The sequence below is a fragment of the Cinclus cinclus genome, chromosome 2 (genome assembly GCF_963662255.1).
Source record: "Cinclus cinclus chromosome 2, bCinCin1.1, whole genome shotgun sequence".
In the NCBI taxonomy this organism is placed as follows: domain Eukaryota; kingdom Metazoa; phylum Chordata; class Aves; order Passeriformes; family Cinclidae; genus Cinclus; species Cinclus cinclus.
The window spans coordinates 106,927,992-108,081,424 of record NC_085047.1 but is presented as its reverse complement, the minus strand read 5'-3'; the positions used below and the strand labels follow the sequence as shown (position 1 = coordinate 108,081,424).

Sequence of the window (1,153,433 nt, the reverse complement as noted above, 5' to 3'; positions counted from 1 at the left end):
GAGGTGGGATGGAATCTGTCCAGAGGTGTTCAGGAGCCACTTTGGAGCACCCAGTAGAAACCTTGTGTTGATGATATCTCAAGACAAACTTGTTTAAACTTTAAAACAAAAAAACAAACAAACAAAAAGAAAAGAAAAAAAAAAAGAAAAAATAAGAGAAAAGCAAAACAAAAAAAAAAGTATGCAAGGGGCATTGACTTGGGACCATCTTATTTTATTCATTACTAATTTAAACTCTGTGACTTAGAAATAAAGATCTTCAGACGCTGACAAACTGATAGCACCAAGCTTGTTTCTGCGTGAAAAACTGCAGCAGTCCCTCTTCCAAGATTTTACTAAAAATGGGAAAAGCCTTATTTTAATTATTGAAGTTGCAAGCCTCTGAAGGCCTAACATAACACAGAGGAAATGTAAACCACTTGGAAAATGTAAGGAGCCACAATTCTTTTGTTGGGGCCAAGACAGTTTTTAAAATGTATTTATAGGTTGGGTTTTGGATTGTACTGCAGCTCAGTAGCGTTTTTGACCCACTTGTCAAAATCTGTGAGGTGAATGTTATTTCTGGCTTCTTTATGGGTAAGTTAGAGGACAGGCTTAAACATCAAGGCAAATGTTAGGGTTCAGTGGAGGAGCCCAGGAAATCTGTTTTTTCTTGGATATATCTCCTACCTTCAGTGAAATGGACTTGGGCAGGAGGAAGTAAGCTGATTAGAAAGGGTCAGGTTCACATCTTCATCTGCTCCTTCTGGAGGTGATTCAAAGGGTATTTATGGAAGCCTGGCAGGACTTTCTCTCCTTGTAACCAAAGAAATGAAATTACCCCAACCCTTTATTGGAATGCAATGTTAATCTTCATTGCAGATGCATTTTTAGATTAGATCTGTGCTGTTTCTTTGCACATTTCTGGCATGTTGCTTTGCACCTGTAAGTAATTTGTCTTAGTGGTAGTTCTTGCAAGTAGTTTGGAGTAATCCAATTCCTTGTAGCAAGTAATGAGCTCCATTGCTCAAGAACAATGTAAGAGATATGTGGTGAGATACAACAGAACTTCAAATTGAGCAAGAGAAAGCTCATCTATACATGAAGCAGGATTAATTTCATTAATTACATTATTGCAGTTTCCTAAATTTTGGCTTTTTCTTTCAGATTTTTTGATCCTGTTTTGCCTACCAGGTTACAATATTGAACAGTTTGATTGCTAGTATTAATATTTCTACTATTTCAGGACTAGAGTAGGGTTTAAGGATCTTCTTGTTTGAGCCACAATAGATATGAAGCAGTGAGATTTTTTTTTTTCTTCCTGGCAGAAAAAATAAGGGTGTGGTAGGCACACCTAAAATAAAAGAATTTCTATTTGTTTCTGTAACCGTTGGTTGAAGGATGAGTCCCTTAAGGGTAAAGGAGGAGAGAAAAGTTACTTGGGTCTAAAGAACACACCAAAGAACACGTTTTTGAGTATATTTAGAAAATGTTTGTTTTTTCTCCATGCATTTCAAGCAACTTGCAGTATGGTTCTCTCATGCTGCGTGCAGTCAGCTCAGAGGAAAAAAATTACTATTTGAGCCCTCAAATATTTGCTCCTTTGTAACCTATCTACAGCCATTTAAGATCAAGCCTGAAGTTGACTATTAAAGTAAATGTTGCTAACACTGGCAAGTAAACAATGTGAGAGTGATTGAGTTTTTCCCTCTCAAGAGAGTGGATATACAGAAAGTGAAAAACTATGAATAAAATAATCAAGAGAATTAATTGTTTCCCTTTTACCTACTGGAGTATTTTATTCTGTTTTTCTGAACACTGAACATTACGTGTCCTCCAGGAGAAAAGTCCTTGTAATTCAGACTTTATACTGTTGAAAAAAAGTAGCATTTTATGTGGGGAATTGGCCTGAGAAAGGATATTGACAGAACCCTGTTCCCAGGCAGGGAGATGCTGTACCACACTGCAGCATGTGCCTGTGACTGCTGACGATGTCACAGCAGTGTATGAAGCAGACTTGCATCTCCTGCTTAGTGACTGAGGGTCACCAGGTTCATCACTGGGAATCTGCGCTCTCTGTTCAGGTCTGTTTGGAAACACAGGAAAGTTTGGGGTTTGCAAAGGAAGAGCCCCCATCCCAAGTTTAGCTATGACGTAACTTAGTGTTAGAACTACTAAGTTCACTTCCTACATCTTCTGTCTCAAAGGTTTGTAGCCATTAGTGGTGGAATACCTAGACTTTTCTCTGTGAAATAATGTTATATTGATTATTACAGGGCAAGTATGTTTCTTCTGCATTCAGTTCTCCATCCAGGGAACACGGAAAACAGTTCCCACAGAAAGGACAACCATTCTTAACCCTATGAATGGTCTCTTTCTAGAGTTTGTTTAACATACTTATTTAATGGTCCCATGTTCTTTATAAAATGTATAAATTAAATGTTTTATTTATTTTTGCATAATTATCTTATGTTTTCATTTTTTAAATCAATACTTTACATTTTTTAAAGAGATGCACTCTTGTCTTTCATGTTATTTTCTTTTCATCGCTTATTTTTACTTTTTAATTCTTGCTACATCTTCCATGCACTTTGACTCCATTTTTTTATTTGTTTTATATGCTGTATTTTATGAGGACTGTAGGTGATATTGAAGATTGAAGGTGCCAGTAGTTAATACTCATGTTGAATTTAATTCATATCGTTCTCCAGGGATGTAAAAGAAATTGTTTGGCTGTTGGAGCTCTCAGATAAAACCTAAAGTGACATAGCTATTTCATGCATCACATCAACCTGTTTTGCATGCCACTGTCATCCTACCTGAAGCTGTGCAGGATTAGATTCAAACCATGCAAAGCAAACAGGACAGGTATGTTGCTGCCACTTTGAACTGTGTGTACCACATTGACTCTTCTGTCAGATATGCTTAAACTGAAAAATAAGCAGTGGATGTGGTCTTGGTCATCTCCCAGCCACACTCAATAGCTGTGGCAGAATTTACTGCTCTGTAAAATTGACCAGTCTGCACAGCCTACCCACCTTGTTATTAATATAATTGTGGAAATTAGTCAATCCTTAGCTCTTGGATTGAGTTCAGATTTGTGTAATTTCTATTATGTTTGGAACCAACTTCTCCTCCTCATCAGCCCTCAGTACAGTTGCTGACAGCCTGCTAGAGTTACCCCCCTTGGAGGACTCTCTCCAGAAAAACAGCTCTAACTGAGCACAGTCCATGGCCCTTCATTAACACATGGCTTTATTGTGAGCTCTCCTGCATGTTGTCACACACAGACGTAGTGATTTGATTCTGAACTGTCAAGTTACCAAGAGCAGGTTTTAAAAAGAGAAAGAAGTTTTCTTTGGATTTAGGTTCCCGAAGACCTTCTATTTTGGATGGGTTTTTTTCCACATCTTGTCTACTTCTGTGTAGCTATTTTTAGTACATCTGGGGAATCTGTGGGTCATTGTGTCATATTCTCTCAGCTTAATCTGCTGTTAATTATGCTAATGAGGCTTGTGGCTCTGGGCTCTTGCTTCACTTTGCCATATTGTCACTTCTGCAGCAGAAGACAAAGGTGACTTTATCTGCTTCAATTGTGATGCTTTTTAAGGACATTTTGTTTTTCCTGTGATGTAGCCCCAGAACCCTGCAAGTCAGACTGTCTCAATCTCCTCATAACAGCATGGATTTATAGCCTCCAATTTACTCTCCCTACTGGCTGGTGAAGCTCTATGAAGCCTGTCTAAACTTGCTAGAAGAGTAGAATTTTTTTTTTTTTTTTGGTGGAATCATACTTTGGATTCAAATGGACCTTAAAGATCATCTAGTTCCAACTGCTCTGCCATGAACAGAGACATCTTCCACTGGATCATGTTGCTTAAAGCCCAATACAACCTGGCCTTGAACACTTCCAGGGATGTTAAGACTTACACGGAGATTTTGGAAGTCTGGAAAAAACAAAACAAGAGAAAACGGATATGTAAATAATTATGTATATACACATGTATTCCCTCTTCTTATGTGATAATTGTATTTCCCATTATGTCAGAATCTTAACTCTGAAAGACTCTGGTGATTTGTAATCATGGGTGTATTCAGACAAAGAGGAAGAGGAGCAAGATTTGGAAACTCTGACACTTGTGCCTACTCTGTATGGCTTTGCTGACCCTGCGAATACAAACTAGCCAGACCCTTACTAATTTGTTCAGCTTTTACTTGGGTTGCACTGACATCACAACATTCAGCTCATCTCTGCTAAGTTTAGGTAAAGTCTGTTCTATTCACCTTCATTTTTCTGAAGTGATGCAGTGAGAGGTGCCAATTTCCTACAAGCTAAATGCAAACAAAACCTAGGGGAGTTTGCAGTCTGGCTTTTGCTCCAACTTTTGCATCCTCTGAACTAAAGGATATGCTCAACCTTCTAAACCACACCTTTCAATCTTCTGCTAGAGCTCCACACATTGCACTCTGGCTTTTGACAAGGAGCTTTTCAAGGTTTTAATCTTGATTGGCCTTTTGACAAGTACACAGAAGCCTTCAGTGTCCCCAGGCAGAGCCATGTTCTTTTCTTGTTTTTTCTCTGCATCTCTCCAGTTTTTCTGAGCCTTGCCTTTTGCGTGGTTGCTGCCATTGAAAACAGGGACAAAGGTGCTATTTGTCTTCTCCTACTCAAAGCAGGAGGAGAGCAGATGCTCGTAGGAATGGTGCTAATAATCTGCAGTAAGAATGGCAGTCTAGCAGGAAAGATCTCTGGCTGACCATGTTTTCCACTGCTTTAGGGCACAACTACAGTGTGCAGAGAAGAGAGCCATGCCAACTCCAAATGAGCCAAATCTGGAACTGCAAACTCTTTAGCTGTGTTACACAGGAAGATGGTGATGCTGCCAGGTCTGAAGACTCAGGAAACATCCTTAAGATTTGTCATATAATCAAAGGAAATAGGATGTGTATGGGGAATCCCAAGAAAATGCTCCAGAAAATTCATCAAAATTTATGTGTGTGTGCACATCCCAGATTCACAGACAGACAGATACAGCCATCCAACTGTGTTCACAGTACTCTTGGGCCGTTTCCTGCCTGGAACACTGTAAATGTGGTAGCCTTGTAATGATTGCAGTTTAGTTTGAGGCTAAAAATATTAACTGGAAAGCTACCATTACATGTCTAGTAATAAATCTCCAATGCAATACACTTCTTAATTTCTGCTCTTGCCTTCAAGTTAAAAGTAAATAAAAGCAACTCCCTTTATGCTCAGCTTCCCCTCAAGTTGGCACCACTTGCAAGTGCAGAAACAGAACTGTGTTTACGGCAGTCATGATAACTATGGAACACAAGATTAACTTGGCCAGGAAAGATAAATATCTTGTTATTCACTGCAGTGATAAAATTATTATGGAATGCAGCCTGACAGAGTGGCAGATGAAATTTGATTTTTCTAGCTATACATAGTTCACAACTGGCCTCTGCAATATTTGCTGTGTCTAAATGTCCTGAGAACTTGATGTTGTCTTTGTAGCATGGGTAGTTATTCTTTTGCAATATTTTATGGAAAAGCCAATGCTTTTAATGCCAAAAATAGGTAAAAATCTTTGAAATAGGGTAGACAAGAAAAAAATAGTGAATTGAAACATTAAATATGTTTTTTATCTTAAGTGTGAATTAGAATTAATGTGAAAAGAATTAGAGCTTTCATAAAGATCATGTATTCAAGATCTGCCTTTCTAAATAATTGAGTTATATTGGTATAGCATAGCATTCTTGGCCTCAGGAAAAAAAGTAAGTATAGTCCTTCTAGCAGGGAAGAACAAATTTGTCTGAGCTGTGGTTAACTGCCAAAAAAAAATAGGCTAAATATATGTAATTTGTGAAGAAAAATACTGTTATCTTCTCTGTCTATTGTGGGTGCAAGTAAAATGATATGATGGTGGAGAAGTCAGAACAGTTACTAAATATTTTCTGGGTTTTCTCTGTCGTTACAGTACTATTGAAAAATATCTGCTCTCTGTTAGTTCCCAGTGATGTCCTCTATGTGTGGAGAGAAGTTTCACAGTTATGTTTATTCAGTTTCTTAAGCAAATAAAAGCCCTTTAACAGGCTCCTCTTGAAGGGAAATCTTCAGTAATTTCAATAAGTTCTACAATATTTGCCTGAAGTCTTCAGTGTCCCGCCACCAGCATTTGTAGTGGGTCCCTGGTGCTGAATTTGTGTTCTGTAAATAAACCCTTTCCTTCTGAGGAGAGGCACTCTGATCTGAACTGCACATGCAAGAAGGGAGCTCACGCAGCGCTGTGTTCTTTTCCTGTGCTCGGGCAGCCTCTTTCTGTGTGAGTCAGAAAATTTAAGACCAGGGAAGACCATTAGATCATTCCATCTGACCTTCTGTAAAAACCACATCATTACATTTTTCACAGGTACCCTTTGTTGATCCTGTAGCTTTTGTCTGGAGCGTAGCTCTCAGAAAGACACCCAGGAAGGCAGCAACAACTGCTCTGTGTGTTACTGCTCTTGGCAGTGTGGTTGTGCTGGTTAATCACCCTTCCCAAACAAATCCGCCTCCCAGAGCTGAAAACTTGCCTCAGCCTTTCAGCTCACTCAGCTGGCACGCTCTGCTACCTGTCACTACACAACTTCTCGTTCTTAATTTTTAGCTTGACTTTACTTGGCTTCATCCATTCATTGACTTTGTCAATCGACTTCTGCATATTCTGGGCCAACATTTTCTGTGATCTCTCAATGAGTATGTTTCTCAAATGCCTTCACTTTATAAATGTGTATTTCCCTGGTTCCCATTCCTTCACAGTGGATTGCTTCTCCTCCTCTGGCATTCACTGTGTGTTAGCTACACAGTGATCAGTGCCTTACACCTCCTCTTCAGCTGTGCATACAAACACTTCTAATTATAATAAAATTACAGACCTCATATTTGAGACACGCTTTTGTAACTGCTACTTGAAAACATTTTTTCATCAAGAAACTGTGATCTGTAACTAACTGATTGAAGTGATTAGAAACAATTCCATTTCATGGTTGTTTCTTCTTTTGAGGAGAGAATGGAAGGGTTTATGATGACAGAAAATCTGACTTATCATTTTTCTTAATGAAGGTTAGAATTCCTAAAAGGACAAATAGATGCTGTTTTCAGAAAGTCACACTTGAGGTATGGGTCTTGGATTAATAATCCAACAGTATACCTGGCCTCTTCCAGTGCCTATCTGCACATTAGCCCAAGGCTCCCTCCACCTTTTGAGGTGTATCCAAGTCATTATGCTTTTGAACTATGTTCGTGCACACACAGATAAATCTGTGATGTCTTTTATATTGGTATTTTTCATAATTCCGAGTATTACACATTTTTTTAATTATTATTTCTTACTGCTACAACTCATTGTAGAATAATGGCTTTAGGTTCAGAAGATAATCTGAAGTTCTGTACTCACTTACTACTGATGTCCACTGCATCCTGTTCATCTTTCTTTAAATTCATCTCCCACATCCCAATGGTAAGTGAAAGATGAGAGGGGTGTGGGGTGGTCAGTACTGGAAATAGACCTGGTTCATGAATCTTTAAGCTTGTTTTAGCATCCCAGCATCCATGTTTCAAGTGTTAATGGAATTTTATTAGTAATTAAAAATTACATTAAAAATATTTTATTATCAATTAAAAGCTCCCCTTCATGTTACTGTAATAAACAGCTTTGTTGGCTACTACTTATTCTGACTGGACACTTAATTTAAAAAAGACTGGCAAAGAATTTCAGTGATATCTGAGAGCTTAAGGACCAATAGTGTTAACAGCACTATTGTTTATTTTCCTTCTCCTAGAATTTGTGTTTCGATGCTGGATGCTGCCTTAAACAGACTTTGGAGACCAAAGTTTGCTTTCTGGGGCTCAGAGCTCATGTCAGTACTTGAATCAGCAAAACTTCTGAGTATATGAAAGCTCAGTCTGTGCTCTGAGCTTGGAGTAGAGTGCATACCTTTTTTTTGGAAGAAATCCTTGTGCTGAGACAGGCTCATGGAGTCTGTAAAACCTACCCAACAAAGGTGTTATTCTTACCTATAAGCTGTACAGCATCCAATTCAGCAATCACTTTTTATTCATGTGCTGAATTATCCAAATAATTTTCATGCCTTTTATGTTTAGAGTAGCATAATTCAGTATGATTCTTTGATACAATGGTCAAACTGTTCTCAAAAATTATTTAAGCATTCAAGATGTTTGAAAGTGCTAACAGAAACTTTTGTACATATTTTACAGTATGTATGTGGAAGAACTCCTTCTGTTTTAAAAATATTGTTCCAAATTTTGTTCTTGGTGATGAGGGTGTCACCTCATCAAGTTTTCAGCTGTGAAACTGTGCAGAGGTAGGCCACATGAATACAGAAATAGCTGACCAAGTTCCTAGAAGTGATTTAAATCTTAGTGTAGGTATTGTGCGATATTAAAGATGCCAGGTTATTCACTTTTAGCCAGACTAATCAAGTGGGATTTTTTTTTTTTTTTTTTTGAGAAAATATAGGAATGTTGTTACAAAGCAGTCTGTAAAAAGTCAGAAATTTCTCTGGACATAAATCTCTGCTGCTGAAGATGCTGTTGAAGACAAATACTGTTTGGGAGAAGCTTAGAAAAAAAAAAACTTTAATATGCCATCAAGCCTTGGACATCCCCATAGGCCTCTGTTGAGCTCCAGCATGGTTATTACCAATAACCTCGGCCTCTTCCTGTGTTGTCTTTTGCAGGCAGATTGTTGTCTTTTTCAGTACTATGAGTGAAGATTTGTTTACTCTGACCAAGCTCCAGATACACTAAAACCTGGACATGCTAACACAATGATAAATAGATCTTATTAGGAATAGTACTGTGGCTTTAACAACTTTTTTTTTTTCTTTTAACTGGCTTAGTACTTTGGTGGCTCAGCTACTCACCAGAGCCATACAAATTGCATTTGGCTGAGGGCATTGATAGACAAATTTGTGTGTAGCTGGAGAGCAGGCAGCAGGAGGTTCTGTTTGTTTTGGAAGACCTTGCTGATATACCTTAAGAAAGTGAATTTCCTTGAAGAGAGCCTGTCAGGACTATGGCAAAAGTAATTCATAAACAGATCCACTGCCCACAAAGGCCAGTGGAGTTCGTTCCTGAAAATTAGTTCTTGTTGGAGAAGAGAACTGGGAATGTCTCCTAATGATAAGTGAGTTAAAAAGGGAAAATGGGACAAAGGAGTTAGAAGATGGAGAGTTGCAGGCAGGTGAAGAAAAGTTAAAAGCCCAGCAAAGAAAAAGGTGAGAATGATAGAGACATGGACAGGGGTTATTTCTGAGTCATAGGCAGAATGTGCTTCTGGAAAATCTGCATCTGGGAATACTGAGATCCATGCAGAACCCTACACTTTTGTAAAGTCTGTGAATTTCAAGCTTGAAAGGCAGAGAGAAAAGTGTCATGTTTCAGATTACCTCAAAATCCCAGCCAAGTAAAATTATTTAGTGAATATTTCAGGTAATAGGAGTGTCTCAAAAGACTTCCACCTACAAAATACCAACAAATGGAGAGTTCCTCTTCAATAACTCATCTTTAACTGCAGCTGCTCCAGGGGCCAGATATAGAATGATTACATTATAAATATCAGGTTTCCGGGGCAGACCAGTGGTAAGCTAAAATGTTCGTTTGCCTAGTGCAAACACTTGACATATGTTGAATAGGGAGTAATGAGGTTGGAGACTGTCTCTTTGCTCCTGGTTATCTCTCTTTAGAATATTTTTCTGGGTACACACTTGAAAGGGACTAGATGGCTGTCACCTTTTCATCTCCTTTGTTCAGAAAACATTCACCAGCTTAATGTGCAGGGAGCTGACCTGCTAGCGCTCTGTATGAACTTGCTCATGGCTGGACTGTCAGAATGATTCTTCTGTGGCTTTAATGAACTAGCTGTGAGACCAATTACACCCTGTAAAAGATGTAATGGTTAATTAAACTACTGCAGTTGGTCAAACCTGAAGGCTACTGAAGTATAGGTGTGTATCTGGAAGTAAAGTGAGGTGGAAACACACAATAATTCTTTCTCTTCCTAGATTTTTTGCTTTAATATGTCCAGATGAGATGAGAAACTGAATAAATTCGAGAGCATTTCATTTTTAAGAGATGGGGAGTTTACTTAATGCTTCCAAACCTGCACCTTTCATTCCTGTTTTAATGCACCATCACTTTCACCTTTCTCACATCGAAGAAGAGATGAAAATGGGCCCCCACAGAGATCTTGAACACTGCTCTAATAGTGCTAGCAGTGTGAGGTTGATTTTTAGTTTAGTACTTGTCCTGTAAGCAGCAGCTGCTTGATTTCTGCCCTTTCCCACCATCTTCTCTCTCTGGGTGCAGGTGTCTGTGGCAGAGCTGCAGCCCCACGTTTGCCTGGCGTGTTTGGCCACTGCACCTGCTGTGGTGGCTGCGTGACCAGGGGAGAGAGTGGGGGGCTGCACTGCCTCTTTTTAGCTGGCTGGTATTTTGGTGGCTGAGCTGTCCTGCCACTATGAAAGAGGGCTTGTGCTAACATTTTGTCTCATGGGACAGTTGAGGTTCTCTCTGGTCATGAGTTCCTCTCAGCCTGGTGGCTTGGTTTCACAGGAGCTCATCACACCTTTTAAAATGGTGCTGGGCTCCAGAGGCATCCTCCTTCAGTGGAGCTCAGAGCATCCCTGCCCAGCTGGAGGAAGCTGCCACAGCAGCACAGAAAAGGCAGGGTTGTGTTAACACCAGAGGGAGAGACAGGCTCCAGTCCCAGTCCCAGGCTCCAGGGACTTCCATGAGGATGGTGCTCGGGAGCAAGAGGTGCCACGGGAACACCTCTGGGAGCAGCAGAAGGAGCACGGCCATGGCCTGACAGAAAACTGCCTGGCACAGGGTGAGTTTGGCCAAATGGCCAAAGTGCCAGAGAAGTTTATGTTTAGCTTCTAAACTCTGCTAAAACCATCCACTGTGTTATTTTGTGTCTCTCAAAACATCTCAACTGCATAAAAGAGGGAAAAACGAGAAACGAAGAGGGGGAGAGCAGGAGATGTGGCTGTGAGAATGGCAGCCGGAGAAAAATGGCTCTGTGTGTTCACACACACTGCCTGTGTGGAGAAAACAAAATATTTCACAAACACAAATTGTAGCCACAGATGAAGCACTTAAATGGCATACCATTTAATGCCTGTTTTCAGAGAGCTGCTTTGAAGCTCATGAGTGAAGAGCTGAGTATTTAACTGCAGGTTGAAAGTTATTCTAGTCAGGACGAGTACCCCTAAAAACAAACAAACAAAAGCCCCACCACAGAACAAAACCAAACACTATATCTAGTACCAGCTGGTTGTTTCCCAAGCACAATCTTTCAATAGCTGCTTGAGAAAAGAAAGAAAAAAAATCCAGCCTCAAAACAACAACTTGCAACTCTTGCATGTAACATCTACGCTCTACCTGCTAGGGCTGGTAGTTTTTGCTTTTCATTAGAATAAATGCCCTTCCCCTGTAACAGGGAATAAGTGGTAATGATTTCAATACAAGCTAGAATTAGTTTTATTTAGCATGTCAATGAATGTTGCTTTCAAAAAACCACCATAGAAACAGGTTTTTGTTGCTTTTTGTGTTTTTGTTTTTTTTTTTTTCAAATGCGAAACCGTTTAATTTTCTTTTTGCATAGTGTATATTTGAAGAAATTGAAATGTTTGGTCAAAAATGAATAAATAAATAAAATCTGGGAAGAAGTGCTGTTTAATAAGCTTTTATGTGTCTTCATAGCATTATCATTTCTTCATATCTTGGCTTTATTTGCATTTTTTTTTCTCTTCAGCAGTAGCATTAATTTTCAGCCACTTCTGCTCTGCATGGGTGTTGTCCAGTGACCTAAAAACTGACATGTGTTACAGATTCTGAACAATTACTGTTTATGCTTGGGGGGAACAAGGGGTTATTATTTGAGGAGTTGACATGATGTCATGCTTTTTTTTTACATGTGTGTGTATTTATATGTATATATATGTCACACTACATATATATGGTGTGCAGCTTGTTCTCTGTAAATAATTAGATATGAAGTTTGTATTTGGGAAAACTGTAGTCTGGTGAGTGAGAGCAGGAACTAAAGTGAACTGGAATTGTAGAAACTTGATTTTCTTTTTATCTGTCCTGCCTTTGTGAGATGAGGTTGTCCTCTGCTGGCAGTGAGGTTGGGGTATCCATTTCCCCTGAACATTTGTAATTGCTTGCATAGAAGAGAATTTGTGGCTTGTGCAGGATTTTATTGGCTGATGCAGTGTCCTGTGGTGAAGTCAGTATTTAAGATGCCTGTGATGCTAAGGAATTTTAGCAGTTTTGGCTCCAGCAGACAGCCTGTGGCTGAAGAATATAAGATCACTGGGAGCAGTTAGGGGCTTAGCCTCTGATAAATGAAACTACTTAGTCCTGTTTATTATGTAAAAACATGTCCCACACCACCTAAGCCCCCAAATCAACCAGTCAGTCACCATGTGTTTGAGGATGCTGCATCTGAGACCTTGTCACTGCCACTCATTGGAAGTTTGCCTTTGGAGGACCTGCAGAGCAGAGAGCCTGCCCAGAAGGACTTGTTTTTTCTAAGTTACAGTTATGATAGGACCAAAATACATAGCAAATGAAGCTATACAGTGTCAATTTATTTGTGTAAGAACTGTTAATATAAGCAGAAAAAAAGTAAAATATTTATCAAATCATGAATTATGTAGATCCCACAGATATTACTAATTTACAGGCAGAAGAATACTTTTTATAAAAGAATGAATAAATATTGAGAAGTCTCACTTTACTTTTATATGAGATTACAGAAGGCCTTTTGTGATGAACTACTGTTGTTTACTTGTGTTCCAATGGTATTCTCCCTCCTTTAGCCCAAATTTTCCAGATATAAGTATTCTACATACCAGATGCACACATTCTTTAATTTGTGATGATATGATTATTCATAATTTTTCGCTTTTATCCAGCTGATTTTGGATGCTTAAATATCAACCAAGAGGGTTTTTTAATTCCAATTTCTATTTTGTTGCCACATGAGCATCATTATAAATAATGCATTTTTTGTTTCCATATGTCAAAGATGTTTAGAAATAAACGTCTTCTTTGCAGTAGTAGCTGGGAACATAAACATGCAGGCACCACTTCATTAGATGTTCTTTTATCAGAAACCCAACTGTTTGATTAGTTCTATTTAGAAGATGCTGGAGGCTCTGATGCTCTGTGAACACCTCTCTGCTCCTTAATGAACACTTCTGAATCCTCCAGCAGCACAGAATCAAAGTCTTATTGTCTAAGCTGGGTAGCTCTGTCAAAGGGGCACTCATTTGCTGTGCTCAAGTTGACTTTAATTTGTCAGATGACACAGGTCCTTGTCTTCATGAGACTCCATCGCTATAGAATAAGCTTATTGCTCTGGCCTGAATTTCCTTTTTGGAGTTGTTCACTTGAATCACAAAGAAGGATGTGAGGATATTTAAGGGATCATTTGTCATGAACGTACTGTCAGCACGTGAATCCTGTAGCACCAGTGGCACCTCTGCTGTCACACTGGTAAGAGCAGAGGCAGGTACGCTCAGTGATAGGGGACTGTGACCATACAGTGGGAGCACCCACACTACACACGTGGCTTCAGTTTCATCTTGGTCTAGACTTTGCTTCTAGGTAAATAAACCCAGATGTTATCTCCAGTAGCCCAGATGCAGACAGAAGGCAAAGCCTTGCATTGATACACCTGACTCAATGCAGAACAGTTAATGAATTTTCCTGCATAAACGCAAGGCATGGATGGGCAATTAGGTGTGATGATCAAGTAATTTGGTAACCTTGCTAACCTTTTAAACAGCATGAAGAAAAAAGGTTGCATCAGAAAGCAGAATAGAAATTGGTCTGGTATACACAAAAGTTGATTTGTAAGGAGAGGGAAAAAAAATTTTGCCACTCAAACACTCTGCCTATTTTGAGAAAATGACATCAACAGAGGATCCAGAGAGTGACTTAAAGAGGCAACAATATTTAAAACAGTTAATTCATGAGTACTCAGTAGAACATATACAACTAACACACAGCTAATACAAATTTACAGAAGTTAATCAGAAAAGCTGCTCCTTTTTCTCTGTCTCTATCCAAAATACCTGCCAATGCTAGCATCAGATAGGTCTGTGTTTTGAGTTTGACATTACAGAAGGAACTGAAGTAGTTAATAAATCAAATGATACTGTTTAGTTCTGTAATGGATAAATCATGACAGCGAAGGAGTACATGTGAGTTAATGAATGCAGTATTTATACCAGCCCTGCAGGGCAAAAAGAAGAAAACATGCACATTAACAAACAGTTTAATACCCAGGAAGTGCAAAATAAACTGACTCCATAGAAACCCGAGGATGAGCAGGGGTAAATATAACTTTAATTCCTCATTTGGCTAATTCTACAATGCTTTATGAGATTAACCTGTTACTGTGTGTTTGGGTGATTAACCTGTTACCCATAGTAATTAGCCTTTTATTTATCATGTCTGTAAATCATTTTTTACTACATGCCCGCCTCTAGGCTTGTGGAAAGAAAAGCAAACTGGTCCTTCATGCCTATCCCCCAACTTGGCTCTCCTTGTAATTCTTTCTCTGTCCTCTGGTTCTGAAGCTACTCTCAATTTTGGCTCAATTTCCATCCCAATCTTTTGTGCTTTTGTCATTCTCTCGTATGACTCATGCAGCTCTTTGTTCACATGTGCAGATTATCTGAGATATTTTCTTCTTCCTCAGCTTAATTATTTTTAATAGTGCTTTCAGGTTGCATTGAGTGAAATTAGATATTAAGTTTCAATCTACTATTAAACAATTTTAATAATATTATGGGTATTAAAGACACTAATTTACAAATTAGCTAAAGGTAGACTCTTTCAATGAGACTTGACCTTTTTATTGAAAAAGTGTTTCATGATTTTTATGTGTCCTTTCCTCTGGATAGTTCTTTAGAGAGAGGCAGTGTTGTATGGTTTCTCTTTTCGTGTAACAGCTGTGTCCAGGATACTTAGCAAGATATTATATATCATCCACAGCTTTTTGTTATGTGCTGAAGTTCTGCTGTAAAGCTGGCATTTCCATTAGAGTAGACCAGCGTGTTTGAGTCATCAGATGCCTATTACAATTATTTTATAACTTTTTTTTTTTTTTTCCCCAGCAGAGTAATCGCTTTCTCATTGATCTGGACACGCAGCTGATAGATGGATATAGGGATGGGCTGCAAGCAGCAGGCTCCAACTGCATTAGATTGATGTACCAGGCAGCTTCCAGCTGGGTGTGATAGGAAGATTACAGGGCTCCAACTGTATCTCTGTACAACTCGAAGTAAACCATGTAAAATCTATCTGAAAGATTCAGCATTGAATCCTCCAGAACTTCCTGGTGCAGCAGATGCAGGAAGTACTGAACAGGAACCTTAATTTTCGAAGACACTAAGGTTCAGCACATCATCAGCTTATATACTGTGATTCTATCTGTAGGTACAAATCTTTGAGACAAAAATAATGAATTCAATTACCCAGAAAAACTTTCCCACTTTGTTTAGAGATGCACAAGTTATTTTCCTTAATAATAGTGACAACAGGTGATATTGATAACAAAAAAATTGCCCAAGGAAGCATGAAGTACCACAGTGTTCCCATCTTACTCGACTCTCCTTTGTTTGCCACCTGCAGCCTCTGTCCAGAAGTAATCACAAACACAAGTTTATCTTTAAAAAAAGCCAGATGGTTATAAGAAAGTGGTGACAAATCTTCTGGTCTTTTTTATACTCTTTATAAAATACTATTTTCATTGACTATATTTAATATAAACTCTATCTGCTTGTGTGACATGTAAAAATTACACTGTAAGAGACACCACCAGTATACAAATTGACTTATTTTCCTTCTGTACTTCCAGTCAAGTTTTAGGAAATATTTATGCAGCATAATTGAATGTTTGCAGGGACAAAAGTTTGTAATTGGATACCAGACACTGAAGATTGGTCAAAGAAAAAACAATACAAATATTGACTAGTTTGTAAGAGTTAGAGTGACTTAAAGATTTGCCTTTTTTTCCCAGACAAACTTGTATTTCATCTTGACTTTAGGACCTAGCTTCACTAATGACTTTGGCACAGTCTCATATAATTAATTTTATTTGAAATCAAATGGTAAAAGGTTCAGAATGAACCCACATGTCCACATAGTTGGTACAAAAATAGCAGCCTTAGCATAATATTGTTTTCTCTCTTTTTTTTCTTTTTTTACAGATCTCTTGTTTTTCAGTCTTTGCTTGAGATTGCACAGTTTACTGAGTCACTAACAAATACAGATTCCTGGTTTATTTGAGGCTCTGAGAAAGTCAAAGCAGTTTAATATAGGCAACAGAAAAACTGGTGTGGTTAATCTATTTGTAAAGGTTTGAGGTTTTTTATGATAAACAACATTTCTTAAAATTAGTACTTCACTGGATTAATGTAAAGAATTTTGTAAAATCCAATAAATAGTTGGAAGATCTAGGAAAACAGATCTGAGCTTGGCAGGATCCCATGGGATCTGTAAGACAGAGGGGCTCAGAGCACAAGGACAGCCCTTCCCAACATGTAGGAAATCCAGCAGTTGTGGCAGGAGGTGAGCACAACCAGAGCTCACATGTAAGAACAAGTGTACCAAAGGGGGTACAAGCTGTGGGCTACCCTGGAGGAACCCAGACTGATTGTCCAAGATTCCATGGATGGAGAAGGTGTGTAGGAAAGCCACAATTTAGCTGAAGCTGAAACTGGGAAGGATATGGGGACCACAGTACAAGTTTCTGTGCATGGTCTTCAGCAAAAGGGAAATGTGAGCCCACCCCACAGAGGAGCAGGGGATGTACTGATGGATTAGTTATCTCGGCTTTTTCTGTGCCTTCCTGTTTTTTCCTGTTACGTTCTGCCCTTAGCTCAGCCTCTGAGCCAAGTGGCAGAGCTTGAGGGAGTAAAGAGTTACTTTAAGTGGAGAAGGATCAAGACTGATGGCTTTTAGGCCAGCTGGACATCCCCAGGTCTGATGGACCAGGCAGGCTGCACCAGAGAGGCTGACAGGGTCACTGTGAGGCTGCTCACTGACAACTTCAAGGAGGCTCACAACAACAGGAAAGAGGCAAACACTGGACTCAGCCTCAAGTAGGACAAGGAAGAGGATCTAGGCAAAGTTATGCAGCAGATCCTTCTGGATGCCATTTCCAAACACAAAGTTCAAGTAGGTGATTTATAACAGACAGCGTGGAGTTACCATGGACAAGAGGATCCTGACCTGGGTTGCCTTCTCTCATGGGTTAGCTGGCTGTGTGGGAAAGGGGAGAGCAGGTGACGTTGCCTACCTGTGACTTTAACAAGGCCTCTGACCTTGTCTTCCATAGTTTCCAACCAGAGAGACTGGTGAAATATGAGCTGGATTAAAAGATGGGTGATAAATTGCTGAGAGAGATCAGGGACATTTGCTGCTGTGCCCGATGGGGAGGTGTAGAACAGGCTGAGCCAAGCTCGTGTCAAGAGTTATATGGCAAAAGGAGGAGAGGCACCAGAGATGAGCTACAGTGCAGGAGATCCAGATCTGTAGTAAGGAAAATGCTTTTGGCTCTGAAGGTACCCAAACAGAGGGGCAGAGGCCCCTGTGGGATCCCATCCCCTGCTCCTGTGCAGTTTACTGTAGCTGATGCTGCTTTGAAGAGGTGCCTTCCAGCCTGAGTCACTGTCCTCATCCATTCCAAGGAGTATTGCCCCTTTACTTCCCTGCAAATTTACAGTGGTGTAAAGGAACACAAAAGAGTGCAATATCATTTTAAGAATTATTTTTATGGAACGGGCAAAGATGCTGTCTGTGCTGTGAGGCAGCAGACCAGCCTCGAGTCCATGTGAGTAGGTATTACTTGACCTGCATATAAATCTGCCTGAGACAACAGCATCATTCCCTCTGTGCAAACACATGCAGTTTCTCTCTAGGTAATTAGGGTTGGGTTTGTTAAGGTGAAGGAAAAACTGAGAAGGGGATGATGAAAACTGAGGGCTGCAGCAGTGATGCCACCACCTTTCCTCCCAGTGGCATTCACAGCAGAGGTACTGAAATTCAGAACAAAGGCAGTTTATTGAGTCTTCTTATAAATTTTTAGAAAGTGAGATTGAAACAGAAGACTTCTGTGAAAACTGACCTAATTTAGTATGCTTTGAATGAATATCTGATGAGACTGTTGCACCAGATTATCATAATTGCAAAGAAAGAGGAAAATACTTGTAAATGCAGTAAAAAAGAGCAAGCTTCCAATATGTGCACCTAATTTTCTTATTCCTGGAATGCTCACTTAAGCCTTCCTAGAATAAAACAACCATTATTTATGAAGCTGTACCTAAAATGAAAGAATATTTTGCCAAGTAACTATTTTGAGAATTCAGTTCATTTAAATGAAAAAAACCCAAACAACCCAAAACCTAATAACTAAATAGCAGGTTTTGTGAAGTATCTAAAATTGATTTTCAGATATGTGTCTAGGGCCTAACAAGAAATTTGTATGTCTGAAACAATTAATGTATCTCAAACAGGAATGGAGGGCTATTTTCTTTTGCATAAATGGGAAACATTCACTCAGTGATAAAGGCCTTGCAACCCAGTTTTGCTGCCTTCTGTGAGTAAACATTTCCAAAACTTCACAGTCCTTAGAAGTGAACTCAAAAAAGTAAAACCTTTTGACACTTTTGCTCTGTTAGTTTTTCTCCCAGCCTTCAACTGAGTGCTTTATAAATTATCTGAGGACGATGTTATAGTGTGAAGGGAGCAAACAATAGAAAAGGCTAACTTAGAGCAAAACATTTAAAATAAATTTTAAATAAATGTCAGTTTAGGGAAGATGATTTAAATGTGATATTTAAAATGAATGGGCTAACAATAAACATTTGAAAAATAAAGTTTGCAACAATATTACAGCAGTACCCACACTGAGCTCTCTAAGAGGAAATTGAATTTCTATTTGTTTCACTGTAATTTCTGGCTAATTCCTAAGCACAAGAGAATGAGTTTCAGTGGAACAGTAGGAATGAAGAGTCTCATGGAGAGACTTAATTTGGCTTATGTTCCTAAGGTGCTGCTCCTGCCTTATTTATCATTTCAGTTAGTTCCATTAGGGCTGAATAGTATATTGCCTTTTCCTATTAGTAATTGCTGCAGTGCTGGTGTCCCACATCCTGAGAACAGGTCTCAGAAATACCCCTTCAAGGTTGAGTGGAATTTTTCATATACATAGCTATTTATGTGGAGAAGTGTTCAAACTTGAAGCCCAAGTATTTTCCAGGGAAATAATTGTGTCATACCTTGAAGCTGTTTAAGGTTTTTAATCATTCTGTGATAAACTGAGTGAAAGAAAATAATTTGCTTTCAATCATGAAATTTGGCTGCTCTACTAAGCACTAACTTAGCGAGTTTATTAGGTTGAAGACATAGGTATCTATTTGTATTTATGCTCTGAAAAAGCTCTTATTATGAAGAAATACCCTCTGCCATTCAGGAATTCTGTACCATCTCTGACAGGATTCCAGGCAAACTTGCAAAGTGCTTTTCAGACAAATATGATAGCAAACTAAAGCTGTCATATTAATTCATTTTAGTTCTGAGCAAACTAGTTCAGGCTCAATAAGGGTCTATGTTAGATCTATTCTGAATCTGGACCAATTCCTTATTTTTAGAACTGAAATTGAGTTCAGATCTTGAGGTCTTGAAATAATTTTCACTTCTGGTAGACCTGAAATTCCAGGTGGCCAAGTGCCACATAAGACTAGGCTTGTAGGATTTTTACCCTTGAAAGTAGTAAGGATTTTTAAAGGAAAGGTTTTGTTGATGTGGGCTTTTTTGTTGGTTCTTGAGGGGTAGGAGTGTTGTATGTTGAGTTTTTTCTTGTTTGGTTGGTTTGTTTGAGGTTTTTGAATGGAGGGGAGGGATTGGGTGCCTTTGATTTGCTTTGAGGTTTCATTTGGGTTTTTAAATAGTGTTGCATTTTGATTTTCTTGGTTTGTTTTTTTTTTTGATGTGTTTTTTAAATTTGTTTTTTGGGGGTTTGGTTTTGTTTGTTTGTGTGTTTGTTTTTATTTGTTTTTTTGTTTGGTTTTTTTGTTTTGGTTGGTTTTGGTTTTTGTTGTTTTTGTTTGTTTGTTTGTTTGTTTGTTTAGTTGTTTTTTTATCTTGGTAGTTAAAGCTAATAATTCAGGTAGAGCTTAGCCAGCATTCTGGTTAACTGCAAACATATGGCACTGCTCCTGCAGTTTATCTGAGATCAGATTGTTTTGTACCTGAAAGATTATCTTGTATAGATGCAAGAAGTGTTTATCTTTTCTATTTGTAGTACACAAATGAGTTGTTTAAAACTACTTCTGTGCAGAATAGATTCTACAAACCAATTATAAATCATCCAGAGAAATAATTTTAGCATATTTTTCCCCTACATGTTGTAGCTGAGAACCCCTCATAAACTCTGAACACATTGGCCTTGAGAGACTGTTATAATTGCCTATGACAAACATGCAAAAAAATGACAGATAATTCCCATATGTTTCAAACTGAAATAGGATTTGAGACCTTAGTATTTGTAAGTGATAGTTATGCAATAGTGTGCCTGCCACACGTGTTCGAGCATAGCAATGTGAATTCATCACATGATGGACATGGTTCTGTTTATTTTGCCATTTTGAATGAGTCTCTTGCTGGTTTTGGAGCCTTCCCTGGGCTAAGCAAGTCTGACTCCCCCAGCTGTTCCTCACAGGACTTCTGCTCCTGCCCTGACCATCCTGGAGCTGCACCTGGACCCACTCCTGTTTCTCCTTGTCTCTTGTATTGGTTTGTGTGGCAAAGCTGTGGCAGCAGGGAAGCTGAAGAGTTGCTGGCTTCTGTGAGAAGCTGCCAGAAGCTTCCATGGTGTCTGACAGAGCCCATGCCAGCTGGCTCCAGGGTGGGCCTGCCTCTGATCAAGGCTGAGAACATCAGGCACAGCAGGAGTGCCTTGGGGATAATGTAGTTAAAAGGGAAAGAAAAGTTACTGTGCTGAAGCAATTGCAACCAGAGGGGAGAGGAGGGAGAATACGTGAGAGCAGCACCCTGCAGACACCAAGGTCAGTGCAAAAGGAGAGGGAGAAGGTGCTCCAGGCGCCAGAGCTGTCCGTGTTGGAGACCATGGTGAGGCAGGTGTGGAGGTCCATGGTGGAGCAAGTATGTACCTGTGGCCTATGGAATACTGCACACCAAAGCAGGTGGCCGCCCAGAGGAGGCTGTGACCCCTTGGGAATCCTGTGCTGGAGCAGGGTCCTGGCAGGGTCTGTGGCCCCACGGAGGGAGGAGCCCATCCTGGAGCAGGTTGGCTGGCAGCACTTGTGAGCACTCTGGGGACCTGAGCTGGAACAATCTGCTCCTGGTGACTGCATCCTGCTGGAGAGACTCCTGGGGAGCAGCTTGTGAAGAGCTGCAGGCTGTGGGAAGGACTCACACGGGAGAATGCTGTGAGGAAAGGGTGAAAACTGCTATCTGCAGAACAGGGCTGGATGAAGCCTTATATTCTGTAATGTCCCCTAATGGCACAGCCTTTGCCTTAACAGAGCCATTGCTGTCTGGTTCTGCAGTTACAGAGGCCCTGTCTGTTCTGATATCCCAGCAGGAGAAGCAGATTGATTCATCAGTAGTTGATTTCTGGACCTGTAAATCTAAGTCTGTGGAAACCACTTTATTAAAAACTAGTGGCATAGCATTCCCATCCTCTGGAGCACAGAGTTATTGTATGTTCAATCTTCTTAATAGTTAAAGGACTTTGGTTTCTCTCTGTTTTTATAGATAATGACCATGAGACTAATTTTTGTCAGAATTGAAATAATAACTTCCTTTACCATTTGCTATTCAATAATAAATTGATCTGGGGAGGAGTGACTAAAACATGTAGATTATTTCAATGTAAGATATATAGATTTGTGTAAGTCCAATGCTTTGTGATCAGATGATGAAGGAAAAAGCACTCTGGCAGCTCTTGATTCTTAAAGTTCTGTTTCTATTTATAAATTCTCTTAGGAACGCACAGCCTAAGCAGAAAGACAAATTCAAATCACACTTTTTATGTAATAGTGCTCATTTCTCTAAGGATCTGAAATGTCCCATTCATCAGTTCTGTTATCTCTTGGCTTGATGAGCACTTAAAGCTGAAACATGCAGCTATCTTAATCTACTTTGAGATATAGCACTTTCTGATACGTAAATTAGAACCTGCATTAAGGCAACCACATAATTTCTTACACTAGCACAAAGCAGCCCTGATGAAGTTAGACATTTTTCTACCTCTTGTTAAACTAATTAATTTCTGAAACCTCATTTGTTGTAATTTTTTATTGTTTTTCCCTTTCCTCTCTGAAGATAGGGAGTCTGAAAGAAAAAGGAAAAAAAAAAAAAGCCTATGAAAGTATCCCAGAAGATTTTACCTGATTAATTGGACATTATAATCAATTTTGTGTGCTTATCGGGTGTTGCAAATGGATGAGAGAGGGATATTAATGGTAAGATAGTTGTGAAAATGAACAAATCACAAGTGCAATCAATCTCACTTGTGTCTTCAGGGAGGAGCCTGCAGCAGGGCTCAGCATGAACTCCACAACCTGACAACTCAAGGTTGTTTCATTTTGAGAAGTGAAGTCATGTGGTGGCAAGCATATGGTGGGAAGATCATGGCCCAGAAGGGTAACTAGGGTAATTTGTGCCTCACAGAGCAGGGGTCAGTGGCTGCACAGGGCTGAGTGCTCCATGAGTGGGGCTGCACCCCAGGAACCTTCAGCCTTGTGGGGCAGCCCCCAGGGATTCTCCACCTGAGATCCAGCCTGAGCCTCCTGTGTGTCTCTTTATGCCCCTTGTTCCTCACTGTCCCACCTTTACCAGTGGTTCAACATTCTTGACTTTGATCTTAAGGATAAGGCAGAGTATCGAGTGGAAATACTTGGAAAGATAAGTGGAAACATGCTTCTTGGTACGGAGAGGTAAAAAATTATCATACCTTCTATCAAAGTACTTACAGTTTGCACTGTTGCAGTGGGTTTATTCTGTGTGGTTATGCCTATGTTAAAATGTATTTGTCTTCATCAAAGATGGTGAGACCCAACAGATGTAGGGGGAAGATTAAATAGCTACAAAAAGCCTTGTCTTTAAGCATATTTTCATGTGAAGCAACAATTTTATTGGGAGGAAAAATAAATCCTCCAGTTCTGTTCCACTACTTGAAAATGTTAATCAGTGTTTTTTGTTTATAAATGTCGTGGGGTTTAAGAGCCTGTTAAGACTGATGTAAGTAAGATTTTCTGGTAAAGTGAAGCCGGGGTGAAAACTGACCTCTTTTCCAAGGCCCTCAAGAGGTGTGACTTAGGGATAAGAGGGTCAGTCCTCTCCCCTTGAGGTCCTGCTGTCCATCCTGCCTAGGAAGACCCAGCTGACCCATGGCTCTCCCTGGCACCCAGGGCAAAAATGGTTGGTGTCAGTCAGGAGTGAAGGCAATGTGGCCCCTAACATGGTAATTTTCAGATGTTTGAAGTGTTGGCATAAAATGTTGCATTGTGCAGATGTATGGTGCAAGGAGCTTCTTGTGAAGTAACTTTGGACAGCCAAGGAGGTCACTGCTGGAAGGGTTTCACCTCTGACTGATCTGACTAGAGTTGTTTGGGTCCTGGTCTTGTTAGTATTTCTTGACTCAATTCACAAAATTATACAGAATATTTGGATTTGGAAAGGATTCCACAGGGATCACTGAGTCTTAATTATGAAGTGAATGGCCCATATGGGAACCAAACCTATGACCCTGGAGTTATTAGCACCACACTATAACCAAAATAACTGTAAATTTCCTGAATTCAGGCCCCTTGTTGGTCAGGCAGAGAGTACAGCCTGCTGCTTCTTATTACAGTTTTACAGATGGCACATGGTAAGTATAGGCATGACACTGATTTTCCATGACTACATGAAAAATGGCTTGGGTTTTATAAAAAGCATCTCTATGGTTTATAAATTTATTACAAGAAACAGTAGCAACTTCCATTTACATTTTATAGAAAAATGATATAAAACCTGTTTTCTTTTCTTGAAACTCAGAAAAAATTAAGTAATATGCAGCAGTGACATGAGCATAACTTTGACTCTAAAATTTTAAGAGCACAAAGACAACAGTTTGCAAAGCATTAGCTGCATCTGAAAGCGGTTAATTAAATTAAATGGAACAATGAACTGCTTCTTGTAGCTGTACTCCCTGGTTTTGTGACAAATTGGTTAAGTCAGTTCTATTGAGGTCAGAGTATTCTGAGATATTTGATTCTACAATTAGTGAGGTGTAAAGTTCTCAAATTAGGAGTTGCCATCTTCAGCTCAGAGGTTTTAAAAGCTGCATGGAGGCACCTTTAATATGAAGGGCTGTAAGATTTTTTAGTACAACACTTCAGCTTTTGACAGCATGCCATAATGGGTATCCATGAAGTGAGCAAAATGCAGCAATAATAAATACCTGGGTTTCTGGCAAGAGTCAGAGGATTGAACTGGTTGCTATTGTAGGTGAAGGTTGATGCTTTTTGAGGCAATTGTGATTTTATGAACCTGTTCTTATCTGAAGCTCATGGTACTGAAAGTATGTGACCAGTCTGTGTGCAAAAGGAAAGGGATGAAGAATGTTATTTGTCCATAAGAAGCTCTAAAACAGTGTAAAAACTAATAGCACTTTTTAAAAAATATATTGTTTAATGTTTACCTTGACATTTAAAGTTGGAGTTTTTTTAGGATTAACTCAGGATCTAAAGGAACTTGGTCGGGTTATAGAAATATTACTTCTGTCTTCTCCAGAGAGGAAACAAAGCCAGAAAACATATTTGACACTAATTTGCTAGTGGCTAAGGAAGGGCTCTGCTTCTATATAATTTTCTGAATTTCCTTTTGCTCCTTTCACATGACCCAAATGAAATTTGAAGGTTGCATGTCCCTGAGCTTTAGGAAAAGGATCTACTAATTTTAGTAGTAGTAAACCTTTTTGAGAAGTACATTTTATACTGCCTGAGAAAAGCCAAAGTACATGAATATATCCTCCATGCCTATTAGCCTATTCTAATAAATACAGTAATGATGTATCTGCAGCCTCTTCCTAAAAGTTAAGCATTGAATAATTAAATTAGTCCGTTCCAAATCTCTGGTAGAAGACTCTTTATGTGCATTTTATGGCCAAAAGCACCCAATAAAACCACACCAAACTTGTGGTTTGGTTCATGGTTTTACTCACAAATGATATTGAGATAGCCATCTATTATTCTGTGATGGAAGGGATGTGTACATTCTTGTAATTATGATAGTCTGGAGCTTTGCAGTCTTTGCAGTTTGCATACAGGAATTTTGTGAGGGGGAGGGGAATGGAAGAAAGGGTAGTTGAATAAAGATGTGCAACTCGATTCTGTGTACATGTGATCTGTACACATCTAAGCAGAGGGAAATTAGATTTAATTTAACTTACATTAAAAAGTATGTTCTAATTAAGTTCCTGTAAATAAATGTGTCTTTACTGTCCGTGCCAATAATTATTTGACCTGAATCAGTTGACTAACAAAGCATCAAGTCTCAGCTTAGTGCTCTTCAGTTTTTGTTGTCCTTTTTAAAGATTGATGACATAATCCTTGGCTTTCATCTTTTATATGCTATGAATAAAAAGTGGGAAATAATGTAAACATTGTTTTCACATCCCTAGGCTCAGCTTAGGAAGCTAAACTGGACTATTTTGCTTTAAAACACCGAGTCTGAAGCTGCTGCACCAGGGGAATCTTGACAAAGCAGGAACGATGGACTTGACATTTGAAGAACTGGGCCATTGTGTCGCAAGTTAGGCCAATAGATGTCAATCTAAATCCTGCAGAGAAAAGCTAACTAATGAATCAGAAATGTACTGGTGCTGCATGCTCGCCCTCCAGACCTGAAACATTTGCTGGTCTCAGAAAAGGAATAACTTCAGGAAACTTGACTTGGAATATAACTTTAAGTATTTTTAAAGGTTGTGATGTTTTTAAAAAAAGAATGTGTTGTAAATATTGTTGTGCTTTAAGTAGTTCACTTCCCTCCTCTCACCCCTCCAGAATGCCCAAAGAGTGCATTAAAAGAGCGAAATTACAGGAAACTGCTTAGTACAGTCTGACCCAATAAAGTACTCCTGTTGCATTAGCTAGAGATACCTTTTGAGAAGGCACATTTGTGCAGTTTCTTTAATGATGATTTCTGTGTCGTGTATAAAACTGTCCTTTTCAGATGTCTGCCTCTGGGCATGGAGCTGGCAGTGTGAACAGTGAGGAAAGAGGCCGGGACTGGCAGCCTGGAAGACCAAATGTGAGGAATGGTTCCTTTCTCTGGCCATTATTGGCTTCTGTGTCCTGCCTCAGGCTGTCCACTGGAAGTCGTGACCATGTCTCCTCAAAAAAGGTGTATAGGTTTACCTGAGAACTGCCTTCCCTCCATAGATATGGAAAAAAATAGTGCAAAAACAAAATAATCAGAGTGCCGATCTTCATCATTGTATCCACTGTGGGAGCTAGAAAACTGGTTGGATACAAAGGTTGCTATTTTAGGAAAAGGGTGGTTTTGTGGTGTTATTTTTTTGTCGTTGTTGTTGTGATTTTTTAATTTTTTTTGCTTGTTTCTTTGTGGGGTGTTTTTTTTTGTTTTTTTTTTTTTTTTTTTTTTGTTGTTTTTTTGTTTTTTTTTCTTTTCATAGAAAGGCTTGGGTTGGAAGGGACCTTAAAGATCCTGTAATTCCAACCCCAATACCCCTGCCCTTGGTAGGGATGCCACTACCTGGATCAAGTTGCTCCGGGCTCCATCCAGCCTGGCCTTGGACTTTCCAGGGATGGGGCATCCAGAACTTCTCTGGACAAACTCCACTGCCTCACCACCATCTGAGTAAAGAAATTATTTCTAAAGTCAAATCTAAACCTGACACCCTCTTTCACTTTAAAACCATTGTCCCATGTCCTGTCACTCCCTGCCCATTAAAAAGTCCCTGTCCCTCCTTTCCATAGCCCCCTTTAGGCGCTGGAAGGTTGCAATGTTGTCTCCCTGGAGCCTTCTCTTCAGCCCTGGCTCTTTCCTTATGGGAAAATATGTGTTTTATGGCTCTGAAAGTGTTTTTTTGTTTTGTTGTTATAAGGAAAGCAATAACTCTGGGAAGTTTTCCTGACCTGACAGCCTTCTGCTTTACTCAATCTGAGGGTTCCACAAAGCAGGGATGATGTGCTTGAGGATTACCACTGCTACATAATTCTAAGGCAGCCCCCTCCAAGATATCCAGAGAGATATCCAAGATATGCAGTTCACTCCGGGTTTCTCAGCCAAATATTCCAGGCTGGTTTCAGTGATCGTCTTTTATTAATATTATATATTGGAGAAGGGGACAGTCTTCAGGCAGTTCCATTAAGGATCTAAGTTAATTTTGTTTCTGTAAAATGAAACGGTGATGCAAAATAAATGGCAGCAATGGTGCAGATACCAAAATGTAAGGTTGCTTTCTGAAAGTCATCATGTTAAAACTGGGACTTTTTATTACAGTATTTTAATATAAAGGAAAGGTCTGTCTTAACATCAGCATACCTATAATTCATGGCATTTTACTGCTTTTGTAGGAGTGGTCAGAGGCAATAAACGGTTTTTAAATCAGAAAATGTTTATTAAGTAGAAGATTTAAATTTATATGGTTTACAGAGATATTGAAAGCCTATGGCATTTCCAGGTATTTTTGCATGGACTTTGAATTCAGACTTCTGCTTTTCTGGCAGATTATGCTAGATCATTGTAATACCTACCAGGTGTTTTCAATGAACACTTTTAAGTAAAAGCTGTATCTGTGGTAAACCTCCAGCAATATGTGAACTTTTCATAATCAAATGGTAGGCAAATATAGCAGCAGGGAAAAAACATTGAAAGAGAAGTTCCGATGTTCTGTGATGAGATTCTTGGTAGAGTTTTGATGATACCTGTGTTTTTAAAGCTCTGTTAGAAATGCTACCAGAACTGTCTGGAGTTGACAGAAAATGTCACATTTTCTTTCAAGATGATGTGAATGTATAAGTATTTTGGATAAATGTACAAGATAAACTACTGTTATTGGAAATAGAAATCCCACTGTGTATGTAATGCTTTGTGTTGATTGTTTTTGATTTTTGAGTTGCTTTGGGGTTTTTTGATTCTGCAGGTCTAGATTTGAGTGCTCTTCTCAGGTGACCAGTAGCAAACATTTATGATCCACTTCAGAACTTGAAGACTTTATCTTCCTTATAGCTGTGAAATAAATGACATCATGTGCAACATGATCACAGATCTTATAGAAGTAGATGACAGGATGACAGTGCGTTTCTCACAGTTCAGATGGCTGCAACAGAGAATGTAATGAGCCATAATGGCATAATTTTTCATGTTAGAATTTTAATATTGTGTTTTCTACAGCTCTTAATATATCATGCATTAAACATGTTTCAGAAACCACAGTGAGTTTTGTATTCATAGTGTCAATAAAGGAAAATTGTCTGACAACCACAGGGAGTGATGAAAATCTGTCCTAAGTCCCCTCTCTATTCTTTTTCATTGAAGTTGTTGAAAGGAAAGATAACAACCTGGAAGGACCTCACATTTAAGAGATGTTATGGTCATAAGTCAGGGGTAATAGCTTGGTGTCCTGTGTTGCTGGCTTGGTTACAGACAGCCCAGAGTGTCTGGACTTCATACAAGAGGAGAGGTCACTGTACTCAACCACTGCCTCTGCCTAAAGGGGAAATGATAGCAGGGAGATGCTCTTTCTGAGTGTGGCTTTGGCTACTTTGTCAGAGCCCAGGTAGAAAAGGGCAATTATGTTTGCCTTCTGGAGGAAGATTAAAAATAGGATTTTGGAATGCTGGAACCAGTTTTTCTGACAGTAAGGTATTTTTGAGCCAGTAAATCTCTTGACTGTATATTTTTATCACAGATACCTCAAAGCTGTCATTCCAGAGAGTACAGTGAAAATACTGTCAACAAAAAAGTAAAATGAGAAATTACTCTTCCATCAGCCCATTGCCTGAAGTCATAGATGGTGTTGATTGTGTCTTGTCTTAGCACTATATACAAGGGAGGTAAATTGCATTGACAACAGGAGACAGCATATCTGATTTGACTGAGGAACACAGTTACAAAAACTACCATATCACATCTATTTGGATTATGTTTTTGAAAACTCTGAGCAACAAGGTGACATTTTAGTTGATTAATCCCAAACTGGTGATTATTTTTTGTGAAAGAAAAGTGGTGGACTGAGAAAAAAAATGAAAAAAATTGCCAGTCACTCAGAAGACAGTGGTGTTTTCTAGGAACTGGTCTTACTGACATGGGAAAGAGAAATAGAGAAATTGCTGAGAGACCCCACTTTACTGCTTTTTGCAGAGCCAGCTGCAGCCCTGATAGCAAGAGAAGATGGGTGGGCTGCATGGTGGCTTTTCACCCACTCTGGTAGAACAAAGGAAAACTCCTGTTTCCCAGTTGCTGCACCTTGGCACAGCTTCTCCTCCTCTGTTTTGTTCTCGTGAGACCCCACCTGAAGCACTGTGTCCAGCTCTGGGGCCCCCAACTTAAGAAGGATGGAAACCTGTTGGAGAGAGTCCAGAGGAAGGTCGTGAAGAGGGTCAGAAGGCTGGAGCACCTCTGCTGCAGCAGAGGTGGTTGGGGTTGTTCAGCCTGGAGAAGAAAAGACTCTGAGGAGGCTTAGAGCACCATCAGGTGCCTAAAGGGATCTGCAGGAGAGCTGAAGAGACATTTTACAAGAGTGTGTAGTGATAGGACAAGAGGGACTGGCATTAAATAGAAAGAAGGTGGATTTAGATTAGATATTAAGAAGAAATCCTTTACTTGAGCATGGTGAGACACTGAACAGGTTGCCCAGAGGAGCTGTGGATGACCCATCCCTGGAAGTGTTCAATGCCAGGCTGGATGGGTCCCTGAGCGTCTGATCTAGTGAGTAGCACTCCTGCCCATGGCAAGGGGGTTGGAAGTAGATGATCTTTTAGGTCCCTTCCAGTGCAACCCATTCTGTGATTTGTGATCCCCCTCGGGGTCCCTCCTCCAGCACTGGGGGCTGGAGCTGGTGCACTGCCAGCCCTGATTGAGAGTGGGAAGCCAGGTCTCAGGAGGGACAAACTTGTCACCCTGCAACAACTTGACAGGGCTGCACCTGCTTATTAATGCATGTCACAGTGGAACAGTTTGTTCTCTGTGTCTCTTCAGAGGATTTTCCTGTGTTACAGTGTCAAAATCCTGCATAATTTCTGCCTGATTTTCATGGAGGCATAATCAGACCTTTTACTTGGCTCCATCCCTTAAGACAGTTCTTTGCTGCTGTTCTCTTAAAATAAACCAGTTCTTTAATGAAACCTCCTGTAATGAACTGCACTGTCACTGTAATTTTGTTTATGAAAAAATATGAAAGACATCAAGGGAACTGCAGTATGCATATAATGTTATTATAAGAGTGCCTCCTGCCAATACTGCAAACCACAGTTCAGCTCTTTGAGAAGATGGAATATGTTCATGTGCAATGGAATTACAGTTCAGTTTATGTTTCTTGGAAACTTAGTACTTACTTTTATTTTATGATGTCTCAGATCTCCTCAAATGTTAATTGAAATAGATCTGCAAGGCTGAAATATTGGAAGATGCTTTCTCCAGAACATCTTATTCTGAACTGGGTTTCTTTATGGTCTTTTGGCTATTTAAATTGTATTAACCATTAGTACTGGTATTATTTTACAGACTGAGCATTAACCTGGTTCTACATAAAAAAAAAATATTTAGATTGGCAGAATTGTATTGTGATCTTACAGCTTCATAAGAACATTCTGGTATATATCAATGATAATAAAGCTTACACTGAGCAACTGTGAAACTAAGAATAAGGCAAAATGAAAACAAGGGATAAAAATTAGGAGTGGCTTGACAGAGGAAAAGCCATATATAGTTTATAGCCTCATTCTTCTGCCTTCTCTTGAGTAAAACTTGCATTTGATTTTACTTCTTCCCGAGTAATAATTAAGGGATTAGGTTCCTATTTTAGTGTTTTCTCAAAAGTTTTGATGTGTCATAGGTGAAGAGATGTCTTTCCATTTTTTTAACCAAATGACTGCGATGTAGTATATAAATATTTTACTTAAAATCATATGCTGGCTGCATCATGCAATAAAAAAAATGGAATGTGGAAAAAGGTAATTTTTTTCTCTTCCTGCAAAAATCAAGAATTGGCATCCTTTGAAAAGCTCCTTATGGAAAAGCTTTCCAGTGATATAATTCATTTAGCTTTGAAGTGTCATTTGGAAATTAAACATGAAGATGCTTTATTTAGAAAACATCAAAACAATCTCTTTCAGGGGGAAAAAAAAAAGTCCTGTGTTTGGAGGCATGAATCACAAAATTCAATGAAGTCCATGCATATTGACAAACTAGATTAGTATGTGAGCTATTTTCTTTGTTTTCTGTTATGCCTTTGAAGTTGCCAGCATGTCCTGGGTCTGAGCAATTCTGATTCAGCTGACACCAACCCTACCTGAGCAGGAAGCAGGCTGCACTTCTGCCTGTCTGTCTCTTTTCTCCAGGATGATGTGCTGGAGACAGCTCATGTCTGCTGAGAACTGTGATCTGAGTCTGTTAAAATTACTGAAAGATTTCCCATCGATTTCAGTTGGTTTCAGTCAGTACTTTAAGGAAGGATTAACAGCACTGCCTCTGCTCCTTCTCTCCTAGCCTTTGAGAAATGGGGAGAAAAAGGCATTGAGGAAGGGTCTGTCATAAAGGGCTCTGTGTTTTCCACAGTAGTTGGGAGGTTGTAGGAATAAGGTAGAAAGAAAAAAATCGGAGAATTCTGCTATTTTCGTTCATTGTTTCAGTGCTATATATAAGAGGGAACATCCCTGGAGCCAGATGATAACCTTACCTCTCCCTGCCACTACTGTGCAGTTGTTTGTAACCTGCCCCTAACCCAGAGCAGGCTGCTCTTCCCAGCATCAAGGTGCACCAGCCCTGAGAGCAAGGTAATAAATCTGCAAGGTGAAGGTCAAAAGGATGTACAGAGTTGTCAGAACTTCTTGCTATAAGCAGCACAGCCCATGAGCAGCTGAAAGGAGGTTAGCCAACAGAGCAGAGTTCCTCCCAGAAACGTCTGGAGAGAGGACAGCTGGGGCTGCTATTGGGAAATGCTCTGGAGGGGTCAAGACCCTATTTTTACACAGGGTCAGAGATGATGTAACTTCAATATAAAGCTTGTGCTGGACCCTGTAAGTCTTGGCAGTCACCCCAGTCAGTAGGACAAAACCCTTCTACAGTGCCTCTGTGTGCAAGAGTCAGGCTGAGGAGTCAGTAAAACCACTCACTGGAGTACTGATTACTCACATGAATAGAAGGTTACTGATTCAAGGCCATAATTGTCATGCAAATGGTCTACAATATGGACAGTGTTTTCCTCCTGGTTCTGGACACAGAATTTTGTGTCGTTTTTTGGCAGATGTTTCAATTTAGGAGCCAACGCTGGGGCTCTCTGAGGAGTAGGATAAGCATTGCCTGTTTATATTTGGCGGCACCTCTGCTCATTTGCTCCACATGAAATAATGCTTTGTGGTTTCCATATTCATCTAGTATTTACACCAGTGGCTTTCTTTGCCAATTATTAACAGTTTTTCTGGAGGAAAATGAAGAGAATTTTGTAAAGACCCATTAAAGGTGCCAAGTAGAGAAGGAAGCAGAAGATTGTATGTGATGCTTTGTTCTGGCTGATTAGCATTTAGCAAGAAATGAATTTGTACAGTTAAATGAGATTCAGATAATTTTTTATTGTGCACATAATCTTATGTCAGAGGAAATTTCTTAAATTTTCCACTGTTAAGTCCTTAAACTATATGCTAAGAAGTCCTTAAAGAACTGTTAATGTTCTAGCAGAGTCATAGAGGAGTACGAATGCACTGGTATTTTGCAATGTAGTGTCCAAAATACATTTCTGTACATGTGTTTACCTGGTATGAGGCAAAAAAACAATTGAAGATTTGAGTTATTGATATAAAGGCACACACTAAATATGTCTTTTCAGTAATGAAAACACCAAGAAGAAAATTAAAATTAAATGCAAGCACAACAAACTGGCACATTTTACTGTTAGTTTATTAATTTTGATCTCTGTAGCATATGGTAGTTTCATGCAGCTAGGGGCTATGGCCACCTGTTAATACTCCAGGGTACCAAAGAAAAAGTATTTGCTTGTTCAGTAATGAAAAACACAGTGACTTCCATATTCTGATTAAAGGAGTAGGTTGGTATTGTTAGTTTTTGAGGGTTTTGGTTTGATTTGGATTCATTTAATACCTAGTGTGCATTTTTTCCTGTATAAGTAACTTTCTGAAATGAAAACTATGATTCAGATATCACAGAGGCTTATTTAGATGAAATACAAGATGTTTTTCCCAAAAGCCCAATCAAGGCTTTAGAGAATTTACATTGAAAAACTAGCTGGCAGCAACACTTCCCTATTGGAAGACTCTGCACCTTGCTGCACTTCAAAAACCATTAATTTAGTACAAAAAGTATTGTTTGCCGTAGATCCCTTATTAAATACCAGGGCAGTGACGTGTGTAACGGCGCTGTTACTTTATGAGAAATGTCTGGGAGGTTCCAGGAGCAGGGCTGGTGCCTGTCCAGGGACAGGGCTGAGCCATCTCTCCCAGCTGGCCCGTGGGAGGCTGGCACGGGGCAGTGCCTGGCCGAGGCAGCCAGGGCCCTGCCAGTGGCACGGGCTGCTGGCACTGCTCTCACTGGCAACGAGGGGCTCTTCTGCTGTGGCTGGGATCAAAGTGCCTCCCTGCAGCAGCAGCAGCACTCCTCCACGTGCCCCCCTTGGCTTCCCCAAGAGATACAGACCCGGTTTTGCACCAGGCTGAGTACGTAAGCTCTGATGGCGTAGTAAAGGCATGGCTCTCACATATCTTCACACAGTAGGAAGGAATTTTCTGCTTGCTGAGTTTTCTCTTTCATTGCATCTTGGTGAAAATTTGAAAGACATATGGACCCACTGGAAGCATTTGGTGCTTAGCTGCTGGTCTGTCTCCACTTGGAAAAGAAGCATTTGCTGGAAGATCAGCGCATTTGGAACCAGTTGTAGTCTCAGATGGTGTGTTGTTGAAACTTCAGACACATAAAGTCAAGGAGTCTGGAAGGGTTGCTTTTTAGACTGGCACCCCAAACTCAGGTGCAAAAGGAGGCTTGGTGGGGCTCTAGGAGGAGGTGTAGGGAGGGTGTGTGAAAACAGGGTTGTTCTCAGTGCAGCCAGAGAAATAACTGCAGTGGTCATTTTTGGGCATCTCACTTGGTGGATGGAGATATCTAAAGGGCGCAGGGTCTTGGCAGACTGGTCAGCACCACTGGGGTTTACTGGTAACAGATGGCACTTGAAAACTTTACTGTTTCTAGTAAATTAAAACTTTGCAGCTGGAGCACTTTCAACCCAGAGCTTTGAGATATTCTTTTGTGGGGACCACAGGTTTGGCACTCAAACTAGACCTGAGCATGAATCAGAAGTGCTCCCTTGTAATCATTATACTTTTAAAACAGACTAGATAGCTTTATCTTTTATGGTGCCAGATGTGAAGCATGCTTTTATTTTGTGTGCTGAATTATTCAGATCACCATGGACATGTCTGTGTATCATTCATCTATTGTTGACACCCTCCTTTCTCTTTCCGTTATTGATTCCTTTTTTTAAAAGTAGACTTTCTCATGGACTATTTCCTGAACCATAGAATTGTAGGGCAGATTACTTTTCATTGCTTTTCAGCTTCCACCAATAAAAAGAAACAATGAGAATTCCATATAGCTCTAAGACAGTACTATCTCTTGTCCACCATAAATTAAATCACAACCATCAGCTCATTTTGCACAGGCAAATGAACAGCCATCCTGCATTGTTATATTAGCAGAAACACTATTTGCATGATACATTTGGCCATAAATAGTTATATATTGCTCAATATGTGCAGTTGGTTGATTGGAAAAGAGTTTGACTTGAGCATATGGAAGTCTGGTCTTTGACAAGTGCTAACTGAAATTTTACTCAAATTATGGGGAATTTTCATAAGATGCTGCTGTGAAGAAAGAATCAGCTAGATGTTGAATTTTGGAGTGCACTGATCATAACAGGTGAATAAGGTGATGGTGACATATTGGTCTAGAGTTATTGCAAGGATTTTAGAGGCAAACACCCTCAGGACCACTGTAGCAGAGTAAGGATGGACTGTGTGCCTATCCCTTCAAACAAAAGAGCCCGTCTCTTGGAATGAGTCCATCATAACAGGAGCACCTTTTCTTTCCTCTGACCTGTTTTTGTACTTGCAGGGGACAGAGGGTTGACAGGGGGAACGTATGGTTTGCATTTATAAAAAAGAAGGAATTTATACATCTCACTTCTCATTATGTGATCTAATATGTGCTCTGCCTACAGTCTGTTTTTTTAGGAGAGAATATGTCCAAGCGTGTCCAAGCTTTTGTAAAAAATGTTTCAATTTCCATCTAGAGGAAATATCTTTTAAGACATCTTATGGTGCTTCCATCAGTTAGTTCTGAGCTAGAAAAATACTGCAAAATGGTATCTGTAAGTCATAAATATATAGCATAAAAAGTTGTTACGAATTACCAAAGACTACAGACACTGCTTACTGAGTCAGACCAGAAGCTTTCTTGTCATAATGTGCTTCTGTTTAACAATAATCTATGAAAAATCTTTCATTTGAAAGTAATTTCCTTGGGTAGGAGGCACCATCCTGACATGAGGAGATTCCCCAGTGTATGCCTTAGCTGTGCTCACAGAGGGATGTCCTGGCATGGGTTGGGCTGGGAGCTGCACTGGGACTGAGCTGGAACACTCTCCTGCCTCCTGGTTATTATCAAGGACTAACCTAGATGTACTCTTTTGTGCCTTAAATGACATCTCTTCTTTGCTTTCTCAGGTAAAACGATCATGTTAAACAAGTCCCAAATTCCTCTTGTTATAGATCTGCTGTTCAATAGTTCCCCATTTCCACTCTTTCGGCTGATAAACCCTGTTCACTACTCTGAGTTCTTCATTGATTTTTCTCAACATCTGTGGCTGATCTTATGTAGTTGGTGTTTGCCAGGTCCCTTAGTGCAGGTGGCCAAGTGCAGGCTGTGTGAGCACCCCATGGGTGAAGTTTTTTCTGAGGACTGATACAGAAGAGTGGCGCAGGTCACTGGTGCAGGCCCAGGGGCTTGGGGTCCAGGGCTAAGGTGTGGTGGATAGGATATGTCTCCATTCTCTCTGCCACAAGAGTCCTACTTTCCTGCTTTCAAAAAACTTCTGTTTTTTTTTTTTTTCCCTTTTGCATGAAGACTCTCAGTCCTTTTTTTTCCTTTTAATGTGCAAATTCTTTCACACCTCTACTCATCTTTCCCTTTCATCTCTGTGGGTTTTTTTCACAGACTCACAGAATGGTTTGGGTTGGAAGGGGCCTTTATAAATCATCTAGTCCATTGGCAAAGACATCTTTTACTAGATAAAATCTCCATTCATCCTGGCCATGAACATTTCCATGGATGGAGCATCCACAACTTCTCCACTGCTCCAGTGTCTCACCACTCTCATTGTGAAAAATATTTAATCTAATCTAATCTAATCTAATCTAATCTAATCTAATCCAATCGCCTTTTTACATTTAAATGCATTGACCCTTGTCACTACAGATTCTAGTTAAAAGTCTCTCTGTCTTTGAATGAAGGATTTATTTCATAATCCAAAATGTCCTTTTCCATAGCCTGCAGATTTCCCTCACTCACTGCAGCAGGCACAGAGGGAAGACCACAACTGCAGTCGATCTTCTGAAATAAATCCTTTGGAGAAAAGAAGAAAAATATTTAAGACCAGAGATCTTGGAAGGAGTTCAGGGCAGCACAAGAAGCAAGGTAGCAAACTCTTGTTTTAGGTACTTTAGGTACTATGAATTTACCTGTATTGGAGTTGCACTGGGTGGACTGGGTTATTAAATGTTGACTGAGATTTATTAGCATCCTTACAAGTAGAGTTTTGAGTGAAGCATCCTCTTGTGAGTTCTCTTCCTATTGACAGGAATGTTATTAACTGGGAGCTTGTTGACAGCTTCGGTTCAAGAGCTGTGGTGTTTGAATTTGTGAAAAATCTTAGTGAAGTGTTTTCCATTTGTAACTTTTCCCCTGTATTTTCCTTCCCCTCAGAAACACTCACATGCATTACTTTTGCCTCAGTTATGTTCCTCTTCCAAAAGTGCTTAGTGAATAAGTGGACCAATGACAATTTATCCAACATTTATTCAGTGTTCAGAGTATAAAGCAGGGAAGTTATTGTAAAACTCAGTGCTGTAGGTAATTGCCCGGACACTCTGACTCTCAGCTTTACACCTTGAGCCATGTGATCTACTAAGATATTCAGAATTAATAAACTCATTTATAACATTCATGCTCCTGGTGAATGAGCAGTAGACTAAATATTATTTTAATAATATGGTGAATTAAATTTGAATAATTATAAGAATAATTTGTGCTAATCATAGAACGTTCATTAATAGAAAGAACTGAAGTTGACAATTTATTCGCTGCAAGTTAGTTGCATTCCTCTACTGCTAATTAAGTTCAAGGCTTTGAATAAGTAGTTCTAAGTTGCTTCATTACATGGCAAAGTGCAGTTCTGATCTGACAGGGATACCTGAGCCACAGCACATGACAGAGGTTCATCATCTTACAGTGCAAATTCCAGTGTGCTTCCTCCTCCTTGTATAAACTGCCTGAGTAATGTAATGCACAGCAGGTATTTTATAAAATATGCAAACAACCTTCCAATTATGTGATTGGAAGAAGAGGGAGGAGATTTACAGTGCGTGGCTCTTGGTGGTTTGGGGAAAAATAAATCTTACTTTTATTTCCCAGTTTGCATTTGGTTGGATAATAGAAATTAGTCCTGTCTTCTTTTTTACATAATTAAGAGGAATCAGGGGAACCTTTTTTTTTTCTTTCTGATGGTCTTATTTCTTGTTTCTTTTAATGTTGTTTGGCTTACTATTATTTTAAGGACGATCTTGCATATTCTTGACAAGCACTTACTGGTTTTAATTTTGGGGTATCTTTGACAAGCCTCTTCCATTCACTGGCAGGGAGACCAGTAGTTATTAATGCCATATCATCTTTCCCTGCAGTTAAATCCCTATTCTCTGCAGCTTGTCATTAGAGTCTTCTAGAGGTGACTTGTTTTACCAATCTAGCATTTTTTCAGAATACCAGAAAAATCACTAGGGCTTTTCAAGACATGTTTTCTGTGGCTCTTGTCCTGTCAACATTTATTGATAATGTAGATTTCTTTGCACAATGTCATAAGTGTGCTTAGACACACAATAAAATTCAAGTTCCCATTTATACAAGAAGCCAATTCAATCTTTGTGACAAAATATTGCCTCAAATCAGGCTGACTTCTGAGCCTAGATTTCTTTTTTTCTTTTTACGATGCATTATTCTTAAATGAACTTGTTTCTAGTTCACCTGTAGGATTTCTGACAATTTTGGTCTCTCAGAAGTCCATTCCAACTTTGTTGCATCCAAGCTGCCGACTGGATCCTCACCAGGTCTGATACACTCAAATTACAGACGTCATCAGTCTGACACACTCAAAATGTTTCTGTGGGTGGAAGGAGAAGAGCTGCTGGTCAAATCTACCAGCTGGTTTTCTTAATCAAATTAAACTTTAGTCTGCCTAATAAAATAATCCCAGGAACAGGGCTGTGGATACTTTATGGTCATATATGCAGTTGTTAAGTACACACCCACTTCCTGATAGCCATCCTTTTCTGTGATGTTAGCTCACTTCTTCCACCCCTATGCATTTAAGGTGGAAGGTTTCAGTCTGGAGAGGGTGAGTTCAGGGTATCATTGCACCCTCCCATCTCCCTCCCCAAATCATTTACTGCAAGGGAAGTGATATTGATGTTGATTGTTTCTTCCTCCATGCTCTGGAATGGAGCCCATGGGGTCACTTTGGCATGTGTACTGTCATGCTCTGAACCTTATTCTCTAATCCTGTGTCACACAGGAATTTGCTCTAAGTGTCATGGGTTTATAAATGTGCTGGCTGGTGGCTCATTATTGCACTTCAAACTGCTTTTGCCCAAGCTGCAAAAGTCTGATGAGAGGAGGGCTACTGCTTCCAAGGGGTTTATAGCCCAGGACTGTGGGGATCACCCTGCACCCAGGCTCTTGTGCCAGCAATGGTTCATTTTACATAGGTAACATCTTTGTTATGCAGGAGTGGATACAAGAGGCTTGGGCCCCAGAGGAATGTTAGGATACAACCCCCACCACCCACCACGCAGATTTTATTCCTATTCTTCCTTCAGAAAGCCTCTGAAGTCTTCCAGGAGTCAATTACAGAGAGACCAGTGGCAGGAGAGTGATCCAGAGTGTGGGATGAGGCTGGTGGGCAGCTGGGCAAACACCTCCACCTCTGCTGCAGGCAGTCCCTGCATGGTTAGACCCCTGTCCGAGGAGAGTTTCTGACAGCAGAACCTCCTATCATTATTCTCTCAGCCCCTGGGCATGGTTTTCAATATCTGTGGTTTTCTCCGTTGTGTTTTTACATGCTTTTTAAAGTTTCATTAACGTTGACCCTCCAGGATCTCACTGTATATTTTAAAACTGGTATTCCAGTGTATGTGTCTGTGTAAAGCATGTATGTATACAGGGCAGTGAGGAGGGAGGCAGAGGGGTCTCCCTTTTTTCAGTACCTCCACACATTATCAAAAATACATATGTAATAAAAAAAATTTTTTTGTTTGTCTGTGGCTTTGTTGTTTGTTTGTTTGTTTTTCTGGAGCCTGAAAGAATTTTAAAACCGTCAGTTAATAAAAGAAGACCTGGTGAAATGGAGGCATATTTGTTAAAAATTATCCCCAAAATAAGGTTTTTTTTCAGTTCTGGAATCTCATGTCTTGTTTGTCTCAAGGATCCATCTCTTCCATGGAAGTTCTTAAACTGCCTTTTAATGAACTGACTACTATTTGTACATAACAGGATGTATGTTTGGCAATGTTTTACGTTTTGAGGGGAATATTTTTAACAGATGCCTCTAAAACATTGAAGGCTTACAGCTGTTTTCTAAGAATTTTGCTATGAAAGGAAATTGTCAGGATAGACTTTTAGCAGACTGGATCAGGCAAGCTAAACCAAGCTTCATGCATCAAAACCTTGGCCTTTCTTGAACTTGAAACTTCAGATACTTTTGATGGTGTCAATAAATCTTTGCTTTACTATGGTAGGATATTTTCATTTTTAATAGTGGATGTGAGGCTGAAGGAAAACACAGTTTAAGAATATGGAAAGATAATCTATAACAGCATATCTGTAAGGGGAGAAAAACCACACAAAAAACACCAGTGAGATTTCAATTGTGAGAAAATATCTTAACCCTCATCTGACATTTTTATTTGAGCCCCAAAAGCACCCCTGTGCTACACCATTTTCTGAGTTAAGGCAGAAGAGCTTCCTCACACGAGGTTGTGAGCATGAGCAGTTGTCTGCAGTACCTGCTGAGCACTAAATTCAAATGCAGCATTACCTTGCACAAATTCCTCCATGCAGGCAACCTCCCTGGAAAGCACCATGGGATACACTTGAAAGTTGAGCACACCACTGTTGATGCAGACTGCCATGAGAATATTCTAATGATATCTCTGTGTATGAAAACAGCATTGAAGGGTTTTAATTTTGAGATTGCTGCCAGCAAGAACTTTGCAGAAGAGCATGCATAGCAATTTATATCTTTCAAGCAACTCTGTATGTTTATAACTTATCCTATTATCAAATCATGGGAGTAAACTGGTAATAATGCCCCAGAGGAGACCATCAGTGAGACTTCAGAACTATACTGAGCTCTGAGGCTATTAAGTCTAAGAATGAATAGGGAACAGGTGAAGCTTTCTCAGAGTAATGCCATCACTCCTCAATGCTTTCTTCTGTAACAAGAGATTAGCTACGGTGCAATAATTGATAAAGTTGATTATGTAAAGGCATATTTCCTGAATAGGGATTAGACACAGACAACTCAAAGACTGATCCATGAGGAGTTTCCCTAGAAATGAAGTTAAGAACTGTCACCACAAGGAGCACATGGAGTGTATTTCCCATCCCCAAACTGTGTCTGGGCTGATGGCTGTGCTTTAGGAAGCTCTGCACTGGGTTGTGCAGTCTGCAACCACAAAGGAGATGTGTGTACCCCTTAGAGAAATAAGCCCAGGACTACTCTTGTGTATTGTGGCTCCCTGGAAGACTGCAGTGGTCTTAAGATTTCCCTTATTTCAAGAAACATTTAAACTACGGTGCCTAGAAGCCCATTCTAGGAGTGGGTATAGCAATTGTCCTATTTCTGTCAAACTCTCTATTACAATGAATCCTGGACACTTACCTTTTCCTTCCACTCTCCCTGTTCATATATCTCCTCTAAAATACTACAGCTGTGTATGTTTGCTTCTTTGTATGTATTTGTCTTTGGGTATATGTATATACATACCCAAATGTATTTATTTTTTTTTTCTGTCCAATGTGAATTTTTTAATCTCTTGGGAAGATTATTCCCAATGTGTGGTAATTTCCTTCTGCTTTCTTACATTCTAATGAAAGTCTTGAGAGAAAGGAATGGCACACAAGCTTAAGTAAAATAGAATATTTTATTATTTCTTATTCCTGATGATGGATATTGGAAATGAATTAACCTCTTATTCACCCATGCCAGGAATTGAATTCCACAGAGATGTGTAAGTGTGTGATACATGTTCTGGGACAGCAGACAGCTCCAGTTCTCTGTGTATCAGCATGTAGGAAGAAAGGCGAAGAAATTAAAATGTTATGTTAATAAACAAGATGTTTTGATATAATGACTCCATAATCAGTAAATATTTCTGAAGTCATATCAGTGAAAACAGCCAAGAAAGCTTGAGAATTAGAAAAGCTGTTATCCTCTTTTAAACCATGAATTCTCTAAAGTAAAGAAATAAAGTAAAGAATGATAAATTAAGAATTCCTCTGTCTTAGACATGTCCCTACTGTTAGCATGTATCTTTTCTCCTGAATATAAAAGTATGAACCCAATGTTTAAAAACTTTTACAGTTTTTTCAGCCCTGCATGACAGTGATGACTGTGTAGTTATGCTTTTGTGTTTCTTGTAAAGCTGTAGAAAATATACACTGATTTTGTACCATCTTTTTTTAAAAAGACAGTTATCTTTTCTTGTTCATGCTGTGATCAATGATTGTCACTTATTAATACATCCAGTTGCTTAACCTGAAACAGGAAAATGTCTTAGAACAGGAAAAAAAAAATTCCAGAAAGTAAAAATCCCACAGAAGCCTTCTATTAATAGTTATAAAAATGACATACTGTTTTCCCTCTCACAACTGAAATGAAATGCTGTGTCCACACTGAGACTTTGAATGCTGATTTTCAGCTGTGACCATTTTCTCAGCTAAATTATAAGCCCTTGAAAGCAGGATACATGTTAAAAAGGTGGAAAGCTCTTTAATATTTTGTCATGCAAACACTGCTGTACTAAAACACGCAGCACTACCAAATTCAGTGGTGGTTGTAAATACAAAAGGTAAGAATAATACCAGTGATTTAACCTGTGTTGCACTGTTCCCATCAAAGCTTACCAGCAGCATTTTCCCTGAGAGGCACTGGGGCAGAGGAAATAAAGAAATGACTGCACTATGGGTGTGCAAAGAGCTGCTGTAATGCTGTCTGCAGTGTTGCTTGCTGCTTGAAGTGGGGCACAGGTAGGGCAATGTCCAGTTCTTTTTTGATTTAAGAAATGACTGTATGCCCGAGGGGACTTGTCTGAGGACACCTGACATCCACACCATTTCTGCTGGAGCCAGGGAGTAATTTCTGCTGGAACATGGCTCCCAGGGTAGCCAAGTGACATGAACCCTTGGCATCCACATCATCCAGCAGCAGAGCCCTGTCCCTTAGCTACTCACAGTGTGAAAAGGTATTTCTTGTTGCTTGTTTTAAACTAGTCACTTGCTGATTTTCTTTCTTTTTTTTTTTCCTCTCTTGTATCCAGCTCTTGTGCTAAAAGAGTGAAAAATTGTTCTCTGCACATCTCTAAAGAGTCATCAGCTTAGTACACCTCAGCTGTGTTCAGCTGTAGTCTACTTTTGCTGTAACTTAAGTTTGTACAAAATGTCCTGCTGGGTCAGAACAATGGTGCATCAAGCCAAGGATTATTTCTCCTGAAAATGGCAACAGGAGATGATAGGGAGAGCACATGAGCTTGGACAATTTCTGGGATCCATTTTTCCATCTCACTACAACATCTGCAAACACTATATTAAAAATCCTAGAGGTTGCATTTTGGCCCCATTGCTTTTTAGCATCTGTTTACAGACTTGTTTTCCATCAATTTGTCTAGCTCTCTTATAAACCAGCTGATAAACATCTGTTTCCATAAACTTGTGCAGCAAAATCCGGAAGTGGGTAGCCCACTAGCTGAAGAAATACTTTCTTTTAAACCAACTGTGCATCATATACCAAGTGGTTGTACTACAAGATTAGGTAAATTATTTCCTTATGCAGCTTGTTCACTCTTTCAGGCTTTTCAAGACTCAGTCCTATCTCCCTTCTCCTCTACAAAGTGAAGCATCCCAGCTCTCTGAGTGTGCTCCAGCCCCTTGATTGTTTCCAGTTGCTCTTCTGTAACCCCACAGCATTCTCCTGGAGACCAGCACTGCACACAGCCCTTCAGGCATGAACACACCACGGGCTCCTGTAGCAGCCGAGCCACCCCCTCTGATTTGTTCCCAGCACACATGGGGAAGCCCAGTATTGGGTAGGCTCTTTTTGTCCACTGTACATTGAGAGGATGATTTTGGAAAGCTGTCAGGGATGGTGCCAGGACCCTCTTCCTGGAGTTGTACCTGTCTGTTGGGCCTCAGCCTCTATCTAGCATGGTTTAATGATTAGTCTGTAATGTTGTGCTCTTTTTGTTGGTGTGCATCCCCTGGGCAATCTCTTCCTCTTTCTCAGGTTCAGAGGACTTGCATGCTCGTTCACCCTCCCCTCACCTTACCTTGAAGACTCTTCTGTAGTCATTATTTACATGGAAGCCATTTCTCCTTAGCTTTCAATGATTTCTGTTGTCCTTACTGTATTCCTGCTGTATCTTTTTAGTGATAAGGGAAGCAAAATAGCCCACAGTATTCAAATTGTGAACACCTGAAGACTTTAAATAATACCATAATGATATTTGGTATGCTGCTCTCCATTTCTGTCATAGTAATGGCCAGCATTTGATTTGCTTTTTGACAGCTTCTAAGATAGAGTTGATATTTTCACAGACCTTTTATAACTCAGGGATCTCTTTCCTGAGTGGCAATAACTAGTTTGGAGCTCACACTGAGTACGTAAATTTGAGATTTCTTTTCCTCCACGTATTCTTAATATTGAATTTCATCTGTCTTTTTTATTGCCCAGTTGACACTCTGAGGCTCTTCTGTATCTCTCTGCAGCCAACTTTCATTTTTATTGCCCTGAATACCTTAGCACTATTGGGAAACTTGAGAGTTTCCTTCCTCTTCTAGATCCATGTAATGATAATCAGTGTGCCTTATATGTTGACCAGTCCTGGCTCTGATCTGTGACACATCTGGTGACATACATATTTGAGAAAGTTGAATGCTTTTGGAGCATCTGTGTTTTAATGATTTGTTTGTGAAAGTGGATCTCTTATCCTATGTCATCTTTGTTTCTCTAAGTTCTTTAATGAGGCAGTATTCAGAATTCTTCAAACTGTGTAAACCAAGTTTCCCTTGACTGTTCACACTGACTCATTCAAAGAGCCCTACCAGACAGATGATGTGTGATTGCCCCTGTAAAATACATTTCTCCATTAACTCATATCTGCATCTCTTAATTCTATTCCTATTGCAATTTCTGAGAATTAGACTAGTACCATGATTAGACATACTGGGGTTTAGTTCCAGAAGAGGTTTTTAAAAAATGGGCATTGCATTTGGTAGTTTTTACCCAGCTATGTTGAAACAGCTTTACATAGTAGCTGAAGTACTTAGTGCATTTTGTGATTAATTTTATGCTTGAAACATGTATCACCATCACTAAATAATTTTAAGTCTATTTGTATATTTTGGCTTTAAAACATTTATATTAGTTGTAGTGGTAGTCATTGATGCATCTGCATTCTGGTCAAGTATAATTTTGAGAAGTTTTATATGGATATATTTATCAAAAAGAAAAAATAAGTAATTGGAGTGATTAAAGAGTGACAGAGTACTTTAATCTGAAATATATTTTTCTGTTTTTAGAAAGAATAAGTCATACATGTGCTGCGTTAGTAGGGAATAAATCAGGTGTTTATGCACAGGCCATTTAAAATGTTTCACAGTGACTGGAAATTCTGGCTGTGGCTGATGGTTCTAACCCAAGACTAATAGAAGAACTGTGCCTTTAAAAAGAAATTACTATATTCCAGGCAAATTAACACTTAAAAGAGTATTGAATACATTTAGTCATCTGCAGCTGTCATAAACCCTGCAGAGGCTGTGACCAGTACTTTGTTGTCTGAATCCTTGTGCTGATGTTCTCCTCCATACGGGATATTCTGCTCTGTCATCCATGGACTGATGAATTTTAGAAAATTTTAAATTTAGCCCCCTTTTTCTAATGTTAATATATCATCTAGTTGTACTTATGTAACAAGAATAATCCAAGATTTATTGCATAGAAATAGTTTGAGGTACATTTTACTCCTGTGGAAGTAGGTACTCAGGCTGTATGTCAGTGGATCTGTAACAGAGAAGACTGTAAAAATCTGTTATTTATATTAGTAACCAAGATGCTCCAGTTCTGATCTAAATTACATTTTTAAGCCTACATGAAGTGCTTTTAAGGAAGCTGCTGTTAACCTGCAGAACACAATCTCTTTAGACTTTTGTCAGTCCACAGGTCTAATGTGATAAATATTTGTATGCAAGCTGCATAAGTACCTAACAGGCTAAAAAAAACCTCTAAACGACCAACTTGTAATTGGTGCATTGAGGAGATTAAATATTTTTATGCAATTAAGATTTTAAATAATTCCTTAGAGACTAGACTTTTAGGTTTCAAACTCCTTAGCTGCACATTCTCTGTATTATTATAATAAAGTGACTTCGCTGTTGCTTATCATTAAAGATTAAAAAATTAGTAATTTTTCCCATCATCTGCTCTTTTCCTGCGTTATAAAATATCACTGAATTCAGTAAATTTTACCAACTTTATTGTCATCAGAATGTATATCTTCACTCAAATAAATGAGTGTATTTAGTAGGATTAAAATCATCAGGGAGCAAGGGAGCACTATATGGTTTATCTTTTATTACTTCAGTCTGTGATTTCTCTCCAGTTCTCAGTTCAGATTCACAGGTAACTTCAGCTGGCAGAGGTTCCATGCCAACAGACAGATCAGTGAGTATCTGGATGTAGTGATTTCCCAGTCTTCTAAAAAATCCATGCCTTCAGGTGGAATGTATGTGTGTCTCCAGAAAAGCTACATGAATTTTAATATAAAGTATGCTCTTACAAATTTCAGTCTGTAATCAGAGTGACTTGGGGCCCTGAACCATAATTTTTGATCTCCTTTTCTGCACTCCAAGTACTAATTTATTAGCTATGGAACTATTTAGAAAAATCTGAAAAAAAAAAGCAAGAGTCACTCCGTACTTATCTCTGAAATAAATTACCCCATTAAGATCTATTTATTTTTAGTGAGATTTTGCCATTCTATTATTTTGCTGAATAGGATGTGCAATTTGCCAAGTAAAAACTTATGCATTTTCAAGAATAGGAAGTTTTTCATTTTATTCTCTACTAGATAGGTTAAAATTATGCCTGCTTTGGACCTAGAGGTCAGACACTACCTAAACTACTTGACAAAGCCTGTTATTTAAATGAAGCACTTCAGTTCACCAGTGTAATTTATCAGGAACTGTGTTATCATATATTTTGGAGGATAATAAGATGGAAAACATTACAGATAGTCAGACAGATGGATAGATAACACTCGTCTTTTGGAAAGACACAGAGTACCTGCTATTGCCAAAATAGAAATTAAGTGTACCTCTTGTATTTACCAGTAGATAGAAATATTATAGCAAGGAGGAAAGACTTAAAATGCAGAAAGGAAAGCAAAGACTTTTTTCAGGTTTTGAATTAGTTTTCCTTCACATGTTAGAAGTAATAATCAAACATTGCTCTAAGGAAATATACTAGCAGATCTTTTCTGTTACTGATTTAATCACATTAGAATATTATGAGCACTGTGAATATTAAATATCTAATCTCCTTAATCTTATAGTGCTGTAGATCCTATGTACTTGAATGTACCTGAGTGGACAAATTTCTTTTGGGCCTAATGAATAATTTGGTTCTAGACATGTACTAGTAACCCTGCCAGAATACAAGAAAGAAAAACATCTATATAATTAAATTTAAGAAGGAATTTCCTGATCAAACCAGATTCTTTCACAGGACAATAATCTTGAGCACTTTTTCAAAAATTATTTATGTTTCTACAGAGTCAATTACCTTTTTTTAGTGGAAAAAAATGCCCTAGTGATACCATTACTCCGAATTTATTGGCAGTTACTTGTAAGGCATTCTCATCCTGGCTTTGTGCCCTCCTAATCAATGTTGGCCAGTTTGGCAGGGAATTGTTCTGCAGCACTAATTGTATCCAATATGTCTTTTGCTTTAAGTAAAATGTCTTTAATTTTATTTTCTGTAGGTTTATTTTTACATTCCCCTAGCACATTTTTGTGTTTAGAAACCTATTTTTTAATCACAGTTCACTTGCAGCAACATCATTTTGCAATCATCTTGCCATTTCTAATGTCATCTCTGCAGGCTTGCATTAACTTCAGTTTGCCATCAACTTGATGTACTAACCTGAATATAGACCCGCACAGAAATTAACATTCATCCTTGTGTGTGCAGTGATGTTTCATTAGACTTGAACTAACAGAATTTTGTCATCATAATTTGCTGTCATAATAGCCCAGTCTTCCCAGATTTAATGTGACAGTCTTTTGCCACTGCAACTAAGGCTTTGAGCAATTGTCATCCAGGGAGACTTGGGATGAAATCAGTGTAATTAAAACACAAACTTTTAACAGTACTGTACTTTAAACAGTTTGTCACCTCTCTTGAACAATAATTAAGCAGGCTAACAGCACTTGTTTAGCTTCTAAGTGTCGTTTTCTATATAGGAAACAAAAAAAAAAAAGGAAATTGAATAATGAGTGACTGGCAGAACTGTTAATAGAATTTAGGTGTCACTGTGTGTTCTTGTATCCATTGGACTGCTCTCCTTTCACAACACAATTACTTTGTATATGAGATGCATGCAAACTTGAACTGCGTGTGACTGGTTATAGTACCTAGTCTGTAAATCTAAGAGCTCCAGAAATACAGAGATGAAAGGCATCTAGATTTCTTCTGCTGCAAGGGTTGAGAGAGAGCACAGTTTGTTATCCTTGAAAAATTTGTTAAAGTTTTCCTTACAAGCCTCAACTTAAAAGGATTTGATGACCCTTGTGTGTAAAAGTTTTCATATGTGTAAGTAATTTTCTACTCCCAGTCTTCTCCTTATATCAAATCTGAGTTGATTTCACTCAAATTATGTCCCTTTCCTTGGCATACATGAAAAATAATGGGGTGCTGTAATGTCTAGATGCTGAAAGGCAGCAGCTATGTACTTCTTTGCCTTTTCCTTCCAGACTAAATATGTAAAGCTCCCTCCTTATTTCTCTGCACAGAAAACTGCCTGTTTGGATATTTATGATTCTAAGTGCTCTCCAATTTATCTGTGGCTTTCATAAAGTGTTGTGTCAAAACTGGACACAGCTGAAACATTGACTGGAGCAGAGTGAAGCCAGGGGAGTACGTGATGGGGTGACTGGGACAGTGTGGGCGGCTGGCGCTCCAGTTGTGCTTCCCTAAAGAAAACTGTGTTTATGTGAGCAGCCAGCACATTTACTCTGCAAAGTGACCTTGAGTTGTCTCTGGCAGAGCTGATGCAGCTTCCCTGCATACCTAGTTGAATTCTCTCTTGTACGTACGGATTGTTGACTCTGATTCATAATTACCTCCTATTGATATTCTTTGCAATCAGCTTGGCATTTTTTCCTCTGCTCCTTACATATTGTGTTTGCTTTGTTTTTTAAATACATGCTTCCCTTCTAGACTAAATTTGTTTTTGTTTGCAATTGTTTGTTTTCACCCAGAGAAACTTTTCTTAGCAGTGACATGCAGGCCTGAGCAGTGTTTTCAAACATTTTCCAATTATCATTCACATTTCTCTGTTTAACTTCTTTCTTTTCACTGATGAGGTTTTATAATTGTCTTCAACTTTGTGAAATTGGGTTCTCTTAAAATAAGTATTAAATATGCACATGCATACATCACTATGCTACTACTTGTCTGTGAGCGCACTTGCTCTCTCTGTGACTTACACGTATGCAAATGTGTGTGTTTATAAAAATTGGCTAATATTTCACCATTTAGATGTGATGCAAGTAATCAAGTTGTAATCAGTTGTATTTAAGCATTGTAGAGACTGGGATGACTTCTTTGGTGACTTGAAATTCAGGCTCCCCTTGAGTGAGTTGCAATGCAAATAAGAGTTGGGTGAATTTCACAGGTTTTGGACCCACCCTGAGAATATAACTGCACCAAGGAGTTTTCTGCCCAGCTGGGGGGGCCTCCTGTGCTGTGTCTCACTACTGGTCTGTGGGTTCAGAATTTCTTCCTGTGGACAGTGACAAGACAAGGACAAGAGGAACAATCTGACCTTGATTTTTCATGGTCTGGACACACAATCAATGGTGAGCCAACAAAACAAAGCCAGAGGAAGACACCTCCCTACTCCACCAAGGGCAGTTTGGGGCAGGGGACTATTTTAGATACTCAGACACTTTCCAGAACACTTTCAGGATTCTTTCTGTAGGTTATGTGGTATGCTTGTGGTGATTGGAGTCAGTTACATGACCAAATCTAGACAAAGAAATATTAGTTGGTATGATGTTCTCCCTTCTGGTCATATCAGCCTCTCTGGAGTGATTAAGACCAACATTTTATAGACATAAATGAGTAATTCTAATTCCTCTTTATTAGTTTGATTCCTACTTTGTATATATCAGTAATTAAAATCTTCTTCCTCTTCTCTTCTTTGTACTTTTAATATTTTTAATATAATTTGTTATCTTTTTTTACACTTTCCTTTGGATCGCTCAGTCTATCTTCTGAGTAGTTTGGTCCAACTGACTCCAGTGAAGACTGATTTAATTTCTGCTATGGTGAAAGTTTCTGAAAGCTGGAGAATTGACAGGGTTTGAGAATAAAGATTTACAAAGCATGGACATGCTGTCCTGCTAAATTTGCTTGGAACCTCACACCAAGGACAGATCCACTAGGTGAAAAGGGTTGGTTGTTCTTTAGCTGAAGCTTTCCAGAATGGATAGTGGTTGTTTTCTGAGAGATAATTTTATGTTGAACTAGCAAGAGGTAAGCCCACCCTTCTTTTTGCTAGATGCTCTGCAAAAAAGATTAACCCCTAATTCCCAGTGGCCACGACAGGAAGGAGAGAGCTTTCTGGGGGAGAGCACAAACAACAGTGAGCCAATATGTTGGTGCATATGCTAGAGTATGTTCTCAAGCAGAAGTGTTTCATGACATAGAAATAAAATATACTTTTTTATGCATATCATCTCTTAAATATGGGAGGCCATTGTCTTTATCATTGTATTGACTACTAATTTTCTGAGTATACATTTATATTAATATATTTTACCTTTGAAAAAGCTGCTTCTTCCTTCAGAGATAAGAGCAAGTTTTTTGTTTTGGTTTGAAGTTTTTTTGTCTTTTATATTCTGGTCTGCAGATCAAATAAATAAGAAAAAGAACCCCTTTGCAACATGTACGAAAATCCTCTATGATATATTCCTTTTTGAAGTAAAAATAGGCTAAGAAACAAAAGAGAGTTCTTCAATGGCTCACATTGGAAAGATTTTTTTCCTTTTTCCCTTGTCAGTTTCTCAGGAAAATCAGAAACTGCCTGTTTACTTCTGTTGTGATAAAGCTGTCGAAGATGTTTTTTTTCTTTTCCCTCTGATGCTGACGTGCAAGTGGTTTGTGTTTGTTTTGTTGGTTTATTTTTTTTTTTCATGACAGGAAGTGAATAATAAAAAGAATCAGAGCCAATATACCGCCAGGGCAAAAACCCACACTGCACATTAGTGCTTGAAAGAATCCCATTCCAGTTCTCCCTGCACATCAGCCCCATAGTCCCTGGAGCTCAGTACTTCTTCCCACACAGATAGCTGTGCTAGATTTGCAAATACTGGCAAGAGCACAGAGACATCTTGTTATGAGCTTAATGGCTGAGCCGAGCAACAGGCTTGGACTGCCTTTATTTTAGTATTTTTTTTAGGTCAGTATTGGCAGTGATTTAAAAACGGTGGAATAAAGGTTGAAATGTTTTCTGATATTATAATCAAAATATCATCTCTCTTAGGTTTATGCTGTAAGCACTCTGCCTGATGTTGAGTTGTATTGGCAAACAACATGCACCACAGGGATGTTTAAAAGTCATAAGAGGTTTGTAAATCAGTTCTGTGCAGCATGCTACCTATTTGTTATTTTCTTGTTTTATCTGTTAACGGGAAAGGAAATAGACAGTACAAATGGCAGTATGGTGTGCTTTGTTTTGTTGGGGGTTTCTTAGGTCTTGTGTCCCAGTAAATTACAATGAGATGGTAGATCTGTTACTCTGTGGATGTTGCTTGCATGAAGTTATTTGATTTATTTATGTTGAATTGGGGACCTCTCCTCCCATATCAATTGTGCAAAAAACATCATTTTCCAGTCATGTTCTTTAATTTTTCCCTTACAGAGAAGTCCTGAATCTTAATGTAGGCCTTTACTGTGGTACAGAAGAGTTAGAGAACTGAGAACTTGGTTCCCATGTCCAGTCCACAGTCTGACCATTATCCCCAAGTCCTAAGCTTCCTCTGGTTTAGCTTACTGAGACAATAAATGTGGCTGCCAAGTTTGGAAGTTGAAATCCATTTCTTTTCTACAGTCATGCTGACATACACTGACCCAATCCCCTGAATGGTTTCTGAACAGGCAGTTTATTGTTGTCCTTGTTTCCAGATAGCTGCTGGCCTCGTTGGCAATTTCTCCACCTCTGCATTACTGTCATGCTCATGCCTTTAGAAAGGAGGTATTTTCAACTTTATGAATGCTTGGGCTTTGAAAAGGCTTCTCAAGCAGGGAAATAAACCGCCTCTGTGTAAAACCTTTGTTAATGGGTGGCTGAAAGTCACCCAAACCATTTCTGTGTCGATGACAATTTTCTTTCATTTAAGCCATTACTGGCTGTGGAAGAGTAAGGCAACATTAAACTTAAGCTGACAGCAATCACTGAAAAAAACACACCCATCTTTATCATTCCAGATTTTCTACATTTTTCCAAATTCTCTGTGACTTTGAAGCTTGCCCCTTTCCTGTCTTGCTGCACAGGCACTGTAGTCTCTGAGCACTGAGGTCAGAACCTGCTACCTGCAGCATGTGGAAGGGACAATGAGGAAGTGGCCTCTGACCACCAGCATTTATTGAGTGTACAGTAATTACCTGACATAAAGCTACACAGAAGCTTTGCCTTGTTCTCTGTTGTTGAATATAAGGCAAAAAGACCCTCCAAATAACAAAACCTGATGTGTCAAAATCCTCCAGGCTATCCATGCAAAGTAAGTGCTGGCTAGTAGGCACTGAGAGATAAATTTTAAACATCTTCAGTAGCCTGGATGTTTCTCAGTGTTAGGCAGTCACAGCAATCATAGCTGCTGGAAATAGTATTAAGTTTTTAACAGCCTCTCAGTTTCTTTGCAGTCCCCCAAAGCCACCACCACCACCAAACCTGGAAATCCAAATCCAACCAAAATACCCAGTAGATTTGAACACTCACTTTTGTTATTTCTCTCTATGGCCCAACAAGTTATTACTCATTTCCAATTGACTGGAGGAGCATCAGTAGGAGGAAGGGAAAATGTAGGCTGAAGGGTTCTGCCCTCTTATGAATGAAGCAGGTGCTCTCTCAAGGCCACCAGAGTTCTGAACTCCCTCAGTAAAAAGAGAGGAAGCAAATATGGATTTCATGCATGTGGAAGATCATTAAATATATAAGTTATTGTAAGTTTTGCAGCTAGACACTTCTTTGGACTCTGTTTTAGAAGAAAATGCTGAGTAGCATTACATTTCTTGCAAAGCCTGATCCAAATACTCTCTGATGGTCCCAAAGCCATTTTCAGAGAGGATGAATAATCCACATGAATTTTTGTGAATTGTGACTAGAGCTGGGTGTAAAACAGACCACAGGTCTCCGTCGAGATGAAGGCCCTGTGATCAAATTTAGAAACAGATTTATGCACCTGAAAAGTTTTGGAGAAAAGGTTTGTCACCTTGGAATGAAGATAAGCCAGGAGGATCACAGTTCTACTATCATTTTCCTTCAAGGTAGTGTTCACTTGTAACCTTTAAATATGTTGCTGGGCCTCAGTTATTGACAGCCTGTGCTATTAAGGGTCACTTTAGGTATTTGAAAATGAAATATGTGCACAGTAAGCAGTTCCTTTCCTGGGTTTTCTCAGTCTCCTTCTCCCTCAAATAATCAAAATGCTGCTGCTGTAACAGTGTGCCTTGCTCTGCTTCAGATTATTTTCTACATCAGTTCATGACTTGCAGTTCCTGTGGGCTGCAAATTAATCCTTAGGAGTATCTTGGCATGTACTGTACATCCAGGTTCTTCAGTGTATTAATTTGACTATCAAGCGTAGAAAATGCCAGTGGCTGTAAGGTTATATTACACACTTCATTTTTTGTGTTTATTTTTCTGTATAATCCAGGAAATTACTTATAAACTTATAATCAGCATGACTAGACACATTAAGCTTTAAAACTGAAAAATACCACTTTTCAGGATTTTAAGGATAGATTAAAAAAAATGAACAGTATAAACGTATTTCTTCAAATGGCTTTTCAAATGAAACTATTTACATGATTTAATATGGCCTGTCTCTAAAGGCTGTACATTCTGTACAAAGTACATATTATAGAAAACAGCCTTATAAAATCTGAGTTCGGGTGAAGGATGCCGTAGTCCTTTTCCCAAGTATTGTGTGGACGTCTGTTTTTCCTTCTTGTGTAAATTAAAGAGGCCTGGCACTGAGTGCAGGGGGAGAGCATCAGCCCAGGTTCCACCTGTTTGGGATTTGGGAGTGAAAGGATGTTCCCACTGTTAGGAAGAGAAATAGGCAGGCAGCTTGTGCTGCCTCCTTCCTCTGCTTCTTCTGCAGCTCCTGTGTACAGCTTTAGTACTGCGTGGTTTTGTTGGGAGTGGAAAAGGTCAGTTGTAAGTCAATAGTATTTTTTTTCCCTTTTCTGTTTAAGCAGCTACTGACTCACCACAACTTGTGTTAGCATTTACATGTTTAATTTGGTCACAACACTATTTTAGGGTTTGTTTATTTTCCCTGCTTGGGAGTGAGGCTGAAATCCCAAAAGTCAGGGAGGGTTGCTGCTCCTCTCCCAAAAAAGGAGGAACCTGTCTGGGGATGAGCCAGGGGTAATTTGCTGGGAAGGAATCAAATTTGTTTCATGGGGAGCTGCGCAAAGGGAGCAGTAAATATCTTCACCCCGCTTTGTAGCCTGAATGTTCCTTGGGAGACTGCAACACATAATTTAAATCCGTTGCACATGCTACCCTGGAAGCAGAGCCTTATATGTCGAGTGCATGGGCTGTCCTATTATGGGAAATCAACTTTGTTTTGAGGGGGAAGCACAGAGAGCATTGCTTCTGCGCAGGTCCTGGAATCTGAAACATCCCGGGGCCTCCAAAGAGCACTGGCATTAGTTACCATGCCGGCTGGGTGGGAGTGAGGATCCATCCCTGCCTCTCGCTGCCCGGGACACTCAGACCCTGCGGGCAGCCAGCCCTGCTGGCATCCCACCCTGCCTTCATCCCACCCTGCCTTCATCCCACCCTGCCTTCATCCCACCCTGCCAGCATCCCACCCTGCCAGCATCCCACCCTGGGGACTTCTGCCCTCTCCTCCCAGAGCTGCTGGGGCTCCTGCGGGGACACGGCTGGAGCTATGCAGGGACAAGCCTAATTCAGCAAAAACTACTGCACCAGCAAAGTTGGGATATACTTTGCCAAGAAATATTTTGCTGTTGTTTTCTTTTTCCTCTGTTTTGTGGAGAGATTTCATGTCTGCTCACATGCTTTGGTATGAGGAAGTGGAAGATGATTGTAAGTATGAACAGAATGACAATTTATCACAATATTCACTTTGACAGAGCAGTGTAGTGCTGCACAGCCCACTAACAGCATGCATTTTTGAATGTTTATTTTCCAAGTCTAAAGGAGGAGAGAACCTGAGGGGGAAAATAAAGTGATTTTTTTTTTGTCTCTAATAGGGGACTAATATCCTTTACGTTATATATGAAAGAAGTCATCCTGAAACAGTACCCAGCTCTCCTTTGAAGAAAAATAACACATTTCTTTCTGAAGTTCAACAGTTATTAAAGCATGGGGTTTAAAAAAGAGAATTGAGGAGAAGCACCAATACACTTGAAAAAAAAATAGCGTCATTGTTGTAATAATTTGGCAACACATCAAAGTAGTAATCAGCTTCTTTGAACTTTAATGACATATGCAGTTTCACTGCCTAATATTAACTTACAGAGTAAGAGAGCTCTTCTCTGGTCACTGAACTGTCTGCTCTCAACTGGATGAGGGGTATCAGTTTAGTCTGAAGCGAGCAGCAGCTGAGCTCTCTCTCCCCTGCTCGTCCAGAAAAAAAAATCGAAAAACAACAGGCATATTTTCCAGTCTTGCACTTGTTTGTTGGTTTAAAACAAACCTTTATACGCAATGAGAAGAAAAACAGAGGATGCCAAGAGAAGGAGACTGAAGAGAGCCAAGAATGAAAGAATGACAGAAAGTTTTAAAATCCATCTACCATGCTCCCAGATGATCTTTCTTCCTCCCCCACCCAGGCTCTCAGAACAGATTGTGCCAGTGAAAAAAGAAGTGTCAGTGTTGTCTGGACATAATCTATGGTCTCTGCCCCCTGTTTTATAATCTGTTTTGGCTTTTCCACTTTCAGCATAGACCTGTATCTTTATAATAGAATTTCTGTTTTTCTCTATTTTCTCATCATAAAAAGGCAGTGATATACATGCAGGTTGTCATTTATCCCCATAGCATATAAGGAACCGCATGGTCCATATGACGAAGACAGTCTCAAAATAAGATTAATTTTTATATGTTTGACAGGAAGGAAGCTTAAAATATAAAATTTCAAGGTGCAGGTATGGTCTTATGCCATGTTACAGTTTGCTTTCCCTTTTTGCAAGATGAACTCAAATTTCATTTTTTGGTGCAATATATAAAACTTGGATCAGCTATCAATTTTCCAGACAAGTTTGTACTGCTGAGAGAGCTCCTTCAGTGATAACACCTTTTACTTATTGGATACTCTCTAGAAGTTCAAGTAAGGCAGAATAGGGAGATCATCTTTATCACATACTGGATAGCTATGAGAAGTTTTCTTGACTTCTGAAAATGTTGGGGGTGCAGTTGGGAAGAAGAAATGTCTTGTGCTTTTCCTGAGAGGCTGTAGTCCTGGTTAGCAAGAGATTCTTTGGAGAGAAATAAGAAGAATTTGTTTTCTTCATTTTTCTATATACTCCCTTTCCTAGGGAATCACAATATCAGCCCAGATTTCTTTTCTTCAGCCTTGAGGAAGTGATGGTGCTGCAAGGAAAGTTGGGCAGGTACTTGCTGAGTAGGGGGGAAAGATATTTGCTGCTTAGTTCAAAAGTTGTAATTTCACTCTGGAAACTTAGAAGATTAGTAGATGAAAGAATAAAAGAATAGCGTGATAGAGGTTTTCTAAAAAATGAATAGAAACCAGAGTTTCGTCTAGCAGATGAATAGCATTCATGATGTGAGCCATTAAATCACTTGCTAAATTATGTTATGTAACTGTGTCCATATATAAAATGAAAGGGTGATGTCCTAGCATTTCTTAGGAGTTATTTAGCTGAATGGATTTCCTCAGCTGTATCCCCACTCTTTTAAAGAGCATTACATTTTTCTTTATATAATTTTCTAAAATATTTTCAAGAGGGGTTTTACAGTTTTATTTCAATAAAAGTAGAAAAAACCTGTATCTACACTTTGTAACAAGGTGTGCCCAAATAAATACCTCCAAATTTGTCTACTGCCTTCATTCAGGATATCTCCTACTTGTTGCCTGTATTTTCTTTGCTTCTCCTTCTATACTGGATAAAAACCTTTTGCTCTTAGAGGTGACAGTGGTCACTTACACCTTTGTATTCTGTTTTTTAAAGCCATCCTTTCTCTTTTCTTGATGGCCCCTCTTCAACCCTTCATCCACCTCTGCACTCACCTCTTCCCTTTTGTATTCTCTTCTCCCCTGTGCCACAGCACTAAAGACAGGTTCTTCATTCCCTGATTTGTCTCACTTTAGCTGAGAATGACCTTTGTGAAAATACAAAATTCGTTGCCAAAGGCTTTACTTTCTTTCCTGAGCTGTTCAGTGTTTACTTCTTCCTGAGTCAGACTGGAAACTCCTTGGGGCAGCGGCTGTCTCTTCCTCAATTTCTGCAGAGTCTTTGACAATGACACCTAAATAATAAAGTGGCGGGGAAATGAGATATTATAAATTTCATTTTGTTTTAATTAAGATGAGATTACTGGGAACTTCATTTCAGAAGCCAGTCTCCCTAGGGGATTCAGTATCATGTGCTGTATTTCTTCCTTCTAGCAGATATAATCCTCTTTTGGTGTCCTTATTTTGACATGGAACCAAATTCTGCTTGCAGTCACACACAGGCATCCTCTTTCTCTGCTTGGATTTGCACAAAGTAGTGACTAAAAATAGAATTAATCATCCAGCATGGAAAAGAAATTAATCCTGCCTGAAAGTTGGTGGCCACAAGGGGTCTCTTACAGGATGCCATGAATGTACTGCAGCAGGGGTCCACCCAGGTTCACACATCAGCTCAAAGTAGGAATTTCTGAAGTGAATTCCCAGATGTCGGATTCCCTGCTTATGACTGTGCACCAGTGCCCAGCACAGAGAATGTGCCCTATATCCTTTTGGAGAAAGCTGAACTCAGAGCCATGCTCTGGGTTTGGCCGGTGGACACAGACTTGCAGTGGGTGTGTGGAAGCTCCTGGAAGCTCTTCCAGGAGCCCTGGGACACACACACACACACACACCTTGCAAGGGAATGCTGGCTTGGCAGGCTGCTCCTGCCGGGCCACATGATCCGCTGTGGCCCAAGGCAGCCAGGGACATAGGAGGAGCATGGCAGCAAATTTCTTTGGATCTTGGTTGTAAGGAGAGAACTTCTTGGAAAGTCACACCCTAGCTAGTGCAGGAGGGGCTTCATTCTGTCTGCTCCTGCATGGTGTCTCTTCCCTCATCCCCAGTCCTCTGGCTACCCAGGGACATCACAGCTGCCCATAGATCCTTCCAACACAGTTATTGGTCAGAGGAATGTATTCCAAGAATGGGAGTCTAAGAGCACGGTACATACGGTGAAAATGTAAACTTTTTTTAAAGGAAACAAGCCAATTATGCTACTAATAGAATAATTACTGATAAGATCATGTTATTTATTACAAAAAAGGAACAACATTTGTAGAAAAAGGTGAACCATTTGACTAATAATGTGAAATTATTCAAACCCAGTTGTCAAAGGGGTTAAGTGTTTTTAAATTATCTCCAGAGGAAACAGGATTAGACTCATATATTTTTGTCATGGATTACTGTGAGACAAAATCACATTGAATGGTATTTTGAACCAAGCAGCCTCAGTTTGAAAGAGCTGACTTGTTGATTGTCACAGTACATTTTCAATTAGATGTTACCCCAAAGCTTAATTATCATTTAGGAGGATAACCATTGTACTGTGTTATAGCTAACTGCTGGATAAAGACTTCTCAATAAATTCAGCAGAACTTCGTACCATCACATTGCTGTTGCAGGGAATGCAGTTATGGTAATACTGTATCACTGTCAGGGGAAGCAGAACAGCATTGGGTATTTTAAATAATTGTGCTTTATCAAAGACTGGGCTTTGTGGAAAGCAGGAATAATGGTTAGTGGAGTGTGGCTTTCCTGAACATCTTGCCAACTGTGCTGCATAAGGCAACAAGATCCTTCATCTTCCCAGAAAAACACGTGGAGCAAAGGAGTTGTTTGGGTTCAGAGCACTCACTGCAGAGACCACAGGGACTTCCCTTCTAGGTTACTTACCACATCTGCAACAACTCAGAACATTTTTAATTATGTGTTTTGAAGGACAGATAAGCTGCATTTTAAGAAAATCATAAACTTTCTTGGTTCTTCTTGCAAGTCATATTATGGGATATTATTTAGAGCATGAGACTGATACAATTTGAGAGGTTTTCTGGTCCTTTCTCTAATTCTGTGTTTTTTAAATATCCATATCTATCTCTTGGTTTGGTTTTTATTTTTTTTAATTGTATGCAGTTTTTTGTTCCGAAGAGCAAATATAGTTTTTAAATATTACGAGCATGCATAGGAGAAAGAAATAGTATTATGTGAGCAGAAGCATATGTTCTTGTAATTTTGGATATATTCATACAAGGTAGCAGTTAAGATGCCAGATTTATAATGAATTTCTTTATTGAAGAATTTTTAAGGGATTATCATCTTCAGCAGAAAGAAAGTTGCATAATTTCAATGATAATAAAATAAGAAGATAGTGTTTTAAAAGTTTCCTCAAAGGAACCATTACAGAAGTATGTTACTCCTAAGGGTATGTTTTTTTCCCCTAGAGTGGTTTTCTATGAAGTAACATAATGGTTTGAGGGTTCCTTAAAAAGTTTTTTAAAAAAGATTTAAAAACTTCAGTGTATAACATTTTTCTTAGCTTGCCTTTGCTAAAATCTTTTGAAAGAACTCTGGGGACCTAGAGGTGCTGCAGGCACCCCAGAATGAGAGAGAAAATGAGTTTTGGTCAGGTTAATCAAACCTTTTGTGCTTGTTTCTTTTAACCACTTCATGTGCATTTCATCCACATTCATGTGGATGCCAATAAAGTCTGAGAAAACTCTAGGTCTCTTGCCATCAGATGTGTCCCAATAAAAACAGAAATGCCAGCATCTGATATTTTTAATACAAACTTGGAAAGAAGAGGAGCAGATGATGTGCACTGGATGAGGTATACAGCACTGTTCAGCTGGACACTGAATAACCTGTCTTTTTTATAAAGTGTGAATGTTGCTATCCCATGTGAGAAATCAGCTGCACTGGGTTCAGGAGCATGGCCTTGAGCATGGGATGCCTGCAGGGGAGCCTCCCTGTCCCACCACCCCAGGGCTTGCCATGTTCTAAAATTGGTGCCTGCCTACGTGGCAGAGCATCTGTGTGCCTGCACGCTGGTTTGTGCAGGAAATTATTCCTGGGTAAGGTTTTAATTCTCTGTAGCACGGGAATTGAGGGAATTTAAAGGGTGACTGCAATTTAACATTTGTGCCTTTTTATTCTGAAAGATACTTTGATTAAAGTGTTGGAAGGCCCTGCTAATGGAGGTGTTGCTGCTATTTCAGATACACAGGGTATGAGGTTTGAAGGCAAGCCAAATCACAATGAAACATAATAATGATGTCCTTGGTTTATTTTTCACTTGGTACATTGAGATTTTGATTGGATTGTGAGTGAGGCAACAGTTTTCTCTCCCAGAAAGCACTGCTAGTCCTTGGAGGTTTGCAGCCTGTTGTCAAAGCAGAGGCACTTCCCTGTGAAGGTCATGGACTGCAGTGGCTGGAGAAAACCCAGGGGCAGGAGGGGAAGAAAGAGAAGATAAAGGATTTCTTTATAAGTCCTAACCAGGTACAGGCTTCTCATAAGAAACATTTCTGCAGTTAAATCTATTACTATTTTGACGCAGCTCTCACTCTGCTGATGGTGTGTATATCAAAGAAGATGTTTAGAAAGCTGAGGTCTCTGTTAATCTGTTCTCCTCTCCCCTAAGCTTCTCTGTGCTCATCACACACAAATGCTTCAATGCCTTTCACCTCATTCTCTCAGAGTTGGTTTTTCCTCCCCCCAGTATTTTAAAGTTTTTATTTGGAAAAGACTGTTCATGAAGTATTTAACTCTGAACAAACCTCAAAGCTACCTAGCTGTTACTAAGCTTTGGGAAAATTAATACAAGCACTTTATTTTCTAAAACATTAATAACATCAAATACTTAGCATTGCTGGAGGTGTTAAAGAGTACCTTGTGCAGTTACTGGATGGTGGATTGTCTGTGATATGTTCTGATGTAAATGTCTGATGCTGTTGATAGCAATAACTGGGAACATTTGTGCCCATTTCTTCAATACAGGGAAAAATGCTGTTAGACATAAAGCTATCCTGTCACATTCCTGGGCTTAGAAAGTATGAGACCCCAGCCCCTCCAGCTGTCTAACTCATTCCAAAGCTGATCAATTCATAAGAAAGGAAAACATAAGCAAGTCTGTTTGGGCCTGGAGGGACCGAAAGGGACAGAGGCTCTCCTCGCTGCAGAGAGATCCAGGTGGGACTACCCAGAGACAATCCTGCCCAGTGAATGAGGACACCTGCTCATCCAGATGAAGGGGAAGAGGACACTGAGAAGTTACAAACCTGTGGTGAACTTGTGGGCATTGTGCGTATGGCCTTATTAACACACAAAAAAAATCACTTTAGTGGCTTTTTGTGCTGCTTTTAATGAAGATTTAAAGAAACCCCAAATTATTTTGCACTGGATTTTGAGAATACAACAGTATTTCTTTTATTCATTTGGCTTTATTTGCTGTTGACCTTTTCTTATCATGTGATTTAGCACACGTTTTATTCCCTGCCCTACCCTTCCAAGCCCTGCCAACGATGCTGGAAATAGAGATCAGTATATTTTTACACCAAATTCTAAGATCACATTTATAAATGCTTAGTTGACTGATGGTAACTCATGCTCCAAAAATGTAGAAGATCCAGACTAAAGTGTTTGCTCTGCTTATACTTTGTTTACAGAGGAGAAAGTTTTGGTTGCATTGGATGTTGAATGGAAACCAAAGGTGAAGCCAAGTAACTTTTCACAAAAACGAATTCTTGTTTTCTCGCCAAAACATGAGAACAGTTCCTTTTATAGTAGTCTGTAAAGAGCAAGCATGTTGTAGGCTTCATTCTGACCTTTCTGTTCTTCCTAATAATTAAATAAATCAGTTTTGAGAGCTCCAACAACATGGAGGGAAATTAAAACTGTGAAATAAATGGTAGATTCTAGGACCAGATATCTAACAGCAGAATGTAGGACACTTACTGTAAATAAAAAACATACTGTAAGCAAATTTAAATTTAGAAATAAAATAAATCATCATAAAATCTGATTTTTTTTTTCTGTAACTCTTTGAAGTTCCATGATACCTGTATCCTTGCCTACAGGATGGCTCAGTGTTACTAGCAGAGATTTGGAAGAGGTTGCTTGCATCATATTGCTTTCTAGAGGGCATATAAGTAGAACCTGTACTTAGTATATCACATTCCTCTATTAGGAGTAAAAGTTATCCTCAGTGAAGTGGTGTTTCTGTGCTGATTACCTGATTGATGTAAAGCTTTAGAGAATGTAAGTTGGGGCACATTTTTGCCTTGGGAGAGGAAATCTATTGGATTATGTTGTCCATCTCTATTTCCTGTTCAAAACAAGGCATGTCTTTACAGAATCAATTCAGAATTACTGCTGGGTTTAGCACAGTTGCTAACTTAATAATGTTTTTCAACTGTTACAGCTAAAAAACATAATTGGAAACATTTTATGTTTCTTTTGAAAGAAACTGAATGACAGTGAACATTCACCCTTTCATCTTGTAAAGACAAACCTATTTTTCTTGGGGAATAGTAGCTGAATTGTGAGGCCCAAACTCTTTCTGCAAATACTGTTGTTAGCTCTCTTATTTTCTCTCTAGTCCTTTTGCCATTTTTCCATTTCTCTGAGTCATACACATCCATTGATGTACCACTTCAGCTACTTTAAATAAGCCTTTTCCTCCCCCAAAAAGGCTTGCTAATTTTTGCATGTTGTCTTAAGCTGATTTAACAGTTGTTTTCCCAACCCTTCCCAGCTGCTGCTAGTGCTGAATTGATTCATTTTGCACTTGACATGTTGCAGGCAAATGTGAAGCAAAGTTTATTTGACCAATAATCCTCCCCTTAACTGAAGGAAGGATGTGTTTTGAACAAGGACTTGCTCAAAATGTGGGCAGAGGTTTTTTTCCTAAATCTGCCTACTGTAGACACCAAGGTTATTTGCTTCTTATCTACTAAATTCTTATCTAGAAAGTGAAAAATGTCTTAGCCTTAAATAGTAACCAAGGAATTCATTTTTTTTCCTGGTGCAATAAGTCAATCTATAGAGGCTTTTTTGATGGATTATAAGCTCCTAAGAGGTGTTGTGTCTGTCTTGGAGTGCTTCCAGAAACTGTTGCTCAGCCTATAAACTGATGATATTTCACAGACTCACAGAGCAGCCGAGGCTGGAAGATGCCTCTGGAGATCATCTACTCTAATTACCTGCTACAGAGCAGGGTCAGTGAGAGCAGGTTGCTCAGGGTAATGTCAGCTTGGGTTTTAAATATCTCCAAGGATGGAAACTCCACAGCCTGTCCCAGCAACTGACTGTCCTCACAAAAATCCATTTTTCTTCTTAATAATTTATGGAATTTCCTCTATTTCAATTTATGCTTGTTGTCTCTTGTTCTGCCAGTGGGCACCAAGGAGAAGAGTCTGACTCTGTCTGCTCTGCTCTGCTCCCATGAAATATTTAGTTGCTGATAAAATCCCCCTGAACCTTCACAGCTCCTGGCTGAGCAGTCCCAGGTTGCTCAGCCTTTGCTCATCAGAAAGGCTGTCCAAACAAATTTCTTTGTGGCCTTTTGATGGACTCGCTCCAGTACGTCCATACTGGGGAGCCCAGCACTGGACTCAGTGTTGCAGTTTTGTCTGACAAAGGTTCAGCAGAGAGGAAGGGTCATCTCCCTTGACCTGCTGGAGACAGTCTGCCTGATGCAGCCCAGGATAACATTTGCTTTCCCTGCTGCAAGGGCACATTGCTGGCTCATGCCCAGCTTGGTGTCCACTAGAACCATTTTCGGAAAGCTGTTTTCCAGCTGTTTGGTCCACAGCTACTACTGGTTCCTCCCAATAGTGGTTCCTCCCTCTGTGCAGGACTTTTCCCCCTTCCTGAGCTGCACAAGGCTGCTGTCAGATTCTTGGATAGACTTTTTGCAACCCGTTCCAAACTTGAGCCCAGAAGTTCTGCTAGTTTTCAATACACCTGACTGGCCACCTATCACTAAACCCTCAAACCAGGGTTTTTAAATTAAAATGTTATAGGTGACCATGTTAAAAATCTTTCTAAAGTCAGGATACACAGCATCATTTGCTGTCCCCTCTCACTGAGCCAGTCACCTCTTCATTAAATGCTGTCAGGTTGGTTAGGCATCACATTCCTTTGTAAAACCATGCTATCTACACACCCAATCAGCTTCTTTTCTTTTCTTTCAAATATTAGGACATGGTTTCATGGGTGATTTGCAGGTTTTTCAGAGGATTTGCTTCATTGCTTTACCAGGTTACCCAGATATTCTTTGCTTTATTTGAAAATGGGTGCCATTTGCTTTCTTCCCCTTCCTCCAGAGCCTCCCACAGTCACAAAGGTCTCTCTCAAATAATCAATAGTCACCTTGCAGTGACTTCGACCAGCTCTTTCAATGCTTTTGTTTGCCAGCAGCCTGTCTGACTAGTGTGGAAGGTGGCTTTAAAGAGAGATTTGGGGTCTCTTGTGTTGATGCCAGGTTTTTGCAGGATAAACTAGCTGTAAATCAATTTAGAGCTAGTCTTTCAGGATGTATTCATCTGAATTCAAGCTTATCAGAACATCCCTTTACTGGAAAGCCCATTTAGTTAAATTAATATGCAGTATAGAATGTCCATCATTTTTTTAAAGTCTATCCAAGTTAAAAACCCCCTAAATATATGCAGCAAACACCTGCAGTACTATCAGCATATTTTTGAAAGTTTTTTAAAAATTAGAAGTTAGCAAAGTATCTGTGGTGGTACTTCAATTTGTATTCTGTGAAAATATGGTTATTATTTTGCAGACTTGTAAATTTACTCAGAGTGCAAAAATTTAAGAAAAGTCTGAGACCTTTAGTTTATATACATTTAAATATGTTGAGATTTTAATTTTGATAGTCTTTAATTCAAAATCAAAGAAATAAAATAAGCCCTTTAGAATATTTGTTGCCTTCCAAATGAATGCTGTCATTGAGTGTGCAGTTAGTGTGTCTCTCACAGAATTACCTGTAATTAACTTTGCACTTTAATCCTTTAGATGAAGATAAATTCTGTTTGCTCCATCTTTCTCTGTATCTGTCTTATGTTTGGGTAATTTTTTATCATCTTCTGTTACTATAGCAATTTCAGTATGATTCCTGATTATTTTCTAGTAACAAGAAATTATCTGTATTTTTAATAGCTAATAAGAGATGTTCATTATTTTTCCAGGCCATATTCATTTATGTCACCTGAGTTGTGAGCCCTATTTTAAGGTTATTTTCATTTCTTAAAGTGCAGCAAAGAAGGAATTAGCTGTTTTTTGAACAGTTAAGTAGCATGTCTTGTGATTACATGAATCCATAGCTCAGTTAAATGCTAAAATTTAGTATAAGGTATTTGAAGTGAGATATTGGAAATATTTACTTATAATCAGAAATAATTCTGTTCCATTCTAATGGGAAAGGCTCCCAATTGGAAATCTATTAGAAACCTGAGGACTCTTTTTGGAAACTTGTCAGGTGTACTTTTATATAACAGCTTTTCATAAAGACAGAATATTTTTGAGCCAGAAAGAAAATGTGTCACCACTTCCAGGATTCCTTAAGTCAATACCACTTCTTTGCAAGTTGTGTTCTGTTTCAGTTTTGCATCATACAAATTTTCATCCTCTCCATTTTGTTTTATTATACTGCACTGTATTGTAATTTGCATCCACAGAAGCCTGTTTTTAGGTCTATGGCTCAAAATGCAGCTGTGATCAGCCATGGGAAGTTGCTTTTAGAAATCCACTAATTCCTTTACTTTCTCACACAGAATCAGCACACCTCTCTGCAGTTGCCTGAGTCCTTTTCCAAATAAATACTAGGAATTACATGTTATTTATGATTATTTAATTCTGTGTTTTCAACACAGTTAAAAAATCCCTTGATTTTTTTTTCCTCAAGGATTTTTTGTTTTAGTTTTGTTTTGTTGTTGTGGGGTTGGTTTTTTGGTGTTTTTTGGTGGTTTTGGTTGTTTGGCTGGCTGTTTTTTGTGAGAATATGTTCCTGGGGAGTTGTTGTACCTGAGTCTGGAATACTCTAAGAGTTTTCAATGTACTCCCTGTACCATATAGCCTGCAGTGTGCTGTTTGAAATATAAATGAATGTGTCAGCAGTCTTCTTTGTAGATATGTAACACAATCAGTGGGTCTACAAGCATTAATTGGATATTAATTGCCAATATGCTGTGCAAAATTCTGAGGCCCAGATGGGATTATGAATTTGTAATCACTGTAAACAAAAGCCTGGTTAGTTTTTTAGTCGATGAATTTGAATACTGAAATTAGGTTGGCAGAAGAGAGCAAGAATGTCTCTTCTGTATGAAAAGGGAAGTTGTCATGGTGTAGCCAGGGCTGCAATCATAGCTAAAAATTATCAAAGATGCTGCAAGAAAGAATCCTAGAGGTGAATTTATGAAGCTTCAAGCACCTCATGTGATGGTTGTGGCAGTTATTAGCTATTACAGATGTTGTCAAAAGATCTTGTTATTCTGAAGCATATCACACATGATCTGAGTGGAATGAATGTATAAATCATTCTAATTAGTATTGATATGGTATAACAGCTGAAAGTAGTATTCGTGGGAAATCATATGCACACTTCAATTAAGCTATAATATAAATGCAATTTAAAATGTAACTGCAGATTAAGTGTAACACTCAAGCCTGACTTCACGCAGAGAAACCCTCTTATGGGGCCCTGACTGTTAACAATATCATCATTTTTAACAGACAAAAAATGGCAGTGCTGCAACCCAGACAGAATTGCACCAGAAAATCAGTGAATCCCTTTGTTTCTGGTACTAATGCAGACAGTATCCCAGGTTTCCTTAAGAACAGAGCCTTTCTGCCTTAAGATTTCTTTTTTTTTTTTTTCCTCCTTTTAGGTAGGGCAGGTGGACAGAGCTGGCTTTCAGTGTAATTCAAGCACTAGTGGGAAACTTGCACCTCCAGTTTGCGTGGTTATTTATTCATGCTTTCATGTCTTCTCATACTTCTGATAAAATAAATGCATTTATATATTTACAAAACATTTACAAGGTTTTGTTTTGATGACACAAATATTGTGGTAAGTGTAGCCTGCCTGAAGAGGAGGGGATGTTTGGGACAGTAGGAACTGATGAAAAAGCAGAATCAGGAAGTCTGTTTGAAGCTGCACCAGGATATGGGGCAAAGGGACAGAAGTCAGCCAGAACACAGCCAGAGACGTTTGAAGGAAAGATCTGAGGTGCGTGTCAGCCGCAGAGCTGTGCCATGATAATGCATGCCAGTGAAGGGCTTGCCTGAGAATGTAAGGTGAAGAAAGCCCTAAAGAAATACGAGCAGGAGTAGCCGATAGGGGAGTTCATTTTAACTGTCTTCACTTCTCTTTTCCATCTTTGTATCACTATGTCTTCTGAGGCTGGTTGGCAGGAAGATTTGCAAGACCTTTCTGCTGGAATTACATCTTTCACAAAAGGGAGTATGGTAACAAGGATGAGAAAGCACAGGTTTCTCACTCAGAGCCCTTTCTAGTTCTCCTCCCTTTCCCTCCCTGACAGGTCTGCTGTATGACTCTTCACCACGTCTCCTTATAATCTAAATCATCTTGTTCTGTGTGTACAATAAACCACATGTTTGCTTGATGCAGCGTGGTATAAATTACAGATTATGCATAAATTGTGATGGGTTCTATTAATCACAGACTAAGTTAATTCAGACCTCACTGGGATATCTGTATTACACATCTTTGACTTGAGCCTCATTTGTGGACAGGAAGGACTTGTTATGAACTTATTTGTTCTCACTGAAGCTCTGTCACCAGCTCTGGTGCTCTTCCAGGTGCTGCCTTCAGGTCTGTGTGAGGCTGGGCTTGACCACCTCGAGCACCAGAGGCTGAAAGCCACAGAGGGAAAGCTGCAGCTCAGGCTGGGGCTGAGGCCAAAGCCTGATGGGCCCACACACTTCTGGAACAGAGATGTATTCACTGGAGGCTTGAGGGAGGGAGAAGGAATGTCTCACTTGTGTGGGGACAGGGCTGCTGGAGGTGCTTCAGGGCTGCTCCCATTATCCATTGTTCAAATAGTATTGCCCATAAACTGCTTTGCCAGCTGCAGGGCACTGCCCCTCTTTTGCAAATTGATTTGTCATGACTGTCCTTTTACCCTCCTACTCCCACCTCCCTGTGGAAAGAAAAAATATATATATTCAATTTTTGCATATTTTGAGAGAAAATATTATGGGGACTAATATGGCTTGGCACAAAAAATGGGCAAATTGGACTAGGCTTCATTGTCCTTGCCCACAGGTAATGGGATTGCTGGTAAGTGTCCTGCTAAGCTTCTTTCTTCTCTCTTTTTATTGTCAGGAACTGAAGCTTTTGAAGTAGTAACATGGTTTACTGTGGCTACTGATACTGAATCCCTCTGTCCCTTTTCCAGACAGCTTCCTCATTACTGCTAAGAAATGTCCCAGTAGTTACAATGCCAGTTTTGATCCCAAATCACCAGCGTGATACACTAATCCCTTCACTCTGTCTGAAAGGATCTTATTCCCTTACTGCTTTTGAAAAACTAACACCACAAGAGAACACAACAGGAAAAGATCCTCTCTGATGGACTCTCAGTCATCAGGCAAAACAAACCAAGTTACTGTTGATTTTATTTCCATGGTATTGATAATATTGGTCTTGATCTGCTAAATGACTGTTGTCACCTGTATTACTTTACCATTTATCTCATAAAAACAAAAGTCTCATTGTATGGCACATATTTTGAGCCAAGAAAAATAAGCAAAGTGCTTCTCATAATGGGGTAGGAAAGTCCGATGGCTTCTCAGTATTAGCTTTGCAGACATTCCAGTGTCTTAAACTGTGAGCCAATTTTATTTTATAGTAAATCCCTACTCCCAGAATAATTCCTTAACTGACCATATATATTTAATCCGCTTTTGATCCTTGACAAAAACTCCTATCTCTTTTCCTTAGGGATCATCAATTTCTTTTACTGTGTTTTCAGTTTTTCTTTCTGCTATTTACTTGGATACTGAAAAAAACAGGAGATAGAGAAAAATAGAAATTTCTCCTGTGTACCTAATGCACATTCTCAAGTGGGAGAAGATATTAGGTTACTAGATATTTCAGAAACATTAGGAAAAAAAATGCTTGGGTTTCCCAGTGTTTTGAAAATATTATGTGGTGTATTTTCCTAGAGAAAGTGGGAAATTCAGTATGTCTTTCATATTTAATGTATGCTACCTTTAGTGTTAAAATTCTATGAAATATTTATAAGCTTGCAAGCCTTTTCACTCAGCCATTTACTGATAAACTTCATTGAGTGCAGCTTCTCTGGTTTGTTCATATGCCTAAGCTGAGTACAATAATCCTGTGTTCAGACTTTTAATAACAACTTTGAGTAAAATCATACTGTGGAGAGTGTCTGTGATGATTCTCTCTCCTTGTCTTGAAACTTGTGGAGAGAGTGATCTCATTGCCTGTTCAAAATTGTTATTATTTGCCTCCCATTAGGTCGTTGAAACTGCACTGTAGTTTCTTTAAACTCTTGAGATCCCACAAGTCTGCTGGGAACGAGATGCTGTGGGAGTCTGCAAATTCACCCTGGGCTGATAATTTTTCCATTCAATATCTCTGCTAGAGCATGAGGTTTACTGGCCTTTCCAGCCAATTTCAGGGTTGGCCATGCCTTGAAGGACTATTCACACTCAAGTATTTAAGGATGACTTTTGGAGGCATCTCAGCCAACACAGAAATTATTTTTTTGCTTTCTCCTTGTTCTGTGCAATTTGACTCTGCAGTATCCACGGTATATAATTTATTTTGCTTTTTTTCCTCTCATGAATTAATCCATTTTCTCTTAGGTGTTTTGGTAATATAGAGCATTCTGGATCTAAGATAAAAGCCTTTCCCCCTTCTTTCTAGATGCCCTACAAATGATTCTAAAAGTTAACAATCTTCCTGATTCAGAGCATCAAACTTGCAGAGGATTTGCACTGTTGTGTCTAACTCAATCAGGAACTGATGCAATTATGCATTTGATAATCATGGATTCAACCTTTTCCTCTTAGAAGCCTGTTAGGCTTCTTTCAAAGTTTGAGGAGTGGTTTAAGAACTATGTCACAAATATATTATTCTCAATATTGTATAAGCTGCTACTTAACTCAGTTTTCATATAAACATTCTACATAGCTCAGCTTAACTTTGCCTCTTATGGTTTCCCTGACCAATATTTGAGTTTGTTTCAGGCATCTTTAGAGAACTTAGGTGATTCCACACAGGTTTAAGACTTTAATATACTGTGGAGATAAATATATTTATAGCGTAGGAGAGAAATAATTTGAATATAAGATGCTCTCCTTTTGCTTAAAATTAGTCCATAGTTAATTGCAAATTGAGAAAGGCCTAAACCCCTACCATTAGAACACTGTAGGGAACTGTACTGACTGCAAAACTGTATTCTGCCTAGCAATGAAAGTTAAAACTACTGTACTAAATAGCCATGAAAAGGGTAGGAAGTGATCTAAATCCTGTCTAATGGGTAGTTGTGAAGAAAATTAAGTCAGACTCTTCTCAGGGGTGCACAGAGAAAGGATGAAACAAGTTTCCGAAATTAAAATGTTGACAAGATACTAAAATTATTGGTTTTTAACCATGGGTGTCATCAGTGAAGCAGAAGGGTTGTACAATCTCCTCTCTTGGCAGGGTTCCAAGCTCAGCTGGACACAGCCCTGAGCTTCTTAATCCAGCCCTGGAGGACGCCCTGCTTTGGGAAGAGTTGGGCTAGATGGCCTTCCTTGCAAGCCATGTTATTCTGTAATTATACGTTTGCTTTGCAAAGAATGTCCTAAGCATATTTAATTTAGAACAGAGCTATAGCACCACAAATTTTCTAAAAAAAATAAATTTATTGTAAACGCTAACATAGAAAGTATTTTTATTTTTATTTTATTTTATTTTGATTTGATTTGATTTTAATTTTGTTTCAGCAACCTGTGGGGCTTGCTCCTCGACATCTCCATTGGGACTACTCTGTTCATTCCATTTTGTGTTTAACTTTATTTTAGTGAGCCTCCATTCTAGCTGGGTATTTCTTCAGTGTAAGTGTTCCAAATTGTAGTCTCCCATAATCATTAGAACTGCTTTGCAATGATGGATAAAGATAATAATAATAATTTCTGAACACAACAATGTAATCAAAAATGAGCCTTGACAAGTTTAGATCTATTATTTCATGGCACATAGAGCAGAAAGTTCTTTATTCTTCTTGTTGCACAAAAATTGTGCTCAAAGCTCTGCATAGCTGTTTGTCTCAATCCGTGGGCCCTGCTCAGAACTTCTCAAAATAGTTTCCACTACATGGAAATAAAACAGCTTTGACCTGGATTAACTGGAGCATAGACTTCTAATGAGCCAGATGGATCAACATTCCTGTTGGGCAGAAATGATAGTTACAATGTTTTCCACAATAACCCTGCAGTTGCCTTGGTTGTCTCATTAAAAATAAAAGAAGCAATGTTAATTCTCAATAAGAGAAGCAATGTTAATTCTCAATAAGAGAAACAATGTTAATTGTGGCCATAATGGTTAAGCGGTGACTGCAGTGGCATTTCCTTTATGAAAATCTTATTTTACAGCATTACAAATTTCCCGGGGAGGATCCAAAACTGGAACGCTGAATGAGGTTTCTCCCTGTGACTCTGACTGGGGACAATACCTGCCAGCTAGCTCTAAACTGGATAAAGCATCGAAAGAAAAACACTGTCATAAACACTTTCGTTTAGCGAGTATAGAAGGTTTTATTTTGTTCACATCCCTTGTTCAGAAAGCAGGCAAAGATTGGAGAAACTGCTCTTGGGAGTGCATCAGGAGATGAGGTGTAGAATTCAATGCTGAAGATCCCTATTGTCCAATGTCCAAGTGTAGGGAAACTTTCTTTGTGGCTGTATCTGACCTTAGGCTCCTCTGTCTGGGAAGTGCAGCAGTCCCTGCCCAGCCAGGACAGTGAAACAGTATCTCAGTGATGTGCCTTAGACAGAATGTCCAGGCTTTGAGTGCAGCCTAAACTGATGACATTCTCAGCACGGCTCCTTCATCACTGCCCCTCCCACCATCTCATTCAGCTTCTGAGAGTTTTCCCATGGACTGACAGTGCTTCACAAAGCACAAAGGGATTGGGATGGCTACTACTCACCAGCTGCCCTAGCCCAGCTCTGCTGGGAGCCTGCACTTGTGCCAGCTCCTGTCTTGTAAGAGGAGCAGGGAAGTGCTTATGAAATTGGTTTGTTTTCATTTTGAATAGGTGCAGAAATGTAAAAGAGCTAGGAAAGATTGTGTGTGTTGGGGAGGGAGAGTTGTGCACCAAAGGAATTGGGTTCTCCTACTTAAATGCTAAAAGGGAACAAGCCCTATCTCTGTTCTTCAGCAAAGAATTTCCTGTAAATTCACTAACTATGAACGATACATAAAGACCATGTAACTTAATATCTGGTCTTCCATATTCTCTTTTGACCTTTCAGCTATAAAAGACAATTCCTTAGAGTTTTCAAAAGTATAGTTCATTGCTCTTTGGTTTAGTGTTACAGAGCAAGTATAGGAAGCAACAGACCTTATTACAGTGACTTTTTTTTTCTCTCTTTGCAAAACCATTGTACACCTCTTTGACCTTTGAAACACAGAGTGCAAATATAGTTCAGCAAATGTTTCCAGCATTAATTTCTGTTTTTTCAGAATTATAAATGTGTGGGTCTTGATCCATATGGACCTTATAAAGCCTGTTTTATTCCTTTTTGCTTTACTCTTCTTTTTGATATGCTTTCTCAGTTCCACTTCATCCAATATCTTTTAGTCCTTTTCCCACTTTTTCCTCTATTTGTGACCAAAGAGACCAGAAAATATATAAATATTTTTTATACTTCTTTTTTTTTTTTTAATAATTGCAGAATGAGGGATTATTTGTCAAGAAAACCCAGCCTTGTAAATTACAACAAGATAACCATGCAAAACTGATAAGGTATTTCTAAGTCTTCTACTGCCCTGGGCAATGTAGTATCTTTTCCTTTCACTCACAAACTTAAAACCTGAAGGGTTTTGGTTTTTTTTTTGTTAAGCCTTTTTCCAGTTTGATACTGTTCATTTAGAAAGGAACTTATTACTGTGCAGCATATGTATATGAAAACCAAAACATTGCCAAATTAGTAGTGTCAGCAGAAAGACATTTTTTTCATTGTTAAGGAAATGAAATCATTTTCTCCTCAGGGTTGTGATCTTAGTAAAACATAATTTAGCTATTTTCCATTTTTAGCTTTGAAAAAAAAAAAATCTCTTCCAAGATACTCAGATATCTTGTCTCAAAACCACAGGAATTGCTAACCACAAATGTTGCATTTGACTATACTCTCACTCACAGGTTTTTATGCTGCTTGTGAGTGAAGCTGCTTGTGGGGATAGTTTTCAAGGTGGCAGCAGGTTGCACATTGCTGTCATCACCTACTGTTTGTGAAGTTTCATTTTTTTTTTTCTGAATCCAAAAAGAGAATACATTTTATAAGCAAGTGAGATGACACAAAAAATCACCATGTCGTGGGTTGTTTTTTAGTGTTTTGTTCAACTCAGTTCTTGAATATTTGGGCAAGAACACTTAGAATTGCAGTTACACCAGAATATTTTTGTCATTTAACTCTTGCTGTGATACAGTCTTCTGCACTCTGTAAATTATCCTCTGCTGGCATGCATGAATATAATTCATTTGACTTTAATTGAGGATCTGGCCCATGCTTTGATCTCTATTTAGAACTTGTCCAACTTTTCCCTTTATGGCCAACAATGTAGTACCAGATTTCTGCTAGCTGAATACATGCACTATATATATATATATATAAAGTAACTAATGACCTTTAAATAGCTACCAGTGGACAATTTTAAACTTGTTATAATAGTTTGAAGCTATTTGGATGTGCTGTCCTCACTGCACTATGCAGCACATTAACATTCCAGAGCCCACAAGGACATTTACTATGAATTGTGGCAGTGTTTTCCTCTGCGTCAGCTTTCAAGCCTTTCACGTAGTAGCTGAGTCCTGGTCTGAGAAACTCCAATGCACAGGGACAATAAGGAGCGCTGGCAAAGCATTTTCGTGGGCAATATACCACCAGAAATAATATTTCAGCCCCCCTCCACAGGAAAAAAAAAGCCCAAAGCACCTTGGCATCCATGTAGTTTCCCATAGTCAGCTGGTGAAATATACTGTAAATGGCAACCGCTGCCTTAAATTTCACCACTTATACATCTACACATAAATACAAAATAAAGGTTACAGACGAACATTTGAGAGAATAGGAGGGGGAAACCCATTTTCTGGCATAATAGTGTTGAAAACAGCATCATGCAGAATGGAAATTTTGTTCTACAAATACAAAGTCGTTAAACCATTGTGTGGAATGGCAGGCTTGTTAAGTGGGAGTCTGAAAAAAAAAAAAGCAGTGTAGAAATTGAGTATGGTGGTGTATAGTTTTTGTATGTACACATTTTGCTGAGCCTGTGGAATGGCAGAGCAGTCAATATGTTGCTTCTTTCCAGTTTTAATTATGTCTCTATTTTCTGCATACATTAGAGCATAAATTGAGCCACATTCTAGAATACTACATAAAAGGACGTATCTTGAACAAGGAATAAAGGAATAAATAGTTACACCCCTCAAAATGTCCAATATCTAACCTAAACTTTCCAGAGAGTTAAAGATTTTCTAAAACTTGCTTGACTTCACTGAGAAAATATATCAGTAGGAGGCCATAATTCTAGAGTTTGATACTATCAAAAAAGCAACAAAAAACCAAGCCCCCCAACCCTGCCCCCCCCAAACCAACTAACTGCTAGTTAATGATTTTGTTAGACTTTTAAGAAGATTTGTTAAGAAGGAGAAGCGTTTATCTTGTGAAAGGAATTAATTTTGTTTTATTTGCTGAACAGTACATTTTAGATTTGGATTTCAAATACTCCTCAGCTCTGAAAAGAAGAGCTGGCTTTCAGCAGCCACGTGACTGCATGTTGGGGGACAAAAGAAAAATTTTACTAGAAGTGATGGTGTAAAAATAACATGTGAACTTGCAATGGAAACAAATAGTTCATATATCAGCTTCTCTAGCAAGATGAAGTGTTAAAGTCTTCAGGATTGATATTTCTGGTCAAAGAAAAGCTGTGGATACTTATGGACGTGTGTGACATGGCCTGGATTGATCAGGGAGATGACCTTTTCCTGTGAGCATCTGCAGGTATCAGGGCTATATTATTGCTGATTCCTTCTATCTAATATTTCTTTCTGTCTGGTTCTTGTACCTCAGAGATGGTTTTGACAGGTTCGGTGATGCTCAGTAAATGTGACAGAATTGAGAGGATTTCAATATGTCTCTTTAGACTCGGGGCCAGACACTTGGTGATGACTGAAGACCAGGAAATCTCCTTTCCCTTGTCAGGGGCAGTCTTTGCCTGGGAGGGGGTGCTGGCTCTGTGACAAAGTGCCAGCATGCATCATCTCTTCGTGTCATGTGCAGCACTGCGGCCACTGTATGTTTTTTGTTGAAACTTGTGATTGTTTGCAGGAAATGTGAAATGTCTGTAAACTATAGCAGGGCTTTTAAAAATCAGTCTAAGTCAGGAAGTGGCTTATTGTATTTTCTCCTGTGTGCTGACTGTGCAGGTGAAGCTGCTCTCAGTGCTGCTTAGTGCATATGCCAGGTTCTTGTTCACAAGGAAAGTGAAATTTGTGTGAGTTGCTCTGCCAGAGATGGGTCATGTCACTCTTCTGGTCCTGGGAGACACAGATCAGCAGTAGCTAAAACTGCAGCAGGGAAACCTGCTCACAGATATTATCTGAACAAATGCATGACTGTTTGAGGGTTAGTTTGAGCTTTAACATGTGCTTAAAACAGTGCTTCTCCAGAGAGTCCAAGCCAAAATTGAAGCTGATGGCCAAGTCTGGTGAATTCTGTCAAAGTGTTATTGCTGTTTTGCGATGTGTAAAAATAGACACAAGGATCAAAGAGCCTGGCTCCCTGTAGATGAAAGATTATCTCACTAAAAGAGTAATTTAATTCATAGAATCACAATCTTCCACGTGGCCCTTTTGTGTGGCTTTCATATTAGAGTGATTTCTTCCTTAAAATCTTTCTGTGCATCACCAAAAGAGAACAAAGTTTAGTAATTTTTTTGTATCCCTTTCTTGTCAAAAAGGGTGACTGGAGAAATGACCTTTTAACAGTGCAGAATAGAAGAACTGTATTTTGTATGACTTTTTTTGTTATTGCTAATAAAGGAGCCCTGTCCTGTAGGAGACACAAAAAAGCAAATGCTATTGAGAACATTGCAGCACAGCAGGAAATTCCACCAAAATAACGTTTTTCTATACACTCCTAGGAGTACATTGATTTGGGCTTTTTAAGTACTAAAGGTAGATTGTTCCTCTTCAGATTATTACTTAAAAGGCTTGTTATGAGGAGCTTGTGTATTTGACCTAATTGGGGGCTTCTTAATGGAGTAGAGAGCCACAGGTTTGTGGAAATGCTTGCAATGTATGTTTTGGTGGAAACTATGCAAAACTAGTATCAAGGAAAGCTTGGCTGCTTCCATTTAGGTCAGGTGAAATTTTTCACTTTTCACATAAGAACACTTATAAACACTCAAAACCCACCTGGCTCCAAATCCAAATCTGATGCCTGCTGCTCATGGAGTTAAGCAGTTAGGGAAGAGCAGTGGACCAAGCTGAATTCTTACATTTCTCTCAAGTTTAATTTCCCAGTCCCCAAAAAATTTAAGGAATCCCTCCTTTAGAGTTTTATTTATTTACTTTTTTCTTAAAACCTGAAAGCCTTAATGAACCCTCCTATTGAATTGCTTACAGTAGAGCTCAAGCCCTAAATGTGATTATTCTTTGGCATTATCTCATATGTCTAGTTCAATATACACAAAATTGATGAAAAATCCATAAGACCATGTAATAATTGTATCATGTATAAAATTGGCTTGAGCAATGACATTGCACTGGTGGCAACATGACATTGAAACCTAATAATTTGGTCTGTATTGCTGTAACATAACTTTAGTTTTTTAGAATTGAGATCAATATCTTAGCGGTTAACTATTTTTTTAATAATAAACACTTAAATTTTTTCACAAAGCAGTGATTGGTTGTTAGTAGTACTGTCATTTATATTTCACTATTCATATATTAGCTGTTTTAAGTCGTGTAAAAAATTAAGCCACGTTATTTCCTCTGAAAATGTATTATGAACCTAATATTTGAACTTTACTAAGAAAAAATAGTTTTAAAAATAAAGCTGATCAATGTGGTCTTGGAAATCCAAAATGCCAACAAAGACAACAACAGGTCATAGTAAAGCCTTGATCTTCATTGTTCTCATCTTTTTTTCATACCCCCAAAATTAACTTTGATCAATTTGAATGTTTCTGTGCAGCGTTGCTGTATAGCTTGGAAACTGTGTTAAGGATGAATAAAAAAGACTAATGAAAAACTAGCTTCTTAACAGTTTTTATTAGGGTTATTGCTGCTTTCTGTGTTGAAGTCAATAAGGATTTAAGCCACAGCAAAACTTAAATGAAAAGAAAATCTGCTGTAGAATAGAATACAAGGGAGGAAACTTAAATTAAATTGTAATCTTGAGTTATGATTGATAGCAAACTAGAATTAGAGTCTCTGCAGCTTTCAGGATGACAGTAGATGACTTTCCTTTTAATTAAGTCTGTTATGAAGTATTTTTGTTGACACTGCTCTGAGGCTTTCTGGTATCTGACATGCACCTAATAGATGATTTCTTTCTCTCCAAGAACTAATCTGCACCAGGGATAAAGTCCTAAGTAACAGAGCCCAAAAATGAACGGCATGTTTTTCTGGTGTGGATTCTGTCCTATCTGTTCTTCACAACTGTCATGTACAGCTGTGTGGAACAATGAGGTACAGGCTTCCAGATGTGAGCAAAAAATTAAAACACCATTAGCTTGACATAAAAGAGAGATAGAAAAGCATGAATAGAAACAAACAACAATGAGCTTTAGCTTGACATGTGCAAAAGTGATGTGTTTCAGAATACAAAGGTTGGCTATTCCAAGCCTTACAGGTGCTCAGAGAGGGGAGAAAATCTAACACAGCTGATAGATTTTTAAAACTCTACCCAAAAAAGTACATACAAATGAAAACCCTGAATATATCATCAAAAGCTATAGAGGTTTTTGGGGTTTTTCCCCCCCTCAAAATTAATGTTCAGTAAAATTTCAATGTATGCATGTGAGGTCTGGTTTGTGAACAACCAGTTAGGTTTGATTATTAAAATAATAGACTTGAGTGAGCTAATAAGTCTTGTTCATCTGTATGGTTTTTCATTCATTTTTAGCTGTTGCTGATAAGGAAAGCTTGGCCTAATCATGTTGCCTGTTAGACAAGTGCAAATCCACGACTCGAGTGTAAATGAGAACAGAACCTGTCTGCTCTCCTAACCTCTTTCTTCCTCCCTCACACTCAGATTCTCTGACTTGTTTTTATTTATTTATTTTTACCTTTTTTTTTCTTTCTGGTCATTCCCTTTGCCTTTTCTTTTGCTTTGGTTTGCAAGATAATTTATAGATAACCTGCCTCATTACCAGCTTCCACTTGCACAGACCTGTATTGCTCTATTTCCCTCAGAATCCTAAAAGTTAAGCAAATACACAGGAAGGGCAGAATAATATCTTAATCTGTTGGAAACTACTTGTCATCTTCTGAGACCACCTCTGTATACATGTACTTTCACACGTTCACAGTAATTTTTGACAGTTTCCCCTGACTGACAGTAACTGCAAGGAAAATGTGCCAGGAATTTTTCACGATAGTCAGTAGAAGTCTGTCGTGTCTGTCATGCTGTCTTGGAACTTTGACCTGTGGCAAGTGAGAGGGACTGGGAAGCAAAGATTGATCTCCTTCCCTGAGTATACTATGTTGTTGGGCATTTTCCACCTTTTTTTTTCAACATTTTTTCTTTTTTTTTTTTTTCCATAACATTCCTTGTTTGCTTTTTTCAGGTTTTCCTTTCTGTCCTTAAGTTACCTGCTCTTCCATCTTTCCTCTATGTGCACTGTTTTAGGAAAAAAATTCCTGCTCTCATAGATCTCATTTGCACTTTCTTTTCTTGTACTTGATTTTCCTTAGGCTATGGTTTTCTCTGCCTCCCCAGCCACAGCAGAGAAAGGTGCTTTGGAAAGTCACATACTGTCCCTTCATGACCCCTGTGTAGAACAGCAGTGAAAGCTTCTGCTTTGTCCTTCATTCTTCTGTTTCTGCACATCCCCTACATGCACATGGACAGGCTTTGGGGACCAGGACAGGGACAGGTGCTCCTGTCCAAGAACCTGACAGATCCTGGAGATCCCAGGTCAGTTCCCAGAGTAGTCAAGCACCAAAGGAAAGCTGACACCTCTGCTCTTGGTGAACTCAAGGTCCCAGCTCTAGTGCTATTTGAAGAGGGTGAATAAATGGTTTGCTGTGACTCAGAAACTTCATTAAATAGTTTAACTATTCTTTTAGCTTTTTGTAAATAGGTTAAAGAATGAAAATAAGACCATCAGTGCAAGTGCCTTGCACATTAATGAGATCTGCAAGGTAACAATAGATAGTACAGTAGTTCATCAGTACTTTGTAAAATACCCAAAGGTTCTACCTAAGAAATAAATTAAATTTATCTGTTAAGTCATAGTCTTTTTTAAAAATTAAATGCAAAGGACATTTTTAGTAGCTGTTTTATTATAGAGATATTTTTATAGCGCTCTGTGAATGAATTTTTTTTCTTTTTCTTCAATGTCACTGAAACTTCATTTGAGTCAAACTAGATTTGGTAAAATTTAATTCCTTTTCAGACAAACATACTGTAAGCTAGATATTTTGTATTAGTACAGTTAGATCAATTTCACGCAACTTTGTCTACCAAAAAAAAAAATAATCTGCATTTCTACTGTAGTCAGAGGAAAAAGAATAGCAAGGCTGAAGGGTGATCCTCATCACCTATATCTTAAATTCCAAGGAAGAGAGAAATCTTCCTCTAAATACACCTTTCCTCCTTGCCTGAATGTACAGGGGGCTTTAGCAACTATTTTAACATACAATTATAGTTTTGACTGGCTAATTAATCCCTAAGTGCTCAGGTATGGCACATTCTGTAAGGTGTGAGGAGAAGGGCAGGACCTCTGGTAGGTGCCCAAAGGGCAGGGTTGCACCAAAGCCCGGGGTCAGACTCAGTAACCTCAGGTGTGCTGACATTTGCTCATCTCTAAGACCATTTCTGTTGCACAGTTTTTAAGAACAATATGTCAAAAGATGGTGAAAATACCATGTGATTGATTTATGCTTTTTCTAAAGCTTTTTTCAGTGTTTTTATCTTATTTGGCTTCCATAATGTGTGTGGGAAAAAAATGCCAACTTATTTTTATTATTAATGCACAGAGTGTAGGTAGAGTGTAGCTATATTTTTGTGTGAGGCAGTTAGTCTCCATTACACATAATTGACCAATTACTGTGTCAACACACAAAGTAAAAACATGAGCCACACTGATATTTCCTATTGGTATGACACACATATATTACATGAACTAAATGAATTACTTATTTTCCATCAGGGCAGGAGACTAAAGAGAATGAAAGATTTTCTTTTAGCTCAGAAAATCTTGTGTATATGCTTATTTATAAAGGTGAAATGCAGCCACTTTGGTATATTTGTCTTATAGATTTTTAGCAAATTTAAAATTTTAATTTCTTAGGAATTTATTTCTTAACCTCAGACAACTATGGCTTTGCCACTTGTTTTACATTATCCAGGACCATAAATAGGAGGAGGGTTTATATAAGTATTTGGTTTTCCATAGTCCCATGAAAAATGTTATCTCAACACATTTTTTCAGGCTGACATTCCACTTTACCTAAGAACCCCATGTTCCAGATGATAATTTTATTTCAATGGACAGTTTTAAAATTACACCATTTTAGGGTATTGTTTCTCTGTAATTAAAACATTTTTTCATCTTTTATTTTGAAAGATCAGTAGGTGAATATAAACATGAATTCAGTCATAAGAATGGCTTTGATTTTTTTGATTGAAATTGAAAATGTGAATTCTGACAAAATTTTAGATAGTGCCTCAATAACTGTACTTGTATGAACATTTCTACTATTTTGGTTGGATGATTTTATTAGAATAAAACAAAGAAAACAAATATAAATTGATCTAGTTCATAAATTAGAAGATTCCTTATTTCACAGACAGAATATAATGTGTAAAAAGGAAATATAATTACTTAGCACTGAAGTAGATTGTAGATTATTTTTCTTATATTTATATATGAGAATAAACTTCACACTTATTATCCAAGATCCATCCTTTTATGTGACTATTCAAGTTCAGTTATTTGTTATTTTTCTATGGATCTAAATATGTAAATTCAGGTTTTGCTTATAAGAATGATATATTTGGCCAACTGCAGTTGGCCATAACAAAGATCTTGCTTTGAAGTTGGTTAGACTTACCCCTCTCTGGGATGTTTGTTGGCTTCAGGCAGTTCCATGGCATACCAAAGTTTTGAGGGAGCAAAGCATGGAATTAGAGTTGATTCTCAGTCTAGAGTGTACAAAAAATATCAATAACATTTCTAAAAATCCTCAATATTAGTGGAAAGAGAATGTTTCAACTATTTTTCTCCTTTAAATGATGTTCATAAATATTCTTATTTGAAGATAAAACTATGGCTTTTCCTGTTCTCATGTATGAGGAAGTAGTGACATTTTTTGTGTTTGGCAAGAGGGACAAAGAAATGTGTTGACTAAATTTTCCCATAAATTTTTTATTAAAAACAACATTTGTGATGTAAAATGTTTTAGAAATCTGTAGCACATACAGACAATGGCGCTCATTGTATCTGGGCTACAATTAGACACAGATGAGGAATTTGACTTTGTTTTTACCCTGTTAACTCTAAAAGCCAGAGTGGAGAAAAAGGCTTCGGAGTCCTGCACTCAGTGCTGGCATCTGAGAGTATAGCCAGCATCCGTGGCTGCTTCAGTTTCCTTCTTGACATGGCAGTGTAGGGCACTGAGCATTGAGACACGTTCTCCAGGAACATCACCAGTACTCTGGGGGTTTTTGAAGAGATGCTCCCAGAAAAGCCCTTCGTGCCATTATGGTGAGTGAACTGTAAACAGCAGGTTTTGTGACAGCCTGAAGCAATGGATCACCACGCTCTGCTTTCCACCTGCTATCCCAAGCCTCTCAGCAACTTTACCTGAAACAGGTCACCTGGGTTTAACAAGGGCTTGAAAACTTTCTGAAAGAGTTTGTTGTCTCTGTTCTTGTGTTTGCGTCTGATTTTCTTACAAACATCCCTGATGCTGAGTGGCTGTGGTACTCCGGTGGCCTCCCCTAATAGGAGCATATGCATTTTGCAGGTATTCTTCTTCCATTAAACACCACACAATTTACCTGGCACAGTATGACCTCATTATGCTTTTAATCTAAACTATTACTTTTCTTGACTTGAGGTTTATATGTAGTAAATATCTCCATTTTCCTGGTTTGTGTAACTAGACCTCTGTTTCCTACTGGCATTAACCAGGGTACTTTCTGACAGTGAGCAGCCCAGAAAGGGTAGCATGAGGATGGAGCCAGAGCTTTCCTTGTCCTCACGGGCGCCGTGCTGAAGTCAGGCTGGTCAGAAATTGGATACCAGTGCAGGGGGGAATCACATGGCCTCTGTATTTGGTTGCTGTCATCGGCCTGGTATTTCTTCTAAAGACAATTTTAACCTGACAAGATGCTGGCTTCCCTTCACATGATTCTGCAGAATATTTAGTAGCTGTGTTTGCATGAAGCAGATCTCACTCGTGTCTTTTCAAATCTAGTTCAGGCTGCACGTGACTACAGCGTCCTGGATCAGAGAAAGGATGGCAGCACTGAATCTATGAAGTACCAACAAAAACTAACAAATATAGACCTCCTTGAAGTCAGTTTCAAATATCAGGAAGTTAACAGTTAGGTAGTCACTAAATTGCCAAATTTTCATTATTTTTTAATAAGATAAAACAGCCAGACAAGCCTGAATTTAAATTCAAATTTATTATTTTATTAATCAATTACCAATTAAAAATTACCAGTTTTATTATCTGACACCAATTTTAACCATTTATCAAAATGAATATTTTGCCTAACTCCAAGTGGGGAATGAGAGGAAATATATGTACCGGAAGAATATTTTTTTTTACTTTAAAGAAGTTTACTGGAGTGCCTATTGCTTATAATCACTTCCTGTAGTTTAATTTCAGTTTCCACATTAACAACAAGTGTGCAGCTCTAAAGAATTGTATATAAGAAAATGTTTTAGAAATACCTAGTAAATAATTTAAATATATATTTTAAAGCAGAGCAGAACTCTCTACAACCTGTAAATGTCATGTTAAACTCATGCTTTATTCATACATTGGGAAGCATCAATTTCCATTGCTAAACAATGTGAAATACTTAGGCGTAAGCACTTGAAACAGTATGATATAATAAATTCCATAATAAGTATTTCTTTTAAGTAGTAAGTTCTTCAGGTAAGATCCTATTTCAATATTACACCTTTCTTTGGATTATTTTGAATTTTAATATGCAATTTAGGTAGCAGAAGGTCATAATAAGCACAAAGAAATTTTTAAGCATTGTGTTCATCTGACCTAGCCTTGCCTTCTGCTCTCTGCAGTAACAATGGCAAACAGATATTCTTTTTATTCTAAATAAAGCAAACCACGTCACTTAATAAATTTTTCATGCACAGACATTTAGGTAAAATGGGAACTCCCTCTTGAGAGAGAATTAGAGAATTGAACTTTCGTGGAGTGTATATTTTAATAAAGAAAAGTGGGATGAAAATCTCTTGCTTTTTTATTGCTTTTTAGATGATGATTGGGTGGTGTTTTTCTTTTTGCTTTGTACTTTTGGACTGTTACCTTGTTTGCCATAGTTATTGTGCATAACATTACTTGCTGTACACTTTGGGAACCAGAACACAAATTAAGGTAAATGGGAAATGATTTTTTTTTTAACGATCTCTTCTGTTGATTGCTTTTATCTAATGGATACTGAGCCTGTAGGTGATAACTATCCTTGCTTGCTGTATAAGATTTTTGTACACAAAACCGTGTTTAGGATGAAGATGCCCGTGCAGAATTCAGTGTGGCACCTGCCACAGTCTTCGTTACGATTCCGTAGGCAGGTGCTGCGGTCAATGAGGCTGATGCACAATAACTGAACATGCAAGTGTCCTGGGAACTGCAAAATGTCTGTGCAATTTGCACTCTCGTGCTCTCTTTGGAAACTCGACTCTCAATTTACAGCTAATGAGCAACAATGGGTGCATTTGTGGGGATGAATAAAGGGTTCAAAGAGGAATTTACATCAGTCAGCTTCAAACATTATTTGAATGCCTAGATCAGGATGCTGGGCTCCATGTGCAGTTAAATGGAGGGACTTTTCATCCCAAATTGGTATCTGAAAGTTGTAACAGATTCGTGAGATTGGTGACACAGTAAGATATGATCTTTGGAGTCCCAGTTGTTCAGGCCAGGGATCCAGCTGCTTTGTGTGCATGGTGGTCCCTACAAGGTCTGATGTCTTGGCTCTTTCCTCCTGGAAGGATGGATGTGCTGCAGGGAAGAGAAAGGTAAAATGCTCTTGGGTCTTACTCACAGATAAATTTGAGATCTACTCAAGACACTCAAAATTACTTCAGGCTTGGGAAATATTTCTTAATCCCCGTGGATGAGATACAGTTTCAATTATAGCCATTATACTGTATTTAGTATGAAGCTGAGTTCACCTTCTAATCTATGTGTCCATGCTGGACAACAGGATTATTCTCAGAAAGGTCAAATGTAGCAATCATAAACTGAAACTGACTAAAATCATAATATAGCATGGTGTGATATATTCTTGAAAATTATTTTTGATACTTTGTTTACCAAGCAGTGTGTATAAAAAGGCTTGTTGCTCACACCTCTCTGTAACCTCAGGGAAGGAAATCCTTGTACCAGTGTTTGACTACCTTCACACTGAAAAAAATCAGCTGAAATCTTATGGGTTTCAACATGTGCCTACTGGGTCTTAATTTCAGATTTTTTGGTATGCAAGTTTTTTCTCCTTTCTTCATCTTTTGGCCAAGTAAAACTTGTTGATCTATGCCTTACTGAGTAGTTTTCAAACAGAACAGTTACTAGGACTGAAGGGAAAGTGGTAGCCAGGAAAGTAAAATTTATATTTATATAAATATAATTTATATTTATATTATATTCATAAATTTGATGCATTTTTGCATCAAATTGATCTCCTAACAGTGTCTTCACACTGTTGTCTTTCAGGAAATTTTAACTGTAAATTTTGCACAGTGGCATAATTTTAAATCACAGACACGCAAATTTAACTTCCACACCCCAATGGCACTGTGTCTGTAAGCTTATGGAGGAACTAAGACAGCATGAGCCTGGCCAACCATCTCTGTTTTGCCATTCCTTAGGAAAAGGTTTTTCTGGGTGGGACAGACCCCAGCCAGCTTGGAGTCAGAGCTGGCAGAGGCCATGGTGTTTCTGCTGGACAGAGTCCCCCAGCTGAGGCCAAAGCACACATGTAACCACAGAGAAAAGTGAAAAAAATAGTTTTTGGCACATCCAGAAATGCCTGTATAGTCTCTACTTGATGGGGGTGTTGATAGGAAAGAAGGTGTGCCAGCATGTGCAGGTAGCCCAAGAACAGTCTCACTGGGCACACAGCAGAGACAAAAAGTCATGTATTGTAGTTGTGTTTGTTGGCTCCGTGCTACAAATAGGACTTTGGTTACTACATGGTGCTGTCTGATCAGACTTAGTTGATAAATGGGGCAGTGAAAATAACTACTTTTTAATAAATCCGAGCATTCATCACCAATTATAAAGATGTCTTCAGCTGTAAATCTGAAAAGACTGGACTGGTTCAGAGCAGATTTTGTAGACATCTGTTATTTCAATTTTAATTAGGTAAAAAAGGTCAAAAGGCCAGCTGACATAATATTGCTAGTTAAATATTACTGCTAATGAACTGAATAAAATAATAGCAATGATTTTGGGGCTTTTTAGTTTATATGTGTGTGTGTGTGTGTGTGTGTGTGGGCATAAAGAATGTTTATCTGTAATATATCTAATCACATTGACCACATAAATCCACGAGTGAGCAAATTACTTGAATTAGTGCTTTTGCTGTGCTCTTTCTTATGTACCTTTTTACAAAAGAGTTGGATTGTTTGTGTCAAGTCTCCAGAAGCATCAAGTTTTGAATGGACTCTAAATCATGTGCATTTGTTTCAACTGGTTAGGCTGTAAAATACCTCAAGCAGTGCTTGAAATGATACAGAAAAGTTTTAGACAAGGAGCAAGCATTTATGTGTAAAAAATAAAAAAATTGAAAAAACAACAAAAACAAAGCAAAAACACCCTCCCAACCCCCCAAAGAGTTGTATCAGAAATTCTCAGTATTAATTACACCTTCTTTCCTAATCTTCAGAACTAATTTGCAGAAAGAATCTGCTTTCATACTAGTGTTAGTTTTGTTAATTTTAAGGATTTGACATATGCTAGAATACTTCCAAGCATAAAAATGTCTTCAAAGAGATTAAAATGAGTCCTGTTATATGTGATGTTTAGCTTCTTCTCTGGCTTATGTGCTCAGGCACTTTCAAAACCAGGAGTTGTTTTGGAGAGACAAGTGGGAGGGAAGGGGAAATCATTCAGGGTGGACACCCTGAGACAGGCTGAACACTGGGCAGGCTCAAGACTTCACATTTGACACTGTTAGCTCAGGACTGCAAAGCTGACGTACAACCTTCAAGGCACAGATCTGTTTTGAGCTTTATACCTGGCTGTCAGGTGTATCACCCAGAACAAATTATGGCATGTTATTATATCTCTTTAAAAGTGATCTTGGAATCTCTGTAAGAGTCAATAACGTTATTTTTAATAGGAACCAAATTTATACTTGAACCCTAACAATGAGGAACCAAGCAATATAGCAAAGATGATTATTTTTCTGATAAAAGACTTACTACCACACTTTTGAACAATATGTCACTGAAGGCACATATCAGGGGAGGGGGTAAGGGGGAGCAAATATAGCAGGATGCACAAAATTGAAGAACCAAGGGTGACTATGATTTAGGTGTTTGTTTTGGTTTTGTTTTGATTTTTTAAAAATTATTTCTAAGCAGTCAAAACCTTGTCAATTCTAATATATTCTGGAGCCATGGAGCACTTTCTATCTTGTGAATGTTTAAGGCATTTTTTTAACAAGTCCCTTTCTCTGGGCTCTTCATCCTTTTGATGTTAAAACAGGAACACATCTTTTGGAAGCCAGTTCACAGTGTGTCTTGGTGGATGGAGATGAGCCTATGCTTCTCACCAGCAGATTTACACTGTGCTCATGTCACTGCACTTGACAGGAGCACACCTGGATACCTCATTTTTCTGGGATCATCTGTCTCCTGTGTGCTTCAGAAGCCATGAATTATTCATGTCCTCTTAGAATATTCCTCTGGATTTCCTGTGCTAGACCCTAAATATTGTGGCTTTTAAAGTCTGAAATGTAATTTTAGGAATTTTATCATGTCACATCTACAGATATTTTTCTGTGGTATACTTCAACCCTTTACACGTGTGAATCAATTTTTTGTTTCCCAAGGAATGTCTTCTTGGTCACTATAATTTCCATTTATTTTTTTTTTGAAGGATGTTGACTGATAATAGTGGGATCATTTAGAATTTAGTCTACATAAAACCATCTGCTTATAATTTGAGCAACATCTGTGCTGTATGAGTGCAATGGGGTTTTATGACGACTTTTGAAGAACTCTTACTTTTTATTTGTGCTTTTCTATTTTTCCACTGCTCATACATTTCCCAATAACTCCATTTTTAGATTATTCTGTGTGATAATATCTGTAATATTACAAAATCTCTCTGAAAGATAGCCCTTAATCCGCATGTCCCTTTATTCCAAAGCTATATGTATTGATGTAACCCAGCAGTAAGTACAATTCAGCTGGCCTAGTGTCCAGATACTGCTCTCAGTCTCAAATCCCCCTGCCTCATATGACACTAAGTTGTCATTTTAATCCCTGTTGTAATGAATCCCACACATGCAGGGTGAATTGCATGATATTGTAAAAGTGGTTTGAAATATTCCAGCATAACACTTTCCTGCTGAAAATGGCTAGGGTTCCTTGAAAGTTTCACTGGAACTTTTCTGTCTTTAATGAAGGATTTGCAACAATTTCTGTTAGGACGGAGTTTCTCTGGAGTACTTTGCTGGATATTGTATTAGGCTGGATACCTTCTGTCCATCCAAGCAACGCAAAAAGGCTGAATTTCATTTGACCACACAAACTCAGGGAAAGGGAGGAAGTCAAAACTTCTATATCTTGAGAAAAATTCACATGAAACAAGAGTATAGTCACTGGCTGTCTGTGCTGAAGGAATACATGTATCATACACATCATATTCTTACCCTCTTGACTGATTTGTGGGGACATGATCAGAATATTCATTTAATGCAGTGTGAGTAATGGAGGTAATTTTTATGATTTGGCAGTGGAAATTCTGTCTGGTTTACACTGTCTTTCATCCTATTTATTTCTACCTTTCACTTTTCATCCAATTTTATACACTTTCAGGTGCTGCTTCCTTTAGGACATAGTGACTCAATACTACAGATTAGGTGTTTAACAAGAGAATCTAATTGACAACGTAGAGCAGCATTTAATGGAGAATTCCCAAATTAAATTTCATTATCATTCTGAACCTGATGAAGTATTCTTACATCTGGGAATGGAAATCAGCAGAGTATGTGCACACAGAGATTTCTGGGAGAAGCCTTCCCTGCCTTTAGAGCACAAGGATTTGTAGAGTTTACTTTTCTCATCACACTAGAATGGCAAGACTCTTAAAACCAATAATTGAACTAAAGGTTGAGGTCAGTGGGAACTGAGTTTTTGCTTTTTTATCTCCTTGTCTCTCCCCCATACAACTAAAGCATGGGATTTATTGCCGTGGAAGGCTTCAGAATCAAAATTGTAGATGGAATTAAAAAGTAACTGAGAGGAATCACACAGACAATGCAAAGGTTATTGGTACACAGTGCCAAGAGCACAGGGAGTCCTTTCACTGCAGGCACTGGAAGCACTTGGATGGAAGGGGGAGGTTGTTTAAACATACTCTGCTCTTAAATAATTTTATAAATAATTATATTAAATAATTTATAAATAAATAATATCTCTTTTGATAATCTTTGCTGTTATCCAACAGATGAGGTTGAATGGACTTTGTCTAACTGTAGATGACTGTAATGCACATCTGCATCTCCAAGGTAGATGCATCAGGCTCCCATTTATTGGAGACAGATAAGTTTTTAATGACACTTCCAGGAAATGATTCATTTTATGTCTGGCCATTCACATAAGGGATGGACTCAATGATCCCTGTGGGTCCTTTCCAACTCAGAATGTGCTGCTATCCTGTGGTGTTCTGTGGTGCTAAGCTGAAATTGTGAAGGCTTGTTTGTGAAGGCAGCTCAGATGATTACATCAAACATAGTTACTAAGTGTGATTAGTCATGAGCTAGCTGTGCTTCTTCCTCTCCACTGGCTATAAATGGAGCCTTGAGTGACTAGTCAGAAATGGATGCTGGCTTGCATTTAGTCACATCACCCCCAGAGTTTGTGTGGCTCTGTATTTGAAAGAGTTTGGGTTGTGATTTATTTCCAAATAGACATTGTTTCCCATTATTAAAAGAGTTAGGAAAGAAAAACATGACAAAGTCTTTGGTCAAAAGAAGGTGAAGAGGTGGGGAAAAAAGACCCTGTTTATCGTTTGCTCTCACGAATGAGAGATGATATTTGAAGTTTAAAAGGAAGAGAAATTAAGTATACCAATCCCAGTATCCAAGTCTGCATCATACAAATTAATTTCTTATAGGTGTTGTTACCTAAATCCAAAGTTATTACTGGGGAAAAAAAATAGTGAGAGACTTCCTAGGTCCACAACAGATTAAGCCACTTATGACTGAATGATTTTATGCTTATTTCAACAGTCAAAATTCAACATGCAAAAAGGTTCAAGGACATACAGACTATGTGTGATGTTCCTTGGAGCATATTGTGTTCATAAATCAATAAATGGTTTGCATTCAAACTCAGAAATGTATACAATCCAGCCTTTTTTGTCTCTTTCATATGATGTATCTACGCATTGAAGAGAGGCTACTGAACATAAACAGTTCTTCCAATAGAAACTCTTAAATACAGCACAGTTCACTGCATCCAAAATAGGTGGAGGATCTTTAAAACATTGTGAGGGAAAGGACAGCAGCAAAAAGGAATGATTCAGATCATTCATTTCCAGCAACATTTGGAAGCATAACGTTCAACTTAAAACAGCAGATTAATTAAGCAAGAAATCTAGGATGGTGAAAGCAAACATTGTTAGCAGTTTATGTAGCAGTGAAGACAAACCTCATGAACTTCACTGTTAATGTCACCATACTGCAGTAAGGTAGGGAAAAAGTATTTAAGAACTTCATAATATGTGTTGACAAAATTTAAGCAATAAAGTAGTAATTCTGTCTTAGATTTAACATAGTAATACTTGACAAAAAAAGAGGGAAAAATAACAAAAAAATATAGAACCATATAGTATATATGGAAACAGTAAAAATATTTTCAATTTATACTTAAATTAAAATTACCACAAAGAATAGCAAGTTAATGCACTCATTCTGCAGAAATTGACAAAGATGGCAAAGCAACTTTAGAGCTTACCCAAATCTTTATGCATAAGGTGACTATCAACCTCAAGCAAGGAAATTCATTTTTTTTCAGGTCAGTCCACCCTAGTGTGTTCTTCAACCAGCAAAAAATGCCTTCCTAATTTTAATTCCTACTTTCCTAGAATTTCCAGCATAAATTTTGACCAAGCATAAACTATTTATTTTCCTTAAACCAAATTCTGAAGTTACCTGAAAGTAGCACTTAATGTTTACATATTTTTGCCAAATGAAAAAAAAAAAAAAAACAAAAAAACAACCCAGTGTATAATGGGAAAATAGACAAACATTGAATAGAAATCTAGCCATTTTCATAATACAAATAGTCTTGGAAGAAGTAGATAATAAATCACAGGAGAAAGTCAATGCAAGAAAGACAAATGTGCAAAAGCATACAGTATGTTTTAAAATAAATCCAGTTTTATGATATTTGTTATCTGGGGAAATGCTGCATTCTGAGGTACCAAAATATTAATTAGAAGTAATCCTTTCAGTTGTCTGTAAACTACAACATGACCTTTAGCAATGGCTATAACTGATCCACACCTGAGCTGTTTTAAGCCAAAGAAAAGAGTTTTGCTGACTTGAATAAGCTCTGGGCCAGACCTCAGCTGCTGCTGGTAGAGGGCAGCTCTGTGCCCCAGGTGGAGGCAAACATGGAAAAGAAAAGTTAGCTCCTGATGGAACTTTCTATAGCTGAAGCCCAGACTGAATTCCATGTTAAATTTTGCTTACAGATTTTATTTCTGAACCAGAGCTCAAGCTGCATAAATCAGTTTTCTATTCTGCGAATAAGAAACCTTGTTGCCAAAAATTAATTTGACTACAGAGTATTAGGTTTTACAACTGGATTGGACAGCTGACCAAGCATGGAGCTGGAGGAACTTCAAAATTTATTAATTATTTAGTTATTTCAAATTCCAATTGTTTACAAAATTGTATTCCTCCCAGTTCAGAGCTCCAGGATGGCAGTATAAAGTGGGATTTCTTCATAGGTTATTTTTGAAACAAATCTTTATTTTAAAAAGCTGAATGAATGCTGACTGTCTTGAGGAAGAATGACGTCAGCAGTGTGGAGATGGATTGCTTCACGAGCTTTTGTCAATTTTTACTGAATTTCATTCTCACTACCATACACAGTCTTTAACTAATGCTAGTTTTTGTTCTTGTAACAAGAAAAACAAAGGGTTTTGCTTAAAGTGATAAATAAATATTAGGATATCAAAGGGAATGTATGTCTTGCGATTGTAAATTATAATTTAAGAAATTATTTTATATTTTATTTATTTTTCATAGTTGTAATTGATTGTTAAATTTTTTTTTAGCAGTAAGGACCAAATTAAAATTAAATACTTATATAGAATTTTAAGGAAGAGAATGAAAGACTGAGAAAAAAAGAAAAACCCCTTATGATTAATTATTGGCTGTATAGTGGAAGAGAAAGCAGAAGGTGTAACTTTATGTATTTCAGTGGTACAGATTATATTGTAACAGATTGTTTTGCATAGGTAAAGGTTTGACAGCACTCTTCAGACAGCCTTTCTTATTTTTGTTCTGCAAGAAGCTGATCATGCAGCTTTTGTAAAGTGTCTCCCATAACATCAAGGAGTGTTGTGCCTGGATAAAGATGGAATGACCAGTTATTGTGGTGGGAGATGAGTGGTATATTTTAAACTGAGTTCATCCTCAACACTTTTTAAAGACAAAGTTTTAAATCTTTTGTGCTCAGTAGGTAAAATAACTGGTGTAAGACGTTGCTTAGCTGCCTTTCAAAGAGAGTCAATGTTACATGTGACTGTTTCATGCAAGTTTACTTTTTTATTTCATTACTAATAAAAATGCATTGCATAGATTAATTTCCAGGTGGATTTGAAAGGACTGGGTGAACTTAACAATTGCCACTAAAAAAAAAAAAAATGTCTGACTACTGAAAGAGGGGCTCATAGGTTTGGCTATAATTTAACCACATTTGTGGTGTAATACAGTTATCCAAGGCATCCAAGGTTAAACAAGGAAAAACAAATTGAAAAAATAAAAAAAACTAAGTTAAACTTTTTATGATCTCCTTACTCTCTTCATGTGACTATTTGACTGCAATGAATATCTCTGTGTCACTCCTGTGTGTATCTCACCCGTGGACGTGAAGGTTTTAATTAATGAAATTGCAGCAGGATGAAAAGTTCACTTTTGCTTTCCCAAAAAATTTTATAAACAGTTGTTTATGTAAAAAAGCCCAGTTAAATGAAATAGAATCCAACTTTTTACCAACTTTTTAATCTTTCATAAAATCAATTGAAGTAATTGGACTAAGTAATAATGACACATTTAATTTGGAATATTTTTAGATTACCCATAATTGATATCAAGACATTGACTGATTGCTATAAAAGCTTGGTTTTTAGCATCTGACAAGCTGATGACAAGCATTAGTGGATTTTGCAATAAAGAATTTGAATTGGAGAAGCAATTTTGTCAGAAGAAAATGCATGTTTCTATTATAAAAATGCATGACAGTGAAGATGGATGCTACATCACTGAAAACACCCTGAAAACTAAGTTTAAAACTTTTTGCTAGAAAGTATAAGAGCCTATAAATGCAACCATTTTTATTGGTGTATTTTTCTCAGGCTTGACTTCCATTAAACTTGCCTTTTTTTGTAGCTATCTTCAGCTGGTGAATTCCAGTTAGATGGGGCTTAGGTATTGAGTAACTATCAAACGCTGACATTCAGAGAGACTAAATGCATTCCACTTCTTTGTCTAGAAGTTCAGTTATCGTCTCAGAGGAGGATATTGGGTTAATCTAGTGCAATCTTCTTTTCACAAACTCATGATCCATTTTGTTCCTGCCTCTATATTTGAAAGCCTCTAACTGAGGCTATATAACAAAACTAAATCAATGAGAAAAATGAAGTGGAGAAATAATTTCAGATAGTACTGTATCTGCAACTGATATATAATCAGCTGTTGCAAATTCAGGCTTTTTTAGATGTATGTCACATCTGATATGCACTTTAATGTAATAGTTTAAGGTATAACTTTAATCTCATATTTGTTACAATTGCTGTGATATACAGAACAGCTAGACAAGCTGAATTCACAGAATCACAGAATTGTTAGACTTGCAAGGGACCTCTGGAGATTACCCAGTCCAACCCCCCTCCAAAGGCAGGGTGAACTAGAGCAAGCAACACAGGAACACATCCAGGTGGGTTTCGAATGTCTCCTGAGAGGGAGGCTCCATGACCTCCCAGGGCAGCCTGTTCCAGTGCTCTGCCAGCTTTGACATAAACTTCTTCCTCACGCTGAGGTAGAACTCCTTGTGTTTTATTTTTTGGTCATTTCTCATGTTCTGTCACTGGGCCACTATAAAGAGTCTGGCCCATCCTCTTGGCACTGCCTTTGTGTTACTTATACACAATTTTGAGATCTCCTCTCAAGTCTTCTCCTCCCCAGACTGAACGTTCCCAGTTCCCGCAGTCTCTCCTCACAAGAGAGATGCTCCAGACCCCTCCTCATCGTTGTGGCCTCTGCTGGACCATCTCCAACAGCTCCGTGTCTCTCCTGTACTGAGGAGCCCAGACCTGGGCACAGCACTCCAGGTGTGGCCTTTCTAGGGCAGAGCAGAAGGAAAAGATCCCCTCCCTGACCTGCTGCCCACACTCTTCCCAGTGCTCCCTGTGATCCCACTGGCTCTCCTGGCAGCAGGGACACACTGGCAGCTCATGGTCAATTTGTCACCCGCCAAGACTCCCCGGTCCTTCTCTGCAGAGCTGCTCTCCAGCAGGTGGTTCCCAGCTTGTACAGGTACTTGGGATTATTCCCCAGGTGTAGGACCCTACTCTTGTTGAACCTCATTGCGTTTCTCTCCACCCATCTCTGCAGCCTATGAAGATCCCACTAAACAGCAGGACAGTTAATGCTATTCTCATTCTCCTCTCGCTGGGTAGGATGTGAAGGCTTTTAAAGATTTTGCATTAGTGTCTGTCTCAAGCAGGTAAACCTGTTAGAGAGTAACTTGTCCATCTTTATTTTTATCACTCATACAGTGCTCATAAGAATTTTCTTATCAGTAAGTGTAGTTTTAGAATATTTGTGATACCAGTGATCAGTAAGTCACTCCTAATATGACTCTAATAAAGTGGATATCAAGCAAATATAATTAAATATGAAATATTAAGAATGTTTAGAAAGGTACAAATTAAGCAATCAAAAAATGATTCACAGGTTTTTAATAGCAATGCAAATCACAAAATCATTTAGGCTGGAAAACACCCTGTTCTGACTTTGGCTGGGGTAAAACCAATTTTCTTCACAGTGGCTTGTATGGGGCCATGGTTTGGATTTGTACTGAACACAGAGCTGACTATACAGAGGTGTTTTTATTATGGGCCTCTGATTTCAAGAAATACATTGACATGCTGGGTCATGTCTAGTGAATGACAATGAAGCTGGTGAAAGGTCTAGAGAATAAGTTGCATGAGGAGCAGCTGAGGAAATGGGGCGTTTTCAGCTAGAGAAAAAGATACCAGGAAGACCACTGGTGTCTGTCTGGCAGTGGAGGTAACTCCATTCCTGAGTCCTTCCAGGGCATCCTTACCCTCCAGGACTGCCTCCCACTCAGTCAACCAGGCTCCAAACAGCCAAAGTCTTCTCTCTCTAAGGTATCGCTTCTGCTGACCCTTTAATTTCCTGTTTGCTGTTTCCAAAACAATCACTAAATCACCCAGCAGTCCCTCTCTGTTCCCAAACATATCCAGCAGAGCATATTTCCTACCTGACTCCCTCACTGGCTGTACCAAGAAGCTCTCTTCCACACAGCCTGGGAAACTCCTAGACTGCTTCCTTTCTGCTGTATTTCTGTATTCAGGATAGGAAATTTAAGTCCCTTCCGAGAAAAAAGGTTAGGGATTCTGAGGCTTCTCTCAGCTGCTTATAGTACAATTCATCTGCCTATTCGTCCTATGTGGGTGGTCTATAACAGAATTGCACCAGGATATCTGCCTTGGTGGCCTTCCCCTGATTCTTACCCATAAACACTCAACCCTGTTGTCACCACCCTCAATCACTCGACAGGGACAACAATATCAGTTTTGTTTAAAAATACAGATGCTGAGATTTGCTGTTTAAGAAAAGGCACTACGGCAGCATTACCCCAAGGAAAGTGCTTTGTGGAAAAACAACAACAACAAAAAACAACACCAACATTTGTCAAAGTGCAACTGTTTCAATGAGGCTTGAGAGACAGGACAGCTTCCAAGTTCCAAGCGGATCCTGTCTCTACCCTCAAGGAGAAAGCAAACTATGTTTGAACTAACCAAACCTTTCATTTTGATACTTCTACGTATTGTTGTTTTACAAAAATCAGTTAGGTAGAGAATGACTTAATTCCAGGGAAAATGTAAATGCTACCCATCTGTTCTCTTCAGCATGAAGCAGTCAGGTTATACAGAGAGGAAGAGGAGGCTGTCCTGCTGTCTTGTTCTTTAAGGCAAGTTGTTGAAACTCAGTTAATTCTCAGAGTCTGTCAAAGGTACTTTAAAATCCTGTGTAATATATGTGTTTGTTTGATGAAGAAAGTGAGCTGTAAGTGCCTACTTTTTTATCTTTCTTGGGTTTTTTTTTGTCATTTTCTTCCCTGGTCAATACTTGATAGCTCTTGGGAAAAGAGAAGCTCTTAGATGGTAATATCCTTTAATGCCTGTGTATTTATTTCAGTAAGAGCTGTCTTGAAATGGGTGGGATTTTTGACAGCTACAGTACACTAAGCATTGATCTACTTAAAAGGGCATCATTTCGTATTCTTGAAGATCTTTGAGGAAGTTTTTTTCTTGCTAAAATGACATTCTCCTTTCCATTTGCCATTCAATGTAAGTGCAGCACAAGCACTGTGTACAGAGTACAGGTACATAGCTGAGCCTTTGTTTTATGGAGAGTGATAACCTGCAGTTCATGAACAAGTTGGAAGGCAAGGGATATACTGAAATGGGTAAGGGGGAACAAAAAAAAAATTACTATTTCTTTAACAAGGGGAAGCTGTGCAGTTATGTGATTCATTAGTTTGCCTGGGTGCTCTGATGCTGTTATAATTTAGGTAAGAAGAAAAGTCTGTGAGCGCATGAGTGCAGTAATGATCAATTCCTGTCTTCACTGAATTAGAACATTCCCTTGTTCCCCTGAAGTCACCAGTGTCCACACTGCCTGTGCCAGAACAGCACAGGCATGAAATAGGGAAACATGGAATGATTCACACCTGGCAGGGCCATGGACTCACCCTCTGCTCCAAGGTCACTCCCCCTCTCCCCAGCACCTGCCCGCTGAGTGGGCAGCCATGGGCAGCCAAATGCCATCCCTTCCCAGCAGGGGAAGAAAGAGCTGCTCAAGAGTGGAATGGAGAAGCGGAGAACAATAGGAAGAGAAGAGAAAGAACTCTATTTTACTAATTCTTAGTGCAGTTTTCAAGCAGAAAGTTCAACCCAATGGGCTGGTTGGAGCAGTCTGTCAGCATTGCAGCAGTTGTGATTGGAAACTTTCTTCACACCTTTTGACCTATTTACTAGTGAAGATTTATGTGTCCATCCACAGCTACAATCTTATCTTGCTTTTAAAGAATAAAATGCAAGGTTGCCCTCTTTACTTTTAAACATTCTTGTTATTGTCGATCAATGAAAAAGCTAAAAAAAGTTCTGAAATATTTGTGTATGATTACCAATTTATCAAGTTGTCATATATCTACCTCTGTTAGTTATCTACTTGCTTAAGGGTTTGCAGAACTGCCCGTAGGGCTGGAGAGAGAAGTACTAACAGTTCTTCAAAAAAACTCCACCAAACAAAAAGCCAGCTCTGGAGTACAATTATGTGCACATATATTCTAGTTTAGGCTCAAAATAGCTATGAAAATGAAGCCCCTTCTGTTAGTTGTTTATTTTGTTGTATCTTAATTGTACTACATGTGCAGAAGGTATCTCTTCAGTCACATTTGGTAAGTGTCTTGGTTTGAAAGACAGGTGTTTGCCAAGGAAAGCAGAAGCTTCCCCTTGGACTGAAAAAAAAATTGTGATTCTTCCGATTATTATAATTTTGGAATTAAGAGAGCTCTCAGGCAAAGATATGGGGGTAGGAATAACAGTTCTTTACTAGTATATCTAACACGACAAACAAGAACAACAACAGCTATGAAATTACCCACAAACAGAACAGTAACTCAGTCCCAGTGTTTTTTGGCTGCAGGCACCTTTTCCCTGAGCTGCAGTTCCCGGTGCTGGGGGCGGGCGGGTCCCGCAGAGCCGCAGGAGGGCTGGGGGTGATGGCAGCGCTGTCCCAGGGGGAGAGAGAGATGGAGAGAGAGCTCTCCGCTCACAGTGTGGGTCCTGGTGATCAGCAGAGTGCTGGATGGTGGTAGTTCACAGCGAGAAGACAGCCAGGCAGGGTCCGATGGTGGTTTCCCTACGCTGGGATGGCAGGGATGGGACACAGACGGCGATCGTCCTTCTCGTCCGAACTCCGCGGGGGAAATGGGCCGAGGCCCAGCCTTCCGCTTCCTCTTCTGGCTGTTTGAATCTCGCGGGGTTCCCTCTTCCCTCCCGTCCCCTCCCCCTTGTCACCAGGGCCCAGTCAACAGGTATCTTAGCATGACAATGGGGAAAATTCCACAGAGGGAAAAAAAAAGAAAGAACTAACCCTCAACAAAGTGAGACTTTGTTAATTAGAGTAAAATTCAATTTGAAGATGAAATAGACCTCTATCAATCTTAGGCTATTTAGAAATTATATAACAACTATTCTGTTAATTCATTGAATATGCAGAGCAGTAAAGATAAGAACCAAGGTCAAGTGAAAATTGCAATGGAGCTGATTCCTCAGGGTTCAAAGGGGCCATTATGATTAAACTGATTTTTCTCTAACATTTCCTGTAGCTCTGGTACCGCGCCCGGTTTTGACTTACAGCTTTTCTTTCAGGAATTACTTGGATCATGACTTAAAGGAGAGAACACCAGAAACAGAAATATTTATTTGGAATTATTCATTCTTGAAAATGCATAGTTGTTATCTTGAACAAGTCCAGCTTCCTCTTGCTATCATTATATATTTTCTTTTGCTGTATTGATGGCTGCCCATTATTACTGTTTTCTTTCAACCTGGATCTTTTCAGACAGTAATTTCCTGTTAATGCTGTCTTAGCCTAGATAAAATAGTAAGCAATCAGAAATGATCAAAATAAGCCACATTTCCAACCTTGTCTCTTGCTATTGAGGAGATCCAGTCAAACCAGAGGGGTCACAGCATAGGATCAAAGTCTCAATGACTGTGAAAGTGATAGAATTCATTACTACATGCAAAATTCCAGAGATTTAATTTATCTTTAAAGATAACTAGTATTCAACAAATTGGAAGTAATCATTCCTAGAATCATAAAATGGTTAAGGCTGGAAAAGATCTTCAAGATTACAGAATCCAATCCCCAAACTAGGACTACCACATTTACCATTAAACCATGTCCATAAGTGCCATATCCACACATTTTCTGAACAGTTCCATGGTAGGTGACTCTACCACTCCTCTGGACAGTCAAGTTCAATGCTTTACAAACCTTTCTATGGAGAAATTTTTCCTAACATCCAACCTAAATCCTCCCTGGCACAGGTTGAGGCTGTTTCCTCTTGTCTTGTCACTTGTTGCCTCAGAGAAAAGACCATTCCCTACCTCACTACAGCTCCCTGAGCCTCCTTTCCTCCAAGCTAAACCACCTCAACTACCTCTCATCAGACATGTGCTTCAGACCCTTGTCCAGCCCCATTGCCATTCTCTGGACAGGCTCCAGTGCCTCAATATCGGTCTTGTAGTGAGAGGATCAAAACTGGGCATAGTATTCAAGTTGCAGCCTCTGCAGTATAAAAATAACTGTTCCCATCCTTTGGATAGATAAAAAAAAAAAAAAACAACCAAAAAAACAACAACAACAAAAAGAACCCAAAACAAACAAACAAAAAAACCCAAACCCACAAACAAAAACAAAAGCAAGAAGAAAAAAAACCCCTTCATAATTCAGATGACCTTCTGGTTGTGTTCTTTCATGAGCTCTTCTGAGTGTGGACTCAGGTCCAGTGTCTGCATTACTTTTTATGTAATTGCAACTGAAGTGATGAATGTTGTGTGTGTTTTTCAGGCCATGTCTGAGATGTTATGTCAGTTTGTGTTATCACTCTGAACATTTGCTGCTTTCTTTCTACATGCAGACTAAGGAATGTTTAATTAATTGGGATCAAAACAACAGATCTCTGACAAACATTCTTGATCAAATTATTGTGTAATTCCTGTGACACTTTGAAGGTTGGGAGTAAGGGAGGGGGAGCAGTAAGTAGGGACAGAATTGAGTGCCATAACTCATTCTGTTTGGAAACCCCATATTTATTGATCTGTCAAGCAATTATCAGCAAGTCCAAGAGAGCAATTCAATTTACACTGATCTTAATGGTCAGTTTAAGTGAATTAGACCTTATCAGCAAGATGTATGTTAAGAAGGTTTTGGGTTACTGCAGACTAGAACTATTGCTGCAAATTTGACCATATAAGGTTTCACAAGATGAGCAGTGTGGGGCTTCATACCTGAGAGAAAAAACATGGAAAAAAATGGTGAAGACAGACTGTGATTTAGTACCAAATGAATGCTCAAGAACAGGTCAGTAATGTGCTGCTGGAGATGTCCTACACACTATTTTTTGTGTGTCTGTAATTTTGCACAGTTGTGGGACCAGTTATGGCACTAAGTCAAAAAAAGCCCCAGAATATATACTGAAGCAAATACATATCGGTGCAAATGTTATTCTCTGTTTCAGTAGTATCTTTTTCCTTCTTTCATAAGTGAGTTTGACTAAAAAAGCATTACTAAAAACTGAATATAAATGTTATCTCTAGTTGTCTTGTAGCCGTGATGATTTTTATCAAGATAAAAGCACACCATACCATTGGAATATAAAATAAACAGGATTTTCATTCAGATGATATAGGACTAGGAGAAGAAATCCAGATCAAAAATCAGGAAAGAAATTAAGGGCTCTATATTTCCAAAGAAAAAAAAAAAGTATATGATGAATTTTAGAGGGAAAATTGTGTGTTTTTCTTGATTCAATTGTACTGGATTTACAGCTTGCTTCTATTTCTTGAGAAATCTGGGGAGTTCTGGGAAAGGAGGCCCAGACATCAAGGCTTCCCAAGGATTTTTGCAGCACAAGCCTATCTTTGTGAGGTATCTGGATTAACTCTTACCATGCCAGAGCCATTCAGTTGACATCAAATCCTGACATGGACTGAGAGCACTCAAAAACCCTGTTCCTGACAGCTGCAACCAGACTCTGGGTAGACGAAGGCAGTGGAGGGGCAGCATGTGAAGGACGGAGCAGCGCAGATTCCTCGAGGTGTGCACGGGCCAAGGTGTTGGCTTCACTTGGAAGCTATCTGAGATGCTTCCCTATAGTGCTGACAGGGAAAAATAAATGTAACTGGATCAAAAGTTGAGGGAGGAAATAAGGTGAAGGAGATGAGAGTGACAGTAGGGACTGCCCTGCAGAAGTCAGGGGAATCTCTGCCAGATGATGGCATCACAGAAGCCTAACATGGTATCAGAAAAGCCTAAAAACAGAAAGCAGGGGCTGGAATACTTTGTGTAATTCTTACTGTATAGTTTGCCTAACTATGTTGTTATCCAAACTCCACAGGAACATCATTTTCCAGCAAATTGTAATTACAAATCTCAGTGAAACTGCAGTTTATAAAATTATCAGAAATCATTATATCCAGCAAAAAGCATTTGGATCACAAGATTTTCTGACAGTTTTTGTAGATAAGGTTAACTTCTGTGCTAGTTCACTACCCTGGGAAGTCTGTTTGGTCTTTGGGAGAGGGTTTGCATGAAGATAAGGATTTAATAATGCTTTTTTTATTTTCTCACAATGCTGGCTGAAAGTTGGACAAGCTTCAGTATGTTATGCTATACCTGGTAATATCTTCAGTACCTGTATGTACAGTTTAAATTCTGTATGTATAGTCTTTCAGGGCAGAAACTGCTTTTTATCTTCATTCAAGCAAGTAGTCATCATACTGCTACAGTAACAGCAGCCCTTGAATAATTCTGATAAACTGAGTCAGAATGCATGTAATTATAATGGTGAAGTAATTTTGGAAGGAATTAACACCTAACACATCTTTATTGCATCTTAAATTTTAGTTCTATTACTCGGGAAAACATCCCTGATTCCACAGATTTATTTATCATGCATGTGCACATTACTTTTCAGACAGATTACAGTGAGCAGCACAGTAATGGCTCACTGACACATAGCACCTGTCATCATCGAACTCAGGATGGATAAAAACCTTCCCAACAGATAGGTTATTTTCTTATGCTGTATTAAAACTGTATGGCAAAACTTACACCTTTGATTTTCTTACCTAATGAGGCAGTCCTTTACTATCTCAAGACATTAGACTGAATAGACACATTTTGGTTATTCTTACATAGAATATCATCAGGTAGTCCAAGCTGTGAATGTATAAAGGAATTGAAAATGGAAAAATTACAGCCAGTTGATGTAAGGAGATATATTTTGCCTCATTTGAGATGTTTTCAGGCCTGCAAGTATGATATGGCCATAATGATCATCTTTTTCTCCTCTCACACCTTCTTTTTTGGAAAAAAAATAAAGTCAAAATATCATTATAACCAGTAACTTTTAAGAAAACACTTTAAGAAAACTGTGTGATTACTTGGTAGGCTGTTATTACTTGATAACACTGGCCAGAAAAAGGGTGAGACAGAAGTACAAAAATTGGGGAGCAAGTTGATAAAAAATTTGTGGGTCAAAAATATATACACACCCACTCCAAACCTTGAAATATAAGAATACAATAAAATTCTGTATACCTATACATACACTTTATATATATATATATATTTAAAGCATATAAAAATGTGAGAAAATATAGGATAATACAGAATAGGTTTGTGTGTCTACATTTATAGGAAAAAAAACATACACTCAGAATGTTCTGTAAGGCCTCTTGAGCTCAGCACAAATGAACAGCTATGTCCCTCCATAATGTGACATCAAATAGAGAAGATGTTGACTTTAGGTCTTGAAGCAAAATCAATTTCTAATGAAGTTTTGCCTTTGACCTCAGCAAAATCAGGGTTTGGCCTGTTGTTTTATCCAATTATTATTTCTGAAAGCCTTTTTGGTTTTGTTTGGGGTTGTTTTTTTTTATTTTATTTTACTTTTGGTTATTTTACCCTCTAGCTATTGTTTTTCTAAACCCAGATTATCAAATATCATTCCAGTGAGGAAAACATGTATCCCTCTGCATAAAGCTCATTCAGTAGTAACAGCTCTGAGCTGCAGGTTTCCTCACAGAAAGAAGTCTCCTTCTCAATAAGCAGTTTGTGAGGACTACTTAGACTCTATGTATAAACTCTGGGATTTTATGGTCTTTCAAAAACATGGGAGTACCTCTCTCGTGTTCCAAATTATTTAGGCAGACAAAGATAAACAAGGTTTCTGCTCTGATACCAAACCACCCACATGTCATTTACTACTCATTGGCTGAATTCCCAGCTTCTGGTTGCTAAGTGGATATATAGCACAGCTGCTGCACGTAGCTCTCCTTCCCCACGTCAACCCCTTTTGGTAGTGGTGGACACAGAAGCTTCAGCAAAGTGGGAAGACAAAGAGACTGTGGTGGGCAAGATGAGAAGCTGGTGAAGGCATTTGGGAGGGATGGTCCTTGAGAACTCTGAATTGTTATTCCAGTCCCTGAGGTGGGTGGGTTTTGGAGAATGAGAGTTGGTGTCACTAAGATGTGATTTCATAGGGACCTGTCACTAGTGGGGTTCTGCAGGGCTCCATCCTCTGCCCTGTGCTCTTCAACATCTGCATAAAGGACTTGAACACAGGACTGGAAGGGATCCTGAGCAGGTCTGCAGGTGATACAGAACTGGGAGGAGCTGCTGACTCCCTGAAGGCAGGCAGGCCCCGCAGAGAGACCTCGACAAACGAGAGGCCTGGGCAGTCACAACCATGTGAAATTCAACAAGGGGAAGTGCTGGATTCTGCATCTGGGATGGGGCAACCCTGGATGTACGCACAGACTGGGGAAGGAAAGGCTGAAAGCAGCACCAGGTAAAGGCACCCGGGGGTCCTGGTGGATGGAAAGTTGAATCTGAGCCAGCAGTGCCCTGGCAGCCAGGAGGGCCAAGCGTGTCCTGGGGCATCAGGGACAGCACGGCCAGAGGGGCACGGGAGGGGATTGTCCTGCTCTGCTCTGGGCTGGGGCAGCCTCACCTCCAGTGATGGGGGCACTTTGGGGTGCCACGATACAAAAAAGACATTAAAGCTGGGAAAGAGCACCCAGAGGAGGGCGGTGAGGATGGTGGAGGGTCTGGAGGGCACAGAGATGGTGAAGCCGTGTGAGGAGGGGCTGAGGGCACTGGGTTTGTTCAGCCTGGAGGAGACTGAGGGGAGAGCTCAGTGCAGCCACAACTTCCTCGTGAGGGGCAGACAAAGGGCAGGCACTGATCTCTGCTCTGGGGTGACAGCGACAGGACCGAGGGAATGGCCTGGAGCTGTGTCAGGGGAGGTTTAGGTTGGGTATCAGGAGAAGTTTCTTGCCCCAGAGGGTGGCTGGGCACTGGCACAGCTCCACAGGGCAGTGATCACAGCAACAGCCTGACACATTTCAAAGAGCATTTGGACAATGCTCTCAGGCACATGGGGTGACCCTTGGGGCTTCCTCATTCAGGGCCAGGAGTTGGACTCAGTGAATCTTGTGGGTCTCTTGCAACTCAAAACATTCTGTGATTTTAGGAGCCCTATATCAGGGAGGAGTCTGAAGCTCAGCTGTGGGGTATGATTTTAGACTTGTTTGTCTCACCAGATGAGGAACATTTCACTCATGACATGAAGGGCTGTGTGTGACAGAGTAGTTTGTTACTCCTTTTAGATGTGATTAAAAATGAAGTTGTTGACTTTCTTGTCATTAGTCCAGGTAGAGTTACAATCTGTAAGCAATCTTTAAAAATAAATTGCCTCCTTTTACAAGTACAAAAAGTACTCAAATTTTAAATAGCAATAATTTTGTCTAGGTTTAAAGGTAACTAAGCAGTGGTGCTTGGACATTTAGGGGCATTTTTCCTCACATTACCCAATAATGCCCTTCCCGTGGAGCTTAGGGAAGAAAAAAAATAGCAGAAATTATTTTGATAAATGCCAAACAAACATAAAAGATGAAAAATAGCTGTTTCTATTGAATTAGTATATTGACAAAGTCTTTGCTATGAGGTCTGTCCTACTGCAGAGTGATGGAATACAATTAGGAAATCAAGCAATGTTCTCTGGCTCAGGCTAAACTCCTCTATACTCTCCAACCATTATTTTATTGTTACTTATTAATTTATGTAGCTGAGTATGTTTGCTGGTTTTTTTACAGTCTTTTTTTTTTCTCGATTTCTTTTCATGCTTATGCCACATTTGTGAAAGTTTTTAAGGCCTTGGGAGTAGATGCTGTGGTCCTGTCATTCTAGACAACCTGTTTCTCCAAGACATGGTTGCAACAGAGGCATCCCTGGTATCAGAATTACAATGAATAAATAGCTCTATTGTGGAAATGATTATAGCAACCCTATTTCTAATTCCTTATAAATTTTACAGTGTTATGCTAGTGCTTGCTATCATATACATGTTCAGTCATGCACAGTTTCTGCTGAATTTTGTTTGAGTAACAGGAGGAAAAGAAAGAAAACATGTGACCGATTTTGCTCATAAAGGAGGCTTGAAATAGCATTTCTGAGCCTTCCAGAAGTGTGGCAACTCCATGTTCTGGTGTGAGGTGTGCTCAGCTCTGCTGTAGGCATTGAGGCATTCCCCATGCTATAGATGGCAAGGAGAACACATCTAGATGTTCTATTATCCTGTGCATTCAATTAAATGAAGTTTTAGCTGTTGTCCTCTCATAACCAACTCAGTACTTCTAGAGGTTTAATCTAACAAGTTTAACTGAAAATTACTTTCAAGTAACCTTCTAGTCTGTTGTCATAGAAGGTAAGTCTTGATTCAATGTACAGCCCTGAATAGGACATGAAATGACCTTTGGTTTCAGTTGAATGGATTGTTACAGTGAATGAAGAGATGCTGTTTCTTTGGATGACAAATACAAAGCTTTAGCTTTTGTTAGGAGACTGCTGTATAGTTTGTGATAATTTGTTTTAAATTGGGTCTGATGTCAAAGGAATACTAATTCATATTATTATTTTTTTAATACAGATTCCAAAGTGTATCATAGCTCTATTTACACTGCCTACAAAAGACACTTTAGCTTAGCTATTAAATCACCAGACTTTAGGGATATTCACAGTGTTTAAATATGTACCACGCTGTCCTGGAATGGAGTGGTCCTCCTCATTTCCTATCTCCACATCTCCTGCCGCTTTGCTGTCATGCTTTTATGTGGCTGTCTCTGACAGACCACAGCCTAACCTGTGCTCTGCAACCCACTTAAAATTCTGGAGTAAATCATCCCTTGATCCATGCTTTTCCCATTGCTTTCTCTCCACAAATGTTTTTAGACTATCTTGTTAACTACTAAAGGAAAACTTTAATAAATTCCGATATAGTCTCTAAATTGGGATTAGAAGAGATTTACAGGAGAATAGCAGTCAATAATGTAACAATCAGGTTAGCTCAAATAATTGGGACAAAAAGAGGAAGATTTTTTTTTTTCTCTGTACCATCCTCCCTATGTATCAAATAACAAAAAAAATACAAACAAAACCCTAAGTACCCTTTCAGGCTTACAGCAAGCATGCTTGTTGAAAACCAGATTATGTTCAAGTTGGTTGTGGTAATATATGTTGTACTTATCCTTCTTGTCTTTTAGTTTACAAAAGAAGAAACAGGAAGGGAAGGGAAGGGAATCATACCTTTTCTACTTTATTTGCTGACTAGAGCTAGGGAATAATATACTGCAGATGCATATATACTGTCACATTTGAAAAGGATACAAGCTAGTTTAGGGTAAGGATACACAAAAAAAAGACTGCTTTGGAAAGTAGTTCCTGCTTGATGAAGTAGGTAGATTTTTTTTCTTTTCTTTTTTTTTTTTTTCTTAGGGGCTTTAAGCTTATTTGAATAGGATTGTAAAAGCAGGAAGCATAATCTCTCTCTCAGACAGGCTAAGGCTATACTCCAGTGTTCAAACAAAAAGCAGACAGAAACACAAGTGCTTCCAAAATCTTGCTGCCTTGCCCTGTGTCCCCGGAGTGCTGGTGCCCTGCTTCTGCAGCTCGCCTTGCAGAAACCCCGGGTGAACGAGGAGGGCCGCTACGGCTGGGGAAACTAAAATTACTGATTAGGAGAGAACATAATCAGGTAGATTGAGCCTGTGGAGGGAGAAACCATTCCAGCGAGGAGGGAGGGAGCGCAGCACACGATGCCTGCGAACCTTGGGAGAGCACCTCGCCGCTGTTTAAGAAAATAAAATTGGCTGTAATTCTCCCGTCGGCTTCTGAGGAGGGGGTGCTCTTTTTGAGCCCGTGAAACTGGAGGGCGATTGCGGGCGTGCCTTACCTGCACCTGGCAATGAGTCTCCCTCCAGGTTTCTCCTACTTTGGAGAATGTGTTAGAGAGAAGCGCCCACGGGGAAATCCACTGACCGCTTCCCCACGAAGATAGCGAGACACCGCAGTGCCGGCAATGCCTGGGGATGCCTCGGGTGAGTACCGGCCGTAAGTGAATACAAGGAGTTTTCAGAGAGTGAAGAGCAGCAGGAACGCAACCCTAGAGACGGCATTTAGGTCAGTCGGCTGCTCCCCGCGATCCTGGGGCTCGGGGAAGTTCCGCCGGCAGGCTCCGAGGCCAGGGGCAGGTGGGGCTCGAGGGAGCGGCTGACCCCGGCCCCGTCGGAGCATCCGCTCCGTTCTGTCAGATATCCGTGCCTTGCGTGACTTTTATTTTTAAATCCTCCAAACCTGGGTGGAGAGTATCAACACGGTGTTAGTAAAGGAAGGGAAACAAGCAAACTTTCGTATGTACTAAGTCTCTGATTAGGTTAAACAGATTATTTTTTTTCTCGCTGATGGGAGGGAAAAGTGCAATGTGCTCAATGACAGTATCAGAGGGTTGGCATAGTTATGGGTAATAGATGTTAGCTGATCAGAGAGGATTTAATGGCTTTGCTAAATGAGCTTCTTTTTTATATAATGAAAAGTTTGCTGCAAACAAATTTGTACTTGGTCAAATGAATTACTCAACTGATGATATAGAAATAGCTCGGAAACTGGGCCATCAGGCAGAAACAACCTTGCATTCAGTCTAGGATAATTGCATGGATGTCTACAGAGGATTGCTACGGAAAAGGAGCTAAAGTAACTTCGTAACTTTCAAGACTTTTGGAAATAGATCTTGAGAGAATATCTGGCTGTATATCTGTAATACAATACACCACTTGAGTGAAAAAAAAATAAAATCCTATTTTCTGTTATAAATAGGTACCTTGATCCATTCAAACAAATTCTATTCTATTCTTCCTCCTAAAACTGAAGGGCAAAATATGTATTTTCTCTGAATCAAACAATATTCTTTGCCTCATGCAGGAAAAAAAGCAGATTTTTTGCAATGGTTCAAATTTGAAATATCTTCAGGACATTTCAAAATTAATTTTGTTTTCTATTTCTATGTTTTGCATTCTTTCTTAACTTGAAGGCATAAAATAATGGTTTCTCCATTATAAGAATGTGCAACATTTTCATATTTTCTGTTTTTATAAATCTGTCTTTATTGGGGTGATCAAAATACCATTTCCAATTACTAAGTAACTTTAATTAATCTTGTCTCCTAAAGAAAAAAAAAAGCTTTGTTTTTATTTCTATTTCAATATTTGTGCTTTATTCATAACACACACTTCTGTGGAAACTACAGAGGCCAGTTAATGGTTTATGAGTTCAAGCTGAGCTGAATATAGCTAAGCTCTGTCTTGCTTGACATTTCATCAAAAGCTTTGTTGATTTGCAATGTTTACAGACCTATTTATTGAACCTTCACAGCTTGAACTATGCCACCGAGCTTGTTGACATTGTTGAGTTTATCTCCTGGTACTTTCACAATCTCAGAAGAAAAGTTTAGAGCAAATGAGTTATAACAAACTTGTCACAGTTCATAAAATATGCAGTTAGGACAATTAAGTTGATCTTCTTGCTCATTGATCATGATACATTAGAGAAATCCGAGTAGGAAAACACAATCTCATCTGGGTAGGTGAGTGTGTGTCCTTTTCCTCTATACTAAAGATTTGACTGTAACCTCTTAAGAGCTTGAAAAAATAACTCATAAAAGAACAAAAATTTTCTGCCCATGAGACTACCTGTATTTCAAAACAAATTCTGGCTGTTTTTCAGCATGTAATAACATGTTTATTGTTCTTCTGCATAGATCTTATTTTGTGAGGAGTGATATATCAAATGAGCAAACAGCAAATTGAATCAGGGCCTTAAAAGTAACATAAAAATCATTCAGCTTTTAACAGTGAGAGCATCCCAAGTACATGCTCTGTGCTACTCTTCAGGACATCCTGTCTGCACAACCTCTAATTTTAGCCAATAAAATATATCTTGCTATATAATCTACTACTGTTCCTGGATCAACAGTACACATTATCGTTGTTTCAGACACTTCTCTATGTAACTTGAACAGAAATAGATCAAAGGTAACATGACTGCCTGGCACCTCAGCAAAAGCAACAGAAAACTAGGCACTATTTATTCAACAAGAATGAAATGGGTGGCTTAAGAAGCTATGGATTGGGTTTTACTTTTCTTTTTTGACTGCATGGGAAGTATTTTTCCCATGTGAATATTTCCATATCTGTCATTAACTGGGTTGACATAGTTGTTTGTTCTCCTTTTAGAACTCTGGGTATGCAACCATTTATGAACATCCAGAAGGGAAACTGGATATTAAAGGAAAAAAAAAAAAAAAGATAAATTTTCCATGTAGTTGGATGGACTTTGATTGCCCTCTTGGTTCCTTCTTAACAATGAATGTTTAAAGACTTTGTTTTTTAAATAAATAGTAATTGCTTATTGAGTTTTGAATGCAAATTGTATTCTAAGGCTTCAATAAGTAAAAAAAAAAAAAAAAAAAGGAAACATAGAAATATGCTTGGGGGAATATTTGTTTTGCTTAACTATTGCTGTGCTATGCAGCCTGATATTACCTGGATAAACTTACTAGGCTCAAATATCCAGGCAATAGAGAGCAATAAGCTCTTTCAGCCAGCAAGTCCAAGCAAGAAATCAACATGGATATCTTGTTTCCTTGAACTGCAGGTACATTGGTAGATTAGCCTCCTAACTTAAGTAATTGAATTGGGAAGGTGAGAAGTCCCCATATATTTATTAGTATGTTTGTATTAATAAGTTCAAGGTGTTTCCATCTGATTGGAACTCACTCGTGTGCACACAGTTGATTGTGTGCTGTGTGTATGGAAGGGTCAGTTGGGAGAATCTGTAGAAACACGGAGCTGCATGAAATATCTAAAAGTATTTGAATGTATGTTTTTAGGAATGTGTCTTTTGTAATGTTATTTGTTATTTACTTTCTGTTTATCAGGCTGTTCTATTCTTATGCTATTTGTCAGCCTGAGTTGTGTCTTGTATTTATTTTGTGTTTTTTTAGAGTAGCAGCATCTTTTGGGCTATTTTCCTGTCCATGTAAGAATTCACCAAGCAGAAAGTCAAGCACATGCTCCGATTGTTGTCTGAGCTGGCTCTTGTACAGTACGTTGGCTGCTGTTATCTATGTTAAAGGTTCTTAGTTTAGGACTTGTTAGACTTCAGAACCAGTCTTTCCTACCTGAAGTTGTCTAATGATCACACTAGATAGTATGTGGATTAAGGGCAATATTAGATTCCCAATAAAATATCCAACAATGTTCTGTAAAAATATACTGTTAAGCACTCATGTATATCGAATGTGAAACACTGAACACTGTAAGTCTTAAATCTAGATAGGCTAGAGAGGTAATTTAAAAGGACAAAAAAAACAAAAGGAATTTCTAAATTATTACATTTAGGTTTTTTTTAAGCCAATCCTAAGCAATCAGTCATTAAATTATCATAAATTTATAATTCTCAAATGCGCTGTTCAGCTTTGCTCACAACTAAGCCCTGAATTTTTAAGGTACTTGATGTGTTAAACGACTACTTATTTTGTGGCAGGTGGAGAGTATCCCTTTGAATACTCGCCACAGGAATAACTGTTCCTACCAAATGAAATTTGCTGTAGGCCTTCCAAGATGTGCTTTACTCCAGTTTAATAGCTAAATATAGTAATGAGAGATGCAAGCAGAATTTCAGGAGAAAATATTGTGTGTTTTGAAGTCTAAACCTCATGTAAAGAGCAGTATGTCCATTCCAAGAAGAAAATTTTAAAGAAAAGATTATATGGCATGTTAGAAACCATCAGTTCAGATAGTCATGTCATAAAGTCAAGCACAGTCAGTGCAGAGCTTGGGTGAAAGGCTACTGTATCACTACTGAACTAGCTTCTTCAAGGTTGTGATGGAAAGGTCAAACTATAATTGAAAAGTAAGAGAAAGTCAAGGATATGCTTCAGTACTTGTTTTATTTACTTCCTCTTGAAATTTTTTATACGCACAGAAACATATTTGAGAAATTCACTTCCATTTTAAAAAAGAAGTGTACTTTCTTTATCTGTGTATTTAGGGGAAATATAGAGTAATGCTGAAAATGAATAATGACTTTAGTCTTAGTCAAGGGAAATAAAGGCACTTTCTGCAATCTTTTATTTGTTGCAGATACAACTTAACCAACCTAACAGGATCAGAGGAGTGTTGTCTGCAATTTTCAGAGGAAGTCATGGTATAAAGGAGAGTAAGCAAGATTCTTGAGGAAAATGCGCAATAAAATTAACAAAATAAATAACTAGCTTGATTTTTTTTTTCAACTTTCTCCATATTATAGAAAGCACAGAAAGGACAAGAAACCTCAAAACTAAACCAATAGTTTCTCTAACTTTTTTTGACAGAGATAACTATATTCAGGCAATTTACTATCATGCCAGTTTTATGCCATTGTAGTGCAAAAAGGTACAAGTTCTGTTTTCTGTGGTATCTAAAATATAAACACTTCAGGCAGAGGCTTTTCTTTCTGCTTGTTTTATGCTGTGTAGATCAGGAGACATCAAGTGCTAGTGGGAGTGAAAACATTATGAATAATACAACATACAATTTGAAAAAGAATAGCTTCTCGAAATCCTGCTTCAGGTAAACTGATAAGGATAGAATGGACTATGAAAGCTTGACTATAATAGTTAAAATGAGTATAAAATTTCCTAGGGTGCTAACAACACAACTTGGTTGTTAATCTGCTGCTGACTAGCCCAAGCATTTATTTGATATTAAGATTTATTTGCTTAACGAGAATTTTTCTGAAGCACTTTTTTTATCCAATTTCACCATTACCTTTTGATAACCTATGCCATGCCCTTAAGTAAAGAGTCTATTTTCCTTTAGAACGTTCCTTGTAGACTTTACATAACTTTTACATTAATGTCATGGGTTTGAGATGTTTATTTTTTTTCAGTGCTATGAACCATGGCTGGTAGAAGCCATGTAATTCAAATCTCTTGTACTTCAAGAAGAGACTTTATTCCAAGATACAGTCTAGAAGTATGCTATTAATTAAAAAAAAAAAGTATATATATATTTTTTCTTTTTTTTGTCAGGTCTGGAAAAACCTGTTGATTTTGAGTACACAAACATTAAGCCTCTCTGTTCATTCAGGATTTTGCTCTGACAAGGTAGTACTAGGTCACAGGATACTATGTTTAGAGGCAGGTTTCAGGGTTAATCTCGACATTTATAATATCAGGTACTTTTGTTTACCTTTTTCATACATGCTTCTGGACTGAACAGACTAACAGGAAAAGATCTGTGCATCAGTGATGAGATAAAAGAGATATATATATATATTTTTAAGAGATAAAATAAAAGATAAATTTTTTTTTCTCCCAATCTGGGAGTGTCAAAAGATATTCAGAAATGATGTAAAATGCTCCTTGGTAGAATTAATTGTGTGCTAAGACTGAATGTGCTCACATATTTCAGGGAGAGGGTCTGTTTGCTTGATGATGTGTTTGATTGATAAAGTGTTGCCTGTAGAAAAGAGTATTCGTAATTAGTGGAGGTAGAATACAGCCCCTTGGCCCTGATCACTGGTGACTTGTATCCATGGTTAGAATTCCTGTCTTTTTGAATTATTCAGATAATTCAGGTACTTTGTTTTTACCATTTGCCTGTGGACAACATACTGTGTATTCATTGGCTCCTCTAGACTCAAAACTTTTGCAAAAACATTAATCTGATTAATTCCTGGTTAAAATAGTCTGGTGTCCCTAATCAGACTGTGATCTCCCCTGACATGTTCTCCAGCCCAGGACTGAGACAGGCTCCAGCAGCTGCTCTGAACAGCTTTAAATTGGATCATAGTGTCAGTAGCTGGTCCAGCTTTTTCTCCTCTTCCTTGTCTTCCCCCTGTCTGTGTTCTCAACAAGGGTCTGCACTGACTGGGCAGTGATGTCTGAGGATGCTTCTCCATTGCTGGCCACTTACAGCTGCCTGCATCCCTCCAGTCTGTGATTTGGGACAGGCCTTTGCTGCCTGGCACAACTGAACTGGAGGGGTGAGAGTGGCTGTGGCAGACAAAGAACTTCTCAGAAGTTCCTTGGACTCATTTGACTACTCCCAACTTTTCCACTGTTGGCCACAAAGCTTGATGATTCTCTCATATTCTCCAGGAACAAAATCTAATTTTGTATTAGTATGGGGAGAAAATAATATACTTTATCATTTACCTTCTGAAAGGGGAAACTAAATCTTGATTGTAATTCTGAGAATCTTCTGTGTCAGCTTGCTCAGCTCTCAGAGCATTGAAGACTTTGAGGCCATATCTAGTTACTTTATTTCTTGTAGCTTGTCCTTTGCCTACAGGGTTGATTTTTCTGAGAAGTGAGTTCCCTAACTTAGTGGAGTCATATTTTATCATCTTGACGAAATTTCCACAATCTTAGAGAGCTTTGCTGCATACTTAATTCAAACCTTGTTAATGTGCTGCATTGCACTTAGATCTATGAGTGTCAGCAGAGGTCTGTGATGAAAGGAGATGCAAGGAACAGTGTTCTCAAAGATGTTGTTGAGATTGCTGTGGGGCATGTTTGCAGTAGAGTGACAATACAGTCCTTTCACATCTTAATTCTTAACTATTTATGAAGATCAGATGGCAAATTTTTGTAACATTTTGTACTGGAGCAATGTTATTACTTGAAATATAATCCTTTGAAATTCTGAGCAAACTCTTCAGGGTCAAACAACTGAAGTTGTTTAGATTTCCAGTTTGTTTTCTCTTTCAAATGGATTTACAGAATTGATTCTCACATTTTGCCTCACAGTAAAAGGAAACAGAGAGAGAAATGCCATTTGTGGCAAACGTCCTCTTGAGATAATTTGAATTATTAAAATACTTGTCAATACCAATCCTTCCGAAGTAGAAAGCTTGATCTCCCTTTAGTAGATGTTCTGGTGATCTGAAGTGAGAGCTGTCAAGTCATCAGATGTATTTTACGGAAGTAGATAGGAGTACTTTAACAAATGGTAAGATATTTTTTTGGCTATAAGTAATATTTTTCTATCGTTATTTGGAAATTAATGAAAATAATTTATTGAGAGAATTAAGAAGAAAAATGGATAAAATTTAATTTTAGTGGTGTGTCAGAATTGTTTTATGAATGTGGATACACAGCTTACCATCAGAAAGTGATAACCTCCTCTCAAATCATCTCTCCTGAGATCCCAACCAGGGATGCAGTCTCTAGATTTGGGTTTCTACTTAGACACAGATGTACTGGAGTAAGTCCAGAGCAGGGCTGCCTGAGGCTTGTGTGCTGGAGGACATGGCATGGAGGGGCTGGGTTTACTCACCCTTAGGAATAAAGATGAGAGGGATTGCCATCTACAACCTACCTGGCCAGAGGTTTATAGAGAAAAGAGAGGCTTCTCAGATGTGCACAGCAATAGGACAAGAGGCAAAGGATCTGGGTTGGAAAAGGGAGATTCAGGTCTGGTATAATGAAAGCTTGTCCTCAGTTGTTGGTCACCAGAATGGATTGTTCAGAGGCACTGTGGGATCTCCACAGTTGGAGATGGTCAAAACCCACTTGAACACAGCATTGAAAAATCTGCTCTTGCTGACCCTCCTGTGGTGATGGAACTTGGACTTTGGGAGGTTCCTGCCAGACTCTGCTGTTCTGTAGTTCTACCTACAGTGCTTATATTGGGACAAACATGGCACAGGACTCCTTAAATGACACTTGGTTTTGCTTTTTTTCTTTTATGAATGCAGAGTCTTAGAAGAATACTGTCTTTTTAGGAATTTGATCTACTCCTGGACTGAATGAAGAAAATTATGATGGAAAAATCACAGGAAATTAAATTTTAATATTCCTGACCAAATCTTCTTAAGATAGTGATTCTTATGACTGTTAATTGGCTTGTTTGCTTGCTTAATTTAAACAAGCCAACAACATTTACGTTAATGACTAATTTTGAAGGAAAACTTTTGGAACTGTTGAAAAGTGGAGCAATAGTTATGAATTATTTTTCAAATTCCATGGTTGCCTACTATGGCCACTTAGCACAGGTAGTGAATCTAAATTTCATCAGAGTTTATATAACTGAGGACTGAGCAAGTGGAGGTGTGTAGTAAATCTTTATGTGCAGGGTCAGATATCATTTATCTATTTTATGTTGAACCTTGGGTGCTAAACCCAGATCAGTATTCTGAGCAGAGCAAAATGTAAATTTTTTGGTAAGAAACATGCAGAAATTTGACAGAAATCTGTTACTAAGTTCTTCATCTTTTATTTTCCTTATCAGCTGCTCTTTAGTCAATCTAATTACAGTATAATGCCTTTATTCTGTACCAGATGCTAAAGGGATAGGATTTTTCTTTCTTGCATAGCAATGCAGTCTCTATATTTGGAATTCTGTTCTGTGATAATGTTGCTGTCAGGATACAGCACAAGCAGACCTCAGGTGCTGGTTTCTGATTTTGTATTAAATAAAACCTAATTAACCTAAACTTCCTCAAGAAATAAAAAGAAAAGATGTCTCTAATTGACAGAATTTTGTAAGCCACCTAATAAAGTGTTTTGGTCTTTGTTCTAAGAGCAGGAATAATGATTTACTTCCTGTTATTACCAGTGTTTGCTAAAACACAGAAGCTGGTTTCCTTTCCTGTTTATTAGTCTTTATTACACTGTTCTTTCTATGTGCTTGGATAGACCTGTGTAGTGGTCTAATTAGTTATGTTGTGTGGAACAAGGGCTTTATGAGAAAGAAGCAATCTGTCTTTATGCCTAATTGCAGAGGCACTCATCACTTATGGAGGCTACAATCCAATTGTGAGCTCCTTCAGTAATTTCTGCTAGGATTTTATTTAAAAGAAAAAAAAATAGAGTTTAGAGAGCTGTTGCACTTTGAAGCAATGCAGATTTACTGATGTTTAAGAAGGCTTCTTCTTTTCATGTATGATTGTTCTAAATACCCTGTTTGGGAGCAAAGTAATATCTATGCAGCTCACTTGAAAACTTGAAAGCAATCCTTAAATCTGTAAATGAAATGATAATTTTTACTGAATGGAATTCTTAGGTTAATAAGCACCTGCTATTAAAATAGTACCAGTAGATAGCATCTTGGCCATCTATTTATAACTTATTACATAGATCATGCAAAGTGCAATGTATTATTAGTTTTATTGCTTTCTTTGGTAAAGAAAGAATAAACTAAAATATTTTATAATTAATATATGACTGTATTACAAGGAAAAAAACATTATGAATGAAATATTTTTGTCTGTTCCTTTATAGGCTAATTTGGGGCTATCAGCCTCAATATTACATAAACTTTAAGTAATTCCTGTAACCCTAACCTTACACCCATTCAAATTTCTTTGAAATGTTTTCTTTTGAAATACTTGTTTACTAAAGTGAATGTAGGTTTTTGGGGGTTGTTTTTGAGACTAGTGGGTCCCAAAATCATATTGAATGTTTACAGAGTAAATTTTCTGGCAGTGGTGAAGAGGAGGTGGATAAAAGGCAAGGAATGAACAAGTGAACAAGATAGATATGTTAATCTGATAAATTTTTTTTTGGTGGAAAAAAATCTCCCTGAAAAGCTAGAAACTTTTCATGACCTGTAAATCAAATTTTCAATATGCCTCATGTCTTACCTTTTTTGTGATCTGTAAAATGGTTTAATTATAATTTCTCCCCATGAAGTGAGTAGCCTACAGTTAAATGCTATGAATAGTCCTCATCCTTCATGACTGAGAATTCCCACCTGCTATTAGTAACTGTCAGCACACATGATTGTTTCTGCTCTGAAAGTCTTGGTAGAGTTCCTCATTAATTAGTTTGTGTACAAACATGACTAGCTCTGCCAGTGGGAATAATGAGATGCCATTAAAGGTAAAGCCAGAGAAAATCTGACTAAAGTAGATGAATCTTCATTACAGTCTCACCATATGACCTTTATCAGCATCTCAAGCTTCATTACACACACAAGGTTGTTGCGTCAGATTGGTACTGATAGTTTCAAATTCTCATTTTTTAGTTCTATAGATATGCAGATCATTTTATTCCTCTTGGATTCTGCTTTTCACCAGAATTTATTCTATGTGTTTTAAAAGTTCTTGGCATAAACAAGGATTGAGACGTAACACTGATACATTAATGTGGGTGATAATGTGCACATAATATTTTTAAATTCCAAGTGGACAAAAATTGTTATAACTAATGGTTTTTTAATAATCAATTTTTAAATTTTAAAGGTACCATGCATTTTCTGTACATGGACTCTGAGAGACATTCTCCTTGGTGCAATACAAAAGAAAGAAAACTTTTTCCTTCAGGGAGTGTACATAGTTTAACCAAGGCAAGTGTCAATGTAATGTCATGGTTGTTATGTTGATATTTCCGTCAAGTAATGGGTGTCCATCGTTGCTATTTAGAAGCTTATCTTGATAACCCCAAGGAGAAGTTGTCTGGTAGGTTTTGGCAGACCTGTATTAAACTGTAAGGGTCACCAAGAAATTGGATTCCACTCAGACCTGGGAGTGCCTGTTCCTATGTGACTTTTCCAAAAGTAATTTTCCACCCAGATTGCAAAACGGGTGATTTCTGTACCCTGTCACATGAAAAGTCTTGGTTTCTGGACAGTTTTAGCTTAGCAGCATAGCATATGTTGTTTCACTGATGATAATTTTCAAGTAATATTTTTAACTGACTTCTTCGTTTATCTGAGGTGAAGACCTGAGTGTCAACATTCTTAATTTTACTTCTCTTTGGAACTGGACCTCTGTTTCCTGGTCCTATGAGATCCACTTTTTGGTCATGCAGAGAAGTTGGCAGTAAATTTGTCAGTGTCTTGTTGACCACAGAGTCACCTCCCCACTTCTCTGTCCTTGTGTGATAGCTGTTTGAAGCTGGATACCTGTGGCTTCTACTGACCAGCTCACGCACAGTGAGTTAATTCTTTTGTTTATCTCCATTGCAATAATACTTATATTACTCTGGGGTTTGCATGAGTGCTTGTCCTAATTAACCGCAGTGTTAGAATAAAGAAGTAGCACAGAAAAAAATCCCAGACAGACTGAGGCAGAGAAGCTGTGTGTGGGAATTTCCAGGTAGGTTCCAATTCCTAAATTCAGGTGCCCTTAGATCCTGCTCAGTTAGGGACTGGGTATGTGGCAATTTGCACCAAAGGAAAGGATCTATTAAGAAGAATGGATCATGCTGGGGTGGGAAAGATGTTCTTGTTTTGTTTTAGTTTAGTTTGTTTGGGTTTTCTTTTTGTTTTGGTTTGTTATTAAAGGGGAAGGGTGTGTCTTTTTGTGTGGTAGGTTTTTTGTGTATGCAACTGGAAGGGAAAGAGGAATGCTAGAATGTATAAGTTCTGTTGCAGGAGGACTCTACTCCTTTCTTCTGTGGGAGGGCTGGCAGATTGCTGCTTCTGAGTGGCAATGAAATTCTGAGCATTGCTGAGCTGACATCCCTGGTTCCTTGAGGCTGTGATTCAGACACCCCTGGACTGGTTAACTTCTGGAAGAAGCAGCCAAAATGTGTGGGCAAGGAGGCTCCTGGTAGTTCTGGAGAAGTAACTGCAAGACAGCGGTCACAGAATGGGTCATTTTGTCCTCTTAGGATTGCAGCAGTGCTGTGCATGCTGCACGATGAGATCCAGCAGTGCAGTCACCCACAGCTGCAGGGATGCCACACTCTGCTGAACGTGACGGTGCAAGTGTCAGGGCATGCAAAGAAGACTAGAGCCCCACAGAGTCTTGCCAGGATATTTGTGCTTGTGGTCAGGGAGAGCCCATTGATATGGGATCACAAACACTCTTTTTCTTTCATTTTAGAGCAAGGGTTTGTAATATACTAATTGTTCCTAGAAAGAGCTAATGGGCAATATTTAGTGGGAAACTCTTCTATTAAACTGAATAGCTGTACATAATTCATTTTGCTATTCCCTTCCAGGGTTTCTCTTCATTCCAATATTAGACAAGTTGGTATGATTGGTCCTCAGTCAACTCTCCTTGTAAGAGTTGTGTGTTTCAGAATATGCAGACTTGTTCCAAAATGCCATGAGAAGCTTAGTAAAAGCATCCTGCTCTTCACAGGGGAGTTATGCCATCGTGCTCTCGTCATGCGTTGAGCATCAGTTCTTTACTGGGGACAAGTAATTGCACTTGCTTTTATTTTGTATTGTTGTTAGGCTCTTTTGTTGCTGTTGTGTTTTTTTTTTTTTTTTTTTGGTTTTTTTTTTGCTTATGTGGACATTGTAAAGAAGAGCTGTGAAGAGCTGGTCTTTTGCTGGACTGGTTATTTCTTTAACAGAAGGCTTAGTTGCAATGTTTTAAAGCTTATAATTCCATTAATAACCAGCTATGTTATTTTAACATCTCAAATTATCATGATTTATCTATTGAATTGGATTGATTTATATTCAAATGCATTTCCATTCTACAGCTGTACTCATCTGCATTGTATTAGAAGCTTCACTCTGTCAAGGAACCCTTTTAGTGTTTGAAGAAATAACTATTAAAATGGGTCAACAACTTTTCAGTGATGTCTTCAGGACATGTTAACTCATAGATTATTTTTCTCAATTTATTTCATTGGGAAAAACTTTTTAGGGTTTCTTATCGTTTGTTATTTTCAAAATATCAATAGTGTCTGGGCTTTTCTCCCTTTGGGTTTTAGAACCATCTTAGTAAATAGTGTCTTAAATTCACAAATTAAAAATATCAATTAAAAACAAAAAGTTGCAGCCCACAGTGTGCCCTAATTTGGGAAGAAAAAAGAGCACTTACAAATTCCATAATATGGGAAACTAGATTTTCTTTCCTGTCTAACTGATAGTAATTTATATGTTCCTCTATTTATTTCCAGTTGTGCACACAAGTTTCCTTCCTCTTACTTTTCTGTCAAGTTATCCTTATTGCTTTTGTTTGTTTAGAAATGCCCCTACTCTAACAGTTTGATTCCTCAAAGTTGTCATGAAATAATATTTAAATATATGATATGAAGGCCTTCTAAGAAGTTGTAGTTAGTATTTCTTGATTAGATTCCTCAAGTGATATCTGGTTAATATGCAGAAGTTGATGCAAGAGCATTAGAGCTGCTGAACTTGACTATAAGGAGTTAAGAATGTGAAGTACTACTGTGCAGATTGCAAATTGGCTGTTGCTAATTCTCCTGTCTTCACCAGTTGATGTAGTATCAATTAGCAAATATAGGTTTTAATGCTGCCTTTAATATTCATGATTCTTAATTGTCTTTGTTAATTGAGAAGAAACACTCTGGTGCACAATGCTTGACAGGTAAGAATTATGATCTACTGCTTGTGTTGGCAGTTGTCCAGAGAAAAGTAGGTTACTGATACACAGGTATGTGCAAGCATCTTACCCATAGATTTGTTCTTTTGACAGTGAATTTCCCTGCTTTTGATAGACCATCTGAGAAAGGGAACAGCTGATGGTTACAGGTAGAACATCTGAATAACCTGTTCTGAGGAATCAGTTTGCAGGCTCATTTACAACAGAGGTCAGGAACAAAAGAGAGACGGTTTTAGGAACTGTTATCCTAAATACTTATAAGTATTGCAAAAATCATTGAGACTGTAACACTGGACTTTAATACACGATGAAATTATCTGGCCAAATTTTATTAATATTTTTTCCAAATATGTAAGGTTTTATTTGAATATGTTTGTCTTTGTATTTAATATGCTTTCTTTATTATGTTGTATAATTGGCTTTTTTGAATATTCTAACAAGTGAACTAAATTAATACATTTCCAAAGGACATTTTTTTCATTTTCAAACCATGAGAACTATTTCTTTAAGTAAGTACTATACATGACTCTAAAGACTATGAAAGAGGTAAACTAACATAAAAGCACACAGAAAAAGAAACAGCAGAAACACTTGAGGTTCAGCTGTAAAAGTGATTTAGAGACACTTGCTAATTTGATTTCTGTTTGTGTTTACTCTTGAGACTTAAGAGCCTGGATTATTTAAATGTTTTCCAAAATTTTGGCTCAGCTCAATAATGCTAAAAAATTCAAGGAAACGTATCATATATCAGGTATGGTAAAGTATGATTGATGCTTTCTATAAGAAATGCTTCTAAACGAGTCTTTGAGTCATTTATATTCAAAGGATGGATTCTTAACTGGAAAAGGTGGTCATTCTGTGTTCCATTAGGAACAGAAATGGCTTGATTTTTAAATGTTAATTAAAATTAATTTTTTTTTTTTTCACAAGAGCTGTAAAATATATTGAACTGGAAGTGGATTACACAGAAAATGAGACTTACCAGTTCATTTTACTGTTTAAAGTTTGGCATCTTGGCTGATACCAAAAGTGAGTCTCACTTAGAATTTCACTTTTGTTTTTTCAGAGTTAGCCTGTAGAAATTACAGCAGCATTGTGTGGCATGAGCTGCTCTGTACCAGATGGACTTCACAGAGATAATGGAAGCAATATTGCTCTCAGCTTGGCAAGTGGTGCATGGACTAAGCTGCCCAGCTGTACACCATGGGCTTCTGTGGAGGATGATGGAGTAGGAGTCTCATGCTTTGTAGGCTTCATGGATTGTTGCTGTGAGAGAAAGGGTTAAAGCTTCTTTCTCCACCCCAGCACAGCAACTTCTTGTAAGGTACAGATAGCAATGCTGCTGGCTGGGACTGCCTGTTTAGCTGATGTTTTGTTGTAATAGGACTTTATACTTTTGTGGTTGTGCAGTAATTCTATTGTATTCTCAAACCAGAAGAGTTAAAAGCATTCAGAATGAAGGGTTGTTTGGAAAATAAACTTAGAATAAGAGATGGTTAATAAAGATGAATAGGAGCAGGAAGTAATGCTTCCCCACAGGCTCTCCAAATGTAACTGTACGTTTGTTTACAAATGTAATTGTTGGTAACAGTAGCTCAGCTATTAAGGGGCTACATGTCCACCAGTTAGAAGGACATTTGGGAAGATTTGGGTTTGTTAGTTGCTCCTTCTGTCATATCCATGACTGCATCTGCACAGTAATGCAGCCAGGCTGGATATCCTATATGTGGAAAATGACTGGGGAGGAGAATGGTGGGGGGAAGAAAGTTTAAGGCATGACATTATGAATTTACTAGGGACAAAATACAGGAAGGTTGGAGGGCTGAACAACAGTTATAAGCCTGGAACTATATAAAAGTGTTATTTTCTTATGGTTAGAGTATTTTTTTATTTTTTGTTGCAGGACTGTATACATTTCTTTGTTGAAGCTCACCTGTTATGTGAGTGATCATGCAGTGTGAAGTGATGTACCAGCCTAGGGTGATCATGGTTGTATTTCCAGTGGAAGATTGCCCTGTGTATTTTGAAATATCAGACTGCCAGCTCTACACCATATGTATTCTCAGCTGGTTACAGTGTTTTGGATCATCAGTAATTGAAAATATGTGAGTGCTACAGAAATAGGATATCAAGGGTATCTCAGCATCTGACATACCTGCAAAGAATTCAGCCTTTGGAAATAGGCTTGGTCTTCAACACGTTGATAATTTCTGTGTATCCTGATATTTTTCAAAATCAGTATTGTATTGTCCATTTCCAGTGACAGAATATAATTAATTCATACATAACAAAATAGCCCCAGCACACCTCATGGACATGTCTGAAATCTGCTGTACTTTTCCTCTTTATTTAGGGAAGAGAGAAATTACTGTTGGGCTAATGTACTGAGATTTCAGATATTCTCGTTTGTAGATGTAACCTGATTGTGTCTGATGGAGGGATTTTGTGTGTGTGTGTGTGTGGTTTTTTTTTTTGTTTTGTTTTCTTTTGTGTATTTTTGGTGGGGTTTTTTTTTGTGTTTTTTTTTTTTTTTTTTTTGTATTGGCAAAGGTTTTTATATTTATTAACACTATTTTCTGGGAGATTACACATCAGACCATTATTTTACTGTTGCATCATTTATATTAAAGAAACAACCTAAAAACTGTTGAAATCAACTGCACATCAAAATTTATATTGGTGAGTCGAATAGGCTATGACTGATTCATCTAAACCTTTTCTTTAGGGTGCAGGTTTTTAACAATGCTTAGTGTTGCCTGTTTATTAATACACTGTAACAATGCATAGTACATTTGAAAGTAGCTTATTAGAGATACTTCTTCCCTGTATATTTATTGGAATTGAAAGGCAGCTATACCTGAAGTGAGATATTTTTTAATATGGTAATGAGTATATAGTTTAAATTGTGAGAGGTAAGTTTTACAGTACCATTTAAAAATTGCCCTTAACTTCTCAAAGGTTCTTTGAATCCCCTTAATACCTTCAATATGTTCAAATTTGTTTAATAATATTATGATTGGGCTGAAATTATAGTGTCTCTTTTAACACGTGCTGCTTCTGTGAGTTTTGAATTGATGTAAAAGAAATGTGAAGTCAGAAGTTACCTTAGCAGGAACCAAGAGGTGACATTTCTCCTAAACTGTGAAAGCAAAGTCTTACTAATCTGCTATCACTTTCATCATTGCAACTTTGTGTCTTGGCAAGATGTGATGACTCAGGGTTATTATAGCTGTCAGTTCAGTACTAGAGCAGAACAGCTTCAAAAATGTCCTATTAACCTATCTCATAACCCAGTGCCAAAACACTTCCATCATCTAGTCTATTCTAACACGTTAATACAGCTAAAGATTTATTGTTTTATTACTCAGTGCAGAAAAGTCAAATTACTTCCTTGGTGTCAAAATAAATTTCCCAGAAATCATGACCCAAATCAACTCTTCCTGTTTCTGCGCCTCCTACTAAATAGAGTTTCTAACCAGTCTGATTTTGGAAGGGTCCTGTGCCTTTTTAGTGACATATATACAATTTCCAGTAGCCTTTCTCTGGTCAGTAACATTTTTTTTTTTTTTTATTCTAGCTACATATTAACAGTTTAATGGTCTCTCATAGTTCTCTTCTGGGTAATTATTCTTATGTTTCTGTAATACTATATTATTAAAAAGAAGCAGAGCTAGTCCTTCTTTTTCTCTAGGTAAATGAATATAAAAGTTAGAAAATTTAGTTTAATGATCAGTTGTCACAAAAAAAAAATAGATTAAATAGTCATGTGGTGAAACATAAAGATATTCCTGTTTATAACTTGTGGTTCCTATTTCACCTGGAAGTAAAGACAGACCAGCTCATACTAGAACTACTAATTAAAAAACAGTCATAAATGTTGAACACATATAAATAATAAGATGTCACAGAAGGTGGTTTGATTTAAAGGTGACCTTAAATAGCCAGGTAAAATAGGCAGATTGTTTTATTTGGATACCAAATACTTTTGTCTTCTCACTCTGCCCCAAACACTGGGGCATACCTATAGAAGAAATTTCAATAATGATTTAATAAATTTAGCATTACTTTTATGCTACTGTGCCTCTAGTATGAGATGGAATTGCATTATTAAAATATTGTAGCATGAACAGATACTACAACATCTGTTACTGCAGTTCACAACACATCTAGAGTCAAGGTAGAAATTATTCTTTATTTTCTAAAAGCAGAAATAGTTAACCATTACTTTATAATGATTCATTTTCTTAAAAACATTCCATTTGGAATGCTGGTATTTTTCATATTTAAGTAGTAATGCTTCTGAATATATGTATTTTTTAATGGCATTGAATCCATAGGATGCATTAATTACTGTAAAGAGGAATTCTTTTCTTTATGGCGAATACTAATGGATTTTAATGAAATGTCATGAATTAAGAAATTCAGACTGGGGAAATCTTCTAAAAGAAAATGCATAAGAATTTGGATATAGCAATGGTCAGAAGGTAATTCCTTTATCTCACAAAAAAGTTATTACAATTTGTATTTTGTTCATTGCTCATAAGTACAGGGCTAAGGATTTCTGGAACAGTATTTGATAATTGAGAGGGAGCTCTACTTTGTGCAGACTTCCTGGTAGCTCACCCAGCCTCACTTCCCGGCTTTGCCTCATCTGAACCATGGTCTCATGCCTTAATGTTGTCTGGCCAATTGGGAACTTTATCTCCTTGGATAAAAAACCCAAATATTTTCTCAGTCAGAGTGAGAGGCAGACAGGCTCTCATGCCCAAATCTGAATAATCTCCTGAGAGACAGGGCTGGCTGAGGTTCAGGTGACTGCCCAGAAGAATTCAGAGTACAGTTTTGATGGCCCTGTCCTCAAGGACAGAATTACTTTCTTGTAATAGAAATGCTGTCAAAACCATCTAGCCCTAGAGCATTTCTGTAAGTAAGAAAATCGTTGTGTTCTGACATGCAAGCATCAAAACTGTGGGCTTAGGCTTCTAATTGGCTTCAGACAGGGATCACAGTGAATCAGCAATTAAACACAAACTGTCAGTGCAGTCCTGTAGGTTGAAAGTGTAATCCCTGTGTGTACAGACGGGGAAATTGTCAGAAGAGGCTGGGAGATGGCTGCTGCTGTGAATAACAGGGATGAAGGAAATCACCCATCATCTACTCTGCCAGTACATCTCTAACAGGAAAGAGGGAAATCACCCATCATCTGCTCTGTCAGTACATCTCTAACAGGAAAGAGGGAAATCACCCATCATCTGCTCTGCCAGTACATCTCGTCCTGGTCCTTGGTGAGGCTGGCATGGAGCATGCACTGCCTGTCAGTTTTCCAAGGGATGTTAGAGAAGGCAAGTGGTGAAATAATGAACTGTAAAAACTTCAGACGAGGTCCCTGGTTACTTTCATTTCAGTATAGGAGGTACTCCAGATAGTTCATACAACTCAGAGGGAGACGCTGAACAATAATTGGATTTTTCCCTTTAAAAAGTTAAGTGTAAAAGGAAGGACAGGAATTAACTTTAAACACTGGATATGTCACAGATTTTTATTTTATTACATACCAAAAAAAGATAATTAACCACTGAAAAAATAACGAAGAGCTGTTTTAAGTTTTTACCTTTATTAACTGTTAATTTATTAACAACTTTTTTCTTAATGTTAGATTTTAGCCAAGCACAAATTATTTTGTTCGCTTGGTGGGTAAGTTTTTGAAACCTAATGACCTGTTTGCAGATTGTAAATGATCAAATAGTCACATCTGGCTTAAAGATCTCAGTCCACTTAATGAGTGAGTTACATAATAATAGCAACAGTTGAATGTTGGTCCTTTTGAGAAGAGCTGTTAATGTTTTGGATGCAATGTGGCAACCCACCTTCTCACCTGTGTTTCACCCCTCTTTAATGTGACTTTATTGTCATATATTAACTTTAATACTGTTCATTGTGCCTTTGGTTGGACAATATTACCACATCTGTGTCAGATTCTATTTTCTTATATTGAAAGTACACTTTCAACTTGGTTGATTGTATGGATTTCCAGTTGTTATGTTGATGTTCGCAAAACAGTGAGGCAACATTTTCTAGACTGACTATTTCAGGCTGATTGCTTTTGTGTGCGTATTTTCAAGTGTCTGAAGTTCTTAATCTAAAACATCTGAGCCATTTCACAGAATATTGTGATGAAGAAAGATTTATTTATATTTTTATGCCCTCCCTTTCCCTTGATGACAAAAAGTCTTCCCAGTCAAGTTCCAGCACTCCCTGAGAAACAGTAGTGCTCTGGGGAATAAGTTTGATGTTGAAAGCTGGATCTGCTCAGTAAGGATTTGTTAGTATTCATCAATTATTTGGGCTGCAGGAGTCAGGCTGTGCTTTCCTTGTCACTTTTTTTGTAGCAGCAGGCACTGCTGTAGTGCTGTCTTTAGGTAGAAAATTAGGATTTCTCCTGCAAATCCCTCAGCTGCAGTCAATGTGCTGGAGGAGTGACATGTTTTGGTGAAAAAGACATGAGGTGGGATGCAAGTGGGAGCTGGTGACTGCTGAGAAAGGAAAAGTGTATTGGGCAAAGGAGCTCACCAAAGCACAGCCTTTCCTCTCCAGAAAAGCAGGATCCTGCAGTGAAAACATAGACACAGAAATTACTGATCACTTTTGATACAGCTTAGCTTTTTCATGTCTTAGTACTAAATCTTTCTTCTATGTGACCTTTATAACACATATCTATAAATGGTTTGAATTTCAATTAGCAGAAGAACTGCTGCTTTAAAATAGCAAATCGGAACAAGACTGTGTTAAAATAAATATCAGTCACTGTCAGAGGTTACCTGGAGTAGGTGACTATATCTTATTAGCCATACAGGGAGTGGCTGAGGTCACTGGGTTTGTTCAGCCTGGAGGAGACTGAGGGGAGAGCTCAGTGCAGCCACAACTTCCTCGTGAGGGGCAGACAAAGGGCAGGCACTGATCTCTGCTCTGGGGTGACAGCGACAGGACCGAGGGAATGGCCTGGAGCTGTGTCAGGGGAGGTTTAGGTTGGGTATCAGGAGAAAAGTGTCTTCCTCTGAAGGGTGGTTGGGCACTGGAGCAGGCTCCCCAGGACAGTGGTCACAGCACCAAGCCTGACAGAGTTTAGGAAGCATTTGGACAATGCTCTCAGGCACTTGGTGTAACTCTGGGGCTTGTATTTTTCAGGGCCAGGAGCCGAACTCCAGGATCTTTGTGGGCTCCTTCCAGTGCAGAATGCTCCATGATTCTGAGATTGCCATGTAATGTTGCTCTGCATGTTCAGGTTGTGACATGATTTGGTAGTGCCAGTGTAGGGAGGAGTGGTGGATCCTGTCAGTTCCCTGAAACAAGCTGTTTGTTAACTCTGACCCTGAGGTAGGCAAGGGAAGAAAGGAAACATAGGAGGAAATGATGTGAGACATGAGAAGACTTAATACATGTTGAAGTGGAGAAGGCTGGAGCTTTTTCATGTTATCTATTTTATTTCTTTATCAGGAAAGCCAGTGTATAGTCAGAGGGGTGAGGTGTGTGAATTGCCAGGTTGTACATTACCTCTGGTTGGGAAAATCACTTATACACCAGAAAATCAACTTTAAACATAGATCAATTAGATGTGTTCATTGACTCCTTTAGAAGAATGGATGACATTATTCAGCAGCATGTACTGAAAGAATAAATTACTTAGGAATAAATACTTCCTTTTATTTGGGTCTAGGTCTTGTAATTGCCTGTGAGGGAGGCAGGCAGTGTGACCAGGCCTAAGTCTTTTTGTATTTATTTGATTCACATCTAGTGTGACAACTTTTGCTTCCACGATACTCACTGCAAGCTGTTTTGTGGGAAGGAAACTGGTTTCCTAGTTTTCCAGCACTGCACAGCCACTTCAGCTCTCCCAAGTTACCTTAAGCAGTAGCTTTCATGCTCTTTAAAATAGAATTTATGTGCTAAGTTTGTTGCTTTTATAGCTTCCAAAATTCCATGTGCATTACCATATTTGTGCCATTTATCATCAAGAATATTGTGTGGATGTGCCAATTTTGCTGAGGTCAGATGAGTGGTTTCTTGTTGTGGGGTCTGCGTGTGTCCATCTGGGATTTTTTTGTTTCATCAAATGTATGAAGATGCTAATTGCATAAATATGGACTGATGCAGTTTCTGATCCCTTTACTATTGTCATATCTCTCTCTGAAAGTAAGAGTGTATGTAAAGTAGGATTTCTGGCTGATCTAGGAGTCTGAGGGTGAAAAATATGGAGGATCAATTAATAATGTGATTATTTCAGGGTAGCATAAAAACATCATGCTTAAATCCACCTTGATTGTAAAAAGCATGAGGATGTGTGTTATATTTCAGTGGTCTCTTCCCCTTCCCATCCTGGTTTTCCATCCTAAATTATAAGGGGAAAATGGTGTGATACCACTTTCCTCAATAATTTTTTTACGTACATTTCATATGAATTGATGCAGGTTAGCAATTTGACTGTAAAGATAATCCATCTACAAAGTTCTTCAGCTTTCTCTTTTTATTTCTGATAAAGCTGTAATTGGGAATAAAAGTCATTATTTTAGTGGCTTCTCAGTCGTTTACATACAGCATTGCAATCAAATTCTAGTATTTATATTATTCATACTATCTGTGCTCTTTCATCCTTGATGACACTGAACAGATTAAATGAACTTTAAGGATTTATTTTTAAAATGGAAGCAGACATAAAGTCACCGAGCACGTGTGTACGTGCAAATATTAATACTCTATAAAATCAGCAGTTTATATTTGTAAACGTTAGATGCATGCTGAATATCCTATGTTAAATTTTATTACATCATTTAGAATAAGAAATTGCTAGAATATAACAAAGATTGCCTCCTGCCTTCAAATATCTGTGGCTTTTTGGCAGGAGTTAGGGGTGTTAACATCAACTGCCTGGGAAAAAAATCCTGCCATGGTAACTGTACTGTCTGTTTAAATTTTCTTCATAGGATTTTACCCAAGTTTCTCTTATTTTTGTAAAATTATAAGATTATTGGCCCAGAATAAAGTTCAGTCCCAATGGGGTCTACATTGTTCTGGTGGACGAGAGATCTCTTCATAAGATTACGTTGAAGAATTTGTGATTGAGAAGGCTTTATAAATATAGGCTGTTGGCACCAAAAATAAATCAGCAATTAGAACTGACAGGAGTGAGGCAAAGCCATGTGAAATTCAAAATTTAATTTGATACATGAATATTTTAAGGCAAATTTGAACATTTGCTTACTTTGGACAACATTAGCTCTGGGCAGAAATTTGTTGTTGTGGTAGAGGAAAAGAAGAGTTTGTAAGGAGCAGTCAATACCATTTTTGCATAAAATATCCTTGCACTTTCCACTGTACACCATCGAAGAGTACAATATAGGTTACTTTATTCAAAGCTTTATATTGAAGTTGACCCAGTAATTTTTCTGGAACAAGATTAAGGAGAGGTGGTTTTTTTTTGTTTTTTTTTTTGTTTTGTTTTTTTAATTTTTGTTTAAAAGGTATATAGCAACTTAATAGGAAATTTGTCCTTTGTGCTGGATATTTAAAGCTGACAAGGATGCAGGGGAAGAACTGAGCTAGCCCCAACATAGCTGCAAAGGAGGCTTTGTGGGTTTCTGTTGGCGCGACAGCTTCTTAATCTTTGCCCTAAATACATCGACTGCTTCTGTGCCAGCCACACAGAATGCTACTTATTCATCTGATTTACTGTGGTGTATTTTGGTTACATTATCTAAAAATGTATTTAGCATGTGCCAAAACTCCATCGATTGCATTATAGAGTGTCTTGGGGTGGGGGAGTAAATTTAGCCACAAACTGAACGTACTTTTCTTTTCGCTTTAAATTCCATTATCTGTCCAAATTGGGTATTTTGTTTTTATTTTTAGCAGGCAATTGTGAATGGCAACTGTTTACTGTGAGAACATCAGGGTATTTCAGCAATCTTTAAAGAAAGAAAATTAGCTGTTTAATCATAGATCCTTTTATTTGCCAACAGTAACTATTAGCTTGAGGCACAGTTTTGTGTGGGGACAGGTAGGGGAAGCTAAGCTGGTTTCTTAAGTCGAGTAGTTTTTTAGTTTTTTCCTGGAATGAGTTCATAGAAACTTAAGTAGATGCATTTTGTTTGTAAGTGGCAAGCTGTTTACAATGACATTTTAAAATTATATGATTTGCATTATCTGTGCTTGATTTCATTAATGGCATGGTTTTGAGCAGGCAAAATCATACCTGTCAAAAATATAAATTTAATTTTGGAATTGATTTTAAAATTTTATTTAAAATTTATTTTAGAATTATTTTAAAATTTATTTAAAATTATTTTTTGTGGGTTCCTTTTTTGATAAAAACACTACTTTGTGGTGGATGCCCCATCCATAGAAACACTTGAGGTCAGATTGAATGGGGCTCTAAGCAACCTGATATACTTGGAGATGTCTTTTTTTTTTAATTGCCTGGGGATTGGATTAGATGAACTTTAAGTTTCTCTTCAACTCAAACTGTGCTGTGATTCCAGCGATGATTCCTAGCCAAGTAAGGAGCAACACTGTAGATTTCTACTGCAGACTGGATAACCTGTATTCTGCTTCACCCTTTGCAGTGCATTCATAGTACTTACAGAGATCTGGATTTGAGATCAGACTGAGGTTCAAAATGGAAACATTCCTATTCCGTCTTTAATACGGGTGATGCTTCTGCCTTCAGGTGGGACAGTTAATGCTTTTATGTCTCTATTCTTTTAACCAAACGTACATATTTTCATTCTGCTTTTTTCTGCTTTACGACAAGAATTCAGGCTCAGTACACACAATATAAACAGTATCCAACCCCGTGTGTGTGCAACCTGCCAAGTTGTTAATTGCAGGTGATCCTTTTGATGCACTGTAACACATTGTTATCTACAGTTAAGAGTTAGGACATATTACAGGTCTGTTCAACACAGCACTTCTGGTAAAACATTCAGATCTAGAAATGTGTTCTGTGAGCTGCAGGTAGGAAAAGCTCACTGTGAAGAGTGAGCCAGCTATGTTTAGAATGAGAAGAACAAGGACAAATAGATTGTTTCAACTTAATTATTACTGAAGTTCTTCAGTAATTTTGAAAACAAGCAGTGGATTGTAGCAATTTGGCCATCTGTAGGAATGGTTATACAAAAGGTGTTAAAATAAAAGGTACAGTATAGGAGCTCCCAAGACCCTAATTTTCATCCAGGAATTATATAGAATTAGATATTGTAGACATCTAGATAAAGGAATTATTTTGTTTCAGAAGAAAGAATTAGTAATCAAAATGTCCTGAAATATAGAGGCAGTAGCTAATAGTTGCTTCAGAACTGAAGACTCTTGGCTTAGCCTTAAAGTGATCTGGTGTCTGAACAGCTGAAGCATTTTAGGGCTTAAAGAAATTCATCAAGAGAATGCAAATATATTTTAAAAGCAGGTAAACACCTCTATTTGGGATTTCAGGCAAGCAAGACTCCCATATTACCCATCTTGAGATAGGTGGTTGCTTAGCTTAAAGTGAAAGCTTCAGCAGTGGGTCTTGCTCCTATTGTATCATGTACACAGCATTTTGTTTTGCATACCAGTGAGAGATATCCTTCTCCTGCACATCCTGCATATCCCATGGAGGTAGTATAGAAGGCCACAACACAAAAAAGTTGATTACAAAGATTTGACAAAAGGTTTTACTCTCAAGCTGATGCAAACCTGTTGCGCAGCTGAGTGATGTTGGGGCTCCTCTTGAGGTCTGTGGGAGCAGCCGCAGGCAGACTGATGTGGAGAGCAGATAGCTGCCATGCAGTGCCCAAGGGAGCTGACACCTGTACCAGATTGCTGGGAGACTGGCTTGACTTGCAGACCATGTAGTGAGGAAATCAAGATGTTGTAGGAATAATCCGTCTTGGAAGAAGCTGTTTCTGTCTCCCATGAAATTGCTGTGTGTGCAGCTGACCCTGATGTATTTCTCTGTGCAAGGGCTATCGGAGCCATCATTCACTTTTGTGCTGACACAACTGTATTTAGAAGTCTGAAATGTCTCAACTAACTTAGACTTAAACCATCATAGAATTGTCTAGCTTGAAATGATTTGGGTTTTTTTTTTTTTCACTTGCTTGTCTTTGCCCTTTCTCTTCCCTGTTTTTAGTGGGAATTCTTGTAAGGACAAGGGTGTAACACTTGAGCATAAGGCAAATGACCATTTTGAGCACTGGATTGGTGCTATGCCCTACTATTTTAACCAGCTTTTAATTGCAGACAAGGTAGTGTAAAGAAAACGTGTAGATGTGGTGTTTAGGTTTAGTGATGGACTTGTCTGTGTTAGGTTAGTGGTTGGGCTCAATGATCTTAAAAGTCCTTTCCAACCTGAATAGTTTTGTGATTCTGTAATATTATTAAAATACTTCTATCACTTCGTGTGAGAAGCATTCTGGGTTAGACCTCTGTCAAGTTAACCTTTTGGAAGAAAAGCTGTAGAGTAAATTAGACCCAAAAATAATACAAATATCCAAACATAATGGAACAAATCCCAAATGTTTGAATCCATCAAAAGAAATGGCAATGTCTGCAGTGACCTTATCCCTTGAAAATAATTTGCTTGTTAGGAGGAGCAATTTGTAATCTCCAAGAAGACAGTAAAATCCAAATTCTAAATCCAAAGAAAGCAAGTGCAAGGGTTCAGACACTGCTGCTTATGCTTGAAAATAGGCTTGACTTTATGTAGCTGGCTTTAATGAATCTCAGCATGCACCCTACCATTATGGCTTAAGAGCAAAGCAAATATGTCACCTTTGCTGCTGCAGTCTTTCATTTGTCACGGAAACCAACAGTTAGTTTAATGCAAGATAAGTATCTATTTCGTGGTAGTTTACATGCTGTGTAAATACTGTTTACAAAACTTTTTTTTCTGAAGGCTAACTGTACTGTAAAGTGTTGGCAGAATTGCCTTAGTCCCCTGACACAGGCAAGCATGTGTTTTGACCTACCGTTCTGTAAGCAGATTAAAAATGGTGCTTCACTTCTGGTGACAATCAGCATTTTCATTGCTGAAAGTTTGATAGTGAAAAAAATAGAAATAAAAATTTTTCATTGTTTATATACATATCACAAATATGGGATTTGAAACAATCCTGGGAATCAAGGCTGAACTATCTCCTGAAGCTGTCATAATTTCAGTTCCTTTTGCACCAGAAGCCAAAGCAAAAGTATCTGTGAACATCTTGATCAACAATTCCCTTTTTTTTTAATGTTAATTAAAAAAGGAATTAAGCTGCTTTTCTGCAGTGCTTCTTGTTAGTATCTTCACAGTTTGCAGTGCTAATTAGCATTAAATCCACCCCCATGTCACTGGAATGTGATTGGCAATCTTAAAGGTAAACATGTAATGGCCTTCTTAAATCCAAAAGGTGTTGTTACATACAGAAAAAAGTTGCTCCTAGAGGGAGTAATGGTATGTGTGAATGTCAGTTTGAGAAGAGAAGGCTACTTTACAACAAAAGCAACTTTTAGCAAAAATGCATTTACACAGAGCAATTGAAAGCTTTGACTTTCTTAAATGACATGGTAGTAGTTTACTGTCAAACAGATTTAATTGTAGGGAAAAATGTGTGGAAAATCATGTCCAGGAATTTTTATTTTTTAAATGAATAAATCTTTGACACTGTTCTTCTTTTAAAGTCCCCAGATAAATCAACACTAAGTAATTTACACACCTTCAGGTAAGGCATCAAGATTTCTGTTTATAAATCAAATACTTTCTCTCCAGAAATTAATCAGAATATTGAAAAATCAAAGGAAATTATATTTCCAAGCTATAACAGACATAGTTGTAAACTCCAGATGGAGTTTTTAATGTCATGATCTTTTTTCCCCACATGTATTTGCATGAGTAAATTTTTGTGGAAGCATACTGCTGGGTAGTTTAGTAGAGTGTCTTAGTCCATACCTGACCCTGTGAAATAACACCAAGTGTTTAAAAATGCTTATTCATCATGTTAATGCTTTTAAATTTTGGCTTTTCCAACTAACAAGCCCATAATTCTATGGGACCTTCAATATGCCTAATTGCAAGACAGGTCAGTATAGTACGATAGACAATCAATTATTTAGGACACCTTAGTACTTATGCTTTTAATGAGTTTCCTCAGGTGGACTCCTGAGGAAAAGACTATATTAACAATACACAAGGTTTCTGCAATTTATTTTAAATATACCTTAACAGGAATACATTTTCTTGAGGTTTTGGGTTAGATTTTAGCCTTTGCTCTTCCCCATCAGTTTAAAAAAATAACCAAATTTTGAAAATTAAAAACTACTTTTTTCCTTGAAGATACCCACTTAAAAGTGAGAGCTGTAATTACTTTGACACAGTCTTTTGTGTTTCCACCTTGCCGGTGGCTTTTCACATTTGAGTCTTTCAGTGCATGTTACTTGTTTAAATTTCATTGTTGGTTTTATGGATGATCTTCAAATTTTTTAGAGGTATTATTTGAAGTCACTGATAGAGCTATAAAGGTGAACATTTATGCTGCATATTATGGAATAAGGTCATAATTTTTGCTCACTGTTGAATTTTTTGGTATTATGACAGTCACAGTGAGAATAGACTAGCAAGTTGAGTTGACAAAAGGTGTTCAAATGGCAGTTGTTCACTGCCCAAATCTGCTGGTCATCCTGGCAATGCTTATTCTGGTTTCCTTGTGGATAGCAGTTTATGCATCTCCTGTATGTCTTCTCATTTTGCAAATTTTTGCTTACAGAAAAGGTTTGGGTACTGCAGTATGGCTTTTTTATTTTTTTTTAATTGTTGTTGGGGTTGTGGTTTTTTTTTTGTTTTGTTTGTTTTGTTTTGTTAAATGTTAGCCAAATAGAATTTTAAGCTACTGTATAAGATAGAGACTACACAGCCTCTTTTGAAGTTTTTTCATATTCAACAGATCAATTTAAACTCATTTGGAGAAGAGACCAAGCACCAGGATTTATGTGGGAATGTCACAAGTGACAAGCCTTCCCTAATGAATTGCTTCAAAAGAAAAGTACCACCTGTCTGACATTATTCCAGACTTAATTACCCTGTATCACTTCTGACAACTGCAGAAAAAACAGACTGATGTTTCTGACCTCTAATTTGAAGAGATCTTTCCATCTTTATGTTGTTTTAATCAAATAGCACAAGGTCTCATTATTACCAAGCCACAGCTGCCAGTCAAGAGGATCACATTCTACATGACAGCTCTGGATTCTCTTCCCCAGTATTTTGTTGCTTTCAATCACATTAAGAAGTGTTATAATATTAGTTTTCTATATATTATATATAGATAAGGCTTCTTTTAAATTATCTCTTAAAGAGAAATTAGTATTACCTTTCAATAAGCATGCATGTGAACCACCACAGGGTTTTGTTCCTTGTAGACGTGCAAAGTAAATGACAACTCATTTTCTTCCAAAACCTTCTGCATTTCTGGGAGTGATAAGGAAACAGTGGATTACCTAGAAAGGAGCCCTAAGTGCTTGATATTTTACCTAATTTTTGAACAGAATTATTTCTGTTCATGATTTTAAATTTCTTTTTCCTTTAGACCACTTAGTACTATTTGAAGTTCTTCTTTAGCAGATTTGAAAAATATGTCTCACTCTGGCATATTTAATATAAAATTATAAATGTTCTGTGCTGAACTGAATAATTAATTGTGTCTAACTGTATTTGAGATGATTGGAAAGGAGTGCATGCATCTCTATGGTAACTTTAATCTTTTTGTAAAGTCTCTCCTTAATGTGAAAATTCACCAAAATCTACACTTGAATAGTTGAGGGTAAATTAGGAAGATACTCCAAATGTAAAGTCTATTATGTATTGTGAGACATCTGGTATTTCTTGTAGAAATGAGCATGAAATTCTCTCTAACTTGCGGTGTCAACAACTAGGAAATGCTACATTTGATGATACTCATGAAACTGTTCATTTTCTCCATTGCTCTTGTTCCTCTCTACGTGGTTTTTAAATGCTCAGTGGCATCCTGGTCCTCATTCCCATGTAATCTCAGTGTTTCACAAATGCTGGGCAGCCTCTTTTTTTATGCTGCCTACAAGGCGTTAATATCTCCATTTGACAAACAAGAAGCTGCAGCACAGAACTACCAAAGTTAAAATTGCATGTTAAATTTGTGATCCATCTGAATGGCAGCTGTAATCAGTTTTTCAGAACAATTACTGCTGTGACTTTGAATGTTTTTAGGGCATAATTTTGTGGTAGATGGGGTGTGGGTATGTGTCTTCATGTGTTATCATTAGTGCATGTAATCTTTGCCGGTGGGGCTAAATTCATAGAAATTTGGCATTCCCTCAAAAGACTAATGGTCTCAAAATAGCCCTGAGGGTGATTTTTGCAGACATTTGACAATGCAGAAACAGTGAAGTTTGGGGCATAGGGAGATAGATCTGTGATCTGTGCCTGACCTTGCTTTGCTTCCCCATTCTACCCTGAAGCCCCTTCTGGTAGTCTCATTTCATGTCCAACTGCTCTCTAGTCTAGGTTCTTCTCTTCAGGTTCTTGCTCTAGGACATCTAGTTTCTCCTCCATGGATTTTTCATCAGATATTAATTTTCATGAAAACATGTGGTTGTTTTTTTTTTTTTTTTTTGGTTTGGTTTATTTGTGGGGGAGGGTGGCCTAGGCTTTGTGAGGAGCCATTTGTTCTTCAGTTCTTCATTGGTTTTCAAGGTATTTTATTTTTAGATCCACTTCCAGTACCATTCTTATTTCTTATTCCACACTTACTGAAGAAAGAGCTGGGTGAGGGATAGCAGTGTCCTTGTAGCACAAGGACAGGGGGTTCACTTTTTGTGCTCACTGCAATAGAAATCAGTAAAAGCTAAGAAAAAGGGAAAAGTTATTTTTTTGACCTCTACCTGGTGCACTGCCATGTGCATAGTACTGAAATACAGTTTCCAGCTTCTTCTAATGACTGCAGCTTCTCCTATTACAGATATTTTCTTTCTTTCACTCTTCTCACCGGGACTAGAATGGATATGCTCCAAACCAGGAGTACTGAATTTGCCTACAGATCCAAGGACACATTGAGATACCTCCCAGGAAAATAGCTATATGATTAATATTTCTGATAGGAGAAAATCTTTTCTCTAGCCTAACTCTCAAAGCTATTCTTCACTCTAATTTTTAACAGTAGAAGTAAAAACACAATTATAGAAATTTTAATCTGCCTGGACTGTGTTTGATAAAAGAGCAGAATGGAAGCCTCATGACAGAGTCACTGACTTCTAAATAGGTCTTGTATAATCAACCCTGTTCAAATCAGTCATAATTTGGATGCCTTTATGGCTTTACAAAGGAGATTCTTAATCTCCTTCATAATGACTAATAAATCAAAACTAAAACCATTGGCTTTGGGTTGGATACTGCAGCTGAAATTCAGAAATTAAATGGCTTCACTTGTACTCTATTGTGCCAGAAATAATTCAGATGTTAGGACCTTTTTTTTTTTTTCAGTTTTTATAATATAATAATATTCTGTTACAATTATTCTTATTTTCACACCACTTGGGAGGATTTTTGTGAGCCATCCTTTAGGCTGCCATTGGGTACAAATTATTAATTCCATACTTTTAGTCTTTTTAGTCTTTTGAATCACTCTTCATCACCTCATGATCATTTCCAGCATGAGGAGTTCATTGTCATGCAGGATTTTGAAGAGGGTGAGTGCAAAAAGATATTTGGAGACATCTGTTTTATCTCTTGAAGTGGGACAGGTAGATAGTATTTATATCTTCTGTAGTCAAGCTTGCTGATGTTAAAACATGAGCTGTAAACAGCTGCTCTCTCTGAAATATTGCAAGCACTTTCAGCCTTATCTTTCTTTATATTTCATGCACTCTTTGACAAAAAATACTTGTAAGTGGTGAATTTACTTTATTATTTATACAGCTAATACACCTGGAAGGTGTTAGTAAGGCATCATGCTGGTGATATTATCCTATGCTTTCCAGTGTTGTGGACTTGCTGTGCTGTCCCTTCCTGTTCCACAGTCTGTTGTTTCCAATGAAACAACTTTGTTCAGTCTGGTTTTATAGTTAGTGTTATTTTATTCTGAGCAAAACTTACTGCAAATAAAAGTTCATTAAATCAATAGCCTACAGAAATACTCTATTTACATTGGGTTTTCTCTTAATTTCTTTTTAAATGTGTCTATTAGCATGCTGAGAATAAGAATTTTGAGAGAGTCTTTAGGCTAGGCATATTCTAGATAACCAGACGGGAAAGATGCTGGAACTGCTGCTTCTGGTTTTGTGTAAAAATTACAAGAACTTGGATTTCAGGCATCTCTCCATAGATGGCAAAACAATCATTCTGATTTCCCTGAATTCTGTGGCTAGTCCTGGAAAAAGCTTCCTGTGGGTTGTCCGACTTGGTGAAGTGGCTACTCAGCTATTCCTTATTTTTCAGAAAACATTAAGGTGGCTGTTCTTCAAATTAAGTATTAACGAGGTCCTCCTCCCAACAGCAGGTGTGGAGCTATAATTGACCATTAGGATGTCATGTTTTGGTTGGAGACTTTGAGTGGATAACAAAGCCGATTTCTATCGCTACAAGTTGTCTTTTATTGCAAGGGAGAACTCCAAACCAGGTCAGGCTGGTCACAGAGTTAGTGGCCAGAGCTTATTTTCATCAGTGAAACCAATTAACTTTCTCAGCTTCAGAGCTCATATTTCAGTGTAAAATTCTCAGTTGTCTAAAGGCACTGGAAACTTGATTAGTACATAAATAAATTAAATTTGCCCTAACAATGGAAAAAAAAAAAAAAGGCATGCCAAAAAACCCTTTTGAGCTCTTTTTCTTTTTTCAGCAATTTGAAAAAATAGACAAACCAAGCAAATTTTTTTTCATTGTAAGTAATTTGGTGTTAGCCTTGAAATCTGATGTGTGCAGCTTTTTTATTTATGCAACTATATAGGAATACGTGACTTTACATGAATGCTTTTATGATGACACCATACTTGATGTTTTACTCCCTTAGCTTTTGGGGGCCGTCTTCCCCTTTCCCACAGAAATAAAGTAGATTGACTTGGCTTCCACCTGGTTGTTTAATTTTGTTATTTTAATTTTTAAGAAATATTTTTGAAAAGCTTCAAATATATTGTTGATATTTAACAATCAGTGGAAATTTTTACCCTGATATAAGCTGATGAAAAGCTGTAGCGCAACCTTTTTTCATAGAAAATTTCTAAATTCAACTAATTACATTGAATATCAGAACTAATTAGGCCTGGAAAAGGAAGCACTTTGGGAATGTTGTAAAAAAAGAGGCCATAATTATTTAGCGTGTTCTGATAGCACAGCAAAAGAAAGCTAAGAACCACAGAGAGGATGCTGCAGCAATGCACATGCTAAACATGCATAATTATAGCATGTATAGTCATGAATTGCTGGAAAAAGGGTTACAGAAGGCAACAGCAATGCTGGGTTTTCAATGCCTTTTTTCCTCTCCTTTTAAATATTATCCATTTCTTGACCTGTGAGATATGAGCATTTAAATTTTAGTATAATGACATCTGTAAAATCTTCCTGCTGGTTACTCTTAATTTTCAGGGTTTCTCTTTGTGTTGGGAGACAACACAAGGTGGACAACTGTGATATTGCAAATTACAGATATATGAAATTATGTTAAATTGTGTGTGGAAATGTTGCTACCCTTAATCTTGGTTATTCCCAAGCCATGGCTTTTGAAAAAAATCATGGTTTTGCCCTGGAAAAGACTTTAAGAAAAATTTTCTGAGCACATACAAAAACATCCTTGCAGAAATAAGGATGGTGTATGTGGGATTATGTTCTTCCAGAGCCAAACACGCGTCTTATTAGGGAGCAGCTCTTTAAAAACTGGCTTTTTTTTTGAGGAGTCAGCTGACTCGGGGTCATCTTCTGGGTCTGGAATGAGGTGCCTGTGCCACTGGTCCAGGTGAGCTCCAGCTTTCACTTTGGCCCCTCCAGTTTCCTCCTGTACAGGAGCATTATTGATTTGAAGTGAACAGAGAGCATTCACATGCTCCTGTAATGATCATCAGATCTGAGTGTCCTACATGTATTTGTATATAGTACAAGTAACACCAAGATGAGGCTGCAATAAATCTGGGTCTTTTCTGCTGTCAACCCCCCTTTTTTCTCTTGTGTCTGGATTCTGGCAGGCATCTAGAGCCTGAGAGCAGCTAAGAGCTCTTAGAATAGCTCTCCCTATGCACTTTCTAAGGAACCCCTAAAGTCCATACAATAAACTATTTTTACTGTCATTTTAAAACATTGACAAGAAAGGCATGCAATCTAGAGACTTGGTCTAACAGGTTGTCTAAATTACAATCATTAAGTGGGAAAGAAACTTTTTAGGAATTTAAATATTCCTGGAAATATGTCCAAAAAAGTATGATTTTCAAAGAGATGCCAGTGACATAAAAAACTTTATATTTTATATTTATTTCTATTTTTAATGCTCTAAATTATTAATTCAATTTTAACTGCAGTTTTCTATATGAAAAGTTATCTAAACCCTGACATTCTACAAAATAAACTGACTCATAAGTATTTATTGAAATTTTCTGAAGAAAGTTTAGCCCTAATTCTTACCTTTTTATGTTAATAATAATAGTTATAAAAATGGACTGAATAGATAGAAAAATTTAACTAACTTCAAATTTTTGAAACTGTAAGACATCACTCTGAGAGGCGTAAATAGATGCTGATGTGAAATACAAACCTGCTCAATAAATAAGAAGTTTCCAGAAATGCTCCAACCAACATTTTATTCTAAGCATTTTCCTTTCAGTGTTTATCTCATATGTGAACTTAGATTATTTTGGTAAAATGGTTTAATTTTGTATATGCAATTGAGTAGAATGGTTGTTTCTTGTGCAAAAACTTCTTTAATAAAATAACATACTTTAGTCAGAGACCCCCCAAGCATCACTTTACTTGTATTATATACAGGAATGTGTACTAGCTAGCCTGCTTTTAATATTGCTGAAAGCCTGCAGTCCTAACAGCACAGATGGCTGAGTAACTTCATAATTCTCAGCCTTTTTTTGTTGTTGTTGTCATTTTGTATATTGATGATGCCGTACCTAAGTGATACCGGTGGATTATATCTACATATTTGCTGTTGTAAATCAGTGTACCAAATTAATCACCATAATAGTTCTTAATTTTTGAAGGTATTGTGTGACAGGTTTTAACATGGGAAGCCAGATTCTGTTGTCCTTCTGTACAGGTATGAACTAAATCTCTTCACTTAGGTTCACTGAGATGGTTTCACATGTGTTGGAAATAAAATTAGACAAAATAAGGCCCCAGTAAACTCTGAAGTAATGGAATGGCTTTAAGTTTAGGAAAAGTAGCTATTTAGTATGAGATTAGTTAAAAGGTTACTGGTTTTGGTACTTTTGAGTTGTATATATCTGCTTAAAATGCTGTACTTAGCTTTTGGAGTCCTTTGTTTATGAACAGACTACAGAATTTTTCAACTAAGTCATCATCCACAATTACTGGAATTTCAGTGAATACTTATTAACATATTGAGGATTTACAAATATTTGTAGTTCTCAATTTGTATTTTGAAATTGTGAGTACTAATGCCTCACCTCAAAGTAAATTTTGAATTATCCAGCATTAATATGCATTTCCAATTATGTTTTCAGGGCTACATTTTAAGCTGTAGAATTCAACTGGAGCTTTACACACAAAGAATAAACAAAACTGAGGGGTTTGCCTTACTCTCCATCAGGAGCATTTGGAAAGCTAAAGCTTGACTGCCTAAATACTAGCAATACAAATATTTCATCAAACTGGAGTTTTGAAGTTGAATGAATAGTGACAGGACTTGTTTTCATATGACTGATACCTTGGCAATTAGCATTCAACTCTTGATTGATGTGTTATCTAGTGGCATTTCAGAGTAGTATTAGGCCGCTTACAGATCTTGGGCAGTTTTCTATTTGTTGATTAATTATCAAAGTTCCTGACTTAGTCTTTTTTTCCTCTGATGTTGCAAGCAAAACAAATGTTGTGAACCAAAGACATGGTTTCTCCTGGCTGCTTAGGGAATGGTGTCTTCCTTCCAGCCACCTCAAGGGAAGAATGAAATCTTTGGAAAGCAAGCAAGAGCTAAGTCACAGCCTTTGTCACCCTGCTCCTCTGCTTTCATTTTGGCTGTGCTGCAGGAAAATCCTTCTGGGAACAGAGTTTTGTCTCACCACACCCTTAATGCATGCAGGGATAAACTTGGCTAAGCTGGACTGAATTGAAGTCTGGCACACAGAACTTAGCGAGGGTCACACTGGTGATATGGATGTGGCAAACTGGATTGGACCACAAGCTACAAGCTCTGATTTCTATCTGTCCTGAGTCATACAGATACATATATACCAAATTAAAAAAAAAAAAAAATTGGTTTTCTTGCACATCTCACCAGTGAGAAAACTGGCATATTTTAAATAGGTGAAGTTTTCATAGCATTTCTTCATATATAATTTGAGAAAAGGGCTTTTGATGGTAATGATATGCAATTTTTCATTTTGTGATAGATAATGTATGTGTACATATGCTTAACATACAGAAATTATTGTTCTGTTGGGCAGTGACTCTTGAGTCTTGCCAGTTTGCATTTGCAGAGAAAGCAAGAGTGCTCAAACCTCATTAAAGTTTTTGTCCTGTTTCATGTGTTTATTAGTAGGGGAGACTAGTACAGTGATACTGGAAGTTTAGTTGTGGTTTTTTGATTGGCTCAAGAAATAATAATTGTTGTTTTTGCTAACTATCAGTATATGAAGTATATCAGAATTAACTATGTTGCTTCTTTGCTAGTTAAGAAGGGAAATATTACAGAAAAATGAAGTAATTAAAATAAATGAAAAGATGCTTTGTTTTGTAAAGAAATGTCACTACTGCTCAGTTTTCATTTTGAATTTTGTAAGGAGTTAAAGCACTTATTTAACTTAATTCTAACTTTATTTAAAAACTAGTAGAATAGACTGGAAAATTTCATTGTATTAATTAAATGTAACAGTGGTACTCTATCCAGACGAGAGATAACATTTGAATCAATATATGGTTTTCTTACTTGTTATAAAAGAACAAATTGTATTTTCAGCAATTCTTCTCCTTTATTGTACTTCTATAGATGGATTTGCCCTTTGACTTGGGGTATTTCCATCCATTTAATTATTGATGAACCATGGCCTTATACAGTCTTTCTAACAGCTCTGTTAATAACTCTTCCAGTAAATTAAGGATAAAATGTTCTTTCCTTACCTATTATTATAACTTATAAAAACAAAACCAAAAACGACAGCAAAAAGGGGCCACAAATAAAAAAAATAATTTATGTACCTGCCTCCCATCAATGCAAAAGCATTTTTCACTTCTTCAGGTGGGAATAAGAGGCTGTGATGAAGCTCTGGGGTTGATAACCAGGCTGCTCCTTGTTTCATCTGCAGTAGTAAGGGACAAGACCATGCTAATTTTAATTTGGGAGGAAAGGCATCATACCTAATCTAGAGTATAGGTCTTCCTCAAGCATTTCATTTACCTCAACTTGCATGTAAATGCATTCTGAAGAGTGCTTAGCATATTTCTGTCCATATTATCTTCATTTAATGGCTTGCTTATAAATCTCCATGCCACCATTGGTGCAATTTTGGAGCACTCTGTATTCTATTGCCATTTTTTCTGGATAGGTGTAGGTTTATGGGAGTAGGGCAGCAGAGAGGTCAGCCCACTTTGTAAAGGGAAAATTGGGTGGACTTGTTTTGGGTACTTGAGTATTAGCTGTGGTACAGAATGCATCTAGAACAACTTTTTGCTGGTGAGACTTTTCTTTCTACTGTATTTGCAGACAGAAATGATGGAGGTGGCAGTGCTTACCTGGCTTCTTGCAGGAGCAGTGAATTTTTTAGTAAGGTACAATATACAGAGCAAGAGGCACTGTCTTGAAGTGTGAAAGGTGGTAGAGGGTGAATACATAAAACATATTACAATATATACTCAACAAATTCAGGCATTTTCAGTCTTCAGATAAATGGTCAGGTTTTTCGAAGAATTTCTACTGTAATTACATTTGCGAAGTTGCCTAAAAGTTTGATTGGTTGGACTTGTTACTTGAAGTATTTGTTGGGAAATTACTATTTCATAACAGGTCTCTTTCACTTTGTGTAAACATCTTGCAGAGAAATGTAGCAGCAATCCTTAATCTCAATGGTTGAGGATAGTAGTTTGCCAAAAAATAGTCAGGGATCGGAAGAACACACACAGTCTATGGTCTTTGTTACATACAGCAGCTCTCAGAAATGTAGTTCATGTATTTTAATCACCAAGCCTAATTGCAATTTGTAAAGTGAAGATGACAGCTAGTAATAGCATTGAAAACAAAAACCCAGCTGCAGTCAAATACACACTATAGAAGTTAAAAAGAGCTGCTTACACATATAGGTTAAAGTTTATGTTCCTGGAATAAATAATGAATTAAGGAACAGGAACCAGATTTAATGCTCGCTTTAGTGCCATTAGAACTGAAAATAATCTCCAGGAATACTTAGAAGTGAGGTGAACACTTGCTTGAACAGTGCAATAAATGTCATCAAACATCACTGGATGTATATGACATCGTTCAGAATTATATGGAAAGCTGTGTTAATGTACCAATCTGTAGAGATGTGGCTGCTTTAACACTTGCACAAGTGTACATGATATGGGTGAATATTTTGCTTCTATCACAGCCAAACAGTTGCAAACCTCTGATTTATCTGAAGGTCAGAACCCACTGCAAAAACTTCAGCACTTTAACCATGTATTCTCTTGTGTGTATGTGTGTATGCTTGTGTGTTTGACTTGGTGCTTTGAGTAGTCTTAAGATACATTTCACTTCAAAACATTTTCTCCAAAATTTGAATATGGGTGCATTTGAAAAGTCATCATCACCTCATGGTTTTTATGGTTTTCAAACTGATTCTGAATCACCCCACTGATATCTTTGTTTTCATAGTCCTCTGAATGTGTATAGAAAGTCTACCAATCAGATTTCTAGCTAAATTTCAATGTTCTAGAATAAATATTAATTTATCTTTTTGTAAATGTATGGTGTAAGTAAGTGCACAGAATTTTAATACCTTAAATGTTTTTTTTTAGTATTAATTCTCCAAAGCAGCATTTAATATGAAAATAATTAATTCTGTAAAGTAATATTTAATCTCAACTCATAAATTTGTACAATGCTTTTCTGACAAGGATGGTAGGAAAAATCAAAGTCAACTTTTGAGGGTTTTAATCTGCTGCTTTCACTGCAATCATAGTAACTGTATATTCCTTAGAATAGAAACATTTTCAAAGATGAAGTTCTATGGAAAATATAAATTAAAATAAATAATAGCTTGGGAAAGCTATTAAGCTTTACAGGCTGATAAAGGACTATAATTCCCTAATTTACTTATTTCGTAGTGTTGGCATTATACTTGCAGTTATTTCAATCTACATTGCTTAGACTGCCAAGCATATAATACTCACTAATGAGAATAATCCAGTAGCATGCATCATTTCAAGCAACAACACTGATTTTTCACCTCCTTCCAGCCACGATGGAGACTTGTCCACCCACTGTCTGTGAAATAGGAAAGTACTTTTTTTCTTCTCATTTTTTTCTGTATGTGCACTATTATTTTATTTATATTTTTCAAAGTTGAAATATAAAGTAGGCTCCTCTATGTTCTAGCAGAGTCCTGCACTACAAGCAGTGCCATGGGGAAAGTCTTGACAGTGCAGTACATTGAGAAGTAGGTGTACATCTGTTCCATTTTAAAATAAAACCAGTGGAACCTTAAAGGCTTACCTTAAATTGAGTGCATTTAAATAAATCAACAACGAAAAGGAAGATGACTTAACTGTTTCTGTGTCTGAGACTATAACCTTTCTCAATTTTTAAAATATGTAAGTCTTGATGATGGGCTGTCTTACTGGTTGGTTGAATGTTACCTATTTTGTGTGAGGTTTATGTTGTACAAGCCAAAGATAACAGTGAAAAATATTCAAAAACTAAAGGAAAGAGTGTGTGTTTCTCTGACTAGTGTCCAGATAATACAATTGCCGCTCTCTTACAGTGCAAATGCACTTGTATAGAAACATTGTCCTATTTCCATTTACTAATGTAAATTTTTTTACTATGTAAATACTTGTTGCTTCTGGAAGATAAGTTAAGCCACATTATAGTCAGTTTTAAATTTTTGTCTTCATATTGTTTCTTTATCATGCTTCTTTACCTCTCTCACTGGGTAGTTCTTTCAATATATTTACTGTTAGCAATGAAAATTGTTTTCTCATGACCACACCTAGCTACATGGTAAAACAGAAAATGTTAGTTAAATTCTCTCTCTGTTTAAGTTTATAGTCAGGATAACTTTGCTTAGTCCAAAAAGTCAGCATCCAATCAGTCTGTGTTCTGGGTAGTTCCTTACCATGTGTAAAACCAAGCTGGAGGCAAATATCTGTATTATATTCTGTGAAATACTATCTGCATGCCTGATTATATGAACAAACAGGGTTTAGAAGCTATCTTAAGCTTTCTTCATGTGCTTGAGTATCATATTTGACTACAGTTGGAACAGAAGTAATTTAAAAATAATTATTTTTATTATGCATAGTGATCTCCTTAGCTAATAAACAATTTAATATGAAGAATTGTGTATTATTAAAGCTATTTTCTATTCAAGACCTGATTGCCAATAGAGGAAACATGTCAAAGAACTGAAATTTATTAAATTTTCTTATTACTGGGAAAGTAAAATAGAAGCGTGGAAAGTTTTAAGACTTCCATTTTCCTTGCTTGAAATGCCACAGTCATGCCAATTTGACCTTTGTAAGTTCTTTAGCGTTAATTGTAAACAGTTTCCATGTTACTTTTGTTAATGTAGCTGCCTGCTGCATGATTTTCTAATTCTTTCATTATAAGAATGGCAGTATTTTCAATTTCCAAAACTAGCATTTGGTTGCAAACCCTCTGAGTCCTGCTGTGAAGTTAGGTGGAGCCTGAATGTCATAGAATCATTGTTTCTGACATCTAATCAGATATCCAAATGATTCAACCTCTGTATGTCATTGTCATCAAGCTGATGATGCTGATGAAGAATGCCTGACAATTAGCAACGTAGAAATACCAAAATAACATAGACACTATTTATGTGGTTGCTAAGTTAGTTGTTAGGTGTTGCAAATATTAGAGGAGTAGCCAATTCATTCCTCACTTCTCACAATTCTCAGAAATAAAGTTCTTTTTGGTTCTTGTGTTGGGTAAAGCATATTTGTTTTGCGAGCTGAGGAAAAGGAGCAGAATATTATAGTCATTCTGGTTTTCTTGGACCTCATGTTCACTGAACTGACCTAAAGATCCATCCATAGATGGTAGATGCCAGCATGAGATCCACTCAATATTCTGAGTTGGAAGGGGCCCACAAGGATCATGGAGTCCAGCTCTTAAGGAAATGCTCCCCACAGAGACTGAACCCAGGATGTTGGGTGTTACAAGCACCATGCTCTGACCAACTGAGCTCACCTCAGCATCTGCATATCAGTAATTAATCATTAATGAAGCTAAACACTGCCTCAGGATATTTGTGCTCAGATCCATCTGAATACCTTCCCACCATTAATCTTTATAAATCCCCTTTTATCCTTTTACACATTAGTCCCAAGGATTTTATATGCTCAGGAATTCTACAATGTGACTGTTAGCCACAGTGAGTGGGTAACTGTGGGAATCGAGCTGGCTGACATCCAAAGCCAGACCAGTGTTTTTGGTGTGTTGCCCCTTGGCCCCAGACTTTGGAGGGCATGTGTTTAAGTTTATAACAGTTCCTAAGAAAGTTGTCAAAGGTTTTAAAACTGTTTATGGTAAAGCTTTATAACCCTCATTTCCCATTGGTTCCTCTGTTCCCAGTTATGTCATCCCTTTTCTCCTCCCAGTTCTGGAAAGTTCTTGTATCCTTGTACCCCCATTGGTTTATGTTCACCACATTGTTCCACCCATCCTACCTTACTGGTTACTGCCCCATATTACTCCTCCCTTGCACCACTTTTCCCTTTACCCATTGGATTCTCACCCTGGACCCACCTCTCATCATCCCTTATAAATACCCTGGATTTTCCCTCAGCGTTGTCTTCTACCCTTAACTCTTATAGCATGTGCACGTGTTTTGGGCCTCGTCCCACTTTTTCTTTTATGGTTATTAAAGTATTTAATTGCAGAGTTGTGGTGTGGACCCGTTCCTCATTTCACCACCTTAGCCCTGATATCAGGGGACCTTCAGAGGTTGGTCGGGGAGACTGCCCTCGAGTCTCGCGCCATAAGCATTAAAAAAACCAAAAACCCCGACAGGTAACCAGATTCAAATTTTGGAGTATGGAAATATTAAAGAAACTAAAGTGTGTGCAAATAAAATGTATTATTAATAAATTAAAAGAGGAGTATGGAGAAAATAGGAATTATAGCAGGGAATTTAAGCAGGGAAATAGGGCGTATGTTCTCTATTGTGTTTACATTAAACTGTTTTGTGTAGTGCTATCTAAACTTCCTGAGAATTAATAGGTATAACTTTTTTTTTTTATTCATTCTAAAACATCATGCTCGAATTTCAGTGAATTTTCCTTGGTTCAGGTACAGGTTTTTAGTAGCTGTCCAAGCTACAATGTAATACTTTCAACTTTTCTTTGGGTGAGATTTTATCAGTAGTCTTTTTAGCTGAATCCTCATTTCTTCTCTCTTTCCTCTAAACATTTTAACATTCATTTTATTGTATTTTTTTTCCTTCCCTTCCTTTGCTGGCTTATGAGTTTTCTACTGAATATTTTCTATTGCTCTTTGTACATCCTTCAAGATAGAAGCCCAAACTGAAATTCCAATATCTGTTCACTGTGTTTCTCTACTAGGATGAATGTGATCAAATATCTATGCAGATTGATTAAGGTGCCTCCAAAAAGCATTAGACTACAAAGAAAATTACTCTTCTTTACTGTTGCAGAAACATCAGAATAGAATGGCAGTATGTTTCTTCAGTGTAGTTTATGATCTTGTGAAATGTCACACTTGCCTTGAGTTGTCTAGACTGGAAAAGAACAGCTGTAAAAAGAATGACAAATAGATGTTGTTCTTCTTTTTCTGTACTGAATCTATATTAAGGAAGCACAGCTTCTCTCACTAGAGCTGATGAGTTGGCGCTGAATTGAAATAAAAATCGATATTTATAATAGGTAACTTTCCTAGCATCAATACTAATATTTCTTAATCTTCACTTAATGTTATAGATATGAAATGCTTCATTGCAAGCAGTTCTGAATGATGTATGCAATGAAAAAGAAAAAAAAAAGACACTGATCAATGCACAGAATACATACAGGCAGCAGATATGTTAGCTATCTAAAATGTTCATTTCTGGTACAGCCAGAAAATGCTGCTTTTAGTTGGGAGGGCATGAAATCTTCTAGGATTTAAATACAATTTGTTATTGAAAATATTCTTGTTACTTTCTCAGACAATGTCCGCTTAATGAGAAGATGAACAGTACTCACATTAAATCTAATTTTAATAGATATTTCACTAGTGCTTCAAATGATCTTAAGTAGAGTAAGAATTTCAGGGACATGTTACAAAAGGTAATTAAGTTATCATTCTAAAAATTGCTCCTCCTGTTACCTTCCCCCTACCCCAAAACAGAAAAAGTACCTCAAAATATGGCTAAGGGAATTATGCATATCCTCTTTCTTCCTTGCTATCTTAGTGTCCCTGTTCATTTCATTTTTACCAATTCTTTCTACTCCACTCTCCCAAGATAAATTATAGATGTTGAGCACTGTCTTCATGTGTGGATGAAAAATGTGTTCAGTCCCAAACTGAGTATTCCGTTTTAACAAATGCCACTGCACTAATGTCAGGCACATGAGTTTTGGATAAGATTTATACCTAATTTCAGTTAGTTCTGTAGACAATATAAAAATAATCTGAGAACCTTATGAAAAGTTGTAAACCTATGTTTAACAACACATAGCAAAGTATGTTGCTTTAGTGTTACTGCAGATAATAAAACGTTCATAAGCAGGACCTAAACCTCACTGCTGAAGAAGAAACACATCCTGTCCTTCCTCTGTGTCACAGCTGCCCCTCTCTGTGTGCTACTGGAGAAAGAGAGACTGGACCAGAAGACAATGCTGTTGTGTAATTTGATAGACAAGGGTGGTACCTCACCTTAAATGCTTACCTAGTCTTCAGCAATGTGATTTCTACAGCTTGTAATGCCTGTTCTCTATAATGGTAGCTTTTTCCCCAAGCTGGGTAAAAACACAGCTTGAACTAATGGTGACTCTGGACACATTGCTGGGTGTAACTTTAAAACATTTTGTCTTAAAAATTCTAAAAAATGGGTATTCTTTGTAACAGTTGTCACCATCTTTGTGATGAAGTCTATACCTCATTTCTACTGTGCTCTCATTTTTCACCATCATAGAGGAAAAAGAGACAAACACCTCTCCCATTCTTCCAATTTGAATGCTTTTTCTTTGTGCGAGAACTGAACGGTCACTTCTCAAAATAAAACTGTTAAACGAAAAACAAACCTCAGAAAGAAGCTGAAGTAAAGAACAGTCTGCAGTCAACATTGTGGCTGTTTGCAAGGTGTTGCTTATGAGCTGTCTAGAAATTCAACTTTATTTTTCTTTTCAGGAATGTTTGGCCTTATAGGATGTAGAGGATACACCTTTAACATGCTTTGTAATTAAGGTTTTCTGTGAAATTCTGGTATTTAGGCTTTTATCTAATTTGATTAGCCTTTGCCTGTACAGTTGGAGTTTTTCCAAACATGGGGTTGTACTGGACAATAATGTTTAATATACCAAAAACTCAGATCCTACCATACCTCTTTCTCAAACTTTACGATCCTTCAGTCACCTGTACAATTGAACCACGACAAACAGTACAAGGTAGCTGTGAAATGGGAAACTGTATAGGGGAGTCAAATTCTATTCTATTGACTTCCCCACACACACAACCGTCACTATCAACAAGGGCTTTATTCTTTGATTGTCCTTTCTTTTCTACCCTTGGAAAGTGGAGGATGCTTGGGAAAGTGAAGGGATGCCAAGAGAGCTGACAGCATGAAATCTGCAGTAGTTCTTTCTGAATAAAGTAAATCACAACTATAGTTTAAGTACATTCATCATTACTTCATCTACTTCAGGTGAGGTGAAACAGGAGTGGAAAACACAGTTCACTTATCTTTAATTTACACGGCTGTTCTTAGAGCCATGTGTTTTTTTTCTTTCAGTTTCTCAAATCTTGTATGCAAAGATGAATTCTAACTGTGGACCAGTTGATGCTGGCAGCTTTATAATGACAGTACCTTCACCCTAAGAACAGGGTGTATGCATTGTAAACAATTGTGTATTAACACCTTGGTCTCATTAACTGCAAACTTCTCTGATACATTCTCTGATGTCCCAGTGGCAGCTCCTCCTAATTAACTCAGACACTAATTGGGTCAGATGAAATAGACAGTCAAGCAGACTAGAACAGCCTGTTTTCTAACTGCTTTTGACAGAGGAACAAAAAAAGAACTTGAAATATTACAGAATAGTGCTAGCTACCACAGTGTACTTAGCCTGGTTGTTTGCAATGATAAACTGTAACAAATGTTGGTCCTTCACATATGGTTAACCTATCCTCTTCATGAATTTTGAGAATCTGTGACCATGCAAAACATTTGCCTGATATTTTATTTCCATAGGAGCAAGTCAGAAAATATGGGACAATACACATAAAAATCAAAGCAGTTTAAAGCTTTGCAACTATGCATCACTAGGTGGCATTTGCTGAAAACAGAACAGCAATTTCATTTTCACATCAGATGGTTGTGTGAAACTCTAGATACTAATGTCATGTTTTAGACTCTGATTGCCTATTTTAAATCCTGATGATTCTTTCAGCTTCATTTGTTATTAGCTGAAAATCTATAATTCAGAAATTTGTGGGATCCTATTTCCTATTTTTGGTGTGTTCTGCTCTGGCTGGCTCATGAATTAACGTTACTGTCCTTAGTCTCCTGTCCTCTATTGCTCGTATCTAAACAAAAATAGTAACATAGATGGTAAAAATCTCCAGCTAAGGAAGGACACAGTCTAATAGTAAACAATTATCTGGTGTTTTCTGAACAAAACAAAAATAACCGTGTAGTTTTCATAAAGGTTATAAATATGAAAATTGTGGGTAATTTTATCTAGCTACATAACCTTGACTTTTTTATCTCTAGTAATTAATTTCTCTTCTAGTAATACTTCCCATGGAGTGCCTCTATCACAGCTTACTCTGAGATGGCCTGCTGATCAGCTAAATGCTGGCCTCTCTTACAAGTTTTAAAAAACACAAACAAAAAACCCAAGCACCCACAACCTCTCTGTCCTGACAAGCCATCTTCTGTGTTGGCCATAGCTCCTTTATCACAGTTTTCCTCCTCCCAGTGCATGGAACTCTCCTGCTGAAAACAATTAAGCTTAGAGGTATTTTAAGTCTTTTTCTGAACAAGTTTCTTTTTTAGGAGGATTTTTTTTGTTGTTGTTGGGTCTTTTTTTTGTGTGTGGGGGTTTTTTTTTACTATTTTTTTATTGTTTTTGTTATATTGCTGGAATACAGGAGCTGCCAGTGCTGCTCATTTCTGGCCTATAACTTTTCCCACAGTGGCGACAGGGACATTTGTAGTGCTGGCTTCTCTTGGAGCTGGCTGGTTAAACAGCAGCTGAGGTGAGAGTGCTTGCTTTCACTTTGAGTTAGTTGGAGCAATTCTCTGATCCTTGGTGCAGAGGAGTAACAATGCTTTTTACAGATTGTCACCTAGGGTGCAGGGTACACAAACAAATTTTATTAGTGTCTAACCCAGGAGGATTTTCTGCTGCTGGCTGTTCAGTTGGGCTGTCCATCTGTCCTAGTGGCACTGTCCTCCCTGTGCAGAGTGTGGGAATCCCCATGAGCTCAGAGAGGAGGAAAGGGTTGATACTGATTCTTTCTCTCTTCAGTTAATAATTCCCATTTTCTCTGGGAAAGAACAAAAACCTGTTAAAAGTAAGAAACTGAAACCAGTCAAGATTTATTTAATCTGTTTTCTAGGTCTAGTAACTCTTTCAAAGAAGTTAGGTCTTGTTCTGTTTTTGTATTTTATTTTTTGTTTTTTTATTTGTTTTAATGTCTGTCAAGTTCTTTTGCTCCAGACAGCCCTACAACCAGCAAAGAGACTGAGCAGCAAGCATTGCCTCCTTGCTCTAAGGGCATTGTGATTTCTGCTAATCAACCTTACAAGCTATTAGTTGTATTTGTAAGATGAAAGGATCAAGGTATCTCTCAGCTGCTGTAGTAACTGCTGCAGGTTTGGGCTGTGGAGTTGTAATTGATTTCATCTATAACAATAATAATAGTAGTAGTAAATCTGTGTGGCAAAAAAAGTTTGTTACTTTTATATATTATCACATGATGTATTAGCAGCATTTAACTTGTGCTTCCCTAATCTGCAAACAAGAAAAAAATGTCCTGTACAGATGAATCCATCAAGAAATACCAAGGATTTTCCCCATATATACTCATTTGGCAAGATAAAGGTAGTACTGACCAACTCATACTTTTCTTTCCCCTTTTGGTAATACCAGTATCCTTCCCCATTAATTAAGTCCATTTTGTAGCACTAAGAAGTCTTACCCTACAAGTCTCTGCAAGAATTTTGTCTCTTTCAACAACAACAAAAAACAAACAAACAGAATCATGCAAAATCAACCAACCAAACAAAACCCAAAAAAACTCCAAAGCCAAACAAACACTAATGAACAAAACAAATAAACCACAAAACCAAAAAACTTTTAAATCGTTGTTGGTATTTTTTTTTTTTTTAGATACTTGGAAGTACTGGCAACATGATTTCATTGGTGTCTTACTGCAAAAATGTTGATAATACAATTAAATCAAACAATCTTCTGCAAGTTCCAGAAAACAGTAGTAGTTTCAGCTAGTACAGCCCTTCTAACTAGCATGGAGGTTTAAGTGAAGAAAAATATATTACCTCGTGTAAAGGTATAACATTGGTATGATGCTAAAATAGCATGGGCTTCTACTGAAATGTTAACAAGCATTCTTTTCATTTGTCAATATATGTATATGAAGTTGAAAAATAAATTAAAAAGGGTATTTTACCTACTTATACACAGGTAAATATCCAAAGGAGTAATTATATATCCCCATGATAAGGCTTAAATTGAACTGCTCCTGAAGCACCAGCTTCTCAGGCAGAGATAGGTTAGTTAAATTTGAGCAGTTATTTATCTTGTGCAGAGAAATCTGATGTAATGAAGCACTAGGGCTTTTTTGGTTGCATTTTACTAATGATTTCCCTTTGGGAAAAACTTACTGGATCGAAGGTAATTGCTGGTTAGAATATAATAAAAAAAACCCAATAGACAAAAACATTTAAGCTTGTGTTTGCAAAGCTGTTAATAACTAAAACAGGGTTTTTAAGTAGAATGTGCTTCAAAACTCTTACTAAAAGTCCTTATCCTTGAAAGGATAAGGCAGGGGTGAGTCACCAGCACTTGAGGCAGATGTTCTGACACTCAAGTATTATATTACAGGTCTTCAGGTCAAATCCATGGACACGGAGAAGGAGGATCAGTTCCCAAAGTGTATTTTTCTGTGGTGGACCAGAGGAGGACTAGATCAGCATCTGGGAACACAATTACCAGTGCATGAACTGGGGCTGAATACCCCACGTTGTGTATACTTAAAATGTTCTGGAAATGTGAGCTGATATTCTGTTTTTTTTTTTTTTTTTTTTTTTTTTTTTTTTTTTTTTTTTTTTTTTTGTTTTTGTGGTTTTTTTTGTTTTTAAATTTCATTTGAATTGTGATCCTGCTTTTGTCTTGCGCGTTCCATATGCTACAATTTATTTAGGGAAAAGGGTTGAGAACTAGTGGTGGGGAAGAAGGGCGGGGAGCGGTTAACAAACACAAACAAATTATATGAGTTTATTCAAACACAGATCTATGTGTACCTTTCACAGCTGCCCACTATTGTTTTAGGAATCACATGTAGCTTGTTTGCATTATTCTGGTACTTCTGGATGCTAGTCAAATCTTTTTGACTAAGCTGCACATGCTTCAGTAGTTCTTCTTTTCAAATTCACTACTTCCCTGAATATGATCTTCTAGCTACCAGATATCCCTTTTTTTTTTTTTTCTTTCCAGAAAGGAAGTGTTTACGTCTGCTTTTTCTCATCCTGTTCCTTCTTTTCCATATGTCTTTTTCCCTTTTATTTCCCCCCAAGCCAGGGTAAAGGTGTTTACTTCCCCTTCTGTGTTCCCCTCACCCCCCCTCCTCATTTTGCTCCTTTTTTCCCTTCTTCTTTTTGTTGTTGTTGTTGTTGATTTTGTTTTCTTTCATTTTTTTTTTATCCTTCCTTCTCTTCCAGGCTGACAGGCTGTCATGTTCTCTATCCTTTGTGCTGCTTCTGCTCCTTTTCTTACACGACATCCATACTGGTCCTCAAAAACCCTCAGTAGTATTTTTTTCTAAACTAATTTGTTAAAGTTAGATTAAAAGAGTGAGACCTTATATAAACACTTGCAGTGTCTTTAAAAAACAGAAAAAATCAGGAAGCAGTTTCCCTTAAACATTTGTAATAAGAGACTAATTCCAACTAACATAACAAAATAAATATAAATAAATAAAAATAAATAAAAGAAAAATAAAACATTTTCTCAGCCTGACATTCTGTCTAGGCAAGGCAGTTCAGTAGTTCAATCTGCTATACCAATCTGTGAGTAGAAATCTTCTAGGTTGGGTCTTACAGATATCCCCTTTGATCGTCCTCTGTTCAGTAAATGGCATCCCTCTCTCTGAGTTCCTCTATTTGAAAGCAACAGGTGGAGCAAAGTCTTTTTTGTTAGGAATACACCTGTTAATTTCCTAAATTTACCTTAAATCTTACCCAACCTTTCTCAGAAAACTTTAGTATTCTATTTTTCATGGTTTTAGTTGTACTTCTTTTTTCTTTAAATCTATAATAACAAGGGCTTTCAGTGTTCCATTTCTGCTGAGCATTTGAATAGGTTCATCAGAGTTTTGAAAAACCTGAGATGGTCTGATTATAGTGATTTGACTCTGGTTCGACAGTAAAGTCTCAAGAGGGTAGCACAGGGCACAGGGAGTTTTAACAATATTCAGATTAAGTCAACACACTGCTCATCAGTGTATTTATAGAAGATGGACAAAGAATTGCATGTTCTGTATTGCCTTACATGAGCAATAGACTTAAATTCCTTGTCTGTCTGTCAAAGCAGCCTATTGTATTTCCTGTCAGCTTGTGAATATCTTGGATAACCTCAATGACTAAAAATCAAATCTAGTCCACTCAAATATCATTCAGATATTGTATTGCATTGATTTCTTCTTCCCTCCTCAGCTAAGTAAGAATGGGAAGGGAACATTTCTCAGCAGCTGTAGTTGCTGGCAGAGTATTGTAATAATGTACTGAAAATCTCTAAGAATAGTGAGTCAATAGAGCTGGAGTATCAATAAAGTGACTATCTGTGGCCTCTTTTGTTCCTAGTGCTCCCACTATTGCTGGTACTCACTCTCACTCACTGAAGAAAATCCTGACCCTTTCTCAATCTGCATTGTTTGGCTACTAGAAAATCAAATAGCAATTTTGTTGGTTTTCTTCTCTGAAGTGCAGTGTTCCAATGAACCTGCAGTTGCCATGAATGAGGGAATTGACACCTGCCTTGACACCATTGTTTCAAAGTTTTCACCAGCGTATGGGAATTATTTTCTATTTTTATCTTCCTTTTTCTTTCTTCTTTTCTTTTTCTTTTTTCCCCTCCTTTCTTTGTTGTAGGTCAACCGGGTAGCAGAATAAGATCTCTCATTCTCCCCTGTTTGTGTTCTCACACTTGTGATGGAATTGCTTGCTGAAGGCTGCGTAAAATCTGTCACTAAGCTTCCTATCAGTCCCTGACTCTGAGTGATTCAAACACTCTACAAATGTCACATCTTCACTGGCATGGCAATGGATTTTTGTTTGTTTGTTTAGAATTAAAGTTTAGAATCTAAGGATATGCATCATTCCCCATACTCCTCATGCACCAATACTTTTTTGTTGAATGTCTTCTATTTTTAAGAGTTGGGCTGCACTTACTCTAAAAAGGAAATTTCTAAACCACTTGCACTGGAAACCACTACCCAGATCTGTGCAAGACAGAAGATGCAGTCTTCAAGTGGCAGTAGGAAGAGTCTCCATCCTTGGAAATAATAAAAACCTATACTCAACCTGGTCCTGGAAAATCTGCTCTAGGTGGCCATGCTTTATTGGGGCACTTAGACCAGATGATGTCTAGAGGTTTTTTACAGCCTCAGCCATTCTGTGAGTTAGTGAGAAACAAATTATTCAGGTGTGTCAAGAGTTGAGAGATTGAAGATCCTCTAGAAAAAAAAGGGAAGGATGCAACAAAGTGCAAATTTCCTTCTCTCTGGTATAGGTTTTCCATGGGAAGGTAGCTTTTACGATATAAATGGAATGATGTAGTGACATACATAACGTATGTTTCTGAACCTTGGTTCATTTTGCAATCTGCTTGGTATTTGTCAGCTGAAAGTGTTTAATATAAGAGTAGTAAAAGTGTTGTTTACTAAGAGATGACAACGATGTTGGAGGTTTTCTTGTAGAAATCAGATGGGAATTACATTGGAGTGGTAGGTTAAAACATGAGTTATTAAGTATCTAGGGAAGTTGTATGGTGACCACTTGCCATTATTAATAGCATCTTTCCTCTGTTGAATAGTGATTGTTCCTAAGTATCCTTCAGTGTGCCACTTGTCTCTATTAGCCTTGCAGCCTGATTAAGTGTCAGAACTGTCCGTTGTCAGATGATTAGCTTCATTAGTACTACACTGTCTCTCTGGGTCATAATTTATTATAAAGCCTAACCTGGAATGATACTTCAAAAGTCAAATGTGCAGTTAACTAATCTGAGAGGTTTGTGTTCACAGCTGCAAAGCTGGATGCTCATTTGAACACATTTGTGAATGCATTGCAGTTAAAACAAGATCTGTTTAGTGGTACTAGAAATTGTAGGGCATGGAAATCAGGTAAATCTTACTGCTCAGTATATCTTTTTTATGGAAGGCTTTTTGTACACCTCAGAACATTCATTTGCTGAGTTGATAACCTACAGAAAATGAGGTTAAGCCTATTCCACTCAATGTCCATCAATTTGAGAAAAACATTTTTTGCTGTGGGAAAAGATCCCGTTGTTATTGTGATAAAGGAATTCAGGATCCATGCAGTGTTTAAATCTAACCTGAAGAGAGACAGTACACTACTCTGCAATTCTTTCAGCTTGAAAGAAGAGAAATAAACATACCATATTACTCTTGAACAGGTGAAGGAATTATCCGCCTGGCCATTTGATTATTCTTGTGTCACAGTAAAAGCTCCTGCAAGGACATTCACTGGCTCACTGCTGAAGGATCTCTTAAAAACACAGCATTATGAAAGTGGCAGAAGAGTGTTCTTGGCACATTTCTGCTGCACCTACATAGATGTCATTCAGCTTCTACATCTAGCATTCAATCCATAAATCTAGGCTAAGAGAACATCTCTTTATAAAACATTGTGTTTACAGTGGGGAAATCATGCCATGCAAAACCAGAAGATTGATTCATTTTTAGGTTAGGAGGCTGTCACTAACAGATTGTTGTGGTATAAACTTGTCAGAGCAAGCACCTAGAGATAAAAGTGCTTGCAATGATCTCTGTATAAAAATAACTGCAGTAGAATAGATTTGTGTTTACAAAGTAGCAGAGCATTGCTTGGACTTTGAATAAGTTTCAGGCATTTAAATTGTGGGGTTGACTCTCATTTTTCTCAGGAGACCTTGGTTTTTATTAGCACAGTGGACATGAATTAATTGGTGACTAGCAGTTAAACTTGCACATGTATCTTTGTGGGGAAAAAAAAAAAAAACAACCCAAAACCCAGACAAGCAAACAAACAAAAAACCCTAAACCAAACAACCTACTCTGTTACTAAATATGCTATTACAGCTGCCTGAGGTGGAAAAGCAGAAGTTTGAACAGTTTAAAGAGGTATTTTTTTTGTCTCTTTCCTTTTCCCTGCTAAATATCACATAATATTATTTGAACAGTTTAAAAAGCTGATTTGTTCTCTTTTTCCTTTCCCTTGCTAAATGCCACATTATTCTTCAAACCCCTTTGCATTTGGCAGTTTTAGCAGAGATAATTAAACAGAAGCAGCTATTTATGTGTAATATTTTATATGAAGTTGCTGAAGAAGTTTGTAATATAACATCAGATTGAATATTTATATTCTACCTACAAAATGTCTTTCTTCTCTCATCTTCTGTGTACTGATTGTGGCTGGAATGAAACAAAACTCAAGTAATAAACAACCTACAGTCAACACAGAGTGAAGTGTTGCTTGTGGGTAAAATAAAATTTTTAACAGCTTTAGCATCATGTATTACCAAAAGCATGCAACTCCTTCACATGCTGTCACTTTTAGATGAGTCTCTTAACGATTCAAGTATTACTTTCAGCCAAAGGATGAAGCTGACAGTGTTATTTGGGATAGATAGCAACAGCATTCTAGTTACATTATTGTAACAAATGCTCATAAATATATTAGTGGCAGAGTGTATATAATTAATGTCTTCTCTGGCAAGTTTCCTGTTGTATTATTGTGTTGTCTTGTTTTTTCCCCTCAAGATCATCTGAACTCATTTAAAATATGCTCCTTCAAGTATGCAGGACTTCTTTATAATACAACAGTAACTCATTTATTCAGGTGTGTCAAGAGTTAAGAGGTATATTGTGGTATAGAGGTATATATGCAAATATTGTATTTTTTAATGAGTATATTGTATCTTTGAAACTGGAAAACCTTCTGGTGGGAAAGGTATGTTTAAAGTGATATTGAGTTGAGGTTTTAAGAACAGAAGATATATTTGAATCGAAAAGATTTGTCTTGGATCCTTGGACAGGTGGAGGAAGGGAAAGCAAAGTACATTATTAATGCCATGCATTTCTCTTCTAGCTTGTCTATACCTGCCTTTCAAATTTAGCTGAATCCATTAACATTATTAATTGCTATATATTTCAGAAGGGAATTTAATATCCCTTTTTATTTAGGAAGTGTAGAGAATTTTACTGCAAACCAAAAGGCTCTATTGAGTGAACTTTATTTTATTATGAGCATTCTACATATGCCCTTCAATTCTAGTTGGGGTTGATTTTATTTTGTCAAACAAAGAAATCTATCCTTTATATTTTAGGGATTATTCCTAATCAATCTTTTCAGTCATATGCTTACAAAGCTCTAGTTTGAAATATTTTTCTCTTTCAACCTATATAAAATACAGAAGAACTGTACCTTTGTTTGTCCAGGTCTATTCAGCATCAAGACTGCACTTATAACTTAGATACAGAAATCAAGGCCTAAGATAAATCATCGCCCTCTACAAAGATTTTTTTATTAAAGAATTGAAAAATAATTTCATGTATAGCTAACAAATATATGTGTTTTGTTTGGTTGGTTGGTTGGTTTTTTTTTTCCTTTTTTCTTTTTGCTCCAGAGGAAAAACAGATAACAATTTGTGACAGGTGAATAGTTGCAAGTTAAAAAAAGGCATAAGGTACATCAGGGGTTGCCATTGGAGAACTATTGTTGGGGTCCAGAAGGTTTCACTTCCTCAAGCAATTGGAGGAGGTGCATATGATGTTATTTCAAGTACTTTTCTACTGTAAATGAGTTCCCTGATGCCAGAATTATCTCATTATATGTTTGGGGTTTTTTATACCTACATGACATTAAAAATTAGAATGGGGTGTTTCAGATCCTATTCCAACATGTTCTCTTCCAGAAGAAAAAAACCCCACAGAATAGGTCAGTTGAATTAGGAATATAGATCATGACTATGAAGGGGACCTGTAGACCTTCAAAATGTGTCGACACAATTGTCAAAGAATAGATCCAAACAAATTTCCTGCCTGTGTTTGAAGACTATTAGTAGTTTATTATTATAAAGTATTATTAGTAGTTTACATTAAACTGAAATTGAAACATTTATCAATAACATTGCATTATTTTGTTACATAATTTTAATTAAATGATTTTCTTTTCTCTGGCAGATGAACGGGAAGATGTTCAAAAGAAAACTTTCACAAAATGGATAAATGCACAGTTTGCTAAGGTAATGTATTTATTTATTTATTTATTTGTTTGTTTGTTTATTTACCAAAATATATTTAATATATATTTTATATATATTAAAAATATATTTTATATATGTTAAAAATATATTTTTAACAAGAAAAAAACAAAGAAACAAAATAAAAGAAACTTGATATTCCGTCACTGAGGCTTAGTTTTCAAGACAACGGTTGCATGTCTCAGGTATTGCTGAAGGCAGTTGACTGATTTATTAGAGGAAAAATGTTCAAGCTTTATTTCTTTGATTTCAGCAGCGATTGAAATGTAAGAAGCCATCCTTCTCTTAAAATGTTCTCTGCCTCAATTTACTTTGCCTTTTCTCAAACTAGGGTTGCATCTCTATTACTCTTTTACTCTTTTTTTTATTTCTTTATTAAGTTTCTAATGAACGAAGGAGTTTTCTCTATTAGACTTGTCTTTTCTTGTTTCCAATTACAATTGCATCTTTAATAAAACTAGGTGAATTGGAGAAGAGCAAGGTCAAAGGGTATGAGCCAGTCAACAAATTATGAAAGCAAATTATATTATGTTTTGAAATAACTTTCTTTGAGAACAGTAGATCATAAATGGAGTGGGGGAAAAGAAGATCAAATAACTAATTTATTTAAAGCATGCCCCTCTGGCAGTATATAGCAATTTTACCTTTAATACACCAGAAGTACTCTGCTTGAGCTATTAATTTGCTGAAACTTTTTTTTCTTTTTTGGTTAAAATTCCTGGATGAATAAATCAAATTTATTTGCCAGTTGTCATAAAACAATCAACCCCACCATTTGTCATTTTACCAGGCAACAGACAACAATAAAGTAGGAGCTGTGATGTGTCTTCTGTTTAGTCTGGTTTTGGATTGCATCCCATCTGATTCTACTCATTATAAAAGGGGAGCAAGATAACCTGAATAAAACCACCATAATGTTGAAAAACATGCTCAGCAGTGGTTTAGTCCACCAGGGACTCCCACAGGGCTTTTCCATGGTCTAGAACATTTCCTAGTACTGATTCAAGTGATTTAGACAGCACAAATTTGTGCTCAGCATCTTTACAGCAGAGATGTCCAGCAATTTGGAGGACTGAATCAGGATGAAATGCTGTCTTGAAGAATGCTGAATTACAAGACAACTGTGGAATATTATGTTTAGGATGACAGTACAGTATATGCATACAGAAGGGGGGGATAGCTGGCCTGGCAATAATAAAGCAAAAGAAAGCTCTGGGAACTGTGTTGAATCACAAACAAAATGAATCCACAACATGGTACTATTGCAGAAAATAAAAAAAGATGCAACTATAATATGTTTCTGATAATGGAAGTGTTTCACAGAAGGTGAAAGATGTAATTATTTTCTTTTTTTTTTTCAATAAGGAGACTTTAGCTTGAGTAATTTGTAATCTTGCTTTTCCATGTATGAATAAGTAGCCACAGCAACAATCATCTGATACAGCCTAATTTGAAATGTATTACCTGTTAGCCCTTTTTATAGAAATAGTTGTGGAAAATGAAGAGTAACTGTTTTGCTTCTATATCTAAAGAAAATGCAACGCTCCTGGAGCATTGTTTTCTCAGAAATTGTTTTATGGAATTGCAAAGCTGCAATTTCTGAGGAAACTTTGATCAAGAAACTTGGGCAGAAGAATAACAAGAATTATGAAGAGTTTAGAAAATACCTATCAACACATGGTTTTAATGTTATGCTTGGCTTGTTCATCTGAATTATCTAGAACAATCTGAATGATCTAGCTCTAGTTCTGTTTTGTGTAGTTGAATTGTGTTTTAGCTACTTTTTACTTCGGTTTTATAACAGTATTTCTAGTGGCATGTGAAAATGCATTCGTAAACATGTATTTGTAAAAGTACTAATCTCCCTATACTTCATTTGGGCTCTGAGCAAAAAACTCCTAAACTTTATGATTCAAGTTTTTATTTGCCTGAAGCATGACATGTTTTTGGATAGGGTCTCCTTATTTCAGCTATCAAAAAATTATTGATCTTTAAATCTTGAAGAAATTACTTATTTCTGGGTTTTTAGGACAGAAATGCAGGAGGTTTAGCTGTGTAGTCCCAGGACAATGTTTCTCTCTCTTCTAACGGCTTGGAGAGGTGGTCTTCAAAACATGAAAGTGGATTTCCATGTGAAGTCTAAAATTTATCCCTCTTTTCCTGACTTGTTTGCAGTGGGTCAAATCCATCTCTGTTTCTAGCTGTGGAATCGATTTCAGTTAGCAGGCTACTCCTTGTTAGTGATTTCTCATCATTGTCAGCTTTGTAAAAGTGCTAAATTAATTACTTTCATTGCAGAATTGCTTTTTATTCAATCCTGTGTAGTTCTAGGGGTGCTGTCTTGAGTAGATTAGCTTACAGGGTTCAAATTAAGACAACACCATTCATTTCTCTTGTCTGTGAAAAGTGAAATCCAGGTAAGTAACTGTAAAATATTTAGGGTTAAATGAAATTTTTAGATAATTTGTTCCCATCCTCTACCTTCAATATACAACACCCCCCCCCCCCCCCATTTTTATATAGTCAAAATAAAAATTAATTCTAAATATTCTAAATATTTATTTCTGTTTGGTATATAGTGCATTTATCCCCAAAGAGCTGCATTACTTTCCTAAAAATTCAGTGTCTAGAGCACCTGTGTCTCAGTACATTTATTGGCCTAAGCTTTCAAAGCACTCAGATTTTCAAGTTGTTTCACATGTTTTGCGATGTAAATACAAATAATGCTTTTAAATGGAAGAAGCTGTAAAGAATTGAAAAATAATTTTCTAATATATGTGCCACCAGCATAACTTGAGAACCCACATATAATTTTCACCTGTGGGGGAAGAGAGTTGTTTTTCCTCTGGCCATGCCCACAGTGACATTTCAGTTGGATTCTGTGCAGCTCCTTCACTCAGATGCCTCAAATTTAGCAGTCAAGCCCCTAACATGAAAACCATAACAAACTTTCAGCCACACAATCTTGACAGTTTTCTGTCTGAGATGTGCAGAACCTAAAACCTCTGGAATGTTACCAAGAAGTCTATGAAAGGGTATCTAGGGAAAGACAGCAAAAATGTCAGCAATATTTCAATTGCTATGGGTGAGGCTGTGTCTCTCTTCAGACATTTATTAGCAAGTTGAGCAGGGTGCTCTAAATCAAAAAAAGTGAGGGAAATAAATTTTTTCAGGTCCGTCTTACAGTTGCTCAAAATAGCAGGCTTCTCTCTAATTCTTACTTCTTTTGCTAGCCAGAAAATAGATTATGCAGAAAATCCGGGCCTTGAAAATTTTACAGTATGTGACTCATCTATAAGGAAATCAAAGTTTCAGTAGGAAAGGCCAAAAGTTGCCTTTCAATTTTTGTGAGATAAAATAGTAAATTTAGGTGTAAGGGAAATGGGAGAAGATAATCCAAGAGACCTCTCTTTTCCCAGTTGCAATCATAGACCTGGGGTGAGACTTTCTTGAGTGACACCTTCTTGGTTTACCATCTAAATGACATGCAATAAGTTGAAACTTAAGGTAATTTTGAAAATGTGGAACATAATAATTTAATATAACTTTATTCAGAAAGAAGTTTTCTTTGACCTCAGATGAAGTTTATAAAATAATGAAGTTCTGCCGGGTGTACATAATGATATTAAAGGAAAGTATTCTAACCTAGTATTTAATAATAGAACTGTAATTAGAGCTCTCACTAGAGATATGCCTGGTCCTGGCTATGACAGTTTTTGTTCAGATACCAGCTTTTAAAATTTGATATCACTGAAATCCTGAACTATGTGTTTTGAGAGAATGCAAATCTGTCACAGTTCTGCAAGTGTAGCAGCTCCCAGCTTGGACTTGGAAACAGACACAACAATTACCTTAACAGTGCCTGCACCACGTTATAAGTGATTTTATGTTGCTTCACTGGTTAAACATTTTGCCTTGTTCATTGCATAGCAGTCTTTGAAGCAGAAAGTGTTACTGAAGATGGAAATACTCCTTACTTGCATATAGGAAAGATCTCGTATATGCCAATTAATTGTATAATGAAAACATGAAAATTCCAGCAGAATAAAAAACAGGTTAAAAAAGAAAAAAAGCAACACCCAACCCTAAGAGGAAAGAGTAAATTTATTTAACTAAAGAAATATGTTTTTTTCTTTTTTTTGGTTCCCTCATTATAGACTGTCTCAAATTGTTGACAATTTTTATGTCAGCAGTAGAAGTATGTGTTATTAGAGCAGAGGAGGGCATGAGATAATAATTGTAAACTTTGGAGCTTGAATTTTAGGGTACACCCTTATGGCTAGCCTGAAGTCAAAGCTTAACCTGTATAAGTGGGTTTCACAAAGGAAGGGTAGTTTTTGAAGGAGCTTTCAGTATTTTAATCCATGATAGCAAATAACAGATGTTCATGACATCACTTGCAAATTCAGAGGTTTAACGAGGTTTTCCACATTTCTGCTGCAGTAGAAAGTTCCCCTACACAGTCAAGGAAGACATATATGACAGAATTTTTCATGTAAACACTGTATTTAATAACCTCTAACTGTGTAAGAACAAGTGTCAGAAAATAAAGCATGCTATGTTTGGGCAGGAAAAAAAGTGGGTAATTTTTTATGGTTTCTTTACTTCATGCTTGGGTTTTTTTCTTTTTGCTATTGAAGAATCTTAATAAGAAAATAGATGAAAGGATACTAAATGTTACATTACTTAGCCTTATGGAAAAACAAGATCATTTGATAGTTCTCTTTTTTTTGTGGAGAATTTAAGTTCAGTTGTGAAAAATGACCCCTTTAATGGGCACATGGAAACATTAAGATGTAGTTATTCACATGGTGACTGTGGAATTAGATTCCATTCTTGTGTGATCAAGTGAAGAAACACAGTAATGATGCAACCTGTGCCATAGAAAGTAGGGTTGACAGTTTAGCTTAAAATATTTGTGACTAGTAGAATAATAGCCAGCAAAATTTAATACACCTTTTACTAATGAAATTGTTAAGAATAGCAACTAAATTGTTCAGTCAAGTTATATGTAGGGATAAAGGGAACACACAAGAGGGCATTGTTTACAGCATTAGTCAAACCACACAGCAATTACAATAATTTATTTGCTCAGGGTTTGTATGTGGCTTATATCATGGGAGGTGAGATGGCTTCAGATTTTTTCGCCTTCTTGAGCTCATGGACAAGCTGAAATTATTCAAGACTCTTTACTGGTGTCTTGTGATTGCAGATTAAGTGCCTTGTGCATATCAGCCAACAGGAATGACTGACACACATGAACAGTGTACTGGTCTTTTGAGGAAGTGTGCCAAATAGTTGAGGTCCAGAGAAAACAGCACTGCCATAAGTCTGGCATCCAGTAGAGAAATTTGCAGTGCTGCATTTGTTGATACATTTTCCCAGTTTCCCATTCTGTCACTCACAATGACTTCTAATTAAAATAAATTTTAAAAGCAACTCACAGAATAATGATTTCAGTGTTCAGACTCTGGGATAGGAGTAATTGGGTGAAGTTCTATGGAGAAGACAAGAACAGTCTCATTTGTCAACTTCCTTTAATATTCTGCTTCCATGGAAATGTTTTTACCCTTGTGAATATTCCATATCTTTTGCCATCTGCCTGAAAACAGTTAATAACCATGAAGAGGAGCTGAAGGGAGGGATGGAGTCTGGCAACAAATCACAAAAACACAAATTAAAATGTTTAATATTAGCTCTTTCCAAACTGCTTTCTTGACAGCTAACCTATATGTCAAATGAAGACAGCTGCTTAGATGAGTGGGTGACTGGTAGGAAAATTAGAATTAAATCCTATACTGTGAGATTCTCATCAGTGTGTTCAAGCTGCATTGATGTCTTATGGCATATTGTATTTTCTGAAATCACAGCAGTAGTTGTATGTGCACGTCAACGAGACCAGAAAAGATCCCTAGCTGTTTCAGGCAATAAAATCTATCAGTAGGGTGTGCTGATGTTGGGGGATTTCAGGTTTAGAATTGAGTTCTAGAGACTACATCAGTGCTGGCTTTGCAGAGCAAAACCTTAGTGTCATTGTAGACAAGTTGAGAGAAGTTCATTTGGATAACTGTGGTGGTCTGGCCATTTGCAGAGAACTTAGTGCCTGCACAAAAGCCTGTTGGAGAAACAAGATAAGAAAGAGTTTGCTGAGCTCCAGGCTGTCATTAGATTGTTGGAGTTCTGCTGAATTTCCCCAGAAAGAAACTTGTGCTCTGTTCATCTAAGGAGCGCTAATTTGGAGTTACATATAAAGGAGGATCAGGTATCATATGCAAGAACACTGATTCCAGGGCAAACAAAAGATGGACTGTTAGTAAAATTTTGAAATTGTGTCTGTGCTAAAATTTCTATCTTTAAAGTTCACATATTAAAGGTGAGAATTGTAGATGTTAGCTCAGTTCATTAATTAAACATGGATAATACCTTGTGAGCAGCCTCAGAATTTATTTTTCCTTTTGAAAGAAAACTCTCAGAAGACCTATAGACTTAAAATTGTATTGTTTATGATAAATCTAAAAAAAAATTGTTGGTATTATTTTTTGTTGGTTAGAGACAGTGATCAATATTTATTCATCCTAAATACGTAATTACTCTGTTTGATGTCTGTTGCCAGCCTTTCTAAGCGCTACAGTAAAAGTGATGAGGAAGAACAGCTTGATAATGTGGGAGCCCAATTATTTACTATAGTGTGGCAAATAACCAGAACTTTGATTGAAGATTAATAGTTCTTAACTTTGAGTTGCAGCTCTGTGTGATCAACACTACCCTTGGGACACATCCTGTTTAAAAACCCCAGGCTTTCTTGTGCCAGTAACCTTTTTAAAATACATCTTGCAAAAAACCACCAAAGGCACATCATGCCCATTCTGTATCATTAAAGGAAAAGCTTTTGGAACCAAATGATGTTTAAACCTGGTGCAGAAAACACATTTGCATTGCTAAACGTTAAGAGATTTTGGGTTTTTTTTTAATGATCTCTCCAGAATACATAAGGAAGTATCAGGCATGCTCAGAATTATTTGCATTGATATATTATAGCTATAGATATATACACACATCTAATGACCTATTAGTGCTCTATATTCTGCATCTTTTATTACAATGCAGTAAAATGGGATTCTTGCTGTGTAAATATTTAATATGCATCAATGAATTTTCCTTTGGTATGAAAAATAACTTCAAATTATTTTCACTGTTCTTTTTAAGGTAATATCAATGGCAATATGGAAATTTATTTTACTTAGAATTTTATTCTGGAACTTGTGCTATCTATTAATATATTTTTATAGATTTTTTTAATATGACCAAGTAAGTTATCATGAACAGAACATGGCTAAAAACAGAAAGAGGCACAGTTTAAAGACAACAAAGATCCTCATGCACTGAATTTTGCACATAGCATCATCACTCTATGCAAGCTTTCAATTTTAATAACGTTGATTTTTTTATATGTTTTTTTAAAAGCAATTTTTAAACTTACTCTTGGTGAAATACTTAGGCAGTATCTCCCTAAATAATCAATTTATTTTTTATAAATATTTAATTTTGCTCAGTGTAGAGGCCTGAGCACTGGAGATATTTTCTGCCATCACTTACTGTGAGAGCAAGGAGCACCAGAATCTGTGTGGTGTCACAATACAGCATGACAAAACCAAAGTAGTATTTAGGAGGGAAGGTTTCTTTTTTTTCCTGTTCTTGATAACAGCAGAAGCCTGAGCCTCATGACCCACTGTGACTGTCACACAGCTGGAGATGCTTTACAAATTGTCAGTACAGAAAAAGAACCCTTTCATTGCAAACCTAGAGAGGAGAAAAATTGTTTTTCTTTTGGCTTCAAAGGCATAAAGATGGACATTCGACATTAACAAAAAAGCAAATCAAAATGTCTCTCTATTGGTTGTGGTTGCATTCTAGGGGTTTTTTTTTAATTAATGTTCAGACAGGGACAATTTTTTTCTGTGTGCCTGAAGGGAAGGGATTTTCTAATATTTCTCCTCCAGAATATTCTCCCATTACTAGGAGACTTCATGACTTTGCCTGTTGCAGGGTTATTTTTTTTTCCTCCAAAAATGTCTAAATTATTGCAGTTTACAAGACAGGTTTTGGAGAGCAGATTAATTTTCACTTTGACAATAAGTGAAATTTCTCCTTCCACCTCATTATCTGCAAATCTTTTGGTGGAGCTGAGGCTGCTGGCTGTGTATCTCAAAAGACCATTTTCTTGCAGGTGAGGTTGGCTTCTGTCTGCTCCCATGACTGTACAAGCACTGACATGTTTCCTCTGCTTTGCCTAAGCAGGCATAAATTCAAAACTAGCTACAGTTCAGGAGCAGCTTTTCCATGGGGAAAATGGGCTCTTTCTCCAGCAGAACTGTACCCATCTCCAAGCCTGATCCCATTCCCTAGGTCTGGTGCCACAGACATCCTGCCCCTGAGTGCAAGATTTCCTTGGAGGAAATCCTCATTGGTTGCAGTGAATTAAATCTGTCACTGCTGCAGAAGGGCCACTGAAAGTTGTGAAGATATTCTCAGTGTCCTTTGGTTTTTTGCACGTGCAAAGGTTATGTTACTTCTCCAAATCAAATTTTAAGGCTTAAAATGTTCTCCACGAAAATGACTCCCCTTCTAACACCTGTGCAAGTGTATTGTGTGAAACAATGAGCATCTGCATGACAAAACATTTTCACCACTCAAAATGTCTGAGATAATACAAACTGAATTTTAGAGATTTCTAAGACAGTGCAGTATCACAGACTTTTAATACAAAATTTCTGTGTGAATTAAGGACTAAAATACATGCACTTTTATTATGTTAAAATTATTTGTCTTTGCATTCTTGTTTTTTTAGACTCTTGTAGAATAACAAGAGCTTCCCTGAAATGTGTCAGACGTGCCAAATAACCAAAGTAATCACTGATGCTGGCGATAGAGGGCACTGGACTTTCGTTTGTAATATGTTTTGCTAAGGAAAAAAAAAATAATCAAGTTGTACTTATTGAGAACTTTCACCTTTTCTTCCTCACACTTGGCCTTGCACCTCTAGATTTCCATTCAAACTGTCATCCCTTTTTTGTTGCAGTTTAAGTAAAAGAAGATTAATCCAAATAAAATTGTTCACTTGAAGTTATTCTTGTATATGTATCTTGAGAGGGGAATAGGAACAAGCTAAATATAGCACTACAATATTGGTCTCAGTAGTGCATATGTCTAGCTTGTGAATTTGTAAACATTTACAAATTTGCATGTGCTGGCAGTAGACATCATCATTTCCGTGCTCAGAATTCATTACTATTATATCTAATAATCTTCAGAATCTCCAAAGCAAAACTCTTCATGTAGACAAATAAGACTAGTGGATTTATATTATACTTTGGAAGTTCAAAAATAAAACCAGGAGAAAGAAAGAATTTTTGAGCTATTGTCCACATTTATCTGAATGTTATGGAAACCTAGTGATGCTCAAGCAAATATTCTCCGTACCTGGAAAAGATTAATCTCATCTCTCAGGATCAATGAGGAGAGTAGAAGAGCAGGTGCAAGCTTGTACTTTTAGGACTGGTAGATCTCTCTCTCGATCTTCCTGCATCACTTAAACAGATCCAGCATCTGTACTTGTGTCAGTGTCACATCCTGTTACTCAGTGAAGCTGAAAGCAAGGGAGGAACTTGTCTCCAGCCCAGATCCTCACCTTTTCCTCTTGGCTAGGATCTCCAGAGGGCTCCTGCCCTCCCCTGCTGCTCTGTAGCATCCCTAAGTTTCCTCTGCCTGAGATAGTGGATGCAAATTGTGCCTCTCACACTTATATCCTCTTTTTTTTTTTTTTTTTTTTTTACTGTCTATCTTTGACATCAGGAAGTTTGGCAATTTCTCCCATGTGTTTAAATGCATAAAACATTTTTTAAAAGTATGCCTTAAAGGTAGCAAAACCACCAGGAGACCCAAAACAAAGAAAACCCTTTAAAACACAAAGTATTTAGTTTTGAGTGGACCACGTCAGTGTTACAGTCTGGCATTTTGGGGTGTTGATGTATCAGTGTTGGTGATGGTGAGATGACCCACCCCAGTGCAGTAAGCACTTGTATTTTTGTGTATCACCTTATTTTATTATGCTTTGAGATATCTGTATTGTGTGCAAAGAGTTTCAGTTCCTTCAAAGGGTCTGCTGCTACTACAACTGGATCAAATCCAACTTCTAGTGATGTTAATTTCTTTAAACCATTGCCTGTATTTTAGGTCCTACTTGTCATGAGGAGGATATAACATTATGAAAGATGGACTTACTAAAAAGCAATTATCTTATTTTTAAATGGTTGTAAAAAACTGTATTTGCATATCTGCCTTTTACATAGGAAGTGGCTCCATCAGATTTTGGGGTGCTTCTGGACCAACACTTCAAGAATATCTGTGATTTTTATTGGTGCTGTCCTCCATTCTTTCTCTGATCTTACATTTGGGAGTTGTGAAGGGAAAAATTGTCACCCTGCACATGATAGCTGCAGTTATTTCTCAACAGCAGTGGAAAAATTGACATGGACACCCTATTAGGTTTTTGCTTAGAGAATTATTAAAGCAGCTTTATTATTATTAAAGTTATTTTTTTAAAAGCCCTTTTTTTTCTCACTCTGGTACGTATTTTCTTCCATGGTTTTGTATCCCAGTCTTATTAAATATTGATGCTCATATCACTGACTTTGTTAATACTTCCACTTTTTTCAGTGATCTACATGACAGGTGTTATTGCACAGAATAGGTATTTTTCTCTTCTATCTTCTTTTCACAGTGTTTTTGATTGATTTTCCAGTTTCAGCCCATCACATTTAATTCCTGCCAATATTAGTGTGACAGCATATATTGCTGACTTAACAACAGAATGCTTTTTGTGTGTCCAAGTACTTGGTGTTGGTTCTATTGAAATCAAGGTTTTAGGGGAAAAGGATGAAATAAGAAATTTCTTCTGTTCAGTCTGGTACAGTTTGAAATATATATAAAAATAAGTTCATATAAAATAAACATATATATAAGTTTACTCTATATGTGAAAATGCTGGTAACAATAAGATCCTTTACATTAAAAAAAAAAACAAAACAAAACAAACAAAACCTGACATAACTCCCTGAGAATCGTAATACTAAACTGTAATAAGTTGTGATTCCATTTGGAATTCTGTTGAAAGCTGTAAGTATTGATCAAGACACAGGCAAGAATTGTTCTTAAAAAACATGTTCAATGAGACTGTTCTCATTTTTATTTTACTTTTAGGTTAGTCTTTGGCTGCAGGATGAAACAATCTATGAGGCTCTGTCTGTACATTAAACATCTATGTATTTCTGTATATTCTAACTTGTAACAAGACCTACAGAGTCCTGTGCTGAAAAAAAAAAAAAGGCAGTTTTCAAATGTGTTAATTTATATTTTTCCTTTTCCCTGTAGTCAACAATAATATGAAAATTTTCATTTTAAGTCAAGAACTGGAATTCTTTGGGAAGAAGCATCTAAAGGCCCATTTGGCATTTGGTGCAAGGAAGTCAGGCATGAGACACATAGTGCAATCAGGTATAAGCAACACAGTTTATCACACAGGTAGAAGCAGGTTTCCATTAGAGGATTGTATTCAATTACTACCTGAAGCATTAAAAATCCTTAATTATAAAAATGAAGGGTTATCTTGCCACCCTGATAGCAATGACTCTAAAATATTAAGGAAGTTCAGGTAAAATGCACTTAAAAATCTGTCACATGCTCACAGGATTTTTAAATGCTGTGTTTGCATAAGATATAAAGCCTAAAGGGAGCCATTCTTAAGCAACTGGTCAGAATGCACAGAGGGAACAAAATCAAGTCTTGATTCAGCTATGGGCAATACACAGGGCTTGTAGACAGTAAGGTTTTCTATAATTCTGACAAATATGCATTCATCATGGTGTCCTCAGAGGACAAATCTAGACAAATGGAATTCAAATAACAATATTTAAGGTCAGAAACAGGAGCTATGCTGAAAAGAAGATGAGGAAGGAACTCAAAAGAGGAGAATGCACCTATCAAGGTGTATCACAATCTCCTTATGTAAGGTTATAAGATATGCTGTTTACCATCTCATCTCATGCTTTTGAATAGTGAAGCAGCATCTGAACAATTCCTTCTTGTATTTTTGCCCATGGGAAAGTCCCAGTACATCTTTCTTTTGACATTTTTTTAATTTTTTGATTTCTACTTGAATCAGCAAGGAATTGAGTTGCTCTGTACAGTCTGTACTGATTATTGAGTTGTTCATAGAGGATAAGTTAGTGTTTGTATTCTTACCTGACAATTTCTGTAAGAAATCATAGAATCAATACAGCTGGAAAAGCCCAAATTTTGACTGAACACCACCTTGTCAACGAAACCATAGCGCTTAGTGCCACGTCCAGTCATTTCCTGAACACTTCCAGGGATGGTGACTCCACCATGTCCTTGGGCAGCTTGTTACAATGCTTGACAACTCATTTAGTGAAAAAAGTTGCACAGAGCAATAAGGTCTTCCCTGAGCCTCCTTTTCTCCAGTATGAGCATCCCCAGCTCCCTCAGACCCTTCTTCAGCTCTATTGCCCTTTTCTGGGCTCCAGCACCTCAATGTCTTTCTCGTCGTGAGGGATCCAGAACTGGATGTGGAACTTGAGATGTGTCCTCACCAGTGTCAAGTAGAGGGACCATCACTGCCCTGCTCCTGCTGGCCACGCTATTTTTGATGCAGAAAATGTCAGATATTATTTTAGCATGCTATATTAAGAGAGTATACTATGTGCTATAGTATACCATACATATTTTTATTACGGTATACCATATTAGAGAGTAAAGTTTAAGTGATGACTCTCCTCCTAGCAGCAGTTAGAACTGAAAAATACGTTAATGAAATTAGAATTATATAAAAATGCAGAAAACAGGAAAAACTGTCTCTAGAAAGTGTCAATTAAAGCAATCAGTGAAGCATTTTTTCCCAGGTTACAAGCAGGAAATATGTCAGGGATCTAGATGATAGCTGGCTGCTAGATGATCAGGTTGTAAAGGGTGTGTGTTGCAGGGCAATGAAACACTGCACCTTTAACTACTTTGCAGAGAAGCTGATGGATTGATTGGATAATAACTAATAAAAGCCATCTGGAGTTACACTATTCCTTCTCACAGTGAACAATATTCCAGGGTTTTTCATATATCTTGCTACTAATGTCTTAATCATACAGAACATCCATCTTGCCTAGTATGATGACTGCCTTCATAGTCATGGAAACACAAATCACACTGGCATATTCATGTTACCACAGAGCTACAGTATGTTCAGCCATCAGGGACAGTGAGCAGTCAGGGTTCAAGGTCTCCCATGGGGCCCAGAAGAAAGGGATGAGGGTGCTGGTGCTTTTGGAGAATTGGTGATCCCAAGGTGCACGCTTACAAAGCCAGACCAGGCTCTGCACATGTAGCATTTCACTTTGGAGGCTGTCTGCACCCATAAACTCCTCTCAAAATTATATGGCACATCTAGCTCTTGTTGAGATAATCTCTGGTCTAGGGATGCTATGGATCTCTCTATCAAATATTTCTTCTTTCATCTTCTTTTATCAAGTTGTCATTGGTTTTCACCAGACAGTGTGTTTCCGAAATAAACAAATAACCTCAAAAGCCAATGGTAGTTTTTGTTTTTTCTCTTGCCATCAAGCTCTGTGTGTGTGATTGTCTGGGGCAAAGTGGAAGTGGAAAGGGAAAGCTGTGCATGCTTTCCACAGGAGCATTCATGGAAATTTAGGCAATGGCTTATTAGCTAAACATTCTTTCTTTCTTGTTTTGTTTACTGCCAGGGAACCTAGGAAGCCTTTTGCATTAATACCTTTCTTCATGCAGTGTGGTTCTGAGCATCTCTCTTGATTTCAGTGGCACTAGGAGTCAACTCTTATGATAGAAATAATATTGCAGTAAGCAATGGTTCAAGAGAGACTTAACGATAAAACTTATAACCATCAATTGTTTTGTAGTCTATGATTTCAACCTTGTATCCAGAGGAGGATGCTAATATTGGTAATATTTTGAACTGCTTTGTGTATTTCCCTTTCTGCCAGAAATGTTCAAATTAATAGACATGTGGATCCATCTGATATAATGGAGAAGAGTCAATATAGTCTTCAAAGAAGCCATGTCTCATAATTGTATTACTTCTTGAAAAGAATCTGTATGAATACATAAGTATGACTGACAAAAATGTAGATCTGTAAATATGAGTATTTTCTTCAAAAAAGATGAAATGAGAAAGATATCATGTTTCACAAAGCTACTATAAGAGAAGAAACAAAAGGACAGAAATGAGGTCATGTTACACCATAGAGGGGAGCTGGCAGTGGGGTTGCATGCAAATTTTTACTGAGCTGATGGTTATCAGGTAAAGGGATGTGGTAATGCTACTCATGGCTCAGAATCATTCAGGTCAGATAGAAACAAACAAAAGCTCGAAGAGGGATTTTATTACTGAATGGCAAGGTGACGGAATGACAGGTGATATTTAATATTTGTTTTCATAAAGAAAATTTACTTTTATAGAGAAAGCTTATATTACTTCTTCCTTTGTGCATACTGTATACCCTGAATGAGACTTCACCATACAGAGCTGTTTACAGCGACTCTTATATGAAGTTTAAAATATGCTGGCTCTGTTTTATGATTTGTATCATGTCAGCAAGAAATCTAAGTCCATCCTGAATTTTCTGAATATTAAGGAAGAGAGCCTTTCTTGGGAAATTCCTAGCCATAAATTCATAGAAATTAGAGCATTATTCAGAAGCGCGATGTGATTTTACACTTGTGCTATTCTTATACTCTTTTCTTAAGGAGAACAGACCGCTGTCGGGGTTGGATGAACCTAGAAGAGCCCTTGGTTTGCCCAGAATAGCAATTCTTATTTTACTCTTACAATAATTCAATGCTAATTATGCATTAGAATATTCAAGATTATTTTTCCAAGAAATGACAATCACTTCCCATAGTGAGATATTAATGGCACCACATTTAGCATAACATAAAAATGGCCCTCATAGGCACAGAAATAGTAATCCAAAAGCTGGAGGCTATGTTGAGACTCCATCTGTGATGGAGGAATGAACACACCCACCCAACACAGTTTTGGGCTGTGAGGGAATTCAGTGTGTTAGGAGGGAGGCGTGAATGCAGAGCCCAGAGGACAGAGACATTTATCTCTACAAAATGTCCAGCTACCATGTGGCTGGGCCAGGAACTGGTGTGTGGTGATTTATCTCCTTCAACTGGCCCAGCCCCAAAGCCATTTGCACACCACCTTGTTTCTGGCAATCTCCCCAGTCTTCCATATTCAACCCAAATATACATGAAACCCCTTGTCTCCTTGAGAGAACTGGAAGACAGGGACATACTGTACAAACTTGGACTAAATATACCCAAATTCTTGCTTAAAATCAATCAATGGAGGGGGACAAATAAAATAAAATAAAATAAAATAAAATAAAATAAAATAAAATAGTTGCAGGGAGTAAAGTTAAACCATTAAAGCGAAAATTGCTTTCTGCATGAACATGCGTCAAACTGTTCTTGAGAATCTGGGATGGTGAAGTTGTCTTTTTTGAATTAATTTTCTCATTTGCATGTAAAAATCCTATTTGAATGTGATGTAAAAGGAAAAAAAAAAGCTTCTCTATGAGACACTGTGACTGTTACATTTTGTTTGTTGTTACAGTAAATGTTTTCTATTAACACCTCATGAAATAATGAAAATACACTTGAAAACCTTAATACTTCAGAGCCCTAAGCTATATTGTGAGCCTCTATATCACACAAAGCTATTCAATTAGTTTTCCCAAATAACCAAAGCAAGGAAACTGGTGTTAAACAAGTTCTACTTTTAACATTATGGTTTTATAGTTGATTGAAGATGTATTCAGTTCATGCTTTGACAAGAAACAATATGTGTAGAAGTTCAAGCAGGTTACAAATACCTTTTAAATCTTATGTTTCCCAGTTCTATAAGACTATGAGCAAAAAATTAATTAATAGAAAAAAACCATTCTCTTTATGTCATTCCTTTACCTCTCAAGGAAAAAAAAACAACAAATATTTAATATTTCTCTACCCCCTTTCACTTAGCTGCAATATGCTCTTCAAATCATCTAGGTCACTTCAGCCCACTTGCATTTAGCTATTTTTAGCTTGCAGGTTGTTTCCTACTTCTGGAGAATTATCCTGTTGACAATTAAAGTTCTTGTTTTTTCTTTTTCCCCTCTGTAGACTAAGCATATATGGGACGTACCAGCATACAGTAACTTATATCACTGAAAGGTCCATATTTATAGCAACCTGCAATTTTATTGAGATTTTTTTTTTCTTTCATGAGGTTTTTCTGTTTGCTTGTTTATTTGTTTTCTGGAAGTCAAATTTCTGAGCACAGCATCTGATAAAGATAAGCAAGCCTGTCTTGATGGGACATGCAGGTACACAGGTCTCCCTTGGTGTACACTGATACAAATTATGATTAACCTGTATGTATGTATGTATGTATGTATGTATTTTCCTTTCCAAGAACTTCTGCTTCCTACATGAGTTGCAAAGACAACTTTGCTCTCTCCAAGTGAGGACTGATAAATTCATGAGTGGGACACAATTAACAAACCTCTGAGCTTGGGTTGGTCATAGTAAAGATGGAAATCAAAGCTGTATAGCTTCTTCATGTGCAATTGAGTCACGAGGCACTATATGGCTCAACAAAACTGTGCCCAGAGTTGCATTCCTGGAACCTGGCGTTGCTGGTTGTAACACCTTTTTCTAGTTGCACAGACAGAGCCAAACACAACTGGCACCGAGTTTTGGTTAGGATTTTTGGATATGGCTTTCATGTTTCTGTGGAGCCCCTGCATAACACCCAGCCCTAGGTAGGCAGAAGTGAGCAAGCTGGTGCTCCTCAGATTTCCACACAGAGGAAGAGAGGAGTTAGATGAATGTAATATTTTAGAGGGAATTGGTTAGTCTGAATTCTTATGATAACAACAGCAATATAAGAAAATTAAAGTTGGAATCTTCTCTTCTGCTACTAACTGCCAGTGAAGAATGCATTATTATGTAATTATCTAAATGTTTGTATTGCTAATGAATACAATGGTGGCAGAATACGATCTTGTGCATCCACTAATTTGCTTTTAATTATAAACAGAAGGAATGTATGAGCAATGTAATTTAACATTATTTTCTCTATAAAAATGTTTCATAAATGTTAATACTTTCATTAGCATTACATGCCTCATCTAAATGAAAAACTGTGATTTGTTGCTACATCTCTTACCTACAAGTTATATTGGGACAATTTATGAAAGTAATTGCAATTTTAACAATATACATGTATGCAATTTTATGTCATTTTAAAAGATATAACATAATCTGAAACCACATTTGGAAAATACCAGAAGAGAAAGAATGTATTGCATATATGGTTTGCTCTGCAACTGGTGCATGGGAGACCTATGTATCTAATTATAGATATAGATATATATAAATATATGTGTGTGTGGCTATATATATTAACTCCATATAAACCTCTCAAAATAAGTGGAAATCTGTGAAAAGTAGTCTCTGTATTTACTAGTTTCTCCCATAATAATGTTAAATAACTTTTTTCCCCTTTGTAGTATCAATAAATTTTGATGATCATAGCACAGTTCACATTTTGGAAAAGAAAAGAAGATGATTTAGTATTTTGTGATGCTACAATTTGCATTTAAGTTGACATATTCTGTTCCAAACAATTTTAAGATGCTTGATATACTTCAAGGTACAAAGCAACTCATGAATCTTAAAATATAGTCGGTCACTATTTCAAACAGTTGTTTCATATAACCTTATTATGTGAGCTATAATATGGTAGAGATAAATTTGGAATCTGATGCTTCATGAAAAGTAAACCCATCACAGAAAGAATCAGATTTTTTTTAAATCTTATTTTACTTTAGATATTCATAAATACATTAAATAACTTCAGCTAATGAAAGGAGGAAAGGGAAAGTTTTGTAGGAGAAAAGGGAAAAACCAAGAAGACTATAACCAGATATGAATTGATTATAATACTTATCCTGCAGGTGTTCTTGTTTTGTTACAGGTTTTCGCAGGTAGTAAAAGGCAGAATGTGTGGTTTAAGATTTTAGTGTATTACGATATTTATTTCTATTTTTCCCTTTAATTCCATTAATTAGATCTGTCAGGTTATATTCTCTTACATGTGCAAATGCTTCTCAGCTATATTGATAGTGACTTTTGCCTATGATGAGCCTGAATACACTGAGACATGCAGTTCATTGTGAAATTTAGTGGTAAGGTATTCTGAACTTCCCAAAGTAACAGTAGTTGATGAACTTAATTTCTCTTCAGGTTGTAAGAAAACAATTTAGATGTTCATCAGAAAGATGTGAAGAACTGTATATGCAAGTGTTCAGGAACTGGCACTAAAGAGGACAGCTTCAGTGGCCTGGAATACACAGAAGTACCTTCTAAAACAAAAATATGAACAATCACAAAGTGAAAATTTCTTGGCATATGCATTAAATGTGAAAACACATGCATATCACTAAACATGGTAGAAATACTGATTGAAGTACAGGAGAAGTCTTGGTGATAAATATAATATAAAAATATGGTTTAATATTTTGTCTGAAATTTTTGTATCCAGTTTATAAAAGATCTCAACTGAACCAACCGCTGTCCCTGTTTTCCTAGGACAGAACTTTAGTGGTGACTGAGTCACCACTAGACCTTGCAATGCCTCTAGACCTTGCAATGACAGGGCAACAGTGGGGATTGAGACCCCTAGAGAGCCATAACAGGTGTTCTGTTCTGGTTTTGTGGGGTTTTCTGTTTTGTTTGTTTGCTTGTTTGTTTGTTTGTTTGTTTGTTTTGTTTGTTTTGTTGTTGTTGTTGTTGTTGTTTTTTTTCTTTCCTTTTTTTGTTTGTTTGGTTTTTGTTGTGATGAGGAGGAACATGGGATTGGAATGTGAGATTAGCTGTTTTATGTTAAGAGGATGTGAGCAAAGTCAGGTGTATTTTACTGACAGTTGCAGAAGTAGTCGGTATTTGGGTCCCAACAGCATCGTAATTAGAACAAAACATGACATAGGATCAGAGTAAAAGAATGAAGTACTGAGAAATTATGTGAAGCACTTCAAAAAGACTAAAAGATTGAGGGACTGTCTAGTCTTGTGCAAAATTAGATGTTTCCTAAGTATTTGAAGGCTCTGTGTACGTTTATAGTGACTCCTCTTCCCAGCTGCACCAGATACAATATAAATGCACGTCTTTGCTTACAAGGTCCTTTTCACCTTCTGTCTGCTCTTTCTGGCCTCTAAATAATAAGAGTGAAATAGATTGAACCTCTTATAAAGAGGTTTTTCTAGCAATTTAATACATTTTTGTTCTCTACCTGTTTTGCCTCTTATACCAGGAAACTCCACACGTGTTTGTACAAATCTGTGTGTCTGTCATACATTAAATTCTTTCTTAAAAACATCTTCCAGCGTATGGGATTTCCAGCTCAGTTTATTCTGTGTGATTCTGTGGTTCTGTGTGTGCTTGACTGGGGTGTTTGGCCAACATCTTTGTGTTTGGCCAGAGGGTGCTTTGCTGGCAGCTACCCAAAGTGGCAGGAGTGCTCTGCCTGCTCAGCATGCATTAAGGAGCCCCCAGCATGGAAGCAGTGGATGTTCTTCTCTTGGCCTTCTCTCAGGAGTTCTTGGTGCATGTGAAAAATGTAATGTGTGCATGGTAAGTGATGCCTTTTTGATTTTTTTTTTTTTGCATCTTCAGAAATCTGTTTCCTTGGGAACCAAATTCTTACATATTTTCTTCAAAGAATTGACCTAAGTGAGGAAAGGTCATTCTAAATAAGCCTTGTCCAAACCAACTGTTGTGGATAGCTATTGGAAAGAGAAAGGACTGATATATAGAACAGCAGCATGGAATACTGCTGTGAAAAAATAGATTACATGTGCAGAAACTTAGCAACTTCAAAAAAAAAAAAATTAAATGAAACACAACGTATCAGTCTGTTTAAACTCCTTACAGGGCACTCAGTTAAGAGAGGATCATTTGAATTATTTTAAAGTTCTTTAAGTAAATTAGATACTATAGTGTTTTGCAGCAGAGATTTTTTCATTTTTGCAGAAACCTAAGTATTTGGTATTTACTATTTATCTGTCCTGACAGGAAAATGTCAAAAATAGGTAAATCTCTGTTCAAAATTCCAAATATCTTTCAGTTAGCATTTTTCTGTCAGTAGTGAAAGGTATGGGCTGGACCTGGGGTTTCCAGTGCTTGAGTCACACTTACTGTGTATATATTAAGGAATAAATTTGTAGTTATGTGTAAAGGTTCTTGGTTCTCTGTTTATTGGTTACCATTGTCTACATTCTCATGCTCCTGAATTGTAGTTTTAGAGTAGTTTCGTGCTTCCAGAGATTATCTTGATGTTTGCATTACAGGGGAAAGAAAAGAAAAAAAAAAAAAAAAGAGAAAGAAAGAAAGATGAGAGGCTAGAAAATAGGCTTTGAAAAAGTGGCCATGAAGAAACTACAGAAGTTGTGTTATTACTTAAAGTAAAGAAAAAAAAAATCACATTCTTCACAGAGGTAAAGGTTTAAGTATGTTACAGTTTTGACTAAAAATCAATGTTGTCACCCATAAACATGATGACATCTACTATCTTGTAAATGTGTGGATAGGATAGAAGTAATATATTTTACAGCTATTGACTTCCAGTGACAAGTACACCTATTTTGCCTTTATGGCAACCATCTGTCCTGCAGGCCAATCTCTCTCATTGTAAAAGTCTATCTCCACGGTATGTGCATCCTTGAGTCACCCAGGTGTTTTCCTGCTGTGTCATCCAACAGCACTCTGTGAAAGCTCTGAGAGTCTCCCTTTGTTTTAGTCCCGTGGCCATGGGCAGATGTCCAGTTTGTCAGTGACCAATACTTTTGCTAACAGATCTCCTGTTTCAGCTATTTTGCTTCAGATTAGTACCTTACCTAAGTTCAGTTATACTGCCATGAGTTCAGCATATCTTCTGCAAGTGTGTGGGGTATGTTTAGAGGGGGTCTCCAGGGGCAGATCTGCCTTGGGATGAGGTGTTGTTTTACAGAAGATGATGTGCAGAGGCCACATTTTCTGTTTCATTCAAGCATCTTCCGTTGGGGCTCTGCAAAGAAGAATATACATAGGTTTTAACACACTAAAAATTGTGTATTCCTTAGCACACAAGATTTGTTTGACTAAGCAGAAGCACCACTGAAAAATCCCCAAAGAGTCTGGCCTGATCTGGCAGACATATTTAGGTGAGAAAGAGTCCTCCCCAGTGACTCCCAGAGGTGGCTCCTCAAAGTGCCTGAGTGTGTGTCTTCCCCTGAGCATGGGTGACTGCGACAGCTGCTCTTGACCAGTTGTGACCATCCCTGGCCAGTGCCAGCCTGACTCCGGCAGGTGTTTTCCTGTGGGATTTTGTACCTTTCCCTGCTGAGTTTCTCCTTTTAAGTCCTTCAGCTACTAAATCCTCCATGAGCAGACTCTGTGTCTGTGGTGGGGCTGCAGAGAGCCTTAAGGTAGAGAGGGCACAGAAAGGGGGTGTGAAAGGGATTAATTGTTCATTGTTCTTTGGTTTGGTTTTGAGTGATTTCTAGAATCTTCTGTATCATGACAGGATCCTTCTGAAGCACAAGTATGCAAGTATGTCCTGAGACATTTCTGAATGTTCATAACAAAGCTCTGTGATGCTGTTCCTGACCAGTGTGCTTCCTGCTCTTACCCATAAGTTTCAGAGTCTTAAAGTAGACTTAAAGAATGTGCTGTACATAAAAGATCTTCTTCTTGGTTCTTACAATAAAAGTTTCTTCTAAATATGCTGCATGAAATGCTCAGGTCAGAGTTTGTTCCTGATTCTGATGAAAAAAATATTTGTGTAGCACAACTTGGTCTTGTCCCAGAGAGATGGTGAATCCCATTCTTTCATTTTCTTGCTTTCATATTTTAATTCAGAACTTCAGGCAGAGTTTAAAGGGTGTGAATTTCAGTAATGTAAATATCTATCTATTATTTTTGCCTTTTTATTTTCTATAGCTTGCTGCTACTCAGAAAGTTGGTACTCTGGTATTTTAATTTTTAATAATTGTTTGAGGTATTTTTCTGTTTGAGAAATGCAAATGCACTGACATGAAAGAAATTATTTTTAATTTTTAATTGCAAGAGACTCAGTCAGCATCACCATGAAATATATCCTGCCGTCTTCTCTCCTGTTGTAAGAGATACTGGAAAGAGAACCTAGCGTGGCCCTTTATGGTGGCAATGAATCATACAGTGCGAGAAAAAAATTGTTTTGTAAAATCAGTATGGTTATGGGTTATTTTCATATAACATTGCAACCTATTATTGTAAAGAAGGTACCAGCAAAATTTCCCAATTTGTTGGGTTTTGTCTTATGGTAATGTTATTTCGTTCTGCAGAAATTCCGAGGTAAATGAGTATGCAAATGCTGCTTTATGAGATTGATTCTCACTCTGCCATTGTAATAGCTGGTTTTAGTGAGTGTTGTTTTCATACTGGCTTAGAACACTTTCTCATCGTAATATTTGCATTAAAAGTGTTACCTATTCATTTTTTTAAATCATATGTAGCTTTAATATAATATTTAAAATGTGACTAACATTTTTTATTTACACTTAATGTTACCTTGGAATTGTTTAAATCAGTATTTTAAATTGAGCAAGGCCTTAGAGCCACTCTGGAGAGCTCTGTCATTAACCTATAATTGTATATTGCATGAAGTACTTTGTTTTCATTACTTTGGAAAAAGAAGTAATGACCTTGAAATTGACTCTTCTATTTAACATTTTCATCTGAGCTTTAACACCATTAGAAGTAACTGCTTGCATTCACCAGAGAAGGAGCCAAAGAAGCAATGTACTGCAGTCAACCTAATTCAGTTTGAGGCTAACAAAGTTGATATTAATTGGTGATTTACCAAGTCAAGGGCCTCAGTTAAATAAAAGTCAAGAATTTCAAATTGCCTTTTCTTTTTGTTGATTGCCAACCCAGAGTTTTAAAATACACCATGCAGAACTTAGTTTTCCCATCAGGATACCTACCAGTTGAGTAGCCAGTTGGTCTGTGCTGTCTGACACATTAACCTAAACTGTTTAATGTGAATAATGACTAAAGAAAGTTCTTGTTATGAAAAAGACCCATTTCACACAGAGGTTACCTGGGAAATATCATAAAAATATGTACTTTTTTTCATTATTTGTCTGGAGTTCATTTCTCTCCGAACCAAAACTGTCAGTACTAAATAATCATCAGGCCCTGTGGTGTTTGCTCATGTTGGTAGGCAGCTCTAACAGCCAGAGTGCCTCCCATTCATCTGCTCCCAGTATCATCAGACACGAGGAAGGCAGAGCAGACTGTCCAAACTGGCTGTCATTTCAAGAAGGCTGGACCACATAAAAGCAATAAGTAATAATGACTTAGCTGGGGGACTGAGCGTTCTGAACCACATGAAAAATGTGCTTTGCTTAAAACCACGAAATTTGGCAGCTAGGCTTAGGATTTGTTAAGGCGCAGAACAAAAGCAAATATGGTGCTTTCTGATTGCCTGCTGTAGAAAACTGAGCTCTTCAGCAGGAACTCTTTTGGTTCCAATTTTCCACAGGTTCTTAAACATGGTAGGAAGAAAGTTTTAGCAATGCTATACAGATGGCAAATATCAGCATTTGTGGTTTTTTTTTTTTGATTTGTTTTCCCTCTAAAAACTGAAGAAGGATCTATTTGTCCTAGTCTCAGTTTCTAGAAAATAAAATGGCTAAAGTGGTTATTTTTACATCTTATTGTTTTAGAAAGAAGAAAAAAAGATTAAAAAAAAAATGTGTAGATCAAGGAGCAAAAGGGCAGAGGTATTTTTGGTAGATACCTTCCAGGAAGACCAGCACCTGAAAAATCTATAAATTACTACTATGGTATGTACATGCTTTTAATCAAAATGATCAGGAGATTGGGTAGAAGTAACTTCAAATGCTGATTTTTCATTAAAAGTAAGATCAATTACCACTGGCCTTACAGTGAAAACTTTTGTAAACTCTTGGTTGCATTAGTGAAGTGAAGGACAACTTTCAGATCTTGATGGGAAATCTAAGCCAAGCTGCTTTTCTTTGAGGAGGCTCACGGCACAGCTTGCTTCCTCAGGTCTGATCTGGCTTTTCTCAGTCATCCTGAGAAACTGCAGGAAGGGAAGGCTGTCAGCTGGGCTTGGGTAGGCTCAGGAGGATAAGAACAAGCACTAGCTTCTGCCTTTTTGGTTTAGAAGAGAAAGTACATGAACATTTATTTGTATCCTTTCAGTGATTTGAAATAGACTTGTGCCTGTGCAGTGAGATAGATTGAATTTGGGCCATCGATATTCCAGGTACAAGGACAGGATACTTTCATTTTGCACATCTTTAGAAACAGCATGTTGCCTTGCTCCCTGTTGTTCATAGTTTTATCTGTTAATTAAATTCGCTGATATTGCAGCTGTTTAGATTATTAATAGTATCCCTTATTTTTGAAAATAATTAGATTGCTGATATTTTTATGATCTCACTAAATTCTTTTCAAAATGAACTGAAATATGTTCTATTTAAAAGGCAAGATGGCATAGTCAAGTAATGAATGCTTGCTGTAATTAAAACATGTCCATTATAGTTAAAATTTGGTTTGAATTTTCAAATAATGTAAGGTGTCAAGGATTTCAGACTCAGGGATTTTTGTTGTTGACGTTCCGCATAGTTCTATGATGACCAAGTCATAGAGATCCCCAAATGTCATTGACAGCCTGAGGGCAGGAGCTTTGAAAGTTTGTCTGGCTCAGTAATCATATACAAATATATAACCATGGAATTGAATGGAGGATATATTGAGGAAATCCTGTACTGCTTAAACATAAGAAGACAATTATACACTTAGGGAGTGTTTGGGAATTTCAGTCTTGATCTGACATATGATGAAACTGCTATTTTGAAAAGTCTTTTAAAAATACTTGTAGTGGTGCATGCAAATGCATAGTTTCTTTGAAGGGAATGGTTGTTTGTTTAATTTTTTTTCACTCTAAGTAACCGTCTTCTCCAGCACTGTCATACAGTCATTTCCTAATAAGCTGCTTCTGTGGTGCCTCAGCCTCATATTTAAGTTGTTCCATTTGAATAGCTAAGAAAGCTGGTATTGTCATAAGCATTATACATTAAGCAAGTGAATGAGATTGACATAGCTGCTATGTGTACAGAGTTTTCTTTCCTGTCTCTTCAGGTCTTTCCTAATAATAAGTCTGCTAATCTAGCACAGAATGCTTAAAAAAAATTAAAATAACTTAGTAATTTAATGCACTTATTCAAGATTTAAGAATGGAATTTTGCAGTTCTGAATATATTCTAATATTTGGCAAAGGCCAGGTTTTTGAATCAGTTAATATCAACATTATATGTCTACTTTTGGGTGAAGTAGTAGATAATTGTCATGTAAGTACAGAGATGAGAGCTCTCATACCTGTTTCACTTCACAAAGGCTGGCTCTTGTAATTCACATCATGCTTGGAACAAGGTTGTATCAGTCTGGCCAGCAGGATACCTCTAAAGCAAGACATCACCAGGATGTTGAGACTACTTTTAATGAGAGTTCTGACTACTTTGAAGGAGAGTTCCTCTGCTAAGCAATTGCATTGGTGCAAACAAGTACAGTACTCTCTGCTATTATGTGTGGTGTTTCTTGTTTCTCAGAGTTTTACACGGCACTTTAAGAGGAACCGACCTGAGTGCAAGTTCCTGTGCAGACTTTCATCTCTAAAAATACAGGAGGAATTGTTTGTAGCAACAGCTGTACATCTGTAGATTCTGTACTGGGAAACAAAGATGCTTTATCAGGATGCTATTTTTTTTTAATTGTTGTTTTGCATACCACCTCATCTCTGCAACTCAATAAATGCTACTAAGACTAAACTAAGAAAAGTTAGGCTGAAGCTAATAGTAGAATAAAGCATTCAGCTTGGGGCGGGGGGGGAGGCCTGGGATGTTATTCTAAGATGCTCATTTATTTGACTAACTTTATGTGAATAGCAATGAGCTTTCTGTTAGTATTCAAATACAGATGCTTTACTTGTAGCTGCTACTGGAAAAGATCCAAAGGAACAATCATAATGCAGGAAAAAAAAAAGTTACATGAGCCAACCATTATGACTATAGATAACTTTATGTAATGAATTTTCAACATATAGCACTACCAGCATTATATAAATGAGCATCATCTGATGTAAAGACCATAAACTCTGCAGAGCTAGCTATAGACTAACTTCTTCAATAATTTAATGAACCTTGTATAAACAAGCTGCAGTGAGCAAGGCCCTAATGGCTCTACAAACTTGAGGTTTTGAATAAAATTCTACAGAACCTGAAATTGCATTAATGAGCAGATTTAGAGAACTGCCTCATCTTTAATCTGAAATTTTAGGTAACACTGTGTTTCAGTTACTTTATATGAATGTTATTGTGTTTTTGTAATATGCTAAGATGTTACATAAAAGTAAATAAATGTAAAAAAAAAAGCCTTTTGGCATAAAGGAAAAAGACTCTGTAGTTTACCATACCTGCAGAATTATATGAATTACCTTTGTGATGAGAAGAACCAACTAATATTAATATAACAGGTTTCTCTTTAGCATCTTTATTTATTATTTATTTACTATTAAAATTTATTTTATTTATTATTTATTTATCTATTAATTTTTTTTTTTGTGCATGTACACTGATTCTGAAAGGTCTGAGAAAGAAAAAAAATATCTCAATTCTGGAGAGTAACAGGCAGTCTTCTCTAAACAAATGTACTTTTATATTTTAAACAGACAGTTCTAATAGAGAAAGATGTTCCTGTAATTTAGTATCCTTGCTCCTGTGCATTTTTGTTCCATCATTTTCTAGTTCACTATAGAGAGTAACAGAAGTCACAGTGCTGAAAATCCAATTTTCTGCTCTTTGCTTGGGAAGGTCAAACACCCATACCACCAAAACACAAATATGAAACTTGTCTTTCTACATCTCCTCCATTTCAGCACTGTAATACCAGTTTAGCACTTGTATTGTTTATAGTAAGAAAAATTTTGTTTTCTTAGATGTAACATTCACATAAACTCTGTCACAGGATTAACATGTTTTTAATTTCTGATTTTATTGTTTGGCTTATTTTGGGGGGCTGTTTTCCTGTACATGTTTCTAAATTACAACTGAAAAGCTTAAGAGCTCTGTTTAAGTAGAGAAATAAACTGCTTAAAAGTTTTGGAATTTAAGAATCAGAGCTGCTTGTATAATCTTAATTTTTTCTTCCCTATGCTTATACACAATGGAACAGTTTTTAATTAGAGAATCACATATTGGTTTTTTTTGTTTGTTTGTTTGTTTTTTTTGTTTTTTTTTTTTGTTTGTTTTTTGGTTTTTTTTTTTTTTTTTTTTTTTTTTTTTTTTTTTTTTTTTTTTTGTTTTGGGTTTTTTTTTTTCCCTCTCTTGGAGTTAAACTTCATTCCATGCACAGGAGGGATAATGCTTACTTGATGATTGCTGCCTTCATCATTTTCATACTCACTGTTCTTTGTGTAGCCATAGGTTATATTCACTGCAACCCAATCAAAGCATGCTCTGGATGACAATTTTTTTAAATTTCCCTTGTCATTTCCCATGGGTTTTATCCCTTTATATTGAGTAGTTCCCAAATATTATTAGTAATCATCTTTACAGTCCCCAGTTTTCATTGTGGAGGCAGTATTTCAAGTGAGAGACTGAAGTACTAAAAAGCAAATACAAAATGTGTGTACTGATTCTGGGTTCTATGGCTGTCATGCATTGTGCCTGATAGTTCAGAAGCTTTTTTATTACACAGCACTTTATCTGTTCCAGACAGAAATCCTGTTTGATTCCAACAGAAGCAATGATTTTTCAACACTTCTTCAAATTCAGTACCCAGAAGATCAAGAGCACGTAACAGTAATTCCCAGGGGGGTGGTTTCAATGATATAATGTGCAGGAAGTGAAGAGAGAGAAGCCAAACACTCATGGTAGCATTATCTGTAGAATTATTGTTTCATTTCACATTTTGCCACATGGTTTCCACTCTCAGCAACAGTTCAGTCAAGGGCACTATGGAAAACAGCTTTACTGTGTAACCTGAGTTTTGTGTTCAGCTGGATGCCAAGAGATCTGTTCTGCTCACTGATAGGGGAAATGGCATGGGGTAAAAAATAAATTCAGTTTAGGGTTGTATTATGATGCATGACTGCTCTGACAGCTTGCAGCAGTAAACATTCTTCTGTGAGTGCAGAGTAGGGAAAAAAGCACATAAGGAAGAGAGCTAAAGCATGACAAGTCTTACTATAGTCTCCTTATTTGAAAGAAGTGAGACTCTGTGAGGGAAAGCAGACTTGCAGTAATTAAGCAGAAGAGTTACATGAAACTGAAGATACTGGAGTGATTATTTGTCTGTACCCATCAGCAGCTCAGTCCCATCTTCCAAAGACTCCCTGGCCTACTGACTCTTTTCTGTTCTCTCTAAAGTAATAGCTCTTCCCTCTTGTTCCAAATTTTGTGTTTCACCATGTTCCTCAACAACATCTCATTTCCCCCGATAGCTACTCAGTCAGTTGAAATAGAACATCCTTCTAAGTTTGGCCTGGGTGTTGGAAGGTGGGTGGGAAGCACACTTTCTGCTCACAGCTTTCCACCTTGTTCTGGTCTGGCTCAGAGCTGCCAGGAAGGACACCAAAATGCCAAGAGAAGTCTTGTTAAGCTTATGTAGTCTTGAGCCAATAAGCAATTACTTTATGTTGCTGGATGGTAGGATGTTAATGAGGTTTTGAGAAGTTTACCTGTTTGTCTTGCCTTAAAAATGTGATAAGACTTTAAATTTCATAATTTTGAACCTTTGTTTTAGAAGTTTGAATTTCATAGGTATGTGAAAAGCCACATCTGCTATACAAAGGTGTGCAACTCCCTCCTGCCTAATCTCCCTGCTCCAGATCAGTGAAATAGCAGAGCAGTTTGCCAGACATTTTTTAACATGTGCCAGGTGTTTCTCAAGACCAGCAAAGCTGTTTGGCAGAATAATTACCCTTTCATTTTACCCTGTTCAAAGGAAGTCCTTTACTGTAAAAAAACCCCAAACAAATAAAAACATAAAACCTCACAGATTCTCCACCTTGGATGTCAAAGACAGGAGGAAAAATTGATTTAGCTGTAGTTAAAGGCAGTTAAAAATCAGTTAAGATGAAAAAAAAAAAGAAAAAAATTTAGAAAATAACCATTTCTCATTAGTACATATAGTACTAATAAGGTTTTTGTCTAAGATTATATTAAGCATATATGGTGCAATAACACATGGGATACAGAGGCATTACAAGATATGGACCATTATTTTTAGTAAAATATATACTTTCCTCCTTTAAAAAAGGAAAATCCCAAAAATACAGTTCCAATGGGTGCAGTAGTGCTTCCATGCAGCTTCATAGTAGTGCTTCTTCTTGCAATAAATTCACCATATCAGCGTGACTGGAGTTAGTAAAGGCTGAAGGGGAAAGGGAAAGTGTGTCCTTACACACCAAATCCAAGGAGTGCAGGAAATACAGGTATAAAGTTTGTCATTCTGTTCTAATTGGTCTCTTTCTGTGCTTTTAATGTTGCGGTGAGCAATGCAAATTATTTCAGGTTAGTGTTTTGGTTTGAGGGTGTTTTGGGGTTTTTTTTGTTGTTTTTTTTTTTTTTTTTTGTAAAGCATTTCAAACAAAATTGTAGAGTATACTTCAGGCCTCCTTCTCTGTCCCATTGTACATTGTAGTTAAAGTGATGCACAGGCATTTTAACAGGGTGGCAAAGCACATTGCTCCTTTTTTCTGCTTCTCTTTAAGATAAACAATTGACATTAGTTATTTCTCCTTAGTTTGCTTGCTTTGCTTTTAGTATTTGTAAATAATTTCCTGTATTATTTAAATGTGTTTAACTATACCTTGATATGCTTTCGAATATAAATATTGGTTTTATATAAACCAAAGCACATTTGGATTAAGATTTACCAGGGGTTCAGTAAACTCGCACTTTTGCTTTGAATTTATCAAAGTTTTAGGAGTTGACTGCTTTGCAATTAGAGAAAAAAGACAGAAGATTAGAACACAAACCCAAAGGGTTCAGCTAACCTGATGTCTGGGTTTCAGTTTTATGAAATCTTTATGTTCTGAAATTTGAACTTCAGCTGAACTAACTCAACTTTTAACTGCAGCCCTGAGATTCAGCCTGACTTGAATCCTTAACCCATAGCTACAGAATCCATTCTCCAATTATTGAAAGTTTTTCTGTAAAGTGTTAATATTCTCTCTAGTTAGGAAATGAAGAAAAAAGGTGAAAACAGTTGAGAGATCCATAGCAGCAGATTTTCTCTTGCAGCTGGCCAAAACACAATCTAACTAATGATCTGAGGAAAACAGTTTTTCACTTCTTTTTTGTTGTTGTTGTTGTTTTTTTCCCCCGTATAGTTCATTGGCAAGCTTCCTGCAGTAGCAGCTTTGACAGATATAAAATTGCCTCTGTCTTTATTGCATGGTCTGGCCACTGCCAGATTTCCTGGCCTTTCTTGTTCCAGTGGACACCACGGTACTTTACTGAGATCTGAGGAAGTAAAATTCAGTGAAGTGGACATACCTGAAGTTAAGTAAAAAATATTGCCAAATATTCACCAGGCAGTGAGCGGTAAACTGGGATTATTTTCAATTTATTCCTTTTAAATAGTTTGTACTTCTGTCTTGTCTATAATAATTATGGTTGGCAGGGAGTGATCTCTACCTGTCCTTTGCACATCGTGCTTTGCCATACATGAGCACTGGACTTTCAGTAGGATGCAGGAATCTACAAAGTTTTTGTTGATGTTCCTTATTAAAATGCAACTTGTATTGAGAATGTTATGAAAAAGGAGCAGGTTCCCAACTGAAAGCTAAAGCTGCTGTAACCTCTGGTATTAGGATAAGAGAGAGAAAAGCAGGTTGTGGTCTGTGTCAGGTACAGTGTGAAAGATGGGAATGCAGCTGATTTCTGCATGGGGTTCAAAATGAACGTAGGGCAGAGTTAAGAGCTCTGCTAGTTATGTGGTAACTTGACTGCTTGCTACTTGTACCCATCATTAAAATGCTTGCACATACAGTCATCTGGCTGGACTGCCTCCCTTAGCTAACCAACAGCTTGTTTATGAGGACAGAAAATGATAAGGGGAAATGGGAAACTGGAAAAAAAAACAAAAACAAAAAAAACAGGAAAGTTCTGTCTGTGGTTCAGTGCTGAAAAAAAAAAATAACAGAAAAAAGGACTCCATAGCCAGATAAACTATACGACTTATTCTTATGGAATTGATAGTTATGGAAATCAAAGAACAGGACGTTCTTCCAAATAGTGTTTTTACTCTTTTAGCACCTGGAATAATAGAGAATGGCTTTGCAAAAACTGTGGGGCAAACACTTTTTTTTCCAGATGCAAATGACATTTTCTTTTTCTGTTTTGTTGTTCTTTTTTCCTTGTTGTTGTTTTTGTTTTGTTGTTCATTTTGGTGTTTTGTTTTTTTTTTTCTTTTCCTTCGGTAGCTGTTTGCTTGTGATAACAGCTCTCTACTGCTGCAAACTGTTTCAGTGCGTGCATATATCTTTTCTGTGATTATGGTGAATCCAACCATCATCTTAAAAAATGACTGTTTGTTTCTGTTTGTAAAAAAAATTGGAGATGGACCAGAAGGTGCAGTAACAAAGGGAGTTGAAGGATTGGGATGCCAGCTGAAATAATATTGAGGAAGTCTGAGGCTGGGATTTAGGGAGGAATTATAAATTCATTGCCTCAGATATAGGAAATCTGAGCTTATAGCTCAGCAGGTTGTGGCACAAGGATGTGAAGTCATCTCTTACTAGCATAATGGAGAGACTGGGAAGATGGGTGGGGGAGAGGAGTCAAGGGAAAGTGTGTTGTGTGAGAAACTGATCCACAGAGAGGAGATAAACACAATAACTCTGCGCCACAGCACCCAAGGTAGCACCTACCTACGTCTGATGGGAAATCTGTGAAAGTAAGCTTTGCTTTCAAAGTTAATGAAGATGGGGAAATGCTTTGGAGTGATCAGCTGGGATCTAGAGGACATGCTGGAAGTTTGTTCCGTTGTCAACAGAGTACCTAAAATTCATGTCCTCTGCTGGTGCATCTTCTACAGCAGCATCTTTTTATGACTCCCTCCACTTCTCTTTCAAACTGAAGTCAGATTTTTAGGGATCTGTTCTTTTGTTATCAGTGGCTTAACTCACAACCCATAATAATAACAGCTGTAGCATGATTTTTTTGCCAGAAAACTTCCATTTCTCTGAAGACTGGTTTCCACTGCTGACATTCAAAATTTCTATATGTTCATACATATTTTACTGTTTCTATTTGCTAAATTATATATGGGTTTTTTTTAACATTTTAGTATCCATGAAACTGTTTTTTTTCCTTTGTAAGAGCTTTTTCTCTCCCTTCATCCTGCTGGTTTGCCTTCCAGACGTGATTTCCATGTTCCTCTCAGCTGTCAGCTGTCATCATCCCTTGTTGTTCCTTGCTTGAGGCCCATTCAAACACCTTCAGGTGAAATGGAAGTTACCAGCCATAGCAGTCATATTATGTTGCATTCTCAAGTTGAATTCTGCTCATGGTAAAGAATGAGTAAGTGGGCCAACAGAGCAGTTTCAAATTAATTCACTAACAGCTAACAGCTCTACATGAAAGGACTAAACTTCTCATTTCAGAATTCGAGATGTCCAGTGTTGTCCATTGGAACAAAAAGATTAAAGAAATGCAGAAATAAATAGATATAGAACACATTTAAACAAAAAAAAAAGTTTTTCAGGACATGATCACTCTTGAATAATATATTTTATTGCATCTTACTTAACATCAGCAAGAATAGTACAAAACAAATTAAATTATTCAATTGTAGTTAAAAGTTGAGATTCATTTGCAGCACTATAATGGTTTAAGATACTGCAGTTGAAACGGTTTTTATTTTTCTCTTTTAAGTGGGCCTATTGAAAAACTGACTCAATTTTTAAAAAGCTTGACATCACGAGAAATACCTGCTTTTCAGCTTGTGGACTAATTAATTAATCAATATTCAGTATCTTATGCTCTGCTGAGTTGCCCCTCTGTTCAAAACCTTATGAAGATATTATAGCAGATATTTGATCAGGTTGTGTTAAATAGCGATCAGCACGGGTTTCTGTTTTCGCTTCTGTGACCTTTATAGAATCTGTATATTGTCTCTGAGTGTTAAGCAGTTGTGGAGGGTTTTGCAGGTTTGTGGGTACAGTAAGATTTGTGGTCTTTCTGCCATTATCCCAGACATGACTTACTGACTGTGTCCAGATTTTTTTAAGACAGAAAAAATGATAGAAATACTGACTCATAATTCTAAGAAAAATACAATACTCAGGTTACTCACCATAATTCTGAATTGTGAGAACTCATAAAAATATCAGTGAGTGTAAGGCTATAATACACTTTAGAGACTGTGCTATAATCCTGAGATTGCAGAGTTGCTTTCTTCTGCAACCTTGGTATCTATTGGGTTTTTTCTGAAAACAACTCATTTAATTTAGCTGTTTACAAGGTACATTATATATTGTTAACCTTGAATGTTACCATATTGATTTATTATGTTAGTTTTCCCTTAAACAAAAATCAAACAGAAATAAATTGATAGTGTTCTCCCCATCATTTAACAATAGCCTTTTTTTTTATTAGACTCTTTTTAAACTGGGATTTGAAAATTTAGGGTTTTTTGGAGTTTACAGTATTAAACAGTGCAATAAACCTTTGAGATGCACAAAGGGGTTTTGTGTGTGGAAATTGGCTACTATGGAGTAGGTATGTAAAGTAATTTTAGTTTCATATTAACAAGTGTTTGTAAACTACATGCATAACGTAAGTCATCTGCAAACTGGAGACTTAGGTGAGATTTGAATGAGGAAGGGTGGTCAGCTTGGAGATAAATAAATGTGTTTTCTCTACTACAATGATGCCATGTAGCAGAGTGTGCATCTGGTACATAAACTGAATATCAAGTTTAGGAAGGTGTCAGACTGGTTTCACTGAATGACCTGGGAACCAGATCATACCTGACCTTACACAGTCATAGGGTTCTGAAAAACCCCTGCCATATTCTACTTGTAAGCTCTTGTTCTTATGGGAAGAAGTAGCTCTGGGTCTTAGGAGTATTTTGATGTGCTGATTAAAGCACTGTGGTAGCTGATAACAATAACACTGAAGTGATGCATCTGCAGATGTAGAAGCTGAGATCTGAAAAACCCTCTGGCATCTCATATTGGAAAAGTTTGAAACTGAACCCCTCCTATTCTTGATAATGTTCACAAGAACAAGAGAGAGTTGATATGAGTTTAGGGATCATACTTGCCCAATATACTTTTGGTAGAATAACATGAGATTTAAATGCTTACCAGAACGACCTCCAGAAGAGAAATAAAATACCTAGACAGAACACAAACCCTCATATGTGTTGTCAGAGTGACTATGAGATTACATATGTTGTTGTTTTGACCTATAATGAGTCCTGAGACTATGACAAACTCACTTATAACATGCCTCAAAATGCAATCACAATAAATATGACAGATTATTATTTATTACAGATCTTTTTTCCCCTGTACCTCACATGTAACCATAGAAGAGTATATGAACATGTCACTTTTAAGCACTGAAATGTAAGAACCCCAAGGAAAGCAAGCAGAAAATGTTTGTGTGTCAAAGCAATAATTGCTGTTTTTAAAGGTACACGAGGCCACAAGACAATATTTTATGTTTCATAGGTATAGAAGCAATTTCTTACTCTTCTACAAACAGGGCCTGTATCTGAGCTATGCTTCCACCAAAATATCTCCTGATAGCAGCAACTGATGAGAGTGAGATGTTCACTTCATGAGCATCATTAAAGGAGTGGTTTGTTATGAGTTTAAAACAACTCTATTAAGACTTCTAGATAGCCCTCCACATCTTTAAGTGAAACAGAATTCAGTGTCTTTTATATATATATTTATTATTATTATTCCAAATGGCTGTGCCAGTGGAACTGGCTTCCCATTTAAAAAAATGTGGTTTGCAAATGAAACTTAGCAAGTGGTAAACTAGTAAGAATCTTATTTAAAAAAAAATAAAAATCAGTCACCAAGGTGGGCAGCTCTGGTGCTGACAAAATCCATGGCAGAGCACCCTGGTGACTGCCCCACCTCCTGAGGTGCCCTAGCATAATCATTGCTCTGCAAAGGGAAGTGAGAGATTTCCAGGACAATGCTTCATCTAGCTTGGATGTGTCATCGAGTTTAAATCTGTGTCCTGTGTCCAAACTGCTTCCATAAAGGAAAAAAGCGGGGTACTTGTCATTGGAAACTCACTTCTCACAGGGAAGAAAAGCTTCAAAATGCAGCCACCATCTACTTTGCAGGGAAGTCTGTTGCCTCTCTAGGGCCTGGGTTAGAGATGTGAGGAGCAGTTCCTACCCTGGAACAACCCTCAGATTACTATCCACTATTGATATTTCGGGTAGGCAGTGATAGAACTGCAACAAAAGTCCAAGGGCAATGGAGATACTTAAGGTCTTTGAGACGACTAAGTAGAGGATCAGAGGCACAAGAAATGTTTTCCCTGTCCTTTCAGGCACAGGGAATGATGAAGAAACAGATCAATACCTGGCTTCAAGCTAGGTGTCACCAGCAGAATTTTGGATTTTGATCATGTGTCAGTTTACACAATACTCAGCCAGCCAGCAAAAGATAGGTACGCCTGTCTCAAATGGGATAAAGGATCTTTGTGGAGAAGTTAGCAGGATTCAATGAAAGAGCTTGCAATGGTTTTTGAATGGGGAAAAGAATAAATGGGGCTAAATAGAGAAAAGCCTGGGAGCAGCACAAAAATATTTGCAGTGTACAGGTGAGGTGCTTTGATGTGCCATATCTGTGGAGGTAGGGGATAGAGAGTCATCCAACAACAGAGATGGAACCCCTCATGTGTTAGAGACTCTGGAAAAGCCCAATGCCATCACATAGAAATTAATATTTGCCAGAGTCTGCTGTTCTAAGAGGAGGAACTAAGTTGGTTTAAATAATTTAAATTCAACCCAGCTGTAATGCCTGAGATTATGTTTCTAAGGTTTTTTAGGATACAAGATGGACAAAGCAGTGTGGTTATCACTCTGTAATGAGAGATAAAACAGCAGAAAGGGTTCTCTCACCGTGTATTATGGTCTGATAAACTGGAGAAGGGAGTATTATCTTTGTGGTACTGTTTTTGCACTACACTTAGGAGTCTTGTCTATATAAAGGACAGTTATAATCACTACAATGCTGACTAGCATTTTCATGAGCAGGAGATCACATATTTGAAAAGAAACCATTCTTATCCTTACTAAGATATTTCTGTGAATATTATGCAATAAAAACAGAGTACTTTATATTATTTCAGTAATATTTGGGACAAGCAATATGATTCTGAAGCCAAATAAACCTGAACACTAAAATAAACTGTCTTTATATAAAAGATACTGCAAAACCACTCCACTATTCCAGGTTTTTGGTGAATTTTTGCAACCCAAGTGCGGTTGGTGTCATGTTTAAAAACTTTTTGCAAACCATGCCTGAAGAGAACCAAAATTAAATGCATCAGTATTATGACCCTTTACAACACACAAGATTATCCTGAACATCCAGGCATTACTTTGTGATAGTCAACAACTTTCTCTACAATTGAAATAAATATCTTCTATTGTAACCAGTAGAGGTTTTTTTTCATGTTGACTAAAGCAGCTGAATTCAAAAATTGAATTACTTAATTGTAAAAGTTTTCCAATTTTATAACACTAAGGATTTATCCACTACATTAGACATTCTTGCAGGCTTTAAAATATTTTCATACCATTTGGATAATTTTTATTATGTAAATTTGCTGCAAGTTGTATAACTTTAAAATATTCTTTGTTTTCATCTGCATTTCAAGTTTTTATTGAATTTTTTCTTACTTTTTAATTGAATCTACAGTAAACTGCAGTGGCTGGATGTTAGAGCTCTCAGTCTGAGTTTTCTCCATTTTCATGATGCCAAAGTGATTTCCATTTCACAGGACTTTGTTTCCTCTCTCCACGTGTGAAAATTTTAAGATAACCATTTTGACAGAAATGCTCTGTCCATAAGTAAAAATGAAAATATGACCCAGGCAAGGACTCATGATCCAGTGATCTTTATCTAGCCTGGACAGAATTTTATCAATCATACATTGCAGAAAAGAGCTTGGTAATAGAAAATTATAAGTTTACTGCTAAGAAATTCCCATATTTAATGGGAAATATTGTTGAAAATTAATGTCTAACATCAATCTATTTAAGCCCGTGGTACAAAAACTTCTTTCCTATTTCCTGAAATTGATACAAATTCAAGGTTGTATTCTGATAGAAAGCTTAACAAGGATACACTTGCTTCTCTAATTTTCTAATTTAGATCTGATTTTTTTTTTCCACCCTTTGTAGTCTTTTTGAAGTCTAGAATCAGAATAATTTAGGTTGGAAACTTCCTCTGGAGGTCAGCCTGTCCAACCTCCTGCTCACAGTATGGCCTACCTTAAAGCTGGATCTAACTTCAAAGTTGCATCATGCTGCTTGGGTATAGCCATCAAAGTTTTGAATACACAAAATAATGTTAGTGGAATTTTCTTCTTTACTTTCCATGAATGAGTTTTGCTTTAGTGCACACTTTATTTTTCATTGTATTTCTTTTTTAATATTTTTGTGTGGATATTTTTGTGAGTTTTTGAATAGATATTTTCTTGGGACAGCCAAGTCTGCAAGAAAGTATAATTTTTTTATTCTATAGTTTTTAGTGAAATTCCTCTAGGCAAAGGCTTCATTAGATTTAATTTGGTGACTGCAAATGTAACAAAAAATGTGGAAGTAATGAGCTCCAGTTACTGTAATTGTGATCAGTTTTTATATAAAACCTAAAAGTGGAATTATCTCTGCTTCAACATGTTGGGCAGTATAATTTTTGTAGTCAGCTGAAATAGCAGCAAAAGCCCTTAACTTGTAGTTAAAGTTTAACAGAAAATGTATTTACTGAATCATAATTTGTTTAACTCCATGAACAATTAATAAAATGCTGAGACTGAATAAAATTAATGAATATCTGCTGATTATCAGTTTTAAAGCAGAGAATATGCTAATTTAATATCAAAACCAGTAATTAAAAAAGGTTTAATTTTGCCTTTCTATTTTTCTAAATCACAGCAATTGAGCAGAAGGTAGTCTAATGACAAATATAGATCTTAATTTAACCCAGTTATTACTATCCACTATTTATTAATTTATTGAAGAAAGTACATAAAAAATTTCAACATTTTAAATAAATTTCCCAATAAATGTCACTGGCCTCTTAAAAGATGATCCATTTTTGTCTAATTATCTTTTGAAATTTTTGTTTCTAATGGCAATGATACATGTTGTCTCCTACGCTTAGTTTTGTCAGTTAAAAAACTTAATATAAAATCATTTGATACTTGGCAAGAATGAGAAAGGATTTTTACATCTTCAGTATGTCATGACTGGCTTTGACACTAGGATTTCTGAGACATCAGCATGTTTTCCTGCCAAGAAGTCTTTTATTCAAAATGCACATAGCTCATGACCTTGCACTTTCTCTGCAGTGTCTGACCATGTATTTCCATTAAACCTCAGAACTGTATGCTAACCTTGTGGATTTAGTACAAATTCTAAAGTTTCTTTCTTGACATCTTCACAGCCTTGAATAGATTTATTCTATGTAGGTGATACACTTCCTCCTCCTGCGTTTTTGTTGCTACTCATCCTAAAACGTCTGGGTAAAAATACATTGTCCAAAACATTGAATGCTCTCAAATTTGTTTCTCTCTGTGTTGAAGTCTGAGATTATTGAATTGGTTTGTGAATCCATATGAAAATAACAAGATTATTGAAAACTAATGGAGACCCTTTGAACCAAAGGTAAATGTTGAAAGAGAGCTTTATTTCTTTTCTCAAGTTTTGATCCCTAATATTACATAATTTCTGATTAAAAGTATGAACTCTTACACTGAATACTTCAGTATGTTCATCGATTACAGAAGTTTTAACAAAGTCATTTTTGAAGGAATATTTGGGCAGGCAGAAAAATTGCAATGTAAGTTTTTGGTTGGGTTTGTTGAGGGCTTTTTATTTTCCTCACAAAAAACATTGTAAATTTGGCTTGGAATACTGAATATATGTGGAGTCATGTAAAAGTTCTAGTGGTGCTCAGTATATTTTTATTGTTTCACTTTTTCTAGGGAAGTAAAATTTTGATACTTGCTTTTAGCCAATTTCCTCCTCCTGAATAACTGAGGAGCTTCTTGATGAGTCAATAACTTGAAACCAAATCCTACCATTTATTGAGGAAAAACTTCAGCATTTACTTTAGTGTAATCATGTTTGAAAATTTTCTTGGGAGGCATAATACCTATACTTGAAAATTCTAAATAATTAATTCTTTCTACAACCTCCTTCATTGATTATTTATCCACAGTTTTCTGGAGAAATGTCTGAAAATCTGTGAGTGGCAGTAAATTAGAGCAAAACACCTGCCATTTCTGGTCTGTTGCAAAAGATAAAATACTTGAATATTTGAGATAATTATCCATGTAATAATCTTCTTTATCAAGGACAAAATAATTAATTTTCATATTTTTATTTTCATATAATTAGTTTACAAGCGTTATCATATTCTTGAACAGATTTTTATTTGAGAAGTCCAGCATTATTTGGAGTAGGATCTTAGGACACTATAATGTATTTCATAATTAAAATAAAGATTGTTGTGGTGATGTAGTTTGCTTAATGTTTTTATTCTCAGAAATTTGGTAAGCAACAGGTTGGGGTTTTCCTGAAACGTTTTTTCAACTTAACAAGAAACAAATGATCACATGAGGCATTAATATTTTTTGCTACATTTATTTCATATGTCTGTTTTGTCTCTGCACTGCAAAATGCATCCTGTAGTTTAATATTCTCTGATAAAATTCAGAAGGCATTGTAAGTCAATGTTCAAATGTGTTCAGTGCCAGATACAGGAACAGAGTGGTAAATTTGGGCAAAATTGAAAGGAGTCATTTAAAGGTTTACAATGAGTCATTGTTAAAATTGGCATTAGTTTTATTGGGAACCCTTGCTAGTTGCTAAGAAATCATAAGCAGTTGGGTAAACACATATCTACATTTGAAACAAGTAGTGAGAGTAAAGCATAAGCAATTAACCTATGCTTGGAAATATAAAACAATTCAAACAGCAAAATGTGCATGTTTGAGGTGTGAATGCACAAGGTTACTTGATAATTTAGGCACAAGCAGAAGTCTGGTCAGAAGTAACATCCAACTGGTGCTTTACAAAAGAAATGCATCTCCAGTTACATCAGTAGTAAGCAATGCCTTGAAGTGCAGTCAGAAGAACAGATTTTATTGTGTTGAATGCTGATACATCAAAGAGTACAGATGTGTGTCTCCTTGACTTTTTTTTTTTTAATTTCTATATCAAAGCTTGTAGTTTACACCAAATGACTGTAACTGCATAGATACACGTAGTTTGGGATGAGGTGGGGAGGACAGGATAACCAGGCACTACACAGAATCTGGGCCAGCACAGGATACAGAGATCCAAAATAAAATAACTAGATTTTAGCAAATATTGACTCAGGAGTAGCTGTATGTATATCTTAACTTTGACCCATTCATTACCTTTAGAGTGAAATAATTTCCATTGCATTCCCCTAAAACACATTTTCAGTGTCTGTGCAATGCTGCAACTAATAAATGTTTTATATTAAAAACGTGGTATATGCTATAAGACTTTTCACTAAAGAGGCAGACTAGGTTGATCTCCCTTGATTTTGTTTTCAGATTACTTTGAGATACAAACAAATTAGAGCAATTTGAAATTCACTGTTCCCCAGTCAGCAGTAAAGACAACAACACAAATTAAATTAACCTGGTGGTGGGGCTGAGTCTCGAGTTGAGATGGAATCTGTATTTCAGTCAGTTTGGTCCCAGATAGCTTTCTTAGCATCCACAGTCATTTTTGAAGACTTTTGAAGGGTGTTCTTCAACAGGAATATCTGACACTACAAGTAATATGGAGTTCAAAGGAACACACTGTCAATTAGTGCTCAGTCTCAGCAAATGAGACTTTATTATCAACATCGTTGTACATCACCATTAAGAGCAGATGTTGCATACACTTAATTGGCAACTTTCAATTACTTTGTTTTTGTGTAGCATGGAAATGTTACATCCGCTCAAAAGAATTTCAGCTTCTCTAAAGGTGCTCGAAGAAAATGATTCATGTGTGAGGATGATGAAAGAATACTCTTTGACTCAGACAGGTGTCAAAGTATGTATGATGACTTCTATGGTTCAGATTACTCTTTAAGTATTAATGACTCATAGGAAATCTATATGTTTAAAAATATATATAAACCCCATGTGTTTCATTTTTGCATGCCTCTGCATTCCAATGTGGAACGGTACAGTTTTCAGCGTCAGGGTGTGAGCTCCTAGTGGCTGTTGGCAAAAATAAGGGAAAACTCAATCCCTTACCCTCTCTCTCATCTTACTTTTTTATTTGTGGCATGAATGTAGTTTTTCATGTTTCTTTGCTTTCCAGGCATAATTTCTAGAATCTTTTTGAAGTAGAATTTGGATAGCTAAATGCTAGGGATGTAGGAGGTAAGCATTTCATAGGAAATTAACATAAGGTAGTCCATGATTATGCTGACAAAAATGGGAATAAATATCACTGAAATTATTTGTAGGGATTTTTTTTTGCTTGATTTGGTTTGGGTTTCTGGATTTTTTAATACCGTTTACCCAAGCAGGATTAATAGTGAAGTGTCAGCTTAAAATAAGTGATAATTTACTGATATACGTAAAGACCTAAGCAACCAATCTATAGATGTTGATTTCAAGAAGAGTCAGAGGTATGTATTTGAGTATTATCTATGTAATATTTTGTGTATAATTGAATAAGTGTGCAGGTTACCTTCTTTCCATTTCATACGTCTACCTTATCTGATTCTTTTAAGGTGTGCTCATTCGTAACCTGACCTGATTTTAATAGATTGTAAAATTGTATTTTCTTTGCAAAAATACACCATTAAGAAAAAAAAAAAATAAAAAAACAAATCCAACAACCCTGTCTTAGAGTACTGAGTTTTACATAGAATCTTTAGCTTATTGTAGTTTATTAGAATTAAATATTACTTTCTGAATTTTAATGAGAAGTCTCAGTAAAAATAAGATCTCTGATTTTTCTCTATTGAAGAAAAATTGGAGTAAGATTTACTTCTTATAGAAAGTCTAGATAGGTCCTTCTAGAAGTAGTAACATTAAGTAATTATGGAACATGACCTTGTGATCTGAAGCAAAGACAGCTTTGTACTCTGCTCTCATAAATTTGTACAATTTATCTTATGAGGTAGGAAATAATTGAAAATAATGTGAACGGGAAATTGCACAGAGACTGTCAGAACAAACTCCGTAAATTCTACCTAGCCACTTTTATCACCTCTCACTGTGCTAAACATGGAAATTATAGCTTGCAACCTTTTACAGTCTCAAAATAGCAGTTTTCAGAAGTGATGAGGTCTTCTGTAATCTGTAGGCAGATGTTACAGAGTCAATGGATTTTCCTGTTTCCCTGTACATGGAGTACACAGCTGATATACTCTGCTTCACTGCAGAGCGGTGTCATTTTTAGGAAAAAAAACATCAAAGGAGAACTTTTAGGGTATTTCAACATTTGTCAGTTATAGTTGACATGGTTATTCTGACTATATCTTTCAAAGAGTTTTTTATGCTGTTGTTATGAAAAGCCAAAATAAAAGTCTTTAAAATAAGTTTTCAGGCAGACAAGTTTTATTTTATTTTTTCCTTTTTGGAAACTAGTCATAAAGATTAAAGTATGACACTGTTACTCTTTCCATACCAGCACTGAATGAGGTGTTACAACAGATGTCTCCCTGCTGGAGGACTGAGATAGAAAGCGACAGAGGTGAAAAAAATGTAACTCATTAATAACTGTAGTACTATAAAGATATCACAAGTAAACTTCAAAGGCTTGATACCTCTTGTTAGAATTTAGTAAAATAGCTTACCAATGCAGCTGTCAGGATCCATTACTGACCAGGAACTGGCTTCTTGGTGGGATTGCAGGAGTCCCTTATCTCTTTTTCTTTATTTGCTAGCAGATATGTATATAGTTTTGGTGTCTTTGTCTATGGAGAATCTTTATGTTTCAGGGGTAAATATGAAAGATTTTCTTTTGGATTTTTCCGCTTGGGTTTTTCAGTTTTCACAACACTGGGTGTAACCTTGGTGCTTTTGAAGGGGCAAGGAAAGGCTATGCATAAACCAGAGGTACAGATATAAATTTGGATACGCATAATAAAGTAGCATAAAATTTGCAGTAACACTGAAATACTTCCCTGAAGCAATGAAATTCTCTGCTTCCTCCTGAGCACTTCTCTCATTACATTTTACCAATGCACACATGCATATACATATACTCACACATATTTATAGCAATTGCTGGTTTATTTGGTTTTATTAATTTGTTCTCTGCTTAATATGTGTATAACTAGCATGGGTCTGTTGAGCACTGGTTTGGCTCAGAGTAATGACCACAGGATTTGACCTCTGAGGTCATAAATCAAGCTCTACACTTTTGGCAACCACTGTATTCCTAATGCTGTGCATTCATCTCTATCCCAGGTACAGAAAAAGTTGGGGCAGAAAATCCCCAGGTGTACACAGACTTGTGTTTTGAAAATTTATTTCATTCATTGCAGTGTATAAATTTTAATACTGCATCATGTGATTGCTGAGAAATCTTTTGGATTTATTTTTGTATTGAAGTCTTCATTTAGCCTAAATCTTGGAAATGTGGCCATTTGCTCTGAGGTCATTATGCCACTGAGGTTCAGGTCAGGAGCTTCTCAAGTCCAACATGTTGCCAGGCTACAACCTCAGTTATTGCTCAAGTATTTTCAACATTTAATTTGCAGTACTGTTGCTAAGGAAACTAGCTTATAACAAATTTCTGTTTGCATTTTTAGATGGAAAGAGCTGATGAGTTACATTTCTTAGTGTCTCAGCACTGTTGCAGAACTGTCTTTAGGTTTCCTAAAACTCTTTTAAATGCTAAGTTTAACTGATATCTATAAGATTTTTTCACCATACCTGAAGTCTATTCTGACCTCTTTTGTGAGACCCCCATCAAGCTTTCTTTTTCATTCTTTTTTGATCATGCAGGAGGAATCTACACATTATATTTTATGAAATTTCTGGAAAAACTTCAAGATGTTTTGTGTGAATGCATTTTATCCAGTTATAAGTTTTCTGTCTCTGTTTTACAGTTCCAAACCTGAGTCATTTTTATTATGAACCTTGTGCAGCCTGGCCTGTTACAAATTCACTGATGTTATATTTTGTGTGAACTATCTCCAGGCATATACAGCAATGATTTTGATTGACTGTTCCTTACTGCAGTTTGTGATTACTTGCAGGGAGTCACCCTTGATAGAATTAGATACTTTATCTACTCATTCTTCCTCAGTTGTTCTCTGAGTTGCAATAACATCACAGCTGACAGCAAAATTAATATCTTTCCTTGTCAACAGAGATGCCTCTTTCCTCATGCTTTGTCTTCCAGAGTTCACACAACCTACTTTATGTTTTATGTTGGTTTTTATTTGTGCAATTTACTTTGTCACCATCCCAGAATTCTCAAGTTCCTCTTTCCTAGCACAAGGAAAACTTTGCCCTTTAAGAATGAATTCTCTCCATTTGTTGTCAAATATTGTACTGTTAGATTCTGGAAACTAGAGTAGTAATTAGCTCTACAGTTCCCTTCCACTTATATCAACATTAGACCAAACGGATAATAACATAATAAATGTATAATGACCTAAGAAAGGAATTTTTCATTAATTGTTTTATATTGGAATTGCAAACAGATGTCTAGTAATAATAGAGTCTTGTCATACTTTAATGGCAGTCCTAAGATATCACAAATGTTTCTGACCTGTTCTTCAGTATTTGTTAAATTATTTTTGTCTTTAAATAACATTGGTATTTACAGAGGAATAAGTGGAAGGCCTCTGCAGTCTTGCTACCTTCCTACTTAATATGACTTTTGTGTACAGTATTATTTATGAACCAGATAATCTAATTGAGTGACCCAGCCTTAATGATTCCTATTTTATGAAATTTTAAGACATTAATGAAATTTCATTTTCATTAATGCACAAAAATTACTAAATTTTATTAAAAGGATGAGAAAAATGATTTGCAATTCTTCAGGCATATAACTGAATGAATTTACTGCAAGTTCTGAAAACTACTGGAAGATGCAACAAGGCAGTTGTCAGATAAAGGTTGCAATAATGAATAATACAATTTTTCAAATTATCTGGAATCTTATTAATAAAACAGACTATCATAAAGTATTTAAGAGGTTCCCCTTAGGCTGAAAATTAAATGTCAGTTTTCTCTGAAGAATGTTAAAGGGAAAGCTAGCTTACTTTCAGTTTACTTTCAATTTAAGACCTCTGCCAGTATTTTAGGCAGGCTTAAAGACCTTTCTGGTGAAGCACGGAGTTAATGCACAAGATGCAACAGCTCCTACAGTGTATTTGTCCATTATTCCTTAATATGACCTGGAGGAGGCATGATTCAACTTTTATTTTCTCTTTGACACTTTTTACTCGTATATGTTACCAGTCTTTCCACTGTCATTGTTTGCATGAAAGCAGAGACAGAATTGTTGTGGTTTTACCTCAAGAAAATAAACACCACACAGCCACTGGCTCACTCCTGCTCACTGGTAGAATATGGGAAATTGAGAAGTCCTTGACTTAACAGAAATGCTACTTAGCAACTACTAAAACATCAGTATGCTCTCAAGATTATTCTCATCTTAAATCCAAAGCATTCTTGGTTAGAGAGGAACAGTGTTGTGGGTGCTTCATGTTTGCAGGATTGTTAGCTGTGTGTGTGCTGGAAAAGGCTCTGCTCTTTGTCAGATTTGTCAGATCTGGGTGCCAGCCACATGAAAACTCATGAGCATGTTTATCTGTTCATCCCCATGCCCATCAAGAATGTGTGTTCTAAAACTGGGACAGGAAAACAACCACTCCTGGGATTTGGCTAACTCTTATAGTCTTAGGTCTTTCTAGGCTTCCCAGGAGAAAGGGAAAAGTGACTTTGGATGGTGTAGAAAATAAGAGAGGAAATAAAGGGTATTTCATTTTTTGGTGCACTTTTCTTGTTTCTTCAGGAAAGTTTATCTGGCTTTGAAGCCCATTATTTGGTTGCAAAATGCCTGTGTAGCAGCTATGTCTTAATCTCTTGGCAGTGGATACTGTTTATCCCTTAAAATGCCCTATTAAAAACAAAAAAAAGTCTTTATTTAATGATCTACTATTCTGTAAGACATCACAGAAGTAAATAAATCTCCAATGATTCTTTAGAAATACAAGACAGCTGATGGGTGTAGGCTGGTAAGAACAAAAAAATTGTCCAAGTTAATGATATAAAATGATCAAAACATTTTCTAAATCTATCCAATTAGTTGTTCAGTAGCTCCTGTCCACCCACTCAATTGTTCTTTCAGTGGCAAGGTTTTTTTTCACTATTTCTGAAACACTGCAATAATATCAGAATTAAGACTTGGCAAAATCTAAGAAGCATATGTTTTAGTTTTAATTGACTTTTAGCCATGAAACACAAGTGGTATGATTTCTTAGAATAAATAATGATTTAAAGTACATTTTTTCCGTGGATCTGGGCCCTTCATAATTGGGATGATGGCCTTCAAATTATGTACTATCATCATAATATAAGTATCATAAGATACATTTAATTTTTTAGATTGTAGCTCTTCCTGGTATTCCATGTGGAAAGCTGTACTATTTATTAAAACAGAATTTGCTTTAGAAGATAAAGTAAATTAATTAGCAGTAGGACAACAAATACATATCTAAAAATGCTTATTAAATAGTTGTTCATATATTTGAACTTTTTAAAAAATAACATCTTTATTTCTGGAAATATATTTCAGCAATTTGATGTCAAAATAGTGGCTTGATACTGGCTAGTTTAAGGTGTTTTTATTTTTTTTTCAGTAATTCCACAGTAGTGTCTGTGGTTGACAAATAAGGTCAAAATGAATTCATCACTTACACTTTTAATTTTTTTTTTCTTAATTTTTCAACACAATTGAGGCAAAAGTGCCCTGGCAGCCAGGAGGGCCAAGCGTGTCCTGGGGCATCAGGGACAGCACGGCCAGAGGGGCACGGGAGGGGATTGTCCTGCTCTGCTCTGGGCTGGGGCAGCCTCACCTCCAGTGATGGGGGCACTTTGGGGTGCCACGATACAAAAAAGACATTAAAGCTGGGAAAGAGCACCCAGAGGAGGGCGGTGAGGATGGTGGAGGGTCTGGAGGGCACAGAGATGGTGAAGCCGTGTGAGGAGGGGCTGAGGGCACTGGGTTTGTTCAGCCTGGAGGAGACTGAGGGGAGACCTCAGTGCAGTCACAACTTCCCTGTGAGGGGAACAGGAGGGACAAGTGGTCAGTGACAGGACTCGAGGAAATGGCACAAAAGGGAGGTGTGGGTTGAATATAAGTAAAAGGTTCTTCACCCAGAGGGTGAAGCTGGGCACTGGAACAGCTCCACAGGGCAGTGGTCACCAAGCCTGACAGAGCTCAGGAAGTGTTTGGACAACACTCTCAGGCACATATTGTGACTCTTGGGGTGTCCTATGCATGTCCAGGAGTTGGAGATGTTGATCCTGATGGGTCCCTTCCAACTCAGCATATTCTATGACTCTATAACAGCTAAGCCTACAGCTAAGGTTATAATTTTTAACAAGTTCAGTAGAGGTTGTTCTCTCAACTGTCTCAGCTGTGAAGAAAGGACCAGAAATTACCTCCGTGCTATGGGAGATTCATTTAAGTAGTATCACAGTTGCTAGTGAAAATATACTGATATAAAAATGTAAAGGTAGAGAAGTAATAAGTAAATGCAGTTAGACAATACTAACTTACTTTCACTCTGTGAACAGATCACCTACATAAATCACCTTTTCAAATATTTAATCATTGGCTTAAAACAAACTTAAGGCAAATGCATAACATACCCAGTTCAGCCTAGAGCAATCTAAACATTGAGTACAAAATTATATTTCAAGTGTTCTACACCAATGATAAAACCAGACTGGGGTATGCTGCAGTAAAAGAGACATAAGGTTCTCTGGCATGGTGCTGACTGGTGAATAACTGAAGGACATAAGAAAAAACAAGACAAAACCCTCACCCTATTCCCATCACCCCCCCCCCCCCCCCACATAAAAAAAAAAAAAATACAAAACCAACTTTTAAAGTACATAGCTTTAAGCCCTGGGCAAACAGGACCTGAGAAGCACTTCTTTTTTTCTTTCTTGTTTGTTTGTTTGTTTGTTTGTTTGTTTTCCTTTTTTCTCTTCTTTGGCTTTAGTACAATGAAAACCACTTGCAAGTAAAATTGCTTTAATTTTGGTTACTTTTTCTTTTTTTTTTAATTTTTTCCCCAGAAATTCTAAAACTGGATTACTCACTTCCAGGATGCAACAGAGAGTTAACTCATTCAGGTCAAAGCTGTTTTATGACAAATTTATTTCTGTAAGAATATATAGGCTCCTATACTGAGCAAAAATATAAGTTAAATACAAAAATATAATTCTCAGTACTGACATGGAAGGAAAGATTCCTCTAGTGAAATATATAATTGGAAACTGCTGGCAAAATTTACAGGAAATTACTTCAGTGGAGCAAATAATTTTTTTTCAGAGTGTTTTATTAATTCATCTGTTGTACCATATTGTATCGATGGAAATGCTCATAGTAATACACATTTTGACATTTTGATTTACCAGTTGATGACAATCAGTATTTACCATAGAAAATAAAGGAGTTTTCAACATATTTTGCACATAAATGTATCTTTTAAGCTGTCATATTTTTTATATTTTTCTAAGCAAATGATTTTTAAAAATCTATATTTTTTATTTTACATCTTGCAGCTAGTGAATGATTTGAATGATTCTGGACCCATATCAATCATATTTTCTCTTGCTGAAACTCTAGCTTTCATGGGGATTCTCCTTATTTATCTTCCGCCTTGGGTTACTCTTCATTATGTAGCCACAAGAGATTGCTCATAAAAAAATACATAAATCTACAAAGTAATTATTCAATCCAATGTTGTCATCATTCCCAAGAAATTTCTGTGAATAACTACTCTTCCAATGCATTTCCATTGTGTCAGATTTGCACTCCTGAACACTAAGCGTTGACTTCCCTGTGCACACACATTTTAGATTCGTGATTTGTTTCCTAGACACTGCAAGGATTCAAAAAACGTTTGTAAATGTTCAGGTTTGTCCCATTTTAGTTCGTTTTAGTTTAGGAGAGCTAACGCCAGCCAGGGGTTTAAGCACAGAAGCACGAATGGGACGGGACTGCTGCAAAATGTGTCTTGAGCTGCTTAATTACTACTTTTTCCTCCCAGGCATCAGTCTCATTACATTGTTGGGACAGCAAGAAGATGCCAGCAGCTCACATCCTCAGCAGCAGCCACAGAACTCAGTGTTGCAACGCACTTTGAAAGGTTTTTGACCAATCACAAAAACCAAAAGCATATTGGCAGTAATTCTATCCAATCGCTATAAGTACACGTACCTCTGGTTGCTTATTTAGAGTACAATACCTACGTGTAAGCCTTAAAATACAATGTACAGAGCTCCATTATTAAACTTGGACTGTCCTAATATCTTGCTAGATATACTTTTCTGCATCTTAGAGAGCTATTCTAGCCAAGCATTAATATACACACCATTGTTCTATTTGTCCTTGCTTTCTACATCTCATAGAACTTCTCTGCTGACATGCCTTATGCTTTCTGCCTAGCTCTGATTTCAGATTGCTGTGTCTGAGGCCTGCTTTTTTACAGCTTCCCCCAAACCCTCTGATTTTAACAATTCCCATAGGGAGCTGGTGGGAATTACCAGCAATGGGTCACCTGCAGCCCTCAGTGTACTGCCCTTACTAAGCCTAATGTCAATACCTGTAAGGTGTGACCTAGGGGAGTAAATAATAAAATAAGTGAGATAATATAATGAAAGCCAGCCCTATCTATTTCCCAAGTCTGGAATAGGTTGCATCATTACTTACGTTCATATGGTGGGTTGGAATGAAATCATATTCAGATTTTTTCTGAAACCACATGACAGGAGATCTGAATACAATTTTGCAGAGAGTTGTCACGTCATGACCGTGTTGATGATAGAAATGGGAATCCTACACTTGCAATGCTCTCTAAAATAATTTTTGAAAGGGATGACAACAATGCAAGGATAAAAGGACAAACATCTAATGTGTGTCCTACTGTTCTTCTAGGCTGTGATTTGTACCAAAATCTTGCTTAAGGTATTTTCTTTTTTTTTGTTTTTTAAGAGTCATTATAATTTTGGAGATAATTGAGTGACGGTGATTGCATAGCCACTTCTGATGAGCTGTTTAAATGTTTACTTAATTATTTCACTATGCAATACTTTGCAAAAATTATAATAAGTGAAGCTACAAGACCAGGTATTTTCTCTTTATTTAGAAGGGGTACTTTTTATTCCTTCTTCTAAGGCATTTAAATCCTTATGAATACATGTCTGTTTTCTTGGAAGTGGAGCAAGAACAGAAGTGAACTCTGTGAAAGGTAAAAGCTTGGTTCAGGCTGGATAGCCAGCGTGGCTGGGGCTGGAATGGACTCCAGAGGGCCTCTTGATGCATGTGCAGAGTGTCAGTTCAGGGCTGTGCGTACTTGTGGAGAATGCTGATTGACTGGTTGACCTCATTAGCTACCAAACAAGAGTGTTAGTGTTAAAACCTGTTTTGATTTTGACACATACTTCACTGATTGCAATAAATAAAGAGTAATTATGAGAAGTTGAGGTGCTTGAAATATTTCTTTTTATGTTTTCACCGTTGCTTCACACATGAATTTGAAACATCTTTCTGCAGTGTAATTTAATGAGAAAGGCAAAAAAAAAAGTAGAGGGACACTCTTGGACTCCATGGATGTTTCATTTTTACTCTCAGTAGTTTATGCATTTGCTATTGTCATTGTCATTAAAAATCATTATTGCTTTCAAACTGGTATATCTCAAAGGCTAAATTAACTGCAATTAACTGTAGATGTAAAGTGATTTTTTACTTGCTAAAAATAGTTATACTGTAACATTGAGTTTGAACTTGGAGGCTAATTGCATCATTTTAGAAATAACAAACCACAGAACTTTAACACATTAACTGTAATTTACTCCACTAACATGTACAAATTGAAATCTTTTAAGTGTATTTAAATTGACTTTTAATTTTTCTTATTTCATCTTGTATGCTTTATTAAAAACCATTAAGGGATCTCGAGGCCAATATTGCTCTGAAGTATATCAACAGAAACACAAGGCTAATTAAAAAAACATTTCATTATATTTCCTATAAGAGGTTGAACTATTTATAAAACTCAGTAATTCACTTTCAGTGAGGACCATAAAGCTCTTTACTATTTCTGTGAAACACCTCTTGCATTTTGTTACTACCTTTCCCATTGCTTGTTTATAGAGGTGAGAGAACTTTTCATCTTGACTGGAGGCTTTGAATATAATTGTACAGTAACTCAAAAAAAACCCCAACAACAACAAAAAAAAAACCACAAACCCAAACTACTGAGCAACAGCAGGAGAGGAAAGACAGTGGGAAAACAGTAGTGTAGTGGCACAGAGACATAGGTTAAATTGATGTCTTAAGTTTTAGCTTTCATATTTTTCAGATTCTATACTGCATTAGTATATAATTCTGAACTTCATATAAGGTGATAGCAAGTTCTCTTCACAGTTTAGTTAGACAAAACAATCCTTTTCCAGCCTGAGAACCAAGGACACCGTTACAGCTTCAGGCCCTAAAAGTGTAGACAACAGTGAATCGAGGAAAGCAATCTGGGAGGATGGGACTTCATAACCTGAGGCTGTAATTGGACAATTAAGGATATGTAAATGGACCAAAGCTTATAAAAGTGTTAAAACTCGTGATCCATCATCCATCTTGGGTGTAGCCATGGCCGGGGTCTTGTACTGCCCAAGGTGCATCCTTTGAAGGCCTTTTAATAAATACCTACTTTATTCCTTGAACACTGCCTAGCCTCTGTTCTAGGTAGCCTCTCTAATACATCAAAGGTAGTAAGAAAATAAAAATGAGGAAAAATAGAGAATCATTAAATGCAGATTTTTTATGAATGAGAGAAGACATAAATTTCTTGTAATGCTGGAATTGATAGACTATCTTGTTTATTATTAGTACAAGTGACTTGCAGTAAAACAAGGAAATGTCTAAAATGTGAACATATTCTGACCCAGGAGAAATGTAGGAACGCATATTTTGCTGGAGCTTAGCCAGTTCCATTAACTCTCTTGAGTAGGTTCTCTGGATCAGACCTAGATGAAAAGATAGTTTTGAGGTGAGAAAGGCAGACTTCCCATGTCTCCTGCACTGTGCATAGGACGTGCCCCATCTGGCCCTCAACAAAAGCTCCTGTGCTTTGGAGCCATTGTCCACCAGAAAGTGGCACCCCTGGGTGTCACCTCAGGGTTCCTGAGCCTTGCATGAATTCCCAGTGTGGAAGAGAGATGTGAGGGATAAATTTAAACAAGGTCCATTGCTCTGGGAGAGAGTACAAGCAAACATGAGAGAGTGTACCCACTTTCCAACCCTGGTACTGTGACTCCTCTCCATGGACATCACCATCAACCTCAAAAAACATGACTTACATAATCACTTCATATAAATAAGTGTATGAGTATACTTATTAGTCAGCTGCCAGATTTTTCCTGACTTTCTCTTCAGCTAGTGACTCACCAGCACTCATTGGTGTTGTCACTGACTAGAGTTGGCTTCTTTCTGACACATGAGTAACAACTGATGTTTGTCAACAGAAAATATAAATTCTTATTTTTGTTTTTCTTTGCTGATATTGCTAAACATAATACTCCTCTTCATATTGTGGCATTAATTTATAAGACCTTTAATTATCTCAATTCTTCTTTGAAGATATAGTTCACCTGAAAAAACTGTAATGATCCTTCATATTTTGATGAATTAAGAATTAATGCATTTTTAAACCACTATGTAGTAAAGGAAACATGATTTTGTATACCAGAAATATTGGATCAGTTGTCTGCCTCTCTTTAACAATGAAAGTAGAATTTCCATGCTTGCCTTTGTGCTATTTAAAAGTTAGCTTGATGAAAATCTGGATTTCATAAACTTTGGTAAATGTTTTAGAAAGCAGTGAAGGAAAGCCTGAGAGGAGAAGCAGAGTGTACAGTGCTGGGCTGAGAAAGTGATTTTGTTTGTCGAGTTTGAATCTTAAAAGTTGATTAAGTTTAGTGAACCCTTCTGAATTTTTCCATGAAAAGCTCAGTAGCACCTTCTCTATAGGGTACCTCTGTGAGGATTTCTCTAGTAAGAAACACTAGGATATTTTATAGCAAAATTGATAAAATTAATAGTAATAAAACAGCAATGGTCCATCTAGTCTTCACAGTCCACATCATTGATATTCACCCCAAAATTCTCAAGGAGCTCAGTCATGAAATTACTGATGACTAGGTTTACAATATAATGTACAACTTAAATTGACCATGGGGTGGTAAATGAGATGTTAAGTTGTTTTTTTGAAATGGCTCCAAGAGTGAATCAAAAAGCATTACAGTACTTTTCAGACTGCTAAAAAATTATGAAAAACTGTATCAGAAGCTTGAGCTGGTAAATTAATGGAAATATATGATTATAGAAGAGAATAAAGTTTTAGCAGAAGGAAGCCATAGCTCATTACTCTGTTCAAATTCTTTGAAGGAATCATTGAACATTTGGATAGCAGAATTCCAACCAGGTGTGTCCACATCTTCATTGGTATTTTGCTTTGGAGCAGCAATATTATTTTTCAAAATTCCTTTGAACTTCATATTTACTGTTTATTGGTTGAGCTCAAATAGTGGGTTTGGTGAGCCTTTTCAGTCTGGGGGAACTAGTTTAATTTACTTTGGGTCATGCTTTAGTTTACCCCTCCACCCTTTTGCTTTTTGGGTCTCCCCAGATGCTAGGGGAAAGCTGTAACTTTATGGTGCTAAATACTGCACTGAATCTTTAGTGTCCTGTATCCCTCTGCTGATACAAGCAAATTGCTTCACACTACCTCTTTCAAAAATTGCAACACTTGTAATCAGCAAGAGGCATTGGAATGAAAAGTGGAGAGCTCTTTTCTCCACCTTAGTACGCGTAGCTGGAGATTTTGCAGGCATGTCTGCTTATGTTCAACCTTACATGAATTCAGTGAAATGTCCCATTATGAAAATTTTAGCTTTATGTTGCAAACTGTGAGCTGGTAAGTTATGTCTGGTGAGCCTGCATTATGAGGACTTAGGCATATGGGAACCACTTTCAAAGAAGTTACCAAAATAAAAGCATTGGGTATAAACCTGTATGAAAACAATTTTTTTCTAATTATTTTATTACTTTGCATCACCGAATTTCAGTACATTTTATATTTGCAGATGTGCACAAACAAGTAAATAACCACATTTTTTTTGTGGTGCAGTTTCAGGAACTTTATTTCTGTATTGTGTAAGAAACCCTTGTGTTTGAGCTCCTTCTCTTAATGATTTTGATGTCAAAGTACATTTCTGTAAGACATTCATTATTTTGAAATAATAATTCAGTTGATTGAGTGCAAGGTTTGTGTTCAGAAAAAACAAACTTAATGAAGTGATCCACTTCAGTCCAGAATATTGAATGCCGAAATTTAAATTCCCATGAAGGAGAAATAAAAAAAAAAAGGTGAGAGGATACTGTAACAAAAAAAAAAAAAAAAAAAAAAAAGAAAAAAAAAGAAAACACCACAATAGCATGGGTTGCTTTACTCAATTTTGTGGGTTATGTTTTGAGCTTTTATCAGGTTTGCGTGCTTGAAATATTGAATCTTATAATATTAAAATCTCCTTTGTAGAAGATTAGTTTCTTAAACTGTCAATGTAATCCCATCCGGGAAATTCTTACTTCAAAACAATTCAATGCATGCACTTTTAATCATACTTAAAATACTTCTGAAGGAGGGAGGGATCCAGACTCTCAACTCACACTATATGAGCCCTCAGCTGCATCATTTATTCAGATATAAAATATATATTCTATATAAAATACAGGAGTTTAAATTTCAGAAAGCACAGCCAGAAAGGTAACGCTGGCACCTTTTTAGAGATTTAACCACTTCCATTGTGCAAGAGGCTTTGTATCATATGATGCTGTATATTGCAATTTTCCTGTTCAGTTCATGTCATTGTCTGTGCTTTACATACCTTTGAGGTAGGAAGGTGATTCTCCTTCTCTGCTCTGTTCTTGTGAGATCCTACCTGGAACACAGTGTCTAGCTCTGTGGCCCTCAGCAGAAGAAAGGTGTTGACCTGTTGGAATCAAGTCTTGGGGAGAGGGAAGAAGGAAGATGGTCGCGTGGCTGGAACACCCATTATTTCTGTGGAGGCTGAGAGAGCTGGGTGGTTTAGCCTGGAAAGAAGGTTCCAGGGAGACCTGAGAGCCCCTTCTAGTGCCTAAAGAGGGCCTGCAAGAGAGCTGGAGAGGTATTCTCACATGGGCATGTATGGGTGGGACAGGAGGAAATGGCCTGGAGTAGTATAGGTGTAGTTTGTGTGTTAGGAAAAAATCCTCTGCTGTGAGGGTGGTGAGACATTGGAACTGCTTGATAGAGAGTTTGTGAATGCCCCATCCATGGAAATGCAAACAGGTTGGATGGGTTTTGAGCAATCTGCTCTGGTGGAAACTGTTCCTGCCCATAAAAGGGTTTTAAAACTAGATGATATTTAAAGTCCCTCCCAACCCAAGGCATGTTAATGCTTCCTTTATATCAGTGGCTGTGAATATGTTGCTTTCGCAATCCCAAATAATGTGATGCTGATCATATAATAAAGGCACTGTATACAGTGGCCCCTCTGCATTTTCCATGCTCTCTTTTTTTTTTGCAGAAAGAAGTAAAGTTGACAGAAATTTTGTGTCACTGGATCCCATTATGATCCTCTACTGCCACTTGCATGATATTTAGTCCTTCAGTTGCCTTTATTCCATTTTCTTAACTACTTGATTTGTCCTTTTCCTAGAAAAATAAACTAGTTGGTGCAAGGTGAGAAAGGGAATTAACAGGTTCCCCAGCTGAAGTTCTTATAAATTACTTACTTTCTGCTCCCTTTCCTTCCTCACATGAATAAATTGTAGGAAATGCAATGTGACAGCCCCCAAATTGATATATGGCATGATCTAATGGATAAGGTGTTTTTTTATTGGATGTCTGCACTGGACACATCTTCCACTTTCTCATGAGATCTCATTTTCTTAATGATTCTTATTCCTTTGGATGTTCTACAGAGTTCACTGCATTAGAATTGTTTTTGAGAGTTCCAAAATATGAAGGATATTGACATGGAGAATGTTGGAGTTTTTTGCCTCTGATACATATATCTATTTCCTAGCTGAGATTATAAATGCTGATACAAGTCACCTCAGAATAGATATCTACATTCTGATCCCAAGAGCAGTGCTGATTCAATATGTAGAGTAGATAAAGAAAGCTGCTGACACTGAATGAAACTAAGAGTAAGGAATTTTAAATTCACAATATAAAGTATGACAGAGAAAAGGAGGAAGGACCTCAAACTACAAATGTCCATGGACACCTGTAAAGTTACTAAATCACATGCTGTCTGTAACCAAATATATGTATATTCTGCCCTTGAGCTGTTTTTCTGAGTGCAGGCAAAAGAAAATTAAAGGGTCTTTATCATAAATACTTCATTTTCAGAGCAGTAGAGATACTTCAGGTATTGAAATACAGCTGTACAACTACAGCTGAACATGTTGATTCTCTCTCAGAAAACTTTTAAAAAAAAAAATCCTCAAGTGCTTTTTAGACTTGGAGACAGTTCTCTGTTGCTTTTTGATATTTTAGGCTTTGAATACAGAAAATAATACAAATAGCAGAGTCAAGGAATATCCGTGTTATATTAAATTAACGGAATAGATTTATTATCTCCATCTTTCATCAGGTGATTTTTCAAGGTGTATTGCTGTCATAAGACTTCCTCAAATCTTTTCCAATTTGACAGCATAATTTTTTCCAAAAACGTAACTGAATTTGGAGCCTTAAAGATGGATGCAACTGAAGACCAGATGTGATGTTTTAAAAGACTCTGTTCTTCTATTCATCCAGATGTGTGTGGCTGAAATAGAGAACAGACAATAGTGCCCTTAGCACTTAATGACAGATCTGTCTCTTTTGGTCTCACGTTAGTCTTACAATAACAAATGCAGATGTAATAGAATTTATTTATTCCTTGATATTGGCTCATGTACAGAGTCAGAGACCATATTTCATGTCTTAGCTGTAGCACCATGCAGGACCCACGTATGTGCTGTGAGTCGTAAGAACTTTTTTAAGTGTCCATGGATTTATCAGTTCTCTCTTCCATTTTATAGCTTTAGAACCTTGCTGACTATGTTAAAATACACTTTTGTCAAATGAGTCCATGACACTGGCAAACTAGACCTGGAGACCAAAATGAAGATCAAAATTTAATGGCTACTTTCAACTTTATTTTATGTTGTATTTTAACATCAGGTTTGAATTAACTTATTACTGGTTTTCACTAGGTAAATAATTTGATTATCAGTGAATTTCATTTGTAGTGATTTATACTCTGCTCAAAGTCAAAGTCAATTGATATTCTAAACCATAAATAATGCTCCAAAGGATCTTGTCTTTACAGGCATGGTATAATCTTGTCTTGTTTTCCTTACGTTCTAAATTTACTAGAAGAAAATTCCTGGCAAAGAAATCAAGGAGATTTCTATTTTCACTGTGCTTTACTTAAAAGTTCTAGCATATTGAGTAGAAATTGCTGTACATGGTTCAACTAAGATTCTCTTGTTGCTTGTGGAATCTGGTCCCCTAAAAAGCCACTTGCTGGCTTTTGTGTGAGTAATTCAGCCAGAGATTCAGCCACTGTGCATAGAGGTGAAAATGTATTTAGAAGTTAGTAATTCACAGAGAGGCTACTGTGTCTTAGGTTGCCAAGAACAAGAAAAATTCTTCATTGGCAGGAATCTGATCAGACCATGATCATATTAAGGTTAATACAGTTATTTTGCTGTATTTGGAGATTTAATCATTTAGTCACAAACATATCTTTTAATGTGTGAGTACATAAAAATATTTTATTGTTTGATACTGCCTTTTTTTTTTTTTTAATTTACCTACTTTTGCCCCTATGCAAAATTAAAGAAAATAATTTGCTGCAGATATGAAAAACCACAGGACGTGTTGATGGTGTACCTGAGGATATCACTAATGTTGATATTTCTAGTGTAATTCTAAATGGGGATGGATAAAGCATTTGAGCTTACTTACAGTACTGAGAAGTGATCTCAGAAAGCTCCGCAGTTTTTGCTTCAGCACTTGCTTATTGGAAAGTACACAAGTAATGCATCATATCTTTATTTTGTTCATTAAGCTCTGACAGAGGCACAAATTTTCTTTGTGAAATAGTTTCACAATTAATTGCCTTTTCAGAGAATCTAAAATAGAAGCTTATTATTTTATAATTTGACAAGACTAAATGCTGGCATTTTCTGTAATATGTTGTCACCTCTGCAACATTTTAGATCTCTTGTTTGAAGTATTAAATATGAATAGCTTTGATTGTATTTCAAAGTATTTTGAGTTTTCCCTACAGTGTTGTGCATTTTAAATGAAGAATGTTAGGTAAGTGTATTATCCTGCATACATTACTGCTTGTCATACTCCAGTTAAATTCACTGCCTCTGTTTCCAAACACAGTCTGCTCTGTAGTGCTGCAATCAGGAACAAATTGAAAAGCACAGTAGCTCCTAGCCTGAAATAATTAGCTTCCCAAACGTTAGGCCTCTTTCAGCTTCACTGAATTTTGAGATAGAATGTTTGTCTCAAATGTCAAAGAATAAGGAAAAAAAGAAGCTAAATATTACATCCTGTAAAAGTGTTGTGGGTTTCTTCTTCCATTTCCCAAAATGCAACTCAAATACTCAGATCCATCCCATCTGTGTGATGTTATGTTCCCACAAAGTTTTGGCCAGATTAAATTAAAAAAAACCGTGTTGTTTCTAATTCTATGTAATGGGTTAAATAAATTGCTGAGGTCACATGTAGGGATTTAATATTCTTCAGGTATTATTATTTCCCAGTGTTGGTGTGGAAAACTCTTCTTCCTGAGTTTTCCAAGCAATATCTGGAAAAGTACAGTTTTGTTGGAACAACTTCTTTACTTCTTTTGCTCTTGGTCCTTCTCTGGGCATATCTACAAAATAAGGGTTTGGTCTTTGCATCTGTGCTAGGCACAGTTTAAGCACCATAGAATATTTTTTTCTTACACCTATTATACCTTCATGCTGAAGGCATACTAGGACTTTTAATTAGTCTCTTAGTGATGAATATTCATTCTGTGTTTGGCAGAATTTTACTGTTATCAGCAGCATGAAGTAATTGGGTGCCAACAGTAGAATTCATATTCAAGATACAGTAATACAAGTAAAGAAACTTTATAATACATCTGTATAAAAATAATACAATTACATAGAACAATAAATGTAGTAGTATTGTAGAAGTATTCTACACAATTATCTGCTTTGCAGTACTTATTGCCAAGGCAGGACTCATTCCTAAGGAGCTTTTGGTATCTTAGCATTTGAGAAAACTGGTATAATGACAGCCCTGCCACTATATAGTATTCTGTCACTTGTTATTTTTTTCCAGAGAGATTGCATTATAATCCAGAAATCTGAAATTCTGTGGGTGGAAACTTGGCAGGTGGAATATTATTGCAGGACTCTTCCAATTTTTGAAAACATTAGTTTAAATACATTTTGTAAATTGTGGAAAAATTATCTTAATGTGGGTTATTTTAAATCAATTTTGTTCAAGACTCCTTAAAATTAAGGGACAGTTCTTAGAATGTGACCTGTGTGACTGAAACTGGTGTAAAGTAGTGAGGAAGAAAAGTTTGTTGGTTCTACATGTAGTGAGATTGTCCATTAGAAGCTGACTTTACTGTAAGACTTCAGAAAAGGGAATGCAAAGATTTGTTTCCATGTGTTCACCAAATCAATGATTAAGCCAAATTTGAAATTCTTACAATCTGGTGTCTTCAGTGCTTTAAGGTAAGGAAGATTTTTTTACCAGAAAAGTAATTTTTTTTTGTCTGGTTGTGTGAGGCAGAAGGTTCATTGCTAAAGTGAAATCACCAGCAATGAAGAAATGAAAGATCTTACTGACCTTTTGCTGACAGATCTTCCATGGGCTTCCCAGAAGTCTTTACCTGAATATTTATGTCCTGAACATTCAGTTTTATTCAGTATCCTGAATATTCAGTATTACAGTGCTTTCAGTAAGGATTTTAGATTGAGACTCCAACAGGTTTCCAATACAGTTTTTTGAGACATACCATTGCTGCTGTCTCTGGAAACAGGGTCAGTGGTGTGCCTGCTTGGTGATTATCTATGACCTCTACCAATACCAATGACGTGTCTTATTAAAAATAATCCTCTTGATTCCATTCTTTTGGAAGTGTTTCCACCGAGAGTTGCCGATTAAAATATGAAAGGACTTCAGCATTTGAATTAATGAAGCTAAGTCCTTGTATCCAGGCTACATAATTTCGCAAAAGCAGTTTCCAGAATCTTTGAATCATTAAGGACCTTTAAAATGTTACTTACTGCCACAGTTCAATCTGAATGTCTCAAGGGCACATGAATTTGTATCAAGATTCAGCTTAAACACTTCAGACAACTTTTCCTGCTTGCCTGTGGAAAGAAATCCAACACAGATTTTAACCTAGGAAACAAAAAACTTGTCGACAAAAGTTTTCAACTTTACTTCAGCTAAATTCTTTGCACTTCAGACTGAATCATGGCTAGGGGATGTTTAATCTGCTGCTGTTCTGTAGTGACTTAGTGTTTGGAAGATGTGAGGTTTCCCTGGTAGAGTCACAGTGCATTTCAAGGAAGAAGATTTAATGTTGTATATGGCAACAAAACCCACTCATAAACTATCTCACATGTATGTGTGCAAACTCCACTGTTTTATTTTTAATAAAATATTGAAGAGCCTTAAGTAAAAAAAAAAATAAATTAAGATTGACCTGAAAATTGTGTTTTCTAAAACCTTCTCACATCTCTTGGGTTTGTTCGCTAGGCCATGACACGCTGAGTAAATGAGAACTGCTTCTCATTCCATTCTCTAAAGATTTGCTGCTACTGAAACTTGTCTGTAGGGGGGAAGATGAGAGCTGTGCAAGTTAAGGGGAAAACAAAGCTCCTTCAGGCTGACACAAATACTTCATTCCTGCTGCAGACTTGGTACTACTGATCAACACCACCACCACCTTGCACTTAAAAAGAACACACTGTTGTGTACTCTATCATTTCTGGATCAACTGATTTTATAATTTTACTGTCCCTATTAAAAACCTAAGATGAGCCTAAAAATGACTTTTGTGGATGTTTACTGTTCAGTTAACTTTTTAGGCTAAGATGTTACAAACATCTTAACAATCTAACAATTTGACAGTAGCTGCACTGTATAGGAGAAGGCTGAAGGACATTCTTCATTTTTGTCTAAGAAACTTTATCACTATCACAAGCAGCATTTGATTCAGCCAAACAATAGGCAAAATGCCTTTCTCCTCACCTAGTCAAAAATATTCATAATTTTGGTTTGCAGAGTATTTTAAGGTCTGAATTTAAAGGCCTAATTACCTCCAGGATTTGCAAAGAGGGTGTTTTAAAGCGTCTTGAATTTCTCAGAAACAGAGTATTCATATAATGGATATTTGCTTCATAAACTGTAATGTATGGGAACAAAGGAAGAAAGACTATTCAGAGCATTAATATATATATTTTCTCATAAATTGGAAGAACTATTGGAAGAAAACAATATGGAAACACTTTTAATTTTAAAAGCCCTTGCAATACTCAGTTTTCAATTATTTTAAAATGCAATTCTTAGGTTTATTAATACACAATTCATTTCCTTCCCACTTTTCATGGTAACCTCTAAAATGTTTTCTCTTTTATCTGCAGATCCACTGGTATTTTTCAGTTCTTTATAAATTATATATTATTTATTTATTTATAGGGTTTTTCTGTTTGTTTGTTTGGTTTCTTTTTTGTTTTTTTTTTTTTAGTTATTCTGCTGTCTACAAAGAGGATTTCCATATTCAGAGTCTGAGCTGCCCAACTGCTGAGGCACCTCAGTTCAAGGTCCAGGGACCAGGTTATGTCAGGTGTCTGGTGGGAGAGGACATTAGTGTGGGGTTTTTTAATCACTTGAATTCCATGAAGGTGGGGATTCTATGACTCAAATGCATTCTCATTTTATCCACATGGTCCTCTGCTGGGGATCCAAACACACAACTTTTAAATTCTTCTAAGTGCAGAAAAATTGTTCTGATATACCCAGCCATATTAAGACTTTGCTATATAATTTACAGATAGATCCAGGTTATATGGGCATCACAATCTTGAACTAAAAAAATGTGAGTGTGAAATTGGTGTTATCTTCAGAAGAGCCCTCCATAGGGAAAAGGGTAGTTTTCACTTTCCATCTATAAAGTGAAAGTTGATCTGAAAAAATATGGTATTTTCAAGTTATATGGGAATTTGCCTTAGTAATAGAAGTCTAGTTTTGCGTGTGTTTAACCTACTTTTCCTCTAAGTAGATATATTTTAGTGCTATGAGGACTGTCTGGGATGTGTTTTAGTAGTCCTTTAATGTACACTGCAAATGTTGATGACCCAAGAAGGCTTTCTGTGCATGTGAGGTGCAGACATACATTCATCCAGAATATACCCTGGTGGATCCTAACACTGTAGTATAAGACATAAATGGGTATTATGTGCGTTTTAGTGTCTTACCATAAAAATGTGAATTTAAGGTAAAGAAACATCTGTGAAATTGGCCATTTTGAATTTTTATTTAATGATTGCTTTCTGAATCTACTCTCAGTAAATTTAACGATGGGACAAGGTTGTCTTCTTTTAGTAGCAGTACTTAGAAGTTGCCAAACATTTTGGGAAAAAAAAAAGACCAAAAATTCAGGCTGTATTTTGTATCTCTATTAATAATTTATGTCCCATAAAATAGTATGGACTTTTTTCAGTCAAAAGGAAGAAACAGATAAAGAAAAAAAAGCTGAATAAAAAAAGGACGAAGGTGAAAAATATTTATTATGTTTGTGTATTCAGTACAATTTCTATTACATCATTAAGGCACAATGAAGTAACTGTGGGATGTGGGATATATCAAAGAGAACTTCAGAGAGAAACAATGTACTGACAAAATAGAAGGTTATGATAAACCTTTACTATTAAAAATAGCATAAAACCTTGACGTAATTTTCCCTACCAAGCAGAAAAATAATGTTTGCTAGGATGTCTAGTTCTAAAGGCAGGTAAACCCTTCCCTCTGCAAGAAATTATATAGTTAAACAAGTGTAGCATGCTTTACAAAACATTTATAGGTTGTTAAGGTCCAGTTATTAAAATTATTAGGGAGATGCTTCAAATGCAAAGGAGACCATATGCCATGGATTGTATTTAGCAGCAAATGTGAGGTAGAGAGATAGATAGAAATAGAAAAAGAGGTGGTGAGGGGGAGAGAAAGAGAATGACAGAGACAGATCAAGGAGAAAATATCACCACTCCATGGATACTGTTGATGTCCTGTTGATCTTCTTTTGGTCTTCTCTGTGGTGAGATTCCCACAAAACATAGAGTTCAATGGATTAATATATATTCAGGCCAGGTGGGAATGCCTCCCCTGGAGGTGCAAGTTTGATAGAGTTTCTTGCAACAGGCTCTGGGTCTGTTGCATCACTTTGCATCGCATGCAGTGCTCTGGTGCAAGGCCTCAAGAATGAATCTGGGGGGTGCTTTGGGGCTCTTTGATGGTTTATGTCATCTCCTCAGCTGCTTCTTGTGTGAATGTTCCACATATGTGGCCTTCCTGGAGTGTTGAGTTTTACAACAGGGCCAGTTTGTATAAGGGAGGATGGGTGCTCACTGCCTCTGACCAGAGGTTATGCCACATCCCCAAAGCTCTCTGCCTCCCTCTTTGGCTGTGGGGGTCTGTGCAAGCCTGACCTCAGCAGATGAACCTGTGGATTCTGCCCTCCCCTACCATGAACCCAGCCACAGCTGGTTTTCTGGGCACCTTCCAGGTTTGGCTTTCTCGTGAATGCATTCTTCTCCCTCAGCCTTGTTTACTTCTCCCTAGACCTGAGATAAATGGGCAATAGCATCACTTTTTTTTTTTAATCTCAAGTTCCCACACAGTGGCTTAACTCACAGTCCAAAGTTCCAGTCAGGAGGCATATTCAGAGAGGGGTGGGCTTTGGTCATTGCAGCTTCTTTAAACAGTTTAACCATAATGGGCCAAAAGTCCTTCATAACAATGTTCAAGCCGTGAACCATAATCTTTCAGTCTCTCATTAAGGTTATGTGAGTTTCTACTGAAAATAAGAAAGATCAGTAAGACTCTCTTAGTTTCTTCAGGTTGTAAAGATATTGCTGTACATTAACTTGAAAAGTGACTCTCGTACAAATATTTTGTGCAAGCTTTGTACTTCAAACTGGAGTGAGTTCCTGTCCAAGAACAAACATCCTGATTTCTCGCAATTACTTGAGATAAGATCCTTAGTGCATATGGCTTGGAATCATCATTCTCATCCCAGTAGTCCTCTTACTTGCAAACAAAGTTCTCAGTACTGACAGGAGCATAAGGCCAAAAGCTGGCCTTCAGGAACATATGCTTCCATCAAAGAAAAGCAAGCCATGGGGAAACTCACGCTGTTTGAAATTAAATCCCGGATTTTTCAAGACAGTGATCATTGCTTCTTGTGCATATGTTCTGAGCATAGGAAAATATGGTTGTACTCTTTGAAGTCTTCAGATGCCAGAGGCTTACTAGAAAATGTTAATACTAATAAAGGCTGGTTAAACATCTGTATTACAATGTTGTAGCACCATGCATATAAGTATTGTAAATACGATACCCTTACACAGCTAGTGGATTACCTGTCGGAAAGGTATCACACAGTGCCCAGGAGAGCCTCATCTAGTCTCTAAGTCTGATTACATTTTTTTTTTGTTGTTGCTGTTAGTTTTTGTTAGTTTTTGGGTTTTTTAAATTTAGTTTTGTTTTGCTTTGTTTTGTTTTGTTTTGTTTGGCTGTTGCAGGTTGGTGGGCTGTTTCTTGTAGAAATTAATATGCTGGCTGGCACTGGAACAGGTTTCCCAGAGAAGTTGTAGGTGGTTCAACCCTACAAGTGCTCAAGACCTGGTCCAGTGGAAGGTATCCGTGTGCACAGCAGGGGGGATGGAACCAGAGGATCTTAAAGATCGTTTTTTCTTGTTGGAGGAAGACTGACCAGTCCCTTGTTCTGCTGGTTTCTGGATTCTACTCTTTTACAGTGCCAAGTTACCCACTATTCTATTTCCATGAAGTGAGACTGGCCATGCTTTCTGCATGGATGTGAAACCACATGGACATTAGGGAGGTCTTAAGATTGTACTTAGCTGTGTAGAGAAAGGTCCTTTAAGAGTCTGAAGAACTGTATAATCTCATAGGTGTCTAAATAGAATTATACTTCCCAAAATCTTTTAGACGAGTCAGCATATATGGAGCATATATTAAATTTTGAAATTTGTGAACTTTGATTATAAGCATTATAGTCATTTAAAGGGGGGCTTAATTAGGTAGATTAATGAGGTAGATTACTGCAAAATATTTGGTTCCCTTGCATTAAAATGTATGCGTTTTAAATTATTTACATTCTACTCAAAATCAAGTTACTTTGCACTGAAATTCTTGTGGTGCAGTTTTCCTGAAATTTCATTGAACGAAGAAATTTAGGAAGGAGAGCACATATTTGAATGAATAGCCAGCTATTAGAAAAAAAAATTCAAAATGCATAGTTGATTGCTGATATTTTTTCAATTAATTGTAGATTCAGTTGAGTGAATTAAAAGTAAATAAACATGATTTTAAAACAGGAAACAGTTGTGGTTCTGTTGTAGTGTTCTGTATATAATCTATTTATGCTCTTTTAATTATTGTACTTATGATCATTTTTATGCATTCTACAATTTTTTTCTGATTTGTTGTTGCACACATTTGTACTCTTTTGAGTGGAACTGAAAATTATGATGCATGAAATCTGTTTTAAATAGTTGTGTTCATGTTTCCACAAACTTTATTTGGAACAGCAGCACATGAAAGCCCAGTGAAGACTCCATCTTCCTGAAACCAAGTCAGCTACCCTTCTGAGTGACTCCCCCTGGTTTATACACTGGACATACCACAATCTGTGGTGTGGAATATCCCTTTGGCACCTCCCTTGACCTGTCCACACTGCTTGGGGTGCCACCCAGGACACTATTGACTTTCTGGGTCACCTCTCACAGCTGTACTCCCTCCCAGTTTCTTTTGCTGGCCTTCTCACTGTCAGAGCATGAGGTAAAAAGAAAAGCCTTCGACTTAGGACAAACATGACAGCAAAAACCAAAACATCAGTGTGTTATCAACATAATTCTCATTCCTAATCCAAAACACAGCACTGTAACAGCTACTGAAGAGAAATTAATTAACTCTACCCAGCAGAAACCAGGACACTGTCATAGCACAACTCCCTCTAGGATGAGACTCATGTTCAGGTTGTTCCAGCACTGTAGACTCAGAAGGATTTGGGTTGGAAAGGATCTTTCAAGGTCACCTAGTTCCCACCAGGGATATCTGCCAGTAAACAATTTGTGTCAGAGCCCTGCCCAGTCTGACCTTGAATGTTTCCAGAGATGGGACATCCATCACATAACCTGTTCCAGTGTTCTACCACCATAAATGTAAAAGAAAATCTTCCTTAAATCTAGGCTGAATGTTCTCTCTTTTAGTTACCCCTTATCCTATTGCTATATACCCTATTAAAATATCTGTCCTCATACAAAAGGGCTTTAAACTGGAAATACCACAGTACTCAATAAATTAATAAAACTGCTTTAAATAGTTCAGAATTTGCACAAAATTTGTTTCTGTTCCAGGAAAAATGGAAATCTCAAGGTGAAATCTGTCCCCTGATCATTATTTGTGTCTTTCTGTAGAGTTTAAATAATTTAGTAGGAGTAAACCAGCAACATTTCCTAGAACTTTCATGAAAAATTTCCTGACTTTGACAGTAACAGAAAATTTTGAAAGCAGTAATGAACTCCAGAAAACCAGTTGTTGATTTTATAAGTATCTTTGCATAAAGGCTCATTTAGTCCTCATTGATTTAATAGTGTGTGACACTAAACAAAACTGGCATTACTCATAAATTTTTTTGCATATTTTTGATTTAAATTCCAGCATTCAAGGGCTGATTAATGTCAGGCAGTTGCCTGAGCAAGCCTACACTCTACAGTAAATAACACTTTTTAATTAGTCCTGATGTGGATTGTAGACCGAATATCTGATTAACATTCATAGCAGCAGTTGAGTGAAGTTCATGAATTGTGTGAACCCATGCATTGTGTAACCCACAGTAACCCCTGTGTTACATACATCACGTCCACACACCGGCCATATATCGTGCTGAGATTTGCATAGCTGCTTCCTGAAGGCCCAGTAATTCTGAGAAGAGAGTGCTGAGTCAGACACAATGTCCCCTTATGCATTAGTCCTGGCAGGAATGATGTGTGGGCCTGCAGGCTGTTCAGGACCAGCCACTGGAAACTCACCGAGGCACATCAAAGAGGATTCCCATGGTGCAGGGGTTCCTCTTTGTGTACCCAGGGCACTTAAGGTGTGAGGATTTGCACGACTCAAAATGTCATTATTGATGCTGGGGATACTGTTCTATAGGCAGATGGCAATGACAGGGTGGCACCATCTGCAGTGAGGGTGTTGCCCAGAATATTTCTAAAAAAAGATGCATCTCCAAGTCTTTTCTTAAAACTCCTTCATGTCAAAGTTTTCTTTTAAAAAATGCTGAATGAAATTTTTGAAAGTAAAAATAGAATTGTCCCATGTCTATTCTCTTTTGCTGCCTTGATTTATTCATTCAGGGGTGTCTTTGGGGATAATATCTTCTCAGTTTCAGAAAATGGTTCTAATTTTGAAAGATGGAAAGATCTGTGGTGCATATGTGGAACTCCACTGGTCAAGTTCAACTCCACTGATACTGTGAGGTCCATATCACACTCTGAGCCCTGATGGCTGAGATTTGAGTCTCTGACACTGAGCTGTATGGGCTTAAATTCAGGAAATCAAAACCATGTTCCCCAAGCTCTGGTGTTACATGTGGTTTTCCATGTTCAGATGGGTGCTGGTTCATTCCACTGTCTTCAGGTTGTGTTTCTAGAATGGTTGGTGGTTGTCTGTTTCCTTTGTATAGTTTCAGGGTGAGGGTTACTTTTTTTTCCTGCATTACTTTTATAAGAATGACATGCAAACAATTAAGATTAAAATTAAACCCTACATTATCAGTTAAATGTGTGCATATATATGTATATATAGATGTACAGCTGACTGATGGGCACAATGTGGTATAATCCAACAAAAAGGTAAATAGATTTCTAGAGCCACTCATAAGTTATTAACACAGAAAATGCAACTAAAATGCAAGCTAAAATCTCATTATTTCTTCCTTATTCACTCTGCTATAGTCAATTTTTAATGATTGCTTTTAAAGAGAAATTCATCGTATGCTGATATTTTTATTAATTACAAAAAGGGATCCAGATTCACGAATGCAAGTTGCTACATAAATTCCCTTGAGATTCTATGTCATTTATTGCTAGATATTACAAAATAAGCATCTGCCAATCATTTTTGGTAGGCTACCATAATTTGTTGTGGTGATTTAAGGTGCATGTGCATACTACCTGCTGATGGCTTAAACACAGCAACTTGCTATATTATACATAAGGAATATGTTGAACCTGTTTACAAGGCAATGTTATGCAGAATTCATAGAAATATCAACACAGAATCTAATCATGTCTTCTAATATTGTGACCAGTTATAATTTCATTTATTTTCCACATAAACTTTGTTTGTGGTTTGATGACCTGTGGAGAGAGAAAAATGGAAATTTTATATTATTTTCAATACAAGAAAATTATGTAATATATTTGTTACCTGCATGCATTATTAACATTAGGAGTATTCCGAGGGAAAAATGAAAAAAAAAATATGGAGAAGAAACAAATATCCTTTTTTTCTTTCTTTTCCCCTTCTTCCCAACATCCTGAGTATATCATATCATGGTAATGGTACCAATGTGGGGGAATAGAACTTGAGGTTTTAAAGTGCTAGAGTAATGGGCATATATAATCAGATAATGTAAAACACAACTATAAAATGCTTTTGGCCATTCATAAAATCTGAAATTAGACCTCATGACTTCTGTGAGGTGTGAAGTAGAATAGTTGTGAAATGAGGAACAGACTGGTCTGTCTGGCAGTAAGAGGCTGGCTGTCACAGAGGTCAGGGTTGCTGCAGCCTTGAGCAATGGTGGTGCTGCACTCACAGCTCATCCTGTTGTCAGGCTAGCAGGCTGCCATACATGTACATTTGAATTAGAACTTTTCTACTTCTGTTCTTTTCCTGCTGTTTAATGGTGTTTAAAAATGTTCTGCTGTTCCAATGCAGATACCATCCTCTTGCTGCTTTTTCTTTCTAGGATTTCATTCTGAATGTCTTGAATGTTTACATATAGAAGCTTGCCCTATAGCAGACTACTGATTTTTTTTGTAGTAGTTCAAAAATTGTTGAGTTCATTCTTTTTGTTGGTTTTTAATAGAAACCTATTTCTCACATTTAGGTAATGAATGACATATCTTGATAAATAATAATAATAAAAAAATAAGCTGAGCAATGGTCTGCATTGGAAAACTGTATCCTTTCAGACATGTAGTTTTATAGGCAGATTTTCAGTCTCTTAAGTTATGCTTGACTTCCCCAGGTGGGAAAAAAAGTGGAATAATCTATTTTAAACTCCTTCCTGAGCTCAAGCAGAGGAGGTATACTCACTCTTTTAGGCATGTCATTTAAATTAATATCTCATTTACTGCAAACAAGCTTGTTGGGAATATGAAGAGTGGTTGTAGGGGAAGTGCCAGAACAGCTCTTGGTTGTAGTGCATGCAGTGAGTCCTCCTGCTCAGCTGGGTTTCAACACTGAACGGCAGTTAATAGAGCAAACTTCACTCTGAATAAATATATACTGGCCTTTCTTTTTCACTAAGTGAAAATGATCATCAGCCAGCAAAGATGTGGTGGTATAGATTTTACAATTGCTACAGATTTAAATGGTAATATTTAAAATAATAATTTACTTAATTTAACTATTCCATGTAACAAGGTGACAGGGAGTAACTGTGTGTGTGTGCCAGAAAATGCAGTAAGTTTGATTAAATATTTGTGACTCTTTAGGATGGAGGGTGAGTCATCCACTTACAGTCAGTACTAAAAGTTCAGCTGAGATAATGAAAATACATTTGGAAGAAAAAAACTATTTGCAAGCAGTCCTATCGCAGATATATTAAGAGTTTAGTTTTTGTTTGGCTACCAAATTGTGTTTGCTCTTCAGGATGACTGCTCACTGAAAAACACTAAATACATAATTTAATTACTTATTTATTTTCTGTTTGATGCCCCAATTCTCTCATTATTCCTTTGTGATTTTTGTTAAAATAATAGTCAGGTGTTTTGTGATCAAGACATGCTAATGAAAGACAAAAGAAAAAATCTAAACAATGATTAGTGGGAATAGAAGCATGACAGGAAGTGTCAGAACTCTTGCCTTTTGGACTTTCTCAGTGGGTGACATCAAATCAAACAAACTGGATGATGTGCTACAATGACTTAGTTTACCCAGTTGTCCAAGGTACTTTCTCTGTTTTGGGTGGCTGTGCCACCACTTTCCAAACACACAAATGGAGCTACCAAGTATCTGAGCCATTGTGTAGGGTCAAACTCAGTTTCATTCTAAAGCTTTTGTGCAAATAAGACATCACATTCGCCTGTTTCACATCCTAGTCAGAGGAGAAGTGATCAAGATTATATCTTGTTTATATAGCATTTATAATTCAAGTAATAACAGTGTTTTATAAATAGGGAATTTGCTCCTTTTATTTTCCTATTCATGAGAATTGCATTTGCTTTTTTTGATTACAATTGCACCTATTTAGAAGCTTGACTATTTGCCTATTGCAAGTATAGACAGTGGAAGGGGTTTGTCTGTTTTATTTATTCTCAAAGATGAGATTATGTACCTGAAGGGATTCCAAAATAAAATGTTGAAATTCTACTTATTCTTTATACACCTTCTGTATTCTGTGTAGACAAGATTCAAGCCCGAAACTGATGAAAAAAGTACTGCTAAAGCCTGTCTGTCAGTAAGAGGAGAATCCTAACTCCGAAAGGGCATCTTCATATGTGAGGAAACACAGTACATGCTATATATCCTGGATCTCTTAGCATAAAAATTAAGCTGTTCTCTAAGATGCAGAACACCAGTAAGACAAAAGGCAAAAAATTCAGAATCTTTCTCTGCTCTCTGAGGTTTTGCACTAAAGCTCATTATTTTCATCAAGATTGAAGATAATCCCTTTCATTCTGTTTTCTAAAAACAGAAAATAATAATGTGTAGGAAAAAAAAAAATTACTTGAACAACAAATATCCATGGAACATTCTGCTGTGAAACTTAAATGAGAATTTTAGCAACAGTTGTTACATTTGGCATCTGCCAGATACAGTTTGTGTTTCTCCACTTGTAAGTGGGCTGGTATTTCCTTTCCAAAACCCTGCATTTTAGTCTTTTCAGCTCCTAGTGTTAAAAAATGTTGCTAAAACTCTACCCACTAGAGCCCCAAAAACTACCTAAACACTGTAAATTAAAACAATACAGATATTCTCAAACATGTAAATACAATTAACATTCCATCCTCCACTGAAAGTTACATCTGAGATAAGACTGAAAATAAAATTAGTTTTTAGTTTATGGTAGTTTTCATCTTTATGCTCTTTTTGCATAGCGGATAACATAACTATATTTATACTTGAAAAGAATAGCAACTCCATTTAAGTCAATTATTAGATTGCATGAAACTGGCTGTCCTGTCAAAGGAGAGCTACTATCCTTGACTCTGAAGTGACAACTCACTCTTCAAACCTCGTAGGAACTTGCTGAATGCATGTTCATTCCCACTTCCAGCAGGTTTCTTTTTATGCCATTGCCAGTCATCCAGTTCTTAATGGCCTTGAACATCACATGCTGCAAAATAAGAAATGCTTCAAGGGCATTTTCTGGCTAGATTAAACTGGTGGAAAAGACAGCTGCCAGATTTGTTTTGTGTATCCCTGTAAGCTTTATATTGTTTAAAAGAAATGCAGTGAATGCCAACCAAGAGTTTCTACTGCTTGCCAAAGAGAAACTTTGTTTCCTTTAAAATATTAAAAATTACTTTTAATTTAGATGTGAGTCTCTGTGAGCTAAGGAAACAAGGGCAGATATACTAACATAATTGTATGTGTCAATGTTTCTCTGTTTCTCTTCTAGGAATATTTGGCACTTAAAATGAGATTTTCTGATTTATTTTAGAATGCAAACAACACAGTATTCCACAGAAACTCAGGTGTGTACAGGTGTCCTTGTTTGTAATGATACGAGAAAAATATAATTACTGTGCTGAGGGGAAAATACACTTTTACTAGAACTGAAGTCCCAGGAGGATCTGGTATCATTTCCTAACTTCAGGGTCTGTATATGAATCCAGCTTCTACTCTGGGAGTGCATGTCCTGTCCATGAACATGAGCTGCCTTCAGACAATTGGTAGGACCTGCCCCCAGATCCCTCTTTAAGAGTAAAGTTGGGTGTTCTGGGCCTGCTGCAGGCATTGTGATTGTTTCTCTGTTGAAAGGCACATTTCTCTGACATTAGTTTAGAGAGCAAAAATAGAGATGTCTACCATAAAGCCTGGGAAACATTGGATCCCTGCCAGTAAGGAAGCAAAGTGCTCATGCAGTGTTTGACCTCCAACTGACCAACACAGAGTTTCAGCTGCAGCAGAAAGGCTGCATCCATGTTTTAACAGGGAAAGGAATGCTGAAGGGAGGAAGGATGGTGTGGCTGATAAGTTATTGTTGGACGCTTCTCATGAGTCCATGAACCTAAAGCCTAATTAAACAATGCCTGTTGCATCTTTCTTCTCTCTGCAGTGGGACAATATTCTTTTCTGCTGTAATAGTAATCCAGCATCAATGAAACAAAATGTCAGTCACTTTGACAAACTTCCCAGCAGAATTGAAAAAAACAGAAGCAAGGATGTTGGGGAGAGAAATTGAACTTTTAATATTTTAGCAGAGCAAGAACAAGTATTTATAGTCCTTCTTTTATTAAAACTGACTTAAAAGATCTGTTGAGAGTAGTTCAATATCATTCCTTTACTGTTTCACAGAGTGAGACATCAAATATTTTGCTTGTTAGAAAAGACTTATTCTTTAAAGTCTTAATAAGGGTAACATCTGTGAGCCAACAAAGTTTATATTTCTTTTAAACTGACAGCTATTCAGCAAAATTTAGAGATGTACAAACTGAACTTGAGACAATGATTTGAAAAAGTTATATAAAAATTCATGTCTTATGTCCTTCTGCCCTTCTGTATTGTACCTTGTCTTTTAAGTATTTTAATTATCAATCAGCAATCTGAGGTCCTGACCAAACTGCAGGCACCTCTGCCTCTCTGTTCCATAGCCCTGCATGCTGGGGCACAGATGGAATGCACTGCAGCTCCCTTCCAACCTCTGCAGTCCAGGTTTCCTCTCCCTTGTGGAGTCGAAGGTCTTGTCCCAAGATCTGATCCCAGTTCTTTACCTGTCCCAAAAGTCTGAAAGGCTTCTGTGTCTGTTATTTTTGTTGTAAACTGATCTTTCCTATGTACACCAAATACATTAAACCTTTTGTTTAGTGTCATGATGAACCTTGAATTCTCTGCCTTTAAAGTGCCTTTTCTCTTTTAATTTATTCTCTGTCTCTCTCCATCTGTTTACAGTATCAGTTGCTAGATTTCCAATATGAACTGATAATAACAAGCCAATAATGCTGTAAAATGCATAAGAAATAACATCCAACTTGTCTTACTGTAATAATCTTTTTGCAGTCATCTACCTCAAACAAAAAGTGTAAGCTAAGAGCACATTTGTCTTCAAAAAGAAAAGTCAGGGATATCTTCTTCAGCCAAGTTTTTACCCTTTGCAATTTTTCTTTAAAAAATGTGAAAATGTATCTATTACATGACATTTTTAGGAAACAGTAAAAATATATGCTCATTAAAGAATTTTAAATAATAGTTGTGTTTCAATCTTCTTTCATCATATATTTTGCTGGAAATATTACTATAGAATCATTGCTTGAAATTTTAAGTGTTTATGAATCTTAGGAAATAGAAGTACATTTCTACCCTTCATGTTTATGGGAGAATATTTATGAGTTGTTTTGGTTTAATCCTATCTGGTAACTGAGCACCATGCAGCTGCTTCCTCACTCCACACTCCCTCCTCCTTCCAGTGGAATAGGGAAGAGAATCAAAAGAAAAATTTTGAAGCTTGAGATAAATTACTATTATTATTATTATTATTATTATTATTATTATTATTATTATTATTATTATTATTATAGTATTGTAGAAAAATACACATACATATAAACCCCAGGAAAAACAAATTATGCACAGTGCAGTTACCCACTACCCTTTAACAGATGCCAAACCCTTTCCCATGGGCTGTGAGTGGCCGGGGTGGGGGAAGTGGGTGAGCAGCAGTTTGGGCTTATGTGCAAACTGGGCTTAAAACAGAACAGATCCATCTGGTGCCCAGTGTGGGGCCGATGTACCAGGCTCTCAAATCCACACAGTCCAGTAATCCTGGTTATCCCTCTCCTCCACCTGACTGGGGGAAGGGCCCTCTGATCTTGATCCCAAGATTCCCCATTTCTTTCTCATAGAAGTGGACTAGGACTTCTTTCCATAGAATAATCTTCTTTCCAGTAATACAATCAGCCCTGCCATTCTGTCTGGGAAACTGTCCACTGGAAGTTGGAGCAACAACTTTCCTTAAAGAACCCCCATTTGTGATTGCTTTTGCCTGCCATTTCCACAGCCATGCCTCTAGGGTCGAGGTATACTTTCAATCCCACTTCCTCATGTCTTCTCCATGGTCCCACTTAAACCTAAACGTTTTTTCTTAATCACAGTCTCTTCCTTTGTTTTCCCCTCTTTTCCCAATTCTCCCCTTCCTATTTCCTTTTTCTTTGCTCCAATTTCATTTAATGAAGAATTTGCCTCTGCTAATTTATTCAAAAATATAACTGCTAACAGTTTTATGCTAATCAAATTTTTCTGTAAGCTTTAACTTATTTAACTGTTCATGAACAGATGTCTTTGTGCCTTCTCTAGGCAAGTTATTTTTAAATTATTTCATTATGTTATCTGTATTTCTTTAATAATTACCAACTTGCATGTAGCTCTGAATAGAGTGCTTTTCACAGAATACCAGCCTTTCATGTAATACTTCCCGCTATATTAGCTTCCTCCATAATGTATCTGATGAATAAGATGATTAAATAATTTAGTTGTTTGATAAAATTTATTTGGAAAATTTACATAGTGATAATGAAGTCTATTATAGAGTCCTTGGAAAGAACACAAGAATGACAATGAAAGTAGACAACAGTGAGATAAGTAGGAAGAAGCTTGATCTTTTGAGATACCTAAATGTATTCAAACCAAAAAAATTGCAACTGCAATTATCTATTAACACTTGATTTCAGTCTTATTTCCTGATTCTGCTTTTATTTTTTTTTCTTTTTCACCAGCTTTTGTTGGTTTTAGGTAATGTTCTTTGGCATATAATTGTTTCAACTGCTGTCTGAGTTTGGAACATGTCAGAGATAGCATTTTAATATTCTTGATACTGAAAGCATTCTAAAATATGTACATGCAGCTGAGTTACTACATGGAATACTCTAAATATGCTTCACTCCCTTACAACGCCTGGGGGAAGACTTTACTGCAAATTCCACATTTTCCTGACATATTACTTGTACAATACCATGTAGTTCTAAGACTACGGCTTATGTAGTTGGCCATACTGTAGTGCAGGTAGTTTTGGTTTTCCCATACCAGTGTAATATGTGAATTCATTTCCACAGTTTTTTATTTAAGTTGGAGGGTTAATTTAATCCAGAATAAAACAGGAGTCTTATCTTCCCATATGTATCTCTTTTTTTGTAATTTTCTATTAAAATAGATGCCTTGGATTTCCTTCAGGTCCCCTCATATTGTGCAACAATAAGCAGTTGCAGCCAACACCTCTATCAGTTAACAAAAAAGTTTGTTAGTTTGTGTTTTTTGAAAGTTTATGTTTTGAACTTTATTTCACTCTAAGATGGAAAATTAAAATTATATATAAAACTGCCACATACTTAAATCCCTAGTCTTTCTAGTAATTCAGATTTTAACGACGCCTTATCTTAGATTTTAATTTTGTTCTACTTCTAGAAAGGAATTTCTGTTTCTGGTGAAAAGTCACTTTGTGCTACACATCCAGTATCTTTAGCCGTTCCTGTGTCCTTTACTCTCTTGTTTCCCCCATCTCTCCCATCACTGTGATTTTGAAGAAAGACAATTAAGTGAGAAACAACAATTCAGACTGAAGCTATTCTGGGCATTTTAAAATTTATGTTTTAGATAAGTTTGTAATAGAGGGTGAGTAATAAATCAACATGCATAACAAATGGCAGATGAGAGTCTTCTGAACATTTTCCTTCTTCTTAGGTAGAGGACACTGGTTTTAGGTCACAACCTAAAAAAGTTTTTTAAAAATCTTATTTTCAGCATGACTGTGCAACAAATGCCTAGGCATTTGTTTGGCAAACAAGCCATTTGTTTGGCAACCAAGCCACGCTTGTTTTTTCACTGTTTTCAAAAGTTTGAGTTAACAGACACCTTCCAATGACACGATAAATTTACCTGATGCAACTTTGAGCCATTTGTGTCTCAAGACTTACTGCAACCTCAATCATGTGAAGGCATTCCATCTGTTTGAGGAAGAAGACATAATTACCCCATTGCCAGAAAAACAGCAGTCTTCCTCTGGTTTAGAATGTAGTGTAGGGTGTCATAGTGTATTTTTAGTTGTGATTAATGGAAGGTATACACCCAAGACCCTAAAAAAATCAATGGAAACTTTGGTTTAAGGTTTACTTGTAATACATTTCTAATTAATATGTCCTGCTAGGAATGCTACCGTGCTGTGTCTTTATTTTCTTTCTAAAAGTTTTACCAAAAAAAGCTCCCCCAAAACAACATATTATTTGTTAAGCAGAATTTTTGACTGCCCAGATTGATTTCAACATAAATGTTATGAATCGTTTAAATGCTGTAAAAGGAGGAAAGACAGTGATACAGGCAGTTATGAAGGCTGGTTCTATTTTTTTCTGTATTATACAAACTAATATAATTATATTCTATTGTGAAAATAAAATTCTGCTCATATTCCCAGAGAGATCCAGTAACATTATGGACATAATTCTTTCGCAGTGTTACAGAAGGGCCTATTGATCAATCCAACTTTCTAAAGAATGTGAAAGAGCTCACTTAAAATGCATAGAACTTCTGTTTCCCCACAGCAAAAAAATGACTTTTGTTCTGCAAGATTAGGGAAGAAAACAAGGTCTCTGATTTAGTTGTGTGTTTTAATTTTAAATTTGTTCTACAACTTCAGGAATTCTGTACATGGCTTGCATAATGGCACATGATTTTTCACCCCACAAGGTAAAATATTTTTATAAAACCATTTCACAGACTGAATGTGAGGCAGGAAATCCAGAGTTGCTGTGTATTATTACTTAAACAGATAATTCAAGGTGTTGATTAGTTCAAGTAAATCATACATATATCTGTTCAGTACTGGTTTTCAGATATTATATAAAGTGGCAACATTTGTGTTAAATAGAAATTAGCTTAGTTGGAATGTGTTGTGCACAGTGTGAAAACTGTCTAGAAAACAAGGATTCCCACTGCTGTAGAGAATTTGTGATGTGGATTTGTTTGTTCCATGAAACAGAAACAACGCCTTACCAATAAATGAAGGGATTGAAAGGAGCTTTTGTTTCAGAAGAGCAATCAGAGAGAAAGGTCATTGCAGAATAGCTAATAGCACTGAAGTCAGTGCTGTACCCATAAATATGTATTGATGAGAAAAAAATTACTTTAGCGCTGGATGCTGTCCTTAACTTTGTCTTCTGTTTAAGTAACCTTTCAAAGAGATTGGTACTTCCTAACAAAATATGCTTTTCATAAAATTCCCAGCTAGCTCTAATGAGGATTGTATGGAGTACCAGAACAGCATTGCTGACAGAAAAGCAAATATTTTGTCTATAATACGGATTCCCAATTTTACATTGCCCTGTGGTAAAAACAGAAGATGAGCAACGTAGGTCAGCATGGCATCAGTTCTAGAAAATTAAAATAGACACTTCCTCTCAAATCAATCAAAGCATCCATCAAACTGCATGAATTAGAAAAGATGTGGACATGTGAAATTATTGTGCATGGCACAAAGTAATCACTGCTTTTTATTGTGATTCTCAAGAGCTGTCGTATGTACAAAAATATCTGAAATTTCATAGGTGCACATAAAACTTTCTGAGTGACTAGACTGTAAAAGGTATGTCTATATTTTTAATATTTCATGCTTTAATCAAGGCATCAGATCAGAAACTTGGTTTGAATTTCAGAAAGAGTGATTTTTTTTTTTTTTAACAGTGTCATATGAGGGAAAATCAAAAGTATTTCCTTTCATCTTTCACTGATGCAAAGTACAAAATGTGAGTTTTCTGTCAGCCACTTAGAGATGTGAGGCCACAATCCACTACAATTCCATGCCCTATTAACATAGATCTGTTTCTATGATCCTTACTGGAATCAGGCTGGCTCATCTCTCTCTGTGTACTTCCAGGTTCTTTTCTGACCCATGGAGCACCTACTAGGCACTTAAAATTTATGTCACTTCCTGTGTGTTTGGGGTTTCTGTTCTTGTTTCTTTCCTTGTTTGTGGTTTTGTTTTGTTTTTTAAATTATTTTTCCTATTTTTTTTTTCTTCCTGATTAGCACCATAATTGCAGTCTTCTTTGTTTCCTAGATATATTAGTCTTTAGTTTTGGCCTATTTGTTTGAAATAATGACATGTATTTGAAATGAAGTAAGCATCATTGTCTCTTAAACAATAGAACTCTGTTTAAGACAGATATATGTGAAAGCATCCTGTGAGCTCAGATATATTTTCTTCTTTTACTTTGTGTCTTATGTTCCATATATATTTTGACACTGGCTTTTTTACAGCTTTCTGCTCTTTTTTTGAAAATAATTATTTTTTGGAATTCATTTCAGTATGGAAGACGTCACATTGAAGACCTTTTTAATGATTTTCGAGATGGACGAAGACTTTTGGAGCTCCTGGAATGCCTTACAGGCCAAAAACTTGTATGTGTCTTGTAACACATTTAATGCATATTGAAGTCTTAATATTGTGATAATTGTAGTAGGTGATATTTGCTAATCCCTGCCATTGATGAGGGCCTGTGGAAGTATTTTTAGTGCTCCGAATAGATTGAAATAGAGGAAATAGATTAAAATTGAGGAAATATTGTGACTGGGAACTGTATTAGACAGTAAGACTTTGCGAGGCATATATTTGAAATGAAATTCTACTTTATTGTATGCACTTACTAAGTGCAGCACAGAGAAACAAGTCTGAGGCAGGGTTTGTTTAGATATCTGGGGTTTAGGTGATATAGAATTTAATGTGCAGAATTAGAATGGTTTTATAATGTCATACATATGGTCCATCTTGTCTCATTATACTTATCTGAAAAGAGAACTGCTTGCTCTTATTAACCTGGAAATTCTAAAGTGACACAGTCACACATTTTTTTTAAAGTCTTCTCTTGTGTTACTGGTTAGACTGTGTAAGTACAGCATTTTCTCATCAGAAAGTTGGGAGATTGAGAATCAAAATCCAGAGATGTTATACTTGTACATAAATATTAAAGAAACTAATGTTTATTTGTTTAGTTTCCATAGCAATGTTCTTATATTGTGCCATGCAGAAGACAATGATGATTAAAATAACTGCAATTATCTAATTATATATGCATTACAATGATTCCTTCACTGAAAATTACCTTCCAACTGTGGATCCAGTTTGTTTCACAATTGACTTTATTTCATGTTGGGAAGCTGCATAAGCCCAGTTGATGTTAATATTCTGTTGTCATGAAGTTGTGAAATAGAAAACTAGAAGTGTATACAGGATTTGAGTTACATATAGTATATTCTACATTGTGATTTTGGACAGTCAAGTTTGATTTACTTTCTTTGTAGGCAAAAGAAAAGGGCTCCACAAGAGTTCATGCTCTGAACAATGTCAACAAAGCAATCCATGTTTTGCAGAGAAATAATGTAAGTATTATGCCTGTAGACAGCCTGTAGACAGCACACAAAATGTTTTTGAGGTGTTATATCAAATACCTTGGTCTATAGTACAAAAACACTGGAGCATTATTATCAATATGAATTGGATACTTTGTCAATCAGCATCAGGGTTGAATGTGTTTTAAGGAGTTTAAAAAACCCTCTTCCAGCAAATTTTGGCTAATATATCTATAATGGGTGCTGTCTGAAGACAGATCAACCTGCATGATTTTATTCTAATGAATGGTGTTTGAAATAAATTTTTTAAAGTTAAATACCAGAAGTCATCCATAGCTGATTGTAAGATGCTGCCTATAAAAATATAAAATATTTACTCACAATCTATGGCAATTATGAAGTCTGAAAACCCAAGGTTTTTCCTACAATTTTTTTTGTTAAGTTTCAAAGGCATCTGTCTGTCATGATTCAAAACACTAATCATATCAATATCACTTTCAATTCTACTCTGTAAAGATTGATCTTTCAAGCCAGTATCCTGTGAATCATTCTTGAGTAAATGTTGTCATATTATCTTTCTTATGCATGCATTTTAATGGACCCATAATTTTACCAGACATTTCTTCTGGCCAACTAATTTTATCATATCTCTCCTCAAGAATAAATTAACGAAAACAAAACTATAACACTTGCTTAAACTTCACAGTAAGAGGTGACAAAACAGAGATAATGTATTCTGTGCTGTATATTATATTGGATTTCTTGATAGCTGCAGGAGGTCACTAATGCTTGAGTTCAAATGTTGAAAAAGTTATTGATTTCATAAATCTAAGGTAATCCGCCTAAAGATTTGTACATAACTGAAAGTGACTTTAAAAGATTGACATAAGGACCTCAAGCTTGATTGTTCTTTTTATTTAAAGGACTTTTCTGTAAGCAAGTAGGAAAGGTTTCTAATTGTTCAAAATCTACAACATTTGACATTATTGGGGAAAAAAACTCATCAATACATTTTTTCACTGTAGACAAGAAGGTTTTGATTGCATAACTGGTTACAAACAATCATAGAAAATTATTTTTAAAGTATTCAGTGCCTATCAGCTGAATCCACTGGCGTGCTTTTCACTCATTTTCCAGAACACAATAATGGTCCCTTTCAAGTCTGGGAAGAAAACAGAGGGTATTCCAACTTTAGATGACAGAAGAAAAAATATTCTTCTAGAAAGTGAAGTGGTCATCCAGTAGCCATCATATTAATATAATGAAAACCTTGTAAACTATATAAAAAATTGTATAGTATATAAGAAGACATACTGTATCCTGTCAATATGAAGTTGAAAGACCTGCCTCTGAAATAGTTTCCTTAAGCTTCAATAATTTGACCGTTGAAGTCTCTGGGACTTCAGGAATGCAAAATCAATGATTTTAAAGTGAATTAAAGTTTGTGAGCAGCCTAGGTTTTTCTGCTGATATGTTCCACCTTTGCTCTGAGGTCCTGTAATCATGTGGGTGGTAACACTGAAAAATGCTGCTGCTTCCAGTCAGTCCTTCTCAGACTTTTTTTTGTTCCCATAGAAAAGTGGTAGGGGCGAGGGAGGAGCATGGGGGATGTGAGAGGTGGTGTAGGCTTAGACTTCCCTGTGGCAAACTGGGCAATGTTCCTCTGCTTCAGTAAAACAGATGTGGGCTCTATACGTTTTCAGGTTTCCACTTCCAAAAATGTAGAATATGCAGGCACTGCCCTAATAAATGTGTAGGATGTCACTTGCTGCAAGGGACTCCCATTTTAAATTTAGCATCTAAAGTCTAAGTTCCATTTGGGAAATATTCCAAGACATTGATGGTTAGAATAAATAGCCTTGTGTGCTTTTAGTACAAAATGTCAAATTCTTGAAGAAATGAAGAAAAGAGCTCTTTGAGAGTTTTAGAGTTCTTAATAAGATATATAATTCACGGCTTGAAAAAAAAAAAAAGAAAAAGCAGCCTGTTTTGAGAGTGAAAAACTTTAGTCAGTTTGCAGTTGTAACTTTAAATAACTTCAAAATTGCACTAGAGACTACAGAATGTAGTTTGTAGGAATGGGGTACTTTGCCATAAAAAGCATCAGTGCTGGCCATGAAAAATTGCATCTATAAAACAGCAAGGATACCAGTTTTAGAGTCACAATTCTATCCAAATGTTCAGGACAGCTTATAGTCCTCCATTTATAACCCTGAATTTGGCTTCCTTATTCAGAGAGTATAAAAAGTGAGGAAGGATCCTTTCCTGTGTGGAGGAAGGAAAATTCCATGGTGGTAAATAGTGATGCATTAGGAAATTGAAGATGCATGATAAAATTATGGAAAACAACATTACTGTATGAACTGTTGTGGAAAAGACTTGCTTAGATCACAATCACTGCTTTATCTGTATGCCAGAACACATCCTGTATACTTCTTTATATATTATAGAATTTAATTAAGGAAAATCAAGTTATGTTTTAATCTAAATATGTAATGTCTTGGGTTGGTAGGTTTTTACAATGCCTAGACATGTGCATGTGTTAACAGTCAAAAAATTATATTATGTAAGGTAGCATAAAGCAGAGTACAGTAGTTTTTCTGTCTGTGTGATTTGTAATTGTAAAAGCTTAATATAAAAGATATTTGAGTTATTATAACTATTTCTTTTCATTTTATGTTTCACAACATGCTGTAGCTGGAATAATAGGAACTCCAGATCACTGCTGGTTTTTTTTTGCAGAACATTAATTGTGCCATTTATAAAATTTGAGCTGTATGTTTATGGAACAACAGAAACCAAATGGCAGATTTTCCTTAGCCTGTCTCGTCATCTCCTTCCAAACTCTTATGCTTGTTATTAATCTTTTGCAATTATTTTTTTTGCTTTTATATAGGTTGATTTGGTAAATATAGGGAGCTCAGATATTGTGGATGGAAATCATAAACTGACCCTTGGTTTGATCTGGAATATAATCCTCCACTGGCAGGTGAGTGGCACTGCTCGTTACTTCCTGTGAAATACTTTTATTCCACTGATCTTTTCCCCATTATTATCCAGCAACAACTTACACAGGAAACATAAGCATTGCAATGTGCTAAATCAGTAAGAATTATGGCAGTCTGCTTACATATTATCAAGGATACTGACATTATTAAGAAGAAAAAATAGTTTTTACAGGATTAGTAGAAACTTTTTTGACTGTAATATCACAGTCAGCTATTACAAGATTATATATAGGAGTTACCTTAACAAAAATGGATAGACAAACCCAATGTGGATTTCTTTTAGTATCTTAGAAAGAGTGGCTTCTCTATTTTAATGAAATGATCACATCAATTGCTTTTTGCTGCTGACCCATCCTGCCAAGAATTATTTTTAGAGCTCTAAAAAGTTGCTAGACTGCTTATTTATTGAAGCAGATGTGGCTCATTTAGCTTCCTTTCTCTTCAGAGAGATGGGTTTTCTGTTATGGAACTCATAAAAAAAATCACAGTAGATGAGGACACTTAACTAAAAACATTCTGAGATGGCAGTAAAATCAAAATTCAAAAAGTTCTAGCATCTAGATTCTCTGAATCCATGTGTTGTATGAATCTGTGCTAAGAGACTATCCATTACTATTTACTATGTTCCCCAAACAATAATCTACTAGTTTTTTATAAAATAACCAGAAAAGATGGTGGGAAACAAAGTTTAAAACATTTTGAAACAGAAACACTCTTATCAAAAATCAGATATGCATCGTTAATCTAAGTAGTGAAAATTTTTATTCTAATTTTTCAAGACGACAACAAAGGGACAAGCTGCAGATAGTTAACTCACTTCTTTTGTCTCCTGTTTTAATATTCCTAGTTTAATTGAATAAATTGTTCTAAATTACTTATTAAGAACAGATGGAATATGATACTTAGCTATGCAAGTTTTACCAATAATCCTTGAATCCCTCTGGTTTAATTTATGTAAATTATGGACAGAGATGACTAAACCATGTTCACATTAATATTTTGTTTTCTCCATATTTTATCCTGAAGCAGACTATTGAAGGTGTGCTTTAGCATTAGCTTTGTACTTACTAATTTCTTTTCAGTTGTTCCCACCATTCCTCCGAACATGTGTTTGCAAAGACACACAGAAGAAAGACACAGGTAGCCTGGTGAGCTTTCTGACAGCAACCATGTCAAAACCAAAACCTTTTGTTTGCAATGTAAAACTGTTTCATTTAAAGCTTCTTCTTGAGCCTAGTGGTAACTGTGATGGCAGCTGTGATGGTACCCATGGCTTCAGCTTGAACTACCTGTGGATGAAAAGTCCAAGGATCATATTTACCAAGCAGTGATAAAAAAATGACTCTTTGTCAGCATAGTCATAATGATTCAGTCCAAGTTTAGTCTCTCCCTGGATGTCTGTGATGCCTTAAAGACTGAGAAATAAAACAACACACTTTTGAGCAATATTAGTATAGGAGGTAATTCACAAGCTGGTCTTTACTGGAGGCCTCGGCAGCAAGCATGGAAAAATGCCCACTCCACCTCCACATAGGACAAACACAGTTTTATATTAGTGAATTAGAATACCTGACAAGCATTCCCAATTAGAAGCACAGGTAATGAGGTAATTTCCCCCCTGGTTCCACCCTTTTCCAGTCCTTCCCTGCACACTCCCCCCCCAATCTTTAGATACTAACTATACTTTGTTTATAAGAAAATTACTCAAGATGCTATTTTAACTTTGGTTCTCAGAGGAATTAACTTTGCTCCCCAGATAGGACTGGATGCTTTAGGAATCTATTCTGTCTTTCTGTCTACTAGAGGAGGTGAAAATCTAGCTACAAATCTATGTTGTTATGCAATAATAGGCTACAGAGCTACAAATATATGAGAATATATAAAAGCAAAAAGGCAAAAATAAGTTTGGCATTGCTGTGTTTATTTTGTCATGAAGTAATGAGAGTGACCTGCACATTCTGGGCTTCTCTTTTTATTCAAATTTCTGTAAATAAGATTCTATTTTGGCTAGAATTTTAATTATTTTTCTGAAGAGTACCTAAAACCTGATTGGCAACAAGAAGCCATTATTAAATAATAACCCTGTTCCTTTTGCTTAATGATGAGTAATTTTAAAAAATAATTATAAAATGTCAGATTTATATTTTGGCTTTTCTCCTTAAAAAACAAAACAAAACAAAACACCCAGGAGCCATTCATTTGTTGCCTATTTCCCTCAAAGCGTTGGAAGAGCTCAAAGTAAACTTGCTGATTTACAGCTCTGTGGAGATAACCTGTTCTTTTTCAGACTTTCTTTCAAATTTTGAGGTTAATTTTATGATCTGGAATATGCTTGTGATTGTTCTGCCCTGTTTATAGGTAGATATGTAATATCTTACATACTGACAGAACTTATGGTGAAACACAGCTTTAAATTTCTTCAGAAATTTTATTTCCTATTGTTTTGCTTATCACAGATTGTCCCTGATAAGAAACAGCTTAAAACACAGTTAAGTTGTTCATACAGAGACAAGGCCACCAAACTTATCTACCACTTGTGTCAGCTTGGTAAAGTACCAAGATCACTATATTTGTTTGTAGACTGTGGAAGGCCTAAAGACAAATGGAAAGGGATACACAGGCTATTTGATTTAGTGGATACTTGTGTAATTTGTGTTTGGTGCAATCCTGATTTTGCAGATCCTGAGAAGAGTCACTTAGAGAAAATCCATCCGTCTACATCTAAAACAAAGAATAACAGACAAAAAAGATATGAGATAGTTTTTTTCTGTGAACACTTGTGGTGTTGTAGATGAACAGGCAAGAAGTTTTTACAGTTTCATGTCCTGCAGCCAGGACCACATTAAGGACACAACTGTACTTATGCATGACAACATGATGGTCTCTTACAGCAATCCTAATCTCTTTGTGTGAAAACAGTTTTTTTTAAAAAAATGGTAGAAGAAAGAATCATGAAAGGAATAATGGCAGTGCCAATCCAAATGGATACCAGCAGTCCCATCGAGGACAGGCAGGGGTAGAGGTGGCAGAGGCACTGCAGCAGACAGGATTTGATGCATTGTTGCCACTCTCATCTCTGTGCAGTGGAAATATCACGGCTTTTTTATCCCCTGTGGTGATTGTGTTCTTTCTTATATAGCCTGTTTTATTCAAATTATTATTAAAAGTTTCCCTAAAATGGAGCCATTGTTCTGAGTTGATGCCAAAGCTCTTTATAGTACTGAATCCATCAGACTCTATTTTCTTGAAGCTGCTGCTCTCCTTCTCACAGCTCTGTGATCCCAGCCTCACTGCAGCACTAGGATTAAGTAGCATTAAGTAAAAACGGAGGAAAACTATTAATTTCTGAACTGTTATATTTGATAAACTCTCCTAAGAGTGGAAAAACATCCTATATTGCAGTGTGTAATTGTTTTGTTATGTTTCTAGGAGTGAATTTATTTTCATATAAAACATGAAAGAAAACCCCTAGCAAAAAATATTTGGCTCAAATCTTGACTTTGTCTGGGAAAAATCATAAAAGATCTATACAAAAATAATTATAAGAGTGGAGCATTTCACCATCCTGTCAGCCTCATTTGAAGGCTTATTAAAAGCATCAGTGTTATTGTGCTCATTGGTATTTGAATATGAATTACCATTTTACTTAATTTCGATTTTGGATTATGGAAATGAAATACTTCTGTCAATCCACCTTGAATCAATGAACAAAGAATATCCTTTACTTTGATAGGTGTCTTGAATATCTATGAAAATGTTCTTAAAAGTGTTTTATCAAATGTACTTGGAAAGAGTTTAGTGGTTCTAGCTATAAAAATGTAATCTATGCAGTCAGAATATTTGAAATCTAGCAAGTAAAAAAACATGCTAAATAATTCTGTCAGGGAGATGTAGGTTTCCTATTTTATTAAGAAAAATGAAAAATTTTTGCTTTGAGAACTGTTTTCTTTTTGGATTATCTCTTCCCTCCCTCTTCTCTAGGGTCTGGCATACTGAAGCCAAGTGCCAGTCTTACAAAATGTTACGTGCCTGCGTGCTGGTTTTAGGTGAAAGAGATGCAGTGTGACCCTGAGATCATGCTGTGTTTCTTGTCCTCTTACACACTCTGCCACACATGCCCAGATTCCAGGACATGGCCCTACAGGGGGAAGATCAAAGTTCCATTGCTGCTGTGAGCCAGGGCTGGCTGTGCTGCTTTTGGCCACTGCCTTCACGTGGTGACAAGAGTAAGAGTGTTCTCCTGTCCACAGTTTTCCTTTTGGCAGCCTGGCATTTCAGAAACCATTTCAGGGATGTCTGTATTGTCCTTTCCTCCCTTTCTATCACATTTTAATATTTTCTTATTGCCTTAGCATATGTCTATTCCCCAGGAAGAGCAAGTATATCTGTTCTCTGGAAGTCAGAGTTTCCTACACCTGAAAGCTTTGTGTCCTGCCAGGATACACTGCATTAGAAAGGAGAGGTAACAAAGAAATGAATAGCAGAGGTCAACTCATCCCCTGACAGCATGAGGCAGAGGCACTTTGAAATAACTGTAGTATTTGAGCCTGGATTCTGAGGGAGTTTGTCTGAAAAGCTCTTCAGGCTGACATGAACACATCTCTATGTGCCACTTTTCCAGCAGTACATCTTAACTGAGAAACCTTCAAAAAATCTTCTTTTTTACCCATCCAGCACTCCTGTGTTCAGGCACAGATCTTGCTTCAGGACCCAGCCATCGTGCAGCCAGTGTGGTGCTGTGCCTGCAAAGGAGTGCCATGGTGCTGCCAAGGGGCCAGCTGGGCTGGGATGGCAATGCCCCCAGGGCACTCAGGTGGGCAAGGTGGCTCCACTTGTAGAATTGGAGTTATCCACCAATTCTCACTGAAGAGGAAGGGGCCTCAGAACTCCAAACGCATTTTAAATGTCTGACTTTCCCTAAGAGGTAGCAAAAAACATAAGTTTAACAGTTTTCACTGTTGCAAAGAAATGCAGGTAAAAGAGAACAAAAGTTTATCTATTGTAAGCATATTTAACTCAACAAAGTGAGTTGAAACTGTTGAAACTGTTTTGTATTCATTTGCTAAAAAGCAAAAGTGAATGCTGGGTTTGGAATCATCAGCTGAATTCATCTGAATAATTGCCTTTCTGGTGGCCCACTTTTTTACTAATTTTGTCTAATCATCTCTGTTCATAGACACAGCTCCCTTCCGCTTGATATCAGCTCAAACACATAATCAATTCTGTGTTGTGAACCCTTCTGTTTCTAAATATGGTATTCCTGCATTCATTCAGCTATCCTTAATGCTAATGTGTATTGTTCAGAAGTTAGAGTTTTCTTATAATATTCAGAAAACTCTGCCTTGGAAATGTAAGTATATGATAAAAGACAAAATGAGCAATGAACAAGGAAATCTTAGCTTGGACAAGTCTCCTTAACTGTAACTTCAGTATTTTCTAGTTTTTCATATTGTTTAACTTTGGTACAATAGATGCGATTTCCAAAAGTTTTCTTCTTTTTAAGCATCCAAATTAATGAAAAAAACCACCAGGATCCTGTATTTTTATAGTAGTCAAAGTGCATGGGAATATAGAGGCCAAGTCTCAGCTTCTTGCTGCATTATGTATATCTACTTTGGCATCTCTCAAAAATAAAGGCACTCAAAATATTGTCAATAAATTCAAAACATCTACTTAGCCATATGAAGCAAAATAAAGAGCATATTTCCTAATTTTCTTCTGCTTTTTTATTCTTTCTCCTGATGTAAAAATGGAGACAACTATAAAAAAACTTTTATTCTTATCTAACAGAATTGATATTAATTTCCCTTGGTGAAAAATAAGATTAAACTCAGGAACATATCCCATGAAATTTAGAGAGGATAAATTTCTCCTTCCATCTTAGAAAGTAATAACATATAAAGTGATATTTACTCCTAATTCTCAAAAGGAAAATTAAGGGGACTGATATCCTTTGGGTAATATGCATCTGACATACAAACCCAAGATATTATTTCAGTTATTCATATCTTCAGAAAATCAACTGTGCAACTAGTGAGCAACTTACCCTACTCAGCAATAAAAGGTTATCCCTGTTTTTTCTGTAATTAATTATTGTTGTTGACTGTTCTTTCATATTACAGCTTCTGCATATTATCTTTCAATTTTACAGTTTCAAAGTGGTCCACTCTTTATCATAAAGTAGATTCTGCCCTGAATGTTATTCTTTGACTGACTGATACTGGTGGCAGAGCAATTCAAGGGGAAAATGATAATGAAATGCAATATTCCCTAAGTGAAGAAGCAGCAATAAGCAACTTTATAGTTAAATTATATCTTAGGGAATATTTTAAAAGAACTGCTATTCTAAAAGATATATGGAGAAAGCAATGAGTTAAAAGTCATTACTTTGCGGAAAAATAATTCTTAATAGAAGTTTTATGTGCTCTTTTACTAAAGAAATTGATAGGAAATAAAAAATCTACTGCATTATGTCAAACTTCAGGATAACATTTATAAAAGCCTCTAGGGTTTTTGTAAAATAGTAATTGTAGATTGGTAAACTCTCTCTAGGGAAAAATAAAGAATATTAACTTCATTAAAATAATAAAATCGAAACATATACAATACTCTTTTTCATGCAATGAAATTGGCTTTTTGTCCAAGTGCATGTATGCAAATATAGTTTGCACCTTTAAGTCAAAAACATTATCTACTGTGCACTGAGGAAATTTATTTTGCCTCTGTTCTATTTCAACTCTGTCAATGAGAGAAGAATGCTATTCATCATTTTAGCAATTTTTGCTGTAATGTGTCATATTAACTAAGGATGTATTTCCAGATCAAAGAAAACCACAAGGAGAAATACTTAGTTTGAAAGAACTGTGTTACCACAAGTGATGCTAACAAATGTGACTTCTCTGTCCCTACTTCACCTGTGGCACAGGGAGGAATGCATTCAGTGCATGTCAGTAGCTGCTGTCTTTAAGCATTCAGAATTGATTGCTGTCATTACATTGTGAAAACAAATATATCCTTTAATTACTTAGGGTTTTTTTCTTTAAGGTTGAAATTTATTTAACTGAAGGTTTTTCATTTCAAGAAAAGAAATAGTCAGTTTTTAATAAGTTCAGTCATTGATCAAATTCTGTCTTTTATTGCAGGTCAAAGATGTAATGAAAAACATCATGGCTGGACTGCAGCAGACAAACAGCGAGATGATTCTGCTGAGCTGGGTCCGTCAGTCGACTCGCAGTTACCCACAGGTCAATGTTACCAATTTCACCACTAGCTGGTCTGATGGATTGGCTTTCAATGCACTCCTCCACAGCCACAGGTAGGAAAAACAGCTTTTCTCTGTTCCAGAAAGCTTGTGACAGGTGGTTGCAACAGGGCTTGGGGATAGTCTATCTGTTCTGTGGGGAGTTTAGCTGCTTCCTCTATGGGTGTTTCAGCATTCTTTTAAATGACCAGCTGTGTGCTTTGATCCGGGTGCTGCCTTTTGTGTTGTACTAAATCCTCTCATGGAGGGAAGGCTTTTCAAAGCACAACCAAATACAATCTGGGCACAACACAGCTCAGAGTCTTTCCTGGAGTTTCAGTGTGTGTACCAAGAAGATAGTATCAAGGAGTACAGGCTTGGAAACTTTTGAGAAGAGCAAGGAGTAGATCCCAAACTAAGCCCTTGAAGTTATGCCAGGGAGAGAAGGAGATTTTCCTGTGGGCACTTAAAGAGGGAAAATGTGGTGTCTGTTGAAAACCTTTCATAGCTGCTGAATTGAAAGTATGGATTTGACTCATAAGGACACAGCTGTAGAAGGCAGCTTTTGTTTTCAGAACCTTTCATGTCATCCCACCAGCTGATTTGAGTTCTTAGCCTCCCTCAGAATCTGTCTTCTACTAGTCTATGCTGTATAAAACTCCACCTTCTAGAGATTCAGAGTCCTCTGGAGGTTCTGTGTACATGGCTAAAGGAAGAGGTGCAAGTCAATCTATCTAAAAGATTCAGTTCTTGCCACTGCTGCTTCTAAAACAGGATTGTTTTGGGGTTTTTTTCCAATATGATAAACCTCCTAACTTCTACTACTATGGCTCTCTCTTATAGGAAACTGTCCTGCAAGGTTGTTGACTTCTCAAATCATTAGGAAGTTGAACTTTTTAACCGTGTAGTGGTTTAAACACCATCTAGAAAATAAGCTCCAAATAAACCACTCCCTTCCCTCTGCCCCCTCTGGCAAGGGAGAAACAAAAGCAGACTCTGAATTGGGATCACAATTTATTGAAAGCAAACAGCAACGGAATAAGAAATGCACAGCAACAACGGCAGTAGTAATAATAACAAGAGTATACAAAAAGAGAGGGTGTTTTTCTCTCAAAATATGGTCACCCCCTTGACTTAGTTCCTTGTGGCAGCCAGAACAAGAAGAAGATGACAGACATTCCGTGCAGGTCCTGTACATGTGGCTTCCCCAGACAAAGACAAGATGGTGACTGTTTCCTCATGCTGCTCCACGTGGCAGCTGAGAATAAGGGCAAGGTGGTGAGGAGGGCTCTCAAATCCCAAGACAAAGGGAAACACTGACAAACAGTCCCACCGTGTGGGGAATCATCCTTGAACAGGTTTCAAGCACACCAACCACATTCCATCCAGGGAGCCACAAGTGTATTTTTCCCTACATTTTCCATACCATTGCAACCTCTCCTAGGATCTGAATATAACTTCTCAGTTTCCTATGATTTTACCCCCAGTCTTCTTTCCACAACTTCTTTCCACCTAGAGATAGACTGCCTGTTTCCTGATTAGGGCATAGGATACTCAGATTGCATGCTCTGCAGGGCTATGTAATATCTGGTGTCTGAAATCAATAATCAGAAATTCCTCTTTGTCCTTCTCTGTAGGAATAGCTTCAGAAGTCCGAACAGAGGAACTTATTCAGGATCAGTCCCAGGCCGGGGAGTGCAGTTGCCAGTAAAACACACTGGGATTGTCTAGACAGATCTCTGTGTCCTGTGTCAGACTTTATGCACTGCTGTGCTCAGTTCAGTGCAAAATTCACCAGATGAACATTCGTTTCCCGCTTACTGGAATTTGTGCAATTTATTCAGGTTTTGTAATTCAGGGCTACAAAAGTTGAACTTCTTTTACTCTTCTTCTGTCTGCTGCCGTAAATCATGCATAGCTTTCTGCGCAGTGAGCCTATTTTCAATGGAAGTGAAGAATTACTCCACAGAAGTCTTGTATCTTGCCTAGTAGTTACTGCACTTATCTGGGAAATAGTGTGTGCTCAGTCAGATTCCCAGAGGCAAGTCTCCAAGACACACCAGTCATCTTCTGGACTTCAGTCACTGAGCTCTCTGCAAAAGTTTCATTTTCTCATTTCCTCCAAATCCCTGATGCAGTAATTTTTAAGATGAACCAATGATTGATTTTTGTAGACTTTGCATTTCATGTTTAGCGTGTGGGAGCACTGAACTGTCCTTCAAGATTCTAGATGGAATCTGTTTAAATAGGTACACTAGGACATTCAGTGCTCGGGAGCTCCTCACTCTATCCCATAATAATAAAAACACCTCTTCTCTAAGGAGCCTTATTCAATCACTCTAAGATGCAGGTACATTAGAGACTTATTGGGTGTCATAGTGTCTTGGATTTAGTGCCTAAGAAGACAGTTTGAATATACACCGAAGAAAAGTTGTCCAAGAGTGATTTACATGAATTCTCACAGAAACCTGGTGTCTCACACATCCTATGCTTTATAAATATTTTGTGATTTACTTACATAGAATGATAAATGCTCTGATGACACACACTTCTGAATATAGCTCCTCTGTTCGTCTCTGTTCAATTTTCCCAGTTTTTTTTTCAGAATTCCTTATTTCTCCAGTTCTCCTGTTCCATTTCTTTCTTGTCTATTTCCTTGTTCTCCATAACGTTTTGTCCAGATGCTCTCTTCTTTTTTTCCTTTCATCCTCTCACTTTATTCCTCTGCATTGACAGGAATGGAAGCAGAGTTAGTCATAAGAAAGGATAGCTATAGTTTGAAAATCAGGTATGATACTTTATTCATACAATGGACCTGGTGCCTGGTGTGTGCACTTTTCCCCAGTTTTAGCCTATTCATAGGCTTCTCCAAAAAAAAAAAAAAACCAAGAACAAAACAAAAAACCTCCAAAACCCAACAGAAAACCCCAAACACCAAAAATCTTTCCAACACTGAGAGAGTGATGTGACCCAAAGTTTCTCCATAATATTTGGACTCTCTGGAAGTGAGAATAGATTTTGTGGTAGCATTAAAGTTATTTATTTTTCAAACCAATCCCTTTCTTTTATGGATAGTAATATTTTCATTTATCTTATATAGTTTTCAGTGATGAACAGGTGGTTTTTTGTTTTGGTTTGTAGTTTAGTTTTGTTTTTTTTTTTTTTAAGAGGTTCAGACAGTAATGTGAAATTTGCATCTGGATGAATTTTCAAAGCATGTCCTTAAAGGGATTGAGATAAACTAAGAGAACATCATGAATTGCTGACCAGATAGTATCCTTTGAGGGTAGTTGGAAGTTTTATTTCTCATAGTCTTTTAACCCACCAATCCCTAGCTTTCAGCTTACTATTTTGATTGGATCAGATTTTTCTAATGCTCTGTACCTGTCATTTTATAAAAGGGTTACTTGAGATAGATTTTCCCATGTCTGTGATTACCATGGATAATTCCATGTCTGTCTCCATGGATATTTAGACTGTTTAGCAGCTGCTTTCAATACTGAGTGCAAGAAGCAGTGGAACACAGGTCACCCAGAAAATCTCCAAGGGCACATTAGTGAGCCCAGAGTGTGAGTTTTCAGGATATAAGCTTGGCACATGATCTCTTGAATGGTATGTTCTGCATTGAACTGAAAAAAACAAGGCAGCAGCTGTGGAGTGGCATCATCACCCTAGGAATATAAAGAAGTTAAAATATTTTGAGGTCAGTCTTTCTACAATTGAAATTCCCCCTTTTTCAAGCTCCAGATCACAAAGACCTTTCCCCATTTACTTCTTCTAATCTTTTTCTTCCAGGTGGATATCAGAGAGAGCCTTATCTCTTTCCCCTAACTTCGTCGGGGCTCTTTTTCTTTTCTCCCATGGCCCTGTAATCAGGATTTTGAAATGAGAACAGGTGGCATTCATTATCTTCCTCCTTGCTTCTTTAAGATACTTGAACTTAGGCGACGTGGCTGCTTTACAAATGGGCTCTTCACTGCAGCTGTTCCTGCTTCAGGGAGTTAGAGTGAGGAGGGAAGGAAAAGGACATTAAAAAAGAGGTCCTTGGATAACAGCAAAAAAAAAAAAAAAAAAAAAAAAAAAAATTCTTCAGTAGTTTACAGGAAAAGTAAAAGCAAAAATAGTGAGACGAAGAGGTATGAAAATAATCCCTTTTTTATCAAATTACTAGGTTATGGATAAGTTACTCTGTCCTGACATTTGTTAATTGTGAGAGTTCTAAAGACATGTACAAGATTTTCTTGTATAAAATGCTCAAGCAATAAGCACAGAGCTTTTCTGTTTAAGTGGAGATGGTAAATTTTATAAATTAATGGTGCCTATTTTCTGCATGCAATAATGGAAAACTGTTGCTTGTCTTATCCCCAACTTTCATTTCTATGTAGAGGTCTGTCAGGATTTGTTTGTCCATGTTGTACTCCAGATTAAATTTTCTTACTCTGGCTGAACTAGTTCTGTTTTAAGGTATGTAGCTGGGGTTCAGAGGGGATGTAGAGAGTCTTTTTTACTTTATTTTTCTTGAAAATGCATTTGGAAAAATTTCAGGGTTTTTTTCCCCCCTTTTTTTTATTGTTTAGGAACTGCTAATGATATGAAAGAGCTGTTGGTACAAAAATTACCTTCTGTTTAATAGAAATTTTGATTTTTACTATGTAAAGTTCTCTGCTGAAGCCAACAATTCTTTCAATTTTGGCTCTCCATGGCATTGTCATGAACTAATACAAGACCAGTGCTGTTTGACCTGATTGGTGAATAGCTAGATAAAGTTCAGCATGTTCTACTTAATTCTAATTCTTTGAAAATGCATATGGTTGTACTGTTCAAGAAGAGGAGTGAGACATGCTAGTTATTTTTCCTTTGGTTAGCTCCCTTTCAGACAAGACCCAAACTGCAGATACAAGAATAAATTTCGTTTCTATTGATATTATTTGAACAATATGGAGAGGACAAATGAAGGCAGAGAATCAGCATTCCATTTAATTTCTTTCCTTTACTGTTTCCTACCTTCTCACTCCTGTATTTAAAACTCCTTAGAAAGCTAATAAGAGTTGCAATTTGAAAATCAGTTTCAATGCTGTTTCAGGGATTTTCAAAAGCCATTTTCCACTTGCCACAATTATTAATCTTCTAGGCTATAATATTTCTCACAATCACACTTGGCAGTATTGCCACATAAATACACCTAATGAAACATCCTGACACATAGCACTGAGAAGCTGACGCTTCAAGCTGACATTATGTCACTGTTATTCTAGCAATAGAGCTACTGAAATGTGTGTAGCAACATAATTGTTCAACAAAGGGAAAATCTGGAAAGTTAAATTGCTGTTGGAGTAGAAAGAGCTTTTTAAATTTATTTTTACTTTAATTAAATAGGCACTTATCAGAGCTGATTTGCAGTAGGTGGCCATATACTTGTAAGTTGTCTTTGAATCTGTGTTGTCTTTATGTGCAATACTAAACAAATTGATAAGATATTTGGAAGTGATACACTAAAACTTACTAATTCTCTTCTGACTTTGTCTCAGAGGGTTCAGATTTTTGCCATCTGCAATGAGTGGAGAGAGATGCTGCATCTCCTCTACACTGGCATTATGCAAATTCAGCTGAGGTGTTAAGACCTATTGTTTGAAATTGAATTGTTTGGTTTTTAAAAGAAAAACAAACAAAAAACCACAAAACAAGCTACCACAAATGCTGTGTGTCTTATACTGGGTGTCTTACCTCTACGGACATCATGATAATAATTTTAGACTGCCTAGGTAGGTTAACTTGAAAATCTCCTCCTGGATTATAGACCTGAAAAGCTGGATGAAGTTGACTATCTAAGATATTATCAATGATGACAGAGGTTTTCTCAGGAGGGCTAAGACAATATTGTGACATTCCTCAAGGAACAATTTAAATATTCATGTTCTTGCCCGGTGGAATCCTGACTGATTAAAAGTATGTTCCGTATATAAAATATTGTATCACCAAACAAGAAATGAGTATGTGAAGATAGTGGGCTGCTCCAAGTATTGCAGTTGTGCTTAGACCTTTAAGCCAAATTAAAAGAGAAACACAAAAGGGAAAAAAGAAAAACTGAGGGGGAGGTAGCCCCTTGGATACAATTCTTTCCTCTCCTCATCCTGAAGGCTTTTCTTACCAAATAATCTTTCTACAGTCTAGTCTATGTAGTATGAATACAACACATCATTGCCAAATTTAAGACAGTCAAAATAGACAGTTTTGTGGTTACTGCAGTGTTCTCTTAGCTAAATTTTCTGTGTGAGCTTGTGCATCCTATGCCTAGTGTTAAATCTGTAGAGAAGGATGTGAATAATATCCGTGTGCTTGCAGAATAAGCTATAGGGGTGTGGTGTCTTGACCCCAGCCAGCAGCTGAGCACCCAACAGCCACTTGCTTGCTTCACCCCCTGTTCCCCCAGCACAGGGAAGAGAACAGGAACAATGAAAGCAAGAAAACTCTTGAGTCAAAATAAAAACTCCTTTAATGCATGGAGGAAAGACGAATAGAAAAACAAGCAATGCAAAGGCAGTAAGTGATGCCCAGCCACGCTTGAAGCAGGAGGCACCTTTCCAGACAAACAGCCCTGAACCTCACTCCCTTCCTTTACCCAGCTATTTATGGCTAAGCAAGTTATATGCCAGTATCCCTTTTACTGGTTTGGGTCACCTGTCCTGGTTATGTCCCCTCCCCTCCCCCCAGTTTGGGGAAGGTAGAGTGAAGGGAAAAAGAGAAGGTGTTGTTTTTGTGTAAGCACACATACACACCAGTCATGCTTGGTTTGCACTGAACACTATTTATCTGTACATTGAAAACACAGCATCCTGTAGACTGCAATGAACAATGGTAGCTCCATCCCCAGTTAAAGGAGAATGGCCAAAAATATTTTTACCAATTATGTACACATAGTGTGCATTTTGCATGTCTGTGTTTTAGTACACAAACCAGTCTATGGATCATAGACTTAATCCATCCATGAGTAAACCCAAAGATTACTACCTATGTTTCCTCCCACTTTTTTACCTTGTCCTCAGCCAGATTTAATATGAACATTCATTAGTATGTTGGAGTTATTCTGCATGTGGGAAGGAGAAAACTCTAATAGTTAAGCACCTATGCAGAGAGGAGCAAAATAACTTAGAATAACTTAGTTGCTACTATGTAAATCACTCCCCTCAGAAAACATAGGACAGAAAAGGTATATAACTGGAGAATAACTGGTAGGTAAAGGGCATTTTTAACTTTACTCTCTTGACAGTATTACAATATGATGTAGTGGACATTTTTTCCATTTATTATAACTAAGGTGACTATTTAAAACTAACTCCTAAAATTAATAAAAATATGAGAAAATCTGTCATTAATTACAAAATTTAAATGGTGTAAATAATGTGCTTGATTTATCTTTAATTGAAATTATACGTTTAAATGTCCTCTGATTTACAGCACTGTATTGAAGTCACAAATAGCGTAGTTGTTTTTCTTCATATTACATGCACAGTAATTACAAGGTATTTGATTAAACTTTATTTCTCCAGAGTGCCTGATAATAAATTCTGATTTCCTAATGGATAAGTCTCAGATGAAAAGCCAAAGATTGGTCTGTACTAACATTATTTAAACTGCGAATAGTGCAGCTGCTAATACAAGGTCTCAGACTGTGCATCTGAGCTATAATTCAGTTTTGGTCATTCTGTTTTTTTCCTGTAAGAACATGTAAATTGTGACTTGGCAGTGTTAGGATAAGAGTTTAACTCTATGTTCTTACAGGTGTTTCCCAACCCAAATGTTTCTATGATTCTATGAATTTTTTAACCCGTTGACCAATTTCAATCTGATGCAACAGTGAGCTGGTAATCTTGGAAACAGTTGCACTCATAGAAATACAAATTGAAGTGAAAGACTGGTAGCTGGGGAAAGGAGGAAGGTCCCCAGATGGCCTCAGCAGCTCTGTCCTGTACATGGCAGTCCTGATTGCATGGCCACAGCACCTGAACTTCCCTCTCAAGCGCTCCTGGGGACTGGAATGAAGGAGCCAGTGTGCTGGGGGCATTGTGGGCAGTGACAGGAGCCCAGGGCCGTGGGGGAGAGCAGCAGTGGTCCAGGGCTGTGAGGTTGTAGGTTGTTGGGACTTGGTGAAAAATAAGAAATATAGGCAATGTGATTTTAGTGGACATGGGTGAGAATAGAATACAAAACCATTAGAAACTGATCTTCGTTAGTCCCAGGGCCAATTAACACTATCTTTCATTACAAAAATAAAAAAGTTGATGCTGATGCTTAGTTTTAGAAATATATGAGTAAATGTTAAGACTAAAAAATAAGAAACTTATTCTTCTTATAATTTTTACTTTAGACCAGACCTATTTGATTGGAACACTGTTGCTTCTCAGCAGTCACCAGTACAACGATTAGACCACGCATTCAACATAGCCAGGCAACACCTGGGAATAGAGAAACTGCTTGATCCTGAAGGTTAGTAGAAATGATGCTGTTTGGTGTTTGTTTTTTGCTTTTTTCTTTTTTTTCTTTTAGTTGAAAAACAGTTTTGCTACGCTTTTGGTGATAAACTAATTTTAATATTTTTTTGGCACAAGAATTTAACGTTTTGTGATATAAATCATAAATTGATGCAAAATACTTTACTTTCAGTGCTATGTGTGCCCTATTGAAATAGCATAAAGCTGCCTATATGTACATGCTGTAATTTTTTTTTAGCTTTGGGACCAGAGTTTTAATGTGTGTGCACTGCATTGGAGGCATCGCAGAAAGCTGTTGATTTCTCTTTTGAAGATTTAGAGTATCTGCAGCTTTTATCTCTTCTGGGAAGACCTTGAGTTCAAATTACCTTATAATATATATCCAAAACATGTATTCAAACATTACATAGTCATATTTTTAAGTATGACCTGTTTCTCTATATATTGGAATTTTATCAGGATGACATCTCATATCACTGTCATTTAATGTTAGCTGTAATAAGATTGCCTATTTTACCTTGAATATCTTTTATACATCCTTAAACAGTCATATTTGAAAGGTTTCTCTTTTTTTTTCACGTGTTCCCTTGAATTTTGTACATTTCTATATATTCTGATGTAGTTTCTACAATGCTGACAGACTAGTAATTTTCCCTCCAAGGACATTCCTAAAACTTTCTTTGCTCCAAGGCATTTGGAACAGCTGTTGTATTATATATATGTGTGCTTGTGTATATATACCACATTTTTTCCCATGCAATTATACCTCTACTGTATTTTCATGAAATTTTCTATTAAGCCACTTATAGATGAAGTCTTCTATATGTTTTTGCTCTTCTCAGTGACTCATTCATGGTGAGTTTTCCATGGAAAGAACTAGTATTTAACAAAATGCAAAAAATACATTTCAAGATAGCATTTAGTCTCTTAATGTTTAAATATATTTGGACATGTCTCAGTTGTTGAGTAATAAGCTTGTAACCCATGTATTTTCCTAGGAGAAATATTGAAAATATATGTAGTTGAATGGCACAGCATTTCTTGCCTAGGACACTCTTTAATTTCTAGAACTCAGTTTTGGTGAACCACTGGACGAAAAGAGGTTTTCTACTTGCTAAAGCATGGGATTGAACTTGTAAACTCTGAATGAGATTGGAATTGAAAAGTGAGTTGTGCAACTGAATCGATGTAGTCACAGTGTTTTCTATAATTGGTTAATCTTTTTTCTTAAAATAGATTAGTGAATAAGTTATTTTCTCTATGCAAGAGTCACTTCTGATTACACATTTTATTCTGGTTTTGGCAAAGACACTTGCCATTGTTTAGCCAACAACTGAAAAAAACTCTTAAACATTGGTGTTCTTCCAAATGTCTGCTGTAATTATTTGTTATTCAGTGTTGTAAATCAGCCACCTATTTCTTTTTTCTCTTTATGAACATTTCCAAAGGAAAAGTACATTTTGCACCTATTTGAAAACATGAATATGAGGATCGATAACTGTTTTGTTTGTGATAGTAAATTTATTTCTAGATTAAAACCCAGAATTTCTGGCATGCATGCAAGGGAGGAATCTTGTTTGAAGGTTCGCGAGTATTCTTTCTGTAATTTTACATTATATATTTATCAGTTCTCCTAATTAGGTACTCAAATATCTCCGAACACCATATTGTGTAAAAGCACTCTCTTCTCTGGCTGCAAAATGCTAATGTTTTACAATAGAATGGAGTATGCAGTGGTGAAACATTATTTTCATGTAATTTAATACCTGTCAAAACAGTACCTGTGTAATTTGTGAACACTTTAAAATTTAGTTATCCTTAAATGTCTTGGGTCTTGATTTTGAAAATATGAAGTAGAAAGGAAACCAATATTCAGTAAAGGCCTACTTTTCTACAACCAATGTAGTAGTCAAGAAAGAAAAGGTTTGGGTTTTTGTGTCCTGAAATTACTGATGATTGATACATGTTGAAATAGAGATCTAGGAACTCTGTCTTAACAACTAGATTTTGAAAAGTAAATATTTGTACTCAGCCAAACTGGTTTTCTAGGTTATTTCTGAAGTTTGCTTGTTTCTGAAGTTGCTGATATCTAAAGTCTGTTCCATGAGAAATAGTCAGTTTATTACTAAAATTGTTGATATTTTAAGTCTATCCCATGAGCAGCTTTTAAAACGTTTTTCAGAATTTAATCTGTCTCAGTCATCAAAGTGATGAAGACAATTAACGTCTAGCTATTTCTTGTAAAAGCTATATTGTGTAAGTTAAAGTTTTGTATCTGGATTGGTTTTGGATTCACGCAGAGATTTATCATTCCTGCTGTTGTCCTTACTTAAACTGGCTACTAGGAATATTTTTTTTTGTGTCAGGGTTTAGGAAGTCCTGAAAGGAGCAGGTAATTGGGGTCAGTGATCTCACTAAGTCCCCTCCAACCCAATATATTTGTGGTCTTTTTGATTGAATCCTGTCATTGAGTGAAATGTAAGTAGGTTTAAATGTCTGTCTGGTGGTCATTACTTTAGTACTTTCCTCCTGTAGAGTAATAAAGGTAACAAGAGGAAAATGCAAGATCAGGTAGAGGAAATTGGTAGATGCTGTAAGGTTTTGTTTAGAAGAAAGTTGCTAAAGACCTATATATTAGTGGGCAATATTCAAAAGAAAAAAAATGTGTTTGCCAATTGAGTTTTTTATAGTGAAGTATCCCAATAAAATTCCTAGTGACCTTCTGTCATAAGGCATTTATGATTATGCAGGTAAAATATTTTAAATCTTAATAATGTTCTCTGTGATCCTTTCAAATAATACATATTTTGTTTTGCTTGCTCAAAACTAGTATTTGCTGCCAAACATTAGTTACCCAAACCAGATTGTTTATATATTGATTTCTGGTCAGATTTGAATGGCAAAGCTAGTATATGGAAAACTTCTACCACAGTTTTGTGTATTTTTATTTTTTTTATTATTATTATTATTAATAATAACTCCACTAGTTTTGATACAACTAAGGATAACTGTGGTTTTCTGGATGCAAATTTTACTTGCCCATTTTAGAAAATATTTAAGTTGATTATTTTCAGTGTAAATAGTTCAGGTTGTTATTCTTCGTTCTCTTGAATTTAGAGTATTTTTGTTATAAATAACGACCTCTGAACACTTTTCTAAATTTTTCCTTATGTTTCACACTCATTTTAAGCTATTGCTGCACCTCAGCATCAATTAGTGATGAAGATATTTCCTATCCTTGCTGGTATGAGCTGACTTAAGACAATTTTGGCAAGAGAATTAAACTGTCATAAGCAAATTAACTAAGTGATGATGATATCTGTAACTTCAATTTTCATTAAAGCTTAAATGGTTGATCAAGCTGTTAAGATTAGTTCTGCATCTTTTAAGAATGTCTATCAACCTGGGCATGTAATTTTAAGCAAATGGTTCTTTGTAAACTTATCTGTACTGAATTTGTGGAGGAACACAATTCCCATCTTCACAAACAAACTTCAGAAAATATACTAAAGGCTATTATGTTGCCTATTGTAGGTTCACTTTTTCTGGAACATCTTTAAAGATTTTAACCAAGCAAGGAATAGGACAAGAAAGCAGCTACATGTGCGGTGGTCATCAACACATAAGTTACATGTTATTAGTAATATTACAGTATTAATAAAATATTGTAAATATAGTGAAAATATTGAAATAAAGTTTACTAAAAGTAGTAAAAATATAGTAAAACTATAAAATATTACACTTATTAGTTAAATTACAGAAATGTTATTGCCATTACTGTATAATGGCATTTATATTTTACTTTGCCATAAAATACTCATGCCACACTGGAGCAGAAGGACCTTTTGAGGAAAAGTAGGGAGTGATCTCTCAGAAACTAGGAATAGATCTGAGCTGTCCTCTTTCCTCTTACAACAACTGAATGCTAGTGCTCTGAGTAGCAGAAGTGTTTGTGTGTTTTCTTCTAGTAGTGAACATCTGATTCTTGGTTTAATGAACTTTTCCCTGCTGTCACTTTCCTGGGCCTTGTGCTTGTTTGTACTAGCCCAATAATAAATAGCCTATGAAGTTATATAATTTCTGCTGTCTTATTTTAGGTAATTATCCAGTTTCTTATGCTTCCATGTAGCCTGATTAAAAATATATATATATATATCCCCAAAACCCCTCATTTACTCCATCCCAGTCATATTTTCCTTATTTTTCCTTAATTTGCACTGATGATGAGTTTTTGGCACCATTATTAAGTGATAATGAGATTCAGACAGGTTTGCATTTGATAACTGTTTTGTTTGATCTAAACTTCCTTCTGTATCTCAATAGTAATGGATTCTACCATAATACTGGGACACAGAGAAGAGGCAAGAAAACTTCTCAGCACTGTAGTTCACGATGTTGCTAACGGTGTCTTCACTCAGAAGTTGTATGCAGTTGTAATACTGATCTTTAGTTCATTTTAGTACCCTTGCTGATATGTCTTATTCCAAGGGATTATGAGAAGTTTGGGGTTTTTTTCTATTCTGTCCTAAAATTTAACCATGTTTTGCCCAGTACAGTGTCAAGGTGGGGGGATATATTTTTTAAGTGCAGGAGAAATACAAGTCATAAGAGCTACATTTGTTATCATGCTTTTAAGAGTAGTAAAAAAAAAAAAAATGTACTGTCTCAAGCCTAGAAATCATTATTAAATTGCAGAAAAATCTTATAATGGTTAGAAAATAAAACTTAAGTGTTGTTTTCTTAAGGCTCCTTTTGGTTTGCAAAGATGGGAAGGGTTTGGTTAAATAAGAAAATCTGCAGGATTCACAATAAAAAGTGCAGCGTTAACATCACAACCCTTTAACTATGGCTTTACTGTTTGTCAGCAAATTTCAGTTTTTAGTTGTAGTTCTGAATATGCCATCAAGTCACATCACAAGCTTTGTCTTTAGTTTGTAGCACAGATATGAACTGCAGGACCAGAGCAGGTCTATGGAAATACCTTCAGAACTAACAGTGGGAAGGGTGAACCTATATGAATAAATTTGTGATACATACGTTTTCCAAATGCTTGCTGTCTATTGTTGTAATATTTTACTCTGCACTTTATTTTGACAAATATTTGTCCTCAGGATTAAACTGCATTTCTTTTTTACCCAGTGTTAAGGTGAAAGTTCTGCTTTTTCTTTGCAGCCTTAAACAAATAGAAAGAGTCAACAAAAATAGTAAACTCACTAGACACTATCAAAGCCCAATCTTCCATATCTGTGAGTAGATTTATTACTGTTTCCTTAACCTGTGAGCAACTGAGTTAACAAGAGATGACTCAACAATCAGTAAATTTTACAGATTTCCATGAAAATAAATGGCTTGAAGGGTACAGTATCAAGAGACTTAAGGACAGAACAGGTCCTTCCTCTTATCAGGATGTGATTTACTTTGGAGTGGGGCACATATGACACAAAAGGAATTGTGAGACCTTCTATTACAAAGGGTGTGCAGCTTATAATATAATTTAAAGTACTGAACTTGGAATTATAAAGATCTCTATAGTAACCTTATATTGCAGTTGCAAATGTAAGTAATTCAGTGATGGTTAGCTAAGCATAAATGCATAGAAATGTGAACTATGTGGAGAATCTAACAGTGGTGCCACACATAAAAAATTTTGTGAATAAAAGTAGGGGTAGTATTCGTGTAACGAACAGAGAATAGGTATCCTTGTATTTCCAGACGATTGTCATATTCATCCTGAGTTTTTAGTGACAGTGTAATTCAGACGTACTATTACATTTCTGTAAAACCATATCTGAACTTGCAACAATGTTATTTAAATTGATAAGCATCACTGACCACAGCTGCACTTCACATGATGCTGAGGGAATTTTGGATGAGGTACTGAAATGTCTCCTGTCATTTCTGAGCTAGATCTCCTGTTCAGTCTCTTCCAAGGTGAGAAGCAGCAGACTGGGTGTTGCAGCTACTATAAAGAATGCAGAGGTATTCGTGCTGTGAGCCTATTTTTTTGACAATTTTTGCTTTTCAAAAGCTTTGGATTTAGCACATTGCCACCTTGCGTCCCCAAGCATAGATACATTAAAAAAAACCCAAAAAACAAGGCAGTATTCTAAATACTCCTTTGCTTTACATCTAAAACTGCTTCTAAAAGTAGCTTCCTGGTCTTGCTGAAGCAAACCATTTCCCACTTATTGCATGGTCTTTCAGCTACCTGGGAATTTGCAGTTCTCTACCTTGCTTTTTTTTTTAATGTTTTTATTTTTATCGAGGAGATTTGTTTGATTTGCTGTTATAAAGAACTTGGCAAAATAAAATATTTTTTTGTGTAAATATTCTACAGTTACAGTGCCTCAGGGCACTGGCAAATTGTAGTAGCTGGTCTGCTCTGACAATCACATAGGTCTCTTTGCCTCCACATCCCAATGTGTGTAGTTTTCTTTCTTTCACTAATAATACTGTGTTTTAGTTAGTTAGTTGGTTTGTTTTTATTTTCCTAGATAAATCTCTTCTGTAAGAATGTTAAAATATTAAAGTTTGAATGCTAACCAAGGTTCAATCTAGAGTTTTTCTTTGTCAAATTTCTCATGTATGTATTATTCTGGGACTTGATATGCCCATAATCCATGCTTTAGACTAGAATTAAGCATGCTTTTTCAACTCTGTAATTTAATGAATGAAGCTTTTTGGAACTGTGTACATAGTAGCTGGTTGCTCAAAATAATCACTGATGGAAGACAACTGAGAAGAAATCAGTTATAGCAGCATTATTTTCTCATGCATCCACACAGAGAATGAAATTAGTTTTGCCTGTCTTAAAATCACAGAGGAGGAAGGATGATTATCTAGGTAAATGTTCAGCATATAGTCTGATGAGTTTCTGCTGGTGCATAGCAACACACGTATCTTTATTGGATACTTTGTCTCCTGAAATGTAAAATTATGTAAAAACATTGTATTTGCCTAGGCAACAAAATTTCTGTATTAGATTTTAAATAAACTTCAGGTGAAGTGGAGAGATTTATCATTTGGAATAAGTTCTAGTCTACTTAATGTAAGTATGGGGTTTTTCAAACTAAGAATATGCCCAGATCAAAGTACAGTTCTTCAATCTAAAAATGCATTTTATTACTAAAATGTTCCATGATGAACACTTTCAGCACTGTAATAAATGTACAAATATATCTGTAATTTTTTAAAAAAAGGCTTTTTGAAAATGGAGATGTGCAAAGAGTTGTAGAGTATGGGAGACTGACACTTGGAAATTCTCTAAAAAAATCTAGAGGAGAATTTTGGTAAAAATTAACAAGTCCTTTCCCATATTTTGTACCTTAATATACTTCAATTTACTTTTTAATTTTTGTTAAGGTGAAAATTTTCCTTTATTTAGAGCATATAGCCCATATTCCACTGTGAAAATACTTTTATTTGTCTGTTACTGATTTGCTGCTAAAGGGTTTACTAATTTAAGGGAAGAACTTGTACAAGTATCTTAGGACTTCCACGTTTTTATTTTGGTCAAAAATGGAAGGATGATTAAGATATTTACCTGCTAGAATTGAACCATGTTAACTGGGGACATTTGTTTAAAATCTTGGATTTGCAGTAGAATAGGCAACAACAAGCATTGATGATTTATACTTGCTTTGAGGTAGGCTACTCCCACTAATCCCCTATTTTATGAAATGTTAGTTTTTGTGCCCCAGTTGGAAATGCTAGACTTTCTCCTTCTGGTTGTTATCTGAAGGCCATTTGAAATATGTTTATCCACCAGGTGATGGGAGAAACAACTTTGAGTTGAAGTCTGTAGAAAATGAATGGAAGGAAGAAGTTCATTTGAAACTTTGGGGTTTTGAATTAATGTAATTGAACTTTAATTTCTAGATCAGAATTTGATCTCTGAGCTGGCTTCTTAGGATCTATGTCATAGAAGATCCAAACTTTTTGAGTTTCTAAGGTTTTGTTTTTTTGTCTCTGACTGAGCAAGTGTGAACTAGTTTGTGTTCATAAATCTGACTTTGTGAGATGTATCCTAACCTTTAGCATGACTGTTCTTGAGATAAAAATTCTTATAAAGACCCTAAGAGAGATAATTCTCTCTGTAATGATTTTCATCTTCAGTTGACATTCTTCCATAACAAGGCAACATATCTAAAGCCTAAATTAATTTCCTTATCTCGGTGTGTCTGTGTTAATCCTGCAGACGAGACATTCTGGGCACTGTAATGGCTTTCTTGTAAAGAAATCTGATCAGAAAGAAAAAAAAAAATCTTGAGAAAATAATTTTCTCTTTTCAATACAGTGAGTATTATTTTCTACTGGTTCCAAATGAACACAAAGTAATGCTTGAAATGATTGAATCTGAAAAATAGAAGAAAGATTCACCTACCCTCAGGCAGTTCTTGCATACTTAATTTATTAAAATGAAAGTGTAAGGAGAGCAGGACTACAGAAACTTGAGAGAGACACTTGCTCACTTTTTCTCAGTTTTTTAAAAAATATTTTCAGCTTTGACATACACTATTAAAAGAGAAAGAAGCTGTATTATCATAATCTTCATAGACCATGGTGGGGTTATTCAGATTTTGGTCTTCTTGGGAATTATTTGCTTTGCAAATAAGGAAAAAAACGTGTTTCTAAATTACCATAAAACTCTAGTCTATTGTTGTGGGTGATTTTCAGTGGCTTTATTGAAACAATATAGTTTGAACAACCTGTATTCAGCCACAGATAATGAAGTTCAAACACAATTTATAGGAAGTTTGAATGGCAAAGAGCAGTCCCTGATGGAGCACTTATAAAAAAAGAAAGATAAAATTAAAGGAACAAGGCATTAGGGAATGACACTTTCTGTTTTCCTCTATTTTTATTTTTTTTCCCCCATTTCCATCTATTGGTTTTTAAACTGGTGCCTTCATGAGCAGTGGGTTTCATGGCAGTTACTTTCTGGAAGCTTGGTGTAAAGGAACAGGGGAAAATGAATGCCACAAGAGAATCTTGACATAAAAAATTAGAACATGTATTTCACTTTTGGTAGATGTAGGAAGTAACTGTTTGATAAAATGATTACAGGATAATTTCTGCCACAATTTCCATCTGGAATCCAACCAAGAGCGTGACATGCTTTGTTAAAGTGGTTATGAAATTACTTTCAAAGAGGGTGCATTCCATTTTCCTTTTAGTTTACTTCAATTTGTTGGGGGAATTTTCTTTTGTATAGCATCTTGCAGGAAGCAGGTTGCAGTTTCTCTTCTGCCTATTCTGATTCCTCTGCATATCACTAAATTCATTGATACATTATTATGTATGAGAGTATCAATATAGGGGGAAAATGCTTTGAATTAATGAGGTTTGTATCAGTAAAGTGTATTATATCTTGTGAGAGTGATATTTTTGAGATGAGATCCATGGAGATTGCTCTGCTCTTAAGTTCCAGAAAAAAATCAGCCTGAAATAAGTGGAAGCTATGTGAGCCATAACTAAAACAATCCTCTGAATGTGAGTGGAGGGAGGGCTTAAAGACCAAACTGAAGTGGTTTTTTAGTAACCCACAGTATGTTTTTTAAGGCATACAGTGATAAGCAGAGAGAAAATAGTGTGAATCACTTGTACTGCTTGAAATAAACTGACTTTGGAGGAAACGCACTGATGCTCTTGCAAATGTTTGTTAATCACCAAGCAGCAAGGGAATAAAGTTTGTGTGCCTTGGTAGTGGGCAAATATAATTACTCTCTGGGTTTTTTTCTGTCCATTTTTACCCTTCCATGAAAATAGTAATTTGTTTGCACTTTGGAAATGTGCTTGACTGTGCAATGCTATGACCGTGTATTTTTCATTAAATAAATAGAAAACTTTCAAGAATTTTCAAAAAAGTTATGAATATTTAATGTTTCTACTCTAATATTTGGAACATGATTAAGACTTTATCTTTGGAACCAATGATGTCTCTTGTTACAAATTAATTTAACTATAATAGTGGATTAAAAAAAAATAGTTGTATCAATGCCCAAAATGGCATATCATCAGTCATATTGAATTTGAATACATTAAGGCCATATGTTGTAGTTCTTGGTATTCTGTTATGCAAAAACACTTTTGCTATTAGTATTTCCTGAATGCCTGCTCCAAGAATCACTGTCAAATAATGTCTAAATAATAATCAAATTTCTCCATTACTTGTTGTTATAACACTTACACAATTAAAATGAGAGTAATTGAAATCCCTCATTATAATGTTTTGCTGTGACAACCTCCCTGACTTTCACACAGCCATGACTTGGGAGCTGCAATGGACAAACAGCACTCAGTGATCTGCCTTCCTACATGGCTGCATAGCAGTGCTTGTACTCAAGGCAAGACAATTAAAGCTACTGCAATCTGTCATTTCCTTCCTGTTTTCTTATCTTTTCCAGTCAGAAATCACCATGTGTCCTTTGTGCTTTCCATGGTCAGATTTCACATCTAAGTTCATACATGTAGTTAGAGTGTGCCCAGGGTATATTCTTGGACCCAGATGCTGAAAAGCACTGAGGGCATTAAAAATTTTGCAAGCAGCAATTGCTCAGTTCTGGAAAATACAGAATTGAAAATTGCATTAAGTACTGGAGAAGAAAAAACAAGCAGAACACAACAGGAAAATTGACCCTCTTTCATCAATCAGTGTGTGCGGGGAGCAAGCGTAGACAAGACGCACTGTGAATGCTTCTTTAAATAATGCTGTTTAAAGCTATTGCTCTACAAAAAGGGGTCCTAATTAGAAGAAATATTTGCATGAAGGATAATGTAGAAGATTACTAAAAGAGTTCTTCGATTGTTTGCATGCGAAATTGCATTTTAAGTGATGAAACATCCTAATTTATTGGGAAAGTCTTAAGAGTGACAGAAAACCTTCCAACTCTGAATACGCAAATGAGTGTAGAAGAAATATTTATCTTTGGCTAATATGCCCTTTATAATGTAAGTTCTATATAAGAGAGAAACCTAAAAAAATCTGCTGCCAGCTTATATTTCTCATAAAAATGATTGTATTGTTTGTCAGTTTCAGAACTCACAATAAATGTGAGGTTTAAATTTACTGTTTTAAAAAAAGAGTGGCTTCTATTCAAAGTTTCTGCTTGTATTTTAATTTACCTGAACTGAGAGATCACTAAGCACTGACACCATATGCTTTTGCCTGGCTGAAGGAGCTGGGTGGAACTTGTGGCAACAATGAGTAAGGAGGGGTGACTGGAATGAGCAAAGGAAAAAGAGGAACAGTAAGGAGGTAAAGCAAGGTGTTTAAAGTGAAGTGAGCCTGAAAGAGAAGTTGGACCTGACAAAGGTATTTTGAGGAGAAAGTTGTTTTTCTGTAAATATTTGCATGTCATTTTTTTTGTTTCTCCACGATTAAGTCAGTATTTGAATTCAGCTTTTGTTATTTAGCAATAAATGAACTCAAATGCCCTGAACTGAGTCTATTTTGCCTGTGGCAGTAAGTCAACAGTGATTTCACTGTCTATTTTAGCACAAGTTTTTTCACTCTTGTACTTTGAGTTTTCTCCCCTGTGTCATGGGGAGAGAACCTGCTTGTGGATGGGGCTTGTTTGCCAGCCATGTCAACCCACAACCCTCAAACATAATAAATGTAGCCAAATACAAATGTAATCCAAAACAAAATGGATGTTGGTTAGTGCTCTGTCCTTGACTCTTCTTTTTTTTAACTTTGAACTTTTGTTGTTCAGGTTATAATTCAGGACTTTTTTGGCCTCTAAAAGATCAGACAATCTTGTTTTCCCCCTCCCTGCAGGAAGTTGTCTTACAGGTGTGATGGCTGCTGGTGCCTGAGCTATTTGTAATTGACAATGGCCTCAAAGGTCAAGAAATATTAAACCAGCATTGTTGCACCTAGGACTAAAGTCAGAAGCACATTTATACTCAGTTTTGTAGAACTGTGAAGGTGTTTGCTTTTTCATGTCTGCATGACCTATGAGACCATAATAGTATAAGATCTATTTAAATGAATTAAACTAAATGCGATAAGGGAAGGGTGTGCATATGGCCTTTGTTTACCTCCTGTTCTAACTTCTGTAAGTTCTGCATTCCTCTGGTTCTCCTGGGTGACTCAAACACCATTAGATTGCCTCCAAGAAGATAATTGTCCTTTAGAAAAACAAGCATCAAGATTAATACTTATAAACTGATGTATTGGATAGTCCTGCTTGTGAAGAGTGAAAGGTGATTGCTGGCAGGAGAAAATTGTCTGAAAGTTCCCATATGAGCTAGTGGAATTCCATGAATTGTAGTCTGAGGACACCTGAAAAATCTTATAAAGCTCGGAAGCATTGCTGCTCTGTGGACTCTACAGTAATTGCATAGTCACTCTCCCAGTGTCACTGATTGATAGTGTTGCATTAATCAAGGGGGTTTCACATGTTTATCCAAAGAAAGGATTCTTTTGTGAAATGAGAACTAGGATTTGAAATGTTTCTAAGGAGAAATCATATGCAAATGAAGCACACCACATTAAAATATTAATAATATGCATTGAATTCTATGCAGTCATAGTTTTTATGTAGAATATATCCGGGATGACACAGTAGAGCTCCATCATGCCTTTTCCAGCTTACATGATCTACTTCTAGCACTATTTTTTGTCTGTAGCTTATTCTAAGAATATTTTTCATTGTATGCATAAATGCATGTTATACTTTTCCTATGCTTAATATTCTGTGGTTTTGAGTATTTTTTTCTATAAATTATACAGCTGTGCTTGTCTTAACAGAGTTTCTGGGAATTAAATGTTAGGAATGGAGAAAATATAAATAACATTTCCAATGTGTCTCTTGTCTGTTCTTATGTTCTTGTGCATTAACATTCAGAATTGCTACATAAAAAGTTAAAAATAAGTATTTGGCATATTTGACGTCTAAAATTCAGATTGATCTCTTTTGACCTTCAGTGTTATGTGGACTGTATATTCGTATAGGTGAAGCCTTATTGAACAATGGCTTTAGTTCAGTGAGCTGAGACAAGTATTTCTTCTGCATTAGGAATGCACAATTTGCCTTTAACTTTAGAAAACAACAGACTTTCAAAGAGTGCAAAGAACATAGGCAGTGCTTGCCTGAGTAACCTTTTATTTCTCTCTCTCTTGCATATGATGAGGCCAAATGCAAAGAGGTACTGTTCTATTTTTGAAATTGATAGCTAGAAAATTTCTCTTTCTAAACTGGAATAGTCTTGGATGCTAAGGGGGTTATTTGTGTGAAGAATTTTTTGATGAGAAGTTAATTACCAGGTGTGAATGTTTTGTTGTTTATTTTTTAAAATTCTTTGGCAGTGATCTTTTCAATTTAAAACTGGTAATTAAAATTAATTTTCTTTAAAATGTAATGCTAGGAAGCTGCAACTTTCAGAAAATTGTAGATGGCTAATAAAAAGTACTACTACTTACCGTAAAATAATACCCTGAAGTGAAAACCTCATGGAATTGCCTTCAGAAACATTTTTCAAGCAGAAAATCTTTTCTGAGCTGAATCTCTCCATGAAATTCATGCAGCAGAAGGGTGTTGTTTCCCAGGAGAATTCCTTGGGATCTACAAATACTCAGTATCAATCACATTCCCTTTCTTCCTCCCGCACTTCAACTTGACATTATTTGTCTTAACCAATCACTTAAGTCAAACAATTTAGGGAAGGATTCATATAGGTTAAAAAATTTACTATAGCACAACAGTAACTTGCAAACCTAACTTAAAAATCTGAAGTAGTACATGAGAACCCAGGAGAGCCAGCATTCCTAGCACATTTGATACAGCATATGAACACTTGCATGCACTCAGACAAGAAGACTGTACAACATACCTGTGGAAAGTTCTCCTCAACTTTAGTGAAAATCTCTTTGGATGCCTTTGCATCCTTTCAGTGGATGTTGGGGGTCATCAGCCCTGAATCCCTCATCATCTGGTGATCCTTCTTGAGTAGTCCTCTAGCTGTGAGAGGTGACACACTCAGAGGGAGATGCTGGTCACAACGATCTTCAAACGTTCATGATGTTTGGGAAAAGCTCCCTATGACTGGAAAAAATGTAGAGTGTCACAGCTCTCTTTGGAAAGGAGCAGGAAGATAATCCAGGAATTTACAGATTCCTCTGCCTTTATCTGTCATCAAGAAGTTTATGGTACCAGCTCTCTCAGAAACTGTCCAGATGCATGAAAAATCAAAAAGTGATTGAGAACACTATGCCTGAACATTCTGGATAGTGCTGGGTATAAGAGGAAATCAATGACTGTTTCTTACCTTGATTCTAGCAAGATCTTTCATAGTATCCTTAAAGCCAAGCAATGAGATGTGGGTAGAAAACTGGCTAGATTCCTGATTTAAAAAGGTTGTCATCAGTGCTACAACATCTGACAGGTGGGTGGTGTGGCTGTGATCCTCAGGGATGGAGAGGGGGGCCTGATAATATTTTAGTGTCACCTGGGTGATGGGAGGAACTGCACGGCAGCAAGTCTGCTGATAATTCCTGTCTGACCACGAGTCATGAGGTCTCACTTGCAACAATGAAGTCCAACATACTCAGCTATAGGACTGAGAATGTCTCCTGAAGTTTGAGGGAAGTGATTGCTCACTTCTGCTCATAGTTTGAGTCCCATTCTAGCGTACTGTAGCTGGTCACAGTCACCGATTATTTCAGTGTGGGAAACTGTACTGAATACAAATTCAAATAAATCATTTAGATTCTCGGTAACTGCCTTGTTGTCTTTACATGATCCTGCTGTGCTGATCCTTTCATTCTGCAAAGCCTCTAGGAGGGTTCATTCTCTGGAGATATTTGAGGGAAGATTTATTGGTAGTTTTCATATGTTTTGCTGGTTGTTCCTCCTGGGCCAGACTTTCTGGGTTTTTTTTATACTAAGCCTGCCAGAATTTATTATTCTTTCTGTTTTCTCCACTTGGACATGGTATGAGCTTCTTGAATTATACTTTGGGTAACTGCTCTTCGGCCCTCTTGACTTGCTTTTATTTAAGTCTCCATTGGTCCCTTTCATCTCCACTTTCCAAGGTGATGTTGCTGGCTCCCTTGTGATTAAACCCTGATCTGCTTTCGGATTCTTTCTCTTGAATCTCAATCTGGCAAGTGATAAATGGACGCTATGCTGCCTGTGTGACAGGAGTTATGAGCTGGAACAAAATTTCCTTTGTTTCTTTAGCAGTTCTTTTTAGTCCAGGCTACTGAATCTTCTAATTTCTCTTTCTTTCACTGAAATTTTTCTCTTGTCTCTCTTCTGCTTGCTAGCCTAATTAGATTCAGTAATTGATGTTTTATCCCATCTCAAATACTTTTAATCTTTTGCTTTTTGGGGGGTGGGGGGCAGGGTTTAAGCATTTTTAAAGAAGTCTAATAGAAATTAGTTACCTTAATGAAAAAAATTTATTTGTTTCTAAAAATTAAAAAAATACATTATAAGATATATAAAGACAGACTGATTTTTGCTGCCTGTCTTTTCTCTTCATTTGTCTTACCTTTAACAATCTCTGTAGAGTTAGTTTTTTCCTTTTTCCCTGAACCACTGAAAATATAGGGTAATTATCCCAAATTTATGTAATAGAACTAAACAGAATATCACCAGGATTAGAAAGAGCCCAGGCTCCAATTAATATGGTGAAGATATTCACCTTTTGCTGAGAGTTAAGGAATTGCCATGGGTTTAAGCTTCATTACTACAAGATTTCATGCTGCCATGTGCTGATTAAGAATTAGAGGGGGAAATCCTCTGTTTGACATCCAAAACAATTCTGGAAAACTCAGTGTCTCTCCCAGTGATAATTTTAACATCAGTGACAGGCTGAATCCAGTTTCAGCAAGCAGGATACAGCATTTCAAGTGGCACTAGCCTCATTCTTCCCTAGGGTACACCCTGCAGAGAAGGCAGCCATGAGTCCATGTTTATCAAGGTGAAATAAATCAGATGCATTATTAGGTGGTGCAAGCAGATTGGAGGATCTTGTTCCTGGCACTTTTGTGTCAAGTGTCTCTTACCAGCTTGGCAGGTAGAACTTCTCAGTGTCCAAGAATCATTCTTCCAAATCCAGCCTTCTCTTGAGTTTTATTCAGAAACCAAAAGCCTGATTTTTACCAACTTCACTGAAGGTAATTAGTACTTTTCTGAAATAGAAGGAATTGGGAAAGTGTTCTTGCTCTGAAGTCAAGAACACATTTAGTCAATAACATGACTTTTGCTGTTGAGAAGAAAGTTGGTGATTCCAGACTTTTGGAAAAATCCAGGACTAAGCTTGACTTCTAAATGATGCCTGAAAACTGAGGCAAAGATGCTTTCAAACATCCAAAGTACCAAAAATGTGGAAAACAGTGGGATTTTCATTAAAAGCTGCAATTTAACGATTACACAGGGTTAAAGTATATAATTTTACAATCTTATTCCTTCTATGTAATGATATTGCAATTATTGTTTCTTGGGTTTTTTGTTAGTTTGGAGTTTTTTTGTTTTGTTTTGTTTTAAGGAACTATTTTTCCTAAATTGAATGAATAGTTAACTGTGCTCTTATTTGATGTTTAATCTACAAAACACATTAAAATATTAATTAAACCTTGCAAAAATCCCTGTGAGGACTGTACACAAGCATTATCATTCTTTCACAGATGGTAAATGCAGTTAATATTTCTCCAGTAGTGCTAGAGAACATTTGTATCCAGGAGTCTGTCCAGTTCTGTTAATTTGTTTTTTTCAGCTAAAGCCTAACGTTACTAAGATAGCTGTGAAGGGGAAAAAAAAAAAAAAGTTCTGAATTGTAATAGGCAGTTATATCTACATACCTCCAACTTTGTACCACATTTGCCTAATGTGTTGTTCTGAATTCAAGATGATTTATTTCAAACTTCAGAGGAGTTTAGTTTTGGTCATGGGTGAACTATTTGCAATCCGATTGCTAGTTTTCTGAACATGGGCTGTTGTTTTGCTGTGCAAAATCAAACTGCTTGATACATGATTTAATAAAACAGTAGAGTGGTGGTTGATTCAGTCAGCCAACCTTTGAATTAAAATTGTAGCTTAAAATTGCTTAGAAATAACTATCAGAGGATGGACAACTTTTAGCATTTGAATTGGAAAATGTTATTTGATATGCATTCTTGAAATATCAAAATGATTTGAAAACTTATGTTAAATTATGAAATATTCACATGAAAGTTGGCAAGAAATCTATGATTAAGCTATTTATTCTTTAATGTTTTGTATTGCTTTAAATCAGGCTCTTCAGAATGTTTCTTAAATGCAGTCAGATTTAATTTGGAGATTTATTTATGCTGATTCTGATCCATTTGCGTATTATAGTAATGTGCAACTAATAGAGTGCATCTTACTTTATATGTTAATGATAAATATAGTAAAGTAGCCATCATAAGGCAACAGTGCATAAGCATATATTTCTTGCTGGGAATTTGAAGTTTTCATATTTTTTTCATTAAAGGACCTAGTCTTTTAATCTACTGTATGACTTTCTGTGAGTGTTAAATATTGATAATAGTCACTAGAACCTGAATTTCAACCAGAAAATTGTTCTGTACCTATTGGGAAGAAGGAAGGCATTTTATAACTAGAGCTTTGCATATTGTCTATAGGTGCTCAGCATCACTGAAAACCAAGATGTTTTATTTTATTTCCTACATTTTGGGTGTTTTAGCAGTATTTGAGTGGCGTGCAATAAGAGCTGCTCCACGTGAACTGCTGTTCATGGGTGGTGTCACATCTGTTCATCTCATGCTGTCCCTCTGCTGGCAGTCAGCTCGAGGAGAAGGGTGGGCTCTGGCTCTGTTACCTCTCCTTAGACACTTGTAGTGCCTCATCACATCTTGTGGTTCATTATCGTTGCTGCTGCAATGTGGAGCACAATAAAGCAAAGCACTCTGTCAAATGCATCCTGCTCTCAATGGGCAGAAGCTCACTCATTGTTATGAAAAGGTGTCCCTTTTTGGAAGATACTCTAGGTTGGTCTGGAATGTCAGGGGTAAGTGGAAAATCAATGGGTACAGGATGCTCCCTGAAGGCACTCATCTCTCTCAGTTGTACAGGCTGTGAGCATGGCGTGGAAGAGCATCCATCCTGTTAAATACAGACTGACAGTAGCAGCAAGGTTACTGTAGACAATTTGCTACTAGATACATCAAAGTTCATGTACATTTACTTGTGCCATGCTTTTGTATGGCAAGTATTCCACTGGGAAATGTTGGATAAAATTGGTATTGCATAGTTTGCTGTAATAAATTAAAACAAGAAGCTGCAGAATTACTCTGCCATGAGCTATAGTGATTTGTGTGATTTTTAAATCTTTCCTTCACAGTGTGTTCATCACCTTTCTCCAGTACCATTTTACTGTATAATCAGCTATCACTCCCCTGACAAGTATTAGTCTGTTAGAAACTTATCATAGGCTGACAAGTGCCAGAACTCACCCTCAAATTTCTGTTACTGAAACAATCAGACACTTGGTTTCAGTGACTGAAATATTGTATAACACATTATTCTGACCTACAGCTTGGCATGGAAATAGTTTTTAATTGTTCAGTTTCAAATCAACATGTAGTTGTAAATATGACTCTTAATGATGTTTCCTTACATAGGCTTTTTTGTTTAACAGTAATAACAGAATGATCAGATTCTGTGCTGCTCAAACCTAATGCTAAGGGAATGTACTCTATCTGTTTTGTTCCATTCCAGAAATCACCCTGGACAAAGTAAACTAAGTTAATTTAAAACATTAAAATCTTAACCAGTAGTGTAAGTATAATTCATTATACTAGTGTATGTTAGTATTTTAGGAAAATGTCAACCATTAACTGTATTAAACTTACTTTACATAACCTATTGTGTATGTAAGACATACTTAATGAAGGCTTTCCAGTCAAAACACACAGGGATGGTTTCCAAATTCACTACCTATTATTTGTGCCATTATGTGAGAGACTTCTACAGTTTCCTTTCTAATCCCTTTAGAGATAGTAAAGCAAAGATGTTATTCTCATTTAGTTATGGCTTAAGAAAAAAATCTAACACTTTTCTACTATTTGTTAAAACTTAAGGGTTTTTTTAAGTGGCTGTCAAACCTCGTTTTATGTACTTTTAGATCTTTCTACTTATGTCCTAAACTGTGCTATTTAAAAGAAACCAAAGCATTTTAGGATTTAATTGTATTTTGATTTCTGCCTTTGTAATGTATCCAATGGCATAGTACTTCACAGTTATGTTCTTGTTCTTTTTTTTTTTTTTTAATGATTATTGCAACTAATGAAGGTCTACATTCAAAATGGGAGAAAGAATTAAATTATTAATTTTTATTAGCATTTTACACAGCTTCATGATGTGAGACTTGGCTCCTTGGACTAAAATTAGAATATAAAACTAAAATAGATTAATTTCTTTAGGGTCATGGAGCAGTGTGTGTGCCAAGAGAGCCATAACACAGACCCCTGTAATGGCTTTTTGAGCAGAGCCTAATAAAGGAAGAAATTGCAGCAGGGTTCTCATGCCAAGACCCACCAGTTTGCTGAATATAAATAGGCATTTTACATAATAAACTACAGCAGCAGAAATGCTCAAGTTGGAGTTTGCTTTTTTGCAAACAAAGGCTTTTAGTCTGTGTGGAACCTGTTCCACAGAACAGAAGGCTGTTGCATAGTGGCTTTGAAAGACAGTGGATTTCCACGTCTGAGGCCTGCCTATAAAGGCAAGATGTAACTTCTTCCTGAAAAAGCTGCCACCAACCTCTTTAGGACTATATTGGCTTTATTTATTTATCAAGAGACTTGCATGTTGATTACAAGGGAATGGAGAAAAATGAAGCTACTTGCTCCAACAGAGCAGTTAATGTACTGCAGAGTTTCCTGTTTTCCACAAGGCTCTTTGCTCTTCTGATTTAGTTACTTTTCTTTAACTTCCTGTACTGCAAAATTAAAATAGAGCATTACTTCAATAGTCAGAAGTATTCTTATGGAATGGTTTATAATTCTGTAAGAGGGTATAAGCTCAGAGCGATGTTGATTTTGTTACCTGTTTAACTCAGGAAATCAGCTTCAGTGCATAAATCCATAGAGTTATATACCCCTTATCCCAAGCTGGATTTGGAGAAACAAATACCTAGTATGGTGATCTATTGAACATAACCATTTTTCTTAGAGCATGGGAAAGCTACAGGGCTGAAATCCCTTTAGAACAGTTCTTCCACATTCCTGTTCATTATAAATAATTACGAAACAGGTCCATCAGGCGCCATTTTAAAATATCAGCATCTGCCATCAAAAGTGTTTCCAGTAATTTTTACACCCCACTATGTTTAAATAATGGAATGTGCAACCGAAAGAGCTGCATACATACTCACTCACACAGAATTGCAATAGAAATAGCACACAATGAAATTGGGGTGGGGGGGAGGGGGGGATGACGCACTGAGGGAAGAAATAAAATCGTTGATACCCAAAAAATGAGATTATGCTCCTGTCTGGCAATTTCAGTCTGTTACAGCATTTCTATGCTATGTTTGGAGATAAGAAGAGCAAATAAACCTTTATTTGCATGCCAATAACTTTTATTAAATGCTTATTTTAGAGAAAATGCACTTTTTTGAAAAGGAATGTGCTGGCTTTGATCAGTAGCATAATGATAGCTCATTTTAATTTGGTTAATTGGCATTAGACAAGTGGAATAACAAACATAATTTTCTAGTTGTAATCTGACTTGATGTTATCCTTATTTCAGTCAGAAACTGGGCAGTGGTGGTGCAGCCATAGGGGAGCTTTCACAGCATTTAAGCCAATCAGCTCTGAAACAGTCTCTTCTTCCTCGGTCACTGCTCCTCTCCATTATTCCATGGTGAAATGGTTCAGAGTGTTTAACTGGTTGATAAATATTTGTTCTGACTTTGGTTTAATTTTTATTTTGCATTGGTTTTATTATGGCTTAACTTTAGAATCTCCTCTTTATGAACTGAGGTAGATGTGCTAGTGCATTCTCAAAGCAGAATTAGAATAGTGCAACAATTTGAAAAGTAGGAATTGCAAAAACTGTCCTGGCTTTGTTCTTTAAGCTGAGTTCTAAAGATAAAACTGTTGTGAAACTGCATGCTAAGTTTAAAAATTCTCAGCCTGACAGTTTACTTCCCTCAGAAAACTGTACAGAATATTTCTTACTCAGAATGAAAGCTGCAGATTAAGAGAATATTTTCTTGACTTTTCCTGTTGCAAGAGGTGCTTATTAATATCTGTTCTGAAGTCTAAGCATGACTTGTTTACTCTTAATTCCTTGGATCACAGGGACAAACTGTCCACATCAGTGTGCTTTATCAGTCTTTACTTTTCCTCTTCAGTATATTTTAGCAAATACTTGTTAGGATACAATCAGTACTGTTAGCCACTATATAGTGCACAGAATAATGATTTTTTTTTTTTAGCATATTAAGTGATTTTAATGATTTATGCGTGTTGGCAATATGCTGAAGACTTCATGTTTCTATCACTGCAGTTATTTTGTGTATTCACAGATTGTGTGGCCAAACTGAAATGTTATGTTAACATGGTCTAACTCTGTGTATACTGTGGATAAAAACTTTATTTAGTAACTTACTGGTGAACCCATCTTTGGCTGGGCCTATTGTTTGGGTTTAAAGAAGCATATACCTGTCACTTATATAGGTATGGGTACTTTGAAACCTTACTGAGAAACTGGATGGTGAATTTTTTCTGCTAAAGACCTATGGATTAAACTGCTTCTTGGAGGCTACTGTGATTTTATGTAATGCTTCATTTTCTTGAAACATTATTCAGAATTAAACCAGATGCCATCCAAGGTATGAATGAATTTTAATGTTTGTAAGGATCATTATCAATGTGCTCTCAGGTCCATAATATCTGTTCAGAAAATGTTTCATAGTGTTTGTCAGTATAAATTCAGATTGCTCATGTAAGAGGGAAATTACCATTCCCTAATTATTTTTTATTACTCTTACAATCTTCTGAAGTAATTTGGGTACTGCTGTGATTCTTTTGGCTGATTCTGTTTATTGTACTCTTGTCCTCTGGTTATATCAATCCTTTCTAAGCAGTTCAGCTGGCGCTTGATGCTCCCTTATCAGCAGCTCTAGATAAGATGTTTAGGGGAAGCTGATAGCAATCAACTTCTGTCTGCTCTTTTGGAGCTCACACAAGTACAGGCCTGCAGCAGAGGTTGGCACAAGCTAACCCACACCAGCTCTCAGAGGCTCTCTGGAAAAGTTATGGCCTGAAGTAGAGCCTGTGGAACAGGTGAGGAAGATAACTCTGTCACAGGAGGCATCAGAGGCAGGTACATGTCAGCCAGGGGGAAGAAAAGGAGGGTGATATTTACTGGACAGTGTCTCTCACAGGAGATGGAGGCATTCCTCTGCGAACCTGACCATGTCTTGAAGTTCTGGTGAGGATGAAGGGCATGGTGCCTACAGTCTCCTCTCCTCTCCTCTCCTCTCCTCTCCTCTCCTCTCCTCTCCTCTCCTCTCCTCTCCTCTCCTCTCCTCTCCTCTCCTCTCCTCTCCTCTCCTCTCCTCTCCTCTCCTCTCCTCTCCTCTCCTCTCCTCTCCTCTCCTCTCCTCTCCTCTCCTCTCCTCTCCTCTCCTCTCCCCTCCTCTCCCCGTAAAATAGAAATGCTCAAGGAGGGCTCAGCAAATTTTCAGACCAATTGACTGTGGATCTGGTATCACAGCTGGGGTTTTTAGCTTCTTTTCAGTGTAGGGATCTGTTAGAGGAACAATGCCTGTTTAACAGGACTATCTTTATCCTAATGGATAAAGGACATTCTTTGGCAGCAAGTGTCTAACATGGTGATGAGGCTTATAACCTAATTGTGTCAGGGAAGGGGTGCAATATATGAAGAGAAGGGCAGGAATATGGAACCATGAAGTTTTTTAAAAAACACTTTTGCGATGAGCTATCTCATCTTTTTGTAAACACCAGTACACAAATGCAGGTGAATTGGGAAGGATGGACTTGGAGGTCAATGAACAGTGGCAAAGCTGTTCTCACTGAGAGTCCAGCAGCCGGGACTGCTTGCATGCCTGTGGTGCTGAAGGAGACACGGACCCAGAAGGTGGGGAAGAGAGGTTGTGTCCTATGCAAAAGAGAGGCTGGAGAAAAAGAATGTGTCATGTCTGACTATTCTTAGAAATGTTGCTAAAGCATTAGACTAAAGATGCAAAAAAGCTTTTACATACATAGCATACGTATACATATTTAACAGCTACATCCACATAGCATATGAAAGAAAGCTGGAGATTAATCAGTGTAGTCAATACAATGTAAATAGGAGTTAAGAATGCATTAGAACAAACACCCGTGTTATTACATATTTATTATTCATTAGCAAAATGAAGAAAATGCAAACAGACTTAAAACAGGCTTAAATAGGACTATGAAACAACACGAAAAATAACCAGGTTAAATCTTAATAGTAGTTGGTGAATGCTTTAAAAGCTAAAGGATTTGTAAATACAGAGCAGGGGCTAAAGTTAAAAAAAAATCCAAAAACATGTAAAAGTTTAAGAAAATATATACTCCTTCCTGGAAAAAAGATGGCAGAACTTCTAATTCCATCATTATTTTGGACAGGTTATATCATGGATATACTTCCCCATAATTGAATAATAAAATAAAATTTAAAAAATGAGTGGAGTTACAGAAAAGCAGGAAACTAAGGCATGTATTAAAATAGTATAACTAAGAAATAGTTAATATGAGCTATAATGTAAAGAGGAGAGAAGGAACAGAACAACTAGGACCAGATTTTTCATTGATCTTCTGTTGCCTGCAATTTCAGGTAAACATTTCATAGTAAAGGTTTTATTGAATTCCTCAAGTTCTGTTGTAGTCAGTTGGATGCTTTGTGTCTATTCCTTTGCCTTTCTCTGAAACTCGCTTTTTGAAGGTGAGAAACTTTTCTGCATTTCTAAGCTATATTTCTTCAGGTTTGTTGTCTTTTGTCCTTGTGCTAACATTGTCCTTGAGCTTGATGGTTTTGCTCTGGTTGCTTTTACCCCATGATATATTTATAAGGAGCACTTAGGTAGCTGCTCTAAGCCTTTCTTTGACTAGGCTCTCAATAGGGTTTTGTTCCTCTCGACACTCTCTACTTAAGACTAACAACTTTTTCTGTTCCTCTTGTAGTTTATCATTCTTGAATATATCAGATCCAAAAACAGAATTCCAAATCAAATCTTGTTAATGCTTTGCCGAATAAAATCAATATTATGTTTCTTGAAAATGAATTTGGTTTATCTTTCAGAATTTATATTTGGATTAAAAAAAGTCAAGTCTTGCCTTTCAATGCTATGATCTCTCTGTTCCTTAAATGCTCAGATGTATGAAGTATTTTGAGGAGGTGCTGTTGTACATAACACTATACATATTTTACATACTTGCAGCTATTCTGTAAAGTTTGACAAGTGTATTTTTGCAATTTTTGGCAAATGTGAAAGGCTTTGATTTTTATTTTGAATGCTTTGTCTATGTTTGCTGAACAACAGCTAGACATGCACTACTAGAGCATTAAAATGAGCTGTGCTTTGTTTATAGTGGGATTCCTATGTAATCTGAAGGGTGATTACATTCAGAATGTCCCAAAATTTTTATCAGCTCTAGAAACTCTTGAGAAGATTAAATTAACATTTCTTAACCCTTCATCCTTGAGTCCAGGCAGCCTCAAAAAGTCTCTGCCATAGCATTAGTTCACAAACTACTACAATGCTTATTTAGGTTCTAAGTGTATTGCAGTGGACTAGAGATTATTGTATTTGAAGCATTAAAAACATAAAATTGTTTGAGTTATTTAAAAAAGCCATCCATTAAAATGTGCTCCTAAATTGCTCCTATAATGCATCATAAAGCATTCCTGGAATTAATTGTCTAAGTGCTGAAATGTTGCTCTCCATTTGCTTCCGTGAGTGAAGACCATGAAGACAATCAATAATTAATAATTCTAAACTGTCAAAAATGGGAGACAACCTTTTTAGAGTGAAGTCAGAATGACATCTAGTAGAGAAGGTGTTACTGTAATACTGATTTCAGGTATCCCATGTAAGCCCTTCTTTCACAATTTGCCCTTCTGATACAGTATTAAGGATTTCCTTTTTCAGAGCACAGAGTAAAGCATTATAGTGCTGCTATTATGCTGACCACTAAATTGTAATTGTTGTAATGTTTTAATACTTATGGTTTTCTATTTATATGCTAAATAAGTTTAATGTATTTTGTTTCACGTTTGACATTTTCTATATTTATTTTAATGTTGTTTGATACACACGTAATATACCATTCGGCACCCCAGTCACACCCGACTGCTGTTGTTGCATCTTTCAGCTATTTCATCTCTCAGGGGATTTTTGAAGTAAATATTATAGATATGATGTTCTCAAGTGCAGTTTGTACCATTTTGATTTCTCTTTGGGCTCTCACATGCTGCTCCACACCCACCAGTGTCACACACACTTGTTTTTACTCACTTACACTGAGGCTTGCATTGGCTAGAGAAGTCAAGTCACCTTCTTTCTGCTTGCTGCATGTTTAAATAGGAGTCATTAGAATGTTGATTTCTAAGTCTTTACATTATTGCCAGACATTCTGCTCTGCCCTTAACCTATTTCTCTGCTTCTCCAACATTAGCCATGTATAAAATTGTTGAAATGCAAATGGGAGCTTACCTTTAGACAAAACATGAGCTGATGTTTCCAGCCTCAGAGTATGGGCTTAAGAAGTACTGACTGTCAAGCATGAGCAGTTCTCTTCCTCAGATAATCACATTTAAGAGCTTTTTTGTTTGTTTGTTTGTTTTTTTTCCCCTTCAATTACATTACAGGTAGATATTAAGTAATTTCAAGGAAAATGGAAAGTGCATAGTAACCCTTCAGTCAGAGCATGCATTTTTAAAAACTATTGGTATGACATATTTTAGACTGCTTTTCCTCATGATCAGCCTAAGGAAAATAGATCAGCACATTAATCCATTTGCTACATTCTTGGTGAAATAATCCCTCAAATGTTGAAAGTCTGTCCCCTACAATATTTATAAGGTTTCTTCTAACCTGTTTCAAGAAAATTCAAGATGTGTAGTCACAAAACTCATCAAGAAACATCTTTGAATTAAAACTGACACTTCAAATCAATTCATACACCTGAATTTCTGTCAGTGAGGTTTTTTTTTGTTGTTGTTGGTTTTTTTTTTTTTTTTTTTTTTTTTTGTTAAATATCCTATATGTAACTGAAACTTCCATACGCTGTGGCATTATGGTCTATTGTATGTACCCAGTAGTGCATTGTAGCTGCTAAAAGTATTCTGGCCTAAATTAGTGGAAAACAAGAGTTATTGTTCGGGATGCTATTATACACAATAAATCTTGTATTTTTTTAAGGTATCTAGTATTAATTTTACACCTAATCTTGACCTATAATTTAGGAATTTTACTGCATGGAACTTTAGCTTTATTCCTTAAAACTTCTGCTTCACTTTTTTTTTTTTTTTTTTTAATAGCTCAAAATAAAACCAAGAACAACTTAGCTTAAATTTACAGCCAAATTAAAGTATCCATCTTGGATACTTTCTTGTTTAGGTTTCACACTTTTTTCCATTTTGCTTTTTTCAAATTTCATATAAAGCCAGTTGTCTATAACATTCTAGAGGGGAAAAGTGGAAGGCACCTCTAGTATCATTCAGCATTCTGTTTTGTTGGTTTGGATGGAATTAACCTCAGGTGATTTCAGCTTGCCTCGATGTCAGAAATAACACATTTCAGATGGGAATAAAAGGAAGGTAGAGACACTCTAGCAGCAGAATCCCTGTTTTTCCCAGTACTATTTCAAAAGAATGCTGTGTTTGCCAATGTGTTTTTTGGATTGCTCTTGCAGAAGTATTACCTTCTCGTGCTAAGTGTGGAATCACCCATCCAGTACGAACACGACTCTTTCTATTGTATGTTCAGAACTGGCTTTTTAGATTTCAATTGCCCTTTTCCATTTACCTTATATCATTTTTACCTTTGTGAAAGATTTTACAATGGAATAAAAGTAATGAATTTATCTCCATATGAGGTTATAAAATCTTTAGTTACTGGATTTCAGTCTCTATTTTTTTTTTTAATATAGTTACCTGTGCAGTTTCTCTAGACTAAATATTTATAAAAGCTAAGTGGAAAATGTAAAATATTTAGAAAAATTGTCCCATTTGCTCTCTCAAATATTACCTTGTTTGAAAATATCTCAAATACTCTTAGTAAAATTATGTTTTCGGTGACTGCTATATTACCATTTTTGAACACTATTCCTGATTCAGAATTCAGGAGTTACACTGTAACTCCCTTGGTCTGTCTTCATTTTCAGGACTCTTCAATAGGAACTGGAGGACAGGGTGTATTTTAGTTTCCTTTCCTCTGGTACTTCCTGCCCCACCCCTCACTGCATTTCCAGGCTTTCAAAAATCAAAATGCAGCTTTCAGTAGTGTATATCATTTTTGTGAGTATATTTACTAACTTTTATTTGTTATTTCAGCAAATTGATGAGACCCATGCTCACTCCTACTCAATGATAAAAAAATGTTAGTATAAAACATGATACGATAAAAATGTATCATACACCAAATTTTTAAAACTGGTGTTTTATTCCTTTGCTTTTTGACTTCACTTTTTTCTTCTTATCAGCAAAAATAGACACTTTAGCTATAGCTTAATGTGCAAAGGTTGTGGTCTAAATAAATCAGTATTTAATATTGTAAGGAACCTGAAAAAGAATAAGCAGCACCTTTACTGTTCAGCAAAGGTATTAAGTCTGAGTTTTCAGGTTAAAAATCAGAGATAGCATCAAGTTTACTTAACCAGGATACTGCTGGCATATTAGTCCAAGGCTCCTTCATACTCATGCAGCAAATCAGAACAGACATTCAGACAGTTTAAAGGTATGCTCTGCCATCAAATATTTTAATACCAGATACCCTTGAATTCTGTAGTGCTTTAATTCCACAAATACTGACCTGTCTCTAATGCTAAAAGGCAAACACAAATGTGGTAATCTTCTTAGGATATTTTCTTCATGCTTCTCTTGTGACCTTGTTTAATACAGCTTACAAAGGTCAACAAGTTGAATGTACTCTGTAGGTGTTAGCCATCAGGTTTAAAACACTTCCTTTTTTAAGGAAATGTCTATTTAAAAACTAACAACATTTTCCTCTGGGAGTTCCATAGTGGTTTAGGTTTGTAGCTATTCAAATATACAGAAAAGCAGAAAAAGCCAGTACCTATCTCTGTGCAAGTCTGCTGGACTTCTGCTATCACTTAATTGTCTTTTTGTAATTTCTGCCTTTCACTAGGAGTTAATTTTGTAAAATGTGAATTTTATTCAGCAAAGCAATAGATTGTGATCACTATGCTTATTCATGTAGGCCACTGAATAACCTTTGGAAAATGTTGACCTTCGTTTTAACTTTGTTTTTAAAATAAAGTTTTAAAATCATCAGGTTTAATTTCCCCATTTCAATATTTACGGTTCTGCTGTATTTCATGCATTGATTTTTGTCTATCTGCAAGTCCAGGGCTATTCCTTGAGATTACTTGCAAAGATTGCATGTTAAATTTAAAATGAAAGCAATCTACTGGTGGAGCAAAAAAATAAATAATAATTACAAGTTAAAAAAAAAAGAAGCAATAAAGGTCAATAATTGTGAGTAGACACTGCAGTTACTGGCTGACCTTTCAGAGACTGTCGAGTTATTGCTTCAAGGTCTTAGTGGCAGCAGTGAGTGTCAGAAGAGTAAGCCATTACAACTTCTGTTGTTCCTGCTTTTATCATACCATTAGTATTAACATGGACTGCAGGAAAATGCCTTTTTGAGACCAAGTGGAGACTGAGGAAGAAGTATGTGCACATTTAAGCAAAACACTTTATAATCTTTGCCTGATAATCTTTCTTGTTCCTTGGTGTTTGAATAAGAATGAGCTATTTATAGGCTCATGTTTTCACAGTCGGGGAGTTAAGTCACCAGTAAGAGCAAATATCAGAAAAGCCTCATGAATTTTGTCATAGGTTAATGTCTGTAAATAGCCTTGTTAAATGATCAAAAGTATGCATTTGGAGTGCAAATTACCAAGTTTAATTTTTCCACCCTTTTGCTTCCCCCCCCCCCCCCCCCCCCCTTAGTTATGGGGACAACATTTTCAAGATACTTTTTATTCCTAGGTTTCTAATGCATACTTTTGGGAATGAAATCTTACTTGTTTTCCTTGTTTTTTAAGAGCAAGCCATTTCATTTTTACTAGTACAGTCTCATTTACTTTCAGTTGCAAATTTAGGTTAATCCAAATAAAAACAAGATCAAAATGTATACCTTGGGTTTGATGAAAGCTCTTTCAAAATGTTTTGTTGTGGTAATCTTGTCAGGCACATTACCAAAGAATTTGAACATGCTTTGAAAAGTTCATCCTTGCCCTTGAGTCTAAAAGGTGAAATAAATAAAAGTTACATCTGAGTTGTGGCTGAACTTTTATAAATGCTCTTCTGTGCCCTCATCTTAGATTCTGTGGCTGAGGCTGGTGCCACAGTAGGAGTGGCCATATATGAATGTGGAAATATCTCCTGTAATGAGATTACATTGCAGAAAGTAATCATTTATATATCTCTTAAATTTCTATCCTATCTCAGGGAACTGGGAGCTTCTGCTTTTTAAACAGATGCATTTGGAAATAGCAGTAGAACATGTAAAAAGTATTAATGTTGTATTCATAAAATTAAGAAACCTTTTCAAAACCCCAAACTCCACTCTGATAGAAGAAATAATGACAGCCTTTATTTATTGGAAAAAATCCCTGTGTAATTTCTGAAAATTGAAATCAGCTTTGAGAATCTCAATTTTTTTGTGGAAGGGAAGGCAATATTTTTTGTTTAGCACAATTTTGAAAGCTCATTTGGCATAACAGCAGATAATATCAAAATACTGTGATTTTCTATTATTATTTTAATAGAAGAAAACAGTATTAGGTAATAGATTTAGAAATAAATAGGATTTAGACATTAATTTTCTGTTTTCTACTTTGCAATTCGGTGAAAATCCGAGCTGCTTCTGTTGAGGACAAAGGATTTCTTGCACTTTTAGGGCTCAAGTCTTATCTTGAGTCACTTCTCAGCACTATGTAAGGTAAAATATGCTTTAGAATTTGTCTCTCAATCTAAAGAAACCAGATCAGCAATTTATGTACAGAAATATAATCTGTCTGGCAGTGCAGCAGGCATGTAAGCTCTTCTCTTTGAAAGTTATTTTGCTATTGGTTTGATACAAAGAATAAACACAAAAAGTAAAACTACTTGTCACAAATAGCATCAGAACTGTTAGTTGGTCAGAGCTTGGAGAGATACTATTAATATTATTAAAATATTAATGATTAAAATTTATCATTAAAATGAAAATTGATATTAGTAGCTGTGAATTGGAGCATTTTAACGAACATAAGCACTTAAAATTTGTACACTGTGCATGGCTTTGTATATATAATGTAAGTCTTGTGTTGCTAGACTTGTATTTTTTGGTATGGAACTTATTTGCATGTTTTATATCATTGTCATTTCCACTCATTCCCTAATGTTAGCAGAGATTTGATCATTGACCAAACATATGGATGCAAGAACCAAACCACTTGTGAACTACAAGGCTTATAAAAATTTGCTGCTGGATCACTTTTTGAAGAGTTTGATATATTTAGAAAAGAATTAGTTTGAAAACACTTCAGGTTTGTTGTGGTCATCCTTAACAAACAGGCAGTCCTGCAGTTATGTTCATCAGAAAACAAATATTTGCTGATAAAAATCAAGCTGCAGTGAACTTTTATCAGATTACTTCCCAAATTAAACCTGTAATAACCCTGTAAAGGCAACTGCACTTAAACAGCAGTGGATTTGGGTTATCTTATATTATTTTAATGTTCTGGGGTGAACTCAGATTCTTTCTGCTTGTTTGGTACTTGGTACCAAGTTACTGCTTTTCTAGATGAACAGAATTTTATTTTAAATTAAAATGCATGGCCAAAATTAAGCTCTTGTGGTGTCTCCTTAGACTCAGACAGGCATTTTGGACCATATATCAAAAGAAGTGTTTTGTTTTATATGTCTGTATTTTGTGAATTTAACTGGAGACTTTAACTGGACAGACTAATCTCTCTAAATGATGGGGGTGAATATGTTTTCAGGGGGAGCACAAAAAGTTAGGGTCTTGCAAGGTAATTTCGTTTCTTGGATGATAAAGGATGCTCAAAGAGCCACGTGTCTTAATAAGTAATCCCATGGATTGCAAAAGGTATCAAGAAGAGTTGTCTGAACAATATGGTTCATGTGACACCTTTCAGTTTAAGTCACTGTTTTCTTTTGAAAAATATTAATCTGTCAGCATAAAGTTTAGTACTGAAAAAGTTTCCTTTCAATAACTGGAACTCATCTTGGAAACTTTTCTACTGCTTTTTTGTAACTGTATCTTATTAAAGAACTGGGGTAGTTTCCAGAGCTTTCCAAAGTATTTCAGATTCTTTATTGATAAACATGCTAATATAATTTCTGCTAAATTTATAATGTTTCCAATTTTAAACTCTCTTTTTGACTTGTAATCTATTTTTTTTCTCATTATTATTTTCAATCCTACTCTGGATAGTCTTTGTTAAGAAAACTGATTAAAGTTTTCTGAAAGAATTGCCTCTGAGTTGAATTTGAGAAGATGAATTGGTCTGGGAAAAAAAAAAAAAAAATCCTGGATAATTTTCTCAAAATTAGTGTTGGAAAATGGCATAGTCTACATATCTTGACTTAGTTTTGTTAAAAATCTTTTGTATTTTCCAAGAGTTTGATGTTGTTTTTTAAGAGCTGTATATTGGTTTGGCATACAGTTTTTGCCCCACAAATGAAAGTAGACATATTGACAAAGACATAATGAACTTCCTTGCAAGAAAATGCTTGAATTTCAGTTTATTTACTGTCTAGCTACTAGGATTTCAAATAGCCATCTGACTCAGCAGGTAGTAAAGGTACTACATCAGAGTAGGGTTCAAAAGAAGAAAATATGAAGGCTAAGTATAGCAGAAATCATTCCTGCTCTGATAATTCAGGAGCCCATAAAAAGACTTTTGAGAGATAGATTGATACTTCAGTCTTTGCAACTATGGTTGTTTAGCTATTTGTTGTGATTAAGTAACTAAATAATTTCCTATTTGCCAGTGGATTTTGACAGCTGCATATGCACTTTTTATTTGTCAGGCAGAATGAGTAAACAATTTCTGGCATGTATATAATTTGCTAAGTACTCATTTTATTTATTGTGTGAGATATTTTGCAGATAAATAAGGTATTTGCCCATTTGGTTAATGGGACATTTTGGAAAGGAAAATAATGAACAAACAATAGGAAAGTCAAAGCTGGTACTGATCATCCAGTGTGGATTCTTCCCTGTAGGAAGGCATGGATATTCATGTAAACATCAATTACTAGTGGACACTAAGTATATCAAAATGGTGTTAGAATATTCAAGAGAAGACCAGAAGATGCTTATAGTAAAAGACTTACATTATGGAAGTGGGAATGTTAGAGGAAATGTGCCATTTGTCCAGCCAATGATATGTAGAACTAAAACTTCAAATATCTCTCATAAAATACCAAACAAAAATATGGAGATGGGTTGGAAAGCCAAACCAAAATTATTGATATAATGTCTCTTCCTAATTTCCAAATATATGTGAAGTTTTTAATACCTTCCCTCTTGACCATTACACATTCCTGGCAGAGAATGAGATGCCACATTGTAGAAATATTGATTTTTTTTTTTCTGTGAACTCAAATCTTAGCTAAGACAGCATTGATTTAAGACAGTAAAAACTCAAAGTTCTTGGCTTTCTGCCAGCACTCATGTTAAAACATTCATGGAATTAATGATAAATTTCTTGAACAGCTGTCCTTTTACATCTTGATTCACTAGAAGGAGTGTAGGAAGTAAGGTCAATGGCAAGTAACAAAGTAACTATTTCAAAGAGCTGCCACATGCCTTGCATTTTTACAAATAGTTATTGACTTGAATTGTTGAGTCAGGGGAAGTGCTTTTTCTGCTGATGTATAACATGGCTAAGTGCAAAAGCTGAAATTGTCTTGACACAAAGTGTCTTACACTGACTGCTAAAGACCATAGAGGTTTTACAGGTTTGTGGGGTTTTTTTTTTGTTGTTTTTTTTTTTAATGAGTTTTTCTATTATGTATTTTAATGCCTGTGTATACCACGTTCCTTTGATGTTCCATAGATTTCATGAAGAATGCAAGACTGAGTAGAATATAAATGCTATGAAGCTTTATTGTAGTTTGACTTCAATTGTTTATTAACCCATTCACAACAAAAAATGGTAATTTTCTTTTCCCCCTACAACATTCTTGCTTTCAGTGGCTAAATGATGTGGGGAGAACATAAAAGGCATGACTTGGAAAATAAGGTTGTCCTTACATTTTTATCATTACAGTACTTATACAGCATAAGCAAATACACTTCTTCCTATGTCTGGTCCTTCTTAATGGGGATCACATTGTCAAATTGCATTTTGACACAAGAAATATGGATAGAAAGCTCATATTGGATGAGATAACATTATCTGTATAAAATTTGGCTCCTTCTCATTGATATGCAAGTTTGTTCTGGAATTTTGGAACTGATGGTAAAGCTCTAATTGGTCTCTAGAGTATTCATGTGTACAATAGGCTGCTCATTAGTCTATCAACTTTCCAGGAAACTAATGGGCTATTTCTCATGTCGAATGTGGGAAGTGAAATGACACATGTTAATTTGCCTTCCAGATGTTGCAACTGCCTGTCCAGATAAAAAGTCCATCTTAATGTATGTGACTTCACTCTTTCAAGTCCTGCCGCAGCAAGTCACCATGGAAGCCATCAGGGAGGTGGAGATGTTACCACGGCACTCAAGGGTCACTAGAGAAGAGCACATAGAAGTACATGAGCAGCATTTTTCACAAGAAGTGAGTTTCACTTTTCTGCTTTCATCTTGATGCTCTAAAGTGGTTGTTTCCCTGCTTACCCCGTGAATCTGATGTTAAATGGCCAGTGGAAGGCAAAAACCCCACGGGCATAATGGGCAAAGTCTCATCAACAGACAAGTCAAATGTACCTGTCTGCATGTACTTTGATACTGGTTTTCATCTTACATCAGCCTGTTTTAAAAATTACTATTTAGCAAGTAAGTGTTTGCACTTGAGTTGTACAGCATTGTGCATTTTGATGGTGGCAGGAAGCCTCAAGGAAAAACAAATCTGGGGAGGCTTACATTTAAAAGAAAATAGAAACATCTTTACCTTTTTAGAGAATAGCTGTTGACATTTCTCCATATTCATGATAGAAACATTTTTTATTTTTTTAGCATTTTATTTGCAGGGTTTTTTTTTAATTTTAAAATAATCTCAGTTTACTGTTATCCTCTCAAAAAACTCATGTAATATTTGGAATTAATTTAGGATTGCAATGTCTGTTGTCTTTTTTTTTTTTTTTCACTGAAACTATCAGACAGTCTCTGCTGAAGTGTACAGTGCATTGTAGGCTTAGTTTACTTGTCTGAATTTAATCTTTATGTTGGGTATGGGATGCTCACTCTCTTTTAGAGTGCTGAGCAGATAAGTATTGGCTCTGTTTATTCAAGATGTGACAGAAGTTCACTTGCTTTTTGAGCCTCTGCTTGTAAACTATAAAGAAGCTTCACTTTACATTGGTATTCTGCTGGTGTTGAGTCCTGACAGTTTGTTGCTTTTTGGTAAGGGTGTCAGATTAAATGAGAGGTTTCCTTAATGCCATCCCATTTTGCCTGCTGAATACCAACACTGTCCTTGAAAAATGACTTTTCTGCTTCTTTTTCTTCAGTTGCTCTTAAAATCAATATTTACTTCTACAATCCATGCTCCTACCCATATGTACATTCAAATTTATTTGTAGATCACAGTCAGTGTACCCCAGGGACCTTCGCCTTCTCCTAAACCGCGGTTCAAAAGTTACGCATATGCACAAGCTGTGTATGTCACATCCCCTGACCAAAAAAGGAGGCAGGTTCCTCCACAGGTCTGTCAATATTGTCATTTTTTGAGTGAGTTGTGTTAAGAGTGTGCTTGGAGTGAAAGAGCTTGTGCATTTTGCTTCCACCTGATCTTAATGACCTGCTTTTTCCATGACTTTTTTCTGCCGAGTGGTTACGTTTTGCTGTGTATTTCTGCATGGCTGGCAATAGCTGTTGCACTGATTGTAGGGGAAGATTAACATTCAAGCACTGCTGTTTCAGAATCATAAACTTCTTTCTTTGTTCAGTCATTTTTGAAAATAGTGCATACATTTCCTTAAAGTAGTAGAACGAATCTAACATAAGCGGTATTTGGCATCTATTATATTTCAGCCTCAGGTTTAGTCGTAGGAAAAAGAGCCATTGGCTTTCTCTTTCTAACCCTTCCTATTAAAGAAAATACTAAGTGATGGCATTTCTCAGAAGGTTAGTGTAGTTGGAAAAAAAAAAGGTGAAACAAACATTGCATTTTTTACCCTGGATTATTAATTACAACATTTGGTCATTTTTATCACAAATGGCATCTTGCTGGTACTGAGGTTAAGGGGTTATATTTGATTTTTACTTATTTATTTTATTTTTACTTTTAAATAGCTCTGGTGGTTTAATAAAATTTGCTTCAAGTAATCCTTATAATGAGGATTTCTACAGTTGAATTTTTATAACTTTTGACAAGTATGAGACCCAAAGGTCATATTGTGTACTGCAATGTACTTTCCTTTCTTTACTTCAGGGAGAAAAGATCTGTGTGTATGTGGCACTATACTTTGAGTTTGCCTCTGGGTACTTAATTCTGCCCAACATCTAAAAATCTACTGCAAAATTATCCTTCTATTCAACATTGTGAATTCAAATCTGCTGCTCAAGTGACAGGCATTTTATTGAATAATGACTTCCTTAAATACTCCAGGACAGAAACCCTGCACACATAGGCATGAGCCGTGCTATGTTATTCTAACATCAAATGTGTTGCAGTGATGAGTCACACAGCTTTGAAACAAGATGTTTAAAACTAGGGTAATTGTTTTGTTCTACTTAGACACTATACAGATATTTTAAAGTAATGAAAAGTTTTATATAGAATAGATTTTTTTTTTCTTTTGATACTTTTATTGTGATCAGTTGCAGGTTTTGTTAGCACCTCCACCATCAAAAGTAATTTCTACAAAGCATGGTTGCTGAAATTTACTAAGATATAATTTGTTTTTTCTGCATCTTGCCTTCCAGTTTTTTGGAACTCTTCTTCCTGAATTTTAAAACTTAATCTACTACACTTTTATGCCATAATATAATTCCACCAATTTGGCAGAAGCTGAAGACCTAACCAGAATCTGAGCCAAATTGTGCTCCCACCACAACAGATATTAACAAATGGAAAGCATTCACTTAAGAATCATTTGGGAAAACCACCAGGCAAATTCTCATTAAAATATAGATGAACTTGAATGACATATAGTAGCAATTAATATCCCAAATCAATATATGGAATTCTTAGTCAGTGGTTGTTTTTTACCTTTAGCTGTGTGTTTCTTAAAGAAGAACTGTTGTCTACCTATTAAAGCAAATTCATAATTCTGGTTAAATAGTGGACAATTTTTTTTCTCCAGATACATGGAGCTGGCATAGCTTAATAATCCCATCTATTTTAACTAAATAAAATAAATATTATTTCCTTTTCATTTCTTTGTAGCCTTTCAATTTCCTGACAGCTATATTATGATTTTTGGATACCATTATAAATAGTGCAACTGCCTTAAGATTTTCAGTAAAATCTACTTCTCTAGGGGACTGTAATAAAGATGTCAAGAGGAATTCAACTTTTTTTTTTCCTCTTGGATTTTGTAAAGTTTAAGGAACTGTCTCTCATTTCCATCTAGTTATCAAAGAAAATTTTATTAGATTTAGTTGGCTTTTGCCTGCTAATTTCCATGGTATTTTCAATGCTGTCATGGAGAAGAAATTCTCACAGAGTATTTTGATCTTCTGTTGAAATTTTGGAATCATTCTTTTCCATCTCTGCAAACTTTCAGCTTATAGGACTTGAATATTATAGTTTCCCCAAAATAATAATAATTTAATAGGACCTTTTTTCACATATTTTGATCATGATCCTGCAAATTTGACCAAATATGGCTTTTGATACATGTCATACATTTGCTTCATATGCCAGTTGTCAGAAATTTTAAGAGGTATGAACTGTGATTCTCTGAGCTCCATATTGGCAAGAAGGAATAACATTTCCTTTCACACCATCATTTGTCAAATTTCTTTCCCTTCTATCTCCTACTCTGGTCTACTATTTTATGTCACGTTTCATTTCATTTCACTTTCCATATCTTCACTCTTCCTAGTAGCTTCACAACGTGTGTGCCTTCAAATTCACCCTTCCTTTCCTTCACTCTGTCACTCAGGGGAGTACTTGCAATACCTATTATTTCCATTGTGTAAGCTGTGGCCAGAGAAGTTTTGTTTGTTTTTTTTTTTTTTGTTTTTTTTTTTAAGTGTGAAATGTCTCAAACCCAGTACAAATATTGTTCTGCAAACCTGTTCACTCAGTGCCATCTTGTTCAGTCAGTGCTCCACCACTTCTGGTTGAACCAGGGAAGCATTTTCAAATGCTGGAGGTAACATGAATAGAGTTTTTCTGCTAAAATTCAAGAACAATTTTCCTCCTTTGCCTTGTTTATTTAGATAGTGTTAATAAACTCATTAAAATCTTGGGACAGGAATCCACTTCACAAACCTGAATCCTTGAATTTCCTGAATGAACACTAAAAAAGTACAACAGATAATATTTATGTTGACAGTTTTTAGATTGCAGTTACCGCTTGGCAATTACAGAAGGCTTACCTGAAATTGCAGGTATTTTATCTTGTGTGCATTCCCTGTAATAAGGCTTCACTTACAAATATCCAGCTTAATGTACAAATAAAAGGATCCTCAGGTTAATTTTCTGAGACATTTCAAAATCCTCATTGAAAACCTCTCATTGTCTTCTGTTTATATTTATGAAAGCACTGGGGTTTGTGTTATTGATTTATCTCATTGAACACCTGACCAAGAATGCTGTGTTTTGGTTTATCAGAGCAATTTCTATTATTGATCCCACACAAAACTCCTATCTCACTGCTTTCATTTGTACTTGCTACCTCCACAGAAGATAAAATATACAGCCTTAAATGGGTTCAAGGTAAAAAAAAAGAAATTGTGGAACACTGAGGTACCTCGAAAAGAAACTTTTTATGATATGGAATCATAGAATCATTTGGTTTGGAAAAGCCACTTAAATATGAAGCTTACCCTAACGCTGACAAGTCCACCACAAAACCGTGTCTCTAAGCCTGACGTGAGCAGGTCTTTTAAAATCCTCTGGGGTGGTGACTCTACCACTTCCCCAGGCAAACTCTTCCAGTGCTTGATAGCCCTTACAGCAACAAATTTTTTCCCACTGTCCAATCTGAATCTCTCCTAGCACAACTCGAAACCATTTCCTCATCTCCTGTCTCCTGTTATGTGGGAGAAGAGGCCAACCTCTACCTCACTACAAACTCACTACGTCTCCCCTGAGCCTCCTTTTCTCCAGGCTGAACACCCCCAGCTCCCCCAGCTGCTCCTCATCACACTTGTGCTCCAACCCTTCCCCAGCTCCATTTCCCTTCTCTGGACTCACTCCAGCCCCTCAATGCCTTTCTTGTAGTGAGGTGCCCAAAACTGGACACAGGATTTGAGGTGTGGCCTCACCAGCGCCAAGTACAGGGTGACAATCCCAGCCCTGGTCCTGCTGCCACACCATTGCTGATCCTGGCCAGGTGCCATTGGCCTTCCTGGGCACACCTGGCTCATGTTCAGCTGCTGCTGATCAGCACCCCCAGGTCCTTCTCCTCTGGGCACCTTTCCAGCCACTCTGTCCAAAGCTTTAAGACTTTCCTGGTGGGGTTGTTGTGACCCAGGTGCAGAACTTGGCACTTTGCCTTGTTAAACTTTGGGCAACCGCCCATCAATAAGCCTGTCCAGAATCCTCTGCATGACCTTCCACTCTCCAGCAGGTCAATACTCCAACCCAACTTGGTGTCACCTACAAACTGAGTGAGGGCAGCTTCTCTTCCTGTTGAGAAAACAGTCCTGAAACTCTAAGCATTGAAAAAACAGGGATTAACAAAATCTGTATTTTGAGACTGGTACTTCTGTAAATAAGCTTCTGACAGGTCCTGTCAGAAAGGTGAGTCTGAGTGTGGCTGCCTTAAATTATCTATTCAAAATCAAGGCCATTGATCTCTATGATTGTAGATTTTTGTTCTTTTGGCAGGAGCTATGTTTTCTTTGCAATTCCACTTTGTATGAAATACAGTTTTTATGCAGAATTACTCTAACATTTCAATTGACAAGCTTCAGTATCCTTGAATTGAAATAATTTGGGATGAAGCAGTGGTAAATGGGGATAGCTGGCACATAGTGATTTGATTTGGATCCTAAAATTTAGGGCTTCACCTCATTATTAGTTTGTGAGAAATTCCTAACTATCCAGTCATTGCTTGTGTTTTACAGAAGTATTGTAATGCAGTTTGCTTGTGTTTTCTGGGTTTTTTTTTTTTTTTTTAAGTTGGATTTTGCCAAGTTTCTGTATGGGATTTTGTCAGTCAGTTCATAACTATAATTAATTACTTGAACAGTCACTAAAAGCTCCTGATAAAATCTAAAATCAAGTTGAATTTATTCCCACAGCACAGAACCCTTCTGGCAGTCTTGCCCTTGAGAATGGTGGTTTTCTAGACCCTTAATTTGCCACACTCTTGGTCTTCTGCCAGCAATTTAACTTCTTTAAAACTGCTCTGAGCCCTCCTTTCTGGGGCTCTTCAGGGTTCATCTGTGCCACAGAATTTAGTGCTATAGCATCACAGGATTGCTTTATTGCTCTCCTTTGTACTTAACCAGATCTTCCTTTTATTTAGAAGTTGTGATCTAAATACTGTTCTGTTAATCTTATGGTAAAGTCCTCATCTGGAGAAGCATCAGAAGACAGTTAAGTGCAGCCAAATAGAAGCTTAGTTCCAAAATGTTGTTAATTTTCCAAATGTAAGATAATTATCACAGAAAATATCCCATTGTGTCAGCACTGGGGGGATTTATGGCATAATTTAAAGTAGAACTTGGGAAACTTCAGACATACTGAATTATCTGCATATTTAGTCATTAGATCATGACAGATATAATTTAGGCAACAAGTATAATGATAGTTCCAGGTGTTAGCCTGGAACTAGGTAGTTTAATTTAAATAGAAACTCTCAGAAAACTAGGAACTGTTTCTGTAGAGCGAAGTAAAAACCCTAGGATTTAGGATAAGCATTAAAAAAAGAACAACATTTGCCACCAGAGTTCATATCAAGGAAATGCAGAGGTGGAAAATATCAAGCTAAGTGCAAATCTTCTGGATTTCCTAGGGAGTTCTCCTGGATGCCATGTGTTCAAGTAACCGTGTGAAAAATGATGAAGAAAGCATTTTCAAGTGTGTCAATATATTTTTGTATTTTCAATAACCATCTGGAAAATAGATGGCTTCTTGTCTGAGCCTGGAGGTCTGTCAAGATGACAATTGTTTCCTGTCACTGCTTTGCGTGTAGACACCAGCAGCAGTTCTAACTCTTGTGTGTGTGTGTCTGTTTTGTTGGTTTTTTAATGTTTATTGTAGATGCTTTTTCAAGAGTTTTTGTTGTGAAAAATGTTAGTACTCTCATGGGTAAGTGATAACTTGTAGTGGATCTAGTTTCCAATAGATCAGAGCTTTTAGTCTACTTTATTTCACACACTCATTCGTTTGGTTTCCCCTAGAGGTGAACTCATGAGTTCTCAACTTCCTTCCTGGGGCAGAGAGGTTGCTGCTGGTCCAGCCATCATGCTGAGCTCTGCCACTGCTTTGCATTTACAAATGTTTGGCATCATTGCCCAAAATTCTTAGGCATCACCTGCTCCTTGTCTTCACAATCTCTCTGTTGACCAGCAACAGGAGGAAATGCTATGAAGCTGCATCAGGGCAAGTTCAGAGTGGACATGAGGAAAGGGTTCTTGACTGAGAGGATGGTCAGTGAGTGGAACCAGCTCCCCAGTGAAGTGGTCGTAACACCAAGCCTGTAAGAGTTCAAGCAGAGTCTGGATGTTGCTCTTAGTCGTATGATTTAGTTTTATGTAGTCCTGTGAGGAGCTGGGAGATGGAACCAATTCATCCCAATTTGAGATATTCTATAATTCACTGATCCACAGGATCTTTTCTTACTTCCAGGATCTTTCTTCTAGTCACCATCTTTTCCACCTGTTTTTCCAAATCCATTCACTTCCCTGACACAAATTCTTTTCAGGATGCTTCTTTTCATCAGCAGGCGATCTTTAAATAACCGCGAGACTGCAGCTTTCCCAGTCTAAAGAGTCTTTGGGCAGAAGCACAACTCATGATCAGCCTCACCAGGAGACCTTCTGTCTTTTGCCTCTTCAATAATGGTGGGATTTAGAGCATGCTAAACCACATCTAGAACATTTGTTAACTAAGCTTACAACCGGTCCCAGCTGCTTGTAGCTGGAAAGCAGCAGGAATCAGCCCAGGAGCTCAGAAGTGAAATTTCAGGCTTTCAGCTGCCTCTGCTCCAAACATCTTGGCACAGTTAATCCCTGTACAAGTTCCTGTTTGCATTCACTAGTGAAAGTGGGGATTTTTTCCACCTCTAATAGGTAATGACAATTCTTTAGTTTGTAATAAAAAGTGATTGCTTACTGACTTTCCCATCCCTTTTTACCTTTTGCTTTTAATTGACCTTAAACATGAGAGAAACCTTTATTTTTTTTTTAATATAAGTCTTTATCAATGAATTTTATTCCTTAAAATAGCTGTAAACCTTGTTTAACAAGGGACACTGCAAATGTAACATGGATTTTCCCATGTGGTCTGTTAGTGTATTTCTTACTTACTAATAAGAAAGGGTGACATATTTTTAATAAAGTTAAAATTTCTAGGTAAAATATATCTGCTGTAGTTTCAGACTGAAACTAGTTACTGAATAAATTGATAAGGTCATAATCATGAGTGTACCTATAACAGGTTGGAAATATTTAAGAAAAAAATCCTGTTATCTAATAAGTTAAGTTGTTTTACATTACTTTTAAAGTGGAAGGTTTCTGTGTTTTTGGTTGTTTTTTATTTTTTTCCAATTAGAAACATGGAAATGTTATACCAGTCATTTTCTGATTACATTATTGGTACATGTATTTTTGGACAGACAACTGTACGTACTTTCAATAACATACTTTTACCTTGACTATTTCTTTTTTTCTTACGGGTTATTTTTAGGTGCCTTTAACTAGCTTCAGCACTATTTTAAGTTCCATCTGCCTCTTTTTTTTTTTTTCTTTCAAAGCACACTTAACAAGAGTTTCTTAATTTCAGACTTGAACAGTGATCAATGATACAACTGCTTCTTTTTTAGAAATGTCTTTTTTAAAAGTTATAACCTGTACTGAAAATCTGGTCTGGACAAATTTAAAACCTTGTTAACATGAGTGAGAGGATACACTTAATTTCACTGAATTTGCAGTTTCAAGTATTTTTGCCTATCTTACTTTGGAAAGAAGCCTCTTTTCTGTAGTTGCTAAGTAGCTTAATGCTCAAGGCCCACGGTAATTTATATAGGATGTATAATATTTAAAACTGTTCTTTTAAGTAATTTTGTTCCACTGAGTCTCTTGAACATAAAGTACATATTTGGTATTTTAAAGATAGATACAGCATGTAAGGACACATATTCATTTACTGTGAATTTTTTTTTATACATGTATAATATGTAAAATATTAAATTAGTACATTTGAATCCCCCTTCTGGCCTGTAGAGTTTAGGCAACAGTGCAACATTACTTGTATCAGCAGTGGATTTGATGCAAAGGGCTAGATAAAACATAGAACATGAAACATCATGAAAATGAAAAATGAAAAGCTTTACTGGTAAACAGACTGGTGCTCATTTTTTCCTAATCTGAGGACTGAAATTGAAGTAATTTGAGGATTTGTACAATTTTAAGTCATTTTGCATCCTCATTTCAAACAGTTAAGAAAGGCCTTTCACTTTATGCACGCATAAAACTGAATTTAGTTTGAGACTGAGAAAGCAAGCAATTCACTCTTTGCACTCTTTCATTACACGTATTAAAACTTTTGAAATGCAATAAAAAAATTGATATAGAACTCATGTTTTTTGAAAATATTCTCAAATCAACAGGTCACTTTAACATACAAAAACAGTTTAAAGTATTTTTCTAGAGATAAAATTATAGCATCATTATAAACAGTGTTATTGTTAAAATATTGTTCATCTCTGTATAGCACATGAAATTCTAAATACTGTAATTCAATCTTGTTTCATAATTTTAAGTAGAATCACTTTATTTTAAAACTTAGTTTATTAAGAATTTTTATTACCCATTAATTTATCTAGATTTGGCATTACTAAAATTAGACATCAAATTCAAGATTGTCTGATTATGTGCTATTCTAATCATATTTTTGTGTGTCCCATTGAGAATTATTATCAACATGAGGATAGAACCCAAACCCCTTATCCAAAGAAATGTTGTAGTATTGATGGAGCAACAGCAGCATGTTTTATTTATGAGCTCTGGATAGGAGAGAAAGTTTAGTTTAGAGCCTCCTTTGCTCTATGCCTTTGCTGGCCCTCATCAATGAGAGAAGCTTCCTTGGCCCTTGGAGTTTCATCCTGTCTTTCTCTGTCTGACTTTCTGTGCAGTGTGACAGAATATGTTCAATTTAACATGTAATGGTTTTCAGAGGAATACCTGCAGCGTTGGTTAAATGTAAATGAATATGATTAAAACATTAAAGATTGCATTTTCCAATTAAAACTCCTTGAGTTTTGAAATACAATACTTCTAATTAATTTGACTAAATTTCCTGCCTTGTCTTATACCATCACATGGTTAAATTCTATTTACCTAAAATAAAACCTGTGGGGGCTTTTAATTAAGATAGCTTCAAAAAATGTGTTCAGGAGATATGCCTTGTGCCCTTAAAATGCCTGTGTCCAAGTGTACCTGTAACTTTGAGGAAATAGCTTTGTGTTTTACTCCAGTAGAAAGTGTTAAGATTTCAGTGGAGAAAACTTTTGTGCCCCCAGGTGCATATAATACTCTTCATGAAAAAATCTAAAATATTTTTGGTGTGTTACAAATGGTTCTATTGATTTTGACAAGTGAGGGAACAATCAATTCCTCACTCCCATGCAGAGCCAAGGAGAGTTTCAGCCTCTGGAATGTCCTTTTTCCCAAATCATTACCCTGTGAGATAGTGGATAACCATTTTTATTTTTTTCCCCCTGTTGTATTCAACAGTACCATTAGAGTTGTGTGTTTTTAGGGTCTGTAGGAAGTGCTGTGGATTGTCTGTTAGTTCACATTTGTATGGCAGGCAGGTCTGCATGTTTGCCTGAAGCAGTGACCTTTGGAAAGGCTGGATTGCTGACCTCTACTGATCATTAGAGCCCTGATTTCTTTCTTTCCTTCTTTCTTTCCTTCTTTCTTTCCTTCTTTCTTTCTTTCTTTCTTTCTTTCTTTCTTTCTTTCTTTCTTTCTTTCTTTCTTGCTTCCTTTCTTGCTTCCTTCCTTCCTTCCTTTCTTTCTTTATTTCTTTCTTCCTTTCTTTTTCTTCCTTTCTTTCTTCCTTTCTTCCTTTCTTTCTTCCTTCCTTCCTTCTTTTCTTTTCTTTTCTTTTCTTTTCTTTTCTTTTCTTTTCTTTTCTTTTCTTTTCTTTTCTTTTCTTTTCTTTTCTTTTCTTTTCTTTTCTTTTCTTTTCTTTTCTTTTCTTTTCTTTTCTTTTCTTTTCCTTTTCCTTTTCCTTTTCCTTTTCCTTTTCCTTTCCTTTCTTTCTCTCAATGATCTTGGTGCAATAGCAGCTGTGATTTGTAACGCTTATGTAGGAGATTCTCCCTCTAATGTGTATGCTTTAGTTTTGGTCTTCATGTACAGACTTTAGATCCAAGTATAGAAAAGAAAACGTTCATAGATTTTCCAGGTTTATTTCCTACAACAAAGGCATCTGTGTATAGTAGCATTAAAGAATTTTGCTTTATAGTTTTCTAAGATTTATAAGTATTTTAAGTGCTATTATAAATGTATGTTAGTATGTTAGCCTGTGGTGATCAGTGAGCTAAGGGAAAAGGAGGAATAAATAATACCTTTTAAAAGAAAAATACACTTGGGGTGGAGGGTACCAAACCATTTCTTAGATGTCCAAAATTTATTCAGAAATCCAGTCCTGAAAGAATAATAACACATAGCAAAAATAAGAATTTAAAATATAAAATTTGTATGGAACATCATGGTATTTGGACAGAAGGCATTTGATTTATTAGAATTTAATTAAGGTGCAGCAAAGAAATTATAGCTATATTTTGGTGTAATAAATAATTCTTAAAAATTAAAAATGAAAATTTGTTTGATAAGTGATGTCATTAGAGCAGAAACAGTAGCTTAAATAAACTATGGATGATGTAGTGAGGCATCAAACTTTAAAAAACAGTTGCATGTTTTAAAAGAGTACAAAATGGAATTTTCAAAAAAAAAAAAAAACAAAAAACAAAAAAACAAAGTTATTACTTGAAAACAGTGGCAATCTCTTATGGAATATGTTCTGAGAACTTTTTTCAAGTAATTTGGAAAGTATTTTGAAAAAAAAAAAATTCCCTCCTAAGGATGAATAAGTAAATAATAAAGATCTGGTTTAAGTTGAAGCATAGCTTCTATTAATATATAAATATATGCATGTTTAGAGGATGTTAAAACCACAAAAAATACAGACAGTTAAAGGTATGATATGCAAGTTTTATGTTTGATGTTTATGTAGGCAGGCTTCCAAGTTTTTATTTTCCTATCTTCCTTATTTCTGATGTAATCTTTCCAGATTTCTCTCTTTGGTATTTGCATCCTATCTAATGTAACAATATTTGCAGCTTCTACCAAAAGTGCTTTTTATCCTCATTTGAGCAAAATGTCAATTGACTTATGAACTGCTGGTTCAGTTTATTGTTTGTATCAGCTTCTGAATTGCCAGTTCTTACATACTAAGCTTGATATTTCTTCACTCTAGAAAAAAACATTTTCCTAACTTTCCATTTGAGAGGTCTTTTGTCTAGTAGTTTGAAGTTGTTTGTACTTTGTTTGGTGGAAAACATATATAAATTTCAGTCCTGTGGGGTTGGGGGTTTTTTTGGTATTTTTTTTTTTTAATTAAGCAAGTCTAATATCAATTTTTTTACTCTATTTTGTATTCTAATGCATTGTTCCTGGAGTTCCAACAGATTAATTTTTAAAATTGATGTCTGTCAAAAGCAAAACACAAACCAGAAAAGGTGAAAGGAGAGGTGAGGGAGATGAAGGGAGAAATAAGAAGTTCTAAAGATTACTTTATAAAATAAAAAAAAACACCCATCATGCTTACACTGACTGTGCCAGGAATATCACATTCAGAGATCAGTAACTTCACATGTAAGTCAAAGACTATCAGTAAGATGAGAAGACTTCCTGACTTTGAATTTAACAGTTAGATCAAGGAAAAAAAAAAAAAAAATCTGTTGCATTTTGTCCATTCTGAAAAGTATTGAGGTATGATGACAGTAAATGACTAGATGTTTGCATAAGTTCTCCCACTTGAATTTCATTTTTTTAAATTAATTAGAAAGTACATTTCCACAGCACAGTATGTGCTGTACGTTATTCCAGACCCTCAACATAATTTTGTTCAGTATGATTACCTTTTTAAAAGTGCCCTCTAGTCCATTTATAATCGACTACTCCCTAACAGATTACAATCAGTTTCTGTCCAATATCTTTGGTCCTAAAAATTACCTGCCTTATTTCTCTGTTCTCGTTTGCTTCTACTCACACTCTTAACAGACTACTCTACTCACAGTGCTCGTGTCTTTTCTACGTCACCAAGGAAATGCTTTCTCTGTTATGCCAGGCCATCTTTTGCTGCTTCTTGTTTTTCATGGTTCTCCTGTCCCTTTTAAATTCAGTTTCAAAATCACTTCCTTCTGCAGTGATGGCTTAAACCGAGTTTTAAGTTGTTCATGTGCAGCCTCCAAATTTTCTGTTTTAACTCCACCTTCCATTCTTTAGCCTCATTCCTGGCTTTTGCCCCCTTTCTTTGAACATACTTGATGGCAACTGCAATAAATATGCTATTTAATACCTACAGCTTAGAGTCATGCATTATATTTTAGTAAATATAAATATATGTGTTATGGGGAAGGATAATGTTGCTTGGCAATATTTAACCTGTAAGGCACCTTCTTTTTCTGTCACATCAACAATACCAGGAAAAAGTATTTGATGAAATATTTGGAGATTCTGTTTCAACATTTTGGTAATTATTTGAAGAGCAAAAATAGCTAATTTATTCCTAGAAGGATGTACTATGAATAAATAAGTCTCAACAGGTGTGCAGATCCAGAAGTAAGAAATTGCTTTTAGCTAGATCTCAACTAGCAAAGAAAAGTGGAAAGGGGAAAATAAAAATGAGTATTGAGAAAGAAAGGAAGTGGAAAGTTAGGGAAGAATATGGTTTTGAAACAGCACATTTATAATGTATTTTTTTAACTGACAATTTCAGAATTAGTATTGTCTGTTAGGGATTTTGCAGCTACAAAGCTGCATATTAGTTGTACATTGTCTCTATAATGAGAATTTAAATGTTTGTAACTCACTGTCTCATGCCCACCTCTTTAGTAATTGTATCTGGCTACATCTGACTATTCTCACTTTTGCATTCTCCACTGATTTGTGGTTCAGAAATTTCTTGAACTGGAGATGACATATTTTTGTTTAAAAGTCCTCAGTGGATTTTTATCCTGTTCTTCTATCTAGTTGCTGCTCTCTGTAAGCATTTCAAAAGTTTTCTATATAGCTTTCAGTACTCTAGAAGGACTTCTTGGTAGTTCCTATTCTAATATTTTAGAAATATTTTAATATTTACTGTATTAATACCAAGTTTATAAACCTGAAGCTCTGCATTCAGAACAGGAGAAAAAACATACTGTGAGGTTATTGGTTATAATTTTGACTGATTCACAGCTTTTATTATTCAGAGCATGTAGCTACAAGCAAGGGAGTTACACTACAGAATTATAGGGAAAAAAAAAAGAAACAAATATTAAATCACTTGATCCTTTTCTGTAATGTGCTTTTGGTTGGCTTTTAATTTTAAATTGAAAATATATTCATTGCAGTGGTTTCCATTGAAGGAGGAGAGACTCTTTAATAGACACTAAAATACATTTTGGGAGAGTTTAAATACAAAATGGATAAACTACATAAGAGCCATGAATGGATATTCAGCTTATTTGAGCAAATTTCACTACTAAGATTGTAGATGACTTTGCAAAGCTATCTATTTGAATAATTCCTTCCAACTCTAATAGCATGATTCAACACATGTTGTTGAATACTCTGAAATCTCCAGGACTTCAGCTTCACAGAAAATGTGTATTATATCCTCTAATTGGCTGTTGCCTCAGGATCTTCTCAAAAGAAAAAAATTATCCTGGAGACGTGTCTTGTTGAAATTAATCGCTGAGGCTGTTGATGCTTTTGAAGGCATTTTGATATTACATTATGTGTAAATATAAAAAGAGTTTCAAAGTTAAATATTCTTATTGAGAAGACTGGAGGGTCTTTTATGCTATGAGTAGCACAGATTTTGCTGACAGCAGTAGCAGAAGAGAGAATAAGGGGAAAAAAAGAGGAAGAAATAACAACTGAATGGGATGCTGAAAAGAGAAGGCTACTTTTTCTTTCAGAATTATGGAGCCACATTTATACATTTGCAAAACGTTTTTAAGTATAAGGCTGTAGAATTCACTATGAAGTACATGTGAAAGTAGAAGGAAAAAAAAATCAAGCCCTAGATTTTTTTCCCCCCCTGTTTGCTTTTGGCCTGCATTTCTGTAATATTAATCTTGAAATCTCTGTTTGTATTTTAGCAGGATTCCTTTTGGTGATTGTTCCTTGATTTGTCTGTTGGCAGAGAGAAATGGGGTGCAGTCTATATTTCTATCTCAATCTCCTATATGACATGCTAAAGAAATAATTCAGTACTTTTTTGGATGATCTATTTGCATTTCTCTTGGCTGAGAAATAATTTGCCTCTTTACATTCCGGTTTTCTGTTTATATATTTAATAGTTTGTCTCTACATGGAGGTTTTGAGAATGCAATTTAGAACATGAAACATTTCACAGAATGGTTTAGATCAGAAGGGGTGTCTTTAAAATGGCTTTCTCAGAGCAGTCTCCTTCGAAGTGGATGTTACTTTAGTCATTACTACATTTAGAATATGCATTTTAAGAATTAAAATTAAATAAGCACATCTGTTGTCTATTCAGTCTTGAGTATTTTTCATGCCACTGAATTATACTGTGACCACAATTCAAATTTTAAGGAGATCTGACCCTCAGTGGATACATTTTCCTTTTTTGTTCATATGTATGTGACAGTACAAAACACTCTGGAAATTTCTCAGATAAGCTGAATCTGCTGATCTGGAGTTAGGTTGTTGGTAGCATTACTGGGAAAAGTCCCCAGGCCTCTTGACCTGTGATATACTTTCATCAGGACCCTGTTACCATTTACTGTTGAAGAGTTCTGAGAGGAGTTGTTAGTTAATACTGAAAATTTATCCTGGGGCGAAAATTCGCCTTTCTTTATGTAGAGTAGAATCTTATTTATGTATTATGTAGAGGCCAAATGATCTCACAGTCTACTGGTGACATGACAGCACCTGAAATACACATCCCCTTAAAATGTGCTCGGGTCTTTCATCAGAAAAGGGAAGGTTTGAAGAATGGTGGGTAGACCAGCCCATTCAACAGGAAGAAATCATAATTTAGTTGTAGGTTTATGGTGAAAGTAATTCATTCAGTCACAGTCAGTTGATTTACACCAAATCATATTCTGTCTGGAGCCATGATTCTTAATTGCTTGAATAGGAAATGCCTCCTTCAGAGAGGCAAATCCTGATGTCATCAGCAATGCTACAAACAGCAATGCATTTTATGAGCAGAAAAGCTCAACAAAATTAAAACCTTTAAATAAACAGAGACTGAAATTTCTCCCTGGAGACTTGATAAAAGCAGTATATTTTGATACACTTTGCTACAAGTAGCTACTAAGCAAAACATGATTTGATATTTTTCCAAGTACAGGCGTGCTGAAGAAAGCAAGCTAAGGAGAAAATCTTTTTGCAAAGCACTGACTAACTTGACCATGTATGCAAAATGAAACAGTTTTTCACTTTTCAGAAAGCTTGATCATTATGGGCAGTTGGCAGCCTTGATTGCTGTCTCTTAAGTCTTAGCACCATCTTACCTATCCTCAAAGTTCCCATCTTAGTCTCTTCCCCAAACCAGTTGATTGCAGTTTTTTCACTGTCTTTCAGTTGTCTTAAGCTTAATTCTAAACTTGAGAACCCAAGGTGCAAAGTTTTGCTTTAATGCCAATAAGGTATTTATTTGTCTCTTTCAGTCTTTATTTGTACCAGCTGTATTTGGTAGAGTAGCTGAAGAAATTAATGTTCTTTTACCACTTTCCTGTCAATAGTTCCAACATTTTCCTTCCTTTGTAATGAATGTGCTTTCATCAATACTGCCTGGCTCCAGCTTTTCTCCTCAACATATACATTGCCTAAGCTCCATTGATTTTTAATGACCTAATAATCTGCTGCATCTCAAAACTGCAGTTGCAAGGACAGGTCAATTCATCCAAGTGGAAACATATGCAGTAGAAATGGAACCACAGACAAAATCAAGTACTAAAAATCTAACATATCTCAACTGAGCAAGCAAAACCTGAAATTTTTCAGATTTATCATAAGGTCAAACCTGTGTGGGTTTTCAGACAAATAGCAAAACAAACAAACAAACAAACAAACAAAACAAATACAAAAACAAAACAAAACCAAAAAAACCCCAACAACAAAACCACCCCCCCCCCCAAAAATCAACAAAAAACCCAACAAACTTTCTTACCCAAGATTCATTTACAAAGATGGTTTTAAAATACTTAATAAGATGGAAGTGCTAGCCTCATTTAGAACAAGAAAATTGTTATCATTATAATAACAAGGGATCTGAATAAATTTATCTTATAAGTTTTATTACCAGAAATGCCTGAACTATTCTGTCTAGACTCATCTGTTGAGAAAACATAATCATGATTATTGAAAAGACCATATTAACATTCAACATTTTAACAGTCATAATTTTGAAATCAAAGACACATAAACTAGATTTTGTAATGAGGAAGTTGGAGGAACTGAAAGAATAAGCAATGATTTTATTCTTAGATGATAGGAGGCATAGTCAAAGACTGAATAATGTGAACTATTTTCTGAAGTTGTTATCCTGCAAAGGGGGTGTTCAAAATGAGAATTATACTCTGAACTTAAATTTGCCTTTAATAAAAAATGTTTCTTTAAAATTTTATGTCTTTGACTTGAAAAGCTCTAAATGTCCAGAGCCACATTCTTTATCTTTTACAGTGGGACAGGCAGTTTCTGAAGGAAGGAAATGCATAATATAAATAAGACTGCTGGAATGAACTCTAAATGTTTCCTGTAGAACTATTTTCTAAAGCTGCCCAACAAATTTCTAAAACTCAGAATCAGTCTTTATGTATTAATAGAAACATTATTGGAGAATTTGCTAATACTCAACTAATCCTTCTCCTCCCTTTAGGAATATAATGCAGTAGCAGGTGAGGAACACTTTGTTCCCTCACTTTCTCACCTTGGAGGGGCTCATGGTTTAAGTTCTTTCAATTAATTCATGAATCTACCAGAAATAGTTCATCTTTTTCCTGGCTTCTGAAAGTCAGAGGATTTTTACTTTCACTTAAATCTTCAGAGTCCTTGGGGTCTTTCAGCCCCCATACCCAAGCAGGAGATGGTGACGTGTACAGAGATTAAAATTCCCATCATTTCATCTAGGTATAATTTGTCTAAGTGCAATAGAAAGCAAAGGGGGTGTAAGGGGGAAGTCTAGAGGACAGCATATGGGTCAAGAGCAACTTTTTTTTTACATCAGTCCACAACAACAACCAGGATTGTTACACACAAAACTATCTGATCCTTTTTCAAAACAGACTGAGATGACTGATTTCCAGCTACACGTGATGCGGTGTTCATTAAACATCTAAATTTCTCACGTCCTTTCACTGGTGTTGGTCGGTGCTCTCCCAGGTATGGCAGACTTGAGAGTTCACTGGCTCTGAGAGGGCTCACACACAGTGGGAGGCTGCTGTCCACATCCTGCTGTGGTCCTGGGAAGCTCAACCAGTCTCAGTTTAGGACTGCTGCTCCCAGGGTCACAAGAGAATTGGCATTAGTGGTAATGTCTTTGTCATGGCCATAATTTGGGTCAGTAACTTTCTTTAAAGGTTGGATAACAAAACAGTTGTTCTGCTCAGGTCATTATTTCATTAGTTTAAGCAATGAAAACGAGTTTCCAAGACTGTTCATTAAGAAACAGTTGGCTTGTTAGCCAACATAAGTTAATGGGAGCAGACAATATTTGTGATGAGCTCAAGGCCCAAGCCCATGAGTATTTCTGAGCTGACTGTGCAGCCCAAGGAGGAGGGAGGCATGCACTTCCACAATGAGGTTTTGTTGAAGTTTTTTTTCAGTAAATTACTCTGTTTTTTTGCTCTAACTGCAGCCAATCAATTTTGCATTGCATGCTCATTAAACACTTTATTAAGAATAGGTTTTGATTTAAGAATGAAACTGTATTCATATTTAGGCAGCTATTTTTCCTAAGAATGTCCTTCCTAGCATTATATGGCTACACAAATTTGATTCACCCTGTCTTTATTGCTTTTCATTCTCTTAAAAAATATGATTAGAAACAGCCATCACAACTTATATCAGATATATATATTAATAACTGTGTTATCCATATAATATATGCAACACCTTAAAATGATATTTTTCTTACTTTTGAGGCATTTCTAAGAGATTTCATGTAAATTCATAAACAAGAGCATTCATAGGTTGAGCTGTTTTGTTGCCTACCAATATGATTTATAAGAATTAGAAATTATTCTTGTTTGTCTTATGTGAATTATTTAATTTTGAGAATATTCTTAGCGCTGTAGAATCTGTGCACTTAAATTTGGGATTTATTATGGGATGAATATTCAGTATAATAATCTTTGAAACAGTACTTTGGTTTTTGTTTTTAATACAATGAGTGTGCATAGGCATTAAGTCAGTAGTTGCCCACTTCTAAGTGTTTCATGTTCCGTTTGCAATTGATTCCACTGATTTAATAGCTGTTTTTTATTTGATGTGCAGGATAAGCAAGGGTGGCAGTTATCTTTTGGAAAGAAAACAGCACTGACAGAATTAGTAGACATGAAATATACCAGTGTTTATTTGAAAAATCAAAAAAACCTATTTTCCTCCAAGGAGTGTTTTTTATCCTTGTAGACATTTTACAGTGTTACAATTTTAGAATTCTATACTTACATATTTTTCCTCTAGTCTTGTCCTGTTTCCCTTATGTCAGAAAACAGCCTGTTTTTTCCTTTTTTTTCCCTTTCTTCTTTTTCTTTTTTTTTTTGATTGCGAACACCATTTGAAATACTTGTCAAGAAACTCCTTTGATTTCTATTTTTATTAGAATTTTTTGATTTTTATACTTCTTTGAGAGTTATTACAACAGATCTGAAATTAGTCTAGGCACCATTTTTTTCATTGAAGGTTGCAAGTCCGAGATTTTTTCAGTGTTCTTCTGTATAATATTCATTTAAGCATGAGAGAAAGCAGAGAAAATTTTCATTAGGAAAAATTATGCTAATTAGTTGTTCCTCAGAAAAACTGTTGTTGGGGGTCCTTAGTTAACACTTACCATACATGAGACAATACAATGTCTGATCTAGAGAAAGAAGAACTTTCAGATGAAGACATTTCAAACAAATGCAGACAACATAGATCATCACAGATCTCTACAAACATAATATCCTTAGCCTCACTCAACTCTTAAAGCAATTTTTTTCTTTACCCTCTAACAGATATGGATATATACCATGAAGTATTGCTGTAGAAAGAGAAAACAACATTACCTCGAAAAAGCACTGATCTAGATTTCCCTTTCCACCACAGTGGAAAAGATACATTTTGCTGCAGGAATGTGGTGTGCCTGGGTGCAATTTCTTATTGCATTTTATATTATTTGAAATCTAGAATTACACACAGTTCAAAAATTAATTTGGGCAGAAAGAATATATCCTGACCATTTTCTGTGCTTCGTCATTTATATATCTATAAGTTAGTACTTCTTTCAACAACAAAAACAAAAAAAACTCAACAACCCAAACTATGAAGTTCATCAGATTTCCAAGCCTGCTTTTTCTGATGAGGATTCAATTACTGACCATAGTGTTTCTCACACAAGAGGTGATAGAATCATGACTATCACCTCACCTAACACATATTTAGGGACCTGCATGAATTTCATGTGATTATTAAATATATGCAATTCTGAATGAATCTGTAGTCGTGAAGATGAAAATTTCATTTTTAGTGATGACAGTGCATGCATGGCACTTCCTGAAGTCAGTTCACTTGGATGAGCTCTAATCCTATAGGGGCTGTTCACAAAAGAGTTGGGCTGGATGATTCTCTGGGTCCCTTCCCACTCAGATTTCTGCTGTGTTCCTGCTTGTGGTCCTAGTGATAAACTTGAACTTTCACTTCTGAACTGCAATGAAAGGCTTTATTAGCTGCTTTGAGCATTTTGTCGGCACAAGTTTGTCAGTAGAAACAATTTTTGCCAACTATAAAAACATTAAGTGCCGAGGTATAATTTTGTATATGGAAGCATAAGCATATTTATATGTATAGCTTTTTTTTAGATTAAATTCCAAACAAAGTACCTAAACTTGTTCTGAACTCTTTCAAAAATGTATGGGATGGAATCTCCTGTAACAAATGCCTTTTTTGTTTCTCTTCTATCCTAGTTTTCTACTTTTATACTAATCAATAAAAGCTTGTTGATTTCTCTTGACTTTAAGCAGTAGACCAGAAATGGGATTTCTGTTCTCATGAGAAACACTTGGCTTCTAAAAAATAATTATAAGGTTGGCTTGTGCAGAAAAGAGAAATCAACATTTTTACTTGGTTTTAAAACATGATTTTGCATGAGTTTTTGAGCTTTTTTCGGCTTCCTAGAATGGTTTTCACAAAATATGTGTCTGTGGATTGCTCAAGCCTAGCATTGCATGTAGTGTGAAGGTTTGTTGGTTTGGGTTTTTAAAATGTCATGTTTTTCATAGATTCTCTGCCAAGTCAGCAAGTAACATGCTCCTTTTTTGTTTATATCATTTTATGAGCGGCTGTGGTAAATACCTCTCTAAATATGTGGTAAATATTATTTTCATTATTCACTATTCAGAACATTTGAATGGGATTTTGAATAACAGTGTGAAATATCTAACTAAATATGAAGGTTTTTTTTATTTATTTCCTTCCATCTTAACTGATTTTGGTCAGTTAACTGATTCTGTATTACAAAGTACTTTTATGTATAAGCCATATGATTAGTTATTTATGTATTTATTTATTTTTAAAGAATACAGTGGTGTTCCATTTATCCCTTTGTAGAACTGTCTGAGCAGATGTCATTTTTTATTGCTCTTAAAATTTTGTTTTTGTTCAGTTTTTAGAAAGAGCTGAAGAAAAGAAATTTAGCACCATCCGGATGGCGGCTGGAGATCTTGAAAACTACCAAACTGCTTTAGAAGAAGTACTCACGTGGCTTCTCTCTGCTGAAGATGCATTACAAGCACAAGGAGATATATCCAATGATGTAGAAGTTGTTAAAGAACAGTTTCACACCCATGAGGTAAATGTTTATACTGTTTTTTTTCAAAAAATATTTATTTTATTCTATTCTCTTTGCTTTTTTGGGGGCGATTTGTTTTGTTTTTTATTAATTTTGATTTAGAGGATGTAGACTGGAGACTCTGCCCTACAGTCATAGTATTGTTTATGTTGGAAAAGACCCTTAAGATCCTCAAGTCCAACCATTAACCTAACACTGCCAAATCCACCACTAAACTATGTTCCTAAATACTGCACCTACACAGAATGGTGACTCAACCCCTTCCCTGGGAAGCCCATTCCAATGTTGGATGGTTTTTTTTGGTTTTTTATTTGTTTGTTTGTTTTTTTCCCCCTAAAATCCCATTTTAACATCCTCTGGTGCAACTTGAGGCTATTTCCTCTTATCCTGTCATTTGTTGCTCTATCCAGCTCTTTGCAACCTTCTTTCAGTTAGTTGCAGAGATCAGCAGGGTTGCCCGGCAGCCTCTTCTCCAGAATAAACAACTTTTTGCCCTTTGAAGAAAATGAAAATATTCATTTCCAGTTTATATTACAAGGTTTGGTGAGGGGTTGAATAAATTAAAACCAAGGTTAAAAATCTTGTTGGCAAAATGGTGCAATTCTGATCTTTTATTTTAAAGAATGTAACTGAAAATGAGATTTTTTGTTTTTTAATTGTCAGGGGTTTATGATGGAATTAACGGCTCACCAAGGACGTGTAGGTAATGTTTTGCAAGTTGGAAGTCAACTTCTATCAACTGGAAAACTTTCAGATGAGGAAGAGAATGAAATCCAAGAACAAATGAATCTACTTAATTCTCGTTGGGAAAGCCTCAGGATAGCAAGTATGGAAAAACAAAGCAAGTAAGTAATATGTCACGTGAAATAAAATATATAGATTTTGACTGAAACACTCCTGAACTTGACTAGCTTTTGGGATTTTCCTTCACTGTGAACAAAACTCCATCTTGTATCTGTTTTAACCTGAAACTTGATGTGCAGTGATTTTGAACTTTGCATGGGTTTTGGAGCCTGGAAGCCACAAAAAGTAGCAACTATCAACAACTCGGACACAAATAACACTTTAACCACAATTTACATAACGTACTTCATCTTATTGCAATTGTTTCAACAGCTATTAGATTGCACTATATTGAGCTACAAAGGAGAGAATCATTGCAAAGATAAAAAAAGGAGAAGGGATACGAATCTTTTAAGGCCTGTAAAACTCAATCCCATTAAGAGAATAAATGAGAGTTTAGGTTTTCTGGAAATACTGCCATGCTTTTACTGGAGTGCAAATTACGCTATTATAAAAGGGCAAGTCCTAGAGTTTGAAGTTGAACTACAAGTAGAAGTAGAGAAATAATCTATTAAATAGTCATCATAATATTTGGAGATTTTTAATATTATTATATCTGTTTTTGAAATTTTGGTTTATGTAGTACCATCTTGGCTAGGAAATTCTATAAATGTAAGAGCTTGTGATTGTGCCACAGGAGAGTAATTTGGTTTACAGGATAAAGAGATAAAGAATATATTTTCTTATGTTCTTCATAAATATGCATTGAACATATTCAGTTATTCATCTTGCTCCTCTCTGAGCTTTTTCCAGTTCTACCTTACCTTTTGGAGTTGAGAGGTTTGCCCATTTCATTAAAAAGCAAACTGTGATTTCAAACAATTGCATGACATAACTCTCTCTCTTGCAATATTTTCTTAGCAATTCCATACACTTGTTTTCTGTTCAGCTTGCTACTGAGTATTGGGAATGTTTCCTTTATAATGTCTTCCTTTGACTGTAAAATTGTTTATGGGTTTCAGATGTTTCAATCTAACTTATTCCAGTTCTACTTTTCTTTTTTGTTTGTTTGGGTTTTTGTTTGTTTGTTTGTTTTTGTTTGTTTATTTGTGGTGTTTTTTGTTTTTTGTTTTGAGAGAGAAAAAAAAAATGATGATGCTTTACTGTAGGGAATTTTTATTTGCCATGGTTATTTTCATTTAAATCAACATGGGCAAGCAGCTATGTGTACAAGTGGTACTTTGTGTACTTAAAATGTCCTTTAACACCAGTTGTTAAACCTATCTCTCAGCTGCAGCTGTTGGTCATTTTTTGGGGAATTGAATGGCCTAGTAACTTCTAAAGCAGGTCATGTTTGGGTAATGTTAATTCAGTAGAAGACATAAAATGATAGGAGCTTCACAGAAAGTGTTGTGCTACTATTTAATTTCTTATACAAAAAAAAAATCTATGATAAATTCAATTATATTTGAGATAGGACAAAAGAAAATTTCCAGGAGTGATATACTTAGATAGAGTTAATTTTGGCCTTTTGGTAAAAACCCTGTATTTCAAGAAACTGACTGGAGGATAATAAAATCTTTCATATCACAATATAATATAATTCTGGGTTATTATACATAATTTAAACTCTCAGGATTTATCTTCTACTTCAGCTTAAAGCACAATCTTCTGAGCACATTGCTGTAATCTTGTCCCTAAGGCAGCAGTGCCACAGTTAGTGAAATAGAGATGGTTTTTGTGAAGATGAGAACAACAAGGCTGTCTGACCTCTGTGTGTAATGCTAATAGGTAATAGTAATGCTCATAGGTAATGGGAATGTAATGGTAATAGGAAATGTGAAAAAAGGTACCACACTTTACAACACAGGAAAAACAAAAGCAAGCAGTAAACAAGGACAGGAGGAAGAGAAACAGATAAAGATGCTATAAAAGTGAAAGGGTCTTAGAAAAAGTGATTTAGGAGGTCAGAATGTCAGAGGAAGAATGGAACACAACAATGCCTTTGTGTAAAAGCAGCCCAGATTGGATTTCTCATGTATTCACTGTGCATTGAAAGTATTTGACTCTTCTAATAAGCAGTGCACTAGCATGCTGAAGGAAAACTGTTAGTTTTTTAAAAATTTCTTCCTCCTGGCCTTTCCCAAACAGGAATCTCTCTAGTAAAGCATCTCAGTGATAAATATGCCACTGGAGAGATAAACAGTGCAATTTATCGCTTTATAGGAAGTTCTACAACTTTTAAAACACATTCAATTCAATGAGAAAGTTGGGATTTTTGGAAACCTGTAAGAGCCATACTATAAACAAAGGTTTTGATAATCTCCTGAGGTATATAAATAAATTCTAAAACGTCATATCATATGTTTATAAAAGTATTTTGAAAACAAAGAACTAGCTGGTGAATGGTGAGAAAGAAGCATTTTTTTGCTTAGCAATAATATGCGATTATTTTTTGTATTTAATTTTTAAATTTATGCTTCTTACTTCAGAATAATATCAATATTATGTTTTCATCATAATTTCTTAAATTCAGTTTACCTTAGCAGGTTTTCTGAACCGTATATTTAATTTATTGCTAAGAGAAGTACCTCCAGGATGAAGCATTGCACTTTATCTTTAAAATAGCTTAGTTCAGAATATCAAGACAATAAGATACACAGCTGAAGGGGAAGAACTGAGATCCCTAATCCCTTTTGAACTATGGGATTTATGGAATCAAGGTATCATCTTTCTGTACTCTATCTGCAATTAATAGAGAGATTAGGATAGAAACAGTACTGTATGAGTCATCTGATGGTGTTAATTGATATTTCATATATTAGTTTCAGTTAAAAAAAACCAAAACCAAAACAAACAAAACCAAACAAACAGAAAACAAAACAAAAACAAAAACAAAAAAAAAAAACCCTAAATAAATCTGAAATAATAGAATGCTGTTGATGAAGACTTTTTTTTTTTTTTTTTTTTTTTTTTTTAAGGAAAGTTTAGAGTGTTTCTGAAGTGGCAAATGTAAGTGGAAATCTGGAAGGGATTTTTGGCCAGATCATTTTTGACCTATCTATACAATTTGATTAGGCAAAATTGAAGTATTTCCTGGTTAATTTTTCAAGTATTCTTCACTGAATCACTGAAAAGATAACACTTTTTCTATTTAATAGCCTAAATTAGAGGAAACGTGGTATGGTAAGCTGTTTGAGCAGTTTGTAAAATACTTTAATGGATAAAACAAGCTTTAAAAAAAAGAGTGCAGAAATTTTTAACTCCAGATAGAAATGCAACTGGAAGACAAATCTTTAATAGAGGAAGACAAATCTTTAATAGACCAAATATTATATGGTACAGTCAGTTTCTGAAGAAAAAGCTTCAAACCAGTCTGTCTGAATGAAAACTATTTAAAAAAAAAAAAATCAATTACCTTCTTCATAGAACCATGGAATTTGCTGTTTTGGAAGGAACCGACTGAGGTCGTTGAGTCCAACTCCTGGCCCTGCACAGACACGCCAAGAGTCAGATCCTGTGCCTGAGAGCTTTACCCAAACACTTCTTGAGCTCTGGTGCTGTAACAACTGCCCTGGGAAGCCTGTTCCCCTTTTCAGAACTTATATTGCTGCCTTCAAACGTATCCCTGTGAAAATCTGTTAGCGTACGGGGCAGAGGTTTCTGCCTGTTGTTTTCTTCATTTATAAATTTTAACTATTTTTTCTTTGTTTTGCAGTTTGCATAAAATCCTAATGGAACTGCAGAATCAGCAGCTAGCCCAGCTGGCTGATTGGTTGACAAAAACAGAGGAAAGGACAAAGAAAACTGATTTGGAACCCTTAGGTCCAGATCTAGAGGACCTAAAGCGTCAAATAGAAGAACATAAGGTATGCTGTGGTGTGGTTCTAAAAGCATAAAAACCAAACTGAGCATTTGACATTTTAGAAGCTCTACTCCTGCCATTAGAACATAGCAAAGTAATATGAAATCTTGGTTTAATATTTGTTGTTTTGTATAGTTAACAAGCTTTTGTAGACTTACTTTATCACAACTGTGAGCTTTATTCCAGTATTTAAAAAATTGCTTTATTTGATATGTAAGCAATATGCTACAATATCTAAGGCAACTGTAACATCTTTTCATTATGTTACAGTGAAAATATATCAGTTTGTTTTTTTTTAATACCTGTGTATTCTTTCTTTTTAATCTTGTTTTTTTCTCTTACACATTGTAGCAGCAATGATGCAGTAGTCAGACCACATAATATTGTTAGGACTCCAGAGATTCTGAATGTATATTTTAACTGAATATATATTATGCACTGTAAAATATACTATTGTCTAACAGTAGAAAAACATTTTTGGTAATGCATTTAAATAACAGGAAAAGAAAAGAAAAATATTAAGAATTAAAAAGAGAGAGAGATGATAGTTTGTGTAATAGATTGATTCCATTTACTGGATTAGATTGACTTGCTTAATATTAATTTGGATTTTAAAAAATTATTTATGTGTCTATAGCAATGATTATGATAAGGAAATACAGGAAATTATAGAAAACAGATGATTTGTGAGGTGGTGATGATTTTGTATGATGACCTGTTAATGTCTCTACATCAATGGCACAAAGCAGTTCCTTGACATGGTATTTTGAGAGATTTTAACTTCATTGATGCTTCGTGGCCTGTGTCAGTGCTAATCCAGGTTTTAGAGGGCAGATCACCCTGAAAAACAATTCAAACAGAAATCAGCTTTTACAGTTCTTTTAAAAAGAGGTCAAAAGCTGCAAAAGACTTCATGATGCACTTGTGTGTTAAAGATTATTTCTTTGCATTCTGATTAAGGAGTGCTACTGAAGAAGAATACAAATTCTGCAGCTCCAGCTGCTGCTAGTGTTGTCTGTGCTTGCCCTGTGAGAACACAATGCACTTGTGGGCTTGCTAGCTAAGGACGTTTTCTGACATTAAATTTTCATTTTTAAAAAAGACAGCAGGTAATTATGTGATGGTAATTAGAGACAGAAACATGGAAGATTTTGAATACATCAGTACTGAGTGTTGAAGAACTTTATTCCTTTTTCTGTGCATTTTATGCTTGAATACTAACCTACAATGTAATCCTTTTTTTATGCAATCCCTTTATGCTGCTTCTTTCTAATGCTGAGAAAAATGGGTATTTCGCTTGCATTTGAAGATTCTGAGTGAAGACATGCAGAAATCTCTTTTCCACGTGCTAGTTCTTCATTTTGGTGTGTTGAATTAGTGAACATTTTTTATTTATGTGTATTATTTTTCAAATCAGTTTCATGTGCAACAGGCAATTTAACTAGAAATACTGGAAATAAAATTGTTGGAGTTTAATTTTAATAACATTTGTATTTATCACTTGTCTTATTCAGAATCCAAGGAATAGGATTTTCCATTCTTTCAGTTATTGAGTGTCCTATAATTCAATTGTATTTTACATACGGCAAAGCTGCCTCTTATAGCAAGGGTTAAAACAATGGAATTTTAATGGGACAGTTATTGCTTCATTATTAAACAAGCAAATAAAAAAGCGAAACCCAACACCCTTCATATTTTCTCTTAGTCTCACGTGAATCTGGTTATATCAGAAAACAATGTTTTGTGAATTCATAAGAACCAAGTTTGAAGATATAAAAAGCAATCATCATTTCAAATGAAACAGACTTCAGCAAACATGATAGATTTGGGTTGTTTCCATCTTGCCTCTATCTCCTCTTTGCCCTTAAAATTTTGCCTTCCTCTCTTGACCTGTTTATTAGTAGGTACTTTTCACTCTATTTCATTGTATGTATCCCCCCTTTGACTTATGAATTCCATACATGTGATTTCTTTATTCTATGTATTTTAAAATGACCTTGTAAAAGCATTTGTCTTGAATTTTTGAGATTGACACTTCAGTTTCTCTGCTGGGCCATATTAAAAACAAACAAACAAACAAACAACACCAACAAAAGCAAACAAACAAAAAACCAAACCAAAAAAAAAAACAAACCCACTGATGTATATTGGGAATGGTAAACAACAATCAGAGCAGAGAAAGAACACAGCATTCTTCCCAGCATGCTTCTTAGGTCCAAAATATATGAGGTTGTTGTCTTGATAGTACTGAAAATTTTCTGAGTGGTCTGCAGTGGTGAAATAGAAAATTTTATGTCATTAGGAAGGTACAGAGTTCTGGTAAGAAATTTGTCATAGCCAATATATTTTAGATGAATGTTTAAGCATTTCAGGTTTTTTTTTGTTTTTTTGTTTCTTTTTTTTTCCAGTATTGTTTTAGTGTTTTTTCTCCAGTTACAATTATCCCATCCTTATAATTTTGTAAAATAAGAAAACTACTTTTTAGCAAAAATCTAAGGACTATTGAGCAGTTGAAGTAGAATATTGTATTGAAAATGTTATAATTAATTTTAAAATTGTGTTTTTAATTGCACTGGTTTTATTATTACAAATTATTATACCATATATAGTTATTAGATATTTATAGTTTCATTAACTTTCAAAAATAAGCTTTTTAAGTGTTAGGATTTATAAAACTTCAAATTGATTTATAAGGTAGAATGAGACACTTCTTCAATGACCAAATATCAGGATGGATTTGTCTCTGGGTACTTAGATTACTTAAGTAGGTATTTTTACTCATTTTGAACTAGATTATGGTGGATTTGTGAAAGTTGTTGTCTGATATATAGGAATTAAAGTAATTGTGGAGTTTTATGAGTTTCTGTTGTTGCTATCTTTATTCATCAACATCTACATCCATCTCACATTTTAAGTACCTGAAAATTTGCTATTTCTCTAATAAGCTCTGGACAACTTGTTAGAAATTTCCATTTAAATTATTTGAACATTGTGCTCTTGCCTTGAAACTGTCCATCATAAATTCCTGTTCTAACAAGATCCTGTAAACAAACAATTCTCACCAATGAATTTCATGGTAAAAATAGACACTTGGGTTACAAAGAACAGTCTCTTACTTCAGAGTAAATTGAATCTGCCTCAGGATTATATAATGATTCAACTTTCTGGTTCATCTGTTCCATGACTTCTCAAGTCTTTCACAATGTGTCTGAGACTCCCACCTCCAAAGTGCCATCCACTCCCGCTAACTCTGGTTTTGTTTTGGGATGCCATCTGTCAGATTCCAGTTAATAAGGAAATAAAAGTCACCTTGTCCATGGCTGTAGGCTTACTGAGCAATTAGCTTGTTTTGTATGGCTTAAAGAAGGGGTTAAACGTGGGGGAAGTGAGCTGTGTTATACACTCTAATCCATGACCACTCTGCTTCTTCTTCACTTTCAAGTGCTGGGTCATAAAATGTTGAGAAGTCTAAATTCCAGGGATGACTCTAACAATTTAGTATACTTCACAGTCCTTGTGAATTGTTTTATAGTCTAGTTCTCTGAAGCAAATTGTACTCACAGGCATGAAAGTCAGAAAAAGGAGAATTCTTATATTGTCTCAATATGCCCATGAAAGAAATTTACTCTGAAATGGGAGGCAAGATATTTATACCTTAAAAACAAACTAGTCTGTAAATTCCTTTACTATTACTTATAATCACATTGATTTTTTTTTTTTTGTTCCAAATAAAAGTAAAATTGTCATATGGAAAAGAGTTTTGGAATGCATGAACTTATATTCAGCAAGGACACAATACACGAGTGAATTACTCTATTTGAAAAAGCAACAGAAAACCACAACATAGTGAAATTCAGCATAGTTGGTAACACAGTCAAGGTTTCTCTTGTGACAAGGCCATGTTATTTTTCAGACTGCAACTACCCCAATATATATGCATTAATCTCTAGAGCATACTAATCTGAAGTATTGAGAACATAATCCAGGATTTTGGTTCCCCCCATTCTTTTGTTGATTTGATACAAGTTAGAGACACCTAAAAAAGTGTGTCAGGCAAGATGGAGTCCTGAATACCTCAGGGCTTTTTTTCAGGGGAGTGGTATGAGGCCTTCTCTTTGGTTTCAATTTTCATTACCACCACTACTTTAGCTCCTTCCATTTTTGTTGTGCATCCTTTTTCTGCACCTGAGCAAAGGATGGAGAAAATAGGTCAGGCTGCTCCATTCCCTGGTGCCAGAACTGGGCTGGTTTTGATTTTTGTTAACTATTGCAAAGGAGGGATTCCATCTTTCGTGGCAAGAGAGGGACAAAAAAAAAAAAAAAAAACCACAAGCAAGTTTTTCATCAAACAGGCAGAAATAATGAAATGCCTCTGTTTCTTGCTTAATTTCCTGGTGTCTACAGTGACTGAAACTAGGGTGCTGCATGAGTTTCCTAACGGTGGGTCACCTCCTGAGCAGTTTTCTTCTATGTGAGTAATGTTGTAGGGGTGCCAAGCTGAAGTTAGTAAGTGGTTGTTTAATGAAATATATGTGAATTTTTATATTCTTACAATTTTGAAAAAAAAGTTAAATATTTCCATACATCAATATGAAGTGCAAAATTGAATCCAGCGGCTATTTAAAATCTCCTGGCTATTGGTATGTATGCATACTATATGAATATCTGTAAATCATCATCACATAAACTCAAATTATTTCTCAAGCAACATTTTCAATCTGGAATATTGTTTTAAGAGTTAGGATTTGTGAGTGAGTAACTTCAAGCACTGGAATCTCATATATAGTCTGTTATGCAAGTTTATCAGTTGATGGTGCGCTGTTTTTTTGTTTGTTTCCTTTTTACTTTGGAATACATTCTCTAACATCTCTACTGCTTTCATTATAGGCATTTCAAGAAGATCTGGAACAGGAACAAGTCAAGGTGAATTCCCTAACCCACATGGTAGTGGTGGTGGATGAAAACAGTGGTGACAGGGCTACCGCTGCACTGGAAGAGCAGCTTCAGGTAACGACTAAATGACAATGCTGGTTCCAAAAAATTGAAATAGGAAATTTTTTAAACAGGAAAACCAGACAGTGAATGTGTACAGGATAATAATTTGTAGGCAAATAATGGTTGCTAAGAAATATTAAGATTATTCTGCATCTTTCTATTGTGCTTTTGGGGGGAAAGTTGTAATTTATTTCCCTTTTTTTTTTTTTTGTCATAGCCATGTTTCTTAGGATCTGAAGGGAACTATCACTTAATTGTATTTTCTAAATACAAGTATTTGAGCATCGTTAAAAGAATGACGCGTTGTAGATACATTTGTGATAGAGCTACCAGCCAAGATATTCTAAATGCTTTTCAAATATTAACTTGCTCATAGTAAAAGTTCACTATTTCATTTGCATCTTTAAAAATATGCTACTGCTGTATTTTTTATATTCCAATGCTCTTACTGTAACTTCTGAATGAAATTGGATGAACAAAATTGATAATTAATGTTGAGATACATTGAAGGAGGGCTCTCTTGTGTTGGTCAGCTCTCCAGGGACAGAGCTCAAGAGGAATTGCAGTATTAACAACCAAGATTCCTTCTATTTTTCTCTTTCAGAAAGGAGAAAGTGTGTTTCTTTCATTTTGCTTTATTACCTAAGAAAATCAGAGTCTGTGGGTTCTAAATCATTAACAGCCAACGTTTCTCTAGAGAAGAGCTATCAATACATTCAGCCAGAAGGTATAGCTGCAGCACAGATACCTGTGTGTGGTCTTGAATGTAGCTAATTTGGGTAGCAGGAAATCAGTAATGGGTTTGGAATTTAAAGGAGGTTTGGCTAAGATGCTGAGCATTACCACTTCAAATGTAATTCTCAGTTTTCTCTACTGCAGCTAGTCACTCACGGAGCACAATCCAGCCAAGATAGCAATACAAGCTCTACTGATTGATAGTTATTAATTTATTTTGGCTTCATCTTAAGTGTCAGAACAGTGGTGGGCCTGCCCAAAATAGCCTTAACCTTCCAGAATTTCTTGCCAACCATCTCCTTAGTATGGTTCAGTGAAATAAAGCAGATCCCTAAAAAGAACATGGATCCAAAAGCTAAACTAACCTTGTAAAATATCTTGAATGGAAGAGAGAAAATAATTAACAGTATTTGATATTTATGGCACTTCATGAATTAGAAGATAGAAATGAGTTTTTTTAATAGTGTAAAAAACAAATGAAAGGTTAGTAGATTGTTAGACAATTGATCAAATTTCACATCTTCAGAAAGAGGAATTAAGGGACCATCAGGTGACACAGCTTCATCACATACTATTGCAATGGTTGGAAAGGTACCATTAGTGTCCTCTGCAATATCTGTGGCTGATATTGGAATAAAGTGTGAAATAGAACTCGGACATTACTTAAATACCTTAAAGAAACATCATGAATAATTAATGTAAATGAAACACAGTGGAAATGCACAATGTGTAATTATACTAGTACAGAAAGCACCAATTTTTATTGTCCTGGAAAAAGTACATTGCTTGAAAGATGCTAGAAGGACAATTCCTGAGTCCCCTCACCCTGCAGCACAGGCCACCTCTGAGCAGAGCATGGGGTGGTGTGGAACTGTTCTGTTATGCCTTTTAGTCACAGTTTCTTACAGAAGAATCTGTGAGAAAACATCATTCCATTGCTCTGGAATTCAAAGAATATGTTAGCAGTATTATAGATGTTAATAAAACCCGAGTGCAGATATGAAGCTATAGAGTTTAGAGTGTTGAGAGGTGTGGAAAGCTCCATACTTTAATGCCCAGGAGAACAGAGCTACCATAGTCCACCTGATCTCCTACTGAAACATCACACCTCTTTTTTGTGCACAAGAAATGTTTGGATTTTTTTTTTTTTTTTCTCATCAGTCTGAATATAAGCACAGGAGATAAAATGTGTTGACAGGCACAATCACTAGACCATTTGACAAAAAGCACAATGGAGAAAAGTTCTAAGCTTGATTATGCATCTGTCAGTCTGACTTCTAAAAGTAGAACAAAACAAGAGCATGAACTTTCAGACAAAAGAGCTTAATAAGACTGGCTCATTGAGGTGTTGGTCAGGATGAGATTAGGAAGAAAATGAGCAGATATTTCCATGTAATAGTCAAAGATGCATTTTTCAAGCAGCTGCAATTCAGTTATGCCTTTCTTTTTGAGGTGGTGATTCCTGAAATATTTTCATACATATAAATATCTATGTATGTATTGTGTATTTTTTTTTAATAAATGTTTGTATAAGACAATTTTTTTAAAGCCTAAAATGAAATTTTTGAGATTTTAGGTCTCAGGAGTGTTGACAAGTATCTATGATGATTTTAAATTAACTGCATAGTTCTTCGGTTTTATTGCCTATGCAAAAACATATTTATTTAAGACGCAATTAATGGTATAGAAGCCAAAAGTGCCTCCTGAAAAAAAATCAATTGAAAATTTGTCCTTGGAAAACTAAAACTAAACACAAGTTCGGGGCTTTTCTTAGAAACAGCTGTTCCCCTAAGGTACTTTGAGAGACTACAGCTAGATCGGGTGAGCGTGAATGTTAAAACTACTTTTATATTTGCATACTTGACATATCAATGTGTGACATATTGAGAGACTCTGTTTATGCTGCTATTTAGACTTAAAACTCCAAGACCCCAATTAAACTCAGTCCACAGATTTGCCAAGGCAGCTGCAGAATGAGGATCAAATCTATATTTAGTGCTGCAAAATCAAACCATTTTGGTAGCAAAGCTCTTGCCGTACTCTGACTCGTACCTACGGGAAAAATGGGGGAAGTGATCATCGGCTCACAGAAATGGCTGGGTAACATACAGAAGCCATGAGAGCCAAGAGATTTTTTTTTTTTTTCCTTAATTATACCCAGCAGACAACAGGTCTCTTAAGGACTCTTGTGGGTTAGCTCAAATTAGAGGCTTCCCCAGGCTTCAAGGGCCAGGATCTGTGCTAGAAAGAAATCTGTGTTAAGTGTATCAAATGTTACTTGATGGCTTATTCCCCTGCTGGGGGAAAGGAGCTGAGAGTATATAATTCAGAATTATATATTAATATATATATACATATGTCCTTTTGATGCCTGGAGGAGCTGGAACAGAGGCCAGACAGAGTAGAGGGGAATAAAATGGATATTTATTGAGAGGCTTTCAAAGGCCACACCCTGGCAGTACCAGTCGTGGCCCCTGTCCGGATGGCTCCAAGATGGAAGCAAAAGAGAGCTTGGTCATGAGAGCTCACATTTTTACAGGTTTTAGTCCATTTACATGCAGGAGCTGACTGTCCAGTAAATAGCCTCAGATAATGAAGTTTCATCCTCCTTGCTTGCTTGCCCTCCTCTTTTCATGTTGTCTGTACTTAGGGCCTGCAGTTTGAAGAAGTTGTCCTTGAGTCCTCAGCTGGAATAGCACTGTTTTGTCTTCACCACCCAAGCACAAGAGAAAAGCACACCCAAGCAGAATAGGAAAACTTGACATTGAAGATGATATATGGGTAGTTCTTGTAAAAAATATGTCAAAATAAGTGAGGAATCTTAAGGAATAAACAGACTATTTCAGTTGACTCACTGAGCACTTATGATAGAAGTTGCATCCTACAGACTTCAGGGATTTCCAAGACCTGCTCATCACAACAGTATGATATTTCTGGTTGATGCCTGGGAAGCTGAGATCTCCATATACAATTGTTTACATCCTGAGCAGCCTGGAGTTGTCCATCCCAGATTTCCAACTGTGGGACTCATTCCACCAAGTCTCATTAATATCATAGCTGTGGGATCTGGCCAGGGCTTCCAGTTCATGCTGTTTGTTTCTCCCACTCTCTGTTGGTGTATGAAGTGTTGGACATTTCAGAACTGCACACAGAACATAGTGCTATGAGGTAGAAATTATATGAATGGGGTAAATATTCAGTTGTAAAGATTTATTTTTGGATATAGGCAAAAAAAATTTTTCCACTTTTTCTCACTTTTTTAAGAAGTGGGGAGCTACACCTGATTAGAAAAGCATTTATCAAATAAGCAATTAGTTGCAGGCTCGCAGTAAATTATATTAGTCCAGTGTTCCCAAGAGTTATATTTTACTCATTTTCTTCTGTTCTAGCATCCTTAACTTTGACCTTTTAGCAGACTAAAATATTTCATTTTCTGCTTTTGATAGTAATAAGAAATATTCTTTCAGTGTCCTCTAAATAGAAAAAAAAATAATCTTTTGCATGCAGATTTCTCTAAAAGTCAAGTTACGCTGTAAGAAAAGACATTTTTTTACAGGAGGGCATTTTACTTGTTAGTGTGGATTCAGTCAATATTTCTGAAAAATTTGTTTTCCCAAGTGTCAGGAGCACTTGGAGCAGTCTGAACTTATGGGCATCGCACAGGCTACTGTTTGATGAGAGTAGAGGGTTAAAGTTTAGCACCATGTGATTTAGTAAAAAAACTACTTTGTAAATAAAAGTCCTGACATGGTATTTCAAACTTGAAACTTCATGTCTTAAATCCATTCAACCCAAGAGTGTATCTTGGTCTACAAAACTAGATTTAAGGTAGGTCACAGAATCAGCACTTTTGAAAGTGAAGTTACTTGGTCATTTTCCTTACTTCATTAAAATGAAAGATCTAGTCAAATTATTGAGAGAAAACAGACTTTTTGTGGCTCATATGCTGAAATCATATGCTGAAAATGTATTTTGTATTAACTTTTTTTTTGCTGTGCAAATAAATATATTTCTTAAAGTTATTGCAGGGCCAGATATTTGATCTTGTTCTTTTGAGGTTTCGGTGTTTTCTAGAGGACCAAACAAAACTTTTGATGGTGTACCACACTGATAATTGATGGAGATGTTATTGCAGTTGTTGAGAGATTATTATTTTATTTTTTTTAACATGTTAATCATTAAGAAAAGTCAACTGCTTGGATGTGAGCTATTTAAAAGTTACTTAGATATGAGGATTTTTATAAAATAGCTATGGAAAGCTGTGTTCGTGATTTTTGAACTAGCAATTAGCAAGGTATGGTTTTAGTGTCCACTAAATAGAAAATTGCATCTGCTGACTTTTTACTGTGACATAAAACTGCTAAAGCATCAAATTCAGATGACATTCTGAAATTTCATCTTCCATATCCTAGGAAGTGAAACTTAATTTTTTTTTTTTCCTGGCAGAAAATACAATTCTAATCTTACTCTTGGTTTCAAAAATAAATTATAGTCTATATGAGAAATATGTAAATATAAAAGATATAGCACCATATAATACTTCAAGTTATAAGAGACCCAGAAGAGTCATAAAGTAAATAACTAAATAGGGAAAAAGGAAGAAACTATTTTCTTTTTGTTAGGATATGCTTTTGAAGTGCATGAAAAATTAAGAATGCAGTGGTATAGAGTATATTTCAGATGTTTATAAAAGATTTTTGTTGTTTTTTGTTTTTCTGCTTGGGTTTTTTTGGGAGAAGCTGAATAATTTGAATTTGATGTCCAGGGGTAATTAAGTCACTATAAATCATTGCAATAAAAGTTTTCTACCATTAGCTAAAATACAGGAGAAGAGAGCAAGATAAGTTGGTGTTTTGTGTAATTTACATACATAATAACATATGCTACAAATGCCTGGGAAACCTCAGTGGGATTTGTACTGGTGTGGAAGACTATAAGGGTGTTTTCTTTATTTCTCCATTGAAGTATTTTAAAAGATGTAATAGCTTTGACCAACTATACTGAGGATGCCATCATGTTTATGTTTCAAATAGTTCTGTTTTGGGCATCTTAAAGTTTTGAAACAGAGTGGTTTCTTGAAATCGTAATACCGAGACTTGCTAGAAAACTGTCTGGAGATTAATATTAAAATATTCTGTGTTTAGATCCATTCCTTTTCCTGTTATCTCCATTTTTGTTTTATTACAAATGGTCTTAAAATCCATTGCAGTGTGGTCTGCAACATATATTAAGGTCATATGCTTGAAAAAAACAAGTGAATAAGGAAAATGTTTCCATTTAAAAAAGAGTAATGCCATAAAGAAAGCATCTTTCCTCACTTAGGAAGAAAAAAGTAAACAAATGCAAAATTCTCTTTTGTGTTTCTTTCTCTCCAGCACTTTGGAAAACGGTGGGCAGCCATCTGCAGATGGACAGAAGAACGATGGGTCCTTCTGCAAGATATTCTTCGTAAATGGCAGCATTTTGCAGAAGAGCAGGTAAGTGGCTTTTTAAGTTATAAATTGGAATGTTCTTCAAAACATTGTAGGAAATATAATGTATTTTGTACACACACATATATATATATATATGTAGGAAAGGCCCAACTGAAGGTTTTTCTCTCCGATTTTATTTCAGTGCCTTTTTGATGCATGGCTTACTGAGAAAGAGGATGCTGTGAGCAAAATTCATACAACTGGCTTTGAAGATCAGAATGAAATGCTGACCAATCTAAGCAAATTAGCTGTATGTATTTTTCATTCTTGTATTTTACATCCAGCTTCCTTAATCTGAGTATGCATGCACATGGCTTCACCTCACTCTCAGACAGTAGGGTTGAACAGAACATCTGTTTCATACTTTGGGACTGGGCTTTGCCTCCTGTGGATGGAATAGGTTGGTCCATTGCCTTGCTGATAAATAAACCACTAGATCGAGATGATTTTCTTGGTTTTATCTTTGGTCAGAAGTTCATGAAATAAAATAGCATTTGTGTGCCTTAAAAGTATGTATACTTATATAGTGAAAGTGTTGTTGTTGATACTGTTGGTGTGTATATTGTGTGAGAGACTACATATACATATGTGCAAAGGAATATGCATATGAGTAAGTACTTATACTTATGTACTTAAGTATTACATATATAGCAGTATACATTCCTTGAACTTGAAAAAGCTGAAGGCTCAGAAGTTATGAAATTAGCTTTACTTTGCAACTGTACCTCAGCATCAGAAAAGTAGTTACATGAACAAAATGCACCCTTTTCACCACATTCTCCACCTCAGTCTTCAGCAAATTCTCCACTGTGCATGGTCTTTATGGAGGGAATGCAAGTCTGGCTGTGCCTGTAGAGGAGAAAAACTTGTGGCAGCCGAGACTTCCAATGGCTTTACAGCAATATGACCTTTGTAAAGCACATGATATAGTATGTGCTATTTCTGTGTGTAATGATGACTGCCTAGCATTTAGGGGAAAGGAAACACTCATGTCCATGCTTTGGTTAAAATAGGTGAATTATTGCTTTGTTGGGAGCAAAACTTTTAAGACGTCAATATTTCTTTAATAATAATTAGCTATTATTAATTATTAAATAATAAGTATGAACTACTAATTATATATATAAATAAATATTAATATGTTGTTGATTTTTTTACTGGATGTACATATATTGTTTATATATATATATATATATATATATATATATATATATACACATAAGGCTCAAGCCTAAATTTTTAAAAATTAATTTAGGATTTATGTAATTCTCATCATTTTGTATTAAAAGTAGAAACATTCAGGCTCTGGGTTGATGAAAATACCATGATGTTTCTGAGGTTTGAGTAACTGCGATGTTTCTAAAATTTTCTCTATTAATCCTCACATATACAAATGTATAAAGCTTTAAAAAACCCCCAAACTTACAGACTGATTGTTTAATCCCATTGTAGCTGGTCCAGAACTCTTGATATATATTCCTTTGATTCATAAAATGAATCAGTAGTTAATTTAAGTAAACAAAAGATTGATTTTTAGCATGTTCTTGCGACCCTAATTATTACAGTGCCACATAAAGGGTTTTTTTCTCCTCTCCCTTCTTTTTCCCTCTGCATCTCTTTAGGGGTTAATAAAAATATGCATTTGGAAGTTCAGACTTAGATTTTGATTAAAGATTTTTTGGGAATAAGTAAACTCCTCTGTAAAGGGAGGAAAACCTGTACTTGCTTCAGTGTATATACTTCTTGGAAATTCTAGCAATCTTGAAGCTGACTTAGAACCAGGCTTTTAACACATAATGGATTAGAGACAACTCAGGATGCTTTAGAGTATCTTCAGTATGAAAAATGTGTTACATGAAATCCAAATGTATTAAAAAAATGTTAACTTTTTGGATTTCAAAATGTTCTTATAGGGCATATGTACAGAGGGTTGAAATGTTTGTCACAAATTATGAAGTAGCAGACCATTAAGGGCTTGCTGTTGATAGGGCCAGTTTGGGTACCTTTCAGAATTGCTTGAAAATAGGATGTTAAAAAGGAAACGCCTTTGTAGTGTTTTTGTGAGTATGAATTTAAAATTATGTTAAAATTATGCTGCTAGTTTCAATTGTTAAGCATTATTGTAATGAAATAATTGTAGTCTCTCAGGAAACTGACTGAACAATATAAAACAGTAAATAAAATTATTTTTCCATAGCCCTGAACCTCAACAAGGATCATGTCATCCTTGACAGAGCAGGTAGAGTTTATTAATTGCCACTTACTCCTTTTTACACATGAATAGCATTGATCTTTTTAGGGACATGATTCATAATGCATTAGTTCAGGTATTTAAATATTGGTGGTATAAGATAACTTTCTCTTCAGTGTCTTTGATTTGCAGCAGAAAAGTAGCTTTTACTTTTGGAATTCCTTCTATCAGGTTTCAAACCTAGTAGTAGTAGTTTCCAAATTCCAGTGAGTGTTTTTACATTTGCACAGTGCTAAATTGCTAGAAGTTTTGTGTATGAAGATTTACTATTTTAATCTTGTCTGAACCTTTGGGAATTTGTATTAATATATCAGCCAAATTATGCTTTCTTTTCTTTTCTGCAGGGAATAGATTCTGCTCTTGGACTGGCTTTTAGAGATAGGGAAAAATGGGATTATCCTGTCCTGACCCTGACATGCACGTTGTGCCTGTCTTCTGGTGTATTTTATTTTGACACATGTTTGAATGTAGTAGAGGAAAGCTGTCACCAAGGATCAACCTTATAATTAGGTCTGAACTGTAAAAGCAAGTCTGTGAGGGAATAAAAATTTATCTTTTCACTTAAAATAAAAAATATTTATATTCTTAACGATATGGTACCTCTATCCCTCAGTTTGCCAGTCATTTCCAGAAAGAAATTACAGCATTAGTTGTTCCTGTTAGGTTTGATATTATAATATGGCATAAGAATTTCCAGCCTATGTTTCCCGCCTCGCTTATATGCAGAACTTTGCCAGATATTCTGCTGTGTTCTTTAGCCAGTCTCTAACCAGAAGGAAATTTCTGAAGGCAATTTATTAAACCATTTAGCATTGTGAATTTTGATTTGAAATTATACAACCCTCCTACAAGGCCCTAAGCATTCTAAAGTGATTGGTGTGAAACAAATCTGTTGACATACTTTTCACAGTAGGGAAAAAATTTGACTTTTATATCACATTAATGTCCACAGACTGGAGCCTGCTCCAGTGTGGGCTCTCCCCAGATCACAGTTTCCTTCTGAGCACATCTGCCCCTTCTGGTGTGGGGTCCTCCACCGACTGCAGTTTATTTCAAAGGATTTATCCAGTATTTTATGTGAAAATTTATCTTCTTTGTCACCAGCTCTCTGCTGGGATCTTCCTAGTTTAAAGGCCAGAAAAACTTTTTAGCAGACAGCTGCTCCAGTTCTTAAAATAGTTCCTTAATACGACTGGATTTGTTTGTTTGTTTGTTTGTTTGTTTGTTTGTTTGTTTATTTTCCACCTACTATTTATTCACTGACTCTATTACATGGACTGAGCTGGAAGATGTCATGCACTGAGAATGTAGAACTGAGGTGAAATTTTGCTGCCATGTATGGCATAGGTTCAATTCTTTTCACGTCCTAGGCCTACATATTGGAGTCTTTAAAATGAAGTAATATTTGAGGGACTTTTTTGTTTGTTTGTTTGGGGTTTTTGTTGTTTTTTTGGGGGGGTGTTTTTTGTTTGTTTTTTTCAGTTGTTTCTTTGCAAAAAAATACTGAGAGCTATTGCAAAGGTATGCAAGATCTACCTCTAAATATTTGTAGTATATATTCCATTAGTATAGAGTTATATATCGTCTTGCTACACCTAATTTTTTTGCTTTTGTTTTTTTTCAAACATATAGAAAATAATAGACCTCACAGTATTTTTGACTGGAATAAATTTCTTTGCAGCTGAAAACTAATTTTACACTGGTTGTTGCTGGTTAGACTATTACAGTAAGCAAAGTAAGTTTTTGATCTTTAAGGAAAAGAAAAACGTAAGAACTAAAAACTTAAACCCACAAAAAATAGAACCACATTACCAAAAGCAAGGAAATAACTTCATAATGTTCAAATATCAGGGTTTACAATATGTACTTGACAGAAGTTATGACTGATATATTTGATAATTAATTTCATAAAGCAAAATACCATGTCTGGCCTTTCAAATTGGCAAATTATATGTTGTGCAGTTATTATTATTATTTTAGGTCTATTCTTGTACTGGAAAAAGCACAGAACACATTTTTTGTTATTGTGGGACATTGTCAGGTTTTCAGTGAAGAAATGTGAAAACAGAATCTCCCAGTATAGTTTTCCAGATTGACTATAGTTGTTACAAAAACATATTAAATTGCAGTGAACAGTATCTTTAAAAGAAGCTTTTAGCATCCTTCTTTTTGTAGTGTTTCACTTCCTGCTTATGCTCCAGGTATTTTGAATTGATGCTGAACTCAAGGTTGTGTTATACAGATGTTGTGGGCTGGAGTGATTGGAAATCAAGCATTGCTATTCAGAACTAACTAATGTTTCATAGGATACCAATCTTTATTATTCCAGTCAGGGTATGGTGGCTTCCACATGAGCTTTTTCTGATGCTGTAGGCGTAAAAAAAAGGTCAAATATAGCTGTGCTTGAAGTTTAACATGCTAAACTTGTTTGCATCTACTTTCCTCCATCTGTTAGATCTCCTACTACTCTGAAAAGAGATTCTTCCATATAAAGTTAACTTCTACTTCTCAGGGATAGATCAATTTAAATTTTTATATTAACTGTGCCTACCATTAGTAATTATGTTTCAAATCAAATCTGATTTGAAAGAGTGCTGATTACAAAGACAATGAATCTTTCTTTTGCTGAGTTGCATTTTTAATTACAATTTTGGATTATATAGCTGTAGGAAAGTACATGTAGACTAAATTCTGTTGTCTAACCACTTGTTTGATTACCCCTTTCATGCTTTGGGGATTAGAATGCAATCTACAACTGCATAGAGAGTTCAAAATTTGGCCATGGTTAGCAGGATTAGGGTGTAGAGAATGAATGTTTAAGAAAGGAAAATCAGTGGAGTAAAGCAATTAAGGCTTTAAAAAGTAAATCCAGGTAAGAACTGGAGCTATGGATGACCCTTGGGTCTGTGAACAGCCTGTTTCATAGTCATGTTTGCACCTATAGTTCTCAGGAGTTTCAAGGTCCTTTGCCATAGTGTGTTTAGATTTTTTGTTTATTTGGGTGCTTTGTTTGTGGTATTGTTTTTGTTGTTTTTGTTTGTTTTTGTTTTAATCCTGGTTTGGAATCAAATATTACTTTCCTAAGAAGCTTTTTTTTTTTTCAATATGCAGTATATAACAAAGTACATTGAAACTTTAAAGAAAGATTGTTTGACATGTGGATATAGTTGTTTCCATTAGTGCAGTTTTAAGATTATTCCTGTAACACAACTGTTAGCTTTTTGATTTGTGTCATCATCTGAAGCTTGCTGTGAACTTTGGAGTTTCTCCACCTGCCATGTTATGTTGCTACATAAGTTCTGCCAGCAATTTTTATGGAAACAACATCATGAAATTCTAGGACCCCCTAACCCATTTTCAGCTCCTTCTGATGTTCTCCTTACGATTTTTTTCTTCTAAGTTTGTTGGTTTTCTTTTTCGTGAGTGTTTTGGTTTGGATTTTTTTTTTTTGTATGAATGTGTGTTCTTCCTTCTGTTACTTTGTTTAACAGATCCTAAAAGGAGATCTAGAGATGAAAAGGCAAATGATGAGTAAGCTGAAGTTGCTCAGCCAAGATCTCCTTGTAGCTGTGAGAAATAAAGCAGTGGCTCAAAAGCTGGAAAGTCGTCTTGAAAATTTTGCCCAGCGCTGGGAAAGCCTTGTGCAGAAGGTGGAGAGCAATTCTAAACAGGTTTGTAAAAAAGAGTTTTATCCATTTGTGACAATCAGATCCTTAGACAGTGAAATGCTTGAAGTAGGTTTGGTGCTGTTTGTCATCTTGTTTTATTTTTTTTTTCTCCTGCGTGATTGTTTAAGATATATTTTATTTTTAGGACAGCGTAGTACAACTGTAATATAATTTTCCTGAATTTTATTTATCTCTTTTTTGTTTTTAATCTCTCTTTATAGTGTTGATTACTTTCTTGGGTTGTTAACTATGTTTTCAGGGATGATACAAACTACAATGAAAATACCTTTCCAGTTAATTTATTTTTAATCTATAATATTGCATGTGTTTATGGCTGTGTCTTTGAAGTAACTTGTAGTCTGAAATTAGTGCAAGGCCTGTCTGCTAGTTTAAGTGAAAATATTTTTTTTCAACATTATAGTTTATAATTGATTGCTATTTTATTTCTGCATATGATATGCTGATTTACAGATTAAAAAGAGAGGTTATAAAAAAGAGAAATTTCTTGGAAAAACAAAGAAATCAATCTGTACCTGTAACCAAAGTTGCGGTGAAAAAATACAACCTGCTATTATTTTGACCACTTTATGTTAACTACAATATATTAAAAAAAAAAAAAGAAAAAAAAAAAGAAAAAAAGAAATTGAGGTTTTAAACCAGGTAACAAAATTCAGCACTCTGATTTAGTACCCAAACCCATATACAATTATTTTGCATCGACATCTTGCTAGCATCTCTTTCTTACTGGATTTAAACCCAGACCAGGTCCCTTTTTACATTCCATTATCTCGCTAATACTGGGGTTTTTTGAGCTGTCATTGTATGACTGGTAAAAATGGAAATGGATATTAAGGCTTTTTAATTAGAAAACATGGAGCAGAATGTTACGGCAGGCACCTCTGTCCTGTCCATACAGGTCACTCACAGTTCTGGTCAGTTTGATTCTATTTCCTTGAGCATGCTGCCCTTTTTTGTTGCTCTCTACTAATACTTCTACCAAATTATGTATGGGTAATTAAAGAAAAGCTGCTATACTTTGTGTAGTGATCTGAATCCCTCTTAGTAACCTTGCTTTCAACTCATACCTTAATATTTTAGTTTACTGTGTGGTAGGAAAAGCAACTGGAGTTGGAAAAATCAGCTGGGGAGAATATAAGGGAAGAAAGTGGAGGAAGGACACAATTTCACTTCGGAAGCAAAACCATATTGTGGACACAGCACTTAGGGGTTGAAAATAATATTTAATTACAGTATATTTGCTGTAGAAAACCTTCTGTTTCAAAGCAGAGGAAAATTCCAGAGAGTAATTTTTGAATTTGGAATGGTTAGGGTCACATGATTTGAGGAAGTCACTCCAAATTGCTCAAGTCCTGTTCAGATTGGTGATGGCTCCTAAATGCAGTTTTGAAAATGGTATGTAGATTACAGAAAATGAAATGATCAGACCTGAGGCTGTAAACATAGATCAGCACAGCTGGGAGCTGCTTTGGATTCCCAAAAGAGTGTAGGTGTCCTGTCCCAGCAGAGCATTCCACTGGAGGGACTTTTCCTCCAAGGGGAAGCTGCTCAGCTTGGTCTAGAAGTGATCTGCTGTCCTGGGAACACTGCTTCACCTTCTGGGGACCTTGCACAGTTGGACCTGGCTGAGGGACCTGTTCCTAAGGCACTGTTACTCTGCTCAGACGTATCTTCTGTGAAATATGGACAGTGTGCTTGTCACCATGGGTTTCTGTCTAGGCAGGCTGGATGATTTTGGTGAGTTTTTTTCTCTATTCATTACAGTTCATTTCTGTGTTTACACTGTGAGAAAAAATGCAAGATCTCATTATGTTCTCTGTCATGAACTGAGGAGGAGGAGTCTTTGAAGAGGGTGAAAAATAGAATATTTTGCACTAAAATATATCAGAAAATGTATGTTTTATTCATCAAGCTTAGATATTGCATTCAAAATTGTCTTATTAGAATTATTTGTACGTGGTTTAGTGCTGGACTTGGCAGAGCTAGGTCAATAGTTAAACTCAATGATCTTATATGTCTCTTCCAACCTTCAGGATTCTATGATTAATAATTTTCGTAGGGCCCTCATAATTGCATTTTTGTCCTTAGTTATTTCCCCTCTTAATAAAGCGTTGCCAAATTATTAACTTGTTAACAAAATTAGAAATTAAATGGAAGAGACAACCTCAGGCTCAGTTCAAAGATGATTCTCCAACTAGACATTTAAAATAGTTATAAATCCCAAAGGAAAAGTGCAGAAAGTACAATGTGAGTTCTCCCACATTTGGCTGAAATAATTGCTCTTGGATTTAAGCATCTAATCAGAACACATGGCTGAAGTTCCTGCTACAAATGAGTGGATGGCAAGGGTGTGAGAGAGAGAGAAAACTAAAAAAAGCAGTTTGTCCTCATCATGAAAATGTCAGCTTTCCTTCACTGACCACACAGTGGAATCAAGGACAAGGACAGCTTGCTTAGGCTAGATGCAGAGCTTCCAGAAACTCTAAACCCAGCTTTGTTGAGTTCATTATGCTCCACTAAATTGTACTGAAAATCTTTCCAAACTAAAGAAAACACCATTCCTCATCCAAACTTCCCCACTCACAGAGATAAATTTCATCAAAAAACAGATGACAGCTCCAAAAGTGAGTGTAAAGGAAAATTATGAGTTTATCAGGACAGAGGGCACTTCCAAAGACAGTAATAAATGTTGGCATTAAAGGAAGGCTGCTGTATAAATGAGAAATAAAATGCCATAAAACTACTGAAGTGCTATACACATATTGTACATATGTTTGCCTATAGATGATGAAAAAGATTTGAATTTGTCTGCTTGGAAAAATGATGAGTTTTAACATGTTTCAAAGATGGGCTTGATATGAAACTGCTGGCAAGCATTTTAATGTGCAGACTTGTGAGTCACCTTAGCCCTTTCCTGATGATTTTCTAGCAGGGTAAAGCCATAGTCTGTATTGCCCCTTCTCAGAATCATGTTTGCTATTCAGGGACTGAGAAGGATGATGATAATAGGGTTGTTATTTGAATAATACATCTTTGAATAATACATGAAACACCCCACTTTGGTGATTAAAATTATTTGGATTGTTTTTTGCTTGTGGTTTTTTGTTAGTTTGTTTTTGAGGGGGGGGGGGTTGTTTGATTGGGTTTTTTTGGGAGGGTATTGTTTTTTGTTTTTTTCCCTTTTTTTTAATTCTTAATATTTTTAATGATTGTCCTTTGCATACTAAAGTGTATGCAGTTTACACATGAACCAGCTTCACGTTTCACAGTAAGGTTGCAATCTGCCTTTTATTCTTACCCGCTCTCTAACTAGAATAATTATGAACTTCAAATTCACATCTCCATTCTCCTTTTGAAGCACATAGTATTTAACCTCCACTCCTGTTGATTAAGCATGAAAAGTACTTTTTTTTTTTTTTTTTTTTTTTTTTGCTGTTTTCACATCCAAACCATTATTCCCCCCCCCCAGCATCGTGCCTTGACTGCTCTGAGCAGTGATTGCACAGCCAGCTCTGGAAGTGCAATTCTCCATCCCCAGTTGAAGCTGCTACTCCTGTAATTTGTATTATACTGCAATCATTCCTACAGTGCCCTAACTGTGCTTTATTCTGTGTTCTACCTTCTTCATTGGAAACTGCTCTGGTATTGATTAGCAAATGAAAACATGGCAGGATATGACCCTGGGTGTCCTAAACATCATCCTGTCATTGATTTTTGGATAAAACAGAGTGTAATAAGAATTTTATGAGAAGAGGCAAGAGAGACAGAGAGACTGTACCAAAAATTATATAATAGACAAGAAATTATTTCTGTTCTATGTGTAGTCTGCTCGGGGAGAGATGACATCAGGTTCTTTCCTAAAATGTCATGAAACCCTAGATATCAGAAGCTTTTCCTTCTGCCATCTAATGATTTAAAATAAAATGGGAATGAATGCTGTATAGAGTTTCAGTAAAAATATATGTGAATATTGACTTCATATTGTCATGATTTCTGTAGAAAAAAAAATAAAAATACAAAACCAATACATCTTGTTGAGAGAACTAAAACAGGAATGTTATTACATACAATTTTAGTGATTGAAAAGTCAACTGGATATTTTTCTTTTCCAAAGAATTTTATAGTTCATATGTTACCTAAATCTGCAGGTCACAAGCAGCTTATTCAATTGACATAATTAATTAATATCTTTTAAAAATCTGCTCTGGATCTAAACTTTTTAGTCTTCTTAGTAGTCCAGAGTCTCCTCTAAAACCAAAGCAACTGTCTGTTTCTAGAGGTGGAAACACAGCATTGAGTTAAGTGCTCTAGGTAAGAAATACTGACAATTTACAGTGGCAAATCACTTCCCTACTCATCACTTCCACTGTCAGCCTGGACAATGCACAGGAAGATCTTTTCATAGAAGGCAAAGGGAAGAATTCAGCAGAGTTGGCAGGAATTGGTTGGGGTATTTTTCCAGGTTTCTTGGCTTTACTGATATTACCTGCTGGGAAGAGGCTGCTTGCTAACAGTGTTTCCCTTTCCTTGTCGTTCTATTTTTCTTTTTCTATCCAAGAAAGCATTGTGGGAAAGGTCATAGACCTGGTTGCCTCTTCATTGCTTATAGAAACACTTATGTCTCAATAACTAAGCTGACTCAATTCTCTCACTGAGTTTCTGGTATAAGAAATAATAGATAATTTATGTACGTGTTTATAGTTTCATGGACTTTTAGGTACTGGCATTTCTGTTGTTGAATTGGAAACTCTAATTCTTCCATATTAGCAAAAGGAAAAAAGCAGGGCATTTCAGGTGTTCAACTTTTTCTACTCCTGGTATAATTTTTTTTATTTTATTTTTCATTTCACTGCCCTTAAACTGTGAGGAGGTCATTGGAGCTGTAACTAGAGCATTTTGACAAATGAGCCATCATCTGAAAGAATAAAAAAAAAAAGTGGCTTATTTCTCATGGGTTAAGGGATTTAAGAACAGCTGCCCACATTTGAGTTGGAAAAGTTATATGAAAAAGAGTATAGATGGGCAGTACATGCACAAGCAGTGTACAAACAAATATTATAAAAAAATACATTTCTCATAATTTTTTAAATGCAGCTTAACTATAAAAGGTTTCTTTTTTTTTTTTTTTTTTTTTCATATTACCAGAACAAAGCTAAATGCATTAGATTGGCAGTGTTTGCAGTGGTCCATACCATGGGTATTAGTATCTAGTGTGACCCCCTAATTATGGAATAAATTATGGAATAAAACTCATTAATTAAAACAAAATAATTTGCCTTTTAGTGCATGTGTTCTATTATTTAAGATTTCCAGGCAGAAAATTAGCTGCACTTTCATGCAAGTGTGTTATTGCAGATTACATTCTATTTGAAAATTTTTATAAATTGTAAAATTAATAACTGGTAATATAGTGACATTTTAGTATCTTTATCACCTCTCAAGAAGCAAATTTTCAGACTGGGGGCAGTCTCACATCAATATTTAGTATTAGTAACATTTTATTTATTTGCTATAGTTCAATTCTCTTATCAAATTCCATTCATTTCTTTCCTTCATTCAGCATGGGTTCCAGGAAGCTATAAGTTCATTAGAATCCGTTCTGATTTTGATATTGGCTTTTACAGGTATCTTATTCACACAGCATGAGTCAGATGAAACAATCTAGCTTGAGTTGCGTATAATGTTTTTTTTCTGAAGATCAGCCTGTGATCAGATGAGAGCAGTTTCTCATTATTTTCTATTGCTCCTCCAAACAATCTTTACTGAAGTCTTTGAAATAATGTATGACCTCTGTTTTTGTACTTCTCACAGATTTCGCAGGCTGTCACTACCACTCAGACATCACTAACACAGACAACTGTAATGGAAACTGTAACTATGGTGACCACAAGAGAGCAAATCCTGGTTAAGCATGCTAAAGAGGAACTCCCACCACCTCCACCCCACAAAAAAAGGCAACTCCTTGTGGATTCAGAAATTAGGAAGAGGTGAGAATCATCAAGAGACAGAAAGAGAATACTGATAGTCTGGACAAAAATGCATAAATAGTAATTTGATTGCAATATTTTTCTGTATGTTATTTTGAACTTCAAATTATATTTCTGTTCTCTACTAGGGTGCCAGTTGATTATTATCTTTCTTTACTCAGCATGAGTTATGGACTATGTTGTGCTTCTATTGCACCTATTTAGAGGTAGAGAACGTTAATGATTACATCAATACTATTGCATAGTAATTATAATCAGGTAAAATCTTTATGTATGGCATTGTGGGGACCCCACTTGGGATCTATCAAGACTAGGGTCCTGAAATGTGATGGGAAAGAAGCATTCTATTAATTCTAGGATTATTTAAGAAGCATTTTATAATACTAGTAATGAATTTTAAAGCACTAGTAATGAAGATACTGCATTCTTTCTAAAGTTCATTGTATTCTTCTGGGCTTGTGGGTCAGGAGTGAAAATAGCAGTTCTGGAGAGGCAGTTTTGTTTGGTGAAACATGCATTATTATTACTTTCAGAATTTTTTCATGTGTAACTCAAATACAAGTGACAGGGGATTTTAAACTGATGCTGAATACTAGTTAAAGTCAGGAGAGAAAATTCTGATGTGTTTAAGCAGAATTGGCTCAAGCACTATGTTCCTAAATGAGGTGCTAGGAAGGTAGATTTCAAACACTCATGGTAATGTTTGTTATGGAAATGCTTTTTGATATTCAGATAAACATGAATTTCAAGGTAATAAATTCAAGGACTGAAAGGGATGTCAAATTGCATTCAGTGTCTCTTTTCTATAGACAATACCTTTGTTTAGTTCAATGTGCTTACCAGGATAACTATTTTCTTGTAAAATAGTGTTTCACTTATTAAGAAGAAAGAACTATAGCAAGAATAGGAGTAATATGACTCATTTTTATTTGAAGTTTTATGTTATTGAAAAAGTAGGTACTTTTTATATGTAGGCATTGTACCTGCGTTTAACCATTCTAAAAGTAAGGTTTCTAGCTCACCATTATTATTTAGGAGTGCTGTATATGTTTTGTTAAATTGGGTAACTATTTCTATAGAAAGTTCTTGGTCTAAATAAGTTTGTGAGCTAAATTTGAATTAATTGAATCTATCTCCTAAGCCCTCATTTGGAATCTGTTTTTTCCCATATCCTAGGGTACAATTAAATAATGAGAACTATATTTTGCTAATATATTCCCAAGCATTCAAAGTGATGCAGAACAATGACTGTCAGCACACTTGTAATTTCTGAATTTGTTGAAGGAATTTTTAGATGGCAGTGTTGTTACTTATTAGGAATTATAAACCTTAGCATTCCTGTTAATGTTGCAGTAGTAATGTGCAAAGATGTGAAACAGGATCAAGGCCCTGTTAGCTTAGACAGTAAACCTTTAGTGTAGCATGGTCCCTATCATTAAAATAATGATCGTCTTCATTTTGAAATTGAAAAATTAAGAATTGAAATGTCCCTGCAATTTTGAAGTATTTAAGCAATCGGTATTTTATTTTTTTTTTGTTTTTTTTTAATGATCTTACTTCATAAGGAAGCAAAGTGCAAGACTACTGTTATAAAAGAAAACATTATCTTAATTGAAACTAAATGAAGTAGGATGATGTTTTTAAAACCTATTTTTTAATTCTTCAAGAAAAATGTTGCTATATGCACTATTATAAAACTGGAGACCAATTGGCATAGAAGTTCCTTTTTCAACTACTCTGTATTTGCTGTTAGCATATATTTTTCTTCTTGCTCACATTAATTAATTTGCCTTAATACTGAAAGTAAACTTGGCAGGGTACAGCAGACACAGACTTCATACTCATCATTCAAGGAGACTGCCTGAGGGCTAGAATTAGCTGGATTATGGGAGTTGTTTTTCTTCCAAACTACCTAGGTTTATAGAAACTCATAATTATGTGTTATTACAGTGCTTTAGCTGATGTCTGTCTAAAGCACTGCAACTAACAAGTTTATATATAAATCTGATTGATCCTTGTTCAAAAAATAGAATGTGTTATCAATGTTGAGACTAGGATTGCTTTGAGATATATTACCTGTAGATCTGCTACAAAAATTTACGGAGTGTTAATGATTTTTTTACCATGCATAGTAGGTTCCTAGGGTTTTTGCTTTGTTTTAATGCTATCTAAGATATGTGCACTCACCATATAATTTCTGTTTAACTTTTGGATAAGAGTCAAGATGGAACAATTTGTATTTCTTACTCTTAGCCTGGCATGACTTTAGGTAATTTAATAAGTTGTGCTTTCTTTTAGATATTTAAAATCAGAGTCCTTTTCCTTTCTGCACAGGTCGGACTTTTATTTTGATCTGCTATGAGAGAAATCTGACTTCTACAAGGAAAAAGGGAATTAATTGTTTAATATGCTCTAACTATGTTTTTTGTGCTGAAATTACTTGATCTGTTTTAACAGTTGTGCCAGCACATGAGAACTAGTCGTGTGTCCCTGTTGTACCTGTGAGTGGACCTAAAGTTTGGGAATGTGGAAAGTAAATGTTGGAAACATCCACAGCTATGCAGCAGGATGAAGGATGGTTATATTACCTGTAGGCAGTGTTTCTCCATTCAGATAATCTTTCTAACATTTCTAGCTGAACAGAGAAAGCACCAAAGCCCACCATTTATGTACCTTTAGTCTCTAGGAAGTGCAAGCAGGTGTCCTAGAGTGGGAGGACCAGTCAATAAATAACTTCAGAGAAAACACTTTGAAAGTAATCTTCAGGGAAGAAGTTTCAGCTTAGAATAACAGGTTTTTTGTTGGTTTTTAATGAACATGTAAAAATGAACACATTTTATAGTACTCTGTTGTCTTTCTCAAAGACAAAAAAATATAAATTTATACTAGATATAAACATAATAATGGAAGAAGAAAGCTCACCTAAAAATGTGGGTGCTCAGTTAAGATATCTTTGTTCACTGGTGCCTTGACCCCTTGATCAATCTTTTTTTTTTTTTTTTTTTTTTTTTAAATAGGAGAAAAAGTTTTGTAGTCCCAAACAGCCAGTCATTTATTTTCTGGGTGCATTGTTGGCCACAAGATCTCTCAGGGTTTTTTGTTTGTATTCAGTTGCAGCTGCACCAAAGGATAAATAAAGCCCATAGTGCTGCATGCTTTTTGATTTTTTAAAAAATAAATTAAAAGAACAGGAGTTCTCAGCCCACCTCTCCTACTTCATTCTCTATTGTGTGTGTTTACAACCAAAACTTTCCCTGAGCACTTAATGACTTAGAGTGAAGGTTATGCACTCTTTAGTTTTGGTTTGATAGAAAAGCCTTAGCAATTACTCAAGACTTGTCAGAACCTTCCAAAAGTGAATAACCAGATTGTATTGGCTGCTTTCTGCAGTCACAGTGCAACACACTGCATGCTGTTGCTTGGTATTTTTAGGCCTGGGAGGGAAAGAAAAATTGAGGGTTGAGGCTTTTTTGAGGTGGTGAATAATGCTCCCAGGTTTTGCAAGCTTCTTTCACCTGTTCTCAGACTTTAGTTGGTGGTGTTTCTGTAAAGGAGCAAGCTTGAAATAAATTCATCGGGCCCGATTACCACAGGTTTGGAAAGATTTGTGCTCCAGATTTGCTTCTCTATGAACTGAATATTTTAGAGATACAAGATACAAAAGGAAGGAATAATAGTTTGGCTCTTCAGCAAATATTGCATTAGTGTACTGTGTAAGACAGCCTTCAGTTACTAAGCCAAGGGAAAAAGAAAGAAAAAAGATGTCTAAGATTGAAACATCAAAGTTTCTAGAATGCCAAGTGTTTTATCAGGATTGAAAGTACAAAAAAACTCTCTTTAAACTGAAGAAATTAAGAAGTAGCATTTTGACTCATAGACCAAAAACATCCACAGGACTGAATGTCACATTTCCATTGCTCTTATTTACTGTGGCATGAATGCATGGGAAGGAAGCTGTTGATTTTTTCTTGCCTCTTAAACCGAGTTCTTTTGCCATATGTGAAAGAAAGCAGAGATAAGAGCCAGAGTAGTTTTTATAAAATTCCTTCCATTCTCACCCCCTGCAACCACCCCCCCCCCAAAAAAAAAAAATCTAAAACTCTTTCAGGACTAATGCTTTGAAATGTCAGAATAACTCAGGTGAGTTAAGTTCTATTACTAGTCAAAGAAAAGCCCCTTTTCCTGCAGGACTCAATTTGAAACTGAAAAAGATAAAATACTTGGAACTGTATAATAAGATCTTGAAAAGCATGTACTAGGCATTAGGGCTAGAGATAAATGTAACACAGCTGAGGTTATAGTATTTAAAAGTCCTGTGCATGGCAAAAAGGGATGAAAGATGACATATTTATGTTCATGGTATTTTCATATTCTGGGAAAAAACAGGTCAGTTACATATCATAGAAAAATCTGAAAACCACTTTGTTCAGACTAAGTTATTAAATAGCAGACAAATAAGATCTGGATAATATTTAATTTAAACATATTTGTAATAATATGTTTCAATAACCACCAAATCTACCTTTCTTTCAAATTTGGTAAATATCTTTTTACATGCTTCCTAAGGTTTCCAAGGAAAGTCTACTTGTCATAACATTATTATTGGTATAATGTTAATCTGAAGATTCGAAAGCAGCTTGATGCCCTTCGAAGAGCAAGGTGTGTCAAAACAGGATAGTTGCTCCATCTAGTGGTTTTGTTTTTCATTTAACAGCTGTTAAATGAACTTTTTGAAAAGAGTCAAGCCCTCGCTTCTTTGAAAATTATTATATTTGAGATTCAAATCCTTCATTACTTAGGAAAGTTTGTAGAAAAAATTATCAAAGGAAAAATTATAGGGACTTTATAATGATCTTTTGGTTAGCTATTGCTTCATATATCCCATTTTTCTGCAGTGAATTATGTTAGTCAAGACTAAATAGTGATTGCTTAGCACTTTTACAGCCCCTCCATTAGGTTGTTTTACCCTTATTCTTTTATGAAATGCAGCTTGTGCTCTGGTATTTTTATCTAATGATAGGTAGCAAATTCAAAAAGAAGAAAGTCATGTCTTCAAGTGTCCTGGTGTTGTTTGATTTCATTATGTCTGTAGCCAATTGCAGAGGAAAGGAAAATGTGACTGAGACACAACAGAATAGTTTTCTGTTACTTAGGGAATAATTAATAAACATTTTCATTTGGAGTGTAAGGTAGTATGGATATGTTGAGGTTTGTATACATGGGCACTTCTTAATACTTACTAACAATTTATCCTTTATCCTTTTTGTGAAGTGAGAAATGGATTAATGACAAATAAACAGAATTTATATTCTTCACACTTAGCCCCTGAAATTACCTGCAATATTATCAGGGTGGTACCAGTCAGCACCTGCTGCAGGCCGTGATGATTTGGTTTAACAGTACTCTGTACCTGATGGTTCCAGTGAAGTTTCTGTTAGAAATACACACTTGGGATTGATTTCATGATTCTTTTCATGCCTTGGTATGCATTACAGAAATGTACTGGTCATAATAATGATGAGGCTAAACTTAATAGTATCACAAATGTAGAGGGAGGGTCAAGATGTCCTTCTGAAAGGAAATAAAATTATTTGACAATTAAACCTAAAACAATAGGAAGGTAAAAGCATTTGTTTGGATAAATTGGAGGTTGAATTAGAAGATAAGAACAGCTCTATTTATCAACTGCTGGCTTATCAGCTAAAAATGTAGAGGAGGAAAAAGACAGCGGGGAATTAGATCAGAATAATTCTTCCAATGGGCACCGTGTGCTGTAAAGTTGTTCTTTGATATGTTCTAGGCAGTGAAGAGCTACAAGATGAGAAAGATCTCTGGTGAGCTGGGGGTTTCAGTCCAGACATGGAAATGAAATAATTCAATAAAGTGTTTCTTGGATCAAAGTCGTATCATTCCCTGCCAACTCAGTATGTAGGCAAATGGTTTTATGTCTGCTCAAGATTCACAGTGGTGACAGGCCCTGTGTGATTTTTATTTGGAGAAGGAAGGAGGCAAATGAGCAAAGGAAATTTTCATGTAATTTCTGTCTCTTAAAAGAGTAAAGTATTGAAACTACCGTCTGTCCGTGTTAGCAGTAGCATAGTAATGCAGTTTAAAGATGAAATTAATTCCGATTAGAGATAAGATTATGTACCATGATGGCCACATGACAGGAAGATACTCCACACATTGTGTTGCTATGTGAACTTGTTCAACGTTGAATTTGTTTGTCTATCTATTTATTCAAAGCATATTTAAAAACCAAGTTCATATTTTTAATCTATGCCGGTCACATTTTCATGGAAAATTCTTCCCAAATTGATTTTCTGGATCATCCTTAAACGTATGCTCACCTCAGATTCCCATTCCAGACTTTCTTACTAGATCACCAATTATTTGCTCAAAATTGGCTCCTTGTTCTGGCTTTCATTTTCTCTATTAAATACATGATAAACCTCACCTTTGAGACATTTCACAATTTAAATGCATCACATTTTTTCTCTTTCTCTGCATGGAATTTCCAACCCAAATACCCAGAGTAGGATATTCTTGTCCTACTAGAAATCCCTTATCTAATAAAAAACTTATGAAAATCACTAAGTAATAAGGGTTATTTTATTTATATTTTACAATAAAAACAAATCTCCATTTGAACTCCGCTGGCATGTGCTGGCCTGTAAAGAGAGGGCTAGGGGACCAGTAAAAATATTGTGGAATAGCAGAAGAAAAGACTAAGAGGGAAACAAAAGCATGACTGCTGCTTGAAGAATAAATCCCTTGCTTTAAATGGATTTTTTAGGTGGCAAGAATCCAAGGTACATGTTAATTTATGGTAGTTGTTTAGAATAATTTCTCACATGTTTTTTTGGTTTAGTATCTTCCATTGATCTATTTTTGCAAATTCTACCTGAAGTTTGTTGGGACAGAAAGGCAGTCTTGAACTATTTTATGTCTAAAATATTATTGTGCCTCAGAGATTTAAAGACTTTATTTATACTTCAATATCAATCGAGAGCTAATATAATTTCTAACTGCAGCTGTGCTCAGAAAGGAAGTATCCAGTCACTAAAGCAGAATGATTAAATGCCATTTCTACCAGTGTTTCCTCCTTTACCTAAGATAAACATGATAGTGATTTTTTTTTCCCCCTCACTAGGTAAGATGTCCTTATCTTAAAGATATTTGTATACTGCAAAAAGCTACTTAGACTTAACTTTTATATATTTTAATTCTTTTCTGCTCCTGTCTGCATCACCCTTTTTTGAACAAGAGTTTCTGTTTGTGAAATTATATTTATCTCCAGGAGAAACTGCAAGTGACAGAGCAATCTGTTATGTAGGATCAGCCTTTGTATATCAGAGAATCGTATCATATTATAGAATGCTTTCAGTTGGAAGAGACCTTAAAGATCTATGTCTAATACTTACCACCATCTGATGGCCATGAGATGTGTTCCTAATTATTTTGTTTTACTGTCAAAATTATCCCAAAAGCTCCCATTCCTCTTCCAGCTGTTGCAGCGGCAAGGCCTAAATATTTTTTTTTTTTTTCCTTTGAAGAACTGATCACTGAAAAAAATGTTTTTCTGTCAATTTCCATTCTTTACCAGGGTAAAACCACGTTATTTTTCAGAGTTGGTCTCACTAATTCTACTTGCCTGCAGCTTCAGAATGGAACAGATGTCAGAACTCATGCAATTTAACCTGCAGTCAAGGAACTCCAGTACTCAGGGACTGGTAAACTTCATTGCTATCAGATGTCTGGTGTTTTGAGATTATCAAATAGGCAGTTAATATTTGTAGAACAAAGGATAACATTTTATTTCAAGAATTGCAGTTGATGTAATTATCAGAAATAAAGATGAGGTAAGAAGCTCTCAACTGATTGGGGATTAACATCTGTGACCAGCACGCACATTCCTTGAACCATCTTCGAATTTTATTTTGATTTTTGCCTTGGAATTTGTAGTTCTTTATAAATCTGAAGGTTTCTCTACCTTCCATTACTTCAAAGTCACATCTTTTCTCCTTGAATGAGTGTTCAATTAGGATTATCAGGAAATTTTTATCAAAATTATTCCTAAGAGTTTATAATTTGAATGTAAAATATTGGACTGAGATTAAGGCAGTGTGTGCTTATTTTTCTTTTGCTTTCATTATTTATGAATTCAAAAAAATTGCAGTGGAGAACAAAAAAAAAAGGGGAAGCATAAATATTAGCCCAAGCATGGAACTCTTGCTTGTATTCATTTTTCATTTCTGTATATGTAGATTTATGTAGCACCTGGTTTTGCCTTACATCCTTGTATTTTAGAAGTATAAATCCTTGTATAAGTGAAGTGTGTTTTTATTAAATAATTAATTCCTCTAGGGGTATAATTGTTGTTCAAGTCACTGTTTTTAGTAGATTTTCAGATGTATGCAAATGATGCAACCTATAGTCACAAAACAAACTTGAAAGATACAGATTGTTATTTTTTCCCCTGGGTCTTTCCACTCTATTGTTTTTTCACTCTCTTGCTGCAGAAGGAAAGTCAGCTGCAAAAGGGATATGAATATTAGAACATACAGTGCAATAAAATAAATGCAATCATGCAGAGAATGTGGCACAAAATGAGAAAAAATAGTCTGAAGCTTCTTGTTTTTAAAAGTGCCGTAGATACTGAATCGCAATTTGAGATTTCTAGACATTAGTAATTTACATATCTGCATTTTGAGACATTACATGAAGAGTGGTTAACACAAATTAAGATCTGTTTTAAAGGGGTTGATGAAAGAATCCAGAGTATAGTAAAGAAGGCTGTAGAGTTAAAACTAGTTATAAATTAAGTGCAGAGATATGTGGACCTTAATTTTAATTTTTAAAGCTTTAACTGTAGATAATTATACTTTATTTGTTGATTAGTGATCACATTCTATAAAAAAAATTAGTTAATCAGAAAAAGCTTCTTTCATCAATTTTTCTGCTTGAATTTACTTCATAATATCATCATCAGAAGCTGGGACAGCTATCTCACAGGGTTGAAGGCTGCATTTGGTGAGTTGGATAGCCCTTACATCCTCAACTCAGCCAACAGGACTTGTGGTACACTTTCTTCACTGATAGACATTTGTTTCATATCTTCCAAAAGCATTAACTTGAAAACAGAATTCTTACTATGAAAATTATTACATTTGTTCAGCTGTCAAATTGTGTCTTAAAAATGAAAAAGTATTTCTATGTTTCTAAATTTTAGAGTGAATAGTTCTATGAAGTCTCTGATGAGACATAGGAATTTAAAACTGTCTTTTGCTGATAGAAATTGCTGTTTATTCACGTGTTTAAACATCATGCTTGCTGCCAATCTTGTTTTCAGAAACTGTGGAAGTTAAAAGTCTTGTTGCACTGTTCTGTGTCTCAGGTTTGACTCGGACACCACCGAGCTCCACAGCTGGATGACCCGCTCCGAGGCAGTGCTGCAAAGCCCTGAGTTTGCTGTTTTTCGGAAGGAAGGGAACCTCTCAGACCTCAGAGAAAGAGTCAATGTAGGAGAAACTACTTGTGTACATGTCTGTTAGTCTGTATGAGCTTGCCAAAATGCTTTAGAGCCCAAGTTTAAATAATTTAAAATATAGTCTGACAAGCATTGATTGTCCAACATAAACTTAGAAGTGTTCACTGTTTCTGTGAATTTCAGATTTTGGCACCAAAATGACTACACAGGCTGTCTGAGCACATAGATATTTGTTGATGTTTTTGTTCATACATATTCATATTGAATTAAGGTATTCTAGAGCCATGAAAGTCTTAGGTAAAGTTATACCAAAGGCTATATATAATTTCTTAAATATGCAACATCATTCTGTACTGAGAGCTTAATTTGGCATTATACATGCATAAACTGAAGAATATGAAAAGTGTCACTGGAGTGGATACTAAAGAAAATCTATATCTATTTCCTTTTACAGAGCTGTAAAATATATATGACAATCACCAGTTTCCACAGGGCTTTTATTGTTTTTGTTTTGTGTTGGTTTGGTTTGTTTTTTATTTTTTACTCTATTTTAGTACCATATCTGAATCAAAAACTGTTCTTTCCTGCCAAAGTGAATGGTTCTGCGCAGCTTAAGAAGTAGCTATATTTGTGTGTCTGTGTGCCACAGACTGAATTACTGAATTTAGCCCTTGAAAACTAAGTTGTTACAAATTTTCTTCCTTAATTTTTTCAATTATCTCAGATACTAGCATAGCATGTTATGGAGCATCATTAAAGCTCATGTTGATACATACTCCTAGAACACAAAGAAATTGAATTAAGTTACTGTATTGAATTTAGACTTGCTGCTATTTTTTTCTCATTTTCCACTTTTCCATTATAAATCAGGTATGATAACATTGAGTAACACGGAATTTAGTGACTGTAAGTGTACGTTTTTAAATTCCATGTTAAATTCTTATTTATATTGTCATGAGTGCTAGAAATTATGCATTCCAATAGAATATCTCTAATTCATACCACAACATCATGTTATGTGAAATATACATAAATATACATGTGTATGCAGACTGGATCAAATAACAGGGTAGATTTGATGGGTTCACATGCTTGCATACTGAGTTAATAGTATTCATCTAACACATTAATATATATGCAGTTAATTTTCTAAGTGCTCCAATCTAAATTTTAAAAGACATAAATAGAAAAAAAAAAAATCTTATCTCCCCTTCATATATTGACATTTTGAGGAACATATTTATTTCAAGGATGAATTAGTTCATCTCGACCTACAAATTAGTCAGATTACCCACACTGTCAGGTTTCCCATTGGTTCTACCTCATATTGTCTAAGACTTTATAAAAGCGTTGAAGGATCCAGGAGCCATGGTTCACCTTCCTCCTTCTTTCCTTTCTTAGCTTTTGAGGAGGTGGTGATTGCTGCAAGTGAAGGAGTGGAGGTGGGTGAACCACAGACCTCCTTTGGCCCCCTCGGGAATTCCACTAGCTCTTGCCTTGCCCTTGCTGGAGCTGAGGAAGCTCACTGGGGCTGGGATGCCTCTACCTACCACATTTATTCAGTTCTCATTTCATTGGTGAAAACACACATAATACTGGAGAAAGATGCATGCAATTTGACCAGTGCATGAGTATTTAAAGTTTGACTTCAAGACTCTAAAGAGAGCAGGAGATATTCCAGATGTTGCTTTGATCTCCTTGGAAATTTAATAAACGAATTGTTAACAAACAAATTTCCAGGATTATTTTTTTCAGTAAAGTAGTGAAGAAAAGTATCTGTTCTGTATCAAGACAGGTCTGAGACAAACCAATAATTCTGAATAGATATAAGAAAAATCAGTATGTATCCTTCATTAACATATTTTTAAGGACCAAGATCCATTTTAATTTCACAGTGTCACTGCTTTTAAAATTAACATTTTATAGAGAAAATTAAGTTACGTTTAGAGGTTTCTAGTTGCTATAAGGGAGGAAACATTCTATGACAACTCTGAAAGATGGCACCTGACAAATGCTACATAGATTGTGCGTTAAATGGTTTTCAGTTAGCATAAATCTTTGAACACGTTTTTTAAAACAGTAAAGAAAAATATCATTTTTTTAATGAATGCCAGGTCTTTAAACTTGTCCTGACCTGACTTTTCCTGGTCTTGTCTCTGTCTCCATCCAAAAAATGAGAGACAAAGGAGAAAGTACTCTTCAGTTCATTGATTTGAACAGTTTCATTGCTGCTTGCTAGCACTTTTAATTATTAGTTCTGTCAAAATGAACCTCAAATCAATGGAAAATAAGATGGTGTGTGTTTTAACACATTATATAATCTCTAGCAAAGTTGTGGAAGACATATAAAAAAAGAACAAAATGCAGAAAGGAAAACATATGTGAGAGATAATTGAAATAGATTTTATTGTACTGTTGTGCTTTAAGCCCAGCTGGCAACTAAGCACCACACCTGCTCACTTCCCCCCCACACACCCCAGTGGAATGGGGATAGCCAAGAGTAAAACCTGTAGGTTGAGATAAGAATAGTTGAATGAAATAAAGAAAAATATAATAATGATAGCAAATAATAATTCAGATAAAAGAAAGAAAACAACAAGCAGGGCATGCACAGTGCAATTGCTCACCACTTGCTGACCAAGGCCAGACCCCCTCCCTGAACACAAACAAGTCCTCTTCCAGGTAATTTCCCCCAGTTTATACACTGAGCATGTTGTTCTATGATGTGGAATATTCCCCTGGCCAGTTGGGGTCACCTGTCCTGGCTGCATTCCCTCCCTTCTGCTTCTTTTTTCTTTTTTCTTTTGTTTTTTTTTCTTGACTTAGGATAGACACAACTTAGAAAACCTTAAACATGTACATTATCAATATTATTCTCGTAATGAATCCAAAAGACAGCACTGTCCCAAATTCACTGTATCCCAGCCAAAACCAGGATGTTTGCTGGTATCCACAGTTATACCCCAGTGTTGTACTTGCACGTGCATGCATGTGACCATCTACACATGTGCAGAAATCCTATCTTGTCCTTACTTTATCATTTAGGAGTTTTTGCTTATATGTTATCATAAATTGGTACATCACAAAACACCTGTACTTGGCTGACGTCAAAACTGTCCTTTATTCCCTGCCATAGTCAGAGCTGAGTCCTAGAGCAGCACTGGGATGACTTTCTTATCTACTGTTCTTTTGGGAGCAGGTTACTAGCTTTAGGTTTCTTTATCTTGTGGCAACTTGCTCCTGCCCATCATTTTTCATGGATGAGGGGTCACTTCCATAAGTTTTAGTGGAAGTGCATCTGCTGCATGATAGACAGACAGAGACGTCAGAAATGAAATCCACAAGGAAATCTCTTTTGCCATCGTTGGTGATTCATAAAATGCAAAATCTTGCTCCTATCCCAGCTCAGAGGAGTCCTGAGGGACACAGAGCCAAGAGCAGGCTGTATGAAATGCAGTGATTCTGTTTGCTAAGCCAGCTGCTCTTCAGATCCTGGCAGGAAATTAGCCTTTGGCAGATGTATTATGTAGCTTGAATATGTTAGATATGTGCAAGAAGTCCATTCCTATGTCTGGGGAGAAGAAAAGTATTTATATCCTTTCCCTGATACAGAAGAAAGATATTTACCTTACTTGGCAAGGGAGACTGCAAAGGCATAAGAATTGAAGTTTCATTGTTGAACAGCCTTGCTCCTAAACAACGGAGACATCCAAACATTAACAAAGTAATATTTTTATACTGTATCCCACCATAAATATTCTACAGTTAGTGTGTGTATTTTACTAAAATCACACCTAAGAATGACTCAGAACTTCTATGATTTTCTTAAGCTGTAATGAGCTTTCAGTATTGCAAATTCAAATTTATTAAGGTTCAGGTGCATAAAACTTCCACAATTTCAGGTAGTAAATCTTACTTAGTAAGTTGGATTTGAGACTATCCAACAAGAAATTGGAAATAAAATTCCTTGAAAGGACTTTTGGTTAGCCAAGAAAAGAAGCACCTAGAAATTGAGAATCAAAGATAAACACAAGGAACAGATGTAAGGGAAAATGTCAGATATCCTAGACAATTAAATTTGTTCTCTTGGCATTCTCAGAAGCCCCATTCTCGTATGTTTGTTTTGTTTTAGTGACCTTTTCCAGGCATACTTTTTTGGGCATGGATATTTGAGAGCTGTCAGAGGTGGTGATGATGATGTTGCCCTCTCTGCCCCCAGGGGTGATGGGTCACCATCACAGGAGGTCAGGGAGTACTGCTACCCTGCATCCTTTCGCAGAGCTCTCAAAGGAGTATGTGGATTTGATATATGAATAACGCCCACATTTCTGCAGCCATCAGTATTTTCTAGGTTGTGAAGTTATGAACTGCCAACTAAAATCTCAAGGTTAAATAAAATGTTTAGATTTGTAAAAGCAGCCCCTTCGCCTTTGGCTAGCATTTAGCGAAAGATGAATTTATAATTTTTTCAGTCAATTAAAACTGGGCTATAATGCATTTGCATTGTCTGTTGCAAAGCAGTCCAAAAGAGAATTCATCTCTGCCTGAGCAAAAGCCTGTAAAGTTAACCTTTCCTTCTAATATAGGTGTATTTTTTTTTCTGAAAAATCTTTTACAGAAAGCGAAAAGAGGTAAAAACGGGGGGAGATTATATAGTTGGAGGTATTTTGAAGTAGCTTAGCCACTATTGACAAAAAGTGCCTATTACAATGTACAGAATTTAAGTTTCAAATCTTCACAAATCTCTTCAAAATTATAAATTAACCCATTCTACTTCTGCCTTAAATGAAACTGGATCTATAGTATTGTCCATTTCAGTAAAGGAAAACAATTAGAAAACAGAGCCAAAGAGATAAATGAGAGGTGTTTCCAGCACTACTCCATTCATTTCAAGTGGCACAGGGCTACAGAAATACTTCTGGGTATCTTAAAAACCCAAGAAACAATCTGCAGGTTTGGCAGGTGATGGCAGAGTGTACAGACTAATGGCAGGAACATGTGGTCAGTATTTTGAGTAACTGGAGTGAATTTCCTCCTTTCTCCCCATGTCACATCATTTTTCTTTGTATGAGGAACCAAGAATTCAGTCTCTTCTCCTTAGTGCTTCCTGTGTGTGTTTGTCCTCCTGTAACCAGTGTTAGACCTTCATTTGCATAATATACACCAGTTGCCTAAAATGAACGGAGAAAACTAGTTGACAGAAAGTTTGATATGTGCAAAACCTTTTATGTTTATTTAAGGCTTCCATGCATAGTGCTTGCATTTTCTACCAGGACCTGGAAACTTGAATCTTTCAGGAAAGAGGTGGACATTTCTCCATTTTCCTGCACACATAGTATATGCTGGGCAAGGAAGGGTTAAATTCCACAAGCTTCTATGTAATATCATTTTTATACTTTGGAAATATAAGTTTTAGCATATTTTATGAAGTTTTTTTTAAATATATTTTTCTGCTCACTACAGTTATGCACATGATAATTACACACCTGGCATTATAGACAGTAGAATTATTTTCATTATATTTTAGTGTTTCAGTGATTCCTTTGAGTTCTCTGTAGTTATTCTCATGTTAATTATACCTGGCATTATAGACAGAGTAGTATTAATTAAGATTCTGTAAGAGATTTTGGAACTCTGCAGGGAGTTAATTTACTTTTTTAATTTGGAAAATATTTAAATTGTTCTGTGAAATGGTACAAGATTTTATTGACCTCCAAAAATGAGAGATAATTCATACAGTCATCTGTAACTTATTTGGATTAAACTTCATAGTATATCAATGGTAATTTAGTTTTATATTAAAGATATGTTTCTAAAATACAAAAAATATTATTCTCTAAATGTATTTTCTTTATATATTTTATTTATACAAATTATTTTAGTACCAGTGTTAAAAATAGTCTTTGAGATATTGTTAGAAAGCCTGCTGTTTAACCTTTTCTGTATGCACAAATGAATAGCAGTGATAGGTAGGCTGAGGAAAAGCATGGATATATTGAAAACTTCTCTTTCAAATTTCTGTGTCTCTTTGCCTATAAAGTCTTCCAGGGAGCTGCTTCTTTTTATAATGAAGATGTTTTAAGCATCGCATTTTAAAAGTTATTTTAAGAGAGTTTATTCAAAAGTGTTTATATTCATTCCATATGGGTGCAACAATCTATTTTAAAAATAGTATTTCCAAATTAAACTACATAAGGTTATTTTTCTAAGCGCATTCTTAGACAACTACCTGAGCTTTCTTTTCAGTTTAAGGAACCTTTTTGAAGTCTTGCAGCATCTACCTTTGCTGTGGAAATAAACAAGTGATGGGGAAGCCTAGTGGGGTCAGCCAGCCTGGGAAACTGCAACCAGGGCCAAGTGTTTCCATCGACATCATGTAGGATTTGGGGGGACAAATCCTCTTGTATGTGTGTATCTGCTGCAGGAAAGTGAGAGACTTGATTTATGGGACACTGTCTTGGTCAGAATTTCTGGGAGATATATAGTCTGTTTGATTTTTTGGTATCAAACTTGACTGTGGGCCCTTGTTGCATCTTTGAGCTTCTAAATTGCACCTAAATTATGCAGCTAATTTAGCTTAAAATCGATGAAGTGATTTCATGGTGTTAATTACAAGACAACATTGATGGGCGATCAGATCTAAAATGACTTTACTTTCCACCATTATTTCTACTGACCCAAAATTATATTTAAATTTAGATTCCTATATATCTTGTAATTTTAGCAGCTGACTTTTACTAGGCCTTACTAGCTGGCCTGAGCATTGGTGAGCAATTTTTTTGTACGGAAAGGTGAATCAAGAGTATTAAGTACAATATATAATGAGAAGCCTTTATTAAATCTGCAGTTAACTCCTCTTCTTACTAGCCCACATATGGGTGTCTGCTGCATGTGGTCTTATATACACATTTTACGGTTGTTATTGTGTTTCCAAACAAAGTAGTAACATAAGCAATCACTTTTTATATGGGTTTTACACTGTTGAATTCCATTAATCCCTGTGATTACGTGAGAATGGTCATATTTTGCTTTTACCATTGAAATGAGCAAATCTGTTCTCCACAAGGCATTTTTGTTGAATGAATATTTTCTTTAGGAAACATCGTGCTTCAAATAACTCTTAATTCCTGTGTCTTTTATGTGACTGTAACTGATACGCGTCACTGGACAGCTCTGTTGTGTTCTGACTCCCAGTTTTTGTATTTGACTTTGACTGACTCCCTTCCTGGTGGTTTATGGTACCTGCCCTTTTCATTACAAATCAGGGAGCAGTCAGGGCAATACGGTGGGTTAAAAAGTTTCAAGAACTCAGGAGACATCCCTCAGATTAATTACTTTCTTGTTCAAAACCCCTCTGTTGAAATACTCACCTTTCCTGTCATGCTGCAGGCCATCCAGCGAGAAAAGCCTGAGAAGTACCGAAAACTGCAAGATGCCAGCAGATCAGCTGAGGCCCTGGTGGAACAGATGGTGAATGGTAATTACATGGGAGTTGCTTCAGATAATCTTCTTAGGGATTTGATAAACGAACAGGTTCATATTTATCACAAGAATTATATTAGCACATACCGTCTAAATGGAATGGTAAAGTCATATTGCCTTATATTTTTTTTTTTATTATTTCTGAATGTTAAATCTGTTAATTAGAAAAGAGGAAAGGAAGTACTACCAGTTCAGTACCATGCAAAGAAATGCGTTTAGAAACTCACAGTAATGAATTGTATATTAACAATCTGTTCTGTGCAGAGACTTAAGTTGTAATCTTATTTTCTGAATTCTCTAAGCTTTGAAGTACATTAACACATCTGAGTTAGACAGCTCCAAAGGCATTACTTTAACCAGTTGGAGAAAATAATGTTTCCTGACTTTTAATATGCAATGTATGTTTTGTAATATGCATGTTTCTGTAATGTTCTTTATCATAGAAAATAGAACATTTTATTGGGATTTGGAAGAAATTTTTGGCATTTGTTTTTTCGAAGATTATAGTTGTAAACATTTATACAACGCTTAAACAAAGAAAAATAGGTGCAAGGATTTTGTCTTTTTTTTTTTTTTCTTTTTTTCCCCCTGAAAAGTTAGGGCGTTATGCCATTCTTTTGAACTTTTAAATGAGGGAAAACCAAAACCTAAAGAAAGTTAAATGAAAGTAAAACTGTAACTCATGCCATTGTTCTTGTTATTAAAGAAGGTCTTGCCTTGGAATCAAATAATTAACATGGGCCAAAATATATCATACTGATATGATTACCAGCAATACAGATGCTGAATAAATTGATATTTGGAACATATATTTTCTTTTAAATTGTTACAATGAATAATTAATAATTAAATTCCTGAAAGTGAAATGCATTAAGTCTGAGGTATTAACTGGCCAAGCTAAAGAAATGTGATGGAATCCTACAATTATTTTGCTAAAGTATGAAGGTGTAATGTTTAAAAGAGACCATATTTAACGTGTGGGACATATTTAATTATTATTACTGTAACAATAGCTACAACGAGTCCCTTCCCTGACCCCATGAATAAACTAAAGGCAGCCTGGTAACATCTGCACCCTGTTTGAAATAATTTGAGCACTTTTCCATGGTTGATGATATAAAAAGTTCAGATTGGGTTTTTTTTGTTATTTTTTCTGCCTGGGAGGATTGATTGTATATGACTTTTAGGGAAACATCTGAAATTTGCATGCTGACACATTGAAGTTCCTATTTTGGGCAGAATCTATCTAGGGCATATTTAACCATGCCCCACTCTTCCACTGGACAAATGAAGAGCTGCACCTCAAGAATTCCAGTTTATTTTCTCTGGATTATCTAGTATTTTATGATGACTAATTTTGGTGTTAGTTGCAGAACTCACTGCCATCTTAAATAATGCTTACCCTACACTGTAGTGCCTACCAGGTTATGTATCAAGTAGACCCAAACTCTGTCTTAATTATTCTCATGGGGTTTTAAATCAAGACTGTTTTTCTCTCCCTCAATCTATGGGTCCATTCTTATTCATGGGCGACATGTGGCTAGATGTACATATAAATATTTCTAGTATTTCTCAAATCACACCTCTTTTTCTAGGAAGTACACCTTCCAGCTGGGAGGCAGGCAGGCACAGGGTAGACTAACTTAGCCAGCATGACTTTCTCAACTTCTTCAACTGTGTCATGCATTATATTGTGGTAGCCTTGGTAGCAAAAAATGTTCGAGCGTGGCTGACAGGTTAATTGGCTGTGAAAATGAAGATCTCTTACTGTCAAGGTTTTAGGGAGGGAACAATCCCTTTGAAAAGAGAAACAATTCCTCTGGACTTGAAACCTTGTGTATTTATGGGACTTTCAACTGGTCCACTAATGCAAAGGCAAGTTGAATAATAGTATTTGGAATGGTTAATTAAGGCAGTAATTACCAGCAGTAGAGAGTAGAATAAATAATTAACGTTAGTTGATGAGAACTATGAAGAAATGGCAAATGGAATATCCTGTGAAATGCTCAAAATTACCCCTTGAGGGTAGAGGAAGTTAACTGCTGTTGTAAAGCCATTGCACTTTTATATACAACATATTCTCTATTTGTCTTTTCTTCCAATCATTATGACCTAATTGCAGTTAATGGTTGCAGTTTAGTTCAACTGAAAGTGAAATAAAAGTTAAGTAAAAATATTAACTGTAAAACTTCATTTCAAACTGTAATAAAGTTATGCAGCCTTATATTTTCCACAGTAACTCAAATAAGTTTCTATAGTGTTTATGTCTTGTGTAATTTTTTTATTATTATTATTTTTTGGTTGTTGTATTCACTAAGAACAAGAAGAATGATTTGCTGAATCTTGGCATGTTTGGAGCAGCCTTACTATTCCTTCTTACATTCCTGTTCCAGTGCTGGAACTCTTTTCCATAAAATGGGAAGGAACTGGAATTAATTCATGTGCTTGTATAGATTTGTGGGAGATGTGTAATTTAGCATCTAGTGGAGGGAAGATGTACTATGTTGTTTTAATGTGAAACGTTTCTAAGTATCACAATTTACAGATCAAAAATGATGATACTCCCATTGTTATTCTTTAGGGAAACAAGGCAGTTATTGAATTGATTATTGTCATGCATTTGCAGTATAATCTGTAATTAAAAGACCACACAAGGCAAACAGATTAAGGCATAGATAAGGTCAGAAGTCAAATGATGACGATTTTAATTGTATTGTTAATTTTTACTTACTCTGTGTCAATTAGATCTGGACTAATAATGATTAGATTCCTAAAGATTCCAATTATGCTGGCACTGAATTCCTGCCTTTACTTAATATGCAAAATATTCTTTCTCTTTGCTTATAAACAAGATTCTGAATGTAACAGATGAAAAGCATAAAAAGATGAAACTTCTGTTTGATTATAACAGCAAGTACAGAATGATATACAGAATGATAGTGAACTCCTGCTGTATCATTTATATTTATATTCTTCCTGGTTGTTTTTTTTTTTTTTTTTTTGTTTTGTTTTTGCTTTCCTTTCCCTGTGATAGGTAAGAGAGGGAATAAGTTTAAAAGAAACCCAGGATTCTGGAGAGAGTTGGATTGGTATATTTAGGGTTTAATTTATTTGTTCCTGAGCAGAGGGAAATATTCAGAGGAAACACATTTAAACAGGACACTCTTCTAACCTTATGTAAATGTTGTCAGCCACTGTAAGCAAAAGTATTTTACACTGGAAAGAACTGCCCACTCCACTAGCATACCTGTTCCTGTGTTTGTAGGCAGGGTGTCTGGACATTGCCCTTTGAAGGACTTTCCCCATCACAAGGAAAATCATTGATGCTTTTGGTGGGTGCTTCTTTACCCAACCACCCACATGGGCTGTGCTCTGCCTCTCCTTGCAGGTGCTTAAAGCAGTTAGGCAGTTTGAGTGGACATTTGGCTGCTGTAGTAATTTAGAATAAAATAAGGACATAAAAATGAATAATCAGAGTATTTTGACAGGAAGCATTAAAGGGAATACAAAACAATTTGTTACAATGAAACATGTAATTTCCAATTGCCACCATTCTGTGGAAGTAATACATTATCTTGTAAGTTACACGAATCTTACATTCTTGTAAGTTACAAGAATCAAAAGCTACAAAGAACCAAATATCACATTATTCTCTCACAGAACTGTGCAAATGACTGATACATTTAGCAAGATATATTTCACATTAAGTGGCAATTCCAAAGCACTTGCATATAAGGTGCTGCACAATTAAAAATATTCAGGCACAATTTGTTATGTGCAGTATACAAGGTAATAAAATTAATGGATGCACTTCAGATAATGATCTGTTTCCTCTGGGTACAGTATATTTATACAATGATTATACCAGAAGCTTTTAGAATGTGAAACATGAAAATATTATGAACCAACCCCTCTTCATAAAATAATGTTTTACTGGAAAATGGGCTTTATATTGTTTCTTTGCATGCTTGTACTGTAAAGTTGCTAAAGTTAATGAAGAAATCAGTAGTTATCAGAGAGGAAAATTTCAAACAGGACAAGGATTAATGGAGTTTATTAAGGAGTAATAAAGTAAAACACAGGAAGTTCTACCTCAGCTGAGAGGAAGAATTTCATTACTTTGGGGGTGGCAGAGCACTATAATTCAGTGCTGCCCAGGGCAGTCATGGAGTCTGCCTCTGGAGGCATTCCAAGCCCCACCTGGGCATGTTCCTGTGTCACCTGCTCTGGGTAACCCTGCCTTGGCACAGGGGTTGGACAGGGTGATCTCCAGAAGTCCCTTCCAGCCCTAAGGATTCCATGATTCCGTGAAATTCTTGATATTCACCAATGGGTTAATCTTGCCCAAATGATCTCAGGTGCAAGTAACAGCCATTTTATTACATCCTTCTGGAAATGACATGCTGGCATCTGACGGACAATTTTGATTTACCTGAATGGACTGAGAAATAAGAGTTTTATAGACACCGTTATGGAGATTTTATCTTATTATCAGTAAGATATTCTGTCTTATAAGAAGCATCGCTGCAATATTTTACCAAACATGACTCTACATAAATCAGTTTTTGTACTGTCCACTTCAGGAACATGAAGAACAAAAGCATTTCTTTCTCTATGTATTTATGGAATCACATTTTGACTCAAAGGTTAGATGTTAAATAAAAGAATTAAAGAAAAATTGAATAATAGTGGCTATTTTCACATATTTAAGTATGCCATGTGAAGAGGGACCTGCGAGCAAAATAAGAAAGGAGGATCTGGTGAATCTAGATTTTCATCTGAAATACAGTCATCTCTGAATCCTAGAAGAAAATATTACAGTGACAAGTATTATTATGTGTGAAGAATCCATGACTGCACTTCTGGTAATCATAACCTTGCCTAAGGGTACTGTGGCAGCTGAAAATAAAGGAAAAGAGGAATAAATAAAGTGATCTTTTTATATCTAGTCTGCCAAACTTACAAGCGATGTCTTCCAGGTTGAGAGATAATAATTAACACAGTGACAAAGATAATCTGCTCACTGTTACAAATATACAGCATTTTTATACTCAACTCACAACAGAAACAATTGTTGAAATTCAGCATAGTTAAAGTCTTATTGTCTATATGTACGTTTGTTCTTGCTGTTGTTAAGATTTAGTACCTGTGTGCCTGGTTGTCTGTAAGTGTTATTCAGATGTGCTGTGCCATTCAGGTTTATTCTGCCTCTTCATGTGCTCACATTAGAAATTACACTTCTAGAAAATGTAGTTATGCTACCATATCTACAAATGCTCACACACACTCACAGAAGACATGATCACTTCTGGATTTTAATACAGTGTGTCAAAATCCTTTTTGACCTCTTCATGCCTCAAGGTTCATTTTATACCCTTGCTCAGTCCTTAAAATGTGCTCTTCAGTTTTTGAGTATAAGGTGGATGTGAAGCTGCTCCAACCACCACAGTTGCCAATATCTATGGCTTTCTATTCTTCTTACACTTTTCCTTTTTGAAATGCTGTACAATTTGTTTGGCTGGGGCACCATCCCAGAGAAATGGGATATCCAGAGAACTGCTATCAGGTACTGCACAGTCTGTTTCCAAGTGGGCTGTTTCCAAGCAACTCTGAATGAAATAGCCCTGAGCTGAATCCAGATCAGGATTTGCCAGAGCACTGGTGCTCAACAGCAGACATGATCCCTGATTATCATTTGGTGTGGATTGCCATGTACCATTCATTATAGCAGTTCCTTAGAATATTTTACTATTTAAAAATTCTAGTACTTTTTATTACTTTTTATTGCAATATTTAGCTGTAATTAGGACTGTATTTCTCATCCTACATTCCAAATTTGCTATGAACTTTACTATCTTTAATCCTGATAAAGATTTTCCTGTAGATTTGGAGTGCAGATTACAAACTAGAAAACCCATATTCAGTAATGTATCAAAGACTGCAGAAGCAGAGCATGGAAGGCTTTTGTCATATTTGCGTTTAAACTTGCTTTAGAGAAAAGTACTCTGATTTTTACTATTTTGATTAAAATATAGCTTCTGTTTAAATGGTTGGCTATTGTATGACTATGTGATGATATTATTAAAAGTGCTCTTAAGCCTATGGCATTGTTAAATGATTTGAGAATTTTATTCATTTGGAAATCAATGTTGGCCCTATTGCTATGTGTATCATTACATGTCATTACAATTTTAAAAATGTTAGGATCACATTTAGACTTCCATTGAAAGATAAATGAGATGGTTAAGTTAATATTATTTTGAAATCAACCTTAGGTCAAGTTACCAAGTGATTATGAAATATGTTATTTTAAGATACATTTTCTTATCTTACTTATGTATTGCTTTACTTTCTTCACAGAAAGTGAAGAAAATGCCTCTTACCATTTAATTGTTCTAAATAATTGCCTTGTCCACCATAACCAAAGTCAGTTTTATTTTATGAACTGTAATATAAACATGATTATTGAACAACAAATAGAAATAGGCAAACTACATCAGAGAAATCAATCACTTTGAAAATAACCATAGAGAAGCATCACCTATGATTTCTTGGTTTTCTTCTTACTGTCTCCTCATATTCATTGTTGGATTCTCAGGACTGGCTGAGATGGAGTTTTGAACTGGTACTTTGTTTATGCCTTATGCTATTTCTAAAATAATGTGTAATGCAAAATATAGGGGTTGGATTATCAGAAACTGTGGAATATAATTCCTATTAATTGTAGTCAGTTTTTTACAGAAGAAAAGCCAGCAACAGTCTTGTACATTAAAATCTAATTACAGTCCAGGCATAGTTTTCAAAATCCAGCTGTCAGGCATTTTGTGATTTCTTACAGCAATTTTAATTAGCTTTATGTATTGTGTCTCTACTTTCTTCTTTATTCCCATTCTTGTACTTTAATGTATTTTATAATTCATTCCCATAGCAACAAATGTACCCAGGCAGCAACTTTAAATATTTTTATATGCATTCCCTACTAATGTGTAACATCTGTAGATTCAGAACTGTTACTTGGTGATAAATCATTAACTGGTTTCATGAGCTCTCAAATAGAGAAATGGAATTGTTAAACTACCCTATTTTTTTCCTTTTCTTTGTAACTTGTTACCTTTAAGTATCTTCTTCTCTTGTTTTTCTAGAGGGTCTGAATCCTGACAACATTAGACAAGCCTCAGAGCAGCTGAAGAGCCGCTGGATTGAGTTCTGTCAGTTGCTGAGTGAAAGACTGGCATGGCTGGAGTACCAAAATAACATCATTGACTTCTACTCCCAGCTGCAGCAACTGGAGCAGACAGCAATTACTGCAGAAAACTGGCTGAAAGCACAACCCACACCAGCAACAGATCCTGCTACAGTAAAAACTCAGTTAGGAAGATGCAAGGTTAGAGATTCCTCTTCAAGTTTTTTATGTTATTGTACTTCATAGGTGTTCAAGGGACAGAGGACAGATTATGACCTAAAACATTTCAGTATAAAAATGGTAAATAGACTCCTCGGATTTACAAAGTCATTATTGAAAATATTCTTTTCAAGGCAAGGAAAGACTGGTAAAGAAATAAAGAGGAAATAGAATCCATGTAAAAGTCTGTGTCCTTGGTTCCTCACTAAGAAGATGTTGCTCATCACCTCTGTTAAGGATCTGTTCCTGAACACTGTCTTCAAGTCCAAAATTCTGCCATTGCAGTCCACTTCTTACATACCCTGTGTTCTGGTTCAGTGTGGGTTGTGTAGACAAATGGAGGAATATTCCTGTCACAATATGAGAGAATCACAGAAGTTGTACAAAAACTGTCACACCAATTCATTTATAATTATCCCTAATTGTTTTTATTTATGTGCTGAGCACCATAAAAATTTGCTTCTCTTTCTGACTGTAGACAGCTCTAGGGGTGGGGGGTTTACAAGCCAATATTGATTTACAGCAGTATATTGAGATGCACTATAAATTGTATGATATATTTGTAGAAGTTTGACTTTAGGAAATCTCTGATTTCAGAAGCTCTCAAATAGAAAATATTGAAATCCAAATTGAAATCTATGCTGTTACTTCATTTTGTAGGTATTTCCCAGCTGGCATTGTGCTGACATTGTACTCTGTTCTCATGCAGAAAACCTTACTTTGAATAGGCCTGCTATGAGTTGCACAATTGGCTTACTTTAATAATTTCTTTTCTGTTCTCTGGTTGCACAAGTCACAGTGAATACAAGGTATAATAGCACAACCTCACTGTATTCTACAGCTTCCTGAGAGGGGGAGTGAAGAGGAAGGTGCTGATCTCTTCTCCCTGGTATCCAGGCACAGGGTGCATGGGCACGGTTCAAAGCTGTGCCGGGGGAGGTTCAGACTGGAGTGGGAGGGTGTTCAAAGAGTGCAAAAAAGAGGATGATGTTTGTAACAAAAATGGAGAGGTGGTCGCTGCCCCAGCCTGACAGTCTTTAAGGAGCCATTTGGAAAACATCCTTATCAACAAGCTTTAACTTGTCAGCCCTGAAGGAATCAGGTCATTGGAATAGATGTTCCCTGAAAGTCCCTTCCAACTGCTCTGTGCTAGCCTAATCTTAACCTCAGCCTCTAATGTGTTACTGTGAGGCTGCTAGAAATCACTGGGCATCTTCATCTCTCCTTTTCTACTTTATTTAGTCTGCACATAATCTAACAGATATGGGTCCAGGTTTATGGTGTATGTGGTGTTTTTCTCTTCCCAGCTTCACAAGAAAAGGATGTTCCTTAGGCTTGAAATTTTAATGCACAATCTATCTTATTTTCTTTGAGCATAATGTCTTGTGAAAGTGACTTTAAGCAGTGGTATCAAAAAACAATTTTATTGGGACTAGAGATATTGATTTTTGAGGAAAGGTTTAAAGTTAATTGTTTTGTATTGCAACTGGTGTATTTGGAAGCAAAACAGTTGTGTAAAGTGCACTGAAACTGTAGTGATTTTGTGGCACTAGTGGCTTCATTTCTTGGGTAGTCATTTCTTTTTTTGTTTGTTTGTTTGTTTGAACATTCAGGATGAAATCATTCGAATGTCAACCCTGCAGCCTCAGATTGAACGGCTAAAGGCCCAAAGTCAAGCACTCAAAGAAAAGGAACAAGGACCAGTGTTTCTGGATGCTGACCTTGCTGCTTTTACCAGCCATTTCAAACAAATATTTGCTGACATGCATGCCAGAGAAAAGCAGCTACAGACCAGTAAGTGTTCTTGACAAGAGGTCAATTTGCCTGACTATCACATATAGGTGTTTATATTTTGGTTTCCCAGTCTTGCATTTGCTTTTGTGATACTAAAACAGTAGTGAAATTCAGGTGCTCTTATTTTACAATTAAATTAGACTTACAAAAATTATCAGTTCATTCCATATTTTATATTAAGAAATCAAGGGAAAGTACACTATTCAGAAGCAAATCTTCCACCCCATGTAGTTCTGCCATCAAACTTCCTCTTGTTAGTATGTTTATGGACAGATTTGGTGATATTTTTGGTACCGTAAAACTGTCTTTGTTTATTTGGATTATAAAACAAGGCAGTTCATCTCTGTCAGTCAATAGAGAGGAAAGACAGCTTAATTACAGGAATGAATCTGCTCTTGATTTTCACAGAATAGAAATGTAACTCCATAAATCTCATCAAAGACATTATCCACCTTAGTGTATCTAGATTTTCATCATGTGGCCAACTCTTTCTTATTTGCAACACAGAACACCTGACTGTCAGTTTTAACATTATGTGTGATATTTTTAGTAAAATGAATTTTTCGGAAGGGGCAAAGTAGAAAGTGAACTGTTCCTAATTAACAATATGTAGCACATCAGTAATTATTGTACACTTTCTGTAATAGCTTATGGAAATAATAAAGTATTAGGCAAAAAAAAAAAAAGGATTTGGCTTTTCTCAACAACAAAGATATTATTTGCCCCTTAAACCGTTGATATCTCTAAATTACTGTACTGATTTGAAATTTGACATAGTGCTAGCTCCTTCTAGTGGATTTTTCTTATATTCCTCTTAAGTTCTTTCAGAGAGAGTCTTAGGGTATTGTTTTTTTCTGTGCTACATTAATGTACTACTGTGGTTATTTTGCATGTGTCCATATGTACAAACTGTTGAGGTGATAATGCATGGGAGAAGAAATAAAATGAAAGTGTGCCATAGCAAGTGATGAAAGAAATAATTGTACAAATTTAACATTAAGGAATGTAAAGTTTTTTTCATTACCCCAAATTCAAGAAGAGCAAGATGTAAGAACCCTTAAGGTGACTATGATGTATGTGCTGAAATCAGTTACCATTCTCCCAACAGAAACATAGTAAATAGTAAATACTGGTTTCTTTATGATTTCTTCTCTATCTAAAATTCCATAATTGTTTGGTTTACCACATCAAATTTTGCTGTAGTGAGAGGTGATCAACTGACCAGTTGATTGGTCCAGTAAGGTAATTATTGTTCACTGCCTGAACTGTAATGCCATGAGCTTTAGAAAAGTCCTTCCTGGGTATTCCTTCCCCCTCTTGAGCTGCAAGGAGCTCCTCCAGTGCCCTGGCCAGCTGCAGGAACAGTTGTCCTGAGGTGGAAGCATTGAACAGGCTGGGGGAGTCTCCTATAGTGCAAGAGAACAAATATCTCTTAATCAATATTGCATGGAGCCATGGACAGTTGTTATTACTTTTCTTGTGTTGTATAGATGGGCCATATCCTGTGTCTTTATTCTGGCCTTACTTTTATGGAAAACACTGAAATTTTGTTAGAGTATTTTAGATCTTTCCATCTTTTATTTACATAAATTATTTGCAATTATTTATTTCCTACAGATGGAAAAGTCTCCCGAGGACAGAATGATGTATTGCAGATCAGTTATAGTATTTGATCCTTTTTTATTCTCTCCTGTACATACAACCTACATGTGCATAAAAAGAGTTTTTAAAAATTAATTATTAAGTTTTTTTCTTATGTTAAAAGTGTATTAATTTTTGACCATAATTAGAGGTGGGTTTATTTTGTGAGGGTTTTATTTTTTTTTTTTTTTTTTGTTATTTGTTAATGTTCCATTGCTTCCTTATCTTTTCTGATGGATAAGGGTATTTATCTGTTCTGTTTTTCAAGGGAATTTTTCTCTCATAAACAGTTTTCTCTAATTTTAGGGATTGTCTCCCTCAAATATTTTTGTTTGGTTAGGTTTTGATTGTAGTTTTTTGAAAGTGATGGCAGCTCAGTTTTGGAGGGTTTTTTTAAAACATTCTAGACTGTTTAGTAGTTTCTCTCTGCTGCACAGTAGATTTGTCAATAAAATAATACTGAAGATTAACTCAGATCTTCTTACATGTTTTTCCCCATGATTTGATTAACATTTCCAGTTACAAAACCTAATTTAAATTCTGAAACCTATTTGGTTGAGGATTTTTCATTATTTTGTGGTGCTGTTTATGAAAGAGATACAACCTCATAAAATGTTAAGAAATACGACCCCATTTTTCTCACTTTATAGAATGTCTGTATATCCATGTTATTTTGAATGTGATGTATCTAGCATTCCAGCTCTCTCTTCTCCCTAAACACATTTAGAGTAATGTCTAGAATATTGGTATGTAGAAAAAAATAAAGGTCAGACTGAGCTTAAACTGTTCAGTAATCTACACAAGGGAGTGAAATAGACAATGCTGGCAATGATTCAAATATGAATAACCTGATTTCCCAAGGAAGTTCTTAGATTTTTTAATACCCCGGTGAAAAAAGGTTTTGTGCTTTATATTTACTTGTCTTGAAATTAAGTGCTGCTATGTCAGAGAGATTTCTGGGGAGCAGCCTGGTCAGCCTCCCATTCCCCCTGAGCCCAGGGAGAGCTGACAGTCAGTGTCAGGTAAGTGAAAATTCCCTGGTTCAAACTTCCTCCTGGGTGGCAGCTGATTCATTCCAGCACTCCTCTAGCTTTGTGACTGAACTAAATTCCATTAAGATGCTCCTGCTTTTCAGTCTCGCTGCACTGAATTGTTATCCAGTCATGACCTTGATTGAGATCCATTTTCTCATTGAGATACATGTTCTTCTGAGGGAAATTGGAAAAATCATTAGATTTTTTAACAAGTTAAAAAAAAAAAAAGGCTTCTGTAGGTAAAATTGAGAGTATCAAGAAGGAGGTGGCAAAGAAAAAGTCATATTTATTTCCATTTTTCTCTGCTTCATAAATTTATGCATTGTGCTTTCCTTTCAAGATCTGATTCTTCCTTTGCAGGATCAGTAATTCCCAAAGGAGAAGTCATCATTGCCATCATTGCTGTTGTTATTATTAATGATGAATTATTCATCTGCATTCAAATGGTTTCTCCTGTTTATTTCAGGAAGTACTTTAGAAAGTTTTTGCATTCTGTATCACGTCAAGATTCTTTAGACTTTTTATTTACCCTTCCTATGCTTAAAATCGTTTTGTATGTGCATCATTATTCTCTCTAATCCATTAGTACAGTATCTTAAAGTGTTGGTTTGCATAAAGCTCATGCAATTCAAGCATGGCATAATTTTATAAGATAATGAACTACAATAACTGTAACAGTGTGATGACCATTTAGAGTTTTAGTCTGTAATTATTCTACTTTGGTTAAAACTTTGAACTGCTAACTTATCTTGATGATTTAAATTCATTGGAAATGGGTTGTAAGTGTCAGTGCAATTGCATGATACATAAAATAATCTTTCACAAATCATATACTTGAGGACAAAAAATTTTAAGCAAGTATCTTGAAAACTTCATAATTATAAGTTTTCTTTAAGATCTGAATTATTATTTACTAGTAAAATATTCATTGTGGTTTGATTTTAATGGATAGTTTGCTTAACCTTCTTTAAATGTGTCTTTCAAGCAGAAGATGCAATTCAGATGTGTATGAGAATTTATTGTTTTAATAAGCAGCATGGAAGCAATTTATTTTCCTTTATTCCCCCCATTCATTTCCCCTGGTAATTATTTTTCATTTAAATCAAGATCAAAAGGACAAAGCAGCCTCTGAAATGAATGTGTATGAGATAATGTCCTCTACTCTGTAGGTGATTTTGTCCTTTTCCTCGGTGGTAAAAATGGATATTTTTATGGATGAAAAATAAGCCTATCTAAAAAATAATTGTGTCATTATAGATATTTACTGATACAAAAGATCCTGTAGAACTGGGAAATGGCTTCCCCAAAAGTGATCAAGGCCAGGTTGTAAGGGGCTTGAGCAACCTGATCTAGTGGAAGGTGTCCCTGCCCATGATGGGAACTGGATGATCTTCAAGGTTTCTTCCAACAAAAACCACACTGTGATTCTGTTATTCTCTTCTGTTTCTTTCAAGAGCTTTATAACAAAGAGAATTAGAAGTCTTAAATCACTCACATAACGCTGATCAAGTATTACACAAGATTCTTTGAGACTTTCTGGTTAAAAATATAGAGGGGAATCACAGCTTTTATAAATAAATAACTTGATGAATTGGTTCACGTATTTGTATTACAAAATAAGTAAAACGAAGTTGTGAAAATATCAGCCTGGTTTTAAATTGCATTTACTACCAAAGAGATTTTTATTGGAAATACATGAAGTTCAATCTTGTTAATTTATTTCAGTCTTTACTGAAATGGTCCCATAGATTATATTTATTGCCTTTCATGATGGTTTGATGATCAGTGGGATTTGTAATGACTGCAGGAGAAACACATTGCAACCTATCCAGTGCGATTTGATAGTTTTTGAGATAATTGCTTTCTCATTTCATTTCTGATTCGGGAAAATATTTTTGACCAAAAAATCTGGTCACAAAAAACAAGGAAGTGGTGAGGCAAAGCAAGCAAAATATTTTACTTACTTGGAAAGCTATTTTCACATGTTTAGATAGTTCTATTTATTAGAAATAAATCCTAACTAACTGAACATTCTGTTTTCAAATGTATGGACTTTCTCTAAGAGAAATATGCAAGTGCAAATATATTTGCCTGTCAGTTCTCAGAGGTGACAGTGTCAGTCTTACCAAAATGCATTCCCTACAAGTGGGACAGATTGATACAAAAAACATTTTTCCCTTCTGGGATGGGAACTATATTTTGATATACAAAAACATTTTTCCCTTCTGGGATGGGAGCTATATTCTGATATTTCACAGTAACAGATCTGTAATTTCCCTCTGGGATATTTTGTTCAGTTCTGTCATGGACCTAGTTTTGCTATATCTAAACTAGGCCCATATTGAGGACATACTAGAGCTTTCTCATTGCCAATACATTTTCTTTTAGATAATATGGCAGAATCCATATAAATGAGTTTTGCTTATTGTGTGGACTTAAGTCCACAAATACTAGCATCGCAAAGCAAATTTTAAGGTAAAAAGAAACAGGTCTTGAGTGTGGGTTTTTGTTATTAGCATGGAGAATTTAGAGATTCATATTGCCCACAGAGAGGCCATAAATGGTTAGGTCATTTTGACAGTTATAACTGGGTAATGTGAATCCCACTATAGGAGTTTGACTGAAATCTCACCATTGCCATTATGTGCTGCTAAAGTAATAAAGGCTCTTAAGAGCCATCTTAAAAGTTAATCTACTTCCTTGTGGATGAAAATGCTGACACATTGTCTGTCTTTAGAAAAGAAACAAAAAGTATTTCATTATCACTAATCTGTAATAGTCTGGAAAAATGAAATGGAAAAACTATGGTTAGACTCAAATGTGCTTTCTGAAGTTAATATTTAATAACCAAAACTAAAAAAAAAAACTTGTTTTATTAAATCAACATCTGTCATCCCATTTGAAATCTTCATTAGTTCATCCAAAAGTAGAAAACATAATTTATTACAGCTCAGTGAAATGTCTGCAGTGGTTTGATGGTTTTAAAATTGCTATTATTATTGGCAAAGTTGGAGGGTAAGAGTTGGTGCAATTTGGTGGAGCTAGCTATGGCAGTCTTCACCTGTTCTGAGGCATTCTTCAGTACTATCAAAAATAGCTGTTCTTCTACTTAAATGTTGAAGTTATTCATTAGTCATGAGGTTTGCTTTGTTATTTTAAGGCAAAATTACTTACAGAATTCAAATATTACATCACAGTACTGAACTTCATATTTCTAAATAAAATTGCAGTTAAAAGTTGTATATTTTTTAATATGTCTGAGCCGCTGAAATTGTATCTCTTCATTTGGAGTGAAGTGTTTAAAAGCACGTTCTATTCAAAAGTAGGAATTATTGGACTAAATGAGTCAAAGACAATACAAGTTTCGCTAAGGAAGGGAAAGATTTAAAATGTTACTGGATGAGATTAGAATGTTTGGATCTGTATTTCCAAGAATATATTACTATTGATTTCTGTGATCAAAAATGCCTCACAAAGAAAGAAATTCTTGTCTTTCCTTGTACCAAGTCCTGTCTTTTGTAAATCCCCAGATATATGTGATAAATCACATCCACCAAGTCTTTCATGAGGAAACTTTGCCATACAATGTACATGCTTTACAAGAGAGATTGTTCTGATTTGGGGAAGTTGTTATGGTATCTGACTGGAAATATAAGTTTTCTTCACATGGCATTCTGTAGATTAACTAAAAAATGAAATTAAAATCTGAAGTGCATTCTGCCAAGCTCAACTATCTGATGTAAGCAAGATTGCACTTAAAAATTTTCATTGTATTGTTTGTCAAAACTACTTTTTGGACAGCTTTATTATTTTTCAGTATATTTCTTTGTGAAACACCAGAGAATATTGAGGAGGAGACAGGACAAACAAATGGTTGAAACATTTATTTTTTTGAGCTTTTACATTCTTCATTATTATGAACAAGTTGGAAATGTTTCAGTTCCAACCACCCAAGCTATTTGTCTGTACATTTTTCAGTGAGTATTGAGGCAACTGTTGTTGATGGCAGAGGGAATGTATCTGCTATTGAGTTGCTCATGTGTGTGCCAGATGTTGTCTATTTGCAGCAGCTGTAATGTTGGCACAATAAGCTCAGTTCAATAAAATTCAACTTTATTGTAGAAGGAAGATTAATTTCCTAAGCTTTTAACAGATGTCTTAAATGGAACATTTTACTCAAACAGAAACATTGAACACATAAACATGAGCCATAAAAGGGAAACCTAGTTTTTAATACATTTCTGAAATTAGATTTTAGGTGAAGTACAAAGGTTTGTCTGTTGATCTCTGAACACACATATTTAAAATAGTTGTCTTGGCTATATCATTTGTCTTCTGACCTATAATAACAAAGTGAAATGACACTGAACTTATGGAATGGTAGAGATATCTCAAGCATTAGAAAAGTGAGTTCTGTTTTCAAAATATTTTTGGTCCCAAAATTACTTTTTGTAGTTCTGATACACACTGGCCCGTTGCAATCTCTTGCCAGACAGCCATAGACTTCAATAAGGCTTGGTCTTTTATCAGGTGTCTTCTGTCAGCAAACCAAATAGTGAAGCAAAATATTGTTTTATCTCCTTCCTTCCTTTCTTTATTTCCTTCCCTTTTTTTCCCCATTGAATGTAGTTTTTGACAGTTTGCCTCCTGCACACTACAAGGAGACAATGAACACTATACTTGTGTGGATGCAGCAGTCAGAAACTAAACTCTCCATGCCTCAGGTTGCAATTGCTGAATATGAAATCATGGAGCAGAGACTCAGGGAGTTCAAGGTGAGTGATCATGCTGTGGACAGAAATGTCTCAACTGAGACGTTTAGAAGAGAGCTCTGGGTTGGTACATGAATCTGCTGAAGGCTATGGATCTTGAGTAAACGATGCTCAATTGAGTTCTAGGTCAGGTGTTCAGGAGATGGTGGTTGCTTGCTTGTATTGATTTCTGAAGTTAGAGAATTTAAAATGGTGTTCACCACTGAAAGCAATTTTATAAGATATTAAAAATGTTAAGAAAAAGCCCTTTTTTGTCTCCATGTTATATAAAATATTCCTCTGGTAGTAAATATAGATTTAGGTAATTTCATTTTCCAGTGCTGATGTGAAAATGATTCTGATTTGCAAAATGCAGCACAGTTTTTTGGCAGATTTCCTGTCAAATTCACAAGTAGACACGAATTGGAACAAATTTTGCCCATGGGTATAAACCTTCCTGTATCTCAATGTCTGATAAAGTTTCTGCTCTCAGATGGCTAATGAAGATATTGTTTGATGCATATTCAGAAATAAAATGCAGAATATAGGAGGGGAAAAAAAAGCTTAGATGAAGTAAATTTGGGCTGAGAATTGCAAAAGTTTTGAGATGTTATGAAAAATATTATATCACAGAATCAGTTCTCTAAGTTTATCCTTTTTCCCCATGTTCTGGTTCTTTTCTCTGGTTGTTTTGAAAGTGTCAGCATAAGTGTCATAGTAAATTCCTAGCTCAAATTAATGAAATATATGTAGATGACACCTATTAACTATGAATACCTCTGGTTATATTCTCAGTTCAACTTAAAAAAGCCATCTACATTGTATGAGAAAAACAATTCCAAATTTCTCAGTAAATTGTGCCATTGCATGTTTCAGCAAAGGTGACCTCTATGCCTTTCCTGTTTGTGAAATGAAGAGAATTGCCTAGCATTAAATCACTACTCCACTTGCTTCTTTTTCACAGGCTCTACAAAGTTCTTTGCAAGAGCAGCAGAAAGGCCTGACCTATCTCAGCAAAACTGTGGAAGACCTGTCCAGGAAAGCCCCTGCAGAAGTCAGTCAGAGTTACCAGTCAGAGGTCGAGGTGGTCCTTGGCCGCTGGAAGAAGCTCTCGGCACAGCTGGCGGAACACTGCCAGAAACTGGAGGAGCGCATGACCAAACTCCAGCGATTCCAGGTTAGTCAAACTTTTTCAGCCTCAGCTTATGCATGGTGGCTTGTTGCTGTGGGACTAAGGCAGAACACATCTAGGCGCTTCCAGAAATTAAGACCAAAGTGAGATATCAAAACATGACAGAAAATGTATTTAAATGTCTGCTTAATTTTGATGAGTACAAGATTTTACTTTGAATTCTGATTTTACTGTCTGTTTCTGTCTATGTTGTTTCATTAGCAAAAAGCTTTAATTCCATTAAAAATTACAAATAATGTTCCTCTACTTATTTTGCAATGTAGCTGGAGCACTTATTCATGCATCTGAAGTAGCTGTACCATATTGACTTTAATGAATTCACTTACATAATTAAAGTAATCTGTAATTTAGTAGTACCTTGTCAGCAGTTTCCAGAAATCAGAAGTGTATTTCAGGTATTTTGAATAGGAGCATTGGAACCTCATCTGGGTGTCTGTAGGGCTGCTTCTCACTTTTTTTCAGAGCAATATCTCATTTTTTTTACTCCCCTTCTCTGTCTGCCTGACATTTTTGCCCTTAACTACATTGCCACTGAGCACCACTAGCTCACCACAGCATCAGCCATGTCCCGTGGTGGTTCCACAGGAGGAAGATGGAGCTGTCCACATCCAGCACAGGACAGTACCTGCCCTCTCCTCACAGATGGCACCCTACTCCCAAAAACAGTGCCACATAAATTAATAATAATAACAATTAAAAAAAAAAAAAGGCACTTTAAAGCAGTGTGAGCTATTGATGCACACAAAATTTAGCCCTTATATTTATTGCTGAAATCCTTCTGGTACACATCTAATATAAAAGTCATTGTCTTTTGATCTTGTTGAATGACTTTTCATCCAGATTATTGTTTTATCTGTTGTAATTTATGGAATGCGTCAGTATGGGGTATGATGAAATCAGTGTTCATAAAGAAAATGCATTTACAATCTGATTGAAAATGCGAGTCATACATTTGCTCTTCATTGGTAGCAGGAGACTAATCTTTTCTTAAATAAATCCCACCAGATCTATATTCGACCACATTAATGAACTAAAAGTATTCTTGTAAAGGTATTAAAGTTTCATCATGAAATATGATTCTGAACTTTTTTTACTGTCGGTTAATGGAATGCACAGTAGATATTTCAACAGTGTTTTGGTAATTGCCATTCTGAAGTATACTGATAATTTCTATATGATTAATTTTATTAATTCAGTTCATTTTCCATGGGAGCCTGTTGTTTTTAAATATCTGCCACATTAGGGAAATGTTCCCCTTGTTTACCTATCTCATAGTAGTTATTGAGGAATATTTGTATGATTTTTAGGACAGAGTCTCTATTCTAACTTCCTTTTTTGTGCTTTAATTCAGCTTTGCATTCAACATGTGAGATCAACATCTATTTCATTGGTGATGAAAGAAATTTGATGAAAAAATACTTGATAATATACTTTTAGAATTTTTGCCATATATATTTCTATTGTAATGTGTGCATCTTTGTAGCTAAGATGGCATTTTAAGGTAATTTTAAGGGGTATTTTTTGAAATCTCATTCTACTTTTAAAGTTATTAGATTACCTATGTAATGTGTGGACTGACAGCATTCCCTCTTTTTAACTATTTGATGTTCAGACTTTTTATTAACTTTTTATTTTTATTATTTATTTTATTAAGTGTTAAATAAAGACTCTGGAAATATTTCTATTCTAGTGCTAGAAGCAGTAACTGAGAGACTGAAATGACTCATTGAGTCATTATATGATTTTAGTTTCTGAAATGAATCTCTTTCAGTTACATTGGCTTTTTTCATTCTGAATAGTAAGGATGTTTTTCTGTGTTGTGACCTAGTAGAAAAATAGGCACTGGAGCCTATAACTTCCAAAAGGAGTCTGAAGTTTAAATGAAAGCATGGAGCATTTGATGGGTGAGACTAAATTAAGTGCCAAGTATGAGTAATCTAAAGCCATAGAAAGAACCAATGAACAATCATGCAGTATCCAAACACAAATGATATCTAGAAGGGATAAATTTGAGAGCCATAAGGTTGTCTGCTCATACACACATTAAACTTAGTCAGAAATGGTCAAAGTGCAGGTTAAAGTGTCAATGACAGATCCAGGTAAAATTGGTTTTACTCATTTGCTGTGTTTGTATTTTCAGACAGTTCAATAATGTTGAAATTACATTGCAGTGAGTTTTAGTTGTAGTGTCAGGATGAATTACACTCTTGCCAGTCAGGTTTTGTGTGATGCAATGAAATATCTTTTTAATACCCAGAATGACATTAAAACACTGAAGAAGTGGATGGCTGAAGTGGATGCTTTTCTGAAGGAAGAGTGGCCTGCCCTTGGAGACTCAGAAGCACTGGAAAAGCAACTTGAGCAATGTACAGTGAGTATTTCCTGCCTGCTTGGCAGTTATTCAGTTCTTCTCTATGAGCTGAACTTATACAGAAGTTACACAAATGATTACAGTTCCTAAGAATAAATTAATGTAGAAAGAGGATTTCCTTCTGCAGTGTGTTTAAACCTTTTGCATATCCTGGGTTTGAAGGAAAATTCAGGTAAACCAAGGAAACTTAAATAGCAGCAGGAGGCACACAGTGACTTTTTAGTGTATTTATAGCAGGATCAAATACAGGAAATATATAAATACCATCAAATACAAGAAATAATATGTAACTAACCTCTAAAGTCAACTGTTTATTTACTTTGTTGAATTTATGAACATTGCATTATTACTTTTTTAAATCTGTATAAACTGTGCAAAAACATCTTTTTTTCTCTATCTGTTATTTGTGTGATTTACAAAATTTTCTGACTGTACAAAAAAGAACTTGCAGGTGTTATGATTTATATCCATTCTTTTTTTACTAAACTTACAAGTTCCAGCACATTATCCCAGCAGAGTTTTAAAGCATCATGAAGTATTGGTACTTCCATCACAGGATTTGCAAATTCTTCTTCCTGTCCCAACAGAGTGTGTATGTGCAGTGAATCTTGTAATCCATGTTGGCCCCTGTCTATATGCTTAGTAGAATTTCCAAGTTCTGTAAATGTTCTGGCAGGATGTGTAAATATAATGAAACACACACAGTGATCTTATGGAACTGCAAGTTCTCACAGACTTTCTCTTAGACATTGTTTACATAAGAATTATCATTATTCTTCACCATTATAACAGAATTTTTTTTCAGAAATGTGAAAAAAGAGATTAAGGTATTTCTCATGTTTTCAACCAACAGCAGGGAAGCATTTTAAAAGAAATAATATATATATATTAGCATTATATATGTATATATTCATAATGCATACAGCTTGCCACATTACAGCTGCATATTCCATTTTAATTTCTTTTTGTAGAACAATCTGTTGATTGCGATCTGGACCCCAGACAAGTCATATTCTCATGTAGAAACATTTTAATGGAAATACCGTATCTGAAAGTTGGTGTGAATGCTACTTGCCTAATCTTCTGTTCTTCCTTTAGGCTTTAGTAAATGATATCCAGACCATCCAACCCAGTTTGAACAGTGTTAATGAGACTGGGAAGAAAATGAAGAGTGAATCAGAGCCAGAATTTGCTTCCAGAATAGAGTCCGAGCTAAAAGATCTCAATGCCCAGTGGGACCACATTTGCCAACAGGTACCAAGTCTCCTGCTGTGACTGGTTTATTTTAAATTAATCATCAGGGTTCTCATTGGTAGAGTTTGCCCTTCTATACATATGCAGTAGATATGAAACTGAAATTAAATATGTCAATTCAACTAATATTTTACAGAGCGTAATTTAGCCTGTAGCAGTATATGCAAAATATGTTTATTTCTATTACAACACAATATCTTACTATTTTTTTAACAAATATATATACTAATGTATTACATCTAAAAGTAATATCATTTTTGGCTCCTGCAAAACTAGATTTCTGAAGGTGTTGGTTAGGCATTTGCCAAAATAACGAAGTTCTGTACTTAGTTTTGTGTTTTATTCTCCATGATTGAAATTGCATGTCATTACTCTGGTAGAAAAAAGCAGTGAAGGGTTCGTAATTCAACAACTCAGAATTAAGAGTGCATGCACATATGCATGTGTATAAATGAGTCTCCAGTAGTTACATGGGTTTCAGAGAATGGGACATAACAGGAAAGGATAGTTCTCTCATTTTAGTTAAAGGCATTATTAACAAATAATTTTACAGAGTAAGGAAGCTAAAACTACTATTATTTCACTGATGACATTTGGAATCTTACTCTTTATGGCAGTTCAAATAAAAGTTTTTGCATGTTGTATTACCTTTCAATTTTTCCTACTTTCTCTTGTCTGTCTTTTTAATGTATATTATCATAAAAGTGTTCCCTTTTAATGAGGTATAATATTTTCTAAATATTTTATTAATAACTTTACATGTGAAAAATAGTCTTTATATATTTTTTGATAAACACATTATAAAAAAAATTGCTCTTTGAAACCTGTAAAATATTTTATTGATCCAGTTTTGTAGTCTTTCCCCCTTCACTACCATGGAGTATTTAATTCTCTTTTTGTGTGTGTGTGCACGCGTGTGTGTGTGTGAGATATTAATAAACTGGATACCTTTGCACTTTTCTCAAAGAAATTTCAAGTATTGCCTTACAAGTATAGAAGTCTGTCACAATTTTCTTTCGACTTACCTGAAAATCTGCCTGTAATAATTTCATTCAATACTAGGCACAAATTATTCCCTCTCAGTGGGTGTTTCTAATGCAACTTCTTCAGTAATAGCTATTAAAACACATGAGTAGTAAATACAGAAATCAATTTAGTTTGTGGAAGTTTCTTGAAAAGATTTGGAAATGTCAGTTGGGTTACATACAGCTAATATGACTGTGAGAGCTGGCAACTGGGAATTGTCATTGGCAATTCAGATACTCTTTTCTGCTGCTGGGACTGAGAAAGAGACAACTTTGCAGAGCCACATACAATTCTGCTTTTATACTCACTGGTTGTTGCTCTATTTTGTTCTGTAAAACAACATTTATGTAGAACAGCGTTTATGTTTAACAGCTAGTCCTCAAGGATGAATAACAAACCAATAGATGTCAGAAATTAGGACCAAATACTAAGAAAATTTCTTCTGATATTACTGAAAATAATGTTTACTGAAGCAGCATCACACAGCAGAATATTGGAGCAATAAGCTCTGCCAGCCCAACTATGAGAAGTGGCACCACTACAATTTCCTTTTTTTGATGCAAAATTCTTAAAGCTCTTCAGAGACGGTAAATGGAATGATCAGGGACGGTTTTGATACATTAATGCACAATTTATAGAATCAGAAAATGTTTAGGGAAGAAATTATCTAAAATATTATCTAGTTGTAAACATGAGCTATATAACAGAATTATATGACCCCCCACTTAGTGATTGGTAAATCTTTTACCAGTAGTGTTTTTTCTCTTTACAATAGTTTCTTCCAGTAGGAGATTGTGGTTTGTTTTTTTTTCTTTAACTATTTTTAGGATATTCACCTTTCTGAGAGATTCACTAATGACTTAATCAACAGAAGAAAGATATGCATATTGCTTTGCTCTCTAGTGTTGCATTCGAACTAGTGAGAAGGTCATCTGACTTTATAGCTCAAAAGCATTTGGTTTCACCCTTGAATGAAATTTCAAAGTCTCCTGTGGTTATTCTTTTCACATCCTACAGAGCATAATCCCTGGGAGATGTTCTTTTCCAGATTTGTTTTCTGATGACACCAGCATATGGTGTACATTTTCATTCTAGAATAGTTACAAACTCATTCTGCACAGCCATGATTTGCTAAAAAAATGATGTAGTACTTTCTTGATTGTTATTAATATCTATCTAATTACTTCTTAACATCTGCCTAATTACAGAAATGTTATTAATATAGGATTTAACTTGATTCTTTTCAGGGTTAAAACATTGTCAAGTTTGTACAGTAGCTTTGCTTGAAGTAGTATGTAATCTTTTCTTTCTTAAAGGCCTATGCTAAGAAGGCTGCATTAAAAGGTGGTTTGGATAAGACTGTGAGTCTGAGAAAGGATTTGTCAGAGATGCATGAGTGGATAACACAAGCTGAGGAAGAATATCTGGAAAGAGATTTTGAATATAAGACACCTGATGAGTTGCAGAAAGCTGTTGAGGAACTGAAGGTAAAAGATTAACTAATTCCTTGAGCTGTGTTCAAACTTCTTTTTGAAAATCTTGCTGTAAAGAGAGTCTACTCTTTGTCTTAGGAACGAGCCTTTTCAGATCTACTTGCCTAAAGATAAGCATAATAGGTCATTTGAAGTAATTACTATTTGGAATATGCTACAAGATATTTGATATTCCTCAACACCACATGGCTATTTTTTCCAATTTGCTTTATTGGATAATGATTTGGATGTAGGTTCAACAATCTTTCGCTTAAGGAATAATACCTGAAAATTGGGTGTTAGCAGCAGTGGAGTGAAACTGGTTTTATGTCTTCTCTTTGCATTAGAATGATCAGGAAAAGAAACAGGATGTTAGGATACATCTTGGTGTGTGCCATGTATCAATGTTATGTCTTTAACATAGGAATATAGAAACAGAATATTTAGATCTCAATTTATTAATGAGATGTTTCCTTCATGTAGGATGAACATGGCTTTTGGACAAAACTACTAATTTCTGATATATGTTTAAATACACTCTTGCTAAGCCACTGGATGTGAGCTTAATTCTTATTTCAAAGGTGAATTTTTTGGCTTGTGCTATTCAGGAAACCAGATTATAACCTGTCTGTCATTATATATATATAGCTTTGACAATCTATCCAACGCTTTGTTTTCAAACTGTTCATTTTCCATGTTTTTTTCCCAGTTCTTGAGAGTTTCAGACATGCAACTGATAATCTATTTATTTACTGACAAATAATTTGCTTCCAGTCAGAATATAAGGAAATTTATGGAACAACTCAATCGTAAATGAGACAAATTTCAATATTAAATATCTGCTCTAAATATGCAGTTCTTTTTTAGTAAATAAATAGCAAAACTCAGTTTTATACATTGCACTGCATATTAAAACAGCTAAAATGTATAGTGTTATATTAAATCACCATTATGGATTCCTAGTAGATATTCTGTACCCAAATGAAGTACAGCCATGTTCAGACACCTTGTGACACCTTGACCTAGGAAATAACCATATCATTTGTCCTGATGTCACAGCAGAGAAAATCTGGACCAGAATTCTGTGTTCTTTCTGCAGCCCATTTCTTCCCCCAACTAGAGAAGAGGAAAGTCAAGAGCAACCTTGTAAACTTCCTCTTGCGATGGCAGCCTGATCACTCTTATTCTGGTTCATGAACTTCCTTAGACCCAGAGAGAGAGAGAAAAAAATAAATGAATATGGTTGATATTTCTTTGGGCAGGGAGTTCTCATTGTAAATTCCTGTGAAGGCCCATAGGCACTCATCACTATGTTTCCAGTTCTCATAAAATTCTAGTCATAGACACCAGAAAGCACTGTTTCAGAGGAGGCAGTACGTTTTCCACATTAAAATCTTTTTCATGGGACCACATGAAAAGAGAGAGAGTAGCAAAAGTGTGGAATATACAATAGAGTAAAATTATTTTCTGACTTTCTTTTTTAATGCAGGTTAATGATAGTGATGAGGAGTATTTTCTTTTTTCCCTTTTTATTTTTTTTTTTTTGGTGACTTTCTTGTGATTTTGCCTTTCAATCTGGGTACATGAATTTTGGAATTTTTAACACAACAAATTTTCCTTCTTTTTTTTTTTCTTTTCTTGGCTGGTTGTGGTCCATAAGTAATTATGTTTGAAGTATTACTTGCGGGGAAAAAGTACTGAAATGTTCTATTAGTGTGAGAGCTCCAGAACACTAGATAGTTGCGAGATGTTAAATTGTATTGAGTATTGTATATTGGCAACAAAATGAAATAAAAGGTTTTTTTGACTCATTCAAATTATGTCAGAAGGTCTTGCAATTAAATGTCTCCTACTGCATTTTCTTTTGTTGTGTTGTTTGGGCCTTTTTCTCCCTCTTGAATTCTGTCAGAAAATTCTGATAGTTACTAAAAATAACTTTCCTTCTTAAGCCAGGACTACAACTTCTTTTTTTCCTTTACAGAGAGCAAAGGAGGAAGCCCTGCAGAAAGAGGTGAAAGTGAAGCTTATTACAGATTCTGTGAATAACTTTATAGCAAAGGCTCCACCAGCAGCTCATGAAGCTTTGAAAAAGGAGCTCAGTGTTCTAATTACCAGCTACCAACAGCTCTGCAGCAGGCTGAATGGAAAGTGGAAGACTTTGGAGGTTTGATATCTTGCCAGTCTTGTATTTATGGCCCTTCTAACTGGAAGAAGGCGGAGAACATGGCTATTTTATCATGTAAGATTGTGGCTATCCTGGCTTTATGAGCCATATACCTAATACCCCATGTTATGAGCCACACACAAAGTTAATTTGAGAATCCTATCTGCTGGAAAGTCATGTTGCAAGAGAAGACTGAGACATGGTTCTTAGGTCAGAGAGAGCGACGGCTGCTCAAGGTTCTTATCGCTCCTCAGATCAAGCCAGAAATCTGGCTTTGCTGCAACCCTGTCATGTTCTCTTCATCCACTCCTCTAGGCTTCTCTCTTCCATGGCTAAGGATTTTGAAAGAATGTCCCTGAAGCTGGTCAGGTGGTGTTATCTCAGCATGGGAGCAGTATGTGATGTACTGGCAACCTGAATATTTCTCATGCATTTTGAGTTAACCCTACCATTTTGGCCAACTACATTGCATATTCTTGCCATGGGACTGCTTTTATGTTGTACAGTAGCCACAGTGAACGGGGTGTGTTTTTTTGTTGGGAATTTTGCAAGAGCTAAATTTTGTTTGTGGGTAATATGCAAGAGCTAACCCCATGCAGGACAATAATATACCAGAGTAAAGTTTATCTTGTCTAAAATTAACTGTGAAAAATAAGGTGTGTAGTTTAAACTGGTAATCTATATTTACCCTGATCATTGATGATGTATTTTGCAGGTTAATAACCCTCTATAACCCTCATTTGGTGTGAGCAAAGTTAGGTGAGATGAATCGCACTCTGGGAAGCTTTTTCTATCAAGAGTGTGATGCATTTCAACAACTTGACTTTAACTTCTACTAACATAAAGAAGGAATGAAGGAAAGTTTATTTATGGAGCATTTGAATGCTTTGTTTGCATATAAAGTGCCATTTTTATCTGCTTGTTTAAGTAACTTCAGGCACTGTATAAATAAAATATTAGGCAATAATTTAATTTCAGGAGAATAAGAATATTTCACAACATTATCTTTAGTACTCTAGCACTTAAAAGGTCTATAAATTGCTCTAAATGTAGTTTAGAGTTAATTTCCATAGAGATTTTAGTCTGAAATCTTAAAAGCTGACATTTTATAAACCTGTGATTTAAGCAATTAGCATATAGAATATATAGGGAATCTAAGTGCATTTTTATAGCAAAGACATAAATTTATAACATGGGTCTTTCAAAATTCTGCTCACTTCTAAAATTATATAAGAAAATTTGAAGAAATCATATAAAGAGGATAATACGTGAAAATGAAAATTCAAGTTGTGTTTTGTAGAAGAGCTCACTTTTTCATGTTATTTGCTGTGGTTTTGCTCTGTTTGATCAAAATGATGATTTTCTTGTGTTTTATATTAATTTGGATCATATGAGTACTGGGAAATAAAATCTACTATGTGTTCCCATAAGCCTCAGGTATCAACCATGTTGCTTTGGGGAAGAAGCATGAATGTTTTCAGTATTTTAATGAGTGAAAATTTTCTGTAAGACTTTCAATCTAACTAAACCTTTTCTTCATCAGGAGGTATGGGCATGTTGGCGTGAATTATTGTCGTATTTGGATGCAGAAAATAAGTGGTTGAATGAGATTGAACTGAAACTCAAAGCAACTGAAAACATCCAGGGAGGTGCTGAAGAGATTTCTGAGTCTTTAGATGTAAGTGTTGACTTAAATAATAACCAAAACATATGTATTGATTAATTTAATGTCATTCTAAACAAACTATGAGCTAACATTGCACATTAACAAAGTGTGAAATATTGTGGAAGTCCTAAATTCTTACTAGATTCAATAAATGAGGTTTTGAATTCAAACCCTCCTAAATCAAATTATAATTAAATATGTTGTGCTGGCTATCATAGAAAGCTTTGGTAATGATAAAATAATCATTCTTTAAAAAGAAATCTCACTTCAGTCAGTCAAAAAATGTTGAAAGCTTCAGAGAGAGCAAGTTTTCATCATAGCAGTGCAACTTTGTTTATTATTCTTTAATTTTTATTCATGGAGCCTTTAAAATTAGTAGACATTAAATAAATGCAATGCCTCAAAATACAAAATATTGCATTGCTAATCCATTTTTGCTGTTGAATTTCATCCATTTAGATACTCAAGCAAGTTTTTATATTAAGGTTCAAATACTGTCACCAAACTCACTGGGTATAGTCCACATCTTTAAAATTAAGCAGTAAATTTATTGCTTTATGAGAAATCTTTGTGCTTCATAATACATAGTACAGAACATTAGTTCTCAAAGCATGGAACATAGGTTTGTTTTTTTTTCTTCTCTATTTTAATTGTATATGAAATGTGACATTTCTTTCTTATCTTTTAAGGCAAATTTGGATTGTTCTGTAGAACCTTATTTACAAAAAGGAAAATAAACTACTTTTTTTGACTTTTTTTCAGTCTTTGGAACGTTTAATGAGACATCCAGAAGATAATCGCAACCAGATTCGGGAACTGGCTCAGACTTTGACTGATGGCGGGATCTTGGATGAATTGATCAATGAGAAGCTTGAGAAGTTCAATACTCGGTGGGAAGAACTACAACAGGAGGTATATTTAATGATCCTCCTACTAAGTAGAGGATAGTCTAACACCATTTAAAAAAAATAAAAGTTATTTTGTTGGTACAGTTCCTAAACAGGTCACAAACCATATTTTACATTAGAATTGGTTTCATGGGTGTGATGAGCTAACTCCAGTAGGCAGCAAAGCAGCACAAGACTCCATATCTCCTGGTACTTTGGTGGAGATTATAGAAGAGGCAAAAGTGAGAAAACTCATGCATTGAGATTAGGATGATTTTATAAGTGAAAGAAAAAAGGGATAAAAACAAGTGATGCAGAAGAAATTACCTCCAGGAGACTGATGTTCAACTAGTCCCTATGCAATGACAATTTTGGAAACACTTTTCCTCACCTCTTTTTGTTGTTGAGCATCACCCTGTGTGATGCTCACCCTCAGGTCAGCTGTCCTGGCAGTGTCCTTTCAAAGCCCAGCCTGGTCACTGGAAAGGACAGAGTGATAAAGAGAAGACCTGGGTGCTGTGTAAGCCCTTCTCAGCAATGGCTGAAACATCTCTGTGTTATCAACACTGTTTTGGCCACCAATACAAACCACTGAAGCACAAAGGCTACCGTGAAGAAAATTAACTCAGACCCAGCCAAAACCAGTAAAATAGGTGACCCCAATATTTCAAAATTGCACTGACCATCTAGCGGATTCAAACTTTAATTGCATATATAAGATACTTTCCCTGACAAAACACTTAGCAAGGAGCAAATTATTTTCAACATTAAATATGAGTAATATTTCTAATAGAGACATTTTTATTAAACAATAAATAAGTGTATTTTTATCATTAAAAGATTTAAAAGACACTTCAATATAGAAATGTGTAGCACAAGGAGAACCAAACCTAGCAATATGCTACAAATATGAGAAAGATATGAACTCAGTACTTAGTGAAAGAATTATTAGGGAAAGACCTAGCAAAGGATGTAGAAAGCACCTTTATGACTTTAACCAGAACATGCTTGAAGAGAAGCTACAAATACTGTCAAAAATTACTCTGTTGCAAAGATATAAATGATGCACCAGTGAAGATTTCTAGAAAGCAGCTGTATTAGAAGGATTGCAATGTACCGTGACAATTTTCCTTCTTTCATGGTACTAGAAATACACTTGTTTTTTAATACAGTGGAAGTACAAACAGTACAATAAAAATTATAGAAGGGTCCTCAGCTGTTCTGATAATAAACTTGAAGGATGGGGAGGGAAAGAGCCTGGTGATAGTTCTGGTGCAGTGCAGGCATCCACATATTTTTATGTCTGTAGCCAGACATAAAAGTAACTATACATTTCTGTACATCTATACATCTTCTCTTTTTGTAGCTTTTTTTTTTTTTTTAGATAATCTCACTTCAGTTTGAAAGCATATAGACTATCTGGAATTCTTATTCTTCTTATTTGTTATTTTTTTACTGACTGAAAAACTAGGAATATGCAGAAGGCTTCCAGGGTGTGAGAACAACAATTTCAAAGAGCCTTTTTGAATGATAGTTGAATACTATTCAGTCATCACTAATAGATAGAAAATCAAAATTCATAAAAGCTGCAGAGATTTAGTGTCAAAAACACATAATGAAGATGTGTGAAATTCTGGAAATAATTTGGATGAGTATTTAGGCAAAATATATTAGAAATTTATTCACTGCTCTGCAATTTCATTCAATGATAGAAAAAAATTGGGGTGGAGGGCTTCTTTAAAAGCTTCTTTGAAAGCTTGATCAGATATTAAATAGTTTAATTATAATGGTGAGATCTAACTCTGAAGTGGAAAAAAATGTGGGTTTTTTTCATCAATTCCTGATACTGAATTTTCTGTGCTGTTTGTGTAGTCTCTTGAAATTCAAGCAGTGTTCTCCTTATATAAAAATATATTACAGGCTCATAACACAAATCAGCTCGTGTTCAAGGTCACTTCTTCAGACAGGCTAATTGACAGTCCTAAAGTGGTGAAGTTATTTGTTTTTATTTGAATAATTGTGGGGGTAATTACGAAGACAATAAGCTCATGTGGGCAGAAGCTGATATGTGAAATATTTATTCACTACTAATAGAGCAACCAAACCAACCAACTTCTATGTGAATGATGCTGCAAGACAGCGCAGCTCTGCTACTGAGCTGGAGATTCATTTTTAAATGCAGATAATGGCTTTATGTTTGTGTGCCTTATCTTCTTTGGTTAACAAAGACTGAGTGTGTTTAGTTTGTTTTTGAACATTTGGGGCTGACTGATAAGCAAGGTATACCCTATTCTTACTTTTCAAGGACTGATTCACTTACAACTCTATATATGGGATTTAAGAAACACTGAAGAATTTGAAGCTAATATTGCAAGCAACTATCAATGGTGAAAGGGACTTACATCCTGTCCAGCAAACTTCAGAAATGTCAATCAGATATGTTTGAGACTATGCTTACAGTAAACTGTACAAAACATTATTGCTCACATGGGCTTTACACTAGACTCAATTATTATTATTGGGTTCTGTCTTTTAATTCATTGCAGGATTCCCCTGAAGATTACCTTTGGTTTCCTTCAAAGAGCACACATTCATCATTTGACACAATTTTTCTGTTTTGCTCTGCTCTTCAGAGGAGAAATATTTCATGCCCCATGTACAAATGACTGCTTTGAAGGTTGCTAAGAGGGCTGCTTTTGCAAGTTCTGAGGCATTATCTGCCTGCAGTGAAAACCTAAAGAGATAGAAAATCTTCTTTGGTATAGTTTGCAGTTTTGGAATTCAGTTGATCCAAGTTGAATATCCCTTAATGGCTGGGAGGTCAAATATTTGTAGCCATCTTCCCAATAAACACACTGGGTAGTATTCCTAGAACTTGCAGAAGAATTAATTCTGGGTTGGAGGATAATGAAAATTAACATGTCCAATGATAAAAATTTAAATTAAAAAAATCCCCGGTGTTTCTAATTAAAGTCTAAGCACAAACATTAATCCACTCTGAGATTAAGTGGAGATTAACATGTTTGGAATTTGATATGAGGGGTACAGAAATGTAGTGATATATCTCAGTCGCAACCAAGAGTCACGCAAAATTTTAAAATAATTTAAAAACAAGTTAGGAAGGAATTTTAAAATTTCTTAACCTTCCAACTTTGCCTGTGGCAACATTTTTCAATAACACAAGAGTATAACTGAGTAAAAAAAAAAAAAAAATCAGGTACAATTTGCTGCCTTTCTTAACAAACCCTTTTCCATTAGTTGTGACTTGTAAGCTAAGTAATTAATTTTATTCTGCATTTTAAATAAATATACCCTGTAGTAAATGTGCTATCATTTTCTAAAGGCTTTGTTCTATTATTCTCTCAAAGCCCAAACACTGACAACTACTACAATAACATTATTTGGTTTTAAATTCCTTAAAACTCTAACCAACATCTTAGTAACTGCATGTGTGACTGATGTCACTAAATAGACAAAATTTGCTTAATTGTATTATAAATTATAAATTTGCTTAAATGTATTATTTAAGCAAAAAGTGGCGATATCTATAAATATAACATTATAACATTCAGCATCAAGCAATTAACTATGGTCCTTTCCCCTAATACTGTATTTTATATGGATAATATGTAATGTTGCTATTTCCTGCATTTTCAATTGACATTTGGTAAATTGTAAACATGTTTATGCAGGATATTATATCATAAAAAGTGTTATGTTTTTCATAAAACCACTAAAAATCTATAAAATCCATGTAGAGACTTAAATAAAAAAAAAAATCCGTTTTTTTTTTTTTTTATTTTTTGTTTCTCTTTCATTCTGATAGTGCCTAGCAGCAGATTTTTTTCTTTTTTTCATTAGTTTTCCTTGATAGCTGTCAACATTTTTTGCTGGCTCAGAAATAATTAAGCCGTTGTTTACTTTCCTGGGATTTTCTATTTAGCAATTTACTGTCATCCACTTCTCTTTAAAGACCAAAGCCTTCAGCTTTATTGAATATGATCTGATAGCAAAGCTGGAGCTTCTTTTTATGTTCTCAGACCCATTTACACACTACAATGTTAAGCTATCTATTTTTTTTTCCACAATGGAATAGAGAACCCATAATATTTCAGGAAATAAATCAAAAAATGAATCACCCAGAACATCATAAATTAGAATATTTTTTGTATCATAAATATTTAAAATTTCAGCTCTGAACCCTCACGTGTTCTTAAAAAATAGGCCCGTATAGATTTTCACACAGACATGAGTTTTAAGGACAAGTTGGAAACTCGGCTCCACAGACATAAATGTGTAGTAGGACTACTCCTTTTTGTAAAGCACTCTAATGCTTGTACCCACCAACAACTCTTTTCTACTGAAAGAGAAGAAGGTGGCTTCGCAGTATTGTTGCATTCCCCTTAATAGAATTTATTCAATATTCTGCCATGCCAGTGGCAGTACCAAAGGCCTACTTAGTGAAAAAGATTAGATCTTTGAATCAACTGTTGTGTCCTGGAGAAATATGTTACATTACATGAGTGTGTGATTCCTTTTATAAGATTACAGTGCAGATTTTCATTCCATTTGTCGTGGGAATTCAACTAGGTCACGTATGAGCTTGACTTTAGATGAACATGCAAGGAGGGTCAGTTTCCAGTAAGCATGGCAGACAAAAAAATTAAAGTAACACCCACTTACATCTGAGAAAATCACCACAACTCTGAAGGTACCATTTCCCAAAATTCAGCTGTCTCTCTCTTCCCCTATTGTCAAAATAATTCCTCTCTTCTCCTGCTGCATTCTGCTCTTGGTTTGACATCATCCATTCATTCACCTAAACTGTTCACAGCTTTGGGAAAAGATGACTTGGAAGAGGCAAAATGTCACACAGGTTCTCAATTTGTAATCAAATTCCCTCTGAGGACTATGACAGGGGAGTTTTTTGGCTCTGTGTTGTGTGCACATAACGACATCACAAGCATGAATATATATCTGACTTTATATTTGCTTGAAATACAAGTGTAAAAATTCAGTCAAACTCAGGCAAGAATTTGTTGTAATTTTTTCTTGAACTTATCTGCTATAATATTTGATCAATGAGTTTGAAAATATTTTTTTCCAGTTGTGTTCTAAAATGGGATATTTTTATACATAGTTTCTGATTATATCAGCACAAAGATGAGAATTTTTCAATCACCACTTATTCTTTATAGGGTCATAAGTCTTTGGGAATTCTCATGCATTCTGCTACTTCATTGCATGCATGCACTCTGATTCTCAGGCTGGCAGCAAATGTTTCTGTACTTACACTGGTTCCTAATTCCAAATAGTAGTTAACATGGGGCAGCATTTAACAGAGGTTCAAAACTTCAGGTGTTGCTATGAAACTAGTTTATTAGACAGATGTAACACCAAATTTGTGTCCAGTGTTTTGAATTCTTCAGAAAGTGGAGACACTTTTTTGGATTACTTATAAGAATGGAACTCTATCAGTGTCTTCCTTTAAAAGGCTTTTCTGCACATAAGGACACTGCAGCCCTCAGGAGGACCAGATTCTGCTGGTGTGTTGGTCCTAGCAGTTAACCACAGAGATCAGAAAAAGCAGGGAAGTACTCCATGGTTTTCCATGCTTCCAGGAGGATGGCCTTACCCAATAGATGTAGAAAGCTACTTATCCTGTTTCTGATCTAATGTGTCTTTGAATCTACCCCATAGTGACGCAAATTGATAGATAGAGGCTGCACCTTAGCCAGGCTTACAGAGCAGTAGTAAGTAATGCCGAGGTAAATGGAAGTGGTGGCTTTTAAATTCAGCTGTGGTTTTAAAACTCACTGCTTTGAACAGGCTGAGAAGATTTTTGTGTTAAAATCTCAAATCAGATGAAGCTAGAAGTCATTTAAGTGGCAAGCCTTAGTACTGCAGTAGGGTAATAATACCTTGGTGGTTCAGGTGCACCCTTTAACACTGACAGCGTGAGTTTGATGTGTAAAGCTGCTCAGTTCCAGAGAAGGTTCCTAGAACTTGTGGTGATACAAGATTATCTGATCAGTTGTTTTGAAATAGCACAAAGCAGCTTACAAAAGTAAATATAGAAAATACTGGTTAGATCCCTATCCTTTAAACAAGTCAAACAGCTAGCTAAGAATGCTCTCAAGAAATAATCTTCATTTGCTGTATGTGAAGCTCAGTGAGAATGTGAGCTCCATGAAGTGCAGATGTATCAAATATTCTCACTGAATGGCTGAGAGATGTTTTTGTTCAAGGCAAGAGTGTCATAATGGTTATGAAATCAAATTAAATTATAGCTGGCTTACCAGAGAGACAGAGCGTGATTTGACTTGAAAAATGTCAGGATACCTAGCAATGTTATTTAAAGAGTGCTTGTTTCACCTTTGATTTGTGTCAAATTAAGTTAGTCACCTTATTCTGTGGGCAGCAATGTGGCTGGACTTGAGCACACAAAAACTGTGGAGTATTTGGAGTTGCTGGTAATTATTGTGTGCTTTGTATAAAGCAGAAACTCTGCTAGGCAGTGGCTGGGGTCCAAATAAAATGAGTCTGTGGATAGACACAATGACAGATGGAAGAATGTACTGGATTATTTATTACCTGATAAATGCCTTATTAAAGTGTTGCAAATAATATTTAAAGCTGACTCATTTATGTGAAGTGCTTAATATATGTGTGTTCTAAGGACAACTTGGATGGAGGATTTATTGTCCTGATTTGTTAAACAATAAACTGAGCTCCTTTGGAAGGAAAACAACCTTCTCCAAAAAAGAATTGTATAAAAAGCCATGGTGGTACTGCTGGTGGTGTAGAAGCAAGATTCAACTTTTTAAATTGTTTTCCCCACAGGAGGAAGAAAGTAGGCATTGCCTCTTCCAAACAGCTATTTATGCTTCATATAAGAGAAATCCAGCTCAGCAGAGTCTTTATCCCTCTCACTTACTGAGGTGGATTGCTTTGGATAGGATTGTGATGACAGTAACCCTACTCTCAGTAAACACAGTCTCTTGAATTATGTAATAAGATCAGGAGGACCTCTCTGCCTCAGAAAGGAAGACAGCACTGTCAGGATGGCTTGCTTATGCAGCTTTGCCATCTTGCACTTGGAATAGAAATCCTCAGTTTACACCTTGGGTTTTTTGGGATCCTTTGCTTTTTAGAACTTGTCTGTGCAATCTGTTTTTTTCTTGACGAGAAAACTGAATGGGTGGCAAAAAGATGCGCAATTTATCCTACAAAAAGGTGGATGAGCACAACTCAGGACTCCTGTGTCTGATTCTTTGCCTGAATTTTGGGGGGAAAAAAAAGGTGTGGAAAAAACATGTAGTATATGGATTATTACTGTGAAAGCTGCTAACGCTGTTGTTGTTTCTAGGCCGTGAGAAGACAGAAAAGTCTTGAGCAGAGTATTCAATCTGCACAGGAGACTGACAAAACCCTGCGCTTGATCCAGGAGTCTCTGGCTGCTATTGACAAACAGTTAGCAGCCTACACTGCAGACAGAGTGGATGCAGCACAGGTCCCTCAGGAAGCACAGGTAAGTTATACACAGGTTGATCTTACGTGTTTACTAGTTTTCTTAATCAACCAAAGAGTGTTTGGTCATCCCTCAGCCTCGCATTAAAGAGGATTTGCAACATGATCAGCAAAGTGCAAGCAAATTTTGTGTAGGATTACTTTGAGAAATTTAAGCTACTCTCATAGTAAAGTCATATTTTCCTTCTGATTTATATTATTTACCAGTCCAGAAGATGTAAAGGACAATAAATGTAATGGAAGACTATGCAGTAATTTTAAAAAGGCAATGATAAGCATCATGGTTCTTTAAAATCCAGCTCTCATCCTAGAAAGAGGAAACTCGTCATCCTCACTACTCTTACATGACTGTCTTGCAAAGTTGATTATGTGGTTTATTATTAAATTATTGAAACATAGACAGTATTGTTAATTATTTCATAATATGCATCAATGTACTTATAAGACTGTAGATGATTGATGATTGATTGTGCATGATAAGTACATCAATGTACTTATATTTAAATTTTTGCAGATCACCTAAGTTCAATAGAAAAAGCTTTTCCCAATCTTTACACATGGTTTATTTACTCTTTGAAATAAAATTGCATACCTGATTATCCTTTTTACTCCTTCTTTCTTCTGTAACGTCTGCTTTAGTGCAGCATTAAGAGGGTAAGAATATGAATGAAATAAAATCAAGCATCTCTGCAATAAAACTATCAACACTCTACAATGTTATATGCCTCAATTTCTCTGCAAATTCCATTACATTTTATGCAGTCAGATTATGAAAGTAAACAGGGAGAAAAAGCTACAGGGAAGTTGAAAATGAGTGTTTTTATAATTATTTTAGAAGATACATTCAATTATGGGTTTCTTGGCATGCCCATAGAGTTTTAAATAATTCTAAATAATAATAATCTTTTACAGAGTATCTTAGATGATCTTAAATATAAGTAGAGCTGAATATATGAAGCCTGAAAATATTTTTTTCTCTCCTTTACAAAATAAACACTACTATGTCTTTTGAATTAACGTGTAGATGGATGTACCTTTCAGTTACATTTTATGTGTGTGTGCTTGTAGGTACATGAAGATATTTTTATACGTATTTTGGGTCTATAAATGCTATATTTGGAAAATAGGATCGCATCTGGATTCAGTATTATTTTGAAAATAATTTTATCTTACTTTATTTTCTTCTATTTTATCTGTATAATATCAGATTTAGAAAAATTGTTTCAGTTTGAATCCTAAACAATGTTAGCTATCTGTTGACTCTCGAATTATTTTTCTTCTTAGAAATATGGATGATGTAAGCAATTTTTTTAATGAGGTAAAAAATAGTATTTTTTTAAAGATGCATCAGTTTAATTTCTCATCTTGTAATTATATAAAGTGAATACATAAGAAAAAATATATGAAAATGTACTTTTTTTTTTTTCTGGTGTGTGTGGACCCCTACATGTTTCACACCTCCCATGGATGCATCCAATTTAGGTGCATCATCAGATACCATGTTGGGAATTATTACAGCATAAAGCAAAGTCATTCAGAACTTCAAAAACTGAAGCACAAAACCCAGTCAACCTTAATTAGCACACTTGCATAAGAAAATTTCAGCTCAGTGCCTTTACAGAACTTGTTGTTTTTCTGCAGATTTTATTGTCTAATGTCAGGTTCACCTGATTGTATTATATCCACTGTGGGAAAACCAGCATACAGGCTGCTGAGTTTTTCCCTTTCATGTTTTTATTTTATGGTGCCAGTGAGAGCTAATGAAAAAAACTTAATTAGCAACTGAACAGGTCTAATGCAAATATTGAAGTTCTCTGAAGTTCAGTTGTGAATCTCTTTAAAATCCTTAGAGGGAAAGAGAATAAACAATCATTTTTAAGTGGGTAGGTAGACTGAGTCATTCCTCCAGCAAAGAGCCACCCCAGCCAGTTGCAGAACACATCCTGAATGGCCACGTCTCCTGTGGAGCTTCTGCTGGCACCATTCTCTTGTAGAGCTGAAAAGAGTTCATTCATATGAGATACCTGCAGTGGTGTCTGCACAGCTGGAATGGGAATCTTTCAGTCAGTGATGTTGCTTTCTGGGCAGGGATCAGTTTATCCATGCTGTGGGATTTAGCAACCCATTCAGCAATATGTGTTGCCTTTCTAAAAGAACATATGGAGGAATTTATAAACAGAAAGCTGCTGAGCTTGGGAGCTCTGTGCGTTTGCTTCAAAAAAATTCAAATCCATTTAGAGCATTGATAGGAGGAACAATCTTTGCTTCAGTTGATCAGAAATTAACCTGAGAAAACAAAATATTTAGCTCCACTTTTTAAGTGAAGAAATCAGTTTAGTTTATTCAGAAACTGGACAAAAAGAAGGCAGAGTAAAATGTGCGCTGTTCAACTTCTTAGGATCACTTTCTGAACGTAAATTTTGTGTGCTTCTTACTCCACCATGTGGCGCTGAGACTTTAATGCTAGGGAGTCAGTGTTGAATTATTTGGAGTACAACTAAAGATGATGTATTCAGACAAAAAAACCTAACAGTAAGCACCCTGTTAAACCACTACAGATTCTTCAAGGCCAAATTATGCCAAAATCTTGAGTGAGGTAAGTTCTAGAGCAATATTTGAAAAGGAATACTATTTGTATGATGCTTGATCTCATGATCCCAGTGAAAGAATTTTTCATATTCCTAAACTTACCAAAAAAAATACAGAGAATGAAGTCATCATCACAAGAATTTGCAGTTTGTGACTTTTTTAAAGTTTATTCTTTAACTGACAGGACAAAAATAAATCTGTACCAAAAATATTTCATTTATATGACAAAAATATTTTCAAATATTTCTTCTAGCTTTGTTATTCAGTGATTTTGATGGAAGAGAAAATTCCTACTTTGTATTTCTGCTTAGTCTGAGTGATTACATGAATATATTTACATTATGGGAAAGAGAAGAAAGCTATTGCATTTGTCACCTGTGTATGAAAAATCACTTTTCTGTTGTTCTCCCCAGTCAAACTATGGAGAATAACTTAACTCTGTGTTTTTGAAAAGTGCAAAAAGAATCTACCTTTTCAATAAATCCTTGGATAATTTCATTTCTATAGCATAAGCACTATATGCCTGGCTGTTTTCTAAGTGAAGATGGCTATTATACTGTTTTTATAATATCTTTGTGCTCTGTTCAAAACCAAAGTTAATGTGACGATACAATGGCAGAATGGTTCAGTTGTTCAAGATGTTACTTTACAAGATGATGGATGCCGTGCTTCGTTGCCTTCAGACTGATATTTTGGGACCAAGAACTCACAGTTGTCTATTTAGGAAAATGTTTGAGTTACCTACACTTACCTTTCCTCTGCTGGAAATTGTGAGGATTGTTTTGTTCAGCCATGCGTGGATCAGTGGTCAGAGGGAAGAGCTGATAAGTGTTATTCAGAAGCATAAGCTTATTTTTGTTAACTGTTAAGTTTGAATATCTATGCAGATTTTTGTACTATACAGGTTGTCACCCTCTCCACATCTCCATAGCATCTGAGCACTGTGTTTTACTTGCATTTCTCGTGTCCAGCCTGTTCAGTATTGCCTTGTCAGTAACGGTTCTACCCTATTCTACCTTTCTTTTCCCATTTGGATGCTCCAGTTAATATTTATTGAAAGTTAGTGTCCAGAAAAAAAGCATGCAGTTTGAGTTAAGAATTACCTGTATGTCATTGTTGTTGTTACACAGTCTTCTATGTGTGTTATGTGTTTTATGTATGTGAAAGAACAAAAGTTTTGCAAATTTCCTGAAAGATTGCCTGTGATGGCAAATGAGAATCCTTAACCTGTAGGACACAATAATTTGTGCACAGTAGTTTAGCTTGGTTACATACAGTACATTATATTCTGATATTCCAGAAATTAAATGAAGGCAAATTTTGCTCTTTACTAAAAAAATAGAAAATAAATAGGAATCACTGAGAAAATAAGAGATGGGGATAATACAAGAAAAAATAGTGTTTTCTTATGGATGTTAAGAAGTCAATGCAATAAATTTGTGAGTCAGAAGAGACACAAAAGTGAAAGTGGTCATTTAAGAATTGAATTATAATGGACATCACAGGCAAATGTTATAAATTATTTTATATCTGTTAATGCCTGATTTAATTTTTCTGCCTTAAAAAAAAGGTTTTCCTTCCTGTAAGCATTACTAACTTTTCACTTTTCCTCTAACATGTTTGTTCTCTCCAATTCCACATGTTGATGTCAGAAAAGATGATGCTTCGTCTCTCTCCTGCAGAGTAATTTAAAATAGTAAGATAGAACAATCTCTATGCAATGTCCCATAACACTTAATTGCATAAACACTACTCTTATCTGTGCTGTGTTGTTCTGACCTATTCAGAAAAGAACTGTTCAATTATGTGCTTTCCAGAGTGACTCTGAGACTGAACAAAGTAAATTGGAAAATGCAACCAAAAACCAGATTGTTGATGAGGTGGGGAAGCAAACTGTTGCAATACAGGGTGTGATGTAGTATATTTTTTAAAAATTCAGACTTCCTTCTTTCTTTCATATGCAGTTCTAACATCCAAGTTGTGGAAAAATAGTGACTTCAGGTGCTAATTAAATCACCACCTGTTTGGTTCATGTACAGCACAAAAATGGAAGATAATCCTGTTACAACTCAAACACATTTCAGGAAAAAAAAATTAAATAATGATAAAATAAATGCTCAACAATTAAATAAACCTTCTCTTCATGATGGAATAATTCTTTTAATTAACCATTTTTGTTTTCTCAAAAATGAAATTTAAATTTTAGAAAAGTTCTATTATTACTCTGGATGTTTCTGGCTATTCATCAAATATCACTGTCAAGGAAAAATCAAAATATGAGGAATCAAAATATACAATTATAATCATTTTAGAAGAAAAAAGAAAAGTCATCTAAATTTGGAGCTTTCTGCTCATTATTTTTCTTTTACAAATACTTGGCTTTAGAAAATATTTTAATTCTCCAAATAGTACTGAATAATTTAGAATCATATATATTCTTGCAATTAAGCTTAGTATAGACGTAATGGTTTCATGTATTTTCTCTTTTCTGTTAAAATTTACTTAAATACATATTCAGTATAACTTATAAAAACCTGCTTTCTGTTAAATGTTGAAATACTCAAGACATTATAACAGTATAGAAGTCATTATTACCATAAAATAGCCATATAAAATAGGCAGCATATGGTGTATGCAGCTTTGAACTTAATAACCTATGAAAATGTGATTAAAAATACATGTATATTAATTTTTACTATTAAAGTTACTGTGGTGTAAGATAAATTTATGTACATATATTACCAATTATAGCTGGTCTACAGGGCATCTGAAAAAAGCTATATGCCATTTTAAAAAAATGAAATAAAAAAATCACTTTTTAATGCAGGAGTAATGGCCTCAAATGCAACTCATGATGGGAGCATAACTTTGTGTCTTTGTTTCATAGGGTATTCCTTTCAGTAGTGCTGTCTAGCAATTCTGCTAATAACAATTTCTTATTTTCTAACAATTTTAACATAATTATATGTGAGTCTTCCTGAAGTATAATCTTTCAACATATTTTCTGGGAATTCTTTACTATTTCATTGCACTAACCAACATTTCTTAAGTTAATTTTGTCTTGTAAGTTTGATTAATGGTGAACCAAAAAAAGCTGATGTTTTTCTTTGGAGTACACTCTGATTTTGCAGACAGACATAATAAGCAATATGTGTTAGAAAATACATTAAATTATTATAATAATGAACTGTGTGTCATTGTGCATTTAGCTACAGTAAACTGATACTGAACATAGATTCTGGTCAGTAGTATGCCAAAAATCATGTACTGTTTTTGATATAGCACAGCTCGTTAAGATGAAGATGATGTTGTACTTGCAGGATACTTCAATCAGTTTTCCCTCAGCCTGACTGGTGATACTGTGAAAATGAGAAGAATTAAGAATAATGAAGCAAATAGCTTTTCTAATTTTTCCTATGATTAATTTTTAATGTTCTTACCAATGAAAACTGTTGTTTTCCTTCAGGGAAAAATAAAAAAAAAAACAAAAAAAAAACAAATAAACAACCACATTCAATCTCTTAATCATCTTTTTCACCCTGTGCTGGAGCTGCTCCAGGAGCTCCATGTTTCCCTTGCTCTGAGAAGCCCAGAGCTGGACACAGGACTCCAGACTCAGGACTGAGTGGAGGGGCAGGGTCACCTCCCTTGTGCTGCTGGCAGTGCTGTACAGACTGGTACTGCTGCTCAATGTGTTCCAAAATCAACTGGTCCAAAATATTTAAACAGCATACAGTTTTCCCCTCAAACCTTGTTGATGGCTGACTTTGTTTCCAACAGAAAATACAATCTGAATTAACAAGCCATGAGATTAGCCTGGAAGAAATGAAGAAACGAAACCGGGGTAAAGATGCTGCCAAAAGAGTTCTTTCCCAAATTGATGTTTCACAGGTAGGCAAATTTTATTTCCACCATTTTTCCTTCACCCATTCACATGAGTAGTATGAGTGGTACTATTACTCCACCATGGAGTGTCCATAGGGTATTTCTTCTGCTTTAGCTGTTCCCTTCTAGCCAGAAAATCATAGTGGATAATGCATACCATTCATATCCTCTTCCTGATAATTTTTTCTATTCCAGCCATCCTGTGTCATTGGCAGCAGTTCTAAGGTGTGCAGGACTGATGTAACTAACTGGTAGGGACACTGTATAATAAGGGGTGCTTTGAATATGAACTTTCAAGAGATAAAACTACAGTGGGGCTTTTTTGATGCAAGTGTTTTTTTTTTACTGTCAAAAATAAGTTAAAATATTTGGAAATCTTTAGTAGAACTGCATTTGAAATATAAATTATGCTGAGCTGTGCAATTCAGGCATCAGTTTAAAATGTTAGATAATGTGTTGTTTAATCTGCCTTAATAGACACACAAAGACCTTCTTGAAAATGAAGAAGACTGAACAAACAACAGAGAAAAATGCACATTTTTTGCCCATTAATGATAGGTTCTTGACTATTTTACTGATTTGTTTTTTGCTGTTGTTTTGTTAGGTTTTTTTTTTTTGTGGGTGATAAAAACAAACTTTCATAATTCATTAAAAAGACAAATAATTTAACTATTGCCATTTTTTGATTCATCCCTGTCAAGTATTTCTAAGCACCTCCATTTAGGTTTTAGTTTTTATTACGGGTATCATTAATTGCTTTTTTAGCAGTTATTTTGAAATTAAAAGATTGCCTTTTTTAATGTTTCATCTTATATACAGGATTAGATTTGTTTTGAGAATATTTGTTTCCTCATTTTTCTTTCTTTCTTTCTTCACACTAACACACCTTCTGATGGTCTCCATGGCAGCTGTAAATTTGCCCACATTTTATTAGTGGAATTCAGGCATCAGATGACTGTGTAAATAAATGTTTATAGATTCAACAACATGCAAGGGAGCATAACCCTTTCTGGATGCCTTTTTTATTAATCCACCTCTGTGCAGACTGTTTTTTTTCCTTGTAAGGTTGCTCTAGTTGATCATATGCACCAGTTTGAGCTTTGAAAAATTGGTGGAGGACATCTTGAGACTATGCTTTGCTAACATTAGATAAAATATAAACAAAAAAGTAGCAATTTACATGCATAATGTAAATAAGAACTGCGAGAGCAGGTGGAAGTTGAACCCTTTGTTACACATATTTATGACTATATTTGATTTCAGACCACTGAACTCTCTTGAATTCCTTTCCATCATTATGCCACCTTTAGTGGTAAAACACATTTCAGGAGATCAGTCTTCACTTACTGTTTTCTAAAAAGCATTCTCACTTGTAAATTAATTATTTTTTCTTATTTTTATTTTTCTCTAAGTAATATTTCTGATTTTACATATTTATTCTATTATTAGTTCAATTATCTGGGCAGAAGCCAAACAACTATGAAAATAAATAAATGCATTGAGATTTTTAAACAACTGATAATTATGGCCAAATTTATCCTGTTTTTTTCTTTTTTTATTATTGTAGGCTGAGTTAAGTTCTGATTTTTAAATTTAAGGGGAAAAGTATGATTAAGGAAAATAAAAAATCTATTTCTGCCATAGTGATATAGTACCTAGTTAGTCCTAACAGGCTGAAAATTGTCACATGAATGTAAAATATTTTCTAATGAATGGTTCTTTTTCGAAAATCAGTACTGAATGCCTTTCTGGTGGTCAACTTTATCAATACATTCTGAATTGTCTATTTTCTAGACTGATTAATATGTAGAGAATATTGAGACATTTAGATAAACAGCTTTCATTTTCCTGTCATTCTTTATAAATTTTCTATTTTAAAAATTACTTTTTGAAGCAGAGTAATAAAAAGTGAGCACGTTACTCAGGTACAAAATGGCTTGATACAATGACTTCTTTGCTGTGACAGATACAAAACATTTATGTTTTCTTTATGTTCCAAATTGTTCCAAACACCCACTTTGCTTGTTTTGCTGCTTTTAGGCATTGAGATGATATTATTTTAAAACCAGTGCTGATAAATATAGGTATATAATGTAGCTTTTATTGTTATCTGAGAAAACTCAAGTGAGAGTGCTAAAAGATAATTTAGATCACACTTATATATCAAGTTTTCTTCCCCCCCTACAGATCCTCAGTACTTTTTAATCTTTCAGTGACTCTTCACGGATGGCTTTAATTTTGTCTGCTATTAATATTATTATTCTCTCTCTTTCTAAATGACTTTTAATGTTTTGACCAACACAAGTAGTAACTGATACAAATGTGGCAGTACAAGATTCTCACAAGATTTGACTTTGATTTGATTTCATCAAATTGAAGAGAATGAAAAACTAATTACATGCAAATTTAGTGTATGCAAATGCATTGAAGAAAAATAAGAACTCTTATTCCTACCCTTGTTCCCTACTTTTATTCAATTGTCCACTTATTCATTGACAGACTTCCTTTCTTATCTCATTTGATCTGAATTTGATAAAAAGTGTTTAAAGAGAAAAATTGTTGGAAGGAGCTGCTGGATATTTACACACTTTTCTGTGGTACTCCAGGTTGTCTGCTGCTCTGCATGCCCACAGACCACACTGTAGTGAAATAAAGTGTCCAGGATTTGAAGACAAAAAAATCAGAAGTGTGTTTACAGATGCTGAGTTCCTATTTAATTACTTAGCTATTTCTTAGTGACATTTATTCATACCAAGAAGCAGCAACTGATAAGAGTTGAAGAGCATTCACTCTGCAATGTGGATGGCTTATCCTCAAGCCATTAAATCTGTCTTCTCCCCATGCTCCTGAACATTTTGTATATTGAAAATTACAAAACTTCTCCCTTTCTTTATGTGTGTGTACAGGCTCTTTTGCCACAGGCTCTGCTGCATCCAGTGCCCTGAATGATGGGAGAATTTTTATCGTCCAGTGCAGACCCAAGATTCTCTGCCACTGGTGTTTTCCCCAAAATTACTGTATGCTTTTAATAAGAAATTGATGGCTGACAATGTATTCCAAATATTCTGTAACAGGACTAAGGCTTGTCTTCAGCATAGCTTTGACTTCACACTTTCTGCTCACCCATGTTTGCTTTTCAGAAAAAGCTGCAGGATGTGTCCATGAAGTTTCGGTTGTTTCAGAAGCCAGCCAACTTTGAACAGCGCCTCCAAGAATGCAAAAGAATTCTAGATGAAGTGAAATTGCAGGTGCCCAAGCTGGAGATGAAGAGTGTTGAGCAGGAAGTAGTACAATCACAGCTGGATCATTGCATGGTGAATATTTAAGATGCTGTCTTTCTATTGGCTTTATGCAGAGAAAGCTAAAAATTAGTGATTATTGTCCTTAATTCAGATGACTAACAAAGTATCAGTTACACAAAAAGATCCAAAACCCAAACAAACAAACAAAAACCTCAGAAAAACAGCAAACTCCTCCTTCAGAACTCCAGGCAAGCACTTTCACTATGTAAAAATGCCAATTGGTATCCCCTTCTAATTCCCAGTTCCTGCCCTGCAGTTGAATTTATCTCACCATATTGGCTCTATTTTCCACAATATCCTACAGACATGGAATTCTGTGATGTAACCAAAAGAGGTGTTACATAACAAAAGTCTATTCTAGCCAGGAAACAAAAAGCATAATGGAAAACTGTAGATTAAAACTTCCATGAGATGGCATGCTATAGCTTTCTTTCAGGTCAAGAGCAAGAGATAACCTGAATATGTCCTAAAGAATAAGAGGAAAATTTGTATATATATATATATCTTTAATATCACTATAATCCTGCTTCCCTTTACACTTGAAGGGAAATAAAGCTGAACACTGTGTTATTGATGTTCATAAAAAGATGATTATAACAGCAGATGTAGCTGGTTAATATTTTTTGTGTTGTTCAGCTTTATTTTGTTTGTTGAGGGTTTTTTGAGGATTTTTTTTTACCCCCTGGGGCAATGGCATGCCTGAAGATTTCCCCCTCCCAACCTCTTTCAAATGCAAATGTAGAAAAAATTTATGTTTTAAAAATAAGCATGGAGCAAGTTAATGTTATTGATTAACATCTTTCATTTTTTTAAATGAAATTGCTCTTAAATTCATCTTCTTGTGAGAATGGCATTCTTATTAGAATTATGTGGTAGTTAGAAACTCTGTACTAAATTAAAGTGTCTTCACTCAGCAGCTGGCTCTTGCAGCCCTGATGTATTTTGTGGAAGATTTACAGTGATTTTAGAGTATCTTTAACTACAAGGATACTCAAAATGTTCCTGTTTTTCAAAATCTAATTGTAGTATAAAATCAGAATTTAGACAATGTTCATTGTACAACAGCTTCCTAAATTGTTGGCAGGTTTTTAGGAATGAAGAATTTATCATTATATTAACCACCTAGAAAGGAGTTGGACTATATACATACTACTTTAAGTAAATAAATTAGCAATTATAGGCCCACCTCATTTTGTTGCTTTTTAATGTAGGTTTTTTAATTAACTAAAATTTTAGGGTATGACAGTTACTAAATGAAGGGTTAATCCTAACCTTCCAGTCTCTAGATTTAGCAATATGAAAAAAATGGCAGATTTTAAAAACTAGTGGCTCTTTGTAGTTCAAATACATCCAATATTCTGTATGAGCTGACAGAAGATACCTGTTGTTGTTTTATATACTGCATTATCCAAGTTTGAAAAAAACCTCTGTCACAGCCTAAAGCAATTAATAATTATGTGTACTTTCTCATGTATAACATTTCTAACCCTGGCTTTAGTGACATGTCTTTGAGGTCACTGTTTGTAAAGATGGGCTGTTCTGAAATTTTTCATTTGGATTCTGAATACTTCCAGTGGTCTTTTCTAGTTTTCATATTTTAATGGTGGTTCACTTTTTTTTTTAATTTCTATTTTAATAGAAATTATATAAAAACCTGAGTGAGGTGAAGTCTGAAGTGGAAACAGTGATAAAAACTGGGAGGCAGATTGTTCAGAAGCAGCAGACAGAGAACCCAAAGGAACTGGATGAAAGGCTTACAGCTTTGAAGCTGCAGTATAATGAATTGGGTGCAAAGGTAAGTTCTGTGTTTTTAATATAAAACCATGTAGTGACAAAGTGAAAAGTAACCTCAATGTGGTAAGTAAATGGAGCTTTTTACTGGTTCCTTTCAAGGTTCTTCCAGTGGGACAGAAGGAATGGAGGCAAAGGCAATCAGTAGGATGGCTATTCAGTTGCTCTGAAGGAAAAATAAAAACAACCACCTAGGAAAATAATAAAAAAAAACTATTACAATTTGAAATTTTACTTTTTTAATATTGTAATTTTTTTTCTGCTAGTTCATTGGTTTTGAATTCAGATGGGGGATGTTGTTTCATTCTGATGCTTCAAAGAGTCTTTTCAGATTAGGAAATTACTTAGATCAAGCTTTACTTATTGGGCTGCTTCATAAAAGAGAAAATTCTACGTTTTGAATTACTTCTACCTCTCACTGTACAGATTTTAAAGTATAAAATTTCTGTTTCTTGCTGTTCAAAAATCTGTCGAACAAAGAGCTCTTGCCACTGAAGTTTTCTTTGAGAGGCACTTGTGTACCACTGTGCTTTGTGGCTTCTGCACTTGCATGCGGTCAGTTTTTGTCATAACCATTCCCTGATTTAAATGTCAAGAACTCTGATTTACATTTTCACTGTATCTTAATATGTAAACCACTTCCCAATGGGAAACAGTTTTGTTTACTCAATTTTTCCCTAAAAGTCAACTAAATAAAGTAGGAGGGACAGGCTCCTAGCCAATATTAACAAGACTCAGAAGAGGCATTGTGACATCTTCCTAAAGAAGACTGGATTTAAACAATTCAGTTAACAAATATCCTTCATTACTCTCTTTTTTTTCTCTCTTGCCCTCATTAGAAACATTCAGAGAACTTCTTAAAACTGTAAGATTAGAGTGAATTTGGTGCTGTGTCTGGATGACTGAAAATTGTGAAAGACAGATAATAATTTTCTGTTTATTTTTAAATTTTTTACACCTGAAAAGTACAGAATGGGACAGGAAGCTTATTCTTATTTTTTTAGATTATAAATTATTCAAACCATAAGTTATTGATAGCTAGGAAAATGAGCCCATGGTAATACTGAGAGCCAGTATGTGGTTTAAACAGATAATGAGCATCAAGCCCTGGTGACAGTATGATAAAACAGTAAGAGTTATGTTACTTTTCACAGAGATAATACTTATTAGGGAATCTGAATTAAAACAGTTCCCTTTTGCTAGAAAGTGTAGGCATTAAGAAACATCAGTCTTTTGGGTGTCAGAAAAACTGGAGTCTGCTTCAGTAGGTGTGGATAGGTGTCATTTGGGATTGGATAATAAATAAATTGGATTGAGCTCTCCATTATTTTAGAAGGAACTGTGGCATTTATTTCTGCATTATGTTTAACTTAACAGCAAATAGGTGCCATTATTGTAGGAAACCTCTCTTATCTAATGAAGGGATAAAAATGTGCCATTAGGGAGACGTTAGTGACTTCAAGTGAGTCGTATTGCATATTGATGTGTTTCAAAAATTTGCAGTACGGGGTTTACTTCTGCTGCCCTAGATGTATTTTCTCACATTTACTTTTGCACATCATGGTAATTAACAGTTTAAGAGAAATTCACAGAAGCCCAGATACATAGAAATAAAAGAATTGAATAGCCATTATCAGCACTAATTTATTGCATTGAGAAAAAAGATTTTTTTTTTTAAGAGAAAACTAACAATATTTATAACTAATAGTAAGTCTCGGGACTTAAATATATGGTCTGAGGGAAAAACACATGTTCAAGCATAAATTCACTTGTGTGATTTTCTAGGTACTGTTTGAAGAGGCCCCCTCACATATATATATAAAGTAACTCAGAATCACATTTTCTGACCCAAAAGACCTTTAGAGGGCACTGTTTCCTATTTTTCTGTAGAAAATGCATCTTTACATTTGAAGTACTAACAAACTGATTAATCGGTAGCCTCTGGATATACGCAATGTATATGGAGATATTGTTGTAGTATTTATATAATAAGCACATGCTAGAGATGTATATAGGAAGACAAATATCCTCTCTCTGTTTTGACAAGGATCAGTAACTTCATTTTATAATATAGCAGGTGTTTAAAATTCTTAAACAGGCAATCAAGCTCAGGGTAGTGCACTTTGCTTTGTATTGCTGCTAAGTAATGTTATTTACAATTGCTATTACACTCTTGAGAAGAAGAGGTGGAAAATCTGACTCCATGTGTGAATGGAGCTGTAAAAAGCCGAGTTTTATGGTCCTTCCCAGGGATTTACCTCTTGGCCTCACTGTAAGTTCTGTGGTCTCATTTAATAAATTTGGTATGCAAGAAAGAACATAAAGCATATTCAGTGAAAAATGTTATGAGATTTCAGTAGTAAGCGTCTACAGAGCGATAATAAATTATCAAGAACACTTTATAGCTTATTCCCTAGGCAAATCTCATCTCCTTACTCAGGGATAGCAAAAACCATGTACCTAACCTTGTAACATCCTATTATATTTTAAAACCTCGAATTCTCCTTGGCAGTCAATCTGCAAATCAATTTGATCATTGTGTCACTACTTGTTCTTAGTGGCACAGTACAAAATAATTTTAGTAGATGCTGATACCAGTTTTCTACCACTGTAGAAAGTTTTTTCCTAAATAAAAATACCCAAGGACAAATCAGAGGCTACAGTCTTAACTAGATTACTATTTGATTTGCTATTACTATTCAAGCTAATTAAAATTTTCTTTTAAATATTAGTGATCTATGGGACACTTTTAGTTCTCTGATTTCTTTTTTAAACTTCATCACAGCATAACTTATTAATTTGTATTTTCTGCTACTAGTTACCTAATGTCTATTGTCTATTGCAGTTTCCCATCTAAGATCTCTTAATTTGCTCTTTTCTTCCTCTCCATAAAGAGTTTTATGGGCTTTAGAAAGGCTTTATTTGCCCTGTTCTTTCAAAACCCATTGTGAGAGAGTCAAGGCAACATAAATACTCAGCCTTTCTTCCAAGTACCATGTACCAAGCTTAAAAGAACTTTACAACTAAAGCAGAGGTCATCCCAAGTACTTCACATCCAAAACATTCAGAAAATTAAACCTTAAAGTTAAATGTGCTGCTTTAGTTTGACATTTGTTTTTTCAAGATTTGAGGCTTTCTTTGACTGGTATTTCTTTTCTTCCACGTAGCTTAGCTACACAGAAAAAACCTTGAGGAATCCCAGTTCCTATATGGCCACCTATATTAAAATGTGCCCTGTGAAGGGTATTTTTTTTTTACATCTATTTTAAGTCTCAAGGAAGGTCTGTTAGTTCAGTTGTTCCAAATTATTTTGCTCTGCATGACTTGAAAACAGAGGAGGAGGTTTTGGAACTCTGTTCTAAAACTGGTTCCAACTCAATGAATCTTTATGCACATAATTTTCTCTTTGGTGTTTACACTCTAACAGCAAAATTACTGATACTGAGAGAACAATTCAAGACATACCTATACTAAAAGTGCAACTTCACCTGTGGAATCCCAAGTCTAGTTTTTATAGAAAAGTGGCCAACAGAAAATATTACATGAAAAACCATTGGATCCATTTCACTGAAGGGTTAATAACCACAAGTTTTCTTCCTGCAGGTGACAGAAAAAAAACAAGAGTTAGAGAAATGCTTGAAATTGTCCCGGAAACTACGGAAAGAGATGAATGCTCTGACAGAGTGGCTGGCAGCGACAGACGCAGAACTGACAAAGAGATCTGCTGCGCAGGGGATACCGAGCAATTTGGATGCTGAAATTGCCTGGGGCAAGGTAACAATGGAACACACACATGTGAATATTACCGGAAAATAGATTTCTTTTTGATAAAGAAAATGAATTTAAAATTATGGCATTTTACTTAGTGGAACTTTGTTAATGTTTTGGCATTGTCTCACCTTAGCATTAACGCTCTGAAAAGTTTAAACCACTTGTCTCTGCAGAGAGCAATAACACAATTCACCTTCACATTGCAATAATCTTCACTGAGATGAATTTTAAGTTAGAATTTAATTTTTTAGAGTACTATAAATCAACCACACTGTGTCCATGTAAAATAGAGATCTCTTACACTATTCTACTCATGGTTAGAAAGGTATTAAATTGTAGATGAAAGATTAAAGATGCCAAAATGTTATATATTCCACATGTTCAGATAGCAGCCAGGATATTTGTTTTCATACTCTTAGATTTGTAGCTTGTTCCTTTGCATTCTGGGGGCTTCCTACATCCTTGAGACTTCACCTTTAACTCATCTTTCAGGTTAAAGCTCAAAGCCTAAATCAAAACTTTCCTTAAAAATCACCATTTAGATAAACATCTTAGAGAAACCGAGGAATGAAAGTGGTCTGTAAAAAAAAGGCTATTTCTGTGTGATGTTAAAACTTAGCATGCTATCACTTAACACTAGCTAATCTATTTCAATTTCTGCACATGAAATAGAAATCCAGTCTAGCTGAGGACATAAACAAACCAAGTCATCATTATTCAAACATAGCAAAATCTGCATTTTAGAGCACGCTGTGATGAACATTTTCGGAAGCTTCAAAATTTCAAATAACTGTGTGCAGCCAGCAGCATTTTGAGCAAGTGTTTGAACAAGTGTTTCTGTAGTGTCCTGGACAGCTGTTGAGATGGTAGCAGGTAAAGAAACAGGAAGAGCCTTTGTGCGGGTTCCACAGAGATGTTCACCTTCAGCCACATGCCTGGACAGTCCAGGGTTAGATGCAAGAGCAAAGGGCCACTCCTGGTGAGGGTCCAGGTTTGAGTACATGGGATGAGCAGGGTGGGGGAAACATCAGAGACCAATTACCAGGGGACATGGGGGTGGTACAAAGGTGGGGTTAGGGCATGGGAGCCAGCAGGGACACAGGGTGGGAGTGACCGAGGGACAGGGACAGGGAAGGGACATGGGGCCAACCCAGGGAACAGAAAGGGGTGCATGGGCATGACAGAGCAGGGGCTGCTGTGAGAGAAACCTCCTGTGTCTCCCTAACTAGGGAATGCCTTTCAGGGTTTCCATGTGTTTCTATATAATTTCAAAAATCCCCTTAAATGGTACTGGGGGTTTGTAAAAAAAAAAAAAAAAAAAAAAAAAAAAGCCACTTCTGCTTCATTTAATGGAATAAATCCTATAAACATTTTACTAGTTTCACTATGCATTATAGAAATAGTCATGAATTATACACAGGCAATCTGCCTAATTTTTATTAATGGCAGTGAAGATTCAAGGCGCTCAATTCAAGTTTGCTTTGTGGGTTGTTTTTCTTTTTAACTCACCCTTTCAAGTTTCTGAGCTTGATAAAGGGTCTTTAGCCTTAAAATACATTGAGAATTTACATACTAATAACAACACTAATATAACAACAATAGAAATTTTAAGAAAACAGTCTACACATCTTTTGTTAGGTTTGCAGGTTTTTTTTGTTTTTTTTTTTTTTTTTGGTCATCAGTCTCTAAGAATTACAGTATTTTAAAAGTCATATCCAAAAATATCAACTTTCTCTTATACTGACTTGCAATTACTGCTTTGACTATTGCAGTTTTCACTTTCAAATCAAAATCTAAATCCCTGCAACCCCCATTGTTCTCTCCTACTGTTGCCTGATGTTTTCTCATTTTCACTTGCTGCTTTTCCTGCAGTAAATTTTGTGCAGTTCATCTCATTTCTTTGGACTGATATTTTGATCTTAGAATCATAGAGTCATGGTGGCTGGAGAAGACCAAAATCCTGGTGTTCCACCTTTGGCCAAACACCATCATGGCACACCACCAAGAGCCTTGTCCAGTTGTTTCTGCAACACTTCCAGGGACGGTGATTCTGCCATTTCCTTGGACAACTCATTCCAATACTTAACCAGTTTGAACACCCCCAGCTGCCTCAGCTGCCCCTTATATGACTGATCCTCCACACTCTTCCCCAGATCCTTTACCCTTCTCTGGACTCACTCCAGCCCCTCAATGCCTTTCTTGTAGTGAGGTGCCCAAAACTGGACACAGGATTTGAGGTGTGGCCTCACCAGCACCAAGCACAGGGTGACAATCCCTGCCCTGGTCCTGCTGCCACACCATTGCTGATCCTGGCCAGGTACCATTGGCCTTCCTGGCCCCCTGGGCACACCTGGCTCATGCTCATACCTGTCAACCAACACCCCCAATTTATTTTCTGCTGTGCAGCTTTCCAGTAACTCTTTAACACCCATAACAAAGGACAAATGTCAGTTTTTTAAGAAACAAATTAGAAAATCTTCATGTTTTAACGTCCCCAAACTAACCTGCTGGGTAGTTAGGCCACTCACCCAGTAAAATAAAAATAATCTTCAGTGGTGACTACAGAGTAAAATTCTACTGAACAGAAACAGAAACGTGCACTTCATGGTCCTGTCGATCCAGATGTGTGTAGCTTCTCAGGTACTTAAAGAGAAAGATTTTTCCTTAATATAATTTTATTGTTAGATATGAACCTTTATGTTTCAGAAATTGCATAATTAGGACCTAAAACTTGATGACTAGAGCAGCTGCACAGTGGGAAGCCTTTGTTATGTCTTAAGCTTGCTACAAGTACAACATATTTTTATCTGAAGACAACCAGAAAAGGTAAAAAGGCTAATTAAAATAAGAACTATTAACATGAAAAAATATATCAGACAGGAACCACTCCACCTTCTAATCTTAGAGTGCCGCTGAGTATTGTGAATTCTCACAGGGAATTGATACATAAAGTTTTGAAGGAAAAGCTGTTAAAAAGGATATTTTGGCTTCAAATACTCCCCAAACCCTTCAGTACAATCTAAGTTCACTTATTACCTCAGCTCCTCCCCTTCAGTCAGTTTCATCACTAAGAAAAGAACAAACAAACAATTTTGGGTGAGAGCAGCTGGCTCCTGGCAAAATATGTATGTACTGAGTGGTTTTCAAAATTCCATTTTAAGTTTGCCTTTTAGGAAATAGAAACAAATATTCACATATATATAAGCAGACTTTTAATGTAGAGCAATCCAACAGGTAGTATATGTGGCAAATATTAGACTTACATGTATAAATATTTGCAGAAATTATGTGGATAATGCTTTTTCCTAAAGAATCTGTTCCCACTAGGAGACACTGCTGCATTTTACCCTGGACACTTTAAAATTCTTGCAGGGACTTCATAAATAAATACAATGCTGATACTCCTATGTGGATTTCATTGAGGCATCACAGAAAATTCTACATCAATAATTTAGTCCCCAGAACCAGAGCCTCACAGTACCTGATTAATGTCACAGCTTTGGGCTTTGGACTTCCTGGGTAAGTAGGCTGCCAAAGACAGTAACCAATCTAATGAAATGCACTGGGAGATGAATTAAGCCCAGCAGATTCCCACTGTGACAAAAGTCTGCAGAAAAACTAAGATGGAAAATGGAGAGAGAGAGAGAGGAGAATTCAGTAGTGCAAATGAACTGAAAATTGGATGTGTGCTGCTGTCAATATATCTAAGCAGAGAGCTAATAATCTTCTTTCTTTACAGGACAAGGAAGCAGTTATATTTATTAGTGCACTTGTTTTTAATTTATTTTCAGCACCCAGGTCTTCTTAAAAGTGAAAAGAACTCAGAGGGTTACAAAGATAATTATAGAGTTGACAAGAAAAGAAACCACACATTTGAATGTTGTCTTCAAGATATAAACACCTAGAAGTAAAAAGGAATGTCCGTCTTGAATGGGAAATGAATCTAATGAACAATAGCATTAATCTGGACATCAAGGGAAATGTGTCATTTGTTCCCGTGTAGAATTTTTCAAGAAATGGAACAAAAACTTGGCTGAGTTATGTGAAATGACATGGGCAATATAGTGAAGACTGTAAATCCTGCCTTTCTGCTCAGTAGAGACAAGTTAAATCTTTTTATTTGAATTCAGCTCTGTTATAATAGATAAGAAAAATTACATGCGGGTGGAAAGATAGGCATTAAACATTGTGTATTAGAAATCCATTCATAATTAGAAGTCTGATTTAGTGAACATATTTATCACTGAAGACATTAACAACTTCAGGGTTTATTTGTCTTTTAATCAGGAACTGGACTGATAAGAATTAGATTGCCAGGAAACCATGTTCTTAAAAAGGAAATGGCAGATGGTATTACCAGGAAAATTCTGTATCACTCCCTACTACTATCAGCAGTATGACTCTGCCAATGCTTTAATCTGATTTTTTAACAGTGTGTAATACCAGTGAGTATAACGTTGACTTGAAGTACTTAGAATTACATTTAGCAATATATTTCCTGTCAGTAATATCCATAAAAGAAGACAAACTGTAAATTGTGTCAACTGATTCATAGTCACTGGCCAAAATGCAATAAAAATAAAAGGTGTGCTGTAAATAAACAAATAAATATGTATAATCAACCGCTGAGAATACCATAATGTCAGCTTGTGATTAATTCTGCAATCCCACCTGTGAGAGCTGAGCCACCTAATTTCTTTTAGAAAGATTCAAATTGCAAAGAGTATTTTCAAGTAATCCACAGCACAGAGGCAGTGCAATGGCACACAGAACTTTTCTTCATTCATTCATTGTTTTTGTGTTTTTTAACATACACATGTTAATGACCATCATGACTAAATATAATATTTCCTGCATTTACTTACAATTCTGGTTTGTTTGAAAAAAAAATCATTAGTTTATCTTGATACATGGTAGTTTTGTCATTATAAAATATAACTCAGAAGCCCTTTTTTCCACATCTTCAGAAAAACAAGTCAAACAAATAAAATAATAATAATAATAATAAATAAAAAAGAAAAAAAGCAACAACACAAAAGACACCCAAACCCCAATTTATATGTAACTTCTGTTTTCAGACTTACTTAATTCCTAGTTGGTATTTGGTGATGAGAAGGATATACACAAACCATCACAGTAAACCAAAATCATCAAGTAAAAAAAAAAAAAATTCAAACAAACAAACAAACAAACAAAAAAGGCCAAAGTAAAACAGTTGTAACAAAAAACCCCTGTAAGTATATTTTAGTAAACTGAAAGATGAAGAGTATGTCACAGCACAGTGGGATCAGGGACAGAACTGTGAACACCACTCAAAGTGTAAATATCTGCACAGGGAACTGCAATTATTTGTTCTAACATGATTCATCCTGTCATCCTATGGATCCGTATGTAAAGTAGGTAAAATATTATTGTATGCAGCTACAAACCACTTATAAATTCTCAGCAGGGCTCATCCCTATGGCTTTACACACTGCTGCATGATTTGCCTTCTTCACAGATTTCAACCCATCCTAAGGTGTTTTTAACAGAACTTCTATTTTGTACTGCAGCTCCTTTCCTGAGTTTTTGATGGATTAAACTGGTGTGAGGGAAACTCAGATTTTCCCTTTCCCCATTCTGATGTTTCTGGAAAGGGGATTAGAAACTAATAACCTGAGACATGCTCTGCATGCAGAGTTGCACCAGGGTCTGTCTGATTGCTTTAATTTCCTGGGTGCCAGGAACCTAGATGCCATTTCTCTTGGAAATGTTCAAGTCCTGGGAGTTCCATGGTGGTGTTATCCCCCAGTTTTGATTAAAGCAGGATACCAACATTTTTCTTATGACCACGAGTGAGAAAAGAATAACAGTTCCTTAAAAAGCAACGGAAATATTTCAGTCAGTGAAACGCAAACTAATTTTCTGGGTCAAAGAATTTCCATTGCGCTATTTTGTACCAAATAGCCATAGCTGATACTTCTGAAAAGTGGAAGTACAGGAGTTGCTTCCAAAGAGGCACTTCAGAATTTGGTCTAACTGAATAACTGAAATTTGACTGGGGAGAGATTCACATCATCTTAATTAACTCTTGTATCTGCAAATAGACATGATCTTAAATAGTGGCATATGTAAAGAAGTGTTGACTATATATATATATATATATATATATATATATATATATATTTATATATATATTTATATATACATATATACATATACATATACATGTCTCCTTAGTATAATCTGTATAATTTTTATGCATATTTTATTGGTGATATCTTTCCTGGAAGTATTTATGGAGCCCTTCTCTTCCAACTGGTAATACACATTTGAATAAGATTTTATTTTATACATAAATATACCAGTCTTAAGTGGTTGGGGGGGGGGGGGGGGAAGTGAATATAATTACATCACTAGAATTATAAACAGCAGAATGAATATAATCTGTTTCAGAATTTTTCAACATTGCAGATAAATTTTCACAGCTGTGAGTGAGTGCTCCACGTTAGGATGTCGAGTTCAATCTAGTTCTGTATTTTTTTAATGTTACATATATTCACCCTGATAAGCATAAAATATCAAATTGTATAAATTGCCTAGTCCTTCTGGGAAGAATTGCATCACTTTATTTGTTAATGTTTCATATCGTACACATTGTGGTTGTGTTAGGGTTGTTTTGTTTGTTTGTTTGTTTGTTTTGGTTTGGTTTTTTGTTTTGTTTTTTTTTAAGGTGATTGGTGTTTAAAATGTCATTAAATTGCAAAGCTACTTTTATTAATTATGTAGTAGTTTAATTTCTATAACTTTTTATATGTTTTCAAATAAAATGCACAGATTCAATGCAATTTTATGTTATTACAACCGGAAGGGAGCTTAAATCCAACAAAGCTGTGTTGAACTTGCTCTTTCAAAATTAGGAGAATTTAAAAGCCACTGCCTGAGTTTTACTGAAATAATCTTAGTTAAATCCTGGCATCACGACACATTCTTTTGTTTTGTTTTGTTTTGTTTTGTTTTGTTTTGTTTTGTTTTGTTTTGTTTTATATAATGCTGTTGAATTAATAGCAGTACATTTGACTTTTTTCTTACAGAAAATTAACCAGTGCTGTCTGTTATATCACAGTGAACAAAATATGTGTAGACTATCACTTTCTAGTAATGCTAGAAAGAAAAATGGGTAATTTCTTAGGAATATAATGCAGACATGCCATTAAAAACAAACCAAAATTGTCTTATTGAAGTTGTGAAAGAAAGTTTACGTGGTGAATATCATAATCTACAGAGGAAATTGTAGCTGATAATGCAGCATGGAATCCCACTGACTTTACAGACCCTGCTAGTTTTTCAGTTGTATGCAGTGGGTCCAGTATTTTATACACAAGGCATGTAAAAATGGAGATTTCAAGTACTGAGGAAGGTGCTTTTGTCACTTCAATGTTGGGTAGAAGGCCTCAATGTTTTTTTATGACGCTGAGGTGACGTGTGATTTCCTTGGTTTGTGTTCTTCACTTGCAATTACACAGGGGAGCTGGAAATCCATATTGCCCAGAGGTGCATCTAGTTTTTAGTTTACATTAGTTCTTTACTTTGAAAGCAATAACTCATTTCATACACATAGGGAATTACATCTGGTTTTTGGGTAAGAGTTTTGTTTAATAGACATTTAATTGATCTGTATATTTACTAGTTGGGATTAATATTTATTTATATAGCCCAAGATTGGTCAACGTTTTCATGAACATAAAATACAAAAGAAACCACAACCCATGTTATATACACATCAGACAGTCTTTTCCAAATGAAAGTAGATAGTTTAGAAAAATGAATCTGATCAAAATTTCCCATCCTCTGTTGAAGGTAAATTATATCCTTTGTGTTATTTTTTCATGATGACACTTTGCACCTGCTGTGAAACAGATAAAACAGCACTAGAGGAGGGCATGTTTTTCCTTTAATCTGATGAGGACCTGCTGAAATTTTAAACTCTTCTTTTCAAATTCTATAATTATATAGTATATTGTTAATAATTTGCATCAATCATGCCTTGGTTCTATTCCATATCCTCTCTATTTTAGAAAGTTGATAGAATGTGGAAAATTTCTCATGCTTTCATGAAATGCAAGTGTAAGAACTTTTCTCTGAAATAACTTTCAAACTGAGATCCTAAATACTTTTAAGCATAGGAAGTGAGCTGTTGCTTTAAGCATGATACACCAAATAAGTTGAATGTACTATTAAGGTTCTATTTTACCAAAAAGAGAATTTTATACTGTCTTTATTGAAAAAAAAAAAAAATTCCACTTTCACTATCAATATGTTATCAACAAAATTATACTGCTCTGCGAGCATGAGAGGTGTGATAGTGTGGAGGTCATAAAGGTGGGGTTCTACTGCATAACAGCATTCATCCTGAGGTAGAAGTATTGTGTTTGCCATTTGTTTGAAGTGGTTTTTTACTGTATTCACATTTCTGTGAGAAATCCATGTCTCTGAAGATTAGCGTTTCTTCTCTACCAAGTTCTGTTTGTGTTCATCTTGGAGCACTTAGTTTCTCCTTGCAGTTTTATTTTATAAGCAGAGATTTATATGCCTGGATCATTGCTGTCAGGTGCCAAAGATCTCAGATAAATATCTCTCATAAAACTGGTTATATGTGAAATTAGGTGTAAGGAGTTTGTGCCTCTCCTTGAGTATTCAGCAAGACTGCTGTACTTCACACAATGTCATCTCACTGTTCAGTATTTAAACACCTGCTTTTTTATATGTTGTCTAAATATGTTGGAGTTTGTTCCTTTTGTTAGACTTCTGGCATGTTGCAGTGAATATTAAGCCATAAGTAATGAGTAAATTTTGTAGCTTTGCATATCAGATCTATAAGGTAATATAACAGTGGGAAGAGATGGTGGAAATCTGACTTTATAGCACTGCATATGTGTTATAGTCATTCATGCTTAGAAATGCTATGGGCAATAGTTTATTTTAGTGTTTTGGTTTGCAGAATGAAATCCCAAGTGAATGTAATGAAAATATGCAATTTTCTACAATTAGGAAGCAAGTTTAATGGAAGGAAATAACATGATTTCTTCTGAAAAAGATTGCATTGACAAAAATTAAAGTAATAAAATAGTCACCAGACTATTTCTGATGGAGTTTTTTGTCTTAAGATGTCATCATGATGCTGTGTTATTGTCCCATTTATTATGCAAGCTTTATATTCAAATTGGTAACTATCTAATTTTATTATATGGAAAGTAACTTTAAACATCTCTATATAAATATTATAAAATGTGTATTCATTTTTAATAATTAAGTATTGAAACTATATTTTGAACACTGAAAGATAATTCACTTTAATTTTTAATTAAGCTATTTCAAGAAGTTGAAGAAAAAATAAAATTTTATCAGAGCTCAAGTGAAACAATTTGCTTTTTATTTGCTGCTCTTTGCAGAATGTCTTCCCTTCCTATAGGAAGCAAGACTGTGCTCTGGTATAAACTTGCAGCCTGATTTAATATTTCATGTTCTTAGTGTGGGTAGTTTTTAATTCCCAGAAATTTTATTTCTTTTTCTGCTCATGTAGGCCACAAGGAAGGAGATTGAGAAACGCCAGGTTCAGCTTAAGAGCATCAGTGACTTAGGAGAGAACTTGAAGGCAGTGATGAAAGGAAAGGAAAGTGTCGTGGATGATAAACTCATTCTGCTGAACAGTAACTGGAAGGCGGTAACTTCACGTGCTGAGGAATGGTTCAATCTCTTACTGGTAAGGAAAATGCATTTCTTCACACAGAGGAAATGTTGGCTTCCAGTTGTACATGCCCAGCCTTATAGAAGTGCTTTTTCTGGTGCCTTGGACTGTGCTTATTGAATACACAGGTACACAGACAATCGATTGTTGTTAAGTACATTGTGCATCTTTTGAGAATCTGATTGATTACTGAATAGAATCTTGATTGTTAGCAATTTGCAATCCTGTCTGTCTCAATAGTTTTTGCATTGTTTTCAGTTTGGGGATTTTTCCTAATAAACAAAATGCAGTTTCAAGGACAGAGACTACTTCAGTAGTCAAGTGAAAAAAATAGTCAACAAAATTGAGAAAGTCTTAGCATTGATGCCAACAACATCAGCTGCTTTTGGCTGCATTAGCATTTCTGTTTGGAATAGTACAATTGGGAAATAACTTTCCACTTGCAAGTTGCTTTGGCCCACAGGGTCGCTCTGGTGTGTGTGAATTTGATTCATTTCAGAGGCAAATAAATCATGAGCAAGGGTGTGCACCTTATGTGCTGAAGATCTATGATTTGGTTATTCAGAACATCATAATCCTCCTTTGGATAGTTTTATAGGGCATGTTTAGGCGGGGATAATTCCTTAAAGGTGCTGGATTAAGCCTAGTATGCACTAAAATCCCTAGTACACATTTCATACAGATTCAGGAGCCTCTTCCCCAGCTGCTTCAAACTACGGATAGCCACATAACTTTATTCTGCCTTCAAATTCATTCTGTCATGAGGAGGTGACAGCTTGAACAGAAGGGTATGGGCTTAACTACAGGGTATGGGCTATCAGAATGTTTGGGAATTCTTTCATGCTGTTTCTGTTCCTGAGAGCATGGGATTGCAGTTCCACCCAGAGAAACAGAAGTGATTTTTACTGGTGTGTTGGCCTTTGTCATGACTGCTCAGGGCTCGGCGTGTTGGAACTCCACTAGAATGTATATGGCTGCATTACAAATGCTTTGGCAATAAATATACAGCATCACTACAGGGCTTCCTCAGCTGAGTACAGTATCCAAGTGAAAGTATCTAGAGAACTTAAGCTTTTCATTCAGAATCATCTAGGTGCACAGATTTAATGTGGAGTTCATTATAAGAAGCATATAATGGAGTTTACAAGTTGATATGGTTATGTATTCCTGTATATCCTCTCCTTCTCTGCTTTGGATTCTGTGGTTAATATTTGCTAAAACACATGATAAAAAGTTCTAAGGGAGGTAATTGAGGGTTTTTTTACCAATTTTAGAGCAGTGTAAAATAAAGGTAGGTCCATTTGGGAGACAAAAGGACTAGTAATACCTTTGATTTTGGGCGTGTGGTTTACATATGTATTGTGTAGGATATGCATAGGCCACATTCTACTGAGCTCACCTGAAAAGAAAAAAATTTAAATGAAGCAGAGAAGATTTATAAGAATATCAACTAGAATAGCTTTTAAAAAGCAAAGTCTCATAGCAGAGAAGTTAGACAGAATGTCCATAAGAGGTTTGGATACAAAGCTCCCAGTTTTGACTGTGATTTTACAAGTTCATCCTTGTGGCCATCTGAGTCAATTTACTGGCTTTACAAAATTAATTCTGTACCTTGTTCTTGAGAAACACTCCTTTGCACCTCCAGTAGGTCTAGCTAACAGCTTCCTGTTCTTCTCAGCAGCCTCACTGAGCTGCCAACACTTGCTGTGATTTTAACATCCTGCTGCCTGTCACTTTGGAACCTTCTCTCTCTCCTAGACTGTCTTTTTAAAGAAACCTAACATGTGAAGTCAAGCAAACAAACGGCAGATTCTATCCTTCACAAAACTGTGAAAAAATACTGTGTAAAATAAACAAGTTTTCATAATGTCGTAATGTGTACGTTTGCCACAGTTGGCATAACTACAGCTGTTATTTCAGTTCTGATTACACTTTTTGTATGCAGTATTTACCTTTTCCACATACAGGAATATCAAAAGCACATGGAGGCTTTTGATCAGAATGTAGCTAATGTCACTACTTGGATGTATCGTGCTGAAATACTGTTGGATGAATCTGACAAACAAAAACCCCAGCAAAAAGAGGAAATTCTTAAGGTAAAAAAATGTGATTTTCTGGAAAGAATTAATTTTATTCTAAAAAGATCTGTGTCAAAACTAGCATATTTCAAAAGGTATCACAAATTGATTGTTTTTTTGTTTCTTTTCTGTGATAAAGCTGCCCTCTGGCAGCTTGTAGATTATTCAATAAATTAACTCTGTATTACCAAAATTAAATCCCTTCAGAAATAAAACCAGATTGTTATTATAATTCTTGGGAACTTCCTGGTGAGTAGAACAGCAGTTTATTAAACATATGTTTCTGGAAAATGCTCCTTTAACACAAGGTTTTGTTTTGTTCAAACAAAACCTTTTTTTTTTTTTCCTGTCCCCTTCATTTTTAATTGTATTTCTCTTTTCCTGTGATGCTTTTCAAATATGTATGGTATTTCTGTCATATGATTGTCTTAATTCTACAAACATTGTTGACATTGAAGCCAGATCAGCAACATATATGTTGAACTAGCCGTAGAATCAGGTGTGAGTGTATTGAGCGGAAGGTTATAGTTGACCAATTGCATCATTTGACCAACTGATAAAAAATCAGCTTGTTATACAGATGTGTATGTTAAAATATTTCATTTTAAATACCTTCTTTAAGAACATCAGGTTATAATCTACAGGGACTTTTCCTTCTGAAGTCAATGTGAAAATTTACTTTGTACTGAACTCTGTGGTCCATACATAGTATCTGAGTAAGGGTTTGCAAATCAAAATCAGAATAGTATTGCTGATACTAACATAATGATGTCATTTACTACAGCAAAATTTTACAAATTCCAGGGCAGAACATAAATCAATGCCTCATTGATCTCAGCAGGATTATGAAACTGGCTTTTGTAGATGAACGGACAATTTTGCCCCCATAACAAAGTAAAGTTATCAATACCTGTATATAGGTTTGCAATGCACTGTATATATGTTTGCATTGCACAGAGGCATTTCATGCAGGCAGTAAAATGTAATTCTCATTCCCAAATGCCTTGCTATCTATTTTTGGCCTCTGCTGTACTGGGTTCTACTGTTAAGATTAATATTGCAGAAGATAAAGGCTTTTGCCCTCTCGGGTTTTTGTGGGTATTTTTTGTTTTGTTTTTATTTTTTTTAAATTTGTGACATACTTATAGAAAAAAATAGGACTTTTTTTTTAAATCTAGTCATTTTTACTTGCCTGAACTATGGCCCTGAGCAGTAGTGAAAGTAACAATTATGCATCCAGTTCTATAATACATGAATTAGCAGCTCTTCCTAGCTTTAGGGACATAGAATAATTTAGTGCATCCTGAAATATGCTGCAATATTATTGCAGATAACATCCTGTCCAGAAATAATGATCACCATTAATTTCCTCTAGGAGATATTAAAACAGACACGTAGACACATTCCTGCTATCAGTTTGAGGGATATGAGTGGGAATGTCATCTAAGGTATTTCTACTGGATTTACACACTCGTGCATAATTATCTGAATTGCTTTGTGGTTTTGCTCCCTATTCCTTTGCACACTTTCTCTCTCTCTCTCTTTCTCTCTCTTTGCATTTATTACTAACTTCAAGCCCTGTCTCTTGCTCACGGACTGTAGCGCTTAAAGGCTGAGCTGAATGACATTCACCCCAAGGTGGACTCTGTGCGTGACCAGGCCAGAGACTTGATGACAAACCGTGGGGATCACTGCAGGAAAGTAGTAGAGCCAAAACTCTCAGAGCTCAACCAGCGATTTGCAGCTGTATCACAGAGAATTAAAACTGTAAAGGTAGGAGGACTTGCTTCCCTAAGGAGATGCATAAAAAATGGTGTTTGTGTAAGGTGCGCAATTGCAACTACATAGTGGGCTACAGTTCCTCCAAATACTAAGCTTTTAAAGGAAAACAACGTCGAGCCTAAGGACTGATTTTTTAAATAAGTGTAAATATTTGGGAGTTTTGGCATTAAGGTGTTTTCTCACTGTTTCACTATTCAAAGTATTTACTGACTTTATTTGAATGTAACAATGATTGCATCATTAACTTACAAAAAATTAACATCTGAGAACTAGTAAGTCTCTAACGTCACAAAGTAGGAGTAGCCTTTTTCATATAGATTGGGTTTTGAGAGCTAATTTTTCTGTAAGTGCATTTAGTCTTTTCCTATGGGTCTGGGATTCACCAATGCTGAAGATAGAAGTATATAGGGAGAGATAGAATAAATTTTACTTCAGCTACTCATCTGTACAACCAGCTTGACTGTTAAATCTGAATTCAGTGTGGATTAAGTAATTTTTAGCCAAGTTGTGCCATCTAAATTGGAATGAAGGACATAAACCACCTACTTTCTCCATTGTATTTGCTGCCTTTATTCTGAAGAGCTATTCAACAGATTAAATGAGGCAGCCATGCAGGCTTGTACATGGGATAGTGGGAATGCATGGATGCTGGTCTAAATTCTTATTGCTGCTCACTGTACTAACACTGGAAATAAATGCACAGAGGATCTATGGCAAAGCAGGAAATAAGCTTTGCAAAAAGCATAATCAAAGAGACATGGTTTCATATGAGCTGTTGGGATCTGTGCAGAGTTCAATATTCTGCCTAACCAGGATATTGAACCACCTTTGTGGATATTTGGGTTTATTTAGGTTTCATTTCTGAAGCAAAATGCCTTCTGAATAAAGGTTTTGTTTTTTTTTTCCCTAATGGCCATCGGTAGTATTTCAACCATTCCAGCTTCTTACATACCTCTTACACATGTACAAACTGTACACTGGGAGCATCTTTGCAAGAACTGTGTTGTCTGGTTTTGCTCTGAACACCTGCTATCTACAGTCTGGATTCCCATCTCAGTTTTACTTTGTACTTCCATGTTGTAAACTTGCAGAGATGATGCAGCCTTTGGTGGGTCCCTGTGAAATTATTGCTTGTCCTAAGGAAAAAATGGGACTGCCTGTAGTTGGCTTACTGTGTGTTCAGTGTTTGCATTGTGTGCTGTGGGTTCACTCAAAGAAGGGACAAAAGATTCTTGCCAGGATGTCTTCAGAACACAGCCTGCAAATGTCTTCCACCAGCCTTCTCTCTCAGGTTTTCCTCCATTTCTGAAGGCAAGGTGGGCTGGAATTGCCAGAACCACACTAAGATTTAGAGAAGTACCCAGCAAGATGAGAGGAATTACTACAGCACACAAATTTTAATGGCAAATTAGCATTTAGGGGGCCTTTTCCAAGACCTTGGAAAATGCATAAGTAGAATACGATTCACAAAAAGATACTTACTATTCATCAGATAGAGAGGAAAAACTCATCTGAATTATTGACTAGTCTACTGAGTCGTTATGTTCATTTGGATAAAGGACCAAATTACAGGGTACTTTATTTTTTTCTACATGTATAATGTAGGTAATTGTACTTTCCTTATGATTTCAGCTTTGTGAGCTGGATTTTTTTTTTTTTTTTTGGGGGGGGCGGGTGGTGATATGCTTCCTAAGTGTTTTGTATTTTTTTTCTCTTTTCCCCCCATATTTAGGTAAAATTATTCACTCTGTGAAAGATTAAAACATAAATTCAGGAGAACTGAAAGCTCTCATAACATATTTTCAATAATTTTTAATCTTTCTTTAAGTTAGCTATATTTTTTTCAAATACTAACAATAATCAGTACAGCAGTGAATAAGAAATGATCCATTATGTCAGTAAATTATAGTACGTAATTGTCATGTTCTGAATTAACAAAATGTTCATAGTACACTTAAATGAGACTTAATATTTTCAAGTAGTCTTTGAATATCATTCAATTACTGGAATTCATTTAGTATTTTTCTTCCACTTTCCTATTGTTTTTAGCCTTTTTTAGGGACTATAAATTTTATATTCCAATTTTATTAGTTCGTTTGTCTTTTAATGAGATTGAAGTACTTTAGAAAATATCCTTCAGAGCATTTGAGAAGAAATTACAAGAAATTACTCTCTAGTTTTCTGTTATTTCTAACTCAGCTGAAGTGCATGAGTGCAATTCTGAGTTTCTTAATAAAAATTTGTGAGCACAGTATTATTCTTTATGAATATTGTACATTATTATATTTCCATTAATGTTTTTGAATGTACAAAATCTCTGTTGTTAAAATAATCAACCAGATACAATTAAGATTTTTTTACCCTGAGTCTTTCAGGTCATCTGAGAACAGATTTCATTTGACATCCAGTCTCTCAATATTTTAACCAATTAAATTTTATTGTTGCTGTCTTCACTACAAATTTTGCATATAATAATAACAACTAATTGTACCAGAGTAAAGAGTAAAAGAGAACTACTTAGGATAAATATGCTTATGTCTTTAGCAAGAAAGACAGGAGCACATGCAGGAGTTCCTAGAACATCAAAAAGCATTACTTACCTTTAAGTCCCCATTTTATGCAAGAACCGCTGAGGTTCTCTTTCTTCTTGCATTTAAAGCCTTGAAAGAAGAAAAAGATTTCTGTTGATCATTTGCAATGCACTTAAATACACTCTATAGTGTCCATAAAACCCTTCACAGGCATGCGTGTCAGGTCAACAGAAGGTGGTGCATTGTAGTTAATAAACAGCACTTGGACAGTTCAAAACTGAATACTAAACTAGAACTCCAAACTATACTGGGATTTACTTTGGAGGAATTGAGTCTATTGTGTTTGGTTGACCTTCTATTTCATTCTGAATTTTTGTTGAGGACTTTTGAATCAAAAGCTGAATATTTGTTTATTTTTTTTTCCCCAATACGTTACAGAATACTATTAGGGGAATATCTTGCACAGAGGTTTTCTGTCCTTTGTTTGGTAGCATTCACTTGAAACTTCTACTGTTCCATGTGAGAGAACAATGATTTCAAAACTGAACCAGATTAACATTAAAATTTTCTCAATTATTAACAGTAGGGTTTTTTCATCTGAATGGATATGAATAATTTCTGAAAAACCATATTTAACAAATAGAATAAACATTTATATTTTTAGAAAAATATTATTTATTTGGACTTATTCTTTAGCACAAATATGACAATGTATTGTATTTTCTTCCTTTTTAATTTTCACTCACTTTAAAATTCTTTTTTTTACATACAGGGAAATTCTACATAAATTTGTATCTTTATCTGTATCTCTGGGTGCTTTGTTTATGTTGTAGGTATTTTTCAATATGAAGGAAAGTCTATCATTGTTTTAGCTATAGGGGATAGCCCAGATATATCTTCTCATTTCTAATAAAACTATGAAATGTGTCCCTTAAATAAATAATCTTTGTATTTCTCCCATTTTAGCCCTTCATTCCTTTGAAGGAATTGGAGCAATTTGACTTCGATATACAAAAAATGCTTGAACCACTGGAGGTTGAAATTCAGCAGGGAGTGAATCTGAAAGAGGAGGACTTCAATAAAGATATGGTAATTTGGTTGAAATGGAAGTCTGAGCAAAATAAGCAGGAAGATGAAAAACCTGAGTGAAAATCAGAAACCCTCTATTTAGGTTCCTTAGATATAACTTGGGCAAAATTTTGCTATGCTAATATATCATAAAATCAGACGTCCCAAATTAGCTCTAACTAAAATATTTTGTACTGACTTAATTTTTAGTTTCTCAGAAAAGCATTTCTTGTCCCTTATGAAACACCAAGCAGACCAGGAATGTTATCCATGGGTTCTGCACAACTACCAACAGTATTACTGAACATGGGATGAATATTAAAATCTCTTTAGTAGTATGAAGACTAGGAAAAGTCAGAATGATGTATCAAGATGGGCACTATAGTGAAAGAATACATTTGTTATAAATAAATGCTCATGAAAAGAAATGCCAGTTACCAATTTGTTCTTACCCAATCTGTTTAGAGTATTTAATATAAATAGGTTTTGTGGCTGTGGTAAGCTTTATTACTTATACTTTATTGTTACAAGTCTTCAAACCATTTATTCATATTTGCTTGGGGGGAGGGACGGTGGAAGGAGAAAGAGGAGTAAAATACTGCAGTGCTTTGCTTCTATTTTGATTGTGGTGTGTGTTCTCCAGAGTAATTTTTTTTTTGACTGGGAAAAAAGTGAGATGAATCTTTAGAACCCTCTTTTCTTGAGTCCTCAGCAAGATCAAATATATATTTGTTTACAACCAATATACAGACTCGGTATTATTTTCCCTTTAAAGAATTCTTCAAAGGGGTCTGTTGCATATTAGTACTGGGAGGAATATTTACAGGACACTTTTTCTTATATGCAGGAAAAATAAAGCTTAAGACTCTATGTGCTGTATACAGAATTTACCATATGTATGTAGTGGTAAATTCAAAGTGAATCAACTTTGATGGGGCAGTTTCCACTACCTGAGCATACTTGGTTCCCTTTCTTTACATCAAATGCTTGGAGTGGTTCCAGACACTGCCAGAAGCTGAGACATAGATTCAGCTTCAAAGATTCATAGATTTGTAGGTGGCTTTTTTAATTAAAAAATGCTTAGTGATAGCATTTGTTGTGTCAGAATAGGTGGTTTTCAACGTGATGATACTCAGAATGGTCAGTAATTGCATGGTCTGTCAGCATGCTGGCAATTTCAATCCCTACTGACAATGATTTAGAATATTTTATATATATCTGCTCTTTTTGTTTGAAAGTAAAATATATTTCAAATTTTTGCCTCTAATATTTTTCTGCTGTTATCCTGGATGCTGCATAAGATCTATTACCAAAAATCTATAGATTTGCAAGTGCTGTCTTACTTTTATCCCTCTGCATATGTTGTAGAAAGCAAGTAAAAGTTACTTGATCATCAGTATACACCTGCAAGTAGCTGTTACATGATTACTTCAGCGTCATCTCTATCTACTAGTACTTCAGTGAGAACTAAATTAAAATGCACGTTATATTGGTTATTTTTTTAAATCAGAGTGAAGAGGATGAGAGCACAGTGAAAGAATTGCTGCAAAGGGGCGACAGGCTTCAAAAGGGAGTCACAGATGAGAAAAAACGTGAGGAAATAAAGACAAAACAGCAGCTGTTGCGGACTAAACATAATGCCCTCAAGGTATCGGAGCTACGGTTATAAGCACGTGCTATTAAAACCATTTTTTTTCTTAATTTCTGGGCATTTTTTGGTTAAAGGAGTTGTCATTACTATTTAGAGATGAGTAATTTAAAACTATTTGGGTATAGATATATTTTCTTATACAGCTCTCTTGATGCCTTGCAAAAGACATTTTACAGTCTCCAGCTTGAGAAGTACTGTTGTATCCTCAGCCTTACAGCTGTTTTACTGCCAGTTGGACAACACTGATTTCTTTGATAATTCCTTTTTTCAACATATTATGTGCCTCTTATATTTCTTCAACAGCAGCCAATATCTTAGTTAGAATCAGGTCCTGCGAATTTATATTCTCAGTTGAATAACACATTTCTGAACATGAATACGTTGTTTCTCCTTCACTAAAATACTTACACACTACGTTCCTGTTAGAGAGTGCCTCCAGCCTCTCTAGAATAGGATAGGTAGCAGTATCAGTAGATATAGCAGCTAAGAGGCAGAAACCCAAAGTTGCATATGAAAATTCAGAGTTGACACAATCCAGGAGGTAAAAGTGTTTGATATTGTTCCTAGGAGTGCACATGGTGTGTTTGCATGCCATGTGGACCAGCTAACAGATATAATTGGAAGTGTCATGTTTCTACAGGAAATAAAAGCGATGAAAGACAGAATATTGCAGTTAGAGAGTCACCTTGGTCACCTACCTGGAGCTATAGTCTCTGGGTACTACGGGAGAATTTGTCTCTAGTTAGAAAGCAGAATTTTTCTTTCTTTAGATAATTTTGATTAAATTGTCTTTGTTTTGGAGAACATGGCATGTTTGCATTTTATTGTTACTTATTTTTATGCATGCTCTTTCTTTTCCTGTGGATTTTATTGTAGTTCTTACAATTTTGAAGACCTGTGTGAATTCAGGACAAGGATAGCTAGAATTTACTATTGTTTTGTCCACATTTAAAAGAAGCTTGAAATCTATTAGGTGTACTTTTGACTGTTCCAAGCTAAATGGAAACAATTCATAATTTTTATGTTGGAGAAACAAGAACAGTGTTTATTGCACTGTCCTATTTACCAGATCCTCCCTGGTTGTTTTTTATGGTAAAGTGATAGATTTTCCTTTGGGTGACTCAGTTAAGGCATTCACCCTAGTGAAAAAAAAAATATAAATTCAAGAATGGTTGAGGCAAATTAATCTGAATATTTTTATATAAAATATACCAGTAATTTTTAAAGTTTACTTCTTAATTAAAAATTACAGTAATTAAAATATTTTCTGAATTCTGCATGAGTGAATTTAAGCCATTAAAGCAAATGTATATTTGATAATATTTCTAAGGGAAATGAACCCCAACATTTATACCTTCCTGCTAAAGAGACGTTTTAATCCTTTATAAAGCAGAGTTATACACACAAGACACTTGTTATATATATGGTATTTAATTTAGATAAAGGAAACCTGTCTTTGCAAACATTTCTGCATTGCAGTGATTTTCATTTCAGTAGCTACTGAGATTTCGTGCAGGCAGAAATTCACAGGAGTCCACAAAATACAGAAGTCCCACTTTTGGCTAGATACTAAGTGGGCTGTGTTTCCATCTGTCCAGTAGGTATTCTGAGCAGAAGTGGTTTATAAAAAATAATGACATTTATGTAAGATTCTTAACTTCTCTGAATATTGGTGACTCACTGATTTATTCAACATGTGAACAACACTGAAATAGGTAACTTCCTTTTAAACAAACAAACAAAAATTAAACTGATGTAAATATGTTCACTTACTCATATACTTGCTTTAAATATCCATATTTAATTTAAAAAAATAGCAGCCTTGTACACTTTTTCCCCTTCAGTGTGCACACATGGCAGTTCATATTTTATAAGCCTTTAATTCATATTCTAATAATGTCTGCACTGTGAACAGGACTTGAGAGCTCAAAGAAGAAAAAAGGCTTTAGAGATTTCTCATCAATGGTATCAGTACAAGAGGCAGGCTGATGACCTAATGACATGGCTGGATGACATTGAGAAAAAGTTAGCCGGTCTGCCAGACCACAAAGATGAGCAGAAGCTAAAGGTAATGTTGTTTTGGGTTGGCAATGATAGATCTTTTCCAAGTGATAGTTTATCCACTGAACAGACAGCAAATGCAACAAACAATCCTATCTTAAAGCTTCAGAAAATTATAAGTTCAGTTCTTTATTTCTGTTTATAGTAAAACAAACCCTAATTATCTGAGCTCAAAGTGAATTTCTTTCTTTGTTGTACTTTACTTTGTATTTGTTTTTTATACAGAATGATATATAAATAATTTGAAACACACTAAATAGAATGTTTTGTCGATAATACAGAAACTGTGAAATGTATTAAGAAGAATCAAATGTTTTCTAGTTAAAATTGTAATTGATTTTATGTATCTTTGTTCCAGATGAACAAATGACTTACCAATATATGGATGACTTCTATCTCATGTTAGCACATTCATTTTCATCAGAACATATTCATATGTCACTGTCAAACTCTATAGATTTATTTACATACTGTCAAAGGTTTTTCCTGGTTTATTTTACATCGTCTTTCTTTGCTTCATTCTCTGTTGAGTTTCCCACAGAGTAAAATAGGAGTTAACTAGCACATTAAAGAGTCTAATAGTATATTTGTAAGCTGTTCAAACACTATTGTCCTGAATATGCTGACCCTAACTGAGAAAATAGTTTCTCCAACTGCCCACCACAGTGTACTAGCAAGAATCTGAATATGGAAACTGTTGGCCTCTGCTGACAGTTTCAGAGTGCATTAGCTCTTAGGATCTCTACAGCCCATCTCCAAGAAGGTTCTTCAATTTCCGTTATTTTTGTTTTGTTTAAATGTAAAATAAGATATGAATAAGCTGTAAATTTTACTTGTGACAATAAAATGGAAATGGATTTTCTGACGGAAGTATTTTGCTAATTTTAAGTTGATTGATCTAGTTAGCTAACTGTCCTGGGCCCTGTATTGGTTTTGCTCACTAGGAGATTGGTGGAGAATTGGAGAAGAAGAAGGAAGATCTGCATGCGGTGCACAGGCAGGCTGAACGCTTGTCTAAGGATGGGGCTGCAAAAGCAGTGGAGCCAACCCTGATACAGCTCAGCAAGCGCTGGCAAGATTTTGAGAGCAAATTTGCTCAGTTTCGAAGACTCAACTATGCACAAATTGTGAGTTGTTACTGGCAAACCCATATGTTTGCAACTGCTACTACTAACAGCATCCTACTAACAATGAGAGCATCAGGGTCAGTGTCAACTCTTCAGATATTAATAAGAAAAGCCCTATTGTCTGCAACTGGGGGAAGCTTTATATACTCCGCTTTGGTCTTAAAATTGCCCTTAAGTTAAATCAGTCAATTACAAAGAAATCAGCGATGAAATGTTTGTGTTTATTTCTGTTGCCTCATTATTTTTTCATAACATTTATCAGTTTAAAAATGTTAGTTTGCCATGCATCTATTTTTTTTCACTGAACATGTAAATCACAAAAGTTGTCTTTTCCAAACTACCCATCCCATGCCAATTTTAATTGTTTTTTTTATTTGTCCATAACATGTTATACTCACTTTAGGAAGTGATTGGAAATTTTTTTATGACTCTCTCTCTATATATATCTTCTTCAGACACTTGAACTCCCATACAAGCTTTTGTAAGAAAATGTAACTTTAAATTTGACAGGATGAAAACATAATTTTACAAACCATCTTCATGTCTTCTGATTTTGAGTTGTTTAGTTGGATATAAAATGCAATTATTCTTACTGGTTTATACATGCTGCAATAACTGGATAAATAAAAGGGAAATAAACTGTCAGTATTCCAAATTTGTGAACAAAATATGTATTGAGTGGTGCCCATTTAGAAGTTTACCAGAGGTTGCTTTTGCACTTGCATGAGTTTTTTCTTGCAATTCCTACTACTCTGCTCATTGTCTCCTGGGCTTTTGATTTTATATGAAGAAAGAAAAGATTTGCTTTTAAGGAAGTTGCTGCTTTATGTGCTCTCTGCAATCTTAAAGTGCTAGTGGTAAAAGGGTGTTTCACCAAAATATCTTATTTATTTTTAAATGCACCTAGATTGCAGGGGGACCATACTGAACATACAAATTAAAATTTACATATGTGAAGTGTTATTTTTAATTGATAGATGGTAAAATATGTTTTAAAAAAGAAAAAAAAATTCCAAAAATCAGCAATATGTATAAAATTTGAAAAATATATTCCTCTATACAATGTACCATATTGTGTATTTTTAACTTTTCTAATACTGAGTTACATAATGTTTGTGTAAAACTAATATTTTGGATAGTTATGCAGTTAATGGAAGCAATCAGAGAAACATTAACTTTGGTTTGTATGTTATTAAATCTTGTTCCATCTGATTACACTATTCAAATTACTATGGTTTATATTAAACTTGATGGATGTAATCAGTTGCAAATTGTTTATATTGACATGTAGCTAGAGCAAGATTCACTTTGTTTTGTAAATGAGTTGGCTTTTTATTAATGAATATATTTGTTCCTTTGATAATCAAGTAAGAAATCAGATTGTGCATGCAATTTATATAAAAACATTCTGCTGCCACTGTGCTTTTTATGCCACCCACCACTTACCATGGCAGGGGATGAATATATCCATTATAAAATTTTTCTAGCAGATCAATAAACTTTATTATAGCATATTTTTCTTTCAAATATGTAAGGTAGATGCATCAGCATGTTTTTGAATTGCCTAGATGAATGCACTCACCAACTTTAAAAATTCATGTAACCATTGCATATGTTTTTATTCTTGAAACATATAATTATAAATGCTATATTTACAATCCTGAAAAGTTAATTTTTTTAATATTCTCAAATATTTCATGCAAGACTACTTGCTATTTATGTAGAGAATAAAGTCGTTCAATGAAATTTACAGGTACACAGAACAATTAATTTATTTATTTTACATGAAAAATATCTTGCTCTGTTGACAAAGGCTAATGTGATATTCTTATGAAATATCATAGAATTGATACAGAAGCTACCAAGACATGGGAGAGGCAGTATATTTTCATCAGCCAAATCAGAGTGAGAAATGCAACAACCTTGTTATTACTGTTTTGACTTTGATGAATTAGTGAAACAGAATGAATTTCTCAAGGTTTTTTTTTTTTTTCTTTTTTTTAACCTTTTTCTTAAACAGCTTAAGTACCTACCTCACAGGGATGTTGTGAGGATGCATTAATTGTTTGTGCAAGACTTTAAAATACAAAAGAAAAATGAAAATTTAAACTATTCACTTGAACACATGCATATACCATCAAAAATAACTTCCACGGAGATTTTCTATGTTAACCAACAAATGAATAAAGCCGTACAATAAAAATACAAAATTGATTTTTTTCTTTAAAGCAAAAGAAATAGAAAACTGCTGCATTTTTTATTTATAATTTATGGTGTATTCCATAAGAGTTATTTAACAACTGAAAGTTGAGATTATAAATCAGAGAGGGTTTAGTTTTACTGTGTATCTTGCAATTCATTATGCTTCATTGAATAAACATAGCAAGACTGCACTGAAGAAAACCTTTAATTATGTTTCTTAATGAGAGATTTGCATTTCTTGCCTTTGTGGGATCTAATATATTTTTGATAACACAGTGTGAAGTGAGAATTATCGTGCTCCCCTGGATTTTCCTTTCCCCCAGTATTTGTTGGGCAAACCTGTCAGAAGCATATAGGAACTGTGACCTTTGAAGGATTCATTCTTTCTAGAATGGTAGATCCTTGTTAAATCCTCATTGCCTCACAAATTCATAACAGCAAATATCCAACAACTAATTGACAAATATATATAATTTTATATTTAGAAAAAGGAATTTCCTGTCACCACTTTTTAGAATAGAATATATTATATTCATATCACCTCGAACATTCATGTTCTGTTTAATAATATTTTTGAGATATTAATCAGTTTGGTATAGTGATCCTCTATGTGAAAATTGTCAGCAAGTAACATATGATATTCTACAAGGAAAAAGGTGGTTTTATTGCATTTACAGATTAAACATGGTACACAAATACATAAATGCAACTGAACACAATCTAAAATAACATTGAATGGAAAAAAAATTGTGGAGTTCTTGTTGTCTTACAAGTTTCCTCTCTCACACATCTTTATTCATATGTGGCAGAATAAACAGTGGGCAGAAAATCAGTTGGCAGTAACAGCATTAGTGAAATCTGAATAACTTATAAAAAGAGGTGAAATATTTCACTATAATTTTTAAAATTATGATTAGCCACTTAATCCCATGGAAATTCATAATAGTTTAAGATACTCTTCAAAAAACAAGCCTTTACATTTTAATTCTAAAACTGTATGCAATTTTTGAATATTAAAATTAATTGTGTTTATTAAAAAAAAAAAGAAGAAACAACAACAAATAAGCATTAAAAAATAACATTATAAAAGTTAAAGGACAATTATTTCTAAAGCACCTCTGCAGAATCTGATATCATTAAGCCCTGTCAGTCATACAGTATTTTCAGAAAAGTTGTCAATTCCCCCTGATACAGACTAAACATGAATCTTCCTTCAGTTATACTGTTTTTCTGAAACAGTTTAACTACTCTCCCAGGGTTTTGAAAATAATTATCCATTGCAGAGAAAAGGGTAGATTTGGATAGTTATTGATATATTAAGTTAAATTAAATTACCTTAACATGTTTTCTAGAACTTTTTTTCCAATGTTTTAATTTCAACGGTCTTTGAGCATGTTTGTGTCATGGCTCAGATTAAATTTTCCTGAGCTGACCGAAATTACTCTGAGTGTAGACTGCTGAAGGCCTTTATAATTAGAAAACATATTTTTATGAACACAGGTGCAGAGCATACACTGTAAATTGTTATTTCATACGTGTCCTATTACCATATTTTTCAAGATGCTCAACATTCTTTCTGCTATTCTACATGTTGATCTTTCAACTTTCGTCTCTTGGCTGAACTATGCATGCTGGAAATAGTAAAACAGATTATCTTTAGCACAAGAGAATGTCTTGCCATCTGTCAAAATGATGTCTCTACTATGGTATATACAAGCAAAAAAAGATAGGCTTAGCAATTTCAGTAATTTTACTGGTGACACGCACATTCTATTGAAATTTGTGATCATTTTAATACTGAAATACTTGGGCCTGGATTCTGGCCAAATGATAAACAACAGGAGAAACTGTCTTTTTCATACCAATTAGACTATGTTTTGATCAAGAATGAATAAGGAATATAGTTACACAAAATTGTATTTATTTTTGTAAGGTAAGTGGCTTAGTCTGAGAAGTTCAATAGTTACCTGCAACATGGATAAAATATCAGCACCATTAGTGTTGTATGGTATATTTCATTTTCCCCGAATAAAAGACATTATTTTCTTTAAGATCCTTTAACACATTCAGAAATTCAAAATGCCTGTCCCCTCAATAATCACTTCAGGTGAGAGAGTATGTGGTCAACCTCTGGAACAAGATTAAGGACTGATCCAATTTACTTTTGAAATTCAAGACTTTGTTTACTTTCAGTCCTTAAGAGCATCTTGCAATTTTCAGTTAATATTTCCCTGTGGAGCTCTGTTTATTTAGCTTAATAAAATTTAAACTTTTTTTTACCATTAAATTATGTTTATAGATCAAGATATTTCCTAAAATATAAATCAAACATTAATTTAAATAAATATATCACCATTATATAAACACAGGACTTGGTGTCCTGATTATCTGTCTGCATCAAAATAACATGGACACTTCCATGGTGATGTGTTGCCATTGTTTTAATTTTTTTTCCACTGTTATCAGCAACACTGGCACTGGAATGAAGTGGTTTTCTTCTCTTATCCTTATTTAAGCATTTCTTGCATTAAATGAACAAGTAATGATTCCCAAGAAGAGGGGGCAAACTAATTCTTCGTTATTTCTAGGATGAGTAGAGAGAGAAATAGAAGAGAGAAAAGACATTAGAAAATGCAGGTAAACACCTACTGGACAGAAGAACTGTACAGTGATGGATTGGTATCCAATTCACCTGTGCGCCTTGGGTCTGCTAAGAGCAGGACAGAGGTGAAAATGTGACACCATTTAACTTTTCTGACATTGGCAGTGGCACCTTTTTAAACAATAGCTTTTTACAGCATAGCTAAAGACTGGGCTTTTTTGACTGGTCTGCAAAAAGCATGAGGATGAATGAGGAACTTAGGGAAGAGAATCACAGGTGAAAGTTTACACCTATTTTTGAGCATCCATCAACCTGGAAATTCCTATTAGAAAATGTATTCCAAATAGTTTAAGTGTATTTAAAATTCTTTAATTTTCTGTGTGATTTGTGGAAAAGATAGGACAGTATCCAATGAAGATGGATATTGTCTTTGATATAGCTCAAGAAGAGCTAATTTTATAGATGTGTTTTAAAATGCACTTTACCTTCTCTGTCTAAAATGAATGCATGCGTTGTTGCAGTAATTTTAGTGAAGACAATCCATAGCCTTTTTAATATAAGTGGACAAGTTCACTTTGCTATTTTGTGTTTTTCTAAGGCATATTTTTCTTCCCTCATATTTCCTTGTTAATTCTGTACAGTATTCACTCTCTTCACTGCAAAATTTTAGTATTTTAACTATAGAATTAAGTTTAAAAATCCCATAGTGTTAGTGACAGAAGTTTTCAGAAAAGATTTTTCTCTGCCATTTTTCATTATCTTTTATAAACTTTAATGATGTGATCTAAATCGCGTTCTCCAGTTTCAAAGTGAAACTCAGTATCTTTGCCTCGTGTGAAAAGTCTTGCTGCAACATGGAGCAAAGCAGAGCTAGAAATTTGTGTTTAAATGATATAGTTATACAAATGTTGCCTTAGCCATGCCACAGGCTTTTCTCACTGCTCTCAGAATGGTTGAGACGGAAACAAGACCAAGGGTTTGGTTAAAAAATCATGTACAAAATAGCACACAGTGGTCTCTGCTTTCAGACTAAACTGAGCATTATCCTACTAAATATTTTATTCTTTATAATTACTCAGTTATTTGGAAAACAGGGTGGATAATTACCATTTAATTTTCTCTGCTATAGTATATTGTGATTTATTAGTGTAATAAATTACATGGTGTGGATTTTGGTGTCAAAAATTACTTGGCAATATTTTTGCATTAAATAATAAGGGAAAATATCTCCTGCAGAGTGATCTGGCCCTAAGTGACAATATTTTTGAAGAGATGATGTTCATCTTCTGTCTACAATTCAAAATGTCAATATCACTCATGGCTGGAGGTTATTTGTTTTTTGTCTTTTTTTGTTGTTTTCTGGGTTTTGGGGGGGAGGGATTTTTTTTTTTTTAATTTTGTTTTGTTTTGATTTTGGTTTGTTTTGTCTTTCATGGATACACCTGACTATACACACAAAGGTAGAGAAGGAAGCAAATTTGTCGATGCAGAGTAAAAGTCCTGAATTTTCTATTTGAGCATATTTAATTAGCTATCAAAACTGCTGGATGGACAGCAATTTTGTTCACATCATTTAAAGAAACTAATTTTTGTCCTGAAGCAACAAAATCAACCTAAGTGACAAAACCTATTGTTATTATGTATGGTAGTATCTGTATAAATGCAGATTAAAGAAGGAAAATAATTAGGTAACACTTTTTAACATTTCTGGAAGGTGTAAGAGCTTAAGGTTTAGGACTTTGCTCTTTGAAGCTGTTTGCATTCATTATGGATGTGGTCCTTTAGTGTTATTTTTAGTAATTAAATAAATTATGTCAACATTATCTAACAGAGGTAGCTGGCATAAATCTCTGGAAAGTTAGCATCACAAACCAGCAGTCAATTCCAAAACATGAATTCAGATCTCAATAGTCTGTACTCTAGGATAGCTGAACCTTATCATTAATTGGTTGTTGGTGATCACTCAGTAGTTACACATGCATACTCAAGACAGCCCTAAAGCTTCATGCACTTAGGCAGCATTAATGCTATCTAAGATTGTGGCATTGCTGTACTCTTAATAAATCAGCCATTAAATAAGTCAGCATTGATCAAAATCTGTTTTTAAGAAGGCTGACTTTCAAACTAGTCATACTAGTGTCATATTAGTTCTGCCACTATTATCACTGTTTCACCTCTATAGCTTGTCACTGCTCAAGAAACATGATTTTAAAATTCTATTTTTAGGAAAATTTAATTTGAAATTCCTTCTATTCTTTTGAGTATTTTCTCCTGAGTTTATGATACTGGTTTGACAAAAGCAATAGAGTGTGTTACAAATGGACATTATAGCTACAGGGATATAGGACTATGTACAAGAGTTAAATTTTATGAAGTGTCAAGTAGACATTTACTGGAGTATGGCATATATAATGTCTGGATGTCTTTTAGGCATGAAAAGTTACAAGATCAATCCAAGAAATGTCTAACTCCTCTGGATTTATGTATTCTATAATTAGCAAATAAAACAATTCTAATATTATTTGTCTACTGGAAGGTAGCACATATAAATCAATTACAAAAATATTTTCCGGGTAAATTCTCATAAAATACTAAAGAACATTTTAAATTACTTGTTGAGAATCAGTAGATTTTGCAGTGCTCTGATTTTTCTCATTCCAAAATGTAATGCAAGCATTTGCTTATTTCATGATTTCTATTACTGATACTGGCTATCTCTCTTGGCTCAGTGGTACTATCTCCCCCAAATCCTACAGACTGTGCATGTTCAGAGCAGTGCTTGGAAAAATACATGTGATATCGACTCTTTAACAGATTTAATAATTCCTTTTATAATGTTACAAATATCTGTTTAAAGTTACGTAACAGACACGGCTCCCTTAGTTTTGCTCTACTGCCATTATTAAGATTGAGATATGCCATCATTATCACAATTAATTAGGATATATGCATAATTTATTTAGAACAAGCAACATTTTTTATATCCCAGTAGTTCTAATTAGACAATAATGTTACTCTATTTTGTTCTTCTTCAGGACATGGTAACATTGTAAATGTGGTATAAGATCACATTACCCTATTTTTTCTTCTCTTTTTTGAAACAAATTAGATCACATATACTGAATTGTATAAGAGACTTCTGCCCCAGTCTCATCATAGTTGAAATTAATTTATTTTTCTCTTTGCTTAACAAGTAGATACAAGTGGAAGTTACCAGGTTAAAAATTAACAGCAGAACTACTGAAATCTCTGAATCATCTTATTCCCTTATTTCTGTGCAAGTTAGCAGGTCTTTGGTAAGGAGAGATGGGTGAGTTTTCAAATAAACTGTTTTTAGGTTCAATGTATAGCTGCTCCTTAGTTTGACGAGAGTTCCTGTCTAGAAGCAATTATTTTAAGCCAGAATGAACCAAAAGCATTGTGCAGCAAGTGAGAAAAGGATTGCCAAAGGCATTCATTTTACTACTTGACTAAGTGTATTGGAAGTCTTGGAGGACTCCAAAGGCATGAGGGGGTGAAGAACACAAAGGGTTGGCTGCAGCATCAAAATGCTTTGTCATAGTTTTTAAACTAGATAGTAAAAAAAAATAAATCTCCAAACAAAAAAAAAAAAAAAAAAAAAAAAACCACAACCAAAAAAACCACAACGGAATTACAACTATGAATACTCGAGATTACTGTTGTAAATCAATTGCTATAGCTTCTGTCTGTATCTTTCTTCTCCTCTTCCCCTGCCTCTGCCATATATAAATACGAAAATAATGCCCTCATCAGAGTGCAGCAGAGCTGTCTGAGATATTGGGAGATGGATAGTTTTCAAAATCAAAGCCTGCAATTTTCTATTGCTACTCCTACAATCTAGAATGCACTGAAATGTTTTCTAATTAATGCCATTGTTTGGAATAGCTTCTTTTTGGCTGGCTTTATTTAAATTTATGTATAGATCCAGTAGAGTCATTTCATCACAGAAGAAAAACTGTTAAAGCAGCATTTCTTCAGTAAGGTATGACTTAGTGGAGAAGTGTCATGAAAGCATAAAGCACTCTCTGTCCAAGAACGGTGCTGAAAATAGTCATGTATATTTTTAAAGTCTGTTATTTTAAATATTTTAAAGATGTTTTATTGTTTCCCAGGGTCTTTTAAGGTCTTGTCTTCATAGAATTACGTAAGGAATGTATAAATTGTTAATCCTGCATTGAGCATTTAAGTCTCTCCGTACTTAGAAGAGATATTTGTTTTTGTACTGATAACGTGTGATTTGTGATTGACTAAGGCCATCCAACCTCATAGTGAAAATTCCATATAATCAGTATAATTTTGAGCTTTCTCCATATATGCACACTAACAGGTAAGATGTGCTAGCAACAGAGAAGCATAATGAATTTCTCTGAATGTTAGCTGACCTCACCACTCACAGTTGGCATAGGAACAGGTGAATGAAGGGTTTTCCATAAAGATGTACTTTAAAGTGGATATTGTCCTCTGATAGCATTTTATCATCCTTTTGTCTGTCTAATTCTTTATTTGATATATTGATGGTGAACATGGGCTAGCAGATACTCTGTGATTCACAGGTTTTTTTGGACTCTCTCAGATATCACTGCCTTTGTCCAGAAGGTGTGTGTTGGCTGCTCCATTTTTTTCCATATGTGTAGCACACCATGGTTATTCTGCAGAGGTCTCAGGCTTTTTACACTCATATGAAGCTGCTTGCAAAGAATACATTCTCAAGTGTTATTTCACTTCAGGAACAAGAACATTTGTTTGTTTACCTTGAACTTCTCATCAGGATGCTGTCAGGAGCAGTGTTGAGGTATAACAATGCAGATGGGAGTTTTTGTGGCTTTACTCCTCCCATGTTTGTGTGAAGTCACTCAATCAAAAGCTCAGACACTAAGGTTTGGAGCCCTGCCATGAGAAGGGACCAAAAAATGAAACAGTTGTCAAGATCAGACACAAGAAAGTTGGAGGCTTTCTGGATATAAATTTTGAACATAAAAATGACATTTGGATTATTCCCTCTGCCAAAAGATGAGAGGAAGTGGATACACTGAGATTCGTGAAAGGTGTTTTAACAACAAATTTTCTTGTTAAATGGAAATTAGCATCATTCTCCAAGACTGGTTAGCTCTGATGCCACCACCATGTTAGATGTAGGCAGTAATGATCACAAGTATTTCTGTGGAGAAGGTATGTGAATTTCTCAGCAAAACCTGCATTATTCCAGTACTTCTTTTTTTTTTTTTTTTTGAGTTTTTTGTTTTGTTTTGTTTGGTTTGGGTTTTTTTGGTTTTTTTTTTTTGAGGTTTTCCTGTAATTTTATTTGTTTGGTTTGTTTTCATTTTGCTTATTGGCCTCGTCTCTAAGGGACAGATCATGAATTTGTTCTTTACAGTTTTGTTGCACGTGGTAGGGCATGGTAACTATCAACAAAATCAGTTTAAGTGGAGTCATGTGTATGGAAGGATTGTGTCTCTTAATTAAGATCATGTAATGATGGGGAATAAAAACTCAATTTACTATTCTAGGCATGATAATGCTTGATAATAAGCAATGCATTAAATGCTAAATCTTACACAAAATAAGTTGTTCTTTCAGAGATAAAAAATAATTTACACATCATTCTATCACTAGCAATCAAGGAAAAAAATAATATCACTAAAATTGTATTTTACAGATGTAATATAGGAAACGGCTAGGTACCCCAGCATTTCCCAATCACTTAAGAGTTTATTTGTATATTATATATATATATATATATATATATATATTTAAAATAATAAGTATTTTTAATTGTATTTGTAAGTAACTCTAATGCATTCTGCCATTTTATCAGATTCAACTTATCCAAACCCATTCTTAAATAGTTAGCTACATCTTTAATTTCCACTTTCCTTTTGATTTTTAATCCTTATAAAATCTTACACTACCATGCTTCTCATGAGCCATTTTGGCATTAGCAATTACATATATCTCTTATGAATTGATATTATTTTAATAATAGTTGCTGCCTGCTGCTGTGATCTCCTTTCATAAGTTTTTTTTTTCTCACTAGAGTGTTAGGATATGACTCAGTTTCAGCTTTTCATTTCTAGTAAAATACTTGTCCAGAGTGTAAGGAAGGACTCTACCTGTTTGTTGTCTATCGTAACGCAATTGAGGGAACATTGGGACAAACTAAAAAAGCTTCTCTTTGCTGATTAAAATTGTAATTTCTGGACATGCCTACCCTCCATTCTTTGGTGCAAGATGACAGCTTTTGCTATGGGTTCTTATGATACATTCAATGCAGAAAAGATAGAAAGAAACACCTGTGACCCAATAAAGACAAAGATAATCTTGATTTCTGAAATAGTAACACATTTTCAACTCTTTTTTTTATTTTTTATTTTTTTTTTTGAGGTCAGGTTCTGGTAGGTGTCTACTTTTATATCTCTATCCTTTTGTTTATTTTTTTTTTCTCTGATTGTAGCATTTTACAGTTTTGCTAACAATATAAACAGTAGAACTATACAAGTAATCATCCATCCATGAGAAATAACTAAAGTTTTCTGTAAGGGCAGTGTGCATATATGGTTGATTTACATCCCATTTTTTGTCATAACAGTTATTGAAAGGTACCTGATATTTCCACTATAAATAATTGTGATATCCATGAAGTGCTTACAAATCCAATTTCTGCTTTACTTTTCTGTAGTTTCAGGAACAGTTTAGAGTGAGAAGACATGCATGTGTCTATATATTTATTGGCCTAAATTTGGGATGAAAATAATAGGCTAATCTCATACAACTATAGAAACTAATGTTATTTTGTATGCATTTCACATATACATGTGGCCTCTTTTTGAGTTGAAACCCTTTCACACCTAGCCTGCTCTTTTCATTACTGCAAGTAGAAACATTCTGTTGTCCAAGTCAAAAGGAAAAATACAAATACAGTTAAAATGTTCCTTCTTTGGGTCTAGAGTTCATTGCTACATGTAGAAGTGTCACAGTGCAGTCCTGAGGAATTGAAATATATATTGCTGCATGCAGGTCTCAGTGGCCTCTTGAGATTCTCCCATTTTCTAATGCAATGGGACAGCTTTCTCTTCAGGTTTACTGGAGTAAAATGTTATTTTTGCACGGCTTGCGATGCATGAAACGTATGGGGGGCAAGCACGAATTTTTAAAAGCAATTTATTTCGAATAATAAAAATCATAGCAGTGATATAGTAATTAGAGAGGTTTCAGTGTTAACAGATGTACTGAGAAAGTCATTTAGTGATAAAAGTGTAAGCAAAGCAATTAAATTTGCATAAGAAATGCAACAGAATAACACAAGTCTACTGATAACTTTATGGGCTTTATATGTGATATGCATACATCTTCAAGAGTGTGTATATGCATATTTTAAGACTCTAAAGAAAATTGAAGAACCAGATGACTCAGCTTGGTAACTGAAGAGAGAAATATGTCCTGAATTAAAATGAGACACCTTGCTGAGGTAGCGTGTGCTTATATTTGTTTTCTTTTGCATAAGGAGTAACTAAATAATGATATTGTTTTCTTCAGGACCATTGATCAATTGTCTTTCACATAAATGGTTCCAAATCTAAATAATAGGATTTAAGTAAATGTCGGACATTTACCAACAATTACTTGTACATTTCTTTAAGGTTAACAATAATTGAAGTTTATATTTTTGAGAAGAGAGATGTCAGACACAAAGGATCTTGGTCCCACACTAGGAATCCATAAACTTATGCTTGTGGAACCACAAATAGTTGATATCATAAACTTTCCCTTTTTTAATGGACATGCAGGTGATTTAGTGTTTGGAGTTTAGTGATGAGAAGCAATCAGAGGTCTCCCTGCTCTAAAACACATTTTTGGTACTACATTTTTATCTATGATTCATTAACAAATCAAATGGAAAATACAGCAAATTTATGTAAACAGCCAGGGTTTTGTTACCTTATATGTCAGTATGCTACCAAATTACATCAATCAACTAAGTGTTTTCTTGGAACCAAAACATTCTGGGATGTCTTTATATTTCGTGTATGCATGTGCTTCCAGAATAGGGTGTCTATTACATATTTTCCATTTTAAAAAATATATATAAAAAAATCCTAACTTCTTGAAGAGGTGTGTTGCTGAGTTTTCTTTTAGAAATAAGAATGCATTAAAGACCATTCAAATCAGAAAATTCCAAATTGTATTTACAAGATCAAAGAACAAGTTTTTAGTGTAGTTAGAAATATAGAGTTGGCATATTTATTATATTTTGCATTTTATTTAAAGAACTGTATCTATTATACAAGTAATTATTTTACTTGATACCTTGAAATTACATATTTTTTTAGACTTGTCATGCATGAAATTTCTTAATGAAGGACAGATTTTTCAAGAGGTGTGATGATTTAAATGAAAGTGCTAGCACTAAAATCTCAGCAACACTGTAATCTCAGCATACTCTAGCATTTCCTCTCTGCATTTCTTTGGAGAGTAGAAGAAAAGCCTGCACACTCTTGCATGGATTAATTTCAGCAGCCATCACTTCAAACACACAAGGAGTATCAGTGATCTGTGCCCTCTGAAACCTCAGATACTTCCTGCATTTGTCCTTGGAAGTTACTTTTGATTTTTTTCATTTCTGGATTGTAAACTGGAAATTGCATTGTTGTAACTTTGCCTGATGTTAAGAAACTAAAGGAAGCATTCTGTTGTATATCTATACTAGCAAACAGTTCGTGAAGATACAACTTTTGTGATGACTGAAACTAGGACTGTGGAAACCACTCATGTGCCTTCTACATACCTGGCAGAGATCCTTCACCTTCTGCAAGCCTTGTCTGAAGTGGAAGAGCGCCTTAATTCTCCTGTTCTGCAGGCTAAGGACTGTGAGGATCTCTTCAAACAAGAAGAGTGTCTCAAGGTAAGATGGAGAGATTTTCTTAGTAAAGATTAGATTGCATCATTCTGGGGCTTCTATATGTTGGCAGCCTGTGCTCATTCTGAGACATCTGTTTTTCAAGTTCTAAGCCCACCTCTGTGATGTGTGCATATATGGATGTTTGTATTTGGGGGCACATTGGGAAAAGTATAAAAAATACTGGAGTGCTCATTTATTTTTACCTGTTGAACCTCTATTTGGAGGAGAAGAACATTAGGGTATCTGCATATTAAGTCCTTGAATGGGAGAGAAAGGATGGAGAGGTGAAATATATTTAAATATAGAATTTGTGGTTAAAGGTTTGTTTGTGTGTGGATAATGAGAAAAAATTCTTTGCTAAAATGGTTTTAAAGCACTGGAACAGGCTGCCAAGGGAAGTGGCTGAGTTACCATCCCTAGAGGTATTTTGGAGATATGTAGATGTGGCACTTGAGGACATGGTTCAGTGGTAGACTTGGAAGTGCTGAGTTAATGGCTGGATTCGATTTAGATCTTTTCCAATCTAAATCACAGGATATTCTGAGTTGAAAGGGACCCAGAAGGGTCATGAAGTCCAACTCCTAAGTGAATGGCCCATGCAGAGATTGAACCCACAGTCTTGGTGTTAGCACCATGCTCTGGCCAGCTGAGCTCATCTAGTGGTTAAGAGATTTGGGGATTCTGTGATTGGCAAATATAAATATTTACTAAGTAGCCCCCTGCCCACACCCGATCTCGGCTGTTTTATTTTAGTGTATGATACCTAAAATTCTTCCAATTGGAACAAGAACAAAACCAAGTAAAATTTAGCTTTTGCATAACATGTTAGACCAAAAAACCTGGAGGTCCTATTGGGTCTTTACTCCATGTAGTTATTTTCATTTGATTAGCTAAATAGAGAATATTATCCAGTAGTTAGATAATGTAGTTAAGAAAAAGTGAATTCAGTATTGTTAGTATGACTTTAAATATTTCTGTGTAGTTTCTTCAATGCTTGAAATATTACTGCTTGGTTTGTTCAATGCTTGCAACACTAAAATCCTTTGAAATTGGTGGAATTTTTCCAACATAGAATTGACATAAGAGAATAAGATTAAAGTTGTAAGCCTAAGTAGATGAATGAGTTATCAGCTTTTGCAGAATAATGTTTGTGTGAGGAAAGCCTTGTAAAAAATTGTGCTCAAGTGCTGTATATAATTACAGTAATTCTAAATTGTCATCCAGCATGAAGAGTAGACTATATATCCATTTTACTGTGATTATTTAGGAAAATGATTAAAAAAAAAAAAGTAAACATTAGCCTAAAGAGGCTGGAATTTGCCTACAGACAGCTATGAGAAAGAAACTTAGAGGGAGAATCAGGGCAGTAGCTCTGGCTATATGCTCTGAATTTTCCTCTGTGGGAGCCCATTTGTCTCTTTCCGTGTCAGAGGATATGTAACAAAACCAGATCCATATGCTTCTGTTAGCTTCTGTAAAATCACATCTGACTGTAATTCTTATACATTCATAGATATTGTGTATTTAGGCATTTGCATACATATATTTGCACACACACAAATATTCCTATCACCTCGTGAAAATTCGAATGTTTTCAGTTTCCTAGGAAGGCAGTAGAGTTGGGGAGAGAAGCATAAGAGTGGAGCATTGGATCAAAGGAAGCACAGAACTAGTAATAGGCTGTCAGTCAACAGGTGTCAAATACCAGTAGGCTGTTTCTTTTACCATTTCTGATTTAGTACCAATAAATTAGAGTTGGTCTGAGTACTGAAGCACAAAACATGCCAATCTAAGTGTCATTTTTCATTTTAAACAATCTCTTCAGCACAAAAAACAAACAAACAAACAAACAAAACAACAACACATTAGTCATATAATATGTAAACCATGGCTAATGAGTGCATACTTGATCTGTGTTGCTGAACTTCTGTTTGCTAATGGATTGGATGGAGAAACAGTGGTCTACCAGGAAGTTGACTGGGAAATGACTTCCTTTTAGTTCTTACTGCTTTGCATTTGGGCTGGCTTTATCTGAGTCGTATCTGTCAATAATCTGCTGTTCACCCACATGTATTTGGTATCATTGGAGTTGACACCAACTTTAATAATATTGATTACTGAGGTTACAAGTAAGTATTACCAGAGGTTTTATTTAACTGAACTACTAAATTGTTATGAGATGCATTTGTGGGCACAGTTCCATCTTCTTCCAAAATAAATCTCTTCTAAGAGGCAAATGGGTCTTGCACATTTGTGGGCTTTTGGAAGGGTATGGGTTTGATCTGAGCCTGCTTAATGAATATTTATTTCCAAGGAAAAGCATCCATCATTGTCATTATCCTGCAGTAAAAATAGAAAAGTAGTGCATAGATTGTTCAGTAGCTGGTTGGGAAAGGTTTGAAATTAAATTGTCGTTGATTTTTTTTTCTCTGACAGATTTGCATGAATCAAATTACAGAACTGTCATGAATAGCTTTGTGTTTTAAAACTGAGCTTTTCATTCTTTTTTTCACTTCCATTCAGAAGGAATCCATTTTAATTAATCCATAAACAGAAAAGTAAGGTTATTTACAAGAATCACTGGTAACAGCTTTGAACATATTCTCCAGAGTAAATATGTTTAATAAAACTTTAAAAATTATTGCTTATTATCAAATAGGATAAATATTGAATACAAATTCAAAATTGCTGATATCAATTGTCATAGCACTGACTTTTTATACCAAAGTCATGTGAAATAGAAAAATACGAGGTTTTGTAGCAAAAATCTGTTAGCTTTTAATATCTACTAAACTGTAATACTTTAATGAGCACATTTAGTGTATCTGCTGAAACCAGCTCAAAGGAATGTTTTTCTCTTAATTTTAAGTTTTAGGGAGTGTAAAATTCAGATAGAGAAACCAAGTATTGTCACTTTATCTCATAAAGTGAGCATTGCAATGTGTGCATCATCCCATTACAAGTTCTTCCAAGTGATTATGACGCACAGTACCTCAGCTTTTCTTTATCTCTGTGCTGAGAGTATTTAACAATTTAAATATTACAGATCCATCAAAGATGAAACTCGAGTTGATTGTACAGAAAATTGTGCTTCATAGATTGATGGGCTAGTAATGTTGGCCTGATATACTCTCAAAACAGGACACCTGTTGTTTTAAGAAGAGACATTATTTCTATCTGCTACTGATGATGTTCATATTGATGGAGTTCACAATCTTTGAGCTACCTGTGTAGAATTGATTAGGATTGTAATGGATTTCATTGCACAAACAAACGTAGGGATACAATGCCTTCAGATTTTAGCAAATTATCCTTCCTTGTAAATGGTGTTTCAATTGTTTCCTAGAAATTAAATCATTGTAAAAAGTTGCATATATTTTATTTAATAAGACTATTTTGTCCATACTAAGACGTTTTCCCATGTAATGATTATCTTATGCAAGCTACTTGACTTTCTCGAGCTCCAGATTATTTAGTGGAAAATGAATACACTGAAATAAATGCACTGATTAACCAGAGAATAAAAAATATTTCTCTTTGCTAACACAGAGGAAAAGCATGTTAAAATGAAAGAGTATACCTGGAATTTAAGAAGTCTAATTTATAACTGTGTGTGAAAAAGTTGTTAGTAGAATTTTTAAGGATCACTGTCATAGACATGGCATAGTTGTGCCTATTCATTACTTAATTCTATTAACTTTGAATCCAAAACTTATTTCCTGAGGTTACTTGCATTTTATAATTATGAAGCAGACCTGCAGTAGGGCCCGTAGATTTTAGTGTCTCTTTTTATTAGCAGTATTTTTTAAAAAACATTCTTAATTTTGGCAGGAACATCTTATTGTAGAATATGATTATACACTTAGCTATCATAATTTTTAATGATGTCATAGTTTTAATATGGAAAGCCATCTGGCTCTGAAGAAGAAATTTCTTATATATGTAAGATAAATGTATATCTTGCGTAATCAGTCTAACTCTGCTTCTAGTTCATCTTCATCTGTATTTCCCATAGGGCTTGTATTTAGTGCATTAAAAATTGGGTTGGTTTCCATGTTTTCTTTTTTTAATATAGATATTTTAATGCTCTGATAAATCATTTCTCTTCCATTTTCCTTTGGTAATCCTTCACCTTCTGACAGAGCAGGTTTTTGCACTGTTTTCTACTGTGTCATATTTCAGAATATAGGAGTTCATTGTACACATCACACAGCCAGGATTCTGGCACCAAGAATCTTCTTTCAAAATGGTTTATAAAGCCAGTCATACCCATGCTATTGCAATTCTATACAGATTTTAAAATTTTAATTAATTTGTGGATTTTTTTCCAGATGTCCATGATTACTAATAACTGTGCTGTTTCTGGATTTTATGTTGGTGCAAAAAGCATGAAATATTGTGACAAATCTGCTATAAATATAATTATAAATTGTCATTCTAAAAATTGTTTTTGAGTTTCATAAAAATACATTTTTAGTTTTACATATTGGATTATGTATTTGGTGTGTACTGATTCTTATCAAGAAGAATCACGTAACGTGAAATTCAGAGTGATTTTCTGCTGCAGCTCAATAAAACCCAATTAACCATAACTTAGAACTGAGTATGCTCACATGCACTCTCCAAATAGATCTGTCAGTAACACTGGGCTTGGTGACAGATTTGTACACAAATAGCCAAGGAACTGAATTTTTACAGGAAGTTGTCTTTCTCTAGCAGATAAAGACAAATTCCAGGTAGTGAAAATGAACTGCGGCTTGAGTCTCTAGCACTCGGATTTCTCTTTTAAGAGCAGTGAGATGGATCAGTCCCTAAAGGCTACTGTCACTTCAGCTGCTAATGATTTTCTGTTATCCCTCTTTTCTAAAAAAAAATTAAAGCTTTCTTTGCTTCTGTTAACCATGTTAGAAAAGCTCCCAAGGCATTGTTGATAAATGCTTGTAGATCATTCTCTTCAACATGAAAGGAAGATGGGGAATATGTTTAAGATACATGAGTATATGTGTACACATGTATATATACATGGTTTCGCTCATTTTTTTTTTTCCTTGTGGACAATCTTACACTCATTTGCAACACACCAGCTGTATCATCTTGTTCTGTCTGTAGTAGCTGTGCTTTAAACAAAAGCAAAAATCCGAGGTAGAAATTCTATACCTTTTTCACAGACCACTAATTTTAAAAGTTAAGGGATATCTCACCAGTTCTAAAGTGCTTAGATGTATTTAATCTGTTTTTAATATTTAGAAAATTTATCTACTTGGTTGAAGAAACCTAAAATTTCAATATACATAGGCACATATATTGCTCTTCATTTGGTTACTTAAACATGTTGAACACAAGAAATGACTTCTTGGGTGGCTCAGATGAGCTGTTATTCAGACCTACTGAAAAGAAAGCCACTTCACTGGGGTGCTTGAGTATGTCCTGGCAGCTTGTAACATTTCAATTAGATTTTCTCCTGCTCTTAAAATATGCAATTTTTTAGGTCAGTGATGAGGTTTTGTGAGTACTTTGCCTTCTTTATATCCATGGGATATAATCTCGGGGTATTTAGAGGCATTTTATGTTTTTATCATCTGATATTTCTTATATTCATATTAATAACATTGAATATTTTAATTATCCATGCCCTAAGTGTGTAAAACAAAGATTTAAGTAGACCTGAGTAAGGAACACTGAGTATGAGATGTTTTTCTGGGAAAGTCAAATGAGGTTTGTTGAGTAATGACACAGACCCAGCCAGCTTTCTCTCTGCATGATAGATTGTTGACAAGGGGGAAACATGCTCCTTATTGTGACTCATTCCAGAGACAAGACATCTACTATTCTCTTTTGATTTATAAATATTCATTTCATCTGCTAAATGTAAGTCACATTTCTCAAGACCTGAAAATTAAAATTATTATTAATATGGGGTGTTACGGACAAAATTTTTTTCCCCGAACAAATAACATATTATAGTGCTAGAGCTCTAGGAACCCGGGGAACCCAGAGTATTTTTTCTTTGTTTTGTGGGGTGGTCTTGTATGCAATAATTTCAATGCATTGCCTTCACATTTATGTAAAGCCTTCGAGTCATGTGTTTTACAAAATTGTAAATGCAGCGTAATATCTTTAATTAGTTAAAAAATTACAACCAATTTTGTCACTTCAAGTGTTATTCAGACTTTTTATTAATTTCTTAAGGTTTTTAAAATATTTATCTAGCAATTTACAGGAGAAAGCAATTTGGATAATTATCTCTACTTCCCTGTTACTTCATATTAGTACTACTAGTAATAGACCAGTACATTCTGTCATACCCATGCTTCTACAAACTGTTTTTAAATCAAATGCATTACAATAGAATTGTGAAGCTTTATAGATGTGAAACGGGATGGACTGTGTGATTATTAAAAAACAAAAAACCCAACTCATTTGTTGAATCAGAATTCATAAGTGCTGAATGAAGAGGAAATGGTGAATGCAGTCTACATGGATATCATTAAGTTTTATCAAGAAAAGTCAGGAATTACAGAGTTAGAAGCCAAATTAACCTTCACAGCAGACAAGTATTATATTTCAAAAGTTAAAAAATGCAGGAGAGAGAGAAAGTCTCCCTACTCATGGACTGGGAAGTCTTCTGGTTTGGTTCAAGCTGTCCATGAAGTTTGTCCAATTTATAAGTGGCTTTCTGAGTTCTAGTAGCTGCACACTTCTCTGCTGCTTTGAGCATACTAAATTTTATGCATGGAATGTTACTAGTAGAGCAACACTTTAAAACCAGCATCAAAATTAATATGGCTTGATGCAGTTTTAAAATGGTTTGATAGTGTTCAGTAAATTGGAACAAATTGAAAATTACTATTTGGCTTGATTAAAACCAGGAAAAAAGAATAAATGACCAACAAAACGAAACAAAAAACAAACAGTGGCGTAGAAAAAAAAATAAAATTACACTTGCTACTTAAGAATTTTGTATAATGCAGTTTAATATGAACTGAATTGTGCCTTCAGAATATTTTTCCAGTTTCTATTTTTATCCAGAAGGGAAAGTGAAACACCTCGGTAAGGAGTACAGCTTGACCGATTGTATCGTGTTTAATCTGCATAGAATATTAAATAGTTTGAAAGTAAATAATCTGAAAATATTTAGAAAAGGGCACATAAAAAACACCTACATAAAAGGAGATAAAAGTGATGAGATTTTTGGAGATGCAAGATCTTTTTTTTTTAAATCAAGGGTAACTCATTTTATATTAAGGGAGATAGATTTTTTGATTTTTTTTTTTTTTGTTTCTAAATTATTACTGAAGCTCTGCATCAAACCCCGAAATATTTAAATCTATGGTTTATTTAAATTGGTGTGAAATTTCCTTTGCTGAATGTCTACCATACATTTCTTTTGATTCATTTGTGTAGATTGATAGAAAGACATTTGATTATTGCACTCTAGGAAACTCGGGTAATGAAAAAGAAAGCTGGTATTTTTCAAGTTCAACCAAAACCATCAAGGGATTTGCTTTTATTTTTTTTTACTGTTATGTCCAAGGGACATGAGATTTTGCAGTGTTGGTTTTATAAAAAGTTTATGCTTTTTGCCAACCAAGTTAATTAACAGCCAATATTTTTTGTTTTGCCAGATCATTGTTTTTGTGCTGTTATTAAAGATTTTCTCCCTACATTTTGTTCAGTTCTTCTGCAACTCCTTGCAGTGATCACATTGCACACCACAAAATCTTCTCAGTATTTCAGCAGGCTCCACCTGGGATTGTAGGGCTCAGGCTTTTCCCCTGGTGATTGCTCCAAGGAATTGTTTCTGAACTGGGAAGTAAAGGGAAATGAAAGTTCAGGAAATGTAAATACTGACATGCAGAACTTATGAGTCAATGGCACTTTGTTTCCCTCCAACCATCATGTGATCTTCCTCAGTCCTATGTGATTCAGTCTTCAAAGAAAGGTTGGACATCCAGGTTATTGTGAAGTTGTTCTTATTATGAATGTTATGGTTTAATTTGCATTTTGTGCCAATTTCTTTTGCTTATTAACAATTATTTTCTATTTATGAAAACATTGCTTTGTTTTTATGCTTTTATTTTTAAAAATCTTTATATTTCAGAGCATTAAGGAGAGCCTGGGGAGACTGCAAGGTCATGTGGAAATTATTAACAACAAGAAGACAGCAGCTTTGCAAAATGTTACACCAAAGGAAGCAGCAAATATACAAGAAAAGCTGACTGAACTTAATTTTGAATGGGAGAAAGTTAACAAGATGTACAGGGACCGACAGGCGTAAGTAACTTTTAAAACTTGCTCTTTCTGATGGCTTTCTTTAATATTTAGCCTATTGTTGATGTCTTGGGTTCTTTTGCTTCTTTTGTCACAAACAAAACTTTTTTTCCAACTAAGCATAGAACATTTATATAGAATTTTAATTTAATTTGTGTGTGCTTTTGTAAAACTGAAAATATAAGAATATTTTGACCAGCTATCAGGTGCACTGAACCATTGAACTGGTAATAATACATAAATTGCTATGATTTATGGGCTATGCTTTTTCCAGGATAAGTATTTAAGAGTTAACAAATAACTTTGCCTTAGATTAAAAAGTCATAGTTTCAAGAATTTATTGAATTACCGCAGCAAATCACTGTGTGTGTGTGTGTGTGTGCGTGTAAAAAAAAAAAAAAAAAAATATATATATATATATATATATATATATGACTAGTTCCATTCATTGAAACTTTCCATTCATAGGAATTTTACAAAATTGTCTCTTCAGGCAATGCCGAAACTGTGACATTAAAAGTTTTATTTGATATGCCACCTCAAAAGATAGTAAATTGATATTTGATAGAGTATCACTTTTTGTACTACATATATGTTTTGAAATATCACTTATCTAGGAAAAAGTTGTTAAAAAATTCATCATTATACACAAAAAAATAGCTTAGTTTGCAAATAATTATTGCATTAATGATAGGATGAGATATGATTCTAAACAAGTAAGAGGTTACTGGAAGAAGAAAAATACTTCATGTGAGTTAAGCCTGCACTAACTTTGTTCTACAGTCCAATCCTTGGTAACTTTTATGGTTTTTTTATTTAGAAATATTGGTAAACAGCTGCCATTTTCCAGGTTCCTAGAGACATTATTTCCACAGTCAGCCAGTCACTAGCTTTGCTTTTAGATTGCTGGAGAGAGAAAAGAGTAAAGCTAAAAAAAAAAAAAAAAAAAAAAAAAACCCACAAAAAAACCCAAACAAACAAACAAAAAAAAGAATATAAAAAAACAAGAGAAATAAATAGCAAAAATTTAAGTCAATAATGTCCGTGTCATCTCTGCTTTGTCTCAACATTTAAAATTGTAAAATTGAAGAAACTGAGACAGATTAATAATCTGGTAAAGTTTACAAATTCTTCCTCTATCCCTGTTGTGTTGTTGGTTTTGTTTTTTGCAAATAGCAAGTCCTGTTCTGGTGTGGTAAAAAAAAAAGAAAAAAAAAATTCCTTGTAAGTTGTGATGCCGTGAACAAAAATGAAGGATAAGTTAGAAAAGAGGCTGAAGAAAATCTGCTCACACAGATAGTAAGACCAGGAGATATTTGGTGTTGAGACTGACTTTGCCCAAAGTCTTATTGCCTTAGTACACCAAGCTCTTAGAAACCTTCAAAATCTCCTTATATGCATTTTCTGCCACTGGTGTGTAACAAGGACAGTAATTTACTGTTAGTTGAAAGTTTGAACTCTTGTCACTGACACTCAATTATTCCTTACTTAGGCTATAATGCTGTTTAGCCAGAAGTAGAAGTCTTGTGAGGTGAAATGAATTTAGTATCTGTCAAGTATTTTGAGGTCATCAGATAAAGGCACTAGAGAACTGTAAAGCAGGATTGCTGTCCAGCTGGCCTTTGCCTGGGGCACTTCTCCTCTTTCAGTACAATGGACAGCAACTTCAAGTGACGATAAGCTCGACTGCTATCTGATTCACACACCTTTCTTTCTCTTTTAAATCTTTTGGGTTTGGTGTCAGCCTTTCTTGGTAACTGTTTAAGAGGTTTTGTTTGTACCCTATAGCTTCTCCTGTTTTCTTGAGGTGCACTTGGACTGCACACAAATCCAAGGGATGAGGTGAAGGAAGAGAATATGGCCTTTAGCATATTACTTCTAGCAGTCTGTGTCTGTAAGGGGGGGGGACATATCAGTGTAGCTCTGCCCTTGAGACATGAATGAAGTTGTGTTTAGGACATACGCTCTTGATGATGATGCTTAAGGACAGTTTTGGAATTATTATTGGGGCTGTCTTGCTTTCAAGGGAGCATGTCTAAGTGAATGGGAGAATACTTTGTTTGAAAGTACCAGGAGCAAATACAGTGGAGCCATGTTCATTCCTGAATATTTGCTTTATGAAATCAAAGACTTGCAATAAAATGGAAATTATTATTCTAATAAATGAAAAGTCAACTCTCACCATGACAGATGGAAGAACAAAGCAACTTTCTTTACCAGCGTAGTTACTAGCAGAGACCTTCCTCTAAATCTCATAGAAACCATTAGAAACCTTCATGTTGCATTATTTTGTGTGGAATTGATTTCCTAGAAGTCCTGATTCATATCTAGATACTTTGTAATTAACTCTAGAGTGAGTTCCTTTTAATTAGGAATCAAAATAGATTTTCAGTTTATTTTATAGCAGAGCTTGTGCTAGTTTGACAGAAATACATTATGAATGGTAAGCACTCAAACTGCTTTACAAGTGCAGTTCTTCTACAGTATTTGAAAGCCTTATTTCACACTGTTACTTTAGCATTTTTTTCTGTATTTAAATAAGAAAATATTGTACTTACTCCAATATAAACAGCAATATCACATGGGGAAAAAAAAAATGTCGTCATCCTAGAGTACCCTTACAGTGGCTTTAGAAACCTAAGATGAATGAACATTTTTATTCTTTCACAAATGCAGTGAACCACTAACTTCACTTACTAATTTATCAGCTCAGGACTGTATCTGAGCATGGTTCTTTGATAGGAGTGGTTTTCTTTTCTGTTCCAATTAATTTCAGAACACGGTAACTCATGTTTCCAACAGATAAATGGGAGTGTCATCAACTTACACCAAGTGGAATTAGTTTCCTAGGTTCCAGTTTTATGAGTGCAAAGCAAACTCCAGGAAACAGCAGTGGCATGATTTGTCCTTTGTGAGTTAAAGAGCAATCTATGGTTTAATTTAGAACTTCAGTCTTTGCTTGATGCTAAATTTTTATGTTATCTCCCCAACAGCTGTATTAAGATAATAGAATCTGAATTTTTAAAGATAAAGCTTCAGTGCCAGTTAGAATAGCCACTTATATGTCATAGTTTTCCCTGTCCTTTTACCAGAATTTCACATTAGTTTTCCTTCTTTCAAGTAGTCTTAAATACTGGGTTTTTTTTTATATTAATCATGATTAATACAAAAATAGGAAGTGACAGTAACACCAGGTCCCTTTATACCTTAAATGAGAACATAACATTTTTGAGAAAAAAAACTAAAAACAATAGGAGATAGACTTTTAAATTACTGTCTCATATAACTTTTCATCTTATCAGCATGCCACTTATAAAAGATCTTGTTTGTCTTTTCAGGATACTGTCTTATTGTCTTTCCAGAATATTTATGCTTAAGTCTTGCTTCTGTAAACAAGTGCTTCCTAAAATTAAGTGAACACTGAAACTGCCAGAAATAATTGAATCAATGAAGTGCAACAAAGTTTTCCAAATAGAGATGTTAACTTCAATATTTCTTTAGGAATTGAAGATGAGAATGTATTTTAAAAAAAAAGAAAAATATTCAAATTAATTGAATTCAAAAACAAAATACTAAAATTTTACAGATATTGTAGATCTTGAATATTTTTGTATCTGTTTCTTGATGATTAATTAAAATTCTAATGGACCTCTCATATTAATGCCAGCCAAGTAGTTTTTGTCTTTTTCATGTCTTATTTAAGATTTATCTTCCAGGGTTTACATTACAGACTATATTAATGCACATCTAATCAATCTCAAATCCACTAAAAATTAAATATTGTGAGAGAATGTGGAGAAGATGGTATCAGATATCTTAAGTGTTTCTTGTTAATTCTGAAAAGTAGAAAAAAGTGATGTGCCATTCTTATATCAGAAAAGATAGCAAATCCATAATAATGATAATAAAATTACATTGATGTCTTTAGAAAATTCACAGATAACTAACAATTTTTACAATAACAAGAGTAAACCATAAAGAAATAGTTGATAGGTTTATACTAAGAATTATTTTCATTTTTTTATAACAATACAACTGTCAACTTTTTCTGAATAACCTTAAATTAACTGTTGATTAGCTTGGAAGGAAAAACATTATTATACATAGGGAATTGATTCATTGTCAGAGAAATAATATTTTGTGGTAATATTTCTAAGACCACATAGTAGCAGATGTCATGATCACTTACTGACATATTCTGTTGAGTTAAGAACTTATCCAACCCATGGATCAAGATTTTTTAAAAATGAAATTAAATACATTAGTTTTTCAAATGTAAGCCACCTGCCTATGTTCTGAATTACTGCAGAACCAGCAAGCCTTGAGGACATGCCTTTCTATGGCATCTGAATCAGATCCAGCTTCTGTACTCTTCTTGCTTAATAGAAATTATAGAGATATAGTATAAAGAGATCTGCATTCAGCCCAAGTGATGTATTAAGAGTGTAGTTATCTTTTCATAGTATAAGATATTTTATTGGAGTAGTGTCTACAAGTAGCTGACAAGAGCAAACCCAGATGTTAGAATACTGAGAAAATTATTTTATTGAATATAAATTTCCAGAAGAATTTAGATACCTCAACCCTTCTTTCATGGTCTCGGCCTCTAACTTCAGAGGAGCCCAACTCTCTCATTCATCCCATGCCAATCTTGTATAGATTTCTCATTAAAATTCCACTATAAAGCCATGCTTAGTTCTGAATCTGCTTGTGACTGTTCAATATACAACTATTTAGCCTTCAAAGAAACAAAACTGATACCAAAAGATAAAAGGGGAACATTTAAGAAAATGATATTGTAGCCTTTAGTGCCATATCAATCTTAAGGAACATTAAAATAGAATTATTGTAGGTAGTTCTTTAATTTTTACTAGATATCCGAGGGAGCTATTTAGGCTATTTATGTTTCCCTTCCCAGAGTTTCTCAGTAGTGGATTTCCAGTTTCCATCTGCGGTAACTAATGATGCTCTGTAAGTGAGAAGTCATTGAAGATATGTCATGTGACCTACCTTTAGCTATCCAGTTTTAGTTACCTATTTTACAGTACTTGCCTATGTTCTTAATTCAATACTGCCAGGCAATCCTTTCACAGGTAACTTGCATTATATATAGTGGATCTGCTGACTCTTCAAGGAGACCAGACAAGACAAGACTGAAGACATTACTTTTAGGTTGATAAAATTAGGGGAGATTAATCTTAAGCTATAAAACATAACAAAACAATGCAATTTAATTTATATCTAAACATGTTTTTATATATCTCTTTCTCTAAGCTCGGTCAGCATTTCTTGGTACTTGCTTTAACTTTGAGAAAATTAATGACAAAAATGAATGTTAGCTGGCTTTTTTTCAGTACAGGGAGAAAAGCAACTAGTGGAAGGCACAGGTGTTTGAAGAGAAAGTGAGAAATAGTGGCTATTCTCTTCCTAAAAAAAAAAAAAACAAAAAAACAAACCTGCTCACATATTTCTGTTGAGGTTGTAAGCTTTGTTATTAGAATTACCCTTGGCTCAAGATTCAAGGTGAAAGTGAAAACCATAACAGATTAGTTCATGCCCAATGAGAGAAGAAAATTATTTCCTTTCTAATGTTGATCTCAAAATAGTTACCATGCCTTAGTTACATGCAGGGTAGGGTTTTCTTCCTTGTTTTCTTTCACACTGAATCAAATTGTTCATTTAGATTTTGAAAAGGACAGCTTATAATGCTTGACTCTTACAGCCAGCATTAGTTGTTAATTTATTTCCATTCCCTGCTTACTGTACAAAAATGCTCTCCATAGCAGTTGCTTTATAATCAAATTCTTGCAACAAATTTGCCACTTAATTTGCCCCCATAATATTACACCATCAAGTTAATGTATTGGTAAGTTTCATTGGTTGCTTAATTACTTGCAAATAAGTATAAAATAATGTATAACAGGCAGGTGTAATATACCATATAAATGTTTTATTATGGACAATCTAGACAGGGTTTTCTGTCACTGTTTATAACGTACAGAAAACCAATATAAATATTTTTGTGCTCTAGTTTATAACTTGAATGATTAAATTTATAGCGAAGCTGGAAAATGTTTTTACCTTATATATGGCCATTAAAATGTCTCTTTTCGTGGGGCACTATATATAAGATCATCTTCTAAATGGAATAGCTATAAGTGAAATCTAAATGTATTTGTTAAACTTAAATAGCAACTTTGAGGCAGGACAAGAAATAACACTGTTGCTTTTGGGAAAAATGCTATGTTTATTAAATCACTGTCATAGCATAATTAAAGAATTTAAAACAGAAAATTCTTGGTATGGGAATTGAAGGTCCCTGTATTGTACAATGAGGTGAGAATAACTAATTCAGAATTTATTTTAATAAGTAGCAGAGATAATCCTGCATGTGTTTGTGCTGTGAAAGTGTTTCAGCCGAAAAAGAATCTTGTATGTTTTAAAATCACCAACTCTCAAGCCTGACAATTAGCATAACTTAGCATAACTTTACTGTAAAATGCTCAGAGACAAAACTGCACCGCATTCATACAGGAATTACTGTAGATCCTTTTTCTGCTGTACAAACAAAGATTTTCACTGAAATGTCTGGGAAATGTTATGGCTTAGTCATGAATATGTGGGCTATAGAACTATGGGAATGCAAATATGTATGAAGAGAAATGCAGGCAGAAGCAAATAGACTCTGAGCCATCTGGATATGAACTGTCTTGGGCCTTCATGTCAGATACACACACAAAAAAAATATGACATTGTGGTCAGTGTCATAAGCTATGAGAAACAGCTGGAATGAAGGGTATACTTGCTTTAGGGACAATGCTATGTTAGTGAATCTGTGCAACTTCACAGATAGTTCTGATTTATAGCCAACCATCTCAAAGCACAGGCAGAGCTCATTCATGCTTAGCTGCATCCATCCATGTAGATATAGCCTAAGAGAACTGCAGGACACCCTCAGGTCCAAAACTTTATTTGCAGTGACTTCTATTACCTTCTGAAAGTGTTGACAAATAAGGTTTGCTTTCACTGTTGGTATTGAATCATTGCATTGTGCTGTGCCAGAATTTTTTAGCTGGATGAATATTTAGCTGGGTCAGCTGTGCACTGGATGAAGAATGAGGTTTCTGGAATGCCATTGGGTCCAATGCATATTGGATGTACTAAAGTGAGCTCCTTTGCAGAATTCCCTTGAAGCTTTTTAAGGAATTTCCTCTCTCTAGTTGCCATGGTGCAGTACATCTCCCTGTAAGTACCTCCTGAGAAAGTACTTCTGACAGTAGAGGGAGCCTTGTCTTTTAACATCTATAACTAAAGTCAGAAGTCACACTTTTCTGCTTTATGCAGTTTTCATCACTGTATTTCTCTCCTCTCAGTACATGTTGTTGCTATCATCTAATAAATAAAATTTTCTCTTTCTTCCTCCAAGGCAGTCTGAAAGAAACTTTTTTTTCTTTTCTTAAATGTATTATATATATCCCTATGTGCCAAAGACACACATTATGTTTGTAGTAGAAAGCAGCAAATTTTGTGTTAGTCATTGACCCTGGTACTAATAGTTTTGAGATTACAAGGTTCAACCTTCTGTCCTAGTGACCTTCAGTAATTCATTTGGGGTGGTCAGCTTTCAAATTTTCATTTATTTATGGGCAAGTCTGTGTTTGAGGTGATATTGGTGAAAGCTAGTCAATATTTCTGGTGTGATCCAAAATGCCATGGCAATGGAACTGACAAACTGTTTACTTTGTGTTATTCTTATAGCACTAGGTATATACTGCACACTAATACAGTAGCTTCTGCTCCCAAAAATTTTCACCCTTGAGATTAATTTAGCCTTTTATTTATTTATTTTTATTTTTCTGTGGAACTATGAATATTGTTTAACACAGAAAAAAAAATTCCATCTTAACTTGAAGCAGAGTATTGCAGGGAGGTTTTGCAGAAGCAAATAAAGTAACTGTTTTCTATTTGCTGCTGCTTTGGAGGGACTGTGGCATCCCATCCTTAACAGGAAGGGGGTACCCTAGATTTGTAGATGCCATTTTCAAAGAAGAACAGCAAAATTCAGATGGGCCATAAACACTTACAAAGCTTTATAACTAAATTTTATATATGATGGAAATTGGTATAAGTCTGTTATAGTATAAGTACACAGTGGTGGATTTTGACTAAGGGGTCAGCTAAAAGAGAGAGAGAAATTTAAGAGAGGGAGATAGAGAAAGGGAAACAGAGAGAAAGAGTTTAAAAAAAAAAAAAAGATAAAAAGAGAGACTCAGAGAAAGGGCCACAGGGATATAGCTGATGGCACAAGCACCACTGAGGCTTAGTGGAAGCACCTTTTTAAAACTAAATTCTCTCCATCTTGAGCTAAGTTTCTTGCTTTCTATCCAAATTAGTTATCTTCTTCAGTTTGTTCTTCTAGACTTCTCTGAGATTAGATCAGAGAGTTTGCGGGGGACTTTAGAAGGACTTGATCAGGGAATAAAGACTACTGAGCTGGCCTTTGGCCAACAGTTCATGCTCTCTCCTCGACCTCATTCCTGTACTTGTCCTGCACTGTGTTGTTCTTAGCTCCAGGAGCCAGAACAAGGACAATTGTCCCAGGAAAGTGTTGCCCTACCTCTGCCTGGCCCCTTTTTCATCCACATGCTGTTCTTTCTCACACTGTGTTCTCACCAACAACCCTTGGTTGGCTCCATGGCCATCTGGGACTATGACATAGCTGCATCGCAAGTAGTTCTTTCCACTGTAGTCGTCTTTGTTTCTTCCTAGAATATATAGTTTCGTTCTAGATTGGACTTTCATTATTTCATCTGATTGGTAATTATTTTAAGTGTCTCGTTGGCTTTCTAATAAACAAGAGATTAATTCTTAGTGTAAGTTTGGAAATGTTCTTTCAACAGTAACACTAAAATAAAATGGTGAATATTATTTTGCTGCTCTCCTATATCATTAAGGCTGACATCACTCAGGAAAATTTGGTTTAGTAATGGCCCCATTAAGACCTTGAGGCAATTCTCTATCTATTAGGGCAACATAAGGATAACACTGTAAGATTGCATAGCCTCAGTTCTAGTCAGATTATCTGATTTATTCTTTCTGTCTGCAAGTCTTGTATGACAGCAAGAAAATTAAAAAGAGGTGGGTGCCAAGTTTGAAAAACAATAAAGCAAAAAATTCACATTTAATTCCCATAGAATACAGAGCATACCTATATTTTGCATCTGTGCATGCATTAGCTGGATGGCTGGAATACAGTTGCCAATCAAAACGGAACTCAGGGACCCTCTACTTGTCTTTTTGGAGGGTTAAAACAAGTAAAATGTTCCTTCTTCTCTCCAGCAACCAGTTTTCCAAAATCATATAACAGCACAATTACCTCTGAGACTTCCCTCTCAGATTTGGCTGAAATTGGCTAAAAGGCTAGAAAATTTATTGTGGGAAATGAATGATGGACAACATAATCACTGGTTTCATTTCCTTAGGTTTTATTTGCTTAGCCTGTTACTGATAAAAGATCACTAGAATCCATTTTAGCAACTTATTTCTGTGTGATTATACCTTGCTCCCATATTTTCCCTTTGTCCTGAGCTACTGATCGAAGTGCTGTGTAAGATCTAGCTATGGTGACTTAGAGAGTTTTCATTTCCTTAATTAGTTTCATAGAATCACAGAATAATCCCAGTTGGTAGGACCATCAGGGACTCTCCCAGTCTAACATTCTGCACAGAACATGGTCAACACTAGTGGACCAGGTTACTTTAGCCAGACAGATCTTAGATCTTCAACAACAGGGACTGACCAACCTCTTCGAACCTGTTCCACAGCTTGACTGTCCCCATAGTGCATTTTTTTTCCCCTTATATCTAGTCTAAACCTCTCATTTGCTTTTATGCCTGTTGTCTTCCATCCTCACACTATGCACCCCTCTGAAGCTCTTCAGGGACCTCCTCACAGAACAAGTGCCCCAGCCCCATGACTCTGTGGTGTTGTCTTGCTGAACTCACTCCAGCTCGTAAAGGTCCTGTTTTGACCAGTGCAAAACTGGACAGAGTGTTCTAGATGTGGCCCAAAGAGGCCTAAGTGAGGAAGGCTAGTCTTTTCTCTCAGTCTGCTGGCTGTGCTGCTGCCAGTGGAGCCCAAGATTTTTTTTTTTCTTGGTTGTTTTGACTAACAAGGCACACTGCTAGTTCATGTCCCACTTCCTGCTCACAGGACCCAGATCTTATTTCGCAAAGCCACTTCCCAGCCAATCAATTTCCAAACTATATTCTTGCAAGGGGTTCTTTCTTTACAGGTGATGGACTTTGCATTTCTTGATTAATGTAATGGGGCTTCTGTTGACTCAGACATTTTTAGTTCCCTCTGAATGGCAACTCTGTGACTAAGCATGTTGAGTTTTCCACCTCTGATTTAACCCTGATGGGTGATGGAGGACTTTCAAACAACACTGTTGGGGTTTTTGGTAGATGAAAAAAATAGATATGACCAGACAATGTGTGCTTGCAGCCCTGAAAGCCAAGAAAGTATCTGGGGCTGTAAAGCCTTTGCTGTCTCAGTGTCCTGGGATGCAGCCTGGCTGGGGAAAAAGACTAGTGACATAATTCTCAACTTGTCCTTATCTACTTCTAGGACTTCACCTTCTTCAATCATGCCTATAAAGCATGAAGGGCAGGGGATCCTGCTGGTCCTTCTTTTTTATGAGTTCATTATATTTTTCAGACTTGATGCTGTTTTATTCTTACAGAACTCTAATGTCATACTCATGAAGAAAATGCATAATGTTTATTTGAATGGTAGGGAGCACTGCATCTGGTGGGAAATCCTGCAAAGAAATCAGGACCTTCTGATATAAGTAATCTCCTTTTAAGATGTCTAAAGTCTCATGCATTCATCAGCGAGATTTCCTGCAGTCTCTCTCTCGAATCTGCTTGATATAAATCTCTGGAATATGTTAATAATCAGAGGTTATTGTTCTGTGGTCCTGCAGTGTCTGTCCATCCTATTTTGGAAAGAACTTGAATTTCTTGAACTTCTAAAGATTTACAAAGTTTCAGAAAAGCAAGCACCTGCTTATCAATAGCCCAGAAACTGTGAATATCATTTCTAACTATGCAGATTTTCAGAAATGTCTTCTAAGTCTTATACTTCATCATTTTAATCACAGTGTTTCTTTCAAACATTCAAACTCTTTTTTGTCAGTTTTAGTTAATAAAATTCTAAAAGTTATAATGTTTGATTTTCCTTTGTCACTATTAAATGAAGAGCTTCCTTCCACCATTTTTATTAGCTGTTACTGCAAAGTGCTATGTCTGGCTGCAAAACTGCTTTTCCTGGCCATAAATTTGCTCTCCTAAGTATAGTGCGCTACTATAGGTTGAATCCTCTGTACATTTATCTTTGCATGTGTAGTTGCATGCATGTATGAAAATGTTGCTCCATTCTAATTTTTCTCTCAGGTTGAGAGACGTTGCAGTTGTATCTGGAACCATTTTGAGAAAGGGTAAATAAACTTAATATTGATAAACCTTTATGGTCCAAATCTTTTTGACTGATGCAGCACTTTGTTAAGTGAAACTGGAAGCTTAGTGGTTTTAGGTAAAACCACCTATATGCATAGCTCTTGGCTTCCATAAAGCTTAGCTTTCTGAGTGGTTTTGCCAAGTTAGTCTGGAGGTTTAGGGGCTTTAGAGCACTCATCTTCCTGGGCAAAAAGAGGCCTTTAACTGGTGTATCAGGCACATTATTCCTTTAATTCAGAACTTTTGACACTGTTGTTTAATACCAACCTAAGAAAGGAGTTGGCTTGTGCTACTTCCTTGCCACGAGGGAGAGAGTGTTTTTTTTCTTTGTTCCCTTTTCTTTTCCACAGTGATCATAACTAGTTGAGCTGTATTTTTGCCTTGTGTTCTGATATTATTATTATGAGTGAGATACTCACACATGCCCAGAAATACACGCATGAGAGGTGTCAGATCCTATGAATTCATCAGTATGTATCTCAGGATAGTCTTACATCTTTTGAGAAAGAGATCATATGGATGATGTAGTGATATGGTAAAGTGAAATTGAATTTTTTACAAACAAAATGAGAGAATACACTGAAGAAAAAAACATAAGCAATCAATAGCTGTATGTTTTGTCTATGTTTTGTTAACATAATTAAAGAAAAGCAAAAGATAAGGAAAATGTAGCTGAGAATGTTCTAAATATTCTTTAAATAGACATAAAATCAAAAATTTGTAGCATATATTCCCCATAGTTGAAACAAATGCCTCTGCTTCCATTCTCAGAGAAAAGAAGGAAAAAACAATAATGTAAGCTCAGTTTAAACTGCTGTTTAGAAGCAAGCACATTTTAAAGAATTCTGATTTCTAGGATTCATATATTTAGTATTTATTCAGTAGCTGTCTCAGACTTCATCCATCATCTCAGAATTGTATGCCAAAATCTAGGTTCTTTTAATGTTTTCAATATGATAAAATTGTCACCTTGATTTTTAAAAGGGATGTCTTAAAATAGGATGCTGACAAAAATAGTAAATCTCAACTTCCAGAACCATCATTGTGTTCTAAAGCAGTAAAAAGCCTGAACTCACTAGCTCAGGAAAATTAATAGTTTAGGGATGTAGTCTGAAAGAAAATGTTTAACTATTCATCTTTCATTTAATATGTTTAAAATATTTTAAATGTTTAATTTTTAATCTTTTGTGGAAATATCTATTAACATGCTTCAGTGTTTAATATAGACTACCAAAATTATTACAGCACATAAAATGTAGTAATTGTGATCGTTTTCCATGTAGAACTAAAAAATAATCAGTCAAATTAATTTCCAGGTTTTACTACGTAACAGAATTTTCTAAAAGTCATCAAGACATTTGTTGAATATGTTGGTTTTTCAAAGCCAAACTCTGCTCTTTTGTAAAGTTGTGAATATTATGTCTTCTCTAATGGTAGACATTCTGCAATTAAAGCTTGAATTTGTGGTATTGTAGGGCCATGCAAGACACATTGCCTTCTCCTTATCCATGAGATTCTCTCCTGACTGCTCTCTGACAAAACCTTCAGAGGTGTTTTCTGGCTGTGCATAAGACACTTCTGCTCAGATGTGATATGGTTAATGGTGACATGCAAAGAAGTCAAGGGCAGGAATAGAAGCTGTCTTATGCATCAAATAGTTCCTAATTTTGTATCTAGTCCTATTAACCTCTTATTTAGTTTCCTTAACAAATCTGGCTAATTCAACTCATGTCAGATGTTAGAAATAAGAAAGTGGAAAATATTTGTCCCATTTTGTGGATTTTTTTTTCCTGTTTTCTCTCCTTTTCATCCCTCCCCGAGCACTGCACCCATGGAGCCAGGGCTGCCTGGTGGCTTTGCCGTGTTCCCAGCTCTGTGCAGGACTTGATAACAGGAAAAGTGCTTTTCCCATCTCTCCAGCACATATTTTTTTTTCCTGTCATGATACAAAATGCCCTCTGACTATCTGGAAACCAAGATGAAACATAAATCTGGGGAATCACTGAAATGTTCTTTTTCACTCAGATTCTCAGGCCCTCATGTAACACAAAAATGTGGTGCAGACACTTACCATTCCATGGATCCTTTTGTCTGGACTTTCTAAGGCCTTCCATAAATAGTGACTTATTTCTGTTATTCCCTCTCATTTCAGTGTAGAAATGGTGGTATTAAGAATTTACCATCAAGGCTTTTATATAATGGAAGAAGTATTTCTGGTTTTCCTAAACAGATGAAAGACTGGCTAGCATCTTACAATGAACACTAATTTTAAAAGCCACTATGCTAATAAAATCAAATAAATAATATAATCAAGCAAGAAAGTGAAGTTGAAATCCAAAGTGCAATACATCCCAGGTTCAAATACTTTAATTATGATTGCTTTAAGCATTTTTCTTTTTATTATTTTTTAACTCTTTTTCACTACACATAACTGTACGCCTTATCTGTGTGTATAGCATTTGACAGTGTGGTAGATCAGTGAAAAATCAGAAGGCATAGAAATACTTAACAGAATAATGCTGCATTTTCATATTGTCAGAGTGATTAATGACAACCACTGTAGTTTGCCAGTAAAGGAAAGGGAGAAAATGTCGATGCCTTTCTGAACTAATACTCTTTAGTAGACACTGTGGGAGACTGTAAGCCCAGAGATAAATTCCTCTAATAACCATGAGTGTCTTTGTCCCTGCAGGGCACTAAACAGACCAACAGTTCTCTTCACTATCTTTAAATCCTCTGGCACAACAGCAATGCCAATTCAAGTGCATTTCTTTTCTCCAATTTGGATGCACCATCCTTTAGTCAGTTCCCCAAGTCTTTCTGCATCCTATAAAGCACCACCATCTTCCAAATCCTATAGCAGGATAGAGCTTATTTCCAAGGTGTCTGCATGGGAGGCACCCATGAGAGAGACAGGGTGACCCCAGCAAACTCAGCAGCTCACGATTGTGGTTTTGGCATCATTTCTCCAATCAGTTCTGAAAAGGTAGTTACATTTGTAAATGATACCTGTATGCTCTGTAAGAATGAGAGGGCACTTATCCACATCAGACAAAGAGAAGGGGATCTGTAGTTTGATGGCACGTAAGCACAAGGATTCTGTAACCACCTGTCTTCTGCTTCCTACTGCTGACTCACTTGTGGCTCTGTAAGTCAGAAGCAGCTCCAGTGCTTTCAGTGGATTTGCACTACGATAGGAAAGGAAAAAGCAGGAAAAGAGCACTAGAACTCATGACTCTTGAAAGAGATAGAAATAATTTTACAACAACATTTTGTTTCAGCTTGTAGTCCGTGAAGCAATAGTGCACAGATGTACAGTCATATATTAAAACATTTATAGAAAGAAACTTAGCAGTCAGCTTTGAGTCTCCAAGTCAGCTCTCACCTGGATTTGCTGTTTTTATGAAACCTTTTTTTCAGACTTGACATCTAATGCTATAAGTTGATAGCAGCAAAACTCACAGATGCTTAGTCTCTGAAATCAAGTCCATGACATTCCGTGCAAGCAAGATGTAGCATCTTGCCTAGTGAAAGAAAATAGGACCTAATTACAGTTGCCACATATTTTTCTCTTCACCAGCTCAGGTTATTCCTGTAAGTTTGCTGTTAACCCAAATACTCAGTCATGATCCTCCGAAGTATCCTCTAAAGTACTAGTATTCCTCTAAATCAGGGGAGATAATGACATCATAAAATAGTATGGAATATGAGACAGCTACAGAAGCTGAGCTGGGTAGCACCACAGACCTCCTGGCTTAGTGCAGTGGAAGTCATGGGAGGGATAAATTCAAGGCAAGGACAAGAAGTGAAGACACCACTCTGGCCCCTCTGACTGCTCTGACAAGAGAGGATGTAACAAGGACATCACTGATGCAAGAGAATGCAACAGGGACTTGATAACCAAAGGGACTGTGTTGCTAAGGGAACAGGGGCAAAGGGGTCTGCGTAGAAAATTTATTACGAAAGTTAGAGAACTATAAATACTGCTGAATAGTGTAATAAAGTGACTTTTGCTTGCATAGCATGGTCCATGCCTTCAATCACTGCAAATAGAAAGGTAGAATACATAGCATTGAGAGTAACTGCTAGAAATGTTGAAACAGTCATGTAGAACATTTCCATGATCTGAACACTGCAGAACATGTTAAGACAGAGCAGAAATGATAAATCAGCATTTATTGTCATTCAGGGATATCTCATTGAATTACCTTTGAGCTCTCTGTGTACTTAGAAGGAAAATAGGTGAGACTGAAGCTGAGAATGGAATTCTGGATTCATCTTGCTTTTTGTGCTGGCATAACTGGGAGCTCTGGGAGTGTGCTATGTGTAACCTCTTCACTCTCCAAGATTCTGATAGAGGCAGAGGAAGCGTGCACTTTTTGTGAAGACCACCACACGTTTGAATTCTAAGCTGTGCAGGTTTCTACAGTCTTGAATATGGGATGTCTATTAATAGAGTAGGAGAAGGTTGTATTGGAACGAAAATAAAAAGGTCAGTGAACAACTTGTAGTTTTCTAGGAATTATCATTATCTAAGATTTTTATATTGTATAAATTTCCAACTTTGATTGAAGTGCATGTAGTGGTTATTCTCTACCTTAACTCTGAATTGTCTTGTCACTAAACAGTGAATTGCAGAGCAGAAGTTTAAAAAACAAACAGTTTTAACTCTAAATTTTTCCTGCTCTCTTTTATTTATAACTTCAAAACAACAATATTGTCTTTCAAAAAAACAGCCAGAGAGCTAAGCTCATCCTTTTCCTCCATTTTAAATTTAAATTTCTTTGTTCTTTTTTATTTTTTTATGCTTTCATTTTTATCACCTATGTAAGTTGTGGGATGAAATTAGGGTTCCTCGCCAGTTGGGCTAAATGACAGCAGGTTGCTTGCTTAGCACTGTCAAAGGGTGCCAAGCTAAGATGTTCCAGATTCCTTACCTGTCACAGAGAAGGAATAGCAATAGGTAATGGGGATAACTCTATTATGCACTGCTTTGGTCCTGGGTAAAGAGAAGAATTAGTAAATAATGCACCACCATCATGAATGCATAGTTGTTTTACACATTTGGTATTTCTAAAATTGCCTGGCAGTATTCTTTCTGCTGCTGTCAGCAGTGTTTGTAAAGGAGACTTTGTACAAATTCAGCAAATCTTCTAGTGAGCTAAACCTCACCTCCAGGTTAATGACTGCTCAGCCTTGCCCTACATTTACTAATGGAGAGAGGGATGAAATGGAACTTCACATTCTCCAAACAAGTAGATGAGAATGAGGAACTAGTGACAGTTTTCAGACTCCTGAAATCAGCAGCCATGGTATGGAGCAGAGTGGTCTATCTCAGCTTAAACTTAGCACTCAGGAGCTCTTCATCCCCTACAACAGAAATCTATTGATCTCTGGTTTGTTATTTGTGAAATTGTTCGTGCCATGATTTGATAGTGACATCCTTTTGGGTTTATGGACTTACAGCAGTGGGGTTGACTAACACTGTATATTTCTGTGGACTACATGATCAGTGGAGTTTATGATGATAGTAGAATCATAGAATATTGAATCCAACTTCTGACCTTGTGCTAGGCACACCAAGACTCACAAGAACATTGTCCACATGCTTGAACTCTGCCAGTCTTGGTGCTGTGACCACTTCCCCCGGGGAGCTTGCTCCAGCCACTCTCTTAAAAACTTTTAAAAACGTTTAAAGTTTTTAAAGTTAAAAACTCTTTCCTGATATCCAACTTATACAACTTTCCCAAACCTTTCTCTGCTACCCAGTTACATAACCTCTGGTCCAGGTGACTTCCTGGTGAATGGTGGATGCTATGGCCATCAGCTACTGCAGCTGGGTTATTTTTTGTGTATTTTTTTTTTTTTTTGTGCAGTGTATGTACACCCTGGAGGGGACCCAGCATCCAGCCAGGCCAGCCTTGACAGTGCTAAAAAGGTTAATCTTGCACTCCATCTGCACAAACCTTTCGCAGTTAGGCTTGGCATTAGTGATGTTTGCAAAAAGAAATGTAGATTATTATCCCAGAGTGGCACACAGATTCTGAGTAGGAAGTCTGAATTTTAGTCCTAGACTCTTACTGCATCACCATTTTTTCTACTTAGTGGTAGAAAGCACAAGAATTCTTGGCTACAGTGATTTGATAATCCTTGAATTTGAACATTTCCCTAGTCAGCATTTTGTATTTGAAGTATCCTTTGAAGTGTAAATTATGCACTGAAGGTCATCAGTGTATACCACAGAGAGTCAAAAATTGAAATAAAGCCTTTGTATACACATATATACAGACGAGTATATATTTATATACATTGCACATACCCCGTTAAACTTTTCTGTGGATGTAACTTTTGAATTAAATTGCTATTAAAAAAAAAGTATTTGAAGTTACATAGAAGATATTAAGAAGATTTTCCTTCTGACAATGAAGAATCTAACAATTAGGATTAAATATAATTTTAAGGGATTCTCATTTTAATGCTCTTGATATTATAAGTAATACAAATGGTGTGTTGTGTTTGATTTCTACTAATGTGCAGCTCCTTCTGTCATCCGGTTTTCTACTGAGACATATTTATAGTAAGTAGAATAAATTAATTAGAGAACCTTGTAATACAAGGATGTAATTCCATCTAGTAAAAACCCCTGAAGTGGAAACTTGAGATGTTTGCTATGTCAGAAAAGCAAAGCATAGGTAAGTAGACTTTGCTGGTATGTCAAGGCTTTTCCCTAGGGGTCATGTCCAAAAATAAGAATGATTGTTTTATTCTTCAACAACTTGTTTTACTGTTTTTTTTTTTTTTGGCTAGCACAGAAAGGAGTAGGATTCTTTCTACTTTTCATCTTCTTCCCTTTCTTTTGTGTGCATATGTCTCCAAATGAGCAGCATGTTTTTTTGTACTCTAATTTCAAGCAAGCTACACACCTGCTTGGCTATTTTTTCTAAGTAGATCCCTAAATTTTGAATTTTAAACACATTTTAAAAAAAATCAATCTATTTTTTTTGACCTTGTACTCTTAAAAGAACAACGAAAGTATGATTTCTCAAAAAAAAAAAAAAAAGAATACAAGGAAGATATTGGTGTGAGTGCAGTATTTTTATCTGTGTTTACAGAGCACTATGTGCTTAGTCAGCTATTTCTTTCTAAAGTTAAGCACCACTTTTTTAATAACTTCAGTCCATTCTGTATTGCAGAAGTCCTGTTAGGATCAGTACAGTTCTTTGCTGGTGCTGGAATGTTCCTGTGACAGTCACCAGATTCACCTGGGACTGAACCAGACATAGTCAGCGCCCAGAGAGCTAAAAACAATACTGTACCACAGCTTGATCAAAAACAACAGTTCTTCCTTAAACAGCTTAGCATGTCTTTTCCCACAGTGATTTGGGAGAAAGTAGTTGAATGAGAATGCTGTGTTGATCCCCAGAAGCTGTCAGAGGACTGGGAGACTTTTTAAACTACTCTAGGGGTTTTCTTTTTGGAGAAACGAAGCTGGCTGTCATCTTGTAAATGGAGCTGTATAGCCCTCTCCCTTTCAGAAAGGGAAAGTTACTTAAGCTTAAAGAGCTTCTTTGCTGTCATTACTTTCTCCTCCAGGGACTATCACTTTGTGTTCCCACACAGTTACAGGAGGAGAGGATAATGCATCTGTGGAGAACCAATTGCAGAAGCATCCACTGCAGTTAGCTTGTTACTGTGTCAAGCAAGGAGGGATTTTCAAGACTTTCTTTAGTGCTGGAGACAAAGCGCTGGGAATCTCAAAATCTTTTTGTGAAAATCTGAGTCAGTGCTTTTTTCTACTGATAAAAAAAAAAAAAAACAAAAAAATCTTTGTACCCTGGAACTGCAGTTCTGCAAATCCTAAGCAAAATGTAATGATAATTTGAAGTTATTGGCTATTTGTTCAGGCAGTGTTAGAACCAGCTACTCTCTTTGTAGCTCTGGTAGATCATGGGCCATGGCTGGGATTGGAGTGTCAGGTTTGTCTGCCAGGGAGACACTGCAATTTCTTTTTGGTTCCTGCTTAAACTGCCATTTCTCTCTAACTTATGTATCTGGCAAGCAGACCTGAAGAGCTGGAGTAAAAATGTATTGCTGGGCTGGAAATCCCTGAGATGCCAGCCACAAGGTAAGGTGGGAAATAGGATTTAAAAGGACAGGGAATTGAAGCCTCCTCAGTGCCTGTTGTAAATCTGCACTTCTTAGCTGTACCTTATTGTTCTTAAGAGCATTTTATTTTTTCCTGTGAAAACTGAGTTGTTCATTATACCAAACATTAATAGCCATAGGAGACATACTTCCTTCTAACAGAGTATCAGTATTGAAAGAAAAAAAAAATATGTTATTCAGCACAAACCTTGCCCTGCCCCTTCTTCTCTTATGTGTTGTTCACAGTCTTCCTCCAGATTCTTTCCAGCTTCAATTTTCCTTTTTGTAAATTTAATGAAACAGTAAACATTGCCGCAGTCCAAACTATAGATATTTATTTTGCTTTGAGCAAAAGTGTAAACCTGCTTGGAAGTTTTATTTCCACATTACAAACTCCTTGATTTTATGGGCAAATTAAAACATCTACAATAAGTTCGACATAAGCCTGTGTTACATAACAGCTAAAATTCTTATTGTGAATCCTGGACAATTTTCCTAGACAGAATTCTCAGGGGTTTTTTATGATACAAAAAAATTCTGTAGCTCCCAGAGGCTGCAGTTGCAGAAAGAAGGAGGCCAAATGTATATAATTCAAAAAATTTTCCTCTACTTAATGTCACATAGTGCCTGATTAATGTTTGTGTATGACACAATGGGCTGATAAAGAACCCTGATACTCTCACTGCTGCAAACATGCCTGTGAAGTCATTATATGCCAATTACCATGACAATGTGTGCATGTTTGAAAGATGGGCAGCTCCATCATACTGCCCAACTGTTTATGCTAATAAAGCACCCAGGGCTCTCTTCTGTGATACAAACTGAAAAGATTTATAGCTCTGAATTTTCATACCAAAGTGGGTCTCTCTAAGACATCAAAATGAGTTACAAAAAATTCACTTCATGAAATACGCGACATAAATATTCTGCAGAGCTTTGTGCATCACTTTTCTTTGGTTAGCTTGTCTACAGAGAAGTAAAATATGCCTTATTAAATAGTTAGGTGGCAGTAGCAGTGGCAAAGTATGAACATTTTAATCAAGTCTGTTTTAATATACCTGACAGTTCAATTAACAGGTATTAACTAAATATATCTCTAGCTGGGACACTTAATAACTAAAAGTTAATTGTAACTTCTTTGAAATCCTTTTCTCTTTAAAATTTGTTGTGCCCAAAATCTAATTATAGTTCTTTAGGATCACAATTGCATATTGCTCTGCAAGAAAGTAGAAGTTCTTGTACTCAAACCGAGGAGAATGGAACATGTTAAATATATTATTAAACAGAGCTCTAATATCTCAATATCAACTTTAAATGAATGAGTAAACAAATTGTTGTGACTAATTTAAAGACTGCTAATCTAAATACACATATATTCTACTGAGTATTTTCTTTACTGTGAGTGAATAAAGACTTTTATACTGAATATCAGTATGTCAGTTTTAAATTAAGTTCATTTTTAAGTTCCATTTTGAAGCTTTTATTCTGTGAATAATTCTTATTGTCCAGTGGGACTGACATATGGACTATATGAAAGATCAGAGTCTCATAATATTTGAGCTTCTTTTCTCTGATAAGCAGGCTATGTTTGTTCAGCTTCTATTGATTCTTGCTCTATTGCTGTATCCCCAAAGACTAGATTTCTGGTTAGCTTCTGTGTTCTAAAACAAAACAAAACAAAAAAATGTGTTTGAGGTAGGAGATAACTGGAGACAGAAACTGCATTGCACTTACCTGTTACAGTCTTAATCTCCATAACTTTAGAGTCTGTCAATTGTATTCTTTTTTATTCCCTCCTGATTACTGAAGAATTGGATGTGCAGTGCAGACTCTCCACTGCCCAGAAAGATTTATGAAGGCCTTTGCAGTAGTAACTGACCATGTAGCATTGTACAAAGCTGGCCTCTGGCAACATCTCAGCAACAATTTCTTTGAATTTATTACTTGCTTGCATAATTTGAACAACTTTCACATATATTTTATTCTTTGAGATCAGTGATGAACAGACAGGATGATGTGTTTGGGATTCTTTACTAGACCCAGAACCACAGGATATCCTGAGTTGAAAGGAACCCACAAGGATCTTTAAGTCCAACTCCTGGCCCTGCACAAGGCAGTTGTGGAGTCACACCCTGTGCCTGAGAGTTGTGCAAACACTCCTGGAGCTGTGCCAGGCGGGTGCTGGGACCACTGCCCTGAGGAGCTGTTCCAGTGCCCAGCCACCCTCAGGGTGAAGAGCCATTTCCTGATACCCACCCAAAACCTCCCCTGTACTGGACAGACAAAGTTTCTGCTTCTGAGAGTCACCTCCAGGACTCATAGTTGTTTTCTGTAAGTTATTCCATCCAGTCATTAGAAACTTTCCCAACTGAGTTGGATCAAGTGGTACAATATGACTTCTCTACTGCATGTTAGACTAAAGATAATAACCTTCTAATACTGGCCCGTGTAGGCATCTCTACATTGTTTAAATTCTCCATATTATAATCAGATGAAATAGCCAAAATGTCTTTTGCTATTTTTTCATGATGGACTTTTAGCTTGATAAATTTTACTCAACAGTATTGAAGGTCCTTTGTTATCCACAAGACTAATATATATATATATATATATATATATATATATATAGGTATATATATATATATATAATATTCTGAGTGTTTATTTTTTGTAAATTAGCATGTATAATTAGGGTATCTATGCATATGGAGAATAGATATTTGTATAAATACATGTATATATATATATAGAATCCCTCATAAACATGCCATTTCCTTTTTTTATAAGTTTTAGTTGGTACTAGTTGCCCTTGTTATGGTAACCTTTACCATTCAGCTCTTTTTCAACAAAATGCATTGTCTTTTTCCTGTTTATCCTGGACATTTCAAATACTTTTTTCATTACAGTAAATGATTATTCACAGAGGTCAAAAGTATAAAAACAAGCTTTCAAATGCCACTAATGTGAAAATGCTTATTAATTCTAATGATACTGGAAAATATGCTTTCTGAGTATAGTATTGATTTTTGTTTGTTTTTTTATTGTAAAACAGGTGTCAGAAATATTTAATTTTTTTTTTTTAAACACCGAAATGATACTGTAAGGAATTTAATCCAAACAGGCTCTTTATGACTTACAAATATTTTCATCTTGACAGCAGTATGATGAACACTCTCCTCTATCAATACAGTTTTCTCTGCTTTTGCATTCCTTTGAGTTCTGTGAGTCTTCAACATTTTGGTTTCAGAAAAATCAGAGCTGTTACCTATATGCTACTCATACAATAAAACCTAGTAACTATTACTTAGACCTAGGTTTCTTTTCTCAAATGAATTTTTCAAATAAAGGGAAAAAGGGTTTTATTGGAAATTCGATTGTAAACTTAAAAAACAAACAAACAAAAAAAAAAAAACCAAAAACCCAACCAAACCCAAATAATCACTTATTAGAAAGGTTTTTACCTAACTGAAAAGCTGTAAAAGATAAAAAATACCTAGTGCCAATACGAGCATCCGTACTTTAAGAAGATAATGCTAAGTGCTCTGTTATTACTGTGATTTTCAGTGAAAAAAGGACATCTAATTTTCCAGTATATGTATTTCTGTACACATCTACCACACCTTAAACAGGATAAATAACATCTTTCAGGCTCAGGGAGTCAACAGCCATCATTAACTTTTATCATCAGTTTTCTGCTATTCCTCCTTCTCTAAAGTCACCATGGTAGGGGGATTTCAAGATAGGAAGTGGTAACATAAATTTGAACAGGGCAATTTTGAAGGATAAAACATGTTATTACAGGTTGAACTAAGAGCTCTGTCATTGGAAATCATGGGATTTAAGCACTTCATAGTAATTACAGCAAACTACTGAGGGAACATCCTGTAATATATACTTTGCATTACACATACTTATGCTCTATGCCACAAATTAACTGATTTTTTTTATTTATTTATGAATTATGGTGGTAATTTGAGGATTTCTCCCAATTGGATTATTTTCCCACTCTCTATAAACCTGGGTCTTGCACCTCTTTCTGTGTCCAGGCTGTGGAAACTATCATTGAGCCTTGTCCCAGACTGGATCTGAACTGCAGCAGAACCTGGGAACCAGAATCAGCTGCTGGATTTCACTGCTATTGACTTAGAATCTGTCCATGAGTATTTTTTGTTTGGGTTGGGATCAGCTGCTCACTGTGCTCTGTCTCACACCCAGAGTACTCTGGACTTAGCTCAGATGTAACCCAGGTGGAAGAGGCTCTCTCCAGGAGCCTGTCCAGTGTGCTCCAGCAGTTCACGGAAGCTTGGTTGGTGGGATGTGGCTGTAGCTGGGCAGTCCAAGCAGTCTAACACCCCTCAGTAGCACGTGTGTCCTCTGTGCTGGCTGCCCCACCTTCCAGCCAGCACCCTGTAGTCACAAGAACGGGGACGTTGAAGAGCAGTGGAAATACTTGCTCGGTGTGTTGTGTAAACAGCGAGCACACAGGCCATGTGAGGCTTCCAGCTCTGGAGAGCTCCAGAAGGGATGTTTGAGTGTCAGGACACAGCAAGGTTGGGGTAAGGGGCTGCAAGAAAGGGCCTCTCCCAAAGTTCCCACAATACCTGAAAGAGGAGAGCAAAGCTGGGTCAGGCTGCAGTGAGAAAGGTGTGCTGTGGACAGACTCCGAGAGTAGCCCAGCTCAAGGTCTGAGTTCAGAAATGGCCTGAAGCCCTGAGCAGAAACCCCAGATGAGGGTTTTCAATCTTGGCTCACTAAAGGCTGATGAGACAGCTCATGCTGCTGTGCCACTTCAGAACTGGCCTTAATCAGGTCACAGTCCCTGGGGTGGGGAAAAAACATCACCCTGACAGTCAGAAGTTAATGTGGCTTTTCACTCATATTTAATATTATCAGATGGATGCAGCCATAGGGTGGGTAATACTAACACGCTGCAGTATCGTGGCTGCAAGTGCAGTGTGCACTGTCATCTTTTGAGGATGAAATGTGTATAATACCCTTCACATGCAGCCAAAAATACTGGTTTGGATTTCCATAAAATCAAGCCACTGTTTGTTCCAGGTAAAATTTTTGATTTGGGGTTTCCTTATCAAGCTTTTGATGGTTACACTTGAGAAAATTATGAAATTTGTGGTTTTATTACCAGTTGAATGGATATTTTTAATGTATATGAGGAGTTGCAAAATATGCAACTCTTTCAACCTAGGTCACATTTAATCAAGCATTTCTTTATTTTCTTTAGGGAAAAGTTGTTACCTACACTTAATACAGGTGTTGAGGCAAAGTTTTCTAAAATACATGATTTCATCTTTGTTCTGATGAAGGAAAACTTTGTAGGAAATAAAGAACTGGTATTTTGAAGTTCATATGCCTAATAAATAGTTTTAGTTAGTAGAAAAATTATAATTGACTTCTTTTGATAAAATTATATTGACTTTTTCTGTTTAAACTATTGATGCATCAGCTAATGGATGACGGCATCCATTAGAATCCAATGCATTTGCTGTATAATTATTAATTGTAAACGTTTATTAAGTTTATTGCTCTCTCATGTATAATAAAAATGGATATGTATATGCAGAAAAACCAACAATGACTGACATGCCCTTGCTTTTTCTTAGTCAATTTATTGTCATTTTCTTTGACAGAGATGGACACTGAAGGGTATGATATCAGTAACTAGGGCAAGAAGAATAATACAATCAATTCAATTCAAGATATGGAAATATTTATAATGTAATTGTGATGTAGAATGTTTTAAATTTGCATCATGCTGCAGAACCTACTTTCTGGGAAGAGTAGAGAAATTAAATTTTGAATTTATGGATGGCATTGCTATAGTTGTTTTGGTTGCAGTTCATTATGTATTTGATACTTTATGGGTGAAAGACTGGCTGCAAAGGTGTGAATAGAATATGCAGAGCTAAGTATTGTCCCAGAATGGACCCACAGCAAAACATGACATCAAGATATAGCAGTGTCTAAAATGAAATAATCACTTTGAGTCCAAATGCAGAGGAAATATAGAAATGAAATATAATTTAAGAACTCACATGAATTCTGTGAAGTCAAATTAAAACATCAAAACTCTGAAAATGGGTTAGTTCTTAATTTAAGCAATTTAATTGTAGAAGTTGTTTGACAAAAACAAGTTTTCTTATTTTGTTAAGAATGGCCTTAAGTAGTAGTTAATGCTCTCACATTCTAATATGGAATTATTTATACTACTTTGATGTTTTGTGTATTTTTTACAAGGTGCTAGTTTGCTGAATCAAGCTGACAAAACTGCAAAATTTGTGGGTTAATATTAGCATAATCCCACAGTACCGTGTTTAGCAACAGTATAGAAATGAAATCTACAGAATATTGTTCCCAATATGAAGAATAAAATACATCTTTCTTACAATAACCATTGCCATGACATAAATCATGTCCCTGGGAAATTGTATAAACAATAGCATTCTTTTTCTTGTGGGTCAATTGCTTGTGAAGTTTTGCTAAACTGCAATCTGTCACAAAAGTGGGTTTCATAGTTTATCAAAGAATGTTATCAAAATACCTAGGAATTAAGCAAAACATAGATGCAATATTGAGATTTGGTTTGCAACAAAAAAAAATAGCCTTTTGTACCCCATCTTGTTTGTGTCTTTCCTGTTTTCAGAGGTCTTTCCTTTCACCTTTGCACAACTTCTTAAAAATACTAGTCTTGTTTAGATTTCCACTGATAGTACATCCAAATTGGCATTTGTCAATCTCTGTGCAATATCATGTACAGTGCTGGAAAAGAATATTAAATTTTACTTATAGAAGGTCAGGTGCAAGGTTCAGAAGAGAGGAAGGAAGGAAACAACCAATTATTTTATGACTTAATATAAATTGTGCTGTGTATTACTCCTGCAGTTGTCTTTGGATGGGTTTTTTATTATTTTTTTTTTCTTGCTCTCCAGAGGCAAAATAAATCCATTACTTACTAATATGATAAAATGAAATTGCTCCCACAAGCCACTGCTGAACATGGTCCCTGCTGGAGTGTCAGTACATATATGAAAAAAATTGGGCCAGTGTGACAGCTGTTTTTGGCTTATCAGCCCAAACATTCTCAAGATAGAGGAATAAAGCTGCCTTATTGTGTCAGAGCTCATTTACAATACTTCTGTACTTTGTAATGTGTGCAAGTCCTTCGTTCTCATACAGAACCTCCTGCTTGGCTTCGGGGTGTTGGTTTGCACCTTGTTATTGAGCATGTGCTAAGAAAACCAGAGAGAAGGACACATCAGATAGGAAATAATGCCCAGACATCTGACAGTCACCCACTATCCACTATTAGTGACCACATATAAGCCACTATTTTGGCTTATGCGTGTCAGAGGGAAAGGGTTTGAGCAGATGGAGACATGCATGAATGGCTACACTGGGGTATTTTAGCTCAATGACTTGTCTCTGATGGCAAACAAGGGTGGATCCCTACATAGAGGTGTGCAAGCCCTTTAATCTTCCTCTGCTCCAAACTGGGTGTGGATTGTGGGGGATTTCTGAGGCAGACATACACTTTCTGAGTTTCCATAGTCCTGGGAGTACTGGTCTCTTATGGATTTATTCTCCATGACTCTGTGCCAAGGCTTCAGCAATTTAGCTGTTCAGCATTGGTAGTTAATTAAGCTTCTCCTTTTATGGGTGTTGAACTCACCGCCTGGTTACAGGATGTTTAAAAATTTAAAAAGCTTTGGAAGTAGTATTGTGTGCAAGCAGATGTAATGAAGAGATTCAGCAAGGGAAACTCTCACTTTGGTACACTCAGGAGAGGCGTAACCTCCCAGAGCTTGATGATGTTCAAATGGACACACACCAGCCACTGCAGCAAAATGTACAATTTCTCTTATCATTGTAATAGTATTTAGGTATTTAATCACTGCAAAAAAGTCTTGAACGTTAGTTGTTGATAAATTCTCTCTGCTTTTTACTAATGTTTTATATTGGTTTGTACTTATACTGAGAGTAACAAGGTCTTTTTTAGACAAGAGCAATAAGCACTGGAAACTTTTAAGCTTTAAATATTTATGTCTTGTTGCAACTTTTTTTCTTCTCCTTACAACTGTTATTTCCCAGATCAAAAAGGGTGGAAGAATGTAGAGTGATGGGAGATTCAGTTTGAAAGCTCTGGAATGCAAATTTAACTATACTAATATCAACCCCTACGGAATTTTTTTTTTACATTTAAGCTCCGATAAGCTCTCCATACTGAGTAGAGTAATTTTGCTTTGTGAGGAACAGGAGGACAGATGTTCTGATGTAGTGTCCAAAATGAGAGATGATTGTAAACCAAAAGAAATTGAATTTTCTTTTCTTCATGATTTTTTTAAGTAAAATTATTCTTTTCCTTGCAACTCTGACTAAGGTAGTTTAAAAAAAAAAAAAAACACCTGTTATAATATTGTGCCTTTCAATAGTGTTTTGACTAATTTTGAACAACAAAATATGATAACCATGATAAATTATCACAGTCATTTTAATAAATAAGTTAGATGAGTGACTATAATATTTAATCAGGTCAATAGTCTGCTTACATTTTCTTTTAAGAAATGAAAAATCACCAGTAAAATGGAAAAGATTATCTGTATTCCCTCATAGTAATGGCATTTTATTTGGTGAATTAAACTCCTTAACATTCAAATAATCGGATAGTTTGCCTATACAGAAACTGATTATCTCCTAGAGAAATAATTGAGCATCTTTATTTTTATCCTTTAAGTACACCCTAAAATCTATTATAATCCTGTAAAGGAGGATTATTAAACTAAACAACAGTAGCACATTTAATGATGATCTTCTAACAAAACATTCTAGCTATACTCTGATTAGTAATTACATTTCCACACCAATCTAACACACAAGATAACTGAATTTTTTAAGATGTAGGGTATCTGAAAAACTCCCTTATAATCTATTTTATAATCTGTCTTCATTTCACTTCTTTAGTATCTGGTAGTGGCCAAGTCAAACAGTTCTTGAAGCAGAAGATCAATCTGTCATTCTAGACAAAAACAGGTCAGATCTTCCCAAAGTGCTGAAGTACAGTAGTAGTATTTTTCATCCTTGTTTATTGTTCATTGTTTTATTGTTCATATTGTTTTATGTTCTATTTTTTTTTAATCATCCTTTAATTTCAGGACCTTTTTTTTTTTTTTTTTTAGCATGATTCTCATTATAAAATACTTAAAACGAAATATGGGAAAAAGGTTTTATTATAGAGTCCCTTTGCACAATACAGGTGGAAATTCAATTGAAGACCACTGCATTTTCTTGAAAAGGATTTAAAAATTGATAAAACACTGATTTTTATGCATTTGCATAGTGATAATTTCACTTCAGAGGTGCTGCCATATTGCCATTTGATATAACTGTTATGAATGCTAATATATTATGCCATCAATATTATACTGACTTTAACCTGAGACAGACAATATTATTCTCTTTATTTTTTTTTCTGTAGTCAATAAATAAAGTATCAATCGATTTTTATTTCATCTCCTTTTATACTTGCAGACGGTTTGACAAATCTTTGGAAAAGTGGCAGATTTTTCATTCTGACATGAAGAGATTTAATCATTGGCTAAGTGAAACTGAAGAGAAGCTGTCAAGAGCACAGATAGAGGCTGGAGACGTGGGGCTTGTGAAAACCAAGCAATTTATTCAGGTATGATTTGATTAACCTATATTCTGTTTTTCTGAGGGGTTTTGGAAGTTTTCAGGTCTGGGTAATCTGTATAGTTTTGCTGTTCAGTTAAGGAGGATTTCTAGTGCTGAGTGGACAGTGACAGTTTTGTTCAGACGTTTCTGCTGTTCTGGTTAACTAAGAATTTTCACTGGCTTCGTGTAAGATACATGTTTAAACAAAATAAGGTATGGGATGACATGGTATATTGTTGTACTTTCATAGATACATATTTCATTGGCCTTTAAGTAAAGTTCTTGTAAATTTTCATTTGGTATTTATGACCAGCAGGATTATCAGACTTAATTTTAAATTCTTGTGGAAGAAATGTGATTAGCTTTTGAGCTGTACAAGAGATATTCCATGAATCATGTCTTGCAAGTGTTGCTTATTTTGTTTCATGTTTCAATCAAAGGACCTGGAGGATGCTTTTATTTGTGAAATGCAGTGTGACAGAATGGCCACTTAGCTGCTATGTGTCCAGTTCCAATTTGAATGCTTTTCATCTTGCAGGCTCTTTGAGCATCATAAGGAAAATAATAACTCTAGTTTCTTGGTAATTTATTTCATTTCCCTCTTATGTGATTCAAATGGTAATGGGTATGAAGAATTAATTCCGAACTGATGTTTTGGAAGTAGATCGTTTCAACTGAATAACTTGACCAAATTCTGGATTAATGCTATAAATTACTACTAGAACATAAGAAAAAAGTGCTGTTAAGTAATTGGCGCTTGAACATTTGAATTGTTGTATCAAATTACTCGATTTCAGGTTGAAAGAAGTAAGGTCTGTCTAACACTAAAGCCAGAGGGTTTTTCTGAATGCAACACTAACCTATTTCTTGGCCTACAGTTAAAAAAATAAATCATGTTATTTGAATTTTAATATTTCAAGTCACCTTTTAAAGATTTACACTGTCATTTCTTGACTGTAAAACTGCTGAACAGAAACAAAATTGTGTTGTGCAGGTATTCAAAAAAGATACAACTGTTAAGTAACTCATAAGCTGAAGCAGTTAAAATAGCAGTTAATACTTTTTTCTGCACTTATTTTCAATACTGAAGAAAGGTGCCTAAGATCTCATTTACAAAATAGAATGTCATCAAGGAATTAAAGACGCTTTTTTTGCTGCATACGTAAAAGGTAGTAGAGCTTATGTGTGTGTTCTCTGAAACTTCAACTCCCTTTCTCTTTCCCACAATTTGAAAAACATATATATTGCTAAATAAGATGTGCATCTACACTGACACAAAGGAGTTACAAAGCCTTACCCATTCTTCTTTGCCTTGCCTGTGCACCATCACCTGTCTTGGCAATATTCTTGGGTCCTTGATCTGCTTCAAATTACGGTTACAAACAAAAAACGGATTTATGAAAAAAAACAAAAGTCTCATTTTTTTCTAACCCCTTGCTAAATCATCATTTTGCCTTGGAGGAGGTTGATTTTTGAGAGTGCCGACACGAAGGTAAGATATATTATAGATGATAAAAATGCACTGGGTGTGTAGCACATTTCAAAGTCTCATCAGATAAAAGCATTATTTTCTTATTATCATTAAGAGGTTCATTTCAAACTGAACATCACACTGAAAGACTGTGAGATAATGTCTTGTTATGCAGAAACTTATTTCAATTTTATAAGACTGCTTCTGTTTTACATTTCCCTTTCACCTAGCCTCCTTCTCATTTGTTATCCATTTATTATTTTCTTAAACAACATATGTGAACATTTTGAATATATATTTACAGAGTGTTCTTTTCTGCCATCCTTCAAGTTTTTTCTTTCTTCCCTTCCCTTGTGTTAGAAATCCCATGAATTCATGAATTTGTTACTGAAACATTTCATTTAGTTCAGTACGAGAGACAAAATCTACCTTACTAAGGAAAATTCAAGTGCAAAAATATTCCAGCTAACCTCAAGAATGTAGATCCAATGTTAGTTAACATTTGTGACAGAATACTAAGGCTGAAGGTGCACTGTTTCCATTCTTTTCATTGCTTCTTTATTTTCCTGGGTCTTGTTTCAGAAGCGTTAGGCTTCTGTGAGGCTGACTGAAGAGATCATTACAATTTCCATTAGGGAAACAGTTAAAACAGCTGAGTGTTCTGATTTACTCAAGTAGCAACTTGTTTTATTAATGAGATCATGCTGCTTAGTGAACCATATTCAGAATTAACAGGATTTGTTTGAAAATGCTTTACAAGCAAGTGAATAGTCTGGTACTTGAGAAGGAACTGTTTTAGACAAAGAAAAATATACAAAGCCTTCAGATGTATAACATTATTTCTGAGTAGGACTACTTTTGAGAAGTAAAGATTAATGCGTTCATTAATATTCAATAAATGCATGGAGTCAAATGCTTATATAAAATAGTCAACAGTATGATTAGATGATTATGTTAATAGAGGTTAAAATGTAATTACATTTTTCAGGTGTGTTTGGGGAGGGGAGGTGTGTTCCTTCTTGCTGCATAATGGCATGGTATTAAACAACATTATGTATTATAAATAATGTGAATGAAATCTAAGAATAGTTTCACTTCAGGTCATGAACTCATGAACTTAAATATTCTTGTTGTGAATTTGTCACTCAAGTTTTTGAGATCAGAACTTATGTTGCTGAGAAGAAATACTGCATTTTAGTTTTTAAGAAATTGTAATTGATGAATTTTATGATTAGGACATACAAGATTAGAAAGGATGTTTCATGGATAGCACATCATGTAATCCCTTTGAAATATATTGAACTCTGACTCTTTAAAGCAATTAAGGTATTTTTTTTTTCTCTCATTATTGTGACAGAGAGAGGTTCTTCTGTCTCTTTGCTCCTTAATGCTGTAACTTCTTCAGCTACCTGCATTTGCACTTAGTTTATTCATTTTGGTCCCAGGACTGAGCTATGGTTCAGTTTTATTTGCTCCTTGATGTTTACCCCTTCTGTTCTTATCTGCTGCAGTCATTTTCCCTATCAGAGTGTGTTCAGTACACTAAAGCCACAGCTTTCTAATCTGCTTTCACATGATGGGCAGACAACTTCTCTCTTACTTCCTGTACTTATTGCTCTTTCTAGAACATGAGTTCTCAAAATAGCACGCTATTGCCCAAACTGAAATACCATCTGTATCACCAACAAGGTAGCTCAGGTGCTGTATTTTGTGGTTGCATCTTACCGTGGACAAATGCTAGACTAGAATTCTCAGTCATCTCTCTGAACTTTCTTAATTCATTTTCTTCTCTTGTGATCCGCCTTGCAGGCCTAATCTACATTCCATTCCACATGAGGGAAAAAAATGAAAACAAACCAGCAAAAAACACCATGTTGTACTGGAAACTAATGCTAGGTTAATATACAGCAAATAATCAAACAAGGATTAGAATTGGAGTTTGAGGGGGTGTTCATGTGTCTCAGGTACATGCTAAAAACTGCAAAAAGAGGAATTCTATAGCAGTTTCAGAACTGGGCTGTGAAGTTACATACCTGAATCATTACTTGAGAATTTTTTTTTAAAGTATTTTTATTTTAAAAATACACAACATTCTGAATATTTGTTCTTTGCATTGGGTTTAAGAATCGCTCAGTGGTCAATATTTAGTATCCAATTGTGGGTTATAAGTTTAAATTAATTTTATTAGTGTAAGTGGTGCAGTTTCAATAGCAAAATTATGAGTTTCTGGATCTGAATTTTGTAGAAAATTTGTTGTATTCATGAAGTTCATTTATTGTGACTGGTCAGTGACGAGTACTTTATTTTTCATAATTTTATTGATTCAAAAATATTCTTATTATGTTATTCTTAATGTCTCAAATGCTTATTATCCTTTACTGGCCTAAATATCAAGGGTACGGGTTTTTTTAAAATTCTCAGAGTACCTTAAATATTGGATGATGGGCCTTATTATTTATACTCAGCCTTCTGAAGATACCCTAGAATTAGAAATTGCTCTGCAAATTACATATCTAAACTGTTCATACAGTGAACTGTCCAGCATTTACATTTTAGAGTACTTATCCCTGCCTGCAAAAGGCATGTGAATGATTCATGCCTTCTCTCCTTTCTGCTGCACCATACTGTCAGGAACTGTCAGGAGTTTTTGCCTTGTAGATGTTTAAAGTAAGAAGATATCAAGAATACAGGCTTCAGTGCTTAGAGTCACGGTCATGCTAATAATTTCTCTCTTTTATATCTAAATTGGATTATATGGATGTTGATGACTTAATAGCCACCAAATTTTAACAGTTCTTTCTGGAACAGAGCACAAATGCAGTAAGAGTAGAGAGGAGGAAAAAGTGTTCCAGTGCTCAAGGCCACATATTTTCTACCATGAAAGCACAGTGGTAAGTGGGTGGATAGCTTGCTCTATTTTCTCCCAAATATAAATATTGGAAAAATACTTTTATATACAATGATTTTGGCTTTAATATTTTAGATTTTGTGCTTTTACATTTATTTCCTGCTTTATTGAGTGATAAAGGTTATTCAAATAATTTTTGATTCTCCTTATTCCAGTTTGGATTCAAATGCTTCAAATTTGTTCCACCTGCTTCAATTTTGACTTTTTTTTTTTTTTTTTTTTTTTGGTAATGAGAGATATTGTTGGAAAATTTGTAGAACTGTAGCAAAATACTCTGGTCAAAGAGATTTCTATCATTGCTTAGTGATTATATATGAGAGCGAAAATACATAATTTGGAATAAATGAGAAACCAATTTAACATTGTTTTAGAAGAATATTTAATTAGAATCAAGGTACATACTAAAATGTTCTTCATATAGCAAGGACATGTCCGCAAGGATACATATCTGTCAGGAATGTATTAATGCCTAATATTTTATAAATGCAAATAAACCCACACTATCCCTTTTACTATTACGTTGAAAAAAGATTCTCTAGTCTTTATTTTTTTAATGTTCTCCTTACATTTTTACACAGTAAAAATTAATACTTTGATTAAATATCCTGAACTAGGCAGTGAAATGGTGCAGACATGAAGGCAGCATACATGACTGCTGTCAGCTCTTACTTACATATTGGCTGGATCATTTATTCAGAGAAGATTACTCGTTCTCTTTCTACTCAGTCAAACTTTCGTCAAACACCTCTGAGTGTAGAATGATACTGCCCCTAAGAAAGAAAAGACTCAGAGACATTCCCGGGATTTCAATCTTTTTTCCAGTTTCTAATATCTCAGTAGAAATGTTTTAAGTAATATACATGAACTCTGCATGTGACACCTGAGCCCTAACTGAACAAAACCCTTATTTTTCTGATTTGATCTCATCTTGAAAATAACTTAATGGGCCTTTCTTGACTGAAGTTCTAACAGCAAGGGAAATACTTAATTTTCACTTAATTCATAGTAAAACAGTTATTGTTTTTTCCTTACACTAAGCAAAATATTAACTAATACTGTGATCTTTACAATTTCTGTGTATGTATAAACCTTTACCTTTTTTTTTGCTATTGAAAAACTTCTCATCTTTGTTACTGCTACTAATGGAAGTGATGAAATACCAAAACAATTTGTTCCAAATTTGCAGTGAATTTTTTTTTTGTATTATTTCAAGCCATAGGAAGTATTTCTTCATAAATAAATCTGTTATTGAATTCTTCTTTGCTGCACACAATGCCTAATTTACAGTATCTTATTAAAAGTTTCTAATTAATTTATGTGTCTGAAGGCTATGGGAAATAATAAATTTAAAGTTGCTTATGTGATTTTGCCTACTCTTGCACCATTAGGTTACAATTTGTGGCTTATACTTAAGTTTTATTATAAATCATGGCATTGTTTATTCTGAAAATTGAATTAAGTATTGTAAGTAATTAATTAAGATGCATTTTCATTTCAAACATTTCATTATGAACATTTTTGAAACAGCTACTAGCACGCAGATGTAGAGTGGCATAGTTTTTATACATGAGTACAATGAATAAGTATGGCTTTTTTTCCCTCTGTCTTGAAGAAAAAAAATGTATTGAGCTGGTTTGATCAGACTTCATGGCACCTGACTACAGCTACCTCAATGTTTGGGGAAATCTGTCCTCAAGTGGGTGCTAGCACATGGGGAGCTGGGAAACAGATTGAAGTCTATACCTATTAAGCTATTTCACAAGTTTTTTTTGTGGGTTTTTTTTTTTTTTTTTTTTTTGGTCTGTATATAAAAAATAAAGGCAATGGATGATGCAATTTTGTTCATATTAATGAATTTATCTTGGTGTCAGGGCTAGTCTGGACATTTCTAATCAGTGACATTTGCAGATAATAGACTAATATACTTCTGATTCAAATTTATTAATTATTTTGTCATGGTATAAATAGAGTAGTTAATCTGACTAACTCTTGGAAGTTTTGGGAAATGAGTGACTAAATGAATGATGACTTTGAAGGTGGATGATATTGGTTTGCTTCCATAAGTCTTCTGAAAGTCTTGTCTCGCACCAGAGGTCACTATGACATGTGATTAAATGTGTTGATGCACAGATGTGAAGATAAGATAATTAATGAGACCTGAACCCTGTCTCCTAATGACTGGTCAGCCTGGCAGTCTCTAGGCCTAGCCATTAAAAATGCTTACATTAATCAATCAGTAAACGGTAACACTCTTGGAGAATAACTTTCTATACATATAAATTCCACAAATTAGTACAGCTAGGCCTTTATGGGGCACTGTTCATGGATAGTTTTAATAATCTTATTTAAAACCTTTCATCCCTACAGACTTTGCAAAGTTTATCCATCACAAACAGATTTTCATTGCCATCTAAAGCCATAAAGTAAAGCCCTGCAGTAATGAGGCTGGACAAGACAGCAGGTTAATGTTGTTAGACTTCCTATTTCTTGATATGCCTTCAATGTACTTTCATTAAAACTATTTGGCACCTTGTGATAAAGACTTATCAAATACTTAATTACCAACACTTACTTAAAAGAAAATATTTTAGAGAGAGGCTGTTTCTTTCTTTTGTGCTAATTAAAACTCCTGGAAGAATTTTTTTCTCACACTATTGCTCACATCAATTATTTTATTTCTAAAATTAAAAACTGAAAAAAAAAGTAAAAATGATATTATTTTAGTGAAGATTATGGCAGAATTTCAGATACTTATGAGAGACATTTTTTTATCTCAACTTTTTTTGTTGTTTTGCACTTCAACAGACAGCAAATATTGTATTTCTCAGTCTTCTAAAAATAAACACAATACAGATATGCTGTAACTTCTTATTCAAAATCTACCCTTTTGATGGGTGAAAAAAAACCCAAAACTATATCAACTACACAATTTTTAAAATCTTTAAAATCTGTTTGACATTTCACAATGGAATTAATACCCCTAACTTTTATTTTGTAGGACTAATTATTTTGCGCTTGCTGAATATTTTCTAAATTCAAGTAACAATTCTACTGTGATTCTAGTTAAAAGTAGAAATAAATATGTTTAAATAAATAAATAAGTATGTTTTGCCCCACATACTGAGACTGTTTACAAACTTCAATTTTCACTGAATAATTGAAGGATACATAATATATTGTAGAGTGTGGCAAATTCCAGTTCATTCATTAATCAGGACAAGAATATAATAGACTGCTGTAGTCATCCTCTGACTATATTAAATATTATATGTACTTGTCTCAGAATTTTGCTGATTTCAAAGTGGCTTGTTGAGTTTTGTTTTGGTTTGCTATTTTAAAAAAGGCAGCAAGCCCTTGGCACACATAAGGGACAGTCCTGTCAAAAATGCTAGAGGGGAAAGAAGAAATTAAAGAGAACATGTTCTGAACAGCTTTTTCAATATACAATTACTATATTAGAATGGCAAATATTTCTCAGTTTCACTGTATCATGTGTCTCACCATATCCCCCAAAAACGTGACAGTCAAAATCAATTATTTGTCATTTCTGTGGCACTGTATTTTAAAATAAGATTTATAAAGATGTACTAAAACTGAGCAAGGTCCTGCTACTTGTTTGGTATTAGAAGTCAAATTAAAAAATTCGGGAAATAATTTTGGTATGTAAAAATAATATTTCTGAATTTCAGAGTACTAAGATGAGCAGAGAATTCTATGAATGTAATTGTAACATTAGTGTGGTGGAAATGGGAACTATTATTCACCTGTGTTATGTAAGACAGTTCATACAAGTTTTATTCTACTGAAACCTAGAAATAGGTGCTGATTATTTTATATAAATTAGGTGATCAGCTTTTTAAATTTATTTTCCATTATTTGATAGCTATGTTCTCTTTCTGTCCATAGCAATACTGGTTTTCTGCTCCCTCTTAGTAGGTAGAACATATTAATGACAACTACTGCTCTTTTAATTTTTTTCTTTTTTGTTTGCTACATTATCTGGCTGTTTATCCTTCATTAAGCTCGTCCTGTGGTCCATGACTGAGTCACTACAATTGTATTAATTTAAAACTGAGTATTGTTTCTGGAGACTGTAAGATGAATTAAAGGTTCTAATCACAATTTTTTTTTCCTGTGTTTTTTAAGAAACACTACACCAGTCTGAAGTATAATGAACAAGACATTCTTCCTTTAACAGTTGTTTTTAACAACTAAATTGGAAGGGATATGTTCTGCACATTGTACGTAAATCATTGAGTTTAATGTGATGACTTGCTTACAGGGTTTATTTGATGGCTTCAATATTGTTATTTTAGAAAATTGACTCCTTTAAGAAAAAATCATCAATATGAATATTTTGTTATGAATATATTTAAGACTTTTGCTTGTACCTTCCATGGGGAAAAAACAATCAAATTATAACAAGATAAAAACACCACAAAAACAAACAAGCAAACAAACAAACAAACAATCAAACAAAAAAAACTCATAAAACAATTTGATTTTGTCTACTTTACTTTCCAGAGAGTGAGATTCTTTCTAAATTCACCTATCTATTTGAGTGCTTTTAGTCAAAAAATCTAACAGAATTCTTAGGACAAATTAACATCTGCTCCGATTAAATGAGCATTTGGTAAATGTTGTTCAAGAGTAAAGTAGATCTCAGGAGCTGCTCCAGTAACACAAAGTACTGTAGTGTTTGCTATTAGATTATAAAGGCCTCAAGGCAAGGATTGTTTGTAATTGCAGAGTCTGATAATGTGGGGTCTTTTTGCTGGGTTTTCTCTCAAGATCTCAAAGCCAAACTTTGCCTTTATGATCAATACAGAACAGAGGTTAGGAACAAACTGAAAATACTGTGATTAGCTTATATGATTTCACAATTTGAACTATATACTTCAGTTTGAGTGGGTACTCTAAACATAATTGAACTCATAGGTTGTATTATATTGTGTTATATACTGTGTTATATACTTTTATATGTATTGTGTTATAAAACAGTGTTATATACTGTTTTGATTTTTGGAAGATGCACCAGCATCATTTATGATGACTGACAAGAATTTTTCTTTTGAGTTTTTTGTTGTACTTAGGTTAATTTTGAGTTTTATAGGATTTAGACACTCAGAGGGACTCATGCTCCTGGGAACATGCTTGTGATACTATCTCAAATAAGGCCTGTTCTTGTATTTTCTAAATTTACTATCATTATCCTACTTCACTACCTCTTCTTCACTTGTAATACCTTCAGCAGTGGTTCCTGTTACATGAGGCTGATGATTCTGCAATCTTGCCATAAGCAAGGCAACATAGAAGTCAATCAAATTAGGCTGATAAACTTGTTATTTTTGTGTTTATTTGTTTGTTTGTTTTAGAAGGGAAAGAAATTTTATGACCCCAGCAGGACATGTTTTGTTTTAAAAGTACTAATAGAAAAGCCATCTAACAATTAATTCTGGTGACTTAATTTTTTTGCTGCAGTATATCATGCTTTTGGAACATAGGATATGTAACCATTTAAAAATCCTAAATTATTAATCAGAAAATATCAAATAGAGGGAATGACCTAATTAAAATTCAGTTAGGCAGTGACTTAATTACAGATTCATCATAACAATATTCATACCAAAATCAATTCACACGCCTGCACATCAGGAGAGGTGTACAACTATATCTATATGCATAAAGGTAATTCCCCTCAATTTCAGTGAAATACTCAGGTCAAATCCCTTGGCAGGCTTGGCTGCATGTCAAGTAGAGGTGCATGAGGGGCTGTCAGCCTGGGCTCACCATCAGGGATGATTTTCTGAGTGTTGCAAACATGAGGGTTCTGGAGATCCAAGAGGTATCCCACTCAAAGGTGCTGCAGCCCACTGTGGTCAAGGAGAGCTCAGAGGGACTCACTCAGGACTATTGTTCACAGGGTCATGAGATGACTGGCTTTAGTCATCCTCAAAATTTCCATCTTCAGTTCAGTTATTACTTGCATTTCCAAAACATTTGGAAGTTTCTTCTAGAAATCCAGCAAAATGGTACCATTCCGTGTGGGCTGATTCAGGTAAGAAATATTTCAAGGCTGTCAGGGGATGACTGATGGTTCCCCACCTTGTCTGGGCAGCAGTTGTTCCTGTTGCAGTCAGTGTTGTTCCCACCTGCATCATACAAAAGCCCTCTGGTATGGTCAGAGATGCTCCACCATCCAAGCTGCTCTGGTCAAGGGCTTCATCACTCAGCAGTTTTGGTAAAAGCCTCTCAGGTGCACCTGAAATGGTAGAGGAGGCCTGGGGATGGGGGAGAAAGGCACTGCCACAGCATATTTTCTTTTTTCTATAGAATACCCAAAGTCTAGTAGACAATTCTATAACCTATATGAATATTTCATTTTAATAGATAAATGTTTCTTATTAAATTAAAAGGTAACTGGTTTTCATGGATGTCTGTACTTCAATTAAGCATGAAATGCTACTGGTGCTACATCTTGGTTACTGTGTTTTTCGGTTACAGAATTCCAGTTTATTTTTAAATGGTAAATCTAAAACTGGAATTGAAGTTTACTGTGTTGGGTTTTGTTGGTTGGTTGTGATTTTTTTGTGTTTTGTGGGGTTTTTTTCCACATATTCATAGTCACACTAATTACATTTACAAAGTAAACACATTTTCCAATACTATTTAGTGTATGGCTAAACCTAATGATTTTACAGATGATTTGACATTCCTGATTTTTCCATCTTTTACTAAATCTTGTACTGCTGTTACAGAATTTAGGTAACAGCTATATTTGAGAAAAGCACAGAGTAATCATAAATTTCTATTTCTTTATATGCCTTAAAAGAATTTTACTAGCTCCTTTCTCCATGTCACAACGAAAACTCCAGGCATAGCTGATCCTTTACCACTTTCTTCTGTCCACAATTCTCTTTCTTTCACTTTTTTTTTCTTTTTTTCAGAATTGGTGTAGGGTTTTTTGTGGTTTTTTGATGGTTTATTGTTTTGTTTTTCTTTGCTTTGTTTTTTCATTATAGGAGGGCTCAATCTTTGAGCAGGGTTTGCATTCTTTATTCCTAGAGGTAGACTGTATTTTCATTTGGACTGGAGCATGTGCTGCTTCATTTTCTTTTTGCATACTAGCAGACCTATAGTTCTCTGTCACTAGAGACCATCCCTTAGTCTGCCAATTCTTTAAGAATGCAGGGCTGGTTTACTTTTTCCCTAAATACAACTTAAAATCAAAATCTTAGAGGTTTTGCCTTCTCTTGGGGTCCAGCAGATTTCCTGAAATCTTGGATACCATCAACATGAAAGCAATGATTAGCTTAAAAAACAGAACAAATTCCTGTCAATGTGAGTTTTGAAGAACAAAGAGCAACATTAAGAATTTTGAATTAATAAAGTTATTTTGATTCTGAACCATCAGTCTGGACTGAGATGGAATTGCAAGCAAGTTGCAGCAATAAGAAACAAGTAGGAACATTTCTTTATCCTCATTTCCCCAGATAAGTGATTTCAAAGAACAAATATTTTCCTTTTATTTCAGTCATATAACCAATCTAGTTCTAACACTTAATGCTTCGACGAGATTTATTTTTTATTATTTTCTAGTTGATTTGTTTCTTGTGAGGTCTCAACAGACTTTATGCATTTAAAAGACAATGTTTTCAAACACAATCCTTGGGGTAACCTAAGTGTATTTTCAGAACACAAGCGTTGAATAAACTTGTTCTTAATCCGATCTTCCTAATTAGGAAAAATTACATATATATTGTATTTTGACAGAGAGACATTAGGAATTATGATTTATTTTGTCCTGCCTTTATAGCTGGATTATTTGCAGTAGTACTGTAAGTGATTGAGGAAAAGAATAACACGTTTAGGAATATAAATTGCTTTAATGAATCGTAATTATCTAATGACTCTATGGCTAATTTTCAAAATTTTAAGAGCATCCTAGTCTACTTGACTCTTATATTGGTATCTGAAAAAAGCATGCAATTTCTGCCGGTAGAAATTATTATAGCGAGCAGCAGGAGAAAAGAAAATAAAAAGATAAATTTAATAAAGTTAGTGTGAATGTATAAACTGAATTTAAATTATACAATTAATGGAAGGACAGCAAGTGAAATTATCTTTAGTATGATCCCATATAAAAAAATATTTTGAGCTATGTTATAGCATAAATGGGATTCACACCATTTTCTGGAGTTCATTTTAGACCAGAATATTTGTAAAAGGCATGCATACAGATAATATTATTCCGTATTTCTTACTTATGTTTTAAAATTGTTCACAGTCCTCCAAAAACAGAATAGCAGCATACAAACATGAAATAGTATAGAAAGAAGCTTAGACTATAACTTGAAATTCTCTTTCTAAAGCTCAGAATTATGGTAAAAATTTTTGCCATTTCTTTGAAGGGTCCTTATGAGTAATAACTGATGCAGAAAATAAAGCATCAGTAAAAATGTAACATATTAGGAAATTTTTATTTTCATATGGAAGTTTTTCAGAGTTGCATTACAAATCAATGAGTTTTATAGAAGAACTTACAGCACCGTTTCTTATTATGCATTGTAGACCAGACAGAATTGTTCACAATAACTAGAATGTGGACCATTTTACCATTTGGTCTTGACAGTAATTTCTGTGGTAGCAAAAGATGGATATTCAAAACTGTTTAAAATTTTAGAATCCTAATTTAGCTGGCTTATTACATAATCAGGTACATTGTCTTTTGCTTCAAAATGCTGTCAGTAGTACCTCAAGTGGGAAGCGTACTTTGAAAGTTAATATCAGCAGCTGTTGTATAATATTGATTTGAAATCTGTTGAACACCCTTGACCTCACTGCCAGTTTATCATGAAAGCAGAAATTAATCGTGTTAGCTGTGCTTGATCTCATGAAGACAGTACAAATTTAGGAACTATATAAACAGGGCTAGGTAATTGTTTTGAGTATTGCTGGACTGACATGCCATAATAGCTTCATCATAATTAGGCACATTAAGCAAAAGATGAAATAATATAACAGTAGTCTAAGTAGTTCTTTCCCCATTCTGCCATCAAATTGCTAAAAATTTGTAAAAATAGCACCCCCCCAAAAAAATTATTAAAATATGTATCAAGTGTAAGTATGAAATCTAAAATTTTGGCTATCCTCATTTTTGACTATTTTTACTTTTCTGTAGTTAAATCTGTTCCTCTTGAATCTGTCATTGTTCCATTATTACCTGGATTTCTGGTGTTTATTTGCAGAGTTACCATACAGTTCTTAAGATCTTTGGATTTAAGTATCTATGAATTTTAAGTTCTCTAAAATTTTCTATCCTTTTATTTTCTAACTTCTGCTAAGTCTTATATATTTAAGTACTTTATATAGGAAAGAAACAAAAGAGAGTACAAGAAGTTGCAAACCAAAAAAATCAAAATATTAGAAATTGAAATTCAAGTCCTTTGCTAGCCATTGATCTGTGTAATACAGGTTTTATGTTTTTTTTTTTTTTTCCAACAAAGAAAAGCCAAGGCAAGTGACCCTTGCATTCTAATAACTTCAGTCTTTCACAGCTTTCATTGCAGCAGTGAGAAATTCAGATCTCAGCTATCTGACATGAGAACATGTACCAGTGATTTCCACACATATATCTGAATATATAAATTTAATATACCCATTTTTGAAGAATGACAGGTCAGGACAAGTACCAATTAGGGTTTAGCAAGCAGTAACATGCATATTTCATGATAAAATACTGTATTTGGATGAATATGAGGTTGTAACAGAGCTCAAGAATATTCCTTTTCTGCATGGAATTATTTCCAAAGCACTTCTTCAGCTATAACCATGATTTAAACTAACATTATTCCTATTATATTGTCATTATCATGAAAGTAATTCAGAACAATGACCAATATTGGTCAAAATGCCCTTCTGTCAGAAGAGGCAAACTGTTCCTCTCCATTCCGTATTTCCAGCCCTCCAGTGCTTGCAGTCCTGGTGTGAGTCAGAAATCAGCAGCCATATTCTATTAAAGTATATAAAAATTGTCCAGATGTCATCATCAAAAGAAAAACATTTGTGGAAAATGTAGAAATCCGTGGTATTTTCAACTATCTTATTAACCTGTTGTCTATGGTCAACAAAAGTCCTAATTTAAGTACAGATATATGATTTAAGCAAAGTTCTTTAAGTATAAGAGCTTTTTTATTCAAGTCTTACCCAAAGGTCAAAAAATCACACAGAGAGCTTAGAGGTACTTTACTGTGTTTTATACCATCTTAATATTTTTTTTCCCCATTGGTAAAATTTCAATGGCCTCTCTGATAAATGGAGTGACATTGTGAGTGGTATTTCGTTAGATTTTTTGACTGTTATTATGTTTAAATAAGTGATAAAAAATTAAGTTTCTAATGGCTTCACTGCTTTTCTCTTGCAATTAAGTGACTTTACCAGTGCATATCTGAAGCTGAAGCCACTGATGGAAAAGTATGACCAGAGGAGAATTTATTTTACACATTTCCCTATGTCCACAGATGACTGTGCAGAGTAACATTATTCCTAGTTTTGTAAGGTTATTTCATAACATTCTTAGGACACAGAAAAAAATATTTAATAATATCTATGGTTTTTGAAAAACTGATTTTAAAACACTGCACAACAACACACTTTTTTTTTTTTTTTCTGGAATATGGTCAAGCTGGGCAATACCTCCAGTTTCCTTTTTTTTTTTCTCTGCTCAAAAGTTTAAAATTAACTTCCATAAACAAACAGATTTTTGTTAGTCCAATGGGACATGATAGAAAATGGATCTTCAATTCAGAGCCAGCGTATTGTGATTAAAAGTCCCAGTGAGGTTCATCGTTCTTTTTCCACAGCACAAACTGGACTCTGATCTGTTTATGGCTCCTGGGAGAACAATATTGTAGTATAATTTTTACATGTGAATGTAGCACTTTTTCTACCTTGCATAAATCGTTCTTTAAAGAAATTTTACAGGGCTCTATTGGAAACAAAAGCTCTGCAAGATATATGGCTACAATATGGGTAGAAATCATACACTCAAAATCGCACGTCACCAAACCAAGCAGAAAATATGGTGGAAGAGGCCAGAAATTAAGGCTAAGATAGTTTAGAAACATGATGATGATATGGAAATAAAGTCTTAACATATAAGAATATGTTCTGTTCAAATGTTTAACTTGTTCCTATAATTTCTGCGTGTTTCAGTATTCACATAATTGGATGACTTCTGAAAGTTAAGACAAAGCACCTTTCAGGAAGCATCTAAGAATGCCTTTTTTTCCCCCCCTTGTAGCAATAAAATAGTATCCCTGGAACTTTTAGTCAAGATTAAGAAAGAAACAAGTAAAATCTCCCATAACTGGGAAAATATAAGAAAGACAATTTTTATTTTGAATTAAATGCATTCCCAAACAAAACCCAGAGCAGCTGAGGTTGAAGTAAATGTTAGTTCAACTGAGATATTACAAGCAGAAAAATCCCTGGACAATTGCAAAAGCCATCAAAACTATTGGGCTGTCCTCTGCAGCTACTCTGTCAGCATTCCTACTTTTTGTTTCCATGTTTGGTTGCTGGTTGCCATCTACTGTACCATTCTAATTCATAGAGTTCTCCTTCATAGATTTCTGAGTAAATATGATTGTATGTACAGGAAACATCTGTCTATATCTATCTAATCTATATCTAATCTAGCTATACCTATATCTGTACCTAATCTATATCTGATCTATCTATATCTCTATCTATATCCTCTATATAAATCTGTATCTATCTATATAATCTCTATCTATGTATGCATATCTATATCTATCTATCTATCTATCTATCTATCTATCTATCTATCTATCTGTAGGCTCTTAGCATTCTTATTTTATTTTGTATGTTCCTTCTACCTAGCCCTTAATTTAAAAGGTTTCTGCATATGCATTCATAAATGAGATGCCAAGACTTCTATTTCTATCTAGAAGAAAATTATCTAGCGATCTGATCTCCACAGTCTATCCTACACTGGATGACTGGAGTTTTGAGAGACTTGGTCCTGTGTCCTACCACTGGACATCAAAGTATTTAAATGGTGTGAAGTGAGGCATCAAAAGTAAAATATGAACTGTCTTCTATCACTGCCACTCATCCATGTATGTCCATACATTATTATTATCATCAGTTTATCAAATATGGTCTCTTTCAGTGTAAGAAAAACATGGTCTATCAAGAAAAGCTCATAAGATAATATGCAGAACTCAGATGGTTTTTTTCTAACAGAATGAGGGATTTGTCTATGGACCTTGCATTTATTGTTTATTATTTTGAAAAACATTTTCTATTTATACAGTAATGCTGAGGTGTAGTAAAGCTAATTTTCAACCATAGGCTTTCATAAAAGTAAGACTAAATGGGAAGGCAAACACATGATTTTGTAATGTGGTAGTGATGTGGTGGGGAAGCACATCTCTAAAGTGAACCTTCTGTAACTCCAATGTCAGATTTGCTTTTTCATCTTGTCTTTATTTTAGAAAAGTCCTATTTCTACCATGACTGATACTTTGCAGTCTTCGATCAAGGAGTTTGCTTGTTTTGAAGAAAATAAGTCATGCATTTTGGAAGGGTTTTTTGCAAAATTTTCAGTAACTTTTTTTCATAGCAGCCATCTATAAAGGAAATATTATTTTTGGTCAGTGTGTCTCCATGTCTGAGTGTCAAATAATCAGGGCTAGGCAAAACAGGACTTTGACAAAAATACAGATGGTAAAAATTAGTCTTCATTTCTATTCTATCATCTTCAATCAATTCTAAAGTTTGACAGACACATGATTGTTTTTTCTTTCTTTTTTTTTTTTTTTTTTACTTTTTACACAGCCTTGATTGTTATAATTTTGTCTTACAGATTCATAGGGCAGGTCTGCAGTGATAGAAGTAGTAAATTATTGACTTTAATGGAAATAAAAAAGAAGAAAAGCCCCTTTTTTCCTCCAGACAATGTTTATCATTGGATATCTATTTAGAGAGCCAAAGAAAAGAGTAAAGTGTAATACAGTTCCTGAAGCATCTTGGATTTAATGGAAGCACAGATACTCAGTTGCCAAGAAACTTGATAGTAAGAATTATGACTACCACTTAAAACATCTCATTTTGAGAAGTATTTACAGAACCTGATTGTGACCATGATAGAGTGAATACAAATATGAAATTCTCACTTTGCCAAATTTTATGGTTGTGAAAAACAACATAGTTTAACACATTTTCAACTGTTATATGTGCATATAAAACCTCAGAGATAAATTTGGACTTTAATTTTACTTCTCAGCCAAACTTACTCAGAATGACAAAGATCTATTTGTACACTTCCCTCCTTTTCCAATTAAAATAGAAAATTGTTTTAAGAGTTTGTTCACGGAATTGGTTCCACTGAGAAAACTATTTCTTTCTGCCCTTTTTTTCAGTACCACTGCACTATAGGAGTAATATTATAATATAAAAAAAATAGGTTTAGTTTTCCTTTTTTCTTTTAAAAATGATTTTTAAATTATTATTTCTTTATTTTATTTTAAATATTGCATAAGCGACAGTCACCCTACTCCCAGCAAGGGAGCAATTTTTCAGTTCTGTGCAAAACTACATCCTTCAGTGGGTAGTACATGCAGAAGGGGTGTGGAATATAAGAACTTGAATAATGTGACAAAAATTGGATTACAAGTGGGTTTGTGTCCAAGATTTTTTCTTTGTTAAATTAACCCTGTCTGTTGGGAATTGCTGTTTTTCTATCTGAAGATCAGAAAGATCCTTCCATAGGATCACAGGTGACCCTTTTGGCAATTTATTTAACTTTGTCTCTTCAGATATCCCTCGTTCATAAAGGTCTATGCTTGTTGAAGCCAGTTTCAACTTGAATGGCTAAAGATGGATTTTCTGGGTTTGTTTATAGACCCTAGGCAGGAGGTCTGCAAATAAATTTTATTATTTCTGGTTGTTGGGAGCTATACATTTAAATGAATGATTCATAAGTTTTCTGCAGGAGGTCTTTAGGTCAAATGGATTCAAAAATAAGCTATAAAGATAGGCAAGAAGTAAGAAGAAGAAAGGCAGAATGCAAGTATTTTAAATTTTTTCCTTCTTTGAAATTTTTTAAATTCCAAATGTGCTTTTATAGTATTTTTTTTTAATAATCTGCAACAGCAACTCACACTGAAACCTATTTTATTTCATGCTTCCTATCCTTTTTTATATTACCTAGTTTTGAGGAGAAAATCATGTCTGGCTCAGTCCTAGTGAGTGTTTCATCCAAAACAAACTTGAGAATAGAAACAGACTTTATTTTTCCTTGTTGTTATTTTGGAATAAACACTCTATTTTTTGTAAACCTGGTTATATTTATGTAATGTGAGATGCCTTGATGAGGGTTAAAAGAAAACACTAAGGCAATAAAGAAATAAAGGGAAAAGATAATCAGATTAAGGAATGCACTTTTTTACACATACTCAAATTTAAACAGCGGTTTCCCTCCTGATTGCAGATCTGTTAAACTTGCTCTTTGACACATTCTGTAAGTTGCAAATGTCTAAAAGATCTGCTTACTGCATGGACTGAGGTCAAAGATCTTCATGCTTCTGTTTTATGCTCAAGACCATGACACTTTGATACTTGCACAGATGAAAACTTGGCTATACATGACATATACTTGACATGGACTTTAGATTGCTCATAGTTTTCCTTCTAAAAGGGTATTAAATGATAGAGCTAAGTTCTAATAACTCTGTAGTGCAGTCATAAAAAATAGCTAAAAAATTTTGAAAATATTAATTTAATAAAATTTAAAGCACACTGTAATTAAAAAAATATGTCATGAATATAAATAAAGGGTAATATGATCAAAATGAGTGCCTGGCAGTTTTTGGCTTGATAGTTTGGTAATGTAGAGGTAGTTCTGAACTTATTTGGGCAGAGTGAATAAATGGTGGTTACATTGCATGAAAAGGATGTCTGTGTCAGCTTTTTCATGGTGTTGGGGAAGGTGTAAAAATTTCTGAATTTTCAAAATGGATCCAGTTTTCCTTTTTTTTTACTTTGTCAAAAAATTCCTCTATTGTATAGTTTAAAACAGCTAGTAGATGACTACTGACTCCTGACTTTATAGGGTGTAGGACTATTGGAAAGTTTGGAGTAAAACTGATCTGGATACCATATAACTAGTCCTACCCTACTGCTGGAATTGAGGCAGAATTGAGAAAATACATGTGCCTTTATAACTGGAGAAGATGGGGTGGGAAAATGATAATACTTCTAGTATATCTTCTGGGATGTCTCCTGACCTTTGTCAGATGAAATTTCTAACTAGCTGTCATTAAAAAAAGGTCTGCCCAAGACATTAAGGTAGGAAACAGCAGTGTTTTAGTCTAAAAGAACAGAGATCTTCAACTGCATCATAAGTCAGTTTTAAGTTTAATTTTATGATATTAATTTCTGTCTTTAATTCTACATGCAAAGACTGTGAATTTATTTTCAGTAATAGCAGGTCCCAAAGAATTTGGAATTTATATAGCCATCAAGTTTCTTCTTTTGTTATTTTGATCTAATGAAAATTTTTCATTGTATCCTTATGAACAGCATATGCACAAGAAACATGGAAAATATTTAATCTAACTCAGATTTTATATCAGGTTTTTTTTTCTATAAATGTGAATTTAATTTCCTCCTTTTTATTGTAGTTCCATTATCTGTTCTACCTAACAATCTTTCTAGGGTGTTTTGAGAATTAAGGAGTTAATGTCTCAATATTGCTTTCAAAATGCAAATAGCACATAAGGTTTTATTCACTCTAATAAATGCATAACTGTGATGCATCATTTTCTGACATAGCAGTATAAGCGATACGATGTCAGGTTTATGTTTGACCTTGAAGACACTCAGTGATACTTCTGCAGCTTTCCTTAGATTGATAAAACTGTCTATTATCTTCAACTGTATTATCTAGCCAAACTGTGGCAGTATTCTCTCTCTATTATGACTTCTGTTCAAGCCGCCAACAATTAATTTATGCAATTGAGATGCTATTTTTTGTTCAACTTCATGTTATTAATACTATGCACAATGATTTTATTTCGTTTTTTAGACATATACCTTCTCAAACCAAATTTTAAGCTTTGTTTAGTAATAAAGACAAGCAGCAACAAAACAGTTAGACGACTTTGTTAATAAATTTCTAGAATATCCTGTGCATTTTGTTTCCGTGTTTGGGGAAAAAGAAAAATGTACCTTATATTTATTTTATTAGAAGGAGGCAGAAAAGATTCCAAATACACATGGCCATAGTAGTATAAGAAATCGATACTGAATAACTGTAAAGACATTGGCAGAATTCTTAAGGGTGTTTTTAATTGGTAATTTTAACTGTTGTCAGTCATAGTTATTTTCAGTTGTCTAAAAAGTAGTTTGCATAAGCTATGCATGGAATTCTCTGTCATCAATATATAAGTTACTTCAGCTGAGGACAGAAATAGGACTTACTAAGTATGGGCTGTCTTTTTTATAACAGTTTTTTTCTTTATGAAATAAAAAAAACACTTTTCAGTGATGACCTATCCTTGTAATATTCCAGCCTGTCACACTGGCCACAGTCTTGACACAAACAGAACATGATAGTACTTTTTGCTCCTGAAAATGTGGAGATTCTGTAGCTGCTTTTACTGCCTTGTTGCTGATGTTGGTGAGTGGGTCAGAAAATAAACAGAAGAAAGAAAGGGTGAAAACAGAAAAAAAGAAAAAGAAAAGGGGAAAAAAAGAAAAAAGTAAAAAGAAAAAAAGAAAAAAAGAAAAAAGAAAGGCATTTGTCATCAACTTAAATGCCTGTAATTTGAACGACATTGTATTTACTGTAAGCCTTGTACTCTCCTCCTTTTTTGCTAATAAAAAACCCAGGGTTTTTTTAATCACTCTTGCCTCTCCTGAAGGCAGTTAAATTATCACTGCCTTATTCCTGAATCTAACCTCATGTTTCCCTTTGATCATATTCACATCACCGTCATCTTTCCGCAACGTGTGCACATTTTTCATATTGAATACCCCAGATAAGTAAATTTTATGTTCTCTTCAATAGATGGATAATCAGGGGAAGGATGTAGGATTTTCAAAGTCATCCAAGAAGCTAGGGGCTAAGGGATCATCAATTCCACCAAGATAAGAGAACTTGACTCCTTCAGATTCTTTGAAAATCAGGAATAAAATAAATGATTCTACACTAAGTCTCAGAAAAAAAAAAATCTGGTTGGCTTGTTGAGGAGAAAAGATTTGGAGGTCCCAAGTCCTTTTTTATAGCACTGCCGTTGTAACTGAGACAACAAAATGAATACTTACAAACAGGCTTCAAAAACACATTAGGTAGAAAAACAGATATATCTCATTTTATCTTCTTATCAGCACTCATTTGGGTATTACATATCTGTCAGATGATATGACCTGTGAGCTCTCTAGACACACTCTTGCTTCACTTTTGATGTATTAAATCAAATATGAATACTATGTCAACTTTTCATTTGCTATGCTCATTTCTAATATTACTTACATGTCTTCATATGATTCATGGATTCATTTTCATAATTAAGTTGTATTTTTTTCAAGGAAAAAATTATGCATTACTGTGAGATTATGAAAAATTTGATTTTCTTCCTTAATTAACTATTTTGATGGAGGAATTTGGTGTAGCACAAAAAGATAAGATGTATGTAACAGTTTAAATATATCCATTGAAGTTGATCACATTACTATAGGATTGAATTAATGAGGGAATAAATCAGAGAAATAATACATAATCGAAATGAATATTTAAGATCCAAGCCCAGTGTGATAAAATACAAGTCTAAATAGAACATGCATTTCTTTGAAGTAGAATAAATTCATCTTTCTAACTGGTGTGCACACTTTGAGTGATGTTCTTTTTCATCACAGGACAATTTCTCATGCTAAATTTCATCTTGAATGGAACCACAAGATGTGAAGAAGGAGCAAAATCAAATATTAGTTTTAAAATGAGCTTTTCCGTAGTAGGATGATATATGTAAATTTATATATTAGAGCTACTGAAACTATTCACAGTGTTTAATGTAGCTGACAACCTTCCTATAATGCACCTCATATTTTTTTTCAAGTTATATGGCAATTGGTCTAAAAATACTAATCAGCAAAACAATTATTGGCATTTTTTCTCTCAACTGTAATAATGAGAATTATAATTTGAAGATACAAAATGAAGCTTTTTTTATGTTTGTTGAATGGTGAGAATAAAGCAATTACTGTCATAGAAAATTGCCATATTTTAATATATCTTTTCCTAAAAAAATCACTCATCTATAAAATCTTATATTCAAAGTCCTGTGTGGACAGGCCCAATCCAATTGACTGAGATGCGATGATGTGAATTGCAGTATGAGAATTCTGTGTGAACTCCCCCTCCCTGGTAACTGTCAGGTGAGCAGTCACGTTTTCAGCCAACAAGGCAAGTGATCAGTGTTGGTGATACCGACAGAGAGAACATGTCTCGAGCCTCCTTGTGCCCTTTGCATCTGTAAGACTCCAATACACAGGCTTCTGGCAAATTAATTCATTTGCCTGGAAAGAAAAAGAGCATTGCACGACATTGCAGGATCATTTTTCAGATGTGTTAGTCAAATCAAATTCTAGAGATAAACTCACTAGTGCATCCAGAAGTAATCTGTACGCGTGCCAAGAGCTGAAGACACGGGATGGCAGCCACGTCAGAAGGAGCAGGCAGTGTATTGGCAGAAAGATCTACAGTGCTGACAGCACAGCAGGTGCCCTAGCAGTTACAGGCACTATGGGTTTTTTATAGGTGAAAGAGTAGTTTCTACTCCTTTCTGTGTTCAACCTTGATGTTGTCTGTGTTAAGGAATTTCTTACATCTCCATCCCTTTAGAACTTTGTTAATAACTTTTTATGGGTAGGTTATATGATATCACTTGCTATACTCTTTTTAATATAACTTCTAAGAAAAATAGGTATCTGTAATTTGATTTCCCTGACAGTAACAAAACTCAGCTTACTTCAAAACTTTGTTATTTAAAGAGGAAAATGAAAGGTGAAATCAGCAAAACAAATTGTAATTTTGGGTGAGTAACTCAACAAGAGAGATAACCTTTGAGAGTTTTTGAGTCTTTTGACTTATTTCAATTTCATGGACACCTGCAGAATGCATGTCACCTCTTATGCAAAGTCTTCCAACTTAGGGACACACAGCATAGTGAAACCATGGAACAGTTCTTCACAAATAGTACAAAGCAAAAGTTCATGTTATTTAAGCACTCTTTTTTAATGGTACCTAGAAAGTGTCTAAGGTCATCTGGATAACCTGATCTAGGTGCTATATATAGGTGTAGCTCTAAAGGGGAATGTACAAAGCCTAAGGTTTAGTCTGTTGATTTTCCTCTTCGCAAAAGTCACTTAAAGTGATCAAGATGAAAGCAGGAGTGGAGGTGAGTAAATCAGGAGTTCATAGTAAATCCTGCTCCTCTATAGCACCTCCTGCTCAAGATTCAGAAAAACCTGCATTGTCAGGAAAGCTTATAATGGATTATAACTAGACCTTTTCTTGCCTAATAGCTGGAAACTGGAAATATCTCCTTCACAGTAGGTAACCAGTCTGTAAGAAAGGCAATAAAAAAGAGCTTGCCTCCTGAGTTTGTTTGGCACACATGGGAGGGAGGGATGTGGAATCGCTACCTCCTGCAGATGTGTTACACAATGCTGAACAGGGACCAGTGCTGTGAGGGGGTGTTTGCCTTTTCAGGGCTAACTGAAGGTTATCTTTTTCATTCTTTTGCTCTTAATTTAATTTTTTTTTTTACTCTTAGTTGTGTCCTTGTAATATTTGCAGTACTTGATTGTGTACTGCAGTAGCAGGGCCTTTTCCCCTAACAATGTTATCTCCTAAATTCTCTTACAGTCATGGGAAGTTGAAAACACAAAGTTCTAAAAGCATAAGGAATGCCATGAGCCCTGAGGGTTGTAGAATTTTTAATGTTACCATTATCCTACATGCTATGATAGCCTATAAACAATGCCAAGTTCAGGTGTGAGAGCATCTTCTATGTAGTTCCTGTTTCAGGAATCTTTGGTTTAGAAATGACAGGAGTGCTTAAAGCCAAAATGGCAGCAATTTTAGCAGTAAGAATAGAGAACTGGTAATAGAAAGGAGCTCTTTTTAGCTCCACTATGTCACCTTTACCTGTGGATTCTTAATACCTCCTGGAAATGACCTAGACAAATAAAATACCTGTCTATAAAGTGCCCATTCTGTCTGCCTCTTCCTGTGCTGTTTTTGCTTTTTCCTTCTGCATTCCTATTATGATACCTGTCTGACCAAAAGATGTCAGGATCAGCAGTACAGTGAATCAAAAAATTGAAAACTGATAGATCTGGGAATCTCATCTGGTAACATTCACTGCTTTCAACTTAAGCTAGTCTTTTTCCTGAGAGTTTTCCTGAGTTCTGGCTTTGGCTGCCCAAATCACACTACAAACTTGAGTAAAATGTGCAGAATATATTTCCAGTATGGTCACAAACATAAGTGTCAGTAATCAGGGCAAGGTCACTTGTACATTCCTTACACAGATGTTCTAGATCCAAGAGCAATGAGGGAACTCTTCTGGGATTTATCTGCCCACAAAATGCTCTGAATATGGACCCTCTACACTGATGTGCTTTTTTCCACATTCAGATGAAATGTTTTCCACACTATCTGGAATCTGCTGTGGATTATCTACATCAGTTTAAATATGAAGAATTCTGACTGTAGTAGGAGAGTTCATGGCAAACAGAGTTGCCTCTCTCTGTTGAATTCCTACTCATTTGCTAAGTCACAGTTTGTTCTCCACACACTCAAGCTTAGATAACTTAGAAACTATTTTATCTCTGCTACCTGCACTCAGTGGGGTCATTTCAGTGACTTTTGTTTTCCAGGGTCTAGTCCTCTGGTTTTCTGAAAGAACTGTGATTGGGGAGATGGGATGTGCTAGCTCCACTGAAAGGCTGCAAAATATCAGGGGGGAAAGTAAAACTACTTTAGATTGTAATGTAAATCAAAATTGGGATTAGCTCTTTTATCTTTTAGCAAGGAAGTTTCTTTACATTCATTTCTAGTCAAAATAACTGACAAATGTATGTTTAGTATGTGTGTGGATTATTTCTGCATAGCACACAAAAGGAGCTGGTAAGTGCACATGAAATGTGTGTGCAATAGGATTCTTGAAATAGTACTGTAGTACCATAGAAGCTACATAATGAATTGTTTGTAGAGAGGTTATCTGGTTTCTTGCTTACTCAAACAGTCATCAAACATAAACAAACAAGCCATTTAAAGTATCTTTTGTAAAGGCTCTTTTGCTTTCAATTACTTTTGTGCATAGGAAAGATGATGGACTGACTGCTCTTAAACACTAAATACTTTAATCACTGAACTTGCAGCTAAGAATTATCTTCTGTTCGTAACCCTTTCAATTAACAGAATTCTACCATTCTATTAATATATTTAAGTATTTAGTATTATAACTCATTTATTTATTTATCTATTTATTTTGGTGATCTGAACTAGCCTTAACAAGTACTGACAAAAATCTTCTTAAGGTAGAATATTCTAGCAATATTGTAAACTTTACTTGTGATGGGTGTACAGCTTTTTTTCCCTTGCAATTAATAGCTACACTGTGCATTTTGGCTCTTTCTCTGAGACGTTGCTTTCATTAGGTGCACTAGTTTTACCTGGTTTTAAAATTTGAAGTATAATTTTCAGTTCACTACAGATGTTTGCATTATAAGACAATAAAACCAAGACAAGATTTAAAGAGAGCTAAAGTATTCCAGCATTCTAGGTAGCTTTCTAGAGCTGTTCACAGGAGTGTGTTTGAGTGCTGATAAGGCACTAACTATATTAAAAAGACACAGGCAGAGCATGAGTATTGTTTTTCCTTTTCAGTCACTAAAGGATGATTCCTCCATGCATTAGCCAAAAATGCAAAACCAAGGAACATTTTGTACGTATTAAAGTTTTCAAGATGTACATCTTAAGAGAGTTATTTTTTGGTTTACAGATAGATGAAATACATCTGGTATTTTAACTTCTCTTTATTGTTTCTAGACTCATTAGAAACTGATTGCTTAGAAATCACAGCTGTTTGATGAGGTCAATAAGAGATAAAAAACCTATGCAGGCCAATTTAACGCCTCATAATTGGTAATGCAATTTGGAATGTGAACTCTCTAACATTTAGACAGATACAACGTTTGTACGGAAAAAAATATTCAGAATAGATATAGTTGTGAACCATGTCCTTTACCTTGGTGTTCTTTACCCTTTTCCTGCTTGACCTTTATTATGTGTCTTTTTTGTTTTAATGGGTCCTATGACCTTGGACCAGATTGAGGTGATCCTCCTCACCTAACATCATAAAAAGAGGTACTATTTGAAATAAAGTGTGCTATTTAAACTATATGCCAAATGTATATGTATATGTGTATGTATACATATACATATACGTGTGTATATATATATACATATACATATTTTTTTTTTTTTTGGCCAAATGAGGACATCACCTCTATGGTACATCTGGCCTCTTATCTTCCTGGCACTTTTACATGTAATCTCAAATTGCTGTGCCAGTTCCAAAAGAGTAGAGCCACTAGAAAATAGTATTTTCATTGTCAGCAAGCAGAAATAAATGTGTAAACTACTATGGTCTGAGAAATACTGTATGATAAAGCATATACCAGATGTTATTCAATATTATTCTTAAAATGGCAAAGGCCAAATTTGCAATCTTCCTAGATACATAAAGTTTCATTTTTAGTGTATATAATGTGTACCTCATTAGCTATAACAGATAAAAATGTTTCATTTTAGACAGATTCGTCAGAATAGTGTAAGCATTGTTCTGGTAAAGAATATTTAAAGCCGGTATAACGTGCCAGTAACAATTCTGCAAACTCTGATTCACTCTAGATTAACTAGCACATAAAGTGTAAAGGTGGGACTTAGTGTTAGGTAGTTTTCTACAAAGACTGGATAAGTAATGCAGGTAAAACTATCCACATTGATAGATGGGAACTCCAATATCTGTATATAACAGGGAAGAAAGAAAACTTTTTTTACTGTTTGTTGAATCTGAATGAGTACACAAATAGTCTGCAGAAAATTAGGAAAATTGTAGTCTAACTACAACTAATTTAGTTTTATTCACATATTGCACTTTCTTTTTATGGCTTTAGCATGAAGGCTGAAATGCTCGTGTTATCCCTTAATGTGTTAGTTAGGCAAATAGTTAACACGTTCCATATTGAAGTACCAGCTGTTAGGCTGATGGCATCCTATGGTACACAGTGCAATGAAAACATTACAGAAGAGTAGTTTTGCAAGGATTTGTGGGACTCCGAAGAGCAGTTTATATTTCACAGACAAGACTTATCCAGTACCCAGGACAGGATTTTTCTCTTCAGACGTGTTCCCCCCCCTTCCCCCTCCCGCTTTTCCCTTTTTCCCTGTTAAATCCCTGGCCTCTCTCACAGTTACTGCGTGCTGTTGAATCCGATCCGCAGGCGAGGGGAATTTCAGTCCAGCTTTTTCAGGGAGCCGCGGATACACACAAAGTTGGCTGATGTGCCATTCAGCATCCCAGCAGCTCCTTCTCTTCACTCTCGCAATGGCAAAGCTTTGTGCGGATGCACTGCTGGATGCTCTGAACTAAAACCGTCTGGGGGAACTTAGCAGGTTCTGGACAGCCTTTTACAGGTAAGGATGCGAAAATAGGCGTGCTGGAGAAGGAATCTGCCGGTGGAGAGCGTGGCGTGTTAGTGCTGTGCAGGCTGCATCTTAAGTCCCCTGCTCTGATGCGGGAGTCTGTGAGCAGTAGGTGGGAGGGGATGCATTTGTACTTGAAATAGGAAATCCCAGATTAAGTGTTATGGTAGTGACTACTTTGGAGCTTGTGATAAACGGTGCGGTGATCAAAGCTTTCTGAAAATACCTCTGTCAATTATTTATCCACTCCCAAGTTAAACCTAACTGTATTAGAAACAGCAGTAGAGGCCAGCAGCCCAAAGCTGCAAGGTGCTTTGAACATCTCTTCTCTTGATGCTTTTTGAAGTCCCCTTATTGCAGTCAGTTTGCTTGAACACTCTTGAGAAAGCATTTCATGCACACTTATCTCAATTGGAGCCTTTTCTTTTTCTATAATCCACGAAGGAACAGTATGTTTTAACAATAAAAGGCCAATTTTAATGCTCAAATCTCATACTGTGCTTAAATATCTTTTAGAAGACTACTTTTAAAACCATATGAATGTCTGTGCATTTAGGTTATAATTGACTTTCGTTCAAATATTGTACTAGCTAAGGACTTCATTAAAATATATTTTAAAATGTAATTTCACTTGAAAAGAAGTCGAGGCTTTCTGCTTAAAATAACCTGTATTAGTAATGTTGTTTTTACTTTTGGGTGGTCTGCTTCATCCCTTCATGTGTCTGGCTGTTTCAGGTTGACGTTATATCAAATGGCAGAATAACATGAGAAAATTTGAATAGTGATGCTCATAGACTGTTTGGGGGTTTATTACTTTGAAGATAAAGTGGCTTTTGTTTTATAATATTTTCCAAGTTTCTTCATGATATTTTAATCTCAGAATAGAACATGAAGTGCACAGTGTTTTTCAAGTTTATTCAGGTAGTGTTTTAACAAACAAACAATACCCCTGCTACTGTAGATTTCTAGTGGTATTCATATTAGACAAATGTTTGTGGCAGCATGCATTACTTCTGAAAAAGTTTCCACCTGACAATAACTCTGAAAACCCTCTTTAGGAAAAAAAGTACAGAATGCTTGTTTTCCCCATCTTTAAACATTTCCTTTCTAGTAAGCTTCTTTTGAAATTTAGTGTGCAATTTTCGTCTTCTTAGAATTGCATGCATTACCCAAGGCTGTTGTGGTTTTTTTTCTGCTGTTTCTTGAAGAAGTATTTGACAGCCATTGGCATGCATTTTCCAATCTGATTCTAGAGTAAGTTAAACCTCAAGATGATATCAAATGAATTTTTCATTTTAATGAGGTGCTCCAGGTAATATCATGAAGCAGAATGTATGATTTTTTTCATGCCACTGTTAGCATAGTTCATAGAAAGTATGAAAAGAGATTATATATTTTAATAATTAAATTACTTATGGAATTACAGATTGATATTTTCAATGGTTTTTCATTACATTTTCTGCCATTGAGGCGATGTGAGGGCTTTGAGAAAGATTGAGTGATGTAATTACCAGGTGCACATGTTCATTAATCCTTCCTAGCTAGAAAAAGCTTCAAGTTCTTTTCCAGTGGCATATTCGTAAAGCTATAAATATCTAAATTGTGTCAGCCAAGAAGTCACACAGAATGGAAGCTCTTTTTGAGTTCAATTTCATGCACTGTTGCTTTGGTCTTGTGAAGGAGTGCTTTGCATTCTTCATGATAACTATTTGTCCTCTTCCTTATAAAAGTTCAGAAAACAGTTAGGTCATTGATTATTTAGTCTCAAGTATGTGTGAACAAATTAAGACAAGTATTCCTGAGCATAAAAATATGTAAAAATAGCTTTCTCAAGTGAAGACAACAGAGAAGAGTTGCTAAGATAATTTAAAACCTTGAACATAATTGTTTAGTAAACAAATTAGGAAAGCAGGAGTTTAGAGTTAGGAAAAAGGATGTTAGAGGAACATCTACAGTACTCTGCATTGCTTTTTTTCCTTTATATGTGCACTGGCAGGTTAAATAGCATGGTGATGGAATACTGCAGTTTTATTCTCTGACTTCCTTTTAAATACTCTGATATAATTGTCAGTCTTTAACTTTATATGAACAGAAAGATTAGTCAATCCATTGTATCTCTATTTCCTTGTGGATGTCTATGCATAAGCATTTAGGTATTGTATTTAATTACAGAGCATTAAAGGTAATTTTCATCAGATGATATTTTTAATCGATATTTCAAGCATGCAGTGGGATCTTTAAAATGTCTATATATAGTTTCTCTATGAACATGCATATATGTGTGTGGACCTTTTGAAAATATTATCATCAGCATTTACTGGAACTGCACTGAAATGTTGATTTTACAGTCTGTCTCCAACCTGCCATTTGACACATAGAACTGTTTCGGGACCACATATCAATTTGTTTGAAAAGCACTGAACTGTCTATTTCCTTCAGTCACAACTGTCAGTAATTTTAGACTCTCTTAGAAGTTCAGCATAAAGGCATTTTTTGATTGCAAAATTATTTAGCTATTTTTTTTCTCTTTTCTGACAATGAGCTCAGAAAATCTCAAATAACAGAGATTGAGAAGAGGTCATACCTTGCTTGCACGTGAAAATGGTAGTTGTTATCAAAAATAAGCTTGAGAGAATGTACAGATGTTGCCTGTAGATAGTGCACTTCATTCACATTACCAGCCTTCATGAATTGCTGAGATCCAGTGCTTCCCTCCTATCCTACAAAAGCGAGTAAAGACCAAGTGTTTTGGTTTTTTTTGTTTTTTTTTTTTTTTTTTTTATCTTCCTCAAATAAATAAAAAACCCCGATAGGTATCTCTGCATTATTTAGAGTAGAATGCATACATAAGGTGAAAAGAAGGCAGGTGCCGTGGCTGGGCTGGCAGGGTGTGTGAGACGAGTCTCCCCTCCCCAAGGGAGCTGTCCAGCAGCAGCCAGAGCCCACTGCCCTCACCCCTCGTCTCACAGCTTTCAGCAAAACATGAAATGATTACGTCTCACGATGTTCCCTTCCAGGGAGCTGCGAGTTAGATGGGAAATGTATTACCTAGTGTGTATCACAGACGACTTCTTTAATGGTTTGTAGGATTTGGGGGATAGCTTCAGACCACCCTGTCAGACAATATCTCTGCAGCTTCTGGGCAGGTAGCATTAGGGCACAGTAACAGTGACATGGGTTTAGCCTAAGATTCATATGGTAAATAGCATAATTTTTGATAAAGCATTGATTTTGCATGGCAAGGTTTTTGGTGGCTCAGGGGTACAGGAGTGACTCCTGTGAGAAGCTGCCAGAAGCTTGCCCCATGTCCAGTTGAGCCAATGCCAGCTGGCTCCAAGATAGACCCAACACTGGCCAAGGCCAAGCCCATCAGGGACAGTGGTTACACCTTTAGGATAATAAGAAGTAGGGGGGAAAATGTTGTGCAACAGCAGCTGACAGAGAGAGGTGAGAACGTGAGGAAAACAACTCTACAGATACTAAGGTCAGTGAAGAGGGAGGGGCAGGAGGTACTTCAGGCATCAAAGCAGAAATTCCCCTGCAATCCGTGGTGAAGGCCATGGTGAGCCAGCTGTGCCCCTGCTGCCCGTGGTAATAAATTAAGCTAATTTCCCCAACTCCAGTTTGTTTTGCCCATGACAGTTAACTGGTGAGTGATCTCTCCCTATCCTTATTTCAACCCATGAGATTTTCATGAAATTTATCTCACCTTCCCAGCTGAGGAGGTGAAAGGCAGAGTGACTTTGGTGGGCCCCTGGCAACTCAACACAAGTATGTATTTATCAAGGTACTTTTGTTTCTTGCTATTTTTTAATTGTATTGATTCTTCAAAGAATATGTCTTTTTCATCCCAACAATCTCTTTGTCTACCTCATTTCAGTAGGGTTTTTAAAATTAGTTTTGGCTTAATAACTATTTGATTATTTCTCTCTGGTAACAACAACCTGTGGCAAGACTAAAGCCACATTTAGGAACAACTTTTTTAAGTTTCATCAATTCTAATGACTTGCAGGGAAATTCCTCTCCTCTCCTCTCCTCTCCTCTCCTCTCCTCTCCTCTCCTCTCCTCTCCTCTCCTCTCCTCTCCTCTCCTCTCCTCTCCTCTCCTCTCCTCTCCTCTCCTCTCCTCTCCTCTCCTCTCCTCTCCTCTCCTCTCCTCTCCTCTCCTCTCCTTTCTTGTTAATGTTGTCTATTTTCTTCTGTGTCTTTGGATTTGGCCACTAGCAGTGACTGGCTAGATGTCTTCTTAGTCTTGGCTCATCAGAAAACAGCTAAAGAACTGCTGCTACATCCAGCATGCATTTAAGGAAGATTAATGATGTTTTACTGAAAATATAGTCTGTCTTGGATACATTTTATTGATTTATTTTATTTCTTTTTCTTTTCCTCTCTTACCCATTAAAAAAAAAAAAAAACAACACAAAACCTTGACAGAACAGGTGAATACAACACTTCTGCATTCTTGTACTTATGGACAGCATACCAACTGCAAAATTAGCTGAAATTATTTATGGGTGAATAGCATCTTCTTGACATTTTTTCATAGATTCTAATTTTCCAGCCTCATCTTCCAAAATGCTGACTATTTACTCAAAGCTCCATGTCAGGGCAGAATGAGAAATTATATTGTGCAGAAAGCAGTAAAACACCTTCACATTATGTTAAGTACACTGGTTAGCATGCTGTTGCAATTTCATTGATGGACATTGAGTATGGGGTGAATTTGATCAAGTTAGAGTGGCTTAATAAATGACCCTGCCTTTTGCAAAGTAATGGTTTTTTTTAGTCTCACTTCTGTGTAGCCAGTAACGTAGATTTGCATTGCCTCTAGCAAAAAAAGGAGCTCAAGCTCAGTCTCTTACTTTTCAGATGAATGTTACTTAATCTCTAGGCTATAAGATAATAGAGGAAGGCCCTGTTTTTAAGAGAAAATGGGAGCCATAATTGCTTTTTGCAAGAAACCCAATTCTATCAGTTTGTGTTAAGCATATTCTGAGAAAACTTATGGGTTAAGGCCCCATTTTTGGCACTTAGTGCAGCTTGCATTTTATATGGCAGTAGCAGGATGCACATGCAGGGCTAGCCTGTCTGTACATCCAAATGGCAGCTGTGAATATCTCTGGGTAAAATCTGAGATCTGGACTCTAGTTGTGCAGAGGCATGTGGTAGTCATCAAGCTTTTCAGCTGTGTTAAAATAGTAGTATACATTATTGTCAATACATAATTCTTTTCAAATGCATTTTTTTCTGTGTAAGTGTAGAAATGAATATAGATAGCATGATTTTGGATGCCAGAAGAAGATTGTAATTGGTAATATCACATACATCTGCTTCTTTTTCTCATATATTTTGCTTCTGTTTTGAATAACTTACTGAAATTCTGCTATATATGTATGTGGGGTTTTTTTGATTTTTTTTTGTGGGTTTTGTTTTGTTTTTTTTTTTAGTTTTTAAGCTTTTGGTTTGATATCATTTACTCATTTGCTCAGTGTTTCTTCTTTGTCATCTTACCAACTTTAGAAACTTTTTGTACAGCATTAACCACAAGAATTTTTCTTCCTTCTTGACAAAATCATTAAGCTAAGAGGCCAAGGCCTTTTGCTACCTATGTTGTGATAAAAGTTGTGGTTATAATGCAGTAAATGTGGTTAGACTAATAGTAGCAAAGTAACCACCATATGACACCTCCCAGTATGATCTGTAAAGCAATCAATAAAGCCTGTTTCACCCGTGGTTTGTACCAACTGCTTTGATGTTAGTGGGCAGTGTCTGGGCTCTGACTATCTTTGTGGATGACCACAACCAGCCTGATGCATCTTTAGAACATCCATCTGCACCTACCTCAATTTCACAGAAGCAGTTTCCATCACCAGCTCTCTGACTGTCAGTGCTGTCAGGAAACCTCAGCTAAGCTTCTATGCCCAAGTCAGAACAGGACCAGAAGGGAAAAAAAAAAAATCTCTTTTTCTGCTCTCCTTTATCCACTTCATAAAGTGAAAATATTGTGATCCGTTCCTCATTTTGCCCTGTCCCTTCTCATCACTTGCCTTAGTTGTAACGTGGATACAGGTTGGAGGAACTGCCATCTCAAAGCCTCATGCCTTTCTATCCACCATGCATTAGCTTTTTTGTTGCTTCTGGAAATGAAGATGAACACAAACATAAAAAAAAATCTATAGAGACTGAACCACTTGTAAATCTCATTGAAAAACCCTTAAACAACTAAATCTGTGTTTTCGGTGTCCTTGATACGCCTCCAGAAGTACAGATATTCTACTTGGACACCATATACTCCACTGGAATGACAGAAAGTAAAATCTGTGCCAGAAATTCCATATTCAAGGAAGTTTCACCTTATTTCAGCCTTTTTAGACTTTGCATCATATGATAGGTTTCTTTGTTTGTTTGTTTTTGTTTGTTTGGTTTTTTTTTTGTTTTTGTTTTTTGCTATTTTGTGGTATTTTTTTTAACAGAAAGAGGCTACTCTTCAAACCTTAGCACTAGGTGGAACAGATTACATACCTAAAAATTTTCTCTGCAATATAAGTTAAGTAGCTCAGATGACTGATAAGTTAATATTTATAATAATGAATTGTATATTTGTTCATACATAATGATGATTATTTAAATTAGGTAAAAAATTTAGTTCATAAATATTAGCAGTACAATGAAAGCTGCAAGGTGAGGAAAGACAGGAAGCAGATCTGAGATCCACTGAGGAGTTTCTCTTGACCTGGAGCATTACTCTTGACAGAGTTACAGGACAGAAGCAAAGCTGAAGTAGCAGGTACATGCTTTCCCTTGTGTTGCCTCCTACAATATATTATCTAGTAAATTGTAGTCTGCTCTTTTGTATTTATTTTATGGAGATTAAAAGCTGTTGGAGATGTTGTGAGAGAGTTAAGAAATGTATAGGACTATAAATTTCACAAGAGTTAAGGAAATGTAAAGTCAATGAGATTTATCAGACATCCTGATGCCAAATTATATTTATAGAGAGAACTTTTATGTTTCATTTACTTACAGCTTTGACATGAGTGAAACTGTAGAAATTTTTCCCTCTTCCACTTCTTAAGCTATATGTTTATGATAAATATAGTACTTATGGATAACTAATCACTGTATTTCTAAAATCTGTGAATATTTTCTTTTAATTTAAGTAATTATAAATTAGAATACTTTATTCTACTTTTTTCCCCTTATGTATACTAAATGTTTTAAAATTTGGAATAATGCAAAAATTGGTCATACAGACTCAGATCTTAATCTCATATTTGGAGATTAATTGTTTCCCCTAGAACCTTGCAGGGAAACAGCAGAGCCACTAAATGTCAGCAGTAGCATGCTCTGCTGAACTTAAAACACCTCTGCTTTCTAGTTTCATGAGAACCAGTGGGTTTGATGCCAAGGAAGTTTAACTGATACTAAATATAGCATCAGTTAGAGGGCATATCTGGTAACATTACAATGAGCTTCAAATGTTTCCGTCATTCATAAGATTTTCTATGTGCCTAGTCTATTATGACTTGCACATTCTGGCAGAGTTGCTCTTATTACTCATGACAAGAAATCCTAACATCAGCAATTTCTTGACAACGACCCAGTTTTAGCAAAAAGAGCATGCTAGAATTTGTCTTAATGTCTATACTGCCTAACCCCTCTATTAGTGCAAATTTCATGCAGTGCTGCCTTAGGTTTCCCTTGCCTCCTGCTCCCTGTATGTACTGTATTTCCTATAGGACATAAAGGCTTTAATAGTGACTGAGTGACAGAAGTGAAAGTTGATTTATCCCAACACACATTTTGTTGTAATGGTTTAACCAGTTTAGAAATGCAGTTAAATATGCTTCCACAATATGCAATGGAAGACCTACTGGCCATTTCAGTTTTTCCTTTTGGAAAGATGATATTCAGTTTACTCTCCTGGTTCCTTGCTGTAATGTGGAAATAAGCTGCCACAGATGGTGCACATGACACTGTAAGTAATCTTCTTAGAAACACAAAATGATATATTTCTTTAATAGGAATTCATTTCTAGATGATAGTTTCTGATCTTCTGAGCAGAAGAGTCGTTAAGATTTTAATGAGGCTTTTCATACCAGACTTCAAATGAAACATATCTACCAATCTTGTTCATATTCTTTATGAATGAGTAGTTTGTAAAATACATATACATATATATATGTATGTATTTTTTCCCAAGTTTTCTAAGTTTTTCTAAGTTTTCTAATGATTTTATTTTGTCAGAAAAAAGGCCTAAAATGCTGATCTCATTACTTGATTGATTAATCAGTTACTTTTGTTTTTTGTTTCTTAAGTGTCTTCAAAGTTAGGAAATTGTACTTAAGTGTTATGTGCTTTGTTTTGTTCCATTTGTTGTTGTAAAAGGGGGAAAAAGAAATGTTCCAGTCATGAAAATGAAGTCTAGAATTTCTTTGCATATTTAGGCCATAAGAGGAATCAAATCCCTTCTTTCCTGAATTCATGCTCAGTGAGTTTTTTCCACTGCATATCACAATTGCTTAAAGCTATTGATCTTGTCAGTATACTCAACCACTGTTTGCAGAGATGTTTCTCTTCAACAGCATTAAATTTTTTAGCTTCCTGATTTATTTTCTTACACGTGAAAATTAATAATTATGTAACCCTTGACACAGTAATTTTTATTTGATTGGAGTTTATAATGCTGCCTTAGTAAATCATGATTCTGTGATTTAAGTGAAATGTTATTTTTCCCTTGCAAGCATGTTAAATCTTCTTGTGACTTCAGCTGAACTTAAGTACGTATATGAACAGGAAGGAGTGAGCGATGTGACTGAAGAAGTAAATGGTACTACATCTTAAAAATGTGCATAATTAAAAAATCAGAGCACAGCAAAGTCAGCTTTAAGGAAGCCTGGGGATGGCAGAGTGGGACAAGAAGAAAATGCAAGATTTACTGTAGTGCATAAAGAAAATCTGTGACAAGAAAGAACCTTAAAAGATCTGTCTGAAACTCTAGGAGGCTGAGGTCAGAGTCAAGGGCTGCATAATGTTCTGCCTTTCAGGTAGTTGGTTGGTGGTGAATCACGGATTGATCTTCTGAGGGTGCTGACCCTGAGGATGACTTAGATGGAAGGGATCCCATATTTCATCTTGGAAAGACAGAGTCTTAATGTTGCGGAGTTAAACAGATATTCAATAGATCACCAGAGCAAAATGTCTCTTTTCTGAGCTGTCTTATGCAACCTTGGTCATTCCAAGGGAGGTAGCACTCCTCTCAAAGGAGCTCCATAGCTGCTGATCATACCAGTGAGGAAAATACCAAGCAGACAGGAATGGCTTCCTTAGCCCCTTGCCTTCAGGAAACCATTTTAATGTTCTTGGAGCTGCATGCGTAAATAACTGCTAAATAAAGCATGCTTAGTTTCATATTGACTTGGAGCACACTGATCTGCGAAACGGAACATTTGTATTTCATTTAAAATTGTTTACTATTTCTACACAAGAGAGCTATGTAGGCTGTGAAGGGATTGTTGATGAGGACATGGTGAGGCCTGTGTTACATTTTGAGAATATTGCTGAACTTTTTGACTGTAAACTCTACCCATCAAGAATATAAACAGGATTGTGCTGCAGCTGCAGATTGCATCTGGACTGCATAAGCATATTTAGACAAATTGTGCATGATTTGCATGTTTTTATTTGAAACCTCTATCGCCCATTATGCAGCATTTTCCTGTAATACTGGGCTGTAGCCAGGCAAAGAGAATGAGGAAGCTGTGGAGAGGCAATCAGATATTTAAAGGGCTGGGTCACAGGGATGCCCATCTAGATAATTTCAATAAACTGGATAAAATTCTGTAGCTCGAGAAAATTTAGAAAGGGATTTGTAAGAGTTACATGTCTGTGTGAAAAGTGTGGAATTAAGATTATAATTGAATGCAAGTGTACATTATTCATCACTTGGAGACACTTGCATGCCTGCTTTTTGCTTCTATTCTCTGGGAAGATGTATCTGAAAAGGAAAACTGAGGTGGGAAAATAAGAGGAAAGAAGAACAGCTTGGTTCAGTGAGAAGTAGGCTAGAGCCCCGAATTGTTAGTGTGGTGTAAGACAAGAAAGATGTCCATGAAAGTAGATGTCAACAAAAGAGATATTTTAGTCTGTGCTTTGTGCTGTAGAATGGAGGCAGAAAGGAAAGGAATACATACTCTAAAACAGGATGAAAACACTGTTTCTTGATGTCCTCTGTCTCAGAGAGGATGAAGGAAGGAGACAACACAAAAAACCGAGGGGAGGTAGATATCTACCTTTGAAGGCCAGAAAAAGTTATCTTTATGTATGGGAAGAGAGGAAGTATGAAAGTGTATTTTGAGTCAAAGACAGAAAGGAGAGCTAGGTGAGGGTTTCAGTAAAATGCTAAAGCCAAGCAGTTGTTAATTCACAACTGTTAACTTACAGGACCGTTATGGAATTGAGAAGATGGGATTTCTGAATTTTTCTTTTCTATCCATCAGCTTAAAGAAAGTCAGCTGCTGTGCAGCTAACATCTGTCTTGCATAAATAAATCAACACAGATTTGCAGTATTTTGCTTATGCATTCCTCATCTAGAAGTTATGTTTCACTATTGTTTGGATGACTCTGCCTAAGCTGCTTATGGCAGTCATCTAAAAGTTGCAAGTAAATGACTGAACAGAAAAAAAACCCCTCTCTTTAATAGTTTGAATAAAACTGTTGTACCATTACTGTTACTTGGTCTCCAAAGTCGTTTTTATTCAGGCTACTGCAGTATTTATGTTCCAATTTACAAGGGATGGAATTAGTTTTTCTTTTTACTGAGTTTTTTGCCTTTCTCCAGCTGGAAGACAGAACCTCTTAGCTGTGGTGCATCAAAAATGCATCAGTATTAACACCAGCCTAGTCTCATCTTTTCACCCCTGCGATAGATCCTTGAGTTGCCCAGAGCCTTGCAGTGGAACTACCCCCACCTTTCCTTTTGTAGTGTGTGTAACAAAAGACATCAAACAACTCCCAATCTTTAAAGCTAAATGTATTAGAGCACAAACTAATAAGCTAGAATAAGGTGTCTTTTAAGAGATAGAGAAGTCACATCTACTGAGACAAATGAAACAAAAGTATCTAAAAGAAAATCTCCTCGGTTACTGTGTGATTGTGTGTTGGTCCTTTCCTCTATTCTTCCTTATGGGTCCCATGAGTTTCAGTGTCTTCTTAGCTGAATGAACTCTAAAGTATCTCTCAGGGTTCTTAGGAAGTTTTCCTTTCCTCTGTTCTCTTTGGGCTGAGAAGAAACCTGCTCACTGCTGATAGCACAAACCAACTCCACTCAAAGGCTTGCAGTTTGCTCTCTTCAGGCTGCCTTCAGTGTTGGTTCTCTATTTGCCCTGCTCTATGCCCTGAACTTTCAGTTCAGGTCCTGTGGGGAATCTGGCTTTTTTTCCTGCAGAGTGTGAGCACAGTTCAGTAGCCACTACCCTGCAGGAGGATTTCTTCCATACTGCCCAGCTTGTCTTGCATTTAAAGCAGTGTAGTGCATAGTACATGCACAGTGAGTTTTACAGCAGCAAACAAACATTGCTACCATCTGTTACATACACCCTCATACAAAATAAGGCTGTTTATATACACATATTTTATATCATATGGTTATAAAATGTAGACACCAATGAAGTTAAGGGTTTTGATGGTGTTTAATGTTATAGTTGGGTGTTTTAGAGAAGTTTAGAACAGATCAGCAGGATGCTTAAGGGTTAGAAAAAGATAAAGTATCTGAAATCCTGGGGTTGATCAGATTATGTGTCCATAACATACACAGCAGTACAACACATGGTAGATACCGATCTATGGGGAAAGAGAGAAAGACAGGAAATAAAAGTGAATGGATAAATGTGTAAAGGGAAATCTGGAAAGAAAAGAATAAGAGGAGAAATAAGTGGAATAAAGGCCACAGAGTACAAGGAAATATTTCACAACAAGATTTGGGAAAAGGATTATTCTAGCTAGTGAGTTTTCCTAAGGTTATGTAAAAAAATTACCTAGAAGGCAGAGAAAGATTCCTTTCTGACTGGTGAGATTAAGAGAAGTAATTTAGGTAAGAATTTTATATTTTCTAGTTTGAGGAAAAGATGGTATCCTGATAAAATTAATACAATAAATTAAAAAAAAAACCACAACATGCAGTTGTGTCTCTTCGAAGTAGAACTAAGGTTTGAAGAAAGATGTAGTCTGAGAAGAGGGCTGTAGGGAAATGTAAAGGGATTTAAGGTGCCATCTGTAACTATTTTAACAGATCATAAGGATCTTGAAGTTTATTGGGATCTCAGTAGAGCCATTTGTAAGATTATTTGATATTTTAATGGCAATTTAAACAATCAGCAGATAGATTACACTGCACTTATTTATAGCATGTAGGGCTTTTGAGACTCTAGCGACACCAGCAACTTTACAGCTGAGCTCACCCTCAAGAGGAGATTTTAACTGTGCTAATACTCTTTTTCCAAACGTGAAACAAACATAACCCCTACGTCTGTCCTGAGGGCAGCTGGTATTCTGCCTGCAGGAGCAAAAGCCTGTGAGAATACCTCTTCCTTGCTGTCCCCCAGGAGGGACCCTATACCACTTATCTTACTAATAACTTATGACATGTACAAATGTGTTATCACTTCAGGTCCGTGTGGATGCTGCACCCTCTCAGGCACTTAACTCCAATATAAAAATACCTGCCTGAATCCCATTGTGGACACTGCCGGTTCTTCATTTTCCTCTTGGAAAAACTTCACACCTTACTCCACACAGTAGAAATGCACTCTGCATGAAGCAGCAACCACAGAATAGAACTTAGTGCTAGCATTTGAAGTCTGTACCCCCTAGGCTCTTCCATATAACAGCTAAATCTCAACTAGTAATGCAAATTTACATTTGTAACTGTATTAATTTAATGAATATTATGAATTTCTCAAATTCGTCAAGAAGTGGGAGGGAAAATCACCTTTTGCAGTGGGAATTCAATGTTCACAGAATTTACATGTGGAATATCAACAGTCCGTCCCTTTTTCAGAAATCTTTGCCTTATGCTACTGTTGATAGAAAAGAGAGACCTATAACCACAACAAACCTATTCATGTTCTTCTTTTCTCATAGGCCCCAAACGGAGGCTGTGCCTTGCTGAGATTCCTTCTTGCCCAGGGCAGGCATCTTGTATGGGAAGGTGACCAAGCACTGAACCCTTTGATTTGTGCAGCCTCTCAGCTGAGATCAGCTCCAGCCATAGCACTCCTCTCCTTTTCCAGCATGAAGTCAAACAGATTAGTTTAAAACATCAAAATTACCTATTTGCTTTGCAACAGGCAGCAGAGAAGAGGAATGCTCATTTAGTCAGGCGCTGATCTCAGTGGGGGAACAGCACTTTGTTGTTCCCTCTGAATACAAAAGTGCATTTAATCTACCTTGAGAGATGTGGAGTGCTGCAGCTCCGCAGTTCCTTTAGACAGCCAGAAATGTGGGCTGCTACTGAAAGCGACAGTCCCACCCCTTTCTTTGTGCTGGAAGTGCTCTGCTCTCTGCTGTAGGATGAGTAGCATTAACAAAATGGAGTTATTTTCCCAGATAAAAATTAACCTTATATTAAATCTGTCTGAAAACTAACCAGGAGAGAAAGGTTTTTGATCTACCTGGTTGTAGGATTATTAGTGCTGCCAGGAGGGAGTGGAGTGAAGAGTGCCTTGTTATGCTTGTGCTTGCCTTCCTGGGACAGAGTATTCCTCAAGAGCTGTGGGCATTTCCAGAGGACTGCAGGAGCAGCCTCAAACACCACGTACCCTGGTCTTGTCAGCTCTATTTAAATAGCTGTTGTCTCAATCAAGTTATTATCAGAAAGGGCAACGTGAGACTTACTGAGCATGGCTACTGTGTGTGAAAGGAACAATTTACTCATTTAAGGTACCATCATTGTGAAGTGGTTGTGCCCTTCTTCTGTTGTTTTATTAGCAACGTTCATCACCATATTCTGTGCATAGATAAAGTAATTTAACATGTCCTTTGAAAAGGGGAATAGAATAGAATATTACTTTAATAAGCAATAAAACCCCTCTCATGATTTTTAAAATAAGATTGCTCTGGTTTTTTGAGCTAATATTCAGCAATAGAAAAGGTAATAAAAGACATGCTTAATAATATGATCCTTCATGCAGCAGGTTAAAATACACAAAAGTTCTGTTGTTGCTTCTTTGAGTTGTCTAATTTCCCTTCTGGACTGGGTATCAACAAAAAAGATCCTCAGAGATGCTGAAGGTAGGAAAAAAATATACATAATCAGTGTTTTGATTTCAGGGCACAAAAGTATATTTCCATTGCACTGCTAAAACCTTGTATACACTTTTTGTACTTTAAATAACAAAACACGAAGATGTGGATGCAGGAGAGAAACAACTGAGTATATTAATTATATTAACTGAGCAGTAGTAAGAAAGGAGGATTAATAATAAAAAGATAATTTACATATTTTAACTAAGGTGTTTGATGAGTAAAAATTGTCCTTGGTGTCTTCTGTGGGTGGTTTGGGGGTTTTTGCTTTGATTTTTTTTTTTGCTGTTGCTGTTGCTGTTGTTGTTGTTGTTGTTGTTGTTGTTGTTGTTGTTGTTGTTGTTGTTGTTTTATATGTCCAAACTCAGGAATGAACTTCTGGTAATTATAAAGTTGATTTGTGAAAACCAAAGTGAATCTAAACGCAACCTGAACCTAAATATGAATTAGTTTGCTCTGAATTCTGCACAGAATCACACAAAAAGCCTGAGCACCTTTCCTAATCCCGAGGTCCAGCTAATAAAGCTTATTCTCTTGTAAAATAGTGAAACAGAAATTAGCCTCAGTTTTCAGAGCTGCATTATCCAACCATAATTTCCAATTGAAGTTTAGTAGCCTAGGAAACAGAATGGCTTGTATAGTTCATAAAAATAAAGATCATTTGTTTGAGGCCAATAATTCTACTATATATCTGTTATACTGAGATTCATTCCTGGAAGAATCTTCTATTTGTTTTGCCAACTCAGCTATCCCATTTCACCTTTATAACCTTCATTGTTATTTTCATTTATTTGTGTCTTTATGATGTTTGTCAAATACTATTCTGTAAGGAATAAATGAATATGGTGCAGAAAAGGCAAAGTAAAGCAAGGACTTGCCTATCGAGATCTGCAGACTGCTGGACATTTAAATAACAATGTATACAATTTTCCTTTTGGCAATCATACCTCATGTTGGAAAATACCTTCTATTAATGCCATTTTTGTGTATGTCAGTAAATCCTGAATCAAACTAGGAGCAGGAATATTGAATAGAAGTGATTTGAAAGTTCACATGAGGATGTAACAGAGGGAGGGCTGTCCTCACACTCGTTACTGGTGCACTGTAGTAGCAGTCATGTAAATAAGTATGAATCATTGTGTAACATATGAAGTAATAAGATTTGCTGTTACCAAACTTAAAAAAAATAATCCTGAAACCTTGATTTAAACATATGTTTTGTGTTGTAAAAAGATTTTGTTTGTAGTAGAGAGTTAATATGGTATTGTTTAAAGTTTTTACAAAGATCAAAGCTTTAGCCTGTGGCATTACAAGAATATGTCAAAGGCTTTCAAGAAAAATTAGAAAATACAAGCATTTTTATGGCAATGGCAACAATGGTGGTACTGTGGGGTACAGTGAAATGCATTTCAAATTTTGTAATTTTTTTAGTATGAGATGCATTTTTTTTGCTTCAAGTTTTGTTTGTATCTTTTAACTTTAAATAAAATGGTTTAGACACTTAAAAGTTAAAACTCTGAGAAGGCTGCCTATATCATAGTTAGCTATTAGGTTCTGATTATCTTCTCAAAATTTATCCTTTCAAGTTAGTATAGCCTTTTTTTCTCAGTTAGCAAGTCTATTCTGAATAGAGTAAGAAACACTCAACTGTTTTGGATAAAATGCTGTTATTTTTTTCCCCGCTCACCTATACAGGAGAGTAGAAGCTAGTGTTATGTGAAACACATGGAGTTCATATTTTTAAGTTCTATTGTTTACTGTATCCAGAAGCTCATGTTTCATTAAACGTGTGAATCTGAGAAACTGCAATCATCTGAATACAGGCACTGCATCTCTTACTTGGAGATGCTGGCAAAATTTAGTGTGCCTTTCATGCACTTTATAATCATGGAATGGTTTGGTTTGGAGGGGAACTCAAAGATCACAGAATCATAGAATTCTTAAGTGTGGAAGAGAACTCTAAGATCATCAGGTTCAACTCAACCCAGCAACACCATGATGCTTTACCCTTTTCAGTGCTTTTCCACTCTTTCAGTAAAAGTTTTCCTCCTTGTATTTAATCTAAATGTGCATCCTTTCAGTTTGAAGTGATTACACCCTGTCCTATCACTACACGCCCTTGTAAATTGTTCCACTCCACCTTTCTTGTAGGCTCCCTTTAGGTACATGCAGGTGCTATAAGGTGCCCCTGAGCCTTCCCTTCCCCAGGCTGAGCAGCCCCAAGTCTCTTAGCCTGTCTCCATATAAGAGGTACTCCAACAAGCTGACCATTTTTGTGGCCTCCTCTGCAATTTTTCCAGCTGGTCCTGATCCTTCTAATGCTGGGGACCCCAGAGTTGATACAGTACTACAGGTGGGGTCTTGCCTATGCAGAGTAGAGCAGCTGGATAGAATCACATCCATCATCCTTTTGGCCTCTCTGCTTTTGATGCAGCCTGGGACACGTTTGGCTTCTGGACTGTGAGCACACACTGTTGGGTCATGTTGAGTTTCTTGTTCAGCAACACCCTCAAGTTCTCCTCAGAGTTGCTTTCAATCCACATTATTTTATTTAAGTCTTCCCTTGGACACCTTTCTTCTCTTTGCATGGTGTATTGTGCCAAGAAAAGGATAATTTGTTTCTCATGGTCTTTCAAGAAATTTTTGTTTAAGAGATCTTTAGAAACTTTAAGAAACTTTTGTTTAAGTTCCTGTTGCTGGCTGTTCAGTTTTGAGCTGTCTGTGTACTGGTCTGGCTGTCTCAGGAAGGCAACACTTCCTCTAGATTGTTTTAGGGAAGAGCATTTGCCTGACCCATCACTCAGCCAGTACAACTCTTTACACCAAGGGCCATCCTCTGGTCTCCTTGGCATCAAGATAAATTCAGCTTCCTTCACAACTGCTGTGGACACTCCCTAGATTCTGTTCAGAATTTCATGTGGAGCTGTGCCCATCTCCTCAGAGCTTTTTTTTTTTTTCTGTTGCAGTTTTTTCTGGTTCTTTTGTTGTTGTTGTTGTTGTTGATCAGTTTGTTGTTTCAGACTGAAAAGTTCTGAGGGTTTGTTGTTTTCCTTGAACAGGCTGAAATTAGTGTAACCAGCCAGCTGAAAAATCATCACAGAGGGCAATGATGTTTCCTTCCTTCTCCTTTTTTCCTTTCTTCCATCTTTTTGATGGAAGTCTCTTACCTCTTAAACAGGGTTCCAAGGTATAGCATGCTCACTGCATAAAATGCACAGTTTTAACAATAACTTTATTTTGCACAATAAATTTTAATAGTTGATGTCATTGAAATACATGTTAGAAAAATCCAGTCCACTTTAACAAGTCCAACCAATAAACTGATTATAATCAACAATGATCCACAGGAAGTAGAGAGCATGATTTTAGGCAGCTTTCTGCAAATACTCATAGTTCTACAAAAAACACAGATTTGTTATGATTGAGGCAATCAGACCTTTCTCTATACCTGTCTTTCATACCCTTTAGTGATGTATGATGTCTATCCACATGTCCAGGAGAAAATAGGAAAATATATTCATTTCCACATTATGGAATAATGCATTAAAACTTATGATTCTGCCTTTCCAACATCATATCAGCTGAATCTGTTAATGGGACCATTGCTGATTATATAATAATTCAGTATTTCACTTTATCCTTTCTTGTACACCTTGAGAAATTAGGTTGCAGTTCTGAGGGAATGTGAAAGGAAGATTCTGAAGAAAAGAAAAAAAAAAAAGAAAGAGTGAGAGAACAGGATGTTTTAAAAATAAAATCAGTATGTGAAAATTAATTGTTGTTTTTAATTAGTCTTCTAACCTTAATTATATAGGGGCCTTAAATTTTCAGAAGTTCAAAGTAGTTTTGCTCACTTCAGTTGCATTTACAAACAGCAGAAATTAAAAAAAAAAAAAGGAGTTTTGCTGTTTTCTTTTGTTGCTGTTAACTGGTAAACACATGGCAACAATGTGGTCAGGCACCAACAAAGCTAGTAGCATCCTGGGCTGTACCAACACAATCAGAGGCAGTAGGTAATTTAAATTGATTATTCCCATTATTCATCACTGGTTGGACCACATCTCACAGAAGGCTTGGGGATGCACAGTGAAAGAATGATGTTGACAGACAACAGCATTCAGAGGTCACCAAGGTGGTCAGTAAGGTGTGGAGACCTTACTCTGTGAGGAAAGGCTGGAGGAGGGACACCTGTGGCAAACCCTGGCAGCCACCTGTCCTTACTTACAGGAAGAGACAGGCAGGAGAACTGAGGATCTGAACTGAAAAAGAATGCTATGACTGCATATAAGGAAAAAATATCACCACAAGAGTAATTAAGTACTGTATCGGAGTGTTTAGAGAAATTGGGATGTTTGGTGTTTTAAGCAGAATTTGATATGTGGTGAAACTAGATTATCAGCTCACATCTGTGCATTTGAGGTGACATAGAAATGTGAAGGAATATGTGTATATATAATATGACTTATGAGGTTATATGGATGCATAAATGGAAAACCAAACCTTTACAGGTTCCTCTTCTTGTAGACTGTAATTTTCTTTAATAAGTGGAGGGAGAGAAGATGTGCTGAAAGGATAGTCTTGAGTTCTGACAACTGACTAAGAAAATAACAGTGAAGGTGATATCATGGTGTGTTTGTATTAAAATAAGGAATTAATAATTCTCTTTGATTATGACTCCATATTTTTCAGGGCAATACTATGATTATTATTATTTTTAATCTCAATGTCTCAAGTAATTCTGAGTTAATGAATGATGTTCTATATTTTTAAATTCCAGGTAGTATTTTAATGTGAGTAAATGTGTGTGTGTGTGGGGGGGGGGGGGGGGGGTGTTGGTCCCAGTAATACTTTGGTTGACAAATGATTGACTGGCATGATACACAGCATATGAAACTTTCTTTTTCCTGCTAAAGTGGAAAAATTAGTAAACCCCACCTCTGACCTTATGTTAACACTGTACTTTCAGTTCAGGCTTCAGTTAATTCTTGGGAATCTTATCTTCAGGTCCAGTGCACACAGCAAGAGCTTTCCACTGGTAAAGAGTGACATGGTATCATTGACCAAGGAACAAAAGGAAAGAGTAGACATTTTTACTTCATTTCACATATTCTTAGCATACATGGCTGAGCCAGAGTTACAGTGAACTTAACTAGGTTTCACAGAAGAAAAGCAAATCAAGTTTGAAACTGCAATCCTATTGCCTTGTGCAGTCTTTATTGCAATACCTTGTATTTCATGGAAGAACCACAGTAACCTTCAGTTCAAACAAACAAAATAAAAAGAGCTTTGTCACCAAAGTGTCACACCTCATAGAACCCTAAATATATTTTTTCTTCACCATTCTTGTAAGATTCATCTTTGTTTCGTATTTCTTTAGTGTTGGGTCAGTTCTCGTCCAACTTTGCCATCTGGGTCAACCATAAACAATATATATACATATATAAACATCAGAATTCTGAAGCACTTTAGAGTTAAGAAACAAAAACAGAAAAAACAACAAACCCCCAAAACCTGCATACTTAGCTGTGCACTGCTGCTCAAGTTCCACATTTGATTTTCCTTTCTCATACATTAATTTCTTAGTTTTCAAATATCATTTTGTAGGAGGTTACTTTTTATTTCATTTATGAATTAACATTCTCACAAGAAATTTTATTGCTAGCAATAGATTAATTAAAATTTAGAGGCAATTTTTTTTGTTGTTTAGCCTAAATTTAATCAAAGCAGAGCTGCAGGTCAGAGGTCAAAGCTGTGGTAAAAGATATTTGAGATGCATACCCAGAATTCAAAAACACACATACTGTCAGATCATAGTAAAACATTTGATAGAGACATTTAAATTAAGACACCTCCAATGTGTCTTTAAGAAAAAATAATTGAAATATGTGAATTTTCCAGTCAACTTATGACAAAGATATCTTTTTATAATTTATATTTGATAGTTATCTGGAGGGAAGTTTTATATCTTACCCATTTTTTCCTCAGTATTTTTATTTGTCATGAAGAATACTTGTGTTTCAGTAAATTCAGACAAGTCTACCCATGTTTACTTTTGTGAGACTGTTTGCTTAATCTACTCTGCATTAGTAGCTGCTCATAAACTGATCCCACATGTGTAATGACTGATTTAATAGTAAAAGACAATCAGCAGCATATCTGTTTTGTTGCATGTCAACATTGGTATTAAAAAGAACAGCATTACAAATATCCTAATGCTTTCTTGCCAATGATTTGATCAGAGATATTATACAGAGAACCAAGCTCAATTATTTTAATGTAAATCTAGGTCTTTGGAGTCTACACAGTCTCCACTTTCAAAATGTCTTTTTGGGTGAATACATTATTCGAAATAATTTACTCAGAACTGTTCAGGCAAAAATTTGGAACAAGGTATGCTTTTATTTCTTCTTTAGCTATAATTGCAAAGAATTATACCAAACTACATTAGCCAATATTGATTAGAATTGAAATGTGCCAGAACCATATAAATATATTAAGTCCCAAATTATCAGAACACTGATACGCATCTAAAATTATTCATTCTGTAGCACTTAAAAACTTCTGTCTTCCTTCTGCTATGAGTGTTTGTGCAGGAATAATGCATCTTTCTGGAAAGAAATGTATGTATGTATGTATGTATCCCATACGTTCAGCATTTCCCTTGACTTTCAACTGACCTTGCAGGTTAGTTTCCTTCTTGTACAAAAGTTTGGCTTCAAAAAGCAGGTTATAACCTTAATGTTTTACCTCCACTAGAGGGACCTTGAAAAAAGTCTTGAGTGACAGTTTAATTAAATTGTCTGGTTAGGGTGGTCAGTTAAGTGTTCTCATTCTGTCCTAATTACTGCCAAAAATGGCAGTACCTCCTCAGATGGCTTTAAAAGTTTGTTTTTCAAATAGAGCATTAGCACAACAGGAGCTAGGAAGACATCTTCACAAATGCAAAAATGTTCAGATCTTCCGTGTGATAAAACATGAGTGTCCCTGAACCTCAAGAGCAGACTTGTTCTCTTGGATAAATTATTGTTTCTGAATACTAGGGCATTTCCACATACTAAAAAAATTAATTCACTCTTACAAGCAAAACCTTTAAAATCCTAGACCTATTTTGTAGGAATTTAGATGTCTATTTAGAATGTATTTATGAATATAAATATGTTTTATTTTAAGGGAATATTGACCACATTCTAAAAACAGTAAATATTCACAGACATAATGGAATGGAATATGCATGCTTCTAACTACAGATGGTATGTCAGAAACCTGTGTGCTTCAGGCGAGTTTGGAAAAACTAGAAATGACAGAGAAAATAGAGTTGCAATTTGCTTTTGTTGCTGAGCTGTTGATGTTGCTGTTGCTGTTTGTTGTTGTTGTTGAGCTGCACTCAGTCACAGTATTAGTTTCATTATATATGCATGGAAATGTGTTATATGCATGAACATCTCACTCACATAGTCATGTCTTCACATATCTACATCTTTTATGTGTTTAAGTTTGGTTTTTTTTTGGGTTGGTTTGAATTTCTTTTCAAAACAGCTGACTTTCTTCTCATAAAGAGTAGACCATTAAAAATAGTCTTTGTGGTTTATTTTAACGGCACTTTGTATTTTAGTGACTGTTTCAAAACGCTTATGTATTTTTACATCCAATCGAGCATCTTTATGCAAGGAGAAATTCTGAGAATTTTTTTCTTGGTTTTGATATGCAAACCATAGTTCTTTTCTGAGGAATCAACTTTTCAACTCCTGATACAAAAAAACCCACAACTTTAGGCAACACTTTTCAGCAGACTTGTTTAAATCCTGTTTATCTTTGCTGTGTTTGTTCTGAGTTGATCCAGGAGCCTTGTGGCTCTTCTCTTTTAGGACTTAACCATTCTGTCTGTGAGCAGCTTCACTTACCTGATGTGACTTACAACTGTAAATCCTTAGCAGAACGAATGTCAGTGACTGACACTACTAGTTTTGACTGAAGAAATGTGGCTACCAAATGAATAATTGTACTGCAACCACTATTCCATAAAATATGCTTTCTAAATTCCTTCTTAGCTAAAAAGAACAATAGTATATCAGTTTAAATGCAGCTATACTTGTAATTATCTTAGTACAGCTAAAATTCAATTTTGGTACACAATTGAAGCACTAGAACATGTCAAACACAGATAAGGAAAGGCTGTGAGAGAGTTGGGATTGTTCAGCCTAAGAAAGAGAAGGCTTTGTGGTAACCTTCCAGAACCTGAATGGAGCCTAAAGGAAAGATGGAGAGAGACTATTTGCAGCAGTATACAGTGACAGGACAAGGGAGAACAGTTTCAGACTAGGAGTAGGTTTAGATTAGAGGTAAGGAATGCATTCTTCACTGTTCAAGTGGTGAGGCACTGAAGCAGGTTGGCCAAAGAAGCTGTGGATTCTCTATCCCTGGAAGTGTTCAAGGCCAGGCTGGATGTGGATTTGAGAAACCTGATCTAATGAAAGGTATAGGAGCTAGATTATTTTTAAGGTGCCTTCCAATCCAAGCCTTTACATGATTCTTTAATAAGGGAAAACAAGTCATTTTGCATGACTGAAAAGTTTGGTTTGTACTCAACTTCACACATATAAAGGATGGGTTTGTGTGACAGAACACTAATACACAAACTGTATTGCAAAAACTTTTCTATTTCTGTGCTCCAAAAAGTATATTAAGCTTTTCTAAACTCCTTAGTATTATAACAAATTGTTTCTCACAGAAGAGAGACCATCACAGCAGCAGGCCCATGGAATGTGGCCAGCATATATGTAACTAAATAACACGGCCACGAAAGTCTTTCTTGTCCCACTCATCTCTAAGTGTTTAAAAGTATGTAGCCCTAAAACAACATCAGCTGCTGGCTGCAAACATTAGACAAATAGTTTTCCTCTTTTGTGAGAATTTGAGACACTAAGTTTTTGCTTTTCCTAAATAAGGATGAAGACACTCCTTTGTTTTGATGTGTTGAGTAATTACATTTCACTTCAAATGTTTGTACATTTTCACTAATTAAAATAACATGCATTTTAACTTATTTGAGAAACATGTTGGAATGAGCAAATGTATATTTATTAATTTAAAAAGATGAAACAGGACATAATTTCAACATAAAGAAAAGACTTTATTACAGTAAAATCAATCATTCACTGCAAGAAACTCTCAGAGAAATGGTGAAATCCCCACTGGTGGAGGTTTTCAAGTTGGGATAGGACAGGGTGTTCAGTAATCTCATCAAGGCTTCCTTTCCCATGGAAGATTGGATTTCTTTAAGTCCCTTCTAATCTGTGCTGTTCTATGATTCCATGACACAGGTTAGTTTTAAAAGAAAATGTCAGGCAACTCCAGCAAGAAATTAACTGAAGTTACTCCTTAACCATAGGAAATGTCCAGTTTTGTTAATTTTGCTGTTCCGATGATTTATTTTTCCCAATAATTATAGGCGGCTGCTTTGAGTTTTAAATCTAGTTCTACAGTTTTCTGTGTAGTCCAAAACAAATCTGTTTACTTCCTTATTCCCACTTTTCTTCATGATTAAAACAGAAATACTATTTGATGCCTCTTTCTGGAATTCTACGAAATCTTGAGAGTACTCGACAAATGCAAGCACTTGACAGAAAAATGGGTGATAACACAGGGAGATGGTAGTATTTTCTTTTTCACCTTAAAAAGAGAACTTTTTCTTTTCTTTAATGTCTTCATGTCTTTCTTTTTTTGTAAATGTGCCTTGTACTTCAAAGGCAAGGTTAATCATGATTCAGACTTTGAACAGTAAAAGGAAAAATTTTGGAGACCGTGTTTTGTAATGCTTCTTTGAAAGGTGGAAGCAGCAACAAAACAGGCCGACAAGACAACAGAGTGTTCAGCTTATTTTGCATAAATACCTAACAAAGAGAAGAAGAGGATTTTAATGTGATTTAGGTCAGTGATTTTTGTAATGGCAAGAACCTTGTCCTGCCAAGGAACACATGAGTATATAAGGAATTTCTATACAGATCTCTATGAAGAAATGGACTAGAATGTGGATTTAGTTCTTTGCAACATGAAGGTGGGCTTTATACATTAAAAAAAATCCTCACATTTTTAATTAAGAAAAGGATATTATAACTGGTGGTTGGAAATAATATGTGAATATTTATTATTTTCTTTTATTGTTACCCATGACTTTAACTGCCAGTCAGTGGTTACAATATTTCTGTTTGGGAGTTGGTGCAGTTCTTGGTGAGTCTCTCAAATCCTAAAACACAATTGCCCAGATTAGGGGATTGACTGAGAAATGGAACCTATTCCGGTGAATGTTACACGGCTTATTTTGTGTAGAAATCAGGATATTGGAAGGAAGATATGAACTGAGGTTTTATATCAATATTATATTTCTTCACAGCGGAGACAAAGAATTAGACCTGAGGACAAGGAAATATTTCATGTCCCAGGATAATGATGTAGACTGAGAGCAGTGCCTGTTGCTTTTTGTTGTGGGATAGTTGAACAATAACATATTTATCTTTGAACATGCACATCTGAAAATATCATCTTTCACGAGTGTGGAGAAGTAAAGTTATACTTTTCAGAAGATGCAAAGTTGGACTTATGGTCTCTCAAGCTTTTGATAAAATCTGGTCCTCAACATGTAGTTGAGGATACAATTTAAAATTTTTGAACAATATCTCTTGAAGTCTTTCTACAGCTAACTGACCAGTGAGAATCAAATATATGACAGTGAGTCTAAGTTTAGTGGTAAAATACATTGTTTTAGAAAAATTTATAAATTGAAATTTTCTCTCTGACTCTGAAGTTGGATTTTTTAGTAAATGGATACAGTAAGGAAGGAATAGTTCAGCTGTTGACTTTTTCTAAGAATTTATAATTAATGTCAATTATACCTACAGCATTTAATGGCACAAAAAGCCCTTGAAGTCTCTCATGTCAAAGATTAAAATAATTTAAAAATCCAAATAGATTGTAACAAATGGTGGTTGTAGTATTAGAGCTTATTTTTTTGTTAAAAATCTAAAAAAAATAAATCAATTCTGAATTAATGTAGTGGAAACAAATAGATAATAAAATAAAATTGGAATTGATTCCCTATTTTTTTAATTAATGTAGAGGCATTGGGTTTGCATTAATAGACATATATAAGGGGTTTTAAATGGTTAACTGTATTTTGAAAATTCTGTATGCCTCCAAAATTTCAGTTATAGTGAAGATATCTTGATTGTTAAGTTTGATTAATTTGTTTTGATGTCTCTTAACTTGCCTAAAACATAAAAAAAGAAATCCCTGGAGCTGGATGGGATCCTGAAAGTCAATCCAATTCCTTTACTCCTTGCCACAGCATCACTGAACCTGAGTCTTTTCTCACAGACTTTTATCTTTCTCTTTGAGCAGATCACAGCCTTTCCAATCACTTCTACAGCTTTTCTACTTCAGAAGTGGAACACTTTTCCTAATACCTAACATGAAACTTTCTTGCCAAATTTAAAAATCTGTTAATGTTTTATGCATATTATTCCCATCCTTTTCCCAATGATCCTTTATGTAATTAAACCTATTTCTTCCTCTTTTCTTTTGTAGGACATGGGTTATATTTTCTAGGACTCTGATCTTTTCTTTTTTTCTGCTGCCTCTTCACTAGGGTTACAACACTTCATCTTTCTTGAGGCGCAGTGTTTGAAACTGAGTTCAGTATTTCAGCCTAATAAAGTGCAAAGATTCATCTCTCTTTCAAACCTCTGTAAATTCTAGCAGAGCATTTGAGCTCCAGTCTACAGGTTAATCAAAATGAAAAGCTAAACTGAATCTTCATTCCATCTTTCTTCTGCTTCTAATTTTCTCTTCTCTGCTTTTTCTCATCTTTCTGTCTTGGAGAATAGAGAAGAGTATAAACTGAGAGTTTTACTGTTACTTGATGCTGAAATAATTTCAAGATTTTTAAAAATAATGAAATTGTTATGTAGTCTTCAGCTTGAACAGCATTTTTACTAAGTACTCCCAAGAAACAAAGAAGAGAAAAAGTTTCAGTCAAGAGATTTTTTTTTTTTCCTTCTTTAGCTATTTTTAAGGAATAGCATGAACTAAGAATCTTCTAAAATAATGCTGATCAAGTCTCATTTTTTTCCATCCATTTCTTGCTTCAATTTTACTTAAAATATCCACTTAATGCAAAATTCCTGTAGTGAAAAAAACCTCCATCCTTTCATCTAAACACGCACTTTTGTTATCCTCCTGTTCTGAAATTTTGCATTGCAGCATTTTCCAGACTTTTATCTTCCTTTCAGTTTATTCTTTGCCTAATTAATTCTGTTGGCAGCATACTGAAATGTTAACATTGGTCAGAAATTAATATTGTGAACATTATAAAGTATTGATAGTGTTGCTATATTTTTATTTTGCTGCCATGTATTACTGCTCAGAAATATTTGTTGAATAACATCACAAATTCATTGTCCCTGTATGATGTACTATTCTAAAGCCTTATGGACCCTTGCCAAGGATCGCCCCATCAATATTGCACATTTATATAAGTTTAATATCAAAAAGACAGCATGCTGTTTCATGCCATGGTTTCAGGAAACTGCATGCACAAACTGAAAGCAGGGGAAGTTTGAACACCGTGGGTCTCTCGTCTTGGGTTGGATTGTGACACCTTTATAGATGATGAGGTGATGGAGCCTCCAAGAAAAATGTACATGCAGTCCCTGTCCTTAATGTGTCCTTCCTCATATTTCTGTCCACACACATTTTCTACATCACTGCTTTCAGTGGCTCTAAGCACATATTTGTATTAGTTCCTTCTAAAATATTTCCACCAGGACAACTTTCTTAGGTACAAATACTGTAGTTTGTATTTTTGAGGTTTTAAGTCTGTTTATATTTCTCTTCTTCAAAATAAAATAATAATAATGATAAAAAATTCTGTCATTTCTAAAGGAAACAGGTAGCTTTAAGGTGACCAGTCCTGAGTATTTTTATATGGAGGGAGGTTTGTCTGAATTAAAACAACAGCAACAACAACAACAACCACAACAGAACCCACCCAAAATATTTAATATTCTGCTTGCACTTTTTATTAAGACCACCAGATACAGGAGTATCTTGCTGCTCACAGGAAAAAAAAAACAAACCAAAAAAAACCTGCATACACAAACAAAAAATCCAATTGGTGATAAATTATATATTATTAAAAATGTGAGTACAACCCAGTTTTCTATGACTAATGTTTAAGCTATGTTTCAATCTTCAAGCAGGGCAGGAAACTAGTGGCTTTTCAAAAAACTGATTGCATCTGCTTATTCATTTAGAATAAACTATTGCCTTAGTTCAAAATATACAAGCAGTAGCAATGTAAGGTGCATTCAACTTTATCTCAATGAATATGTTATCAGCACTATTATTAACTTTTCTCCCCTCAGACCAAGAAAGTGTTTTGTTGAATTCTTTTCCAGTATACTGAGGCCTGAGAGTTGTTTGCTTTCTATATGCAGCTATACTTTGTTCTGCTTATTTTTTTCTTCAGTTTTGTCATTATTGCCATATACTATGAGTCCTATTTTTTTTTTACTCTAACGATGTAGATTGGGCAGTTCCTTCAAGATTGGCATTCTAACTCCTTCTTTCTGTATCTAGCAACTTCATGTCAAAAATATTTCATCAGTGTGCTCTTATTACTTAGGTAGTCACTATGTATCTGATCAGTACAATTTGATCCTGAAATAAAATAGGAATAGTCCTGCTAGAGTTTTCCATTTTTGTCAGTCCTAGTTCACTCAGTTTGCCCAATGCACATCCTTTTGGTTTCTTGTGGTTTAGCATAATAATGTCTCCTGAGCTCCAGGTAAGTGAAATCTACTGCCTGTCTTTCCTCCAAAAGAGCATTATCTGATTACACAAAGAGATACTATGTCAGTATAATTGCTATAAACTGCCTTTATTAGCCCCATGCTGATTCTTGCATTATTTTCTACTTACCCCTATCCTTAGTATGCAGATTTTTCTGAAATCATGTGTATGATTAGCATCAGAGGATAATTTATTTTAGGAAAGTGTGTGCTACGTGAAATGTAAATAGACGAAATTCACACAATGGCTTAGCCTCTATAACACTGGCATTTTGTAAGGCTGCAATTAAAGAAAGCTCAACAACATATACATTCAGGGAATAGTCAGATGTTGCCCTTGTTACACTTGTAGCCCAAGACTAGAACAAGGTGAAGAAGGTGACAGCACCGGTCAAAATTTGATCTTTATCCAGTGTTTGCAAACTGCAAATTTTATTTTTTGCCTACAGTACAAAAAACAGAGAATTCTAATGAGAATCATGGATTATTTGCTAACAGGGGATTTGTAAATCCCCAAGCTACAAATCCTGAATAAATAAATGGTTATGAAAATAAGTTCACTGTTGCATCATTATTGCTTTCTGTTCCTCCAGCATTCTGTGCTGGATGGTATTTTGCAGAAATGTTTTTAATTTTATTTTACAAGAATGCAGCTTTATCACAAAGGCAAATTCTGTGTAGATGTGAATGTAAAATGTATGCACGTACAAATATATACAGCACTAAGAAAAGCTAGAAAATAGAAACTAGTCAGTACAATGAAAGATGGCATTTAAAACACATTTGGTTTTGTTGTTCGGTGTTTTGTTTGTTTTTTTGTTTTTTGTTTTGTTTTGGTTTTTTTTCCAACTGAAAAAGTGAAATTTAAGTACCAGGCATTTCTTTTCAATAAGCCTGTTACATTTTAATGCATTCATGTTTAAGAAGTTATCATTCACTTCTTAAGGGGCGGGGGGAAATAAAATCTCCTTACATTCTGGGTGATTCAGAATAAGTGCTGCTTCTCTCTATTCAATCAGCTCTGGAGAGAAAGAAAGTCAGTAGTTTGAGAAGAGCCTAAAGGAAGAGCAGGCAATACTTAAGGAAATGCAAAGTGTTCCAAGGAGTAGACCTTTGACATCAACATTTTGTCTGAAATGGTGTCTAGTGCAATCACCGTTGGCTTTCTGACTGACTTGTCAGAGTTTGTCCTTAACAGATTTATCAGCAAACCTTCCAAGATCCAGCCATAAGTCATCAGTCAGAAGTTATGTCATTGGCTATTCTGTTAAAATACTTTTTAACAGTGACTTCTGGCCTTGTAGTCAGCTCTAACTAGACATTCAGAATGACACCTCAAACTGCCAGGTTTTTGAACACTGGTGTAGTTTCTATGATGATGTTTGTCTCAAGGGCACACAAATTAAAATTGTCCAGAGGATAACTCCTTAATTTCTTCAGTTTCAGACAAAAATGAGTAAGATGCAGACATCAAATTTAGCATTTCAGTATATCAGTATATCATTGAAGATTTGACATCTGAGAACACATAATTCATTGATGCCACATAAATTCCAAGTAAAATATGTAAAAATATACTTTTATATGTTTTTACCTAACTGCAAATTGTATGATAACTGCAAATGCTCTTAGTTAACAAACTGATGAGAACTCTGTAATGCTGTCTTAAAAAGAACAGAGCTGTAGGCCATAAAAAATATTGAAAGATTGATTAACTTTTGTTTTTTTTCACTAGCAATGAAGATATAATTTCATGTTATTGCATGATGTAGTACATGTGCATAGAAGGTAATTTTAACACACATGATAAGGAGGTTTATCTTTTTATCCACAATCAATGTAATATATTTGGAGGCATAGATTTCATAAAAGGTATCCTCCTTAGAATGCTTAAGATACATTAAAGGCACAGTACAGTAGGCTATGGTATAAATAATAATTTTCTCTGTAAATTTCTAAATTGCTATAAAAAATACCTACTTTTATTTTTTTCTACTACATTAATCTTTCTTTACAATCTTAATCACATTCTCATATACATGAGAATAGGTATAGTTCTGGTATAATACCTCCTTGACTATAGATTTAATTTATAGAGCACAGTACTGCACACGACTGCATAGTGGGAGGAAAGGATCTTGAAAAATTTATCCATTGTTGCTTAGTTTCTTGGGTTTTTTTTTTTAATCCTGTTTCCAGTTATCAGTGGTTTTACATTAGGAAAACTATTTGTTTCTCAGATCTTTGTGACAGACATTTTTTTTTCTTAAAGTCCAATATACTTTTTTTTTTTAAATTAATTTTTTGGAACCTGGTTAAACTATAGGAAAATAGATTTCTTGAACTTTTGTTGTTAAGTGCCTCATTTGTTACAAAGTCAGTGGTTGAAATAGTCCTGTGTTCTTCATTAAAGATTCCTGTTGTAAATTTACAGGATTTTAAAGAGATACCTTTAGTGTAGGTGCCAGGGTATTTAATGAAATAACTGTCCAAATTCATTAAGAAAATGAACTTTGCTTTGATTTGGCGAGCAATTTTCTCTGTCATGTTGTGGAGAAGATACAGTGCCCATTTAGCATGAGGTATCATTCCAGTACAACTAACAGACAAATACAAATGGGGTACTGATAATAATATTTTTGTGAATCTGCAAGAATTTTTTTACATGCTCTCAACAGATATGCTTCTGTGTCATTTGTGCTAATTCAGGACCCCTTTATCTCTTGCTTGCTCTAAGAACGTCACTGGGTCTTGTAGCATGAAGAAATGCCAAGGGGCTGAGGATTCAGCATCAGCAGGAAAGGTCTGACCCAGCATTTGGTTTGGGCTCCCAATTATTCCTTGCTGGCCTGGAAGTGGCTGAGTCATTATCCCTGGAGATATTTAAGACATGTAGACATGGTGCCCGTGGACATGATTTACTGGGGGCCTTGGCAGTGCTGGGTTAATGGTTGGACTCAGTGATCTCAGAGGTCTTTTTGAATTTAAATGATTCTGTGGTTTTATGATTAATGAGGAAGTCTGTTCTCATATTAAAGATTCCAAAATTTTTTCTCTCCTTACAGTCTTGGAGGATTTTTTTTTTTTTTTTATAGGTGCGGGAGAAGGATGTTCTTCCAATGAAATCCTTCACTGTTTGGAACATTAGAACAAAATTACAATTATTTAACTGGCATGCTACTTAATTTCAGTATCTCAAATTTTAGTGGCTGTAAGATGCAATTATAGTGGGTGAGATGTAACTTCAGTGCTCTCAGTTATATTTAGGGGCAAAATCATACTTATTGAATCTCAAGGGATTACAGGGATAGGTGAAATGTTCATGCTTTCTTCTTAGAATTCTAAGTTGCAAGTTGTCATTTTCATTTATGTGATATCTTGCTGTCACTAGGTCTCTTGGGTTTTTCTCAGATATATTTAGGTCAATGTGCCAATCTAGGGAAAATAAGGCTTCTCATACTATTTCAGGTTTAGAACATAATGGAGGAAACTTGCTTTCTTATGCATGTATTGAAATTTGCATTTAGTTTGGTGAAAGAAATTAAGCTGTTCACTTCAACATTTTGGCAATCCCCCTTTTTTTTTTTCCTCCATTGACTGCTTATAATTTACCTCTGGAGTTATTAATTTGGAAAGTGACTTTAGAAAGTAAGAGTCCTTTGTATATATTGAAATTACCATGTTTAAGGATTTTTTTACCTGGCTTTCATTTGTGGGTGGTAAAGTCATACTAAGCAATAAAACAGTGAAAAAGATATTTTTATTGTTTAATAATAGCATATGTTATTATTAATTTTATTGTATTTATAATTACGTTCTATTGAAGCTTTTGCATTTTATTCCACTGATGCTGACTCTTGAATCCTTCCAACTTCAAAAATATTTTTACAACACAGTAATTCTGAACGTAAGAGTTCTGAAGTCCATCTTCACAAAGGACCTGCAATTCAATTGAAACCTCATAAACTGGAATTAATTACACTCAAATTAACTGACTTAAACCCCCCAAAATATTTAGTACATGCTTTTTTTTGTGACAGAAAATGCAGAACTTAGGTCAAATACATACAATTCTAAAGCAATAACTGAAAGAATAGCATAAAAGCTAAGAGTAGTTCAAAGACAACGTTTCACTTTAAAAAGGATGCAACATTGTGTGATGGAACTAATTAATATCATCATAGTAATAAATTCTAAATTTTTTGTATATTTTTTCTGCTTCTGGTAAGTTTCTGTAGCAAAAACATTTTCAGGGAGAAAAAAATAATAAAGGGTGTAATTGTAGAAATTTACACAACTTTTATTTCAGTTTTTCCCTAAAACAGTAAGGTTTTTTTGTTTTTTTTTTTTTGTTGTTTTTTTTTGGGGGTTTTTTTTTTTGAGATTTAGAAACCCAATACATGATAAAGAAAAGTAGCATAGTTTGGTAGTGAGGGATGTGTTTTAAAGGACAGTTTCAGAAACCTTCCCCAGACAAGCTCAAATTGTTCAGGTATTTCCTCAGCTTCTATAAAAACCTCATATACCCATGCAGGTATATGCTTTAGTGCATTACTAAAGGATCTAATAATTTATACTTTGTTTAAGGTAATTAGATTTTCATAACACAGAGATTTTCCTAATAAAAATTCAGACTGTGGTACTTCAGTGAATGTCTAATGGTTAATTTGACTGGAGAATCTTACTGGCTTGGAAGCGTCAGTGTTGATATTGTTCCTGCCCAAATTCTTCAAGGGACAAATAATTAATTATTTGCTGCTCTGGACAAAACATCCTATTCATATAAATCATGTAGTGTTCTAACTGTAGTCGAAATGCCAAGCATCTCCCCTAAAGCCTGTGGCACAGAGAAGTAAGGGATAACATCTGATTCCTGGAAAAGCTCCAAGAATATGTTGTCTGAATACACTGCACTGTGTGTTAACCTTGTGTGTTATGTTGAGTAACTTCCATAATCCCTTTCTCTGCTTACTGGTCACCTAGAGGAGAGTAACCTGTAACCCTGTAAAAGAAGAAGAAAACTGAAGCTGAAAACTGAAAATTCTAGCTATATTATAGCTAGAATTATTACCAAGGAGACCACACTGAATTTACAAGGTACTTAACTGCACAACTTTAAAGAAGGATTTTCCATTATGGTGCTTTATGTTTGTTTCTATTGTCTTTTCAATGTGTTAATTATTATTGGTTCTTTGACAGAGGACCATAACAATGGGCCTCCAAGAATTTGTCATTCAGAGAAATACCTTGGCAGAATTTCGTACTCTTTCATTTTCACAATTTGGACATTTCACCAAGGGTGAACAGGACCTGATGTACATGGTACTTATTATAAAACCTGCACAAATGGTCTGGAATAGTAAGGCATCCATGTCATGAAATCAAGAAAGCCAGGAAATCTGGGATCTGTGCTGTGTATTCTTCCAGTCTGTCTATAACCATCATGCACACTGTGTATGTCTCCTCTTTCTTGAAAGTTTGTGTGTCTGCTTGTCTGACATGAGCACGTTGAAGCACATTCACAGTATTACACACCTGGATGAAATGGAGAGCAAATCTTTTGATGTACTAGTAGTGAAGGCACCCTAAAATTCCCATATATAGGGCTGCTTAGAATGTTTCATTGTTGTAACATGAGTTATAACAAAAATTACTGTCCATAAATCTTTTTCACTTGACTCTTAAATGACTCTTTGGCTTTCAAGGTTCCACTTATTCAACTTTTTAGAAGGCTCTCATCAAAGGGTAACTTAATTTCTCCAAAAGCTGGCACTTATTGCCATTTCATGTACCTTTGAGTGTCTGAGGCAACCACACAGGGCTGGTAGATGTATAGAGATTACAAGTGAGAGACTTTTTCAAGCAGAAGCTGGAGGCTAGCTGGGATTCCTTGGAGACAGTGTCTGGAAACTAGAATTCTCTATCTTAGTTCAGGAACATGAATCTCATGGTTTGTGACTGAAATTAAAACAGGGAGGAAAGCTGCTCACCAAAAAAAAAAAAAAAAAAAAAAAAAAAAAAAGCCCTGAATATTTATAATGTTATATATGTATATATGTTTATAATGTTATAGTCGAAAATGTTAGACTACTGTTAATTAGAGCATATATTTAAGCTCCCTTTAAATAATGTAGAGAGGCCTGCTTTCTTATTATATTTCTGAAAAAGGAAGACTTAGACAAACCTTGTTAGATGTCTGTGCAGTGTTTAGCAAAAAAATTGCTTGGACAGCCTGGGAAAACATGGGTACAGCACGTATTTTAAATGTGTATTGTGAGATACTTAATATACATTTCATACTTTTGTACTGCAGGTTTTGTAGTCACTGAAAATGTCAGACTGATTTGAGTGATGTGTAGATACGGGGAAACAAATGGAGCTGAAGAACAGCAGGTTTGGGAGAAGAAGTTAGAGACTAACAGATAAGGTTTCAGCCAGCAGTAGGTGGCATAAATGACCTCTCAGGTAGTCTCTGTTACACAGGGCTAAAGACTGCTCTTTATGGGCTGCAAGTACTCAGCTACCAAAGCCAGAGAAATGTCACAGTAAGGGCTGTATCTTTTTAGGCCTGTGATGATCCTCATTTGACTCCAGAAGCCAGAATTGCAGGCATTTTGCAAATTTATTGCCCATCTAAAGATCTAAAACACTTCTATTAAAATTATATCATCAGCAAAGTGTCCACTCAACGTGCCTTGACTAGTGGGGTAATGCAGGTTTCATTATAGAACTGTATATTTGCATCGTATAGCTTGCATATGATGTGAAACATACTGGAGATTGTAAATTGTAAATTGTGCACTGAATAGTATAGTAAGAGATTCCATTAGAAAAAAAATCATATGTTACTTCAAAGATCAAAGGAAGAGACACCTTCTTAACATAGTATGCAAAATATATCCCATTTGAGAAAATGGGGAGATTCTGTGTTATTGTATCTTTAGCTGCAGGTGGAGTCCACAATCTGTAAAATGTTATCCAAGTGTTCAGGAGCCACAGAATGATTCCTGCCTGCTGGCAGTCTAGGGGAAGTGTCAAACATAAACAGTTTTGAGAAAATATGGACAAGGAAGGCTTTTGGAAGCCTTTAAATGACAACAAAAAGAGACCTTTTGTGGATGAATCTGTGAATCATAGAATCATTTAGGTTGGAAGAGACCTTTACAAACATTGGGTACAATTGTTAATGCACCGCTGCAAAGTCCACCACTAAATCGTGTCCCTAAGGGCTGCATCTACATATCTTTTAAATAGCTCCAGGGATGGTGACTCAATCCATGGGCAGCCTGTTCCAGAGCTTCACAACTTTCCTGGTGATGAAATGTTTCCTAATATGGAGTCTGAAATTCCCCTGGCACAACTTGAGGCACTTTCAGCTTTCCTATCACTTCTTACTTGAGAGAAGACACCAACTCCCATGTCATTGCAACCTCCCTTTCAGTAGTTATAGAGAACAAAAAAAGTGAAACTGGTGTGAAACAATAACTTTTCAAGAAGCTGGCAATGTCCAACCAGATACAGAAATATTGACAGAGGGTATATAGAAAAGGATTTAACAATGTGGTTAAGTGGTGGTGCATAGAGTTTTTCTCAAACTTTGGGTGTGATAGTGACAACCTGAACTTGACAGTTTATTGGCTGCTGAGAAAAACTGACAGTGGGGGCTGCCATACTGAGTAAGGTGTAGTCCCTTGTACTGGAGAACAAGAGAAATTAATGGGGGAGGAGAAGACAAACATTGATTCATTTCAGATAATAGCATACTGTGAAGTGTTCATAGCATCCAAATGGAAAACAGCTGCAAATGTTTACAAAAGGCAAATAAAAACTAGAAAGAAAAAACACCATTTGTTCTGCTAACAGTAAAGGTGAGATTTTGTTGTAACACAGGTTGGAGCCAAAAGGAACAGTCTTTCTCTGCTGTCCTCCTCTCCAGCAGCATGTTCCTAAGTGCTTCCTCCCATCTCTCCTGGTTCTTATACTTGTCTTTTTTTAAGTAATTATAATCCTTTTTTACCTGTGTAATTTCTGTTGGTTCAAGGAGCAAGTGCAGCATTGCTGGATTCAAGTTGAGACAGAGGGACAGTATTGCCAGGATAGCAGGAAAGCGTGAGACCATTCTTGATACTGGGAGCCTGCAGTGTGCTTCACTTAATCTGTACTCCCAAGTAATCAAAAAATTCTTTCGCCTCTTCTCTCAAATGTATTTGCTTTCTAGACAGTCATCATATGCTTCTGTATACCTTATACTTCAGGTTGTTCCATCGCTGAGATCCTGGTTTTGATCTCCAATGTTTGAAATTATTTTATAGCCAGTTGTTTGTATTTTAATTTCAGGTCCTCTACATTTAAGTACCCCTCCAGTCATGTTAAACATTTCTTCCAAACTTTTTTAATGCAGCAGGAGGTTCAAGACATAAAAACCTACACCTATATACAGTAAAATTTGTAACCATTCATGACTTTTTATTGGGACCATATATAACAGTAATCAAAGACTTTGGGCTGGCAATGGACTGGGGACAGTTGATTCTAAAATATGTTTGTTCTTGGTATAGCATATCATGTCAAAATCACCTTGATTTTTAAAAATGCAAACTAATCTTATCCTGAAATACCCTCTTCTAGGGATAGATGTGATGATTGCAGGCATTCTGATTGAGGAAAACATTTTGTTTAGAAGTACTGTTAGCTGCACAATACGATATTTTTGTGGAGGAGAATTAAAACAGTACTGCAAACGATGTTTATAAATTAAAAAAATAAATATATCAAAGGTTTGTTAATGCTCATAGATTTTTATATTTAAATGACCACCCTCACCTCCTGAAGCTTCTTAAGCCTGATCTCATTGGAATATTTAAATGCTCCATATCCATGAATTTATTGTAACAGCACTGCATAAATTGCTACAGAGAGATTACTGCAGTGACCATTTAAATTAGTGAACTCCAAATCTAATTACTGAGTAGAAGGGCTGAATAATATCCATTAACTCTTATCATCAAAAAGGACCAAAGTTAGAATGCTTCTATACTAGACAATTTAATGTTAATGTGAGTGAAGTGGAAAAAAAAAAATCAACCAAAAACAATCAACAAATTCCTCAAATCCTTGAGAAATAAACTTTTCTGCTTCCAAAGAGAGGAAACCATTCTGTCTCTCCTTTTCAGCTAGACTTCAATTTACAAGCCTGTTATCTACAGGGAATTTGTTATAAAAGGAAGCTGAAAAAACACAATTACAAGGGGGGGAAAAAAGACTTTTCTTTCCTTCTTTTAAAAAATGTTGGGAAAGAACAGTTTTTATGTGACTTTAAAAAAATATAGTAAGAATGGAATTATTTTCACTCCACTCTTTTCACTACTTGCAGGATCAGACAGAAATGCTATCAGTAAAACTTTGATGGTACATGAGATATGCCCATAAAAAGTGGTGAAAGAGGAAAAATATCAGGGCAAATAACTTAGTATCTATGTTTCTACATCCTTTCCCTCAAGTAAGTGAAAAAGTTGGCAACATGAAAAGAACTTATCATAAAAGAGTAAATCACCATGATATGCATAATTAAATACAGTTATGTCTTCTTATACAATTAAAAATTAGATTAATAGGCCCGTTTTATTATTGACAAAATTCAAATCTACTTCATTTTTTCATTAGAGGAAATTATAATGTCCTAATAATGAAGGTATATATCATAAGCAGACATTATCATATTAAAAATGTATTTTAAAAGATAAACATCTGAGGAGCTTAATTTTGGACCAGCTTACAGGCTTCTTTGAATTTAGTTAGCATATATTTTTATGATATGTTTTGTTTAGTCTCAGAGATAATTTTTAAGGTTGGACAGTCTGAGTTCAAAACACAGGTTCAAATGCAGTGGTAACATCTGTTTCATAACTCCTGTGAAATAGTTGCACTTTTGCAAACTTAAATCACCCTTCTCCCCCTGCCTTGAATGCTGTCTGACATTGAGAAACAAAGTTTGTTGCCTTCATGCCTGATCACTGCTTTCCCCATTTCTTTGTCTTTCATCCTTTACTGGTTGCATTGTATTCCCCATGGCCAGTATTCCACCCCCATTTCTTCTGTCTCCTCCTTCCTAAATCTCATATAAATATTTTCCTTTTAGTTTCCGGTGGAAACCAATGCTTATAAAGTGATGTACCAAATGTTTAGCCATACAAGCTTGAAGGAAACCAAGAAGGCTTTCATTAGAAGCATTTGCAGTTGTCAAGGCTATGTCAAAACCAAGCGGCCTCTCTGAAACATTCCTATTATCAAGCATTACAAATTCCAGTGAAAAAAAATACTTCATTGCATTTTGCCTGCAGATGTCTATATATAAATAAACACGTGGGATCAATGATGACATTTTCCAATAGAAGATAAAATAGAAGATGATAGAAAATACATTTGGTAGGCAGGACAAAGAAAATGAAAATGGAAAATCATTCCACATAGATATATGAATTCTGCTGTGTGGGGATATAAAAGTAGAGTAGTGCTTCCATCATGAAGTAGTCTGAAACAGATAAAAATGAAGTTGTATTCCTTGTAGTAAATAGAAAGGAATCTACTGAGAATGCACTAAAAAACTGTTTGTTTCTTTTTAATTTCTGCTGTGTGTAGGCCTAGGCACATAATTTATCTGGCACTTCTAACAACTGAAAAAAAATATAACTGCTTTATTGAATGGAATATTAAAGTTAGCCTCTGAATTAGCCTGTGATAAAGTATGACTATTTGTAATATGACTATAGTATGACTATATGTAAATGTATTATCTTGACAATCACTGGGCTTGTGCATTCTTTTCATGTGCATGCAGTGGAGAGTTCTGCTATGAGAAGGCTAGGAAAAAGATAGAATTAGTAATTTTTCTTTGTCAGGCACTGATTTATAGATCCCTGTTACTCTTTCTAATGTAGTAAGGATATCAAAAATTAATCAACTCTGCTTCAAAACTACATGCAACAATAAGTGAAGCACTTTAAAAATTCAGTTATAAATAATTTTAGGGGTTTTGAATTTGTGTTCTTTTTTCCAGTTTTATTTTCCCCATGTGCATAAATTGATCCCCAGAATATGGCTGTATTTAATAGAGCAAAAAGTAGCAGTCTTGAGCCACTGGTATTTAAACAGTATCAACATTGTTATTTCTTAGCATAGGAATTTGCTTTTACACTTTACTCCTTCTCATTTACATAATCAATGCTTACATTTGCAAAGGTATATCTTTTATTCTTGTCACATCAAAGCCTTATAATCTCTCAATTTCAATAATAATAATAGTAGTAATAAATGTTTCAGTGGAAAATTTCCATAATTTTCTGATACTTACAAGTTACTTTTCACATCAGCTGCCTCCTTGAGAACATGCAGTCTTACTCATATCTTCTCACTGCATGCGACTATGCAAGACATTATGGAGAAAATTTAGTAAAATTGAAATAGTAAAGAGGTATGTTCTACTGTCTGAGAACACCTGCACCAGCTGCTTATATTTATCATTATATAAATTGTGCCAAAGTCACCAAATTCATTTGTTAGAACAGTAGTAGTTATTCTCACTCTTGTAATGTAATTAATCTGCAGTCATGAGGTGTTTCTTCCATTATTGCATTTACATTGAAAAGCACAGCAGCTTTGGAAAATGAGAACTCTCAATTCATAACATGGTATAAAGCATCCTCAGTGGACAACAAACTGATATTTCCCTCTTCTCTCTGAATAACTTGTCTATTAGTGTGCAAAAACATTGAGTATGTTTAACAAAACTCATTGTCTGTTGCCTATATTGGGTTATTTTTGTTTAAGAGTGATGGGGAAAATTGTCAAAAATTGAATGGTTTAGGTTTTCTGGATTTTCAGTATTCACCCCACTAATGAAATCAAAGTGAACAGTTTAAAATATGCAAAGCTTAACAAAAGTATAGGCTGTTGAAAGGGTTGACCTGATTTTTTATAGTGCTGAATACAGACTTCCCACTAAAATTTTGCATTTCAGACTGTTTATTTAAATATAAGACAGTATTTTTAGAGGGGGAAAATATAGTACATTTATTAATTTTCCTTTCTATATATATATTTCTAGTAAAAAATATTTCCAGCACAGAAGGAAAAACTTAATCATAGCAGTAAATTAGACATCTGCTCATATGTTGCAGCTGAGAGGAGAATAGGAGAGGAGGGCTTTTCAACAGCTCTGTTTAAACAGTCCTTAGCAATTCAGACTCATTATGTCACCTTTATTCTAATAGTCAATATTGTAAAATAACTATTCTGATCTTAATTAATGCACAAAATATTCCTCAAGTGTGATTAATTTTAGAATCACAAATTGAGGAATATGTACAAAGACTGCTGAAATAGAGGGGAGTGTTGTCAAAAGTATAAATAACTTTTCATTGGTTCACAGGAGCACTTTTGCAGTCTACAAGGTAACATTTTTACCTCTGTTTTGCTCTTCCTCAGTCTAGTAGATATTTACAGTGTTGAAAATAGGATCTAAATTTGACCCTTAGTTTTTATTTTTATCCCATATTATTGTAAACCAATGAATAATCTCATCTCTGGTGTGACTCAAGCCAGACCATGATGACAGAATTGCTGCAGCACCAGTGCTTCTGGGTCTTTATTGTTGGGGTTTGGATTGTTTTTTGTTGGAGGTCATCCGCAGTAATCATGTACAGGCAGGTTGAGTGTTTCATCAACTACCTAATTCCAAAATCATGTGTCATGAAGTTTCCTTGGTACAGGAATATGAAGGGAAATGTAAGAATAGGATTTTCTCATTCAGACTACTTTAGGACTGCTTGTTTTAAAAGTGAGGATTCTGATAAGTCATTGTCAAACCTTTGAAAATGGTTTTGAGCTATTCCCTGAAGTCAGGTAAAGAGCTCGTGTTACTTTACACTTCCTACTTGTAAATTACATATTGGTTTTTATCTGTTTTTTACTTTCCTAGTAATAAGGATTGTATTACTGTTATGGCTAGAGAAAGCAGAATAATACAATCATATGAAGGAGTAGACTATAAAAGGTAGATTTAGCCTAAATTATTAGTTTGTCTTCATAAAGAAAAAAACTTTGTATAGGTGTCTGCAGGAGCTTTGGAGTTATACCTATATTACTGCAGTAATGCCAGCATGGAATACGAAAGTCAGATCTTGTCACCCTTTGTGGTTTGGGTCCAGTAGTCTCAACGGCAGGGAATGATTTTCAAAGTTGGTGGAGTCCTTAGAATAGTACATTAGAAGGAATAAATGCAGTTTTATTCAGTGCTTTGCTGCTCTGGAAATACTAGAAATGTGGACTTGGCGTCCAGCGGAATACCCTGGGTTATTTTGTCATTACTACAGAAAAAATATCTTAACTACTGACTGGAATTAGAACAGGCTGATGAACTTATGCTTCATGGTTTGGAGTGTTTGCCTCAGGGATTGTTTGCTATGGCCTTGGCTTTCACTGTGATGGTGGTAGTCAAACTGGGATTTATTCCAGGCCATTTGCCTTCATTTTCTATTAGGTTTGTGGTGTAGAGTCATCTAAGATATGTCATAGACTAATAGAAGTTTTTACTTGAAAATACTTATAAAAAAATTCAGCTCTGAAGGCTTTGAATTTGATGTAAAGCTTTCTCTAATAGTTGATTATGCTGTTGTAACTCACAGTTTGTCCTTAGCTGTGGGAATATTTGCTTTGAAAGTATACTTATCTTTGTTTTATTACTTCTTTGCTAGCCAGCAAAGAATGCATAGCTCCTGATTGCCTCAATATGTTTACAAATGAGATTATTTGCACATCTAGATATCTTTCCCATAAAACTTGTAAAGGCATTTACAAATACTGATGATGCTTTTATAGGTAGGCTTTCTCTTGTTGCTTTGAGAAATATAAGTACATTAAACAAGCCACTATTTTTTCTAATGAAGACATTAGTCTTCTAAGTTTGCAGATATCCAATCTCTTTAGCACGTGGTACCCCATGTGACCATCACTTGGTTTTCTTGAGCTCAAATGTAATGAAGATAGCAACTGTCAATTCCTGTGTGCAATATTTAATATATTTCATAGTAACATCTGTACCTGTGAAAACTTGGATTAGTGCACAGATTTACAGAGAGTTTAGGGGCAAATGATAAAAGACTAGGATCAGTCCTGCAGGGAAAAGGCAGATGAGTGTTATAATGGACTGGAAATGCAGGAAAAACAATAAAAATTGCATTGATGAGAGAAAGGTAGGACAGAGGAAAGAGAATCACATTAGGAAATGACAAGACAGGAACTCAGAAGTGTATTAATGACAAGGTGTGAATGGAACAGGCTGGAGAAGGGACATCAGAAACCTAGAGCAAGAGCAGCTCACAAGGGAAAGGTTGTGGTAGTTTTCACAGTGGTAGCTGGGCAGAGAAGTCTTAGCAATTTTGACTAATGAAAATAGGATGAGGTAAGAGGAAGAGCTAATCCTCATGGCTTTTAGCTCAGTCCTTGAGTCCTTTACCTAAATTTATTAATGAGAACCCTGATCTGGGAGAGGGGAGTGTTATATAATACCAAATAATTATGTCCTATGCATCTCAAAAGGGTATCCAAAATTAGCAAATACTTTGACCTTATACACTGTTTGTCTTAACTCTCTTTCTGTGTAATGGAGATAATAAAAGATCCTTGTCTCAATGCAGGTCTGTGGAAAATAATTAGAATTGGTAAGCACTCTTACACTACTGTGATGCATGCTCCAAACAGCTCATCGTGGGACCTGGTAATTCTTTCCCAATTCACAGTTCAATAGTGCATAGCAAATAAGGCATGAGCTCACTCATTAAATGTTTTGGGTAAAAATTAAATGCTGAATAATTTCATGTCAAATGATGTGACTATGTATTTAAATTATTTATCAAAATTGTATCTGCTCAAGAGGTATTGCATTTGTGGAAGCAAAGTTAATTCTTTTAATTCTTATATTTTGGGTCTGCTAGTTGACAACTGTAGCACTATTTTCACTGACATCTGAGGGACATGTGGAGTGTGTATCAGAAAAGGTGGTTTGTGGCAGATAACTTGAGAGGTGACTGTAAATCTGATAGGCATTTTTCCTATATTTAATATAATTTAGGGATTATATAGCCTCTTACATAAAACATGCCTTTGTCCATGGGCATTGGTTTGGTGTAGAGGCCATTTTACAGGTTTTTCTATGTACCCACATCGCCTTCTGAATTCTTCAGTATAAACATATGAACATACATCTAGATTTAAAAAGTAATCGAGTTATCTTATGTTTAGTGTCTCATCGTCTCTTTTAAGGAAATCTATGTAAAAGTCTGGTTGCAAGTATGAAACCTCTGACTGCTGCAAACAAAATGGAGTGTCTGGTACATAAAATGTAGCAAGGAAAAGAGATTTTTGCAAGGTTATTTTAATTGCCTGTATGACTTCAACAGTCAGTAAGCATTCAAAACATGTATGCCTTGAAAAAAGTCATGCTTTTTTCGGTTGTGTGGATTTGTGGGTTTTTTTTTTTCCCCTGCTTTTGGGAAATGTGAGATTTTTGAGTTGAAGGATCATGTATATTCTGAATAGTCTCAAAACAGAAGGAAGGCAAATGAGTAGCTTGAGCTGCAGAGGGAAATATGTGCATTATCTGCCTGTCTCTACTGAAACAATTAAGATTACAAGTCTCTTGAGAATTACGCTTCTGAGTGTTGGGTTTTTAGTGTCAGATTTATCAAGTCTGTCATATTATGTTGAGATTTTTTCCTCTGAAAAATGTGGATCTTTGAAAAATCAATAATTTCTTATAGAAAACTTCAATTTTCCTGAAAATTTAGTTTAGGTTTTCATCTACATTTCTTCCCCCCCTCCAGTTTGTATGTGCAGATGCACCCCTTATTCTTTGCTGGGAATGATTTCTTTAGTTTGGGGAATGAGGAACCTTTAGCTTTTACATTATTCATGTTGTATTAGCTTTTTCACTGTAAGCTAGAGAGCACATTATATGAAATATAATTTGTCCACAGGAGAACAAAGGTAAGAATGTGACATAAAGCTCTCGTGAGGAATCGTGGCACTCTAAGGAAATATGATTTAATCCTCGCGTGTCTTGGATTTAATTTTTCTTTCTCCTTTCTAAAACAAACAAAACAACTCAAAACCCTGCAGTAGTTTGAATTTCCAAGCAAGCAAAATCTTCCTAATTGCTGACATATAAAAAAAAAAAAATCACATAATTAAGTTGTGAAAATTAGTTCTTTGTTTATGAATGTCAATATTTTTTCTTGGCCTAAGATAAAAGGAAAATTTGAAATGCCACAGTTTTCTAAGAAGACCCATTTCTATTTCTGCATAGTTTTACAGAATCATGAGATGGGTTGGAGGGACCCTCCGGGTGATCTAAATCCAACCCCCTGCCATGGAGATGTGTTCCACTAAACCAGGTTGCACAGATCTCCATCCAACCTTGCCTTCAACAATTCCATGAGTGGGGCAGCCACAGCTTCTCTCACCAGCCTGTGCCACTGTGTCTCCAGTCTCTCAGTCAAGAACTTATTCCCAATCTAACCCTAATCTCCTTCAGTTTAAAGCCATTATCCCTTGTTCCTATCACTACATGGCCTTATAAAAAGTTCCCCTCTGCAAGAGAGAGCTCCATCTCTCTTACATGTCCCTTTATGTACTGTAAGACTGCTACGAGGTTTCTCCAGAGCCTTCTCTTCTCCAGGTGTTCCACTTAATTTCATTTAAGTGGACAAAATCAGAAATCCCCCTGCCCCAAACAGTAATTAATGTGAGTCCTTGTTCTACCTCTTCCTGTCATGCTCCTTTCAGGACTTTGCTACCCTCAGAACACAGAACTTTGAGGGTGTGGACTCTGAGGTTGGGTATCTGCTGGGACAGATGTTCTCCTCTGCAGAGATGCAGCTCCTGGCTCATCCCAGGTAGTGCCTCAGTGAAGATGAGGATGTGGGAAGAGATCAGCTGACAGCCTGAAGGTGTGGTTCCCATGAGCCTGGACTTGCTGCTATGGGGAGATCAGGTGGAAGGGATGACTTTTAACAGATACAATCTTGCTTGCACCTGTGAAAAATAATAGCCAATATTAATTTCATCCAAGCTCTAATTATTATGACTGGATAATTTAATATTTTCTGTAATAGGCCCCAGGACCCATTTTATACTTTCTGCTGGCTGCTCTGTTTATCATTCACCTAGCATGCAAGTACATTGACTGTGTGCAGAAAATAACTGACTTTTTTTAGTAAACTTTTGTAGTTACAGATTTTCTTCACTTTCTTTACACTATTTGTTTCATTGATCAAAGCAAGAAGGGAAACCTCTGTGTATATTAACGATGTACAACAGCGATACTCTAAATTTCCTTTAAGGCATAATTTAACAAGAGATATGTATCGATTGTGCTGAGAAAGGTTAAGGTTATTTGTAGTATATTTGGCTCACAGGAATCAGTGCAAACAAAACACTGAGTAAGCAGTGCAGTGTGCAGGGGGAATAGAAGAGGACTGCACACAATGGAGAGCTAAGAGTTCATTTATATTCCAGTTGGATGTTCAGTGCTTATCTGTTTCATAACCTTTTATTTTCCTTGTATTCTCAGTAACAGACTTACAAATAGTTTCTTTCTTTGCTTTTAATCTGTTTGTTCTTCCTCTCACAATCTAACTGGTTAATTTTAAAAGGATTTCTTGGTCAAACCTATACTTTCAAAAATCTTTCAAAATAATACTGAATACTTCTGAAAACTTAAAAGTTATGCTACAATTATTCAAGTAACTAGTCTCAGTCTAGTCTAGTCTCAATTCTGATGCCTTAATACGCATTTCCATCCATAGGATTTTGCAATTGTGATATATCTCTGTGTAGTATTAACACAAGAAACTTGTGAGCCAGGTCACTACTGGTCTGAGTTCTGATCAATATTAAAATACTCAAAATGGACTTTTCATTCTAAATATAAAACAGGAAGGAACAAGTGTACTATATCACCAAAAAGAACCCAAAAAGCACCATGGCAAAGTAACTTTTAGATTTTACTGAGCTACACAGTAGACCTTGCTCTCATCCTGTTTCCCATTGACAGTTCCTAATACCAAGCAAGGACATGACTTTTACAGCTGGATCACTACTTTTAAGTAGTAAGAGACTCCTTTATAAGAGTCCCAGTAATATGCCATTGAGTTAAAAAGTCATCCTGCACACCTTTGGTGTAAAGTATATTTTGTTTCTCTTATGAATTAAGCTCATTTAATAGACAAGTTTAAAGGACAGACATTGGACCTCAAGTGCAAGACTCTTCATATAAGATCAAAAAATAGGAGAAAGGGTATTTTAATGCTAGTCTTTTCTCCTGAAATAGTCATTAGAATAAATGATAATGTCTCACAGGGATGTGAGTGGGAGGATATATAATATGCATATTTTATATTTATGATCTATATTAAAATATGCACTTGCATGTACATCTGCCTTCACCCCTCACTGGATTAATTTGGTGGGATTTCTGTGCATATTTGCATATGCTGTAAAGCTTATTTTTCTATTTATTTTAACCATACACTGGTACCTCAAACTCAATTGGAAATATAATAAATATGATGGCAGGATGTGTTAACCTCAGGCTCACACACCTCTATAAATAAAACAAGGTGGTTGAAAACATCTTTAACATTAAAAGAAGTAATTGTATGTTTCAATGTAGTTGAAGACTGGTGTAACTTTTACCAGGCAGACGTTTTATGTCAGGAAATAGTTTTGTTTATGAGATGCATACATTTTATTTTATTTTTTCCCCAGGAGCTTTGTAACCCAAAATTTTATACCTTCTTTTTCTTTCTATATTTAAAAAGTCAGCTTACTACTTTCAGAATACTCAGTATGTTTACTATATAATCTTTTGCTGTGCAGGGTGTTTGTAATTGTGTATTTAATCTATCATTTCCATGAGATTATGATATGTTAATCATCCTCTTACACTACAAGGTCAGGAAATTAAAAAGAAATTTACATTCTTGATGAATAAGAATTTCTTTAATTTAATGACTTGTGTTTTTTATTATTGCTAAAATATCTGATTTAATTACTGTATAGACAGTAGAAAATATAAACAAACTTGTTTCTTCGCCCCTTTTAATCTTTAGAAAACTCAGTGTTCAGATGGATCTGAAAAGATGTCAACCATCTGTACTGCAACTGTGGTCTGTTCTGAGCTCATGGGAAAATTAGGTTGCTCTTAATCTATACATTATGCCTTCACACTTTAAATGTAGCAGTAACACCTTTAAGGAGATGACAAGGCTATATTTGTAGAATTTCTTGCATTTATTATGCAACCCAAAGCCTTAAAAATGTTTAATTATATTGTTATTATAAATAGTGATTTTAATTTTCATATAAGTACTGATGGGGATAATGATAGCACATGGGTAAAAGTATTAAAATCTGGTCACAAATTAGTTAAGTAGATTTTTACTCCACTGTGGATTTGTTGTTCTGGCTTGTTATATTGCTTGCTTGAATGGCTGGATATGATGGACAGGAAATTTTGCCTTCTGTTTGCCTTTTAAAAACTAAAGTATGGGCTGTCCAAACTGAAGCTACTGTTTTTTTAAAGACCAGGTTTGCATCAGAAGCACCAAAATCCTAGGATTCCTTTAGACGTGAGAAATGAAAATTCTGTGAAGTGGCAAGAATGGATTTAAAAATAGATAATAATTCAAGTGGCGCATACTGCAGAAGGAAGATTAAATAATTCTGACAATTTTTATATTGTATTTCAATGCATCTCCAATATGATTTTCAGGAAGTAATTATTTTTTCTGATAATTGGCTGGGTGATGAACTGCTGAACAGAGCAGTTTTAATCAAACTTAATAGCCAGATTCCAAGTTATTGTTTGATTGCCTGTTTGCATTTATATTCATTCCCATGAAATTTTGTTAATTTGCACCAGATGAGAGACAGATTTATAATTATTTGATTTTAGTTCTACCAAGAATAGATCAAAACCGAATGATAAAAGCTGCTTTTAAAACTACAGATACAAAACTATTGTTTTGGAAGTGTCACTTAGTGTAAGAATTTACCTGATGAACATCTCAATTTTGTTTTTGAGAAATGTAGAAAAATATAAGTTTTGTCTCAATGTTTTTGAAAGAAAAATATTAATTTTTTTAGAAATGTATCCTAATATTTTTTTTGGTTATATCCACATGCATAAACACCTTATGAGGGAGGGAATATAAACAACAGAGCCAGATAATAAGGCCCAGCAGGAGAATGATAGGCACAATTCCACATTAAAGTAAGAAAGAACATTTTTAGTGTTCAAGTAGTCAAAGTCAGGCACAGGTTGCTCCAAGGCTTTGTCAAGTCTCCATCTTTTGAGATATTCAACACCCATGGCCCCGAGCATTGTGCTTGGAGTAGCAGATTGGACTGGACAATGTCCAGAGGTGCCTCCCAGGCTCAGACACTCTGTGGTTCTGTGTCACAGGAGTGCTGTGCAAAGATGTGACTACACACACTGCTTTCTGCTCTCAGCACACTTACTCAGGTTGTACTGATTGTGCAGACTGGGAGAAGGAATAACTCCAGTACAAAACCAACAGGAATGACACTTTGGAACGCATCGGCATTTCACAATAATTTGCACCCATAAACCACAGGACTGGCACTAATAAGAAAATCTTTGCCTAGTAGTGGAGAAAAAAATCCCCACTGCAGAACACATAACTAAAGAAAAACTCAATTTTCAGGACTACTCTTGACATCATAATGGTTTGGGAAATGCAGAGAGCAGGAATAGAAAACAGAAGCTTGCTTCACAAGCTAGGAAGGACAGGATTAGGGAAATGATTCTAATGAAAATAATAACATGAAACTGAAGCAGAAAATAAATACTGAGCAATGAAGCTGAGTGGAGTTTGGGAATCTTGGCATTGGGGTGTTAAATTACAATATAAAGAGATGGAAGTCAGAAAATCTATAAACAGCCAGCTAAAACACTATACAGCTCTATGCTGTAACAAAACCTAACAAAAAATCTGTACTTCAGGCAATGTTGTATGATTAAAGAAATGTTCTTGTAATGCTATCTGAAGAAGTATGCCAGATTACAGCAAATGATACCTTAAGAAAATTGACATTTGTAGCTGAAGTGTTTATAGGAGTAGAGCAGCAAACAAGCAAGATGATAACCCATCAAAACCTATTATTGTAAATTAGTTGTAGTCATACAGCATCTTTCTTGAAAGAAAAAGCTGCTTTCTTACCTAATAAAAATTGAAAGTGCATCTATTAAATCATCAATGGTATTTCTTTAGAAATTGCTCTCGCAGTTGAGACACTGTGCCTTAAAATATGGACGCATACAAAATGAATCAAACACCATATTAAGGTATGTACTTCCAAGCTCTCATAGTTACTGACCTTTAAACCACACAGTAAACGATGCACATCACAGATCAATGCTCATTCTCATCATGGAGATGCCCAAGGCTTCAATTTGGTCTTGTTGCATTTTCACCTCTTCGTTCTACATTTCTTTGGGTTTTACAGAATCCTGGTCTGCATCAGTTCTTCACTAGATAATGACTCCATACAAGAATACAGGGGTTTTCCTAATAATTTGCACCTCTCAGACGTAAGTTAGTTATCTGAATTAAAGGAGGATACAAGGTAGCTGATAATTCAGCACTCCCTTGTTTTTCCATAGCCAGGCAACCCTTAAAATAGAGCTTAGCCAATCACTCCAAAGGAAAAGCTAACGTTTCAGATCTGCTAACTCCATCTTGCAATATCAAGTAATAAGTTAATATTTTGTTTTGTCTCCAGTGATGACTTTAGAAGAAGGTTATGTATGGTGTTTTGCATCAGCTGTAAAGGGTTCTCTATATAAGTTGAATAACAAAACAGAGCTAATCTGAAATATAATTTAAAGTAGCTAATTATGGAATTACTGAATGGTCAATAAAGTATCTTGGCTTGTAAAAATGTAAGGCTTAGTTGCTGTAAACACTGCTTATGAATGTAATAAATTGTAACCGTTTAATTTGCTTATTTTTTGTTTATTCTCCATAGAATGTTTTTTCCTCATTAGAGCTCCTGCTTGGCTGCTCCTGTCTTCTATACTCTTGACCAAATCTTAGTCTTTGAGAAGAAATGACCTAGCTGGTAATTCAGCATGTTTAAGGCAGAGGAAACCTCTGAAGTTCAGACTGAGAAAGCAGAGGAGAACAAGGGAATCTTTTCTCATTGGCAATCACTGGCAAAAGTCTCTTTGCAAGGGAAGACTGTGTTAATATTTAAAACTAAAGCATAAGTATAAATCCATCTATAGAAGTATATTTTTCTGAAAATTAAGTAGGCTCTTCCTTCCCTACCATTTTCTAATAAATCATAAAGCTGCTTGTTTTCTCATTCAAGAAGTAAAAAAATACTGTACTTTATAACAAAGCTTGGAAGGCTTATAGATTGACATTATTTATTGCAATTTATTCATCTTACAATTGGGCAGGTTTGCAATTGCCAAAAATACATTGAAGTAAAGAGGGAAGAAGATTAATAGAAATAAGTTAGAGTCAATAGGTAATCACAAAATAAAAACAATTGTTTGATCTGGTACATAACTAGAAAAGTGAGCAATTTTGCTGAAGTTTTAATTTGTTAGTGCAAGTAATAAAAGATAATTGTTTCTCTAAGATTGTGGAGGTGCAGAATTTGGAAAGAATGGAACGTGAATCTTAAATACCAATTCACTTGATTTATGATTGTATAGGAACAACATTCAGATGTGTCTCTAGCCTCTATCTTTTGAAAACTAATTGAAAGAATTAAATCAGGCTAATATCTTATTGCACTCAATCTTATTGCCATATAATGATAGCAAAAAATTTTAATCAAAATTTTCAATTTTCAATTTTAGTTTGTGTTAAGTCTTTAAGGGAAGATTAATGTCACTGAAGTTTAAGTAAAATCTTATGATCACAAAGACATATTTCAGAAAAATATTTAGTGCTTTTGAAAAGCATTTAAAGTGAAATTACTTGCTGGATACCAAATTAATGTTGAGAACTACACTTTAACAAATGTAGTTGACATGACTGACTTCTGTGTGGGGCATGTTTTTTCCACAACTCTTTTAATACTTTTTGTTGTATTGTTATTCATAGAGAAATTTAAAAATTCCTTGTAATCTGGTTTGGGGAATACAGTCATTCATTATGCATGTCACTGGATTGTATGTACCTTGTTTAATTTGTGAAAGTTAGTGTGGGTTGTAGCTTCTATGCAGGGAAGCAGACTGAGCAGTTCAGAAATCTGTTGGTGTTTTTCACGTGCGAGAGAGAAGTAAAAAGTGACAAAAGCTGAGGTAATAAATCATTCATTGCCCCGTTCCCATCTGAGACATAAGGAGTGGACAATATAAATATAGGTTGAGGAGCAGGTATAGTTATTCGTGGCTCATTTTTACAATTATGTACCTTCCACACAGGAAGTGCTAAATCAGAATTGTGGCTTATAACAAGAGAGTGGAAATCGACTTTTCTAGGACTACCTTTTCACAAAGATGTTCCCCTTCCTCCAAAAAACCCTGTGGTTTTCATTCTTTTCCTAAGGAACTGTACCTTCCAAGGAAAAATGTATGCGTGCCTTTGTGTTCATGTTTCAGAAATTGCCTAATGAATGTTGTATTACTGCTTGTCCAACAGTCTCCACAGAATTAAACTGTACACCACATTGATCATATAAGTTGCACTGTGAAACCTAGGGGAGATCAGAAAAGTCAGGAAAGTGAAGTATTGATGGAAGTCTTGGGGAAGAGTGATTTGTGGAGTTGTGTGTTGTGGTGGTGTTTCAGTCTGGGAGTCCACATGGCTGGGATATGATGGATAGGTCAGGGACTCTCTCGTGCCTTTAGCAGCGATGAAGATATTCATCGCAGGTACTGTGCAGGTGTGATTTGACCCAGTTTTGGGTTCTGTGCTTTTATCTGCTCAGAAGTGATGTCAAATCATGCAGACTGTTGAAAACAGTTAAGAGCAGATGAAACCAGGTCTGCAACACATTATCCATACCAAGTGCTTTCTACTGCTGGCAATTGACCCTTAACTTGCCCTTTATGAGCAGATTAATATCACAGTTTTAGCAGTAATTAGATGAATGGTCATGCTGCAGATTCCAGTGCTACAAACTGCTAAGCAGTGACCTGATGACCACAGTGGAAATAAATGTTCATATAAAAGGTCCATTTCCTTTGGACAGGTAGTTTGGTAATGTTTTCTGTCCTGAATAGCTGGTATAACTTGTACTGCTATCATTAGGAAAGGATTGTTAAAACAGGCATTTAAGCATAATTTTTTCTCTGAATACAGAACTTTGTATGTAGATACTGTTATATAAATATATGTAATAATTTATGGTGATATTCAAAATTTAATATTGATATATATTTAGATAATTAATTGTAGTAATATTTGTATTTATGCAGTAGAAATTTCTAGGAAGTGCTAGGGTATAAATTGTTACATTTTTTGAATAAATAAACCAAAGCCTTTTGGTTTATTTTAAAAATTAGTGAACTCTTGAATATTACTGCAGTTACATTGAAAGGAAATGTTCAAATACAACATTTGGTGTTCATGGAGAAGAAGAAATGCTCCCGCTCAATATTGCAGAGAGTCCCTACTAAGTTTTGGACATTGTTTGCAGAACTGGAAGATAAAGTATAAGATTTTCAGCTTATATTGCATCTCATATCATTATTGGAAAGTGATAATTGTTAGTGCATAACTCCTGACTGGATTTTTTGATAGCAGCCATGTGATAGAAAATAGATCAAGAAAGTATTTCTCTTACTAATTCCAAGAATGATCACAAGAGTACTTCCTATCAACATAAGGATTGGAGTTTGCTCTCAGGTTCTCCAGTTACCTGTGCCATTCTGACTTTTTCTCCTGCGCATATGAGAAACCACGCTAGAAGAAAGCACATTTTATGAAGAGCGGTTAGTACTAGGTTCCTGCAGCTTCTCCTCCCTTCCTGCTTAGAAATGTGTACAGAAAGTAAAAAAAGAGCATCTTCATTAACTTGTACAGCTTGGACTCTGTCCTATTATCAGGCTTTGTGGCTCTGGGATCACGTGCTGCTGGAATGCTGTCATAACAACTGAGAATAATATCTACATTCTGCTATTTCTCAAATTAGGTGAGTCAGACTATTGGTCCTTGTATCCTGCAGAAGCAGAAAAGAATTACAGGTCACGTCACTATAACTGGATGACTGAAAAGAAGCTTAATGATCACTGACATTCATATCATTGGTTTGACAACTGGTGCAGATGCCAGCAGTGATATGTCTGGCTGTTGACGGGCTTAAGCAACCCTCGGTCTTCTGAGCATATGGTTTCATACAACTGCACCACTGAGTCACACTAACACTGTTCTCGGATAAAACTGAGGGAGAAGTGATAGGAAAAGCAACTAACTCTTGTTTTCATAGCTATTTGAGGATTTTATACTAGGCAATTGTGTATTAGTCTAAATTTCTCATTTTTTTATGAAAATAAATTAACCTGAAGACAGGATCAGACAAGGAAAGTTGCAATTTGGTTCATATTTAGTGCCAAGACTGATGGAAGACTGTGATAAAATACATCAACACTACATGAGATTTCAGTTTGGAGTATGGTACACATGTTCCCTCTTCCAGTTCTGTGATTTGTTTGGGTGTCTTCTCTCCCAACACCCTATTAGCATTGATACATCTTCTATGTCTGGTACATTGTTCAGGAAAATTAAAATTCTCAAATGTTTTCTGTCCATTACATTTTTGCTTCTTTGCCAATTTTCTTCCTCATTCATCACAAGTACCAAGTTTTTGTCAGCTTTCTGTGTTGGTGACTCTGCACATGTCACACCATTCTACTATTTCATTTATTAATTTGACATTAGTTACATGATTAGTGCTGTTACTTGCTGTTATAACCTCAAAATGTATTGTTGTATATCAAAGTGACAGAATCCAGAAGACTGGTTATGTTCCCTCTCCTCTTCTAAGGTAATAGATTTGCACTTCTCTACTGTTGTAAAATTCGCATACACTTTAAACGTAGGGCAGCTCTCCTAAGTGAGTAAGGGCTGGTTTCAACAAGCTCTAATGAAATTACTTTGTGACAGTTTTTTTTTACCCCAGCCATAATAAAGTATTCTAATAACAGTGGATATTTAATGATTGGTGTTAGCAAAAAAGATCATCTTATCAAAGAGCTCACAGTGGCATATGACCTGGGATGCACATATCTCATTCAACTCCTTATGTTTTCTGTCTTCAGTACAGTATTTTTACACTGACTTTTTCAGGTTTTATATTGCTATGAACACTTAAAGGAGTTGCAATGGAATTTGAATTTCAAATCTAAAGCAAAGAGAATTCTAATGGCTTCTGTGACCTGGGATAGAGAAGAATTCATCTGTTTTCTTTTTGTGCATTTTCTTGTTTACCACTCATTGCCTTGCAGGTACTTAATTGAGGATCTTCTGATTATCAGCATGGATTGATATCATTGCACTCCAGGACCTGTGAATAGTGGGACAGATGTTTAAGGAGTAAGCAGAGGCATCAATAGCATACTGGCATGAACAATAAAAAAATCAACAAAGCTACAAGAAAAAAATGAAAAAAAAAAAACCCACACCGATTTCCTTTTCTTGTTCTAAATTAAAAACTCATGCTGGGGCACATAATGTGTTTAAGGTGCTGATCAACAGCAATAAACTTGTAAGCTTCTTCACTTTTATTTGGCTCATCGGGTGGTAGTTTGTATAAACTGCAATGCTATCCAGAATAAAGGAGCTAAGGGTCCTTTGGAAATATTTGAATTCAGTGTACAGGTTATTATTCTTCCAAGACTTGCCTTTCCCAGAAGGGATAGTTCCATTTATAACCCTGTCTGTGACACTGTTGTGTATTCTGGTCAGGTGTGTGCAAGTGTAGACTGGGAATGAGTAATAGAAGGAAAAAATGGGCATTTTCTTAACAGATTGCAAAATGCCCTCAGAATGCCAGGTCTATGTAAATCAGGATATTACCATGGACTAAGTATTATGGTGTGTAGCATGAGGCAGAATTTAAAATTAGGTAAAGAAAGGGACCTGAAGCAGAGTCACAGGTTTTTTTTCATTGTCAGATCTATCTTTATGTTAAAGTAACCCACACATTCAAATATAGAGCAAGTAAGAGGTAAAGTAAACCCATTTTTAGGTAGGTTTTCTCATAAATTTTGTTTACAATATCTTCTTTGCAAATCTGACTTTAGGTGTAGATTAACTCTTGGACTGACCTTTCTACTTTGAAGTTTTTACTGAGCCTGAATAATATTGAGACCATCCATTTACTTTCTTCCCTATATTTACAAGGTGAGATAAGATGTTTGTTTGTTTTCCAGTGTGGGAATGAAGAGAGGAAATGAAATAATGAAGCACTTTGAAATTGCTATCACCAGTATGGAGAGCACAAGACATTGGTCTACTAAAAAACATGAACTCTGTTGGTGCATTTTTGCACAAGTTTATGAAACAACCCATACTGACCAAGGCATGAGCTTTTGAAAATCACATTTTACATGCTCTTAGTAAAAGCTTAGTTGAATTTTGCATGTACATGCCCTGAAGTTTCAAACCAAATGAGCTTGTTCCACTTCAAGGCTGCACAGGATTTTCTTTAACAATTACACTTTGGGTTTGCTTCAGACTATTCTAGGTCCAGTTCTATGCTTCAGCCATGTCTCATGTGCAGTATGGTGCATGTGAGCTGAAGATGACAATACTAAACAAACAAACAAACAGCTTCATTAGTTTTAGGGAGTGAGACCTCATATGAGTGGAAAAATAAACTTGGTGCCAAGAGACAGTGGAAATCTGACCATCAAAAGGATTAAATTTCAATGCTGAATTGCATCTTGTGCAGTGATAGGCAGGGTGTTGGGATTGGAAATTAGGTGAGGATTGGAAATGATGTCTCGGAGCCAGTTGGAAGTACTAGATCTGGTTGATACTGAGACCTGAGAGAGTAGAAAGTTGAGACTGAGGTTTGAAGGGACAGATCAGGTAACAGAGAGAAACTAGAGCTTACTTGAAAGAATAAACAGAAAACTCTTTCCCTCTTCAGTGCTCAAGTCCCTGTCTTTTTTTCATCTGAATTAAAAAGAAGAACTCCTTGACCTCACTGCTGCTTTGCCATGAGAAAGTGTTGGACAATATATGATTCCCTATATTACTAATAGAAACCCAGTGGGATTATTTGCTAGGCAAATTGGCACGTAGAACAATGCTTCTGCAATATCTGGGTTGAAATGCACTGAGGAGATGTATTTCATGGAGAGATTACTTATAAAGTCCACTGGTCATCCAGTACAGTGTTCATGGTTGGACATGATGATCGTAAAGGTCTTTCTCAGTCTAAATGATTCTGTGATTTTTTTTCCTGTCTGTCAGAGTAATCACATAAAATTTGTTTCCAGGAGACTTGCACAAAAATACTTTAAAAAGGGGGGAACTTTTCATGTTTAATTGAGGGGGTCCAGAAGGGGAAAGGACAAGACAAAAATAATTGAGTGCTGTTCTGAAGAAGAATCCATTCCAAAGAGATCATATATGACATTGGGTAAATGTTTCCTAGTGCCTGACTTGATTTCATCAGAATTTGACTGGCAGCAGTCCCAAACTCCACAGCTGTACTTGCACGCAGTGATTTTGACCTTACCAACTGATCTTTCATTACTGGGTGCTCTGACAGGCATTACGAACTGATACAAGAAAGGAGAGATTCTTGACCTGAATTTCACTGTCACTCAGTTCTTTGTTTTGATTCAGTACGTTTCTGTCTTCTTTGTACATAAAGGGCAGCTTGGGATGTACAAGATATGAAAGGAATGTGCTCCTAAAAACAGCCAACTTCTACTGTGAAGGTGAAATGAAATAATCTGTAGGCTCTCCCAGTGAGAAGAACTTCCATCCTTTTTTTTACCCATTGAAACAAAGGGCTTGAGTTCCAAAACCTCACTCCTACATATGGAAAAAGATTTTTGTTATAATGCATATGCAGACGATGATTGAAATAAATCCTGGCAGAGTGTATCCTGTCACTTTCGTAAATCACATACTCATCTTTGCCATCTTAGCCATGGTTTTTTTTCAACTTCTGTGTTCTTCTAATAATGCCAACTTAAGTTTCAATCGAGTTACTCCTGCAATGAAATATTATAAATTTGTTAGCATGTTAATTCATATCATGTGAAAGTGTGAAGTAGTACAGTGCCATATCAATTTTTTATTAGGAATGTTTTAATCCTAGAGTCTTTCAAGAGTGTATATGGATGACAAAATGTATTTTTTCTTTTTCACACAAATATTTTCCTTGTGATAAATTGTTCAAGTCTCTAACCCCACGCTTGAAAGGCACAGAGATTTCTTGCTATGATTTTCCCACATTCCTTAACAATTTGCCATTCTGCAGAATGCTTTTTTATCTTATTGTTTTCCTGTAGACCTTGATTATGTTTAAAAAATTATGAAAATTCTTATAATTTATTCGTGTTATATTAACTGTTGGATTCAATAATCTTAAGGGTCTTTTCAAACCTAAAATATTCTATGGTTCTGTTAAGGATGGAGGAAAACAAATTTCCCTTTCCCAGACAAAGAAAAATATCTCATATAGGTCTCTTTAGAAGTTTCTTAAGCCACAGTCATAAATGCTGTTTGTGAAGAGGAACGATCCAAGTTACGCAATTAGCATAATGATTTAGTTATTTTGGAGAGAAGGGGCAATGTAGGCAAAACCTAGTACTCCTGCTAGCTTTTGAGACTGTTTACACCAAAACTTCTTAAAAATTGATTGAACATGATTAATACACTTCCTGCTCTGTATTTACTCTGTAGGAGCTCTTAATCTTACCTGCCTCCTCTCAAAGATGATTAGATAATCAACAGGCTGGATGTGTCTTTTAGTTTTGGTTTGGGTTTTTTGATTAAATGTGTTAGTGTGATATTTTCTACAATTATTTCACATCTATGTATTTTAGACTTAGAGATGAGATAGTACAGAGAATAGAGTCAGGAATGATTTTAAGAATAACATTTTTTTAATACCCAGTGGATGAATAGATGTCAAAAACATGCAATGTGTGACAGTTGGGGAAGAGAATGAGGTGATAAAAAGAAACTCTTTCAAGTTGAATTTAAGGGGAAAAATTCCATCTTTCCTATTGACAAATTCTCACTAGAGAGGGTAGGGCAGCTCCTATACTTTCATGTGGCTGATAATACATAGCCTCAGCCCATAACCTGCAGCATCCCTGATGTATTTATCTTACAAAGCACTTTCTTCCACTACTCTTGGCTTTGATAGCTGTCTCTAGTGCAAGAACTTATCTGTGTAGACCCACATGGTGCTACCAAATGTAGACATAAACAAGTTAGACTATCAAACCTTCTCTATGTTTTTCACTAGGGAAAAAATCAAGTCATAATCTCAACTCCTTTGCTAACAGTCCCAGCTTGTTTGCCACAAGTAATCTCAGGAACAGATTTCTTTACTTTTGCTCTTTAAAATCGAATTTACTATGGTAAGACCTACTAATGCATGGTTATTTCTTAGTACATATTTTTAATTTTGAATATGTGAATTTGTCTATGACTCCAATAGTTGTGTATGTATACCCAAGTCTAAATGTATGAGTTCAGTGTAATTAGGAACTTTCTATCAGATTAATGAAGTCTTTACATAAGTAGGTATTTGTATTAGAGTGAAGTTACTGAACAATAACCTTAAAATGCTGCATGCAACAAACATAGGTGTCTCCAATAAAACTTCTATGGCATTGGTGAAAGTGAGAGCAGAGGAAAAAGTAGGACCAAAGAAGAGCATTCTTCCCTCATCCAAAGCTCTGTAATCAGTAGTGTTTCTTGCAGTGTTCCTGTCTGTAAGAATTGTGTGACAGTAAACTTCAAAACAACAACAAAATCCCCACAGAAAACCTAAACTCAAAACCTAAAGCATATTTAACTTCAGGACACAGGCAAGATAATGCAATTTGAAATTAGACTTCAAGGTATTAGTCATTTGAGATAGATGAGGTGACTCTGCATAATGTAGGTGGATATCTAGTGATGATTTCTCAGTTCAGTCCTCTAGTGTACCCTGAACAAGAATATTTGTCTGACTCCTGCTGGTAGTCAGTACTGTACCTAAACTGGTACTGGGTTTGCTGTGTTTAGAATGGATAAAGGAATGTTGTTGAAATTGTCAACTAAAGAAGTCAGAAGACTTTTAATTTTATGCAAACTGAGAGATTTGCTTACTTCATAAATTACTCCATTTCCAGAAGTTGAGAGTGGGGGAGTGGTTTCAGATTTCATGCATTAATCTGAAACACTGAAATGTGTGACAGACTTGGTGTAATTCCTGTCCAAAACAAGTCTCTGGTAACTTTAACTCTTGCACATCCATTTGGATTGGCAACAATTTGATTTAATTCTTGTGCGATGTTAGTTAAAAGTTTTTAGCAAATAAGATAATGTTGACCAAATTATCTGTGTAGTATTTTCTACCTCAGTATAATAAATATTTTTCACAGAAACTGGCATTATCATTTAGTGCTGGAATGAGATTGCAGCAGAGCATGACTCATTTCAAGTTTGCAGAGTACCACTGCTCCGTGCGTTGACCTTGATGTAGCGGATGGCAGTCATAGGAGAGCCTGATCCCTCGCTCATAAATTGAAAACTTAACAGTGGGACTATTGAGAGTTTAGTCAAGGATTTTCTTTTTGTACCTGGCCTCTAGAAATATCCATGATCTAAAGTGTAGTTTGAAACAATTTTAGTCTTGTTTATGCTGATTTAATGAAGTGGTTTGGCAAAAATTTAGACTTTTTGTTGTAATTATAATTGGCATGGCAGGAGATGCAGGCCTATGGATAAAAGTCACAGGCTTCTTAGAGGAAGTTTAAGTAGTTCTTTTGTAATAAATAAATATATCAATGTGACTGTCTCCCTTTAGAAGAAAAAAACAACCCAAACAAACAAGTAAAATTTGAAATCTTTTTGAAAGAGTTTTTATCAGGAGGAAAGTATTAAGTAATAGATTTAAAAATGTTGATTCTGTGAATATGGAATTGACCTGTGGTGGGCTTGATTTACAACACTACATTTACACTGTAAATTTTGGTTAAATATTTATTTCTACAGCTTTTCTTTCTCAAAGTATTTAGAGCCAATTATTCATATAATTTTGTTTTCCAATGCATTATATTTTTTTGAAAGCTCCGTAGGTTGGAGGTGTGACAAAACCGCAGGGCCAAAACGCTGCGAGTTTGGACACAAAAAAAAATAAAGTATGTTTCATTCAATAGATGGGTAAGTAGAAGAGAGCAGACCAGACATATCTATATACATCCTGGCAGAATGCCAGGCATAGGCAATTGCTCTATAAACCACTAGAGTGTGAATATTTTAGGTAACATATGGAGACAACTGTCACATCTCACAAGTAGTTTTGTGCAGCAGATATTTCTGGAGCCTTCAAGGTTATGTCATCTCGTTTCAAAGCAATGAAAGTGAAGAGGATTTGCCTCCAATTTCTTAAGGCAAATAGTAGTGGATAAGGTAGCAGTTGAAGACCAAAGAGACAGAGAATGTTGAGTAGAGAGGAAGGGCATGGGCCAAGAACAGGTAGAGAAAAATAATGAAGATAAGGGGGTGGAGACTGAATTCTTTCTAATGTCTGAAGTCTGCAGTATTGTTATCTTTCAAACAGTTTTACAGATCATTAGTCTCTTAACTGATACTTATGCCTTTGGGTAGGTAGAGAAATATTCTTTCATTTAACAATGCAGATATTATTCATGTAGGTTGCCTTTTTTTTTAAGTAAGGATTAGTGACATATAAGCTTGGGGGATATATTAGCCTCTCACTGTGTATGCATAGCTTTCATTAATGCTAATTAACTAATAATGATGAAGGTGCTGGGGATTGTCTGGAGATTAAAGAGCAGCTGGGAGATGCTGATAACCTGTGATACTGCTGTAGGCCATTGGCCCTAGCAAGTCATTAATCTTGGAAGTACCTGGTACTGTTATAAAATGACAAAAGGCTTTGGAGATGCAGAGGAGGTAGAAACAGGCAGGCAGGTTGTAAATTAATACAGGATTACAGGATAACCCAGCCTCATAATGTGTACATACAGCCATTTACAACAAGGTCCTATAGGAAAGGGAAGGCTTCTTTTGGGCATCGTAGATAAGAAGTTAAATCCCCAAAAAAAGAAAGGAGTGGGAACATTGTGTGCTGTACAGCTGCACTTCTAGTTTGTTTGTTTCAAGGAACTAACTCATTTTGAGATAAATAATTTTGATTAATGTTTGTTCAATATGGGCTAATTAATTAATTCCAAGATATGAGTTAAACATTTCACCATCACCTTTCACATATGATTCAAAACCTTATAAGATTGCATCATGCTTGCTATCACTGTGTGCTTTTATAATGAGTTGACAAGGAATGGGTTTTCGATGCACTGTTAGCTAGGTTTTGATTCTCTTTTCTTCTGTCAGTTATATCCCTTTGTTGGGAGATTTTGCTAGCTACATTAAAGTCTTCAGATACATTAAATTCAACAAAAGCACAATGACTGTACTTCCAATGTACCAGAACAATAGAGGAAGAGCAGTGAGGCCAGGTGATGGGGTCTAAAAGATTTGTAAAACTAAAAGTGTAGTTTAGTCATTTGAACCCCCAGTTCATTAGGTACAGAAGTTAAATAGCATGTTAGACAGTAATTTAGGGAATCATAAGTCAAACAAAGAAGTAATCAGTACATCTCCTCTCCAAAAGTCATTTGTATTTTCTCAAATTCTTAAAAGATTAAAGTGTCAAAAAGCGATAAATCATTGGCTGCACTCACAGAACCATTCTGAAAAGTCTACTAAGTAGGTGATTTTATAGAAAGGCTGTTCTGAAAAAAATACCAAAGTTTAATTTTCATTACCCATTTGCAGAAATTTAATTATTTTATAACAAATATTCAGTAAGTCTCAAAGCTTTTTAGAGTGAAACTTTTCTTAGACTTTCAAAGTTTATATTTGATTTCTTAGTGGACTCTCTTATGAATAACCTAATTTATAGTGTTGAGATGTCTTGGCACCTTTATATATCCATACTCCAAAATATAGATAATCATCAGTCAAAAGATTTTGGTTTTACTTTCAGCAGACTGCAATGCTAAAAGCCACTATATCAACGTATGTCTGTGAAAGACCATGTACCTTTTATTCCTTATCATCTTGTCTTTTCCAGCCAAACGTAGAGTTCCACATCTGTTGTCAATGCAGTGACATTCATTTAACTTGCAGTATCATTTGTGATACTGCCTTCAGACTGGCACAAGACTACTATCTTGGGACTATTTATTTACTTGGAAAAGCTGTATGTCCCATTCATGTTATGTTATTTATGTGAGTTACTTTTGAACAGAAATCTTGAGATTTCTTTCACTTCTTTCCCTTTCTATTTGTAAAAGTTTTCTGTTTGGGGTTTTATGTTTTTGTTTGTTTGATTGTTTTGTTAGTTAGTTAGTTAGTTAGTTAATTTGTTTTTAAGGGAAGGTGGGTGTGTTTGGGTTTTCTAAATTATTTTTATTTACTGAATCAGAGTGTAGGAGCTGTTATATAACTTCTGTAAGCATTGAGGTCAAAAGGTTTTTACATAACAGAAAAGCTAAAATATGGTTCTTTTTTGTTTGTTTACACAGAAGAATGGGACTAGAATTTTTAAAAAGTATTTATACAAATAATTAATGAACAGAGAAAAACACTGAAAAAATATATATATACATTGTTTTCCTTCTTTTTTAGCTTTAGATTCAGTTCTTGTTCCAATAATTCTGTCTTAAAATTTTGGGTTACAGGTGTGAGGGTGAAAAATTTTAAGATCCAGAACCGCTTAAAGGGATCTTTGAACCAAGAGGATGGAATATTTTTCCTTAAAAATGTGATGTATTTATGTTTACCTGTCTATATGTTAGGACTAATATTTTTATCTGAGAAGAAGAAGTGTTGAACACTTAAAAATCAAATATGTGATTAAGTGAAGCATTTATTTGGACTTGTGCACTGTGCAGTCCTGTGCTTGTTCTTTAGCATTTTATCTTCCTGAGAATGGAGAAGCTCTTAACTGTGTGCCCAAGACCTCAAGAATTTTTAAGATAGCTCTGATACTGAGTTGCCGTGAAAACATGCGTTAATTTGGAGAATAGTAAAGAGAGTCTTCTTTTTATGCTTTTAGTAGCAGTTCTGATGTAGCTATGTCAACTTTGATGTTATTAAATAAATACTATTTCCTACCTTGAATGAGTGTTCCTTTGCATTCCTTATGCAAATCAGAATGCTTATAAATCAATAACCACTATACAAGTTTATTCAGCTGGAAGACTGTATTACAGGACTCTAGTTCTGTTCCACATCATGGATTTTGTGCCAAAGTATAGTTGTGTTTGAATTATTTTCTCTCCTGTTCTCATCTGTTTCATGAAAATCTTCAGCCTGAAAGTCTCATCAAATAGCCTGACTGGCTCAAATGATAATTTTTCCTGTTTGAATGAAGAGGGTTTTTTATTTTATTTTACTCTTGTGACTTCCTTGAATGAAAGTCAAAAACATTCTTTTGAGGGGAAAAAAAACCTAAGAAAAACCATAAAATGTACTGTCTGTAAGAGTGGAGTTCTGGATTACTATAAAATATATGTAATTTTCATTTGAAGCAAACTTCTATAGCCATATCACAGAAAACGTTTTGTTTGGTCAACTTCTCTACCCACTAATGCATTTTTCTCATGCCCAGGTGAGGGCTGTGGGCTACTTAAAGACATAACTATAAAGAAATGTGTTTATGGAGCTACTGTTAGTCTTGTTTGAAGCATGGCTCCAGATAAACACTGAGTAATCTAAAAGGTTCCAAGTATTGGGAATGCTTAATATATTTAATCCTTTCATGCAGGGACTGACTTGCATTGCAAACTTTCTCAAAATAGTAAAAATCAATAAGGTACCTTAGAAAATTAGTATGAAATTTACAGTATTCTTTGAATCTGTCAGCAGTGTTGATTTGATTTCTTTGTATTTGCCCACTGCGGAAACATGGAATATTGAATTGCTTAATATAGAGTTTTAATTAGGACCAGTGTATATTGACCATGAGATTAGTTGATTAGAGCATGGTGTCAAGCAGTGTTACAAGCTTGACTAGGATAGGGACCATTCTCATAAAAGTTGGACTTGATGGTCTTTGTGGGTCCCTTCCAACTCAGAATATCCTGTGATTGAGCAGTGTTATGCCAGCAGCTCTTTTTCTACTTTTTCTTAAACTTTGAAAAATGCAGATTGAACACAAATCTGACTTGCACAGGAAGTTTTTTTTTTTCCTATGTTTTCTGTCTCTTTGCCCAAATATATCACTGGGGAGGCTTAAAAGGGTTTTTGTTTTGTATTCTTTTGAATTAAAAAAAAACATTTAAGTTTCATTTTAAACATTTCATTTTAATTCTTGTTTCACATCTTAAATGATCATTACTAATTAATTTAAGCCTGTATCTCACAAATGAACACAATCAATAAATTGATTTTGTGTTGCAGTGCTGGATTTGAAGACTTTCAAGAGAGAAGTATATTAAATTAAAATTAGTTGTTATATTTAAGTAGCTAAAGAGCTCAGAAATGCATTTTCTAAAGAAACATCTGTATCAAAAAGTGATGTTGAATTAGAATTGGAGAGTATGCCTCAGTCTCTGTGGGTGTAAAGCTCACAATTCAAACTGCCCTGGGTGGAGATTTGAGCAAAACAGCCAAACCTTGCCCTGAGATGGCTGAGCAGTGTTCACAAAATCCTCTTGACAGCAGTCCCAGTGAAACAGGGCATCTGAGAGGGGCACAGCACCAAATGATGGGGCTGTGGTTATGGCTGAAACTGATGCTGCTCCTCGATGAGGGAAAATGTGCCTGAGCTTTCAATTTACTTCAAGCAGATTTTGTTGCACATTCTGGTGGAACTGACAGTCTTTCCTCCTGATGTTTGATGTGTGCACTTTTTTTTCCCCTTAAACTTTAAGAAACTTTAATAATCTCTAGTCAGTTTTTTTTTTTTTTTTTTTTTTTTTTTTTTTTTTTTTTTTTTTTTTTTTTGTTGAGGCTGGAGGGAAGAATTTCACACTCTTCACTCAGAAGTGCCTTTAAATTTATATATATATATATGTATTGTAGAATCAGTTGTGTAGACTCTTTGGGGTTTGTGTCTCTCCAAGGTGGATTTTACATGAAGGTAAAATGCTGACATATCATTTAGATAAATCAGTGTAAGCATAGGACCCCTTTTAAAAAGGTAGGAGCCTGTAAGCTTTCACTACTATAATATATAATAGGTCACCAAAAAAAAGTTAAAATGCAGGAACCAATTCAGGGAGAAGAAGCAGAAGCAAACTCTTATGTTATAGACATAATTTAAAAAGGCTATTTAATTTTAAGATGAAAAAAGTAGAAATCCCTACAAATTCTTAGAACAATTCATTTCTGCTGAGTACATTTTGTATGGTCCGCTGAAGAAGGCTGTAAGATGCTTTTTAAATTCCCTGTATTACTGTCTTGCCCTGGAAATTCACAAACCAAAATTGCCGAGTTGTAAAAAACTGAGGAAGAAACAAGTTTGACATGTCTATCAGGGATTGAAGAAAGAGAAAGTGGGGGGAAAATCACACTCACTCCACCGGAAAGAGCCCAGAAAACTGCACAAAATAAATGAAAGACACACAAACTCTTTCTCTCTAAAATATGCAGGTGTGGCTTTGACACTTATTGCTATACAATTGTAGATTTAGGATGTTTCAAATGAGTAAAGTATTTAATACAGAAAGTAATTTTAGTCTCTTATTCTCTAAACCAGAAACTACAGTATTCTCCATTTGATATTATTCTGAGTTCTCCTGTACTCTGTAAACAATAGTCTTCTAAAGAACAACTAAAATCATTAGTTGCTCAGTTTTTACCCATTTCAGCCTCTATAAAAGTCTAAATGATTAGATATTTAGGATTACTATTACCAAGATGAGATAAAAAAATAATTTCTTGCAAGTTTTTTTTAGCTTGGTTGCATAAGGCTTGGGAGCAGAGTAATGCCTACCTTATTAAAGCAATAAAAAATAGGAGGAAAATTTATTAAACTGGGGAATAGCTCAAAGTGAAAGTATGCGTGTGTGGGACAACATAATTTGAGTTCTAGAATATGTAGGCAGTATTAATGATTGAGCAGAAAAACAATGGATTAGACCATCTTGGAAGAAGTTAGAGGTTGCATCAGACTGGCAAACTTTTTATTGAAGAATAATTCTGAGATAAATCAAAAGTTTTGAGAATGTTAAATTACTTGCTACATGAAAAATTCACAACTTTAATTAACACTTTTCCCTCACTAGAAAAGGATAATACCTTTCCTACCCTTCCAAATGTAGCTTAGTATTTAAAAAATTTGAGATCATTTTTAAGGGTGGTTTTTTTTGGATTCATTTGCCACAATTGCAGTCTCTAAAACAGAAGACAACAATTATAATTAAAGATTCTTGTATTGCTTAGTCACAGCAACTGCTGCATATCTATGCTCCAAAGTAAATGCTTTCTATTCTTTGGTAGACAAATGGAACTTAAAACCCTCAAATCAAGCGTAGACCTTTGTACTGTTGCCTGCCAATGGTCACCTGCAAATGCAAATCTAAAGAGCCCATATGCCACCTTCTTCTTCAGGGAAATCCCTTATGAGAAGAAAAGTTTTCTTCATCTGGTACAAAGCTGACCTTTTTCTCAAATATCATGTGAAGATTTTGTGTGAGTCAACAATTGAGCACTTTGTCTTCTGGCACCTGATTTACTGCAAATCATCCTGTTTTGGAGGTTTAGAACATGAAATAGCTGCTGCTTCTGTACTGACAGTAGCTCAAGTTGCTGACCTGACATGGCTGTCAGAGTTGCCCAGAAAGACCAAGACCCCATGCCATTTAATTATCTATTTATCATCATTTCTTATTCCATTATGACAAAACATTATCTTGTTTTAAGAAGCTGAAACTATTCCATGTGGGCAGTTTTAACTTTATGTTGTCTGGATTTCCAAACCTGCCTCTGTTAGTTTGGTGTTATTATACATGTGGAAATTTTAATAATGGTGCTCTAATGCATTTTTAGGTGGATTATTTGTAGAGGAATAGACTTCTGTGTGATCCACTTTGTCTCTTATGAACTAGCTTACTCCTTAAGTAAGATTTAGACTGGTTAATCTCAAATGAAGAAGGCTCAGACCAGTTGAGCTGCAAGTAGTGAGGACAAGGACAGATAGTTACATTCAGTAGAGATTAAGCGATTTTAGATGCAACAATAGATAGAAAAGAAACCCAAGATCAGTAGAGATCACTTAGATCTATCAGACATTTTTAAAAATACATTTTGCATTCATGCCTGTTTTTGGAGGGGGAATTTTTGCTTAAATTCTTCATCTATTTCCTTATTAAAAAAAAAATTATCTAAACTTTCCTCGCTTAGTGGGTCTGCTCTCCATCTGTGTCCAATTATCATCATATGTGATACCCTTCTGTTATTGTTCATCCTTCAGTGTTTATGTGCACTAAAATATGCAAATGCTCAACTCCAAAACTAAGTAAATGTGCCATGAATTTGATGTACTGCCATAGTCTTCATAGAATTCTACATGTGTTAAGTAATTGTATATATCTGTTATCTAACATGCAAATATCAACCTACAGAACTCATTTTTTCACTATGAGCCATTCTGTTGCTTTTCTGTTCTTCAAATCCTTTCTGTTCTTCAAAACTGATATTAGGATTATTTAAATTTAGGTGGAACAAGGCCTTAAGGGATAGGCAGTCCAAACACTTCTTCAAAAGCAGAGACACCTGTGGGGTCAGATCAGGTTGCCCAGGTGTAGATCCAGTCTTATATTGAAGATGGTACTGTAGCAATTCACAAGGTGTTAGTTTTCCCTTCTGAAGCAATGTAAGTAACAGAAACACTGAATTTAAGACCAGTAAAAATGTGCTGTACCATCTAGGGCAAGACATCCATTCATTCAACCTTTGTGATCTTTAGAAATCAGGGCAGCCAGCCAGGTGCAAGGGGTGTCAAGGAGGATTTTTCTCCCCTTTCTCTCCTTCACTGCTCTTATCCAATTCTTAATAATATCCCATGAACTGATATTCACACACTCTTTTGTATAAAAGAAACAAAAATCTCATTGCTGTTGTGTCCAATACCAAACAAGACTATGGATGGTCAAAGGCACAGGTCAGTCAATAAAAATCATTCACCTCCCAATTAAATTCCGTCCCCAAATGAGAGTGGAAGGAATTACAGGATGGTGGTGCACCAAGTGTGTGCTAATGCTTTCAGGCTGTTTAGATATGGTGTGTGTAAGCAGTTAAGAATTTAGCAGTCCAGGCGTTTCTCAGGAAGTGGTTTTTCAGTGATTTTCAAGGTAGTGTTCTGCAAGAGAGGTATGAACCAATTGATGGCTCATAGTCTAGCTCTTGTTATTTCAGTGATGTGCTGTGCAGCTTCAGCAAAATGTCTGTTCTTTCTGCTTCCCTTATGCTTAATTGCTGGAGGAATTTCCTAATATAACTGCTGGGATTTATACCATATTACTGTTATTGGTCATTGGAAATTTCATTGGTGTTATCAGTGGAGAAATAAAAAACTGACTTGGTATCAATAGTAATCGCTCATCTCATCTTTTCCAGGTTTTGCTTTTCTTTTTCTGCTGTTGTTTGATAAGTTCAATTAGTGGGTGTTGAATAGAAGTCTTCTGATTTTTCGATAGAATTTTCTTGTGTATTTCAGTGAACACACAAATCAAGCAGCAAAACAGAACAGGAATTATTCACAGCTATAAGAAAGTTAAAGCTGTAAGTATCACTACAAGCCATGTTAATGAAACTATAAATGTGTTTCAAGATACATCTGACATGTGCTGAGGCTCTAAATACAAATGCCAAAAATAGTAGTAAAATAATAGAATTCTAAGAAGCTTTTTATCAGTAGTAGTCATTGACCTATATGTTTTTAAAACTATCAGGTGATCATTGTAGGTCCTGTCTATCTGAACTATTCAATTTTATTCTAAATTTTAAGTATTTACTGAACAGCCAAGCCTCAATGCTCCTAAAATTTCTCATAAGAATAGGGCATTAGAAATTAAAATACAGCATTTTGAAGGATTCCCTATGAGTAACCATGTTTACGGCTCAATAATGTAGCTGTTAAATTCCACAGTATATTCTGTGTTATGATATTTGAATTAATCTTACTATAATTTTCATTTTAACTGTTAAGATCTTGCACTTGGGCTACTGATTTTTTTCTGAAACAAAAAATAAATTGACATGAAAAAAGGATAATTTGTGCTACTTTGCTTCTTTTTCTTCCTACCCTCTTGCCTTCTTTCTAGTTCTTCAGTTAGTCCTGACGGAAAAAATTATACAAGATGATGTGCTGCTGTGTCTTTTCCCCAGGCAGCCTCTCACTGCTGCTAGTTATTCTTTGTCAGTCTGAATCTTTCATCTTGGCATTATGATACAGCCTGAATGAGAAAATTAACATTAATAGCAGCAGCAAGTGTGAAGGGAGCTAGTTTAGGATGCTAAATTTCATTCCTATCTAGTACACTTGAGGGGAGTAGGACCACTGAGAGTTGATGTGCGTGGAAAAAGAGCCAAGGCAATGTGTTTGGACTTTATTTCCCCTTGTTCTTAGAAAAACATTCTTCTTCACTGCTGCATATTTCCATATTTTTTTATGTTCTTTTTTTTCCTAAGACATCCCAATGTGAATAAATTTATTCAGAGAATAAATTTACCTGTGAGAAAACCTATTTGGATGGATGAATAAGAATTTCAGCTTTTTCTTTTATTTTTTAGGTTCTTCTTCCCCATGAATATCTATAAACAGTAGTAAATGTTCAGTTTTGATAGCGCAAAACTGAGGCAGAAGAAAACAAAAATGTTGAAACTCACAATTTTTAAGACTACTATATTTTTCTGATGTTTGGGGAGATTTTTTTAGACACATTTGGTCACATTTCTGAAGGCCATTATAAGAAATTATATTCAGGGAAATTTTTGGCATGATGTCAGATGGTGTTGCCAGCATCAGCAGTAGAAGGGAAATGCTTATATTTATCAGTATCTGTTTCAGGCTAGCAGGAGTGAAATTTCATGTGACAACGTAAAGGCACTTTTAACTCTTGGGCACTTGCTCTGATTTTTTTCAGACACTTTCTGTAAATGATGAGACCCAAGAATATAGAGTTAAGGTATGCATACATATGATTAGGTTCAGGCCAGAATGTTGAGCTCATTGAACAAACAGTGAGAAACTTCAAGACATGACATGAGAAATCAGTGGACCTATGGAGCAACAGGATGAGAAGGTGGCAGGATTTATGGCACCTTGAGGAGTGCCTGGGGTTCACAGATTGTTAGGGGTCGTGAGAAAGGTGGGCAAACCTCACCATACCTGAGGGAAGTACTAGAAACCTTTCGGGAAGCAAGACCTTGCAGACCAAATGGTGCCTTGATAGCTGCATCATTGGCATCATGTTAGGCTCAGATGACTGGCATAGAAATATCACAAATTCTGAATTTAGTAATACTGTAGTAAATCAGATTAACAAGAAAAAAATAATTAGGAACAAGTGCTTGATTCGGGAGCAAACAAGAGTAGAGAGAAGGATGTCAAAATGGAGAAAAGGGAGCACAATAAAGGCAGGTCATGTTTAAGCAAGCCAGTTGTCAATATGCTCAGCAGGTTGGGGCTTGCACCTTTTACCTGCAGTGTGTTCTGTCTTGCAGTTAAACTTTGATGCTGATTATTTTATGTGTGGGTGTGCTCTTGTGTGTGTGACCACAGAGGCCTTGAAGCAGGACTGTGCAGTGGGTGGGATGAGAGATCAGGGTCCAACTACTGCAGACAGGGATGTGAGTCACAGGAGGACTGGGACAGTAAAGGCAGAGTTAGCTGATGGGAGGATCAGCTGCTCCAGAGACCAGGAGTCCAGGGCCAGCTCTCAGGGATCCGTGTTTGACTGCTGGTGACCTCCTCTGGTGATCCCTGAGGTTGGATGTTGGTGTTCATTGAGTGCCGCTTGTCTTTACGTGGATTTCAATAAAGATGCTTTTCTCCAGTTACACTGACCTGTGTGGTCAGGCATGTTAGCACCGTGTGTATCCCTGAACCTTTGGCATACGTGTAGACCTGTTGTGGGAGGGTAAACCCCAAAGCAAACAGCCTGCCCCACTCTGTGCAGGCATGGAGGAACCACAGGTTGTCCATCAAAGTGCTCTTTTGGTAATTTGTTATAGATCGTGAGCCATGTAGCACCTGTGCAGGCATGACAAACTGTGTAATGGGTGGGGAGCCCCTGGCTGTGTGGGGGCTCAGACTAGCATGGGACAGATTGTGGCAGGCACCTCCCCCACCTTGCCCCACCATGCTCAGAAGTGGGCAAATAGAGCCAAGATAATGTCTGGGGCAAGTGGCCCCAGGTGTGGCAGGCATGGCCATGGGAACAGGGAGTGCTCCAAGTGCACAGCAGGGATGGATGTGCCCAGGTGCACTTCCAGCTGTAGCATGGAGACACACCTCATATTCTGTCTGCCCCTGTTGGGCCACCACCAGAGTGGCTGTCACCTGAGAACTTATGGGGTATTTATAATAATTATTCATTATTATTATTATTACTTATTATTATTAGCCCTTGAAGCCACATGAAGTAAGCAGACTTTTCATGCTGTGGTCATTACATATGAGATTTGTCATCTTGTCCCACCCTGAGTAGCTGCCAAGCCCTGTGCTTCTGGGGAGTTCTCTTTCCTGCCCTGTCACCTGATGTGCTGGATGGGGCACAGCTGAGCTTCCTGGCAAGTAGCTTCCAGTCAGTCAAATCCAAATTTATATCTTTCAAGTGTGTGTACAGACCTCTGCTCAGACTCTATCTATACTGACATACTTGTTTCCAAGAAACTTACAGAGAAGCATAACTATGAAGCAAGTAATGTAATCTACTTTGTCTAGAATTTGAGTCAAGTGCTTTGATCCCTTTGTCATTAAGAATTTCTCACTGTGTTTAATAAGTATTTACAGTTTATTTTCTAGCACACCTGCGGTGGCTTCCCTTCACACAACTGATTTTAAAAAAAACTTCCCTGTGATTAGTTAAAATTTTAATACCTCAGTCTCATTATTTACAGAACTCTGTTCTCTGCTCACTATTGGAAGTGTTGTTTGTACAGCAAAGCTACTTGTCATTTCTTCAGAATTGTCTGGGATTACAGTAATCTTCCTAAGGTGTGTAATCACTCTGGCATTTTCTGGGAAAGGCCTAAGATAAATGGGCCCCTAAAGTCCCACAATTGCCATAGGGCCGCTTTACAAAGCTTAATTTTCTCATCTAGTAGGTCTCACAGTGCTTCAAATGTTCTATGAGAGGTGGATCAGTGGCCACAGTGACAAAGCGACTTCAGCTGAAGTCTGTCTCATTCCTTTGCTTATTGCAGTGTGACAGGAGATGCTTATGACTTAATAATTAAAAGTGGTTAATCCAAGTGACAGGTGTAAAATAAGTGAGCCTGTTAATGTAAGTGTCAGTATTGTGAGCATAACTTTGGTCCTACCAAGTCTGTTGCACAGGGTTCAAAAGGTAGAGTGTATAACTTAAGGAAAGAAAAAAAAAAAAAAAGATGGAGATCTGACGATGCAGCTCCTTCTGGTATCAGTATATGCCCAGTGCAGTCATATATGAGAGGAACCACTACTCTCAACATTCTGTAGCTAATAGCATAAGAGCATAAGTAATAAAATAATTATTTTTCATATCCCATACCAAAACATATAAAAAAATGCAGAACATTTCAGAAGTCATTTACTGCAGGCTGGCTATTCTGGAAAGAGTCATTCAGAAAAATATAGGTGCATATATTGCTCATATTTTCAAACTTTGGCATAAAACCAAAATTTGTGCTTGAAAGTGCAGGCTACAGTTTGCCTTAATGTTCTCTTCATAAACTGTTAAGAAACTGGCACAGTTTATAAAGTATGGAATATTAATATTTTACTGTTTATCTTACATTTCTACTTCCATACTACCCTATTTTTGTCTTGACTTTTACTATTCTGAATAGGCATTCTGTTTAAAACATCAGTGGATTAGTTTTAAAATCTTTATAGCAAGAAAGAGTAGTGTAATAAACAGGAGCAGCAAAATATTATGATGATGCATTATTAAAAAATAAATTAAATCAGAATGTGATTATTTGATGTCACCTAGAGCATTATAGGCTTAATGACATCATCACCAAATTTTGCAAACTATTCTATATTTTTTGGTAGTTTAACTGGAAACATTGAAGGAAGGTGCCTTCTTGTGGGCACACAAGTTTTTCTTATTGTTCAAAATGAAAGAATTAACAGATTAACAGGCTAGGTTTCAGGGATTTGTTTGTTATTTCTTTTCTATGTTTTCATTATATGTTCTTATGAAACAGAAGTATCATATTTATTTTATTCTATTTATGATGAATATCTGAACTAGAGAGAATTTTTTTGCATTTAAAATAGATTCTTTTGATAAAATAATAATGAGTGTATTAATATTAAGGTAATCTGATTTCATCAAAAGTGCTAAAATAATTTTCAAATGAAAATATTAATTAGCTGAAAAATGAACTGAGATGTTGCTTTCCCCCCCCCCCCCATCTTCTGGCACTTAGATACTAAAAATGTCACAATTAATTTGAAACTTATATTGTCAGCTCCCTGTTGTTGATTCACATTTGAAAGAACAGAGTTATTAAAAGTGTGTGCTGTGTTTTTGCTCTATTTTCTGGACCTGCGAGAAGAGTAAAAACTGATCTCTGGCAGTTTCTTCAGTTTCATGGTTGGGAATATCTTTCAGTACCTTTAAATATTTGGAAAAAATAAAAGAAACAAAAATACCTAACAACTAAAGCTGTGATGAAAATTACAGTAGGCAGATGCAAGGAAATAACTCCAAGGAATGTGTAAATTTAATACAAAACCAAAACATCTGCTAGAAGATGTTTCTTAGGGCTAATGCAGCCTAACACATTGGATACTGAGTAGATGTGGGTGGGAATGGGAGTGGGGGATGTCTACCTCAGAAGAAATTCTACCTCTTTTCATTAACTAAATATTCTAAAAAGTTTGGGGAAGGAGACTTTTACTTTATGAAAATTTTACTTTTCCCTTTAAAAACTTATTTTTGGAATAGATGGCCAGAAATCTCTCTTATCTTGACACATTGGTGGTGTGAGGTTGTGGGGAAAGAAAAAAGAGAAGGAAAGTGCTTGTGAAGAAAGAGAGAGAGCTGCATGCAGTTCAGGAACATACACTGCACGATATGGAATTACAGTGATATAAAATGTTTGGAACAGACAAAGGGAAGTGTGTTTTCAGAGTACCCTCTGATACTGCAAGGAAGCACTTGGTATCACAGTGCTTAAAGAAAGTTCAAAATCATGAAGGTCATTGATCTAGATCACAAGAATTGAACTTATTTCTGATATTTAAAAGTGCTAAACTTGTGAATTTCTGTAGTGCAAAACTAGAAAATATTCTTTTAGGTATAATTTCAGTGACAGGCACTTTTGAGCAGACATGGAATAGGATTTAAAGTACTACAGAATCATCGAGGTTGGAAGAGACTTTCAAGGTGATCAAGTGCAACCATCCATCCAGAACCACCATAATTACCTCTAAATCCCCAAATGCCTCATGTGGTCACCTCTTGAACTCTTTCAGAGGTGGTGATACCACCACCTCCCTGGGCAACTTACTCCAATTAGTAACCACTCTTGCAGTTACTTTATTGTTTTCTTTTTTTGTAATATATAAACTGAACCTCCCCTGGTACAACATAAGGCAGTTTCCTCTTGTCCTTTCACTTGAGATGTGGCAGAAGAGATCCACTTCCTCTCCACTACAACCTACTTTCAACAAGTGTGTTTAATGTCTGTTCTAGGTTGTGAAATAGTTCATAGGCAAGCATGGTATGCCCTGGAATTTCCTTTACTTTTGTTAGGGCTGGTATCCTGCAGTCCTCTGCAATGGCACCGCTATCTCATTACTCCTCTCTCCTGGGCCTTTTCTTCTTCATGCTGTATCCTGAAAAGCAGAGCATTTAGCCCATGAGAGTCTCTTTAAGTCATTTTGCTTATGTAACTATTGGTAGAGCAGAGCCTCCAGGAGCATACAGCTTGGATAAATTGTAAACAAATGTCACTTTAGTTGTTGCATTTCTTACTTTCATGCCTTTTTCTGTCTTAATCTCCACTGCTTGGAAAGAGAACTAATCTCTGGTTAACTACAATGTATTCTAAAGTGCTTGAAGACGACACAGAGATTCACCAAATAGTGCACTTACTCTATGAAGTGTCTCTGTAGACAGGTTTTCTTGTCTATATTTCTCATGGCTATTGGTGATTCCTTATTATAGCAAAGAGTATAAAATTAAGATGCTAGGATCTTTATCTTCTATCATGGTCAGAGAACATGACTTGTGCCTTAAAAATAAGGATGATGGAGACATCTTTGATTAAACGGTCGCACAAGGGGGAAGATCACACGTGAGTTTTCTAAACATAATCTAAAATCTTCGGACTTAAATACTGTAGAATCGTCTTTGAAGTATCATGTTAATGGGTAATGTGTGAACCATTTAAAAAATGGGGAGGAGTGAAGTGTTGTGTTGCTAATTTTGCAATGAAGAGCCACTCCTATAGTCTGAGAGAGCATTTTTCATTTAAAACAGCAGTCATGAGCCTTCAGAATTCCTTTGTAAATGTAGATTGAAAATGTGTGCATATTTTGGGTGCAAATTTGTAGCTAAAACTATTCTCATTAATTTTTTGATACCTTAAACTCAATTAAGGCCTCTAAATGGCTGGTGCTTTTGCACAGCTAGGTATTTTACAGTTCTTTTTGTAGTACCAGAAAAAATTTCCACCACTGAAGACCTTGCACTGGCTTTTCACATAATTTTAATATACTTAATATTCAGGTGAAATAATTACCTTAGCCACATCAAATGTATTTAATCAAGTGGGAGGAAATGAAATTCTTGCAATTTACCTCAAAATTGACTTTCAATTTCTATTAAATACTTTTACTTAGTTATACCACTCTTTTAAAAAGTGTTACTTGCAAGACAAAATATCCTGTGGAGAAAAAGACTAACTATATCTGTGGAAAAAATGCTTAGTATTATTTTACTCATTTAGCACAGTGAAAGATAAAAGACCATAGATGATTTACTAATCATAGATGATGACGTTACATGATAGAAGACATGATTATTATAATATAAAAGTTAAAAATACTGAGTAAGCCTATTGTGCCTTTATTATAAATCCTACCCAACAGAGTAGACAATCAATTTGCTGTGAGAAGGGTCCAGTCTTTTTTGCTTTCATTCAAGTTATAGGAATTTTTTACCTCGCATTTGGATGCATCCAGAACTTTGTGATCTTTGCTGGCATAGAGTTTGAATGTTTCTTTCAGAGAAGAATTTAGGGATTTAATTATTTTCCTCACAAGATGTTCAGTGGTCATGCAGAACCAAAATGATTTGATGTTGCTTACAGTGAAAAAATATGAGGGAAGAATGCTTGATTTTTTTTCCCCAAGCATTTGAGGAATATTTTATTTCATGTATAGCTCTTAAGTACTGTGAATGAGATACAGTAGTTCAAATACAAGCTCAGTAAATATTTGAACATTAAGACTTATGACTTTATGCTGATGTTATAGTTCCATGAGGAAATGTGCTGCTGAGACCTAGCTAATGAATTCTGGACAGGTGCAAGATTTATGGGCTTAAATGTGGCCCTTTAATGGAGTTGTATTTCTTTGGTAACCAAGCAAGTACGATGACAGGATCCTGCCCTGTGTCCTACAGGGGTGTAGGCATATGTCATTCATATGCTCAGATTATCTTACAGGACCTGGTTTCACAACTTTTATATTAATAATAAATCAGGTTTCGTTCATCCTACTGACCCATCCATGTCATGCTAGGGACACATGTGAATTAGTGAAATCTCCTGAAAATCTACTGTATTGTTGGTTATGTGCCATTCCTAAGTTGAAACCTAAAATGACTTCAAGAATTACAGTACCAAGTACCTAAAATTTTGCATTAATAAAGTGACATACATATCAAATACTGAAATAAGGCACTGGCAATCTGATAGAAATCAAAACTTCTCCAGAAGATTTTTAAGCATCTTGCTTTGTTCTGCACATATGTAAGGATAATCAGTTTCCTAAAATGGTGACAAATTTATCATTACTTCTTTAGCATGTTTTGTTTTCTGGATGATAAATTATTAATTTATAAAACTAAATGGTTTTTCATTATCCTGTATCTCCATTTCATGGAGGCCTCGTTCTCTGTAAGTCAGTAGAAAGAGGAGTGTTTATTTCTTTCTGATCTAGTTTAAGCTCCCTGCCACTCACTTATCAATGTTTTATGTGTCATCCTAGTTCTATCAATATGGCAAATGAGTATTAGAAATCCACGGAAAACATCTGAGACAGAGAAAGTGATTTTACTGTTATTCCACTTCTAAATTAGAAAATTCAAGTAAGAATTAGTTATTTGTCTACAATCCTGACTCCAGAATTAGAGGACTATTTATGTATTTCAGCGCCTTAAAACAATAATCTATAGCATATTCTGCAGAAGATCAATTTTGGAATAGCATTTCAAAAGATACAGTACAAATTTTGGTTTTGGTATTTTTTAAAATACCAATTCTTAATAATACACTCTCCATGAAAGAGATGTCTAACATCTGTAAAATACTGGTTAGTTATAGTTGTCACAGGTATATTTTTCTGTAGTAGCACGTAATATAAAACATTTTTATTTAAGTGTAATTGCTAAACTCAGTCAAAACACTTCAATGTTTTTCAACAAAAAAGCACATTTACCTAGGCTGGGTATGCATTCATATATTAGCACTCATAAATATAGATGCCTTATATTCATACACAGATATAAAAACAAATCTATAAGGAAATAGGTTTTAGTATGAATTTGTAACAAATCTAATATATAAATAACATATAAGAACTACTTTGATAGATCTCACTTTCAAAGAATTTAAAACCATAATTCTCCTTTTGTAAGCTACTTAAACTGTTACCTGGATACTCTGTCTTTAAAAGTAACATTTCTCTTCTTGGTCTAATTATTGTACAGTAAAGTATGTGTATTTGAATAGTCAATGAGAAACCGGTTTGGATTTTCTTTTCCTTAACATCTGGAGTCCAGTATTTGTTAGCAAAAGTCACTGTGCACTGAATCATACCAGGGAGCTGACAGTTGATCCTATGGCTTATAAGTTCAAGAGTAAATGTACTAGGAAGTATACTAAACTGTCATTTTTATCATCAATATCTTACAAAAACCAGGAAAAAAATATTAAACTTACCCCTTTGTTTTTCTATATGTGAAATTGTTTTTTTTCCCTTTGGAAGGCAGATTGCCACAAAAGAAAAGCAATAACGTAATTGGTTGTACTGCCTCCCATCTTTTAAAGGATTTTGCTGCATTCTTTTATTTATGTCCAGCATCAGAGGCTGCTTTTAAAATATTTAAGTTGCTTAAATGAAAATGTGATTTAAAAATAAAAGGTATTAATGAATCTGTGGAGGTTTGCATTCCATTCTGAAAGCTTATTTAAAACAAAGCAAAAAAAGTGGTTGCATAGGTACAGACACTTATCTCTTTCACTCAGTGGTTTAAATTTTTTAGTATTTGGGGTGGATGCAATAATTGAGAAAACCTATTACCTCAGAAACGCATAAATAATTTGTGTACAAAGGGAAGGAAAATGGGTTCTTGGGGTTTATTGCTTTTCTAAAATAGAATAGTTTCTTCTGCTAAATATATTTAAATCCAAGGTAATGAAAACACTTAAGTAGCTATGTTTTGCTGCACAGATGGCAAAACATCTACTGCTCTTATTCTGTATATCAGGATTAGGTAAAATGTTTCATGATTCAGCACTCAATTGCCTATCACTGAGAAAACAGGGTAGTATTTGGGGGTGGGGGATGGGGAGGATAAATAAATCAAAATGCTCTTCTTCAAACGGTTGTGTTTTGTCTGTTAGGAATGGGGCGAGCTTTCACACGGTTTTCATTTCAGTGAGCCAGCAGCCTGTGTCAGCCAGAAATAGGCAGCTAACTGTTCTGCTCTTGTAAAAACTGCTCAGTTAGATTCCTTCTGCCGAGGGAAACGGTGTTTGCACAAAGTGCTTCACTGTGGCTAAGGTGGGGAGTACCGTGTACCCTTTGGTGCTGCTCAGCATTACCACAAAGCTCCTCCCAGCTCTTGTTTGAGCTCTTGCACCCCTCTCCATCTCCCGTGTCCTGGAGTGCAGCACAACAGAGAACTGAAGGAGCTTCTGCTGTCCCCTCTGGCACAGCCCAGCTCGGTGCTTTTGGGTGCCATGGGTAGCACAGGGGTTCTGTCAGACAAACCATCAGCCCCAGTCCCAGCTCTGGATGGGACTTCCCATCCTCTCTGAGCACAGTCAAGCACAACTGCACACTATAGGACAGAATTGCAGGAGGATGAGGAGGGAAGCACTTAATTCTCATGAAATCCATGGTAGGAATTCAGTTTTTTGAAGAACAGATCAGGCTTTTAGAACTATAAGAAGCAATATATGTGCTGTGTAATTTCCACTTTGAAGTTCCACAGATTTAGATGATCTGTGATATAATCTTCTTGATTTTGGAAAGCAAAACTGTGTTGTGTTTTAGACAAAAGTAAAATGAAAATCAGTGGTGAAAAACTTCAGTACCACACTTAATCTCATTGATTGAAATGTTTAATTGAAGTGTTTACAATCAAAGCAGTGTTTAGACTAAAGCTCTTTACCAATTAGATTCTCTGGAGTTCATTTTCAAATGAAGTATGTAGGAACATAGCCAATAGATCATTTACTTCACAACATTTCAGCCTCCAGAAAAACTGCAGAAATATTGTGCCATCTTCAAGCTTTTCTTCATCCTGTATTACCCTATTAGTGACAGTTTATAAACTTGTTTTCAAAAAGAGCTATATTTTAATGGGAAGCAGCTAAAAAGCTTTTGCAAAAAGAGTAGGACTAAAAATATCGTGAGTAATTGTTATCAGACTCAAAGGTACATGGGGATGCATTATAATCCTTGCAGGGAGTACATAATACAAGCTTTTGGTAATAAAGGTTTTGAAAAGTCCTAACCTTAACATTGTCATACTATACTTTGTTTGTCCTAGGTTACCTATACTTTATTAATTATTTTCATAAATGCAGGAGTTTTAATTTTTAAAGCATTATTAAACATTCACACTAGAACTGCAAATTTTGCAATTTCAAAGTAGAATTTTAAAGTTAGTTCTAGTGTTCTAAGGACTGCATGTTGATTATGGGTCTTATCCATGGTCACTGGAAAGATACATACTGAATTTTCTTAACCACTGTTCTAGGATGCAAAAGTTAATATTTTTCATAGGTAGCACTGTGACTTTCTCCTCTTTTAGCAATTTCCTAGAGGAAGGATTTAAGAAAATGCAAATCTAATATTACCATAACCACCATCTTAAGACTAAACCTCCATTTTCTCTGTACCCTTTAGCTTTTTTCTTATTTTTTTTCTTTTTCTTCTTCTTTTTTTTTTTTTTTTATCAGCTAATATATTTGGGGATAAGAAGAAGTCTCACAGAATATGTTGTTAGGTTGCTACTTGCCAATAATAAATAAGGTTTTCAAGTGATTTTCAAATAGTCTTCTTTAGACAAAATAATGTGTTTAGGATAATGGCAGTTGAGTTTCTACTCTTTCTTTAGAGCCTTATGGAAATTTGGTTGGCTTGTCCAGTCCAACATAGGTATATTTTAAAACGTCATAACTGTATATTAAATAAAGATAGCTTTTAACTGATCATTATGTCTGGATTACTGAAGAGGTTGTGTGTAACAATATATTATCTTGCTGTAGTGTTAGCCACTAGAACAATGTCATTTTTATTAACTGTTCATAATAATCCCATAACAACTGAAGAATGAAGCTCCACTGCTTACTTTTTTTGGGTCAGTGTTTTCCTTTTCTGATTTTAACCACAGTTGTTGGCAAATATTCACTCCATTTCATTCTGAAAAAAAAAAAAACAAAAAAACAAACAAAAAAATTATTTTGATGTATTGAAAAAAAAATCAAAAAACATTAACTGTAGAAATATGAGTTAAAACCAATAGTCTCAGGTCTGAATTTGGATAATTTCCATTCTTGGAATGCTGCATGCAATTCTTGTAAGCAGGAATATCCATACCTTATTCCTGGTATGCTTGCAGTGTGGCTGGACTGAGTCCATCATGTTCTAGTCCAGCTATTTTTCCTTCCAGTATTTGAGTCTGGGGAGGCAAGGTCACCCACTCTGAGTACCTGCACACTTGATGTACACACCATTATTGTGTGGTGGTTGCTTCAATTAAGCTAAGTGGTTTCCCTGATAACTTTCTTGTAATTTGATTACTGATCTTATTAGGAAGCTGTTTATACAAAAAGATTGATTCATCCATGTATAGTACCTGGCAGGCATATTTTTAAGCTGCTGCTATTATAGGAAGTTTAGAGGCAAAAAATGTTTGTTCATTTTATATTCAGATTTTATTTTCTTTGAAATGCTATATTACTTTTTGACTGAAAATATAAGTGAAATGGCTTGGGTTAAATTTCCATCAGGACAAATGGCTTAAATCTTAGAAACAAAATTATGTTTATGATTAAGCCTATTATAGCATGTAGACTGCTGTGATATGATCCACTGTGGTGCTCAGAACTGGAATTTGGCTAGGATGTTCAAGTGTCTCAACAGCATATTGCATTTATCAGGAAGTTTGTTTGGAAAATTTCAGCAAAGTATGAAGTGTCCAGAGTCTATTCCATCACACCTGTGTTGTCCAGCTCCTCTGGAACAACCACCTGAGGTTCACATTTTTAGGACAGAGATTTCCTGCAGAGTAACACTGACAGTGTAACCTGCTGCTGACACATCTCTAATGTCTTACTTTTGCTTCACTCTCTTATGTTGCTAAGACTGATCCTGATACACCATAAATATAAAATAAGCCTCTAGCTACCTAAGCTCGTGCATTTAGCATGAAATAAATGTAAATAAGATTACAATTTTGCCTAGTTGAGTTTTAATGAAAAAATTTCCTAATAAGGTTTTATTTTATTGTAGGTGGTATAAATAATAATACTTCTGGAAATGTAAATATTTTTTTCTGTTCAACCTGTTTTCCTGGAAAAGGTTTCCCAAGAATTTAAAAATAGAGAAAACTTAAACTCAGATGTCTTTCCCAAGGATAAGATCTATAAGCTTGATTTGCAAATATCTGAGTTAAACAGAATTTGAGGTACAGCTAAAGAAAAAGACCTTTCTGTCTGGTTCAAAACATCTTGATGCCTTTGGTCATTGTTCTCCTTGGGAAGTGGCTTTTGAGGTATGTGCCTACCCCCTGTTTAATTTTCAGTCTCATTAGCCCTCTTTGAGAGGTTGCCTGTGGTAGCTATAAGAAAATCCTGTGTTTGAGCACAGTGGAAGCAACTGAATGAAGCTGAAATTCTTGCTCACTGTGTAGTCAAGTGCGGCTTAGGAAAAATATTGTCTAACTTTACCTTGCATTTGCATAGATTGAAAAACAAATGGGGTAGAAATCTGTCTGTCCCCCATTCTTCAAATGTTATGCCTTCTCAAGCTGTAAAGTTTTGTGATGCACAAAATGGAAAAGTTCTTTTCTTGGGAATTTGTGGACACTGAGACCACCTCAGTAATTATGAATCATTTTTCATTTAGAACAAGGTTGAAATTTCATGTCATTGTATTGATCTATTGAAAAACAGGGCTTGAAATTCAATGGAATCTTTTACCATTGTATTTGATATGTATAGCATGAATGACCAATTTGAGTATGGTAGTCACCATATTAAGAGTAATACTGGTGATATTAGACAGGTTGAAGTAGGTCCTGCATATTGAACCTGGAATAATATTTATTAGTTAATACAGATGCAGAACTATGAAAGGTAAATGAATAACCAGTTGTAGAATATTACTTTAGTATTTGATGAGAGAAATAACTCTTCAGAATTCTGCAAGGGCAGAGGAATAAAATAGAAGAATGTATGAGAGTTAATTCTCCTTCCCTGATCCTACACATTCTCATGAAATTTCCAAGTTAGATGTCTCAGTCTTCAAAAGGAGATTGTAACCTACTGAAGTTTGCATTAGAGTAATATTGACTGCATAGGATAAAAATACATTCTTTATCTTTCTATTCTCCATCACTAGTTCGAACAAGGATCACAAATCAAAAACTACTGACTCCACATATAGCAGTGTGTCTTGGTTTTGGTTGGGTTCTCTGTTGGGTTTGGACTGATTGGTGGGGGGGGGGGTTGGTTTTGTTGTTTCTTTATTTAATCTTCACTAGGAATTAAAATAATTGCCCTTCCTGACATTCTTCCATGTCTGCCCAAGTTTGATAATGCCATATCAGTTGGATACATCCTGGTATAATCAACAGCAAATAAAGGATTTTAATAGCCTAAGGCAACTGCTTCAACCTTCTTGGCTTTCACTGTACCTTTAGTCTCATTTTCCATTTTCAGTTACTCGTAGAGTTAAAATAAGGTCATGAATAGCTATATCTACCAACAATGAAAAAGAGTGTGGTGGTTGTAGTGGTTGTTAGTGTACTGAAAGGAAGTGAAGCAATGCACTTTACAGCTGATAACTTTCACAGGCACCCACTTGTCACTACTAACATGTGGTGTTCTGTAGAACATGATGGAGTTGCAAGTCCTGCTGGGCAAATGGATCCAGAGATAAAATATAGGATATAATACAACAGCAAGATCAAGTTCTTTTGTAAGATGTTCATGTCATCTTGTTTGTGATGAAGAGCAGGTTTGTGCGGGATGCAGCTCAGTTTAAAGTCTCTCACATTTCTAAACTTTCCAATTTAAACATTAGAATGATCACTTAGATCAGACCACAGGCCAGGCAAATCTTGACATCCAACAGTAGACAGCAATGGATGCTAAAATAGAAATATAGCAGTAAAGTAGGAATGAAATTATTATTCCTTTGAATTACCTTTCTCACCTCTAACAATTTGCACTAGGAGGATTTCCGGGCCAGAGGTGGTACTTCTCTTTGATAGTTTGTATATAGAAACAAAGTTACTGAATTAAAGGAGAGGGCCTGTGTATTTTTTTTTTCCCCACTGCTCCAAGTGGTCAGTCTGGTGTCGTTTGGGTGTATGAACAATGCATTTACATTATTACTAAAAAGTAAGTGCTTATTGATTAATTTATTTAGAGGTACATTAGACTGATGAATTGTTCAAGGCTGCCAGAATGCCTATAGATGTTCCTTGGAGAAATAATTGCAAATGTCCAATTCATTAGGAAGGGAAATACATATGAAAATCAGCATTCCCTTATACCTGTTTAGATGTTTTTAAGTGTTATTAAAAACCATAGCTTTTTACGAATAAAACTTCACTTGTTCATTAAAGGCAAAGCTGTGAGGACATATAAGGAGAGCAATTTAAAATGCATTTTTATTGTGTTATCATTCATATACATGAATGATTGTGGGGAAACTACAGAGTCAAATTTCATTAAAACAACCCCCTCTCATACATCCTGTATTCTACTCATTCTTTTCACAGCAGTCAGAAATGGTACTTGTGCCACTCACTTGGATGTTTGTACAGGCATAACCTCTTATTTCTCATTCTGGTTGCCAAGCAACTATTTTTGCATTTCAAGCCTTGCACTGAAGGCGTTAATTTCTTTCATGTTCTTCTCTTTGTTTATTATATGCTGGAGAAACATGTGTACAGGAAAATGAGGACACTTTTTGTAAGGGAAACTAAAAATGTATTTGGTAATAATCCATTTTGTTCACCGGATACTGCAGAAAAGTTGCACAGTCATTTCACAGAAGACCTAAAAGGTATCCTCCAGCTAGTGCAAAATCAAACTGGGATTCACTGAGTGGTAATCTTTATGAAATATTTAAAATATCTGCATTCCAGAAGGTAAGCAAAAGAATTGCTGGCGTTAGACTAGGTTTAGGGTTGTGTTCCCTAGTCCCTTCTTTCCTTCTCTTCTCTAGCTGTGTATTAGATGTTTTATACTCTTACGTAGCTAGTAAGCTCTTCTGTAGTCCTAAGTACAGATATGCCCTCATGGGCCCTAGTCTGTGTTATTCCTGACCAGTTTAAGTTGAAAAATGCTTTCAGTCCTGGACAATTTTTCTTTCTGACACTGAATTGGTAGCCTCATTTGTAGAAAAAGGAAAGAGAACAACACATTTGAAAGATCATTTCTTTTTGAAGCTATTGTTTATTAATACTGCTTTTTCAGTCCTGCTGTTAACACAGAATCATAGAGTGTTAAACATTGGAGTGAAAATAATTTCATTTAAATCACACTTCCATGGGCTGGGACACTTTCTACTAGACCAGATTATTCAAGGCTTCATCCAACCTGGCTTTGAGCAGTTCCAGGGCTGGGGTTCTCATAACTTCTCTGGGCAACCTGTTCCAGTGCCTCACCACCCTCACAGTAAAGAATTTCTTAATGTCTACCCTAAATTCCTCCATTTTCTATTGTACCCACTTCTCCTTGTCCTATCACGATAGTTCATGATAAAAGGTCCATCTTCCCTGTAGGTCCCCTTCTGATACTGGAAGGTTACTGTGAGGTCTCCATGCAACCTCTATTCTCCAGGCTGAACAGCCCCTACTTGCTCAGCCTGTCTTCAAAGGGGAGGTGCTCCAGTCCTCTTAACAACTTTGTCACTCTCGTCCAGACTTGCTCCAACAGCTTATGTTGGGGACACCAGAACCAGACACTGTACTCGAGGTGGGATCTCACAAGAGCAGAGCAGAGGGAAAGATCCACCTCAACCTGCTGGCCACACTCCTCTGGATGCAGCCCAGGACACATGTGGCTTTCTGGGCTGTGAGCACACATTGTTGTCTCATGTTGAGTTTTTGTCAATCATCACCCAAACCCCCAGGACTTTCTACTCAGGGCTTCTCTCAATCACTTTTCTGCTCAGTCTGTAGGTGTGTCCTGTGGTTTCTCCAACCCAGATATAGGACCTTGCACTTTGTTTTATTGAACTTTACAAGGTTTGCATTGGCCCACCTCCCAAACTTTTCAAGGTCTCTCTGGATGATATTCCTTCCCTCCAGGATGTTGAATGTCCCACACAGCTCGATGTTGTCAGTGAAGATGCTTAGGGTACACTTGATCCCTCTGTTTGTGTTGGTGACACAGATATTGAACAGTATTGTCTACAGTACCGACCCCTGAGGGACACCACTCAACACTGGTCTTCATGTGGGCAATGAGCCATTGACCACCAGTCTCAGAGTCTGGCCTTCCAGTAACCAAGTGGTGCATATATCACATCCGTGCATCTCCAGTTTGGAGACAAAGATGTTCATGGAGGAGTGTCAAAGGCTTTACATATGTCAGGGTAGATGATGTCGGTTGTTCTGTCTCTACCTATCAAAGCTGTAGCCTCATCATAGAAGGTCAGCAAAAATTGTTAGGTATGATTTGCCCTTAGTAAAGCCATGCAGTCTGTTGCCAATCATGTCTTTGTTTTCCATATTCAGCCATAACTAATTTGATTGATGATCAAATCTCTAAGTCATTTGGGTATTTTTGCAAGAAAGTAATTGCAAGGCAAACTGGACCAGCTATGCTTAGCAAAAATTGTTTTGGTCATGTTCAGCAACAGATTTTATCCTTTGTGTACTAGCAGTGTTGGCTAGAGAATATACTTGCTGAGCTGTTTTCTCTTTTCAATTTGTAGGAAGAAGGACTGGTAAATTGAGAAATACGTATTGGTAGAGGTTACGCTTGACAATAGTGAAATTATTTTTAATATACTCTAGTGGATTGGAAAGTAGAGCGTCAATAAAAATGCTTGCATCTTTTCCTTTTCAAAGACCTTTATGACAATACATTTATCCTCACAATACCAGTGGGGAAAGTAGACAAGTATTAGCATTGCTGCTTCACAAAGAAACTGAAACCATATTTGTTTGATACAACAAAACTGTTTAAATGTCAGAGGCAGGATTACTAACCTCATCCTTTGAGCTTATATTTCATGGGGATAATATTTACTGGTGAAATAGTGAACTTTATTTTTGCTGTTGCACAGTCATGTACTACAGCTGAGGAAGACTAACTTCTAAGAGATATTTTTTTCTCATTCCTCGTGTTTGTAGCTAAACACCAGGTTTTAAGGGATGACTTCCTCATCTACAATTGTTCTTCATCTAATCGAAGACAGCGAAAAAATCTAGTAATAAAGTGGCATGTTTGCATGCCACTAAAGTTAAACATACTATATAACATAGACCAAATTCTAACAGAATTGCCAGACGATTCCTGTATCATTTTCTTTAAATAAAAGCTTGTGCATTTCTACTGGTGATACACTAATTGATGAGTATAAAGTATTCATTCATGTAAAAATTAGGTATAAGTATACCATCTCCTTCCAGTGCTAAGTGACTGTGAAGAATTGAACCTTCATTGTACTGAAGTTTACTGTGCTTGAATTTCTCCTCCAAGCCCAGTTTTAGGGTGCCCTCTAAAAATGTAGCTGTCTTGGAACATGAAAGAGTGGGGAGGGTGCAGAGATTCTCTGCCAGCCCTCCTCCTCAGCTACAGGAACCTCATTCCAGAGATGGCAGTGAGGAACTGAACTGTGTTATCAACAAAAGGACATAATAATATCTTCCTATGGCCTTTTTTTTTTATCTTATAAGTGCAGAAGCCATAAAATTGATTGAGCATGGAAGGACCTTTGACCAAGGGGAAGTGTGCTAGCAGTGCTGTGTGTAGGAAAAAACACAAAACCAGACAAGGTACTCAGATATCTGAATGATCTATTTCTGGACTAGTTTTATTTTACATTCCACTTTGGTAGCTCTGAGCTGTACCTTTCTTAAATAAATATTAGCAACAAAACTTCAGAAACTCTATAGTACGAAGGGTATGCTTCACTGCAATTGCTGAAAGATTTTATTTTAAACATTTTAGATATGTATGCTGCAACAAAGAGGAAAATAAGAGCACTAGGTGCCAGAAAACATGTCATCTCGAAAGAAAGATTAATGTTGTTTCAAAAATGCTGTCTTGGAAATCTGCAAGAAAGTTCATTTTAGGTTTTTTATAAGAATGCACCAGATCTGTCCTGCTGCTGCCCTTGCACATAAATAAGTGCATGATGAAGATGTAGCTGCCAAGGTGAAAGACCGAATGCTGTGTCTCCAGTGGGGGCGCATTCAAATGGCTTTTGTTCCACTGCTAAGATATAATACACAAATATGTAATATAATTTAAACTACCTGAAAAATTCTGCCTCGCCTTCTTTTAGCTACAATACAAAGGCTTAATCTTTTCAGATACTGAAACTGAACTCTTTGCTTTGATTTCTGAAAGAGTTATCAACTGTACCAACAAATGTCAATTAGCTAACAACTTGCTGGGAAGAAGTTGTTACTTTTTGTTGTCCTTGGTAAAAGAATCAAGAACATTTAGAAGAGGAATTGGGAGCATTTCCAGCATCCTTTTTGTTTTCAAGCTTCTGTTTGACCTTCCTTCTACTTTTTGTCAGCATCTGCTACTTTCTGCAGCTCACTAACAACATTCAGAGAGAACCACAGACTGAGTTAAAGATCTAATTTCTCCATTGGAAAGGTGTTCAGGCATTGAAAAGGGCTGCCTGGGGAGGTGGTGGAGTTGCCATCCCTGGAAGTGTTCAAGAACTGACTTGACATGGCACTTTGTGCTATGGTTTAGTTGAGAAGGTGGTGTTCGGTCAAAGGTTGGGCTCAATTGTCTTGGAGGTCTTTTCCAGCCTTAATGATTCTATGATTCCATGAGACCAAACTTGGAGTAGAGTGGCTATTGTGATGTGGCCAGTGCTTTGTTCTAGGCTGTCATCCTTTTGTGTAAGCACAATCTGGTTCCAGTTCTAATTCTGCATGATACTGACATAACCAGTCCAAAACTCTATTAAAAGTAAAATAATTTGTTAAATAACTGGTTTGAAAGTAATCACTCTTTTAGAGACTGACATGCTTTTAGTGGATTTCCTCATACATCCAATAATCTCCTAGAGAAAAATGCGATTTAGGAAACACTACAAGATGAAAACTACTATTTTACTGATATACAAAGTAAATATTGCAGAAAATGAAATCCTGATAAAAATGGGTAATTCTAAGAAGTCTTAGCATATAATTTATTTAAACTACTTGAGACAACAGTTGAATAGAAGATAAGCCTAAAAGGGATTCAAGAGAAGATTAGCCCAATTCTCTATAATTAATTGATCATACATTTGTTCAGATATTACCAAATCCTTGATTTAATACAGAAAACTAAAATTGCAAGTAAAATTGAACTACAGAAAACTTATTCTCCCACTATAACTTTTCTGCCTTACAGCAGGTTTAATGCTGGTGTCTAACAAATGCCATTTATTTAGTGGTTTCAATTCTGCCTACAAATACAAAATATTAACAGTCTTGCCTTGACCGTAATCTTACCTTCCTGGGGACTAATGCATGTAAAAGAACCTCTGTTAAGATTTCCTTCTCTCAGAACCACTATTTTCTGCTATTTATACTCCTGCATATGCGCAGCAGAAAAAAATCAAGTCGTGCCAGGGCAGCAAAAGTCTTACTGTTTCTATGCAATCCATCCCTTGACATGTTGCACCACACAAGTTTGTTGCCCATCACTGGGGCATTTGCCTCCTCAGGATATTCAGGTACCAACAGTATTTCTTCTACTTGCAAAATCTTTGCATTTTGGAGCATTTTAACATGACCTTTAATTTAAATGTGACCATAGTTGTCTAGATATGAAAACACGGTTATTGCCAGCAAGGAGAATAATATTGACATTTAATTGCTGGTTTGTAGAGCACGCTCTTTTTCTTTAGTGTTGCTCTTCCCTCATTATATAACTAGTGACAATGGAGTCCATTAAACCTGTGTACTCAAGAAAATTGAATGAACTCAGATAAATTTGATCAGCCCCCTTGTGTAGACAATCTTAGTTTGGAGAAGAGGTCTTATAACAATTTAGGAAAAGTAAATATAAGCCATCATTATCCACAGATGAACTTGCATTGATTTAGCTAAATCACTTTCTAAAGCTATTTTTTTTTCCTACAGTGTTGTAATTCCCTTCTGTAGAGAAGAACTTAACTATATTGTCTTTTGCCTGTACAATATTAGGAAATTTTGCAGGTTTCTATCCTACCTATATGCAACCATGGTTGTGAGTATAGACTGGGGAACGAGAGGGTGAAGAGCAATGTTGTGGAAAGGCACCCGGGGGTCCTGGTGGATGGAAAGTTGAATCTGAGCCAGCAGTGCCCTGGCAGCCAGGAGGGCCAAGCGTGTCCTGGGGCATCAGGGACAGCACGGCCAGAGGGGCACGGGAGGGGATTGTCCTGCTCTGCTCTGGGCTGGGGCAGCCTCACCTCCAGTGATGGGGGCACTTTGGGGTGCCACGATACAAAAAAAAGACATTAAACTACTAAAGAGTCTCTGGAAGAGGCCATGAGGATGGTGAATTTCCTTGAGGGGAAGCCGTGTGCAGAAGGGCTGAGGGCACTGGGTTTGTTCAGCCTGGAGGAGACTGAGGGGAGACCTCAGTGCAGCCACAACTTCCCTGTGAGGGGAAGAGGAGGAGCAGGCACTGATCTCTGCTCTGGGGTGACCAGTGACAGATCTTCAATACCCTCATGGGGGGAAAGTAAAGGAGCAAGTACTCATCTCTTCACTCTCATGACCTTTGATGGGATTCAAAGCAATAGCATGAAGCTAAGTGAGGGGAGATTTGAGGTGGATATCAGGAAAATGTTCTTCACCCATAGGGTGGTTCGGCACTAAAACAGGATCCCCAGGGACAGAGTCAGAGTACTAAGCCTGCCAGATCTCAGGAAGGGTTTGGACAATGCTCTTGGGCACATAATATGATCTTTGGGGTATTGTGCTCAGGTCTAGGAGTTCAACTCAATGTTCTTGATAGGTGCCTTCCAATTCAGTAAATTTTGTCATTTTGTCTGTTTGAGGTGGGGACACAGTTGCCTAAGATGAATCAATAATTTTTACTATATAGGTATAGTAGTAATTTAAAATATATTTATCTGTATTTACTTAATTTTTAAAATATGATTTTTCCAGTTAAGTGTTTGTTTTACTTAAACTACTGAAAATACAAGTTCCAGAATATATTGGAAGTAGGGTCAAACATCTGCAGGGAACTTCTTATGAGCAGGCAAATCCACCTACCTAAAGATCATTGAACTGAACAGAATCTTAGTTTTCTTCACCAAAGTGTTCTTTTTTTCATGAATCATTATATCAAATTTTGGGGGAGAAATCCTTAATACTTGCACATTGGGATACTAAATGAATACCTCTTCTAAGATGTGTAGGTCTGTTCCCCAAAAGTGCAGGTTTTTTTCATGGACCTGATTCTTTAAAGTAGTCTTTCTCACCACAAATATTTTGTTGAATTTGGGTTTTGATTTCTTTGTTTAATTTTAGATTATCTCCTCTGATTTGTTCAAGAATCCTACAAATAATTAGGTCTCAAATTATATGCCTTGCAACTGCATGTATAAGCATATACTAACAGCAGGCAGATTATACTGTAGTATACCTTTGTTAGTTATAAAATTAGATGGTTATAAAACTAAAAGTCCTTAGGAGTTGAGCATAAAATAATAGAGTAAAAGTTGCAATATTGTAGAAAGGGAAAAGGTCTTATTTAAACATTTATATCTCTTTCAAGTTTCTAATTGGAATTTTGGCATCTGATTCTGGCCAATAATGCAATTTTACACTACCTTAAATCCTGCATATATCTTATATTAAAATAATACCTGATGTGATATCTGAATGGCATTCATTTAAAGATGTTAACAACAGATGGATATGCTTGAAAAAATCCTAAGGAAAGGCTACTGGTCTTCTTAAACTGCAGTTACCAGATCCATGGTATCTATCTCACAGGTTAGTGGGCTGACATTTGTCTAATATATTTGTAATGCCATCATTTCGCTCTCTGAACATATTTAGTCACTGCTGAGTTCAGAATAAAAGAAGCTTGACTGATGACGATATAATTAGTAGGAAATACATTATCTCGGGAATTAATTGGTCCTGGAAGATGCACAATTCCACTGAAGAAAGCTAGGGGTGAGCTGTTTCAGTTGTTGACTCCAGGTACTTTAATGTGTTTTAAGTAGTGGGATATGTCAATAAAACCAAAAATTTGCTACCATCATGTTGCTGAGTTTTCAAAACAATTTCTGCAATGTTTTGAATTGCTTTGAGTTGCTCTAAGTTTATGGTTTCTAAGTGAGAAGGATTCTAGATTTGACAGTTATCAACGAGGTTGTTCATGGAATGGAGGAGAACGATTAGGTATAAACTGTGGTGCTGCAGCTTACAGGCAGTGCCTTTTCCTCTTCTGACCAAGCCAGTTTTTCACATGCTGTTTGACACAATTGTTTGCTGGATCTTGACAACATATGTACTATTTTTCCTTGAATTTCTTCTCATATTTTGTGCTTCATATTTAAAAGCTTCTTCATTTTGTCCCTGTCCTTGGATCTCTCTGTCTATATAACACATGTGCTACAGGCTGAGAAGTGGCAAAGCTAAATTCAATTATTTAGCAAGCTGAGTAGCACAGCTGCTTCTGAATATAGTTTTATCTTTGAGTAATAAAATTTAATAAATGTAAAATACAATACCATGTTAATTTAACACCATTTTGTTTCAGAGTGATGGAAAATACTGGAGGACAATGATAATGTTTTACTTATTTGCCTTTTGTTGCATTAAAATACAAAATTAAATATGTCATTTAAAAATACCTAAATTCACTATCCTCCTGGGTTATTTTTTATTCACTACAGCTTCACTATGCTTAAGGTATCTTTTTGTTTGGCAAATGTTGTAGACATATAGAGCAATTTTGCCTTATGGGAGGATAAAGATACCCATACCTTATGTAGGGATAAAGGTAGCTTAGCCTGGTAGTTATCCCTGTTGATTTTACAGTAAGTTTAAGATAAGAGGTCAAAGGAGATAGATTTCCTTTAAAAAAATAAAAAAAGTTAATAATAAAGTAGCATTTAAATAACCAAATACCCTTTTCAAGTCTGATTTAGTTCAGCTGAATTAGCGGTCAAAAGGGTGGTTTAGTTCTTACAGCCTTTCCATAAATGCAGACTTTTGTCATAACTGCTTTTTCTTATGTTCTCCAGATTCCGGTTGCATAGTTAATTTGGCACAATATTTCTTTTTCCCTGGTTATTAAAAACAGTCTCTAGCTACAGCTTTTGAAGTATACTTTGATTTAGACTAATAGAGTGTTGTGTTTTTGTATCATGATAATTAATTAAGAAACTGTCGGCTGAAACAAGTAGGTGCTTCTCCTTGGCCTCGGTTTTGTGATTTGAGTCTGTTGTGTTTCTTCCCCATCTTGTCCTTCTCTGGTCAGCATTATTTTTATGCAGAGTTGTAGTGGCTGTAACTCTCAACCTGGGATCACTGTAAATCCTTAAAGCTCAGAAAATTTCACATTCTGCTTCAAATGCACTAATTTGATTAAGTAACTCAATACCATCTATTTCCTTTATTGATAGTCTCATGATCACACCTTTCTTGGGCACTGTGAAGGATTCTTCCACACTCCTCTTGAACAGCTAATGTGGGAATTCATTAATTTTAATTTTTATATTTATTAACTTATTTTGAAAGTAAAATTTAATGCATTAAATTGCATTCTGGTTTTGTGTATTTTACCACCAAGTCTGCACTTAGTTTTTTCTTGAAAAACATTATCTACTCTGCTATTTTGTAATAGTTAAGCTATGTGCTGATATAAAATGTTTATAGGAAGAGCTAAAACTGTTGTATTACTTATTTTAAGATATGGTTTATCACTACATAAGGATAAGCAATTGAGTTTGATTGACTCTTCTTCAAAGGATGTATACATTTATGTTTCTAGGAGAATTCTCAACTAGTTTCTAGCGGCATAAGAAAACAAATCATTTTGCAAGAACAAGATTGAGGACTCCCTGGTATTGTGGCAGAAGAGTGGATATGCATGAAATTCCTTTTCAGATTCTACTGATTCATCCACATCAACTGCTTGATGTCATAATTTTTTGGGGGAGGTACATGTGAGATTTCACCACAGAAAATATTTCAGGCTCTTGTAGTCAACTGTTTTTCAAAGAACACTGAAATAATCATTAGTATTTCCTTCTGAATTGCCTCAGTGGACTTCTGGTCCCACAGCTTCCTTCTGTGAGAAAAACTTGTTTTTCTGTGGAGTGTGAAATTTATGGCTTGTCAGTGTTAGATACCATGGCTGAGGTAGGGTTTTGGGCTTGCTTGTTCCCTGTTTGCTTTCTATGGTGAGAAGGAATTGAGGTTGCTCATTTGGCCCGAGGAGAATCACTGTGTTTGCTTTCCCTTGCAGAAAACCCACACTGTCCACTTGACCTCAGCAAGGTTTAACCCTGGTTTGTTTGTTCTTTTCTGTTGAGAAGGGAGGCAGAAAGGAAATGGAATGGTATATGTGATCCGAGGTGAAGAAGAAAAGTTTCTTGTTTTCTCCTGTTGTTATTGTTGGAAAATTGTGCAGTCAGTTCTTCCCTGTCAGACAGCAAGGATGTGTTATTCTGTGCTACTATCCCCTTCTGCCAGTGAAGAAACATAACTGGATGTCCTCCAGCTCTGAATCCAGGAATCCTCAATTCCATTTCAGTAGATTTGTTTTCTGAAACTTCATCTAATGAATGTCCTGAATCAAGGATTCAGGGCAACCACTGAAATGGAGCCACTTATTTCTAAAGTCAGATCACCAATGTAAACTCTCAGCAGCTGCCTAACATATTGTCCAGTGAAACTAATAGGTCTGTACCTCTTAGGTATTGTTACTTGCAGTTTGCTTTTTTTCCTTTTTCACTGATTTTGAACGGGTTTGATTCTTTTGTGCAGTAACAATTTAGGGCATGAACTTTCCTGCTGTTTTATCATGTTACATTTTATGAAAAGGTAAATCTGCCTTAATGGTGAATTTCACAACTTTTACTCAAGATATATTTGGAGAAAAAAAGACTTAATAAGGTCACGGATTGCTTAAAAACACTTGATAAAGAAAGGTCCACTCTTGTGGGCCATGGCAAATTAAATTAATTATTTTCATCCAGTAAAAGAGATTTCTTAATAACAAGTAGTATAGTGTTGCTCCTAAGTGTTTTTAGCCTACACTTATTAGCAATATTAAGAGGATGCCAAATACAGAGATAAGAAGTACAGAAGGCTTAATGCAAATGGCCAAAATCCCATATGTGTCTCACCAGGACTGACCAGAGAGATCACCTTCCTGCACCTGCTGGCACTGCTTTATCTGACACAGCTCAGGGTGCAGGTATTGAAGTGTTTCAAGTCCTTGCTACAGACACTGTCTGCTGTAGCATCACCTGCATGTGCCTCTATTCATTCTGCAAGCACTCAGGATTCCATTGCACAGGTTTTAAAAAAAAACAGACCAGATTGTGTACAATGCCTTAGAATCGTAATAGAAATGGGGATTTAAGATATTAAACAACTGAATACCCATAGACAAGATCATACAAAAAATAAAAGGGGAATAACCTATTAAAATTGACACAGACACACAGATATATACTGTTGCATGTTATGTTGATTATTTTGGAAAGATATATTTTAAAGTCTGAACTAATGTGTTTGTGGAAACAGTGATAAGAAAAGCAGGGATGGGCTCTCATTTAAGGAGAAAGATTGGCTCAGGTGTTCAGGTGAGAGAACCATTACGTTCATTGTAATTCCATCCACTAAGATCTAAATTCACTGCATTTTTTTAAAGGTCTTTTATTGTCTGTTAATGCAGACATTAAAGCAGCTGAATGAAGCTTACTTTATCCTTTCTCCTTCCCTGAGGGCTAGTTTATTCTTTTCCACCATCTCCATTTCTTCCAAAAATATCAAAACATTTCACTCTTAAATGAGCTCTAGTGGGGGACTAAAAAGAAGAAAATTAAAGGAAATAAACTCAATCAATAATGAATAATGGAGAAAGAAATATTTTCTTCGATATTTGCTAGTACTTTAATCATCCAACCGTTCCCAAATGTTCAATATGGACTTAGCTTTTCCAGATGCTCTTCTTTACTAATAAAGTATATTACTCAAGTTTTGACATAACGCAACGTTAGGAAACACTAATTATTTTTTCTTTGTCCAAAACCCTAGAAGTTCTAAAATATAGTGTGGTGGTTTATTTTAGTTTAATTTAGGGATGTAAGTCTTTATTTCTAAGAAATACCTTAAGCATGAGAATTCTGTAAGAAGTTAAATTGAGGGGTTGCATTCTTCATGCACTTCAGTGTCTGCAAAAGTCTCTGTTTACAAAGGTAAAGTTTTTTCATCTGTTGCTTTCAATGAAGTATAATATATATACATATAGAGCTCATCTACAAACTATTCATTATAGAAGTGCCATCAGATTTAGAGGAAAAAATAAAGAAAAGTGTAGTTCAATCACCTAATTTTATTCATAAACATGTTATAGTTATTTTGGACTTTCATTGTTGTCACTCTGGCCCTTGGATTAAATTAAAACAGCTTCAAAATCTACTTCCAAGTAATTTTTGTGTGATTTCCTCAAAGTGATAAGTTACAAAATTTGTATTGTGTGTTCAATTTTGCTAAAAGTATTGTGATAGTTATTTGGGAATGAAGTCTAAATCTGGTGTTTAAAACTACTTTAGACATGCCAAATTTCTGCCTGAATCAGGCTAATATCTGATATGAACACAAAGAATTGGTAGTCGTTAAGTGAAGCAATAACTCACACAGAATGCTTTTGAATGAAACTTTTGGAATCTTTCATAAGGTTCCTATTATCTGTAAATTAAACCATAAGCATTTCTGTATCTGATTGTTACAGTGGAAGGGAAAATGCAATCTTCTGATGGGTAGATGTTTGTGGCACTATTGAGAAATGAATGAGGAGGATGGCAGCACTGCCGTGGACTTCACTGCCCCAAGGTCCCAAGGTTTTACTTACCTAGTGTCAAACCATTTTGGCTGAGGTGCTTCAGCCACACTGATTAACACAGGGGTTTTTTCTTGTCTCACTGAGCACCCAAAAACTGCTTCCTCTCATTAAATATCAGGGGAGAGCCGCAGAGGAAGAGAAGTTTTGCAAAGATTTGCTTATGGCCTCTGCATCCCTCCTAAGGCTGGATGGATCTCAGATGAGCTAAGTAGGGCACATCAATCTGGGTGCCTGGTGGGATAGCTCCTGCTCACCCCAGTGGCCTCTTGCCAGTTAGACCTGTCACTAGTGGACTCCCTTTGCTGCTGTCCCAGAGAAGATATTTTGTGTTTAAAACCAGAGTAGTTTGTAAGACGGTTTCAGGAGCACAGCCTTTTGAGAACAAAAAGGCCTGTTTCTTCTGGGCCTAATTAAAAAAAAATAGTCATGTCCTAGCATGTATTTTTTGTAGACTATTCTTGATTCATCACCAAGGGGTCTTAAAAATGTTTTAGTGTTAGATAGATGGGGCAAGAATGGAGTATTAGTTACTTAAAGTGAATTACAACATCAGTTCACATAGTACTTTGCAGAAGTTTGAAAATTTGAGAGGACAGTTTGATTTATTTTTAATTAATTAACATGTAGATTTCACCAAGGATTAGATATACCATGTGGAATTGTTAAAATAATTCCTATCCAATTAATTCTAGATAACAACTGGAATAGGTAGTAGTAGTACCATGATGGGTCTGTGGTTGCAAAAGTGTTTTAAGTTTCCAATCTAACAAATATTTAAATCTGTGCGAAGTAAAAAACTCTGCCTGAGATTTTAAATCAAATTCAGCCACTTCTGTCCCCAGTTCAAGGGCCCTGCTGTCACATGATGCCTTAAATCTATGAAGTTTAATATAGGCAATGTAATTTATGCTATTTCAAAATGTACGCCTTACCTACTAGCTAAATAACAGTAATATTTTGGTATTTGTATAATATTAAGCTGCACATACCATGAAAATCGTGCTTGCTTCTCAGCAGACACTTGAAAACATATTTCAAGTTCCAAGAAATTAAAATAAGATAAACACATATTCCAGAGAGGAGACACACAGTGAAACAAGAACAGTTATTGATAGTAGTGAGAATAATTGTATTGATAATATGTATGAATTTAGAGGCTCTATTTGATTTTTAACATTAAAATGCCATTTCATTTAGGCTTGTTAATGCTCCTGGCTCTTTAAATCCAGCTATCATAAAGACTTAATTTCTTTTAGCAACAGCAATTGAGCTCATTCTGTTTCTTCATACTTTTGTGTTCATCCACAGGTTCAAAATAGTACAGATCTCTCCTGCATTTATAGCATATCCAAGGTTATCAGCTGGAGGTTTATCATAGTTCTGAAAAAGATGAATGGATATAGCACTTGGTTTATAACTTGTATTGTCTTCCTAACAACATATGTTTTGTTTATGTTACTTGATCTTCCAGATGTAAGATTCAGATATAGAATTATGGCTAAATAAGGCATACCAAAATTTAGTATGCAACATATGAAACCATTTTGGGCCAGGACATTTTTATGCAGTAAATCTGTTTTCTTGGGTATAATTACATTGGCTAAAGCTAGTACTGTATCAGCCTACAATATCAGAATAAATCAAATGATAAATACCTTCTGCATGCCATTTAAAGATGATTTTTTTCTTTACTTTTTGTTACATGACAGTATATGTACTCCCTAAATTTAAAGTATTTATTTCTAGGCTTTTTAAACCCCAATCATTTTCCTTTGAGTACATGTCATCCTCCTCCCATGCAGAAAGATCAGGGATTGGGGCTGAAATTACACTAATGGGGTTAGTCTCTCAATATAAAAATCAATATATTTTCATCTTGCTCAATGATAACTTTTGAAATCAGCTCCAGAAAAAAAGCTTGGTATTTTTGAGCCTGTTCTGTGGATTGCAGTTGAAACCAAGTAAATTTGCTGATGTGCATTTCATTTTGTAAATTTCTTTACTTCACCTGTAACCTGTATGTTTAAATATTAAGCCAATTATATCTCATTGCCATATGCATAATGGTTGACTCATACATGCTTCATAAGCATCTGTATTGTGGTACCAGTAGGGAATGGTGTGGGAAGCCTGATGAAAATTGGTGAGATATTCACCACCAGTTTACTCCCGTTACACAAAGGAGAAAGCCATGATGCAGGCACAATCCTCGCAAAACTGGATTAATTTTGCCTAGATTCTGTCTGTGCCATGTTTCAGTCATTAGAGAACTTAATTCTTTTCTTACCTCTTTCAGAAAGTTAACACGTTGTCCTGGAATCACTGAAGATTCTAAGCTCAGTGACATTTCTTCACTTTAAAAGTCCTGTTAGCCTTTTTAGTGTGAAAAGATCTTATTCTCTGATCTATTTTTTATGCAAGTCAATGAAAGTTTGGTTTGCAATTCATCATTTATTCATCACTTATAATGCTGCCTTTCTTATGTCCAGCCTAAAACTCATTGTGAAATGTCCAAATTAACACAAGCCTGCTGTTGAGATTGTCTGGCCAATTACATATATAGTAGGTCTAGATTCAGGACAGACATCGACTCTAATCAGTATTAGCTGTATTTTGAAGTTAGTACATGAAGGACAAACATCAGCTCTTCTATGCATCTGTCTTTTTGACTACAAAACAGAGCTGACCATGACTTATTGCTTCTTTTGCTAAATGCTGTTGCAGGTATTTCTGACCAAAGGAGACCACAAAATTGAAATAAAATAAACTTTCTCCGCTGAATTATTTAAATAAGGACTCATTCATGGGTTATTTGGTCAATGCATATATTCATCCACTGCAAGAAACAGGCACCTAGCTGGAATATACTTTGTGCCATACAGCAGCAAGGACATTGATGTGTTTGTGCCATCCTGGTACAAAAGCCTATGAGTAAAGAAAGAGTTCAAGCTGCTTGTGTGGTACACCAGAAAAATTCATGTGTTGGTGTCTAAGGCACAGAATGAAGACAAGGTTGTGGCAACAAACACTTGAAAAAACCCCAATGACCAGAGCAGGTCAGTTCAGCCAGCAATCTAGTCAGGTTTCTGTAGGTGCTGAGTTCTTTTTTAGCAGTAGTTGCTAGTGGCTAATCCTCTCAGGTGCGTTTTGATGCACAACTGTCTGATCCTGACCTGACTGTAGTTAGATGATCTGTATTTTTCCTTTGCCTGGACAGTGGCAAAGTTGTCTGCTGAGCCCCAGACGTGACAGCCAACAGGCTAGTTCAAGCAGTGCTAGACAGAGCACTGCAGCCCATCTTCCAATCTGTACACAAGTCCACCTAGGAGATCCATGGAATACAAAATCAAATTATTGATCTCTGACTTGAAGGCGTGTAATGGTTTGGGTTCAGGATACAAGGTCATCGTGTTGTAGAATGAGGGGTGAAGATGAGAGTTATGTGAGACCTGTGATCCAGCAAAATAGCATGGCAAGATTGCGGTTCACATGCAGTATTACAGAATGTGTGCTTATACAGGCATAAAAATTATGTATATGAGTTATCCCTGCAAAGTAGAAAAAGTAAAGAGGAATGGGCACGGCTATCAAAACACATAAGAAAGGTATTCATATACTTTGGGTATGAGAATTGTTTAAGAATCTGCTTGAAGAACAGTGGCTTAGAAACCAGAAGGTTAAACACATAGACAAGTTTAAATACCCACAGGTACTTGTTATATGCTAATTTAGAATAATCATGCTTTATACAGCAAATATTCAATAGTTGATGAGACAGATTGTTTCATTGTGACGTGAACATAATAAAAATGTTCTCCTAGAAGCTAATTGCCTACTGGTAAATTGCTGTTTAAGTAAGAGTTGTCATTGCATGATAATTTTTAACAACATTCCACGCCTCTGCTGGTGATTTTAAGATACCCAGTGTACTGGATGTGATAAGGTAGTATGCAGGTAGAATTCTCTTCCCTTCTGGATGGTGATGTGTGTTATATATTGTCCTTTGAGATGAGTTCTCCTGCAGTTGCTGCTCTCACAGTGCTCGGCAGCCTGCTGCAGATAAGAATGAGTGATGATGCCCCAGATTTTAATGGAAATTTTAGAGCGTGCACTGGTAGGGTGCAGTCTTCACCAGAGAAAAATGAGCTGACTTGCAGGCATGAGGGGTCATCAAGAAAGATAAAGAAATCGAACATATACTCCATCCTAGGCAAGGCATTTTAAAGGATATTATGGAAATGAGGAAGAAGTAATTTAATTTTTATAATGTCACTCAGTTTAACTTTTAAGATATAAAGTCAAGGTACTGTGTTTTTTGCAATGATTAAAGGCTTGGGATGTTCTTTTTCTTGGAACTGGTGAATGTTTATGTGGTAAAGCCTGAATGTGACAAAGAATTTAATTTGGAAGCATCAGAATTATGTAGTATCTCTTCCCAAAACCACATTACGGACAAATTGAAATTTAAAACCATTATCATATTTTATCAAGACAGTCAAATTTCCTTAAGAAGCCTGTCTTTAAAGTTAGCTTGATCCTCAAACAGTAATATATCTTGTTTTTATGTAAAGTCTATGATACTACATTAATCATGTAACCTTTCAACTACAGCTTCCTTTACAACAAAACCTCGATGCTTCTGTTCTTATTGAAACCTCATTTGCCCATTAGATGTGAGACTTAACAATGCATAAGGTTTACAATACTGTCAAGATTTTTTTGAAATTATGATTAATTGGGTGAATTTTTACTCCAAAACATCATGTAAACATTTTATTTTTAATGAGGAAAGATGATGCTGTATCTCTCCTGCATAAGCACATAAAAATATAAACTGGGCTGAAAATTTTCCAGGTGGGCTCATCTTAGAAGACAGGGATAGCACAGACATGGGAAAAAAAAATAACTTTCTTTCTTTCTTTTTTGTCTAAAAATATAAATTCTTATTGAGTCTTAATGTGAAAAAGTCCACTTGCAGCTAGGCTGTCTGTGTCTACACTGTGCTGTGACTGATTTTACAGCTGCTTGGTAGAGTCATCTGGAGAGGTTTTAACCAAGATATTGTTTAACACATATTGCAGTTATTTAGTGTAAGGAAGTCCTCCCAGCCAAGTCTAGTAAATAATGATGTATCATTTTTTAATCTTTTTAAAACCAGGCGCCTTCTGAAACAGCCATGTTCCAAAACAAAATTAAAAATAATAATAGTAATAAATTTCTCCCCCTTCCCCCTGCTATTATCATATGTTTTAATTCTACCTGTCACCAGATTGTCATCCCCTCTAGCTCCTGGGAGTTCCAAACCATGACTTAATTTGTTTTTTTTCATGTTAAACATAATAGATCAGTAGTGATGTGGTGTGCCTACTGCCTACTCAGGCTACTGCAGGTTCTCCTGACTACCCCTAGTCTGTCAAGGGACTCCGCTTCCATACATATATTATTTCAGCAGTAAATAGGAAGTGTAAAGACAAGAAAGACTAGTGGATGTTTGACAGAAGTTGATTTGACAGAAGCTTATATATTTTGATTCTATTCATCCTCTCTTCAATCCCAATATTAGGTTGTAATAGAGATTTCTTGTATAATTAAAGGTATTTGGGGGAAGAAATTTTGTGTTGGGATGAAAGAGAAGAAAAAGAAGATAATTAGAAAAGACCTGCTTGTCAGTCTGAAAAATTGTGGGACAGAATACTGGAGTAATACACTACACCCCAAATCTTTGTTCTTATTTTTGAAACATTTCTGTCAGTGGTAGTCTTTGGGGTTGTTTTCTGCACTGAAAATGTTAGTGCAGTCAAGGAGTAGAAGATTGCTTGTCTTAAAGCACTGCCTCTCTTTAAACACCTGTGAGCAGATTTATAAGTGACTACTAAGACACCTTAGGAAATGTTTTTAGGAAAACTAGTTTTAGGAAAACTGGTGCTAGCTAATGTTGTTTATTGAAATTATTTTTGATAATTAACATCTAGGCTGCTTTTCAGAAAACAGCTTTATGCTAGCTATCCAATGAGGACTAGGAAAATGGATGGGAATGGCTCAAAGACATCCTGGTCATAAAGACAAAATGATCAGATGCGTTCCACAGAATGATAAAAAGGGCATCCAGGGTTAAAAAAAAAAAAAACAACTTAAAAATTATGTACCTTGTTTTTTCTTAAGAAATGTATTAACAATATGTATCAAAACTGTTGAGAATAGGAAAAGGGATATTTTCATAGCAAATTTAAGAGGTTAAAATTGAGATAAAGGTAACAAGAAGATGCCAGTAATACAGACTCTTTTACAGTTTTAATTACTTCAATTCAAGAAGGTAATTCTGAGATGTGTTGAATTTGGAGGAATGTACATTTTAAAACTTCAGGAAAAATATATGAATAATGGTAACACTTTATCATTCTTCTATATCCAAATACAAACACACAGTTATGATATAAATGTCTTGTTACTTCAGTATAAACTTCCTTATGTATTGCATGCATACGTAGAACTTTTATTAAACAGATATAAATGTACTTTTAAGTTATTTTTAGCAGAAGGGAAATTTGAAAATGTAGTTAGTGTTAGAAAAGACCTTTTGAAAACAGGTTAGAGACAGTAAAAACAAGCAAAGGAAAAAGTCCTAAGTCTGTTTCTTAAATACGTGTGAACAAACATCTATAAACCTTTTCCTAGGTCTTCAGTGAAGAAATAACATAGTAATGACTTTAAGGCAATTTTTGCCTATTGCATTTAGGGGTTTTAGCTCTGTTTTAAAGACAGTGCATGTGCTTCTAGATTATCACTGGTTAATTTCTGAAAAATGTAGTTTAAACTCCAGAACTGTATGCTTTTCTTTCCAACACATTGACACATTTGGTACAAACTAGTAATGGAAATGAGAGAGCAGCACAAATACTCTAACCATCTTTCCCAAAGAGCCAAACAGGACAGTGTATGTGTTAACACAATGAGTCATGACTGTAAAAGATCCTTGCTTTTCGTCTGTGTCCCAATTTTTTGTTCACTGCTATTTCTAGAACTTTCTCTGAGATCAACGGAAAGAACGGTTTGTTTCTAAAATCTGGTTCATTTACGTGTTTTCTTTAGCTTAGCTGAAGTCCTGACAAAAAGACATCTCAAATCTTGGCAAAGATAAGGATCAAGAAAGTAAGTGGAAAGGGTATGGCCATAGTAGAATTCTTTTATGACTTGTGAGCATATTGTGCTCACTTCCCCTGGCAAGATCCTTCTATTCTACCTGACAGACAAAATAAAGGTATGACAGTGGAAATGAGGTGTAAAAGAGAGGATAATATTTGAAGACTGAAGAGATAGGGGTACAGTTTTATAATTTAATATATGTTTTCTTTTTACAGCTAAAGTAAAGATAACTCATCTTCTTCCACTAGCAAATAAGCTCTTACTGATTCAGAATTATCCAAATGTTTCAAAACTTGACACTTATATAAACAGGAAAAACATCTCATCTATTTTTGTTAGCCTTATCTCTGAATTGCACTACAATTGACAGTGATTCAAGGAGTAGGTTGAACAGAATCTTTTTTCACCTTCTCTTTCTGGGGCCTGTAAGTCTAGAAATTACAACAGAATGTGCATTTCTGTGAGCAAAAGTTCCCTTTTTCTCTTAAAAAAAATGTATAAGTGATTTATTGTCATTTCAAATAAAAGAAGTCAGCAACACTGTTCTTGTTTTGGGATACCTTTCTGGTTTATATTTATAGATCTATTTCTTATGCCCTCCTCTTGGGTTCAAAACACTTCACTTGAAACCCCTTTCTTTTTTATCTGACTTAAGTTTCTAATGGAAATCAGGAACACTGAGGAAAAATAGTATTTTAAACACGATCTCTGTCTGGAGGAATTGTGTTGTCTAGTGTCTCTAGGGTGTCTTGAAGAGTGTACATTATTTACAAAAGCTGTGTTCTCATTTAAAATCTCATTGCATTATGCATGTTATCACTGACAACACTTCTGGGAAGTATCCTCCTGCCATCAGTCCTGTGTGGTTATTTACCCGTACAAATAGATATCTTGATACACCACTGAAAGAATGAATTATGTAACATCAGTCTTTGCAGATTTTCTAAGGACTAATGCACTACTTTTGACTAGTATCAGGAACTAGGATATTAAAAAAAAAAAAAACAAACCTCCACGCAAACAAATCCCACAAAAGAACAAAACCCAAATAGAGACACCAAAAAAATTTTGGGTTTTGTCATGATTTTACTTCCCATAATTCTCTTTAGTTCTATACCCTTCACGTAGAACAAGGAAAAGAGGGATCTCATTCATCTGAAAATTGTGACTAAATCATACTTTGACTTATATTCTGTCTTGTGAAAGTTTCGCATAGAAGAAACCATTCAGAACCTCAGTGAGCTCAAACTACTTTCACCTCCATTTGCAGCCAACTGTTTCTTTCCCTGGAAGACCTCACTGCAGCTTTCTTCCTGTCTGAGGGCTGATATTTTGTTGATCTTGGTGTAGGTTTTCTGCAATTGCAACAAATTTAGTTTGCTTTTAATTATACTCTTTGTTTCCTTTTTTTATGTCTGGTCATCTATCTGGGATGATGTATTTTAATAAATTCATAATTTTGTACAAATTAATGAATACTTTTATGGACCGTTATTTATCATGGCTTCCTGTCTGCCTTTATGCAAAGAAATAGTATTTACATCTCTTTGATATGATTTGCTCTTTTCTGATATAGCAATTAGTTGTAAGAAAACACTTTAATTTTGCTCAAGGATATGTATATGAGAACCACAGATTTAATAATTATGATAGTGTAAGCATTTTGAGATATTAGCTTCATAATAATGTTTTATTTTGAGACTATAACTCCAGGCAGACTCAAAGTAGGTGATTACTGAAAAAAAAAAAAAGTCTTCCTTGCCTCTCTTGGAAAGTGGAGAGCAGACAAGCCACAAAGAAGTGGCTGTGAACCGTGGATAAATCAGTTTTTCCTAGTGGCTCCAATAATTTAAGCCTTGTGCATAAAGTGCCTCTGACTTCCCAGAGCACAGAGCAAGGGTCAGGGTTCTGCTGTAAGCCCTCCATTCCCTGTGGTTTTTGGCACTGCTGGACTGGGAGGACTTGGAGAGACTTTTCAGCCTGTTTTCCTGTGTAAATGGAGCTTATGGGATTTCAGTGTCCCTTTTCAGTCTATGATTCAAACTGAATCCCGTATTTGATTTTTGTCTCCATGCCCAGAAAAGTTGTTTATCAGAGTGGATCCTCTGAGGCATGCATACCCAATCCTGTGACCTCTCCTGATTCTGCAGAAAAACAAAATGGTGAAGGGGGTTTGTTACCCAAACAAATATTTTCCTTTTTTATATTAATGCTAGAATTTCATGGCCAGACTTCTGCGTATCTTATGCAATCTATAAAGTGTGTTAGGTGTGCGGTAGCACAGTGAATTGAAAGAAAATACTTTTTGAATGTTAAAATTACCACGAAATAAAATTGTGCGGAGTTAAAGAAATACCATGCTCAGAATTTTGCTGAAAACACTTTATTCTGACCAAAACATTGGTAAAATACTCTAAGTACAGTTAGACCTACTGACATTTTTAAGGGATAAAATCAGGTCTGAAGGCTGCAAAAACCACCTGATTTATGTTGGATCTATTTTCTTCAGAAATATTAAATTATTAGCAATATCTAGTTTTATCTAACTTCTTAAATGGAATTTTAGTGATTGAAAAATTCCGTTGATCTTTTCCCTTCAGCAAAAAAATCAATGTATTTATTTTGAGCTGCAATACATTTTTCTACATAGTAACCATTTTTCCTGCTGTGAGGGATGCTGCAACACAGAAAATAACTTTATTAGTTCTGTTTAAATATGGACTAGATATCTGTCATAGTATTAATTCTGGTGACATTTGCATCTTTTTATTCTTATTGTAATATTTTTAGAATAGATAAAAAATAAGCAGACAAAAATCAATTATATATGTGGACTTATTTTTAAGATTATTTTAAAAGGGCTTGATGTGCACTAGAAGATTCCTTTTTTTCAGCAAAACTTACTTTACACTTGGATATTTCTTAGGGGTTGTATAGGTTTTTACCTACACCAGTTTTTTCTTGGGATGTACCATTCTTTTGTCATTTATTAGAAAATATATTAATTAGAGCTACCTGAGATGATACTATAATTTTAAAAATGCAGTATTTGAAAAATAGGTGCATATTTAAAACAAAATTTAATGCTGATTGAAACTATGTCCCAGCTTAAGAATTCAATGTCAAATATAAATGTAGAGATTTTTGAATAAAGACAAGGGAATTCCACAAAATTCCCTAAATAAAACTACTGGTTTTGTAAAACATATTGGCTTTCCTATGTGTAACACCTTGTAAAAAATTTTGAATGCAGAGATCAATTTGTCTTTCTATTATTATAAGACTTTTACAAACTGCATTCAAGTTTTATTAAAATAACAGAGTTACTATAACTTGGCATTAATAGAGCATTGGTATATAGTTCTCATTCTCAGATGATCATATGGATAGTGATTGGATGTCATAATAGTGAGCTGTGAATGGCAGTGGGTTAATTCTGTTTCATCTTCTCTAAACAGGGGAAACTACTTAATTAAATATTGTCTACAATTAAATACTAAAATTATAAAATCACAGAACACCCTTCGTCAGAAGTGGAAGGGAGAATTAATCCACAAGGATTATCAAGTCCCACTCTTGGTCCTGCACAGCATGATGGTTTTTGAAGGGTTTTCTGAATGTTTCTTGAGCTATGTCAGGCTGGTGCTATGACCACTGCCCTGGGGAGCCTGTTCAGTGTCCAGCCACCCTCTGGTTGAAGAACCTTTTTTTAATATCCAGCCTACACCTCTCCTGGCACAGGAGAGCTTCAGACCATTCCCTCAAGTCTTGTCACTGGTCACAGAGAGAAGATATCAGCCCCTCCTCTTCTCCTCGTGAGGAAGTTGTGGCTGCAATGACGTCTCCCCTCAGTTTTCTCTTCTCCAGGCTGGACAGACCAAGGGACCTCAGTCCCTCCTCACACAGCTTCACCTCAAGGCCTTCACCATCTTCATGGCATTTTTGATGCTCTCTAATAGTTTGTCTTTTATATATTGTGGTGCCCAAAACTGTCCCCAGGATGAGGGGAGCCTACACCAATGCAGAAGAGGACAGTCACCACTCTACCCTGAGAAACTTGGAAGTTTGCAGACATTATACGTTATCTATAGAAAGCAAAGAGGATTGTGATTTTTACTTAAGTATGACTCTTCCGTGTGCAGTGTTACTTGATAGAAGTACAGGGGGCTTTTTTCCCAAAGCCACATTGCTGGAATCTAGTTCAGAGTAGTACCAAGTCCCCTCACTGTCTATCACTCAGAGAAGCTGAACATCTTAAAAACTACACAACTTCACATTTCTGCTTCCTAAATTTCTATGGGTCAGATGTCTAGTAATCCACCCATAACCCCTATTAAATATTTCAGTAAAGAAAAAATAAAAAACAAGATTCAGGCTTTTTTTTTTTTGTTTCTGTTTGTAGCAAGTCTATGAAATAGTGACACATCTTTAGAAAAAGAAGTGATATTTCCTGAATTGCTTGTTTCCTGCGTCCCCATCCTTAATTGTTTTCTGGATCCCCATTGTTAGCCTGGAAATCCTCTGTTTTCAACACATATTTCTCTCAGATTTGATACAGTTATTTCAATTTCAGTATAACCTCTGGTTGAAGATGTGACAAGAGCCAAACTCAAGTCAATTGTTGTCCAGCAGAGAGCACCTAGCTGACTATAAAAGTTTATTTTTATTTCTAGCTCTTGATGTTTTAAAACAGTCTGTTTCTCTTCTCCTAAAAGATAAAGTTGTAGGGATGCATATTTCCCACTGAAAGAAAACTTTGTAATAAACATATTGATTTCTATTTTGAAACTGTGGTGCTTTTCTGAGAAAAATGTTAAATATGCAATGAGCATCAGTTCCTGAAAGTCTTACTATGTTTATACTATGAACTACTTTGAAGCAAGCTGATGAATTTAATAATCAGAAATGAAATTATGGGAGTATGTAAATCAGATATCCCTTGAGTAGCAACACTGGCATGCCTAGGAAAGCATTTGAATTAATAAAAGATCAGACACCAGTGCTATAGTTATGCTCTGAAGAAAAAATAAGATGGATTCATAGGCTAAGATACCTAAGAAAATGAAGTGTAGCAGGGATCAAGAAACACCCCAGTGGTTATTATAGGGAGTAGAATCAGTCTACTTAAATTATTATGACTCAGTTGGGACAGAAACCCTCTTCTCAGCACTAAAATAGCTAAAGTTGCAGGTCTTAGGAATCTAGAGTTGATGGAGATACTAAAGGCAAGGGAAAGTCCAGCAAGATCTATACAAAGGAAAAATGAAGATGATGTGATCGCTGCTCACAAATGGTTGGTTTGTCATCTGTCCCGTGCCACTGACATTCTCCCACGGGTTAGTCTCCCTCAGAGGCTTGAGGCAAATGCTGCCTTAATGGAGACAGGAGGAGGAGAAGCAGCAGGTAGACAATTAATTCTGGATGTCTGAATCTTCTGGTAAATTATTTGCTAGGGATTTTTGTGTCTGTCTGAAGTTAAGGACAGTTGACCTTGTGCTGTATGATCCTTCTAGCACTGGGCAGGGAAATAACTTTTTGCTATAACCAGATTTCTTCCTTTTCTCCCTGAAAATTGAGTGCTTCTGCTGGCTTGGTTTATTTTGTTCTGCTTTAAACCTAACTGAAATCTCAGGCAATATTTTAGTTTTGTCTCCCTTATCTCATTGTACCAATACCGATGGTTTGTTCCCATTGTTGTACTGCAAGTCCACAATGCAAAGCTGTATAACAGGCATATTGTTCAGTGGAGCTGTCCGTGGTACCTAATACCATTTAACTTGCTTTGCACTTGAAGCCCCTGTACAGAAATAATTGCAAGCCTCAACTGATTCATCCTCTTGCTTACCACAGTAATTTTCCACAACTGGGAAGCCACTTTTGTAGGCTTCATATTTCTTAGGATACGTTTATTCCTTTATAACTTTCTACAGTTGCAGTTGTCAGTGTACACTGATTGCTAGTTCAAATCTTTTTGACATTGTTTTCTTACAAACAGGCAGAATGATATTAGTAATAGGTTTTTCTATTTTCGTCTGGTATGTGACTAATTTTTTAGTTTTCACAGAATAAGATGTATCCAAAAATGTTTCTTCTATCTGTGAAAAAAAAAAATGAAAAAGAAAAAAGGAGGATTTTCTGATTAAAATAATATATGTAAAATTTTAATTTGCTTGAAAAATAAGTGTAAAAGATATGGATAAAAATTCCAACACAAAGGGTTATGCAAATATATTTATATATTATTCAAATACTTGAATGGGAGATATCTGTAGTAGCTTAAAGGGAGGCTATAAATGACCAATACTAGAGAGTCAATATATATAGCTTGTTCAATATTTTCAATCTGCTACTTTTATGTAATGTTTTTTTTCCATGTCTGGCAGTATTGACAAATAAAAATCTATAAATTTCAAAAGACGTAATATGTACAGCTTAAATATAATGTTTGAAAAGAAAACAGGATGCCGAGGTGCATGTGTTTATTCCAGTGCTGCTGGAATAAATGAGTTAATGAATAGAGATCACACTTTACAGCTATAGGTTCCACAGGAAAGCAAACTGAAGTTTTCTAGTTTTTGATACACAGAAGGTATATAGGAAATAACTTGGGTTATGCCAGGGTCTGGGTAGTTCTGTAATAATCAGGAAAATCTGTGAAATCATAAAGGTGTTGTAGCAATCTGTTTTTAATTTAAAAGAAGCAAAATAAATTGATTTAAATATCACAGGAAAAATTAAGAACTGTATTCACATTGAGTTGGATTAAAATCACTTTTTTAGTTAAAAATGTTGTGATATTAAGATACATCCATCAGTATTACTTATGTCCTTGAAATCTTCAGACTGGGCTATGTTTGAACAAACTAGGCCATGTTGTTATTTTTAATATACTGGGACCTGTTATATGAGTAGTTTGCTTTGTGATAGATGGAAAGAATTGAAGACGGAGGATGCAATTTTTCTTATTGTTGACACTGTTTGTTCTGTTATAGCATTGCAGAGCAGGTAAGAGAACAAAATGTTGCAACTATGAGAAACTGCAAAAAAAGTGGTGTCACATTAGGCCATATTCTATTCGGTGTAGAGGTGAATTAAAAAGTTGCTTGACTGAGTATTGTCTTCACATTTGTATGCTACATCAGTATGGATATTAATATATTACCATGGCATTCAGTGGCGTGTGCTGCAAAATCAATGTGCATGTTTTTGGACTCAGAGTTGAATGTTATGTGTTTAACCTGAAGCATTACAGTTAGCATGCAGTAGCAGTAGAATTTTTGCGGGGAAAAAAGTGTCTCTTTTTCTCCCTGCAGTATTTCTAAATCAGTTCTAAAGTTAAATTGAATTAATATATTAATAAGAAGCAACTCTGTAAATTGGGCTAGAAACACAAACTAGACCTCTGGTCATGCCCTTCACAGTTCAATGCTGAAATGGCTTTCATCATAATTTTGTGTCACTTTATAAAGAGATAAGAAATATCAGTTTGAAGGGATATGGCCCATTTTACAATTATATCTCACTGGAAAAAAAAAAATGGGAAAGTGGTGTTCGTTTTTCTTTTCTGATTATTATTAATCAGGTGAATATGTTTAAAAAACCACAAGGATTAGTATGATTGCAAAGTATCTGCATTTGAAGATGATGCTGCTTATCTAAGTAATTTTTAATATGATTAAATTGACAAGGTCAGCTCTCACCTGCACCATTAATATATAATTTATTTCAATGCTTTTAAGCCGCAGGGTGTTTTTGTCATGAGCCGGCCCTGGCTGAACACTAGTTGGCCACCAAAGCTACTCTGTCACTCCCCTTCTCAGATGGACGGGGGGAAGAAAATAGAATGAAAGGCTCATGGGTCAAGATAAGTACAGGGAGAGATCAGTTGCCACTTATGGGCAAAACAGACTCAGCTTGAGGAAATAACTGTATTCACCAATTAAATCAGAGCAGGGCAATGAGAAGGCAACCCAAATCTTAAAACACCTTCCCTCCACTGCTCCCTCCTTCCTAGGCTTTTCTGTACTCCTGAGCTCTCTAAATCTCCACCTCCAGAGATACAAGCAGATGGAGAATTGGGGCTCTGATTAGTGCATCACATGTTGTCTCTGATGCTCCTTCTTCCTCAGAGCAAGGACTACTCACACTCTTTCCCTGCCCCAGGATGGGGTCATTCCCATGGTGTGCAGTTTGGGAACAGGTTACTCCATCATGGAGACACAGGTGCTGCCAGCCAAGCTGCTCCAGCATGGGCTCCTCTCTCCATGGAGCCACTGGTCCTGCCAGGACTGTGCTCCAGCACAGACTTCCCACCAGGCCACAGCTTTTTTTGGGCATTTCCCTGCTCTGGAGTGAGATCTTCCATGGGCTGCAAGGGAATCAGCTGCCTCACCATGGTCTGCACCAAGGGCTGCAGGGGAATCTCAGCTCTGGCACCTGGAGCACCTCCTGCCCCTCCTTCTGCACTGACCTTGGTGTCTGCAGGGCTGTTTCACTCACATATTCTCGCTCTTCTCTCTCTCATTTCAATGACACAGGTTTTCATTCTCCTTCTTAACCATATTATCCCAGAAGCTCTCCCAGTGATGGCTCAGTGGGAACATCTTGGAGCTGAACTGGAGATGAACTTGGAATTATATTTGATATATCACAGCACAGGTAGCAGTGGCAAGAATCTGGAATTACTGTGGTAACCTGAGGTGTGAAGTTTCTAAGCCACTGAAATATAAGTAGACTATTGCTTTTTAAAGGCTAGCAGCATAGACAGACTTTGTGTAGGTAAAATAATGAAATTTCCACTTTTATGACTTTTATGACTTGTCTTCTAAAGGATGGATTTCTCCCTTCGAGAGACAAGAGGCATGGTCAAGGGATAAAGTCTGGAAGACATTAAAACTTTCAAATAAATCTGGGACTCTTGCTGACTTAGAAGTTTTTGGCAGAGTATAAGAAGTTGTATATCTCCGCTTATTTTGTTAAAATATATAATTGTGAAGTAGCATTTTATCCAACATTCTTTGTACTATCAGTCATGGATAGTATGAAATAGTATAAAAAACCTGGGGAAATACTGGCCCTCCTAACTGAAAAGCACCAAAATATAGAAAAAAAAAAGTAATACAGAGAGCAGGATGGAACAGTAGTTTCTTAAGGCTCTCCAACAAAACAATTTGCATACCAAATCAAGCATAATGTTTATATTCTTTATAAACTTTTTATATAAAATGTGGATTAAACCTCAATTCTATTTATATTTTTTTAAGTGAGAATTAAATCTCCTTTTTATTTTACATTCTTTATTGTATATTCAGAAAACAGGCCTGTAGCAATTTTCCTTTGGTTCCTCATGTACAGCTGATACACCAAACCAGTAATACTGGCAACAGAAACCCAGATCTGCTTTATAGACAAAATATGCCCAGAGCCTACTGTCACCTCTTTCAAAGGCTGTTCTTGAACAGAGCTGATAGTAATATTCAAGCCTTTATAATTTCTTTAATTTATGCTAAGAAGAAAATGCTTTGCCAAAAATTATTGTGCTCACCATAGCAAACACTGACTCTTTTCACTGTTCTTCACCTTTTCCATCTCCATCAGCCATCCGGCATTTCCACAATTCATAATAATAACACATAGTTATTAACCAACATAGTGCACACCAAGCAACAAAGATTTTTATAGTTGTTTGTCACAAAAAAGTTAGGAAACATCACATACTCTTTGTTGTTTGTTTGAATCCTACCAAAGTGCCAGTAATGTGTGTCCAGATTAAATCACTGGGGTTTAACTGCCTAGAAAATGAATTTCTTCCTTATTTCTAATAGAATATTGAACAGAGGTACATACTCTTAATGGGTAAATTCATTCTGGTAACCAAATGTTAGCAAATTGTTTTGGGGATAGTTTTCCACCAGATGTTTTCACAGTTCTCTGATTTATATTGTTGCATCTGAGTAGACACTCTTATGTCAACCTTATGGTTTTATGTAATTTAAAGCAGAAGAGACATTTATGTAAGTGACTGAAGATTATAACATAAATGTTGAATTTAAGACTACAGTTTTCTTAAAGTGGTGCATAGTAACTTTAAATGTTTTTTGGATCTGTACCTTACACTACATGAAGAAGAGGCAATATATTATTTTTCTCTTAAAACATTTTGTGGCCATTAATTTTTCTGACAGAAATTAGCTAATTTGTGGTATTTCTTCATGTTGCTGCAGGGCTTTTCCATAAAAATAAATGATTGTTAAGTATATTTGTCCAGCACAATGAAAAGAACAAAGTATTCCTGAGACTGCTCATAGAATGGTTTCTCACTAAATTTATCAGTAAAATGCTATTTCTGTCAATGACAAGTGGAAATGAGGTTGCAGAAAGAGACATATAGTCAAATTACCTGAGAAATGACAAAAAAAAACAAATTTGTGCCATTCAGGTATCCTCTTAAGTAAAAAGGCAAGGCTTCTGCTGAATCTTTAATTTGCATAATATGGGAAAAGTAATAAAATTTTAAAAGGATTTATTTAACATTCTCATCCACTCAATTAGTTTTCTTTTTGTGTGTGTGTTTTAATTTATATTACCAATCAATCTAAACAAAGAATTTATCTTTTTTTCATATTGCTTAGTCAGTTGTCATGAGCATCAAGAAAGGCATCAGGATAAAAGGTGGCAATTAGAAATGTGATGATGCAATGTATTTGAAATTACTTGGCAGATTCTTTAATCAATTATACAAGTTATTTTGTCTACAAAAAGTTTAAACCTGGTTTCTTGGGGAAAACCAGCATAAACTGTAATTAACTCTTCATAATATTGGTGATGGTTGATTAAGCAAGTTTGTAGGATGCTATCACAATATAGATCTTGAGCAGTTAACAAGCATCCATTAAAAAAGACCAAAATACTACTGATGCTTAAGTTAAAATGTCCTAAAAACCCAAAGCTCCATAACTTTTTAATATTAATATACTGTTTACACAGTAGAGGCTTAAAATTAAGGGGAGGTAACTTACTTCAGAGTCTCTGTCCTATTAAATTGTCTGAAACTAAGACCCTTTTTATATTTACATATTTCTTATGCAGTTGATGAAGCTGTATGTTATAGGATGGGATTTAACGAAATATGAGAGTTTCGTTAGTTTTACTTGTTCACAGCAAGTTAGGGCTGTGGGCAGCAGTCTAAACAAAAAAAGAAGGCACAGTCAGGGCTTTGAGAAGAAACCAAGTTGGTGGTCATATTGTTCACATCCATTTTATTATTTAGGCAAAACACCCTGAATCAATAGGGATACCTTGCTGCTTTTGAAATGTGCGTGTTACAAGATGATTCACAAAGAATCAGCCTGGCCCACATGAAGTAAAGGCACCTCTAAGTATCCTAAACTGTTCTTTTCTGGACTTTGATACATGAAAGTGTCTCCAAAGTCCTTGTGCACAGTTGTGTAGAAATGTGTGCAGTGTAATTCTTAGATGTCATTAATCTGAGCATCATTGAGAGTGCTGTTAAAAACCTGACTTCAAAGCATTTACTGCTTGTCCATATCTAGGAGAAAGTTCCTTTGGTTCCTTGAATGATCCAGTTTCTTAAAAATAAATGTATTGTGAAAAGAATATTAAAAGAAAAAGAGCTGCATAACTTTGAAAGCAAACTTTCATGGGTAGAAGTCTAAAAGGGTAAGGATAAAGTATACATAAAGTATTTCTCTTTGCAGTGGTTTACAGCAATCATGTGAGTAGGACTAGATCTAAGATCCCCTGTAAAGCACTTTTTAGTTAATCTAAATCCCCAATCTTTGGTTGTAGTTAGGGGATGGCAATCCACAGGACTGATAAGCAGAGGGTATAAAATAATAGAGGAAGTAATAAAATGACAATGCATAATAGAATCCCTGAAAAATTAAAATGAAAGTAATAAAATGAAAAGCAGCATGGGAAGGAAATTAGATGAGAGGGAAGATAGATGTATTTTACTGTTAGGTATTCCCTGAGAAAGGCTGAGGGAATTGGGATTGTTCCGCTTGGAGAAGAGAAGGCTCCAGAATGACCTTAGTGTGGTCTTTCAGTACCTTAAGGGAACTTACAAGAGTGGGATTTTTTCCAACAATATGTAGTGACAGGACATAGGGGGATGGCTTCAAACTGAGAGCAGGTTGAAATTGGATATTAGAAAGAAATTCTATACTGTGAGGGTGGTGAGGCACTAGAACAGGTTGGCCAGAGAAGCTGTGGATTCTCCAACTCTGGATCATTTCAAGGCCAGGTTGGATAAGGCTTTGAGCAACCTGGTCTAGGGTAGGGAGCCACTACCCATGGCAAGGAGCTGGAACTAGTTCATCTTTAAGGTCACTTCCAGTTGAAACCAGCCATGATTCATTGCATTCTTGTTCTCTCTCCTTTTTGGGGGATTCCTACTTTGTATTTAGGGTACAAACTGAAATCTCTTGCCAAGCTGGTACCAGGAATGCCTGTAGATTTTAGGGTCTCTCAGGCCTTTAATTTTCTTCAGAAAGCATCACACAATACAGTTGGAATGTATTCCCTAAAAGATAATGGCACACAACTTCATCAACTTAGCCAAAATGAGCTGTGATTTGCTTAATCGTTATCTTAAGAACAGCTTTGCAAGCTTTATTACAATAAGATTATATTGATGCAGAAACCTCTGAGTGTTTGGAGGTAGAAATGAAAGTGTTCTTCATGCACTTAGGGACATTGAAGTAATGCTGGATGTGTCAAGTTAACTCCTTTGAGAACTTTCCAGTTTTTTCCTTTCTTTCCTCATTTCTTTTTTTCTTATGTTGCATTCAATATATGTCATAAAGCAGCAGTTCTTGTGTTTTCATTAGGCAGTTGTTTCTAGAAAGTGCAAATGAAAACTAAAATTCATACCAGTAGTGAACTAGGCCACAGTTTTCAGGCTGATTGTGGGCAAATCCCCTGATATTGCAGAGACAGCTTTTTTGACTTTCATTAATATTTTGCCCTGTGCTTTTAACAATTTTTTTCCTTTTTTTTTCTTTTTTTTCTTTTTTTTTTTTTCCTGTTCCACTTGGAAATTTTCTGAAGAATTCTTTATTTGTTTAAATCTTGGAAAATAACAAATAAGTGATTTAATCAAAGATGCATCATAAGAATGCTTTGGCAGTTTTATGTTATTATATTTAATTAGTTGAAATCATTATCAAAGTTTAAAACCCTTTGTATGAGAGGTAAAAGTTCTTTAATATGCTCTTTCTTCAATTTTTAATTCGAGAGATTATTTAAACCTTAATTTAATAGTTAACCATCTCCTTCTTATACTTGGGAATCACAAGAAAGAAAAATTAAAGTGATGGGTATTTCCTATAGCTCCTGCTTCTCTCAGTAGCTAGAAATGCAATATGTTTAAAACAAATAATGCATAAAAGTATCTTATTCAAAATTGTGATTAATTCTGTGTGTGGGAATATAGAATCATAGAAGAGTTTGGTTTGGAAGAGAGCTTTAAGTTTCATCTAGCCCAATGTCCCTGCAATGAATAGGAACATCTTCCACTAGAGCAGGTCACTCAGGGCCCTGTCCAACCTGACCTTGAATATTTCCAGAGATGCATAAAAATGTAATTTTTAATTAAATTTGTTGGCTCACTCTGTTCATAAAATGATTAGAAACTCTATAACTTCACGTGTAAGTATCTCCAGTGGCTTCTGAGTAAGCTGGGAATCCAAAGCACAGTGTGACATTTTGCTTTGTCATTTCTATAGGAAGAGGTGGAAGTTTGAGTGAAGGTGCCTGAAATATATGCACAGTCAATATTTCTTCTGGAAATCCAAAAACCATAAGGCCATGGGAGGCAAGGTTGTGCAGCCTCACAGCACTTTGCCCTCAGGGAATTGGGTGGCAAGGGTGGAGGGGATGTCAGTAGGAAACTATAGCTGCTGGCAAACTTTAGATACTAATATAAGTTATGAAAAGCATAATTGTGGTAATAACTCTGGGAAGAGCATGTGAAAATGTGGCTTTGAGTAAAACAGTTACAAAAAAATTTGTTCTTTTCATAAAAAATGCTTTAAAAAATATCTTAGTGTCTTCATGGGAGGAATTGTTTTGTGCAGTATCCATTACCAACAAAAATCTTTTTCATGGGCTGTTGAATCCAGACAAACTTCATCAAGACATCAGTGTCTCTGTTTAATCATATGAAAAGTGTTAAATGCTTAGAGTACTTGGGGAAAAAAATCTCAGATTGAGTTCTGTATGGTGATCTGAAATGCAGATGACTAGAAGGCTTCTCTCAGGTTCTGGTGGGAGTTCACACTTCTCCTTCCTACACATCTTGTGCAAGGTTTCCATTCCAGCATTAGGGACCTTAAGTTCTAAGACCACCCCTGCCATTGAGCTAGCTATTTTCTTTTTTATTTTGTAAGTAAGGTTTATTACATAATATGTCACAAGATAAATGAGAAAATTCCTTTGTTTAACTCTGTGTCAATTGAAATATGTGTGGAAATCATGGACTAGTTGCTGTTTTGTGTTTATGTATGCTGGGGGAGGGAGAAAACCTAATTTAGAATGCTGTGAGCACAGGAAAAAGTCTCAGAGTATTTGAATGAGCTTTTGCTTAGCATTTCACTTTATAGTACTTTACGGACTGGTTGTTGTTTCTGTCATTTAGAAAAGTGGATGCTAAGTAGACAACAAGTAATTTCTACAAATTTTACTTCTAAAACATCCAGAGTTCCAGAAGTAGAATTTCCGTTCTTTGTTCTCCTTGCTTTGATCTCCTATTCCAACAGAACAGGCCTCTGCATATAACTAGAAGCTTTGTTCTGAGTTATTTTTCAGTTAAGTGGTATGGATCTTAACTTCACACAGATGCACACAGTTGCACAAAGATCTCAAATGCCTGGCTGGAAGTAAGCCACTTGCCGTAATATATTTTTCTGAAACTATACATTGTTATGATTTACCCATGTAATGCTCCCTACTGAACAATTCAAAAGCTCTAGTGCTAAAATCAATATGAAATACAGTGAATATGTGCTAAAACTAGGTACTCATTTTAAGCTGGGCATTACCAAAAGAGAAGTGTGTAGTGGATAGACCTATTCAAATTTGCAAGAGTAGACAATATTTGCATTTAGACAAGTGACCTTGCCATTGCTGATATTTATTTCTATTAGCGAAATCATGTACCTGGCAAAAATAGTCAAAAGTTGAGCCAGGTATTATTGTATTAATGTGCATTGCAGAAAGAAAATAAAATCTTATACCTCAAGGTAAGAGGCTTTATGTGTCTATTCTGGGTATTAGTAAAATCTTGCAGTTTCTGCTACAAAGGTATCTTTAAAATCTTACACATTCCACAGGTGAAGCAAAGTGTGCTGGGACACTGTGAAGCAGCAGGGTGCTTGAGGCAGCATGACTGGATTGTCATGTAGCTTGCAAGGATCCTGCAGAAAAACATTTCTCATCCTATCAAAACATAATAAAATTGGATGCAGATTACTGTCATGTTATGCTCATCACAGCTACTTCTTACCCTGAAACTGTGGGGCTTCAAAATAATTTGGGGGGAAAAAAACCAAAACAAAACAACAATCAGCGGAACAGTTTTTACTGAGAGGAATCTAAGAAAGGAATAATTTGGCGATGGGTGTGTGTGTCCTGTGACAACCTAAAAGAAATTGCAAGAAAACCAAACAGAAAGTGTAATAAAAACAAGCTAAATCTCAACAGTGGAAACCTCTGCTTCAGCTACAATTCCTTGTCCAGGACTGTGGGTAAACACCACAGTGACCTGCTGACACTGACCCTTGTGCCCCAAGCTCTGCTGGTGTTGTGTTCAAACTGTCCCTGTAAAATTTGTGCAAAAACTGGCACAGAACATTCAACTGACTCAATGCAATTTAATGAATTAGTAGCTGGCAACTGAGTTGGATCATGTTAGAACAAGTAAACTTCCAGAATGCTTCAGTTTGTGAACTTCAATTATAACCTCCTGACCAAATACATATATTTTAAAAATCATAAGGAGTAGTCATGTTCATCTTTCACATTCCTGGAAATGTTGTATCCTACCAGTTTTAACTGTTTCATGGACAAATTTTGTTTAATGTTAGTATACAGGTTTACTGACTTGCTCTGCAATTTATATTATGCATTTAGAAAGAGAAAGTGGACATATGATTTTGTTCTGGAGTATGATATGCTAAAGTATTTGGTTTCCTCCAAAAAAATTAGATTCAGCATTTTACTTGAAAGCCTTTGTATGTAGATAGAATTCAGACACACTTCCTGAGGTTGTGAAAATCTGTCATAAGTATGAATACCACAGTGTAGATTGTTTGTTTTATTTCAGTTCCTGCTTATTTTAGCAGTAAAGTGTTGACAATTATTTTACACTTTTTTTGCTTATGATTCCGAGGATTCAAGGGAAAAATACTCATGATCTACTGAGGACTAAAACTATGAAAATATTGACTATTTATAAAGATGAACTTGCTTCAGCAGGCATACAGTGCTACAATCTAAGCTGCAGATTCAGAATTGTGTTGTTTTTAAACATGAGGTAAGGTAGCTACAGGAATACTGTAGGAAAAATTATTTTATTTTATCAGAAAAAATACACAAAAAATTAATCCCAGTGAATTTAGTAAAACTTGAGATTGGCCCATATTGGTTATTTTTGGTAGCTTTTAATTCTGTGCGCAAGTAGAAATATTGCAATACTTTTTCTTAGAAGTGTAGCTCCCCACAAGTCCCATTAAAAAAAAAAAAAAATCAACCAACAAACTCCAAACCAAACCTAAAGACAACAGCAACAACAACAGCACCTACCTACCTCCCTCCCCCCCAAAAAACCCCAAAGCAAAACCAAAAACCAAACAAACAATCAAAACTGAACCAAAAAACACACGAGTTATTAGGCTTCTCACAATAGGACAAAAAGGTGTTCTTCCATGAAATCAAAAGTTGTACAGACTGCTTTTCTGACATTGCTTATTTGAGTCTATAGCTAATAGGAACTTCATACATTTTGTAGCTGAAATCTTACAGTGCTTTCTAGGCTCTTAAATGTGATATATACCTTTGGAGGTGTAGAAGTACATTTGTTTACAAGGTTTTTACTTATAAATAAATGTGCAGAATATTATTGCAATGCTCTCTAGTAGACATCAATACAGGAGGAGATAAAAGGCTGCAGAGATGTACTGAAAGGTACTTGTTACAAAATAAAGAGATGTCTTTGTCTACTCGTCCTGGATTTTTCCTTTGGAACTCAGACAGCAAAAATTTTCACCCCTTTCCCTCTGGCCAGTATGTGATGAAGCATTTTTTTTATGCTTCCTTATGAAGAAGTGAATGTGTTGGGTATTTTGCAGGAGCTTCAGGATGGCATTGGGCAGCAGCAAACTGTTGTCAAAACACTGAATGCAACTGGTGAAGAGATTATTGGGCAGTCATCAACAGCAGATGCCAGGGTGCTGAAGGAAGAGCTGGAAAGTTTGAATAACCGGTGGAAAGAGATCTGCAGACAGCTGGTAGAGAAAAAAAAGAGGTAGGTTAAAAGAGAGTTAAAATATTGTGAAATTATTTTTAGCTATTTTATATTTGATTCTGGCTTGAAATTTCAAAGGTGCTGTCAATGTGTAGAGTCTGCAAGTATAAAAGGAATTATCAATAATTAAATTTTGCATCCTATAAATTATTCATACATATAATTTGCTTAATTCTTTTCTACCTACTCCTGTCAGTGACCACCATTCCCTTCCATACTCCATTTTTTTTATATTTTAACTCTATGTGCTTAAAAAATACCAAACAAGCATACATAACTGCTCAATTTTAAAGTGGAACAGTACAGAATTTACAACTGGTTTATAATCTTTCTATTTGACTGTGTGTCATTAAAGCACGTCTCTGTAATACTAATAGTACCTTGGTTAATTTGTACAGGTAATCCTAATCTAGTTGATCTATCAAAATAAATGTCATTAGCATCTAGATTTCATAGGCTGGATTAAAAAGTATGGATTTATCAATTTAATATTATATATGATCACTTCTAAATCAATTTGTTTTTTTTTATAGAGAATGTTTTTCTCAGCTCAGAAAGTGTTTGAGTTGCAGGTAATACAAAAATAGCTTTGTACGTTTAAAAAGAAAATTTCCAGTGTAAAGAAAAAAGGTTGCTGTTAAGATAGGTTTTATTAAAGACCATATTCTTAATTTAGATGCTAGGCCTAAGTGGATATGCCATTCTGCTTTAAAATGTAGTAGAAAATACAGGTAGAGCTTTCTTCATGCATGGTTTTGTTAAATGGCAGCATATTCCTTATAGCGATACATTAATGAGTGCTGGAGATGTACTGGAAGAACTGGTAGTGTGCAACAGGTTTTTTTTTACTTCTGATGTGACATGTATCATTTCTCTGTTCAGAGCCATGGGGTTGAGAAAGTTGTGAAAACATTGACTAGTGTCATAAGGGAGTGTCCTGAAGGGTTATTACTGACTCTAATCATGATTAAAGTTTCACCTGGAACATGTGGTCAGTCATTGGAGCAGGCTGCCCAAGGAAGTGGTTGAGTCACCATAGAACCATAGCATGGTTAAGATTGGAAGGGAACTTAAAGTTCATTAAGCTCCAACCCCCTTGGCATAGACAGTGAATCTTCTACTAGATTCGGTTTCTCAGAGCCTCATCCAGCCTGGTTTTGAAAACTTCGGGTGATTTGTACTCTACAGTCTCTCTGGACAACCTGTATCAGTGCTGCAAAATTCAGAAGCAAATAATTTATTCTTAATATCTAATCTAAACACTCTTTTATCTTAAGGCAATTCTCCTTTGTCCTGTGGAACATGTCCTTGGGAAAAGTCCCTTTCCTGTACTCCCCTTTAGGTACTGAAAAGTGCTACAAGGTTTCCCAGTGGTATTTAAAAGTCATGTAGATGTGTCACTTGGGGACATGGTTTAGGGGTGGGAGTGCTCTGTTAAAGGTTGAACTCAATGATCCTGAAGGCCTTTTCCAGCCTAAATGATTGCTCTAAAAGAAGGAGTTGCAGCAAGTAATCTACAGCCTTCAGAAGCTTCAGGGATATTTTCAATAATTCTTTCTGCTGTATTTCCAGGTGTTGATGGTATTGTTATTTGTTACACAAGGGAGTCCTTGGCCTTTATTTGTCGCATAAAAAGCTGTTCTTTTGTACATTGGAAACCAATCTGTGTTTCCAAGCATTAACTTGTTATGTAAGTGCAAACACTTACAAAACAATAACACATCATTTTAACAGCCCTCTAATCTGCTTTGGCAACACAGAAGAAATTGACTGGTGGATGAGGTTTGTTTGAGGATATAAAATATGTTCCTGTTCTGGTTAAGATTGTAATTGTTCATTCCTTCGTTTATCAGTAGAAATATCTAACTGAATTTTCTTTTGGTTTAATGCATTGTTAGAATATGACATGGAATTTCTTGACACATTCTACATTTTAAGGAATCTTGTTATTTGTTAAGTGGGAATAACCCAGTTATATTGCCTAGATGAAGATTCTTACATAAACACTTGCACATGCTTTCCTCCTTTTGTTCTGTTTAGTATGTTGACCGATTGGTTTGTTGTCCTCTGGAATGACAGCTTGTGTGATTTAGAGGAAAATGATTGCAGAGACATCAGTTGGTGAAGTTGGTGTAAATAATAGCAAGCAATCACCAGGAAGAATACAGATAGTATTGTGTTAAATTGATATAAATGTTTCTGGTGTACTTTAGTGAGACTTATGTGCATCAGGATGCTTCTATTCACCTCCCAGTCTTGGCTATATCAGAGCCAAGGAATGCTTTGTGTTCCCATGTCTTGGAACACACAGCCTACCCTAGCTTCTGCCACCACATGTGGTGTTTTGTTTTGTTTTGTTTTCTTCATCTTTTTACTCCTCTAGAATGGATTTTCAAGGGAAAGAAGCCTAACTGGCAGGAAAAAGTGATGGGTTCTAAGTAGATCTCAATTACTGATGAACCTGGGCATGAAAAGACCATAGGTTTAACAGCTGCCCAGTCTTTATATAGCATGGTGTCATGGGATTTGCATAACTCTTATGCTTTGACATCTTTTAGTCTTTCATTATTTATTTTATTTTGGTTTTGGGTACAGTCAGATTCTCTCTTTTAAAGATTTGAAACCCATGTAATCCAAACTGCTTTAATTTATCCTTAAGATCACAGCATAAGGCTAACAAAAGTTGAAGGAAGTGACCTCTACTTACAGTCCAAAGAGCTAATATAGTCATGACATTGCCCAATGCATATGTAGGTCAATTTAAAGTATATCAATAGAATATAAATTATAATAAATATGAGTCAATCGACATATTTTGATTTTTCTTTTTCAGAATAGCCTTAATAGACTATAAAAAGAACCCCCAAAACCAAAAAAAACAACACCCACAAAGTCAGAATGCTTATATTGTGATTCACATAAGTTGTAATAGTCCTTTTAGTCTTTTCTATGTTTCCTAAAAATTAAATTTTCATAGTTAAAAAAATGTTATTTTTAGGACAAGATTCTAAGATTTTTTTTATAGTCAATTTTGAGAATGAGAAAATGGAAGCACATTTTAAGACCATACTGAATGAGAGTGATACTGAAGGGAGAGCAGACTGGGTATAATGCATTTTCATATAATAATTTCAAAGAAAAATAAAATAGATATTAACATTTATAACCTTTTGAAAATCAGAAAAGAAAATGGACTCTAAACTTTAAATAGGTTTCAAGTATTCTTTGGAGTTAATACATTATGCTCTGCTTTAAAATTAATTCTCAGTAGCTCGCAGTAGTGATCAACTGAAATTTTGTTTCGTATTAAATTTTTTTGCTCAGCAGATCTCAAGATAAAGTGGAAGAAATTAGCAACTGAATGGATTCCAGAAATGAAATATGTTAGTGATTTCAGATTTGAGTGTGATGCTGCTAAGTATTATTTGGCAAGGAAACTTCATATATTGTAAGCTCTGCTTTTGCTATTTACTTACCCAGATGAAAGGAATTGATTTTGATAATCCTGCACAATTTTACATGAAGCATTGAACTTTTATGTGGGGCACTGAAAGTCCATTCTAGACATATTTTTCAAGCTGAATTCAAAGATCAGTAGGAGCTGAGGGAAGGAGAGAAGCAATTACAGGAGTAACGGAAAGTGATACAGATATTTTTAGAAGGTGCATGGATGTGAGAAATTTGTTGGAGACATGAGGTGTATGGTGACATTTCCAAGAATGCCAATGACATTATGCCTCAGGTAGTCAAAGGCTGAGCTGATAGTGGAAACTCCAAAACTGAGCAGATGGGCAACAAGTGGCAGATGATCTTGATCAGAGACAAATATGAGGCAAGGCATATTTCAGAAAAACAAATTATCCCATACTTAAATGATGCTGAACTTGTTCAAGCTCCAGAAAGCGATCCTGATCTTATCGCTATCAGTGTTTACAGGCACAAGATAGGGTGGGAGCAAAAGAAAAAGCCATAACATTTTAAGCTGCATCAGTAAGGACATTACAAACAAACAAAAAAATGCTGTTTTCGTGATATCAAACTTTGTGGCGTACTCATGTTTGTTACTGTGTGCAGATCTCTGTGCATGTCAAAGGATATACAGGGCACACAGAAAGTATGCCTGGGGGGAGACAGATAAAACGAGCCAAGGTTTGAAGTGGCTGCACTGTGAGGAGAGACTAAGAAGGTGGGGATCTTCAATCTGGAGAGAAATCTCAGGAGGGACATGACTGAGGTTTACAAAGTTGAACTGATGGATAAACTGAAGGTGGAACAAAATGCTAATGACCTAATTCCTCAGTAGCAGAAGGAAAGATTACTTGCTGGAAATGTAAGAGATAGTATAAAGGATTTAAGATTTACATTATGGTTTCTGAATGTCTTGAGATGTGCTGGCCACAGAAGGATATGGAGGAAAGTAGAATGACTCAGTCCTACAGAATTCTTAACCTAATATCTGTGGATCCTGGGAGAACGTGAGGTGAATGGAGTAAGGAAAATGTCCAGTCTTCTGTGTTCCCCTTAACCACCACCTCCTGTTCCCAATGCTGGTGGCTCCCTGTTGGGCTTTTCTGAAACACCAGGACATTTTTCATGTTCTGGTGCACTGATAATTTTTCTGGCGAGGGGAGGACAAATTCTCCAAAATTGCTTTTTCAGTTTTCCTCAGGCTGTACTGTTAAAAGGTCTACTATTTATTTATAATATTATCACTGCATTGACAAATACCCTGTGAATTCAAAATATTTGCTGTAACCACCATGAACCCTATGGTTTCAAGTTGACTTGAAAAGGGAAGATTTAGGATAGAATTCAGAGTTTCACCGTGATGGTTCAGTTTTCATAAATAATTTTGAAAAAAATATTAAACTACCTGAATAACAAGAACTGTAAACCAGATCAAAACCATGATATCCTATAAATTACTGAAACTGATCATAGGTTCACTGGATGCTAATATTAATCTCAGTGATAGACTGACAGTTTTAATGAATAAGAATTATTTGGACCGCAAAAGGTCAACTTAATTAAAAAGAGACAAGAAAACAAACTAAATCTCAAAACAATTTAAGGAACTGGCACTGCTCTTCAGTAAAAAGGAGCTGGTTTTCAGTTTTAAAAGGTCAAATGCTGATCCCAGGCAAAACACAGTCTTAAAATTGACTTTGAATCTCCTTTCTTTGGTACTGAAGATCAAGAGGTTAAGCTTGAGTTATGTTTGTGTAGGATGTTATCTTCCACTTGCCTTTATCTAAGAATTTCAAAGCTGTAGAAGTTTGAATTCAGTGTTTAAAGTTTCTGTATCTTGCAGTCTAATCCATCCAGCTAAGAATTAGAGGAGAATGTAATTTTAGCACATCTAGTCATTTTATCTTACTGAAAACTTTGAAATAGACCAGGCAGTTGAATAAAGTGGAACTTGATTGAAAGTCTGATACACTGGTAGTTAGCAAATTGGGAATTTAATTGAGTTTTTGTTAACATTTTTGCTACAAAAGACATATTTTGGAAAAGGTGAAATTTGTACCCTAGTACAGTGTTACTCTGAAATGGAGACTTTGGAGACCACAAGAAGTCACAAAAGCCTTCTGAATAGATGCTACTAAGCCCAGACAAAAGAGGGGAAATACAAAGTGTCTGTGTCTCCCTCTTCATACTCCAGCAATCATTTTGAATAGTGAATCTTCTAGATTGCACCAACAGAAGTTTGCTCTGCCTTTTCATCCCCTGAGACACATTATCAGCCACATCATGCTGTGTCTGCTCTGACACATACCACCGGGAAATCTGAGTTTTGGAGGATTTAGAGATGTGGTGGCTTGCCATTAGGGCCACAGTGTGCCACAAGCCCCAGGGCTGTGGCCACAGCTTGGTTCTGCTCTTTCTGCAGCTCGTGGTCCAGGCAGGGATAGCCAAGGGAACGTACATAGGAAGGGAAGAAACATCTCACATAGTCTGGCTCGTAAATGAGGCTCTTGAGAGACTTGTGAGAGTAGTGCTGGTTGGTCTTTTTATTTTTCACTTTTGCTAAAACTTTCTTGTGCAATTTTTGAAAACAGATGCCCAGGAAATAGATTCTTTCAATGTTTCAGAAGTAATCAGTCTGGGGTTTTTTATTCATCACGATCTGACATTTGTTAAAATTAGGTTCAGTTGAATGGCAGAGAATTTTTCATTATTTTAGCAGCAAATACATTTACACTCTTAATGAGTTTGAACCTGCAGACTGCCTGTTCAGATCTCTACCCAAGCGAATTTGAAGTAATCATGGAAAGAATGACAGAACAAAGGCTGTTTACCAGAATAATTCCAAGTACTTTCTTGAATACCAAAATACAAGCTTTCTATTCAAAATAAATTTAACTGTTATAAAGTAAATATATTTTTAAATATTTTTCATACGTCTTCACTAAGGTATTCTTTTTCTTCCATAACACCATAGCTGAAAATGATTGTTTTCCTTTACTTGAACACTCAGCCTATTGAAGGCTGTGATTAGCTTCAAGATGCAATTCAAAAACTGGTTTAGGATGAAGAGATTTTATGACAGTTATGTCAATAAATATATTTTTTCTTTCCAGTACATAATTAGCTGCATATTGGATTTTTTGAATTTTCTTTTTTTGACTGTTCAGATTTCTTATAATGAATCACTAGAAAAGTATTACTGGCATAAATTTGTATTGTGTTTACAAATAGTTTGACTAAACTTCTTACCGCTTAGTATTTACATCTAAATATATTTTCTAAAGTTTATGTGCTATTTTAATTTCACTTATTTAAAGTTCCTTACCCTAATGAAGCATATTTATCCATTCTTTAGAAAAATATTTTTATTTTTGGTAAATATTGTCTCTAAATTTTTATTACTATTTTGGTGGTCTCTTATATTTTCAGTAGAAGCTATTAAACTCATAAATTCCTAATCTTAGAAATACAATAAATACAGAATTGACAGATGAATGTAAAAAAGTAAAAAGACACCAAAATATTATTGGACTTACAGATGCGAATATGAGTCACAAGTGTAGATCTGTTCTACTCCTGTGGTTGTATATTTTATTTCTATATGTGACACTTCCCAAATAAATCCAACATCACTTGTGTGCAGTTACAAACTCTAAACACATCACATCTGACATGTTTCACTAATTATTTACGGGTTGCTATGGTATTGCTATCACACTGTTGATCATGGAGAAAATACTTGAGCTGCAATATATATTTCATGTGGTTTTTGACACTGCACATGAAAATACAAACTTACTGATATAGGCCATGAATGCTTATGTAGTAGCTAACAACAATAGCTAAGGATTAATGACAGTTTGAAAAAAAAAAATCCGTTGTCTTTTGTAGACTACCAAAAGAATTTGTTATTGATTCAGTTTAATAGTGGTAGGAAACCTAATCCCTAATCTATGAATTATCATATGTATGCAAAATGCAACTAGGAAAAATAATTAATTTACTGCTTAGTTATAAAAGCTGATATCGATGCATTTGCTTCCAAAAGTATAATGTGTGCAAGTTTCCTATAAAAAGAGGTGCATTCAGAGTACTTGATGTAGGGGCCCTATGAATTTAGAAATACGAACAGAAATCTGCTGTGTTTTGCCATGGAAAATACAAAATAATGTACCTAAGAATAAAAGTTGTGTAGAAGACAAAAAGTTGCATATGAAATTCTGTGCTTCTCTGCTATAGTCTGAGAATTTTCCATCAGTCAAAATGGGTTATTCTTCAGGGTTAATGAAATAAACCTTTTGCCAACAGAGAAGGAGCTTAAAAGCTTTTTTGGGAACTTAGGTTTGTTTCTAAGGATAAGGCAGTAGAAGACCTGTGCAGGAGGTAGATCTGCTTAGATCTACCATAGATCTGGTAGATATGCTTAGATCTCCATAGGGCCAGCTGCTGGAATTACATGTTATTCCTCAGTCACCTGCTTCTCCAGCAAGTCATACTCCCACTGCTTTCTCTTGCTCCCTCCATGTCTGAGTCGTCTGGTGGCTCATGTTCCTTACTCCAGCTGTTTTAGGCTTGGATTTGAAAGCCCATGCTCCCTAAGTAACAACTGACTGTTAATTTTGCATTGCCACCAAGAATTTAAACACCTAGAAATTGCATGTATCTATTGTTCCAAAGGTAATTATGTTGATAGAAATCAGTTTGTTCAGAAGGTGTAATCAGCCATTAAGTTGAAACTTTTATTTTTAATTCAATTAACCAGTTCAGCTAACACAGAGCACTTTGTTTTAGTGTCTTGCATAATATGACCCTTGTCTTGCAGGGTATAATTTTTACTAGAAGTAACATTCTAGCAGGTCAAGAAGAGATGGTAAAGTAAATTATAAGGTGCACCTGCATGTCCTATTAATTGCAATGAACCCTTAAATTCCTTTACTGCATGTTGTTCCTGATTCGAATAAGGAAGTAGTTCTATGGAATTTTTTTTTCCTGAACTCTGAAACCTTTGTGTGTACTCACACACACAGAAACACACACACACACACACACAGACATATGAAATACGCGTGCGCACGCGTGTGTGTGTGTTTGTGTGTGTGTGTGTGTATGTGTATAAAAAAATCTTTCAAAGAATTCCCAGAAAGTCTTGGTTTAAAAACATCCTTATTCTACTGATCAGCATTTAAATCAGTCATTAAAGTAGGAAAACTGCTAGGAAAACTTCTAATGTTTTAAGAGTTGCAGCTCAATTCATAAGGTGATAAAACTGACTATACTTAAAATGAAAAAGTAATCTTGCCAATTGCTCTCTCTTCTAGGAGACAAGAAATCTTTTTTGATTTCTCATTCAAAATACTATGCTGCTCAATAATTTTGCTCTTGGTTATATTGAGTTGAATGCTATGCCTTTTCTGTGCCAGAATTAACGTATTTTAACTTGGATCTTTCTCAGATTTGTCCTTGGGTGCCATCACATGATGCCTCCTCTGAGCTATGCACTTCACAAATGAGTAGAAGTGAGAGGAAACCAGAAAAATGGAACCTGTTGCTGAGAGCTTGGGTTCTGGAATACCTGGTCAGGTTGAGACACAGAGGTTTTATTATGTGATTTGTGGTATAACACTGGATGCTTGATTCCCAAATTTCCATAACTGGAGCAGGGAGGGATACTGCCTCAGAAAGATTCAAAGTTGTGCTTCTGCTTTCAGGATTACAGGAAGTTAGTTTATCTTCATTTTTGTAGCTGCAGTGCTATGGATCTCAGCATAGATTAACATCTGACTCACTCCCACAGAAAAAAATGTTTTGATTAGCTGGTTTTAGATGATTTGTTTTGGCTTGAGAAGTGCATATGACCTCTCAAGTCATGAACATGAACACTTCTCAGCAAAGAACAGTGTAATAAGTGTGATGTTGTGACATTGGTTCTTTTTTGCATGACCTGTGCAACCAAACTCTAAATCTGTGTGTATTGGAAAGAATTCTATCTGCATAACAGTACTCCATAAGAGAACCAGAGTTGTAGTAAATAGATATATTAGTACATGGAATAATCCTGTCTCTAGGAGCATCAGCATTTTTTGTTGTTATCAGTTGCATTTCCAGAAATCTTGAGCAAATGATAATTAAAGAAAATATCCATGCATTATTCCATTAGAAAATCTAAGACAAAATCAAGAAAGGAGGGCTGGGGGGTTTTTGTTTGTTTTTTGGGGTTTTTCTGTCATTTATAGTGTTCATTTTTTTCAGGTATTTGTTTGTATAAATATGTATATGTGTGTGTATATGGGCATAACCATGGTTTATACATAAGTGCAAATATATTTATATTATTTTATTGTTTACACGGTAAATATAAACTTTTACTTTTTCCTCTGAAGAACAATTTGTCACCAGTGGCTTATGTTTGTTTAAACTGTGGGCAGATAGTGCAGAGTAACTTGTTTCTGAGCTTAAAAAAATGAATACTGTTTGGCTCATATGTCTAGTAAATATTAAGATATACTGTTTTAAGAACTAAAACAAATCTGCTGATTTAGAATTCATTCTAGATCTAAACCAGGAACTTGATCTAGAACTATATTGAGATCCTGTTCAAAGCAGCACAATTTTGCCAAACATTTCAATTTATATATAAATTAAAACCAGAATTTTCATGCTCTAAGTCTAGCAATGAATAAAACGTATGTTTTAAAAATATACTTTCTCTTTGGTAAAGGAGGCTGAGGGGAGACCTTATCCCTCTCTACAGCTCCCTGAAATAAGGTTGTAAAGGGGTGAGGTTTGGTCACTTCCCCCAAGGACAAAGGATAGGACAGCATAGAATGACAGGCTGGGCCAAGGGAGGTTTAGGTTGGATATTGTTACAACCCATTCCTGAAGGCAGGGGTATCTGAGTTTCCTGTTAGTAGTTGATCCTTTGGGGCAGATTAGAGTGAAATGACACTCAATGACCAATTATTTGTGTGTACATGGCAGGTTTGTTTTAGAACAATTTGATTGCAATGGGAAGGAGGTTTGTAGCCATTTTGGTCATTATCTATAGAAATGAACCAATACAGAAGTGCAAAGACAACATTTCAGAAAATGTATAAGGAAAATAACGAAAAAGAAAGGATAAGAGTAGATAGTGAAGAAGAAATGCCTGTCAGTGGATCAAGGTGACAAGATTCAATTGTTGTGATTTCAGTGCCCATTGGCCAAAGCGATGATCTCAGTCTTCATCCACTGGGGTGAGGGAAGTCTGCATAACTTAAAGTTCAATACATTCATGTTCAGGTGGGAATGCCCAGGCACCTCCCCTGGGGAGGGGGCAGTTCAACACTGTGGCTCATGCTCAGTCCTCTGGTGCAAGGCTCCACAAATGAGTCTGAGGGCAGTTTGTGCATTTTTGATTGTTTGTGACACCTTGTAAAACAGTCCGTCCTTATCAGTGTAGTTGGGCCAGTTACGCCTCATCAGAAGGGATTAATACCTTCAGGCCTTTGTGTGAGTGTGAATGCCCCAATACTACTTGAGCCAGTTATCTATGGGAGGAAATTGGCATAATAAAAATACTATTCCATCTTGCAGGATCTGCTTTTCATTGCTTAATTGTGATAAGTATTTAATCTTTTATCTTTCCATGCAGGTATTTCTCAGTGTGTGAATAGGTTTGGTTGATAAACTACAAGTATTTTATATAAAACATAATTTTTCTCCTTTAGAAGGGCCCACTCCAAATGTTAGTCCCAAGCATTCACATTCTACCAGTGCTCTTCCCTGCATCTCTTGAAATTTTTTGCCTGCATCTGTTGATAACTTCAGAATCTTTTGCACTAAAGATCATATCTCAGTATATTTATACAGCCATACTGGAAATGAGCAGATGAGTTGTAGATGGAGACAAATGAAGAGTAGACATCTAAAGTTAGGTGTTGTGAATCCCATCTTATTCCTACTTATCAACTGAACCTTACATACTTTTTGTGAATCTTAACACTGAATTATATGGCACAGTTACTAAAATATCTTGTTTAATATGTCCAAGTGAGTCTGTGTCAGTTTCTACAGGTTCAGTTTGGTAACACTTGATGCTAGAATTCTTAGCTGTTGACACTGGGCTTCCCGGCTGTTACTTCAAGCAGAATTTTAGTCTGAATAATTAGCTGCTTTATTTCTGGTGTGCTTGTTTGACACCTACCATATGTAATTTGGAAAATGAAGTTTGGAAATTTAGTTGTGTTGTAAATTACACCTTGATCTTTTCTTTTAAATTACATTTAATGTCATGTTAGAAAGGTGTCAGTGTTTGATATTTTTTGATATGAAAAAATCTGTAGCCCACTTATAAAAATAATTAGTATAAGTTCTAAGAAGTAGTTATCTGTCATCCTTCAGTATGGATAAGCACTTCGATATAAAAAAAAAATGGAAACCTTAATTTCACATTTTTATTCCAGGATAGAGGAAGAAAAGAATATTTTATCAGAATTTCAAGAGGATTTGCACAAGTTGATTTTATGGTTAGAGGAAGCAGACAGCGTTATTTGTACACCCCTTGAACAAGGGAATGAAGACCAGTTGAGAGACTGCCTGAGCAAAGTAAAGGTATTGCAAGCTCTATTCTTAAAATGTCTTACTTTATCAGTTCTACACTGAAGAAAATTAAAAGCTATTTTCTGAAATGGTTTCTGACATCAAATACAGCATTCATATAACTTAGACAAATCAAACCTGGGAATTTCAAAACCCAGGTACGAATATATATTGATCATATTAAAACCAGTAGAGTAATGGAAAATCTACTGATAGAGAAATATCCTGAAACTGGGAAGTTAATCATTATCTTTTCCATCATCATTTCTTAATTCAGAACACGTCTTCATTGTGCTTCTCTATAGGTATCTTGTTAACATTTTATAACTTCTCACTTATTAAATGATATTCAGTATTTCACAAGAGGATCCAGAACTGCATGCATAATTATAAATGTCAGCTCATTAAAATATCACTGCAACATTTTCTAGACTAAAGATCTAGGCGACTTATTTTTAAGAAGACTTAAAAACCCCATCAGAATATTAAATATTTGTTTTTAAGGGCTAGAATATTTTCATGAATATGCTAGAGTTTGATACTGCTGATAAATATATTGAACAGAAATTTCTGTTTAGGTTTTGAAATGTGTTCAGCAGAATGATTATTTTTAATGACTTGTACAATAAATTAAGCTGTAATTGGAAAACGCATATAGCTTATAGAATATATGCCTAAAGGTTTTCCTTTCCTCCCTTGAGGATAAGGACTTAGTTATTCTTTTTTGTAAATCTAAGTTGAACAAATTTAGTTGGTGATGAATAGAGCATTAAATAATCTGAAGAAAACTTCTCAGCTGGTTTTGTCCTTCTCACAACAAAATAAAATAAAATAATAATAATAAAAAACCCAATGGATTATTTAGTAAAAATCTATCTTCAAGTTTCTTTTTCTATAAAAATAGGATAAATATTGTTTCAGAGAATGGAGACCCAACCATGTGGTGAGTTTGTCCTTCTGTTTAGAAGAAGATGACATTGAATTGGTCAGGGAATTTGTGAGGCTCTGTTGTTGAGGATATCAGATCCAAGGCAAAGAAATACTTTTAAGGGGTGCTAGGTGCATGTTAAAATTGGCAGAAGTGATTGAGGGTTTAAAGACTCAATAGATTGTTTAGAACCAGGAAGGCTCCACTCTTCACATGCACAAATATTTCCTATATAGTATTCCTAAGGGATAGATAATCCAAAATTAAAGATGTTAGCATCTCTTATTTGTATCTTGTTTTTACAGTCCACTGTCTTTTGGAGTTGCACAAAAAGGAATGTATCCTAATGGAGCAAATAATAATGCATTACCTTGCAGCATGGCTCATTTCATACTTACCTGCTTTTGATAATAATCAAGAACAAACAAGGAAAAACTCCAGAACAATAAAACCCTTGAAGCAACATTAATCTTATTTGAACATATTAAGTTATTTTGACAATACTTTTTCAGTAACAACATATGTGGTCAAGAAGTGGTAGATTTTGATGCTGCCTTGCATACTCTTTTGGCTTTTTTTCCTTGCTTTCTTTTTTTTTTTTTTTTTTTAACACTCTAGATTAAGAGGTTAAACTGGAGTGGAAGGCTTTTTCCCACATACCATCTGGGTGACTGTTCACAGACTGGAGAATATTAAAACACTTCTCAGAAATTCTTGCTCCATACCATATTATGAGATGATTAAAATTGATATACATGAAGTATTGAGTATCCAGGTCTGGAATTTATAATATAGTAGTGATTAATATCCTGAGAAACCCTGTGTTTGGTCGCATGGAACTCTCTGTAGACTTGATTGACCAATATAGTCTCTTTTGGGTGTTTTTTTTTTTAGCCTTCTACATTCAGAAAGCAACAGTTATTTTGTCTTGAATTGAGTTTATTCCTTTGGCTGATACACAAATCAATAAGGGTCAAGATAAGAGAGCTGAAAATCCTACCACAGTTCATCTTAACTGCTGTATTTGTCTGTTCCAGTTAAGAGTTGGAGATCTGCCGCCCCACAAGGGAATACTGAAACGATTAAATGAAACTGGAGGAATAGCACTTGGAAGTGCATCACTGAACCCAGACAAAAAGCATAAGCTTGAGAGTACACTGAAGGAGGCTAACCATCGTTTGTTAAAGGTTAGACATATTACTGATATAACTGTGATATAAAATTTTAATCTGCAGTGGATATTTGCATTATATATTTTCTGGTAGGTATAATTTTTCTCTGTATGAACAGACATTTGTGTGCATAATGAACCTAAGGAAGAAAAATGGGTACAATGCATTGTTGTAAGAAACAGTGATAGCAAACCAAGACCATTAGTGACTAGAGTGATGATGATGCATTCAAATATACTCCTTAAATTACAGTTCTTCTACTTAAGGGTGGAATGTACAGCATAATTTTTGTAGACTGGTGCTTTTGCTGGAATAGCAAATATTCCAGGCTTTGTGACTCAGGTGTGTAAGAGGCAAATGTTTGATTTTCTTTATGGAAATGTTTCCCAAACCTCTCCTGTACTCAATCCCAAAGTGAGCACTGCAACCACTGTTTCACCTACCACACCACACTTCTTCCAACCCTAAGCATTCACTTCTGTTTTTTGGTTAGCAAAGTACCACAGATTTTGCTTTCTGGGATCTCCATACTGAGAGAAAGAGGGAAGAGAGGACTTTGTTCTGTTTTATTGCTGAAATAGCATATTTTTTTGTGTTGAAAACTGGTGAAAATGTGTAGCAAATCTTCTAAAGAGAGGTAGATAATTTGAGTGTTTGCATGGTAGAAATGAGAGAAAGCATCGTCCAGAGGACTACTACCCAAGGTATAGATTAGTCTTCTTGGAAATGATCAAGGTAGAATCAGTTGAAAGATTTCTGTTCAGACTGATTGCAAAGTCAGAGTCAGGGACAGTAACCTATGGTATCTGTTTGTTAAAGTTACTAGGATGCTGGGGCAAAAAGGAGTAACCCACTGTGTTTAGCTCTGGGGGTGAAAAAACTGAGAAAATAATCTTCTGAGTACCTTCCTGAAAAGTCAAGATGGAGTTTCTGGTCGAGAATAATGCATCCTGGATTTTTTTGTCACCATTTCCATAAGAACCACTGAATTTCAAGCACAGACCTGAGAAATAACAATGGAACTTGATGTGGTACTCTTACTCATTTCTTCCTAACAGGAGCAGTCTGGCAAAGTTCAGAATATTAGCTAATGACTCAGAACAAAAGTGGATAATAAATATAGATTATGTTCACAAACTCCAGGTTGGACACATAAATCATTATTTCAGTCAATGGACAGAAGTATCTTTTTCTCTACAAATGAGCATCTGAAATCAATGTATATAGAAGAGTTCAGAGCACTTCAAGATCAAAATAATGTTATCTACTGGCTGCAGGAAGCATGTACATAGCTGAATTCAGGGACCATGTTAATACCTAAGCTCTGATTTTAGAAAGACAGCATTAGTTTTCAGGAAATAAAAACTTTCCTTTTAATCAGATTACATAAGAATATTTTAAGAAAATCTGCAATTTGTCACTGAATGTAGCATTTTTCTGATTAGTGATATAACTAAAAACTTGGAATTTTCATTTTCTGCTGGCTGATGCAAAAATGCTTCAGGTCTCTTGTCACAGAGCAACCTTGGCTGTTTTTGGAAGTACTTTGGTTTGGGTGAAATATGGGAGACAAAACTACTGTTTAGTGAATCATTACAATTTACTGATTTTTTATATTGTTATGTCTCCTAGATCTAATGTGTCTGGCAAGAAAATTATTCTTGGAATTTCTTACTTGAAAAACTTCATTTACTACCAAAAGAGACTAAACCAAGAAAAGTAATCTTCCATTTGAGATCATTACTTAACCACATAATTTTTATTTCTCTTGTCTACCAATGGAGATGTATAAAACTGAGTTCTCATTCTCCTTTGGTCTCTGAATGTAAAGAATATGAAAAATGCAGTGGTTTGTTGTGGGGTTTTTGTCCTTTTTTTTTTAATGAACTGAAATTGAATTTGAAAATTACAATACTCAAATCCATGCATCTTCTTAGAAGTTGTTATCTTTCACAGGTTTTCTGTTCTCTCTGTGATCTTGACCGATGTAGAAAACAAAACAAAACAAAAAGTCAGAAGCTCATTTTGGAGTTCAGTAAGATTTTCCCAATGATAATGAAGGGAACAGTAATTATTTTTTTATTTGTATGTTATTTGCTACACTCATGATTTGTGTAAGAAGCCTCAATTATTTGTTTCCCTTTCTGCCCAGAAAATCTAGGATCTGAATTAAAAGTAGAAATCATGGGAAAAAATTATGCTAGCCTGACAGAGGAACTTAATGTTTTCTTCATTTAGCTGTAGATATGTAAGCACTGGAAAAACACCACAGATATTTGCTCTGAGCCAAAGCTCACAGGATGGGCACTTTTATATGAGGCAAACTTCTTAGGTCACCTGAGAATGATTCTGTAGTCAGTGGTTTTGATGAGGAAATATTTTTTTGTGTTCCTCAAAGCACAGTAGACAAACATCATCACACAGAGATTTCTCTGGGGCTTTTCTGCCTCCACCTCATCTTAAGAGTGTATCCTATACTTTAATCCTTTGTTTCAAACTGTATGTTTTGTTTTCTGGCTTCTCTGCTGGAAATGAACATGTAACGATCTACCATTTATGATTATCCCATTTTGGAGGATGATACTGTTTTCAAGATATGAAACATACATGACAGTTACATAAATAATGTAAGCTAGGTCCTTATCTGGTGTACACCAGAGTAATTCTGCTTACTTCGGAGAAGCTGGGAAAAATTGCACCAGCTGAGAATGTAGACAAATATCTCCTAATGTTATCACAATTTTTTTTGCCTTGATCTGCAAGCAGGGGAACAGGGGACAACACCTGTGAGTCTTAACCTTCAAGGTGACATATTTGAAATAAGTCATGTTCAAACATTCTTTACAGTCACAGAAACCGTTGCCCTACAGCAATAGAAACCACCTAGAAAAGAAATCTAGTATGAAGGGAATTGTAGTCACATAAAAGTATCTTTTCAGCTTTTACTTCAGAATTGTCTTTGCTTTTGGGTGTTTATATCACGTTCCGATGACCTTGAGAGTAGATACGCTAAGAGTTTTTCTTCCTTTGGATAGTAATAATTTTAACACATTTTTTTATCAAATGGTGATTCAAATAGGCTGTTACCTAATACAGCATAGTTTAAGCAGAGAATGAAGATCAAAGCCCACATTTGAAAGGCATGACTTTAAAATTCTGTCCTGGTTTTACTTATTGTATGCTCTCCAAAGCCACTATTTCTTGTAAATTCTTTGTGAAGTCTTAGTATTATGAAAAATGAAGTGTTCTATGACCATTTTTATGCTTTCACATCAAGAATTTTTCATTTATTTTCAAAGCTTATAGTATCCTCTGCTGTGATGGCCAAGTAAGGTAACCACCTAGTGCTTCAAAGCATAAAAAAGAGTACTCAACACTGGAGTTTGTGATGAATTCAGTTCTTGTCATCTACCACCTGCCATGGCATGTAACAGAACTGTAATGGGTTTCTTACCTTTTACAGTGCAGTAAATGGATTGATAGATTAGGTCTGAGACCAATGAACCATGGAATCAGAGGTTTGCTGGAAGGAGTTTATTACTCTTTAATATTATTCTTGATCTGGTGTCAGCCAGGAGCGATGAGCTAAATTATCTGAAAGTAAGCTGGATGCCAAAATCAGCATTCTCCTCATTTATCCACCTTAGTCTTCACAACATCTACTGTATGTATTATGAAGGTTATTATAAGTGCCTGATGGAGACATTTTGTTTTGCTGCCTTTTAATTTGTCTACTAGTATTAGTTCTAATTACTAGACACCAAAGAGACTATTTCACTGTTTATTGCCACAGCAAATCAATTTGTTGTGCTATGTGGACAAGATAAAAATTAGAGTGGAGTGACATAGCTATAATTTGTGAACATTTTCTGTACCACCAGAACAGGCGTAGGTTGTCTTAGCTTGGTTGATCAAGTGTAGAGAAAAACAGATGGGCCCAAAAGTGCAGAAACACAAAGTCATAACAAGGTTATAGTTCATGTATTATAACTTGCCTTGAGTAGAAATAATTCATAGATTACCTGCAATGACAAAAAATTTCCAGCATGTCAGTGCTACTTAATTCGGGCTCACAGTTGGAACTACTGCAACTGCTACTGTTGTTATTTGTGGTATGGAGGGGAAAATATATTGGAAAATGAACACTACAGTTTAATTTCTGTTCTTTCAATTTGAAATAAGAGTAGTATAACTGGCATTTTGGGGATCAGAAGGTTGACATTTTCCTGAACTTACTTACATTTAATGAATGACCTGATTCCATTAAATATAATAAAGTATTTTGTTATGCTAAATTATCTGTGACACTTTATCATAGATGGCTAATTAAATGTAGTCCACATTGATGTTATCATCACCCATACTCAAAAAATGTCCTCATGTATAGCAAAAATAAATTTGATGTACATGTTCATTGGACAAATGTGGGAATGTCACAAGCTCTAATAAACAAGTATATATAGGTTTAATTAGTTTTGTTTGATTTTTATTAAATTTGTGTATTGTTAGCAGCTAGCATTAATTAAAATTCTAAAAGCTAAACAAAGAAAAATATTTATGAAATACAGTCAAGTCATGCAGGGGTAAAAAACTATATTAAAAATTGAGGCTATAAAAGCACAATTAAATACCTGTGTGTACCTATATGCAATCTATATCATGCTATCTTACATACCAGCTTAAAATTTCTTATTATTCTTGTTTGCCTTACAGATCCAGAATATATTAATCATATATATTTAAGTTATACTAAGTACTTTGAATGCAAGAAGTACTAATTTTCAATACATATGTGCTGACAGCTACTTTAAAGTAATATTGATGCAGCTAAATTGCTTGACATCAAATATGTAACTTCAGGCAAATCCTTACACATCTTTTTACAACAATGTTCTGTGCATCTGAGAGAGATTTCACTTGTAATGAACAATGCTCAGGTAGTACTGCACACCAATCAACAGCAATGGTTTGGGCTCTCTAAAACTTCAGTTCCAAGACAGAAGCTGACACTGTCTGTCAGGTTTTTCATCCATCTCTATTAAGGAAGACCATAGGGGCCTAAAATCAATGTTTTATTCTTTGCTGTTTACAAGATAAAGATTGTACTTTAATTATATAAACCTGTCTGTACAACAACATGCCTATGTAATTAAAGTTCCCACAAGTGCAATAGTCTAAAATAAAGTTAAACTTTTCCTCAACCCTGGATGTACACACAGACAGGGGAAGGAAAGGCTGAAAGCAGCACCAGGGAAAGGCACCCGGGGGTCCTGGTGGATGGAAAGTTGAATCTGAGCCAGCAGTGCCCTGGCAGCCAGGAGGGCCAAGCGTGTCCTGGGGCATCAGGGACAGCACGGCCAGAGGGGCACGGGAGGGGATTGTCCTGCTCTGCTCTGGGCTGGGGCAGCCTCACCTCCAGTGATGGGGGCACTTTGGGGTGCCACGATACAAAAAAGACATTAAAGCTGGGAAAGAGCACCCAGAGGAGGGCGGTGAGGATGGTGGAGGGTCTGGAGGGCACAGAGATGGTGAAGCCGTGTGAGGAGGGGCTGAGGGCACTGGGTTTGTTCAGCCTGGAGGAGACTGAGGGGAGAGCTCAGTGCAGCCACAACTTCCTTGTGAATCCTGATGGTGTCATGTTGATCATTTTCTTCTGGTCTTCTCAGTGGCAAGGGTCCCATGAAACAGAGTTCCATGGATTAATACATGTCCAGGCCAAGTGGGAGTGCTCAGGTGGCCCCCAGGGGAGAAGTTTGACACAGTCTCTCACAACAGACTCCAGATCTGCTGTACCGCTTTGCCTCATGTGCGCAAGTCAGTCCTTAGGAATGAATATGGGGGACACTTTGGGGGTCTTCCATGGTGTCCTCTGACACGAATGTCCCGTGTTCATGGCCTTCTTGGGGTGGGGGTTTTTACAACTGAGCCAGTGTGTGTAAGGGAAGATAGTCTTGTCACACACCCAAAAATTCTCGTTCTCCCACCCTGAACCCATCCAGAGCTGATTCTGAGCACAACTGCCCAGTTTGGCTTTCTTTGTGGGTAAGTGTAAGCCCTTAACCACTGCAGTCCCGCACACAGCTGTGTGTAACCTGAGGGATATATGTGGTACTTTCTGCTGTAAACCAGGGAACAAACATTTAGGGCATTTTACATTTATTTTAAAATATTTTTTCTGTCAGAATAACCTTTAGTAAGAATTACTGAAAGAACTAGAGTATAAAGTCTTTGTGGCTGCTTTTGGGTTTCAAGAACTGAGTTAAGAAAAAAATGCAAAGAAAATAAATTCCTGGGCTAGATTATTTAGCAGAGATTTAAAGTGGAGGAACTTGTGCTCAAAAATGTCCTTGACGAAGGAGAACAGCTGAGAGTGGAGAGCAGAATGAATGGCAATTAGTTACAAGTATTACATATAAAAATGCAGATATTCAGAAGATTGTGATATACATGATCATATTACCATGGAGGAAAAACAAAGCAAATCTTTGGGGTGGGGAATATGTTTGTTTGCTTTTTAAAAATCTAGACAGACAGATGAAGCAGAAAACATATTTGGAGCATTGGGTTTTTTTTGGACTGCTTTAGTTTTCTGCATTGATGGGGAAAAAGTATTTTTTAAATAAAAATAAGAAAATATTACAAATATTCCTTTGAGAAGTTTTTGAAAAAACAAGACCAAATAAACACCTCCCAAGGTCAGGTCCTGGGAGCCTTGCAAGCACACATGAAATGCTATATGCAAAGCAAATAAAATTCTTCTGTATATAGCAAATAAAATCTGTTATACATATTTTTAGTAGCTAGCTTTAATCTTCCTCTAATAATACAGTCTTTACTCTTTGTCAGAGACACTATGGTTCATAAATATTCATGAGTTTAAAGGAATTATATAGATTTTGTTTTAAAGTCAATATTGAGTTTGCTAAATCAAATGGCTCAGTTAATTAACTAAATGGCATCGTAAACTGATCTGATATAAAACTCTTTTGTACACTGATTGTTTTTCATGAAGAAATGATGCATATAAACCAACTTTTCCCTCTTAATTTTAAATTGTTCTTTAGTACATGATCTAGGGACGATGATTTTGAGCAGATCAAACTTTCTGAATAGTGGCTGTAAGAATTTCTGTTTCGTGTAATCATCTTACAAGTGCTATGGAAGTGTCAGTTATGATTTATCAAGAAGTCTGGATTGAAGTTTGCATTTAATAGTTGTTATGACTTCAGTTATTTCTTCATTATCCAAGTCCTTCCTTGAATGACGTCAAACGTGCTTTTAGTCCAGTTTTGCTCTGGGCTGATTGCAGTGTGGTCAGTCACTGTCCCCTCCTAATATTTGCATTTTTTCAGGAATGGAATGGTAAAGAAGAAGCTACTGCTTGATTTACATTTAGTAAGCGAAGCAATTCATAAAGAAAGCTTCCTCAATTCTTCATACAGAATACTTAATTTTTCTCTATGCAAACAGTTCTGATTTTTTTAAACCTGACACTATCAGTTATCCTATATTTGAAGCCCATTATCATGAAGTGCTTTGTATATTGAAGTGACCCTCCCAAGGGGAGCATACAAAACCAAGATTTTTGGAAGTTTTCACAGATATCCCACAACATACTTTTGCTCATGTTTATTGCAGTTTATCTTTAATCCACTCTCAGATTCCTCAACATAAGTTCCATTTATATGTGCTGTCCTATTAGAGTTTGGTGAGACAGCAAGAAAAAGGGGTACTCTAGCATTGCAGGAAAGAAACTGACATATTTTCACTGCTGTTAAAATGCTGGGATTTGGGATTTCTTTGCTCTCCACTTAACACTAAGAAAATTCTTCATATTCTTTTTTGAAAAATTACATGTTGGCATGTCTTTATCTATATTCTAAAACAGCTGGGTAATAATTGCATTGTTTTCTCTTTGGTCATTTCAGGTAAACAGGGAAAGAGGTTGATTTGCAAAAGAGAAATGATGTTTGAAATTAGGCATCAGTCACTCAAAATACAATATGTCCAAGTCATTTCAGTGGCTCTCCTTACTATTATTTATAGTGATGACTTACTAGTAATATAACTACTCAAGTTAATTCATTTGCAATAAGATTTCTGACTTCTGCAAAACTATTCCCCAATATTTGATATTTCTTACTTACTGTCTCTACCTAAATAGTTTCAACTTTTTCATTTTGAGCATTGTTCTTCAGCTATAAGATTGAGCTGTAACTCCACAACCATTATTTTAATTGACACTGCTTTAATTTAATCTGCTTTCTGGATATTTATAATAATTAAACAGAATGGGCAAAGAGAATATGGTTTTACATCAGGTGGCATACTTTATAAAAATCCTTCCTTTATACCTGTAATCATTAAGAACTGATATTCCTTTCCATCTGCAGCGCTCTAATTCATCTTCTAGCGCATGCACACAACTGTGTGCAGACTGAAAAAATAACTATCTAAAGCTCAAGTGAGAAATAGTGAAAAATTGGAGCAAGGGAAAGGATCGAGGAGATCTAAACTGCCAAGATGAGCATAGGTAAGGTTTTTCACCAAAGTAATCAGATTGAGGTAGGCATAGAATCAACAGAGTACTGTGTTCTTTAGGCTACTTATGGGGGAAAATCATGCAAGACATCAGGTTCAGATGCAACAGAAGCAAGCAATGCAAGTAATTTTAGAATACATATGAAGAAATTGAAACACTTAGAATGAAGACCTAGGTTTAGAAAGTATGCAATTATTCCAATTTCAGATATTCTCATGTTTTGAGAGATGTTACCTTTTTTGGGCTGGCAGTTTTTTGTGGATTTTGTGTGCGTATGTGTTTTAATTAAAAGAGCAAAATTTAGACTAAGTAAAAATTTTTATGTGGAAAATAGTCTGATAGTTTCAGGTTAGAATAAAATTTAATATTGTAAAGACCAGTGTCAGTTGGTAAAATTAAGCTCTTCTGCTGTTTCACAATTTAGAACTTAAATCTTTTCCATTGTTCTGTCACTAACCTTCCAATTAATCTTACTTAATTAGCACTTGAACTAAAGTACAAAATTTTAGATGTATCACATGGTTGGAGATTAATGGTTTGACACACAACATTGAAATTATATAGTCCTTTGATGTTGAACTCAGATATGTTGTCTTTGAAAGTATAATCCATATTTTTGGTGTTTCCACTTGCAAATTTATTTTGCATCTTTGGTTTCAAACCAAGGCATATTGTCAATGTTGATCTGGTGCGATCAAAGTTGAAAATGTTTAATTTTTACTGAAAGGGACAACCCAGATTTTTAGAAAGATGTTCCAGCTGAAGTTATCTTTTATTCCATTCAATTTTATTTGCACCCTGTATTCCTTGCTTCATCAGGCATGTGTCAGTGCTAGGCAGACCCTGGGGAAAGCATTTCATGTTTGCCATGCTTTCACTCTGCTGCAGGTGCTGCCTTATGGCCACTGTTCCTTTCGGTTGTCACACTTAGAAAAGAGCTTCAACCATCCTCTGACAAAACTTAGCTGTCTTTCTTGAATAGGAGGGAAAGACATAAGATACCAAAGGGAATGAAAGTAAATAAACACTGGATATTTGCCCCAAGACAACAAGTGAATAAAAGGAGGATAAGGCCCAAAGCAAAAATATAAAAGAGAGTACTGAAGTGGGACACTAGCTGCTGCTCATTCATCTCTGGAGGCATCCACAAATTTGTAGGAACTCATTCAGAGAGCCCAGAAACAGCAGCTGTGGGACTGTTGTAGTTCCCACCAGCATTGGAATCCCACCTCGGAGGTGAAGCTCCTGGAGCTGTGAAGAAGAAGAAGCTGGAAGGATGTGTGTAAAACAGTGGGGAAGACTCTTCAGGGTCCTATCTCCACATATATTCCTCTGACACACAAAGGACATAAATCTGAACAGACAATCATCATGTCCATGTCCATTACTCCATGGAGATTTTCCAATTTATGCTTCTGGTGAGCTGCAGAATTAGCTCAGGAAGCAATCTGTCCCCCCAGAGACAGTCTGCAACAGTACCTTGGCTTGATAGGCAGACTTGTAATTACCTTAAACTCATCAGGCTCTAATTTGATTAGCCACCTTGAAGGCTTTATGCCAGAGCTTACAAAATAAAAAAAAAATAAAAAAAAACCAAACAAACCACAAAGAGCTAGCAAATGAAATCCCTGATAACAGAATCTAAGGCTCTGATTCCCACACATGGGGGGATGTATGTGACACATGGATTTTACAAGGAGTTGCCTTGCTAATGCTTATCTGTAGCCCTGAATTGGTGAAAGTTCTTTATGTATTTACTGTTGTTCTATTTTCTCTTTGTGGTAAAATTAGGTATAAATTACCATATATAATTACCTGATTCATATTTACAAAAGAATTTTTATTTTTATATTAAAATATTGTAATCCTATATTTTTAGAGCAGGAGACAATTTGTAAGAAGAGGCTACATTTGCTTAAATTACAGTTTACTTCTCATCATAGATGGGATATATAAATATTTTGGAAACAGTGGCTAAAGCACAGCCTGTCACCAAAACTTAGTCATTCATCTTCTGCTGTTCTGGATGGAATATGCCTTAGTATATAATTGTTTACTTCCCCGTTTCTCTTCCTCACCTGAATATCTATACAAATTTTTCTTTTTCTCTCCGGTGTTACATCCAAAATACTCGATTAATGTTGATTGGAAGCAGATTAATTTAAATTTCAGATCTTCAGAAGTCAGCTTGGATTTTTATCTGCCTGTGACCACCTATTTGCTTTCAGTTGTATTTCTGTGGAATTTATTTACATTAATATTAAAGCTAGTAAACATTAGAGATTAACATTCAAAAGTTGTAAGAAAGATGAAACCAATCTTGTATGAAATTAGGCCAAGGTCTGCATAAATTTTGAGTTAATACATAAGGGAAATGAATGCATTTTTAATTGTTTTCTTCCTTTTCTGGGGCCATTCTAGAAAAGCAGTTTTTTTAGTTATATTTTAAAATATTAGGAAGATAGTAAAAATAGTTTCCTTCATGGATTAGTCATTATAAAATAGGATGTTAGGAGGTGGCTATATCGAACAATGGAGGCAATGTAATATATAGCAAATCAACTCCTTGAATTTGAAGAAATACCCCTTACATCCAGTCTAAAAAAATTGCATGCAAGGGATATGTAGAGGGATTATTTTAGTACATACAAATCAATATTCTCACACCAAATTTTTAAAGAAACGTACACGTCATGGGACAGTTCCTTGGGTTCCTTGCATTCTCCCAGCAGGTGGTGGTTCAGTTTTAGTATCACTCATTGCTTATACGACTCTGAGTTTGGATTTATTGTCTTCTGAAAAATTTCCTCATTAGGGATTAGAAGTACAGGACACTCATACTTCTGTAGCCAGGCAGTTTGATAGAAATGCTACCATTAACGCTGCTGAACTTTGCAGGGAATATATTTTATCTCATGTGCCTCAGAAATCTCATGTTTTGCTGCTTTTAAGAGTGTCACTTTGGTAAAAAAAAATATGCTTAGAAAAGTTAAATTGGGAAACCTTACTTTTCATGATATGGCAAATTAACTGTATTTCTTAGCTGATTTTACTGATGAACTGCTATTGTTCTGTATCTGCCCAAGCCCTGTATTTACTGCTGCTTTTTTCCATTTCTTTTTTTATTTTGTTTTTCTTTTCTTGTAAAGTACAGGTGGTTTCTCCCCTAGTGTATGTTTGCAATGTTTCCCATTGTGTAGTGTTGTGACACCTCACCTCTCTAGCTATAGAAAACAGCCTGGGAAGGACAGCATGGAGCTTTGTGTTGGCTGATTTATTGCCAGCCTGTTCCTACATTTACTCCAAGTGTTTCAGAGCTGAATTTGAACTGTGCCATTCACTGATTCCTAATTTCTAATATCGTTGGCATAGAAGAATGTGTTTAGTTTAAAAACTGACTGCTTTGAATGCAAATCAGAGAATCAAGTTGCCTGACCTGCATAGATGATACGTTTCTTCATTATTTTTCTTCACTGTGTGCATCTGTTTATGCATATATGGATCCAATTGGCAACTCTAAACACCTTATAAGAAAGTACATGCTTATAAATACCTACATTCAAGATGTCAAGAAAGGTTAGCTGTAATTCAAGTGATCAATTTAATGTTTTCAGTCTTTTTTTCTTGATTAAAAACTGAAAAAAAAAAATAAAAATGAGTATACCAAGATAACATTTTATTTTACTAAAAATACTGAAAAGCCTGATGTTAAGGTTTAATTTATTTTTTTTTTAAATTTATTTTAGGTTTCTGTATGTGTGCTTTGCTTTTTTACTATTTTTTTTTTTTTTTTAGACAGACTGTGTTTCAACTGAAACACAAGATACCTGCCATAACAATTTGATGGTTGGGTCTATTCTTTCCTTCCCTTCTTCAAGTATTTAAAACTTGTATTTTAACATTTTATATAAATGTATATATGTGCAGCATTAAATTGTTTTGCAGTTTGTTTGTGTTTTTTTTTTTTACTAAAACAATGGCTTCTGGTATTTTTTCAGGTGTCCAAAGATCTTCCAGAAAAACAAAAAGAAATAGAGATTCTTCTAAAGGATTTTGTTGAACTCGATCAGCATCTAAATCAGGTGATATTGTGGGTAACTCCTGTCAAGAACCAGCTAGAGCTTTACAACAAAGTGGGTCAGCCAGGAGCCTTTGATATTAAGGTAAATTTTCCTGCATTTTAAAAAAGCACTGGAGTACTTAGTGGTCAACAATTCAGTTGCAGCATCAGCTGTATAGTGTTTATTAATGATGCAACTTTGAGGCAGATGTCAACTGTAGTTCCCAGAAGTTCAAAGCTCTATGAATTAAGGAAACCTTTTATTCTTTTCTGCTGAATGGTTTTTAGTGAGAGGGCAGATTAGAACGAATGGTTCCAAGATAGTCTATAAGTATAACATATTATTTTTGCCATATTATATACATAAAACAATAGTCCCAGAAGTTAATATATCAAATTTTAATATAAAGTGAACGAAAATTTATAATATCAGTGTTGAATCATTAAAGCTGTTTCATTGAAGCTATTATCACTACATGAAAATCAGAATATTTAAGACCATAATGCAATTCTGATATTGCAAGGAAAGATACTTAATTGCACAGGTAACAGTCCAGAATCAGTAAATTCTAATAAATAAATTATCTAATAAATGTAAGAAAAATACTTGTAATCTGACCTTTGATATATGTTTAAGTATAAAAAAATGTCTGTATATGGGTTGACTGAGGCCAGAGAAATTAAGGCTGAAGAAAAATGCTGTCTATAATCGTCTGGCCTGCTGAGTGTATACTTAGACCTTTTGGGCTTGCCTTTTACTTATGGTCTTCAAATAAACTGAGGAAATATTTAAAGTATAATAGAGAATTGAAATCTCTGAGGTTATAGTTTATGGTAGCTCAGCATCATGTTCACATAGGTGAACATCAAAGAGAAGACACTGAGTTTTGTTTTGTATCAATTTGATGGTGCAATATTTAGTGGAAAATAAAAAAAAATAAATGTTTAAAAATTCTTGTCTTGCGTGAAATGGAATAATACCTTCTCCTGAAGATGTATGATTTTGCAGAGCATGTTTATTAAGTTTACTTTAACTTAGTTTCTGCTAAGGAGCTGGTTTAATGGCCAAACATTTTTAAGCCATACAACCACATTATATAAAACACAATCTCAAGTCCTGTTGCAGTTCTATAATTGACAGAATGAGTTCAGCAATGGCATTCATTCCTTTTCTAAAAGATAAAATTAGTGTAGCTTTTTGCCAGTGTCATTATATGTACTGATTGACTGATGGAATTTTGGTTTCAAGAAAAATACAAGTCCTTATCTTCTGTAGTTTAACAAAATTTTTTAGGTGATTCATATTTTTTTTCTATTTTGTCCCTTTATTTCTAAAATGATTTCACCATTGAATTTTATATAAAATGAAAATAGGGCTAAATTTCTACAAATTATAGGACTATGTTTTTCCATACTTATTGTGAGAGAAATGTTCGGCTTAGCTCTTCCATTTTTTGGTGGTGTGACTAGAATATTTCTGAAAAACATTCGAAAGAACAGGAGAAAAAAACAATAAAAAATCTGTAGTCCTGGAATGGAGGGAGGAAGTCATTCCCTGAGAGGTGGGGGAACAATGAAGAGCTCCAAAGAGAGTCAAATACTCTTTCTCTCTCTGAAAGACTCCATCATATCTCTTTCGCAGTTAAATATATATCACTTTCCTAAAGGATAAAGGAAAAGGTTGACCAGTTTTGGTTGTAGATCACTTAGTTGTGATTATAAGGACTTTAAGGATTATAAGGACTACTATTATTATAAGGATTATAATCATATGAAGCATATTTGCTTCTTATCTGCATGTTAACTATGTGGATTGCTTTGAAAAGACATAATTTAACTTCTTTAAGATGTTGAATTAAGTTTATCCAGACTGTAGGGTTTTTTTGACAGAGAGAAACTTTTGTGTTTAAGACTATTAATTATCTCTCAAGGCAGATTATACCCTCAGAATCTTTTTTTAAGATTAAAGAGAGTAAGACCATTAGTAATTACAAAACACATTAAGAAGGAGTAGATAGAATTTAGGAAAGCAGCCTATTCTTGATGGTGTTCAATTTTACTCTCAACTTCAAACATTCAGACCCATGCTAACATGCTATCTGTCCTACACTGGGTCAAGCATGAACAGACACATCCTCTTAAATCATTGTTGAAATGTTGATATTTATGTGAATTTTTAAATTGCTGTCCCAATTGCAATTTAAATTAATTTAAATTGCAATGGCTAATGCGTACCTTTAAAAAAGTAAGGATGTATATCATGCCCATGAAAAGGATGTGTCTTTTTCTCTGATATTCCTAGATGCTGTATAAATATTCAACTTTTATTCTACAACAATTTAAATGCTTTCACCAATATCCAAAGAATATTAAAGTATCTAAAGTATCTCCTATGAGATTTCATAACTCCTTTTCTCAGAAATAAGATTGACACTTATAATCACATAGAAGAATGAAAAGCATAGTGATAATAGTCTTAGAAAAGAGACTGGATGCAAAATTTTACAAATAATCTCTTTGGACATTCTAAAAGTTTGGAAGCTATGAAGAAGTTTAAAACTATCCATCACACTTGTAAATATAGCACTGGAGTGGAAAAGGCCAGATTCATTTAAGTCCTCAGGAAAACCAGACTATTTTGATTATAGGATTTGACATAATGGCTTGCAAATTTTAATTCCAATTTCATTTGAGGCATTGTCTTTTATGAAATTGTCTTTTATGAAATGGGAATTCTTCATACTGTTATTAAGCATGTGAAGTTAAGTTCTCCTTTCTCCCCAGACATTAAGTGCTCTCCTGACTTTTTTGTTTTCTAAGTTGTTTTTTTCAGGGAAAGAGTTCTGAAATTAACATGAGTAGGTATAAACTTTAAGTATTTGAAGGATATTCATTTCTAAAAGCCACAAAATATTGACTGTTAGAAATTTTCTGACCTCAGATGCAGGTTGGAATAAATGAAAAGAGCATGTGGGATTGGATATGTAGAAGAGAAAGAGGATATGGATATGTGTTTATTTTGAATGGATAGCTGGGGTGTTTTTAGCTAGTTAGCAATTTTATGTTGAAGTAATATGCTTGTTTTAAAGCAGGTTTCTAGCATTTTTACTTATATCTAGCAAATTTAAATTACAGAAATTTGTGGTAGCTGTAATTTAAATTCGATACACAAACTAAAGTGCATTTGAATACCAATTATCAATATTCTGAAAGAATTTTCCAAAAATACAATGATTTCCCTGAAAAACATAGCAGCCTTTGCTTCTGACATGCAACTGTCATTGCATTTTCTTCCATAAATCAAGGGGTATTATAAATGCAGGTCCTTATCCGAAAATCTGACCTAACTTTTTAAATAATATTGGTCTATATAATACATGCACAATAAGCATATAAAGGAGAATATCTTGGAATTTCACTTCCACATCTCTCATTGATAATTTTCACTTTCTGTGAATTAATACCAGTTTAAAAGCTCATATCTTTTTTCCACATGCAAAAATCAGCTGTTAAAAAGAGAAGTCCACTAAATTTATTTAGAAGGAAAATTAGATAAAATATCCAGGAGTGTTAACTTTTAATGGTGGCAGAAAAGTAATTCTATGAGAGTAAAAAAAAGGTGCAGCCAAAGGCTAAATTATTGCATGTTGTTTGTTACAGAGAACTTCACAAAGTAAGACTTTGAAGACATAATACATAATTGGGCTTGGTGACAATTAAAATCCCTCCTACAGCTCTTAAAACTACATCTCTATTAGTAATTACAAAATGTCCAGGACCGTTTTCTAGCCTAGAGGTTAAGTGGCACAGCACAGCTTGCATCCTTTCAGCAGCAATCCCAACTCCCCCAAGAGCAGAGTTGCATCCAAAGTGCCTGTTGCTGCATCTGTGGCTGATGTTAATGCCTGTGACAGTGCCTGGGCATTACCTCTGACCTTGCAGTTCGTCCCATGCTGGAAGCAAAGCTCACAATTTAATGGTGTGGGTAGTTATGCTGAATAACTTATGCCCTCTCCCTTTTTAGTTCATTACTTTTGTCACCACATAAAAAATGAGGGAAGAGCGAAAATTAGTTATATGAAAATAAGAGTTGTTACGTTTCAATTACTGAGAGATGCCTCTACTCAAATTAAGGTGCAAACATGATAATATGCTGAAGTCATTAGCACATATTTTATTTAACTGTAAAATGTGAGGTAGAGAGATAGAATGAATTAGAAAAGAGATGGGAGAGAGAGAGAGAGAGATGGGGAAAGAGATAGAGACAAGTTAAGCAGAAAATAGGTGCCATCTGTAGATCCAATAGTCTCCTGTTGGTCTTCCTTCACCCTGGATGTCTCAGTGGTGGGGGTCCCAAGTTAATTTAAAACCTTTCACTATTTAAAGACTCTTGCAACCAAAGGAATTAATGTTCATTGGCTACATAATTCATGGCTCCAGATGCTTAATACCTGATTTTTCCTACACTTGAATAATAAGTTTAGTGCAAACATACACAGAGGGACAGGAGCTTTCCTACTTCACAGTAATGCAATTAGAAAACAGAAAAATAGAAGATGAAGACATAAAGAGATTGGACAAGTCCATCATCTTCATTGGTCACCCATGTGGAGTAAGACTTTGTGGTGAACAAGGAACATACCCAGTGATTTGTAGCCCTACAGTCCCTGGAACGTTCTGTGTAGTTTGAGGCTTTGGGCAACATCTGAGCTTCTAAAGCATGTACAAATGTCAGTTTAAACTGACAAAAAAAAGTTAATAAAACCATGAACACTATTAAATTGTAAAAACAAACTTTTTAGATAGTCCATCCCAGAAAGCATATTGTACTTTGCAACAGTAAATATAACTGTATAATATATATAATAATAATATAAACTATAAAATACATTCCCTGCTGATTTTTTTTCTTTGAGCTCATTCTGCTATCATAATTCTACACTTACTTCAAAGAATTACATATGGCTCAGTAAACTCTAATATATTTTATGTCATTATGATTTGTCTTTGTAATTTTCTTGACCATGATTTAGAGGCTGTAGTGCCACAATTAGGACCTGCACCCTCAGCTAAGCACAATAATTTTTACAGTGGTGTCAAAAATCACACTTGAGCTTTAATTACTAATAACTAATGTATTGAGCAATAGTTGAGAAAGAATTCTTCCTTCTCAGGATCTAGAAAGCTTCTGTACCAGTGTTTGCTTCACTCATTATTTTCATGCTTCATTACAGTTTTCTTCTAAAAACTGTCAAAAAAAATATATATATAAAAATAAATATAAATTATATATATATATAAATTTAAGAAGCTATCAAAATAAATCAACATTGTGATGCTTATTTATAGGCTACAAATTTAAAGTATTAGGATAGATCTTTGTTCTTTGTGTTGAATATTTCTTTTACCACATTGACGTGTTCACTTCCAATAATAGCATAATATGTAGACTTCACCTATGAAATACTCATGTATATGCATGGGGAAGGCATGAAATCTATATCTGAAAGAAAGTCTTGACTCCTCTGCGACTTGTGAATACTGGAACACTTCCAGGTTTGCAGTGTACCAGCTTCTCATGCATGTAAAATGCATTTCATACTGTCTTCTACAACTCTGGTTTCCCAAGCTTGACAGTATGACTCTGTCTGGGTTCGTTCTTTGACCTGGGTTTACCCTCGTTCTGATATTTAATTTGCATGATTTTGTATTCATACTTCACAAACATAGACAGTATCATCATGAATTTCCAATTTTACAAAATGGTGCCAAGGAAATAGTGCAACAGTTTTTTACATTATAGCATAGAGAAAGATTGAAGTACTTAACAGAACAGCTCTGTTTATGATACAGATTCTGCCAGCACTGGTGTCTAAGCTGTGGGTGTTATAGCCACAGTCCGTGGATGCAGCCATGGCAGGGGTACCTTTCACCAGTGACATGCTGAAGTTCAGCTCTTACTATGTGAATGTTATTTACATGCTGGTACTTTTTTCCAATCAGTAACTTCTCTCAGTACCATTGACTACATAACACCCTGCCTGTTTTCAATTTATGTTGATCAACTTTATTTTTATTAGCTGTTTTTCTTTCTCTGTCAATAAAAGGCACAGCTAAGGATGTGCATTTTCTAAATCCTACACATTCAAATGCCATGGTTTTGCTGGTTGTATTGCCACAATTTTTATTCATGTAAGTAAACCTGAATCTTAGGAAGTGGTGGCTGCTTTTCAACACTTAATGTAACCATATCCTCTCAGCATAAAGCTGAGACCCTGCAGGATAACATGGGTGATATGAAATACTGTCTGTCCGTGAAGGAATTTTGACATGAGGAAGATTTATTTAGCATTTTCAGACCTACCTGACCCAAACAACACTATCTCAAATTTTTGCCTTGCTTCTTGGGCTCTCTAAGGATAGCCTTGCTTCTTTCAAGTCTGTGGCAATTTCATAGTATTTTGATATATATTTCCCAAGGTACTTTGGCAGTATTTTGAGCTAGAAATGTATGGGATGTCCATTTAACAGCAGGAGATAGTAGATCTAAGAGCAGAAAAAGCTGTGTAGCAATTACTGAGGTGTGGACATCCATGAACTTCTAAGAGGATGGTCTCTACCTTCCCTTTTAATCTAGACACGGACAAACATTTTGCCAAGTATTCTTTTTTTTTTTTTTCCCAAAGATATTAATATTAAAAAGAGTCCCTAAAACAAGACTGCAAATATTGTTGGGCTATTAAAATATTATATGAAACATTTATACAGAAACAATTACAACTCTTGCATTCAGTATGGCAACCCTGCAGCTGGCTGGAAAGAGCCAACCATGTGTTGTCTCTGAGACATGCACAGAATTAGTACGGTTGGTTCAGTGTAAGGTCAGCAGATACTACTCTGGTCATCCAGTCAGACCTGCTTTATAAAGTCATCATTTCAGTTTTCTGGCTTATTTTCTGCTTGAACTGCAACACACCTCTCTCAGAAAGAATAATTTAAAAACCCCAAATGAAACCAAACCAACCAAGACTGGTTTCTAATTTCCACATATGAACAATCATCCACATCTCCTGGTAAATTACTTCAACGGTTGAGTTAAAAACCTGAACATTTTTCCTCAGCTGAGTTTATTTAACTCCATCTTTCTGTCTCTGCTTTGTTTGCCAAACTAGAGATATTGTACTAATATTGTATTAATGGGCAATTAAGTTCTTTCTTAAACCCTGTTTGTTCACCATCAGTATTGCAGTTCTAATTTAGACAAGAAAGCAAATATGGAGTATCTAATTAGTATTAGTTCAAAAAGCAATTATTGTAGTGGTCAAAGCAATTTTTTTTTTTTTTTGGTCCTGATAATAATGTGGTTGTCTTTAATCACAAGCTTTTTTTGGCTAAGTCAGAAAATCAGTCTAAGTAGGTGGCAAATGTTACCATAATAGGAGTTGCAGTCTCTTCTGCATTGTCTACTTAATGGAACATTTAAGGACGTACATGAGCACTTTGAAATGTGTTTATTCTGATTCAGTCATCCAGATTTAATATACTTAAGCCTTTTAGGGATACGTTATGCTGAACATGTGGATGTAAACCTATACTTTACACTTTGAAACAGCTTTGCCTACGGCATCAACAATCTGTGGAGCTCCAAAGTTATGGCTCAAGGAAGTTGTGCAAATACTGACCTTTATTTCATCCTACTGACTGTTCTGCTGAGATTTGTTTACTTCAGTTGCAAGAAAAAAAAGGGAAATCTCAGAAGTGATGCTGCTCTAGCTGACAGCTTAAGAAAATACCTTCAGAAAGTCTAACCAATGTTTTTTCTTGATTTATCCCAGTTTTCCTTTCTGCTAAATATTTATTTCCTCATAGTCCTGTTGTTCAACCACATTTCTGTGTATGACAGGACCCCAAGTCATTGAGGGTTTTCATTAGAGATTCCCAGATGTCTGGCTTACAGGAAGAACCCTAGAAAGCTCCAAAGCATGCTTGAATTCATGCTGATATTTGAAGAACAGAATGAGAATAATAGGGTTTTCATAAGTATATAAAAATCAAAATGAGTGGATAAGACAGACCACAAGTAAAAGCTTTCTTATTACAACCTACTGCAAATGAGACTAAGATAAAAGTAACATTTTGCAATCTGTTTCAGTCAGAATGCACTTTTTAAATGTAGTCTGTGTAACATTTGTGGTGTGCTAAGGCTTTAAAAAAATACTTTAAGTGGGAGTTAGCTTTTTTTACAACAAAAATCCCCGATTTCTTTCTAATATGTACATAGTAAAGATGTTTTATCATGTTGTGATGTAGTTAACAATATACTATTAACCAAAAATAATTTTAGATCACCAAATATGTAAAGAATGCAATGTTTTCTAGTAAGATAAGAAAAGCTTACAAATAGGCTAATGCTTATATGGTTCTAGTTGCTCATAAATTTTAGCTGTTGGTGTAGATTATTTACTTTGGTATTTAGTGTTTGAAATCTAAGGGTCAGGATTTTTTATAAAGGTGAACAGTCTGTCTTCTGAAAATTTTAAATTCACAGATTTCGTCAGCCCTGCTGAATTAGCATAATAAAACTTGTTGTTTTCTTTTGCTCTCTAGTCGTGCAATCCAGAAACACCTTAGTAAACCTAGAAAAGAAGTATTTAATTTTTCTGATAGCTTTTATTACTGATAGCAATCTTCATTTAATACCATTTTCAATTTTTTTTTCCATCCAAAACATTCTAAGTTTCTGAGGCAGTGAGATTTTATTTAGTGAATTCCTACTTTAAATGCAAAATTTTAAAAGAACAAAAATGCTGCAGAAGAAGTTGAACAGTAATTTTTTAGTGTTTAAGGCAGCACTGGAATACACTCTAATCTTTCCAAGGATTGATGTACTTTAATTTTGATGTTTGAGTAGTGTAGTCCAGAAAAGAAAGGATGAATTCGATATTCTATATACTCTATATTTTAAATAATGTTTCAGCTTTTACTTATCTATTATATTCTTAAAATCAATACGTTTTGATAATAGAATTAATCTTAAGTTAGTGGAAAAAGTTCATTGACTAGTTTGGGTCAGAGTGTTTGCAAAACAGAAGGCTCTTTTTACCTCTGACTTTTCTTTCTTTTTTCTTCTTCTTCTTTTTTTTTATTTTTTTTTTTTCGGAGGGCGAGGGGTGTTGGTCAGTGGCAGCAAATGTAAAAAGACACACAAAACCTCTCATAAGGAAATGAAAATACAGATATTTAATCAACCTTATTCCATATTCCTTTCTGTTTGGTTGAACAAGGAGCACATTATAGTCAAGGCATACATCAAGTAAACATTGTTTAGGTTTCCTTCTTTTGCATTTCTGGACTTTATTTTAGTAATATGTATATTATGATTGCATGAATATTTAGGATGAAATGGCCTAGGTTGCTCAGCTGGATTCAAGTTCCCCTGCTGTTAAAAGAGGAGCTGAAGCTGCTCTGTTCCAACCTGAAGAGACAACCCTATCCTTCATGTTTTACAAATGTCGGCAGCTGGTGCTCCTTACCTCTGCAGGAGAGCTCAGGATGTGTGGGATGGAAGGAAGGATACGGGGAGAGGGCATGGAGGACAGGAGGGAGGTAATAGCGCCCGCTCCTCCTCCTACCTGCTGAAAGCCTGAGGAGTCATCATAACTCCTTCTAACCATAGGAAGAGGTTAAAGCTGCACTTGTTGGGAATTCTTTCTCATCTTTATTTCAGCACTGCCATTTCCCCAGGAAAACTGTTTTCCAGGGTGATTGTGGCAGATTTAGGTTATTATAGATAATGAGGACATGGACAGGAAGGACAGAAATGCAAGTCCCATTTAAGGAATGGATGGCAAAATGACACTTCTGGATAGGAAGTGAGTTGTCAGAATGCAGAAATTCATGTTTCTAGTGCTAGTTCCCTGAAAACCCTGCTGACCCTTTCGAATCATCCTCTCCAGACAGTATAACCAACCACTTTATATTTTCCAGCCACCTTTGACTCCAAATCCCCCCTCAATCTCAATGGTCCTTTCTCCCTGCTTACTCAGTGTCCCAATCTTTTCCCTTTACTCCTTCCTTACCTCTGGGTCATCACTCTCTCCTGTATTCCTCAAAACTTGAGTCCTTTTCCAAGGCTTATACAGCCTTGATTTTTGCTTAAAATGTTTCAAACTGTCTCTGGTGTAGAATTTATGTCTGTTTACTCTGTGGTGGTCAGTTGTCATATATTTTAAATAGCATAATAAGTTCATTTTTGGCAGCTAAAAACTTACTATCCTTAGCTTATTATCCTTAATAACTCTTTATCTTTGAAAATTAACATGTATTTGGATTTTGTCCATGATAACTTTGAATGACAATAAGAAGGCTGGCTACTCTTGTCAATTATATACTTGACAACCTTAAGTTAGAACAGAAGAGAAAAGCACAGTTGTGAAGTAGCAAACCCAATTCTAGATAAATGAAAGAAAATTACCCCACACAAGAGAATGAAAATGCCAAATGGACATTTCTGTGTTTTTTGTCCATCAGTCATCCTTTGCCAGTTTTTTCTTGACAATCTAGGCCCAGAATAGTCCAATTTTAACACTCTACTGATTCTTTTACCTTTTCATTTTACTAACATACTTTTAAAGGAATAGTTTTATATATAGTAAGAGATAGTGCAGTTTCTAAGAGCACATTAAGAATGTTCTGGTATAAACACCTGATTTGGCAAAAGGCTGAACTGGGAAAACTTCTGAGGATGAAAATTAAACTACCTACATCTTGATATTCTGTGTCTAAATGAGTTATGACTCTTTCCTGAAATTTTCGTATGGGACTTCAAGGATTAACCTGATCAATGTTTTGTTTGTGAGCTTTGAGCATTTAAATTCTAAACAGTGTGTCCAAATCTCTTCTGAAGAAATCTATTTCAATTGCAAGAATATTAAACAATATTAGCTGCAGATGGATTGTGAAAATATGGTAAAACTTTCCCAGTGAGTAATCCTTGTAAATTTAATATACAAAAGACTTTGCAGCCATAAGGATAGATTGCAAACACTGTGTCCCAGCATCTCAGGAAATGAAATATTTTTGAAAGGTGATCAAGTATTTGACGTGTACTGGTACTGTTTTTATTGGAAATAATGGATAATTAATCAGTATGTGATTTCATTGCTGAAAGCATAAGTTTTTTAGAACTGTGGGTGAATTGGTTAGAAATCAGTGAGCTAGTACCTCAGATTTGGTTTTTGGCTTCCTCCTTGTACTACTAATTACAGCTCCAGGTGTGCTTAATATAAGCAAACTAACAAATGCAAAAACAAACTTAGAGAAATGACAGTGCAGTTTACCAAGGCTCTAGTGAAGTCAATATTAAAACTATAGCTTGCTTCAGTGTAGTTAGGTTTCCTAAGATAGGAAATTTCCTCTCCTATTCAACAAAACACTGTTTTCTAACATTCTCGCCATCTTTTTCATATGTTCTTTTCTTAACAGAAAACATTCCATCTCTTCAAAACACAGTTCTTGAAAGGTCTTGGGTATATTCTTGATAATAGTACATTGTTTATGAAACAGTACATCTTCTTTGTAAGATTATATAGTTTTTTTCTATGGATCACAAGTAATTTAAAATACTGGAATCTGAAGAAGAGCTCATTCAAATGAATACTTACAGCTGCACAAGGTCCTATTAGCTTTGGCTTCATTTTCTTTGAATTGATTGTTTGGCAATAAATATTAGAAACAGGCAGTGTATGCCTTCCTAGTTTTTTTCTATATTGGAAATGATACAAATGTTTTGTACCTTATAGATATTTGAATGTTTAATTTGGCTGATATTATTTTGGCTGATATTTGAGCAAAACTTGGTTTGATTTTTACTTGCGGATTTAAGTAAAAATAAAAATGTATACCTAAAGTGATCTTAGTTCTTTCTCACCATGAAGTTAATGATAATGTGGAAATCGCTCAATCCTGTTGCAGATTTTGTACTAAGCTTTCAAGTAAATGCAGCTTTGACATTGGATATCGTGCTGCAAAGCTCAACTCCTGTGAGATGCTCTTGTAAAGACAGTCAGTGTGTTTCACTGGAAAAATTTTGTATTTCAAGATGCTTGGCAGGGCAGGTGGGAATACCTTCTAAACAGTTGTTGTGGGTTAATGATAGCAGGCAGCTCAGCCCCACACAGCTGCTTGCTCACCACCCTGTCCCTACCTTCCCACTGGGATGGGCAAAAGAACCATAAGAGCAAAAATGAGAAAACTGGTGGGTTGAAATGAAGGCGGTTTAACAGGTAAAGCAAACCTACCCATGCAAGCAAAGCAAAGAAGGAATTCATTCACCAGTTCCCAAGCGCAGCTAGGTTTTCAACCATTTCCAGGAAATCTGGGCTCCTTCATGAGTAACAGTTACTTGGAATAAAAAGCTCTTTTACTCCAGATACTCCACCTTTCATCCTTCCCCACAGCTTTTATTGCTGAGAGTTATATTGTGTAGTCTGGGATATCCCTTTGGTCAGTTTGGGTCAGCTGTTGCCACTGCATCCCCTCCCACTTTGTTGTGCACCTCCAGCCTGTTTGCTGGTGGAACAGCATGAGAAACAGAGAAGGCTTTGAGTTTGTGTCAGTGTTACTCAGCAACAGCTAAAAGATGCCTGTGTTATCACTGTTTTCATTGTAAATGCAAAACGTAGTGCCATCCAGGCTGCTGTGAGAAAGCTAGATTCATCCCAGCTGTGCCCAATACATCCATGTAGACCTGGGCTCTGCTAAATAGCATTTGCTTAATAGTTCTTTTCATTCTTTGCAATAAGAATTCTCTTTTTTCTGGATGAAATCAGTGGATCCACTTCTGATAACATACTTACTTATGGAAATTAAAAGGGGCCACCACTCAGAGTTTGGATATAACTTCTCAATTTTCATTTCCAAACGAGGCAGTTGAAAATGAGCCAACAGCATTCTTTCCGTACTATAAGAACATAAATTCTATTTACTGAAAGCTGCCTCTGCTTCTGCTGTTGAAGTAATGTACTGGAGCCATTCCTTCCAGTGAAACTGTTGGAAGATAAATGGTAGAAATAAATCCTCATGAATATTCTTTTAAAATTATTTATGAGAGACTAATATTAGAAGATGGGAGTATCTAAATACACATTATAGTCAACAAACCAGTGGTAGACCAGTAACAGATTTTGATTTAGATTTCTTTTCAAATTCCTTTTTGTAACCAGAAACCCCTCTGAAAATTATTATTTTACTAAATTTGAAAAGAGAATGAAAATTTGCAGATAAGTCTCAACTAAGAAAGAGAATAATAAGCAACAAAGAATTTGATGGTAAAAGAAATAAATATGTCAATGTTTCCCTCACAAATTATTTTGAAATCAGTTTCTTGAATAAAACTTCATTATTTGTGCAATAAGAGAATAAATTCTGATTTATCTTTCTTGTTAGCAAGAAGAAATAAGCAATTTTAATGGCTCAATATTTTTGGATTTATCACCAAATTTCACTTGCCAGTCAAGGGGCTTATGGTGTACCCTATATCTGCTACTGTTTGATCTAAATAACTTTTCTTCCTCCAATGCTGCTATTCTTTAGCATCTAAGAACACAGAATACTAAGCAAGAGCTAGTAAAATTATTGTGACTTCCCTTATTTTCTTACACAAATTTCTCATTTTGTTTTTCTGCCAAATTTCTTTTTCTCTGTCAGTTCTCGAGGATTTGTTAATATCTCATTTTTATTATGCACTGGAAATAAGAGATGATCTGCAGTTTTGGTGGATCAGGATCTGCTATTTCGTCCTGTGTCCTGTCTAGTCTCAAAATAAACTATTCTGAATCACATCCAATCTCAAAGAAATCTTCTGACTGCACCTTTTCACAGCCCAGCTGGATGATTAACATTGCTTTATTGGTATATGACCATAGCCAAATTCTTTTCATATACTGTATCTGCAGGTCATGTCTTTACAGCTAATAATTTCATCTATCTTCTGTACCTCCAGGAAATTTCCTTTTCAGGATAGACAGCTGCAATGGATAGATAGTGATTTCTCTGTGTGGGGAAAAATTACTGTATTTCATCTCCTCTAGAAGTACAGAAGAAGCTCACAAATTTCTGATAGCCAGCAGAAAAACATGCTTTGGATAAAACATTTCACTCTGCAGAGTAGTAGGGCTTGCAATTTCAGGTGCATTGCATGGCTTAAATTTTAGGATCTTCTCAGTTCCATTTCTTTGTGGAGGATTTCCTTGTTCTTTTCTTTCCTTCCCTTTTCCAGTACTAGGAATAAGACACATTGCAGGGAACAGAATGATGAAAAACATACCAAGTTTTAAAAGACATAATCTCAGCATATTTTGCAAACTGCACAAAGGCTGCACTCGTAGGTATACAAAGTCGTTATGAACACTAAAATTGCACTTTGAGAAGAATGAGGTCCTTCATGAACTGGTCTTTTCTGTGTAAGGATTGTCACTCTCCATAATATCTCAAAAATGTTCCTCATAGGTCAAGATTTATAATTGTATCAATTTTCTAGACTCTCGTTAAAATCAGATGTCTTTTTTTTTTTTTGCATAGTTTATTCTAAAAAGGTGAATGTATCTCACAATATTCTTTTCCACATTAAGATAGTTTCTAACATGGGCTTGGGATCAAATTTTATTTGCACACATTTAAAAGATAAGTCAGTTAATATAATAGGGGGAAGAGTTATTATTTTAATTAATCATTAAAATGGCATTTTTAGAGGCAGGTACATAAAACTGTTTGTCTGCTACTTACAGAATAATTTTAGTGGTAAACTAAGTTTACAAACTACTTTGACTTAGGCCACTAATGGAATGGTCTTTAATTAATTTGAGGGGTTATTTTGTACCATTTTTCATGAATCCATAACTAAGACAGGAAGATTTATTTAAATTCTGTAATTCAGATGTTCACGGAGCACTATAAATATATAAATATATATATATATATATGAAGATAACTAAAATATTCAGAAAGTTATCAAACCTTTTCATCTGTTGCATAAAAAGAACAATGGTAAGAGCTTCCCTTTCCTTGAATTTTGTCCAAATTGATTAAAGTCTTTATTCAGGAAGTTTAAATACTGGCAACTGAATTTTTCCCCCAGTGGATTAGGTTCCAACTCATTTTGGCCACAGAACTTTTTATAACATATCTTGGGTGTATTCTAATAATATTGTGTAAATATCTAAAGTGACTCCCAAGAATGCTGTTGACTGTACTGACCTGCCATCAAGATCTGATGCTTACTGTGCTGTAGCTGAACTTTGATGTACTTTAATTAAGTCTCCTCTGATAATTCTTCTTTGCGGTGGTTTAGCTTGTTATCCTGCTCCATGAATGAGAATATGCAGAGCTGAGTCAACGGAAAAAATGAGGTCACTTTTTTAGAATGACAATTCTTATGGTAATATATTAATGTGTTGGGGTTTTTTGTTTTTTGGGGGTTTTTTGTTTGTTTGTTTGTTTGGTTTTTTGACATGTGAGTTTTAAATGAAGCACTCAGAACCTCAACACTTATTTATAGCTTTTTCCTTAATATGTGGGAATAGTAGCTTTAAAGATGTGTGTGAATGTTTGATGGAATTTCACGTTTGCAGCTACTAATAAAGAAGGATAATGTTGTAGGTGACTCCTTCCAAGAGGCATTGAGGGCCTTGTATACAAACTGGATTCATTCCACAGGGAAGTCTTTTCCCTCCCTGGGGTCCAGATAAGAGATATTAAGAAATATGGTTAAGAGACTCCCTGGACTCTGATTATTACCCACTTCTGGTTGTTCAAGTCAGCAGTGACAAGAAGTTCTAGAGCAATCAAAAAGGACTTCAGGGCACTGGGATGACTGGTTGAAGGGACAGGAGCAGAGGTGATTTTCCTCAATCCCTTTGATAGCAGAGAAAAATACTCAAAGGTCTGGGAGAACCCACCTGATCACTACATGGCTTAAAGATTGTTTTCATTGAGGAAATGTTGGATGTTTTGATCATGGGGTCATTTATACAGCACCAGCCCTATTGGAAAAAGATGGAATTCACTTGTATAAAAGGGGGAAATGTTTGCAGTTTACAGTCAGCACTGAGCTGGGTAGGAGTGTTGATCTGCTGGAGGGCAGGAAGGCTCTCCAGAGCGATCTGGACATGCTGGACCAATGGGCTGAGGCCAAAGTCTCAACAGAGCCAAGTGCTGCGTCCTGCACTGGGATCACAACAACTCTAGACAGAACTGCAGGCTGGGGGAAGAGTGGCTGGAAAGGTGCCCAGAGGAAAAGGACCTGGGGGTGCTGATCAACAGCAGCTGAACATGAGCCAGGTGTGCCCAGGAAGGCCAATGGCACCTGGCCAGGATCAGCAATGGTGTGGCAGCAGGACCAGGGCTGGGATTGTCACCCTGTACTTGGTGCTGGTGAGGCCCCACCTCAAATCCTGTGTCCAGTTTTGGGCACCTCACTACAAGAAAGGCATTGAGGGGCTGGAGTGAGTCCAGAGAAGGGAAATGGAGCTGGGGAAGGGTCTGGAGCACAAGTGTGATGAGGAGAGCTGCAGCTGAGGGAGCTACAGTGCTTTAGCCTGGAGAAAAGGAGACTCAGGAAAGATCATTTCACTCTCAAACTACCTGAAAGGAGGTTGTAACCATGTAATGGTCTGTCTCTTCTCCCAGCCAACCAGTGCCAGGACAAGAGGAAATGGTCTCAAGCTGAGTCAGGGGAGGTTCAGGTTGGACATCAGCAAGAATTTTTGCGCTGAAAGGATGGTCAGGGATGAATATGCTGCCTAGGAAAGTGGTGGAGTCACCATTCCTGGAAGTGGTCAAAATGTTCAAGTTCAAAGCACTTTGTGCTATGGTTTAGCTGACATGGTGGTGTTTGGTCAAAGTGTTGCCTGGAATAAGAAGAAAAGCTTCTCCAAACAATGTTAAAGTGCTCATATAAAGAGTAGTTCTTTAATGAAAGCTTTCAGGTGCACAAATAGAGCTGTGCACACAAGCAATAAATATAGTATTTCTACAATTTTTAAAAGGTTAATTAATTAGTCTGTCTAGCAGGTACACCCAATAGGAGGACAGTTGCCCTGGTGACCCACCCTTGGGCACCTTGGAGTGTCTCCAGGGGGTTCTTGTTTTGTCTCTCATATGCTGGTGCAAAACAAGGTGTTCTTGTTAGAAATACTTTTCTTGAAAATAAGACTAAACGGAATTTCAAGAGTGAGACATAATGTGCTAGAATGAGTTAGCTATTGTTCTAAATTATGAAAAAGGTTAAGAAAGTTCTAGAAATGATAAAACTATATATTAAAAATCTACAAAACTACAAATAAATGAAAAAGCTAAAAACCTTTAGGCATCAAAAGATTGGACTTGATCATGGAGGTATTTTCCAGTCTTAATTATTCTATGTCCATGAGTAAGAAGATCCACCACTTAAAATTCTCATTACAAGTTACTCTCTTCAACATCTAAATTACAAGAAAAACATATTTAAATGTAGTTTTCCATGATCAAGTTAAATATATATGGAGATTTATATCTGGTTATTTCATAAAAGTTTGTTTGAAATTAAAACCATCCAAATAGTTTTAGATTTTAGATTTATCATATTGGATTGTTACACATCACTGCCTTGTCTTGATCAGTAAAGGAAAATTGCTCAGTACTTCTCTTTTCCTGATCATTTTCTCTTCTTTAATTTTCATTTAACATACTGTCTTGCTAAAAAGAGGTCATGGAACAACGTGAAACTTGAAACAAGAAGTTTTGAAGCAACTCACCTTATTATTTTCAAAGATATATTTTTTTTATTTGAAGGCTATAATTAGGATTTCATATCTGCATTATATTTCACTGTGAAGACACAAGTTTAATTACCCTGAGCTTCTCCTACTGTCCCTGCAGAGTATGCCAAAGCATGTAAGCTCATGGAGAAATTCATCCCAGAAGTGTTACCAGTATTACCAAAGAAGGTGAATCAGTGCTTGTGATTCTTAATATAGACCAATACTCAGTCAAAAATGCTGCTATTATTTTTATAAGTAGTTGACTGGGCCTCCTAATATATGTGCAGCATATGTCAAACAGCCTGTCTGTGTCTGCTAGTATAGTTTCCATCTTGAAATAACATATGCCATGCCATCAAACTTTATCTTGCATTGGCATACACACCAGAGGTTTAGTCAATATATTGGTTTCAGAGAGGGAATATGAATTTTCTGAGTTCTGAGCTATATCAATAGACTTTCATAGTCCAGATGGGGCTGTAGACAAGTCCTTGCCACTTTTTCAGCCTGTAACTTTGTTCAGCAGGTTGAATTAGCATGTTGTTGGAAATGCAGAAGCCACTGTGGCTGATTCAGCAGCAGGCTTTCATCAGTGTGGATGCACTATTTTAACATTACTGTAAATTCATAGATTGTGCGTCATGGAAAAAAAGGTAGCCTCTGATTCTTGTTTATACACGTTTGAGAAACAGCAGTTTCCAGTGATGATGTATTTTAATTTGCCATATGTGTGAAAAGTTTAATTAGCATATTCATCACCCAGAGCAGGAGCAGCATTGCGATTGCTTTCTCAGGCAGTTCATAAATAGTGCAATTCCAGCAGTCAGCACTGTCTCCCAGAGACAGCCCTGAATCCTCCCACAGCAAGCAAAGTGAGTGTGAATGAGAACTTGATCAGGACTTTAAAATAAATATGACTTTGGGATTCTCTAAAACCTGATGGAAATGAGCATCTACAATTCCCATTAGCTTTAGCAGTAGCCTGTCCTGTGTAATGAAGATGAGAGGTCAGGCTCTGCTCTGGGAATATGCTCTTCTCCTGGATCCTGCACAGCCTAAATAATAACAATGGTCTTTTTTGTGTGCAAACCATCAGAGGCTATATTGTGGTCCTTACTATTTTCTCCTCTTAGGAAATTAAATGATGGAGCAGAATCCTGTAAATACTCTCTTGCCTGCCAACCCTATTAATAGGGTGTCACCTAGCAAATGGATTTGAAATTGCTGGAAATTTGTTCACTGGGCAGGATTCATCAAGGGGCTATCCCATCAAGCAAAGAACTGGGCAAAGAGCTCCCTCAAAGTTGCTACAGCAATATCATATCAGATGTGCACTTATTTAAAATAATTTTGTTATGTTTTTAATTGATATTTGCATTAGTGGGCAACAATCAAAGTATTTGCTATTCTGACAGATGTGTTAATTTCAGCACTGTCCAAATGAATGCCAAAATATCAAGAACCTCTTTTTCCCCTGTACTCTTACCACTATTCTTACTGCCAGATATATATCTCAAAAGAAGCATCGTGCTGCATTGGACAGACTTGCATGATGCATTTTGGTTTAGGTCAAGGCCACTGAATTTGAAAGATCAGTAACAAAAAAGTTACTTCATGTAACTCCAGAAAATTGTAGAGCAGAAGGAATCAGTGATTTAACAACTCAATACATTACACCTTCCACACTGGTTATAGCCTGGAAGAAAATGATGTCTGTGCTCCTAGACCAGTCCATGGTGGTAAACAAAGTCCAGTGAGGGAGGAGGATTGAGAAATCCACTTCAAAGGCACATTCATGGTGCAGGTTAAATCCTCAGTATAGACACATCCACGGTGTTCTTGGTATTCTTGGACTCCATAGGGAGTTGCAATGTGATTTTCCTGCTACAGAATTTGTTATGATAACTGATGCTGCCACAAAAGGATAAGTATTTGAAACATATAGACTAACACAACAGAAAATATTAGCCATATGCTGCAGGTGTCGTAGTTTAGGGAAAAAAAACAAAAACCCCAAAACAAACAATGAAACAAGAACTAAATCACAATTATTAAAATGCCTAGCTTTCATTAAGATAGGAAGAAAATTACCTCTTCATTAACACTCCTTGATTATATTTTTTCTTTATGTGCTGAGTAGGGAAGTAGAAAGTTAGCATAGTATAGAAACAGAAAGAAACAGAAAGAAAATAAGACTTTAATGAGGGTTTTATCAAAAGGTTAATAAACTCTCACCCACCTCAATATCCCAATTTTGCTGTGTATTGCTTTTCAGTGCTCATTCTCTATCAATCCTTAGTTATATTTCATTAACATTGAAAGGCATATTAAAAAAATGAAATTGAAACGTTTCAAATATCATTGAAAAAAATCAGACAAGATTCAATTCAATTCATTTGTTGTTACCAATAGTATACCAATAGTACTTGAAAAGAAAAATGAAAGATGACACTGAATTTGCTAAGATTTTTTTTTTATTATTTGTGGTTGTCCATAAAGTTTTGCAAATAAAGTTTCAGGGAGCAGTGTTGAGTTTAAATGTAGGAGCAAAATGCACCCTTCTGGGGACTTAAAATTCCATAGATTTCAGGAGGTTTATTGCAGTAAAAAAGAACAGCAGATTTTCACCAATAAAACGATGTGTTAACTCAGATAGTGACATACCTGGCACACAATCTTGTTTTCTGTCATGTTTATGATAACTGAGAATGTGGATGGAAAATTAAGTTGGAGAGTCAGTGGGTAGTCAGCAATACCGATTTAGGACAAGATAAGCAACCTATATAGCAGGTGGGTGAAGAGAGAGGAAAACAAAAAGATCCCAACAAATTCATTTTGATAATTCAAGTATTATTTCACTTATATTACTAGGAAACAAAATGAAATAAACCATGAATCTTGGAACTCCAGATTTAGTTTTTCTTTTCTCTTACAATTTTCGATAGATTTGAATTTTTGGTTTTTTGGGGGTTTTTCTGGGTTTTTTTTGTCTTAATTGTAGTGTTTTTCCCATTATTTATTTGGTCAGTACCTGACAAAATGAAGCTGCTGTATGTTGGGAGAGATTATTTGGAATTTCCTTATGTTAGCAGATGTCTTACACCATTCCAAATTTTAAAAGAAATTGCTAGAGAATATGCTGTTTTTAATTCAGTGGGGTATTGTTGTTAATGGTAGGTGCCTCCCTGTATTTTTAGGAAATGTCATTACTACTGTGCTTTGTCTTTGAATTAATTTCTGTAAGTGTTTTTACTAGCTATGTTGTAGTTTACTTTATTCACAATTGCAGTCTTCTTTTAAAATTTTTAATCTTTCTAAACTCGGTATCATTGTCAAATCTCATTAGACGGTTTTAATGCCACGTACTTTATGAACAAAATGTTAGCCAGTGTAATTTTCATCAGCTGGTAGTGTAAAACAGACAAAACAACAAAGCCTTCTAAATTAGATTTACTATGAATTTGTACTAGCTTTTTCTTCATTTTATTGAAACCTTCAACATGAAGTGACCTACCACCGATTTTTTTTTTTTTTTTTTGGTAGCATTACTCCTTTCCATCCCCCTTTTCTTTTGATTTTTTGGGTGATCTTTGTCCTTATTTGCCATTATCCTTGTGTTTTCCCCCCACAACAATTCTGGGCTGAAACTTCTCTACTGGTACTTTAGACTTTCCCATGGAGTTTTAGGACTATTCAGTCTTACTGCTTATGCTATGGTTAATCCGGACTGCCTGTGTTTTTATTTTTCAGGAAACTGAAGCAGCAGTGCAGGCTAAACAGCCGAATGTGGAAGAGGTTTTGTCTAAAGGGTGTCATTTATATAAGGAAAAACCAGCTACTCATCCAGTAAAGGTAATGAAGCAACCTTTAGCAATATCTATTACTGTGTAATAGGTTATGCTTCCCCTGTTGTACACTTGTCCTTGATGTTCTCTGTTTAAAATCAATAAAAGAACCTGGCAAATGGCATTTGTTCTGTTCTGTGGTGGCATAGCCAGGGAAAATGTAATGTTCCCAGCTAAAAAACTTTTGCATATTGTAATGGGAATATTGTTTTTGACATTAAGGTTGTTTTACTCATTCAAGTGTAATTCACACTGAAAGCAAATGTAATTTTTGTATGTAATTAATGGTAACATGTAACTTGTTTTTAAACGCTTTTACTTTAAATTTCACTTTGAGAAATTTTGTCAGATAAAAAAAGAGCAAATTTTCTAGAAAATATAAGAGTTAAGTTATAAACAGAGTACTTTTCTTTTTTTCTTTTTTTCTTTTTGAAGGAAAGAACACATGGCAATATAAAATATTCTCACTCAATTTCTCTGCCAAATTTTATCTAGAATTACTGATTTGATGCTGGTTTGGAGCAGAGGATACATTGTTTGGAAAGCTATGCCTCCCTGCACTTCTCTTTTAGAAAAATGTACTGCAGAATCTTTTTCCTCAACTTACAAATCAGTTATAAGACAATGTTTTAGACACTTTTCCTGAAGATTATGAGGACCTTCCTTGATACTAGAGCGTCATTTTCTGTCCTTCTGGAATCTTCACCAAGCATCCTGCCATGTTTGGTTCAACTACTTGTCAAGCAGGTGACCAAACTAGTGAAGTCAATGCCATACAACCAGAGCTTGGTCTGGTTCCTAGTATTATAATTGCTAATTAAGTTTCTGTAAACATGGTGATTAATAGTTCCCAGAAACAGGAATAGTGGCTTATTGATTACACTAAGTATCTGCTACAATTACATCTGACTGAGCCAAGATAGTAAACTTTGTATTTAGAGCTTTTAAAAAAGCACTCCAAAACCACAGTTGGCAGAAAAAGGGTTTCCTCACAAAGATAAGATGTCTGTGGGTGATCTCCACAGTGAACTTCTTGCATTTTTGTCTCTATTTTGTCAATAGTTGTAGCATGATTTTCCTGCTTTTACAAAATTTCCTCAAATTACTTGATAATAATCTCCATTCACAGGAGCACATGAATGAACTGATATCCACTTTAGAAATTAATACATTAATACAAGAATTATTTCGTGTCTTGTCTTCCTTCCTGGACAGAAATGTTTAAGAGTTATCCCCTTTGGTATATGTGCATTTTTAATGATCAGTTCTCCTAAACATGACAAAAATGCTAGAAGAGGTAAACTCAAGGTGTCTTGCGTAGGCAGAAGCAAAACTCTGTTGGGTGTTTTCCTTGGCTAACGAATCCCTGTTTTTGTTGGGAACTGAAATGTCATCCACACATTGAATGGATGAAGGAACAAAAATCATTCCCCAATAAATGCATTTACTCATTTTGTGTGGCTTCAGCTGCAGTCTTTGGGGATCTTATTCCACATTTTAAAAAGCAGAGCACTCAAAACAGAAATTTAGAGGTTTTGGCTTTCAAGATTTTTTTAAATTGCATATAAATAATTGCAGAATGAATACTGGTATTTTCAAGAGGAAGAGTATTTATTTTATGTAAGAATGACAGAAGTATAAATGATGTTGAAATTATTCTGTTTAGCCCAAAATTCTGACATCTAACAGACACTCCATATATTTTAAATGTTCACATCAAAGACTGAAACTCGTTAATTTTTATCAGTTTTATTAGAAAAAAGATTATATAATCTGTAAAGATTCTGAAGTTCCTTTAGTTGTAGTTTTGAAAATGTCAAGACTTATCTATGAGGAAATTAGTAACTTGTGGAGTAGTGCATATTTAATTTTTAGTCCCTCTTTGATTGCATTTTATTTGTTTATATTCTGTAGTTCATTTAATTGCACAACCTGTGAAATTAATTTCTGGTTCAATGTCTGTCTGGTGCAATAAGTCATAAAGCAGTGGTTATATGCTGTCAGGACTGTTGAATTTCTTTATTGATGCTGTAGGTAGTTTTAGTTCAGTCATCATTCTTCCTGAGTTACTATCAACTCTGTCTGTTTATTTATATATTGCAACATAGACTTTTTGGTTAACATAAAAATAATTTTCAACCCAAAGCATATTTTGTGGAAGCAAAAATAATTTTTACTCAAATTAAGATGGTTTTGAAAAGATATTAGCAAGTTTACAAAGCTAAGAAGTCAAAATTTTAGAAAATTCTCTAATTTGAGCTGCTCTGGTAGCCTTGGTTTAGGCTGAACCCTGCTTAACTCAGTTCATGATATGGACATCACTTACAGTGCAAGTAGCAATTCAATACTTAGATTCATAATTCTTGTTTAGTGCGTGGCGCAGAAATAAAAAAGATAAAATGACATGCCCTCTTTAAAAGCATTAATTACTTGTCTATCATTGTTTGACAAATTTGTAGATTATTTAGTTCTCTGGGGCAGCTTTGCTTTTTTCCCTCCATTATTTCCTTAATTCACCACTAATATTCCCATTCTTTTAAATAAATGAAGTAGAGGTCCTATTGACTTATTCCCATCGCAAGCCTTTCCTGTGCTCAAAAGGAGTATGTTCTAGAAAATTAGAGATATCCCTGCAGTTTATGTGCATTTTATCTGAAATAATGTTCATAGTTAAAATTATTCTGGCATTTCCTAATTTTTAGCTGCTTATCTTTGCAACCTTTATAATATATTCTCATTGTAGTTTTTTGAATGTAAATTAAATCCCATGGATTTATATTGATACATACGTAATCTTATCTCATAGTTATGTCACTGAAATAAGTATATTTTCATACCTTCACTAAGCGTACTAAAATAGAAGTTTGCAATGCAAGTCTGTAAAAACATTTTTGTTGGCAAATGAAATCTTTGTATATGCTGATTCAAGAGTCTAGAATGGGATGATATCTGCGATCCTTTAAGTGCTAGCACTTTAATAATCAGACCTATTCACTTTTATAAAATGGATTTCATGCTTTTGAAATGCATTTCTGTAAAGCTTTTGAAGGTAAGGGAGAGAGAGGTTACTGCTGGTGTCAATGGCAATAGAAAGAATGTAAGCCCCAATCTCATGATTAACAGCACTTAATCAGAACAGTTTATTCAGGAAAGGATTTCTGTGCCAGTGGAAGAGCTGTGGTTCCCTTGCCACAGTACTCAATTTATCTTTTTCTCTTGTGGGTGAGAAGTAAGTAGTGAGGAATTTTCTTTTTCATGATCCTCAGTCTTGCATTTAAAAGAGTACATTTCTCTCTCTAAAAATTCATATCTAATTTTAGTGCTGTCAGTAACATTAGTCCACATAAGGAAGTTAACATTGTTTAAATTGCACCACTGCTGACATTTAAAGAAAATCTATAAATTTTGTGCTAAGTGCAACATATTTGGATATTCATGCTTGTCACCAGAGCTCTAGGGTTGCAATTACAGCAAAATTGTGGTGCTCAAAGACGTTAACATTTTAATGCATGCATTTTAATTTATGCCAGATGCAAGATCAAACTGTAATTTTGGTAGAAAGGTTTAGAACTGGTTGCTCTCTTATTAGTGGTGTAGCTGTTGCCCCAGACAACCACTCTAATGTGTGTGGTGGGCATGTTTTATGTTTGGTCGTTGCTAGAAAGAAATCTCTGGCTCATAAATGTAAGAATGATTAAGTAGCTACTCACGACAAGGAATCATGGAATAGAGCCCAGCTGCTGGTGCTGCATGGGACAGCCCCAGAATCACCCCACTTGCCTGAGAGTGTTGTCCACACACTTCTTGAACTCAGACTGGCTTGGAGCTGTGACCACTTCCCTGGGGAGTGTAGTTTAGTACCCAACAACCCTCTGGGTAAAAAATCTTTTCCTGGTATCTAAACCTTCCTCACTACCTTATAGCCTGGGGGGAGCGGGGAAGGGGGTTGGTACATACATGCTTCAATTTAATGGGAATTTTTCTCCATCCCTCTCCTATTGACCTCTGTCATCTTAGACTCTAGATAATTAAAGTACCTTTCTTAACAGGGATCCTGTTTCGATCATGGCTGGATTGTGATTTTGACTACTTGTCTAATTGTGGATTGAAACCATAGAATACTGAAAGCATTCCTGAGCTACATCAGTACTCTGTGCTGCTTTTTGTAGCAGAGAATCAGAGAGCAGCTTAAAAAGAAATGCTGTCTTCATTTTAAGAGTTAGACATGTCAGCATAGAATTAGCAATGCTTCATCCTTCTTTACAGTCCTTAAAGCAAGAAAAAAAGAGAGGCAGAAACAACATTTTCAAATCTAACTGCCTCTCAGGGTTATCTGAGGACAGACATTATGCACACTCCAGACTTTCATGCAGGTTTTGTTTAAAAGTAACTGTTAAGTCTTTACTGCACAGGACTATGTGCTCACACACTGAAGTTTATGGCACCCTCAAGACTCCTAAGAATTAATTTTTTTTTTAATTAAAATAGGTGGAATAATAAATCCTGCATTTGATGTAAGAAGGTGCAGTGGGGCTTATTGAAAAGCTTTTTGCAATACATAACTCACCTTTCTATTTTAATTTAAAAAATTATCATCTCATGTTCGCAGAGCTTAAAAGCCAGATCTCTCAGGCTGGAGGGCTGTCCCTGGCAGGGTCAGGATCAAGCCTTGTGAAGGGAATCAAACACAGCCCATGGTGGCTGGGCAGGGCCAAGGGAGCGGTCCAAGAAGTCACTCTGTGGTCAGGGCCAGGCACCTGTGCTGGTTCTAAGATGGCTCTGAGCTTCAGCAGCCAAACTTTGAGCAGAAAAGATGTTTTTAGGGCCCTGACACCAGGAAATTCTCTTGTAGCACAGCTGGAAAGGATTTTACCTGTCCTTCTCCCCCATTTATGAAAATTCATTGTTTTATCTTTCTGTTAGTTTCTCATTTTTTTGTTTGTTTTTTGCGTTTTTTTTTAATTCATATGATCCACCAGATTAAAAAAAAAAAAAAAAAACACCCACTTATTTTATTTTGCATTTATTTACATTGAATTTATATTTGCTTATGTTACAAATAGACATTGGATGGGGCCCTGAGCAAACTGGTCTTTTTGGGTGGCATCCATTCCCATGGAGAATTGGAAGTAGATGATTTCTAAGGTCCCTTCCAACCCATTCTGTGATTCTCTGATACATTAGTTTATGCCTTATAAATGTAATATTTTGTTCTGATTCTATTCTAGAAAAAACTGGAAGACTTGAATGCTGACTGGAAGGCAATACACCACTTAATTCAACAACTAAAGGAAAAACCAGTATTAGCAGCGTTTGGCCACCTATCTTCAGGTGTCTGTAAGTGCTGAAGTATATGTATTTTTTAAATTAATTAGAAATCACAGTTAAAATTAAAATGGCTGGAGAGTGTCTAAATTAATTCAGCATCCTTAAAAGTGCTACTGTGGCATTCAAGTTGTTTTTTATCATTGCCTTTCTATTTTATGCAATGTATCCCAGAAGACAAATTAGATAGTGATTTGATGAAAAGGTTGCAGAATGCTTTTCAAATTCTTACTGTTTCAAAGTAATTTATCTTTCATTCCTTGAAGAGGTGAGAAACTGAATTTCTGCATATACTAATGCAGGAAATACTACAAAGGGAGACAAATTATTTAAATTAAAAGATAATAATGTTATAGGTCAAGTATCTGTAGATTGGTCACAGAATGAAATTCTGAAGTTATTATTACTGATGGGGCAATAAGTGAGACTGTTTCAAAACAATGCTTGTCTATGCACAGAGAAAGTCATATGACATGGTAGGAGGAATTATGCAGTTAAACACCAAGTCTGTGATTTATATTTCTTCGTGTCTTGCATTCATGAATTCACAACAAGACACCAGATCTCTATTTCCTTTAAATTATTTTGACAATGTCTTTATTAGGTTATTTTCATATGTCTTTGTGTCTTCTTGTTCCCTACAAGGATTACAATTTTCTTTTCTGGATAACTGGATTTTATTTCCCAGTGTTTTCCTTTGAAATGTAGTGATTAAGCATGGGTGAAAAAGAAAGGTTTAATGGAAGCACTATGCTCAATTTGAGTTTGTAAAGTCTCTAAGATTCTTTCCTTGATTTCAACCATTTCAGTTACTTGAGTGAAGAATGTTACCTATACAATTTGGAAAGCTGGTCATCATATGTGGGAGCAGAAAGAAATCTGTCCCCCTCCCCTCCTGTCATATTGCCTGTAACTCAAGCTATGATACAGCTGCAGTAATCACTTGGAATTGGATTACATGTGGGTTGTTGGTCCCTCTTGTTTTTCACATTTTCTAGTGGGTAACATACAAGAAAAGCTTAAATTGGAGAATTCTCTACCTTCTAATATTGGTCCTCTAGGACAGCAAAGCAGAAAACCCATTTTTGCAGAGAAGTACATAGAGAGAGAATCCAGAAATTTCAGTACCAGAAGACAGTCCAGCTCCTGCCCAAATAGCATGTATGAGTTCAAGAAAAGGAGTTGTCTTACTCATGACATGTTGAATCTTACTGAAAAAGAGCTATTGTTTGGGTTTAGTCCCTTAGAACTCCTGGTTTAGTCCCTTAGAACTGTGGTTCCAGTGGCAATTATTTCAATTTTCTAAGAGCCAAATACCACTATTATATTTTAAAACAAGTAGTGCAACAGCATTCTTGCTTTGCATGATTTTGTTCCAAGGCATTCTATAAGAATTCATGTAATGGCATGGGGGAATGAAGGAGATGTGCGATCATTTTTTTCCTGTGCTAAATTTGCTGTGTCAGTTTTCTGTGTGAACAGGTTATGTCAGGTTCCAGAGGGAAGAGTGTTGGCAAGTTGTGTGTGTGCTGTTACAAAAGAAATTATAATAATGGGACAAGAGTGATAACACAGAGTAGTAATGCAATATATTTTTATATTACCTCATCTCTAGCTGAGGAATTACAAAATTACTCACCTTAATTCAAGATGTAGTCTCTGACTGTTAATGTTTCTGAGACTCAGCAGATGGAATTATACATACAGAAAATGAAAGCTCTGGTGCTCTATAAAGGATTGAGAAGGAAGTAAGACTGATTTCCCTTCTGTTGTCATGAGCACTTAGAATCTGAACCTGTGCTTATAACACTAATTCATAATTTCTCTTTATTTGAGTCAGTTTACTGTGATCACCTCATTATAGGTGTATTGACATAGAACTGTAGAGTTCAAAAGGGACCTGGGGAGACATCTATTCCTTTTGCTCAAAGCACAGCCAATTAGTTCAGGCTGCTCAGGGTCATGTCCAGTCAGGTTTTTAATATCTCCAAGGATGGAGACTCGACAACCTCTCTGGGCAACTTTTTCCAGTGTTGAGCAACTCTGACAGTCAAAAAAAGTTTCTTCTTCTACTCAAATAGAATTTCTAGTATTTCAACTTTTGCATGATGCTTCTCATCCTGTCTCTGGGCTTCACTGAAGACAGTCTGGATCTGTCTTTACTCCTCCAGTCAGTTATCTAAGCACATGGATATGATCCCCCTGAGCCTTTTCTTCTCCAGGCCAAGAGAGAAGGTTTCTACAAAGATAAGAAAAGATATCTGCTACTAAGGTATTTTCATATTTAATTTAAAAGAATGGGAGGAGAGGAAGCAATTGACTGTCATGGGTCTAGACATTCTGTTGTATAAGTTCTGCAGTTATTTTAACCACAAACATTATAGATGTTTTATGGCCTTATTTACTCATTGCTGCTGACTCTCATGAACCACAGGGACTCAAACTGGCGATGGAGAGCTAGCTTTAACCAAGCCTCCCAAAAGCTAAACAGCCTCATCAAAGATAATTTGTACAAAAGAGATACACAAAATTATTTAGAAGGGTTTTGTGAAGCAATGTCAATATCTCCTGTTGACAATTATTCAATTCCTGATCATATAGGGACTTTCAGGGACATCAGAATTGAATAATGTTAACATGTATTTGAGACCAGGGAATGAAGATGTCACTGGCTCATCTCTACTGCCCTGTCAGGTATCATTTGTACTGGTCTGGTTAAAGGAACTCAGAGAATCTTAATAAATTCCATCTGGTGGCTGTTACTTCTGTAACAGCCTTGGCACCGTGGTTATAATTATTTCTAGGTCTGCATATTATAGTTGCTTCAGCAGAAGAAGCATTAAAAAATAGTTCTTGATATTCCAGCAGTCCAGTGTGCCCTCAGGCACAAGGAACAAGAATTACTTCTCCGGCTCAAAAAATGTACTTAGCTGAAGGGTATTCCTAAAACCTTAGCGAAGATTGACTTCCGAGATAAGATGAATCAAGAGGAAAATCACACTTGCTATCTGGGCTTGACAGGACAACGTGAAATGGTGTGAATGTCTCTATCCAAATACCTTGATGCATTGCTTAGCCAGCAGTTTGAAAACATTTTAAACAGAGAGAAATACAGTTCTAGAATGTGTTTTTCCAGGAGCAAGAGTTTTTAGTAGCATCATTAGCATTCATGTGACTTTTTCCCCTTCTTTTGTACTGAGGTACTCTCACTGTATTTACTCAATAAGTTAGGTAAAGGTACACACTGCTTTCTAAACCCCTCTGAATGCATTGTGGGGTGGCAGGCACTCCTGATTTGTTATAGATATATTGTCGATGATTTGTCTTCATTCCAGTAAAATGCCAGGGGAAAATTTTGGTCACTTTTATTTAGAGCTACCTTTAAAATACTATTTCTTTAAAAGGTTGTGTATTTATTTTCAGTTATGCTGTACTTGAAGTTAGTGAAATTTTTGCACTACAAATGAATCCAGCTGAAAGTACTCAGTCAACTAATTTTACATTTTACATATTCATCTACTAAAACTGGGCACGATACATTATCTTAATACTCTTTCAGTTTAACTTATTTAGTGAACAGTTATTTTGCACAAGCAATCTCTTTTTTTCTCTTGACTGCTTACACAAGTTCTTGCCCCTTTTTTTGTCTCTGTTTTGGATGAAATGTCTAATCAAATGAAACAGAAAAACTTGTGAATCTGAAATTAAGAAAAAAGCTGAGTGAGAATTATAATCAACTACAGTGGGGAAATTTCTTTTGAAATTAATTAGAATTTGTCACTTTAAAAGTTATCAATCTTATTTGGAGCATCGTTTGTAGGAGGTCTGAAAAAAGATAAAGAAAAATCTGATTGGTTGTGTTTAACAGATTGTAGCAGGGCTGCATTTGGCAGAAAGGCTTTATATGCATTGTTAGGTGTTGTACACTTACTGCAAATAATTTGAGGAAGGCTAGTACTGCACTCACCATCAGCACTCACCATCAGCTTTAGGTATCTTTCTTCAAATTCCTACAATCAATGCTCTTCTGTGCTTTCAGCATAACTTGCTTTAAGAGTAGGGCACTGCAGGCAGAGTCAAAGACTGGGAAAGAGGGCTTTTCAGGATTTAGAATGGATGAAGAATAGGAGAGGAGTGAGGTATCATGCTGAGTCCATTAGACTCGAGTTGTAATGTGAGGACTATGAGCTGTAGTAAGTTCACCTGCAGCAGTGGTGGTGGAGAGAAGTCAGCACTTATCAGCCCCTGTATTCAACTAGGTACAGAAAAAATATTCACAGTAGTCGGTCACCTCCAGAGCCTATAACGCCTTGAGTCTTAGAGTTTGAATTAAAACAGTGATATTTGTGAATATGGGGAAAGTAATGATAACACAATTTCATTTGCTTATTCTTTGGTATTTGACTTGCAGGTGTGTAGTATATCTCCTTCTGCTTGGGAAATATAGTTTGTTTTTATTTCTCTGTGAAGTCCCCACCTGGACTAGGCATGCTGCTTTGTTCCAGGCTTATAAGGTCATATACAACAGCTCTTGAAAAATATCAGTTACTCTGTATACACTGCTGTGGCTTAAAGCATCTGGAATTAATATTCACTGCTTGCAGCATATAACGTAACAACTACTGGTGCTATTAAAAATATGCTATTCATGAGTCTGTAGGTTGTTGAGAAACTTAGCACCAAATAAAAGCATGTGTGTGAAAATACATACCTTGATGAAATCACTTGAGGTTTAAAACTAAAATCCACTTACCTCAGGCTGAAAGTGCTTCTGTAGTTCTAGTACATGTGCTGTATGTATCTAGAATTTTCTTTTGTTTTCAAAATGCATAGTTGAGATTTTTATTATTCCACACTGGTTATTTCTAAGATAGGGGGATGTACAGATGGACGTAGCAGTATCCTGCATTATGAAGACTGCCCTGTTAAATCTCTAACATGATATTTGGTTTAATATTTTCAGTGGGGATGAAGGATTCTTTGTTTAGGAAACTATAGCCATTGAAATATATTCATTTCCTTGGACTTCAGAGCTGGATTGTGTACTGCTCCACTGCCTCCTTAAAAACAAACAAGCAGTTTGTATTTAGAAGATAATCAGGAGACAATGACAAAAATGTAAGAAACAAAATGACAACAACTAGCTTTGGGCAAAAAATGCACAATAGATTCACTTTCTTTTTTGTCATATTTCAGAGCTAATGTGCTCTGAAGCAGTCATTGTTTATCTATTATGCTTGCTGTTTTAGTGAACACATATGCTGTAGTTCAGCACCATTTGTCAGAATTTCCAAAAGCTAGTCTTAAAACACCTGTGCACCTGAGAATATTACAATATGTGGATTCAAAGGGCAAAATAAAAACAAATGTAAAATCAGATATTTAAATGTCTATATTGTTTATAGCAGCTGGCATAGTATAATGGAGACCAAGAATACTCAAAATAATTGTTTGGGAAAGACTGAAAAATCCATGGGTGTGTTCACCTACAATGTTTTCAATACTAATGGACACTTGTGTTAATATTAAATGTTGATATTAAACTTATGTTGCACGTAGTCTTCACTATTTAAAGGAAGCTTGCTGTCAGCTATTAAAAAGCTTTCATGAGGGATATGGTAGATACGTAATTTTCTAGAACCATTCTCCAGAGACTGAACAGCTAAAAATCCACAGCATGCATCTGTTGGGACAAGCAGTTATACACTGAATTTGAAGGCAGTGCTACTGCCAGCGTCCATTCCAGTTTGCTTTAGTTATAGGATCCCAGTAAAGAAGATGACTCTCACGAGTTATAGTAAAGAGAAATACTATTTCCAATAATGATCATGTGTCTAGAACCATACAGTTTATAATACTTGTGCATGTTGTCTCTAAAGGAAATGTCTACTTTTAATATTAGCTATAATTTGGTATAACACTATGAAAAGTTTTACAAAAATAAAATGCAAGAAGGAAATTGAATAGATAAAATGCAGTGGGGAAGTATCACAGAGGATACCTTGAGCTCTTAAATCATTAGTGACCAGTAACAGTAGAATCCTCCTTTAGTCAGCCTGCCTAACAATGGTTGCTCATGTTTGTATAAAGTGGATTAGTAAAGGAATAGATTATTGTCTTTACCTTTTCTTTTGGATGAAGGAAAAAATAGTGGCTTCTAGAAATAATTTTAGTAGATTTGGGGTTGAATCATTTTACTTTACAGACTTATGTAATAAAGAGGTTCAGAGATGCCAGCCTGAGATGGCCCTATTATGTGTAAGTTGCCATATATCTGTTTTCCCCTTTATATTCAGGAAAGAAGTGTCTAATCATTCCATGTGATTTCCATTAAGAAGCTTTTTTTACTTCTCACATATGTGACACATCCAGCAAATAACAATATGGCCCAAAACTGAACCACTTGATTGGAGATTTTTCAAGGTCAGGACCTAGTTTCACAAGTAGTTCTGTTTTAAAATACAGCTGACATCAGACACAAGCTGAAGACAAACTTGTCTAATAAAGCTTTCAGATTCAATTTTCTCTCTGCATATAGCTTCAGGAATTTCTGGAGGTCATTCACAGCATGTGCTGCAACACCAACAGGGAGAAGTAATGAAAAGCATCTATATAAAAAGCTGACACTCTGCCTTCCAAGCTGCATGAATAAAAACATAATAAGCAAGTTTAGAAACACAAATCTCTGTTATTCTCAGAATTTCCATTTTGATCTTTCTTTATAACACATCTTGATTTGAGGATTTGCTTTTTGTTTTTCTGACAGGTGAAAAATATATGCAAAATATACTTAAGCCACAAATGCCCAATTTGAATAAAACCAAAGGTTACATCTTTATATTTAACATCCTATTTCGGGGATCTGGCAGTAGGTTCCTCTTTGAAAGATTTGTATTAAACAGGTGTGACAGTGCAGTTTACAAAAGGAATGCAAACTTCTACTTATTCTTTCTTTCAGGGCTCAGCTGATTAAATATAACTTGCTCTGAGTTACAAAGAATTTTTATTGTACTCATACCTATGATGGAACTTAAATCCGAGAGCTGATACTGGAGTTGGCTGTTTTGCTGTTATTAAAGACAATATGGAATCAAAGTTTACTTTTTCTATTCTGTAACAAGTTGTTGAAGTACAGCAGTCAAGATTTATGATGTAAATAAAATTAATTATATCATTAGTCTTTCAAAGGACCACATTCACCTATTCCATTTTAAAATATGATCTGGTGTTTTCTTCTGAGGAGCAAGCTTTGCAGCCTGTTTTCTTTCATTTAATGTCTTAATCAACAGTAATAGCAGCAGGATATACCAGAATTATTTTGGTTAAATCCCACGAAATATAAATGATAGCATACTGTAGAATTCTTCAGTCTATTATTGATAACCTAGATCAGGTGAGAGCACAGAACTAAGTTACAGTTATGGTTGTACTTTTTTATATGCCTCCAATAATTTTGTTAACAGAATCCAGTAGTGGCAATTTTCAGAATATCTGACAACTATCGTTTTTTAAAACACAGATAGAATAAAAAAGTTAATTTATTCTGGAAGATATGATCAAAGGGGGTAGAGTTCCTAGCAAAAAGGTATCCATAATAAAATGGTAGTATACGTCTCTTTTCAGTTTTTCTGCCTATGTTTCTAGCTTTCAATCTTTAAATCACTTTTTTTTAAAATAGTGTTTTAAAACTACTTTCTCTTTCTCTCTCTCTCTCCCTCCCTTCTTTTTGTTACAATTACCCAGAATACTGCGATATTTGACTATCCAGATAGTATCAGCCAACAAATAGCAGTAATTTCTCTATTCTCTTTCTTTTTGTATGGTAATTAGGCCTACTGAAAGCTACATTGTGTGAAAATCTCTTTAATTTGCTAGAATAGTAGAAAGTGATTGGTCATTCTGCACACAATCCTCTTGACCTCTCTGTTCTTTGTTGACTTGTCTCTTTAAAAGAGCAAAGCAGGTCACCTTTTCCTTGTGAAGGGAGCAGTGCTCAGGGATATTCTGGTCATGCCCTACCTATCTTTGACAGCCTTTTTCATATTTCTGTTGTGGATGGGGCTGTCTCAGAGTTAGGTCTGCTCTACAGAGAAAGAGGCATCCCAAGAGTGTGAGAAGAGTGGAGGCTACAGGGAATGAGGAACAAAGCTCATACTTGCTTCTAAGGTTCCTGCCCTAGTCAGAGGACACAAGAGGATGGCAAAAGGACTTGCTCCTTGAACTGTAAAAGGCTAAAAGGAGGAAAAGATGGCAAATAAAAACCTCTTCTCTTCCAGCTGTAAAATTCTTCAGTCTGATATATATGAAATTTACCACTGAAATATCAGACTGATGTCTTTGTGTCAGTGTGGAGTAGCAGGGGACATGCAGTGGTGGACACAGGCAAGAAGAGATTTGCATTACTGATGGTTTTTTAAACAGTAGATTGGTGCTCAGACCACATTTAAGTTCCCAAAGGCAATTCTTTATAGGGTGAAACTAAAAAAAAGGTTAGTTTCACCTGAAAAATAAACATGAGAGGAGAAAACATGGCAAGGGTTTCACAGAGTAGTTCCTGGCATTATATTTTTACAATTACGATGAAAGAACGGAAAGTGCCTGTAGTGATTTCAGCAATTCATTTGCCAAAACAAAGTGATGTTGTTGCATTTGAACACCTGGTTTTAATCCTGAAAAATTTTTCACTTGAAGAATAAGGGTAGACTTGGTCATTTTTGCATGAATTCTTCAATTCTGTTCGATTAGCTAGTAACTGAGCTCTGATTATTTCACAACTTTTTTAAACCTCTTATGATATTTTTAATTACAAGGTATCTAGAATTCAACTGTCTTCTTGTTATTTTGCATCTGTGTGCAATTTTTTCCACACTTATTTCAGAGTTCCTCTTGGATTAGATAGCAATTTATGCCTGTTAAATCAATATATATAGGTCTTACAAAAATTAGAAGAGTGGATTTTTATGATACTGTAAAAGTTGGAGCTGCTGGCAGTGTGGGGTTTTTTTCTTATATCTAGGAATTAGCTGTGAAAATTCAGTTCCATGCCAATAGCAGTACACTGGAAATGCAAATTGTCATATAGATTGTCATCCAATTGAGAGCTGCATACTAAATCAAGGAACTTATTACTTTTACTGACAAAAGGAATACTGAGAGGTGCTTGCATCATTCGTGACAGATGTTGTCACAACGTTTTTTATAAGGCAAGTATGTGACAGAATTTGATTTTACAGCACCACAACTTCTGTAGTACAAAACATTCATTTTCATGAAACTCTTGTAACAACTGCTCACTGAAAAAAGACACTTATCCTTTGGAAAAAATAAATGCCTTGTGTAGTGGTATGAATAATATTGCTTTTTAAAAAAGTATATGAAAGGTTCTTGGGTTACCTTTCTTTAATTTACGTCTGCTTAATTCTCACACTCACTAAAAGTGATCCATTCATACCATAGCCTTTTGCTTTTCAATTTTTAGTGGCCCCATCAATCATGCTGAACTTTGCCTAAGGAAAGGTTCTTGGAGAATGCCATGACAATGCTATATTACTAAAAGGAGACTGAACTTTAGAGCAGTTTATCTTTCAGAAAGGTCTGAATGGAGCAATAGGTCCAAGCAGATTAAAGCTACCTCTGTTTACAGATATATATTACAGTCTTCAGTTGGTTTTGTGCTACTTGTCCCTGGTTGAGTCATAGTCTAATTAGAATCAAATGCTGTAGATTTAAAGTTTTTTCCACATGTACAGCAGTCAATTCAATTCTTTACATACACTGTGCCAGGATTATTCCCATGTACTATCTTCTTTCTTAGCTGCTTCCTTTCCAAAGAATTCTCAGTTGTTTCACTATTTCTAATTTAGTTTCTAGAGAGTGCTTGGGAACATATCTGTACAGGACCACAGAAAGACTGAGACTGGAAGGGACCTCTGGAGGGAACCTGGTCCAACCCCTACTCAGTCAGGATAACCTAGAGGAGGCTACCCAGGATGACGTTTCTATGTCTTTTGAGTACTTCCAAGAGTGGATATTCTGAAAACTCTCTGGTTCAACCCATTGCAGGACTCACTCAAAAAGCATTACCTGATATTCAGGGGAAGCCTCCTGTGTTTTGGTTGTGCCCATTTTCTTGTCACTGGTGGGCACTGCTGGAAAGAGCCTGGCTCCACCTGTACACCCTCCCTTCAATATTTTTACATGATCATGAGGCCCCCTGAGTCTTCTCTCTTTTAGGCTGACCAGTTCCTGCTCTTTCAAGCTTTTCCTCATATAAGAGAGGTTTCAGTCCCTTAATCATCATGGCCACTTACTGGTCTCTCTTCAGTAGGTCTATAGATGTCTTATGCTAGGGATCCAAGAACTGGATACAGTTTTCCAGGTGCTGAGCAGAGGGGAAGGATCAGCTCTGCCCCCCTGTTGGCAATGATCCTCCTAATGCAGCTCGTAATGCCAACAGCTCCATCGCTTTCCCAGAGTTTGAGGTGAAGCTGTTGTTCCCTGCGTTCTCCATATTATTCTTTCTGAAGATAGAAGATTTGTTTTCCTCCAGTCTTCAGACAATTTTTCCTTTTTGCTGTGATCCATCAAAGTTTGTAAAAGGAATCCTTGCAATGATTGTGCTGGATTTTCCAGCACTCAACAGGTGCATCCCATCAGAGCCCATTGACTTTTTAATATGTGTTCCATTTGCTAAAGTATTCTCCAATCTGATTCTTTTCTACAAAGGCAATTGTTTTAAACTCTAACTTCTGTGCATGGAAATTACCTTGAAGTACCTCTTACGACCTAGGGAAGTGTTAACATTCTACTTTTACATATCTTGCATACACAGAAAATATTTGCAGAAGCTCTTTGCAGCAACAGGTCACAAGATGAACCTTTTGCTGTGTGGCACTACTTCAACTTCACCCTAATGTTTATTTACATTATGATGCGCAAAAGCCAACTTATGTGGTTTATATCACTAAAATTCTTAGTGTTTAGTAGACTCTACCGATTTTCTGTGTTCTTATTCCTGTTGCAATTCAGTGTTTGCAATATAAGAGTTTTTCTTTACATTGAGTGAAAGACATATTGAGACATCTCTCTGTTGTGTTTGGAGGAACTTGGAAAAATGCATTGTACAATAAAAGGCTTAGTCACACACCTAGGTATAAAAAGGAGGATGGGAAGCAAATTCAACCAGATCTATCCTATGACAAAGAAAGAAAAGTCTGAGAAAGCTGACATTTTCTTCCTACTAAATTTAAAGTTTTGATGCTGTTTAAAAATCTAGTAATAGTAACAGTAGCATTTTAGAATCCATAACTTTTGTAGTTCTTCTTCAAATATAGCAGTACATATTCACTTGTAAATATTTTCCTTTTCTCCTAAACATTTCAACCTTCACTTTCTAGTTTCTTTTGAACCACTAAGGGGTCTTTAGCTTCCACCCTTCATCCCACTGAACAGACTATTTTAGATCTAAACTTTAATTAATAATCATATAAACTATCAGCTTCTTTTACCTGTATTAACTAAAATTATATATAATCAATAACAACTCATTAAGAATCATAAAGATCTTTTAGATTTAAATGGTGTTCTAGGCACTTGTATTTTAAACTCATAACAGTAACATATAAGGTGAATGTTCCCTAAGTCTTCATGAACTTTGGTATAAAACTTTTACCCATTTATAGTCTATGAAATTTACTATGTATGAAATATGTCTGATACAGTTACAAACTCTTCTTTTTCTAGGAATTATTTCTACTAAATATTCAAGGCTAAGAAAATTAAATATTGGTGTTGTATTAAAATAGAAAAGACTCACTTTGAAACATGATTTTTGTCTTTAAAAGCTGATTAAAATTTTAATAAAATATTAGCTTTGAGATACAATGCTCTAAGGATGCATATTTTCCACATTTAGAGCTGTGGGTGGAATTTTGTTGGCAATAATTTTTGATCAACATAAAGATTTTATTTTGAGTTCTGTTCACTACAAAAAGCATTCATTGCTTTCAAACTTCCAAGATGGTGGGCTTTTTTTGAGGTAATAAATTTATATTATTCATAATATTTAATCAGAGCTCTGTTGGCCACTATTATTTTCCTTTCAGAACTCCTTTATGACCTGGAACACCTGTGAGGTAGCTGTAACTCCTCTGCAAAAAGTCTTACTGGCAGTGATCACCTTGCAGGGAGGGGCTGTACTGAATGGGAGAACTTAATGTACTCTTAACTTTATTTCCTAATGTTGAAGGACAGACAGAGATGAGACTATTCATTTAACACTTGATCAAGTCTAAATAAATCAGCCTCAGAACTGACTGTCCAGATCTTTCTCCAAGAAGTCTTCTTGAAGTTTAAGAATGATTGTGAATGCTCTAAGCCTCTAGAAAACTGGTTACAATGCCACAACATTTAAAAAAAAAATAATTAAAAAAGACAAAATTTTAGTAACATTTTAGGCAGCATTTTAGTAGCTGACAGAATTTCGCCTGCATGGTGTTGTGGAGTTTAGTTGTTCCACATCAAGACCACACAGATAAAGTGCTGGTAAAATGGCACTGAGATTTCCCATGGAATAAGCCAAATCTGCCTGGTGTGCAATGTCCCAGCTAGTGAACTGCTTGTTTGCCCACAGAAGCAAACTTGTTCTGTCATTAAAGAAGTTAGCGTTGCCTGTGTTAAAATAGAAAATTAACTGAGTGATGTCATCTGAGTGTATACCACATGGTACAGGTATTCTTTTTCTACTTGCTCAGAGTGAGTAAAATGAAGCTGAGTTTCCTTGACTAAAACAAGGACAAGAAAGTTTAGTGGGTGCATATTACTGCTATTCATTGCATGAAGGATTTAAGGCTGGCTTCTCCCTTAATTGGTGCTGCTAACTATTGAACTAAAAACCCAAGCTAGATGTGCAAACTGAGTTAAAATCCACATCCAGTCACAGTGTTTCTTCTTCTTTGTCAAAAACCTTCGACCCAGTAGATGCAGTTCCCTTACATAGTTACAACTTCACCACCACAAAAAGCATTCAGAAAGATGGTTAGGAACATTCCTGTGAACTCAGGCAATTCTGCTTAAAGACTTGAAGGAGGGTGTTTGAAGGGCTTTGAAGCTTTTGAAAGCGTTGTCATTCTTCCTGTCTGTTCTGTTCCTGTTCAGTACCTAAATAAGGAGTTTTATTTGTTTTCACTTGTCAGTTTGACCCTCTCTTGAAACACAACATTGAAATAAACAGAGTAAAAGAAGGGAGGGAAATTCCTTCCTTGCAATTGTCTTCATTCTGTTTTACTTGAGTTTGCATTCAATACTTGAATTTCAATTTCATGACACATTCCAATTATTCTAACTCTTCAAGTTTAACATTACAGATTAATTTTAAGATGCAAAAATTACTAAGATGCTCTCAATTTCATCGGCGTATTTCAGAGTTCAAGAACATGCTGAAAATCACACCCATTACTCTGTGTTTCATTTTTCTGCTATTATTGTTCTGTCTTCTTTCCTTCTTTGTTAAAGAGCAAAAAGTGCTGATGAGAAATCACCTTTAAAACTTTATATTTGTGTGGTTTAATGTCTTAAATTCTAGTTGTCCTTTCGGTTTTCAGGTTTATCATATCACAGAAGTAAAGCATTATAACCTGTCTATAAGTTGAAAGATTAAGTCCTTTGTTGTTTTTATGATATGTTTCATTTGGATATAATTTATTACTCAGTTATTTGAAAAGAAAAAATTATTCAAGTTCTTCATTTATAAATGAATTTTCCTGAGAAAAAACCAAAAGCAAACTAATAATAGAAAGACTCCACCAAAACCATAAGCAACAAACCGTCCCCTTTGAGTTGCAGAAACTGTCAGTGCAGTTCTGGATAATTTTCTTCAGAATGAGATCTGTTGCTACATATTGTGTTCTTATTGTTGATTTATGTTTGTCTATTATTTTTAGTAGATCATTTATACAGTTCTCTTAAATACACTGTGTCATATCTATGCAAGCATAAAGAGAAATAAGGGATAGATAACTACTCTAAGTGGGACTTTTGTTCTGAGGGGAAATAAGTGTCAGAAGTGAAACACTATAGAAACACTCTCTAAATTTTTTTTTATAAATAATTTGATAACTAAAATATTCTAATGGTCAATCAATGTAGAACCGATTATTGCCATCCTTAGAGAATGATGGTAGATAGTGGTAGGTCTTGAAGTTTTTAGAGAATGTATAATACTGGACTGTTGCACTTCTGCTAGAACCTTAGAATCTTTTTTTCTAATATTTTAAGTTTCTTGACGCAAAAGAACTACATCAAGGAAAAAAAAAGTCAAACAAAACCACACAAAAACCATCCCAATGGACAAAAAAGCCCCCAAACCCATAAGCCAAAATCCAGATCAGTAAACCTATAAACATTAGGAGATTAGAAACACTCTTTTCTGAAATGGCTGCCACTGGGGAAAAAAACAAATAAATAAGTATTAATTATTAAACTCATGATTGTCTACTCTTGTCAAAATATGTGAGATGCAAAGAGATGCCAGGCAGTCTTCTCTGACACCCTAAGTCTACTGGTGGATGTCCCAGTTTAGAAAATTGTTCTTCAATTTACCTGAATACTGATGAGGGGAAAATTTTCATCTGAGATGAGACAATTTCTGTTTAACCTACATGAATGCCAAATTAAGCAACTGTTTTCTTGTTGTCTGCGAATCTCTGAAGTCATGGAGGAAATATGAGGCCTTGGCCTTATGCACAAATTGTTGAACCCTGACCTACTACCTGGGTTTACATGTTTCAGACTTTGCTGTAATGGCATGAGTGTCAATGGAAAACCATTAGAATCTCAGAAGCAATAGCCAGGAGAAAAGAACAAAACAATAAACTTTCTGAGCTGCATGGGATTACACTGTTTTGGTGTTTTGGTTTGCTGAAGACAAGCAATCTCACAGGAAGAGGGCAGGAAACTGCTTTTCTCTACTCTGTAAGAAAACTGGGAAAAATGCAAAAGAACCAATTTTGGTCCTTTAGAAATTATTATTTGGTGGTTCAGTGCTAGAAAATTTAGAACACACTCCACAGACCTTTTATTTCAGCCATCCTGGTTTAATTATGGCTGTTTCAACAGCTGATTCCGATAGAGATTCTATAGTGTAGGTATTTAGTTTCTTTTCTAATCTTTTCTTTTCTCTACTATAGAGCCTCAGTGAAGCAATGCCATGTGTTCTTCTGTTTTTTTCTGTTTTAGTTTTTCTACTTTGGTTATATTTTTGAAAAATTAAATAAAAAAAACCAACAAAACAAAACTAAATATAATTAGTGTAGCCTCATCTGCAATAGTATTGTACATGAGGAATTGTTTTTGCATCATTAACTGAAGGGCAAAAATAGCCCAACAGTTCATGGCCTTTCATCTCTTTGTAAATAGCAAAAATCAAGGAGAAAAGATCAGTCTTGAACTTCTGAATGATTTTATGCTCCATACTTCTCTGTCCAATGGTATCTGTCTGTGTCACCTCTCATCATTTTTGCTGCAGAGACAGAAACTGTGCTTCAGTGTTGGTTACTTCCCCATTCCAAGCAATCAATAATTTACAGATTATTTAAAACCCATAGCTCACAGATCAGGAAAAGACACTAAGAAAATATGTCTGTTTTCTCCAAAAAGAAAAAAAAAAATCCACAGCTATCCAAATAATAGCACTTAATATTTTTAAGTTATGAGGTGGAAAAATAAACAATTAGTCAAAACTGAATTTCATGTTGTATAAGCTTCCATATTGGCCACAGAGCCTATGGGAAGCACTTGGTGTTAACACTAAGTGAGAAGATTTTTGGTCAGATAATTTCACATCCACAGAGTGACTTGGACACAGTGGAGGAAACTTGTTTATAAATACATGGTCATGCTATGATGTGCTGTATAATCCAATCTACTTTTTTCAATCTGTCATCTGGCATAGAGAGATCTGACCACCCTACTAGATTTTTTTGAAAATTACTCATGCTTCAGGGACCTTTAGCAAGGGGTTCTTGTTACACTGTGAACTTTGCCAGTGCTACTAGGTCCAACTGGTCTACTAAGGATGGAATTTGAAGATGCTGAGAATGCTGGATGCTAAGCAGATATTATAATAGAGATACTGTGGAAAATAATTAATTAATATTTTCTTTTAGTTTTTCACATTTTCAGTAGAGACAATATCAAGAAATAGGCTTTTTTTATCTTATCCATTCTATGGCATAAATTCTGAAATAATGAAATAAACATTTATCAAAGTTCATTTATTCAGTAATTTTAGCTCTTTTTTTTTTTTTTTTTTTTTCAGTAACTCCTGGTGAAACTGTTGCTGTGGATACACAAACCAGGGTAACCAAGGAAACCACCACCTTCAAGCCAGAAATGCCATCTTCTGTGCTTTTGGAGGTTCCAGCCTTGGCTGACTTCAATAAGGCATGGGCAGAACTCACTGACTGGCTTTCTCGACTGGATCGAGAGATAAAATCTCAGAGAGTGAAAGTAGGTGATCTTGATGACATCAACGGCATGATCATCAAACAAAAGGTATGAGAAACACTGATTTTTCAAGTTGGAAGTTTCATTATCTTTATTCTGTACTAAATCCTTTCAACAGAGAACACAGGAGAGATGATAGGCTGCAATACATGTAGTTCTCACTTCAGCTACTTTATCCCATAACACAGTTATTGCATGAAAGGTTTAGATAACTAATTGAGCAGAAAAAAAAAATGACTATTTACTATTTTCTCTGATGTTTGAAGCAGATCTCTATACCTTTCTGTTGCTTGTGATGTAAGACCATGCAAGCCAATGGTTGAAATATAAACTTCATGAGAATAGAGGAATTTCATAGAAAGCTCCAGGTTGCCAGGAAGGAGAAGACCTGTTTCGCACCTTTTCTTATGTTACTTCTCTAATAAATTTTTGAGAGCATTACATGCTGCTGCTCTCGGTTTATCAAAGGCTCCTCAGTTGTTTTAACAAAAAGAACAGCTCATTAATACAATTGTTTTGTCAGCAAAAGTGCATCACTGCATCATTTATCTTTAAAAACACAGAAAAAAATATGGAAATACATGTTTTAGGAGAAAAAAAAGGCAAAATTTTAGCTATTTCAGTAGTAATAAAAGTAATTTTGTATTATACAGCTCTAAAGTAATTACCTTCCTACTAGATTTAGCATTGTTCAATATAAAAGATTTGCCTTGCCTGCACAAAACTTTTCAGTGGTAAATTTCCATTCAGTTCAGTTATAAACTGAGTTTTGGGTTCCCTATTATAAGATTCTGTTGGTTTTTCTCATCATCTTCCTCCTCATAAAAAAAAAATCTGATTTATTGTAAGGAAGATATTGACATTCTTTCTCTTTGCTTAAGCTAGAAATAGAGGAAGAAAAAAATGTATACATTTTATTGAGACTCTGTACTGAGACATTTTAAAGAAAATTTGCTGATGTCTCATGGGATTTATTTTGCGTGTTTTCTTATATTTTGTTTTTTTTCCCTAGTGTTTTAAACTATTTTTGAGAAATTTGGCTTGCTTTACCTTCTAGATGATCAACATGTTAGTTTCATCTTGATTTATGATGATAATTATATTTGCTAAGTAGAATTACATACTGCTGCATTAATTAAAATATCCTAAAACAGAATGGATATAAGCGATAATTTCAGTGTCATCTGCACAGGGCATTAGGTTAAAATAGTTATGTCACTTGGAAAGGTTGAGGGTCAAAGACTTGTTTACGCATTATCTTTTAGTGCTTTTCAGAATAAATTTGGTTTTAAAATTTTATATTGTCAAATACTTGGTTCAGCATTATTCCATTTTCTTACTTATACTTTAGCATATTGTTCTGGCAGGCAAAATCCATAGTTTGCTTCCTTCTGCAGATGTCTTTTACTTAAATATAAGATCAAATTATTAACTCTTTATAATTTCAGTTAATATATATGTTTTAAAATGAGCTGCTTTTTATTTGTATTTTATCTTAATTTAAGGCTAAAATATTTTAGCACTACTGCAGTCTGTTCCTGGCTGGGTAGCCTTGTCTATTTTTTTGATGCCATGCTGTGCTGGTAACAAAACCAGCAGGAAAACTCTTTTTTGTCATGCTTACCTCTCTAATTGGCTGTGCAACAGAATGTGACATTTAATATATTCTCTGATGAAATGGAAGAACCAATGTCTATATATAGACTGCAGTTCTGTTAGCTGTCTCCCTCTTGTCTAATGATCATCTTACTATCACTTAATACATGGAAATGAATGTCATGAAAGATTTCATTCTTCTAGTAAATCTATCACTGGATTATTAGGTGATATTAGCATGGAGAGTTTTTAAAACTGACAAAGAATTTTTAGGTTTCACAAAAAAAAAAAAAAAAGAAAGAAAAAAACAGAAAACCTAGCCTGCCTTCTAATGTGTGGGGTGTCTGCAGCAGTCTGTGAGCTGATGAAGTTAGACATGTGGGTACTTGACTAATCCAAAAAGTCACGCCAGATATGATCTAAGTTGGAAATCCAAAAGTAGTGCTTACCTCCTCTGATCTGTCCATTCCATAGAAGATTGTAGGGATATTTTTCCTGTGGTTGTAATTTAAAAGTCATTGAAAGTCACCACACTGCATCATGGTTTATTTGGAGAGTTTATTGCATCTTTACAGGGATCTCAGTAAGATTTAATGAAAGTTCCACCCTTGTAGATTGACCTGTTTTTTTTTTTTTAAATCAATTTTTCGACTTTAGGTGAAAAATAGCATCTATACACAGCCAAATACTTCCCTTATAAAAATTCATCATTACAAAGATACTTGCTTCAAGAAAGCTGTTTTATTTATAAAACATCTCTAGCTGCTCACCCAGAATTTAGAGCACTTCAAACAGCTCATCCTGCTGTTGTGTTACCAAACCCTTACTGATTTTGGGTTTTGTTTCCATTTCATATTTCATTCAAAACAAAGAGCCACATTTCTAATAGTAAATTGCAATGTAAAATTGCAAAGTAAATTTTAAAAGCAAAAAAAATCCCACATCGTAGCAGTTTATGTAACAGGCAATTTTCCAAATCACTCAGGTAAAAATAAGTGACCTTACGTTGTCCTTTCTTTCACATCAGCTTGTAATATTGTTGAAGCTCCATCTCTGGGGGCATTTTTGGTTAAGTTCACTTCAATCTGATTGTATCACAGGATCACAGCCACTAACTTTGCCATATTTTTCCTCTATAAAAGTTTAAGACATCGTTAGCCCTCACTTGAACTTTGCTTGGAGCTGATTGCAGTGAATTGGCACTCGTGTGACCAGTACATACACTGGTTAATTATGGGATAATAAAACTCAAAAAATACAGCTATTCTAAAAAAAGGCTTGTTTCAGTGATAGCTTCCTATTAATGAAAGAAACAATACAAATTAAATTCTCTTAAGTGGTGCACGTAATATACAGCAGAAGTAGTATACTAAAAGAGTAGCATAATGACTACTCATTTCAAATATCTGTAGTTAATCTTTCAGTGAAATGAGAGGTATACTTCAAGCAAATGCATTGCATATTTTATTCATCTATGATCATGTATATCTTGTTAAACTCTGTATAATTAAACTAAAAGACACTAAAAATTGTGTAGTGAAGATATTTAATACTAGCATTAGTGTCATCCATATTTTCATTAAAAGAAGATTATTATATTTTTCTCATCTGCTTGAAGGCTGATGTTTGGTCGGATTTGATACTTAAAGAAATGTAACAACTCATGTTGTTTCTTTAGACAAAAAATAAAGCAAATAACGTTCATGGGAAAGACTGTGGCTGTGTAATACACCATGATGTAAGGAGGTGATGGACATGACAAACTATGGTTTACCCAGTTGCTTCAATTCACTGTCCTTACTTCAAAAAAATCAGCATGCTTTACATTTGAAGGTCAGGTGGGGGCTCTTCATAAAAGAGAAAACTGTGAGGAACAGGATGACACATTTTGCTACAGTTTAGAAAAATGGAAACCTTAAGATGCCAAGAAGTCTTTACTCCGAAATTCTGCTTTGGCATCTTTGTATTTTGAGAAAGGTTTGCAGCAATAATAGATTTCTACTGAAAGTAGTGAATCATAAAAGCTGTGCAAAGCTTGAAATTAATTAACAATGCTGTTCAAAGGGATCAGGTACTATAATCTCCTTAAATTTTGGAAAAGGATTTTGCCAAGGTGTGCTGTCCATCCAATTTTTTCTAGTGTATGTAGTTGAAAGAATGCCTTTTTATTGCACTGGATGAACATAGATTTTATTTAGTAAAATGTATTATAATATGTAACATTACTAATGAATGGGGCTACAATTTTCAATGTCTGTTTTTACTTATTGATTCTAAGAATTGAATAGGTTGAATCTTCACTTTTGGGTGCAGTGGAGGGGACTAATCTGAAAAGGGAAAAAAAAAAAAAAAGAGTACTTATGTAGAATGAGACCAACCTAGTTACCAAGACTTTTAAGGAAAAAAGAGGAAAATATATTTTTGGGTAATGATTTGTGTCATCCCAAAGTAGTCATCCAGAAAGATGTAGAGAACTTATTTCTGTCCAATTAATTTGTGACTATTCAAAAAAGGTAGGTTTGATCAACTGTCAGTTAGAGAAGTAAACAAAACTAGAATGAGCAAATGTTTTCACTTTTAAATGGCAATTGATTTTTCAGTTGTTGAGAATCTTTTCCAGATGATGGATAGTAAAATAATAGTTAAGGAAAAATATTTGTTTATAAACTGTAGAAAAATAGTGGGCTTAATTTACATTCGTCTCATCTGAGTATTTTTAATCTATCCTTTCCCATGGTTACATACCATGTATTTTAGTAAACAGCTTAAATGTGCATTTTCATGTGCAACCTTGCAATTAATATTGAAGTAGATTGGAAGAATGGGAAGTTTTCTGTCCAAACTCTTTTCCAACATCCATTTTCATGGAACTAAAAATATAGTTTTCCAAACTTATATCCTGTTATTACAGAAGCAACTGTAAGCTCCAAATTAAAATTTGCAGTTCTGCATTGCTGTGTGAATCAGTGTGCTCTAAATGCACCTGTGTTGAATGAAAAGTTGTAGTTAAGGTGCAGAGGCTTTTGCATCTGTCCATATAGCTTATGTCAGAAGTGTGAGCTATAGGCAAGGTGGAGTCTTCACCCTTTTGGATAGCATACTTGGAGGTCTACAGAGTTTTACAGAAGTTCCATTTTAGTGACAAATGCAAGAAAAGATCCACATAGCACATCTTCAGATAATATACTGTTAAAGACCATAACAGAAGATTTTGCACTTGGATCTGGTAATTTCTAGTTGATGTGATGTGCTTAAAGGGAAGAGTTTCCTAGTCCAGGATCCAAGTGTGGTGCCAGTAAGTTGGGAATTTACATTCACACTTTCTGAATCTAACTTCAAGAGCATATTTGCCCCATTCCTCGCACTGTGCTGACATGATGCTTTGAGGGTTGTTTCAAAGCTTCTAGGATCTTCTTTCTGCATATGAGAACACAACTGCAGACATTCCCTGCGTCAGTGTTGGACCAGAATATAGTATCCTGATAAAGCAGGGCTGGAGCTGAAACTGATTCTGCAGCATGCTCGATGCTCACTGGCATTTTTATGCATCCTCTCGGATACCATAACCCTACAGATGACTTCATGGATAAAATGGTGTGCAAAACCTTGCTTTCCTCTATGAAATTCACTGTAGGATATAACTGCTTGGGAGACACTATCATTATTTTATGTGTATTTCAGAGTGTTATTGTTCTTGTATCTAATATGAGATATTTAGTGGAATTCTTTTATGCTATCATGCTGTTAGACTTCTAAAATTACTTCTAATTTATGAAAGTACTGGAAATCTGGTTTCATTTTTAAAAGTGGATAAAAAAACTAGTAAGTGAACAGGTTGCTAAATACAGCAATTTATTATTATAAATTTAAAATTACAAGATCTGGGGTCCTGAAAGGCTTTTGCTATTTTGCAGAATAAAGGAAAATGAAAACATGTCTGTCAGCCTTCCAGCTTGTTTCTTAAGGTTAAAAAATGCAGTAGGATGCTCTAGAGGGCCTGGAAATCTGAGTCTTTAAAGGGAAAGGGAAGAAAAAAAGTCTATTAGTCAGAAAATTGGACCTCAAGGGATATAGAATATGTGTCAGGAGACTCTTTTTTTAATACTTTGTTGAACAAGAAGACAGCTGATATTTTAAACTAGCTTGGGCAGCTCATTACAGTGTGTTAGAGAGTATATTTGTTTTCTGCAACAGTAAAAAAAAAGAAATGTCTAAACACCATCTTTTGGAGCATGATTAACACCTATTTCTTTATTTCTCTAAAATGTTAATTACTAGGACATGCATAAAAGTTGTACCTCTAAGGATCTGATTCTAAACTCATTGAAGTAAAATAGTTACTTTCATCATTTTTCAATTAGTTTTCAGTCAGACTGTAGATCACCATCCAAACAAAAAACAATATAACAGTTTTGCCTAAAGATAACATTCCCCTCTTTGCTTTTATTGGCCTATTGTGAAATAATTTGAGGGGGTTTTTTTCCCAGTTCCGAACAAAGAAAAATTATTGTGATTAATACAACTGGCATCCTATTCAGCAGGGAAAGGATAAGAACGGAGCAACTCATTTTTATTTGCAACAATATTAGAAATATCAGCTTTTCATTAGGGCTTCATTTTTTCAGTAGCAATTTATTTTTCTTTTTTTTTTTTTAGTTTCTGACTGACCTATGTTATATGTATAAATATCCTTCCTATTCCATCAACATGATGGCTCTCATATGATCTATTTTTTTAATGCAAATAATATTTTCCTTTTGTGCTTTCTTTCCACCAGTATGTGCAGCTCAGAGACCCTGCTGCACTAGGTCCTCTACAAATGCACCAGGGGTATGGAAAGACTTTGACAGTTGTGTGCTGTCCACAGAGACACGGGAAAATCCTGCTGCACTGAAAAGTGCAAAAACTTCTTAAACCCTCATGAGTTCCATGTGTGCTTAGCCAGCACAGAAAAGCCAAAACTAGATTCTGGGCTGAACTTAATATGTCCCTCACCAACATGTTGAGGGAAGTGGTCATTCTTCTTTAATCAACCTGTGGGACAGCATCTGGAGTTATGTGTCTGGTTTGGGCTGCCCAGTGAGTAGGAAAGACACGCAAGGAGTCCAGTGAAGGGCCAGCAATTGGTCAGGGGCAGGAGAGCACTTGATAAATGAGGAGGGGCTGAACTGGGCTTGCTCAGCCTGGATAGAGCTCAGAAGGCACCTGCCTGCTCTCGACAGCCACGCGATGGGAGACTGTAGAGACCATAGAGCCAGACTCTTCTCAAAGGTTCACAGCAGAAGGATGAGACACAACAGACACCCGCTGCAGCAAAAGGAGTTCTGATGAAATATTACAAGAAAAAATGTGCATGATGAACACATTGAAACGTTAGAACAAGCGGTCCAGAGATGTCAAGGATTCTCCATCCTTGGAGACATCCATCACAAAACTGCATAGGGCTTTGTGTGACCTTGGTGTGACTCTGAATTTGGTCACATTTGAACAGTAGCTGAGCAAGATGACCTGCAAAGGTCCCTTCCAAGAAAAAATATTCTGTCATTATATAAAAATGCTATTCTCAAATATGGATTCTGTATTCTATACCCTGTCAATGAAACATGCATTAAATGAAGGAAATCGTGGTTTTATTTCCTGTTTTTTAATCCTCACACCTCAGCTGTGATTTGCTTTAAGGACTGGAGAAGCTCCTGTTAAAATTTAGACTTTCTTCTTTTTTTAGTTCTAAATAGTTGTGAGGATCTATTATGACAATTACACAGATTTTAGGGAGTTTTATTTTTGTACCAATATTGATATATATACTATTAGAAGTACTAACACAAAAATGTAGGAGTGGCTTTAGTTTTATTCAGAAATTGTGGAAAATAAAAAAGCAGCTTCTTTCTAAATAATGATACAAGGTATAAAATTCTAATCTAGTTGTAATCATAAAATGCAAATTAAAAGTAGGGGGAACAATTGTATATTAGCTCATTTAATGTGTGAGGAGATGGTGTTCCTCTTAAATAAATAAGTTTTCTTCTGTAAGAAAATAAAAATATTGAATCCCAGGGCACATCCCTAATGAAACTGATCTTGAAACACAGTTCTTTTATGTGGAAAAGAAAATGACCCCAGAATTTAAACTAAAAAATCTGGGGTCTTGAAATGTTCCCTGTTGGTTTCTCAATGTGCCAAGGATATTCTCGTACTTCTATAAACACATCCAAATAATGATATAGATTGAGGGTTTTGGTAGCAGATGGACAATTCCCTCTTGAGGCAGAACAGCCAGCAGTGTCATTATCATCCTTTTTCATTAGGGGATTGTTTAAAAAAACATGTCACTAGTTTTTAAAAGTGTGGTATAAGCTTTATAATAAATAATTTCTAGTAACTTAGCTCTACTGCAGTAAGCACAATTCTTAGAAATCAGTTTTCTCTTTTCCCAGTAGAATTCCATAATAATTTTTTTGCACTTAGAGAAGCTCTCATGGAGACTTCTCAGTTGATTTACATGTATATATTGTTTTATAGCACTCACAATAAGTAATGAAAACCACTCAAATAAATACTTTACTCAAACGTAAGGGTACAAATGTCTTAACTCACTCCAGTGGAACATTTAAATGTTGTGCTATGTAGAGCTGCTTACCACTGAAAGGGAAAATGTATAAAAACATTGCAAGAGAGGCTTAAATGCGTATGTCGATTCAGGAACATCAGGTTCTTGAAAAATATTCTCTATTCCTTAACCATTATACACTATTTTTTTTTTTCATGTGACCCACCACTAGCCATGTGATTTCACTAGATTTAAGGTAAATAAACAGTAAGCTCCTTTGTTTCTGGGAAGGCAGTGAAATAGTGGGAGATATAACTGCATCTTACACAGTTGGCACGATGTGGGGGATTCAGCAGAGAAAAACACTGTGCTTGGAATTTATTTCCCTTGCCCCACCTTCTTCAGCTTTGTGGAACATGGTCTGCTTTCTGCTGCCTGGAGTCCCCTGCTGCTCATCACTTCTTCAACATATTCTCCTTTTGTGTCTACTAAATTGAATTTTGTATGCAGAAGATAAGGACAAAATGTCTGATTTGCCCTGGCCTGTCTAACATTTCTTAATGAGGAGCAACATGATGAAGAAGACTTAGATTATAGTGCTTCAAGACTCTCTTTTCCTTCCACTAGTTAGGGATGGTGATGGGATAGAGTTTTATGTTTATTTTTGCTTTTGCTTGATTTAGAACAATTAGAATTTGTTTTGTTCGATATCCTTCATTACTGCAAAAATAAAATCAAAATACTTCATATTGGCAGACAGCAAATTTGCAGTGTAAATAGAATATTAATTTTTTCAGGTTAGTACTGCAGTGAAATCCTAGAGAATGGCTGAATGCACATGTAGTTTAAAGTACAAAAGTACTTCTACTAAAAGCATTAGGACTATTTTCCTCAAGAAAGAGACATTAAATTATTGTTCCAAATTGAAACAGAGAATTCAGCTCTTCATGTTAATCAAGTGCTGAAAGAGTAGTTAATTTAAAAAAAAAAAAAAAAAAAACCCTGGATTTGTAGCAGGTGTGGGCCATCTCACATTATTCCATCCTCTCATCTGTCTCTGTTGCTAGCTGATACAAAAAGGAAGGTAACAAATCAATCTCAGAACTGTATTCTGCTGCTTTTGTGGAGACCATTTTTTCTTATTGAGCTAAAAGATCAATTTAACTTCTCCCTGTGGTACTCCTAATGGTCAGGTGCTTTCTGCCTATAGGAAGGATTTTCTCCAGCCAAATGTGGGATTCATACGTGAAATTTAGTCATTTCAGCCAGTTCTCAACTTCCTTTTTCATGCTTCTGGATTTGTCAGATTGTCCAGATGAATTGTTAAATAAGGAACTCACCTTGGGTTTCATGCACTGAGGTGAGGGGAATTATTTCCTGGAATGGCTTCTTTCTCTCAATAGACAAGCTCAGGTATCGATACCTAACTCCATTTGCTCTTACTCATCTCCATCCCTTTGGAGGAACAGTTTTCTGCTGGAAAACATGACAGAGCCAGAACATTCCACTGGGAATAAAGCAATTCAATGATTGTCCCCAGCTGGATTCCTGGCACAATCCTGCAAACCAAGCAGTTTTCCTATAATGTGAAACAGCCAGGCCCTACCATTTGTTAGCATGAATAAGCTTCTGGATAGCCAGACCAAAGGCAGTGATTTTATTCCATTGGGACACTGAAAAATTCCCTGATTTCTCCTTCTTTCCTCTATCCATTTCTTTTGTCACCCCTGAAGACCACAGTTCCAAGTTTTAGTTTAATTTTATTTTAGTGTTAAAAAACCTAACCTAACCCCCCAAAACAAAACTACAAAAAATAATGTTCCAATATTAGCAATTTTAAAGCGAAAAACTGTATTTTGATACTCAAAGTGCCTTCTTTTTGATGTTTTAACAGAACAGCTTGACACTTTGCTTCTGTGTGAAACAAAAAGTTAGGATCAGCACTTGTTTCTAATTAGAGTAGAAACTCATTTTGATATTTTAGAAAAAAGTGGTTCTGAGGTAACACAAAACCCCTGTTTTATTTCATCTTCCTGCACAGAGAAATATCTGTCATGGTTTTTGACCAAAAAAGTCAGGAACTTAAAATGAAGAAATAATAAGCAGAAGGTGAATTTAAGCATTTTCATCTCTGTGGGAAGAATGATGGGTTTTGGGCTGTTCTGAGTTACCAGTGATGTCTCTCTGCATATGTCATGGAATCCTTTATTCAAACACAGTTTTGAAGGTGGCATGATGTGGGATGATATCTCAGGGTAAATGTCCAACCTTTTGACATATGTTTGACCACTTTCCTTTCTGGTATCTAATCAATGTGTCTTAAATTCCTGCTGTGCATTGGGGTCAGCACTGAGAACATTCTTTAAATGTTACTATAAATCCTTCGAGTCCTTCGCATGTGGTCCATATGGCATAATATTTTTTATGAAAACTGGTATATTTGGCACATTCCTATAACGTCACTCAGATGCGGGATTCAGCTCTGACAGAGTGGTTGTGTTTTGCAAAAAAATATGGTGCATCAGAGCACATAAAAACTATTAGCTTGTATGCAGGTAGTGTGATTTTGGGTGGGGCTTCCCCCCCACCTGGACATGACCTTGAGGCATGTGATAAAGAACAAGAACACTGATGCTAGGGAATCACATTATATCTGTGCTCACTAGATGAAAACTGTGAAAGCTTGACATCAAAGTGCTGTGAGACAGTTGATAAAATCAACTCCCTTAGCCATTTGTATTTTATATTCTTTGACTAATTTAGAGGCAAAAAAAAAAAAAATAGCAAATTCAGTATTGATTTAGTAAATAGGATTTCCCATGCACTTTTTTACAAGCTGGGAGAAGTTCTTTGGAGGCAGGAGAATTTGAATTGGGGCTGAGCACAGCCAGGTGGCCCTTCTGGTCAGTGATTGTAATATATATATATATATATATATATATATATATATATATATATATATGAACAAAAATAGCACTCCTGTGTGCCTGCACTAAATGTTCCAGAGCTACACAGACCTGTAATATAATCCACAAGAGATATTGTTGATATGATTGAGAGACAGAAGGGTTCACAGAAAAGATTTAGTGGTATTTTGTGTATTTAAATTATAATACTGATAAGGTGCATGTGGATGAAAACCTGCATATTTATAAGTTTTTAACCAGGACTTAGATCATTGTTCTGAGCTGAGCAAAAAAGGAGAAATTGTCTCGCTGGTCTTGTGATTATGTTTAAGAGAAGACAGGAAAGATGGATTAAATGTAGGTGGAGAGGAAAGGGTTGGAAAACCAATGTAATTGCAAGACTATTTTGTCTTCTTTAAGATGTAGTTGTATAAAGGTCTTTATTGATGAGGTGCAAAAATTCAGGAAAGAAGAAAAATCTGTAACATAGAAATGCTCTTGTGGTTTTTTTTTAATCTAGATTAGTATATGCAAATTTAATATCACCATATTTCCCTTCCCCATGTCCTCCTCTTCCTTCTAGACTGCAGAGGTATTTAGGCCAAACAACACTTGCCCTATGAGAAGGATATCTTACAAGTTTCTTTCTTTGACTCTTTCTAGCCAAATGTGCTGAGATTAAGGAAGATTTTTCATACTGAAACTTCTATTCAGTCATATTAGTTCATTTTGTTTATTAGTTTCTATGTTTTAGGGGGTTTTTTCCCAATATTTATTGTAAAGATTTGATTATTTTACTTAATCATAATGTTTTTTGTATTAATTTGATATTTTTGTATGTCTCTAATAATTAGAATATTTCATGCATAATCCAGAATTGTAAGTGAAATCTAAGGGAACTGTGCACATGACTTCATTTCCTTGGGTGCTCATTACCCAATTCCTTTGAAATTCTTTCATTAGCCAATCTTAAAATCACAAATCTTAATTAAAATAACAGCACAGTCCTTGGAGACCTCTTACCATAGAATACAAAGCACTTAGTCTTTATTATGAGAAAATTGGGATCTTTGCACTGTAGGGTTCACAGGAAATGTGTTCTCTTGACTTTATGTTTCATTGTAAACCATTTCTGATTTCCATGGGTTATATGATCATTGTTAGGCTTTGCTGTAGGGTTGATCTTCAGGGATGATATTTAACAATATATACAATAAATGATTCTTCATCCTGTTTTGAACGATGGGTATATCACCATTTTTATTATCATTTTCAACCCTCTTTCCTTCTACTGCCATTGCATAAGATTTTTTCACTGTAATTATTGTTTCCAACATAAAAAAACATAGAAATAGCATATTATTTTTTAGTACTATCTCAGAAGGAGAAGAATTAACAGCAGGATTCATTTCCACTTCCCTGTACTTCAAAAGAATTGAAGTGGTTTATTAAAAATTATGTGAAAACAAGCACTTTTTCACAACAGAAAATTATGATCTTTTCCTTTTAGTGCTTTGCTACTGATGCTTCTCCTTGGAGACATTCTGACTTCATTTCAATCTGCCTCTGTAGATTTTTTTTCCTTTCTTCTCTAAATTTATTTGAATTTTGCACTTTTGTTTGAAAAAAATTCACAAGTGTATTTGAGAGGGATTCACTGTGAAGAAGGTGACACAGCATAGAGGATGCCAGTCCCAGTAAGGGTTGACCATGGCAAACTGTTCCTGGGCAGCAACCTGCTGCCAGTATTCTGTCTGCTAGGTGTCTGGTGTTCTGGTAGGGAAAGAAAAAGAAAATCTAATTGGAAAGAGGTCCATTGAAACAAATCAGAAATAACTGCTAAGCAGCACAGAGGTTAAATGCTAAAGCTAGTTTGTAGTTCTCATTTTATAGTCTGCACTGAAGTAAAGTTCAAGTAATGAAAGATGGAAATAACTGTACTATAACATAGTAACTACATATTCTCAGAACAATTTCTTTCTATTATGTTTGATAAGAACTTTCATTTTTGAGGCTTTAAATAAAGTTAAGTGTCCGCATCAATGTGAAAATTTACTTTTCATGAGAAATTCACTGAGAAATGTAATTTTTTTTTTTTTAACAGATGCAGTCACAATTCTGTGTGGCCCATTACCAATGATCCAGGAAAATACTCTGTTACATTTTTAAAAACTCTGGTGTACTTTTTAATATTTATTAATATCCAGTTCTTCCAATTAAATTATTCCATTGGCCTTAAACATCTCTAAAAATGCAGACATCTGTGTGTGTCAGTCCATTTGTGTTTGACGAGGACATCTAGGAGAGTGATCTTTTTCCATACAGTAATTCTTAATGGTTAAACTTCACTTTCCTAATTTGGTATGGTTTAATGCAAACAACTCCATCACTCAAAAATAATGACACCAAAAACATCCCAAAAACATTACTTAAAATTAAGATTTCCATAATAGAAATCTGGTTAAATTTACATTCCTATGGGAGAGAAGAGAGTAATATTTTGAATCATATTGACTGAATTTCAGTTTACAGTTCAGAGAAAAATGACTACTTTGGAATTGTCCATGAAGATGTAGAAGGGTTTTTTTCCCCTTTCTTCTTGTTATTTTAAGAAGCGAATGGAAGAGACAAGAGTGTGTGTACAGAATTTTAAAGGAAAAAGAGGGGAAAGGGGAGGTAAGTTGTTAAAAAAATGTTCCCAGATATTTTTGGTCTGCTCTTACAGATTGTGTGTTGTACAGATTGTGTGACCATAGTACACACAAAGAGGAAACAAAGTATATTCCTCACAACATGCTTGAAATTTGTCTGGTTTATATACCTATTGCCTCTGAAAAATTAGGTTTACAGCATGTAACCAATCATACATCTAATTTAATCACCCAGGTGCACAGATGTTTATTATCTTTGCCATCCTTTCTGCACTATTCTCATTTATCATTGATACCTGTCAGTTTTGGTAAACCATAATCTATGGACACTTTTTACATGAGGTCTTAAGGAAGAAGTTTACAAACTGTGCAGGACAGGGATCCCATCTTCATATCCCTTTAAATATTATTTAGACACTGTGGATTCTATTATAGAAAACCAAACAAACCTAACATGCATTAATAGTTTTGATCATATATTAGCCATAATACAAATTCCTGCCATATCTCACTGAGTAATGAAAAAATAATTTGTAATTCTTATTTGTAGGCACAAAACTGGGTCAGGTCATGGCAAAAATGGTTGTTGGTTTCCTACTACTGAAATGTTAGACGTGTTATCTCAGACTTCCAAACCATTTGGCCATCAGAGAGCAGACTGTTATCTATCTGTTCTGACATTCCTCTACTTGCAATGGCTACTTTGGTGCACAGTTTCAAAATGACAACAAACATGCACAATGCATCATAATTATGCTCCTTTCAGGAATAAGACTGGCAGAAAGATTTCTTGAAAGTAATAGAGTGTCTCTGCATCTCTGGGAACCAAAAATAGCCTTTTTTAAGTTGTGGTTGTAAGGGACATTTCCCAAAGCAGTGCATGGGGTTCACAATATGTTTTTACGGGAGATAAAATGCAGAATCATATGTATGCATAATAGGCAGGTAACATTCAGTGTAAATTCAATCAAGAATGAAATGCTATTTCGTGCAAACACCTCCTGGGCTTGTGCAGAGGTAATGGAGCATATGAAATAGATAAAGTGACAGCCAAGAAAGGAAGAAGATATGTGACTTTCCCTGCAACTTTGTTTAATAAAGCTTTCAGCATGCATTGTGGATATAACATGTTGTTTTGTCTCCATCCAAATCACCTTAGTTTTTATTCCATGCATTTTGTAAACTGTAATTTGGTGATAATGGCTTCTTTGCACAGTTCAGGAGTGATGAACAGGAATAACAAGATCTGTTAATAAGAGGATGTGCATGTCCTTCCCAATACAGAGATCTTAGTTTGAGTGGGTCAGGAAGAAAGTCATTGTTTTGCTTGTAAGAAACATCACTAAGTATTCAGTATTGAATATTTAGGGAGAATATATATGAGAAGGCTGATTATAAGCTAGTCTGTGTAAGAGCCAGGTGAAAAGATTTACCTATTTTCCACCTTTCCTTACTCGTTACGTGATTATTTCTTCTGTGAAACACGCTTTATGAAATCTGTACTTCTTGAAGTTTGTCATGTGCTTTTCCAGTGGTTTTGATTCAGTGGTTTTGGTCTATGCTGTAGACTTCCAAGCCACACTGCCTGAGCGAGGAGCAGATTTGTATTGCTCTGCCTTAGAAGAGCTGTAACTGCAGCATGATTCAAGGAGTCCAGGATGTGATCTCCTTTCCCCCTTGCTCTAGTTGGGAGCAATCTGTTCTGACACAGGCAATTTATGACCTTTTACTTCCTAAAGGGAGATGTGGTTGAATTCTCAGATGAGCCATTCATGTTGTCTCAATCTTGCCAACATTTCAGTCTTTCTCATTTCAGTGGAAATTTGTGATGACTAAATAATTGGAATACGATACAGTTATGGAAAGTATTTTAATATGTATTGTGTTTACTTCTTTTTTTTTTTAATTCCTTGCTTTATCTAAAAGACGAGTGTTTGCAGACTCTTCTTAGCAGCATCTAGAAAATAGATATTAGTAGTATAAATAATATATTATGCCAACAGAGTAACAAATCAAATTCTTCCTGTTTAATATTGAAAGATCTATTTATAATACTACAGATTTCCCTATAATTTAGAGGGGAAAAAAAGAAACATCTTGCATAGGATTTGGCATAAATTTGAATGAGGACAACATTGCTCTTAAATATTTTGAGTCTCATATAACTCAATATTTACAACTGATCTTTCAGTGTTTTATGTTACAGAATTTATATTTTATAGAACTGTAACAAATATGAGAATAAATAGGTTTTAAATGGGACTAAAAGAGAGTTTTATCACACTTGAGAGCATAAGAAATACTTTACTGAGTCAAACCATCAGCCTTCTGTCTAACCCAGGAAAATGTCTCTGGTGGTGACATTAGGACAGATTGAACAAGGAGAATGCACCAGCTTGACTGTCTTATTACCTATTGAATGTTATCCTTATACTGTCCCATCCACAACATCCACAGCTCTTGGATTTGGGACATCAGGAGTCCTTGTAGCATTTATTTTTCAGCTTATGGTTCATGAAGTTGTCTAATCCCTCTCTGAAACTGCTGATTCTTTTGGCTTTCATGACATTCTGTGAGCAAGCTCTATATAGTCAGTACCTGCTACAAAATAATTTCTTTTTGTTTGTTCTAAAACAGTTTCTACTACAATAATGCAGCATACTTGCAGCATACTCCTGCCCACTGCCTTCTGTCTTTTAATGAAACACACATTCAGGAGTGAAATTTTCAGGAGACAACTTTCAGGAGTAATATTGTTGTGTTTCCTAAAACTTTTCAGAAGGATTTTATTAAAAAACGTTTTTATATGTATGTATACCACCTGATCTAAATCATCCTTCTCTGCATGCTTGTGGGCTTCTTTAGAGATCCCCAGGATTTTCTTTACCAAAAAGCTATGGCAGCTGTGGGACACACCATTTTCAAATCCTAGTGCTGGAGCTGTGGGATTGACACTTTGCACTATGGTCACGTCTCCTGCCATCGCAGGCTCTCGGATTTCCCTTCTCACAGGCAGCTTGTGTCACTCCTGACTACAGACCCATCTTATTCTTCAGACCTGGAATATAATTTCTGGGCTATTTTTTTAGATGAGGTAATTAATCTTGTCTTATTTTAAGGCATTTTTTAGCGTATGATAGGATTCCAACACAACCTTTCTTTCCTGTATTATTTGCATCTGTATGCTACAGTGCACAGTTTACTATTATTCTGTCACCAAACTTCTGAGAAACAATATGACAGCTAAAGTAAAACAAGCTTCGTATGCTTTAGCTAAGAAATTGAGGCCAGCATTTTTAATAGAATTAAAAATAGAGAAAATTAAGTGCTAGCCTGCCATTTTGCACTGTCATTCCATAAAAATATCACACTATATGGAAACTGCAATGAAAAAAAGAGGCCATTTTAAATATCTGAGCTATCTTTGAGGAAGAAATATTTTAGTAATTGCTCTTATTGTTGGCAGTTTTATTTTAGACAGTCTGAAGGTACTGTTTCCCATCTTTCTTTCCCATTCTTTCTTCATTATTACCAAGTAATCAAAATAAAAGTTGAAAGATTATCAGCTTGAAGAAATGCACGTGACCATGTTTTTGTTCAAACAACCAACATTAGTAGTTCTATGAAAAATGATGCTATAAATTAGCACAGGGTTCTATTTATTCTCTGTGCTGGTTTTTATAGTTGTTTTTGTTTGGTTGGTTGTTTTTTTCCACAAAGAAATGGTAAATATACTAAAAAAGTCTTGAAGGAGATTTGAAAGTCTTTGCAGTCCAGATTTTTGCATCAGGCAGGATCAACTAGACAGATAATTTCTGACCAGTTTCTGTCTAACCTGCTCTGGAAGATTTTTTTTTTTTTCTGCATCTTTGTAGAATGTTTTTCCTCACCGTTTAGTAATCCTTGGTAGTCAAAAGATGTTTGTTTCCAACCTTAATGTCCCCTGCTTCAATTTGAGCTAATTATGTGACCACAATGAAAATTGGGAACAGTTTACTCTCTCTCAGCAATAACCTCTTATACTTGAAGGGTGGTACTTCAGTTCAATTTTCTCCAAACTAAACAAGTCCTGCTCCTTAAAATCTCTATCCTTTTTTCTAGATTAGTGACCATCTGTCCAGTCATTTGTGACCTATTCTGATGCTAATCCAGTTTTTCAGCTCCTTATTTTAATGCCTCGGACTTACTGATTTCTCAGGTTTTTTGAGACTGGCTTGTATTGTATTCCTCTTCTCACATTGTTGCTACTGGTTGGTTTTTATATCATTGTGAATATAAAAAGCCTATGATCTGTTCCACCAAACAATTACAGTGATTAATATTAGACATAGGACAAGTTTGTATGCATCTTCACTTGATAATGCCTTCCCATAAAGTGTGTTCAAGTTATGGAGTTTTTTCTATCAGTTTCATTTCCATTTACATCCAAATTTCCTTCTTGTGATATTATCACATAGGCAGTATTAGAAGCCTTGCTGTGGGCATCAGGCACAACTTCTACCTGTGATTCACTACTGAAAAATCTTACAGTTATGGATGAAGGGAAATGCAGTTGCCCACTTATGATTTACTCTTGATGAATGGTTGGCTGTATTACTTGTTACTATTTTCCCTTCTCAAGGGTTGTTTAATTGTTTGTTTTAAAAATGAGCTAGGAATAATTCACCTAAAATTTCCTGGGTAACTTTCTATGCCTCTTTCAAAAGTGAAGTATATTCATCCATTGCAGGTCCTTAAATATAACTACCAATACCCACGAGGTTTCTTGAGCCAGTTCCTGAGTATTATAGCTGAAATTCATGAGCTGTCACATCAGAATTCATACTGAGTTAGATAAGAACGATGTCACACCAATAACAAAGTTAGCAGTGTTTGTTTATTGTCTTTTACACAGAGACCTTCTGCCCTGAAGCTGTTAACATAAGTATTAGTGCTAAAACAAACCTTTTTTTCAGGCTATCACTTCAGAAGTTTCAGTGACTGCTTTGTTCTGTTTGGGTAAAAACGTTGAAGCAAGTAAGTTTACAGACTTTATGGCATCTGCAAGAATAATCTCCATCTTGTATAACATTACAGAAGAGAAATGAGCTATAGGCTTGAAACTCGTTTTCACAAGGCAATAACAAACACTGAAGATAATAGTACGAAAAGCTGTTTAGACTCTCTGTGATGGGTTATAGTCCTTAGCCAAATATTGGCTTCTGTTCTATATTACTTGTATGTATATATGTGTGTGTGAGCATGTATGCATAGATATATACATTTTAGATACATATATTTCCTTCCTGGTAGAAGGTGTAATGAAGACCACCATCAAAATAAATCAAAATAAATTATCAGGTAGATAGAAGGATTGGTAACAACAAATTCTGAACAATAGCCTGACTAAGCAGTGACTTTGAGGTGGAAATAGTAAACAAATATCTGAAAATATTCTTCCAACAGGAATAGTAGGAAATACATACAAGATTAAATTATGGTCAGTTAGTGCAGGTGTCCTCATGCTGCTCCATAAAGTTGTTCTGATCCCACTGTGCCTATTAAAAGAAAATTACATGGAATATGCAACAATGGAGGCTAGACTGACCTCCTTCTCTCCCTGCACACACATACATATGCACATGTTGTAGAAGTGCAATATTATGGATGTGTCTCAGTTACAGACAGGCTCACTGCAGCTGTTTTAAAGCTGGGGAGCAGATGCAGTAAGAGGTTCTGTACTCAATCAGGTAAGGCTCTTCTGGTCTCATTAACTCAGACTTCCTCAAAGGCTCTGTGCTGCTGAGCTGGCTCCAGAAATCACACAGCTGTGCTCCCACCATGCTCAGTGTGCATTAGTTAAGTCTGTCAGGCCTAAGTTACTTCTTTACTGGATCAGTTGTACAGCTTCTTTCCTGTGTTGTATGTAGTCCAGAACTGGGGCTAAGTCATCCATAGGTAATTGAGGATTGACTGCCTTTCTGGAGTATGCACCTCAAATATCAGTTAGCTCCTCACTTTCATATCCCTGCTTTTCCTGTATCTCCAGCCCCTCCATGTCAGGCCTCTACCCTGGTGTTCCCACTCATTCCTGCTCCCCACCCTTCATACACCTGCCTTCGCACGCTGAGCTTCTGCTCCGTCGGAAGCACTCACCTTCCTAAGGTGAGAGGCAAATGGTTCAGGAGGCAGGGTGGCAGGGTGGGTACAGCTGTCCAGAAACTACTGTTCACTCTCCCAGGGAATGTGTGTCCATTTTCAGTAGTACACTGAAGTCTGGGCACCCAAAATCTTGGGCTATGATGCTGTGGCAGTTGCTGCTTTTTTTAACTTCTTGTTGTTGTTCAAAATGAGTCATGAGTATGCTTATGCTTTGTGGTGTTTTAGGGTTGGAGGGATTGTTAATCTGTGGACAGAGATTCAATTTGCAGTTAATTCAATAAATGTGCCCTCAGCTAGAAATTCTCTGCAATTGTGTGCAAGCATAGAAAACTGTCCTAATATAGCTCTTATGTGACTTTATTTGTTTATGGCAGAGAACTTTCCTCCACGATAGTAACTTGTTTGATTTCCATATGCATTCTTTTACACTGTGGAAGACAGTTTGATAACATTTTCCTTTGATCTGTGGTGACATTAGAAAACAATAAACCACCAACCCTCCAGAGAACAACCTTGGTATACATGGTGAATCTGTTATAATTATTTTTCATCTCTTAATGGCTGCACATCTGTAGCAGTGAGTAATTAAAGTTTGAAAGGAAGCTAAAATTTTAAAAGTTATTACAGTCTTCACAGTTTTTCAGAACTACATTTGAGTTTGGGTGTTTATTTTGTTTGTTTGTTTTGAATAAACTTAGGGGTCATATTCAAAGACAATAAAACATCTTTTTATACACATCAGTCTACACCTAAAATTACAAAGAAAATATTATATCACAGCACCTATTTCACTGTCAGGAATCTGTTTGGAAAAAAATATCAAACATTTGTGACCACACATCTTCTCTATTACTACATTCTTAATGTCCAACGCCGCTGATATTGGTGTTATATTTCTTTGTCATTCACTCTCAATATCACCTTAATTAAAATGACAATGTGTAACTTCAGGTATCTCTGAAAACCAGCTCCATTCCTCTCCTGGCCATCTTCAGTAAGGCAGCCCAGCCCTTTTGCATTTCCACTGGCAGCTTGCTTCTGTTCCTTTTTCTTAGAGCTGTTGCCCCCCTGTCCTCTGACCTTTCTTGGCACAAGGCAGAAGCTGAGAGCAAAAGGGAGGTCATGGGGCTAAGTTGGCATGGTGGCATCAGTGCCACTACTGCACCAACCAGAAATGCTCAGCCAGTGGCATCTCCATAGCCCTTGAGACCCTTCCTGAGGAAGCAGCTGAGAAGAGTATAAGGACATGATCTCCTAAACTTGTTGGGTTCATTCTGTTTTTAACCAGAATATGTTATGCTGTCATGGGTAAATAAACTGATGTTGCTTTTAGCTGGTTCATCAGCGCTATGGGATAATGGCATCTGTTCAGTCTTTTGTGTAATAATTTTTTTTATTTCTTAGAGTAGTTGCTTGTTCTTGTTTCCGCCCATGTTTCTAGAGGATTCTGCAAATCCCTTGGACGAGGCTAAAATTTACATCTTTGCCTTTTCTAGTGGTTTGAATGAAGGTATTTAGAAGGATACTCCGGAGCGATAAAGTAGAAGCAAAAGAAATTATTGACTCTTAAAATCAGTTTTCTTTTGTTAATAATTAATAGCTGACAAAAAAAAAATACTTGCTTTCAAATATAGCTCTCAAGAAAAACACCTCTTACTTTTTCTGTCTGGTGGAAAAAGCCCCTGGAAAGAAATGTGTCTGCATATGTATATGTGATAATTTTCAACAGAAAAGAAGGAATAAGGTCAAAAAGTTGAATAAGAAAAATTGCCAAGATAGATACATTTTTCAGTTCTATAGACTGTAAAATAGCTCCCAGTTTTTCAGGCTGCTATTTGCAAAAAAACAGTGACCTCAGTCTGGAGTCCTTCCAGGATTCAGCTCTTGAAGAACTGCTTGTCACAATCTAGCATTTCCATAGGGAGATACAAATCATTAATTTTTAAAAATATAACACATTTGAGAGCACTTGTTTCCACCTCCCAATATGGCCTTTCAGTGACTGAAGTTGTTATGGTAGCAGGGAGGGGGAGAGTGGGAGACAGGGTCCAGATGCACCATAACATCCTCCCAGTTAATTTGGGTTCTCCACCCTGGAGAACTGACTGCATCACTCCTCAGATAATCCTCTATATGGGATGACATTTTCTTGCACATACCTAATTTAGTGTGTAAAAAGTGAGAGTATCGCATATCAGATAAGGCCAAATTGTCAGGTATGTTAAACTTGACAATTATTATTCCAGGGTTTTTATATGTCTCTCTGTACTGTACTTCATGTCAAATCATGTGTCAAATACTACTAATGTGAAAAATAACTTATTGGCATTGAAAAATTACTATTTAGTGAAAACCTGAAAATCAAGTTGGATTAGAAAAGCCTCTCCTTATTAAAATCAACACTAGAAAAATGGATGATGTACAGTCATTCCATCTTCAGTTATTTTACAACCTGACTGACACCATTATGTAACTGCCTATAGTGAATTTATTAATGTGGTCAGAATTTTTTACACAGCAGTGTGCCATATAGTTTGTTGTTAAACTGAGGCTCATCTTTGTAGTACATGGGAGAACAAGCACATGAGAACTGTCTAGGAAAAACCTGGCAAAGAGTTTATTTTTTTTCTGGAACTGTGGAAATACCTTGACTATAAAATGTTTATATTTTACAAACTTAACAAGAACTGAGTGCAAATAAAAATACACTGAAAGATACAGTTTTATACCTATTTTCATTCCCGTGTCCCAGGAAAAAGTTGAGTGGCTAAAAAACAAGTTTGATTCCTCCAAAGCAAGGGAATTGAAGCCATAAAACAATAGAACAATAGTTTCTAATGCACAGAAGATCTTATTTGTGGAAAATCATGGCAGTGTTTCCAAACAAAGATAATAGAGAAGAATATGTTCATTTTGACTTTTAATATTGTTAGGAACATTTATTAAATTTATAAGTGTGTTGTAATAATATCTCAAGAAATCCTCTTCTTCTGTTTTGACCAGATTGTGAGACTCAAGCTTATTGCCCCTCTGGCCTCAGTTCCTCCTCCGTTACAGGATAGAAATCAGACGAAGGTCTTTGATTTTGGAATTTTATTCATTTGGTTCCATCTTTGTTATTGCAAAAGCCCACTGTAGAATCCACATCTACACATACTCATATATTGTCATGTTACATGAATAAACATAAAAATCAATTCTTTTTCCTGCTTTTATTACTGTAGTGTCAATCTACTTTATCAGTGATTCTTTTCTACTTATATCTGATTCATTCTTGAAACTGTCATTCAGATAATAAAGCTGTATTTTCTGAAACAGAAAAGTGATAATTTTTCTTCCACTGGAGTAGCATTGTGTGGCTCCCCTGCAAGCTACTAATCAATGTCTGTACCTTATGCCCCAAGCAATGTTTAGAGATTAAATCCATTAACTGTTCATAGTAAGAGTTCTTCTTGTCTGAACAAGAAATAGCTCCAGTATTTTGCTTAACTTTACGCTTAAACACTGTTCTCAGTCAGAAATTGATTAACTATATTTAAACTATATCTCTGTGAGGGAGGGGGACCAAGTAAGACTGATACTGATTTGAGGAAACCAGTGTAGAAAATTCATCTCAGAGAAACTGGCTTTATAGGGGAGTTCATTTTTTTTTTAATTTCCCACTTTTTTGATTTCCCATTTTAATTTAATTTTCCCTTTAATTTTCCTAATAATAGAATCATAGATTTCAAGGTCAAAAAGGACAAGTATGGTCATATACTATATATGAAATGAGTCAATGTGATTTTACATAGAGATTCACCTTCCTACTTTTCCAAAGTGTGTCTATTTAAAAAAAAAAATTTAAAACTTTTATTTATATTCTCTTATATTCTTTGGTGATTTTCTCTGTATTTAAACATATTGGCTACTAAGAATTTGCATCTTTTCTGTTTAGATTTTATTGTCTTCAGTTTCCACCAATATATCTTCTCAATGCTATTGTTTCCATAGTTAACAATTATTGTATTATCAGGAAACTATATTCAGTAGTTTTTAGCATGAGCAAATTTACCCTCTGCAGCAAGATACATTAACCAAGGGGCAGCACCATAAAATGACAGAGAAGTCTAAGATGAGACATAATTGCATAATGTAGGTTGACACTCCTGCCCATCTGTGCTGCTGCTCAACTCTACAACTGTGCTGTTTGCTGTGCTCCTCTGGTTTGGTTTCTGCCTGTGAATAGAAGCCCTTCCAACCTACTCTGCAGAAATTCAAAATCCAGTACCCATCTGTGTATTAAACCCTCCTTCACCTGCCTCTTGTGAATATATGCTGTAATCTGGCAGGGACGCTCCACCAGCATTTTGAGAAGTATTCATTGGAAATGAAGGAGGGAGAGGCGCTGCCTATTCTTGTTCCCTTGTACATTTTCTGGAGGAGAAGGCATCCATCCTCAGTGACACACCTGCTTTCACTGAGTGTCCTTGTGAGGAAGGCCAAGGGTACCCTGGGGTGCCTTAGGGAGATCACTGCCAGCAGGTCAAGGGGGAAGATCCTTCCCCTCCACTCAGCCCCAGTGACATGAGTGGATCTGGAGTGCTGGGTCCAGTTCTGGGCTCCTCAGAACAAGAGAGACATGGAGCTCCTGGAGTGAGTAAAGTGGGAGGCAAGAAAGATGCTGAAGGGTCTGGAGCATCCCTCTGATGAGGAAAGGCTGAGGGAGCTATATATAAATTTCCTTCCTTCTTTTGCTGTTAATAAAATATGAACATCAGATTTTTTCAGGTTTTCACCTTCTGTATTATTGCTGGCTGCAATTAAGTACATAGTAACAAATTTGGAGAAATAAAAACTAGAAGTAAATCAAACAAAGAAACAAACACAGCAAAAAAATAAAAATGGAGAGAAAAAATAAAGGAAAGTGTAGTTCTGAGAGTAAAACCTGTCTAAATATGCCAAAAAATTTAAGTAACAAGACTAGGCTTATAACTTCATCTTTTGGCATGATAACGACATAAGAACAAAGATAAAGATCCACCTTAATAGAGTTAGGCTAAACTTATTTCAGAATTATTCCAGCATTTCTTATCAGACAAGGTAAAAAAAACCCACCACCTTTCCTTTCCCCTGCTCCCTACCTATACACAGACACCTAAATAATATTAAGTTCACTGTAAGAAAAAATTGTGTGACAGTTTTTTGGGTTTTTTTTCAAAAGCAAAGCCAAACAAACCAGAATAAATCATCTTTCTTCATTTTATGTTTTTCTTGAAAAAAATATCTAGTTTCCTAAGGTCCTAAAGAAAAACTCACCTGCAAGCTTATGTTGTGCCACACCATTTTATTCTCCTTAATTATTATTCACTTGCTATTACTGGAGAAACCTTCCAATAAAAGTAATTTAAAAATTTCCAGAGCACACAGTAGAAACCAATGAAGTATTCTTTGGGGGTTTTTTTGAAGCACAAAATTGATTCAATCTAATAATTTCACTATAAAATTGTATAAGTTGTAGAGCGTCTTTAGTCAAGCTATTAGCTCTCCTTCTCCATAAATGTTAGTTCTCTTAAAAAAAATAAAAGCAAAAACTGTTTTTTTTCTTATATTCATAACATAAAATTATGTCGACTCAGCGCTATTTTGCTTCTGTCTAAAAATGTGACAAAGAACTGATAAGTATATCATCAAAATAAACCAGTAAATAAAAGACTAAAGCTGAAACCTTGAAAAACAGAGCACCTGCCCTCAGTGCTCTTGGTAATACACATTTGTTAAGTGCATTGGAAAAGCCCTTAATTTGAAAAACTGTTAGTTATAAAGAAGAAATAAATTAGTACATTTCGCAAATTCCCATTCCACAAATGACAGCTGTGCACTGAGAGATTTCAGTTCTGCTGACTGATACAGAAACTAGGGAAGCTCTGTAGCTCCTAACACTGGTTCCTATCCATTAAGTTATTTAGTGGGATGAAAGGACATCAGATACCCTGGAATAGTTTTGCCAGGTTGTTTAAATGCTCATACTTTACTGCGAGAAAAAGTAATAGTGGATGGCCACGTTGTTTGGGGGAAAGAAGCTGTAATTCCATACACAGTTCACGTATATCAGATTTACTGTTAGAGCTGTAATCCTGTTTTAGTCTTCAGTTCTTACATGTGATTTATCACTGTGTTCTAATGGAATGGCTCTCATTATAGCCAAACACCCAAATCTTTAAATGTTGTTCTACTTGTTACAGATACATCTTCAGCTTTATTCCTTCTTTTTTTTCCCCTAGGAATAGCTATAATAGAGCAAATTCCCTTTATTGCAGAACGATTCATTCACAAACCATGTTAAACTGTAACCTTCTTCTTGTCTCTTCTCCATCTTCTCTGTCCTGTATGCTGGATGGACTCCAGTGCAGTCCATCAAGGCATCTCAGTTATAATGAGCAAGCTGCTGGTGGTTTGACCCTTTTGATCTGCAAGTCCTTTCCTACAGACAAATGGGGAGCAGGGTGAGAGGCATGAGGAGAGCTATCCCAGCTCCCACTGTCAGCATCACCTTACTTTTAACCATCACCATCCTTTTTGGTCAACACATGAAGAATCTAATGAAGTAGTCCCTGTTTTGTTTAGTTTGATTAGTGCACATCAACAGTATATTGCACATCGTGTTATCATAACCTTCTGGCATGAACCAGGCTTCCTAAGTTGTAAAGAAACATTCACAATGCCACTTTACATAACTGAATGAATGACTGTCACCAAAAAACCACACAAAAAGTTCTGTGATGCTTTTTCATGCATCTCATGCACCAGTTTATAAGCTGTCACTGGTGGCTTCACCCCTGCATCACTCATGGAGCTGATATATTCCCTTAGACAGCAATGAGAGCTGCTGAGGCAGTTCTTGAGGTGGCCATAAGTGGACATAAAAGTACATGCTTAGCAAAACTTGCACTGCATAATGCACTCAGGAAAAATCAAATTCATAGCCTATTAAAGTTCTGATTTCACTGACAGGTACCAATCAGCTATCAACATTGCTAAATAGTTACTCTTGATCCTTCTATTTTCCTAAAACTATGCATGCTTTGGAGGGAAAACCAAAAACAGTTAATAGTCAAAAAAAAGTTGTTTCAAAAGAGAAAACTCTGCATTATATTGCTTTCATTGTTTTGTAATTTTATGTTTAAATATAGAGAGTATGTAAATGATCATTTTCACTCATATTCTCTCTTGCCTAGTGACAAGAAAACAAATTCAAATTGTGTTTGGGAGGAATATCTTAACAAAGCAAATTTTATTATGCAAATGAATTGTAGGTGTTGCAGATCTGCATTTTCTGAAGTTGTTAGCAGTTTTTCCAAAGCTTTCTCTCTTTCTAGGTATGTGTATAACACATTTTATTGAGAGAAACAATCAGCCACAAGAAACTTACTTGTTTTAAGTAAAAGTTGTTTGACTATACATTTTTGGAAGTTATCAGTTCATTTTTTGTTTAAATTGAAGGTTTAGACCATTTTTTACAAAAGACGAGCAAATAATTTCCTCAAAAACTATTTAATGGAATTATGCTTTTTCTGATGATATCATGGTGAGTTAGTTGAGAGGAGAAAATACCATCATGGGATAAGAAATATTCCTTCCTTCTCCCTTATATTCCCGTATTAATCATCCACTTGTGCTCTTGTGGTTCACTAGTTCATTCCATTAAGCAAGGTTGGGAGTGGGCCAAAACAAATCATCCCAATCAGTTGTGAAATCTTAGTCTTCAGCCTTGGTTTGTTAATGACAGTATGTACTTCCAGTTTTCTTTTAATATGGAAGAGCAAATAAGTTCTTAATTGCTGTTTTGCCCACATATAATTGATTTGATCACTCAATATTAGCTGATGAAGAGCTGTATTTAACTGGGAGCCCGTAAGCAGCAACCTTAACTCTTGGTATGTTTCAGTTCAGCAAATGGAGATGAACAGTCCTGGCTGTGGTGTGGGAAAAGTTTCTTCAGATGTTAAAGAGTGAACACCCATAATCAGCATTGGTAAAGAATTAGTTGAATGTCTAAGTCTTGGTACCATCCTGGAATTCAGCTATTCCACTTTAATAACACTTGCTATAAATTCAGGGGGAAAAAAACTGAAATAAAGAAAAAAAAGAAAAAAAAAGAAAAAAAAAAGAAAAAAATAAAAAAGAAGACTGGATTGATTTAAAGATCCTTTTATAGAAGCTAACATGGTTAGAGTGACAAATATGCAGTCTGTATATTATAAAGCTAGAAAATATTTTAATTCTCAGTCTCAAACCTTGCAGTCCCACCCAGAATTTGTCACACTTCACCTGTTTCAGTCTGTCAGTTTATTTTTTAGCAATTTTTTGCAAGTTATTTCAGTTGCTGACTTGAACAATTTGTTCCATACCTCAACACCCATTTTGTGTAAGAAAATCATAAAAGTTAGGAACCTGAAAATTGGATTTTTCTTTTGAGCAGCTGCTGTCTGCAAGTGTGGAAAGATTGTTAAAAGTGAATAGCATCACTTTCTAACAAACTCTAGGTAGGTTGTATGACTGGATCTCATTACTCATTATCATGCAATGCTGTGCTATCACCAAGCATCATTATGTTGGCATTCATAGAGATATGGAAGAAAATGAGAAGCTCTTTTGGGGTTTAAAAATGTTTTATACAACCATGCATGTCAGTGGTCCTTCATTGTTGACCTACTCATGTGGAGATACATTTATCATTTTAAAAAATTTCTTGATTGAAAGGTGTTCTGTAATGTTCTGGAGAATGTGTTTTTGTGCTTTTACACAGCACTAGAAAAGTGTTGGTAGAGAAAAATTGTGTGCAAAAGAATTTGTTTATTACAAACCCCACAACTTTTAGTTTAACTGACTCCCTAAGTCATTTTGCTTGTACTTTTGGTGACCTAATGGGGATTGGAGAGACTTCTGTTTAATTTCAAAGTAGTTTAATTATAAGTTGCATTTCTGTATTACCCATTTTTATATAGCACATTTGTTTCCTTGTGCTGACATTCCAAATCAGAGGCATCTGGTCTGTTGCATCTGCTGTGCCTCCACCAGGGTGCTGCTATTAATGAGTTTTTATTCCTATGGCTGTTGTAACAGTAACTTCTAATAGTTTCCACTTTGTTTTCTGTTGAGGATCGTTTTACAACCTTAAATACTTGGCTGAATTCATAAAAGTTTTTAAGACTATCTCCAGATATTAATTGGTTCCGATTTTGGTTTTTAGGGGGTTTGTTTTTTTTAGATCATTCAGCTAGTACTTTAAAGCTATTCAATTTTAATTTTTCACTAAAAATATCATACTTAGTGGTCTTTTAGTTTGTATTCTTCAAAGCACTGCTCTTCCTACCATAATTAACTGTATTTTTAATAACCAAAAAAAAAATCAGCTTGTATGATCAGCTTATCCAGTCACAGAATATTTTTCTGAATATTATAACACTTTAAGTGGAGCTCAAGTGTTGTTTATTTTCATGCTACAGGGTCACAGAAAGAGATAAAAATTTTGTGTTTTAGTAGCTGCTTTTATCCAAGTTTCCATCAGGGTTTAATACATGCACTGTAGGTACCATGCAGAACATGTATTTGTGAAGTCTTTAAGAATGTACAAACTGCTAAAACTAGACCAATAAACATTGCAACAACCTTGTAAATATAATTGGTAAAATTCTACTGAATAAAATAGGACATTGCTTGGGTAAAGTTCTCAGACACTTTGTATTAAATCAACGAAAAAATATATTTATTTGAGAAATGCTGCTTTTTCTAAGGGTAAGAAAAGAAATCTGTTTTGTAATTATGTCTTATTTTCTTAAGAAAACATCTAAGAATCTTCAGATCTCTTTATAGTGTTAGGAGTTTAAGAGTGTCCTTCTTGATCTTTCTAAAATACACGTTCATGCATCTAGAAGAAAATAATTTTATTCACATTAAATGCCAGAGGGAAGTATGTCCACACATTCCATACAGTGATGAGATTTTTATATCCCCAAGGGAACAGCAGAACTAGCAAGACTCACTTTAAAGAGGCATTTCTAGTTTTCTCAAGTGCCCAGTTCAGGAACTGCAGATGGTTCTTGGGGGTAAATCCTTCTGTGAGCCCTTGGGCACAGGTCAGCTCCATTTCCTCATTTTGGTACTGAGCAAATCCTTTCTGAGCTGTCCTTATCTAGTGCTTCATTTCTTACTACATGAAACATATAAAAGCAGCTTTCTTTAGTGGTGATAAAAACATAACATTTAATGTCTAATTGGAGACTAGATCAGGCTGGATCAGATAAATCACTCTGAGTATTCCAGTATAAATTATACTTAGGAAACTTTAGGGGAGAGAGTCACTGTTGTCATGAGACCTTAGAATGACTTAATTTGCTTTTCCTCTACTAAACATTTTCTAGGTCAGGAAAGAGAGAAATTATCTGATCCTGTTTCGTGTTTGTTTTAGTGTTCTGCACAGTCCATTTTGGGAATATGTGTAATACAGATGTTGTTCAACTGCACTGGGACTGCTTTTCCTACTGTAAAATTCATGTCACTCATTAAGTTGTCTTTTTAGAAAATGGAGTTTGGAAGGCATAGATATCTAGAGATATTAATGGCATCAGTAGATTTTATTTCTCTTACTAAGAAGAGACTTCTAATGAGAAATTTCTTCTTTGCTTAATTATGCAAGCTACTGTTTTAACTGCATGTCTCTGCAATTCAATCAGTATAAAAGTAAAAAAAATGCCATCCAAACTTTTGGGTATGACTTTAAAAATCAAGTTAAAACAGATTTTCAAAGACCTGATACAGAAGTTAAAAGCAAGAATTTCACAGGATGTAGCTAGATGTGTATCTTGAAAATTGCCTTTATATTTTCCTAAAGAGTTTGTAATTGAACAAAATGAAACTCTGTGGAGCTTGTCGTTTGCTTTTGATAGTATATGCTGTAGTTACTGAAAGCTATATTCTTATGCTCTTGTTAATCTTATTCAACAGGAAATGGTCTTAGGTCTTTATTTGTAACCTTCAACTTGGTGGAAATTATGAAACGGTAGTCTGAAGTTGGAGGGTCAAATTTAAGATCAGACTCACAGCTCTTTTCTATCCAGAGCAGTCAGTGAATAACAAGTTTTTTTTAAATCAATTTAGAACAAAAACATCTTAAGGAGCGGAGACTTTTAAGACAATAAAATACTCCAGACATTTTACCAACAGGCAGGTGAGAATGCTAAAAGATTATCTGACCAGTGACTATGTAACCAGCCTAAAAAATGGGAATCCTTCTCTGGCCTTTTTTGCCAACTTGATATCTGTTAAAGGGTACCTACTGTCTGATGGCACACTGCTCTGTTCTGATGACTAAAAATTGAAGGCAGAATAAAAGTAATTTGTTCATATTTTATAATAAGCATTGCTACATCCAACTCCTAAAACTGGGAAATCTAATGAGCATCTTTTCTGGAAACTTCACAATAGATAGCTGAAATGTCTGAATTTGGTCATTGTCTTTTAAAAACATACTTGGATGCTTCTCATCTGAGAAACTATTGTGCTGGTTCCTTGTTTGCTCTTCCTTAATATTTCGAAATAAGTTAAATACATGCATATGTTTATATGCCTTGCTTTCCTTGAATTTTCATTTCCATTTTATCTGCAGCTATTGTATTTTAGTTTTTATTGCTTTCTAAATACGACAAAGCTCATCTTTTTCCCCATGAGAAATTCCAAATCCACTTCTTGCTTTCTAGTCAGATTGTCTCAGCTTTATATATTGTTTTGAGTACCATAGAGATTATTTTAAGTGTTAATTATTTTTCTGCTAGGTAAGGACTCAGGACAGAAAAAAGTGACATTAACAGTCTTACAATGGCTTTTAACTAACAGATAATAATTAAACAGTCTTGAAATATTAAAAACCATAATTTATTAGACTTCATGAGTTAATAGGAAAAGCCTGCCTAATCTGGCAAGGGTGTAAACCCTTATATCTTCTTTTAAAAATACACAGTAAAATATCAGATAATATAGAAAAATAGTGTCCTTCTATATAGCTTTATTGAGGAGAATAGCTTATCCTGCATAATTTGACATGTTAAAAATGAAGAATGGTTGCTACTTTGTATCTAGTTTTACAGGTTCTTTTAAAATTATTAGTGCAAGTTATACTTGGTAAGCTTAAATTAATAACAACAACGATTGTTTAGAAGGTCTAGACCGAATTCTTTGTATTACTGGAAACAGCAAACAATCTTTTTGCTTTAAGTCAATTTTGCACCAAATAAAGTCCCTATATGTAGTCTTCTCAAAAGCTCTTTATGCTTCTTCCTTTATTTTATTTCTGAATCTGTGTTCGACTAGGCAATACTACAGGATCTGGAGCAAAGACGTCCCCAACTGGATGAACTAATAACTGCAGCACAAAATCTAAAGAACAAGACGAGCAATCAAGAGGCCCGGACAATAATTACTGACCGAAGTAAGTGATGATTCTGCTATCCTATGGCATTTCAGCAAATGTGGAAAATGTTGTCCTATCTAATAAGCATAGCATTCTGCAGATACTTTATGCCTTTGCCATGAGAAGGAGAATTCCAGCAGGTGACAGTTCTCACAGAGATTTTCCAAACTGCGTGTAGAAGAAATGTCAGTGAAAGTCAATGATCCCATATTTCAGCTTTTTCACTGTAACTTCATATTGCTTGTCTTCATAGTGGAAAGATATTGTTCAAAATATAGAATGTGAGCACTGAAAATAAAGAAATACATTTCTTCTTACACAAGGAGAAAAAAAGAAAGAATTCACAGAGCATAGCCACGGGCTTGTAAGAAGCTTTCAATTCCATCCCCTGTAGTACAGCTGCAGGCTCTTCTTTCATCTCCCCTCAGCTGACGCACAAGTCTGATGATGCTCTACATTACTCTGTATTATTTCTTCAGTTCTGCTTTCCCTTTCCAGATTTAACCAACTTACTGTGCCTAAGGTGGAAAAATTTGTAGACTAAGTTTTGGAAGAGGTCTCTAGAAGATATAGTGTTGTCACCCTTGAAAGTTTGCATGTCCTTATATCCCTCACTATAGGATGAAACACACTCTCAAGGTCATTTTATAGAAACAGTGATGGACTGCTGTATAGCTTCAGTTATTATCTGAGATTCTCAGGACTAGAAACAAAGAAAAAATGGATTTATTAAGGTTCTCAGTGTCTGTTACGGAGCTTAGAGAACACCCAGGCCAATTGTTTTGCATGTGAACAAAGACAATTCTTTTTAGGTAGATGCAAACTGTTCTGAATATCCTGGCCTGGAAACTGGGGCTTGTTCCCTGGCACTGATGACTGTGAGGGTACAAATGTAGGCTAAATTATTTTATCCCCATAATTACAAACTTAATATATCTATATAGTTATTTTTTCTTTCTTCTTTATTTTATCTTTTTATTCCATCAGGTAAGTACATTCCATACTATGACCAAACCAAAATTCATGTTTGGACCACATTGTTGGCAGTCACACATATATAAGTTTAACTTTGTTAAACTGCTATTGCAATATGCTACTTAAAGAAGGAGAAGTTTTATCTTTTAATTAAAATTAGAGAAGAAAGGGACATTGTTTATATATTACATAAGAACCCATTCCTGTTGGACATGAAAATTAATTTTAGAATCTCCTACTCATTTGAACTCTCTTGAATTGTGTACTTACACTTTAACTTTACAGTGCTTATTCAAAACCAACACATGTAGTACTCCCATCAGTATTTTGTAGTATGTTTGAATTTTTAATTGTTATACAAGTCTTCTGAAGTTAAGAATTGTAGACTTTGAAAAAATGCAAGCTTAATTCTTATATATCCTCATGTGAAATATATGCATGACTAAATTTTGTTCTGCTGGAAAACTACACTTCACTTTAAGTGAATTTGCCAATTAAGGAAAATTAAATGCTTCTTTCTCATGCAGCAAAAGCAAGCAGCTATCAGATTATAAATCATTAATGAGTGGTAGCTCAACTATATTACAGCTTGTGTCTGTGGCTAGTAGAGTAGTAAATACATTTTACATGATAGTTTCTTATTTTTTTATCCATAAGAATTCCTAAAATTATCAGTTCATTTTGAACTTTAAGTACAACAAACTAGTTTTACTGTGATTTAGGAATTAATTTTCTATGCTGAAACTGTCAATATCCTTGTCTGCAAAAGTGGAACTTATGATGCAGTAGGTACAGGTCATGTTCCTTTATATACAATTTCAAGTACACCTTGGAGTATGATCAGAACCATTTTTGGTCCAATTTTCTGAGGCAGCAGACTGGATCCATGAAGGTTTTTCATGTTCAGTTAGTTTACATCTGGTCAATTCTAGTAATGCTAAACAGTACTCAGGAGGTATTTATTGCCTTTGTATTTTAAGGAGATCATGATGTTTCTGGGGGACAAAAAGATGTAGGACTTTGTGACAATGTGATACATAAGTTATTTTTTAATATTTTCAACATGCAACATACTCTCATCTGAAGTACTTCTAAAGAACAACAGTATATTTTTGTTTTAACTGCTTGCTGTTTTTCTCCTTGTGTGCCTTATGAAGAAAATGGAGATTGCTCTGTTTGGTTTGAATTAGGCCTGCTGAATAGCTGTATAGACAGGATCTACTTGTTCTGCATGCAGCTACCTCTGTATTTCACCTGTCCCACTCCTTCACAATGCTATCCTGTCCTGAAATAGGGACCCTCCTTATTCCCAGCCCAGCTGGCTGGCTCTAGTTGTGTGCTCTCACCTACTACAGGTGTTTTGCCTTGTACTCCAACACAGACTGAGTTCAACCTGCTGCACCCAGTGTGTTGTCCCCAAGTCCATTCCTGGGAATCTTGTTCACAGCCAGAACTGAACCCTGTATTGGAGAACCTACTCCACTTGCTAAGGTTTGTGTATTCCTCAAAGCCTTGGAGAGTGTCTAGTCCCTTATACCTTGTACCTTACACCAAGGTCCTGCTACAAGTCCTCCCTGACTACCTCATCCACCGACTCTTTCCTATTTCCTGAGGTTTTCTCCCTCCTCATGAATGCAAATACATTACCATGGTTGTGTTTTAGCAGTTAAGGGTACACAATTAATCTGTTTTGTTTCATGACCTGAGCACTGACACATTAGTGTTCTGGTACAGCAGCTGTGTACCACCCTCACAAGAAGCCTTCTGTAATGTCACACTGCCAGGGGTCAAAAGTATCAGATCCCATCATGAAGGAAAGGGAGTGATGGGCTGCAATGCCCTGGTCTTCATGTAGGAGCTGATAGACTTGATTTTATCTAGTGCACTCCCTGGGCTGAAGCACAGCATCTCACACTTTGGGAAATGAAGAGATGAGACAAGCTAATTTGTATGAATGGATTTTACCTTGACTTTTGCTATTAAGGTGTTAGTAAAAAGCCCAACACAATCACCTGGCCAACTTCACTGATAATATATATTATATATACTAAATGAGACTCAGGTACTCTACAAGAGTAGAGTTAGCCACATTCTTTGTCACAGGATGGGTTGGTGTATCATCAACTGAAATTAAAACCTGAAGGTTCTGGCTTCTGTTGTAACATTGATATCTCTTAAGTCACTCTTCTTGAAGAAATACATACGTTTATAGAAATTTAACTTTGAAATATATTTAGAAACCTTGCTTCCTTTCTAAAGTATTAATTAAAAAAAACTGAGGTAGACATGTCAAAAAAAATATAAAAGACATGCCTATGATAAATTGCAAAAGAAGTCTATAAACATAAGATTGCTTTCAACAGAGTTGTTAGAGTATTGCATAGATTCAGTCTTACTTATGAAGTAAAAACAGTAATTAAAGATAAGCTCATACAATTGAATTATTTCCTATGAACTTTTTTCTCCACCCTTAATTCATTATCTGCATGAAACTTCTGGATCTATACTAAATGAAAATACCTTGGCTCCATAAAATAAACCTTGTGTTATGTTTACATAATATTATATTTAAATCTTTGTGCATTCTATGTAAATCACAGTCTGTTTACAACTTACACACTTGAGAATATGTAAGAATAATAATTACATTTAGTCTTGAGAAAGAGTTGTGGGAAAAAAGCAACATACGTCTCTGTTCTTTTAATGCAGAAGCATTCTGTTCTAACAGAACCATATGTTGCACAATAACATTTTTCTGTCCATAATGCATTTGCTTTACTGCTGCTGAAAATGTTGCTTCTTTAAAATGAATGCATTTATAAGCAACTTTGAATTTTAAAAAGTAATTAAACTTTAAAAATTCCTTATTTTCCATCATTCCTTATGGATGCATACACAAAGTCAGTAAGAAGTCAATACAGAAATACTGAGAGATAATAAATTTACAGTCTTACAATCAGAAATATCAAAGCAATTACAAAGAATGTGTTAGATCTTGCCAGATCCCAGCAAAACAAGAATTCTGGAAATATAAGAAACTTTAAATAGCAGGCCTTCCTACTGCTGTATTAACACATGTGCAAGAGGTAACAGTGCATAAACTTTTTGTGGTTTTACTTTGCTAGTAACTTAGATCCCAATTTTGTAATGTGTTTTCTGTCTGTGTAAGTGATAGAGGAGGTAAGGAAATTCATATTTATAAAACAATATGAAGAAATAATCTCTCAGTAATGATGTAATCTCCCTTTCAAAATTATAAACCAAAGTAAAATATATTTATTTAGCAATTTTGTGAAATTAATTGTACTCTCAAAATATCACTTGAGAGGTTAATTAATTTTTATTACATTAAATTAATAAATAATAGCAATAAACACAAGCATTTCAATGAAGACTATTTTGATAAAGAATTATACTTTGGGACAAAATTATTCCTTTTGAAATTTTCTTTGACAATTTTAGAAAACAAGTCCTCAAGTATATGAATAATTTATAAACAATGTCTTTAGAAGAGGTATTTTGTTTTTGTGGCTTGATTGTTTGTTTGAGCTTCCTTTATTCTTATTGTTTGGTTTTGGCATTTTTAAAGAAAACCTATATGCTATCATTGATTGTTAGCAGAGCTGCATTTCCATAATCTGGAAAGAGTTTGAATGTCTCTGTGCCACAACATAAAAATGCCCTTATTTAATAGTTTGCTGTATTTGACAGTTTTATGGCAAAATCATCAACTTGTCATCACTTTCACAACAAAATATATGGAAATTCAACAGTGAATTACAGCTGAACTGTTTTTCTCGACATCTTAATAAAATAGCCATTTCCAGTGTACTGCCATCCATGTGGTTTTCTCTTAGAGCTGCTGAATACTAATGATGAGTTTACCACTTGAATAAACAAATTAATACAATCTGGGGTTTGCCATCCAATAGTATACCCCCTATCTGCCAAGACCAAAAAAAGAAAAGTGTAAGAGAAAACTGTATTTGTATATAGTTTTCCAGCTATCTTGTTGATATTTTAAGATGAATTATTGAATAAATCCCAGTCATCTATTCCCTGAATTTCACGTATTCAAAGAACATTTCAAGAATTTTAATTTCCTATGTCATATACATGCAGTTTATTAATTATCCTGATGTACCAGTTCACAGATAACTACCTGTTTTGCCCACGAGAACTTTACGCCATAGAAACAAAGCAAGGGAGAAACAGTTGGTTTTTAACAAAATGTTAATAACAAGATAAAACTAGAGCTCTGAAAGAGGTAATTTGAAACCTGTTCAATGGAGCATGTTCGCTGCTGTAGGACCTGTAAGAAAGTCATAGAACATGTTAAGAAGGTGTAGGAAGTTATTTTGGAATACTGGGGAGAGTTTCCCCTTAAGAATGGGTGATAACATGCCCCAGAAACATCTGAATGATTGGGGAATTCCTGTTATATATAACTTCTCAGGCTATGTATACTGGAATGTGGTTCAGTAGACAAAGGGCAAGACCTCAGGTGTCTGCTTCAGGTGTTGTAATCCTCCTAAAAAGGCTGTGAGACTACAGGGTGACTGTTCTTCATTTCTGGATATATTCTTCAGCAGGAATGACACAGATTTTTTGGTAGCCCCAGAAGTCATAAGTGTTTTAGGTGATATCATTGCTGGTGGCTTGCTTGGATTTCACTTCTCAATCCTGTAAAGAGAGATAATTACAAAACTTCATGTTGCTGGTAATTCATGTGAAACTGGCTAGTTCTAGGCCAGATATTTCTAAATAAGTAAGAACACAGATAAGAACAGAATAAATAAGTTTTATGCTGCTAGAAATCAGTCTGTGTAGGAAGACAGTCACCCTGGACTGCTGTGATGTAGAGAGGCACTAAATTATGTCCAATTTATGACTTAGTAACAGTGTGTCTTTTATCCCCTACAAGAGCAGAATGGTTGATCAACTCTCTCTTGAGAAAATTATGACCGCAGCTTTGAACTCATGAACAGTAAAGCCCAGTGAGGAGTGTAAGGTTGTACTACAGGAAGAGACCTTTCAATAAAAGTGATATTAAATACTTTTCTTAACAGCCTTTAAATATTTCAGCTAGGCCCAGCAGAGTGAAAGCAAACAAACAAAAGCCATGAACAAACCACCCAGAATAAGGACAGTATGATTTGGTAGGAAGATGTTTGACACTAACAGGCTACACTTTGTTGTATGATGTAGCCATAGGTACATAAAGTTAACTGGTGGAAAGGCTTGGGATATACCTTCATCTGACAGAAGAACATACTTTCCTCTTTAACCCCAGGAATGATTTGGCACAGCACTGGGGGGGAGCTGCTGTTTGAGTCAGCTTTGTATCTTGCTTTCATCTGTTGGTCACCACTCAGTGATGGAGTTATTAGAGGTGGTCAGTCAGAGTACAGACAGAAAAGTTCTTGTAATTTAGTGTCAAGACAATTTAAATCTATTTAATATTCTGCAATTCACTCTGCAATTCACTGTGCTGTTCTTCAAATGTTTGGAGACTGATTTGATAAAAATAATTTTAGTAAAAGATCCAAAACATAAATCTTCAGCCCTCCTCCCCCAGCCTTCAACCTATGCTGTCACCAATTAGGTGAAACTGGCCCAGAACCATGAGCAGACATGAAATGACAAAGTCTCACTAACAGGCAATTCCTTTTCCCAGGTAATACAGTCTGTTCCCCTACTATGGTAAGTGCTGTTCATTGTTGTCAGGGGCATCTTTTCCTTCTCATATGCTCGAGAGGAGTCATATTTTAGTAGACTGGTTTTATATAACTACCTGCCTTTGTTCCTTGAGTCTTTGTGAAAAATCTCCATTCATATATCCATTTACTGGAGCTTTTTCTTATTTTAGTTTAGTAAGAGTAGCACCTCAGTAGCTTCAGAAAGAAACAAATTTACTTGCAAAAGTGTTATAAGCAAAATGTAAAGGGAAGGTAAGGAACTGCCACACATGATGAGATGGCAGATCCTACTCATGTAGGCCTCTGAAATTGTTAGTACCATGTACTTCTGAGCAATGTTGAAGGGTTCAACAGTATACAAATCTGAAATAGAGATTACTTCTCAGGATACATATTCTTTCACATTTGAATTAGAGAAGTTAAAATATTTTTTGAAACATTTAATTGACCAATATTGCCAAGAATATGTAGTTCTTCAGGAAAGCAATCACTGAGTTATTTAGAGATTTCAACATATTTAACAGTATCTGATGTGGGGCTTCCTATTTACAGTGTAACAGCAAAAAATCTGTTTTTGATTACATTGTATTTCAAAATTGAATTCATTCTCATTTTTGCAAATGTTAATTAACATTCAGATAAAATACTTTAAAAACTTAAAATAATAAATGCTAAAGAGGTTTTATTACATCTTTTCAGAAAAGGTAGAAGAATGTTCCATTGACCTGTGTAGTGACCAGATAATCAGAAAGTAATACTTCTTCTCTTTGATACTGCAAAGACTCAGTCAATTTGCAATATTAAAAGGAATAATGTAAATAATTGCCATCAGAAGTGAAGATGCTGTGCTCTGGTAGCTCCCCATACATGGTGAGTTTTGTCAGTGAAGTCACAGATGGAAAGTGATGAAAGTGCTTCATCCTTGAAAGCAAAGTCAGGGAACAAGTATTCCTGCATTCATGTAGCTGGAACAGGACCTGCCATCCAAGTGCAAATATAAACGTGTGGACTAGGGAATGATTTATTTGTGCCTGTAGTTTTAATCAGTAAAAAGACAGGCAAGGTAAGGATAACAAAATATTCCAGGATAACCTGAGAAGCCCTTATACACATGGTGAAAAATCAAGATCTTGTTGGTAAATTGGACTACCCCAACAAAATAGGAATTATCAATTCCTTTCTTGCAATATATGACTACATCCAAGCAACACTTGCCATTCTTAATTTTTCTTTAGACAGGAGCTCCCTGCCAAACACTAAGCACTGACTTAGTCTGTCCCTCAGGTCAGATGCATGATAGTACATGGATATTTTTTGTTTGTTTTTACCTTTAGATATCAATGAAAATAAAGTACAAGCAAACTTCTTGCATCACTAGAAGTTAGAATGACTTCAATTTAATTTCCAAATCTGCTACAGACTTTCTTTTTAATTCCAGAAAAGTCTTTTAATTTCATGTGTTCAGGTATTTATCCAGTTAAGGTGGGCTAATAACTCTTATCCCAGGCTTTTTCTGCCATATCTTTTCAGAAGACTAGTTTTTCCACCTACCTGTTTTGTTTGAATCTAACACACTTAAGTGTTTGCTGTTTTGGTCCCTGTTTCAATGCAATACTGTGATAGAAATAGTAGCTTGAACAGAACATTTTAAATCTAACTAGCAGCAGACAAGTAAACAGTAAAAATATCCTTTTTTAAAATCCTATTTGTGATGATACAAACAGACAAGCTATGCTCGTATTACAACACAATTAGCCAAAAAGAAAATCAATGGAAATAAAAAGGAATTGTACAGAAGTAAAGTTATGAGAATGTGATCAAATTATTTATCCACTGACAGATGGACAGCCAATATTTAATGTCCACAATTATTTTTAAGACTGTGTCAGAACAGTAGATATATTCATTTACACCATACCATAATTTTCTGTAGTAATTAGAGGGCAAACAGGAAACAGAGGTCCTGCTCAGCAGAGATTACAAGCTAAATTCAGATACCACATAATCATCCATATCAGGAAAATGCAGGTTTTTGTGCACACTGTGTTCCATTTCTTTTCCTGAGATGGATGCAATACACAAAGAACACATACTGGAACATGCAGTTGTTCTCAGACAATCTAGTCAAGCATCCTGGAGTATGTTTAGCCTAAGGATTTTACTTTGGCTATCTTTGATATAAATTTATCATAATTTTTGTTTTGCTTGAGTCAGGAATAGACCAATACCAAAACCAGGGTTTTGCACAGCCCCAAAGCTCCTTTGCAAGTCCAACCTGAGTAAATACTGGCTTAGTCTGTGTGAGAGAGGTCCTAAGACTTTGATGAGTGGTTGCACCAGCTGTGATTTGATTTTATGTGTGCAAATCATCTCTATGTTGACTTGTGAAATACTGTAGAGAATTCAAAGAATTTAAGTTTATTACTGGTTTTGAGACCAAATGGTGACTCTGAGGCTTTTCAGTCTGTGTTTGGTGGATAACAGTGTTTCAGCCTTTAACATACCAAAAAGGGAGGGAAGGAGAAAAAACAAAACAGTTCTGGAGACTAGATGCTTCTCTTGCATCTTTCTTATCAGCAAGTTTGTTCCATGGCAGGTAAGAGAAAGACTCAACAGAGGACCATCCCTCACCAAGTCACAGCAAAGGAGGGTGGATAATGAGTACTGTGATATGTGGTGTGAAAGTGGTGGCATTTGGGCTTGGTGAAATTTAGAGCTTAAAAGAGAATATTTAGGAAAAAGATTTATTTTGTTCTATTTTAATCGGACGGGAACTTGTGTACGGTCGAGCGAACGCCTATGCTATGGAAATTTTTGCTGGAAGTGTCAGACTGTGTTTATGTCTGCTTTATCATCTTAAGTTTAGAAATGAGTGCTGCATTTCATAGGAAGGGATGTAAGAATTTTGCAGAATATTCATTGCAGTCTCTCTGAATTCCTGTACTTTTGACACTTGGCTTTCTTCACTGCAGCATTATATTAGGATGGCAAAAATAATGGTTTCATCTGTTTGTTGGATAATTTTCTTTGCTCCATTTAATCCATTTTCCTGAAAACATAGTAAAATATAGAATAGAACAGAATAAACTATTTCAGTTGGAAAGTGATCTATTCCTCCTGCTTCACCACTTCAGAGCTGATCAAATGTTAAAGCACTATTTAAGGGTATTTTCCAAATGCCTCTTAAATGCTGATAGACAAGGGGCATTCACCACTTCTTCAGGAAGCCTCTCTCTCTATCTGGCCTCCCTCTCAATAAAGAAATGCTTTCCAATGTCCAATCCAAACCTCTGTGGTGCATTAAGTTCAAAATTTGCTGAGTTTAAGCCATATCTGAATAGTGACTTTGAAGTGTTTGCCTAAAGTGGATTAAGTTCAGTCCACAGAGCCTCACTGGTGTTTAGATCTGTGTTGGAATACCATAGAGAACATGAACAAAGAAGTGCTAGCATCATGATTAAAGGAAACCAAAACACCCCAGAGCAAACATTACACCTCAGACAAAAGAAACCAAAGAATAAAAGGCAAGTTATCATATCATTCCTTTTCTCAGGATTGATGGACTTGATTAATGTTTTGGTATTTTTCCTTTATTAAGTAAAATATCGCACTAAGATGTCAGATATGATACATATGATACATTGTTGATTGGGGTTTTTTATTACTATTTTTGTATCTATTCAATTATTAAGGAACAAATATGTGTAGTGTCATACCAGGCTTCATAGCTTGAAACTCAGTTTATGTGACCTTGCGAACTAGTCCTTTGAATTCAAAATAGGGAAACAAAAAAGGTTACCTGTTTTTGTTCTGGCACACTCCTATGTTTGCAGAGTTGTGCTCCTTTTAAGTTCAAGTACCAGCATTTTTATGTTAGGACCCTCATTTTCTAATCAACAATTAGTTTTAAAAAATAGGAACATTGCAAATGAGAGAGAATGCTCAAAATGTTTGAATGTTATGGAATTTTCAGAAGAAATATCTCATTCTCCTGCTGTGTATGTTACTTACTTAGTTGACTCTGTTGGATATTTACTTTGAAGTGCATTGGCCATTTTAAGTGTGAAATTTAACTACTTCTTTGGTTTATACTTCAACAAAATTGAAATTAAGAATTTCAAGTGTTAGGAAGTTGAGATTGTCTTTCTTTGCATAAAAAACTATGGATTAACCAGTATCAGACTGACAACACTTTGTGGAGTATTTAAATAATTGGTGCAAGTGTGGGAGGAAAGACAGAATGGGACAGTTCCAAGAACTGGAAATGTCAATCTGAAGAAGAAGCAGGAGCCCCAAGGAATGTTTGGAAATAGTTCAAAATTGGTGCAATTCATCTGAAAGACTGCAATTATAAATCCAAAGGGGAAAAAAAAAGTAGATTTTTAAAATTTCAGTCTTTTGATATTTGATGCTTTTCTTCTCTCAGGAAGATTATGGTAAGACAATTATTTTACACAAATCACCAGGACAATTCATAATTTATTGTGTAAACTTGATTTTTTTTTTTTTTTTTTTTTTTTTTTTTTTTTTTTTTTTTTTTAGTATATAAGCTTCTGTCTGCGCTGGAATTTATAGTCAGTTGTCCCTGAAAATATATCATGGATGAAACTGTCTATCTGAAATTTCACTGCACTATTATGTGCTGCTTCCAGCTGTGAGGTCCCCAGGACAAGACAGACATGGACTTGTTAAAGCAGGTGCAGAGGAGGTCATGAGGGCTGGAGCACCCAGATTTCTCACTGAGAAAACCCAGCCAGTTTTGTCTCTAGGAAAACAGTCTGAGAGCTGGGATTGGTCATCCTGGAGAAGAGAAGCCTCCTGGGACACCTCACTACCACCTTCCAGCTCTGGAGATGGACTTTTTGTAAGGGCAGTAGTGATAGAACATTAAAAATGGCTTTAAAATGAAACAGAGCAGGTTTAGATCGGATATTAGGAAGAAATTCTTTACTGTGAGGTTGGTGGGGCACTGGAACAGGCTGCCCAGAGAAATTACAGATGCCTCAGTCCTGGTAGTGTTCAAGGCCAGACTGAGTGGGGCTTTGAGCAACCTGGAAGGTTCCTGCCGATAGCAGGAGGGCTGGAACTAGGCGATATTTAAAGGTCTCCTCCAACTCAAACCATTCCATAATTCTGTGATTAAGAAACTGGTAATTTGTAAATAAAATAAATTTATACAGATTCCAGTTTCTCTTGTGAAATAAAAAAAAAAAAATCAGTTCAGATGTATTGTTAACTCAGTACAAAATACATGAAATTTATGCTTGAAGCTGAATATAGAAATATTTTCAAAGTACTATTATTTCCTTCCTTTCAAATCAGTTCTTGCTCATTTGGAAGTTTTCTTTGCCTTCAAAGGAAATATAAAAGTCAAAGCTGACATGTTTTTGATTTGGCCCACTGTTTTTTTCCTTCTGATGCATGCATGGCTTTTTTTGGATACTGAGCTAAGCTCAGTACTGTTATCAGCACCCAATTTTCTGTCGGTGTTGTGTAGTAGTGAGGCTCTGGAGTTGTCTCCCAGCTGGCCTTGGTGAGAGTTGTGTGTTGTGGAGGTGGAGTGATTTGGTACTTAGAAGAGGCATAGGAAAAGATCCACGATATTCTGTGCTTGTTTGGGTTTGGTTTTTTTTGTGTTTTGTTTTGTTTTGTTTTTTGCTTTTATGTTTTTGGTTGGTTTTTCTTTTTTGGAAGAAAATAGAAATATAAACAGTATAAACAGTCTGCCAAATTTTGCTTCAGTCACTCAGAGCCTGAATTATTAAGTCAATTTTAATTTGCAGTTATTTTCATTCTCTTAACATCTCCCAAAGTTTTGCTCCTACACTTAGAGCTGGATCTCTAACTTCAAAGCCAAAGCAAATCAGTGTACAGAATAAGAAATGCAGATATATTTGGAAAGCAAGTCTCAGCCCAAACTCAGCAGGAGGTAGTAGGCTGATGACATTAAGAATATGCAGTGTAAATATGAGTGTATGATAGCAACACAGAGTTATGTGGTACTAAGAATTCACAATTTCGCTGCCTATACACCTCATTAGGCAGGTAATGAATTTCACACATTTCAGGACTTAAAATACCCAACCTACCATTATGTTTTTGCATCAGTAAGTCTATGAAAGCATTAGTATATGAAAGCTGATGTACTTTAATAATGCTAATAGCATTCTTGATTATGTTCAGTGAAAGTAGAATACAATATCGCTAATTTAATGCCCCATTTTTAAATACAGGCACAGACATTTCTTCTGAAATAAATATTTTGAAGGCAGGTTGACTATTACAAAGGCTATCATCCATGAACAAAAATTAAATACATAACCATAAATTATTTCCCTTTTAATATCTTGAGTAAACAAAATCCTAGCAAAAAATCCAAACCAATAGACATTTGGGCAAAGATAAATACTAAAATACTTAGTTGCTTCCAATTATACCTTGAAATGAATAAAATAAAGAAATTAATCAGGTTTTTTCCCTATTTAGTTCTTTGAAAACTTTTTAATAAATTTTAAACAGAAACAATTGAATTACCTACATATTCACTCATCTAGTTAATCAGATTAGTGTTAATCCTGTGGTTTTAGTTTGGGTACTTCCCATCAGTCTAAATATAATTTCTAAATCTAACGCAAGTCTTCATAATTATATTATGAATGTTTAAGAAAGTAGCTAAATTCAGTAATGCAGTACATATTTTCTACATGCAAAAGAAAGAGAATAAATCAAACATTTTGAAAGATGATTAAATCACTCCAGCAAGGAAACCCTCAGTTTTTTCCAGTTTGTACACTGTTACAGTGAAGTTACATTTTTATATCATCCAATGTGAGAGTTTCTCTAGAAAAAGACAGTTTAGTTAACTTCTACCGCATGTCCAAATGTATCCTGCTTCTGCAGTCATGGAGGAATTGCTGTTGATTCTGCATTCTGTCAGAATAGTGGGATTTTAGTTTTGTCGATCCATTTCCCCATGATGTCGTGTTCTTAAGGATATGGTGACAGCAGAGAGGTACCAAAAGATCATCCTCTAATCTCTCCATCTCCCTTGTCAATGGTTTGTGTATATGCAGATACATATGTTTACTTCTGGAGGTTTCTGGCAAAACTACTCTTAGATTTGTTACCTATTTAATACTCAATCCTAAAGAACCCTACATATATTTAGGGTAAGTGTTTATTTCTCACATCATAATTTTACAGATTGCCTGACATTTTGAAATGCAAAGCAAATGGTCTTGCACATTGTGCATACCATGATATGTTCCTTTTCTCATTTAGTGAAAAAAATATCATGAAAACTTCATTTGAGAGGTGATAAATGTTATATACATGAATACTTCTGTAAAAAGTTGAGAAACTGGTGAATGTTTTCTGAGGACCCTGTTTTCAAAATAATAAACTCTTGCATGCCCTTCTTAGTGGTCAGTCATGCAAGAAACTAATTTCTTTAGATGTGCTCCCAGCTTAGTCTGGTCTCTAACTCCCACTCTCTATAGCAAGGTATAAAGCATGCTTAACAGTGTTGAAGAATTATTCACTTGGTGCTTAGCAGAAACCACTTGACAGTTTTCAGTTCAGTCTTTTTGATCTGACACTTCCAAAAGAACAGAGTGACCTTCATTAGTCTGAACATATGGAAGTGAGTTTTAGATAAAAGAAAATAAGCTCTGCCATAGTGTAACAAAACAAAATTAAATCAGACTTGCAGTAGTTGGAAATAATTACCCCCCAAAAGTATCAAACTACAAAATAAGATTATGATTCTGAGTGTTTTAAAAAATCCCAACCACATCTAAATCTGTTGAAATCTCTTATTGCCTGTCCTCCTTAAGCTCTGAGAGGGCAGGGAAAGCAACATTCTTCCCCTTTGGACTTTCATGCCTTGGTGTGTCAGGTGCATTTTCATTGCTCTTCATGACCCCCAAAAGACAGCTAAAGGCTCTGAGTGCTTCTCTGCTTCTTCTTCCTGGCTTCCTTTGCAATACCTTTTATTTGTTCATAGAAATTTTAATATTGCATGATAATTTAGATTATTACAGTTCGTTGCTTTTTTCAGGTATTAATAATGCACTTGTTTAAATGCAGCATAGTTTGAGTACATGCTCTCTGTTTTTGCCTAATTTTCTGTAAGAATAGGCTTTTAAAAATCTGTCATTATGTGTTATGATGCTTTATGATAAGGACTAATATTTCTGTAAATACCTTAATAAATTAATGGTGCATAAAAGCTGCATCTGACATCTTACTGGCATAAATGGCACACTTCACATTAGGGTAGTTATTCTACATTGCCACCCCAGTATTAATTTGGGGTTTATTGGCTAAATCCACTCATCATTATACCGACCACTGGTGCATAAACTGTCTCAGATGACACATCATTAGCATTTTTCCATATGTATGGTAAAGTTTTGCCATAAGTTTCTAAGGTTGTTGTTTAAGAAGTGTGACTTTTATAAGCCATTGGAAAAGGTCAAGAGAAATACTTCTCTACAAGGGAAAATGAAGGACAGCTGATGCATAAATCACCACCTGAGCAGGCTTGCTCCAGCTGTTCTCTGCTCTTCAGATCCATAATGGTACAGGAAGAAACTTAGGGGATACCTGTTCCTGTAACTCCTTAAGTACTTCAGCAATTGAAAAATAAAGTTTTTAAACTTATCCTTACTTGACTCTGCATCCACCATCCATAAGATCTCCCTAGGCCAGTCTCTCACAGATTCAGATTGTTCATAAGAACAGAGACAGCATCCTTTTGTCAAGGGATGTTTTATGATAGGCTTTATCAAAGTTATTTCTCTTTGAAAAATAAGACTCAAGTCAGACACCTCCTGTTCTGGAAGGCAGCAAAAAAGAAAGTAGAGCACTTGCAGAAAGAAATAATTGACAAGTGGGGAATTTTAAATAAATCCTTTCCTAGTTAAAAAAAAAAATGTGCTTCACTTATTTTCTTAGAACAATACAATAGTACGAAGAAAGGAAACCACAAGATAAGACAAAGTTTAAGTGCTATTTTAGCTGTGATTCCTCTTGTTTACAGAAAACTGAGCCAAAATCTATTAAAAAAAAAAATACAGAAAGTTTTACATTTAGTGCATGGTCACTGTTCTTTTAGGATAGCCTTGTAACTCTGTAAAACTATCTTTTTTTCCTCCTCACAATTTGTTCATCTTTATTATGTGGAAGATTATACTGATTAGTGAGAGAAAGAGAAAACTGTAGAAAATGTGCATTAACCTAGAATTTTTCTGTTTAGATCCATATTTTCTAGTTTCTCTGTCATGTTTCTCATAAACCTCCTCACTTAAAATTCTGAGGACAGGAAAAAACTGAAATGTTGTAGAGCTACAAAAGTTTAACTAAACTAAATTTAATATAGATAAATGCATAGATTAGTAAAAAGCAAATGAAGTAAAATGAAATACATAGCAATCAACTATCCAAAACATTCAAAAGAAAGTATAATAGTAGGCTGCAATTCAAACAAAAATTAATCCAACCTGAAATCAGTGCATCAGCAGCTTTGGTAGCATGGATTAAAACTGCCTATAACTCTGCTGTTCTCCAGTTACATTCTGCAGTGGGTCAGATTGTATTAGTCCCTTGGTCTTCAAATCTGTGAAAATGCAGTGAAAAAAGTGCTTTCACAGGAAAATGTCAATATATTGACAATAATGCTTTTGAGAAAAAGCCTACTACAGTGCAAAATTAGTGTAGTTTGTGTAATTTGTTGGACAAGGAAAGCAGAGGGTTTCTACCTCACAAATTCTGTTGCTGTTCACAAACATTCACTTCTTTGGAGGCTGTACTAGATTCCATGGACTTAACAAACTGTCATGGAATGAATATTTTTTCATCTTTGCATGGGCTAAATATGGTCTAGTAACACGAGCATTATTTCTCCTGTGACTGATACTTCTTATCAGTTTCTTTTTAGGTTGTTTCCACTGCGGTTTTATCATTAACAGCAGAGAGAAAATTCTCTTACTGAAGCTATATTTCTCAATAAGATAAACGGATAAAATGGCAGAAACATTTACCAAAGAAAAATATTTTAATTTTTGTTTGTTTCCCTATAATGAGTAACCTATGAAAAAAACTATAAAAATTTGAGTTAATAAACAAAACTGAATTTTAAGGATGTAGTCTCTTTCACTCTCCTTCACTAAGCATGTTCTTTCCTTGATATATGAGATTAATGCTAACCAATTTGATGAATACCTGTCTTGTGTCTGAATACTTTAGGTGCTGCTTTCTGTTTTGTTGTTACTTATAGTGACTTCAGTTCAGAAGAATTTTTTGTCCATTTTAGTATATAATCACTGTTGATCAGCAAGGAAATAGTAGAGATAGAAAAAAAAGAAATGGAATAGCTACTTTGAAATTACATACTAGCAGAATCTCACCACGCCCTAAGTTAGTCATTTGAGAGAGTTCAGTGTTGAACTGGGAGTGGTTGGAGCCATGCTGGGACACTTTCCAGTAAACAAGCACAGAAGTTGTGCAGATGAAGTACAATGAGGCATTCTGCTGGAACATTGTGATTGGGAAATGGATGAGAATTGGTTTTCACTTCAGGAAATAACCTGTTATATATACTTTGTCTTTCTGACACTCAGTGTAGATTTGTCAAATATTTTTTGTGGTTTTATATTAATGTAAAACTAGTTAGTAGTAATGCATGTGGTCACATGCATTAATAAAATATTTCTTTTTATAAAAGCTCTAAAGAAAATTCTGTCCTGATTTTTCCAGGTTGACCCTTTGCAGTTAGCAAAAATCTTCTTGAGATAACTTAATACTGATGCTTGCAATAAAGATATTGTGCTGTTGTCAAAATTAGGGCAAGGAAGGAAAGGAAAAAACAATACAACAAGGACATGCCACACTAAGAAATAAGACACTTGGCTTTGAAATGTAGAAGGCATAGGACTTAGCTGTAATGAACAATCTAAACTGAGGTGCTTCAGAAACTATTCAACTATGGGGAAAACAGGACTTTTGTCATCCTTACTAGCTATTTAAAATTACTGTGCTTCAGTTATATTAATAGCATACATGTTTTGTTTTGTTTTGTTTTGTTTAGATTATCTACTAACTTCTGGAACTCTTCAATTCCAGTCTGTAATAAAGCAAGAATATATACATATATGTAATGTGTGTATATATATAATGTGTATATGCATATATGTTGTTTTTTTTTTCTTTTTGTTTCTTTTTTTGTTTTTGTTTTTTTTGTTTTTTTGTTGTTGTTGTTGTTGTTTTTTTTTAATTGAGGGGGCTAAGCCAAGTATTTTCACAGAGAAATGGGAAATGATTTTTCATAGATTTGGAACTTGTGCGTTCATAGCCACTTGTGTAAATGGGCTTCTGGGATATCCTGAACGCAGATTTTATTATGCAGATTTCATTCTTCTCTTGGGTGGGAGAATTGGTCATCATGCATCATACCCAGGACTGTGGTATCTGATGAGAAACTCAGTCTTGCTGCTCATGAGATACTATGGAAATATCATAATTTCTAATTAAAAGCAGTTCTTATAAAAAGTGATATAACTGTAGATCCAGTTTTCCTTTGCAGCAGAGGGTTTTCATTCATTTCTTAATCCTCTCACCCCTGCCAAAAAAATCCACCAAAAGACCCCCCAAACAACCCACACCAACAAAGAAACGTATAATGAAACACAAATGGGTGGCATTTCTCTAGTTTGTGTTTTCTTTTTCACGGACAGCTGGCACAAACAAACTGTTGTACTTCTGTCTGCAATGTAGCAAAATCTTCAGTTTGCCAAGAATCAGAAGATATGAGTGTCTCAGTGTCAAAGGGTGAAGGAGCTCAAGTAATGATTTGCAAGAAATAGGTGGCAGCTATTGCCAGTGACACTGTGGAAGGTGTTTAGGCAGTTTTTGTCCCTAAGCCCCCAGCACAGCCCTTGAGCCACGTGTTGTAGCAATAGCAGGGAGATTTTGATCCAGCAGCTCCCTTCTGTTATTCACCCTTCCTGAAGTCTACAGCCTCTTTGTTGTTTGACATGTAGCCTAAAGCTTGCATCAGAAACCCTTGCCCAAAGAGGGCACAGAAATGAGATGTGACAAGTCTATAGCTTCCTAAAATAAGGGGTTTGATTTGCTTCAGATTAAATGTAAACATTTGCACCTTGGCCTACAATTGCTGTGCTCTGATGGTGCTTTATGTGTTCCAGTTCTGCTTCTTCAGTTCCTTTTGTATTTGCTTTGGTTTAAACATGCTGCTATGTGTTCTTCCTCAGTTTTCCTCGCAAGGCTTCAGCAGGGAATGCTGAAAGATTTAATTCTCCCTGTCTCTAAACCTCAGCTGAATCCATGGAAAGACCTTTATCCTTTCTTCTGGAAGAAGGAGAAGCGCCGAAAAGTAGATGTCTCTTTTCCTTGCTGAAGCATTTCTTATTCAAGTTTTTAGGCTGCACCATTCTGGAATCAGCCTTGCAGTGAGAGATGCAGCACTGGAACTACAGTTGATGAATATTTCAGCTGCTATCTGATTACTCTAGGAATCTCAGTTCTCTTCCCCAGAAGGCCTGTGAATTTGCAATGTAGTGGAGAAGTCTTCAAGAAAGTACTGAGAACATATTTTCGTGCTGACTAATTTCTGGGAATTATATATATATATATGTAAAAATATATGAATGAATTAAATGCTTATTCCTTCATACACTGCACAGATTTTATTGTTTATGGAGTTTGGGGTTTTTTGTTTATATTGTGTCAAGCTTCATCTGCTTGTATCACTCTGTCTATTGCTGTTTTTATGCTACTGTGGAGGAGCTTGGTGCTGGATGCTAGCCAACGCTTATTATCAGTGATTTTAGTGATTCTTAAGATTCCAGAAATCACATATCTTTCAATTAGTGGATAAAGCTCATTGTTATTTTATATTTAATGTGAGCATATGAGAAAGTTGCTTAGCCTTTGCAGTTTGCTAATATTTGCCTTAACAAAATAAGAAAATACAGCCTTTGTTTATATTATGCAATAAAGGTTTAACTATTACTGTAGTCCCTAAAGGACCTGATCTTCAGAAAATCCCAAACCTTGTGTTGGTTTGTTAAGAATGAAGGATTATTGCAGACACTTTTTCTTAAATGTAGTCCTATTTCATAAGGGTTTTTGAGGCATGAACCTGAATCTTGCTGCATATGCATTGAAGCACATGCTGTGTGTCATAATGCCCATACTGTGTGACCCAGAACAGTTTATCTGTTCTTTTTTATGGAACTAATCTTTGATGAAATTGCAGTCTAAAAGTACAGAAGTTTTCTGGTCAGTTATAGAAATATTTTAATATCATTGTTCCTCACTTCCAAAAACAGAATTAAAGAAAGAAAGAAAAACAAAAAAAAAACCAAAACAAAACAAAATAAAAAGAAAACACCCACTTTTAAATAATTCAGCTTTTATTTTTCCCTTGTGTTTCACCAGTTGAAAAGATACAGAGCCAGTGGGATGACGTGCATGGATACCTCCAAAGCCGGAGACAGCAGCTTCAAGAGATGTTGAAGGATTCAACACAGTGGCTGGAAGCGAAACGAGAAGCTGAGCAGGTTCTTGAACAAGCAAAAGCTAAGCTTGAGTCATGGAAAGAAATTTCCTACACTATGGAAGCTCTGAAAAAGCAGAACACAGAACTTAAGGTCAGTACTGAGTATTAACATATTTCCATTTGAGTTAATGAAGTCATTAAAGAAAATGTCCTCTAACTTTTGTCCTCTAACTGTGGACAGTGTACATTGCAAAAATATTCCACAGAAAATCAGAAAGAAATTAACCTGCAAAGTCTAAAATATCTGTCACATATTCCTTGAATATAAAATTGGTCTTAACAGTCATAACAAATAGCTGGCTGATCTTGCAGGAGGAATACTACCTTTTTAGCACAAGTATTTCACATCTGTCCAACATCAGAGCACTGGTACTGCAGACTGGGAAATCCTGTAGTGCTGGTATGGCTGCCTATGGCTATCTGCACTGCTAATGAAGCTGTATAGGTTTTCTGGAACTAGTAGAGAAAAAAAGGAAAAGAAAACCATCTTCTGCAAACTAAATGGATATATTTTGGAAATCAAGCATTTTAGATTTGCCATGAGATGATCTCACCAGCTTCAGCCTTGACAGGGTAATTAACTGAAAAAAAAAAAACAAAAAACTGAAATGGCTGCCCTTGTGATTTTAGCATACATGTTGCCACATTATGGTGCTTAAATGTATTAATTTATATAGCTGAGATGTACCTAAAGTAGAAAATATTCTTTGTTGCATCAGTTTTTAAGTTTCCTGTAATGGAAACAATCATAATTTGGTGATATTCTTTATGAATAAATTTTGAGAACGGCTGTTTAAGATTAATAATATCTCATTTTCTAATTGGGGAAAACCAAGATTGAAACCAGCCTGTTGATCAGCCTTTTAAGGTGACGCCTCTATGGGAAAAGGGTTACACAAGTATTTTTTGATATATTCTCCCCTCCTACCCACCAGATTTTTGTAGATTTTTTTTTAAATTCCTACCACTCAATTTTTGGTTGAAGTTTGTGTACTTAGAGCAGTCCTATTTACACAGCTGTATGGTAATGAACTGTGGGGTAAGGTCCTCATCAATTGGTTTTCTTCCAGAAAAATATGTAGAACTTCATTATTGGTTCAGTTGTCTTCATCATCAGTTAGTTACTGCATTTAAAATAAATGCAAAATCTGTTGGGGTTTTTGCTTGCTTCTTTTTTTCTTTTGCTTGCCTGTAGGAACATAAAACTGATCATCAGCCCATTTTTTTAGGGCTGAGCTGAGGTTAAGTTTTCTCATTTAAAATTGTACCAAAAGGGTCATTGCTTGGGAAGGGTAGATTATGGTAAACAAGGGCAATCACTCACTAATGTATTGGAAAGAGTTATAGATCATGTGTAGTACTGTCATTTAACATAGAGGACTCCCATTTGTCACTGTCTTCCTGCAGTGATACAGTCTTGGCTTCTGCCCAGTGTTTGTTTAAAAAAAAAAGGAAAAGCTTCAACATAGTCAATGTCTCAGCTCCGCAAAGACTCAATTAACCAAAAAACAGTTCTGTGGAAACACTGTCTTATATCATAGTATTGGAGTGTCTTATGTTTCAAGAACAAATTACTTTACTAGGAAAATAATTGAAAATATTGCTTTAGAAATGGATTTTTCTGCCCACATTTTTATAGGAGTATATGAAGTTTAGATGAAGTATATCTATGAGAGTATGCTTTATGAAAAAATATGGGGTTGTTTGGATCAGCATTAGCCATGGAGAGTCATAAGAACATGCCCTTCTTCTCCACCCCAGAGTTCTAGAGAAAGAATTGTGTACTTATTCGCAGAATTCACCTCAACCTATAAACACAGTTTGGGAATGGAGACCTGCAGATTCTTCTGCCTCTTACTTTTAGAAGCACTTGGGCTATCTGTATCCTCAGTCATGCCCACCAGTCTGAATCCAATGAGATGGATGTGTTGTGTCAAGCTACAGACATTAACCTATAATTTTAATTTTGGTGTCTCAGCTAGTTCATCTTAATTTGTGCCCTCCTGATGATATGTATCATCAACAAGCTCTACTCTTCCAGGGTTGTTGACTTTCATTTTCTGGTTTTGCCTAGTCTTTCTTCCTCAAGTCTAGAAGAAATTCATCCCTGTCTTATAGAATGGGGAGTAGGAGGGGTGGGAGAATCTATTTTCTTTTTTTTCCTTCTCTTTTTTGTGTTCCTTCTGCGCCAGCTTTCCTAGAGGAATTGTCTTTGTCTGCCAGTAATTCCTATCGTGTCAAAACTTTCATCAAAGTTTCTCAGATGTGACAGCATCAGCTGTTATGTTCATGCTTGAAATAAGGGGTCATGAAGTCTAAGGAAAATGGAAATTTTTCTGGGGGTTAGCAGCTTTATGTTTCTGCTGTACAGTATTATCTAAACTGAAGGACCTAGAAATACATCAAGTTCTCAAAATAAATGCTTTCCAGACTTCTGTGCCAAAGACATATACTTTGATGTTGTCCCCTGAAGATGTAGAGTAAGAAAGCTGTCTTTTGGCTTGCTGTTACACTGATGAACAGAAGCTATAATTTCTATTCATTTGCTTTGAGGAAAAGAGAGAGGTCAGTGCAAGACTTAATAAATTCTTCAGACTTATTAATTTTGTCAGCTTTGTATCTCCAGACAGCTTGGTGTGAGAAAGTAGTCACCAAGTATTCTTCTGATGTGCTTGTTAAACCTTGTAGGTCTGCCTAAAGATATCTGAATCAGTGTGTAAGTTCCCTCCTGCTCTAGGGAAACTTTGAATCACTGCTTAATGCATTTGTTTTAGGGCATCCTACTACATGAGTACATGGTAAACTCAATAATACCAGTCTCTTGATTATAAGTTTTTTACAAAGAAGGCATAAAACAAAAATCTATAAGTTGCTTGTATTTGGCCATTAATGTTTTTAAAAGAATTTTACAGTTTTCTTTCTGACATTTAAAATATAAAATGTAAGCAGGTACTGTGGGTAATAATTAAAAATATTATTAATTTGAATTAGAAATTAATTCAGAATATTTTACTGAGAATTACAGTGGGTTTTTTTCATTCTGTTTTTTTGTTTGGGTTTTTTTTTTTTAATTTGGTATTTGTGTACTAAACTGGTGTTAGATGTGGGGAGCTAGAACATGGCAATCTGGCCAATGAGAGTCTTTACCCATTAGGCCCTGTTTTTTATTGTTCATTAAGTGATGACTGCAGATGGTTAACTCAGCAGGCTGAAGGTTATAGGTGTATAAATAGTACACAATCACACCTCAACTCCCTGCATCAGCACGTCATCAGAACACAAGCTAGTGCAAAACTAACCTTTTCTTAATAGGATACTGAGTTTCTGTTTGAAAGAAGAGGGGAAAAAAATTAAAACCAACACTACCCCAAATCAAACAAATTTCCTAGGATTGCCTGTTCACAACTTGGCTCCTTGGTTTGATAGGAACTAACGAGGAGCCTTTTCTCCCTCTGTCCAACTTCATCTGGGATAGCCAAAGTGAAGACGAGGAAGGATAGAGACAACATTTCATTCCTGTCCTTTACTGACCACTTATTTGTTCATCTAGACAGGAAATTAAATAGCAGCCTGTTTACATGCCCTGCCCTGTTGAGACTCAAAAGGCCGGGCAGCCTTCCACTGGCAGAGCCTGGGAGTGAACTTTGTGTCCTGAATTTGTGGATAAGGCTGAGGCTGCCTTTGCTTGCCTTTGTTAGTTTCTTGCAGGGTAGTAACTCACTAGGGACTCTTTTGCCATTCCCTGTGTACCAAGATGAAGAACCAAATCAGCATCTTTTGGGTTTTTATTATTCCAGGGCTGACAGTGTAGTGCTTTGATTTCAGTAAAACAATTAACAATTAAGTCATGTTATTGACTATGTTGCAAATGCTGAATTAAAATACCTTGATTAAAAAAATAAATTTTTAAGTATATAAATAAAACATGTTATAGATGTACAGAAAAAGGACAGAAAGACAGCCTGATTTTCCAGATTTGTGATATGTACACAGAACAGAACTGGATGATGTTGTACATACGTGTTGCTATATTTGAACTACTGTGCATCATTGATTTTGTTCCACTGGGCAATTGCAGGATAAAATAAAGTACAGCTCTGATTTCATTACTTGTTCTTAATCAAGGGCTCTTAATTGCATGGGTTTTTTTCCTAATAGCATCAACTAGTGTCTTCTAATTAAAAATTATAAATAAACTTATACCTAAGTAACATGATAAATGCAAAGCCTTAATTCTTTAAGCCTTTTAATAAACTCAGCAAATTCCAGTGATAACACAGACAAAACAAAGAGGAATTCCTTAAAAAGAATGTCAGAAAGAAATTAATATAGTATTTTCCTTTAAAGGAGAAAAAAAAAACAAATGTCATCTAAAGCTAGAAGATAAATGAGACCTAAATGCATACAAGGGAAAAGATGAAAAAAAAAAAAAAAAAAGAATGCTATGAATGTAATTCTGAAGTATACATTGCAGTCATGTAGGAGGGGAGCTAATGGGCCTCTGGTGGGATAGACAGGTAAAACTTGTACTCCAACACTTTGTTCTCAGTGTCTGCACACAGAGCAAAGTTGAAGGATGCACTCCTCAAAGCTGTTGAAAAATTACATATCAATTTCCAGTAAAACAGAAAATACAAATAGCTTCCATCACCAAAGCTCTTTATATTCGTAATTTCTTTCCTGAGTGGCAACCTAGCATTGTAGTGTCAGGAAGTTAATGGATTAATGTTGAAGTTAATGGTGGGAACAACACTTTTGGAAATAACCTTGTAATGGATCTTCCCATTTATTTTATTATAAAACAGGGTTTCAAATCTTTTAGAAGGTCAATTTTATTCACATGGGTCTGGGCAAAAAGATCTTATTTTCGAAGTAAAGTTTACAGACCATTAATTTACAGCACAGGCAAAATGTTATGGTAACTTTTCTATATAAAGCAGTGAACAGCCAGTCTGCTGTGATTCTTTGGCTAAGAATAAAAATTACCTGCATGACTGTGTAATTTTAAATGAAGAGAAAGGTAGGATAAAATATAGATTGACCTAAATGTAGAATAGATACTTGCTATATAAGATCGACAAAACTGAAATTATGACTGTAGAATTTATTTACTGTTTAGTATTACATATATATTATTATATTTATGTAAATATTAAAATTTATATATTTATTGTCTATCATTCTGGCAGTAAAGGGGCTCAATTGGCAGACTGTTTCCAAAACAGCCACCTGCCTGTATCTTCTGCAAAGAAACAGTAGTGTTTGCCACAAAATTATCACGTCTCCTATCTAGATATCCTTACTTAGCAAAGATAAATTTCCTTCAAAAATTGTCTAGATAACTTCATCTTAGGTGATCTTAGCCATAACATGTTCAGATGGTTTTCAGGATTAGGGGTTTGTAGTCTCCTCCTAATGTTTGACAGGTTACAAACAGGATCCCTCGTTCAAAAGAGATAAACAAGGAGCTGAATTAGTACCTGGGGCTGTCTGGTGCACAGTAACAGTGATCTGCCCTCTCATGAAGGAATAGCACACGAAATGGGGGAAGTACCTGTTTTGAGTTTTAGATTGTGGAGAGAACCTGGAGGTGCTGAAGTAGCTGCTTGACAGATCAGAGTAGGTGTGGAAAATTGAATATCTCCAAAACTCCATTTGGACTCTACTCAAACAGCAAGTGCATTTTAGTCACAGTCTTAATCAAAATCAGTTTACAAACCTGCTGAGATTAAAACATAAACACACAAATTATTTACTTTTACTTAATATTTAGATTATTTCCCTAGGGATTACATTTAAGTTCAGCTCTATGTGAAGAATTCCTTATCTGAGTCCAAACAAGATTTCAAAAGGAATACTGCTTTGGGAGAATGAAAGGAAAGAAAGCTATTTTTTTTTCTTCACAGGCATTTCCCAATTTATGTATTAAAGCACAACAATAAAGACAGTCGAGTCTTCCTGTTCGTTGTCAATAGCTTCAAATGTTTATATGCAATTTACTATTTCTATTTACAAATACAAACTGTTTTACAACTTGTATTGTCCATTTTATTAGCTAGTCCGTTTAGTACAGAAGTACAAGTAAGCAATCAATTAACTTTGCTCTTTCATTTTTTTGTTACACATCATGGATTAAATATGCAGCTTCAGTGCATTTATATGGAAATTTGCTCTGAGAGAAAGACTAACAGGAAAGATGCATGGGAGCTGCCTGCTGGCTGAGTGATTGCTCTGGGTTTCCTGGCTTGCTTCTGCAGTGAGGCGGCTGGCCTAGGTGGACAGAAGACAAGAACGAAAATAGAGGAGAAAGTGGAGAGGAAAGGGGGAAACAAAGAATGACCAAAATTTAAAAAGCTTTTTAGTATTAAGCATAAATTAACATTATAAAGATATGGATAGGTTTATCAGTCATATTTTGCTGTATTGCAGATTTAATGCTGTTCCAGTAGGTGGCACTAATTACATAAAGAATTTGCTAAAATGAACTTTTTTTTCTTTTTTTTTTTTTTTTAACAACCTGAATGCACAGGTATTGATTGTCCAAATCAGTATTATTTCACAGTATATAAAAGAAAATTAGTCAGAATATATGATTTCACTATCATATTTCACTATTATTTTTCTATCTCAGTACTCAGTGTCACAAATAATGGTAGTTTCCATAATGCATTATAATGCATCCATCTATTTGTGTCTCAGAAAAGAGTAATCAACATTCTAATCAGTGGCTATCAGTTTGAGCTGTCATGAATTTTCCAGCATTTAGAAGTTGGTTGTTTGGTCCTCTCAGAGTTCAGAAGTAATCCTGTGGACTTATGACAAAAATAATTTAAAACATATAGATTTTAATTTCCAGTAAATCTGAGGAAGTTTTTTTTTTCTTTTTTTCCTCCTTTTTATATAGCTGATGTAAGTTATTCAGCTTCTTTTTCTAATGATCGTACTGTGCATGTGATCATTTTATGTTGCTCTGAGATTTATTCTTTCTTTCTCTTTTTACGTCAGCAATTTTCAAAAGAAATACGACAATGGCAAATAAATGTAGATGTGGCAAATGACATGGCTCTTAAGCTGCTCCGTGATTATTCAGCAGATGACACCAGAAATGTACAACTGATGACAGATAGCATTAATGCATCGTGGGCTGCCATTAATAAAAGGTAGGATATCAATTCTGTTATTAGATTTGTTGTTACTCTCTAATAACATTCATTGTCCAGCTGCAGTTGGAGATTGTAGAAGATGTAACTTTTGCAAATGACATGACTATAGCGAACACGACTCTTCTGTGGAATTTTTTGGAAATACGTCTTTAGAATAGAATTTAATTATCACAAATAAAATTTAACTTCCTGCCAATTTTCCTCTGCTATAAACAGTTGCCAGCCAACTTAATCTGATAGGTTGTACTTCAAATATTTAAAATTGTTTCATATATATGTGCTATCTCCACATCACAATCACAATAGCGATTCTGACTCATTAACCAAATCTGAAACTGACAGACATTTCCTATTGAAGCAGGTTCAAAGTAGAAATGTTATCCTGTATCTATGAAGAAAATCTGTAGTGAAGAAAGTTTTTATTAAATTCTTGATTGTATTTCACAGTCTTTCAGTGTTTGGTTTACATACCAATTCCTTATTAAAAGCAATTTTTGGAAGCTTGCCAACAAATTGTGAGTAATCCAATATGCAAGCTATAAGATTATAATATATTGCAGTACAAATTATTTTTTATAGTAGTGAAAGAGTTTTAAGCCATTGCATGTAAGATTAGATATGCTAAAATTATACAAAGTTGTTTTAATCAGTCTCTTAGACTGATTTGCAGTTTGTAACTGAAACCAAAAATTAATTAAATCTTAACATATTTTTAAGTAAAGTCTATGAACAAGGCCAGAGAAGTCAGTTTAGCTAAATATGCAGTAAATTTAGTAGATCTTCCTGCATAATGGCAGTTACTTAAATCACTGATGAGTACAGAAGTTTAATGCCACTTTTTGTTTAGTTTGATATTCATATGAATGAGTCACTTCAGCAGCATTTTTCTGAAGCAAACTTACAACTGACTTAAGACCCTATTCAAATGAGAGAAGGGATACTCTTGATGTCCAGTAAAAGAAAGGCACACAATAATCTGAAAGCTTTTTATTTTCAGCTAAACTGCAATTTTAGTATAAACATTTCATTTATACCTGCTCGCATTTCTCCTGTTATAATAATAGCCATTTTAGCTTTATTAGAAGTAGCTGTATTTTTATGAAATAATGTTTTGCTTACTGTGGCCTGAGAAGGATTTTGGGGGCACCACCTGTTGCTAGATGAAAAGGCTGGGAGTCTAATGCTAAAAACCATTCCCCACGAGTAGATACAAATAGCAACTCAAAAGGATTTTGGTGAGAACCAAAGGAAAGTGCTTTTGTCTATATTTAGAGCTACAAGCCCTGTTTGCTGAGGAGTCTAGGGTATGTGTGTAGTTGCTGTGGCTGCACTGTATTAATTGTGGCTAAGGGTGCATTTTTAAATCTGTTAATGCCTCAGGCACAAGCCCAGATGTGTCTAATATTGCCCAAAGGTGAGAATTACCGATCTTGCACGGACTCTGCCAAGTACTAGGCTAAGAGACAGTACAAGTTCTTCAAAATACATTCCTTGCCAGCTTCTATAAAATGCACAGATGTGTTAGTTGAATTACAATAGTAAATATTTTATGTCTAAGAGACCTGCTAAGGTGGCTGAGTGGACATTTTCCTTTAAGAAGCACAAAAGGATAGGAATAAATATGAACTGTGAAACAAGTTTCCTAGTTTTTGATTCTATGATGTTGTTACATTTCTAATATATTTCTGATTTAGTGTTTTGTATACAACTTTTATAACACTTCTCATGATTTGGGAACTTGAAAAAAGAAGCATGATGGAAGCAGTAGTTGATAAGCTTCTCTAAGGACTGGATCACATTTTTGTCAGTGTTTTGTGAGACATGGATAAATGCAGACATACTAAGGCATTAAGTCAGATATAACTTTTACTTGGAAGATTTTCTGCGCATGTAGATTTTTTTGGTTTCTTTGAAACACAAGTCAGGTACTTTGCTCATGCAGTAGCTCCTGAGTGAGGTCTTGAAAAAATGTCCTACATTTCTGCAGGGATTTCAAAACTTTTAGTTGCGGGATTTAGGGACATGGTTTAGAGGTGGGATTGGAAGTATTGGATTAAGGGTTTGACTTTATGATCTCGGAGGTCTTTTCCAATCTGAATTATTCTGTGATTCCTCTCTTAAATAGCCCTGTGGAAAGAGATAATGAAGTCCATGGGCCTCTGGATGACTTAAACACCAATTTTTTCTGGTTTTTTGGAAGGTTTCACTTTGGATTTTTTGCCCTCCTTTTACACTTCAACTCTTCATCTTTCAGATTATTGCACAGAGAAATGAAAAAAGGGGAGGGTGTTATGGTTTTGGGGATCTTTGGAACTGTAAGAGAATATTTACTCAGTAGAAAGGAGACGTGAATTTTTTTGTCACAGTCTTCAAGAAAGGCTAGTTTCCACTCAGATATGTGTTCAACTATTTCAGATATATTCATGTGTATTATTTTCATCTAGACAATGAACAGTGCTCTGATGACTTGCTCGCCTCACAGTGATAGTAGAAAGAGATTCCAAATTACGTTCTTGACCATTTCTCCAGTATTTTACAAGCAGTTTTATCATTTTTTATGCATATCTTAAGTGCCAAGAGGAAATATTCAGTTGAAGATTTTGCTTTCTCTATATATATTGTTAAATGGCCTCAATATTTTGTGAATATCTTCTTTTAAAAATTAAAACTAAGAGTTATTTTATTTACATTATTTTGAACTGTTTTTCCTTAAACCTGTCATTAATATCAGAATTGTTTAGTGTAAAAAAAAAATGTGAAACCTGTTTTTCCATGAGCCGGTTTACTAAGACAACAGGCAGGCAAGCAATAGTAAAATTCCACTTTGCCTGTTGGTAATAGTTGCCAAAGCAAGTACTTCAGTCATTAAGGCAACATCTGCTAAGTCGTGTTTTGTTTTGCTTAAGTAGATTTGCAGCTGATTGCTGTGTGTTTACCCTTTGCCTTACTGTTGTGTTTTATAACACTGAGCTATAACCAGTACCTCTCTAAGTCCTTTAAGAGACAAGCTGATGGTTGTTTCCTCTTTTTTTTTTTCACTTGACACTTTTTAATTTTTGTTTTTGTTGCTGATACTGCAAAGATACACTAAAATCCACATGAACTGGTCACTTGGGTGAAAGCCAGATTGACTTGTAAACAGGCCTCTTCTTCTTTAGAAGCATTGACTTTCCCAGAAATAACTGTATTGTTTAAGCTGAAGCAATTAAAAAGCAAGTGATCTATTGATTGAATTAACAAAAAAAAATCCAGCAGATGAACTCAAGTCTTCTCAGAAGGGGAAAGTAGAGAGGACGTACCACAATCTAAGCATAAGAAGTAACTTTCTTTTCCCCACTACAAGGTATGAGCAGCAAAAAATCAGTGTAAGGAGAGGCAAGGAGAAGTGTTTCTAAACCTGTTTGCAAGACCTGAGGTACCAGCTCCCATGTTTAACTAAGAATGGTGTTCATTCTCTAATGCATCCAGGTGTAAAAACTTGATTTTGCATGTCAGCTGGATAGTATAAAATGTAAATGGCCAAACAAACTAAGGATATAAACAGTACAAAAGTGTGATGCATATCTCCTTCATATGTAAATGCATAATAAAACAGTAATTGTAAGTGTGAAAAAGGTCATAATCTAAATTTGGTCTTTCAGCAGCGAACTATTCCTAATCAGCTGCTGCTTGTTATAAAGATACAAGCATTAGAATGTAACCTAATCTGTACATTAATTTTGTAAGTATAATTTTGCTACCTGCAGAGAAAGAGCTCAATCATTCTGCTGGAGACAGTTTTTCTTAATATACTGTACTCATCCTAACATTACTTTATTTTACTTGTGGAAGTAATCACTTTTGCTTTACAGTTGTACTGCATTCTGGGTGAGAAAAACTGCATTTACACAGCAGCAGCAGCCAGAAGTGTGAATTTTTTTGAGTCGTACTGAAGACTCGTAGTTGGTTCCAGTATCTAGACTGTATCTAGGAGCCATCTCTAAAAAGCTTCTTTGCTCATTTTGGCTTGGACTGCTCAAGTCAAGCAGCAAAGAATTCACAGCCTCCAAGAAAAGTCATCCTTTTCCTTTTCATTCACCTGCTGTTTTGAAGCTTAGTTTGCATTCCTAAAATCTGTATAGAACCATGAGAATGAGCAGCTCCAAAATTTCTCTGTGCAGGCACACTTTGTGGCCATGGGAATCTTGTTTACTTGAGAAATCTGTTTACACATCTGTGCCTGCAGTTGTCATCCTGGCTATAGAGCTGCATTCATGGGGGTGTGAGCAAAAAATCCTTGCAAATGTGACTTAAGATAGAGAGGAAAATTTTCATTTCCTGATGTAAATTTATATTTTCCCCAAAAAAAGTTTTAATTTTCATTTTTATCATTATGCTGTAATGATTTATTGATTGGTGTTCAATATAATTTTGCCATGCTAAAAGAAAGTAGACATGAAGAGGGATTGCTTCTTTACAATGACAATGTCACGCTGAAGTTTATTATTTACACCAGTTTAGCATTGGATTCTAAATTAAAATTGCAAATTCTGGTGGAAAATACCATAATTGTAGGGCGATTTTTTTGTTTTGAGAGAGATGTTGATAGTTGCCTGCACTATTTAAAGAAGAAATTCTCAATCTAGATATTTATCAGATGCTGTCTATGGGAACTTCTCTTGGCATGAAATCTTTAAGGACTTAAGTACTTTTGCTTCATCAGTAAAAATGGTCACACAAAATGAATCTCTGCAATCTGTGGTAATACAGTTGAAATTATGTCAAGGACCAAATAATTTTATATGTCAACATGTTTATTCTGAAGAACTAATGTATGTCTGTTGACTATTATTTTGAACAAAACAGACAAAGTTTTCAAAAAAACATTTAATCTGATACTATTCTGAAAAATCTGAACTTTATATGGGGTCCTCATGTCTTTCCTATTGGGGAAGTGGGAGTAAGAAGACCTTCATTTTCATGAAACAAATTTATCAGTAAAGTACTCCACACTTCTCAGAAGTTGCTCTGTACAGAGTTGGCAAACTCTAAAAAAAAACTATATTTGGTGCTTTTGATGCAAAAATGTTATGCCTTTTGTGTTTAGAATATGGATGTTTTTAAAGTTACCTGACTTGTTTTCCGATAATAGATATAATTATTTTTTGCTTTCTTTGTTCTACTGTGTTACCTTTATTTTAAGTCCTCAAAGACTATAAGAAGGATGGGAATGGCAAGGTTTTAGATGCTTAGATTTTAATTTATGTTCTTTTGGTTTATGTTTTACTTACAGCATTTCTTAATATATCCATTTTTCAGAGCACACCTAAAAAACATTTGTTGCAGAGGGATTATTTTATGATAATAGATAAAAGAGAGGTAATGTATTTGAAAGACATTCTGCTAACTGCTTACAATCTCAAGCAAATATTTAGGTACAGAAATAGAGTATCAGTCTTAGCAGCAATTACATCAATCAACAATGCTTTGCTATTTTTCCTTTCTGACATCCCTCAGAATTGCACATAGGGAAAAAAATTGTAAAAATAAGTAAATTAAGCTGCCAGATGAAGCTCATATAATCAGGAGATCTAGAAAGTCTTCTTAGCTGCTTATATTCTAGTTTTATCTTAGTTCTTCACTGAGCTGACAGCACTTTTTTGTGCAATGCTGACATCAGATCCAAAATGAGAATTCAATTGGTGGTAGTGAATGTTTTTGGTTTAATTTTTGAGAGTATAGTCTTGGATATACTTTCAAAATGCTGGTAGGATGCACTGAAAAGCCAATGTTACCCAGAATACTCTATGATTCATCATTTCCACCTTTGTGAATATTCCTGTGATTTTTGAGAAACTCTTTTATGATTATAAAAAGGAAAGAGTTCCTGAGTTGTTTCAGGAGAGAGTAGCATCAGTAATACAATATTTGACAAAATAATCTATGGATCCTTGTAAATTCAGGGAGGAGTTTCTTAAAAGTTTTAACATATGTCTAAGGAAAGCAAATTTTCCCACCACTTGAATATATATATATATATATATATATATATACATATATATATATATATATATATTCAAGTATGCCTAGTGCCTTTACCTCTTCCAGAAATGAAATAAATCATCTGTATGTCTGCTAAGTCCTCCCACAGACAAACAAAAATGACCTCACAGCAAGAAATGTTGCTGTTTTTAAATTAAGTGCCTGAATTTTGTCTGTTCCACAAAGGATTTGCTCAGATTTCTTGATACCATGAATCCATCTCACTGAGAGCTTAGTTGCTTTGGGGCTTAAATCACAGAATCACAGAATATTCTGAGGTATGATACCCACAAAGATCATCCAGTCCAGCTCTTAAGTGAACAGCCCATACAGGATGGAACCCGTGACCTTGGTGTTACTAGCACCATGCTCTAACTGTAATGCAGTGTTAATGATTTAATTTTACACAACTCAAATGGAGAATAGGACTTGTATCTTGCAGCGAGGCCATCAGTTTCCAATAGAGTGAGCAATGTACCAACAGAAACGAAGCAGGAAAGACATTTAGAAGACCATTCTTTACTGCTCAGACACTTGTTACTTCACTTTTTTTTTCTTTCTCATTCTTGGTTTATATTTTGGTCTTGATTAAAATAAAAGTCTGTTTCTTTGTTCAAAATTACTGTATGTTAAATGCTTTTTAGGCCTTTCTGTTGAAAATGAAGACAGTTTTGATTTTAAAGTGAAATTCAACTGGAAAATATCATTAAATAATTTATGGAACAGAATTCTAAAGGGAGAGCAGTTTTGTTGCCAGACTTGAATCATAACTGAAACTTAATATGGGCATATCAAAGAAATACTCTATTTCAGAAATTTTCCTATTTTGCATATGCAGGAGATGAAGGAGGATCAATGTACTAGGGAAGAATATGTTTGATTTGTGAAAGAACAGAAATGTCAATTTTTGTTCCCATCGCATTAGAAAATTAAGACAAATGTGTTCTTTCTCTTAAAAGTGAGATTTTCTGAAGTAATTAGAAAGTTTTAGTTTCTGTTTGAACAAGAACAGAAACTAATTCTCTGCACCCTGAAAGTCTAACCTTAAATCTATTTCCTATTTGCCTGTAGATAAATTAACAAACCATAGCAAACTGATTATTACTCTCATCCAGAGCTCATAGAACAAATGAATGTCTTTCCAGTCCCCTCAACAGACTTCTTATCAGGCTTTACATCCTTTAAAACAAACTGAACAGAAATTAATAAAGCTGATGGACTAGCAGAGTGCCAGGAAAAGGAATTTGACCTTCGTTGTCATGTTTTGTTTGGATTGTTATTCTTGTGATAGCTTTTTTTTTTCTCCCTGGTGTTTTCCCTGTATTTTTATATTTCTTCAGCTGCTGTGCAGGCAGTTTAAGATTTCCCTTTGCTGGCTTGTCAGTCATGCTTGAAACTGAGGATAATTCAGTCTGCTGTTAAATGCTTCGTCTCTCTTTGGAAGTTACCACCAAATGTGTCAACTTGACAACAGCAGTGCTTGCCTTTTTTGTGCGGCCATGACTGAAATTTCAATCACATTTTTTAATATAAAGTCACAAAGAAATCAACAAATAACGAGTCCCCATTATTCCTGATAAGGGTCAGTGGCACAAGAGGCTGATGGTTGTGACTCCTGCTGACCAAGGCAGAGGTCTGGGGAAGAGGCAGCACAGAGGGCAGATTGGAAAGCAGTAGAATTTGCAATGTGGTTTTCTTGCATGTCCCAAAATAGGCATGGTAAGAAATCACTGAGGAGACGTGAGATTCCACTGGTAAATCTTGAGGATGGAGCATTTATGGTGCATCTGATACAGGTGCATAAAATGGGAAACAATAAGTAAGAAAGGAATTTGGGAAAAGGAAAAATTATGTTCTATGTTCATGTTGTTTGTCATCCAATATCAATTAAATTTTGACCAATACCCCAAATTTAACTGACCTATTCCCTGTCAAATTTAAGAAATGTAGAGCGCTTCCCAGCTACTAAGAATTACATCTCCTTCAAACTATTAAAAATATTATCTACTGTAAATGATAAGAAAGAATAGCTCTTGGAACTATCAATCTAGCTGACATTTCTGCAGGTTCTTCCTCTGTGCAAGATACATAATCAGTTACATATCTGAGATATGTCTGCTTAAGCACAGTCGTGCCTTGTGGAAATGCATTATACGGGTCCACTTCATGGTATTATTTTTATCTCTTTATAATGTGCCAAGTATTTCTGAGATTCTGTTTGTTTAATTGACACAGTGTATGGTAAAAGCAAAGTTTTGTGAAGTGCCTAAAGTGCCAAGCTTGCAACACCCAGTTCCCACTTTCTGCATTTTATCTTGGTAGAGTTACATGTTTGTTATTGTCCCCAAATTCTTTTATTGTTTGTTTTTTTTCCTATATCTTGTATGTTTGCTTGCTTTTTTTTTTTTTTTTTTTTTTTTTTTTTTTTAATTCACATCAAGTTAGAGTCTAATTTAGTGTTGGGAATTTTTAAAATCTAATTTGGGTACATTTTCTGTACCCCACAACATGTCTTATATATGCTAGGTTCAGTTATTTTTTGCCTTAAAATCCAAAAAACATGTTGGTTATTATCAGTAATGGTGAACAGCTCCAAAATTTCTGTGAGTTCTTGGTGCTTGGAGCATGTCTGTGGTGGATGCTTCAGTTGTGTTAATTAACTACTGGTAGTGTCTTTTGATGAACCATACACCTTTACTGATTCCAAGGAGTTAGATTTATTTTCGAGGTAGTTTACCCACAAGTTTCTCAGTGAGGATTTACTACTAGGGATGGGAGGCAGCTCTTCCAGCGCTTGTCCTCTCTTTTTTTCTTGTGAAAACACCAGCAGAATACACTTTTGAAATAAGATGGCATTAAGAAATCGTAGTTCAAATCTGCCTTTAATGACACCCTTCCTTTTTATAGTGTGCTGACCCCTTGGAGCTGTGGACATTTGTCACTCATTTCTTTTCACACTGGAAAGTAAAAGTAGAATTATGGAATCTATTTATTAAATTTTGCTTTAGCTAAATTAGTTTTGCCATCATGTCACTGCTTTTATGTCTGATATTACTCTCCTTTCTGCTGGTTGGAACAAGGTACCCAGCCCAGGCTCAGGAGAGTCAGTTAAACATAGACATAAATAGTTATTCCTTTCATTCTTACTATCTTTCAGATGCTAATATGTATTGGAACCTTCATTAAGCTGTTGGTCTTGATTTAAAATACTGAATTTCTTCAAGGCTGCCACTAGTGCAGAGCCCATCAGATTATACAGTGCTTAAATATTTTTTATAGGATCTGTTGTCTTGAACACATCTATTGAATCTTCCTGCTATCCTATTGCTGATGATTTTTTTTCCCCCTTTTGGAATTACTCACATTCTTCTGGGTTTGACTAATCTGAATAAATCTGCCATTTTGCTCTTCATACTTTTTTTTCCAATAGTTCATTACTGCACTTAGTACCACCTTTTACTACTCCCTTGGAAATGGCTCCTAATACTTAGTGTTGAACATTATTTACATTTATTACATTATATGCTCTCAATCTCAGCTTCATTTTATTCAAGAGGTTTCTGTAACAAAACCATGCATCCTTGGCTTGCTTCCCAAATAGCTGCTTGTAAAGAGTTTATGATATGCTTTATGGATTTCTTTGCATAAGCTGAAGTAAAGCTGAATCACCAGTTAAACTGACGAATGCATCAGTTAATGTGTTCATTTCCATGACTAAAATTTGGAAAGTGGTTTGAGAACAGGTAGACATGTTAGGGAAAAGAAATGCTTCTCCTCAGATGTTGGATAGATTATCTGTAACATACAGAGGATACTTCCATGGCAGTGAGCACAAAATGATAGATCTCCAGACAAATCAAGTGTCTTTTTAATGTAAACACCTGATAACTATTTCAAAAATCATTAAGAAGGAAGGAAACATTGCAAATCATCCACTATTTAAAAGAAAGATTTAGATGACTGCCAGAATTGCCTGTGAGCACACAAGGTTTAAGTTATATCCATTTTTGTCTTGTCTCTTCATAGCAGAATAGACTTCCTAACTCCCAGATTTAGAGTTTTGGTGTATTTATGTCTCTCTCGACTCTGCTAAATGGTCCAGAATTGTTGTTTGAAGGGTTATGATTTCTTCTGCTAAGAATTTTTGTCTTTGAAATTCATCCAAAAAAGAATTGAGGTAGAACTATCAGAGAATATCCTGTTCCCTTTGAAGTCAGCTGAAGGTTAGCCATTCATCCTCAGTAGAGTTAGAATTTTCTCTGTAAGGCTTTTGTATCAAACACATACTGAAGTTCTGTTGAACTGAGAGTTGAACACCATCTGAATTTGCTGAACTGGGCTCTGGAAATTCACTACTTAATTATTTATTTATATTTACGTGATCCTGAGGAACAGAACTAGAGCTGTAGTTTCTTTCCATGTTATTGAATCAGCATAATAATAAATTATTAGTATTTCTCTATATTCTCATATTACCTCTGTTTGTAGTTCCTGATATTTTGCCATCTTTCTGCAGGAGATCTATTTTAATCAGATTATCTCCTTATAGTGCAGAATTTATTCTATATTTCATTTTTCCATTGGAGTCTGAAACCTCCTGAAGACTAAAAAAATAAATGTATAAGGTATGGAATGGTTCTTTGCAACTAATACTTTTTATTAGATTTTGTAAATATAAGAGGCAGTATTCTGTCTTCTTTCCTTCTTAGATGCTAACCAGTTTTGGTTACCAGCTGCTTCTGACCTGAATTTTACAGAGCTGTTTTGTTTTTTCTGGTTATCATTTTATGCTTCTTAAAATATGTTGATGTTTTAAAACACATTGAGTCAGTCTGATCTGTCAGCATCTTTGTGTAATGTGAGTACTACTTGAGGCCCATGATTTGCAGGGAAAAAAGTACAGTGTGTGTTTATCTAAGTGTTTATTTAGTGTTACTTAATGTGATGCATGGTACAATAAGAACTGTAAGTGCTGCCAGACAAGTTTTCCAGCCTGGGAATTGAAGCTTCTCTCTCTTGCATGGTAACAAATCACTTTTTTGCTAGGCTATGGTGTTCAGCCCTCAGAGGCTGATGCTCCAAATGAAAACTACACTAACAGTTTAATAGTATCCTTTGTGAGCTCTAATTGATTTCATGTAATGCCATCAGTGCATTTCACAGTTTTATTAAATCTAGTTGTTTCTGCAATAAATAAGGCTAAGAAAACAAGTGTCTTTAGAATATAATTAATTTCATAATCAGTTTTAATTATACGTCACTGTCTTAGAAAGCAAAGATTTTATCTTACTAAATTGGATCTTAGTAATTAATATGCTGTTTATTAAATGGTGTTGTTGACTGCTTTGGAATTTTGAAAGAATTATATGTTTTGGAATGCAAGAAAAAAGTTAATTCTACCTAATATAGACCATGAAGTATGAAGAAGACAAACAACAATAATCTTTTTGCTTCTTTTGGTAGAATAAGAGACTAGTTTTGTCTGTTTGGTTTAAGTTTTGATGTTAGGATTTCTTTTTCTGACTTCTCTCTTCAATGGGAGTAACAGAATTGTTAAATATTGTCTTCCTGTGTCTTTTGGGGGCATTCTTGAATTATACAGGGATTAGACTGGAATCTGTTCTGTGAGTTCAGAGATTAGAGGAGAAGGGGGATGCTGGGTTTTTTGCTCTGTTGGATTTTGGGTTTTTTTTTCCTTTCCTTTGGTTTCTGATTATTATTATTATTATTATTATTTAGTGGTTTAAGATACTTCTTTAATGTTTTCATTGAAGGCTATTTAGAAAAGCCTCTGGAGTGAATTAATCAGAATATCATTCTGTATCTATAAATAATTTTTAATGATCCCTCATATGTCTGTGACTGTTGAGTGTTGTTCAGATTCCTTTCTCTTTAACCTGGTAACAGTTATGATTTACTCCCTGGAAAATGATTTACTTTAATGAAAATTTATCTGGAGATTAAAAATCGCAAGTAAACATAAACTGTTTTCCATAGTATAAAAGATAACCTCCAAATGATTGTAACTACAAAGAAAACCCCTCAGTTTCATTAATGATTGTTCTGTAGCTCACCGTGTAACTGTGATAATCCATGGTTATGATGAACATAGAGGAGATGTACATTTATAATATGTTTTTATATATTCTTAACCTATGCCAAGGCAAGCTGGGAAAGAGAGACAGAAGTGATGAGGGCAACAAAAGCCTGTTATGAAACACTCCCCCTAACTCTCTTTCTTGTTTTTATCCCATTCAGAGGCATTTTGGGAATGTAGGATCCCATAAGTGAATAGAGTATAAGAAGTGACACAAAAAGGGTGATGAGAAGATTTCCTACAGGATGATGTATACTTTGTGCTGATATTGTCAGGTGTCTAATTATAAAGGGTTTTTTTTAAGGGTCCTATACAGAAGTCCATATATGTGATTTTGTTTCCCAGTGGCTTTAAAAACATTTTTTTTTGTTAGTAACTGTTCTCAGCCTCTTAAAAAATGGTGTAGAATAGATGGGGGATTATTCTACAAGGTTGATCTGAAACTTAATGGATAAATACAGGGTTTGGGGTGGGTTTTTTTTTCTCTTGTTGCTTTTCAATATCTATTGTGCTTTAAAAAAAATGTATGGGACAAACAATCTAAATTCAAAAATATGTCTTCAAACTGATTTAGTATCTTTAGTAACAAAGAAAGCAGTACAGAGGAAAATGCTGGGAGAAAAGTTGACAATTTTTCTTTTATTTTAATGCAAGTCCTGGTTATTTCAAGATGGTCTGTGAGAAGTATAAGACTAGAAAAAAGCCAGTCAATGAATAGTAGCAAAATAAATCATAGATCAAATAGTAGCAAAAGAAAACATTTCCTCTCTCTTGCTGCATCCACTTCCCTAAGTACAGAAAAACCAGAAACATATTTTCTACTTTTCAAGAGATTTATAATATTTATAATATAAATACAATTATTTTCAGGAAAAACTACTTGCATCTTGTTTAGTAGAGTGAGTAACTGTTCATTGAAGTGTTTCCCCCTTTGCCTCAAAAGATTTTGAGACAGACTGTGGGCTGATCACTATGATCAGGAGCTGTTTTAGAATGTTCCAATTTTTGTAGCTGAAGTGTCATCATTTCAGAAACTGTGATTGCCAGAGAAAGAGCATGATTTTGTCCATATGAAGACATTCTGAGTTCCAATGAGAGCATGGGAATATTGAGGGCTTTTGTTGTTCCTTCCTGCAGAAGTAAAGAGAATCAGCAGAGAGCTACCTTTGTGTGTTTACTTTGGACCAGCTGTTGCACTTAATCTCTCTGTATGGCAATTTACATCTGGAATTTAAAATTATATCACTGGTTATTCATTTCTTATAAATATTGATAGTGCAGCCAAGTCAGAGATTCCCTTCAGTTTATCTGAAGACACCAAGTCAGCTCTCAGGCAGTATATCATGTAAGGCAGAGAGAAATACTGCACTGTTGAGGTTCAACCCCAGCCAGCAACTCAGCACCATCAGCTCCACCAACCACTTGTTCTTCCCTACAGTGACGAGAAGAATTGGAAAGAGAAGCTAAAGCTCCTGGGCTGAGATAAGAACAATTTAATTATTGGGGGGGGGGGGGGGGTGGGGTGGGGGGGGATGTTGGAATTATACTAAATATGCTGCTAATATTATTATTAATATTATTATAGTTATAAGGAGAGGGAGAGGGAGAGGGAGGGAGAGAGAGTAACAGAACCCAGGAGAGCGGAGTGATTCACAATACAATTTCTCACCACCTGCTGACTGATTCCCAGCCAATTCCCAAGCCTGTCTTTAGAGGACAAAATTCCATAGCAGCACACCAAAGCTTTCCTGGTTCCTCACTCAGAATAATAAGAATATAAAGGGTTATGGATATATGTCAGCTACGTGTGAACTCTGATCTCAAGTGGTTTGGATGCCCATGTTGTAGCTGTAGGTTTGGTTATAATTTGAGCCCTTCTAGCCATTTGCAACAAAATTATTTCAGAGGCAGAGTTGCACACAGGTGAGCAACCTCCAGTACTGTGGGATCAATTTGGTTAAGAATATTTTCCACCAAGCCAGACAAAATAGTGATAGTAGGACGTAAGTTTGCATCTATAAAGATCACTCAAAAAATGTATATCCACATCCACATACCAGTGATCTACAGCAGACAAAACTTAGTACCTCTGTTCAGGAAGTCAAACTAAAAAGGTACATTTATTCAGAAGTGTTACTGGAAAAATGCTAAATCCCTTACCAGGGTGTTAAGCTAGCTGACAACCAGAAAAACTCAGGAAAGCAGTATTTAAAATACCATCTCAATGTAGTTTTCCCAACTGAATGTTATATCAGGTATTCCAGATTTAATATGCACATTCATCACTTTACTAGCATGTATTAATAACTTTAACTGGCACTGTAGAATATAGTACCTAGATTCTGAGAGAAAATTCCTCTAACCAGTAGTCCCAAAATTAATGAATACTATTTATTTTGAACTTGCATTTCAAAATTATATAAATAATAGTTGTTTTAAAAATTTAATTTTCATATCTGACATCCCTTTGTGTTCCAACTTTGTCTGAGGTTAAATTATTCTGCCTCTTTGATAGGTTCTTTATCAGCCCAAGTTAAAGCAGCTGAAGAAGAACTACCATTGAGAGCTTAAATTTATTTAGTAGCAAAAATTAAACATTCCAATAAAGTTTTGCAATTGTCCCTTTTTCATATTGGTAGAAGGGATATAAAACTCATGAAAAAGGTGCAAACTTTTTCCAGCATTAACAGGAAGATGCATGTAGTTCAAATTCTCTGTGATAACTGGTTGAATATAGGAAATTCAGGTAACTTCTTATTTTATTTTTTTTTTAATTTTATGAATCTACACTGTTAGAAAAGAGAAAATACAATTATAGAGAGAGAAGCACGTGAATTATAGAAGTAAAACCATTTCCTGATGCTTTGTCAGACAGTAGTCCAGGATAATTTTTTTATATCTCAGTGAGGTAACTTTAGATCACTGCAGTCTGCAGATAGAAATGTGATCTAGTGATCTATTGAACACTGAATGATACAGAGTTGCTTTACTTTTATTGTTCCTATACAAAATGCCTGGGGAACAGAAATGTGTTAGTTTATGCTCTGCTCTTACTGTGTGTGCTGTTATCTGAACATCTCAAAGCATTATTCTCACGCTGACCTTCACTATCTATCTCGTACTGTGAATAAGCATTGCAATTTAAAATACACAGATACTCATATAACGTGAATGATTCATTCCAAATTATGTAGCAAAGACTACACTTGAAGAAAACTCTGATATTCACACTCGCAGAGCCTCTGCAAACTCTGTATTCCTTGCATTGTATGGGATTGGGTAGTGCTGAATGAAGAGCTCCTGCGATAACTTCAATCACAGAATCACAGAACATTCTGAGAAGATAACTTAATTTTCCCCACCTTTTCTTCACGAACATTTGTATACTGCTATGTTTAAAAAACATTAGCTTTAAAAGTTCTCAGCATGACAGCAGTGTCCTGAAACAGAGGCTGGTAACTTTTCTCTTTCGTGTTGTTTTTTTTTTTTTTTTTAAAAAACCCTTAAAAACATCTTCCTGGCAGTATAGATGTTCACACATTTCTTGACTCACATCCTCTGACATTATCCCCTCAATTCAAAGCCTTCAGCTGACATGTACTTAAAAGAGCATCTTAACTTTTGTCCTGCAACAAAGCTCGTATAGGACAACTAGAGTTGGTGAGTCCACTGTCACTGATGCCACTAGTTCCTAAAAATCAAATTTGCAGGGACCAGCTTGCCTACTTTTAGACATTAAAAAATTAAAGCTTTTGTAACATTTAAATTTTCTAAGTTATAGGTGATTTACTGTTGTAGTCAGGAGAAATAGTTTATTCTGACCTTGCTCTGGTATAACAGATGTGCATAGGCAAGAGAGGAGAAACCAAATTCCAGAAATGCTGTGTCCGTGTTTTATGGAGGGAGTGTCATTTGCCTGTCCTCTGGGTGTCTAGATAAAAATAAGATTCATCTCCTCTTTAGGATACTTCCTTGACAAAGAATCTTTTGGTTATACACTCTGTGATTATTCTTATATCACAGTATAACAGATTAAGTTACAATTATTCAATTTAAATATATTTTTAAGTATTGTTATTATCTTTTAGTATTTTTAGGAGTATGCTGTAGTGTTTGTACTATATAGTTTTCCATTTACACTAAAATATAGTTATGGTTACTTCATGTTATTTTCTTACTGTTTGGACTCACTGTGAAGTTACACATGCCTGGATAATAAAGACTAAAGAGAAAGCATCTTTATTTTGGTTTTGTGCAGTAATGTCTTGTTCAATGTATGTATTTCTTTAACCCCTATGATTCTGTGCAATTTAGTGTATGCTGGGTCTGACACTCAGTTTTATTCTTCATGCTTAGACCTTCTTTTCTCATTCTAACTTCATACTTTTGTAGTGAGAAAGCCAAGCAGAGTGAAGTTTATAGATATGCTGCAGAAGAGTCAATGTAGCTAAATGTTTATTGTATGTTACCTGTACCAAAATTTAGAGTGCAAAGTACTGCATATTTTCTGGTGGATGTACTAGTATGCTTACAGATAAGAAGCACATTTCTGTAGGCTGAAAGAATTATGTGCCATAAGCTTTCTGTGCATCATAGAAGTGCCAGAAGATTCTTCATGATAAAAACTTAATTCTTTGCCCAGATCAATAAAATGCTATATTTTATCAAGCTGAGAGTTTCTCTAAAACATGAATTATGACTTTGAGTAATCCTTCAAATTGCTCTCCCTTTGAATATCTTTTTCATATCTGCGCTTGTGTTTTGTTTTTGTTTAAATTTCACTATTTGCCGAATATTGTTAGTATTAGAGTATTGCTATGTATTTATAGGAATCTAGATGTACAGTAGTTAAAAATGTGCCTTTCATGTTATGAAGGAACTGCATGAGAAAAAAATGTTTTATATGATTCTGCAAAGGCTATTAACTACCATGCTGCACACTGTAAATTGAATTAGAATAATGCTATAAAACATATCTTAGAATTGTGCTCTGAAGAACTGGAAAAAAATACATTTAGTTCCTGCAGTTGTATTCCATTTCCAAGTAATGTTGAATAAATGTAATGCTGGTTTTAAGCTAAAAGTGGTAAATAGGTCAATATAGTCTTTTCCAAGAAAAAGATTTTCTGTGTCTTATCATTTAATGCATATTGCTAGTACATTTAGCTGTAATTTCTATGTAATTGTTCTTTAGTTTAAAAAATTATTTCATTGAAGTTATTTTAAATTTGAAGAGTAGCCTAACCACAAGCCATGTTAATGCCCACATAGAATAAAGCTGGGAAAGAGATCACGTTCACTCTTCTGCAGCTGAATGTTTCCTGCTGACAGACCCCTGGGGCCATTCTAATGCTGCAGATTAAGCAGAGCCACGATGTGGAGAGTTCCTGTAGGTGGCAACAGGTGCAACTGAGGTGAAAATCCAGTCCATTTTTAAACTTTGAAGAAAATTGATGGATGAGCTTGTAGTGAGGCATTCAATAGCTTTCTCAGCTTTTGAATGAAAAATAAGACCTTTTTTTTTTTTTACCAAAATGGTTGGGAAAAGCAAATAAGATGTCAAAGGATTAAAAATACAATAGAAATATGGCAGTTCTTGAGACATTAGTCTCTCAGGGAGGATATTTTTTTCCCTGTAATGGTTTTCCTGCCTGTACTCTGACTGACTTTTTATGTTGTTACTATCTCTGCTGCAATTTAACTATATGCTTGTCAAAAAACATGTTAAGTCAGTGCCACTTGACAAAGCTTGTTGTGGTAGGTATTTGTTTTCTTTTCTCTATTGAACTGGGGTTTAGGGTGATACTTACCAAGGAGTACAAGCACTTGATGACAGGAAACAGGATTAGAAAGACAGATCAGCACTTGGGAATTTCATGAAATCCTCTGATTAATTACAACTTGATAAATTACGTCTGCTAGAATCTACTATCCTAGCCTCTCCCTAAATAACTAGGCAAGAAATCTATTAAGTTATGTGAATACCACCGCAGATGTGTAGATTTAACATAGGTGTGCATCAAAGTGCATTCATTACACTTGAAGTAACTCACATTACCAAATGACCTTACTAAGTATTTTCAGAGCTTAAAAAATTATTTATATATCATGTTGATGTTAAACAAATATCCACAGAATACAATAAGTACTAACCTGACAGTTTTGTGTTAATAAACAATGTCATACTTAGCTGCTCATGTTTCTAAATCCATACTTTGCTCAAGTTCAAAATAAAAAAAAAAATACATGAATACATGACACCTACATTGCACATGAATGATGATATAACAAGATCTGCTTTAATGTTTTTTCAGCATCAGAGTTGCTGAAATCTTTAGTGTTCTTTCCTAATCTGAGTCAGACCTTCTCCAATGATAAGATACCCTTTGTCTTTACAAACTGTATTTTATCCTGCAACTGATAGAGATCATCCTTGTAATTTACCACATTCAAATTGAAAATAAAATAATAAATTAAAAACAAAAAAAACACAAGGCCCACCACAAACTTTAGTGTTATAAGGGCTTAAGCTGTTGAACACAATCTCCAAATGTTTCAAGACATGAAAATTAATCATTGAATTTATTATATCATGCAAAAGTCAGGAACTATTTTGTGATTTATAAAAATAAACAAGTATTTCCACTGCAGTGTAAGAAAATAATCTTTTGCTAAAACAAAACCAGGGAATTACTTCTGATTTTCAATTGTGCATATTTTAGGCATAGTACTTTGAAAGAACTGCTTTTGCTTAATTTTGTATCAGACGGATTCCACTTACTACTTCTCAGGTGAAAATATATAAAAAAAAGAACCCTACCTGGCAAACATACAGTACAAGTTCTGTAGCTAATGTATTGGCATACTTACCTTGACTGGTACATGAAAAATATTTAGTGTGTCTTTGTTATATTTTGGTTTAATGATTTAGACTTGTTTTCTTCCAAAGTGTGCTGTATTTGATTATTTGTACTTGTGCAGGGTTTGTGATCGTGAAGCAGCTCTGGAATCAGCCCTAAGAATGCTGCAGCAATTCTACCTGGATCTTGAAAAGTTCCTTGCATGGCTTACAGAAGCTGAAACAACTGCAAATGTCCTGCAAGATGCTACACACAAAGAAAAGACACTAGAGGATGCAAAAATGGTTCGGGATCTCATGAAACAGTGGCAGGTATGCCAAGCACTTCCGTATAGAGGCACTTGATAAACATGAGAGTTTATCAAGCATATGTGATATTTATAGAAGATATGTAATTAGCAACAAGTTTATTCTTTGTAGCTTAAATGAATTCGTTTTTCTCCATTACTTTCAAATACATGAGAAATGGTAATTTGATAGTCTATTTTCAACACGCTCCATTGCAGTGATAAAAGGACATAATGATGCAAATTTTCATAGGAAACGCCTGGACAGTTCTCATACAGTTATTTTCCTCTGGGGGAAAAAATATCTTAAAGAGAGATAATATTTTATTTAGTGTTCCAGAGAATCCTGAGGAGAAAGAAAATTAATTAGTTGAGATGGTGCTGTTGAACTATGTTGTTAGACTTCCATTGTGTTTTTTTCACTGCAGTTTTTGAGAGGAATACAGGTGTGTCTGCTTGAAGTCTTAAATTTCTTATATGTGAGGTTGATTGGCTGTTTGGAAGGCAAGACCCTTTATTCTAGTATTGATAGAATCATATAATAGTTTAGGTTGGAAACGACCTTTAAGATCATCAAGTGAACCATTAACCAAGAACTGCCAAGGCCATCACTAAATCATGTCCTCAAGTGTCACATCTACACATCTTTTAGTAGCTCCAGGGATGCTGACTCAGCCACTGCCATGGGCAGCCTCTTCCAAAGCTCAGTGACCTTTTCAGTGAAGAAATTTCTTGCATTCACTCATAGTGCAAGATTTTGATTTTGAAAGGAAGTTCAAAAATGGAGATTTAAGGCACTGGATACTCTATATTTCAGTTTATTGATTGAAAAACATACTGTGAAAAACTTAGTTACAAGTGACTAAAAAAATAGAGTCAATTTATATAGTAGTTCAAGAATTTTTAGCTCTAAAATAAATTAATTTATTATGATGGGCAATATTTGCAGAACTCATAACCCAGTGCTCTGTATCAAGTCTTTATTGTGCAAGTTTTTTGTTCAAATACGTACAGTTCCCTGATAGTAGTGCAAATATTGTCTGTTTGCTAAAAATGGGTAATGGAGCAAAATTTTATCAATAGAACAATTCTATGATGACAGCTGAATGATCAGGAAAGAGAGTTTGGCTTTTCATTCTGTTTCTCAGGTATTGCTGCATTGATTCTTTCAGGCTCCACTCCCTGCTTGTGAGAGTTCTCTTTCACCATACACTTTGATGTGTAGAGATGAAAAGCAAGAATATGACATAAATGTGTAGTTTGCACACAGTGTATGCATAAAAAGGATTCAGACAAAAATGGAGCTTTACTAAGTCAAAGAGGTCTCAGAAGTATGTATTTATGCTCTTTGTGGAAAGGGGTTATTGCTCACTAATCTGTAAAATCAGCCACATAAAACATAAAGAGTGATAAGCCTTTTTTTTTCACTCCGTAACTTTCTGTGTCAGAAATAGACTTACCGTAAATAACACATCAGGCAATGACTGTATTCCAAGGAACTCACTATGCAAATGGTACATGTATCAAAACAGACATATTCATTACAGTCCATGTCCTCAATATGGTTTGTTATCATCCAGTATGTGTTGTAAAACTGCAAGTCCTCCCCAGCATGGAAAAAATCCTAAACACTTTCAGACAGGATTAGAGTTTTCCAAATTGTTTTGTTTTTTTTCCCTATATGAAGTTGTTGTTGTTTTTTTTTTCTCTCATCAAACAGGCTGAATTCAGTTCCTAGGTAGTAAAATAAAATGGTGCTTTCTGATTAAATATCAGTGTCTCATGAGTCTTTGGAAAGAACTTTGACTCCCAGGGTTTATTAGAATGCATAGAAGTTATGGTCAAATATAATAAATGGATTTAGAGCTGCAGTCTGTGTCTTGCTCTTTATGCAGTTCCATAGAGTTGAATAATGTGAAAATAGTCACTAGGATTCTTGAAATCTTACAATTCTGTTTTAATCTGATATTTTTAACCACTAGGTGTAAACCAGTATTTTGAAAAATAATTTTCTCCATGAGTAATGAACACCTAAGTTTCTGAGTTCTGTAGTAGCTTTGCATCCTTGTTACTACAGATGTTTATCTCACTTTTAGGTGAGATCTATCGGTTTTCTGCTTTACACTTTCAAACTTTATATCCTATTTCTTTAAACAATTAGGACAATAATGATGCTGTACAGAAACTTTTTATATAGCAGCAGTTGCTTGTGTAGGAAAATCTCATGTTTTAGGCATTTGTTTTCCTTTTCATGTTCAGAAACCATTAACTGAATTGTCACTAATAAAGATGAATCTTTCCTTAGTAGTTAGCAGTTCATTCAGTAGCAGAAGGAGAAAGGTGAGACTTATATAACTGCGCATTCTAATTACCCGATGATGTAATTATATTAAAATGTTGCATTATAAATACCCTGTTTGTTTGTACCAGCGTGTATTTGCATGCATCATTTGTCTGAAATGACAGCAGTGTAATAGTTGAGGTGATTCACACAGTTAGAATACTTTCTGGAGAATTTTCAAGGATGCAAATCCGTTACTCCAAGGAGTTGTGTAATTATGTCTGCTTCTTTTTCTTTTCTAGTTGAAATACATCATGTGTCCTCCTGAGGCCTGGTTTGTTAAGTAACCATATGAGTGAGATGAAAATTAATTTCACTTTCTGCTTTCATACCTCTAGTGATAGGAACTCTCAGCTGTGTTAATTATAATCGTGGGTCTGTTTACATGACACCAGGCCTGCTGGTGACAGATGGGGTACACATGTCCCAAAGTGGGGAAAGGATCTTTGCACAGGAGTTACCAAGGTTTAGTGAAGAGTAAACTGCATTTGAAGGGAGAAAGATATAAAACCCCGCTTACTTAAGATAAGCCTGGGAACAGCAAGTTTGGGGGTCTGTGTGCTAGTGAGGTCCTTTGGTCCAACAGCTCAGTGGGGCTGGAGTTCCTTGTGGCTGCAAAGACAGAAGTTATTGATGAGTAAAACACCATGGAAGAACCTGGGAATGGTCATACAGGAATTAGGAGTTCTCCTTGAAAGAAAGTGGGGGGGTCAGTAGCCCAATATCCACCTGCATCAGGGCACACAGAAGAGACAACCAACAGGAGGAGCTGGAACCCACTGGGCAGCTGGAAAACCATCCATCACAGAGATGTGGATGATTTGCATGCCCAGAATGTGCAGTGGATCAATTCCTTAGAAGAGACAGGCAAAAAAGTAGAGGTGGTCTGACAGCCCTGTATGGAAGGGAGTGTTTTGACTGTCTAGAGCTTGATACTAGTGACAACTGGGCAGAGTGTTTACAGGTAAAAGTCAGGGGAAGGCCAAAAAGGCAGATATTCTGGTGAAGTCTGTTACAGACCTCCCACCAGGATGAAGAGAAGACGCATTATTCTGTAAGCAAGTGGGTGAAGTCTCATAGTCACTAGTCCTTTTTCTCATGGGGAACTTCAACTTACCAGATGTCCGCAGAAAATTTAGAAACACAGCAGAAAAGAGGCAGTCCAGGAGGCTCCTGGACTGTGGAAGAGAACTTCCAGAGCATTCTCCTTGAGAAACCAGCTGCTCATGGCTTGGATGGGTGTGCTCTTTGCTGGGTAAAAACTGGCTGTGGGGCTGTGCCCAGGGAGTGGAGTCACATCCAACTGGCAAACAAACCCCAGGGATGCTCCCCAGGTCTCAGCTTTGGGCTCAGTCCTGGTATATGAGGAGTGACTGAGGGAAATGGGGAGAAAGCTTGGAGAAAAGTCAGCTCAGGCTTTCAGCTGAAAGGAGGCTGTAGTGAGATGGGAGTTGGTCTTTTCTTCCAAGAGGAAATGGCCTCAAGTTGTGCCTGGGCATGTTTAGATTTGGTATTAGGAAAAATTTTCTCATAGCAAAATTTGTCAAATGTTACAAGCACTGGCTTCCCAGGGAAGTAGTTGAGTCACAATCCCTGGATACCATGTCACTTAGGGATGTGTTTTAGTGGTGAAATTGGTGGTGTTAATTGTTGGACTTGATTACTTTTGAACTTTTTTCCAACCTTAAGGATTCTATGATTGTATGAAGTACTTTTCTGGTCTTTCTTTTTAGCAGTAATAGTATGTGACACTTTATGCAGCTTATGTGATATTAGATACAATTTTGGAACAAGTGTGGATTTATCCTTTTTACTTTATGAATGCAATCAGTTAATATTAAGCCTGTAGATGAATATAATCACAAACTTTTTTCACTAAAATCTGATGAAAAATACTGCATGGGACACCTAAGTAAACAGTAACTGGAGAAAGCTTTTGTACTATATACACATCTTTAAAAAATGTTTCTGAAATAATCTACGATGACTGACAAATTATTGGTAGTACAAACCTGATCAAAAGTATGCCAGAATATGATAAATGAAGCAAAGTTAATACTTTGGCATGAAATACATAGCAGATTTATTTTTATTGCCACCTTCATGCTCACTTAGCCTATGACCTAAGTAGTTTTCCATTAGAGGCAGGAGTTTTGCTGCTCATAATGTGAAAAATATGCAGTGCCTCAAGTTAAACCTCAGAATATACAGTATGGGCAGCACCCTTATTTTCTCACAGTGATGTTTTTATCTAAAACAAGGAACATAAACAGCAGGCAAGGCACTCTTGTCTCTTCTATTCCTATCAATACTTCAAAGGTGCTCATTTGTTTTTAAGGTGTCCAGGCAGCTGGTTTTTTACAGCAGTAAAAAGCTGAGGTAGATACATATTCCTGACACTCCTCAATTATTTATCAGGATGGGTTCTTTGAGAGATAAAACATTGTTTCCAAATTTATTTCAAATATAATTTATATATCATTTTCCAGCACAGTTCATTTTGTGAATGATCTATGGATTAGATGATGAATCTCACTAAAATAGAAATGAGAATATATCTGTAATATTCTTGCTCATTTCAATTGAATTTACTAAGAAATATTAATTAATTTTCAAGTGCCTCCATTCTCTGTTCTGAAACACTTTGCCATTCTCCATTCTAAAACACATTTTCAGTCACTTCTTACAATTCTTCCCTGAAAACTTTAAAAATAATATATAATTTTCTTCCCTTACATGTTTGTGTTTTTTTTTTTTTTTGAAAAGTTTAATTCGCCATTTTTGCCTTTTATACTAACTTCTTGCCAGTTCTAAAATAAAATCTGTTCTGCAGTACCTGGAATAGAATAGCAGCTGTCAGTGCCATCTCATTTCACTGAGTAATAGAAGAGAAATTCCAAAATCTTGGGTTTTAAAACAATTGCTTTTACATCCTAATTTGAGAAAGGACTAGATAGCATCTCAGAATAATTTTTTCCTCAGAGCAGATTCTTCAAAATATTGGTTAATTTTACTTTGAAAACACATGGTCACAAATTTGTCAGTATTTTATAATTAGCAGTCACAAGGAAGGGGATTAATGTTCCTTTGTTGTTAACAGCAAGTTAAACTGTGAATACTCTGAATACTTTCACGGGAGATTCAGGTGCTGATTCTCAGCAGGGATGATGATTATAACTGTTCTTCTTAGCTGGACATCAAAGAGAAGTGGTCAGAAATCAGCAATAAACTAGATAGATAGATGCCACTACTTTTTGTCAGGTGTTTTGCTTCAGTTTGCTTAGTCTGGATGGTCTGTATCATAAAAACAGAAATGTATTGCTGCTGCAGCTTGTCCATGAGTTGATGCATTAATGTGTATTTTGCTTCTGCCCTCTGTTTCTGAACTTAAAAGAAAAAACCCTTATCAGCACTAATTTTATTTTGGGAGGTAAGAGGCTTGTTTTATCAAGATATCTAGTACTCTGGTATGAGAATGAGATGTAAGTACTCTTAAAACTTATTCTCATGAAAATAAATATCTCTATATTGTCAGAAATCTCACGTATAAAGTATGTTTCCAAATAAGAACGTAAATTTCTTTTTTTTTAATTTATCATTTGCATATGTTCTCATAATCATAGTAGAAGAAAAATCACATTTTTCAAATGTGCTAAATAACCTAGTATATTCTCACTTGGTTGATTTATGTATTCACTCTGTAAAAGCTTATTGAGCACACCAGAGGGACAGTCTTAATTTTTTATTTGTAGATCAACATTCGAACCCTACCAGCTTTAAACACAGGTTTTTAAGCACAGATTAGATGGGAAAAGCTTTTGTAGCATGAAGTGTGAGGTTCTGTTGTGTTGAGTAAGATTATTAGAGGAAAGCATGGACAAATCACAAGTAGAAATTAAATAGAAGGGATAAAATGGTTTGCCATTATTCTGAGCAAATTCCAATTCCTGCATTTTCTCCCAACCTTGTAATTTCTATTGGATGCCTGATCACTCTTTGTGTAGGCTTTTCTAAAATAGGCTCTCCCACATCCAAAGAAGGGGATGGATGGATTTTTCTGATAATATTTCTAAGTATGTGTCCTATTTCACTGTAGCACATCAATCTGAAGTGGCAAGAATTAGACTGAGTGGTTACCAGAACTTTGAAGATTTCTGCCATTCCATCTTCTCCTGAGCAGTATTTACTAGTGCAGTCTCATCTGCCATTTAGTTCTTCTATTCACTTTGTCTTGCTTATAGCACATTTATTTGAAAAGTGGATAATCAGTAAAAACTAGGCAAAAACCCAGTGGTAGCCTTTAATATATTCTGATGATGAGTTTAAAAGGCTATCAGTGCCTTGTGCAATTATGCCTCCCACCAAATTGTTCAATAGACGTGACTAAAGAGCACAATATTTTTCATTTGTGAGACCAAATGTGTATTTTCCCAAGGCAGGTAAAAAGAAAAAAAATGATTGTACTGTGATTATTAACATCTTAATATAAAAGGGATAAATTGTACAGGGCATAACTGAGGAAAAGTATTAATTTTGGCTTAAGGCTGATATCTTCCTGAATATGTAAGGAGTCACTGACCTACAGAGAATACAAATAAGGAATAAAATAAAAGTAGAAATCATTTTCAGAGAAAAGTTATGCTGGCTTTGTGGATGGTTTTTAGACAGTACTGAGAAAAATAGTTGTCTTCTAAGAAATGCCTCCAAATTTTCCTTTTTATGAGTACATAGCTGCCATGTCACAGGTTTCTGCATGTGAATTTACACTTTTTCACAATACTAGCTGCTCTGTATATGCACTGTGCAGCAGTTGTTTACTGTAACAACTCCCACTATCTCAACTGACAACGTTTGGCAAAAGTAACTTTTCTGTACCAAGTGTCCTATTTCATTTTCTGTCAGAAGTTTAGACTTTCTTTCTTTCTTTCAACTGCTGACAAGAATTTGAATCTCTTCTGTCAGCACCAAGTTCCACATGTTCATTACTCCTTGCATGCCACATTTTTCATTTGAATCATGTATTTTCACTGGATTCCATTTCATTTTGTAGGTTTTCTCTCTGGAGTGGATGGTTTCATTTAGTTGATGTTCACCACATAAACTGCCATTTATCCCACATATGAATCAAAGTACTATTTTTTTAGCTATTAGTACAGAATTATTATGTCAGTCTGTTTTGCAATAGTTCCAGTGGGTTCATCACCTGGTATCTCTGATAACATTAGCAACTTTCTGGAAAGGGACATTTGTCCTTCGTTGTGGCAGTGCTGTATTAAACGGTTAGGAGATTGTAAGCTGGTGTACAGGACTTTGCATTTGGTTAAAATACATGTTGTTTGAGAATTCAGAAAATCCAGCCTTAAGTTATAGTTACTTATCATAGTTTTACTGTATTTTGTCACAGTAAACATAACTAGATTTGGGCTTAACTTCTCTGAATTTGTTATTAAATAGTTGCAGTTTCGTCGAATGGTCTAATAATGTAATGAAAATACACGATTACTTAGTATTATTTCTAGGGTTTATAATTGCTATTTTTGTTTTGTCAGTTCTCTGATTTTATGTATATTTTTATAGGGGGAGGTCATCTGATGCCATGAGGCCTACCAAGCACCCTAATATAGCACTATTGAGCTGTTTCTCATGTAATTGAGGGATATTAGAGTCTGTGACAGTGGAAATCAGATATAAGCTCAGAAATTCTATTACAGAAGTTCTTCTTTTATATGTATTGTGTTTATATATACATTGTATTATCCTTGATATATATTTTCATGTGGGTTTAAGCTTATACAGATAACCTGTTCACCTTGTGGGTTATGTGTTTATTTTGAGGTACGTGAATTTTCTTTATGTGATGTTAGCAGGAGGTAGGCACTGGTGCAAGCAGACACAAGCTCTGCTCCTTGTATCCAGGTATCAGGTTAATGTACTGAGTAATCAGATTATAGGAATGCAGTACTGCCCTCCCTCCAGCGTTTTATCTTCCTTAAAATTATTTAGAGGTTCCATAACCAGTTTGTTTTGTATCTGCCATCTGTTCTTACTGGAATTCTTACTGAAGGTGATGTAGAGTCCACTTCTTGCAACTGCTTTTAAGTGTTAATGGTGTGTGAGCTGTTTAAGTTCCTGCTAAGAGCTGGTGGAATCTAGAAAGTTATGCAGGTGGCCAAATGCACTTATCCCATGTTCTTCAGCTCCATATTTATGCAAGAACATTTGTGTTTGTACCTCCTCACACCATGGAGAAATGTCCAAGAGCTGTTTCCGAATGTGTTTTGTTGTAGGAGGTTTTGCCACTGAGCTCAGCTTGGTTGCAATTCCTTGGCTTCCCAGTTCTGCACAGATGAGGATAAGAGAGAAGCACTTCCAAAGGGCAGTTTAGACCAGCTAAGCTGGGGCTGTTTGCCTCCTCGATAAACATTTCCCTTCTCTGGCTTAGAGAGAGCCAAGGAGAAGTAGCTAAATAACTCACTGACTACATCAGTTGCCTGAACTTGGTGTAAAATGTGTGTGTGTTCTCTTCTCTCTCTCGTGTGTAAATGTGGTTTTGTGTAAATGTGGGTTTTTGTAGGGTTTTTTCACATCATTTGGTGGCCTTTTATAGGTTAAAGAGTTTATAGTTCCATGTAGGTCCTACCACTCTGTATACTTCTAAATCATGCAATTGCCCATGAGGCAATAGAAGAGAAACTAGAAGTAAACTCAGACTTCTGAGATCACTTTCTCCCAAAACTATGACCTTGAATTTAATCATGGGTAACTATGAAGATATGTGAAAATATGTCTAGAAAATTTATTCTGCCAGATCACTCCAGGTTTTAAGTTGTGTCTTCTGCTGACCCCCCTGCCCACACAAATGTCTCAAGTGTTGTGGAAGGGCATTTTTTTGTTGGTTCATTTTTTTTTTCTCTGACTCTCTGAGAAATGTTTATGCCTGATGTTGTTTGGCCTTGTCTTGCCTCTGTTGTCACCAGGTGAGAAGGTGCTAATGCTTTCTGACCTTTATGTTTCTTTCCCATAAAAAGGGTTGAAGTCCCTGAAATAACAGCAGTTTTTCACATTTACCCCTCTCTGTGCAATAACTCTTCTGAATCGGTATAGAGGTGGAAGAGTTTGCAGAAATGGCAGGAGAGATCAGAAAATTAGCTGTCCATTTTTGCCTCAGTAAATTAGCTGCTTTCAACTGTCCAGATTATGCATCTAAAACAGAACACAGTATATTTATGAACAATTATTATAGAGAAAATAATACATTGCTTATCATCTTGTTATTTAGGTTGGATTTAGTATTATGCACAAAGAGTCATCAGAATCATTGGTATGAGAGTGAAAATGGCTGGACTCAAATTAGAATTAATATCTTCATCTCTGTACTCTCTGTGCAGCTGAAAAGATAATGCAAAACCAAAAGAGCCCATAGGCACCAAGAAGTATGCATATTAATCAGTTCTGAAGGTGAACATTTTTATTTTCTTACTTTGTGCAATTTTTTTCACGTTAGAAATCTTCATAACTTATAGCAGCTTGATTGAGAAAAAATATGTCAGTCAAAAAGAACTTATATCAGGTTACACTGATAATTTGTTGTGAAATAAATGAATTAACCTTAAAAAGAGACTGTATGAGTATTTTTTATTAATGCCAGAATATTAATTTCTGGTGTCTGAATCAGATATTATAATTTTCAGGTGAACTTTGCCAATGGAGGAAATGTAAGCACCAACTAGTAACTAAGCAGATTAAAGATATAAATTATATTCTCCCCAGAAATACCATACGTTTGCTACTATATTAAACATATTTAATTTTAATTTCTACCTCAGTCTGCTAGATTGGACACCTTTTAAATGACTTTTTTTTTTTTTTGCAACTATTTCATAGTTCAACAAAAAAAAAAAAAAGAATAGCAAGACACACTTTGTAGAGGACTAAGTAGAAAACCCAGAAGACTGAGTCACTTAATTTCATTGTTAAACTTCAAAGGTCTTTTGCTGGGAAAAGCTTACAGTTGTCCTGCTATTTTTTTGTACTGGTTATATCAAAGTGTATATAAATGAATCTATAAATGAAGTAGCAAATCCTTTCTTTCCAGAACCTGGAAACCTGCTGGAAGCTGTGAGATCAAAGCTATGAAATAAACCTCTTGTCACTTACGTTACACCTATTAGAGTCACAACAGTGCATTAGCCTGAACGGATCATCTCTTTTTCTTTTTAACTGTGATATTGTAATTCTATGCCTCATGAGTAAAAGTTGCAGCAATGTTTAAACACCAGCTTGTTGATTTGCTTTATTAAAAAAAAAAAAAAAAAAGAAAGAAAAAAAAAGGTAGCCATTTTATTTTAACCTTTGATTTGTGAGACATGGAGTACTATGGAGTGTTAGCAGCACCTGAAAAATACAGCCAGAAAAAGTGATTTCTGCGAGGGGAGCTGTGACAGCTGGTTGTTTGTTACCCTGTGTTCCCTGTTAGTTCCTGAGCAGACAGTCATACACCCAGGTGTTGTGGGGCTCAGGCTGCCCCAGGTGCAACCAGCACTGGTACCAGTTCTGATGCAGCTCTGTGATCAGGGCACAGAAACAGAAATGCTGGGAGGTGTCCTTGGAGCAAACCTGCAGCTGCATTTCCACAGCCACAAATTCCTTGCCCTAAGCCTAATCCTGGGAGACTCAACTCCTGTTGATAGCAAAAGGAATTTTACAGATTATCAACATTTATTGAGACTGACTCAGGGTAGAAACTCTTCACCCAGGTGTTTGGGCGAGATGGAGGAAAGGCAGAGGAAACTATGGATAATTTAAAAGTATTTAATTAGTTTTATTTCAATTTTGAGGCTGCTTTACTAACTTAGATTTTTATGGGTTTATTTCTAAGATCTTTGCGACACAAGGCTGGAGGTTCACATTTCCACATCAGATGGGGGCAGATATTTAGAATATATGCTAATACAAACCAGATTTGCTTTTTTTTTTTTCCTTAATTTCTGTGTTCTTATGTAGTTTCTGCTTTTTCATTGTTATGTAATCGTCACTGCATGTCTCAATACTTGCGAGCAAACAGAGACAAGCTGGACCTGACAGAAAAGGAAAAAAATTATTTTTGAGTTTAGTTAAGAAACTTTGTAGAAATCTGTCTTTATTAGCATGCTGTTTTGCTGATGGTTTCTCTGTTTTCATTATGGCTTATAGCACTGTAAATTAATTTAACATGAAAGGATGAAAATATTGCTTTTAAATTTTTCTCATTAAATTATGAAAAAATATTACAATAAATAATAGAAAAGAATGCCTCTGGTAGAAGCTTCTGTTTACTCAATCATTGCTGTAGCAAGAGTGAATTATTGCAGAGCTAACTCAGAGGCAATATTTTTGCAGCTACATTACATAAAACAGATGATCTCAAAACTTTAAAAAACAGCACAGAAACAAAAGCACAGTCTGGATCCTTTGAAATTTAAACATCTATTTATATTTCTGTGAAGGGCTTGGGCAAGACATTTGGCTGGAATTGAAGCGCCTCACATCTCAAGTGTTGTGTTAATGAAGTGAAAAATAAATTTCATTGATACCCTGCATACACCAGCTCTAGGTGCTAAGTTTGAGGTCAGGATATTCCACATAGATGGATGATTATAAGGTGTCTGGAAGGGTAGAAAATAATTCTGTAAGTTGCAATAGGAATGCTGGCAAAAGCATCTTTTGTTTTGTTTTGTTCTTGGCTTTGTATTTTGGTCTCCCCATGGACTGTATGGGATATTTTCTGTAGAGCTCTTTGTTGCCTGGGGTGTTAAAAACATTCCTTCTGCTTAAGTCTTCTTTTCCAAAGTATCTTACACATCTCTTTTCCATCCCTTTGCAATAATCCAATTTAGCTTCAAGCCTGAATTGCTACAAATTTATTCCTCTGCAGTCTTTCTGTTTCCTCCTTACATTAATTTAAAGAGGTGCTATACCATTCAAAGTGTGCAGGAACTTTGTTATGCCATACATTACAGGCAGGAATTGGGCCTGAAATTGCTGATGTGTTTTTGTATCTCATCCACTGGAAATAAAATGATGGAAGGTATTTTAAACCATTGATAGACAGGTATCTTAGAAATTAACTCGAATGCTCTTAATTACTGTAATGGTAATGAGTCCTTTGATACTTAATTTTATGGAAGGGATAATCTAGAACCCTTTTCTTTTTCCTTAAATAGTGATGAGACAAAAAAAAATACAATACAGTATACCTCTAGTGATACCATAATGCATTTGGAGTTTTTCCTCTCCTTAGCTGAGATTTCTGAAAGATGCCTTATGAATGCTGATTTACAACTGAGAAGTAGAAGAGCCAAGAAGTTGTTATTTTCCAGGGCATTTCTTGGTGATTTAGTAATCTTGGGATTTCTCAATTTTCTTCTGCAGGACAGGTAGAAATGTTACCTTTTTGTTATTGTTGCTAGACACATTAAGCAGGTGTTATTTATGAAGCATTTGTGAACGTCACCTAGAAAACATCCATTAAGCATTTTGTTATGTTAAGTTATAACTCTCCATCCTATGGACCAATGAAATAAGAAACTTTTTTTAAAAATTCTTTAGAAATTGAGTGTGCCAGAGATATATGTATAATAAAAACTTGCTATATAAGCACAGGCTCATACATATATTTTCTGTGTATTTAGCTCTGCAATACAGTACTTGCATCTGGCTGTCAGTCTCCAGAATGTATTCTAGGTTGCACTTCTAGGGTAGTATTTATAATACAGTGATAACACTGAGTGAGCTGATTTCAAGAATAGAGCTATTAGAAGGTAAAACATCCTTCCTTGTGGAATGTTGTTGGTGATATTTACATCCATGAAGATAAAACATTTGCAAATTTTTCAAAATATTGGATTCAGTTGTGCCTTCCTCCAGGCCTTCAGGAGTTACTTCTCTGCATCAGGAAATGCTCAGAAATTAAACTATGCCACTAGGAAATCTTGAATACTTTCCAGAATTTGCAGTCACAGCATTCCCATGCCACTTGCTTCTCACTGTTTATAGAAGGTGATAGTGTACAGTTGGTTTGGTTTATTCCCAGTCCTTTCAGGTTTGGGTGTTTTAGTAAATGAGGGAAGCAGAAGAGAGAAATTTGTATTTTCCCAAAAGACTGCTCTTCTCGCCGACTTACACCTGGATAGCCAAACCAAAAATCTGTTTACATTTGGCTGTCTTCAGGATCATATTTGTTGGAAACAAATGTGCGAAATTGTGTTATACTTAGGAAATCTTACTATAGGAGCTACACATCCACTTGGGTGGAAAAAAAACAATGTTATATGGCTTCTGTACCAAACTGAGTGATGCTGCTCTTGTTAGGGATAATAGATGGTGCTAATAAAGAGTTTCAGCATGTTCTACAGAGCAAATTTATTTGCTAAAATTATTTTGTAATTTAAATAAATTATTTTAAGTCTATCATAATTGTCTCATGGAATATTAATGAATGGAGAGAGAATAAATTTAAACAATTGCCTATTCATCTCCCTTTTCAGGCACAGAGAAATACCGTTCTATTATAAGTTATTTTGTGCTACATTTCTGACACCTATTTTGAGTTAAAACTACTGTAAAAGTCAAATTCTTTCTTCTATTTTTTTTGTCTTTGTTCTTTAAATTTTGTCCTAGCACTTGCATGACTGAAAGAAAAAAAATCTAGAAAAAATTTTCAAATCTTGTTTAGTATTTTGCTGATGTTGATGTAGATATTGTCAGAGTAAATTAAACCCGCAAATGCAAAACAATGCATGCATAGGGATATTTATGGTTGTTGTAGATTGGTGATATGAGTAGCTGGTATTACTTTTTATTTTCAGGATAGTTTATTAGCTGCTGTTAGGCTTTTCCCATCAGGGGGTGGATAGAGACAATAGCTGTGATACTATGTTTGCAGAGCAAAGAGATGCAGCAGTGTTGGAGAGAGAAAGTAAAAAATTTATGTAGGTATGAGATTCTAAGGACACTAAAGTGTCCTTTCAAATGAAAAATTTATTAATTTGTTTTAAGGTAGGTCTATTTGAAGCACCAGCCTCTGTGCTCATAATGCACCCGGGCCAGATTCAGTTTGGGTTTGCTTGGTACAACCACAGGTACACTTGTTCGTTAGTGGGGTTGGCTTTATGCTCACCTGGATTTTGGAAAGTTCTGTTATTGTGAAATGCTTAGCACTTAATGCTCCGTAAAGAAGTGATATTTTTGTTTTGTTTTATATGTGCTGCAGTATTTTTAAAGAAAACCAGGACTGGGGTTCTCTGTGCTTAAGTTAAAACCATTGCTTATACTAACTTAATTTGGCAGTTCTGAAATTGAATTTTTTAAATTCCTTTTACACTGCATTCCCAAATCATCATACTGATTAATTGTATTACCATTTAAAGAACATACATGGGCTGTCAGGTGTGGAGGGGAAACAGAACAAATTGATGTTCCATAACCTCTAAACCAGTCTTGTGACATTATTGAGATGAAGATTTCCACGGAAATGTTGCCCAGACTTGAACCAGATGTCAGAAGTTATTTTAATGTTAACGGGCTGGCAAAGTTGACAGAACCAAGGAAATCAGAAGTTGCAGACTCCTCTTGCTGTCGAGAAAGTATTTCAGTGTTTCATATTGCAATGATGTGGCTTTCCTGAATCTGTGAATTACGGAGGCAGTGATAGTCTTAATTGTTTGAATCATTACTGGTTTCATAGTCAAACAAGTCTTTACCATGATTGACTGTTTTCCTATGAATTTAGAGATGCAATTAGATTAAGGGCTGTTCTGGGCTGTTCTAGTTGAAGGTGAAGAGAGATAATTATGATGTATTTGTCATTAATATATATGTCAGGAAATTTCTTATTATGAGAGGGTAAAGAGCCAGCAAAGTAGCAATATCATAACTTCTTTTTTATGCAGTGAAGAAATCTTTTATAATGAAGATCATATTTGCATGGGATAGCTGCGTGAGGTCTGTGTGAGCTGTTCAACATGATTCCTGAGGCTTTTTTGCTAGGCTCTCCTAGTTATCTCAGGATTAATGTTTTGAAAACTACAATGAACATGTTAGTGTCTTATGGTTTAAGCTAATCACATAAAATATCAGAAGATTAACTGCTAGAACATGTATTAAAATTAGACAACAGAGAATTATCTTAACTTTAGAAAATTGATTCTGAAAGCATGTAAAGCTCATTGGCTTTAATACTAGGGTCAGATGAGCATAAAGATTCAGGTTTTGGCTTTTCCAGACTAAATCAGGTTGCATTCAGTCTCCAAATATATCACAGCTATTTTTAGAGCTGTTTGTCTTCCTTTTATAGGAATAAATATTTTCAAAATTAAAGCTTTTCAGAGGAATAAATGAATTTCAAAGTAGTTTTAATATAAACATGTTGACTAATTTTCATTATTATGATTTGGTTTTAGGAAATATATTACTTTTGCATGTACATGCTATAGTGAAATATCATTTTATGGCACATATACAGTATATTAATATTCTGGTTTATGATTTTGTGATTAAATCAAAATAAAAGATGGCATAGTTGTGAGTCATAACTCTCACCCTCAATCAGGGTGATAGTGTACTTCCAAGATTTCAGTAATTCAGTATTCATATCCTCCAAGTCTTACTAACAGAGCAAGAGTCTTCTTGAAAGTCCCTGAATGTGCTTAAATGAAAGGAAGAAGGCACAACAGACCAAGAGTGGTGTTTAATATCTTATTATTTATGTGTTCTTCCAAAGGCTACAGAGAATTGGGGAAGAATGAAGCAGATGAATTAAGATGGAATAAATAAAAGTTAACTCAGGCCAGATAAAAGCTGGTGAAAGGAGGAGGGTGGTTAGGGATGCAAATAAATAACTAATAAATTCTCCCCATCTGTCCCTAGCACATAATCTTTGTGTAATAACTGGAAAGGCAATGTCTTTATGCTGAACCTATCTTTAAAGAAAGGGCTTGAAATCCAGCACATATCAGTTGTGCTTTTCTGAGCTAAAATTTCTTTATGTGTCTACTAGAGAAATATTTAAATAATAATAAAATATATTGTAATTAACTTGTTATTAATTATATATATATTAATTATATGACTATATATGTATATACAGTTTAAATATATATACAAAATTATTGTATAATAATCATATAAATAACGTGGATTTTTATGTAAAGTCATTAACCTGTCTTTAACATAACAATAATATAGCAGCTACCATTTTAGTCCCATTTCAATAAAATCACTTTTGCATACCAAAATACTGTGCACAAGTAGAACTAAGATGAACGTGATCCTGTGCTTTTAATGTTGGGTGATGTCTCTATAGCTACCAGTGTCTGAGTTGTCTTCAACAGGGCCACAATTACTCTTGTGTCATAAAAACATCACTAAAACCAATCCTTGCCAGTTTTTGTTGTATTGAAAACATAAAGGAGGTCTGCCTACTTTTTTTTTTTTTTTCCTGGATTCCCAGTACATTTCTTGAAGTTGGTAGCTGCAAGCAATCGCTCTATGCTCCTTTTGCTGACTTCTGAATTCCAAAGCAGAGATAGCACTGAGCAGGGTTTTTCAAAGTGTGATTTAGCAATCCTTTATATGTTTACAGTCATGTGTGTCTAGACTTATCATGCTGCATTCTGAAACTTCTGCTTTATAAACCTTTTGGGAAATGTGACTGTTAAGAGTAATTTTATCAGACCTAAGAGAAAAAAAAAAAAAACACCATGAAATTTAACAGTGAGAAATAGTATTTTTTCACTTTGAACTGAACGTTAAGAAGTTTCCAGAAGACTACAATCCTGCTCCAAGATGTTGGAACATGTGTTTTGGCCTCTGTGGTCTGTCACTTGTTTATGGGGGTTTTCTTAACTTTAATTAGGCCCTTCTCAAGAGCCTGCTTTTACAGTGTCAGATTTGAAACTGGTGCTACAAAATAGGAATTATAAGTCATATTTTTTTTATGTGTCTGATTACTTCTTTGAATTGCTTGCTGGCTTGCTTGTTCTATTTTTGCAGGAAAGGAAAGAAAATTTTGAGGCATTTTCATTTCCTTTCCAAAAGGGACACTGCATGTCTTCAGCACTTGACAGAACAGTGCAAAGTGCTTTAGGTATTCAGCAGTGTTGAGTTCCCTTTCAGAACACACCGTGTTCAGCACTAGGGCTTTTTGGTGTGCTGTCATTCTTTGCTGGTGGCACTGGAATTACAGAATATACCCACAGTAGAAGCATCTGGTATTTTGTAATGCTATTATAATGAGTACCATTGAAATAAGAAAGATTTGACATTTCCTCCAAAGAATCTCTGTCACAGAGGTTATTGGAAACCTGTAACTCTGCAAGAGGCAGATATTAATTAATGCTGTGTCACAGCGAGATTCCGATTGAACTGTTTATTATACATACATTAGAGTGAAGCTAAGTGCTTGGGTTAATGTTATTTCAGTCAATGATCAACAAATTAATAATGATTAATCTACTTTTAAAATATGTTTATGGTGAGATGTTTCCTCTGATTTATTAAATTGTCAGGTCACCAGAGGAAAGATTTCAACATGCACATTCTTTGCTGTTATGAGTTAACATGCACACTTTTCTATCAAAATAACTTCAGTGTAGTAGTGTTTCCATTTTGATAGGACAAATCTATTCACTTAATTTATATTTATTCCCATGAGAGTTGACAGAATGTCTAAAAGCTGTCAAGGCAATATCAACTGATTTCTAGGAGAAGTAAAAATGGAACTTGATTTTGACACTCAGAGTCTTACAGTATGGAACCAGATATTAAGAAGCATCTACTTAGAGAATTGACTAAAAGTTATAGAAGTAGAGCTAAACCTTTCATATGCTTTTTCTGAAATGTAATTGAGCATATAAATATGAAGGTGGATATAAATTTAGGCTCTTTCAATGAAGTGAGCTTTCTCATGAAAATACTAGATTTGAGAATTTCCATAGCAACCGTGCTGTTTCAGAAAGAGACTAACACTATATATTTTCACTGTTATATTTCCATTTCAATACATATTCCTTAAAATTACTCATTTTCTGGACTTTGCAATGTTAAGGGAGTGTCATACATGTGTGCAGGCTCCAGGGTATCTGAAGAAAAATATTTAGCTAAAAGGAATTTATGTGCTAAGCCATAAAATGGCAACTCCGGTATTTCAGAGGCAGCAGGTACCTGAATAAAAAGCAGTGATAGTATAGCAGTGAAAAAGCAGTGTAAGATTTTTAGTGTAACTAGTAGCCTATTTATCTGATTTAAAATTATTTATTATAGTTTTCTGATTTGTTGGAGACAAAGGGAAATCACTTTTGCCAATTAACAATAATTTTAAGTTTAAAGAGGAAGAAAAAACTATTTTTCCACTTAGTAGTCCAATTCATTTAGCACTTAAAACACTAACCATTGGCATATTTGAGGTTATTCTTTATATAAGGATGAGCTCATTTGTTTTTTGTGCTCTATATGATGTAAATAAATGAATTTTCTTTTAATATTTGGAAAATGTGCACTTTATTTTTGTTCTCAAGAAATATATTTCAAATATATTCTCTCCAATTTTGCCCTCAGTAATGTATTTCTGTTCCTTTCTTTTCAATTAGCAAGGCTTCTATTGTAAGGCTGTTCTTATGTCTACTATGCCAGGTAGCTAAATGACCTGAAGAGATAGCAAAGAATATATAATTACCTAGAGCATCTTAATTGCTCTAGTTACATTTTTAATTTTAAAAGGGGCAGCAAGGATGTTCTTTTTTGATGGCACAGAGTGGTCCAAGTGGCTCACAAAATGACACAAAAAAATATATTCTATATTTACAATCCTCTTATCTGGAATTGGCCTCTCCTCCATTAAGTAAGTCTGTGTTTAATTTTTTATCTTTTTCACAGTCTTTACTTTGGTGTTTTTATTCCATCCCTTCAGTAGTTCTGGATATGGGAAAAGTCTTCCCATTTGCTACTGCTGTGGTGCCTCTGGTGCTAGAAAAAGTTTTTTGCTGTTACTAAAAAATCCAATTTCCATAAGACATAAAAAATGTCTGAAGTTAAAGAGTTTCAGAATTATAAAATAACAATTTTATTGTTCTTTTAGAGGCACCACAAATATTGAAGTAGCAAGGAAAAGATAATCTGAAAAAACATTAAATTCTCCTTGGCTGAATGTTTGCTTTATTTTTTATAAAGTACAAAGGGAAATTCCACAATGGGAAACATTTTTATGTTCATCCTAAATAGCAACCAGAATCTCCTTTGGTCCACTGAGAATCCTTGTTTCTCAAAAAAAATAAAAAAAAAAAAAATTCCTGTTTTTGAAATCTGTTTTCTACACTAAGATCCAACAGACCTCAGGTATCTGCTAGTGCAGCATATCCATTCAGTATTAGATGTTCTTTTTGCTAAAGGCCATGACCTTCAGATTCCTGGATTTCTGACTCTGTATTCATCATAAACCTGACATACAGGATGTGTTGGTTACCTTGTCCTGAGAAAAAGTTAACTTGAGTTAGCTTTGCAGATAAAAGACAACTCCTTTAGAGGGGTGAAAAGTAATTTCTAATCTATATAAATTGACAGCTGATATGATTATATTAAGGTAAGTTGAGAGGCAAAATGGGAAACATTTGTGTATTTGGTAGTGTATTTATATTTTCAGTGAGTACAACTCATGACCTCTAAGTAAAAGGGGTGCACACAATGCATTATCAAACTCGAAAGTGCTTAGGTATAACACCAGACTGAGCTAAATTCAATTCTGAATATTAAAGTGCCCGTTTTCCTTTTTTAAGAACATTCACTGACTACATGAATGTACATGCTTGTGCACATGCTTACACAAAGAATGAAATAAAAAGCAGATGAAAATAAATTAGGGAGGCTTGAAATATAATTTTAAATGGTCTATCATAAAGCATGTTCATTCCTGCTGTGTCATGTGACAGTGGAAGAAAGACTATTTTGTTGTTTGCAGTACTCCTGGTTTTGTCATCCTTCTCTTCCTCTGCATAACACAGTGCCATTGCAGCTGTTGTGAAGTTGCAGAAATGTCTAATTAATAATAAAACAGAGCACCAGCCTAAGAGCAGGCTTTCTGTGTCACCAGTTAGGGGATCCTGGCCGTGCTTGTGCTCTGGGCAGTTTTCACAGCTGGTGCCAAGTGTCAGGACATGATATGCCCCCATGGCTCTGATGGCATTCAGCAAGGGCTGACCCTTCATGTTTCACTTCATGTCCATGGACCAAGACCTCTTACACCTGTCCCCTCTGGCCAGTTGCTGCTCTTCTGTGAGAAAAGGCTGCTGTCAAGTTGTGTTTGCTCAGTTGACCCAAGGCTACCTGGGTCACTCCTACTTTTTGAGCAGCTTTAAAAGTTTTGTTTGGTTATATCTGGAAGTGATACACCATATGCTTTGCCATCTGTTGTTTGCGTGCCTTCTTTTAAGGAAATATGTGGACCATTTTGAATAAAGGCACTTCTATTAAAAGTAGCATTATGCTCATGTTTTCCAAGCACACCTTGATAGGTAGACCTGAGCCAAGTCTTAGTCCTCTTAAAATTGTTGTGATTACAGCAATCTTAGTGGACAGAAAAAAAGCAAAGAGTAGCAAAGGGGTTAGAAATCAGGCTTTCATTTCAGTGACTGTCAGTTTTACTGTCTTTGTCCAGAGTCAAATAAGGTATTGGAACTATAAAAATTGCTCTAAAACAATTAAAATACAGCTTAAGGTATCTTTTTATTTTTTCACTTTTAATCAGGAAGGACATATAATGAACTACAGAATGCAATTTCTTGGCATCAGCTTGAAGCTGAATGTTGTTATATAAAGATGTAAGCTTTGGAAAAGCATTTTAGAGATTTTCCATTTAAGCATGATATTGGAAGTTTCTGAAGATTGAACAGACAATAAGGAATCTTATACTATGACCAAAAAAAAAAAAAAGTTTTATTATCTTCTCTGCTTTCTCATATCTCATAACACACTGGTGAGCAAATGGGAGCAACAGGAGAAGAAAACAACCAGCTCCTATCCTATCGCAAGCCTGAAAGGATATACCTTTTATGTGGATGGGCCTCAGGATTTGGCCAAATCCCAGAATTTCCAACTCACAAAGAACATTTCCAATTTTATATTAGGCCAAATCAAACCAGAATGAAAATTCTCTAAATTACCCTGAATTTAGGCATGCTTTGGAGCTTATTGATTTCTCTACTCACTCTCAAAAACCTTTAGTAATGACTATGAACTTCACCAGGACAAGAAATCACAAATTCCAGAACTTTCAATTCCAGAAGAAACCCACCAACCTTCAGTGGTTTCATTTGTCCCCCTTACACTGAGGTGACTTGGAAGTAGCAGATGCTGAGGAAGGGATGTCCTGGTGAAGCTGCAGTTCCCAGAAGGAGAGGATTTGTGTTTGCATGCAGTTGCCAGAAGCCAAGGCAGGGCTTCATCAAAATCCCATCTTGAAACTGGCAAAAGTTTGTTGAGCCTGAGGCCTCTCTGGAAAGGCATTTCTGGCAGTGTGAGTGGAGAATGTCTATGAGAATGCCAGGCTACAGGAGATTTTGTGAGCAGAAAATATACTGCTGGATTTGCCAAACAGGCTGCTTGGTCTTCTCTTTCATTTAAATATGACAAGTAAAACAGGTTTCACTAATCAAGTTTCTTAATCAGATAATTGTATATATTTTGGCATCTTGATTGTGTAATAATGATGAAATGCTGGCAGACTGATGTCAGATAAAACAGATTTGAGCACTACATTAATGTCACACGCATAGATTCAAGGCTGGACAGGATGCACAAGAACTGGAACTTCAGAGACCCTGGAGACACTTTTTAAGAAATATCCCTTTTGCCATCCATTTCCAGACATCTGGATGCTCAGTTCTGGACTTAATACCACAACTGGTGCTAGATTTTAAAAGGCTGTGGGTGCATGCCACCTTGTAACTTAACCTTCTAGAGATTCCCTCATGTAAAGCCAGTGACTCCATTTTGCATTATATTCCTTTTGTTCACTGTGGGTTGGGTTATTTTCTCCGTCTTTGTTACAAGTGGCATCTAAGCTACATTTCTGCTCTTTGTTGCCTTTCTGCTTTTTGTTATTTCTTATGCAATAGCTACACTACAATACTCTTCTACACAGAATATCATTATTAATCATTATCATTATTATTAATTACTTGATTTTAGTAACAAACCCTTTCTTTTGAAGTAGAACTAAAATATTTTTTGACTCCTCTTTTCCTGGCTTTATGTGTTGAAAAAAGGCTTAACAAATTTATCCTTATTTCTTTTTTAACTTGAAATAATGGGAAAGGAAAAAACCAACATTGTAGAGTATGCATAGCTGCTGACTTAATTCTACCAATTTCTTCTGTAGTTAAATTTGTAAGAAAAGCTTTTAAATGCAGTAAGTTGAAGTATGAAATATATGGGGGTTAGATTTATTTTTGTATGTACATTAAATATTTGAGTTGTTTGTTTCAAAGCTTTTTCATTACATGCTGCATCATCAGAAGAAAGCTCTTAAAATGTATACTCTTGTGATCTGAAGTTTCTTTGCTTCCCTAAATATGCCAGCATGTGCAAGATATGCTTTGAAATTAATAATATTGAAAAACAACTCAGCAGTTGTATTTGCCTTATTTAATTCCTGCTGAGATGATTATGCTTCTATTAGCTGAGCAATTATATTGCACAGCTCACTTGAAGTATCTCAAGCTGTAGCTTTTTTGATTCTGACTATTTTAGCACTTCACAGAAAACTTCAAAGGTTGAAGCACAGTGAATAGATCTTATCAAACAATTTCTGTTTCTGACTTTGAATTACATTGGCTAACTTCTATCTTACTTTTTATTAATAAGCATCATGTTTAAATGTGATATTTTTGCATGTGAAAAAATGTTTAGACATATAACACTATAGAGGTTAGATACATGGAAATAGCCATGTGGCAATTTAAGGTTTTCTATTAATTGCTGTATGAACCTCTACTTTGAACAAATATTCCAAGTTTTCAAGTTTTGTCTAGCTTTGGTTATATTAAAAATAATTGCAGGCAGAAGTGAAAGCCTAAAGAAAGATGATGTTTGAAGGGTGAATGAACAGAATTGGAGGTTGGAAGACCTCTTTATGGGTCTCATTTAAACCAGGGATAATTTGTGGAAAATCAGCTTTGAAATGTTGATGCACCTTGAGATTTTACAACTAGATTCCATTGATTAAATATCAAAGTACCAAACAGCTTGGATATTGGTTTGGGATTTGTGTTAGTTTTAATTTAGGTGAGTACTCCACATGGAGGAGTAGTAGTGTGGAGGATGGTTGGCAATCTAATCTTAGTCTTATATAGTAAATTCTGTTTGTAATATATTAGCATTAAAATATCTTAATGAAATTATATTATTTCTGAAATTATAAAATTTCTGAGGGGATGTTGGTGGTGTTTGTTCAATTGGTCTTTTTTACACCAGTTTCTGTCTTTTTGTTCCTTTTATTCAATACTGGACGAAAATGTGATTCCAAGCAAGAGAAATAAGTATTTAAATCTCTGAGAGACAATTTGTACAAATTCTTTAGCAAAGATATTAAATATAGCACTGATATGAAACAAGAACTATGAAAAGTGGTCAGAATAACTTTTATGAAGACAGTGTATATTTTTCTGCTCCATGACACAAACACCTAAATTTGCAGTTTCTGAACTTTCTAGTTTCTACAGAGAAAAAAAATTGATGAAGGCATTTGTTTACTCCATAATATGTATTGATGTGATCTTAGATTTAATTCCCAGACAGAATCACCTTATAAACAAACTATCTGAAGGCATATTTTTAATGCACTGTCAAAAAAAGTCTGCTCCCATTGGATCTAGCCATCTTATGGTTGTGCCCATTTTATTTTGTGAATTGTTTGTACTTTTGAAAATACATTTTGTATTTCAGCTTGTATTTTGAATGCATCTGTAAATTGTGAGTGATAAATTATCAGAAGTTATGAGAAGTGTCTCTAAGAAAATAGTGCCATAGCAGTAAGACTATTATACATAACAGAGCATTTCTAGTTCATAGTTACAATTTTCAGAAATTCTGAGACCTTTCACACATAATAGAGTAGCTACAGTATCTTCTGCAGAGTAAATCCAACATTTCTTTGCTGCTTCAGATTTAATGTGCATATACTTTGAGACTACACAGCACCTGAGCATAGGTTATTTGGGATTTTTGTTTGTGCTGCCTTTGATGAAAGCACCTGGACAAGCAAACTACACTGCACAGTATGTGCAGTATATAAACTGCACATTTAATCTAAACAGAAGTGATTTATCCCTGTAAATTGTGGAGAAGAAAGCAGGTATTGTCACATTTACAGGCACAGATTTCACAGTGGAAGTGGAGAATACATTGAAGAAAAAAGCTGGAGTAAACCCATGTATCAACTCCCATTGAACAATATTTCCTTGAGACCAGCAAGTTTTTGAAAGCTTCAGACTGGAAATTTTCATTGAATCTTGTAGGCTTAAAAAAGATCAGATGTTTATTTAAAGAAAAAATACTTCAAATGGGAAGGTGGCTAAAACACAGTCAAGAACAAAAGGTGCAGAAATTTCTGCTGGGAGAGACAGCTTTGGTGAGAGCTTGAAGTCAACTGTATAGGTTTTATTTTTTGCAGATCTAAAAAAATGCAGTCATGTATTCATCCTCCCCTCTGGTTTGGGTTATTTTAAAGAGAGTTGAGTGTATGAGCGTGCTAGGAAAACTTGAGGATTCTTGGCTTTACAGCCACTTTAAGGACACAAAGGGACTGCCACTAATAGAAGGGTTCTTGGGAGCACTGTGGTGGTTGAGCTTTGCTGAACCAGCCCCAGCGGCATGTGGCTGAATAGCAAGTCCTGGTGTGGGCTTTGAAATAGCTCAAATATCAGAGAGGGAATTTCCATTTGAGAACATGTGAGAGAGGCTGGACTTCTGAATGACATCCGTCTGTAAGCGTATGAAGGTTATCCTTTTAAAGGTGTGGGAAAATCAAGGGATGAATCTCATCAAACTCAACTCTTGTAAGGCTAAATCTACAGCGGGTTATGACTTTGTGCTCATTACATCCAGGTCCAGGAAGATTTCGCTGTTCTATGGCTAGAGGAATGAAAATTTGGAATGTGATATTCATATAGATGATTTATATATTGAGGGGGTTTTGTTGATAAGGAAGCTTGGGAGAAAAAAAAATTCTAAAAATTTGTGTAAGAGTTGTCTAAGATCCCAAAGCAACAGCGTTGGAACGAGATTATCTTCAAGGCCCCCTTGCAACCCAAACTATCAAAGCACTAAAGTAAAGAAACTGTATGAAAAAAATATGGAAGGCAGAGCTCAGACTGATGTGAGTAGTTGTCAGTGTTGAGTTTTGCTAAATTGAGGACAACTAATGTGTGAATAATATATCCTAATAATTATCAGGAGCATGAACATTGGTAGAGTACTTTACACATTGCAGGTAGAAGAATCAAGTAAAATATATCAAATAATGCTTTTGCAATGTGTGTCATCTTTTTAAATGAGTCAAATTATGAATTAGCTGGAGGAAGAAAGCAAATAGAATATTTTATGCTGATTTATGTGGGAGAGTTTATTAATAAATACTATAGCAGTGTACCTACTTCCTTCCAACATGCATTTTTGAAGTTGCCAGAGGATAAATTACTGATGACGGTGAACAGGAACCCTAATTTAAGGAAACATATTTCAAATCAGTTAAAACAATCACCTGATCTTAAACAATACTTAAGGAAGTAAATTTTATGCTCAGTTGCCAGAGCTTTGTTTTTAAATAATTAAAGTATGTGAAAAAGTGTCATATAGTGAATGAAATTAAAATAGATAACCCAAATTAAGAACAATGAACAAGATTAAACTCTGTCATCCCAGCCAGGAACATATCACACTGGGCATTTATAGAGTAGAAAGCTTTCTCCTCCTATCTGTACAAGGCTTTCTTAAATTTATTTCCATACACATATTTTAAAAACTGTACTTGCTAAATGTTAATGTTCCTGCTACTGTTTTTTCTACCCATCAGCTCTAGTGTCAGAAATTATATGGATTTGTCTATTTTGTAAAAGAAAATAAATATTCTAAATGGTCTTTAGGACAGATTGCTAAGATTCAACATTAACACTAAATGTTCTTATGAACATTTTAATTAAGTTTAAAATACATCTTGCATCTCCAATAAGTTGCCAAGTACTACAGGGAAGAAAAATTCCAAAAGCAAGTGTAAGATTAAAATTGTTGCTGAAGCTAGTACATGTTAGTAATTAAAGAAGACAGTTGGTTGCCTTTTTCATTTCCCTTTTTTTAAGCTTAAGAACTCTCTCCTGCTGTGCAGAATTAGAAGTCCATCCGGATACCTCTTTTGTCATCAGTACTTTTGCATGCACATAAAGACACAGATGTAAGTCTTTGAGAATGCTGGAAGAGCACACAAAGCTACAGGGCCCCTGGGTGTACAGAGATGAAGTGCTCTGTAAGCAATAATTTCTTTATATCTTTGTCATATAAAGTTAAGCCTGCTTTAGACAATCAAGTAAGCTAATTTATTTATGTACTGACCTCCATTTATTATCTGCAATCTTACTGGGTATTTTTTTCAGGGGTTTATATGCATTTAGTTCTTTTTTTTTTTTTTTTAATCTCAAATAGAGTTCCTCTTTTCCATAGAGGACAAACCTCAAAGATTGATAACAAATGCAGCTTCTCATAACTCCCTCCTCTCTTCAACTATTCTGAATAAAATATGTCAAATTTATTTTCTGTTTTCCTAATTATTTTTTCAGTTCCATCCCCAAACAAATACAAAGACAAAGAAAAATTAGTTTTTGCTGTGTTACTTAAGTGTGTAACTGCTATTGAACAGTGGCAAACAAAGTGGTCTGAGCAAGTGTGTATAAAAAAGTAGGATTAATAGTGGTAGGCTTTTAAAAGATCAAAACTTGACAAGACAAAATTGGTTATTTGACAGTTACAGAAATGGCAATTAAAAAGAACACAGTAAGTATCCTATTTTTAAAGACAGGAACATGCACTGCTGTTTGATTAAAGCTGGCTTGTAGACTTTATACTTCATTCAGCCCTTGTCACTTTGTATAGAAAGGTCCACAAAAGGAATAGCTGTCCATTGAAGTTTGAAGAGTGAAGCAAGGAAATGGAAGGAAAATTGTTTACAGTGAAACAAGAGGTCAGTAGAAGCTAAGATTCTGATTTGAAACAAAAAGAAGTTAAATATCAGGAACAAATTACCAGACAAGCTCTCAGCAAGCTGTAAATAAATTTTCCTTCTATAAAAGTGGTAATTGTGTGCTTATAGTGTAGAATTATTCTGGAGTGGGTTTTTTTATGCTGTGATAGCACAACACAAGCTTTATCTAATTTGCTTTTTTGCTTTTTTCTCTGGTGTGAATTTACTGGTGTGCTGAGCTGTGTATTATATTGTCCAAAGGAGTCCATTTGGATGTTTCAGTATTGTGCTTTATTTCTTCATTAATTCTGTACTATCTTTCTTCTTCAGTCCTGTAGATATAGTAGACATCCACTACATCATCTTTGTTTTCCGGCCACCTAATCCTTGCCCAGAGACTTTGCACCACATCATCTCTCACTGTAGGGGTGTGCAGTCAAACCTGTCCCTTGGTGTCCTAGGTGACCTGAGGTGTGACACCTCCACCTGGCCTGGCCTGCCTGGAGTTCTCCACCCCAGAACTCCAAAACTGGGACTTAAGCTCAGTGGAAAAAAACACAAAAGAGTGGTATCAAGAACTAAGTAGCTCTACCCAACTCAGAAACTAGGCTTGAGAGCTTGTTAAGGTAGAAATTATTTTCTCTACATTATGTTTCCTTAGGAACTTATTGGAAAATCACTGAGCAAAGATACTTAAGGACATCTTCACTTCAACATCAGAAAAAAAAAAAAAACAAAAAACCAAAAAAACCCAAACAAACAAACAAACAAAAAAAAAAACAAAAAAAAAACAAACCAACAATACCCATTCCTATCTGTGCTTGCATCTTTCTGAAAGGAACTTTCCTTGTTTTTGGTGATATGGGGATGGCCAAACTTCTCTTCATGAGCAGTTGCAGGAAGGCATGCTAGTGAAATGGAAGTGTTATTTTTCTTATGTAACATCCTCAGTAATCTTCATATTCTTTTTTTATCAATTCCAGAAAATTTTATTAATCACTAATGAATGCTGTGATCCCAACACAATGCTGGTCTTAATCATTAAATATTTCAAGGTCAGATCTCTGAACATCTCTGACAATAAAGTGTTTATTGTACCTTTTTTGAGAGGATCTGCAATGGAATTTATAGAGGTCTATTTTCTATTTTAAAGGAATTAGACCCAAGACTTTTCTGGGTTATCCAGGGACAAAAGAGATCTCCTTGTTTTAAGCTGGCATTGCCCTGCAGGAGACCTGAAGGATGACTTGCACAGGTCCTGATGGTGTTCTCCTCTGTAATAGGCAGATTACAGCTGTCACATCCAGGGAGAGCTCAAGTTTTGGAGTTATTACAATAGAATGAGACATATTGCAATAGCAGGAATACTACTGCCTCTTTTCTAAAGCAAGCCTTTTGTGTTGGGGGGAGTTTGTCAGATAGATTTAACCTGGTATGAACAGCAGGGAAAAGTTGTTCCATACAGTTTCATAGTTCCTTCAAGGAACTCTCTTTTTGCTACAGAAGTTTGGCTTGACTGTTCAGTGCCGATCAAACATTTTCCTTCCTGCTCTTTTATGCTTTTGAGCAGACCCTTAATACTCTGATTTGATAGTTTTCACAACAGAGATTAAAGCAGCCCTGATTGATAGCAAGCTAATCCTGGGCAATGGTTACTTTTCTATCCCTGAATTTGGGATACTCTCTTGAGGTCTTAGGGATCACCTGCTGTTGTTAGTAAATCAGTACAGGCTGTGCTTCAAAGCTCACATCCCATCTGCATAGAGCCTGGTGTTGTGCTGAACAGACTGTGTGTCTGGTTCTTGGAATTAACTGTGACAGCAAGATCATTTTGGCAGATGGTTGCTGTGGCATGTGTATAGGTATATTTGAAGGATGTGGTGTTATTCTATTTCCTGGTGATCATACCTTTGCTTATGAAAAATACTTACTTTTGCCCATTTTTTTGGGTTGATTTGATTTTTTTTAATATGCAAATATATGAATCGTAGAGTCATTCCTTGATTGTTTTTTCTTTTCTTGTTTCCTTTAATCTGCATACCAAGCATGTCCTTTGGCAAGTAAATGAATGTATGAAGAGGAAATGTAAAAGGTTTGCCATATTTCCTTTTACAACAGCTCCTAAAATTTCCTCCTACAGACTATTTTATTTCATTTTGTTTCTTATAAGGCTGCATTCCCTTGAGATATTGTTTAAGCAGCAACTCATGTCTGTCCTCACTTGCGTGTGCCCTGGGCAAACAGACGCAATTGCTGAGTAACAGGCATCAGAACTCTGAGTGTCAGTGTTTGGTTTTCAGGCTTTCAGCAAGATTGCAAAGGGAGCACAAAGCTCCACTGGGAAACTGAGCATCAGTATTTCATTTAGTAGAACAGTTAGATTATGAAGCACTGTGTGTGAAACAGTTTGTTTTTTTTTTTCAGAAAACTCACTGATGTGGAAAGAGAATTCTGAATTTTCTCTATTACCAAGTCAAGCGTATAGAAGTTGTTTGAAGATTACAAAAAAATTCTCAGATTTGAATTTCAGATCAACCTTTTCTCCCCCTTAATTTTATAAAAAGTACTTTGGTAAAGGAGGTGAGATAAATAAGAAAATTACCTTTTCCAGGAGACTCCTCTCTTAAGAGGTTGGTCAGTCATAAAGTCTTCTCACACTCAAGAGAGGAAGGTAAGCTTTTCACTGCACAGACAGAGGTTTTTGTACTAATATTAATCAGCTGAATTTCAGTTTAACACAATAGGCATTTCAGATAAAAACAGTATATCTGAAAGGAAGTTTTAATCTCAATGAGACTGACCACTGAATCAGTGCATGATGCAGGTGCACTATTATTCCTTGTTCAGTGAGTATTTACTGGATAGTGACATTACTCTGTCAGTTATAAATAGGTCTATGCCATGAGAATTATTTCTATACAAAATTGATTATATGTCAAATATGTGTAGATAGAAGATAATAAGTGGCATTACACTGAATAGAGTAACAGTGACTATTGCTATGAATGCCTTGAGGGATATTACATTCATCCTTTTTCATCCATAGTTTACCTAATCTCATTTTTTCAATCTCTGGGATTTCTTATGCGCATTCCACTGGGTATGAAACTTCATAAACTACTTCTGGGATATAACTTATGTTTTTTTTCCTAGTCTGTCTCTCTCTCTGTCTCTTTCCTCACCTCTAGCCTGGAATTCCTGTTATGAGGAATTTATATGTAGATATTAGCATATAATTGTTATAGGAATTATTTTACATCATCTCTAGTAAGATAGGAAATGTATCCTTCTTTTCAGAGATACAAAACATATCATGGGTTTTTTTTTTCTTGTGTGCTTATTTCTCTGGGTTTAAAATCCATACACAAGTCTTTCTAATTCTCTCATGAAAGCAAAAATGATACTTCAAGGAGGATTATGGGAAAAAAAACATATCTTACTTCCATAGGGAACATGTAACTACTGGGTTTGTTTCTGTGAGCAAACTGTACTCTCTGACACAAAGGTAGAAACTATCCCTCTGTGATCACTCACATATTGCACGGTAATCCAGATACACCTGCTATCATTTCCTCACATTCTTCTTCATTCACTCTTTATGTACAAAATTCTTTGTGTTAAAATTTGCAGAATTTTCTAAAAATCTAAATCTAAAATGATATAGTGCAATTGACAACTTCTTGAGAACAGCAATTGCTCTGGATGCAATGTGAAGAAAGCTACAGTGTTACTTTATATGCAGAATAGAAATAGTTGGTGTTAATCCCAAGGAAATGCAAAGTAGGTTGTTTGTTTTTTGTGAGAACTAATGAGTCTGTGTATTTGGTTTATGTGGTCATGTTTTGGTAGCAGGGAAATTATAAGGTGGCTTCAGTAAGGGTTAATTTAGATTGGAGACAAGGAAAAATTTTTTGCAGTGAAGGTGTTAAAATACTGGGAATTTTTGCCCTGAGAGGTGTTGGAAGCCTCATGCCTGGAGACATTTAGGGTGAAGCTTAACAAGGCTCTGAGCATCCACATGTAGTTGAAGACATCCCTCCTTATTGCACAAGGGTTGGAGTAGAAGGTCTTCAAAGGTCTCTTCCAACCCAAGCCATTTTATGATTTTATGAAAGAGTGAGAGGAGCGTGTTTCAAGAGCTGAATTTATCTCTTATTATCTGCAATGGTTTAAAAGCAAAACCAGTGAGAGGCTCCAAGAAATACAATTTAATAGGGAAAAAAAGAGAGAACAATAAAATACATGCAATAGTACAAAAGGAAAACCACTGATAGAGTCAGGATACAACCTGACACCCTGCTAGTTAGAGTGGTGGTAGCAGTCCAGATGAAGTGGTCTTGTAGAAGTAGTGATCCCATAGAAAGGTCTGGCAGCTCTTATCCTCTATAAACCAGTGGGTGAGGGCTGCCTTGATGTTCCAAATCTCAGTTTTTATCTAGTAGGAAATGTTTGGCTCATCCTCCTGGGTAGAGCATCCCCCAGTTGGATGATGTAATTTTATCAGTCATGCAGTGGGACTCAATGGCCCATTAACAGAAGATATCTTCCTGGAGGAAGGATGGGTTGTGGGAAGGATAAAGAACACTGCCCCACCTGGTTTTAACAGATGGCCCAATAGCAGAGGATATCTCTCACAGAGATAAGGATCACTGCCCCACCTGGTTTCAACAGATGGTGACAGAATACATACTTTTGGGCACATCTTTACATTGTAACCTAGGACATATCTTAATTGATTTGACTGATAATAAATTAAACTAACTTTCCCTAACCAAATCTGTTTTACCCATGATGGTAACTGGTGAGTGATCTTTTCCTGTCCTTACCTTCATCCATGAGTCTTTTGTTTCCTCTTCTCCCCCTGGCCAGCTGCGGAGAGCACCTGTCATCCAGCAGGAGTCAACCCACCATAGCGTGCATAAACAACCCATATTTTTTTTCAGAATTAAATTAAATATGGGGCTTGTTTGTTTGTTTGTTATTAATCTGTGTTGTTTTTGTTCTGATTGAATCTGAAGAGAATCTGGGAGGGCCATTTTCAGATGGCAGCAGTTCTGTTTAAACTGAATTTATCCTGCTTCTCCTGCCTACTGTCAGCAGTGTTCATACAAAAGCGGGCATTGTTGGTACCTTTGGGTGTATCACATGAATGCCATTCAGAAGCCTCTTATATATACAGTTGCTGCAAAAGCTGCTGTGGGAGTAAAACAGTTATGGCAAAGCCAGGTTTCCATAATAAGTGTCTTTTCCATTTAATTTTCTTTTTCATTAAAATACGAATTTGCCTCTTGAGAAGGAGTTAGCATTTGTTATGAACAACTAACAGTCAGTCAGGTTTTTGGTGCAATTTGGCATGTTGTTTTTGACAGTGTCATTTCCAAAACTGTCTGTGGTACTGTGCAGTATTCTTCAGCACGTTTTTAGCTTTGAATGGTATAACTAATGTGGCTGGACTGAAGAATTTGAGCAAAGTCTTCAGCTTTCTGAGATACTTGAGCTCTGCTTCCAAATGTTTTCCTGAGTTTCATGAATATGTGAGACCTTAGGTTATTTTATGCACTATTTTCTGAAGTGTCTCTCAGCCACATGTTTGTGTCACATTTAGCGTATCGTTGAGACCAATGACAAAAACATATCCAAAACTTACGGGTATGAGAGTGACTTTGATGTGATTAGCAGTGAAGTCAAGTACTTGCTGTGTCCTATGTCAGCAATTTATAGTGTTTGATAAGTATTCTTGACTGAAGAGCCACAAAAGCGATTCTAGGGTATAAACCTGGGACTGGATGGCATACTTTGGAGTGACAGTAGGAAAGAGGACTATTTGATCTCTACAGAAACCTAAGTAGGAGCATATGAATTTCCTGCTGTATTTAAGATCTGCCTGATATATTGACTTACTTACAAGAGTGTATTCTGTCTTCTGAGAGCATATCTAAGCACTGAGTTCTTATTTAAGTTTAAAGAAAAAAGAGTCTGATTCTAGATGGGAAGGGTGTTTTTTGTTTTAATTTCATATGTATTTACTCTATTACCTCCATTACTGTAAGCTCACCTCTGTTCCTTTATTAGTACTAAGTATACTTTAGGTTTAAAAGTGTGTATTTCACTTTTCTTACTTTTGTTTTCTTATCTGGATCTAGATGAAAACACATGACTTGACCAGTATTACCTCTGAATTAAAATAATTTAATTTTTATTGTGATAGTGGAATTATTTATCTTTTGATGGGAATGAAGGGAAGGTAGAAGGAACAAGTGCATTTCTTTTCAATTGGTGGATTTGAAAAACTGAATGATCCAAATGAATTGGGTTATTTTAATGTCAAACTGAAAAACATGAACAGTAGTTACTTTTCATCCTCAAATAACTTGTCTTCTAAAAAATATATTAAAATACGAGTTTATCTCATGTCAGACTTTGCTGGTGATATCATTATTTTTTCAATGATATTTACCATTTTAACTGGATACTGGATTTACTGTAGGAGTACATGCATCTTGATAGTAAATCCAAGAAAATATCAAATAAATATTTTCAGAATGTAAATCTTATTCAGAGACCCCTTGATACAGGAATTCTGTTCAATTTTGCTTTTGATTTCTGGCTGCAGCAAAACACGGTTAGACTGCCACAGAGAGACTAATTGATATGATAGTTAAAGTTGCTGTTTAGAAAGATATCGTTAAAAATTAATTCTTTTTTCAGGTTCTGAACTTTTGCCAGTTATTTGCTTATTTCAAGACAGTCAAGACGCATTATTACAGCACCTAAAATAAATCATGCAGAACATGATTCTGGTGTGGTTCTGTTTATTCAGAAAAACGTAAAGGTATGGAACTTCTTAGGGCTGAAAATTAATGTGGCTGGACCTTTCAGTCAAATTCTTCACCAGTGCAGCTCTCCAGTAGAGCAGCAGTCAGAGTGGTCGAACAGCTCTGAGTGCAGAGCAGCATGAGCAAGTCAACAGCCAGAAGCAGGGCTAGTCATTTTAATTCAGCTATTGAGTTTGGTGTGTGACATGGTACAGCCGTAAAGATGGAAGCCCTGGTGTTGTGCTCAGTGTTGGTGTGAGCAGGCAGCTGAGGATTTGGGGCTCCAGGGTTAGAAGCAAAAGGCCACTGAGGGAGGCGGTGGCATCACCTTCCCCACAGGACCCTGCAGTTGGTGGCAGCTCCTCTCTGCAGTCACCTTGCTCCTGAGCTGCTTCTATTACTGTGCCAGCCCTTTTGGCAACAGCTCTTCAGGGCTGTCTGAGCCTCTGTGGCTCTGCTTGCTGTTGCATTTAGAGGGAAGCTGCTGTTCCCCGTGCTGTTCCCATTGTGTAAATGGAAATGCCATTCCATTTACACAGGGAGAGCCGTAAGTAGTAGCTTTGGCCTGTTGGCTTCTCACTGAGTGCTTAAACACTTAAACTTAGCAGGCTTGCAGTTAAAACATCAGCAGCAAGCTAAAACTAACTATCCTCGTGGCAGTTTAAACCCAGGCCATATTAATGAGTAAACTGACCAACACTTGGTAAGTTCTGTTTTGTTGTGACAGGAACAGCCAACATCAATTGTTAAAGTGGCTTTGATAACACTTGACTGCTGCACAGCAGCTTTCTCTCTGTGGTAGCTTTACTGGCATCTCTCGCTTAAAACCTAGGAAGTCAGACAGTTCTGAGGCCACAGTAGCAGAACCTGGATTTCCACTGAAAATCAAGATGAAGTGTACTTTTGCCCTTTATGCTGCCCAAGTGTCTGCCCTTCCCGGCCCTTCCTCAAGACACCTCCAGTAGGGAGGCTTTAACACAAGTAATGCAGAAGCACTGGAGATTTTGCTGCATTGTCTCTTGCATAATGCCCACCAGGTCCCAATCCACCTGTCCTTGATTAAGAACAGTTAATTGCAGTGGACCCTGCATGCTTGTAGAGGGGAACACCTGAAATAATATAAATTCCTAACTGAAATCTCAGTATCATATAGGTTTTGTCCTTGTTTAATTAATTTAATTAATTGAGAATCATGTTATGAAACTGATGTACCAACTATTTTTCTCCAGACATCAATGCTGTTAACAACAAAAACTTTGAATGTGAGGATTTTTTTTTTAAAGCAAAGAAGATTGCAAAAATTATTTGTAACAGAAGAAATTAGGATAATGCTTTGAAGAAAACTAATTTCTTTTAAGCATAAAATGCTTTCAATTTTTGTTTTAAAAGGATCTGAAAGAGGGTTGTATATGTTTGTGTTTTTAGGGAAGGACGAATGTATATATGAGTATCACAGGCACTAAAACATGAGATACCTTATTGCTACATGTTGTTGTACTGTGAAACAAATATATAGTTCTTTATGTAAAAATAATTTTTCTTCTAGGAAGGATCATTTAAAATTAACAGATAGCAGATATTTTTCACTATTGGTTGGTGAAAGAATAAAAAACCCGATCCTTTCATCCTTCATAAGATTTTTTTTCTCCAGACCTAGAGACAGTTGTGTGTTTCAGCCTTTCCAGCTGTATGTTGTAAAAGGAAATCAGTATTTATTTGAAGTACTGGAATGACAGGAGAACTAAGAGACATAAATGCTCTCCAAATTATGCAACAGGACTTTAGGACCTTGCATGAGTAACTATTGGAAGTAAATGTTCCGGCAGAGGAAGATGCTCTTTGTGCTGTTAATGTTTGATCTCTGGAAAGCAGGGAGAGGAAAACAGACATACTGAAAGTAGCAGCATAATTATTTTGCTGCAGAAAGGTGGCCAAAAGATTGACAGGGTGAGTGTGCTGACAGCATGAGCAGGTGGAATGGGATCAGACATTCACTGGAGTACGGGGGTTGGGATGTGCATATTTGGTGGGAGCAGACTGCCTTCTAAAATCTTGAAAACTCTGCTGGTTTGTAATGGGCCTTACAGTTTGACTTTCAGAAAATTGTGTGTATGATTCTATGCACATTTATGCTGTTTCCCTCCTACTCACTCAAATCTCAAATACAGATTTCAAAGGCAGATAGCTGAGCCCATTCTTAGACATCTCAGTAGAGGTGGCTGATTTTCTGACACACAAAACACTTTCAACTCCTACTTGAAAAATGTGCTTTGTTTGCTTTGTTGGATTGGCTTGCCTGAAAGAGAGTAGAGGCTACGTTAGTAAAATACATATTTATATTTTACACCATACAGTAGAAGTTCTTCATTTCTGTGGCTATAAGGAATTTTTCTTCATTAGTGTAACTTCAGACTAACACAATGTTTCTATTTAGGTTTTCCATTCTAGATATAACGACAAGAAAAGTAGACAGTGAAAATAATAATTTCTCTTAAAGTCATTATTATCAGAATAGGATTTATTTCTCCAGACAAGGGTCATATCCTAAATGAGACAAAAATGCAGAAATATTTGTTTCTTTAAACATTTGCTTATTTTATCTAGTTATTCATATTTTCATTACATGTAAATGAAAGCAGGGGTCTCCTCAGTCTTCAAAAAAACTACCCAAGAAGTGCACAAATTCCTTCCAAACCCATGGAATTAGCTAATAATTAAATACAAATTAATTACTAGAGATCTCAAAAAATTGATTCTTTCACAATGATAAAGGGAGAAATGCCCTTTTCTCTATGGGTGAAAAGTCAGTTCTGTGAATAAGTATCTGCACACTACAGACAAGTATATTTTCAAATTATTCTGTTAGTGCTCTTAAAGAGTTACTCTCCCAGAACTGAGGCAGCCCAATGTAAATGAAATCAAGAAGCCTACACTGCATTTGCAGTTACTGTCAGCAAGAGATTGCTGCATCCTTAGATGCACCATGAAGTCTCTTGCAGTCTGAATATAACCTAAATTGAAGCCTGCTTATAAAAATAATATTTTCTGAAAACAAAGCCCAGCTTGTTAAAGAAAGCTTTTTTTTTTAATCTTCTGTGAAATTAAAATAGCATTTGAATATGAAGTTTGGTCATATCTTTATTCTGGGACTTGTAGAATTTTAAACCGTAACAATGATAGATGCAACTTGCACAGATTGTTTTCTGGAGGGCAAAGTTATACTTTTGGCTTCCATTCATCAGCTCTTGATTCTCTCTTAGAGGACTAGCTCTCACCCTTTTTTATCTTGAAAAATGTGTTGGGATACTAGAAATGCCTTAATTATATTCATAAGCTTATCTTCACAATGGAAAAGACCTTTTTATCGTTCTTTTTAATCAAGTCATTAGCATGAAACTCAGAGATGTAATCATACCAGACTGGAATTGGGGTCATGCCATAGGCTAGCTGAATAGGAGGCTTCTTGTATAGCCATTTCACAACAATGCTTTTAACTCAGTAAGTCTGCCCTTTAATTATATTTTAAATCTCATTTGAGAAGTTTTTATCATTATGTAAATTGTTCAGTGAGTGGTCTCATTCTAAGACTCAATAAAAGTTTTGCTTATGGACTAGGAGAGAAAATTGCTTAAAAGCTTGATGGGGGAATGGGGAGCATAAAAGAAAAACAAAAACAAACAAACAAACAAATCCCAAACAAACAAAAAACAAACAAAAAAACCAAACCAAAAAAAAAAAACCTAAATCAAACAACCAGTCCTTAAAAGAACTAAGACATATAAAAGAGAGAAATTCCAAGGGAAATGCATTGCAAACTAGCAGAAATGCTTCACTGTTTTTTTCCATCATTAATATAAATCATAGAATCTTCAGATACAAATGTTCTCTTTCAAAACATTTTACATTTCTTTCGGTTCAAATGGTAACAACCAGCTCACAAGGAGACACTGCCATAAAGCCTAGTGCAGACTGGCTCTCTGTTGCCAAAATCAAAATAACAGATCAAGTGCACCTTGTACTGAATCTATCACTCAGGTGCTTAAAATGCATTTGACTTGCCGTGCTTTAGCCCTTCATTCAAAATCTCCAGAACTGAAACATTCACAAAACTATTCCTCCATTTAGCAGACAGGGAGAATGAGCTGTGATCCTGAGAGTGGTGTCGTGTTCATGGATTTCTATGCCTCCAAAGGCTGCTGGAGTGTGCCAGGGCACTGAAAAAATGTCTCAAACTTTCTGAACCCTCACACAGAGTTTATGCTTTGGGCAGAATCAGAAATTTAGAGGAGTTTAGATGTAATTTAGTGAAATCAAGTGGGATGATTAATTTGAAATCCAATTGCTAAACTACTAAGATGTGCTTTACAGACCTGCAAATAGAGGAGAACTAGGGTCCTTTTAATTTCTTTAAATTATTGCATAATTAATTTTTTCTACCTTGTTTAAAAGATAAATGTTTTGTCAGCTGTGCTGCACTGATTTCCATGTTTTAGAATGACTTATCTGTAGTCCAAGAAACATTTAATTCCTTCTTTCTAGAACTTAATTTCCAGACTACCAATCCCTCCCTGGTGTATTGCCAAAATAATTGCAGATTTTGGCGTGTGTAGTGTCCTTTATATGTCATGTCTGTATATTGCATGGGGGATATGAAGGATATTGACACTGATTAATTGTTTCTGCTAAGGTCTCTCAAACCATATTGAAATCTTGTAGGATTAGCTCTGCTGTGTGGAAGCTGACAGAATCTTGAGTCCATTGGATTTCACAGCAAGAGCTCAGCTGCGCTTAGCAGGGCTCTGTGTAAAACAAAACCCATGGAGTCACAGGTGAATTTCTTCTGCCTACCAAAAGAATTAGGGCACTGAGGATGTGTGCTTTCATGGAGAATGGGAGCAGGAATTCCAAAGGGGAATTGCCAACTGAATTGGACAAGTGAGAAATATACCTAGTCCCTAGCTTTTTGGCAGCACTGGGTGTGCTCACTTACCACATGGGAGTACTGCTCTGAAATCTTCAAGGTGGTTTCAAGAGCTCAGGAAAGAAGTGAAACAGCCAAAACAAATTTCCTCACCCTGTGTTGTCCACCGATATTGTCTTCCTCGAGATGAAATGCATTTCATCTCTTTATCACTCTGTGTCTTAGTTGTGCACATTCTATATAATAAAATAATGTAAGTACACGTTTTTAAATGCGTAGAAACCTCTAACAGCTTTTCAGTTAAGTTTCTGCAGACAAATATTATGATGCCTTTTGTCATCTAAGTGTATAGTTCATCTTAATAATGGGGTTGCAGTCCTTTGCAGGCAGTTTGGCTCACTCTAAGCAGCCACTTGTGATCAAAAAGATGCTTTTCATTCTGCTCTCTGCTCTTTTTAAAAACAGATAGCCAATCTTTTTTCAACACAGTCTCAGTAATAACAACTACAGCAAAAATGCAGCAATACACTTCAGCTGTAACTCAGTAGACTTATACTAGGATTGATTTTTTTTTTTCCTCTGTAGTCTTTTCATGTGTTTGAACACATTGGAAAATACTAAAGTGAAATAAATAATATATGTTTAGTCGATATGCTATGCTTCTTGGTATGACATGTAATGACAGCATACTTTTGCAAGTATTTTACCAATTTTTGAGATTAAATAGCTCTTCCTGCTTTACTGTTGTCAAGAAAAAGAAACTAATTTATATTGCGTTTTTAAAACTTGGATTTATTTATTTCAGAAAACAAATAAAAGGTGTATAGATCTTTTTCTTATATGCTCTTTGCTTCTCTTGGGATGTGTAAGTGTCACAAAGATAGGTTCTGAAATCCACAAACCTAAATGGAGCAAATACTATTGTTGTTGTCTTGCTTCTTTGTCAGTGTAGGCTTCCTGCATAGCTGCAATAAACTACTTTGGGGAGCATTAGAAGAAGTGCAGTATACACAAGTAATTTGGAATAAAGAAAACTCAGTTGTGAATATTAACCTTTTGATAATAATGCTTCACTTTTCATGTACGTTGCCCACTTAGCTGTTCAGATGTTTTGTGATACTATGTAGTATTCTGAAATAAAAGAGGATGTGCTTTGCTTTTATTTGCAGAATTATATAAGTGCCTGGGGAAAGACATAAAATGTAAAACATTTTCTAAACATAAGAAAAATGTGGAAAGGTTTTTTTATTTCTTAAATTTTGTCTTATATAATGCTATGAGTATATGTGTAGTAAAACAGCATGAGGGCATATATTTGACAGCTTCCTACTGTGAATATTCAACATGTTTCATGACACATGATCTCGCCAAAGAAAAGGAACAAGTTTGTAAGCTCAGTGTTTCCATCACTACCCTGGAAACTAAGAACTTTGTGCAACAGGTTGTGCATGTAATTATTTCACCCAATAACAGATTTAATGTTTATTAAATGTAAGAGTACTTCAGAACTATACAGACATTAACAATTAACTTTTTTTTTGTGAACTTCTTCCTTTCTTGCACATTGTTTCAGCTGTTTACATCAGTATTGTTATATTTAGCCTAGTTTAAATAATATCTCCAAATACATACATGGAAGGAAATAAATTTGTTAATACAGTATTCTTCATTCAAGTAAATAAAAATGAAGTATCACAGCTGGAAGCTAAAGCTAGCAAGATTCAGACTTGAAATAAAATACAAATTTTCAAGTAAGAGCATTCATATCTGGAATATTGTACATTTTTATGTACCTTAATAATGCCATTTTTTAAAATATAAATTGCCTGAACAACAATAAATAAATAGAATGTTTATAATACAGTTGCATTCTGCAAAGTTACCTCTCACATACATCAGACTCATTCTTAAATACTTTACTGCATGAATGACAATAGATAAGTAAAATACTTTGAGAACGATTCTTACTCTGCACCAAAGATGTTGCTAGCCCACCTTAAAATTTCCCCAAATATTATGTTAATCATTGCTGTGAAAGTTATCCAGTTAATGACATTTGGAACAGCAGTAGGTGAACAAGGACAATCTACTCATGATTCAGTACAGCTAACATTGCACTTAAAATATCAAATAAAACCAATTCAGTTAAGAACACACCAAGTAGAGACATTGTGTGCTCCCCTCTTTCAAAGTCATTCTTCTGAAGAAAATTGCAACAAATTTCCATTGGGCACTATCTGTGATACTCAGTTAGTGCTGGGTCTTGTTCTCAAATGCCCTAAATCATTGACTCTCCCCACTTTATCTCTAGCACTCCCATTTCAGGCAGCAAGAGACCACCACCAGAAATCTTAGTGCTACAGCATCCCAGGAGAAAATGTGGGTCTTACTCACTATTCATTATTTCTTTGTGTCTTTGTGTGCTTGTTTGAAAGTAAAAGTACTTTGGTGCAAATATGACTGCATAAAAAGTACATGTACACTCATTCATGTACATGTTGAAATTATTATTATTATTTTTAGTTTTGTTCCATTTAATGTCCTTGATTCAACCACTGTTCTCTGCAAATGAATCTGACCTTGTGGAGCTGCAGCATGCAAACGTCTTGGGGAAGGGCAGCCAGCATACAAAGGCTGCATTGAGTGTGTGGGCAGGCAGGAATGCTGGTACCAGGCAGCTCTCTAAAGAATGTTCTTTTGGCAGAAACAGCGGTGCTAAAAATGAGGGGGAAAAAATGAATTCAAAATTTAGAGCTGGCCTGCAGTTACGAGGCGATAAGAAAAGTTGGCTGCTCAACATGAGCTGCCAGTTGCATATTCTAGGTCCTTGCTATTCTCAGGCCCTCCTACAGCCGTGGCCCCAACCAGCGTTTTGATACAGCACAAAGTGGCTGTTTATTGCTATTGACTGCTGAGGCCCGTGCTCCAAAATGCATTCTGTCAACAGAATGTAAGTGAACTTGGCATTTTAAAGCCTGGCTGCTGCAGTCACCTACGTTTCTTGGAATTGCCATGCAGCAGGACCGGTGTTGCAGTCCCCAGCTCAAACTGAAAATGTTGCACAGGAAGACGTATCATGTGAAGGTCAGATTTACCTGAGATCCTGAGGATTTTGTGTTTCTTTGTTTTCCCCCCATCAGCACAGTAAATATGTCTTGTCCTTGTTTTGATGCCTTTCAAAGGCTACACCTTTAACTTTCCAAATTTTGTTCAGTATGCTCTGTATGGAAAAGAAGGTCATATTCAATACAAGTGGCCTTCACGTGAAAGAGAAACATGGGTTTGTGTACAGGACATGACACTGCTGTAAAAGGAGTAACCAAAACCTGTGCCCTGTGTTGCACTGAGGATTTTTCCACTCTTTTGAAAAAAATCATAGTTTCTGTGATTTTTTAAAGAAATTAAATATATTGTTTTCTCTTGCTTCCATAGGAACTACAGGCAGAAATTGATGCTCACACTGACATCTATCACAACCTGGATGAAAATGGGCAGAAAATCCTGAGGTCCCTGGAAGGCTCTGAGGATGCAACCCTGCTGCAGAGACGGCTGGATAACATGAACTTCAGATGGAGTGAACTTAGGAAGAAATCTCTAAACATTAGGTAGGACCTAAAGCTAAGCAAATGCCTACCACTGGTGTATTAGATGAAATGCTGCAATTTGCAAGTAAAAAGGTTTAATTTTGTTTCTTTTGTTAGCACTGTTTTTGTCTATTTTGGAATAACTTGTGCTACTTTGGATGTTGGCTTAACTTTGTAAGAATGATTATGTTTTTTGGTGTGAAAATGATAGTAGAGGATTAGGATTTGAAGTGTATTATGAAGAAATTGCAGAAAGAAAGATTACTATGTTTAAACAGTAACTTTACCTCCTCTAAATGTGGGCTTTTTCTAGAACTGGGTTCGACTTATCAGTAATTCATGAAAGAAAGTGATTAAATAACCAATATTTATGATAAGCTTTACTTTAAAGACTGCTATTTCCAGTGAAAAACTAAAAATATCTTCACAAATGAGAAGACAAATTATTTAAGATTTTTACTATTGTCAGGAGAGTGGTGAGAATTGCTAAACAAAATCTAGGTGTAAAAGAAATCCATAGACGGTATAATGAGAGGAAACACTTTTGTTTGCAAGGAAAAATATGATACATGGTAACATTACAAATTATCAAGTGGTCATTCAGGCTTCAATGGACTGAAGTTTTCATTCCAAAAGGAACTGTCCAGGAGGTTTTTCTCCAGAAATACAGCTTTTGCAGTAGACAACTCAGTTGTGCACTCAGTCTTGAGCATTTTTTCATTTTCTCACTTGCTGTGTGTTACTGGTAGTTCAGAGGGCAGCAAAAGACAGAAGTGTTTTCCAAAGTAATGTATGAAATATTAGCTTTTTTCCGCTCAGGTCTTGAGGGAGGTCAGGCTGTGTAATGACAAAAACCATCTTTGTATCATCAATCATTAAATATAAATGAAGGCTGTGATGTTGAAAAGATACTAGTAACTAAAGAAAAAGAGATATTCTTCCTTTTTTTTTTCTTCTGAAGAGCAAAAGAAGAGGAATAAAACCCTTCAAAGTGTCTGAGATTTTTTTAGTTCACATGCATTTTACCCATGAACTTGCCCAAATACAGTGATTTTTGAGATAAAAAGAAACAGTCAGTAGTCCAAATATCAGTAATTAAACATATGGGACTTTCCAGCAACAAACTTCCCCTCTAAAATCTGTGTTTCCAATAAAGGTCTTCAAGAACTTATTGATTAGGATAAGAAACAATTCTCAAATTCTCAGACATTTGGTTTAAGTCTTGCTGGCCACCAGACTAAAGGAAAAGGCTTTTCTCAGTCTGCCTGTTTGGAGCTTTCTATCCATAGCACAGAATGGAATAGATTTCATTATAACTAGCAACGCTTACACAACAGAGGGATTAGAGAAAACATATGAAATGTACTCCAGACATCACTCCCAGAAGTTTCTTTAGAGTGCAATTTTTAGTCTGCTGTAACAGAAGACCCATGCCACGGATCAACTTGGGTGGGCGTTCTTTTCTAAATGCAATAGATAAAATATATGATAGATATTTAAGAGAAGCCAAGCTCTTTTCTATTCCTCCCTTTCTTTCATCCTGATATGTCAGCACAGTTTATCCTAATAAACACTTTCTTATATATATTTTTAACTGTTTTACTATTATCTCTTTTGTCTGAACACTTGGACACAGTAATAAATCTATGAGTGTATACATGTAATGTACACTGCTGTGTGCAAGCATAAATTTATATTTCTGAAAATGAAGGAAGAGCAGAACAAGACAGGTTCTGGGGAAAAAAAAACAAAAAAAAGAAAAACAAAGCACCTAATTGGGGAAGGTCAGAGCACAGCAGCAGTAACAAAACCCCTTCAGGTCATCTTTTTGCACTTTTTTTCCCTGTAAAAAAAAGAAGGGAAGAAGTGTTTGTCTCCATTTGCTGCCCTTCTCCAGAGGAGGTAGAAGCTTGCCTATGCCAAGGTGAACGTGAGACAAGGGAATTAGCCTGAATCAGAAACTTGGCTCCTTGACTGTCTCCTGTCCTAAAATCCTGTGGTCCTTGCTCTGGTTGTCACCTCCTGCATGTCTCCATAAACATCCCTGCTTCTTTCCCCCTTGCTTCTTTCAGAGGTATCATGGAATTAAAGAATGTTAGCAGGGATTGTAAAGATCACCCAATGCCAGTCTCCTGCCATGGGCAAGGACACATCCAGGTTGCTCAAAGCTGCATCCAGCCTGACCTTGGACACTCCAGGGATGGATGGGGCATCCACAACTTCTCTGGACAATCTGGTCTAGCGCCACCATCAGTACCACCCTAACGATAAATAATGTATAATATATAAACATATATATATATATATATATATATATAAACCTATAATAATTACATAGATGTCTTGGTTTAGTTTTTTGTTTCCCGGCCAACGCACCAAAGATGTTATAGTTTGGGTTTGCCAATCTTAATATATTTACCTTTTGTTGTGAAATAGAATTAGGAGTAAAAGCAAAACAGGCTTAAAACTTAACAGGGGATAAATAACAACTTAATTAATAACAGAAAGGAAAATAGTAATAAATTCAGAATAGCTTTTCAGACTACCCTCTTCTTCCCCTTTTCACACTTTCACAACATACAGAGACACTTCAGTCAATTCCTTACTTAAACAATCTTTTTCAGTTCACTTTAGGGAGAGAGTTTCTTCTTTTCAGCTATAAGGATCTTTTTAAGAGAGGAAAAAAAAGAGTTCTCTCCTGACCTCACTTTTTTCACAAGAAAGAGCCGATCGGGATCTGCCATCATGAAACTCCTCCCACTTCACAGCCTTCCCAGAGTTGTGCTTTTGGGCCATGTTAAAGTCATAGGGTATTACTTTTAAGGATGAGCACTCAAAGGCAAAAATTCTCTTCAGCTCACTTCTCTCTGTTCATACTTCATTCCCAGGAACAGAGATCCCCCTTTTTCCCTCGGGGCAAAGGATCTTCCAAACACTTTACACCTCACCCCCCCCCCCCCCCCCCCCCACCATGTCTTTCTCCATGGTTTAAAGGAATTCTTGAGTGCAGTACAGTCCATCCCTATAACTTACAAAAAGATTTTTCAGCCAACCTTCATGGCATCTCCTCTTTCTCCTTCCATCTAGAAAATCAGCTTTTGCTTCACTGACTTTGGTGTATCCTTTCTGTTCTTCTTCCTCTCACCAACAGAAGGACGGAAAGTCTTTAAATCTTATCTGAGCACTGGGAAAGTTAAAATCTCCCACAGAAGTTGCAGGGGCTGTGCCAGGCCATGCCGGTGCTGTGTCAGGATCTCAGTCTGTTCAGGCCACGCTGGAGGGGCAGGACGAGAACTGCAAAGCGCACGCAGAGGAGAAATGGGTGCCAAGGCCGTGTGTCCATGGCTTTCCTCCGGCGCTGCCCGCCCCCAGCTCCAGCCGCAGCCCGGGGGTTCTCCCTCTGCCCTGCCCAGCACACAAAGCCCTGGGGGCTCTCCCGAACCGGGCCCGGCTGCCTCCCCCCAGCCCGTGAGGGCGGCAGGGCAGGGCCCCCCGAGCCACGGGAACAGCGGGAAAAGGCGAGAATCCAGCAATGGGCTCCGCTCCCCTTGGCCACTGGAGCCCCCGGTTAAAGACGGGGCCCAGCAGCCTCCGGAGCCGCTCCCGCCCGGCCCGGGCCGCACTGGAAGGGACCCGGGCCAGGTCGGTGTTACCTTGGGAGAGCCCGGAGATGCCGGAGAGCTTTCCCGGCGTTTACTTGCTTCAAATGCCATTCACGGAGCGAACCGACTTTTCCAATTGGTTTCTCAGGCTGTCAACAACTAACCCAGCCTGAAATTGGTCCCATCAATCCACAGAGGAAGCTCCTATGGAGAAAAACTTCCTAGTGTGCCCTCGCCCCAGGTGCCTTCAACGCACAGTAGACAATATATAGTCTACATAATGATATATAAATCTAAATCTTTTATCGTGCGGGGTCTTCTCTAGACTTCTCTGCCTGCAGGACTTGCCTCCCCCTGCTGTGAAGCAGTTTTGCCCCAGCTCCCAGATGCCCTGTGAGAGAAGAGAGCAAAAGGCCTCGTCCATCTGTGTTTTTCACATGGAGCATCTAAGTTCGAAAAAAGAAAATATTTTCCATTACCTCACATACTTTGAGAGCACCTGAATTTTCTGTCACCGTGTGGCTGTTCTGTCCCTTCCCTTTCTCTTTCTTTGCCACTTTAATTACCTGATGTAAGAGTTTGGAAAGAAGACGGGATTCATAGAGCATTTCAGAGAAATGCAACTGTCCCTACCTTCATCAATTCCTTATTTCCATGTCCAAACTAAGTGATAAGGTTTGCAAAAATGCTGAGTCCATACTTTTCACTCTTCTTTATAGAACATTATATATAAGGTATAGGAGTTGAATTCTTAGTGTCAGAAGAGAATGATTTTATGTGCAATCACAGTGGAAGAAGATAAATGTTATATAAAAAAGCTAGAACTTAAACAGAAATGCATGAAATAAAAGAAAATTTGTCTTTATTTCCCACATTTTTTCACTTTATTGTTATGTAATACTCTTTTGGTTTGAGTAACTAAGAGGATTTTTTATGTTACTTGGAGGTGAATTAGGATTTTTTTTACAAACCAGAAATTAAGAAATAGCATATTCATAAGTCCAGAAAGGCAAAATTTTAGGGGGGTTTATCTATGGTACAGAGAAAATTGCAGATTTTATCAGTCCAGCCACAGAAAACAGTTGCTGAAATTTAGAAGCTGAATACTTGATCCCCAAAAAATACATTTATGCATAAACAGAGGAAATAGAAAATGCCCTTATGATGGAAACCTTTTTTACATAAAATGATATTTTGTCTTTTAGTTTTTCCAGTGTTTCCAATAGTTTCATTCACACTTCTGTTTAAATGCACTGACATTTGGCTAGATGGTGTATGACGATTCTATTTGTTTTAACAATTTCCTCATTACTTTTTTTAAGGAATGGCATTGGTTCTTTTATTTTAGAAAATTAAGAGAATGAATCTTGTGTAAATTGAATGGTTTGTGTAGTGGTTTAGAGAAGTGCTTGCTCTTCACTGAGTTGGGAAACTACTTTCTACATTTCAAGTAAATAAATTTAGTAATATTAAGTGATGAGTACATTACTCATGCTAGTCCTGCGGAATATTTGCGCACTTCTAGTGAGACTGACAATTCAGAACAGCCATTACTCACTGCTGAAGAGGAAAACTAAAATGCCAAAAGAAAAACCCAACCAATCAAAAATAAAAATCAGGAGATGTGAAAAGAAGCCAGGACTGTGGAACCAAATTTAAATCTGTGTTGCCAGAAACTAATTCAAAGCTACTGAAGCTATTCGAAACTCATTAACTTAATGAAACACTAGGATCTTTCTCAGTAAATAAGCTTGTGCATTTTGGTTTTTATTTCCACTGTATCTGAATCTATCTTATATTTAACACATGCTTTCAGATCCCATTTGGAAGCCAGTACCGACCAGTGGAAGCGATTACATCTCTCTCTTCAGGAACTTCTGGCATGGCTGCAGCTGAAGGAGGATGAATTAAAGCAGCAAGCACCCATTGGTGGAGATCTTCCCACTGTGCAGAAACAGAATGATATTCACAGGGTATGTTTGGTTTTTTTAAATTATCTTTTGGTCATTGCTTTTTCCTTTGCAGGCTAGTGCTACACGACACAGTCCTTGTTGGAAGGAATTCCAGCTATAGCTTTCAAACACAGCAGAGAAAATCAACCTTTTGAAGAAGGAAGTGTTATTGACCATGACCTTCAGCGAACTACCACAGACAGGCAGATTTCATAGCCAGAACAGTTACTAACCTAGTAATTTTTGAGGATTGAATAAGTAGTTCTGATTCTTTTTTTTTCTAGATCAGGCATTCCAAATTCATGTATACTTTTTGAATCCTAATTTGGATTTTGGAAATATTTGTGGCAAGAGTAGCTGGTATCAGCTGTATTGCATGCCATGAAACTCCACACCATGAACTCCACACCATAAAACTATTGTGATAACTGTGGTTCATAGTGGTTTCATCAGGGAATTCTTAGGGGAAGACCACAGCAGAGGATCATATGTGGGACCATTCTACACTAAGATTGGTAATAAAAGGGAACCTAAATGGAACGCTTGTACAGGAAATTGTTTGTTTGTTTTTTAAACAAATGAACAACCCCCAAAATAATGCATCAGAATAATTCTTCTTACAAATATTCACACTGATCTTTTGTTGTGATGAGGGTATGTTTAAAGTATGTCTCCTGTGTTTAATCAGTTTTCACCAGTCTGATGCTAACCCAATGTCTGCTTTCACCTAAACAGTCTTTAATTTCATATGTCATTGAGGTCTGTTCAGGTCTGAATGTGAAATCACAGTTCTAGCACCTCTATTGCAAAATATGTATTCAAGCTCTCCTCTCCTTCCTCTACGTGTGTCTTTAATTAAAATAATGACATTATAGGAGCTTTTTACTTCCTGTTTGATGTCCAATTATCCTTCAGGGAGCTATCTAAAAAGTTATTTCAAGTAATTTTTATTGAAAAATTTAAATTATCAGTTTGGCAGCTTGATTTCATGAGAAGAGAATATTCCAAATCCAATTATGATCTTCTCAATGCATTGTGCTGTATATATGTAATTTCCTTCGTAAAAATTGCAGAAAAGACTTGTTTCTGAAGTTCTTAAATATCTGGTTTTATTGCTTAATGGAGAAATGTGAAATGGTGTTTTAAAACAAAATAAGATCAGTGTTTTTTTCTGTTCATCAGGTTGCTGTATGTAAACATTGCTCTATTATATTGTCCTTTCTCATGGGGAAAGGCATATTTGAGAGCAGATAGCGAGATCAAATTTGCAAAGTGAACATGAAGTATCTTGCTGCTTTAAGACCCTGAGTTTGTGAAAAGTCAGGAAGTACCATATTCAGCCAGGCATGGATTTTTCCATAGGCACGCAGGCATTCATCTACTGCAACAAACTGATGGCAAGTAGTGTCAATATGGTTTTTCAAGGACTGATCTCCACCGAATTATTGAGAAAGCCAAAGAGAAAGATGAAACAAAAAACATCTCTCTTTCCCTCAGTAGCAAACTTTTCAAAGATAATATAATGCTTTTCTGCAAGGGGGATCTTTGTCACATTTCCTAGGTCTTCCCTCTGGAGTGTAGGATGTGTCTTTCTCACAAAATTTTATGTGGGACTTAAAGCATTATCACAGACACAGCAAGGTGAAAATATCCATGACTTTACAGGGCAGCACCATTCTTTTTTTCACCTTTCCCCTAAGAAAGTTAAAACATGTTATATATAACCATGAAAACTAAGAGAAGCCTGAGTTCTATTTTAGGAATAAAGTAGCAACTTCCATAAAGTAGTTTTGAAGCCCATACAGAATGTCAGGATGAAAGAAGCAATATGAATGTTGTTTTAACTCAGTTTGACATTACCTCAAACTCTTTCTCCAATGACAAGTCTTGAGCCAAAACAAGAGTTAAAGAGAGATTTCTATAGAATTGTTAAAACAAAACTTTTTCCATCTAAATAATGTTAAAGTACTTGAAAACATTTTCTTCTAGACAGAAGAAATATTTTTTTTTAACTAAAGAAATTACTTTTTATAGTATTTTAGTATTCTGTATCACTCTATAAGTGGTTTAAGGGCTTCCAAGAATTCATCATACAGGTGGTAAATCTTCAGTGATGAACTAAGTGATCTCTCTGTCACACACCTAAAAAGTGAAGTATCTAGAATTTCTAGGGATGAGAATTATTGCATTAAAGTAAGATACCCTGAGTAGGGGGAAAATTACTTCATAAAATAGATCGAATTTCTCATTTTTAACTTCTCTGCCACTTGCAGGTAAAAAACACAGAACTTTGGTCAACCTGTCTAGTATCAGAGCTAGTATGATTTTGTTCCTTTTAGAAATACGTTTCTTTTCCTTTTTCCATTCTGTAGCACTTCAGAAGCGTGAGTGTAGGTATGCTGATTCCCTGTGGGAAAAAGAAAAAACACAATACTTGAAATTCATTTGCTGTGTCTGAACTTCAAATATCTCTGACAGAGAAGGGAAAAACAGTCAACATGGAAGTTGACTTCAGGTTGCTGTTGACAAAATCTATGCTTGCAGTGTGTTGGTTGGTTGGTTGTTTTTTTCCCCCGGGCATTATGGACTTTGTTACTCTAAAAGTTTATTTTAAGGAAACAGATATACAAAGGCTATATCCAGATGAATAGGTTAGGTTGTTTCTGAATATAAGAAAAATATTTTCAAATCTTTTCACAAGTACACAATTATCTAGCTTAATACTGGAGCCCAGTACTGGAAAGCTGTTTTTGAGAGTTTTGGGCCTTTGCTTAAGAGAAGAGCTTAAATCTCAGGGTGCTGGATGTGAAACTTAACAGTAGCTGTGAGTTGATCTTGAGAAGAAGAATCGGCTGACCATTTTGTTCTCCTGAATGTCACTTCTGGAAATTAGTCTTTAGTAAACTAGAGAAGCGTCTATCAGATCTTACCAATCTTTTAAATGACTAAAACTTCAGTTTTAGTCTTTCTTCATAAGTACAATGTTTTTTCCATCTGTGAAGGATTGTTTTTGTCAGGTAATGCCAGAACTGAGCCCAGGAATGGTCTTCGCTTGAGAAGTGAATAAACCCCATCATATTTATATGCAGTTTAACTGATTCAATTCAGAAATAGCATGATGAATACTGACATGATTTTATGCCTGAATCCTTTCTCTAAAGGAAGTGTTGCAAGTTGATTTTATATTTTTCCGTTAAAGGTAAAATTTAAAGAAGAGCAAACATATTTAACCTCTCTATCATTCAGAAGACCATCTGGAATACCACAGAGATTCATAAAAGAGATGAAAAGAAGTCAGTTCTTACCACTTGAGTGCTCTTAGTTGCCAAGACTGGCTTTAAAAATTTTAAGAGTAGGATTCAGATGAAAATTTCAAATGCTTGAATCTGTGCCAGAGGAGAGCTTGAACTCAACTGAGAACAGGAGTATCCATGCAGTCAAAATCATTGTTGTGTTGTAAATGTTAGGTTCTTTTTAGATAAGGCAATTTGGAATGTATCCCAAATACACCCACATAACTGCTATTTGTTTGAACTTATATATATGGGTCATTTTTTCAGTTTTTGGGATCTGAAGAAATTGTCTCTATTCCAAAGTCTTAGAATGTGTGGGGAAGAGTGGTGGTGGTGGTGTTAGTCAATGATAAAAAGTACTCCTGTTCTTCAAAACATTATTTCATTATCTTACATTTTTCTTTGTTTTACTAAGTATCATAACATTGCTTTAACGAAAAAGAATTAACTGTGTGCATGTCACTGTTAATCTAATTTAAGTAACTTGGGCATCATGCAGATGGCATGCCTGCTATGTATTTCATTCTTTTAAGAGTTGCCTCATTTGCTGTGTAGTGATTTTATTAACAGCATAAATAGCATTTATGAATATAGAAGGTACTTATTAACAATTCCATGGAAACCTTTCACATTAAAAATGTAGCATCACTGCCTAAGGAGTACGGTTCCTGCTTCAACACACTAACCAGTTATAGGGTAACAGCTCTACTTTTAATGATTAGGACAAAGCCCATATTTTGAAAAGCATTCTTTTTGGCAAATAGAATTAATCTAATTATTTAGATTAATTTCTCTGTCTCTTTAAAATACATTGAAAGCAAAAATTCCTAGTTTTTAAATAACAGAGATTAATGCTAGTTTTACTAATGCAACTCTTTTCTCATTATATTTTCAGTTTTCAATTTAAACAATCATTGTTTCTTCATTTAAAGAGATTTAAGGACACTCATGAGGTGGTAGTAGAGGTCTGAGATAAGCTGATCAATATATGCATTATTAAAATGGTGGACAGAATGCCATTACTGCTGTAGTGTTGATGACAAATAGACATGCTTAAATAAAGTAGTTTACTTACTTTTTTGTCAGGTCATACATTATGCGTATTCGATTTTCTCTACCGTCACCATGAAGTGTGGAAGAAGTCAAAGAATTCAATGAAATTAGCCTGCAATCATTAGTTGTACATTAGGCATTCATTTAGGCTAATTCTGCTTTCAGTGTTGGTCTAGTTATTATAAAGATGTATTTGTCAGGGTTCTCAATAGATAAATTCCTTTTTTTTGTTTTCCTCCAAAAAAAGAGAAAATGTCTTTTATTGCTACTTGTGAATTTTACTGGTAGTGTAAACATATCTCACAAAAAAACTTTAATCTGAAAAGCAGATTTATCTTCATACAGTAGGAACTGTTTTTTGGAATATGTTAGTGTGAAATAAGCATTCATTATTTTTAATGCTGTTCTGTGCTACTGCTTCAGCCTCATGTTTTTTTCATCCTCTCCTTTTCAAATTTCTTTAATTGAAACATATTTTAACTCAGTAGAAATATGTAGATCAAAACTAGGAAAGGAGATGAGAACTGTAAATAGATCTCAACACCATACTGTCTATTATTCTGTAACTCAGGATCTACAGACTGTAATTGCCTCCACCAGCTCCAACATTCAGAGTGGAAACGTTGGGGAAAAATAGTTTAACACATTGACTCAATTTTCCTTTATTAATAAAGAAAGACACCTTTTACCACTTGCAACAAAATACAAAATGTGCAAAGTCCGAAGTTCCTATTAGCATTTCTCTGTTGTTTTTAAGGAAGATATAATGATTACTGTCCACAGACTATGGGATTCATTGCAGATATGTTCTCCTCCTGTTGTACAAGAGATGCAGGAGGATTGTGGCTTTAAACCTCTTCTGGAAAGATAATGTCACTCGGTATTTTTGATTGCTGCTGTTTTCTGCTAAAACAGTACAAGCTGAAAGGTGTTTTTTGTCTTCCTGGTGTACACATGTACATAGCCAAGGGTGACCTGTCTACAGCAGCAGCACTCCTCACAGCAGGACTACTCATTCCCAAATGCATAGTTCAGAGGTGTTTCTGGCTTTTAACTATTCTCCACATCAGTGTATTTCTGTGTTCCCCTGGAGTATCAGTGACTCCTTCCTGCTGTTGGTGTGTGTTTGCAGAACAGACCTTTCTGCAAGTGCTTCCTTTTGGACTGACATTTATGAGAAATAATACATCTCTGGAAACGTTTCTAAAGCATATTATATCTTTAAGCTGCTACACCATTTAATGTTTAAAAACCACTGGTTTAAGTAAGTTTGACTGATGATGTTACTTTTAACACTATCAGCAGAGAGCGAAGCACACAGTCCATGGAAATTTCTGTGCTGGATTTTAAGTTATACTTCCTGCTGGCTTACTTGACCTGCAGACCTACCACACCATTCCAGTGGGACACAATTGTGAGAGATGTACACAAAGGCTAATTAACGGAATACATTTTCCTCATCTGGAGGCATGAAAAAGGCTTACTATATTTCCTCTTTCCATCTCACTTCATGCAAGAGTCAAGTATGAATTTTAAGAATTATAAACCTAAAAATGTCCAACTTCAGCATTTTAATTCAGCTCTGTAGGAACTCCACTCAGTTTTTATGCAAAACAATGTCCAGCGATAATTTGCTTGTTAATATACAGGCCACATCTAGATTTGTGAAAATTGGTACTGTTTTTAAAGGTTAACATGATTGTTTAAAACATTTATCTCAGGTTTTAATCAAATAACAGATCCTCTTATTATCATAATAGCAGGTAGACTCTGTGGAAAGATTCCAGTCCCATTATTGTCCTTGACACAAAATGAAGACCTTTTGCTTTATTTCCTTCAACAAAGCAGACTTTACTAAAGGGTTTTCCCTAGAACACCTACAAACATTATGGTCAGTTCTTGACCATTTAATAAGAAGTGTATTTAAATATTTATAGTAGAATAAGGTAGTTATTTCCTTAAGTTTACTTTCCTGAAATGTGTTAAGAGCATTTTACCTGTGAGTGCTCATATTATAAAGTGTACATGTTCCCACTATTAGTTAGGGTAGGAATTTCCTGTACAATCACATATCAAATATAATTCAAAGTGTAATGAACTTCTAAATATTGAATTTATAATCCTTCATTAGTTCACATAGAAATACAAATATTTTTTTTAATAATTAATGTAACTGAATTGGTCAATTTATTATGTTACAAGCTCATATAATGCTGATGTTGTAAAGAGAATTTTCTAATCCCTGCAGTAAAATATCTCTTTTCTACCCCTGGCTTATGGCTCTCCTTTTTGTATTGTGTTTTGTGTTACACTGTACTGTTAAATTACCTGCTATTAATATTTTACCTCTATGCTGCTTGAAACAGTATGCATTCAACAATGTTTCATAAATATGGAAGAAAATGTTGAAATAAAAGAGTGGTAAGGACCATTTTGGTAAATTCACTGCAACATGCAGAAGAACCAATGCAACCTGCAACACACCCACAAGCTGGGTTTTGTCTGCATTTTTGTGTGGCGTACATTTGGAATCAGATTAATAGACTCTTATATTCTCATTAACAAAAATAGGGAAATTAAGAAATAAATACTGATATATATATATATGTATACTTTCAGCTTTTAATACTAATCTTGAGTAATTTACTCATGTCATTTAAAAGCAGGGTGTAGAAGAGAGTAAAAGAGTAAAAGGAGCTGTTGCTGAAGAAAGAAAAATGCCGTATGCTGACAGCACATTTGCTCTTTTGAATACAATGTGATTTCAGGTTAAGCAAAAGCTGATTCTCTTCATTTGCGTGCGTGTGTTTTATTGCTTCTTATCCACACATGGAAGCTGTTGCTGGAAATTTTCTTCTGACACTGGTATTCTGAATTTGTATTTCCTTATAGATCCACTCACAATAATTTTGTTTCTTAGACTTTCAAGAGGGAGCTAAAAACAAAAGAACCTGTTATCAGGAATGCCCTTGAGACTGTGCGGATCTTCCTGGCTGAGCAGCCCGTGGAGGCAGTGGAGAAGGTCTGCCCAGAGCCCAGAGGTAATTGGAGCAAGAACAGGGTAATAACACGTTGCTGGGAAGATCAGTGATGATCAGCGATGATGAAATGAATCCTGCCAGCCGCTCTGAAAGCATTCCTTTTACACTCCGAGCTGAATGCCAGTATTCAGAAACTAAGCTAAAAATATAGATGAAAGCAAGCCTTAGCAATCCTTCTGAACACTGTGGTACTAAATAGACATGCATATTTATAAGCAGATTTTGAAACTGCCTTTAAACCTTCAGGACCTATCTATAATTATAGCCTCATTTGAGGGCTCAAAGCTGCAATTTAAGCTAAAATTCACCTTGTAGTCTCAGTACTACAGGAGATCCCAAATCCACCTAATTGCAGCAAAAGCTTCGCAGTGATTAATATTTATCTATGTGCAGAAATATTGTGCTGAATTAGCTGATAAACTTCTAGCTACACCTTGCATATTTCAAAATGCCCTTATGTATTTAAATGCGTGTTTTGCTGATTGTTATGGCGGCAAGATTTAAGTGCTTTCAAGAGATTTTGAAACAATAATACATTAATAAAACAAATTTCACCAGTGCCTTTGGTTATGAAGGGTTTCCTTCTGAGATTTGAACTTATCCAGCTGGCAACTGTTTTAGTTCTAAGACAGAATATGTCTTAAAAGCCTCTTCACTTTCACATTTAGATCTGTCACCTGAGGAAAGAGCCCACAGTGCCACTAAACTTCTGCAAAGGCAAGTAGATGAGGTCAGAACCGAGTGGGATAAACTGAATCTGCAGTCTGCTGATTGGCAAAAGAAGATCGACGATGCTCTTGAAAGGCTGCAGGGCCTTCAAGAGGCCATGGATGAGCTGGACCTGAAGCTACGCCAGGCTGAGGCATTCAAGGGATCCTGGCAGCCAGTGGGGGATCTGCTCATTGACTCTCTGCAGGATCACTTGGAAAAAGTCAAGGTATATGTCCTATATCGGTATTTCTGAGTATAAAATAGTTCTTTCTATGAATCCCCATATCAGTAATTATCTTCTAGAGTGAGAAATTGATATCTCCATACCATAGTGATTCATAGTAAAATGTGCATGTAAAGAGTATTAAACGTTAAAATGCAGTGGGATTCTCATTGAGAATGTGTACTGCTGACATGGGTAAAAGCACTACAGAAATGTGTAAAAATCCTCAGTATGCTCACTGTAAACTCAGGAGAGGTAAAATTGGCAGTTAAAGAAAGCAAAATAAAATAGATAGGAGAATATATTATAAAATTCTATTGAATTAATTATTTTTTGTTGTATTTTCTTAAGTATGATGAATACATAATTCTTTCTATAATTGTAGAGTTTAAATGATTTAAAATATACGTTTTTTCATGATGGTAGTATTTGCTCTCTTTTTTGATAAATAGGCTTCATAACTAAAGATAATCTTAAAAAAAAAGCAGCAAGCCTGGAAAAATTGTCATTATTTTCTATAACTTAATGCTTATCTGCTTTTAAGGTTTGTTTCATAAAATCAATGTTTATTGGGAAACTTGGGCAGAATTGTCCTCTTTTAGCATGACTGCCATGGACAGACTTGATAAATAATACAGGATTCCTTCAGCCAGAGCACAATAGAGGCAGTTGCCATTTTGATAAGAACAAAGTGCCTCTGTTCCAGTCACATAAATGGGAATCATCAGTCATTTTGAAAGAGACCTGAGCTGTTATTTTCTCTAGATGAACATTAGGATCTAAGAAAGAGGAAATAGAATGACTAATGGCAAGAAAAAAATGCCTCTAAAAATCAAATGTAATTTATTAAAATGAAAGTCCTCAAGTTTTAATCACACAGAAAGTTTAATGAGTGTCCTGTGCAGATATTGTACAAGAACAAATGAAATAGTTAGTAGCTGATGAACAGCTAGCTGCAAAATTTGTTTATCTTCATTTAAATTAATAAATTAACAGAAGAAATCTATGTATAAATTCTCAGAAAGTGCTATTACCAAACCATGGTTTGGTTTTGTTTTTTTTTAATTTTAAAGAAGATATCCTGAATAGGAAGACTGAATCTCTGATATTAATGGAAGTCAACGCAAGTCACTTAATTCTAAAGCTATGAGCTGGAGTGTTGACTCCATAATTATAGTTCTGAGTCCTTATTGTTTAAAAAAAAATAAATAAATGCCTTCTAGATAACATAATTAATGATTTAATAATTTATTCACTTAAGGGTTAAATACTTTTCTTTTGCAAATGTTTCAGGTAAAATCTAAATTTGTTGAAGCTATTTTGCCTTCACTTAAAGGTTGTTCCTTAAAAGCAACGGGTTTTTCCTTATAAATTATATTATCAGCCAAACATTATCCAATTGATAAATTATCTATGTCTCATCCTTGGTCTGGTTTTTATGATGCTATCACAATGAATGATATTGCAGTATGAGGCAAAGTACCTAATTTCTTTCTCTACATCTAAGAAACTCAAGTATCTTCTGTGCAGATGTTCAAAACATTGGTCATATGTGACTGCATTTCTTGCAAATCCTCCTCTTATTTTGGATCACCATAGCTTTCCTAAGCCTAACCTGATGAATAACTTCCTGAGGAATATGTCTAATTTAGTGCCAATTGTCACTGTCCTCTTTAGTTTTAGTTGCTGGAGCTGCTAAGGTCATGGCATAACTTTGAACTCACACAAAATAGTGGATCCTTGGTCAGTATTAATGTACTATAATTATTATTATTATTACTATTATTTTATTACACATGCTTCATCTGCATTAATGTACAAATTGGTGTATCATCTCTGACTGTGAGGACAAGAGATAGTTTCACCCATCTGTTCCAAAGGATGCAACCCAGACTAGAGGCTATCTATAGCCAAAGTATTCTTCAGACTTCCTTGCTGTCATCTGTTATTCTCCCTTTTTTCTTCTCTCATATGAATGGTCTTATCTGCAGACTAAAATGTAACTTACTTTCTTAATAACACACATTCTTTCTGTCTCCCTTCCAAGCATATCTTTCTGTCCAACAAAATCCAAACCATCATTTAACTGTCTTAAATTCAGTTCAAGCTCAAATGAATCTGTTATTTGTCCTGTAATATCCATTACCTGATCAGTTTGATTGTAGCTCAGACCATATTTTAGACACGGCCTATGATTTCAACTCCCCTCTGCAGCAAATTCAATGATGCTTTCTCCTTGCAATCACTAACAGAATGTTCTTTTCATCAGCATGCCTGGAACACTTAGGGTCTCATGAGACCATCACTCCGATTTTATATTAAGCTTTTGCTGTTATGCAATTGATATGCAATCATTCCTACCTCACCCACTCAGTATCTTTTTCAAAGACCCATTCCAGGAATTGATGGTAGAACCAATTCTTCTCTCTTTCTTCCCCAGAGATCTCCTTTGCCATCCAAAACCGTGATAATGGTTATGCTAGCAGCATGCAACAATCATTACATATCATGCTGATACCTCCTCACTGTTTTGTTGTCTCTCTGTAGACATCTGCTGAGAAATACTAATAGAAATTAGTACCCATAGGAGGTGTCAGGTTTTTATACTTTTTCACTCTGGAAAATTAGGTTTCTTAAATTAAAAGCCGCTGTTTTGAGATGTTGTGCAGAGACTTTTGTGACTGAGAAGCCAGATTTAATGGTGTGGTTTATCTTTAGCTAAAGGTGGTTTGGCTGTGCTCAGCATACTCAGGAGAGCATGATGCAAAGCCCTTTTGTTCTGCCCGTGATATTTTAACATAACACTAGAAGCAATATAATGTTTCTGTTTTCTGTCACACACAGCACTGTAAGGGAACAGCAGAGCCTCTAGACTCCATGAGTATAACTACATTCTAGTTTATTTATTTTTTTTGCAACCTCCATAAAAAAAAAAAAAAAAAAAACAAACAAAACCAAACCCAAAACAACCAAAAACTCAACAACAAAAATAATGAAGAGCAGGCAGTAGTGTCTGTGGCTTCTTTAGCTCAAAATAGAAGTGCATATCTCTAGAACAATTTCCAAATAAAGGGCTAGTCATGTAGAATCATGTAGACTTTTTCCAATTAACTCCAGTCTGCTAAAAGATAATTAGTTCTCCTTCACTATCACAAAAAGAGGGCACCTTCACTCAGTATAATGATTGATAATTGTGAAAAACAGAACAGAATTTAGTTGCATAAATCTTCTATTTTTCTTCAAGGAATTTTCATGAAAGTCTTAGTCTTGCTACTTAAGAACTGCTCGTTGTTCTTGCAGATTTACTTTCATAGTTATGAGTAAATCAGTTACATGGACTTTGTGTATAGATTATAGATTTTAAGTATGTATTTTAACAAATATATTCATAAAGGCTGCAAGTTTCCTTTTAAATTCTTTTGTCAAAGCCTATTTCCAATTTTAATACAATTTCTAGTTGAATTATATGCTGTTTATTTCAGATTTTCTTCAGCTTAATTGACAGTTGAAGCCAATTGTATATCACTGACAAATGTTCACTGGAAAGTGTCAGCCTGAAATTTATTTATTTGTAAAACAAATAGACCTTGCAGTTATTCATAAATCTGAAATGAACTGATCACTGATCTAGTCATCATCTACTCCAAAATTACTCCCTGTGTACAGAGACTGGGGACAATTCTTTTGTCCCTAGTCATCTTTCCTCAGAATAAGACAAAAGTAAGACAACCCATTCAAATAATTAGCTGAATTTCAGTTGTGTTCATATCCAGTCATAGAAAGAAAGTAAACAGATTTTCAAAGATTAAAAGTCCATATTATTACAAGCATTTTAATACTAAATCAGCAACCTCAATTTCAGGACACTGAATGAGAGTAGGTAGTTCATTTAAATAATAATAATAATAATAATAATTTTAAAGTCTTATATATTCTTCTGTAGTAGACTTTGGTACTGTTCAGCTACTGCTATGCTGCAAAGAGGTATTTCAGCTGAGTGAACTCTTACAGTGCTGTTATGAGGGAACTGTGATGACAGCTGCCTACTATGGAGATTCTGATAGCAAAGAGAGTTGTTGACTTTCTAATTTATGTTCTCATCCCAGAATTATTTTAAATGCTTGGATAATGGATAATTTTCTGTGCTTCCCCCCAAAAACATATATTTTTATAAGGAGCTATTAGGGCTCACATAGAGGGAAATTAATGAATGACACCTAGAAGCAAGACAATAGTCCCCATTCATCCCCTCCTAGCAATGGAGATGTGTACTGGAGATCAGTTTCAAATAGATCAATAGAATTTATGGAAAAAATTATCACCTGGAAGATGTCTTGAATAACCAGAATTTCCAATCAGCTTGATATTAATAGCAGTGCCAGATCCTTGTTAAACTGAATGGATGTCAGATTGCAATGTGATGCCTATTCTACTGTTAACTTTTGCTAACATAAAATTATGCTATTCACCAAATTAGCAGAGCTCATGCTGTCCAGTCTGTAATGTAAAATGGCATTGCAGGTATAGCAGCTTCCCAGTTACTTTTTCATTATTTCTTTACTGATAGACTTTCTACTATAGCTACACTCCTTACTGTTCTTAGTTTTAAGAACCACAAAAATGTTAAAGTATTTCATATATGGTTTTAGACAATGAACTATGATTAGGTGTTTTCAATTGTTTGTACAACTAGAAGATGACAGCAGTTGAATAGGAAACTATTTGCCTGCAGTGTAGGAGATGGAAGTGTTAATGTTTTTCCATACTATAACTAAAGAAATTGCTATTACAAATAGCTCTCAGGCTTACCATTACATACATGTCATTCTGTGATAGAATCATACAATAGTTATTTATTATATGTTCTTAAACTGCTTCAAAATGCATATGAATTTTTTTCAGTTTAATTAGAAGCCAGCTGTTACCACCAAGGGTTATAAGCATTCTGGGTTAAAATGTCCTATTTCCTTAAGTAAGTCTCCTAATAAATTCTGTGCTGGACTCTGGGACTTTTAAAACTATTATATACAGAATAACCATTTCCTACTAATGAATTTTGCAGCTTTCAAAAGCCCAAAAATTAGTTCCCAAGAGAATTACAGATGATCTTTCTAAACAGATTTTGTAATAGTAAAATATTTGTAGCTTAGAGATTGTTCTAAGATGCTATAAAAGGAGGAGATGATCTAATGGCATACTAGAGGACCTTTAGGTTTTATATATAAATATGGTCAATAAAAACAGAATTTACAACATATCAAGTCTTCATCAACTGTTTTACTGCTAATGTGAACTAAAACACCATTAGAGTACATAAGAGCATAATAAACTCAATTTTAAAATAAACCAAAACCATACTGAAATTCACTGTAACACTTTGACATCCCACAGATGTCATTGCAATATATAATATTCCTGTGAATTTAAAACTTTGTGGAGTTTGCTATAATGAAAGAAATACTTGAAATTTGTTCAATTTGTTATTGGATCGACTTTCAAGATGTTGTTATACATAAAAGACACTTCAGCTAATCACATTACTGAATTGGTGACAGCTTGGTATTTTGTTTTTACCATTTTTAAAATGCATTTTTATACAAGAGAGAATTTAGTAGGGTTGTTTGGTTGTCACTGTTGAGGGCAAGTTTAATTTGCTAAGGTTTTTCTTAAATATGGAGCTAAGTTAAAAACCATGAGCTCTTTTGTCATGTAGTTGTACCAGCTGATTTTAGCTCTGTTAGTAGGAGATGGAAGTTACTTAGTTGTGTCCTGTGGTCTCTCAATCTTATTTAAGCAGCTTTTCAATCAATTTATTTTCTGACACAAAAAAGAAATATGTTCAAAAGTGGTTGTTTAGTATATAATAATCAGGTAGTTATTGCTGATACTAATCTAATTTAAAAGTGTAATTTGCCTTATGTTCTTTCTAAGTAATCAGTCATATAAGATTGGAGAGTTCATTACAGCAATAGCTTAAATCTAAATCCATTTTAAATACCTGAAGCAAACAATCATTCCCTCTGCTGACTTCTTTTGCAATAAGTTATATATTTGTTTCACAGGTTCAGATGTTACAACTGTATCTATAGTTTTTTTACACAGACTAGATTTACATAGGCTTTCTGTCTATATCAAAATACCTGTTTTAAGGAAGAATTCAAAATCTTTTTTTAAATAGGAATAATAAGAATGATGATGAGCTGGCAGAGAAGAGAAATCTTGGCCTTCTAAAATTAAGACTGCTCTTCACCATACTACTTATTGGGAAACAGGAGCATAATTGTGATACAGAAAAAGTAGCATTGCTCTGCTCATGAAGAAGAAACAAATATGAGTATTCTTTAATTAACTTTCTGAGGAATCACAACTAGTTTAAGAAGCAGCTACTTGTAGGTATTTTTTTGAAAGAACAAGCACCTGGAAAAAAGCTGTATCAATTTAACCCATTTTCTATCACATTTGTGTTAATTGTATTGACACAATTATTAATAGAGACTGCTAACTATATTCTCTTTGATTTAGGACGTTTGGGCTAAAGAACACTGATAACTTCCCTGATAACTAGTTAAGGAAAATTCTTGAGCTTCAAAGAAGAAAAAAAAAAGGCTGATCAGTCGAGGTGGAAATCTTTTCTACCTCCAGCCCAGTTTGGTAGAAGATTCTATTATTAGATCAACACATTTCATTTGGAGTCAAATTTTTCCTTGTATGAATTCACCCTGCTGATTTCAGTGGGAGTTCAACATGCATATCTGCAGGCAGAATTTGACTTTTTAAGTATTGGCAATCTCTGATGTTGGTTTCTGATATCCTGCTGAGAGAACTGACTAATACGTGTATAAAGACTTGTCTGTCATTTTATGCCTCTGAAGTTCAGAACTGAGGTCAGACTAGAACATTTTTAAGAGATTTCTCTTTATCAGTTTATCAGAGGGAATAATGAGACTTGATCTTTTAGAAGGAGAATTAAACATTAATTTTTAAGCACCTAAGTGGCATGGCTGTAGCAGGGACTCTGACATTTAGCATGGCTTTTTGTTTCAAGTTTGCCTTATAAATGCCACATGCATAGATATTAGTTTGATGGTAAAGTATTAACATGCCAAGACATGACATTAAATCAAAGATACTCTTGAACTGTTCTGGTTCTGTTCAAAAGCCTTTTTTTTCTTATGACCTAGAAACGTAAATATTTAGCCAAGAGTGAAATAAAGTACAATGCGAGTAACACGTTTCTTCTTACTATGGGAACATTTTACTCAGGGTTTCCTAAGTGAGTGTGGCACATGGAGCTGTGTGGCTAAAGGGAGAAAAATTATATCTAAAGAGTATTTATAACATAACTCTGATCTCCTATATATAGTTTGCTACTGAAACATTCCTATGTAAAGAAAAAAGATGTACCAGAAATTATTATATAACCAGATACATAGACATTCACTGAGACAGGAGAGGAGAGAAAAGGGAAGAGTACTAGAAATGAATTTTAATGTTGTTTGTTTCTATGATGAGGCAATTTTTTTTCCCATGGAAAAACATCTGTCAGTACTGTGTTTCTAATGAAATCTTTTCTTAAAACATTGACAAAATAAATTATTGGGAACAGTGTGCAGATTCTGTAATGATATTGTTTCTATGACATGAGCAAATCAATGAGCAAAGTAAAACCAATTTATCAAGCTCCTGTGCTGGTACTCAGTAATTGTCTGGGGACTGTTTGATGTAGGGAGTGCAATGAATGTTAGATTGCCTGGAATGTTTATCAGGGACCCAATGAGTTACACATTTCTCATTTTCATCTATATAAATGTAAGGCCAAATAGAGTTTTATTTCATTTTTTTTTTTGGCCAAGGTTAACCCATAATAAAACTTTATAATTGCTACTTAGCACCTTTATGGTGCTTCTCATGTTCTAGATAGTATGAGTTAATTTTCTCAGCTTCCTTCTGAGACTGCAAATATTATCCTCGGTTTACAAATAGGGCAATTGAATCAGTGAAACTAATTCGTCAGGACAGCAATGCCACTCAAATTACTCTTATTCTCTTTATATTTTAAATGAAAATTGTTTTATTTTATTTGTGTTCAATTGTTCATTGGATTAAGAATGATAGTTTTCATCAGTCACAGCAGGAGTCACAGCTGCCCATTTCCCAGGGCCATAGCCTGAAAGTATGGCAGGGCAGCCACCCAGAAGGATTTAATGCCTGGAAATGTGGAAATGTATGCCTGGAAAGGTGGGTGCTGCTCATGGCAGTTGCCCAGCCTGTGTCTGGTGCTGTTATAGAAACCCGAGCTGTGTTTAATTGTTTTAAGTTTTATTTAACTGTCTCCTTTTCAGCATTTCATTTTAATATTCTTTCTTCCTACATTAGCTTAAAAAGAAAATCACTGTTACTTGCAGTTGCTAAAATCTACTGTTGGAACTGGATTCCTTCTCTGGTACTGTTGAAAGATGTTCTTATTAGGTTTAAGAAGTCTAGGAATTTACACCTTAAGTAGGCCCATGGCAATCTCATCTGGTTTCACGAGTGCAAGGTGCTGCACCTGGGTAAGGGCAATCCCTGGTGCCAGTCCAGGCTGGGAAATGAACAGAACAAGAGCAGCCCTGCTGAGAAGGGTTTGGGGTAGTTGGTGGGTGAGGGGCTGGACATGAGCTGGCCATGGGCACTCTCTGCCCAGAAAGGCAAACATACCCTGGGCTGCAGCAAAAGCCCTGCAGGCAGCAGGTGAGGGAGGGGATTCTGCCCCTCTGCTCTGCTCTGCTTTGCTCTCCTCTGTCCACCTGCAGAGCTGCATCCAGTTCTGGATCCCCAGCACAGGAAGGATATTGACCTGTTGAAGCAAGTCCAGAGGCTGCCAAGATAATTAGAGGGATAGAGCATCCCTCTTATCACCACCTTAGCACAGAGGAAAGGCTGAGAGACTTGGGACGTTCAATCTGGAAAAGAGAAGGCTTCAGGGTAAACTAATTTTGGCCTTCCAGTGAAGATGGAAAGATGGAGAGAAATTATTTACAACAGCATGTAGTGACAGGCCAAGGGATAATGGCTTCAAACTTAAAGAGAGTAGGTTTAGATTAGATATTAGGAAGAAATTCTTTGCTGTGAAAGTGGTGAGACACCGGAACAGCCTGGATAAGTTGAGGATGCCCCATCCCTGGAAGTGTTCATCCCTGGAAGGCTGGATGGAGCTCTGAGCAACCTGGTCTATTGGAAGGTTCCCAGTCCATGGCAGAAGGCATGGAAATAGATCATCTTAAAGGTCCCCACTGACCCAAGCCATTCTGTGATTCTGTGTTGGCTTGGTGTTTCACCCATGCACACTTCACACACTTTGTACATTTTGGTGGTGAAAAGGTGGAGATGGGAATTTCAATATTAATTCAAAAGCTGGAACACAGAGCTTTCAACAAAGCCATTGAACAGTCCATCTGACCTGCATTCTTCTGGGTATTAGAGAGTGAGTGGACTGTAACAACTTCTTTTGGCCTTAAGCTCTATGAAAAACATTATCCCCCTCACTAGAGGTAGTAATTACCAACTCTGTGAGGCTAAACATTATTAAATATGTACAGAGTCAATTTAAAGACATGAGAGGAGAAAGTAAAGATTTCTTTTAAAATTAAAATGAAGCTTTCTATGGGCTTTTTGTTAGAATAAAATGAGGAGTTTCTGAAGCTTCTGCCTGAATTGTTTAATGTTGGTTGAGTGTCAGAAAACAATCTGTGTTTCAGTAGTCTCTAAACTAAGCTTTTGGATGTATCCATCCATACAAAGCTTTTTCCTCCTGAGCTACAGGATCTGCCTGCTGATATCTGGAAGCTAGAGGTGTTCTGTAATGTTATGATACAGCTGTTGTAATCTTTCTGGTTTAAACTGCTTTCCTTTTTTTGCTAGTGCATTGGTTTTAAAACCCAGCTGGAAAATAAACCCCACTGAAAGTTCTCCCTTCTCCTCCCCCTCCTCTCCATAAGAGGGAGACAAAAACAGAGATTCTGAATTAAGGACAATTTACTTAAAAAGCAGCAATGAAATAGGAAAAACTAACAGGAACAGCAACAATATTAATACAAAATTATACAAAAGAGAGTGTGATTTACATACAAAAAAAAAGATATTCACCAGCCAAAACCCTCTGTGGCCACCAAGATAAAAGGTAAAAATGACCCCAGGCCCTACGTGGTGCCCTTTTTCCCCTACCCCAGCCAACACCCCAGACTTCTTCACAGAGGTGGGAATCCCTATTTTCACCCCTCAGCGATGATGTGGAAGGTCTGGAATACAGCCTAGGCTCAGCCATGAGCCAGCAGCTCCATCCCCTGCAGGACCCCCAGCCCAACCCCTGCCCGACCCTTCCCTGCTCTCTGTCATGACTACGGTGAGAAAACAAACTCTGTCCTGGACAAAACTAGGAGAGGCAGTGGAACAATGCATTTGCCTTTAAAATGCCATGCTGCTTTACAGCACATTAGAGATTTGCTTTGTAGCAACTATTTTCTGAGGACAAGGAGTTGCTATAACCTGAAAGAGCTTTTGGTAATGAACCCAGTTATTATTCAACCTTTTCTGTTTGTATATGTAGCATACATTGTTTACAAATTAACTAATAGCAATAGAAACTGTGTTATTAATGATTTTAAAACAATTTGACTGAGTCTATAACATAGGCATGTATTCTCTGCAAGTGCTTTTATCTTTAATAATGCTGACTGAAACCATACTAAAGGGAAAACTTCCTTTGCAAAATTTCCTCTGTGTTTCTTCTGACCTTGATGTGGTCTTTCCTAGACTTTTAGATCACACTTTGAAATCCTTCTAGTTACTTACAGTTCCTAGGTACTTCATCTCTTCTTGCCTGCAAAGTAACTGAGTGACTGACTTTGATTATATGGAGAAAATTGGTGTGGAGCTGTTTATAACACTTCAACAGTCATGGGCTCTGCCACGACATGGATAGAGTTGTTCTTGTAGAGTGAATTACAATCTAAATTTGCTTATTTACTTTTCTCCCTCCATGGAGGAAGAACACAATTTCAGAATAAGTGGCAAGGCAGTAGCATAGCTTGTATTTGTTCAGGATTCATAAAGTTGTATACCTGCTGTTGATTTTAACTAACTAAATAAATAGATCAAAAAATATAGTAACCTAGTGATCTGTGTTTCAGGATAAGTGCATCTATTTACTGGTGTGCTTCTGTTCATTAAATTAGACATCCTAATAAATAAATAATTTCTGTTGGATTGCTACATTGCTACAAATTATAGCTTTTTCCCTTGAGAGTTCAGGAAAGAAAAAAATTAAGACCTGACATTAGTTCATTTTTCATTTCATCTATTCAAATTTTAATAGCCTTGTTTTTAAAGAAATACTGAGTTAGTCTTCCAAGTTGTAGGAAATAACTTTTGAAAAATGTAATGTTTTACTGATTTAGAAACAGAATTCAGAATGGGAGAGAACTTAGACGGAATTTGATTTTCTTTCTCCCCTGATGTTTTCTGTTTGAACTATTTTTATCCCAGAAGGGCATTTATATTCTACTGTAGTGCACTCTTGCTTGGTCATTTCTGACTTTATAAAAATATATAGGATGGAAAATTAAATCAGCTGAAATCCATTTTGTATCAACACTGCTTGTCCCCAGGAGCACTACAATCAAATAAAAATACAGGGTGAGTTTAAAAGCAAGCTAAGTGTAGCATATTGAGCTAGTGGCTGACAAACCAAGGTTTCAATGAAATTTGAATCAGAGTATACTAAGCCCCCCAAAGCAAAAACTAACTCACTTTGAATGCAAAAGATGGAGACTGTTAAACTGTCCTGGGACAGTTCAACCTAGTATGGCTTTAAATGTAAAATGAGAAGAAATGCTCTGGCCCATGAACACTTCTCCACTTGGACATTAAGTAGCTGAGGGGGGAATCCTCAGTGTTGGGAACCTGCTGTGGCCCAGGGGTAGAGCAATCCCTCACCTTACTGTGCTCATGGATTCTGCTCTCATTTAGCTGCAGCTGCTGCTTGTGTAAAACCCTCCCACAACAGAAATTCATCTGACACAGAACTTTTCTCCCTAAGTCATCTCATATTTTCTTCACAGTGCCAGATGTTCTTTTCTGTTTCTTTCACTGGCTGTGAGAATTGAAGTTTAACATAAGCCAGTGCTAGCGGGAGACTCTTCTATTTGAGGGAATTCTTCACAAAAATGTCAGGCTGGCATGAGGCCACAGCCTTGTAAAAGTGCTGCTCACAGACCAGGGAAACAGACTTTCTCTGTAGGCACAGTTGGCCTTTTCCTGAAATCTGCTTCATACCAAGTGTGAGAAATACCCATTATGGAACATGTAAGGGCATGGATCATGCTCATAGTACTGTCATACCCGAGTCCTAATGGGATGCAGAGTGCAGAATTGAGGGATTCAGAAATCCCAGAAATGGGATTCATGAGTGCAGAATGAGTTGTCAGATGTTATTGAGAGGCCATTATCTGTTGTCTTCAAGAGTTATTGCAGCTGGGAAAAAATCTTGCATCCTGGAATAGAGCAAGTGTTGCTCTCACCTTCAAGTAGGACAGGAGGAAGGACACAGAGACTTACAGGTTATTCAGCCTCACCCAAATCTCTGGGAATGTGATGGAACAGCTAATCTTTTAAACCATCTCCAGGTACATGAAGGACTAGAAAGTTGCATTGCAGGCAAGTCATATGTGAGGTATCACAGTGTTTGATCCTGAGTCGATATCATTTAACATCTGCATTAATGAAATGGTCCCTGGGACAGAGCTCACCTTCAGTAATTTCTCACGTGGTACAAAAGTGGGAGGAACAGCCATTACACCAGATGGTTGTGCTGTTATTCATATGGACCTTGACAGCATGGAGAATTACACTGAGGAGGATCTCATGTAGTTCAGCAAGGAGAAATGCCAAGTCCTGTGTTCCAGGAGGAAGAACCCCAGGTAACAGTACACAAAGCAACTCTGAAGAGAAGAGCCTTGGGATCCTGGTAGACAGCTGATGGGAACATGCTGTTAAAATACAGATTTTACAACTATTAAGGAGATACCTCTGCCTGAATTAAGGTGCAAACAAGGTGCATATGCCAAAGTCAATAGTATGGATTTTATTCAACAATAAAATGTGAGGTAGAGAGATAGAAAGAAATAGAAAAGGAATGAAGGGGAAGAGAGAGGGGAGAAATAGAGTGAAAGAAAGAGATCAGATGGAATGATAGTCACCACCCATGGATCCAGCAGTATCCCGTTGATCCTCTTCACCCTGGGCATCTCAGTGGTGGGGGTTCCAAGGTCACTCAAAACTTCTCACCATTTATACATTTTAGCAAAAAAAAAAAAATTAATCAATACTCATTGACCACACAGTTCTCTTATTCAGTTGGTTAAATTATTCCCTCCCTTCCAATGCTCATTAGTCCCATGTTTGTTTCTCTTTGAGTCGATGGCCTCCTGTCTTGAGCAGGCTATGGTCTCTCCCCACCAGACCCAGCCACCAGCACAGCTGCTGAGCTGGCCTTCCCACAGACTCCTTGCAGTGAAACATCCTTCTCCCCAGCTTCATTTACCTCTCTTTAGACCTGAGATGACTGGACAATAGTACCACCTTTATCTTATCTCAAGTTCCTGTCAGGTGGATTAACTCACAGGCCAAATTTTGGGAATCCAGAAGGCCTATTTGAGATGGGAGAGGTTTTGATAGTCACAGATCAGTAGTTGCTTCTTTGCATGGTTTGCTACAGTGGCAAAGTCCTTCAGTGACCCTAACAGCATTTGAACAAATTGTGATCTTTCAGTCTCTTACACACACCCTCATGGCAAAGAAGGTCCACAGCACCCTGGGGTGCATCAGGCAGAACATTGCCAGCAGTTTGAGGGAGGTGGTCCTTCCACTCTGCTCACCCTTGGTCACACCTGGAGGGCTGGGCCCAGTTTTGTGCTCTGGGGTATGAGAGACTTCGCTGGAACAGGTCCAGTGCAAGAGCACAAATATGGTCACAGGACTGAAGCATATTTCTGTGAGGAGAGGCTGAGAGAACTGGGACAGCTCAGCCTTGAGACTCAAGGCAGCTCAGTATCTTATCAATGTGTATAAATTCCTGATAAGAGGGAATGAAGAGAAAGCTGGACTCTTCTTAGTACTGACCGCTGTCAGAAGAGACACAGATTCTGACAGAATGGGCACAAATTCAAACCTATAAAGTTCCACCTGAATATGAGAAGAGACACCTGTGGCCGATCAAACACTGTCACAGGTTGCCCAGAGAAGTGGTGGAGTCTTGATCATTGGAGATATTTAAAACCTGACTAGACATGGTCCTGGGCAACTGGCCCTGCTCACAGCAGAGGGGCTGGGCTAGATTATCTCCAGAGCTGCCCTCCAGCTTCAGCCAGTCTGTGATGACAGTTTAGTTTTGTGAGAATGAAAACATTTTTTAGTGCATACCTTTGCAATGATTTTTAGTAGACATACAAAATTATTTAGAAATCATTATGCATTTAAACACTAATAACAGTAAGAAATTTGTATTTTTTCCTTCAGTTTTTGTACCTGTCCAAGCTTGCGCAGTCTTAAAAAGTTTATTAAGAAGTGCAAAACATTTAATTCCTAAATATAGTTCCTACAATATTTAGTCCTGTATAAAGGCATGAACTGCTTAAATAGTAAATACCATTGCTGGAAAAATAGAGATGATTTTCAAATTATTATATTTTTTCCTTCCTTTATAGAAAGCTAAGAAAAATGTTTTAAATTCCTAGTGTTTAGGCTTGTAAAAATGAACGTTTGTGAAAGAGGATACTATCTACTGAGGTCTTGCATTTACTGTCTCTGGGGGAAACTAACTTCGGGACCAGTTTTAATTTCCAATGTTGTGCTCTAAGCATAAACATAGTGTTCAAATCAAAGGCTGGTATTGCTATAATTGCAAGTCCATAAAATTTGAGAAATAAAAATCTAAAGATTATGCCAAATTGCCCTTAACATCTTATACAGGCATTGTGCCAGTTCCATCCATAGCCAAATAGATAGAGACTCATTTACAGAAGCTGGCACTGAGCATTTAAATCATTTGATGCATTGGTGAAATGAACTTTAAAGTCTCTTTTAAGTCCTGTTTGTAACAAGAGAAAGGCACTGTGGTATATGCACTGTGAGATTCATGGTCCCTCCACCCATGAGTAGAAGAAACACTAATGAGTCTTGATTATTACCAGTGTGCTCAGGGTGACTAAGGATAATACAGCTGAGAAAAAATATCACATGATAGTGGTGGAGTAATTGTCCATACATGGTCCCACATAGATTTTTTTTAAACCTATTTACAAGTCCAAGTGTTGTTAAGGAGCACAAAGGACAGAATAACACACAAAATGGATCCTATCCCAAGCTATTTTTCACACCAGAAATGCTGCAGGTAAGTCAGAGCCAATAGGAATACTGACTATTTTAAATCAAATTGAAAAGTCTAATAGCTTGTTTTAAATTTTCTATTGAATTTGCAAAATTCAAAATAAAATTTCTATTTGCATACCAGTTGCAAATAAATAATTATTAGATATTGCCTGTTTATTGAATACATTTTTTAATACAAACACAGCTAAACTCAGTCTCAGTACTGTTGAGGTGTACATAAGGACATATGTATGCGCATGTTGTTATTTTCCTTGGTCAGTGTGGCAAATGCTAAGCAGCAGTGATTTCATACTCTTAAGACAGCTGCATAAATGCTATTTGTTCCAACAAGGCACTGTTGTGGACATTCATGGGAAGTGTTTGGATCAGTAGGAATAAGGACAGGAAATGTAAAAAAGCATTTTTAATAATCCGTTGGAATTTTTCAATAGCAGACAATAAATAAAAACAGTCCTCATTTCAGTTTTCCTCTGCGCACAAGGAATAATTAATGTTCTGGGAACATACTTCCTCTTCAGGGAGTATTTTCCAAATGGCTTAATGGGTTTAAGTCACCCTATTCCATTAACAACAGTGATCCAGAAGTTACAGGCACTTGATTCGATTTTGGTTGGATTCCTGAACTCTGTGTTTGACTTGTCAGCCAGCAGTTGTGCATGTGGTTGAGGGAGAAGGGGGTTAAGAAAAGGAAAACGTGCATTTTAGAGTCACTGTTGCTTCCTGAACATTATCTTAAATTTGGTAACAAAAACTCGATGAACCTAGAAAAGCATATAATATTGATTATATATATATATATTATTAATATATAATTTATATTTTATATGTGTATGTTTATCAGTAGGTATATATAAATATATTATATATATGATATAAGGATGTACAATTAGTATAAAATATGTAATACTTATATTGAAATAAGCTTGTTTTCTTTTTTACTCTTCCACTTGAATGATTGGTGAGCTTTCTTTCAGTTTTTATGGAACCAATTTATGAATCCTAGAAGAAAAAGCAAACCTTTCATGGCATTGATAAAAATCCCTCCCCCTTTGGTGAATCTTTAAATAAAAAGACCTATTTTTTTTTCCTCTCTTCTGAACATTGGGCAGCCTTCCAAAGCAAAATCAGTCTGTGTTAGGGTTCCTTAAATAAAAGATAGGATAAAACCACCCATATGGCATGTGGAAGAAAAGACATCTGAAAAAAAAAAAAAAAAAAAAAAAAACAACCCTAAGCATCAACTTTTCATTAATAAAGTTGGTATTCTGGAAAGAGGTGAGGGCTTTTCTGGAGGTTTTTACTACCTTGGAATAGGATACCCAAAGCAAAAATAAATTTAATGGAAAATATGCAGAAAAAATCTTGCAAATAATTTTGGGAAGTTTATCCTGCATCTTCTAAAATATGTTAGAAACTGATCTGTAATTACAGACACTAACCTAAAATCCTTTTGGAATTGAAGTTCCAGCACTAAATAGAAAATACATAAGAAACTCCAAGAGAATAATCAGTAGGGAAAAGATTTGGCTTGGTACTGATCACTGCAAGTTCAAAACATTGCTATCATAATAGGGATCATTATAAACTAAAGGTCATCATCTCTGCAGGGATAAAAATAACCCCAAAAATCCACTACAGCAGTGTTCAGTTTTCATCAAGAAAGCTGCACACAAATGAGGAAGTCTGCCAAAAAGGAACCAAAAGGACAAAGTGTGTGAAGGCAGCAAAGAGGCACTGAATTCTGAGAATCAATCCATACCATCCAAATGGATTGAGAACGACCTGAAAAGATGGGGGGCCAAACAAAATAATAAAGAAACCTATTTGAAGTAAAAATTCAAAGAACAAATTGTCTTGATTAAGATCATTAAATCACCAGAACCAGATGGCTGTTTGGTCAAGTGTTCTAATGGAAGTGCAAAATAGCTGTATCTATTAACAGCATTTTCTTATTTAAAATCAGGGGGCTTTAATGAGGAGGGATGAGGAACACACATGGTGACAATTTTCAAATAGTCCATGTGGTCAGGCCTGTGGATCTACAGACAGGGAAATCTGGGAAAGGATATTCTGTAGAAAAGATAACAATTTTGTAAAAGTAGGTGTGCCTTACATCTCCACCTGTGCCTTTAAGGAAACATGAGCATAATGTTTAAGGGGTTACAGGTTATTTGCTGTTCCCCAGGGATTTTAAGGATGTTTTCCAGCAAAGAAACTAAGTTCCAGTGAGACAACAGAAAAGGTTTTCTGGTGGATAAGTAACCAATTATCTGGTAATTTCCTGTAAAAGATGGAAAACAAAGAGCACAGGTCAGCTTTCCCAAACAGGAAGATGATGTGCTCCAGAAGGTCTACTCTGTCCAGCATGTACATAAATTAACTGGAAAGGAAAATTATTAATGCAGTGGCACATCTTGATGATACTCATCTATTCAAAGTACTAAAGTGAGGACAGATTGCAAACAGCTATGGAAAACCATCACAATACTGTACTGACTGCCAGCAAAGTTATGCAGATGAAATCAAATGCTGATAAATCTCAAGCAAAACATAGGAAAAGCTATCCCAGCTTTCTGAGTACAGTAATGATCTCTTCAGGCCTTTCAAACATTCCTTTAGCACCCATGAAAGAGGTCTTGGAATCATAACAGAAGTCTCTGAAAACATCACGTCAATAGTCAGGACTTCAGAAAGCCAAATGAAAGGTGAGGAATTACTGGAAATTACTGAAAAAGTAGAAAATATCATGGTGCCACAGTGTAAGTCCCTGTTGCTTTTATAACATGTATTTGGTAACATGTATTTGTATTTTATAACATGTATTGGAGGTGTTTGGGATCCCCAATCTAAAAACAGTTCTAACAGACTAGGTAACAAGGACAGAATAAATGGTGTTGGAGTGGGTTTGTCTTATTTTTCAGATGTCAGATAGCTGTCTGTATGTGAGTTACTTTCATAGGCTCCCTATATAGTCAATTAAAATCTCATTGTTTCTGTTGTTGCAATTCAGAATGTGATTCTTGCCATCCTACAGTAAAACCTTATGTTTTATGGGGTTTTTTTTCAACTCCTGGGTTTGATTAGCTGTGGACTATAAATGAACCATGTTTAAGTATAAAGACAACTCACTCAGATGTACATACCTTATACATACCCACATTTAATTAAATATATCTCAGTCTTTGCATTTTAAGCATAAAGAAGGAAAAAACCATGATGTAAGTCTTGTACATCCTGACACAGCACAAAGTCCACTAGGAATGGTTGATCTCTGATTCTTATGAGCTAAGATTTAGGGAAGGTCACAAGTGGGTCTCCAGAAATTGGTTTAAAAAGTCAAAAAACTATAACCTAAACGTTAAACTTACCATAGGATATTTTGCATCATAAAAGACTGTTAGTCCAAAAATCAAATACGTAATTCCTTGGAAAAGATTCCATCAAGATCTGTTTGACATAAAAATACAGATTCTGGTTCCATAATCTCTGAGAGTCATGTTGCTGAGCTGGAAGAATACGAGGGACAGGGAAGCTGATGTTTTCCTTTACTTTATTCCTTAAGCAATTGTATTGGCTAATATCAGACAAGGGACTGAGCAAGATGAGTTTTTCATCTGACTGATTATGGCCACTGTGTGCTCTCTAGACTTTTAGTATTTGTCTGGTTAGGATGTCTGTGGTATGTGCCTTCTGGAGTCCTTGCTCATTTTCCAAGGCATTTTGAAATATTTTCTAACAAGACTGTACGGATCATTTAAAATCCAATCTACCACCTACAGAATCACAAACCATTGAAATTCTGTCTTGCATAAGGACAGTTTAATGAAGATAATTTGGGGCTGGTTGTCCTGTTGCTGTTCACACTGTGAACTCATTTGAACTCTGAGCAATTTAATGGGTAGATCTCCTTGTGATAGTAATACACTACTACTTACTATGTATGTTGCTTTTTAAATTACCAGCAATATAATTCTTTAATTTTTTCCATATAAACCTGTTACATGTTTAGTGCTCTTTATGCAGAAGGAAAAAAAAAAACAGAAAAAATCAACCAGTCTTGTACTAAACAAAATGGTTATTAGAAATATAAATATTTCTGTAACATATTTCCAGTAAAAATTCTAAATTTCTACTTCTACAGATGCTTAGCTCTAGAACCGTGTAGGCTGACTAATGGACTGGTTGTCTGTGATAAATTATTGCTTAAAGAAGGCTTACAGTTGCTGACTTCTTAATAATACAGAGGAATATTCCAAATCTTTCTGTGGTTATTTTTGTCTTTTCTGTCTACAGTTTTCTAATTGTAAGCTTACTGGTATTAATTAGATAGCTGTTCATTGACTAGCATTCTTTTTTTTTGTTCTTGCTGTTTATCATGTTTGGATTTAGCCAGTTAATAAAAACACCAGCAAAAATTGAGGCTAGGCAATAATAGAATAGATAATATTGAATTTAAAGGCAAAAGCTGTGGTATTTTGTGCATTGGAATATTATTATCACACTGCAAAAATCATTATCCTTGCAGCAGAAAAAATTAATTAGGACATCGATTGAAGAGAAGGCAGAAGATGAGTTTTCTTTTTTACTTCCATGTCTATGTAATTTCTTTCAGTGTTGCTTCCATGCTGTAATCTTTCTGGTCTGTAAAATAGTTTACAGTCAAAAAACATACTGACTGATTATGAAAGATTTTCTATTTCATTTTAATTTAGGTATAATGGCTGTGTGATTACCTCATAATTAATGTCAGTATTTAAGTGAGATCAGTACTTTGAAGTCCACAATGAGGATGCAAATAGTTGGTCTGAAATCAGCCAGATACTTTAATATATGTTTAAAAACAAGTGTCTGATAAGGCCTGTGTGCTTTCCTTAAGCAGTGATGTTTTTCAATCAGAAACCTGATCCTAATCCCATACAAATAATAGAAAATTAACTTGATTTCGTACAGGAACTGCATTAAAGTCCATTGTAGTGTAGGAACTGATCTTTGTATGTATTGATTGGCATATACTCTATCAGTGTTTTTTTTATTTTATATGCTTATTTATGGTGTGTATGTAATTTTTATTAAATTTTACATTTATTATCTATTTTCTCTTATAAGATATCTAAATATATACACATGTGTATCTATATTTTATGCAAAGTGGCCATTGGTGACACTAGATGAGTGGTGTTCTTTCATCTTGGAAACGAAGCAACATGGGAGGATCTGAGTTGATGATCCCAAATGTAAGCCACAGAGTCATGACCAGGCACCTTGGGCCATGCAAATAGCAGATCGCAGAAAAAAAAAGAAAAGAAAAAAACGGCAGTAAAACAACCATTCGTGAGTGAAGTGCTCAGATAGCAGTGTATCTATTTCTTCAGCCTTTGAGGCCTTTGCTTTACAACAACACATGTCTACTTTTACAGCATGTTGTTTGTTCACTGAACTCAATTGCTAACTAAAAAGTTCAGGGTTAGCACATATATAACTCTTTAGGGTAAAACCAAACATGAGCTGTCTTCCTTTTCTTTGTATTTCAGGCCTTGCTCAGCACTGAACTGTAAATCAGTTCTCACCAGTACTGTCAGTTCTACTCTAGTAGTATAAAATTGGTGAGATGGGGAAGTCAACTGCTGTGTCATGAGCTTGATGTATGCATCTTCTTTCACTTTGTGGCATTTGCATAGTTCTCTGCACTTCTTTTATAAAATACACATCCCTTCTGATGGTGTATTTTATAGATTGATCATTAGAGTCATTCACTGTACGAGTACCACTTAAGTCAGTCTAACTCCTTATGTTGCAGGGTAATTTAACATAATTGATGGAAGTCAAGTCTGGTTTTAAAAGATGTTTGAGGAACAATTTTTCAGTGATATTTACCTTTAGTGCTCTTCATGGCATTGTATTGTCTATGAATGTCTTCATATTATTTACTGTTAAGGTTCACTGAGATACTAGATGGGCTTTTTTATCTTATTTTGCATCATTCGTTAATGAAAAAATTACTAGGCAATAATTTCAGGTTATTTGATGATCTAAAATGAGATGCTTGTGGTTTATATTAAAAATGCTGAGAGAAAGGAGCTATGGAGCAGACTAATATAGCAAGTAAATTATTCTGCAGACATATGGCCATAAAACACGATCCTGAGAATGACAGAATTTGTCCCTTAGAAATGACTCATTGTTACACTTTGACATATTTTATCACATTAAAAATTCATAAATGTCTCCTTAGAAAAGATAAATATGGAGCAGTAGAAGATCTACATAGAGGTTCCTCTCTTTGATAAAGTCATGGTGCCCTGAATTTACCCAGATACATCATGGAGACATCCTCATCAGGTGGTTGATTTTAAAAAGAAGTTTGTAACTAGCAGATTCTGGTTTTCAAATACATTACTGAAATTATTAGCTAAACTGCTTTTATGCATAGTTTTAAAGGTTATCTTAAAATAAACATCAATTTCATGTCGATTTTAAGTATGAGTCACGTAAGCCAGTTCGAGATGCATGGCAATTTTTTTTCTTTTTCTCTCCTTTTTTTTTTTTTTTTTTTAACTTCCCATTATTAATCTTTTTATTTTTAACACACACAATACCCATGATAAAACCATGACCTTATTGGAGTCTGTAAAAGTTTCATCCTTTCTCTAATTGTTGTATTTGGGAGCAGCTGTCTCCCTCTGTTTCCCTCTCTTAAACCGTACTCATCACTGCCATCCACCCTGACAGAACACAAGGGTGAAGCAGGAGACAAGTGTGTTCTGCAGGGCACCTCCCAGTGGGTGTGCTGGTTAGAAATTCAGCTAAACTGGCCAAAAGTGGCTATGAAGGTTCCAAATTCATAGCACCTTCTGAAATACCAGGCCTTACACTTGAGACTCAAAGTCCATATGAAGTTAGATAAACAGCCTCGTAACTGATTCATGACTGTGTGCTCTTTCCTTTCATCTTGGCATGTAATAATATCTTTACATTACTAATCAGCTGGTAGAAGAGCCAATAATTTTTGAAGTTAGTGCTCATATTTATTTACATTTATATTTGATTCACACAGGTTTATCGAGCAGAACTCGTTCCCCTGAAAGAAAAGGTGCATCATGTCAACGAGCTCGCTCACCGCTTCACTCCCTCCGATATTCAACTCTCCCAGTACAATCTCAGCTGTGTGGAAGACCTAAACACAAGGTGGAAGGTGCTACAGGTATATTTCACATTACTTTTTTCTTTATGGTGCATTTAAGTAGATATTTCTATTTCTCTGTGCTTTTTTTCCCTGTGGGATAGCATCAATGGCATACTAAGGAATGAAAGGAAGGAAAACAGGAAAATGTTTTGTTGTTACCATTCATAAATGCAGTAGACAGAGGCCCAACCTGATACTGGAGACGGTTTAAAAATATAAAGGGCAAGCCACATGTTTTGCACACATTTTAAAGATAATATGTTCTCTTCCAGAGAGCTCAGGAAACATTGTGAACAATTCACTTTTCACTGTAAATTATTGTTTTGATTTATCAAATCCAGATAGTTGGAAAACAAATCTTTTCATCTTCTCTGAAGATACTTGGAGACAATATGTCAGGGTGAGCAGTTATTGCTGATAGAACTTATAGTTAATTGAAATATTATGGTTTACTGTATTTTTTCATATTTACTTAAATGTCATCTGGAAGATACAGAGAGTAAGGTGAAAGCACTCCAGTAAATTTTTAAACACATCCTGAGGGGAAAAACATAAGTAACTTTGAAAGATTATGATACACTAAAGGCCAAGTTGTGACCATTGGAAAGAGGAAAAACGCATCTGTTCCTATAATATAATTTTTCTGCTTAAAAGAGATCAGAGTTTGAAATGTATTGACAGGCAGAGCTCATTTTGTTAGAAGAGAATAAAATAGCATAGACTGAAATAGAATAGATCAATTGGAACAAATATATGATTATTTAGGCTAACTACATACAAAATGTGATGGACACTCACACCCAATGGCACTTCTTAGAGTAATATGTATTTTTCCATCTTAGGGCTAGTCTTCTCTATGTAAGACCAGCACTCCAGTTAGATGTGATACCTTTTATAGAAAACTGAAATTTTGGCCATGTAATAAGAAAAGCAGAAATGAAAATTGCTTTTTTTTAATGCAAAACCATTGTCCTTCTAAAGTATGTTCCTGTTGTTTATTTCTGGTTTTACAGTTTTCCAGTATGTTTCTTTTTCATTCTGACGTTTTTTTGGGTTTATTTATTTATTTATTAATTGCATTTTTTTATGCTAATGTCACCGAAAATATCAAATTTATACTTTAGTCTTTCCGTATTTTTATTTTTGAATATATATTTCAGTTTATTTTCATATGGGGTTTTTTTACACTGGTTATGTTTTCTCTCAGGCTTCTCTTAATTCTTATTTTCAAAAAGCAATTCTTTTTGTGTTCCTGCTCTTCTCTGTCTTTCCCCATCTTGCTTTCCTTATTTCTCTTTGGGTTTTTCTTCTAAACTCCCCTTGTTTCTTTTCTTAGTTTACTTCTCTTTTTCTCCCTCCTCAAAGGTTAAATCTCTCTCTCCCCCCTTGCCATATTCCTAATGGAGAAAGTATTTCTTATCCATGTATCCCATTTCATAGAAAATATCAATGCAGGAAAATCATAAAACAGAGTTTTGTGCTACTGTTTGCCAGAAAGATACTCCTCCTTGGTTATATGTGGGGAAAGTGCAAAAAGACATAAAATTTATCACACCTGAAACACCAGTGAATTCTAGTGTTAGGAGAAAGCTGAAGAGTATTTCGTAAAGAAGGTAATCATGTCTCACTTGTTTCTTTATAAACACTGTGAACTCACATAAGATTAGAGGAGGAAATGTATCATCTTAAGCCAAATATTACAGAAATTTAATATTAAATTCATTTTATAATCATAAGGCCAACTGTAGTCATTCACTTGCAGTATTGCACAGTGGTTCTACAGTGAGATTATTGCTGTCAGTGAATAGAATCAAATATTCCTCCAGAATCTTCCCAGAACTTAATTTTTATTCCTGAAGTAAGGTATGTTTGCCATTAATTTACCTGGTTTGTATTCAATTTTAGTGAATATACTCTGGAGTATTACTGGTACAAAAATATAGACAAAGCACTCAACCACTCACAGACTCAACCAGTCCTGATTTTGAAGTGTTGTGTGGAGTGCATTTCATTAATGAGAGTTGATGCACTCAGCTCAGTCACTGAAAACTGTGTCATCTTCTGTGGACTTTGAGTAGCTTCATGCCTTTAATAGAGTACTTTTGATGCAAATATGCTGGTTATTTTTTTTATATTTTTTTTATTTTTTCTTAAACATGAAAGGAGATGAAATCTTTCCAACATTTCATCTCAGAAATGTTACGATGTTGTTATGAATATCACAAGGAGCTCTCATGTATGCTTCAAACAGTGTATGCAGTGAGCTCATCCTGGGACAGAACAAGTCTTGCAAACCCTTGCTTACTCCCAGTTGACATTTAGGGAGTCAGGAACCCCCTAAAACAGGTGGGAGTTATATCCATTTTACTTAGTTCACTTAGTTGATTGGTGTAACATTGGTCAAAGGGCAAAGCTCCTGACGTGAAAGAATTTGCAAGTATCCCACAGAGAACATAGCCCTCAGTTATCAAGAAAGATTTTTTTTGTTGAAATCAAACTTTCTTTGCTTTTATTTAGAATAATAATAAGCTGAAAAATACAGTAAGAACTGTATTTCATCCAAAAATATATCTATTAAGATATTTTGCTATGGTATTATACACTAGTGCTTTTACTTCTGAAAGGTAGTAGTTTGTGGATGGTTGTCTTTGAGCACATCAAAAACCTGGAGCTAAATCAGCCCCAGGTCTTTTCCAATCTAAACTTTTCTATAATTCTATGATTTATATATATATATATATCTAATGATTGCCAAGAAGCATAAACCCTAATTTCAATATCATTCCTAACTCCTCAGCTCATCTTGCACCAGTACCGAAGATTCTTCAGGATGTGGGAATTTGAAGGTTATTGTGGTGCAAAAAACATGCTGCCATTTGTTAGAAGGTCCAGCCACAGCTCTTATTCTGTTCTCTTGAAGAACACTCCCTGCTTACAGGAGCTGTGAAGAGCCAGCAGGCTTTTAATACCCCTGCAGACAGTTACCTGAAGTCACATCATCATTTTATTTGTATTCTGCTGAGGACAGGCTCTTTACTGAGCTGCCTAATGCACACTACTGTAATAACTATTTCAACAATTAGTTATTTTTAAAAAAACAGCCTGTTGTGTGTGCTTCACAAATATTAACTGATTTTTTCAATCTGTGGTGAGAAATATGAATGAACATTACCATCTGTATTTGTTAGAGGTACTAATATCAAGAATATGCAAGCCAAAAAGGAAATCCCTTCTTCCCTGAAATTAGTGTAGAGTTGTCACTATGCAGCTGGCCAGTGAATCTCTGAGTGAATGCTGTCACAGATATTCTGGGCAGCAGTCCCCAGCTCACACCTTGCTTTTTATAGAGGTTGGACACCAAGACAAGAAAGATGCAGCAAAATATAAGCTGAAATCAGCAGTGACCTACTGTGGCAGGTTTTAGGTTTGGGCTTTTTTTAATTTTACTTCACCGCTGTCTTTCATGCCTTCTCCAAGAAAAATATCCTACCAAAAAATGAAATAACAAAAATACCTATGGAAAAGAAATGTCTTTTTCAGGTCTCTTGCAGTTGTATTGAACCAAGTTCACTTTTTAAAATTGTATGCAGTAATGGTTTCAGGAAGTAAATTTCGTGTATAAACCATGGAATTAAAATTTGAAAGTGATGAAGGATATTCTCTCATATAATTTTTCTTAGAGAGAAAGGAAAACCTCTCTTGCTTTACAGTTCAGTTGTCCAATTGGTGGTGCATAGGATCTTCATAAACAAAAGCTCTAATCATGTATTTCAATTAGATATTGGCCTTAAATTGTTCTATATCATAAAATACAAGTAGAGTTATTTACTATTTAACAGTGAGTGTAAACTGGGGTTAAAGCTGATAGATCGACAAATGATGCAACAGTAGCAAGAAAGATGTTTCTTCCTCTGTATGAGACAGAGAATGCCATGTCTAAATGAATGGGCAATATAAAAGGCAGTTAGATTTTTATATTCTTATATTTATATTTTATATTTTATATTATACCTTTCTGTTATCTTAGCAGTTTCTCTTTCCATTGTGATATTTCATTAATTTTAATAAGTGATTTGTTTCTATTTCTTTGTTTTTTCCTCTTTTTAAAATTATATTTTGACATATGTCATCTGTTAGTAGCTGAAAAAATGGGAGAAAACTTTTCTAAATATAGGGAGCCAAAATTCTAGCTCAGTTATAGTAGTTAAGTCACTACTAAAAACATGGTGCTTTTCAGCCTTGGAATTTGAAATTAATTTGTAGTTGAAAACTTTATCTTCCAAGCAGAGGGAGATTTTGATCCTTTTTGGAAGTTGAGTTTTCCCATCAGACTACTTAGTTAAAATGTTGGCTTGTATGTTCCATGATAACAGGAACTTCTCCCAAAACCACAATTGTTACAGCTCTGTAATGGTCTCTTATTTGTTTAATTTGCTATCCAGTTGGCTGCAGAAGTCATAGACCCAAGCATTTTTCTTCATTTCTGTTAGATTGAGTCTCAAATTTTTTCAATGCTTGTCTGCAAAATTATGCATATAGAATTGATTTTTGCAGTGATTTGTTCTTTAGAAATCCTTCTTTAGAAATTCTGTAAGTTAGGGGAGGAAAGCCAACTGTCAGGATTGGGATTCAATTCTACTAATGAAGTCTGTGTCAAAAATTGGAAATATTCCTTCCTAAATTAGGAGGACACCTTCATTAGGCATCTTTAGAGCTGTCAGTGAAAGAAAGTGTGTAACTATAAACAGGAATGGTTATCATACACAGACATGACAACAGAAAAACTAATAAAACCTTACTAAATTTATGATGTGTGTGATGAATTTCACTTTGCTGGAAATTGCAAATGTTTTAATAATTTTTTGGTGAAGGAAGTGCATTCATTTTGAGAGTTTTCTTATCCTCTTTTGACTTCCTTTACTCTGAAATTTTGTCCTCGATGAAGATGTTTTGAAGAACCATGCAGAAAAATAGCAATTTACCCTACTTTATATTCTCATTAAAATATGCATCTGTAGATTTCTTTCAATGTATTTTTTGTTTCTCATAAACGTATGTCAGTGCAGGGGATTATAAATCTGAATTATGCTGTTTATATGTGAAAAGCACCTAAAATTTATCAAAAGTAAGAAAATATGTTACACATGCATCTTGAATTTAGCACTCTCTTGTAAAACCTCTGCATATACAATATATTCTGTAAGATCTCCCATTTATCTATTTGAAGGATAAATGATAGGAAAAGAATGGGCATATTAGTTGATAAATGTAAGTCTCATTTCCTTATAAAGGAAGATTTGAACAATTTACTTCCACCTGTCAGCAGTTATAGATTATGTTTGGCAGCACACATCCATATGACTCATACCAGACTATATTTAGGATACTGAAGAAAACAGAGGTTATGATACTGTTGAAAATAAATTCACTGGAAACCAATATCCACTAGTTCTGTTGGGTTTTAGTCAAATAGGTTTAGCTAAATCATCCAGATTGTAGCTCTTTAACTTATTTACCAACCACCACTGAAATGGTATTCTTTAGTGTTTATTATCTGTATTACCTGATCATCTGAAATCCATTATTTAAAATAATTTTTGTGGAAGTCCCTTTGACAAGAAGTGTGGAAGTTGCATTTGAAGAATTAAGGCTCTGAATTTCAGTCCTATACAGAGGTGTCGACCACAGGAATTAGATTTCACCTTAGGTTCCAAAATTGCATAGATAGCTTCGGGTTTTTTCTTGTATAAATTGACAGAATATGGCCTGATTTTTTTCAACACCTTTTTAGGTGTGCGACCTGATTCCAATCAGCTATGTTTAGGCTGCTCATTATGAAAAATTAGGGCTGTTTAAGGTAAGAATGTGTGAGGGGGAATAGCTGGGAAGTGCACAAGGTTAGAGGAAGTCAGACTAGTGAAAGCAAAGGACAAAACAAAAATGAACCTCACAATTATAAGTCAATCTCTAGTCCTAGCTTCCACTCCACAGGCTCTTTGCCTTCCCAAAATGTTCTCAACTGTCAGAGCTCATAATCTGCAGGTTGGATTTGGCTAAAGCAACAGGAGAGGACGGGAGTGCATAGGGTGGGTCAGGGCAGGATCTGGCAGGTCAAGGCTGCCGGATCTGTGCAATTTGTGCTTCTGCTCCACACCCTGGAGGGGCTGCACGCTGCTGACAAGATCCTCTGCCTGCTCAGAGGGTTCAGAGGTTCGAGGCGAGCTTGGAGCAGATGCACAAAGTTTGCTTTGAATGTGGAACACGTTTGTCGCAGCTAGAGCGTTCGCTGAATTTAAGAGCTGCCCAGTAAAGGCTCTCTAATGTGATTTTCAGAGGCTTGTAACTCAATGAAACCTTAATGAATACCCTTGGATTGAAAGCAATATAAAACCCCTTAGATTCCAAGTACCAGTGCCAAAGTATTGTTAAAGGTTTTTAGAGGGAGAATGTAAAACTGGCAAAACATATTTCTCTTTCTCCCCATTTTCACTAATCCCTTCTTCTGAAATGATGTGATATTTTTTTACAAGAAACTTCATTTGAAGTGATTAAAAGCCCAAGGCAAAGAAATAATACACACATTTCCAGTGCAGAAGGTTAATGTTAGCCTTTTTTATTTCTTTGTTGAGTCATTTTGTGTCTTTCTGACATTATCAATTATATGTTATATCACTGCAGATAGTTTTATGTCTGGCCATCTACTTTCAGGTTACAGAAAGCTTTTGCAGTCTTTAAGCTAGGTAATATTTTGTGCTATATTTTTTATATCTTTTTGCTTCAGTGGGACTAAGTAGGATTTTTTTTTTTGCTGTTTTAGAAGTACAGCTAATAATGGTGTTAAAATATTAAAAATGTCAGTGGCATTAAGTTGTGACACAGATTTGAAACCAGCCTTTATGGAAGATATGTGTGTCATTTAAAAAATATTTTCACAAGGTGCTCTCTAAAGTTGCCACTGCAGTTTTCAACATGGTTTGAGTAAAGCTGACTGTTGTACCCTTGTATAGAAAACTATGAGCAGTATGGAAGTGATGTTATGGTATGTTTGCTGTGGAGGAGGGCACTTAATTATTAAAAACGCTCAAATCCTGTAAATCTTCTATAAAGTCCTTCCTAATTTGGATCCACCCATCATAACACAGGCAGAATGTGTTATTTCAAGATGCTTACTTATCCTGTGGCTCATCTAAGCTGTTCAATTCTTGTGCTTGTTTATATGAGAGTTTATAAAACACTCATACTGCAATAAACTTTAGGAATACACCCCTTGGTTACAGAACAAACATAGTATGAGTTACAATTCTTGACCCAGAGCTTGCAATTTCAGGTTTTATTAGTATTCATTTTTTTATTTCTTTTGTACCTGGAAAGATCAACATCCAATTCCTGTTTGTGGAGATGAATTCTTTAGGATATGAGAATTCTGGAGGGGAGCTTCAAGTATGGAGGTTGAAGACTCAGGTTTTCTCTTCCATTTTCTCAGGTGTTCAAAGTTGTTTCTCTACCCCAATTCAGTTTGTTTTAAACCAAAATTAATTAGCATTAATCAATCCAGAAAAATAATCCTAAGGTTACATCTCTAGGTATCTTATTCATTTTGTTGGATGTTTTCACTTTCATTCCTCTGATTTCTCATACCTTCCTCAAGTGTTCTGTGTCCTTTCCTTTCAGTACCTTCATTTATGACTCTTTCATCTGTAAAATCAGCTCTGTCCTAATTAGCTGACACATAGCTGATAATAGCGTGCTCTTTCAGTGTAGTGATTTTGGGGGTGTTCTGAAGAAATAGAAGATTGTGTCTTCCATAAAATGGCTTTGTGCTTTTTGTATATCCAAGCATTACATTATCTCAAAACATCACGTTTCAAATCCTGAGTTGATTTTGTCTGTACTTTTGCCAGCCAGAAATCTAAGATAACTGAATTTGGGTTGTACATCAGTTGTCATAGCTACCTGCAATATATCCCTGAATCTGCCTAGGTTTACCTCTAATGAGAAAGGGGTTACATTTTTCTCATAAAGCCTCCATAACTTTATTCAGCTGTGAATGACCTGTGAAATACTGTCAGACTGGTGTGGTCTGCTGCAGAAATCAAGCTAACTTCCTCTTTTAAAAAGTCAGGTTCTAGTCCTTATTTCTTCGCCAGTGAATAGGAGGTCAGTTCCCATCAAATAAAGTTTCAGAAAGACAGAGGCAAATCCAATTTTATGATCACCACTTTTCTGTCTCACCATTGTGCCCCCACATTGTGAGACTGTGCTCAGCAGTTCCCACAGCTGATGAGAAATCCTGTGCTGTTTAACAGTGCCAGGTCATGCTGATTATTTCAGTTTTGCCAATGACACTCTATATAATTGTTTTCAAATTGTTTTAACCATCTTGTACATTAATTTATGTGTTTTCAGGTGAGCATTTATGGATCAGAACTACATTTATAAAATTTAGCTGAATTATGATGACATTGTGTTGAGTTGGTGTAAATTTTATTTCTACTGATAGTTTTTACTTTTAGTTTAATGTAGTTCTGATAGTTACATAGTTCAAAGGTCTGTCCCATTCCCTAGAAATGTGGGCTAGTAAAACAACCTCTACTTCATGTAAATTTGTGTTCATAAGTATTTATCCTTATATAGGCCAAGGCCCCTGAATCAGATAATAGTGACTTTGTGATGTGAGCTACACTACAGTGCTGGACACAAGCTATGATCTTGTACTATTCAGCCTGTTCATCAATGTTGTAAAATCTGCTTCTGTTGGTCTGTGAACTGTTGCAGAAAACAAATCACAGGCTGTTTAAACCAACTTTTATGTGGTGTTGTGGGTGCTCAGTGCTAACACTGAAATGAGAGCTACCATTGCAGACTGTACACTGCTATGTTGGAATTTAAGCCCCCATGGCTTTGTCTGCTCTGCCGTTCCTCCCGGCTGGGCCGACTGCTATCCCTGCTGAGCCTGCTCAGCTCAGATATCCTCGGGTGACTCAGAAGCAACATTTGTGCCTTTTTCTGCCAGGAAAAGAAAAAAAACAAAACAAAAAAAACCCACCTTTATTGTACCATTTAGCAAAGAACATCCTAGGAAATTGGTAAAAGTTGAAAGAATAAAAAGTCTGATTTGCTGTCTTTGGGAAGCTAATTGATTCTTAAATCTTTAGACAGGAGATATCACTTGTTCTGGATCCTTCTAGCACTTTCTCCTGGTTTGAAAGACAGGTGTTTGCTAAGGAAAGCAGAAGCTTCCCTTTGGACTGAAAAAAAAATGTGATTCTTCCGATTATTATAATTTTGGAATTAAGAGAGCTCTCAGGCAAAGATATGGGGGTAGGAATAACAGTTCTTTACTAGTATATCTAACAAGACAAACAAGAACAACAACAGCTATGAAATTACCCACAAACAGAACAGTAACTCAGTCCCAGTGTTTTTTGGCTGCAGGCACCTTTTCCCTGAGCTGCAGTTCCCGGTGCTGGGGGCGGGCGGGTCCCGCAGAGCCGCAGGAGGGCTGGGGGTGATGGCAGCGCTGTCCCAGGGGGAGAGAGAGATGGAGAGAGAGCTCTCCGCTCACGGTGTGGGTCCTGGTGCTCAGCAGAGTGCTGGATGGTGGTAGTTCACAGCGAGAAGACAGCCGGGCAGGGTCCGATGGTGGTTTCCCGACGCTGGGATGGCAGGGATGGGACACAGGCGGCGATCGTCCTTCTCGTCCGAACTCCGCGGGGGAAATGGGCCGAGGCCCAGCCTTCCGCTTCCTCTTCTGGCTGTTTGAATCTCGTGGGGTTCCCTCTTCCCTCCCGTCCCCTCCCCCTTGTCACCAGGGCCCAGTCAACAGGTATCTTAGCATGACAATGGGGAAAATTCCACAGAGGGAAAAGGGAAAGAAACCAACCCCCAACACACTTTGGAGGGATAGTCCCAAAAAGATGTATTCATAGTTGCAATCAAAGTAGATTTCTTGAGCTCCTGTGTTATATTAATTACATGATCAGTGCATACACACAGCTTGGAGATACTGTACTTCACTGTCTTGCTCATATTCAGATAGGCTCTAACTTGCCAGAGATTTTAATTTTTTTTTTCTCTGAATGACAATATAACTAACAGATGTTTGTTTTTGGCTCCATTTCTACATTCTTTGAAAGCTCGAGAATTAAATTGCTGACATTCAGACAACACTAATTCACATATCCAGGGTGCCTAATTTGCTATCCCTGAGATTCTGATTCCTCGTGTTCATGGATTTAAAAACCATTTCAGTGACACAATATAAGAATAGGCTGGGGAGTTTCAATAGTATGCTCCTGCTAAACATAATCACATTTTATAAACATCTGTGTCATTACTGGTGTGATTCATCTCTAAGCTGTATACAGCTGTGTTTGCAGTTTCAATTAACAGTCCTCTAATTTCATATCCATCTCATGTTGCTAATTTAGTTAATTTATTCATAATTAAGAGTATTCTATTTTCTATGAAGGTTTGTTGAGCTTAGTGCATTATAAAAAAAAAAATTAAAAATCTAAGGATGAGGCATTTTGATTTGTACAATAGTCTCATCAGAACAAAAATGTCATTAAAGTACCTAAAGGGGAAGACATGATATAAGGGACTTTTTTTTTCTCAGTGTAGAATGAAAAGCCTTTAGAAGGTATTGGCTTTGTGTTTGAAAGCAAAGGGCAGTATGAATGTGCTCTTTCCTCCTCTTTTTTGTCCTTCTCCCTTTTGCCCAAAATCTAATGTAATTCTATGGTTTAAATTAATACAGTTGGTTTTTATATGTAAAAAAAGACACCTCTAAAAAAAGTGTTACAAGAGGAGGTATGGGGCAGACATGAAACATCCTACTTCAGGCATTTCTGTTCTCTAACATTTATATCTTAAATTACAAGGTATTTAAAAGGACCTATGTGATTAAGAACTGTGAGATAACTTTAAAAAATGAAGTGTGAGACACACTCAGGTGGAGGATAAGGACTGACTTAGCATTTATCAAAAGAAGCTTTTGCATTTTTAGAAATGTTTTTGGATCTCAGTACAGGAATATTGTGTGGAAAAACGGGTTAGAAACAAATCTTCTCCAGTTGTCCACAGTCTAATGATGTTCTACAATTTTTCCAGGATTGTTTACAACTCTCCAATTCTGTGTAAATACAGAGATACTGACTTCTATGTTATCTTCACAAGCCCTACAGGGACACTTCTACCAAGAAGTGTCTACAATATTAAAGCAGTTTTATATATAAATGTCTCTCATTTAAAAAAAAATATATTTAGAAAAGTAAAATAAAAAAAAAAAGCCCTCCTCTTTAGCATGAAGGGTATTTTGATATTTATGTTTTAGTGACAAGGTGAGCAGAGCACTGAAAGTTCAGCAGCCCTTTCTAGAAAAATAAGGAGAAATAGAGGACAGTCTTCCTCTTTTTTAAAAAAAGTAAAGAGTTGTTTGAGATAAATATTAGTGTGTTTCTATAATATGAAGTAAACAGAGGGAAGCTGTACAGAAAACATTGAAATAGTGTGATCAATATGTCTCAAGCAGAGTTCTGGGTTTTTAATGACAGCTACTGAATCCTTTATAGCTAAAAATCACAGTTGTCTGCTGCATTTTCCTTTAATCTTCCCCTGCCTACAATCTCCTTGATGCTCATTTTAGTTTATCTCATTGCTCTTTTTCTCCTTGAAGCTTCCTTTCTTACTCTTCATCTAAGCTTCTCCTTGTCTGTCATACCATCTATAATCATACCACTATTTATTAAGAAAAGGCTAGGAAGAAAATCATTAAACAAATAAATAGAGAACACAGCTGGAAAACTTATAAGGTGAAATTAGAAGAAATTAGAGGGATAGAGAGAGGAAAAGTGCAATGTAAGGTGAGGTAGGCAGTATAAGGTGAGTCCTGGCAGTTGTATGAATCACAATCTTTTCCTTCCCCAAGAAATCTTGTAATATCAGAGTTAGTGAGAGATGCAGCCATGGTCAGAGCAGACCTCTAAATCTCTTCACAGCAGATAGTCTCATAATTTTATTTTCTTCTACTTGTCAATTGTTAATGCTGAAATGCAATACTCTGAAGACAATAAAAGTTTGAACTATTTCAATCTTTTAGTTGCACACTGTATATTTAGCAAATAGAATGACAGTTGCTTGCTGTACAAATTCCAGGCTGCCGATCCTTTTTCTGATTAAAATGGTGATTAGGGTTAAAGGAGATTATAGCAATTTGCCAGGGTCCTTTTCTGCTGCAAACTCAAGGTAAGAGGGTGATTCAAGTGCCTGCAGAAAGATAGATTGTCACTGGTTGCTCAATTTCCAAGCTTCTGTGGATTTCTACTCTCATTTTTATTTGTGTTGATTCTTCAGACCTTATTATGCAAGAAAGGAAACACATTCATTTTTGATAGACAAAAGAAAAAGTTAATGATTTTTTTACTCTGTAAGGAGAGATGGGTCTTCAGAAGCACCTAGGTCTTTTAAATTTTATTTTATTATCATACTCCAGGTGTTTGTTGCTTTTTTTTTCATTTTTCTTACACTACATAAAATGATAGGGCAATTCTATCTTGTACTTCAGATGCTAATTTTAAACCCTGTGGAAGTCTGTAAACCTATTTGAATTTATATTTTAAAGGTAATCGCATATGATTTTCTTATTTATCTAGAGAGATGCCTGTGCCACAAATTGGAAACAAATATTTGGACCTTGAATCATCTTCCTGCTTAAATTAAGTTTTTCAGATATAGGTTTGGGGCTTCAATTCTAAACCCTCCATTCCATAACATTAGACATGGGATTCCCATCTGTGTTTTTCCCAAGGGAGGATTTTATGCATGCCATATTATGAAAAATATGGTCGGTGTTTATCTTCTGCATATTTTTGCTGATAGAGAGGAAAATAAATACCCGTCATGAAAATGTTGGCACATTTTTGTGTGTTTCGGCTTTGTGCCTTTAACACCAGAGGGCAGTTTTACTTTTTGCACGCTCTCAGAGCTCCTGAGGGATCTGCCAAAGCGGGGGTACCGTGGCTCCCATGGGTGCTGTGTGGCTGTGCTCACACTCGCTGTCACATCCAGAGTGAACTGCTGAAATGAACAACTTCCAGTTTGAGTTCTGACTGCCTGCATTGGTTTAGTCATCATTTGTTTTTCTGTAACATATGCCCATTTTAATGGAGAAATCGCTGTTATTTGCAATAAATAATAGTCTTGGACTGTATTTCAGTTAATATTTCCCCCCTCCCTCCAAAAGTAACTCTTCAAGGCTGCTCTCTAATTTTAAGGAATGCACTGACAGACATCCCAGCTGTCTGAACAACTCTTTCTCTGGATCAGACAACATCTAAAATGTTTATGTTTAATTTTTACTTGTTACATAAAACAAGCATGGTGATTTTGAGTCACTGTTCCCTGGAAAATAGATGTGCATTTAACTGATCAATAAAACAAACTAGCCTGGGTCTGAGCAAGAAAAAAACAGTCAGAAAGGAAAGGGGATCATTCAGGCTACCAGAAGACCTGAGATTTTCCAATTATGGAAAAGCAATTTTTCCCTCTGAGAGGATGCCCACATCTGCTCCTGGATATAAGTGCAGTAAGTGCTGTGCCTTACCTGTGCTGGTCCTGCTTACTTCAATGGAAAGTACATTTAAAGTCAGCAGGATTTATCTCCCTGGTTCCTGGTCATGTCAATCTGTTACCCTCCACTTGTGGAAAATCTTCAAAGGTTCTTGGCCTGTTACACTGCACAAAAAAGTCTGTGCAGATTTGAAAACCTAGATTTGTTTCTGAGGGAGTTTTATGTGCTGTCTTCCCACTCTGAGGACTGTATAAATCCCATTAAAGCAGCAGCCTGTCAAACTACTTCAGCAGGTTTTGGCTGTGGAGTTTTTCTTTCTTGAGTATTCAGATGCATAGGTGAACTTCAAGAATTTTAATTATATCTGCATCTGATGAGCTGCAGCAATGTAAAAGGAGTTTGGGTGAGATTTAATTTTAGATAGCAGCTTAATTAACTGTATTTGTAAAAACCAGTGCAGCTTTAATTAAATTTCTCTACATTAATTTAGTTATTTAATTGAAAATTTGTTGGAATAGTCCTTAAAATTTATAACTCTTCATGTATGGGTATCTGTAATAACAGATCATAATAATAACTAAAAATAAAACCCAAACTGTATTTAAGTTTCTGCTAGATTTCTACTGGCTTTTTGCAAATAGCGGAAAGCGTTGTTTTTTGTTTTTTTTTTTCTCATAAATATTTATTCTGGTTCATGGATTTTGTAACAGGATTGGACATTTGAAAACTCAGCCTGTAAATGGTGATTGAAGATCTCTCCTCTCCTCTCCTCTCCTCTCCTCTCCTCTCCTCTCCTCTCCTCTCCTCTCCTCTCCTCTCCTCTCCTCTCCTCTCCTCTCCTCTCCTCTCCTCTCCTCTCCTCTCCTCTCCTCTCCTCTCCTCTCCTCTCCTCTCCTCTCCTCTCCTCTCCTCTCCTCTCCTCTCCTCTCCTCTCCTCTCCTCTCCTCTCCTCTCCTCTCCTCTCCTCTCCTCTTTTTTGTTTTGTTTTTTCTTCTATACCATGTCAGCTTTTATCCCTTTTTCAATGCTTTATCAATGCTGGCTTGTGCTACTACAAAGCTACCACCTGTAAGACTTTTCAGGTCTGGAATGAGTTGTGATGCACAGGGAAAGTTGTCTGAGTTGTGGGACTGCAAAATTATGTGCTGTCAGAGATATAAGAAGTAGGGGAGCAGGTCCAGTAGTGGGAGCAGGAGTCAAATCAATCCTTGTGTAGCTTTCCACGGGCACCTGCACGTCTCCAGCGCAGCCTGTGGCTTCTCTCCAGTTCCCCACCCTGCTGGCAGATGTGGAGAGACAAAGAAAGGCTGGAATACTGCACATCCTTGGGGGAGGGGTGCAGGTACTTCAATAAAACCTTGTACTGGGTATCTTCTCTCGTGAGATGAAGTCATGAGAGAATATTAACCATTTCTTTTCACAGTAAGACTGTATTGACCTGAAGCAGAAATATATACATTCTATTAAACATTACATGAAAATTAGAAATAATTTCAACCAGTGTTCCATTTCTGAAGGCACATCAAAGATCACTGTCTTTCAGCGACAGTACTCTGAATTTCAAATAGTATCTGCTTTCCTCGACTTGAAACTATTTCCACTGCCCTACATTTCCCTCAAAATTCAAAAATTAATTTCACTGATACTTTGCCAAAGAGACTGTTTCTTCCCGACACCCATTACATGCATCAATTGCATAAATGGTAACTTTATGTCCTTCTAGCACAGCTGGATATTTTCACAGATTTTTCTCATCTGATTCATTAGAGTTCCTTCATATTATTTTTTTTCCTGTAATGCACCGTTTCTAATCTGTACAACAAAATAGAAAAGGACATCATGTCCTTCCTGTATCATATCTGTCAGGTTATACATTTGAGACAGCATACAATCCTACTTGCTTGCTTTCTTTGAGGTACCTTTCTTTCTGAGTTTATTTCATACTGCTTTGTTGTGGTACAACAGGTTGCTTGAAGTGAAGTTTGATTTGTATGTATTCTTCAATTGTTCAGTGAAATTATTAGTAAGAGTGTAAATTTCCATGAAGACATAGAGTAATACATAAATCAGTAAGTTGGGTAGGATGTTAGGCTTATTAATTCGTGAGCCATTTTCCCCGGTATTAGGAAGTGCTCCTAAATGAACAAAAATAACTGGTTCACAAGAAAGTCTGAAATAATGAACAACATCTTTATGATCTCAGCCTGCTTGGCCAACTTATAAGATGGGTGGTGGTGCTTCTGGGAGAGTTGCTGTACTTGTAGTGTCTTTGATAGCTGATGTAATGTCTGCAGACTGTTAGAGCCATAAAATTACAAATCCAGAAAGTGGTGATGATTATTTTCCTTCCTAAAATTTAATGCACTTATTTTAAAGGCTGTATGCTCTAACAGAGTTCACATTCTAATATTTTGTATTACCTGATTTGCATAGAACAAGTTTGTGTATATTTATATATATATTTTTCTATATATATATGTATGTGCATATATACATAAGAAATAATGTCTTCTTATATACATATATATGTCATATATGTAATATGTCTTATTTTATAATGTCTATATATAAGAAATAGTGTCTTCTACAGTCAGATTCCAGACTATATTTCTTCTATACCATTCCATCAAGAAGGTTTATCCTAACTAATTCATTATTAATTATTCTAATAAAGTCCATCTTGCAGCTCTCTTGGCAGTGTTTTGTTTAATGGCCTCCATGACCAGGTGCATTTCAGCCACAGCACCAGTTCTCTAGCAGAGAAGGACATGCCCAGTTTAACATTTGTAGAACTTAAATGTCAACACACTGTCAAACCTCAGGAAGGTTAGGATTCAAAAGAGACACCAAATCTGCAGCTTATTCTATAGCTCTGAAGCACAGCTGAAGCCAAAGCACTTTGCCTTTCTACCAAGTACGAAGCAGGTATTCACTTACAATTTATTGTGATGTGCATTTTGCTTTGCTTCTAAAATAGCGAATAATCTTCAAGTCTGACTGCTCAGTAATGTACTTTGGGTTTACAAATTTGTGCAGTCTCATGACAGTTCATAGTGTGGGAAATACCACTTTTAGAACATGACTTCCACTGTTCCTAATATTCTCTAATTAATATATGCTGGCAACAAAAGGAAACCTGTAAGTGGCTCATTCAGTCTGCATTTGCGATACAAATGGTAGAATTCCTAAAGACTGTGACTAGAATGTTTTGAATATAAATACTTCAACATACTATAATATTAATCCATTAGGGAAGAAATGTTAGCTGCCAGTATAGGAGCTGGTGAATGGTTTCCCAATTAATTAGAAAATCCCACTTCTGTTGTTAAACAATTTCAAGAGCTTGTAAAAGTGACAGAAAACTGGCAGGCAAAATGGTTTTGGTGATGTAGGAGTTGAGATTAGTAATGCATTTTCTCAAGGGAATAATGTTTGAACAAGTCCAAGGTTTTATTTAAAACTTCTAAGACTGGGGAAAAAAATAGGGCTATACTAAAATTGCATCTTTTGTCAGCCTCACTTATCTTTAAAAGCACTCCTCACATTTCCAGTGCTATTGATTCTGTTTTGAACCATAATGCAGTCACGAATTATTATCACTCTGGATATACCTCGCTTCTGTAACTTAATGGGTAGTCATGACTGTACTGTAAAAGTGCACAGTCAGTTTTACTGAACCTGTATTGGATCAGAGACAGCAAAAAATGCTGGTCCTGGACTGAATTAGTTCTCTAGAAATAAATTTGTTTGTGGCTCCTTAACTCCATATATTTAACCTTATGCAGTGAGATGTAAATAGCAAACAGAAAAACTCCCTGCCTGTTTAAAAGTGTGGCACTCCATCCAATATATTCCAGAAGTCCTCCAGAGGTCTTTAGGCAGTTCAGATATTTGCTAATTAGAAAATGGCTTGACTTGAACTACATGGAGTTTCTGCTGGTCTTATTGAAGGAAAAACAGCTAAACTTTAATTCTGTACTTTTTAGATATTATTCTGCACTTAAGCAGACCATAATTTTTTATGAACTTTTCTAAGCATAGCCAGAATTTAAGTTCTGGGATGATTTTGGAAGGAAAGAGGCTGTTGTATCTGTATACTCTTCCCATATGTTTATGCTCTCATGTCAAAACAGATTTTCTGACAACAAGGAAAATAAAAATATGTTTGAGATCTGACAAGCAGGTATATAATTTATTCTTGCAGTACTAGGCTATCACAACAGACACACAGATGGTTGTCTGGGGAAAAAAAAAAACAAACTGCGAAATGAATTTAAATCCAACAACTACCTCTGTATAGACTTTAACTGATTTACCCATTTCATGGAAAGTATTTCAGATTAAATCAAGGAAAAAAAAAAAAGCTACCACAATTTTTATTTTGAATCAATACAGACATCAGACCAATTTTTCTATTTGAAAAGTGAACTGGAGTGGGCAGAAAAGTAAATTTTTAAGAGGCCAAACCTGCAAATTACTGTCATAATAGAGATTCTAATAACTGGTTTTTTTTAGCTTTACTTTTGGCCACACTTTTTAAAGAGTATGAGGAACAACATTGCTGTGAGGAAGTGCAGGCAGTGCATTTTTGGAATCTGGAGGCTACAGAATAATGGAATGGTTTGATTTGGAAGGGTCCTTTGAAAATCACCTCCTCCAGACCCTCTGCAGTGAGCAGGGACAGATCCAGCTAGATTCACTAGATCCAGCTGCTCAGAGCCCTGACCCAACTGACCTTGAATGTTTCCAGGGATGGGGAGATGACTGCTGTATAAGAAAGGAAGAAAACAGAAAGCAGAACAAGAAAAAATATGACTCTTAAACTCTAAAGAATAGCTTAAAGCATGTCGAATGCGATAGTATGAAGGAAAAAAACAGGAGCCCAAGCAGAATGTAATATGGAATTGGCAGTGGTGAGAAGGAGGAGCAAAATGGAAGCAGGGGGAACTTGTAAGTACTGAAAGTGGGAGTCACAGCAGAAAGATTTACCTCTTTAAATGTTGTATGCATTGCTTTGTAAATTTGTCTTTCAGAAGAATCTGAACTATGAAGAAATTAGTGCATTTTGCTCATATGAACCTATAAAGTTGTATTTTTCCTTTACCAAATTCTGCACTCTTAAGATAGATGATCCTTCCAGTTGCTCTCTCTTATGATGAACCTTAACAGTACAAGATCTGTACTCTTGCTTTCTCAGCTGTCACTTTTTTTCTCCTTTTTCCTCTCTGATTGTCATGATTGTTTTCTCTTGTACAAGACAAATGCCAAATAATAAGACAGTGTAATGGTATGGGCAGCTGAACTAGAAACACACTGATAGAGTGTATTTCCTTGGGGAAATGCCATGGAATGATCTATAAGGACATATATTTAAAAATCAAATGCAACCCCAGTTTCACTGTGGATGTTTTTCTCTAAAATACTTGCAGGCTTGGAAAGTTGAGTTTTTTCTTCTCACTGCACCCTGGTCAGTTCTGCAGCTCTTCTACAGGTTTCTCAAACTGTGGTTTGGAAAGTTACTTTGGGATTTGTTGCTACCTTACAGAGTCATATCTACCACTGCTGGCAACTGTAGAGGATAAAAATTACCCAGTCAAAAGCAATTACAGATCATCAGAGTGGAATCTGGCTCCTCCAGCCAGAAAGCAGTTACAGACAGCATTGTGGGCCAGTTTTGCTATTCCAGCAGTATGCAATCAAAGCACTTGTTTGTTCAGAGGAATCTTACTGTACAGTGGAGTTACTGACTGAATAGACTGTCTAAATAATGCCTCCTATCTTAGGTTTGGTTGGGTAAGAGTTTTGGTTTTTTCCTGAGACTGTGAGGGAAGACTATGGAAGTTGTGCAAAACTATCAGGGTAAGAAAGACAAGACATTAACAGGATCTGTGGAAAGTGAGTTCTAATGATAGTAAGACAAGGGAAAAGGAAAAATCTTCCTACAGAGAGGTTTTACCTCTTTTTTTAAGAGATAAATTTAACTAAGTATAACAAAGTTAATGTAACTGAATTATAGTAGTAGGCAAAGTGAATGAGTAAAACAAATGGATCAACAGAATTTACATGTCTATGTATATATCTGAAACAAAGTTTCATCTACATAATACTAAAAGTAAGGACTGACATTATTGATTCAGAATTAACAGAGACCAGCTAACCTACTAAGATGAAAAGGTTTCACAATTAAATGATTCAACATCCAGAATTTTATTCCATGGGGTTTTCATTGCTAAAAAAAGTAAATGTGAAAACAAAAGTTCCCAGTCAAATCTTTGTATTTTCCATTTGTAAACTTCTGATTGCAAATTATTCCTTTCTAAATGAAGTTTCACAAGACTCAGTGCAGCTTGAAATTCCTCTGTATATTTCATTCAAATGTATAAATTCATTGAGTAAATAGTATATCGAACAAATATTATTTTATTTGCTTTTTACAGATGATATGATTATTTTTATTTGACACAATTTATCAAAAAGCTTACATAAATTTATTTCTGCCTTCAGATTTCTTTAGAAATCCTAGGCATTCCTGATGTATTCCTGTAGGTTGACCCTGACTGGATGCCAGTTGCTCCCCAAAGCTGCTCTGTCAGTCCCCTCCTCAGCAGGGCAAAGCTCAGAGGGTATTGCAACAGCTCATGGGTCAAAATAAGGACAAGGAGAAATGAACACTTCTGTGAGAAGCTGCCTGAAGCTTCCCCATGTCTGACAGAGCCAATGCCAGCTCCAGGGGGACCTGCCACTGTCATACTCTGATGGTGTTGCCTTAGGTGGGTTTCTTACCTTCTATAACCCCTGAGAATAAATTTCAATCTCAGAAGTATTAATGAATATTTTTATAAAAATATGTCATCTGATCTTATAGCATTTGGTGTCAGTTTTATTGAAGGAATCAAGTCCATCCTTGTTTCTTAAACTGTACATATGGTTTTAAGTGTTCTTTCACTGCTTTTTAAAGGCATTTTCACAGAAATAATAAAGGACATCACTCCTAGGTTTTATGAGTTATGAGACTGTGTTGGTTTTATTTTTTTAGTCTTGTAGAGCCCTTTCATGAGCACATCCTTCATAGTCAAGTCGTTAATAAACAGATTTTTTTCAAGAGAATGCTAATTCATTCCTTTATTTACCTAGCTTGAAGGCCATGTGTCAAACTGCCACTGTGATAAAATAGCTTGTGAGTTAGACATTCAGAAAGGGTTTCTGACTTGGTAAATTAAAGTTTTGTAACTGCCAATTAAACTGCCTGTCAGTGGATTATATGGTGCTGCTATACAGATACTGCAAATTCAGGTTTTGAGTCTGGCTTCAGTCTGTGTGGGAAGTTTTGTCTTTGCTTCTCTCTTATTCTTACTCATCATTTCACAAACTTGAATTGCATTCCCCCTTCAGTGGCACTTCATCTCAGGATCTCCATCTTTCTTACTGTCGAAATTCTCCAAGATCTCTTCTATTCTTAGAATTTCCCAGTTCTCTTAGAAACAGATGAGTAGCAAGGCAAGACTAAACAGAAATAAATTATTTATTTGGGGGGGGGGGGAGGGGGGAGTTATAAAAAACAGATAGCTGTAAAAATAAGCTGGCAAACTTAAGAGAGGTTTTTATGGCACTCAATAATAAACAACAAAAAGCATTTTTCAGAATGTGATGTATTTTCTGGAGGTGAAATGTTATATCTCATGGTTGAAGCTGTGCAGGTGATAAATATATTTTAACAACTCTACCATTAAATGCACAAGTTTGTTCCATGCATTACTTAACTGATATGCAAAAAAGGTATGTTTAATGTTTGCACCAACATGAAGTCTTTGAAATGGCAATGGCCAGTGCCGACCAGTCACATTTTTCCCAGAATTAGAAAATATCTTAGCTTTAACTCCACCCCCTCCTGCGGGGTTGCTTGGAGCTTTGTTCCACTGGGGAAGGAGAGCCCTCCCTCTCTGCTCATGGGAGGACCTGAATCTGTGCTATGGATAGATTGAGGGGTTTAACAAAACCATCTTCAAAGATTTTAGCTTCATCTGAGATCTTTACAGATTGACAGGGTTAAATAGGGTATTCAGCTTTTCAAAGAGAGGGCTAATGAAAACAGATTTAAGAAGAAAACTGCATGTAACATTACTGGAATTACTGGAACAACATTTATGGCACTTACCAAGTGTAGTATATGATAATGGGATTTTTTGACACACGTGAAGTGATGGGTTTCTTGCACACATGCAAACACTGATCTTTCATGCCAGGACAGCTTTTAACCTTCCCTATGTACCACTCTACATCCTCAATAAAGATGTGGCTTAGCATTATTTATTCATTTGTTTGTTATAAGCACCTTTTCTTCTCGAATAGAAGAAACTGGAAATCAGAGACTGTATCTTCCAACTTAAATTAGAGGTTTTTAACATTTTGGTTTAGCAGTATAGGCTATATATAACTCAGGTTTTGCTTTCATGTCAATTGAATTTACTCACAGATTAGGAAGCATGAATACAGAGATTTTGGCCAGCTGCAGAATGAAGGCAGCTCCTCTCACAAGTCATATCACACTATTATAGGAGTGTTGCCATTATCTTCAATCAGCACAATATCAATCCTATCAGCTATTGCTCCCATTTTAACAGTTATTTGCCTAAAGTAATTTTATTATCTTTCAGCATGCCATATGTATGTCTTCCCCAGGGAGAAAGAGAGGCTTTTGTGCAAAATCAGAAGCTGTAGCAGTAGTCAAAGAAGTGCCAGATAACAGGGAGCATCAAGCACTGATTGTGTGGTTGCTCCCAAGCTGGAGCAGCTGCTTTGGTATGGAACATTCTGCAGAAATCATTGAGACTGAGAGGCTGTCTTCAAAAGTTTCATTGGACAAGAACAATAAATAAAAGTGTGCTTAATCCATTCAGCCAGTAATCTCATGAAATGAAGTTTTTTTTTTTTATTTTTCCATGCCCTGTCAGCACTTGATTGACAAAGTAGCTTCAGTCATCTTGAAGCAGAATATTATACTCTTGAGATTTCCAGATGTTAGAATATGTATGAAACAAATAATGTGAATAGATCACACTGTAAAAAAAACTGTCCTGACTGACGTCATCCTACTTGTTTCACCCCACAAAGCTAAAAAGGGAACTAAAGATGTGATGTATTTGGGGTAGTTTTAGGATTAAGGATTATTTAGAGTGAACAGATTGATCACTATTGGTGTAAGTCTCAAAGAGGAACAGAAGGAGAGAGCAGGAAATAGGAAGGAGAGGAGATAGAGGACTCATACAACGGCTGCATGTTGAATCCTTTTTGTACATTATTACTCTAGAGTGTGCCCCTGTAAAGAATATTTTTGTCTTACCTTCTACCTTCTCCTGAGCCTCCCATATACCTCTTCCTACATGCATCCATCTTCCCAAACATCCTTCTCCTTGGCATGCAAACTCACTTAGGCAAAACTAAGCTCTATGAAAGTTACATTTTTACATATCTTTACAGGGTTATTCTGAGTCATATGTCTTAGTATAAGCAGAATTGTCTCAGGAGATGCACATTTATCTTCATTTCTGATTGAGGAAAAAGCTTTTAATTCTCACACCTTACAGCTCCTGAGTTAGAATGAATAAAATTCACACGGACTTCCCTGTATATGTTTTTTCCATGGTATTACATATGTAGCAGAGCAGTCTAAGCAATTTTCAGCTCCTGTTTATAAACATCATTGGATAAAATTGAAAGGTTTACTACATATTTATGAAAAATGTATTTTCACTGCATTTAGGGTAGAAACATGGGCTTGGGACTGTGAATTGAAATTATAAAAGTGAATGAAGATGCTCAACAACAAATTAAAACAAGAATGGAGGAAGGGTGGAAAAGACAGGACTGAACATCAAAGTCTTGAATACTGATGCGATGATAATCCCACAGGAATCAGAGGGCAAATGAGTGAAGGGAGCTGAAGGTGGTGAAAGAACAAACTTTGAAATGGTAATCAGCTAAAAAGTAGTGCTGAATAAAAACAATACTTACTGAAGGCTCTGTTTCTTTCAGAAGTAACTTGCATTAAGTACAGGTCCATGCTATGAGAATTCTTACTTGCATTTATGAGCAACTGTTCCCAAAACTAATGCTATTAATGGCACTAGAAATTCACAAATCTGGGGGAAAGAAACAATAAAACTAATGTAATGAAAGAACAATGAAAGTGAGGGAATGTAACTTGAACTATAAAAGAATAATCTTCACTAGTGATGCTCAACCAATACAGGATCATTGCAAAGGTATTTTTTCTGGGGCAGATATAAAATATTCCTTGTGTGACATTCTACTTACAGTTCCCTAAGTCATCACAGAACCATTTCCCTAGGGACAAAAGCAGTGTATGTTACCTGACCTTTCAGAAACAAGTGGTATTTTCAGTGCAGCATGGATTTATTATTTTTTATTAGTTTAATGAGAGAAAAAAAATATTTTAAAAAAACAGGGAAAAAAGAAAATCAAAATAACCATAAAATCTTGTTAAGAGAGGGTATGGCTTTGCCTTAGGGATGGATTACAAAACATTAATAAAGAGCATTTTCAAGTGAAGCACAAAAAAGCACTTTTAAAAAAATCTTTTAGAAATATTTTTAAAGAGAATAGAAAAGAGTCAGTTCTCTTTCAAAAGTACAAAAACTATAGTGATGAGAAATAATAGGTTTTTAGCAGAGAAGCAAAATAAATAAAAAAGACCCCTGGAATGCCCTTTTTTATGTCTTTATAGTTCTATGTTAAGGAGCTATAACTGTGTTACACATAATGTTATTTTCTGTGCATGCCCCAAAAGTGAAGAGAAAATGCCTGAAAAACACACCTATCAAACAACCTTGTTAGGGCAGGAACAGTAGATGGTTAGGGCCTAAAAGGGCTCATATTTCAGCAACAACAGAATCATAATTAATAATTTAGCATCTTCCTAAATCCTTACGTTACTTAACATATGTAACTAGGAAAACATAGCGTAATTTTTTTCTTGTGAGTAATGTTTATCATAATTTATAATCCAGAACCCTCCAAATGTCCTGTGTTTTAGCACAGTTGAATAATATTTAATATCACTGACACAGCAGAAATTTTGACATTCATAGTGCAAAGATAGAGGACTCCAGATTCGTCCCTGTTTCCTGCTTCCCTAAGATTTCTGTTCCTCAGCTTTAATTCCAGTTGTTCACTCAGCCCTCTGCTGTAGGCACCATCATTCTTGCTAATTCCTTCAGGCTCCCTGCAGCTGATCCATGTGTGTCTTGGTTGTGGGGCCTAGAGATGACCCCAATATATCACCTAAAATTTATATGGATGTTGGGTAAACCTGAAAGATAGATAGAATGTTGTTTAAAAAAGATTAAAAAATTATGTGGAAACATTTCAAAGCATACAGTGTGACGGTATGCAGGTGCCTTGATCTCAGAAGTCAGATTTCATCTCAGGAAGAATGTAAGCCATGCTGAGCTCCTCACTAGACAGTTTTACTTACCACAGAACACATTCTCTCCCTAGTTGCAGGCACCCAGCTCCCACTGGCTTTGAAAATGTCAAACTGCATCAAAGTTAGATTCATCTGAAGATCAATAACCTACCAGAGGTTCAGGGTAGCCTATACATTTTAGTTTCTCTTTTCCCCAGTTTACAGTCCAAAACTAAGAGTATATATAGTTTCAGCTTTCTGCTGAAGGCAGAAGAGAACTGCACAGTCAGATCTCTATGGAGTTTGTTTTATGGGGACGGATAGAAGACACAGAAGAGCTTTAAACTAGGAATGAGATGTTGGAAAAAGAGCCCTTGAGAACTTGTGGCTGACGATTAAGGAGCAGAGCAGTATAGGTGACACTGTAGTGGGTATCTTCTGCAGGCCACCTAACCCTGCATAGCAAGTGGCTGAGACCTTTACAGGCAAGGAGAAATAGCATCCGTGGGGGAGCAGCCTGATTATTTGCTGGAGGGACAGCACAGCAGGTTGTAAAGCATTGCAGTGAGTTCCTGGGAAACTTCCTGACATAACAGACAGATGCTCTGCTGAACCTCATCCTCACAAACAAGGAGAGGCTCATTGGGGAGGTGAAAGTCAAAGGCATTCCTGGCTGCAGTGACCATGAGAGCACAATCTGGACTTCAGGGGAACAGACTTTGTCCTATTCAGGGATCTCCTTGGAAGAATCCCACGGGGTAAACCCCTGGGAGCAAGACAAGTCCAAGAAAATTCATTGATAAGGAAGGATCACTTTCTAAAAAGCTCAAAACTGATCCATCCTGAACAGCAAGAGTACCAAGAGTCCTGTGTGCATGAAAAAGGAGCTCCTTGCTCTTCAAGAACTCAAGCAGAAAAAAGGGACTCCACAGAAAGAGGAAGCTTGGACAGGTAACCTGGGAGGAATATAGAAGCACTGTCCAAGAGTATAGAGATGTGGTTAGGCAAGCCACAGCCCACCTGGACTGGAATCTGCTAGGGGGTGTCTATGGGTATTTATCTATTTGAATTTGAAGCTAATGTAAATTGTAAATTGAAAACTTTTAAATTGGTGTAGTGCTTCTTTCTGAGAAAAATAGTTGCTAAATATAAGTGTTTGGTTTATTGGTATACTATAAAAGGAATACAGCAAATAATCTGGCAGGAAAAAATAGTTGGTATTGATTAAATTGCATACAAAAAAAGCAATATTAAAAAAGAATTAATGTGGTTGGACAGTGAAGAATTTGAAAGCTTTGTTAAGAAATGCTCCAGAATGGAGGGCAGCACAGCAGTTTCTATTACTTTTGAAAGACTGAACCCATGCTCATCTCGTACCAAAAATATTCATAAATTATGTTATAACCAATAAAAGTACACAAATAGAAATGAGGAACATACAGTGACGTGAAAGGCCTTGCAGAACCTCCACCAGCTTGTGTGATGGCTTCTATGGGAGCAGTGGTATATTAAAGGAGAGGCCTCCCTGAGAGAATATATTTTATCCAAAACAAGTAACATTTTCTAAGATAATTGTTTCCTAAATATGCTTGTTATTAAGATCTCACATGGTTTATAACTGTTTTATTCTCTCCAAATCTGGATGGTTTTGTGATTTAAAATTTAGGACCCAACTTTCATTCCTCAGGCATAAATATATACAAAGGCCAAAGTGCAGATTTAATATTATAAAACAAAAGCCTAAGAAGCGATAGCTGCTTATTCACAGTAGACATTAATTCAACATCATTCTTTTATTTACTGTTTTCTAAGTCTCTGTGCCCTAAGCTTTAAGATGTTTCCTGAATTTATATTGCATTTTATTCTTGTTTCATTTGAAAATATAAAAAAGCAGCCAAAGTACAATACATGAGTTCTACTATTTCTTATGTTTTTGGGTTTTTTAACTGGAAGGGGAATTGCATGAAGTCACTCAGATTTCAATCTGCTGAAGTATACAGTCCCACCATGACCCAGAAACTCGAATCTAGTCTTTGTAACAGCTGTGAATGCATGCAAATAACATTGTACTTGTCTATTTTTTCCTTTTTGTGGATAATAAGCACATTTTTACGCTCTCAAAATATTTCAGAACACTGAACTTTTCACCAGAAAACTAATTGTCCTTAGCTGTATTTTCAACTCAGTAAATGTCAAGACTTAAACCTGAACTTCAGCAGCTGGGAACAATGGCTATCAATTGCCTTTCCCCCCCTGCTGTTCCTCATTAAGAGCACAAAGTGTTCTTATTTAAATCCATCCTTATCGCCTAACGTACCGGGAGCAGTGAGTGACTGAATTCAGGAGCTATTAGAAGTCGAGCAGATCAGATCTTCCTGTTTATTGATTTGTGAAGAACAGCCTCGCACTGCTTTGACAGCTCTGAGTCAGTGAGAGCAAAGAAAGAAGCTTTTCAGCTCTTGGGAGGAGAATTGCTGGGCAACATTAAAGGGGGTCTTGTAGAAGCCCGTTGCCTTTGATGCGCAGTCAAATTGGCTGTGCTCGGAGTCAAGGTCAGGAGGCTGTGGAAATGCTGTGAATACGGTGGGGAAATTAAAGGAGTGTTATTTTAATGAGTATTGTGTGTATGCGTGCTGATTGATACAGAAAATTGCCCTTCTCTTTTTGTGAGAACGGCTTTTGGTGAAGCAAATTTTGACAAAAAAGAAAAAGGAGGTTATGTGTCCTTTTGCTGCTGCACTAAATATATCTGAGACGAGAATCTTCTTTTCCCTCTTGCCAGTTTTCCTCAGAATCCCAGCTATTCAACAGTTGTCTTAACTCTTTACATTTAGAATATTTTTTTTAAAATTAGTGATCTCCTTTCTGCTGTTTCATGTTAATAAGTAGTAAAAATTGCTAGTCACACACCTTCACATAACTTTTTGAATTAAATTTTTTAATTGCTTGTCAAAGTCACCAAATGTGAATTTTCTGGCAGTGCTGAGCACAGAGAGGCACCCAAGCAGCCACCTTGGCTCATGCAGCCACTCATTGCAGAGTAGTTCATCTGGCAGTCAGAGCTCAGATAAGAACCCTGGGGAAAATTTCCTCCACTGAACTTGTTTGCTTGAAAATCAAAGCTATGGGCAAGACTGTGGCAGGATTGTACCACAGCTAGACCAAGGCTCTTCTGTCTCTGGAGTGTTGGTAGATCCAAGAGGACAAGACTAATGGATTGATGGAGGGACCATTTTTATAGCTCTTTGCTGAGGTCACTCCTTGACTGCAGGCACAACTTCAATAACATGACTGGTGTGCCTCCTTCCTCCAGTGCCTCTTGGAGTAGTTCAGCAGCTCCAGAACTCCTGGACAGCTGCTCTTGGGTACTCTTTGGGAACACGGAAAATACTGAGAATTGAACAGCTCATATTTCATTCTTCATTCTTTCATTCTTTCATTCTTCATCTAGGCCTGCTTTGCACTGTGAACATAAACACAAAAGAACACTTTATATGCCATAAAAATATTCTCAGTTAAATCTCAAAGAATGAAAAAACAAGACAATCCCCTCTGAATTTAGTAGCAGACCCAAGTTAAATCCATCAAATCCTTATTCTGACTACAGTGGAGCTGTTATAGAAATGTTGTCAAGGTTGAACCCCACATTAGGTAAAGCACTTAAAAACTATTCCTAACAAGTGCATGGCTGAGCTTTGCTTTTGTTATTGTTGTAGTTTGTTTTTCTGATTCTGCTAGATTCAGTTCACGTGGCTGCATCCAAGTGATGGGAAACCAAATTGGTTTCATCAAATGTTTTCAAAGTCTTTAAAGGAGAAGGACTTGAATTTTTATTTTTTTTTTTGCTTACTAATTATTTTGGCAAAAGCTGTTTCTGTACTATGTCAATATCATTTAAAATCAGTATAGGATCTTTAATATTACCACCTTCAACCTTGAGTGTATTTACTGCACTGCTGTAGTTCTTTCATTATGATTGAAAGAAGATAAATGTTATGTAAAACATTAAATAAAAAATGGAAATGCATGTCTTTTCAAGCATGTATTCCCAGTGAAGAAAAACAACGTTTTAAGTATCCCAATTACAGAAAATTCTGATGTTTGTTTTTAAGTAGAAATTAGTTATAAAAAATGTTTTCAAATCAAATTCTCGTATCATGATAAACCAATAGCTGATTTTTTAGAAATCATTTTATCTATTTATTAGTAACATTTCTTGTGGAGAAATAGTGTGCAGTTTTACCTAAAGGGTACCTTAATGAAATCCACAGCCCCATCCCATGGAGATTGGACCAGATGACCGCTGTGGTCCCTTCCAGCTTTTCCCATTCTGTGATCCTGCATGTTACATTCTGGTAATAGTACCTTTAAAGTAGTACTTTTTGCATGGCTAAGCCAACACTACTGAAATCAGATGAGAATTTTCTTCCTTCATTAACAGTACATTTTTCTTCTTCCCTCTAAGACAAGGAAAATTAATGCTTGAATGGGCTTGAAAATTTTACAGTTTTCTTCCCACAAGGCTCCAGTTGTTCACAACATTTTGTTCTAACTGCTCTCAGTTGAAAGCATAGCATACAAAAATACAAGAGATACTGTTTATGCTCATTTTGGAAGAGCTTATTTCACTTGATTTGAAAGAAAAACAATAACAAGGGAAAAAAATAAAATTTGGGAATTACTATGGCTTGTTTATGAAAAATAAGAAACACTTTTAGATGTCAATGAGAATTTTTTTTCAATATTCATGACGCATTTACCAAGACTTACATGGATAGAATCTCTTTCTTCAGATTGTTGGTGTATAAGTCACAAAGTCAAATCCAACTCTGATTTTATTTGTTTAGAGACACATGGTCCTGTAAGTTGAAGCAAGGATTGTTTCAGTGGGTGCTTTTTTGTACATCATTATCTTCGTTACTGTGGGTTCAAATCCTGTTATTTTACCGTTTATGTGTTAGTTTTGACAAAATTAATAGAAACTGACTGCAGTGATCTTCCTTGTTCTACCACCAACAGTGAGTTCATCTTTTACTACCTGTTACCTAAAAGGTATCATGCCAATACATCAGCAAGTGGTATTTCCTGGCAGCCAAGTGGTGTGACGCTTTGTACTCTCAGGTGATATTTCCTGGAAAATACTCAAGATTTCTTAGTGCTTTCTTCTTCTCTCTACTGAAAAAAAAAAAAATCTACCTCTAGAAAGAGGTATTTTCTGGCTCACATCCAAAGCTGTTCAGTTGGAAAGTTTACCCTGAAATGTGTAAGGTACTTTATTTTGCTGATGTACATAGGTAAAAAATCTTCAGGTTAATAATTTTGTGCAGTTTAAAGGTCATCCATATTTTGAAGGGATTGGAATTCTCATTTTTAGCACACTTACAGAAGTTGCCTAGGCTGTGTGCTGGCAGTTGTCATGTGTACTAAAGGGTTCCCATGCTCTTTTCTGACCACTGTTTGTCTGTTGGAATTTTTCTATATTAAACACTGCTCCCCACTGTTTGTAAAGTTCTCATTATCTTCAGGGATTATTCATGTAGGCATGTACTTTTTCCATCCTGATTGACTTAATGAAAAGTATGTACTAATATAAAGGATGAACCAAATATTTCTTAATTAACCAATATTTCCTAATGACAAAGTCAGTATTTTATGAGGTAATTTTAAGACTATTCTAGAGTATATACGTTTTCATTGCATTTTTCCAGTGGTTTTTATTTGCATGTGTTTAGGTATGTTCGAGATTATTTCTCTAGTCTTCATTGAAAGGTCATTTCTTGGCTAAAAATAATAGCACATCAGTTAATGATCCTCTACTTAAGCTAATTATACTGATGACTAGAAGCAGCTCTTTTGTGGTTTTCTATGCACTTACAGACTTCCCCAGCTTGTATCTGTGCAGTGAATTGGGTGTGAACTCAAGCTCAAAGTCAGTCCCTGGTACGAAACATTGCTTAACAGAAACATCTGCCCATGCAATTCAGTGGGAAGCCAGAAAAGATGACATAGAAATGAAGAAAGCTGCAGGAAAGGCACCTGGGAAATTGTTTGAGGAAAGAAAGCAAATGGGCATTTTTGCTTATAGTGTTAGTTTTAAAATTGTAAGCAAATAAATCATGTCTTGGCAATAAATTGCTATTGCTTAGTTAAACAAGGTTTTGAGGTCTAGGGGTTATCAGGCAAACATACACAATCATATCAAATAGCTCATTAATTCTATCATTATTTTTCCTTTTTGACTGTATCATGCCCAGCTACTATGCATTAAAATATATACAATACTACACCAACGAAAACAATTCCCTGAAAGTTTTAAAATGTGGATTGCTTTTTACTTGTACAACTTATTTGTTTCCTTGTTATGTATTTTCCAGTTAGGCCAATAAAAAATCACTTACCTTCTGCTTTGCCAGTGTTGATGGAACACTTTTCCTTACAGGCAATATTTAAGTGAACCTGCTTCTTATTAGTTACTTTATTTATTGCATTTCAAAATAGTCTATCATTACTTTCAAGTATTTTTTTCCTTGTTTTATCTAATCCCATTCTTGGGTCTAACTTATTTACATCCTTGTAGCATATAGGCTATAAAGGGACTGGTAGATGCCACTCCCACACCAGGGAATCTTATTGTAACCACTTCCTTTTGGCTGCTTGCTCAGTGCTCCACTTCACTGCGATATTCAAGGGTAAAAATAAAACCAGTCCTAAACTATTGTCTGTGTTTTCACTCAGTACACCAACCCAACAAAACATTAGGAACATGTTCTTCAAAAGTCTGTTCTGAGGAAAGGGTTGATGGGCTACGATTTGAGTGATTAAAAAACCAGCAAAATGTTTGTACCAGCTGCTCTCTTTTGGTGAACCTCATTTCAGCACTTGGTTAAAATATGGTTGTCCTGCCCACATTAAAAGAGATTACTTTTTACATGCTGGTTTATAATATTGTACTTTCAAAAATACTTTAGAAGTGGTTTCAGAAAAGTATTAACAGATGGATGTTCTGACTTCAGTATTGGCAAGCAGCAGTCATACACTTTTCAGGTACATAAAGCCAGGCCAGTTTGTTCTACCTTTATTTATCAGCCTTTTCATTTTCAACTTCTAGCAGCAGTTGAGATGGGGGACATCAAATTAAAAACCGAACTATTTTTTAACTTCTTTTTGTCCAGTAATACGTTTAATCTCATCTGAAGACCCTGAGGGATAACAATTGTTGCAGGAAACTGCTTAATTTTAAACTGAATATTCGCTAATGAAAAAAATGATCTGACTATAATTGCTCTTTGTTTCATGTCTAGAAAAGAGTCATTTTTTTCTCCTCTCTTAACAGGTGGCTGTTGATGAGCGCATCAAGCAACTGCATGAAGCTCACAGGGATTTTGGCCCTACATCCCAGCATTTTCTTACCAGTGAGTGATTTCTCATTTCCCATTCTTCTTGTGCAGTTTGCATACACATTTAATAGATAATTCTGTAGCCATGTGCTAGTTGTTGTAATGGATTTCTCTTTTAGATTGTATTACAGTTCTTTTCTTTTATTTTTTTTCTTTTTTTTTTCCACTGGAGTGTTAAACAAGTTCATATTGTCCAGGTCTGGGGTAAAAGGAGAACGTCTGCCATCATCAAGTCTCTTTGTCCTGACATCTATCTCTACAAGGCTCATCTTCATTGTTTGGGGGTTCCCTTTAGGACTAGCAAATTATAATTATGTTTAAAAGAGTTTCTGGCAATTTTAACCCAGAAGTGATTAAACCCCCCGCCAAAAAAAAAAAATTTTTTTTGGTTTATCTGTTTAAAGAAATGTTCAGCTCCAAAAAGGGGAAAAATAAAACCTGCAGGAAAAATAGCTTTCATGATTTGTTCACTTAACAGAGTGGTGAGAGGATCAAAACCGGGGTGGGAAAGTTGGCAGAAGAATGGCAGCTAAGTAAACTTTTTACAGCTCTGCATAAAATAAAATTGCCAGCAAAATTTCCACTTTACCTCCACGCACATTTTATTATCAAGGATGTTTTGAAGTACACTGAAAGACAACTTGAAACACCTTCAAAGGTCCAAGGCAGTGACTAAAGTGAAGCTTCTTAAAGGCCATGTCTTTTCCATTGTACTTCAATTAAGGAAAGTCAACAGTAAAGCTTTATTTAAGAGATTATATCAGCAGAACAGAACACAGTCGCAGGATAATGGTCTCCTACATGCAGAGGGACAAGCTATCCAGACATTGGAAATAGATGTTACTATTATTGCACAGCTACATTCACAGTGGGATAGAGGGCAAACTTTTTTTCAGCTGATACTGCATTGTAATTTTAATAGGTTAACCATTTTCCCACTGAAGATCTCAATGGGAAACTGAAAATTCTCAGCAGGATGACCTGCAAAATCAAAACCAGGGTTGATGTTGTGCCGTATAGGACTAATGCTGTTTGATTCAAACCTGAACCTTTTTTGTCAAATGATGATCCTATGAAGAAAAAAGCCCTGTTTTCATTATTTCTGTTTCAAACACACTTTTCTTTAACTCTTGATCACTAGGAATAATTTATCAGCTCAATATCTATAACTGCAAATCAGACTTGTCAAGATTGAATGTGCAGGAATTACAAGGATGTGACATGAACACAATATTTAAGCAGATATTGGTTTTTCCTTGTGAGCTATGTTGTATTCTTGGTGAAAGAATAAATTTGTAGGGTAAATTAAGCAAGCCTGGAAGAGACTAGAGTGACCTGCACTGCATTATCACACTGATCAAGGTGTCTTTGTTCTCTGTGCTGGTGTTGAGTGCAGTCAGACAATTGGTGTGATGGTTATGTCCTAGGCACATTCTGCCTTATTACTGATAAACTAGATTGCTCTAAGAGGTGATCGGTGTTATGATAATCCCCTTTTTTAGCCCACCCTCCACCAGTGAGATATTATTCTTCTGTCTAACTAAGTACAGCCAACAAAGTGTGGACATCATTCTGGACAATTCATGTTGTTTGAGGATCACAATAGGAAAAGGAGCCAGGTGAAAACGTGTTGACTTTGGAAGTAGTCAAATCACTTAGAAAAGTGGGCATTTGCTTATTTGTTCTCTCTCTCCTAGATGTGTGTACAAATACATAATCTTACCCATGCATGTTAAAGTTAGGTATTTGAAGCTCTGAAAATCTCTGCAAAATCCTTCCCAAATCTATAAGTTAGGTCACTGAAAACTGCCAGTACATGCATCAGTCCCATCTTTCATAAAGACCAAATTCCAAAAACATCCACTGTCATGTACTATCACTGTGCCTGGGGAAAATACCATGCTTTGACATGCTTTTTGTGTACTATCTCTGCTGCATCCCTGCACGGATGGAAGCACATCTATGAGAGAGAGAGCACTACAGGAGAGAGTGCCAGAGTCTTTGCCATCCAGCACTAGTGTTTTTTCTGCACCTGTGCTTTTGGGGGTGAACAAGTCAGACACAAAGGTTGCCAAACAAAGTCAGGCAGGTCAAATGCAAGTGAATTTAATGGCCTATAAATTAGGTTTCAGTATATGACAGACAGAGTCCAAGCTGATCAGTCTGTTGCAACAGCAGTGAAATTATTAATCATAGCAATTTTTATGGTTTTATTTTATAAGCTCAAAACTCACAGAGCATTTTTATCTAAGGAGCTGACACACACATAAGATCAATGCAAACTATAATTAGTAAGGAAAATAAGCAATCTATTGACTGTTGCATATCTCGTTTATATGCCAGTAATAATCAGTTCATCTTCACTAACTGAGCATCAACTTTCCCTCTTCCATACATACTTGTTCATCTTAAGGTGCAAGTAATAATATCTGTTTATAGTCTTATATGAAAAATTATCCTTTATATAGTTGATATACCTTTAAGTAATTCTGCAAAAAGGCTGGTACTGCAGTCAAGGTCACATAAAATCAGTGACTGAATTACATTTCTCTCCTATCCAAAAAAAATAAATATGATCTGCTTATCATGGTAACTTTTTCATGTGCTTGTTATTATTTAATATATAGAAATTATAGCATCCTCTGTCTTTCTCTGCTTGGTTAAAACTAAAGCTACACGGGGCTGTTGAAAATCTAGCACGAAAGTAATGGGGGAGTGATGCAGGGACCTCATATTTGTTATGTCCTGTGAGGCAAGCAATCAAATGGTAGTTCCTGTTTCTAAGAACTTGCACCCTGTTCTAAGGGCTGTTCATAGAGCTATTTCTGAAAGAGATTGGAAATAAGGTGTGAGCTAGAGAGATAAGGCGTGAAAGAAAAAAAAAAGTATTCTTATTTGTGGCATTTTTAAATTAGAGACAGTTTTTCTCCATTGTCTTTTCATGCAGTTCAGCATTCTTTTTCCACTCTTTCATCTTTTCAGTGACCAAGTACCAGTGTTTATCAATGGTGTGGCACAGGATAATTCAGATGTCTCTTGGATGTAAGTTAAAGAGATAGTGGCAAAGGAATGGGATCCCCTTATGTTTCTCAGTCAAGGCTTCAGTCAGCCTCAAGTATAAAAGACTCTTATCAAAACTGGCCATTAATTTTTACATTAATTTGCCTCTCTCCAGACCTTCTACATTTTTAATAGGCTCTCTCAATCCCACTCCTAGAGCTTCTGACTTTCATGCTTCCCCAAATTCATTTTGCTCTGCCAGTGTCCACAGAGTCAGTCCCAGCTCCAGCTCAGCTCATTCCTTGCCAAGGACACAGAGCATTCACAACAACAGTGAGATACATCTGATATGTTTATTACATGGGCAAGCCTTTATATCATGAATTCGTAGAATGAGTTTGTTGGTTTTGAAACTTGCTGTTTAATTAGAATTCTCTAAATCAGGGTGCAAAACCCCAGCAAAAATAAGATCTTTCTATTAAAGAGAAACTTGTAAATATTTAGCAAAGTAATTAAAAGAAAAATATGTGATCCTTTCATGGATGGTGATGCTTAATTTGGGAATTGTATACAGTAACTGAGGTGTGAAAAAGAGAATCTTCAAATTTTAAACATAATGCCCGCTCCAAAGTTTTCAGTGACTCCTCTGGAATAATTTTAGTGTTTTGACTTCACCCTTATTTTTCTCTGTGATTCTGCCTCTTACAAAAAATGAGATTCATTGTCTCTTGTTGGAAGACCCACTTGTATATGTCACAATGGTTAATACTTTTTTTTGAGATGCAATAAATGAGAGGTAGTACTGATGTCAGATTGTTTCTAATATCATTTGCAGTTCTATTCAGCAATCACTCATATTTTTTAATGGCATAGTGCATGTGCATTGCTGATGATTGCTGAAAAATAGAAGGTGTTGCATCTTTTAAAGCCACGTGCAAACCTTGTAATTTACTGTTCAGCCCCAGTATGGGCCATCTTTTAGTAAGTATAGCATGTCAGTGAAGTGACTGCATGAAACAGTGCTCACAGTATAACTGGCAATTACTTGAGTGTGACTGGAAGATTCCACTGGTTTCAAGGCTCAGACAATATGGACTTCTGTCAACATGAAAAACCTGGGAATACAAGGAACAGAAAGAATGTTTAGGTTTGCAAAACTAAAAGGCTGATATACCCATTGTCAAAATTTTGTGATTCATATTTCCCAGGCTATGAGCTTTTGCTGCCTACATATGTCAGTACCAGACTAGATCCTCATACCCAAATATGTGCTAGGACCTGGAGATACCTAACAGGAGATGCCTCACTGTGCCTTTCAGTTTTGGACTTGTAAGTAAGAGAAGCATTTAATTCAGCACAAGATGAGGCAGCCTTAGCAGCTTTCATTCCGAAACAGAAAGATGATGAATGCTAGAGCCATCAGTTTGTATTGTAAGTGACCAGAGTGTATCTGCTGCATTTTGAATCAGATAATTGTTGCTTTAAAATAAAAAAAAAAAAATGTTCATGGGATTGGGCTTTGTAACCTAGGTCTCTGCTTCTCAGGATAAGGTCCAAGCTGTTAAGGTTCCGATCTGAGTCTTTTTTCTTCTTATTTCTGTGCCTTTGTGTTTTCTTTCAGTTATTTAGGCCACTCTCCTGAGAAACTGGAGATGTGGCTCTGAATTTGTTCAAGCTGGGGGAGAAGTCAAGTACTCACTTTTCCCTGCTTCCCTTTGAATGCCCATTCAAAGGGATTATTATGCAAAGCAAAGACTGGGGAAGCTCTTTCTTGCACAGGCAGATGTCTTTAAAAGGGCAAGTCCTGCTAATTAAGACATCCAAGTATAAAAATGAGAAGGCTCCGTGACTCTTAGGACACTTTACCCATCCATCTGATTACTTTCCAGTCCAAGCAACTGTATCTTTAGCTCTTATTTCTCACTGCATACATATTGTCTTTCACATATACCTTTGACAAGCAAACATTGAAGACCATGTCCTTTCATCCATGTCCTTTGGAAAAATGGTTTAATATTTTTAGATACCACAGGAAATGTTTTGAATAGAAAATATCACCTGGTAGTAGAATAAAGATAGAGGACGAGTGGACACAAACAAATCAGCCTAACTCTGAGAACTCTCTGAAAGCAAAGGGATTTTGCTATGCTATTTTGCTTTGCTATGCTATTGGCATCAAAACAGAATTTATGTGAATAAATAAACAGTTTCTTAAATTTATGTTTGTATTAAAGTATTAATTATGATAATGTTGGATAGAACAGTGTAAGTCACACAGGTCATGCAGGTAGAATTCCCAGGCTGAATCAGATAGTTATTATCATTAAAATAGGAAATGTGAACATAATTCAGCACTTTGCTGACTTACAGGTGATGGCCACCAAACAAGATAATGGGAACATAAAAATGCACTCACCTTTAACTACCACGATGCTGAAAGGAATATATAACAAATATAATAGAATTTTAACAAAGTGAGAAAAAGATAATTGACAGGATATATGTAAGAGTGTATCAATACTACACAATGCTTCTTTGTGATTTCTGTCCAAAACCTTTTAGTTAAAAATTAAGTCAAAAGATTTTTCTTTGTATTTAGAACTGAAAAAGTACCTTTAGAACTGAAAAGTACAAGTGTAAAGTTTAAATGTGGACATACCAAATTTACTCTTTGAATAGCTGAAGGAGAAATAGTTTACCATTGGTAAACATGCATGTATTTTTCATTAGTTTTGCAGTGCTAAAGTGAAATATTTATATGATTATTTTTTGTAGTATCAACTACTACCATCCTGTTTAATATTTCATTCAGATCCCTGCATAGATTAAAACAGTACTGAAGTTCAGAGAGCCAGCATGCCACTGTTTCATTATACATTCTGCCACGAAGTAAGAATGTTGGTTTACCAACAACAACTGTGTTCACAGGCAAAGCAAGTCTCAGCTCTTAGAACACCTACAGAAAGAAATAAAACTCAAAAATTAGCTAACCATTAAAATGTATGTCAATGCAAATAAAAAAAAGGAAATTTAAATTCACTCTTAAAATTCCCTGTATTTCGTTATGGTATTTAATTTCAGTCACAACAGCATTGAAAGTAGCTGGGTGTATTGTAATGGGCTCTTTCACTTTGCCAGCTTGAGCAATAAAACACTTTGGAATTACTCTCAGCAAACAGGAAATGTCTGCTTCTTGAGTGCTGTAGCACACAGGGATATTAGAGCATATATAAAAAAAGCCTTTGCTAGCTAGACTTTTAGGTGTACTTAACCATTTATTTGTACTGGTTTTGTAATGGATAGAAAACCTGTACTGATAACCAAAGATAAGGAACAGTTGGTTTCAGCTTCTTGGCTTCTGCCAAAAATGAAGTGATTATTCTCTGTGTATAGCTGTAAAAAGTACTGAACATTTTATCAACTCAAATTTATTCAAGGTTAGAATCATCCAAGAACCCAGAAGTGTATTATAGACAGCTTCACAGCAACCTCTTGAAGGAATACTAAATCCAATTATGCAGAACATCACAGAATTGTTTGTTATTCCTATAGCACTGAGCTGTCATGAAAGCAAAAGTATTTGTTCCTCTTCTAATGGATCAAGAACACTATCATATGTAAGATTCTGTGATAATAAGTTATGACTGCAAAGCTCTTACCCAGATTAATTCAGAAGCAACAGAAGAAATACATCTTCTGGAAAAACACACAGCAATCTATTCTGTCCTTTAGCTATTGAATTAAAAAAAAATCCTAAAGTGGCATAACTGTAACTTGAGAGTGTTCCCATTGGGAATGTTAAGGATTGCTTGGGAGAGAAATATGTAACAAGGTCAATTTTTATTTAATACCGAAGGGTATTTTGTTTTCAAAAATGATAACTTAGTTTAGTCTGATTTGACTTATTCCTCAGATGATGCCAATTGCCATGGTGGATCACATATTAGCCTACATTAGGTTAGTATTACTGAATGAAAGCACGTAAACAAATCACACAGTGATATCTCATGGTTCATACCTTTGAAATTTACTTTTCTTCTTTTAAGAATATGAATCTGTGTAAATGTAAGTCATAGGAAAGCAATGACACTCAGCTACAGATGGCTGGCTGGGGGTTGAAGACAGCAGAATGTGCAGAGATGCTGAGGTAGAATTTTCACAACTCCTTGGCCACCAGCAATCTGAAAGAGGGTTATTATATTTATGGAGAGAGACTTTTTGAGACTTTTCACAAGGGCATGTAGTGATAGGACAAGGGGAGCAGCCTTAAGATGAAGTAGGATAAGTTGAGACTGGGTGTTAGGAAGGATTTCTTTACTGCAAGAGTGGTGAGGCACTGGAAGGTTGTCCAGAGAGGTTGTGGATTCCCCATTCTTGGAGGTATTCAAGATCAGGCTGGATGGGGCTCTGTTTAACCTGGTATAACAGGAGGTTCCCTGCCCTTGGTAGGCAAATTGAAACTAGGTGATCTTTAAGGTCCCTTCCAACCCTTTCCCTAGCTTCTTGACATTGTCCAAAATGAAATTCATTCACCCTTTCCCAGCCTGTAACCTGTTCCTGCCAGCTCTTCCTTCTCCTCTTCAGACTGTCTATAATGGCACCAGTTTCTCCCATGTCTGATTTGTGTCCCCTCTGTGGAGTCCCTAGTCTCCCTCCACACCTTCTTCACAATTCATGTGCAAAAGTAGTGAGATTTCCCCATACAGCTATTTAAGAAGCACATTTCATCTCTTTCCTTTAACTCTGATTTCCACATACTCCAATATGTAGGCAAGATAGAAACTATACTTCATTCTACAGACTAACTTCTGGGAATCTGGTACAAAATAGGTGAAATATGTATATTGGTATTTATTATTTGTGTGGATTGTGATTTGCTGATTTTGATAAAGTGACTCGGGATGTGGTTTTTAAAAGTATCTATTTTGTATAAGAGAGGGAAAGAAAGTCAAATGGTTCAGAAGCTAATTCCCAGTTGTCTTGGTAACAACTGCTTTCTTTTCTGAACAGCAGGGGTCACTAAAAAGAAGGGTTATACTGGGTGAAGTGAACAGGCTTTTTTTTTTATTCCCATTAGATCACTTTTCATATGTTTTCAGTCTCAGTCATTATATTAAAGAAATAAAATTATTTGTTCTACTTTGTTTGACAGAAAAAAAACTCCTGTTAAAAATTATCTCCCTGATTATGGCCTAAACAATAAATTATCTCTGCCTCTAATAAAATATGATTTATAATTCTGTTGTCAAATGAGTTTCATAAAAACCTATTTTACAAAATATTTGCATTGTGTTGTAAGCTGATGTTGGCATATAACACCATGATAGCCAAGAGTCAGCAAAGTTATTTCCTCTCTATTTGTTGTGATCATACTGTCATTTTCTCCATTATTTGCCGTTATTGGAAGGCAGTAAGACACAATTAGTAACGTGAGGAAAAAAATTAAAATGTCCATCATTTAGAACAAGTCAGCAAGAGAACAGCAACAAAAAAGATACTTAGATGATATCTCAGTGTAATTTCACTCAACATAAAATATGAACAAGTGCATAATTCTGTTCTTAGAAGGATGGGAAGTGCTGGCCACTAAAGGAAAGAAATAGAAGAAAACCCAGTCAAACACCTTAGCAGGAGGAATCCTATAAGAGAACATGCCAGAAAAGATAGGTTGCTTTCTCTGCTTCGTATCTGCTCTGTAAGCTTAGCTTTCAAGGAGTTTTTGTATTTATCTTTGCAGCTGAATGAGTTCAATTTCTCTGAGATTAGGACAGAAGTTTCAGAACAGCAGGTTAATCCTTCCTGCTTTCCTGCCTTCACGGGCAACTGAGCAAACAGACCTGTATCAACGTGGCTGAGTGTAGAATTGTAATTCTGGAGATTAACGTTGTCTTTCCTGTTTGACCTCCACATTTCTCTTCTAGGAATGTTTGTACGTATGAATGCATGTGTGCAGTTACTTATTTATTTGTTTGTTTGTTTGTCATTAACAGCTTCTGTCCAAGGCCCCTGGGAGAGGGCAATCTCACCAAACAAAGTGCCGTATTACATCAAGTGAGTATAAATAGCAATTCATTCCAGCTATTTACATTTCTTATTTAAGAGGAGAGTTAGTAATTCTCTTAAATGATTGTGAACTGCTCCTATAGTGTCTAAATAGGAAGGACAAAAAGGAGCAAAACCTGCAATACATTTCACAGAAGTGTGCTAGTTACCTAAAAAAACACAGTGGGATGCACTGATTTATAAGTTGTTTGGGTTTATGCTACTATAAATCACCTGCAAATGAAGTAAAGCTTTGAGGTACCTGGATAATAGTTTAAATTGTGCCATTGCCCTCTGTGTGTATGTGTGCCAGGTTTTGCAAAACAAAACAAAACAAAAAAATTGTAAATTGCAGTTGTGTATGTAACACCCTAGGGGTTTTTAACCCTATATATTTTAAATGGTTTATAATAATTTAATTAATTAAGAATTTAATCATTTATAATGGTTTTAAATGCACATGCTCAATACTATGAAGTTCTTTAGGGACAGTACTTGGTAAAGTCCATAGCTGAGGAATGGCAAGGGTCAATTAGTCCCTAAAGGCTAATCTTTTTGAGTTTAGTTCCCAAATTAAGCTAGTTTGCTTTAAGGATTGTGTCTGCACAACAAACGAGAAGAACATTTTTTAAAAATCACAATTTGGAAATATATGCTTCTTATGCCCTAAGCAGAACCACCATACAACAACAAAAAAAGATGGTTTAATACATTTTTTTCTTCTCTTTTGAGTTCTTTACCTGTAACGTGTGCTTTGAATTACTTATCCTACTTCTGAAGGAAACAGGTGATGCAATGCAAGCTGTAAACACTGTAGTGCAAGTAACAAAGACATGGGTATTGTTTAATACACCAATTTCCATGGTTTCTCTTTATACTCCCTAAACACTTTGCAAGCTCAGCTAGTGTCACTGAAGCCATTTGATTACAGAAGGCTCTTGCAGTGGCACTTCAGTTGCAACTTGCATAACAGGATGAACTTCTACAGCAGCCTTAGAACAAGTAATTGAGTTATGCATGAAGGAAACTGTGGTGCAGTGTAGAGGTTCAGTTCTACCTGGCTATACTGGTTTGCTGTTGCATTCATCTTGTACTTTTTCTGATGTTTGCATTTGGCTATGAATAATGAAACAGTCACAAAGAAAGTGGAAAGCTCTATCAAGGAGGGGCAGTCTAGCAGAGACAGGCTGGAAAGCAAATCAATGCTCTGCCATGTAAGACTGTTTATGGCACTAACATGAAGGCAAAGATCCTCCTTTTCTCTTTCACATGGCATGACTTGCCATTATGGGGAGGGGAGTTTGGCAATTCTTAAAGTAGGCACAAAATGCACTTCATGCTGTGCTTGGCACCTCTGTGCCACTCACATCCAGCAGCCAGGGGTAAAATGGTCAGCCACGCTGCCCAGCGGGGAGAGCTCAAAGGTGGCTCCCTGAGGCTGTCAAAGCCACGGGATAAAGTGGTTGGCTTGTAGTCAAATTTGATACCTGGGGAAGGGGGGGAAGGGTACGTGTGAACCTCCTGTACCCACAGCCTTCTTTGTTCTTTGATAAAAGACCCTTGGAAAAATCACCTACTATTCATGCATTACTCATAATCCGTGTTCCAAGCTCATGTGCATCAATGCTCTCTGGGTCACTCTGCCCCTTTGGGAGTTTCTAGAGGAGTTCTTGGCTACAGCCCAGGTCTTGACTTGCTTTGGAGCCTGTACCAAATTACTGGTAGTTTTGTTAAGAGGTCAAGTACATCTGTCATACATTACTAGTTTAATTAAAGTTTTAATTTAGCCACATCTTTTATAGAAAAACTTGCTGTCCTTGAGATTTAAAACAAAGTGATCAAGTTCTAGTGCATCTTACTGAGCTGATACATCTGTTGTCTTCTCCAGCTATCCTCAGACATTTCTAATTCATTCATTCTCATAAATCATATTTCATATTTACAAACAACTAAATTGTTTTCTGTACCTTTTTGGCTTTTAAAATAAACACATTCTTTTTTTAGTCTTTGATGCATTACTTTCCTATTAGTTGTTAATTCTCTAAAAGAACTTCATGAAGACTAAGAAGATACAGGTAACATTCTCTTAATGTTTACATAATTTTCTTTCTGTCACCAATGTAAGATATTGGTGTTAGCCCTCTTCATTAACCAGATGTGATACACATTTTACTGGTTTTCATTTTATCTGTTTTCCCCTTGATGCTTAACTGTTTTATCTCATCACTTTCCCATTTGTGATGATATTGCACTCAATAATCCATAAATCAGGCAGTACTTCATGCTAAGTCTTCAGTACTGATGTTTATTTATGGTTAGGTATCTTAGAGACCTGTGATTTTCGTGTTTAAAATTTCATTTGTATACAGTTGATTAATCTGTAGCAAGTAGCTGCTTCTAAAACTATTACTTCAATAATTCCCTCTTGAGCTTATTCACACCAGTTTTGGGTTTTTTTTTTTTTTTGTTTCAAATTGTATAGGGAGCATTGCCATGGACAATGTAATTATCAGAGGTGTACGACCTGCTTCAGCTGTTCCCAGTGTCTGGCACTGGGTGGTTTCTTGGCCTAGTGTCAGCCTCATGAAAATTGCCTTTCAATGGCCTTGCATCAGCTGCTGCATTTCCTTCCACCCTTTCATGGGCTTCCCTCCTTATGGAGATGACGAGCTAGACCAGAACTTCAGCCCCAACTTTGTCTTCTCCAGCAAACCGAGGAAATCTAGTTTTTGTGTTCCAGGACAGCAGAAGTATCCCAAGCTGCAGCTGGATATGGCTGCCAGGGCACTGAGCACTTGCTCAGACCATGAGCTGCTACTGAGTTAAAAAACCCTCTGCTTTGTCTCTGAGGTAAAACATGCAAAATTGCTTGAAAACAAATTTTATTCAAACCTTTTTATTTTGATCTTTTTTCTCCTTGATATATTCCTTGTGTCTAGTACAGAATTTAAAGGTTTCATTAAATTAGAAGAGGAGAGGACTATAAAAAATATAGTTTTCATTTTAATCAGTCCTGTTCTTTGAAGACCTTGATCCTGCTCTTACTGCAGTGCAACCTAGAAAATGGAAAGGAAGAAGCAGGCACAGACATGTACTCTTTATTAACATTTTGGGTATTCATTAAAATTTCTAAGTTTACGTTCTTAGAAGACAAAACAGGCAATTACTCTACTTTAGAAATCTCAAAAGCAAATGAAAAAAATGCACACCTCAAAGACTACTGAATATGTGTCAAAAGATTTTTTAAAAGTATCAAATTCTAAAAAAAGCAGACAATAAAGGTAGGGAGGCTGTGGATTTTGATATTGTAATTCAAGTTAGATCACATTTTAGCAGAGCTCACCCCTTGATGAAAGGGATCTCATGTGTGCATGCAAGCACATGCATATTCTTATCTTCTGATCAAACAGATAGAGGAGCTGCTCCAAAGCAGTGACAGGTAATCAAATCAAGAGTCTACTTTCCATTTTTCAGTCTACTTTCCAATTTGGTCTTGCTGCGTGGCCAATTCCTCTGCTGTGCCTGTCCTCCCAGGCCACAAGGGGACATTAAACAGCTCTACTCTGAACCATGTCTGCATCTCTCTTGTGTGTCTCTTATCCTCTGCTCTGCAAACTTGTCCATTACTCAGTGTTAGGAGATCTCTGTTGCCTCAGATTAAAGAGGAGGAGTGGGATTGAAGCCTGCAGCATACTTTCTCTCTAAAAAAAAATTCAGTAGTCCTGCCATCGTGAATGTGTTGAAATCTAGAAGGTGTGACTTCTACATTTGTACTAATCTTTGACATTATTCTTCCTCCGTGTATCTAGCTTGTCAGTTAATAGTGTCTCTCTTACCCTCTTGCTGCACCCATTCTTTTGAAGGATTTAAAATGCTTCTGCAAAAATACAGTAGTCTTTCATCTCTGTGCGAAACCTTCCAAGTTATTTCCCAGCCAAGCTTATTTTCTTATACAGATTATAGCAGTTCACTGAACTTTGTCCTGCTGAAGACAAAGCTGGATTCTCAGGAGCACGGCTTTGACTCCTTGAGAAGATCCATGTGAGCCTCTCTCTATAAATTAGCTACGCAGTGAGCTAACTCCAAGGACAAGGCATCTCCACTGTGCTCACTTTCTTCCACATTGTAGTTTCCTATGAGAATATTTTATTTGCATTTAATGTATCAGCTTGTGACATACATTTTTGCTGGTTTTAGATCGTTCATTCTTTTCCTACTTCACAGTGGAGATCTAGCAGGCCAGTTTCTATAAACATACTTCTTTGTTGTCTTAATTTTTAATCTCTCTTTCAATTGTTGTTTAACCATGCAGAATTTCAACACAGAAAAAAAAAGCTAAAAGCCCTGAGTTTTCATTGTAAAAGCAAACAGATTAAAACCATGATTCTTTTACTTTTGTTAAACTTAGAGACAGGATAAATGAATGCATCTGAATGAAATTCTGCTAAGATAAAAAGTGAAGAGATTCTGTTCTGAGAAAATCACTCGGGTTAATTGTTTCTTCTGCAGAATGTAGATAAGTACAAGGCACAAAAGGAAGTAGGAAATATCTGTCAGACAGAGCAGAGACATGGAGAACCATAAATAAATAATGTATGATTATGTATATGTAGTGAGTGAAGCTGTGAGCAAGTTATGAAAACCATGTGTATGGCTCACAGTTAACTTACCTACCAAATAAAATAAAAAGTATTATTTTGGCTTCTTAAAAATATAGTTATGATTTTTTCCTTTCAATTCTGAATTCTACATAGGAAAATTGAAACTATTGTGAAGAAAAGAAAAGGTATAATACTTTTCAGTTTGCCTTTATGTGATGTAAATTCTCATGCTGTCTGGCATAAAAACCTAAATGATATTTTTAGAGGTTTGTCCAAGTGCAGAGATTTTCTTTATGATTTGTAGGGTTGTGAAGCCTTGGTTCCAAAACTTGTCACAAAAACTTAAACTCAGAGTGTAAATAAATGGGAAATCTTGAGCCTTTAACTACCTTTATAATGAAAGCAGAGGTTATAAACAGATGTGTTCCTGCTGACTGAGCCAGAGCACTCAAGGAAGATACCGTGGGTCTGCTCCTCGTTACCATCTGTCAGCAGGGAGTTACTGCCCTCACATCAGAAGCAACTGAAGGGGATTACATTTGTTTTTAAAAGAATTATAAGTACTCAGCAGCAATTTTAGTGTGTCTGAGCTGGTGTGAGAGCTGAGGGAAGGGCTGTAGCCTCTGGTTTGGGGCAGGGAGTGAGGCAAAGCAGTGCCTTCCATAAACACAGTGCCTGCTGTGGAGGGTGGAGAGCAGCTTCCTTGGGTGCCTGCACACCTGGTCCAACACCTGGTCCTCTTGATGGGACACTGCTCATAGGAAAGTGGAGAGTAAAGCTCTGAAGCTTTATTTTCAAATTCATTCAGTTCAAATGTTCATGAAGAGTATATAGTGTTCAGCATTTCAGAGGGGTTAAACAATGCAAGGATAATTTTGTACAGGTTAAATCTTAAAATGTTCTATGCAGGTAATGAGCCGGGTAAGAATTTTAGATGGAATCTGACTTTCCTATTTTCCTAATTAAAGGGGACATATCAACATTTAAAATCTGTTCAACCCAGCTAGTCATTGCTTTCCAGCTCTGGGACTAGAAGATTAATACATGAACTGTTTTTATAGGCAATAATATGAAAAAGTAAACTTTTGGTACTGTACATGGAGTTAATGTATTTGTAATGTAGTAGAATATAATTACATAATCTTAAATATTTTACTTTTATTGTAGCTGAAGTTGTTACATTTATTGTAAACTAAATGTGATTTTTGCTTGAATTTTACTTCATTTCTATTAGCTTCTTTTTACTCCAGTTGTTAAATGTTGCCTGGCTACACTTAACAACTGAAGTAAATGAATGAAGAATTACATAGTCAATATAAGCTTTACAAAGTTGAGTGACATCTATACAATATGGTCCTATTTTATAGTGTATGCCAAATCTTCTATTAAAAAGTAGATTTTACAGCTGCTCCTGATAGCTAAAATGTATTGCCATCTACTCAAAGCCCATCTTTTAAACAGTGTGCTTAATAAGCAGGATTCTAAAATAGGAATTATGTTTGATTTCCATTGGAATGCTTTGAACTTGAAAAGATTAGACACATTAGGAAAAAAAATAGAAAGATTTGCCTGTCAGAATTTTCTCTTTTTTTTTAAAGATCAATTATGTACTTAATTTAGATGACAGACAAAGAGGAGACAACTTCTGACAACTGTCCAATGTGATATTCAAGGAAATGAGGAACAGTATCTCATATTCCTTACATATTATTGTTATATCAAGAAGTCTCATACTTCCTTGTATTCCTCCAAAGACTGACAGCTTCTCCAAAGCAGCACTTGTCACATCCATTGCCTGTATTGTCCTTGGTCCAGTGTCCCTTCTGATGCAGCCAGCTCCACAAATAAGATGATTTCTCCATTTCACACAAGAAAAATTCCCTCCATATAAAAAGGGAGTCAGCATTAAATTGATCCTGTTTCACCTACTGTGCCTTTTTTTGTCTTCTTTGTGATCTTGTCAGTCTAAAATATGGCAGGATGTTAATTACTATTTGTGCTGTAAGAAAGGTCTCAATACCTGTGAGGAAGCAGTGGGTATGGCCAGATTCAATTTGCATTCCCAGCTCTATTTGCTGTGGATGCACAGCTTTGGTCGACTGAGGAACATTTTCATAATGGCACCTGAGGCCACCCAAGAGCCCAGAGCAGACTGAGAGTGCAATAATCAGCTACACCAGCTGGGCTCTTTCTGTTTCCCTAAGTGGCCTGTCTGTCAGGGCAAGGTCAGGTGTTTTCCTGGATTCTTCTTCAAAATTAATTTATGGATCTTGCTGAACTGCTCTTGAATCTGTTCTTTCTCTGACCCTCCAAGATGCCTGCCCTGCTGACTGCATTAAGTTTGTATTTTTCAGAATATTGTCCACCTGTCTTTACAAACACTTCTTGCCATGAGAGATTAGTTTAGTTTTTACTTACTGAGTCATTATTATGAATTATTGGGGCCCATTTTCTCTTAATATGATGCCTTTCAATTATATTTTTTTTCTTATTGTCAGGCAATAGCTAAAATCAGTTCTGTGCTGCACATCAGTCCTATGATATCCTTATCTTTAGATCTTAAATCTTGAGAACTAATTTGTGTGTATACTATACTTAGGAGCTACAGATTCTAAGGGACACATAAAATTAATTAACTGAGAACTGTGTAAATGTCAGTAAGGTTGCAGTTAGACTTAAGGAAAGATTCTAATCAATAGGTCAAGAATGACCAAATCATCTATATTCATTTTGCTTATTTCTCATTTTCTGTTTTAAAAGTTGAATTTTATGAGATAAATTATAGTTTCAAATATGATCTTTAGGTTTGGCAGCCTCCTGCATGCTTCTTATTTGTTTTCAGATATTCGAAATTTGAATTTCAGATATTCATAAGATAAACTTTTATGTTAGAAAATCTCCAGCTAGATAGTTTAGGAAAAACAAACCATAAAAAATGCATCTCTTCTCTGAATGAATTACTTTTCTTAAAAGTAATTTTTGTAACACAAGCATTCATGGCATTGCATTTGCCATGGCAATTGAGCTCAGTAAATGAGATTATGGTACAACACAAGCAGCACCCTTTATATAACGAGCCTAGCAGGGTCACTGAGTGGTGTCTACAGCTTACAGAGTAGAGTAGTGAGTAGAGGTCAAACTTTGCTCCTTATCACCTTCCCACTCTGTGCATTAAGGTCCTCCCTCCTCTTTTTCAGCAGGACCAAGATTTGTTAGCATAAATGCCATATGTAGGTGTTAGTTTGGGTGCTTGAAGGGGCACAGACTCAGTACAGCAATAAATTACTAAGAATTAAGGTTGCTGTAAATATGTGCAAAGTTGTTGGTATGAGGTTTTTTTTTCTTTACTCATGTACTTCACACTTTATAGTGTGAATTTATGCAGTATTATGTTAATGAAATTGAATGGTCATTGAGTTGTGGGGTTTAATGTTAAAATTTTTATGCAGCAGGTAAAAGTTTTTAAAGAAATTAAATATTTTAAACCATGATAATACAGTGTCATTCAGATATTTTATATTTACCTAGATGTCTGCTAGGAAAGTTTTTATTATTTCAATGTTTAAGTATTAGATATCTGGCTACTAAAGAACCCAGATTGCCTTTTGAATTTTATTATATACTTGTATCATATTTTTCTTTATCAAGATATTTTTTTCTGTTCACTACCACAAATCTAATACAGGAGTAGAGGGGCAAAGATACATTTTTCTGCACTTCATTTTTCAACAAATGTAGCTTTTTTTTTTTTTTTTCTTAAAAGCTGCCTTATTGGAGAAAATGTCATTAAACTTTTAATGCTTGAGGGTTATGACACCCTGCATGAAGCATACTAAGAAAAATTGTTAGAAAGAAATGTTACAGGCATGGAATTAAAATGTAAAGAGTAACTAGAAAATTACTGTTTGGCGTGGGAATAGAAAACTTCATACAAACACCTCAGATATATAATCAACACAGAGCACCATGATAAGATTTTAATCTTTTCTTAACCTGAAGCTTTTCTCATTGACACATGGGTGTTATACTTTGTTAATGATTAAAAGGCACTTTTGCAGCAGGAACTTGCTCATACACATCTCAAGGAGATGTTTGCTAAGGGGTATATGGTCATACAAATGTATTGATCTGAAAATATGGAATACAGAAATATGAGGAAGATAAAAATAAATTAAAATTCAATTGACTAAAAATACTAAATGCTAAAAATACTGAAATACTAAAATAATTTTTGTTTCCAACTACTGTTTTCCAATCCACCATTTACCATCCTGTAGGTTCTTTTAGCACAAGGATACACAATTTAACATTGTAAAGAATGTGACCAAAACCGAACAGATTCTGCTGTAAGCTGAAACACAGAAAAACTGCACCTTCATTAGAAAATCAGAAGCTGCATATGTCCTCCCAGATCAGTGATTTTTATCTACTGTTTCATCTTCAATTTAAGTCTGCTAAATTGCTTTTAACTTTAGGACTCCATCAATGGCAATGTCCTTAGGTGACCTTACCAATTGCACCCTTTTTGAAAACAGAAAAAAAGTGAAAGCAATTGCAAATGTTCCTTGATGCAACAGCAGTAGCTGCAGTAAACAGGACAAAACCATAAAGACTGGATATGTCCCTAAGGAAACCAGTGTGTAATTTAGTTTCAGATATAAACACAGAGAGAATAACAATATGAAACAAACTCATAGGTGAATATTCCCTCAATGAAGCGTTCACTTGAAGGTCTAAAAATGAAAATTTTATAGGAATCTTAAGGTTAAAGAATACGCCACGTGCACATACATGCGTTCTGTTACTCCTGGGACTCCCTCTGCTGAAACAGTTAAGGAACAATTTGTAAAGTGTTTAAAGCAAAATGTTCATCAGTGAGGACTTTTTTTTTTTTTAAACCCTGTCTGCTGAGAAGCCCTGGAATGTATAAATCATGTACTGCATTTGATAAATATGGTTAAACAGCTAAACTCAGAGAAGTACTGAAGTAAAGAAGCCTACATTTATGGTAGTTTTTCTTACATCTTGATTACAGTGTTGCATGTCATTAATTTGCATTTACTTCTGTGCTTGAAAGCATCTTCTGCTTCCATTTTATCACCAGATCCAGTCATACTGCAGTTGCTAATTTTACTGAGCAGATTTTGTTAGTAAATGAGAAGTTCCAATGTGAAATACTTCTGTGTGTATTAATCAGCTTTTAGCTAGCGCATGATGTGCAATTACTTTTTTGCTGTATTTTGCTGATCCTTGACTATAAAAACATAGTCATTTAACACTGAAGATCGCTTTCATGGCACAGTGTTGATATTCAATGTGTCTTCTGTAAGACAATGCTAGTTCAAGTTAATTTTAAAAATAATTCTGAAACTTTAAAGTTGAAAATATAAAACTAAACTCTGTAGCTGAATTATCATTCAGAGATATTCACAACTGAAACGATAGGCTTTGGTTTTGTTTTTTTAATATAAGCCCCACAATGGCAGCTTTAATCAGTATAGAGGGCTTGCATTCATAATTCAAAAATTGTTGTGTTTCACAATTGCCTTTGTGAGGCACAAACGAAAAGCTGGCTCCAAGTGACAGACATATTCTGAATTTCAGAGGTAACTGAAATGCACATTAGACAGCTCTAAATTTTGTTTGGATTCAGATTATATAAATTTCTTGAAGTAGACCTAAACTAAAATTATACCAAGTACAAATCTGAATAATCTTCAGTTTCAATATGTTTGGATTTTGGTTTTTTGGCAGTTTTTGAGGTTGTTTGTTTGTTCGTTTATGTGTTTTTTTGTTCCTTTGTGGGGTTGTTTTGTTTTTGGTTTTGTTTTGTGGTTTTTTGGGAGGTTTTTGTTTGGGTTTTTGGGAAGTTTTTGGGTTTGTTTTTTTTCGGGTTTCTTTTTTGTGAACACTATAAAAAGAAGGACTACTCAACCAATGATAAACCATATGGTCTGTCCCCAACAAAGGAAAGCATATTCATCAAGCTGCTGCATAGTACTGTGCAGCAGTAGGAATTTAGAGAAAAGGGCTTTCTCACAGTGAGGGAAATAGGATTGAAAAGAACTATTTGTTTTAAGGACAAAAGTCTTCAAGTAATAGCAAGTTACAGATGGTATATTTCACAACAAGAAATTAGAAGAATGACACCTGGGATATCAAGTAGCTGGATATTAGAGAACAAGTCTATTTGCTTAACTTCTTCAGTCCCTAAGACATTAGGAGCATAACAAAATGACTTGTTTAGGACTTTGGATTTCTAGTGGTGTATTTTCTTTGAAGCATATCTGCTTCTTCTTTCCTTCTGTGGAAGTTTCTCTTCAGGACTGCCCTTGATAAAACAAAATAAATCTTTTCTCTGACACTGTTCAATATACAGGACATTGCCCTCCTTCTTGGAATTTGTGTCTTTTTCCAGTTCATGGTTTGTGTTTTTGTTTTTTTTTTCCTGCCCAGCCATTTCTAGCTTCTGTTCCATTTTCTCCTTCAAACAGCTCTTAATAAGGTCACTAACAATTTCCTGCTGTCCAGCTCCAAGAATCTTTTCAGTGTTCACTTTCTTCTAGGTCGTTCCACCACTTTCAACAAGCCATCTTGTTGCTGTCCTTTCATGCCTTCTCTTGGCTTGCTGTCAGGCTTTCCCTTGTAATAATTTACTGTTTGATTCTTCTGTATCTTTTCTTATGCTCCCTTTGCAGAGCCAGTCCTCTCACTGGAAACTCTGCCTCCAGCCCACCACCCTCTTTATTCTGCTTTCTCACCTCTCCTTTCAGAGTTTTGTTTAATTTAGTTATGCTGATGACTTCTAAATTTATTAATTACACTTTTCTTCCCTGTTTATAACACTTGCCATTAGATGCTTATTAAGTCCCAAGCTCAAAATAGATGTTTTCCCTTAAACACCAGTGTTTGTCTGTTGACATTTCTATTATCTGCACAATGTTTTGCTGCCTCTATTGGCTATCCCATGCACTCTATGCCTACTTACACATTTAGTGTTGCTTGTCCTTAAGATAATTTATCTCCTTTTCTGACATCAAACAACTATATTTTTTTTCTGATTCTCTTCTTTAGAGAGATTTTTACTTGGTACTCAGGCACTCTGATTAACAGTAATCTAATTCAGCCTCAGCCATTATTGCCTCATTAAAAGATGCTCTGTTCATTGTATTAACAGTAGTCATAAAATTAATTGTAACACCTCAAAAAATTTTATTGCACAGAATATGAAATATGTGAGAAGAACTTAGAAGTTGTTGGAGGCACTGTTACTTTTTCTATCAACTAATTCCAGGTGATGGAGAGCTGTAACTTGGAGCATCTTTATTGCTTGGTTATGTACCACTGGATGTCTCACTGTACCTCTGCACAAAAGGCAGATGCTTTTTACATTCCACCCATTCACATAGATTAACAGAGAATTTTAAGGAACAAAAATATTTCTTTCTTATCCAGGTGTCCAATCTGTCTTGAAGAAGACTGAGGTGATCTTGATCCTATAGAAGTCTCCATGCCAGCAGGCTCCATTAACTTAAACCCCTTGACTTCTTTGTCCATCAGTGTTGCCAGGGGCTGATATTGTCAGAAATGCCACTTTCTTATCTGAAGAATGAGCTGCAAAAATCCGATTGTCTTGTTAATAATGTTTAGTAACAATTTTCTCTGAGGTAGGTCTCTCAGATTATTTCCTCTAGCTCAGATTAATTCCATAAATTCTAAATCTTTGTGTATTGGGAAGCTACCAAATTTTAATTTACAAGTGTCAGTTTGTTAACACACATCAGTTACATATCTGTAAATTACTGTTTGCTTCTGGCTCCCTCTGAATTCCAGTTAGCTGCTAAGGATTTTTTCCTACTGAGTAGAAGAGAGCCCTGTCCCTTCTTGTTCTGAGATAATATATCATAGGGCAAGGTCCTGTAGAAGTATGGATTAGCCCTGAGCCCACTGGCTCTCAAGAGCAGCCAGCTGCATCATGGCTGTGCATCCCACCAGGTACAGCTGCATTCAGCAGCAGCACAGGTATTACCTGCAAAAATTATAGTCAATAGCATTCTCAGCATCCTTTTCTGAACAACCCTACATGAAGAGTGGGTGCACGCTGAAGCAGGTCTTTGATGGCAGTGCGGTTCAGAGGTCACCCAGTTACCTCTGCACAAACCTAGCAGCAAGAGGAAAACAAGTTCTGAGTAAATGGATCACGGGCAGGAAAACTTACAATCAGACTTGGTAGACACAACCATTCCCAGTCAAATCTATATTTTTTGCTGTATTTCTCTTTAGTACAATACCATGAAATTCCAGCCATCTTTAGTGCAGAGCTGTATTTAGGTACAGAGGCTTGCACAATGGCCAACAATTCAAGGGCAAAATTGGCCAGGCCGTTTTAAGACGGCACTGGAGTATACCAATAGACTCTGAGTGGATTTCATACTGGTCATGCTGGAAGGAAGTTTAACTACTCATTAAACCATAGTTTATTATGAATGAGAATTTTGAAAAATATTTTAGCAGCTATTCATCCTCACACCAGTCGCTTCCAGCAATCTCACACTGAACCAGACGTAGCATAAAGACAAATCAAGTCCTGCACCAGCTCAGCTCTTCACAAGAGAAGGGAAGTTTTTTTTCTGTTAATGCAGGATGCAACACAATGGATCTCAACTCTAAATTAGATTCTCTAAGCAGTGCTACAATGGAGATATTTAATAATAACAATTAGTCTGTATAATGTACTCTCAGCAGCTGTCTGTGATGCTTTTCATTGCAGTATGCTTTCCTCACTGCAGTCAGTACTACTGACATGCTGTTAGCAGCATAGCACCTACTTTATATGCTCAGGCATTGCCCCAAAATTAGAAATGGTAGTTGCAACCTTTTCCTTTCTCATGAGAGATGTATGCTCATGATTTGCAAGGGCTTGGTGCATTAAAAAAAAGAGATTCCTCTTACTATCTATGCTAATTGTTTTAAAACATCATCTACTCATCTCAGCACTTCGCAATTAGTAAGTCACAGCAATACGCCACTAACTTGAACCAGAACTATATCCCAGCACCCACTCAATTTACTTTTGTTTTTAAGTTCTTCCAAAAAACCAACTCTATTTTCCAAATCCCAACTGCTTTTCTGAGCTGGTATTTAGCTGATTTTTTTTTTCCTGGCAGCATTGGCACTTGAATTTCCCCTTTGCTGGAACTGGTGCTCCTTTAGCATGGCTCAGTCACAGTTCTAAGCTCTGTTGTACTTTTTTACTCTACTGTCAGTCTGAAAAACCTCTTTATTCCACCTTGCTATTAAAAGAAGAGCCTGCTTTCAACTTCAAGTCAAGCTACAGTTGTATTATTCTAAAGCTTCCTTTGGAAAAAAAAAAAATTAGAACAAAGTCCCCATCAGCGGTAATTAATTTTGACAGTGTGGGCTTTGTAGCAATTCACAAACCTGTACTTTGTGCATCAGCATTCCTTATTATTCTAATTAAAGTGGAACATTGTGCCCTCACCAGTCATTAATGGGTTTTCATTTTGTAAATGACATTTGCAAAAGTTAAAACGGGCAGTTCATATGAAGTCCACAGGCAAGAGCGTTAAAATTAGCATCACCATAGCAACAGTCTTCCATCATTAGTATTCAGGGCAACAGCAAATGTTTTGTTGTGCTTTTGTTTCCGAAAAAAGATTTTTCTTCACTTGTCATTCATGAATAGAAAAGGCTCAAACCCATATATTGCAGGTAAATTATATTCATTTTGATGTCACTGTTCTAGAATTTCCTAATTTTTTCAAGGTATTTATTTTTCAGAGCAGAGGTTGAATTTCACAATCTCTACAGCTGTGTGTGTCTAACCTCCTGAGCGACATTTATCCCTTGCCAGCCTGCTGCTCAGTGGTACAATTTCAAATAAAGTCTGTCACTTCTACTTACAAATCTGTACCAAGTAACAGATTCTGCTGAGAATCTGTAAAAGATGCATGCACAACAAAATATGGTCAGTCCCCCCACTACGTGGAGAGGGCATCTCCTCTGTGCTGGGTTTGGTGCTTAAGTGATATCATTGATATATCATTATTCCCCCCACCCCCAGGAACTGAAATATAAGTGCACACATCGTGTGAGTGAAACAATATTCAAATACCATCTCATCTTACAGTTTAGAATTATGGAGAGAAGAAATAGCATCTTACACTGAAGGAGACCAAGGCAGATTATAAACATATTCCAGTGTCCTTTACTGGAAGAGGTGGTGCTGACTACTTTTTTACTCAAAGTTTAAAGAGAACTTATTGTCTGGAAACACACTGCAGCACTGTGTTGCACTTTGAGAAACAGTTTGGCGTTACCTTTCTTAAATGGACCTAGAGGCATCCCATTCACATAGGTCTGGTTCAATGAAAAATGCATAATCAATACTGGGAATGCAGCAGTTTTACTCTAGAAATGAATATTTTGTGTGCAGGCAGAAAGGGGTTAAGAAAAATAAGCAAGAGGAAAGATGTTAGTGGAAGTAGATGGATGAGCAGGGTGAGGTCAGTAGAATTGCTGGTTTACTTCCCAGTATCCTGGATTTTCAGTAATGAGCACAGATCTGAAGTAACTAAATGTTCTCTAGCATTATGTCTCTGGGTTTTAATTTGGCACTGGAAGATCCTTTCTTTCCATTTCATCTTCTTAAAACACTTCATTTTGCATAATTTTGCAAAGAAGAGTCTTTAACAGGTAAATATACTCTCGGTGCATTGTAAAAGCTGGGGGTATTGACAATTTCGTGGAAGATATTCTTATATTTTAATAATGGGGCACATTTTCATACAGTGATTACCTCTCTAATACCTGCCCTTGCAGTATTGATTAATTTTTCAGCTAGTGAAACCCGCAGAACTGGAAAACCCTTAAAATGGTGAATACTTATATACCTGAAGGAAAATCACTCTCAGATTAACTAAAAACTATCCATGGTGGGTTGCCATTTGGTGTTTGGCTCTTGGAGGGCTTTAACACAGAAGGGGATTGCAGTAACTCTAAGGTTCTGAAATACCTACAGTGTATGTTTATGTGTTCAACCTCTTTCTTTTACAGAAGCACCTTTTTTCCTAGCTTCAGTTCATTTTTCCCCCTTGTGCTGATTCACTCTTCTTTATTCTTCTTTTTTCTTTTTCTTTTTCCTTTTTTTTTTGTGGCTTGTCAGATGCTTTCTGGGAGATACAGCATGCTAAAGCAGTTCTTTTTCTCTGTTTTAGACTTCTATATCCTACTGCAGTGAAGATACTGAACTCTAATATTTTGCAGAAGTTTGCCATTTGATCTTCACAGATAAATTCAGTGGAAGAGAGTAGCATCATAAAAAAGGAGTAATTTTCACTGAATCCAGAAAGTAGTCTTCATTTAACTAAAAAGTTTTGTGTCTAGCATTCTAAGCAAGTGTTTTGTACATCTAACTTTATTACTAGTTTCTTGCATTGCTGAATCTTATAATCATCAGTTAAGTAACTCTCCTTTTTTTAAATCAGCTTTGGAGATCTTTTTAGATTATTAGCTCTTTTCAGTAATTGAACTATAATATCATTAGAAATATTTACCTAAATGGCAAGGGGTTGATAGCCTTGTTTATTGCAAAAGTGACAGTCAGAGAGGAGGGATCTGTGACAGACTACTGTTTTCCATTCCAGACTTCATTCTCAGACAGACTCTTGAGCAGTGGTGTGGCAAATGAGAGGAAATTGCCAGTTTCTTATTTATCCAAAACAGTTAAATGCTGTGTTTCCCCGAATATCTGTATATACTTTCTACTTAAACATATCCTTAAAAAAGCTACTGAAGCTGCTCTTCATTAAAGATGTTTCTGCATTGGGTGATGCAGAAACAGAAAAGGAGATGCACCTCTGTGAGCATGGATTCCAAACTTGCCAAACTAGTCACAGATTTCCCTAATAGAGAATAAATTCTGGAAGTAAAAGTGAGCAAATTAAATATCCTCAACTTTCTGTTTCATAAATTATTCTTCATTAAAATCATACCTAGCTTCAGCCTACAGAAACCCCAGAGTGGGAATAAGTGCCTTGCAGATGTTTTCCTAAGTGTAACACACAGTATTTTTTATCTGGAAATGTCAATGATTATAGGAATAAAAAATAAAAAACAAGAGTTAGAACTACTAAACAAAAAACACATTTTTATTTCTCATCTATAAACTTTTAGTGCAAGTAATTGGGAATACAAGCATCTTGAAATTTTACTTCAGTGTTTAGACAGAAATTTCTTCCGGATTTCTGGCAGTGAAATCTTTAAAGCCAGTAGGACATCATTGTTGAATATCATGTTTTAGCTCTATACTTCAGATTACCTTAAGAACACCTGAAAATTAGAGGTTAGAAAACTGATTCCCAAAGATCTCATGTTGATGGGGTCACCATCATTTCCAAACACTGGTTTGAACTTCAGAATCTAAGGTCAGCTATTTTGATATAAACCACCATCAGATCATGTTTCTGGCTATAGCTGCACTTACTTTATTAATTTCCTAATTGCTGCCCATTAATGGGAGTGCTTATGTTTTTAATACCACTGTAATATTACCAAACAATTCCATTGCAGACCTTGTTCTATATCTATGTATTTGACAAATATTTATTCCTGCGCATTCCTCATTCATCTGCTTGTCCACTATTTTAATTGTGTTACGTCACAAAAGCAATTAAAACCTTACTAATATGGTTATTACATGTTAAAACTCACTTTCATACACTATTATATCTTCTCCCGTTTCCAGTCTGAAGGAGGAATAAATATTTAATTGCACTCTTAACAATCTTGAAATGAGCAGAAGAACCAGAGGATTCACAGGTTATGACAGTAGCAGTTTAGGCTCTCATCAGACTTGCTGCCAGAAGTTTGGAAATCAAATTTAAGTTCTTCATTTAAAGCAACTTGCATGGGTTGACAGATACGTTCATTGATTTTAGCAAAGCTACTTCTTGTTTTTTAGTTCTCTAAAAGGGATCAGAATGTGGGTCTCAGCATTCCCTCTCATGTATCATATTTTTTCACATCAGTGTCCAAAATATTGTGGAATGAATATTTGCCACTAGCAAAACACAAATCTGTATCTGTACAGTGTTCTCTTGAGAAAATTGACTGTAAAACCCTCATTGCTGCTTTGCTCTGGGGCATTTGTTCACCATTCTAGAAATAAGGAGCAGAAAAGAGTCTGTCAGTGTGAATCCTTTATCAACCTCGCCAGTGAGGGAATGCTCACATCCTGTGGTCTCACAGTAGTCTTCTCTGCTTTGAATTGAGTCAGCCAAGGGGAATAATTTCTCTTGTGTCAGCCTCAACTTGGTTTTGGTCAGTGGGTGTATTTATAACACCCAGAGACCTCCCAAGCAATCCTTCTTTTGGAACACATGACTTACAAAGTACTTAGAAACTTTTCCCCCAGTTTTATCCTTCAAATTAAGTTTCCACTGACTTAAAAAGATCATTCTTATTCTTACTGGCTCCCCTTTTCTTGCCGTTGTGCATTAAGTTTATCTCATGCGAATAGACATTTAAAGACCTAAGAGGCCAGTGGTGCTCTGACATCTCCAGAGTTCTGCTCATCTCTTTAGCCACTTCTGTGGCACACTTCAAGGACACTGACAAAAGTTATTGCTGCCTTGCCTTGCCTTCCCTTTCACATCTTGCAGATTTTCAGCTTTTCTCAACTTGCTATTTAATAGATCTTGCCAATATCTGTCATACATTTATACCGAAACATTTGCATACGTCACAGCTGTTCTGTTCTTTGTGGAGAGGTCAGACAAAAAAAGGCAACCAACGCAAAAAACACCTAGAAAACTGCCTCCTGCCTCATTGTCCAGACCTTACTTTTCCTGGACAATTTGCTTGGCACAATCTTTCTTCTCTGAGCTCAGTCTGCTGCAAGGCTCAGCATTCTCCAAAACAACAGCTCAGATATATTCTAATTTTATACTCTTTAGGTCATTTTACCACCATATTAAAGTGATGTGTATCAAGTAAGAGAATTTGCTTGCAATTTTGTTTGTTTATTTCTGAAAACTTCCTGAATTATATAGCATATCCTTTTTGTCTTGACTAAGAAAGTAACATATATTCAGGTGAATGAGTAAATCTTTTCAGCAAAGTAAGAATAATTTGGTTTTTTTGTTTTTTTTTTTAATAAATGCAAGCCATTCATAGGTGTAGCATGTACTGACAACCTTTAACACAACTTCACCTCAAAGATTTCCACAGCTAGTGAGACCAAACAGGTGGCAACCCCCAATCTGTGCCTTGTTATCTCTGAAGAGCTTTGATCTACCTAATGTATAATAAATAAGATACTGCATTTTAATCGTCTTGCTGCTTTCATATCACTTGTCTTGCAAGTTCCTATTTACAAAAACTCATCCTGACATTGTTGGGGTTTTTTTAATTAGTTTTTGTGGGGTTTTTTTGATCATTTATTTATTTCACCATACCTACCAGTAGATAGATGATACAGGAGCTGGAAGTTATTATACTGTATATCCACTGCTTCCCTATCCACCTTTGTCCCTTTGTCCTCTTCTTGTGGCTACAAAAGATATAACCACTCTTTTTTTTTTTTTTTTTTTTTTTTTTTTTTTTTTCCATTTACTCTACATCATAGAAGAGGCTGACCAGATGATCCTTTTAGGTTAAGATATTGGCTGACAGAAAATGAATTTAGGCCTAAAATTCCCCTTGTATTCTACATGTACTCCTCACTATAAGACCATATTATGCTATTATGCTCCAGTAAAGACCAATTTATTTTTTTAACCAAATAAATTTAAATAACCTCCTTAAAAATAGCATTCTCAGTTCTGCTCTTACATATAAATATGTAACAATCTATGTTTAGTGTTGCAGTATTTTTAGCAATTTAGTACTCCTACTACTACTCAAATTCATTACTTGTGATCAGTCTGATGGTTTGAAGGCAGGGAGGATCAGAGCAAGCCATCTTTGTTTAAAAGGCACTATAAAGCCAATGATATTCACACAATATATAATAATATAGAATCACAGAATACTGCTGCATTGCTTACGATTAGGTATTCTTTTTATTCACTGAAATCCAGTGCTGAAATTCTCACCAAACTATGCAATGTCAAACTTAGCATTTAATTAAATGTTAAGTTAGAAAAAGAAAAAAAAAAACCTATATAACAGACACTTAATTTTGCTCTAAAAGGTATTTAAAGTTATCGTCATAATTGCAAATTATACCAAAAAAAAAAGCAGTGAAAATATTATTTCAGCATAATGACCTAAATTAAGAAAATAACAATTGTCTTTTTCAGTGTTGGAGTTGGTGGCTGATTATATAAACTGTGCCCATCTAGGAACAAGTTTAAAAATATTAAAAATGCATCAAATTGTTTTAAGTGAGAGAATAGGATAGTCTGTCAAAGCGAGAACACATGCTCACTAAGGAATGCAGCCAAAATTTTGTTTGGAAGTAAAATTCAGCTCAGTGTGTAGTATGCAAGGCACTAAAAGGGTTAGAGCATCATCACTACACACTGTGCTCTTGCAGCTCACAAACTTGGCAAGACGCAGAATTGTTGTGTGAATACAGACAGTACAAAGGAGCAGATGAATATTCTTCTATAGCCTACCTTTTCCCGGTTTCTTACAGAAATTTCTACCTAAACCATTGCTTTGGATACAAAGAAAACCTAAAAAAGAAATGCTGGTATGCATTGGGAATGCTTCCTCAATTTGATAATTCTGTCAAAAATTCTGCCAGTTTACAAAGAAAAAAGAATAGTGGAAATAATAGTTGTTTTTCTTAGAAAACTTGACTGCTGCAAACTTTGGAAATTACATATAAAGTATTCAGCAGACATCACTGGTAGTGACTTGGTTTTGTCAGATTAGGTGTTTTCTGGACAGAAAATTCCTTGCTTAAAATTATTACTTAGATTATCAACTGATTTCTTTGTGAAGCTCATCACAAAAGCTTGGGAATCTAGTACAACAAAAAACTTGTGACTGTCCTGCATGTCAGGTAAATCCCAGGCATTTGAGCTGATCTGGAATAGGGAGAGGCTGTAGCCATTTCATATGATGGATTTATGCTGAAGGGACAAGCCCAACTAGTTTCAAAAATATGCCATAGTTTTTTTCAGCAGCTCAGCAGCATCAACTCCTACATTAGGCCAGATAATTTGAAATTTTAAAAATTACATTTTTTTAAATCAAAACTTAACACTGTGAAGGAAGCCATGCTTTGGGTCCACAGGAGCACTAAGTGGGAAGTAGATACCATGGCCTGCTGTAGGGCCAACCACCCCTCTGCAGTAAGAAAAGGGTCACTGTGAAATTTGGAGCTAGAAATTACAATTTTTCTCAGGGCAGACACACATAACAGTGTAACTAAGATAATACACCACTAGAAAGTTCAAACAGCCAAAATATTTCCACATTTGGAGAGTTGCTCTCTCTTGGCTATTTCATTGACTAAATCATTTAATTAAATGGCAACACAGACACAGCCCCATTGGCCTGGTTTTTGCCAAACTGAAAGCAAGTTTCATGTACAATGTTGACATGGAAATAATTAGTCAAAACAGTCACTTTCTTCATCTCTTATCAAACACAGTGTACTGTCATCACCAAATTATTGTTTTCATTGCATAAATGTCCTTTTGTTTTTTTTCCTAGATTTTAAAGCTCAGTGAAGTATAATGCTTTTAATGAAAACTATCAGAAAAAGTAAAATATTGCATAAAGTAAAAAAATATATATATTTATTTGGGGGATGGAAGACTTTTAATGATGACACCTTACTCAAAACCAAGAAATATATTTCTTTGGTTTGTTTTCTAAGTTGTAATTCTTAGAGCAAACCTTAATATGGAAAGCTGCTAAAAATAAAACCCTCCAAAGGTTTTAGTACAGTTTGAAAAAAACAGTGGATTAGATGGGGTCTAATCCTCCTCTCTCTGCTTGGGTTCTATTTGGCAGAATTCTTAGTCTGTCAGCTACTACAAATCTTTGCAAAATTATTTTTATCCTTAATAAATTATTTGCTCTGCTAGTTACCCTAAAAACAGAACAAATCGAGGGACATGGGTACAAGGGTATTAATTTGAGAAATAATTGCAGTAGAATCTTAAGAATGAGAATGAAGAGCAACTGCAGCAACAAAACTGTGGAAAAGTAACAAGAGATTCATTTCTCAACACTAATAAAAATTAAAATGTCCATAAGTAAAATAAATTTTATTGCTAAAGTACAAAAGTATTTAGAAATCAAATCTTAACCCTGCTTGTATTTAAAAGATAAGGCTGAAAGTCTCTTTTTTTATTATTATTATTATTATTATTATATTTTTTTTTCTTGCCTGATGTGTATCAGTATAAAGGCATTAATTAAAGTGGTGATAATTATTTGCAAAATGACATTTTGTTCTAAAGTTGGCAACCACAAACCACAGCTGTTGATAGTAATTGACGAAAAATTATATACCTGAAGAAAACAATGATGATTTAAAACAACACCTTATTTTTTTTTATATGTGACAAACATTTTGTTATTTTAGGATTAGAGGTGAATGTTCAAACATTTGTAATGTTTTATGAGACAGGTGTAACTTTAGAAGATCCTTCTTTCTAACTTTAATGACAGTTAGAAAATCTTCCACACAATACACAATATGGTACCTATGTGTTAAATTTATGCCAGTATAAAATGGCTAATTCTGGACACTATTAAATTAACAAATGGTTTGAGTGCTGTGCTCTGCATTTGTAGTGTACCACGTAGATATAGAGAAATCTTGGTTGCATTTAATACCTTCTTTTTTTCCTGGAAGGAAGGTGACAAAAACTGTATGAGGTTTCTTAGGCTGATAATAGGAAATAAGGTATTTTGAACTTTTAAAATAATCTGGCTTTCTGTGTCATGCAGTGAGGGAGATGATAAAGATGGGCAACTTCATTTAGTGCTAGCAATAAGAATTTCCTCCTTAAGTCTGGACTATTTTAGAAAAAGCTGGAGATTTTGATATGGTAGATCTGTAGGTTGACATTACTCATAATGTGTTCAAAGGAATTACATGTAGCAGCAGGAGTCTAGGAATGTTAATATGGACCACAGCTGATATTTAAATCCTTAATATTTTAGGGCTGTGTGGATTGTTCAGGATTTAGATTGTACCTTTGAAAGCAATTTCCTAAAGAAGAAGCAAATAGTTCCAAATATAAATGTTTGTTTATTTCAAAGTGGAAAAATTCTCAGAATAGAAAGAAAAAAGGTATTTTGGCTGATTTTGAGCTAAACACATTCACCATTGTTCTTGATTCAATACTGGACTATAGCAGGTCCTTGAATTCATCTGTGTACCTTTGATCATAAATGTCAAGGCTCTTTGACTCGGGCAAACAAGGCATTTCTGATTTTCATTGCAAATTTTTCACAGTGAAATTTGTCTATATTGTGAGAAAGGAAATTATAATTTTGCATGTTTATTCTTTCCCTCAGAGATTCCATTTTCTGTTAAATAACTGAGATCAGAGAACTGAATGAAAGTATGCCAGTAGAACTGCAAGCTATTTGAGACCTTGCTGAGATGCAGCATGAGAGGTTTGGCTCAACTGTAACATTCAAAATACTGAAAGTGCACCTGGACATTGAGTTCTACTAAATGCTGTTATTAGGCTTCAATAAGCATGAAGTTTAAACTGTGCAATATAGTTTAGCAAAACTGTTTCCTGTCAGCCACAGGATTCTTCCCTGAATTAACTGCCAGCTACTGTACTGGGGACAGGAGGAGCTACACAAAGATATCTAAGTGTAAAAGCTGGGAGCAGTAATTTGTAGGGAGAATCATATTATAGCCAAGTAAATGGAAGATGCAGAAGCTGTCTGGAATTATGTGGAGCATGTGCTAAAGCATAAATGCTTGGACTTGCCACAGGATACTTAAATGAAATCATTTTCATCAATGAAATCCACTTATTAAGAAATAATTTTTATCTTACCTCAAAATTCCTTTCTATCCCTCTTTACTGAAGTGTTTAAGTGCTAACATACTTTTAGATTCAATTAGGATAAAATATCTGTGCCCTAGGACAAGGCTCCATTATAGCTGATATTGGTTCGTCTGTCTCTGGAAGCCCCAGTTAATGTAGGCATCTGTGTGCCTGTAATTGTTTCAAATGCCTGTATATAAACACTAATTTTCACTCCTTGGCATGGACAAGATGAAATTATTGCCACTTGCCATTAAAGGGTGCTGCCGGAACTATATGAACAATTGTCTAATTTTCTAGCTAAAGCAAAGTATATTTTTTTCATAGGATATTGTTTAGAAATGAAATAAAAAGTTCCATTTCAGAAATGGCAGATGAGAAGATTTTCCTTTCCAGAATTTTTTTTCTTGCTGACCTCAGGTTGGGTGTAGCTGTACAATCCTGAACCTAAGATGCATTTCTATGCAAATAGATTATGAGAAATGTCACCTGGATCAGATGAAGGAGTTAGCCTGGATGGAATTACTGGTGAGGCCAGTTAGGTGTGGCTGTCCCCTTTGCCATCAGCTTCTCTAGGCTGGTTCCTTTCCAAGTGCAGTGCTCTGCTTTCTGGATCCCCCCATAAGACATTTAGGAGGGGAGAGCAAAGCAGTCTTGCCATGGAGAAGGACTAAACTTTGACAGTGTCACACCAGGGTTTTGGGAGAAGCTACAGACTCTAGTTCTGAAATTATAAAATTGTGATTTACCAGGAAGGGAGAACCATGCCCTTCCCACATTAAGGCTCTGCACGGCCTAATCAAGGGAAAAGGTTAGGAGTAGATCTCAAACTGATCTTTGCTAAGGTCATCGGCCTCAACATCTCTGGGAAGAGGATGAAAAAGCCTTGTGTGTACATAAAAATAGGCAGGGCCTCTTGAGTTTGAATTATTATATTATGTGTGATATATTATAATCACTGATGAAACAATAAGGTAGTTAGGACAGGTTTAACATATATTGTAAAGCAAGAGAAACTACAAGTTTCTGTGAGAACACAAAAAAGCTAAAATACAGGCAGAATACAGACAGCAAAACATGAATGCATTCATTCAAAGGTGCAAAGTCTGCCCAACTTCCAGTAGTCTAACTGGGAATTTGTCTGTATATAGCTGTCATAAAATGCAATAGATTTCATTGTTTTCTTTTACTACCTAACTGCTGCCTTACCACTGGAATGTCCTAGTAAATAATCTCCAAGCATGATCTCAGTGGCTTTTTTCTCCAAAGGAGTATTTTCTCTATGATTTTGAAATAAAGTCCCCAATGTAAGGGAAAAAAAAAAATCTGTTTGTATTATATTAGTCACAAGAAATAGATTTAATAATGCAAAAAATATGTATATTATGCAATGCAACAAAACCAAAAAGTAGATTAGTAAAAATAGAAGGCATTCTTCTTTAATGTCTGTGGAAGCCTTTGGAAGAGGGGGCATTTTGTTAGGGATTGGGAATGCAGGGTGAGCAGTAGCTAGGATCAGGTTTTCTGGGCCTGAGTGAAGTAGGACTGCAAGATACAGAATTTTTTTATATTGAGATCTATACATAGATAGGAAACAGTAGAGAATTTAATGATTTTGTAAGCCAGCTTTTGTGTTTGCAACGCATAATTTTATGCATAGAAAGAAAGATTTTGAGGGGAAAAGAGAGCCAGTGACTGAGAGAGTTTATGAAATCCTTCTTATTTTAATCCCTCCAGGAGGCAAAACAATCATTTATTTCCAACTGGGCATGCAAAGAAAAGAAAGAAATGGAGTTTGTCTTTGCTGCTTTGTTTAATTTATCCTTATTAGTCTGCATTTTTTTCTCAACCCCACTCCCTATAATGATAACCATTCATTTTGCCAATACAGATTCCTCAAAACAAGAATTTACTATGCTCTAATTATAATTTTTCAAGTCTTATTTATGCATTGTAAAGATCAGCAGGCAATTTTGTTTGACCTAAGTTTTCAGTTGGCAGATTTTAAGTCCTCTTTTTTAATATATGTATGGTTTTCCTCCTCCTCTAGCTTTCCAAAAGCCTTTCTTCAGAATGGGTTTTGCTGCTTTTAGTTTTCTAGCATTATGTCAGCATTTTGCTCCTTGGTCTCCTATTTTTGGGACTATTCACACACCAGTTCATATTCATCCTAGAAGAGTAAGGGTTACTCCTTCCTTAATTTTCTTTCTTTGCTTTGGTTTCTTATGGAAGGGAGAAAAGAGCTTTTGCTATTTACAGGAGCTTACCTTTAGAGCTCATGGCGCTGGTGGGATCGGGATGTGCTGTTCATCCCTTCTAGCCATGTGTGCAGTCATACTCAACCTCAGTCCCACTCTGCTCCTTTTCAAGGTCACACACAGGGGCAGTAGAGACTGACCACTCTGCTACTGTCATTATCACCTTAAAAAATAAATGGAGCCTCTTGAAATTTTCCTTTCCAAGATCTCATCAGGGTGGAATTCATACATATATTTAATATATTCAAAACGACAGGCACCCTCTCATTCACCTTTCAGTAACAGCATGCAGTGTGGTGCAACATAAGGCACACACAGGCTGCTCCTGAGGCTCCATTGTACCCATCTTGTAGGGTGACTAAGATTTCACTTTTAATCAGGTGTCCTTACTGTAGTAAAAGCAAGTACAGCCCAGAGGAATGTGAAAGCTGTTCTGCTGTGCATTCATCAGGAACAGGAGTGTTCCTCTCACATGTGCATACGGGGCATTAAATTGCTGCAAGCCCTGTAATATTTACTGCAGAAATGGTTTAAAAAAAAAAATAAAAAGGAGGATATGTCTTCCTCTCTCTGTTCCAAGAATATCTCAGTGAAAAAAATTCTTGTGATCTCCATTTGCCAGTTACCCGCTTTAGAGTGCAGACAATGAGCCCTGGGTAAGAAGAAGCACCACCTTGTCATCCTTAATGGGGAACAGAGGTTGGGTTTCCCACTGGACAGGGAGTTGTAGTTTCCTTCCCCAGGATCCTATGGTGTAAATAACTGATTTTAAGTATACTGAGCTATGAAATGTTTTAATAAGTCTTTAATTTACAGTGCAGTGTTGGGAAAAATGAACAGAGTGTTTCAAAACACTATTTTCTTTGTTGCATTTATAGTATTTTAGTGTGTTTTCAGTGGTAATGTGCAAAAAGTAAAAAAAAAAAAAACAACAAAAAACCCAAAACAAACTAGCTGCATCCAAACCAGTACTCTCTTCTTGGCTCTTCTGGGAGAGCTATGAACAATTGCCCAAACACCCTGGAGGTGTCAGCCGTTGGAGCATATTTAAGGCACACGATCCAGGAAAGTGCCATTGTACCATCCCAAGTGATTTTTAGCGTTTATTTATACCAAGAAAAAGAAAATAGATTCAAACAGTGTAACGGATTAGACAGCCCAGTGCAGGGCACCACAATATCTTCTTAAATGCAAAGCAAACTAATCCACTGCCCAGATGACTGAGAAATGGTAAAACCACACTTACAAGGAGGCTACACGCTTCAGAGAACTCTGGAAGCAGGCCTTAGCTAATAGGAAAATGTTGTATCTTCACTTTCAATGACAGTAAAATTAAAGAAATGCTGATTTAGTTTGCTAACTCATAAAATGTTGAACTTACACGCAAACTTGTACCTTTAATGTCTACCTTAGTTTTAGGCAAGTCCCTACCCATTTCTACAGTTGGGTTCCCACATCTGCCTGTAACATGGGCTGATGATGCTAATCTTGTACATGAAATTTACAAAGATTTATACTCAAGTGTTAATGCTTAGGAAACAAATATTTTATGTTCATATAGTTAGTTTTGATGTGTACATGACTCTGGCTCTTTCTCCATTGAAAAGGGACAACAATCTGAGAAGAATTTATTAAAACAGAAAAATTTGCTTTCTTAAATGCAGAAATTCCACTGATCCTTTGGACAGTGAGCAATGCAGTCAGACTGACTGCAAATACAAGTGGTTTTTCTATTTCTCTTTTTTTCCTGAAAGAGTTTTGGGGTAATAAGACCACTTCTAAATATCATCTCTCATTTTTTAGGTAGCCACCATTTCCCTTTAAGCACCGGGTGTTATTAAACATTGAAGACATAGATGCATGGACTAGGTACAGTCCTGAACTAAACAACAGGATAGGAGAAATAAACACTGCTCTTCTTCTGATTAAGCTCCCTATATAGGGGCAAAAGTTGACTGAGCAGCCCTTACATTAGAAAAGCACCACAGGGAGTTAAAACTCTGCTTACTCTGTAATCCTGTTTTATTTTTTATTGGGAGGTGACTATCTTTAATCAAATAAATGGCCTAAAATTAAATATGGAATAAAAATTGGCTTCAGTTACAAATGCCAAAGATAGTAACCATTTACACTGCAAACAACATATATTTATGCAATAAATTACAGGTAGTTTTAAGCAAAAAGGAGTAAAAGTGGTATTACTTGTGCACATTATATAGCAAAAATATAATTTTCAGGTCAATCAAAACAGCTAAAAGCTTTTGTGAATTTGTAGACAACATCAGAACTACATTAAATAGATTTTTTTTTATAAAAATCAATTTATAAAGTCAATAGGCCTTAATCTCTTAATCCTTAAAAATTCTTGTTTTGCCCTGGATGTTCTTGAGTGAGTAAGAGTTTGATTTGGGAGATCAAGGGGTTAATTTGGTTTTCAATTGGAGAATGACTCAGAGTTACCCTTTATTGTTAAAAAAAAAAAAAAAAGTAGTGGTGTGTGGGTGTAAGGTAGGGAAAAAGAGCCAAGAAAATGGATTCGCTAATTGGGGTTTTCACCTGCTGTGAGTCTAATTGAATACAATGCTTTATTTGTAACTCAAGGAGAAAGAAGATTATGCAAAGTATGAGAAATTCAGGCTGGTTTTTAAATTCTTATTACTTGGCACTATTGTATGGGAAAGAAGACCAGAATGATAATAGCAGCATCAAGCTTCTGTTAAGGCAGGCCAGGAGGCTCCAGAAACAGTGAAAATTGAAGGAATGTGTATCGGGGAATCAGTGCTAGATACTTCTGAAGGAAAACAAACCACTTTTGCTGTGAGATGTCTGGCCTCTGGCTACCAGTCCCTTTGTATGACACGAGCAGCTGCTCTCTCCTTGTAGTGCACCCTGAGGTTCCTCTCAACTTGGATGAAAGTCATCCTCTTTTAAAGACTTAATGAGAGTTTTGTGACGTCCTAAAACGGATAAAAATGCAAAAATGTGAGACTGCTGATATAACGCAATTGACAGCCTTCAGCCAGTTTATTTGTGCCAAAACTAAGATATAGATAGAGTAATTGATCTAATACCAGGTCCACTAAATTAAATGGAAAATTCACAGTCCTATGAGTTTTAACATAGTGATTTATGTTTACACAAAAATTATTCCTCTATTTTCTTTCCATATTGGGGTAGTATTACAGAAACAAGGTTTCTGTAAACTGTGAGTTAGACTTGTTAAAAACATCTAAATCACCTAGAAACTATGAGAATTTACCATTTAATTCCAGTAATTTTTATATTTACATTTGAGGGCTTGAGCCTTGAGCATCTCTCACATCAATGCTTCTAGAAAAAACAAACCAAAAAAAAAGGGCTTTCCTTTAACTGCTTGTTGAACTTTTCTTAAAATCAGATAATAGGGCTCCTTAAGGGGCACCCTAAATTTCCTGATGCTTAGGCTAACATTTTCCAACTTCAGTTCCTAATGACATCCATGTAACAGGGGTGGGATGAATTTTCCATGCTTCTACGTGTGCATCTTCCCAGTGTAAAAACAGGGAGATTCTTTTGTACATTTGAAATATAGAGAACATAATTAGATTTGATATTACAAAGAAATTCTTTACTAGGAGGGTGGTGAGGCACTGGAACAGGTTGCCCAGAGAAGTTGGAGATACCTCATCCTGTTAGTGTTCCAGGCTGGATGGTTGCTTGAGCAGCCTGGTCTAGCGGCAGCGAAGGTGGAACTAGACACTCTTTAAGGTCTCTTCCAACCAAAATCATTCTATGAATCTGATTTGAAAAGACATTGGTTTGGGTGGGGGGGGGTGGGGGGGGGGGCTTTAGCAGGAAATCACAATATGCAAGGTTTGAAAAGCTACTTGGTTATGGGAAAAATTGGGAGCCTTATTTTAACGAATAAAGGACATAGATGTACAACATGCACGAGGGGAGAGCGGCCACGCTGATTTGAAGTGCTTGTCACACTAAATGGAGATTGTTGGCCTTCCTTTGTGTAATGCACATTGCATAGGAATTAATGCAAAGAAATATTGCGACAGTAACTCAGCATGAGCAGAACTGTTTCTTCTGCACTGACGAATCCAGAAGAGAAGCTCACCATTCCCTCCCTGCAGGGCCAAGGCAAACCCTTAGAAATGAAATTACCTGATTCCACTCATAAATAAACCACTCGGTATTTTAAGCACCATAATTAAACGCTGAGGGGAAAAGAAGTGCAGGTTAGGGCCCATTTCAAATCTTCCTGGATTCGGTGCATATTTTAGCTAAGTTTTCTTACCAAGCTGGCTGAAGGCGAACTGATTTGCCGCCTCTCAGCACAACCCTCTCTCCGGCCGGCCAGCGCTAGGGCAAAGAACACAAAAAAAAAAAAAAAAAAAAAACCAACAAAAAAACACCATAAAAAAAAAGGAAGTCAAAGGAAGCCCCGAGGGCTTCCTCCACAATAGCTACAGGGCCCCGGGGAGGTGCGAGGTGCCCTCAGCCGCCCCGCAGCCGGGATCGGGGGGAGGATCGCGGCTGAGGGCGCGCAGAGCCGGCACCGCCGCCGGGCGGGAGCGGGGCGGGGCGGGCCAGCGCCGCCTCCTCCCCCCTCCCTCTCCCTCCATCCCTCCTTCGCTGCCGCCGTCCCTCCCTGCCGGCGGGGCGGCCGCAGTGGCGCTGAGCGGCGGGGCCGGGCGGACGCGCTGTTTCTGCCTCCGCGGCGCCGCCGAGCAGCCGCCGCCATGAGGGAGCAGCTCCGGGGGTGAGCGCGGCGCGGGGCGCGGGCGGCAGGTGCCGGCGGGGGCGGGCGGGGGCGCGGCCCGGGGCCATCCCGCGCTGCGCGGCGGGGGCGAGCGGCGGGGCGACCGCAGTGTGTGCCGGCCGGCCGGCCGTACCTGTCATCGCTTACACGGGAAATCGCAACTTGCCGCCGGCTTTCTTCTGGGAACTTGAAAGGGGTTTTGGTTCGGCGCCTTTTTCCCGCTCCTCAGGCCGTAGTTGGGCGCTGGATGCGCCCCGCTGGCACACGTAGGAGATGGCGGTGTGAGCGGCACGCAGGCGTGGCGCTACCTGTGCCGATGCCTGTACCTGTGCCTTTACCTGTTCCTGTACCGGTGCCTGCTCCTGTACCTATGCCGGTGCCCGTCCAGGCTGGCGAAGGCAGAAGCCAAGCCGGGGAATCGCGGCTGTGCCGGAGGTGTGGGATGCGCGGGGCTCGCCTCGTTGCTCCCCGGATTTTTGGGGGTAGCGCGGTGCTGCACAGCGTCACCTGCGCGGCACATCGCCTCTGGGGCACCTCGGGTCGGGCGTGAACTTCAGCGGAATTCCTGAAAACAAACGTGCTCGGGGGTGTATGGCTTCTCCCCCCCGCCTCGTAATTTCATGGTTAGAAGTAATCTTTCAAGTTAATAGTCAGAAGAGGCTGGGAGGGGATTCCCTCCGGGCGGTTGCACTGCAAGCGCTGTATTTCTTGTTGCTCTATGGCACCTTATATTGCCTTTTAATAGCTGCTGTAAAACATCTTGCAGCCTGGGACACCGGAGATGTCTTGCACTGGAGTTGGGCAGAGAGGTGGTTTTTGCAGGCGTGTGTGTGCAGAGTTGCGGAAACGTGGAACCTGGTTATAGAAGGGATCTTTGACCTTTTTAGCACTAAGGAATTGTTCAAGGCCATCGCTTGTCTGAGCCTGGGTTTGACAAGACCCTGCAGTGAAATTGCTTTGGCAGAAGTGGAGAGGAGAGGCTTTGGAAAGCAGATAGATCAGCCGAGAGTGACAAGCCGGGGGCGGGGGGCAAGGCTCACCCAAACCAAGCCACTGAGTGGGAATCTTTTCCCCTGATAGAGCAGACAAAATAAATGCTTAACATCAAGGGGAGAAAAAAAGGGTTACTGTTCAGTACTTGACAGCTGATATTTGGCCCTTCTCCTATTTTTCATTTCCAGTATCGGCAAGAAACTTTAATATGTATCGGTGCCTGCCTTCAGCAGTCTGATAAATCTTGCAAAAGCCAATAAAACAGGCTAAAGTCAAATTCCTGCTGAAGGGATGCTGATCTCTAAAGTAATCTCTGCACAGATCAGTAGTCTCTAGATTTACAGATGAAAACAGTAATTCTTTGTAAAGCATAAAGGAGTCCCACCTTTTTACATTGCTAATATTTTCCATAGCAGTAGCTTGTTTCATCTTAGGAATTAATGAAGCACTGTAAAAAGAGAAATATTAAGTCTTACTTTGCAATCACTGTCATCTTCTGTTGATAACATTTTTCTTTTAAATGAGAGGTAGTGTCTATTCATAAAAGCTCTTTCAGTTGCATTTGGATTAGTTTAGTAAAATCCAAATAACTATCATGTTTATTTTGGCTTTTTGACAACAGTCATAAGGTGGTTGGAGTAACATTTGATTCATCATAAAGCCAGAAGGTGAGAAGTATTGTAAATCATGTTGTTTGAAAAGGGATGAGTTCAGAGCTTTGTACAATACCACTATAATTTCGGCACTTTTTTTGAGTATATGTAACTATTGTTACACAATAGAATTTTTTATTCTATGCGCTTGCACATGTTGTTCATGTCGCATTTGCTAATGAAGGGTGTGGGGAGAAGTGTAGCAGAACTGGCTCTGATATCACCAATGAAGCTGGCTGTAAGAGTTTAAAAAGGACTCTGCAGTTGCAACCTAAAATTCTGCTCTGGAGCTGAGCAGTGAATACACGGGACCTTTTTTTTTTTTTTCCTCTCAAAAAAAGGGTGAGGAAGAACGAGTGCAATCAAAAGCAGTTTAAAGATTTGTGAATGTTACAGCATGGCTGGTGCAGGAATGTTGGGGGGGATTTATGCAAGAATTTGGGTGTGGGGGAGCATTGCCTTCAATTCCTCCTGATGTTGCTCAGAAGTAATATAAAAAGAATGAAGAAAAAAATGACTGTATTTTGTCCAAGCTGATCAAGTCATAACAAGGGAACTGTAATTCAGCCAGTGTGTCTGTTAGGATATCATCTCTTGATTTCAGGTTTCCAATCCTGTGTGTTGTTAGCTCTGCTGACAGTGATGAGAGACAAATCTCTCTGCTGTTGGCAGGAACAGAGTTCACACAGGCATAGTATGACAGAATTCCCTACGTAAAAATTATCCTTGCTAATATAATATAATCATCCTTTAATGAAGTGGTCCTGTGGTTCCCAAAGGAAGTATCAAGTGAAGACTGTGCTTTCATCCCACTGAATTATCGGTGTGTTTAGTGTGCCAGTCACTCCCACGCCAAGGTGTCACCACTAGCCATTGCTGCTCATCTTCTTTTCAGGCCTGGTTTTAATTTCCTTGCCACTTCTGCAGCTCAGGTCAGGTGAGAAACAGGAAAATAAGCCAAGTGAGTGCACTTATATTTTTATTTGTTTCAGAATGCCTATGATTTAAAAGCTAGTGATCGATTTAGTTGACCTAAATGTAGAGCCAAATTGAAAAATATATCCTCTGAGCATGCAATATTGTGAAACTGCTGGCTGTGTGTGCCAATGTCTGTGTTGGTGGTTTGTTGGAAAAGCATTTGGAGTACTTATTTCTGCACATACTCTCACTCAGCTTCAGCTGCTGATAGTCAAGAGGACTCAGACTACACTTTTGACGTCTTTCTGACTTGCAGGCTCTAAAGGGCCTTGTTCACCAGAGTTTGAAACTCTGGCAAACACTTTGCTGCAGATCTATTAAGGATGCTACAGCATTCCCAAGTGTGGTTGAGGCTGCCTGAAACTGCTGAGCTGGCATTTCGCTTCAGACCGTGCTCACAATAAGGGCATACACCAAATCCTCCCCCACTGGTCCAACCCCAGAGCTCACAATTAAATGGCCTTTGAAAATGGCAAAGAGGCTTAGGAAGAATAGCCCTGATGGAATCTAACCTTTTCTGGAGCTGCCCTTGTGTGCAGAATAGTAGATAATTTTCTGAGCTGAAGACGTTGAGAGGCGAACGCCTTTTAGCTAGAGCAAAATATCTGCAGCCTTCTTGTGTTCTGCATGTAAAGTACCAGCAAAGTCTGCCCTGGCTCCGTACGGCCACTCAACCTCCACAGTTCCCTTCCAAGCCTTGGCTTTTTCTTGCAGGAGCCCAGAGGGGTGCTGAGGGCTGGTCAGCCCAGCACTGGGACTGGTACCAGCTGGGGGCTGGGTGGTCCCTGCTGAGGGTGGGATCCAGCAGGTGCAAGGCACTCTGCCCCATGGGTGCTCACTGCTGGGGAGCTGGTGGGCCAACAGTTCGGGGCTCTACTGGCTTGACTTTTACAGTCTTAGGAAAGAAATATTTCCTCTTAAGTTGTGATGAAGTTTAAAATTAAAGCAAAAGGGGAAATGTACCTTTGAATGAATTTGAAATGAATTTGCCCTGCAAATTCAGTCTTTGTCACTTGCGCATGAAGCAAATTAAATCGTTCTTTACAAAATGTGCATTTCCCATGATAATTAATCTTATACCATGAAAGAAAACCACACTGAGTAGAGGTTTGGGGCTACTGGTATTTAAAATTTCTGAAACCAGTTGGAGTCCAGTGTTTCTTAGACAAAAGAAATTTTATTTACAAGGTATTACAAAAGCAGTTGTGTATTGTCAGCATTAGCAAATACCATAAGCTTAAACCATACACACCAAACCCACTGATACATGCTTGGACCTTAGGATAAAAAAATTAAAAATCAGTAAATTACTCTTTGGTGTAACTTCGCTTCTTGGCTACTAGTTTTTCACACTAAGATGATCCTTTTGTTCTTCTATCCCACACAAGCACGGGATATGTCCATAATCCTATTTGTATTCACCTTTACCAGATATCTAATGGCTTTTAAATGTTTTCATGGGGTATCAGTTTCTTTGAAGGCTGTCAGGTTGACAGCTATAGAGTCTGAAATTATTTAGTTTGTTTATAGGACAGTTTGGGGCTACCAAACTAATTTCATACAGAAAGGCAGGTTATTTTCGGAGGCTTCTTATAACTGTTCACATGAATTATTTTTCTCATTTTTGCTATGTGATTTGCCGTACAAAACATGGTACAGTTCCTATTCAGATATACCCCATTACTGGAGCTATCTGGCTATGGGGAAGCAAGCCAGGGTGGCCAAGCTCATGCTTGGGGAACTGCTTATCTGGGACTGACATTGGGTGCAAACAATCTGCAACCCCAGGTCTGTAGGTGTGAATGCTTGTTGGGGTCTGCAGCTGTTTACCTGAATCGTGACATTTCTGGCTACAGGGTTTTCTGCCATGAATTTGCTTCTGTCTTCTTTTCCTTTGGAGTGCTGTTGTAGTAGTAGAGGCTTCTTGCAGTTGACTTTTTAGGAGTGAAACTGTTTCTGTTTTTCTTCAAAAATATGCTTTATACCTGGGTGTGATAAAAGGTTCTGGTGTTACATTGTCCCTGCAGAACCTGCCCGTACCAAGCAGGATGGGAAATGCAGGACCCCGATAGATCCACAGGTTTTCACTTGAAGCTACCCAGTTTCTGGGAATAAAAAAACAACCAACCAACCAACCAAAAAAATAACCCAGACCAGGCTGAGATTTCTGAGTACAATTGCATCCACCTCCCTTTGCAGGACTCATTTTTTAATAGAGCAAAGAACAAGACTGCTTTTGCTCTTGTGGTGTCCTTTTCCCATTTTCACTGCCTTCAGCCACTGCAGGAATTGAGAAGGGGTAGGAATGCTGAGGTTTTTGAGACAGGGCTTATTCAAAACCCTGTGCTCAACTAGGGCATCTCTACAGCAGACCTTTTTTTCTTATGCTCAGTGCATATGATCCCTTTCATTCTTTCTTGCAGTTATAGAGCAAAATCTGGAAATATTATATATAGTAAGCTGCTGAACATATAGAGGTTACTGGGGCAGTAAAGTATTCACAGGGATCAAATAAATAGCCTGTCTTTTAAGGCCAAAATTAAATCATACTAAGAAAACCTGGCACAACTTTCTTTTTCCCCGAGTAGAGGTGGTGTTGAAGCGATACATTGGAAGTTTTACCTCTTCTTAGCCTATAAAGGGTAAATGAGCACTTGGGAACATCAGTGCTTCAAAATGAGAACTCAAGGGCTGTTTGTTCTGTACAACAACTTTGTTGTGTCAATGTTCCAGGGCACAGTGGTGGGTACAGGTGCTGCTAGAAGGTGGTTTGGTCTCCTGGAGCTGGAAGCTGTGTGCTCTTGGAGCTCCACAGTGCTGTGGGTCAGCTCCTGCTCTTCTGCATAAGTTCTCCAGAATGATGTGTGCGTGTTGAAACCTGCATGTCTGCTTTTAAGTACAGAAATGACAAAATGTATTTGCTAGCAATGGTATGCTACGTATGTGTTCCATATTTTATCTTTTTTTGTGAAGACTCACGTTTGTGTCTTACAGCAGCTGAATTCTGTTTGAATGGGACTTTATTGGCTACAGGACGGATAAGGAGAATTTTCTTTCAAGCCTTCTATGTTAATGGAAGCATAATTATGTTAGCTATGCTGTCATTAAAAAACTCATAAAAAGTATAACCATAGGAGACATGAGTTGCTACTACATCCGCTAACACTTCATTCTGTTGACTTTCTCACGCTGCCTGTCCTTTGGCAGCACATCGTGTTGCAAAGCTGGAGGCTACTGGCCTCAGTGCAGAGGCTCTCCAATTTACATTCTGGTCATACGGCAGTGTTTCGTAACCCCGCGTCAGCTTTTCCCTGGCTTCCCAACAGCTCTGCTGCCTGACACTGCACGGGAACCTCCAGGGCAAGGGAAAGGGCCTGGGAGTCCCAGGGAACAAGTGAAACAACCGAGTCTTTTCTAGAAGAGACTGTCACTATAGGGTGCAGCATTGGCCTGAGAAGTGATGAAAGCTGGTGGTGGATCAGAAGGCTGTTGTGCAGGGGTTTTAGCACAGGTGTCTGGACTGAAAGGAAGGATTGGACTCCTACCACATGGGAAAGGGTTGAGAGAGCATGTAGAGGAAAGGAAGTCAGATATGGATCTCAGTGTCTGGTCAGAGTTTCCAGAAACTCTTTAAGAAGTAAGCCCTTTCAAATGTCTGTCCTCTAGCTCGAAGTAACTGGAGAATGACCTGTACAAAGCAATGAGTTATTAAGAATTGATTGCTTGCAGATTCCTCGCAACTTCAACATACTTGCTGTCTTTTTAGCACTACTTTTAATTTTATTTCGTGAGCCCTTGCCTGTTACAAAGCTCTCCAGGTTAATGCCTCTTGTTGAAAGAAGACACACCTGGCACTGCTGAGCCCCCTGCCAGGGCGGCCCAGGCTGTGGGCACAGATCTGGCACCATGCTCTGATGTGCAGCCTGCATCACTGCTGTGAGATGGAGAGAGAAATTCTACTTTACTAACTTTCATGTTTTGTGTTGTAGCCATGAGACGCAAACGACCTGCTGGGATCATCCCAAGATGACTGAGCTTTACCAGTCATTAGGTAAGACATCCATACCAGATGTTTGGTGCTTTTGTTTTTTATTTTTTTCTTTCAATTGAGTGATTTGCTAAGGCAAAGATTTCCAGAGGAACCAAACCAATATTAAGTGAAAGAGGGAGGCAGAGCTTTTACAAGGTTAAAATTTTCTGCAAGGGAAATACATAAAGCACACATTTCCAAATGTAGTAGGAAAAAAAATGTATTTCATTTAGCATATTCGGAATGTACACTGGGTTTATAAAGTAATTTGGGTGTATTGTTACAATCTCTTTACTGAAAGGCCGGAACAGAAGTTAGAAAAAAATAATCCTGAATCTTTTCACTGTCTAATCTACTTTACAAAAGGCACATGAAAAAATCAAACCAAGCTGCTGTTAATGTTGACTTTTGGATGGTGGGAAGCCAATTGAAGCAATTTGCCAAAATGTGTTACCACTGCTTTATTTTTAAAGCACTTTCAATACTTAGAAGGCATAGCAGCTGTCATGATGTCATTTTGAATACCCAAATTGCATGCTTATTATGACTTCAGATGTGCTTCTCCGGTGGAGGGGTTTTTTTGTTTTGTTTTGTTTTTGTTTTTTTTCTTTTTTTGTTTTTTTTCATTTTTAGCAGCTTTGGAATTTATTAGCAGAAGCACATCTACAAGATAAAATAGGTTAATCTATACTCTAGTGTAGGCTGCTTGGCAGGCCATTTAATAGCTAACTCTTTCATTTTAATGGTTCTGTTAATAAATAATAGAGGGCATAATAAAAATTAAGCTATTTTGCTGAAATAAATATCAGTAAATACGCTGCATTCATAAAGGAGGTTATGTCTGTACAGCACATGTACTAAACCAGCTTGAGCACTAGGACTGTCAGATCTAGCATTCTGTGCAGGCTTATTTGCCGTGGTGAAAAATAGCTTAAATTATCACCTGCTAAACTCTAGTTTAGCTGCTGAAAACAGTCTAATTATGCCAGTGTAATCTATTTCAAGTGAATTCAGATATCTCTACGGTGCTCTGCAGTTCAAGGCATGCTAAAAATATTTCAGAAAATGATATAAAATGAAATGACACAGTGTGAAGATTTTTTCCTTAAAGTATTAGCAATGTGGCAGCAGTTGTTTTAAAAATTAACCAGAATGCAGCTTTGTATGCCAAAAAGGGATATAAAATGTGTAAGTTCAGGCTAACCAAGTGCAAAAGCAGACAAGTAGTGACTTGACATTTAATTATAGTGTATTGCCCCATGCATCTCCTTCATATTTCTGCTCTTAAAGTGAGTGGTTTAAAAGTTTCAGGACAAATGGTAATTGCGCATGCAGACATCCCTTTAATACAGGTAGGTCTTAAACAGTTGCCTGTAAATTTAACTGCTCTGTGACTCCACAGCTGCCTTTGATCCACAGATTGCATGGTATTGCTGATACTGTTGTTGGTCAGACCTAAAGTCCTGTTGCAAGTGCTGTTCTTCTGCTAGTTCCCTGTTTCAGCCACAGTACTCTTAAATACCAAGAAGTGAAAAGGTAATAAGGGAGAAAAGTGTCCTGATAGATTCAGGTCAGCAGTTCAGAGGATGTGTGACTGCTGAAGTCAGTTTGCATTTAGTTTAACTGAGTTTTATCACTGTGAGTATCACCCAAATGTCAGGAGTTTAAGATAGCCTTATTTTTTACTGCATAAAGAAGGAACGTGTTCAGGCAGATTTTGTTCCTTACTTGTGAACTTTCTTTTTCTCCTGCTATTTTCCTTTTCAGGAGTGTGAAATGTCAAAAAAAGCAGTCCTCTATCTGGATGGTTCTGTTTCTTTTAGAATTGAGACCAAACAGTCATTAATGTGAAAGCGACACTGATTTTAGCAAAGTATGTATAATATGTATTTTTATGAGTAAACTGAGGTGTTCATATATGTGTACCAAGGAGACTAGACAAGGTGACTCTGTGTACTGCCACATGGGTGAAGCTTTGATGAAAGTGCTACTATGTAACCTACCGATTTATTTTATTTTTGAACTGGGTATAATCACCATTGCCTAACTCTCACACAAACTGCATAATACAAGTATAACCCGTTTAGTCTTGAACAGAACCCTTGATGTATTTTCAGTGCTTTGCTTTGCCTCAGGTCAAAATGGTAATAATGGGATGTTTGAAGTCTATTCAGACTGTTCAGTAATATATTATCTGAGAAGATGTTATTAAAGTCGATTTTGTATTGCATACTCATTAGATCCTATTATTTTACCCCCCATTAGGATCCAAATGTTGTTCCTAATTCATACAAAGAAGCTAGTAAAGAGCTTAGTATGTATGCCTTTGTAAAAATCTGGTAGAAAGCATGAATTTGGCAAGCAGGTAAATGTAAAAAAGTGAGACCGAGTACATCAATGCTGTCAAGAATTTTCATTTCCATTTTCCAACTCCCACACTTAACCCAGTATGGAATAATTGTGCTATGTGATGTAGCTCTCTATACATGCCAGTATATCATAATTTGCTACAGGATGCTTATGTCTAATTTAAATTCTTACAAATTACTGAAAGCTTAATTTTGTTAAGTGAGTGAGGAACGTGCATCCTGGCACAAGGTAACATGTCTTACTTGCCTCTCAGATGCAAGAGACACTTTTCCAAGAACTAAGAGTAATATTAATCTTCACATATCCAATTCACACACCTACAAATTGTTGCATTGCATTTTGCTAAAATAGGTGAATTTCAAGTGAGACTTACTTGTTCATTTTTCTATCTTTAGTGGTCTCAGTATTTATAAAAATGAAGCTAAACTACTTGGGAGCATTATTTGGTACTAATAAAAGAAGTTAGCAATGTGTTATGCACAGTCCTGTAACCTCTTCAATTGGGACTGCATCAGGAAGAATCTACAGGGAGAAATTATACAATAATCTGCCTATGATTCTCTTGGAGCTGATTTGCTAAAACATAGCTGGTTATAAAGATACTTGTTAAATACTTGATTGAAATTATATATGTGTATAAAAAAATTTCCAAGTGGTGGTTCTTTCTAAAAGAAATTTTTCTTTTAAGACACTAAGATGCTTGTTCCTGACTGATCTTTATTATTTAAACAATGTAGCATTTTATCAGTGTTAATGAAATATTTATTCAAGCTGAGCAATTTTTACTCTTCTTAGAGTTATGGCTACTTAAAGTTGCATAATAAGCTGTCTATATTGAGTGACTTAATTGTTTGAAGTTTTGTTGAAGTGATGCCAGGAAGTAAATGTTGGTATACATTTAATTAAAAAATAATCATGTAAGTTAAGAGCATAGAGAAGAAATAAATGCTGAAATAGGAAAGGTAGTAAAAATCATGGTATGTGAGCTTCCAAGGATCAGAAGCTGACAGGCATCCCCTGGCTTGTATTTACACCGTTATGAACCACTCCTGTTTTTCTCCTAACTTCCTTCTGAAGGTCTTCAAAGAATCAAGAACTGCTCCAGCTGCTTTTCTTTCCAAAATTAGTTCCTCCACAGCAGATCTGCTGTTTTTACACTGTTCTTTTACATTCCCCTTACAAGTTTTTTCATCCTTCATGATGATTCCAGGGCATCACTGAAAAGGGAATTTGTGTTTTTTCACTGTCTTGGAGACGAAGGACCTTTTCATGAGGGGAGAGACAGAAGGAGCAGGAGTCATTAAGTGGTCTGAGTTTGCTCAATTTTTTCAGATTATCTTCTGAGAATGAATGTTTAATGTCAGACATCTTAGCTCTGAATAGTAGTATTTTGCCTTTAAGCTGGGAATGACTCCAGCCTTTGCTATGATGGCCCAGGAGGACTTTGTCATGCCATACTGTTAGTGTCCCCCTCCTCCAGCCTTCCTGTGTCATGTCATGTCAGTACAAGTGTCCTCAAAGGGTACATTAGTGTCACAATGAGCAGTAATTGCAGTAGCAGGATGCAGTCAGAAATGTTGTTTATCAATCCTAATTCACCAAGGCAAGACAACAGGGTGAAAACCACCCTCATCCTTGCAGCTGGTGACAGCTCTCCATTTAATTTAGAGGATGGGGAGCAGTTCTCTATGGATTACATGAAAGAAATGTCAGAGTTGCTTAACACAAGGTGGGAGAATGCTGGAAGGCACCTCTGAGCTTTCAGCAGCAGCCACTGTGTTGGTCTTGTGGCTGGCTTCTCTTGTGCAGGAATGTGAACTTCTACCTCCCAGTGACCAGGGCTGACCAGCTTCATCCTCTTTGGCTTGTGTAGTTTGATTTGTCCTTCTGAAATGCTGCCTGGAGGGGCTGAAGTGTCCCTGGCTGCCATTGCAGTTTGTATTAGCAACTACTAAGCCATGTATTTGTTATGAAGTTTTATTCATATTCAGCAGTTTTCCGTGTCTGCAGCAGTAGGACCCATGCCTAGTACATACATCAGTCGTTTGATTTCTACTGCAATCCATTGAGGTTATCCATACGGCCTCTCCTTAAAGGTAGCTTATTCACTCATTATTCACCCATTTCAGAAAATAAGATTGCTTGGATTCAGTCAGCCTTGGCCAGTAGTCTGTCTAGAGGAGGTCATGTTTCTGTGTGATTGAGTCCTGTGCAGCACACACCTAACAGACAGTAAATGTAACTGTAGCAGAAAGGTAGAATTTAGAGGTAGCAGTTAATCTGGCATCGCTTGGAAATGAAAGCACAGCTGTATTAGGATGAAGCACGCTCTTCCAGAGACAATGAAGGGCTGTTCTGTTGTAGAATATTACCAGTATGGGAACATTTTAACTGCACTCTTGGTTTGCAAATGGGCACCTTTTATTATTATTTTCTGAAGTTGTTGGCAATTTATTTATTTTAGGATTTTCCAGTATGACTGCTTCTCAGCAGAGTACATAAAAGTCTTCTGAACTTTCTAACTGCAAACTCTAGTCATATCCCAATCCCATAATGGGATGTACCAGGTGCACATCAAATCCTTTTACATTTTTGTGTTTGCAGGCTGAAGAAAAGACACTTCATTCTAAAACTCCCGAAGGTCTTGTCAGTTGGTCTGATTACAGGGATGCTGGCACATGCTGTGGTGTTCAGCCACTGAGTCTAGATGCAATCAGTAGTATTGTGGTGCCCCGGGTACCTCCCACTTGTTAATTTGCACAGACAGTGTTGGCTTTTTCACTCAGTTGGACAGGCCTAGTACAGCGTGCTGGGTCATTTCATGTAGAGTGGTTAAGCTGTACATAGAATAGCAGTTTACTGTTATTTATTACCAAAGCAGTGTAGATGATAGCATTAATTATTGTTATAATAAAAGTCAATGGCTGAGACTCAGCTGATATTAAGCAGTGTTACTTGATTAATTTCTTTCCTTTGTGCATTTGTGTCATTTGCATTTTAAAATTACAATTCCAGAAGAGGCAATATATGTCACTGTAGGGCACCGTTAAAAGATTTATTTACAGGTTTTGGGCAGCAGGAGGAAACTCAACATTCTTAAAAGGTAGACAGGGAGTCTCAACGGTATTGAAACAATGTGAGCTGAAGCTTTTTGAAAAGGCAAGAGTACTGCTAATGTCTGCTGGAACATGAAAAGTTTAGTGGCTGTAGAGGAATTACTGTCTATTCAGGACTATCCAGTGAAGTGTTTTTAACATCTGTTAGGAAGGCACTGTGATTCCCAAAATAGGTTATCCCCGGGCAGTGTATTTATGAACAGTCTATGAGCGTATCACAAGCTGTAGCTGAGTAAGGCTTTCAGGTTTTGAGGTTTTCTTTCCTTGTACCTGAGAGTAGAAAAAACTCTCAGAACACTAAATCTTATCAAATGAAGATGAGGATTTAACCTGATGACATCGAATTTCTTTAAAAAATTAAGATGATAAGTTGCTGAATTTTACTCATACCATCTGAAGAATGTAAGCTGCTCATTTCACTGAGATGATGTCCAGACAGTGAGACAATTGCTGTCCATAGGACCAAGTGAAGGGTGTGTGTTTTGCCCTCATTAACTAAAAAAGCAATTATAATAATATTCACAATAATATAAACAAGAAACCCCTTTTTAAAGTAAGGAGGAAAGATATTTTCCGGGTAGAAAGGACTTTGAGATGCCTTCAGATTACATTGAAAGAGAGATAAATGGTATGAAGAACTTTTGGTGGGAGTTAGCCTGGCCCATCCCAGTGCTTCTAAACGCAGTGAGATGAGTCTGTCATTCAGGATAGGAGGATATCAAATGGAGCCTCCCAGTCACTCAGCACCCTCAGTAGATGCACCAGTTGTATGGGTGGGGTCAAACTGCTTAAGAGCCGCTGTGTAAAGCAGTTCAGTTATAACACCTTATTTAAAACCTGCTGTCTGGGTTATAGATGTGACTCCTTAAGAATCAAAACAAATACCCCCTCATGCTAAATCTCTTCTTGAATAGGTTATTTTGGAAAACTTACTGATTTTAATTTTTATATTGCTTTTAGTTATTTTACAAGCTATTTGATACAGTAAAAGCTCAAGAATATGAGAATATGTTTTTCCTCTTAATATACTACTCATATTCCAATGTGAAATCCAGAATTTAGCAAGGGAGGATTTAAAAAATAAACCCCAAACTACACTATCTGTATCAGTAGTCAGTGAGACATTGCAGGAGGTGGTTTAAATCACTGACCACTTCTCAAATTAGTGTGTTTTTATGCTTGATTATCCACTAAGAAAAAGATCTGCTGCATGTAATTGCAGGTGTTTCTAGAATACTGTAGAAATAGAATGTAGCCCTTATGTTTTGAGATTTCTTTCAACATGCAGAATTATGCAGAAAATGTTAGAATTTAATTATCATCTTTCCACAGTGTTTCTGATTTGAGTTATTCCTATCAGCAGTCTGAACTGAAGTACCCTTCATTAAAGCTGCATTTGTAATAAAAGCACTAGTTCTTGTTCACTGTTATCATGTTATTAGATAGAGAAAGATACATATTCACTTGAACAGAGAGGTCATTCATGGCTGAGTGATGGGAAAGTCATGATTTCTTTTTGCTCTGGGATGTAATTATGTCACCAAATATTCCCTCGTGATCCTTTCTGTTTGTTCCTTTCCAAGGACCAGGCGACCTCTTCCACTGCATCCTTGTTTCAGACCGTAAACAGATTATGCTCCTGGACATTTACATTTTTTTGTTCAGACCTTGAAAGTTGCCTTCTGAGGGAGAAGAGGGAGTATTGTTAACAACTTGGAAAAGTTTCACAATACACCAAGTGCTTTTCAGCCCTCTCACCACCCTGTTCAGAGGATGAGGTGATACATACTTTCTAGGAGTGGGAGGAAGGGGCTGGAAGAAAACTTGTGTGGTGCACTGAGCTCCTCAATCTGCTCCAAAATGATAAGAGCTTTGGAAGCAGGGCTTAATGAGTCCTAACTCTTTCAGTGGGCTGTGGGAGGGTGGAGAAAGCAGCATTTGTATTTATTTTTTTTCCCGTTAGGATCTAGGAAGGAAAAAAGCAAAAAGAATTTCACAAGACAGAGAGGTAGGAACTACTGATGTTTCCATAGGTTTTTGGAAGGTTGGTGCTGCTTGAGCCCCCTTCTTCCCTCTGCCTCTTCCCAGCAGGAGCAGCTGAGGTGTGACCAGGCAGTGTGTCTGTGCTCCTTGCTTGAGCTCCCCACTGGCTGTCAGGGCTGGCTTTATGTCCAGCACTCCCCAGCCCAGGGCCAAGACTCATTCCCTGGCATCTTGTGTTCTGTGTTCATTTAAATGGGGTCTCATTCAGCAGGTGAAATGTTTTGAACCCAGTTAGGAGTGGCCTGGGCTCCTTTCCTCGCTACCCAGAGAAATGTGTTCCGGCAGTAGCCCCCAGGGAGGAAAGACACCATTGGCAGTTTCATAGGCATAGGGAGGGGAAAAGTGAAATCATTAAGATCCAGTGACCTTAAGTGACTGTCACCATCTGGTAAGACAGCTGTCCATCGGGAGCTTGGAGGTGGTGGCATAAGGAGGACAGAGGTGAGCAGCTGGCACAGGTGCAGTGACTGGTGACAGCAGTGAAGGTGGCAGTGGAGGTGTGCGACGGCTCAGCCTTGGCTTGCAGAGCCACATGAGCAGCAATGCTGCTGCTTTTCCAAAACCTGAGATGAGGGCTCCAAAATGAGCACCTGGCATTGCTGCTTCATCATTTAGAGCAGATGCTTCTTGGCAGCAGTGTCGTTAAGGTTCATGATAAATTCAGTGTCTATTATGTATACAGGAAAATAGATGCAAACTGTAGCAGTTCCAGGATTAAATGTCTTCACAGATTGTACTTTCTGCCTTGATCGACGCCTGAAATATGCATAGATATTTACTCACATTTCAGAAAATGTAAATAATAAATAAATAAGCTTTTTCAGAACACTCAGAGAGAATTTAAGAAAGGCTTCTTCATTTTGTCAAATGCTAGCCATAATATTATTTTACAGAATACAAATACAGATTTGCAACAAGTGTACAAAATGTAATTGAATTCATGGTGTGTTTGTGAGAGACTGCTTTATTAATTTCCATTTAAGACAAATTAAGTCACTTTATTTAAACTTCTCACTGTATTCTACACCACATAAATGACCTGTCAGGATGATAGTGCAAGACAGAGCTGGCAGGAGCAATACACAGAAGTGCCTATTAAAAAGGTGTATGCAACTGTACAAGGAAAAAAGAAATTATATACAAAGCTGAAACTTCCTTTTCTGCTCTAAGACATGTTTCGGAAGTGTTCCATAGCTTTTATTAAGGTATACAAACCTACTGAATTATCGTACCTCATATTATTCATTCAGAACAGCTTAATTAAAATTAATGTATTAGAGACTATATTCCCTCTGTACCTATACCTGTACAGCATTATAAATGATGTTGGGATAGTTATACCCAAGCTACCACATTTCAGACAGCTTTATAGCACCTTAGCTCATATGCCAGCAAGGAAATATTTTGTCTTTCCCTGTTTTTCATCATATTCTTTCTGTAAGAGTCTGTCAGGCTTAGAGGAAGCTTATTAAGCTAAAGAGACGTTTATTTTGAGCCACTACATTTTTCCCCCTAATGTTCTTTTTGTAGTTACATTATAGTTTACGTTTTCTAAACACTTTCCCATCAGTAATTCCTTAAGCTCCATGGGTTTCATTAGTAAATTAAATGCTTCAGCAGTGTTGTCAGGTGCTGAAACTGGCTGGCACAAGCAGTGTATTTCTGTTCTGGGAAAACCCTTAAGTTGCAATATGCTAAGCCATCTCTTGGGAATGGTCCTTAGGCTGCACAGGAGTGGCTGTGCTCAGGAATTAGTTGGGTAGACAGGGCCAAGAGCATCTGTTTTTTTCAGTGGTGAGTGGCTGCTCTGTAGGGTATGAGCGTGTCCCCTGCCACTCCTCAGTTCCCAGTGCAGCTGCCATGCTTGGGTCTGGTGTGTCTTTGTTCCCACAGTGTCCAGGAGGTTTTGCAAGCCATGGTTAAATTATTCAGTGGGGACTTGTGCTGATGTCCTTATTTTGTTAAATGTATGAGGACAGCTCTAGCAAAAGTTGAGTCAGACAACGTCTTCCCAACTGGGTGCCATTCCTTGTCACACTGCCAGAGCCACTGGCTCCCTGCCATTTTGCAGGTGGGGACCTGGAAACTCATCTGGCTGGGTGGGGTGGCTTCTCTCCAGAAAGGCTCTACATATCTGGGCATGGCCAGGGCCTGCTTAGATGGAAAGTGCAAAATTTTAATTGGATATTTTTAATAAGCTTTTTGTTATAGCCATGGCTGAGAGTCACCTTTTTTTTTTTTCCTGGGCAGAGGTTTTTCCTTGGGGCTACCAGCATGCAGCCTGGCTGCTGGTGCATAAGGTGAGCAGGGAAGAGTTTCAGGGTCTCATCTCCCTCGTAGTGCCTTCAATGTGAAAAGCTCTGCAGTATTTTCAGACACACTGCTGCAGTCGCTGATGTTGTCCTTTCAAGTATGCTTTAGTTCAGTGCCTTTGGACAAAAGGAAGTAACACTTTAGGACTTAGTGTGGGTTTTTTTAGGATGGTTTATTGTCAAGATTTTTGGGCTTTAGCTCAGTGAAATTTCTAACAATTTCCTTTCCCCCCGTCTGCTCTTTGAACCAGCAGGTGTGGTCTTGTAGTTCAACATAACATCATCTTTGTGTGTCTGGTTATTTCTAGTGTGTAAAGCTGATCTTGTATTCTAATTTGCCTCCCTACAGCTGACCTGAACAACGTCAGGTTCTCGGCGTACAGGACTGCCATGAAACTCCGCAGGCTGCAGAAAGCCCTCTGCTGTAAGTACCTGCCTGTGCCTCACCTGCTGCCAGGAAGGTTCCATGACCAACACACAAGTTTATTCACAGATTTCAGAAGCAGAAAAACACTCCCACACATACCCCCAACTCTGCCTGGTACACGGAGGCCTCTCACCTGAAGGGCCTCCTACTGCCACTGGTTTGCATGATCGTTACAAAACCAGAGTGCTGGGTGGTCTGCAGATCTGTCCCTCTCAAGGCAGAGCTGTAGTTGAGAAATAAAAGTGAACGTACTGTACATATTTCTTATCTTTACACTCTTTAGCCAGGTATTTTCACTGTGCCATGTCACTGCGCCATGTCCTGTGTCAGCCGCAGCTTTACAGCCGAAAGGAACTCAGTTGTGATGTGTTGGGAACAGTAAGAGCTCTGGTGAAATAATTGCTTCAGAGCTGGAGTTGCTAATGGTTTGTTAAGTTGAATCTTGAGCCCTGAGGGGTTATTGCCTTTAAATGAGATCATAGAAATAAACATTTAGCTTCATTTTCCCCCAGCTTTCGGTTGTGTTGAGAAGTCTCTCATCAGCTGCACGTTAGTGATGTGCATGTTCAAACATTTTAATTCTCCCAACTGCTCTGTGTTATTCTACTTTTCAGTGGAATTACATTTCCTTTTCAGCTTATTGTAACCTGATAGCTAAATAATTCACTCTGAGTTTTCTTGATAGGGCAGTCAGTTGCCAAAGCAAGCAGTTTATTAGGCAGTCCAATTGGGAGGATTATTAAAATATTTTAGCATTCACTATTTGGCATTTAATTACAGGGTTAAATTTCTGACACAGTTACAAATGTATCGACTGTTGATTTATCTCAAGTTGGATTTGTGCTCACATGCTTTCTGGAACTGCGTCAAACCTCGGTATTTTTTAGTGTGTTTACTTTTAGGCTTATAAGCATGGGTGAATTCTGCTAAAGTGTGCAGACCTAATTTCTGAATGTATAAAAAACAGGGGGAAAAAATAAACAATAAGTGAAAAGTCTTGTAGCCTAGTGAAAGATTTCAACGTGAATGCAGTGACAAAGAAGGAATTATGATGATTAGAAATACAAACATCTTTCCATGGTACAGCTCTTCTGCCACACTCATGGTGGAAATGTATAAAGCAACTGGAGTGATATGCAGTGAAAAGTATTCATAATCAGTGCAGCACTGAAGGGAGTAGAATTTTTGGAATTAATTAGCTGGCAGTGCATAAGTGTAACTTGTAACAGGTTTTTATGACTGAAAGTGCAAAAATTTGCATCCCATTTTATCTGTATTAGAATCATAGAATATTCTGTGTTGGAAGGAACTCAGAAGTGTCATCTGAGTCAAACTCCAGGCCCTGGGCAGCCCAAGAATCACGCCATGTGCCTAAGAGCATTGTCCAGATGCTTCTTGAACTCTGTCAGTCTGGTGCTGTGACCACCTCCTTGCCCAGCCATCCTCTGGGGCAAGAACCTTTTTCTAATATCCAAACTGTACCTCCCCTGACACAGCTCCAGGCCATTCCCTCGGTCCTGTCGCTGTCACCCCAGAGCAGAGATCAGTGCCTGCCCTTTGTCTGCCCCTCACGAGGAAGTTGTGGCTGCACTGAGCTCTCCCCTCAGTCTCCTCCAGGCTGAACAAACCCAGTGCCCTCAGCCCCTCCTCACACGGCTTCACCATCTCTGTGCCCTCCAGACCCTCCACCATCCTCACCGCCCTCCTCTGGGTGCTCTTTCCCAGCTTTAATGTCTTTTTTGTATCGTGGCACCCCAAAGTGCCCCCATCACTGGAGGTGAGGCTGCCCCAGCCCAGAGCAGAGCAGGACAATCCCCTCCCGTGCCCCTCTGGCCGTGCTGTCCCTGATGCCCCAGGACACGCTTGGCCCTCCTGGCTGCCAGGGCACTGCTGGCTCAGATTCAACTTTCCATCCACCAGGACCCCCGGGTGCCTTTCCCTGGTGCTGCTTTCAGCCCTTCCTTCCCCAGTCTGTGCGTACATCCAGGGTTGCCCCATCCCAGATGCAGAATCCAGCACTTCCCCTTGTTGAATTTCACATGGTTGTGACTGCCCAGGCCTCTCGTTTGTCGAGGTCTCTCTGCGGGGCCTGCCTGCCTTCAGGGAGTCAGCAGCTCCTCCCAGTTCTGTATCACCTGCAGACCTGCTCAGGATCCCTTCCAGTCCTGTGTTCAAGTCCTTTATGCAGATGTTGAAGAGCACAGGGCAGAGGATGGAGCCCTGCAGAACCCCACTAGTGACAGGTCACAGCTCTGGTGTCACCCCGTTCACTGTAACCCTTTGTGCCCCGTCTGTGAGACAGCTGCTCACCCATCAGTGATGGTGTGAGTGTGTTTTTTTCAGCTGGGGGCTGGACATTTCGACCAGAAAGATTCTGTGAGAGACAGTAATGGAAGTTATACTGAAATTCAAAAAGATGATGTGAGCTGTCTTCCTTTGGTCAGCTAGCTGGGTTACTATGTCATAAGAGGAAATTAAATTTGTTAAGCAGAACTTATCCCTCACAAATCTATACTGGCTCTGACTGATGACTCTGTGGTCCTTCAGGTGTTTTTCAATAACTGATTCCTGCCATTAAACAATTTTGGACTCATCTTGGACTTTTGCATTGGGTTTGTGTGGCCAGGTTTTGGTAGCAGGTGTCTCTAGGGGTGATTTCTCTAAGAATTTCCTAGAAGTTTATCCCATGTGTGACAGAGCCAATGCCAGAACAGCTCCAAGACAGACCTGCTGCTGGCCAAGGCCAAGCCCACCAGTGACAGTGGTAGTGGTAGTGGGATAATGTGGTTGAGAAGGGTGCAGGAGAAAATCTATTGCACAACAGCAGCTGGGAAAGAGGAGGTGAAATAGGTGAGAGAAATATTATGCTACAGACACCAAGGTCAGTGCAGAAGGAGGGGGAGGAGGTGCTTCAGGCACCAGAGCTGAGATTCCTCTGCAGCGTATGAAGATGACCATGGTGGGTTAGCTGTGCCCCTGCTGCCCATAGAGCTCCACAGTGGAGCAAATATCCACCTGCAGCCTGTGGAGGACCCCATGCCAGAACAGGTGGGTGCCTGAAGGAGGCTGTGACCCTTGTGAAAGCCGTGCTGGAGCAGGCTCATGGCAGGAATTGTGAACTCTTGGAGAGGAGCCCACGCTGGAGCAAGTTTGTTGGCAGCACTGTCTGTTCCCAAAGGACTGGATCCTGTGGGAGGGATCCACTCTGGAGCAGTTTGTGAAGAAGTGCAGCCAGTGGGAAGAACTTGCGTTGGAGCAGTTTGTAGAGGACTGTCTCCCGTGGGAGACTGCACACAGGAGCAGGGGAAGAGCGTGAGGAATTCTCCCACTGAGGAGAAAGCAGCAGAAACAACATGTGATAAATTGACTACAGCCCCCATTCCCCTGCTGCTGCTGCAGGGGAGGAGGTAGAGAATTTGGGAGTGAAGTTGAACCTGGGAAGAAGGGAGGAGTTGAGGTATGTTTTTTTAAGATTTATTACTCATTATCCTCCTCTGATTTGATTGGTAATGCATTCAGTTGATTCTCCCAAGTCTGTTTTGCCTGTGACAAAAACTCATGAGTGATCTCTCCCTGTCCTTATCTCGACCTGTGAGCCTTTTGGTGTATTTTCCCTCCCCTGTCCAGCTAAGCAAGCTGAAGTCAGTTCATCTCTTGAGGTTAGATTTAGGTAAATTTTTGAGAATTGATGCTCTCAGAGACATGCAGTGGCACTTACACTGATTACTCTAGCACATTCTTCATACTTGTATCTAAGGAGAAGTATTTAAGGAATTTGGTTAGCAGGCTTTGTTCTTACAAATATTTTTGCCTGGAGACACCATCATTGTATTTGTGTATTCTATCATTTCAGTGTCGCTTGTGAACTCAGTTCAATTAGATTTTTTTTAAAACCTCAACTCATTACAAAATTCTTTTTCTGCTTTTTGCAATAGTAGAATTAGAGCACAGTGCTGGATTTCAGGGCTCCTATGCAAAGCCAAAATCACACTTGCAGTAGGTGCTGCTTTCAGCTATTACTTTTAATTTCTGTTTTAAAATTGCAGGTTTTTACATATATATATATATATCTATATATGCCTATATATATCTATATATCTTTTTTTCTGCAAGCTTCATAGAAAACAGGAATTTTTTTTCTACTGAGGAGTACTCAAAAATGTGTGTTTAATAGAAGGCCTGCTAAACTAAAGGTACAGCCTATTTCTCAGTGGCAAGAACAGAAACAGTTAAAAAAGGGAGCTGTACTTCAGTTCTTTTCAGTTCATAAATCAGCCTGATGAATATTAAGACACTAAGATATTAAACCTAAAGAAGAATGTGGAAAATAGCAGTCCTTAAATATTAAATGCTTATGTGTTGTGTTATCTAGTGTGTGGCTTTATCATTTCAGCCTTCAAAATTGTTGTGAGCAAGCCAGGTGTAACTATTGCACCAGGTTTTTTTAACTGTACAGATTCATTTGATAATCACATCAAAGCATGATGACTTTTCTTGTTTTGCTACTTTTAAAAGATCTGATCTTCAAGTACAAACCACATCAGGACATTGTGATATCAATAAAATGAGATGTATTCACAAACTCTTCTTGGAAATGCAGCAAAAGAAAATACTCAGGAACTTTTGCTAGGGGTATTTTTTTCTTTAATTGTATGCAGACAGAATTAAATATTTTTTTTTTTAATGTGTCAGCCAACAGCAGCAGGCTACAGAGGAGATGATGTTGCATTCTGGGAGGACCATTTATACTTTTTATTACCTGCCATATGTTGAGTTCTTCCTAAGATCAGTTTGTGACCTCTAGAGTGTACTTTCTCCTGCCTGTTAATTGTCACTTCTGTCCTTCAGCTGGTTACTTACTCCATGTTGTGTTTTATACTTTTTCTGAAATCTGGCAGTGTCTAGTTAAAAACATCCTAACCTTTTCTCTATTGCCTTGGATGCTAAAGAAATATTTATATAAATGACTTAGACTTCAAAGTAAGCTAGAAGCCACTGCTCACACAGATTTTGGAGACAGTTTTGGAATTCTAAATAGAAAAGTGTAGAAGAATGGCAGAGTACCCACAAGAAGTGAGAAGCTTAAAATGGCGTGGTTTATTGCAAGTAAAGCTTTTCAAATCACTGCATGGTGCCAAATACTCAGCTTTTCAATACATATCTTTCTGTGGAGCTTGTCTTGGGCAAGTTGGTCGTTCACAGGACCTCTGCTTTTAGGAAAGAAATATGCAGTTCTGTGTTCTGGGAGAGGACCCCACACACACATTTCTTAAGTCTTGGTGGAAAAGATGAAGGAGCATCTTAATGAGATGAAGGCCAGAGCCTTCCTTTTTCCCACAAAAAGAGGTTCCCTAAAGCAGAATGTGTTAGCAAGCACTCTTTGCTTGTTAGGAGATGATTGTGTGTTACAAACTTTGGGATAGGACAGGAGGTTGATGAAGAGTGGGCTGAAAGGCTTTTCAGAATGTGCTGCTTATTAACGGGAAAAGCTTTCACAAAGTGGAATGACCCATGTTTAGCAGTAGCTCCATTTAAAATTATGCTGCCACTCAGACGCCTGAGGGGTTCATTTAATTACCGTGGACTCGTTGTCTCAAAGGAGCTGAGAGCTCAGCCTAAAGCTCGGAGTTATAGGTGTTGTGAGGGCTGTGCTCCATTTTCAATTTGGCTAATGAATTCTTAGAAGAAAAACATCTTTCTGAGACACTCAGGTATGGGTCTGATGCTTTTGCAAGATCTTCTGCACTGACCTTAGCACAGCTATATTTTTTATGCTAGTAGGTAATATTTCAAAATACTTTATTTTACTAAATGTCTGTATGCTAATGGGAGAAAAAGTAAAATAAAATCCTGCACAAAATCAAAGAGTCAAAGTTAAATTTCTTGGTGTAATAAAAGGGACAAGATTCCAAGGTTTTCTTTTTCACTCTAGCACTAAGTATGTTAGGCCCAGAGGACAAAATTTTCGGAAGTCCTTAAGGGATTTAGTAGCAGAAGTAAGTCCCTATTGATTTCCAATGGAATGTATACTCCTGAAATTCTTTTGGCAATTACAAAATCTTAGCATACTGTCCAAGCAGTGTGGTAAACCAGCCCTGTGGGCAGCTAAAGTATTTCTCATCTCTCACTAGGACATCAAAGGGGCAGTTTCATCCAGGGTAAAAGAGCATACTCAAGTGTGAATTTGCCAAATGGTCCCTTAAACAGGATCAAGTTCTAAAAAAATTCCTGTATGATGTTCTGCATTTAGCCCCTGCTCATTCTGGAGTTTTTTTGACATTATGAAGAGATGCTGCCTAGCACAACTCAAGAAAGCACATTTTCTATTCCGGTGAGAGAAGAACTGGTCTTGCAGTTGAGTCAGTTCATTTTCCAGTTTTATGAAGAATTTCCTGGATTATTTTGGGCAGTTCATTTTGGACCAGATGCTACTCCCTTAGGTCATATTGCATTGTGCTGCACTTTGTGACTGTTCATGGTATGAGCAGGATTAACAGCATCTGGGCTTTAACACCCCCATTGCTCACACCCTGGAAATTCACCTCAAGGAGTTAGGAAGGGTTTTCCTGTGGCAGCCGGAAGATCGTCATCAAGCATCTCATCTTTCTCATTTCCTTTGTTCTTCTTCCTGCCTTACTTTGTAAACCAACATCCCATAATTTTGTGTGCCATAATTAAGTGTGATGCTGCTTGGCAATGTTAGTTTGCAGAGGTTAAGAGCTGAGAAAGGGAAGTTCAGTTTTGCCCTGGACATCCGCATTTCAAAATGCAACTGACTTAAATTGGAATAAAAATCAAGTTTTTAAATGTCTGTGACAAAAATCACTTTCATGTGGACTAATAAGTTTAAACATGTCTTACTCTGTAACGATATAGAGGTATTTATAAAAGTAACTGCTCTTCAGAATTAAAAGTGAATAAATTTAATTAATAAATATTGAATTAGGGCATTTACTGCTTCCAGAACCTTCTTTTCACTGTCCTCACTAGAGGAAAAGTAACAGAGAGGTTAATCACAGTTCAGCTCTGATTTGTTTGCATATTCTTTGTGGAGTTTGGTTTGGTTAAGATTGCTTGACTTCTCTGAGAAATGGGCAACCCATCTCAGGAAAGCTGATGACCTGTGCTATGGAGAGAGCACATTTGGTGAATGCAGTAATCAAATATTAGCCTGTCTATCTGTAGGAACATAAAGCATGAAATACATAATTTTTACTTGCACAGTAATTTGTGTAATTTCTCCATAGGACACAAGAGCATAATAAGTACTTTACAGCTAAAAATGAAACAGATACACACTGGTCTCGAAGGCCACAACTAAATAACAGGGCATCTGTAGGAGTCCTGAAACCAGTCTTGCATGTGGCTTTCAGAGGACATTTTACATCCTCTGGCCAGGCACATAAGCCAAGTACAGTGCTTTATTTACTTTTTGGATGTGAGTAATACAACCACTGTTTCTCTTCCGACTTCATGGTTGTGTATTTACAAGGTTGTGTATTTTTTTATTTCAACAGTGGATCTCCTGAGTCTGTCTGCTGCTTGTGATGCCTTGGACCAGCACAACCTAAAACAGAACGACCAGCCAATGGATATTCTGCAGATCATAAACTGCCTGACTACCATTTACGATCGACTGGAGCAAGAGCACAATAACCTGGTCAATGTTCCCCTTTGCGTGGACATGTGCCTCAACTGGCTTCTGAATGTCTATGACACGTATGTATGGGGAGCTCGGGACATGGGAAAGCTCCAGAAACTTTCCCAGTAGCAGAAACAGAGGGGGAAGGTGTATTCAGCTGTTTGCCTTATTATAGTGTGGGTGGCTTGGAGCTGAAAAAAAGGGTAGTTGAAGTGAAAGTTTAATAAAGCTAATGGTTTAATGGCTGCATTTAGGTGAATCTATACAGCCCTTGGTTAGGGTTACAATCCTGGGTTTATTAGCCTATGCAATGAGAGAGCTGGAAAATAACTTTTTGAGCAGATTTTTTGTGTTCAGACCAATTCTGTGACTGCATCTCTGTCTACAGTAGGTCATGACTTTACATGGCTTTTTAATTTATTTTGATTAAGAAGTTCAAGAGAATTATCAAGAAGCAACAGAATGAGCACCATATAAACTCTTGCCTGTCTATACCTCTGGTTGTTAAACCTTTTTAAATATGTCAGTTTTCTATAGCTTTCAGTCTGTCACAAAGATGGAAGAGGGTAATCTCTTGTCTAATGTGCTTACAATCCTTAGCTCTAAGAAGATTTGAGAAATATTTAATTAAAAATTTAATTTTAAAAAGTGTACCCATCTGTTTAAACACAACAGACTAAAAATATACCTGAAGAAAATTTATGAGTGTTCCTTTTAAGTGGGTTAATGATGCTGCTCATAATGCATAGGCAAATTCCAGCGTATGTTTGTAAGATCATTTCAGAAAAAGCCATTATATTTGTGTTTGGTGCATTTAATTTTTAAAAATTCAGTTGAAGTATTTTGTTTTTAAGGTTTTTTTTCAGCCACTTTCAGTCAGACATGCTCATTACTGTGGCAGAATAAACGTTTACCTATAGAATTGGAAGGTCATGGGACAATTACTGTATTTCCATTGATATTTTGAACCATGCTATTGTTATAGGGCCATAATATTGTTCCTCCATCCACCCTTTGTCACAGCAGTAAAGTTTCAGTGATCACCTGCAAAAAAAAACACCACAGATTTGTACAGATCATGTCTTCCTGAAGGATCACCTCCAATAAGTCAGTTTTTTGTGACATCCCCTGCAGTAGCTGCAGTATTTTGTGAAGTGGATTACCCAGATTACATTATATTTCTTTTAGTTTACCAGTACTAGGGAATGGAACTATATTCATTCAAGAGCCAGGTTTTATTTGCTGGCTTTGTCAGTCTGCTTTGGCTTTCACAGAACAGTGATCCACTTCTTAGTTGCCATGAACCATAAATGACATATACATGTAGACTCCCAGTGAAAACAGAACATGTGCTAGGGATATCAATCTGTATCAGTCACATAAGAGGCAGAGAGGGACCTAAAGGTCATTCCACAGGCTGCTCCTAAGCTGAACTGTCCAGTTTAGATGTGTCATGTGCACTAGCCATGTCTGGTCTAGCTTTCTTTACTTGTATTGTGCTGCAAGTACAACATTAGAAATTATAATTATCTGCCTCCAGGCAATTCCATAGGTATGCTAGGGAGCTAGCTGCATATTGCAGGGCACAGTGGAACACAGAGGTGTTTTATGTGTGAAGAAAGCTTGTAGCTATTTTACCAAAATTCAAGTTTCAATTACACTGGTAAGAGAGGTGACCTTGGGGTTACATGTGTTTAGTTTTCATTGTAAACTTAATAGGCAGAGATCAACCAAAGTGCACAGCGCTACCGGAGATATTTAATTAAATGTACTGCGTCTTTACTTTGCTTTTAATTGAAAACTGTCATTTGTAAAGATATTAATCAAATTCACAGTCAATGACTGATCTAATTATGGGTACTGCTCTGCAAATCCAGCACATTTCAGATTTGTTTTAATTGATCAGTCACTCATGCTCATTTGCAGTAGCATGCTAAATTATTGGTTTGACTTGGGAGGAGAGGAGAGTGAACTGAACAACTCATGATTCGTACAAGTTTCAATTTAATTGCCTTGCAGAGCAATCATTATTCTATATTCTTCTCTTGTATAATTTGCATGAGTCTGGTATTCATCAGGAGGAGTTTCTCAGGGCACAGATGATAATTAATTTGGAAAAGATTTGAGGGAGAGGAATAAGAGGACCAGAGCGTGGAAAGCATAGGTAAACTACCAATGCTTATTCATGATGAAACATGCAAGATTCTTTAATAAAAAACCGCATATTCTAAATTTGGCTTTGTCCACAGGCTTCTGTCTGTACCTTTGATAGGGTTTGCAGGGGAGATGTGTGTGTAAATGAGCACCGCTGTCTCCTCTGCTCTTTCATAGGGCTAAGAAGACCACATGCAGCTTTACCTGTGGTGCAGCCTGGTCCATGACCATGGCCTGCCTCTACATCGTTCGTTTTACTCCCAGTGGGGGCCTTACTGGGGACGCTTCAAAGCTGTTGATAAGGCTCCACTTCAAAAATGTTGGGTTTAGGCATTAGCTTCCTGTTTTGTGTATGTCTTCATTTGCCATAGATGTTTCATATTGGAAATGCTATCAGAAACAAAGTCTGGGGGGAAGATAGCAACTGGAAGTAAATTGAGTTAAAGCAGATGACTGAGAGAAGATGTGAAGGTTTGTCACCGCATCGCCTGCAGCTCAGAGGAGGATGTTGTTCACACTGTCACATTAGAAAGCAGAAGTAGTAGCGTGGGCATGTTACAAGGCAGGAGTGAGTGTGTGGGGGAGGCTGACAGGCAGCAGGGGCTGGTTGGAGCATCCCAGCCCCTTGGCACTGCACAGGAAAGGTTTGAGTGCTGCGAGGAGGAGCTCAGGAACCACACCAATGTGTTAATGGAATAACGGTTACAGCCTGCCTGCCTTGCCATGATTTCTAGGCAGGCTTTCTCGTTCATCTGAATGTATTGCAAGTTGCTGCACACTCCTGGCAGAGGCTGCTTTTTTGTGCTTGGCTTTTTGTTGCCTTTTCAGGCAAGTCAGGGCATGGCTGACAAACAGTAAGCAAAGACTTTCTAAAAACGACTACTACATGGGATTTCTGGTGGAAGTAAAGCTATATTGTCTTTGTCAAAAGGACTGGTTTGCTGTTCTGTCAGGGGCCTCATCTCCTCTGAGAATCACTCAGCAGCAGTTCATAGAGAAGCCTGTTCAAGGAAGGGTGAAGACCCTTTACTCACTTTTTTCATAAAAGAGGAGATGAGTAGTCATTTCCAATCAAGACCATTTTGGGTAGAATTCATACAACAGCACAGTGCAGTTCAGCTATACCTGTGAGGCCACAGCAATGTCTTATTTTTCATTTCTAGCTTAACAACCATCAAGCTTGAGTGTTCTCTGTGAGATTTAATTTATGAAGACTACAGTACTGCAGTGAACTTAGTTATAATAAAGAAATTATGACATGAATGGATTGTATTATCAGCCAATGTTTTCTTTTCCATTAGGGGTCGAACAGGAAGGATCCGTGTCTTATCCTTCAAAACTGGTGTTGTATCCCTTTGTAAAGCACACCTGGAAGATAAATATAGATGTAAGTCGATGTAATTATGTTTGGTTTGCCTTATGTTTGTGTTCCTGTTTTATTCCTCTTGTTTATTTTTTGAATAAACATTTAAATGACATGCAGAGACATTATTTTAGATATTGCACATGCAAAGTGTGTTAATTTGTTTCACCTTGTACTTTTAAGTTACTTGTTCTCTGTATTTTTATGTAATTTAGCACTGTGGTTGCCAAACATTTTTGATGACACCCCTCCCAGCAGAAAAATTTTTGACCTTGCACATCCTATAGATGTATATATTTATAAATTATATACATGTACCACTGTACTCATATATTGTGTACTTTATAAGGCACACCGAAAATAGAATGTTAGGAAGGATGTGATAAAGATTCAGTAAAGACTATTTTGAAACGTTCAATTGAATATATTATCTGTACAAAAAGTATTTCTTTACTGCACCCTAATGGATTGTCTTGAACACTCCCTGAGGCACAAGAACCCCTTTGGAGACCACTGGTCCAGCACACCTTTATACACAAATATGCATGTCTATGGGACACTTGCATTACACTGTCTTCAAACACATTAACTTTTTAAAATTATTCCCTCATTGTGGTCACTCTTATTATGTACATTGTGTTCAAATATAGTTGCTACCTTTAAATAAATAAATATTTTAAATGTGCAAATTTTGCATATTTTAAGGGAGGAAATACTTGAAAAAATTCCACTTGCAGTCCTAGTTTCACCTGACTAATGAGTCAGTTCACTAATGAGGATCCAGCAAAGAACTGCTGATAAATGTAGTTCTCAAGAGAACTGGTATTAACTGGTATCACTCATTCATGCAGTTGAAAATACCACTGAAAACCCAGCCTTTAGGGTTTGACCCAATACCATAGCAGTTCTTCATCAATTGTTATCATTTTATTCTCTACTAATGCAAGCTGAAGAACTCCAAAGAAAAAAACAAACAGTACCAACAGCGGGGTCTGTGCATGACAATGTGTAATTGGATCAGATTTTATGGCAATCACAATGAATGTCACAGTTTAGATTTTTAGATGTTTCATGTGGGTGTTAAGAAAAAGTATTCAGAAAATCTTTTAAGAAAATTACTCAGTACATATATTTTTCAAAATTGTATTTCATCAAAGATTATCAAAGTTATAAAGGAAAACATTTATTCATGCTTTAGCTTCTCCTGCAGTGTGTGTGCGCAGGAATGCATAACCTATTAAGTGTCATATAACCTTGCTGAGTACACAGTGTTTTAATGATGGGGAAATTGGAAGCTAAATAGCTGTGGGAGAGGAAGGAATTGTGTCTGTCGTGCTGTGGTCTGGCTTTGCCATCCATGCTGAAGTTGTAGTGCAGTTTCCATTAGTATTGCTGCAAGTATGCAATGACTTGCACTCCTTACAATTTTTTGTCTCTTTTGTGTAGCAGAGCAGAATTGATTGTGCTAGAGCACAAGTCTTAAGGCTTGCAGAGGTGATGGAAGCATTCGTTCCAGAATTACTCATTATAATACCAGACTTTGCAAGAGTGAGATTCATGTAATTAAAAAATAATCCTTTCTCTCTGTTCCTTTATTCCTTTGGAAGAAAACAGGTGTCAAAGCAGTGCTAGGAAAGTTATCTCAAGCAATGCTGAAGTACTTTTATAATTGTATCCCTGGTGTTGGGTGAAATATTGAAGGGATTCCAAAAAAACAGCATTATTTTATTCTAGTCTTATTTTGCTCTTTTTTTTTTTAACTGTTGAGAAGTAAGGAGAATTTATTCAGGTAATGTATTCTCAACAGAGATGTTGCCAAATAAATATTTCATTTAATAGCAAGCTGATTTTTCTTTTTAATATGAATTCTATAACCTCCTCAATATATACGTAGTATAATTAATTCCCACTAAATTAAATGGAGCTTATGAAGGGATAGTAATTCTGTCCTGTAAGGATTCTTTTCTAGAATGAGGCAATAACAGAATATGGCTTCAAGCGACATTTCACTTCAGAAGCAAAAAATTAATACTATATTAAAATTTCTGATGGATGGCAGGTTCTGCCATACTGTAATTTTTTTCATTTATTTTAGAAATTCTTTTGAATTAAAAGATCATCATATATCAAAGTTAGAGAGCTCTTGTTTATCATTTTAACTCATCTGGAGGAGAAATGCATTCTCTGAGTTGTATGTTGATTGCTAAGACTTGAAGAGGTGCTCTTTGCTGTATGAAATTATTTTACCATTATGCATTACTTTTAAGACATCTGTGTTGTGTCTTGAAGATCCTGCTGTCTAGTTAGCTGTGTTATAGTCACTGTGTCTATTGCCAGTTTATTAACCACAGGCGCTGTGTTAGAGTGGCCTTTCTTCCCAGGTATACAAGCCAGTAACACTATTAAAAATTGCCACTGGACTCACATTTCACAGAAAAACCCCAGTGTTTATGAGAAAGCAGCAGCCAGATTGAAGTCATGTTTGTGTTCATGCCCACCAAGGCTGTTGACCGCACCTGTGAGTTTTGGAAACACGCAAATCTGGGCTGCTTGCCACATCCTGGTAACAATGCTTGACCTCTGGTGTCCTTCTCCTTCCTCCAGACCTGTTCAAACAAGTGGCAAGTTCCACTGGCTTCTGTGACCAGCGCCGGCTGGGGCTGCTGCTGCACGATTCCATCCAGATCCCCCGGCAGCTGGGGGAGGTGGCCTCCTTCGGGGGCAGCAACATCGAGCCGAGCGTCAGAAGCTGCTTCCAGTTTGTAAGTTCTTGTTTTGCTGGCTCCAAATTTTCTGACTGGTGTTTTGTGTTGAGCTCACCTGTACTTCCGAGGAGGACTGAAATTCTGGGATGAGGATTAGGGTGCTGTGGGTCATGTGGTGGTAGTGGCCATTGGCATATTTAAACTGTTCCTTTGACGATGTGTATTTCAATTAGCTCAGACAGCAGATAATTGTCATTGGGGCTTCTATTGGAACTAAACCCTGCAGAGTGTCTTTGCTGTGGTTGCTCCTGGCTTTACAGTTTTCTATTGCCCAGCAGTAGATAACTGTTTATTGCTGCCACGCAGGTGAACAGCAGTGCTTTCTCTGAATTTTGGGCATGTGCATGCCAGTGACAGCCAGGTGCCCAGGGGAGCAATGGGCAACTGCCTGCAGTGCTGTCTAGGGGCAAGGAGTGCTCGATGAGCTCCTTCCACTCCCTGAATAGATAATGCCAGTTTTCTTTTAAAGAGTACTGAAAGAATTCCTGTCCTGTAGGTTGAGGAATACACAGCAAACTGGAAACTCTTTTTCAAACTTGTAAATTATTTAATCTGGGGAGGAAGAGAGTTAAGGGAATTATTCATACTTATCATAACTAGCAGCAGAATGCACAAGATGAAGACAGCTGCCTAATGAAAAGGTAGAGGAGGGGAGGTAATGTATGGTCTGTGATTAACTCTAAATGCTTCTTCTACATTACAATGGAAGAAAGTTCTTTTCCCATCTCCTCACTGTCCCTGAGGGGTTTTTTTGTTTGCTTCGTGAAGGGGGGAGTTGTTTGCTTTTTTGCCTGCTGCTCAAGTTTTATTATGTAGTAGTTTCAGTTCTGCAGTAAGCAAAACACAGCAAGTGTTTTCAATGAATATTAATGCTTGGAAGTAGACTGCTTACACACAATGACTATGAAAAGAATCTAATTCTAAAATCACCACAAACTTCAGTTGTGATGGGACATTTACTTTCTGTATTTTTGACATTTCTTTTAACAGATTAATTCTACAAGATTTACATTTTACTGTTTTTGTCATTCATGTCATTCACCTTTTATAATTCTAATCTGTACTTGGTGTTGTTTCAGAATGAGTGTTTTACAGGGCTAGGTCCTGGGTGGATAACCCACGCTCATAAAGTGTGCACGGTAATGTTGATAGCTGTGTTAGACCCTGCTGGTCCTTCCAAGCCTTGACTTACATGTTGAGCTTGCAAGTGACACCAACACAAAATGATTATGCAGTAAATCCATGGGAAAAATTTTGTACAAATGACCATCCTCAGAAATTTGGATTCCCTGGATTCTGTTATTTTCCCAAGTGTATGTGAACAGCACTTTAGAACACCATTGAAAAACTGATCAGGAAAGTGACCTCAGGATCTGGCAAAACAATAGGGTTTTTTTTAAAGAGGGCTGCCATTCTGTGTATTTGCACTAGGAATAAAACAATATAAAATCAAAGTGATGAAACACACCAAAACCATTTTTTAAAGTAGGAAGAAGACTCTTGGAGATAGTCCTGTGCAGGTCTGGGAGTTGGACTCAGCAATTCTTGTGGGTTCCTTCCAACTCAGCTTATTCTGTGATTTTGTGATAACTGTTTGTTTGAACAAAATGAGTTATCATGGTTGTCATTAGAAATGAAGACATACTGCCAGCAGGCTGAATGTTGTACCACATCCAGCTGCTGGCATTTCTAGGAACAGCCCAAGCACAGCTGGACACAACCTTTGGCATGCCCAGAAATGAAAACATCAGAAAACCATCTGTTACCTGCACTGAAAAACAGATTTTCTTCATACCTGCAATAGGAGGAATGTCATCCTCTCTTTTTTCCTCTGGATAAAGCTTCATTTTAACTCTCAGAGTGCAGGTTGGTTTCCAAATGGGGCTGCAGCAGAACAAATCTAGGAGGGACAGAAAGGGGAGAGTGGCTGAGACAAGGAGGGGAAATAGAGGAATAGGTGGGATGGAGTCCCTGGGAGCAGAGCAGAAATCCAAACATAGGGAATGCCCTAATGAAGGCGAGGGAGAAGGAATTAAGGAGTGGAAAATAAGGATTACTCTTAGGGAATGACAGGAAGAACAGCAGTAAGAATAATAGTGATGAAGGAAACAGTGTGGGTAGAATGAGGCATGAAATAAAGGAGCAGCCAGGAATGGAAATGGGAAAGAGATAAGAGCTTTCCATGAGAAAGGGAGAAGGGGAACACTGAGACAGCCTTTTAGTGTTGTGTGGTGGGTACCAGGATCCACAGGGCAGGGGACAAGCACAGAAGTGCTGGTGGGGGAGAACACAGAGCAGCCCAGAAAACAGAGAGGCTGGAAAAGCTGGACAGCCACGCAGTACTGCTGCTCCCAGCAGCCTCCTCTTACTGGAATGAGATAATTCATTTTTGAAGAATATTGTGGGAGTTCATAGTTTACCTTAATGCATGGAAACTAATTTAAGTCTTTCTTTGTACGCCCACATTGAGGAATGCTTTTTCTTTAGTTTTGGGGTTTTTTCTTCCCTTTTTTCTTCCTTCTTTCTGGTGATGATAAGCTAGCAATATAATTGCAGTCATGTCAGAGTCGCAACAATTGTGTGCTTCAGAAATGGTTCTCCCAGTTCCCTTAGGTTAGGTGCCCTGGCAACGGCCTTGTCTGTCTGCACAGCAGCAGGAAAAAAGGGGATGTTTACTGTTCCCAGAGATAAGAGAGGAAATCTCTCCTGCTTTTTGAAGGGTGAGTCCTTGGGAATGAGGTTTGGGCAGGGAGAAGCCCAGCCCTGCTGTAGGCAGCAGCCTTGCCTGCTGCACACCTCTGCTCCTGAGAATTGGGTCCCCTTCTCCTGAGGCTGCTGCTCAAGCCCTCCTGCTACTTCTTGCTCCCCCAGCATTGACTTGTGCTTTCTGTAGTTTTCTTCCTTTGTGAGAAGGTGCTGGGAGAAGTTGTTAGGAGGAGAAGGATATCATGGGAATCATCTTTCCTATCTGGGGCATGGGTGTCTAATTTCTGCTTTGAGATTTTAAAGAAAAAAATACTTTTAAGTTCAGAGAGCAAAGTGCTTAATCCAGTGACCACTTGAAGACTGTATAGTTCTGCTTAAGCTCAGAATGCATCAAAGCTGTCTATAGATCCATGAAAAATTGAGTGAATTCAGTGTTGCTGCAGTGTGAAAGAACTTCCCTTTCAGTTCTGTGATGAGTATGCTTTTTAAGTAAACAGGATAGGGAAATGATATGGAAGGACGTGTGGTTTTAATCACAGTGGAAAATTATTAATATGCTTTCTTCATATAGTATAAACAGGACCTAGGAATTCACATCACTGCCTTGGATGAGTTACTGTGACACTGGGACTTTGAAGAAATGTGACAAGAGAGCAGAGTGCAGCTCAGATGAAAATGTCCCTTGCCATTTCTCAGTCAAATGTTGGATAGTTAGTTTTTGGTTATAAAATGCCTTAAGTATGCTTTCTTTCAAGGATATACTTGAATTAGATGTACTTGATGTTAAAAGTAGAACAGATGAAACTAAAGAGTAGTAAAATGTGTGCAGTTAATTCATACATATTTTTTAAACCTTGTTTTGCGTCACTTTGATGAAGCAAAGTATTTTGATATTCCGTATTGTATAGTCTTCATTACTAGATTTTACTGCTTGATCAATGGTAAGGCAAGATCAGCCTGCTTTCTAAAACCATAGAAGTGTATCCAAATCTGGTGTGTTTACTCAGGCAAATAAAATCCAAAATGGAGCTGTTAGTCTTTTTAGGTGGCGTTTGGGTGTTAGAAGTCCTGGACCAGGACCCTGAAAGTGACTTTGGCCATAAATTCTGTGATTTGAGTTAGTTGGACAGCTGTTTCTTGCGGCACTGCTTATTGTTTTTATTTTTGAGCAGCTAGGAATTACCAGTACTGTGTACAAATAGCTATATGTAGTTATATATACAAGTCTGTATGAAAATAACTTAACAAGTGCAGTATTACGGTTGAGGGACTCAGTCTCTTTTAAGAGAATCAGGCAGCCCTTGTTTCTATTCATAGGCTATTTCTTCTGCTCCTGACTCTGACAAGAGAGAGCTGGCCAAAGGGAACTAGCAAATCCTTCCTCAAGCTGCTGTTCTGTAAATGTCATAGAACAGCAATCCTGGTTTTATTTCAGCAGGATTTTGTGAACCTGTGCCTGACTTTGGAGGCAGTCTTGAAGAGTCCTGCAAGTGAGCTGCTTTCAAAAGCTATTTTAAAATAATTTAAGGGGTGGGGATCAGGAAGATGGTGTTCAAGTGTGGATGACATAAAACTGCACTAATTCACTTCTGGGTTCATGTTATTTTATTATTCTTTGCCACGACACTAAAAACATTGACTGGCATAGTCAGTGCAATCAAGCACAATGCAGGAGTGGAAGACAAGGGTGAACAGGATTAGGTGTGACTCTGGGGAGACAGGGTTGCTGTTACTGGCTGCTCTGCATTTTTGGGCTTCAACAAGTCATAAGAATCCCATCCCTCGGTTTGATTTGTCAAAAAAAGTATTTGCTAATGTAAAGCTTTCCACCCGGGGTGAAAAACACCGTTAAATTAACAATGTTAATTTATTTCCAGTCAATTTTATACACTGCACATAAACAGAATATAGCTAATCAGGAATGTTACCAGAAACTTCTGCTGTATTATCTGATTCAGTCCAAAAGCATACCGCATTGTTCATGTAAAATCCCAAGTGTATTTTATAGCATATTTCCTGTTATGGACAGACAAAGTTAATATAGCATTGGATACTTTTTCAACTACTAGCTGGAGGAAGAGAGAGGGAAGAACAAAAAACTCATCTCCTAAGTATTGCATAAAGACGCTAGCACCACCCAACTTCCTATTTCCCCATTGTTTCTGCAAAATAAATACTGAAAAACAGATGTCTGGAACATAATGAATTTGAATGTCCTCCATACCAAATTGTTACTTATAAGTTGGAAAGGCCTTAATGAATTTTACTTTATGATTCACTCTGTTATTACCATAAAAATTGGGAGTTGCACAGAAATGTGTTCAAGAGAAGAACCATTAATATTCTTTACAGCTTGATCTTGTTGCTTCAGATATGAACTGCATGAATTCAGTCTTTTTCCTGTGTGTAAAATTTTCAGCTACTGCCTTACTGGATTTAGAGATTATTAAAAAAAACATAGTAGCAGTTGAGAACTGTCTGTCCTGTACTGTGTGACCCTGACCAGCTTTTCTCCACGTGGCTTTAAATCTTCATGTAATATAATTCAGAACCAGTTCTGATACATTTTAATGCACCTAATCTCTCTGAGCACAGGTTTTGTACAGCCACCATCCGGAGCTCTGGGTAGGCAGCTATTGGGACTGCTGGCAATTGACAGTGACTGCAAAATTAAAATAGATCTAGGGTGTTACAGAAAGTCTTTCATTGCCGCAGCATTTTCGCTGCAAATTTAAAGCAACTACAAGTGGAGAGCAGCGCATTGAGCAGCTCATTCTTATTCTGACTGCAGCTTGCACTGCAGCATTTCCGTACACCTCGTGTTTTTCTATTAGGAATGCTATATTAAAGAGATCCTCTTAATTTTTTTTTTTTTTTTTTTTGAGGCTTAGAGGACCTCTTTATAGAAAGTGTAGTCTGCTAGGCTGGGTAGTGGTTTGCCAGTGTAGTTGCTGGCTGAAGCTGGATCCCTGAGTGAGTCACAGAAAGCTTTTCCCCTGCCCCTTTATTGCCCTGCCTTCTAGCTGAAAATATAGATGGTCATATTTTATAAACATGCCTTTCACTTAGAAGTTCCAGAATTCATTTAATTTGAGTGAATTCACTGATGTACTGTGGCAGAAGGCAGTCAGTATTCACTGCTCTGAACAAATTGCCAGAGTTGACTGGACTTTATTGTGCTTTTGATATTCTATTTTGGGGGGGCCTCACTAAATTCTGCAACTACGTGAAAAAACATAGAACTAGGGTTTGATGCAGGAGGCTTCAGAACTATTTCAGCATGTATTCCATTTAATATAATCCTTTAGTGAATATCAAATTGTGAAGGACTTTATCTGAATAATTCTCAATATGTTCTGATTTGATGTTTTTACCCCAAACATCCAAAAAAGGATGTTTTTGACTATATTAGAAGTCCATGTGTATGGATCCCAAGTGTAGTTGTAGGAGTTTTTGGATGGTTTCCCAAACTAGCATCTCAAAAAGGAAGCTCTGACCAACAACCTTTGTTTCTAATGAACTAAAGTATTTCAACAGCATTTTAAGTCAAATTTAATGCAGTGCATTATTCAGGGTGTACTACAGGGTTTGTATTTCACATCTTTTTTGTGGGTTTCTGTCTGGGAGGCTGCATTTTTCTTATCCTTCAAATATCAGTTAATTTGTTTGTCAAGGTTATAAACACTGTTAGATTGGAAAAAAACCCCAAAACTACAGGTAATTGGTTTTCCCTATAGTTCTGTCTCCTGCAGATCAGTTGGGATTTTTTTCTCAAAATTCATTGCTAGCATTTTTAGTGGAATAAGGTTTTAGCTAGGTTATACTAAACTCAAATTTCGTGAGAAACTGGAGAAGTAATGAGAGCAAGCATAAAAATCCTCAGCACTCAATCCCCTATTCATCTTGGTCCATTTACATGATACATTAATGGTTATTATTTATTGAAATGCTTCAAATAGGTTTGGAACCACAAAGGAAGACAGTCAGCCTTGTGAAGTTTAAGATATAAAAGACTGGCCCACTGAGAGCTGTATTTGAAAGCCTAGAGAAAAGAGAGACTTTCAATATATTCAGACCATAAATACGCTGTTGCGGAGGGTAGCATGGAAGGGAGTGTCTTGAGGAATTGGAATTAGCAGGCAGTGATGGTTTAGAGAAACAGAGCACGAGCCCTCTTCATCACTGGGACTCTTCCCTGTGTGGGTACATCCTCCCTTCTCCCACCCTCCCCACCAGAGCCCCTTGAGGTTTCCACTTGATCCATCGCCTCGCTTTCAGCCCTAAAGCCATCTCCCAGGTCCTCAGATAACCAGTTTTGTGGAGACTTTGTGACACCCTGCGTGACGGAGGGCTGTTTCCTCTAAACACCGACTCCGTCATTCCACTGTTCTCTTTTAAATCCCTTTGAATGCTTCTTGCCTTTGTTCTGCACTGTTCTTTGCAGTGTCCAGCCTGCTGGTGCAGTGTGACCTCTGCCCATGCACAGAAATCACTACTGTCCCCTGTTTCCTTGTGGATTTTTTCTCTTTGTTTTCTTTTTTCCATACTGTGGGTGCTTCAGGTAGGGAGGATGTATCATTTTTTGGGGGGTACATGGTGGCTGGCACAATGAGATTTGGCTCTGTGACTGAGCTGCCTTGAAGTTACTGTGGAAGAGATGCCTGAAATGTCACACTGGATGGGATGGGATGGGATGGGATGGGATGGGATGGGATGGGATGGGATGGGATGGGATGGGATGGGATGGGATGGGATGGGATGGGATGGGATGGGAAGGCAGCAGAGTGCTGGGAAGTGTTCATAGGCTCTTCTGCTGTTGGCAAAGAGATGAGTGTGGGATGTCATGGAATATGAGAATTGTATTTTGTGGGACAGAACTGTATAGTGTTTGCAGTCAGTGATGGGAAATTTAAAGATCTGGTGGGAAGAGGGTGTTTGAAGCATTTAAGGAGAAGGAGGATGTTCAACATCAGACTTTAGAGAGATTTGAATGATTTTGTTACATATGCATTATGAAGAAAGGTCAGTGTGATAATGAAAGATGTTAAGGAGAAAGGAATTTTGATCAAAAGACATGCAATTTTTAGGGCTTGGATAACAGTTTTTAAAATAGGTGAGAAGCAGTGATATGTAACTTCAGATAAGAGTGACTGGGAATGTGAGATCAGGCATAAAAAGTGATCCTGTAAGTGGATGATTTTCTTTGTGACAAAGTACATGGTAGTGCTGTCATTGTAATAGAGGGAATAAGAGAAAGAGAGGTTTGAAATACTAATAATACTTTTCAGTTCCTAGCTTGAAGGCAGGATCCTGTTTTTTGTTTGTTTGTTTGTTTTTTGTTTTTTTTGGTTGTTTTGTTTTTTATGGGTTTTTTTTGTTGTTGTTTTTTATTTTTTTTTTTTTTTTAAATGAGTAGTTGGACTGGAGGGAAAGCTGGAGTAGACTCCTGGAAGAGATACGGAGTTGACAAGAACAGCTTGAACTGTTAATTAGCTAATGAGTGGTCGTATCAACTGTGCTCAGCCCTTGTCATTTTTCCCCTTGTGTTGCAGGCCAACAACAAACCAGAGATCGAAGCAGCCCTTTTCCTGGACTGGATGAGGCTGGAACCACAGTCCATGGTGTGGCTGCCTGTCCTGCACAGGGTGGCTGCTGCTGAGACTGCCAAGCACCAAGCTAAGTGTAACATCTGTAAGGAGTGCCCCATTATTGGATTCAGGTACAGACTCTATTTCAGCTGTGCGTGCTTCTGCTTGGTGGATCAAGAGCTCTGCCTGATTCCAGGCAAATCAAGAGCTTCATTTTATAGGGATTTTGTTCTTGGAAAAAATAACTGTGATGGGGACACGAGGTAGAGTGGCACCTAGACTGGGTACAGTGCTGTGAGACTTGAAGAGGACAATAGTCATCTCTCAGTTAAGATATGGCCCTTCCTCTGTGTCCCAGTCTTTCCATGCCTCAACAAAAGCATTGTTGGATTGCACAACTGACACAATTTGCCTTACATTCAGTGTGTCCTGTGCAGTTGCTTTTTCTGAATTGGATCCTAATGATTTGCTTTCTGTCATAGAATAAAGCAATGAAGTGCTTTGAAAATTCTCAGGCATATAAAAGCTGCATGTGCATTTCTCAGAGAAAGAATGTTGGTGGAACATTAACCTGGAGTGGGAGAAATGGTGCTGGTCTATTTGAACATCTGGATTGACACCGTGGTTACTATGGCAATGAATAAGTCACTGTGTTGTAAAATGTCTGTGTGTTGGTGTGCCTGTTGAGAAGCCACTTAAGGACTAAGTAAATACTCACTTTCAATTATGCCTAGACTTGTTTTATCACTTTGCTTCGCAATAGCTGCTTTGTATGGTTTCTGCCCTTTTTACACACAGTCTTCTTTTACCACTGGCATTTCTCCTTCTGTGTTATTGTGTTGTTTACAAAGAGCTTTCTGTAATTTTGTTTCTAAAACCCAGATAGATAACAGCAGCAAGCAGTGCTGCACAAAAAGTCATCATTTTGCTCTAACCTGGGAGCAGATGAATGTTGCTTTTATGCATGTAGTGGGGCAGTGCTTTCTGCTACTGTTTCACAGACAGTGAGAAATGGTGGGAATTATGAAGGTATTTATTGCTTTGTTTTGAATCTCAGGCTGTTGCTCTAATAGTCTAAATTCTTTTCCTTTTGCTTTTTATTCCCCATTAATATCTTAACTGGGAAGTGGTAAATATTACTAAGGAAGAGCTATGGATTGGATGTGAGTGATTCAACACATCCAGAAAGTATAATAATTTTCCCATTCCCAGATGCAGTTTATGTACTGTATTACTTAAACAGTTTTTTTATAAACCAGCCAAAGACAAGTAGGTGGAATTGAAAGGTGCAGTCCTTGAAAATATCAAAGCATGGCAAGTGAATGGATAGTCTGTTATGAGCACTGAGAACTCGAGAAGTAGACACTGGAGCTCTGTGTTTGTGTCTAATTTTACTTGACTGATCTCATCTGTCTCTTAAATTTATATAACAAATCTATTATCATGATGGTAGAATCTGTCTGTCACAGATTTTTTTCTCTGTCTTTGCAATTCATTGAAACCCTGTGTACACACTTGACAAAAAGATACTGTATTGGAAGGCTTTTAGAAAGCTAATACTGTGCACCCAGTTCATGTAAAACAATGTTCTTTTGAGGTCGTTGTGGCTGAGCTGCTTCGTGTATTTGGAACAAGACAACCCTTATGCCTCCGGCTCTTTCAACCACTTCAACACAGCAGATACAACAGTTAGCTGCCTCATAGAGCTGATGAGATTAAATAATGGCCCAAAAATGCATTTGGAGTTTTGCATGGATGGAATGCTCTGCAGGAAAATTGTTTTTATAGAGGTGCTAGGAAGGACACGAGGGGGCTGCCAGAGTGATTTACTGAGAGGACATTACTTTCTTGAATTTTCCTCCTGGAGGACATTCTGTTTTAGGAATCATGATGAAGAGCAAAAGATCTTTAGTTAGTGTTATAGTAATAAAAAGTATGGTAGTGTCTTTCATATGTTAAAGGTGAGTGGATGTGTAGAAATCTTCACTGTTGCCCAATATTAGAAATTTTTTTGAAGATTGAGATCTTTGACAAACATCTGATGCAGCAGTACCTGTCCCTCAGGGCAGAGGAGTATTGCTGGGCGTTGCACACCATGTCACATCTCACAAAAGAGAATTTACTAACACAGCAAACCTGATGAACTGATACAAAGCAGTCACATACAAAGCTCTGAAGCCGTGAATTTTTTTTGTCCTCTTTTAGGTACAGAAGTTTAAAGCACTTTAACTATGACATCTGCCAAAGTTGCTTCTTCTCTGGCCGTGTTGCAAAAGGTCACAAAATGCACTATCCCATGGTGGAATACTGCACACCAGTAAGTAGCTGTTTTACTGACCCTTACTGTCCCTTCTTATGTAGAAAGGAAAAACTTATTTTCCTATGTGCAAAGTAATGAAGCATTAGGACTGCTTTTCTTCCGCATAATTAAATCTCATTTTATATACTATACATGCCAGCAATTTTCAGTGCTTAGTCAAGGATACTCCAGTGGTTTGAACTGCAGTTCATTGTTTGCACAATTCTGTGTCATAATGTATTATTGTGTGCTAATGACTTGTACCGTGTTCAGTGCCATAGCTCACTTTAAGGATCCCCCTAGTAGCACATGATTTGTGGAAATACACATTCACATCTTGGGTTCCAAGGTTTTCTCCATATCAGTGTGTGATTTTTTTTCCTCCTTTCCTCATCAGGTTGCCACTTCACTTGCTTTGCCCCACAACACTATGGCTGCATTTTCAAATTCTTCACTGTTTTGTAGTTCCTGTGTATTGTCTGATCACTTGATATAGAATGCCAGAGAAGTTCTCATGGTTGCAAGGTAGATTTCATTTCTGAATGGGAGAATCCAGGATGTTCAGTACAGGGTGCTACAGTGATGGTGTGGTGAGGGTCTTCACCCTTCTTTCACAGCTCCCAAAAGGATTGGTTTTGCATAGATGTTTCTTTCCTGCCTGGCAGCTGGCAAAGGAAGTCCTACATTTCTCTCCCAGAGATGCTGGGAGAGAAATGCTCCTTTTTCTTTTTGACCTCTCAGGACCAGTGCAAAGGGGCATAAATTAGAGGCATACTCAAGTTAAAATTCCACCACATAGCAAGACAGCCTTTCAGCTGCCTTTGCTATTGCTTGTGTTGCTCTTGGAGCAGTGCACTCTGGTCAGCATTTCCTGGTGAGATGGGATTATTCCTAGTTTCCATCTGTTAGTAGTCATAAATGGTGAAAATAAAACATCAAAGTTATACTTGGGCTACCCTCATAAAATTGTATGAACAGAAATTATATTAACAGAAATCTTCATCCAAGCAAAAAGGCATGGCCAAAATGAAGTAACGACTCTCAGCTTTTCTTAGAGACCTAAAAAAGAGAGAAAAAAATTATGTCTCTAAAATATTGTAGTAAAGCAAACCTAGAATTTCTGTTAGTTATAACTTAGGGGTAGTTACTTGCATTATCTGTCAACTTTTACCTTTCAATGGCAGTATTTCCTGCAAATCTCTGCAGGGGCAGCCAATACACATTTGCTGTCTCTTTATTGGTATTTGTTGGCTGTGGTTTTCAGCGCTGTTCCCCAGGGACTGAGGTTGCTGGAAGGGCGATTTGCCTGAACTGCTGCACAAGTCAGAGGGAATTGCTGGTGCTGCCTGGGCAGGTGTGAACATTGCAGGCATTCCTAGGGCAGGAGCTCATGGTCTGAGTCGTAGGCAGGGTGAGTGAGTGAGTGAGTGAGTGAGTGAGTGAGTGAGTGACTGACTGACTGACTGACTGACTGACTGACTGACTGACTGACTGACTCACTCCCTGGGAGCCTTCTTTCCACCTGCAGCCGAGCCCCTCCTTCCTGGATTGACTGTGGTTTTGCTTTGCACTTTGCCACTCTTATCTTGATAAGAATCAACATGGAAGATTTGTGAGTGGTGCATTGAGTGCACAAACCAGTGTCTCCCAACTATCTTCTTGCCCTTTTGATGTGTTTTGGGAAAGAGGAATAAAAAAGGATTACAGGATGCACCCCCAGCTTGCAGCAACTCAATGCATCTCTGCATCCAGGAGGTTTGTGTTGTCCCTGAAAATACGGATTACTAAGAGGTGAACATGGTGGTGAACAGAAAACCTGCCACCATGTCCAGTTTGCTGGATCAGAATAAAGAACCATTCACAGCCAGTGGATTTTTCCCTGAACTCCAGCAACCCGTGCTAATGTGCCGTGCCTGGCTGCACAAGCAGCCGGCTGAATTAGAGAAGGATTAACTGCGATGGAGGGGGAAGTGAATGTGACACACAGCAAGCCCCACTCTTTTTTGTGTTGCTGCTATTACAAAAATTTTACCCAAGTACTGAGGGACTGAACATCCACTGAAGCTATGTCTAGTTTGTAATTGTTTGCTAAATAAATTAAAAAGGGTGTGCAGGTAGCAGAGCATTTATCAGTCTTCCTTCACACTAATCTCTCACCTTAAAATGCCTTTTGGCAGATACAAGACATGTGAGGCCTTCTTTGATAGTATCTTTGCAATAATTCAGTGCACACTTAAGCATTCTGATATTTTTATTCTCCTTCCCACTTGGTATCAAGAAATTTTTGAGCACTGCAGTCTTTTAATTCTGCTTAGGGTAGTTTTGAGAACTCATGCTAAATACATGAGAGATGTAATAATTTTCCCTCTCTTGTAAAAGGTTGAGTCAGAATAAGGGCAAGGCAGTTGCCAGGTTTTCATTTAGACAGAAAAATTGCTACAATTATTCCTGAAAGCAACACAGCTCAATTTATTGTTCAGAGATAGGACTTTTAAGGAGGTTTCAAACAAAGCATAGAGGACAACTTATAGACTGAGAGGTAAATGCAGGATGATTTTTCTGTTAGGGTTTAATGAACAGTGACACATGAACATAAAAACCACCTTGTTGGCAGGAAATGTGTCAAACTGATAGACCTGTCTACATCTAGGGTTTCCAGTTAGGGCTGAGGTCTGGGGAGGAGGTTGGCAAGGCACTATCTTAAACCAAACTGAGAGAAGTCAGCTGGCAGGAAAGTTATTCCTATGTGAATAAAAACTTTCTTATTAAATAGTTCAGTTTCAGAATATTTTAGGAACATGCTCAACACGTCTGCCTATATGTTGCATTGATTTAATAGAGCTAGGATGTTGAAACTCCACTGTTTCTTCCTCATAATCCAGTTCTGCTGGGAATTTTGGTCTGGATGATTTTACTCTGAAAATCATACGTAATAAAACATATGTGGAGTAAATCAGAAGGTTTGGCTGAAAATAGCCTCAGTTTATCATCTTTTCCACGTACTAATCACTTTTTCTTTACCTTTCTTGAGCTCCTTGAACATTTTTTAAAAGGCATTTGGATCTTATGAGAGGTGCCTGATGCTTTTAGTTGTCACTAGAAGATGTATTTTCTTCTCGCTGTTCTTGTGGAAGCAGCTAGATTGGGATGTTTCTGTGCAAGCACAGCATTTTGCTGTTTGGTTGTCATGGAAAAGGTTCAGAGGAGAAAGGGGAGAGACCAGTCTCAGGAAGCTGAAGCAAATAATATTTCACTGCTAATACCTGAAAACACTTAATCCAAAGTACAGTCAAATGCAATAGAAAGTGTTTGCAACATGAAAGATAGGGCCTTAATAAGGGCTTATAAATGCAGAGGTGAACAACTGGACAGAAAGCTGTGCTTAGTCTATTTTTACTGAGATTAAATATTAAAAGTTTTTCTGTGTTTCCAGCTGATGTGCTCTGTGTGCTCTCTTGATGACAAGCTGGTTAGGAGTTCTGGCAGGCATTGCAGATGGAATTCAGCAGAGGGAATTCCCTCCTCCAGGGGCATGGACAGGGAGCCACCTCATAAATCTCCTCTCTGGAGTCCTCTAGGTGGTCTGGGCACACTTCATCCCTCCCTTCCCCAAATATCTTTACTTCTGATTGATTAAGGAAGGGATACTTATTACCAAACATTATCTCAGTTTCTTGAAAATACAGATATTGCTGTACTGGCTCGTAGCTTCTGCTGTGTCACTTCTCTGCCAGTCATTGCTTACACTGAATTCTCCTGCCAGACAGACTGACCAGAAAGGGAGCCAAATTCTTTCCAGCTTTACATGAAGCTCATAGGTGTCGTGTCATAAGTACAGGAATGATATTTGCCTTTTCTGTTCAGTCTTTCTGCAGATATTTTTTCAGGGTATCCATAATTTTTCTACCTCTTAAAAAGCTATGTATCTGTATTTGAGCACCTCTATGAAGGTTGGCTTAACTGATTCCAGCACATCCTTCCCCTCTATGCAGAAGGCATAGAACTCAGTAAAAATGTCTGGAAGATTGACTTTTCCCTAATTTCTTTCCTTTAAATTAGATAGATTGGAGAAGCAATATTGTTATGTGGGTCAGGAGGAACTTAATTTACTGTGAAAGATCAGTACTTCAGGGTCTAGTGTTTTTGCAAGGTTCAGAGAAGGGAGTACAGCCTGACTGAAGTAATTGAAGTCTTACATTAAAATTCATCAGAGAATTGCCTGATTCTTTATCAGGCTCTCAATAAGTCTTGCATCTTCACTGCAGATATCCCTGAAACTCTTCATGACTCTTTCTGGTCTTTCTCAATCTATGTTGTGCTCCTCTGCTGGTCTCTACAGCAGCAAGGGAAACCTGCTGCAGGCAAGGGAGTAGAAAACTTTATGCAAATTGTTCTCTGAGTATTGATCTTAAATGCATGCCAGCTTCACATTGAACAGCTGCAGGAAGAAATAACTGATCTGAGAGCTTTCAGCAGCTCTCACCTGCTTTTTGTTTCCCTTTGATCAAAATATTAATGGGACAGAAGGCTGAAGAGGGAAACTGGAAAGGTACCTAGAGTCTTTTATAGATTGACAAGTCCATGAGATTAGAAATGCCAAGCATGTGGTAAGAGTTGAGATGCAGACAGTGAAGCACCCAGCTGGACACACGGACTGGCTGGGAGTCTTCCACTACAGCCATTTTAGTGCTGAACCAAAAGTTGGCAAAGAGTCCCCCCACAGCCAGGTGAGGAAATAACAAATTATTGTCTAATTATTACTTGTCTTCTTGAGATCATCTGAGGTGAGGCATGAGCCTGTAAGGGGGTTTTGAGACTTCTTTCCCTCCTTCCTCCCCGCTAGCAGTGTCTGTGTAGTGCATTGTAAGGTGACAGTGATGGACAAATAAAATTTGCTGTTCCGGGACTCAACCTGTTGGCAGCTCTTGGTGTGATCACAGCTCTTCCAAGTGACCCAGCAAAGGAAGAGGCAACTGAAATACAGTGACAACCTCATGAAAGATGATTTCATTGTGATTTGTGGCTTTCAGACAACTTCAGGAGAAGATGTCCGTGACTTTGCCAAGGTACTAAAAAACAAATTTCGGACAAAGAGATATTTTGCAAAGCACCCACGAATGGGCTACCTGCCTGTGCAGACTGTCTTGGAGGGAGACAACATGGAAACGTGAGTAGCTCTGAAGTATCAAAGTAGCAATTCATTTGGTACACTCTTTGAGCTCCCCAGCTGGTGCCAACTCCTTTCACTTCCTAAATGCATAAAGCCTTTTTATGTCTTTCATTTCTGTTTACCTCGCCTGGCAGGAAAACACAAGCTGGGCTTCCAGTTGCCATTGCCTTTATCTGCTTTCACCTGTTCTTATACAGGAACTTCAGCTTCAGTTAGCAAAAAAAAAAAAAAAAGTAGCCACAGTCTTACTGGTAGTCTTACAGACTTTAAGTTTGATGCACAATTTGGAGGCTAATGATACAGTCATTTTTTTTTTTTTCTTCCAAATGGGTATCTTTTCTTGGTTTTATTGTTTTAATTAGGCTATGGTGTTTGTGAACCTTCTAGATGATTTCTCCTTTTCTCAGCCAATAAATTTAGTTTTACTAATGGTCTTTGATGTCTTCATGGGGAAAAGAAAAGCAGTAATGATGCACATGAAGTAATCAATGACTTAACCCAGTTCCCTTTGTTTTTTTACATGTTTAATCAGTTGTTTAATGGCAATTGCACACAGCTTGTTCTCGCTCTTTCTCTTTCTCTTTTTAAATTTTAGATATCGAGGGTTTTTTTCTCACTTTTTGGTTGGTTGCTCTTCACAGCCATTCATGTTGGTCTGTTGGATCTGTTCTGCTTTTCAGTTATTGTGACTTTTTTTTTTTAACTTTCTGTAATTATTTTGCTGCTGAGTTTCTTCTGCCTTTCTCTTCACCTCCTCATTTTTTGTCTTGCAGTCCTGTTACTCTGATCAACTTCTGGCCAGTAGATTCTGCGTGAGTACTTTTGCTGAAGTGTGCTGCTGCTGCTGCTACTGCTGCTGCGCTCCCTCACTTTTTCTTTTTGTTTATTTCTTCGTTTAGTTTTACATGAGATCATTTCCTTCTTTCTTTATTATTTCCTTTGATGCACTCTCTGAAGGAATATTTTGTTCCCAAATGAGTAGATTAAGATAGATCCCGGAATTTCCAGCAGTCATGGATTTTGCACTGTGTACCCTTTCTGGAGTATGTATTGTTCATCCAATTAACAGGGGTTTCGTGCAGACCTACTAATGCTTATCAAAGTTTGTCATTTAAAAGCCTGTGTTTCTGAATAAGTGTCAATCCTCTGAATGTATACTAAATGCTTTTTGAAAGACAGAGATTGAACTTGATATGGATTTAATTCAGTTTCAGGAATGACACAGTTTTGCAGATAAAGCTATAATTTGGTTTTATGTGCAACCGGGCACACTTGAATGCCCCAGTTAATCCAGAGTTCACTGGGCATTTTATTACAGTCTTTTAGATACATTCAGATTTGTGGAGGCAGGTTGAAATGGGAAACTGTATACTGTATTTTTCAGAAGTTAAAAAAGCAGAGGTTTTCAGCTGTGGAATAGATTTCCATTCTTGCACCACTCTAGCACATGCATTGTCTTACTGTTGTAATAATAGCCTCAGTGTAAACTAAAGATAGATATATATTTACCATTGTGGCATTTGCTACTTCTAGTGTTACACAGATGCTTCTAGAATAATGTTAAATAAGGATTAATTTTAATTCACATATTGATAACTAATGAGAAACCAATAAACAGATTTTTTTATATTTTTATATGGTGAAATGTATATGGCTTGCACCTCCGTTGAACTTTTTGTAGAATAAACAAAAGTGAAATGTATACATTGGAATATTGATTTATAATTTTCATTGGGAGCACAAACCCTTGGGAAGCTAAGGGAAGTGCTCTACCTCTAGGAAATTTAAGCAACCAAGAAGCACATCTAATACTGCAATCCTCGTAAGGCTGAGAATTCACCCAGAGAGAATGCCAAAAGTCTGGAGCCAGAATGAAACAGAGGGGCTTTGAGCTTGAGGATGCACTTTTATAGATGCAACTATGGATCTAGACTCCTTATATTTCAGAACAATTGCAAAGTTAAAAGTAACATTCGAAGAAAGCTTGGATCATGTGGAATGCCATCTCTGTGTCTGACATAAGATGAAATTAAGCTGTCATAACATGGTTATTTCTAGTTACTTATGGTAATAACATTGTGGTGTGCCTACACCAATAGCTTCACACCAAAGGTTTGCTCTTACATACTACAGGGAGTTTAACTCACCTGTAGTACTTGAGAAAACCTGAGAAATACTGAGGAACAGGATTTGTGCAGAGAGGTTGCACTTTTTGTCAAACTGACGTAGGTATTTTCCAGAGCACAGTCCTTCCATCTGGTATGACAAGGAAGCAGAAAAATAAGAAATTAATAGTGGCTGGAAATAATTGCCCTTAATTTTGTTCTGCTAACTTTATTTCTTTCCTTCATGCTATAGCACTTGACCTGCAATTCAAGCTACTGAGCTACCCAGGTTTAAAACTGTTTCTTGGTTACAGGGTGATTCCAGCTTCAGCAGACAAACCAGTTATCATAAACTTTCCCATGTTTTCTACACTCATGCCTTTTTCTGGTGCTGTCATGCCAGTTCTCTGGTTATCCTAGAAGTGCCTCAGAAAAACATCACCTGGCAGCACTCAGCAATGCTAGTGCTGTTCTGACACCAACATGTGGTATACGTGGAACTGTTTATAAATAGATTTTTTTGTTGTTGTTGTTGGAAGTTAATTGTTCTTACTGTTTTTTATCCAGTATTTTGCCCAGATACGCTGCTTGCCAGGCATTAAAAGGACAGTTCACAAGTTGTGAGAATTTGTATCTTTTTACTTGAACTGTGATGATACAATGATACAAATACAATTTACTTGTTTCTACACTTTCAAGAAGCATCAGCTAAAATGCTGAACAAAGAAAAATACCCTCATTTTGCCAGCCAGGTCTCTGGGAGTGCAGGGAATTGCAGCAAGGTGGTGTTTGCCACTTGGTCACCACTGGAATTCCCAGGCTGCTCCTGCAGACCCCAGCTTGAACAAGGCAGCTGTGGAGCCCTTGTAAAAGGGATGGTTATCTTGGCTAAATATTGGCTGTGTCACTCAGCCTTCCTGCTGACTGTTTGAGGTGATTAGGTGTGCTGAGTATGTGTGCTCAGAAAGGAAGGACTGTGAGCTCTAGCACAGGTGGTCACTAAGAGTATGTAAAATATAGCACAGTCATTCCCAAGTTTCCTCAGAGACTGGCAAAAGTTCCTCTGAGCAGCTGAATTCAACAAAAAGCAATGCTTCTCTAGCATGTTTACTTTCTAAAGCAAACTTGTAAAAAGCTGTCTGAGGTATAGCTCCATTGCAGTATGTTCTGTAGCAGGGACAAACCTGGAATTGTAGCCTCACTCCCTGCTTGCAGCTGGCAGAATCATCTCCAACAAGTTACACAACAACACGTTGTCTTTTAAAAATATATGTTTTTATATGTATTACACATTTTTGTCACTTTTGAAGTTGCATCATAATTTCAAGGCAGCAAGAATATATTCATGCAGTCAAACCTGACATTTTGTCATTCAGTACTGCAAGAAGAGACATCTCATTGCCCAGCCAAGTGCTGTGTCCCTTCTTTCATACTGGTACAAATACATGTGCTATGCCAGGGTGACAGGTACTAGGAGGATGATTCAGCTCAAAATTGAAACTACTTTTAACACATATTTCCTAGTCTATGCACAGTAATAGCATCTATGTTTGTGTGTGTGTTGAAAACAGGACCTCTTCTTGCATTGATGGTACCAGTTAAGACCAGTTTAACATCAGCTGTATGAAAAAAAAAAATAGAACAAATGAGGGTAACTTCAATTTTTCAGAAAAGCATCATTCAGAAAACCACCATTATCTTGCTCCATGATCCACTGCTCTAAAGAAATTTTATCTTTTTCCCCTCCCTTCCCTGCACATTTTTACACAGAATGGGATATTGAGTCACAGAGAAGCAATTGCCCATCCACTGAATCTCTGCTGTACTGAGGAACTCTGTGAACTGAGTATTTGTCCTCTGGTGTGCTGTAGTAATGCTTGAATATGTGATGAGTACAAGTAGAGGCCAAAGCTCATTTCAAAGACAAAATGAGGTTTGTTATACTTGGCCTATAATGCCTTAAAGAGGAAAAACTTTGCTGTTCTGTGAGAACAGATATTAATGGTAAAGAATTTTGTGTATCCAGCATACAGCTCTATGAATTCAGGAGGATCCTAATCTAGAGCCCTTTTGAGGCTGATTAGAAACCTGGAAGCTGAGAAGTCCTTTAGATTTACAGCAGAATTGTCGAACTCCTAATATGGGAACATTACAGACCAGAAGTTTATTACAGTTTTGGTTTATAACAAGTAAATACAAAACTTTTCAGCTTGTGCAATTCAATACAATCACTTTTGGGCAGTCCCAGCTTGAACCACAGTATCCATCAGTTCAAAATGGGGAGAAACTCCTTCCTCAGTCAAGAGTTCCAGAAGGAGAGTTGGCAGAGATGAAATAAAGGGCATTTGAAATTTAGCAAAAGTATACAATTGCCATACAATTTAGGAAGCTTCATCACTTTTTGTTAGCCTAGCACCTCTCAATACACATAGATTGGCTAAATCCCATGTGGCAGCAAAGGGTGCTATCTGAACTGCATAGGCAACATAATTTGATGTTTTCCAGAGCTGAGGCTGTAAGAAACTATACTCTAATTGGTAAGAAAAGTCCTATGAATTGTTTTCATCAGCAGAAAACTGAAGAGGACCTCATACCATCTGCCAGGCAGAAAACCCAACACAATTTAGTGTCCCCTTGTATAACACACTGAACTACCATTGAGATTGCAACTGTTGAAAGACATTAGGCAAAATCGTCAGTCTGCAGTGTGTTATTAAAGGCTCATTTCAGACATTTTATGCTTCTTGTATTTATTTCTAGCTGCTTGTGGAATAATTCTTAAAGGCTCTTTTGAGTGGGATGTGTTGGAAGCAGATACTGGAGCAGGGTGGGCAGCAGAGGAGAGGTTCCCAGGAGAGGTTCCAGGATTTTGGCAGCCTGTGCAGGGCTACATGTAAAGCAGAAATGCCAATGAAGGAGGCAGGTGTGAAGGGAAAACCAGGGTGAAAGCTCTTCTATAAATCCTTTGGAAAAGGCTTCTTTGGGAGTTGGTGTGAAGAAGAGTTGTGACAACAGATGGATTGCAAATGGTCAAAATCCCCAGTGTGGCACCACAAAACGTTGCAGTGATGACTCAAGGAGGCACACAGCGCCTGGAGTTCTAACTTGCTTTTTATCAAACATGGCATAAGGCATAGAGATATGAAGGTATAGGCATAGCTAAGTGTCTTTTTACTTTTAAAGGGGTATTCTTTGTGATTAATCAGTGTTTTCTGCCTTATAGGCCTGCCTCGTCCCCTCAGCTCTCACACGATGATACTCATTCACGCATTGAACATTATGCTAGCAGGTATGAGACCAGCTGGACATCAGGCAGATCTTTCTCTAAGATTACTTTAAAAAGAAAAAAAAGAAGAGCTAGAGGCTACCTGAGCACTTCTTAAAGAAACATAAAATTTGGGGTTTTGCTTTCCAGGCTCTGGGATGCAAGAGCATCATCCGTGGTTGCTGTTAACCAGTCTGTCCTGACTTGCATGCCAGAGCACCTGTGTGGTCAGAATTGGTCTTTAGGTCCCTTGGGGTCCTCATTGAGCTGTGCACTCAGTTATTTTAATAGGATCTGTGGTGGTAGGACAAGAGGTAGTGTTTTAAACTAAAAGAGGACAGATTCAGACTAGATGTAAGGAAGGAATTTTTGCAATGAGGATGATGAAGCACTGGGAGCAAGTTGCCCAGAGAGATGGTAAATGCCCCATCCCTGAAAACATTTAAGGTCAGACTGGACATGGCTCTGAGCCAACTGTTCGAGTTGAAGATAGCCCTTCTCAGTGCAGGGGGGTTGGACTGGAGACCTTTAAAAGCCTCTTCCAACCAAACCCTTCTATGATTCTTCATAGGGTTTAGTTTTTAATATGAACCCTGATATAATAGTACAAATGAGAAGAGCAGAAACCTCCAAACTCTCATATGAATCTCAGGTGTCATAATTTTAATTCACCTCATGAAACACCACAAACAAGATTTTTCCTTGATTTGGAGGATTAAAAAAACTATATATCACTGCTTTAGTTCAATTCTCTGCTTTCATACTGCTCCTCAGAATCAAAAACTGGATTAATTGTGCAAATGTTAAAATGTTTTTCCACCAAGCAAGTAAATTTTCAGGGGTTGAGGTAATGAAAAATAGTTATTCTGGCTTCTTTCTCTCCTCCACTATCACTTGATCAGGAGAGGTGTTTCTGAATTATGCAGGGTGTTTAGGAGGGACTGAGTGTGAAAACTAATGAGAAATGACTGTTTGTTACAGTTTTGACAATGACATTGCCAGGTACATAGCAATTTGTGTAATCCCCTGGCATCTTAAGGCTTTTCTTTGATTTTGGAATTAATTAATCAAGAGAAGTTGGAATATAACCTCTGAGAAAGGGCTGCAAACTTAGAAGTGAGTTTTTCCAGGCCATTGTAACAATCAATCTTTTGTGATAGCTTATGCAAAACCTTTGGGTAATCAACAGCAAGTGTAAATTAATTTGAGTTTCAAATTCATCAAAAACTTCACGTTCTTTAATTCTTTCCAGAATATTAGAACAAAGATTTTGAAAAAAATAATTGGTTTTAATGAGGCTTGTTTATTTTTCCACAGGCTAGCAGAAATGGAGAACACCAATGGTTCTTACCTAAATGACAGTATTTCACCTAATGAGAGCATGTAAGTATCTGTTTTCATGGTTTTGACATGTATCTTCTTGGGAAGGTTAATAAAGTGCAGTGAAATTTTGTAGTGTTGAATTTGCATGGCCATGTATCACATCTGGTTCAATTTAATGATATGCTCATGTCCTTTCAATTCATACCATAGTGTCTGGATTAATGGCTTATAGCTTAATACCAAATTTATACAACAAATTATTGATACCTTCAAAAATAAAACTACTTATTTCTTTCCAAAAATTACTGATATATTCAGCACATAATTTCCATAGTCAAATTATGGTCATCATCTGATAAGTTCTAAGGACGAAGATACAAAAAAACCCCTTCTACCTTAGTTCAAGCTTAGTCATGGTTAAATTGCTGTAAGCTAGAAAATGCTGGTGTGGGAAGAGAATAATACAAAACATAAGTGAGGCTAAACAGAAATCTTAGATCTACAAATAGCTGAAATACATTGCAAGTGTAAACCAGGAGGGACCGAACATCACCGTGAAATACTAGCAGTAGTAAACTGCAAGTTGTACAGATCACTGACAAGCATTCGTTGTATTACTTTAAATGTAGAGTTACAAAGAAAAGTTTTGATTTTTAAGGAGTAGTTAAATCTGATATCTCACTGAAATCCTTTGTGGTTCTCCTCTGATAATATTCTTAGTCTTGTTTATTCTCTGAATCAAAGGACATAGAATTAACTGTGAGTAATGTTTCTAAAGACAGCACAGAACCAGCTATGTCATGGGTGTGTTTGAAAATTTGATCTTGGTTCATTAACTGTGTAGGAGAAGCCATAGGATGGATTCCAAATCAATGAGATATGAAAACTTCAGCTTCTCTAAAAACGTTTTTATCTATTCTACATAATCTCATCCTTATCACAGTTTAAGGGATAAGTTTTTTTGAAAATTCAGACCATTAAATTTGTAGCAGTCCTTTACAACACAGAATTCTAGCCAATTGTTGTTCACTTAAATTGAGATTCCAAATGAATAGCATTTTATGAGGTTGATTCTGAACCTGTGAGCTCATAATGTTATTGGATAATGATACAGCTGTTTCTTTGTTTCAAAGTAGTTACTCTTTTGACTTGGTAGGATTGTTGCCTACCAGTTTTGAAAGAAAATCCCCTGTAGGATCAAGTACGTTGCTGTAATATATTGGTAAAGGGGAAAGTTAAAATGACACCTCAAAATGAATATTGATGCAATGTCAGTGTAGTTTTGTGCAGTTAATGAAAAACTTTGTTTCCAAGTCATATGCTAATTTTGTATTATTATAGATAGTAGTAACACTCTAATAGATGGAATTCCATGTTGTCCCACTGAAATATTCCAGTATCCTGTCACAGGAATCATACATACAGTTTATCTCTTGTATTACACTTTGGTCTTACTGTTCAGTTCATTTTTTTGATCAATTGGCAGTTGTACTATCATGATTCAGTTAATAAGTTAACTGTCCAGTTTGTTCCTCAGTTTGTACTATTAAAATGAGAATATAACTGTGCATTATTAATTTTGGAAGAAATATTATCCAAATAGATACAAATTGCAGCAGAATCAAAGTGTACCATGAATTCACAACTGTAATTACTTCAGTTTTGCTTGTCAGATTATGCTTAAGTATTATTTGCTATTTTTGCAGGGTTTGGATTATTTGGCTAATCAGTACAGGTAGAGTGATAGATGGCAACAAGGAAGGCAGGAAATAAAAACACAACATATCTATTTATATATCACAAAACATTTAATTCTGTAGTGTCACTGCAGTGATGTATAGAATACCTGTGCAGGCTGAAAATCACACAAAAAGAGTATGCTTGTGAAGTGACATTATGTTGCAGTAGTTATGTCACTTGTTCACTCTTAGTTCACTTAAGATCCATAAAAATACTTATAAATGCAAAGCAGTGGTTTGAAGGAAATCACAGTTTAAGTGCTTCATGAAAAGTATAAATTTAGGAACTGGCAAGCCTCTCCTTTTGTGAGAAATTAATACTTCTCTTCTATCAGCTAATGTTAATGTGCTCTACATTGCTTTGGCACTCCTGCAGTCATAAAATTGCATCATTAACATTTTCAGGAACAAAATGAAAACAAGGAGAATTACAATTTTTGAACAATAACAGCTGTTCAAAATGCCTGTTAAATTCTGGTTTAGAAACATAACAGGAAAAAACCTAGACTGACTAGACTGAATTATTTTGTTCCATGAGATCTCCAGCAGCAGTGTCATTTTTATTTACCCTGTCTTATGGTGTCATGGGAAACATTTCATGGTTTCTCAGTGACCACTGGTGTAAATTGCATTGCTTAGGGCTTGGATGAATCTCCTTGGAACCTAAACCACATCTAAAACAATCCATGTAGTTGTGGGGGGTGCTCAAGATCTTCACAATTGTATTTCCTTTTCTATTCCAGAGATATTTCTGTTTCAGATGGCAGGCAGCTTCAGGGGCAATAGAAATAAAGAGATCTTATGTATTAAACAGAATATATTTGTATTCTGACAGTGTACATCAATTTTAAATTTAAAAAAAGCCAAACATCTGAGTGGAAAGTTACATACTTTCATTATATTAGTTCAGGGGTTTTTCTTTGTTTACCTAATTTAGAATTTTGTAGAGAAAAAAATGGTTTTGTTTTTTGTGGTTTTTTTTTAAATTTAGACAGCACATGCTTATTATATAAGGAGAGTTTTTAGGTACAAAAATAAATGCATTGCCCTTGCTTGAATAACCCTTCCACAGTGCAGATCAGGCAGCAGAAGATTGCAGGTTTTTTGCAAGAAAATTCCTAATTGTAGTTTGTTAAAAGAGGAGAGCTGAGCTTGTCAGCTGTTGCAAAACTTGGCTTTAAGTGTCTGAGAAGCAGAGAAGGAGGGAGGTGGTCTCTGCAGAGAAGGAAAATTACCAGAGATTCATTGAAACAGGTCAGCAGATTTTGCTTTAAGGTGCACTGCTCTGCTGTTGGTTACAAAGAGTTCAGCAAATCTCTTTGTAAGAAATGAGAGACTGGGAGTGAATCATCTCCTTGTACTCACTGTGAAGTTGAAAAGAAGGAAGGGAACAGCCTGTTTTATCCTCCTCTGTTTTCCAGTGATGACGAACACTTGTTAATCCAGCACTACTGCCAAAGTCTGAACCAGGAGTCCCCCCTGAGCCAGCCCCGAAGCCCTGCCCAGATCCTGATTTCTCTGGAGAGTGAGGAAAGAGGGGAGCTGGAGAGAATCCTCGCAGACCTTGAGGAAGAAAACAGGTGGGTTATACCACCAGCTGCTGAATTTGAAGTTAAAAGTCTGCAAAATACTTATACTTTACAGATAGATGGAATTCAGTTTGGTAAAAATTTTAGGGATAAAATGAGTTGTAAAACTGCATTTTCTTCAGACAAATGAGTAATTTCAAAATGGCTAAAAATTGGGTCCTCTTTCCTTTCTCTTTGTTTGGTGTTGCTTGTTGCCATTTCTTTAGTCTTTCAATACAAAGTGTCATTTACCACTTATAACTTCAAATTTAATTAAAGTTGCCTTCATTAATCACCATATAAAAAGCCCAACTGGATACTTGAAGCATCACAGCACTGCAGTCCTCTTTATACGGTACTCTGGAATCTTGGGCCGTCAGCACAAAAAACCAGGAGATTTTTGACCCTGGAAGATTGGTAATTATAACTGTGAATTACCAAAACCAGACTGTAAGATGTAAACTGTTTAGTTCTACCAAAAAAACCATGGGTTTGTTTGTCTTCTACTCTCTTCAGCTTTTATTGTAGAGTCTATTGGAATTTTCATGCTCTTTTTTTTTCTTGTTTCTGTAAGAGCTAGGTATTTCTGCTTACATTGAGGGTTTAATGCACTAATCATTTACCTTAGGCTTGTCAAGGAAATAATGTAAGAGTTGGCAGTGTCATAGATCTTCTCTCCATGTATGTCTTCTTTTGATGGTGCTAATCAATTACAGTGGCTCCATCAGAGACTTTTTATCAGGAGGGTTTGGGAGAATGGAGAAGTTTGTAGGCATCAAAAATGGGGAAGTTGTTTCACACAGAAAACTGTAGTAAACAAAGCTCTTGCTCACTGAACAGCTGGGAGATTTTGTTTGAAACAAACCACAAACTTCCTACTACATAGCACATAAAGCCCAAGTACTCCCTTAAGTGGAGAAAAATCAGTATTTTGAAATGAGACATCATTTCTTTTGCATGCTCAGGACTGTAGCTAGGAAATATCTAGTAGCTAGTACTATACAGATGATAAGATATCTTTGTTTTCTGAAGATGGGTGTTATTTTTTTAAGCAGCATTATATAGTGAATCGTGGAAGAAGAAAAAAATTGTAATGCTTTTCTCTCTGTATACAAAATAAGCTGCCTAGCAGAAAGGAGGGTGACTTTTAAAGCAGACTAGTTTTTTAATAGAAAGGTAGTATTTGAAAACTAGTATAACATGGAGCTAGATAGCTAAATAAGGTAAAAAGCCCTTTGAGAGTTCATGCCTTAAATTTCTGCATGGGCATTATTTAATTTAGCAATTACTGATGAGGGATAGTAAATGATCTCTGGCAAGAATTACACCTTAAAAATACTTGGTTTGAGGTTTGCCAGTCCTGGATTCAGCTACAGCTGTAGTCTGTAAGGTTGTTTTTCTCATTTGTGCTACTGGAGGCACGCTTGTGGATGGGATGCCACCACAGGCAGCCTTGCCTTTTGTGGGTGCTCAACACAGCAGGCACAGAGAGGCACTCTCTCACAGCATGGAGGTCACACTGCTTTGATTTACATTAATTATAACAAAATCATTGTTTTTTTCTCTGGAAGGTGCTATAAATAACTTGTATGTAAAATGTAATGTAGCTGCTGAAAAGTGAACAAGTTCTTGTTGTCCTGGTTGCTTGTTACAGCCAGATAACCCTGAGTTTATGGATGAAACACTGATTCCTGTTTAGAAAAAATTAGCTCTTCAAAAAGGATCAGTCAGGAGGCATTTCATGTAACTTACCTACTTTTAAAAACAGTCTTGTCCTTTTAGATTTCTGTTTCCTAGTCGTTCCCCTCCGTCGAGCTTGTGCAAACCTTTCTTGGCTGTTGCCAAAGGTAATCAGCAACCTGACACCTAATTCCTTGTGAGAACCTGGTTCCAGTGGATGAACACATCTTCCTTCCCATGTAGATCCTAAAACACCCTCTGTGTAAACTTTTGTCACTGCCTCAGGATGAGGACATTCCTTTGTTCCTTGCTGCTGCTGGGCTGGATATGGTGCACGAGTCGCCCTTTCCTGCCTGTGTTGACATAACTCCTGTTGCATACACCTGTGATAACTTTTGGTAATTCAGGTTTAGCTCTCTGCTGTGTCCTGTACAACTTCTACAGTAAGAGTCAGGGCATGCAGTCACTTCCCAGCAGCTCTCAGGAGAGCAGCCACAAGTGATGCCTCAAGTATCAACTACCAAGAAGAAGCAGTGCTGTGATACTGGGAGCACTTTATTGTCATTTCTCTTTTTCTTCTGCTCTCCAGCAGTTTCCTGCGTCTCAAAAAAGTCCATTTCTCTTTTGGTTTGTCTCTTTTGAGCTGTTTATTGAATTCTGACCTCCATTTGGATTTCAGCTGCAGTTTCTGGCCTCCCAAATATTTCCATCTTGACTTGTTACTTAAATGAAAAGACTCTTTGAAATTGTGATTCTGAGGTTTTGCTTTTGGATGGTTTAAAAGTTCTGTTGCCTATTTTGAATTCTTCTGAAATGTGTTCTCAAACTTACAAACTAACCTGGCTGTGATGTGGTTCTGACTGGGGTTTTGTCAGTTCCAAGGACCTCTTGTTAGTTATTCATTATTTATCTGCTAGCATTTTAAGACCTTGGTGCTTCTGTAGCTTGTAAGTATGACTTCATTAAATAATGTATGGCTAAGATTTGACTGCTAAATAATTTATATTTGTTAAAATATGAGCATTTCAGAGAATAGTTTCAATGGCTGGAAATGTTTTATTTGAGTTTTAGGTCTTCAGTTCTGAGTTTTGCGTCACATGGAATATGATAAGAGTATTTCTGTATTTAATAGACAAAAAGCAATCTTGCTATTGAAGGCATTATTACTGTATTGCAATATAAAAGAAAAATCCAATTATAAAACCCTCTCAAAAAATATTTCCTCAAGAATGAATGTATTTCAGAGAGAGAGAAAAGTTCTCTTCTCCATCTGAAGCAATACATTACATGGATTATACAGTAGGATAGGCTGACTAGGATCTACTGTAGTGGCATTAAAAAGAAAGCATGTGGTTCTGCAGGACATAGTTAAAACTTTTTGCAAAGAGTTAAAATACCTTCCTGGTATTTTAATGAGTCAGGAAAGAGGATGTTTCCTAATATTTTAGTTGAACTGAGGTCTTGAATTTAAGAGGGGGTCTTCTCTCATGTTCTCTCCTCTTCCTCGCATCTCTGAGCTGTCCTGTAACAAGAACTAAGTAAATGAGATCTCCAGCCAGAGCTATTTGCCATTCCTTTGCTTTTCCTGACTTTCAGTGGTAGTGCAGTGGGCTGTGTGCCACCAGAGAATGCACTAGCACCCCAAATCTCAAAGCTGCCCTGTTTCGGTGTTCATTCAAATCTGAAGAATGATGAATGGGCTCCTCACATAAGTTCCTTCTGTATAGTTGCCAGCAGCAAGAAAGTGATGCATTTCTAAACATGCTGTGGCTCTTTTTGGTATTTGTTTTGGCATTGAAGAAGAGGAACTAGATCTTCCGAGCGTTAAGCATCCTGAGTAAACACTGTCACTCTAGTGAGGGACAGGGAGTAAGGGGTTCAGTTGTTTGTTTCTTCAGACCAGTGATTTTCTGTAGGGAGATGAGAAATAGCATGAATTCGCAAATTCTCAATTACCTTTGAGAGGACTACTCGGCAAACAGAGTCCACTAAGATTTCTGTCACCAGGCAATTAATGCTGCCAGTGATAATGTTGTTAATAATTCATGGACTCTTTACTACTCAGCTCCATACAGTTGCATAAATCAAGGTTACACTGCATGCTTCCTATGTTACTTTTCTTCACAAATGCCTCAGAAGAGTTGCAAGCATTGTAAGTGGAATATATGGGGTTTTTTGAATATTCTCTTACTGAAGAAGGGTTCATTTTCCCAGTGATGAGTACATGCAGCACCATTGTTTGTTTGGGACAGCCAGATGTCAGTCACCCAACCTGAGCTGTGTAGAGGCAGGTGAGGTTTCCATGTACTGCCCGTGTTCAGTTGCATTCATTTAGAGAGGAGCATGTTTGTATCTCCCCTTCCTCTTATGTCCCATTTTATAGTGAAAGTGTCAGAGAATGCCTTTCCTCAGGACCCTGAGGGCTGTGTGCCTTGGGTGCCTGGCTCACAGTCCTTGTCACCAGCAGTCCTTTTCAACACACAGCTTAAAACTGTTCCAGAGGGAGGAGTAAGAGCCATTTTTCTCTCATAGGATATTCTTACAACAGTTTTTAGATTCTTTCCTGCTTTTTTTTATTATGTTAATACACCTCTTCATTGCTGTATATGTTTAGATCCCATTTATTATATTATTGATTGTGTGTGCTGCACATCACTCTTATGGCTCTGAAGCTATGGTGAATCTCAGTTCTCTGGATGAGGACTGTGTAGCTGGACTGAAGAGTTGCAACTGGAAAACTCAGTAATACAAGTGCATTGGGCAAACCCACATGCATCCTTCAAAATTACATTCCTTTGTTTCTATGGTATTATAGTATTTAAATATAGAACTCTCAAATACAGACATACCTCTGTTTGGAAAATATGCAATATCTTTTACGTGATGTTTTCTTTCTGTTGACTTTCAGAAAGATTTTTAAATTATTTTTTATCAGACATGAAAGGATTTTTATCTGAATTACTCCTTGGACCTTAGTTGTATTTCAATACCAGCATTACTGGAAGGATTTCCATATATTGATACAGGTGATAATTGCAGATTTCTTTGTAGCAAGGTATCTGATTATGTTGTAAATATGACCAAGTGCATTTTTCTTTTCGTTTCCCCTTGGGTGATGTTTTATCTTTTGCTTTACAGCACTTCAAACTTTTGAGTCTGCTGTTCATAGAGTATTTCCTGTATTGTGCATCTGGGAAATTCCCCACGGGGTAGTGATGGGCACTATCTATGGACTTTGTGAAAAGCATGCTTAATGATCATTCCTGTATAAACTTTAGTCAGCAATAACACTATATTCAATGAACATGTTGTCATGTTCATTCTTACTCCCTTTTGTATTTTTATTAATTATTCACCAGTTTGTTCAGCTAGAAATATCCCAAGACATTAAGTCAGGCAGAAGGCATAACTTACATGACAGTATATATTCCCAGTATAGATAGCCTCTTTTTATAGATAATTTACATTACCTTGAAACTCTGTATTTTACTGAAACAAAAAACTTCACTGGAAGAAAAAAAACTCTATAGTTGTCCCTCTGTGTGGTTTTAAGGAAAGAAATCTTGAATTTTGGAACAGTATGAAGTTAAAAATGATGAGCTCTTTCTTTTTAATAATTTAAAATTTCTGCAGAGGAAGGATCATGTAGGCCAGACATCCCTCAGGGATTGTGTCAGGGGTGTGCCATGGTCCCAGCTTAGGACATGTCCATCATGCGGCTGCTGAGGAGCAAAGGGACCGTGGAAGAACAGTCAGTGGTTTGTCTTTGTCCTTGGCATTGCTTTCTCATCCATGTGAAATGATGTGTCCTGCTTTAGTTCCTGTTCTGGTCACAATAATGTTCTTTTAGAAGTGGGGTTTTTTTTCAGGAGGTTTCTGAGGGTGCTGTGAGGCTTCCAGACCAAACTGCCAGAATGTGTTGTGGTTTGCAGGCAGTACTGGCAAAAGGTGTCTGTTCTCACAACCTCATATAAGAGGAAGTTGGAAAAAGTAAAATCTGGGTCACTGTTTGTGATGAGTAAGCAGTTACCAGAGCATGGAGCTGTTTTTCCCCCTCTGGGAAGTTGTAAAAGAACATCATAGCAACAAAATCCCAGTGCAGTTTGTTAGGCCTCCCTTGCCTGTGAAGTTTCTTCTACAAGTTACTATTTTTGCTGTTTTGGACTGTTATCTTTAACAAGGTTTCAGTTTCTTACCTTCTGTGCTTTCCCTGCTTTGTAGATTATTTTCTCAAGTGGAACACTATAGATCATAATAATCTATGGAATGTTCCACTGAAGAAAAATTGGAGTTTTATGGAATAAAAGAACAAGCTCAGCAGTGCCATAAAGTTACACTAGACATTAGCACTCCAGACAGGACAAAGAAGATGGAAATGATAGCCCCAAAAGTCAGTGCAGTTCAGTTTAACAGATTGGGTCACTAATTCTCATCTTCAATTGATAATTTTAGCCCTAGGCTGGAAATGCATTTGCGGATGTGAAGAGGAGAGTGATATGACCTGACTGACAGCCAAGTTCTGTGTTTTGCTCTGACTTTTGGTGTGGCTGCCTCTCTCATCTATAAAATAGATCAGCCAGCTAGCTGGCACTCACTTTGGTTTAGTGTTTGTGAGGTGCTGTGGTAACTCTGAGTCCTCCTTAGCATTAATGACCCCTCAGGTGTAGCCAAGTGTGGACGGGAACTGACAGTCCCATTTCTGCTGGGAAGGATAAAGAGCAGGATGCTGAAGAAGGGCTGAGCCCAGGACGGACCATTCCTGGCTTTGGGAGGGTGTCTGAAGGGAATCAGCTCTGAGTTCTGGTGGTGCCAAGAGCCTTTAGGCAGCTTGATCCACAGATCCATCTGGCAGCTTGATCCACAGATCCATCTAATACCAAATCCATGCAGATCCGCAAGGAGTAAACCCACAGGTGTGTGGATTCAGGAGAGGGAAAGGCAGGTGGTGCAGGTGAGCCCTAGAAAGCGAGACACATCACACCACATGAGAGGAAGTGCCTTGTCACTGCCCCGTGCAGGGGCCATAAAGCCTTTTCCCCCTTGTCACTCCCCAACAGGAATCTGCAGGCAGAGTACGAGCGCCTGAAGCAGCAGCATGAGCACAAGGGTCTGTCTCCACTGCCGTCCCCCCCGGAGATGATGCCGGTTTCTCCGCAGAGCCCCCGGGATGCTGAGCTCATTGCAGAAGCCAAGCTGCTTCGCCAGCACAAGGGCCGCCTGGAAGCCAGGATGCAGATCCTGGAGGATCACAACAAACAGCTGGAATCGCAGCTGCACAGGCTGAGGCAGCTGCTGGAGCAGGTGAGTCCTCAGGCATTTCTTCTAAGTCTCTGAAGAGTAATTTTCCAAACAGGGTGTGAAGTGTTATCAATAACAAGAACATACCAAGAAATCTTATCTGTAGAGGCGAGACAGAGAAAAGTACAAAATTGTTTTACGGGCTGCAAGTGAGAATATGGAATTGGGTTTCAGTGTTCTTACTTAGTCTTCTTCCTTGTTTTATTCAGAATTAAAATGCATTGGTTGCATGTATAAAATGACTTTAAAACAGACTGAAAATTGTGTGTATTCATGGAATAAATAAAAGTTACAGAGATATAAAGTAGTGAGCTGTTACTAGCAATATTACTTTTTTCTTCAATTTCAGCCACAGGCAGATGCCAAGGTGAATGGAACAACACTGTCATCTCCTTCTACCTCTTTGCAGAGGTCAGGCAGCAGTCAGCCAATGCTTCTTCGTGTAGTTGGTAGCCAGACTTCAGAAACCATGGGTAAGATAACGGAGCTCAGGTTGTCTCAAAAAATAAATATGTCTAATTTTCTAGAAAAAAGTCCTTTAAAGACGGGGAAAACACTTTTCCATTTAGTTCAAATGAAATGAAGTAGACATTTGCAATGATCGTCGATGTCATCTGGCTGTTTACATTTTGCATCTTCATTATGTTTCATGCTTTGCTTTTGATCATGATGTGCCCAGTAGCTTGGATATTTTCATATTAAACACAAAGCTCAGCCAGGGCTTGACTTCTGAAAATGAATGCCACTGAAAAGCTAACTATTCTATTCAAACTGACTCAGTTATTAAGCATGACATGACTGATTTAAATGTACATAATATTAATTATGGCTAAGAGACTAAATGTATGATTAGTCATCCCCATGTTAAATGGTGTGATCTTATTTTTAATATGTTATGGCTCAATCAGTAGGATGGAGCTGTCACAGGCGGGGCTCATCTAGTGGCTTTTCTAAGTATCACATCAGATGTGATAATGAATATCATAAGAGTTGTGGAGTAAGGTTAAATAATAATATTCTGTAGCTGGAGGATGGAATTATTATTTTGATGCTTTTAGTAACTGCCATGTGGCACTTTCCAAATTTCCTGTCTGTTACATAATTAGAAAGTATTTATTACCAAGTGGCAAGGATTTTCAGCTAGTAAAAAAGCAATCAATCTTTTCAGCATCTTTATATTACTTCAACAAGATGATGTTTCAAGTCTGATGATAATATTCAGCTTCATGCAGAGAATTTTATTTTATGTATATTAGTGGAAGGCTTAAGTATGAGCTTTTCACTGCTATTACTGAAAGTGTCAGTGGCAGGGAGAAATTTAGTGGGAACACACATTCTGCTGTGTCTAAAGTGCTGTTATGGTGGGAAATGAAGCTTTTGGGGAGGCTTTTTGTTCCATTCCAAGTGTGAGCAATAATTTCAGCCTATGACAGTATCAAACAAGATGGGTTCTGTACAATCCGCAATAAAAAATGTGAAATGCTGAAGTTGAAATCCTGAGGGGGAGAGTACGATCACGGGTAACAGGAATTTATGGAAAAAGTAAAAATTGACCTTTCATTGATCATGTTACCAGTGGGGAAGTATTTATTATATATGCCATACACAGAGTAGGTAAAATGTATTAGTAGTGATGTGATTTGCATCAGCTTTCTGGAGAAATTTCATTCATTTCATCACATAAAATATATGAATTATAATACAATTAAAAGAAAAGATAGGAAGACAGTGTTTCCCAGCCATCTTATTAGAAGTCTTGTAGTTTTGTATTTCATCCTTTAGTGGGACAAAATGCAAAAATATACTTCATTTGACTCAATATAAAATTATTGCCATTTACCTTGCAAGACTGGAATTAATTGATTAACACAATAGAGTCATATAAGCTGCTAAAACTTTTTAAAGCAAATTTTTAGACATAAATTGATTTTATTTGATTGGTTCAGTTGAGCCAATATGTGGGAGGACGGTGGGATGTTATCAGTAGTATTGTACTGAGACTTAGCAGAGCCACACTGTTGGCAGCAGGGAGTGGAGCTTATAAGAAGAATTACTAACCAGGCTGACAAACTGCAACTAACTCAGTTTGTCAAGTGTCCTTTCACAGCAGAAAGCTTTGCTTGCTAAGCTCAGTTTTCTGAAGCACAGCTTAAAATACTCTTAAATTGTGAGAGGAACCTGAGTGGTGTAAATAATGTTCCCATGCACCAACCATGTGCCCAGGAATGAAGGAGCCATAATTTTTGAGGAAATACTGAGGATGTCTCTGGGTGTCTGAGGCAGTGAGGTCGAGTAGTGGTAGTTTTAAGGTTTTTCTCTTTAAAATTAGACCTGAGTTGTTTTTTTCATTTGAAAACCCACTGCACTTTTGTTTTTCTGCTCTCCCAAGGAGAGATTGCTGTGAAAGGTGTGCCACCAGCAGTGTTTTGGTAAAAGTGGTGACCCACTCAAACCCTCATTTAGAAATAGAACTTGTTCCTTGTTAACTTGAAGTACAGCTGGGCAAGTGAAAAGAATCTCCTTTTGTCCTCCTGGAGTCCAAGTGGGAAATCCTTATCCTTGACCTTTCTCCCCCAGCAGGATAGCAGCAGAGGAGGTTCTCTGAGGTGTATGAGGCAAGAGGCTGTCCTGAACTTTAATTTGTTCAGGTAGCACCAGAATATTTGAGACTCACTTAACTCTCTATGCCTTTTGTACCAACACCAATGGGGAAGGCTCTTTTGGGTAAAGAGAGGAGACTGAGCTCTGAAGTTATCTTTACTTCTGTCAAGTTGCTTGGCTTAAGTTTTAATTTTTCCTATACAAGAAAATGCTTAGAAAAAAATAATCCAAATGAGGAAAAAAATTAAAATAATGCATTTTAAATAAAGAATACAACATTTTTAAGGGTCAGCAATTCAGCTTGTATCAGCACTTATGAGGACATGTGGAAATTGGTACCTGTCTTCAGTTCTTGACGGGGTCGGCAGAACCACTGCCCTTTTATTGTGATCTTTAGGGCCAGGACGCTTTTCTGAGGCTGATAAAAAAAATCCTCAGCCTAGGTAGAAGCAGTGAGATCTCACTCTGAGTTTTCACCTTTACATTCAGCAAATGCTGCAAGGACATTGCTTTTGCTAAGACACCTTTGTCAGTGCAATGCCTGATGTGAATGTAACTCAAGGTGTGAGTTGATTTGTGTGAACCCAGCCCCACTCAAATGCTGAACAAACTGCAAGCAGCCTCAGCAACTATTTTTAGACCATTAATGGAATAAAAGAAGCTGATACAAAACCCATCATTTATATGAATTAAGTGCTTCTTGCAGACACTCTATCCCACTTCTTGTGCTGGAGTGGGAGAAATCACTCTTGGTCAGAAATAACTCTTGTTAAATTCCTGGCTTAAATACAGGCAGCCCTGAAATGCTCCTTTCATATCCCATTTTCTAGTTTTTTTCACTAGCATGAAGCATCTCAGCATTTAAAGAATGTAAATGTTAAAAGAAAATCAGACAGTTTCCTACTCAGATAGGGCAAGATATGTTAGAATAAAGGGTCATTAAGTCATTTTCAAAATAAGTCAGTTATTACAGCAGGCAAAATTGCTTTTGTGCTTTAAAAGAGATAAAAGACATCTAGTAAAAAAGGAGACTCTCACTCAAAGTATATCCTGTAGGTGTATTTTTTACAGATGTCTTATTTATATTGGAGGTTAGCATCTGCATTAAAAACAACATATGGATTTTAGCTATATGAAACCATGAGCAAAAAAAAATCCAGTAAAAATAAAATGTATTGAATTTCCCATTTAGCTGCTGCCCTATAATCAGGTTGCAGAAATTATTCAGTGGGAGAAATGTATTTCACTGTATTAAACTGCTGCTAAACCCTTTTACAGTACAATCAAGTGTTCTTGGAGCGCCAATCTGATGCAATTAAACTGTCAGAAATATTAATACTGATGCAGATGAGAATCTGGGTTGCTACTGATTTGCACAGTTAGGCAAAGCAGTGCCAACATGAACCCAGCAGTATTAAAAAGCTGCTCAACAGCAGCAGCACTCACAACAGCAATTTCTTTTTCCATTAATAGGATAAGAGAAGCTGAAACGACGAGTGTCATTTATGGAACTAGATGCTCCTAGCAGACATTTTACCCTGCTTCTTTTACCAGCGTCAATCATTTCCTAAATCCCTTTCCACTAATTAGAACAGTGTTAATTGTCTCCAATTCCTCATCTAATTTCCCTTAGATCTTTATAAAGAAAGAGAGCAGTGACAGGCAACAAAATTCACCTTTGAAATTTTTATTGTACACTAAGCAGAAAATCTGTGTGAATGAACAGCCTTAGCTTTGAGGAGGACTTGGGCAATACAAACTGTTAGCACAGGCTCTCATGCAGTGGTGTGGATTTGCTTTGCAGGTGAGGATGAGCTGCTCAGCCCTCCCCAGGACACAAGCACAGGTTTGGAGGAAGTGATGGAGCAGCTCAACAACTCCTTCCCCAGCTCCAGAGGTGAGCGCTGCTGCCTGTGGCAGATGAGAGGGAAGAAGATAAAACTGTTTTCTATTCCTTGATGTTTTCAGGGGGTTGTGTTTTGGTACCAGGTTTTTTGCTGCTCTTTGTTTTCATTTTAACAACAGCTGTAGAGAAGCCTGTCTTGTTTAGAGTGGAGGAACAGCCTTTTCCTCCTTACCTTAAGCTACCTCCACAGGTAGCCCTTGCTAGATATGTGGATAGAACAATGTCTTTGTGAGACTCTTTCTTCCCCAAGCATTTTCTTTGCTTCCCTTCTGCCATGTTCCTTTTTCCACAGCTTTCCTTCTTTTTCATTGATCCCCTTGATGCTTTATTTTTTTAATACATCCCTTAACACATTTTCCTTCCGTCCTTATCCTTTTCCAAGACTGTGGTTTGAAATAATATTAGAGTTCTAAGTCAAAGTTCTCAACCATGTAGCCCTCAGGTCCAGAGGCATGGAGGAAAAACATACGGGGTGCTTGTTTCTGCAGCATAGGCTGCACTTGTTCATACAGGCACAGCCTTTCTTTCAGTGTTTCCATTTCTCTCATTACTGTTGTTTGCTAAAAATAAGCATTTGTATTACCAGAATTTATTTGTCCAACCTTTTTTTCATATAAGTTCTTCTCTGAGACCAGAAGAAAATACTCTGCTGCCAAGAAAAATGGCTGATTCCTAGCAGGAGATGGGAAGTTAGGGATATTGGCTGTTGCTGTGAAAAGAGGTTCAGCCATTAACCTCCTGGCAAGAGAAAGCCCTGGTATTGCCAGCCTGATAAGTGGATTTAAGGGGGCATAGACTTCCTGCAGGGCCCTTGCTCAAGTTTCACACTTCACCCAGGGGTTCTTCTTTGGGAGATAAATGCTTTAACCACTGTACTAAACTTTCAGTGGAATCATGTTTTCTCCATCCTTTTCTTTCAAAGCAAGTTCAGCTCTCAGCAGAAACCATCTGTGAGCACTGGGATAAAAGTCAATATAAACTGTGTAAGATCTCATGCTGTTGATCAAAAGATGGAATCATTCAGAAAGATAATGAATTGTCTAATACAATAAATTGTCAACTGCACTCAGCTCCACCTCAACATTATGTAAAAACATGATATGCCCAGCCTTGTTTTGCCTAGATAATTGCTATGAGAGACAACAGATTAAAAGTCTTCTTAATATTGTTCTGTAGATTAAAATGGACTTACTTTTAAAGTTGCTGTGTACACAAGGTTGCAACAGACAGTTGTCTTATCATTGACCATCATTAGTGTAAATACATTGTACGTAGATCTTGCAGAGTCACATGTGTATATATGTAGCTATCCCATGCATAAAAATATTCACCAAATGGGACTTCTGATTTGTATTCATAGGTGATGACACTGGCAGTGTTTCTTTTTAAGCACAAGCTTAGTTTTCTGTGAAATAGCAATTTATGAAACAAAATTTAATGAGATATTTGAAATAGAGTAGTTCATATCCTGTGTAGAATAAATAGGTAGAGGTCAGTCTGTTAGACATCACCTTCTGCTCACTGAGAATAGAAAGTGCTTTTTTATCTTATTAGTGAAAAATACAAAGCTTCATGAAACAAACTGAGAGAATATAACATTTAGTAGGAAAAATAAGTTAAATTGATAAGATCAGATAATATTTTAATGTTGTAAATTAAGCTGTAGCTTCAGTTTTTCATTCTCACAATGCAAAATGTGATCATTTAGCTACAAAGAAAGAATGTATTCCCTTATTTTGTTTCTTCCTTCACTAACTGTGTTGAAAACGTAGTAGATAATCACAAGCATCCAGAAAAGGTATTGCAGCTTAGGTACTTCCCTGTGTGACTAGCAGCCATGGATAACAGAGCTACTCTCTAGCTGGATGGAGGGCTATAAGTGAGGAAGGGGAACAGCCTTTGAGTGAGTCCCCCTCAGCCAAGCCACGAGAGGAGCTCCTGCTGCAGCAGCCAGGAACAGACACAGCCCAGCAGAGCCAGGCTTCCCAAGGGACTTTGCTTTTAGATCCTGGCCAAGGTACTGACAGGCTGAGCCAGAATCCGTCTCTTCCCCTCTCTTGGGCTGCCCAAAAAGATTCGTCCAGCTGGGAGACAAACTTGTTCAGTTTTTCAGGAATTGTACCAGGTTTTGGCTGAAGAGATTAGAACTTCAGTTATGTTTCTCTGTTCTGCATATATCTTTTGATGTGCTTGCATGTATGCCAGGTTAGTGTAATACCTTTTGGCTGAGGTATAGGAACGGTCAGACTCTCTGTAAGAAATAGTTTGTCCTACAACCAGTGCAAATGGACTTCCATTCACTGGTTGGTAGAGGCTGCTGAGAGCTCATGTAAATTTTTGCTGCTGAAGTTTTCTCCTATTCCCAATTTACTAATTCAGTTCTATACAACTGAATACACAAACTTTACATCGGACATCTGATGTGCTGCAGCCTCATGTAGACTTTCAGTGTGACATGAAAGATGCTGTGGTCAGTCAGATTGCCCAAGCATCAAAGGTCTCTGATTTAAAATTTTCCAAGATTGCAGTAAGAAGAAAAGGAAGCAGAGTTGATTGGTCTCAACAAGCTACTGAATCAGGAGCCTTTTTGCTGTTGAGAGGTGTAATCTGTATCTCAGATTTCTAGTCTTTACCACAAGATCAAAGTGCAGTTGCAGAAGAGTGAAAGCAGTTTGACAAAGCAGCCTGAGAAAAGGGCATAATGTAAAGGACTCAGGCATGGTGCAAGTGAAATTTTGTTTCTTTCTGGTACAACTTGCATTGAATCTCACACTATAGGTGAGCAAGTACCTCAAGTAGGTGTTCTGAAAACAGAGGAATAAACCCAAACAAACAATAGCACATATCTATAAACAATACTTTTTTTTAAAATATTGATTCTTATTAAGTAGAAATAAAAAATTGTCAGATACCAGAAATGCAGCTGTCTCAGTCTGCCATTCAGAAATAGGTTGTCATACAGGAGCTGAGGGAGCTGGGGTTGTTTACCCTGGAGAAAAGGAGGCTCAGGGGAGACCTTATCACTCTATGACTACCTGAAAGGAGGTTGAAGCAAGGTGAGAGTTGGTCTGTTCTCCCATGTGTCAAGCAGTAGGACAAGATGAAATGGCCTTAAGTTGTGCCAGGAGACATTTAAATTGGATATTTGGGAACATTTCTTCTGGAAATGGGTTGTCAGGCATTGGAACAGACTGCCAGGGAAGTGTTGAATCAACGACCATGGATGTAAGTGTAGTTACCTGGGGACTTGGTTTGGTGGGAGGCTCAGCAGTGCTGGATTCAACTCAATGGTCTTAAATGTCCTTTCCAACCTTAATGATTTTATGAAATAAAGTTTTCTTTTTGGCCTGTAAAAATATGCATGTTAAATTTCAAGCTAAGAATCAGCATGTCACAGCATAGGGAGTGGCAGACCTTTTGAATCAGGGACGTAATTCTGGGTGTCCTATTGCCATTAGAATAACAACAATTTGAAGGAGTTCAGAACAATATGACAAAAGCAAAATGGATTTTGAAGGCTTTTGTTGTGAGCAAAGTTCAGAGCTGAACAAGCAGTGAAGAGAAAAAAGGACTGAATTTCTGTGCTTGAGTAGACAAATGTGTAGTTCAGTATCACAGACAAATTTATCCTAAATATTGTCAAAAGCACCTGAGAGTAAGATTTGCTCAGGTTGGCAAATAGTTTACTAAAGCAAGTAGTAGCTCTTATTTTGGAGTGCTGAAACAAAGCAATAAAAAACAATAGTAATTGTCACTCAGCTGAATATAGATTCCTTAAGATTATATTTTTCAAGCTTTTGCTGCACAAAGTTGTTTTTAAAAGGGCATCAAGGCTTCATAGCATCATTTTGAATGTATTTTAGAGAAGCAAGTGCAAAATCGATTGTGTCATAGATCTGTACAAGCAGACCTCAGATGCAACAACTTAGGTACCTTAGACCTTTTGTAGGGTTTTTAATTTATTTGTTTCTTCGCTTTAACCTTTTGGCAGTTCTTGGCATTTCCTAAGGAGAACAGGACTTTCCTGCTCCTTGCACAGCTGGCTGTTGGTGCCCAAAGCTGTTTCGTTTCTGAAGAGAGAAATTCTGCTGAATACCTGATGATTGCTGTCCTTAAGGAATTTTTCTTTCCTTTTAATCTAAAAGGTTTCCCATCCACTCCTCTTTTACTTTGCTGCTCCCAGCAAATTCACAACTGCTGCAGCTGCTTCAAACAGCTGCTGTGCTAACTCAAAACAGATGTCAAAGCCAGAGGTCTGACATTTAGTGGAAATCTACCATTAAATGCCACCTCAGTGGTTTATTTGACCCTGCTCAATAATGGGCCACAGAGGAAAACATTTTCACGCCATATTTGTGCCCAAACTACTAAATCTCCAGGGAACTGGTTCACAGTTAGAAAGTAAGATTGTCAGGCCAGTATTATCAAAGCCAAATTCATTTCTCCTGCAGCACAGAGGATGAACAAGTTGCACCACTTCAGGTGGCCCTCATGGTGGACCACGCTGAGTTTTGCACTTAGGCAAATGCTTTCTGTCAGTGAAGGTCAGAGAGATATTTAGGGGGGCAGAAGCTCTTGAACTAACTGAAGGTGGTGAGAGAGCTTCACAGATTTGCAAATGCTGGGCTCCTGCTGGGGGATAATGAAGAAGTGGGAGCCAAAACTGGTTAGAAATGAGACCATGACAGCTTAAAAGAGCTAAGAGGCCATGACATAATGTGAGAGACACTGGACCTCACAATTTCACATGGTACTGCTTAACACAGTTGTGGTGTTGTTTTGTGAAATTACAAGACCTCACAGCAATAAATGAATGGCATTAAGAGTAGCATCCTTTTTAAGTAGTTTTATTTTTATCTCAGTCACATTAAAACACATCAGTCACATTTTCTCCTCTCACTTGTGTATCAGCCAGGCTCTGTCATGAATGGGACTAATGTCCTAAGTGGAACTAGCAACTTTCAGCACTGCAAATAATAACAGTTTCTATTATTCTGACAGCAAAAGGTTTCATGATGCAGACTTTTTTTTTTTTTTCACACTTTACTGAGTCATTGAAAGAGTACCCTGGAGTTACTGTACTGTAGAGTATTCTGGAAATACCCTTCCTTTTGAGATACCCTGGCCTCTCCTGAATTGTGTCACCTTCTCTGTTCTGTAGTCCTGCATCCCACCAGTGGGCCCAGGTGATTGAGATCCCTTACTGCTCCCCTTTTGCACAACAGAACTGATTTGGCTGAGCTTCTCTGCGGATGAGACAGTGATGGGGTGGACTAGGTCTCCCCTGTTTTATAATTTATAGATTACACCAGACTCAGTTCTGGTGTAAAATGAGAATATGGTAATGAATGTTATAAAAAGTCAACAGATTTTTTTTTTTCAGTTTTGAGAAAAAAGGCTCTTTTCATACCCAGATCTCCCGTTTGTGCAGCCTGTCACTTTCCTGAGCTCAGGGGCAGTGCAGTAGTTACTTTGTGCTCTCTGTTTTGACCTGGATCTGCAGAGATTCCTGCATGCAGTTTTTGTTGGTGTCTCTGCTTTCAGGTTTGATGTGGTCACTTGCTGTGTACCTTTGCCTCTGATGCAATGCCATGTAGCTTTCAAAAAAAAAAAAATAAAACTTCTTCTATTTTGTAAGGGCAGGAAATGTTGATTTGAGCAGAAATAATAGGTAATTAGACACCCACAGATCATGTATCAGTGTTTTGAAGCCTTACAGAACACAAATTTTCAGAACTGCAGCAATATAGACAATCTTCTTCCTCTGCAATTTATGCCAAACCATACTCCTTGCCTTAAAACTTAGAAACACGCGTTCATTCATATGCAAAGAAGAAAATAACATAAAATCCATTAAACCCTTTTTAATCTTCCTCCAGAAGAAATTAGCTGTTGTTGCTGTAGTAGCGTGGATCTTTGCTGCATTTAACAAATTCTAGGGCTGATTACTCACCACAGACTGTCCTCACCAGCTGTTTCGTGTGCTGCTGAGCTACCCCAGTTACCTTTAAATGCATTCATTTTCAAGCAGAATCCAGTCTGTCTCATGTGGATTTAAATGATACACTGTGTAGCTGCACTTGTAGGTGTTTGTGCAGACAGGAAGGCATTTCTTAGGACCTCCACTATTTTTCTTGTAGGCAGTTCCTTTTCTCTTCTTGACCCAAGCTAAACTGTGGACCCCAGCTAACCTCCTTCTGGGTCCCATTCCTGGCCCAGGACTCTTTCAAGCTGTACTGTGCTGCTGTTTCTGAAGTCCTTAAACTGACCTAAACCTTGGGGCTCTTCCTCAGAAAATGACCAAAGTATGCAATAGATTTTGTATCATCCTTTCCAAGGATTTTCTGTGACATGATTGATATTGGTGAGATATTCTTGTCTCCCCTTTTGGAAAGTGTTTTTTAGGGAACCCATGACTCCTGATAAAAGTGACAGAGGAAGTCTCAAGCTGTGTAGACACACATGTAAGTCGTAGAAGATTAGGCAGGGCTGTGAGGTGGAGTCCTTAGAACTGAAGTGACACCTCTCTGCACCAGCATGTGTAGTACAGACATCACTGGAGTTGAGATTTCACTTAGGAGCAGAATAAAAACCCACATGCAGAGCATGTTGTTATTGAACCTATAGCAATCATTTTTAATAGGAAGTGTGCTGCTGGGGAGAGGGGTAGGAAGAGACTAAAACTTCCTGTGTTCAGTAAATGGTAACCTCTGCTGTCCAGGCCTTCAGAGGCTGTCCCAGCCTTTCCATTCCCTGGAATTTGTAGGAGCTGTGGCTCAGACTGTGCTGGTCAGTGATGCCATTCCTTCCTCTGCCCTCTCCTCCTCTCCTGTACTGCCTCTGCTCAGCCTTGTTCTGCTGTTGGCCCTTGTTCTGCAACTTGTAAAATACCCACAAAGCTGTTTATTGCGTCTCATCCTTCTCCTGCAGGCTGCCAAGGAGCAAAACTGGACAGCAATTAGATGACTGTTAGGCTGACTGGTGTGTTCTCCCGTATGTGTCTGTCTCTCTCCCCAGTGTCCCACACATCATTTAAAATTGCATCATTTACAGCAGCTCTGGGGCAAAGATCATCCTACAGCATCTGCTGCAGTGACTTCCTCACTAGGACTGCAAGCCTGGCCACGGCAGAGCTGCCAGTAGTGTGACAGTGACAGTGGGACACTGCTTCTGGAGACAGCAAGACTGTTACTGGCTGTGGTGGAAAGGTGGACAAAAGGGTGTTTCTGCTGTTGATTAACACCTGATGTTCCTTTTCTAAAAACAAATATGCTATGAGAAGTGTTGAGAAAAAATCAGCATGATCAAAGTATGGCTTCTGTGAAGGCTTGTTAGAAACATCTTTGCAGCTAGACCTATTATTGACTCCATTTTGATAGTACTTGAACATGATGAGGTACTTTCTCTTTTTCCCTTTTTTACTTGAACTTTTTTCTCTTGTTTCTCCCTCTGCCCCCTCAGTTTTACCATGCTTTCAGGTCAGCGTGTTGGAAACATATTTTGTAATATATTTATCCTGAATGTGAGCATGTTGCATTGCAGTGTACTTCTGTAGGTGTGAAATATGTGTGTACACATAGGCATGTATATTGATGCACACCTCAGTGTATGTAAGCTGCAATACAATATAAAGTGTCTGGGTAAATTAATTTGGTGTTGGGGGAAAATGTTTTTATCCCTTACACTGATTGCTAGAAGTACTCAAATTGGCTAATTAGGATGCTCAGAAAGTGAGTTCAGATATGGTCTGCAGTCCTTATTCTCAACTGACAGGTGTTTAAGTTGGTGTTAGTAGTTTTCTCAAGTGTTTTGAGAGGTTAAATCAAGCCACAGGTTACAGAACTGTTGTTGAATAAATCAGCTCAGTATCATCAGTGGATTTCAGTGCACTTTCAATCTTGGTTTAAGCAGAAATGCATTCTTTAATGTTAAATTGCTAAGTGAAAATTGAAGTGTCTTTTACAGTATAAAGTATATATTCATGTGTGGTTTGTTTTTTTTTCCCTTTCTTTCTGATATTTATTCCACTTCCTCCCTCTGTTCCTAAAGGAAGAAATGCCCCTGGAAAGCCAGTGAGAGAGGTTAGTGAGACACAGGCTCACTGCCATGGCTTCTGTTTGTCACAGCTTGCTTTCTGTGCCCAGCATGTGTGTGACACAGCACGGGGTGCTTGGGTTTGGTGAAGGGTGGAGGTGGTTTTATTTTGCTTTGGGTTTTGTTTGGTTTTGCTGAGTGCATTCCCCATGTGTACTGTAATGGTTGTGTACCTCTCAACTTTCAGTGGAGACAATGTCAGCTCAGGGATCTGCATTTTCTTACACACTCCCAGAGGTGGAAAATCAGGAACGGGGAGGAGAAAATAATACATTGAAACTAAGCCTATGAATGATAAATGTTGTCAGTAAATATGCTGCAGTCATTGACTCATGTTCTGTTGCTCTTGTGTGTAAGCATAACAGGCAGACCAGGGTCTCTTACTGTTCTGCTTACAGACTCAGCTGTACTTACATATATGTGCCAGTACACCAACGATCACCTTCAGTGATTTAGAAGTTATTTTATATTTCTTTAGAAATATGAGAGTTGAGAGGTATAAGAGATTCAGGTGTTTTAATTTCCTGATGTACTATTGCAGAATGAAGAATGCCACTAACATTCACCAGCTCCACAGTGTTGTGTTCAGCAATGCAAATGGACCATGGTTTTCACTGTGCACTTCAGACATGGTTGGTTTGATGCAAAATAGGTTTTGGAATTTGTGTGTCACTGCTCATTAATGGAGGAAAGCGTTTTGCACTGTGTTGTCACAGCTCCTTTGAAAGCATTTCCAGAGAGCCTTGATTTTCCCTCTGTGAAGCTGCTCTTCACTCGCCAGCCAGATAGAGCGTTTGAAAGACTAATTTCTAGTGAAAATTATTATTAAAGATAAAATATTCAGAGACTGCCTGAGTGCAGTTGCAGTAGCTGTGAAATGACCTTTTCTGCACAGAAGACATTCGGTGTGGATGAGGCAGGAGTTGAAGGGTAACCTGGTTTGCAAACTTCTGCTGGTACAGAGGGAGGGGCTCATGGAAACACGGGGCACTGGGGTTCTTAGCAGAGCTGCTGTGAGCCCCCAGTCTCTTACAGGGTACCCTGGGAAAACCAGGATTTATCCTGATGTAGTACCTTGAAATACAGAGGTTCTCTGCTTTGGCTGTAGGTGCTGGAGCAGGTTCAGCTACTTCAGGGTGTAAGATCTTTGGTGCAGATTAAGGCTGTCCTTGAATGGCTGGTCCTCTCATATGGATCAAAAAGGGTGCTTGAGATGGCATCAGCAGATTGTACCAATCCAGAAATTTTATGGAAAATATTTCACATTCAGCCCTGCTTGTTTTCAGCTCATATACTCTGAGAACTGTTCTCCCATTTAGCAAAACAGGTCATTGATTTCCACTATCCTCATTCATATTTATGCATATTACTAAAAAAAAAAAAAAAGCATCTTATGCAGAGGGCATACTCAGTACAAGTAATAAAAAAAATTAAAAAAAAAAAAAAAAAACTTAAAATTGGCATATTTCACTTGATCTGATTCTAGCAGTTTAACCTTAAAAAATTTACTTCAGTGAGCTACTCTCTGCTCTCTGGCTGAGTTTATGCTCACTAATGGTTCCAGAGGGACATTGGTAACTTGGACAGCTGAATATAAAAGGCAATTGTCAATCTGCTAATGAAGGATATGAGCTTAGGTATAGAACAGCTTCTGCTTTGGGTGTGAGTCTATATGTGCAAAGGCAGATCCTGTGCTTTAAAACCCACCTGGCCAGGATTTGATTCCATTACTCACATTTGGTATTGTCTTTGTGTGTAATCCCATGGATTTTGTGGCATTACTCGATATGAATAAGGGTATCAAAACCCCAAGTCACTGACAGGAAGGATTTTTCTTTTGTCAGGAAAGGGTTAGAAATCCCTTCTGCTAGAAAAGGCCCTGCACTGTATTGGGATTTCTCGATTTACTTTCCATCCACTCTTTCAAGTCAGAATGTTCCACATTTATTTCTCTGACAAGCTGTAGTATAAGATTGGTATTCTGTTACTGTGCCCACACCCATGGGCTTTGATTCCATTAGAGTCTCTAAAGTAAATTCAGCAGATGTGAAACACATCTTTCTCTGTGTGACAAGAAGTGAGGTAGTTAGTGTCTGCAGAAACTGGTGTCTTCTGCTTTCCAAGCAAATGGCACCTGTGGATTTTATAAGTTAAAGCTAATACTGTCCATGTCTATTTTGAGCTTTATTGCTGCACTTCAAAGTGTCTACTAGTTTTTTTTCTTACACAGCAGCATTTTTCAACCTTTCAGTGCCTCAAGCATGGCTAAGACTTTCTCAGCTTTAATGTTAAAAAAGAAGAATGGAATTAATGCCTTCTTTGATAGCATTACTTTAGAAATATGAATAATAATGGAAAGCTCTGATTTTTATTTTTCTAAGTGCTTTTAGGACAGTATTTCTCTCATTTGCTTCTTAATTAAAAATGTCAAAGTCCTACATTTCAGTACTAGAGAGGGCAAGTGAGCAGAATTCAGTGGCAGCTGCACAGCCCTATGGAAGCAGTCAACTTGAGCACTAATTTAGGTACAGACATGACAGAAGGGATTGGACTCCTTGCACATACAGTACCAGGAAATCATCGTGTCTTTTGTTCTTAGCTCTTTGCAGTCTCAAATGACCTGGCTGTTAATCCCATGTTGAAGAGAGGCAAAAATGCTGCTGGCAGTGCACTGACACCCAGCTGAAGGTCTGCCAATTGTGTGGCTGGAGCACAGTCATCACCTGCTCCTCTGGCTTGTCCTGCCATCCCAGGGCTGTCCTGGATACCATGGTCCCCCTGCTGCTGCATTTACAGTCCAGCTGTCAGCACAAACTGCAGTCAGCAGTGCTTTGTGGTCATGCTCTGAGCTCTAACCTCAGATGGCTCTGGAGAAGACACAAGTGTTCATTTTGTATGCAGAGGAAATTAAGACCTGTGCTGCAAAGGGAGTGTGGATGTTGTGGGGGAGAGGGAGCTGTGTCACTTTAATCACTGCAGCACACATCTGTGCAGCTTTTGAGGAGGGAGATCCGATTTGAAGCATGGTTGTTTCAAAAATATGATATCAATTAACAGATGAAGAAAAAAATGTACTATCGGACATGTCTGTAATTTTCAGGTGTTAAAAAGTAGCTAGGGATTCATGGATCCATAAGGACTTCTAATTACCTGAAAAATATAACAGTTTATACCTACTGTGGAATGCATCTGCAAGGATTTTTGTGTGTGTTTTTGGCTGAAGTTATTCTTTCTAGACCTAGCCCATTTTTGACAGAACAGAATAGTATTAATGTCTGAGGATGGAGTTTAGCAGTCTGGGTTGAGTCTGAGTTGTTCTAAGCCTACAAAAGGGTGATCAGTCTTCCTGGGAATGAGCTGTGTTGAAATCTTGAAGAGCCCTGGACTTTTCCTAGAAACAACAGATCAGAACAAAGCTGAATGTGAGCCCTGACCCCACGGGCAGCCTCTCAGCTGGCTACCCAGTCACAGCATCCCTCTGGTTATACCAGAGGGGTATATTCCTATAAAGTCATGGAGTTTCAGTCAGAGTTTCAGGTGAGTAGAGCAGCTCAGTGCTTCCATTTGCACAAGCATCTCCCATCTGTTCTTGATTTCATATGGCTTAGTCAGATTTTCATTTGTGATGGTGTAAGTTGCTGGATTGATCTCAGTCTGCATGATGCCAGTGACAGAGATTATCCCTTACAGCTAAATTAAATGTGGTAGGATACATTTACTTTAAAATAAACTATGTTTTGACCAAAACTTGGCAGGAATCTTTCATACATAGTTACTTGTCATGCTGATGAGGAAATTACAAGGTTTTGCTTCAGATGAATAGGATGGCTATACATTTGTGATGTATGGATGAAATTGCTGATTGATGCATCTGTTTCTTTGCACATTAGTGCAGTTAGCAAACTGTCACCAGATACCAGAACCAAGTATTTTTTGTGTTGCTAACTGGCAAGCTGTGTCACTGTCCAGTGGGCAGCTTCTTGAATAGTTCTTGCTTAGATCCAGCCTAGCTTTGTATCATCAATGCTAAATTAAAAAAAAAAAAACATACCTCTAACAACTTTAAATAAAAGTAGTATTTGGATGGAGAGGGTGGTAGTAGTTCCCCAGAAGAAAAAAGCTCCTGAAGTTGTTCAACCTGGAGAAGAAGAAGCTTCAGGGAGACCTTAAGGGGGCTTGTAAAAAGGGAGGAGAGGGGCTTCTGTGTGGGCAGATAGTGAGTGATAGGACATGGAGTAGTGGTTTTAAACTGGAGGAGAGCAGGTTTAGACCAGATGTTAGGAAGCAATTATTAACTGAGGGTGGTGAGACACTGGCACAGGTTGCCCAGAGTTGTGGATGCCCCACCCCTGGAAGTGTTTGAGGCCAGGTTGGATGGGGTTCTGAGCAGTCAGGTCTATTGAGTGGCATCCCTACCCATGACAGGGAGCTTAGAACTCGATGATTCTTAAGATCCCTTCCAACCCAAACCATTCTATGGTTCTCTGAGTAGTTCTAAGGTATGTTTTTCTATTCCATAAAAGCTGCTGAACTAAGATCACTCCAGGCTCTTATTTAATGTAGAAGTGTCAGCAGTGCATGACTACCACAATATACAAGCATTGGGAAGAGGATGGTGAGTCTGATTTTCCCCACAGGGAAGGTTCATTCCTGTTGCAGTTGTGTCAGGAGGGGAAAGCCACCATGGAGTGCAATGGTCAGTCAGGCTTTAGCATGTTACAGGTAGAGACTGCATGAAGGGTCTATCCAGGTGTGTCCTGGATGCCCTGGTCATGTCCTTCAGTCATTTGGGTGCTCCTTCCTCAAGGACCATGGTGAGGACTCAGCATCCAGAGTAATGGAAAGCATTTCTGAGAACCAAAGTTGTGGGCAGATGGCATTGCACTTCCTGTGTTTTTCCAGATAAATTTTCTATCACAAGTGCTCCCAGAGAGTAAATCAAACCCCCTCAGGCCAGGGTGACATACAATTTTATTGAGTAATACTTCACTTCTTATTAATATTCAGTTGCTGGCACTCTGCAGCATGGAGGCTTCTTGAGTTGGAGGTCACGTGCACTTTTTTGCATCTAAGTAAATCTTTCTCAGCAATTATTTTTAACTACTTTTTAAACTCATTTATGTGTTTGGCCTCAACATCAGCCTGTGGCAATGAGTTCACTAACACAATTATGTGCTGTGTGGAGTATAATTTCCTTCTGCTTGCTTTAAGACCTTCTGTCTGCTCGTTCCTCCTTGTCCTTGCAAGAAATCTTGAGCACTCAGTCCTTGGTTTGGATGCTCATCTTGTAGGGTGCCTAGATCTTGGTCATGTTCCCTCTTCAGTCATATTTTTTTCAGGAGGGAGACTCTAGATAAGGTTCAGCTGTTTAAACCATGATGTCTCTATCATTTGAGGTGCCAGAGGTTATTTGAGACAGTCATAGAGGTCTGAAAATCTCACACAGGACTTGCAAGAGAGAGATGCTTTCCTGAACAGCAGTGGGAGACTAGACAAAGGCATGCCAGGGGCTAAAATGGCAATTTTTGGCAATTCAGTCTCCCCATCCTTGACTTTATTTGGTCTCTAATTATGATGAAGCCATTTCTTACCACCCATCGTTTGCTGCACTGGTGACATGAGTGTGAGAAGTTGCAGGTTTCATCTTCAGAACTGTACTGTGTGTTTATTCATCACTTCTGTGCAGGAGGTTGTATTTATACTGTCTTAGGACTTGGGAGTGGTTATGGATGATGGGAAATGCACAAGTCAACCCCAGCATAGTAGTTAGCTAATAATTGTGGTATCTGTCTTTGTGCTGGACTGCTGTCCAAACATGAAAGGATATTTTAAAAATCATTGAATTAACTGAGCTGCTTAGTTTGGTCGTCCTTATATCTATCTTTGCAGTTATCCTGCTGAGACCTCTGGGTTTTCATGATTTTGTTAATTACTGCTGATATGTTTGTTTCTTTTTCACCTTGATAGAACATTAGATGCTCAAACACTTGCAGTATCAGTCAGAAACTCTTCTGTGATGTCAATGGCCTTAATTGTTGCGTTTGGGGAACATTGATAATGATCAAGCTTCATCACCCTTATTTGCAGGGTGGTCTGCCATAGCCATTCAAGCCAGTGTTGCTGCTGTTAAAGTGTTGTACAAACCTGGCAGCTTTTGCTAATGGCAGCCTGTTGGACTCATCCAGGAGACTTTTGGAAGTCTGTTCTGGGGATGACGGCGAGTGGCACATGGAGTATGACAGATCTGTCAAGTTTTCCTATCCACATGCTGCCACATCCTCTTTGTTTAATTTCCTCTTTGACTTTCTTTTTCAGGCCACAATGTAGGGAGCCTTTTCCACATGGCAGACGACCTGGGAAGAGCAATGGAAACCTTAGTGACCGTGATGACCGACGACAAGGTGTTAGAATAGCAAGATGTGTTTTACAACTTCAGGCGTTCCGCATGGTTTTTATAATATTCATACTACAAAGAGGATTAGACTGTAAGAGTTTACAAGAAAACAAATCTATATTTTTGTGAAGGGTAGTGGTACTATACTGTAGATTTCAGTAGTTTCCTAAGTCTGTTACTGTTTTGTTAACAATGGCAGGTTTTACACGTCTATGCAATTGTACAAAAATTACAAGAGAACTACATGTAAAATCTTGATAGCTAAATAACTTGCCATTTCTTTATATGGAACGCATTTCGGGTTGTTTAAAAAAATTTATAACAGTTACAATGAAAGATTGTAAACTAAAGTGTGCTTTATAAAAATAATTGTTTATAGAAACCCCCTTAAAAAAAAACACAAAAAAATATACTGAGGCAGTGCATTTGTTTAGTTTCATTTCAGCTCTGTAACAGCATCAGAGAGATTCATGTCCTGTGTTCTTTTCCTTGCCTGTCAAAAAGGAAAAAGAAGTATTTCTTGCAGTGACACCAGAATGGCCACCTTACATTTCTCATTGGTTTTGTCTGACTAGGGCTGGCTTAGAAAAGATAACCAAAAAACCCGAACTTCCAATGAACGTAGTTTCATTTTGTCTTTCCAAAAAAATTAAAAATTGCATTAGTTACTGTCCTGGTTTTGGACAGCAGCTAGCAATTACACAGTTAGTTTGCAATAATTAAATGAAAGAGCACATTACATGACAGAGCCTGCAAAAAAAAAAGAAATCAATTAAAAAAGAAAAAACTCAGAAGAAAGAAGGAAAGGAAAGAAGTTAACAACCATCCTGCGTGCCAGTGTTTCCTCTGCTGACTAAATTCCTCAGTACTTCTAGTAAAGGAACGTAGACATTGCCTTACTGGTTTGAAACCTGGGGCTCCATGGCTCAGCAGAGCTGGGAACGGCTCTCCCCCTCGTTGTCACCTTTGCTGCAGAGGAGAGAAGAGAGGGAGACTCTCCCCCAGGCCCTGCAGGGTCAGTTTCTGACCCCAAGCACAAGTAGGGTACCCAGAGAGCTCTGTCCAGCTCCCAGTGCTGGTAATGAGGAACCCAGAGCTTTCCACTGTCGCTGTCTCATCCTGCTGCAGCAGCCGGTCCCAAGGAGCTGTGGTGCTGCAAGCCACCTTTGGGAAAGGCTGTGGAAGAGTTACTGCTGTTCTTGCCTGGAATGGTGATCGGGTGAAGGTAGTCACACTGCCCCACGAATATTTATCACCAAAACAAAGGCCCTGGTGCTTTGTCCTTCCCCATTTGTCCTACAAGTAACCCCTGCACAATTTACTATAAGGTGAGAAAGAGAGGAGCTGATAGAGAAACAGATCAGCCAGCTTGACTGCAGCTCTGTGAGAGAGAGGTTTGGGTATGAGGTGCTGTCAGCAAAAGCTTTACCACTTCATTTTCTTAACCAGCTTTTAATTTTACCATAAAATACACAGAAACACAACCATCTGACTTTATATATTGCAAGAGTAAAAAAATCTGTTACCTCTTCTTGTATGAAGTGTAATTAAATTTGGGAAAGATTTTATTTTGAATGCTAGTTAACATTGAACATGGCTAGTCATGCTATTTCTACCTCACTTTGGTTTTGTGGTGTTCCTGACAATTATGTATGACAATGTTACATCATCACCACGTGTCCATTGTGTGACCAGGTCTCATTGTTTAAGTAATAACAACGTTAATAATTTACAAAAAAAGTACAATCCCCCCCAAACCTCTGCTTTCCTAATAAAGAGCTTTTTAACACTTGATTACAATAGGAACCCTCACTATTTCTCATGGCCTTTTATATCAGAAGGCTTAAATTGCAATTTGAGAAAGAGATGGGTTTCTTCTTCCCTCCCCTTATACATTAAGCCTTCTCTTCAGAAAAATTGTGGAGGAAAAACAGATTGCACGATTGTTTTCATCAGGGTTTTGTTTTGTTTGTTTTACTTTCTAGATCTTAGTTTTGGAGTGAGTCTGTCAAAAAGTATTTAAAAAGTTGAAAGCTTTATTGCTGCTTTTTGGAGCATAATTTGGGAATTATTTCATATTCCTTATAATGACAAAGTATTAAACTGTAAAACATAATCAGTGTAGTTGAATACATAAATACCATATGGCATGTTATTTCATCGTTACTCAGTACTGGTTTATTACTTGGATACCATAATATATTGTGTTTTAACACCAACACTGTAACATTTACTAATTATTTTTATAAACTTCTGTTATACTGCATTTTTTCACAACATACCAAATTTCACCAAATATATGCCTTACTATTGTATTATATACTGCTTTACTGTGTATATCAATAAAGCACGCAATTATGTTATATAAAAGGTGCAGGAGTTTTTGTGGAGGCTCAGCACTCACCCAGCACATCTCCCCAGCCATCCTTGCTGTACTGCACTGGCCAGAGCCCCTGCTGGCATCACCTCAGTGCCTCAGCTCTCCCTGGTTTGGGGTTTTCTCCTCTGCTGAAGTTGTGAACCTCCAGTGCTCCCCAAGCCTTTGGAAGTTTGCCAGCCCCACGCTTCCTGCCTCATCCCTGACAAGACCTTCAGACCAGATTGATTCAGTCCAACACTTGATAGTCTCCTTGCCACCCGGCATAATGTTAGGAAAACCCTCTTTGGGGCTCTGGGAAGTGTATGCTCCCATCAGAGAGGCTGATCACACATCTCCCTTATCTAGGAAACGTGTAGGCTTTGACACCCAGACTCCTCTCAGCTGTGTCACGATGCTGCCTTTGAGCTACCTTGTGGTGGTAGAAATAATGTGAAGAAAAATAATAAAACACAAAGGCAAAACCAGCATATGTTTGCCTATTTCGATAATACAGTGAAGAAAAAGGTGGGAATTTCCTCATTTCATTCACTTGAAATAAACACACATCCCACATCTACTCTCCCAGACTCGAGTTACTGTGGATTCACTCCCACGTAAGTCAATCAGTGCTTGCTTTGCTGTACTGAAGTCTTCTCTGAAGACCGTACAATCCACAAAGCACAGCAGCCCCCCCATGATGACTCTGTTAAATTCAATTAAGCAAGAGGGAGGATAGCTCCACTCATTTCCCCCACACCTGTGACCCCATGATTTACAACTCCTAACATCCCATCAATAAAACCTGGTGTTCCTGAGTGGCTCTTAGGAATGCTTTCCTTATGCTCAGCAAAACAGTCTCCTTATTTTAAGGACTGGTCAGTGTTTCCTTTGCTCTCTGGGCAGAGGGGAAATTAGTTCTCTTTGATTTTGTCTGCCTTGTTAACTTGCTGGCATTTACTCCTCGACTTCACAGTCTTCGCTCTACCTTTCCAGTAGATAGATAGATAGATAGATAGATGTGATAGACAGATAAATAGATAAGATAAACATATATGATAGATACAAATCCCAAGGTTCTGCTAGTCAGGTCAGAAACACTGGGGGGTTGCAGGCTCCCTTCTCATGAGGCCACACATCTCTGCTCTCCACTCCCAGCAGGGTATCAGACACAGCTCAGGGCAGCACAGGTCATCTGCTGCACAGTCCCTGAGCCAGTGAGGGATGCCCAGCCCAGTCCTGGGCTTTGGGAGCCCAGCACACGCTGCCAGCCCCATGAGGCTGCATGGGGAGTTCTGCTCTGCTGCAGTGATGGGGCAGGAGAAACCAGGGAGGGAGACGGCTAAGCTGAGTGGAAAGAACACCCTTGTCTTCTCAGCGGGGATGGGGAAAGAGAGGGAAAGCAATGGTGTGCAGGATGCATAAAAGGCCTGCAGCTGCCAGTGTGTGTGATTGATTCCATGGTGGTGCCTGCAGCAGAGCATCCCTGGCCTTGCTGGGCACATAGAAGACACAGTGCCTGGGGTGCTGCATGAAGCACAAATGCTTCCAAATCCATCCACATGAGACCAGCAATAGCTGCCTGCACTCCTTGGCCAGTGGCAGCTTCCAAGCTGCTGTGATGCTCCATGCAGTCACTTCTGCACCAGGGTGCCCTGCAGTGAAGGACAGCTACCAGCTTTGTGCAGGGTGGGGCTGAAGTTCTGACACCCTGCATGGACAGGATCTTCCACCCTGCAAAGGTGCAGGAGCAGCGGGACCCACCTGGGGCCAGCCCCAGCCCAGGCAGCAATGGGCACTTCACTGGCTGTGACCCATTTTGGCTGTCTCTGGGCACATGTGTGCATTCAGGCTGGAGAACAATAAATCTTCCTCTTCTTGACTCAGGCTCACTGGGAATTTGTTTCAGCTCTGAGCAACTTGCTAGAAAGTGCCATAAATCTGTGCAAGAAAAATGGGCTTGCTGAGACCAACCAAGGTATAACGTTTCCATACATGAACCCCATAAGCTGATAATGCTGCTCACCAGCTGAGGAATATGACTGCAGCAAATAAGTAGCAGCTCATAGTGCCAAAAACTTGGTATAAAATCGCCTGTGATAAAGGGAGGGATGAGAGTTAAGGAAATCTTGGAGCTATAGAAGTGAACTGTGGGACTTCACAAATACGAGGTGCTCTGCCAGCCTATTGCCTAAACTCCTACTGCTTGCCAACCCAAGGCTCATATTAGTCAGCAATTGTTTACCAGATGTAAAAACTTCTTTTTCTTGCTGCAATCTGAGCATTACAATGAATATGCCATTTATTTAATAGCTGACACATGCTTGTAAAAAGCTGAGTCCAAGCAAGTTCTCCCTATTTGGTACATAAGCAGCCTGCTGTTTGTACAGATTTCTTCTTTCTCTCACTCTCTCTCACACCCCTCTATGCACACATGCACAGATAAAGGGAAAGAAAAAACAACAGTAAACTATTTTATTGTCTTTCTTGCTGAATGGAAGAGGTTTTTTCTCAAAAAATCATTTCCAGGAATAACAGCATCCTCACACCAACTGATTGGTATGTCTAAATTTACAACAAGTATTAGGAAAAAAAAAGAGAAAACTATATACACACATTATTATATAATATTCCTATAACAGGAAACAAATTATGCCAATTCACTCATCATTCTTTTCTTTATTTCCTTCACACATGTTCTTTTTGATGACCCAAACCTGGAGTGCCATTTTGGAGGTATAATCTCTTTCAGACCACTATTACAATAATAAATAAGATGAGAGTCTTTAAGAACACATTATTATATAAAGTTAAGGACACGTTTAGTAAATCCATCAGTTAGTCTTCGGTGAGGCTGTAGAAGATGGTTTGGTCCCTGGTACATGTGCTTTCACTTCTTCATGCCTGAGTGCCGTGAAGCTGCTGCCAGCATCTCCACATCTCCCAGCTGCTGCAGCATCACTGCCACTGCTCTGCTGTGTGTAAGGGAGAGAGCCACGTCCCTGCTCAGCCCCAGAGCTGTGCTCTCACCTCAAGGCAAAAGCTCCTTCTCTTCTGACTTGGAGGCAGTCAGCAAACAGCTGAGCAGCTGACCCGGGAGGCAGCATGGTCCAGCTGGGGAGCACGGCACTCAGGGACCACACCTGGACCACACCAGGTCAGGCCCTGCATGGTCATTCAAGGGACAAAAGAGGGAGAGTGGAACTCCAAAGCTTTCGGAGAAACAGATGTCAGGTATCGTGTATATAGGGAGATTTACACAAGGGTCCTTTTATACACTGGTGGTGTTGCAACAGTGTGAAGTTAGAGCTATTTCAGACCAGGTACTGTGTCCCAAAATAAGACTAAAACTGTTCGATTAAAACTGTTCCAATACCTTGCTGTTCAGTTTACACTAAGATGCCCTGATGGCCTCAGGTGGGCTAGTACATCCTCAAAAGTATCACCATGAGAGGATTTTTGCTTCTACATCAGGGCAATATTCAGTTGTGCCTCATTCACCAGACAAATGGGTTTATTCTAACACTGATGTAGGAGATGCTTCTTTTCACACAGAAGATTAATGGCAGTTGCCAATATAATTCCCTGCTGCATCCCACAGTGAATGTTTAGATAAAGGCTGCAACCAGCTGCAGATGATAAGACATGAAACTACTGGGGTTTTTCCTACCAAACACAAATATGTGATTAGAAATTAGAAAATATTAGATATGCTAGAAAAAAATGCTAGATACATGCGTATATAGCAGTATGCACACAGACAGGCAGAGGCATGAAGCACAAGACTTCCTTGTTTGTGTGTGCATTCATGAACACACACACACACATCCCAGACGTGCTCACACAAGCCCTTGCTCTGCTGAGCCTGAACCATTCCATTAAAAAAAAAATACTGGAATCAGTTGTGTCAAAATAGATAAAGCTTGACAATATGCACTGATTCAGCTTCATGTTAAATTATAACAGCCTGTGTTTTGCAGCAGCAGATCAGTATTTTATGAAGCAGTTGCTGAAGTTCCTTCAGGAATTTTGATTTCTAAGGAAGTGGCTATGAGCACTTTGGCTCAATCTAACGTCTGCTTTTGTTATTCTTCTGAAACACCTGGCAGAGCTGGCATGGCCTTCCAGCCTTGGCAGAAGATAATAAAGGCATCAAGCCTATAACTTAGCTTCTTTCATCTTTTCTTCCCCCCCTCCCCCCGCCCCTTTTATTTTAACCTCACTGATAAGCTCAAAGCCTTTCTTCAGCAAGACCTTGCAGGCAGACAAACACCTTTCAATGACTTACCATGCAGGTGTTTTTTCCTACCTGTTTTTGTCAGCTTCTTCTTCTTCTACATTAAGAAAAATTGTAAGCCAAAACAGTAAGTGAAGGGAAAAGACCATTTGCATCTTTAGGTCTTTTAGCTGCAGGTACTCACATGATGCCCCGGAGTTTCCTATTTTCGTACTGCAAAGCTGCAGTACTCTAGGCTTTTATCAGATGTTGTGAACATGGTGCATGGGGGTCTCTACCCCACACATACTTTTTTCAGTATATAAGGATTTCTTAACAAGTTCTCTAATCCTTAGGATACTCCATGTCTCCCAGCAAAAATATGTTAACTTTTATTTTGCAGTCACATATTTTTTGCTTTCTGATGTCCTGGCCTGGCTATCCACAGTTCCCTGCAGTGCTGGACAACTGAAGGCAGCCCTGGCTGTGCCATTACCATCAGGCACTTCCCTCTCCCACCCAGGCTTCCCATCCCTGTGCCCAACCTCACTTCTATCCCCATCCCACTGTCCTCATGGGCAGCAGAGTGGAATGGTGTCCCAGGCCTCCCCTTAGCCCACAGCACCAACCCCACCTCCCACCAGCCTCCCCAAGGAGGTGACAAGGATGTCCCATTCCTACCCCACTCTGGCACAAGCTCCTGCCAAAATTCCCCATGACTGAAGCCAGCCAGAGGTCCCCATCATGTAGCCAACACTGCAGGGCTGTGCCCACCACAGCCTCATTACCCTGTCCCCTCATGTTTTTAACAAACCTCATGAACAACATCCCACCACAAACCTGATCCAGGGATCCCTTCCAGTGCAATTCATTTGCTTAACGCTCCGTGTTGCCTTTCCTCCTGCTGAGGTTTTCATTCCCCTCCACTAATTTCCCTACTGAGTCTCGTTTTTTCGTGCTTCATTAACATTTTCCTTTGTGCCACTTCTAATACATAGCTTTACTTACAGAGCAGCTCTGCCCCTCTGGCCCCCATCTCCCATTCCTGCTGGGATCTCCACTTGCTCTCCGTGCACTTAGGGACATGGAGACCTGGGTCCCATTCCTCCCTCATAACCTTGGGCTTGATTTTCTGTCTTATCATACCCTCAGTGTCTCTAACCCTAAAGACTTTGAGTGAGAGATTCCTTCTTTTTTTAATGCACTGATGCAGGTGATTACAGTCCCTGTAGGAAGGTATGCTGGTTCTCTTTTGATTGTAAAGGTGTTTTTTTTTTTTTTTTTTCTTGTTTTGTGCCTTTGAGGAGTTTGGGGTGGTTTTGGTTTGTTTTTTGTTTTTTGGTGTTTTTTCTTGTTAGTTTGGTTGGTTGATTTTTTTTTGTTTGTTTTGTTGGTGGTTTTTTTTTGGTTGGTTGTTTTTTTTTTTAAGGACAGGGGTTGTCACCTTGCTTACTTCTGGAATTTGTGTTGGCCCATATGAGCAATGAGGCTTCATAACCTCCCTGTGAACCGTGACTGCCAAAGGCAGCCCAAAGGACTCTGCTTCCAAAGGGGGCTGCAAACTGCATGGCTCATGTCCTGTGAAGGCAATTCACTCAAGTGGCCTATTTTAGTTTTATTTTTAAAGAGATAAACACAAAAACTCATTATCCACAGTGCTTGTGGGTACCTGCACCTCACAGAACAGCTTACTGCCGATCTAGCAGCCAAACCTGAGGTATGTTACAGAGGAAATCAGACACCAAAAGCATTTTGCTGCTTACCTACTCCCACCCCTCAGCACTGAGGGGCTTAGGGAGGTGTGATCCCCAGCAGGCAAAGCCCATGGTGACAAATCCGACTGGATAAATGTCACACATCAGCAGCTCTCACTGCTCAGGGTACTGGGGATGGCAGTGGCTCTTGCTACAGGCACCAGAGGAGGGAATGATAATAATGTCAAGGCAGTCTGAGGGGGAAAGGGCAACACAGGATATCTCCATTTCACTTTGAATATGGCTCCAAATTAACTGCAGCAAGTAATTACCTGTGAAAAAGTAATAGTGATGGTTTCATAGCTCAGAAGAAAACTCCTTTAATAGTGGGATGCAAGAGACACTTCTGATTTCTCCTGCCATAAAAAGACATTTTTTTGCTTTTGTATGAGAAAAGAAATCACAGCCATGAAGTAGCTCACATCAGTTATTGCTAAGGCAGCTGTTTCATTACTGCATGCACTACTAGGTATTGTATTTTCCAGACTGTTGGCTGTTGTGCTCGGGTAGCCTTCCCACCCATTCCCTCCAACCCCAATGGAAGGATTCCATTTCCATGGAAAAGGTGACATTTTCTCAGCTCCTGTGCACAGAGTTTTTCTCCAGCTAGGCTCTGTGTATGATCCCAGAACTCTGATCCTTGCCTAGCACCTGCAGAATAACTTTTCTGACTTCCATCCAATTTACACAGATTATTTGACCTTTTTCCTTTTGCTTTCAGTCACAAAGCACTGAACTGCCAAGGAGAGCCAGCTGAGTGTGACACAGCCTTCAAGCATCCCACAGAAGGAGCAGAGCCTTGGGATGCCTGTTGAGGCAGGGTTTTCATTAACAAAGGCACTCATTACCCCACAGATTCCCGGCTGCCCAGGCCAGAAGATAGCTTTGCTGATCTTGCCTTTCGTTCCCTTTCCTACAGCTTCTTTCCTGCCTGGGAGTCACCACTGTGACCTGCCACTCCCAGTGAGAGTCATGCACGTGCTTCCCCCCCTTGAGAATGTTTACACCAGAATTGTCTTTTGGTGGGGTCAGGGCTGGCCAAGAGCCACCTTCCACTTCTTCACCCTCTTTGCACTTATTTGAGTTATTTAAGAAAAGAACAGCACAGAAGTGAATCATCCCAAAAGACCCTGTGGACCAGGGAGGCTCAGTGGAAAGGCCCTCACTACCCTTGTCTTTCCCATGTCACATTCCAGAGCCAAGACTTTCCACGTGCCTAGGGCTCTTCTGCCCTTCTCTGTAACACTTTAGAGAATAATCTGTGTGGAATGATGGGGTCACCTTTAGCCTCTGTGCATCGTGAGGCTCCAGGCATTGAGAAATCTTGTCCCTTCCTTCTGAGGCAGGAGTTTTAATGTAAGTTAATGATGCTACCTGAATTTGGCATTTCCAAAGTCTGGGTACCTCCTAGTCTCACCTATAAAAGGAAAGCTATTGAAGTTAGTTTTCCTGGACTTCCTCCTTTCCCTTTTTCCTTCCCTCTCCCTGTTGCCTCCTCTTCCTTCACTCTGGAGTTATGGGAACAGTGGTCCTGAGCTGGCAGCAGCAGCATTACCCACACCCCAACCCCACACTGGCTTTCTTGTTGTTGTCACAGGTAGTGTGGCATGACACCGAACCAGCTCAGCTCCATAAAATTTCTTCTGAGGCACAAAGTGACCAAGCTGTGCCTCTGCCAGGTCACAAACCATGGCCCCAGAGCACAAAGGCAGACACAGGCTCCAGTGCAGAGCAGAGCAGTGGTGTCTGTGCATCTGTCCTGGCATCCTGCAGCTCCCACTTGTGATTCCACATGGCTCTGCTGAGCACTTTAATGGACTGTGTGGGTACAACAAACACTGAGGGAATGCTCAGTGCTGTGAACTGGATGGCCACTTAAAAAGCTGTAAGATCTAGAGAGACAGAGAGCTGCACGTATATTTTTTGTGTGTGTGTGTGTGTGTCTCATTACTGCATAAGAACTGAGAAATCCTGCGGGTTGGATCCATTATGTGCAGGCCATTATCCTGTGACATGGAGAAGAGACACAGGATCATCCCCAAAACATCCTTCCCCACTGATAAATTGCAGCAAGCAGGTTGGCAGCTGCACAGTGTGAAGGATAACCTACTTAGGCTGAACACGTGCGTGATGCTATGGGAAATACTGATGCAGTTACAGCCCTCATGACAGCTTTGAAGAAGGGGTTGTATCAAATCATAATCTGCAGACAGCAGCCTCAAAGCAAAGCCACCCCACATTTCCCCCAGGCTGGGCTTTTCCCTCAGCACCAGGATATTTGCTCACTGCTGTCTCCATCCTCCCACACTGTGTGAATGTAAGTATAGGAAAGAGAAAATAGGTGAATACCATTGTGTTCCAGTGGGTGCTGGAGGGGTGTGCCCATGTGCCAGCACACATTAACTTTGGAAAGGCCCCTGCAGAGGTGCCTCCAAATTATCAGACACACCTCAGGGAGATGGCACAGAAGGGCTGGGGCCACTTCCTGAGAGGGACAAAGATTTGGGAATCCCTGGAGCCAGATCAAGCATTTGCACAGAGGAATCTAAATCCATTCTTCCTGATGGTAGGAGTGGGGGATAAGGAGGATGCACAGGGGAAGCAAAAAGGCAAGAGGGCAACTCATTGGCTGAGGTGTTTTGGTTCACGCATGGGTCCAGATGTTTCAGAAGATAATTTCAAGATGGCACAGGCTGTGGGACACCTTGTTTAGCAATGTATTTGCAGCAGAGGCCTCTTTAAGGCAGAAATAGTTTAATTTATGAAAGGCTCACGTGGAGCTTTTCTGGCTGAGGCAGGAGCACAAGGCAACTGATGTTTTCCAAGGCAGTCATCCATTAACAGGCGATTTCCCCATCCCTCCCTGAACTCTACAGCCCTCTGCTAAGCTCTGGTGCACATCATTTCTGTAAGCACAAACCAGCATTTTAATTTTAAGCACTTGACAGTGTCATGGGTTTCACTTCAGCTGTTCTTGCATGCAGCAAGACCCCAGGTTTTATGCTGCACTCCAGTAAAGGCAGCAAATAGCAACACAAGGAGCAAATTGCTTGGAGCTTGACATTTCTCCTGTAATCGAAAGGAAAGGAAGAGAGAAAGGGAGAAAGGGGGCAGGGAGAGAAGGAGAGGGAAGGATAGAAGCTCTAAAACTGTAAGAACTAACAAAATAGCCATAAAATATTTCTGCTCCCGCCGTTAATATTTAATATGATGTGTAGGTAGGATGCTGTACCAGTCTGAAGTGTGAGCCCCTGACTGGGCACACTAAATGCAACTGTACATGACTAAATGCAGCCATACACGACAATCAAACCTGCCTGCACACAGGGAATATTCTCTTCAGTCACAGCTAAGCAAACAACAAATCTCTCTCCTGCAGCCAGCCCCAGTGCCTTTGCTACACTTTGGTGATTGCACTGCAGTCTGCAAAGCAGCTAGGGGCACAGATGTGTCTGCAAGCAACAGGGGGTTTATATATATATATATATCTGCATATATATAATCAAACTTTTATTAACCCGTGGCCTTCCAGATCAAAAAAGGCACGGTCAAAGCAGCCATGATTTGATGATTTGTAACAGCTTCAGCCTTCTGACTGAGTGGAAAATCATTTGCAAGCTACTGATTTTGTGTGAAGGGTTTCATTATGTGCCAGCATTTTCCAGGGACTCTTGGGCAGCTCTTTGGGCTGCTCATGGTTTGCTGACCTGAGGGGATGCCCAGGGGTGGCACTGGGACTGGGTGTCCAGGACTGTGCAGCACCTTCACCACCCATAGCTGGACCCCTCCAGCAGGGGAGGAGACTGTCTCTCACACAGAGGTGACACGAGGATGCCTCATCTGGGAAGTCCTCAGTTTGGGTTGCTTGTGTGGCTTTTTGTTCCATTTCAGCTCAAGCAGGTGCCCAGCCATGGGGAGGGCAGCCCCTGACACCTTGCAGCCTGTGGCACCCTCACACCAACTTGTAATGGGGACTCAGGGCTTATTGCTCCTGCTGCCAGCCTGGAGTGCTGGATCCAACATCCCAGTGGGGAAAACAGATACAGAGAACCCTTTTCTTTCTTAAACAAGCAAGTAACAAGGAACTCTTCGCCCCAAATATTAGCAAGGTGTGCAAAAATCCTGACTCTTAGATTCCCAAAAAGTTTATGTTCTTTATTCTTTACTAGCTCCTATAGGATCCCCTAAAGCTGCCCCAACAGCTCCAACTTGTTTGCAAACTATCTCTCATTCACCCCATCCCAGCCCATTCCCACCTGCTCCAGGGACTGCTTCTCATTCACCCTCCAGCTCCCCCTCTCTGTCCTGGGAGCATTAGGGGTGTCCCCACTCCAGACTTTCTTTCCCCTCTGCCAGCACCACAAGGTGCCTTTGGGGTGCCACAGGGAGGGCGGGAGCCTCCTCAGCCCCTCCTGAGGGCCATTGCACAGCAGGTCTACTGCCAAAGGAACAGTGGCTTCCCTGGACACAGCAGGGACGGGGCAGACACGGACCACCATAGTCATGGCAGTAGGGGATGAAGGAGCTGAGCACCAAAAGGACCACAGGAAAGTTTATTCCAGTGGGGCAGAAGCAGAGGGAAGGGCCAAGCACCTGAAGGCAGGAAGACTTTCTCAGCCATCCTGCTCAAAGAAGCACCTCTTGTCTGTGAAGCAACAAAACTGTGATGAAGGGGTGAGAGAGAAAATGAAAGTTTAATTCAATTTCAGCCCTGCACAGAGGTGAGCTTGTGGCACATTATTCCCCCAAAAGTGGTGGTTCACAGAGGAGCAGAAACCTTTCTGCTACCATTTTCACTTCAACTACAGCCTTGTAGTCCCATTCACCACTGCTTGCTGCCCTTCATGCCATGCTCCTCCTGTATGGGCGCCTTATTCCCCCTCCATTTTGTCAGCAAGTCTTCTGTTTCTTTGTCAAGGTTTTGGGGGCTCTGCCCCCTGTCCCCAAGTGCCTTTGGCTGGTACACACCATGCCTGGAGAACAGGAATCCACCCAGCCAGCCCTGCCAGCTCTCAGGCACTCTGTCCCCAACACCTACACCTGTCAAGCCCGTGGGAAAGCAGCTCCTATTCTGCTTTCCACCCCAGAAACTCAACAGGGTGAGACCTGCCCTGATGACCCAGTGGGTGGTGATGAGGCACTGCTGGCACAGCAGGCAGGGATGGTGGGACACGAGATTCTCTCAGCGGCTGGCTGGCATTAGCCTTGGCCTTTGAGGCAAGCACAAGGTCCCGCTGGCTCACAGGCCCCGGTACAGCTCATGCACCACCCAAATTTCTCAGCAAGTGGTCCCTCTGGACACACACAGGGTTGGATGGGCTGGGTACAGCCGCTGCAGCTCAAAAAAGGGAGGGGCAGAAATGCCAGCCAGCATTTGCCTCCTTCAGGCAGACAGAGCACAGGTTGTTGGTGCACAGCAGGAGGATGTATCAAACACAAACGTTGTTCTATTACTGCTGGGGGAAGGTAAGCACAAACAATCAGATGTCCTTTCCTATTTTCTGTGTCTCCCTCTGCGATGCTGATAGAGGGACTCCAAATGTTTCCAAGCAGGCAGTGCCTATCTGCAGCAGGCAGGCAATTTCCAAATGTATTAGCAGCACAGAGTCAATAGAGAAATAGCAGTCCAGCATATCATCCAATTTTCAAATGTAAATAACTAGACCACTGTTAATTTGAGGGACTACAGCAGGGAATAAAACGAGCCTGGAAAACACACACAGCAATGACCGCTGGTCGTAATCCATTACCTTCAGGCATGCTGCTGGATTTTCCTGCTGGATGCTGTGCTGCAGGGCAGAGGAGAACCAGTGGCTTTGCATGTGAGGAGTGGGATGAGCCCCAACAGACCCCCCCCAGGAGACAGGGAGGGTGCCAGCCAGGCATGGAGCACCTGCACAGGATACAGCCCTGCCTCCCCTCTCCTGCTCTGGCACAGCTGGCAGGGAGAGGACACTGAAGAGGGGCACTAGCAGTGGGTCACCAGCAGCAGGGCTTGGCTGCTCTCTGGAGACCCAGCTCCTCCTCTGGCCACAAGAGCAGCAGCAGTAGCACCTCAGTGTCCCACCTCAAAACCAGCACTGATGAGGCATTCCCTGGCAGAGTAAGGCATGAGAGGAAGCATCTGCCTCCCTCCACAGCAACTGTGGGGAGAAGGGAAAGAGCAAGAAACCTTGAGGGGATCTTGGGAAGGAGACAGAGAAGGGAGAGGAAAGATGCTTTTAGCAAAAAGCCTCTAGGGGTTTGCCAGTGTAACTATGAGTAAAATTGTCCCCTTGTCTACACTACTACTATACAACTGCTGAAGGGAGTCCTTTTAAGTTCTTTTGGGATTTAAGGCCCCTTAAATCCCATCTCTGGGGGCACATGCCATCTTACAGAGGGCCCCAGAGGAGGGAATGTGCTCCAAGTGCAGCCAAGATGCAGCAGAGGGGCAGCTGTCCTTGCCCTTGCTGGAATTCTGCGGGCCAAGAAAATGGCTCTGGCACAAAGAGAGGCAGAGACAAAATTTTTCTGTTCAAAGGAGGAGACCAATCAGGCAGATGGTGTCTTGTGTAAATCTGCTGGTCTCCACTGAACACAGCAGGAATGGGCAGGTTTAGCTCAGTCCAGCGAGTTCAGCCTAGGGCTCCCTGTCCTACTTTGTGTTTTCCTGACTCCCTTCTGAACCACCAGTGGACATCTGTATGGTGCCCACAACAGGGAGTGCACTAGAGGTGCTAAACTTAAGGCAGCTGGATTGGAAAGGTCACCATTACTAGGAAAACACTCTGAAAATAAAGATGAACATCTGCTTCCAATCCCAGCGCTCCCCAAGGCTCAGCGGAGAGTGGAGGGGGTGGGATATTGCTGGGGAGGAGGTGCTGGTTTGGCAGGCCAGTGAGGGTGCCAGGAAGGCTGGCTGAGACCCTCCCAACATGAACCTCTGCAGATGGGCTGTTGGAAAGTCTGGTCTGCTTTTCTGCAAGAGCTGTGTCACAGCAGGTTGCACGGAGCAAGGGAGGGCCCAGGGCTCACAGGGAAATGCAGAAGCCTGCAGCAGTGAGACAACCCTTGGTGTGACAGAAGTGATGTAGCCAAGGTGATTCGAGCATGTGAGTGGATCAAGATTTTCAATCTCTCTCATTACAGCAGCTGATCTAGTTAGAAAAAATACAGAGAAGAATTCCAGCACACAGGACTTTTAGACTTGTTCCCCTAAAAGCTAGTCTGTGCCTGTTGTCACTGTTCATTTTTTCCTCAGACCCATGAAAAATACACAGGAGCCAAAGAGTGAAACATCAGACAAAAATAATGGCTGCCAGAGATTTCCTATTAGCCCAGTGCTCGTGTGGAAGGGAGGTGCCATGTGCATATGGGGAGTTCAGCACTGGCCCTCAGATGCTGCTTCAGCCACTCCATCCCCAGCTGCTGCAGTGGTGAAAAGCCATCATGAAGATGCAGACCTGGCACAGAATGGCAGGAAAGACAGGGAAGGGCATGGGATGGAGCCCAGCCTGTGCTCACTCATAGAAAAGATATTTCTTAAGGGAAAAAATAAAAAATTAAAACAAAGCAAAACAACACAACACAAAACAAAACGAAACAAAACAAAACAAGACGAAGAGCTGCGCTCAGAGCTGGAAACTGCACAGAGACTGCTTTTTCCCCAGATTTTAATCTCCCATCTGGATCAGCGGCGTTTGGCCCCACGCAGCTCCATGAGAGTCACGATGCTCTTTGCTGAGGGCCAGCCAAGACTGGCTGCTTTGAACTGTGCTGCACTACCTTGCAGCTACTGATTCACTGCAGTAGAAATGATAGATGGTTTTACGGGAGGAAGAGAAAGGAGGAAAAAAAATTATGAAACCGCCGGGTAGTTAGAACAGTGGATGTGCTCCACCTGCTGTCCATTGACAGCAGAGTGAGCCGGGCTAAGAGGCGCTTCCTCAACGAGAGCTTCATGTGCCGACCTCCCGATTTTACATTTGGAGGGGAGCCAGGGGAGAGAAGAAAGGAAAAATGGATGTGAAGAAGAAAAGAAAGTGAGAGAAAATGAGGGCTGCACGACAGGACAAGAAGAAATAAAAGAAGACAGAGCTCTTTCGATTTAAAAAAAGAGAGATGTTTCTGGCATATGTAAGCTTGCAGCAAGCTTGGCCATGTAAAGACATTTTTATTTCTTTCAAAGCTCCCAGTTCTGTGAATGTTACATCCTTATTTCTGATTGATGACAATGGGGTTTATACCTGACAACCAAGGTCAGAATGCCTTTGGCTGCTGCCACTTTCATCTCCAAGGTTTTGGGGCTGGGCAGGGCAGAGGGACAAACTCCCACCTCCTCCTGTGTCCTCTGCACCACTTCTCCCAATAACCAGAGCTACTCCTATTGCCTCTGCAATGTGGAATGGACAGACATGTCCCTCTTGCTCCTGGGCTTTTACAGACAACTAAACCTTGCTTCTTTTAATCTCCTTCCCCAGTCCAGGATTCTTTTTCCATTCAGAGCAGTGAAGCCTGTGACCAGCTGTTGTTTGCACAGGATGTGTCTCACCTCATGGGATCCTCAATCCTGACAAAGTCACCTGTGAAAGAGAGGAGGCAGGGACACAAAGCAAACTGAAGGTAACACATTCAGGAGTACTCAGTGCCAGAGCCACCACGATGGATTAAAAGTAGATACGTAGACATTTAAGTGTTGTTAAACTGACTGAAAATCCAATTCTCAGAATGATCTTCTGGGGATTTTTTCAATGTGAGAGCTGTATCTGGTGTTTTGTCACATCCAGGGTGGAACTGCTGCTCAGACAGGGACAAGGAGGCAAGACTATGCTTGTGCCTCCATCAGTCAAAGGGTTTGTGCACAGAACACAGTCAGGGGAGGAGAGAAAAAGAAAACTGCAAACATCACTCAAAATCCAAAAGGAAAAACATATTTTCAGAATTGGGCTTATTGCAATGCTCTGAGGTGTGAAGGGGATAATTTACTCAGTGCTTGTTTTCTCATAACAAACAAACAAACAAGTAAAAAAAAACACCTGCACCTTTAGAAGGTCTGTCCTGAAGAAGAATGCTTCTTGTGTGTCGAAATTTATATCTCTCTCTCTATATATAGTACATATATGCATGCATATACTCATATATATGTGCATACATAAATATACAGATGCCCTCACACAGGGATCAGGGAGACCACTTCTGCCAAGATGTATTTTTTAAAGTGTTTAAGCACACAGCTGCAATGCACATTATCAGGTATCTCTGCCCTTACACTGTCCAGTTGCATATTCCCTCTGCTATAGTGTCACACTAATGAGAATATATGGCCCTGGGCTTTCTCTTTCTCTGCCCAAACAACTCTGAGCACAGCTGGGGTGAGCACAGGTCTGTCTATATCCAGCCATGTAGACCTGCCTGAAGCTGTGCAGATCCCTGAAAAGCCTTGTGAAAAGCCATTGCCCAAGACAGAGCAGTAACTAGCCATAGGTTAATGCAATAACACTATCATTTAATATCTCACAGGACATCATCTGAGTATATTTCAGACCTGTCCTGAATACAGATATTACCACCAGGTTGTAATTTGTCTGTGTCTTTGTCTGCAGCTGCTTCTCTCTATTACTCTGAAAAATATTGCAGAAATTCATAAAAGCCACGGAAGAGTGGTAGGCTTATGAAGTGCGCTCCTGTTACCATTTCCTTGCTCTCATTATTAATCCACTCAACTTTTTCATCATTCTGTATCAGGTCTGTCTCCTACTGAAAAGAAGATGCTTCCTTTTTCACTTTGCAGTGATATAAGCCTTTAATTCAATCCTGTCTGCTGGCTTTGACAGACATGCACTAATTTGTAATCAGATTGAGGCTATGACACTGTTCAAGTGCACAAAAAGTATGAAGGATACAGGAGAAAGAAGGAGAAGGGAAAAGGGAAAGAGAGAAAGTAAGACTGTATGTGCAAAGTCACTGTTTCTGATGCGACATTCAGCTCCATAAACAAAGGAACACAGAGGGGCCCAGGGAAAGAGACTTGCTTGGGAAGACATTGCTTCCAGCCAAAAAACTGCTCTGCTATACTACTCAGCCTATTACCAAAAAAAAAAAAGAGGTAGGGAGGAGAAAGATGACAAGGTCGGGAGAGGAACTGGAGACAAAGGGCACAGCTGAGGGCAGAGAGAGGATGGAGAGGCAAGTGATGAAGCAATGGAGGGATGTAAAACAATAAGGTGGGGGAAAGAATGGAAGCTTCAAGACAAAGAAAAGGTATGGGAAGAAAAGAGCAAGAATAGCACAGAGAGAGGAAAAGAAGGTGTCCTGACACCTTGTGGGCACCTGTGACAGGCAGGCAGGAGCAAGTGGCCAGAGTGACTCACTGTGCCTGAACAAGCACCTGTGGGGCCAGGAGTTATGAAAATGAAGCTTCCACAATCCAAATCCATCTTTTTCCCCTGTAATCTGTAAGGGCCCGAGTAAAATTTGGTACAATTTCTGCTTTTCCTCCAGCACTGTTCAGTGATGTCCTTCCCATGCTCCTTTATGGAGACTGGGAATAACCCGTTCCTGGCCCTCCCCTCTGGAGGAGTCAGGCAGGTAGGAAGCCTAATAGGTGCTATCCCAACCACTTCTAGCATGCCTTCTACTTCAGAGGGATTATTCCAAGTGCATTAACTTTATTTTCTCCTCACTTTATTGAAGGTGCATGCTCTGGTGGCCTTTTTGAGTGACCAATCTCCAGGGCTCCAGGATTTCTATTTTATTTCAACTTAACTTTGAGGGGAAATACTTCCCTGTTCTGCCACACGTGTGGAATGGCTGATTACATGTGAGTTACCATACCCAGCAATCACACATGCTGTATTAAAATTGTGATCCAAGGGCACAGACGTTGAGTATTATGAGCTATTCATGACTCTTTCTCAAGGTTTTGGTCCTAAATTGTGATCTTAGGTATTTGTCACTTAAAAGGACCTAGGCAGAAATAGAATTCAAAGCTATTGATTGCAAACACTTTTATCTACAAAGCCAATACAAAACACTGAGAAACAGCAGTTTGACTTAGGTTATAGCTTCTTCTCTTTTTATTCCTTTCAGAAGAGGTTTCCCTAGGGATTACACCTTTATGGTGCAGAACTAAGTTTTCCAGGTGAGCTGAAGCAGGAGAGATTTGAGGTTTGACAGTCTGTATCAAAGTCTTCCTCCAGTTTAGACAGCATGAGCAGAGCTTTGAAGGCTGTCATCACCAGCTCAGCTCCACTCCCATCACAGCAGCAGATGTTCAGAGGGGACAGAGTCATGGCACTGCTCAGGGTCTGTGCAGCCCAGATCCATGAGGGGCTGCTCAGTGCCCTGGATCCAGCTGAGTGCTGCCCATAGGCACATGTGGACATGCAGGTACAGACACACACACGAGACCTCAGGGGACCTCCAGGCCCTGCACTCTGCCCTGTCCTTGGCTTGAGCTCCCTCCATGAGGCAGATCCCCTGGTCTCTCCCTGGCCCCCTGACCACTCGATTTACCCCCTGGGCAGTCCATCCTGATGCTCACAGGCTGACACACACACACACACAGAGCTACACACACCTCTCTGGGTCCCACTCCAGCTGCTGCCAACTGAGACCCAAACACACACACACACACACACACACACACACACACACACAGGAAAAGAGGCAGAAATTGTTTTAATGAGTAAACAAGGACACACAGCACTGGCCAGCTGCAGAGCAGGGCCAGATAAGCGCAGTGACCAGCAATTTATGTACACAACCACCCTCTTTTAACCTTTATTCTTTAAGTTTTCCATACTTGTTCCTCCCAAAAATGTCTTGATCCCTTTCCTTTCCCATTTTGGGTTCCTTCCCCACCCTGAAACATCCTGTAAGTCACACACAGTCCCAAGATGCTCTGCCCTGCACTCCATGAAGTCCCATCCCCATGCAGACCGTGATGGGGGGCAAGCGGGTCGAAGGGGCCCGAGTGCCTTTTGCTGACCCCATTACAAATGGAATCCCCTCTGGCCATGGGGCTGGGCACTCCAGTCAGTCCTGGGAGGGGCAGGAGTGGGGTCATGTCCCCCTCCCCCAGCCTTGTGCCCCTGTTTCCTTTCCATGCATGAGAACACCAGTCCTTCCAGCACTACACACTGCTGTCCTTCATTCTACATAGCTCAACATACCCAGTTGCCCTGAAGTTCATTTGAGATTTTGGAAATGTCATAAGCAATCAACATAATGGTGCTCTAATGGAAGGGGGGGTGATATGCTGAGGTGAAGTGCCATCACCTCCAGCAGCTGCCCTCACCTGCCACCAGTGTGTTCTGCAGGCAGGTACACACACATTCCTGGGATGAGGGCAAGTACAGATTTCTAAAGCAAAAGAGAAAGGGTGAAAGGGGTGTGAGGAGAGAGTATAAGGCAGATACAAACTGGGAGGTAAGCTGGCCTCAATCTGCTGCTTGCAGAAAGGAGCCAGAGGATGAAGACAGAGCAGAGAAAGGACGGTGAAACACTTCAGGAGCAGAACAAATCTTCTGACTAGGAGAGCAACGTGGTCTGCAAGGCTAATTTTTCATCTACAAATACATGGATACACACAGTGAAGGAGAATGCGGAAAATAAGAAAATTGAAAAAGAAATATATTTTAAATGAGCTGGTGCATTCAAATGTGAAAATGAGCCAGTGCAGAACTGAGAGGACCCGTGTCAAATAATCTGATTACACCAAAGTAAATTTTCCAGGATTTCTGAGACAACTAGAACTGTATCTTAAGAGGCATAACTTATTAAAACCTCCGTGTGACTCTGCTTGTTTTTTTTTTTTTTTTCCTTTTGTAAGTCATTGCCTTGGTTCCAGCCAGGACAGGGTAATATTTGCAGTAGGCAGGAGGGACATGGCTGGGACCCAGAGGTTATTCTATACCATCTCATGTAATTGTAGGGAGCAGGGAAAGGGAATCTCTTCTCTTCTGGGAAGAAGGGGTTCCTTCTGGTAGAGTACATGTGGTGGAGACACCTGTCAGGTAACACCAGTTCTGAGCAATCACGTGTGAATCATTTTTATATCATGTGCACCTTGTTATTAATTTCACTCATTACTGTTCTCCTGCTTAACCCATTGCTGTTTTCATTAAATTGTTCTTACCTCAACCTGTGATTTTCACCATTTGTGCCTCCAATTCTCTCCAGCCCTCCACAAAAGGAGGGGAACTGAGGGAGCAGCACACAGTTTAGAGAGTCTCAGTGGAAATACTAAACTGGGGAGTACCATTCCTAAACCACAACAGTCATGTTGGTGGAAAATTTTCTGCAAGAGGTACAATATTATATCCACACTGCAGGATTTGGTAGAAATTGCTGTGCAGCCAGGAGCTCTGTCACTGAGGAGCAGGGCAAGTTACCCTCCCCTGGCTGTGCTCCTCCTTCAAAGCAGTGAGTGGTACAGGAAGGGAGGCAGGTGGCTGGGAGCCCATGGGCTAGCCTGTGCCCTGCCTACCTCTCTGCCACAGCACCATCACTGAGGCACTGAGATCATTTTAACCACCAGCATGGAATACTTGCATGAGAATCCTGTAATTGTGGAGTCACAGGATGTTTGGGTCAGAAAGGACATTCAAATACCAGCTAGCTCCAACCCCTCTGCCATGGGCAGGGATATCTTCAACCACATGAGGTTGCTCCAAGCCCCATCCAACCTGGCCTCAAACACTTCTAGAGATGGAGCATTGCTCTTTGTGCTCTGAAACTTCACTATCTGGCAGCTATTAAAATGCAGAGCTGGTAAATAGTTGCATTTCATAGCCTGGGTTACAGCATTTAGGTTTTTCAATCAGTAACATGAATTTTTCAGCTCTTTGCTTTTATTTTAATTCTTCTAGCTGCACTCTTGAAAATAATTCTCTCCCATCTTATCCTTCAGATCTCACTAAAAAAAAGAAAAGAAGCTCAACTTACAACTGAGTAATTTTCATAACAAACAGACTTTGAGAGGTAAAAAGAAAAGCATGATAGACTAGGAGATGATACTCCTGCTGAGAGAGAATTTAAGAGACCTATTAGAGAAATTCTAACAGTTTTGTTACAAGAATACTATATTTTTAGGATAGACATTAAGAAGAGAAGTAGATGCTAAAGGATCTGCATTAGAAATTTAGAGAAGTGAGTCCAAAAGAGCTTACATTCATAAAGAGATATATCATTAATTACAAGATGGATTTGTGTTAATTTCACCCATGGAAGTGCAGGAAAAAAATTAGATGCTAGTGTTTATAGGCTGCAAAAAGTGTCTATGACTAGGTAAAACTGTCTGAAGCCACCAAGATTACTCTGAAGGCTAATGGAAGGATTCTTTTTTTTTTTAAAAGTAAGCAAAAAACCACATTGCAACTCTTAAAAACACTTCAAGAAATGCTATGGTAATGGTTTAAATTCCCACACTTCATTTCTCCCAGCGAGCTCTTTGGAGCCACAGCCTCACTCAGCATGATTTAAATATCTCTGCACTGTATGTACACAGCTCTGCCCATGCCTGGGTCTTGGCACCATGACTCCTCCACAAGCCCAGTCCCAGCTGGAGCTGTGCTCGCTGTTTCTCTAATCCATACACTTACCCACTTTTTCTGGCACCTTTGGAGATTTTCCAGTGGCTTTAGGTCTTTCTCTTTGGCTTTGTCATAAAACCTGTTGTAAGGGCTTGCCCTGGCATCAGCCTATCAGTTCATCTGCAATCTGAAACAAGCATTGTCTTTTTGTCTTTGGCAATCGCCACCTCAATGGCCTGGCACAACTGACTCCTTTGGGTGCTTCTGAGAGCTCTAGAAATCAACTAAGTATTTTGCCTCAGTAATATCCCTGAAATAAGTTCAGAGCTCTTGAAAACGAATGGAAGATTTTGAGAAGGATCATGGTCACCACCTTCATGGTTCCACACATGCAGACACAGAAATGCCTGGTAATAGAGTAAAAATAAGAGAAGAAGATGGGGGGACACTGGAAGGGTATTAAGGGGCCTGGAGGGATAAAACAGCTTATAGAAGAAATGAGGTTTAGAATTAAATTGGAGAGACTTTTGAAATAAAAATGGTGCTTGAGGAGAGGTGAGGCCTTAGTGAAGATTTCTGAGGTGAGCATATAGCAGAATAATTTGGACCAAGTGAAGGGGAACATAATGAGATTGGATGGTGAGAAGGGCCATTTTGTTGCTGTGACTGAAGGAGTTAGTGTTACAGGAGGTTTTTGGCTATGGAAAAACCAGTCTCGTAGACAAATTATGCCTCCTTCCCCAGCACAGAGATGTGCTAATATGATTTTGTGGCTCAACAGTGTTCTTATATGGGCTGTAAAGCAACTGGTTCATAAATTAAGAAAAATCACAAATTAAGAAAATGCAATTCACGAACACTTTTCAATGTCCTCTGAAGACAAGTGTCACTGGGGCTTGATTTGGCTGTTTTGAACTGTATGTCCTCGAGCATCCTGAGCAGGCACCACATCCACTGCCACGACAGCACCTTTTTTTCCCACCCAAAAACATAAAAAAAAGCCTCTTGGGGCAGTCATTGAGGATTTCAAGGCATCTGAGGACTTAGCTGTGGCAGTGGCTCTGCCCTGAGACCCCACAGACCCAGAGTCAGAGTTCACATGCTGTGCAGTGAGGGTGCACTGACTCCTGTGTGCCAAGCATCAAGCTGGGCTCCGTGTGCTGAGTAGCACTTCAGGAAGCTCAGCAAAGCTCTGGATGTCCAGAACACACTGGGTTTTACTGTGCATGCACTGCATAAGTATATACGCAGAACTTTTCCAGAATTTCCCTGTGGAAACTATGGAAATCCTCCCACTGAAAGTAATTTTTCTTGCACAAGCTGTTCAGGTCTGGTTTTCTGCATATTAAGTACATTTTAAGTGCAGTTGCTGAAGTCTTGTTTTACTAAGCTTACTAAGTTATTGCCAGGAAAATGCTTGTTACAGGCAATGGAATGTAGAAATTATTGGAGTCCAGAGTATGGTTTTGTTCATTTTTAGTGTATGTATTGGCTAGATAATACCAAACCCCAGCGTTTAAGCAATTGCAGAGCTAATGTTTCTCAAGAATAGCACAATCTCTTTGTGAAACTGCTGCAGATATGGAACTGTGCCATTTGCCTTTGCCACTTATGTATTACCTTCAGAACACAGACACCATTTTTCTGATTTCCCTTGTGTGCTTAGCTGATCCCTACCTGGTATGGTGCTCACATGGTAACTGGGAGCAAATCCCTAGCCCCTTCCAGAGCTGCAATGACACAAATGCTGTGGTCCAGGCCACCCCTGCCATCTGCTCTGCATTCTCTGGTTAACACCCAGCCATGAGAAAATGGGGAAGGTTGGAGGTAAAGAGCTCCTTTTCAGACCTTGCCCACCATCAGCTTATGAAACACAGACATAAATAAGTGGAGCCTTCTTACTAGGACATGTGATGGTAAAGACTAACAGTGGCTAATTGCATTTTCTAATACTTTCTTGATGTATGTCAGATGTAGAGACAGAGATTGGTATCATGCATTTGCTTGGAGAAAAATATTACATGGCACTAAAGCAACATCAGAATCGGTGCATTTGCACTTCCCAGTTCCCACTGCCCAAGCTCAGTTTCCTTTCACCATCAGAACATAAGAGACACGTGATGTCTGCAGCACTGATTTGCTACACGCCCTTTCCAAAGGACAGGGGGCACAGCAGGCATGTCCAGGTACCCAGGCACGTTAAGATCCAACAAGCTGAACCCAAATAGGAAAAGTAATATTCATTCTGCCACACATTTCTACATGTCTTTGTTACCCATGTACACATATATTTTGGTGATGCCTGGTAGCTCTCAGTGTTTCCTAAGCAAGAACAGACAGTGACATTTTTCTACTGGCAAATAATACTTCAGTTAAGACTAATGCTGATATGGCATATAATACTGGAGAAGGACTTTACTGCAGACTGCTCCCTGGAAACTTTTGCTCAGGAGAGGAAAAAAATTATCACAGGTTCAGACACAAAAGAGGCCCTGTAATGATACCAGTTTTGCTTTCTGTTAGGATCTCTGATTGGGACCAAATGCCACATACCCAAATTTGCAGAATGCTGCTCTGCTGACCTGTTATGTGTTGTAATGTCACCACCTGTCCATTTGCATTGCTCTTGCTAAACTTCTAAAATGGTAATTTAATAGAAGTTGGTATGAATCATCAAAGAATAATTTGAATTATCATCTGTAGATAATTCATTATGCACACATTTCTTGTGAGAACCTTAAACCAGCAGGGTTTCTTAATCAGAGACTTAAAAATTTTGTCTGTAACAGCTAGAGACTTGACCCATAAATCAGCATCCAGGCAAACAGGTCCAATTCATGCTTCACATATTTTTCCCTGTGAGAAAGAGACACTTAATTACCACCAAGGTCACAGAAAAGGGGAAAAACCCTGTAACACAGAGTTGGTTTTGACAGCTCCAGTGCTGGCAGCATTTTCTGAAAGCAGAGTGATTTGCAAGCAGAGGATGAAAGCATGGCCAGCAACACTGCTGCAGTACTGCTGCTGACAGGGTGCTCCAAAGGAGTGCTGGTGCCATTAGAGTTAGCACAATTTATCTTCCTCTGTCAGTGGGAGATAACATTTGCTCAAGAGAGACAGTCACACTCTTTGTCCAATTTTATGAGCAAAGATAATTAGTGATTCTGATACAGCCTCCTTTTCTATTATTCAGTGAAGAAAGCACATGGTTTGCATCCTTTCCCTTTGTGGAAGAGAAAGTGTTTATGCAATTTATGGGAAGGATCAGGTCATGGCTTGACCATGGCACCCAGCTGTGGTGCAGAGTGCCCTGGGCTGGGCAGGAGGTCTGCAGGGACATGCTGCACCCAGCCAGCACTGCTGCTTAGGAGGGAGGGAAGGAGGGAGGAGTGGGAGAGCCTCAGCAAGACCCACAGCTCTTCCTAACATTAATTCACAAAGGAGTGGAGCCATCATCAGCAGGTTCATAAATCTCTGTCAGCCAGGTCTTCTGCCCCATTGAGATAGATGGGCCATGCAAAGGGGGATCAGGATTGGCACAGCCAGGGGGAGAAGTGTTGAGCACAGCTCTTTAAAGTACATTAGCCTATCTTATGATTTCATTCTGGGTTTTTTTTCATGAAATGGCATTGATTTAGTGAGCATACAAACCCCTGAAAATTTGAAAAGGAAGTCTAGGTTTATAAATCCACACTTACCCAGCCAAGTAAATGCCCCTAATCTCAGAAGTGAGAAGTCACTGCCAGCTTCCCCTGAGGTGAACACAACTGAATATCTGGTGCCTCTGAAAGCCAGGTGATAAATTTGAGAGTTTTGGAAACTCTGGGTTTTGCTAATCAATACTCATTGTCCACATATAATGACCTGTCTAAGAGCACCTGTGGTCTGGATGATGGATGCTTGTCTGATCCTGAAACATGTTTACTGGATTGGATTCAGCAAATCAAAACCAACTAATTAGTTCTATTAATACTTATTTGAACTAGATTTAGGGGTTTGGGCATGGTTGCTTTTCATTTGGTTTTCTGTTTTTTTCATTCTGGCAGTGCAGGTCATAAAGTTAGGGTTTAGAAGTGCGTGAATTCTTGTCCAGCTTTTGTTAACCAGCACCTGAGCAAAGCAGACCCTCAAGGAGAGAGAGGGGAATCAGCTCTGCACCCAGGAAAATGGGATTTCTATAAAGAGTGATCCCACTGAGATATCTTGGCAGGCACTCTATGCACAATCTCTGTGTCCAAAATTTTCAAGAGTTTAGCAGATCTGAGTGCTCTTGAACAGGAGGAGATGGTATGTCCTTATATGTTTTATACAATAAAGAAATTATTTTTGTTCTTCCACAAGCAACAACTATTGCTATTTGTATTTATAAGAAACATAAAATAAGCTCAGCTTGAAAATATGGCTGGATTTTAAGAATGATCAGTTGAATATATTTTTGCTGGTGGCAAAGATGTCTTTAAAACATTTGGGTGTAGCATGTATGTAAAATCACCCTTTTCATGTAACTAATTCCTCTTTTCTACAGCTTGGCAGTCCATTACAGGTGGTTTTCCAAGGTACCCTTGGATAATGGACTTTTTTATCACAGAAAGGGTGAAGTGGAGAAAAGGAAACTGAAAACTGGCTGTGCTCCAGCACCAGAATGAAACAGCATCATGTTGCTATTTTAGCTTTTTCTTGGTTACGATATGGTAATTTGATTGTGTTATTCTACACCAGTATGAGATTCTGTCTATTCTTCCCAAACTCCAACATGGGAGATATAAAGAGGTGAGAGATTTATTTCAGGACTCAGTCAGTTTTGAATACAATATATTTGGCAAATTAGTATATTCTTGGCCAGAAAGCAGCAATCACGTCAGCAGGTAAAATTCATCTCGCTGTCAGATGAGGGATAGAATATGTTTGATGTTTTATAATGCAGGGACAAGTGGCTCCAGCATTCAGAGTGGCAGAAAAAGGCATAAAGTTGTCAAGTTATCTTCCTTACTGCTCTGGATGCGGTCAGCAAGAAGCTGCCTGTCCAGAAGCAAGGGTTTGAAAGATTACACACAGCACTGAGAACTGATGATGCCTGAATCTCAGCTCTTCTAGCTGAAGTAGCTACTTCGTATTAGCAAAGGTACATTTCTTGAAAAGACACTGCTGTATTTACTTTCCTTAGGTGGGAGGTCATGTCAAATGTGCCATGGAGTGTCTTGCATTAAGTAAAACAGTAAAACATTTTTCTCTTCAGCTATTATCACAGAATCATAGAATGGTTTTGGTTGGAAGGGACCTTAAAGATCATCTAATTCCAACCTGATTGCTCTAAGCCCCATCCAACCTGGCCCTGAACACTCCCAGGGATGGGTCATCCACATCATGCTGACTAAAGCAGTGATTTCTAGGTATGTCTGAAAGGTAAAACCAGGTCGGGTTTGTTTGTTTGTTTGTGTTATTACTACGGATATGTATTTCCTTTCGGGCGAGATGCTGGAAGCAAGGACAGCACTCTCTTACCTGGGAACAGCGGTACAAGAGCGTTGAAGCCCACAAAGCCCCAGAGTGGGACGGGCTTTGCCTGGAGCGTTCCTCACCCAGCCCTTGGGAGGAGGGTGATAATCGCCTGCTTGTCTGCTACGGGGCACATTTTCCATGCTCCTCCTTCCCTGGCCTTTTGCAGTAAATCTGTACATTTTCCGGTTCTGGCGTGTGAACACTTCCCCTAAGGGCTCCAGGGGCATCGGCGAGCCCTGGGTACCCGGGTGCGAAAAGAGACAAACTCCAGTGGCTTGGCTTATTCCGACCTGTTCTTGGGCTGTCTTCAGTCCCAAGGAGGTGTAATGATAAGCGGACCATAAAGTCAGCTATTTTCTTTTAGGCAGCTTTTCAAACTAACATTTGAAGAAAAAGCAAGACGAAATGCAATTTTAAGGGTAGAAATCGGACGCTTTTCTGATTGCTTAACTTATCTGAACCAGAGGACTGTGAAATGAACAGCCTGGGGCACGTTTGACCAAGAGGGCTCGGGAGCAGGAATGGCAGTGTGTGACTGATTCCAGGAGAGAAGGACTCCCTCTCCCCCGCTGCCTTGTGTAAACCTGGAATTACTCCTGCTCGGTAAAGAACTGCCTTTCTGGAGCAAACAGCATTTGTCATTACCCAGGAAGGGATGCTGACACTCCTTTTTCTTAAGGCTGGCATCATTCATGTGTGTGCAGTCGGGCTATCAGACCGAGCAGGCAGGCTAGCTTACGGAAGTAGAATCAGCACATTTGACTCAATAACATTTTTTATCATTAAATAAATAAGTCTTCTACAAACTCCCACTTCAACCATCAGCAAAATATTGTACCTACTAACAAACAACCACATCCCACTGCTGTGCAGCATTCAGAAAGCATTAAATCGGGCTATTAGAATTCATTAAATTGACTCAAAAAGCACAATGGGCATATTATCACATAGGCACACGCACTTACACACGCGTATTGTTCTCTGTCCAGAGAACACTCCCTGCCACCTTTCTCAGCAGTCACGCACACCAGGAGCTCATTTGATTTTAATGAACTCAAGATTTCCCCGTAACTGCCCGTCTCCAGGGCTCTGAGAAAGCAAACACTCAGGAACGCGGCTCATTTGGCTGCATTGTCACAACTTTTATCAGCTATTTCAGCCTCCTACAATACGCGCTTAATAGCGTCGGAGAGCCTCGCCGCTATGTCGGGCACAGATCAAAAAAAGTTCAAAAGCTTTCCGCAACTTCCGAGGCTTAGTCCTGCTGGTAATAACATCAATGATGAAATTGCACTTGTATTTGATGCGAGCAACAGCAGGCACCTTGGGTCTCATCCTGGGAAGTACTGAGCTGCTGCAGCCCTCAGTAAATCCAAGGAGAATAGTTCAGTAAAAGCACATCTTATTTATTCTCAATATATTTACCAGGTAGTCCAATTAAACTTGACAGCCTGTTTATAGAGGCTTTCTGCCCAGTAGCAGCTGTACAGGTATCAGCCAACCAACTGTAACACAGCAGCAAACTGAGCAAAAGATGCTGGTGGCTGTTCTCTTCATCATTTGAGCTGTATGTTGTTCACAAATATTGATACGAGTCAAATAAAGGTCATAGCACATCTATATCTAGGTTTAGGTCAAAGAACACCAAAGCATTTTAATGCTTCCCAAATTTATTATGCTTCCCAAAATTTATTGTGACCTTCAAGAACCTGAAAATATTCTGCACCATTATCATCTCAGGGTCAGCATACATTCATTATTCATTAGAAAAAGAAACTGCTGGGGTGACAGAAATCTGGTGGTATAGATCAGCTGCTGAGATTTTTGATTTCCCAAATCATCTAACAGGAAAGCAGCCAGGGGAGAGGAGGGAGCAGAGAGCTTTGGCAATTATCTTGTCTGAGTTAGTTATGCCTAAGCTTGCAGTACACATGTGGCCATGGTACCTCAATAACCAGATAGCTCTCATTTGATTTATTCCCTCCTCCCCAGTACCTCGTCTTTGAGATCACGACCTGATCAGACAAGCTTCTCTGTCTCACCTCCTTGGATCATTCATTACTTCACTTAAACATTACATCCTGATGCCTCTTTGACACCAGAAAGTCCCCTGATGGGGTTTGTACCTGGCAAGGTGATGAGTGACTGTAGCACGGTGCTCAGCAAAGAGAGAAACAAGGTTCCCCATGCAGAGGGTACTCCACACCTCGCAGAGATGTGACCCAAGCTGCTCCTTTCCAATCTGTTTTTTTGTGCCTTCACCCAGTAAACAGTACTGTGTTCCATCACTTTCCTTCTTTTCATTGCCCCAGCGTGTTTTATGTTTAGCCATTTGATTTTTAAAGTCAGTAACTCACCAGTTACAGTGCCTGCTTGGTAAGACTTAGATCTCACCTACTTTGTTGTTTCACCAGAGCTGGGGCTCCTGGCAATGAATGTTAATTATACCAAAGGCAGTTTTTCACATTAACCTACAAGGTTCTTAGATGCTTACTGGGAGGTGGGGCTGTTTTTACTGTACATTTAGAAAATGTGCTTATGCTAAGACTACTTAAATCAAGCAGATCCTGATGTGAGACAAATATAGAAGGTTCTGGGCTGAACCAGAGTGATCAGGGATTGTGCTGCTTCTGGAGCGGCATAAAACCACATCTGGAATGTCCTGTTCAATGTGGTTTTTTGCAATTTTTATTGTATTATTCTGAGCTCTTTTTAGTTTGTGCCTTTGTACTGGAGAATTAGTTACATTCATCTCTCACTAGAGTTTTTTTGATTGCAAGCCCAATAAAGCCTATATGCTTATTTGTTTCTACAAATCACATTATGGATAATAAACATAACAAGGGTGTACAGTGGGTATAAACAGTTAAATCACATCGCTGGAAAGGTTCACCGAAACAGATACAGAAAAGAAAGGACTGAGAAGAGTGTAGCAGTATATTTTAAGAGAGGCAGCATGTAGCCAGGAAATTAATAAACTCCAATTGTATTCCCTTTTCTTTACTTTCTGTGCTATATATTTTCTTGTTTAGGTCATTGCATGGTTCATTCTGTACCACTGTTTTTTAATGATTTGAGTGCCTCTTCAAAACACTTTCTCAGTAGATTTGCTTTCTGATGTTACTTTGTCTTGGAATCAGTAAAATACAAGAATTTACACTGCTGGAATAAGCAGGTTAAGGAAAAAGAAGTAATCTTTATATGCATTTTATTACAATGCAGAAATGAATTATTGAATATAAAACTAAATTTAACACATAAAAACTCCAGAATGAAGTCTCATTAGAACTGAGTTCATTGTAATCAGTTTCAAGAGCATCCTCCTTTTTCAGACTCAATTTCAAGAAGTCTCTGGATGCAATTTATACAGCTCAGCCCTGTAATCAATCCCTCAGTAGAAACCAGGAACTGCAGGTGAAAATCTTAGGATGCTGCATGGGGCCTGATTTAAGTGCCTTGGAGGCTGACAGTGAAGGATGGACCTCGCCAGGTCTCAAACACGCAGTGGCCTCTCCTGCCTTCCCAAAGGAAAGCCTGAATCTCCTCTTGCTGTCTCTTGTCCAATCCCCACTCAGGTGCCTGGCCACAGGTGGGAGGTTACAGGCACTGTCACTGCTTCCCATGCCAGTAGCATAGTACTGCTGGGTGAAATGGACCCTGGTAAAAGTGAACTGAGCCATCCTCTGCAACCATGGATGCATCCTCTGCATCCATTTGCTCGCAGCTGGATTTTCAAATATGCTCAGGAAAGGCCAGTAAACAAAAGTAAACTGAATGATGCCTACCAAATAAATTAGCTGCTTGCACATGTTTTAATACTGGGGACTAATGAATCAGGTATCTGAAGTCCATGAGAAGGCTGACAAACAGGAGCACTCTGGTGTTGTGTGCTGCAGACACAGCCTGGGACTTCCCAAATGGGAATCTCCAGGCAGAGCAGCTGTCCCCAGCCAACAGCACAGCCTGCAGAAGGCTGACATACACAGGAAGCCTCCGATTGTCCAAAAGGAAAGCTGGCTGCTGGATCCCAAATATGATGTTACCACCACCTCCTATATCCTGCTTATGAAGATGTGTCTCCAGCAGAAAGCCAAGCTCTGTGCCGAAGGCTAAACAAAATAGGCTTGGACTGTAAAGTGCTGGGATGAGACAAACCAGAGCTGTTGGGTGAAGCCAACAGTGAGCAACCTCATCCTGCAGTGCCAGTACTGGGTCAGGGTCCCTTGACTACCCAGAAGGGTTACTGCTGTCACTGCTGCACCAGCACCCATTGATGTGAGTGCAGCTGTTGGGAAAAATAAGTCCTGGAAGAGGACACCAAGATGACCTGCCCTTGAAAAAAATGGAATTTAATGGAATTTTGGATCAAAAGTGCAGATCAAACTTACCTGTGCCAATGACCAGCTTTTTCTAGTGGTTCCTTGAAGATTTATGAATTCAACAATGAAAACAACAAGCAAAGCAGCCAATGAACATTCTGGACACAGTTTTGACTTTACCCACATTATTTTCTATCCTGGCATGTTTCTAACACATATTATATTAAAGCTGTTTGGTGTTACATTCATTACAGTGTCTTTCATTAGAACTTCTCTCCTGAGTATGAAGAGATAATCCACATGAATATTTTTTCCCATTATAGGTCACATTATTAAGTCCATTATTGTATTTTAATTGATGTTATTATAGCACATTAAGTACTTTGACATGGGTTAGAGATAGTTTGTTAATAAAACTATTACTAAAATACTGAAAGCCACGTTTCTATTCTGGTTGATGTCAAAGCTTTCAAAATTGTACTCATTCTGTCACGTAACTTGGGAACACAAATCTGGCAATATCCTACTGTCTTTTATATAGCTTCTAACTTCCCTAATAATCTGCTGTTTCAACAATGCTCCTATATATCACTAAACCAGTGGTGACACAGAGCAATATATCACAACTGGTTATAGTCATTGGCTGTGTCAAACAAAGTTTTATCCTATCTAGAAAGTCTGAATTGCTTCAGCTTTGCTACTCACATGAATAACGATAGAGTAACTCTCAGGATATTTTTAGAAATTATTCTTGGCAAATTTTGGGGCTTACTTATAGTCTGTTGTGGTTTTTTAGTATTTGTTTCAGATGCCTTTGTGTCTCCTACATCCTCAGCAGAGCTGCAAACACACTTATCATCACCAAATCCTTTCCAGCAACACCCTGCATGACTTAACAGACTGAATTTGTCAGCTACACTATCTCTTTTTTTATTCATCATGGACAAATTTGCAGTTTTCTGTACCATGTTCCAGGTAAAACAGAATTAATGGACAGCAAAAAGCACAGGCTTTAAAAAAAATAAAAAACAACAAATCAACCAACCAACCAAAAAAAAAACCCCACAACCAAAAAAAAAACTAAGGAAGCTTTACAGTGAAACACAGTAAATGGGGAGGTTCTGATTAATATGTGGGCTGAGCTTTCTTTCAGGATAAGACCTTACTTCAAAAGACTGTGAAGAAACTTCTAGTAAGAATTTCCACTGGTATGAAGCAAAGAAGGTAACTGATTAAACCTGTATTCAATACTTATGCTTGGATCTCAAGCAGAGATTGTATTTTACTATCTGACACCATAAGACATTCCTGGGCATTGCACTTGAGCAAGTAGGCTTTTAAAATATGACAACAGTCTCTGGGACAATTTTGGCCCCGGGTGACTTGTACTCCCCATACTCCATACCTTCACAACACATCTTACATGTGACTGCCCTGACTGGGAGGCTGAGGAAGTCCAGCATGTAGACTCTTCTGTCAAAGGACTTTGTTCTCAGCACACTCAATGTACTCACAGAGATGTAGCCAGCTACAACAGTGACACTGAAATGATGGTAGTTTTCCCCATCACTCCTTCAATATTTTCTGCAGAAGCTCAGAGACAGCCTATTTTCCAGCCAGAATGTGGAAAGACCATTCTCATCAGCTTTAGTGAGACATGAATCAGGTCTTGTAGGCAGAAAGCTATGGACAAGTAAAGCAATGAGGAAAACCGACCTGTTTTCTCTATGAGACTACCAATTCAAAAGATCTATTCATGGAATTCACACAGGTCATGAAGCTTCTGAAAGTTTGGAGAGGGCGATCTGGATTGGTTTACACCCCTCACCAAAATGCTGCAAACCAGAGTGATGCATCTCATTCCCACTTTTGGAGTCACAGTCAAACCCAGACCCTACCCCCAGGGCCTGTTTGGTGACCACTGGTGGGGTAGGGTGGACACTGGGACTGTCCTTGCTTGGGAGAAAGCAAGCCTGTGGTGAAGGTTCATTTCATCATGTTTTCCTAGGACTCTCCTAAAAGCTTAACCCTTTCCCAGACAAGAGGGTAGCCTAATTTACACCATGCTGGGAGATTTCCTTCATTTCTTAAGGCACATTGTGTATTTTTACAGCCCTTTGCCACATGGCAAACTTGATATGCAATGACCACAGTGTACGTAAGTCCTTAACTATCAATTAAACTTAGTATTTGTAAATAAAGTGCATCAACAGCGACTTGGTTGCACAGTTTTATGAACTGTCACACACTTTTTCTAGGCATAGGTATTTAATCTAAATCTGTAAGGGAAATTTTACCCTCTCAGGCTTTTATTTTATTTTTCAGATGAGTGTTTCTCCTCTATTCCTAAGAGTTTTTTTTTTCTTTTTTCTCAGACGATTTATTCCTCCCAGGGAAGCCTGAAGGGTATGAGAGCAGCAGCCACTGTGACTACCGATGCCAGTGCTGTCTCGGTTGGTCTGATTGCTTGGTTGTCTTTTAACAAAAATAAAACTGACTGAAAACAACTCTCAAAAATATTTTCTTGGTATTTTCTTACTGTAGTCTACAGTCTACAACTGCATTGATGTGACCCACAGGCATTTATGGCAAGCAAGAAGCAGTCTTTCCTTCTTTTCCCAGGTTTCATATTTTTATGTATGGAGGACAACTCCTTTTGACTTCTGGATAAACTCTGCATTTCATATGCAGGTATTTTGCTAAACCAGCTCCCTTCACTTCCCTGCAGAGATGATTTTTTTTTTTTTTTAATCATCATGACGACCTTCCCAACACCTTCAGAGCTCTTTTTTCCTGTATTGCAGCACTGGACTCCAAAAGCTTCTTAGTTTTAATTCTTGTTCTGCTAGAGGGTTCTTCTTTACTATCAGGAGGTCAATTAATACTCCAATGCTCCATTTCCCCACAAACATCAAGGGATATTGTGGTAATAATTGGAAGTTTTTGACAGAGCTCTCATTAGCAGCAGCTTCATTAAAATGTTATTAAAAAAAAAAAGACTCTGCCGCTGATATTATCAAAAAGTATTTTAAGCAGAGGAGACAACAAAAAGTCACAGGAGACAAAAAAAAAGTCCAAACATACTAGGTGCAATTTCCACTGTCCTCTAGACATAAAAGGCTGTTCTCTCTGTTCCAGCGCTCTGCTGACTTCTGCTGACCTTTTGTGCAACCCCAGAAAGCGCCTGCTACATTGCTGCAACAAAGTCGAGTTCTCTTTTTTTTTTTTTTTTTTGTGAAAGATATTTACGTATATAAAATCCCTAGTCCCTGTTGCAATCTGCACCCCTCCTCTGCTCCCTTCCTTTATCCACAGAGGGTGAGAAAATATTCCACACACCCTCCAGGACCTATGGGATGGCTGCTGTGCTGGGAGAGACACGTGTGAAACTCAGGGATCTCTGCTTCTTGAGCAGCAGCACAACACCAAACTCTCAATGGATATAACACAGGATGCAGGAGCTAGAGGGATAGATTGCTGATGTCCCCAACAGCATGCACTGACTGCAAAACAGATTCAGCAGTTGCAGAAAGCTGAAAGAAACTGAACAAGGAAAGGATTGAAATCAGAACTGTGCTTTTTCCAGTCTTTTCCATCAACTTGAGTAGTGCTATGTAAAATAATAGTACATAGCAAGTCCCTGAGCAGAAATTAAAATGGCTGATGGAATCCTTGTCACGTCTATGATGATCTTTAATACCCAAATTAATAGCTGGGAAGCATATCTTGGTAGATAGATATTTAAAAGCTGTCTTTCCCCAAAGAGGCATCCTGCCTCCTCTATAAGCTAATCCACTCCTGCTAATGGATCTGGAAAATGAGCCTTTATTTGCACCACTAAAGTGCACTTTCATGGTCCTTCTAAAGACCCTGAAACTCAGTGCAGCTTGCACATACTCACTTGCATTTCAAGTTTTTTGGACTAAGATCCCCACATCAGACACACAGTGTGAAAAGAGGCTGGCTTACAGCAACATGGTCCAAGGGAGGTGTTAAAAACAAACTGCTGCTTGTGATGCTTTTGTTCGTGTGCTTCCAAAGGGTCACAGATGGGGTTTTTTTATTTGTTAATAATGCTCCTGATTGTGGAACTCTGGTACATTTATACATCTAATGTGACTGGGAGGGTTCCATTCCTATGCGCCTGAAGCTGCAAAGCAAGATCCTCTTGCTTTCACCATTCAAGGACTGCAGTATTGGTTTATGACCTCATCAGCCTCAGGTTCATCATGCTTTTGAGAAAAGCAAAAGGCAACTCTATCACAAAGAATTGCTGCCACAAAAAAGAGGGTCCCTGTGTGGAGCAGTGTGGGGCTGACTGCACCTTGAGCAGTACAGTGAGAGCTTTTAGGAAATGGCTGGGCCCTGGACAAGAGGAAGCTCCAGAGAGACCTCATAGCAGCCTTCCAGTACTTGCAGTGCTTATAAAAAGATGGAGAGTGACTTTTTCACGGGTAGATAGTGATAGGACAAAAGGGGAATGGTTTTAAACTAAAGGAGAAATTTAGATTAGATGTTAGAAAGAAATTATTTACACATAAGGTAGTGAAAGACTGGAACTTTTAAGGTTGCCCAGAAAAGCTGTGGATGTCCCATCTCTGGAAGTGCTTAAGGCCAGGCTGGATGGGAATCTGAGCAACCTGGTCAGTGGAAGGTGGTCCTGCCCATGGCAGGCAGTTTGGAATTGGATGATCTTTCAGGGCTCTTCCGACTCAAACTATCTGATGATTTTGTAAATCTCTGATTTTCTTTTCTCTCCCCCACCCACTAATAACCCTATTATTCTTCCTTTTTTCTGTGTTAGTGGGTCAGACAGCCCTTCCAAGCGGTGCCAAGCTGGCCCACTAGTGTGACTGAGTGAAGGAGGAACAAGGAGCTGCAGTTGCACCAAAGGCAGCCTCACCACTGCCCCCTTTGCACACTCAATACAGCACTCTTTTAATTGAAAAAGGAGATCTGAATGGGTCTGGTAACCTGCTCAGGGCCTGCTTTTGAAACTTAGTGAGTACTGGCTCAAGACCCCCAAAATATTTTCTCATTCCCTGGGTTTTGACGGAGGCAGCTCTGTGTTCCTCAGGAGCTGCTTGGGTTTTACCACCTCAGACATTTAGGTACAATGCCCAGACAGAAGTCAGTGTAGCAGCCAAGTAACATTATTTTCAAGCTTCGCAATCAGTTACTAGATTTTGCTTCTGATAGCCAGTCAACAGGGGCATTGTTTTGAGCATTTTAAAGTGTCAACCATACCCCTTGCTTAGCACCTTCTTCCTCAGCACTGGGCATGCACTGGGGCATCTAGAGAAAAATCTCTGCTTTTCCTGCACAGCAGGAGAATATATTGGACTGTGAGGTGGTAGAATTTGATGAACTCAAAAAGAAGAAAGTGCCTTAGATATTATATCTTAATGTGTTTAAACCTGTTTAACCTGTAGTTTTAACCTGTCAGTATACACAGAAACAACAGCAATAAACTAACATTTCTGATTTTTGTGCTGGTAAGTTTTTGTGTGCATCAGACAAACTTCCCAGACATCTGATCATTTGATCAGTATGGGCCTTCACTAACACTCCTGTTTATAAAGGGATGCTCCTTTCCTGACTTTCTGCTCTCTTCCCATTCAGAAATTAATTTAGAAGGCAAAATGGCCAGAATGCCCTTTTACTGTAACTGAATATGGGCTTTCTTCAGGCCACTTCCTTCAAAACTTCCTTAAAATCCTTATTCAGAGGAACCAGTTTCTGGGGTCATGTTGCCCTGAATTGTTTTGCTGTCCTGACCCAGCTAAAAGGAGGATAAAATGAACTCCAGTATATTTATGGCACCTGCAGCAAATCCCAAAGAACAACAACAAAAAAAATCTGATATACATGCCACTCTAGCTTCTTTCTATGTTCAAATATGTCATGACAGCTGAAAGATATTATCTGACTGCAACTGCACTGAGCCTCTTGGCAGCTGGGGGTGGGAAGCACCAATAAGAATCAGCACCTGATCACATGCACCACGACAGACTCAGTCCCCCATCACATGTGCTACCCTTACAGAGCAATAAAAGAGAGAAGTTCTAATCAGACAGATTGGTATGTCTAGGCATTCTTTTGAGGGATGCCAGAGGCTGATGGTGAGATCAGACATCACCAGTATCTGCACAGATGCCTGCAATTTCTGACAATACAGGCTCTGAAGGCATTGCTTTGAGACATCAGCATGAATGAATCTTGTGGTTAAGTAGGAAAATGTAACAACATGTTTAAGAGCCTCTTTTCCTGTAGATATGCAGCAGCCTGCCTCAGAGTAATCACTTCTCAAAATCAACTGGTGATAGGAATTAATACATTTAGTTTTCATCCTGGGAAAGAGTAAAAGGATTTGGATAAAAAACGAAATCTAATTAATTTCTTAAGTTTTATGTTTCCTTAATTTGACTTTCTTTTTAGTGTATTTTACAAATGAGATTCTTTTATCTAAGGAAGACACGTTTACATTATTTTGCTATCCCAGTTTGCATGAATTGACAAGGCTGGATGAGGCAGTCCAGAGGTCTGTAATGCCATTCAGTTGTAGCAGGTTTTACAGTATTCACCCTGAAGCACATACTACTCATGGTATTTTACTGCTCTAAAGTATCACACTTCGAATTGCCCAAAAGAGAGCACTTTTGAATTTAAAAAGGGGCTCTGTAACTATTCTCTCTGCCTTAGCTGTTTGCTGAATGGGTTCTTTTCTTTCACACATGGTGAAGACAATGTTTAACAGTTGAAGTAACTCACTATGCACCACATTTGGATGTAATATTCACTAAATCCTAAGGTGAGCAAATTCCCAGGTAAGGAATAGAACATTTCTTAAACACCTGCATAGACAAGGGTACCGATACTTTTTCAGAGATCTAAAACCAAGCCAGGATATAACAGAAGGGCACCAAAACCATAGCAAAATGATTAAAGAGCACATAGCCCTGCCAACATCCGTGTCTGTGCTTGTGACTGGCAATGCCACTGGACATGTGGCTACCCCACCTCCAGCACATTCATTAGCATATGCACATTCCCACATCACATAAAATTTTATCCTATCTAGTACAAACTGTCCTTCTGTTCCCTTGTACCCTTGTGTGCCACAGAGCTGGCAAGAGACAGGTCCAGAGCCTTCACCAGCCATTTCTCTGCTGCTGGGCAATGGTGGGCAATGGGCAGAAAAAATTGCAATATACTGAAAGAAAGGAATAACAACGGGTTCATGCACCATCATGCTTCCTAGTAGCAAGAAGCCATTTGTTTTTCAGTTCATTTTCTAGTTGCTAACATTAAACACAGCATCACATGCACCCTTTTCTCCTCCCCTGCTATTTTCTCCTTTGCAGCAATGGAAGCCTTCAGGTGCTCTGCACTCATCTTGATTAAGAGTTTACTCTCTCCATAGAGGGCCCAACACTAGCTCATTCAACACAAGCTGTCTCAGACTTTAATTAACTTAATTGAATTTATTTTATTTTCCTGCCTCCTGTGATTCTTCAATCAAAAGACAGCTTTTCTGCTTTCTGGGGTGGTGTATGCCTTCAGAACTAGCATTTAGGAAAAAACTCTACACTTTCAAATAGTTGCATCATGTTTTACTGAAAATCATAGAGACACATTTCAGTCCTTCTAAACTGACCTGCTGCTGAACCAGTTCTGCAGACGTTACGTATCTGTCCATACACTGTCACAAGAATATCAGCCATCAGCTGACACTGTTTTCATTAAGAAGTTTGAAAAGCTGTCATTTTTATTTTCTCCTTCAAAGAGAACTCAGGTCAGCAGAAGCCAAGCAGTAAATCTCAAAAAAGGGGTTTGTCTAAAGTATCACAGCAACCCCTGTGCTAACAGCAATTACCTGATGGAGGTAGTTAATTCCCAGATGAGCCCAAATCAGTAAGTCAAGGATGAGACTTGTGAGCATCAACAATCTCCTTCCACCAGTGGCTGCAGCACAGGAGGGGGCAGGAGGAGGGCTCAGAGCAGGGCTGCTCTGGAATAGGCTTCCTAAATTTCATCCTTATCTATGCCTCTCACTGCAGCAGGAACACTCATGGCACTGACCAGCTGAAAAAGAAAGCACAGAGAAAACAGAATCTTTCCCAAAGCATTAGGTCTGCATCCTCCCTCACCAGCCTGTGGCTATGGAAATTGTGGGAACTGTGACAATGTTTATTCAGAAATGTTTTTCTACAGAGCTAGCACTGAAAAAAACCTGTGTATGGTACTCAGTTTTTCACAAAACCTCCATTGATTTCAATAGCCCAGATTCAACAAAGGGTCTATGTATGCCCTTAATTTTGGCCTATTCTGTACCCTAGTAAAACAAACAGGGAGACAGTATCTCTGCCTCAGAGAAATCAAACCTTTCCTAACCTTGCTCTGCAGATGTGTTTGTGGACAGTTTGATTGGCCAGAGTCTGAACACAAGGAAAGCACAGAGCATTTTCAACTGGAGCCAACAGCTGAACAACCCCAGGATAGATGATGGGGTGCTGAATAATGTATGCTGAAAGAAGAATGGAAGTGAAATATTGGATGCTCAGCACTTATTTAAATTTAAAAAAATCTTATTAGAAAGCAGGCAAAGAATGTGGAAAAGATGTAGAGAAAGTATGAGTCCACATTTTTATGTCCACATCAATGGCAACATTTCTTAAGCTATTTATATTGATATTTAAGACTAAAATTCCTTGAAATTACTTCAAAAAAGCAGGCAGGCTAATCAAACTGACAACAGCAGCAGTTTGCTAGGAAAAAACCTACTCGTTATAGGTCTTTGTACAAACACAATCCAGTTATATGAACTTAATACAGGGAGAAACCATTTTAATCTGAAAATCAACTGTGTCACATAAGTCCCACTTCCAAATGATGGTAAGTGCCCTTCTGTAAAGATTTATAATTTTCAAGAATTTTTAGTACTATGAGAATTGTTCTTCTTCCAGATAAGTGATCTCCTTCATGAGAGGGCAAAAGCAGAACTCTGCCAAAGATCTTGCTGGTTTAAAAGAACAGCAGTTTTGATAAGGTTCAGTACAATTTCAATTGACACTGAAAAGGGTCTGTATGTGACCACTGTGAGCAGAACGAGTGGCTCAGCACCAGGCATTCAGATATTGCCATCCACCTGACTCACACGCACTGATGAGAGCATTACTTTGCTGGCTCCCTTTCTGCAGCTGTGTGATGACACACTAATTGGGAAAGGTATCATATCAAATATGTGAGCTGCACATCAAATCTTGATGCTTAAAGCAGTAAAATAATGGTCTCCTTTTCAAGCAGAGAAGCCAAAGACCTGCTGAACCACTGCAGTATTGGAGGAGGTAAGAGCATGGCAGAGCTTCCATCCTTTTCCATATGGCAGCTCTGCAGTTGGTCCACTCAGATGTTTTGAGATTTAGAAGGAACTTGTGGAAGGAAAATTCAGGTGGGAACTGCAGTTACATTTAATCTGTTTTTTGGTATACAACACTAGAATGTTAAGATAATGGACTTTTCATTTTAATTTTTTTCTAAAATTAAGGGAAGTGGCCTTGGTTTCCCATGTTTTCTTCAGCCAGGCTCTTCACTGTGCCATAAGAAGTTGGTTTGATTCTGTGAAGTGAAAGGCTGGAATTTCTTTCTCCGTGTAAGTGTAGGTCTCACCAGTTGCAAAACCACATGAACCCCTTGGCAGCCCCCAAGGGCACGGCAGGACTGACAGCAGCCCTCCCAGCAGTAGAAGGAGGTGCACCCGAACTCACAGGTGATTCTGCTGTGACACACAAAGCTGTCCAAGCACCTGAACTACTGACATTGATGGGGGAACCTGTGAAAAAAATACTTGGCAATTATGAATTTTGTCAATTTAGGCCCTGTTTACTCAACTTGTCCTTAAATCAAGTTGCAGATTGGAAAAATACTCCAAATACTGTTACTTGTGTCATTCAACACATTGTGACTTAAGAACATTGAAAAATCCTCAAGGCACCTGTCATGCCAATTAGATACTTTCAATAGTTGAATACACCTGAATAATAAATTCAGTTACAACCTCGGCGCGTGTTTTGTAATTAGGATGATATGAGGCCATACTAATGTTTATTTGTCTGAGGATATACACTTATGTGAGGAAAAAAAACATAAAACAACTTTTCCCACAGCAAAGTCCAGCTGTACCCATTTCTTGCACACACCTGAAGGAACTGGAAGTCTCTTGGAGAGGTTAACTGGTTTGTAATAAACTCTTGTTCAAAACTCTAAGGTAGAAAAGACAGACATGTTGTGAATTATCATGTCCTCTTTTTAATTTGAATTAACCTATGTTCCCTTTTTTTTTTTTTTAAGTTTCTGCCCTTTTTTCACTTTCATTGAAAAGCCATAGGAAAATCAGAAGACCAGGCTTAAATAGAACTTGTGACAATTTGTTATTTATACTATATAAATATATTAATGTTTGTTGAAATCACTTGCTCTGCAGATAAATGAGTCCAACAATTGTATTAGTGGCTCAGGACAGAACACAAAGTATATACAGTGAAAAGATGAAAATCCCCAATATCTGACAGTTCTGAAGGCATGAAAATAAAACTTTGAGCACTGGACTCACAGACTAACTAAACAAAGCATAGGGAAAATTTTGACTCCCTTACAGTTGTATTATAACCCTTCCTGACTGACCTGATCACTCTTTGTCATAACCATATACATATTATGAGCCAAATAATTACTTTGCATTATAAAAGCATTGCATAAACTTTGTATTAATCAATTTAGGGGTTAGAAGCAATTCCTGTTGAATCCCTGTTTATCAAGGTTACCATAAATAAAAAGCAGGACACTTTATAACACCGGCTGAAATTAAGGAAGCCTGGAGGCAATGCTGCTCTGCAGCTGTCCATGCAGCCCTGCTGGTTTATGCTGGATCTGAGGTGTCCCCTGGTGGTTATAACAGTAGCAGGACCAGCCACTAACTGGCCAAATCTTTCCTAAGAAATCAGATCAAACGCCCCAACATGCAGAAAATGGATCAGTTTAGATGTAGGTAAACCAGAAGAGATTTAATTAAACAACTACAAAACTGGAAAAGCTTTTATATTATAATTTTTTTTTCTTTCTTTGTTGAATGGGAAGTTGCCCCACCCCTGCAAGTTTTCTGTGTCATCTAACACGTCCCTTGCTATGTCAGGGACCTAGCGTGATAACCTCCTCTTTGTCTGAGCCACATGATACCTGTTGTGGTTATATTTTGCTTCAGTACAGGAAATACTGGCAAATACTCTGTACCCTGCAATGTTTATGTGTTTGCAGTATAATGCAAACCCCATTCACATTATACAGTGAGCAGCCCCTGGAATAGTTTGCAAGGGTCATGGTGCTCCCTTCTGAATCTGCATTCCTCAAAACATTTCCTTTCAGAAGCTAAACTTTATGATCTCACCTTTTGGCACATCCTGCGCAAAGCTATGCTTATTCAAACATACACTTTTTACTATTTTGGGCACTCTTTATGCTCAAAATAAGAGCAAATATAATATAACCCATGGTGCAGCAGAGGAATTGCAGGTCAGAGATGTGAAGCCCAGTTTCATTGATACTTATTACAGAAGAAATCTCAGTAGGGTAAATATTGTCTGGGTCAAAAGCAGAGATGGAATATGAACAAAAAGACAGAATAAATCAGCATCTTAGGAATACTTGATAATGTGACCCTTGCTCTGTTTATTCTGTGGACACTTGGTTCCTCACCTCTAACTGCAAATACGTATCTGAGGCTTGAGAGGATAGTAGGGTATAAAGTTCTGATTTGTGCCCACATGGTATGGCATGCCAAGAGAAATACAGCACTCAGGTCATCTATCTCAAATTAATGCCAATAAAACTATTATGTACTTTCTCTGAGGCTTCTATGATGCTCTTATGTCAGTGCTAGTAGAGAATCACATAGCATCATGTGTCTACAACACACTGCCATGATTCTGTTTCAGATGTTTTGGGTACTACTGCCCTGGAAGCCACAAAAAAAAAGATGTACCAAATCAAAATACGTGGAGCTATGAATCCTTTGAAGTTATTATTGAAGCAATTTTATTGTCTCTACTTACAAACCAAATATTTTTCTTTGTCCCAGTCCATGTTGTCCCAGTTGTGCAAAACACTAAAGAGGGTCACCAAGGAAGGAAATATCAGTGGTGGAAAGCAAAACATGCAGTAGTGCTTTACTACATTATTGTGAGTGGCACTGGGACAAACTGACATTGAGGGGCAACCTTGCCCCAGCCCACCTGCAAACCCATGGCACCAATTCTTCCCTGCTGCTGTTCAGAGATGCCTGACCAGGAGCAAGGATTCTGGGGAGGTCACAGGCAGCAGTGTCCCTCTGACGCTGGATATTCAGGGCATAATCCTAACTACCCTTTACTAGCCTTAAAGGAATGGAAACAGGGTCTTTCGAGCATGAGAACATACTGACTTTAACAGCTACACAGACATTTTTAGAATTAGAAATAGATGCTATACATTACATAGAGAAACTGAAAATATCTCTGGTAGTTGTACTTGAAACCTTGTGCATTTTTAAACTTTTTTAATGGCAACAGACTGAATATTGCTTTTTTAAATGTGGGGAAAGAAAGTGATATGAGAGGAAGAGAAAAAAATGCAAAAACAGTAATGAAAAGAGGCTGTTTAAATGTGCTGAGTCCTTGAAAATCAGAGTTAATCCCAGAGAAAAGGAGTCACAGGTAAAGGGCAGGTGCATAAATCATTAGCAAATTAATCTATGCAATAACTTCATATTTACTGTAACTGTCTGAGGAAGCTTAATTTATTCTCCCTCTGCTCACAGAATAACAACAGTTTTGGCCAGAGGACTTTCTTATCAGTTATCTGCATTTGGTTAAACTTACTTATCCAGGAATACGCTCCCTGATACAAAATGGCCAACCTCATTTCTCCTCCATTTTTAATACAACTTTTCAAAGGAAACTTGTCTCTGTGAAAAGATCACCCAGCAGGGATCCAAAAAAATAAATACTACTGAGCTGTCAGACTTCACACCCTCCTTTGGTCTTTCACATTTCATTCTCCCCCAGCTGTTTTCCCTAATGATGTAATGAATAGGCCAGTTGATTTTGATTTTAGTACAAGTTCCTTGCGACTGCTGTTTTTAAGTATGAATTGGTCACTAAAACCTAAGGTCATCACTGTGCCTAGCAGTCCTTCCCCTAGCTAATGTTGCCAGACTTAAATGTATTTTTCAGATGCATTTAGTAAGTTTTAGCATTTGCACCAAAAATTTCAAGACTTGCTTTGAGTTGTCCTTATTGTTGATTTTAAGCTTAAGTCACTGTGATGTTTCAGGGAATTAAGGGAAAGTGTTTGTTGTAAAAAAAAAAAAAAAAACAACCCCAAAAAAAACCCAGCATGACAGAGAGAGTCATGCTGGTGTCAGCAGCATATCCTGATCACTGTCAGGAAAATCTACCCACTCAAGTGTTCTAAGTGGTGAGCATTAAAAAAGCAGAGTTTGTTTATAATTGATAAAGATGCATTAGGGAGTTGACAGTGAATTTTCCAAACATGATTTAAACATTTTTGAACAGTCCATGGCAGCAACTAATTAAACTTTTAAGAAGTGGAAGAAGGGAAGAAGGAAAGAGAGAAAAACAGAGGTAGAGAAGAAAGAGCTGGGTCACCATCAGGTTTCCAGCGCTCAGTCCCTCCACATGAGGGGTACACACACAGCCCCCTCAGCTTTGCTATTTGTAGCATATGCACATTTTGTTATTCTTGTACTTGGAAGGGGGCTGGGAGCTGCTGTGGTTTAAATTCCCCTCCTCCCTGTTGGAGACCAATGCAATGCTGCCTCAAACTTGTTTTTAGATATAGTTACCAAGATAAGGAGCTTGGTTCCCAAAAACTGCTATCCTGCCACCACAGGACCCTCTTTTCTAACCCCACTTTGTCTCATTGGTGTGGTAACATCCCTTTTCTCTTCTATGAAGTGTTTGACACATTAATTCCTTCAAGTTTACATTAACTCTTGCAGCTTTTCAGTCTCTCACAAATAGCACATCCATGATGATTCGGTATGCCCAATTTCACTTGAAACCCACATAGCTGAGAAGTCCTGAGTCTCAGTCTACGATCAGATTTTCTTTTATTGAAGAGAAATTATTTTTTGCAAGGAGTCAAGTAAACATCAAGTAACATCAAGTAAACCTGAATGAAAAATAAAACACAGAAGAGAGTTGGGGAACATACAGAACTGCATAAATGCTTTACATCTTGCCTCGTATTCATGGGAAACTGTGCTACAGCCTCAAGGTGTCAGGGAAGAGGGAACAAACTCTGCAACTACATGTATGATTCCTCATGCAAGGAAGAAATCTTGCTCCAGAAGCTGATCCAGCATAGTGATATGGTCCAGCAAGACAAGGCAGCCAGACATCTTACAAAGCTTTTCAGACTTTCGCATTGTGGTTTCTGTCAAGAGATTGCTTAAACTAGGGGTGAGCACACATGAAGCTCTTCAGAGGTGCACAACACAAAAAGCATTGCCAGCACCTTTTCACAGAAAAGCACAGACAGCACATTAGGACTGGGGATTGATTCTCTTGTTTGCCTCAGGAAATCCAGACCATAGTCACTGACTGCTCTCTGCCCTCAGTGGCTTCTCACCTGTGAATCTGAGGTGATACTGCCTTTTGGCAATGTGTTTCCCAAGTGAAATTGCTGTGAAAGAGCAAGTGATTATTATTTATTGCTACTGACAGTTGATAAACCTAAATTGGGGAACCTGAGAAATGAACACATGGATCTATGGCCAAGGAAGAAGCTAAACTGAACCCTTTTGGACCTTCACTCATGATACAGAGCTTGGGAGATGTGGCCAAACACATTCATCCTACAGTTTCAAAAGAATCTGTGTAGCAACTATCCTCAGCCTTAATCCCTGATAATTGAGACATTTTTCAGAACTGAATTTCTATAAATGAGTGGAACTTCTCCAAGAGTACCAGTCTGTCTCCAAATGCTCAGAATTGGATATGTGCTAGAAATGCAAGCTGCATTTACTTTTCACTGCTAACATACAGAAATCAGAAGCTCAAAGTAAAACAGCTTTCCTATGTTAGGCTTTTTCCTTAATCTTGTTCTGAAAGAACAGATATATGAATGATTTTACACACCTTTATTGAAAGTGTCTGAAATGTCATTGTGTGCCACCATTTCTGTCAGAAGCACCCAGGTAGCAGAGGATGGATGATTTATGTGATGCTGCATTGTACTGACACAGATTGCAAAGTACGTAGCACAAATATCAGTTTAACAAAGGATGTTAAAAGTATCTTCTAATACAATTTTCAGGTGAGACTATGTATAAGACAGCTGTGAAGTGAAGACAGGTAACATTTTTTTATTTATTTTGTCTTTTAATTTAGTAATTCAAGACCCATGTGCTTCTTAAAAGACAGTATAAAATCTATAAAAGCAGCTAAAGCAGTCATCCAAACTCTGTTTTCATGTCTGCAGCACACAGCTAGTGCTGAGGGTCACTGCAGGCTTACAGCCAGTGCCACTGAGAGGTGGATTTGGTTAATGAGACCTTAAACTACTGGACTATCCTTTGATTCTAATGCTTTTCAGTTCATGACTCCTTTCACTAAAATGAACTTTCTGAAGATAGGGTGAGGATATTCTTTTTCAAGAGCTGACATTTACTTTTCTCCCTTCCAATTCACTGAAGTAATCTCTCAGTGGAGATCACAACAATACACGACTGGATAACCCAGCACTCCCCGATGCCTTCTTCATTTTCTAATTTGTTTTTGCACACACCCGATCTCAAAAAGGTCAGCTCATGAACACGACACACTCCTTTTGCTCTTCAGAGCTAGGCTGGTTTGGAGCACTGAGAACAGGCTGAAAAAGGGCAAACATGAGCTGCATTGCAGCTGTGACTGCTGTACATGCAGTACTGCTGCATGGGGCAGCTGGGCATTTGTCCCCTCTGATGCCACCAGAGCCCCCCAACAACAGCTCATGCAGTGAGCTGGGGCTCTGGGTAGAACTCACATAGAACCAGAGAGTTTATAACCTTTGGAAGAAGGGACAGCCAATTTGGAAGACAACACAGCCTTTGTGGTGTTGGGCAGAGAGGAAATCAGAAAGGTCAATGTCTGACTAGAAGTTAATTTGGCCAGTGGCCTAAAAAGACAATAAAACCTGTTTCCATAACTACATTCTCAACAAAAGGAGGGCTCAGAAGAACTTTCAGCCTTTACTGGAGGGGGGACAGTGATAAAGGAGGAGGAAGGTGGTGAGGTGCTTAATGTAAGGGCTGCTACAGTACCCTGATCTCCTCCCAGGACAAGATGACCCACTCAGGAGACGAAAGGCTGAAAGCATTGATTCCATGGAGTTTAGTCATGTCCTTAACACTGGATCAAGTCTTTCTCCTGAAGAAACTGCTTATGGTATGTCCTTTGCTGGGTAAAAAACTGGCAGTGGGGCTGGGCCCAGAGTGTGATGGGGAACAGAGTCACACCCAATGCCAGACAGACACCAGAGGTGTTCCCCAGGGCCCAGCACTGGGGCTGTTTCATGAGGAGTGCCTAAGGGAGCATGAGAAGGTTAATCTGGAGAAGAACAATCACAAGGCTGTCTCCCAGCACCCATCAAACTGTGTCCAGAGGTGGCTGAGCCTCCAGCTGTGGGTCAAGATCTGGTGGTCAGAAATAGGTGATGCAATGGCCTTCAAAGGCCTTTGGGTGTTCCAGTTTATGGAACAACCATCCTATAAAAAACATCTTGAGGAAAAGACCCTGTGATGGAACTGCTGATTTCAGCAGCACCTGCTGGAACCCATCCAGAAAAGGGCAACAAGGCTCATGAAGGGTAGAACACAAAGCCTGTGAGGAGCAGCTAAGGGAGCTGGGGGTGTTCAGCCTGGAGAAAAGGATGCTTGGGGGATACCTCACCATACTCCACAACTCACTGAAAGTAGGGTGTAGCCAGGCAGACATCAGTCTCTTCTCCCAGGCAACCAGCTACAGGACAAGCAGATGTATTCCTAAGGTGCACCAGGTGAGGTTTAGGCTGGACATCAGGAAAAAGTTCTTCACAGAAAGAGTCATTGGCGTGGGCTGCCCAAGGAAGTGGTGGAGTCGCCATCCCTGGAGGTGTAAGAAGAGACTGAATATGGTACTTAGTGCAACGGTCTAGCCAAGAAGGTGGTGTTAGGTAGAAAATGCTTGACTTTTACTCTGTCAACAAGGAGTTAATTCTCTGCTGAGCCTCAAGGACCAATAACAAATCGACAAATTAGAATAAAATGTGGCTGGGGTGGGCAGCATTTTTCTTTGATGCCAGGAAAGGAAGGAAAGCAGCTGAATTATTACTGTTACTGAGGCAGGTGCAGAAACAGTTACAGGAAGAAAAGGAGAAAAAAATTGGAAGAAAAGGTAGAGATGATGCTGAAGCAGGCTGCTAATCTCCCAGCACTGTCTGGATTAGAAAACTAATTACATCTCCTAAAGGAAATGGAAATACAGGGAGCGATGCCTGTGATAAGGAACTAGAGGAAAATGATCCTTTATCTCTTTCAAATCCTCCTTGCCAAATGCATGAAGACAGATCCACTACAAAACCTTGGGGTGTATGGAGACACCACACCCAGAAAATTACCCAGTTTTACCCAATTCAGGTAGCTGATTTGGAAGAGCCCTAAATCAGGCAGGATTGAAATCCAGCAAATGGAATCCTATCAATATAGACATAATAACTGTAGAAATTATGTCAAGATAGACACAACTGGCACCAACATCAGTATTTTATTAAAAACTTTTCATGCCTTCTTTCAGGCAACTCCACACAGTACTGACTTCTTTTTCCTCACAAGCAACTCCACACAGCTCTGACTCCTTCTCTCATCTCTGCAAGGTTCCATCTTTCTTCCACATGACTGACTAAACCCCAGCCTGTCCCTTTGTGGTCACAGCCAGCAGACTCCATCCCAAGCTGCAGCAGACTATAACTGTAACTTGTGGATAGCTAGCCCACTCTTTTATAACATCCAACCTCATTGGGCAGGCAAGGCTGTTTCTACTCTTTGGTAATCAGTACAGCTGTAAATCATTGGGAAAGACTGCCTCCTGCACTGAGTTTGCAACCTATCTTCCCACAAATAGCGGCCCACACATTCAAATTCCAATTGGTTCCTGTCAACAGTAAAATTTCTAACAGATATGGGAGAACAACACTCAATATTAATGCAGCAGGGTGCTGAGAAGTTGGGTGTATGACCCAGATGGCAAGGAGTTAAAATCACCAGAGAAAATGGAGCAAGTGTTACCTGCTGAACTGCAAACTTAGAGCTCCTGGGTGAGAGCAGATGTCAGCCACCCACTTTGCAATTTAAGATCACAATGAAAACACTTTGGGCTTCAATGTTCTGAACTACAGAACCTGGCCTCTGCTGGACAGCAGCGTGTGGTCCTGTGGTTTGACATTAACCCTGACACTAGAAGAAATCCAGAGGCTGCTGTGCACTTGCTCCGTGATGTGCCTGTACTCCCTGGTTGAAGGATTACAGGTGTATCACAGTGCTGGATTTTGTGGTGATAGAATTCCTAAACCTGCCTTGGCCCCACTAACAGTTGCAGTAACGCTGCAAACCTAACGGCCACAATAAAAGCAGCTGAGTGCTGAGGCATTGATGGGGTGGAACCAGACTGCAGCACAAGCTGTTAAAAACGCCTTGTCTCTGAGAAGTCCATGTTAAACCCGAGATGACAGACAGAAACCGTCACTAGAGGGAGACAGTGCAATTTCATAGAACAACAACTCCAGAAAATTTTTCCGTTGGAAAATTTATAAAAAGCCAGAAAATCCATGCCTGTGGGTCTCATGGGTTAATTCACTGGTATTACCTTGCCTAGTGAACTCAGAACTACAGGATCGACAGTAGTATTTGCCCATGTTTGAAGAAGATAATAGATATTGCGGAAGAAAAAGAGCTAGCCAGTCCATTTTTCTGTCATAAACAGTATTCACTTTTAAAATGCTTTTTCTGAGACAGTAAGAGAAAAGATTGTCATAGTCTTTGTACCTGTGTATCTATTTCATTACTAAAAACTCTTCCACCTCAAGTGATAATTCATTTTTTGTTTCTTTTGCATTTTAGCCTCTGAATGAATTACTGTTCATTTAACCATGAAGAAATTAAAGACCATATTCCTAACTCCTACTAACTTCTGATTCATGAAGTACTTAGTGATGTACAAATTTATTTGAAAGTGACAGACAAGCTTCTTTAGGAACAAAACTTTGTGACCTATGAGGAATTAAGGAAACACGATGAGGCAGATTTGTTAAGTATTGGATTTAAATACATTCAACTTTAAGTTTTAAGGTCAAGGTAGGAAAGCTTACAAATTCACAAACTGCAGTGATTCCTCTTCTTTATTCTCAATTCTTCCCTGTACTTCTCTGTTTCATCCCTTTCCCCACTCTTCTTTGTCTTATGTTGCCTGTGTCAGCATCATCAATGACCTAAAGTTTAGCCTGTGCATATGTTCAATTACAGACTGATCAGATGAGTCTAATGAAAGATGCTAAGAGAGGGGCAGCACAAATGATGTCCATTTCACAAACAGCTTCGTTAAGACTAAGACCTGGATAAAGCAAATTGCTTGCTGGATTCTTTGCCAAGAGTTCCTGGGTCAGTGAAGTCAAAAGGTTTAACAGTAATGAGGAAATACTGACCAACCACTGAGTGAGGAATGGCAGTAAAATAGTAGTCCTTGATAGGGATTGTAAGAGGATTGAAGATACATTTGCCTCCAGGACCTCCTCATTCTTCTCGAAGGTTTTTCCAATACAGAAAATTCCTATTAGTTTAGCTGTGCTAAGTTAACAATATCCTTCCATGAAAGAATTGTTTATGCTAATCTAATCACAGTTATTCATTTACAGTGATATTTACACTGCGGGCTACCTAGCATGCTATTTCAGTTTTTATAAAAATAATAACTAAAATGGCAGAAACCTGATTTTAGATGGATCTAGAAGTGTGCAAAATGAGCACTGAATGCAAAAGGTGCTACTCTAATACAAGACATGTGTAAGATGCTTTACCAATATCTGTGATGAGTGTCATTTATGGAGCAAATGCTGCAGCCCAAGGCCTGCTTTCTATTTGTCTTCCAGACTCTTTTGAGAAAAAATGAAAACGTAATCTGCTTTAAACTATTTTGTGTTCTGAGTCTTCAGGGGAAACAATAATTCTACGTGCTTCTCTTTCTGCCACTGATGACAGCACTGAAAACATCATCCTTGCTAGTTCTGCTTGCAGCCTCCAAGGGCTGCCCTCGAGTGTGACAAAGAATGTTTGTTGTTTTCTTTTACTAAAATCACAGGTTTACTTTTACTGTTAAAACTTTGAGAAAAAATTCCTTATCCCCTCTTCAATCCTTTCATCTGCTTAAATCTTATCCAAATGACAAAGGTAATTACATAAATTACAGACAGTGAAAAGTGGTGTATTCATTTACTCAGAGCTGAAAATGAAGGGAATGAATATTCAAAGCAATGTTATGTACCACTGTGTGAGGAAAAAAATACACATCAGCAAATGGAATTAACTGTTTATTGGCAGCATCTTTGAACTGCATCTGGCCTTTATGAGAAATAATGTCACTTGCCCTCTAGTTCTCACTGATGTCAGCAATCAAATGGAAGAGTTAACTGCCAGCTCCGAACTTTCACCAGAAGCACAGAGCAGTCGCCCTACTGAATTCACAGGATCTGGACAGATTCTGTAAGAATGAACAACATTTCTTGTGGAAGCACAGTTTCTGCTAAATTTGGTTTAGATGCACTTCTGCCTCAACACTAAGCATTACACATTCTCAATATATTTTTAAAAATTAAAAAAAAATTAACAGCCTACAATTGGCATGCCTTCATGGGTCCCGTCCTCTCCCCCCCTCCCCCCCCAAATCTTTGCCCCTTGTCACAATATTCCACATTTTCCTTAGTTTGGGAATCACTGCTGTGCTGCCTTGGATGGAGAGGTGAATTCACCTGCCTGATCCAACACAAAGAGAATGAAGGGTCTATGATGATGGTAGATGTGATTTTTAAGAGAAAAAAAGTTAGCAAAGCCACAAGTGAGTTGTACACTCCTGAAGCAGTATGGATGGGAATCCCTCTGCAAAACAGACCTTTCTTGTCTCTGAGGAAGGATCTCTTGCTTTTTTCTCCTTGAGCTCTGATCTGTGGTTTTGCTCGAGGGAAGAAATAAAGAGCAGGCTGCTTGAATAATTTCGACTGACTGGTTTCTATGCTTTTAAAGCTGCCAGAACACAATTCTATGCCATTTCCAGGACTCTGCCTGTACATACTATACACCAAAAATTCTTCAGATGGGAAACCAGATCAGATTTGGTTGAGAATTTGCATGAAGTTTCTAAAGCAGATGAATTAGCAGTCCAGATTAGTGTGTAATGCAGAGATTATTACAGACAGTGGGCTCTGTTCCTGTTTCCATCCCTTTAAACCCCTCTGCTCATGGGTGCTTCTTTGGCAGAGTAATAAAATTTTACTCACAGAAATACTTTAAATGTTTATTCCAGAGTAAGCTTATGAATTTAGTTACTTTCTGACAATTACTTCAGGTACTTCAAAATACTGTTAATAACTCAGATAAGCAGCAAGAAAAAAGCATCAGTTATTTATATTCACTTGCTACTCCCAACTTAATTCAAGGTGTCATCTACAGATAAAAAACTATTGCCACTAATTTCATACCTTCTGTATGACACAGACATTTGGAGAGGTCATTAGGCTGACAGTCTCTGTATCCCATGCTAATTCTAGCTTTTTATTGTTTCTGAATGCCATTCATTTATTACAATTTCTGAAAATGCATTAGTGTTGGAAATCCCTAAATTGCTATAAATTAGTGAATAATCCTTTTATTTTCCAACAATGAAATGAAATGTCACTAAAAACCTCTGTATCCCTTCTGCAAACAGCAACATATCTTTCTCCTTGTTATTTGAAGGCATTCATTCAAAATTCCATGCCACCAAACATTACTTTCTTAAAAAAACAGTCTGGTTTTCTTCTACCCCAATATTTTGTTCAGTCACTGTAATGGCTCTTCTTATCTTTGCCCTAATTGCCATTATATTAACATGGCTTCATAGCCTCACTGCTAATGCTCCAACTATCACATGCAGAATAGCTGTTCTCACCAACAGGTAGTTACGCTGCTTTGTTGGAAACTGTTGTGCTCAGAATTGCACTAGACCACTTCAAAGCTATTAAAATTTTTACCAGAAGTGCGTCTGAACTGTTTCTTTTTCTTTCTCTAAATTGTTTCTTTTTTCTTCTGGTTCTTCCTGAGTGTGAAATTAAAAGCAATGAAGCAGCATCTGTGGCCCGTTCTGCAGGTTCTGCTGCCCTCTGATGGGTGCAGTGATGGAGCAGCTTTGGAAACTCACTGATTCTACTGTGTTGAGCTTGTTCAAATCCTCTTGTTAAAGAAGGATTTTAGTTCCTCTTTCTGCTCCTCAAGTGAATACTAAGCAAATACAAGCAAATATGAGTTGCTGCTTATCTTTTTCTAGGTGGTCATTTATATTTCTCTAAAGGAAATAAAAAGAAAATACAGCTACTGATTTCCCAAAAAAAAAAAGAAAAAATAAGGAATTTTAGGCTTCACCTTTGGCATGATTCTTACTCATACTTCAGCTTAAGTGCGTGACCTCTCTGAAATCAGTCTAAACATGGTGCACCATGAGATAAAACACTGTATGCATGCTTGCTCTCCATCACAGAGTAACTTACCAGTTTCAAGCTGCCCTCATTAGGTTTGAAGCCTCCCAAAGACACTCTTTTTACCACACCTTTTCAGATGGATCTTGCTCCTGCTTTAAAGTCCTTGCTCCTCCTAATTGCATGTGTGGTAGGAGCCAAACTCCTGTCTGCAACACAAGCCTTGCACCAAGTGTTGATCCACTGAAGGCCCCCACTCCTGCCCAAACATTTCCCTCTCCCTTAAAGGGCTGAGAAAGCCACTCATGCTCACTCCTGCACCATACTGGTAGTTACTGCTGGGAAAAAACAAAACAAAACACACTTTTTTTTCAAAAGGTACAGCCATTATGCTGCATCCTTGACCAAGTCATGTATGTAAACTCCTTCATGAAGAGACTGGGTGCCAAAAAAAAAAAAAAATAAAAAGAGCTGTAACACTAGTGGCAAATTTCATAAGCATCAGCAAAGACAACAGTACGTTAAACATGATCTTAATTTGTGACATGCCTTTGAAGCTATGCTACATGCTGAGAATGCTGACACCATATACGTGGCATGTTCTATGCCCTCATCTGCACTGCTATGCATACAACATGAACGGGCAATCTCGTTCAGAACTGAGAGAACCCAAATCAAAACAAAGTCAAATATATATATTTATTCATATCACTGATGGAAATTATCAGGGTAAGAAAGTCTAGAACAGCAAGATGTTTTCCTTCAAAATAGATAAGGCAAATTTCCGTGATTTATTTTTAACAAGTTTTCATTCTCTTGAAGGACTTCTAATAAGGATTTCCAGTGAAATCTTCTGTTTACTCTGATGTCACACATCCATTTGACAAAACAAAGTCAAAACTTCTCTCTGTGACTCGTTACAGTAGATAGGCCTTGGTTCTAATTATGACAGGTACAGTACATGCTGCTGATGGCTCTTTTTAGCCCATTTGGATTTCTGTTAAAGCCATTGGCAAGGAAGCTATTTATTTAATTAACTCCCTGGACACCACTTTCAATGACTCAACTCCAATTATTCCAATCAGGACTTTACCTACAGAATGTACTAAAATATTATTTCTGTCTGGTAACTTTTCCTCATCTCAACCAGCTTTAGCCTGTAATCTGTATATAGTTGTTTACTGTGCTGCAATTTTTCTTTATCTTTGCTTTTTAAATTCCATTGATATGCTTGGGATGTGTTGAGGGCGTTAAAGTAAAATGATCTGGCCTCTAATGAACTTCTTTCAAACTTGATGGATATATAAAGAGAAGACAGGATACAAGAAGAGCCAGTTATCAATAAAATTTGGGTGTTTTTGTCTGTTTTTTTTTATTTCCATCCCTGAAAAACAGAATCTAATCAAGAATATTTGTAAAGCCCAAGCAATCCTGTATATTTTCCATGCTTTGACCACAAAAAGAAGCACCATGTTTACAGAAGCGGAGAAAAAAAAAAGCACAAAGGCTTTTTGATTTGCAGTTAGAAACTTTACGTTATAAAGAAGTAAATGAAAACAGAAATGAGTGACCTTCTATGTAGAAGGAAAATGAGATGATGCCAGATGTGCAAAGATTCTAGCAGCAAAGAGTCCAGGTTTAATACCAAAAGGACCAACTAAAGCAACTAAAAGCAACATTTTCAGTACCTCTAGAAAACTTTAGAAATCAAGGTGAAAGATTCTCAATAGCCTTCTGAAAATGAAGCAGCTACTGAAGGACACTGTAACACAAACATAACCGTCTTTAAAAAGGCCTGGGGTGGAGCTAGGAAATTATAGACCAGTTTGACCTTGGTGGTAGCCAAGATCCTAAAGATATTAATAAGAGATGAGATCATAAGGAACACAGACCGGGCAAAGTGATTAATGGACATAATCTACTTGGATTTCAAAAAAGTATTTGACATAAAACTGTAAATTAGATTAATGTACCACTGTAGCAAGCATAACAGAAAGTGTCATCCTTGAGCGACTAATGAGAAGCACAGGTACACCCTGTATCTACCCATACTATCTTCACTCTTGGAGGAAGTATGATGGAATGTCATTCATTTAACATACAGACTGCTGACTGAGGCTAATTTGCTGTTCTAAGACTGCTGGTCTCTTAAAGATACAGGGGACACATTTTGCTCTCAGTCCCACAAGTGAAATCAGTAGAGATTCACCACAGTGGGTGCTGAAGTCTATATGTATTCTGTGTTAGGTATCATAGTTTCCTGTCAAACTAAATTATTTTGATTTGTTGGTAGTTTGGGTTTACAGCAAGGGGGATAAGTATTTAGCCCTTCTTCCGCAGCATTGAGTTCTCTGATGGTCACTTTTAGGAACCTGATTTGGTACCCTTTATTTATACCAATACAAATCCTGGGCAAACCCAAAAAAGCTGTTTCACTAAAAATAATTTTAAAACCTAGCACTGAAAGCATTAAATGCATCCTTTGGGCCTGGTTGTCTGAAAAGTCAATTGCATCATCTACAAGAGAGAAATTGGCTTATGTAGCTTCTTTACTACTGATCCCTTGTAATGCCAAAAGGAAGTTCCAACCATTTACAAGCTGACGTATATAAAATGTGAATCCACTGGGATGCCGTAAGTCTCCTTTGGGAACCCTGTCACCATCAACAGCTCAGGCTAATATCAGCAACTGCTGTGATAGTCGTTCAGAATAGTCACTCCTTTTCCAAAGTGTAAAGTTGAAATGGCAAGATAAAGTTGCTGCTTACACTCGTGTTGTTGCTTCAGCCAGTTATATTTATCCCATTACTACTGGAGAGCTTGGCAGGTCGCTGAAGCATCGTGATGAACCAAAGTTAATGACAGCAGGGAAGCCAGCTCTGTTCCAGATTTGTCATGTGGATGTGATGCCATGTGCAGTGGACTGCAGTATCAATGAAAGGATCAGAAAGCAGTCAGCTGATCACGACAGATTCAGTCCCTGAAAACCACCCCACATCCAGAGCCTGATCTCCCTAGGGCAATCCCACTGTGTACTTCTGGAACTAAGAGGGACTACCAGCAGGAACTGGATGAGTAGGGTGTGTGTCAAAGTGGTGACGGATCTCTAAGTTCAGCTGGGTAACTGAGAATAAAATTGGACTTAAATCTCCTGACAGCCATTCGTGTGCAAGTCACAGTGCCACTCACTCAGATCCATTCTCTTGGAAGTCTGGGTTATTTTGGTGGTGGTGATGTTGTATCAGAACATGTTCTGAATTTGGTCTTGGACTCTATCAGAAGTATTACCAGCACGTAAAAGTCAAAAAAGTTCCAATAACACTCTCTACATCATAGACCTCACACAAACTCAGTCCTCTGACTAGCAAAGTTGCACAATCTGGGTTGGGAAATGAAGGCTTCAGTTATTTACATCTACCGTTTTGCTAACAATGCTCACCTTTTGGATCTCTACCAGGTGAGAATTTCACATATCCATTGCCAAAAGGAAGAGAAAGCCACAGAAACAATGTATTCAGTCTGCTTCTTGTCCATGTCACACACTTCTAATACAACTTGTTATAGGGTGCCCTAGGGTTTACAATCTGTGGCACCCTTTCTTGTGAACAAAATGCACAAAAAAGAACCTTATATTTTTTTCTTTACTATGTCTTAGTGTTCGTCAGAATAGTCATGAACTGTTACAAATTAAAAGAAGGGAATCTAGTTGCCAAGAGACTTTTGGAGACAAAAAATAAAATACCCCAATCTTTGCTCCCTGCAAACATTAGAAGTGTCCAAGGCTGGTATTTCAGTCTCTTCACTGGAAGCCTAGCTAGTTTCTTGGCTGGTGTTCCTCTCAATCCTCCTCAACATCTCCTTCATTGATACTTTGAGTTTTGGTCATTCTGATGGGGTGGAATAGAAATAACATAGAAAGAAATGTGTGTGTGTAGCAACTAATGTGACAAAGGAACTTTGAAATAATGTCATTATGATGCTTAAGAAGGATCCAAAATGCTTCACTACATGATCTAATGGAAGAGGAAATCCAAATTTGCATATTTTTTTAAAACAGAGAGAAAATGACCACTGGACAAAGAAATGGCACATTTATCCACTATGATACATTCCAATACAGAAAAATCAAAGCAAGAAGGAACAAGGTTTACTGAAATGATTCGTGAGTATCAAAGGTCTGGGGAATGCAGGAACTGGCACAGAATATAAGACATTTCTGGAGAGTCGTGGCTGGAACAATTTGTTTTCCCATGCATAAATAGACTTTTCATCTCTTTGGGCAACACAGTTCATAACAAAGAATTATCAAAAATATAATCAAAAATGACTTCTGACCCCATGACAAAAGCATTGTACATTAAGTGCCAAGCTCTGCTAAGTTTTATTCTTCTTACATGGATTCTGCATTTGATACAGTTATGACTTTAGATCCTTGAGCTTTGTGGACTAGAGCAAGTAGACCAAATCTAGCCCAGAATTCAGACAGCATAGCGACAACATGAAAACACTTCTGTCCACCTTATTCTCTGTTGGAGCCCTGTGCCAGGCTAAATACAGAACGTGGTCCACGGCTCTATATGATTTGAATTAGAATTGTTACTGAACTGACAATCACTTACAAAATACGTTCTTATTAAGAGTGTTATGAATTTACCACAGTCAGGTAGGTCAATCAATAAGGTAATTTATTAATTTTTTGATAAGGAACGGGCAAGCAGCGCTGGGGACGCGGGGAGTCCACGCTCCACCAACACGTCCGTCCTACCCCTGGTCACCGCCCCTTTTATAAGCAGCTTCTTGTTGGGCTGTGTGATGCCTCCTGTGCTGGGGCACAAGTCCGAGCAAGCCCCAACATGTTGGCTAGCACTCAAGCAGCAGTGGCTACAAGCACCCACCAGGCCTGGACAAGGCTCAATCATGTTCTCAGGTTACACTCCTAGCAAGCAGGTAACAGCAGTAACAAGTCTGTTCGCCTTCGTACAAGACTGCATTTTCTTTACAGGAAAAAAGTAGATACAATTCATAATTATAGTGGCAAAATAATAAAAATACATAAAAACAAAAGCTAACATTTCACAGCAAAGTGATTTAAACAAATATAATGAAATCATTATATTTTCCTGTGTCTCATGTCCATGCTTTGAGTTCAGTATTCTTGTTTATATTGATTTCATGGTGTATTTTTATAATCACTATGTAACATCTTACAAGAGTATTTTGGTTAAAACATTTAGACAGCAACAACGTAGATAGTCTAGCATGAAATACTTCTCATCTGCATTCACCCAGCAATTTTATCAGAAAAAAGGGTGCTAACCTCTAAACTTATAAGACATTTTATTAAATGAAAATTATTAAACTGTATCTTTTCATGTAACACATTAAAATACTTAGTTGTTACTTAGAAGTCGATTCTGCTGAGCCAAACCTGCACAGTTTCAGATTCATGCAGCACCCTGGCCATAATATTACCACAGCTTACCAGGCGCAGTGAGAGGCTGGGCTTTTTCAGAGAACACACAGAAGTCCATGATGGGAAGAACAGGGATGTCAACATCCTGAGCCTTCTGTAAAGCTGTGGAAAAAGATACACATGGCTAACAGATCCCTCCATCTTCACGGATGCTTGCCTCCTTTTGCTAGGAAGTAATGACCATGGAATTGCTCCCTTTTGGTGTGCTATCTGTAAAGTGAGGGCTGTGTTGCTGCACTGGAGGTTTAGCCCTAAGGATACCGTCCTATAGCTTTCTACGTCTAGCTTTCTAAGTCCTATAAAGGAATTCAGTGAGCAAGGGGTACTCCAAGCCACAAGTCTGCCTGAATCTCTCTGTTCAGACTTGTGACTAATTGAGCATCTCACAAAATGAAGGAAACCAAGGGAAGGCGGTACCAACCAAGCATGCAAATTAAATTGTTACAAAGATATGTGTTGAGCAATTTTGGATAAAATTAATCACATTGCTGTGAAAAATCATAGGCTGTATAGTTACAAAGACTGAAGATACTTTTAATTACCCAGTGTTAATTATCTACTTAAAATATTTTGAGAAGGATGAATCAATCTGTTAGGAAGTACATTTCTGCTGTTTATTGTTTAGGAAGTAATTGCTGAACTTATACAGAATTTAAATGTACATGTACATTTAAAACTGTCTGTTTTAAATGAACACTTGGAGAACAAAAAAAAAGGTGTTCTGTATTTTGGAAAACAAACATCTCAATAAAACTATTTAACTGTACTGGCAAAATCACAAGCGGGAAAAAAAATTAAACTTCCTCACCATTTCTAAGCCAATTTTAGGACTTGGTGACATGTATTACAAATGCTCTGGTGGAACTGATGCAGGTACTTTTCACCCCATTTAAGGAAAAAACATCCTGTGTTTTCCGACAGCATTACATTGCTATGAAATTTCTCTATTCCAGCCCCATACATGCTTTGACCCTATTTTTCCCTCTTCACTTGGTTTCAGGGGTATTAGCCTCCCATAGTAAAATCTAGCTAAGACTCAGTTTACAATGACAACTGAAAGGGTTGAAATGGAAATACAAATTGACAGTACAAGTTTCTGTGGCTCCTGTCATTAACAACCAAAACTCATGCAGCAAGGAAATTCAGCACATGGTCATCACTCACAGAAAAGAAAGCCCAGGAAAAAAAATACCTTTAGGAAGAAGGATATTGTATACATAATTCTTTCAACTGAGTATGTCTTTCTCTTGATTCTCTTCTCAGATATTAAGGGTCTGAGTCTATGCATATCAAATCAGTGGAAAATCTTCCTGCTGTATTAAGTTTAAATGTGCTCCTTAAAAATCTAAAAATAAAATCAGCGCTGATGGGTTTAAGAGTTAATTTCTGTACATAATATAATTTTTCTATAGTTACTTAAAAAATAATCAATGTTGGTCTCATTTGAATATTGTCCTAAAACCTGCCTCACACCCTTACACAAAACCAAACTAAACAGGAAATCACACAGCTTTTGCAAGTCCTTGCAAGCTTATTGACTTTGGTAACATTTTTATCTGAGTGAAGCTGCAGTGCTGACAGAATTTAATAGGACAAACTCACTCCTGGAACTACACCAGCTCCCTCTATGTACACCTTGGCAGACACATCCTCTGGCTGAAAGACTGCAATGAGATAGGAAATAGAAGAGGTAAAGCTCAGCCTCCCCTCCGCTGATGGGCTCCAGAAGATTTATGGCGTTGCTAAGAAAGGCGCAGGGCCCGGCGTCCTGCAAACCCTCGCTCGGGGATACTCGCGGAGTTTTGTCTACGCTTTGGGCCTGGCTGCCTTCCCATGCAAACGATGCATGAGGATTAGCTTCTGTGCCAAAGGAAGCACAGATGATTTTGCCTTGACTTGAATGTTAACAAGTAGCAGACCCTGTGTGAGTGAGATTTGAAAGGTAATTTTTAAAAGCACTTGTTTCTTTAAACTTCACTGTACTTTCTAATTACTGGAAAACTGAATGGCTTTCACTTGTAATACCATGCAATATAGCCTGGTTACTTTGGATAACAGTTTTGGAGTAGAATTCTTGAAGCCAAGGATGAATAACACCATTCCAGCTATTCTATTGCTGAAAGTACATTTTCAAAGGCATATGCAGACTCCGAAACATAACATTTCCTTGAAGATGAGACAGACAAAAAAGTAAGTTTTTAAACCTACAAGAGTAGTGGCTGTCAGCTGCTGTCTGATGTGAAAAAATTCAAGAACAAGCTTTGTGTTTTACTGCAATAAAAGATTGTGTGGCAACATAAATTAGAAATACATAGTTATCTGTCTTTGGAAATGAGCAGCTGCCTTGCTTCATATATAATTGGAAGTATTTGTTAAGAAAACATTTCTCACAGATCTTGAAAAATATGATTTTTTAAAGTCACACTATCATTAGTGAAAAGTGAAATACCCTGATTTGTTTACTGCTTCACTTAGATCCCGATATTATTTGACTGAAATATGGAGTATTTACTTTCTCTTCTCCATTAGTTTCATTGTAATAATGAAGATTTTTATTATTTTTAACTTGCATTCACTGTGTTTACTATTGTATTGGTACAGATTTGACACAAAGGAAAATACATTGCTTGGAAAAAATGTTCCATTTCTGTGGTGGAGAGCTGCATGTCCTATTAAAGGCTTATTTAAAAAATGTTAGTTCCTTGAGGTATGTCTCTCTGAAAGCATTCATATTGTTTTCTTTCTTTTCTTTGTCTGGTTGATTTTTTTTCCTCTGCCCCCTGTGAACTTTGCCTATCTTTTCAAATTACTGGCTTGAAGAAAACGACCTGCTCAGATTTTGTCAGGAGATTTGCTGAAATTTTCTGTCCTTTTTTTGCTCGCTCTTATTCCTGCAGTTCCTGACAGAAGGTTAATCAGAACTAGTTTTCATGCTCTGATAACCTGTGTAGAAAAAAATACAGAAGGCTGGACTATGAGAGCCCTGATTAATACAGAAAAATGTATCTTAAGCTATGCACGTTAGAATAGTTGCCCAAATTTATAAAATTTAAGTATTCCACACAAAACCAAGAGCATGAAGTTTGTCCTTGTCTTCAGAAAATTTTCTTCTATTCATTAAAGAGAGAAATGGTGGAATGAATTTCAGGAGTGTATATTTTCAAAGAGAGCAGAAGGTGTTGAATCTTTATAACTAGTGTCTGAGGGAAAATCCATAGACTATCTGGAATCTCCTAAAAAGGAAATATTAATCTAATTCCATTTGATGACAACAGGATTTGTTTTTTGTTTTCACATGCTTTATATTAGGTCCTGTAACTGAAAAGAGAAAGTGGTCTGTGGATCAAAAGAGAATCATTGTATTTGATACTGTGTGGCCTAATACTTTAATGGATTTAAAGTCACTACCAAGGAATCTAAGGCAGCTAGCAAAAGGACCTCAGTAAAAAGACATATGTAAAAAGATTGTTTTTCATCAGTTGCCTTCCTATTCCACTTCATTTAGGGTACACTACACCAGAAGTGTTGGAAGCACCTGCTAGTATGGATCCCAGCATCACACAGAAAGAAGGACCAGTTCTTTTCAGCTGGGTGGAGACAAGAGAAGTCCCTTGCTTATAAACTAGTGACCTCATCCAGCAAGTTAACTAACAGCTCATACCCTACATATGACCTAGTGTCACTTTGGAAAGAGAAGCTGTTTGTCCCCAGTTCTTGCATGAGAAATATCTGTGAGTGACTCTGCAAAATCTCCTTGCTGCACAAACCAGTCCGTGGTGTCCTGGCTGCAAATCACTGAGGTCATGTTGGGGCACAGTCCTCATGCACCAACACTGTCTTGTGCTCTGCCCTGACCTTTAATTATCATTACACCTGTAAAATACTCACATATGGCCCAGGCTGCTGGGAGTTCACCACTTTACTGATTATTGTTCTGGGATGAGAGTTCGGAACAGGGAGTCACAGATACTTTCAGAATTAACTGTTAGTTTCTCAAGAATTGAGGGGAACTGTTTCAATAAAGTGTTGCAGCACGAGCTGTGTTTTAAAATACCTCTTAGACTCAACTCTGCCTGAAGTACCAGTGTTCTTCAACCACCCCAGTCTCCCTCCAAAAGTGCTGAGTTATAAAACTGCTCTGGCTGTAGGCTGTTCTGCAGTACTGCAAGATGTCATAAACTGCAAATCAACAGTCAAGACACTTTTAAATATTTAATTATAGGGCTCTACCTTAAAGCTTCCTTTTCAAAGTTCAAGAAGTTATGTGCTTTGCCTAGTGATTTGAGACAAAATTCTCCATTAATATTTAGGAACACATGTAGGTCATAAATTACATTAATCTCTGGCTACTAATCCAGTCTGTACTATGACACCACTGCAGCTTTGCTGCAGATGCTTTTGCCATAGGAGCTGGTTCTGGTGTAGTGGGCATACTCACATTAACTTTCATCTAGCTAGAAACAGGAGTAACATAGACTCAGCAGCACACACTTCATCACTCACTGTACAAGCCTGCAGAAAGCCCTACATATATGTGTATATATAAAAATATATATATGTACACACACACACATATATATGAGCCCTCACTAGAACCTAGAGTGCTAATTTATATGATTGTCAAACTGCATGCTAGCTGGATTAAACTTAGTGTGGTTATGCCCCATCATTTTACTAAATAAAGGTACTGCAAGTGTTGACTCAATAGACTGATGCTAAAAGTGTTTTTCACACAACTTATGCTCTTACTGCTAGCCCAAAATATTTCAGCATGGCTGAAATGAAACTTTCCATAGCAGGCTATAAAATACAACCAAAACAATGCCAGAATGAAATCTGTTGTATTTTATATAATAAACAGGAACTTTGCCCAAACCTCATGTAAGTAGTTGGTTTTCACTCATATCCCACAGCAGGGTTGCACCTTTGTGTGGCATTAAAGAGTGTGGCTTGAAAATAATTTTCTATTACACTTGTGCATCTTTCCAGGAATAAGAGGAAGTTTTGACTGCTTCACAGTCAAAACACAGTGTTACCTCTGGAAAAACTCACAGGGCTGTAACACCCCTTGTATCTCTCTTGCCCTACATATGAGTAGGAAAGCAAGAAAGAGCGCAAAGAACATTTGATACTCAGGCAGTAATGCTTTCTATATGTTGCACAGAGCTCTCTTGCATTCCCATAAGGATGAGTATTTCATTTCTACAGACTGGATTTTTCTGCCCAAATCATTCTGACTGCTTTCACTAGCAAACATATCTGATGTGATGTGGTGATCTGCTCTCTGCCCCTGCTCCTGTTCACAGGATCAGTGGCACTGAGCAATGACTGGGCCACTGACAGCATGTGATGATGAGTTTGGACAAGCAGTCAGTACAACTCAAAAGCACTATCTCTTTTCAAATGTCACACTTCAGTGAAAAATCCAGGAACTGGAAAAAACATCCTGATACTATTACATCTGATTACAATAATTGAGGCAAAAATGTTACTCTCATCCTGAGGGAACTGCAAACCACTAAATCATCCTAAATTAAGGAACACACACAGAGTCTTCTATTATGATAATTTACAAATGTGCTTTTTTTACTCTCAAGAATTTAGAAATCTTTAAAAGCAATTTTACAAATCAGCCTCCTCAATCTAGATGCACCTATGTAACACATAATTGGCACAATGGACTCCAACCAGGAGCATTGTGTGCACTGTGGAAGGACAGCCACACCTAAGATAAAAATAGAAGCTCATTTTGTAGAATACACTAGTCCCACACAATAGCACTGGCACAGAAGGAGCAAATGACGTCATTCATTTAAATTTCTGCTACCACAGGGGAACTCTAGGTATTCAGAAACTATATCTGACCAGAGCACAAAAATTAACAGTGATGAAAAACACCCCCAAGGAAATCAATGAGATATATAGATATATATATAGATATAGATATATATCTATATATATATATAAACATCCAAAAGAGAAACAGAGTCTTCACGTCACTTCAGGGGAAAAAAAAAAATCACAAATTGCGTTTGAATTATTATTAAAGCCTTTGAACCTTAACAACAAAAATGCATGCTCGTAAGACATACACACAGGGATGCCTTTTCACTTTCCTTACGCTACATATTCCATTCAAACATTGAGAACACACTTATGCCCCAATCCCTTGTATGTTATGACTGATTTCATTCATCAGTCTTTCAGCACCAACTTAACAGCTCTAGTGACAACAACTATGCCAGGACTGCAGCTGTTAAGGAGCTTCTGCAAAGGAACACTTGAAATTTTCATAAGTTTTTAAGCATGCTTTTGAAGAATCTGTTCTTCAAAAAGTCTAGTTCTTCCAAGTCACAGACTAATCTGTAAAGCAGTAAATTTAATTATGGAAATTGCAAAATAAAAGTGGTAACTGCAAGCCAACGAAGAGGTGGGGGCTGGCACCCCAGGGGGCAGCTCTAGGGCTCTTCCCAGTGTCTGCCTTGTTCTCCAGGTCAGAAGACCATTCCCAAAGAGCAGAAGAGTTCTGTCCATGCCTTCTGGAATCACTCACAGAACTTCAGAGTACAAAGGCATACCTTGAAAATGTTCTGGTACAAAGAGATGTGACCACAGTGTTCTGTGTCTGAAGTGGAGAATAAGGGGAAAAGTGAATAGTGGGGGATATTGCCTTATCCTTTCCTGGACACATATGCACACTTGAACATACACCAACAGGTTCCCCAAACTGTGTCAGGTGACCCTTCTGAGGGTCTAACAGTACATAGTTATTTAGATCTGTGCTTCATAAGGCAGCAAAGATTCTACCTTAAGATAAAGCAATAATATTTTTGACTGCTCTTGGGAATATTTTCCATTTTCTCAGAGGTCTATTTTGAATTCTTGGCTTCATTATTGCTGTCTTTACTAGTAAATTCCAAGATATCTTCATTTTGAGCTCAACTTCTTGATCCATGATCCCTGTTAAAATAAAAATTTTCTACTGCTACCTTAGTGACATGGCTGACACCAATTTGAAATTAAAAAATAACCAGGGTATCTAGCAGAGTCAAAGCAGCTTTGCAACAGCTTTGCAAACAGCTTTGCAGAAGGAAAAGCACAAAGGATGATGCATAATTTAAATAAAAAAATATTAAATTTGGAATCTAGTAGATGAATTGTGCTCTAGGAATTGTTTTTAAGGCATAGAATTCACCTTAAGGTGAGGAAAGGCCAAGCATACATTCTGTAAATGTAATGAAACACAGAGAAGTGAAGCAGATGTACAAACCAATGGCATAGGACTTATTAAAGAATATGCAGGCAGAATTTAACTTATCACAGAAAGAATATCCTTGACTGTGAGCCCCAGTTGCATAGGTTTCCACCTAAATAATCCTGCTTAAACCCTGAATTCTGCAATTTCTTGAACACAAACTATCACAGGGGTCACCAGTACCTGACACTAACACAAAGTCCTACCACAGACCTATAAATGACTGCTTAGATTTCATGGCAAGGTAACTTCCTTCCATAAGGAAAATAGTGTGAAAAAATGGCAACTTCTTACTCTAGGCACATGTTCCTGTTGGGGTTTTTTTCTCCATGATAGTTAAATACGTGAAGTACTTTAGAACCAAAAAATATAACTTATTTTTTTGACTAAAACTCTGACAAAAGGATGCATTCCATTCCCAGTGGGACTGCATTTCCCTTTAGCCATCACCAAATAAACTTTTTGGTGCATTTTAGTGACAAAACACTGACCATGGTATAACAGAGAACTCAGAACTCAGTCTGGCTTTTTAGATTCAAGACTCAGTTTACAGTGCTTATGTTGGAAAATTATGCTTTTGATTTGTAAATGGAACTAAGTGAGTATAGAAACTATTCAGACAGAAAACCTATGGAAAGGCCATTTTACCAAGACGCTTTTCTGACTGCAATTCCTAGGCACAAACATGCATAAAATTGCTTACTTCCAAAATAAGAAAATGGGTCTCTTGGATTGTTGCTCATAAAGAGAAAAAGGGAGCAGAAATAACTACATTTTTGTTCTGCTTAAAAGTTAATGTAGCATGGAATTTAAATCCAAACCTGAGGCCTTTCAAAGATGGGCAGCAGTAACTGCCATAAGCATTAAATAACCCAGGGGCATTTTCATCTAGAAGTTATTACAGGACAGGATTTAACAATGAATTCCATTTGACTTTGAGTTAACCGTCTGAGCTGCAAGTATTGAGGTCTAGCTTTCAATATTGCTTTTCTTAAAATACAGAAAAAAATGGTGATTTATTTCAGAGTCCTGATGCTCTGGTTCTCACACAGCCCTCTGAGAACAGCCCTGATTACTCACTGCCAGCTCTCCTTGTTTCCAGCTGCTAAATCCCATTAGAACCAGCTAAAAATGCATTAAGCCCTTTCCTAACATTACTTTTCTGTATAATCAATTTTTGTAGCTGTCATATGGCAAAGAGATGGAAAAGCTGGATCAGCAATAAAATTAATGCTTTCAGAGATGCGTTCAGCAAAGTTAGAACATACACAGTCTTTGATTTCTGGGGTAATCAGGCACCTAATACCCATAAGGATTTTTTTTTTCTTAAATTCTTGAGCACAGCCCTGGCTATGCTATGATTAACTGTGAAGTTTCAAGACCAATTAATTTCCCAGTCTCACAATCCTGCTCTCAAGCCTACAACTAGCTAAGGGTAGATGAAAAATTCGGTGTCTGCAATTTCTGTTGGAACATTCCTGCTTTGAAAGTGGGATAAAAGTCAGGCAGTTGCAGCATTATAGTCCTCCATTAGTCCATTGCAGAGAATTGCAGAGGAAAAGCATCATTTCCAAACAAAAACAAAGCACTGGTTGCTTCTGAAGTGAAATGGAGCCGTGGAGACCACTTGTATGAAGATACAGTGGTTTGCCAGGACACACTGGAGCTGTAGCACAAGGACTTTACAGAGAGGCAGGGACAAAGTGACTCAGATGTTGATTTGAAAAATCTGGAACCAACAATTACAGGATGAATTAAGACAGCAGCTGGACAACACAAAAAATGCTGAAGAAGCCAGGGCACAGAGACTGTCATGTGCACAGTATCAACAGCCATACTAAGAGCTGTTTCTTACACTTTCAGTGAGACTTTAGCTATAGCTGTGGGAGCTATTCATTGGCATTAACAGCACACAATTATATTTGGAAATTATAGATTTTTGTGAGGAATACGCACTTTGGCATTTTGATAATAGTTCCAATCAGTGGATAAGAATCAATCTCTTCTATCAAAAAGTATTGTTGCACTGAGATCCTGTTTACTTCCAGTTTTGCATCTTGCCTCTCCAGAAATGTTAGTCAGGCTTGGCGTGTTTCCGATGTAGGGATTAGAATACAGGAATTCCTTAATTAACTTCACACAGCCTCTGACACAGGAGCTGAGGCCTCTGCACACAGAAGGTGACTTGGAGAGCCAGTAATGGCAATACAAGACACACGTCCTCCTTGCACTTCCAATTCTCTACCAGAGAGACAGAAAGTGGTTACAGAGCTCTGAATCTGCTTTCATCAGTACCAGTGACATGGTGTTTCTGTGGCTCTGAAACTGTGATAAGTAAAAAAGAAAATAAAAATCTACACAAGGTGCTGTCTAAACAAAGAAAAATGTCTAAACACACACAAATCCTGAAAAACACAAATCACTGTTTTTATGATTTGGGAAAAGGTGCTTTAGACCAGTTTACATTGGCACACAAACTGAATGTAATCTTAAAGCCCAGTCTGTGGATGAAATATCAGTGTACACCCACTAAACCATCTGCAAGGCTCTGCCTCAACAGGAAGACTTCAGCCCCCATAGATGTCAATTAAAAGTTCACATTGGATCCATCCATATTAATCATAACAGCCCCAAGTCTGCCCTGCAAGCAGAGGGACACAAAAATATTACATGGACTGGCACAGGATCACGAGACGTTTGGGTAGGAGCACAGTGGAATTTTTTTGCTCACAGCTATCCCGTGCTATATAAGAACGGGAACAGATCGTCCAGAGAGGGCATGGAGTCCCCTCGCTGAAGACATTCCAGTCACCGTCTGGACACAGTCCCATGCCATGTGCTCTGGGATGGCTTGCACGAGCGGAGAGTGTGGGCCAGGTGATCACTGTGGTCCAACCTGACACATCCTGTGATTCTGTGAACTGCGCCGTAACCACTGTGACCCGGCATCTTATCGCTGCTGCCAACAGACAGAAAACAACACCTTAGTTCCACTCACTGCCCAACCTCGGTCAGGCTTCGCTAGAGGGGAAAGCCCGGGCCGAGGGTCCAACAGCTCCAAATCACCTCTAGCACCCAACAGCGTCCTGCCCCGGCTCCGGGGAAGCTTGGTTTAAAGGCGCTGACTACCCCGGCGGTGACGGGAGGAGGAGTGACAGGAGCGAAACCGCAGCCCGGAGCCGATCCCTCACACCGGCCTGGCCCCGCCCCCCGGCCTGGCCCCGCCCCGTCACGCCTACCCCCGCTCGTTGCCGCGCGCCCTCGCGCTCCCGCTACGCGCCTCGCCGCCGCCTGCGCCAAGTCTCGCGAGAGTCGTGCAGTCCGGCGCGCGCGGGCCGCGCCATGTCGGATGCCGTTGGGCGCAGCCGGGGCCCCGCCCCGCCCGGCGGCCCCAGCGCCCCGCACTGAGCCCGGAAGCGCTTCCCGGCCGCGGTCTGCCCCGGGACCCCTGTCCCTGCTCCGGTCTCCGCGCCCGCGTCCGCCCGGGCACGCGCCTCTCCCTCTTCCCTTCCTCAAGAGAAGCGGGGGGGCCCCCGCAACGGGGCCCGGGGCAGAGCCGGGGGGCGGGAATGCAGCCGCCGGAGCCGCAGCCGCAGCCGGAGCCGAGTCCCCAGCGCAGCACGGTGAGGCGGGGCGGTGCTGAGGGAGAGGTGTTGGGGGTGAATTTGGGGGCGGGCGGGGCCGCCCTGCTGCCGGGGGTCGGTGAGGGAGGCTCGGGTGATACCCCCGCTCCCCCCATCCCGCCGGGCTGTGGGTGTCCCCCGTCCCCGTGTGGGAGCGAGCTGCAGCCGTCCCGGGGGACACAGACGGGCCGCCCGGGGCGCAGGGGGTGTCCTGCCCTGCGTGGGCCCGGGTGTGGTGACGGGAGGCGGCTCTTGTTGATCCTGGCTCCTGTTTTGCTGCCGCACTCCCACGCGCCGTGCAGGGAAAACTTTGGTCTTTGTTTTTGGAGCCCTTTGCGGAGCGAGGCGGGCGGGCTGCCCGGGGATCCCGTGCGGGTGTCCCCTCGGCAGGGGCTGTGGTGTCTGCTGGGCCACTGATGCTACTCTTGCTGCTTTAAAATAATTAATAAAAAGCAAATGGATTCACAGGTAAACGCTGCCACTGCCCCTTGGACGTGACTGCAGCGCGATGCTGCTGCTGCTGTGCCTTAGCTCTAGAAATAGAAGGCCCCCAAAGGTAGCAAGGCCTTGGCTATGCTCTGTCCAGAGCCTTGGCTTCAGGTCGGCTTTGAGATCTTATCGACTGCTTGTATTGGCTCTGAGGAAGATTCACTCTAGTTTCATTTTAGTTTATTCCAATGTAAGTGGATATGGTGGATGGATGCAGCTCTTATTTATACTGTTCAGTGTTACTGTAGGACTGTGCAGTCGCTGTGCTTTTCCCCTTGCTCAGATATAACTTGTAACATGATATTGGCCGTTGTTTCCCTGGCTTTGGCAAGGAGAAAACGAGGGGAGGAAAGACAATTGCTTAGATGGCTTGGAGTATCTGTACTTGAGGGTTTGGTAGAGATTCCCTGTGTCCAAATAAATGGAATGGTTCAGATATGCCATACCTGGAAAGTAATGAAGAATGTAAGACACTGTGCACAGGTAAATGTGCATAAAACTGTTATGGAAGGTCTCAGTGCTAACAGGTTTGAAGATGCTGTTCTTCAGTTGTGAATAAATATTGAGAGTGGTCAGGTCAACCTGTCCAGCTGTTGTGTCAATAGGTGTTTGTTATTTTTAGTGCTGGTGACAAAATTGAGTAGTATTTCTTTATGGGCTTATGTTCTGTAGTAGCTCCACCTGATCACTGATGTTTCCAGGGGACTTAGTATAACAGAACTCTTATAACTTACAGGTAAAGCTTCCATGGTCAAAGGCCAGTCACTGTTCTGGTAACTTTAATTTTGCTTTCTAGATCTGTGAGAGAAGCAATACTTTCTTCTGCCCCTCCTTAAGTATATTTGCAGTTAACATATTTCATGTAAAAAGAAGAAATGTTAAGTTCATTTCCTCTTTGTAGAGAGAGAGGAACAGGATTCTTAAAAATATAGTATTTCGTAACATTTGTTAAAGCTTTTCTTTTGTCCTGCCTTGCAATTGGTGTTTCTTGACAGCAGCAATCTGAAGAGTGCTGTAGCAACCTGTATTAATGCATATATATATATATATATATATATATATATATATATAGACTGTCTCAGTTTGTCCATAAAATTACCAGCACACCAAATTTTGTACACATTAGTAAAGAACAATAAAATCAGCATTTAAGCCTGCCTTTAATCTTGAATCTTTTGGTTTAAACACAGGTAACTGGTTAAGTGTGATGGATTCTTATTATGAAATTAGACTTTTATGATGTACTTTTTTCCCTCTTGGGTCATGACCTTTACAGGTAATGATTGCAGGCAGATGTAAGGAGGGTGTTGTGGGATCTGTGTCCATTCTTGTTTCCTGAGTCTCATTGAGGCTCCTTTCTCTTTCCATGACTTTTCATTTTGAGGAAGACTAGATTAGTTGAATAGGTATTGTGAAAACATATTTGACTTTCAGTCAGTTTTGGTGATGTCTGTGCTGATGTCTCCCTGTTGAGTTGCAGAGTAAAAGGTAATCCTAATGATAAAAGACTCCTTTCAAGACATCCAGGAGAATACATTGATGTGATTCTTTGGGTTATCTGGCAGTAACTCTCCCCTGTCACCTCTCAAGAATTATGTGGGGCTTAAATAAAGTTTTTGGTTGTGCTGCTCTGTAGAGGCTTTCTCCTGACTTGAAACCTGTGTTGATTAATTTGCTATATATTTGTAAACAGCATAAGTAGCCTCAAAGTATGTCCTGCAAAAGTATGCTTGGTTAGGGTGAGTTACATGTGTATGTACTGCAGTACATAATAAAGAGGAAACCTAAGATGTTTTATTGTATTATTTTTCAAAGAGCTTTTACTTTAGCTGGGATGACTTTCAGATCCCTACTTGCACAGCTTCAGTGTTTCAGAAGAATCACCAACACAAGCAAAAGCCTTTGATTTCCTTTTTTGACACCAAAGGTATTTTAGTGATGATCGAGTCATTGAGTAAATTATCGAATCTAGTAAATTTTGGGTAACATCAAGTCTATTGTGTGTGCTTAGTCATCCAACTCAACTATGCTATGACACATTCTGCTCTGGGAGCATCTATGATGCTGCTGTTCCCACTGCTGTGAGCTGAAGTAGGTGCAGTGCTTGCGTTTGCACGCCTAAGTGCAAGTAAAATGTAACTGAAGGTATTTGCAGTGGAAGTTATTTTTGTTACATGGTATAGTTAAAAGGCAGGTGACAAATGGAGTGAAACTGAGAGGGTTCATACAAAGCCTGAAACATTATCATAAGCACCTTTTGGACTATTTTGGACTGCAAGGTAAGTGATAGAAATATATGTGACTTGTGGTTTTGTGATATCTTTTCCTGTTGCTGTTACTGTCTTTACTCAGACAAAAAAATAAAGCTGAAGTGAAAAATTTTGGTGCTACCTAGTGCAGTAAACTGATATTAGGGATTTACTTTCAAATCCCTGGCCAAGTTTTTTATCTTTTTTTCCCCCCCAAGTTGGAATTGTTGGTTTTCTATATAATACACATTTTCTCTAGGCTTATTTCTGTATGGGCGTAGTAGACTAAAATACTGTCCAAAGGGCAATATTGACTTTTTGTGAGAGATTTTTGTGAGAGATTGAGAACCGTTTTGCACAAGTTGAATGTGTGGTGATGTCATGATGGCAGTTTTCACGTGTGAAGCTCTTGCTGTGAATGGAAAGCTGAGTTTTTAAATACTTGTTTAGACTCGCGTGTGCAAATGTTGAAGGTGTTGGTTGAAAACACTGCTAGAATAGGCTCTTGTAGTCTGCCAAACCTTCAAATGTCAGTCAAAGTTGTCCTTTGAAAGGCTTTCAAACTGGGAATGTGCTCATAATACTTCAGCAAAATGCTCTCTTCCTCTCCAGACAAACGGTGGTAGTGTAGGTGGTTCTGTGGTACTGAATATCCATGCTGGCTATCTCCTGTTCTGTCTGAGGAGGGTGGTTGGCTAGCAACTTCCATGCTGTGTTAGTCAGTGTTTAAGAAGTGGCACTGTGGTATTGGTATCCAGGAGACTTATGTGCACAACTTCCAGAAAAAAACATCACTGGGGCATTTTCATTGACTCGGGAAGCTGAAATACATGTCACAAAATTCAGTATGTAGTAAGGTGAGATAGTGCCACACTATCACTGATACAGTTCAAGTTGTGCAGTGAGTTCTTATTGTTTAGCATTTTTTTTGTTCTTTTTTTTTTTCTTTTTGAAGATTATTAATACCAGGTAGATCACAATGTCTGTCTCAGATTAATGCCAGAGTGGAAGTAACATTTCAGTATTCTTACATCCCATTGATTACTATGTTGAATGTTTCTCCCTTTTCAAGTATTATTATAAAATAGTTAGCATAGCACTATATTGTAAAAATGAAAGATGCCATCTCTGTTGAGGTTATATACAGCTTTGTGTGTTTAAGAAGCATTAGTTCTTCAGTTCCTGGTGGGCTTTATTTTATGAAGGGCCTGAATTCGAAGCAGTGGTATTTTAAAAGCATTGAATTACCAGGTTTTGTCTTAATCTGGCTCTATTGTAAGGAAAAATAGTGGTCTTTTCAGAGAGTTGTTTAAAGCAGGGGGCTTTGTAAGCAAATAGCAAAGTCACAAAGAAGGAGAGAGGTCATTCTGCTGTGGTGGTGTTGAGCAGCCTGTCTCTCACAGATCAAATGCAGGTGTTTTCCTACCTGCATCTGAGCTTGCTGGTGGATCATTAAGTGCATTTTCTGGAAAACACCTTTCTGCAGATTCTCTTCGATCAGTCTTGTTCCATACTTTCTTTCAAATGAAATTGTATCTCGACCAACTATTAATTTGAAAAGTGGGTCAATTTCTTTGAAATCGTGGTTGATCTAGGGACAAATGGGGAGTTTTTAGGGAAAAAAATCCTGTTACTATCAGTATTTGTCTCAGTTGTTGTGGCAGGAAAAGAATTTGTGCGATTTAATAAACTGCATTCAGTATTGGCTGTTTCTTACCAGATTTGGTAAAAAGAACCACAGCAGTGCTGATATTTTCATCTTGTTGCAGCTTTAATTTTAAGCATTTTTCCATTCCTTGGTTATATTCTGAGTTGATTTGCTCCCAAGTCTGATGTGTTTGAATAGCTCTTCCTGATTTACAGAGTCACAGCTGCTTTAGAAAATAGCTGGTTTGTTCTATGTATATTATTTGTCACACTGGTATAAATCTTCAAGTGTAATTCTTTGTCTTCAGTGGGGACTTTGTATACTTTGGCTTGACTCAAGGTGTGGGCACTTTTTCTTAGCACTTGAAAGAGTTACAGCTGTTTTGTTCTTTTGTGTTTGGGCATAGGATAAATAATAGTTGATGGATAGGAGATGGTTTTTGTTGTTTTATGTTTTTTTGTTGTTTTTTTCTTTTACCTAGATGATGTGCAAGTTATAAAAGAAATCTATAACTTGGCTTTCACGTGCATGTTTTTGAAGATGGGCTTGTAGAAATAGTAAGCCAGGTACTAGACTGTTGAATTAAAGTATATCTGTATTTTTTCCTTGAAATTCTTATGCTTATCTTGAAGGAATAGTAATGCTTGCTGTAATCCTACTAATGTTGGATCAGAAATGACATATCTAGGTAAGACAGAGTGTTAATTTGGTACAGTTTCTCTGCTGCTTTATATTGGCTCAAAAAGATACAAATAGGTTAAACTCCTGCTAGCAAGCATTGCATCAAATATAATCTTCTCACTGCTGATTTGAATGTGTTAAAAAACTTCTAAGTTATTTTCTGGATATTCTGGTGAAAAACCACTTTATGTTCCTTCCTGGTAAAAATCAAGTTTTAGCTGCTCGGTAATCTGGACATTTGCAAATGTGACTTCAGTAACTGCTGAGTAAGTGTTGTAGCTGAATTTGGAATACTTACACAAAATTATATTTTAACGCTTTTGACAGTGCTTTTGTACATTAGCATGGATTTTTTTCAACTCATTAGTAGGTTTCAAATGGACAGCACTGGGGAGCAGCTATTTTAGTCTTCTATTGATGCTTTGTTTCCTGCTGCTTGGGCATCATCATGAAAATGTGGTTGTAAAAGTTTGCATGCTATTCCAGCTTCATGAGCATCAATGTTTTATACAGGTATTTCACAACAAATCTCTTTGTTGAACTGAGTGGTTCATGCATCGTGAGCAAGAACTTTTTGAGCTATTGCTCAGGAATATGTTTGCGGTTTTGTACTTTTTCCTGCTCTTACACCGAAGCTGTTACTCAATGATTTGTGTACTGTAGTAGCCAGTGACAGTGGGCATTATCCCTGTTCACATCCAGCTTCCTTCTGTGTTGGTTTGAGTTCATCAGCACTTTCTGCAACAAACATTTTTTAATTATTGTTTTCTTGGAATATCCGGTTTAAAGGAGGAGAGAGCTTGTATCATATCTGTTGCAGCTGAATTAAGTTCATAAATGGCAGAATGTAAGCTCTTTTAAATGAAATTTGTCTCTTTGCTCTTGACCCAACCTCTAGATGCCATAAATGCTTCTTTTGCTTTAAAGAAAGTTTTGAGTCAAGTAAATGTTCTACCTGCCAATCCTTTTCAAGATTTGGGAGTTGAGGTAAATGAGGCTGAAGGTAGCCTTAGGCCTAAGAGAGACCTGAGTAAGATTAGCTATTTTGGTTTGTCTTCAGAAATCATGATCTACTGTATTAAAAAGAAAAGGGAGAGAAAAAGTCAAAAACTTGCCTAAGTGTTGAAATAAAGTTCCTTCATCTAGGAGTAAGGGGTCTGCAAGAGGGAGATGGCTTCTGTAGAGGACAGCTTGAAGTTTTCCGAAAAGAAAGAATCCTCTCAGCAGCTCTGTACAGCAGGTCTTGATGGTCTTAGTTGCATCAGGTGAGTGATGTCTTTCTATAGTAGTGTGGACACTGAGGCATCTTCAGTGATCTCTTGTTGTTACTCATGGAGGCACTAGTACCAGCAACACAGCTGCTTCTGGTGCTGTGATAAACAGTACTTCTATTTCTGGAGGAACACTCAGTCACTTGAAAGCTGCTTTTCCTTAACTGAGACATTTTTCTGTAAAAGTTGTAGCAAAAATTTATGACGCTTCTCCTAAGAGCATATGTTACCCAAGATGTGATCAGGGCATGGAGGCTTGTGCTTTTTGGCTCTTATCTGTACCATTCAGTTCTTGGGTTTTGATTTCAGAAATCCCAGTGCAGTTTGTTCTCACGTCCATCTGTTACTGAGAGGTTGAAACACAGTGGTAGTGGACTGGTGTCTCCTGTCTGATGGAGGATTCCTGTCCTGGAAACACAGAGGAGTTGGAAGAACTCCTCTTACCTTTTAAGAAATCCATGTCTTCTGAAAGAGAGTTTCCATTCACTCTCCTCCTGGTTTTTGGATGAGGTGGTGGAAGCTTATTACTGCCAGTCCTGGGCCCAGTGAAACCGTGGTCCATGTGGGGTTGCACTTGATGCCTCGGAGAACTAGCTGAAGGGGGATTGGTGTTGGGGAGCTGACAGGAAGGGGTTGAAGGAAGTTTGACTTTCTTCTGTGAATTGAGTTTTAGAAAGACCCCACCAAACCAAGCAGTCCTTATGTGCTTCCCCCCCCCCACTGCTGAATCCTGTTAAAATCTATACCATAGATCATTGTTTTGTTCAGCTTCCTGTAAAGAAGTTTAAAGAATGAGATTCTAAAGTCTTTAAAATATTTCTTGTTTGTTGAAAGTTTTGAAAGGTAAGGCTTTTGTGGGCTCTAGCAGAGGAGGAAAAAAACAAAAGAGGTTTAATTGTTAATTATTCAGGTGAGATGAAAGTAGTTATGACATTGACATTTTGATATGTTTTGTTCTTACGTTTTGATTATGTGCTAGAGCACAGATTCCAGAAAAAACAGCTGTGTCTTATGGAAGAAGCTGTGTCCTTATGACACTACCAAATTTCTACTTTGGGGTTCCTCTGAATAACTTCTCTTGAGCATAATCCTTGGATTACTCTATACACTTGACAATTCATGGAATATTTGAGTTTAAGCTTTACCAGTAACCTTACTTACTCAGCCTTGGAGTAAGGACTGTAGATACTTTGAATTAGTTCCTAAGTGCTGCTTTGTGAACTTTTTTGCCACTGTTTGTTGTAGTGCCATCAGTAAAAATGGTTGACTGCCCCATGCTCATGTAAGATGCGCTCATTTTTTAAGTGAAACTATTTATGGCACAGGCTGTTTAGTCTGTTCAGAAAATGAACACTCTACATGCTTAAGGGAAATGCTTAGGGCTTTCTTTTGTCTGCTTTTCTGAGTTTGGTTTTGTTTTGTTTTTTTCACTGTAGTTGGTTTTACGGGGGGTGAGTGTGATGGTTTTTTTGTTATCCCAGCAAGTGTATGGTATACTTAGACATGCAGGGCAAGTTTCTGTGTGTAGTAGAATTTGTGAATTATGTAAGCATGTTACATATAATAAAAGTCAAGCAAGTAGAAAAATTTGGTATTTGTGGTTATTTGTGCTACCAATGATCCCATACTCTGTACTATGAGCATCTTGGTTGTTTGGTTACCTGATAGCATGTACAGTGTGATGGAATGCCATTAGAAGACTATCCAGTAGACAAAAACTCCACCAGGTAAAAATTGGAATTTTTCTTTCAATATTCAGAAAGTGTTTTGGTGATGATTTGAATAATGCATTGTTAAAAAACAGTTAAATGGCTGTGTTGCATTTGTAGTAAACAGTATTAAATTTGGGTTCCTTTAATGGTTAATGATTTTACTAGCTATGAAAAAAGACTGCTTAAACATTAAATGAGTTTACTAAGGTGCAAACCTCAAGGTTGAATTATAATAGGTTATTACAGATATATTCAAGTACATCAAATTTGTGTTACTTTTATTAAATACTCAAAGATGAGTAACTTCTGAGTACATTGATTTTAAATTTTTCTGCAGAATAACTTTTCAGGAGGGGTCTGTGTGGATTGCAAACTTGTCTTTAGATATGTTTTAATTCTTGTATGATACTGGATTAAACTCATATCAGTTCTATGTATCTCAAAATACTAACATTTTTCAATCACAATATTAGTCTTTTTTACAGTTTGCCGTGGTTTTTGGATTATTTTCTGTGTTCTGTGATTTGTATTCGCTAATCCCTGAAATTCATAACTAATCTGGTTTGATGGCTTTGTTTTTCCTGTAGTCAAGGCTAAGAACTTTAACCAGTTCTTCCAAATTAAAAGGAAAAAAATATATATATATTTATATAAAAAATCAAGATTCAGGAAGGCAGGTTTTCAGGAAGTTGAGAACAATCAGCGCTTTTCCAAGGTTTAGGTTTCTGGTTTGCTTGAATATAGATCATCTGGATTTTCAGGAGATGCTGATTTTTCTATCATTTAACGTGGAAGATAAGACTTTTAGAAATGTTACATGTTTTACTTCAGTATCTAAATCACTGGGTAAAATGTGACCACCCAGATTATATTGTCTGCAACCAGAACTGTTGGTTGCATAGTTGCTTGCAGCTATGAGGTTCCTGGGAATAACAGGAAAACTCTTAGATGGGATCAGAGTTGAGCCTTGGACTGTAACTTGGAGTGCTTTCTCAGTGAGAAAGTCCAATTTCTAGTAAGTTTTTTCGTGCCTTACCTGAAGTGAGAGTCTGCTCTGAGGTCTTCGTGGTCAGGTCTCATCCTGACACTTTGGTCTAACACTTCTTTCTATCTTACCCTGACTGCCTGCTTCTGTCTCTAAGTTTTGTGTCTGTCTAGGACACAAAATATTTTGGGGTTTTGAGGGGAATCACAGAGTTGATCCAGTTTGGGTGAATATTTAGTGTTTGCAAATCAAAGTTTAACTTCAGTGATGTTCATGTTTCTGTTTGGTCTCTAGATTTGTGGTGGTGTGTTGGGAGGAGCAGGCATTGAAAGGAAAGGAGAGGCAAATTCTTCTTTCAGCATTATTGTGTTTTTACTGGTTTAAAGTGATTATGAAACAGTTAGATGAGACTTCCTTTGTGACAATTTCTCTTGTGGAAGCACCCAGAGTGCATGCTGTTGGAGAGCATTTTATGATAAATACTTCCCTAAACAAAGATTCCTCCCCCACCACCACCCCCAACTTATTTCCTGAAGTGAAAGGGTTTTTGTGCCTAATACTCACTTGTTTAAATTTCTAAATGTTTTTTCAGAGTTCAACAGCAGTATGAAAACCACCTCTCTTTTGCTGGGATTGCTGTTTCCTTGGTGTTTTGGGTTGTGACACTGTATACTGGAAAAAAAAAAAAGGATTTGGTATTCAGTGTTGCTTTTCCCTTGTAATTGTTTTTCTGTGTCTCTGCATAGAAGGGAATTAGATTGCAGCCTTATGTTCCCAGTTAAAGTTTGTAAGAAGCTTGGTATTTGAGTGTAGTATGTTTGTAATTTTTGGTGTGTTTTTTCCTTCTGTTAATTATTTTGCACTTTTGATGTTTTAAAATTTTGTTTGTTTGTTTGTTTCTGGAAGTAATATTCAATAGCATCTTATTCAGCAGTTCCAATATTCCTGAATTCACTGCTCAGTTGTCTTTCTACTGACTCCCAGACAAGTCTAGAATATATTTCTTGCATAGTCTTAGTTAGAGATATGTTTGTTTTATGCTATTAATTTAAACACTTATTTTAAAATGTAAAATCATTTGGCATTTCTGTTTTATTTAGGTAAAAGAAGTTGTATGAAAAATTTTGTAAATTAGGAACACATAGGAACATTTCTAGTAATGAGATTTCCTTTGAATATTTGGTTTTTATTTGAATTTTCAAAGTTGCTTTTTGTAATAAATAATGCAGATTGAGAATTTTAAATAGAGTTTTATCATTCTTGTATGATTCTTTCATGATATCACTGAGAGTTTACATAGTGAATAATAAGTTGAAAGTCAATACTACAGTGTTTGAACCTGTGGCTCAATTGTTCACCTGTTTGGGGTTTTTTTATGTGTAGTTTCTATTTATTCTGGATTTGATTCAGTTGAATTGAGCATGTAAAACTACAGAAGGAATGTCTTTACCCTTACACGTACTTGGAAATGTGTTATTATAAAGGCAGTTTCTCATTAGGCTGTTTTGTTTATGGACTGTGTGCAGTTCATTAACTTTTCAAATATGTAGAAAGTTGCTAGTCTCATCAAAGTGAAAGGTTGGGTGTGGAAATCTGACAGATAATCCAATTAATAGAGATTGTGTATTTCAGTAAGTGTGTACAGAGTTGAATGTGCATTGTCTTCTGCAAATGTTTAAATTTGTCTGAAATTTTCTTTTTAATCCATTTGAAAATTAGACAAAATATGTGTTAAGATATTTGAACTAAGAGTAATTCCATAGGTTAAACTGTGCAGACAGTAATGGAGAATTAGTGGGTGTTGAGTATCCAAAGTCTTGGGCATTCCCTGGCTGGAGCTCAGTAACCCTTCTTGGCAGAAGGTGACTAAAACAGAATCAGTAGGGTTGGAGAAGATAGTATTATAACATAAATCTGGTAACTGGGGGTTCTTTTGATTGTATTTCTCAGGTAAATATTGTTTTTAAAAGAAGATTTCATCATTTTTCAGCCAATAAAACCCCCAAAGCTTAAATAGTATTGAGTTTGGTTCACCATGATGGAAAACTGGTGAAATAGTTGTGAAAATAAGCATAAATTTTTTTTGTATTGTCTGGAGTTTTGAAAAACATGAATTACCATTGTTTTTTAGAGCTGATGCTGAATCAAAGAACAGGCTTCTCAAAGGTATCTAATTACTTAATTTGCATGTTTCTCCATCAGTTGGAAGGAACAGAGAATCTGCATATGATTTATAGTCAAACTTAACAAGTTTGTTATGGTATTGCTCAGCTCATCTGACCATTCATGTACTGAACGTGTAGCACTGCTTTCCCTCCTGTGGGGGAGGAATAACACAGAACAAAACAGAATAAGGCTTGTGTTTAAACAGCCCTAGAAATGTCAAAGGTTTTCATCTCCTTCCTTCTCCTCCCTCTCCTTTAAAAGCAGAGAGAACCCAAAGCTTCCACTTCAGTCTGAGTTGTGTAAATGCTTAGAGCCAAGTTTGTTTGCAGTAGTGTTGTGAGAATTCTGAAGGAGTCATTGGGCTGTTTGGTGAAGCAGAGGGTGTGATTACTTGAGCTATGATTTTGGAATCAAGGCATCAGATTACAATGTTATTATAACATATTTTTGCTCTCAACTTTTTTTTGTTTGTTTGTTTGTTTTTGGGTTTTTTTATTCAGAAATGTACAAATCTCTCATTTTGTGCTCCTTTGTTCAGGGCAGGCATTGTGTGTCACTTACTGGCCTCAGGGGAATACTCTGGTGGCAGTTGTGCTTGGCTGGCCAGGGGAAGACAGCAGGTTATTTTAAACTTTGGATTTTTTTGACTGTCTAACCTCCTGTTGTAAATAAGACTGCATTGGATTTGTGGTAAGATATGACCTTGATCTTGATATTTTTCTTATTTTTTCCCCCTCTGTATTTTCTGGGGATGATGACCCTCTAAGACTCAAGGGAGTTAAACAACAAGACTGGTTTGAAAGGGTTGAAATTCTTAGTTATTAATTGAAGATCTGGGCATGCTCTACATTGTTGCTTTCTACAAACCATATAGACACTCCCACTTCTTAACAGTAAAGAAACTGGGAGATTGGTTAAAGAACTAAATACCACATCTCTTCCTTTGCTGCACTATCTAAGCAAAGGAAACCATTGTGACATATCAGGTGAAAGAGAGGCTTTTGCATTCTTGTAGTGCATCTGAGACACTCTAATTGTTGGGTGGGTGTCAGTTTCAGTCTTCTGTTCTGATGAGGGTGAAGAGCCCTGAGCACAGCACGAATGCCAGAGCAAGCTCAGTGTGGTGTAGAGAATGTCTCAACAGTTCTTTAGCTGTTGTTTTACTGAGTTACTCACAAAACTCCATAAATCCTAAAAGAAGAGAGGAGGTCTATTAAAATAAAGAAGGAAAGACCTGGATTTTGGAGGCTGCACCTACCTTGAGCTGCTGGACAGCATCTTTTTGTTTTTAAGAAGTGAAATAATCCAAACCTCTTTAATAGTAGAATGAGTTAGTAACTATTTTAGGTTGAAGCTGCCTTTGAGCCCTAGTGTTTTTTTCTTCTAAAGCAGGATTATGAGGATAGCTTCCTAAAAGGGAAATGAAATCAGTGCAGTTTATCCTACCAACCCTAATGGAGTACAGTAAGGCAGATTGGTGTGGAAATGATTTGGCTTTAGAAAGATTCTGATTGCTTAAAGTGTTTAACTTGCATGTGTAACTTACATTTGGAAGGATATTTGTCATGTAGAATAAAAATAAGGTATTGTAAAAATGCCTTGAAATGATACCTTTGAAACTGTGAATAGGGACTTTTGGGTAAAATGCTTTGAAAAGTCAAATACTAATTATTCCTGAAAGTTCCAGAAAGTGTGCCTCATTCATTTTATCTCATATTCAGATTTACATCATTTTTTTTTCAGTATCTCTACCTGGTGAAAGCAACATTTACTTGTAACTTCACCACTAGCTAGCCATGCAGTGGAAAGCTAGCTAGCTGTGGAAAGACTGCCTAGTAGTCAAGGACTTCTTTCCCTCTCCTTTGTATACCACAAGGCTGATTCTGTAATGCACCAGGGTTGTTCAACATGTTCTTGCTATAGCTTGCATTCACAGGCTCTGTGAAAGAGCATCCAGCTCCATCATCACAAAATTAGTCTTTCTGTGCTGTATGTAAAAAGTCACACATGCTCCAGCCAGGAATTGCATTAATCTCATCACTTGGGTTTGAAATTTTCTGGCCTGATGTCAGAACAACAAAAATAAAAACAATGGTATGACTGATGACCTGAATACTGCCAGCCTGCCTTTGCAGGCAGTGTCATTGAATTGAGTAACTAAGGTGTCCAGGCTGCAAACACAGCTTTGGTTATCCTACCCAAGTTATGACTAAAAGCCTTGGAGAGCTAATGTGTGGGTTTTAGGAGGAGTTTGTGCTTTTGTGTAACTATAGCTAACCTATGAGTGATTTTAATTAATTAATCTTCCAATTTAATTTTAGAAAAATAAGAAAATTAGAATAAATATTAGGAAAAAAAAATCAGTTTACAATTGTGCCCAGAGTGCACAGAAGAGCATGAAATTTATTTGACAGTATGAAGACTGCTGAGTTATTAGAATAGAATATTCTAGCTATAAGTATTGTTTTTTCAAATGTATGGACTTTGGACAATACATTGAGTTGGGAACAGAAGAATTTACTGAGTAGCTATTAGGTTTTTAATTTGGGAGGAGCAATAAATACAAGAAATATAAATAATAAAAATATATTGACAAACATATATGCATACACACACACATACATAAACCTAGTGAAAAGGTGTCACTGCCCATGGCAGTGGGTTTGGATTTAGATAATCTTTAAAATCCCTTCCAACCCAACCCATTCTGTGGCTCTGAGCAGAAATTAATTTTGTTCATGAAAAGGTTTAGTGTAGGTGGCTGCAATTTTCCTGCTGTTTTCTGTAGTTTCTCAGGTGTTAAACCCGCCTAGTTTGGAGCTCTCTGTAGGAAGAGGATACTCTAAAGCTTTCATCAGGTAAAGATACTGGATACTCTTCAAGGCCTTTGAAGCTGTACAAGAATTTTGGTAGGAATGCATCATTACATTTTAGGATGAACAATTGCATTCATATTCTAGTCTTTCCATTATCTCTCTTGGCTTATCCCATTTCTGGCCCAAGATGATGGAACAAGTGAATCTGAAATAATATCAAGACTTCGTTGCAGAGATCTGCTATTCAAGCAATTCCATAGGCAGGACAGCTACAGCTTTCTCCAAGTGTTGATTGTTAATTACCTTACACACCAATGCTTCTTCCTGCAACAGATGTTAATATGGAAAGAGGGGAAACTTGCAGCTTTCCTTTCACCAGACTTTTTTTTTTTATCCTATTAGTATTTTTTAATAGAGAATGCTGACATCAATGCAGAAAGAAAACATTTCAAAATGTCTGCATTGTGTAGTATCTAAGGCACATCTCCCCAGAAAATCCATCTGGGGCTGAGATAAAATAATGTTAATAGAAGATGATTGTGGTCTTATGTTGCAGACACAACAGTCTAATTTTAAGGCATTCTCTCCTCTCTGCCCCCAAAAGCAAAGAAAAAAAATGTATAAAGCATGATCTAGGGCATATGTGACATCTGTATATATACATATATAGCTCATACACATACATGTCTGTATGTATGTGTGTTGGTGGCAGATCATTTTTTATTTTAAGGTGCCTCCTGCTTTGCCCAAGGATACTGGGCACAGAAGTTCCCTGAGTATGGCACATGGTCAAGCACCTATACGTGTACAGGTGTGATCATGCATAACATCAGTGTGTCAATGTTATATTGCAATAAACACGAATGAACTGTACAAATTCACGTTTGCAAATTGTAGTTGTGCCTTGTGTTCTGCAGAGCCCTCCTGGAAGCTGGTATTTGTGGCATAGAAGCATAAATCCTGACTGATCCCCATGCCTAGGAAACTTTCTCCTTTGTAACTTTGCTCTGTAGTGAGAGCTGCTTCTGCTTGTTTACTGGAATGAGAGAACCATCAATTCATTTGCAGTATTTACTACTATGTGATGAGGCCTCTCAGTGTATGAGAGACTTAGGAAAGATTAGGGGAGACTTCTTACCAAGGTCTGTCATGACAGGATGAGGGGCAGTGATTTTAAATGCAAATACAGTAGGTTTAGGTTGGACATAAGGAAGAAATTTCTGATGAGGGTGGTGAGGCACTGGAACATTCTGCTCAGACAAGTGATGCCCCTTTGTTAGCAGTGTTCCAGGCCATGCTGGACAGGGCCTGGTGCAACCTGGTCTGGTGCCCCCTCAGCAGGGCCTTGGAACTGGGGTGACCTTTGAAAGTCTTTCCCCAACCAGACTGTGCTGTGACTAAGCAGAGGAATTGCTGACCAAGAGCCTCTTAGCTACTTGCTAAAAGGAGTATCATTGTTCCAGCTAAGTGGTCTTCTCATTATCATTCAGTTTTTACTATTTCCCACTGTAATGTAGGTATTAAAAGTAAATTCTGCTTTGTGGAGATTTGACTTGTATATGGGATAGGTATAAGTTTCACCCCTTTTGCTTCCAAAGCAGTTGAATAAATAATGTCTCTATATAAATGGTAAATTTGAAAAGGCAGGTTTTGGATCTCTCATTACAAGGACATCGAGGTGCTGGAGCATGTCCAGAGAAGGGCAGTAGAGATGATGAAGGAATACAGTTCTCCTGAGGAGCAGCTGTGGGACACAGGTTTAGCCTGGAGAGAAGGAGACCTCAGGGGTGACCTTACTGCTCGCTTTACCTGCCTGTAAGGAGGTTGTAGCCACCTGGTGGTCTGTCTCTTCTCCTAGATAAGTAGAGGTGGAACAAAGGGAACGGGGCCTCAAGTTGTGCCAGGAGAGGTTCAGGTTGGATATCAGGAAAAATTTCTTTTCTGAAAGAGTGGTTAAACATGGTAGCAGGCTGCCCAGGGAAGAGTGGAGTCACCATCCCTGGAAGTGTTCAGAAGATGAGTAGATGTGGCACTTGGTGATATGGTTTAGTGGGCATGGTGGTATTGAGTCAGAGGTTACACTTGATCTTGGAAGTGTTTTCCAACCTTAATGATTCTGTAATGTAGATGGAAGAGAGAAAACAGTAAATGAGTAACACTAAGCACTAGTTCATTTCAGTGTTGATGGCCCATAAGGATGGCAGAGTATAGTTAGAGGGAATAAAGCAAAGCAAATAGAAAACACGTGCCTATGAGGGAATAATGATTGATAATGATTTTTTTTGTAATATTTGTAACAACCTGTGTAGTTAACATGCTTGCACACAGGTTACGGATGAAACCTTTTTATGCTTGCATCATGTTTCTAGGCGGTGTCCCTGTTCTGCCAAAAATGGGTTTCCTCTGTCCAGGTTTCTGTTACCTCAGAGTTATATATTGCTTTTGTGTGATAAAGACACACCACCCTGTATCACAGCATTACTCATTTATAGACTCTGTGGAAAGAGTTTCATGAGTAAAACTGATCACTGCTTAAGTTTAAGCTACCGGGGAAAAAAATAAAAACAAAAAAAAAAATCAAAACAAGTGAAGGGATGATGTTATTGCTCTACACTCCTTTTTCATTCAATTGAGATGATAGTATTCTAATCATGCTGGCTTTAGTGATTTATGTTCCATTTCAGTACTCTGAGCTGTTCCAGGCCATCACATGACACATCTGGGTAACTGTTATATGGATAAATGGGCAGGGATATGGAATTGTCAGGAGACCTTGTATAACTTTACCGTAAGAGATCAATTGTTCGACAGTGATAGCTTGTCAGCTTTATTTTTAGTTTCATTCTGCTGTATACCTCTTTCTTGTGCTTCATATTGCCTTCCTACCATCCAGGGGGTTTATGATTCTGTTGATCTTTTGCACAAGTGAATGGCTGTTCATCAGAAGACAGCTTGCCAAACCATGAAGCTGTGGTTTTACTGACATAGCCAGTCATTCAGAGCAGTGGCAGCAGCATGCTGAGCTCAACTTGAAACGTTGACTGCTTTTATTTTGCTTTGTTGAACTTCATAAGTCTGTATGAACTGACAGAATGTCTTTAAGTTGTGTTGTGTCTTTCCTACTGTGTGAAGCAATGCAGTCCCAAAGCTCTGTGGGATGTATCACCCTGTAAATAAAGAAAAGTTCTCTTAACAAATAGACATTCTGATTTCTGAGGTGGGAAAATTGTGCCTAGCTATATATAATCCTAACAATTGTTTTAGCTGGACAGTTGCAGGAGAAATAATCCGTGGTTTTCTCATATATCATGCTTATGCAGTGAGTGTGTGACTGAAGATGGTTGTGAGGAAAAATTGCTCTTGGCACTGTTACAACACTTTAGTTTCTCATATTTCTGAGATTTTAAGGTCTTACAGATAGCAAGCCTTTGTGAAGGTGTCATATTACCATAAAAATCATTTGCCTGCCTTGGCTGCAAGAGCAATCCAGCGTTTTAGCTGGATTGATTCAAGTCTTCTGATATTTGTTTTTTCTTATTTGAATGGTTACATAAATGCAAACTTAGTGTACACATCTGTTGTCTTTCTTTTCAGTATTGGAATTAATAGATTGTGATGATTTTTAACAATTACAGCCAATATAATTTTCTACTGCAGGCAGGCACCTTTGAATTTAAGGTAATACTGGTTGTAGAGCTGCTCAAGGATTAGAGGTGGGATTACCTGATTGCATCTGCAGCCAGATCATATGCTGGGCATGTTTACAAGGCTATAATGGATGCCCATTAAATAATAGGTATGTGTGGGATGGGATGTTAAAAACTACGTTTTTGCATAGTTAGTCCTTTGTGTGAAGCAACTCAGTTTGAATTTTTATCTTCAATTGTCATGGTTCTATACAAGCTGATTTACAAAAATGTTGCTCTTCAACAGCTTTTCTGCTGTGTTTGCAGTCGCTGTAGGAAGTACCACAATAATTATACACCTTTAAATTCTACTTGAGTACTGAAATTCAGAAGTGGAATTGAGATGTGATGATGCAATAATGGCTGAAATAATACTTATTTGTTGAAACGACAGTAGTGGCTAAAACCCCAAAGATACTAATATGTTCAGTCTGATAAAGTGCTTTCTAAATATGTTGTCTGAGCTGATTAGTTTCTTGTCTTTTCATGTTGTTACTGTTGGTATGCAGTATATGGACAGTACCCTGGCCTTTGGAAACATTTAACCAATGTGTCAGCAGAGATGTAGGGGGTGTCATCATTGTGGTGATCAAGAACTGCTGCCTGTAATCAGTTGGTCTGTCATAGCTTTCAGGAAGAGTTTTTGCAGAGGATAGTGTTAGTGTTGTTTGGAAAGTGAGCAAGATGGGGCGTTTGAGGTGCAGTTTCAGTTTCTGGACTTCGATATTCCTTGTGGGTTGCTTCTGACTCCAGTATATTTATAATTCTGTAAGCTGATTTTTTATTATTGTGTTCTGCCCCTTGATTTTTTTCCTCTTACACTTCAATGCCCAATTATTGTTATAAAACTCTTAACAGTTAAATTATTAAGGCGTAAGAAATTGTCTTCCAGATAGCCTGTTTTCTGGAAATTCACTCAGGAATTACTTATTTGCTCCATACATAATAATTATATGTAAGTGCACATCAGTTGCGCAATTTATACGTTTTCAGATAGTATTTATTGACATAATTAGTATTTATTGGCATAATTTAGTTTCAGTTGGATCTTACTCCTGGTGATTTAGGTGTCTTCATTTTGATTGATTTAGTGCTTCAAACATGACAGTAGCAGAATAGATTTCCTTCTCTACATATTTGAACAGATCCTGGGGAGGATCAAGACTGTAGTAGTTCTGCTTTTTTATTCATTCATTCAGAAAAGAGGCATCAGTTAATTGATAAAACTGTTGGGTTTTTTTTCTTAACTTATACACAAATGGCTTAAGGAAAATATTTAACGTAAAGATACAGTTTTCATGTACATATCGCTTGGGCATGCAAAAGGTGTGAAAAAACAAATTATTGTATTTCTTTAGGACATGAGCCATGGTTTGCATGATCCCTGGGATTCACTGTGTAGCTCCCGAGGTCAGCTCTGCTGTGGCTTTGCCATTAGAACTGCCATGTATTTAGCCCTGCTAATACATTCCATCTTCATGAGATACTTTGCATCTAGACTTTAGGGTACTCTCAACTCCTTCCTCACAGCTACAGATGAAGCACATTGTTTTCATTTTGATTTTGGGTTGGTGTTTGGTGCACTGAACTTTCAGTAATTACAGGGCTGGTCATGTAAGGCACCTCAGTGTGTCCCTCAGCCTGTGAATGCTGTGGAAGAAAAGTCTTTGAAGGATTGCTTTCCTAGCCTGTTGTGGCTCAGCAGGAGTTCTTGTCTAAGCATCTCAGCTGTGTAGCCTTTGCTGTAAGCCCTTGGCTCTCTGAATAACTTGCTTCTCTGCCTGCCGTGTGCTGTGGAGCAACATGGGAAGTGGGTATTGTGTTCCAGCCAGTTCGTGCCTGCTTAGAGTGGAAAATGTGCAGTCAGTTGTAGTCAGGTCAAGTACAATAAGCTGAACAAAATTCTGGACAATAGATAGGACAAAAGGCTGAGCTTGTACATAATGACAGTAGTAAATTTTGTGGTATTGGCTGGCGGTGGGGGGGAGGAATAGAATAAATTTCCACAGTAGCTTAGCTATGTACTCCAAGGACTTCAGAATGGTTGTGTGTTTGTTCATGCTTCCCAACAGTTATTTTGGGTTTCTTGTGGACTTTTTTAAGGTTATCTGTGTAACTGTAAGGACTGGAAGCTTCAACTCCTCAAAATAAAAATAGAACTTTGTTACTCAGCGTGTTTAGAAGTCTGTTAAAATTCATAGTTGGCCAGTAGCTGCCAGTTACTTTGTGTTATACCTCTTCTCACCACACATATTTGGGAAATGTTAGAAAACAAAAAATTAATATCTATTATTTTTAAAAGGTAGTAGAAAAACATTGAATGTATTGATGATGGCTCTTCAGTCCGCATGTCACATTTACACAGTTACATTTAAACTTTTATTTGAAGAGAGAAGTGATACAAAGGCTCTTGCCAGTGCCAATGAAATTCTTGTAATTATTAATTAATGTATCAGATGCCATCTTTTGTTATTCCAAAGAGGCTTTAACTGTGATTTATTCTGGTAGGGTACTCTTTCATTATTGCATTTTGCTTCCTGGGATAAGGAGAATTGTCTAGAAACACATAGAGCTTGGTTGCTGTCAGGTTTTCTTTTAGTATTCTCGTGATGTTCTGCCTTTCAGAGTATGATGTTTGTTCATCATTTACAAAAATAAAAATTAGTTTTATAGAAGATCCCCTATTGTGAGTGTAGATAGGAATTTTCTGGTGGAAGCTCCATTTCCTTTAAAAGAAAGCATTACTGCAGTGGACAGAAATGAATTGTTGGGTACAATGTAAGTTTATTGCTGTATTTCTTTAAAGCAAGATGATTCACATAGCTCACTGTTCTTTAGACTTGTCTCATTTACGTTGGAAAAGTGTGTGATGTGGCAGATGTCATATTGGGTACTGGAATACATGAGACGGGGCAGAGAGGGACCCTTTCTGTGAGCACATGTGGTGTTCAGTGAATGCTGATGGCAGCTGAGAGCTGTCCACATGCAGAGCCACGGATCGTGGGCTGGACTCGACTCCTGCTCCTTCTACCCCTACAACTTTAACCAAAGTTGTTTTTTTTTTTTTTACCCTAAACCTGACACTTTACTTTTCTTTGATGTATTTTCTGTTTTCTTGCCTATGAAAATGAAGCTTTCAGAAGGAGCTGTTGGAATTTTAATGCCTAGAGGTATGTGTGTGTTTGCTGGTCTGTTGTGCTCCTGCAGGCTGCTCCTGGAAGTTGAACTAACAAATGAAAAGCTGACTGGAATTACCTGTGCCATGTGCCACCCAGAGTTGCACTGAGGTCAAGATAAGAATGATTTTAACTTGGGACTTTGGGTAGCTAATGCATTATTAAACACCAGCTCTGCTGGTACCTGATTTTCATTTCCTTTTTGAACACAGCAGTGCATTCTCTGCAGATAAGAATTCCACTGAGCAGTATTGTTGGAAAGGCTTTTGAAGCTTAGCAGTGATAGATGTGTAACAGGGGCTGTGTCATGCACCACCTCATGCAAAGTTTTTGTGAATCTTTCCTTCGACATCAACTCCTTCTTGGTTACTGCTGTGATCATGAGCCACAAGTGCAGAAAGCATTTGTTGACTCAGACTGCATTTGCCTTCCAGTAGTCCTTGGGTATTGAAACTGACATAGAATCTTTCTGTTGTTGAAGACAAAATTTTGAAATGGAAAGATGTTTAGGGGGTTTTGTTTGGTTTGGTTTTTCCCACTCATTATGTTGGTATGAATGTAACAGGTACTTTATGAAAATCTTACCTAGATGCTTTTCTGATCCTGGAAAGGGCTCTTTAAATTCTGTTTAATTCTTGTTTAATTTCACGAAAATTGCTTCTGACTTCTTGGATTTGTAGTGATGTAAAGACAAAAGAGTTTGAACCCTATTAATACAGGTGTATTTTTTTTTATAATTATGCTACTTAGTTTTCCAGCCTATTATTTCTAGCGCGTTGTGAATAAGACATCTGTACTTGGTGATAACTTCAGGCTTTTCTGCAGACTGTTCAGAATTTCACTGAGAGTAAATATGTAACAGTTCTATTTCATGCAGGTCACGCTGAAGTTACACAGGGTGCCATAGTGGGACTGAGTAAAGACCCAAACTGGCACATTCCAGTGCAATGCCATATTATAGACATACCTGTGGTATGTAAAGTGTTTTAATGTTACTATTTGAGACATGATTATTCCCACCCTTATGTTTCAGCTATTGTCTCTCTTGGTAGTTAAAATGCATTACAGGAGTTTTTCTACACAAGCAGTTTGGGAAGGACGGAAAGCTGTGATGGCTTAAAGGATTGTGTTTTCTTGCTTACAGAAAATGCCAGAAGCCTCAGAAGACCACAATCATTGGAAGGCCTGTTGACTTCCATTTTCTGGTAATCTGGAACATCATCCATCTGGCATGGCGCAGGGCAGCCAACAGCTTGACGTGCAGGTACTCCATGATCTCCGGCAGCGATTCCCTGAGATACCTGAAGGGGTGGTATCTCAGTGCATGCTTCAGGTATGGTGAGGATATTTTATTTTGGCATGAACTATGAGTTTAGTATGAAAACATTTTTAGTGGTACATGTGGAGCATAGATTTTCATTCTCCTGGTTTTATTTTAAAAGGTTGGAAGACTCCAGTACTTTCATTTCTGTCTTTTAGGTACAAAAATTTTGTCATTCTTTACTTAGATTTGTGGAGATCATTTTGCACTGATGATTTTCGTTGTCTGGGTGATCTGTGACTGTATGCATATGGATAATAAAGAAAGTGACTAATGGGATGTTAATTGATGATGGCTACATAAATGACATACATATACTGGAGGAGGTTTTAGTAAACAGTCACTCATCCCTCCAAGATAAGAAGCTGGACTTGGCTAGCAATCTTACAGTTTTCCCTCTTCATGGTATCGTTTTCCCATGGCTCTCCAGAGGTTTAGTTGTACTTCTCTCTTTCTAGGTCAGGTGGTGGTTCTTTTCCCTGCACTCCACTTTTCCTTTCCATTTCATCCTTCGGCCTTAATCTAAAATCAGAAACTGGAAGTGATTATAAGTTACCACATGTAATAAGTAGTGGTCATCTGGGAATACCTTCAGTTAATGGGAAGATTCAGGAGTGGAATAGAAACATGCAAGATCTGGTTTGGCCATGGCTGAGGTTGGGAAGCTTTACTTGCATGCTGCCTGTGCCTGGCACTTCAGTAGGTTTATTTAGAATAGAGGTTGTAATTTTTGCATTTTGTCTTCGAAACTATACAAATTAAAATTAGTTGCTTTCAGACAAATGTAAAGTAGGGGAAGTCCTTCAGTTTAAAGCTTTACTAATCCTGACATTCATATCTTCTGCACTGCTAAGTACATGACCCTTTCGATTTACTGTGTTTGCCATAGACATTTTTAAACTGATAAAATTAAAGAACCCCTAATCCTGCAGAAGGTATAATAATATAATCCTGCATATCTATAATATGGCATTCTGGATAGCTAGTTAACTTTGCACAGCAAATACTTGTTATGTTTTTAAGTGTAGATTTTGTTTCCAAAATCACTTTATATTTAAAGATGCATGAGCTGGTTTCCAATAACCATTTGCAATCAATGCTATAGATTTAAATAATTTTTGAGTTTTATACCTGTCAGAAATTGAGGTGACAAATATATTCCACATCTTGATGAAATCAGATCAGAGCCTGTCCTGTATGTGTTCTCTTCATCTGCACCCTAACCAAGTGACCTAAGAAAGGTGAAGGCTCTTTTCATGAAGTTCTGTTTAGATGGCAAGCGGCTGATGGTAGTGGTTCACTTTTTTGAGACTGCTGTCTTGGCATTGTGGTGCTGGTTGTTGTTACGGGGTCTGGTTCCCACATATTCTGGTCTTAAATTTTTGCTGGTATGTCTGGATATTCCCACTGACCACTGATGTCGAGAAGAAGAGCTCAACATGAAGGGAGGTTGTCAGGGAGAAGTGTCTGTAGGGTGAGAGCTGTTCCTATATAAGTGCTGGGCTCTTCTGTCATGTTTGGTAGTAACTTTTCATATGAGAAGATAGAGAATATGTGAGTTCATCTGATAGTGAAATTATACAGAATTTTGGGAAAATCGTCTTCACTCTGGTGTTTAGACTGACTAGGTGTCAGTCCATGAGAAAAGAAATGTAACATGACTTTTCAGCCAGTGGATGTTGCAAATTGTATTGCAAGGCAATATGTGTATATATGTAATACAGGCATACAAATTTATATATTGATAGTGTTTAAAATAGAAGTGCAGCCATTATTAATGTATATTCCTTAGAACACTAATTTTAGCGCACTGAGGAAGGCAGGGATGTATGTACATGTATAAATATGTACACACTGGCCATGGAAAGAGGTGCTCTCTGTCCCAGAAGGTACCAGTCTTGGGTCATGTTTAACAAATCTAGACTGCTAAAGGCCAGATTTAGTTGAACTTAAAGTGAAATTTGTTTTCTTTAACTGATATTTAAATTAAAATCTGAACCACAGCTGATGGAGGCTATTCTATGATAAAGTGGGAAGTAAAAGAAGTCTACCATCTGGAATGCTTTCTTAGTGATTTTACTCGTTTGGAAAAGTTATCATTTGTGTTGTTATTTTAACAGACTACAGTAAGCTAAAATGAGTGGAGAGGGCAAGAAGGGAAAAGGAATTCCCCATTATATTTCTCATTTGATTCATAATTTGTCTGTATAGTTTCAACTGCCAGTACCACAGAAGAAATCAAACATTGAAAGGGTTATTTGGTTTCTCGCTGATGTATGAATAAACGTTTTTAGCCTTTAGCTAGAAATTCTTAAAGGCAGTTTAAATTTGGTTGGAATTGTAATATTCTTTTTGGAATCCCCAGTTCTTCTTCAAGCAATACTTTGACTTTATTGTTAAGGTATATAAAAAGTTGGGTTTTTTAACTTCCAGGTGAAGAGAAATAGTCAGGTAAACAGTAAACTGAAAGTGGAAACATTGAGTTCTCAGATTGAAATGTTACCTGCATTTTTGTTTTACTTTTACAGAGTTTGCAATTTTGATCTAGTTTGATTTGATTTGTGTTGTTACTAGAAGCAGTTAATTATACAGACTTGTTCCTTGAAGACCATACAGAGAGTTGTAACCATTGCTTTCCTAAAAGTGGAGTTGTTTTTTTTAATGTGTCATAGTGTAACTAGTGTTACCAGAGCATTTTGCCAGTTGCAATGTGATCTATGTATTATTTGCATACCATGTAACAAGTATCATCTTTATTTCACAATACCTTTGTATAGAACTAGCTGTGTCCAGCCTAGGCCTGGTTGTGGCCTCAGCTGAATGTTGAACACGGAGTGGTGGCTCTTTCCTGTGCTCTGTGGCAGTAATAGGTGTCTGTTCTTGCTCCTAGAACAACAACAACCTCGATGCATGTTGTCGCGCCCTGGCACAGGAGAGCAGCAAGTATTTGTATATGGAGTACCACAGCCCTGATGACACCAGAATGAATAGAAATAGCCTTTTGCACATTAATCTGGGTATTCATCCTCATACCAGCTATCATGCGGGGGATGGAGCTCAACTTAATGGTGGTCGTACACTGGTACACAGCTCAAGCGATGGACACATTGACCCGCAGCGCACGGCAGGTAAACAGCTGATTTGCTTAGTTCAAGAACCACATTCTGCTCCCGCCGTGGTGGCAGCTTCTCCTAGTTACAATCCATTTTTCATGAATGACCAGAATAGAAATGCAGCTACTCCTCCTCCACAGCCATCTTCCATACAACCAGGAATGAACACGTCTGCTATGCAAGGCCCTCCCACGTATATGCACATACCTCGGTACAGTACAAATCCCATTACTGTTACAGTATCACAAAACCTCCCCTCTGGACAGAGTGTACCCAGAGCTCTACAAATTCTTCCACAGATTCCAGGCAATCTTTATGGGACTCCTGGCTCTATTTATATTAGACAAACATCTCAAAGTTCTTCAGGACGACAGACTCCTCAGAATACACAGTGGCATTCATCGCCACAGGGCCCAGTTCCACATTATACTCCTCGTCCTCTACCTGTATATCCACATCAACAGAACTACCAACCTTCTCAGTATTCTCCTAAACAACCCCAGATCCCTCAGTCAGCTTTTCGATCACCACCGGCATCCCAGTGTCCCTCTCCCTTTGGCTCTCCTCAACACCAAGTTCAGCCTCCTCAGTTGAGTCACCAGAGTTCACATGTTTTCATGCCTCCTAGTCCTTCCACTGTCCCACCCCATCCATATCAGCAAGCATCCCAGACTTTTCAAAAGCAAGGTGGTCACTCTGTATCGTACCTTCCTCCTTTTGCTGGACCTAGTTTATCCAAAGGTTCCATGAATAAAATAGAAATTACAGTTGAGCCACCACAAAGACCTGGGACTGCAATGAACAGAAGCCCTTCACCAATAAGTAATCAACCATCTCAACGAAACCAGCACCCGCTGTATGCACCAACTACTCCTCCTTCAAGCTCTCCATCCAGAGGTATGTCAGGACAACCCAAACCTCCATTTAGTGTTAATCCAGTATATATTACCTACACTCAGCCAACTGGACCTGCAGGTGCACCAACACAGTCTCCTCGGGTAATGGTATCTTCTCAGCCAAACCCAACCATTTTTAAAATCACAGTAGGTCGAGCACCGACTGAGAATCTTTTAAATTTAGTGGACCAAGAAGAGCGTTCTGCAGCACCAGAACCTATTCAGCCTATTTCTGTAATCCCAGGATCTGGAGGAGAAAAAGGAAGCCATAAGTATCAGAGGAGTTCTAGTTCTGGATCAGACGACTATGCTTACACTCAAGGTAAATGTTTCACCCTGCAAATTGTGGTGTTGTAGAATGCATTTTCAGCTTGATTTTGCTACTTGGTGAGAATTTTTGAACCTGTACAGGGAAAAATAGAAACTCTGTCAAAAATCAGACCTTTTTTTTCTGATTCTTTTTAAATACTGCCTATTTACAGTCTATAATACAGTCTAATACATAAAGAATTTCTAAGGTTCTTAACGTTGCTGTGCTTTTGATGGTAGGGGACTTTCTTAAAACACTGCACTTAACAATGATAAGTAATTTGTTCATATACTGTGTGTGCAGTCAATTCTGCATTGATGAACTGAGTCATAAATTTACGTGTGGATTTTTATAATGTTTTGTATTTGTTCTGTATTCAAGTGTTTTAGAACACCTGAAGCACTGGCTTCTGCATTTGGTTTAGATTGAAGAATATTAAGTGAAAGAGAAGAGAGATAAGAATGCAGCTAAAAAAACTTGGTCAATACAAATATTTTTTAAAGGTAATAAAATAATTATTTTGAAGAACTTAAATCAGAAGTTCACTTCTTCCACTTAGAGTTTTCAAAGAGGAAAAAGAGATTGGCAGACAAATTTTAGGATGCGTTCTGCTGCATAGGGATAAAACAAAGTTTTAATGCCATATACAAAAGAAGAATATGGTAGTTTTGTAAAGAAAAGAAATGTGAAATTAAACCCTAAATTGAAAACTGCTTTTCGTGGAGTCATCTGCTGTATAGATTTGAAATATTTAAAATTGAGCAAGTGAATCAATGTGCAAACATTCCAACCAGTCATTTGGATAATGACAGAATGATAACCTGCAACAGGTATTTTCTGGATTTGTGTTTGGAAAGAAGATTCTGTTTGTCTGTTGTTCCTTCTAATCTTTTTTTTTTTATTTCAGATAGCTGAGAGTTTACAGTGCTGCTCTGTAGTTCTTGATTTCTTATTTCACTTACTGCCTTTTCAGCTCTTCTAACTCATAGACCCAACTGGAAATTCTGTAGACCAAATTCTTTAGTAAAAATGAATGCCAGTAGGTCTGTAACTAAGGTCTTGTGCCATTTTTTTTGTAGCGTTGGTATTACAGCTTCAGTAAAAGTTGTCATTTATGTGAGAAAAATACAAGTAGCTTCACATAGCTGTGAAAAACATGTTCTGAAATGTAAAACATGGTTTTGCTTTTGTGCCTTCCACTAGATTTGTATTTCTGAAAAGCAAACCAAATAAAACTAAGTAGTATATGCTTTTTGGAGTGTTTGCATTTGTGGCAGTGCCTACCAGAGCATTTGTATAATTGCTGCACTCTTAACTCTTGATAGAAATAAACTGTAGAAGAATCAACATTTTATTCTTTACTACCACAAAGGAGTCCTAGAAAAGAGTGTATTTAACGGCTTAATTTAGGGAACAAATTTATTTAATTTTCACTGGAATGTAAAGAAGCCATAGTAGAAAGTGTTGCCAGAAATTCATTCTGGTGTCTGTACTTTGACTGCTTCTTTGCAATATGAGTCATATTTGATGAGTTGTAGTAGAGTATAATGTGAAGCTCTGAAATGTAGTCAGACTGCGTTAAGTTGAAGGAATCACACAGAGACAGAGCTTGGTAACAATAGTGTAAAATCATTCAGTCTGGTATCTGTACTTTTTTTTAAAATTCTGCTTGCATGACTTATGCTACTTGAAAAAGTAGGGAACAGTTCTGCTCAATAATTTTGGTGCCTGTAGTGTAAAAACACCTGATGTTATTCTTGGCTAGGCTTTTTGGTGTTTATTCTCTGGCCATGAATTGCTGAATCCATACAAAATCCAAACTGCAGTGTTACATTCTTGTGTGGAATGCTGATATCTGCTTCTAACAGGTTGGAATGTTCTGCTTTTGCAGTAAGTTGTCATGTTACTTATTTTTCTAATTCTTTTTAGCTCATATTTTTGGATATTATGTGCTTTGCCTTTGTTGGATGCAGTGAAGAAAAGGCAAGTTCTGGCTGGGGCTTTTCATGAAGTAGCATTTTGCAGGTTCTACAGTGTCCTTACTTTGAACAGTTTGCTGGAACATTGTTATATGAGCAGCAAGTTTGTCTGAATACCCACATCAAATGTCTTATTTTTCCTCTGTCCTAGCAGACTTCAGTCAGGTAAAACCAGCCTGATCAGAAAGGATTAAGCATCACACTGACTTGGCCAGCTTTGCATTATGATGAAATACTGAGAAATGCTCTTCTTTAGGAAAGTGAATATTGTCTTCTAGCTAGTCAAAATTCTTTTCTTTGGTTCTCTGGGAGCCCAACATCAGCTTGTGACAGAGTCATAAATTTCGGTACCATGATGAAAGTGCGGGAGCGTCTTAACAGCAGAGAGAGGTTGGAGAAATCAATCTCTTGTAAAATTAAGAGTCCGAAGCACCTGAGCGGACTCAACTTTTTATTTTCTGGATTCTCTAGTTTGTTTTGTTGAAGCTCTTTAGTTTTTACCTCTGAACCCTGGGGAACTTACAGTATTGAGGATTACTGAAATACTCCCTGAAAAGCTAAGACTACTTGAAAGTTATACCACATTTGTAATAGCAGTGAAAAAGAACAATTTGGGACTGACATTTGGCTAAGGTCTCAAGGCTGCTGTTGAACAGCAGGTGTGACGTGTGTGTTACCTTCTGATCTTACTTCTGGATTTTTATTTTTTTTTTGTCAGTAGACAAAATATATATACCTAGGTTGCTGTTTCGTCCTGAGAAGCTCTCTCCTTGTACAGGTGCCTTTGTATTTTTGAGACGAGAAACACCAAATGCAAAAAAGAAGCTTTGACCAAAATGGTAATAACAACTTCAAGTTACTGTATAAAATGTGTTTTTATTCTGGAAGAAATTTGTTCTAAATTATATAGTTCATTTGGCATGAAAGCATCTTCACACTGATATTTGGCTGCATGTCTACAATCACCTTTTTTTTTTCCAGAAAGGTCACTCATGAATCTTACGCATAAGTTAAGAATTCACTGTTCCAGGTTTTTATATACTAGTAACTATTTCTTCTATGTAAAACATTAGCCTTGCTGTTACATCAACGAGCAAGGATGGAGAGATTAGCAAAGGAACTGAAGCTTGAGAAGGAAGAGCTTGAACGCCTGAAGACTGAAGTCAATGGTATGGAGCATGATCTGATGCAGAGGCGGCTTCGAAGAGTTAGCTGTACAACTGCAATTCCCACAGTAAGCACTTTGTTAGTATTTTAATTCAGCGTACACATTTATTTTTTGTCTTTTGGTGAAACTAAAGTACTGTTCAAAATATACTTCTGAGTATAAAATCTTCAGTCTTCGAAGACGCTTTAGGTACGTGACTTGTCATAAGCTAATTCTTGTAATTTATGAAATAGTTGTGTGTCCAGTTTTCCTAGTGTTCCCAACTTTAGAAAGTTGTATGCATGTGCTTTTGTGGACCACAGAACTGAATATGCTTGGTTTCCTAACAACCAATAAAAGTGTGTCCAAGTCAGTTCAGTAAGCCTTAGCCATATCGAACTTGTGTTCATGCAGGAAGGCTTAAGTTTTGTTTTTAGAAAGCTATTTTATTGTTTGAGTACTTGTTTCTCATAGACAGTATTTCTCATTTGGTATATGCAAGATGTGCTAAATAACTTTTCAGTGGCAGTGTTGCTTGAAATAGTTGGAACTCTCCTATTTTCCTCGTTGATTCTTCTTATCTGTGTGACTTTCACCTGCAAGTGACTCTAGCCCAAACACGTGTGTGGCTCTTATAAGGGAATTCATTTGGCTGAAAAATATCTTCCACTGTGTGCAGTTGTTAAGCAAATCAGCTCAGACTTACTGGCTGTATTGACAAGCAGTGCAAACAGGTGTAGGCTGGAAGGCACAGAAGGGCCTTTGGCTGCTTAGCTACTATGGCTGTTCCATGTCTCACCTGCTTCAGGGCAGCATTTGGCAAAGATGTACCTGGGAGAAGTACAGAGGCACTGAGTGTGCTAGGATGAGCTTAGGAAAGCCAGAGACCAACTGGAGGTGAATCTGGCACAGGATTTCAAAGACCAAAATAAATGTTTCTGTTACTACCTAGATGACAGCAGGAAGACCATTGAAAATGTGGGCTCAGCAAACTGGGGAACGTTGTTATGTAGGACATGGGAAAGGCTTGAGATACTGTATGAGCTTCTTGGTTCAGTCTTTACAGTCCTTCAGGAATCCCAGGTCCCAGTGACCCTGAGAAAAGTGTGAAACAAGGAAGGTACACCCTTAGTGGAAGAGAATCAGGTCAGGGAATGCTTAGGCAAAGAGGCATACACGAGGTCATAATCCTGGATGAGATGCACCTTTGAGTGCTCAGGGAGCAGGCAGGTGTCATTGCAAGGCCACTCCAGATAATCTTTGGTTGATTAATGGTGTTTGGGAAAGTTCCCAAAGACTAGAAGAGAGCAAATATCACTGCTGTCTTCAAGAAGGGGAGGACACAGGGAACTAATGGCTGGTCAGCTTCACCTTGAACCTTAGAAAAGTGATGGAGCAGCTAATGCTGCTGACCATTTCCAGGCACATGAAGGACAAGAAAGTGGTCAGCAGTAGTCACATAGATTCACCAAGGGGAAGCCAAGCTTGACCAATTTGGTAAACTTCTAGGATGCAAAGTCTGTCCTGGTAACCTAGACAGTGGTTATTGTCTGTCTAGATTTTGGCAAGACTTTCAGCGTTGTCTCCTGTAAGATCTTTATAGAGAAGCTTATGAGGTATGGGCTGGATGAGTTCTTAAGTTTCATTGAAAACTGGATGAACAGCCAGGCCAAGAGTGTGGCAATCAGTGGCACAAAGTCTGGTTGGAGGCTTGGCAGAGGAGTTGGACCAGATGACCTCCAGAGGTTCCTTACAACCTTGAATATTCTGTGATTTTGTGACTGTGATGCTGGAATACATCCTGGGATAAAATGTGTTAGTGATTGATGCTGCTAGCATTAAGAAAGCTTTGCATTCCAGTAACATAGGGTTTCTTAATGATACGTAAATATATGCACTTAAATAACTGATTATGCTGTTAAGAATAATTGCAATCTTTCATCCTTGAATGATTTAAATCTACTGAGCTAGAAGGTTTGGCTTCTTGGAGCTCCTTGGATTGATGCAAATGAATAAACTTTTAACCTCATTCAGTTACAATCAAGTAATAGTTACTGTGGGCTGCAGTTTCTGTTCTGTTTTTGATTATCATGATGCAACCTCAGGTAGCAAGTTATCCATTTATACAGAATTTAGTAATGTGTGGTTTTATAAACTTGAGCTCAGCTATGTCATCTTACTAACAATTTTCGTATTAAGTAACTTGTCTGTTGTCCTTCTTACCTGCAAAGAGAAGAATGTTTTCTAAGGGCAGATGAGTTAGGGGTAGTGGACCAGACAGTTGGGCTTCTTTCAGTGCCTTATCTATACTCAGTTTTTAATAAAGCTGTTAACAAAGACAGAGCAATGTTATTTCTGTTTCAAATAAGAGGCTGAATTTCCCACAATTGCTATTTTGGGATGTTTCTTTCTAGCCTGAGGAAATGACCAGATTGAGAAGCCTCAACAGACAGCTCCAGATAAATGTTGACTGTACACTGAAAGAAGTTGATCTCCTTCAATCTAGAGGTATTGAATTGATAATTTTTAAAAATCTTAATTTGGATATGGTCATGAATGTTAATCTGCTGGTGGTTAGGAAGGCTCTGCAGAGGGCTCTGGACAGGTTGAATCAGTGGGATGAGGTCAGTTTTATCAGGTTCAAAAAGGCCAAGTGCTGGGCCCTGCCCTTGTGTCTCAGCACCCCCCAGCAGAGCTACAGGCTGGGGGAAGAGTGGCTGGAAAGGTACCTGGGGATGCTGATCAGCAGCAGCTGAACATGAGCCAGGTGTGCCCAGGAAGGCCAATGGCACCTGGCCAGGATCAGCAATGGTGTGGCAGCAGGACCAGGGCAGGGATTGTCACCCTGTACTTGGCACTGGTGAGGCCACACCTCAAATCCTGTGTCCAGTTTTGGGCACCTCACTACAAGAAAGACATTGAGGGGCTGGAGTGAGTCCAGAGAAGGGCAGCAGAGCTGGGAAGGGTCTGGAGCACAAGTGTGATGAGGAGCAGCTGGGGGAGATGGGGGTGTCCAGCCTGGAGAAAAGGATGCTCAGGGGAACCTTTTTGCTCTTTACAATAATGTGAAAGGAGGCTGTGGTGAGGTCTCTTCTCCCAGGTAACAAGTAACAGATGAGAGTAATCAGCATTAAGTTGCACCAGAGCAGGTTTAGATTTCATATTAGGGAAAATGTCTTCAGGGCAAGAGTTGTCAAGCATTGGAACAGACTGCCTAGGGAAGTGGTGGAGTTGCCATCCCAGGAGGTATTTAAAAAACCTGTAGATGCAGCACCTGGAGACATGAGTTAGTGATTGACTTGGCAGTGCTGGGGCAGTGGTTGGACTCAATGATCTTTGAGGTATTTTCCAACCTAAATGATCCTATGATTCTAACATGGCATGTGCTTAAATGCAAATATTTGGAGTTTTTAGAGTTCAATTTGGATTAGCAGTGACAACTCACATCTAAAAGGTGTTTTTTCAGTTGCAACCTAATAACCTTGACTTGCTAATACTTCCGTTGGCCAAGTTAAATTCCATTAGTAAGAAAATGGTGACCTAAAATGACTTTGCAAAGAGCATATTTTAAAAAATTACTCCTTTGTGAAGATTCTTTACTTAAAATTTTAACTTTTTTCTGACAAAGGCTGTGGCCAAGTAATACACAACTGAACAATGGGTTGCAACAAAGAGGCTGGCAAACAGAAATTTACTAGGGTTTTTAAAAGTCTCTTTTGCAACAGAAACTTGTCTTAAATAGAATCAAACAGATTAGGATATGCACAGTCCTTTTTATCAAGGAAATATCCTGTAGGAAGACATACATTTCACATGTTTTCAGAGCAATACAAAATGTTGAGCTGGAGTTGATTTTTCATTATGGGATTGCCCTGCTAACAATTGCCGTGATTGACAGAAGACTAAAAATGTGTGACAAATCTTGTGAAAAAGCTAAGATGTAATGTCATAATAAAAAGATGTATAAAATAGGAAGCCTTTGACTGTTCATATCTCTGGCATAGGCATTTAAATAACCTTCAAGTTAAACTTTTTCTTTTCTGACAGGAAACTTTGATCCAAAAGCCACATGTAACTTCTATGATAACATAGAGCCTGGTCCTGTTGTGCCACCAAAGCCATATAAAAAAGGTAGGTCTACAAACAGGCATCACCAAATCCGCATCACCTATCTGCATTTTTTTTCTTTTTTAAACAATCCCTGTGGTGACCGGAAGCAGCTCTACTTATTTAAATTTTCTTTCTGTATTTCAAACCAGAGGATTTTCTTTAAGTGCAGTAGTCCTGGCTGCAAATTGTTTTCCTCAGGTAGATTGTTGCAAATGAATGTTTTGTTAATACCACCTTGATTGTATAAATAGTTATTCCCTATTAGAAAGAAGTGCTGAAACAGCCAATGTGGGATCCTGTGCTCTGATAAAGAAAGAGCAGTGGTCTTTCCCCTGAAAGTGTGTGATAAGATTTATAATATTATGTCTCCTCTTGCTGTAATTAGCATGTACTGCACTTGTGGAAAAGAAGTAGCTTTTCTGAATCAGTAATCCTATGGTCTCCCTTACACTCCAGAGTTTGTAAATTAGTTCTGGTTGCTGATAACACTCCACAAAGGTTTCTGTAGGTGAATTTTGAATACATATTTGGAAATTTTCCCCCTCTTTTGAAGCAAGTGTTTTTCCCCTCAATGTAATAAAATTATTGCTGTATGGAAATTTAAAAGAAAGCGAAGGCTCAGAACTGCTGCTTGTGGCTCAAAGAAAAGATAATACTGGAAGGAGTTCGTGCATTAGGTGTTAGTGTCCAGGGAAGCAGTAGTTTGAGGTAGTCGTGGTGTGCAGGCAGCTGCCTGGGCTCACCTTAAACTGCAGTGATCTTGCAGTTCCTTGATTAAGGAATTTTTAACTTTATGGTGCTTGAAGACAGTCTCTTAATTACACTACCATATTTGATGTATTATTTCAAAGCAAAATAGTGTGCAAAACTCACATGAAATAAGTTTTTTTTTTATTTGGCAGTGAGGAAAATAGTGCCTTGTAAGGATTTATGCAGCCAGCTTCCAGGTTTTGTCTGTCAGCTTATTAGAGATCAGTTGTAGCACTGCTGTAGTGTATTCAGAGCTGGGATTTTTACATGAAGGCGTAGTTCTTTTTTTTCTTAAATAATAAATATTGTTTAATATTGAGCTGTTGAAAGCGTGGGCAGACAGACGGGCGTGGGCAGACAAGGGTGCTCTGTGCTGCCATCTGGCCAGTCAATGGAACGCAGTCGAGTGCCCACACTGCCTGGCTTACCAGGAATTTGTTGAGGTCAAGCACTGCTGATGCTACTGTGCAGCTACTGGGCTGGAATCTGTTTGCATCTAAGCAAAGAGGTTACTTTTATTTCCTTTATTTTTCTCTGAAGACTTAAGTACTATTTGCACTAAGGTTGTCATCAGTGGTCTGCTGCATTTCTTAGCAGATGGGGCAGCAACTGCAAATTACTTTGTGTGCAGTTGAAAATTGCAGGCCTTTGTTAGGCATAAGTTCACAGATACTTAGCAGCTGGGTATCCTAGCCATACCTTCTAGTTATGTGTTAATAAATATTAACATTTTCTAAGGTGTTTTGTTTCCGCATCCTGGGAGTATTCCTTGCTTATGCTAGATAACCTGAGGTGTTGAGGTGCTGTCAGGAGACATGGAAAAATGAGTGTTTCTGTGCGTTAAGGCCTAATGTGTGATTTGCATACATCCTGATTTTATGAGTGAAAACAGGCTTAAATGCTGCTTCACATACATATATCCCTGCTTCAAAGGCATGAGGAAGAACTGTCTTGTTTTGAAATAGGCCTGTCATTTTATTTTTAGGTTGTATTCTTTTTCAGCCTGAATAAATGCTAGAAAAAGATATCTTGTCAGACTGTTTGAAGCAATTAAGTTAGAAGTGGTTTTCCCCTTCAGGTAAAGCAGGGTTATTGTAGTTTAAAATGTGGAAATAGACTGCTGTGTGTAACCCTTAACAGGATGGTGCTGCAGTACCAGTAACAAACTTGCATGTTTTAAGCTGTGCAACTTTTAGTAGTATCAGTGACCTAATAGCGGTGACTGCTCTTCTTTGTTTTTAGGTGTTACGGTTAAGTGGCTCTTTATAGAAGTGAAATACTTGAAATATTCAGATTTCACAAATTGAATTAGAAGTGCTTTAGGAGAAGGTTTACATGTTCATTTTAAGATAAACTGTTTAATTAGGTAGCCTTCCAGTAGTGTGGTCTTGACTATTAATCCTTCTCTTCTGAAATAAAATGTTTTCTTTTGGCTTTTGTTTAGAGCATCAAAACAGCTCCAAACAGACCCCACGGACTCAGCCAAGAGATGAAGACTTTGAAGGGGCCCCATGGAATTGTGGTAGCTGCACCTTTCTAAATCACCCAGCACTAAATCGCTGTGAACAGTGTGAAATGCCACGATACACCTGAAATTCAGGAAGGGGCTGTACTGGGTTGAACACAGGCTCTCAGCCAGCAGCTGTAAGAGAAGGAAACATGGGGAACCTTTCAGTCCATCTGCCCATCCTTTGCCAGTCAACAATCTTCATATTGCAAGGGGTGGGAGTAATGTATTAGGATGTTTCTGCTTCTGCTGCACTAGAAAATAAATAAATTAAGGTGAAATTCCTTCCCATTGCAGTGAGCAAAGCAGCAAATGAAACCTGAAAATGTAAAAGGATTAATTTTGAGAAGAATGTATGCAGGAAAGCAAATAACTACTGGTGTTTATTCCTGTGGTTATAGTTACTGCTTAGTGGCTCTAAAAAAACCCAACCCAAAACTACTGTTTTTAAAAAGAAAATTATAGGACTCTTAGTAATGGTGTGAAGTGTTACACTTAACCAGAAAAACTGAAGAGCCAGAGCTGACTAAACCTGGCCACAGCTAGCTGGAAAACAAAGGCTCCCTGTGCTTCTAGATTGTAAGCTACTGAAAGAGAAGACAGGTAAATGCAATGATAAATTTTGCAATGTATAAAAAAACAAGGAGAAGGGTATTTGTAATTGCTGCTTTTTTTCAGGGTAACTTATGTCTACAAAAAATTGCTGTTTGAAATAGTGACCTGAGGTGACTAAATGAGGAACTGTGTGAGTGTTACAGAGAGTGTAATCAGAGGTAATTTTTTACAATCCCATTTGCTTGTACAGTGCTCACCTGGCTGTGTCAACACTGGTAATAAACCGAGAATGAATTCTACCACGTTGCGGATGAAAATCCTGCTGCATGCTTTCATTGGGCCGTCGTGTTTCCAAACTCAAAGGATGCTTTTCTGTACAACCTTCTGAGTCTGTGCTGTGCAGCAGCATGGTGACAAATGCCAAACACAGGCTACTCCAAATTCCATTTGGAAAACTTGGGCTCAGCCACTGTTGTGTTTGAGAAGAGTTTGTACCCAGTTCCTTAGGCCTTTTCAGCTTCCAAATTGTGAAGAATTCATGGTGTTTACAGCACAGAAGGTGCTTTGTGCCCCAGATCAAAGTTAGCTGAAAAATAATTAATCAACTCTTCAGTAAAGGTTTATTTGCACATTATTAATAAATCAGCCTGTACAAAATAGCAGATGCCAGATCCTAAAGAATTACACACTGCATTCTTTCTATTTTGGTCAGGAAATATTTGTCATAGGTTAAAGAACACAAGACTTGCAACTGAAAATCCTACTGGTACTTATCTGCCTATGATACACTGTGTTCTAAAGGTGATGTTCAATCTGTCTGAATGCTTCAGGCTGCTGGAATAAAGTGCTCAATACTTTCAGATCAAACTTGGGTTTGGGCAGCTGAATGATTCTGTGACACAACTGTGTGACTGAGTAGGGTGTTCTTTGTACTGGTCAGAGACTGATACAGTGCATTTGAGTTTTTATGGTATAACTTCATCACAATTCAGAGATGCAGCCAAGCACTTCAGCTGAATTCTGGTAATTGACTTGGTAAAGCAAAAATTGCTATTAACTTTACCATGAGAGTTATAAACTACTTCATTTTAAGCTGTTCTTAACTCATGGCAGCTACATCCATACTGTCAGTTACCACAGTTCTCTTGATGTGTGATAACATGCTGAGCTGTGGTAGAACAATCATATGTCTGAATCCTTCTTTAAAACAAAGCAGCATTTGCAAGAGGTGGGTGGAGAAAAGCTCATCTTGACTGCATTGATCAATCTGGTGTCTTCTCTCCCCACAGTTTATAAAGACAACAGTAATAACTGAACTGTTGATCTTAAATGAGGAACCAATATTTTATCTGGCATTTTTCAATATGTTCTTGCACTAACTAAATCTTCAGGATAATTTTAAATAAGCTAAGAGAGCTCCAGCAATCAGTGTGCACCACTGATGAACAAAACAAAGTCAAAGGCATCAGAGATGGTATTCCTTCCTTCCTAGTGATTTACACTGCTGTGGGGGGAGCTCATCACATCTGGAAGGGGGTAAGAATGTTACTGTCAAATTACTGTCAGCTGAAATTAAAAGTCAGATATTAATTTTTGTGCATGTCAGTGGACAGTCTGACAAAACAGAGAACTGGAAAACATGAGCAGAAGCATTGCTTTTATCAGCTGTATAATGAATGACTCCAAACAATACCAGTAACTTCATGGCTTTTCTATCCTGATGCCTTTGCCATTGTATTATTTCAATTTTATATTCCTTTGTACTTCTGGTGAAGTTCTAGAAGCATTTGTTTTTGCTGGAATTACAAAAACAGAGCAACTGAAGTGACAGTCAGCAAATGAGAGTAGAGGTGTCATGCAAAAATACAGTTGTGCCATTTTCAGACAGAGTAGATGCTACTTTTGAGGGAGGAGGTGCAAATATGTATTCAGTCCAAAAATGCCCTGAACTGCAATAACCATACATGGAGACTTGCAAATCTTAGTCCCAGCTTCACCAGAGGAAGAGAAGGAAGGCTGCTACCACAGCAAGATACTGGAGGAGTGAGCGCCATTAAATTGAAAAATAAGTCCTTTGTACCAATGGTTTTACTTGTTTTTTTCAATTGCTCTCATTTGTTGCTTGTACAAACAAAGAAAACCACCAACACCCTTCTGTTGTATTCTTTTACTTGTAAATGCCCATACTCAAACATTAATAGTAAAGACTTGACATGGTGCTTGAATATTTCTAGTTTGTTAGAATGTAATTGTATTTTGCATATTGGAAGATCCATTTTCCTTCTGAAAACAGGTAATGCCATTCAAACCCCAACTGAATTGTAGATTATACCAAAAAGATTGGTTTATGGAATATTTATTCAATGCACATAAAACCCTAATGTCAGCTGGCATACAAAATGCACTGTATTGTATAAAATGTGTGTGTGTGTGTGTGAGAGAGAGAGAATGTTGGGATGCTGATGCTTTTGAGTAAATGCACTACTTGTGTTTTCTTTATTCCTTAATGATTGAGCTTTCCCTCAACCATGCTACTAGATTGGTAGAGTTTGTAACTGACTTGGACATTCAGTTATTCAAAATGATCTCACTGTTCATTGAAATTTTATAAAGCTTATTTTATATTTACTGTGCTATTAAGATGAATTCCCTTGAATTATAGCATACTTGTGTAGTTCTATAAAAGTTTATTTAGAGTGGAGCTTGTGGAAAATTATTCAGAACATAGTAAACCAAAAGAAATCCTGAACTTTGGATCTACTTTTAATTGGATGTAATTATTAGTCTTGTTTGGGTGAAGAGGAAAGGGGTGGAAAGTCAAGCAAAAGCAAGTACTTTGTAAAATGTAGTCTTAGATCAGATTGAATTGTGTATCTGTGTGTCTGTGGTATGTGTGTGTTTCCCTTGAAAAATGGGAGGTGTGGTGAAAAGGTGTAATAATTCTTATAAGAGCTGGTCTCAGTACTTTCTGATTATGATATGCTACTGAATCATTTTTTTCTTTAAAAAAAAAAAAGAAAAACAGCTTTTCTCTCAGTTACTTTATCTCTCCCAGCTATACATCTCTCACTTCAATTTCTAAATACTTTTTCAATTTCTGAATACTTTTACATTTAATATTGATTGTAAAATCCCTTGAAACTGAAATAGAAATACTTGACTTGAAATGGGGACAAAATGAAACCAATAAAGAATGTTTTAAAAAAGAATGTGAGAATATTAAATATGTTGAAAACAAGCTTGTCATCAGGATGATAGTTCTTTTAAAATCCAGTGGTGTACCCTAGAATGTGAACATGACTGTCCTGATGAGAAGTGGATAGTTGGACATAAACAATTCAACAGCCAATTTGGTACCACAGAATTGATGTGCTCTGTACTGCAGTGACTCTAAATCTCACAAGGAAGGAAGACATGCACAGATATCACATCTCACAGTCAGTACTGTCTCTGTGTGCAGCTGCATTTGTTTTCAATTCAAAATGTCAAATCTTACATGAACCCAGACATGATTGAGTTTTGCCACATTTCTTCAGTTGGGGCTTTCATTGCTGTTTATGTCCATAAATGCAAATATCTTTCTTGGAATAATCAGAAATCAGTGGAGTTAATGCAATATTATAATCCTGGATTTCCAGTATCTTTGAAACCAATTTTTAAAAACTGTGTTCTTGAAACTTATTTATTTATGGTGGCACCAGTGTATCTAATCCATACTTCCTGCTGTGTGAAACCCTGTTAAATTTTTTCATTAAAAAAGAAGACACGATCTTGTTTAATCCTGTATATATGGTGTCTGCATTCTAGATTTGTGTATGCTGTGAATGAACTTATTACTAAGAGATGAAATTGTATAAAAGCATTCAGAGGCTATGCATGCATGGTACCTCCAGAAAGTGCATACTCCAAGTTGCAGATTCCTGCAAAAATAAATTAATAAAACTAAGCAAACATCACATCCTGCATTTGTTCTTGTATATAGTAGGAAACATTTTCAAAGTACAGCCTTTTTTGGCCTTCACAGCCTGATTGTTTCTGGTCTCCCACTCGGACCTGTAGCTATAGCAAGTTTGTTTCAGGGCTTTTTGGGGTTTTTGTTTTGGTGATGATTAGGCACTTGCTGAATATTTAACTGGCATCCAAATCCTGTTCCCATGGATGTGAACGAGCAGGAATCCCATTTAGATTATGGATATTCTGTGCAGCTTCTGGTGTGGAAACAGGACATAGCATGTTCAGAGTGTGAGGTTGCCCTTAGCCCTTCTCCCTTACCTTTGAACAGAAGGTTTTTACTGAACGGGAGTAGCTTTTCCTGCTGTAGCACCTCTGGGCTGTAGCCTGGATGATGGGCTGGATCCCTGCTTATCAGCAGTACTGAGTACATCACAGGAGTCCCTCTGCTGCTTTAACTTCTTGGACGGGCACTGCTCTGGGAGGGGGTGGAGAGGTGCAAGTGCACAAATCCGAGTGCAGGCACTTTTTAGGGCTGTGTTCACCACCTCGATGGCATCGGCTCCCCACAGCTCAGGAGCTCGAGCTGTGCCCCTGCCAGCTTCTGTTCACACACACTGAAGTCCTTCAGCACCTTCCTGCTAACCTGCTGCACTTCAGTCAGGAAACATAGGTAAGAGTTTCATTTTGCATTCCTTTTGCTAAGTTGAAGTTATCATAGTTGCAGGAGGCGTTTATGTTTTAATTAAGCATTTGATATTTGTTGCTTTACAAATCATTGCAGATGAAACCGATTTAAAAAAAAAAACAAACCAACAAAAGTTATGTTATCTGTCAAGTATATTGTGCTAATGGAGACCATACAGAGCCAAAAGGCACCAGTCTAACAAGTGGTCACCATTTTTTGTTGTTTCCCTGAAGTCAAGAGGCGGAGGGTCTGCCTGAGTTGCACAAAACTGGTTGGTAAATTCCTCAGAATTGCTTGGATTTGGCAGCAGTGAACCATTTCTAACACCTGTGGCTTTTTGAGAGGTGGTTTGTCCTTTGACCTGGTAAGTACTCCTGGAATTTAGTGCTGCTGTTCTAGTCAGGATAGTCCATGCTGTGATGGGTAGGTGCTGTGTATTCTTTATTACACCATCTCTGCTCGTAAATGCACAGTTTCCAGGGAGATGGTTGATACCTGATTTTGTCTGAACCACTGGACTCAAAGTGTAATGTAGTCCATGGGTCACCTGATTTTTTTTGTGGAACCCTTGTGAAGTTCTAAAGAAGGGACTGTTAATTTTTAGCTAAAGGGTCTGTGATTGGGACATATTCTTGTAGGACAGTAAAGCCAGGCCAGACCTGTAAAAGCCTCTTTCAGAGGTATCACTCTGCTTCAGAAAATACTGTTTCTCTAGAAAACAGTAACTTCCTGAGTTAAACACAAAACCCACCACCTAAAAAGAAAAACCAAACCTCTGCTGGTAATTTTCCAGCTAGGCAAGACTTACAACCTTGCATGTATTTGCTGCTTTTGCAAGCTCTGTTTTGAAGATAAAAATTCATTGTCCCTTCTTCCTTCTTGGAGTTAACAAAATCTCAACAGGTTTGCTTAAAAATTAAGTTAATATGGTTCCATTACTGCTTTAGGAACTAAACCACAAAGCCTAGGAATGAAAGATGTGCAATGCCAATGCAGGTGCTTGCTTTGCTTTTAACTAAAGGCTTCTTAATTTTTTGGAAGAGTTTTAAGAGAAGTTTAGGGGAAATATGGAATACTTCAGGAAAAAAAGCTGCTATCTGAGGAAGATTTTCATAGGTTTGAATGTGAGATTCTGAACCAAATTCTGGTGTTGGTTGCAGTGACAGAATAATCACAGCTCAAATATTCATCCCAAATTCTCATGGCTCTCTGCTAGGTTGTTCTAAAGTATCTTGAACTAATCTTGCACATTTCAGGCTTGGGGGATTATGTTTCATTTCACCTGAAATTATTACTCTCTACTTTTGAGCCATTCAGTTAAATCTAATGATTTTGCAAATCAGAAGTTGCTTTTAGCAATACCCTGTGTGCTGGAGTGCCTGATGTGACTGCCTACAGTCAGATCCGTGTGGAGGAGCCCCCTGACCCCCAAGGACAGGGAGAGTGGCAGACAAACACCCTTCCAGGTGGATGATGAGAGTAAGCAGGGTCTGAGAAAACTCTGTGGAGAAGGACTTGTGCTTTATGAGAGCTTGTGAATCCTTCCCTCTAATTCGGTGTCTATAAATGCCTTGCCTTGCTTCATGGTGGGACCTGTGGTGGTGGAGAGCCTTGGGTGACTTTCATCACCACAGATCCTGAAGCCTCATGGCTCGATTGCTGTTCCAGGTAACTGATTTTACATTTCCCCCAACCTCCATTTGTCTTAAAACTGATTGTATATAAGCCAAGCTGACATCCTTCTGTCTTACCTTTTTGTGACTGTGAATGTTGTATGACCATGAAGCTGTGTCCCTGATGATCATCCTTCAACCTCTGAAAATTTCAGAGCTGCAGTGAGTAGGTGACGAGCTGTGTGCATGTTCACACTCTTCCTCGCCACACTGGTACCTCAGGTCAGTGTTGTATCACACAGAAAGAACTGGATAAATACTCTAGGAATTAATAAAGCAAATTTTAAAAAATACATGTAATTTTGAAATTTACTACTGTTCTTTTCAGTGAAGCTGAGAAACAGACTGACTGCATTGATCCTAGTCCCCTTTTAAGAAAGTCAAGCCAATGCTGGTAGTAAAAATTTTTACCTCTAGTGAAACTGCAATTCCAGCAAAATTTGCATATCTTGTGTTGAACGCTGAAGTGAGATATGGGAAATAGAGTTTATTTTTAAGTTTGATTTAAAATTAAAGTTTATTTAATCGATCATGTGATTAGGGATTTGCATGCACAGCATTGATCTATCAGTCTGTGTATCACAATGCTAAAACTGAGGTCCATGATTCAAAAGTGATAGCAAAATCCTTTTTATTTTTCACTACAGCACTATTAAATTTAGCAAACAAGATACCACATGCTCTTAAATGTTGTGTCCTGTTTTCCCAGTTGCTCACCTTTCACTACTAATCCAAGATTAAATATGTCCTACTTTGGCCAATGAGGCTCCCCATGTATTTGATGGCCCCTTAACCAAGGTTATCTGATGGACAGCAAAATTTTTCCAAATTAATAACAGTCCTTGATGCAAGTGTTCACCTGGTGAGCATCACCTTCTTTCCAGCAGCATTTCTGTAAATGGAGTTGACCCTAAGAAGTAAAAAAAATCCAAACAGATGAACTATGAACATTTAAAGTCAACTCGAGTGTTGAACAGCTGTGTGCAGGCAGGATATGTCATGAAAAATAACCATTATTGAAACATTCTGAGGGGGTCATCTGGAATGGCAGCTGATGCAGTTTATATCCCAGTATGAGACCCACTGTGCATGTAGAACTTCAAGTTCTCTCTGAATTTAATACTAAAAAAGAATTAGTTAGCTGTATCAACATGCTTTATTGTTTGACTCTTAGGTTGCTAGTTAATTCCTAATTCTGGATGTTTTCCCCTTCAGTGAGGCTGAGGTGCAAGACCCTAGCATTTCTGATTTGTTATGGTGTCTATTTTTTCTTTTTAATAAATTCCTAGTAGGAATTCAGCTCTCTGTCATGAGACATTGGCTGTTTCAAATCCAGCTGTGTTCTCAATGTGTGGGGCTGAGAAGCCGTGGTCATTCTGCTTTTTTGTGTTTTTGATCTGCCCAGATCAGTGATTAGGCTGAGACTCACTCCAGCACCTGGGTCATCCATCTCTGAGCACTGCACAGCCTGGTGCCCTCCATAAACACTCCCTCACTGGGAATGAACTGGGATTGTGTTACTACATTGAGAGGGTGTCCACACTGCTGGGGCTATGGAAGACGAGATTATGGGGATCCAAGCTGTACTCCTAGATCAGGGTGGGTGGATACCATACCCCAGTCCTGGAGGCCAGAACGCTCTGGAGGAGAGCACAAATGCCCACAAGAAGACAGAGGTGCCAGCAGCTGGCGAAAGGGAGAGGCTGGGCTGCTCCCTGAGAGACTCCGTGTCAGCCCCGCTGCTGGGGAACACTCACTGGATGTGTTTGTGTGCTCCCACTGTACAGGATCCACTGGGAGGATCACACCCATGGCTGCACACCAATAGAGGGAGTTACACTAAATATGACTACACTATTTAAGTGTTCTGCGTGAGTCTCAAATCGTCTCTGCACCAAGGAGGGAAATACAGATGTTTTCATGAGCTGTAGAAACCACCAAGTGGGTGGAATTCCCATATGCTGATGCTTAGCTTTAAAAATGAAAGCAAGTTTATTGCAGCAATGTTAATGTTTCCCAATAGTTTTCAAAGGTGTTCCTTAAAACTGGAAGTGAATGATAATCACTTTGCTTGTTTTCCAGCTCGCAAACTCTACTGGCATCGAATTTGTTCTAGAAAAGAAACTGTTTTGAGAGAAAGTCTCTGCCCTGACAAATGAGGGAGCTCTTCCATATCCAGAGGAGTAACTTACTGTCTCTCAGATATTAAATGTGTCTTGTCTGGGTTGTTCTAGCTTCTGCAGCTGTTGTGATCATTAGAAGGTCATGCTCTTTTTCAGCTGTCTAATTTTTCCATCTGCCTTTGCCAGTTGCAGGCAAAGGCATCTCCAAGCTCCTGCAGGCCACTGCCCTGTGACAGACACACACGTGTGTGACCTAGAGGTGTGTGAGACATTGTCATGCTACTTTCTTATGGGAAGAGATCAACGCTTGTGCTGTGCCATTAGGATTCAGAACTCCCAGCACCCTCAAATATGGGCTCCTCTCATGTTCTTGGTCATTTCTCAGAGCATCTGCTTCTCTGTCTCTGATTTTGAGGCAGCCAATCTGAACTACTACTTTCAAAACCGCACAGATTTAAGAGTTTAGTGACTGAATTTGTGAAGAACTACAGCCAGAGGCTATTTTTTTAAAAATATTCAGTATTCAGGTGTGAGAAGAGTAAGGTGATAGTGAGGAGCATCAAGAGAAAGATGGTTTGGTACCTTGGTGTAGTTACCTCTATTGAATATTGTGTTCAAGACATCAGGATTAACTTCTGCTGGTAGTGGTCGTCTTTCCAGGTGGGTCTTACAAATGTGGAGTATGGTCAGTTCTCTGGACCTGCTGGCCACTCCTCTTTGATACAGCCCGGGACACCATTTGTTTCCTGAGCTACAAGTGCCCGTGACTGGCTCAAGGCCAGCCTCTCATCCAGCAGCACCCTCAAGTCCTTCTCTGCAGCACTGCTCTCAGTGAGCTCTCCCGGGCATTGCCCAGGCCAGGTGCAGCACCAGCACCTGGTCTTGTTCAACTGCGTGACATTCCCATGGTCTCACTTGTCAAGCTTGTCCAGGTTCCTCTGGGTGTCCTCCCATCAACAGGTGTGTCACCTGCATCACTCAGCTTGGTGTCATTTGCAAACATGCTGGGAAGGGCACTTGATCACCAAGATTGCCATTATTGTCACTGTGGCAACACTGCCCTTATTGCTCTCTTAAACGCCATGAAAAAGCGTCAGATAAAAATATAGATTATACTTTCAATATTATTTTGCAATAAATAAATAGCAATTAGCCTAATTTCCTCTTTTCTTTCCCACTCAAGGTGCACAGCGCAATAGAGCTCCTTAGCTCAGGGATGATTCTCAGGAAAGTACGAACATAAACATTCTACCATATAGCGTGTTTGCTTTGCCACCATTTCAAATATCAGGAATGAAAAATCCACAGCAGATTAAACCCCTTCATGTGCTGTAGGGAGAGTTACAATCTAAATTATGGTTCTAAATGTCACACCTTCACTGAAAACGTTATTGCTTTTTCTCTTTTTCCTTATTTTTTTGATTTTTTTTCTTGGTAAGGCTATGGTAAGGCTGCCGGATGTGCTGCATTCTGAAAGGTGCACTAGTAGCACTAAATCTATATTATCTGGTTTTGCTCATCAGCTTTGACAGGAGAAGATACTGGTAAAATCTAATATTCTTTCAAGACAAACTTCTTAGTCTTCAGGTCACATTTAGTCCCACACTGCAGTAGTTCAGGATTTCTGACAGGTTAATCCCAAAGCCCTTTTCTAAGACTTCAGACATTCCCTGCAAAGAGCAGCAGTATTATTTCACTGAAACAGTGCCCTGTTCCTCCCAGGATGAGACAAGGGAGGAGTAGGAGGCAAGATCTCCAGCTCTGTGGGCATGGGAGCAGTTAAAACCTGCTCTGTATCCATCAGTTTTATCTTCCCTGACAGATTTTGAAAGCAAAATTAATATGAATTTCTCTCAGTTTACATTGGTGTGATGCACAAGCCCCTCCAAGGTATTTTTTTCTTTTGTTTCTCACTTTCCAATATACAGAGGTTTGCAATTACTATGGTGTTCTACTGCAGCTGAATCACTGAATTTAACAAAGAAAAGTTCCTTACAAAGGGAGTATCCATGACATGAACCACAACATGGGTACTCATATCTGTTTTGGTTTTCTTTTCATCTGATAAAAAGAAATTGATAGTTTTACCTGATCTTCACCTGCCCTGCTAGCAGGATATTTGGGAGTGTAGATGTGTGTGTACAAATATAAAATAATCCATTTAAGTGGTAGTTTCGAGCTGGTCCCAGAGAGGCTGATCACTTGCACACACTGAACTGACCACCTCAGAGCTGACCAGGTTAAAGCACATTGTTTTGGGCATTGTCCAAATGCCTGTGAAACACTGACAGCCCTGGGGCATTCACCACCTCTTCAGGAAGCCTGGTCCAGGTTTTGACCACCCTTTCAGTAGAGAAATACTTCCTAATTCCCGGTCTAAATCTCACCTTGTGCAGTTTTGAACCATTTCCACTGACATGTCGGTGTCCACAGTGAGCTGTAGAACCTAAGTAACTATCAGTAAAATATTTCTTGAATTGGAAAGGACTTGAAAGAGTCCAGAGATTTACCTGGACAAAGCAATTCAAAGGAATTGAAGCCCCAGAGATGAACTCATACAGTGTGTTCTGCAGCATCCCCCAGATTCTGAAGATGTTTAAAACCGATCACAGTGTTTGTGATTAAACACTTGATCCTACATCCAAATAAACCAGAATGGCCTGGAAAAATTAGTAAAGGCTAGTGTGAGTGCCTGGAGAAACCTGATCATTGCAGTGTTTATGTAACAGCCTAAAAATCAGGTAAAGGAGGATACAGCAACTGCGCTTCTTAACCGCTTGTTCAATTCTAACTGCAGAGAAACCAACATTTTGCCTTCTGATAATTGACTTCTGGGGTTTATAGTGTGTATATTTGTGTTCTCAGCATCTGAGACTGCAGTGGACATTAACCTGTGAGCCATGTCTGGGCCACTTCTAAAGCAGTTGCCAGTATTTGTTTGTAACACCAAGACTGCCACTCAGCCAAAGCTTTCCATTCCAAATCCTGGCGAAACCACACATTACAAGGGTAAATTTCTAGAATACGACAAAGTGCACTTTGATCATGTGATTGTATGGAATAAATGCAGATTCAGAAACAGGCATTGTATCTGTAGGTATGGGGCTCTCAGGGTCATGTCTTGTTTTTCTAGGGGCTTAGTGGTCAGTTTTACTGAGTTTCATGAAGATCCACATGCCACAGCCCCTGTGCTGAGCATACCTGCTGATATCACCAGTCCTTTGCTAGATGCAGTAAAATTACCAAGTACAAACATGCTCAGCATCCTTCTCTGGAGGTCAGCACGGTGCTGCTGTGTCACTTGTTAAAGCTGAGATAAACCAGAAACCAAAGGAATGCCTGGAAGGCTTTCCTTTCCCTCTCTCCCAACCAGACTCATCAAACAGTTCTATTAATCCTGGGTCAATGAAATAGGGACTTTCCTCAAGGGAAGGAAGCTATTTCTGAGCAGTTAAGCAGCTGACCTTCAAGAGGACAGCATTGAAGCCAATGCATTCCCACAATATCCTCTGCCAGCAGCTGAGTGTTGCTGCTGTTACCCTTCCCCACTGGAAGGGGTGGGCCACAAGGACAAACACTGCACTGACCCAGTGTCACACAGCAGGAGCTGAACCCAAACCTGCAGCACATCAAGCACCTGGCCAAAAAACACCCTCACTGCTTTCCTGATCAGTCCTATACAGCAAAATAAATAGTGTGCATTCTTCATCTCAGTACAAGCTATTGGGCAGCTGCTGAAGGAAGTTATTGTGAACAAGTCATAGTTCATGGTTAAAAGCACCCACACCAACTTCTAGGTGCTATTAGGAAAGTCCACTTTAACAAATTCAATAAAATGTGAATTAACTACTTTATAGAATTACAGAGTAGTAAAATATCCTGAGTTGGAAGGGACTCAACATGGGTCATCAAGTCCAGTTCCTTATGATTTACATATGTTAATTTTTTTAAGAAAAGGTCCAGTATACATAGTACAAGCCTTAAAAAATAAAGGAAAACATCCTTTGCTACATCAAACATAGAAACAAACAAATTACCATTATTAATGTACTGAGGTAGAAGAAAGCATGACCTCCTCTGTGGACAGATAAAATACACTTTAGCTGGTCATTACCATTTTTCATGAAGTTAAAATAAGTAAATGGAAAGTCTTAATAAATACAGAAGAGCAAAGTAAAAGATGTTTGTTTTCAATCCATTCAAACTGAGTTACCTCCCCACTGGACATGCATCAACTCAGCCAAAAACAGCTGTGAAATTGCTGGGACTGAGCCTGTGTAGAGCAGTCCCTACTGAAGTATTACTTTATTAGTGCATGAGTTTATGCTCACAAGAAATCATGTCTTCAGTATCAAGCCTGCAATAACAGTTTTCACACTGAAACAGAGCCTCCTGCACAAAACTGATTTCATTAAAATTCTTAGGGTAAGGTACAAGGAGAAAATTTCAAAAACAAGCGACAAAGGGAAATAAAAAAGTCTGCCTCCCTCCAAAACCTCTGCAAGAATCCAGTTTGTCACAGGCATTACTCCTTATTACTGTCCCAAATTAGAGCCTTGGCGTAAATAAAACAACAATCTCACAGGCTTTAATAGTAATTTGTTTCATGTTATCTGAAGATATCTGAATTTAGGATATTTATGTAATTCTGCCTGAAACAGCTTAAAACACAAGCAAAACAATTACTGAGAGCTACCTAGTGTTGATTTGGATGTGTGACAACTCCTAACATGCTTTACAGGAATATTTATGAGAATGCAATAAGCAGTGTCCAGCAGTCAATGTCCTGTGTGCATTTCTGGAATATCTGAACTGCAGCACTTAGAGAGATTACAACACAGGGTAAAAAGGCATTAGCCTGGAACACTCAGGTCTATTTATTTACAGAAGCCAATTTTATTTAACATGAAAATATGGAATAATTCAGGTCTAATATTAATGTAAATTCCAATTTTCAACACTAAAGTACCTTTGCATTAATGGAAATTCAGGGAGGAGTATTAATGGAAAAAGTCTCTTTGGTTCACAAGCTCAGTTCTCTTTTCAGTAAGAAAATTTTTTTTGTCCACGTCTTCTACAGATTTCAGTGCTTCCTTTTCATTCTATTTGTTACTTGCTTTGACTGCGCACATTAAGAAGGACAGCAAAATTTGGTGCCAAAACACAGAGGTTACTTGATCTTGCAAACATAATGACAAGACTTTTAGAGCAGGGCTGAATATCATCAGTGTAAATAGCAAATACCTGCAAGTCCGTTTATTCCCCCTTTCTTCCTGACAGGAATAATTAGTGTGGAAGACCTATAATTTTCAGAAAAGACTACCTGAAGACCTATAATTTTCAGAAAAATATCAACAGAAATAATCACATCTTTCAAAATTGAGAAGAAGTGAAACTGTACAACTTAAATTTTTCCCACTTCAGCAAAACCTGTGAATAATACAAGATGCAGAAGTTGTCTGATTAAAAGAGCAAAAAGAAGCATTTTTTTCACAATTATTAAAAAAATCTTCAGAAGACATTCTACGTAAATTACAGACGTTAGACACTGAAAGAACATAAAAGATGATGGGGTTGAGTTTCAGGTTCACTGTAACTCCTTCACTGCAGCTCACAGAATAAAGGAGACAGCACAAAACCCTTCTCAAAAAAAAATCCCTATCTGAAGGGAAAGTTTGAAATTATTTTTTTCAAGAAAAGCCTGAATACCATATCTATTAACTGGGGCACCAAAACCTGAAATAAAAACAACTGAATAAATTATAGACACCATGCTATTTTTAACATCCCAATCATCTTTTACCTGTGAAAAGGAAGAACCAATGGGGGCAGGGGTTTTGGGGTTTTATTTATTTCCTTTTTTCTAATCTTCACAACTCCCCAAAATAGCACAGAATTAATTTAGCCAGTTGAGTCTTGCTTTACTCACAGGATCCAGGTGGAGCTGTTTGCTGGTGCCTCACCAGGTACAGCCAAGCTGAGTTAGGGTCTGACCCACTGCAGTTCTGCTCAGCCCAACATAGCACATTCCCCTTCGTCTCATTCACAGTCTGCTTTTCTAGGAAATTTATTATGAACTGTCATGGGGTTCATTTCTCATTCCCTAAACAATTCCTCCTTTTCACCCCAACATAATCATTTGTTGTCTGTTGAGGGAAAAGTGTTATCTGGAGCAGTTTATCATGATCTTGGTAGGCTATTAGAGGAAAAAACTGAAATGAAGCTGTAAAGCATAACGAGATAGAAAGCTTAACTTGGAGATTTTATTGTTATTTAAGTCCAACTGTATGTTTAGTATTCAAAGAAAATATTGTCTTCCTCATGAAGCAGTAGAAGAAAAAGAAGGGTTTAAGAAAAAGTACTCAGAGCAGAGAGGGCACTGAAACAAGATACTGTAAAAGGAATAGAGTGGTTTGGGTTTTTTTTTTAAAGCATTTAAGTTTAAACTGTAATTAAACAGATGGCTGGCTGGCAAGCTAATATAGAGAAGTTGTAAAATAAACATTTCACACCGGGGTATTTTGGCTCCTGCTGCTACAACAGGGCTGCACATTGTCCTTTGGTGGGAGGATCCGTATGGGAAACCCAGGAGTGAACAGTCCAAGCCCTGAAAACCTCACACAAATGAAGAGCTTGTCAAGTTTCCTCCGGGGAGGGGGAAATTTTTAGCCATGGGGACAGCATTTGTTTTCTTTTACAGAGCCTCTGGTTAGTCCAGAGTTCATTTATAACAAAGTCCAACATGCAAATGCCATGGGTTTTACATAAAATTGTAATAAAATTTGTAATTGTAATGAATTTGCTAATGGCACAATGCCGGGTAATGATTAACTGAAAAGCCAAAGTAAATTAATACATTATTTTTTAGGTTAGAAAAATAATCTTCATTTCAAACATAAAGGATGATGTATAAGCCCTCACAGACAGCAACAGAAACATCAGGCTTGTTGTCTGACAGCTGTGACTGTTCTCCCTTACATACTATGGGGAGCTAATGCTTTTCCAAAAATAAATGTTCACTGTGATCTTGAGTGACAAATACGTAGCCTTTGAGGGTGATAAAAGTCCTCAGCTTTTCAGGGCTCTTCTATCTGATTCAGTAATGACCTGCTTGTGCCTTTCAAAGGACAAATATAGCATAAAAATCAATACTGAGATACAGAATTTTTTGGTACCTTTCCCATTATTGATTAAACTCCTTTCAGAATTTAAGGCAATGAAACATTTATTACTTTTTCAAACTTTTTTTCCCTCCCCCGAACAATTCTTACTCCAGTTTCACCATCCCCTCCTTACATTTAGTAGTTTCACTTTGCTTCGGGCACTCTGTATTTCAGAGAGCCAGTGATGTGAGACACACACTGAGATTTCCTCTCCTTCTCTTTGACCCATCTATTTTTACCAGATCTCCTGAAAGGACTTAAGAGGCTGTTGTACTGGATCTGCATATTCATTGTTCTCATTCATCAAGGAACTCAGACCTCCTGGAGAAGGACAAAGCATGCAAATTTTTCAAAGATGATTTTTTTATTCTGGAAACACACACCTACTTCTTTCTCACTGAAACAGATGATAATGTTAAAATACAGTTAAAATCCTTTTTGAAATGAAGACATTTCCCTGGATCAGAGCTATTACACCCAGCACATTGTCATGTTTGTTTTTTTTTTTTTTCATTTGCCTAGCCTTAAAGAAAAAATGCACTGTTAGGGAATACTAAAATCCTTTCCTGTCCTTCAGCTAAAAGATGGAAAAACACCAGGATAAAACAGATAAAATTTAAATTTTAATACAGATAAAAGATAAAATACAGCAAAAGTAATGACTAGACATCTTCGGATTTACAAATATTTCTCTTAAACCATGATTAAATTTTAAGTAAAATAATGATAAACTATTCTTTTATAGGTTTTTTGATGATGTTCATAAGCTATCAAATGGCATCAATAGTTTTGTTTAGTTGCAAAATCAAATTTCAAATAGAGATGCAGTAGCAGATACCAACAAAAAGATGCCTTTGCTTTAAACTCCAGCTTCATTCCATAGGAAAGATGCATCAATATTTCAATGCTGGGGGAAAGGAACTTATAAACTGTCAGGGAATCTTTGAGGCATCTTGTAGAATTCAAAGTCACAGAATCATAGAATGGTTTAGGTTGGAAGGGGCCTCAAAGGTCATCCACTTCCACCTCCCCTGCCCCGGGGCAGGGATGCCACTCACAATCCCAGGTTGCTCAGGGCCCCATCCAGCCTGGCCTGGAACACGTCCAGGGATGGGGCAGCCGCAGCTTCTCTGGACAACATGTGCCAGTGCCTCACCACCCTCACACTGAAGAATTTCTTCCTAACATCTGCTCTAAATCTGCCTTTTTCTACTTTAAAACCATTGCACTTTGTCCTGCTGCTCTGTCCCCGTATAAAAAGTTCGTCCTTTTCATAAGTCCCCTTAAGATACTGGAATGCTGCACTGAAATATCCCTGATCCTTTTCTTCTCCAGACTGAAAAGCCAATAACTTTCTTCCTCTTAAAATCGAAGTAAAACTCCTTCTCAGTTGCATTTACGAAGAGCACAACAAGAAAAAAAAATTCCCTGAGTTAAAAGTTTCCCCAAGTTAATATAAGAGTAGAAATCTCATCCAGTAAAAGCAGAATTTGTAGCGTTGTTTGATGCTTGTGCAGGATCAGGGGAAATCCTGTGTGCACCACTGTTGTGGGAGGTCCATGTCAAGCAGTAAGGTGACTGGAGTGAGGGATTTACAGCTTCTTCTTCATTTCAGTCACCAGACCATCATCATCCTCCCACCCACCAGCTGCCCTCAACTCTGCTTTGTCAACAGACCTGGAGCACATGGTGGAATGGGGAGTACACACCCCCCCACCAGTGACACTCCAGCCTGCTCTCCTCAGCCTGGAGGATGTCTGGACACTGCTGGCAGGCAGTGGGAAGTGTCACCAGGGCCAGCCCCGCTCAGCAGCTCCCCAGCCCTGGCCAGGAGTTACCCCAATGCTGCATAAAAGCCGCACAAGTCTTGTGCCTGTGGCTATTGCGCAGGATTTTCTGGCAACAGAGCTACTAAAAGCTCCGGTGGGTAGTCTTATCACTTCTATTTCCACTCCCCACGCTGAATCTATTGCTTAGTGTGCTGGGTAACACCGTGGGGTGCAACCGAAGCATGGCTTCTGCTCCCAGGGCATTATTCCTGATGAACTCCTGAGGGTGGGTCCTTCTCAGCAGCTGCCCATGGCACAGCCGACCCCCAGGCTGCAAACAGGTGTCAGGTAAGGGAAAGAGGCAAACCCTGGGCAGGGCAGCATTTCTTGGTCTTCACAGATTGATTCAGTTGTGAGAGCTACACCCAGCCTAAGAGGCTTATCTCTGCCAATGGCCCATAATAGCTCTACAGCCCCAGTGGGCAGCTGTAACCCCCTAGGCCATCAAGGAGTCCCCAGGATATCCTGTGACTCATAGGATTACATCATTCCATTGGGAAATTCCCTGTCCTGGGAGAGATACTGAACCTTCTTGCCTCAATTTGAACATATATATAATCTGGGCCCTTTAGAGACTTGGAACAGCCACCACAGGACAGATCCAGAGGAAGACCAGACCTTCCACAAGAGCACCACTGCTTCTGACAAGACTGCAACCATCTCTTCTACAGTTCTGGAGCCTACTTTGACCACCTTTTCTCCTGCTGGTTTGCTTTCAAGCCAGAAGGAAAAAGAAATAAAGCAGCAGGCACCACATCCACACAAGCCATCACCGAGCTAGGACAGCCTCAGGCAGGAGCAGTCTCCCCTGCTGAAAAGAAAACCCAAGACCAGATTACCCTGCACAGTGGCTGAGGAGGAGGAGGAAGGCAGCACGACCCATCAGAGAAGGGGAGCAGAGTCTGGAGCTGCTGTGAGTGGGGCTGGCCAGCACCCAGCATGGCCAAATGCACGGTGAAGGACACGCACAGCACCTGCTGCAGGTCATCCACACCTGCATCTGCAAGTCCAAGTACTGCAGGGAGCAGTACTCATGGCTGGGCTGGTGGTGGGACAAGGCCAGGAGCTGAAGTACTTGGGGCTGTTTATGGAGGGAACTTAAACCCACACCCTTCTTGTGCCTGATGCTGAAGATCCTGCCTGAGTTGGAGTGGAGTTCATAAGGAATGAGGACTTCAAGTACATCCAAATGCTTGGAGTGTTGTACATGAGGTTGACAGGCACTGCCATCGAGTGCTACTGGTACTTGGAACCACTGCACAGTGAATGTCAGAAAATAAAACCTCAGAACAGAAATGGGGAATTTGAGCTGATGCACATGGATGAATTTATTGATGAGTTGCTCTGTGAGGAACATGCATGTGATATCATCCTGCCTCAACAGCAGAAACAGAATGTTCTGGAGGGAGCTGAGCAGCTGGAGCCTCGTGTTAGTGCTCTGGAAGAAGACACGGATGGCGCAAAATCTAGCGAGGAGGAGGAAGAGGAAGATGAAAAGCAGGAATGAATCCTATCTCCAGACCACTGCAGGAGAAGGTGCAAACCTGGCAGGTCTCCAGTGGTGTGGTTCAGGTCTGCAAGAAGGCACAGCTGCTCTCCAAAGGGAAGCAGCCCCTCGCTGTGCAGGGAGAGGCATCACAGCCAAAGCCTTCCCGGAGCTGATCCCGGAGAGGGGCACAGATGGGATCTAAATCTCCAGCACATCATTATAGTCACAGACACATTCCATTGAGACATTCCGTGCCCTGAGGAGGTACTGAACCTTCCTGCCTGAATCTAACCATGTATAATTGGGTTGCTCTGGGGACTTGGAGCAGCCACAACCATTGGACAGATCCACAGGAGGACCAGACCTTCCACAGGACCACTGCTTTCAACAAAACTGCAACCATCACTTCACCAGGACTGCAATCACTGCTTAATCAGACTCTGACCACCACCCTCACCCTGATCAACAGAGTGCTAGGCTGTACTCCGACTTTGTGGGTTTAAACAAGCTTTTCTGTATCATTACATTTTTTGTAATTCTATTATATTGTAACACTGACACGAAATCTCTCTCAAGGTGTGGGGTCCATTTCTCCTGCTGGCTTACCTTCAAACCAGCACATTTAGTTATGGGAAGGAGAAAAAAAGATGTCCTTGGGCACTGCCAAACTGCTCTTACCACTAGGAAAACAAGGACAAAACATCCTGTCTTGATCCCAATTCATACTCTTGGTAACTGCTGGGGTGAACATTTCATTAGATCTACTCATGGCCCAGTCAAAACCTAGGCATGTGCTCACATCCCCAAAACTTCCTCCCATATTTTCACTTTCTCCAGTAAAGAAGTTTCAGGGTTTGAAAAGGAACAAAGAATTTATTCAGACATAAATTTGGTTATTCATGATCAAAGACGAGCTGAGCAAACCCCAAAGACATTTAGAGACTCAGTGAACAGCCCACTACAAAATATTTATCCTGAAGGACCTATGTAAACATCACTTGGGTGATTTTAAATGACTACTCAGGGCTTGGAAGAGAAATGTTCTCAGCAAAAGGTTTTTCTAACCAGCAATTAAATTCTGGGGTTTTAACTGCCTTTGGGGTATTTTAGACAAGCTTTGCTCATTAGCCCCTTCAGGAGCAGCCGGAAGAGAATGAAGGTTATTTTTAAACCAAAATGATCATGCAAGGAAAAGCACACTGGCTCAAAACTTAATCTGGAGGTGATGGCTCATCACAGTTAATAGGTAATAGATCCATGACAGAATATAAATAACACAAGTCCCACCATGAAGTCTGGAAAGCACAATAACTGGCAGGAGCTTATGTATTCTTCTACCTACTCACATTTTGATTTTAGAATAATTTGTGAACTTCTTGCATTCTAATAATGAACTGCTGTATTCACTTTTCTGTGTCCCCACCAGAAAAAAAATAAAAACCACTACAATGTTTCAATGTTTCATCATGTTATAGATCAAATCCTAAAAAGCAAAAAATAAAACTTAATTTTAAAAAGGGAGTCAGAGATAAAAATCATCTATTTAACACATGAAGTGCTATAACTCTTAAGATTCTCTTTCAACATTCTGCAAAGGGAGGGAACAGAAAAATAATAAACTTCAAGTTGAAAAATCCTGATGTAATCACACTACATCACAGAGGAAAAGAAAAGATACATAAAGAGAAGAAAATCCCTTGAAACCCAGCAGACCTTCTATCTAAGAGCTGTCTTCCAAAGTCCAGTTAGAAGACACAAACATGCTGCCAAGTCCAACAACACAAACACTACATGATTTGAAAAACAGAATTATATTTATTTTCTCCTTGAATCTTGGGAAGAGGTGAAAACTAGAAACTATAAAATACATACCTGTATACATAATTACACCTGCAACTGTTATTTTTAATCCTGAATGCTAAGCACTGTGAAGCTAGTATTAAAATAATTAAAATTAACAATTTTAAGTGGAAAAGTGAGTCTTAGGGAGGGAGGAAGTGGAAAATCAAAACATCAGTGACTGACAAACGAGTTCTAGTCCCCTGGAGGAATGGAATAAAGCCTTCATCCTGCCTGTGCTCCTTAGGAGATGCACCTACCTCGTTTGTTAAATGCACCATCCCCAAAGCAATGGTGAGACCTCATGACTTCCCTCACCAATTAAAGGTTGGCAGTATCAGAGGAGCTGGTAGCAGTGATAAACATCCACCCCCATCCCTCTGGACTGAGCAATGTATTAATTAAGAGCTTTACCTTCTACCACAGAACCACAGCTGTATCACTGAAACATGTTTGGGGCACAGCTGTAAATAATAAAATGCCACAGGCTGTGACTCATTTATTGATCATTCAGGAGTGCCACCAGGGCTTTCCCTAATGCATAAAACAAAGAGCAGCAGGGCCTCCTATTGCCAAGGGAATGAGCAGTAATCAGGAGAAAAGCGTACATCAGGTGAGGGAGAATGGGAGATCAGGGAAGTTTATCTTTAATATAACACTGTAATATTCAGATAACACTGGATCCTGGCCACAGGAGGGAACAAATAGACACAGACTGACAATTCTTCTGTTTTGTGATCTTTTCAGACGTATCCTTAATGATAGTGTTCTGTATCTGACAGGAACTAATGCTGCAAAATGTGGTCTTCAGTTATTGGACTGCCCAAAGGAATTCCTCTTTGCTTGACAACAGCTCCTTTCCTAAGAAGAGCAATAAGCAGCAGCTGCTGCAAAAGGAAGAGTCTTTCCCTTTCTTATTTCTCAGAAACCATCAAAATTTCTTTATCTGCAAAGACAAGCACAAAAAGTAGTGGGAAGGCTAGGCCACATAAAACCCATTTCTATTGTGTCTCCTCATGACAATGAATCACAGAAAGGAAGACAAACAGATTTGGGAAAAGAGGAGGGAAATATTCTCTTGGCTGTGCAGCACACAGCCTGCCTGCTGCTCCAGCTGTGGCTTTGGGGCAGGGCAAGGGGAGAACCAGGGCTCTCCAGAGCAGAATGCACAGAGGGCTGCAGCCACCATTGTGGAGACAAGGGTCATCGATGGACAAAGAAGGAGCATAAAAAAAGTCTGTCCTTTTAAGTTACAGCTACACTTGTGGGGGAGTCAGGAATGAGGAGGTTTGAGCACATGTGATGTAGAAGAGCTTCTCTCACATTTTTTGTGATGTTTTTGTGATGTTCAGACAACAAAAGAAACATAACCCAGAGGAAAAGCAAATCTGTTGAACAAAACAAGATATAGCAAGAAACCTCCAAAAATCCAGCTTCATTTCACCAGAAAGCTGTAATTGGGAGTCAGTTTAAGTGAGAACAGGGAAAATAAATCTATGGCTCTGAAAAGGAGGCAGAAGGGAGGAGGAAGTGAAATGGAAGTGATGAAAGCACCACCTCCACTTTCAAGCCATTAATGATACCCAGCTGTTTTTCACCACTGAGAATATTACTTTCTTCCCTCTGAAAGTTAAGTTTATGCATTCTATCAAACAGGAAAGAATTTGAAGTGGCTAAAATCCACTCTTATGCAGAGAGGTCTTGGCATGGTGTTTTCATCCTTCTTCCTACTCTATCAGCAGAGCAGCAGAGAAAGCCATATTGAGTAGCTTTACACAATTAATGTAATTTAAGCACTGGCATTTTCATTAAAATCCTTTTGCCAATATTTAATTATAAAAGTTCATGGTTTCCTTTTACATACTGAAATAAATTTTAATTACAACTTTTTACTGCTTTAAGTTCACTTCCTTTGCACAATTTATTTGATAAATTTAATAAACCTGAGCAATTGCAGTACTTGAGATTTTAATTGGATTTATTTTTGTCAAAGACCCTGGCAGGTTTCTAAATGTCACCTGGGAAAAGCTGATATGATGTGAATGGCTGAGTGGGAGCTGCCTGTGGCTGCCGTCCTGGCTAAGGACTTGGTCTTTGATCAGACTACACCTATCTGTTTAGGTCCTGCTGCTTGAGAGTGACAGCAGAAGAATCCTGGTGTGACCCCAGGTGAATTATTCAGTCCTATTGCAAGCCCAGAGCCTTGCTGCCTTTGAAGGTCCAAAATCATTCTACAAAGATCCTGAAGTCCTCCCAAAGAAGCAGCCTGTAGTGCAAATTGGGACCGAGCTCAGGGCCTGCCACTGGTCCCACTGCTGTTAGTCTAATTTTGAGTCATTTAAAAAGAGTGTGTCC

At 36.7% G+C, this 1,153,433-nt stretch overlaps 2 protein-coding genes and 1 pseudogene across 9 annotated transcripts; all 3 read left to right on the top strand.

Moving 5' to 3' along the window:
• Window positions 1-253,984: 253,984 nt before the first annotated feature.
• DMD (dystrophin) lies at window positions 253,985-1,021,976 on the top strand. Of its 6 annotated transcripts, XM_062488102.1 has the most exons (73): window positions 253,985-254,157; window positions 262,448-262,566; window positions 296,429-296,607; window positions 297,572-297,694; window positions 318,448-318,633; window positions 319,297-319,478; window positions 323,135-323,285; window positions 328,169-328,288; window positions 334,387-334,488; window positions 334,628-334,735; window positions 340,228-340,407; window positions 346,234-346,409; window positions 355,807-355,930; window positions 363,289-363,376; window positions 370,524-370,765; window positions 372,397-372,577; window positions 379,882-380,027; window positions 380,968-381,180; window positions 383,453-383,566; window positions 384,665-384,820; window positions 387,163-387,333; window positions 389,300-389,482; window positions 391,026-391,160; window positions 391,911-392,060; window positions 399,405-399,566; window positions 405,935-406,045; window positions 409,180-409,353; window positions 410,981-411,136; window positions 414,736-414,906; window positions 424,466-424,645; window positions 426,598-426,726; window positions 428,311-428,481; window positions 431,988-432,110; window positions 433,600-433,737; window positions 435,656-435,808; window positions 436,746-436,928; window positions 450,458-450,652; window positions 458,751-458,923; window positions 488,125-488,275; window positions 638,560-638,735; window positions 650,645-650,792; window positions 652,746-652,895; window positions 665,421-665,585; window positions 687,031-687,132; window positions 692,354-692,462; window positions 708,766-709,001; window positions 741,146-741,263; window positions 761,381-761,592; window positions 768,507-768,661; window positions 787,764-787,953; window positions 830,696-830,868; window positions 836,266-836,422; window positions 843,668-843,788; window positions 844,457-844,725; window positions 867,203-867,349; window positions 899,660-899,738; window positions 908,714-908,774; window positions 945,989-946,050; window positions 956,220-956,294; window positions 963,815-964,016; window positions 967,395-967,480; window positions 970,061-970,218; window positions 978,480-978,646; window positions 980,721-980,832; window positions 985,845-985,981; window positions 986,758-986,796; window positions 991,313-991,378; window positions 992,672-992,737; window positions 995,838-995,996; window positions 1,002,722-1,002,965; window positions 1,003,312-1,003,435; window positions 1,007,368-1,007,460; window positions 1,021,879-1,021,976. In XM_062488102.1, exons 1-73 carry the CDS (start codon window positions 253,997-253,999, stop codon window positions 1,021,974-1,021,976), a joined length of 10,716 nt encoding a protein of 3,571 aa, XP_062344086.1. In that variant the 5' UTR covers window positions 253,985-253,996. The 6 variants fall into 6 exon arrangements, with proteins under 6 accessions (XP_062344086.1, XP_062344087.1, XP_062344088.1 ...); XM_062488103.1 differs by lacking the exon at window positions 297,572-297,694; XM_062488104.1 differs by lacking the exons at window positions 253,985-254,157; window positions 262,448-262,566; window positions 296,429-296,607; ... (41 more) ...; window positions 692,354-692,462; window positions 986,758-986,796 and having other exon boundaries at window positions 708,436-709,001.
• A 71,619-nt stretch (window positions 1,021,977-1,093,595) lies between these two features.
• TAB3 (TGF-beta activated kinase 1 (MAP3K7) binding protein 3) lies at window positions 1,093,596-1,130,622 on the top strand. Of its 3 annotated transcripts, none has more exons than XM_062488100.1 (8): window positions 1,093,596-1,093,756; window positions 1,115,780-1,115,968; window positions 1,118,847-1,119,084; window positions 1,120,210-1,120,287; window positions 1,123,328-1,123,488; window positions 1,125,816-1,125,909; window positions 1,127,449-1,127,532; window positions 1,129,706-1,130,622. In XM_062488100.1, exons 2-8 carry the CDS (start codon window positions 1,115,867-1,115,869, stop codon window positions 1,129,852-1,129,854), a joined length of 906 nt encoding a protein of 301 aa, XP_062344084.1. In that variant the 5' UTR covers window positions 1,093,596-1,093,756; window positions 1,115,780-1,115,866; the 3' UTR covers window positions 1,129,855-1,130,622. The 3 variants fall into 3 exon arrangements, with proteins under 3 accessions (XP_062344084.1, XP_062344083.1, XP_062344082.1); XM_062488099.1 differs by having other exon boundaries at window positions 1,118,847-1,119,966; XM_062488098.1 differs by having other exon boundaries at window positions 1,118,847-1,120,287.
• An 18,075-nt stretch (window positions 1,130,623-1,148,697) lies between these two features.
• LOC134057926 (pre-mRNA-splicing factor 38A-like) lies at window positions 1,148,698-1,149,499 on the top strand (annotated as a pseudogene).
• The last annotated feature ends 3,934 nt before the right edge of the window (window positions 1,149,500-1,153,433 follow it).

What these genes read in the sequence shown, in the direction of transcription:
- DMD (XM_062488102.1), top strand. Translation starts at nt 253,997, where the DNA reads ATGAAAAACATCATGGCTGGACTGCAGCAGACAAACAGCGAGATGATT. An exon ending in CTAAACATAATGCCCTCAAG is followed by an intron (nt 433,738 to 435,655) that starts GTATCGGAGCTA and finishes CACTGTGAACAG; the next exon opens with GACTTGAGAGCTCAAAGAAG. An exon ending in TGAGGCAGCTGCTGGAGCAG is followed by an intron (nt 1,002,966 to 1,003,311) that starts GTGAGTCCTCAG and finishes CTTCAATTTCAG; the next exon opens with CCACAGGCAGATGCCAAGGT.
- TAB3 (XM_062488098.1), top strand. Translation starts at nt 1,115,867, where the DNA reads ATGGCGCAGGGCAGCCAACAGCTTGACGTGCAGGTACTCCATGATCTC. An exon ending in TATCTCAGTGCATGCTTCAG is followed by an intron (nt 1,115,969 to 1,118,846) that starts GTATGGTGAGGA and finishes TCTTGCTCCTAG; the next exon opens with AACAACAACAACCTCGATGC. An exon ending in ACCAAAGCCATATAAAAAAG is followed by an intron (nt 1,127,533 to 1,129,705) that starts GTAGGTCTACAA and finishes GCTTTTGTTTAG; the next exon opens with AGCATCAAAACAGCTCCAAA.